Genomic DNA, 1,153,433 nt, shown 5'->3' on the forward strand with positions numbered 1-1,153,433 from the left:
GGCAGACACAGCAGTTTCCCCACTATTGGAGAATTTCACAGGGAGGTCATGGCGCTCCTGTTCTGTGGGCTGGAAAAAAATAGCACATTTTTTGCATTTGGAGAAAACACAGGATAGGCTGGGGGAAATGGCAGAGATGCCTTGGAGGGTAACGGTGTCATCTAAAGAGCCTGCAAACTTCCGAGAGAGAGCCATCTCAATAGCAGGATAAAAGCTCCATGTGATGAACCCCTTTGAGATGAAATAACCAGGAAATACCTCTGGATGTGCCCTGGAGGTTGACGATGTCATGAAAAGGCCCCGCAAACTTCTGTGAGTGAGCAATCTCAATAGCAGGATAAAAGCTCTGTGTTGAGGAGCCTTCAGTATCTTTGTTGCCCTCCTCCCACCCTCCTTGCTTCTCCCTGTTCCTAAGAGCTGCTGCTGGCACACACAGCAGATCTTGCTTCACCTCTGCTCTCCAATACAGCCCCCTGCACCCCCAGAAAATCTGCTCCAGATGGTTCCCCACCCTATAGAACAGATTTTGAGGTTTTGCAGAGGGCTGTAGACACAGAGAGAACCATCCCCCTCCTAGTTCTGCTGACGGAAGCAGTTCTGTCCGCAGGAGAACTAAACTGGATTTTACCACCACATTTGTGCATCCCAAATATCTTAATCTAAATTAAGGCTCAAATCCTAAGCACATTTACGAGGGACTAAGCCCCCATTAAACACAGTTGGACTTACTTCTGAGTCAACATCAATAGGACTGCACTGTATGTGTGGCACTTTTGAAAGTCACTGGAGTTTTGTTTCTCCAGTGACTCAGATGTAGAATTAGACTGGGCAAAAAAAAAAGGGGGGGGGCGATTAGATCTAGACAAAGGCTGCAATCCTATACACCTTTGCCTGGGAGTAAATTGCATTGAACTCAGTGGGGCTTACTTCTGAGGAGATATGCCTAGGATTGCACTGTAAATTAGGATCCAGATATACATCAGCAGAAGACATTCTGATGGAAATGCTATTCGACAATTCCCCATCTGGCAATCTGCAATTCCCAGTTCAGTGATATTCAGAAGACTAAGCACAATAGGGACTTAACACAAGCATGTACCCTGAAATGTTGTCAAAAGATTACATAAACAGAAGCACACCACTAGATTTCCATTCTCTTTTTGCATCGAAGAAACTTCCACTAAATCAGGAAAAGCCAACCCATGTATGTATATATGTGTGCTCACACATGCACTCACCATTAACATTTGTTAATATTGATGGTAATATTTTATTGTTATTTTAATATTATGATAAGCCACTTTGGAATTTGTAATTGAAAGCTGGGGTTGTTGTTGTTCAGTCGTTCAGTCGTGTCCGACTCTTCGTGACCCCATGGACCATAGCACGCCAGGCCTTCCTGTCCTGCGCTCTCTCCCGGAGCGTGCTCAAGTTCATATTCATTGCATCCGTGATGCTATCTAGCCATCTCATCCTCTGCCGTCCCCTTCTCCTTTTGCCTTCAGTCTTTCCCAGCATCAGGGTCTTTTCCAGGGAGTTTTCTCTTCGCATTAGGTGGCCAAAATATTGGAGCTTCAGCTTCAGGATCTGTCCTTCCAATGAGCAGTCAGGGTTGATTTCCTTTAGGATGGACTGATTTGACCTCCTTGCAGTCCAGGGGACTCGTAAGAGTCTTCTCCAGCACCACAGTTCGAAAGCATCAATTCTTCGGCGCTCAGCCTTCCTTATAGTCCAGCTCTCACAGCCATACATTACTACTGGGAAAACCATCGCTTTGATTAGACGGACCTTTGTCGGCAAGGTGATGTCTCTGCTTCTTACTATGCTGTCTAGGTTGGCCATAGCTTTCCTCCCAAGGAGCAAGCGTCTTTTAATTTCATGGCTACAGTCACCGTCTGCGGTGATCTTGGAGCCCAAGAAAGTAAAATCTGTCACTGCTTCCATTTCTTCCCCTTCTATATGCCAGGAAGTGATGGGGCCAGATGCCATGATCTTAGTTTTTTTAATGTTGAGTTTCAAACCAGCTTTTGCACTCTCCTCTTTCACCCTCAACAAGAGGCTCTTGAGATCCTCTTCACTTTCTGCCATTAGGGTGGTATCGTCTGCATATCGGAGGTTGTTGATAATTCTCCCAGCAATCTTAATTCCGACCTCTGATTCATCCAACCCGGCATTTCTCATGATGTACTCTGCATATAAGTTAAATAAGCAGGGTGACAATATGCAGCCTTGTCGTACTCCTTTCCCAATTTTGAACCAATCGGTTGTTCCATGTCTGGTTCTTACTGTTGCTTCTTGACCCTCGTACAGGGTTCTCAGGAGACAGGTAAGGTGGTCTGGTACTCCCATCACTTTAAGAATTTGCCACAGTTTGTTGTGATCCACACAATCAAAGGCTTTAGCGTAGTCAATGAAGCAGAAATAGACGTTTTTCTGGAATTCTCTTGCTTTCTCCATGATGCAGCGAATGTTGGCGATTTGATCTCTAGTTCCTCTGCCTCTTCTAAACCCAGCTTGTACTTCTGGTAGTTCTCGGTTCGCATACTGCTGAAGCCTAGCTTGTAGGATTTTGAGCATCACCTTGCTGGCATGTGAAATGAGCGCAATGGTGTGGTAGTTTGAACACTCTTTGGCGTTGCCCTTCTTTGGAATTGGAATGTAAACTGACCTTTTCCAGTCTTGTGGCCACTGTTGAGTGTTCCAGATTTGTTGGCATATTGAATGCAGCACTTTAACAGCATCATCTTTTAGGATTTTAAATAGCTCGGCTGGAATACTGTCATCTCCGCTAGCTTTGTTGTTACTAATGCTTCCTAAGGCCCACTTGACTTCACTCTCGAGGATGTCCGGCTCAAGTTCAGTGAGCGCACTATCATGGCTATCAGGGACATTCAGATCTTTCCTGTATAGTTCTTCTGTGTATTCTTTCCACCTCTTCTTAATCTCATCTGCTTCTGTTAGGTCCCTTCCTTCTTTGTCCTTTATCATGCCCGTCTTTGCACAAAACGTTCCCTTGAGCTCTCCAATTTTCTTGAAGAGATCTCTAGTCTTTCCCATTCTGTTGTTTTCCTCGATTTCTTTGCATTGTTCATTTAAGAAGGCCTTCTTGTCTCTCCTTGCTATTCTCTGGAACTCTGCATTCAGTTGGGTATATCTTCCCCTTTCTCCCTTGCTTTTCGCTTCCCTTCTTTCGTGAGCTACTTGTAAAGCCTCATCAGACAGCCACTTTGCTTTCTTGCATTTCTTTTTCTTTGGGATGGATTTCGTTGCTGCCTCCTGAACAATGTTACGGACCTCCGTCCATAGTTCCTCAGGCACTCTGTCTATCAGGTCTAATCCCTGAAATCTATTCCTCACCTCCACTGTATATTCATCAGGGATATGATTTAGGTCATACCTGAACGGTTTAGTGGTTTTCCCGACGTTCTTCAATTTAAGCCGAAATTTTGCAAGAAGCAGCTCATGATCTGAGCCACAGTCAGCTCCAGGTCTTGTTTTGACTGACTGTATAGAGCTTCTCCATCTTTGGCTGCAAAGGACATAATCAATCTGATTTCGATATTGACCATCTGGTGACGTCCATGTGTAGAGTCGCCTCTTGTGCTGTTGGAAAAGAGTGTTTGCTATGATCAGCGTGTTCTCTTGGCAAAACTCTATTAGCTTTTGTCCTGCTTCATTTTGTACACCAAGGCCATGCCTGCCTGTTATCCCAGTGATTTCTTGACTTCCTACTTTAGCATTCCAATCCCCTATGATGAAGAGGACATCTTTTTTTGGTGTTAGTTCTAGAAGGTGTTGTAGGTCTTCATAGAACCGATCAACCTCAGCTTCTTCGGCCTCAGTGGTTGGGGCATAGACTTGAATTACTGTGATGTTGAATGGTTTGCCTTGGATTCGTACTGAGATCATTCTATCATTTTTAAGATTGTACCCCAGTACTGCTTTTCCCACCCTTTTGTTGACTATGAGTGCTACTCCATTTCTTCTAAGGGATTCTTGCCCACAATAGTAGATATGATGGACACCTGAATTAAATTCGCCCATGCCTGTCCATTTTAGGTCACTGATTCCCAAGATGTCGATGTTCAATCTTGCCATCTCATGTTTGACCACCTCCAGCTTACCTTGATTCATTGATCTGACATTCCAGGTTCCTAAACAATATTGTTCTTTACAGCATCGGATTTTCTTTTCACCACCAGACACATCCACAGCTGAGTGTCATTTCGGCTTTGGCCCAGCCCCTTCACTCTTTCTGGCGCTACTTGGAAATACCCTCTGCTCTTCCCCAGTAGCATATTGGACACCTTCCGACCTGAGGGGCTCATCTTCCGGCGTCATCTCTTTTAGCCTTGTGATACGTTCCATGGGGTTTTCTTGGCAAGAATACTGGAGTGGGTTGCCATTTCCTTCTCCAGTGGACCACATTTTGTCAGAACTCTCTGCCATGACCTGTCCATCTTGGGTGGCCCTGCACGGCATAGCTTATGGCTTCACTGAGTTACGCAAGCCCCTTCGCCACAACAAGGCAGTGATTAAGCAAATAAATAATCTGGATACTATGAAATATAATACCAGTAATAATAGCTCTATTTTTAGTTTTTGCCAGTTGCATTCATAACTAACTTTTCAGAGAAGGTGATGGGCTGCAGAACTACAAAACAAGGGTGGCTTCAGTTCAAACATCTTACTCCCACTGAGTTCAGTGAACATTAGTCATGTAACCTGCTCCTGCTCCTAAGTGTGTTTATTTGCAAGTACGTCCTACTGACTTCAGTGGGTCAGTAAGTTTGCATACAATTGCAGCTTAACTATGAATACTTCCCTTTAATTGTTTTTATGGAAAGGAACGAAGAAACAGCAGTTCTGCCAGTCACTCAGAAAGTCCAGTTAAGTCAACAGAACTCTTAGTTTTCCTCTGTGTGAATCTGTGCTCTTCAGCCTTTCCACTGAGATAAAATGGTTACAGCATTAGAAGAGAACTGTGTGGGGACTCTGTGAGTTTTTAAACTTTTGCTTTTGTAAAATAAAAAATAAGAAGCAGGGATGCAGTGGAAAGATCAAACAAAAGATCTATAGAACTACTGAGCTGAATATGTAATGAACGTGTTCAGTTCAGTAATTTTAAGATGACTTAGAAACAAAGCGTTTTTCAGCCCCAAAGATTTGTCCATGTCAGTCAATGAAACTAAGCCTGTTGCTTTCCCAAGTCCTACTTAGTTTACTTAGAAGTAAGTCCCATTTCTTCATTGGGACTGTCTACTGAGTAAGCACATTTAGGACTGTAGCCCGAGACTTTTTTCTTCCTTTTAAGAACACAATCCTTTCAATCATGTCTGAAAAGACATGATTATTCAATCATTTTCTCAGGTTAGAATTGTACTGCCCTCTTGTGTTCCTAAGTGGAAATTACACACAAATTAGACTAAAGAGCTGCACCCCACAATAGCTAGTGTCTAAATAGAGAGGTCAACAAACTCTGGCAAATTCTTAAAGAGATGGGAGTACCAGACCACCTTACCTGTCTCCTGAGAAACCTGTATGAGGACCAAGAAGCAACATTAAGAACCGGACATGGAACAACCGATTGGTTCAAAATTGGGAAAGGACTACGACAAGGCTGCATATTGTCTCCCTCCTTATTTAACTTATATGCAGAGTACATCATGAGAAACGCTGGGTTGGATGAATCACAGGTCAGAATTAAGATTGCCGGGAGAATTATCAACAACCTCAGATACACAGACGATACCACCCTATTGGCAGAAAGCGAAGAGGATCTAAAGAGCCTCTTGTTGAGGGTGAAAGTGGAGAGTGCAAAAGCTGGTTTGAAACTCAACATTAAAAAAACTAAAATCATGGCATGTGGCCCCATCACTTCCTGGCATATAGAAGGGGAAGAAATGGAAGCAGTGACAGATTTTATTTCCTTGGGCTCCAAGATCACCGCAGATGGTGACTGTAGCCATGAAATTAAAAGACGCTTGCTCCTTGGGAGGAAAGCTATGGCAAACCTAGACAGCATAATAAGAAGCACAGACATCACCTTGCCAACAAAGGTCCACATAATCAAAGCTATGGTTTTCCCAGTAGTAACGTATGGCTGTGAGAGCTGGACTATAAGGAAGGCTGAGCGCCCAAGAATTGATGCTTTCGAACTAGGGATGTACGAAAGGTACTTACCTTTCCGCAGATTATGCTGATGCTGGGGGGGGAGGCGTTCCGTCCCTCCCCCTGGAATCCTGGCTGGTGGGGGAGGCGCTCCGTTACTCCCCCCCGGAATCCTGGCCGGCCGGCTCCGCTCCGCAGGAATTCTGCGAAGCTGCTGGCCGGCTTCGCCAGCAGACGGACATCCAGCCGCTGGCTAGCAGGGATGCAAATGGCGGCGGCCGTAGCCGCTGCCGTTTGCGTCCCTGCAGTCAGACGTGATAGGCTACGTAAATGTTTACGTAGCCTATCACGGCTGATTAAAAACAACAACGCACGTACGCAAATGGCGGCGCCCATGGGCGCCGCCATTTGTGTTCCTTATTTTGGCACATCTTAGTCTAGGTAAACATTTACGTAGACTAAGACGGCAAAAATAAGGGCAACGCAAATAGCGTAGACGCTATGCTATTTGCATTCCCCTTATTTTCACCGTCTTAGTCTACGTAAATGTTTACATAGACTAAGACGTGCCAAAATAAGGAACGCAAATGGCGGCGCCTATGGGCGCCGCCATTTGCGTACGCGCATTTTTTTACTCAGCAGTGATAGGCTACGTAAACATTTACGTAGCCTATCACGGTGTTTTTTAAAAAATCTAGCCGTGATAGGCTACGTAATTCTTTACGTAGCCTATCACGTTTTTTTGTGTTTTTTTTACCTGGAGATGGTGGCGGCGGCAGCCAGTCAGAAGACCGGCCGCCAGAGCCGCCGCCGGAGCTGCCACCGCCAGGAAGATCTGCCTAAGGTAAGTCCCGTCCCGGGGGGACATTTCGGGGGGCCAAATGCGCTGGCATTCAGCCTCCCCGAGATCCGTGGCAGAACCTTCGTACATCCCTATTTCGAACTGTGGTGCTGGAGAAGACTCTTACGAGTCCCCTGGACAGCGAAGAGGTCAAATCAGTCAATCCTAAAGGAAATCAACCCTGACTGCTTATTGAGAGGACAGATACTGAAGCTGAAGCTCAAATATTTTGGCCACCTAATGCGAAGAGAAAACTCCCTGGAAAAGACCCTGATGCTGGGAAGGATTGAAGGCAAAAGGAGAAGGGGATGGCAGAGGATGGCTAGATAGCATCACTGATGCAATGAATATGAACTTGAACACACTCGGGGAGAGAGCGGAGGACAGGAAGGCCTGGCGTGCTACAGTCCATGGGGTCACGAAGAGTCAGACACGACTTAACGACTGAACAACAACAAAATAGAGAGGTGCTAAAGCTCATGCCTGAAGCTATGCGGTAATCCTAAATGCGACAGACTGTGATCACTTCCAGACAAGGTTTTAATTGTGCCATCATCCTGCCTCGGATTGTTCAGACAATGACATCCTCCTGTGTTTTCCCACCACTTCTTCCATCTTTTTTCTTACTGCAGAAATTCCTTGAAGGAGTGCCTACCAACCACGGCATTTTTTCATTTTTACTCTAGAGCAGGCATAGGGATCCCAATTTTGATCAGGATCCTAGCATGGAGGGTAACAGGGCTTTTAAAATCTGGATCAGGAGCCCTGCACCTACTGTAGAGTAAAAATTAATAAAAGTTGTAGCTGCTAGGCACAGATTTAAAGTAATGTCTTCTTTCGCCCTTAGATTCATATATTTCATTCCAGCCACTCTGCTCTAGTGCTGAAAACAGATTCTGTGACTGAGCCCTTCTGAATGCTGGAACAGTGTCTTTGGGATACTTGTCCCTGTAAAAGAAAGTGTGATCCTTGAAAAGCTTTTTTTCCCTGTTTCAGGGAGGAGCAGGTCACATTCTTCTGGTGCAGTAGACCTGGTCCTTGTGATTACTTCCTTGCTTCTTTCCACCCAGACAGGCTTAATCCTGCTTTCCTTACTCTTTTAAAAACAATCTTTTATCCCTGAAAATGTCCTTCATCTTCAGCTACTAAGACCTAGTCAGCCTGCTTGTTGGTTGCAAACTGTCTCACCCTCACAATGGACTTATAAGGGTCATCCCTTTCTCCCTTCTCTGCCCTCACCCAGTATCAAACCTGTACATATGTGGAGTTCTGCCCACCAGTTTTTTGCTGCAAATTAGCCACAATCCAATGGCTATTTAGACAGAAAAAAGGCCTACATCTCCCCAGCCAGCATGGCTGGCTGGGGCATACTCAGAGTTGTAGGCTTTTTTTCTGTCTAAACAGCTTGCACCCCAAAACATCACCATTTCTGCCACTTTCTCTGAAAGACTCCAAACACTGTTTGACTTCTCACAGTTTCTTGTGCCTTTCAACTGTTCAACTTTTATATGGGTTAGTTTTTTAAAAAAAATCTTTCCCCCCTTCTGTTCTAATGATCCCCATAATTTTGCTTTGCTTCCACACTGCAGTGGTGTTTCATACTCAAAAGCATTCAACCCAGCATACCCCTTCTTTTGTACTCTGCCATGGATCAGAGCTGGAGTTTCCTCTGGTATTGATATCTCTGGTTTGCAGCTCTTTCTGTCCTAGCTAGACACAAGTGCATGGACAATGTGACTCTCCTGAGAGGCAACACAACTTTAATCTCTGTCAGAGTCAGACTTTGTATAGCATTCTCAGGCCTTCACCTGCTCTAACATCCTCATGTCACCTTAGGGCCTGTTTCCATAATACAGGGGTGAAGAACCTGTGGCCCTCCAGATATTGGACTGCAACTCCCATTATCATTTACCATGCTGGCTGGAGCTGATAGGTGTTGGAGTCCAATAACCTTTGGAAGCCTACAAGTTCCTCTGCCCTGCCCTAACAGAATGTCTCTAAAGAATAAACTATCACTATAAATCCAAACACTGAGATTATTTTGTCTGGCACCTGATAATGTGACAGTTCATCAGGTTGGCATTTTCCCTGTTGCAGCAACAATCCCTTCCCCAAGACCCAATATTAGGCACAAACCTTCACTCAAGTCCTAGGTCAGCATCCAGTACCGCTACTGTGCTCCTGCCATTTCTGTTCTGTTAGTGGGACCCACCACTTGCACACAGGAATTAGCACTTCCAGCAGTAATCCTGGAAATCAGCAGAAATCTAATTTCTGGGATGGGACAGGGCAGTGGAGCTGCCTTCTGAAAGCTCTGCTGACCTGCCTTGTTCTGGAAATGGCCATTTTGCTCATTTCTGATTGCTGCAAGATATGCTAGCTTCCTGTTGCACTAGTGGTGGGTCACGCTAGTGGGCGGGCAGCATTGGATACTTCCCCTACTTTCTTAAAGGAAAATTACGCCAGTCCAGAACCCTTGCAGAATTAGCCACTCTCTGTGCTTGTTGTTGTTGTTCAGTCGTTCAGTCGTGTCCGACTCTTCGTGACCCCATGGACCATAGCACGCCAGGCCTTCCTGTCCTGCGCTCTCTCCCGGAGTGTGCTCAAGTTCATATTCATTGCATCCGTGATGCTATCTAGCCATCTCATCCTCTGCCGTCCCCTTCTCCTTTTGCCTTCAGTCTTTCCCAGCATCAGGGTCTTTTCCAGGGAGTTTTCTCTTCGCATTAGGTGGCCAAAATATTGGAGCTTCAGCTTCATTATCTGTCCTTCCAATGAGCGGTCAGGGTTGATTTCCTTTAGGATGGACTGATTTGACCTCCTTGCAGTCCAGGGGACTCGTAAGAGTCTTCTCCAGCACCACAGTTCGAAAGCATCAATTCTTCGGCGCTCAGCCTTCCTTATAGTCCAGCTCTCACAGCCATACATTACTACTGGGAAAACCATAGCTTTGATTAGACGGACCTTTGTCGGCAAGGTGATGTCTCTGCTTCTTACTATGCTGTCTAGGTTGGCCATAGCTTTCCTCCCAAGGAGCAAGCGTCTTTTAATTTCATGGCTACAGTCACCGTCTGCGGTGATCTTGGAGCCCAAGAAAGTAAAATCTGTCACTGCTTCCATTTCTTCCCCTTCTATATGCCAGGAAGTGATGGGGCCAGATGCCATGATCTTAGTTTTTTTAATGTTGAGTTTCAAACCAGCTTTTGCACTCTCCTGTTTCACCCTCAACAAGAGGCTCTTTAGATCCTCTTTGCTTTCTGCCATTAGGGTGGTATCGTCTGCATATCGGAGGTTGTTGATAATTCTCCCAGCAATCTTAATTCCAACCTCTGATTCATCCAACCCGGCATTTCTCATGATGTATCCCACTCCATACCAGGCTTAACATCTCTCTCTCTCTCTCTGATTTATAGCTGAATGCATGTCTACTCAGCAGTATGTCCCACTGCATTCAATGGAACTTACTCCCAGGTAAGTGTGTATAGGATTGCAGCCTTAAAGAATCTGGCAAAAGAAATTAAGTTAATGCCCCTTCTCTCTATATAACTTCTTGATGCCTCAACAAATCTAACACAGAATTATGCACCATATCTGGGATGCATTTCCTTACACTGGAGCAGTTAATTGTTTACAACAGTGCTTTGGGTTCTTTCGTTTCTGCCTTGGAAAGAGTCACAATATGTCATGAAGGGATAAGTCCAAGCATCTGCATTTCTTTTCATTCTAGGTATGAACACTATTTTTCTGTGATGGTAAAATATTTTCTGAGAGATCACCAATACACTTCAATTACTGTATTTACACTTAAACCCATTTAGAAGCTAATTCTACAGACTGGATTGAAATATAGTGGTGCAAGTTGTGACTTGTGCTCGGCTCTAGCTGATATGATCCTCTACCTAGAAAGCATGATTTAAAATGTGCTACAGAGCACTAGACAGCAGGAGGAGACAATAGCAACAGCTGTGCTGTGAAGAGATTGGCTGCAAATTGCCTAAAGAAGCTGAAAGTGGCTGAGTGCACAACATCCCATAGGACCATAGATTTACTACTGCTAAAGTAACTTAGTGTAATTATACCGCTTAAACTAATTTTCCATCGCAGCCTAAGCTCTGATGATGAAGCTTTCTATTTCAATGCACATGGGCTCAGGTTTTATATTTTGGCCACCTTTGCCTTAGCTATTCTCTTCCCATTGGCCTATCTTCTAGAGTCTAGGCCATTGGTTCATTGCCTTCCCTTGGCCCATACAGACCAGCTTTCCAAACCTGGTGCTCTTCAGATATGCCGGATTGCAACTCCCATTATTCCCAGGGAGCATGATGGGAGTTACAGACCAACACGTCTGGAGGGCACCAGTTTGGGGAAAGCTGATGTAGACCTTTGCTCCATCTTGATCAACACTGGTAGTGGCCCTCAAAGGTTTCAGACAGAGCTCTTTCCCCGATCTGTAACCCTTTTCCATGCAGGGTATATGCTCCCACTGAGTGATGGCCCCTCACCAATCACGGATTATGCTTTCATTCTAAACCTGATCACCTAACAATACTGTATGTCAGCTTTCTTCAATCCGGTATCTTCCAGATGTGGACTACATTGCACATCATGCTGGCTGGGAATGTAGTTGGAGCTGTACAACTCCCATCAAGTGGCTGGGAATGATGGTAGTTGCAGTCTAATACATATATGGAGGGCACCAGGTTGGGGAAGGCAATGGACCAATGGAAAGAGAATAGCTAATGCTGGCTGCGGATGCTGGGAGTTGTAGTCCAACACATCTTAAGGGCATCAGGTTGGGGAAGACTGCCCTATGATATTGAAGAGTTCTAGAGTATGCACTCACATTAATATTGTCCTATTTGTTGATGTGTGTATTGGGTTTTTGTAATGATATTTATTTGATGCTTGGGTCCACAGTTTGTCCACTATGTATGTTACATCCAAACATATCAAACCTATTTTCAAAGATGGATTTATAGTGTAGCAGACTTGCCATTTACTTCCAATAGTACAGAACACTTTCGGCATTTCACACTCCTTCAAGATAATTATGGGACAATGCTTTTGCCAGTTATTTGCATCTGCCAGAAAGCCTTAAATCAAAATCCTGTTGTGCTGGTTATTTTGAAAAGATGGTGAGTTTATATCTTTTAAAAAAAATATTTGTGCTTATAGTTAAGTCTTAAAAGATAATGATTTGGCTGCAGTCTTCAAATAAATTACTTTTTTTCTGTTGTTGACTAGTGAAATGTAACATTAAAGAGCACGGCTACCTTTGGTATTTGAGGCTTTACTCCCCAACTACAATGCTTTTGGGTATCGTATGGCGAGGAAAGAGAACAGAGGAAACAAACCAGCAGAAATTTAGCATCTTAAAAGAACAAATGTTTATAATCAGTTTGAGCTCTCAGTGGATTTGTGAAATTGTTTGGGATTAACAGGCTATTGATAGCTAATAAAACAATATTTAGCTTTGTCTGGGGAACAGCAGTGGAAAAAGGTGTGGGCACCTTGTCAAACAGGGCCCATTGAGGAAGGATGATGGGTTAAGTGTGGGGGTCGGCGTGGCAGCGTTGGTGCCCATTCTTTAAGGAGAACTTGTCAGTTGTTAGTAAGGCTAATGAAAGAGAGGACGCCAGCATCTGATGGCTGGGGTAGTATTGATGCAAGTTCGCTGACTAATCAGATTGAAAAAGTCCCATGGTATTTATGTCACTTTAATTTGCCTCAAACAATTGAAGACGACAGCACTCTATTAAGGAAAGCTGGATCCAGAACTAAAGCTAAATAAATTAGGGTCTCAGTTTAATCAAATTATCCTTTTACTGGCCTTGGATTAAGTCAGGGAGACAGCGTCGGTCTAGGGACTTATGATTGGCTGGCTAATTTTTAAGAAGCCAATATGAAGAATGAGAGATTTTACACACAACTACTACATATAATACTTCAAACAACCTCCTTCTTTTCCTTTTAAAAAATGGAAATAATGCATGTGTAAGGAGAAATAGTTTTGGTTTTTTTGTCAAGGGAGACAAAACTTCAACTTCTAAAGTATAATTTACTTGCATTAAATCAATTTAGTTGAATTTAAGAAGCTTAAAATACATCTCCCACTTTTGTAGGAAGCTGTTGTTTTTCATTAGATTTGGCATGAGGCAATAGCTATTCATTAAAGCAATCTAAAATGTATCCAGGCTATGACAATCCCAGACTTGTGTTAGACCTTTGGTGAAACTTTCTCTTCTCGTTACAGATGGTTCTTTCAGTTTTTAAAAACAGAACAAAAATTAGCCACACGGTATCAAAGGTAAAAGTTGTCTACTTTTTCATAGTACTTTTATTGTACTGTGAGGATCTGTCTGAAGATGATTAACTCATACTATTCTTATGAGACATTAGTGACAGTGCAATTCTAGGCATGTCTACTCAGAAGCAACCCTGGTTGGGTTTACTCCCAGGTAAGTGTGCATAAGACTGCAGTCCAAGATACCAATTATACAGAGTTTTCTATTACCAATACCTCTATGATATCTTTAAGCCAATATTTGATGTTGGGAAGGAAAAGCAACGCCTCAATCATCCTCAGGCACTGTAAATTATTAACAGATATAAAATAAATATTAAAGTTAATGCAAAATGCATAAGCAAATTAATGAATGTGCATCTTCAAATATAAGATATTCCTGATATGATATTATATGAACTCTGAATATTATAGCACAAACAACAAACACTCAACAAGAACGGATCAACTGACCAGTCAATAGGCAGATGAATAAAACATAAAACTGAGGCCTGAGCTGGCTTTTTCCCTCCTCCCTTAGATGGAACAAAGGCCTACAATTCCCATGCTGACTGGGGCATGCTGGGATTTGTAGGCCTTTTTTCTGTCTAAACATGGACAGGATTGCGCCCTTCTCTCCTATGAATTTGTCAACCCCCTTTTAAAAGACATAGGAATCAATGTTGTTTTAAGTTATATGTTGTTTGTGTATATTGTCTGTGTGCTTTTATGTGCTTTTATGTGCTTTTTTGTAAATGGCTTTTAAAATTTTTATATTGTATTTAAAGTTTAAACTTCTGTAAACTGCTCAGAAAGCTTTAGCTATGGGGTGGCAAAGAAATGTTGTTGTTGATGATGATGATGATGATGTCTTCTCAGGACTCCTGACATCAACATAGAATCATAGAATAGTAGGGCTGGAAGCTGCCTACAAGGCCATCGAGTCCAACCCCCTGCTCAATGCAGGAATCCAAGTCAAAGCAACCCTGACAAGTGGCTGTCCAGCCTCGTCTTGAATGCTTCCAGTGTGGGAGAGCCCACCACCTCCCTAGGTAATTGGTTCCGTTGTCATATTGCTTTAACGGTCAGGAAGTTTTTCCTGATGTTCAGCCAGAATCTGACTTCCTGTAACTTGACCCCATTATTCAGTGTCCTGCACTCTGGGATAATCGAGAAGAGATCCTGGCCTTCCTTTCTGTGACAACCTTTCAAGTACTTGAAGAGTGCTATCATATCCCCTCAGATGTCATGCTAAGCCATAATGGTTGGGGAATTTCTGGTAACCACAGTGGCTTAATGTCTTGTGTGAGGTGAGAAAACCACATTCTGCATGGTTACTAAGCCACTCTGGGTAACCACCCCCTGCAAAAGGGTTAAGGAACCCCTGGGAGGCTTACTGTGTCGTCTGTTGGGCTCTCTGGTGGTTAAAACGGGCTCTAGAGGACATCCATGTCATGCCCTACCTGGAGGAGGATTCATCTAAGAGAGGAGTGGGAGAGCTAGTTCAATGAGCCCCAGTCAGAGCTAAGCAAGGAACAGGAGGCCTTGGCTGACAGTCCTCCCCTGGAAACATTACAGATGCAACCTGGCCCCACTTGAGCAGTTCCTGAATTTCCCCAAAGCTGGAAGCAGAGCCTGAGAGAATCCATCCCTCTGAATGATGTAGAATCAGATGCGAGCAGCAAAAGAACAAAAGGAAGCCACAGCATGGGGCCTTCCTTAAAAGCAACACACTAACCTAATTAGCCAGCTGTGCTGATTAATGACCAGCTATAAATCAGCCCTGCTGACACCAGCTCTCTGTTGCAAACAACAGCACCTTAACCTCAGCTTTGCATTCCAAGACACCAGATCTGACAGGCTTCTAGATCCTTGGCTACCCATCTGGACAACACTTTTGGACACCCCCCTGACTGGCCTTAATGCCCTTGCCTGCGTTGAAACAGGACAATCCAGGCTGTGACAATACAGTCTGCCAGCTAGAGCGTCCACTACAATGGGCAATGCTCTAGCTGCCATGGACTTTCTCTATGGTTGCATAGCCATTTGGGATGAAGAGTGGCTGCTGGGAGCCCATTCGTGCTGTGGAAGATGTTGGGATGCACACAAATCACTCAGGTAGGCTCGCCCAGTGACTACAGAAGGGGGCCAGGGTAGTGGAACCATGTGGTGCCACATGGTTCCTGGTTGTGTGATGGGCCCAGGTGTAGTGGTTTTGCTAACCCTCCTTCCATAGTTACCCTAACCACCCTCCCCCAGTGCGTATGTGAATAGGCCCACTGTGACTATTCCACCAGTCTTTTAGTTCTTATGGTGATGAATAGTTATGGAACTTCCCCATCCTTACCTCAGATGTCTTCACAATGGGCACTACAATGGGAAGGGGACAATGTATTCTCCACCATTATGCTTGGGCTTAGAATCTGTGTCTTGCCCACAGCTGTACCACTGCAGCACCAGCAAATGAAGATGAGGGATGAGTTCCCAGCAGTTCTATATGCTCTTGACTCCTGCCATGATTACTACTGGTCAGATAAGCCAAGCAGTGAGACTGCATGAAGTGGAGGGGAGGAGACTGATCACACGATTTGGGAACTAGCAGATGCTGGCAGTCAACCAAATGGCCAGGTGTGAGGGAGGAGGATGTAGCTACATGGGATGCAGGGCAAAATGAAAGGCATTCTGGGATCTTTGAATCAGACTATTATACTGATTGACAAAATGTTGTCTTAGGTGTGTGTAGCTCTTTCCAGTCTTTCTTATGGGGCAACTTCTGTGTCACGTTTGCAGCAAAGAAACATCTCTATACAGAGCCCCATTACTGAGGGTGCCATCACATGAAGCTTTTATCATGCACTTGCGGTGGGTCACTCATGGAAGTTTGCGGATCCTTTTCACAACATTGTCAACTTCCAGGGCACATCCAGCAGTATTTCCCGGGTATTCCATGTTAAAAAGATCTGGAGATAATGAGATATTTAAATATATCCCAGATTTTCCCTACTGTCTACATTTGTTGTTGTGCTATTAAACAGCCAGTAGATGGTGATGTTTCATTGAGATCTATGGAACATCGAAAATTAAAAACTTCCCCTCTCAGCAATCATGTGCTCCCCACCTGGGAGCCCGCCATAAACTTGGAGGACTGCAAGTAGACCGCAAGTTTTTTCTTTAATGTAGAGACACCCTGAATTATACCAGATTGGGATCATCCCATGATATAGAACTGGAATCAGGGAAGACTCCAAGGGCCTCATAATGAGGCTACCTTTGGTATGTTCTGTAGCATGGGAGGCTTGGATTCTAGTCCTAGTACCCCTCCCTTTTTCTATCTAGAAATCATTGCTGCTGATGGCACATCAGCCTTTGTTTTGTGAAGGTGACAATACCATTTTTCTCAGGGTGGGTCTTGAAGCCATGTTTCACATTTTTTATTACGGTGCTTTTCCCACGAAGCTCCTGCAAAATCACATGCTTCCTGCTCTGAGCTGGAAGCTACTGGATAGGATTGTGATGGGCTGAGCCACTTTCCATCTCCCTTGCAAAACTCTTGTTTTCCTAACACATCCACAGTATGTCCAGCATTATGCATGGAATCCTTAGCCCCATACTTGGGGCTTCTAATGGGTGGTGGGGTTGGGGGGAGCTTGTAGCCTAGGAGTTCTTAGTGGAGTCCTCCTCTCAACCTCTGGGTAATGGAGTAGACAGGATTGCAACTGGAATGGTCTCTGCTTTTATCTATATTGCCCTGTTGTTTTTCTCCTCTGGCAAATGGAGTGTGTGTGTGTGGGGGGTGGGGGTGTATTTCACTATTATACTTGGGATGCCAGGAGATTCAAATTCTTGTCTATGGGGACCCCTAGAGTGTGTGGCTTCAGGCATCAGTTGCTACCCTCCTAACTACTGGAAGATGGATAACCTCTGGCATAGAAGACACTGTAGGTTCTCCCTGGCCACCTGCTTGTGCATTGCATGTGTGAGCCCCACAGAATTTTGAGAGCCGTGCCAAATTATACAGGAATTGTCTTGAGCACAGAATTGAACAGTTACATGGATTAGGACAGGCTGTAAATTAAGGGTCTCTCTGCCTTAAGTAGTGAAAGACACCGTTGATTAATAATGCAGTGGGTAGCATATTTATTATGATATTATAGAACTATACTTTTGCAAAATAAGAAATCTATCAGCCCTTAAAAAAAAGAAAAAAAAGTAGAAGTACACTACTCACAGTTCACTCAACAGCCGCTGGGCATAAAGCCCCTCTCTCTTTCCCAAATACACTGGCTCTGCTTGGCTCCAGTAACTAAGAACTAAACTTTACTCAGGGCAACGGCTGGAAGGGGGGAGGCATTATGGTGAAGATAACTCATTTGGCTCATTTGCTGCTGCATGCAGCCTGAGGCTCTTCGCTGACAGCTTTGTGCTCTGCCACAGAGACAGGCTGCAAGAGGGAGAGAGCTGTCTCTCTTCTCTGCTGATTTTGCAGCCGAGCTATTTAAAATCCTAAAAGATGATGCTGTTAAAGTGCTGCATTCAATATGCCAACAAATCTGGAACACTCAACAGTGGCCACAAGACTGGAAAAGGTCAGTTTACATTCCAATTCCAAAGAAGGGCAACGCCAAAGAGTGTTCAAACTACCGCACCATTGCGCTCATTTCACATGCCAGCAAGGTGATGCTCAAAATCCTACAAGCTAGGCTTCAGCAGTATGCGAACCGAGAACTACCGGAAGTACAAGCTGGGTTTAGAAGAGGCAGAAGAACTAGAGATCAAATCGCCAACATTCGCTGCATCATGGAGAAAGCAAGAGAATTCCAGAAAAACGTCTATTTCTGCTTCATTGACTACGCTAAAGCCTTTGATTGTGTGGATCACAACAAACTGTGGCAAATTCTGAAAGAGATGGGAGTACCAGACCACCTCACCTGTCTCCTGAGAAACCTGTATGTGGGTCAAGAAGCAACAGTAAGAACCGGACATGGAACAACCGATTGGTTCAAAATTGGGAAAGGAGTATGACAAGGCTGCATATTGTCACCCTGCTTATTTAACTTATATGCAGAGTACATCATGAGAAATGCCGGGTTGGATGAATCAGAGGTCAGAATTAAGATTGCTGGGAGAATTATCAACAACCTCCGATATGCAGACGATACCACCCTAATGGCAGAAAGCGAAGAGGATCTCAAGAGCCTCTTGTTGAGGGTGAAAGAGGAGAGTGCAAAAGCTGGTTTGAAACTCAACATTAAAAAAACGAAGATCATGGCATCTGGCCCCATCACTTCCTGGCATATGGAAGGGGAAGAAATGGAAGCAGTGACAGATTTTACTTTCTTGGGCTCCAAGATCACCGCAGACGGTGACTGTAGCCATGAAATTAAAAGACGCTTGCTCCTTGGGAGGAAAGCTATGGCCAACCTAGACAGCATAGTAAGAAGCAGAGACATCACCTTGCCGACAAAGGTCCGTCTAATCAAAGCGATGGTTTTCCCAGTAGTAATGTATGGCTGTGAGAGCTGGACTATAAGGAAGGCTGAGCGCCGAAGAATTGATGCTTTCGAACTGTGGTGCTGGAGAAGACTCTTACGAGTCCCCTGGACTGCAAGGAGGTCAAATCAGTCCATCCTAAAGGAAATCAACCCTGACTGCTCATTGGAAGGACAGATCCTGAAGCTGAAGCTCCAATATTTTGGCCACCTAATGCGAAGAGAAAACTCCCTGGAAAAGACCCTGATGCTGGGAAAGACTGAAGGCAAAAGGAGAAGGGGACGGCAGAGGATGAGATGGCTAGATAGCATCACGGATGCAATGAATATGAACTTGAGCACGCTCCGGGAGAGAGCGCAGGACAGGAAGGCCTGGCGTGCTATGGTCCATGGGGTCACGAAGAGTCGGACACGACTGAACAACAAACCCAAACACATTGCCACCCAGTGGCCCTTCTAGCAAATGCCAGATGCCCCTGATGGACAGTGGCTGAAAAATGGCAGGGCTGCAGCAGGACATCAGAACCCCATAGATTCATAGACACTTGGAGGAAGAACTAAAGAATGCAGTGTCAAGCGAGGCAGAATGCAACAATGCCCTGCTTAGATTGTAAAAGTTATCTCCGTGAACTGAAACTGAGTACCATTTCTACCTTACCAAGTAGCCAAACCCAAGGCATAGCATTCTCCAGCAATAGCTTGAAACAGGAGGCTGGTTTCTTCTTACAGATATATAGGGTGGAGCCTTGGGAGATGACTAGCCAGAACTTAAGTAGCTACGTTTGACATATCTAAGGCTTCAATCCTATCCACACTTTCCTGGGAGTAAGCCCCATAGAACTCAATAACTCAGGACTTACTTCTGCATAGATATTCACAGGATTGCACAGATTTTATATATATATATATATATATATATATATTCATTCATTCATTCATTCTAGCTTTGCTGTGCATCAGAAAACAACAGTAAGTAAATCCTGTTACTGTAAATTCAGTGGGACGTACTTCAGAGCAAATACCTAAGAACTGCATGGCCAGCACTGCAAACTGAGGTGTATATATGTTTCTACAACAATACCATTTTTAAATAAAGCCAAAAATGTAAGTCATCTATTGTACCAAGTTTAGAAGATGCAAAGCAACACGCCTTAAATATTCTTTGGACTTAAATGTTATTGTTAAGAAATTAGAAAATGAATTCAAGGCTTGGAAAAATATTTATTAAAATGCTAATAACCCTTTTACAAACAAGAAATGATCTGTTATGAATTTCTGTCAATTGTCCTTAAGCTGGATATATTTATTTAAAATGTATTTATTAAAACCACATTGCCCTCATAAACATAATTTTAGTTCCGTCTTTTGTATGCATGTTTACTCAGGAGTAAGTCCAAATGAGTTCAATGGGCTTACTCCCTAGGAAGTATGTTTAGGCCAAAGTTCAAGGCTGCAATCCTGTACATGTTGACATGGGAGTAAGCCCCACAAAACCCAATAGGATTTACTTCTTAGTAGATATACATAGGATTGTACAGTTAATTGCTGTGCCTCTCTTACTCCACAAGGTGGTAATATTAACTACTTTAGAAGTTAATTGCAAAATACAGGATCAGGAAATGTATTGTTAACCATACATTTTATGATCAGAGATTCTGATATTTCTCTGAAATATACTTGATTTTTCACAAGCATGTTCTGGTAGACATCAGAACCAAAAGTGGGGAAGGGAGCAGGAAAGGTGTACCCCCAAAAATTAAAGATGTAACATCTGTGGAAGGAATGATTGGGATGTTGTTGTTGCTTTAATTCCTATTGAGTTTTGGAAAGCCAGTACTTCATTAGATCTAAGGTAAGACTGATAAAAGATTGGGAAATATTTTTGATGAAATGACAAATTTGGTGAGTTGCAGGATGTTTGCAATCAATACATATAAAAGGAGAGGTTAAAAAAACATGTTATATGCCCGCCGAAAAGATTAAATAATTTAGGCAGGAGGTCCTTCTCCAGTTACCCCAAGTTTGTATTTGATCCTGGTCTTCTGTGTATGTGGTATAGCTGTGCCTGATCTTTGTATGTCTCCCTGCCCTAGACGGTGGTGCATAGAGAGTGGTACTTAGTGTGTGGTCTCCTCTGCTTGTGTCTTCCTCCATGTGCATCTGGGCTGGTTTGCATAATCACTGCAGGCCATCATGGCTTACTTAAATGATGGTGGGTTGTGGCATATTCAGGCAGCCATTTTGAATATTCAACCACTGGCAGGGGGTTACCATGGTTTGCCATGTCATCCAAACTCATGTGACAGGGGTTGTTTCAGGGTTAAACAACCCCCAAATAACCCTACAACGGACCATGGTTTCACCTCAAACAACCCCTGCCTCCTGGGTTCGGACAGTATGACAAGCCAGGGCCAGAGCTTGAACAGGCAGCCTGGCACCTGTGGGTGCTGCAGTTCATGACTTAAATAAACTATGGTGGGCTGCGGTGATCTGTGAACCATGTCTATAACTTGGTTTGCATGATCAAAGGTGGTTAATAAGGCACCATAGCTTGTTAACCATCCTGCACGTGCTGGCGGATTAGCATGATTACCCCCAGCAGCGTGGTTTGTCATGTTGTGCGAACCCAGCCAGGGTGGCTTGCTGCTGTGGTTAACAAGCCACCCAGAACCCATGGGCTGCTGTAGGGATTTGGGGTGGCTTGTTAACCGTGGCAACAAGCCACCCTCACTAGGTTCACATGACACAACAGGCCACATTGCTGAGGGTAATTATGCTAATCCCCCTGGCACGCAACCAGCGCACGTGGCAGGGGAAATAAGCCACCACAGCTTATTTCCCAAGCTACGATCGTGTGAACCAGGCCTCCGTACAGGTGTTGCAGTTTGGAGAAAAGGTCACCTGTCCCCACCGCGTGGAGAGACAACCCCTGAAATCGCCATCCCTCCTTTCCCTCTCCTCCTCTTCCCCAGCCCCCTAGGGCCAAATGGCGATGCCTGAGCCCTAGGTGAGTGTGCAGATAGGTTTTCGGTTCCTATGGGTGCGAGTATGAGGGACACCCAGCCCCACCTAGGCTCTCCTTTCAATGCCTGCCTCGAAGTATTAATTCATCAACCCAAACTATGGAAACCAATCGGCTCCCCCACTAGATGTTATACCCCATCTGACTTCCCAATCATGAGGACTAGGAAGACAGACTCCCGATGAAGGCCTCGCCTTGCGGCGTTGGAACAACGACGAACGAGGCGCCCCGCCCGCCGCCCCTCTCCGGCCTCCCACACCCCCCCCCCGCTCGCGCGCCTGCTAAGTTTGGCCCGCTAGACTCGCCATACCCCTTCACCCGGCCGCCTCTTACGTCCTCGTCTCTCATTGGTCAGCGGCCGGAAGCGCATCCCGGAAGCGGGCCCTGGTTCCGTGCTGCACGTGGAGCTCTGTCGCTGCGGAGAGCCCCGTCGTTCCGGCGCGTCGCAGTCATGAGCTGCGGGGCAGCGGTGGCGGGTGGTAGGTTCCTCCCCTGTCCCCGAGGCTTTCCTGGCGTGGTCGGGCCCCAGCGGTGCTCCTTCCTGTCTCTCGTTATCGCAGGTGCAGCGCAGGCGGCGGCAGCAGGAGACGGCCGGGAGGGTGAGCCCTGCTTGTCTGACAGCGGGAGTGAGGGCGCCTGGGAGGAAGACGACGGCGGCGGCGGCTCGAAGGGACCTGCGCCGAGGGCCCCCTGCCTCTTCTGCGACAGGTTCGGGTCGGCTTGAGCTTGGGGGCTTTTGAGAGAGGGGAGTCTCCGCCTCCGAAAAGCACCTGAGCCTCTGCGTTGAGCTCGAGAGTGGCTGCAGCGGCAGCTCCCTTTCCCGTGGTCTCTTCCCTCCTTCAACAGAGCCCCCAAAGCAGCGTGCGATAATACTTCATTGTATTTTTTTAATCCGCCCAATTAAAATGTGTTCGGGGGGGGGGGGAATTGCAAATGTTGGAAAGAGTAAAATACAATACACGTGGTGGAAAAAATAAGATACAACACAAAATAAAGGGCCAAAATTACCCAATAGTTTTTCTTAAACTTGCAAAGCAACATCCCTTATGAAAGTGGAATGCAACATCTCTGAAAGAATTTCAGCTTCTGGCAACGTAATAGATGTTAAAGCATTAAAAAACAAACACCCAGTAGTTTTATTTATTTCATTTCTATACTGCCCAATAGCTGAAGCTGTCTGGGCGGTTCACAAAACCTGACACCACAAGGTACAGCATAAAACAATATAAAATATGAATGCTTAAAACTGCAATATAAAAGTACAACCAGAACAAACCGTAGCATCAGTGCAGAGATTTTAAATACAGATTTAAAACAGTAGAACTAAAAGACTAGAATGCTAAAATGCTGGGAAAATAGAAAGGCCTTCACCAAAAGGAGTACAATGTAGGCACCACGCAAACCCATCTAGGGAGCTCATTCCACAGCTGGAGTGCTACAACAGAAAAGGCCCTCTTCCTGGTAGCCACCCGCCTTACTTCCTTTGGCAGGTCTTTGAGTAGAGGGAAGTTAAAAGGTAAAGGTGTCCCCAACCAGTCGTGTCCGACTCTAGGGTGCGGTGCTCATCCCCGTTTCTAAGCTGAAGAGCCAGCGCTGTCCGAAGACGCTTCCGTGGTCATGTGGCCGGCATGACTGAACACCGAGGTGCACGGAACGCTGTTACCTTTCCCGCCGAGGCGGTACCTATTGATCTACTTGCAATTTCTTGCTTTCGAACTGCTAGGTTGGCAGAAGCTGGGACTGAAGACAGGAGCTCACTCCGTCACGCAGCACTCAGGTCTCGAACTGCTGACCTGCCAACCTTCCAGTCTGCAGTTCAGCGTCTTAACCACTAAGCCACCGCGGCCGCTGTTCAAATCAGCTAATGGTGCAAAAACAAAATGTCCCACCAAAGGATGCACATTTCTACACCCTTTCTGGTTTACTTGTACCAGCCTGGTCTAGTATAGTGGTATAGTGCTGTCAGTAGAGGCAAACTCAGGCTTGCTACCTTGGCTTTATTTGAAAAGTAACAAAGTAACTGTAGCAATTCTAAGTTGTCTGGTATATTGTTGCGTGGGCAGGGTCTATAAACTGTAGTCACAGCTCTTTTCTCTGGGCAAACCCCCCTCCCCCTTAGAAGGGCAGGTGGGGGAAATGTTGGTTTGGGTGATGTTGCTTAGAGATGTCCTGAGCACCTCCAAACACTGTTGCCTGTTATACCCTCCGACAGTCTCTTTCGATGGAGAGGCTGCAGGAGAGTGGGCAGTTGGACACCGCTGGTCAGAGAGCTTCTGAGTAGTGTTACCCAACACTCCCCCCACCCCTGGCTGGTCTTCCCCAAAGAAAGGGCTGGTAGGAATGTGGATGGTGAGATGCTGCTGCAGGGAGGTGCCTTTGGGTAGGGGCATACAACTCTGGAGCAGGAAAAGCTGGTAGAGGAAGGGGTTTCAGGCAACTTGGCCATACACATGCCAAACACCCACCCCCATCCCCCTGTGCCAGCCTTCCTCTCAACTGTGGAATTTTCAATGTGTCACAAATGCCACACAACTGCTGTCTGATCTCTACCCACCTTTGTGGCTTCAAAGATAGGAAGATAGCTGGCTGCTCATCACACTCACTGTGGTGAGCAGACTTGCCAGAAGCCTGAGGATGGAAATAGCCATGTAATACAATAAAAAAAGGTGATGAACATTCCAACCATGCTCCATATAATGAGTGAAGAGCACAGTCTGGAAAGAGCATTCAGTCTGTTAGTTGCTGACCTCCTTTTGCACTTAACTGCTATTAGTCCCCATATCTAGCCAATACTTCTCTTCTCACCCTTCTTGATTTTTTCTATTAAGTGGCAATGTTTTTCCTGCTGTACAGTGAGATGAAATCTTTCCCATTTTCACTTAACACTTAATTCATAATTTATGTATTCCTGAGTCTAATGTTGTTGTTGTTGTTCAGTCGTTCAGTCGTGTCCGACTCTTCGTGACCCCATGGACCATAGCACGCCAGGCCTTCCTGTCCTGCGCTCTCTCCCGGAGCGTGCTCAAGTTCATATTCATTGCATCCGTGATGCTATCTAGCCATCTCATCCTCTGCCGTCCCCTTCTCCTTTTGCCTTCAGTCTTTCCCAGCATCAGGGTCTTTTCCAGAGAGTTTTCTCTTTGCATTAGGTGGCCAAAATATTTCAGCTTCAGCTTCAGGATCTGTCCTTCCAATGAGCAGTCAGGGTTGATTTCCTTTAGGATGGACTGATTTGACCTCCTTGCAGTCCAGGGGACTCGTAAGAGTCTTCTCCAGCACCACAGTTCGAAAGCATCAATTCTTCGGCGCTCAGCCTTCCTTATAGTCCAGCTCTCACAGCCATACATTACTACTGGGAAAACCATCGCTTTGATTAGACGGACCTTTGTCGGCAAGGTGATGTCTCTGCTTCTTACTATGCTGTCTAGGTTTGCCATAGCTTTCCTCCCAAGGAGCAAGCGTCTTTTAATTTCATGGCTACAGTCACCGTCTGCGGTGATCTTGGAGCCCAAGAAAGTAAAATCTGTCACTGCTTCCATTTCTTCCCCTTCTATATGCCAGGAAGTGATAGAGCCAGATGCCATGATCTTCGTTTTTTTAATGTTGAGTTTCAAACCAGCTTTTGCACTCTCCTCTTTCACCCTCAACAAGAGGCTCTTGAGATCCTCTTCGCTTTCTGCCATTAGGGTGGTATCGTCTGCATATCGGAGGTTGTTGATAATTCTCCCGGCAATCTTAATTCCGACCTCTGATTCATCCAACCCGGCATTTCTCATGATGTACTCTGCATATAAGTTAAATAAGCAGGGTGACAATATGCAGCCTTGTCGTACTCCTTTCCCAATTTTGAACCAATCGGTTGTTCCATGTCTGGTTCTTACTGTTGCTTCTTGACCCTCGTACAGGTTTCTCAGGAGACAGGTAAGGTGGTCTGGTACTCCCATCACTTTAAGAATTTGCCACAGTTTGTTGTGATCCACACAATCAAAGGCTTTAGTGTAGTCAATGAAGCAGAAATAGACGTTTTTCTGGAATTCTCTTGCTTTCTCCATGATGCAGCGAATGTTGGCGATTTGATCTCTAGTTCCTCTGCCTCTTCTAAACCCAGCTTGTACTTCCGGTAGTTCTCGGTTCGCATACTGCTGAAGCCTAGCTTGTAGGATTTTGAGCATCACCTTGCTGGCATGTGAAATGAGCGCAATGGTGCGGTAGTTTGAACACTCTTTGGCGTTGCCCTTCTTTGGAATTGGAATGTAAACTGACCTTTTCCAGTCTTGTGGCCACTGTTGAGTGTTCCAGATTTGTTGGCATATTGAATGCAGCACTTTAACAGCATCATCTTTTAGGATTTTAAATAGCTCGGCTGGAATACTGTCATCTCCACTAGCTTTGTTGTTACTAATGCTTCCTAAGGCCCACTTGACTTCACTCTCGAGGATGTCCGGCTCAAGTTCAGTGACCGCACTATCATGGCTATCAGGGACATTCAGATCTTTCCTGTATAGTTCTTCTGTGTATTCTTGCCACCTCTTCTTAATCTCATCTGCTTCTGTGAGGTCCCTGCCTTCTTTGTCCTTTATCATGCCCGTCTTTGCACAAAACGTTCCCTTGAGATCTCCAATTTTCTTGAAGAGATCTCTAGTCTTTCCCATTCTATTGTTTTCTTCGATTTCTTTGCATTGTTCATTTAAGAAGGCCTTCTTGTCTCTCCTTGCTATTCTCTGGAACTCTGCATTCAGTTGGATATATCTTCCCCTTTCTCCCTTGCTTTTCGCTTCCCTTCTTTCCTCAGCTACTTGTAAAGCCTCATCAGACAGCCACTTGGCTTTCTTGCATTTCTTTTTCTTTGGGACGGATTTCGTTGCTGCCTCCTGAACAGTGTTACGGACCACCGTCCATAGTTCCTCAGGCACTCTGTCTATCAGGTCTAATCCCTGAAATCTATTCCTCACCTCCACTGTATATTCATCAGGGATATGTTTTAGGTCATACCTGAACGGTTTAGTGGTTTTCCTGACGTTCTTCAATTTAAGCCGAAATTTTGCAAGAAGCAGCTCATGATCTGAGCCACAGTCAGCTCCAGGTCTTGTTTTGACTGACTGTATGGAGCTTCTCCATCTTTGGCTGCAAAGGACATAATCAGTCTGATTTCGATATTGACCATCTGGTGACGTCCATGTGTAGAGTCGCCTCTTGTGCTGTTGGAAAAGAGTGTTTGCTATGATCAGCATGTTCTCTTGGCAAAACTCTATTAGCTTTTGTCCTGCTTCATTTTGTACACCAAGGCCATGCCTGCCTGTTATCCGGGTGATTTCTTGACTTCCTACTTTAGCATTCCAATCCCCTATGATGAAGAGGACATCTTTTTTTGGTGTTAGTTCTAGAAGGTGTTGTAGGTCTTCATAGAACCCATCAACCTCAGCTTCTTCAGCCTCAGTGGTTGGGGCATAGACTTGAATTACTGTGATGTTGAATGGTTTGCCTTGGATTCGTACTGAGATCATTCTATCATTTTTAAGATTGTACCCCAGTACTGCTTTTCCCACCCTTTTGTTGACTATGAGTGCTACTCCATTTCTTCTAAGGGATTCTTGCCCACAATAGTAGATATGATGGTCACCTGAATTAAATTCGCCCATGCCTGTCCATTTTAGTTCACTGATTCCCAAGATGTCGATGTTCAATCTTGCCATCTCATGTTTGACCACCTCCAGCTTACCTTGATTCATTGATCTGACATTCCAGGTTCCTAAACAATATTGTTCTTTACAGCATCGGATTTTCTTTTCACCACCAGACACATCCACAGCTGAGTGTCCTTTCGGCTTTGGCCCAGCCGCTTCACTCTTTCTGGCGCTACTTGGAAATACCCTCTGCTCTTCCCCAGTAGCATATTGGACACCTTCCGACCTGAGGGGCTCATCTTCCGGCGTCATCTCTTTTAGCCTTGTGATACGTTCCATGGGGTTTTCTTGGCAAGAATACTGGAGTGGGTTGCCATTTCCTTGTCCAGTGGACCACATTTTGTCAGAACTCTCTGCCATGACCTGTCCGTCTTGGGTGGCCCTGCACGGCATAGCTTATGGCTTCACTGAGTTACGCAAGCCCCTTCGCCACAACAAGGCAGTGATCCATGAAGGGGGAGTCTAATATTACTCATTCTCTAATAATTGCCCAAATTACTATCTTCTCAGCTGGAAGTTATATATAAATCAGAGGCTTGTGATCTGTGTCTCTTTCCTGATACTGCTAAAGGCTGTATTTAAAAGGCTTAGGCAATAGCAGCAATGTACATATAAAAACCATTGTGCTGTGTCTTCTAAGATTTTTCAGTTCAGCTGAAGATGCTTTTTGCCATTGTACATCAGACCATGGATTCGATATTGGCATGGTGGCTCATAAACATAGTAAGTTTATTTCTGCGTTGCATATAATTTTCTAATTAGCTTTCCACATATTTTCTTTTTACAAATTGAAACAAAATTGTTTCAAAATTGAATAACCATAAAAGGCTTCTAACCCTTGAAGATCTTGGAAGAAAGATGTGTTCTGTCTACATCTTTTTCTGTATACCTTAAGTGTCATGTAGTGCTTGTATGATAGCGTAGTTTGTCCTATTTCTATATGAAATTGTATTAATTGCAGAAGGTGAGGGATGTTAAAGAACTTCATTCTAGATCTGTATAAGAACAAGAAGACATACGAGATTGTGTGTGTTGTGTGTATACACACACGTATCAAGAGACGAGACAGCTTCACCGTAAAGTGCAAGATTGGGAAACATGTAAAGAAATAGATAGCTCCAGGTAATTACAGATGTTAAGCAATTAATCTTACTGTGGTAGGCAAGTTGCATGCTGCCACTCGAATCTGCCAGTTAACTGTGAAAAGCAAAGCTCCTAGTATTGTTAGTGTCAAATTTCCAAAAGAACGTAAGGACTAAGGAGATGCATTCTGATGCAGTCTAAAATTTCTTGTGCACAAAAGAATCTTTAATTGAAAATGGATGGGTCTTTCCTTGCAAGTGGGTAATTTCTGTGCACAAATTGGGACTTGATCCCGGGAGATATCTCTGGATGAAGAATACCTAACATTATTGTAAATGGTGTCTGTGACCTACCCAAGTTCTTTTGTGTTTTGGAAATTTGCATGATTTTACAACAAAAAATGTTGAAAAGATGTGAGCCTGTTAAAACCATAGACTACTTTTGGCACTCTCCTATAGCTATATAACGTAACATAACTAGTCTCGTTCTTTTCCTTAAAAAATTGTTCATTTGTGAACACTGTATGTCTTGGGCTAGTTTATTTTCCTCTGAATAGAGTGACAAAATATTTAAGTTGGATTATGCTGAAATAGGCCCTGAAATGTGGAGAAAATGGATCAGGGCACCACAGTAACTAACCCAATCATAAAGTTTAACTTACTCTTCAGTTATGAGGATGAGTTCAAATTTAGCTTTTCAACAGTATAATACTTTGCACAGTTAAGCCCACCTTAAGTCCATTGGGTTCAGTAGCTAAACCCACCTAAGTCTAACTTGGCATAGAAGTAGGCTGCAATTGATTTAAAACCCAGTTTGGAAGTACTGATATACAATACAGAAGTTCAGTAGGGGGGAAAGTGTCCAAATATAGATGGTAAATATATTAAAATACTGATCAACTTGGCTAAACATAATTCGGCTTTTTCTCCATTCTTTCAGGACTTGATTTCTACGGCTACATCAAGCTAGTAAACTTTATTAGACTAGAAGTAAGTTACCAAGAATTCTATAAGTTGAACAAGACCAAAGTTAAATAATACTGTGCTTTGTCTCTTTACAAGCCCAGTATAGAGAATTGTTTAAAATTTAGTAATAGGTTTCTGAGAAACCATAGCACACTTTGCTTCAAACATGCAATTAGTTTTCATGGGTTTCAGATTTGGTTTGTCTTTCACAAAATGTGGACACGTAAAATGTATTAAGTTTGGATGTGAATTATGAAACTAGACTTCATAATTATTCTGTTGATTGTTTGGCACCAGATTAGCCTTTGTTAACATTAAGGCCAGAAGCCAAGGAACAATGTGCAGCAGTAGCCACCATTATCGATACTCTATGGAAACATAGTGCATTGTTCATGGTGGCTAATGTCCTTCTCTGAAAGCCAAAAGTGAAGCAGGACCTACAAAAAAGGGATGATATGAGAGACAATGAGTCTGATGCTGTAAATGAATGCAGTTGGGCAGTGGCTGGGAAAATACCCCTGAATTATTGTCAGTGCTGGATTAATACCTCAGGGAGAAATCTTTGAAGCTGCAACAGTGTAGTGGCATCACATGGGCAGCCTAGCCCTATAAAAGGAGACTTCCTTGTTCCGGGTTCCTGGGTATATCTATAGCTGGTAAAGTGTTCATGCTGGTTTAGGCAACCCAGAAGTTCATAAAGGTTTGCTCCCTGTAATATCCTGATCGTGCATGTTTCTGCTGATGTAAGCACAAACAGAATCAGTTAAGTATACTCCTAAGAAAGCATGCATAGGATTGTTTCCTAGATCTACTTACAGAGTTGCTTAAAGCCAACAGAAACATTTTCTCACTGGCTTCTAATGTTTGTAGGGATGCTAGATAGATTTCTTGGGATCAGAAGCAGGGAGGTTACTTGGAAAATTCAAGTTGTGGTTGCCTAAAACTTGATAGTGACAAAAAGCTGTCGGAAGAATTATGAAACTTAGAGGTGCTGGGGAGGAGTGATTAGGAATCTTCATGTGGTAAGATGTATAACAAGGTAAGAATAAAAGTTATATTTAGGTGTGGAACATAGGGAGACTGAGTATCAAATTTAGTATTTCGATGAAGTTATGCTATTGGTAGACCTTACAACTGTAAGAACCCCAGTTTGTATGACTTCCATGTGCAGTCATCTCACGTTTGCCTGTTAACCTGCATTTTAATTTTTGGTTCATATCTGATAATCAGTATAAGCTAATCCTACCAGTACTGCAGGTTATCAACACTGTGAATAATAGTTAATATTTAAGCAGCAAGAGTAAAGTTTCAGTGTTTTTTAAAAACGTTTTCTGAAGTGACTTGCCCAAACTGCCCTATAGTACTGGTTACAGTTAAGGCTTGAGGCCAGTGTCAGTGCTTCAACACACTGAATAGGTATAAAATATTAAGCACTTCTGTGGCCATGTTTTATTTCAGAAACCAACTGTAGCGTATCTTGGTTCTGTCAGTTCCCCATTTCCTTGGGAGGAACAGAAATATTTGAAGCCTGCACTGGAAGATGACCTCTTACTTCAGTTCGGTAAGGTTTATTTAAGCTTAAATTTGAGTACAGTCTTTCGAAGAATAGCAGTCTTGTATATGGATTGCTTGTTCTTGTAAAGGCTGTGTTTAAGTTTGACATACTGAGTCAAGGGGAAAAAAACTCATATCTTCAAATGAACATCATAGGCATTAAATGTCTTGATTAAATTTCTGTTCATAAAAATATTTGTAATTTACCAAGTGATAATGTGAGATGGACAGGCCATTGCAGTGGAAGACTGGTCACTCTGCTTTACAATTCACCCCCAGCCAACAGTGTTCTGGCAGCTTGTGTGACAGCCCCCCTATGGTTTGAAAATCCTGCTGGATGCCAGGTTGGTTAATGGTAAAACATCTACCATCTAGGGCTTGATCCTGAATGAATGTGCCAAGCTAGCATGTATCATGGAGACCATGGTGGATGAGACATAACTGTCTTGGTTATGTTCTACAGGATTCTGCATGCAGCAGCAGGCTCAACTTAGGGGGCATGGAGTGGTATAGGCAGTGGCCTGTTGGGATTCTGTCTCCCTGACCAGCTGTCCCCTGCAGTCTTCACCAGGTGTTTAGTATGTATTTATGAAGTTGGCTGTAGGATAGAGATTCTGTTGGTGTACTGCCCTGCTACCCAATACCCTGAGATAGCCAGGGTATAACCTGAGATAGCCAGGATGCTCTCTGTTGATGTTGGAGTTCCCCAAACTGGTTGTTCTGGCGGACGTCAGTATCCATACCAAAGCTCCTCTGGCTGGAGTGGCTTAGGAATTCATGGTAACCGTGGGCCTGACCCACACATTCAGCTAGGCATACATTGGACCTGGTCTTTCGTTCTGGATGGGAAGAGGAGGATCTAAGAGTGGTGGAACTTATTATAGTTCTGTTATCATGGGCAGATCATTAACACTGGATACATTTCAGTTTGTGCAATGTTGCACAAACTGGAATGAATTAAACATTTTTAAAATGGGTAAACTTTTCTAGTGAGTCATAGAAGACAAGCTAGAAAAAATTACCCATTTTACAGGTAGATATGCTAGTGAGGCAAATATTAATTTCAAGAGGGTGAGTGAATCATTGACAGAGACAGCAGTCACAATATTTATGGAGCAGCAGATCAGTCAAGAAAAGCAAACTGAGAAGCAACAGCCTATAAGTCAACTTAACACAAATGCAGTTGGTCAAGGAATTAAGTGTGTAAATCCAGAGGCAGGATAGTTAGGGCCTACTGAATCAGCCCAAACTTCTTTAATTCTTTGAACGTTTTAACTGAGGCCTCACCTACTAATTTTAACTCCCCATGCAGAAATGTTAGCACTCAGCTGCAATATTCCTGTAACAATAATGCAGCCAGGAGTGATCTAGCATGCAGACAAATTTCTTATTGTAATAATGTGGAAGATCTGTGCAAACAAGGGAAACAAAAGTGAATGCTTTTAAAACGGTCTGATGTGATCCTTAATCTGCCCTGATATTATCAGTTTGCTTGAGTGGCTGCCTACCCCTGCCGCTCCTGGGCTTTCAAACCTTGAGGATTTTACAAAAATTAGGAAATCTACCTAGAATCATTCTTTCTGAACTTCCTGTGATCCAGCCTTTCAAATCTGTAACTGGAGAGTCTAAAAGAGAAAGAGACTTCCCTGAGCCAAAGCTGCCTTCGGTCCAGGCCCTTGAATCTCCATTCGCTACTCCAACCTTCTTACCCCAAAAGCAGGACTTCTGGGAAAGGAGAAGAATTAAATGTGACCAGCAGCCCGTACTTGCCTATTTGCTTAGCTGCAGCCCACCAGTTATGGCCACACTCCCAGTATTTGTGGGTGTTTTACATGTTAAAAAGTAATTTAAGAAATGCTTAAAGCTAAGGACAGAGTTCCCATTTATTTTAATAAAAGTTTCGTAGCGTCGTTTAGGGGACAGAATGTTAAACTTCTTCCAGGGATACCTGTGTTCAAATACTTGCTCAGCATTGGAGCTCACTGACTGTTGCTGGGCATCAGTATATTGCCTTAACTACTTCATGGTTGTGAAGATAAAATGGGATAACTCCTTTTATTCTGTATATACCAGCCTTCTCCATCCTACCCTCCAGATGGTTTGGATTACAACTCCCATCAGCCCTAGCCAGCATAGCCAGTGGTCAGGGATGATGGGAGTTGTAGTCACCAGATTGGGGAAGGTTACTGTATACTAACCTGTCTGTTAGTATTTTGCCTTTTGGAATTCACCTTTTTCAAGAATTCCCAACAATCCTGAAAGTGCTCTGTTCCCAAAGCACTCCTAAAAAGTGAAGAGCTTTGAACTGACCAAGATATAACCTTTCTGGTCAAAAGAACAATGGTCTCAAATATACAGAAAGAGTATGGTAGTAGTCAGTTTCAAAGTTGGAATGTGTATTATAGCTTCAAAATCATTTTGGCTGGGATCCAAACAACTGCATGGCTTGTTCTCTCTGCCCAATTGCAACTTGGCAAGCCCATTTTGAAACTGACAGGAATCACAAAAGCAGTTTAATTTGGTATGGGTGTTGCTGCTCAAACGAAAGTATTTTTAAAATCCTACTGAATATATCCAAGGTGACATTCAAGGTAGTCCTTTCGATTTTGGCCTTTCAAATTTTTCAACGAGGAGGAAATAACACGAAAAACGTCCTTTGATGGCAGCAATAAAGTTGCCTGTGGGTAATTTCATGAGCAGATTCCATTTCCTACTCTTAATCTTAGGCAGGTTCTGTGTGTACAGAACAAGCTATGCAGTTCTTTGGATCCCAAATATTTCATAAGTCTTAGCATTTATAAACTATATGATCAATTCTCATGTTTCATTTCCAGATATAGAAGATCTTCTGGACTCCACCAATATTGCTTGTCCTACTGGGCTAACTGAGGCTTCATCTTACCTTGAGCGCTTGAAACATGCAGAGCAAAGAGCAGAGCTGGCAGAAGCTGCATTGGCCAGAGCACAAGGTGATCTTCAGAAAATGAGGTAGTCTTTTGACCAAAGACCTTTTTATTTCAGAACCTTAGGTTGCCACCAACTTGGATATAGTAGATTAAAATACCTTTATGGTAGTTATAAAGGCTACTAGAACCTGAATGATATGTCACTTTCACTTAATGGATTTGGGAGAAAGTATGTGGTAGGCTTCTTATAAAATTCAAAGATATGTGATATCATGATACATGGTCTCTTCTTAAATCACTTTTGTTAGGAAGCAGGTAAACCTGTATTTCTTATTACTTGGGAAATTAGTATTCAGAAAAATACAGTGAAGAGATTGGCGGCAACAATATCAACTACAATGTAGCTTTAAACCTAGTCCATATTTCTCCAGGAAACCCAGCTCTGGACCTCAATCAGCCAAATGAAAATAAGCAAAAGGAGATGTATTGGTAGGACTATAAGAACAAACATCAACAGGTTTATTAAATTAATGCTTGCTGTTCATCTTTTATCTGGCTCAGTGTGGCACCAGGTGTGTCTTGGGACCAGTTTACATAAACAACAGACTGCAGTTCCTGTTCCGCAGTGGAAGGGTGAGCCTCCCATCTCTGCCCTCCACCATACACCTTAAGTAACGTATAGTGCAAGTTCATCACACTCCTAGCAGTTCATGAGTGTCTTGGTAAGGTGAATCCAACAAAATGGGAAACCACACAAAGGATGCCAAAAAGCAAAAGCAGTGGGTAAGCAAAAGGAGACTGGAGTTTGAAAAGCAAGCATTATTGAATTTAGTCACACTGAATTTTCCTGAAGAAGGGCTACATGTGATCTGAAATGTTGAAACTGTTCATTTTTGTGGAGTAAAACACCTATTTTGCCTACCTGCTTTTTGCTGTTTTGGTAAGGTGTGTTTTAGTTAAGAGTGTCTCTTCTGTACTACACACAATCCATGGTTGCTTTACATGGCCTATTCCCCCCGCTCCCCTGAAATCTCTAAAAACTTTTAAACCTGAATCTTGGAGGGAAAATAAATTCGGCAAAATAATTACATTTATTATTTCTCACTGTTGATAGTTTTTGATACTAAACTCAGGGCAGCATCCAATTGGGGCCTTCTGTGTGTGGGCAGCTTGCGCAACATGATATAGTGCTTCCAAGGGCAAGCACCGAAACGAGCGGAAACACTCATTTCTGGCAGGGAGAGGGCTCTGGCAACCACCCCCCTTCCAGAAATTAGCTTCCTGCTCATTTCACAGCTTGCCCCCAGAAGTGCTGTATCACATTGCGCAAGTGGTAGGGACTGACGGGCCTGGCCATGTGTGGAAGGCCCCCATTGGATACTGACCTGAGTTTCCTCAACACAAAATGCATAGAGCCCTGAAGACGTGTCTTAAATTGCTCAGTCCAAAATAATGATCTGTTGTTGAATTGTAAACTTTTATTATCTTTACAGCTGTAAATGGATGCTATAAAATAATGCTATGCACTAAAGTCATGTTAAAGTGCATGTCTGAGTAAAGCCTTTCAACTTTTCTTTATATACCATGGTCATTTTAAAAAAGCATGCTACTGTTTTGATGGCAACCTTTTTCCTTAGCCAATTGCTTGCCTTTGAAAGGCCATTATTTTGAAATTCATTCCTAATTATTTTAGGAATGAATTAGACTTTTCATAAAGGAGCTGGATGATCACTTTTTAAAAATCCAAGTCCATTATACCATTTGGTATAGTGTGTCTGGTTTCACTGCTGTTTGCACATTTTCTAAGAGCACCTTTCAAAACCAGTGTACTGAGAGAGAGTGTAGTGTAGTGGTGAGAGTGACGGACTGGGAGCCAGGAGATCCGGGTTCTAGTCCCCACTTGGCCTTGGAAGCTCACTGGGTGACTTTGGGCCAGTCACAGACTCTCAGCCCAACCTACCTCACAGGGTTGTTGTTGTGAGGATACAACGGTGAGGAGGAGGATAATGTAAGCCGCCTTGAGTTCCTTGCGAGAGGGAGAAAGGCGGGGTATAAATGCAATAAATAAATAAATAAATAAAAAACGTTCCTTGTTGTGTACGTCATCACTTCAGCACAGTTGTAATTTTTAAGGTTAAAGAAAACATCCAAAGTGGGTTGATGAGGAGGGCCTTTATCTTGAATGTAGCTCATGAAGACAGCAGGTCAGGATTCCAAATTTCAATTTTCCATAGTTTGAAATGTGGAAAAATATCGATATGCAGAGAATTCCAAACACTTACACAGCAGCTTTCTGTGCAGCAGCCAGCAGAGGGAGCTTCAGCATGCTTGAGGCACAAGATTACTTTATGAAACCTGTATGTTTTCTCTCCGCACGCTTGCCAGCATTGTTTGTTAATGGTCCCATTAATGTGTCTCAAGAGTATGTTTCAAATTGATTACAGACAATTTGCTCAGGATTTTGTGATGAACACCGAAGTCAGAAGTGGCTCAGCCAGCACCGTTGCGGACCTACGGGAGGATGAGGAGGATGTCTACTTCAGCTCATATGGGCACTATGGGATCCATGAAGAGATGATAAAGGTTAGGAAATGAGCAGAAGCACGTCTTTCCCGCCATAAAGATGGGAGCAAGGCTGTTTGTCCATAAGTATGCTGCAGTGTAGCTGCATTTTTAACCCTGTCCGTACTTGCTAGTGGTTATTTCTGGTAAAAGATAAGGTGAAAAATGCAATAAAAGCAAGGGAAAAACCAACACAAAAGAATAAACACCTGGACCAGGAACCAAAGTGCCGTGTGTAGTCTGGCCTCCTCTTGCATTGTCTGGATAGTAATTCCTAAAGCTTGGCGAACACTCTCAAGTGGGATTAAGTGTGGTGCCAGAGGGATTCAGCCAGCGTTGAAATTTGCCAACTCATTTTATTCCTAGAATTTTAAGATACTTTGAGTATAATTACTTTCTCCTCATGTAGCTGGGGTGGAATCTGGTCCTAGCGGCTGTAGAAACAGAGGATCATATTCAATGTTAGTCTAACATTCCCATTCATTTCAATGGGTCTACTCTAAGTAGGACTAGGATTGGGTACGGCCCAGATAATTGAATCTGGTAGATTTAAAGTATGGGTGTCCTACGAAAATGTTAGTTAATGAAATCCACCATTCATAACTTCCTCAGAAATACTTTTATGCCAAAAATAATGAAATGCCAAGTGTTTAAAAAAAAAAAAAAAAGCTAGGAAGTGCTGTCAAGTGACCTGAAAATTAGCTTTTGATTTCTCTAAGTCTTGTCTCTGTTTCTCTCATTTTGATCTTTCTTGTGGGCCTGTGGGCAGGGATCTGCATTTTATTTATATATAATGGCTAGTATAGATTTGGCTTTTCGATAAATACAAAAATGATGGGGGGGGGAGAGAAATTCTGGAAAGCATTACATTTTAGAATTGTTGATACTGGATATTGTTTAGAGCATGCCTAAGGCAAGTGATCCTGGAATTGAATATTGAAGATCGTGTGTCTGTCAGGCTTCCTTGGGTTTCTGTCTAGATTGGTGACAACATTTGCATTTTGTGACATCTGTGCACCCAGTTAATGACCAGCAGAGACAAAAAGCCATGGTGGAGGCATCAATGAACAATGCCTTGGGCTAGTTGGTAGGAGGCTCCCATCAGCTCCAGCCAGCATGACCAGTGATAATGGGACTTGTAGTTCAACAGCAGCTGAAGGGCCATAAGTCCTCCACCTTGCTATATAGGATCCATGCTTATTTGCAACTAACGAATAAATCTAAAACTGCAAAGATTTGTGGGTTATCAAAATATGCAGTTGTCTTCAGAAAATCTTGACACACCAAAACTGACATCGTTATCGCCATTAAGTAAAAATGAAACTTCTGAAATGATGTCTTATAGAAAGCTGCCATATACCAAGTCATTAGTATAAGCCCATCTAGCTCAGTATTATCTACATCAAGTGGAGAACATCAGGCCTGGAAGTCTAATCTGGCCCTCTTGGCATCCCAACCTGGCCCTCTGGAGCACCTCAGAAGCCCCTGTTCCTGGCTCCACCCCCTTTCATCCAACCACTGATGATGTGGTAGTTTCCTGGATTTTGTGCAGTCCCCCCCCCTTGTAAAAGGTTGAAATGCCTTTTCTAAGCCTTAGTTACTAGCAGTAGAAGCTTTAAGCTACAATATGCGGTTATTTCATACATTTTTACCCCTTTTGCCTTTGGCCCTGCCCACCACTGGAATGCAGTCCCCCAGAGCTTCTCCTGAATTGAACTTGGCCGCCAGGTTGAATGGTTCCCCACCTGTGGTCTACATTGACTGGCTTCAGCTCTTCAGGGTTTGACTGGGTCTTTTCCAGACCTACCTGGAGGTGCTGGTGATTGAACCTGGGATCTTCTGCATGCATATCATGTTCCCTAGCACTGAGCTATGGTAGGAATTAAGTTTTGGATGAAAGCAGTGTTACATTTAACTGGACACTAAATTGGAGGGGAAAGTGAGATAAAATGTGTGTTGGCTTGCTGGATTATACTAGATTAGAAGACAAAAAGGCAAAGACCCCAGTTGGTACTGAAAAAAGAGTTAAATCAAATAATACAATGTTGCTCATAAACAGTAAAATGCACAATTCATTTTTTTGTTTCCTTGTGCTTAGAGCTGCCCTCAACCCCCCGCCCCCCATTTAATATTGAATTAGCTTTACTGAAGTTAGTTAAGTGAATAGTCCCTTTAGACTATTCCTTGTTAGAGCTTGGCAGTGAACTACAGTTCTCATGAGAGCCTCTTTTTTGGCTTTAGGATTATTCTGGAATAAATGTGTGTAGTACCAGCTGGAAGGTATGGGAAAATATCAGCTTATCCTTAAGTACTTTGCCATTTTTAGTCACCATAAGGACCCAGGTTGTCATTTCTAGCTTTTTATGCCAAGAGGAATTTGTATTTTTTATAGTACACAGCTGATGTCCTGTCTGTTTTTCTTTAACTGCTTGAATATTATCACTACACTGAAATCAAGGGAGATGGTGATGGGGGGAGGAAAAGAGCTAATAGTGCTCCCAAATAAATGACTGGAGCTTTCCTGGGCAGCCGTGCATGTAGCGAAGACAGCAGTTGGAAATCTATTGATTAAGTTTAGGCAGCAGCAATCAACCCTGACTGCTCATTGGAAGGACAGATACTGAAGCTGAAGCTCAAATATTTTGGCCACCTAATGCAAAGAGAGAACTCACTGGAATGATGCTAGGAAAGATTGAAGGCAAAAGGAGAAGGGGACAACAGAGGATGAGATGTTTAGATAGCATCACCGATGCAATGAATATGAACCTGAGCACACTCCGGGAGAGAGCGGAGGACAGGAGGGCCTGGCATGCTATGGTCCATGGGGTCACGAAGAGTTGGACATGACTTAACGACTGAACAAAAAAATAGTGAGGATAGACTAGAAACCTTTACAGTTGACTGCTTCTGTGACTGACAAAGAGACTTTTGATCTTAGGTATTCCCCAGTTAATACAGCATCAAAAGAAGTCAACGCAAAATATTAGCTGCTTCTTGATTCCACAAATATTTATATCCCATACATCTTCCATTCAAATTGGGTTCTAAGGCTTACTTACAACCAATAGAATGAAATAATAATGAAACAACAACAATTCAAAATTGACAAGGGGCACTGTGAAGTTGTAGAGCAGTTGTGAAGTTGTAGAGCTTTATGCAAAAGTTCTATGTTCAATCCCCTGGCATCTCCAGTCATTTGGGGACACTGGAAAAGATTCCTGTTAAACTCTGGACCCAGACTATAGTGAGCTAGATTTGGTCATCTGACTTGGTAGAAGGCAGCTTCCTATGATCCTAAAATCCAGCAACAAGATAAACTAGCACGAAGAACAGTGAGCAGTGATATAAGTGCATATGCAAGCAAGGTTGTCTTAAGCAGCCATCTGGATGCACTCAGTGAGGTTGGCCACTGGATCTCCCAGGGCAGTGAATTTCATAATCTTGGTGCTACCGACAGGAAGGGCTGATCCCAGGTGTGTATTCTCTGCACCTTACATGACAGACGGATGCATAAGAGGGCCAGTGGACGCTGGTGGCTCCAATTTTGGTTGGGCTGTGATCCCTTTTGGGGTTTTAGTCAGGACCAGCCAGAACTCTAAAGCCGGAGTGCTGGATCCTATCCCTCAAAATGGGTTCGGCACTTTAGATAGCTCACTTAGAGTTCTGGCTGGTTCTGACTGAAACTCAGAATGGAAGCACAGCCCCAGCGAAATCAGAGCCACCAGCCTCCACTGAAGAGGGCCTCTCCTGATGGCTGCAGCATGCAGGCAGGTTCGTATGGGAGGGAATGGCCCTTCCCCTATCCAGGTCCCAAGTTGTTAATGGTTTTAAAGGTTACTTGTTTTTTGTTTTTTTAAATCTGTTGGACTCTTTACAATACCCATTTCAGGTTGCTTTCTGAAATTCTGACTCATAAATTTCATCTTGGAAGGGTACTGATACACTCCCCCAGCTTTACGTGTGGTTTTGGTTTTATAACCATAAGTTCTGGAATGTTAGTTGCTGCAGAGAATTATCCTTCTATCCTTTTGGCGTTGCATCTAGTGGTGCAGAGTCCAATTTGTATGCAAGCAGAGTTTCTTGCCTTTTTTTAAGGTGTTCTCTCTGCGCTTTATACTTCTTTTGTTTTAGCACTGTCATAAGGAGCTAAAAATAAAATCACAAGTGCTGTATTCCTTTGAGTTGCTGATTGGCTCTCTAGCTATTTCCAGGGATAGTAAAGCATATGGCTTGCTGGCAGTTTGTCTCTCTGCCTACGCATATTAAAAGGAATGATGTTAGTTGGCCGCTAAGACAAGTTACACAGCCAGCTCACGTTCAGATGTTCTACATCTATTCAGGTGCGCAAACTGGAAAACCACCAATACCTTTTTAGTCATGCTGAGTAAGCACAAGAGGCTTTCTCTGAACTTGACATACTATAGAGTGGCTTTGCAAGCTTCAATTTTTAAATGTGATGGCTGCAAATAAGGCTGCTCCTAGGAGCTGAACAGCTTGCTTTGCTACCTAGACGTGAGGAATAGTGTTATTTAAAACTAGGAGTAGTGGTTGTACATTACTTACTTTAATATGATAGCCATGGCCACACCCTAGGGAGATACCAAGATCTAATACTGGCGTTGGACTCCACCGATATTGCAGTGTTTTTTATTACTAGTATGGTGCTTGAAAATTAGGGAACATATATTCAAAACTAATAGTCATGTTAACTGTTTCCTTACGAACAAAAAGGACAACTACTTTGTCTTGGTATATTAGAACTTCCCTATTTCATTCATACCCGGTAACTTCACCAGTGCTGCCTGACAGGCTATATAGGAAGTTAATTGGCTGCTACTTTAACAAAATATAAACTCAGAAAAAAAATTATGTACCTGGAAAATACTTAATTTTTTGGTGGAGTTAGGGGTGGAACATTCGAAAGGTGACTAAAACATTTTATGTTGTCATTGTACAATGTATTGCAGAAGGTACTCTGAATGTTATTTTTTTTAAAAAATAGGATAAAGTGCGCACAGAAAGCTATCGTGACTTCATATATCAAAACCCCCACATCTTTAGAGATAAGGTAAGTGGGCCAGCTTTAAACCTGTTAATGGTCTTGCAGTATATGACTCTCTAAGGTAATAAAAGCCTCTTGGATTGAATTCTTTCTAGAATTGGGAGAATGATGCTTTGGCAGGGCTTTGATTCAATGTACTTGGTTCCTATTACATGGAGAGCATTATTCAGTTGCTGGAGGGTGCAGAGTACTGATAAGAGAAATGCTGATCAGCATTGTCATTGTTCAGTGTGCTGTCTTGAGTGTTCATTAATTATGATGACATGGTTTTGTTGAGTCTTTCTTTGTCTGCTGTTCTTAAGTGGCATCTGAAATAGGCGTGTGCACACTTATTTACAGTAATTCAACATAATTTCTAACCTGTGTCATGCATGATAAAAGCATCATGAAGATCCCTGAGGAATTAGGTTCTAGAAAGAGTTCAAATCCCATTGTTGTTTTGATTGATACCCATATAAAATAGGCCTTCCTGGGCAGTTTGTGAAAACTCATTGTGAGGTCTGTATTTGTTGGGAAATGTATTTTGCTCTTACATGAAGCAACTGTGGAACAAGGATAAGTGGTTGGAAAGGATGAAAGTTATGAAAATATGATACAATGTCTCTCATTCTTATCCACCCTCCCAATGGCAAATGTATGTGAAAGGGACCCATTGTGGAGCCTTTCCCACTCCCCCCATTGGCCCTTGGCCAAGCGTATATAGTGCTGGTGCATTGTGATGTAGAAGGTCTGTCGACTCTTTCCATGCAAAAATTTCTTGGTGCTACTTTTTCTCAGCATCTCACTTAAATATATATTTAATGTGCACTTGGCTGTTTTGTTTTGTTTTTTCATAACACAAGTTAACTTACTTGGGAGCATATACCAATGCTGGGTCTGCAAATCTTTGCTGGCTTTGCAGCCAACCAGAAATGTGTCCAAAGGACCTGGGCTTTCCCCTTGGATGACGAGCAGTGTCTTGTCCCTGATCTTGTATTGTGCCTCTGTGTGAGGTCACAGATGGTGCCCCGTTCCTATCCTCTACTCGAAGCTGAGAGAGGACAAGGATCATCCTCGTAGTTGTGTGAGGCTGTGGACACAATCCCTGTCATCTTCTCCAACTCCATGTACTTTCATTTTGCCAGCTCTGGAAAATACTGGCAGATAAAAGCATATGGACTAGTTCCAACAGCAATCCATTATACTGTATTGGTCAGCTTCATAGCTAAAAATATACTTGCTTGGATCCAGAGATGTCTTGCATGAGCAGAAAGGCACTTCCACTTGTGAAAGGCAGCCCTGCTGAATTCTCCCAATTTTCCTGTCTTGGCACAACCCCCCACCCATTCCAGAGGGTGTGCTCTATCAGGGCGACGGTTGCACAGGGAGGTGTAATGTAGAAGAGAAGCCAGGAAAGGCCTTTGCGCTAGCAGAGTTTCACTATTTATTTGTTACATTTTTATACTGTCCAGTAGCCAAAGCTCTCTGGGCAGTTCACAACAATTAAAATAATAAAATACAACATAAGATACAATATAACAGCTAAAACCATTGTATAAAATAAAAGTAAAAAACCAACATAAAATGTAGCAGCAGTGCAAAGATTTAATATACAGTAACATATCTAAAACAACAGAACTGAAAGATTAAAATGCATGGGAAAATAAGGTCTTCACCTGATGCTGGAAAGAGCACAATGTAGGTGCCAGGTGAGCCTCTCTGGGAAGCTCATTCCACAACCTGGGTGCCACAACAGAAAGAGCTGTCTTAGTAGCAACCAACCTCAATTCCTTTGGCAGGGGCTCCCAGAGAAGGACCGCTGAGGATCATCTTAGGGTCTGGGCAGGTGTATGTGGGAGGCGATGATATTTCAGGTAGCCTGGCCTGAATATTCTGTGATATTATATTCTTCATATTGTAGGAGGTTTAATCTAGCTTAGTGGGACATATAGGATTCCTTATGGGCACAATCCCATGCATGTTCAGGCAGGAATGGGGATGCTGGACATAGTAGGACTTATTTCTGTCTAAATATGCATAGGATTGTTATAGCCCAGAGGAATTGTTTCCCTCTTTACCAATATCTTCAATATATAGACCAAATGGATTTGTGCTCAAGTATGTATAAGTTTGGTTCATCTCCACAACTGGCAACCTGATTTAGGTCCTACATCTGACTGCATCTCTCACAAGAATGTATATTCTCATTTTTATTTTATAATAGATTGTTGAGAAAGTCTTATTTTTAAACAAATATATATTTTTCCATTGAAGAAGACATTTTGAGGTTGAAATGTGTTTGGGTTATTGATATTTTTTCTATTTTTACACATTATGTTATATTAACAGGTTCATTTATGTTATCTACTGCTTGTTGATTACTAGCAGGCATTCCAGGTCAGTCTATGTATTTGGTTCATTTAAATTAAATATTATTTTTGTACATTCTCCCCTTAACTTTATGTTTATCTTGTTTCCCCATTTGGATAGGGCAAGACCACTTTTTGTTATTTTTGGGGGGTGAGGGGGAGGGTTCCGAGAATGCTAAGCCATGAACCTGCTCAAATCTCAGGCTTGAACACTTCCCCCTCCTCCTTTGGTAAAGCCATTAGAAGAAGACTGGAACTCGCAAAGTGGACCAATGTGTAGCTGGGAATAAGCTCCTATCAGTGTCACTCACTTATCTCTGGATCCAACCCATGGAGGAATGTGAATTGTGAAACATTGACAACTGTGGATGTAATAAAGTAAAACAAGGGAATGCCTGCTATTTAGATCATTTTTTGATGGGAACTAATGTTCCCCCACCTAGAACACTGTGCTCACAGCAAATTGGTTGTGCATGACTATCTAGACTGTACCAGTTGAGTAGAGGAGTAGGGAAACTGGATATAAAGCTAACAGTCTGGGCCCTCTTATGCATGTAGTTCCCAATTCATTGTTGGGGATCGTATGCACAGTCTGAAATTTTGGCTGCAGGTGCAGACATGGGTCTTGCTTAATCAGGTCAGAACTGTATTCTGTTCATGTTAGTTATACTGCGATGTGTTCAACTGTAGAAATGATGGGTTAAATTCTAAAAGAAATAAACCATAATCGTTCAATCATTTAAATGTTGCATTTCTTGGAGTACTGTTCAGTTCCACACTTTGTAGTCAAAAGTACCTATGTTTTGTAATTTGGACTTACTTTATTAAAGAAAACCCACAATTGTCTCAATTTCAATTAATGCTGGAAGAGACAAAACCTTTGAAAACAAAACAATAACTGGGATGACTTAAAATATTTTAAAAGCTATCTGTTACCTTACTAACATAGAAAAGGGGTAGATTTATTTATGACTCTGTCACCACAGCATCTTTCAAACAAAATAATGTATTAATGTTAAGGGTGAGTTCATTTTAGGATGGAGAATTCCTTACCTGCATGTAGAAATGGTAACAACGGTGGTGCTTCTCTTCTAATTTATGCTGCCCCATGGAAGTTTAAATGTTATTGGGGAATGTGAAGCCCCACTTTTCTGCTGCAATGAACTAGCACATCCTAAATCTATTGATGTACAAATAGGGAGAACAAAAATTAAATAATGGTGGCAAATCATTCCATATAGTTAACAAGTATCAAATAATGAACAGATTTAGTCCCAGATGTACAAAGCTTGAGCTACTATTTCATGTGGCTGTGACAGCAGTTCATTATTTTCATTCTTTCTGTTAAGTATACTTACTGTACATGTAAAGGCAGTGGTATAATAGCCAGTGGAGTTGTTTTTGCTTTTCAGTTACAAATTAGATTGTTGGCATTAATTTGCCCTTCTGTCTGAAGTACACACTTTTATTTTGCCCTTTCCATCTGTGCTTGAGCACAAGAGAGACAATTGTTCCTGTTTTCTTTTTGTATCCATATGTCTGAGCATAGTGAAGGCCAACTTGCCCTGCTCACTTCTCATAGAAGGGCACTCTGCCCTGTTTTTGTTCAGAGACTTTTTATACCTTTCCAAGTAAAAATGGAACGCCATTTTCTCTGTCAGGACCCTGTTGACATGTTGTCACTGATCTGACATAAATTATCGTTAACATTACCGTGTTACCATTCAGAACTGTGAGGTGAAATGTTTAGGGATTTCATGGGATTAATAGGAGAAAATTGAATGTAATTTCAAGCCTGTCAGCCAGCGTCTCCCTTTTATTCTCCCCAAAGTCAGTCTTTATCTTGCTTCTCTATTGACCTTAACTGAAAGATGGCCAGGTGAAATGGGTTGTTACGCCTTTTGCATGATCATGTATCAATTTAGGAATATCATTCTTATGTTATGATACTTGATGCATATGTACTTTCTAGAAACTCAGTCTGAAAAAACCATAGCCATCAGATCTAAAAATAGCAACTCATAAGAAATCAAGTGGACTACCATTTATATATAATTATAGTGGCATGAGTAAATCAAACAATATATTGGCAGAAAGATAAACTAGCCAAGTCATTTAAGCATGCTCTAGTCACAATGCTTAATCTAAATGTTTAGGTATCAACAGATTTTTCAGTCCTGCTTATGATCTTAAATATATGCTTAGAAGTACATTGTTGTAAACAAGCTGGTTTTTTACACCTACCCAACTGATCTTTCCCTCTGAATTTTTGTGGATTTAAAAATTCTCATCACAGCCTTTTCTATGCCCGGTTTGTTCTTGAAACAAATTTCTGCAGTGAAATGAAAAATCACTGAAGAGACTATATTGAAAAAAGCTGAGAGGCCTTTAATTATAGAAGCATAAATGACACCACTGGAATACATTTGGAGCTCTCCATCAGACGTTGGCACTCTGAGTAATTGTGGTTGAATGCTTACGTGTCCAATTATCTGACCATCTTGTAGCTTATTTCCTTCATACTTGCCAGTTCAGTTTGTATTCAAATAACTAAATGTAGGTGTTGCAAATAAACCACTGTGTATATGTGTGTGTGTGTGTGTGTGTGTGTGTACACATACTCATGTTAATTCAGTAGTGGAAGCATATTCCGCATAGAGGGCTTTAATTTATCATAGGGCTCAAGGGATACACATCATTGTATTACCCCAGTATTCTGGATAAACAAGTGAGTCTCACATTTATTTATTTATTTATTTAAAATATTTCTTGCCCACTTTTCAGGGCAGAAGCCCTGCCAAGGCAGCTTACAGCAATAAAATACATAAAAACAGTTAAAATATTAAAAATGATGAAAATATAAAAACAACAATAAAAGCCAACAATAAAACCAGCAACGCTGTTAGCAGGCTGATATGGGTGAAGGCGGTCCTTCAAGTAACTTGGTCCAAACCATTGAAGGCTTTAAAGGTCAAAACCAGCACTTTGAATTGGGCTCAGAAACGCACTGGTAACCAGTGCAGCTGGCGCGGTATAGGCGTTATGTGATGGAATCACCTCGCCCCCACCAATACTCAGGCGGCTGCATTCTGCACAAGCTGGAGTTTCTGAACCATCTTCAAAAGCAGCCCCATGAATAGTGCATTACAGTAGTCCAGCCTGGATGTGACTAGTGTGTGGATAACTGAAGCAAAGTCTGTCCTCTCCAGATAGGGCTTCAGTTGGCATACCAGCCTAAGCTGGTAAAAAGCACTCCTGGATTTCCCCAGTTAGCTCAGAGTCCAGGAGGACTCCCAGACTGCGCACTTGGTCTTTCAGGGGGAGTGAAACACCATCTAAGACCACTTGTAAACCTCCATCCAAGGTAGTTGGTTTCCCAACCCATAGTACCTCCGTCTTGTCCGAATTAAGTTTCAGCTTGTTCACACATGCTGCATAATGGCCAAAATCCAGGGGTACACAAATTATGTCCAGGTTTAGTAGCCAAAAGTTATTTTTACTAGCCAGCATGAGCATAGTAAAAGTGCCTCTGAGCACATGCAGAGTGTTTTTCCTTTTCTATCCAGCAAGTGGCAGCCTGCCTTTCCCACAGAATTAAAGAGAAGGGCTAATAGCAAAGATGATACTGTTCCCCATAAACCCTAGTCCCTGCTGGCCCTTTTCTGAAAATTAAACATTACACCAGCTCCCTAGCAAGCCACAGCACAGCAAGCATTTGTTTTCAAAACCATGTTTTCAAAAGCTAGGAGACAGTCCTTGCCATTCTCCCAAAGACATCCACTACAGGTTTTAATTCTTTCCCTGCAGCAGCTTATTTTCCAGTGTGGAAAGTAGGAGTGAGAGAGAAGCCAGTTGCATGTAGGCCCAGGGAATGAAGCAAAACTGCAGAGGGAAGAAAGCAGTCACTAAGCAACTGAGGGAAGAAAAAGGGAAGTGGAAACTGCCCTCTGCCTTCTTCCACCCAGTCTTGTCAGTCAACTTACAAAGCAAACCTCCTGCTGTTCTTAAAATACCTGCAGTTGGAATAAAGTAGCAGAAGCTTGTTGGCCTTCAGAGGAAAAGAAACTAACAAAGAGTAGCTCTCTAGACAGCTTAGAGAGCAATGAAGCACTCCAGTGAAAAACAAAGCCTTTTGAAGACCACAGAGGTAGTCCAGAAAGGACTGGTAGGTCAGGAAGAGGACAGGAAGAATCCGAAATGCTTTAGAGGAATGTAGACTGTGTTCAGGCAATGTACAGATCAATGCACAAACCCAAAGACAAGCGGTATCAACTTAAAAAAAAAAGCAAAGCAAAGGATTGTGGTGGAGGAAGGGGGGCATGTCCAACAGGGAGGCCTATGGATTGGGAGGCCTACCAGGTTGAATCCATCCTGTGGACTGGAGGTTCCCCATCCTTGCTGTATGGTGTATACTTTGTCCACCTTAGAACTTAACCATCATATTTCTTACTACTTTTTTCTGGAAAAAAATTTACATTGAACTTTTATGAGTAGGTTTTGGGAATTGGTGGTTATTGCTTTGTAACATCAGCTAACTTTGCACTAGTAATTGCTTTCTTTCCTTCCTTCCTTCCTTCCTTCCTTCTTTCTTGCTGTTAGATTGTCCTGGATGTTGGTTGTGGAACTGGAATCCTCTCCATGTTTGCTGCCAAAGCAGGTGCAAAAAAGGTGATAGGAGTGGACCAGTCTGAAATTATCTATCAAGCTATGGACATCATTAGGTAGGTGAACTTCAGAAACCGTCTTAAGTTAGCAGATTTTATAGAAATAAACCCAGGAAGTCAAGGTTGATTTAACCTAGGTTGGCTATGTTTGTACATAATGTTAAACTCAGGGACACAGGGATGGGAAGAATTTATATGTCCTTTCCCTGCTCTCACATAAACTTTAAACTCTGGTGCCACTGTAAGTCTGCACTGGGCCATGGAGGGCTTAAATAATACTGGCTTCAGTGCTAAAGCCACTTCTGTAACTAATTACATCAGCACCTGAATCCTTTTTAACTGGGGCCTGAGGGTTGCCCACCATCGGCCTAGTAATGGAATAAGAGGAGAGGTCCTCTTATGGATCAGTAACTGGTTAAAGAACAGAAACAGGGTAGGAATAAATTGTCAGTTCTCTCAATGGAGGAATGTAAATAGTGGTGTCCCACAGGGATCTTTATTGGAACTGGTGCTTTTAAACTTGTTTATAAACTCTCTGGAATTAGGAGTGAGCAATGAGGGGGCCAAGTTTACTAATGATGCCACATTATTTAGAGTGGTTAAAACAGAAATTGTGAGGAGCTCTAAAAGGAGCTCTAAACTGGAAGAACGGGCATTTAAATGACAAATGTGGTTCAATGTAAGCAAGTGTAAAGTGATGAATGTTGGGGCAAAAAGTCCCAACTTCACATGTACAATAATGGGATCTGAGACTAAGAAAGAGATATTGGGGTTGTGGTGGATTGCTTGATGACAATGTCAACCCAGTGTGAAAAAGGCAAATTCCACGTTGGGCATAATTATGAAAGGAATTGAAAATAAAATTGCCAGTATCATACTGCCCTTATGCAAATCTATGATGCGATCACATTTGGAATACTGTGTATAGTTCTGGTCATCACACTTTTAAAAAAGATATCGTAGAGCTGGAAAAACTGCAGAAAAGTGCAACTTAAATGATCAAGGGACTTGACCAACTTGCCTATGAGGATTGGTTACAGCGTTTGGGACTGTCTAGCTTAGAAAAACAGGCAAGTGAAGGGAGACATGATAGAGGTGTACAAAACGATGTATGGTGTGGAGGAAGTGGATAGGGAAACATTTTTCTCCTTGTCACATAATAGTAGAAATCTGAGTTATCCCATGAAGCTGATTGGTGGGAGATATTGAGAGATAAGGGAAAATACTTCTTCACACAGCGCATAGTTGAACTGTGGAATTCGCTACCACAAGATGTACTGATGGATACCAATTTGGATAGCTTTAAAGGGGATTAGACAAATTCATGCAGGATAAGGCTATCACTAGCCATGATGCCTATATGCTAGTTTCAGTGTCAGAGATAGTATACATATGTATACCAGTTGCTGAGGAACACGAGCTCATGGCCTACTTGTTGGTTTCCCACATGCAGCTAGTTGGCCACTGTGTGAACAGAATGCTGGACCAGCAACCTCCCTGACGAAGCTGGCAGAGGTGGTCTCAAGTGTGGTGTTAGAGGAACCCAGGGTGGTGGTTCTGGGTCACTTTAACTTCCATGCTGTGGCTGTCTCTGGAGTTCCAGCTCAGGACTTCATGGCCTTCATGACAGCCAAGGGGCTGTCTCAATTTGTAATCAGCCCAAGAGTAAGCAGAGTACTCTTGATTTGGTTTTTGCTCCAAGCTGAAAATTGGGGGGCAAGTAACCCCACAGTCATGGTCAGACTATTTCCTGGTCAGGCCATGTCCATGTCAGATCATTGTCATGGTCAGACCATGAGATTTGAACTCAAGGCATTGCTTCTGTCCTACAAGGGTGGGGGAGCCATTCAGATGGTCAACCCCAGGAGACTGATGGAATCCATTTGATTTCTGAAGGCTCTTGGGGATTTTCCATTGGAGAGAGCTGGTAATCCAGCTGAAGCCCTAGTCTTACTATGGAACAGTGAAATGCAGTGAAGACCATTAACTTCATTGCACCAGCACTATAGAGCCCACTCTGCTCCTAGGTATAATGGGGAGCGCACTCTACTCCTTGGTATAACGGGGAGTGCACTCTACTCCTTGGTATACTGGGGAACTATGGTTAATGACATAGACTGGATGTCAGCTAGAGCACAAATGGCGTAAGACTCAAAGTTAAAAAGACAGGGCACACTCTAGAGCACATAATCGTGCCTATTGAGTGGCAGCGCAGGCAGGAAAGAAGGCCTATTTTGCTGTCTCTATTGCGTCTTTGACTAGCCATCCAGCTCTTTCAGATGTTCTTGGTGGGGGCGGGGCTGCTAATGCTCTCTACAGTGAATGGGGCGCTGGTCCCCTCAAAGACCTGCTGTGACCTTTTTGCATTGCACTATGGGGACAAAATCACTCGTCTCAGCAATGAACTTGACACTGTTGTTAGCACAGTTCTAGTCAAGGTACCTGATGCCACCATCTGCCCAATTTTGTGGGATCGGTTTCAGTTGCCGTGGCCTGATGCCATGGACAAAGTACTTGCAGCAATCTGATCGACCACATGCCCTCTCGATCCTTTATCCTCCTGGCTAATAAAAGCTAGCCAAGGAGGTATGACCAGGTGCGCCCACGGTGTGGGTGGAAGGGGTGATTCCTGCTGTCCTTAAGGAGGCAGTGCTGAAGAAGCCCCCACTCTGGACTCAGTGGGACAGCTACTGCCCAGTTGCAAGTACCCCTTTCTTAGGGAAGGTATTTGAGAGGGTTGTGGCAGAGCAACTGCAGGCCCTCTTGGAGGATACTGGAACCATTCTAGTCTGGGTTTCGACCTGTTATGGGACCTAATTAGCCTTGGTCACCCTGATGGATGACCTTTATTGAGAGAGGGACAGGGGAAGTGTAACTCTGTTAATTCTGCTCGATCTCTCATCAGCTTTTGATACTATCGGACATAGTATTCTCCTGGATCGACTCCATGGGATGAGCATTGGAAGTAATACGTTACAGTGGTTCCAGTCTTACTTGCGGGGCCAATTTCATAGAGTAACATTGGGTGGCCATTCCTTGGCCCCATGGCAATTGAGCTATGGGGTTCTGAAGGGTACCATTTTGTCCCCAAAGTTGTTCACCATCTATATGAAGCCGCTGGAAGCAGTCATTAGGGGATTTGGAGCCAAGTGCCATCAGTATGCTGATGATGCACAGCTCTATCTCCCTGTGACATCTGAATCAGGTGAGACTGCGCAAGTGCTGGATCTGTGCCTAGACTCAGTAATGGGCTGGCTGAGGGCCAATAAACTGAAGCTGAATCCTGGCAAGATGGAAGCCCTGTGGGTGAGTCATTCCTCTGGAAGATAGGCTCCTTGCCTGTTCTGGATGGTGTTGCAGTCCCTCTGAAAAATCAGGCTCATAGCCTAGGGGTATTCTTAGATCCATCACTGGAGGCCCAAGTAGCTGTGGCAGCTCGGAGTGACTTTTACCAGCTTCAACTGGTTCTCCAGCTATGGCCTCTCCTGGATAGGGATAGCTTGGCCACAGTGGCACAGGTGCTAGTAACCTAAAGAGTGGATTACTGGAATGCGCTCTATGTGGGGCTGCCCTTAAGGCTGCTCCAGAAGCTGGAGCTAGTGCAGAATGCAGCAGCTTGGCTGTTGTTGGGAGCTGCCCCTTTTCAGCATGCAACTCCTTTGCTGAGGAAACTGCACTGGCTGCTTGTTTGCTACCAGCCCAGGTTTAAGCTTTTAGTACTAGTGTACAAAGCCCTAAACACCTCGAGACCAGGATACCTGAGATAGGCCTTCTTCCTTATCAACCTGCTCGGTCACTGAGGTCATCTCCTGTTGATTCTACATGGACCTATGACCTGATTGGAGTCCACTCAGAGAAGAGCCTTCAGTGTGGTGGCCCCCTTTCTATGGAACTCGCTGCCTGTGGAGGTCAGGCAGGCTCCAACACTGTGTTGTTTCTGGCACCTCCTGAAAACATTTTTATTTCAGGAAGCCTACTTGACTGACCAGTCACGGTTTTTATCGGTATTATGTTTTTAAAAATAATGATTTTTAATATGGAGTTTTATTCTTTTATCGTTTATCTTTTATTGTTCACTGCTCTGGAATCTTGTCTAGATGCAGAGCAGTATATAGAAGTTGTAAATAAATAAATAAATAAAATATATGTACCATTGATCTAATCCAGTATGGCTCTTTTTTGTTCTTATCTTTGATGTGCTGCATTGACTTGGCATTGGGATCTAGCTTTAAGGTCAGCAGCTTATCAACTCTCAGTGCTGTTCAGTCAGTGCTTTCACCTGGTTTCTTGGCCCTTGTGTGATATATCACTGCTTGGGTAAATGGGTGATGTAGGGGTGGTGATGCTGCTTTGCAAGGCATCATTGATTGTTAACGGCCTAGGAGTTGGGAAGTGTATGGTGACCTGGATGTGTCTCTCATTTTCACAAACAGATGCTGCCACTTCAGCAATTTTTGAACACAGTATTTGGACTGCTTATTGAACATATTATTGCATCCATTGGCCATGCTGGCTAGGGCTGCTGGCAGTTGAAATCCAAAACATCTGGAGGGCACAGGTTGGGGAAGTCTGCACTATTGAGATTTGTTGTTCAGTTGTTCAGTCGTGTCCGACTCTTCGTGACCCCATGGACCATAGCACGCCAGGCCTTCCTGTCCTGCGCTTTCTCCCGGAGCATGCTCAAGTTCATATTCATTGCATCAGTGATGCTATCTAGCCATCTCATCCTCTGCCGTCCCCTTCTCCTTTTGCCTTCAGTCTTTCCCAGCATCAGGTTCTTTTCCAGAGAGTTTTCTCTTCGCATTAGGTGGCCAAAATACTGGAGCTTCAGCTTCAGTATCTGTCCTTCCAGTGAGCACTCAGGGTTGATTTCCTTTAGGATTGACTGATTTGACCTCCTTGCAGTCCAGGGGACTCTTAAGAGTCTTCTCCAGCAGCACAGTTCGAAAGCATCAATTCTTCGGCGCTCAGCCTTCCTTATAGTCCAGCTCTCACAGCCATACATTACTACTGGGAAAACCATCGCTTTGATTAGACGGACCTTTGTCGGCAAGGTGATGTCTCTGCTTCTTACTATGCTGTCTAGGTTTGCCATAGCTTTCCTCCCAAGGAGCAAGCGTCTTTTAATTTCATGGCTACAGTCACCGTCTGCGGTGATCTTGGAGCCCAAGAAAGTAAAATCTGTCACTGCTTCCATTTCTTCCCCTTCTATATGCCAGGAAGTGATGGGGCCAGATGCCATGATCTTCGTTTTTTTAATGTTGAGTTTCAAACCAGCTTTTGCACTCTCCTCTTTCACCCTCAACAAGAGGCTCTTGAGATCCTCTTCGCTTTCTGCCATTAGGGTGGTATCGTCTGCATATCGGAGGTTGTTGATAATTCTCCCAGCAATCTTAATTCCGACCTCTGATTCATCCAACCCGGCGTTTCTCATGATGTACTCTGCATATAAGTTAAATAAGCAGGGTGACAATATGCAGCCTTGTCGTACTCCTTTCCCAATTTTGAACCACTTGGTTGTTCCATGTCTGGTTCTTACTGTTGCTTCTTGACCCTCATACAGGTTTCTCAGGAGACAGGTAAGGTGGTCTGGTACTCCCATCACTTTAAGAATTTGCCACAGTTTGTTGTGATCCACACAATCAAAGGCTTTAGCGTAGTCAATGAAGCAGAAATAGACGTTTTTCTGGAATTCTCTTGCTTTCTCCATGATGCAGCGAATGTTGGCGATTTGATCTCTAGTTCCTCTGCCTCTTCTAAACCCAGCTTGTACTTCCGGTAGTTCTCGGTTCGCATACTGCTGAAGCCTAGCTTGTAGGATTTTGAGCATCACCTTGCTGGCATGTGAAATGAGCGCAGTTGTGCGGTAATTTGAACACTCTTTGGCGTTGCCCTTCTTTGGAATTGGAATGTAAACTGACCTTTTCCAGTCTTGCGGCCATTGTTGAGTGTTCCAAATTTGTTGGCATATTGAATGCAGCACTTTAACAGCATCATCTTTTAGGATCTTAAATAGCTCAGCTGGAATACCGTCATCTCCACTAGCTTTGTTGTTACTAATGTTTCCTAAGGCCCACTTGACTTCACTCTCGAGGATGTCCGGCTCAAGTTCAGTGACCGCACTATCATGGCTATCAGGGACATTCAGATCTTTCCTGTATAGTTCTTCTGTGTATTCTTTCCACCTCTTCTTAATCTCATCTGCTTCTGTTAGGTCCTTTCCTTCTTTGTCCTTTATCATGCCCGTCTTTGCACAAAACGTTCCCTTGAGCTCTCCGATTTTCTTGAAGAGATCTCTAGTCTTTCCCATTCTGTTGTTTTCCTCGATTTCTTTGCATTGTTCATTTAACAAGACCTTCTTGTCTCTCCTTGCTATTCTCTGGAACTCTGCATTCAGTTGGATATATCTTCCCCTTTCTCCCTTGCTTTTCGCTTCCCTTCTTTCCTCAGCTACTTGTAAAGCCTCATCAGACAGCCACTTGGCTTTCTTGCATTTCTTTTTCTTTGGGATGGATTGAGTTGCTGCCTCCTGAACAATGTTACGGACCTCCGGCCATAGTTCCTCAGGCACCCTGTCTATCAGGTCTAATCCCTGAAATCTTTTCCTCACCTCCACTGTATATTCATAAGGGATATGATTGAGGTCATACCTGAACGGTTGAGTGGTTTTCCCGACGTTCTTCAATTTAAGCCGAAATTTTGCAAGAAGCAGCTCATGATCTGAGCCACAGTCAGCTCCAGGTCTTGTTTTTACTGACTGTATGGAGCTTCTCCATCTTTGGCTGCAAAGGACATAATCAATCTGATTTCGATATTGACCATCTGGTGATGTCCATGTGTAGAGTCGCCTCTTGTGCTGTTGGAAAAGAGTGTTTGCTATGATCAGCGTGTTCTCTTGGCAAAACTCTATTAGCCTTTGTCCTGCTTCATTTTGTACACCAAGGCCATGCCTGCCTGTTATCCCAGTGATTTCTTGACTTCCTACTTTAGCATTCCAATCCCCTATGATGAAGAGGACATCTTTTTTTGGTGTTAGTTCTAGAAGGTGTTGTAGGTCTTCATCGAACCGATCAACCTCAGCTTCTTCGGCCTCAGTGGTTGGGGCATAGACTTGAATTACTGTGATGTTGAATGGTTTGCCTTGGATTCGTACTGAGATCATTCTATCATTTTTCAGATTGTACCCCAGTACTGCTTTTCCCACCCTTTTGTTGACTATGAGTGCTACTCCATTTCTTCTAAGGGATTCTTGCCCACAATAGTAGATATGATGTTCACCTGAATTAAATTCGCCCATGCCTGTCCATTTTAGTTCGCTGATTCCCAAGATGTCGATGTTCAATCTTGCCATCTCATGTTTGACCATCAGATTCATTGATCTGACATTCCAGGTTCCTAAACAATATTGTTCTTTACAGCATCGGATTTTCTTTTCACCGCCAGACACATCTGCAGCTGAGTGTCCTTTCGGCTTTGGCCCAGCCGCTTCACTCTTTCTGGCGCTACTTGGAAATACCCTCTGCTCTTCCCCAGTAGTATATTGGACACCTTCTGACCTGAGGGGCTCATCTTCCGGCGTCATCTCTTTTAGCCTTGTGATATGTTCCATGGGGTTTTCTTGGCAAGAATACTGGAGTGGGTTGCCATTTCCTTCTCCAGTGGACCACATTTTGTCAGAACTCTCCTCCATGACCTGTCCGTCTTGGGTGGCCCTGCACAGCATAGCTTATGGTTTCACTGAGTTACGCAAGCCCCTTCGCCACAACAAGGCAGTGATCCATGTCTGTTGAAGGTTCCATCAACATTCTTCACTGAGTGAGACTCCTTTGTGTTCCTATCTGTGTGTAATTAATTTGACCCTTTAGAGTGTGTGTGTGTGTGTGTGTGTGTGTGTATATATATATACACACTACTACTACTACTAATTGTCCTCTGTATGCAAGCTTAGTGCACTTTCTGTATTGTCAGCAAAATCTTCAGCTTAAATTCACTGCAAAGTCACGGGCAACAAATGAATAGATCCAGGGACTTTGTACAGAGCTCAAGAACTCTAGTGCTCATTGTCAGTGGGAAAAGGCAAACAAAATGTGTACCTAGAGTGATGAGGCAGTTGCTTTCACAAGGATCTATTATGCGGTGACATAGCAATTGGATTTCAGTAGTCTTTTTATATTGCTTATGTTATATACTGACTTTTGGAAGGCATAATTAGGTGTATTGCTAGCTATAAGGTACAAGGCAGAGAAAATACCACCATCAAAATTTTAAACTGCTTACTGCTAGAAAAATAAATTCCATTTCATTGGCATCATATTTTTGAGAGCCCAAATACTGAATCACGAAACTGCAGTTGCTAAGGAGAGCAGTTATTGCAGATGTAGAATCTTGACTTTATCCAAGCTTGACTTCTTTTTCTGAAGCACTGCAGTCCAGCTGTTGCATTAGGAAGCTGTTGTATGGATTAATTTTTTATTCCTTCATTAAGAGTGCAGGAAGTCCTTGTTGTAATCATAGCCGAGAGAATTATGGAAACACCTGTCTGTACAACAGTTTTGGATTTGTTTGATTTACATGCCATACTAGGGGCAAAAGGGGATTAAAAAGAACTAATCCTGTGACGGTGATGAATGATCTCTAGGACTACATAGTGAAGCATTGCTGTAAGGTTACATCTGTTGACTCTAAAACTGTTTCATTTGTGTCTCATTCATATTAAAATAATTTGTAACAGCCTTGTTATAGCTGGTTGCTCCTGGCAACAGAATAGCTGTCACATCCACTTATTTCAAACACATAGACTGGTAGTGAAGATCGGTTACACTTTTGAACCAGTTGCATTTGACCAGTTGCCAGAGCCAAGATGTTTAGTGCCGTTGGTGTTGATATTTCTAACACCAGGAATGTGCTTATTTGCATACACAGCGTAAATCATACTTACTGGTTTTAGTTCTAAGTGCACAACCCACCAAGTTCTGCTACCATTGTTCATTTCTCTGAGGCTAATATCAGTAGCTGTGTCTGAGAGAAATAGCTCTGACTTGGTCACATTGTAAAAAGGCCCTTACTTAACTAACCAGATCAGTTAGACATCCCATTACAATTTTTTTTCATCACTGTTGTGTGGGAATTCTAGGACCAAACATGGTTTTAACAAGCCTTCTAGATGTGTACCCTAAGATACCTGGGTTTAACAGTGGTTAATTGAAAAAAATGGCAAAAGCAGGTGCCACTACAATTTCTACCCTCTATACATTTTGTCTCGCTTTCTTGTTAAAAGACAAAATCTCTGTTTACCAGGAGTGTATAGTACAGCTGTATGTTTAGTGTGTGGGTAGGTACATAACATTCAAATCCAAAGGCAAACTAACTAATGCAATTAATTAAAAAAAGGTTTATTACTGGGAAATTGGGTCACTTGGAATTCCAACTATAAAAGGGAATGAAGTATTCATAAATCTTGCTAAAAACTGAACCTTGTCACATGATGGCATAAAGGGACAACATACCTAACATGCTTTAGGGCGCAATCCTGTGTATGTCTAACAGGCACAGGATTGCAGTTTGAGTCACTAAAAGGGCTCCCAGAGTAGCTTACAAAGATAGTAAGACCTGACACTGATACATGTGCTTCCACAGTGGGGAGCTGCTATTTCCATCTGTTTCTGTCCACCTTTGGTAATGCTTATTGTGTTCATTGGAACCAGCCACATTCTCAGTGCATTTTACTCCTTGGCATTTTTGTGGTGTGTACAACATCCACATCAAGCTCAGGGAAACACACAAGTGAGTAAATTAACCTTTAATTCCAGATACTTGTTTAATATTACTGCTGCTGCAAAAAGTAATGCTTTTTGACATAAGTATTTGTTGAACATCCTAGTTCTGTTAAATATGGAATTGTTGAGTTCGTGAAGCTTTTCACCCATCTTTTGCTTTTGCAATACTGTTTGTCCTCTAAGATATTAAAATTTTAATCACTGTGTTGAAAGTTAGACGTAGAGAGATTGTACGAATAACAAACTCTGAAGAAAGGGCAGATAACAATTGTGGTAGAGAAATAAATCCCAGTGGTGTGAATAATTACTCTGTCCTCTCTAACTTTAGCTGTCATGATAATGGCATATGAAAGAGAGATTGATATGGTGTGCTTTGGAGAAAGTAAATGCCATTAAAACTTGATCTCAAGTTTTCCTATTAAACAGAAGTGCAGCTTTCATTAAAAATGAAACTATAGGGTATCTTTTAGAAGAAATTGGTGCTGTACTGTTTCACTTCAGCCAAAATACTAGCGTTAACTACTAGAAGCATGATTAAATAAATGACTTCATTGTTGTTGTTGTTGTTGTTGTTCAGTCATTCAGTCGTGTCCAACTCTTCGTGACCCCATGGACCATAGCACGCCAGGCCTTCCTGTCCTCCGCTCTCTCCTGGAGTGTGCTCAAGTCCATATTCATTGCATCGGTGATGGTATCTAGCCATCTCATCCTCTGCCGTCCCCTTCTCCTTTTGCCTTCAATCTTTCCCAGCATCAGGGTCTTTTCCAGGGAGTTTTCTCTTTGCATTAGGTCGCCAAAATATTTGAGCTTCAGCTTCAGTATCTGTCCTTCCAATGAGTAGTCAGGGTTGATTTCCTTTAGGATGGACTGATTTGACCACCTTGCGGTCCAGGGGACTCGTAAGAGTCTTCTCCAGCAGCACAGTTCGAAAGCATCAATTCTTCGGCGCTCAGCCTTCCTTATAGTCCAGCTCTCACAGCCATACGTTACTACTGGGAAAACCATAGCTTTGATTAGACGGACCTTTGTCGGCAAGGTGATGTCTCTGCTTCTTACTATGCTGTCTAGGTTTGCCATAGCTTTTCTCCCAAGGAGCAAGCGTCTTTTAATTTCATGGCTACAGTTCAGATCGTCTGCGGTGATCTTGGAGCCCAAGAAAATAAAATCTGTCACTGCTTCCATTTCTTCCCCTTCTATATGCCTGGACGTGATGGGGCCAGATGCCATGATTTTAGTTCTTTTAATGTTGAGTTTCAAACCAGCTTTTGCACTCTCCTGTTTCACCCTCAACAAGAGGCTCTTTAGATCCTCTTCGCTTTCTGCCATTAGGGTGGTATCGTCTGCGTATCTGAGGTTGTTGAGAATTCTCCCGGCCATCTTAATTCTGACCTGTGATTCATCCAACCCGGCGTTTCTCATGATGTACTCTGCATATAAATTAAATAAGCAAGGTGACAATATACAGCCTGGTCATACTCCTTTCCCAATTTTGAACCAATTGGTTGTTCCATGTCCGGTTCTTACTGTTGCTTCTTGACCCTCGTACAGGGAGGGAGACAGGTAAGGTGGTCTGGTACCCCCATCTCTTTAAGAATTTGCCACAGTTTGTTGTGATCCACACAATCAAAGGCTTTAGCATAGTTAGTGAAGCAGAAGTAGACGTTTTTCTGGAATTCTCTTGCTTTCTCCATGATGCAGCGAATGTTGGCGATTTGATCTCTAGTTCCTCTGCCTCTTCGAAACCCCGCTTGTACTTCCGGTAGTTCTCGGTACACATACTGCTGAAGCCTAGCTTGTAGGATTTTGAGCATAATCTTGCTGGCATGTGAAATAAGTGCAATTGTACGGTAGTTTGAACACTCTTTGGCATTGCCCTTCTTTGGAACTGGAATGTAAACTGACCTTTTCCAGTCTTGTGGCCACTGTTGAGTGTTCCAAATTTGTTGGCACGTTGAATGCAGCACTTTAACAGCATCATCTTTTAGGATCTTAAATAGCTCAGCTGGAATACCGTCATCTCCGCTAGCTTTGTTAGTAATGCTTCCTAAGGCCCACTTGACTTCGCTCTCTAGGATGTCCGGCTCAAGTTCTTTGACCGCACTATCATGGCTCTCAGGGACATTCAGATCTTTCCTGTATAGTTCTTCTGTGTATTCTTTCCACCTCTTCTAATCTCATCTGCTTCTGTTAGGTCCCTGCCTTCTTTGTCCTTTATCATGCCCGTCTTTGCACAAAACATTCCCTTGAGCTCTCCGATTTTCTTGAAGAGATCTCTAGCCTTTCCCATTCTGTTGTTTTCCTCGATTTCTTTGCATTGTTCATTTAACAAGGCCTTCTTGTCTCTCTTTGCTATTCTCTGGAACTCTGCATTCAGTTGGATATATCTTCCCCTTTCTCCCTTGCTTTTCGCTTCCCTTCTTTCCTCAGCTACTTGTAAAGCCTCATCAGACAGCCACTCTGCTTTCTTACGTTTGTTTTTCTGTGGGATGGATTGAGTTGCTGCCTCCTGAACAATGTTACGGACCTCCGTCCATAGTTCCTCAGGCACTCTGTCTATCAGGTCTAATCCCTTAAATCTATTCCTCACCTCCACTGTATATTCATAAGGGATATGATTTAGGTCATGCCTGAATGGTTTAGTGGTTTTTCCTACCTTCTTCAATTTAAGCCGAAATTTTGCAATAAGAACCATAATTTTATTATTTGTGGGGAACATTTGATAACTTTCCAATTTTATTTATCCAAAAAAAGTGTGAAAGTAGTTTTGCTGGTAGTTAAGTGTTCATGTATCACTTGAACATAATCATTGTTCTAGAAAAGTCTTAAAAGAAAATTAGGTGAAATGGCAAGACTTTCTCCTTGGTTTTGATGGCCTGAGTCTTTGGTACAAAGCAAATGGGACAGTTTTTAAAACTTTTTCCCTTTCCTTTCCTTTCCTTTCCTTTCCCTCCCTTCCCCCTGCCTGCCCAAAGAGCCTCCTTCCATTTGTTTCTATTTACAGTTTGAAGCTTTAAGTGAAGGAGATTTTTTAAAAATTTGCCTAACTACTCATAGCAGAAACATTTGTTTGGAGAAAGTAATCTTGACCTGTAACATATGAGTAAATTTTAAGACAATCTGTTAATTTTTGGGAGCCTGTCATTGGTGTCCTGTGCAAAACCAAAATGCAGTAGGGATCTGTAATGAGATGTAAATATTTATGTTAGTCAGTCTGTTTGCTTTCCTTTTGTTTGCAGTTACATATGTTGCTTAAGTTTTCTACCACATACTTCCTTTTTGAAAACAGCTCTTCAACTTCAAATGGGATTTATGCAAACTGTCACTTGGAGAAGGGTTTGCCACCCTTCTCCAAGCAACAAAATGACTACACATCTAGGTCAGCAATTCTCTGATGATACTCAAACATTATTATGACAGCAGTTCTTTTCCAAGGCTGCTGAAACTGCTGTTTGGATGCTGGAGGCAGGAAACGTTTAGATGTTGGGAGGAAGTGCTAGTGGATGTATAAGAGGGCTAGTCACTGCAGACCAGTCCCTGCCGCCTTGAGTGCCATTTTGTTGATAGAAAGGTGTGGTTCAAATCAGATCAAATAAGTCAATAGTATTACCATGGTCTCACCTAAGACACACGAGGCTATAATTCTAAATATGCTTGCTTGGAAGTAACAGAGCATCCCGAAGTGGGTTTGGAGGGTCGGTGGAATGAAGTAGCAGATCACCCGCCATGCCCAAAGCCCTGCCAATTCACATTTCCACGGCAGCAAGTGTGTGTGTGTGTGGGGGGGGGGGGTGGCTTTGCTAGGTTTTTCAGTGCAGAGGATGCCTTAAAAAATGCCTCCCATTGAAAGCAGTGGGAAAGGGGAATTAGCTCCAGGCTGGTGTAGCTGAGGAGCCCAATCTGGGATTCTGTTGGGCATGGAAGGACTTTGAATCCAGTGGATTCGAAGCCTGTTCTGACCTACCCCCGGAATGTCCCGCTTGAGGGCCTGCCCCAGTGTTGGGTTTACACCTTTGGAACTTTCCATGGGCCTAAGTGGAGGTTCTCTCTCCCCCCCCCACCCACCCGTAGGCAGAGATAGACCTCTGCCCTATCCTAAGTCCTCCTGGACAGCCATCAAGGGGGTTAGGATTGCTACGTAAATTTAGGGTTGGCAGAGAATTCCGCCACGGATCTCGGTGAGGCCAAATGCCAGTGCATTCGGCCCCCCGAGCTCCATGGTGGAATGGCCTGCCGCCCCCCCGCGGATCCCCCCCCGGGACAAGGCTTACCTGGGGTGGATCTTCTGGGCAGCGGCAGGAGCTGCCGCCGCTATTTCCAGTGTTGTTGTTTTTTTTAAAAAAAGACATGATAGGCTACGTAAATCTTTACGTAGCCTATCATGGCTAGGCTAAACAAAAAACGACGTGATAGGCTACGTAAATCTGACTTTAAAAACAAAAAAAAATGTGTGTACGCATATGGCGGCGGCTATGGCCGCCACCATTTGCATTCCTTATTTTTGCCGTCTTAGTCTACGTAAATATTTACGTAGACTAAGACGGCCCAAAATAAGGAACGCAAATGGCAGCGGCCATAGCCGCTGCCATTTGCGTACGCGGGTTTTTTTAAAAAAGTCAGACGTGATAGGCTATGTAAAGATTTACGTAGCCTATCACAGCTGACTACAGGGACGCAAACGGCGGTGGCTACGGCCACCACCATTTGCGTCCCTGCTAGCCTGCAGCCGGATGTCCGGCTGCTGGCAGAGCCAGTGGCTCTGCGGAATCCCCGCGGAGCGGAGCCGGCCGGCCAGGATTCCGCACCGCCCCCCCCGGCGAGGATTCCGGGGGGAGGGACGGAGCACCTCCCCCCCCCCCCACAGCAGAACCCGGCGGAGCCAGGTAAGGCCAATTTCATACATCCCTACATAAATTCCTCCTGAAATTAGTGGGGCTTAATTTCTGAACACATATGGTTAAGCCATGCTTATGCACTCAAACACTGGGGATCTAGAATATAGCAGTGAACCATATGGCTGTAAATTTCTAGAAGGGGAGCATACTACTTCCATGTCCTATTGCCTTGTTGATATTGCCTATGCTCAAGATGTTCTCATGGGTACATCTTTTCTCCTGTTAAGAGGGAACTCAAGGCTTCTGGAATGCATCAGGTATGAAACGTCTAGGTTAGTTTTTAGGGCTGATTAGCCATTCACCTCTGAAAATCATGAAGATAATTCCTGTGCATGTATGCAAGGTTCAGAAAGGTGGATAGTCCTTTTCTGAACATCTAGCATCTTTGTAGTACATAATACAACTTGCTGCTCTAAAGAAGAGGCTGTGGTGATGCTTCAATAAATCTGCTCTTAAAAATGGGTCTCTGCTGTTATGAAATGTAAACGTTAACTAGAAAATGCATAACACATCCTTGCTGTTGTGCTTTGCAGACTCAATGGGTTTGAAGATACTATTTCTTTGATCAAAGGAAGAATTGAAGAAGTTGTTTTACCTGTTGAAAAAGTGGATGTTGTCATATCTGAGTGGATGGTAAGGGCACAAATGTACTGTGTGTTAATAAAAATGCACTAGACTTTATCAGAAGTACCTCTGATAAAGTATAACATGTTCCTGTTATAGACTAAATTGTTCATCAGAGTATTAGAACTATTTTGGTATTATGTGTGCATGTACAGGGGAATTGTTTGTTCATATGTGTTCAGCTTTAACCTATTGAAATTATCCTAAGTGACTGATATCACAAAGATGTATAATAAAGACAACATCCAAAATAAAAGACCATGTGGACCCATGCACAAATTCAGCTTCCAGCATTCCTTATTAGTCATTGAACAATCTGGTAAATTATTTGCGATGAGAGGAAGATTTTATATTGTAACGTCAAAGAAAGATGGCATTGTCAACACTTGGCTACTGCTAGATGGTTGTTCTTGTGTTACCATTTGTTTAAAACATCACAATTCAGAAAGCATGGTCAGGGTTGGCATGGTAATCTGGCTTAGATTCTAGTAGTGTATCAAGAAGATTTGTTAGGAGAAGCAGTCCTAAGCATAGCTGTGTGGAAGTGAAGCCTGTGTTTCCAAGCACTGCCAGCTCACGCTGGCCAGGTTGGGACATACGTGTAGAGTGGTTTTGCTGAGTTTTTCAGCCCTGTTTTTTTCCTGAAATTCTCCACCCATTGAAAGCAATGGGAGTATGTTAGCTGGTTTCAGGCTGGGGTAGACAGCCCCACTCGCCAATGGAGCACTACTTCACCAGTGGAGGGGGACCTATGACCTATCCTTGAAAACATCAGCTATGTCAATCTTTTGTTTCATGTTGATAGACAGAAATGTGTATGTTAGATGGTGGTTTTGCTTGGAATGATGTGCTGTGACCAGGATGCCAGATTGCCCGGTAATGTTCTGAGTGACTTTCTTGTTTGGGCACCCTGATTATAATAAATGTGATGGGATGTAAATTTGGACAGATTTCTCATAAACCTGTCTAGAATAGAAGTTGAGTATGGAAAAAATGGTTATTGATGCCTTGATTATTTTCCACCATTTTTTAAAAAATCCCTCTGATCGTTAGGAAACTTGGCCTTGTAGGCCCCTTCCAACCCTACTATTCTATGATTCTGTGAAACAGTTTGGCTTCTTGAATGATACTACAAGGTGGAAATTTGAGACTGGCATAGATGCAAATACTCTTGAAAATATAGTGGCTTTAGGAAAAATACACTTTTTTCTGACCTTGTAGACTAGTAAGACCTGCAGATATCAGTCTATGTCCTGGTACATTTACTTGAGAAAATTATCCCATCCCAACGAAGGGTTGCATCATAAGTATTATAATTCTGATTAAAATTTCATTATAAGTATTTTTTATGCAGGTTGGTAGAAACCGTCAAATACTATTTACATTGTTCTTCAAACTTAAAGGATGAATGGTTTCTTGTCAGTAAATTTTGATCCTATGTCTTGGGTGGTTAGCATCCATGTGGTGAAAACTAGTGTAGACTGGTTCAATTCCTCATACTAAATGTAGTTTATGGAGGTCTGATAAAATGTGTGTGACCTACATCTAATATCTAAGACATAATCATGTTTATGGACTCCACTAGATCTTCCCTGTAGTAATTTAGGGAGTAAAACTACTCTTGCTCATACAGTTCTGTGTTGCTGTAACTGGACTAGAATTGATACCTACTATTGTGTTTACTTATTAACTTTTTCATTTCTGTACTATCCTAGTTTTCTTTTTCACTCAAGTACTCCCATTGTACATCTGTATCTGACTGTAAATGTTGGACGTCCTTTGTCTCCTGGTAAAGTCTCTCTGTCTTAGGCATACCTTCAACACTGAGGGACATGAATGATCAAATTCATCGAAGAACTTGTGTTTCACTTTTCATTGAAGAATTTACATAGAAGTAGGCCTGCAGTGTAGTCCTTCTAAGAAATAGATACTTGCAGGGTACTAAACAATTTATCCAAATTTCAGACACATACCATTTACAGTTTTCTTTCTGTGCACAAAAAGCACCTGGGACAAAAAATGCCTCCCCAAAACCAACTGAATCCTTGGTTTGGGGTATTTTTTGTCCCAATGTAATGGGATAAAAATATCCAACACAAACTGATCCAAGGAAGCAGATTCAAGTGCCATAAGGCACTTTTTCTTTCTGAAAACCAAAACAGAGCCTGGGACAAAAAATATCTCAAGAAATCTATTGAATTTTGCCATTGGGATGCTCTCTTGCCTCAGCCAAAGGAAAGTATTGGAGAAAAAAAAATTGCATGATACAAATAATCAGAATCAAGTACACTTCTTTTGTAGCTCTACACATGGCTTTGTTTTGGGAACATATTATTGCCCCAAGTTACTTTTGGGTGTGGCTTAGGAGACTAAAATGCTTCAAACTGTTTGTCAGTTTCTTTGTTTTTGTTCATGAAGGTTAAGTTGTTCTTGGTATCTCTTCCGAGCATCTGCACAACATGAACCTCTCAGGCTGCAATGCTGTACACATATACTTTGGAGTAAGTCCTGTTGAACTCAGCAGGACTTGCTTCTGAGCAGATACGTATAGAATTGCACTGTTAAGCATCAATATTATAGAGCTGAGAGTAACTTATTCACATTTGGAATCTGTAGAGTATATGTTATCCTCTGAAATATGTCCTCAGAAGTTAAAGAGCAGTGATTCATTTTGCCATTACAGCAGTTACATTGGCTGGGTTCACACCACACGCTAAGTCTGGGAGTAAGATAAATTGGGAACAGCTAGCTAAGTCTGAGATTAGAGTGGGAGATAAGAGTGAGAACATCTAGTGAGATAGTGTGTGGGTTAGAGAGTGTGTCAGTGTGAGAGAGAGTGTGAGAGGTTTTGAACACAACTAAAATGAAGAGTTATATTGTGCAGTTTATAGTGTTGCCTTATTTTAATCATCGTTCCTGATATCCTTTCCTCATCCCAACCCAGTTCCAATTTCCAATCCTGTTGTGCCAAATAAACTTCCTTTGTTTTCAATTTTAAAAGACAGTTTCCTTTTTAGTTACTAGGAGGGGTTTTGTGGAATAACCCCCATGTGCTGGCTGCTTGGTCTGTGCTACCAAAAAGAAAGAAAGCAGCTCAAAAAAGGGTTATTGGTGTCAACAATTGAGAGAGTGGTGAACCGTCACAATATGCAAACAGAGGCCTAAAAGTGTCAGGAGAGACACTGACCAAAGAACCTAACCTGGTATCTAGAAGTAGGATTGTGAGGTGGTCAAAAAAGCCTGAGGTATAGAATCATAGAATCATAGAATAGTAGGGTTGGAAGGGGCCTACAAGGCCATCGAGTCCAACCCCCTGCTCAGTGCAGGAATCCAAGTCAGAGCATCCCTGACAGATGGCTCTCCAGCCTCGTCTTGAAGGCCTCCAGTGTGGGAGAGCCCACCACCTCCCCAGGTAATTGGTTCCATTGTCGTATTGCTCTTACAGTCAGGAAGTTTTTCCTGATGTTCAGCCGGAATCTGGCTTCCTGTAACTTGAGCCCATTATTCCGTGTCCTGCACTCTGGGATGATCCAGAAGAGATCCTGGCCTTCTTCTCTGTGACAACCTTTCAAGTACTTGAAGAGTGCTATCATATCTCCCCTCAGTCTTCTCTTCTCAAGGCTAAACATGCCCAGTTCTTTCAGTCTCTCTTCATAGGGCTTTGTTTCTAGTCCCCTGATCATTTCTGTTGCCCTCCTCTGAACCCTCTCCTGTTTGTCTGCATCCTTCTTAAAGTGTGGTGCCCAGAACTGGACACAGTACTCCAGATGAGGCCTAACCAGTGCTGAGTAGAGGGGAACTAGTACTTCCCGGGATTTGGAAGCGATGCTTCTATTAATGCAGCCCAAAATAGCATTTGCCTTTTTCGCAGCCACATCACATTGTTGGCTCATATTCAGCTTGTGATCGACAACAATTCCAAGATCCTTCTCGCTTGTGGTGTGGTTGAGCCACATATCCCCCATCTTGTAACTGTGCATTTGGTTTCTTTTTCCTAGGTGCAGAACTTGGCATTTGTCCCTATTAAATGTCATTCTGTTGTTTTCTGCCCAGCGCTCCAGCCTATCCAGATCACTTTGAATTTTGTTTCTGTCTTCCAAAGTATTAGCTATCCCACCCAATTTTGTGTCATCTGCAAATTTGATCAGCATTCCCTGCACCTCCTCCTCCAGGTCATTAATAAAAATGTTGAAGAGCACTGGGCCCAGGACTGAGCCCTGCGGTACCCCACTCGTTACCTCTCCCCAGTTTGAGAAGGTCCCATTGATAAGCACTCTTTGAGTCCGATTCTGTAGCCAACTGTGGATCCACCAGATTGTTGTTTCATCTAGCCCACTTTGAGCTAGTTTGCTCATCAGGATATCATGGGGCACTTTGTCGAAAGCTTTGCTGAAGTCCAGGTATATGATGTCTACAGCATTCCCACAGTCTACAAGGGAGGTTACTTGATCAAAAAATGAGATCAGATTCTTCTGGCAGGACTTGTTTTTGACAACTCCATGTTGGCTTCGAGTAATCACGGCATTGTTGTCAAGGTGCTTCTAGATGGATTCCTTTATCATCTGCTCCAGAATTTTCCCAGGGATTGATGTCAGACTGACCTGTCTGTAGTTGCCAGGTTCCTCCTTTTTACCCTTTTTGAAGATAGGGACAACATTAGCCCTCCTCCAGTCATCTGGCACTTCCCCCGTCCTCCATAATTTCTCAAAGAGAATAGACAGCGGTTCTGAGAGTTCTTCTGCCAGTTCCTTTATTACTCTCAGATGCAGTTCATCTGGCCCTGGAGATTTGAACTCATTCAAAGTCATTAGGTGTTCCTTGACCATATGCCTATCGATCTCAAGCTGCAATCCTGCCCTTCAGCCTGTACTTCGCCTTTACCAGGGGGGTCATAGACCCCTTTTGGGAGAAGACTGAGCCAAAGTAGGAATTGAGCACTTCTGCCTTTTCTTTGTCATCTGTTATCATTTTGCCATCCTTATTTAATAGCTGAACCACCATTTCTTTCCTCTGCCTTTTACTATGCACATAGCTGAAGAAAGCCCTTTTGTTGCTTTTAGCATCCCTTGCTAACCTCAGCTTATTCTCAGCTTTAGCCTTCCTGACGCCATCCCTGCAATTCTGTGCTATCTGCCTGTACTCTTCCTTTGTTCCTTGGCCTTCTTTCCACTTCCTATATGTGTCCTTTTTTGTTTTCAGGTCATCCCTAAGCTTTTTGTGAAGCCACATTGGCTTCTTCTGTTGTCTTCCACCTTTTCTTCTTGTTGGAATGGTTTGTGATTGTGCCTTGAGAATTTCCTTTTTTAAAAGCTCCCACCCATCTTGGACTCCTTTTCTCGTTAGCATCGCTTGCCATGGGACCTTACTGATCATTGTTCTGAGTTTAGTAAAATCAGCTTTCCTAAAATCCAGGGTACGCGTTTGACTACACTCAGCTTTTGCTTTCCTTAGAACCAAGAACTCAAGTACAACATGGTTGCTTTCCCCCAGAGTTCCTGTAACTGCTACTTTATCCACTAAGTCATCTCTGTTGGTTAGGATCAAGTCAAGGATAGCCGATCCTCTAGTTCCTTCCTCTACTTTCTGTAGGAGGAAGTTATCCGCCACACAAGTCAGGAATTTCCTGGAGGGGCCATGTTTTGCAGAATTTGTCTCCCAACAAATATCGGGGAAATTGAAGTCCCCCATTACTACTACATCATGCTTCCTTAAAACATTGGCTATTTGCTTTTCAAAAGTTTCATCCTCGTCTTCTCCTTGATTGGGTGGTCAGTAGTAGACTCCAGCCACCATGTTCCTTTTATTCTTTGCTCCATTTATTTCAACCCAGATGTTCTCGATGGGGCTACCAAGCTCCTCCTCCTGTATTTCTGTGCAGAGATATGTATTTTTCACATACAGTGCAACCTCACCTCCCTTTCTGTTCCTCCTGTTCTTTTTGAACAAGTTATATCCTTCAATTGCTGTATTCCAGTCATGAGAGTCACCCCACCAAGTCTCAGTTATACCTATCAGGTCATAATTTCCCTCTTGTATTAAGAGTTCAAGTTCGTTCTGTTTCTTTCCCGTACTCTGGGCATTAGTATATAGACATCGAAGACCATGTGCTTCATAGTCTGGCTTCCTTCCTACATGTGTCTGAAGACTATTATTGGGTGCTATGAGAGCTGTTCTCTCCATTGCAGTGCATGCGCCTATGTCCATTGTTACCCCCAACATTACATCTCCTTTCCCTGTAGAATTCAGTTTAAAGCCCTCCTGATGAAGTTCTTCATGCTGTGGCCAAACACATTCTTCCCAGCCTTTGTGAGGTGCAACCCGTCCCTAGCCAACAACCCATCTTCCAGGAAGTATAGCCCGTGGTCCCAGAATTCAAATCTCATCGGCACCACCTTCGTAGCCAGTCACTCACCCGGAGTATTTTTCGTTCCCTTTCTATCCCTCTTCTAACTACTGGAAGGATGGATGAGAAAACTATCTGGGCCCCAAAGTTCTTGACTTTCCTTCCCAAAGCTTCAAAGTCTGACGTGATCTCTTCGTAGCTCTGCTTGGCGGTATCATTTGTTCGCACATGGATGAGAAGAAAGGGATACCTGTCAGTGGGCTTTATGAGTGCAGGCAACCTTTCAGTCACGTCTCTAATCTGTCCTCCCGGGAGACAACATACCTGGAGAGTCCACGGGTCTTCGCGACATACTTGGGTCTCGATCCCACACAGCAAGGAGTCTCCCACTACTACCACTCTTCTCTTCTTCTTCTTGTAGGCCTGGGTTTCATCACCTCTGTTTGACTGACCTTCAGCCTCTTGCTCACTCTCATGCAGGTTCCCCTGTGATTCTTCCTCTGCAGGCTGTCCTCCAGTCTCATCCACAAGTACCTGGAATCGGTTCCACAGCTCCACTGCTTCCACTGGTGCAGAGTGGCGTCTAGTTCTTCTTCTCCTAACTGTCACCCTTTTCCAAGGAGTATCCTCTACTCCATTTTTCTTCACCTCAGCATTTCCCACTGCCTCATCTTGCTGTTGTTCTTCAAGCTTCTGGTCTTCCCTTTGCTGCTGTAGTTCCCCCATTCTGTCCAAGAACTCTTTGTGTTCTCTTATTCCCCGGAGGGTCAACAGTCACCGCTCCAGTCCACTTACTTTTTCTTTCAGCAGCATGATCAACTTGCACTTGTTGCAGGTGTAGGCCATGTTCTTCTCAAGCAAGAAAACAAACATTGCACACACCTTGCAGGTCACCACCACTGGAGAGTCTTGTCCTTCCATAGCCTCTTTTCCCTTTTTGTGTCTAGCTTTGTGATTGTTCTAGACTAGCCTGTGCCTGCTCCTCTACTCAGTAGAGGTTAAAGTCCCACTGGTGTAGAAGTGTGTGTTACAAGACAAATAAATGGAAAAAAGTTAGTTAAAAAAAAATAATAAAAATGTTAGGGGCCTCCCCCTTGACTTCCCCTGCCGAACTCCCCTGGCCAACTTCTGTTTGCTCCCCCTGTTTGCTCCCCTGTTCGCTCGCTCTGTTCACTCGCTCTCTGGGAACTTGCCTGCTTCTGTAGTCCCTGGACCAGCTGGAGCAGCTTGCTCTGCTCTGCTCAGCTGGGAGGCGGGAAACAGACTGAAGCTTCCTGCCCAGTCAGCTGCTGGGAGTACTCAGGCCACACCCCTCCAATTCAGTTGGAGCTCTCAGAAGCACCTGGTGAGCTCACAGCCAATCAGAAGGATAAAGGGCAGCCCCCTGGGCTTCCTGCAGCCCACTTACCTCTTAGCCTCTGTCTCCTTTGTCTCCTTTGTCTCTTCAACCACTGCAACTCCCTTGGCCAACTCCTGTTTGCTCCCCCTGTTTGCTCCCCCTGTTTGCTCCCCCTGTTTGCTCCCCCTGTTTGCTCCCCCTGTTTGCTCCCCCTGTTTGCTCCCCCTGTTTGCTCGCCCTGTTTGCTCGCCCTGTTTGCTCGCCCTGTTTGCTCGCCCTGTTTGCTCCCCCTGTTTGCTCCCCCTGTTGGCTCGCCCTGTTGGCTCGCCCTGTTGGCTCGCCCTGTTGGCTCCCCCTGTTTGCTCCCCCTGTTTGCTCCCCCTGTTTGCTCCCCCTGTTCGCTTGCTCTCTGGGAGCTTGCCTGCTTCTGTAGTCCCTGGACCAGCTGGAGCAGCTTGCTCTGCTCAGCTGGGAGGCGGGAAACAGACTAACAAGTGGGTGACTTTGGGCCAGTCACTGACTCTAAGCCCAACCTACCTCACAGGGTTGTTGTTGTGAGGATAAAATGGAGAGGAAGAGGATTATGTATGCTGCCTTGGGTTCCTTACAGAGGGAAAAAAGGCAGGATATAAATGTAATCAATCAATAAATAAATCCTAGTGTGGTTGTTGTTGAACCGTAGGATGTCGTGTTGTCTGAACACAACACGTTTTCTACGGGATTGCTCATTAACCATGCAGTATGGCTTGTTAACCACCCTGAACAACCCAACAACAAGCTCTGAGTTCTCAAGGTGGCTTTTTCGAGAAAAATAAACCACTCTGTATGGTTAACAAGCACCCTGTGGAAAACATGCTGCATTTAGGCAACACAGTAACCCACCCTGTGGAAAACGCACTGCGTTCAGACAACACATTAAACCATCCTGCAGGAAATGCGCTGCGTTTAGACAACATGATAATCCATGGTGGGTTAGCGTGTTATGGGAATCCAGCCATTTTCTGAAATCGAAAGGCAGATATGAAATGTCATATGGTAGCAATAGTTTCAAATGTTTCAGTCGGTACGGCCGACCACCTGCTTACTTGATCCTTGCCCATCTTGGCTCATTATGAGCTGCAGAGAGAGACTGGGTGAGGGGATCAAGGCGGTGGTGAACACCTCCCTTGAGGAGGGAGTGATGCCATCAGCCCTCAAGGAGGCAGTGATAAGACCGCTCTTAAAGAAGCCCTCCTTGAATCCTCAAGTTTTGAACAACTTTCGCCCAGTCTCAAATCTGCCATTTTGGGGCAAGGTGATTGAGCGGGTGGTGGCGGTGCAGTTGAAGGCACACTTGGAAGAAACTGATTATCTAGACCCATTTCAGTCGGGCTTCAGGCCTGGGCATGGGACAGAAACGGCCTTGGTCGCCTTGGTGGATGATATGAGGAGGGCTCTGGATAGGGGTGAATGCTCCTTCCTTGTTCTCCTCGACCTCTCAGCGGCTTTCGATACCGTTGACCACGGTATCCTCCTGGACTGCCTGGAGGGGTTGGGCATTGGGGACACCGTATTGCGGTGGTTCCGGTCCTTCCTCTCCGGCAGGTACCAGAGGGTAGCACTGGGAGAGGAGGTTTCGGACCCGTGCCCACTCACTTGTGGGGTGCCACAGGGTTCCATCCTCTCCCCGATGCTATTTAACATCTATGTGAAGCTGCTGGGGGCTATCATCAGGAGGTTTGGGGTGCAGTGTCATCAATATGCGGATGACACGCAGCTCTACCTCTCGTTTAAATCTTCACCAAGGTTGGCCGTAGAATCCCTGTCCAAATGTCTGGAGACGGTGAGTGGCTGGATGGGGAGGAATAGGCTGAAGCTGAACCCTGACAAGACCGAGGTACTTTTGGTGGGCGACAAGAGGAGGCTGGGGGATGTTGACCTGGTGTTGAATGGGGTACGGCTACCCTTGAAAGACCAGGTCTGTAGCCTGGGGGTCATTTTGGACTCCCAGCTGTCCATGGAGGCTCAGGTGTCAGCTGTGAGCCGGACAGCGCTGTATCAACTCCATCTGATACGGCGGCTGCGCCCCTTCCTTCCCGACCATCTGCTCCCATCGGTAGTACATGCCCTGGTCTCCTCTCGTTTAGACTACTGTAATGCGCTCTACGTGGGGTTACCCTTGAAGACGGTTCGGAAACTGCAGCTGGTACAGAACGCGGTGGCTCGTCTGATTAAAGGCAGCCACCGGCGAGATCACATCGCTCCAGTGCTGAAGGAGTTGCACTGGTTACCAGTTGTTTTCCAGGCCAAATTCAAGGTGTTGGTTTTGACCTTTAAAACCCTATATGGTTCCGGCCCAGCCTATCTTGAGGAGCGCCTCCAGCAGCACCAGACAGGCCGCTTAACAAGATCAGCCTCGGATGGCCTTCTGTCTGTCCCATCAGCCAGGACAGCTAGACTGGTGGGGACGAGGGAGAGGGCCTTTTCTGTGGTGGCCCCCACTCTGTGGAACTCCCTCCCTAGGGAACTCCGTCATGCCCCCTCTTTAATGAGCTTCCGTCATGCATTAAAAATGTTGTTGTTCAGGCAGGCATTTGGGGTGGGTTAGGGTATTTTAGAAAATGTTTTTATTGTAGAATTTTATTGTTTTAAACTGTTTTTATTGTATGTTGTACATCGCCCAGAGTGGCTGGGTGACTAATAAATTTAATAATAAATAAATAAATAAAAGGTTTTAGTCTTATATTTAAGTATAATTTACACTGTCCATAGAATAGCATTTTGAAGATCTTAGGGGTGTGTGCAGGGGTGTGTATAAATGCATGTGTGTTGGAAGCTGAGAAATGTGCCTCGGATATCACATTGCTGGAGAGAGGTACTATATATCTAGGTGAGCAGGCTTTGTGAACAAGACTGCTTTGTATGCAGGCAGAATTGTGCTTCTGTTCCCTCGAGGTACAGAATTTTAAGAGGTAATGATGTTTTACAGTAATTAGAGTAATTCTACATACAGTAGTTAACTGTGAAATGAGAACGGCTGTGCAATGTGCTTGTGCTAGTTTTCCAGAATATTCATTTTATCCTATAGAGGAGATAATTCGGTGAGCACTTACCCTTGGGATGAAACATTTTTGCATTTTTTCTCCATGTCTAGATTCTTTAAATGTTCCTACAAGAAGGAATGAGTGCAGATAGTGGAACGAGCAGAATGCCTTGGAGTCATGGACAGAATTTCCTGCTTGTTCTAAACTACCATTATTATTATTTTGCAGTTGTGCCAGATTTTTATATATATGCGCGTGCACACTTGTTAAAGGGAAAATTGTCTCTGTTCATAGTGTTCTTTTCAGAATTTTCCTTTTACTGTTTCTTAAGAATTGACAATGGAATAAGGTCAGCACCAGGTGTGGGGGAGACCCTGGGCGAGTTGCCCTCCAAACCACCATGGTGCCCCCACAAAGCAAGCTTATCAGTGGGTATCAGGAATGCATGGCAGCACAGCTCTAGCCTCCCTGAATTCCTTCAGCCTGGTGCTGGAGAAGTTCTGGATAAGGCACCTGTAGCACGAGCTGCCATCTTCATTACCCAGAATGCCTCTAGACCCTGCGTAGTGTATGTTGGGAGCAGGGTCCAGATGCATAGGGGGTAGTAAATATGTCGGTGGCGGCAGCTGCTACCTTAAAGCCCAGTGCTTCTCATAACCTGGCTCTAAAATTGATGTTTCAATGAAGGGATAGTCATATCAGCCATGCCAGGCCTCTAATGGACCAAGATGCAGGAATCTGAGGGAGGTTTTAAGAAAGTCCTTCAGATAAGACAGGACACAGAGATGGTGGAGGTGCTGGAGAATGCTCATTGTGCTTCAGGAGGATCCGTGTGCTGTGTGGAGAATGATACAGAAGTACTGGGAAGGATGGCTAATAGAATAATGTTGGTACAAAGGAAATAGACAGAAAAAGAAAGTTTGGATGGTTGGGACTACAGGTCAGGAACCAAGGTGACCAGAGGAGTGCTAGATCTTGATTCAAAAAGCTGCTGTCCTTGAAGGGTTGCATAGAAGGAAAGTTTGCCTTGTTTGGCTTCTATTGTCACCGCAGCATCAACGAAGGCCAACAAGAAGGAGGGGGATGGGAACTGAATTCAAACTGGTTTTATTTTACTTGTTTAAAACGTTTCTAGACTGCTCTTCACCCCGTTTGGGTTTCAGGACGGTGTGCAAGCAAAATCCATACCATAATATAAAATACAATAATAAAACAGCTAGTACAATATTTTAAAAGCAGAGTTTTAAAAAAAAATCGTTCAAACTGAATGCAGGTTTCTAGTTTAGGGTGTAATCCTATGCATGTTCTGACAGAAAAAAGTCCTACAACTCACAGCATTCCTCAGCTGGCATGGCGCCCTTAGTCATGTGAAATGATGAGCTTCAATGTGTTTCTGCTTATGGTGAAGAAGGAAGTAACTGGCTTAATTGAGAGATTCAATTTCTTATAGATGGTACTACTTGTAAATGCCTTTGGTGACTTTATGACAATTTAATTTTCATTTGAAGCAAGAGGCTTTACTTAAAGGTAAACACTACAAAAATAAACTTGATGCAGCAACACTTTTGTTCAGCAGCTAGGGTAGTCTAATTTTGACTTTGGTTTCTCTGAATCTTGATACACAGGACAATTCCTCTCACCTAGCTATAGGAGTAGGCCTTGAACTGCCCTTGTAGATTTTTAAAAATTCTTAACTGCAGGAAAAATAACTGTAAGGACCAGGACATCTCCTGTTGCAATAAATTTGTTGTTGTTGTTCAGTCGTTCAGTCGTGTCCGACTCTTCGTGACCCCATGGACCATAGCACGCCAGGCCTTCCTGTCCTGCGCTCTCTCCCGGAGCGTGCTCAAGTTCATATTCATTGCATCCGTGATGCTATCTAGCCATCTCATCCTCTGCCGTCCCCTTCTCCTTTTGCCTTCAGTCTTTCCCAGCATCAGGGTCTTTTCCAGGGAGTTTTCTCTTTGCATTAGTTGGCCAAAATATTGGAGCTTCAGCTTCAGGATCTGTCCTTCCAATGAGCACTCAGGCTTGATTTCCTTTAAGATGGACTGATTTGACCTCCTTGCAGTCCAGGGGACTCGTAAGAGTCTTCTCCAGCACCACAGTTCGAAAGCATCAATTCTTCGGCGCTCAGCCTTCCTTATAGTCCAGCTCTCACAGCCATACATTACTACTGGGAAAACCATAGCTTTGATTAGACGGACCTTTGTCGGCAAGGTGATGTCTCTGCTTCTTACTATGCTGTCTAGGTTTGCCATAGCTTTCCTCCCAAGGAGCAAGCGTCTTTTAATTTCATGGCTACAGTCACCGTCTGCGGTGATCTTGGAGCCCAAGAAAGTAAAATCTGTCACTGCTTCCATTTCTTCCCCTTCTATATGCCAGGAAGTGATGGGGCCAGATGCCATGATCTTCGTTTTTTTAATGTTGAGTTTCAAACCAGCTTTTGCACTCTCCTCTTTCACCCTCAACAAGAGGCTCTTGAGATCCTCTTCGCTTGCTGCCATTAGGGTGGTATCGTCTGCATATCGGAGGTTGTTGATAATTCTCCCAGCAATCTTAATTCCGACCTCTGATTCATCCAACCCGGCGTTTCTCATGATGTACTCTGCATATAAGTTAAATAAGCAGGGTGACAATATGCAGCCTTGTCGTACTCCTTTCCCAATTTTGAACCAATCGGTTGTTCCATGTCTGGTTCTTACTGTTGCTTCTTGACCCTCGTACAGGTTTCTCAGGAGACAGGTAAGGTGGTCTGGTACTCCCATCACTTTAAGAATTTGCCACAGTTTGTTGTGATCCACACAATCAAAGGCTTTAGCGTAGTCAATGAAGCAGAAATAGACGTTTTTCTGGAATTCTCTTGCTTTCTCCATGATGCAGCGAATGTTGGCGATTTGATCTCTAGTTCCTCTGCCTCTTCGAAACCCAGCTTGTACTTCCGGTAGTTCTCGGTTCGCATACTGCTGAAGCCTAGCTTGTAGGATTTTGAGCATCACCTTGCTGGCATGTGAAATGAGCGCAATTGTGCGGTAGTTTGAACACTCTTTGGCATTGCCCTTCTTTGGAACTGGAATGTAAACTGACCTTTTCCAGTCTTGTGGCCACTGTTGAGTGTTCCAGATTTGTTGGCATATTGAATGCAGCACTTTAACAGCATCATCTTTTAGGATTTTAAATAGCTCGGCTGGAATACTGTCATCTCCGCTAGCTTTGTTGTTACTAATGCTTCCTAAGGCCCACTTGACTTCACTCTCGAGGATGTCCGGCTCAAGTTCAGTGACCGCACTATCATGGCTATCAGGGACATTCAGATCTTTCCTGTATAGTTCTTCTGTGTATTCTTGCCACCTCTTCTTAATCTCATCTGCTTCTGTTAGGTCCCTGCCTTCTTTGTCCTTTATCATGCCCGTCTTTGCACAAAACGTTCCCTTGAGATCTCCAATTTTCTTGAAGAGATCTCTAGTCTTCCCCATTCTGTTGTTTTCCTCGATTTCTTTGCATGATATGTTCACTATTAGATAAACCAAGAAAGGAAGATTTATAAAAGGGTATTTATTGTTGCAATAAATACCCTTTTATAAATCTTCCTTTCTTGGTTTATCTAATAGTGAACATATCATTTGCATGTCTTACTTTAGCTGCTAGCCCAAATCATTAATAATCTGCTCACAAATATGTGCAGTACAGAACCCTTTGATGTAATTAATTCTGGAGTGCTAATGCGAGGTGTTTTTTTGAAGAAAAAAATCTGAACCTTGTCATAGCGGAAACAGGAAAGTCCCAGTGCATCATAGGAGAAAATGTCAGGTATAATTCTCTTTCCAGATGGCACCCCTACAGGTGAGGCAGTAGGCTGTGAAATTACATTCTAAATTACATCAGAGATGAGCACCCTCATACAGCAAAGCATTCAGAGATTGGTAATAAATGACTTGTTTCAGTGTGAGGGACAGTTCCTTAGTAACTTATAGGGATGTGATATTGCATATGAAAGAATGGAAATCTGAAGGAAAACCTGCAGAACCAAAGTGGAAAATGTCAGTGGGAGAATAGAGATGTCTATTGAATACCAGGATTATTTTATTTGTGGCCTGCTTTTTTGTACACAAGGACCCTCAAGACAGCCGACAACATAAAACCATAAAAACAATGGGTTGTATCCAATGGTGGCTTTGCGCTAGCAGAAAGTGCTTCTGCTTGTGGAAGGCGGGACACCCAGTGTTTGCTATAGCTTTCTACACAATATCCCATATTCTTCCCTCTGAAGTAGTAGCTTTTCAGTCTTCCCCAGCCTGGTGCATAGGGGCTATTTTCTGCTTTTTTAAAAAAGGGAACAGCCTCAAAGCCAAACTACATATGATTTGCATGCTTAACCTGGCCAAGTTTATTTTGGAGAAAAATCTGTCACAGGGCCGTTAATCGGAAATATGCTCTTGATCCAGATCAGGGACCTGCACATTTCCTGCTGAAAAGCACCCACTACCTAACTGCTTTTTGACCCCAGAGGGGGAATTGCTCCGTACATTTTACCCACACACCTCTGTAAATATGAACAAATGTGAAATAGGGTCTTAGTCAAAAGCATTTGCTAGTTCTTAAAATTTCCTAGTAAATATCCCACTAGAGGTTTCATTGTACCTAGATTAATGGAAGTATGTGAAAGGGCTCTGCTCAGTGATTGTTGGGGGAAGGGAAGAAACCCAAGGATCAGAAATAATAATGAAATATTCATATAACAATCCAGGGAAATATCACTTTGGTCAGGAAATCAGGAAAAGATATATAATTTTGTCTTAACAATAACAACAGCTTAGCCTTGATGTTGAAGTCCCCCAATCCTTCCAGTGAGAGACTTTCTGTGGTGAAGGGATGGTATTTTTCTCTGCCAAAAAGGCCTTTGGGTAAAGGGAGTTAGGCTCATAGGACCTGTGAGCTCAAGCTGCTCCAGCCTTTATGATGGCATTGTGTCTGAAACCTGCTGAGTACTCCCTTTGGTCCTGAAGCCATTTGCTAGTTGCCACTTGCTTTCCTTCAGCCCCCTAAACTCCCAGCCATTGTTAGCTAAGGGCTCTCTCCTACAAGTGATACAGTCTCATACCATGAAGGGTGTGAGCATGCACCATCCCCTACCCTGCCAATTTACGGGGCAGGGTGAACATTTCTGAACCCCATTATTTTTCTGCAAAGGCAGGGAATCTCTTGAGGCCTTCTACCATTCAGAATGTGGGTGCTGAGGTTTACCAATGTATTTTTTTATTAACACTTGGTTAGCCACATATTATGTAAAATAAGTAAATATGGGTTATATTCAGTGTTAGCCTAACGTAAGTCCCATTCATTTCAGTGGGTCCTTAGTAGGATTAACACTGGATACAGTCTTATGGAATGCATATTGATACTAGCAATCCATTAGAGCGGAATCTCTTCAGATGTTTTATTTCTGACCTATTCCACCAAGAACCGAGACTGCAACTGTAGTCCATGTGAGAGTAGCTGCTGTATTAGTATAGGTAAGAGCAATACAGTAAGGAATAGGAGAGCTACCATACTCCAAATATTTGCTGTTTGCAAAAACAAAGTTTAAATTGTAAAATGTACTGTTACGCAGGACTTGATAGAATTGGTATGTGGTTATGGCACTGTCTCCTTTAATATGTTTTTTTTTCCTTCTCTCAATTTACAGGGCTATTTCCTTCTCTTTGAGTCAATGCTGGATTCTGTCATTTATGCAAGGGACAAGTACCTGGCAAAGGGAGGCTCAGGTTAGTCTGTTTAATAAATAGTTCACCTCTGGGGAAAACTAAAGATGTAGGTTCTGCTATGCATGACTAAGAAAGTTCTTACTTGAGATGAAAAATGCTTCCATTAGTGGAAGCTTCAAGGCATTCATTTCATAGTATGGGTAATGCAAAAGCATTAATGGGATATTTGGGCCTTAAACGAAATAGCATTTTCAAGAACGTTTCGACTTTTAAAAAATAATTGAAGTATAATCCTTGAAAGTTTATAAAACCTTTTCCAGTAAATAACAGGGGTAGAGTATAGTCAGAAAGAGAGCACTGATACAAGAACATCTCCAAAAGGTTGATCTACCTCAGTTGGATAAATATCTAATCTAGGTAATTTCTCAGTGTGAGATCCAAAATTGTGTAAGTGGACTTCTGTCCACCCCCCATCCCTACCCCCCAAAAACAATCTGCTCTGGAGGATCCCCCAACACAGCAGAGTTGCTTTCAGGGAGAGCAGGGGGCTGAAGGAGAGGGGGCAATCTGTTTCACTGACAGATGCCATTCCATTGGTGGATGGACACAAATGGATACAACCCACTGTATCATTGAGTGCGATTGCAGTTGCATTTGTATGGAAGGGCTTTAAATTTTTATTTACTCAATATACTCCTTCCCAGGGCAGATCACAAAATAAAACGATGCATTTCAGTATCTAATTATAAAAGCGCTTAAATTTAAACAACTTTAAAATAAGCCAGTTCAAATAAAATGCAATTTCAGATTTCTGACATATTTATTGGATAATATAAAATATGCATTATTAACCATGTGGACCAGGTACCAGGGCTGAGAAAGAAGTGGAGGGCCACTTGAATCCATTTTTTTTTTAGGATTTAGAATAGAAGCATTTGGTCATGGCTAGTAATCTGCTTTTATGCTATCTTTTCCATTTGTGTGAGCTAAGACCTGAGTGTCTTCACTGGACACCCTATTCTTACATGAATAGCTGGGTCCTGATACCGGCTCTAGGAAGCCTGATCAGGACCAAACTAGGACATACGGAAGAGCAGTCTCTCCTGTTGTGCTGCCTGCTGCCTTCTCAATCGAGTGTGCCTGTGCTGAGTCGGAGGGTGAGAGGTCATGTTACAAGCAGGGGCAGACAGAAGGGAGGAGGAGGGAGCAGGCTGCACATGCACCATCCAGCCATTGCCAGCAGTGTGCAGTGGACATCGTCAGATCACAGCTGTTGCACCCATGTCCTGGGTGTGGGTTTCCCATCGACAGCTGGTTGGCCGCTGTGTGAACAGAATGCTGGACTAGAGGGACCCTTGGTCTGATCCAGCATGGCTCTTCTTATGTTCTTACATTCTTAGAGCTGAGCAGGGCAAGGGTGAGACTAGTCACACAGGTGATTTTTAGTAAGCTTTCTCTCTCTGTCTGGGAGTTGGGACTCAGGCATTGCCCTGCTTGCACAGAGAAGCAGACTGCTGCTGCTGTTGCCCTTGACTAGCCTTGTCTTGCTGTTTTAGTTACATAAGCAATTTACAAGCTTATGTAACTAAGAAACTGGGTTTCTCCTTACAATCCCTTCAAATATGTAAGTGCTCTGCTGTTTCAAAGGATTCCACTCCACGACAGGGCCAAGGACTTGTTCAAAAACTCCTGCCCTTTCAAGTGGCCCATCCTGGCTTATTGTGAAGAAGCCCACTAGCGCAAGTGGTTAAGCTAACCAAAATTAGACAGCTTAATGTGACATCCAAACCCAGACTCCTGGTTTATTGTGCCCTGTACAGGCCAGGCTTGAAAATCAGGGCTTTTTATTGGCTTATGCATCCTGGCTTGTTTGAGAGCAACAGAGTAGAATCTTGAGCCGCAGTAAGCTTTCTATTTCTGATTAGTTTATCTAGCAGGAAGAGCTAAGCAAAGCACCATACAGCTCATTCACTGGTATGCCATTCTGTGCAAATATGGCTGGTATGTCTTTAACCAAAACGTATCCTAAGCATACTTTCCTTCCTCCTTCCCATTTACAGAGTTAGATTGTAGAACATACAATTTTGACTTTTTGTAATAGGAAGTGTTGATTTGTCTGTGTTCACTGATCCACTTGCTATGTGCACAGCTGGATGGCATAATTAAAAGTGGTGCTTAGCAAGGCAGGAATGCAGGCCATTTTCAAGACAGAATACAGCATTTAAAGAATCCTGGGATGTTTGCCTTTGCCCTGTTATAAGGCCAAATAAGGCCAAATATTGCCATGCCATTTCTGCATCTTGCATTTCTGTGGCCAAAATAATTTGCAAAGTTGCTCATTACTGAATTGTCTTGAACAATGTTGTGTGTTATATCATTACTGGATTGTCATGTTATATTTATTTATTATATTTTAAATCCACCCAATAACCAATGTTCTCTGGGTGGATTACAAACAGTTAAAAGACTAAAATGCCATACATATAGTTATAAATATAAAATACAGTACAAATATTTAAAATATATAATAAAGTACCATATCAAACAACAAACAGCACAGAAATTGATACAGTAGTCATAAAAATCTAGAATTAGCTCTCTAACATGCCTCGGAGAAAAGAAAGGTCTTCAGCTGGCACTGAAAAGATAACAACGTAGGAGTCAGGCAAACCCCTTTGGGGAGTTTATTCCATAAGTGGGGTGCCATGACTGAGAAGGCCCCTCTCTCTTGTAGCCATCCATCTAGATTCCTTCTGTGGGGCACTCGGAAGAGGGTTTCCAAGGATGCCCTAAGGGTCTGAGCAGATACATACGGGAGGAGACATTCCTTTAGTTACTCTCATCCCAAGCTATTTAGAACTTTAAAGGTCAACATCAATACTTTGAATTTGGCTCGGAAGTGGACTGGAAGCCAGTGCAGCTGACAAAGCATTGGCATCTCATTATCATATCGGCCAGTCCCAGTTAGTAGCAGCTCTGTGTTGAACTAACTAAAGTTGCTGAACTGTCTTCAAAGGTGGCCCTACAGACAACCCATTGCAGTAACCCAACTGAGAGGTGACCAGAGCATAAAGAACTGTCACCAGGCTATCTCTGTCCAGATAGGGTCACAGCTGGTATATAAGCCTAAGATGATGAAAGGCTCTCCTGGCCACTGAGATTTCAAGTGACAATGATGGATCCAAGAGCACCCCCCAGCTGCATGTCTGATCTTTCAGTAATAATATGTATAGTATAAAGACATAATTTTTAAAGACATAATTCCTCTTCAGTATAAAGACATAATATGGTCTTTATGAAATCACTTGGTTTCAGGCTCCTCCCTTCCAGTTCATCACTGCTTTTCACCCTGGATAGAGCTTATCTCCTCTCTGATCACCTCCAATCTTCCATTCTAGCTAACTTTTATCTGCTTTTATTTTCTTTTATGAATGAAGGATTGAGTCTATTTCAATACACTTCCCAGATCGCTTGCCTCTGCATCTATGGGGCTGGGCCTTCTTATTGGGATTTACTCTTACAGAACCACAGAAGGAAAAAGACTAGTGTTATGAAGGAGAATATATCTTAGCACTAGTCTTTTTCCTTCTGTGGTTCTGTTTTCTATTACTAAATAGGGAGATTCATTACTCTCTTCCTCTGATCTGTAGCCAGAGACAGAAGTGGAAGGGAGGAGGCTGGGTCCAAGAGATTACACAAAAAAACTATCATGTAGTCCCTCTTTTCCCTAGGGTTATAGAGGGAGTTAACCCATTGTAAGGATGCCTTCTGCACACCAACTCAGAAGGAACCTTCTTCGTAAGTCCCAATGTTCCTCTTTTTTAATATTATTTTAGCCATGTATTTATTCTAGCCATAATCCTATTTGACCTTGATTACTTCTATGTGGTAATGTGTTGTCACAATATGGCTATTGGTTGCCTACCTGCCTACCTCACATTTTCCTAAAACCACTACATGAGAAAATGGTTATATTTGCTTTTCTACATTCAGATGTTCATTTACAACCATGCCTGTAGCTTCATAGTTACTGTAGTATTACCCTTTTAGCATCCTTAAATTTGTGAGGCATTGCAGAGGGATAAAAGATTTTCCCATCTAACTTTGCTCTCAGTATCAGCTGTTACTAATGACAAATGACTTTGGGGCAGTGAGTCGAGAAGGACACAGATGACAAATCCATGAATTTCAACAGTGTGCTGCTGTGAGATATGTCTGATCAGCAGTTTAGCATTACTGGTGATGAGAAATAATTCAATCATGTAAAAAATAAATGACAATATGTAAGAATTGGGAATTTAAAAGTTACCACATATCTGTAGCTTTACTTTTATGAGTAGTGTGTTTTAAGGACCTGAGACTAACCCATCACTGAAGTAGCTCATCCAAAATATATCACAATTCTGATTTTTAGATAAGTAAGGGAAATAATTTCAGTATATGTTGGACTAGATCTTGAGAAAAGGAGTCCAAGACGGGTGGGAGTTTTTAAAAAAGGAAATTCTCAAGGCACAATTACAAACAATTCCAACAAGAAAAAAAGGTGGCAGGCAACAGAAGAAGCCAATGTGGCTTCACAAAAAGCTTAGAGATGACCTGAAAACAAAAAAGCACACCTATGGGAAGTGGAAGGAAGGCCAGGCTACAAAGGAAGAGTACAGGCAGGTAGCACAGACTTGCAGGGATGCCATCAGGAACGCTAAAGCTGAGAACGAGCTGAGGTTAGTGAGGGATGCTAAAAGCAACCAAAAGGCTTTCTTCAGCTACGTGCATAGTAAAAGACAGAGGAAAGAAATGGTGGTTCAACTACTAAATAAGGATGGCAAAATGATAACCGACAACAAGGAAAAGGCAGAAGTGCTCAATTCCTACTTTGGCTCAGTTGTCTTCCAAAAGAAGGTCTATGACCCCCCTGGCAAAGGCGAAGTGCAGGCTGAAGGGGCAGGATTGCAGCTTGAGATTGATAGGCATATGGTCAAGGAACACCTAAGTACTTTGAATGAGTTCCAGTCTCCAGGGCCAGATGAACTGCATCCTAGAGTAATAAAGGAACTGGCAGAAGAACTCTCAGAGCCACTGTCTCTTATCTTTGAGAAATCATGGAGGATGGGTGAAGTGCCAGATGATTGGACGAGGGCTAATGTTGCCCCTATCTTCAAAAAGGCTAAAAAGGAGGAACCTGGCAACTACAGACCAGTCAGTCTGACATCAATCCCTGGGAAAATTCTGGAGCAGATTATAAAGCATTCAGTCTGTAAGCACCTTGAAAACAATGCAGTGATTACTCAAAGCCAACATGGATTTGTCAAAAACAAGTCCTGCCAGACTGATCTGATCTCAAGTAACCTCCTTTGTGGACTGTGGGAATGCTGTGGACATAATATACATCGACTTCAGCAAAGCTTTCGACAAAGTGCCCCATGATATCCTGATGAGCAAACTAGCTCAAAGTGGGATAGATGAAACAACTATCAGGTGGTGGGCTCTCCCACACTGAAGGCATTCAAGATGAGGCTGGACAGCCATCTGTCAGGGATGCTTTGACTTGTATTCCTGCATTGAGCAGGGGGTTGGACTCGATGGTCTTATAGGCCCCTTCCAACCCTACTAGTCTATGATACTGCCCCCTGTTCCAGCTACCAGATGATAATAGTAAACCCAGATATCGATATGATGAAACTTCCTCAATAGGGTGAATATCAATTTTCCACTTATATTTTGGGGTCCTGTGGGAAAGACCATAGTCCTAGTCTTCCCTTAGTTGATAGACAATATTTTATTTTAGAGTACTTCGCCAATGCCGATAGTAATTTAGGTAGGCCAATGTGGGTACAGGAAATAGGGATCATATCATCACCATAGAGGAGAAAGGACAACTTTCTTTTGCATAGTTGAACAAATTCTTGTGAAACATCTCCCAGATTTAAAAAAATATATTTTATTTATTTATTTATTTCTATACCGCCCAATAGCCGAAGCTCTCTATATAGTTAACGAACAGATTGATACATCCTTGCTTAACAGCACAGGTCACCAGGGTATTATCAGACATGTGTCTTTCAGTGGAAAATCTCAGTTGAATATTAAACTTTTCATGTAAAAGTTGTAACAAAATCAGGAGATGCTGATTAATGTTTGTATGTGCTAATTTTGCCCATGACCAGTTTCTATCAATTGAATCAAAGGTGGCATGAAAAATCAGCAAATGCCACATATAGTTTGGACCTCAGCTCAATCACATACTGATTAATCGGATGATCTAATACAAAGCCACAAGTGCAAAAGAAGGCTGTGTACCTCCTGCTAAGTTAGCATTCTGAAATTCAGCTATGATGCAAAACTTGAATATGGAAGAAGGTAGATCTGGTAGTGTTAGAGGATTCACTCCAAAGCTCCTTGCAGTGCCAGTCTGGTGTTAGAAGGGGCTGTGAGGCCTGTGCCAGATGTGCACCATAAGTTGTTAGGTAAAAGGACTTCCTCTCTTTAGCTCACTTCTGGGCATCTGCTAAACTGCATGCACAAATTTCTTATGTGGGATCATTGTTGCTGGCTTGGGTAAATAGGTCACCATTCTGAAATTAGTGCAATTGACCCTAATGAATCTTGTCACTACAGATTTTTCTTTTAAAGAATTCTCATCTCTAGAATACAAAGACCAAAGAAGTAAACATATAACTTTAAGGGAGACAGATAAGACACAGACAAACAGTAAATAAAAAATGAATATATACATATCCAGAAAAAGTCTGTAGCTGCCATTCAGGGCAGTTTTATAACACTACAAACTTTTATGGGTGTGTTAGGCATCTATCCCCTTCATGGATCACTGCCTTGTTGTGGCGAAGGGGCTTGCGTAACTCAGTGAAGCCATAAGCTATGCCGTGCAGGGCCACCCAAGACGGACAGGTCATGGCAGAGGGTTCTGACAAAATGTGGTCCACTGGAGAAGGAAATGGCAACCCACTCCAGTATTCTTGCCAAGAAAACCCCATGGAACGTATCACAAGGCTAAAAGAGATGACGCTGGAAGATGAGCCCCTCAGGTCGGAAGGTGTCCAGTATGCTACTGGGGAAGAGCAGAGGGTATTTCCAAGTAGCGCCAGAAAGAGTGAAGCGGCTGGGCCAAAGCCGAAAGGACACTCAGCTGTGGATGTGTCTGGCGGTGAAAAGAAAATCCGATGCTGTAAAGAACAATATTGTTTAGGAACCTGGAATGTCAGATCAATGAATCAAGGTAAGCTGGAGGTGGTCAAACATGAGATGGCAAGATTGAACATTGGCATCTTGGGAATCAGCGAACTAAAATGGACAGGCATGGGCGAATTTAATTCAGGTGACCATCATATCTACTATTGTGGGCAAGAATCCCTTAGAAGAAATGGAGTAGCACTCATAGTCAACAAAAGGGTGGGAAAAGCAGTACTGGGGTACAGTCTTAAAAATGATAGAATGATCTCAGTACGAATCCAAGGCAAACCATTCAACATCACAGTAATTCAAGTCTATGCCCCAACCACTGAGGTCGAAGAAGCTGAGGTTGATCGGTTCTATGAAGACCTACAACACCTTCTAGAACTAACACCAAAAAAAGATGTCCTCTTCATCATAGGGGATTGGAATGCTAAAGTAGGAAGTCAAGAAATCACTGGGATAACAGGCAGGCATGGCCTTGGTGTACAAAATGAAGCAGGACAAAAGCTAATAGAGTTTTGCCAAGAGAACATGCTGATCATAGCAAACACTCTTTTCCAACAGCACAAGAGGCGACTCTACACATGGACGTCACCAGATGGTCAATATCGAAATCAGATTGATTATGTCCTTTGCAGCCAAAGATGGAGAAGCTCCATACAGTCAGTAAAAACAAGACCTGGAGCTGACTGTGGCTCAGATCATGAGCTGCTTCTTGCAAAATTTCGGCTTAAATTGAAGAACGTCGGGAAAACCACTAAACCGTTCAGGTATGACCTAAATCATATCCCTGATGAATATACAGTGGAGGTGAGGAATAGATTTCAGGGATTAGACCTGATAGACAGAGTGCCTGAGGAACTATGGACGGAGGTCCGTAACATTGTTCAGGAGGCAGCAACGAAATCCGTCCCAAAGAAAAAGAAATGCAAGAAAGCCAAGTGGCTGTCTGATGAGGCTTTACAAGTAGCTCACGAAAGAAGGGAAGCGAAAAGCAAGGGAGAAAGGGGAAGATATACCCAACTGAATGCAGAGTTCCAGAGAATAGCAAGGAGAGACAAGAAGGCCTTGTTAAATGAACAATGCAAAGAAATCGAAGAAAACAACAGAATGGGAAAGACTAGAGATCTCTTCAAGAAAATTGGAGATCTCAAGGGAACGTTTTGTGCAAAGACGGGCATGATAAAGGACAAAGAAGGAAGGGACCTAACAGAAGCAGATGAGATTAAGAAGAGGTGGCAAGAATACACAGAAGAACTATACAGGAAAGATCTGAATGTCCCTGATAGCCATGATAGTGCGGTCACTGAACTTGAGCCAGACATCCTCGAGAGTGAAGTCAAGTGGGCCTTAGGAAGCATTAGTAACAACAAAGCTAGCGGAGATGACAGTATTCCAGCCGAGCTATTTAAAATCCTAAAAGATGATGCTGTTAAAGTGCTGCATTCAATATGCCAACAAATCTGGAACACTCAACAGTGGCCACAAGACTGGAAAAGGTCAGTTTACATTCCAATTCCAAAGAAGGGCAACGCCAAAGAGTGTTCAAACTACCGCACCATTGTGCTCATTTCACATGCCAGCAAGGTGATGCTCAAAATCCTACAAGCTAGGCTTCAGCACTATGCGAACCGAGAACTACCGGAAGTACAAGCTGGGTTTCGAAGAGGCAGAGGAACTAGAGATCAAATCGCCAACATTCGCTGCATCATGGAGAAAGCAAGAGAATTCCAGAAAAACGTCTATTTCTGCTTCATTGACTACGCTAAAGCCTTTGATTGTGTGGATCACAACAAACTGTGGCAAATTCTTAAAGTGATGGGAGTACCAGACCACCTTACCTGTCTCCTGAGAAACCTGTACGAGGGTCAAGAAGCAACAGTAAGAACCAGACATGGAACAACCGATTGGTTCAAAATTGGGAAAGGAGTACGACAAGGCTGCATATTGTCACCCTGCTTATTTAACTTATATGCAGAGTACATCATGAGAAATGCCGGGTTGGATGAATCAGAGGTCGGAATTAAGATTGCCGGGAGAATTATCAACAACCTCCGATATGCAGACGATACCACCCTAATGGCAGCAAGCGAAGAGGATCTCAAGAGCCTCTTGTTGAGGGTGAAAGAGGAGAGTTCAAAAGCTGGTTTGAAACTCAACATTAAAAAAACTAAGATCATGTCATCTGGCCCTATCACTTCCTGGCATATAGAAGGGGAAGAAATGGAAGCAGTGACAGATTTTACTTTCTTGGGCTCCAAGATCACCGCAGACGGTGACTGTAGCCATGAAATTAAAAGACGCTTGCTCCTTGGGAGGAAAGCTATGGCAAACCTAGACAGCATAGTAAGAAGCAGAGACATCACCTTGCCGACAAAGGTCCGTCTAATCAAAGCTATGGTTTTCCCAGTAGTAATGTATGGCTGTGAGAGCTGGACTATAAGGAAGGCTGAGCGCCGAAGAATTGATGCTTTCGAACTGTGGTGCTGGAGAAGACTCTTGCGAGTCCCCTGGACTGCAAGGAGGTCAAATCAGTCCATCCTAAAGGAAATCAACCCTGACTGCTCATTGGAAGGACAGATAATGAAGCTGAAGCTCCAATATTTTGGCCACCTAATGCGAAGAGAAAACTCCCTGGAAAAGACCCTGACTCTGGGAAAGACTGAAGGCAAAAGGAGAAGGGGACGGCAGAGGATGAGATGGCTAGATAGCATCACGGATGCAATGAATATGAACTTGAGCACGCTCCGGGAGAGAGCGCAGGACAGGAAGGCCTGGCGTGCTATGGTCCATGGGGTCACGAAGAGTCGGACACGACTGAACGACTGAACAACAATAGGCATCTATGTCTCCATAATTTTAACTCAGATATAGTTAGTTAATAAGTTATAACAAGTGTGACCTGCAGCAGAATGTTGCAGTGTGGAGTGTTCCTGGTCAGGGTGCAAGCCATTCACTTTCCCAGAATACTCTGTTACATTCCCCCCAGCCCCGGATTTCCTGTTTTCCCCTTCCAGCAGTCAGCCAGCATTCTGTGGCCATTCAGTCTACTCGATCCTAATTGGATTGTTCTTTGCAAATGGGGTAGGTGGGTTCCCCGCTCAGGGTTTTTTCTAAAGATTTCTGGTACTTCTGCAAACCTGCATATTTTCCTGAGCTTGTTGATACCTGCCTCTTGTGCATGGTTGGAGCTGTTTTGTCTACATAAGGGTACATACTCAGAGAATGAATTCACTAATGCTATATGGGGTGATGGTTGAAAGTAATCAATAAAACTAAGGTGCAATGTGCTGTCTTCCAGGAGCCAAGTCATATTTAATAGCAGTTAACTTTAAAAACTGAATGTTTATAGCAGAAGAGTGTATGTTTGATGTTCAGGCTTTGTAAGTACATATAAAGACTAAGAGATCCAGAGAACCAGAAGCAGAGTTGCACATGAGCAATAGAATTTTCTTATCTCCTTCACACTGCAGTCCCTTGTACACCCTGAAAAATTACTCCTCCAGATCAGGGAAACCTCTCAGATGGCATGAGATGGGGTACATTTGGCTGTACCTGGTTGATGGGAATCCGCAAAATCAGATACACCACCACCACCACTTTGCAGGAATAGAAGTGCAAGTGGATCTTACATGAAGGCTGCATACTTACTGAAAGTATGTGTGATTGAATATAGGAGAACTTGTGAATAAAGATACGAAGAGTTGGTCTGCTTAAGACATAATTAAAATTTGCAGAGGAAGAAAAGGAAATAGTAATATTATCATTGAGTATGTGACCACTTGTAAGGGAGACATTTGACAAATTGACTATTATACCAGGCTTGCTAATATAAAAGCATAGGGTTTGATAGTGTGTATTTTGGTTTTGTTCCCTTCCTTCTTGCAAAATACTCAAAAAGAGAGCTCCGTTCTTTCTTAATGACAATTAAATTTAACACATTGCACAATTTAAATAAAAAATGTATGTGTGTATACTATATACACATACTATATTATACTATAGCTAATTTGGTGTTACTTTAGAGCTTTAATGGTGACCATCAGACCATATGCATGCCCGAGGGACCTAAGCATGCTTATTGTTATCTCATTTGCACTTTTAATGCTTTGTTTAGCTATGTGATCCAGGAACACATTAGGCAGAGTACATGTATATTAGAGGAGGGTTTTGTTTCCTTTTCAGTAGCTCCTATTTATGTAGCTTTAAATGTGGAGAAAAAGGTGTAGACGTTTCGCTGCTAAACAAGAAACACAGAAGTTCTGGTGTTTAAGCTTAACTATGTTCATACCTCTTGCTTCATTCTACTTCTCTCTTACACTTTCATTTTTGTATCTAACCTTTAGTTTTATGTCTCATTTAAGAGCTGGATATCCATTGAACAATGGGATTGAAAATGAAATTAAATTCATACTAGTTCAGGTTTTATCACACACAAAGCAGCACATCTTCTGGTAACATCAAATAAATGAGGCCTATCTAAAAAATGGATGTTGCAAAAGGTTGTGCACATTTGTTGGGGTGGCTGTCACCCTGCTTTTGGCATTGTTTAGGCACTTTTCATTGCTAGGAGGCTTATGATCTGAATCAGCCAATCATCACTTCATTACATTCTTCTGCTAATCCTGGCAGCAATATTCCTGGTGCTTCTTTGCAAATGTTCCTGTATGCTACTGGGTGCTTTATGCAGCACTGTCATTTTGGAAAGAGAACCTTGACTTAGAGTGTTCTATTTGCAAGTGCATGTAGACATTGCTGATAATCCAGGGACGGGTCTAGAATGTAGGAACACAAGAGTATAATCCAAAAAATCACCAGCCTTGTCTGACACAGGAACCACTGGGAAGATAAAATTCTCTTGTAAGATATTTTCTGGAGTGGTTACCAGTTGCCATAACACCAGATACCAGTTTGTCCGACAGCTCTCAGGTGTGCAGAGCCACTAATTGGTCTCAGCTTGTGTTGATCACCATTTTTGTCCAAAATGTCATCATGCCTTTTTTTCTTGTGCAACCAATAGTTCAATCCCTGATATGCCATGTTTGGTAAATTAATCTAGTTCTTCAGATATAAAGATGTAAAGAGGAAAGGGCACTTGTACCATTCTGTGCTCTTTAGCACCCTTTAATTTTGTAGGCTTCCTTCCAAATATTTAATTCTGATGTGTGCAATTGTCATCTTCACATCTCGGTATGATAAAGTAGGTTATTGGGCAAAGATTCCCAATTCATACAAATACCATATAAGATAACTTAGGCTGCAGTCCTATATCAGGGAGTAAGCCACATTGACTATAGTGGGACTTACTTCTGAGTAGACATGTATAGAATTGCATTGTTAATTAGCCTAGATATGACCTAACAGCATAGATTGTTTTCAGGATGCTGATTAATTTTTGCCAATTGTAGTACAAGGGATACTATTAATTTTCCAGTTTGACTTTCCCAGACTTCTATTCCCTCAGGTATAAGTAGAATTTACAGTGAAATCCTATGCCTGTTTACTCAGGAGTACAGTGTACAGTGGGGCTTACTCCTGTGTAAGTGTGCATAGGATTGCACTATCAAAGAGAGAACACATTTTACACATTAATATTGGGAAAAGTTAATATAGAAAAAGTATGTTGGATAACTTTGCCATTATATGTTTCCATATTCAAATGCCCTTTGTACTGCTTAATTTCCATGAAAAAATGACTGTGGAACGAGTCACAATGCCTGGTTTGTCACAACAAAAACAATAACATAATTTTTAAGTATTCAGAGCTGTTTGTGTTATCTCAGTAATACTGCTATATTTTATTGCACTACTGGCAAATCAGAAGTTTCTTTTTGCTGACAGTTGTCCCCTCAGTTTTTTCAAAAACGTTTCTGGGAAGTAACTGTCAGGTAAAACTGGAAGCTTTAATATATTTCTCTTCTGGATATACTCAAGTTGTGTCAGGAAAATGGTCAAAACATTATCCAGTAACTGCAGCTTTTCATATTATACTCTTTTCACAGGACTATACTTGCATGTTAGTCCTAATGGATTGTACTTCAGAGATGCAGCTGTGGAATTGTTACATTTAAATACTTTAGTTTTCTTCAGTATCGTTAATATTCAAGTCAGTGTTTTGTTTTTCTCCTACAGAATAGTCTGCTACACAATTATAATTATTAAATAATATGTATTTTCCAGTGTATCCTGACATTTGCACCATTAACCTGGTGGCTATAGGCGACCTCAGTAAACATGCCGACAGATTGGCCTTCTGGGATGATGTGTATGGCTTCAGCATGTCCTGCATGAAGAAGGCGGTAATTCCAGAAGCTGTTGTGGAAGTGTTAGATTCAAGCACACTTATATCCGAAGCTTGTGTCATCAAGGTACTGTAACAAATAGTGTAAACTTATAAAAAGGAATGCATCATTGTTAATTCTGTTTGCAAACTATCTTTATGTGTCAAGACAGTTATAGAAAAATCATATGCTGGCTGCTCAGTATTTGATCTATAACAAGATGGAGTCCTTGGTAGTAATGTTTAGGAATTGGACCTAACTGTATGGATTCTGTAGTCTTTTTATAGTATATTTTTCTACCCCTTATTCCCAACCTCCCCCCCCCCCAATACTCATAAAAGCAGGCATAACATGAGGAGGTATAATAGCTACCTGCCCATTGTGTACTCGACATTTATTGATTGTTTATGTCAAAACTGATGTGCAGTACTCTGTTTCCAACCAGAGCACATTGTATGGCCTAAAGAGCTATCTTTAAATCTTAACTGTTCAAATTTTTGCTGGTTTCCCTGCCTTCATTTCTTCCCTCCGTCCCTCCCTCTGATGTGCTTAGTGCAGATGATAATCTTTGGAGCTGCATTAATTAATATTTTTATTTATGCTTGTTACAGGGGAGTCCAGACATGTTGGCTTTCTGTACACATGTAGTTGTACTTTGAATTTTTGTTGACATTGCCCTGACACCTTGGCTAAGAATCTGTTTTGTTCTGGAAAAAGGCAGAAGAGGCGTAGGTGCGAAAGGTTTTCAGGAACAAGAACAATGCCCTGTATGGCTGCAGAGGGGCAAGAGTAATTGGGTCGGTTCATATGATCAGCACAACCTACTGTGGCTTAGTTAAGCCATGGGTTGCAGCATATGCCAGTGGCCATTTTGAATACTCAGCCCCCGATGGGAGGTTGCCATGGTTTGTCGGGTCGGCCAAACCTTGATGGTAGGGGTTGGAGGGTTAAACTATGGATTATTTGAGGGTTATTTAACCAGATCCAGAGCATTGGCAGGAAATATGGTCCAATCCTGGAAGTTTCCTGCCCACAAGACAGGTCAATAGGTTTAGCTATCACCTCAGCACCCTTTGTGATACCTTCTGTTTTGCATACCAGTAGCTAATTATCTTCTGCTGTATGGCTCCTGCAGTTTTCAGCCAGCTAGCCTTAATAAAGTAGTAAGGAACCCCTTTGAAGTTTCATTTCATTCCCCAGATTCAAAATAGAGATCCCGTAGTTCAGGCGTCAATGCATCTCCCACAAAAATAAATGCCTGCTGTAGTTACTTCAGTTGCTTTACAGCCTAATTCTAGAATGAAAAAAGGATGCTGTGTGCTATTGGTAGGTAAAGCTTCCAAACAGTCTTTAAATTTTGAACATATCTGTTTTCCTGTGCAACATGTAGTAAAATTAATGCATTGACCAAGACTGTCCTTATGAGTAAACAATGAAAATCAATAACTACTCTATAAAACTGATGACTCTAACATATCTAGGAAATTATCTAGTTAATCATATGATGACTAAGAATGTATGTTTGCCTATGAATCAAGTGTTATTTAATGTGAGTAATATCTGTGTCATACTCAACGGAGTTTCATGAAAACCTGACAGCTTGTATGTAAGACTGAGTTGCAAATATTTTCAAGGAGATTTTTGTAAACTGAGCAACAGCTTATTTGTAAACTGAAATTTTACCATCATAGATTTGTTGGGCTATAAGAACATAGTGGATCATCTTGTCCAACCCTTAGACAGGACATCTGAATACCTAATAACTTATTTCATAGAATCATAGAATAGTAGGGTTGGAAGGGGCCTACAAGGCCATCGAGTCCAACCCCCTGCTCAATGCAGGAATCCAAGTCAGAGCATCCCTGACAGATGGCTGTCCAGCCTCGTCTTGAATGCCTCCAGTGTGGGAAAGCCCACCACCTCCCTAGGTAATGTGTGGTCACCCTTTTCTTGAAGAGAAGATTTAAGACTTCCTAGCAGTTCCAGTTTTGAGCAGTTCCTGCATGACATATTAGAAATAGGCTACACTTCTCTTTTCTTAAAGGAAATATTATAGTCCAAAGAACTGTGGGACTGCATACCAAGGGAGGCTATACACACAGAGAGAGGAAGAGATCCTCCCATCTTTGCAAACTGCAGTATCCTAGGGCATGGTCTGATGATACAGCCACCTTGCTGAAACTAAGCAGTTCTGGGTCAGGTCTGTGCCTGGATGGGAGGCAGGCTGGGAACCCCATGTACACCACTTTGAGTTCTAGGATGGAAGAAAGGTGGGTTAGAAATGTACAGAATAAAATTGCAAACCACTTTTTTTTACCATTTAAGAGTTTCAAAAGCTGTTTATTGTGTGATGTTAAAGGAGTGCAATTAAAAAGTAATTGGAACTCCCGAGCACACATATGGGAACAAAAACCCTATGGATTTTTGCCTCTGGTTTCACAAATGTAACTCTGTGTATATCTGATAGGCTACTAGTTTTGCTGGTGGGTGGTTGCTTTTGAGTTTGGAGTGAAGGAGCTCTTGGCCTACAGAGCTGCACTCCCAGGTTGCCTGTTGGCAAGTTCCTTTGTAGCAGCTAGAACTCCCTCTACACCCCTATAGCCTTTGGGAGGGTAGACATTCCTTATCAAGAGCCCAGATTTAGCCTGAAGCCTGCTAGTTATTAATCATATAAAATATTGTAACTGATCTGACTTTTCAGATGCTTTGTCTCCTAAGTTAAGATGTTTAGAATAAATTTTCTTTCAAGTCTGCAATACAGAACTTAAAACAGTCTTGTCTGTCTCTACAAATGCCACTTAATAGTTTGCTTCTGTGTGCTTCTCAAATTCATATGAGACTTGTCCTGTCTTGCAGCGGATAGACTGCCATGTTGTATCAGTTCCAGAACTGGAATTTTCCTCAGACTTCACCCTGACAGTCATGAAGACGTCAGTGTGTACGGTAAATATTTTAATTTGAACATTTCTAGGGGTTAGGTGACTCACTTTTAGATTCTTTGGTGTACAGTAGCAAATGTCTGTTTGCAATTGAAAGCCACGGACTAAGCTGCAGAAGTAAATGCTTGACTCCCATAACTTTAACTAGTAGTTGTTGACATGTGGCATCCACTTCAAGCAGTGTCTCCCATCTTTGACCATTGTGTAATGTATCTGCTGAAATATTTCCTCTCACAGCATTATGCCAGTCCTGTTAAGTCTCCCTTTCATATCTTGTATTCTTTACATTTAAGACTTTTTTTACTCTATCTTCTGTGTTAGGTCGTTTTACCTGTCATTGCTCTCCACTTGTCACAAGCTTATCTCCTGTCTGTTTCATTTATCTGTTTTTAATTTCATTCTCCTACATTTTGAACTCTTTTTTTTCACCTTCCTATGGAACAGCTTCTACCTTACTTGCCATGCATTCTACCTTTTGCACCCAGTCTTTCAACAAAGCAGTTTGCATGTGTTCAGTGTTTTGGCATACAGCATGCTTGTATCTTCATATTAATTTGTATGGTTTGGGGATTTTCAGATTGATAGATGTCTTTGTTGCTTTGTATACTCATGTTTTCTCCCCTTATAAACATAATGATGCAAGTAAAATATTTGCCTTGGGTGTTACCAATTTTTGATCAAAGATTTGTGGTAGTGCACAAAAAACTCTTTGTCAAATATTATGTACTCCATCATGTAAGATTATTGACATCTTATGACCAGAATTTCCACTCTTTTTATGATGGACTATGGTGGTTTAGTTAGAGGCGGACACTCCATCCATCACATCAGGCTGCCTAACCTTGCAGTAAATGAACAATAAAGTCCATTATTTGTATTGGGGATTTTGAAGACGGTTTAAAGGTGTAAGTCTTTGGCTAGTCACATCATTTTTTCCTGAATCTTGTATCTAGATTTTTAGTTTGGCTTAAAATTTAAGGATAAATGTTTGTTTGAAACATAATGTGGCTATAAAAGTTATTTGTGAATCAAAAAGGTTCTGAAAACAGCTTAATCCTATTTCTCTTTACTCCAAAGTAATTCCAGTTTGTTCATTTATTTTCAAGCAAGTGCTTGAAAACTGCACTACAGCCTGAGACACTTAAGATCTCTCTTCCTTCACCCTATTGTCCAGTAATCCAAGTCTTCCACTAGGAGATGTAATGCATTGCAAGCCTGCTATAGTGTGCTGGAGAAGGTGGATGTTGATGGAGCATTGACCAAACCTGGCAATGATGAATGTGTTCTTATGACCCAGTACTGGGAAAAAGTGGGGGTATAAATAAATACAATAATAATAATAATATAATGATGATGACAGCATGGTGTTGTGCTCAATGGAGAGGATACTCCCTATCCATTGAAGCTGTTGACGACCTCATCCTCTAGTCCAGCTTTCCCAAACCTGGTGCTCTCCAGATGTTTTGGGCTTAAACTCCCATCAGCCTCAGCCAATATGGCCAATGGTCATGGATGTTGGAAGTTGAAGGCCAAATATCTAGAGGGCACCTGGTTGGGCAAGGCTGTTCTAGGCAATCAAGGGCTGACATTAACAAGGGTGGCAGGTTTATGCTCCTGATGCAGAAATCTCACTATTGCTGCTGTCTTATGTAAACTTACTTCAGAGTAAGCCCAGTTGAACTTGATGAAACTTACTTCCAAGTAAATATGCATATGATTGGACTGTGTGTTCCCTGTCTCTTCTGCTCAAGAATCCAGCTGAGATGTCTGCAATTTCTACAGGACCTAAACCTCATGGAGATCAAGATCTCTCTGGAGACTTCTTGTATCACTATTTCACTGAGGAGTATGGCTCTGTTTTAAGAAAAAGGGTAATTCCCCCTTCCACCTCAGCCTTTCCCCCAACCCCTGTAGCAGAAAATGGATCATATTACAAGCTAAGCTTGGCTAGACCAATGAACTTGGTGAATTCAGGCATATTTTCACATTCACATTTTGGAATGTGCACTTGGTCACATAAGGTTGTTTCTTAGCTACTTTTTGACAGCTACAGAATTCTGTTTACTTGTTTACATTTGTGCTGTTTCTTTCCTCTGAAAATAACAGAGCAGCATGCATAGAGCTAACATACAGGCACTGACCAGGCCCCAGTACCTTTTAAAGATGGAACTATGCATCAGGCACCTTCAGACCATTTACATTCTCATCACAGAGCAATTGAAATTGCACATGTATAAGAAAACTAATAACAAAAAACAGAAGAGCTCAATGTATGTGGATATCTGCCTTGAGGAGGCCTAGAGGCATATAAACTGATCAACCCAGCCCACTTCTTGTGGTTGACATTCTGTTCATGTTTTCAAATAATCATGTTTTGAAATAATTCAGTGTCTTGGTGGTGGGGAATCATTTTAATGGAAAGCAGTCCCAACTCTAAAAATGTCTAAAATTCAGCTTTAATATATTGTTACATGTGCAAAATCTTTGAGATTAGGCTAGCTAAAAAAGCTAGATAAATTAAGGGTGCCAACCTATGCATGTTTAGACTGAAAAAAGTCCTACAATTCCCAGTATTTACCAGCCAGCCATGCTTGCTGGGGAATGCTGGGAGTTGTAGGACTTTTTCTGTCTAAACATGCATAGGATTGTGCCCTAAACTGCTGAAGTTTTATGAATAATACCTAATTGAAAGCACAGTGCACTTACTAAAATACATTTAATTAGCGTAACTAGCAGGTCTCTGTAGCACAAAACTGAGATACTATGACAGTAAAGGGAATGAGATGCTTTTAACTAATATCAAAGTTCAGTATAAATGGCTATTAATTGGTTATTCATATTATTTTGCTGTGAGCAAAGTTGCTACATATTAAAATTAGCTGAATAGAAAACACTTTAAGGCTGCAGTTCTATACCCACTTACCTGCAAATAAGTCTCATTGAATTTTGAGACTTATCTCTGAGTAGATATATACAGGATCTATTATAAAAGTATTAAATCTGTCTTCTGAGATGGTATGAAGACTGCAGTATGCTTAGTTGTTTTATGGATAGGCAATGCAAATTTTTAGCACCATTGTTCCTTGTAGTACTAAATTTGGTGGTTTCAGTGCCTAACAGCACTGAAAGGGTTTCTACATCCTTGGGAAACACCAGATATGCCAAAAAAAAAAAAAAAGTTGTGATTTTTTCCCAAGGAAAAAAGCCAAGAAAAATCAAAGGATTGAGCATTCTCATTGCCCTCTAGGAAGCATAAAATATTGGGGGTGTCAATTGGAGGGAGAAGGAGAAAAAGAGAGAAGAGGATAGGGGTAAATTGATCTCTTTGAGTTCCTAACAACCTATAATATCCTGGGCAAGCCATGTTGGGGCAGGGGGGTGTTAGGGTCAGGTGGTGCATGGCACAAAGTACAATTCTGCTTACTACAGTTTCCCACCCAAACATTTATACGTTATGGGAAGGGAGAGATAAATATAGCTTCCTACTTTGCACTGTACTTACTGCTTAGGGTCAAGGCTAGATGAACAGCCTCCTATTTACTTAGCCAAACCTCAGATGTTGGCATTATAGGAAAACGGGTTATAGCATTATAGTTCTGTGAACTGCTGAGATTCAGGACTAAGTGAACAGGAAGCTAGTTGTCTAGGTCCAGAGCTCAGCAGTCTCTCACTACTGTGCATTGGTGGATGAAATTTCCAGGTGTTTGTTTCCTTTTCATGACTCTTTGCAGACCCCAACTTGTAAGGAGCAAATAAAAGAAGAATGAATGAAAAGCGAATCCATTGGGGCATAGGAGGGACAACTCACTTTTAGTTTGTCATAGCAAATTGCAGTTGTGTACACTGAAAAGAAATACAATTACTTCTTTAGCCAGAACTCACACTTGAAATAATATACCACAAAGCCTGCGTGAATAATACTTAGGATGTTATGTTATTCTAGTTTGAGATGGAAGGTGGCTTTGTACATTGTGCAACAAGGGAAGTGAATTCTCTTCAGAACCCCCTTGAGAAGAAAAGATCATTCAGTAATCTCAAGGTTCTGAATTCTTTTCATTTAAGAAATACTATTTAAAAATTAAAGTGGTATTTCTGCTGCAGGAATATAGTGATTGTCTGCCTCTCTCCCCCTCCTTGCTGCATGGCTTACAAGCATTTCATCTCCATGCTTGGGTAAACTCCATCAAAAGCACATTATCCTCCTCCTTCTGTGGCCAGCTGCCTAATTGTATCTGCTCTAGCTGCATGCTGTTGGAACACGATACTGATGAGGAACAAAAATGATAAATTGCTCCCTGCAGCTGATAGCAATGATGGCAACTTTTAATTTCCTTTCTGCTAAGTGAATTGGTCAGATTGCTTTTAACTGTTTTCACAGAGTGGGTGCATAAATCCATCAGGGATTTACAATATGAACAGAAATGTAGAGAAGATGCAGGTAAATGAGGAAGCATATATTACCCTGTGCTTCAGTCTGTCCTTAAAAAGAAGCCTGAAATACAGGATGACTGTTGAATAAACTGTGCATGTTTGGCTGTCTCCAACATGCAGTGAAACATGGGAGCTTATTTTGTGTTTTCTGCAAATAAAATGTGTCCCTCTGTAGCAGCAGAACAAATATTACATAGAGCTGCAAATATTTGACTTGCATAAGAAATCGTACTGATCCTCCCCCCACCCCCTTGCTCTTGCAGCTCCTAGATTGGTGACATTAAGGCTACTGATGCTGATTATGTACGTGTTCCCTGTAATAGATTTGGAAGGATTTCTAGACTGAGCCACCTAGCCTATATTTCAAAGTTGGCTTGGCCTGTGAATTGATTTCACAGGTCTGTGTACAGGTTTAATATACAGGCTTAATGATCGCATTTGTAGCTCTGGTGTTCCTTCTCTCCACCCCCCACCCCCACCCCATATAGCTGATTTGGTTTATGAACAGGAGAAATGGGGAGGGGGGGCACTTTGACATTTCCTTAACCTACTTTCTCTTTTTTGCTTCACTAGTTCTCACAACAACCCCCTTCCCCTCAACCTATATACCAGTTCTATCTGTTGATGAGAAGCTGAGAACAGAAGGCAGAATAATGACTCTACTGCAGTGTCATTATTAAAGATAAAAACTGCAATAAAATAAGATACTCAAAATAAGCCTTTCCCTTCTTTGAAAGGGAACCCAAAGATTGTTGTGTCTTTGACTAGGGTCAAGCATTCCATAACTGACGAAGGGCCTCCCAGAAATTCTCTTTTATAGACTTAGCACATGGATATATTGGCATGCAGAAGATGGCCTATAGCATAGAATCCAGCAACAGATGGCCCCAGGGAGTCGTTAATGGATCTTTATGCGAGGGAGTGTTATCAGCTGGCTTTAAAGAGGTGATTGTGTGACCACTCCTGAAATGTCCTCCCTGGACCCAGATGTTTATGACTCCTCCATTCAGTTATGAATATGGGGGTCAGGTGCTTCAGAGGGTGGTAGTGGCATAGCTGCTAAATGACTACCCCTGCATAATTCGATTCCCAGCCAAAGCAAGGAGGAGCAATATGCAGGAGAATCCTTGCTGTTATCTCCAATCACTGATCAGAGGGAACAGTGGGGACAAAGGGCCCCCAAGGGACAGTTGGGGACACTAGCTGGTGAAATTTGCCCCACAGTTCAGAGGTTCTTCATCCCTGATCTATATGAAGCCATTTGGTGTGATCATTAGGGGTTTGGGGCTAAGGTGTCATCCAGCTCTATTTCTGTTTCATCTGAGTCAGACATGGCCATGCACGGCCTGGACTGGTGTCTGAATGCAGTGGTGGGCTGGGTTTGGGCCAACCAACTGAAAATGAATCTTGGTAAGATGGAGGCTCTGTGGGTGGGTGTTTCCCAGGCCCAGGAGTTCGATAATTTACCTGTCCTAGATGGGGTTGCACTCCCTAAACAGGGGCAGGTGCATAGACTGGATATGCTGTTGGATTCATCTCTGTCACTGGAGGCCCAAGTGGCCTCAGTGGCAAAGAGCACCCATTATGAGCTTTAGCTGGTACAGCAGCTGCGTCCATTCCCGGACAGGGATAGCCTAGCCCTATCACCTACAGTGATCCATGCACTGGTAACATCAAGATTGGACTGTTGTAATTTGCTTTATGTGGGGCTATCCTTGAGATTGGTCCAGAAGCTGCAGCTAGATTGCTCAGTGGAGGTTCATATATGACCCCTGCTCTGAAAGCTCTGTGCTGACTGTCAATTAGCTACTGAGCCATGTTCAGGTGTTGTTGCTGGTTTATAAGGCCCTAAACAACTTAAGACCAGGCTATCTGAGATGCTGCCTTCCTGTATATAGGCCGCCTTGGTGTTTACATTCTGAGGTAGAGGACTTGCTTACTGTACCATGGCATACTGATGTTCACTTGGGCATGGTGTGCAAGAGGACTTCTCTGTTGTGGCACTCACTGTGTGGAATGATCTCCCCATGAAGATCAGGCAGGCTGCTAGTATGAAGAGTTTCTGCTCACAACTAAAGACATATTTGTTTTCCTGACTGCTAGCATTGCTAGCTACTCTTCATTATTTTAATGCGATATTTTATTGTTTTATCGCTTTTATTTTATTGATTGGTTTTATTGTTTTTAATTATGATTTTACTTTTTGAACTGTTCGCGGGGGGTTTAAATGAAAAGCAGTATAATTTTGTGTGTGTGTGTAATAAAACTTGTAGAAAACTAACGCAGCAGGTGGAGAAAAGGTTGAGTACCTGCGCTGCCCCCCTCATCCCCCCCCCACATATATATGCCCTGCTGCTTCTCCACTTCAAATTGCTTGCTTCTTGAAGTGGCTTCAGTCACATGGGTCAGAGTTCTGTTCTACACATTTCCTTGTAACATTTTATTAGGTGATGCAGTTGCTGCCCCAAGAACTAGTATTCCTTTAGGGTATGGTGGAGAAGGGTATAGTGCTGGCTAATATGTCACAGAGAATCAAAAGTGGGGGTTGTTTCATTCTGTGTATCCTCGTTGCTTTGGATCTGAGTTGCTGTTGTTGTAATCTTATAAAACACTTAACATTTTTTGAGTATTTTACATATAGAGAGAGATAAGACAATCCCTTCCCGTAGGCTCACAATTTAGTAGACAGTTACCACAGGAAAAAGAAGTGAGGAGGGAAGAGAAAAGCAGTCATTGGAGCTGTAGCTCCTTCTCTGGCTGATGGATGGGGCCAGCTTGGCTCCCCCCACCCCAATGATTTTTTTCCTAAAAGGCAGAGTATGCAATCTCCCAGTGACAAAATAGCAGCAAGGTAGTGGTAGAATTGGTCAAAGGTTAGAACAGTTGCAAATTGTTGTGTTCACTTAATGGATGCACTGTTTAAAGAATATGTCACTGTTTGTGATGCCTATCAATGATGCTTATAATTAATTACTGGACCGGCCATGGTGTCTTACTGGATCAGCTCTGTGTGTTGGGGGTCCTGTTCCTACTTGCCAGAAAATACCATTGGGGGAAGGATTCAGCTCAGCCCCATGGCACTCATGTTCTGGGGTCTTGCAAGGTTCCATCTTATCTCCTATTCTCTTCAACATCTATATGAAATTGGCGGGTGAAGTCATCAAAGGGTTTGAAGTGAGGTTTCTCTCTGTCATCTGAGTCAGGTGAGACTGTGCAAATGCTGAAGCGATGACTGGATTTTGTAATGAGCTGTCTTAAGGCCAATAAACTGAAGCTGAATCCTTACAAGATGGAAGATCTGTGGATAGGGGTTTCTTGAGTCTGGAAGATCAGTATTCAACCAATTCTGGATGGGGTTGCCCTCCCCCTGAATGAGCAGATACACAGCTTAGGACTGCTCCTTGAGCCAACGTTGTCACTTGAGGCCTAGGTGACTTCATTGGCATGGACTGACTTTTCATGCTCTCATAATCTCCTGTTTGGATTACTGTACTGCTATCTACATGGGGTGCCACTGAAGATGACTTGGATCCTCAGTTAGTGCAGAATCTGGCTGCCAGAATATTAACTGGTTTAGCCAGGTGGAGTCATATTGTTCCAGTTTTGAAAGATCTACATTGATTACATATTTGCTTCTGAGGCTGTTCAAAGTGCCTTTAAAGCTCTAAATGGTTTGGGACCTAAATACGTGAAGGAGTGCCTCCTCCTATGCCAACCTGCCTGTGCTTGAAGATCTTTGAGGTCCTTCTCCATGTGCCATCCTTAGCAGAGGTGCCTTATGTATGCACTAAGGAGAATATATATGCAAGTTCATGTACTTTATTTATGCTTTTAGAATGCCCCGAGGAAGAAAACTTTGTTTACCAAAACTTGTTGAACCTTAATACATTCAGGCACTTTTGAAAACTCGTCTGGTCACTTTCAGCATTCAGTGGTCTGGTTTGCATGATTGCTGCAGCTTAAGCAAGCCACAATGGCTTGTTTAAACCACAGCGCATGCTGGGGAACCATTTGCCTAATTACCCACCTGGGTGCAGCTTGTCATGTTGTCCAAACCCAGGCAGCATGGCTTGTCTGATGAGGAAATGACCTTCAAATAACCCATGGCCTGTTGTTGGTGATTGTGCGAACCAGACCAGTGTCTTTCTGTAGTGATGCTTGTTGCCCTCTGGAATGCACTCCACAAAGAGCTACATGTGGCACTGACATCGCAATTTTTCTGGTGCCAGGTTAAGACTTTCCTATTTGCCCTGGCATTTTAAAGCATTACATTGTCTCCCTCCACTTGTAGTTTTTATAGACTTTTGCTGCCTTTCAATCTGTAATTGTGATGACAGAGACTTTATTGTATTTGTATTTTTTAAAATAGAATTTTTATGTCTGCTGTATACTGCTCTAGAATCAATTTTTATGTCTGCTGTATACTGCTCTAGAATCAATTTTTATGTCTGCTGTATACTGCTCTAGAATCAATTGGGTGAAGAGTAGTTTAGAAATATTATAAACATTTTCTTTACTGAGGAGAAAACATGCATGATGTTTTATTGGAAAGGAAAGTTTACATCATATGTCCTTCACAAATAGTCTTACATCCATGTTCTTGTGCAGAGAACTCGATGAAGACAATGTAGTTCACATGTAGAAATAGATGTCATTCCCATACAAAACTCTATCAGCCACACATGAGCCAACCAAAGGAGACAAAAGCGCCTGTGTGCATGCGTCTGTGTTGAGATGGGATTATGAGAGCACCTTGAGCTTTTGTGAAGGTGGTAGTATGCTGGCAGCTCTTGCACTTCCTAAATTGGGGTGATGATCTCAAGTTATATATAACATCTAACATTTTAGAAATGTATTGCTTCGGTGTATAGCAAGACCATGATCTGATGCATTTCCTTCAACACAGTTCTATGCATTGGAGTCATGAGTTCTTTAAAGTAATTAGATAAATGAATGTATGCTTTGAACAAATTACTTCCATTGCCTTAGACTTGCCATCTGTACTTGGTAGACTGTACTCGGATTCTCAGAAATGTATAAGCTTCAGCTTCCCATTTTTTATACTTTGAAACAATAGAATATAACTTCCATGATAGTAGTAGAAATGGAAAGACAGATCTTAACTAAATAAAGACTCCTGCTTTAAATTTGTGTATTCCTTTGTCTTTAAAAATCAGACTGCGTTAGAAATGTGAAGGCTCAGGGAGCAGTGAATGTGGGGGGACTGGGAAAACCCTGTTTTCCCCCCCAATTTTTTTTTTTTTCAAGTTCTGTTTTTTTCCTCCCCCCGCTTTTCTGGGGAGTTTTCTAGCCAATCACATCTCTAGTTTGCATATAAAGTGTATCATTTAAATATTGTTTTCTGTTTGTTTGTTTGTTTGTTTGTTTTGAACACCTGTGCTCAAGCAGGAGTTTGTATTAATCAAAATTATTTCCAGCATTCATATTGGTTATATCGAGAAAAATTTTAAATGTCCAGGATAATGGGCTGTATCCCATTTGGTAGTCCCTCCCATTGATGGAATGGCTTCCATCAGCAGAATGAGGAGGGGACAATTCTCACCCCCATCCCAGGACCCTCTGGAGTAGATTGCAAGGGGAGGCTGCAGGGAGGAGGAGACAGGAGGGGAAAGTCCCACCAAGTGAGCAGAAGACTGCTCACGTGATGCTGTATTTCACCCAATGGGTGTGAAGACTGCTAAAATTCCTGCTTGATATTTTGTTTTTGTTTTAATTCAGGCAATTGCTGGATATTTTGATATATATTTTGAGAAGAATTGCAACAAACAAGTGAGTACTTGAAGGCTGCATGTTCAAAATTAATTGTAAGATACAATGTCAGCTTTTTTCCTTAAGGTGTTTGGAAATAAGCCTATTTGATTTTGCAGGCATTTGTGTGCTTATATAATTGATTAATGTAACATGTTGTTAAATCTTGTACTTCATCAGAGATTTCTGCACTCTGTCACTTCAGGTATTATTCTCCACTAGTCCCTGTTGTACCAAAACGCACTGGAAACAAACAACATTTTTTCTGGAGAACCCAATTTCTGTGGAAGAAGGTACAGTATTTTTCTAGATAAACAGAATTTCTGTAACACAAGATACTACTAGACATACTTTCAAAACTATTTCAAATGCTAAAACTAAATACTTAAAATTTCCTGTGCAACAAACAAAAATACTATTTATTGCCAGCATTTCATTTCTACCTTGGACTGTATGGATCAGTATTTAGTTCTGATCTACATGTTCAGCAACATAATGCAATAGCTTTACCAAGACTCCGTCACTTCAAACCACATGCAGGACTGAATTTTGAATGCTCTTCCGCATTTAAAAAAAAAATTCTGTACATACACAACTAGGAATAGAAATAGAAAGAGGGCTAATGTAGACATTTTGTTCCTCTTGAGGAGGCCTCGTGATTTCAGTTGCTGACCAACCTCATCTCTGCATTGCGTATACACCTGTGTGCAAATGGTAAGATGTCTTTTAGATGAATTGGGTGATAACTTGTATCATGAAGGATAGTGTTCCTATCCATTGGTTTTCTATAATTCCATAAACAAATCTCCCCTTTTGACTTGTAAGTCAATGCATCCAAAAAGGAAAGCTCCCACAGATCTTTATATATAGTAAATTTATATTAGGATCCACTGGGTTTATCCATGCAAAAAGATCATTCACTGCACAGTCCTGATGGGTAACAATATAGAAGTCATCAATAAATCTTCCATAGAAGAGTTTTTGTGAACTGTGAAGATTACTATATGAGCCCCAAATAGCTGTCCTTTCTGAATGCATCATATAGAGATTGGCAATACTGCGTGCAACCAGACTCCCCGTGGCCACTCCTTTTATCTGGTAATAAAACTGATCTTCAAACCAGAAATAGAATCCGGTTGCACCCAGTGTTGCCAGTCTATATATGACACATTTAGAAAAGATAGTTATTTTGAGCCCAGGTAGTAATCCTTACAGTTCATACGTATTATTCTATGCTAGATTTATTGATGGCATCTATATATGTTGAGTTAAGTAAATATATTGTGTATGTACAGTGGGTTGGATTGGGTTTGAGGAGACCAATATTGGATTGTGGAATTTGTTCTATCACATAAACATGCAGCAAAGAGTGTGTTGGGCCATAACTCACCAAGGCAAGAACAATGCATGTATACGGTGGATGTAAAAGCACCACAAGTGGTTAAGAGTGGTGAAATACACAGCCTGTATACACAATAGTTGCATTCACTTGTTCTCCATGTATAGGTTCTACACATGGAGAAGGGAACAGCAGTAAGACAGACTTCTGCATCAAGAAAGCTTATGCATGAGCAGTTGCTCGCATGCCAGCTTTCCAGATGCAGATGGCAGAGGCACTGAGAGGGCAAGGCCAAAGCACATATGAAGAGGGTGGGGCCAGCAGCACAGTCCCACTGCCCCCTTCACCACATGGAGAAGCTACACATGGAGAGAAGTGAAAAGGGCAATTATAGCTTCTTAAACTGTACCTGTGAAGCAAGCTTTAGTTTGCTTCTCTCTTACATCTAACCTAGGATGTTTACAAGAACATAATCTCTGTGGGTGTCATTTCTCAGTCCCCTACAACGTAGCAAACAGTATCATACAGTCTAGAAAGGTGCATTTTCCTAGGCTGCTAACCTGCTTTTTCATAGCTTGCTTTATCTGATGTTTCTTGCTTGTTCCACATTAATAAATGTTCAGTGGTATTTATCTGAGAACACACTTAACATTAAAAATAGGCCTCTATTAAGATTTACTTAATATCCTATAAGAACTCTGTTAATTAAGGTCCTGTAACTTTAAGAACAATCGCTGACTTAAACATATTGGGTGCATGATCTTTCTAGGCCAGTGATCACAGTAATTCTGTTTGTCAGTATTTCCTTTCCATCTGCTATAAAATCCCAACATAATTTACTCCCCATCTTCTCCTTTTGTTAACTCTCAACAGCTCTGTTGTTCTTATGAAAATGTTGCCTTTTCAACATAGTATATCCCTCTTTATTTGGAATGAGTTCTGCACTGAGGCAACACAATCAAGAAGGGTCTTTTCGGTGTCATCACCAGCTTAACCTCAGTTAAAAGTAGTATCCAAAATAAAGATCTAAAATAATTTTGATTTATTAATAGGGGTTTATAGGATGCTTTTCAGGGTAACCCCTTCCAAGGCAGCTCACAATATATTAAAAGATTAAAAGTCGTAACATATTACAATCCATAAAACCACAATCTAAAAATATTATGTTATAACAATATTATGATAGCAGTGATGATTGTAAAGAGTGTTTTGTAAGATATACAGGGCCAAAGCCATACAGTGCATTAAAGATCCAATGCCAGTTATGTGCTTCCAGCTGAGTGGTTACAAAAGTATATAAGATAGTAATTGAAACCAGTCTAGGAGCAGCTGCAGCAAAAGAACTCACTAAAAACGTTGGTAACTTTGTATTTGATATAAAGATTGTGTGGAAATCCAGAGAAGTATCCCAAGTGTATAATAACTTTGCCAAAGTAGAGAATAACTTCATATAGTTATCTAAGTTTGATTTTAATGAACTTGCAAGAGGGAAAACACCGTATGTGGTGCTGAAAGGATGACACAGCGAACTGGAGTTAGCAATATAGGATGACTGAAGGCATCTGAAGAAAGGAGGAATTGAGAACTGGTCAAGCAACTGAAATCTGAAAGGAAAGTATCATTGGTTATACACCCATTTTAGTACCACTTCAGACTTAAAATATGGCTGGGAGTTTTTTTTAAAAAGGAAATTCTAAAGGCACAATTACAAACAATTCCAACAAGAAAAAAAGGTGGAAGACAACAGAAGAAGCCAGTGTGGCTTCACAAAACTCTTAGAGATGACCTGAAAACAAAAAAGCACACCTATAGGAAGTGGAAGGAAGGACAAGCTAAAAAGGAAGAGTGCAGGCAGGTAGCACAGAATTGCAGGGCTGGCATCAGGAAGGCTGAAGCTGAGAACGAGCTGCGGTTAGTGAGGGATGCTAAAAGCAACAAAAGGGCTTTCTTCAGATAGGAGCATAGTAAAAGACAGAGGAAAGAAATGGTGGTTCAACTATTATATAAGGATGGCAAAATGATAACCGATGACAAGGAAAAGGCAGAAGTGCTCAATTCCTACTTTAGCTCAGTCTTCTTCCGAAGGAAGGTCTATGACCCCCCTTGGCAAAAGTGAAGTGCAGGTTGAAGAGGCAAGATTGCAGCTTGAGATTGATAGGCATATGGTCAAGGAACACCTAAGTACTTTGAATGAGTTCCAATCTCCAAGGCCAGATGAACTGCATCTGAGAGTAATAAAGGAACTGGCAGAAGAACTCTCAGAACCGCTGTCTATTATCTTTGAGAAATCATGGCGGATGGGTGAAGTGCCAGATGACTGGAGGAGGGCTAATATTGTCCCTACCTTCAAAAAGGCAAAAAGGAGGAACCTGGCAACTACAGACCAGTCAGTCTGACATCAATCCCTGGGAAAATTCTGGAGCAGATTATACAGCAATCAGTCTTTAAGCACCTTGAAAACAATGCAGTGATTACTCGAAGCCAACATGGATTTGTCAAGAACAAATTCTGCCAGGAGAATCTGATCTCATTTTTTGATCAAGTAGCCTCCCTTGTGGACTGTGGGAATGCTGTAGACATCATATACCTCGACTTCAGCAAAGCTTTCGACAAAGTGCCCCATGATATCCTGATGAGCAAACTAGCTCAAAGTGGGCTAGATGAAACAACGATCAGGTTGATACACAGTTGGCTACAGAATCGGACTCAAAGAGTGCTTATCAATAGGCTCTTCTCAAACTGGGGAGAGGTAACGAGCAGGGTATTGCAGGGCTCAGCCCTGGGCCCAGTGCTCTTCAACATTTTTATTAATGACTTGGAGGAGGAGGTGCAGGGAATGTTAATCAGATTTGCAGATGACACAAAATTGGGTGGGATAGCTAATAGCCTGGAAGACAGAAACAGAATTCAAAGTGATCTTGATAGGCTGGAGCACTGGGCAGAAAACAACAGAATGACATTTAATAGGGATAAATGCCAAGTTCTGCACCTAGGAAAAAGAAACCAAATGCACAGTTACAAGATGGGGGATAGTTGGCTTAACAGTACTACAAGTGAGAAGGATCTTGGTACTGTTGTAGATCACAAGCTGAATATGAGCCAACAATGTGATGTGGCTGCAAAGAAGGCAAATGCTCTTTTGGGCTGCATTAATAGAAGTATAGCTTTCAAATCACGTGAAGTACTTGTTGCTGTCTACTGAGCACTGGTTAGGCCTCATCTTGAGTAGTGAGTCCAGTTCTGGGCACCACACTTTAAGAAGGATGCAGACAAACTGGAGAGGGTTCAGAGGAGGGCAACGAAGATGATCAGGGGACTGGAAACAAAGCCCTATGAAGAGAGACTGAAAGAACTGGGCATATTTAGCCTCGAGAAGAGAAGACTGAAGGGAGACATGATAGTGCTCTTCAAGTACTTTAAAGGCTGTCACAGAGAGGAGGGCCAGGATCTCTTCTCGATCATCCCAGAGTGCAGGACACGGAATAATGGGCTCAAGTTACAGGAAGCCAGATTCCAGCTGAACATCAGGAAAAACTTCCTGACTGTTAGAGAAATAGGACAATGGAACCAATTACCTAGGGAGGTGGTGGGCTCTCCCACATTGGAGGCATTTAAGATGAAGCTGGATAGCCATCTGTCAGGGATGTTTTGACTTGGATTCCTGCATTGAGCAGGGGGTTGGTCTCGATGGTCTTATAGGCCCCTTCCAACCCTACTGTTGTATGATTCTTCTATGATTCTATATTCGCAGCAGAAACATCTACAGCAGCCTTCCCCAACCTGGTGGCATCGAACCCCAAAACTCCAGGCAATGTCTCATGTATGTATTAAATAGCATGGCGGATAAGATGGAATCCTGAGGGACGTCACAGTCCAGTGGCCACAGTGTCAAACAGGAATCTCTTGGCACCACTTTCTAAAATCGCCTCTCCAGGAAGGACCGGAGGCGCCGTATAACAGTGTCTTGCAGTCTCATCTCAGAGATGAGTGCGCCAGAAGGATACCATGGTTGAAAACAACCAGCAGAACCAACCAGCAGAACCAACGGGGACACATTTGCCCTGTCCAGTTTCCAGTACAGATTGTCAACCAAGGTGACCAAACAGTCTCTGTCCCATAACCAGGCCTGAAGCCAGATTGAAATAGATTTAGATAATCTGTCCCATCCAGAAATCCTTCGAGTTCTATGTTTCTATGCAGTTTCTATGTAATACTTTAACAAAGAGAACAAAACAGAAAAACTCATTAGTGGCTGGAGAAACTTTAAAATGTCCAGAAGAAGACTTCAAAATAAAGCTTCATATGCTCCAAAACTGGCATTGAGTATTAGCAGGGAAACGAAAAAGTGTGTATGAGTATGCACGCATGAGTATGTGTGAAAACAGTGCCAGTGGCACGTACCAAAAGTTACTGTACAGCAGGGGTGGGCAACTGCGGGAGGTCCAGGGGCCATTTTCATTCTCTGTGAGCCACACTGGGAAGAAACACCACAAAATGTTAAAATCACCCGTTCACCCCTGAAATTCAGTGTCAAACTGCTTTGTACTGCTAAAAGGGTTAAATTTAGCGTGTTTGGAAACTAAATTTGACCTTTTCAGTACTTTGTAGCTCCTACAAAGTGCTATTTTGTTTGTAAATATTTTTTAAAAATTCAGGGTGCAGCAGCATCTGTTCTGGGGGAGTGGCAGGGGCCGCTTATTGCCTACCCCTGCTGTACAAGCTATTTGTTAGGCAAATTCTCCTAACAAATCCTTCTCCAAGCTGGTGCGCCCCCGCCCCCCCATGTCTTGGACTGCAACTCCCAGCATTACTGACTATGCTGGCTGGGGCAGAGGAGGATTGAACTCTAAAATGTCAGGAGGGTACAAGGTTGGAGAAGTCTGATCTACAGACTATGAAGCCATTTGGACTTGTCTGTTCTCCACCCCCATTTCATTCAATATATGCAGAACACTGCTGCTTAATCTTATTATTTTAATCAAACACTTCAGTGTCCACTAACTTAGTCAAACATGCAGGAAAAGCTCTGTATTAAACCTCTTCAGAATGGAGGTAAGGAATTACAGCCTTGAATGTAAAACATATTCTGTCTGGAAAGCTAGTCTGTCAGAAAAAGCTCTTAATGTCTCTGATGTGTTAGATTTCCATACATACAGATTTATTTTTTCATGGTAGAATGCAATTTCATACCTGCAGTCTGAGGGGAGACAGTAACTTCTAGAAAAAACTCAGAATGTAACAAGTTGCATCTGGAATTTTATTCTAGCCCAGCTATTGTTTATTTTGGTCTCTACTGTATTAGTTATCTGCTGCTTCAGGGAGTATTTGTACCTTTTTCTTTTTTCATTAGAGCTTCAAGTTATTGGACAGATACTAAATAATAGCAATAAAGGGGGAATTATCAATAACTTTAGCTGTCATTGGATACAGAAGTATGACAGTGTAAAAAGATCCCTTCCGTTGCTTGAAACAGTAACAAAAAACGAATCAGTAACTGAAATCCTGTAACAATGCCTTGGCATCTAATGGATGAGTTTGGACAAAATTTGGATATATTTAACACTTCAAAGACCACATGGAGGATCCTCTTGTCCTGCTTTGACATGCACTTGGAATGGTTATAGAATAATACTATTCACTCTACTGCATTGGATCCAGGGATTTGTGAATGGAACTGGGAGCTCTCAGCCCCCACAAACGGAAGTGATGGGAGTTGATTTTTATGCCAATTTTGTATCCCCCTGTGCCCTATCCCCAAATCTTGTCCAGAGAGTTGGAGGGCCCTCCAGAGCTGCGCGGAGTGCTGAAGGGGAAATTGGCAAAAATTTCCCCTCCTCCCAGTTCCATTTGTGGAAGACTCCACTGGTTCAGATCCCCTTCCTTTCAGGGAAGGTGCTCTTCCATGAACAGAAGAATTCCTCCCATTCTCAGAAAGGACTTGTTGAATCAAAGCCATTAATTACAGTTACTTCAGAATCAGGTACAACAACCAGATTCCAAAATAAGATAGATCTTGCATTTAGCCTATAATTAAACAAACCATTAAAATGACATTCATACTTTCTGATCCCTTGTTTTCATGTGGTGTGGGCTGAAAGGCTGCACAATGCAACTTTTGCAATTTAAAAGCATTTGTTTTGTCCAGAAAGGGTATCTGTTGTGCCACTATGAGATCACTTGGCCCTGCAGTAAAGTGAATGCTTATTAAGACTGTAGTCAAAATGACATGTACTAGGGAGGTAAGTCCCACTGAATGCAATCCAAGCAGTCATGATGTGGATTGTATTTTGCAAAGGTTCTTCTAACTAGAGTGGTAGTTACTGATCTCCATGAGTGATGTTCCAAACTGTGACAGCAATGCAGAGTGAGGTACAGCAGAATGTTGTCACTATGCTCCATTTGCTTGTAATACCATGCTGCATTACTAAATGACAGAGGAAAGAGCCATCTAATATTTTATAGTCAAAGGAAACTGTATCTACTTTGAAGGGCATTTTTGCAAGTACATTCTTGACTGACATAGATATGCCCCACAGATTTCACACTACCACCTCCTGAATACTCATTGCTTTTTTATGGAAGAACTGTCTTTATCTCTAAAGGTTAGTGCAAACTTGAAGAATCTTGCCTTGTTTTTCCCCAGCTCTTAATGCTTTTATTTTACTAAATAGAAAGGATGTACTAGGGAATGTCTCTGGCTTATCAGATAGAGTGAGATGTCAACCAATTGTTACATAAATCTTAAGTTGTCTATAAATAACCTTTTTTTAAAAAAGATTTTGACCTGACTTACTCCAAAAGGAGGGGGGGGACATATAAAACACCCTTCACATTCTTCTCCCTAGCTTATTAGCCATTGTTTTGAGTTTGGTTTATCCTGATAAGGATATTTAGAAATGGGCAGTGGAATTTTAATTGGAAGTTCAAAATCAAAATACAGGAGAACACCACAGTATGTCAAAATGCTATCTTAAGGGCCCATCCACAAGGCCGGACCTCAGATTATGGGGCTATATACATTACATGGCGGGTACATCAGAAATATGCACTTATCATATGTTCTGTGGTGCTGGGTGTACACATGGCACATACTTTTTTCTGGATGGCTGACTGAACTGGACCCATAGTCTGATTTCTCATGCTCCAGGTTATTTCTGCAATTGAAGTGCAACTCCATTGTTATTTCTGTGACTGACTCATTTACTGGCTGAGGTTTTTGAAAATTTCTTCCCTGTTTACCATTTCTGCCCCAAGTTGGAATTTCAAACTGATGCAGAAAAGCATCCTGTGAATGGAAGGCTTTTTCATCCAGCAGAGACACTCTATAATAGCTGGGGAAAGCATTTTTTTCTGATTTCCCATCCCCTTTAGCTCTTGAATCACCTCCTGTGCTGTTCCTCCCCCTTCCATTAGTAGCTGCCAGGAACTCTGCTCATCGGAACTCCACTCATGGGAACATTAGATCCAACATGCAGTGCACCAAGATTAGAACTACCACTACCGGACACTTTATTTCTTCCAGTGTATTTTCCTGTCAAGTACTCATACGTGTTGAAGAACAAACTGGTTAGAGTTTGTTTCCCCCTACTCACCCCCCTGTATTTGGATATGCTTTTTTCCTTCCTGGTTCTGTTATGTTTGTTTCTATAGCAAATGCACATATGCTTCCACTGGTGTCTATCATTGCTGCCTTCCCACTGTCTGCTTTTCTGCAGTGCTTCATATTGTGGCTCTTCCCATGATCCCTTCTATTTCAAAGGATACATTGTTTGAAAAGGATGTTATAACCAACCATTTAGGTTCAAAAGAATAAAGGGATTCATCTGGATCCCCAACTGTATTTTCAATTAAATTTTCAATTTAATGTTAGCTGCTGTGGTAAGTAGTCATGCTTACCTCTTTCCCCATTGAGTAATGTAGTTTTCTATACTTGCCTGGTAATTCCTTCAGTTTTTCTCCTTTGTCTGCTCTAATCAAGTCACAGTATAAATTGTTGCCACTGGTGCTAGACTTTTTCTTCTTCCATTTTGTGCTGTGTTTGGCTATGCCATTATGACATGAACAGTTTCTCATTATGGTGCTCAGCACCATAAATACATGTTTAATGCTTAGCCCATATATACATCATGCAGTGTCATTGTGTGTAAAACCTCAGTTTAAGCAAGAGGCTCAACAATAAATGAGCAGAAATGCTGTAATGTGCTCTGCTATAGAGCATTGCCTTTCAGGGGCAAAAAACCTGCTAATTATAATTGACACCCTGGGTTTTTTTCTATGCCACAGAAACAGCATGTTTCTTGCTGTGTGCCTCTGCTGGACTTCTTACTAGGCAAAGCCAGCTTCATTTTCTCCAAGGGAAGAGTGACAGTACTGCAGTAGAATGATAATGAATTCAGTCTTGATCAAACCATGGCATGACTTGTGCCTTACTTGCATCTTATTGAGATGAGGTGATGCAGCTCAGTCTTGGGAAGTGTTCTCTCCAGCGTATAGAGCAGTATGGCTGTTGAAAGCGCATCAGTCATTTTATATCTACATGGCATTGATTAATTGGTCTGATCTCCCTCTCTGTTATGATTACACAGCCATTGCTTTAGTTCAGCTACAGAAACGGCTGTGCACAAAAGAAGATTTAATGTGGCCCATTGGGGCGAAAAAGAGGCAAAGATCTGCCTCATGACAGTGAATTAAACTGATTGTCTGGGTCGTTTAATGCAATTAACATGGTTATAAATAACTGAGGGCTGTCCTTAATGAAAAGTCTAGTAAGTTGTAGAAATGTTGTCTTTTAGAGCTTGCCTCAAGGTATTCATCACTAGGACTGTTTAAATAGCAAGTTTAATTCATTTTCCTGCACTTAAACTGAGACAGTGTGTTCTGTTAAAATCACTGAGGGGTAGAATTATAATTCTACAGTGGAATTTCTTTGGCCAATTTTTTTAGAGAGAGAAACATACCTTGTTTTAGTTGTGACACCAGTAGGATCTTCTGTTCTATTAAATACAGATTTTTTTGTGTGACTGAGTGGATATTGAGCTTATTAAACAATTTTAAATTCTCCCTAGTCTGCTCTTTTACAACTAGTCTCCTTAAAACCATATCCAGAGAAAAGAATTGTGAAATCTTGTCAGCACTATCCCAGAGATTTTGAATTACATCTTCTAAAATGTATGTTCATTTCATTGTAAATGAATAAATCTACACTTCTCAACTAACATTCCTTTTTCTGATTATTAGCTTTCTTTTTTGAGATAAGAATTTATTTTAAAATAAGCTTCAATCCTGCAGTAGTGTATAACTGGTCATACACAGCAGCGATCAAGATCCATCCCATTAGTTCAGTGGGGTCTAGACGCATATTACATATAAAGCTCTTATCAATATTGACTAGCAGAGGGACATCATTCTGCATTTATACAGGTATTGAATTGTGCTGCTCAAGGTTTTCAACAAAAAAATAGTGTTCCATATAACTAAAAAAAAGTCAGATAATCACATTGTTGTTGAATTTATGAAGATTCCAGAAGATAGTACACTGTGTCTGCAAAGCAAGATATTACTGTAATAAAGCTTTCCTGGAACTTTGAAGGGAATTCTTTTAAAAGGCAGTAAAATACAATAGCAAATGTCATGGGTAGTACTAAATTTTTTTGGTTATCTTTTTTTCTCATCAAACCAATATCCAGTACTGTTCATATGCCAACAGTAGAGAAATGTTACTTCAGGCTGATATTTTTTACACATGGAAGAGTCATGGGTTTCAACATATGTCGGAGAGGTGGGGAACCTTTTTCAGCCTTAGGGCTGATTTCCAATCTGGGAAAGGTCTCAGAAGCCATATTGCATCTGTGGGTCATGCCAAAATGTGATTATTACTTATTTTAAGCCTACTCAGAAGCAAGCAGGATATGGATTCTGCATGTCTGCTCAGTAATAAGCAGGCCTGAATCATTCAGCAACACTTTCAAATAGCATCCAAATGCCAAGGCTCTTTACGTTTACTCAGAGGTAAACAGAAGAGACTCACCATATCTACTCACAAATAAGCATGACAAACTTCAGAAGTAAGCAGAACTGAATCACGTAGCAGCTTCCACCCCAGGCCCTGCCTCCTCTCCCCTGCAGGGAAAATCAGCAGCTCTGATTAGCAGCTGATAGGAGGTGAAAGCGTTCCCCTGCTGCATGGTGACAAAGGCATCCTTTCTCCTTGTGCAGCAGGGAAGAGCTGTTGCCTCTGATCAGCTGCTAATCAGAGATGTGAGCTTTTCCCTGCCAGAGGAGGAGGTACGGCCTGGGGAAGAAGCTGGTGGGTGAGATGGAGAACCTCTGTGGGCTGGAGGTTCCCTATCCCTAACAGAGACCTCTTATAAGGAGATGCAAGCGGCTTCCAGGCTGCTCCCACCCATTTCATGTATGAATATTTTTTAAAAGAAGGTAGAATACCAACAATTAAGTTCAAACCATGGTTTATCTAGGCTTCCACCAATCACTCAAAAAATGGAGACTACTTATCTTTATATGTCCCTATCTGTACAATGAAAATAGGTACCAACTGTATGTTCCCTTGTTTTCATAATGAGTTACTGGACCATTGGAGAACACAATTAAGATCATGCCATGTTTCCTGCATTAGCCCTTTCAGGATAAATTATAAAACCATTGAGCATATCTACCCAACATACTACTTTTCTCATGTGTCATTTCTTGATGAAGGCTTATGGGAACATCTGCAGGGGAAAGTAGCAACAGCAAGGCTCAGGAACCTGTTGCCCTCTAGATGTATTTGCCTATTGCTCCTATCCTCCAGTACATCTGTAGGGTGCCAGGTTGGGGTAGGCTGAGCTAGACCATTAGAAAAAAACTAAATGGTGGAGGTCATTAGTTAAGGCTGACCACCTTCAGTGCCTGGGTATAGATAGGAGTTCCTAACTTTCCTATTCAAGGAGAAAGTTGCACTTCCTTGTTTGAAAAGGCTTCTGAAGAGAGAATAGGGAGTCCGCTTGAGAGGGATGAGGGCAATATGTTCTTAATTCAGGTTGCTTTATCCCATAAAATTATGTGTTAACTTACAGGCTCCCAATTCCTATTCCATTTGTCAATTTTTTTATTTTATTTTGTTGCTCATTAGGACTTCTGTCATACAAGTTACATAATGAATGTGTTTGATTACAGAAACAGGGTTCCATCATCCTTGGAGGCACAGCAGTCCCCTTCATCTTGTACAATCTGCTGTAATACATGTAATGCCAAGTAAACAGTTGCACATATATAAAATGTGCTGGGCTGTCTTCAAAAATTTGTAGTACAGTTCTTTTCTGGTTTTATAGAAGTACTTTTATTTCCATCTCTTACATTAATGAAACAATTGAAAACCTCTAAGGAATACATTTTAAAAGTTTCAGGTATAATTTTACCCACTACTGAAGCATTCTTGTCTCGAGTGGGATACAAACAGCTGCTTAATACCAAATTAAATGCAACTCAAAGGAATGGGACAGACAAAGGAATTCAGTTGAAACATCATGAGATGGTATTTGGGTAAGCAGGATGTAGTTGATACAAGGCCAAAATATCTGAGGTAAAGAACTAGCAAAAGGACTGAGAAATCTCAAAAATAGTCAGACCTTTTCTTGAAATACAAAATTAATGTATTTAGTTCCTTATTAAATACGGGCAATTATTCAAAAACATCCCTTAGCCAAATCCAAAAGGTTATAGTCCAAGTAGTCATACAAATTAGAAAACATAGAACAAACTACTGCTAACAGATTTGGTGCTCTAATGTGTCCCTCAAAAACCAAATTGTGTGGATCAAACCCTGAATATTGTGTTAAAGTGATGTACTTCTGTCTCTCATTAGATAACATGACAAGACAAAGGTTTTAGGCGGGTTTGCCAGAGGTTAGTCCAGAGATCATGCCTGTAGCTTTTAAAAGGTCCAAAGCAGCAAATGTCTAAATGTCTATATGCTGTATACAGCAAATGCTGTATGTCTATACAGCAGGGGTAGGCAACGTGGTGCCCATGGGCATCAATGCACTCCCGGACACTTTTCTTGCTGCTCAGCAAGGTGCCTTACCCCTCCCACATTTAAACACACACACACACGCACACACACTTTCTTACCAGCAGCTGGGATTGCTGTGAAATAGGTTTCTGCTGGTGCTGAAAACTGGATTCAACGGAGTTTAGTGTGTTGGGTGGTGCAAACCCAGTCTTTTGGGCAGGTTACTTGTCCTTGCCATGCCTTCTGTGGCAGCCATTTTGTGGTGGTGCCCAGGACAGTTTCTCAAATTGCTAAATGAGCCTATAGCACAAAAAGGTTACCTACCCCTGCTGTACAGCTATGGTTTCACCAGTTTTTTGGTCACTCCTTAACGTTTTAAAAATTAATGGAAAGCTGTTAAACAAATATCTGCTGAGGTCTCCAGCCCCTGGGGAAGAGACAAAGCAAAGCAATTTTGTTGCATCAAGTGCATGCCCTAAACCCTATGTACAATGGAAGCAGTAGTCACCAAGCGTTATGGTGCAGTGTGTGTGCTGAACTCATTAGGGAAATCCTATTCCCTATTGGGAGTGGTGGGATTGAATTTAAGTCCAGTAGTCAGAAGACAGGATGACTTCTCCAGAGTTGTTATGGGCAGAATTCAGTGAGCCAAGGGTTGCTTGCTTTTTTCTCTCTCTTCATTTCCTAAAAAGGATGACCAAGATTGCAAAAACATAACCAACTGAAATGCCATCCAAATGGTGGTCTATATTGTGTCAATGGAATGTGCCATATATGTAACCCTTTACCTGGTGATGTAATGAAGTTCCTGCATTTGTCCTTTGTTTTTATAGGTGAAGAACTGAAAGGAAAGATAACGATCCACAAAAATAGAAAAGATCCACGCTCCCTCATCGTAATACTTTCAATTAAAAATGAGAAACAGACATATAGTCTTCAGTAAGGACTGTTGCACAACCAGTTTCGAGATCCATTCTTTTAAAAATGTATCTGATGGCAGCTATTTGCAGGCAGATACATCTGAATTGAAATTATGGTTGTTTGGTTCAACTTCTGATATGTTTTTCTGGAATGATAGTGTTAGCAGGTCTGCTATATGGGACTATTAGTTCTGCACACCATTTCATACAGTCTGAGAAGTATTTCTAGTAAGATGAATCCATAAGGAAGACTGCAATCCTGTGCATACTTATTTGTGAGTAGTCATACTGAACACTGGGACTTCCTTCTGAGTTATGCATGGTATCGCACTGGAAATTGAGTCTGCTCAAGTCTGTATGTAGTAGTGGCACAACAGCAAAAAATATTGTTAATGAATTGGGCAGCCGCAGTTACTTCATGATGTAGGAACACTAGCAAAAGGGGGGGGGTATTTTCACCCAGTATTTTATAAATACAGTTAAAAAATGAACTCATTTGTATTTTGGTGTCATGAATGTATTATGCCTCTTGACTTTAAAATGTCACATTGAATCTTTGTTTTGTTCTGCTAACATTTTACACATGACATCATATACCCTTCATATACAGAACAAAATCTGACCATCCTGGTTTGTCATTGTAAATATATAAACTGTTAAAAAATTAAACTCAAACAACTGAGAAGAGTACATGCTGTGTAATAAATAGCTTTCTTACAACTGTTACAAGTGATTCAGAATAGCAATCAACCCCAGGAACTATTGGGTGAAGTTGATTTTCTAGTTCTTTTCAGTTTGGTTTTGGGCCCAGTTTTGGGCCAAACTGCTCTGATCGCTCTGTGGGAAATCCATTGCCGAGAGAGGTGGGAAGATTGCAATCCTGTTGGTTCTCTTATACCTTTCAGCAGCTTTCAGCACCATCAACTACAGTATCATTCTGGATTGGCTCTGAAGAACACTCAGCTACTCACTGATCACCTCCTTCTCCTGCTCCTCTATTCTCCATGAATAATCCAGATGAGGTGTTACATGTCGTTTATGCTGAACTTTGAAGAAAGCAGAAGGTTCTGCCTCCAGAGCTCCACACAATAAGAAATCTCCCTGACATATACAGAGAATGCAGGAGAGGAGAAGTGTTGCAAGTGGCCAAACAATGGCTGTCTACTGTACCAAGCCAGAGTTTATAAAGTTAATTTATTTAAAGTGTTGCTGAAATAACATTTAAAATAAGTGTGAAGTGCACAAGTGTTTGTCATACTGAACACTGAGGGAAAGCCAGCAGGAGCAGGGAAGCATCCGGTTTGGGTTGAATCATCCCAGGGGATGAAAGTGAAAATGTTTCTGATGCCCAAATGTAGAAGGGGAGGAAATAGGTCTAGAGCATATAGTGAAACATGATAGCCAGTCAAAGACGCCATAGCAGAAGAGGCACACACCATAGACATCTGAGGAGGGACACCATGAATTGATGTTTCTATGCAAACTCTAGAAGCTTCCAAGCCAAAATGGGAGAGTTGGAGTGCCTGGTTTTGAAGAAGAACCTAGACATAGGCTGGGTTCAGATGATCAGAGGGGAAAAGAAGCCACCGTGGCTTCTTTTCCCCTGGCCCAGATGTGCTGCTTGCACACCTGCCATTTCTGTAATTACCCTTGGCTTGGTGTGGGTTGACTAGTCATCCAAACTCAGTGTGGTGCGCTGCAGGGGTGACTTCCAAACCACCCCATAAGCCATGGCGTTGTGGCTTCTTTACCTCTGATGATTGCCCAAACCTAGCTATAGCGGGCATTACAGAAACCTGGTGGAATGGAGAGAACCAGTGGGATACGGTCATCTCTGGATATAACTAGGAAGGATGTACTAGAGGAGGTGTTTGTACTTTAAGAAGGGCAGAATGTTGAGCAGACTAGAACATCCAAAAGGGGCTGACTCTTCCACAGAAGTGCAGTGGGTGACAATTCCAGGCTCAAAGTAATTTAGTACTAGGAACATGCTATCATCTGCTAGACCAGAATGCTCAGGGTGATCTTGAGATGGAAAATGAAATCAGGGAGGCCTCCAAATGAGGAAGTGTTGTAAAAATGGGTGACTTCAATTACCCACACATTGACTGGAAAAATGCATGTTCTAGCCTTGAAAAAGAGATTACAAATGACTGTGCCCTAGAACAGTTGGTCATGGAACCAACCCGCTGGGTGGAAACCCTGGATTTAATCCTAAGTGTTGTCTTATAGGACCTAGTACAAGATGTAAATGTTGTTGAACCAATTGGAAACGGTGATCTCAGGTCTATCAAATGTAATATATATTTAAGTGGCACCAAGGAAGTTCAACGCAGTCACATTTGACATCAAAAGAAGAACCTGCTCCAAAACTAGAGAACTGGTAAAAAAAAAAAAATTAAAGTTGAAATGGGGAGTCAAGAAGGTTAAATCCTTTCAAAATATTTGGAGGTTACTCAAACCACAACAATACAAGTTTAGCTAGAATGTATACCATTAGGAGCAGTAGCACAAAGTCCAAAAAGTCACTATCATGATTAACAAGCAGGGTCAAGGAAGCTATTAGAGAAAACAAGGCTTCCTTCAGAAAATGGAAGGCTTGCTTAAATGAGGAAAACAAAAGGGAGCACAAGCTTGAACAAAGGAGATGCAAACAGACCAAAAAAGATGCAAAAGAGCATATTGCTCACAACATAGTGGCCAACAATAAAGAATTCTTTAAATATAAGGAGGTAACCTGCTAGGGAGCCGGAAGAGTTGAGACAAATACTAGTGGCAGAAGATGAAGTTCTCAACCTTATTGACAAATTGAAAGTTAATAAATCACTTGGCCCAGATGGTATTCAGATGTGAAGTTGCTCATGTTCTAACAAAAATATGTCAGATGTCCCTAAGATCAGTCTCTAGCAGAGGATTAGAGAATGGCCAATATAACACCAATTTTTAAAAAGGGATCCAGGGGAGATCTGGGAAATTACAGACCAGTTAGCTTAATGTCTGTTCTGGTTAAATTGGTTGAAAACATTGTTAAAAATAAATTTAGTAGTAAATTTAGTAAATTTGTCCTTAGATAGAAGGACAAGCCCTGCTGAAAAAGAATCAACATGGTTTCCGCAAAGGTAGGTCCTGTCTCACCTTTTACAGTTCTTTGACAGTGTCAATAAATATGTGGACGGGGTGATCTGGTAGATATTGTTTACTTGGACTTCCAAAAGGCTTTTGACAGTCCCTCACCAAAGACTCCTGAGCAAACTTGGCAGTCATGGTATAAGAGAGGAGGTCCTGTTTAAAGAACAGAAAGCAGAGAATAGGAATAAATGATAAATTCTCTCAATGGAGGGATGTAAAAAGTGGGGTCCCACAGGGATTTGCATTGGGACCAATGCTTTTCAACTTACTCATAAATGATCTGGAATTAGGAGGGAGCAGTGAGGTGGCCAAGCTTGCTGAAGACACCAAATTTTTAGGGTTAAAACAAAAAAGGATTGTGAGGAGTTTCAAAAATTTCCAAACTGGGCATCAAAATGGCAAATGAGGTTCGATGTAAGCAAGTGTGAAGTAATGCATGTTGGCGCAAAAAATCCCAACTTCAAGTATAAACTGATGGGATCTGAACTAGTGATGAATGACCAAGAAAGAGACCTTGGGGTTGTGGTGGACAGCTTGATGAAAACAGCCCAGTGTGTGGCAGCTGTGAAAAAAGGCAAATTCCATGTTTGGTGTAACTGGGGAAAGAATTTAAATAAAACTGCCAATATCCTGCTGCCTTATACAAATCCATGATGCGACCACACTTAGAATTCTATGTACAATTCTGGTCACTGCACCTAAAGAAGAATTTTGTAGAGTTGGAAAAAGGGCAGAAAAGGGCAACTAAAATTATCAAGTGGCTGGAGCAATTCTCCTATTAGGAAAGGTTACAATAGTGGGGATTGTTTAGCTTAGAGAAAAGTGAATGGGGGGAGACATGATAGAGGTGTACACAATTATGCATGGTGTGAAGAAGGTGAATGGGGATACTTTTTTCTCCCTCATAATACTAGAATCCAGGATCATCCCATGAAGCTGATTGGTGGGAGATTCAGGACAGATAAAAGGAGGTACTTCTTCACACAGTGCATACTTACACTGAATATGAACTTGAGCACACTCTGGGAGAGAGCGGAGGACAGGAAGGCCTGGCGTGCTATGGTCCATGGGGTCACGAAGAGTCGGACACGACTGAACAACAATACTTACACTATGGAGTTTGCTACCACAATATGTAGTGATGTCCACCAATCTGGATGTCTTTAAAATGGCAAATTCCTGGAGGAGAAGACTATCAATGTCTACTAGTCCTGATGGCTATACGATACCGCCAGTATCAGGCAGTATGCGTTGCTGGGGAGCATGGGTGGGAGGGCGCTGTTGCACTCATGTCCTGCTTGTGGGTTTCCTGTAGGAAGCTGGTTGGCCACTGTGTGAACAGAATGCTAGACTAGATGGACCCTTACTCTGATCCAGCGTGGTTCTTACGTTCTAAGCATCATTGTGCTTTTGCGCTGATTGGCTGGGACTCTGGGAGCTGCATGGGTTTACTTTTTTACTGAGCAGTTGGGTATAACACTGTCCCCCCCCCCAATATCTCCATAAGGCTATAGCCCAGAGTATATTGGGGATTAACATTAAAAGCTGTTTATGCATTTCATCTGTCACTAGCAGCATAATTTTATCTTCTACCAGGAATGCTTAAGAAGTGCCCTTTCATATATACACTGGTTGGTCTGTACAGTGTGTGTGTGGGGGGAGATATAAATTTCTGGCTAATAATTTGCCCCAACTGTCCCACTCTCAGAATTTGCTTTCCCAACCAAGATCTTTGCCCCTTTAATTTGCAAACCCTTTTTTTCCAATCTGCATGACTAAGGGATTTAAAAAAAAAATCTTACTGGCAGTGGTAGTATTTAAAAATAAGATTTCAAAAATTAATCACATCAGTAAATAGTTTATTAATGATGCAAAGCCACATGCACTATTAAAGCTAAGAGGTTTGTCATTAGCTGATGTAACTACAGTTTGTGCAGAGTGTTTTTATATTTAATTATTCCTTTTGACTTGTTACACTGTTTGAAGCAATTTTGAATTGGATCTAATTTGAAAATGCCACCCATTGGTTCAGGATTTTAATAACTACCGAAGATGGAACATTTGCTGTATATGTAGAGACACCAGTCTGGCAATGATAAAGAACTTTTCAGGTCCCACTTGTGTTAAATGAACAAATACTTCAGCATGTTCTCCATAATGGAATCCGTGATTATTTACTTCTGCCAAAACGTTCAACACCTTGAAATGGAGTATACAGCAGTAGTTGCTCATATTGTACATGCGATTAGTTTCACTGTCATAAGCAGTCATATCATTACACTCTTCCAGAGAGCTTGTATCTAATGATAAATTTAGATGGTCATATGTCCTGCCATATGGTTTGGTATGGTTAACAAGCTTGAGCATTTTGGGTTCTTTGAGGAAAATGAATCCTATGGTTCCCAAGGCTCTCTAGAACTTCGCAATCACTGAAACCAATAAAAGTGGATTTGTGTAGTGTCCCTTGAGGAAGCTTTACATTATGGCTTTTAATCATAGGGTAATAAACCCTGTAAACATCAGAGAAGTGGTTCATTTTTGCCAGAACTGGGAAGTTGCAAGACTTTTATTCCAGAGAGGTTGCTGTGAAAATCTGTAACAGCAAACACACACACAGGGCGCAATCCTATGCATGTTTAAACAAAAAAAAGTCATACTACCAACTTTTATAGGAGTTGTAGGACTTTATTCTGTCTAAACATATATAATATTGCACACTTACAAGTCTTTAATGTATAAAATGTGGACAGATTGTGACAAGGTTTTGTGGACTAGAGCTCGCTTCATCATGCATCACATGAAGTGGGCTCTAGTCCACAAAACCTTATGCCACCATAATTTTTCTGTCTCTGAAGGTACAGCAAGGGTCTTGTCAAATTCACATGCAACAAGTGGATTGTTGGATTTGTTCAAGCACAGTAATCTATGAAATATGCTATATAGATTGTCAAACCTATACATGAAAACTGACTTTGATGAAGATTTCCTCAAAACAGGTGAAGTGACCAGCTATGCTTCATCTAACCTGTATTTTTTCAGGTTAGATGTTCGAACTTCTGTGGATTTTCTTCCATCAGACTTCAGAATTTCACACTTTGATTATAGTGGTTGTAAAACTTGAACCACATTTGATATACTGTTATTTTTGACTGTTTAAACTCTGGGAAGCCCATCACAGAAAATATTCAAGAGAAAACTGTTGAACTATGAGGTAAAAAAGTTTCCTTGTCTGATATTTTTTGTTTTTGTTTCTGAAGATGTTAGAATGGGTTGTATGTGGGGTTTCCAGAAATTCAGAAGTGATATCCAGAATTTAGTTTGACTCACCTTTTCATTATTCCCAATTTTCAAGTGTACAAAAACAAGATTTGAGACAAACCTGTCTGGAATTAGAAAATAATATTTTCCACACAGAAAGGCTCCTTTTTAAAAATAACATCCTGCTGGTTGATTTCGGAATGAGTCACCAACTGAGCTGCAAAATGCAGCCTAGCTTAGCCATCAGAGAAGGGAAAGGAAGCCATTAATATGATGACTGCTCTGGTCCTTTTATTAAGAAATGAGCTGCCTGCTGCGACCCTTAATGGGTTTTTAGTTTTTCTCTTGCACACTGTTTTTGTTGCCCCTTCTCTGTATTCTAGGACACAGAGTTCAGTTTAATGAGATGCAGTGCCTATGATCCAGAAAAAAAGTATTTAATCTTAAACTAGACAACACTATAATGGGTAAAGGAATGCAGAGAAGCATTGCAGAAAGTTTCATGAGATAGCTGTAGTTCCCTGATTTAGTTATAAAGAAAGGATCATGCTAACTCCTGTATTCCCAGAACAGCCTTCCCTGGCCTGACACCTTCCAGATGTGTTGGACTACAACTCCCATCTTGCCCAGCCAGCACAGTATACTGGTTTGGTGTGATGGGATTTGCAGTACAACATCTGGAGGGCACCAAGTTGGGGAAGGCTGTCCTAGCATTTTATTTTTTATGTATTTCATTTATATGCCACCTTTTCTCCAAAGAGCTCAAAGTGATGCTCCCCCGCTTTTAACTTCAACCCTGTGGGGTAACCTAGGCACAGTGGTATGATTTCTTTAAAGCTTCCTCTCTTATGAAGAAGCCGTACTGTTCAGAAGAAGCTTTTAAGAATGCATGACTAAAGTAGCATTTATATACAAGAAAAACTATCTTAAAACACTTAGGGCTAATCCACATGATACTTCACTGGAAGTACCAAGTGAGATGGGAGACAGAAAAGAAATCTTGTGTACACTTAGTCTTGGTCAAATCCAAGTGGAGATAAAGTATTACCTGAAATACACCTTTAATCACATATAGGTATGGCAAAGCATCAAATTATTTAAGAAATGGTAATGTTAAGCTCCAGTTTTTGGGTCTTTATTTAAGATACATGCTATGAGTTGGCAAACCTGGTGATATTATGCCATGCTAAAACAAACATGAACTCCAAGGGGTTTTGTAAAGTGAAGTCTATACTGTCAAAATTTCCTTAGTTCTTTAACTAAATGCCATCAACTATCTACAATAGAAGCTGGTAGTACTGGAATCACATGAAATGAGCCATTATAGCAACTAAATGCAAGTACCATTGAATGATCACAACATTGCTTTCATTTGCGGCTGTTGCAGTGTGTAATCAAAGCAAAACACAAGCCAATTAATGGGACCAATACAAATTAAATAGGAATAAAAGTTACTCAACAAGTTAATTGGATTTTCCACAGGGGTGCAACTCAAAATCCCATGGAAATGTATATAATGTAGTGGAAGAAAGCTCCAAAGAAATGGGGTTGGTGCACCCAGATATCTGTCCAATATATGCAAAAATGCCCTCCATTGTGTTTCACGACAGAGCCACCACTATTCAAACATTAGCATCTATTTAAATATGTTGATAATCATTATGCTATTTACACTGATCTCATTTTATAGTATTTCATTTAAATCATAATATTGTAAATTAGCAAGATGGCCACTAAACCATAAGAATGTTTACAATTTGTAGTATGGCATACCTTGCCATTTAAAGCTGGGAAACAGGAGAGGGCAAAAGAAAATGATTAGTCTATTTGTTGCTGATATCACAATGTCCCTTCGTTCTGCACTGAGAGGTCATTTTCCTTACTGCTGTCTCAAGATGGATCGGCAATGTAGTGCTCTCCTCCAGCTGAAAGATGACAGGTTTGCCTGTGTCAATGATGGCCTTTATACACAGAAGGTGGACAGACTTGCATGCTAGAGACCTGCACTACATGGGTGTCCACAGGAAGGGGCAAGGAGGCATTTGATACACACACGTGCACGCGCACCCCCCCCCCCCGGATGAGCCGTAATCTCCAGATTTCTAGCTTTCATTTTTAATTAAAAAAAACCCAATCTCTAGCCTTTATAAAACCTGAGATTTGAGGCAAAATGCACAGCCACCGTCCTGCTTATTCATTTTGTGAGAAACTAGTCTGTTCCTGTCTTTCAGTGTTTTAGCCAATGAATGAAGTCATAGCAATGGTTATCATGCCCATTATCTGCAGAAGGAACTTCCTGATTCATTTTAAAGCCTTTTGGGGTCTTCCCTGTTAGGAAGGAATTGCTGTCTCACAAAAAAAAAAAAAACAATTTATAAATCCAGGAGTAGCTGAGATTGGGCAGTAGTCCCCCCCAAAAGGTAGCAGAAGTTTATGACCTTTCTTGCTCAGGTCTTGTTAATATTTTTCCCTAAACAAAAAATTACCCTGACAATGTGTGCAGATAAAGGTCAGCATTATTATACCCACATTGCAGGAAGCAGGGCTATGGCTGAGAAAGTGTGGGTTATACCAGTCCTGCAGAGTTGCCCAGTATTGTTATTCTCGCGCGCGTGTGTGTGTGTGTGTGTGTGTGTGGAGAGAGAGAGAGAGAGAGAGAGAGAGAGTGAGTGAGTATGACCTCTGCAGCATGGTCCAGTGTTGTTTTCCATTCCCCTGGCATGTTGGTTATTTAGGGAAATGCTGATGGAGCTGTGAATTTGATTGTAGCAGCAGTGCAATTTATGAAGGGCTAGAGGGGGATTGTTGTGATGTATATAGGTTTAAGAGGACCTGCCACTTATAGCTGTTGCAGGAGGCCGAGGCGGAGCCTCTCCCCATCTCTCAGTACAGGCCGTGGAGCTGAGACAGTGTTCCATGCAACTCCTCAGAAGTTTGTGTTTTCTCATGTAGTATAGTGATAAATAACCCGATTGTGAAGGTACCTGAATCTATTGATTGTTACCTGTAGAGCAGAGCACAGTGGACTGCAAGCTGAGCAGGGTCTCCTCCCTAAATATTAGCCATGCCTTTGAAAGGAGTTAGTGAAAGAATTGAGGGTTTCAGCTGCAGGTGGAGACATTGTTCAGACACCAGGTCTACCCATTGAGAAACAACAGAGGGGTAGACCTGGTACACTGCTCATTCACCAGATCTACCAGAAATGCTGGACCTGTTCTTTGATGCTTTCAGAGCTTTTGTAAATGTGCAAAACACACAAAATATGCAGTTCCAAAAGAACATTGCTGCATTTCAAAATTCAAGCCAAAATTGTTAGTTGATTTAAAAAGTGGCTGATAACAATATAAAAAATAAAGTTAGCAGGTTCCTCTAGAACACTAAACCCTGATACAGCATGCCCATTTCTCCTCCCATTGCTAAAGACACTCCCCAAAGACTGGAGTACTTCTTTTTTAGAGCTGCCTTTCCAAACCTCATGCCCTCCAGATGTTTTAGACTTCAACTCCCATCAGCCCCTTCCATTATGGCCTTTGGTCAGAATTGCTGGGAGCTGTAGTCCAAAACATCTGGAGGGTACCATATTGGGGAAGACTGCTGTGTTCAGCAGTATTTCCAAGTTGAAGGAAATCATTCCAGGAGAAGTGATGTGAAGTTGTCAATGTTATAATAAGGGCAGTGATGCCATAAAATATCCAATATGATATTAAGACAGCTGTACTATGTTTGTGCATTTGGGTTTTTTTTTTCTTCTTCCTTTTTTTTTAATCCCTCACTCCAAATAGTTGGAGTTCATGATGCTTCTTGAATCTAACACAGCATTAGTGCTGTTCAGTTCCTGGGATCTTCTACTGTGTGTGGGCTTCTAAATGTCATGGAATGTGATGCTAAGCAACAAAGCACACACAGAAGGAAAGTGCACAGGTGTATTGTAGTGGTGCACTATGCACATGAATTACACCCATAAGCTGCTGTGCAGCTTCCCGTCCACCCCCAATTCCTGCAGACACCCATGCTCGGTCATTATTATGTAAGATATAATATATCTTATATACGATATAGTAATGTGGGGCAGGCTAATTGTAGATTAGGGCAGGTATGGGAAGAGGTGTCTCATGGTTAGTGAACTTGAGTTCAGCTTAACAAAGTTCAGTTGTATATACAACTGAGCTTCTATTAAACCTCTTGATGAGTTATGCAAAGAACTGGTAATGAGCAAGATAGGTGGGGAAGGATCTCTTAATAGAATTGACCTTTATCACATCACTGGATAGCCTTGACCCATTGTTCACTCAGTTGGAAAATTGGATTGGGGGATGGCATATGGTAGAATGCTGTTATTCAGAAACTCCCAAAACTATGCTTCCCTGTGTGCGCAAAGATTTGTCAATTCAAAGCGGAAGCAGAAGGAAATGGCTAATGATTCACTCTTGTTATAGGCTACCTACCTATAAAGAAACAAAAATATTTTCTATGGCATTTATAGCTCCTGAATTTGCCAATGTGACTATGAAACCTCAGCTTCAGTACCTTGTAAGATGAACTTTCTTTTCAAATGAATCTGCCATAATGCCATTCATAAGGCATGGGTAGTGCCCCATTTATATTTTAAGTGGCTTTCAAAAGCTGTTTATATTTTCAGTTCCAGGCCATAGTGCCAAAAATATACTTGTGTATTTAGTCTTCCTTTCATCTAGGTCTTAGGAAAAATAATCTCATTTTTGTAAGTTGTTCATATTCACATTCTACAGAGGGGGGTTTACAGTCAGGGCCAGAAATATTGGAACAAGGATAACTGTTTTGGCAGTTGGCTTCCATACACCACCACATTGAAGTTGAAAGGAAACACACCCAGATGGGAGCGAAGTCAGGACTTTCAGCTGTAATTCAAGGGGTGTGACAAAAGCGGGGCACTAACCATTCAGGAAGGCTAGCCAGTGGCATACACATACCCTCATCGTTGGTGGCTCATAAGTAATGGAACGAATGACTGACAAGCAGCTGTATGGCCAGGTGGGGCCTGTTTCCTGGGTGCCCCATGACCAATCAAGCAGATAAGAGGCCTGGAGGTGGTTCTGAATGTTACATTTGCATTTGGTAGCTGTTCACTGGAACTCCCAACATGAGGTCCAAAGAAGTGTCCATGCGAGTGAAGGAGGCCATCATGAGGCCAAGGCAACAAAATAAACCCATCAGAGAGATAGCAAAATCAGTGGGAGTAGCCAATACAACAGTTTGCAACATCCTGGAAAAAAACGGAATTAACTGGCAAGCTCAGGCTGCTCAGCAAAAGCAAAAGGCCTGGAAGACCATGGAAGACAACTAAAGTGGATGACCGCAGAATGCTGCTCATGGTGAAGAGGAACCCTTTCACAACATCTAGCCAGGTCAAGAACACTCTTGCGGAGATAGGCATGTCATTGTCAACATCTACAGTCCAGAGACGGCTTTATGAATGTAAATACAGAGGCTTCACAATAAGGTGCAAACCACTGGTGACGCTCAAGAACCAAAAAGCCAGATTAGCCTTTGCCAGCAAACATCTAAAAAAGCCTGCCCAGTTTTGGAATAAGATTCTTTGGACTGATGAAACCAAGATTAACTTGTACCAGAATGATGGGAAGAGAAAAGTATGGAGAAAGAAAGGAACAGTTCATGATCCAAGCATACCACATCATCTGTCAAACATGGCGGAGGCAGTGTTATGGCATGGGCATGTATGGCTGCCAATGGAACTGGGTCACTGGTGTTTCTTGATGACCTGACTGCTGATAAAAGCAGCAGGATGAATTCTGAAGTGTATAGGGCTATTCTTTCTGCTCAGATTCAGCCAAATGCTGCCAAACTGATAGGGCGCTGTTTCGTATTGCAGATGGATAATGACCCAAAACATACAGCAAAAGCTCCCCAAGAGTTTCTCAAGGCAAAGAAGTGGGCTGTTCTTCAATGGCCAAGTCAGTCACCTGATCTCAACCCAACAGAGCATGCTTCTCACTTCCTGAAGACAAGACTGAAGGCAGAAAGACCCACAAACAAGCAGCAGCTGAAGGCAGCTGCAGTAAAGGCCTGGCAAAGCATCCCAAGGGAGGAAACTCAGCATTTGGTCATGTCCAAATCTGAAGTCTGGGATCTAGACTTCAGGCAGTCATTGACTGCAAAGGATTTTCATCCAGGTATTAAAGGTGTGTTTCCTTTCAACTTCAATGTGGTGGTGTATGGAGGCCAACTGCCAAAACAGTTATCCTTGTTCCAATATTTCTGGCCCTGACTGTATACTCAAATTGGCCCAAAGTTAAACTGTCTCTCCTGCAAGTAGAAAACTTGTGATTCAGAGAAGCCTAGTACACATAACAACTCCTTTTCCTTGAAGCACTAAATTTCCCCAGGAGAGGGGTTATTGTCATGGCAGAGCTTTCAAAATTGCAGCCCTTACCTCCGGATTTAAGTTGTACAGTCTAGAAGACCTGCCATATGCCAGTTAAAAATATTGGTCACGTTTGTCAGATCTAAAGAACTGCACGGTCTGCTTGGATTGTTGGTATTGCCCCTATTAGGAGTGTTGTATAAAATGGTTCTGCTAGGGGCAGAATGCTGGTATAAATGCCCTATTAATGGACCTTCCTGAAACAGAGAGAGAGAGAGAGAGAGAGAGAGAGAGAAGGGGGTGGGGTAAAGATGCCATTTATGTGCTTCTATCAACTGGAAGCCACCCATTCTGCTGCCCACTCCCCATGATGGGGAGAACTAATCATGGGGGTGGGGAGCAGGGCAGAGAAGAGTTGAGTTTACTCTTCTAAAATTCTGTATCTTCCCATTTCTTCTCTTTTTGTTCTTTCTTTCCCCTGCTGGGTCTGCATATGTGGGTTGTTTTAGTGTAACACTAAATCTGCATATTCCTTTCAAAATGGTGGCTAAATGCCATGAGCCATGAGGGTAGGGCAGCACATAAATAAAAAGAAATAAGTCTATGACATTTAAGAGCATATGGTTATCATTTTGAGACCAAAGGTGAAGGAATCCCTATGGTTCTAAACCACCACTTTGCTATTCCCGACTTTCCTAATATAAACAACTGGCATTATGCAAGCATCCATATTGCCCCATTGTTACATTCCATTATTTAGAATCATGCTTTAAAAAAAACATTATTGTACTATAATGCATTTTTCCCATGGTAAGCATTGACACAAGGGCAATTTACTTTTTCCCTACTCCTGCTACCAACTGCTAGGAGCTCAGGGCACTGAATATAACACTTCCCCCTACTATCTTGATTAGACAAAGATTGCCCTTCTCACCTCTAAAAGTTCAGAAGCATTTTAAAAGCCTCGAGGTGGCTGGCCATTTCATTTAGAACTTCACAAGTTAAAATTAAACCTGCCTGACAGAAGATAAAAGGAACCCTTGTCCATTCTCATCGCACCTCACTCTCCTATCCTCTGAACAGTCTGCTGCCTCAGGAGAGGGCAGTATCCATCTCATTTGCCGCTGCCCCCCTCCCCCAAAAAACACTTCACGGAGCTCAGGCCCTGTTCTATACACAGCTCCTGCTAGTGCTGTAGACATGACACCAATGGCTCTGTCCTACTCCCCTAAGGCACGCGCATGAATCAGCTGGGAGACCATCAAGGAATTTAGCTGGGACGGTACTGTACCTAGGATTGGTAGAAAATACTTAACCTTGGTTCAGGTAAGCCATGACACTTGGAGAGTAAGCATGCTCATCAAAGCGGAAAAAGTGATTCCTTTTTCTTCTTTGTTTTGATTTCAAAATACGTAGCTACCAATCAATATGTAGCTGCCAATGATTTTACCATATGTAGCTTCACTTGTTGGATGGCTCCTTTAGAGTTCTGACCGGTTCTGACTGAAACCCAGAGTGGATTCACCATCCCAGCCTCCATGGTTCGGACCACTGATCCATCTAGCCCAGCACCATCTCCTCTGACTGCCCGTGGCTCTCCAGAGTCTTAAGCAAAGGAGTCCCCCGATCCCCAGCCCTGCTGCCCCAAATCCTTTTAATTGGGTAAGTCAGTGATTGAACCAGGTGCCTTCTGGATACAAAGCATGTGCTTTAACATGGAGCTATACTCCCCTCCCCATCTAGGCATCCGTCAGACACTCACATTGTTTTGTTGCACTAGGGTGCTTCTCTCATAGGTATGGCATGTGTCACAATGGAAAGAACTTTCTCAACAGTGGCATCCCGATTATGGAATTCCCTAAAGTCTCACCTGGCACACTCATGTTGCAATCTTTCTGGTACCAGGCTAAATGTTATTGCTCACCAAGGCATTTTAACTTGTGCATGTTTTTAAGAACGGAGGGATTTAGGCTGTAATCCTATCCACACGTACCTGGTATTAAGTCCCACTGAATGCCATGGGACTTACTTCTCAGTAGATGCACACAGGATTGTACAGTCAGGTGTTTTATATTGTATTTTATGCTGTGGCTTAATGGATTGTACACCACCCTGCAATTCTAAACAGAATGAGCGGTGGTATAAAATTGTTTTAAAATAAATAAATATGGAATGACATTCTCATAAAATATTCTGGTGGAGTTTTTTTTTCAAGAAAGAACATGGGCTTTCTTTATTCATGAAGGAAAGCTGAACAAAAATAGAATGAACTTGAGCACTTGGAATTGCTTTTTTTTTTTTTTTTAAGAACACCCTTTTGAGGAAAATAAATCATTCACATTGTCCAGGCTGTCCAACTTGTAATTAAAATGTGGGGGAAAACATTTGCCCCCCAAAGGTTTATTTTTAAAATTTGCAGTTTTCAAGTACTGAAGCCTCTTATATTTGTCCAATTTTCCTGTATCTCTAGGCATATTCCCCCTTTTCTCCAGAGGAGAAATTGAAGTTGGAAAGTAAACTAAGTCTAAGAATAATTGATTTTTGATTCAGGGAAATATATCATTTGGTTTGGCTGACATCAGCTGCCCTGGCCCCCTTCTTAAGTCTAGCCACCATTTTAATTTCCCACAATGCTCCCACAATGTCACATTGTTCCAGGGCACTGTGAAAAACTAAAATGGCATTTAGACTCAACCGGGCAGCCCTGTTAGGAGCACTGTTGCCCTCCATTATTGGAGGAGAATATTCACCAATAAAACTGATTTGTTCACCTATTGGTTTCTCTAACATTTGAGATGAAGCTTTGTAATAATCACCAGAAAACAATATTTTTAATTAGCTTAGTTGAATGGCCATCTTTATGATTACTACTTTTAGTCACATTCACTACAAATCTTGTTTGCATTTTTTAAATGAGGGGTTAAACAAAGCTCTATTTAATCAAGCAATAGGAGCTTTGCTATTAGCATCAATGATCTCTTAATCTATTTCACCATCATTACAATCTTGTGAACCATCCCGTCCCCTGGGAATCTGCCAGTATATTGAGCATCATGTCAGACTGACTTATCTGGATGGCCAAGCACTAGAAGAATGGAATGAGAGAAGTGAGATAAGAAGCCATAACTGACTATTATTTCAGCTATAATAGAAGAGAAATATTCTGGTTAGTTTTTATTCAATTGACCTATGCCGTTCTATTTGCATCTCTGATAGGAATAATATATTAAAGCATGTTTTCAGATTTTTGTGCAGTTTCTCTGCCCCTGCAAGCAGTTTCCATATTTTAAGGAGATAGCCCATCTATGGTTTATGCTTTAGCTGTTTGGGCTGACATGGAAATTACTTCAACTAAGAGCTGGGTTCACAAGTTCAGGTACATCACTTGATATTCTTAATCAGGAGATATGGAAAATGAAGAACATACACATGAATGTATGCCATACAATGCAAACCAATAGCATTTTGCCCTGCTTTAAACTTAGTATTTTATTTGATCAGCATGCAATTTTTCATCTTGTATGCTGAGCTATTAAAGTATCTACAAAATGGATACAGAAACTGGTTTTAATATATATAACTTCGTAGTTTTCTATTATTGGGTTTGTTTTTGGATGTTGTGATTTATGGATGTTTTATTATGTTTTTCACAATTCATTATTGTTTGTTTACATGTACTCTACATTATTTATGATCTCTCGCCATGTACATTCCTCATTTTATATCTCCCCTGATAAAGTGCATATTTTAATTTGAAACACATTGGATTTTGTCAATAAACTTCTTTTTGAGCCTCTTAATGCCTTTGTCTCCTAAGTGTGGTACCCTCTTACTGTGCATCTGGTGTTTGAGAAACAATCAAGGATGCAATCTTATACCCACTTACCTCGGAGTAAGCCCCATTGAACTCATTGGGATTTATTTCTGAGTAAACATGTGTAGGATTGCACTGTAAGTAACCAGATCCACCGTGGTGGCTTATCCCTCCTTATCCTTCTTTTCTTCATCTTCCAAATTGTAACTGTTACAAAAATCACTCCACTGTTCCCCCATCAATCACAAAAATAGTTCAGTGTAGAGGTTTCCAGAGTCACACCTCAAATATCCTACTGTGCTCTCAGCAATGTGCTAGTGAAATGGGTAGCACTGACAGGTTCTATGCTCAATTATGTTCATTGTGTCAACTTGAGAATGATGAGACCTTAGTCCTCTGAGCTCATTTCTTCTAATATTGAACTTGCATAACAGAGGAAAACTAAATAAATTTGATAGTATCTAAAAAATATCTGAAGCACTATAAATCATTTTCCATTGTTTACAAATCAAACTCCCTTCTCTACGGAACCTTTCTTTTTCTTCCCTGTTGAGTGTCAACCTTAAATATTTGCTACTTTTATGTACCACATCTTGAAGAATGAAACTTGCCTGTATAAAATAGGTCAGTCCTCACTTTACTACAATATAAAATATACTTCAAAGTGACCAAATGAAACACCTTCCTCAGGAGGGCTGGACAGGAACATACAGTTACTCTGAGATAAGATTGTGCTCAGCTGATTTCTTTGGCCAAGGCTGCTGCTTGTTGAGGTTCACCCTGGATTGCTAGTGGCCATGCAGCTTGCCTGGCATGATGGGAGATTTGCAGGCTTGTATACTGTTGCCTTGTGGGTTACATGGTCAAGGTAGCTGCAGGTGAGGCTTGATCCCAGAAGGTCACTTTGGTTTATAGTTATAACTTTCCCAATAGAACAAGATCTAGCATGGAGGAGAAGCACAGGCTTAGTCTGCACCAACTTTGGAAGGCAGTATATCAGTGGATCAAGCTAAGGACAAAGTCCAGACAGTTCTTACTGTTGCCCCTGGGCAATGCAGGGTTTTTATGTCTCCCCAAAGCTTCTCCTTATTCAGTCTGACCCAACTGGGAGCTTAAGCCAACAGTGGGGCTGAGGTGGTCATGTTGAGCACTAACTTCCTTCCCATTTTCTATAGAGGGGAATTGATGTCACATGCTATGATGGAGAAATGAAGGTTCAGATCACTATGTTGCTTTAATCACCAGAGCAGCAAAGGACTCTCCAGTTCTTCCTCTGGTGGAGAGTAGCAATTTTTGTAATGCCATATGTACAAAACACAATAGTATTGTTTTGTGCTGGACTTCTATATTTTGGAACAACCCTGTTTATAAACCTTGAGTTTGTTGTCTGTGGTTGTATTTCTGTGGCTGTATTTCCTTTTGTCCATTACTTCACTCCTCTCCTCCTCCACTGTGTGGGTCCTAGGCTGTAAGGCTTGTCATGTTGTTTTGTGGTGTTCGTGGATAGTCTTTACTCTTTTGCATTAGTTTGGTAATGATCTACAGCAAGCCTACAAGCCCAATGTGTACAAAAGTTTAGCAAGACTGCTTGTGAACATTCATGATCCATTCTATTTAGGGCCACACACTGCACTACTTCTTCATCACCTTGACAATCATGTTGTATAAGGAGAGTGTGTTATAGTAATATGGTGTAGTGGCCAAGGGGAATCCTCAGTGGTATGAAGACTACATGACTGGGGGACAATAGCTGTTAACAGCATGACTGCCTGACCAATGATGCAGAAATTTCCTCCAGATGCTTCTATTTTTCTCTCCCACCTGATCCCCTTGAGCTCCCAATGTCCATTACTGTTAAGGGACTCCCTGGCAGAAGCAAGTCTTTGTAGTTTAGATCTTCTTACAGCCCAGATTCCTGTATGTGTCAGAATTCAGAACGTATATTTGAATGTTCAAGCAACTGCTGCTTCGATAGATTAAAGCAAATGGTGACTTGAACTCAAGAAGAGGTGCATATTCTGCTTAGTAACCCTGCCTGATGAGTTAGCTCAAGCCGCTTCAGGGGACCCAAGTGCAGAAGCAATTAATGCTTTAAAGATTTACCAGACTCTTCATTATCTAGGGATAATTTCAGCTGGAATGAGAGAGAATTTTTATCAGAGGGCCCTTACAAGGTAATGATTTCCCTGTCAAAGAGACTGGGTTTTTTATTAACCAAACTGACTCATGGAAACAAATTCTTTACAGTTATATAACAAGCTCCATGAAGTCTAGTGGAAGTTAATGGGGTTTCTTGACAAATGATGGCTCATATAATACAAAGATTTGTTGTTGTTTTTTCAGAGTCTAGTTCATGTAAATGCTGAACCAATGCAGAAATTCTCAAAATCTACCATACTCATTTGGAAATGTAATGAATAAATGGACTATAACTTGTAAACTGTTAGGACTATTCTAGATACGAGACTTGACTTACACAGGCAGGCAGTTTTAACAATAAGGTTAACTGAAGATGGTCTTCCTGTCATGGACCAGCACACCAAACCATCATCCCCAGAGGATTCCGACCCCTTGTCCTCAGAAGAGGTTCTGCAGCCAATAGGGGAAGAGTTGGCTATGAAAAGAATCATGACGCTTCCATGTCCCGAGAACCCCCTTTTCCAGAGCAGGTTGCAATACTGACCTCATACTATTTGTATGCATGTCATGAAGGCACTACAGCCACTCTCACGTCACAGCCTGAAGTTGCTGAAACAGACCAGCCAATGTAGAGGCGGAGCTAACCAGGCTAAAAGTCAATAACTTCCTATTTAAGCTTCAGCCGGGCTCTGATCTCGATCATCCCAGAGTGCAGGACACGGAATAATGGGCTCAAGTTACAGGAAGCCAGATTCTGGCTGAACATCAGGAAAAACGTCCTGACTGTTAGAGCAATACAACAATAGAACCAATTACCTAGGGAGGTGGTGGGCTGTCCCACACTGCAGGCATTCCAGACGAGGCTGGACAGCCATCTGTCAGGGATGCTTTGACTTAGATTCCTGCATTGAGCAGGGTGTTGGACTCAATGGCCTTGTAGGCCCCTTCCAACCCTACTATTCTATGATTCTATGATTCATTGGAGCAACATACAGACAACCCTGCCTGGCTTCCAGACTGCCTGGGAGTTTTCTGTGGTGCAGTCTCTTTCCACCTTGCTTCCTGAGAAACTTGACACAACCTGATCCTTACTCAAGATCTGATCCCTAGCAGAACCCTGCAATCCAAACTACATCACAGAGCTTCATCAGAACCCGCTTCCTGAAATGGTGCACTTCACCAAGCTGATGCTCACTAGATGTCTTGAACTACAACTCCCAGAATACCTGACCACTGGTCATGCTGGATGGGGCTGATGGAAGTTGGAGTCCAAAACATCTGGAGGGCACCAGGCATTTGCTTTTGACTGTTTGGCAGATAACCAAGCTATATATTCCTTTATACTGCATAGAATTATTTATTTACACATGTTATTTGTATGCTGGTCCATAACAAAGTCCTTTGGGCAGTTTATAATAGACAAACATAAAACCGTCTAAATAAACAATAAAATCAAAAGAATACAGTGCAAACACTATTTCATCTTTGATAGGAAAATAGTCAGTCATAATACTTTGATGTAACTTTAAAAAATAAAACTCCAATTGTTAATTCATGGAATTTTATAAATCATATTTCTTAACAGGAGCATGGCATTCAAAGCAGGTTTATGCTATATTTCCAGATTTCAGGAACATAGAAGAATACAAGTTTAAAACAAAGGGATGCGTCACCTTCAGTCAAGACGGTTTTATCTGCCCATGCTTGATGGTTTTGTTCTTCAGTAAAAGGAGCTAGTAAAATCCAAGAAACAGTCTTGCGTGACTGATTGCATCCATTTGATTCGCTCTGAACTACTCTTATTTTGTTCTTTATAATCAGAACTGTAAAACAAACCACTCATTTAAAAGATACAAGTGGAGGTGGAAGAATATGCCTGCATCTCTATTCATCTAACATACTAGGACACAAGAAGATTTCATTAAAAAAAAATTATTTGGCTAAGATTAGTCTTGGAAATGCCCATCCAGAATCAGAAAGACAACACTAGTGACAAGCTGTAAAGAGTCCCGTTGCTGCAAACATTCCCTAATGGCCAGGAATGCCCAGCATATGCCATGCTGAAGTCCTCTAATGGCCCGATCCTATGATATGGCAAGTGCCTTTGCTGGACTTGTCCTCAGCACCACTAGCAGTGCACTAGCACAGGCCATTGGCATTGCCAGCACCACTCTTTGCACATCACCCCAGCAAGGCTTGTTAAGAGCCATGCAGTGGCACTGGTGATGGCTGGTGGTACCAGTGGTTTTCTGCCATGCCCTGTGAATGCCCTGTGGGGCATTCGAAAGGGCCATTACCAAAAACGGCACAACCATGCACACACCTGAGCGAGAAGGGGAGAGGGAATGAGACTTGAGAGCCACATTTGAGGCAATTGGAAGCCACCTGTGCCCTTTAGGTTGTGCAATGAAGTCCCCTGGTGTTAGGTCTCGGTGTCCTAATAGCTGCAGTTCATTCACTAGCTTGTGTTGAGGAGGCCACTTTCTGTAGTCTACTCTGCAAGGCTAAATTTCTTCTTGGATGAAGAGAAGGAAAAAATGTTAGAATAAAGGTGGAAAAAGAAGAAGAGTGAGAAATACAACAACAACAACAACAACGAAGCTGCCATATATACTAAGAGGGATCTCAATTTTCTGAGTCCTGGTTTTTATGTACTATATCATGTACTTTATGTACTTTATGTCTAAACTAGCACTGTGTCCACTGTTTATCTATTTATTTGACCATTCATTTGTGGGGAGGGGTGAAAAGAAATTGCACCAAAAATTATGGGAAGGGGTGAGAATTTCGGACAAATTTCTCGGTGTGCAGGGCTTCAGTGCTTACCTTCCTGTAAGGAGGTGGCTGAGGGTTCCTGTGTGCTCTTTCTTTTACCATTACTTACACACACACACACACACACACACACACACCTACCTGTTCTGTCCTTGCAGCCTCCCTGGCTGCTTGAGCTTCCTGGAAAGCCCCCTAGAGGACTTAACCAAGGCTTCCTCCCTTGGAGCTTCCCTGTACTGCTGCCTGCTGAGGTCTTGAAAGCTGAGTGAGGCATTTTTGGTTTTGCTTTGTTATTAAAAGTTCCTCTAACAACAACAACTCCTCACTCAGCTTTCAGGCACTCAGCAGGCAACTGCACTGGAAAGCCTAAAGGGAGAAAGTCCTGTTTAAGTCTTCTAGAGGATTTTCCAGGAAGCTTAAGCAGCCAGAGAGGCTGCAAGGACAGACTGCAGGTGGAGATGGTAAAAGAAAGAGCACACAGGAACCCATCAGCCACCTCTATACACTAAAGTAAGCAGTGAAGCCCTGTACCCTGAGAAATTTCTCTGAAATTCTCAACATCTCAACGAAAGAGGCAGAAAACTTCTTTGTTTGCAGGGAAATGAAGAAGTTGCAAAAGGGCAGGTAGGGCTTCAGCACAGCACTAGCCAAAACAGTACCATCCATACAGAAGCAGAAGGCATCAATAACCTTGGAGGAACTCAAAGGATTGCAGAAATATGAGAAATGGGAGGGGGGCAACCTAGTAGGAAGGAGTCCAAAACAGCCCAATGAGGACTGAATGTCCTCAGTGGCCATGGAATGCCAACTGACCATTGGGGGGTGGGTGTGGAATGGAAAACCAGGTGGGAGAGACAATGGGATAGAGGAGCCTGGAGGGGACCTGACTGACTGACTGACTAGAACACTGTCGACATGGCAAAATTTTGTTGCAGGTTCCACTTGTAATAAATCTTTTTACTTATTTTTATTTTTCCATTTAATCCATTTCTTAGCTGCCTTTGAAGACCATAGTCTTCCCAAGGCAGTTTACAGCACAGAACCATACAAACATATTAATAAGATCATATTAAATGTAAACAATTTTAAATAAAAACAGTTAAAATAAACTTCCAAAACACTCATCAGTGGATGCTATAAACATTTTTAATTAGAGAGAACATATAAGTTTTAAACATCTTCTTAAAAGCAGCCCACATAGGGTCCAGCTGTATAGCTGTCATGGACCAGGATTCTGAACCCTCATCCTCAAAGGATTCCAACCCCTTGTCTTCAGAAAAAGAGGCTCCAGAGTTAATGGTTCAGAGAAAAGACTCATCTATGGAAATGCATCAGGAGGCTTGATCCCTGGGACTTATTTTTCCAAAAAGACCCCAGAGGGCAGCTCCCCTGCATCCAGAGGAGGTTGCATTACCATCATTGGGTTCTTGAGGACTCAGCCTATGAGGAAACTAGCATGCCACAGACACTCTTGTGTTGTTACAGACTGAGATTGCTAAAACAGTCTAAGAGACAAAGCCTCAGTAAGTATGGAGGTGGGGCCAACCACCCTAAATTCAGCTACACTCTTATTTAAGGCTCAGTCTTTCCCTGCTCCCCTTCATGAATCACTGCCTTGTTGTGGCGAAGGGGCTTGCGTAACTCAGTGAAGCCATAAGCTATGCCGTGCAGGGCCACCCAAGATGGACAGGTCATGGTGGAGAGTTCTGACAAAATGTGGTCCACTGGAGAAAGAAATGGCAACCCACTCCAGTATTCTTGCCAAGAAAACCCCACGGAACGTATCACAAGGCTAAAAGAGATGACGCCGGAAGATGAGCCCCTCAGGTCGGAAGGTGTCCAATATGCTACTGGGGAAGAGCAGAGGGAATATCCAAGTAGCGCCAGAAAGAGTGAAGTGGCTGGGCCAAAGCCAAAAGGACACTCAGCTGTGGATGTGTCTGGTGGTGAAAAGAAAGTCTGATGCTGTAAAGAACAATATTGTTTAGGAACCTGGAATGTCAGATCAATGAATCAAGGTAAACTGGAGGTGGCCAAACATGAGATGGCAAGATTGAACGTCGACATCTTGGGAATCAGTGAACTAAAATGGACAAGCATGGGCGAATTTAATTCAGGTGACCATTATATCTACTACTGTGGGCAAGAATCCCTGAGAAGAAATGGAGTAGCACTCATAGTCAACAAAAGGGAGGGAAAAGCAGTACTGGGGTACAATCTCAAAAATGATAGAATGATCTTAGTATGAATCCAAGGCAAACCATTCAACATCACAGTTATTCAAGTCTATGCCCCAACCACTGAGGCCAAAGAAGCTGAGGTTGATCAGTTCTATGAAGACCTACAACACCTTCGAGAACTAACACCAAAAAAAGATGTCCTTCTCATCATAGGGGATTGGAATGCTAAAGTAGGAAGTCAAGAAATCACGGGGATAACAGGCAAGCATGGCCTTGGTGTACAAAATGAAGCAGGACAAAGGCTAATAGAGTTTTGCCAAGACAACACGCTGAACATAGCAAACACTCTTTTCCAACAGCACAAGAGGTGACTCTACACATGGACATCACCAGATGGTCAATATCAAAATCAGATTGATTATGTCCTTTGCAGCCAAAGATGGAGAAGCTCTATACAGTCAGTAAAAACAAGACCTGGAGCTGACTGTGGCTCAGATCATGAGCTGCTTCTTGCAAAATTCTGGCTTAAATTGAAGATTGTAGGGAAAACCACTAAACCATTCAGGTATGACCTAAATCATATTATTTATTTATTTATTAAATTTATTAATCGCCCATCTGACTGGTCACCCAGCCACTCTGGGCGATGTACAACCCACCATAAAACAATTTAAAACAATAAAATTTTACCATAATTTTTTTTTTTAAATACCCTAACCCACCCCAAATGCCTGCCTGAACAACCATGTTTTTAATGCACGACGGAAGCTCATTAAAGAGGGGGCATGACGGAGTTCCCTAGGGAGGGAGTTCCACAGAGTGGGGGCCACCACAGAGAAGGCCCTCTCCCTCGTCCCCACCAGTCTAGCTGTCCTGGCTGATGGGACAGAGAGAAGGCCATCCGAGGCTGATCTTGTTAAGCGGCCTGTCTGGTGTTGCTGGAGGTGCTCCTTAAGATAGGCTGGGCCGGAACCATATAGGGTTTTAAAGGTCAAAACCAACACCTTGAATTTGGCCCGGAAAACAACTGGTAACCAGTGCAACTCCTTCAGCACTGGAGTGATGTGATCTCGCCGGCGGCTGCCTTTAATCAGGCGAGCCGCCGCGTTCTGTACCAGCTGCATATCCCTTATGAATATACAGTGGAGGTGAGGAATAGATTTCAGGGATTAGACCTGATAGACAGAGTGCCTGAGGAACTATGGACGGAGGTCTGTAACATTGTTCAGGAGGCAGCAACTCAATCCATCCCAAAGAAAAAGAAATGCAAGAAAGCAGAGTGGCTGTCTGATGAGGCTTTACAAGTAGCTGAGGAAAGAAGGGAAGCGAAAAGCAAGGGAGAAAGTTCATATCCAACTGAATGCAGAGTTCCAGAGGACAGCAAGGAGAGACAAGAAGGCCTTGTTAAATGAACAATGCAAAGAAATCGAGGAAAACAACAGAATGGGAAAGACTAGAGATCTCTTCAAGAAAATCGGAGATCTCAAGGGAACGTTTTTGTGCAAAGACGGGCATGATAAAGGACAAAGAAGGCAGGGACCTAACAGAAGCAGATGAGATTAAGAAGAGGTGGAAAGAATACACAGAAGAACTATACAGGAAATATCTGAATGTCCCTGATAGCCATGATAGTGCGGTCACTGAACTTGAGCCGGACATCCTCGAGAGTGAAGTCAAGTGGGCCTTCGGAAGCATTACTAACAACAAAGCTAGCAGAGATGACAGTATTCCAGCTGACCTATTAAAAATCCTAAAAGATTATGTTGTTGAAGTGCTGTACTCAATATGCCAACAAATTTGGAACACTCAACAATGGCCACAAGACTGGAAAAGGTCAGTTTACATTCCAATTCCAAAGAAGGGCAATGCCAAAGAGTGTTCAAACTACTGTACAATTGCACTCATTTCACATGCCAGCAAGGTTATGCTCATAATCCTACAAGCTAGGCTTCAGCAGTATGTGAACCGAGAACTACCGGAAGTACAAGCGAGGTTTCAAAGAGGCAGAGGAACTAGAGATCAAATCGCCAACATTCACTTTATCATGGAGAAAGCAAGAGAATTCCAGAAAAATGTCTATTTCTGCTTCATTGACTATGCTAAAGCCTTTGATTGTGTGGATCACAACAAACTGTAGCAAATTCTTAAAGAGATGGGAATACCAGACCACCTTACCTGTCTCCTGAGAAACCTGTACAAGGGTCAAGAAGCAACAGTAAGAACCGGACATGGAACAACTGATTGGTTCAAAATTGGGAAAGGAGTATGACCAGGCTGTATATTGTTGCCCTGCTTATTTAATTTATATGCAGAGTACATCATGAGAAACGCTGGGTTGGATGAATCACAGGTCGGAATTAAGATTGCCGGGAGAATTATCAATAACCTCAGATATGCAGACGATACCACCCTAATGGCAGCAAGCGAAGAGGATCTAAAGAGCCTCTTGTTGAGGGTGAAAGAGGAGAGTGCAAAAGCTGGTTTGAAACTCAACATTAAAAAAACGAAGATCATGGCATCTGGCCCCATCACTTCCTGGCATATAGAAGGGGAAGAAATGGAAGCAGTGACAGATTTTACTTTCTTGGGCTCCAAGATCACTGCAGGCAGTGACTGTAGCCATGAAATTAAAAGACGCTTGCTCCTTGGGAGGAAAGCTATGGCACACCTAGACAGCATAGTAAGAAGCAGAGACATCACCTCACCGACAAAGGTTCGTATAATCAAAGCTGTGGTTTTCCCAGTAGTAATGTATGGCTGTGAGAGCTGGACTGTAAGGAAGGCTGAGGACTGAAGAATTGATGCTTTCGAACTGTGGTGCTGAAGAAGACTCTTAGGAGTCCCCTGGACTGCAAGGAGGTCAAATCAGTCCATCCTAAAGGAAATCAACCCTGACTGCTCTTTGGAAGGACAGATACTGAAGCTGAAGCTCAAATAGTTTGGCCACCTAATGCGAAGAGCCTTGGGGGAGCCGGGGGTGGCGACGGCTGACAGGAAGCTCTGGCGTGGGCTGGTCCATGAAGTTATGAAGAGTCGGAAGCGACTGACCGAATAAACAACAACAATGCAAAGAGAAAAGTCACTGGAAAAGACCCTGATGCTGGGAAAGATTGAAGGCAAAAGGAGAAGGGGACGGCAGAAGATGAGATGGCTAGATAGCATCACCGATGCAATGAATATGAACTTGAGCACACTCCGGGAGAGAGTGGAGGACAGGAAGGCCTGGCGTGCTATGGTCCATGGGGTCATGAAGAGTTGGACATGAGTTAACAACTGAACAACAACAACTTTCCGGGCTACTTGTTGGAGCAGCATTACAGAACAACTCTGTCTCACTCCTAGCCCCACTTGGAGCTTTCCATGGTGCTGATCTATTCCTGTCTGGCTTCCCTGTGAAGGCTGACCTATTCAGACCTCTGTTTAAGACTGCACCACAGCAAAACCCAACTGTGCATCGTGTTAACAGATCCCACAACCTGAAATGGTACAGTATCATAAAGGAAGGAATTCTGTAGGGTAGGGACCACCACTGAGAAGGCCCTGTCTCTAGTGCCCACTGACTTTAATGGTCTTGGCGGCAGGTCAATTAACAAAGCCTCTGAGGATTTAAACCTTTCTGTTCAAACCTTTCTGTTTCAATCCCACAAGACATTTCTGGAATCAAAGAAAAATTATATGTAGCTTTTAAGAGGAAAAGGAACAGTGAGAAATGATAATTCAAGAAGAGATTATATGGAAGCTCAGCTGTTACTACCTAGTATCTCAACTTCTGCCCAGTAAGTCGCTACAAAAAGCCCTTTATGGAGACCAGCTGTACAATGGCAAGAACTGGTAAAGTAAGCAGATGGTTGTTTCTGTGTTGATGATGTTGTGGCCTCACAGCAGCAAAACTCATTTTATTCATGGAGCAATTGAGGCTGATCAAGCCACACTTGTTCTTGCACACCAGCCTTCCCAACCTGATGCCCTCCAGGTGGTTTTGGACTACAACTCCCATCAGACCCAGCCAGCATGGCCAATGGTTGTGTTGCTGGGAGTAATAAATTTGCCTTTTTTGAGGATACTGATGAAAAGGTCAGTTTCTCCCTGATAACTTACAATGTAGTAAGTAAAAGCCACCAATCACTGCATCTATCTATCTATCTATCTATCTATCTATCTATCTATCTATCTATCTATCTATCTATCTATCATATGTATATGTGTGTGTGTGTGTGCATATATATATATATATATATATATGTATGTATGTGTGTGTATATATATATATATATATATATATATATGTCTCCATGTTTTGAAACAGGAAATATTTATTACAGGGGTGCAGAACCTCTTTCAGCATGAGGGCCAAATTCCATTTCAGAGATGCTCTTGCGGGCCACATACCAGTGGTGGTCATGGCTGAAGGCAAAAGGGGCAAAGCCAAAATATCAAAAATACCACCTTTTATTTTCACTTCAAACTCTTACTGCCAGTAAGTAACTAAGCTTCAGGAGAGGTGTTTCAACCTTTTAGAATGGGAGAAAGGCGGCCCACAAGCTTGAAAACTGCTAAATGGTCAGTGGTTGGGGAAAAGGAGGTGGGGCCTGGGGAAGGGGGCATGGCCGTCTGGAGAACCCTGGGAGGCCAGATTGGGGCTCCAGAAAAGCTGGATTTGGACCCTGGGCCTGAGGCTCTGCATGCCTGATTTATTGACAACATTATTGACACTGCACCACAGTGGCTTCAAAAGGAAATAAATGCAAGGCCCATGAGGACCATAACATATCCAGATTTAAAAGACACGGTCACATGGATTTTACCTGAGCACTTCCTGATTAATTTCTTCCTGTTCAAAGGAAAACCACAGCAGTTCACCCTGACTGACAAACTGTTTGCAGAGTTTGTATTCAGACTGGCAAGAAAGACATTGAAAAAATCCTTTTTAATCAAATCTTCTGCCTGGGGAATGCTGGGAGTTGTAGGGCTTTTTGTCTGTCTAAACATGCAGAAGATGTTTCTGCTGAACATCAGGAAAAATTTCCTGACTGTTAGAGCAATATGACAATGGAACCAATTACCTTGAGAGTGGGCTCCCACTCTGGAGGGATTCAAGATGAGGCTGGACAGCCAGCTGTCGGGGATGCTCTGACTTGGATTCCTGCATTGAGCAGGGCGTTGGACCCGATGGCCTTGTAGGCCCCTTCCAACCCCACTATTCTATGATTCTAGGATTGCAGCTGTCATTGATGTAATGCAATTATATATTAAAGCCTAGATTCAATGCATACACTTCAGATATCACTTTTTCATATACATTTATTATATCTCGGCTTGATTTCAACTGGAGAGAGCTAACCACGCACTTGACATCAGTAGCATTTAAATGTGCTTAACTTTGGTTTGTTTGTTTGTTTGTTTGTTTGTTTAAGAGCTTAATAAACTGCCATTCAAAAATACAGTATTTTCTCAAAGAGGGATAAAATATAATAAAATCAATTAAAACACATATAATGTATGTTTTGAATGTGTCCGTTCAGCGGTTCTCTCATAGATTCATAAAACTGGAAGGTATTAAAGCACCATCTAGACACACCCTGTTTTCTACTTCAAGGCAGGATCATTCACTCAGAAATCCCATTCAATCCAGATTGCCATGTGCCTAAATCACAGAGCAAGTCCACTACCATACAGTGCCAGCAGAGTAAGCAAATCGTTCAAGTGACATGTAAAGGGGAAGAATGTGTATCTCTGTGTTTAAAGCATGGGCTCAGATGGGTGGGCCAAATCCAGCCATTTGGGGGTCCCTAGATAGCCATGTATCCTTCCCTTTCCCCCAACCACTGATCATTTAGTGGTTTCCAGGCTTTCATGCAGTTTTTCTCCATTCTAAAAGGCTGAAATGCTTCTTTTAAGGCTTAGTTACAGGCAGTAAATTTGCACTAAAGTTACACTTTACAGTTTACAGGCAGCAACTTTACCCTAAAATATGCTTTACCTACAGCTTTTACAGCCAGTCTTTGTATTTGGGGCCAGTCCCCTTTTGCCTTTAGCCCACCCAGCACTGCAGTATGGCCCCCAATTGCTTCTCTGAAATGAGGTTTGGCAGTGGAGGCTGGTGGCTCCTATTTCAGTGGGGCTGTAAAACTGCTCTGGGTTTCAGCCAGAACCAGCCAGAACCCCAAAGATCTATCCAAGGTGCTGAAACCAGTTTGGGGCTAGGGTTCAGCACCTTGGATAGCTCCTTTAAAGTTCTGACTGGTTCTGACTTTAACCCAGAGCAGATTTACAGCACTGAAACAGGAGTCAGCCACTGGCTTCCAGTGGAATTTGGTCCTCGGGGTGAAAGAGGTTCAACACCCTTGGTTTAAAGGATTACTCAACCTCTTCCAAATATCTCAAGGCTGTTGATCAATTGTTCTCCATGTCTCCTTCCACTCATGAAGAGCCTTAGAATTCCTTCTGCCATTTTTTCTTTCTATCTCCCAGCATGCATATGATTGGGATTTCCCTCTCCCTGCCCCACATTTATTTATTTATTTGCTTATCTGTGAAGACTTGGAGTGGGGCAGGGCACTGAGGGGATAGGATGGGGAGAGGCGAACTGATCCAGGACAAGATCAATTACTATTTTTCATCTCTGACAAAGTAATTAAGGCTGTAGTGACTTGTTAATTCAATCTGAATGGCTGCTGCAGTGATAGATGCAGATTTACAATCAGTTCTGCTTCAGCGTAGGGAAACGATTATCCACTGCAAACAGGAGGCCAGAGAGCAAGGAATTACTCCAGGGGGACATGTTTCCCTTTTTAAAGAGACTGCAAGCACTGCTGTGGAGGAGTGAAAAAAGCAGATATGATGAGGTCAGAGAGAGGGAGCAATAAATACCCACATACTATTTCACATTCATACTCACTGTGGATTGGAAACCATGTGTGCAAAGTGATTATTATGTATGTGGTTTCCCTAACTGAATCCCTGCAGCCAGTATATCAGATGTGTATGTAGTACCCAATGCTAGATTGGGGCCATGTGTGCAATGTTAAACAGATGGCCAGCACTATCCACTTTGACAGGGCTTATGGGTGAACCCTTTCCATCCTCCCCCCCCCCGCCCACACACACACACACACACACACACACACATTTGTGCTGATAGCACTGGCCATCTGATTAGTGGCTCAGTGTGTATAGATATATAGATACACAAACTTCCTTATGCAATTAAAACTGGATTCACTTACTATTGAGAGAAAATTCACATGACCAAACTGGAGGACGTCTTATATAATAGACGTCTTATATAAAACACGTCACTTTAATCATTTGCTTACTCTGCTGGCACTGTATGGTAGTGGACTTGCTCTGTGATTTAGGCACATGGCAATCTGGATTGAATGGGATTTCTGAGTGAATGATCCTGCCTTGAAGTAGAAAACAGGGTGTGTCTAGATGGTGCTTTAATACCCTCCAGTTTTATGAATCTATGAGAGAACCACTGAACGGACACATTCAAAACATACATTATATGTGTTTTAATTGATTTTATTATATGTATATTAATAATAATATGCAGCTTGAGGACGTCTGTGCAGAATTCCACACAAGGGGCAAATGGTGGTGTGATTGCTTCTTCTTGAATGCAACATATTTGTTTATACTGTTTATACTGTATATACTGTTTATACTGACTTTATGCCACTTAAACTGCCATGGCTTTCCAACATGAATCCTGGCAATTGTAGTTTGGTGATGAAGCTGAGTCTTCTGTCTGAGATCCTGGCCCCTTCACGGGCCTTGTGAAGCGGAGGTGTCTGTTGAATGGGGGTTGTGTGTGTGTCTTCTGTGGGGGGTGACTGTGTGAATGCGTGTGTTTGCTGCACGTGTGGGGGCATAAGCCTGAGCATGGGGTACATGGGTTTCTGCCTGGGGTGAGTGTGGGGTGGATGGATTCTCCCCACAACCAATGTTTTGCACTCATGAACTTAAAGTCACTTGATTCCATTTCCTTTTTGTGCGATGTGGACTGTTGCTGGAACAAAAAATGTGGCTCCAAAGGCGTGTTTTTGCGTGGCTATCTGAATTATGGTGGTGGTGGTTATATTATTCATTTACAGGAAAATGGGTGAATTTTGGATACTCTCAAATGAACTCGCTGCCCATGCTTACTCCTTAGTTATCCAGCCCTTCTCACTTCTGAGCAGACGTGCCTACACTGGATTTTTGTGTTGTGCTGCTTCTCACTATTACTTCTGAGTAGACATGGAGGGGGTTGGCTTGGGGGGTGCTTTGTGGTGGACATGTAAAGGAGTGGATTTTGGATGCTCTCAGAACTTGTGTCTGGGTTCCAAAGGCTTGCTTTTCTGTGTGGCTCTGAGGTAATTATTCTTCTTATCATCATCATCCCACCCCCATCCCTACATATGCACACAGCTTTGCTCTCTAGGTCCCCTTTTGCAATGGGCTGCAATCGATCATTGCTGTTGCTGCTGCTTCTGCTGCTGTTTTGTGCGGTTGTTGTGTGGATTCCTCCTGCTAGTTTGCATGAATGATCTTAAAATTCAGTTGCCTTTCTGTAATATGGGCTGCTGGGGATTCAAGAGACTGCTCTGCCTCTCTCATGATCCCATCAGCCCCAGTGGGCATCAGCCACAGCTGCCAAAGATCCATCTATTCCAGCGTCCTGCTTCCCACAATGACTGATTTCTGGCCAGCATTCCTGTAGGCAGGCAGTATCAGCTGGCTGTGTCTACCAATCTGTACTTCACACAGGGAAACTGCAGGCAGTAGGCTCAATCTGCATGCTGCCAGGAGCAATGCAGACATAGCAGATTTCTTTTCTTGGACATAGTCACTGCTCCTTAAACTGCAACTTCCTGTTCTCTAGCCTCAGGTTAAGAAGAATTGAGAAAATGCTGGAAGCGTTGGTGTAGATCTGACACAGTGAGTTTTATAGGAGGAGTTTTCAGCAGAAGAAAACCTCAGTGGGACTCAAGAAACCTGACAATGTGGAGAGAACATGGTCCCTTTTCCCCCTGCCAGGCCCAAGCCATTTCAGGTCAGCACAGAGTTATAGCTCTGTAGTTTAAAAAAAAAAAAAAGAGGGGAAAAAAAGGCTATCCTAGGAAGTTGTGTGTGTGTGTTTTTAAGGGTAGAAACTGACACTTTGCACCTGGGTCTCAAAACAGAGCCAGGGCTCACTAGGCATTAGCTATCTAATCTCTCTTACCCCACCATATTGTGGGCAAGAGCATGTGCAGATTGCTTATTTGTAGCTTGCGTTGATTTTAATGGAGCCCAGTCATCTCAAGTGTACATCCTGATGTCCATGAGGAGATATACTAAAACAAGGACCTTGTGGAGCAAGGAAACATCAAAGGCAGATTTGAGTGAGAGACTGCTGAGTTAGCAGTCATTAACAGGTTTAATTCTATCACCAGAGGCTTGAATCAAGATAGAGGATTTTTTTTTTTAATCACATTTTTGTTGTTGTTCAGTCGTGTCCGACTCTTCATGACCCCATGGACCTTCCTGTCCTCCGCTCTCTCCCGGAGCGTGCTCAAGTCCATATTCATTGCACCGGTGATGCTATCTAGCCATCTCATCCTCTGCTGTCCCCTTCTCCTTTTGCCTTCAGTCTTTCCCAGCATCAGGGTAATTAACAGGTTTAATTCTATCACCAGAGGCTTAAATCAAGAAAGAGGATTTTTTTAAAAAAAATCACACTACATGGGTTAATTGGCTTACCTAGTGCCAGGATGTTAGTGTTATCAGCAACAACTGCATTGTGGATGACCACTGGTAATCATGTGATTGTCACTTTCTGCATTTCATTTCTTTCTGACCTCACTGTTTACAATTCTCCCCTCACCACCGTGGTAGATACTGTATATAAACCTGAAACTCTCCATAATATTCCATGCATCTGATGAACTGGGCTATATATGGTCCAGGAAAGCTTATGCCAGAATAAATTCGCTAGTCTTTAGGGTGCCACAAAAGTCTTTGCTGTTGTGGACTTTTGCAGCTATCCAAAGGTCCATAAGAAATAGTGGGAGTTGCCAAAAACAACTGAGAAATGAGCTACGCATAAGCCCAACCACGAGGTCAAGGAAAAGGTCAGAGGGAAGGACTTCCAGGAGAGCTTGAGCCCCGCTTGCCATCTTTCGTGTTTAGAAAGAAAGAAAGAAGCCCCATGCCAGTACGTGCTGGTTCTCCTCTAGGTATATCGGATGGTGTCGTGCTGGCAGCCTCGTGCCGTGAAAAACGAGTTTGATAGATTCGATTTTATGTGGTCCGCGCTTCAAACTTCGTCCCTCGTTTTACTCCGCAGTATTCTGAGTCACCGATGCGCCAATCCCTAAATATCCACTGCTGTTCCTCCTCCTCCAACCCAGCCGCGGACGGTCCCGCTGGTGGGCTCCTTGAATAAAGAGCCACAGTTCAGATGAGCAGCCCCCTTCGCACTGCAGGAACACGAAAAGAAAAAGTCCTCTCCCCGGAGCTTGGTGCAAACACTTTTAGCCTTCTTGCTGCGCTCCTTGATCTGAAGGCTCAGCAGCTCGCTGAGATGACGCGAGTTCGAGCCCCCCCCCCCACCTACCTCGGCAATAGAGCTGCCCGCCCTTCTTGCCCTCAAAAGGAAGAAAGGTTTAAATAAAAAGGGAGGTGGAGATCAGACGAGTGCGGGCAAAGGTTGTGGAGAGGGTGTTGGGCGGGGGGACCACTTACGAAGCTTAGGTTTTTATAACATCCCTTCAAATAAAAAACACCACTGAGTATGAAAATGTTGGTGTCTAAAGTCCACTTAAATCAATATGACGCCAGTAAGCCACGCACTAGGCCATTTCAGAACTGTAAGCGAAACACGATGAAGTTTTCTTAGTTTAGAAAAGAATCTGGAGAATTTACACTGTCTTTTGGGACAGATGAAACTAATTAGATGAAAATTAGAGGTGGGAAAGCTTTCAGATTTGTCCTAATAAGGGGAACTCTTTTCATCTATATATGGTAAGTGCTACAGCAATTCTTTCTTCTTCTTCGGTTCTCTTGTGGAAACCGGGCCTCTACCTGGATTTGAACACCGAATATTAATTAAACGGAATATGACGGATGGGGAACCCGGGAAAGTAAATGAATAGGTGCCAATATCTTCTTGCCTAGGAAAATTAGCCCTGTCTTATTCTTAAATCAACTTTTAATGAAGTAAGTGTTCTTACTTGCTTTCAATAAATAAGAAAAGGGCTAGGGACAATGCAGTGTTATGTTATGAGCTGGGGGAACATTTTGTAACTCTCCACCTCGTTTAAGCACCCATTTGGAATTGCTGGAATCTCTGCATTTAATGTTTTTCTTCCTTGTCACTAACAAAATTATTACAATATGTTTTTCACCGGAGGCAAAGATGTCTGTCTGTTGGCTGCTATTATTATTATAATTATTATAAAAGATATTCATTTTGAATAAAAAGATGGCTAGTTTACTTAAGGCCTCATCATGTATGAAAATGAGCAGAACGTTTAAAACTCCTGTTTTGAAAAATATTAATACATTCCTATACTTCATATAAGAAGAGAAACCCACTCCCCCCGCCCGGAAATGTCCCTGCCCCAGCCAGTGAAGCTGTCTAATACAATTAGTACTTTAGATTGATGGCATGTCGCTTTTAATTTAGTTCCTATATTTTAAAGATTACTCTAACCTTGGTGGAGGGAAGGATTGGTTGATACAGAGGGCAAAAAACGACTGCTGCTCTGTAATCACCCGCTGTTCTGCAGGTGAATAGAAACCTTCGTCACGACTCAACTAAACCTCAGCACTTTTAAATGCAATTGAGTTCAACAGGAGATTATGTCTACTCATAAATCAATCCCGTTAATTTCACTGGCACCTAATCCCAGTTAAGTGTATACCCATTTACATGGGTAAATCCCGCTAAACTCACTTCTGAGTAGATATGAATGGGATTGTGCTGTAAAAGCTTAATTTTAATTGATTCATGCCCTTTCGTTTTTACAAATCAAACAAAACAGCAACATTTTAAAATGAGATACACTTTCATTTCCATCCTCTTAAAAATTCCTACCCCCCCTTCATTGTGTGTTATATATAAAACTCCAGTGTCTTAAACCCAGTGTAATGTAGTAGTTACAGTTTGGACTGGAACTCCAGAGATCCGGGTTGTAATCCCCACTCAGCCATGAACCTCACTGGGTGACTTTGGGCCAGTCACTGACTCTCACCCTAACCTACCTCGCAGGGTTGGTGTGAAGATAAAATAGAGAGGGGGAGGACCATGTAAGCCGCACTGGGTTCCTTGGAGGAAAAAAGAAGGGATTTAAATGTAATAATAAATAAAATAAAATAAATTTATTTGAAGTCACACGTTTTCGTTTATTTTAAAGCACCTCAGAAGTAAGTCCTCTTTTTACTACATTCAGCGTAGTTTGCTCTTAAGTAAGTGTGCATTAGTCCCTCAAAAGGCCAAGATATAGGAAGGTCACACTTCGAAGTAATGCATCTGATCCTGCACCACGTGTGATTTTAAATATTTATTTGCTTATGTTTAGTACATTTCTGTCCCCGCCTTTCTTCTACCATGGAGCCCAAGGCGGCGTACACTGAGTTCCCAGGCATTCTTTCAACAGGCACTGACCAGATTCAAACCCGCTTAGGTTCAGCGGGCGACTGAGTCATTTGCCTTCAGACCATCTCTAGGGAAAATCATGATTTGTTGTAGCATGTGCCCCTAGACTGCTTTAACCTTTCTCTAATTCAATAGATAAATATCTTGCTTGTATGTTATAAAGAAAAGGCTGAGTCCTGCCTTGAACCTCTCTGCCTAGGGAGAGGGGCCTCTTAAGGTACAATGCCTCTGAATAACTCAAAAGGTACTCGAAATACCTCTTTGCAATCGAAATATCTCTTTGCAATAATCTGGATTAACGGACGTTTTGCGAAAGTCTTCAGTTCAAATTGGTGCAATCTGAAGGGCATCGAATAAAGCAGGAAGACCATTTATATACTTAAGATACAAGCATGGGTTTCACATTTTAAAAGCATAGATCACAGTATTCGAAGGTGGCATAATATATAGAACACATGTAGGCATATTTTACCCAAAGTTAATCACTCTGAAGGCCCATTTATCTCAATGAGAGCCTATAAAGGGCACGCTTGACTCTTTTCCCACTGAAATCAACAGTATTCTCCTTTGATTTCGGCTGAGTTCTCCAACCCGTATTTAAAGTCTACTTTCTCTGCAGTGTGTATTAGGTAGATATATATATGATCAAAACTCACATTGATCCTAAATGCGGTTGCTTGCAAGGATTTTGCATTGATTCCAAAGGGACTTCGTTCCATTATATGCGAGCCTGCTTAGGATCCCAGCAAGTATAACACTCTGTCCAGTTTGGGAAGTGTGCAAAGTTACAATACATTTCTGATTATTGTAGTTCTCCAACTAAACCCTTTAATTACACTTCTAAACTACATGGCGCACCATGAACGAGCGTGCTTAGAGATAATCGCTGGAATTTAGATGTGGAGTAAGAAGCTGTGAAAAGAGTACTTCGACTTCACGCAAAGGGGTAATAGTTTTTCAACAGTTTCTTATATCAAACAGCAAAATTTTAAAACATATCAAGTGTGTTGCAAAATCAGTCCCGGCATCACTTTAGGATATTGCACCATTAGAATATTAATCCTATACATGCTTACTGGAGGTCCCCTTGAGTGGCTTACTTCCAAGTAAGCGTGTTTAAGATTTCAGTCTAACAATGTGTCTACTCAGAAGTAACTTCCGTTGAGTTCAGTGGGACTTACGCCTAAGTAAGTGGGCATAGGATTGCAGCCTTAGTCTTAACGACTTCTAAAAAGTGCGTGTGTGTGTGGGGGGGAGTATTTCTCCCTTCACCCCAGTTCACTAACAATGACCTCGATAGAAATAAACATTTATCTGCGACTATGGTTAATTCCGCCTGTGTTATGTCTCCCGCCGCCTTTTGTGGACAGAACACAGAAGTCGACAGACGCGAGAAGATCCCCCCTCCCTTTTCTCGAGGAACATCAACATGACATCAAAACGCCGTTGCCCCTTGAAGAGTGGGAAGCCGGCGGAGAGGGGTGAAGCCCCTAAAAACGTGGGAGACGCGGTGGAAAGGCTGCGCCCACTGCAGAGGTTCTGACTCGAAGCGACCGTAGACGTAGAGCTGTGCTTTCACGAGGGAGGGAGGGAGGGAGCAACGCGGGCGGGGAGGTATTCTGCTGCTCGAGTTTGTGCTTTAGGTGCAATAGGACGTGTTCCTCACATGTCCTCCCCCTCCCCCAATTACCAGCAAGAAAGTTCTGCTTTCGTTGGGCTTGGCTTAGTAAGCATCCCCCACCTTCCACCCCCAGCCCAAGTGAGTCACACTGAACACGCAATCCCAACTGCTGCCTGAGTGACAGCAAGCCAGGCGCTCTGGGTTCTTGTTGTCCCTTTAAAAATCCGAATCCAAGGGTAATGATTTATCAAACTCTTATTATCAAGAAAATGTCACACGAAGGGCACCTTGCTATGCACTGACGCAAACCCGATCTTTCCCACGGAGGTATAGAAAGCTTTGCTCTTGGCTGAGCAAAATCCAGTCCACCCATTTTTGCCTGTACTGCTGTTTTTACCTCTCTGACGGTTCTATCTGATGCTATTTTAGATATGGTAAGTGGGGTTCCCCCAACCCCTTCCTTCTCTCTTCTTAGGAGGTTCGGGAAAATATATTTTGCTCGTCATCAAATCGGCTTGTCCCATGTTGGAAATAAAAGTAGCTACAAATTAAGCTCGGAAGCGTGTTGTAAGCTTGGAAGAGTTGCTGTGGGGTGGGTGAGTAAAGAGCGTGAGAGCTATCCAGGGTCCTGAAAGCAGACGTTCTTTTGTACACGTTCGTTCTTTGTAGTACTTACCTTTGCAGTGTGAAGAAAAGGGGCTTGCATAAATAGAAGTATTTCCGTGCAAGAGTAAAATTTGCCATGCATTGCTATTCTGAAGCTGTATTTACTGATCATCTGAGTTTTGGGGATGGGGGCTCGGTTAAATAGCAAACGTGCTGAAGAAACTGTAAGAAGTTCCTTCTGCACATTTGCTTTTTAGCCTAGAAAAGGATGAGTCTCTTTTCTTTGAAGCGTTGCAAAATGTCTGTACAGGAAACGTTGTAAAGCTGTATCATTATTGCATCATTGTTATTTATTATAACCGGGTTTTTCTTAAAAAAAAAAAACTTTTAAAGGACTGAGAGATGGAAAGTTAAGCAAAGACTGAGGGAATGCAGCCAAGATTCTGTTATCTGAGCGCTACAGTCCTAAGAATGCCAAATGGAAAGTAAATCCCTTTAAAATCAGTTTACTCGGAGTAACATGGTGAGGACTGGGGTATTAGAAAATACAGTCCACCATTCGTTATAACAGATATCTCCTTTCAGGGTTTTTGAAGGTTTTCCCCATCACCACACTTAGTCGAAAATATTGGAAAAATCATTATTGGGTATATCAGAGCCTACATTATTCAGTTCCGTTGTATCTCGCTGGCTGCATTGAGGGCAGAGTGTCTCCCCCCGGCCCCTGCCCCATCCAAAGCCAGTGTGCATTGCTGAATGACAGAAAGGAAATGGGGCGTAAAATTAAAGATCCTTTCTACAATGGTGCTAGGAGAAGGGAACATCCTACAGTCGTGATGAGAAAATCAAGCAGGTTTGTGAACAGAGAGCTGGGAGCGATGTTGTATCTAACGCTAGAACTGCAAGTCTGTAGGCGCAGGTGCGGTTATACCTTACTGTACTAAGATGACAGAAGGGCTGCCTGAATTCGAATCTGCTGCAGCGCCTTCCTGATCATCTTAAGCAGCGCAGACTTAATCCTAACACTGTAAGGACGGCTTCCTCGTGGCAAGACCCCACCCCAACCCCCTTTTGCGTCCTTCTTTTTAACGCGCCTTTGCTCTTGTAGGATTACGCCAGTCAAAAGGAGATGAGCAAGCAGCTTGCCAACAGCCCTGAGACGGTTGCCTCTGGGCCACTCGAAAGCGCAGGAATGATCAGGAACAGTCCTGAAGCCGAGCAGCCGCAGAACCTACCGTCCCAAGTTCCGTCCCAGCTGGCCAAAGTCGCCACAGCTCTCTCCGGAGACAAAACTTCGCCATCCGACGAAGCCAAACCAAATGATTCCGAGAGGACCAAAGTTGGGATCTGCAAACTCACCCCCGTGCAAGCCAACTCCACCTCCGGCAAAGACTCTATCGAGCCTTTCCCTCTCCAGAGTGCCCCCAGTACAGGGAACACCGTCCAAGCCAACATTGCCCTGTGTAAAATCCCCCCGTTGCAAAGCACAGACGGCGGGGAAGCTAATCAAAGTCTTGGTAAGAGCACACTGGAGCAAAATAGTGCCAAGGGCCAAGGTTGGGTGAACATGAGCCAGAGCACCGTGGTATTGGGCACAGATGGGATCACTTCTGTCCTGCCTGGCAGCGGCAGGGTCACCGAGGTAAGTTCTTTCCCCCCTGTAATGCTCCGTCTCTTTCTCTTCCGGATCTAACATGGGCGGATATAGCAACCATCAAAGTTCATTTACCACGCAAAATGAATTCCTAATCGAAAAACAGCCCCAGTGTAGAGACTGCGAAGCGCGATCTGTAAAATATTTAAAATATATATATTTTAAAGATCCCCTGTGATTCTCCGGAACCAGTAGGAATTAGAAGAAGCCAGGGACTCCAAATACTATACTACTCAATCAAGACAATGACGAATAATTGTCATTGTATTTATTTACTTCATTTCTATCTCGATTTTGTCCAAGGAGTTCAAAGCGGCATACATATGCTCCCCCCTCTTTTTTATCCTCACGACAGTGCTGTGGGAATAAGTTAGGCTGAAAGTTGGTGACCGGCCCAAGGTCATCTAGTGACCTTCCTGAGCAAATGGGGATTTGAACCCGTTTCTCCCCAGTCTGATGCTCTAATCACGATTCCACACTGTGCACACAGAGACCCTAAACTGAAGGGTTCTCTCCCCTCCTAGGAGCATAAGCACAAAATAGGGGGGGGGGGTGTTCCTCCAGTGGAAAAGAAAGTATGATAATTATTTAGTACTAGAAGGCAAGAAGGAAGTTCGGTGGAATATAATGAAAGATGCAAATTATGGGATAATGGTTCGCTGTAACTTTAAGGCACATTTACTTGGGAGTAAGCCCATTGAACACACTGGGTCTTACTTCCGAGTAAATAATTTTAGGATTATGGTGGTCGCACTCTTTCAATTGCAGAGAAAAGAGAAAACGATTTAGTATTCCGGAGAAAAATTGACATTGAAAAGCAAAGAAATATCAGGATTTATTAATTTCTTATGGGACCTGCTCTTGAGGCACTGGCAGGTAATAGCCATGTTAGTACAGACAGACGTATCTATGTCTGTTTCTCTATGGCTAGAAAACAAAAGATGAAGACGCCAGTCCAGGAAAATTAAACCTGATTGGCGTTTTGCCATTTACGACGGTGGGATATGCCCGCTACAATCGAAGAATACTCATTACATTGCACCGCATTGTCTGTATTCTACGCACAGCTTATTAACCTAATTAACCTTCTCTCTCTCTCTCTCCCCCCCCCGCTGGCACGTGCGTGAGAGAAGGGGAAGGGGGCTCTTCCAGTTAAAAAGGAGTGTATGTAGCCGTGGTTTCCCTTTTCCAAGTCTACTCGACCTTACTCCCTCTGACCGCTGATCTTTATGGAGGGTTGAAATAAAGGAACCCTTTGGGAACGTCCTGGCCTGCCGACCAAACGAGAGCACAATCAACGATAACCACAAAAACCACCCAACCAAAGAAAGAGCCAACTGTACCAGGCTCTTTCCTCGAAGCCCCACCGGGCCGGGCTCTGCGATCAATCACTCCGTCTCAGACAGTGCAATCGTTACTCGGGGTCAGTGAGCAAGTGCCGGGCACTGCGGCATGATGCAGACGGGGGGCTGGCGCGGGTAAGGCGCGCACCTGGTACCCGGGCCGAACAGCGCCTTCTCCGGAGAAACAACGCGGAGAAACATGGGCGCCCGCAGCTCCCGAGAGCTTCGCCGTTCTCCGCCCCGGATTGGTAGGGGAAACCTTCCTTCTCCAAACTGGTGGACCCTCCCGAGGTGCTGGAACACAGATCCCACCCTCCCCAGTCAATACGGCCTGCGGCCATGCTAGCTACGTATGATGCGCTTTGTGGCCCAACACATCGGGAGGGGGCAGCAGCTTGAGGGAGGCTCAATGGTTGGGGAAGGCTACGTGGAGGCTGGTGGCTCAGATGCCAGTGGAGTATGGATCCGCCCTGGAGTTTCAGTCAGAACTCTAAAGGAGCTATCCAAAGTGCCGAACCCAAAGCCTAAACATTTTCAGAACCTTGGATAGCTCTTTTAGAGTTCGGACTGAAACCCAGGGCGGATTCACAGCCCCACTGGCATCAGAGGCACCAGCCTCCACTGGGAAGGCTACCTAAGCCGAAGCAGCGCCCCTAAAGTCGCCATTAATGTCAATGGGTCGCCTCTTCTCGGCTCTAGAGAAGCTGATCGCGAGGAGGCGCTTCAGCGCCTCAAGAAGCGATATAAGACACCCGAGCGTGTGATTGACTCCCTGTGGTCTCAAGATTTGTATCTGGGAAGGGCTTCCGAATATTTGTCTCCAGCGTGGAGGCCTGGAAGCTAGGAGAGATTTTATTATTATTTATTAAAATTGAATTGGGGTGCACATTTTAGCTTACCTAGGTTACAAATCGATTTAATTTGTAAATTAAATCGTGTGAAAAAGTCCAGAGATTACATGTATTCGCTTTTCTGAAAGCTGTTATCATATGCCCATAAACGATGGCAGATACATCAGGCTAATACACACAATTCAATGAAGTTCAAACACTTAAAAATATTTAAGTCTCAGTGGGCAACGGAACAAATTAAATTCAGATTAAATTCTAATCATTCAGCCGAATTAGGCTGTGGATCGAGATGGTTCACACAATACCATTTATTGGTTCAACCTAAGCTCAGTTACAAGTCCGCAGGTAGATTCAATTCCTGCACAATATTTTCCGTCTTTTCTTGAGACTTGAATCCCTGCTATCTACCACAACTAGTCCCAGAAACCTGACTATTTTAATTCGTTTCCCCCCATTCTATAGTTCAAGGCACAAGATGTCCCTTTCCTCTTTTCCCCGCAATTTAAAGTGGTGTCCAACAGCGACAAATAACTGAGTCTATCCACTTACCTGCTCAATCGCGGAGGTGTTTACATTTCAGGGCTAAAGTAGACGATGCGTCTACTATATGTCGGATGTCTGTGTAATACCATTTAAATCTCGGAGGGGGGGCGGGGGGGGGGCTCGACCAGGATCAGGTTCGTGGGAGAAGAGGGTGTTAACCCTTTCCCCGCGATCCCGACGACAATCTCCACTCCCTGGCACCCCCCGCCCCCCACACACTGCTTGCCATTCAAGGACTGGTTCTTGCCTTGAGAGACACCTAGCAGACAGAGTTCAAGTCAAGCGGCTGGGATTACTGCTTAGGGCTGGGAGACTGTCGGCCTCTCACCTCTGTCGGGTCAAACAAAAGGTGACGGGGGCATATTCCGTATGTCAGGATATGGTCACTGCAGAATGCCTGCAAAACTCAGAGGGCGGGGGACTGAGCCCACCTCCTCTTCGCTTTCTCTTGAAATAACTTGGGTTTTACCACCCTTCCAGTGAGGCTCAGGGATCTCCAAGGCAATAATAATAGCAACAGCAACAGCAACAGCAACAGCAACAGCGGGAGGAGATTTTAGGCTGAACTTTAATCTCCTCAGCTTTTCCTTCCTTTCTGAGGCTTCACCAGGGCTCTGTTTGGGTCTTGTAGGAACCTCACATTTACTTTCAATGGGTCAAATAAAACAAAGCATTTTGTCATTACCCCTCCTGGTCTTCACTGCAGGGTGAACTAGACCCAAAATACCCATTGGAAACCATGGAAGCGATTTGAAGGCCCATAGGACATAACAGGGACTGGGAATGCCAATTTGATGTGACTGGGCTTCCTTGAAATAAACTCAAGCTACAAATAAAAAGAGGAATGGATCCTGAGAGAGAATGGAATGAGTCACAGATAGATCCCCTCAACCTAATCATCATAATTATGTAACTGAGGATCTCTACAGCCGCTCAGTTCCAACACTGGGGCCTTGCATATATGTGCAAGGGTGCACTTGTATCCTTGGGCGGTCATAACGAGAGTGCATTTACCTCTTCAAGTAAACCGCCAGCCTCTCCCCAAGCACAAAGTGGAGGGAGAATTGGCCCAGTGGTAGCTCAATGTGGGCTCAGGGATAGCAAATGAGCGGGTGGGGGCAACTCATGTGCCCCGGGCCAATGTTTAAAAAGCTAGGTGTACAGCAGAGACACCCTGCATAATTACCGCAATAGCTCTCCAAACCGCCATTAATACCGCCATTATGGAGCCAAGGGGGCTTATTTGGAAGCAGATCTCTAAGCACAACTTCGCCTTCCCTAGGCATTGCTGGCTTTCCCTTTTGCTTACACTTCATTCCCCTTTCTAAGGTGGCTACACATGCCTGAGGGCATGTTTACATGTGAGGCTGAATTGGGCCTGTAGTGATTAGGGGGGGGGAGAGAATAGGGTTCAGCACCCTTAGAGTTCTGGCTGAAACCCAGAGTGGATTTTGGAACCCACCGAAATTGGAGCCACCAGCCGCCCTCCACTGATTGAAATGCCAAGATGGGAGTTTTCATTCACACGTGTATGAGAGAGAGAGCAAGAGATGTTTTCTATATCAGGGCGAGACTGGCCAGATGTCCAGGATGGTATGTAATACTTTGGTCATGATGGAGCCTTGGTCAATCACTTTTCAGTCTTATCCATTTGAATGGAAGGCACAGGCACATGCTTAACTCTGCCTTCGCTTTTTTCTTCTTCAATAGAGGCAGTTCACACGTTCAGCTAGGAGTGATGATGTAGTTTGCCTGGCAAAGCAAAGATTATAGGCCTGAGATTCTTGTTTGCAATCATAGGTATGACTTTCAGGTCAATGTCATTTCTTTTTTTGTCTCCCTCCAGCCGGAGGAAGATGAAGGGGACGAAAATAAAGCCCGAGGAAACTGGTCTAGCAAGCTGGACTTCATCCTTTCCATGGTGGGTTATGCAGTTGGGCTGGGCAATGTCTGGAGGTTCCCGTACCTGGCCTTTAAGAATGGGGGAGGTATGAACTTTCCTCTCTTTTTATATCCTACGGCTCAGAAAGGGACAATACCGAGGCCAGCGGAGGCTGGTGGCTCCGATTTTGGTGGGGCTGTAATTCCATTCTGGGTTTCAGTCAGAACCAGTCAGACCTCTAAAGGAGCCATCCAAGGTGCTGAACCTTATCCGCCAAAATGGGTTTAGCATCTTGGATAGCTCCTTTAGAATTCTGGCTGCTTCTGACTGAAACACAGAATGGAATCACAGCCCCACCGAAATCGGAGCCACCAGCCTCACTGACCGATGCCCCGATCCACAAGCCAGTTAAAATCGGAGCGCTTAGCTTGAAAGTAAACTGGCTCGATGATCGGCTTAAATTCGAGCTTTCCGGCTTCACCTGGTTTCTGGATCGGGCTTCCAGCCAGCAAATTAGAGAAAAGGTGGGTGGGGTAAGGGATTGCACGGAGTACACAGAGTAGAACAAGAAACTGAGAAACAGAACCCTCCACCCAAGTTTCTCTGGAAAACCGTGGCAACAGATAATCCATGCTCCTGGGTTGTATAGATACAACCATCCCTTGATACTTTTTTTAAAATCTAGGCTTTCATAGTCCAGATCACTTTAATGAGGATTAATGCCCATTAGCATCCTGTTACCTTGCTCAGTTTCAGCCCATATTTATAGGTGAAATGGCGCTTTGAATCCGCATTAATGATGAATGGAAACGAACAACGTGCGTGTGATTGAGTATGGGCCGTAAATTAGACAAACCTTTTGGGCAAATGTCTGTAACACAGCAAGCTCAACAACGCCCCTGCTGAGATTGGCCTGGATAAGCAGAATATAACTTTATCTTATAAAGAAAACATAAAATGGGCTTCTGCAATTTATTTAGGGCGCAATAAGCATGTTTAGATTTTTTTTTTTTAGTACTACAACTCCCAGCATGCCCCACCCACCTATGGTGTCTGGGACATGCTGGGAGTTGTAGGACTTGTTTCCGTCTAAACATGCATAGGATTGCGACCTTAGTCGCTTGTCTTTTGACTGGATGGTCCCCGGTCCAGGATTTAAGATCCTAATCATGCTTCCTCGAAATGTACGGGACTCATTGAAATGATAGCATTTGCTTCCAAATACACCTGCTTAGAAGGCTTAAAGGGTGTGATCCTACAAACTTACTTGAGACTAAGCCCCATTGAACTCAATAATACTTTCTTTTGAGTAAATAAGCATAATAGGCATGTATTGCAAATCTCTCAGTCCTCCCAAACCGAGACTACCTCGGAGTAAAAGGGAGCACAGTGATTATTTCAAAAGAGAAATAGAGAGTCAACCCCCCACAAATGAGCAAACTAGAGCGGACTTCCGTAATCAATCCCTCCAGGGAACCGCCTGAGCACTGCTGCTGCAATTCGAATGGGAATTAAGTCCCTTTGGATTCATTGGAACTCTTGAGGGCGAGACTATACTCTAAAGAGGAGAGGCTCACAGTCTGTCGACGCCCCATTTTAAGTGAAAAGCAGTCGTCGGAGGCTGCCAATTTGAGCAGAGGGGCGGGAAAGTCTCTGCTTAACCCTTCGCCTTCCTGCGGTTTGTCGGTTCCAAATGGTCTTCCCAAGAGCCCCCCCCCCGGGGGGGGGAGAAAAATAGGGGACCTTCTAAGTAAACGCGTATTGGATATGGATGCGTGTATAGAAAGTGAAGATAATATGAAAAATAAAATATAGTTGTCTTGGCAGAAAAACTGCATGATAATTATTCCTGCTAAGTACATTAGGCATTCTTGATTCATACCAGAGAGAAAGAAAGAAAGAAACCCTACTCAGAAACAGTATAATTTACTAGTTTGAACTACCTGTAGAGGGAGACAATGCAATCCTATAAATGTCTGTATGTCGTGCGCTGTAATCCTATACACTGCAATAGGGTTAACGTGCCATCCTATACATGTCTACACAGAAGTAAGTACTGTTGAAACTCAAGTCACATGTCACTTACTCCCAGGTAAGTGGGTATAACATTGCAGCCTTAAAAGATTAAAAAAAAATACTTTCATACGTAAGAATTAAGTTTTAGAAAATGTCAAAAATCAAAAAGAATATTTCTCCCTTCCTAAATGAATGAAATGTAACAACCTCTCTTCTTGTAGTCGTCGTTACAATAAGAAACAAAAATAGTGGATTGTTCATGTTCTGACTTCTTTTAAATTGTATATTGTTGCCATTATTATTGCTGTTTTAAATGAATAAACATGCAGAATATTGATGGCGATTTTCTTTTGAAGAGGTATATTTGTTATAAATACCTAAAATAAAAAAATCGTATAAATATTAGAATTTCAATAGTGATTAACCTTTCCACCTTATGTTGCATCATTTTAACGTAATGGTCGTTTCTATGTATCTGTTTATTGTATGTATCCGAATCAAAATCACTGCTTGCATTATCGAACTCTATTCATACAGTAGGCAATATACCCAGTCCGATACAAGCCAGCTTTTTTGTTTGTGGTGCATTTACTTGGTTTTGTAGTTTTGGAATATATACAGAATACTTTAAACATTGTCTTAAACAAAAGGACGCGTTTCTCACTAAAACTTCTGGTTGTCTCAAAATATATGTGGAGAAATGTTAGTAACAATAAAGAGGTTGTTCATTATGATTCATTTTCAGAGGGGAAAAAGGCTTAAGGCTGCAGTCCTTTATTCTTGTATTTGGGAGTAAATCCTATTGAACTCTGGGGCTTACTTCTGAGTAAACACATAATTTGCACTGAAACTGATTATTCTAATTGTAATGTATCCAGTTTATGTATCATGGACTGTCAGTGAATTCCATTTAGGGCTGAAAAAACCTGTGTACATTTGCTTTGGGATAAGTCTCACGGAATCTACCCGTACTTTAGTGAGACCGATCGAAACCGTACTCACATTCCTTGCGGTAAATCCCATGCATGCATATTCAGAAGTAACTACATACATTCCACTGAGCTCAGTGAGGATTACTCCCAAATAAGCATACATACAGGTTTACAGCTTAAGGATCCGATTCCCAGGCAGTTTATGCAAGCGGTTTGTGAGGGTCTTCAATGTTACCGCAAAGTTCTCCTGACTTCGAATTCAAAGCAGAATTCTGACAGCCGTCTCGGGACTAAAACACATTAATTTACATCTGTGTCTACCAGCTTCGTCTCTCTCCCCCCCACCCCACCCCAATTTTACTCTAGAGTAGGCGCAAGAGGATAATTCGGATCGGAACACTAGCTCGGGATGGGTGGGTAAGAGGGGATCCAGATCGTCCCTCTGGGCGTAGTCTAGAGTAAAAATGAGCAAACGACGTGGCTCCTAGAAACTGATTTAAAATAATGTCTATTTTGGCCCTCAGCGCGAATAGCCCCAGCGTGTCTGATTCTCTGCCCTAGTGCGGATTGGCTAATCTGTTCCCTCTAGCAGGGCTGCTGCACGACAGCAGCGATTGTGGGTTGCACGTCTAAAGGTAATAATGGACACGCTTACTTGCAAGGCTGCCTCATGAAATGCACAAATGCCGGCACAACATGAAGGCACGATTCAACTCCGACGCACACAGCTATGCCTAAAACGATCCTAGCTGTCCTCTCTCGACACACTCCAGGAAGCCCTGAGACGCAGTTGTAGGTGATGATGAGAGAAATTATTGGCCCTAATTGAATTAGCTGCACCACCCGGAGCAAGAGACTGGCAGCCATTTCCATTCCGAACTGGCAGCCTTGTTTGACACTGTGCAGAAGCCAATCCATAATATGCCTCAAGGAGCAGGCGGGTTAGGAGCAGGTAGACGAAACAAGGCAGCTCTTGTCGAGGTAGCTAGGAGCGCGGGGAAGCCCTGCACAGGCTGTGTGATCTTAGGCATGTTTGCCAGCAAGTAAAGTCCCATTGTGTGTAATGGGGCTTATTTCCAGGTACATCTAGAATTGCACCCTTAAGTCCCAGTGATTTTAGTGACACTGATTTTCAAGTAAGGCTGCAGTCCTATACCACTTACTTGGGAGTAAGCCCTATTAAGTTCAGTGGGACTACTTCTGAATAGCCATGCTTAGGACTGGGCTGCAAATGTGTCTTGACTGTTCATATATTTGTCAAAGGCTGCCACCTTGAACATTCTTATTTGGGTGCAAGTCCCACTGAAATGAGACTTCTTTCAGAACAAGGGTGGCTAGGAACTGCCTGAAAAGCATGTATGCCGTAGTAGCAATAATCAGCAGTACCATGCATGTTTAGACAGCTGGAGCACACCAGCTGGAGAACACTGGGAGTTGTAGGACTCCCCCCCCCCATCTAAACATACATAGGATTGCACCCAGAAAGACCATTTGCAAGCTGACCAATGTGCAAAGCTTTTCCAGGGAAAGGGCCCCCACCTTCTGCCAATAAAGCATATCTGCTAAACCAGTGTTCCTAAAGAGGAAAGTTCTGAATTTCAAACGGTTTAGCATTGTTTGAGTGAGGATGAATGATATAAGGGTTGTAAAGTTTGCATTGTACAAAATAGGAATTAGTAATGGTGGTGGTAGGGATTGGACATTTTTCTCCCGCACTGCCTCTGAAGTCTGCCTTCTCTTTTCCCCTTAGGTGCATTTCTTATCCCCTATTTGACAATGCTGGCTCTCGCTGGAGTCCCTATCTTTCTGTTGGAGGTTTCTCTGGGGCAGTTTGCTAGTCAGGGACCTGTGTCTGTTTGGAAAGCCATCCCTGCCTTGCAAGGTGAGCCATTTGGAAATGATGTTGTCCTGTGCATTTTGAGAGGGTTCCCTTTAGGAGGTCATGGCTTATCTTCAATTTGAACAGGGGGGACAATTGGAACAGTGGGTGATGTGCAGCAGTCTTGCTTTGACCTTGCATTGACTGATGTAGTAGGAATGCAGCACTTTTTCTGCTTTAGTGAATCCTCACAGCATTTCCCAGCAGGAGAGCTTTCCAGGGCTGCATCGCTTTGATTGTATCACATACATGTAATAAGACAACAATATTTGCCTTCAGTGCTAAGTAACTCATGTGGACCATGCAGCATAGTAGTTTTCCAGTTCCCTTGTAGGTGCTGTAATAAGGAGAGCCATTTGGGGGTTTAATCTTTGTGTGATGGTGGTGAAAAATGCACATCAAGATTCAAAGGCCTATTCTTGGGTGCATTAAAATTAAATTGCAACAAAGCAGTGTATTTTAAAAGCATTTAGTTTGGTTCTTTTTTACGCTGCATAATAACCCTACATATAGGGTTTCCTGAGGAGTAATCATATATGTGGTCTCAAACATGGGATGGATGGGGTGACTGCTCCATTGTCCTCTCTTGGTTGTTGTTTTTCTTTGGTGCCCACCAAAATAAGAATACAAGTTCTGTTGACTGCAGAAGGCTACATGTGATGTCAATGCTTGTTTCCTTTGAGTGTAAGCCCTGGGCTTACTTCTGATTAAAAATAGATAGGTTTGGGCTACATGGCATGTCAGTTTTCCAACAAAGGAAAAGTCGTAAAAATAAAGTGACTTTGAAACAAAAATGAATTTGCATATAACTTGGCCCTTTCAGGTCACTGTATATTTTTAGCCGCTTAAAGGGGGATGGTATCTAATTGTCCCTGTTTCTCTGTTTTTTCAGGCTGTGGCATTGCTATGCTGATTATCTCTGTCCTAATAGCCATATATTATAATATTATATTGTGCTACACACTTTTCTACCTTTTTGCATCCCTTGTACGTGTCTTACCTTGGGCTTCCTGTAACAATCCATGGAACACACCGGATTGTAGAGATAAAAACAAACTTTTGTTAGGTAAGTTGGAGCATGCTCTCCCTTCATGTCCTTGTTCTTTTCCTTTAGAGAGCAATCCTATGGCCCGCTAGACGGATATGCTTATTTTCGGGAGCCGACCGCCCGAGAAGCCCCATCCTCCGCGCTCACAAAAGGAGCGTGCAGCTATTGAAAAGGAGCAGGGCTGGGGGGGGGGGGGCGTTTCGGGGCGGGGAGAGCGGAGCTGAGCGTACGACGCATCCTATGTGTCGTATGGCAGCCCCCTCTCCGGGTCGGGCCCCGCGCCGCTAGACATCCGAAAACTGCTGTCTAGCGAAAAATAGCAAGGCAGGAGAGGTGCGGAGGGAGCGATCGCCCCCCACCCCCCGCGCCTCTCCTGCCTTGCTTAGGCTAGGCGGTCGCCTCCGAGGAGGGAGGCGGCTGCCTATCTAGTTAGGGTTGCGCCCTTAATGGCTCAGACAAATATGTGCTATATATCTGACAATTCTGCCTTAAAATACAGAGCAATGAGCATTCTTATAGATCTGCTGTTGTAAACAGTTCCTTATAGTGGGAAGGTGTCCTTTAACGAAGAGTGTTGTCATGGGGATAAGGGCTATGCCCAGAATTCATCTGAAGTTTCAGACTTATCAGTGAACTAATTAACATGCAACTTAAATGGCAAGAGATCTAGGAACTGAAGTGACTGGTTGAGAATCTCATTAATAATGTTGTCATGGGTATCGACTAGGATGTCAGTCAGGCAAATGCAGAATAGGATATGAAAGATAAGGTAGAGAATAGGTGATAGTGGTAGTTTTTTTTCAATATACGTTTGAGGAGGAAAGGACATTGGTGTTCAGTCCTATACAGGTTTACTTGGAAGTAAGTCTCACTGTGCTCAATGGAGATTACTCCCTAATAAGGGTGTTTAGGATTGTAGCCTGAATGGCTGAATATTCAAGATGGTTGTTTTTATAATTGATAGCTACAATATTAATGCACTTCTGTGTCATTAAAAGTTCTGGGTTGAATTCAGGATCTGCCTTCCATGGACAGGAAGGTTCTGTTGCACGCACCTAAATCTGGATCCAACTCTGTGTACAGAAGGAATTTTGGTTATTCTCACTCCTACTGTGTCGAGACATGATGAGCTGCAAGTTCTAAATGTCCATTTTACATAACCTTAAAGAGGGCTGGATGTGCCTGATCTTGTCTGATCTTGGAAGCTAAGCAGGGTCAGCCCTGATTTGTACTTGGATGGGAGACTGCCTGGGAATCAGGCTTCCTACATTGAGTGAGGGGTTGGACTTGATGATCTTTCAGGCCCCTTCCATCCCTATGATTCTATTATCTATGATAACACAAGTTCTATCCTATCTGCATCTGGTAGTTATTTAAGCCTCTGGTAAGAAATTAAGGACAGTCAGCATACTGCATTCCTGTATGGCAATACCTGTTCCATCAGATGCGAAGACAACCTGTCCCCTACTTTTAAAGTAAGAAGCAGAGACATCACCTTGCGGACAAAGATTCGTATAATCAAAGTGATGGTTTTCCCAGTAGCAACGTATGGCTGTGAGAGCTGGACTATAAGGAAGGCTGAGCGCCGAAGAAGAATCGATGCTTTTGAACTGTGGTGCTGGAGAAGACTCTTACGAGTCCCCTGGACTGCAAGGAGGTCAAATCAGTCCATCTTAAAGGAAATCAACCCTGACTGCTCATTGGAAGGACAGATACTGAAGCTGAAGCTCAAATAGTTTGGCCACCTAATGCAAAGAGAAAACTCCCTGGAAAAGACCCTGATGCTGGGAAAGACTGAAGGCAAAAGGAGAAGGGGACGGCAGAGGATGAGATGGCTAGATAGCATCACCGATGCAATGAATATGAATTTGAGCACACTCCGGGAGAGAGCGGAGGACAGGGAGGCCTGGCGTGCTATGGTCCATGGGGTCACGAAGAGTCAGACACGACTGAATGACTGAACAACAACAATAACTATTAGACCATAAGTTGGGACTCAGAACAGAAATCTTAAGACACCAGTCATAACTCTTGTGCTGATGTTGTGTAGGCAAAGTGGTCAGCATACTGCATCCTAAATGCTTCTTTGCTGCCTCTGAGGTTGTGATCCTAAGAACACTTCCTTGGGAATAATTTCTACTGGGAATAGGAGAAAATAGGTTTCAAGTCAAGTAGTTTGTTTGCTTAAAACTGAATGGTCACCATAAAACATACAAATACAGAGAACTCTTAGCATGGTGACTAGCTGGTACATGCCAAGAATATGATATGATATTGCCCTAAAATAACTCTTTTCTAGGGGGGCATCAGGGATAGCCCAAGATGTTGCTGCCTGAGGCAAAGGACAATATGGCACCCCCTCCCTGTTCCATGTATAGAAGTGGGCTGAACTGGCCGTTAACCTTTACTTCAATACTAGTAATGGAATAGCATCCTACACCACACCTGAGGCAACAGTCTAGTTTAGTAGGGCCAGGACAGATCATGTAGCTCTGTCCTCCAATAGAGAGCAACAGTCAGGAAGATCAGAAGGAACAGCCGAAAGGCTGCTACCGCTGCCCCCCACCACCTGTGGCCTAAGGCAATCACCTCAGTCTGCCTAATAGTAGGGCTGGCCCTGAGGACTGCATAATGGACATAAAGAATGTAATGCTTGATATCCTCCACTGGAGGATTTACTACATTTATTATAATATCTATTTTATTTATTTGTATTTATTATAATATCTATTTTTAATATTTTAAAATATTTATTCTATCAAAGTTGCTAATGGAGCAAGTGTACTGAAGAATGAATTGTCACTCTACTAGATTTCGTCCACTAGATTTATACACACTTACCTGGGAGTAATTCCGACTGAACTCTGTGGGACTTACTTCTGAGTAGACACATAAAAAATTTGGTCTGTAAGTTACAGTGTCCTTTGTTCCTATGTGCACACCTTTTGCATTTATTTCCCTCAGCAGGAATAATTGGAAATGGTGGCCTTTGGGTGGCTCTTTCTGAAAACCAGTTTCAAACATATTCACCATTAATGTCCACAATGGCACTGGTTTGAGCTGGTACAAAACTGTGAGGTAGGTTGGGCTGAAAGACAGTGGCTAATCTAGGGTCACCCACTCTTCTTTAAAGCCAAGTCGACAAAGTGCATATATAAACCTAGATTTCTGATATACAAGTTAACATCTTAGCCCCTACACTGGCGTTCTGGACCCTGGTTTTCATCTGATGACAAATGCCAAGATGTAAAAGTTTATCTGACTGTGATAGTAACAACCAAATCCTATCTGTATTTATTCAGAGAAAACTTCTATTGATCTCAACAGAACGTATATCTTAGTAAACATGTTTAAGGTTGCAGCCATGTAGTGCAATCCTGCACATGTTTACTTGGAAGTAAGTCCCACTGCATACAGTGAGGCTTACTCCCAGGTAAAGGTGCATTGAATAGGTTGTAGCCTTATAGGACCTTTGAATATATTAAATATGCCGTGAAAGAGGAAGCATACTTGAGATGTACATCTTACTACATTTCCTATGGATTGTATCTAATGTTAGCCTCACTTAAGTCCCACTCATTCAGTGGGTCTGCCCCAAGTAGGGTTAACACTGGATACTATCCAAAGTACTTTGTTACTTTGTGCAAAGTACAATGGAAGTGGGGAAATGCTTGAGCACCCAGAATTTGCAATCCCAGAAGTTCCTTTTTAAACATGACATTACACGTGTAGTAAGAGACTCACTTAAGTCCCTACTCATCTGTACATCCTTTCCAGTCACATCTTTCAAACATCTGAACTGAAGCTACTCTGAAGCCAGGGAACATATTGTTGTTGTTCAGTCGTTCAGTCATGTCCGACTCTTCGTGACACCATGGACCATAGCATGCCAGGCCTCCTGTCCTCCGCTCTCTCCTGGAGTGTGTCCAAGTCCATGTTCATTGCATCAGTGATGCTATCTAGCCATCTCATCCTCTGCTGTCCCCTTCTCCTTTTGCCTTCAATCTTTCCCAGCATCAGGGTCTTTTCCAGGGAGTTTTCTCTTCGCATTAGGTGGCCAAAATATTGGAGCTTCAGCTTCAGTATCTGTCCTTCCAATGAGCACTCAGGCTTGATTTCCTTTAGGATGGACTGATTTGACCTCCTTGCAGTCCAGGGGACTCGTAAGAGTCTTCTCCAGCACCTCAGTTCGAAAGCATCGATACTTCGGCGCTCAGCCTTCCTTAGAGTCCAGCTCTCACAGCCATACGTTGCTACTGGGAAAACCATAGCTTTGATTATACAGACCTTTGTTGGCAAGGTGATGTTTCTGCTTCTTACTTAGCTGTCTAGGTTTGCCATAGCTTTCCTCCCAAGGAGCAAGTGTCATGGCTACAGTCACTGTCTGCGGTGATCTTGGAGCCCAAGGAAAAAAACATCTGTCACTGCTTCCATTTCTTCCCCTTCTATATGCCAGGAAGTGATGGGGCCAGATGCCATGATCTTCGTTTTTTTAATGTTGACTTTCAAAGCAGCTTTTGCACTCTCCTCTTTCACCCTCAACAAGAGGCTCTTGAGATCCTCTTCACTTTCTGCCATTAGGGTGGTATCGTCTGCGTATCTGAGGTTGTTGATAATTCTCCCGGCAATCTTAATTCCGACCTGTGATTCATCCAACCCGGCATTTCTCATGATGTACTCTACATATAAATTAAATAAGCAGGGCGACAATATACAGCCTTGTCGTACTCCTTTCCCAATTTTGAACCAATTGGTTGTTCCATGTCCGGTTCTTACTATTGCTTCTTGACCCTTGTACAGGTTTATCAGGAGACAGGTAAGGTGGTCTGGTACTCCCATCTCTTTCAGAATTTGCCACAGTTTGTTGTGATCCACACAATCAAAGGCTTTAGCATAGTCAATGAAGCAGAAATAGACGTTTTTCTGGAATTCTCTTGCTTTCTCCATGATCCAGCGAATGTTGGCGATTTGATCTCTAGTTCCTCTGCCTCTTCTAAACCCCGCTTGTACTTCCGGTAGTTCTCGGTTCACGTACTGCTGAAGCCTAGCTTGTAGGATTTTGAGCTTCACCTTGCTGGCATGTGAAATGAGCGCAATTGTACGGTAGTTTGAACACTCTTTGGCATTGCCCTTCTTTGGAACTGGAATGTAAACTGACCTTTTCCAGTCTTGTGGCCACTGTTGAGTGTTCCAAATTTGTTGGCATACTGAGTGCAGCACTTTAACAGCATCATCTTTTAGGATCTTAAATAGCTCAGCTGGAATACTGTCATCTCCGCTAGCTTTGTTGTTAGTCATGCTTCCTAAGGCCCACTTGACTTCACTCTCTAGGATGTCCGGCTCAAGTTCAGTGACCGCACTATCATGGCTATCAGGGACATTCAGATATTTCCTGTATAGTTCTTCTGTGTATTCTTTCCACCTCTTCTTAATCTCATCTGCTTCTGTTAGGTCCCTGCCTTCTTTGTCCTTTATCATGCCTGTCTTTGCACAAAACGTTCCCTTGAGATCTCCGATTTTCTTGAAGAGATCTCTAGTCTTTCCCATTCTATTGTTTTCTTCGATTTCTTTGCATTGTTCATTTAAGAAGGCCTTCTTGTCTCTCCTTGCTATTCTCTGGAACTCTGCATTCAGTTGGATATATCTTCCCCTTTCTCCCTTGCTTTTCGCTGCCCTTCTTTCCTCAGCTACTTGTAAAGCCTCATCAGACAGCCACTCTGCTTTCTTGCATTTCTTTTTCTTTGGGACGGATTTTGTTGCTGCCTCCTGAACAATGTTACGGACCTCCGTCCATAGTTCCTCAGGCACTCTGTCTATCAGGTCTAATCCCTGAAATCTATTCCTCACCTCCACTGTATATTCATAAGGGATATGATTGAGGTCACACCTGAATGGTTTAGTGGTTTTCCCTACGTTCTTCAATTTAAGCCAGAATTTTGCAAGAAGCAGCTCATGATCTGAGCCACAGTCAGCTCCAGGTCTTGTTTTTACTGACTGTATAGAGCTTCTCCATCTTTGGCTGCAAAGGACATAATCAATCTGATTTCGATATTGACCATCTGGTGATGTCCATGTGTAGAGTCACCTCTTGTGCTGTTGGAAAAGAGTGTTTGCTATGTTCAGCGTGTTGTCTTGGCAAAACTCTATTAGCCTTTGTCCTGCTTCATTTTGTACACCAAGGCCATGCTTGCCTGTCATCCCCGTGATTTCTTGACTTCCTACTTTAGCATTCCAATCCCCTATGTTGAAGAGGACATCTTTTTTTGGTGTTAGTTCTAGAAAGTGTTGTAGGTCTTCATCGAACCGATCAACCTCAGCTTCTTTGGCCTCAGTGGTTGGGGCATAGACTTGAATTACTGTGATGTTGAATGGCTTGCCTTGGATTCGTACTGAGATCATTCTATCATTTTTGAGATTGTATCCCAGTACTGCTTTTCCCACCTTTTTGTTGACTATGAGCGCTACTCCATTTCTTCTCAGGGATTCTTGCCCACAGTAGTAGATATAATGGTCACCTGAATTAAATTCACCCATACTTGTCCAGGAACTATCCGAGGTGCTGAACTAATTTGGGGGGATAGGGCTCAGCACCTTGGATAGCTCCTTTAGCATTCTGGCTGGTTTTGACTGAAACCCAGAATGGATTTACAGCCCTACTGAAAATGGAGCCACCAGCCTCCACTGGTCTCTGACAAATATGTACTTAGCATTGACAGTAAATTACATGGGTGAAGGTTATATGGTTTTATGTGTATCCCAAGCCTATAGCATGCCGGGCTAAGTCTAGGAAAAGGAAATTATGATTTTCTCAAAAATCAGGCAAAAGCATTAGAGAAAATAACTAATGAGGGTGATTTTACAATCTGGGTATTTCTAGAAGTATGTAGGGAGCTGTATAACTCTCTACCCCTAAACTAAGCTAGAAACCAATCACCCCCAATCATGAGCAGTGTCCAAAGGGACCAGATATTTCTTGATTTGGGGACAGGGCACATCCAGATTGGTCCGTGCTTCTGGATTCTCCTGTATATACTACAGGGGCATAAAATCTTATGAAGTTAACCAGGCAAAGATTTTAAGCTATTGCATGCTGTTTGTGCTGTTGAGATCCGATATTGCTGGATTCCTTGTTCTGTTTTTGGATTTGTACTCCAATCCTGAATATGCTGACTCAGAAATATCTTTTCTGATATCTTTGACTGTTTTCAGCAGGGTTTCCCAGCATGAATGTTCGGGATTGCAGCTTTATATGTTCCCAAGCCTTCATACATACCTGAAGGCTAGAAAGATGCATGAAGACATTTTTGGCATCAAAATAAGCACAATTGGTTGCCCTTTCCCCCTTAGATTCCGAATGGATACCTTTACTTATTAGTAATTGCCCATATAAATGTATTTTCACGCTAGCACATTCTGGTTTAGTGTAGTCGTTATTTTCTGCCCATCGCTCAAGATTTGATGGATAGCACTGCATGCAAAGATTTGTTTGTTCTCTGCTGCAATGTGATTGCGCCCTCTGGTGATTTGTACTGTCTACTGCAGGAAAATCAACCACTCTAGAAAGCTAAGCTGTAAAAAAAGCTTGCTGCAGTGCAGCAAAAGTGACCTTACGTGTCATCCTGTGATCTCACTCATGCTGTGATAATCCAGCCTGTATAGATGAACATACTCTAGTCTAGTGCAGATTTTAGAACTCCCTGTTTCTAAACTGCACTCCCACTAATACAAGATCATTTTGTAGATTTTTTTAAAAATCAAGAAGTCATGCAATTATTCTTATGTGGAATTATATCTTCCAAGTGTGTTCTTGTGAAGAGATTTGGAATATTGCTATCCTTATGTAAATATAATCTTGTGTGTTCTGTCTTTGCATCTGCATTATAGAGAATTGGGAACAAAAACACCCATCCGAACATAATATATCAGTAATATGGATTTTCTCATTTGGAGACAGGGAAACTATCCCAACCTTTAAAAGAAGAAGAAAAGAATGGCTTTTGATTCAGTAGATTGATAATCCTTCTACACAAAATTTGGAGAAAATCTTTAAAAAACAATAATTATTCAAAATTTGGAGGTATATCATACTAAAAAAAAAAATCCACCTTTTCTCAGATCTGTATTTACTCTTGTTGAAGCCTTTCAGCATACAGTACAATACAAACCATAATCAGACATACTAAAACAAATGTCAGTGGGTTTAAGTGCATGTAATTTTGTATTGAATTGTGATGGACCTATTATACTTCTAAGTATGTTATTCTTCTCCATACGTAAGAAGCAGCTGTTTATATACAAGGACTGGACAGTGAGACATACGGTACCAGGTGTAAAAAGATCTGTAGTTTTTCCAATAACTATTCCTCAAGTAATACTCAAGTAAATCTAAGGGTGTACAGAAAATAGGAGGGTGAAAGGATATCATACTACTACCCCCTCTGCTGTTTGATTTACAGTATAACACCTTCCTTTCAAAAGAGATTGGCACCTTTTTCTGGGCAGAAAACTGGAAGATTGCAATAGCAGTCACCAGTAGGATGAATAAAACCAAGCGACATATAAAGGGCTGATGTCACACTAATGAATTTTTTTTTTCTTTTTCATATTATTAGTATCACAAGTTGCCTCTATTGGCTTTTAAAATAGAATTTCAATTGTAGGAAAATGCCTTTGTCAGTTAATAGAGAAGTCCTGGTTTCCAGTTATGTGTACTGAGTTAGGAGGCTTGGGAAGGTTCACTTATTTTTGTAGACAGACATTAAAGCAGCTGATCTGTGCATTTCCATAACACTCAAAAGGAAAAACCCACTGTCTCAACAAGCAGTGTACGTTCACAACATCTTTCATATCTTTGCTTGGATGTATTTTGGGATTATCCCTCTAACAAGAGCTGGCCCAAGGCATTTTACTGACTGAGGCAAAGGATAAGATGGCACCCACTCCCATTCCATATACAAAGGCTGACTCTTTCTTTGACATTGTCATCTTCCCCACACCTAAAAGCAGCAGGCTAGCTTAAGGGGCGTAAGGCAGGCCATGTGGCTCACAGCTCTCTCCTCTAACCCTTTGCTGCCACCTCCCAGCATCTGCTGACTGAGGCAACAGGCTCACTCTGCCTAATGGTAGGGCTGGCCCTGCCTATAACTAGAAAAGGTGAGGCTTAATATTGCTTTAAGTCACAACCAAGATATTATTCAGAAGTCAATAGCTTTTCAAAGAGAGACTTTGACCTGAATGGTAGTTGACCTCTTTGAATCAAATCTAATTACAGAATCTGGCCTCTTTATACAATCAAGGCTAGAGCTGAAACAAATGTCTGAACCGGGGGGGAAGGGACCTGTGGCACCCCATATGTTGTTGGACTCCAACTCCATCAGCCCCAGCCAGCATAGACAATGGCCAGGGAGGATGGGAACTGGAGTCCAACAATATCTGGAATGCCACAGGTTCCCCACCCCTGGTCTGAACGCTCAAGGCAATTCTCTTAATTATAATTTGCTTTCAAACATGTGATTGTAAGCTCTTCTCTTTTTTAATGTTTTCAACATTCCTGACATGGATCCTTGTGCTTGAAATTCATCAACAAGACTTAGGTTGTAATCCTGTACACACTTACCTGGGAGAAAGTCCCATTAATCTTAGTGGAACTTACATCTGAGTAGACATGCAAAGGATTGTACTATTAAGATATAAGACTTTTAAAAGTATGTCCTGAAATTTATTATTTATATAAAATATTTCTTGACCACCTTTCAGGGCAGTTGTCCTCCCGAGGCAGCATTCAGCAATAAAACACATAAAACCAATACGATATTAAAAGTGATAAGAACACCAATAAAAACAGCGACAAGAGCAATTATATCAGGAGAAGGCCAGAGTAAAATAATATGTTTTCAAGGCCTTCTTAAAAGCCTGCAATGATGAACCATGCTGGATGCCCAATGGCAACTCATTCCAGGGGTGTAGGGCCACTGCAGAAAAGGCCCTCTCATGTGTGGTCACCCACCTAACTTCTCTCACAGGTGGGCAAATAGGAAAGGTCTCTCTTGCTAATCTTAAGCTTATGGGCAGGCTCTTATGGGTGAAGGCAGTCCTTCTGAAAGTGCTTTAACAAGTTTCCAAATAAAATCTGAAATGTTTAAAGGCTAACTCTGGAATTTCCCAGTGTTGGGTTTTTCACAAAATGCCCTTCCATCTCTAGTCAAGACCCCAAAACGTATTATCTCATTTCATATTCACAATTCTGCAATTTGTAACATAATTATTCCTGATATTTAATTTTCAAGGAATTGCTGTATGTGTTTTAGATATGTGTACACATTTTTAAAATGCAAAAACAAGGATGGCCACGCTTCCAGAATTAGGACTCATGTGCCTTTAACAGTTCTGTTGATAACAGAGTTTTTGCAGCGGCTTTGAAATCCCCTCACAGATTTTCAAGAGTAGATTGCCACACTAGTTACTTATCAGAAAACAATGTATATCTTAATATTACCTCCTGTGGGCATAAAATAGAAAAGCATGGTATAAATGTACAAAAATAAAATAATCTTCCAAGTGGACTTTCAGTTTCATTTCCAGATTTGCAATTGGTAAATATAATTTCCAAATTACCTTCAAATGTACATGCCTTGCAACCAAAATGTACAGAAAAATGTTTTATTCAGTGAATTTCTATTTTTGTTATTATAATATTTTATTGTTCAAAGATACTAAGTAGGCAACCAGCTTATTAAATATAATATAACTACAATATAAAATAACTAATCATGGAGCCACAAATTGGTGGTTAATAGTTTACAGATAATTTACAACAGAATATTGGAAGCCTTAAATTGCATTGTAGCAATAACCACAGAATTCGGGGGGGGGGACTCAAATGCCCCACTTTCTTGTCTGCACCTGCATTTGAAGGTATAGACCCATTCTGTGGGCTTTTGGATAGGCACAAGAAATTGACAGTGGTCCTGCCCCACAAGGACTTTAGTGCATCCTGCCAGTGCCTTATAAAGGTTTCCCCTTTCAACTAAGCAGCAGCATTATGACTCCTCCTGATAATCCAGGGCAGGCAATGGATCCCTTGCAACATGGCTGAGAGGTCTAAGACTATCTTATGCTTTTGCAGAGCATATGCAGCAGAGCATAGGGTCAAGATCAGCCCCATTGGGGAAAAAGGCTATAATCCTATGCCCATTTGCTTGTAAGAAAACCCCATTGAATACAGTGAAACTTACTTCTGCATAAAAGATGCATAGGACTAGGTTTCATATCAGCTTAAATCCAAGAATTTCAGAATTGCTGCCTTGTTGATCTTGTTGTTCCTATATTAATCAAGCAACATCCAAATTCTGAATTGGAAACACAGCAGCCCAAGACAAATTAGACTCATCAATGGAAAGGAAGAGTCAAATGTGATTAATGTTGAGAGGAAGACTGACTATTTCTCTTCGAGAAGATATAAATGCTTAATTAAATTTTAGATGCTCAAATGAAATATACGTTTGTTTGTTCATTGTTATTCCATTATTCCTCAAGAGTTTTAGCCCAGAACTTTACTCTTATGATTTGTTGTCTTTTGTCAGATTCCTGCATCATTGGTGACCACCCCAAATTACAAATAAAGAACTCTACTTTCTGTATGAGTGCCTATCCAAACTTGACAATGGTAAACTACACCAGCCATGTCGTCAACAAAACTTTTGTCAGTGGCAGTGAAGAGTACTTCAAGTAAGATTTTAAAAATCATTTGTAACAATTAGTTTAAAAAGAAATCTAAGCATGGATGTCACTGGGTAACAGATGAAATGGTGTTTGTATGTATGTATGTATGTATATAGTATATGTGTGTGTGTGTGTATATATATATATATATATATGTGTGTGTGTGTGTGTGTGTGTGTGTGTATTTGAAGATTTTTCAGTTACAAAAGAGCAACATATTTACTAATGTTTCAGTAACCAACATTACATTAAACACTCATTTCAAACATAACCACCCATTTTCACCTACATACTCTCTTCTCAAAGTCACCAGAGATCAAATTAATTGAAAGTATAACACACAATATAGTGTTAACTGAACAGAAAACTGTACCTGTATTTTCTATATGCCATTTCTGCTAGTATTCATTGGTTGAGTGTCTTTGCCATTAATTTAGACACATATTCAGACTTCACTAGTGAGTTGATTACTGCTATGTAGACAAAAGTAATTTGATGTCATGTTGAACATGTACTGGAAAAACAGTACATAGTTTTGGCATTCAGGAAGCAGACATGGAGTTCAATGATTTGCATGTGAACTTTGGATCCGGGTTGAAGTCCTATCAAGTCATCTTTCAGTCTCAGTTCCCTAAAGCTGCCATGACGTGGTGGACTAGAGATGTAAAAACTTTTTTTAAGGGTAAGGGTAATGCAGTCTTCACTACTGTTTCCCTCATGGGCTTATTTATAATGTGTGTGTAGGTATTTATTTATTTACTTTGGGTGCAATCCTATGGGTTGCACCCTCCATGATCGTAAGCCCCCCACATTAGAGGTTTATGATCATCCAATGCAGGGCGGGAAGAGTGGCGGAGACAATCTTTGCCTCCCCATCCTCCTGCCCTGCATTTTTTGCTAGACGGTGTTTTTTTTTTGCCCATCTCTCAGTTACCTCAAAGTGTCTTGCAAAGATATCATGATGTGCTACTTAGGGTTTTAACTATATTTACTACTGGGGCAGATTGCAAAAGACTCACTCTGAAACACTTGGTGAGGATGCAACAGGGGTGTCAAGAAATGACTGCTTCTTCGCCGCGGTCACCACCACTGAGTAGGCTCAGTAATAATGAGCTCTTATTTTTGTTTGAGCAGACCTTCACAAAACTTCCTCCTCTTTCATTCTAGCTGTCTCCCATCCTGCTTCATTGTCCTCAGCTCAAGTGAATAGTAAGGAGCTGAACGGCTCTGCTCAGCTTGAAGTGATTGTGCTAATCACCTGAGTCATCTCTGCATTGCAGAGCAAGCAGAGTTTTGAGAGAAGTCCCATATATACCAGCTGGAAGATCCCCCAGAGCCCTCTGGAATGCAGCAGATCCTCAAGAGGTGGGCTGTGGACCAGATTTTAATAGGTCCCCTACACATGCAAAGGGAGACAGTTGCTCTAAGTTAAACCTTAGCCAGAAGTGACCCGACTATGACAAGGAAATAGGTGTTTCAAAACCCCATTTCCTGTCACCATCCTCCTGATGAGAAAGTGACTTATGCAAGGCCACAGTTCATTCATGTCACATTTATTTATGAATGACATTTATTATCACTTTTCATTATAAAATACTCCTAAACTTAGGATTTGAACCCGCATGTTTCAGATCAAACTCCTTCCTTGACCACACTGGCTGTCAATTGTGATTTGCTTCATAGGTACAATCCACATTTCTCTGAAGGTAATAGCAAATATCTAATTGACTTTAATTGGTATGAAGTGCATCCTTTAAAAAAGAAATCGTAATGCGAATGTAAAAGATGAATGCTGAAGTACATGCTCTCTCTCCATCTCTCTCTCTTTCTCTTAATACAAAATCATATACTGGAGGAACGTAGCCTGCAATGACTCACGCTGACATTTTGACTCTCAGGTACTTTGTGCTGAAGATTTCTGCAGGGATTGAATATCCTGGTGAAATTCGGTGGCCTTTGGCACTGGCTCTCTTTCTGGCTTGGGCAATTGTCTATGCCTCCCTGGCTAAAGGAATAAAGACATCAGGAAAAGTAAGAGAATGTCTTTCTTTAGACCAGGGGTGGGCAACCTTGGGCCGAGGGGCCAAATCTGGCCCTCCGGGGGTCCACAGATGACCATGCCCACTTCCCTTGGCCCCACCCCTTCCCCCTAACCACTGATCATTTAGTGGTTTCCTGGCTTCTGTTCAGTTTTTCCACCTTCTAAAAAGTTGAAAACCTTTCCTAAGGGTTTGTTACTGTCAGTAAAAGCTTTAAATTACAATATGCTGGAATTTTTTTTTTTGGTCATTTTGGCCCCATGCTTTTGTCTTTGTCCCCCCGCTCCCCAGAACGTGGCACCTGACAGCATCACCAAAATTGAATTTGGCCCTTGGGCTGAAAGAGGTTCCCCACCCCTGCTTTAAACTATTCTTAGTCATAACTCAGGAATTATGTATTGTATTACTGAATACCTAAATATTCTTGGAATATTTAGACTGCAATCCTATACATACTTACCTGGGACTAAGTCCATTGAACTGAGTGGGACTTACATCTGAGTAGATGTGGATAGGATTGCACTGTTAATAGCTTGTTGAGGAATGTGATGGCAGGATGGTACTTGTCAGTTTGCATGGTAGCTCAAGAAAAGTTGTTGAGATAAACATTTTTCATTTTCAAATATTAATATGCATATTTGTTAAGTTTTTAGGCACAGCCCATTTTTCATATGTGGGCCTCTTCTGGCATGCTTTCTATATTCCCTGTGCTGTCAGGATGAAGAATATTGGATGGCGTTCCAAAAGGCTAACACAAATGTGCTGTGTATGATTACTTTATTCAGTGATTAAAAAAACACAACCCCTACTGGTTTAAGACCAGAGTTAAGCAATCTCACATTGGCTTAAGTGCCACAAAGTCAGGAAATTGGAAGTGAAGACATCCTCAGTAATAATGTTTTGTGATGCTTACAACTTAGCCTCCATGCACTCACACGTTTCCTTGGTCTTTCTGGCCCAAATCCAAATGGGGAGGATGAAGTGCCTGGGACCAGCAAAATGACCCACATTGTCTGGTCCTGTCTTGCTTTATGTTTTGCTTTATGTGTTGCAGTCCAATTTGGAGGGCACCAGGTTGGGGAAGGCTGGTTTAACCTCTCCTGCCAACTACTTATATAAACCACAGACAGGCATGGGAGGATTCCTTTAGCAATACGGTAAAGCTCAGATGCTTCATAATGTCAGACATAAAGATTCTAAAATCCTGGGTAGTTTCCATGGATAGAAGAAGCTGCCCTTTGCAGACAGTCACCTTCCATGTGTGGAGAGTAACAAAAATAGCGAGGGTGGAGCTAGCAGACACATTCCTGCTTCCCTGCCCTTCCATGTAGGCTTACCTGTGAGCAGAATGACTGAACAGGGCTAGACTCTCACAACCATCTTAATAAGTGTAACTTGTATGTTGAACACACATTTAGTATAATTTATGAAAACCCCTAGTGTGAGACATGATCCTTGCATGGCCTTTTCCTACCACATAGAAATGAACAGCAAAGACTGGGGTCTTCACACTGTCTTTCTACCTTTGGAAAGTCAGCAAATGGTCCCAGTCCCCATATTTCATTTACCTACCATGTGGAAGGGAAGGTCGGGGCCCTTGTGATGCATTTCTGCTTTCAGAAAGGTGTTGTGCATTCTAGCACACACACCCCACTCCCTGAGGATCAACTACATGTTACTTTTCTGAAATCATGCAGACAGTGCTCAAATCCTTGAGCGTTGTGCTGTCTGCAGAGTTGCTAACCACTGTAATGGCAACCCTTGCAGATGGAGGCTTTTAAATGTTCCCTTTACCAATGGAGGAGCAACTGTGGAAGCAGAAGCAATCACATCAGTCAGTATACCTCAGAAGGACTCTTAGAGGATTGCTATTCTAAATAAGTGCCTGCTGTTCCCAGTAACAGATCACTCCATTGTACAAAAAAATTTAGATTGATTTTCATGAATTCTACACTGATTTAATTATACTTGACTACATTGGGAGTCAAGGGCCCTGTTTCCACGACACTGGAAAGAGAAGAGAAGAGTGGCTCACCCGTATTTTTGTAGGAGCTGCTTTTGGTCTGGGCAGGGCTCCACGAGGGTGTACATTGCACCATTCTAAGTGGCTTCACATAACTTACTTGCAGGTGGGGTGGGGGTTGGAGTGAACGTCATCTAAATGGCAGGGGCTGCTCAACCAATAAGAGAGGCTGCCCTGCCCCCCTGCTCCGGGCTCCGAAATGAAGGTGTAAAGTAGTTACTTCCCCTTGTGTACATTTGTAAGACAAGCCTCCCAACGAGCCCCAAGCCTCTTTGAGCGCAATGGGTATTACTTCTGAGTAGACACACATATGCTTGTGCTGGGAAAGAACTGGGGGTAGAACACAGGGATGGGAAACCATCCCCCTTTCTAACCAGACCGGTACTGCACAGGATCTCTACAACGAAGCTGTGAATTAGTTACTTCCTAAGGCAATAAAGAAAACAATGGAGAATTGGAGCCTCGAGATCGTGCTTAACTGCCCTTAGGGAATTGGGCTTTAAACTGTGCCATGTCAATTGAGGGGGATCTCTGTAAGTACTGATCTGGGCATTCATAGGGCAGGCCTCATTGACCACATGGGGAGTTACTTCTGAGGAGACACTAACTGGTTTGTGCAGGGACAGGAAACACACAAGAAACACCCCTTGACCAGGGTCACGGTGAAAGGCACACTCCTGGGCAGGGCTAGCACACCCGAGGTCAAAGTGGGGGTTGGGGCACACAGCAACTATACCAGGGAGAACCCGACTTGAGGAAAAGAACCAGACTTTAAGCAGTTTCAAGAAATCCATTTTTTTCCCTCATGAGCTCTGGGGTGGCTGCTGGATGGCCACAACGTCATGTATCCCTCATGACCTCAACATGCAGCCAGCTCATAGTAAATCGCTGGTGGAAACACCCCCAAGGTGTGATTGTGACTACATTGGTAGTCAGGCATAAGACTGGGATATGCTTTTTATGTTTTTATCCTCAAGGATTTCACTCTTAAATAAGCAAATGCTAGATATACATACAGTTATTGTTCATGTTACATATCTCAAAGACTTGCTGTTTTACTTCTTGTAGTTCTGCACAGATAGCAACGTTTTAGACAATGATCCTGTTATCTCAGTAGGTTTCTCAGATTTTCATTGGCCAGTATCACTGGCTCTGTGTAATTATTTGAAATTATTTGTTGTAGACAGTGAGGAAATGATGTTACTTCTATGATTAAACCATATGAATAATTGTTTGTCTCTGTGTGGTCTCTTTAGGTGGTGTACTTTACTGCTACTTTCCCTTATGTAGTGCTTATCATCTTACTCATCAGAGGAGTAACTCTGCCTGGAGCTGGTGCTGGAATGTGGTACTTCATCACACCTAAGTGGGAGAAACTAAGTGATGCTATGGTGGGCTTATTATTCCAGTTATAACACTAATAGGGTGAATAACTCATACAGTTTTATTATTTGCTGTGTGTTAAAAAGCATACATTACAGATACAATTTCAACTGTATGCAACCTTGTGAATGTGTGTTCTTAGTATGCTTAGATTTTAATAAGATTAGTCTGTGTCTCCTTTGGTACATTGCTCCATTTGTTTTGGTAGCAACAACTACGCATGCAAGGAGGTACAACATAGCACTACAAATACGGGATTATTCCCAAGCTAGGTCTGCACCGTATCTATTTTCTGTGCTGGAGGGAATGGAGGATCTCACTCCCAGAAAGCAAAAACAACAAAGGGTCTTGTGGCACCTTAAAGACTAACTAATTTATTATGACATAAGCTTTTGCGGACTACAGTCCACTTCATCAGATGAGTACACATAGTGATCAGCTCACCAACTCAAGGATGTCTGTTTTATCATCCAGCAACTGTTTTGTGAAGGCCCAGTGTACATATGGCAATTATCACTGTCTGCACTTCCTGCATTTTAGTTCTCCCTAATTTCACTGTTTACAATTTCCACTGCCCCAGAACTGTGTGTGAGTGTGTGTGTGTGTGTGCGCGCGTGCGCGCACACACACACACACACACACACACACGGAACTCAGGAAATCATTTCATGCATCTGATAAGTGGACTGTAGTCTACTAAAGTTTATGCCATAATAAATTTGTTAGTCTTTAAGGTGCCACAAGATTATTCACTGTTTTTGCTGCAAAAGACACCCAGTATAGTGCTCACCTGATTGCTTGTCGGGTTCTAGTGCAAATCTCTCCCTAACCAGTGGTGTCTGTATTACATCAGAACTGCCTGGCTAGTTCAGACCAATGTTCCAGTATTATGGTTCTAAATATATATATATATATATATATATATATATATATATATAATTTCTATACTGATCAATAGCTGAAGCTCTCTCAATAGCAAACTATCTTCCCTGAATTTGACTAATCCTTTTTTAAAAGGCACCAAGGCTAGTGTCCATTATCACATTTTGTAGTAGTAAGGTAATTACCGCATTGTGTGAAGAAGTACTTCCTTATGTCAGTATGTGCAACTTACATTATGCAAACAAGAAAGAGGGAGGGGTTAAGAACAGAAATAAGTCATGGTACAACCTTTTATGGCATAGCCCTTACAACATGGCTTACATAAAATAGTCATAAAACAACATTAGATACGATCCAAACCCTTTTTTTTAGAACAACAGCAGAATAAAAGCCAATAGACTGGCTAGGATCAGTCTCTAAAGAAATCCACATAGAACAGTTTTAAAACAATTTCAGACCAGCAGCAACATAAGACTGTTTCAAAAAGATACCTGAATCAAATGGTTTTTTTTAAAATCTGTGTGAAGGCCTGTACTGTTAGGGCCATATGTAAAATAGTTAGAAAGGAATTCCACAATTGGGGAAGAGATGCAGTGCACAGCTTTTTCTGTGGGTGAGTACTTTGGGAGGTGAGGTGAAGCTTTGTATGAATCCAATTAGGGTGGGTTTTTTTAGTATAACTCTTCTCTTGTGGCACACTGTTTGGGTATTGCTGCCCTAGTCCAACCTGATACACCAAGGTTACAATCTTAAGCAGAGTCCCAGAGACTTTCTACACAAGACTTTTATTGTGTACTCGTAATTCCTAAGTTATGGTAGTTTGTGGGCCCATTACATGACATAGTCATCCTCCAGGGCCTCTCCTGTGCTTAGCAACAATTACAAGTTCATTGCTCCAAAATCTGTTCTAGATGTGGAGCGGGTTAAAAATATTGCAAATAGAAAATTAACAATTCTTGCAAGTTTTTTTTTCCCTAACGAGGAAAGTCTAGTATTCTTTCTGAATGGCATTATAGAAACCTGGTGTGTTTGTGCAATTTCACTGTACTACAGCACCACCTAGTGGTTGTGTAATGGAACATATAGAAAGGCAGAGAAAGAAAAAGACACAGGTAAAGGAGCCGACTGTAATCCCTCAAAGAATCCGGAAGCAAGAAGCCTTGGTAAAGGTGCAGGTTAAAAGCCTCATGTGGAAAAGCCTCCAGAGCAATAAGGGGTTAAATAAGTTCCAGTTACTATGCATAGGAGTGAGATGTTATTTCCCTATAGCTATCAGAGTTTAGAGTACATTAATGCAGTTCTGTGCATTTGCACAGAAAATGTGCATTTTCAGTGGTATGCAGTCACCAATGTTACCTTTTAAAAGATAGTAGAAAAGCAGGTCAGGAGGAGCTGGGATGGGTCAGAAAATACTTTACTGAAGGAGCAGGTCTCAAGGAAAAGCTTAGAGGAGGAAATGAAAGCAGCTAGAGACACACAGGGGAATGAGATGGAGGCAGGGATGTGCACTTAAAAGACAAGATAAGGAGCTGAAATATAGCTAGAAGAGTTCTGGTTCTGATTAGACCTAATCAGTAGCACATGCTGTACCTGTGAAAGAAGTCCATAAGATCTGTAATACGGTGGATACTTGTTATGTCACTGTGGATATTTTACAAACTATCTTGTGTAGATGGGACAAATGTTTCCTAAGCTCAAAACTATGGAATTTTGCCTTCAGTTTATTCTGTCTGTAAATGTCCCCATTTACAGCTACAAATTAAAGCTACAATTTAATTTAATTTAATGTATGGGCATTCAAATAATATAAATTAAATAATTTAGAATCACTGGATTGATGTATACATGGATGACACAATATGCTGCTGTCAGCATTCAATCTGATTCAAAGTCTGTGCTCTTATGCACACAAGACATTCCTGTGCATTAATTTTTAAGTGATTTGACCAAACCACTCCACATACACATGCATGAATTGTCACTTCATATTGAAATGTAATGGGGAATCTTTGCAGATGGAACAGCTTTGTGTGTGCATCAGATAATTCAGCAACTGCTAGATCAGAGTTTCATGGTTTGCTCTTGGTTACAGGCTGCTGAATTGGTTAGTTAGGCATTCATTTAGTTGTGTACCTTTGTGCAGCCTAATTCTAAACAGAAGCTACAGAGACTGAAAGAAAATTAAAATCTACTTGGGTTATTGCTATCGACCACTAGTATCAGGTCAGAAATAGGTAGATACTCTCATTGGTGTTGTTATCCATGTCCGGGTAACATCTGGATTAGACTACTGTAATGAGTTGCATGTGGAGCTGCCTTTGAAGATGACTTGGAAACTTCAATGGGTCCAAAATATGGCAGTTAGATTACTGACTGGAACTGGCTATGTGGAATGTATCTCAGCATCTCTATTTCTGTATATCTGGGGGTACGATTCAAAGTACTAGCTTTGGCTGTAACATAACTTCATGGTTTGAAGCCTGAGTATCTAAAGGACTTTCTTCCTCCCTATGAACCTTTCCGATTGTTAAGATAATCTTTATAGACCCTTCTCTGGTTACTCCTGCGTTTGGAAGTTAGGCAAGTGGTGACCAGCTGTGAAAGTTCTTCCCCAGAGAAGTTTGCCTGGAACCCATCCTGATGTGTTTTAGGCACTGGGTTTAAAAAGCAGTTGTACTGTATTGTTATACTGTGGTTTTAATGCTTTATATATTTTATATTGTTTTATTGTGTGCTCTGTGGTTTTAATTTTTGTGAACTGCCCAGAGAGCTTCGGCTATTGGGCGGTATAGAAATGAAATGAATAAATAAAAAAATAAAAAAATAAAAAAATAAAAAAATTAAGCAGTTTTACTTGCTTGAGCTTTGAATTAATTTTGATATTGATGTTTTATCTGTTTTATGTAGTCGTATAGATTTATTTTTCTTATTGATTTATTAACATACTGCATTTTTGTATTGCATGATTGTTTCAGTGATGTTTTTATATTATTTTATTTCAAAGCTGCACTGGGAATTGTTTGTTCAAATTAAAAGGCAAGATAAAAATACCTGAAATAAATAAACACTTTTATTTGGAAGTAAAATTAATTAACCCCAGGGTAAATGCTATTTAACTGTAACTTGTATAAGCATAGGAAGTAATATATATCCCCAAATTGGACAGATGCCTCCATTTTGAAAAGATATGAATAGCATTAATACAATCTTTGCTTTTCTTGTAATTTTAAGACTTCCCAATGAGTTGGATTTGCACTCAGACCAATGTTTAACAATAACAGCCAAAATAATTTCACTTTGGCTTTGCCCACTGCCAACAGTCCCATAAGGGAATGAGGCTTTTGACAGGAAAAAGGTTGCCCACCCCTGCTAGAATATATGGATACCAGGGCTTGATCAGCGGTCACCATTTATCAGGGCTAGAATATCTCACTTATCAGTGCTGGCTGAAGACATTTTGCTGTTTGAAGAGAAGCACTCCTGCTAGATCCAATATTCTAAAAAGCCTCAGTACCACCACTCAAAAATCAGTTCCTGCCTTTAGCTGTTCACCTAAATTTTTCTGTGCCTGCTCCACCCTGCTGTATGGTTTGGCTGGCTAACCATGCCAAATGTATGAATTACAGTTTGTTGAAGCCGACGGTAATTTTCTCCAATTGATTTTTTTTTTAGGTGTGGAAAGATGCTGCCACTCAAATATTTTTCTCTTTGTCTGCTGCATGGGGTGGCCTGATCACTCTGTCTTCCTATAACAAATTTCATAACAACCTATACAGGTAAGTAGTATTAATTCAGCAAAACCAATGACTGCAGTGATTGAGTGACAAAGTTGATTTCAGAAATACATGGAACTAGGGATGTAAGGGTCTTCTATAATCTACTCCATTTGTGTTTTCTGGATTGTCAGGCGCTATCCACTCTGTCGTCTGCTCATTGACAGATGTGGATTTTTTCCCCTTCTGGAAAAGTACACAAAAAAATCAGTCAGAAGTTATGGAACTTTCATTGGTATGTAACATGTTGCATACTTTTCTGAGGTCAGCGTAGAGCATACCAAAAAAGAAAGAAAAAGATTGTTTAACCTCACAGGCTGAAGAGAGATCAAAGATGAGCTTTCCCCCCCTTTTTCTTACACAAAAACAGCATGTACATTACTGTAGTTTTACACAATTTTGTATGACCAAAGTTACATACAGTTCCAGAAAGTTTAAAAAAAAAATGGTCTGCAAGTCTGTTTGACTCCGAAAAGCTGGTCCTCTACAGATTCATAGAAATCCAGTGTCATTTTAATCTATTGTAGATTTTGCCAACATCCCTACCTGGAACTAATGTAGGCACTTACCAGTTAGAGTGTTTATGTTTAAAAAAACATAATTAGAGTTATCATTGGACCCAAATTATTCAAGACAGTCAGACCATAGAAAGAAGCCAACTGGATAATTTGTCCCAATTTGTACGGACGTGATAAACCCAATTAGTAATAGAATGAGAACTAATCTCCGCAGTCAAAGCCATCACATAGTACCATTAATTCAAATGGTGGAGAGAAAATTACATGCTACTTGATGTTTGGGGTGACGGGGAATAACTTCTTGTACATAGAATTTTAGCATTGTAACATAAAGTTGGTGTGTCCCTCATGTATCCTAAAAGGCAGCTCATAGTGGAAGTAGTATCTGTGGAGAGGCTAGGGATGGCAGAGAATTCCGCCACGGATCTCGGTGAGGCCGAATGCCAGTGCATTCGGCCCCCCAAACTCTGTGGTGGAATGGCCTGCCACCCCCCGCCCCCCCGTGGATCCCCCCTGGGACGAGACGTACCTGGGGCGGATCTTCCGGGTGGCAGCAGCTGCAGTGGCCGGTCTTCTGACCGGCTGCCGCCGCCGCCACCACCATTTCCAGTGTTAAAAAAAAAAAAAAGGACGTGATAGGCTACGTAAAGATTTACGTAGCCTATCATGGCTAGGTTAAAAAAAAACGATGTGATAGGCTACGTAAATCTTTACGTAGCCTATCACGTCTGACTTTAAAACAACAACAACACGCATGTACAAAAATGGTGGCGGCTATGGCAGCCACCATTTGCATTCCTTATTTTGGCCTGCCTTAGTCTACGTAAATATTTACGTAGACTAAGACGGGCCAAAATAAGGAATGCAAATGGTGGCGGCCGTAGCCGCCGCCATTTGCGTGCGCGCGTTTTTGTTGTTTTTTTAAAGTCAGACGTGATAGGCTACGTAAAGATTTACGTAGCCTATCACGGCTGACTACAGGGACGCAAACGGTGGTGGCTATGGCCGCCGCCATTTGCGTCCCTGTTAGCCAGCGGCTGGATGTCTGGCTGCTGGTGGAGCCGGCCGGTGGCTCTGTGGAATCCCTGTGGAGCGGAGCTGGCTGGCCAGGATTCTGGGGGGGAGGCGCAGAGCGCCTCCCCCCCAGTGAGGATTCCGGAGGGAGGGACGGAGTGCCTCCCCCCCCCAGCGGAACCCAGCGGAGCCAGGTAAGGCCAATTTCATACATCCCTAGGAGAGGCAGGCCCTGAAGGCCAAGGAGAGTTCTGAAAATAAGAAAGTCTGTCAGGAAGAAGCCACAGGCAGGGAGTTTTTGAAGTTGTATAGCATTCTGTATGTAACCACCCTCATAATCTTAAGTGGTACAGTCCAGGAAAGCCTGCACCGCATGCATATTTCTGAACATGTTGGACCTGAAAGTTTTGCTTGGCTTAACTGTGGCTGATTCTGTGGCTACTAAAACTATGGCATCATTTTTCATCATCAAGCAGCCTAATCCTAAAACACAGTTGACTTCAGGTATAGAAACAGTCTATCATCTGTGATTTAGGGCCTCAAACCCATTACACTCATGGGGTTGGTGTGTCCTACTTCCTGTTGAATGCTTGCCCTAATTAAAAACAGGCCAGGTTGAAAAGCAATCTAGGGAATTGTCAAGAACCAGGGATAGCAGCCTGAAATACAGCACAAGCCTAATCTCTGTTGAAGAAAGCCTTGAGATTTAGAAATAGGTCAGAATCCAACGGTGATAAGCACTCTGTATTAGCAAAGGTAATCTGCAGTTTCCACTGCTACTATTGCTATATCACTAGCAAGGTGATTATTCCTGCAGTTGCATTAACACCAAGTTCAGATTAAGAAAAATTCTCCAAGGTCCTAAAGACAGAAAATTTGATTAAAATTGATAATTTCCTATGGAGCTCGGAAGAAACAGACAGATTGGGCCTCTTTTTTTCCTTCTCCCTCCCTCTCATGAATTTATGTTAATTCCATTTTTGTTTTTCTTTATTTAATACATTTCTCCTTCACCTGTTTCACTATTGGAAAGCTTAAAAAATAAGTCAAATCAACAAACTCAACAACAGGAAGAAATAATATGTGCACAAGAGGGAGATTTGGGAAGCGAGATACAAATGAAAATGTGTTTGATGTTTTTTCTGCAGTAGTTGCTGTTGCTGAAAAGATATGACTGTGTTCAGTTTTAAGTTTTTGTGGCTCTGTCCCATTTTTTCTAGGTGCACATATTACTTCTTTCAATCTGGGCTACAGTGAGAGCAAAACTAGACGCAATGCTAATCGTGTAGCTGAGGCTTGTTTTGTTTTTCTACTGTTAGTGTAAGTATAGGAAAGGAAAGGAAAGGAACGGATCCTCCTGTGCAAGCACCGAGTCATTGCTGACTCCTAGAGGGACACCGCTTACGCTGGCATTTTCATGGCAGACTATAGCGGGGTGGTTTGCCATTGCCTTCCCCAGTCATGACGACCTTTCCCCCAGCAAACTGGGTACTCATTTTACCGACCTCGGAAGGATGGAAGGCTGAGTCGACTATCTGCTCCTTCTTAGCTGCTGTTCTCTTTTATCTCTTTTATATTCTTTTAAACTGTTGTATATTTTATATCTTAATATTTTAATATGTGCCTGGGAGGACTATTGGACAACTCAGGGGGTGGGGGAGGTGCCACCATAACTGTGGTCACGGGCAGGGGGAGGTATGGCGTTGGGGGATTAACAGGCCAGCTGAGGAGAAGAGGGGCTAGACACCTTACAGCTGTCCCCTCTTCTGGTTCTTCCCCCAACCTGATGGTTCCTGGCAGCCTTACCAGTCTGCCCTCGGGTCTGGTGGTGCTGCTGCTGAATGCCAGATCGGCCCAAAATAAGACCTCCCTCATCCATGATTTGATTGTGGATGAGGGGGCTGACCTGGCATGTATTACTGAGACCTGGGTGGGGGAACTGGGAGGGGTCACTCTCTCCCAGCTGTGCCCTCCTGGGTACTCAGTGCAGCACCAACACCGACTTGAGGGTCGGGGAGGGGGGGTTGCCGTGGTCTATAGGAATTCAATCTCCCTCTCCAGGCTTCCTGCTCATTCGAGTGCAGATCTTGAGTGTCTGTACCTTGTGTTGGGTACCCGGGACAGATTAGGGATTCTGTTGGTGTACCGCCCACCCCGCTGCCCATCGGACTCCCTGCCTGAGCTGACGGAGGTGGTCTCGGACTTGGTGTTGAGGACCCCCAGGATGATGGTCCTGGGGGATCTCAACTTCCATGCCGAGGCCGCTGTATCCGGGGCGGCTCAGGACTTCATGGCCGCCATGACGACCATGGGGCTGTCCCAACATGTCATCGGCCCAACGCATATAAAAGGACACATGCTTGATCTGGTTTTCTCAACTGGGCAGGAGGATGGTGATCTGAAAGTAGAGGAATTAACATCTGTCCCTTTGTCATGGTCAGATCACTTCCTGCTGAGGTTTAGACTTCTGGCGGCCTTTCCCCTCTGCAAGGGTGGGGGACCTATTAAAATGGTCCACCTGCGGAGATTAATGGATTCCGATGGATTCCAGAGGGCTCTGGGGGATTTTCCTGCTGGTATGGCTGGTGCTCCTGTCGAAGCCCAGGTCGCTCTGTGGAAGGCAGAGATGACTCGGGCGGTTGACACGATCGCACCCAAGCGCCCTCTCCCTCTGAGCAGAGCCCGGCCAGCTCCTTGATATACACCTGAGCTGAGGGCAATGAAGCAAGAGGGGAGACGGCTAGAACGCAGGTGGAGGAAAACTTGTGCTGAGTCTGACCGAACACAGGTAAGAGCCCACTATCGAGCCTACTCTGTGGCGGTGAGGGTGGCAAAGAGGCAGTTCTTTTCCATCAGCATTGCATCTTCTCAGTGTCGCCCGGCGGAGCTTTTCCGAGTGGTTCGTGGCCTGTTACATTCTGGGCCAGGGAGAGAGACGGTGGAACCCTCGGTAGCACGCTGTGACGAGTTTACGCGGCACTTTGAGGATAAAGTCACTCAGATTCGTCATGAATTGGACACCACGATTAATGCAGTTCCATTGGTAGAAGCGTTCAGAGCACCGTCTGGTCCAGTTTTATTGGATGAGTTTCAGTTACTGAGGCCTGAGGATGCGGACAAGGTGCTTGGCCAAGTCCGATCAACCACTTGTGTGCTTGACCCTTGCCCTTCATGGCTTATTAAATCAAACAAGGAGGGGTTGTCTGGCTGGGTCCAGGAGGTTGTAAATTCCTCCTTGAGAGAGGGAGTGGTGCCTGCCGCTTTAAAAGAGGCAGTAATTAGACCACTCCTGAAAAAGCCTAACCTGGACCCAGAGGATGTTAACAATTATAGGCCAGTGGCCAACATCCCCTTCCTGGGCAAGGTGCTTGAGCGGGTGGTTGTAGGACAGCTCCAGGCACTCTTGAATGAAACGGATTATCTAGATCCATTTCAATCGGGCTTCAGGCCTGGTTTTGGAACGGAAACTGCCTTGGTCGCCCTGTGGGATGACCTCTGCCGGGAGAGGGACAGGGGGAGTGTGACCCTGTTGATTCTCCTGGACCCTTCAGCGGCTTTCGATACCATCGACCATGGTATCCTTCTGGATAGGTTGTCTGGGTTGGGAGTTGGAGGCACTGCACTACAGTGGTTCCGCTCCTACTTGGATGGCCGATTCCAGAAGGTGGTGCTGGGGGATTATTGCTCTGTGCCATGGAAATTGTGCCATGGGGTTCCACAGGGCTCTATTCTATCCCCCATGCTGTTTAACATCTACATGAAACCGCTGGGGGAGGTTATCCGGAGGTGTGGGCTGAGGTGCCATCAATATGCGGATGACACCCAGCTCTACCTCTCTTTCTCATCAAAACCAGGTGAGGCAGTGGCTATTCTGAACCAGTGCCTGGGCACGGTAATGGACTGGATGAGGGCTAATAAACTGAAACTCAATCCAGACAAGACGGAGGTACTGTTAGTGGGTGGTTCGTCTGCCCAGCTAGGTGATATTCAACCTGTTCTGGAGGGGGTTGCACTCCCCCGAAAGGATCAGGTTCGTAGTTTGGGGGTGCTCTTGGATCCAGAACTGTCACTTGAGGCACAGGTGAACTCAGTGGCACGGAGCACTTTTTATCAGCTTAGGCTGGTATACCAACTATGCCCTTATCTGGACAGAGATAGCCTAGCTACAGTTATCCATGCTCTGATAACTTCTCGTCTGCATTACTGCAATGCGTTATACGTGGGGCTGCCTTTGAAAACGGTCCGGAAACTTCAGCTGGTCCAAAATAGGGCAGCAAGATTGTTAACAGGGACTGGCCTGCGAGCTCATATTACGCCAGTACTTTTCCAGCTGCACTGGCTGCCAGTCCATTTCCGGGCCCGATTCAAAGTGCTGGTGTTAACATTCAAAGCCCTTAACGGCTTGGGGCCAGGTTACCTGAAGTATCGCCTCCTCCCATATGTGCCTGCCCGGACCTTAAGATCATCATCAGCGGCCCTTCTCCGTGAGCCCCTGCCAAAGGAAGTGAGGCAGGTGGCTACTAGGAGGAGGGCTTTTTCTGTTGTGGCACCCCGGCTCTGGAATGAGCTCCCTAGTGAGGTTCGCCTGGCGCCTACATTGTACTCTTTTTGGCGCCAGGTGAAGACCTTTTTATTTTCCCAGGCATTTTAGCTTTCTAAATTTTTATCTTTGCTGTTTTAAATCTGTATTTTAAACTCCTGTACTGCTGCTAGGTTTTATTGTGGTTGTATTGTTATATTGTGGTTTTAATGTTTTATATATTTTAAATTGTTTTATTGTGTGTTGTTTGGTTTTAGTTTTTGTGAACTGCCCAGAGAGCTTCGGCTATTGGGCGGTATAGAAATGAAATAAATAAATAAATAAATAAATACTGCCACCTACCACTCTGCGCCACACGAGGCTCTAGTGTAAGTATGTGCGGCCCCAATTTGGATTAAACCTCCCCCCCCCCGGACCATTTCCCCCCAAATCTCACCTACCTGCTTAAAGAGTGAGAGAGTCCTTGACCAGGAGGAAACCCTAGGCAAGGGTTCTCAAACTTTCTACCCGCAGGGCCCACTTGAGAGAACTGAAAATTAATGCGGCTGAAAATAAATCCCACCAGCCACAAAATGGAAGCGCAGGGGAAGAGCCAGTCACAAAATGGTAGCAGATGGAGGCAGACTTTGGTATAATCAGCTGGCAATTACTGATATCATTTTCTATTGATACTGAATCCCTCTTAGATAATGACTAATTTTTTTGCCAGTGATTTCCCTGAGGCAGGGAGCCCCTTAGGAGGTGGCAATCACCACAGCCAGAAGACCGAGCAGCGCCCTGGTGCTTCTCCTTTACCTTTCCCTTGGTTTCTCTATACTTTTCTCTTTCTTTCTTTCTTTCTTTCTTTCTTTCCATTCTTTCTCCTCCTTCCCTCACACCTAGCTGGCCATACTGTCTGCCTATTGTGATCTCTTTCTTTCCTTTCCTCCCCTCCAGCTTTACATGCGGTAGCCTTGCTCTCTCACCAACTCCCAGCCGCACCTGTGCCTACGTACTGTGCGCGCAAGGAGCTGCTGCCACTGCTGTCATAGGTTGTGAAGAGACATAGAGCAGAGCGCAGGGCTGAGGCCCACCTGAAAGTGGGGTGGGGCCCACTTTTGAGAATTGCTCATGGACTTGTCATTTGAGGGACAGAGGGACGTGTGCCACCCTATGTGGCCAGTTCTCCTCAGAAATACACGTCCCAGCCTTCCTTCTTTCCAGCTGGCATTTCATCTTCACAACAGGAACCAACAGGGTGTGGCAGCCGGAGGGAGGGAAAAGCCTCAGACTAAATCAGGGATATTGAAATCCCAGGAACAATTGTGTGCTGGAGCCAGTGCTGCTGATAGAACTAAAAGGCCTCAGAACATAGATGAGCAAATAAAGGTAAGCATCTGGTCTCCAGACTAAATAGTAGAGCTGGTACTAAATCCCAGGACAGGGAACAGTGTCTAAGTGGCATTTATTTTTTCATTCATAATTAATACTCATACATGGCACAATGCCCTGTGTGGCAGTAAATAGAATTTAGGTAGCCACAAACATAAGGAGCATAAACAAAGTGACCTGAAGAAGCTGAAGTGCGCCATGTTAGGAGTTTGTACTGGGCCTGGAGAAATGGGGCTTGGGCCCTGGTTCCGCCATCGTGTTTCCCAACTTTGCTGAGGTACGACAAGTCTCATAAGGCTGAACAGTCAATATTAGCTTTGTTAGACTAGAGTACCCAGGGGCAGCCATGTTGTTGTTATTATTACTGTTTCATTTAATAGATCTATATATGGCTTAAAAAATGCCTGTCCCATTCATGTATAAATCAGGATATGCAGGAGTCTAATTTTCACAACAAAAGGAGCATGGAGGTGAAAGGAATGGAACCTTGAATTTATTTCTTCATATTTAAGGATCCCCCCCCCCTTTCCAACTAGGCTCATGACTCATATCAGAGCAGGGCTCAGAGAAAAGTGATTGCAGTGATTGCTTACAGCAGCTTAGGCAGGGGAAAGAAGTAATGTTCAACTCCTCTCAGTGTCTTCGTTTTTTTGTTGTAAAAATTAGATCCCACCCCCTGCTTTATACATGATCAGGATAGACATGGGAACAACAATCACAGCTCCTCCCCCACATCTACTTTAACTCTTAGACAGGGCTCCTTTCTTATGAAGGAATCAATTCCTCTAATGGTTGAATGACTCCACAACCAGAAAAGGTGAATTACAGTTGAAGAATTCTATTAACATAATTAGATGTTGCTGTGGTTGTTAACTCAGTCAGGCAAGTTCATATTAAGTTCAAAGAGGATACAGAAAATAGATAAACATCTTTTTAATAGATATTTGGGAACAAAGGATAGAACAGCCTTTTAAAATAATATTTATTTATTACATATATCTTACTCTTTGATGGAGCTTCCAGTGGTCTCTTGTTCAGCAAATCCATACATCAGGTGCTGACAGAGAATTCATAAGGGAGGCACAGCCTTTCCTCCTATGCTGCTTTTACAGTCAAACTAGTAGCAAAATGAATATAGAGTATATGCATGTTCAAGCTGATATGACAGGCCCCTTTTGTGCAATCTTTTAGCCTAGAGGCCAGCCTGCACCATCTGATGTTCTGTACTCCTCCTTAACACATGCTCCAGTTCTGTCATCTTTTGCAGCGGATTTGAAAAAGAGTGGTGTTCGTTCTGGAAAAGCTTATCACTTCATAACTTGATTCCCCTCTCCAAAGCATTTAAAGAGACATTTATTTTTGGGTGTGCTTTTTTTAACAGATGAATCACCACAATTAGTCTTGTCTTCACAAATTACCTTTATGACAACCCAGATTTTGTGGAATGACTGCTTCCTTAGCATTTGATAACACAATTTCCTTTTTGGGGCTCACTCTCAGCTGGCATTTTTCTGTCACAGAACTGTAAATTATACTTTTCTGTTACTTTCCCAGGTTTTTATGTTATTACCTACTTTAAAAATTATATCCTACCATTCCCCACGAAAGAGGCCTCACGCAGGGCAGCTTATAAAAGAAACAAATGGATGGCTATCAGTAAAATAACTTCATGATTCATCATCTTGAAACAAAACAGAAAAATATAATAACAACACAGATAGCATAACAATATAAAACAATTTTGAACATCCGCCAATACAGCAATTTAAAACATAAGCACTAACTCCCAAAAGCTTGCCGGAATAATGGGCAGTATCCAATGCTGGTCAAGCACCAGCAGGACCTACCACTTGCACAATGGGGATTTTAGTGCTTTGAACAGGAACCAGAAACGAGCGGAAATGCTCACTTTCAGAACGAGGCAGGTCAGTGGTGCTCACATAATGGAACTCCACTGACCTGTCCTGGTGACAAAACGAGTGTTTCTGCTCATTTCAGTGCTTGCTTTATGAAGCGCTAAAGCTCCATTGCCCAAGTGATGGGTCCTGCTTGTGCAATGAAATTGGTGGGAGTGCAGCAACCCTGTTGGATACTATCCAATGTCTTTCACAGCAATTTCACCTGCAGAACTGCTAGCTGGAAAGGATATGATGGGGCAAAAGTGTCCCTTTGCCCACTGGGGTGCACATCCACTTAGGCACCCCCCCCCCCAATGCTTGTGAAAAGCTCTATGGGCATAGATCTACCACTGGTGATGTTTTTGCCAGAGGTAGGCTCCAAAATGGGGCATTCCAGGGGCAGGGCAAAGGTGGCCTTTGCTCTGCTGGGTCCAAGCCCCCTTTGTTCCTCCAAGAGGCAGCCTTAAGTTTGGGCCCCTGACCTGGAAGTGACTGAGGCATTTTTCCATTGTAATCAAAAGTTATATATATATATATATATATATATATATATATTTTAAAACTGGGGAGAAAAAAAGATACAAGTGCCCTCCACTGCCTCCCCTGACCAGTGTGAGCTGGCAGGGCTTTTAGAAGTTGTAGGCAACATGCCACTTGGCTAACCCACATCCTGCTCAGGATTGCTGTAATCATCCTAAAAACTACAATGGAACAATCCGTATAAGCTTCCCTGGGGAGTAAGTAATTAATGCTGTACTTTGGAGTTGTTGAAGTCTCATTAGATTTGTTTTCTAATGATTGTGAACTTTTTTTATTTGGGGGGCCATGATCAATAGTTACTGTCTTAGTTGCTCCTTGCATGTTGATTAAACCATCACTGAGAGTTTTATTGCCAGCAAATTGCAGATCTTTGAGTTTACAGTTTTTGAGGCTATGCTGTTTGACTCATGACACTAGCTGTAATTCTTAAGCATATTGGACTACAGCCCCCGTTATCCCCAGCCAGCAAAGCTGTGTCATGTGGGCTGAGGTTGATGGGAGTTGTGAGCCAACACATGTGGAAGGTACTAGTTTGGGGAAGGCTTCCTTAACTGAAGTACACCACTCTGTCTTTGGTGAATGTTCTAATTTCACAGAGTTAATTACCTGCTTTGGGGCTTCCAATCTCCACACCTGGAGCCAATCTACATGGCTGATTTAATGCAGAGGGAGAGCACATCAGGATCCTCTGCTACAGCAGATCCTTTCGCCGATGCACAGCCGATCAGCAGCTTCCGTCTTGAAAAGTTGCATTTTCAGAAAGTCCTTTTAGTCCATGTGTACTACTTAAAGCGGCTCCCAGGTGGTTCCACTGCAGTGTGCCCCATCCCCCTTCATTAAATCCTGGGCATGCCTCTGTGATGTGGCTGTGACCTGGCAGTGATGTGGTCAAGGGGTGGGGCTGCCCCTCCCCCCATTCACTCTTTTCCCCCATTGGCAGTAGGGTGCACAGTCTGCAGGCTGTGTTTCCCATTCAGAATACCACAGTTGTGCATTTTCAAGGAGACAGGATAGCTAAGTAGTTCCTTTTGCCAGTCTAGCTTGCCTTTCCAATTCATAAAAGTGCTACAGTGCTGTTCCTAGCCTTCAGAATTGTGCAGTAATAGCTTTCGCCATTCAAAGTAACTAAATAGATCCTATTTCCTACTCATAAAAGTGCACTTCCTGTCCTCCCCCAATCAGCCTCCAGATAGGTTTGAATATGATCCTAGTATGAGATTGAGCAACATCACACATGCTCAGCAATCCCAGGCTATATGGAAAATGGGGCCAGGGTGGGGGGAGGTTCATGGCATATAAAGTTCCAACCATGGAAAGGGAATGCAGACAGAGCAAGGCTATGATCTTCTGCACTCTTCCCAGGGAGTAAGTCCCACTGAATACAGTGGGATGACTCCTGAGTAAAAAAGGCACAGGATGACTAGGGGTGGTATCCAATACTGTCCGAGTGCTAGTGGCACCTACCACTAGCACAATGGGAGCTGGTAGTTCCCAAAACAAATTGAAACAAGTGTTTATGCTTGTTTCCATAAGGGCTCACATTAGCAGAGCTCGCAGAAGGGAGTTCCACTGACCTGCTCTGTTCTGGAAACTATAGTTGCTGCTCAGTTCCTGGGTTATTTTTGGAACCGCTAGTTCCTGTTGCACAAGCATTCAGTTCTACTTGTGCAAGAGAACCAGTGGATATGCAGCGGCAGTATAGGATACCGCCCCAGACTTTTGCACAGTCTCTGCTTTTTAAACTTGCTATTATCTGTGCCAGATAAGTCCCAACATCTAAGGGCCAAACTGGATGTTATGGCAGTTAGACCTGTGTGTAAGAGTCAGGTTTCACTCATGCCCTATGCAGTGGGTGAGTGGGAGGGGAGAGACAAACTATTCCCCTGCCCATGCTTTCCCTTAAAATTATGTTGTACCAGTCATCCCCCCCCCCACTTTGAAAATAGGTGTGACCACTGCCAGGAGAAGCAGTTTCAGGGGGGAAAGCATGGGAAGAGTGAAGCGCCCTTTTCCTGCCAAGCCATGCAGGACTATAAATTGCATTCCTCCATCCACCGTGTTTTATATGAATTACCACAAGTCAAGTCATACAGTCATAGTATCCAGTTTGCTCCTTAATATCATGTCAGGCATAGCATCATAGTGCTGAGTCTCTACAGTTCTATGTGAGGCAGTCTTTTTTCTTCTTCCCCATCTGGAAAGTACCGGAATCTTGAATCAGATAACTAGTACAAAAATTATCCAAGGGTTTAAGAGAAAACCCAGACCATTAAATTAAATTAGAAACAGCACAAACAGAAACCCTGTTGCTATATGTTGGCAGAGATCCAAAAGAAACAAGCTGTCCTTTAGAACAAGCTGGAGTATCTTCAGCTCTTCTGATTAGCCAGGGCCTAGCTAAATCTTCTTTCTGTGCCATGTTCTAGGCCCAATTCATACATCACTACTGAAGCATGGATACAGCTTCCCTTAGTCTGGCCCCATACTCCTCTGGTCAAATCTGGATAAAGATAGCACATGGCTGGAGCAACTGGCATAGTTCCTTCACACATGGACTGATACTACCCAGCTGCTAGGGTAATGAATGAATTCAGCCGTAGTTGAGCAAATAGAGGCAGTAGGGAAGAGTACTTTGTGAAGTCAGCATCAACCCTGTGAAGCAAGCAACTTGAACTACAGCATGAAGACAGCTTATATGAGTGACATTTAACTCATTATTTACCTCAGCACAGCTAAACATGTTACCCTTCAGTTTATTTCAGTACAGTTTGACAAATAATCTTGTATTTGTTGACAATATACGTTGCAGCATACACAGCAGCTTAACATTCTGTGGGAATCATAAACGTTCTTAGTGAGCGTCTTTCTGTCAGAAGTTGATCCAGAGGGGGGGTCCCCCCCATTTCTTTTAGAGTAAGGTTAGGACATAGCAATCTGCTTCTATAGTTAACATTATCAAGGTTCAGCAGGAAGGAAACATGATAATAGATTGTGTTATCTTGCTTAAGGGGAGTCTCCCTTACAGACGCTGGAGGTACTGCAGAATACACTTCTTGGCAGGTTTATAAATTGCTTTTCATCATCTAATAAACAATTGGCATTGAAACTGAAAAACCTTTTGATATAACTTTGGAAAAAATCCATCCAGTTATATTTTTGATCACCAACTTTATTAATGTGTGTGCATGCGTGCACATGCGCATGCACGCGCACACACACACACACACAGATTCTTATTTTCAAAAACACCTTCTAGCAACATTGGAACCTTTTACCCATTGGTAAGGGTAGAAAAGTAAATAAATAACTCAAAAGAGATAGATGAAAAGGAGATATTCTGAGAGAGTTTCTAGTAGATAACTTGATTCTTTATGTTTATACAGCATTTTTCAGGCCTGGCTCACATAGGAGCCTGGGGGAAAAAAATGTCCAAAGCCTCCAGGTGCCTATAGCAGCTTTCAGTTCAGTAAAGATCCCCCCAGCTCATTCAGTATCAACACTGATGGTGATGCTCACCTACTTGAAACAACTTCCTAGTTCCTCTTTCCTCCCAGAAGAAGCCAGACACTGCTGGATAGTGAGGGAGCAAGCAATAGCATTGCTGTAGCTATAGTTGGTGCTGAAAGGGCTAAAAAGGGGGCTCTGCAGGGGTCCCTGTAGTAGCTGTCAGAACTGACAGAGGCTTTTGAACACATGGAGGTTCATTCATGGGCTGCTGCATAAAGCAGCCCACAATTTCCTGAAATTACTCATTGCAATGGTTTAAGACAGGAAAGTAGTAATTGTTATGGGATGCATTAGGACATTGGCTGTGCTTATTCATCAGTGTAAGTTAAATGTTTTGTCCACCTCTTGTAAACAATAAAATGGCACACAATTCCAGTCTTTGTTAGACTTGTGAGAAGAGCCAAGCTTGGACTTAATTATGATTATGTAATCATGATTATGTAGACTGAATTTTCTGTTCAGCCTCAGTGATTCCCACCTGAGTATGTCTTTGGTAGCTTAGTGATTACTGCAGGATAACTCATAGCCCATTCTAATGTAATATTCTTCATGGTTATATTTTTCCCATTCTTAATATTGTGTGCGTCCACATTGCATACCAATGATACTTTTCTTTCAGTGATTATGCATTCATTATGCTTGTATCTCACTCTCTGTCCAGCAGCTTAGGGAAGCAGTGTGTCCTTGAAGCAACTCTGAATGGGATGAGAAATAGCGATGATCTAGGTCTATCCAGTGATCTGGGCTCCCCACATTAAAAAACAACAACACTCTCGCTAATACACCACACTGTTCTACCTACATATAAACCACGCATTTAGGAATTTATGTCCAAATGCTAAAATGAGATTTTGGTCATATATGTTGATGTAGACATCAGTTGTTCAAAAAGAGAAGTTTTGCATGACATTTGTCATTCTAAGGGCATATGTGCAACTCCATTACTTGATTAGGTTCACCAAGGAAGTATGTGATAATAGACATTATGTAGTATCGGAGTTATCATTTTCCATGGATTTAAAGTCTCAAACTGTTACGCTGGAAGCTGCCTTCATACTGTGATGCTAATTGTAAAATACTTTGAGTAGGGTCCAGTTGTAGTTATACTTAGAAGAGACTCATTGAAATAAATGGGACTTAAATTAATCATGGCTAACTTTAGTCCCATTGATTGAATTGCTTCTGCTCTACATATGACTTAATCTGGGTCTAAGACATCATTTTTGTGGTGTCCTCCAGAAACATCAAAATTATTTCATTGATTTTTTATATTTATAGAGTGGGTTAAATGTTTATCAATAGTCTAACATTTTAGCATGGGGGAGGGGTTTCTTACTTAGAACATGTATAATTTCTTTTATTGTATCTTGTAAGTATTGGTATTTCACAAATAATTGATTGATATACCCACTATACATTGTCACATCTACTTTGCATGTTAAAACAAACTGGCAAATGTCTCTTCTTTTCTTCCTCTTTTAGGGACACCTTGATAGTAACTTGCACCAACAGTGCCACAAGTATATTTGCAGGCTTTGTCATCTTTTCAGTTATTGGATTCATGGCGAATGAACTCAAAGTAGACATTGAAGATGTTGCAGACCAAGGTATGATAGTTCGTTTTTCATGCAAACCTGGTTTATGAATTTTGCAACATTTGCATAACGATGTGTTTGTTTTCATCTCCATTGCAAGTTGACCTGCAAACACACATTAATTGGAACACATTTGGGAGCTGTTTAGAATTGTATGGACAAAATAGTCCACTTCCTGGCACTGGGAGAAACACTAGAACTACAATCCTGTATTCAGAAATAAGTCTCCTTGTATTCAATGAAATATACTTCTGAGTAAACATGTGTACGATCTGCTTTATGCAGCAAGATAGCATATGACTTTAGATAATTGTCCAGCTTACTTTTATAGGCCTGTATAGAGTTGGGTTGAAGTTCATCCAGTGTTATATGTTTCTTTTATTCCTGCCTTTGTAAACCTGGTAATACTTAACATTATTCTGGTTTTGAAGATTGGGATACATGATCTTGGTAATGCACATACATTTGAAAGCCATATCCTCAGCAAGCCATGTCTCGGTGTTAAGGTAAATTTTTACATCTGCAAGCGAACTGCTAATCCTGAGACAAAGATATTTTGCAACATAATATTTAATATTTAGTTAGCTTACTCTTGTTACTAGCTTTTAGCTTGTAGTGCAAACATAGCAAACTTTATTAGCAGATGACGACTAGTTTTTTTATAGTCTTTTTTCTTTTTGCTCATTGGTAATATTCTGTTTCAAAACAGTCAAACTTTCAGCTTTAGCTTCAGATACTTACAATTAGAAAACTTACACATGCATATGCATACTACTAACTCCTACTACAATAAGCATTTGCAATAAAATTGTACACAATAGTTACATAGAACAGAAGTGAAGTTGTATACAATAATAATAGCAAACAATCAACAAGTCAGTTATAGCATAACATCATGAGCCTTCTTAAAGTAGCTGGAGCCAAGTTGTTTTGGCTATAAGCCATTCTGCTAGTATTTTATTTCCTTTTGAAGAAGCATTGCTAAAAACAGCTTTGTCATGAGTTTGGGTAAGTCTGAATACATTTCTATATAATCTGAATCATTTTTATTCAGCTTTGTATCCGTTGTTACCATTTCTTTTATTTCTTCTTTCTCCATCTACCATGTCAAAACTTAGATGGTAAGCTCCTTGGGTTAAGGGCCTATCTCTTTTTGTTTATGTTGCTCCGTAAAGCACTGTGTACATCGACAGTACTGTATAAATAGTTAGTAATAGTAGTTTTAGTAATTTAGAAAGGCTTGAAAATAACAAATAAGTCTTCTTGACTCCAGAAAGAAGAACAGCTTGGCTGGGATGCTCGCAGTTAGCACTTCTGCCAGTTATGTTACATCATATTTAAAGCATGTTTCATTGTTTATGTCTGTAAAAGGAGAGGGGGGAAATGCCAAGGAAGATGTAAAAGGCCATGATGTCAAAGATAGTGCTATCTTTAAGGTCTTTTTGACAGTCCTATGCTGGGAACTATGTATTCCCTAGCTATCCATGAAATCTTCTACAGCTTTCTCACGACCATGAGGTGCTCTCCCACTCTTAGGTTTCTACTGCCATGCTGCTGAACTTCCTGGATCTAAAGATTGGTCTAAAATGTTACAAGCAACAGGGGTTTTCCTTAACTGAAAACTGAGGTTTGTTTGGTCCAAGATAGAACATATGAAAACTGTGGGAGGCTTGTAAACATCTTTGCCCTCTCCATGCCCCTTGCATCTGCTGCAATAACTGAAACTCTGTGAGACATCAGCTGTAGCAGCCTGGGTAAAGAATCCTCACCTAGTGGCAGTTTAACATCTGGCTGCTGCAGCAGCCATTTCATCTTAGATTTGCCATGGCTCAGAGATTCAGAAGCAGAGTGGCATCTGGAACATCTGAGGCTGAGCATTAAATGTGTATATTTCTTAGCCCTTAAGTAGAATTGCTCATTACATGCAAAAACTGCCTTCATTTTATGATATGAAGCCACTTAACATAAGAGTACTTTTTATTCAGCTATTGGACAGAATTTCAATCAATTTTTTGAAAAGAGATCACATTTGTCCACTTAATCTAATTCTTAGAAATTGCAGCAATTTCTAATTTGTCTAAAGTGGATGATCCTATTTGTTACTGAATGTACTGCCTGTCTAAATAAGTGTACAAAACTCTGCACATTCTCACAGGGCCCGCATTTGCTAAACCGGGAATTTTTGACATTGGTCATAAAGGGTCTGTGGATAATAAGGCAATCCACAGCCATACAAGACTTTGGGGGTAACACCACTTGGCACATTTATTGATGACAAGCATGAATTTGAAATGCACAAGTTCATTTTGGAGAAATTAATTTCATAGAACAACTTCACATTAAACACAAGCATAATGATGACAGTGAACCTACAGGCCTTCTTTGAGAACTGTACTTTTGCATGGGGACATTAGCTGTGTTCTTGGCAAAACCAGATTTCAGGCCTAAAACATGCATGATCTGTCTGGCTCGAAAGAGGACGAGTAGGTTAGGGTGATAGGACAGAGGGGGTGGGGGGGATAGGGTAACCAGGAGTCCCTAACACTCATGAAATAAAAGGAAAGAGAAAAACTATGGGGTTGGGATGAGCATTAAGATGGGGGGTGGAAAGAGCAGATGGAAGGGGAAACTTGTCTACTCTTTAGCAGTTCAGTTGGGTTCCTGTGCTGCAATCACTGTAGCAAGAAAGAAGGAGAGAAGAGGTTTTCTAAAGCACTTAGTTTGCTTACTTAATCTCAGAAGGCTTCCTCTTGTTTTCTCTTCTAAAAAATTATTATGGAGACAGACCTACTATACTTTTAAGGTAATCTGTCTGGGAGAGTTTCTCTTGGGAGTGATGGTTTGAAAAGGACACAACCAGCCTGAAGAAAACAGCGGTCTGGCTGTGCTTTCGGCGGCTGGAGCAACAACCTTATATTAGTTAAAGAATAGAGCCACTTTACACATGCACAAAGGAGGGGATAGCAGCGCTGGAGGATACTTTTGTAGAAGGACCTCCATGAACAATATACCTTAATCTGGGCTGAAGTTGTTTCCTGCAGACTGAGACTAGTGAGCATTGCAACTGTGCTCTGGCTGGTTGAAGACAAACTTTTCCCTTTTAAAAATGAGACTTGTGTTTGTAGGTAGCAAGACACAGACCTATGTTGCCAGACTCTGAGTTAGCTAGGCAGGCAAAGCTTGGCAGGGGTTGAGCTAGGCACAACTGCAATACGCTCATGAACTGGGCTTGTCTGGTAATAGCAGGATACTGGGTTTGCCTCTCTCACCCCCCCCCGCTACCCTTGGGAGATTGGTCCTCGATCTTCCCTGGAGGGGACTCCTTGGAGTCTAGGCAAGGTGTTGTGGTGGGGTCCCATGGGCAGGAGGTGCACTCAACTGCAGTTGGTGTCACTTATTCTCCAGAGAAAAATGGACCCCAGTGTGGAACCTTGCCTCTGGATTCCTGGTGATGGCACCTTGCTCTGGCAAGCAAGAAACTCAGTGATTTCAGCATGGTCAGGAGGCCAGCCCTTCATGGAGCCTATCCTCTGAGAGGAGAGGGGATGCTGGGAGTTGTAGGACTTTTTTCAGCCTAAACACACATAGGAATGCTCCCTAAGTATGCAAACTACTCTTAACTGTTGACAATGGCAGTTCCTGCCAGTGAACAAAAGACTGAAGCACCATTCTTTACTTGAGCTATTCCTAAACAAAAGAGAATATTTAATGCAAATGGTTACTCCATCTTGATAGGTTTCTTAACTATCCTACTTATGAAACCACTTTCAGCCCATTCTGTTTCTTTGTTCATACCTTAAGGATATTTCCTGGCCATTGTTAGGGAGAGATCACCTTGGACCTGGATATCTGCATAGTTATTAATTTTACATTGTGCTTGCCCTTTTTATGCTGTTTCATTTGTTAAGATAATGTCAAGCCTCTACCTCCCATACATGACCAAGGGTTGATGAGCAGCCTCCTTTGCTCATGTCTGGCCTTACTGAAGTAACTGCACATCTACCTCTAATAGGCCTTATGCCTGTGGCTGCCAACTGCTGGGTGTGTGTAAGGCCTGCTCGCCAGCCATGCCATCTGCTAACACATTCTTCCATTTTGTGAAATGACTTACACTGTCTAGATTGTGAAACAAAACAACCACCAGAGTAGCAACTGAAAACATTCTCTTATTCATTTGTCATAACAAACAAATATTTTTCTACTCCCCTTCCCCTCCCTAGAACCTTTCCCTTTCCCCCAATGTTGTGATCCCCAAGATGTCTGGAATAGGAGCATATATCAGAGGTAAACCAAAGTCTACATGTTCGAAATTAAGTTTCAGCCTTGTCTTCTTTTATTTCTGTTATGATATGTTGTTTCTGCTCACAAGTGAAAGGTTTCTTGCCGATTTGGTTTGACTGTATATGTCCAACTTTTTATGGAACACTTACTTTGGAACAAACACATTATCTGTGGTTTCAGTGGAAGTAGCCATTGCGAGCATGTGTTTAGAGAGTTTTATTGACTGGAATGACCTTTGGTCATTGTTTCACAATCTAGGCAGTAGACGTTATTCATTTCGAATTTAGACGAATGCCCCATCCACTTGCTGAAGTTTCTAAGTGTTGCATAAAGTGGAGAGATCTGGTGTCCTTTTCATGAAATGGACTGAAATTCTGTCCAGTTATTGAACAAAAACACTTTGGTTACTTGGCAGGATATAAAAACCATAAATAAATTAAAATATTTTTAAAAGTTATAGATTAAACAACATGAAACTACAGAACAACATGGCAAAATAACCTCTGCAGATTCAAAATAGAAGCACGCTATCATTTGCCAAGGGACAAGAACTGCAGAACAAACTAAATCAGTTGGACACCATGAAAGAATGGGGTATAGAAGTTTATTGCTGAAGCCTAGGGGACAAAGGGAGGGGAAAGAAAAGTGCCATGGGCATTCTTCTGTCTAAGGCATAATGTTTCTCTTGAGGATGGCCACAGAGTAGGAGAACATTAGTAGTTTGCAAAATGTGTATTTTGAGAAGTGCTGCAATAAAAATGAAATGTACAAATGTAAGATAATAGGGTTTTTTTAAATGTAGAAGTCCCAAAGGAAATCTACTTTTGTCTCCAAACATGCCAGTTAGCATAATATGGTGGCATTAGAACTGTTGCTTAAATACTGAGTTAATACTGCAAAAGGAAGAATGTCTGTTCTTACTCTGATAGTTGTTGAAACCCAGCAGTTGCCTTCATGTATGTCCAACTCTTGGTGGCCATAGCTCTCACCTTTCCATGAGATTTATTTAGAGAATCCCAATCAAGGGAGATTTGCAATTTCATGTTGTGCAATTAAATTTTCCCAGAGGGTATGATGGATTCTAGAAACTCATTATTTTGATTCCTTAATTTAATTTCCAAATGCAAGACGCTAGTGCAAACAGCCTTCTTATCTATAGAAGACAAGAAGAAATCTTTAATCAAGAGATGAAAGAGGATGTTCATGAATATATAACATCCCTTAAGCCTTCTTGCCCAGAAAAACTGCGAGTTAACAGCAGGTTTTAAAGAGAACTGCGTGCCTTGCATCACACCAATAAAAATATCTTCAACCCACAATACTTTTAATATTTGTCAAGGATCTGGATTTCCTAAACATTTTGTGAAGTATATATTGAAATTAACTCTCTTGCTGCTGAAATGGACTAGCATCACCATGTTATACCGTAGTGCAAAAAAGTGACCGGGGTAGAATATCTTTGGGCTAAAATCAATGTTACACAAATGGACTTCCATTGGCAAAATGGGAGTATCCCTTCCCCAAATTAATGTGAAGAGATGGTGGAGAAAGCTCATAGTTCAAAGAGGAATTGTGCCTTCCATATTACAGTTTAGAACCAGTAGAATAGAATAAACAGGGATGGACTTCCATTGACAAAATGGGAGTATCCCTTCTCCCTGCACTCCCCCCTCTCCCAAATATGCTCCAGAGGATCCCCTGATCCTCTGGAGCAGATTTGGAGGGTGCATGGGGGACTGCAGAGGAGAGGGATAATTTGAGTCGCTAGCAATGTCTGTTCCCCTGGTGGAAGGACACAATTGGATACAATCATATGCATGGTAAATTAATGTGACGAGGTGGTGGAGAAAGCCCATAGTTCAAACAGGAATTGTGCCTTCTATATTACAGTTTAGAACCAGTAGAATAGAATAAACAGGGATGGCTCCAAAAGATATAGAGGGTTAGTGGGTGCAAACACAAAATATTTCCTGCTTCCCTCTCCTAGTCACAGTGTATTCGTATTTAATATACATAGCAAAATTCTTGCTCCCTTAATAATGGTCTTTATTTACTTATTCGATTTGTACCCCACTTTTCTACCAAGAAAAATGGCACGCAAGGCAGCTTACAATCACAAATAAAACTTGATTAAAACAATAATAAAAACAAATACATCAAAACACAATTAAAAAGTCAACAACCACCCTTTCACTGCCCAAAACTAGTTTTTTCTGGAGTTGCCTCTGCAACAAAGTTGAGTAGCACAGCATTGACTTCTGTGGTCATGTTACATTGTGATCCACCCTAAAATATGAACTGAAGTCTAAATTTTGTCATCTTTAATTAATTGTACATTAATTACTAAATGATGATATGACTAGATAGAGAAGAAACTTGCACTTATCTAAATTCTATCACAACATAGTCAATATGCCCCCCCCCTTCTTGTTCCTTGTTAATATCCTTTATAATCATTTGTATTATTATGGAGAAACATGACAAGATCTGTCTCTTGTGTTCTCACTTCTAGGTCCTGGAATTGCCTTTGTGGTATATCCTGAAGCTTTAACTAGACTCCCTCTTTCACCATTCTGGGCTATAATCTTCTTCTTGATGCTTCTAACCCTTGGCTTGGACACCATGGTAAGCTTGACTTTAATGAACAACCTTCCTGTTGTTCATTAAAGGGCCAAAGAGCACATACTGGATAATTTTTTTTAATATAGCTGGTTGCAGGCTGGAGTTCTACATACACCTACAGTTTTCAGGCAAAATAAGTAAATAATGCATTCCTACACATGTCTACTTTGAAGTAAGCCCTATTAAGTTCAGTGGGATTTACTCCCAGGTAAGTGTGTATAGGATTGGAGTCAACACTTAATTTGAGGTTAACAAAAGTGGTATCAGGACCTGTACAGAATTTAATTACAAAATTCAAGTCAGTTACCTAGCTTCGGGGGCGGGGGGGGGGGAGCAGTGGACAGCTAGGTGTTAATCAATCAGACTTCTAGGGAGAGTGATCCACAAGCTGTGATCATACTTGGGCCAAAGTCAAAGCTGAGATTTTCAGTCCAAGAAAGGGAAGGAGCAATATGGAAAGGCAGTTGGATTAAACTTGACTGTGTTAGAGAAAGTGGTATTGGAGGGCTGTACATAAAGTGAACTGTTGTCCTAGCAAGAATTTGGAGTCTCCGAGCACAGGCATCAAGGAGAACCAATTTTGTAGAGCTGGTGCGGTGGTGGAGCTGGGTCATTGGCTAAGGTTTGGGAAGAAGGTCAACTGTTGTGTATTTGATAAAGCAGGGCAGGCCCTGAAAGTAGACACATTCTTCAGTAGACATCAGGATCCCTGGTGTGCCAGTTGGAACTTTGTTGGTTTTTTTCTCCAATACTTGGATTCATCCCACCACCAAATATTGCCATTTCTAGGAGTGGAGGCATATTGTGCCAGATTACCAGGAACATTATTAAGAACATAGGAAGCTGCCTTATACCAAATTGGACCACTGGTCCATCTAGGTCAGGACTGCCTACACTGACTGACAGTGGCTTTCTAGGGTTTCAGCCAACGGACTTTCTTAGCCCTACCTGGAGATGCCGGGCATTGAACCTGAGTCCTTTGGCATGCAAAGCTGGTGCTCTACCCCTGAGCTACAGCCTCTCCTTCCTTATTTTGGGGAGAAACTATGTGGAATCAGTGTTGCTTCTGAAGTAGATTTTTACCTCTGTTTGGTATTACCACTACACAAGTATCCCCTCACCCCCACAATTGTTATGTGTAAAGCTGCTTCAGTGGATTACCTGAACTGACCAGTCACACACACCCATGCCCCCAACTCTGTTTTCTTTTAACCTTCCCCTGTAGTGAATAGCTTGAGCTATCTGAGTAGCTCTTCAAGGTTTACTTACATAGTTCAGGTCTGGCAGTGGGATATATCTTTTTCATGCCTGTTCTTTGCACACAATACTCTGCATATTGAGGGTTGATCTGTGAGGCAGGACTTGTTCGGTGCAGGAATGAACCTTCCTTATGATCTTCTGTGAACTAAAGTTTCTGTTTCCTGAAAGTGGTTCTAGCAACAAGATTGGATATACTGTTTTTAAACAATATCTGTTTTTCTACATTGATTACTGTTATTTTACTTGTCTTCTTTGATCTTCCCCAGTTTGCCACTATTGAGACGATAGTGACATCCGTTTCAGATGAGTTTCCAAAGTATTTACGTACTCACAAGCCTCTGTTCACTCTTGTATGCTGTGTTTCCTTTTTCATCATGGGCTTTCCTATGATCACTCAGGTAAAAGCCTTGTCATAATATATACATGTTTTCTTCCATTGGAAGATCACTTCTTCCACTGGAAAAAGGCTGATCCTTCAGTTGGTAGTAACACCTCCATGAGAATATTGGCTTTTAAAATAAAAAGTGTAGATCAAAATGAAATTTTAAGTAGGTTTTCAGAGCAGATCTGCTGACTGATAGGGGTTAGAATGGGGCGGAGGTATCTCTCCACTAGTGGAGGCCCCAGTTAAATCCATGGGGGTATAAACCTACTTCCAATTCTAGGCCCTGAAACAGGTTGTTCCAGGGATGGAGACAGGGCAGAGACAACTTCGAATCTACCAGATCTGAAGCTCCTCCATTCCCCTGAAAGGCCCAAGGATCAGGCCCCTCAGCTATGGCGTAGCTCATTCCCCCTCCCCCCCATACACATTGGTTTCAATGGGCAGGAAATTCCAGATAACAAAGATTCACCAGCCTGACAAGCCTGGTAAAGTCACAGACCCCGCTTCCCAGCCTGGCTGGTGATGAACTGGTTGGGCTTTGGAAATGATGGATGATTTGCCTCTGCCCTAGCCCACTTACAATTGCTTCCTTTGGTGTGAAAGGTGGTATGGTACTGGACATTCTTGAAAAATTCTATAATTCTAGTTCATGGAAGTCAGAGAATGTTTCCAGGGTGAGGTCGGGGTATTTGTGATGACAAAGCCACAGTAAGCTGAATCTGTTCCTTTCTGAAACTCAGTCAGGTTCATAGACTATCTCCTAATATCTTTTGGCATTTCTGTTACTAATTACTTATTTTAATTTTAGGGTGGGATGTACATGTTGCAGCTCGTGGACACCTATGCAGCATCTTACTCTCTTGTTATAATAGCCATCTTTGAACTTGTTGGCATTTCATACATTTATGGTAAGAAAAATATATGTTATCACACAAATGATAATCATATGTGAAAATGGAATAAGTGACACACAACAACTGCTTTTAGAAACAAAGCACATCATTTTTAACATTTCAGAATATAAATTAAAGAGTAGTTGATCAAGCATTTCTCTGGAAATCTTAGGCCTGTTTATATATCACCACAGCTGAGCTGGTATTACTAAGCCATTTGATATAGATAGCAATTTGTTCTAATTAATGTGAGTGTTGAGTTAATAGCGGTAGGACAGGGGTGTTGAACCTCAGCCCCACAGGCCATATCCAGCTTGCCTGGGGCCCCAGTCAGCCTTCTGGGTTTCATGAGATGGCCACACTCTTCCCTTGGCCCTGTCCCCTTTCCACAAACTGCTGATCGTTTGGTGGTTTCCCGGCTTTTGTGCAGCTTTCCCCCCCATGCTAAATGGTTGAAATGCCTTTCCTAAGGTTTAATTACTGCCAGTAAATGGTTTCAGAAAGTGCTAAAATATGCTGGTAGTTTGGGTCTTTCTGGTGTTTTGGTCAATGGGCATCACCCACACTGGAATATGGCCCCCCAAGAGCTCTGAAACCACTGGAATGAGGCCCTCAGGCTGAAAGAGGTTCAGCACTGCTTCAATAGAACATGTAAAAGTAATAGTGAAGCATATTGTGCACCCTACAAATATGTATGTAGGCTTACAGTAGCTAAGGTTGGGCTCCAAGAATGGCTTAAGAAAGATGACACACCCATGGACTTATAATTTTTACAAAGTACATTTTTAAACAGTACGAAGCTATATGCAGTGCAGTGAAGTTGTAAGCGGCCCAATGGGTTGGGTCCAGACTTAGCTATCTGCAAAAGGCCTCCTTCCATCTGCAGAAGCTTTTTGATCCAGGAGAGTGATCCTGCTGGTGAAGTTGGGGGAGATGACTTTTGATGATTCTCTCCTCTCCTTTCAGTCTCCATCAGCACGAGATTTACTGTTATGGAAGGTCCGCAATCCTCTGGAACAGAGTTTTTGAGGGTGTAAGGGAGTGCAGGGGGATAGGGGAATCAGCAAAACTTGCCGCCCCCCCTGCCCCCCCCCTTTGCCAGCTGGAATGTTCTCTGAGAAGAATGCTGCTCACGACATGCTCCCACTGCTCAGAACAAAGTCTGGATCCAGACCAATATTTGGAAAGAGTACAAATACCAGATTGCATTTGAAAAAATGATACAAATAATTGTTCTTGGTAGATGGAACCCATTCCTTTAGTTTGAATCCCCTTTTTAAGCAATCAGAATAATAATCATTAGGAAGTCAACCTGTAATAATGGCGTATCAGTAGCATACATCTTTGTTCCAGTTATCCTACCGAACAATGTGAATTATAATAAAAAATATTTTGGCATATGGAAATGTCTAACTCCAATTTCCACAGAATGACAAAAGGTGTGACTTCTCAACAGTGTAATATATGGCTTTGTGTTGACAGAAGACTTTGAGGAACACATGCAAAGTCCTGGAGGCTGCAATCTTCAAATGAACCACTTTTGGAATCATTCCACCAGGAGCACCAAGAATGTGGTTCATATATCATTTGGGGATTGCAGTCCCTTCATCTTTCTGAGGCACTCACTGATTTTGAAATGAAACACTCAGATGTCTCTTATGTCACAGGAGAGTTATGTGTGTAAATATGGCATGACCACAGCCACTTTGCTCAAATCTGAGATTAGGAGGGAGAGTTTTCACAGTTGATGGGTGTCCAGGTACTGCCCTCAGTCCTCCCACCCCCTTTCTGTATTTGTGGCTTATCTCACATAATTGGAAGTTAGAGAAGAGATGAAATGAGACCTTTTATTGAAGAACAGCTTTTGAGCCATACCAGATTCTGCTTCATGCAAGAATGGTTGGAGTCCAGCATCCTAACATAACCTCTATCCCCTTCCTCTTCCACCCTCAAACCTGCCCAAGTGGATTTGGCTTGCTACACCACAAGTACCTGTATTGCAGTTAAGATTTTCTGTTTTGCAATTAAGTACTATTCTTGCAGGGGGCCGCGGTGGCTTAGTGGTTAAGACGCTGAACTGCAGACTGGAAGGTCGGCAGGTCAGCAGTTCGAGACCCGAGTGCCGCGTGACGGAGTGAGCTCCCGTCTTCAGCCCCAGCTCCTGCCAACCTAGCAGTTCGAAAGCAAGAAATTGCAAGTAGATAAATAGGTACCGCCTCAGCGGGAAAGGTAACAGCGTTCCGTGCACCTTGGTGTTCAGTCATGCCGGCCACATGACCACGGAAGCGTCTTCGGACAGCGCTGGCTCTTCGGCTTAGAAACGGGGATGAGCACCGCACCCTAGAGTCGGACACGACTGGTTGGGGACACCTTTACCTTTACCTTACTATTCTTACTATTCTTACTATTCTTACATGTCTTTTAGGGAAACTACAGTTTCTGTGTGCCAGGCAGAGATGTGTTGTGTGTGCACTGATAGTCAAATCTGCTAGAAAACCACACACTCAAGTTTATTGATGAGGCTTTCACAATCACAAAGGAATTTCCAGAAATAAACCAGTTACTGAAGGCTAAGGAAGCAAAACAGACATTACTTTAAATCCGTATCTAGCAGCTACATTTTTTTTCATTTTTACTCTAGAATAGGTGCAGGGGCTCCAATCTAGATTTTAAAAGCCCCCCCCCATGTTAGGGTTCCAATCTGGATGCCCCTGCTCCTATTCTAGAATAAAAATGAAAAAGGCATAGTTGCTAGATAAAGGATAGGATCCAACTGTATCCCAGCACTAGCAAAATTGCCAATTTTTCCCATTGCTTTAGCAAGCACAAGCATTGGTTTATGCTCATACTAAGCCATTACACTAGTGCTGTGGAACAGTTGGATCCTACCCACAGATTTAAAGTAATGTCTGTTTTGGCCCTAAGACAACAGATCAAACAAGTTCGTGACTTTAAAAGTGGAGTGTCTTAATAGGACCAAGTGGGGTTGATATCCAATGAATTACAGTAAAAGTGCTGAAATGAATATAAAGAGCAGGGTATTTATCATCTTCTTAGACATAAATGACTTTTGTATAAATATCACTATCTTAATCAGCTTCCTCCCCAGAGATGCAACAGTCAAGGTTTTGGAAGGTGAACAAGGAAATCCATTTTAAAGTAACGCTACCCAGTGCACAGAACTAAACGGCAACCAGGAGCCCTACGGATAAATGTATGGATGTGGCTGCTTCTGTATATTTCTTTGTCAGCTTCTTTTCCATAGTCCCGCCAGATGTTCCCAGGATTATCCAGTCTGCCTGCGGCTCCTTCTTTCTTGGTATAAGCACTCTCCCTGACCCATTGGCTATATCAGAGAATCTGTATATATGCTCAGAGAATACTAGAGCAACATTCTCTTCCAACAAACTCCAAGCTAATGGGGCCTAATGGCACTGGCTTTGTTCAGTATGAGAAATTAACAGGATGGCCAGCAGAGAAATAATCAATGAATGGTTTGCTCCTTTCTGTCTTCACTGTTAAGGTGAATGAATAATGAGTGAAGTAGTACTATTGACAAACAGGAGCCATGACTCCTGGGTTCCACAATGGGCCCTGCCACCACTTCTCCCATCTCTTTATCTGTGGAGATACCATTCAAATAGATACTTGCACCAATCCAGTAATCGGTTTCAGACCTACAATGGCATCCTGTTCATTTAGCTGCTCCAACAGGTCTGCAGGCACATTCTTTTGCACATGCGAGTCTGCTCCCTCCATTGGAATTAATGGGATATTACATGTGCTCAACTGAGCACAGATGGAGAGAGCCATTTGACTGCAGTCCAAGGTAGGTAGCCCAGCCTCCTGCCTCCCGAAGTGGCCAAACAGATTCCTTTGTGAAGGCCACAAGCAGAACTTGAAGGCAATAGCCATTCTCCACTGTAGCTCCCAAGCTGTTGATTATTGCAATAGTGCCTCTGAACTGGAAAGTTCTAATAGCCATTAAACTACTAGCCATTGAAAGATCCATCCTCTATACTGGCAGTGTTATTTTCACTCCCCTTCTTAATGTTTCCTAGCATGGAATCTGCCTTTTTCACAGCTGCTGCACACTGATTTGCTTTTCATTGGGCAATTTGCTGGTTAGTCACTGCCAGTTCAATTAGGATCTTTTGTCCCAGTGTACATCACTTTACTCTTACCTAAACTGAGCCTCTTTTCCCATTTTGTTGCCTATTTACACACTCTGGAAGACCCTTTTAGAACTCCTCACAGTCTACATGGATTTTTACCACCTTGACTAATTTGGTGTCAATTATGGCAGATGGAGCTCTGTGACAATGACTTTTCCCTTTCAAAGCCAGCAATGGCAGAGCCTGCCCTTACACAAGCAGGGTTGGCTAGATTATAGCCGTCCAGCAAATCACTTGGAATGTAAAATGAAGTGTCAAGGCTTGGAGGTCTGAGGGCAAGCTGGTGAATGAGTCAGGAAGCAGGGAGAAGTTGTTTGAAGGCAGTTCGGTCAATGCTGGAGTGACAAGTTGCTCTGACTGAGTAGCCAAGACATTCTCAGTAAATTTATAGGCTCACGTTGGATACTACAGTTGCCTTGTTTCAACAGACTGATACTGATCCCTTAGCTGCAGTACTACCTCTGAGTCTGATGCTCCACAGTGGTGGTGCTGAAGAGTAACAGAAAGCAGGGCAACACCACCTTGCAAACTCTGACAGTGGCATAGTGAGTAATGCTTCTGGGTCCCAGTGCCAGAGTCCAAATGGTTTGAGACTCCAGGTGCTTTACAAGAAGAAATGAGAGATCCAGGTAAATGGGGCTGTACCACTTATGACAAATGAATTCACCCTCTATGAAACTGCCAGCAGATTAGCCCACAATACCTCACAATTAACTATTCATGTTGGTAACGGAATCAAGTCATGTTTGGAAGCCAATTGATGCTCATAGCCTGTTTCTATGGAAACTAGTGGAAGCCATATGTACCCTCATCTAAGAGAAGGATTTAGAACTAAATAAGCTGCTGATATATCTTTGAGTCAGAAGTGGGAATATCCATACCAGCACTGTATTGTCTATAGAATTGTGATGAAGTGGGTTTTTCCCCCTGCCTGTGCCTTTTAACAACAGCAACTGTAATATCCCAAATCGCTGCACCAGATGTTGTTTATGAAATGGGTGATTGTGTACTGCTGTATGTCTCAAGAAGGAAGCATTAAAGTGTCAGGCATCTCTCTTTACATCTTCTAGTTTGACTTACTGTAAATGAATTGAATACTCACTGGATATATTGCAAGGCATTTCAACTTTAAGACCTGCTTATAAGATTTGTATTGCCCCTTTGTGCTATTTTATTGTAATAGAAACACATTACAGAGCTAGCTGGAAGTGGAAAGAATTCTCATAAAACAGCATCCTTACAAGCTAAATTTGTGCTTGGAGAGGATACAAACTGGATCCTGTTCCTGCCTCTAGCAAAGCATTCCAGGGAGTCCCTCTCTGCTAGCCATTTCCCCCAGCACTGCTAAGGGTTTATTGAGAGTCAATTATCTAGGATAAGTCTGATGTGTTTACATGTTTAAGTGGTAGACCAGAAACTGAAGTAGAGAGTCCAAATGTCAGAAGCACCTAACTCTTCTCCCTTTCATCCTGAGAAAGAAGGTCAAGCAAGCTGCTGTAGAGTTACTATCTCAGCTGCATGGGTAGATTTCATGGTTCCATAAAGAAACTCAGAGACCCCAAATAGTCCAGGGGAGATGGTGGCATATCTTTCTTTTCCCAATAGCCTAAAAAAAAATCCTTAGCCTGTAACTACTGTCCAACCTTCTTTCTTCCCTTGTCCCCAAAAGTCCTGGAGCATGCTTTTCACTCCTGCTGCCTTGATTTTCTCTTTTCAAACTGTATGCTTCACTCCTTCCAACTGGTTTCCACCCTCTGAACTTCACTTAAACTGTCTTGCTATGATCACAGACTATTTTCTTGCAGCCAGTTCCAAAGTTCGTATTCTGTCCAGGTCCTACTTGACATTTCTGCTGCCCTTTATATGGTTGACCATCATCTTCTCCTTGACTACTTCCATGCCTTAGGAACATGGGAAGCTGCCTTAGTCTAAGTCAATCCATTGATCCATCTAGCTCAGTATTATCCACAGTGGCTCTCCGGGCTTTCAGATAGGGCTTTCCCAGTCCTATCTGGAGATGCCAGGCACCTTCTACTTACAAAGCATATGCTCCAGCACTGAAGCACAGACGTTTCCTTAGATTTCTGCAGCTCTGTTTGTCTTCCTATCAAATTGCTTATTCAGTATTTCCACTGGGGAAAACTCCTCCTTCTCTGCCTTTCTCCAGTCTGCAGGGCCCCTTGGGATTCTGCTTTACATTGCCATGACTGATGTCACCAAATTTCATGGGTTTTACCTATTGATGACACCTGTAACACCTGATGCCAGATCTTTTCTTGTTCTGTCTAGCCCAAATCTCTGTCTGTCTGATATATACACTTCCATGTCTTCTTGCTGTAGTATGCGCAATGTCTCTAAAACTGAACTACTAATCTTTTCTCCCAATCTCTCTTCTGCCTAATCATACCCCATATCCATCAGCAACATCACTGTTCATGAGAGTAAGAAGTGCTTTTGAGGTAGGATCCTGTTATTTTTGTCTGTGTAACTCAGCACAGTGCTAGAGACACTGATAACTGATGTTGCAATACTACTAATATATGAAATAGACTGACATTCTTTGTGTAGAAAGGAGTTACTGCAGGAGAATTGCCCTGAGATAACACCCTTTGAACAGGGCTGTCCTTACCATGCAGCAGGTTAAAGCAACCTGATTCAGGTGGCACCATATGGGAACGGGGAACAGATGAAGGCAGGAATTGGTGTCTGACTTTTGTTGGCCCAAGCAGGGTTGGAGGGCACCATTTGGGCTCCACTTTATTTTTATTCATTTAAAAGTATGTCTATATCTCTTGTCATGTAAGAACATATCCAGGCGGTGTACAGCAATAAAAAATAATATAAATATACTATAAAATATAAATATACAAAATAACTAAAACGTACTAAAACATGACCAGTGACCATCCTCTACAAACCAGAATGACAAGTATCACAAATCATTGAAAGCTGAAGTGAATAAAAAAGGTTTCAACATACACCTAAACTGCATCAGGGTTGGCACTTGTTTTATTTCTGGAGGGGAGGGTATTCCAGAGAGTGGGTGCCACCACAGAAAAGGCCCTCTACCTAGTTGTCACCAGATGGACATCTGCAGAATGAGGCACAACTAGGGGGGCCTTTGATGATGATCACAGTGGCCAGGCAGGCATATTTGGGGGAAGGTCTGGGGCTGGCACTGCCTCTGAATCTTGATTGTATAATAAGTCTTAACTTTTCCCCACATTATTACAATTTAGTCAGCACCTTTAATTTTTTAACTCAGTAAAATGACAAAGCACAGCATAACAGGAAAAACAGCTTGTCTTCATGGGAAGTGGGGAAAGCCTGCCTGTCTAAAACTTCTGAGAAGAATGCTCTCAGTTCCTCCTCCATATCTATAATATGGACATGCTAAAAGAGAATTAGGAACACATCTGTGCTGTTCCTGTTTTGACCACTGAGTGGCAGGAGAACAGCAAATTCTACCTGAGGCATTGGGAGTATTCTAAACAAAAGTTAAAATGTTACCCAAATGAAATGCCAATCTTTATGTTCAACACTGACTCCCCCTCCTCGACAGTTGCTGCCATTAATTAATTTAATGATTTATTGATTTCCAAAGGAGCAGCCTTGTTAGTCTGTTGCAGCAAAAACAACAAAATCTTGTGCCACCTTAAAGGCTAACAGAATATGCCAGAATAAATATGTTAGTCTTTCAGGTGCCACAAGGCTCATTGTTGTTTTTGATTTATTTAAATATCCATAAGCTGCGTTTCTGGACCAAGTCTACCCAAAGTGGTGAACAAAGTACAAGCGTAAAAATAGAAATGCAACAATATCTAATATTATAATAAAACTTTAAAATTCAAAAATACCCCCAAACCCCAGCACATTAAAATATAATTCAGCCAGTAGAAAAGCATGCCCAGCCAGAGCAATAAAATATCAATAAAACAGCAGCATGACTAATACAACACATCAGTTAAAAGCCATTTGAAACAGGTAGGTTTTCAACGCCTTTTTAAATACTGTAGTTGAGGGTTAGGGGCAATTCCACATACCTTGAGAGGGAGTTGCATAAGGTAGGGACCACTACTATGACATCATTTACAGAAAGAAAGCTATGCATAACTTAATATTCCCCCCAGTTCTAATTGTAAAGATTTCTATAAATGTGTAAAACATTGCAGAGATAACTACCGCCCTGCCTAGAACCCCTCAAAGTAATCCTTCTTTGGATGCTTGTCAAGATGTGTTAAAAAAAAAAAAATTAAGCCCATTCTCTAAACCAGGGATGGAGAACTGCCATCCTATGGAGCCTTTCCATCCAAACTACTGTCCTCTTCTCAGCCCCATGCCACCCATTCATACTTTGTCCCACTGTGGACAGGGAGGAAGGATTTCTGTCAGGATGGCAGCTGGGGTTAAGCCTCTACTCCCCATGAGCTGTGATCCTGATGAATGTCTAAACCAGAAGACTGAGCTGAAGTCATGAATTAAGCAAATAGATTTGGATTTCTATTCAGTATTTATTTCAAAGCTTTTACCATTACTTTTCCTGAGTAATCGTCAGGTCTAGGAACGTGTGTATTTAAAGGGAAGCTGGCATAATCATAGCTTTATTGATAGTGATACAGTTTAGACCATAACAGTAGGTCTAAAAGTTGTGAGTTGCGATAAAATACCAGGAATCGGCAGTGTTGGCTTGTAAATATATTTGGAATGGAATTCTGCTCCTTGTTTTATTTCTCCTTCTTTCATCAGTTGAGATCCCCAAGTAGCCCATTTCTTGGCAAATAAATTTATTCTTTATGTCCACCTCTCTTGCCTTTATAACTTGGCCTCATTTAACTGTCAGAAAGAAACTCATGAGAACAAGCTCTCCTCTTTTGGTTTCATTCTGTAATGTTTACAACTCTTTGTAGAATTCACTTTACAAATACAGGCTGCATGTGTGGGTTGAGGGAAGAAAATGTCCTATTGATGGGGTTCTGTTTTGTAAATTTCAAAATTCCCCTATCTTTTGAGAAAAACAAATGTATTATATTAGCGGCCAGATGTTGCAACTTTCACATTTCCTTCTTGTTTCAGCTGGCCCCCACTGGACAACAGCTTGTGTAGGTGGTTGCCACAGGAACAACTTAGACTTCCTGTGAGGTCAACCTTTACAAATACAAGGGTGTGACAAAAAAAGTAAATTAGACTGAGACAATTAAAAAATTCAACAGAGAAAAATTCAACAGAGAATGCACATGAATCTAAATAATGGTACAAAAATGCATTGCCAATGTTAACCCACAAAAACAAGTCACAAAACAGAAACATCTGATGTTCAATAGTGTTTTAAGAGAATTGAAAGTGGTTTGAGAGAGGCATAATATCCCATGGTGTACACATATATTTCTTTTCACCCACTGTCACCTCTAAAACAGGTTATATAGGCTTTTGAAACAATACAAAAATCTGCAATGCCTGTTAATAATTGGAGGTGAATTTGAGATGAGTGTACATACCATGAGTAGCAATAATTCTTTCAAACTTCTGTCAGTCATCTGAAAAATCAGTCACCTGTCTGAAGTCTGTGTGACAATGAGTCACATTAGTAGGTGATGCTCAGGCTGACTGCAGTGGCAGCAGACAAAGTGGCGGGGGTGGGTAAGGTTGTATGTACTTTTGTGCTATCTACTGCCGCTTCAATAGGCTTTCTTTCTGGCAATGGCAAAAAGGATTGCTATTCAGCTGAAGCAGGCTTTCCCAGCTTTGTACTTCTTAACCATGAGTTGGCCTAGCTGCTCATTCTACTTTGACCATGTCCAAAGCCCAGCTTTTCTCAGTGTTATAAACAGTGGTGCAGCTAGAGTTGGACCTTGGGGCCAAAGTCTAGGGACTCACCACCCAGGGCCCCCCCCAAATGACCACCCAGAGAGTGGCCGGTGATGAGGGCTCCAGAGCACCAGAAGCAAACTGCCTTTTAATCTTTTAGTCATGATGGTGCTATCATTTAAGGGAGTTTAAAATGCAAAACTGCACATAGAGTGTTTTTTCTCTTGTCAGGGTTGGCAAACATTTTAACATAACAGGAATGAGGAAGCAGTTGTAAAACATAGAACGGTGGTGGGGGAAGAAGATAAGTGTTAGTTATGTGCTTCACACCTGAAATAATACACATGGCTGTCTAAAGGAGAGGCACATGATACCATTAAATCCAGAGTCTAAAAAGACATCACTGTGCTACTAGTTGCAAAAGACGTTGTGTACCTCACCTGGATAACCTTGTCCACTGTGTAATTGGTGCCCTTCTTCTAGGACATATGTATACTTCAAAGTGAAAGTGATGATGATAATGATAATAAAAATGTCTTTAACTTTCATGGCCTTCTGCTATGCTGCCTGAAAGGACTCCTAGACACTGGAGGCTCCGTGTTACACTTGCAGCCCCATCACAGACCAACAATTCTCATGGCTTCTTGAGAGGAAGCCATGATATCTGTCTGTCTGTATCTATTGCAAAGTCTTCTAGGTTACATTTCTAAAGATATACATTTTCCAAGGCAGCATACAAATACATTGAAAGAATTTTAAAAGGAATGCCAGTGTTTAAAATGATAAAACAAAGGGAGCAATAGATACTGTTTCAGGCCCATCATCCCATCGTAAGTGCTAAAACTATTACACATGACCATTACCAGTCACAAGCAACAACTGAGACATTAGCCTACCCATTAACCTATGCATTTAGACATGACTAGGCTTGCTAAGGGCCAAACTACATGGTGCTCTGGTTCGCATGACACGACAACCCATTGTGGGTTATTTAACCCGCGATGAGCTGCAGTGATTGGGGGGATTGGTGTGTCATCTGAACCCGGTCTTTGGGGGTTATGTGAGGGTTTAACAACCCTTGTTGTAGGGTTATGTGGGTTTTTTAACCCTTTCATAACCCCCAATGGCTGAGTTCTTACAACACAGCAGTGCCCGATCAGGGCTGCATATTCAAATCGCGCTCAACATACACCCACTGTGAGCCCTGCCATTTCATGCAAACCAGGTCAGTCTGTTGAATACTTGGTTTGGTGCTGTGTGATACTTTTTTTAAAAATTTAAATTAGCAACGAGGGGAGCAGGGGAGGATCAGAATTGGGACCTTGCCAAAGAGCAGAGCCGAGGGGGATTATTATCATTGGGAAAGTGGTGTGGAAAAAGGATTTTTAAAAATCCTTCCACCTTGCTGTGGTCCCAGTCTTGATCAGACTCCTGTCCCCTGTGACTTCTATTTACAACACAATCCTATGCATATCCACTCCCAGGTCAGTGTATATATGATTGCACCCATAACGTTTTTTAAAAAGAATTGCACCATGGCAAACTACGCATTTAACTTAACGTGTAGTTTAGAGCCAAGACACTTTTGGTAATCTTCCTTTTGAAGACCTATGTGGGGGAATTTACTAAGAGTGTTCTCAAGCATAATGAAATATGTTTGTTGTTGATTTTAAATTTCCCACATTGCTCAATTGAGCAGAATTTGATTTTACACTGGCTTGTAAAATCGCTTTTCTTTTCAATAGCACAATAATAATGTCCTGATATGATACATCCCAGACTAAAAGGCATTTTTAGTGCCACTTGGGAAAGCATCTGGAGGGTGCAATCCTATAGGGATAGTCGGCCGCCTCCAAACTTGGAGGCGACCGACTATCCAATGCAGGGCGGGGGAGCGTGGAGGGGATCTTCTCCGCACTCCAGCTACCCTACATTTGTAGCTAGATGGCTGATTTCGGCTGTCTAGCTGGGGCGCCTTGGAATGGGGGTGTGGGGGGAGGCTGGATGGATCATAGGAAGCGTTGTACCAGTGCTTCTGCCATCCCTTCCCTGCCCCCAGGGACACCCCCTTTCCCCCTGCTCTGCTCTTCTCTTATGAGCGTGGAGCTGGGGACGAACTGTGGTGCCTACGAAGCAGCAGGGGAGTGAGCGGAGAGGCAGTTTTCTGGGAACCGACCTCAAAGCCCTGGCTCTGAGGTTGGTTCCCAGAAAACAAAAAATCCTATGGCCATGTAACTTCTGTCTAGTGGCCACGGGATTGCACCCTAAGTCTTGGAAGGTGCCAACTATACTGGCACTCTCATATCTTCTCTTAGTCTTTCCCAAAATACTACTTTCAGCTTGATGTGTTGTGTATCTACACTCGCACAATCATTCATTTAACACTTGAGCAACACCTTTCTCTGTGTACTTAAAAGAATTAATAAGCAAGTTCTTATTGTACTTGGCGAGGGCTTTTATGATGAAATAAATCTGTCTCCAGTTCTTGTTACATGTTCTGCTCACTGAGCTCATAGAGATTTTTAAATTAGAGGGGAGTGGGGGAAACAGGGTTTCCTTTCCAAAGATCGTTTCATTAGTTCTGCACTATAATGCTACCAAAGCCTGCATTCCACGTGCAACACACAAATGTTCCTTTGCTATTTTCTCAGATTAGGAATGAATGATTGGTAAGGCACTATTGGGGCTTCACATCGCCTGTCAGACTCGCCTGCATAATCTTCATTTGCTTTATTGTGAAAGGCAAAGCAATACACCAAGAATCTAAAAGCCAATGAATATTGGAGACAACTGTGTTTCAGTTTTAAACTAAATTCCTTTCATCTGCTCCCCACACCTCGCCTGTGAGAATAATAACAACTAGCTTTATTTTTATGCTTAATGGAGACCACAAAGAAAGAGATGCTTACTTCCTCACAAATACCTCATGTTCCTTATGCTTATTACTTACCTGCAAGTCACTAACACTCATCCTGTGAAGTACTCCTTGCAATACGAGCAAAGGGCTGGATGTGCCTGATCTCGTCTGATCTCAGAAGCTAAGCAGGGTCAGCCCTGGTTAGTACTTGGATGGGAGACTGCCTGGGAATCAGGCTTCCTGCACCGAGCAGGGGGTTGGACTTGATGGTCTTGTAGGCCCCTTCCAACCCTATGATTCTCTGATAATGGTTAATCAAAGATCATTCCTTCTATGATAATCAAACCAACCATGTTATACCTCACACACACAAACTCTAATCCTGTTCACCTCCCCACATCTGTGGATGGAAGCGGATTGATTTCCTCCCTCCCACTACCTACCATTGGTCTTCATTTTCTATGTATTCTTCCTCATGGTGAGAAGGAGAATCATAGCGATGGAAGGGATCTTGTAAGCCCTCTAGTCCATCTCCATGCTCAATGCAGGAAATCCAAAGCTAGAGCATCCCTAACAGATGGCTGCCCAGAAGAGGTCTGTGAAGAGGTTGAAGGAACAAAGATGGATAATGAAAGGCTTAGATCTCCAAACGATCCCCAAAAGTCCAGTGTTTCCAATGGAAATTAATTGTCATATCTCATTGCTGAGTGGCCTTTTCATCTGCTACAGGCAATTGGAAATGTTCTTTTCTCCATTATGTCCTATGTCCTTTATGACAGTGCCTAAAAGCATTTCCACAAGTGACTCTCAATATAGTCCTATATATGTCTACCCAGAAGTAAACCCCACTGACTTTCTAGGTAAGTGTGTATAGAATTGTAACCTACCAGTTCAATGCTTGATATGTTTACTTTGAAGTAAAACCCACTATGTTTAATGAGACTTACTCTCAGATAAGATTGCAGCCTTGGGATACCTTTTAGTCATCCTCACATCCGTTCTGAATGTTGGTAATATGATATAAAATGTATAGGGCAAGCACTTTAAAATAAACACTAACATGTTGGCCTCTTCCAGTTCTATGGTTCTATGACATTCTGTTCTGTCTGGCTCTTTAATTTACCAATATGGAAATTCAATTGCCATATTTAGCACTACTTGTGAAAATGCTGCTAAGTGCTTCACTGTTAGCAGGGCTACTTTTTATACCAGTGTAAGCACAGTGAGCTAGGAGATTGTGGTTTTTATTTAACTGGAGGAGGGCATTACGGGATGCAATTTTAGGCATTAGGCACATTGACATGCCTAATGCTATACAGATCCATGGTGAATGAAATTGAGATCTTCCCATATCCTCCTGGGTCATATTTACACAACAAACATACATCAGTTTTGTATCTGTTTACTTTTAATGGCTTCATTGGGAGAATCTGGAAAATTGTAATTTGATGAGAGAGCTGAGAATTCTCCGTTAGACATTCCTAGACCCCACAAGACTACAGTTCTCAGTGTTTGCGATTGCAGATATGCCCTTACTGTCAGAGCTGATGCATTTTTACTCATTTTAATTAAGTTCAATTGGACTTCCTCTCAAGTAAGTCTGCATAGGATCGCAGCCTGTTTTTTCTTCTTCTTTTTTGTATGAGACGTAAGATGCCAGACACACTGCAGATTCAGTCAGGGAAGGCCGCTTTTCCTTGTGTCCGCTTCCAAATTGCACCAAATATCTCATTTGCAGTGGAGTGTGTATGTGAGCAATCTGGAGCAAATTACTGAAGGATTTACAGGTACTGTCAGGGAGTTCTGTCACTACCTAGACAGTCTTTTGAAGAAAGAGAACTAAGATTGGCTTTACATGTGCGTTTTGGGGTTTAAAAAACCCTCTCACACACTGCCTTTGCTCCACATGTAAAGCTGCAGGTATGAAGAAGGGTATCTTAGCTATATTTTATAAATCTTTATATAACAGCCTTGTAAATTAGCACCCCCCCAAAAAAAGTTACTAGCCTGCAGAGCACCCGTGGAGCACTGCATTTATTTCAGACTCTGGACTTAATGGGCACGTACTTCAAAAGGTGGTACACCAGACTTGCTGCATTTAGGGGCCCTTCTGTTCATTCTGCTGAGCGGCACCCTGGGATTCTGCCCCAAAGTCTTACCGCGAGTGCACCACTGCTCTGTACCTTATTCGCTAGCTCCTCTTATGAGTAAAAAGCAGGCTACTAAAACATTTTGTATGCTGGAAACACAGCAGCATGACAGAGGAGGACACAGTGCTCCCAGCCTCCTCTGCCGGCCTGCTTGTTTCTGCGCTGATCAGGCAGGAAGAGGAATTGCCAGCACAGAAGCTCAGTGGGCTGGTGGTGAAGGCATGGACTGCTCTTGTCCGTTTGCCACCAGCCTGACTTTTTTCTATATTAGATGTGCAGCAGGTGAATTCCCATCCTGCTTGTCCAGCATAGAAACCAAGCAGGAACAGATAATTTTGCCTCTCCACCACCAGGCCACCATGTTTCTGTGCTAGATGCGCAGGAGGTTTACCTGCTGCACGTCTAGCATAGAAACGTGGCCGGCTGGTGATGGAGGGAAGGGGGCCCTCCTTCATCAGCCTTCTTAGTTTCCATGCTGGACATGCAGGAGGGAGTTTCACTTCCTGTGCTCCCATTATGGAAATGCACTGGAGGGTGCTGGAAGTGGGATGAAATGGTCCATATGTCTCTTGGCAACCCACTTGGTTACTATGCTTGGTGAGGAGGTGAGGGCTTCTCCTCCTCCCTGCCCAACATAGAAATGCAATGAGCTGGTGGAGGAAGGACTGAGCATGCCAATGTTCCCCTGACAACCTGCCTGGTTTCTATGCTGGGAGGAGGGGTTGAGGAGGCAAAGCACCCTCCTCCAGACCTAGCATAGAAACAGCAGGCTGCCAGAAGAGGGACCAACCACTCCATCCCTCTTCTGGCAGCCCCTCCCCCCCTTGCTGGGATGGAATTCCTATTTGCCTATGATGACCAGGCAAGTGGCTAAAACCAAGCCTGGTATAACCCACTAGTGGCTGCTTTTCAATAGGTGTGTTATGTAGAGACATGTTCAAATCATGTAGGATATCCCCATTCATGTATAAGGTGCATCTTGGAAAGTACCATACAAAGGAAAGAAGCCCCAAGATGCATGTATGAAGCTGCCTTACTATTCTGAAGTGAATACTTCAGGTTGCTGTAATGGAATGTGTGTTCAAATCACTTTCTCCACCCTTAGAATGTCTGTCTGTCTGTCTGTCAAATACCAATTAGTTGGCTGTGCTGAATGGATCTCACATTTTTTTTAATGCTCTGCAGAAACTAGTCTGACACACTTTTAATAACAGGTCCCTAATCCAAAACCCAGTGTTGTCTCTGCAATTCTTTCATTGGTTCTAAATGGTTCTGAATTCCAACATGTGTGTTTACAGCAGGTATAACTCCTTCCTTACTGATGAGGGTGATTCTTTAACATTATGAAATCCATCTATCCACAGCAGTGGATATTTGAGGATTACTGCTACAGTAACAGAAAGCTATATAGCTTGAATGACCAAGGCCTCATGTTTTGCTTTTGCTTGGAGTGGACATAAAAATCTGAAATGCACATCGGAGCAGCAAATTCAGCCTTGATCTATCACTCTCACCGAAAGAGAAGTTATGCATTTCATTTTGTTTTGAAGTGGGATATTTTTGTTCTTTGGGAGTGAATAATTAATGGCGGTGGCAGTCTTTCAGTGTTGTGCGGGTTTCTATTAGAAAACATCTGTTACCAAGCACAGGCAGTTTACTTAGTAGTAAACAGGTGTGAAGAATGGCAGCAAGAAGTCAAGGAAAAGAAAATCACACAGCCCTGTCATCATCTGGTGCAAAATGATGCTGCGCTGCAGGTTTGAAAAGCAAGCTGCATCAGTTCAGTATTAGTCCCTTTTTCATTAAGGCAGAAGGCACCTGCTGTGTGCATAGAACTGGTGCAACAAACCAGATAATGAGGCAGTCTTGTGAAGGCCTAGCAAACAAAAGAGGCAATGGACTGAAATAATGTGACAATTCTGGGCCTGACTTTATTACTCCCATCAAGGGAAACAATTCTGTTGATACTGGATGGATTTGTTGCTGGTGTTTTACTTAATAATTTCTGTTTGCATATTATTTAATAGACTCTGATTTAAATTTCAGGCCTTGACTTGTTTTCTTTTTAACAGGGAATCCGAGATTTGATTTGCAAGATATTCTTTTAGAACACCTTGCTCTCTGTTTTTTCTTTTCTCACTCTTGACTTTAAGGAGAATTCAACTGTGGTAAAGCTTGCACTGTACTGAATAAATACACAAAACTAGGGCACAACCCAAACTTTAGGAGCCCTTTCTCTTGGCTCCCACCCCATCTGTTTGCTTAGTGTGTGGTGTAGTGTGGTGTAGTGTGGTGTAGTGTGGTGTGGGTGGGTGGGTGGAGGGGATATTAAGCAACACCACCCAGTGACAAAAAGAAAACTTAGCTAAAAGTATTCATCTGATGTCACTAAAGAGCCTGATGTTAACAGAGCTATGTATTTTGGAAATATGGGCTAGATTTTCAAAGTTTGCTTTCAAGGGAGCAATTTGGCAGACACTGCTGCTGTGTAACCTCCATTCATTTCAATGAAGTTTTCATGGATCTTCATTGCCATAAAAAACAGTTGCATTTATTTAGGAAGACAATGAGGAAAATAACTAAATGATGCTGTAAAACTGTAGCCAGTGAAGCGCTGTTGGCCTGATTCTTTATATTTCAGTATATTAAGAAAACAAAAACTCAGAAATGTGTTTAATATTTATGTACAGTGTCATTTTTTTAACAAAAAGTAAATAATTTATTAGGATGGCTTTCCATATAATAACCCACATTATCCCATATGGTTAGAATGCCTCTTCAAGAGTTGAACTGACAAGTCAGAGTGTCTGTTCCTATAATTAGACACAAGGGAGATCACAATAGCTATTTTGTAAGCTGCAGCCTGAACTCTTTTGCATTTTGGATTTACATTTATTTATTTTACAGGCTTGCAAAGATTTTGTGAAGACATAGAGATGATGATTGGATTCCAGCCAAACATCTTCTGGAGAGTCTGTTGGGCTTTTGTGACCCCAACTATTTTAACAGTAAGGACCACAAGAGTGGGGGCTGAGAGGGGAAGTGTGTCCTGGAACATGTGCATTTGCCAACTCTTTCTCCCCCTCCACTGTGGATTATGCAATAATGGCCACAACATCTAGTTTTTTCCTAACGGCTGTAATCATGAGGCTAAACTATAGGGTGTTTCCAGATGAGGCTTTTTATTGTGCAATCACACTGACTCATTCATGGAATTTTATGAGGGATCCAGTTGATATAGTCTTCAGTTTGTAGCCCTCTTGTGTTTTCCCATCACTTCTTCTGTCTTTTTCTGAAAAATCAGTTAAGTAAGAAAAGACAGAATGGCTTTTGATTGTTAGCAATAGGAGCCCTCCGCCTGGAAGGACCTTTTACAACATACTTAAATTTTGGAATTTCTCTTATCCAAGGTTCCAGTAACTGGATCAACCTCAGTAGGTTGATGTTTTCTCTTTTAGTTCTGATCCTTGGCTTCTGTGATTCCATACTCTATATGTGTAAACAAAAACTATGCAATTCTTGTTTAGCCACTAATCCAGACGAAGATAATTAGGTGCCAAGATATTCTCAAGTACAAGCCCTATTGAAATGCACTGAAATGAAGTACCATTTATTTTTAGTGGGGCCCAGATGAGCAAAATCTGAATGGATTGTGCCCAGTATTCTCAGCCATAGATAAATGAAATTATAAATAAATGAAATACAAGTATGAATTTAACAATGCTGTAAAGTATACGCAGCTTCATAGAAAACAATATCAACCTCCATTCCGCTTTCTTATAGATTGAGTTATATTTTTCTGTAGTAAGCTTTATTACATCATAGTCCAACTCTTGGACACTTCTTATTACAAAGGCTGCAGCTTTGCCCCTAATTAATGAATGCTCTAGGGCAGCCTTCCCCAGCCTGGTACCCTCCAGATGTGTTGGACTATAACTCTGATAATCTCCCAGCTAGCTGGGGATTATGGGAGTTGCAGTGCAACATATCTAGAGGGCATCAGGATGAGGAAAGCTGCTGTTGGCTCTCTTCTCATGACAGTGTGGGAGCTACATCATGATGAGATCTCACATGGATATGCCTAACGTATGTATACCAGAAGCACCTAGGCAAGGACTTTTCCAAACCAATGATCACCTGGACAGTGAGGAAGGCAATGATTAGGAAGCTAAGGCCCATGCAGTTTGCCCAGCCATGTGTTTCCATCAAAGAGATGGCACAGAATCTCACTGTGGCTAAGCAGCTTCTATACAACTCTGATCATCTGAAAAGGGTCCTAAGTCCTGTTGGAAATAATTTGAGAAGGGACCTAAGTCCTCCTACAATATTAGAATTGGAAGAACAACAGTGTGGCATTGGGTGGAATAATCATGAAGCAAATTCAGTCTAACCAATGTGAAGCTACAGCCTACTCCAAACCTAATTTTATTTTGTACTTTGGAAAGCACTAAATCTAAAGATCCACGTTTGGCAAGGCATTCACAAGCACAAAAGAACCTCATGGCAGTTGATGCAAGTAGCGTATCAAAGTAAGCCTTATATTTAAATGCTTTGTTGAACAGGAATGGCATGAAACTCTTTTCACTGTAACAGTAATTCTGCAATCTTTCTTAGAAGTGACCCCGTATTTGAGGCTGGACAGTACAATTGCCTGCCAAGTGTTCATTTGTTCCCTAGAACAGTGGTTGCTGTCATAATCAAGGTCACTTTGTGAAGCTGAGCCATTGTGACAAACAGTTCTAGTAAACATGGCATTGCTTTTCTGTGCACAGCTAATGCATTCTAACGCAAACCACAAGATGCTATTTACAAAAGAAATGTCCAGGCCAATTTAGCAGTAGTTGCTTCCCAGTGCCACTAGGTGTCACTCTGTATCAGGAGCATCACATTAAAACGTGAGTGGGTATAGTTTGAGAGGTCCTGTGGTAGAAAAAGAGAGGGGAAATCCATATAATGTTTCTATAGTAGTGAAGGTCAATCTGTAAACTACTGATCAGCTTGGCATCTACATTTTCTTTGGGGGTGGATGGGAATGGAAGAAAGGTATTTATTACATAAGCACTGCAGCCAGAATGACATCTTATTCCTTGTGTGTCTCCCATTTTATTGCAGTTTATACTTGGAAATGTTAAGGAGAAAAAACGATCTGTTACATCTGTGTATTTTAAAATAGATTAATGACCAATTTCAAAATTCTAAAGGCAGAACAGAAGAGCCATATGTTCACTTTGCCTAGAATCTGAATCCTTGTGCTAAGAATACCCTACATTTCCTTTTGAGCATGACTCTATTATATTTTCTAAATATCGCTTATTGCCACTGAGGTTTTTTTAAAAACACTTTCATCCCCTCCTCCCCACCTGAACATGTTATTGAAAGTAGAACAATTTTAATCATTTATGCTTAACTGCTAGAATCTGCAGTAATCTATTTTTTCAGAGTGAAAGCCTAAAGCAGCTGTTCCAAGGTTTAAAAAGTGTTATACACTTCAACATTACTAGTCTAGGTGAAACCTGGGGCACAATTTAGGGAGACTATGGAGGAACAGTGTCATACACACACAAACATGTTGTGAATCTTGTCCCTCCCCACCCCAAACCGAAATAATTTTGCTCTCCTTAACGAAACCTGAAATGGCATGTCTCTACTGAAGCTGATACTTCAGAGGAGAATGGCCAAGGAACGTGAAAATAAAAGCAGTTGGCTAATTTAAGACCAGCTAAAATAATAAAATGCTGACTTGGAATGTTTGAAATATATCACTCAGAATCTGGATATATGAATGCATATTAGCTAAGAGATAGGTAGTTCATGTGACTAGATTTGGGAAAAGGCAAATGTGAGGTAGCATCCCTGCTTCATTGGTTTGATTACCTGGACCCCAGGTTGCCAGATTACAACATGAGACCCCTGTCTGTCTCTTTAAAAGTCCCAAGTTAGCCATAGTATCTCAAGCGGCTGCTCCATTACTTCACCAGTCCCTTTGCCCACTTTCTTGTGCTGCAGCAAGCATAATTCTAGTTTCATGTGCATGATGAACGAGATATCTCTGCAAACATACAGTAAAGCTCAGAAGGTCAAGGGATGGCACGGATGTGCTCAAAACTCCTGTGTGGTGTGTGGAGGGATCACTGAGATTATCACCAAGTTCCAGTTTGAGACTGGAAATCCTTACAGATTCCAGATGCAGTAATCCAGGCCTGCCAGTGGTCCTGCCCATCTCTAATCCAGGCATGCCCATCTCTAATCTTGGCCTGGACTGGGGAACAGAAAAAAAGACTGAGTTTAGCCGGTCATGATATTGCACTGAAGGAGGAACTCCTCAAAGTGATACCAGGGAATTCTGCTTCAAGACTTATGATTCCTATTTCCAATCCGATAAACTTTATAGTAATGTGCCTCTATTAACACATCTCCAAAAAGCAGTCTGGAAGTTGCTGTTACACATGTATAGAAAAAAATGCAGCTAATGAAATGTGGTATAAAAACCTGCTTTAAGCCCTATCAAATGCACCAAAGGCCCAAACTCGTTGTGACTGACAACTCTTGAAAGACAAAATCCTGGTACCTGGGTATGGCAGAGCCTGTTACCTGGAGTGGTTAGTGTCCTGGTTGCTCCCTTGCTGCTGGCTGATAAGTGTTCCCTGCTACAACCTCTTTTATTCCTGAGCATTCACAGGATGCTGACCTAGTGGCAGAGACAGGTGGTCTTGCAGCCATGTTGGCAGCAGGTTGAGTAAGAACCTATCTTATCAAAGAATTGCCCCCTCAGCCCCTGCCTAGCCCTGTGCAGATGTGTCTTTTCCACTCAGTTCAGCCAGTTGTGCTTGGCATCTGCCTGATAGTCCCTGACTTGTTGGCTCTCCTCCTCCTCCTTGCTATCTTTATAAGGAGGCACGCTTGTGAGGGAGCCAGCTTTCTGAGTGCGAGGAGCCCCAGAGACAAAGCGTCAGCAAACAAGCGAGTTAAGCAACTGTGCAAGTTTAGCAACAGGGCGAGGAAGCCAGGGTGGTGAACTCTCCCCTCCTTACTCCATACTCACAGCAAGTAACTGTAAATAAATAACTATAAATAATTTCCCCACCTTCTCATAGGAAACAACTAAATTTTCCAGGGAACCTCCCCCCCCCCCAAAAAAAGCAGTTATGAAGGTAGAAAGCCAGCAGTGGGGAGGGGGCTATCCAGTGAATTGCACTGAGTTACACATGTACGATTATCTACCTGCTGGATGGAAGTCGTGGGTGTGTGCTCAGTGTAATTAGCTCCTGGCTCTCAGGGAACAAGTGCCTTCCCTGGAGGTCAAGGTTGCTGACCTGGAGAAGCTAAGAGAGGCAGAGAGGTTGGTGGATGAGACCTTCAGGGACCTATTAGCTGTGTCCCACTCCCAGGGTGACAGCTCCTCTGCTGTCATGGAGAATGTGGGTCTCGGGGAAGGAAGGGGTCATTCTGAGGAAGAGGGAAATGATCCCTTAGAAGGGACCCATTCCTCAGAAGACAAACAAATATCCTCTCGCACCGAGGATGTGCCTCCAGGGGGAGGGGGGCTTGTGTTAGTGGGAGATTCAATCACTAGACACATAGCTGGGTTTGTGATGGGCGTGTAGACTGCATGGTGAATTGCCTGCCTGGTGCAAAGGTTGCGGATATCATGTGCCATCTAGATAGGCTAGGGGATAGTGCTGGGGTGGAGTCAGTGGTCATGGTCCATGTTGGCACCAACAATGTGGGGAAATGTAGTCATGAGGACTTGGAAGCCAAATTTAGGTTGCTAGGTAGGAGATTGAAATCCAGGACCACCAAGGTGGCTTTTTCAGAAATGGTACCTGTTCCATGCGCAGGGCCAGCTAGACAGGCGAAGCTGAGGAGTCTCAATGCGTGGATGAGACAGTAGTACTGGGAGGAGGGGTTCAGATTTGTTAGGCCTTGGAGAATGTTTTGGGACAAGCTGGGCCTGTACAAGAGGGACAGGCTCCATTTAAACCAAAATGGAACCAGACTGCTGGTGCAAAACATAAAAAAGGTGGCAGAGCAGCTTTTAAACTAAACCCTGGAGGAAAGCCGACAGGAGCTGGGAAGCATCTGGTTCAGGTTAAACCATCCCAAAGGGATGAAGATGAAAATGTTTTTGATTGCCCAAATGTAGAAGGGGAGGAAATAGGCCAGGAGCACATGGTAGAACGTAATAGCCAATCAAAGGGGCCAACATTCCATAGCAAAAGATGCACACGCCAGAGGTATCTGGGGAAGGATACCATGTATAGGTGTTTCTGTGCAAATGCTAGAAGCCTCCACACCAAAATGGGAGAGTAGGAAGTGCTTGATTTTAAAGGAAAATCTAGATATAGTAGGCATTACAGAAACCTGGTGGAGCGGAGAGAACCAGTGGGATATGGTCATCTCTGGATATAAACTCTATAAGAAGGACAGGGAAGGGCGTACTGGGGGAGGTGTTGCCCTGTACAGCTAAGAGGGCATAGTGTCAAGCCAACTAAAACACATAAAAGGGATAGGCTGTTCCATAGAAGCTCTTTGGGTGACAATACCAGGCTCCAAAACTAATTTAGTGCTAGGAACATGCTATAGTCCCCCAGACCAGAATGCTCAGAGTGACCTTGAGATGGAAAACAAAATCAGGGAGGCCTCCAAACAAGGAAGTGTTGTAATAATGGGTGACCTCAATTACCCCAACATTGATTGGATAAATGCATGTTCCAGCCAGCCATGAGAAATAGGTTAAATTTCTAGATGCCCTAAATAATTATGCCCTAGAACAGTTGGTCACAGAACCGACCTGACCAAGGGTCCATCTAGTCCAGCATTCTGTTCACACAGTGGCCAACCAGCTGCTGACCAGGAAGTCCAACACAGTCACTTTTGACTTCAAAAGAGGAAACTTCTCTAAAATGAGGGAACTGGTGAAATGGAAGCTAAAAGGGGGAGTCAAAAGGATTAAATCCCTTCAAAATGCTTGGAGATTACCAGCTAAAATGTATACCACAGGTTAGGAAAGGTAGCACCAAGTCCAAGAGGTCACTGGCATGGTTAACGAGCAGTGTTAAGGGAGCTATTAGAGAAAAGAGAGCTTCTTTTAGAAAATGGAAGTCTTGCCCAAGTGAGGAACACAAAAGGGAGCACAAGCTTGCACAAAGATGATGCAAGCAGACAATAAGAGATGCAAAAAAGCATTTTGAAGAGCATATCACTAACAATATCAAGGCCAACAGTAAAGAATTCTTTAAATATATCAGAAGCAAAAAACCAGCTAGGGAGGTGGTTGGACCATTGGATGACAATGGAGTTAAAGGAGTATGAAGGACAAGGAGACTGCAGAGAAGCTGAATGAATTCTTTTCATCCGTCTTCACTGCAGAAGATATAGGACAGATACCTGTGCCTAAACTGATGTTTTCAGGAAGGGAGTCTGAGGAACTGAGGCAAATAGTGGTGACAAAAGATGAAGTTCTTAACCTTATTGATAAATTGAAAGCAAATAAATCACTGGGCCCAAATGGTATTCATCCTAGAGTTCTCAAAGAACTCAAATATGAAATTGCTGAACTTCTAACCAAAATATGCAACTTGTCCCTAAGATCAGTCTCTGTACCAGAGGACTGGAAGATGGCCAATGAAACACCAATTTTCAAAAAGGGATCCGGGGGGATCTGGGAAATTCCAGGCAAGTTAGCTTAATGTCTGTTCCGGGTAAATTGGTTGAAGGCATTATTAAATATAAAATTAGTAAGCATATAGAAGGACAAGCCCTGCTGAAAAAGAATCAGCATGGCTTCTGCAAAGGTAAGTCCTGTCTCACTAACCTTTTAGAGTTCTTTGAGAGTGACAATAAATATGTAGACAGGGGTGATCTGGTAGATATTGTTTACTTGGACTTCCAAAAGGCTTTTGACAGAGTCCCTCACCAAAGACTCCTGAGCAAATTTAGGAGTCATGGAATCAGTAACTGGTTAAAGAACAGAAAGCAGAGAGTAGAAATAAATGGTAAATTCTCCCAGTGGAGTGAAGTAATTAGTGGGCTCCCACAGGGATCTCTATTAGGATCAATGCTTTTAAACCTGTTCATAAATGATCTGGAATTAGGAGTGAGCAGTAAAGTGGCCAAGTTTGCAGATGACACCAAATTATTTAGGGTGGTTAAAACAAAAAGGAATTGTGAAGAGCTCCAAAAGGATCTTTCCAAACTGGGAGAATGGGCATCTAAATGGCAAATGCAGTTCAATGTAAGCAGTGTAAAGTGATGCGCACTGGGGCAAAAAATCCCAACTTCAATATAGCCTGATGGGATCAGAGCTACCAGTGACCAACCAGGAAAGAGATCTTGGGGTTGTGGTGGACAGCTCAATGAAGATGTCAACCCAGTATGCAGCTGCTGTAAAAAAAAGGCAAACTCCATGTTAGGCATAATTAGAAAAGGGATTGAGACATCATACTGCTCCTATACAAATCTATGGAATTTGATGGATATGAAATCTATTCCACACTTGAAATACTGTGCCCAGTTCTGTTCATCACACCTAAAAAGGGATATTGTAGAGCTGGAAAAGGGCCAGAAAAGGGCGACTAAAATGATTAAGGGGCTGGAGCATCTCCCCTATGAGAGAAGGTTACAACAGCTGGGATTGTTTAGCTTGGAAAAAAGGGGAGATGTCATAGAGGTCTACAGAACTATGCATGGTGTGGAGAATGTGGATAGGGAGACATTTTTTCCCCTCTCTCAAAATACTAGAACCCAGGGTCATCCTACGAATGTTGCTTGGTGGATTCAGGACAGATAAAGGAAGTCCTTCTTCACACAGCACATAGTTAAACTATGGAATTCGCTACCACAGGAAGTAGTGATGGCCACCAGTTTGGATGGCTTTAAAAGGGGGTTAGACAAATTCCTGGAGGAAAAGGCTATCAGTGACTACTAGTCCTCATGGCTATGTGCTACCTCTGGTACCAGAGGCACTGAGCCTATGTACACCAGTTGCTGGGGAACATGGGTGGGAGGGCACTGTTGTGCTCATGCCCTGCTTGTGGGTTCCTGGTCAGCAGCTGGTTGGCCACTGTGTGAACAGAATGCTGGACTAGATGGACCCAGCATGGCTCTTCTTATGTCACCACTGCCACTTGACATAATGCGAATGAATCAGGTAACCAACCCAGGTAGAGGCAGCACCTCCCACTGCCTGTCCTACTGTGCTCCTGCCAGCTAACTGCTTGCCCACCAGCACCAATTCTCAGCAGCAACCAAGAGGCAGTGTGTGGCAGAGTTTTATATTTTGTCCACCCACATTCCCATAGTCCATCCACTTCTGTTCTACCCCATGAGGGGAGCGATATGGGCAAGATTTAGGGTATGGAGCAGTAAGATGTGTGGGATCCTGGATATAACAGAAAATGTATTTCACATTGACTGTTGAAGATGCAGTGTTGTATACAAGAGAAACAGAAAGTCAAGCTGTATCTTTCTTTCTTGTGGCCTTGGTTAAATCTAATATTTGATATATTGGAATGGTTAAGATTACAGTTTAAATTGATCCACATCTCCTGAAATAAAACAAGCCACTTTTATATGTTCCTTTGTGGTGCCACTGCTATGAATCTTCTGCATGAAATTATTGTATGCGTAGGCAGTTCACAGACGTTACTGAATTATGCACCAACATAAGCAGATGCATTGCTCTTTATACAGCAAGTGCAGTGGACTAACAAGATAATTACATTAAGCTATACTGCCAATAGACTGCATAATAAAGCTTTTTACTGTAGGTACAAGATTCTGATTTCATTCCCTCATGTAAATCTAACTTCATTCTATCAATTTTTGTAGAGTTATGCTAAGTTTACAGTAGTGCAATGGAGTCTCAAATCTGATCACAGACACATACTTATTGTTGTATATTTGATGAGTTTATATTTACATGTATAAATGCATATCATTTCATAGAAATAAAATTGTGTTGTGTTTATATATGTACATACACATTTTATAAGTATGCACAGCTAATATTAAAGTGTATCGATAATGAAAATATGTGTTTGTTTTTTTACCAGTTCATCCTTTGCTTCAGCTTCTATCAGTGGGAACCAATGACTTATGGTACATACCACTACCCAGGCTGGTCTATGATACTAGGATGGTTGATGCTGGCTTGCTCTGTTATCTGGATACCCATTATGTTTGTGATCAAAATGCACATAGCTCCTGGCAGATTTATTGAGGTAAACCTTATATCTTTCCTCCCATTTTTTTTTAAAGATATAGGATCAGGTTACTTTATACCAGTTTCCAAAACCTTGTTTAGAAAAGGTTACAATTACTGAAAGGTGTGTTGCTATTAGGGAGCACATGATGGATGGTAATTGGGATCAGGGATGTACAGCCAATGACTGAGTTCACACGATCACCACAGCCCACTGTGGCTTATTTAAGGTGGGTGGTGGCGCATGCTGACAGCCACTTTGAATATGCAAGCCATGGCAAGTGAGCACTATGACTTACTGCATTGCATTGTGCAAACGCAGCAAAGGTGGTTTATGTGAGGGTTAAACAACAGCTCATGGGTCATGTGAGGGCTGTTTAACCCTTGCATAAGTCACCATCACCGGGTTCGCACAACATGATAAGCCACGGTGCTTGCCCGCTGAGGCGTGAATATTCAAAATGGCCACCAACTATGGCAATTGTGTGAACCAGCCTAATGACTTGTGGTCTCATGTTATACTGGTGATGTGAGAGCTGCTGAAGCACCAGTCCTTCCCATGCCACCAGGGTAATGTGGGAAATGCTTGGACATATTAGAGAATTCTGCACTGCCGAGTGTTGCAGTGCCAATGTTGCAGTGGAATAATGCTAGTGTGGGGAAGGGCCACAGCATATGCTCCTCCTGCATGGCCCGGGGCTTGTCATATTTCCCCTGCAGCACAGAAAAAAGGTAGTGCTGCAGCAGCTGCCACTGCTGGCATAAAATGATCCAACTCTTAATGGTAAATGTATCAATTTTTACTATGAGAATAGACTTCCAAGTAGATTCAGGACAAGTCAAAATTCCATTGACCGTGCCTGTAACTTAGGGATGTCAGAGAATTCCGCCACAGATCTCGGTGAGGCCAAATGCACTAGCATTCGGCCCCCCAAAATCTGTGGCGGAACGGCCTGCCCCCCCATGGATCCCCCCCCTGGGATGAGACTTACCTGGGGCGGATGTTCCGGGGGGTGGCGGCGGCTCCGGCGGCGGCTTTGGCGGCGGCTGGTCTTCTGACTGGCTGCCGCTACTGCCATTTGCAGTCTGGAGGTGGGTTTTTTTTTTTTACAGAGACGTGATAGGCTACGTAAAGATTTACATAGCCTATCACGGCTGGGTTAAAAACAAACAAACACGTATGCAAATGGCGGCGGCTACAGCCGCCGCCATTTGTGTTCCTTATTTTTGGCCATCTTAGTCTACGTAAATATTTACGTAGACTATTATGGCAAAAATAAAGGGGAACGCAAATAGCGTAGCGGGCGCTATTTGCGTTCCCCTTTATTTTCGCCATAATAGTCTACGTAAATATTTACGTAGACTAAGATGGCCAAAAATAAGGAACGCAAATGGTGGTGGCTGTAGCTGCCACCATTTGCGTACACAGTTTTTTGTTGTTGTTTTTTTACGCAGAGCCCTCCGCGTCCGGAAATCCGGCTGCGGACGGCTCTGGCCTGGGCCTGGCCAGCTGCTCCGTGGAGCTGCTGCGGAGCACAGCCGGCCGTTCGAGGATTCCGGGGGGAAGGAACGGATCGCCTCCCCCCCTCGTCAAGGATTCCGGGGGGAGGGACGGAACGCCTCCCCCCCCCATAAACATAATCCATGGAAAGGTAAGTGACTTTCGTACATCCCTACTCTATCTATCTATCTATCTATCTATCTATCTATCTATCTATCTATCTATCTATCTATCTATCTATCATCTATCTATTTCTGAGCCGTCTTTGAGCCCAGAAAGTTCCTCCAAGGCAACTTATAATTCTTCTTTGTGGCCTTTGTGCATCATACATATGGGCTACTTCGCCTGTAGCCATTCCAGGGTTGCCTGCTTTACTTCAGACCACTCAGTAATCTTGGAAAACTCCGTCCTCTGTACCACCAACTTCCAAGCGCCTTGAACATAGATGTCACAGTGGAAACTGAGCCCATAGAGCCCCAGAGCAGTTCTGATTCTGAGGAACAGCTATCCGTGGGAGAAGAGCTCGCTCATCTATCACAAGCACAGCAGCTGGCAGAGATTCCTCCTACCAGCTTTCCTGGGATAGATAGTGACCCTGGCAGTGATAGAGCGCTGGAGGGGGGCTTGCTGGACGCTCAGCGCAGACGCAGGGAGCGGCGACAGATGGAGGGTGCAGAAAGGAGGCGCTCTGCTCATTTGGCGCGCAAACAACGGTCGCATCCCGAGGACCCAAGGGAAAAAGGGAGGATCTCTCCCCAGCCCATAAGTTTAGGGTCTTCCTGTGGTTCTCCTTCAAATAGGGACCAACTGCCTTACCTGGAGCTTAGGCTACTCTGCTATCTTTCCCCAGTGCTGTTCCTTGCTTTGGCGCTAGCAACTAGTATTCTGAAAGAGTCATAAAGGAATAAAGTCTTGGAAAGAATTCCTTGTCATCTGTGTCCTGAGTTGGCTATTGGTGGGGACTGCAAGAGGCAGCTAGGGCGCTCCTGACAATAGGTACAAGGTCCTGGAGTCTGATGCTGGTTTTCTTTTTTGCCACCCTATGTCTAACTCTGATAATAGGGACGTCACAGGGAAAATTTCAAGAAGTGCATTCTTCCCCACTAGATAAGGAGTGTAGAAGGCTTAATATACTTGGGAGGCACATTTATTCTTCCATGGCTCTTAGCCTGTGTGTTATGAACTATTAGGCAGTGATGTCTCGTCACCAACGCTTCTTGTGGGAGAAGATAGGGGCTTTATTTGAACGCTTGCCAAAGAAGAAGTGTGAATAGGCACAACACTTTCAAGGCAAGGCTATGCATCTCTCCCGCCAGCAGATTTGGGGGTTGGACTCTATGGCCTTGTAGGCCCCTTCCAACCCTACTATACTATTCTATTCTATGAGATCAATACGTCCAGACACTTGGCAAGCAGACAGTGATTCTAAAGTGATAGCTGGCTCCATAGCACTTAGAGGGCATGCCTGGCTGCAATCCACATGACTTGCCCAGGAGGCATGATCCCATATTGAAGATTTGCCATTGATGGTGATGGGTTGTTCAGAGCAAAGACAGATGAAGCTATGGATACTATCAGTGGCAGCTGGTGACTCCAGTTCCAGAGGGGTGGTGATTCCATTCTGGGTTTTAGTTACCACCAGCCGAAACTCTAAAGGCGCTATCTAAGGTGTCAAACCTTAGCCCCAAAATGGTTTCAGAACCTTGGATAGTGCATTTAGAGCTTTGGCTGGTTGTAACTAAAACCCAGAATGGAATCACAGCCCCTCCAGAACTGGAATCACCAGCTGCCACAAGATACCATACAGAAGGCCAAAAATACCATTAAGCAAATGGGCTGGGTCAACAACCTTATTCATATTGACCAAGACAGTGGTACCGGCAATCTGTATACCAACAATCTTCATGCTACCCAACAGGTTAACTGCTTTGCCAATCCCCTACTATGGACCAGAAATATCAGTTTCCACCATCCAAGTTTCGCAACACCCGCTGCAAGCAGGACCAAGGAGACAAACATGACCTTTGATTCCCCCCACTCCATTTGTCCTCCTTCTGTCTGTCACCACATCTTCAGCTCTTGTCTATCTCTTTGCCCCAGGCTTGGAAGCTAATAACATGGGATTTGTGAGTTCTCTCAATAGTTCAGATAGGCTACAGGGTAGAGTTTGATAACCCTCTCCCCACCATGACCCACCCCTTCACCTGCTCTTCTCGCTGAAGTCACCACCCTCCTGTCAAAATTAGCAATAGAATAGGTCCCACACCAGAATGCAGGAAACAGGTTCTACTCCCGCTATTTCACTGTCCTGAAAAAAGACAGAAAACGACACCCCATCTTGGACCTCAGGGAGGTGAACCTCTTTATCACACCCAAGCACTTTAAGCTGGTCAACCTCTCTACCATTCCTCCTTTTGTTTGGTGATTGGTTTGCATCCTTATATCTAAAGGACACCTATTTTCATACTGCTATAAAGGCCAAATACTGTCATTTTCTGCATTTCACCATCAGCACAGACAGGTACCAGTTCCATGTCTTATGCTTTGTGCTGGCTAAGGTCCCCAGATATTCACCAATTGTATGGCTGATCTTGCAGCTCACCTATGCCTACAGGGAATATCGGTCTGTCCCTATATAGATGACTGGCTACTAGTGGCAACTATGAGGACAGATCTCTCACACTGTTCTCCCCACTTGCAACCTCCTTCACAAACCTGGCCTCTGTTTAAAGATCAAGAAGTCCCATATGCCCCAAATGCAGCATATCCAATTATCGGAGTGATTTTGGACTTGATCACAGGTTGTATCTTCCTTCCTCAAGATAGGCTCTTCACCTTGACCTGTTTCACTTGGGAGGTCTCCAAAAGGAACCCTCCAGCATCGAAGATACAGAGGCTCTTGGGACTAATGCTAGGCACCATATCGGTTGTGGGCTTTGCATGGCTTCAAATGAGAACCATCCAGAATCAGCACGTTTGCATTTTCAATCCAATAACAACATCCGTCAGACATGACTGCAACTTCCATGAGAAATGGCCGAATCTGTCCTCTGATGTATGGATGTCAACAACTTGCAAGAGGGCATGCCTTTCCCTGTTCCTTTCCCTCCCAGAGTAACAACTGATGTATCTCTGGCGAGTTGGGGTGCGCATTGTGGAACTCTCAAGGTGCAGAGGAAATTGTCCAAGGAGGAGTCACAGCATATCAGCCTACTGGAACTCCTTGAAATGTTGAAGGCCCTCAAGGTTTTTGATATGGAGCTATGGAACCAGTTGGTTCAGGAAGTATCAGACAAGTATCAGAAGTATCCACTATCAACTACTATCTGAACAAGCAAGGTGGAACTTGCTCCCTGACCCTTCTTGATCTCATGCTCTGGATCTATCAACAGTGCATTCTCTGTCATATCGTCCTCATGGAGTTTCATATAGTGGGAGAGGACAATCTCCTAGCTGATGATCTGAGTCGGAATCGATTGCTGACCCACGAGTGGACAATAATACTTCAGTATGGACGTCATTTTTTACATTGGGACACACCCCAGGTGGATTTGTTTGCCAGAGCGGTGAACAGCCAGTCTGGATTATTCTGCAGCAGCGCAGGGATAGACTTGGGATTGCTAGGGAACATGTCACTTTATCACTAGGTGGGACCATTCCTGTATGCCTTCCTGTCTTTTCCTCTTCTGACCAAGGTTGTAGCAAAGATTGAAGCAAACAACACAAACTGCCTGTTTCTCACCCTGTAGTGGCCAAGGCTGCCATGGTTTGCACTTCTCCTCCACAGAGTATATGTAACTTTCATCAATATCAAACCTGCTGACCAGAGACAGAGGCAGAATCTGGATTTGGAGACACCACGCTTGACAGCGTGGGGGATTTGGTGAGCATCCAAAATACACAAATGCTTCAGGAGGTACACTGGATTCTTGATGCAGCTCATAAACTCTCTATCTGCAAGTCATACACAGCAAAATGGAATTCTTTTTCTGGTTTTGCGAGGTTGCATGGATTTGTTTGAGTTAGATGCCCATTGCACCAAGTTCTTCCATTTCTCCTTCATTTGCAGGAGAAGGGTTTATCTTTCCTCACTGAGGGTTTATTTTGCCATCATTTCAGCATCCCTCATACCTGTGGATGGAGTCCACAGTTTTCTCAAACCCTTAGTAAAGCAGTTTTTGTGAGGTATGAAGAACCTTGCCCCTCCAGTTAGGAAACCAGCACAAGTGTGGAGCTGTCTGTAGTTTTTCAGGCTTTGACTATTAAGCATTTTGAATCACTAGCCACTATTGACCCCCATCTACTGTCCTGGAAGACGGCCTTCCTTGTGGTGGTGACCTCTGCGTGCAGGTGAACTTTGCACATTGCACATAGATCCTCCTTATATGGTCTTCCATTGTGATAAAGTTGTGCTCCAGCCTGATCTTGCTTCACTTCCCAAGCTTGTCTCTGATTTTCATTTGAATCATGACATTGTTCCACCAGCTTTCTTTCCTTCACCTTCCACATCTGTCAAATCTTCTCTTCATTCTTTGGATGTACATTGAGCTCTAGCTTTCTACTAATCTCAGACTGAACTGTTTCGTCGATCACATCACTTATTCCTCTTTTTATGAAGGTCCACGCAAAGAATTCTTGATCCCTAAGATTTGCCTCATGGGTTGTGCATGCCATCAAACCAGCTTATGAACTCATAGGCCTCTGACTCTTGGATCTGGTTTGATCACATTCCACACAGGCAGTAGCTACATCTGTGGCGTTCACTAAGAGCATCTCTCCGCTGGAACTATTGTGCTGCTACCTAGTTGCAACCATCAACTTTCATAACTCAGTATAGACTGGATGTCAGGACAAGAGCTGACTGCTGCTTTGGATGTGCTGTCCTGCCAGCCGTTTAACAAATGGACACCAAACCCACCTCTGATAAACCGACTTGGTACTTGCCCACATGTATGATGCACAGAGACCACAAAGAAGAAAAACAAGTTGTTTAGCTGTAACTGTACTTCTTTGAGTGGTCATCTGTGCATTCACACAGCCCTCCCATTGTCCCCGCTTTGATGTCTAGTTTGGTACTGAGGGTTCTCTGAGTTCTGAGGCTGCATTCAGTAGTCTCAAGGAACTGAGGGAATAGGCAGGAATGCGCTAGGGATACGCACACCGGAATGGAGGGGGAGGGTTCCTGCCAAATATTTCTAAGCTATAGAAAGTTCCTGAATGGGGCTCCGCACAGGCGCAAACCCCATATGTGTCAATGCACAGATGACCACTTGAAGAACTACAGTTACAGGTAAGAAACCTGTCTTTTAAAACTTTAAAACAATTTCAAAAAATCTTAAAGCAGCATGACAAAGGGTGCTTCTGCTTAGAGGCATTCATGCTGGAAGGTTGTATGTGCATATAGTGCACATCTGACTTCCACAGTCTACATGTACCATATGCCTGCACACAACGTGGGTACAAGTACATAACTGTTCATTTCTATGTTTTTATTGCTAGTGTGCATGTCTGTATTTAGAACATAAGTAATTGCTTTGATCCAGGCAATCACACAACTATGCAGTGTTATTTTGTATTGTTGGCTATGGAACCACAAAGAACTACATCAGGGTGGGGAAACTTTTTCCTGTCAAGGACCACATTCCCGATGTGAGTAATCTGTCAGGGCTGCAGGTTGCCCACCCCTGATCTATATCGACAGCTGAGAGAGTATCTGTAGAATATCTGAACAGCCGGAGTACATCTGGAGAATATTTGACATGCACATTTACAAAAGAAGAGAATTTTATGGAGCAAATTCCTTTCAGCTCTGTTCTAAACCATTAAAATAATAATGATTCAGCACTGATGGAGTGGTGGTAGTCCACACTGACTCAAAATACGTATTTGAAAGGATCTGTTCTGTAGACATCATTGAGTCAAAGTGAAAGTTTTTGATGGGTGGAACAGACACTCCATAGCCTGAGCTGAAATAATATATGTTAAGAGTTTGGAACACTCTAAAGAGCCTTAGAAGTGTAATAGTAATTAGTAACACATCCTTAGTCCTTATGGAACTAGGCTGTAAGTCTGGAGACAGATTATCATTTTTTCAAAATAAGCAAAGAGCAAACACACTTTAGGAGTTCTGGAGATCAAGTATTCCTACAACAAAGCAAGAAAAAACAGAGTTCATAGTTTTGTTTTGATTCTGCTGCAGTACTTGCTAAAGCAAGTTAACACCCTCTCAGAAACGTATTGCTTTTCCTTGGCCCCCACTCATTCTCTCTCTCTCTCTTAGGTCAGATACTTTATATCTGTGCTTCTGATCTTAAGAGGACTGGCTTGGAAATGGTCTATATATTGCCTATTCAAAAATAGTGCCATTTCTACGTTTTTTAAAGCATAGTACCCAAAGCAGTACCAAATATATTATGTCTTGTTTGAAAGGAATTTATTTCACTGCAGCAGTTATTTCATTTTTAGCACAGTATTTCTTGAGCTACCCAGTTCATTACAGTTGATTTGGGAAGCAAAGGTCGCAAACTGGTAATTAAGCAGAAATTAAAATAACTGATATGGAGGCTTGATTTCCTTTAATAGGTAATAATCATATAATTGTTTCCTCTTAAACCACCATAAATGTGTTTTCTTTCCCCTTTTCTATATAAAAAACACCAATCAAATTATATCTTCAACAAAGAATTCAGTGACAAGATGAACAGGATTTTCATTGTCTGTATCTCTGTAGAATTAACTAAGGGTTACCCCCTCTATAGATGTAAAATAATTTGTGATATAATAATTAAAATCTTTGCTCACTCCCGGCAATGTATTACTTTTTGGTCATCTGTATACTTTTGGGAAATTGGCTAAACAAAAATCCAATTATTTTGATGCAGCAACCCACTGCTCAAACGATTGGGCTAAATAATTGAGCACATGTCCTTTGATGTGTGAGCTTGGTGACTGGTGACTGTGAGTTGTTTTCATAGGCCTCATTTCAGGACTGAAGAGAGAGAAAGAGAGAAGATGGTGAAGGCTGGATAATTACAATCTAGACATTTTATTCTCTAGTAATCTTGCACAAAACAAACACTGAACAGCAGGGTATTTTAATATTGCTGTGTAGAGTAACACCAGTAATTTCAGCTGACCTTGTTCTGCTTTTCTAACTGATTTTCTCCCCAATTCTAGAGGCTCAAGTTGGTCTGCTCTCCGCAGCCGGATTGGGGGCCATTTTTGGCTAAACACCGTGGTGATCGTTACCAGAATATGATAGACCCACTAGGAACATCTTCCCTTGGACTTAAGCTTCCACCGAAAGATTTTGAACTGGGAACACAATGCTAGTAAATTCCCTACTTGTGGCCATGTTGTACATCCCTTCTTTCTTTCTTTCTTTCGTTCGTTCGTTCTTTCTTAATTGCTTTCTTTCAGTGCCTGAAAGTGGTTGCTTAGGAAGTAAGATTTCTAATTGCATGCCTGTAGTAAAGAATAGACCACTAGATAGACCACTTTAAGTGCTGGGTTTTGGTATTCATATACAGTGGTGCTTGGGAAGGAATACTTTCACTGTGAAAGAGTGACAAACAATTAGTTGCATTAGGAAATTGTTTTTGTGAATGCTGGGCCAGTTTTGCTCTTACAGCTAATTCACACAATTTGATTCGTTTATTGCAGCCACATGGGTGAAATACAAGTTGCTGGCAACATCTGGGCACCCCATGAGTACCGCCTCTGCTTCAGTTTTGTTGAGAGATGAGTAGGTTGGCAACTATATGCAGTGTTCAGCAGAGATTGGATGGAGGTTGCAGGTTCATGCTTCCTATCTTGATTAGTTAAAAAAAAGTGGGTTTTTACATCATAAAATCAATCTAACACAGAAGTTTCTATAGCCTATTTTTATGACATGTAAAAACCAGTAAGACCAGGACTAAAATGGTGGGTACAATTTAGTAATTTTCTCTGCTTGTGAAAAATGTCACAACCATTTTGCTTTGGTTTTGTGCTAACTGATTTTAAAAGTTGTTAACTTAGGCCTGGGAACCATCTAGACCTGATGTCTTGATATGTAAAACTATCTGAAGATTACAAACAAGTGGTTAGACTGCCATATGGGCAAATCCATTGTATATCTATTTGCCCCAAGTTCCAACCACCCTAGTATCTTAACAGAATGTGTGGTTGAAACTGGATATATGGACAGAGTCAGACTAGTGGCCTATTCTACCAGTCATGACTAGAAGTCAGCCTTACAGCCAACTCTATCAGGCCAAAGTACTTCTGATTCCTGAGATCCTTTCATTGAAGATGCTGAGGTGTGAACCTGGAACATCATACATGATACATACAGTGTTCTTGTACTGAGCTATGGCTTCCTATTCTGCACCCAGGGTTTTTATGTTTCATACACACACAAAGTTAGAATTGGGCATATGAAACAACAGAACATTGCGGGATGCAGCTGAGAATAGTACATAACGTATGAGACTGGATTCCTACCTCAGTAATACCAGATACAAATGCAGAAGGGCTCCACTGAGTTTGAACTGTCCTCCAGTATTTATGCCATAGGAGCCAAATGCGGCCCACAGATTCAGCCAACATGTCTTCCATTCAGTGGCTGCTAGCTACATTGGCACTAGCTGAGCTGCTTTTAAAACATGCAAGGAGACAGCCTTTCAGTACAGTGCACTAATATATTACGATGCTTGGCATTGGTGTGGAGAGAGATTAATGAGCCTTTCAAGCTTTTTTTAAAGGCATGTGTGGGGAGAAAAATAAAACAAGAGCATGACGACATGTGCTATGTGCGAGAAAGCAATATCTCTGTTCTGCAATCTGATGCAAAACAATGCCAAGCTGAGCCAGATGGGCACCCCTGTCTTAATTAATTTTACACATTTCAGTTAATAATCTAGGGGTTCCCCCCTTTTTCATTAAAAATGCCTCAGTTCTTCTGAGTGTTTTTTACATTTTAATTTTATTGGCAAACTGAAGAAAGAGAGAAATAGCAAGTCCTAATTTTAAATTTGCCCCAAATACATTTTCCTTTCTTTCCTTCACTTTTGTTTACAATCTCTCCTTATCAAGAAGCCATCATATAATTTGTGCCTAATTTTATATTGCTACAGAAGTATGTATATCTTAGCTTCCACATACAAAACAGTTATTAGTGTTAACTGTGTAGTTCAGTTGTGTGATTTTCCCCTGGTATTTTTTTTTTTTTTTTACAAAGTTCTTTATACAGCCTTTAGATGTATTCTTCTCTTTCAGTCAACAGGGTGAGTGAAATAGCTGAACCCTGAAGTTAAGTCTATATAAATGTTATTATTATATACAATGCATAACTTCACAAAGACAAATTCTTCCTCAAAACAGAAATCTTGAGGTGTACATACTTTGCTTTTATTGTCCTATTCCCATCCCGTGCCCATTCCAAATTCATATACCATAAACCACCATCACAAGTTGCAGCAGAAGAGGGACAATGTAAAACAAGAAAGAGCAAGAATTTAGATTCTTGGTGCACCATTCATAAACTGCATTGTGTTACTGTACACAGTACACCCCATAGCATTGCACTGCAATATGTGCAGTGATATACAGATATTAATCTTAAAATAGTTTTTAACCTATTGAGTAGATTGAAAATAGAGCTTGTAAGAATACATTCAATGAACTCTATAGAAATAACCCATTTATTATGAATGCACTATACATGAGGGAGAAAAATATGTCTTTGATAATTGGCAAAATTGTAACCTTTAGTATCCTCTTGTATCCTATACATGCATATGAGGTTTTTAAAAAGTGATCAGTGTTCATGTAGTGTGTACTAGTGCTGTTATATGTCCCTATAAAATATCTTAGCAACCAGTGTAGAGATGGTGAGTTTTAGAGTAGTTTTGCTTGTTTCTTTCCCCTTCCCCATGTTCGTAGTAGCCAATATAACTGTACTTCCTTTCAGGGGACTGATCTTTATATCATATCCTTCCTTTTGTCTATTTGTCTTTCACATTACAGGGTCTCAGGTAACTCTTGAGTTAAAATTCTGTGTTTTGTAGATGTGCCATTTTCATCCTGCTGCGGGGGCGGGGGGAGTTTTAACAATGGAAACTAAAATGGCTACAATTAATGTTAAAATATTATATCTAAATCATATATTTATATACAATATACAAAACTTTAGGCATGTTCAAGTCAAGTTAAGCACTTCCCATTGATTTCGGTGAAAAAGCTTAAAACCATCCCACTTCAATTGAAATGACAGAGTTAAATGTGCTTGACTTTGGCTGGATTGTAGCCTGGAATCATTTTGCTGAACTTTCTCTTCCACAGGGCAAGAAGCATTGCCCGTTCTTTGCTGCTACTGGATGACTATCAGGCCTTGAGCAGCTTAGTCAAACAAACCGACAACAATTGTAATGGAAAATAGATTTTAAAATGTTTTACTACCGCCTCCCCCATATTAAGCACAATCTGTTGGGATTTTCTCCACAAATCCTCCATGAAATAATGGGACATACATATGCAAAGTCCCTTTAATTTCACTGGGCAGGTGATGTTTCAGCATATTGTGCGTGCCTTTAGGGGTCCTCATTGGTCCCCATGTAGCTTGAAGAGTTAAGAATGTGCACCTTTTACAAGCTTACCAGCCTTAAGTCAGAGCTGGGGGCACCTTTGCCAGATGATTCAGTGGGGAACTGCTTTTCCACATTTGTTCTGGGATTTATTTCTTGTCTGAGCTATGTTTTGAAGATCCACCTCTTGTTTTGGCATAATGAAATTTCATAAAGATGAGCTGGAAATTAGTTTTTGCAAACATCAATGACTGGGGAATAAAAATCTGTTGCATACTGAAATGAATAACCAGCATAGCTTTTTAAATGGTATGATAGGAAAATGAACACAAGTTAATTAGTACCATTCAGTAGTAACCTGCATATAACAGGATGTTTGTATTTTCTGTAATTTTTACCTCTTTGTTTTAAATCTGACTTTATTTTTGTAACCCCATCCAAATTCAGCCACAGTAAGTTTATGCACAGATTACATTTCTGCAGTATCTTATGATGATTTTAAAACTTGTTAGTCATGAACTCTGCTAAAATAACATTCAAAACAACTACAAAGGAAGGCAGAACAATAAAACAGTATCAAATACATCAATTAAAAACCAATTGCCATTTGTTCCCATGCTATGCTAGAGGGAGGATGCAGTTTCCTGGAATAGATTATGTTCAAACCTTATTAGAGGTAAATGCAATGGTGGTTACAATAGCCATAAAATAAATATGTAATTGTTGCAGTCTAGTCAGAAGTCCACATATGCAGATGCTTGCCATTTCCTCCTGTACGTGGAAAACACACCAAATATCCCTGAGCCTTGAGGAGGAGCTGTAGCTCAGTGGTAGAGCACATGGTTTGTATGCGGTAGGTCCAATTGCTGGCAGGTAGGGAAAGGATCCTCTTGAAGAGCCACTGCTGGTCAGTGTAAACAATACTGAGCTAGGTGGCCAAAGGTCTGACTCAGTGGACTGGTTCACATGGTGAGCCAAAATGGCTTATTTCCCACCACCACACGTGCCAGTCAGATTTCTCTAATTACCTTTCCTGTACAGCTTGCCATGTCATCTGAACTGTGGCATGGCTTGCTGGGGTAAGGTGAGGGGCAGCAACTCTCAAATAACCCAACAACAGCCCATGGCTTACTAATTACCCTCACTGTGCCAGCAAGGGTAATTAAGGAAATCTGGCCTGCATGCACAGTGGGGTTAACAAACTAGCATGGCTTGTTAACCACACTGTGATCATGTGAACTGGGTCACTATAAGGAAGCTCCATATGTTCGCATGTTTCTTATTGCATTATCCAGATGTTTTCCTTCTCATGGAAAATAATAGGCTCTTCCTGCATGGCTGGTGCTGTTTATAACTGGAACCACAGCAGTGCACACACAAACTGGAGAGTAAAACAGTGGTATGTATGATTTAAAACAAATAGGGTACAATCCTGACAAAGCATTCAGCATTTTGGCAGGCCATTAATTTCAATAGGAAACAAGCCAGTGCTAAACTCATTCCAGTTGGAATCATTAAGACTTAAGTGTGCTTAACTTTGGCTCAGTTGTGCCCTAATATCCTTCAACTCTTGCAGTTGCTTTTAAAAAAAGAAAAACTGCAGACGCTGGCTTCAGTCCTCCACATACTTGCCCATACTTTCCTTAAGACATGTTTGAACTGAAATGGACTGCTGATCTGAAAACATGGATGGAAGAGCTAGGGTTGATTCCCCCAGCTCTCTGGGCATATGGTGGCCACTTGGATAGCCTTTGAGTTTGTTCCCTGACAGCCAGGTGCAACCAGCACCACACGCCAGTTTCAGCATTTGGCACACATTGGCAGTCGCTCAGAAAGGGGGGGGGGCAAGCCAAAGGCTCAGCCCTGCTTGTTGTAGCAGTTGTAGGCCACAAGCAGGGAGCCAATATACACAAACTTTTCAAAACATTTTCAAGGGCCAAGATGAATGATGGTCATATAAATTGGCACTTCATGCCATGGAAATCCATACAAGTGTTTCAGAATACATAACTGGTCTGGAGAACTGCAATGCATGTAATCTGGAGCAAGTATATGCCATAGGATACAAACATCACTTGCTAGCTTTGCGTTATTTAGGAAAAAATAACTATTTTAAAATTCTTCCTACTTTACAAATGGTAGTAATTTTCCACTGAATCTGATGGCAAAACTCTTGATGTGAAAGCTTCAGTTGAGGGTGCTCAATGCGAACAGTCTAATTTCTTTTTTTGTCTAGTGCCTATGGTACAAAATCTATATATTAAAAAAGAAGAAAATCAATCTTCACTTGTCTGACTGTATCAGAAAGAGCAAAAGCATTTTTCATTTTTAAATTGATCACATATAGTATAGTATTTGACTCTAACCTGCCAAACAAAAGTTGGTTATATCATAAAACCTATTTCATAGCTGTTTGGATTATCTAGTAGTGTTTGCACATATTTTATAAGCACTTCCTGAACATCATCAAAGTCTTTTAGGTAACTGTAATTTTAAAAAATGTAAATGAGTTTTTAAAAAAGCCATATTTACAGAAAGGTGACATATCTATTTCTATAACTGTTGATATTGCAAATAACGGGAAAAAAAGATTGAAAATCTAATGATAGATTGTCTCTGTGGCACATTTTGTCTAAAAAATGAGGCTAACTTTTAAATAAGCCAGATGCACTATTGCATACATTAAAAATGATGTTCAATGTAGAAATATTCCACATTCAAATTCCTTAGGGTCATCTTTATAGAGTACTTGTGTTTCTATCCAACACAGCAGCACTTTGTTTCCAAGGGCGAGTTTAACAAAACTTTAATTGACAAAAAAGGCTTTGAATGTGTTTTGGCTAATATTTCATTTGGATCAAGTTATTCTTTCTATCAAGTTCTGCTTCATTGATTGGATTGATGTGCCTCTGCACTGAAAAAAAAGTAATCATTTCCTCTTTATTATGGTTTCTTTTTGCCATAAAATTGTCATTTAGCATTAATGAGCCTCCCCTCTACTCCCCCATACCTTTTTATATATATGCACAATTATGTGGTTTATAGGCTTATAGTGGTCTCTTACTAGAATTATTGCCTATTTCATGCAGATGCTGTTCCTTTCTTCCCTATTAAAGTGCACCTTTTGCAGGTTTCCTATCTCAGATGAACAAAGACGAGAATGAAATGTCGATGATGCTTTCAGTTGCAGGCTTGGCAGGTGGTCCTTCATTACAGGGAGAGGTTAATCCAGCAGATGCTACTGCTATTTCTGTACAGCCTCCATCCCTTTAGGTGTGACTTGCATGGGATCGCCCCAACAACAACACCGCATAGGTCCCACTGAAATTAATAGAGGATGTGCAGTGGTGGTGTTTGCTGGGTTGCTCTCAGGAAGTGTTCAGACAAAAGCCCTTAAATGTTGCCACTAGCCACAATGTGTTTTATGTGACTCTATTTTCCTAGCTTGTAGCTAAACTTCTTCCATATAATAATCTCTGCACTCTGACCTGCCTGGAACACAGCATTTCACTCTAGACTTACAAGGAAGGGGAGAAATGCATTTAAGGTATTAATGGTTTCTGCCTTTGCATCATCATCAGGCAGCCAATAACCAAAGAAAGGGAGAGGGAGTGTGTACTTTTGAGGGGCTGAATTTAAAATGTGAAAGCTGGGCTGGACCTTATTGCTTGCAATAGTATGATTTTGCCCGCCATGTTTTAAATACATCTTCAGGTAACCATTTGCCTTATAGGTGTATTTCATTGTTAGGAATAAAATTAATGTTTGATTAGAATTGTTGTCTGTCACCTAGAGTATATAGTGTACTTTGTGTCTTTTAGGCACTTTATTGTGGACCTATCATGGAATAGGTTAATTCTTAATTACTTGCGTAATGTCATAAATACTTACAGGCATTCTATAGGGGTACTGCTGCCTATGGATAAAGATATGTACCCTAATCAGGACGTTATATTTTCTCCACATATAAGCTAATGAAAAAAATGACCTTACCTTTCAAAGGATGCATATATCTATATCTATATCTATCTATATATATCTATCTTATATAGCACCTATGATGATATACTATACATTATTCATTTAAGAAATCATTATTCTTGAGGCCCTACCTCAAATTTTGTATTTATGTGTACAAATGCAATTTACTGTATTATATATTTGGCTATTATATTCTGATGTTACAAATTAGAATCTATGCTCGAATGTATGAGTTCAGGAAAAAAAACCATCTAAATAAATGTCCAGTGTTTAAAAATACAAATTGTGACTATATGTATTGGAAGTTTTAAAAGCAACCTATCTATATGCATGTGTGTGTGCATTCAGCCTCAAGATATTTGTGAAACAACATTCATGTGTTTGTTAGAAAACCTAAGTGGCAACCAAAAAGCAAAAACAAAACTCTCAGTGCTCTCAGGGGAATGAAATATCGCACAGATGCAGAAGCAAATATCAATTAGATGGTTAGAGTCTTAACGATTAGAATGCTCTGCAGCATGTTGAATAATTAATTACTTATCAAAGGACTGAATGGATTTGTTTAAATCATTTTATTGCATTAAATCAATCATACAGAATATTAAATAAAAATAGAGGAAAGAAAGATGTTTAAGAAGGAGGGACCATTCATGGAGGAAAAAGCAGAGAAAGGCTGCAGTATACCAAGCACCCTCGTTTGGGACTCAGCAGATCGTATGCTTGAGTAAACATGCTTAAGATCATGCTGAAAGATGCACAGTTCAATTGGTCAAGGTGTCAAAATGGCCTGGATCAAGCTAAAGCAAAGCAATTCAAAATCTCATTTATCTGAATGGGAGGGTCTTAGGGCACAATCCTATGCATGTTTAGAGAGAAAAAAGCCTTACAAATCCCTGGGAGTTGTAGGACTTTTCTCTCTCTAAACATGCATAGGATTGTACCCTTAAGCATGGAGTTAACTGGTATCTCACTAAAATCATAGAGCTTTAAAAAATGTGTCATTTTGGATGGCTCCACCCCCCACCCCACCCCACCGGCTTTAAAATATAAAGATGACTTTCACGGTCTAGAGTAGTACTTGTAATGCAAAGGCATGAACATATAATAAACATATTGTAATGGTATCTGTTACTTGAGCGGGTACTGATACATGCTGAAAAATAAATGCTTCTGACAGGCCATCTCTAAGAACTAAAGCGGTAAAATGACACTTAATCACAATACCGTAGCATGACATAGAGACAAACTATGTAAGTAACACCGAAGAGAGACATTGGCATTATGTTCTGGTTGTGAAGGTAAGTGCCAAACTACATGTCACGTTTGAGCTCCATGTTTATAGCTCCCAATGTAATTTTCTTTTTGTAGACACAGCCGCAGGACTCAATTTGGATTGGGGCTGCAGCATGGGTGTGGGTGGAGTATAATCTGTAAATTTTTAACCCCACAAATCCCCCCCCCCATGTCTAACAGCAGTTGTGGGTGGCTGTGTACAATATAGATAGTGTTGAAGGGAAGAGTTAGACCATCCATCATCCCAGACCACAGCCCCAATCTCAATCACTCTGTCTCCTGCCCCACCACCCTGTGGCTGCTTTTACAAAAAAGAGAATTACACTGGGAACTCACAAACACAGAGCTGTAATATAACATGGAGTCTTGGATCTGTGAAGTCCTTAGCACTTGCTGATTCTGTGGCGCTAAGAAAGTGTAAGGGCCAGACTTGGAAATAAATATTCTGTTTCAATAAGTCTTCACTATTGCATTGTACATAAAGACTCAATTGGAACAGATGACAAAGTATTACATCTAATTGATAAGATATAAATAGTCTTGGAGTTTCATTACACTAGACCCTTGTTATATAGTCAGGGCCAGAAATATTGGAACAAGGATAACTGTTTTGGCAGTTGGCCTCTGTACACCACCACATTGAAGTTGAAAGGAAACACACCCAGATGGGAGCAAAGTCAGGACTTTCAGCTGTAATTCAAGGGGTGTGACAAAAGTGGGGCACTAACCATTCAGAAAGTACAGCCAGTGGCATACACTCCCCCCCCATCGTTGGGGGCTCATAAGTAATGGAATAAACCAACATCATTCCAAACTTAAGGATCGCCTTTAATACCTGGATGAAAATCCTTTGCAGTCAATGACTGCCTGAAGTCTGGAACCCATGGACATGACCAAATGCTGAGTTTCCTCCCTCAACATGCTTTGCCAGGCCTTTACTGCAGCTGCCTTCAGCTGCTGCTTGTTTGTGGGTCTTTCTGCCTTCAGTCTTGTCTTCAGGAAGTGAGAAGCATGCTCTATTGGGTGGAGATCAGGTGACTGACTTGGCCATTGAAGAACATCCCACTTCTTTGCCTTGAGAAACTCTTGGGTAGCTTTTGCTGTATGTTTTGGGTCATTATCCATCTACAATCTGAAGCGGCATCCTATCAGTTTGGCAGCGTTCGGCTGAATCTGAGCAGAAACTATAGCCCTATACACTTCAGAATTCATCCTGCTGCTTTTATTAGCAGTCAGGTCATCAATAAACACCAGTGACCCAGTTCCATTGGCAGCCATACATGCCCATGCCATAACACTGCCTCCGCCATGTTTGTCAGATGATGTGGTATGCTTTGGATCATGAGCTGTTCCTTTCCTTCTCCATACTTTTCTCTTCCCATCATTCTGGTACAAGTTCATCTTGGTTTCATCAGTCCAAAGAATCTTATTCCAGAACAGGGCAGGCTTTTTTAGGTGTTTCCTGGCAAAGGCTAATCTGGCCTTTTGGTTCTTGAGCATTACCAGTGGCTTGCACCTTGTTTGAAGCCTCTGAATTTACATTCATAAAGCCATCTCTTGACTGTAGATGTTGACAATGACATGCCTACCTCCTCAAGAGCATTCTTGACCTGGCTAGATGATGAGAAAGGGTTCCTCTTCACCATGAGCAGAATTCTGCGGTCATCCCCTTTAGTTGTCTTCTGTGGTCTGCCAGGCCTTTTGCTGTTGCTCAGCTTGCCAGTTAATTCCTTCTTTTTCAGGATGTTCCAAACTGTTGTATTGGCCACTCCCACTGTTTTTGCTATCTCTCGGATGGGTTTGTTTCCTCAGCCTAATGATGGCCTCCTTCACTCACATGGACACCTCTTTGGACCTCATTTGAGGGGTTCCAGTGAACAGCTACCAAATGCACATGTAACACTCAGAACCACCTCCAGGCCTTTTATCTGCTTGATTGGTCATGGGGTACCCAGGAAACGGGCCCCACCTGGCCATGCAGCTGCTTGTCAGCCATTGTTCCATTACGTATGAGCCACCAACGCTGGGTGTGTGTGTATGCCACTGGCTGTCCTTCCTGAATGGTTAGTGCCCCACTTTTGTCACACCCCTTGAATTACAGCTGAAAGTCCTGTCTTTGCTCCCATCTGGGTGTGTTTCCTTTCAACTTCAATGTGGTGGTGTACAGAGGCCAACTGCCCAAACAGTTATCCTTGTTCCAGTATTTCTGGCCCTGACTGTATATTGAATTGCTTTGAAGCACCCAGAGAGCTCTGGTTATTGGGCAGTATAGAAATGAAATTGAATAAATATATTAAGTATGTAGGCTGACTGCAGCTCTGAAATATAACTCCACAACACTTTCTGAATGACCCCAGTCACTTGAACCCCCCAAATGCCTACCAACTATTTCCCATTCAACCATCCCACCAATCCCATAAAAATAAGATTAGCCATAAAAAAACAAAACGTTTACCTGCATACATGGTGGAAGCTGTGTCAATAACCCCCACTGTCCCAAATCAAGATGGCAAGTTATACGATCACAATAAGCTCTGCAAACTTGCAGATCATGTTTTTTTTTTAAGCATTCTAATTAGGATGGGTTGGGTGGATCCAGAATATCTCTTTGGCAAATGGAACTAAAATCCACTGGAGCTCCTGTTAGTCTGCAGGGGTGGGAAACGTGTGGCCCTCCAGATGTTTTGGCCTACGAAACTCCCATCAGCCCTAGTCAGCATAGCCAATTGTGAAGGGTGATGGGAGTTGTAGGCTAAAACATCTGGAGGCCCACATGCTGCCCATCCCTGCACTAGAGGAAGTGAGGGAAAAAATTTTGCACAATTACTTCTTCCCTCTGCAGGCCCCCCCCCAATGCCACTTCACACACTGTTCTGGAGGGTTCCACAGATCACTGGAGTGGCTTTTCAGAGGGGCACAACGGCTGCAAGGAGAAGGAGGACTCAGTGAAAATTGCCTTTCCTCGAATGGGAATGTCCTATGAGCAGAGTTTTGCTCACGGGAACACAGGATAATAACCAAAATATTTTAGTAATGATTGAGGAGGTAAATTTGCTAGGAAGGCATTAGCATTTAGACATTAGGGGATGGAGACTAGGAAGCCTGAGAGAGTGCAGGGCCCTGGCCACGGCCGGTTATTTCCACATTGTAAGCAACCACTGCCCTTCCTTTTCAGGCTTCATCCACAATAATACAAGCTATAAACTTGCTTTTTTTTTTTTTTAATAAGAAAAGCTGAGATTTTTTAGGAGACCATAGTAAATCAAAGTCTTGATAGATGCACTGGTCGCATGGAATACAAAATTCAGAACACGTGAGGCAATAAGTTCTGCTTGGACCAGCTAGAGTTCAAACTACAGACATAAAATATATAGTAATTTTCCCCCTCTTTTCTTGAACTTCCAACTTGGCAGAAAATTCTGTATGGTTTGACAACTTGTATACTGCTTTATGAGCATTAGGTGCTCCAAGAAAGGTTCATTTGCTCTCTTTTTAAGAACCCAGCGTCTGCTCTTCTCGGCATGGATATCATCCAGACAAAGACCCCCAGGCCTTGCTCTTATGATTCACTTACAGAAGTATCATACTTATGAAGGGACATTTACAGCAGACAGAAAGCTAAAGTATGGAACCCATGTAGTCCAAGAAAAGTCTGAAGATGAGACATTTTTCTTTGTCTCGAAACCTGGGGTGTAGTATCGATTTTATAATAATAACCAACACTGCTATTAATACAGGAAATAGGAGGTGTATGGAAGTTATCATTTCACACATTTTAACAATGCTTTGGTTTCCAATGGCAGCCTGGAAGAAATCTATGCTTGGAGGGTCACTTCTTGTATTTATTAGTATGGTACATAAAAACATTTATTTATTTATTTTATATAAAATATTTTAAAAAATAAACATAGTGGATTATATTTGTTTTTGTCTTGAAAGTGATGTGGATTAGGGAAATACATCGAACATCATAAATTTTCAAAATTAGATATATCTTAACAAAGTACTATGCCTATTTAGCACTAATTCTGGTGGTGGTGGTTCTTCGTTAATTAATTCCAAATAATGCTCATTTTTGAAAGATATTTTGTCAGAATTGGCCCCAAATTAACAAACTGGGATTATAAAACATAATCTGAATCCAGGGTACTAAACACGTTTAATGCAGACTATGTTTTTTTTTTCTATGTGCGAGCTATTCATAATGGTTTTTTTGTACTACAAAAACAAATGATCTCCCAGGTAATTGTTTTACTGTAGCCCCTACGTTCCTGTTCTTCTTTCCTTAGTTTCATGCACTGAGGGTTAAATTCTATATGGAATTATTTAGTAGGACAAACAGCTTTCCCTGTCACCTCTTTTAATGAGGCCCACTTTCTTCTCATATGAATCATTTACTATGATAAAAGGAAGACAAATAGCTGGTTGATGAGTGACAGAGAAAAATGAGGCTCTAAACTGTCGAGGATTTCTTTTTATCAAAAGGGGGCAGTTGAGAGGGATTAATGGATGTTATTATATATGATTAATTTCTTCATGGATTTTTTAAAAATGAGCATTAAGGTGTCCAGGGCTACAAGGGTAGGTGCTAAGGAGTAGCTAAATATATCAACTAGGAAAAAAGTGTGGAAGGTAAGGTGACAGTGACACATGTATGATTTCTGGCAGACAGTCTTTTCTCACCCCAAGTTAAAAGACCATCTCTTGAGACTTTCTTTCACTGGAAATAAAATCCTTTCCTTTTGGCAGGTACAACAGGGAGCAGGGACACATCACAATTATAATTGATAACTTTTTAAAAATCCCTACATTCCCCCAGAGGGCTCAAGTCAGCATACCTGGCCCTCCTTGTGAGACTGGTTAGGCTGAGAGACTGATGGCCAAGTGGGAATTTGTACCTGGACCTCTCCTGTCTAAGTCAAACATTCTAATCACTGTATCCCACAGCACATAGGGATCGACTGGCCACTGATATCAGTGCAATAAAACTGACTGCCACCCACTAGTGCATGGTGGAGAACCTCCAGCCCTCCAGACGACGTTGGTCTCCAACTCCCATAATCTGTGACTACTGATTATGCTGGGTGGGGTTGATGGGAGTTCGAGTCAATATCTAGGGGGCCACAGGTTCCCTACCTCTGTACTAATACTAAGAATAACATTTTGAATTATTTAAAGGAAGGGCTGTAACTCAGTGGCAAAGCACATAATTTGTGTGCAGAAGGTTCCAGGTCCAACCCCCTGCATTGAGCAGGGGTTGGACTCGACGGCCTTGTAGGCCCCTTCCAACCCTACTATTCTATGATTCTATGATTCAATCCCCAACATCTCCAGAGAGGGCTATCAAAGTCCCCTGTCTGACATCCTGCAGACCCACTGCCAGTCAAGCGTAGAACAGCCTTTTCCATGCTGAGTGGAAATTATGGGAGTTGCACTCCAACACATCTGGAGGGCACCAAGTTGGGGAAGGCAGGTGTATTTTATTTATTACATTTCTATGCCACCCCAAAGCCAAAGCTCTCTGTATTGGGTGTAGATAATATGGAGCTAGATGGACCAATGGTCTGCCTTTGTATATGACCGCTTCCTATGTTCCTATCCCTACCCCCACAATTGCATTGTGAATTTTCCACCATGAGTCCTTCCCAATCTGTAGGCACCAACTTATACAATTTGCACTGCCACACTGTCCTATCTGAGTCCACCAGCAACTCCACATCTTCTCAGAGAAGATCCCATGGGGGCCACTGGCTGTATGAACCACACCAGCATCGAGGTGACATCGAGTTGAGGAAAAGTGGGACTACTAACAAATTTCATACAGGGAGTTGCTACCATTTTGTGACAGGGCTTCTGGGCTTCATGGCTGGCTCAAATGTAATAGAAGTATTTCATTAGGCAACTCTAAACAGGCGTACGATCATGAAGTGCCATGAGTTATGGACAGGTGAGTAGGTTGCAATCTCACTTTTTTTTTTAAACTGGACTTGCTTCTGTACCTTTAACAATAGGCTAATATGGAAAACAAATAAGCAGGTGAAGCTTTTCCTGGCAAGAAGGTAGTTATTTAAAAAGTTTCCTTTGTTAAAAGTACAGGAGGAAAGCCAGAAAAAAGGTGATGGCCTTACAAATAGGCAAGTTCTGACAGCCAACAGACCTGGGACCAGATGGCCTGGAGGCATACAGATGATACATCTAAACTTGAGAAGACTCCTGTGCCTTTAAGAGAAGCACAGAAAGGAGAATTCTGCCAGATGCAGTTTTTCCCATTACTGCAACACTATGATGAGAAATGTAACGTAACAGTTTTATTGCACTGGTGAAATGCTCACTTCTGTGTAACTCTTGCCAGGGATCTCTCAAAACGGGCAAGGAGGTGAACAAGCTGTTTTAAATTGACCAGCCAAATCTACTAGAGGTAGGAAGGCAAGGTGAATACTTGACATGATAGACAGTAATACCAGGCTTGGCTTTGCCTTCAGGGCAAGGTGAGGCAGCTGCCTCAGGCAGCAGGTTTGGGCTTTCATAAAAGGGAAGCAAATTGTTAGTGTATTTAATTTGTTATTGTTATATTTTTACTGCTTGGGATAGGGAGAAGTGCTTGTGGATTTTCTGCTTCATGTTCCAAAATAACTTGGCTGGCTTTGGATGGTATGCACATTGACTTGGCTAGGTAGGGGCAGCCATTGTTTGTTCCCCTTCAGGCAGCAAAATGCCTTGGGCTGGCCCTGTTTGCCTTCATTCCTCTGCATCCCATGAAGCTGATTGGTAGGAGATTCGGGACAGATAAAAGGCAGTGCTTCTTCACACGCCGCATGGTTAAACTATGGAATTCACTTCCACAAGATGTAACGATGGCCACCAATATGGATGGCTTCAAAAGGGGATTGGACAAAATCATGGAGGATGAAATGCTACTAGTGCTGAGGGCTATATGCTACTCCCAGTATCAGAGGGGTATCGTTGCTGGGGAACATGGGCGGGAGGGTGCTGTTGCCCTCATGTCCTGCTTGTGGGTTTTCCTGTGGGCAGCTGGTTGGTCACTGTGAGAGCAGAATGCTGGACTAGATGGACCCTTGGTCTGATCCAGCATGGCTCTTCTTATGTTCTTATGTGGCAAAATAGTAAGGCTCAGTGAGAAGAAACCTGTGGGAAAAACAGGCACAGGATTTTGACTATGTGACAGCGCACACCGGCCAAACTCCTCCTCCTAATTCAGCTGGAAACAAGGCCACTGTCTTAAAAGTAGAGCATTTACAACCCCCCTCACATATTCAGGAAGGGCTAATGGGAGTGTGCCTGCTACCCATAGCCCTGGCGGTCATACATCAGTGTTCATAGGAAAAGGCCCCTATGTGCATACAGTTGTGCATATTTATGACCCTTTTCTCACTAAATGCATGGTTGCTGGGGAACTGCCAATGCATGGATGCCTGCCAATGGCACATTTGTGTAGCAGAAGCATGGCCAGTGGGCACATCGCCATGCAGGGGGGTGATCTGGGAGCTCATCCTGGGCACTAAGCTGAAGGGGGCACTGAGCTTGGTGACTCATTTGCTGAATGTCCCATGTGTAGTGTGCTATGTTGGAAAAATCAGTGTTTTTAACCTCACCCTGCCCATATTCTATGGGTGTTTTAGGTAGTCACTACAGAAAGAAACTTCCACCAACTAACTAAAGTATGGCTTCTTTTTCACTTTCCAGTTTGATGTCATTTATTCTAGATAAAAATCAGCAGAACGTGGCTTTACTTTGAGGTGATATTACCAAGCACAATAAACACAATACTATAAGCACTCTAAATAATTCTTAAAAGAAAAGAATAAGATGAAAACGCACTCAGCCGGGTCACTATTTATTCTAGGACCGGCCCTGCTATTCCCAGCTTTCACATTCGTTGAACGTGTGAGGGGGGCGTATGAATAGTTTTATATCTTTTATGGCAGGGGCCAGTGTGATGACAGAAGAAGAGGTCACTGCTCACTGAGAATGTCATAACTGGTTATTTATTTATTTGCTTCATTATTTTTAGACTACCCTTTAACAAAACTGTTTCTACACTAAAATGATCCAATTATTAAAAATAACATAAAAATAGATTTTTTAAATAACAAAAGAATAATATTGTGCTTTTCTTTATGTGATTAGGGCTACTACTATGTGTTGCTTTGAGTTGCCTAGCCAGCTTTTAGAGTTTGCAATATTCAGGACATGTGTCTCCATGGGAGCTAAAATGAACTAGGAAGGATAGGAGATGGTTTGTTGAGATTACTCATCTGGATTCCTTCCCTCTAGCCAGGGGGAGGAGCCAGGATATGTCTGTGAAAAGAACACTAGATTGAAGTCTGGTTTTTGACAAAGACTGAGAAAGACACAGAGACAGAAAGCTGGGTTTTGGTTCTGCAAATATCTTAGGGTGCTGGCTGTCTTCCTAGAGACTTGATATGGGAGCACTAGACTTTGGCTGTCTGTTGGAGTATTTAAGCTGTGCCTCCACCTATGCTCAACTTGTATATTTGTAAATAAACACAAATATTGCAAAATGCCAATACATTTCCACTGACCTAGTGGCCAATCTGACTGGTGGGGCAGAAGGCAGAGCTAAGGGGTCAGCAGAGGTAGAACAGTCTTTCAAATCTCCAACAGCCAGCAACCCATATCACAGGAAGGGGATGCATAACAGCCACACAAAAGCACACAAAACCTTCTCCTGTTCCAGAAACAATTCCTATTGCACAGAGAATCAAGTAACTTCAAACCCATGACTGCAAAACTGGGGGAGAATCCACACAGCCACACAAAGGGATGATGATATCCTTAGAACCACACAGAAAAGCAGTCTCTGGAACCCAGGAGCAACCACTACAAAAAGGGACACAGAAATGATAATAATGATGTCCCCAGAGCCACAAAGAAAAGCATCCAAACTACTGGTAAGCATGGCCATCAAATTTTCAGCATACAAAAATCTCCCTTTATATGAGTACCCACTACACACACACACCCCTCCATGCCTCTGAGAAATCCATCTTATGCAAGGAAAAAGCAAGGCCTGAGCATCCAAAATCCAACCCCTTCCACATCCACAAAGGAACCCCCAAAATGCCTGAACAACCATAACTTAGAAAGTGGCAGGGAATGCCAGAAAGGAGATCAAGGCTACAACCCTATGCACATTTACCTGGGAGTAAGTCCCACGGAACTCAATGGGCCTTTAGGCTTTCACTATAGAAAGGACTAAACAAAAAGAAAAGGAAAAAGTGCCTCCCCCCGAACCATTATCTACCTTTTAGATCTGGAAGAATCCTGGCAGGCTGGTGGGCTGCTGTGCTCTCCCCCCCCCCACACACACTTTTTTATTTTAAATACACACACTATTCACTCATTCAGACCCTCCTGCCTGTTAGTCCACACATAAACCAAAACAACAAAAGGAACTTGCTCTTTCTCTGTCCCCCATTCCTTCCACCTCCTCTTCCTTCCCCCAAGCAAAAAAGGAACGGTTGTTTTGGAATAGGACGGAGCTTCTGCTGCTTGTTGCATGTCCCACGCTCTGGCTGCATAGAGTAGCCCTGCACAACTACATGGATTGTTCCCCAAGGCGCCCTTAGCCTGAGCCTTTCTTCCCCATGATGCACCTATGCACGGAGCTTTCAGGGCAGGGAGGAATAAGCCAGGATACCACGACCAGACAGATACAGCAACCAGAGCAGGCTCACTGAGCCTTAAAAAAAGCTGATGGAGGATGGATGGACATGGAGGCATAAAGGAGAGGTGAGGAAAGGAGGGGTCTGGGATGCACTGCAGGGGATCACTCCCCCCCCCTGTATTATGGGCCACGGCTGCAGTAACCTCCTTCCAAAGGAAACTGAACTAGATAAGCACTGTGCCCCAGAAATTCTCACTGCTTGGAGAAGCAGAGCGGGTGGAACAGTATTTAAAATGCCTGAATGAATAAAAAGGGGTTTTTATCTGGTGCCTAAAAGATAACAATGTCAGAACCAAGTGAGCTTCCTTGGGGAGGGCATTCCAAAACTTGGGCATCACTACGGAGAAAAGGACCCCCTTCTCTGTGATGATGTTCACAACAGGCTTCCAAGCTCTGCAGCCCATTATCATCCAGTTGCTATATGGTGGTAGTCTGCAGGAAGAGGAAGAATCCCCAACACTTTTGCTCAGCGGTTTTCAAACTCTCCCTGCCTTAAGAAAACCCTTTCCATATTTGCTTCCTGAGGAATCTGTGTGTTGTCAAAGACTCTGGGTTTGCTCAAAGGGGCATAATGAGTTCACACCGTTGGCCATGCATGCTGGGCCTCACTGGGGTTCATCACGCAGGGGCAGAAATCTGCAACAATACTGGGGCTTTCTCCATCTGGTTTCATCGCGGGATTAGATCAGGCTCCTTTACACAGTTGTTTCTCCCTTGTTATATTCCGTTCCTTACCTTTTTCACGGGGCGGCTACTTTTCCAGGAAAGCCATTAGATGCACTGGGGGCATCGTGAAATTTCCTCTCTGGTCCCTTCCCCTTTCCCTCCCCTCACAGATTACTGGTGGTTTGGTTGTGACTGACATGCAGTGCAGGTAGACTGCAACCTCCACTGAACTGCCCAACCCCCGATCCCGCAGGCTCTGGTTTCCTGGTGAACTGCTGGCCTGCTGGCCATTCTGTGTTGTGGAGTAAGTAGCCGAAGCCAGGAGCAAAAGTCGGTCATTTAGTCATGGCATAGCAGCAAGCTGGCAGGTCAGTATACCAACATGCCCACCATGGCAACATCACTGCCATCGTCGTCACGACCGTGCCCCAACAACCCCAAACAAAATGGAATTTTCATGCTATGGGAGAAGTACATGGGCAGGCCATAGCACTCCTGTTGTGCAGGCTGAAAAAATACTGCATTTTTCTGCATTTGGGGATAACACACGATAGGCGGGGAGAAATGGTGGGGAAATCACTGGAGGATTACAATGTTATGTAATGGACCCGCAAGCTTCCGTGACTGGCCAGTCATGAGTGTGCAATAAATTGCAGGTGTAGAGATACCCACGGCGTCCCTGCATTAAATTTGAGTGTGCTGACGACACATTCAACACTCTTCTGTAGGCATGCATTGCAGGGAAAATTTAGTCATTATTGACAGGTTGCCTTTCAGGGAAGCTTGTGTGCCTGTGCCATTACTGATCTTTTCACGGAGGGAACCCCTGAGAAACTTCCCTGTAACACACTTGGAAAAGTACTGCTCCAGATCACATCATTAATAGGGATAAAATGCCAAGTTCTGCACCTAGGAAAAAGAAACCAAATGCACAGTTACAAGATGGGGGATACTTCGTTCAACAATACTACAAGCAAGAAAGATCTTGGAATTGTTGTAGATCACAAGCTGAATATGAGCCAACAATGTGACATGGCTGCAAAGAAGGCAAATGATATTTTGGGCTGCATTAATAGAAGTATAGCTTTCAAATCACATGAAGTACTAGTTTCCCTCCACTCAGCACTGGTTAGGCCTCATCTTGAGTACTGTGTCCAGTTCTGGGCACCACACTTTAAGAAGGATGCAGCCAAACTGGACAGAGTTCAGAGGAGGGCAATGAAGATGATCAGGGGATTGGAAACAAAGCCCTATAAGGAGAGACTGAAACAACTGGGTATGCTTAGCCTTGAGAAGAGAAAACTGAGGGGAGATATGATAGCGTTGTTCAAGTACTTGAAAGGTTGTCACAGAGAGGAAGGCCAGGATCTCTTCTCGATCATCCCAGAGTGCAGGACACAGAATAATGGGCTCAAGTTACAGGAAGCCAGATTTGGCCTGAACATCAGGAAAACCTGCCTGACTTGTTAGAGCAATGGACAATGGAACCAGTTACTTAGGGAGGTAGTGGTCTCTCCCACACTGGAGGCATTCAAGATGAGGCTCGACAGCCATCTGTCAGGGATGCTCTGACTTGGATTTCTTCACTGAGCAGGGGGTTGGACTCGATGGTCTTGTAGGCCCCTTCCAACCCTACTATTCTATGATCTTCTTTGGGGAACAGTTTGGGAAGAAGCTGCTTATTTCTCTCAAGTGCAGCTAATGGATATGAGAGGTAAAGATTAGATAAAACTCACACCATGTATTTGCTACACAAATACTACCTCTGTTAGTTTCCAGTGCCCTAAACAGGATCATAGCCCCCTAAATGTTTTATGAATTGGGACTCCAGAGACAATACAAGGACTGTCTACTACCACATCAGCCTTCCTGGACATTAAGATCTTTCTCTGAGGCCCTTCTGTAGACTCTCCTGCCTCTTTGAGGTTAGATGGGTGGTGACCAGACAGAGGCTTTATTTGATTGTGATATCCTGTTTGCCCTCCCTCTGAAGATTAGCCTGGCACCTGCTTTGATGTCTTTTTAGTGCTAGCAGCTGATTTATTTAGCACCTATTTATTTAGGTTTTTCCAGCTGACTTTTTATTTTATTTGTGCTGGCTTTTAAATCTCTGCTTTAAAAATTACATTTTTCCTTCTTCTGTTTTAATTGTTACACTAATAATTTAAAACAATTTAAAAATATCTCTAAAGATGCAATCTTATGCATGTTCAGACAGAAAAAAGTCGTACAACTCCCATTATGCCCCAACCAGCGTGCTGGCTGGGGCATGCTGGGAGTTGTAGGACTTTTTTCTATCTAAACATGCATAGGATTGCACCCTAAGTCTCCTAGAAATGTTATTCCAGCTTTGAAAAGACAATTCTTTCCTCTAAAGCTGAGGGTATGCTGCTAATGATAGCATTAGCCAGAGGATCTATAGAAAACATGCAATATGACAAATTTCATCAAGTGTATGATACAAATACTGGCATCTTTCAGTTTGCAAAAATTATTTTAGAGGTTTGCAGGCATCCTTATCACACCAATATTAATGAATTCACAAGTTTTTGTTAAGGAATATATAATGTGCTGCTTGAACATTGGATTTTCGTGTTCCATCTTTGTTTCTTTTTGTAACTCATTTTAGTTATTTGCCTCTGCATTGGATGCAAGGTATCAAGTTTTAGTTAGGGCTGCCAAACCAATTATTCAAAGTCAAACTGTGTGACGTAGAATTTGGAATATATGCCAAGAAACTAATGCTCCCATTTTCTTTGTAAATCTGAAAAGTTCCTCAGAATACAAAGGCTAAAAAAGACCTGAAGGTCATGATTCCCATGTTCTGTGCTCCAGCCATACCTAACAAGAATTTGTGATCAAGCACCTGTTATAGGACGGGACGAATTCAAGGAATATCTAATATCTAGCTAATTAGTTTATAGGCCCTCAAACCTATTTTTCATCACTTCATCTCTGTGAGCACCCTGAATCACACAGAAGTGCCTGTTAACAATGCACAAAAACGACAAATACCATCAAATTATGTACTAGCTAACTGAAGGCTGTAAGGTAACTCCTTTGAAGAGATACTTTCATTTCAGCTTTCTTGCATCTTAGGGATGTCGGAGAATTTCTCCACGAATCTCCGGGAGGCCGAATGCCAATGCATTCGGCCCCCCGAAATTGGTGGAGAAACAGTCCGCCCCCCCCCCCCGGAATGGGACTTACCTTTGTCGAATGTCCCTGGCGCTGGCGGCTCCCGGCGGCGGCTGGTCTTCTGACCGGCCGCCGCCGCCATTTCCCAGTAAAAAACAAACAAACAAACAAACGTGATAGGTACGTAAAGATTTACATGGCCTATCATGGCTAGATTTTCAAAAAACACCGTGATAGGCTATGTAAATCCTTACGTAGCCTATCACGGCTGACTTTGGGGGGAAAAAAAATGCGTACGCAAATGGCGGCGCCCATGGGCGCCACCATTTGCATTCCTTATTTGGGCACGTGTAGTCTACGTAAATATTTACATAGACTATGGCGAAAATAAGGGCAACGCAAATAGCGTTGCCCTTATTTTTGCTGTAGTCTACGTAAATGTTTACGTAGACTACACGTGCCCAAATAAGGAACGCAAATGGCGGTGCCCATGGGCGCCGCCATTTGCGTACGCACTTTTTTTTTTCCCCACCAAAGTCAGCCGTGATAGGCTACGTAAGGATTTACATAGGCCGTGTAAGGATTTACATAGGCTATGTAAGCATTCACGGCTGACTGCAGGGACGCAAACGGCAGCGGCTACGGCCGCCGCCATTTGCGTCCCGGCAGGAGATGAGATTCACGGCTGGAGGGACGGGGCGCCTCCCCCCCGGCCAGAATTTCGGGGGGAGGGACGGAGCGCCTCCCCCCCACCGCAAAGCAAGCTGCGGGATAAGGTAAGGGACTTTCGTCCATCCCTATTATAGCAAAGACACAGCACAGTCCTATGTATGTCTACTCAGATGTTTTCTTTTAAAAATATTTAATTTTTTTGCATGGGCGGCAGGAGTGCTGGGTCTGGGTAGCACCAGTGCAGCAGGGTGGTGGCCACCAGGAGCCCCATGGCCAGCCCCAGTGACACATTGGGCAGCCCCGAGACGGTGGCCAGCGGCTGTGCGTGCCGCCCGAAGCCCCTCACTGCCCGCAGCAGCCGCCCATCGAAGTCCATCTCTACTCAGATGTAAGATTTGAGTACAATGGCCTTATTCCCAAATAAGTGTGTATAGGATGCAGCCTTAATAGATGCCTGGGTGCCACTTGAGATGAGTAACTTTGTCTCGCTCCATCCAACTTGCTTGATCACCAGATCAAGAGAGAATTCAACAGCTTTAAGGACAGACCCCACTTGGTGATAGATTTGCAAATCTTTACCAAGTGTTTAGGGCTCCAAGAATTAAGCCTATCTCAATAGGATTGCGCCCTAAAAGTATACTGAAAATAATAGCAAGCATACTGTTAACATAAAACTGAGGTTCCTCTCACTCTAACAGTCAATATCAGCGTTCCATTATTTACCTAAATGGAAGGCGTGGTCAGTGAAGACAGCCTAAGCACGTATGGTGGGTTTCTCGTTTTCCCAGGATCTTTCTCCCAAATAAATCAAACTTTGGTCTTTTATAAGCTCCATGATGTCGATGATCTCATCCTTAGTTTTGGACCTGGTCATACCACCATTCCCATTGTTCTCAATGTAACCAGGCCTGCTGCTGACACCAGTTACACCTAGGCAAAGATATCCCTGCAAAACTAAGCAGCACGCTGCTTCCAGAATCTATCCAAACCACTTGTAGCAGCCTTCCTTCAATTCCAAGAATGCATTCCATCACTCATACACAAGAATACATTCCATCTCACAACGCGCGCGCACACACACACACACACACACACACACACGGAACTAGTCACATTTACAAAATACAATAAATTTTTATCAATTCCACATAGTACAATGCATATTCTGCTACTGATCTACACACTCCATTGGTCTTAATAAGCTCTGGTTATACCTTCTGCAGAAAGAATTCTAGTTGACCCTAAAACCAATAGGACAGAATTATGTCAGATTGATTTTGGGGCTGTATGTTGAACATGGATTAATTTGTCTAACGTGTTTCATCGTTTTTGTAGTTACAACACGAAGTCAGACTGCAATCCTGTTTGGGCAGGTGAAGTGCTCAAAAGGTAGACTGTTCACACCCTTTCACTGCATACATGTGTGTGTTAGGGTGGCCAGATGCAAAAGAGAACAGGGTTCCTGCACCATGATTATGATTATTATTAGAATTTATTTGTCGCCCTTCTCTTTAAAAAGGTGGTTCACAACAAAATTATTAAAATGTACAAAAAATAAAATGGTTACAACCATTTCCATTAAAAATACCAAAGCATAATAAAACAACTAATACATCAGTACAGACCATAACCAAAACAAGCGGTGCATAAAAAACCAATCATATATCTTCATAAGTAGATAAGAACTTAAGAGCCGTGCTGGATCAGATCACAGTCCATCTTGTTCAGCATTCTGTTCACACAGTAGCCAACCAGCTTCCCCATGGGAAACCCAAAAGTAGGATGTGAGTACAACAGCACCCTCCTGCCCATGTTCCCCAGCAAATGGTATATATAGGCATACTGCCTTTGATATTGCTGTTCAACATTTTTTTTTAATGACTTGGATAAGGAGGTGCAGGGAATGCTGATCAAATTTGCAGATGACACAAAATTGTCCGGGATAGCGAATACTTTGGAAGACAGAAACAAAATTCAAAGTGATCTTGATAGACTGGAGCGCTGGGCAGAAAACAACAGAATGAGATTTAATAGGGATAAATGCCAAATTCTGCACCTAGGAAAAAGAAACCAAATGCACAGTTACAAGATGGGGGATACGTGGCTCAACAACACTACAAGCGAGAAGGATCTTGGAATTGTTGTAGATCACAAGCTGAATATGAGCCAACAATGTGATGTGGCTGCAAAAAAGGCAAATGCTCTTTTGGGCTGCATTAATAGAAGCATCGCTTCAAAATCCTGGGAAGTACTAGTTCTCCTCTACTCAGCACTGGTTAGGCCTCATCTTGAGTACTGTGTCCAGTTCTGGGCACCGCACTTTAAGAAGGATGCAGACAAGCTGGAGAGGGTTCAGAGGAAGGCAACAAAGATGATCAGGGGACTGGAAACAAAGCCCTATGAAGAGAGACAGAAAGAACTGTGCATGTTTAGCCTTGTGAAGAGGAGGGGAGATATGATAGCGCTGTTCAAGTACTTGAGAGGTTGTCACAGAGAGGAAGGCCAGGATCTCTTCTCGACCATCCCAGAGTGCAGGACACAGAATAATGGGCTCAACTTACAGGAAGCCAGTTTTCAGCTGAACATCAGGAAAAACTTCCTGACTGTTAGAGGAATAGGACAATGGAACCAATTACCTAGGGAGGTGGTGGGCTCTCCCACACTGGAGGCATTCAAGATGAGGCTGGACAGCCATCTTTCAGGGATGCTCTGACTTGAATTCCTGGATTGAGCAGAGGGTTGGACTTGATGGTCTTGTAGGCCCCTTCCAACCCTACTATTCTATGATTCTATGATATTGGAGGTAGCATATAGCTATCAATAACCTTCTCCTCCAGGAATGTGTCTAACCCCCTTTTAAAGCCATACAAATTGGTGGCCATCACTACATAGAATCATGGAATAGTATCCATTGTATAGTATCAATAGTACTATATTATTAATACTATATTATAATATATATTAATTAATATTAATTTATTAATTAATATTAATATATATTAATACTATATTATAATAGTACTATATTATACTATAGTATTGGTATAGTACCAATAGTATCTAGGAATCCAAGTCAGAGCATACCACATCTTGTGGTAGTGAATTCCATAGTTTATGTACTGTGTGAAGAAGTACTTCCTTTAATCTGTCTGAAGGCCCCCACCAATCAGCTTCACAGGATGACCCTGAGAGGGAGGGAGGGAGGGAGAAAAATATCTATCCACTTTCTCCACACCATGCATAATTTTTCTACACCGCAATCCACACCATGCATAATTTTTCTACACTGCAATCATATCCCCCCTCACTCACCTTTTCTCTAAGCTAAACAGTCCCAGCTATTGTAACCTTTCCTTATAAGGAAGGTGATCCAGCCCCTTGATCATTTTAGGGCACAATCCTATGCAAGTTTAGACAGAGAAAAGGCCTACAACTCCCAGCATGCCCCAGCTACCAATGCTGGCTGTCTAAACATGCATAGGATTGCACCCTTAGTTGCCCTTTTCACTTTTCACAACTCTACAATATCCTTTTTAGGTGCGGTGATCAGAACTGCATACAGTATTCCTAGTGTGGTCGCACAATAGATTAGACATAAAAGCATTATGATATTGGATGTTTTCTTTTCGATTCCTTTCCTAAATATGCCTAACACGGAATTTGCCTAAGTTTTTCATAGCAGACATGCACTGGGTCTACATTTTCATTGAGCTATCCAGCACAACCCCATGCCTGGGTGTAGAGGAAAGTCTTGACCAGATGTCTAAAAGATGACAGTGCTGGTAGTTGATAATCATTGTGTAGAGGGAATTTCAGCAGTGTAGCTCATACACCAGCTGAAATATCCTCTTTACACAATTATTAAGGGTGCAAGGAACCCTGCCATCTTTTGCACCTAGACACTCCTGTGTGTAAACAAGCAAGCATTCTTTTTAAATGGGGCCAATGACTAGGTGGATGCAGGCAACTGTTTCATAGCACAGAGCAACTGCTGTGTAGTAAAATCCTCCTTGTGGCCTGGCAGGATGATGCAGACGTCTAGGCGGTCCCCCTCATCCTGGAGAAGTTTGGTCTTCGGCGTAGACTCGTTGTCTATTCCCGGGGGCGGGGAGAGTCTTGCGGACCTTGAAGACCGACAAATTAAGCCTTCATGGACTAGACTAGAGCCTCTTGCATCAGATGCATGAAGGGTTAACGTCATTTGGCAGGTGCATATACAAATGGGTGTAGAAAAAGGGTGTGCGTTGGGGGCGAGAACAGTCTTTTCTAGACTCAGAGATTCATTACGGCTGCAGTCCTATACACACTTACCTAGGAGTAAGTCCAACTGAACTCAGTGGGGCTTACGTCTTGAGTAAACATGTCCTGGATGGCACTGTAGGTCCAGTAAAGCGATACTTTATTTTTTTCTTCCCGTTATCTACGCGCCCCTATTATTCAAGGCGGATGTCAGCAGCGGCAGAGTCCCTTATCTGAATAAGTTGACCAGATGTCTGGGTAGCATCCTACTTGCTCGGTTCTTTCAGAGATATCTTTGCCTCCCTCTTTGGGGAGGGAGGGGGGTAGTAGTGGTTTAGACGGATCCATTAGGCTCCAAGAGGGGGATCCACCAGCCAGCCGACGCGCTGACGGTGCCAGTCTCCTAACGGCTGGCGAAGGCAACTGGAGGCGGCAGGGGCGTCGACGGAGAAAGAGCTGAACAAAGATTGAACGTCAGGCTGGGCGTGAGCCGCGCAGCCCCACGGGAAAAGGCCGTCTGAGCCGGGCACCGTCCCCGCGGAGAGCACGTGGGCTCTTCCAGGGTAGCGGCGGGTCTGGCCGCTGGTGGTGCCGCGGTCTCTCTCCCTCCCTTCTGCTCAAAGCCCTGGCAGTACAAGCGCTTCAAGTTTGAAGGCTCTGATGCTCGAAAGAGAACTGCAGCCAGGCTCTGCCGTGCGGGATCTCTGCGGGGAATACAGCGCGACCAGCCCAGATGGATGTAATCCTAGGCGTTTGGGTTTGCCTGGCAGCTGCGAGAACAGGTAAGACGCGAGCGGGGTGGTGGGGTCCCCGCCCCAGCTTCGAACGGGAGAGGATGTGCGGAGCTGCCGAGAGGCATCGTTGCAAAGGGACTGCCTGCTATGGACACGGGGTTATTAATAACGAAAATATATCAGTAGGAATGATCGCGCATTCTCTGCCTCTGTTGCAAAGACAATGGACGTTGTGGAGGATCCGATCCCCTCCCCCCGTCCCCCCTTTAATTCTGTAGCTGTTCTCTCTCTCTTTCTCCTCTCTCTTTAAAGTGGGACCACTATTACTCTCACCCGCGAGTTAGCCCACAAACTGAGCTGTGTGTGAGTGAATGACAGTCGCCCTCAGGAAGATCGCAGGAAAGGGGTGGGGTATTCCCGATTATTAATTTGCTTTAAAAATGGCAATCGATTAAGCAATCTAGGTTAGAAAAGCGACGGTATGGATTCAAATAAAATAAAATAAAAACCAAAGGGCCGGAGAGTGGGAAGAGGAGAGGCGGTGCGAGATCTCGAGGATGCCGTGCGTCTTGCAGGATCAAAAGGGGACACGCGACCCCAGGGCGCAGCTACCTTACCCCCATCCACCCTCTTTTTCTTTTGCCGCGGCTTGCAAGGCGGAACTAGGAAACTTTGCATTGTAATGACAGCCGCTCCCTTAGGACCGTGGGAGTCCTGCTCAGACCCCAGCCCAGCCAATCTGCTTAGGAAGCACCGCTGCTTCGGTACCAGCCGCACGCCGAGGAAGGAAGCGAGGCAGCTGAACGGGCTGTGTACGCTTCTCGGTCCTTGCTGCCGGCAAACCTTCCTCCCAGATCCACAACGTATCTCCCCCCGCCTCCCCAATCCGACCTAGAGGGTTTTTTTTTTTTTTTTTTTGCCGAGCCTTTCATAATCGTTCAAGGCAAGCGCCCGCGAAGGATTCATCTTCCCCTCTTGTTAACTCGGCGAAAAAAAGCAGGTGACTTCTACCTGCCAGAGGGAGAGAAAATTTCCGGGGGCGGTGGGAAATCGCAAGGAAATGCGTGTTCTTCTTCCTTTTCAAAAAAAGGTTTAGGTTAGTGTCATTCCATTAGGGATTTCTTATCCTGGAAAAGCGGACTGCCTATTTCTTGGCTTGGCACATGGGTGGCACTCTTTTATTGTCTTAGCCCATGGATAAGCAGCTAGCTTGGCTTTATACTGAAACCGCATGTCTGTTCCGGGAGGAGGAGAAAATATGAAGGGCGGGGGGGGGGGGGGACGCGCAAGGATAAGATCGGCTGTAGATCTTGAAATCAATTGCAGTGATCCTACCTAGCCCATTCAAATGGCCTCGATAAAATATATATATTTTTAAAAAATCCCGCCAGACGCCTGAGGAAATGGACTACTAGTACTTTGGGGAGCCGAGCCTGATAAGCAAATCTTGCTCTTGTTTTTGTAAGGTTTTCGATGAGCAATCCCCTCCCTCCAGTTGACTGACTCTTGAATGTTCTGGGGATTCAGTTTTTCCTGCCTCCCCAAGATGATTTTCCCTTCCACTGGCTCATTTTTAGTCTTCCCAAGAACCTATTCTTTCACTCGATAAAAATTCTGTAAAGAAAAGTTTAGGGAACCTGCCAGGCATCCTTTTGGTTTGCTTACAGAACATGAAAAGTACCAAAAGAGGAAAGCCTTAGGGAAGCCCACCACACTTTAGAGAAAGAAAAAGAACAGGTCTCTAAGGATTTCTTTGACCCAGACAGAACAGCGGTACAGACAGAGTTTTCCTTAATCTGTTCATTTCACATATCAGGGGGAGCATTCTCCCTACTTCTGGCATTCACAATAGTAATTTGCTAGAGTGCTGTCAGGCACAACCTCATTATATTATAAAGTGATGGGGCGGGGTGGGGGAAGGGAAGCCTCAGGTATATATATATATATATATATATATATCACAATCTTCCGTGCTAATATTTTAAATGAGACATTTTAAACGAGACTTAACTGGAGCAGCCTGCTTTTTAGAGCAACTTGATCATAATGTTGAAAGCCTGCAGAATGTATGTGAGCTGCTGTCCATATGTCTTTCTCTCTTCCTTTGCAGTGAGGGCCATCGTAATTAAAAAGGGTGTCTAAATAGGAACAGTTCTCTAGGGTCGTAGAACTTGCATGTGCAGAGGAAGAACCTGGAGAATCTCCTGTAAAAACGAGCTAAAAATCCCATTCCTTAGAGAAAATATTTGCAGGAGTAGTTTGGATTTTTTGTTTGTTTCTTTTGTTCTGTTTACACTTGTTCGGAATTCTAGAATTAGACTCTTAGCTTTAGATGATTTTAAGGAAGTTTATCTTTATACATAGTTTTTCTTAGGTATCTTTTCCACAGATGAAATTAACATTGTCACATATTATATTATCGCCCCTTATCTATGTCTCTAAACCAGACTTCCCCAACTTCATGCCCTCTAGATGTTTTTGACTACAATTCCCAGCATTTTGGACTACAATTCCCAGCATCCCTGGTCATGCTAGGTAGGGAATGATGGGAATTGAACTCCAAAACATCTGGAGGAGATCTGATTGGTGAAGGCTGCTCTAAAACCTGCAGTACTAGGAATACTTAGTAAGTTGCATTTAATTTAGCAGCATTTACATCTTGGGAGTAAAACTCCTTTTAGGATTAGGCTAGCAGTCTTTAGAAATGTATATGAACAAAATATATCTTTTGCAGCTAATCCAGCACCAATATTGCATAGGTCTAACTTGTATTTTATGCCAAAGCTATAGGCTAATTTAAGACTGAAAGACAGATTCATTATAGCATCTTCTATACCTAAGATGACTGCTGTTTACTATGGTCAAGCAGATATTTGGGCTTGCACTACATAACTGCATGTGAAAACTCACTATGATCTTGGGCAGCCCCTATATTTCAGCATGAATCTTTCATCAGCCAAATGGGAAGTAGCTTACTTCTCTGGTGTACTGAGAGATGAGAGAAAGTTTGTAAAACTAGTGCTGTGCCAAAATTTTTTCCACATTTTTTCAACCAGTCTCATTCATTTTGAAATAAATGAAGATACCTTTCAAAAGACATTCAAAGAAGGCAATTTTGGATAAATCTCATGGGTTGGCTTTAGTGTTGTTGTGCTTACCCTACTTATGAGGTGGCCAAGGGGTATGTGCAAGTGTCCGGTCTTTCATTGTACACTTATCTCCCTAGTAGCCTGTAGCCTCTTCTGCTTCCCACACTTCAATTAAAGCCCAGGGAAAGGCATCATGAGGTAAGTCCTTCCACAGGGCTATTTCAGATCAGGAAGTGCAGGCAGCCTGGGAGGCTGCAAAGCAATGGAAAGATGTATAATAGAAAGAAAAAACATACACTGAACTCTTGGCCACTGCCAAATTTCTTCCACCATTTTTGCCTTACAGACCCCCACCCCACCCCCACCATGCCCTTGAATGACACTAGTTATGGGGCATTGTGAAGGATCATAAAATAGTAGGGTTGGAAGGGGCCTACAAGGCCATCGAGTCCAACCCCCTGCTCAATGCAGGAATCCAAGTCAGAGCATCCCTGACAGATGGCTGTCCAGCCTCATCTTGAAATGCAAAATAGTGACCAAGCTGCCAAACACATTTGTTGCTGTTGCCACTTGTAGCAGCAGCACAAGAATCAAAAACACTGAGGGGGAAGGAAAGAAAGAAAGAAAGAAAGAAAGAAAGAAGCTATGCTACCATAACTGCTAATGGTGACCTCCACCCCTGAGAAACTGTGTGAGAATTTTTCCTTCTTCTGGAGAAATTGGGTGAAATTGTCCCCCACAAATTCTCTACCCACAAATAGGGAGGAGAACTTTGAGAGGCCATTTGCACACAGCTCTGTATAAAGCACTTTACGTCTAAAGTGCTACAGGGGTGATAAGCCCATTGGGGTCCGCACATGTGAAAATACTTTGGGCACAATTAAATCAACATTAAGCAGTTTTACAAATTCCATTCATTTCAATGGGCGAGAGTAAAGCATGAGTGTAGCCCTGTCTTATTGAAGTCATTAGGACTTGAAAGTGCTTAACCTTGAATGGGTTGTGTGTGTCCTTGTCTGAATAGGTCACCCATGGAACTTGGTCACAGTTGGATCCTGGGAACAAGATCTAGCTAGCAGTCAGGCCTTAAAGTCATAGGACTGTATATAAATACATTGCATGGACTATACAGTTAGATTAAATATTCTCACTTATAAAATCACTGCAAATGTTACATTTGAACTAGGCTTCTGAGATAAGGCATTTGGGAAGTTTTTGGTGAGTATCCTTTGCCATTTGGTTGTTAGATCAAGATATTTGGAAAGAGGTTCATAGTAGTTCTCAGTAGCAAATATTGTATGAGCATGGTTAATTCTGTTGGGTATGTTGAAATGGAAATTCTTCTTGTGCAATGTGTATATTGGAATGCCAAGAAATGTGATGTCTGGGCTTATCTATGAGATGTCTGTGGGCTTATCTGATACATAGGCATGCATAAATTAAGCCAGAGCTCTTTTGTGATAGTCATGTTTCAGTTACCAAATGGCTGATAAAAGCACAATAAGGTGACTTATTTTTAGGCTGGTAGTACAAATTGGCTATTTTCAAAGGATTTATTTCTGTTGACAACAGTAGGTTGGTCAGTCCTGTGAAAAAGTCCATAGTGCCTTTGACATTAATGGGTCAAAGTGTTCCCTTTGTCTTGCAAAATTACATAAATTGTGGTGATGTGAAGGAGTAACTGAAAGTCTGGACGTGGATTCTTGACTTCAGTTGGAATTAGAACAAAAAATCAAACCCAATTATTTCTGCTAATTTTAGAGGAAATCGTTTCCCATATAATGGCTCTTTTCAATTTATAGGAAGAAAAATGCATTGCCTCATCCATTTGTTCTACTTAAGGCACTGGATGCTAATGAAATAGCTGTCTGTGCTCTTCCTTAAGGTCTCAGAAGGAGGCTTTGAGACCCCAGGGTGGAAAACAAACCTGGTTATACAACAAAAACTGCAGTTTTTGTGCCTATTAATTATTAATTTTTTAAAAACCCAAGGTTTTTGTGTGTCTGCATGCAATATCAGGAGCCAGTACAAGAGAAATAAATAGTATGAAAGCAGAATATTAGAGCCCTACTGAAGAGTTTATTTGATGTTGGGAATGTTGCTATTCACAACTGGAGAGAGGCGCAGGTTGGTGATCGTGTCCTCATAGCTCAGTAGGCCTGACCTTGTTACTAAGGGGGCACTTAATCATTGCAATTTCTTGATATACACTAACCTGCATATAAGAAAACTATATGAATTATGGTGTATGTATTTGGCCCACTATAGTTAAGACCTGCACTCTAGTTCAGATCTGCACTCTAGTTAAGATCTGCATAAGGCAGCCTTCTCAACCTGATGCCCCCCAGATGTCTTGGACTACAATTCCTATCAGGCCTACCCAGCATGGCCAATGATCAGAAATTATGGGAGTTGTAGTCCAAAACATCTGGAGGCAGGACACCAGCTGGGAAAGCCTGGCATAAAGAATGGTAACTTACAGGAAGCCAACATACCTTGTGTGACTTGCCTTTTTACGTGTGACTTGCCTAATTTCCTGATGTATGCCATGACATGTGATCCTTTTTCCTGATTTAGCAAATAGGGACTGTTCTCTTGCTCAGTAGAAAGAGATCTTCACTGAGTATGGGAATCTCAAAAATTACCCTAGTATGTGGATGCCATTTTTGATGTAAGCTGCTTTTATGTGGCTGGGTTACATTTGAATGACGTAACCTTGTTGGTAGATGTTAATTGCGTGGGTCCCAGCTGTGGACCTGGTAGTGATTCTGTGGGAAAGACCCATGCAGTCACCCCGATACATGCGGGTGTCTCCTTTCACCATTACCTTATTCACACATGAGCAGTTCCCACAGAGTTAGCATTTAAAGGACCCCTTAACTATGTTTTGGATTGGGATAATTTGGTTATTAAATTACAAACTATAGACTAAATCCTGTCTGGATCAAAAATGTGTCTCATGTAGATACATTTAATATCACGCAAGTTTGGCGGGCTGACGCCCATATATAAAATGCAGGGTCACTTTAAGCTTGGAGGTCTGTTGCCAGATCGTTCCCTTCTTGATGACAGTGTGTAGACCTGTCTCCACATATACTTTGTTCTGAGTTTTCCCCACCCTCCTTTATTTATATTATATATTTATTTATTTAAATATTTTTACCTGCCCTTTAGTCCAAATTGCTCCCAGACTGGCTTACAAATATCAGCAGTAAGACAGTCCCTGCCCTCTAAAAGACAGGACACACATGGAAAGGGGTACTGGAGGGGCAGTCGGGATGAGGGGGAAAGGAAGCGCAGGCACCAGCAGTTGTTATCATGACCAGCTGAAATGGAAACTGTTTAGGTAGCTTGATGAAATGGCTGCTGCTAGGTGAAAGTTGAGGGAGGTCAAAAGGCACCTGGTCTAGTCTCAGCAGAGGTGATGGAATAGCGCTGCTTCTCTTTTCTCCCTCTGCTCTGCAGCCTGTTGCAATGACTGCCACAGATACGGATGCAACTGGTCTCTCGGCAGAGGTGATAGATTTTTCAACTTCCTGCCTTTATTCCTATTTCCTTCCTGCCTTTCTCCCCACTTGTTGCTTCTTAGCCTGCTGCCTACTCTGTTCCCCTTCTTTCAGTGGCCATGCCCCTGAGTCCTAATCTCACTGAGTTTCTGTACTGCCTTCTTGATAATATCATTTTTCTATGCTGTTCCTAGACCCTGTGAAGTTTTTGCATGGGAGGGTGGGGAATCTTTTGTTTATTGTCAACAGTGTAACTGGTATTGTCCCGTAGGTGCCTGTGACAGATGTGTAACCACATTCCAGGTAGTGTTTCAAATTGCAACGGCTTTGCTAGGTGGGGATAGACCCTTGTTTCACAGCAAAAACACCGTTTGAATGGTGGGAAGTTCCCTGAAACAGAAGGAATCCTTGATGAGAGACATCTAGGTCCTGTGTACCAAATTAGAAATAGCTGAACATTTGCTGCACTATAACCTGACTGGCACAAGCATACATCTTTAGGTGCTAGCATTGCCTAGGTCTGGGGAAAAATCAAATCCCTAGGTGCATCCAGTTTTGTCGGATATTGCAATCCCCCCATCCCCATCCAGCCCTGCCATTCATTATAGACCTTAGTTACAGTAACTGAAGATGGCAGTACCAGACTGTAAGAAAAGTCAAAGACATCTCTGTGGATCTTCTCAGCATCTGTTGAGAATTAAGCCTGCAAGAGATTTAAAGGCCAGTTAATACTGAAAATCAAGAAAATTCACACACTACTTTTATACTGCAACATTAGTGCATTAAAATTTCTTAAACATTTATTTAAGCGGAGCTGGCTGTTATGTGACATTAATCACTGGCATGGCCTGACTTTTCCCCATCACCCAAATATATGGTCCTGGTCTGGAAGCTCCACCTAGGCAGGTGGTCTGTGATGTCACATAATCAGAGTGCTTGTCAGCTTTGTGATGCAGAATATACAGACCAGAACTTTGTGTTTAGGAACTTTGTGTTTAGATGGAATGAGTACTAGCCGATTTGAAAGGACCAATTTTATTCACAAGATGCAAATACTGTGTTTTATTTTTAAGGATTGCACAAACTGTTGCCTTTGTCTGAAGAAATGTATTTAGTACTCCTGTGAACACATCAAAGAATCATTCTATCAAAGTGTAGTTAGAGCAGCAAAATAGTTTCTATGGAGCCCATAGTAATGAGATAAGTCCTGCAAGCTGCTTTCCAAAGGACTTGCCCTACCATTAAGAAGAGCAAAGCAGCTCCTTTAGGCAGCAGATTTTGGGTGCTCTTAAAGGGTGCCAAACTGTCAGTTATTTTATTGTTAAATTTCTATGGTGGGGAGGGGAAGAGCAAACTGGATTTTTCCATAATGCCTTGGGCCAGCTCTGACTTTGTTTTCCACGCCTGAGTGAGATTAAAAGGAGAATTCTTTTTTTAAAAAAATAGTTTCCTTTCTGCACATTTTGAGACACATTCAGATATGATTATTTTATCTGGGTAATGCAGACATGGGGATTTCTACAAGCATATGCATGCTGGAAACACAGGGGTCTGACTTGGTGGGAAATCTCTGAAATCTCTAAAGTGGGCTCCATGTCTGAATGTTCTTACATAGTATATTTTACTTAGGGTGTAATCCTATGTTTAGGATTACACCCTATGTTTAGATAGGAAAAAAAGGCAAAGCATAATGGTATTTGTCCAAATTGCATTCAAAATACTTGGATAATCCAACTAAAGGAGAGATACGATTAGCATTATATGAGCGACTCAAGTGTTTTAGTGGATTGTATGTGTGGGTAGAAGACTTCAGAATCTTTAGTAATAGCATATCTCATTAAGCACACTCATTGCTTGTCCAGTAGATCACAACATTCTCCACCCAATCTGTGTGTATCTTCATGTTGTTCATCTTTAATTGCACGGCTCACTTATTATGTCATACTGTTACATTAATAATGGTACTTTATTGTGCTCTGTCCAATACAGTAAAAGATCTGGAAGATGGTTAATGCAGTGAAACATTTTTGTTAACTTGTAGGACAAGTGCTGTTGGGATGTGGATGTGGATATATTACTCTACATGACAGCATAGAGTCTGTAGCCCTTGTATTTTATAATTAAAAACTAACTTTTTCCATCTCCTTCTTTAAAAATCAGTTGTAGGCTTTGGAACGGACCCCAACTTACAAATTGATATGATCACAGAACTGGATCTTGTCAACATGACTATTGGAGTTACGCAGGTGTCTGGTCTACATAATGCCAGCAAAGCATTTTTATTTCAAGGTAAGGCTAATATATTTCTGTGTTATGTATGTATATGTGTGAGCAACTGATAATTTTGATGAACTGGCATATTCCTTTCAAATGAAGGATGAATTTTTCCTTCTCCTTCAGTCTCTTTTTCAACTTTTAAGATATATAGTGAGTATTCTGTTGACAGTGATGCTGCTGGATAGCTTGGCTTTTAAATTTAAGTGAAAATACATTGATTAATTGAAATACCTAAATTCAGTTATTCTAGCCAATTCCCTAGCAAAGGCCATTTCTGAGAAATATATACCAAGTGAGCCACAGTTAAATGAAGAAATAAGAAAACAGTGCTGTCCTTTTGCTTACTCCAGTACTAGCTCAGGAATGGACAACTTTTGGTTCTCTGAGGTCACCTTATTCTCCAGCTGGAAGTGTATGTTGCCACATAAACTGACTTCCTCACAACTTAGTAGTCAGGCATTATCATGTAGCTGTTGCAATTTAGCCATAGAGTTTCACTGTTCTGGAGTACTTGCACTCAAATACAGCAAGGGTATTAATATTAGATTTCTGTAAGTTTTTTATATTGGCCAGTTGGCCATCCTTGTACAAAGTAACTTTAATAGGTACACATCAGATTGTGTTAGCACAAATGACATTGTGCTTGCACAAACTAAGCTTCGAAGTATGCTCAAGGGGAGAATCCAACTAAAGATTGCAGATCTCAGGTTTACAAAGTGGTCCGCTAGCATTTGTGCAACTAGAAAAGGCAGCGGAGCTCCACTAGAGCAGCGATTTCTTTTGCTAATGGGACGTTGGATTTAGGCCCATGTTCTGTAGATACAGATGGGACAATAATTTGCAACTCTTATAACAGAAGACATAGCTACTGTTACCTACATTCTGCAAGTAGTCTGCTCGTCCTGTGCACTGTGACTTGATTGCTACTTCCAAGTTAAGTTAGAGGTGGCCTACTGTGAAAAAGAATGCATGAATGAAAAAAGCAAGCAATATTTTTGTTTTCACTTTTCTCACCCAGTCAGTAATGTGTCTAAAATGGCTCAAATGTTCTGGAAAATATCTGTTGGTTTACATATGGAAATATGTATTTGCTTATGTGGTGGATGTATAAATATATTCTGAAATCTCCTGAGTAATTCCATTTTATAGTCTTCTGATGCAAATACACTGGGGAAAGGTAAGAATAAAAGGTGACTGGTGTAATCTGCTGCTTTCAAAATGTCTGCAATCAAAAGCAGGGTGTGATGGCCATTGAAACAGTGCTGGGTTGTTCCTTGTCAGAAGCCCCTATTATTATTAAGTGTTTGGGTGTAAGAAAGTATGGTATAAAATATTTAGGATTTATATGACTCAAAATACTTCACATGCATTATCCTGATAACTTTACAGAAGCCCTGTAATGTAGATCAGCGCTATTATCCCAATATTGCACATGTTATATAAATCTGAGAGAGTGTGCGTTGCCTGGATGAAGTGATATTCGAACTGAGGACTTGCCAACTTGTTCTTTCAACTGTACTACACCATATGGAGTGTTAGGCTGCATTTCTATACCCACTTACCTGTGAATAAACTCCACCGAATTAATTGGTATGTACTTCTGCGTACATATGTATATTGTGATGTCAGGTTTGGAATTCTATCTTGGCAAGGAGCTCACAGGGTCAAACTACACTCTAGAGTAAGTGTGCACAGCCCTGGTTCAGACTGGGACCATTGTGCACCAGGAGAAGAGGATTTAAACATCCCCCCATATTTGTCCCCCCCAATATTTGCCCTACCTCCCACTTCAGGGATTACAAAAATAAGAAGGAAAAAAAGCCTCCACTGATGCCAGTGGAGATTTTTTTTTTTTAAAGCCATCTGGTAGGGAGATGAGGGGGATTTGGGGAAGCTAACAGCCGGGGTAGGAATTATAATCCTACTCTCCTGATACATCGTGCTCCCAGTCTGAATTGGGGTCATACACACTTACTCTAAACAACAGTGGGGTCAGTTACACACTAGGTAACTAATGTAACATATAGTTTGACCCTCAAATGGCCCTGGGCTAGTTATTCTTTTTCAAACTTAGCTGCCATTCTGTAAAAAGGCCACATTAACTACACAGCATTATTTTGAAGATGAAAAGAACAATTACTGTGCTATTGTCTGCACACTATAAAAGTCCTTAGAATAATCATAAATACATTGCAGGGCCAAATGGTGATGATTTTTTCTCACTATCATCTGTCCCAGAACTGAAATTTGAGCCAGGGGTCAGCTGCACGACGCATTAAATTGGAAGGCACATGCGCCTTTGAATGTGTGCAGAGTGCCTTTCGCAAACATGGCTAACAGGGACTTGCTGCTACTTCTCTGAGTTTAGACATCCCTGATCCTGGATATCTCAACCATTTAACAGCTGATATGGAAGTACAGATCAGCATGTGGCCTAGTCTTGAAATAGGATCAGCAGGCAGTTGTCTGCCAATGCATAAGATTCCTAGCAATGCTAGCGTTTGGAACTTCTGAGAGCATTGTGCTTTTGTCAGTTAATCGTGTACTGAGCCCATTCACAATATTCAGTTCCATGCAGATCTGCTGTGTGTCTGTACCTGTGGGAAAGACTTGTGAAAACCACATATCATGAAGCGCGCGCACGCGCACACAGAGCAAAGATTACTCTCTGTGTTCGTTAAAGTTTAATTTAAAAACAAACTGTTTTTTCATTATGAACTTTGTTCATTGATCCCCCATCCCGCAAAACATATAAAAGATTACATGAGATACTTGACCCAGCAGGAAATCATCAATAATTTTTTAATAAGACAAAAACTTCATTTCAGCCAATCACAATTGATGTGATTGCTATGTTAAAGCACCACAATCCATAGCCCTTAAAACCTATGCACTTCTGTTTTGGCGTTATTGATATCAATGTTAGCTGCAAATGAAAAGAAAGACACCCAAATGTTTATACATTGATTTCTCTTCGTAACTCCTTCCACTTGAACATGACTGATAAGTTTATACATAACAGCAAGAGCTCAGAGCTTCCAGAGTCACTGAGCTTCCGAGAAAGGCTTGCCTTGCACCTGTGTTGTGCTCTTTTCAGCACCAGGTGAAGACCTTCTAATTTCCCAGGCATTTTAGTATTTCAGTTTCTGTTGTTTTACATATGTTACTGTATTTTAAAACACTGCACTGCTGCTAGGTTTTATTTTGGTTTTTATTTTTTATTTTATACTGTAGTATTAAACTTTCAAAAATGCATATTATATTTTATTATGTTGTATTTTATGGTTTTAATTGCTGTGAACCGCCAAGAGAGCTTCAGCTATTGGTGGTATAGAAATGTAATACGTACGTCCATACATATACACATAAATCGTTTCACTGTAGAAGGCTTTCCATTTTTGAACAGTAGAAAGCTTTTTGCTGCAAATAACTTCTGCACAATTAATTTCTTATGAGTTGGGAATGGGACTTCCTTCCATGCTCCAGTCAGTAACCAAGCCAAGGATCCAAGGGAACAGATTTGCCAGAACCTGATTGAGAAACATTTATGATTTCCTGCAAAAGGCCTTATATATTATGACCACTAGACATGAACATTTGTACGTAATTGCCCATCAGCTTTCTCACACAGTTTATGTCCAATGGCAGCATTTAGAATCCTATGCTGGGTGGGGGAAGGTGTGATGTGTGTGTGTGGGGGGGAGACACTGAGTGGCATTACAGAAGTGGAGGGTGGAGAAATAGGTTGGCCAGATCTAAGAGAGGAAAGGGCTTCTGTAGCTTTAATAGCTGTGTAGAAGAGGAATTTCTGCAGGTAGCTTGTCATGCAAGCTAAACCTGCTGAAATTACCCCTAATATATTTTAAAGATACAGGATCTCTGCTGTCTTCTGTATCTGGCCAGCATAGCCACCCTACCTGGAAAGGATTAAGAAATGGGACCCCTTGCTGCTTCTCTTCTCTCCTGAGGCAGCAGTTCTTTGGGTAGGGGAGTGCTACATGAATTTGCATGGTAATGTGCAGTCAAGCACCAAGCATGTGTTTGACAGTGAGGTGCAGTGGGCTGGTATGCACAGTCAAACAGCTCACCATGGCTTATTTAAGCCATGGTGGGCTGTGGGCATGGGCATGTATATACGGCCATTTTTAATTTTCAAGATGTGGCTTGTTCCATCCCAACCCGGGTGGCAGGGGTTGTGCAAGGATTAAACAACCCTTGCATAACCCTAGAACATGCCGTGAGTTAACAAACTACATTGGACTGTGGTGATCATGTGAACCCGGTCACTCCTTGTTCTATGGTTAGTGTACCTTTATGATACAGGGGCCAGAATCCAACAGGGTGCGTACACCTCTGCCAATTCCCTTACGCCCCACCAATTCCTGTCTGCAAGCGGGCCCCATTTCCAGGACAACCACAAATGAGCGAAAATGCTCATTTCTGTAACAGGGGAGGTTGGCAGAGCTCTCATTAGGGAGCTCTGCTTACCTGTCCCAATTGAGAAATGAGCTTTTCCTCTTGTTTCCGGGCTTCCTCTGGAAAGTTCTAAATTGCTTGTTGTGCAAGTGGTGGGTTCTCGTCATGCAGTGGCATCAGCAGGACCCACTGCTTGCACAACAGAATCAATGGGATGCAAGAGAATCAGCAGAGGCATAACCGTCCTGTTGGATTCTGCCCATGGATTTATCACAGTTGCACTTACATTAGCTATGCATAACACACCTTACATGTAGATCTTAAAAAGGTATGAGATCCTGTTATTGTGCTGTTATTTCCTCCCCAGTACTTATTGTTTCATTTACACAATGCTGTCCCTTCCAACTGCCATTGATATGTGTGCCTATGAAACATCATGGATGCATTTTACTGTGGTTCACCTTTTAGTGTGAACTTATCTAATTTGTGCTACCCAAACTGAAACTCAGGTATAGTTTGATATTCACACTTCTCTGATGTGATGCAGTTATGTAATCAAAGAAATGCATAGAAAAACATGTATGTTCGTTAAAGTAACATTACAAAAAGCATTATATTAGGGGAAATTGGTGCAAGAAATGGGTATATTAGGGAAAAGTGCATACAAAAATGTGTACATTGGGAGAAATTTGCGAGAAAATGCTACAACTTTTTGTGTGGACTTCTTTAAGGGAGTAATCCTATGTATGTTTAAACAGAAAAAAGTCCTACAACACCCAGTATTCCCAGACTTATAGTACTTTTTTCTGTGTAAAATGCATAGAATTGCATACTAAGTTTACTGGTTATGGCCACTGTAAATAAGGTGCAATTGGTTTATCCCATTCTTATTGATTTTATTGATACGTTTTACCTGCCTGGTTTTTATGTTATTTTATTTTATGCTGACCCCTGCAATTTCCCCAAATGCGGGAAACTCGACTGCATTATTTGTATGCCTTTGTATTTTATTGCGTTATCATCATCATCATTTATTATATTGCTTTATGGCTGTTAACTGTCTTGAACACTATTTGCTGGAAAGGCAGAATATAAATTTAACTTAATAATAATAACAACAATAATAATATCTTAGCGGCTGCTGTTAGCATAAAATAAGCAAGACAGCAATGTTTTAAAATTTTCTGTTAGTTTTGCATATTTTGTATGAGTTACTTTTGTAGGACTTTTTTCTGTCTAAACATGCACAGGATTGTGTCCTAAATGTAAATTTGCAGACTGATGTAGAAATGAGATAAAATGAATTTAGGAATGAAAAAAAAGAGAAATCGAGTGAAACGGAATTTGCAGATTTGTCTGTCCCTAGTACTTTGACTTCTAAAAATAATTTAGATGGAAGGAAATACTTCTTCAAACAGTGCGTAATTAAACTCTGGAATTTGCTACAACAAAATGTAGTGATGGCCACCAATTTAGACAGCTTAAAAAATTATTAGACACATTCATGGAGGATAAGGCTACGATCAGTAGCTACTAGTCATGATTACCTCCAGTATCAGAGGCAGTATGCCTCTCAATGTCAGTTGCTGGAGATCACAAGTAGGAGGGTACTGTTCTACTCATATCCTGCCTGTGTGCTTCCCATAGGCATCTGGTTGACCCCTGTGGGAACAGAAAGCTGTATTAGAGAGTAGTGCTGTGCACCACCTTAGTCTGTAGCCCAAACAACGAGGCGAAGCAGGCTGATTCAGAGATGTCTTGGTGTGATACGAGGCGAATCAGAATTGCACTGAGGTGCCCTGAAGTGAAACGGCTCATCGACGAGGCGCCTCGTCCACCTCAGAAATTTCTAGCTCTTTTGATGCCTTCTGAACAGCCCAGACAGGCTGGCGCCAAATGTATCAACTTCAGAGAGATCCGGGAGGGAGGAGGGGGGAAGGGGAGAGGAGGCGGAGGCGCCAAATGTATTACTTTGAGAGAGAGCCTGGAGGATGGAGGGGGAAGGAGAGAGGAGGTGGAGGCGAGAGGGAGTTTTGGCGAATGGCAACTGTAGTTGCCAAATTAGGGCTGAATGTAACCCAGCAGTCTTCAATCAGTAACAGTGGTGGAGTGTGGGGCGGCAGGAGTAATTCTGGAGTTAACTGACTGGAGAGATCAGCCTCCGTTTGCTCATTGTGAGAGAGGTGGTGTTACTGGAGAGGAGAGGACTCTGCTTGAACGTTATTTGGCTAGAGGTGTGTCTGCTTCCTTCCCATTCTATTTCTTTCTGTTGTAGATTCTTTATTTTAAAACCAAACATTTAGTATTTAGTTTTTCCTCCCTGGGTCTTAGTCTCTCCCCACCCCACCCTTCTGTAATAGGTTTGCCATTAATTCGTCTTCTTTGTTCATTTAAAAAAACAGAAAAGTTTGCTTTAGTTGCTTATCTCCCCCCCCAACACCTCTTTTCAATTCTCTCAACCATTATCTCTCAACCATTAGTTTGCCCTTATTTTGATTCTATCTATATCTGTGTCTGTCTATCTATAGTACTGTCTTCTGCTTGTTTCTGGCTCCCCTCCACACCCCCTTCTCAATTTCTGTATTCCTTCCCTTCCCATTTTTGATCTCTTTTCCCTTAAAAATAAAACCCTTTTCTCTTTTATTAGGATTATAGTTAGTCCCCCCCGCACTTTAGCTAGTTTAGTATGTGCTTTTCTTTTTCTCTTGTGTGTCTGAGTGCATGCATGCGCGTGTGTGCTTGTGATGTATGGACAAGCAACAGTGTGTGTCAAATGGCTACACACAGTCCACATTTCCAAAAACAGTGGGCAAAGCACCACACACACACACACACACACCCTATCACGGGTGACTTTAAAAAAAAAAAAAAAAGTGCGTACGCGAATGGTGGCCCCCATAGGGAGCCGCCATTCGCGTTCCTTATTTAGTCGCTGTAGTCTACGTAAATGTTTACGTAGACTAAGGCGAAAATAAGGGCAACGCAAATAGCGTTGCCCTTATTTTCGCCGTAGTCTACGTAAACATTTACGTAGACTACAGCGACCAAATAAGGAACGGGAATGGCGGCTCCCTATGGGGGCCGCCATTATCTGTACACTCTTTTTTTTTTTTTTTTTAAAGTCACCCGTGATAGGCTATGTGACGATTCACGTAGCCTATCACGGCTGACTTTGCAAATCTAGCCATGATAGGCTACGTGAATCGTCACGTAGCCTATCAGGGGGCGTTTTTTTTTCTTCTTTCATTGTAATGGCGGCGGCGGCAGCCGGTCGAAAGACCGGCTGCCACTCCCGCCTCGCTCGAACACCCGCTGAACCGCCGGCCGGACCAGCCACCTGGAGGGACATTCGGTGAAGGTAAGTCCCGTCCCGGGGGGGGGGGTGCGGGGGGCGGGTGTGTGTGCGGAGGATTTCTCCCCGAAACATGTTCGGGGGGCCGAACACGTTGGTGCTCGGCCCCCCGAAGTTTCGGGGAGAAATTCTCCGCCATCCCTAGCTGGGAGTAGCAGCACTGTTAGGCAAGTTGGCTCTCCCACAGTCTGGCTAGTGCGTCCTGGTTTAGCAGGGCAGCAGAGCACGGAGGCAAGTCACAGTGCCTGGAGATCACTGTTTGAGGAGGCTGGTGCAGGCAGCGGCAGTAACAATGTTGCCAAAGGAGCACCATATCCCTGTGTAGTGGAAGAGGGCAGCCTGCTGATGGACCTTACATCAGAAATGTCTGATGTCCTCAGCGTGGTGGAGGGTGAAGAGGAGGAGATCCTCCAGGGTGTGGGGGCGGACAAGCAGCAGGCAGAGGCTCCAGCACCCCGCCCCCTCTTCCATTGTTTGCACTGCTCGTGTGGTGACCCCCGAGACTCAAGGCAGGCAGTCTCTGTCTCCACAAAAATGTCAGGGCAGCATCGTGTGGGACCACTTTGATGTGGGAGTGGATCTCAGTATTGCCTTCTACCACCACTGCAAGGCATCTCTGAACAGGGGAAAACAGCCAGGGCACTACACCACCACCAGCCTGCTCCTGCACTTAAGGAGGGAGCACAAATCAGTCTTGTTAGGGGAAGAGGCCCCTATGTCTCAGCAGGCAGTCAGCAAGGGCAAGCAGAAGGCTGGTAGTGCTGGAACTCCTGCAGGATCTCTGTCTCTCACTCCCAAGAAGCTTAGGCAGGCCACCATGGAGGAGGGAAGTACCCCTGGGGTGGGGGAAGTATGGGTCCACCAGATGGAGGTTTCCATAGTTCTACTCGATGTGCCCTCCTGGCACGGTGGCTTGCTGTGTCTGGCTGCCTGTGTCAGACAAGACAACTGACAGCCTGAGATCATTGACTGATTCTGAGTAGGAAAGAACTAGGAGAAAGGGGTTGTTTGCACTTCAAAGAAACCTACAGCAGAGATTAGGGATAGTGACCTCCTCCACCTCAACATTTCTTCTGAGTTTGATTTGAGTTTTTGAGAACAGTACATTTTACTTGTGCCTAGCACAAAACCTACTGGGCCAAATTGTCTGAGATGTGGCAGGTGGGATCCTTTGGGGGGGGGTGAGTGAGTGAGAAAATTCCCCAAATGCCATGCACTTCTGTGCAACCAGTGAAAAGTTACAGCCCTTTGCTTTGAGAGTTTTTGTGGGGAAAACAAAAATTTGGCAGGTGGGATACCCTCCAGGAGGGCTTAGAGTTCCCCAAATATCATATATGTATCATAAAAACTTAAAATGTTATGGGTGTTTGTGTTTTCCCATGCAAGTCATTGAGAAAATGCCAAAAACGAGTGATTCGGATATCCGAATCACGTTCGGAATTCAGATCCGAGTCGAAGCGGATGGGGCCCGAATTGGTCCAAAGTGAAGCGGGGCCACTTTGGAAGGTCTGAAGCAGCATCCAAAGTGATGTGGGGGGGTCTGTGCACAGCCTTACTAGACTGGCCTTTGGTCTGATCCAATACAGCTCTTATGATCTTAATTTTAGTATAGGTATTATGGGATGCAACTAGGGAAGTGATTTTGAAAGAGAAGTTTTTATGCAAAGTGTATCTCATAGACCTGGGTGGTTGAAGATATGAGTTGCTATAGTATGCTATTTAGATGAGTAAGCTATAATATAAAAGGGCCAATTTTTCACCCATCTTACTGTTTTCTTTGGCACTGCTGATTTTTTAATGCATTAGATAGCTTTTTGGATGTTTCTGACAGTTTCTAGAGGGACATATGAATTTTTCTTTCTTCTGGGATGGGTTCACAGTTTGCAAGTAGCCACACAGTGAATATTGAGGGTTTATGTACTATTTAAGGGTTATATACTATGCATATTTAGACAGAAAAAGTCCTATAACTCCCAGCATGCCCCAGCCCTAAATGGCTGGCTGGAGCATGCTGGGAATTGTAGGACCTTTCTCTGTCTAAATATGCATAAGAATGTACCCTAAAAGTGTAAGTATGCTTGGATATCAGTGAGCACCTAAACAACAATGGAGGGGACCTGGGTTCTAGTCTTATATAATGCTTCTGTTGTGTTATCTGTGAGGGGAGGTGGAAGCACATCATAGTATTTTCCCTAGTAGTAAAGTGGAGCTTGGTTAGGATTGCAAGATGGGAAAAAAGGAATTCATGGTTCTCTAAAGAATGGACATGGCTTTAGCTAAGGGGAAATTGTCTGAAATGAGAGTTATCCAGTACATTCTGGGCAGTATTAATTAACTACACAAACCTGGGTATTATTCAGAGTCTCCTATTTCCCTGCCTTCTTCATGCCTCCTGTCAGTCTTTCAAATTGTTTTTAATCCAGAGAAAAAGTGCCCCTGTGAATTTAGAGGTTGCTTCCAGTCCAGACAACAGCTCTGATAGCCCAATTCACGTGTTATGTTTGTACTGAGACGGGTGCTGGCAATACGTAGCAGTTATATAGAATGTTAGAGTTTTCAGAGCATTTTAGATAATCATAGCCTTACAACAACCCTGTAAAGTAGACCATTATGTGTCCTCATATTTCTTATGGGGGAAAGAGGCTGAGAGATTGCAGCTTGCCTAAAACCACTTAGGGTGGTCATGTGTTGTACTTTACAGAGGACAGTCCTCTATTTCAAGAGCTGTCTAGTCCAAGTCCAATGTAAAAATGAAGAACTCTACAGAAGTAAACTCTATTTACAGTTAGCACTTGAACTACAGATGGACAGCAGACTGACCAGGCACACCAGTCATCTGGCCTCACTCTTCCCCAGTACTGTGAGATGTATTGAATTTCTGTTTAAAATATAGTGATGATTTCTCAAGTTGCAACTATCTGTATAAATTAGCAGATGCAGATTTTATGCAAATCTTTTGCCATGTTTGCTGGTGTGCCAGTGGCCCCCTTTGTTCTTGTGAGGGGTGAGCTTGGAACCACTGGCTTACAGCCCAGTCTCTTCTCTTAGCCACTAGTTATATTTGCTTTTGGATGACTTGAATAAGCAAAAACTGAAATGTCTGAACTGGCCTTCAGCGGACAGCCCCAATTTAGCATGGGCTAGTCCTCTGTTACTCTCCTTGTTCTTTGTTCTACTACACGTACAGTTTTGTAGGTTTTGGCATTAGAACATCATGTTCTGTACATTCAGGGAAATCCTGGGGAAAAGACATGGTAGTCCCGTACTGAATTGTGAAGCTCCACAGCTCTCTGACCTATATGCTGCACGTTTCTCTCATCATCTACAGAGGCAGAGAGAGACACTGAGAAAATCAAGCCAACTTTCCCCTGTTTCTTCCACATGCTGCTACTTGAAGCTGGATAGACTATCTGCATTTCAAATGTTCTGACAACTAATAACATTGTCACTTAAATAGGAATTCCATATAGGGAAAACCATAGGTGTACTCTCTACTCAGAGGTAGTCGCAGATAATTATAATGCAGCTGGACCTTAATGCATGCGATGGTATGTTTAGCCAGTGGCTTTCAAGGAACTGTCATCATGTACAGGGAATCTAGGCTGATCTGTGTTAATGGTTTTCCGCACATAGATACAACATCTGGATTGAAAATAATATTTGGCAGTTCATCTTTACGCTGATTGCTTTCTCTGGACATCAACAAAGGTAGACTTGCTTACATTTTAAGTCTGTAGTAGAACCAGGGCCACATTTCCATGACAATGGAAGGAGAAGCTAATGGAGAATTACTGGATTTTTAAAAAAGGAGTCAGCTTTGTTGCGGTTTGGTCCATGCAGGGCTCCACAAACAGGTTCTTCGCACCAGTAAAAATCGCTTCACAGAACATACTTCCTGGTGGGGGTTGGAATGAACGTCATCTGACTGGCAGGGGCTGCTCAACCAATAAGAGAGGCTTCTCCCCCTTTCTCCTTTCCCCTGAAAGTCTAGATGCACTTGCATTTCAGGAGCAAGCCTCACTGAGCACAATGCGAGTTGCTTCTGAGCAGACACACATATGCTTGTGCTGGGAAAGTGGGGGGGGGGAGAACACAAAGTTGGGAAACCAGCCCCCATTTTAACCTGCAGGATCTCTTTAACGAAGGGTGGAAGTAGTTACTTCCTAACATAAACCAAACAAAGGTGAATCAGAGCCTCAAGATCACGCTTTACCGCACTGAGGGAATTGGGCTTTAAACTCTGCCATGTCAATTGAGGGGGATCTCTGTAAGTTCTGATGTGGGCATTCGGAGGGCACAATAGGAGTTACTTCTGAGGAGACACTAATTGGTTTGTGCAGGGGTGGGAAACACACAGGAAACACCCCTTGACCGGGGTCATGGTGAAAGGCACACCCCTGGGCAGGGCTAGCATACTCGAGATAAATGTTGGGGTTGGGGCACGCAGCAACTATACCGAGGAGAACCTGAGTTAAGGAAAAGAATCAGACTATAAGCAGTCTCAGGAAATCCGGCTTTTCCGCGATAAGTTCTGGGGTGGCTGCTGGATGGCCTTAACATCATGTATCCCTAACGACCTCCACACACAGCCAGTTTGGAGTAAATCACTTGTTGAAACAGGCCCCAAATCTTTAAGTCCCTGTAGCTCTTACCAAATATAATGAAGGGGTGCTGTGATAGGAACAATACCCCTCCCCAAAACCCATTTTGAGTTCTTTAGGAGAAGAATGACCTATCCTTGGCAGTATCTTCACACGAATAGTTTCTTTGGATTTCTAAATGTCAGCATTTTTTTTATAGCTAGAAATAGTTATGTTTTGTGTTAAATGCATTTATATGTTAAATATGTAGCCTTTGATTATTTCAGTTACTGGTTTTTAAAATTAATTATTTATTACATTTTTAAATTTATTTTGAAAACAAACCTACGGCAAATCTCTTCCCTCTTCAAAGACTTTTGCGCACCCATAACCACTAGCCTTACTACAACACCTGTTTGAACTTCTCTGTTGTAGTTTTCACTGAAGTGGTAAAGCTTTGTTTCAGCTTGACTTATTCAGACTTCAGATGGGGGCTGATATTTTGGAATCCTTCCCTATTCCCCCCCTCTGCAAATCCTAGCCATTTCTCTGACATGCTAGCTTTCTATGTGCAGGGATTCTTTTCCAGCAGGGGGTATGGAGGAACACTCAATGTGAGCCTCCACCTGAAGTCTGACCCAGTTTAGCACCTCAGGGTTTGTTGAAACCTTGCGAAATTAACCACATTTTTAGATGGCACCTTCTAATATGCTGCAAAGGCTGATAGTTCCATGATATAACTTTGTTTTTTGATAGAATGCCACAACTGGTCTGTTTCATTTTGTTTTTTAAACTACTGCATTCATGCCTGAGTTGGGGTCACAAATTATTAAATTACTTTCAATCTTCAGCAAGCTGTGATGGCCAGTTGGGCGACATGGTAAAATCTATAATGGATGCTGGTTTTAGCAGATTCAGAATGTGCCAGAAAAACACCTGTGTGTCTGCAGATTTTTACAACTGGGCAATCAGTATTACTTGAAAAATTTAAAGAGATACATGTGCCTGCTTCAACCATGCATGCAGAAAATAAATGAGGAGGTAATCTAATGATCTGACAGTTCTTTAATGTAGCTCAGCTGGGAGAACTCCGAACCGCCTTATGATTTTTAACAAGCCGACATGCAATATGTGTGTGCTATAAAAACATACTCACCACTGAAACATGGGTATGTCTGTCATGGAAGAGAGAGAAAATCTAGCATTTCAGAAGATGTAATTATTCAGAACAAGTAAATCAAGTGTGTAAATACTCAGATATGTCTAGCTGCCCATGTGCCATAAACCCCCAGCATACAAACGTCTGAATAGAAGTCCTGTTAATTTCACCCAGTATCTTAGCTTTACTTAGTTCTAGTAAAGGATGACGTGACTGCTGCAATGGGCCTCTGTGTTTGAGTTACCCTGTTGCACGTGCTGGGACTGTTGCAGAAGAAGGGGAACTCACATCTAGCAGCCAAGCTTGCATATGCAGTTATTCCTCCAGATCCAGAAATTTGTAAGTGCAGCAGGCTATGTGCCTATTGCTTTGTTTGTGGACGTTCCCCTACCTAATATAACAGTAACTGTGTGGCTTTAGACCAAGGATGGGCGCTTGTGGCTCTCCAAGTGTTATTGGCCTACAACTCCCATCACCCCCTACCATTGGCTACGTTGGCTAGGGTTGATGGGAGTTGTAGGCCAATAATCTAGAAGGCCACAAGTTGCCCACCCCTGCTTAAGACCATAATTCCTTGCAGATGCAAGGTTTACAAGGGCAGTTATAAAAAAGCATGCTTGTCCAAACTCCTCTCCCTTGTGCATCACTTGCTGAAAGCAGGGAAGGACGATCCACAAGTTCTACTACCTTTAGGCAGATGGCCTCCCAGGAGATGGCCCCCCAACCTTTAGTGGTTACTGAAACTGCTCTCTCCAAACATACTTCAGATTCCTGTACTGTGATTGCACCAGCAGCCATACAAATTTGAAATACAAACTGTTTTCCACGTGGGCTGCTCATCTGATATGAAAATGAGAGTAGATGCCACAGAACCCCATGGAACGTGGAAGTAAATGCCACAGAACCTTGGGGAATCTGCTCTCAGAATGTTGAGGCACCCTAAGCCTCATTACATTGATACAATTTGCACTGGTACAGACTTGATCTACAACAAATATCTCTTGTTAAACTGGCCTAGCCCTTGGTTTTGCCCTTCTATTCATTTTCTCTCTTCACAGTGTGATGGGCAAAGTGTGTGGGTCGCATTATTGATGTACACTGCAGTACAGTATGAGACAGTTTATACCTACTTGAACTCTAGCTGAAACCTGAGGGGCTGTTAGAAGAGTATCATCAAGTGATGGTACTTATGCCTTCCTTTATATATGCATTGCAGTTGGGAATTTAGTGCTATAAGGCTTCTTATCTTCCAGGCATTTTATCTCAAATAGCACCACATGAGCAAACCTCAAATGAGGAGGGGAACCCAAGGACATGCATCTCTGAAACTTTTCTTGGCTTTGGCAACAGTCCTTCTACATCAGAGAAGGAAAACACGTGGCTCTCCAGATGTTGTTGGTCTGCAGTTCCCATCAGCCCTAGCCAGCATAGCCAGTGGTGAGGGAGTTGCAGTCCAACAACATCTGGAGGGCCACATATTCCACAACCATGTTCTACATCATGCTACATTGTTTTGGTGGAGTGCACACGAAAAAAGCGTTCTTGGAAAAGTGAGTGGGAAATAAGCATTTTAGGAATCACAGTGTATTACCAGAACATGCCATTAATCCACTGCAAAGTGTGCCTTCTCTTTATTCTCTGAGATACGATCCCTTCTCTCTGCAAAGTAGTACTTTGATCACTTCTTGTTGGGCATCACTGTATAACGTTTGCTTTTTTCTGCTTTGCCTTCTATTTACGCATGACTCTAATGCCTAGTATTTTCCACTCGGTCTTCAACAAGAGCCACACATGTTCTGTAGCTAACTATTGTGGCTGACTGTTTGGCTGGTTGGATTTATTGTGTCAGGACACCTACTGAGTCACTTTTGTATATTCTCAATCAGCTTTTCTTTCCCTTAATGTTCAAGTGCTTACCATCTATTTACCCGAAGAAGCCCTGTATTTCATCCCTAATGATCCATATCACCAAAATTATCAGCTTTACTCCATCCCAGAATATATGGGCCTATATGTTCCAGTAAGAAAAACATGATATGAGACTCAGTACTAACTATATGGTGAAGCAAACAAAGAAAAAAACCCAGTCCTCAACCACCTATTCAGGAGTATAGAAATGATAGTGGACAATTACAGCTTGTACCCTTTGTGATTCTGGTTTGCATGGCAAACAAGTCATCATTTACTGTTTTTGACAAAATGGCAAACCAGGATCAGAGAAAGGAAAGTGGGGTTAATGAAGGGAGAAGTACATGATCCTGAAGCTCTCTTTGCTCATTCACATAATTGCAAACACATAATTATACTATCTCTTTGACCAGCAAATGTGGAAGATTGGATTAGTTTTCCTATAATCCCATCTTGTGTCACCAAAATGTCAAGATACAACAAAAATATACTTTATTTCCTTATTCCTTAATTTCTGCTGCCACAATTTAAGTTCCCAACAAAACTTTATTCCATAACACACAATCAGTAGTGGGCTTCTAGGCTATTGGCATAAAAAAAAAAAACAGACAAGGAGATGTAAAAGTTGAACTAGGTTATTTAAAATTTATTTACATGTAATGTTCAATTATATACAAGGTTAGATGTTATCAATATGCTTTAATGTTTGCTTACTTTAAAAGTACTGTTTCTTTAAAGAAGCTGCTATTTCCTTATTAAAAGCTAGTTGCCAGTTATTCTTATGCCAATCTACCCCAGTAAGTTCACCCAAAATAACACAGGGGACTAGACCTGAAGTTCGCCCTCTGGTCAGGAACTCGCTGGAAGAATACAGTATTGTAAAGTCTTTCAGCTGAGCTGTCTCTCCCATTGGACTTGCAGCTCGCTGAGATGAACCATCTTCCACACTGGCAAGCTGAAGTCTTCTTCTGGTAAGGGACTCAATGAGAAGGTCACAGCAAAGAAGGCATCATCCAGTCACCACCTCTTGAAGCTGCTTTTTGAGGCCAAATGCCTTTTGCTGACTTTCTAGCCAGAAGTCCTTTAGACCTACTTTGAGTCTTCCTATCTATGAGCCGAAAGAGTAAATAGAATATTCATACACTGGCCTATCACAAGCTGACTTTTTTTTTAAACACCTGGTCTAACTCTAAACCTGCTAAGGTCATAACTGCTTCCTTGGTAACACTATCAGCTTAGCCAGCAGGCTTCACCTACAATTAAGCCTCAGATGTAATCTGTTCTTCTAACACATTTAACCACTTATCACAACAATGCTAATTACACAACAATGCATATTTATGTTTTTCACAACATGTCAATAACTTTAACCTCAGAATATTGTGTTTCTCCACACTGCTTTTGTGCATAATCCTATTACTTTCTCAGTTTGTTTGAAAAACAGGTGGGAAAAGTTAAGCCTTAAGAAAATTGCAGGCATCTTTCCAGTACCCGATTTAAGAATTTGTGATAACCTAATGGCCTGAAATACCTCTTTGAGGTATTTCACTTTTCTTTTCGGAAGCTCAGTACAGTTACATGGGACTCCCAGGCAGTTTCCATCCAAGTATAGATCATGTTGAGATCTGCTTATAGCAGCCTGTGGAAGACTGTTTATGACATGTGATTTGGTAGAAGGGCCTGATGTTACTTTTATCAGTCCTTTAAAAAAAAAAAAAGGTGCAGGTATACCCAGGCTTTCACAGCCAGACTAGCATGTTCTGGAATTACAACCAATATGTTTTGTAGCCTTTGAAAACAACTGCAAAAGGTTTTTTCATATATGAGAACAGTGTGGGTTTGAGACTCTCATTTCTTGATTTACAAAGACATTTACAGGAAAGCCTTTTCCTAGTGGAATTAAGCTTTCCTAGCTTTAATGCTGCTTATTTCTTTCGGAGACAATGTATTTCTTGTAGTAAACCGCCATGAAAGATCAGTTACAACTCCAAATCATGGTAGTGAATCCAAATACTGTCTCCATATCACCCTGGGGCTCTTCACTACTGAACATTGGCTTGTGCTTAGCCAACTTTGTCTCCAAAGGCAGAGTTTCAATCTGATGCTCAGAAAATAGAAATTTATTGTAGCGTGTGATATGTCCAATACTAGTTTTCTTCATAAGCAGGGAAACCTTACATACTTATACCACTGCCAAAATAGAGCATGTTATATTGGCCTGTGTTCAAAATCCATTATTCTATTTTATTTGAATTATAGGATATTGGCTGTTTAAATCTGGCAATAATTGCTGTGCGAATAACTTTCATGTTCATTAACCGGCTTGGTTTTTGATAAAGAATATTGTTACATGAAGTATTCTAATCTGAAAATAGTAGTCCCTTTTAACGTCCAGATCTAAGTTAGAATTCAGTCTGTCTGTTGCATGTGTAGCAACACATATTCTGGTGTAAACCTCATGGCATTCCTTTTTTTATCTTACTTTCAATTATATTCATAGTTGGTTTGCTCACCCACCACTTGGGTAAATGAGTAGTATATTATGAATCAGATTTACTTGCTGAAGCAGTGATTTTAAGCTGGCCTGTTCAAACCCATCTGTTGAAGGCTCAGGAGGAAAACTATATTTATGAATCCTTATTCAAACTGTAGCTTCTTCCTTACATAACTACCTTCGAGAGTGGTTGAGAAGAATAACCAGATCAAAGCTGCTGTTAATCCTCAACACTTTCTGACTGAATATCCAAGGCAGAAGCCTGTACATGGACAGGATATCATAGGCTTTGTGTTGGTCATTCTCTTGGTCCTGCCACCTGTCCTAGGCCCAGTCTAAAAGGAAACAGTTTCAGAAGCGTTTTCTGGTTATATCTGGATTTTCATGACATCGCTTTGGCCCGTCAGCAGCACAAGAAGCAAGAACACCAGAGTATACCCTACCTAAAAACCCACTTTCATGGGTCAAACAGCACTTGAAGCCGACATGCTTCGGGGGTGGGTAGGTGGAGTCCAGTGAGTAGAACTGAATGCCATGAACCACATAAGTGCTGCTCAGTGAATGAGAGAGGCTTGCTCCCCGCCCCTTTCAGTGCTCCCATGCTCAGGGAAGTTTAATGGAAGAAATGAATTACATCCCGTAGTTTACCGCACACCTCTCCCCTCACATCTACCAGGACTGTGAATTAGCAATATTGAAGCTCTGCTCTCCACACCCCTGGTCATTGTAAGGGTAGAGAATGAGCTACTACTCTAGTACAACTCAATTCTGAGTATTGTGCTAATGTGGCATTGCACAGTTGTGTGATTACAGGACTGTGAAGCAGCAATATTGAAGGCCTGCTCCCTGCATTAGTTACTATAGCGTGCTAACGCGACATTGCACAACTGTGCGATTACAGTACTGTGAAGCAGCAGTATTGAAGCCCTGCTACACCCATGATTACAACTCAATTCTGCCTATCATGCTAGTGCAACATTGTACAATTGTGCAATTACAGGATGGTGAAATAGCAATGTTGTAGCTTCTTTTTGACACAGAAATGACAGTGAAGTGCTAACTGGCCCCTGAAGCACTGAAACAATCCAAAGTAAAAATAAACAGGAAAGGCCAGCAGCCAAATAGTGCTACTGTGTAACAGTTCTAAGTGGGAAAAGAAGCCTGTGTTCAATGCAGCTACTGCTAATGGGAGAAAAAAAAAGAATAGCGGGGGGGGGGGAGGAAGGCCCTACCCCTTGAGCAGGTCAAAGTCAGGACACAGACACAGCCCTAGGCATGCCCGGTATGCAAGATTTCATTCAGGGGAACAGGGCACATTGCAGCAGAACCTCACATTTAAGGAAAAAAGACGCACTAGAAGGACCTTGTGAAAATGTACCTTTTTGAGAGGGAAGCTGCGCGGTTGCTGTGGGGTGGCAACAACATCATGTGTCTTGAACGACCCTGCTGTGCTCTCACTCTGCACTATATCACGCATGTAGATTGAGCCCTAGTCCTGGCAGTTTTGCATCGAATACGTCAAAACCATCAGTACTGGGATTGGGATATCTTGTACAATACCTAGGCAATTGATCCACTGGCAGTGTCATTGTGAGAAGCAGGAGTTAGCATTCATTACTTTGGTATAAAGGGTGATTGTACTGATCCATCCACTGCAGGTACCTAAAAGGCAAGGCAGAAAGCAGGCTGGTGGTTGCTGCACCACGGAAAGGTCCATGCCAGCAACTTGCTGCAACAAAAGCTGGAGACAAACTGAGGCCTTATGATTCTTTCCATAAAATGCACTCCTCTCAAGCGCCACCCCCTGACAGAAAGGGCTGACCCTCCGGCCTGAAGGCAGGTGCTTCTTCTTCCTATGGGCTTCTGCCTGGGTCTCTCCCTATGCTGTGGGGCAGGTACTTAACTCCTCAGATGAATCAGGCTTGGAGGAAGGCCCTCATCTGGGATCCACAGGCTTCTGACCACTAGCCTTAAGTTCAGCATCAGGACTGTGGTCCAGTTCCCCAGCTAGTGGTGCAGCAGTGCCCAACTTGGCTGGCTCCTCTTCTTCTGAGGCTGAGGCCAAGCCACGAGCATTGCACTGAAAATTGCTAAATGACATTTGGCATTCAGCTTAATTATATTTCAATATGTACTGGCATTCCAAATGCAACATCCAAAACATTTTAATTCTTTTAAACGTTTTATCAGATTTCAAATCTAGACTGAAGTATTCTATGTGCTTACTTTTGGAACCTTCTACCTAACAGCAAAAGTGCCTGTCAAGTATCTGCTATCCCCCCCCCCCTTTTCAGAAAATGGCTCTGGCATCTCCACCCTTTTGGAAAACTGATTTTCAGTAGACACGCTTGTCTTTGTTTTCAAAAAAAGTATAATTGCTTTTGGACCCCTGAAGTAAGCATGGTTTCAAGAGTAGTCTTGATGGAAGATTCTCTGTCAGGCTTTTGGAACTACAAGTTGGGTGCCTATCTTTGCACCCATTATCCTGCATTCTTGTCCAGAGGAAGCTCTACTATGACCTAGGAACAATTAATCCCCTGAAGTCCTTATGCTCTTTCTGCATGGATGCCCTACCATGCCCTCAGAAAGCCTGATCTCTCCTACATTTGGACGTTCTGTTACGGAGGACTCTCTACCGCCTCTTCATTTGTCCCCATAGATTATTGTTAAGTGACCATTCCCACTCTCTTCTTCTTTCCCCCACACATTTCTTGTCTTTCAGCATGTTGACTCTTTCTCTCTATGACTGTTTCCTTTTGGCAGGTCTTCAGTAACTGATGTTTAATTAACTAAACAATCATAATGCCATTTAGTCTCTTCTTGTCTTTTAATAAACTCCTTTTCTGGGATAAGTCTTGAAGTTTTAGCTCCATCTGTCTTGCTTTCCTGGAAACATTACGGTGACACTTTGCTATCTTGACTAAAGTTCCCATGTTACCCATGCTGTGCTCCTGTTAATTCTGCAAATGTGCTGGTTTCTTGGCTGGCCCTGTCAGACTGACAGCAGGCTGTCCTCAGGCAGTAATAGCTCCAGGGACTGCAGAGGGAAAGCTAAATTTCCCCAACCACCTGTTGTTCCTGAGGAGGTTACACAGAAATAGGACATGTGCTAGAGACATGTGTGCTGAGAAAGGATAGTACCACCATTTTCTGTTGAGATTCAGTATGTGAACAAACATATCTTAGACCAAGAGAAAGCAAGAAGCAGTACCTGGTGGACCATCTTCTCCCACATGAACCTGTCTATCATTTAGACGTTAGGTGGCTGGTTACCAGACAGAGGACTTTTTCTGTGGTAGTGCTCAAATTATGGAACTCTCTCCCTAAATATATTTGTTTGATGTCTTCTTTACTTTTAAATGCTGGACAAAGTTCATACTTCTCTAGAGCCTTGAGTGGCATTTTATTATATTTAGCTCTTTTAAACTTGACTGCTGTTTTTTTTTCTGGATTTTAAAACAAATGGCATTTTGTCTTCATCTGCTGCTTTAGCACAATTGTTTTATTGTTTTTATGTTAAATTTCTGTGTTGTGTAAACTGCCTTAAGGGAATGGAAAACATGAGATATAAACACTTTATATAATCATGGTTGTTTTATAAAATAACGAACAGCAGTTATCTCATGCTAAAAGTCTGGAGGCTTATCAATGCTGAATTTCTGGTCATTGTACAGGTTAGGCTGTCCAAAGTTCATTATTGATGGAATTAACACATGTTTCAGCAATGTAGTACATAGTTACCACAATCATTTCTGTCATATATCTTTCTTCCACAGGCTCTCTGTGCATGAGCATGTGTGTGAGAGACAGACAGAAACACACACACACACACACACATGAAGGCAACATGAATGATAGGGCTGTGATTCTATTGAGTGATTCTAATGATGTTATAAATCAAGAGAATGAAGTTTGAATTGCTGAAATCCTAAAATGGAATGCAAGCTCTGTTATTTAGTATGTGTTTGTGTATGTGTTTAAATAGAATACATGGATTTGCATCCCAAATAAATCCAATATATTGATTTAGAAATGCTGTTTCTCTCCTGCGTGTCAAAATCAGCTGTAGGCGGCTTGTGATTTCTTTGCTTTTCCTTAAATGGCTAGAATGCCTGTGTAGTAAGTGATGAACCAAAATTTATGTGAATCATTTCATGAAACATTTATGCCCTAACTTTGTTGTGCTAGTACAGTGCCATGAACTACAATGTTAGGCTGCTTTTGGAGATACATTATATTGTCATAGGCTAAATGCACCTATCATGGACCCTTGTGATACCTCCCTCTTTCCTGAGAGGTGGCATAATCACCTCAACCAACTGCCACTATGGTCTAATTGAGACTATGATGCTTTCAGTCTTATTGATCCTGCCATTATTGATCTGGTCTAATTGTTCTGGCCTGGAATGTAAGTAGGCAGGGAGGATCTTGCCTGCATGGTTCCCCAACCAGTGACTGTCTCAGAGCTGCTCTGAAGCTAAGCCCTGTTGCCTTTTGTAAAATGTGCACACCTCTACAGCAGACTGCCTTGGCCGGCTTGAAAGTGGTCATTGTTGGTCTCATTCAGTCCTGTCGGTGTGCTAGCCTGTGGCTGCAGCAGGAGAGAGAGGTCACCCACTTACGCTCCACTGTTATGTGTCTCGTTTTGATTTGCTGTCTTCTTAATGAGAAAATAAGAACAATCTAATTGGATTGTGTCTGCTATTTCCCAGTGGTGGTTAGACCTTGGTGCAGAGATGAGCAGTTGTTTGTGTTGTTTCAGCTTCCTTCATTTAAAAAGAAAATGCTTATTTGGGTTGAATATGGATTTTATTTCTATTTTTCTGCACATCTGCCTAGTCCTTTCTTATAACACATTTAAACACTCTGCTATTATTAACTTCTGGGCCATGCATGTTCTTAATTTACTCTGTAGTTAAAATCAACTGCATTAAAATAAGGTTGGTTGAGAGAAGCTTTCCTTACTTGTCTGGCAAGTAAATGTCCTTTTTTTTTTTTTTTAAAGACTCTTTAGATTTGATTGGGCATCCATTCTGGGTCTTTCCATGAAGAAAAAAAAGGTATATGTGGAGTACAGTGTGTCATTTGGGCACCACCAAAATATAGTAGAGCGCAGCAGTTTGTCTAAATGCTACCAGGGGTGTGTGTGTGTGTGTGTGTGTGTCGGGGTAGGTAATATTAGAGCTATCTGAACCTTTAGCTAGCAACCTAACCCCACTGATTCCAAGAGAGGCAAGAGTCTGGGCAGTGCGTGTACTTGAGTTGCTCTGGATCAGTTTTGGGACTAGTGCTATTTAAGCTATTCATAAATTATTCTGAGACGTGTGAGATAGCTAAGTTAGCCGATTTCTCACACTAGTTTACTGGAGTCAGAAAGTCCCATTAAATATTTCCAAACAGAATAATTCAAATTCAAGGCAGGATCCAAGCTGGCTTCTACCCAAGGATAGATTGTTGCATCTCTGTGAAGGACACTTCCTGTCTCTTCCCATCAGATCAGTCACAATGTGAATAGAATTGTATCTGGAAATCAGCCTGGTAGTCTTGAGACTTTACATTTTTATGTAAAATTTCTAGCACTTTTGAATGCTGGACTAATAAACATATTGAGTTTTAGTCACTGCCAATCTGTGTTTCTTCCTGTGGTTTGGAAGTTCCATTTAAAACATAGTTTTAGTTATATAGCTAATCTTAGCTCACTTTCTGAGACCAGCATACTTAAAGTCAATTTGGTGTTTACGTTAAGGGGTCCAAGCAAATCAAAGAGTACACTTTCCCCTTTCTAGGACATCTGGAGAGAGGAAATGTGTAATTTAACATTACTCAACTCAGTTAATCTGATTATGCACTAATTGTCTACCTATAGGTGTAAGGGAATTGAATTTACATATACACTTGCTCAGCCTGGAAAGATATTGGAGGGAATAGACTATAATAAATGTGTTTAGAATGAAAAGGAATTGGGAATTCAATGTAATAAGCAGGAGGCTACTATATGTTCAGCTTGTCTGTATCACTAGCTACAATATGAATGTTAGAGTATCATATATTTCATACTAGCATGCCGTTAGCATAAAAACATATATATGGGGAAACCTTAATAAATCAAGGATGTTGAACCTCGGGCCCATGATCCAAATCTGGCCTGTCTGGAGTCCCAATCCGGTGTTCTTGTGCTGCCCCCAGCTCTGTATTATGTTAAAGTATAAGAAATGTATATGTTTATACTATGGGTGGAGAGATCAAGGATCTGCTAGCCAGGCTTGCTGTAGCTGGATCCTAGCAGTCTGAGAAGAAGTAGTAGAGGCTTCCCTTTGGGCAGGACTTTTTCCTTACTTTCCACCTGGACAACAAAGAAGCAGGAAGCTCAGAAGACCTTGGAGAGAAGACTCTGTTTTTACCAGGCCTCACCCCTTTTCATTCAGCACCCACCAATAATTTCCCACTGGACCCAACCTTCATTTGTCACAACCTCCTTATTTCCTGTGGACTGTGAGTTATTATTTCTTTGTTGTTCCACTGAAAGAGACTGTTCAATACAGAATTGTTTGTTGGATTTAAAGAGAGGCTTGAGTTAAACTGGCTGGAAAAGTGTCTATACGCAGGGCGCATAGGCATGGAGATAGCACAGTTCTGGTGTTCCCCAGATGGCCACGTCCTTTCCCCTGGCTCTACTTCAGCTGCCCCTGGCTTTTGTGTGTTTTTCCCCATTCTAAAAGCTTGAAATGCCTCTCCTAAAGCTTAGTTACTGGCAGTGAGAGCTTTAAGCTAAAATATGCTGGTATTTTCGGTATTTTGGCCTTACCTCTTTTGCCTTCAACTGTGCCCGCCACTGAAATGCAGACTTCTCTGAAATTGAATTTGGCTCGCAGATTGAAAGTGGTTCAACATGATTTGAGAGTTTGTTACACTGGTCCCTGACAATGACAAAAGAGATTGTGGACAATGGAAACCTTTGAATACTTCTGTTTGAGAAAATGTGCTCACATAGTGAAGACAACAGTGACCCTGTTGAAGTCCTGAGCCTTCACATCTGTGCATGTGAGGCTCTGTCCAGGGTGTTTTCTGGCAGAAATACTAATTTGTGTTAACTGATGCGCTTCTTCTATAAAGTACAGCACGAGGCTAAGGTAGGCTTCAGAAGGTCAGAGCCACAGATAGTTTACTGTAGTCCACTTGCAAGGTAAAACAATAAGGAGGGAGCTTGGAGTATTAGTCCAGAAAGACTGGAGCCACTGGTGTGGTGTAACAGTTAAAGCTTTGGACTAGGACCAGGGATTTCCAGGCTCAAATTGCCATTCATTCGCAAAGCTCATTGGGTGCCCTTGGGGCTGTCATTAGCCAAACCTACCTCACATGGTGGTTGTGCAGGTGAAATGAAGGGGAGGTAAGAACCATGCATGCTTTCCTAAGCTGCTTGGAGGAAGGGCATGATAAAAGGAAGTGAGAAGCCCTGTTCAGACAACATACCCATGTACAATCAATGCTTGGAAAGGGAAGTGAGACTTTATAACCTCCATATATTTGATTAGGTTCTCTACAGTGATCCTATGAACACAAGCGTGTATAGGGTCTGTGCAGATGACGTAATCAACGCATGTAAGTCAGGGGTGATGCCAGTAGGTGCATTCCTGTTTCCTCCTCCCTGTGCTGTTTACGTACAGATGTGTTGCCCAACAAGGCTAGGGAGGGGCTGTAGCTTAGTCACAGAGCAGCTGCTTTGTATGCAGAAGGTCCCTGGTTCAATCCCCGACTTCTCCAGGTAGGCTGGAAATATTCCAGCCTGAAACCTGGGAAGAGCTGCTGCCAGTCAGTGTTGACGGTACTGGGCTAGATGGACCAATGGCCTGACTCAGTATAAGGCAGCTTCCTATGTTCCTTGAGAGAAAGCTGAGATCCTCGTGATTCATCCAGCCCCCCTTCAGACCAAACACAAGTATCCCAGTGGCCCCTATCACCTATATATATGGCCAACCACTGATTAATAATTTCAATTAGTTATTTAAAACAATTTTAGACCATCATTTATCAAATCTGACTCCAGGAAGGTTAACAAAATAAAAGTACAACTACCTAGGAACCAAGTGAGGCCAGGAGTATAATCCCACAACCCTTCCATGCATTGGTTGTATGTGGACAGATACGTTATTTGAAAAGGGCTTCTCACTTTCTTTCCTTAATTTTTCTAGTCCTTTAGATTTTCTGAGATATTTTTTTAAAAAATAACAAAAACATGTTTGCAGTTCTGGAAATGAGGAAGTAGAAAAAAAGAATCCAGGGTCCAGTTTATAAGTGTCTGTGGTTTCACTTTGGGGAATGACTGGCTGTTTAACCAGGAAGGTCTTATTGTAGCATACTACAACACGTCCAGAAACATCTTGCATCAGAAAGATATGCAATTTATATTTGAATTACAGCATTCTGAGGCAGAAAGGCTACTTGAGTCCAGCAACTGCCACAAAAAAGGGAATATCCCATCTCAGATTAATCCACACTATTCAGATCCCACTGCGCCACAAGCTGTGGGGTAATATACTGCTGTGAAATGTTCATGTCAGCATCGACCTTTCAGGTTATAGTTCTGAAATGGTTGTTGGAGGTGAACAAAATATTCACCCAGTGCTAAAAACAACCACCAGTGGAATCTTGGAGGCTCTGCCTGAACCAGAATTGTGTTTTGGAAATTATTTTTATGCCCAATCTCTTTATGCCATTTTTTCTCCCCAGATATATTTTGTAGGAAGCTTGGCAATCCATCTGTGAAGCTTCTATGTGGAATGCTGTGTCCTGTGCTTCACACACAAGAAAATTACTAGTAAGATAATCAGACTAAAAGTGGCTGGTCCCCATTTTACTAATAATGATTAGTAGCTTGCATATCTGTCTTATGCAAGTTACAACTTGAGTGCCCATATATTTGGAGAGAAAGAATGGACAGAAAGATTTCATGTTTACAGAGACTTCTGGATTAATTAGGAGAAATGTTCTTCCTGAAAATTATGGTCTTTTTGTATGTGGACTATGTTGAGAGGCTAACAGACGTAATGAATGATGTCTTTGTGTAAGAGCCACTACGAGTGACCCCTTCTCCTCATGATCACATGGGGCAAGTTGTTGCTGAGGCCTCTTCTCACACCAGTGTCACTCTTCCTGAAAACTGAAGCAATGCTGATGTGGTGAAGAACTGCAGTGTAGAGCCCTCCCATATAACCCTGAACTTCTGACACTATGGAATAGTGCAAGAAGGAACTACTTTGCAATATTTCCTATGCCACTAAACGTAATGTTAAAAAGGGCCCTGAGTTACATAAACTGAATGCTATGAAACTAAAATGATTATGATGTTGACTACAGTGACAACAACTTGCTAGTACATTATTGGTTAGTAGAAGTTTAAAAAGCTCAAGCTTTAATCAACTTCCTATCATTTAGGCTCTATTTTCTATATTTAAACTTTGCTTAAGTAAATTCTCCTTGTTTTAGGGGAAGTGTTACACCCAGTCATTATTTTTGTTTTGCCTATCCAGGCTTAATACTAAGTTTTTTTTTTAATGAAGAAACAATCTACAGAAAAAAGATTGTGATCGTAAATATATTTTCTCTTATCCTATCCCGCAAACCTGGTTATTTTAAATGAAGTTATAACTTCATTGATGTAAAAAATATGGTTTCTTTACATCTTTATGTTCTTTGTGCAAGTCTGTTTCATCTCCTTGCTGATTTATTCCATATAAAATAAAGCCAAATAAGCACCAGTTAGGGATTCTTTAGTTTTAGGTATTGACAGTCTTGACTAGGGATTGGAGTCAATAATGCACAGATTCCTGTCCAATGCCAAAAGAGCAAAATGAAGCTTGTTGTATACCACCCTCCTAGTTGCTGTTGCTCCACAGCAGGGATGGGAACATATGATTCTCCACATGTTTTTGGACTCCGCCGACCCCCAGCCAGCATGGCCCATGTTCAGGGATCATGGGAGTTGTAGTCCAGTCACATAAGGAGGGCTACAGGTTCCTTAACCCTGGTTCACAGGATCCTATGGCTGTGAAGCTCCTTTCTCCGGACATTGACAAAGTCTGGTCCCAATAATGTACTGGAAGTAAAGTTGTTTAGAAGAAAGTTGAATATACATGCCTGCCTTTCTTTATATAAGAAATGTGGTTTTTTTTGGCTTTTGTCAGTGTGATAAAATAAAATCTGTTACTGATACTAAGTGGCCTGGTTTGCATGTAACAACAGCCCAGAGTATGAGGTTGAGTATGGGTTGTTGTTGCATCATGGGTTGTTGTTACATGTGAACCGGATGAACATCAGGAAAAACTTCCTGACTGTTAGATCAATACGACAATGGAACCAATTACCTAGGGAGGTAGTGGGAGGTAGCTCTGACTTGGATTCCTGCATTGAGCAGGGGGTTGGACTTGATGGCCTTGTAGGCCCCTTCCAACCCTACTATTCTATGATTCTATGGTTCTAACCCTGTGCTATGATTTATTGGTAGAGGCATTCAGAGCACCGTCTGGTCCAGTTTTATTGGATGAGTTTCAGTTACTGAGGCCTGAGGATGCGGACAAGGTGCTTGGCCAAGTCCGATCGACCACTTGTGTGCTTGACCCTTACCCTTCATGGCTTATTAAATCAAACAAGGAGGGGTTGTCCGGCTGGGTCCAGGAGGTTGTAAATTCCTCCTTGAGAGAGGGAGCGGTGCCTGCCGCTTTAAAAGAGGCAATAATTAGACCACTCCTGAAAAAGCCTAACCTGGACCCAGAGGATGTTAACAATTATAGGCCAGTGGCCAACATCCCCTTCCTGGGCAAGGTGCTTGAGCGGGTGGTTGTAGGACAGCTCCAGGCACTGTTGAATGAAACGGATTATCCAGATCCATTTCAATTGGGCGTCAGGCCTGGTTTTGGAACGGAAACTGCCTTGGTCGCCCTGTGGGATGACCTCTGCCGGGAGAGGAACAGGGGGAGTGCGACCCTGTTGATTCTCCTGGACCTCTCAGCGGCTTTCGATACCATCGACCATGGTATCCTTCTGGATAGGTTGTCTGGGTTGGGAGTTGGAGGCACTGCACTACAGTGGTTCCACTCCTACTTGGATGGCCGATTCCAGAAGGTGGTGCTGGGGGATTATTGCTCTGTGCCATGGCAATTGTGCCATGGGGTTCCACAGGGCTCTATTTTATCCCCCATGCTGTTTAACATCTACATGAAACCGCTGGGGGAGGTTATCCGGAGGTGTGGGCTGAGGTGCCATCAATATGCAGATGACACCCAGCTCTACCTCTCTTTCTCATCAAAACCAGGTGAGGCAGTGGCTGTTCTGAATCAGTGCCTGGGCACGGTAATGGACTGGATGAGGGCCAATAAACTGAAACTCAATCCAGACAAGATGGAGGTACTGTTAGTGGGTGGTTCGTCTGCCCGGCTAGGTGATATTCAACCTGTTCTGGAGGGGGTTGCACTCCCCCGAAAGGATCAGGTTCGTAGTTTGGGGGTGCTCTTGGATCCAGAACTGTCACTTGAGGCACAGGTGAACTCAGTGGCACGGAGCACTTTTTATCAGCTTAGGCTGGTATACCAGCTACGCCCTTATCTGGACAGAGATAGCCTAGCTACAGTTATCCATGCTCTGATAACTTCTTGTCTGGATTACTGCAATGCGTTATACGTGGGGCTGCCTTTGAAAACGGTCCGGAAACTTCAGCTGGTCCAAAATAGGGCAGCAAGATTGTTAACAGGGACTGGCCTGCGAGCTCATATTACGCCAGTACTTTTCCAGCTGCACTGGCTGCCAGTCCATTTCCAGGCCCGATTCAAAGTGCTGGTGTTAACATTCAAAGCCCTTAACGGCTTGGGACCAGGTTACCTGAAGGATCGCCTCCTCCCATATGTGCCTGCCCGGACCTTAAGATCATCATCAGCGGCCCTTCTCCGTGAGCCCCTGCCAAAGGAAGTGAGGCGGGTGGCTACTAGGAGGAGGGCTTTTTCTGTTGTGGCACCCCGGCTCTGGAATGAGCTCCCTAGTGAGGTTCGCCTGGCGCCTATATTGTACTCCTTTCGGTGCCAGGTGAAGACCTTTTTGTTTTCCCAGGCATTTTAGCATTTTAGCATTCTAAATTTTTATCTTTGCTGTTTTAAATCTGTATTTTAAACTCCTGTACTACTGCTAGGTTTTATTGTGGTTGTATTGTTATATTGTGGTTTTAATGTTCTATATATTTTAAATTGTTTTATTGTGTGTTGTTTGGTTTTAATTTTTGTGAACCGCCCAGAGAGCTTCGGCTATTGGGCAGTATAGAAATAAATAAATAAATAAATAAATAAATTTAACCATGAACATCCCAGGAAGAAAACCCATGGTTTGTTGTTGGGCTGTGAACTTTGGGTTGTTTGTGGTTAACATCCCAAAGTTAAACCATAGTGGAGGGTTCACATGTAATGACAACCCATGATTCAACAACAACCCATGATTCAATGACAACCCATACTCAGCCTGTACTCTGGGTTGTCATGATGTGTGAACTAGCTCAGAATCTCATATGAGGGTTTCTAAAATTTACAAATATGAAAGCATATTTCATCTTTTGCAGTAATTCCTTTCCATGCAAGCATTTTCTTATTCTGTCCTTGCTTTTTCACATTATGCTAGGCACTCTTAAAGGAAGCTAACTTTCAAATATGTCCTTGCTGACAGCATCCCTTTTAAATAATTTGAATAAAAATAGTTAGAAGCCATTATGCAGTTATGTTGCAGACATATATAATCAAGGCATAATGTAGTAACCAAAGCCTGGCAATTTCCTGTGGTGAAAATAAAGTACTGGCTTGAACTTCTCAGAGAGAATAAAAATTAATGCTTCTTGTGAGACTTCAGCCTGCTTCTTATCTGCTAAAAATTCAGATTAATTTGCCACCTATCTGTAGTACAGGGAAAATGGCTTCTCTTCTATTTTTCACTTCTGCTATATACCTACTTACTAAGTTATGTCAAATTGTCAGTTTGTAGTGTGGTGTCATGGTGTTTTTAGATATAACATAGCCCAGTGTAGTGTAGTGAGTGTTGGATTTGGAATGTGAACATAGGAAGCTGCCTTATACTGCATCAGACCCTTGTTCCGTCTCGCTCAGTATTGTCTACCTTGACTGGCAGCAGTTCTGCAAGATTTCAGGAATCTCTTCCAGCCCTAGCTGGAGATGCAAGAGATCGAATCTGGAACCTCCTGCAGGCAAGGCATGAACCACGGCTGTTCCCAAGAGACCAGCATACAAGCTGTTCATGCATAGGCTTTATACATGTGATTAGGGACCCTGCAAAATTTATTTATTTATTTATTTATTTATTGCATTTATACCCCGCCTTTCTCCCTCTTGCAAGGAACTCAAGGCGGCTTACATTATCCTCCTCCTCACCATTGTATCCTCACAACAACAACCCTGTGAGGTAGGTTGGGCTGAGAGTCTGTGACTGGCCCAAAGTCACCCAGTAAGCTTCCTTGGCCAAGTGGGGACTAGAACCCGGATCTCCCGGCTCCCAGTCCGTCACTCTCACCACTACACTACACTGGCTCCAATGGCAGAGAGAGCCAATGCATGCACGTAGTATATGTGAATAGCCTCTGTTTAGAGCAGGGATAGGCAACTTGTGGCTCCCCAGATGTTTTGGTATATAACTCCCATTGGTCCAAGCCAGCATAGCAGTGGTGAGGGATGATGGAAATTGTAAGCCAAAAATCTGGAGGGCTGCAAGTTGCCCATCCCTGCTTCAAAGCCTTGGATCAATGCATGGAGGTCAGGGGAGTGGAGTGTAAGAACATTGGGTGTAATCTTACTTCACACCATGTTCATAAACCCAGATACCTTGTGTGGACAGGGCGACTCTCTCCCAGCTTAACATACTTCACAGGGCTGTTTTAAAAACAGGTGGGGTACCCTCATGTAAGTGTTATACAGTGTGCAAGAGGTTAAAAGGAGATTGTCTGTAGCCACTACTCCTGTCATAACTCAGTGGATGGCGCTTACATTTTGTGTTCTTCCACTCCACTAATTCAGTTCTGTGTAAGTATGCGTGAGCCTCAGGACCAGTCCTGTTTATTACATTTTAAATAAGGCAGCTGTTCAGTTGTTCCCCATAAGCCTGCTGTGGTGCATGGGCAATAGGGAGGTATGCCATCATGTGAATATATGCACAAGGGACCCATTTACAAATACTACAGTGTCCCCCGCACCCCTGCCCAATGTACTTGGCGGAAGAGGGAAAAATGGGGGGGGGGTGCGCATGAAATAAATAATATAATAATAATAACGTGCTATAAAATGCAGTAAATAATGTCACAGGGCTAGTGAAAACCCCATGGTGAACAATAGTGCATCCTTCAGCCTTTGCCAGATGATACAGGCACATTGGTTTTATGTTTCTGACAACTATATAAATGTGCTCATCATTCTGTTGAGTCAGGTTCTGAATCTCCAACATAGTCCCAAAGACAATCCTGTGTCAGTTTAATCTCTCAGCCTCTCTTCAGGATGGTGTGGCTTTTTTCCACTATCCTTTACCGTCCAAATGAAGTTTTCTCCTCTAAATTGCTTCCCACCAGCCTTCCTCAGCCTGGTGCCCTCCAGATGCATTGGGCTACAACTCCCAGCCTCTCCCAGCTAAACATGCTGGCTGGAGGATGCTGGGAGTTGTAGTGCAACACATCTGGAGGTCACCAGGTTAGGGGAGGCTGCTTCAAACTGTGCTTAACCAAGGTATTTATTCTCTTTCAGTTTCCAATTTTAGGATATCCCTTCTGTGTTCGGTTCCTTGTTAACCTGATTTTCCCAGCAAGCAGCACAATTTAATGGAGAAGCTCCTGCTGTTCATGTGGTGCTACTGCTAGATGTCTGGCTTCATGGTTACAGTAACAGTCAGCAAGGCAATTGTCATTTTAAATTTGTATTTATTTAAAATTGTCTTTAGGCTGTCTTTAAGGGTTGGGACCCTCCCAAGATGGCGTGCAACATAAAAGAAACAGCACAAAACAATACAATTCAATAAACAGTGATTGCAGCTAAAACCAGCAGCCCCCAAATTAAGAAAAGGCCAGTGAGAACAAGTAAGACAACAAGAGCTTTCCTGAAGGCTTGCCAAGAAGGGACATGACAAACCCCCAATGGAAACTCATTCCAGAGGCGTCACTACCAAAAAGTCCCTCCCCCTTGTACTCAACCTAAGCACCCTTGGTGGCAGGGAAGTGAGAAAGGCCTCATAGTGTGGGCCGACTGGTTTAAAATCCTTGGAAATTGCACATTGCTTGCCCATATTGAAGGCATATGTTTTTGTCCTCTGTGTCTTTGTACTCTTTCTCAGAAAAAAAAATGGTTGGCCAAAGTTTAGTTTAAGTTTTCTGGAAATATGGAGCATGTTCATTTAGGACTCTGTTTGTTTCTGATTATATAAAAGCTGGCAGAGAGCTTAACAGTTTTTAACAACAGGACTTCTGTTGAAGTTGTGCACTTGTATTTATTATTTGCTTGCTCTTTGATGCAAATGCTAGTATTCTAGATGTTTTGTTGTTTGCAAATATGGGCTGTCCGATGGGACAGTCTGCTTTATGGCCTTTTACCATTGTCACTGTTTGGAAATTCATCTATGGAGGGGAAAAGAAATGCAAACAATATTTTTTGTGTTCTTGCTAGAGGCAACAAATGCAAGAAGGATGGGAGAGCACATGTGGCGGTCCTATTTAAATGAGATCCTGTATTCAGAAACAAAGGCCTCTATGAAGCAAAGGCTCAGTTAGTACACAGATCACGTTTCGCTGTTACGGATGAACCTACAGCTATGGAGGCTATCACACTTGTCATATTTTATTCATGAATTCATGGTGTGCTTGGCTGAAATAAGAAAAGTAACTCTTCAAATCATAATTATAGTGCTAAAGGAAAAAAAATAAAATAAAACAGTTATTACGACACTCTAAAAAGTTCTGGGATTTCTCTAATATTTATTGGGAAATTTGTAGGACTGACTGGGTTATTCTGATTTTTTTTTCCACTGTAGAACTCTACAAATGTAATTATGAAAGGAGAAAGAGGAACAACATGACTTGTGCATGTATATTCCTTTCTATAAGCAAACGTTTAGTGTGTTTTAGGATATAACATGTCTGTGAGAATTATTTTTTCATGTAAAATAAAGAGTTTTGAATTAAAACCATTAAAAGGTGATCAAAAGCAGTTGTGACACAATTGTGGGATCTTCAAAATGTTTAACTAAAGTACAACTAGGTAGTACATAAAATTAATCAGTCTATGATTTTATTTACTTTATTTTGCTACTGTTGTGGGTTCTGATATAATATGATTTTTCAAGTGTAAAGTAACTATAAGAAAGAATGATATTTATGGTATATGTCTTGCAGTAAATTCATAGCAGCTAAAGAAAATGCATACCAGTTCCTGTGAATATAGGTTCCTCACCCTGACCTCGATGTTCATGCTCCATCTTATACTCATTGCACCCAGAAACAGATATCAATGGAATGGAAGTAAAGCCAATAAAATTAGGTCAGGTTGTCTTATCTTTGCATTCATTCAGAATATATGTATTCAGCTGGGCCATATCCCTAAATATATATCCAAAGCAAAATGTTAAAACAATGTAGCCTGCTAATATTGTAGTGCATTTATTTTTTTCTTACAGTGGTCTATGGATTTATAATCCGAATTAACTTGCACTTTACCATTTTGCAAAGTTTATGTTGCTTATACAGTGTTCCAGAGGCCTGAGCAGCAGTTTGATTTAGCAGCTTAGGTACTGCAAAATATATCAAGCTTATTTTACATTGCCGACAATGATCATTCTGGAATCTCTTTGAAGAAATAAACACCATTTTCAAACAAATTGCTCATATGAAAAGCATACATCTTATTTATCAGAATTTGAGATAAAGGATCTTCCACTAGAACTGACTCTCTGCTTAGTGAGGCTTCCAAGAGAGTGCATACATCTGCAGGCTTTAAATCAGGAGGTTCTGAACATCTTTCAGCTCAAGGCCGAATTCCATTTCAGATAAGCTCTCAGGGGCCACATTCCAGTGGTGTGCAGGGCCCAAGACAAAAGAGCAGTGCCAAAAATACAAGCATCTTTTAGATTAAAGCCTTTACTGCAAGTAACAAAGCCTTAGGAGAGGCATTTCAACCTTCTAGAATGGTGAAAAACCTGCAAAAAAGGTCAAAGAACCATGACATAATTGGTGGTTGGGCAAAAGGGGATGGGCCAAGGGAAGGGGGCGTGGCCATCTGGATACTCCTAGGAAGGCTGGATTGGGTCCCTGGCCCTAAGGTTCTGGATCTCTGTTTTAAGTCTTCAGTACTAGATATATTTGGCACAGTTCAGGGACAGTGAAGTTAGGCTTATAATCCGTTGAAACTGCATGAACAAATGCACATTTAAGCATTTAATTCCTACTTATTTAAACAGGGCTAAGATAATGAGCATTTCACTGCATTGTGCCAGATATGTATTGGATTATGTCAGGATATACTAGTTACTGGAGGATAATAATTTCCTGAACCTTACATTTTCTAGGCCTTTTCTCATATATAGTACTGACCTGGTTCACACAACATGACAACCAACTGTGGGTTGTCAGCCTTGTTTGTTGTGGGGTGGTTTGCTGTGACCCTCCAAACCCAGCAGAGTTTCCTCAGTGTGGTTTCTTAGCCATGCACAAATCACCCTGAGAACCCATAGCTTGTTGTTGGGTTGTTCAGGGTGGCTTGTTTTCAGACTGGCTTCTCATGACGTGCAAGCCCGGCATGATGGCTTGCATGTGGCTTGCATATGGCTTGTTGGAAAGGGCTACAGAGCCGCCTTGCAAGGGCAGCAAAAAACCTGGTTGTTCCTCATAATCTCACTAAAGTTATCCCCTCTCTATTACATTTTGAAATGGCACTAGTCCTCCCCTCTGTCCCCTCCCTAGACAGCACAATGGAGAGATTAGCACCTTTAGGGAACTTTGTGCAAATATAACTTTAAAAAAAACTTTGGGGAAATTTGTGTAAATTCACAGTAACTACTGTGAATTCGCTTATGCTTTAGCAAATTTGTGCAAAGCTCCCCCAAAGTTTTTTAAAGTTAAATTTGCCCAAATCTCCCCAAACGTGAAAAATTGCATTTAATTTGCATAAATTTCCCCAAAGTTTTGACAAAATAAACTCTACTTCGCTAATGAGTGCATTTGCACTCATTAGCGGAGTAAGTTGCTGAGGTTGTGCTGCAAAGGCCAATGGGATATGTGCCATGACTGGGCAGGAGGACTTAGGGGAAAACAAGCTATGGCAATCCCACAGCTCCAGATCGTCTGTAACGTGGGTTAGCGAGCAAACAGCCACTGTGGCTTATTTTCAGGGTGGCTTATTTTGATGTGTGAACCAGCCCACTGTGTTGGGAGTTGCTTAGGCTAGAACTGGGAACCCTTATCTCTCTGTCTGGCTGCCACATATGATTTGGAGCATCTTCTAGGGCAGTTAAGTATTTTCAAGGTCTGAACTTACCCTGCCCACCCAGGCTTGCCATTGCAGCATCCTAAACAGAAAGGCCTATAAAAAAACCATCCCCAGTCTGTGTTTTCCAGATGTGTTGGACTGCAACTCCCATAATTTCCAGCCAGCATGGCCATGACAGCTGCCTATAGCCTAGCCCTGACACACTGAAATGGGATACCCGATCATTTTTTTTCTGGTAACATGTATGTTGTCATCTAATGCAGCCAGCTGGTTTCTTCAGAGCACACCCAGGAATCATGTCTGAACCACACTATGACAAAGCTCTCAAAATTGGGTTGGTTGGTGGCATTTTCAGTATGGGGAGTGAATGGTTCTTTATCTCCCACGGGCTTGCCTCATCTCATATCAGAAAACAAGGATCTTCCTGAGTTTCTGTGTAGCTCCAAAAAATTTCATGGGACCAATGAGTGTCTATTTACTGGAAGGCAGGTCTCCCCTGATTCCACCCAGGGTACACTTTTGCTTGTTCTCTTGGAAGCTTTTGATTCTTAGAAGCTTCTGATTCAGCCTTTATATAAATTCTCCACTGCAGTGAGTGGGCCAATCTAGTGTCAGTAAAGTGAATTACAGTGTAGAGGTTCTTTGCCAAAGTAGAAATTGCATATCTAGACTAAGTAACCCCTCCTGAAAGCAAATCGGCTCTAAGCATATGTTGGGCTAACAGAAAGAACTGATGTCTTTCAGTGTGAACATATGGTAGAAAAGTTTGTACTTCTGTATGAAATCCGCAGATATGTTCCCTCTGCTCCACTACTGTTTTTAAGAAGGCATTAACCATCAGTGGTGCTTAAATCCCAGCATCCTTATCTCAGAGTTCCTCATAAATGTACTTCCAAATGCAATATGTTGAATCACATTTTAGGGAGGATAATCTTAAAATCTTTAGTTTTAACGAGCTGCAACTTCAGATTTATCTGAAACTGTACTTTAGAGAGGAAAATAGCTGTTAGGTTAGCCTTGGCAAAATTTTCAGTGTCTTGTTATTTAGTATGACATTAATGTTTATCATAATCGGAATTAAATCTCTAAAATGGACAGTGGTTTTGCAGGAAGGATAGTAAATTCCCCAAGTATTCTCTGCATGTTACCATTGGCTCTGCTGACGTCTTTTCATTGCTGCGTAGTTTAAAACGTAGTTTTTTTAAACCATTCTTGCAAAAAGTTGAAAAACAAGAACTGCAACATTATTTAGGGAGTGATAAAATTATGGCATCTCGTGGGCAATAACAATAAAGTGTGGGAAAAGACTTTGCAGTCAGTGACTCCTGAACTAATTAGTTAACAAGGCATGTAATTTGATTAGCTCACATGATTTAAAACCAGCTGATCTGCTTTTAGTGGTACTGTGACTTCTTGAACATTTCAGCTGGCAAAAGAATAAACATCTAATTTAAGAGATCAACAGTTGTGTGCCTTCTAGATCATCTTCATTTCACTGCTTAGTGTGAAAAGCCACAACCAAAATCATAGCAATACATGATGTAACACCAGAATGTAAGTGAGGATCCCACAGTACATACTACTTTTGAAACCATTTTTAAGAATAAAATGCCTATGCAGGCCTGGCGTCAACAGTGAGTGTGGTACACAGCCTTGGTACACAGCTGCCAAGGTTTCAGCAAATCAGAAAAGGTCCCTCCCTGCTGCCACACTCCTCCTCACTCTGCTGCCGCTATACTCCTCACTCCACTGGTGAAAAGAAGAGCCATGGCCAAGTGTGCAGGCCCCATGGCGCTCTATTTTAAAAGAAAAAAAAACTTTCATTGTGAGTAGCAGTGCTCTAAACTAATCTGACTTTGCCTTGGAGTGGGGGAGACTCGGCCAGTGAGGACACAAGAGCAATGAAAAGACTGCCCTGTGTCCTCTTAGCTGAGTACCCCTCCCCCCAAGGCAGCATTTAATTGGTTTAGAGTAGTGTTACTCAAAATGTAACTTTTTTTTCCCTCTTAAAAGTGTGTGTGGAGCCCGTAGGCTTGGCTGGCTGGGTGTCATGGTACTTTGTCAGCAGGATTGGTTGGGTGAGGTGAGGAGGAGAAGGAGGAAGAACTGCCCCCTACCAGTAAATAAAAATGGGAGGGACAGAAGGAGCTTCTGCAGGCAGCTTTGGGTGGGTCGGGCTTCGGTGGCAGCAGCAGCAGTGCACAGTTGGGAGTTTTGGTGGCACCAGCTGGCAGGGCTTTGGCACATGGGTGGATGGTGGGCTGGAGGCTTTGGTGGATGGGTGGGTGTCTTCTGAGGACTGGCAGGGTGCTTGTGTGAGCAAGCGGCTGGTGGAGCTCCAGTAGCGGCATAGGCCCATTGGCAGCCCTATGCCAAGGGCCCACCGGACTCTTGCACCAGCCCTGTGCCTATGTAATACCAGCGAATAAAGCAACACTATGTAAATAATACAGATTGGTTGCACAAATAGGTTACAGAACTTGTGTGGTTTTGTCTTACAGCTATAAACGTGTGGTGTGATGATATCTTCATCATCACCACCACCATCATCTCATTTCATTTCTATACTGCCCAATAGCCGAAACTCTCTGGGTAGTTCACAAAAATTACTAACCACAAATACAATATAATAAAAACATAATATAAAATGTTTAACATACAGAATTTAAAACAATTTAAAGAGATAAAACATTTATAATAAGATACTGGGCCTGATAAAAACAACTGACATATATTCCCCATCATATACTGTAAAATGCCTGATAGTAGAAGACAGTTTTAACCTGGCACTGAAAAGATGACAGTGTTGGTGCCAGGCGGACCTCAGTGGGGAGAGCATTCCATAAGGCCATCACTGAGAAGGCCCTCTCCCTTGTTGACACCTTCTGAAGCTTCCTTGGAAGAGGCACTCAGAGAAAGGCCTCAGATGTCAATTATAGTGCCCTGGTAGGTTCATGTCAGGAGAGGCACTTCATCAGGTATTGCAGTCCTGAGCCTTGTAAGGCTTTATAGCTTAAAACCAGCACCTTAAATCAGGCTCAGAAACATACAAGCAGCCAATGCAAGCAGACCAGAATTGGTGTTATATATTCAGATCTTCTGGTCCCTGATATTCATCTAGCTGCCACATTTTGCACAAGCTGCAGCTTCCAAACAATCTTCAAGGGCTGCCCCACATAGAGTGCATTGCAGTAATCTAACCTGGAGGTTACCAGAGCATAGACTACTGAAGCCTGGTTATCTCTTTCCAGATAGGGTAAATCTGGAAGAAGGCACTCCATGCCACTGAGGCCTCCTGAGCCTCAAGTGACAAAGATGGCTCCAACCTGCTCCTTCAGGATGAGTTCAACCCCATCCAGAACAGGATGAACAACATCTATCTGTTCAGAAGAACCACCCACTAATAGCATCTCAGCCTTGTCTGGATTGAGTTTCAGTTTATTAGCCCTCATCCAGTCCATTGTCACAGCTAGGTGCTGATATAGCACATCCATAGCCTCTCCTGATGAAGCTAAAAATGAGGAATAGAGCTGTATGACATCAGCATACTGATGGCAATGCACTAAAAAACTCTAGATGACCCCACTCAGCGGTTTCATGAAGTTATTAAATAGCATGGGGGACAAAACTGACCTCTGAGGAACGCCATACTGGAGACTCTATGGGGCTGAACGAAATTGTCCAAGCACCACCTTCTGGAGCTGGCCATCTAAGTAGGAGCAGAACCACTGCAATGCAGTAACCCCCCTCCCAGCACAGACAGTCACCCACAAAGTTACCATGGCCGATGGTATCAAAAGCTATCAAGAGATCAAGGAAAATCAACAAGGTCACACTCCCCCTGTTTCTCTCCTGACATAGGTCATCATACATGGTGACCAAGGCTGGTTCCGTGTCTGAGCTCCGACTGAAATGGATCCAGATGATTCGTCTCATCCAAGAGCATCTGGAGCTGTTTGGAAACCTCCCTCTCAAGGACCTCGCCCAGGAAAGGAACATTTGCCAATGGCCTGAAGTTGTTAAGATCTTCCAGATCCAAGGAGTATTTCTTCAGGAGTGGTCTCACCACTGCCTCTTTGGGGTGGCTCAGGACCACTCCAACTTGCCAGGAAGCATTGATCATCTGTCTCACCCAGCCTACTGTTCCCTCCCTGCTGGTTTTTATAAGCCAATTGGGGCAGGGATCCAATGCAGAACTGGTTGCTCAAACCTGTCCAAGCACCTTGTTAACGTCCTTGGACTGTATAAACTGAAACTCATCCAAGAAAACTGGAGAAGGTTGTACTCTGGAAAACTCATCTGATGCCATAACACTAGAGTCTTAAGTCCTGGCGGATGCAAGAGATTTTATCTAAGTGCCTTGCAAACATATCACAGAGGGGCTCAGACGGTTCCACAGCATCTTTAGGGCCAGCATGTAATAAGCCCCAGATGACTCTGAAAAGCTCTGCTGGGCACCACATAGAGGACTCAATAGAGATATTTTTTCCTTGCTGCCCTCACTGCCATGAATATGCTTGAGTATAGGCACTCACCAATGTTCAATTTCATCCACTGGGCGTTTTCCTGCATCTGAACTCAAGTCATCTCCTATTTTAGTTCATCACTCTCAGCTCTCAGCAACTATAGATGTGTGAGAATCTGTGGCAGCATAGTTCAGACTGTACCACTTTGGCAAATGGCCAGTCTTCTAACGTGTGCTAATGTAAATCCAGGCAGTGGGATTGCTATGCTGGGCAAAGCATATTGTCATTGTACTATTATACCTCAGCCCTTGTTTACTCACCTATACTAAAATTTGATGCACAGGACATAATTATTCTATTTGCTGTAAGATTCTTTTGGTTTGGTTAGTTCCTGTGTAAATATGCACCATATATCTGTTTCAGCATGGTAGGAATGTGCAAGTAGTAGATTTGTCCTATGCTTAAAAACAAAACAAAAAGCAATAAGTTAGGAAAAGGACAAACAAGCAAATTCCCCCCTTGAGTGGATAGCCCACTTCAAGGCAGCTGGGCCTGGAACCAGACCTGAAGGATATGCCTTCTAATGTGGGTTCCTTTCATTTTGCAGCTGGAGCTATGAGCTTGAACAGGAGCTGCAGCTAGGGGTGGGGCAAAAGTCTGGAATCTAGCAGTATAGATGCTTCCCAGGCAAAGGCAACAGGCGAGGCTTCAAGTACTTATGCTAGACCTAACTGGTCCAGGGTTTTCACACTCATACATAATCATAAGGGGCAAAGTTCTGGATAGCTTGCTAGACACCAGCCTTAAACTATGGGGTTATGTGTTCAAGTCCCTGATCTCCCTACACCCATGTATCTACACATAAATTGTGGTGTATAGATGCTATGGAGAAAGAAAACACATTTATGATTTGGAGAAGAATGCGCTATAATAGGTGCATCAGAATTAAGCAACATAAATTTCCTGAATCAGCAAGTGGCACACGTAGTGAGGGAAACATAAAACTTTTTTTTCCAAATTATGCATTCTAAACACATTCAAATGGCAAAAATAGAGTGAACTCAGAGGGTTTTTTTAATGTCTGCTGAATCTGATTACTTTGTCTGAAGCTTATGCTCCATTCTCCCACTTGTCAGGTTATTTGCCTGGTTGGGGGGTGGGGTGGCGGTGGTTTAGTTTGGGAGTTACATTCCTTCTACAGAAGAGCAGTCCCAAAGTAGTTCTCTACTTTCCTTGTACAGAAAAGCAATCCAGACCAAGAAATTATATGAGATACTGAGACAAAGTTTATATATGGCCAGTGTTTACTGTTTTACAAACATACGGGATAGTGTAGTTGTGAGAAATGGCTGTATATGTGAGTCTCAAAATGGTAGAGAAATTCAACCCCAAATATTCACTACTGAATATCTAATCTCAACATTATGTAAAAGGTAATATAACATTGAAGCCCAGCAGCTGAATGAGACAAGTCTATCCTATTGCTGATTACTGCTTTTTTTGTTATATTATGTTTATTCATGTAGAGCAGAGGTGCACAGCTGAAATCACGCATAGGGGCACCTTTCCATTTGTCAGCAGTTTGCTTTTATATTCCAACCAGGCAAACTTTGATTTGTGCATCACAGTTTGCTGGAAACCAGAAATGGAAACCGTGGTTTGATATACGTAGCAAGCCAACTAAATAAGCATGGGCAAAGTGTTGGTAAAGGTGAAAATAAAAATGAGAAGGAATGCCCCATTTCATAAGATGCCCTTCTGATATCTTAGTTCTAGGCCTTGGTTCTCTTCTAGCATTTTTGGAATGCTACATAACACATTTTTAATGTTGCTTCATAGTTCTCAGTTACTAGTTAGCTGTGTTAAAAGATGGTCAGTTGTAAACCATTTTCTTGTTGTTGTTCAGTTGTTAAGTCGTGTCCAACTCTTCATGACCCCATGGACCATAGCACACCAGGCCTTCCTGTCCTCCGCTCTCTCCCAGAGTGTGCTCAAGTTCATATTCATTGCATCGAAGATGCTATCTAGCCATCTCATCCTCTGCCATCCCCTTCTCCTTTTGCCTTCAATCTTTCCCCACATCAGGGTCTTTTCCAGTGACTTTTCTCTTCGCATTAGGTGGCCAAAATATTTGAGCTTCAGCTTCAGTATCTGTCCTTCCAATGAGCACTCAGGGTTGATTTCCTTTAGGATGGACTGATTTGACCTCCTTGTAGTCCAGGGGACTCGTAAGAGTCTTCTCCAGCACCACAGTTCGAAAGCATCCATTCTTATATGGAAAGCATCCATATGCAAATGGCGATGACTACCAATGCCGCTATATGCGTTCCTTCTTTTTGGCCGTCTTAATCTATGTAAATATTTACGTAGACTATGATGGCGAAAATAAGGGGAACGCAAATAGTGTAGCGGACGCTATTTGCGTTCCCCTTATTTTCGCTGTCTTAGTCTACGTAATTATTTACATAGAGTAAGATGGCCCCAAATAAGGAACGCAAATGGCGGTGGCCATAGCCGCCGACATTTGCATACGCTTTTTTTTTTTTTTACCCAGTCGTTTTAGGCTACGTAAGTTTTTACGTAGCCTAAAACGTCTGGGTAAAAAAAAAAAAAAAAAGGCGTACACAGATGGTGGTGGCTGGCCGTAGCCGCCACCATTTGCATACGCTTTTTTTTTTTTTTTACCCAGACGTTTTAGGCTACGTAAAAACTTACGTAGCCTATCACGTCTGTGTAAAAAACCCAAACAAACTGCAAATGGCGGCGGCGGCAGCCACTCAGAAGACCAGGTACCGCCACCGCAGCTGCCGCCGCCCGGAACATCTCGTCCCAGGGGGATCCGTGGGGGCGGGGCGGGGGGCAGGCCGTTCCGCCACAGATTTCGGGGGGCCGAATGCACTGGCATTCGGCCTCCTTGAGATCCGTGGTGGAATTCTCTGCCATCCCTACTAGGATGTCCTGTTCAAGTTCAGTGACAGCACTATCATGGCTATCAGGGACATTAAGATCTTTCCTGTATAGTTCTTCTGTGTATTCTTTCCACCTCTTCTTAATCTCATCTACTTCTGTTAGGTCCCTGCCTTCTTTGTCCTTTATCATGCCCGTCTTTGCACAAAATGTTCCCTTGATGTCCCCGATTTTCTTGAAAAGATCTCTAGTCTTTCCCATTCTATTGTTTTTCTCGATTTCTTTGCATTGTTCATTTAAGAAGGCCTTCTTGTCTCTCCTTGCTATTCTCTGGAACTCTGCATTCAGTTGGATATATCTTCCCCTTTCTCCCTTCCTTTTTGCTTCCCTTCTTTCCTTAGCTACTTGTAAAGCCTCATCAGACAGCCACTTTGCTTTCTTGCATTTCTTTTTCTTTGGGATGGATTTCGTTGCTGCCTCCTGAACAATGTTACGGACCTCCGTCCATAGATCCTCAGGCGCTCTGTCTATCAGGTCTAATCCCTTAAATCTATTCCTCACCTCCACTGTATATTTATAAGGGATATGATTAGGTCATACCTGAATGGTTTAGTGGTTTTCCCTACGTTCTTCCATTTAAGCTGAAATTTTGCAAGAAGCAGCTCATGATCTGAGCCACAGTCAGCTCCAGGTCTTGCTTTTACTGACTGTATAGAGCTTCTCCATCTTTGATTATGTACTTTGCAGCCAATCTGATTTCGATATTGACTATCTGGTGATGTCCATGTGTAGAGTCGCCTCTTGTGCTGTTGGAAAAGAGTGTTTGCTGTGATCAGTGTGTTCTCTTTGCAAAACTCTATTAGCCTTTGTCCTGCTTCATTTTGTACACCAAGGCCATGCTTGCTTGTTAGCCCAGTGATTTCTTGACTTCCTACTTTAGCATTCCAATCCCCTATGATGAAGAGGACATCTTTTTTTGGTGTTAGTTCTCGAAGGTGTTGTAGGTCTTCATAGAACCGATCAACCTCAGCTTCTTCGGCCTCAGTGGTTGGGGCATAGACTTGAATTACTGTGATGTTGAATGGTTTGCCTTGGATTCATACTGGGATCATTCTATGGTTTTTGAGATTGTACCTCAGTACTGCTTTTCCCACTTTTTTTTTTTTACTATGAGTGCTACTCCATTTCTTCTAAGGGATTCTTGCCCACAGTAGTAGATATGATGGTCACCTGAATTAAATTCGCCCATGCCTGTCCATTTGAGTTCGCTGATTCCCAAGATGTCGATGTTCAATCTTGCCATCTCATGTTTGACCACCTCCAGCTTACCTTGATTCATTGATCTGACATTCCAGGTTCCTAAACAATATTGTTCTTTACAGTATCGGACTTTCTTTTCACCACCAGACACTTCCACAGCTGTGTGTCCTTTTGGCTTTGGCCCAACCGCTTCACTCTTTCTGGTGCTACTTGGAAATTCTCTCTGCTCTTCCCCAGTAGTATATTGGACACTTTCCAACCTGAGGGGCTCATCTTCCGGCGTCATATCTTTTAGCCTTGTGATACGTTCCATGGGGTTTTCTTGGCAAGAATACTGGAGTGGGTTGCCATTTCCTTCTCCATTGGACCACATTTTGTCAGAACTCTCCATCATGACCTGTCCGTCTTGGGTGGCCCTGCACAGCATAGCTTATGGCTTCACTGAGTTACGCAAGCCCCTTCGCCACAACAAGGCAGTGATCCATGAAGGGGAAACCAGTTTCTACGGATCCACATATCAGGATTAAATGTTTAAATGCTTAAATGCAGTAAGAAAAAGTGTACAGATAATTTTGCATAGCTTTGCAGGGTAAAAGTGTATATTGCAATATGCTTTCTCCTCCCCTCTGTTCTAGCTCTGTCTTTGTTGCAGAGCCATGAGATCTTACCTTTGAAACATTAGCTGTTCACCCTGGTAATTGCTCTATCCTCTAATTTAATGAAAACCTATTAAACCGAAACAATAATTAAAATGAGACATCATCTCTGTAGGAGGTTTGCATATTAAAATCACAGAGCATTTCAGTGCTGGCAGATCTTATACTTGAAAATCAGTGTTTGGAGCAACATATAAAAGAGTGATTTATTACAAATAATCATAAATTGTAAAGCAGCACTGTTCAACATGATGCCCTGCATTTATTATTGAATGAATCTTTGCAGAGATAGCAATGCCGAACCCATAAAGCATTTGAAAAATCTTCAGAGGAAGAACACCCTTAATTTAGAGCTGCTTCAACAATACTTTTTTGTACATGAGTACAAAGTATTCACACTGCAGTTCCCATTTGAATTGCACGTACATATATTTTCAGATGTTGGTCTCTTTGAATACAGGGAGGATGTGACCCCTCCTCTGATGTCTTTCAAATAAATTAGTGTCTGAAAATACATGTGTGTGCAGTTCAAATGAGATGCACAGCTCAAGTATTTGGTACTTTGGGATCATATCAGTCCGGATATGGGGAGCACTCTTTCCTCAAGACCCCTAGCCTGTAAGTTACTTGAAGTCCATTCATGGTTTTATGGCAGGAGCTTGGGAATGGAGTCGAGATTCATTAAACTCAAGGGCAGTTTTACTGTACTCTTCAGTGGTGACTAGATTGGTTTTCTTTAGTCACAATGAACAATCACTTCCCACAAATGTGTCAAATGCAGGAAATAGGAAGCAGGTTTCAACCTGCAGCCACTGATCTTTCCCACCCACCTCTCACATTCTGGGGCTGTTTTTAGGGCTCCAGCAGAGACAAGGGACGTGGTGTTTAGTCTCTTCCCCTGTGCTCCGGTTGTTCCTGCTGTTTATGGAGATTTTAGAGATATACTGATCCACTCTGGAGACCAAGTATTTCCAATTTCCTCAAGGTAGAGCTCACCCTGCAGCAGCTGATATCTCCCCTGTCCCACTCTTTCATTCTGGTATAATTCTTAGGGCTTTTATAATGTTATTTGTAAATTGTTTATAATGTTGTTTGTAAATTTTGTAATGTTATTTGTAAATCTTGTGGGAGCAGTTTCAATTGTTGTGGCCTGATGATGTGGAAAAGGTGCTTCCAGCAATAACTGACCACGTGCCCTTGGTCTTCTTTGCTAACAAGAGCTAGTCAAGGAAGTATGACCAGATGGGTCCAGGGAGTGGAAAATACAACTTTGTGTGGTTCCTGGTGTCTCTAAGGAGGCAGTAGTGCAACCATTCCGTAAGAAACCCACTCTGGACCCAATAGTATTTGACAACCACTGCTCAGTCACAAATGCCCCTTTCTTAGGGAAGCTACTTGAGAGGGTTGTGGGGGAGCAACTGTAGGCACTCTGGGAAGATATTGATGATCTAGACGCATTACTGTAATGCCTTCTCTGTGGGTCTGTCTTTAAGGCTGCTCTGGAAGCTGGAGCTAGTGCAGAATGCAGCAGTTCAGCTATTGTTGAGAGCTGGCTCTTTTCAGCATGCAACTCCTTTCCTGAGGGAGCTTCATTGGCTGCCTATTCACTACCAGGCCAAGTTTAAGGTTTTGCTATTAGTTCGTTCATTCAAAGCTTTTATTGTTTCAACCAGAGGTTACAACAAGCAAAATAATAACAAAGATAAAACATACATAAAAGAAATCAAACAGATCATAGTAATTTTTAATTTCCTGCAAGGTCATAAAATTAGCTCTACGCGATTGGCCTGTGAGAGCAAAATTGGCCAATACCAATAAGACTGTCTTTCTTTTGGAAGTAAACAAAAAGTGTATTCTGTCTAAATCGGACCAGCTGGACTTTTTTTTCAAGAAAACAATGCAAATATTTAGAATGAATTTGGGAATAAATAGGGCAGTAGAATAAGTAATGAGGCAGATCTTCCACTTTGCCAGTACGGCAGGGGCAGAGTCTCGAGGCATAGGGAGTCTTGTTAAAACGCCCTTCTAAAGCTGCTGTTTTCATTTGCTCCATCTTCAATCATGTGAGAGTGGATCTAAGACAAGGGTTTGTAATTAAAGTCAGATAGTGTTCACACTGAAATTTAAGCTTGGTCTTTGGAAACCAAAGTGCTATCTTATTACTAGACACTGAACAGAGATCCACTGGGATAGAAACACTGTAAACCCTCTCCTTAAAAACCTCTTTGCTATGGGCAACATTCAAAGTGGTAAAATATTTAAAGGAAAAACCATAATAATGAATGTAATAAATTAATTTCTGAAACCAGGATAATGTGTTTGATGGGTTAACTCTCATTTGTTCTAAAAGGCACAGTTTAGGAAATCTAGTTGAAGGAGAGAAAAAAATCTTATGCCAATAATTAAAGGCCCTGATGACCATGATAGATTTAACTGGTATTACACCAGTTTCTGAATGTAAAAATGAAGCAGGAATACACCTTGTCAAACCTAGAATTGTTCTCAGCAATTTGTTTTGAAACCTTTCCATATTATAGGAAGACTTCAAAGCCCATAACTCTCCTCCATATACAAACTGAGAGATAAGTTTTGATTTCAATAAAATTAACATTGGGTGGATTTGGTAACCTCCCCTTGTATGCCAAAACTTCAGTAAACCGTTTAGTTGTTGGTTTGTCTTTAATTTCAAGGATTTGAAATGAGCGTCCCAGCCTCCTGAAGCTGAAAAAAGAACACCCAGATAGCGATACGAGGATACTTGCTCAACAGGGTGGGTGTTTATTCTCCATTTGTGTAATGGGGATCTATGTCCAAAGACCATGACTTTGGTTTTCTCATAATTTACAGATAGTAGGTTTTTTATGGGAATATTCAGCCAATGCTGATAGCAATCTCCTTAAACCTATCTGGGTATATGAAATGAGAATCAGATCATCAGCATAAAGCAGAAAGGACAATTTCCTTTCTTCTAATTTTACTGGGAAATAGAAATCACCAGTCAAATCAAAAGCTATATCATTTACGAATAGATTGAAGAGAAGAGGGGCCAAGACACCCCTGTTTAACTCCTTGAGATACTGCGATATTATCTGTCATGTGTCCAGCAGTAGAAAATCTCACTCATGCAACAGTTGTAATAGAATCAAGAGATGTCGATCTAAATTTAAGTCTGCCAGTTTTGCCCATAACCTGTTCCTATTGAGTCAAAAGCTGCTTTGAAATCAACAAATGCCACATACAATTTTGATTTTTTTTAGATTTTTGTACTTATTAACCAGGTGGTCTAGTACAAAACAATGGTCCTGGTCCATTGTTGAATAACCCGCTTGAAAACCAGCTTGTTCTTCTATAAGGACGTTATTTATGAAGGCCCAATCCTCCAGTTTGTTCAGCAGGTGTCTAGCATATAATTTGGCTGCAATATCAATAAGACTAATTGGCCTATAATTTGAAGGGAGCCTATGGTCTCCTTTTTTGAAGATCGGAATTACAATAGAAGTATTCCAACCCTTTGGGAATTCCCCAAGTAGGTTTATATGATTGAACAATTTGGCCAAAATAGGCAGCCACCACTTGATGTTATGTTTAATTACCTCTGCTGGGACATAGTCTTCTCCTGGGGCTTCTTTAGCTGGCATTATATTTATTAATAACGCTATCTCTTTATGGGATATGGGGGGCCATGGATCTGTAGTGCCAAGGATGGAGTATAAAGGCAGATGTAATTGCGGGCTATCGGCATTAAATAAAACACTGAACTGTTTCTCCCAATCTGTCTTTGATATCTGTGGATTTACATTTGATATATCACCATTTAAGCTGTTGTTTACAATCTTCCAAAAGGCTGACATATCTTTTGTCTTCAAAGCAGTATCCAAGCTGTGCCAGAGATGTCTTTGAAATGTCATTTTCTTATTTCTGATTAATTCCCTGTATTCTTTTTTCTTATTCACAAGTGTCTCAATTATTTTAGGGGAATGGTTAGACTTTATTTTCCTAGCATAGCTTCTTACTGCTGATCGAGCCTTTCTGCAATCCAGGTCAAACCAGCTTTCTTGGTATTGGTTGCAGAAAGCTCTACATTTGCCTCTAATCAAATTAGGCTTTAGAATACTCCTTATATGTTGATACAGAGGTACAATGTTTGCTGAGGTAACATCTAATTGTAGTATATTATTACGAAGGGATAACATCTGTTCCGATAGGAGGGTACAATTTATTATATCCATTGTAATGTTATTCCATTTAACCCTCCTTTGACCAAGTAGATCGACACTGGCCTGGAACTCTTCACAGGCAAAAATCTGGAGACTTCCATTTTCTCTAAAGAACTCAAACCTTACAGGCTGGTGCTCACAATGGCCCGTAGGGATGACCTCAAAATTAATGAAGTTTTTAATCTTATTCAGAGGAGCACAGGCATAATCAATTATGCTTTGCCCCCTTATTGATAAATAGGTAAAGTTTCCTGGGGTATCTTTTGGATAGGAGCCATTCAAGATTGAATAGTTCCTTTTAAACAGAAACTCCAAAAAGTTGTAACCCTCTATATTAGTAGTCTTGTCTCTCAAGTTCTGTGGAAAGACAGCTAACAAGTCTTCTTCATCAATATTCAGATGGCCTGCTAACTTATTTTTGTTTCCTCCAGTTCTAGCCTTAAAATCTCCTACTGCTATAATAATAGCGAGTGGGAATTCATTTTCTAGTTAATCAAGGGCCGTATCCAATTCAGTCCACTGCGTGTTAAAAGGGGCTTTTGTACTATGGGGTGGGATATAGATGTTAATTATGATTAGGGAAAAATTATTCCCTGACCACACCCTTACTGTCAGAAGGGATGGGGCAGCTTCCACTTTGATCTGTTCAACGTGAAGCCTCCATTTTTGGTTTATTAAGGTGGCAAGGCCACCAGCTGGATGGCCCTTGGAAGAAAGCTTTTTTGCAGGGAGAGTTCTAGATGAATAACCTTCTAGATAGATCTTGTTTGGTTCTGTGTCCGTTATCCACGTCTCCTGGATGCAAATTATATCATGTTCCTGAAGTAATTTTAGGAATTCTTTATCCTGTCTATGTGTGTTCCAGCCTGTGATATTCCATACTAAGAAAGAAAGACGCATATGTTTCAACAAATCTTGATTTGCTGGGATTTGTCAACTGGGAAACAAGGGGTTTTGCTATTAGTGTATAAAGCCCTAAACAACTTGGGCCCAGGCTACTTGAGAGAGTGCCTTCTCCCATATCAACTTGCCTAATCACTGAGGTCATCAGATGAGATGATTCGGGTAGTTTCACATGGACCTGTGGCCTGGCTGGAGTCAACCCGGAGTAGAACCTTCAGCATGGTGGCTCCCCTTCTGTGGAACTCCCTGCATCTGGAAATCAGGCAGGCACCTATATTGTGTTGTTTGTGGTGCCTGCTGAAGACATCTTTATTTCAACAAACTTCCTCAATTGACCAGCTCTGGTTTTTATTGGTATTCTGTTTTTAAAAAAACTTTTAATATGGTGTTTTATTCTTTTTAACTGTATTATTGTTCCAAAATCTGTTTAGATATGGAGTGGTATATAAATATTGTAAATAAATAAAAAAAAGTTTTGTGTGTAATATTTTTATTTTATTTATTTATTATTACATTTATTAATCGCCCATCTGGCTGGTCACCCAGACACTCTGGGTGATGTACAAATGGAAATGGAAATGGAGAAATCAGAGCTCAGTCAGCGATGTTGGGAGTAGTCACATGCAGGTTGTTCCTGCCTACACTTATTTTTCCATACTAGCCCTATTCCGACAGCCTCTCCTGAGTGAGTGATATGGGGCGGGGGGGAGAACAGGTTTGTGGTGGTTGGTTCCCATCTCAGCTCCAAGTGATGAATATTAAATAGCTTTTTGCAGAATTCCTGACTAGTACAGTAGATTTTGTGTATACAATCAGGAACCCTACAGAAAAAGCAGGTCCCCAATTGCACAGACAAGTATGGGTCTGTTTAGTCAATGGAATCTACATATGCTGTACATATGCTGGGAAACAGAGATTGGCCTCAATCTCTGTTTCCCAGAAGATTGCCCTTCCCTCTGGAAGGACCGGAGTTAACTGTTCATTTATATTCTGAGTAGGGCTAGAGTTAACTTTTTCTAGGTTTTCTTACGTCATTGTCTCTGTTATTTGACATACTGAGGATTCTGTGTGGCTGCAACAGTCTGTGATTTGTTCAGCAGTGCATCATTTCTAGCTATTGAAGCACGCAGGGGGAAAGACAACTGCTATTGTCTCATGAATTAGCTATAAATTTAAAGGACTGTGCTGGAATTCACCCAAACAGTAGCAAAATACCTCTTTAATTTATATATTTGGTGACTTGTGTGGAGGTGGCTTAGTGTAGAGTTCCATGGCAGCTATAATTGATCTATCATGCTGACGTGGACAGAAAAGAGTGGCAAGATTATATTTCAAAGTACAAGTTGCCTCATGAATTTTTTTTTTGCTGATATAAATATAAACCTCTCTTAAGCGGGACAATCTTGAATAGCCCCTTTTGATGTGGAGAAAGAGACCACACTGCTCTTTCAAACGAGTACACTAAGGGCACAATCCTATGGCTGCTAGACAGCGGCTAGATGGCCATACAACCAATTGGTTCCCGGGAACCAAACTCGGAGCCCGCGCTGCAAGGTCGGTTCCCAGAGAACCACCTGCGCACCCCTCCCCCACCGCCTCGTAGGCAGCATGGATTGTCCCCGTGCTCTGTGCTCGTAAGAGCAGTGTTAAGTGGGGCGAAAGAGGGCATTCCCAAGGGTGGGGCGGGGAGTTCGTAAGTGCCAGTAGGTCACTTTCTATGTGTTGTCCAGCCTCCCCACCCTGCGGTCTGATGTCCTGTGGCTAGACAGCCGAAATCATCTGTCTAGCCACAAATGCAGGGCAGCTGGAGCGCAGAGAAGACAATCCCCTTCGCGCCTCTCCTGCCGTGCATTGGATAGGCAGTCACCTCTGAGTTCGGAGGCGTCCGACTATCCCCATAGGATTGCTCCCTATGCTATTTAGTATCCACCTGATCCTGATTTCAGAAACTCAATGATTTGATTAAAATAACCACTGGCATTTCAGATTAAAGAGGAAAAAAACAGCTACTTTAACAGGGCTTGTGAAAGACATGTCTTTATTTGTTTGTGTATTTTGCTGAGCTTGCATTATGTTTCAGGTGACAAACTAGTATTGTATGGAAGATAAGTGGATAAACTAATACTCTGTATTACTCACAAAAAATGGCATTTTCTTACAAGGAGAGAATAATTTTCAATAGATAATAGAAATACTATCTCTCCCCGCATGCTACTGTCTTCTTTTTAACAGTTGATGCTTGTTGTTGTTCAGTCGTGTCCAACTCTTCATGACCCCATGGACCATAGTACGCCAGGCCTTCCTGTCCTGCACTCTCTCCCGGAGTGTGCTCAAGTCCATATTAATTGCATCGGTGATGCTATCTAGCCATCTCATCCTCTGCCATCCCCTTCTCCTTTTGCCTTCAATCTTTCCCAGCATCAGGGTCTTTTCCAGTGACTTTTCTCTTCGTATTAGGTGGCCAAAATATTTGAGCTTCAGCTTCAGTATCTGTCCTTCCAATGAGCACTCAGGGTTGATTTCCTTTAGGATGGACTGATTTGACCTCCTTGTAGTCCAGGGGACTCATAAGAGTCTTCTCCAGCACCACAGTTCGAAAGCATCGATTCTTTGGCGCTCAGCCTTCCTTATAGTCCAGCTCTCACAGCCGTACGTTGCTACTGGGAAAACCATAGCTTTGATTATGCGGACCTTTGTTGGCAAGGTGATGTCTCTGCTTCTTACTATGCTGTCTAGGTTTGCCATAGCTTTCCTCCCAAGGAGCAAGCGTCTTTTAATTTCATGGCTACAGTCACCATCTGCGGTGATCATGGAGCCCAAGAAAGTAAAATCTGTCACTGCTTCCATTTCTTCCCCTTCTATATGCCAGGAAGTGATGTGGCCAGATGCCATGATCTTCGTTTTTTTAATGTTGACTTTCAAAGCAGCTTTTGCACTCTCCACTTTCACCCTCAACAAGAGGCTCTTGAGATCCTCTTCGCTTTCTGCCATTAGGGTGGTATCGTCTGCATATCGGAGGTTGTTGATAATTCTCCCAGCAATCTTAATTCCGACCTCTGATTCATCCAACCCGGCATTTCTCATGATGTACTCTGCATATAAGTTAAATAAGCAGGGTGACAATATACAGCCTTGTCGTACTCCTTTCCCAATTTTGAACTAATTGGTTGTTCCATGTCCGGTTCTTACTGTTGCTTCTTGACCCTCATACAGGTTTCTCAGGAGACAGGTAAGGTGGTCTGGTACTCCCATCTCTTTAAGAATTTCCCACAGTTTGTTGTGATCTGCACAATCAAAAGCTTTAGCGTAGCCAATGAAGCAGAAATAGACGTTTTTCTGGAATTCTCTTGCTTTCTCCATGATCCAGCGAATGTTGGTGATTTGATCTCTAGTTCTTCGGCCTCTTCGAAACCCAGCTTGTACTTCCGGTAGTTCTCGGTTCACATACTGCTGAAGCCTAGCTTGTAGGATTTTGAGCATCACCTTGCTGGCATGTGAAATGAGCGCAATTGTACGGTAGTTTGAACACTCTTTGGCATTGCCGTTCTTTGGAATTGGAATGTAAACTGACCTTTTCCAGTCTTGTGGCCACTGTTGAGTGTTCCAAATTTGTTGGCGTATTGAGTGCAGCACTTTAACAGCATCATCTTTTAGGATCTGAAATAGCTCAGCTGGAATACTGCCATCTCCACTAGCTTTGTTGTTACTAATGCTTCCTAAGGCCCACTTGACTTCACTCTCTAGGATGTCCGGCTCAAGTTCAGTGACCGCACAGCACTCTAAATCCTGGAGCATTATTGAAATGCCACTTGAACTGGTATATTTCCACCAAAGTCAGTGTGAATGAACTCAGTGTATGTTGCCATGGAGTCACACTCCTAACACCAAGTATTGGCAATGTATTTGAATTGCTCTCTTCCATAGCTGTGGTGGAACATAAGGCTTTAACTATATCTATATCTATCTATATTTCTATATCTATATCTATATGAGAACTGGATTTTATGTTACCTTAAAAAAGAAGAAAAAAGCAACCACCACCATATGTTAAGTTTTTTTAACATGACCAACAATTAAGTCAGATTGAAATGTAAACCATCAGAAGATCAGAGTTTGTAAAATGAAGGAATATATTCAGAGAAAAGCTAAGGGGAATAAAGGGAGAAAGATATCCTAGGAGGACCAAAGTAGCCTATATAAAGATTATATCTATAGATACATACCCAGTAATGCCCTGATCCAGATTTCCATGCAAGTTATCCCACACATGATTTGTCCAGACTGATCTAACAGCTGAGACCAAGCACCTGAAGTTCATCAAACAAGTTTGTAATCCCACCAGTCAGGTGTTCAAAAAAGAGAATGAGCAGCTGGATTCAGTCTCTCTGCCTTCTTTCCCATTCGCTGCCAGCAAGTTGTATTTGTGTGGTTTTAGCTTTCTGAGCTGCACATACAGCCCTGGTTGCTATGTGTTTTCTTTGTTGGATTGCACTTTCTGTTTAACAGTGTTCAGGCTGCAAAGCCAGTTAATTTCTACAAATGTAATAGAAGGTCATCAAGTAATTACCAAGTGATCAGAAGGACTTTGATCCCATAGGACTTTCATTTTATTTTTTCTCCTAAAATGGATCAGCCTCAGTCTTTTCAGATTACATATTAATAGATCATGTCCTCTTTCTTACACATTTATCTTTTTTGAATAGTTCTATTACTGATTGCCTTATTTGGAACTGGAATTGTTTTCTTCTGGTCAGGCTGTCTAAAAGGATGCTAAAATATTAACGGCAGTTCTGGTTACTAGACTGCAGCATGTGATACATATATTAGTGTATCCTGATCAAGTGGGATTTATTTGCCAGAAGCAAGGAGCAGATAGTTTAGGGCTTGTAGTAAATCTGATTTCTTTGAATTCTAAAAGAACGGATTCAGCTGCAATTATTTCACTTGATGCTGAGAAAGCATTGACAAATTATATTGGCAGTTTATATTTGTGACCTTGGAAAAAAATGGATTTCCATAGACATTTTAAGGTGGATTAAAATGTTATCTCTTTCTCCTGCATCACGAATGATGGAATTCTTTCCATTTATTTTTAGTTTGGAGCAGAGCTGTCCTCTGTATCCCTTGATATTTGATTTGTGCTTGGAACCCTTGGCATGTGCAATTAGAGCACAGACGTTTATGGTTTTGTGCATGAGCAAGTTGAATATAAAATGGCTTTATACACAGATGATTTGTTGTTATTCATCAGTAGGTTAGAGTCCCCTAAATTGAAATTAATAAGATTAATTGATTCCTTTGGTACACTTTTGGGTTATACTATTAATTGGTCAAAATCTGAATTAATGCCTGTAGGTAGTATCAAGACAGCCAATGTAGTTACTAAATGGCAAGTTCATTGGTGCCCAGATGTGATAAAGTAACTTGATATATTGGTGCCTAGAGATATTTCTCAAATGGTTAAACTGAATATAAATGTGTTAGTGGCGGAAATATCTCTTGACTTGGAAAGTTGGGCATCACTTAATTTAAGTACTTGGGATAAGGTTAATATACTTAAGATGAATATCTTGCCACATGTAATTTATGTACTACATAGTATTCCTTTCTACATTCCCCAAATATATTTTCAAAAGCTTTATGCAGCATTTTGGAAGTAATGGAAGAAGGGGAGTTCCTCCCCATTTTTTGCTGAAGAGGATGCAGTTGCTGATCAAGGTGGGAGGATTTAATTTTTCAGATCTTAGTTTATATCATAAGGCTTATTTGTTAATTCATACCAGTGATTGGAAAACAACATTTTCTTTTAATAGTCCTCCATGGGTTGGTTTGGAGTCAACTTATTCAACACCTCTAGGTATTATAAAAAGAAAGGAATGGCTCCACTAAGAATCTAACAAGTGAGAGAGACTTGGCATGCAGTGTCTTGTCAGCTGCAGTTGGATCCATATTCCCACACTAAATTGACTTTATGGGAGAATCCATTATTGAAAATAGAGAGACAGCTGTGTATATGGAGGAATTGGGTTGATAGTGGAATTTATACTTTAGATCAGTTAATACGATCGGGTGATGAGTTTGTACCATTTTCAGTATTGCGGATTATATGTCGTTTACTGTCTAGTGCTGGCTGGCAATATATTCAGTTACAGCATTTGTTGGAGTCTCTATATGGGCTATCGGTGACGAGTCCTTCAGTGTTTTCTTCACTGTTGGAGGAATTAATTGGTGCTTTACAGAAAGCTAAGCCTACAATAGCTGTCTATAAAAGAATTTTGGAATGTAGTAGAGTAGATGTTCAGAAAGGCAGAGAGGAATGGAATAGGGAGTTAGACTCTATGCAGTTTAATCAATGGAATGTTGCCCTGGCTTCCATGTGTACTATTTCTGTAGATTTAAAATTGAGGCCGATTCAACAAAAAATGCTGTTTTGTGTACATTGGACAACACAGAGGCTTGTTAAGAAGAAGCTGGCTTGCTCTGCCAGATGCTGGCAATGGAATGGGAACAGTGCCTCATGGAGGCCTATGATGCAGACATGTCCTGTAGTGGCTTCTTTTTGGCTGGAAGTGATTGCTCATATGAACTTAGTTCTTGATATATCTGTGATAATAGTGGATGTTCATGTGCTTTTAAAATACATCCCTGTGATGTGGGTATTAACAGCAAAAGTGGATACTGAGAGCCCTTACAGTTGCAAGGAGACTTCTCCTTCAAGTTTGGAAGGATGAACACCTACCACCTATCATTCAATGGACTGCAGATCTTACTGCTCTTGCTACATTTCAATGTATCTCCTACAGCCATCAACCTCGTATGGATACTTATTTAGATATATGGATTGCTTACATAGGTGGCTGCTGGGACACTAACCAAAGACTCTTAAGTTGTTTTGTGAATACTTTAGGTATATTTGAGGAAATGCTCCTTCCTTTCTTCCTGGCTTGGTCCTTGAGCGGGAGACAATGCAGAAGCTAGACATAGGTTCAGATACTGGTCAAGTCCAGAGAGTCATGGTCTTAATCAGATATCAGGGCAATCCAGAAATGCATGCTCTTGAGGAAAAGCTGAGGTCAAGCATGATAAGGCTGTCTGAAAACAGGCATGGTACTATAGCAGGGTCATGAGTCAAGGTCAAACACAGTGGAACAGTCCAAGGGTAAGTGGGATTCCATCAGTAATGTATTAGCTGCAATCCAGGGTTCAGTAGCACAGGTCAGTCAAGGTAGGAAGAAGGAACAAACAGCTGCCTTGTGCAGAGTTAGGACCTATGTTGTTCCAGAAACAAACAGACTTTAACTGGAAGCTTAAGTAGCCTGGTTCCCCAGACCTTGCCGAGGCTCAGCTCAAATGTGTTAGCCCAGGCTTTAGGGTTCCCTACGTTTGATCAGTCCTTTACTCCCAAGAAGTCTGATTCTTCTGTGTCCTGAGACATATGCTCCATTGATGATTGACTGCCTGTTCTTGTACCTTCTGATGTTGGAGTTCCCTAGGGCTGGGAAGTAGGCCAACCTCCCCCTCTGAGCCCACAGGTGAGTTGGTACCCCCTCTGCTCTAGATCTTCTGCTGCAAATGGGACTGGTGTAACTTCTCCTGGAATAATAGAGGTGTCTAGGGTAATGCTGGAGTTAGGAGGTTCCACAAAGTCTTTGGGCTTCATGACGTCGTGATCTTCATCTGAGGAGGCTCAGGACTAGGTTAAGCACGATACTCCCTCATTGAAGAGTGTGTATAGTGTAGTGGTTAGAATATTGGACCGGGACTCAGGAGATCCAGGTTGTAGTCCCCACTCAGCCATGAAGCTCACTGGGTAACTTTGGGCCAGTGATTGACCCTTAGCCTAACCTACCTCATGGGCTTGTTGGTGAGGATAAAATGGAGAGGTATACCACCTTGGGATCCTTGGAGGAAAAAAGGTGAGATATTAACGTAATAATAAATTAATAAATCTCTAGTTGATGAAAATATCAGTAGGCAGGTTGATAAAAAGAACTAGTTTCCTTGGTTTTGTTATGATTTGGTTTTGTAAGTGGCCTAAAATATAGGATTGAGGCATAATGATAGAAGGATTGGCCTTGGTGATAGGATTCACAGAAAATACTTTAGGGAAATGGGCACTTCTTTATATGATATCCAGGGTATCGTGTGTGTGTGTGTGTGTTTACAGTACTCTTATTGAAGATTTCATGCATTAAAGGACCATCTGCCTGCATACAGATGTAATGTTTTGAAGGTCTGAAAGGATCTATACTCATCCATGGTCTTTCTCTCTTCACCATTCATATAAAACCTCAGCCAACTCTACCACTTTTGAGTGTAAAACTACTGATTCTGGAGTTCAGTCTTTTTATTTATTCCACTTTATTGATTGTCACATCACATCTCTCTCTATTACTCTTAGTTTTAGTCAGTCTTTGAGCCCCAGGTGCCACTTTTTTGGGGGGTAAACAAATATAGCACTTATAGACTAAGAATTATAATGAAATAATTCCTTTCTTTCTTTAGTGATCTTGATTTATTATTATGTGTGTTCTTCTGTTTGTTGACTTGATTTTCTTAATATTATTTTGAAATAAAATAAAATGTCAGGATAGAAAGCAACAAAAAATATGGTAGACTATCTGGCTTGCTTGAATAATTTGGACCTATTTGCTTTCAGGGGCCCTGGATTTTTCAATGGCGCCTTGCACCTGGTGCTGATTGGGATGCTGGTGTGTGGATGGTCCTGTTTTTTCAGGGTACAAGGGTAGACTAGTGCCTTTGTCCTCCTAAACTCTGTATACTACCATATTTGTTCTATAAATGTTCCTGTGCACACACAGTAATTAAAAAAAATGTCAATCAGTTCCAGAGTAGTATCAGCCATCAAGCACTAGCAGACTATGCTAAAGACCACCATGGCAGTAGATCATTAAGTGGATCCTTGAGTATGGGGAGGGGACTAGTTCACATTTCCAAATGTAGGATTAAGGGTGCAATCCTATGGCCTCTAGACAACGTCTAGATGGCCATAGGATTTTTTGGTTTCTGGGAACCAAGCTCAGAGCCAGGGCCCCAAGCTCAGTTCCTAGAAACTCAACTCCCCACCCTCTCCCCTGCTGCCTCATCAGTGGCGTGGTTCATCCCCTCCTCCACGCTTGTAAGAGCAGAATGGAGCGGGTGAAAAGTGGATGTTCCTGGGGGCGGGGTGGGGAAGAGACCAGGGAAGTGCCATTACGATGCTTCCTATGTGCCGTCCAGCCTCCCCCCTGCTCTGATGCGCCCTAGCTAGACAGCCAAAATCAGCAATCTAGCTGCAAATGCAGGGTGGCTGGAGCGCGAAGGAGAGCATCCCCTCCGTGCTCTGCCCACCCTGCATTGGATAGTCAGCCATCTCCAAATTTGGAGGTGGCTGACTATCCCCATAGGATTGTACCCTCCATGAAATAAGTGATGGCACAACCCAGCTAAAGTTAAACAGGTCTTAAGTTCCATTTCTTGCAAGTCGAAAGCATTAGTCATGTGCTTAACTCTGTACTGAAAAATACTTAGACATAAAAATGACTTTAATTTGATTATATCCTTAATGAAAGGGTACCTTTAATCTTGAGGGAGCATCACTGAAGTTCAGTAGTTCTGTGGCATGGTTCAATTTTTTTGTTTCAGGATTATTTTTTTTTCAAAGCTCTCATTTTCGTCTTATCCTGGCAACCATGGTTTGTTAATATAAGGCTTGGATTTGCAAACCTAACAAGTACTGAGCTTGTTATTTGTTGGCACAAGTGGTGAAATACTAGAGTGTTTTCTGGAAATGGCTCTTTCAAAGCTGAATTCTTTTGCAAAGTATATAGCATGGAAGTGGTTCAGAATGGCAATGAAATAGTACTACTTATGCTCTAGTGAGTTGGAACGCTAATCTATTATGTTGTAATATTATATTACTGTGCTTTATCTATATAATTTAAAAATATATAGACTACAGTGACACAACTGTGCATTATCAAAATGTTGCCTTAGGGCTCAATCTACAGAGAAGCTTTTCTGCAGGAGTCCTATTTAAAATTAATGGGAGACACGCATCAGCATGGTAATTCATTTCAATGCATTTCAATGGATTCCATGGGACACCTTTCTGGTAGGTTGTTCCCCTAATAGATACAGAGGCCTAGAAGCAACTGTGGCTGAAGTACCTAGAAGGTGACAGCACTGCTAGCGTGTGTGTGTGTGTGTGTGTGTGTGTGTGAAGGCTCTTGATAGAATAACTTAGATTAGCCAGAACTGAAGTGTAAATGTAGTTTAGTGTGTGTGTGCATATATGAGTGTGCCAACCTGGGCCTACATCCAGGATGTTTAGGTGGCCTCAATCGTTCATTGGGTTGGGAAGTTTTGGATGTGCACAGTACTAGTCTTTTCCTGATTCCCCTTCCAGTAAAACTTTGAAAGTTTTTCTTCTAATCATACACTTTCTTATGATTGAACAAATCATTGTCAAGATTTGATATTGAACTGTTGTTGAAACATCAAGTCAGAGTATGGAAGTAGGTGGTTTCATATTAATTTTTCTGCAGTATCGCACTCGAGCCCCTACAGTGTCAATGTAATTTGCTTGGGTACAGTTAACTTCTGTGTGTGTGTGTGTGTGTGTGTAAAGAATCACTGCTTCAAAGTAGTGTTCATAACAATGTGCTTAATTTTTTTTTAAGAAAGGCATGCTGAAGATAATGTTTTTAAAGCAAGGTTGCCTTTGAACAAATTATTTGAACATGATTTATATCCATTTATTGATTATGTGAGTGTGGAAGATTTACAGGGCTTTTGTGCACAATCAGTTTCTTGTGCAATAAATGCATACTTAATTCTTATTTGTGACACAAGTGTGCACTTGACCAGTCACAGTTGTGCTTCAGCTGAGGTGACAACTGGCTTGTGCAGTAAGCACACAGAAATTGTTTTTTCAAAGCTCAGTCTGAGAGAGAAGATTGAATGTCTGAAAAAAAAACAATGTGGTGAACTAACAACTGAAATTATGTAAACACTCTCATTTTCCCAGCACTTAAACAACTGTGTTTTGTAACTGGGAGAATTCTTCTCCCAGATGGCACATTGATTGCTTTTGTGATGGTTGTGAAGAATGTGTCTGTGTCACACGCTCCTCTTTCAGTACTGGTTATGATGTTTCCATGACCCAGCAGACTTGGTAAATTATAGACTACTCACAAATATACCACTCTCGGCCAAGGTGATTGAGAAAGTGGTACTATTGAAATTCCAGACATAACTGGTTACCTGGACCAGGAGCATCCACAGGAAGGAGCATGGGGGGCAATTGCCTCTTCAGATGGGCCATAATCTCTAGATTCCCAACTTTCATTTTTTAAAAGCAAGTCTCTAGCCCTTGTAAAACAAGTTTTACAAAACTTGTAAAAATAAAGATATGAGGCAAAGTGTGTAGCTACTATTTTACCCATTTGTTTTGTGAGTAATTAGTCTGTTCCCACCTTTTAGTGTTTCTAGCCAGTGAATGAAGCCATAGCAATGGTTAATACACCCATTATCTGGAGAAGGAACTTCCTGGTTCATTTTTTAACCCTGTTTGTGGTCTTGCCTATTAGGAAGTAATTGCAGTCTCATAAAAAACAATTTAGGCATCCAGGAGTTTAGAGTAGCTGAGATTGGGCAGTACTGTGTCTCCCATAAACCAAAGGGTAGGGACGTCAGAGAATTCCGCGACGGATCTCAGTAAGGCCGAATGCCAGTGAACGAAGCCCCCCCCCAACCCACGAAAGACGTGTGGGACAACGTCCCTGCCGCCCCCACCCCATGAAAGGCGCATGAAACAGAGCACTTACCTGCTCCCGTCCACGCTGCTTTGAGAATGGCGGCCGTCCTGCGACCGCCATTCGCTTCCTCTTCTTCATAGCCGTGATAGGCTATGTAAATACTTACATAGCCTATCACGGCTAACGCAGGGACATCATTTGCATCCCTGCGGAGGCCGTGATAGGCTACGTAAGTATTTACATAGCCTATCACGGCAGGGGGAAAAAAACCCAGCGTATGCAAATGGCGGTGGCTACCACCATTTGCGTCCGCTGGGGTTTTGCACCCTGCCATGATAGGCTACGTAAATATTTACGTAGCCTATCATGGCTCAATACAGGGACGCAAATGGCAGCAGCTACGACAGCCGCCATTTGCGTCCCTGCAGGGCTGCCCAGCGGCCGGATGTCCAGCTGTGGGCGGCTGTGGCCGGCTGGCGGCTCCGCGGCTTGGCCGCGGAGTGGAGCCAGCTGGGCAGAATTCCAGGGGGAGGGACGGAGTGCCTCCCCCCCCCACGGATTGCCCAGCGCAGAGCCAGGTAGGTGTTTCGTACATCCCTACTGTTATAGAAATTTCAGTTGTAGTATGTCTGTTATCCCATGATTTTATAAGCTAGGCTATGTCTATTTTACCTCAGTGTGAGACTGCCATGCTAAACAAAGACACAGCGCCTTATCAGAGACTCAGGAATGCCAAGAATGTGTTTACTAGAGTACAAGGCTACCTCTCTGCGCATGCCTAGATATGTCAAAGGTGCTGCCTGTCTTCTGTTTCCCTCTCAGCTAGACAAAGAGATTAGTACAGCGCAAGCGTAAGACAGCCCCAAAGGTCTTGCCTATATAAACTTTTGAATCACATCACTTGATTGTAACCTTTGTTGGAGCGTTAGCCCCAAGGGTTGCCTTATTCTGCAGAATAAAATCGTGTTAGACCAGATCTCTGCCTCCTCTCATTCTTGGTAAACTAATTGGAAAGTCTACCAGGGAAAAGAACACAATTTTTATAACAAATTTGGCGACCGCGGCAGGACGCCCTGTGTGACCTGGGAGCTAGGCAAACGCTGGATCAACCCAAGCGGAGGGCGCCCTGGACCTTGTTTGGTTCACCGTGAGGTTTGAGGCAGCTGTTGCCTGGCAACCCAGCTAGCAAAGGACTCCTGAAGAGACGAGGCGAGTGGCGGTCTTTGGAGGACAGGACGAAACGGTGTCTGACTCCGGGGTCGTTTGGAGGCTGAGCTACAAGGTAAGTTGGATCGCACTGTCTGGGCCGTCTGGGGAGTGCAAATCTCCTATTCTTGTCTAACTGAGCCTTGCTTAAGCAGCAGTTGGGAAAGAAAAAATAAAAAAAATTGGCCGACAGGATAGGATCAAAACTTTCGTAGGAGAAAATAGCCAAGACCCACTGGGATGCATGCTTAAGAATTTTAAGTTGTTTAATGACAAAAGATGAGCTCATAAAGTTTTGTAATGGGGAATGGGTGACATTTAGTGTTGGCTGGCCAACTGGGGGAAGCTGAAAAAAACGTTGGGTCCAAGGTATATAATAAAGTGATTGTTGATAACCATGGGGATCAGCTGCCTTATATTGATGCTTGGCAAATGTGGATATTGAAAAATCCTGACTGAATAAGAAAACATAGAGGTCAATATTGTAAAGTCATGATGGTATGCTCCGAGATGAAGCCCAAAGCCCCTGTTCGCCCAGACTCAAGCCCCACGGAAAGAGCTTGGAGATTAAGAGATCCTGCCCAAGGCTCCCTGGGTTTCCCCTGCCCTATTTGGCCTGTTAGGTTGGGAGGAGAGGTTGCTGGGGGGAGGAGGGAGAGAAGGCCCCCCTCCCACGGAGAACCCATCTGTTACATCCCCAAGTCTCGCTCGGTCTAGCTCCTTCTAAGTTGAAACATCTTCCAGTGTATTCAAGTTTGTTAGAGGAAGCAAGAACAGCTGAAAAGGTTGTAAATCCTGAGGAAAGAGATTTATTTGAAGTCTTAAAGATTGTGGCAGAATCAGGAAGTAGAGAGGATATTTTGAATGTTGTGGAAAAAGTTGCGGATGTATATTCGCCCCCTCTTTTGAGATTTACAGCCAGAAAAGGCTCATATGAGTGCAAGATGACAAAGGTGGGAAGACAGCTCCCCCTGTGGGAAGTAGTTGGCCCTAACGGAAGGGCTCTTGTTTATGTGCCATTCACTACATCTGACCTGTTTAACTGGAGGAATCAGAACCCCTCCTTAAGGGAGGATCCTCAGAAGATGTACAGGCTGTTTGAATCTATTTTCCAAAGTCATAATCCTACCTGGGGAGATGTTCAAACCATGTTAAATGAACTTTTAACTCCAGATGAAAAGTGGATGGTAGAAACACAAGCCTTAAGGCAAGCCCAGACTGAGAACGGAGCTGGTGGACCGCTCCCAGCCCAGGCATTGCCAGATCGGGAGCCGGGTTGGCAGGCTGGGTCAGAGGAGCTGATCCGCTACAGGCGGCTCATTTTACATGGAATTCAAACTGCAGTCCCCAAGACTACAAATTTAAGCAAATTATATGAAGTCCGGCAGGGACTGACTGAGAACCCTAGTGCATACCTGCAGAGGTTGTTTGATGCATTCCGTCAGTATAGCGATATTAACCCTGACGCTCAAGAGAATTTAAGGATGGTTAACATGATGTTTATTGCTCAAGCAGCAATGGACATTAAGAGAAAGTTGCAGAAGACTGATGGGGCAGCAGCAATGTCTCTGCCCCAGTTGATGGAGATTGCTTATAAGGTGTTTGTGAATCGTGAGAAAGTAGAGAAGAAGGAAGCAGATAAGAAGGGCAGACAGAACGCAGCTTTGATTGCAATGGCAATCACAGGGCAAGTCCCTGATTGGGCAGATAAACGTTTGAAGAAGGATTTTGGGAATCAGAGAAAGCTGCATTTGGGAAGAGATGAATGCACTTCCTGTAAAGAGAAGGGACACTGGTGAAAAGACTGCCCAAAGCGAAAGGGGGAGAAGAGGGGGGCAATGGTGGCCATGGAAGGAGAAGGATCAGATTGACGGGGACCAGGGTCCGAGACCTCCACCCTGAAGAGCTGCCTGGCTCTGAAGGACCCTCTGGTTACAATAAGGGTGGAGGGAAGAGAAATAATGGGACTTATTGACACTGGAGCAACTTATTCCATGCTGCCAAAAGCACAAAAGCCACAAATTAATAAAGATAAAACCGTAATAATTGAAGGGATCGAAGGCCAACCCACTAAGGTCCCTTATACTTTTCCCCTTCTCACGAAGGTTGGAAGTTGTCATTTGTAGCCTGAATTTGTTGTGTCTGAAAGGTGCCCAGTTGCACTTCTTGGACGGGACTTGTTGACAAAGTTACAAGCAGAAATTTTTTTTTGAGATGACAGGATGGTTGTTAGGTTGCCAAAGCAACAAGGATCTAACTATCAAATGTGTTTGCAAGTTTATGTGGATGAGAACATGCGACAAACAGCAGATCACTACCGGGCAGCTGATGTGAGAAAAAGGGCCCCAGAAGATGTATGGGCAGGGAAGGCACCTGCAAGAGCAAAGTTTGTTAAGCCTGTGCAGATCAACCTTAAGCCTGGAGCTCAACCAGTAAAGATTAGACAATACCCCTTGTCACTAGAGGTCAGAAGGGGACTGAAACCTTTGATTGAAAAGTTTAAACAATATGGCTGGTTAAAAGAAGGAACTTCACCCTTTAATACTCCTATAATTGGGGTGAAGAAACCCCCCAAACCTGGAAAGGGGATTGAGTTCCGCTTAGTCCAAGACTTAAGGTCCGTCAACAATATTATCAGCACGGATCATCCTGTGGTTACAAACCCACACACCATTATAACCCAAATTCCCAAAGAAGCCAGATGGTTTTCAGTACTGGACTTAAAAGATGCGTTCTTTTCAATCCCTTTACATAAGGAAAGTCAGAAAATATTTGCATTTGAATGGGAAGCTCCCGATACCCATATTAAGGTTCAGCTCTTATAGAGCGTCCTTCCGCAGGGACTGACCATGAGCCCAACAATCTTCATGGGTGCATTGCAGAATGACCTGAGGCAATAGAAAGAGGACTGGCCGTGGGTATCCTTGCTTCAATATTCAGATGACCTTCTTCTGGCCACCCAGACAGAGGACTCATGTGCTGAAGCGACTATCTCCCTCTTGCAAGAATTAAACTTGAAAGGCTATAAAGTGTCAAGAGAAAAGGCTCAAATTTGCCAGACCCATGTCACCTTCTTGGGCTACCTGATTCGAAAGGGAACCAGAGACCTGAGCACTGCTCGGTTGGACGTCATACAGAAGACACAGAGGCCTAAAGACCCTCGAGAGTTGCGAGCCTTCCTTGGGCTCACCGGGTTTTGTACAATGTGGATACCTGATTATGGAGGGAAAGCGAAGCCCCTGTATGAAGCTTTGACAAAGGAAAATATCATCCACTGGAAATGGACAAATGAAATGGAAAAGGCTTTTCTTGAGTTGAAGCAAGCCTTGGTGTCACCACCCGCTCTGGCCTTACCAGATCCCAACAAACCGTACCGGCTCTATGTACATGAAAATAAAGGAGTGGCATCAGGGGTTTTGACACAAAGGACAGGTCCTTCCTGGAGACCTGTAGGATACTACTCCAAGACTCTGGATCCAACTGCAAAGGGATGGCCTGCTTGCTTGAAGGCTGTGGCAGCAACTGCACTTTTAGTGGATGAAGCCCAGAAAATTGCCATGGGAGCAGATATGGAGGTGCATACTCCTCATGGCGTACCTCAGATCCTGGGAAGCAATAGAGATAAATTTTTGAATCCGTCACGCCAGTCACGCTATGAGATTTCCCTGCTTTCAAGCCCAGGACTCACATATAAGAAGAGCAGTCTTTTGAATCCTGCCACCTTGCTCCCTAAGCCAGATCTAAATTGTCATGACTGTTTAGAGATTTTGAGTCATGTGACTCAGATCAGGCCTGACCTCACTGATTCCTTATTACCAAGGCCAGACCTTGAGGTGTTTGTAGATGGCTCCAGCTGTGTGATAGATGGAAAAAGATACACAGGATGTGCAGTAGTAACTCTCGAGAAGGCCTTATGGAAAGAGCATCTTCCCAGCCATTGGTCAGCACAAGCAGCAGAACTAACAGCTTTGACTCGAGCCCTAGAAATAGGAGAAGGAAAAAAAAAAATCTTTACAGATTCACGATATGCTTTCAGCACGGCACATGCAAATGGAGTGCTGTAGAAAGAAAGGGGCTTCATTACTGCTTCAGGACAGAGGATTGCAAATGGATCCCAGATCATGAAACTTTTAGATGCCCTGATAAAGCCAAAAGAAGTCGCTGTGATGCACGTGAAGGCGCATGGGAAGAGTGCCAATCCCGAAGAAAGAAGAGGCAATGCTTTGGCAGATAAGGCTGCAAAGGAAGCCGCACGGATGGGAGGTGAGGAGATGCATTATGAAAGAGCCCTAATCCCATATTTGAGTACAGATTTGGTTCCAATCTACTCTCCAGCTGAGCATGAGAGAGCTCTTGAATACAAGGCAAACTAAAGATGGATGGTAAATAGTCCCAAGAGGCAAAGTGTTCATATCCAGGCCTCTTCTGAGCTTTATAGTAAGAGATTTGCACCAGGCTACACATCTAAGAAAAATTGCAATAGAAGATCTACTCGTGAGACACAGTGTAGCCCCTAAATTAAAATGGCCACAGGCTTTGCCAATCGCTTTAACTCGAATACAGTACACCCCCAGGGAAAGTATTAAATTGACACCCTTTAAATGTTATATGGGCGCCCACCTCAGATGTTACCTATGGCTGATAGCTTAAATATAAACTTAAAAGTAGGGGCTTTAGAGATCCAAGAATATGTTACTGCCTTGCAGTCTGTTTTGTCTTGTCTTCACAGGTTCACAGCACCATACCAATCCTTGCCTTTAGATGCTCCAGTGCATAATTTCAGTCCTGGTAATTAGGTGCTGATCCAGTCCTGGAAAGATGAACCACTTACTGAGAAATGAAAGGGTCCATTCCAGGTTCTACTCACCACTCACACGGCTATAAAAGTCGCTAGAAGAAAGAAGTGGATCCATCACACCCACATAAAAGCATCACCTGCACCAGAGAGGGTCACACCAGAAGCTGACCCACCTGTAGGCCACCGTTAAAGTAGCAAACCACTAGAAAAATAGGGCAGCTTATAAAACAAATGAGTAAAAACTGTGATGACACTGTAATAATTGGAAAACAACTGTCAGATTCAGAACCAAACAAGGTAGGGGGTGAACTAGTTACAGGATTGCTTACCCTGGGTTTATACCCAGAAATTATTGCAGAAAAAGTATCCTAGGCCTCACTTGCAGTTTAGAAGAGACCATAATGGTAAGGGCCACACAATCTGAAATTGAAGATCTCAGCCAGCTAGTGGCCCAGTATCAGTTTGTTTTAGATTATCTCTTAGCACGCCAAGGTGGCTTCTGCACCCTAGTGAAGCAAGGGTGTAGAGTAAAGTTCCATAATTTAAACAAAACCATAGAAAATGAAATTGCCAAACTACAAGATATGATTGGACAGAATTATTCAGGAGCAAGTGATCCTTGGTTATAGTTGACGTCCTGGCTCCCTGATTTTGCATGGTTAAAACAACTTGTAATCAATGCAGTCTTGTTTGTTATGATACTATTGATGCTGGTTTGTGCCTTTAAGTGTGTAGTCCACTGCTGGACCAAAGAGAGGTATGAGATTTAAGAAAAGCCTTTTGAGGGGGGGTGTTATAGAAATTTCAGTTGTAGTATGTCTGTTATCCCATGATTTTATAAGCTAGGCTATGTCTGTTTTACCTCAGTGTGAGACTGCCATGCTAAACAAAGACACAGCGCCTTATCAGAGACTCAGGAATGCCAAGAATGTGTTTACTAGAGTACAAGGCTACCTCTCTGCGCATGCCTAGATATGTCAAAGGTGCTGCCTGTCTTCTGTTTCCCTCTCAGCTAGACAAAGAGATTAGTACAGCGCAAGCGTAAGACAGCCCCAAAGGTCTTGCCTATATAAACTTTTGAATCACATCACTTGATTGTAACCTTTGTTGGAGCGTTAGCCCCAAGGGTTGCCTTATTCTGCAGAATAAAATCGTGTTAGACCAGATCTCTGCCTCCTCTCATTCTTGGTAAACTAATTGGAAAGTCTACCAGGGAAAAGAACACAATTTTTGTAACACTACCAAAGGGTAGTAACAAAGATAGGTATTCATGATCTTTCTAATTCAGGTTTTGTTAATAATTTTTTCTGAGTTTATAAACATTACGAAAATTACTCTGACAATATGTGCAGATAAAATTCATCATTATTATACCCATATTGCAGGAAGCAGGGCTATGTATGGCTGAGAAAGTGTGGGTTACTCAAGTCCTCCAAAATTGCCCAGTGTTGTTATTCACAGTTGGGGGTGGGGAAGAGTAGTGTATGCCAACTCTGCAGTGTAGTTCAGTGTTATCCACTTCTTTGGTGTGTTGGGTTTTTTAGGGAAATGCTGATAGGGCTGTGAATTTGATTGCAGTAGCACAGTGAAATTTATTAAGGACTAGAGGGGGTATGTAGCTTAGAGAATCTGCCATTTATAGCTCTTGAAGGAGGCCAAAGTAGAGCTTATCCCTGTCTCTCTCTTAGTGCTAGCCTTGGAGTTGAGACAGTGTGCCATGCAGCCCCTCAGAAGTTAGTGCCTTCTCATGTATTGTAATAATAAACCTGTACCTGAATCTATTGTGCATTGCCCGCAGAGCCTATGAATAGACTGCAAGCTGGGCAGGTCACACACCCCAATGTAAACCACATGCTTCACCCTTGTAATGGCCATTGGCCTAAGGGCCATTACAGGGATGAGATGAGTCAGGGGAAGAATTGAGGGTTTCAGTTGCAGGTGGAAAGACAGTGTTCGAATACCAGATCTACCCACTGAAAAACAATAGACGGGGAGATCTGGTATACACATTTCTGAGGCCAGTTCTACCTATCTCGGTAGGCCTGATGCCCAGGCTTTGCCCCTACTCCGTCAGCATATGTACCAGAAATGGTGGACCTGTTCTCTAATGCTATCAGGGCTTTTAAAAAATATACAACCATACACAAAATGTGCAGTTCCAGGAAAAATATGCAGTTCCAAAAGAACATTGCTGCAGTTTAAAATGCAAGCAATGCAAAAGAAGTATTGTCAGCTGATGTAAAAAGTGGCTGATAACAATGTGAAAAGTAAAGTGAGTAGTCCAAGCTCCTCTAGAACCCTAAATCCTGATCAAGCATACCAATTTCTCCTCCCACTGCTAAAGACACTTCCCACAGACTCGACTACTACTTCTTAGAGCTGCCTTCCCTAACCTGGTGACTTCCAGATGTTTTGAACTTCAACTCCCATCAGCCCCAGCCAGCATGGGCACAGGAATGCTGGGAGCTGTAGTCCAGAACTTCTGGAGGGCACCAGCTTGGAGAAGACTGCTCTAGAGTGTATTCACCAATGTTTTCAAGAAGAAGGAAATCATTCCAGGCAAGTCATGTGAAGTTGTCAATGTTATAGTAAGGGCAGTGAAGCCATCAAATATCCGATATGATATTCTTAAGACAGTTGTACTGTGTTTGTACATTTGCTTTCCTCCACTCTTATTTCTAGTTGTTGCTTTTTAACCCCTCACTCCAAATAAAGTTTTATTGTAGTTCATAATGCTTCTCATTAATGCTGTTCCATTCCCAGGAACTTCTAGCACTCCATTTAGGCTTCTAAAAGCCATGGAACAAAGTGTACACAGATGGAAAGTGCACAGGTGTGTTGTGTCACAAATGACAATCACAAGCTGTTGTGCGGCTCTGCCACCCCCCACCCCCAATTCTCACTGATGCCAGTAATCTGAACCCATTTCAATGGGGCTTTCAGCTGAGATACGAGACGAAGGCTAGATCTATACTACTGCTTTCTAGCAGTATTGAAGTGCACTGATAACTGTTGGGGCACATTATAAATTCAATATACCTCTTCTATAGTGTTATTTCCCTGCTTTTTATTCCACATTATCCAAAATACCGCAACAAATGTCATGGTGTGGCTTACAATGGTGACTTACAATGGTGACCAGCCAGATGGGTGATTAATAAATTTAATAAATAAATTTAATAAATAAATAAAATACAATGTATAAATGCACAAGAGTGATATAGTGTTACTATGATGGGATCGTAATGATATGACACAAGGTGTGGCTCTGGCTTAAGACTTCTTTGGTCACTTTGGTGAATGGTCTACACCAGGAAGTGAATAGGGGGAGTGCGGCCCTATTGGTTTGCTTGGACCTCCCAGCAGGTTTTGATACCATCATCTGTGGTATCCTTCTGGAGAGCCTGATGTGTTTGGACTTCGGGGCACTGTATTGCAGTGGTTCCAATCATAGAATCATATAATAGTAAGGTTGGAAGGGGCCTACAAGACCATCGAGTCCCTGCTCAATGCAAGAATCCTGATTTTTCCTGATGTTCAGCCCGAATCTGGCTTCCTGTAACTCGAGCCCATTATTCCGTGTCCTGCACTCTGGGATGATCGAGAAGAGATCCTGGCCTTCCTCTCTGTGACAGCCTTTCAAGTACTTGAAGAGCGCTATCATATCTCCCCTCAGTCTTCTCTTCTCAAGGCTAAACATGCCCAGTTCTTTCAGTCTCTCCTCATAGGGCTTTTTTTCCAGTCCCCTGATCATCTATGTTGCCTTCCTCTGAACCCTCTCCAGCTTGTCTGCATCCTTCTTAAAGTGCAGTGCCCATAACTGGACACAGTACTCCAGATGAGGCCTAATCAGTGCTGAGTAGAGGGGATGTGGGTTGTGGGGGTTGTGTTGGGTCGATGTGGGTTCTGTTGGGTTGTGTTCAGGAAAAGGTTTCGCTCCCTCTGAAAAGTCATGTTTGTAGCTTTGGAGTGCTCCTTGATCCCTACACTGTACATGGATTTTCAGGTAGCTGTGTCGGCAAGGAGTGCATTTGCACAATTACATTTAGTATACCAGCTGCAATCATTCCTGAATCGGTTCTGAACTGGCTACAGTTATCCATCCCTTGGTAACATCACAGTGAGACTATTGCAAAAAGCTGTATGTAGGATGGATTACCCTTGAAGAGTGTGAGTGGGCTCTATTGGGTTGGGTGCTGTTTTTACTTCTTTTACTGTGTTTCTTAATTCTGTTGTTAATCTCTTTGTTCTTATGATTGTTTTAATTACGTTTATTTTAATCTTGGTTTTTATGACAGTTAGCCACCTTGAGCACCATTTTGTTTGATGGAAAGGTGGGGTATAAATCAAATAAGTATAATAATAGTTTGCTAACATGGTATCAATATCATATCACCACAATATTGAAGGAATGGTATTGGTTGCCAGTTGTTTTCCCAGTTTAATTCAAGGTGTTGGTCTTAACCTTTAAAGCTTTAAGGGCACAATCCAGAGGTGCAGGCCAAAGAACAATGATATGCCAGTAGCATATGGCCTGTAAACAAATCATGAAGCGATTAAGAGACACCTACAGTTAACTAAACTTTGACTGGGTTACTTTTATTGCTCAGAAAGGAAGTCTCTAGCTGTTAAATTTAACAAAATAACATTTTAAAGTCTTTGTACACCTGTATAAACACAGGTGCGGGTCAAAGTGCAATGATATGCCAGTAACATATGGTCTGCAAACAAAAAATGAAAGGATCTATGTTGCCATGCGTCGTGTGTGCTCATTGGAAAACCTCACGATTCACGTTGCCGATGAATCAGAACAAAGACATTACAGTGGCTGCCCTGGAGTTTACACCAATAAAGTTGTATTTAAGGAAGTTTTGTAAAGATAAAAGATGTAACACTTTGAATGTTTCAATAAACGCAGTTAGTTAAATTAAACTTTTCATTAGATTTGATTTTTCTCTGTGAACTGTGTTCGTGGGTAACCAACTGGTCACAGATTAACGTGAAAATGGGATGGAGCAGATTTAAGAGTGAGCATACGTGCTGATACAGGTCAGAAATAGCTTGATCTGTCTCTTCCTAGTGCCCATGCTCATCTAGCTATATTTTAAAGTTCCAAAATGCCAACTAAGCTACTGCCTCTATTTCTTTACTAATTCTCTTGTGAAGAAGTGCAATGTAAGCTTTTTTTAAAGGGGGATGAACAGCTGCAGGGCTTCCCTTTCCTCCCCTCACAAGACTGCAATGGGCCTTCTGCATACCCAACTGGCCTGCTCTAAACTTCGCCTTAGTTCTGGATGACAGTGTTAATCTATGCTTTATTCAGGTTCCTGAGCTCTGTTGGCTGGCTGTCCTCTTTTTTAGATTGTTTGAATGAGTGAATTCTCCTGCATTTGACACAAGACTAGTGTGGGGTGCAATATGGGCTAGCTGCCACTGTGCCAACCTAGCTATTCCCCACAACAAGGTAGTGTCCTACTTAGCAAGATTTGTGGTTGTCTCCAGAATTCCCATCTTTATGGCTTTCCTCCCCTCAGTGAATTACATATGGATGGGATATTGTGTCATTGCAAACAAAAAAAGTACTTGTGTGCGTTGCACAAAAGCTAAATGGCTGTATCCAGATGACTGGTAACTGGAACTCCCTAGGGCTCGCCTGCTGGAGGAAGAGGTGAGACCATTTCCCTCACTTCCTCCCGCAGTGTTCCAGGGACCCCTGTGGCACTGTGGAATGCAGGGGAAAGGGGGCATCAACAAAAATCATCTCCCCACCGCCACCAGCAGGAGCCTCTGCTGGATCTTGGTTCCTTCTTCAAATGGAAAGAGCTACTCCATTTGTGGAAGGGCAAGTCTGGATCAGAACTAATATGTGGTAAATTTGCAAATTTTGATTATGCAAAAACCCTTAAAAACCCTTAAAAAACCTTAAAAAGAGATTCTTGTGTTTTCAAGGACCCTTGTTGATATTCATGATGCACAAATTGACATGCCCTAAAGCAGCCTACCCCAGTCTGGTGCCCTCTAGATGTTTTGGGCCACAACTCCCAGGATTCCTGATGAGTGCCTATGCTGACTGGGGCTGATGGGAGTTGGTCCAAACACCTGGAGGGCACCAGGTTGGGAAAGCTGCCCCACAACTAGCTTTTTTAAAAGAAGTAGGTAATGTTATGGCCTTTCATAGGATTTGTACTTGTCCAAGCTAAGCTTAAGAATGTGGGTAATCAAATCTAAAATTTAAGGGTATACATTGATTACCTACAAGGAGAGAGAACAGAGATGAGGGGTCTCCCCCTTCTATGACTTGCTATAATTTCTTGAGGGAAACAATCACAGCCACTATTGCTGCAGTTAGTTTCTGTGTGCGTGTGGGGGGCTAACTGAAGATGTAATGCAGCAAAAGTAGGGAAACTTTTTGGTGCTCCCCAGCTCCTGAGTGCCCTCTTAAAGATGCCAATCATCCTTAGTATGACGCCCGAGGGTCACTGGAGTACTTCAGTACATGCAGGCACAACTCTGCATTTAACATTTGTACCTCTTAGGCAAAGTTCAGTATTTTAAATGGCTTTGGGTAGAACTGGACATCTCCATCTTATGTGCCTTGCTTAGGACCAAACTAGATGTGACATTAAATGCATCTTGGAACATAAAGTGTACATTAAAAAAATGCAAATAGTAGCTTTGGGGTGGGGGTAATTATTAGGATTGCAGCAGGGGAGGGGCGGGGAGTTTAACCCCTGCCTCTTCTGCTGCAGTCCTGTCGAAAACCACTGTATTGAAGTTGCTATTTGCATTAGGAGATTCCTCATTTAATGTCATGTCTAGTTAGGCCCCAAGGCTGCCTTTCTAGCTGCGGTGGCTCAAACCACTATATTAAAGTTAGAGGCATGTGACATGCCTGACTTTAGGCTAAAGTCTTGCTTTAAGATAAGGCTACATGTCCTGTTTGAATTGAAAGGCCTCCAGCTTGCAGCCAGATCTTCAATCCAGTTAACTGAATAAAAAGCCTGTGAGGCTAAGTCAACAATCTGAAGATAATGTAGCTTAACTGGCTTGTGAGACAGGCTGTCCTGAGTTTGGAGGCCTGTGAAGAATGTTTTTCTTTTCTTTTCTCAATATATATAGTTGTTACTCATATGCTGTGAGTGGTACAGACATATTACTTCGATATCCTTCCTCATGCAAGGATATTGTATTTGGCCAGCACTCTAGCTTCAACAGTTTGTTACTGGGAAAGTGAAATTCTTTTATAAGACCATCTCTGGAGCCAGTGTATCTGCAACAGTACTTAGCTCATGTACTGCACATCCAACTACATCCGCAGCTTGGATGTAGACCAGGGGTAGGCAACATGGTGCCTGTGCACACCAATGTGTCCGTGGACACCTTGGCATGCACCAAGGTGCCCTACCCCTCCCACTTAAAAAACCCCCAAAACATTTCCTTATCAGCTGGGATTGGTGTGAAATAGGTTTCTCTTGGTGGTGAAAACTGTGAGGTCAAATAAGTTATTTAGTGTATTGGTGCTCAGCTCCCACATCTGCCTTGTACTTGGTCTTTTGGGCAGGTTACTTGTCCTTTGCCAAGCCTCCCATGGCAGCCATTTTGTGATGTTGCCCACAACAGTTTCTCAAATTGCCAAATGTGCCCACAGCCCCCAAATGTTGCCTATCCCTGATGTAGACCAAGTGCAGCAGATGCCAAGCAAGTGCTGGGCATGTGGGGCCTAAAATGCTGACAACCTGTAGATTGGGGCTATCACCCTGAAGGTCTGGAGGTGGGGCTTGGACTCGGAGAAAGGGTCAGAGATGTGGGGAACCCAGCCTAACTGGTTTGCCTTCTGTAAAACGGATGTTGTAGTGGCAAATTTGGAGTCAAATGAGTAGTCTGGAGCTCAGATCCGACCTCTGCCTTATATTCAGTAAATGACTTTCAGACAAGCGACTTGTCTCAATCTGGTCTAGCACCCAGTGTGCAACAGTGGTCAGCCAAATGCCTTTGGGAGCTTGAAAGCAAGGCATAAAGGCAATAGTATGTCTGTAGCATATGATATTCAGTTAGGATAGAGAGCACTGTATTGCCTTGCCTCAGGCTTTGATGCCATCTTCGCTTTCCACCATCTCTAAATCAGTAAGTGTTTTCTAGAGAACTCTTCTCCATAGTTAATTCCCTGATCCATTTAATAAGAAGAGCCATGCTCAATCAGACCATGGGGTCCATCTAGTCCAGCATTCTATTCACACAGTGACCAGCTAGCTGCCTGTGGGAAGCTCACAAGTAGGACACAAGTGCAACAGCACCATTCTACTCATGTCCCCCCAGCAGCTGGCATACAGAGACGTACTGCCTCTGATACTGGAGGTAGCATATAGCCATCATGACTAGTAGCCATTAATGCATAGGATGTGCAACGTGGCCTGTAGCCTTGCCTCTGCTCAATTTCTTTAGTTATCTGCTCTCTGTGTAGGTTATGTCCTGCTTTCTGATTGTGCACATTTGTCGTATCAGCTGAGATGGTCTGCAAGGGCCCAACTGACATGAGTGGCCTGTATTGCTTGTTGGTAGGGCAATAGCTGTATGCCTTAGAACAGAGTGTTCACCGTGGTCTCTGTCTTTTGACCCACCAAGCTCTGCTGGAGGGAGAAGGCTGTGTGTAATTGTAGCACAACTGTTTTTTGGAAGCACTGGCTGCCATTGATTGCGCTAAGAAAGAGCCCTTGTTCAGCTTGGGATCTCGTCTTGGGGCCAGGGTTGGCCCAAGACATTTTTCTGCCTGAGGCAAAGGGCAAGTTGGCACCCCTCTATTTCACCTACGGAGGTTGTCCATTGTTGTTGTTGTTCAGTCACTGAATCTTACGTCAACACTGCTGATGGGACAGCATCCTCCACCTCACCCAAGGGCATCAGGCTAGCTTAGGCAGAGTGGGGCAGGCCACATGGAACACCTGTCCTCCAACAGAAAGGAACAGCCAGGGGACTGCTCCTGCTGCCACGGCTGCCCCCTCCACACCATCCATCATCGGCTCCTTGAGGCAGCCTAATGGTAGGGCCGGCCCTGCTTGGGGCATAATCCAGTGTCGCATGAGTGGACTTCCACTTGTGCAGTGGGAATTTTCCCTCCTGTCCTTCTCTTTGCAGCCCCTTGCACCTTCTCAGAATATGCGTCAGAGGGTTCCCCAACTCTCCAGAGCATATTTTCAGGGTGGTGCTGGGGGCTGCAGGGGGAATTGTCCCCTCCCTGTTCTGCTGACAGATGCCGTTCTGTTAGCAGGAGGACATAATTGGATACCACCCTTGGAATTTTACTCTTAAAACCTTTGCAAAGAGAGAATGCACTGTGTCTTTTCAAAAAGTAATGGAATTCAGGAAACTGTCAGAAATCGCCAAAATATGTGACAAAAGTGGAGCTTTGAAATACAGCAAAACAGAAATGTAGGTTGGAAGGTGGGTGACTCATTCTCTTTAATGTAGTTGTCATCTGTTTCCTTCATTCTTTCTTTCCCATCCCTAATGGCAACAGTGCAAACTAACAAGAATTGAGGAAGATGTGACGTTAAGTTGAATGGTGGAGTGGTGCTTTTCCCTGCTTGGATAGGGAGTGGTATGCATTTCCAAACATCAGACTGTGGTCAAATAAATATTGCATGAGCAGCCATACATCGCTTGTTTAAGCTAAAAAGTTCCAGAAATTATGCTTGTTTCTGTAAATATATCATGTCTGTCAGTGTATTAAAATAAATAGGTTGGGAGACGAAGTATGTTGATAGAGCATTGCTACCAATAATGCATCTCTGCTCACGCATGGTACAAGGACAGATTCTCTAGATGTATTATGGAAGGAGAGTAACCGAGACAGTAGTAAAATTGAAATTTGAGCTTAGCAAGTGACTCGAAGAGTCAGTCCCTCTGAATTTTGGAGCCCATTATCTTGTTTCAGCACACCTCATGAATCAGCAATGTAATCTACTCACTGCAGACCTGACTGGCTCACCATCCCCTGTCAGAAACTCTGTCAGAAAATCAGTGGATGCTGGAATGTGAACTTGTCAGTGTGACAAATGGGGCACAGTGATAAAGATTATGTTTTCTCTTTTCATATTGCATGAGTGCAGCCGTAGCACGTGGTGGTCAGGTCTCCCAAAATGAAGGATATATCCACAGGAGACACAAATGAAAAGTATTTTCTTACTCTTTGGGATGCGAACATTTTTACAGTATGCTTCTCCCCCCCCCTCTTTTTCCAATTATATTTTTTAAAGCTACAGACAGAGAAATCCATGCAGCACCCCACACGAGTGAGAAGTTAATTCAGCTCTTCCGGAATAAAAGCGAGTTCACATTTCTGGCCACCCTACAGCAGCGGGCATCGACTTCAGGAGTCATTCTGTCTATCCGAGAGTTGGAGCACAGGTAAGGGAAAACCTGTGGCTTGTGTAAATCATCTAAAGTTTAGAATGACTTTGCAGAAACATACCTGAGCTATTGCTATCTCTGTGTGGCATTCCCTGCCACGCTGGGAAGCACACACAGAATTACAGGGCTGCTTTTCTTTTTCATTTTTGCTACTGTGTCATTTTTATTTATTTTGTCTGTTCTTTAATTTATTTGCTGCTTTTCAAGAATATTTAACTTGAGGCCATTTACCTCAAGTAAAGCCACCGTACGGTTAATCGATAAAACACTAAATCATAACTATAAAAACAAAACACTGGCAGTCATTTAGAATACAAAACTAACAGCAGCAGAGTAAGAAGAGAAGCAGATCGAATTTAGTCATTTAGCCGGTGCCTTTTAGCCTAAACTTGCCTGCTAAACCTATGGGGAGATTAATAGAAGCAGTATTCCATAAGAGGCAGGTGGTGTTCCAAATCCTTTGCACACCACGGACATGGCAGTGACTGCACATATTTTCCAAATAGGTAGAATGTGCAGCAGGCACATTCTTAGTGAAATCTTAGGGTGTGTGTATTCCTGTAAGTCAGGGATGGGGAACCTCAATCCAGGGTGCCAATTCTGGTCCTCTTGGGGTCCCAATCCACCTCCGGAGTTCCCTAGATGGCCACATACTCTTTCCTTGGCCCCACCCCCTTCCCTCCAACCACCAGTCATTTGGCAGTTTCCTGGCTTTTGTGCAGTTTCCCCCCATTCTAAAAGGTTGAAATGCCTCTCCTATGGTTTAGTTATTGGCAGTGAGAGCTTTAAGCTACAATATGCTGGTACTTTCCCTATTTTTATTATTTATTTATTCATTTCATTTCTATACCACCCCATAGCTGAAGCTCGCTGGGCAGTTTACAAAAGTTAAAACATTAAAACACAATATACAAAGCTTAAAAGCCATTTACATAAAAGCATACGGACACTATCTACAAACAACATATAACTAAAACAAGTGTGAACTAAAAACAATTTAACAAAAAAATAAAAATCCAACAACAAAATAGCACAGTATGCAAGAGTCAGCAAAAGGAACAAGAGTTCTAGAAAGGGAAAGCCTGCCAGAATAATAGCATCTTTAATGCCCGCTTAAAAACCTTCAACGAGGTCAGTGGGCGCATTTCAACCGGCAGGTCATTTCACAACTAAGGGGCGCCAAAGGAAAAGGTCCTCTTGCATGTGGCTGCCAAGCAGCTGCAGCAGATAGCCCTCAGGACCTTAGGTGGCAGACTGGGACATAGGGGGGAAGGCGCTTCCTTTTTGACCCCATCTCTTTTGCCTTTGGTTCTGTCCCCTTGCTTTCAGCTCCACCCTCCACTGTAATGTGGCCCCTGAAAGCTTCTCCAAAATGGAATTTGGCTGAAAGAGGTTCCTCACCCCTGCAGTGGTGTCCCACAGGTATAATGGCCTCACAGCATTTCTGGTGGTTGATTTATTTATTTGATGTGCCCTGCCTATCTACCAAGAAATATGGCAGTCAAGGCTTGTTATAATCATAAATAAAACTTGATTAAAGCAAGAATAAAACAAATGATTAAAACAACACAACAATAACAGAATAAAAATAGCATCCAACCCAACAGACACACATACATGCTAAAGGCCTGGGCTTTGCTTGATGGTGGAGGAACAGCAGAGAGGGAGCAAACCTAGCCTCCCTCAGTCAGCAGGGATTTCCACAGCCTGGGAGTGCCCCCAAGAAGGTCCTCCTTTGCATCACCATCATGCCTCTGATGGTGGTGGTCTCGAAAGAAGAACCTCTCCAAAGATCTTAAGACCTGGGCAGGTTCATATAGGAGAAGGCGGTCTTTCAGGTCGTCTGGTCCCATGCCGTAAAGGGCTTTATAGGTCATAAACAGCACTTTGAGTTCTGCCGGAAACAGATCAGTAGTCAGTGAAGCTGTTGCAACAAGGGAGTCACATGCTTCCTATAACTGGCTCCAGCCAACAGTCCGGCCATAGCATTCTGGACCACCTGAAGTTTCTAAATGGTTTCTGAAGGCAGCCCCATGTATAGCGTGTTTCAGTAGTCTAAACAGGATGTAAGTAAGGCATGCATGACCACGGCCTGATCAGACATCTCTGGGAATGGCACAATTGACGCACTAGCCTCAGCTGTGCAAATATACTCCTGACCACTGCTGAAACTCTGGCATCAAGGCCGAGTCAGGACTACACCCAACTGTGAGCCTGAGACTTCAGAGGGAGTGTAACCCTATCCAGCACAGGTTGAATCCCTATTCCCTGATTTGCCTTTTGACTAACTAGGAGCACCTCTGTCGTGTCTGGATTAAGCTTGTTGATAGAAATAGTCATGGCTGCTATACTGGAGGTGTTTTTCCTTTAACGGTATGGAGAACAAAAGCCACCCTTAATCCGTAAAAAGACTTCCCATTAGTTCTGATGACTTTAGTCAGGAGTTACAACCCTTGTATCATTATCATGCATGCCTTGTGGTTTACTTCTTCACGGATGTCAGGTTTACAAAGATTGAACAGTCCTATACTTCCTGCTTCACCATGTTTTATTGCATTTTAAAATAGGTCCTGCAGTTCTTGAGATCCAGCAATTAGAGCCTTATTAAGTGTTCTGCAATGAGTGATTTCTATATGATGAGGTGCTTAATTATACCTTTCTAGCACATAAATATAATATAATTTTAAAGTGTATCTTTATGATCTCAGAAAAGAAAAGAACACTTTGGTTTTAACTGTTGTTTTGCTATCAGCAGGCAAAACAAATCAGATGATTGGAAATTAGATCAGATTATTGAATGATGAAGCTTGTTTCCTGTTGGTTTGGTGCCAGCATGTTGTAACGGAAGCGTAGTATCAAACAGATCAAAGGTGCTGGGAATGGAGATTCTGAAGTTTCAGCAGGGACTCTTGCCATAAATACTTCTTATTGTCATGGCGTTGTAACTTTTCATCACTGTGCCTGGCTATGCAAATTAATTGAATGTGCATGCTGAGGTTGCATCTGGCCATAATCCTACACAGACTTTAGATAATAAATTCCATTGAAACCATGGGATTTAGGCCTAGGTATCACACAACAGGTGAGGTGGTAAAACTGTACCTACACTATATGGAATGCTCCCCACAAATTAAAGATTATGTTTGGTTTTCTATCTATGTGTAAGAACGCTCTAAGAACTTTTTTACATGAGGCATTTATTGTGTGCTTGTGATTCCTTACTCACGGTTGTTTGTGGGCTCTTTAGATGATGTCATGATCCTCCAGTTTCACTTCTGTTTTTCAGAACTTTTTCCTAGGTTTTTATAGAACTGGGAAAATGGGATATTCTGAAAGTGCTGTTTCTACTTGAGTAATTGCAATATTCCACTATAATACAGCTCCACCTAGAGCAGAAACACAGGAAAGGAAAACCTTTTGTGAAGAGCTCAGATCTCAATTCTGTGACGAAACAGCCATTAATAGCCTTGTGTAGAAAAGCTCTAAAAGGGGGTGGGCTGGGGACTTGTGGTCCTCTTGATATTGGACTCTAAGTCCCATCATCCCTGACTACTGGCCATGCTGTCAGGGACTGATGGGAGTTGAGTCCAGCAACTTCTGGAGAGCCACAGGTCCCCCACTCCTGCTCTAAAGGGTCACATGAAGACTTGCTTGAAGACTAAAATTTCCCCCAAATTTCTGGAAACAACAGCTGGTAGTTAACTGGTCAGAACTTTCCCAAGTAGGTGTAAGGGTAAGAAATGGAAAGTAAATGCATATGATGTTTTGATGATAGTCCTGGGATTCATAATTTTCACAGTATCATTAGCAATACATTACCTGTTCTGTTGTATTTATAATGTTTAAAGTTAAATGGCAGATTTTTTTTGCCTCTGTTCATTCATTTTCATAGAAATTATAGTTTTAACAAAATGTGTGTGACATATGGGCATGGAATCAAGAGGTGTTGAATCTATCTAAAATTATTTGTAGGCCATATTTTAAATAGCATGAACAAACTTCATCATCTTTGTATTAAATTTAAATTTCATTTTAATGTAGTTTTAATTTATAGTGATAACTATATTGGATTGTAATGTACTGGTGGCTTTGCTCTAGTGGTGTTTATGCCTATGCAAGTTAGGGCATCCAGTTTTTGCTGAGCCCCACTCCCTGCTGTAGTCTTCTGCAGCATATCCATACTTTTCTGAAGAGCATCCCATTCCGCAGGAGCAGGTTTGGGGGCAGGGGCGGGGGAGGGCTGCAGGAGGTTGCAATATGTAAGGGTAGGATGAGAGAAAATTGACTGCCCTACTGTCTGTAAGTGGAAGTACTTCTGCTAGCATGAAGTCACAACTGGGTACAATCCGTACTGATTTTTTAATGTACTGATTTTATTTTTATTTATAAAATAAATACTTTTATTTATAAAATTTACAATACCTTTTTATCCACTATGCTGCTTGCAATTAAAAAAATGCTATAATCACAACTCGACGTCATGAGTTGATGTTTGCGGGGCATTTTGATGGAGTAAAAATGGATTTTTACTGATGGACCCAGTAAATTTCTTGATGTGTGAAGATTATCCCCACATATGTTTCTCTCATGTTTTTTTTTTTAACTGCTATTTTGAATGCCCTTCCCCCATCTCTCATTATGTTCTTTGATGTATAACTCCAGATGGTAGGTCATGTGTGTAAAACATCTTCTCATGCATTTTATGTATCAGATTTTAACTGTGGTATTTTAAACCTCCACAAAAGAAAGGATGTTGTGTTGTGGTTAAGTCCATCCTAAACATATGGGAAACCTCCCACAAAAGCAGCTTACCAGGTGAAGCTCTGCCAATGTGCTTGTATTATGAGCACTCAACCATGTGGGCCATTGCAGGTATGAATCAGTTCTCAGTATCAACAGTACAGATGTTAAAGAGCAGTAAGGGACTGGGTTTCTGTGAATACTGTCCAAGCTGAAAGAAGATACAGTGAGCTTCAATTTTGATGTGGTTCAGTACATTCACAAGACAGGACACATGTCGGATTCCAGTCACAATGGTTTCACCACAAATGGCTATATGAATTGATCCTATCATTGGTTCTACTGATGCCTACACCGTTGAACCCACCAGTTATACAATTGATCTTTCTCTCCTCATTTTTCCTGGAACCTCTGCCATGAAATCCTGATGACCAGGACTTGGTTAGCGTGCTGTTCCTCCTTCATTTCTGAAAGAGAAATTATTTAAATGGTTATGGCATCATCACCAAATGGAGCAGGTTTTGTAGGGAATATCTTGATGTTGCATCCACGTTACAGCTGCCTTGAGCGCCTTTTTTGGTGGAAAGGAGGTATATAAAATAAAGACACACATCCATGGTACCTAGTAAAGGACTGGTTCTCCTTTCTTTACACTTCCCAACTGCATTTCTTTCTCAGCTGCTCTGTTTATCTCTTCCATGCCCATTGCTTTGTATATTTTATATCATGCTTTTTCATTTGTTGCCTAGCCCCAAAGATCAATTTTTAAAACTTAATGATGATAATATCTTCGGGTAATTTTGTAAAACCACAAGATCTGGTAATTGCTACTTAAGGAAGCAATCCTATGGCCGCTAGACAGCGGCTAGATGGCCATAGGATATCCTGTTTTCTGAGAACCAACCTCCCCCCAAGAAGAGTGCGGAGCTGCCGAAAAGGGGCATGTCTGGGGCGTTCTGGGGTGGGGAGGGTTGAAATGCCTGTACGACACATTGGATGTGTTGTACAGCAGCCTCCTCCCCTGCTCAGCCCTCCTGTGGCTAGACAGCTGCAATCGGCTGTCTAGCCAGAAATGCAGGGCAGGAGAAGCACGGAGGGAATGATCCCCTCCGTGCTTCTCTTGCCCAGCTTTGGATAGGCGGTTGCCTCTGACTTTGGAGGGGGCTGCCTGTCTGGATAGGAGGGCTCCCTAAACATAGCAAATTCAGCAACTTAAAAAAAAAAAAGGCAATAAAATACACAGATTTCATGAGAACAGGCAAATCTGATTTTTGCCTTTCTCTAGCCACATGTGCCATCTTTAGCAGTGGCTGAAGAGAGCTACACAAAGCCAAATAAATTTCATTATATATATAAAAACGGCAATGACCATTGTCAACATTTTGCACAGAAGATTTTTGTGTATTTCGTATTGTATGGTTTGGTCATGTAGCCTTGCATTTGTATGCAGCATTCTGTTAATGATTATTAGCTCTCCCCTCAGAGAATCAGCATTCCAAAGGCTGAAGGAGTGACAGTTAAACTTGTTTAAACCCATAGTATTGATATCTCCAAAGAGGTTAAGTGTAGTGAGTGCATTTTGTTGTTTCCCAGCATTGGGGCTTCTCCTTTGTGTCTTCAGCAGGGATAGGAGAAGGTTATACCTCTTCCTGGTTCTTTGTTCCAGGTATCTGAATGGACAACAGTAATTTTTACAGGCTTCAGAGAAGCCTCATGTACAAGTTGCCTTATTTTCAAGAAATCTTAGTATTTCACAGATGATAGAGACCACCCGTTCCTGGCATGAGCATGTTTTTTCTCCAGCTTTTTGAAGTACTTGCTAGGAACAGGCATCCTTCTAATATTTGCTAGGAGAAAATGCTCAAATAAATGTGCTTGGTTTTCATGATAGTATGCCTAATATGCAAATTACAGAAGTAGTTTGCATAACATGCTGTAGAGATCAGTAACACTTGGAAGCAAAAGTTACATAAATGTACCATACATTTATAAATAAGAATGTTATGTTTATAAAAGTATTTGGTTTGTGAATAGCTAATTGAACAAAAATAAAAGGTTGGCAGTAGGGATGGGTGAGAAATGTGTTTGGTTCGCGTTTTAATGTAGTCTTATACATTAGTTCACACTTCCTGATCCTATACACAAACTGGAATGCAGTGATATGGTGATATTTGCACTTTCCCCATTTTTTTGATGCAGTTCACAAATCAGAAAATGTGCACAAAATCTGTATAATAGGGGAAAATGCACTCCAAAGTGCATTAAGGAATATTGCCTGGCAGTCACTGAGGTAGGAGGGTTCCTTATAATGGGTAGCAATCAGAGAGGCTTGCACCCTTAGTGTAGTAAAAACAAGAATCTGAGCAGAGTTGAACCTGACACATTCATCTATCCCTAGCCGGCAGTTTACCTTTGATGCCTAAGAGATACAATATGCAAGTGGCCTATAGTCTGCAAAGAAACAGCTAAGCTGATACAGTTACTAAGTAGGTGACTATGTGTCTTGTGAGGTTCTCCATTCTTTCAGTTGACATTAGAGACCACTGATTTTATACGAGACAGTGAAATTGAAAAGCAGGGCAAAGGTCATGCTGTGATATGTCTTTTAGTGGACATTTCATTTGAACTCATTGATTCCTAGTTAAAAACCAATGAAATATTGGTCTGCCAGAGTGTAACTTTTGGTTAGAGGATTCTGGCTGAAGAGGGTAAAAGGGCAAGCAGAGCACCGTTAGATTCAGTTAGTTGGCATCAGTTGGAGTCAGTCAGTCTGGAGTCAGGAACTGAAGAAGAAGCCAGCAAAAGACTGTGAAGCCAGAGCAGGCTGATAGTTGAAAACCCCCGGTGGCAGCAAGTGATGACTGTCCAAGGAATTAAAAGGGAGGACAGCAGAACTGAAATCACAGAAGGCAAAGGCTGAGACAGTCTGCAGGGAGAGGAAGATGCAGACAGCAGACAGCAGACCTATGTAAGAGCCAAAGCCAGATTGTCTTTTGTTGGCAGTTGTTCTAAAGAAGCTGTGAGCCTTCAGGGAGAAATAACTGGACAATTTTTGTGCTTTATCCTTACCAGTGTGTCCCTGACCTGGAGGGCAGGGTTCAGGTGGTCCTCTCTGAAAAACCTGTGTGTGCTAGCTAGGGAAAAGAAAACGGAAATTGTCTATTGGCTTAGAATAGGGACGAGAACTAGTGCAAGGAAATAAATATCTCTTTAAAGTAACTAACATTTTAAAGCAGATATCAAACAAAATTTGGTTTAACATCTATCCTGCAAGATAATACCATTATTTGAATTTTTAAATATGTTTTTAATAAATAATATTATATTTGTTTAACTTTTAATTGAAATCCCCTGGTCTGATCATCGCATAGTCTAGAACCAGCTCCTGTGTAATAAAATGTTTAAAATGGGAATATTTAGAATGACTTGGTGGCAGTGGAGATTCAAGGAATAAGGAAATTAGGTGCCTTCAAGTGGTGGAGATCCTGACTATGGGCACTACTGCTAATGTAAATGACGTTGCGCCAGTGTAAATGACCGTTAGCGTAATACCAAAAGCACTTGCTGGAGCGGTGAGTTTTCTGGGGAAACATGTTGTGTCAGCACATGTTATTGGCATTGTTTTAGAGTTCTTTTATGCTAGCTCAGTGTAATTTACGTGAGCAGTGGTATCACATTGGCTGGTGGCTCTGATTTCAGTGGGGCTGTGAATCCATTCTGGGTTTCAATCAGAAGCAGCCAGAACTCTAAAGGATCTGAACCTATTTTGGGGATAGGGTTCACCAGCTTCCGCTGCCCTGAGGTAAAGGTGGGAATTTACACCTAGAGTTAATATAATAAAAAGAACCAAGCTGTCACAGATGCAGATTAGGCTGCCCAGATTTTGCAGCTTAATCTGAACTACAACCCTTGTCACGTAGGCCTTCGTGGTATAGATTTCAGAATGTGTTTGGGCAATGTAATGCTGTTTCTTATATTAGATACCCCTAAAACACACACCAGGTTGTCCCCAGATATTACCAACTGTTATAGTGGCAGAGTCTCAAACAGAGAGTTGTGCTACTGCAACTATATTGTGAAGTTGTACACTGGAGATCAGAAAAATTCTGGATGACTATGATAGTTGCAGCTTCATAGTCCGAAAAAAAGCCCATAGGATGTTATGAAAGAGGTGGAAAGGAACACTTGTGTATTTTAGTAGTGTAAAAGGGGAATATCAGAAACTGTAGTGTTCTCTCCCCTCCCCATCCCTCGCTGGCCATATTTCACTATGTTTTCAAACTATTAAAACTATGACAGTCTTATCCTACTTTTCATGTGGTCTGGTAACTCCAGGCACCAGCTCATTAGCAGCTTATTGGATTGCACTGTAAAGGTTGTCACTTTTTCATCTTGTTTATATGTTCGTTAATGTTAGTGATTGATGAGTAGATCATGATAAATATTCTTCTTTGCTAGGGATGTACGGATTTTGTTAAATCCATTCCATCTGTATTTTGCAGATTGTCAGCCGTCCTTCATTCCATTGTCCATTCATTGATGGAATTAGATTTTTTTTCACTAGAATTTCATTCTACTTGTGCCAATTCCCATTAGCACTAAAATGCACATTAATTAATGTGAATTGGTCACAATTAGCATTAACTAACGTAATTTAGTGCCCCCCCCCAGTGAAAAACCCATCCACAGGTATGTGGAATCTGCATGACTCAGAAAAAGTCAGTCCACTGTGGAATCCGCAGGTTGGATTCATAGAAATCTGGACTCACTTGAATCTGTTGTGGATTTCTCCAATATCCCTACTCTTTGCTTCATCTTTTTTCTTTGCTGCTGTACAATTATTTCACAAATTAGGGCACAATGAGCTTTGCTTCTCTTGCTACCTGAAGTTTATAAATAGGTAGCATTACAAATTCTGAATCTTGAATGGTGGATGAACTATAGCATTCTTTTTTTTTTGTATTTTGGAGGTATGTACAGGAAGTGAAACGTTTTTGTGATCAACTTTATCTACAGGTGAGGACAACACTAACTGCAACAGCAGTGCTTGCAGCAGGACATAAAAAAAGGAATTATATCATAATTCAGATCACACTACTAGCCTTTAGCTTTGCAGGTGAACTGATTTGATACATGGTTATTGAGCCAAATACTAGATCTTGACATTCGAAAGGATTGTTGGCTTAAAGTGCCACTTTTTTCTGAACTTGAATCATTATTGTTGTGGTTCTATTTTGATTGCCTATAGATTTTTGTAGCATATTTTAGTTGCTTTTCTGTCCTTCCTTCCTTTCTGTCTACCTTTACAAAATAACCAGAGTGAAAAGTGCATTGCTTTGGAAGAAAGTGTGCAAAATGACCTTGTTAATCTTGATTTTTTTGGTAGTTGGATATCGACATTGGGATGGAGAATTTAATTGACTTTCAACAAGACTGGTGTCACTATATTTTCAAACTTAGTGAAGGAGCACCTTGATATTTGTCAGTTTTGAGGGTTTTTTTTGCGTACTACCAACACAGCAGAAAGCTAGTGGATTTGTTGTGGTCGCATCATGTCAAGTGGGTGGCACTTGCTGATGAAATTTGGTAGAACTATGTCAGACAGGTATAGTCTGGTACTGTTCACTTTTGCTAAGAAAGGATGCATCCTAAATTGAGGTTATTTCAATTTTATCTGTGCAGGTTTATGTAGCAGTCCTCCCTTTCTACTTTTAACTGCAAACCTCACCCATGCTGAATGATGTGATGCCACACAGCGGCATTAACAAAATATCAACAGGCATCTATCAATATGCGGCCCCTCAGCATGTGTTAATAGCTTATGCCAGTGATGAGAAAGTGGGGAAAAACTTGGTCATGGCTTATTCACATTGTTTAAATCTCTGAGTAGTATCCTATTAGACACTAGTGCTAATGTAAATTACATTGCGCTAGTGTAAGCAACCTCTAGCATGTAGGGATGATAAATTAGGTTCCCAAAACTAGTTGAGTTGCTTCTAAATGTTATGTTTCAATGTCCCATTGAGATGAGCCCCCACAACTTTGCTCAATGAGAATAGAGATGGATTTCGGATTGGCGATCTTCTCTTTTGACTAGAAGAGTACAGTTTTACAACTGTAGTGAACAGAAAATATTCTTTATTGAAAGTACAAAAGAGAATTTGCTTATTCATACATGCAGAAAAGGAAAACAGGTTAGTCTTACAATACTTCTTTAAGTAAAAAGTTGCAATATCTGTCAACAGAGGTACTGCCCCAAAGCTGGGCACACTACTTTTTATATATTGGGGTTTTCTTGACCATTATTTCATTAGCTAAAAATGGCGAGATTCTACTGCAAGCTTCCTCAGTAGTTACTGAAATCCCCCAGAACCATTCCCCTAGGGTACAGAGCACAGTCACCCCACACATCATCACTATTTTCCCCTTTTGTTTGCTTATTCCCATCCTGTTGAAACCTGTCATGTTCTTGTGGTGACAGATCGCAACTGGTCTTGATAAATCTCCCCATTTCTATCCTTCTGCATTTTCTCATGCCCCACTGCTCCCGCACTTCCTCCGTGCTCTAGGTGCCAATGTCTGATTTTCTTGCTGACATTTGTTTTTTTCTCATCGAAGACAAAGGGCTTCTGCTTAGATACATGTTTACCATTAATGCTTAAGTGGACGCCTTCTTAGCCATCACACCAGCAAATGCTATTGCTGCTGCACTAGAGATTGTGTACAGTAAAAAGGTAAAGGTGTCCCCAACCAGTCGTGTCCGACTCTAGGGTGTGGTGCCGTTTCTAAGCCGAAGAGCCAGCGCTGTCTGAAGACGCTTCTGTGGTCATGTGGCTGGCATGACTGAACACCGAGGTGCACGGAACGCTGTTACCTTTCCCGCCGAGGCGGTACCTATTTATCTACTTGCAATTTCTTGCTTTCGAATTGCTAGGTTGGCAGAAGCTGGGACTGAAGACGGAAGCTCACTCCGTCACGCAGCACTCGGGTCTCGAACCTGCCGACCTTCCAGTCTGCAGTTCAGCGTCTCAACCACTAAGCCACCGCGGCCCCTTGTGTACAGTAGCATAACCTAATTTAAGTTAACACTAGGGCCAAATAGGATACTGTCCCTTGTTAGACTGAGCGTCTCATGCTTCTTATAGTTTTTGAAAACTTGCAGGCACACAGGAGTCAAGCTTATTGTGAATACATTGCCTTCAGGCAGATTCTTTATTGTCATGGGTTACTGACTGATAAGAGAGCCAAACTACAGACTATGTTAAATGTGTAGTTTGGTGTTGTGCAATTCTTAAAAAGATAAAAAAAAAAATTAACAGTAGTTAAGGAAGAGCCCAGTCAAGATTGGAACCATGGAGAGTGGGGAGGATTTTTTTCCTGATAAAAGTCTGCCCTCCTGCTACTATTTGCATTAGGAAGCAATGGCAGTTTCCTTCCCAATACAAACAACAGTTTGGGGGAATATTTTCATTAGGACATGTAGTTTGACTACAGACAGTAGACATGAGAAAAATGAAATTTGGCTGAAGAATGAAGTCACCTTGAGAGTACAGGGCTTTCCCCCAGGGTTATGATGTGGGGCAGTGCCTTTTATGTGAGCCCACATATTAATTAATCTACAGGGAGATCCTATGTATGTCTACTCAGAAGTAAGCCCCACTGCATTCAGTGGGACTTACTTCCAGGTAGGTGTGTATAGGATTGCAGGCTTAAGATATTTATATACCACCCTTCATAATATTTATTCCAGTGTGGTTTACATTGCAGTTTAAACCAAAAAAGTAATAAAATATACAATAAAACAGTTAAAAATATAAACCAATAATATAATTAGCACCATACACAATGAAAATAGCAGTTAAAAACTGCAACATAAAAACACAAATTACAGTGCTTTAAAATATTGCATCCTCCCTGTATTATTTTAAAATACAAACCATTCAAATGACTGATAGAATAAAAATGCTTTAACTGGATGCTTAAAAGATAGTAAAGTGGATGTCGGGCAGATTCTACAACCAGGATGTCACAGATGAGAAAGTCCTCTCCTTTTTTGCCACTCCCTCAATTTCTGCTGGTAGCAGTACTCCGAGAAGACTTCAGTGCAAGATCTTAGTGTTGACAAGTTGTTCTGAGAAAAGGCATCCCTTAAGCTACTACTTCTCTATTTGTAAATATAGCAGTTTTTACATACTAAACATAGTCATAACTCTTCAGTGCTCTCTCATCTAAAGGAAATGAAACTGGGGCAGTGTAGGATGCTGCCGACAGTTACAAACTTATTATGTAGCTTGGGTTTTATGTAGGTCTAGTCTTGACTCTATTCCAGTCACAAATATATCATCTATATGAAGTGATTGCTTACAGATGCTTGCCTTGTCTTTTCCTAGCCAAATATTCCTAGTGGCGAATTTCCAGTTTTGAAACTACTTTATTATGGAGGTTAGTCAAATCTTGATTTGAGCATTGCCTGGAAGGAGAATAACATTTTATTTTTGTCAGGAGTAAATGGTAGTGGGGACTGAACTATGTATTATGCTGCATTATATATTCTCATTTTTGTTGTTGTTGTTCAGTCGTTCAGTCGTGTCCGACTCTTCGTGACCCCATGGACCATAGCACGCCAGGCCTTCCTGTCCTGCACTGTCTCCCGGAGCGTGCTCAAGTCCATATTCATTGCATCAGTGATGCTATCTAGCCATCTCATCCTCTGCCATCCCCTTCTCCTTTTGCCTTCAGTCTTTCCCAGCATCAGGGTCTTTTCCAGGTAGTTTTCTCTTCGCATTAGGTGGCCAAAATATTTGAGCTTCAGCTTCAGTATCTGTCCTTCCAATGAGCACTCAGGGTTGATTTCCTTTAGGATTGACTGATTTGACCTCCTTGCAGTCCAGGGGACTCATAAGAGTCTTCTCCAGCACCACAGTTCGAAAGCATCAATTCTTCGGCGCTCAGCCTTCCTTATAGTCCAGCTCTCACAGCTGTACGTTGCTACTGGGAAAACCATAGCTTTGATTAGACGGACTTTTGTCGGCAAGGTGATGTCTCTGCTTCTTACTATGCTATCTAGGTTTGCCATAGCTTTCCTTCCAAGGAGAAAGCGTCTTTTAATTTCATGGCTACAGTCACTGTCTGTGGTGATCTTGGAGCCCAAGAAAATAAAATCTGTCACTGCTTCCATTTCTTCCCCTTCCATATGCCAGGAAGTGATGTGGCCAGATGCCATGATCTTAGTTTTTTTTAATGTTGAGTTTCAAAGCAGCTTTTGCACTCTCCTCTTTCACCCTCAACAAGAGGCTCTTTAGATCCTCTTCGCTTTCTGCCATTAGGGTGGTATCGTCTGCGTATCTGAGTTCGTTGATAATTCTCCCGGCAATCTTAATTCCGACCTGTGATTCATCCAACCCGGCGTTTCTCATGATGTACTCTGCATATAAGTTAAATAAGCAGGGTGACAATATGCAGCCTTGTCGTACTCCTTCCCCAATTTTGAACCAATCGGTTGTTCCATGTCTGGTTCTTACTGTTGCTCCTTGACCCTCATACAGGTTTCTCAGGAGACAGGTAAGGTGGTCTGGTACCCCCATCTTTTTAAGAATTTGCCACAGTTTGTTGTGATCCACACAATCAAAGGCTTTAGCGTAGTCAATGAAGCAGAAATAGACGTTTTTCTGGAATTCTCTTGCTTTCTCCATGATCCAGCCAATGTTGGCGATTTGATCTCTAGTTCCTCTGCCTCTTCGAAACCCAGCTTGTACTTCCGGTAGTTCTCGGTTCACATACTGCTGAAGCCTAGCTTGCAGGATTTTGAGCATCACCTTGCTGGCATGTGAAATGAGCGCAATTGTACGGTAGTTTGAACACTCTTTGGCATTGCCGTTCTTTGGAATTGGAATGTAAACTGACCTTTTCCAGTCTTGTGGCCACTGTTGAGTGCTCCAAATTCGTTGGCATATTGAGTGCAGCACTTTAACATTATCATCTTTTAGGATTTTAAATAGCTCAGCTGGAATACCGCCATCTCCGCTAGCTTTGTTGTTAGTAATGCTTCCTAAGGCCCACTTGACTTCACTCTCGAGGATGTCCGGCTCAAGTTCAGTGACCGCACTATCATGGCTATCAGGGACATTCAGATCTTTCCTGTATAGTTCTTCTGTGTATTCTTTCCACCTCTTCTTACTCTCATCTGCTTCTGTTAGGTCCCTGCCTTCTTTGTCCTTTATCATGCCCGTCTTTGCACAAAACGTTCCCTTGAGATCTCCAATTTTCTTGAAGAGATCTCTAGTCTTTCCCATTCTGTTGTTTTCCTTGATTTCTTTGCATTGTTCATTTAAGAAGGCCTTCTTGTCTCTCCTTGCTATTCTCTGGAACTCTGCATTCAGTTGGCTATGTCTGAATATAGATATTATATTCAGATATGTAATCTTTCTCCCTTGCTTTTCGCTTCCCTTCTTTCCTCAGCTACTTGTAAAGCCTCATCAGACAGCCACTTTGCTTTCTTGCATTTCTTTTTCTTTGGGATGGCTTGAGTTGGTGCCTCCTGAACAATGTTACGGACCTCCGTCTATAGTTCCTCAGGCACTCTGTCTATCAGGTCTAATCCCTGAAATCTATTCCTCACCTCCACTGTGTATTCATAAGGGATATGATTTAGGTCATACCTGAATGGTTTAGTGGTTTCCCCTACGTTCTTCAATTTCAGCCGAAATTTTGCAACAAGAAGCTCATGATCGGAGCCACAGTCAGCTTTAGGTCTTGTTTTTACTGACAGTATAGAGCTTCTCCATCTTTGGCTGCAAAGGACATAATCAATCTGATTTCGATATTGACCATCTGGTGATGTCCATGTGTAGAGTCGCCTCTTGTGCTGTTGGAAAAGAGTGTTTGCTGTGATCAGCGTGTTCTCTTTGCAAAACTCTATTAACCTTTGTCCTGTTTCATTTTACGTTGTACACCAAGGCCATGTTTGCCTGTTATCCCGGTGATTTCTTGACTTCCTACTTTAGCATTCCAATCCCTATGATGAAGAGGACATCTTTTTTGGGGGTTAGTTCTAGAAGGTGTTGTAGGTCTTCATAGAACCGATCAACCTCAGCTTCTTCGGCCTCAGTGGTTGGGGCATAGACTTGAATTACTGTGATGTTGAATGGTTTGCCTTGGATTTGTACTGAGATCATTCTGTTGTTTTTAAGATTGTACCCCAGTACTGCTTTTCCCACTTTTTTTTTTTACTATGAGTGCTACTCCATTTCTTCTAAGGGATTCTTGCCCACAGTAGTAGATATGATGGTCACCTGAATTAAATTTGCCCATGCCTGTCCATTTTAGTTCGCTGATTCCCAAGATGTCGATGTTCAATCTTGCCATCTCATGTTTGACCACCTCCAGCTTACCTTGATTCATTGATCTGACATTCCAGGTTCCTAAACAATATTGTTCTTTACAGCATCGGATTTTCTTTTCACTACCGGACACATCCACTGCTGAGTGTCCTTTCGGCTTTGGCCCAGCCGCTTCACTCTTTCTGGCGCTACTTGGAAATACCCTCTGCTCTTCCCCAGTAGTATATTGGACACCTTCCGGCCTGAGGGGCTCATCTTCCAGCGTCATCTGTTTTAGCCTTGTGATACGTTCCATGGGGTTTTCTTGGCAAGGATACTGGAGTGGGTTGCCATTTCCTTCTCCAGGGGACCACATTTTGTCAGAGCTCTTTGCCATGACCTGTCTGTCTTGGGTGGCCCTGCATGGCGTAGCGTATGGCTTCACTGAGTTACGCAAGCCCCTTCGCCACAACAAGGCAGTGATCCATGAAAGAGATTCTCATTTTTATATTATATTAAATTGTAAATTTTAACAATTGTGGCCTTCAACTTAATTCAAATGCCTATTAATGAGTAAATGTTTGATAGATTTGCACCACATGTTGCATATAGTTACCTATTTCCCTTCCCACTTTGTGTGTGCGTGTGTGCATTTTCCTGGAAAATTTAAAAGAAACGGTTTACATTTTTAATGGAAAAAATGTTACAGTTTTGAAAATGTTGAGTACTTGAATACATCATATCCTATAGAAGGTGGTGGTATACACATGTCAGCATCTTGGACATCTGTAATGTAGGTAGTAGTCACAGCCTTAATAGCCTTAAAACATTTATAAACCCAGTGAAGTCTAAAAGCACACATGTGTAAGCACTCTGCATTTCTGTGATTCTTTGAGCAAGGTCCTATTTGATGAGACTGGCCTCTAAACATGGGGTGGGGGGCAGTCATAAAGGCACAACTGGAACTGTAGCTTCACTTGCACCATATTTTTTTAGAGCGAAAAAAGGCGTTTTCCCTGTCATCTTAGCATTTAAACAAGGTACAATTACAATGTTTTCAACTTTTACAAATGGCTAGATAAAGAGATGAAAGCCAATTCTAAAGGATTTGCAAATAATAATGCAACAAAATTAAGCAAACACAAATGACTTGTGAACTGGCTGCTGATGAAATCTGAATGCAGCTAAGCAAAAGGAATGCAGTTCAGCTGTGTTCAGTAGATATTTTATGCCACTTAGTTAATTGTTATTGCTACAATCTGTATTGTCATTTGATGGGTGGGCTTTATAAGACAGTAAAATAGTCGCACAATTAATTTTATCTGATAGAAAGTTCTTTTAAAGTGGCTTTTTTCAGATGTAGATAGATTATGAATGGTAGCAGACAGGAACAAGCCAGTGTTCTAGGCAGGGTGGCACTGGACTGAACAAAAATAGCTTGATGGTATAGTCCACCAAAGGTCAGTACAGAGATTTTTTTTACAGAGGTAAAAAAACCTTTTGCCTACCATATTATCATTTCTGCCACTGACGTTTTATTTTTTAAAATGGCTGTAGAGCCACCGATGCAGCGCCAGCTCCTGGTTCCCCTAGCCTCGTCGACTCGTATGTCCCTGTGCATATATATAGACATATATGCTGGTGAAGAAGGCGGGGCCTGATTATGATATTCGGAAGAATATGGTGGAACAGTTCATAACTGAATGTGCGTGTTCATCCCTCACTGACCATTTTAGAGGTGACAATTTGATTCCTTGGGAACAATGTTTCCAAGTGTATATAGCACTGTATTTCTTTTTCCCCCTGACTTTGAAAAGAGGAATAAAGTATTGAGTCGGACCTAGTATTGATTATCATACCAGATTTTACATGCAACAAGGTAATAAAATAAAAATGGAAACCTCATTAATAAAAAAAATGTATCTTCACAAATTACTTCTGACCCTAACGGGAAAGCTGAAGGATTACAGGTACTAAGAGTCCTTTGGTGACTTGCTAAAACTTGTATATATGCAGATCAGATTCTAGATTGTACGGTATTCAAGAAAAAACAGCAAATGTACTCATTAACCTTTACGTTGCGGGGCAGAAGTCATAAGCTTCATTAATATTTATATGCTGAATTGCTTAAGCTGTACAAAGTACCACCAGGAAAATTTCAACAGCCTACATTGTTCTGAGAGCCTCTGAATCAGCTGGTGTACAAAAGGGATAAGATTATACATCTACCTGCAGTAACAAAATATGGTGCTGTCTGCCATAGTGTTTTCAGCTGCATTTGTTTCATTTCATTTCACCTTTCCTTGCCCCTGTGCTAATTTCGATACAGTTTGCATGGTTGTTGCTCCTTCCTTTTGGAGTCAGCATAGAAAGAGGGTTATGTTCATAAAATAATGCAAAATCAGCTATTTTTCTTAAAAGAGAGCATGATTCCTAAAACACTAGGTGGAACCTGAGGTAGGATTTTGTGATTGTTCAAGATCTCAAACAACCCATGCCAAAATGAAATTGGCACAAACCCCAGCAATGTATATAATACAGCCAGGCAATTTGTACAGAATCATTGCATAGAACTGTGTAGCCTGTAGCTGAGGTTTTTCTTAGGCCCAATCTACATGGAAACAGTTTCAGAAGCATTTTCTGGTTATATCCGGATTTTCATGAAATTGCTTTGGTCCATCAGCAGCACACAAAGCAAGAAAAGCGGAAAACCTTGCTTCACGGATCAAACAGCACTTGAAGCTGCCATACTTCGGGATTGGGTGGGAGGAGTCCAGCCAGTAGAACTGAACATAATCAACCACATTGCTAAGCGACTGTTGCTAAGCGAATGAGAGAGGCTTGCTCCCCTGCTCCTTTCAGTGCTACACAATGCTCTTCCATTAAACTTCAGGGAAGTTTAATGGAAGAGATGAATTATGTCCCGTAGTTTACCCCACAACTCTCTCTTCACATCTACCACTGTGAAGCAGCAATATTGAACCCCTGCTTCCTGCATTAGTTACTATAGCATGCTAATGCAATATTGCATAATCGTATGATTACAGAACTGTGAATCAGCAGTATTGAAGCCCTGCTCCTTGAATGAGTTACCGCCCCAGAACACTTCAATTCAATATTGCACAACTGCGCGATCACAGGACTGTGAAGTAGCAATGTTGTAATGCAAAGTAAAAATAAATAGGAAAGGCCAGCAGCCAAATACTAATACTGCCTAATATTGCTAAATGGGAAGAGAAGCCTATGTTCAAAGTGGCTACTGCCAGTGGCGGGGGGAAATGGAATGGGGGGAAAAAAGGGATGGTCCTACCCCTTGACCAGGTCACAGACATGCCCCTAGGCACACCCAGTATGCCTGACTTAATCTGGGGGAATGGGGCACACTGCAGCAGGACTGCATTATAGTGCATTTAAGGAAAAAAGATGCACTTAAAAGACTTTGAGAAAATGCACCTTTTTGAGAAAGAAGCTGCATGATTGCTGCGGGGTGGTGACAACATCGTGTGTTGTGAATGACCCTGCTGTGCTCTCACTCAGCACTAAATTACCCATGTAGATTGGGCTTTATTATTTACTGTTGTGTAAGTGTGTGTGGCCCCGCTTTGGATTAGGACCATGATGCTCTAGGAGGGTTAAACCTCCCCCCACTCATTTTTGTTTCTGACCCTTCTCCATCTGGGGGGCTTAAAAACAGAAAAATTCTCCATTGTTTCCAATGGGGAATGTCTATAGCTCATACATCCCTTATATACTTATAGCTTCAAAGTTGTGGACCCTCCCAGGGGATGTGCATCTATGTCCATCCTTTTTGCATTTTTTTAAAAAAATGATGATTATGGATTTTATTGGATGTTTGGTGGTGGTGGTGGGGTGAGTTTAGAGTGTTATGATTTTTAATGAATGCATCTTCCATTTTGTAAGTGTCAAGGGCTCCTTGGTGGCCTCTTTCAGTCTAATCCAGTAGCCAAGTCCAGACACAGACAAAGGGATTCTTTTCAAAGCTTTATTCCTCTTTTACAACTTAACAACTCTACTGTTAGCAACTAGCTATGAGCAACAGAGTACCTATGCCCTAAGTTGGAACAGTTGGTCCCCGTTTGAAGGAGAATCACTGGCAGACCCTGAACGTATGGGCTAGGGAGAATCCCTCCCCTTTCCCTTGGATCCTCTGGGCGCAACCATTGTTTGCGCACCAACCGGGCACTACGCCTCCTTTCCGCGCCCTCCATTTGGCACCGCTCCCTACGTCGGCGTCGCGCGTCCAGCAAGTCTTCTTCCCACGCTCTCTCACTCCCGGGACTGCTATCTATGCCAGGAATGCCAGTGGGAGGAATCTCTGCCAGCTGTTGGCCCTGGGAAGGATGAGCGCGCTCCTCTCCCAGGAACGGCTGCTCTACCTCAGAATCAGAGCTACTCTGGGATTCTATGGGCTCAGTGTCCACCCTGACAGTAAGCTGCCTTGAATGTATGGAGAGGCAGGATACAAGTCAGGGGTCTCCAATGTTTTTGGGTCTGTGGACACTTTTCATTTTGAAAAAGTGCTCTGGGCATCACCACAAATTAGCTGCTATAGGGGAGTGGAGGCCCAATCACAAAACTGTGTTTGTGTGTGTGCATGAATGTGCATGCAGTGCGTGCGTGCTACTCATTCCGGCTTCTCTCTTCTCTCCTGCTGCCGGCCTGCCTGCCTGCCTGCCTGCCTGCTGTCACCTCCTTCTTTATCTCTCTGGCTGCTTCTCCCTCTCTATGGCTCCCTTTCTCCCCCCCAAATCCTTCCTTCCTTCCTTCCTTCCTTCCTTCCTTCCTTCCTTCCTTCCTTCCTTCTTGTCTCCTCCCTCTCTCTCTCTCTCTCTGGCTTTTATTCTCCTCCCCTCTCTTGCTCCTCTTTACTTTTCTCTCTGTCTGTCTCTGGCTCCTCTTCTTGCCTTCTCTCTCTCTCTCTCTCTCTCTCTCTGGCTCTTTCGTTCTTTCCATCTCCCTGGGTCCTCTCTCTCTCTCTCTCTCCTCCCTTCTCTCTGGTCTCTCATGCTCTGGCTCCTCTTTCCCTCTCTCTCTCTCTCTCTCTCTCTCTCTCTCTCTCTCTCTCTCTCCCTATCCCCATGCAAGCAAATTTGATCAATTTCTCCATTCATTGGCATGGAGTGAGAAAGAGCCCCTCCTGATGAAAACTGGCTGGAGGGTGGGGTGAAGGTAATCTCCTGCCAGTGTGTGATTAGCTTTCATAGGGAAAAAACCCTCCTGCAAAAAAAAAAAAATCAGCTGGAGGAAGGCCCAGGCCCAGGCCCTTGGTAGGAGTGAACCTCTCCCTTCCCCCAGCCATTTTTGGCAAGGAGGACCCCCCCCCCCCGCAAGTGAATGGAGGAATCAGTCTGTTCACTTGCAAAGGGGGAGAATAGCTCAAAGGGCACCTCATCCTGGCCTTGCAGGTGCTATGGCACCTGTGGGTGCCATGTTGGGGACCCCTGATATATGTCATTTAAATAAATACCAATAAATAAGGGGGAAATAGGTATGATAATGGATCAAGAGTGGGACAGTGTCTTGGAAGGGTGACTTGAGATACTTGCTCAAACTAAATGTGATAATGTTTTTTTATATCCTCATTGAAATGAAATGGAGCATCAATCAAGGACAATTAGTAACAGGATATACGGTGACAGGAAATGGGATAATTATGTCCAATCATAGTTTTCAGCTTTAGATTGAGCAAAAACGACTGTTATGTGGCCACATTTTGGGCCACTTAGTTTATTGATTGATTTATACAATTATTTATTAGTTGCCCAGAACCCTCATATATAAAGAGATCACTCCAGAATAAAACAATATCATAATGAACAAATACCATTATAAATAAATGTTTAAAACAGTTGAAAAATATTTTTAAGAAGAGAGAGCAAAATTACATTTAAAAATTATTCAAGCACCCACTGAACAAAAACATTTTAACAGACCATCTAAAACTGAAAAAGAAAGAGTCTATCTAATCTTCCTAGGGAGGGAGTTCCCCAGTTGGGGTGCTGCCACAGAAAAGACCCTGTCCGGTGTTCCCAAGTAACCTAATCTCTGTGTTAGTGGGAGGACATATAACAAGCCCACTGAAACAAAACTATGGGCAGGTTCATATGATAAAAGGTGGTCCTGCAGATATCCTGGCCCCAAACCACTTAGGGCTTTATAGGTAAGCATCAGCCCTTTGAGTTATGTCTAGAAACAAACTGGAAACCACTGATATAGGACCAGTGTAATATAGTCAGCAAAGCACATACCAGAAAGTAATCTGGCTGCTGCATTTTGCACTAGCTGCAGATCCTGGACACTTTTCAAGGACAGGCCCATATAGAGTGCATTGCAGTAGTCTAAACAACCATTGATTAAGCCCCTCCCTCCCTTGCATAGATGTCATGCCTGTGTAGGATAACTGTGTGTATTGCATGCAAACTGTAATGCAACAAGCTGCACTTGGTGGTAGGTTTCTTTCATATGTACGCATGCTGAAATAGACACATATTTGCTGCACATTACAGTGTATGTGAATTCACGTATTTTCCTCCACACAGAAGTGGCACACATATAGTCAAATCTTATATGAAGCAATTCTGAGAAAGAAGATATATTTTCATCACTGATGGAATATTGGTGCACTGACAGATCAGTTGAAACCCCCCATTGGAAACAATACAAAGATTCCTTTTGACTTCAGCGGACTTTAATCACCCCTGGTTCTCTACCTGGTTCTCTACCAATCAGAAGCAAGACAAAATACCTTTCCATTTTACATAGCAACTATTGATTTAAGCATTATGAAAGGAGAACGACTGCCAAAGGAGCATCTTGAGGCTTCCCACTGAGAACAGGTGTTTTATATACAATGGCCTGACAGTTGTCTGCTTACAGCATTAATATGATGACAGTAACCAGATGTTGAAACTCAGTGGCTGGACACTGTAAACAAATGGAATAGAACAGATGACAACTTAAGTACTTAAGGGTGAGGGTTGATGGCATAAATATATCAAGATTATCTAGGATTGGAGCGTATGGATTTCTAGGGGTTCCTCATACTGTATTTTTCTATGGGCATAAACACCCCTGTTGTGTTTTCTGTAGTCTTTACTGGAAAAATTACTTTACCTTTTCCAGATAAATTATCCTAAATTAATTATGCAAACTCAGCTGGTCATAAAAGTGGCTTTTTAAATATTTGGAATTATTACATTGACCATCTCCTGGTGGCTTCAGGAGCCAAATGAGAGATGTCTCTACCCATAAGCAAACCATTTTATGGGTAAACACTCTACCCATAGTTCAGCCATTCTTTCCGAGAATTGCATTTCATTATGCTAGTGAGATGTATAAAGTTACTCATTAGCTATTCCCATTTGAGGATGGCCTTCCCCTCTTTTCAAGGCCTTCTTTTATATAGTCAGCAATCCTGAGTGGATGGAGCTTTAGTTTGCTCCAGAATTTGATTGTGTTTAGATGGTCAAGGGGTTAATTAGAAGTTAAAACAAGCTTGAAAGTGAAGGGAAGAGTTCCAGGATAATTAGGGGCTCTTGATTTGCCTCTATTGTATCTTAGGGTAAGGGGCCATATAAACAACTACATATTGTTATCTCTGATACCTAGAGCTGGGTGCAGTTGTGAATTTACCACACAATGGTGACAAGAGACTAATCAAGGTGGTGTGGTTCAGATATCATCACTGATTAACACTAAATTTCCTTTAGTCAGAATCTCTAAGTCTCCTTAGCTGTATCTGTGAGCAGGTAGCAATCAAATGAGAAGTTCTTATCTGTAGCCTAGGAACTGGAACCCCTTTTTGGCACTAAAGGCTAGCTAAGGTCCAATACTTTAAACTGTGTGCCACACACATGTGAGTGACGCATGTCAGGGCTCTTCAACCCAGAGTCACAGTGCATTTTGGCATTAGTTAGGGTGTCCAAGTGGGGAAATAACAAGAAGACATGCAGAGCAGAACTTCAGAATAATGAGATATACAGTTTTATTACAAGATTAAAAAGTAAAAATTAGCATGTACATGAGCAGTATTCAACTAGTCAGTGCAAAACCAGTACTGGAACCAGATCTGCAACAGCCTATTTGAGACTATAGAGACAAGATGATAGAAAAGGAGAGAGAAGCTGTGCTAGATAGAATAGCATAGGAGCAAATGGGGGAGAATAGAGGGGAAGCTTTACTCTAAATGAGGACACTGGCGGGTGCTCTGAAAGTGGTTAGACACCCCGAAGGTCTGATTGCAATGGGACAAACATGACATCAGAGATACACAGTTTGTATTGCACAGGTAGAGAGGATGGAGGCAGGAGAGAGCGGGAGAGGGAGTGAGAGAGAAGGAGAGGAAGTTAGAAGAAATCAAATGGTGGATGCGATCTACTCCTGAGCAGGAGGACAAAAAGTCTTCTCTTTAGAGAGGGGTCAGGATGCTGAATGTCTCAGTTGAGAGGTTCTTCATTACAGGCCACAAGCGTTGTTCTTCTGTGAGTTTGTAATTGGGGAACCAGCAAAACCTAGCAGTCCTTTAACTGTTGTGCAGTTTCTTGGTGAAAAACATGGAGCCGGGCAGGGACACAAAGGTGTGCTTTCCTGTGGAACCCTGACTATACAGAGAGCAAAATAACAAAAACAGATGGGGAAGGAAGGAAAGCTAGAGAATGGTGCGGGAGGGGGGCAGGGAGCAAAGCAGGTAGGAGGCTGACCATGAACTGCCAACTGCCTACTTATTGGAAATAATTCTCTTTTAAGATCTTAGTTGAGGGAGAGAGGAGCCAAAAGCATAAAGGGGGATCTAAGTAGAGCTTGTTCTTTATCATGGGTGCAAAATTGAAATGGCTATCTAAGATGAACTGGCTCAGTACCCTGAATGCAAGTGGAGTTTTGTGAGCAAAGCTTGAGTGGAGGTTCCTAAAATTAAGGAATGCTAGTGAGTCTTTATATGTTTATTGGTAGTGGCGGTGCTTCTGAAGGTGTTTCCCCCCCTTTCCTGGGCTATGATTGGCCAAATACAAGAGTGCATCCAGAATGGCTTGATTCAATAGGAGCTAGGTGTAGAGTAAGGTATTTGTGTACATCTAGACTTGTCTCACTTCTTTAGGTATCATGGATAAGTCACCCCTTCCATCAAAACAGGATATCTATGGTATGCCACAACTTTCTACTTCTGTGCTGCCTGCATAAGCTTTTCCTTTGCACAGTCTTGCAGACAGAGTGAAGGTTTGCGTCAAGGTGCTAAGGCTGAAATGGCAGCTAGGCTGAGCTCTTCAGCAACAGGCAGCAACAGGCTTAACTATGGATGTGTCAGTGGCTTTCCATGTTAAATAATAGTTGGGGAAGATGGAGGTGCTGCCACTACTAGCATACCAGGCTATGGCCCTCAGAGCTCAGGGGACTTGACGAACTCCATTGAGCTCACTGGGTTTCCCCTTCTGTGTGTGTGTGTGTGTGTGTGTGTGCACGCGTGTGTATTATATGTGTGTGTATGTGTGTGTGCATGTGTGTGAAGCAATAGATTATACCACAACTTTTTGGCACAATAGGTATAGTAATCATCTCTGATCTGTATCTAACATGGCCCATCTTTGGTGCAAGGCCTATAGTTTCTATCTTGTATTCAATGCTGGGCCAGTTTTAAGCTAATTTTTTTTTATCTTGCAAGCTGCAAGATTATATAATGCAGAACTAAAGGAACCTAAATAAGAAGGGGGAAAACAGAAGACCATTGCCAATAGCTATTCCTGTTCACTGCCCCAGTAGAAAAAAATGCCTAGTACTAAGAGAAGTTGTACTTTAGCTTAACTACATATTCCTTTATTTAGTGCTATGTGAAGAATCTCGATTTAGGCTCTGAATGTGGATGTTAGACAGAACAACTTCAGTTTTGTTTAGATTGGTAGGTTCAGCTCAATAGTTAATGAACAGATAAATATATAGTAGTGTCTCCTTAGAAACTTTTGCAACATAGAATTACACGTTTCCCCAAAATGATGCAGACTATGATTGCTAGGTGAAAAGTAACACCTCTTCTATCCTTTCTGTCAGAATGAGTGACACTGGGAGGAACAGAATGATTTGGGAGAATTTTGTTGGACATAGATGTTTGCTGTCATATTATTCCATTGTTTAGGCAGTTGATTGTCAGCCTGTGCCAAAGAAGCAGTTTTTCCAACACCTAAGATAATAGATAGGAATGTGCTGAAGTCTGTCTGTCTGCCACATACAATGAAAACACCTAGTTATTTTGCAGTGTACTCAGAAGAATCAGCATTTTGTGTATTCATTGCATTCCTTTATAATCAGTAAAAAAAATTGTGCAGAGATAAACATTACTCAGGCAAAGCACCCTTTTTGAGTGTTGTTAAGTCATGCCCTGCAGCTTCACATTCCTTGTGACCAGCAGAAAATCAAAGTACCAAAGGTGTATATTTAGAATACAAAATATTATAATACTTTTGTCCATCGACATTTTAGATATGTTTAAAATAAAGCCTTTAGAATACCCCAACTAAGAAAAATAGAGAGGGGTGGGTTTTTTTTGAGTGTTTACATTTTATAAACAAACAAATCACATGGTAGATCTTCTAAACTTGGCAAAGTTTCAAAAGCGATTCAAGATGTGACATTGGATTGGACTGTTCAAAGAAGAAACATTCAGTACTCCCACTGGGCATGGAAAGAGTCTTTATGCTCACCTAAAATAGTACTTTGGAACCTAGTCCTTATTTTGGGTGGGGTGGGTGTCGGTGCATCTTCAAATAACCATCTCTGTGCTGTTGTATGCTGCTGAGCAACCGAAATGGATTACCCTGACATAACTGCGATGCTTTTAGTGCCTCATAAAAACTTACGTGTAAATATGCTCTAAAAAGGTTACTATACAAACAATACATTTCAGCAGGAAAATGTTGTTTTCATGTCACAGTACCTATGTGTGAGGCAAAGGAGGGTTTTGGATGGCACTGAAGAACTTAGACATCGTCATCATCTTACTTTCAACTCTATCTCCAAAGAACAGCATAATGTTATACTTTAAATTCAGAATTATTCTGACATCTCAGGCTGAATTTAACAGCTTTTTCCTTGTCTTTGTTCGTTTTGGCACATTAGAAGTTGAGTAGGAGGGTGATCTAAATTGAATACATGTTTAGTAGGGTAATTACATAGAAGTAAAATGGATATTGAAGAATTATAAGTCTTTGTTGGCCTCCTATTGCTAGGCATGCATTATATGCTAAGTCAGGCAACAATGCTACTTACCTGGGAGCATTATTATATTTTTGTAATTTATTGTTGTTATGGCAATTATTGTAGGGATTATTGCTTACACATTTAAAAGCTGGGCTCACATCTTCTATTTCTTATTAGGAGCTGTTAGAATGTTCCATATTTCAATTTTCCCATTTCCTTCTAAATTGCACATAGCTATTTCTTTAACCAGTCAGCGCTAATGAGAGGGAACTACCTTCCCAATATCTCAGTTCTCTCCTTGGTTAGATGATTGGGAAGGTGTTCAAGACATTTGTAGCAACATTTGACAAAGCTTTGAGCTCTTCTTCCAAGTAAGTTTCAGTGCTATTGTAGCGGTTAGAAGCTTGTTTATGATGAGCGGGCTCTATTTAGCTGTATTGACGGTGCCAAGAACCAGGAAATGCCTTTATACAGACACTGAATGCTGCAAGACATAACTTGTTTTTGTTGTTGTTTTGGTTGCTGTAGAGAACCTGGAAATGCTTGTTTCTTCTTTTGCCTAAAATAGCTATAAGAACTTGAAAGAAGAAATGGAGGTTAGAGAGAAAGGTTTTTCTTCCCTTTGTATATTACCAGTTTGGTGACTTCAACTCACCTTGCCTTGTGCATGCTTGTCAACACAGACATAAAAGAGCAAGGAACACTATAACCCAAGCCACATAGGTGTGTTTCTAATGAGTAAGCCCACAATACTTTTCATTTAAAAATGTACTTCTGTAGTGTGTAAAATATTTGTAAGGCATTTTAGAAGCAGTCAAATAACAAAACAAGGACAGGTTAGATGCAAGAATTTGTTAGCCCTTATCTATTCAGAAGTACAATAACCAAAACAGAACTGGTCCAATACATTTTGCAGCCTGGGGCAGACAAGATCTCTCCCCCCTCTCCACACACATACACACATATTCCATGTATGAAAGCTGACTGGATTGGCATGTGAATCTTACTTCAACACTGGCAGTGGGACAACATCTTCCACTGCCCTTGAGGGCAGCAGACTGTCAGGGTGGACACTGAGCCCATAGAATCCCAGAATAGTTCTGATTCTGAGGGAGAGGAGCCGCTCCTGGGAGAGGAGCGCGCTCCTCTTTCCCAGGGCGAACAGCTGACGGAGATTCCTCCCACCAGCATTCCTAGCTTAGATAGTAGTCCTGGGATTGACAGAGCGCGGGAAGCAGACTTGATGGACGCGCGATGCCGACGCAGAGAGCAGCGCCAAATGGAGGGTGCAGAAAGGAGGCATAGTGCTCGGTTGGCGTGCAAACAACGGCTGCGCCCAGAGGATCCAAGGGAAAAGGGGAGGGACTCTCCCTAGCCCTTAAGTTCAGGGGTCTGCCAGTGATTCCCTTTCAAACGGGGACCAACTGTTCCACTTAGGGCATAGGTACTCTGCTGCTCATATCTAGTTGCTAACAGTAGAGTTGTTAAGTTGTAAAAGAGGAATAAAGCTTTGAAAAGAATCCCTTTGTCTGTGTCTGGACTTGGCTACTGGATTAGTCTGAGAGAGGCCTCCAAGGAGCCCTTGACACAGACTAGCTGAGGTGGCACAGGGCAGGCCATGTGACACACACAGCTCACCACCACGAAAGTGCATAGTGCAAACCAAATTCACAGGGGCCTAATCAGAAGTATGTCCCACTAAGTTCAATGGGTCTTACTCCCTTGTAAGTGAGCTTTGGGCTGCAGATTACTATCCACAGCCCACTGAGGTCAATGGCAAAACTCATATTGATTTGAATGCCTCCAGATTACAAACTCAAGACACTGTGCAGACACAGGAACTCTGTCCAAATAAATCAGTTCAAGTCAAAAGTGGTAGAGGATGTGCAGAGTCAAGGAACCCTGGGTTGTAGATTTGCCTCCCTTGTCCCTAAGTTCACAGTGATGGGTAGAATCATAGAATAGTAGGGTTGGAAGGGGCCTATAAGGCCTTCGAGTCCAACCCCCTGCTCTATGGAGGAATCCAAGTCAGAGCATCCCTGACAAATGGCCATCCAGCCTCGCCTTGAATGCCTCCAGTGTGGGAGAGCCCACCACCTCCCTAGGTAATTGGTTCCATTGTCGTATTGCTCTAACAGTCACGAAGTTTTTCCTGATGTTCAGACGGAATCTGGCTTCCTGTAACTTGAGCCCATGATTCCGTGTCCTGCACTCTGGGATGATCAAGGAGAGATCCTGGCCTTCCTCTCTGTGACAACCTTTCAAGTACTTGAAGAGTGCTATCATATCTCCCCTCAGTCTTCTCTTCTCAAGGCTAAACATGCCCAGTTCTTTCAGTCTCTCTTCATAGGGCTTTGTTTCCAGTCCCCTGATCATCTTTGTTGCCCTCCTCTGAACCCTCTCCAGCTTGTCTGCATCCTTCTTAAAGTGCGGTGCCCAGAACCAGACACGGTACTCAAGATGAGGCCTAACCAGTGCTGAGTAGAGGGGAACTAGTACTTCCCAGGATTTGGAAGCTATGCTTCTATTAATGCAGCCCAAAAGAGCATTTGCCTTCTTTGGAGCCACATCACATCGTTGGCTCATATTCAGCTTGTGATTGACAACAGTTGCAAGATCCTTCTCACTTGTAGTTTTGTTGAGCCACGTATCCCCCAGTAGGTTAGGAAGGCCTGGTTTGTGGACTGCTTCTTGACAGCTGGGCATAGGATAGAGGGAGATGGAAGGACAAGTGCCTTAGACAGTGTCAGGGTTCCCCTTATCACCTGGACCCCCTGAGCAACTCCTTAAGGATCTCCTTAAGAAGGTGGGAAGGAGTCCCACCTTCCTTCTTTTAAACTTCCCCTTTCCAATAACGTGTCGTTTAGGCTGTAGATGTGGGTGATTGGCACTTCAGATACTTGGGTGTTAATGAAACAGTTTACTGGTAAATTAAAGCAAGCAAATTACAACTAAAGGTATTTACAGAACAGACTTGAGTGTAGGGATGGCGGAGAATTCCGCCACGGACCCCAGTGAGGCCGGATTCCAAGAATCCGGCCCCTTTGGGGCCCGTGGAGGAACGGAGCACTCACCTCCGCCTGCCCTGGAATCCGTCTGGGCCAGCTCCACTCCACGTGTTGATTCTGAGGAACCGGCCACCGGATCCGCATCGCTGGCGATACAGCTGGCTGCCATTGCCATGCCATATCGCTTCACTGGACTAACTAATATTTGTGTAGCTTATTGCGAGAAAAACAGGGATGCAAATGGCATCCACTACGCAATCTGTGGTCGTAAACCTGGTAGATTTACCTAAATGCATCTGTAAATGGCTGCATTTAGGCTAATCTACCAGATTTACGGCTGCAAATGGCGTAGTGGACGCCATTTGTGTCCGGAGTTAGTTAGCTCAGTGAAGCGATACGGCACGGCAATGGTGGCCGGCTGTGTCGCCAGTGGTGCGGACCTGGTGGCTGGCTCCACAGGATCCCTACGGAGCAGAGCCAGCCCGGACGGATTCCGGGAGGGGGGAAGGGACGGATCACCTCCCCCCCATGGACCTTCCCCCCAGACTGGAAAGGTAGGGGATCTGTACACCCCTTCTTGAGTGATACAAAAGGCATTAAGAGAAAATAAAGGTTGCAAAAACACAAGTTCCGCTACCCTAGCTGAACTTAGACTTCTCCAGACTGCTTCTTCCTGCTCTCTCTTTCAGCTCTGGTCTTTCTTTCAGACTCTCATGTCTTCCTCTCTCTCTCTGGTCTACCTCTCCGTTTATGTCCCCTCCTTCCCCCAAACCGAAACTACTGTTTCAAACCTGGAGAAATGAAACCTATTTCAGGAAAATGAAAACATCAAGGGAAATGAAACTACTCCTCTCAAGGTTACCCCCCCCCCCAAAATCCCAGGCCTCTAGGCCTGACCTTTTTCTTTTCCTTGTCTCTGTAGGCCTCAAACCTTCACAGACAGCCTCTGTTCTCCTTCACATGCTCACTTGACTGTAAATTCCCACTAAATTCATGGAACTTGCTTCCAATTAAGTGTGTGAAGGATGGCACTCTTGGAGTATAGGACTGGCTACAGAGAAATCAATAGGACTTAAACCCAATACTAGGCATTCCTGTTCTTAAGAATCATTGAATTCGGGGGATGTTACGACAAAGTAAGAATGCCTTGGTTTGTAACCATAGTTCTGCATGAAATGTTTCGGATCAAGGTGCTAGTGTGGTCTCAGTCCAAAACAAGCTGTGTTTCTTTAAACGGGCAGGGAGGAAGTGAAGTCATATTGAAATTAACAAACTTTATGTCAAAGTGAATGGTTGTTGTTGTTGCTGTTGTTGTTGTTAAAGGTATAAATGTCCCTTAATTGTCCCTTAATTCTAGTGGAGCGCCTGCTTAGGATCACGACCTCTCAGTACTTCACAGAAGTCATTAGTGACCATCTCTGCTTCTTGGTAGCCTTTGCTGGGGCAAGATTAATTTCAGGGTGGATAAAAATAAAAAGATAAGATTTCAGTTTTTTTTTAAAATTTACACACAATTTATATACTGCTCTCCATCAATAAAATATCTGAGTGGTGAACGATAAAAGAGAAATAAAGTAAAATAATAATACAGAATTAAAACCTTTCAAATCAGATTGTGCCGATACAGAGGGAGCCAATACACTAAAGGCTGTACTCCGAGTGGATTCCTAACAGGCTCCAGGTTGATGCTTAACCACCAAGAGCACCTCATCTGATGAGCTCAGCAACCGGACAGGCTGGTAAGGCAGAAGGCCCTCTCTCAAATATCCTGATCCGAATTTGTTTAGGGCCTTGTACACCAACAAAACCTTAAACCTGGTCCGGCAGCAAATAGGCAGCCAGGGAAGTTCCCTCAGTAGAGGTGTTAACATGCTGAATAAGGGCAGCCCCCGACAACATCCGAGCTACTGCATTCTGCACTAGCTGCACTTTCTGGGCCAACCTTAAGGGCAGCCCCAGGTAGATTGCATTGCAGTAATCCAGTCTTGAGGTTACTAGCACCTGTACCACTGTGACTAAGCTATCCCAAGATTTTTTTTTAAAGTAAAAAAAGTAATAAGGAAGTGTCTAAAGAGGGTAAAGTCTACACCTGTAATCTTTTCAAAGTGTATTATGACCATCTGTCAAACTGATTGTCAACGACTACTTTTCCATCTTAAAGAACCACCTGACTTCTTGAGTCTGAGCATTAAAAGAATGGCACAGGAATTCATTTATTGTAGTTATTGGTTTGAATCCAAAGAAGCATGTACACAAGGGAAATAGCTGTTAATGCAAGCGATTGCACAACACTTCACCCAGTACTATAAAAGGTAGGTTCTACAGCTGATCTCACATTTCTGCTTTTGCAGGAGGTAGTATAACTTTCTCCAGAAGCCGAAGAATATATTTGTATTCAGTTTTGCTTTTCTCATTCAGTGTTCTAGCAGGAGTTATAAAACAGCCATTCTGTAAGTGGAAGACACCTTCTGTTGGGGGATGGGTACTTTTTGGATTACTGGATCCAGGGACTAGCAAGTTGGCAAAAGTGCTAGGATCCAGGTACTATCCTATGTCTCACTAGGACCATCCATAGATCACCTGTATAGGTAATCTTGTAGTCTTATTTTATTTCCTCCAACTACCTGGGTTCTGCATTTTTTCAGTTCTGAAATTATCAATATTTATGACTGCACTGCATAGACATTTTCTTTCTGTCTTATTGAAAAACACTATTTTGCCCAGTAGCTACCAACAACTACAGTAGTTACCTACAACCCAATCCCATGTGTGTGTATTCAGAGTTAAATCTCACTATGTTCAGAACACCTTATTTGGAAGTGAGTAGGCACAGGATTGCAGTCTTAGGGTGCAATCCTATGGACTGTGCTCTTGCTACTTGGAAGCCCCTGGACTCAGAGGCTTTGGAGATGCCTTTGCCCTCCTGGGCTGAATCCAGCAGGGTGAGCGCAATGGCGGAGGTGATCTTTGCCTCCTCAACCCTCTGATCTGTGATTTTTTTCTGGACAGGCTTTTCAGCCCCTCTAGTGAAGGCATTTTGGAAGGGGGAGAGAAGGAGCCTGAAGGAGGCTCAAGATAAATTGTATCCTGTACCATCTTCTCCCTTCCCTGACCACTGGAATGCCCCCCTTTCCCCCTCTCTGAGGTTGATTTTCTGACCTTAGAGGGGCAGCTGGCACAGTTCTGTCTGTGCCGACTGCAAGGAAGTGGGGGTGGGTGGGTCAGATCTCCGACTCCCCTTTCCGAGGTCATAGCACTGACTCCAACCTTGGAGGGAGGAATCTGAGACATCTTATTGTCCCTGGGATGTTCACCCAGGGACCATAGGATTGCTCTCTTAAGTATCAGTAAAATCACTCTCCTTAGTATCCTTGCATAGAAAGAGACCCAAGCTGAAATATGTCTGTGTTGCAAGTGTGGAGTATGCCCCAAGGGGCTCTATTTTGAACAAAGGCTTTGTTTTAATTTTTATAGAAACCACATGTGATTTACACATGTGTTCAGGAAATATCTTTGTGTGTGTATCTGTGTTTGTATAAAGTATTGTTTAGCCTGTGCACCCCACTTCTGAGAGTTAAGAAGTTTCAAGAGCTCGAGTGCTTACCCAGGGTTCAGTTCCCTTAGAAGGTCACTTGAGACTTATGCCATTTCTATGATATAAGGTTTATTTATACATATAAACAGGCCGAGCAAAAGATGAGTGTTCACAGCATTAACACTCCAACAGATTCTTGTTCCCCATAAGATTTGCAACATTGCATTTCAGCTCCTTGCCTCCTTTCAGTCTCAGTTCCAGCACAGTCTGAGTTCCTGCTACGTGCAAAGACATCACTTGCCCTCTCCAGAGGGGTGGGAGTGAGGAGAAGAAATATGAGTCATCTCTGCCTATCACCTATGACTTCTTAGGCCACTGAAACACATCACTAGAATATTACAGGCTATTTATTATCTTTCCTTTGTCAGATGTTAAGAGCCATGTACACTGATAGCTCAACTTACAGAAGTCAAGTTTGAAGGGACCCTGAATCTCTTTGCAGTCAGAAATACTGGGCTGTTGTTGTTGTTGTTCATTCGTTCAGTCGTGTCCGACTCTTCGTGACCCCATGGACCATAGCACGCCAGGCCTTCCTGTCCTGCGCTCTCTCCCGGAGCGTGCTCATTCAGACCAGCCACAACCCTATAAAAATACAATATCTTTACTGCAAGTCTTCATACTGTCAAATGCACTCTTAGAACTATGTCTGTCTGTCAGTCTGTCTGTCTCTCAAGCTTACCCCTTCAGCATGTCTTATTCCTGGGCAACTGCTGGGGCCTTAGCATCCCAGTAGCACTTGCTGCCGCCCTGGCACCTGCCCTGCCCACTCCCCGCAGCAAGTGGCTTGAAGCCACTATTTAATTTCCTGCAAGGGCCTAGAACAATGCTGTGTCAGGGACATGGTGAGACTTAAGAGGGTGGCTCCAAGCCTCTGAGTGTAGATCTCAGTGCTGCTGTTGGGTCCACTGATTGAGGAAGTGGTCTACCGGAGGGCACTTTGTTGAGGGCCCCCTCAAAACTGGAGCCAGCCCTGAATCAGAGTTGGAAGGGACCAAGAAGCCATGTAATCCAAACCCATGTTTAAGGGCAGGATCAGCTGCACAAATGTATCAGCTTGTACAACCCAGCCTGTACAACAAGGGGAGAGCAGATGTGCTACTATTCTTACCTTGTGAGAGAAAATGTCAGAGCTTGCAAGAAAATGTATTCAGTTTCTGGTACAAGGAATCTCTGACATTTTGGTCGTTATTGTACCATTTTAGGTGCTGCTGTGTTAGTCGGTAGGGTGTGCTGTTTGCAGGCTGTGAAAATGACTGAGGTACTTCAGTGGGCTGTGAATCCCAAAGCCTAGGGCCTATAGTGGTAAAGGCCCCTATCCCTAGATGTTCTGATCTGATGCAGCAAAGCCACACAAGCAGGGCCTGTATGCATGGGCTGATCTATGGAGAGGCGGTTAGTTATATGGGATTACAAATTAATTGAAACAATATGTTGATCTCAGGTCATTAAAACTGAGAATGCTTTTCTCTGTGTGTCGTTCTCCCACCTTACTTCAGAATCTTTTTTTAAAAAATTATCTTCTGTACAGCTTATCTTAAGGAGGAGGTAAAAGAACACAAGTGATTTCTTTTTGTGCCTTGACAAGGGAAGGCAATTATGAAACATTTAAGTTTCTAAATGAAGCTTCACTGACAATATTTGTCTCACTGCTTTCTATGACAGTGAAGTACTAGAAGAAGCTTGTAGTTTCTGAGGACTGACAGAGCTTTTTGCTTGACTGACAGCAAAGCTAAAATAAATTGCAAGCATAAAGTCATTTTTAGGTGCAAATTTAGAAGTCCCCTTATAAAAGCTCCCTTGCCATTTATTGAGAGCCCCGTTTCTTTTGCCCAGTGCTAACATCTTTTGCTCAAACAAGAAAAGCTACACCATTCCAATCATGCATCTTCTGTTCTTTGGTGCATGTATTTCTACCCCCTAGATAGGTGGTTGTGTGTGGGCCTGCGTTTATTATTTTTTACCTTTTCGTCAAATTCCACTTCAGGCTGAAATATTTTGCTTTAATTTTTTGTTTAAATACTATTTTTTTCCTGCTTGGATACATTTAACCATTATTCAAACTAGATGTATGTGTTGTGAGTTAGATGGTGCAAGCTCATTTTTTATACTTTCTGTTTCTGTTGCCAGACAAGCATTTGTGCACAAATTCCTAGTCAGTAATTTATTGCATGAGCAAGTCTGTCAGAGTTTTCCATTTCACGATGCAGTCAATATTTTTTGGGTGGGAAAAAATGTAACTGATATACATTGCTGAGCACTCCATGTGCCTGCCCCCAAAAGTTTATCAGCCTTTTGTAAGAATGGAAACAGACCAGTCACATGTAAGAATAGTGAACAAGAATCCACCTTCCAACCACTAACCCTAATTCCCCGATTTGATTTGTTTATTGTTTTCATAGGATTTTGACCTGGAAGGGACAAAAATGCAAAAAATGCAAGTCCCGCCCACTGCTCTTGAAGAGTAGCAATGGATCCTATATGACCAGGGCCAGTACCAGCACTTGGCATCCTGTCAGGGCCCAAGATCCCCAGCCTGCGCAGACCCCCACTTTCAAAAAGTTTGGCTTGGCGCACTGAGCAGCATCAACATCTAGCTGCCACTTTGACTCCCACAACACTCCCAATATACTGTTGCTGTGGGGTATTGTGGGAAATTTAAATGGTGGCTAGACCCAGTCACCTCAGAGTGCTGTTGCTGCTGTTCCCTGCCTCGACCACTAAGTACGTCTGCCAGAGTCCACCAGCAGAGGAAAGGACCACCAGAGGGCACCTTGCTCAGGTTCCCCTCAAACCTGGAGCCAATCTTACCAGGTACATGGGATTTTCAGTCTGAAGTGGGAAACAACCTTGAATGGTGAATGGCTAACTCCCAGCTCCAGCTCTGAGACTAATTCTGGCTACAGGTTCTGAGATAGTATTTTGGGAGCTTGGTTAAATTTTATTTTTAACATAGTTAAAAAAAATCAATTGATTTTCAGCTACAGCATTCATTAAGACTTAGGACACATGGTTGAATAATGTAACATTTGCAAAAGGGAATTGATTCTCCTTGTTTTAAATGCAGTTACTTTGAACTGGAAAGCAGTGGTCTGAGAGATGAAATAAGATATCACTACAGATTTAATGGAAAGTCAAGGACAGAAGTATTTCCGTATCGGCTAGCAGATGGACAGTGGCATACGATTGCATTGTCACTGAGTGCATCCCACCTCCTGCTTCATGTGGACTGCAGTAGGTAAGGTATTCTACTTATTTGTCTGCCATTTCTCCTTGAATAACTCCTGTTCCTCAGGCTACAAATTACATTTGTTGAAATTTGAAATCAAGTTCTATATACTCCAGCATGTCTACAAAAAATGAGTGAAAGAGAAAACAGCATTAGAATGAAATAGTAAGCCTGTGATTATGAACAAAATGCTGATTGCTGATTCTGGGGTGGTGGGAAGGTATTAAATATATCTTCAGTTTCTGTAGGTATATGCTGAATGTATGTTTGCCTTGATTACATTTAAATGCCATGTATTGTGCTGTCTATTTCATTCTGTGGAGGGCTTCTCTTGGCATGCCCCTACCTCCAAAACCTGAAAATGTAATTGTAGCTTCTAATTTCTTTTCATGTAATCGAGTGCCTTTAAAAAAAATATTTGCAATATTTTCTAAGAAAAAATCCTAAAAGAGGAAGTGACTTAATTGCTTTGAATTTTACACCATTAATTCTCTGAATCAAATTGTTTTGTACTTCAGTAAGAAATTAAGGGTGGATATTACAGGTCTACTTTCTTTGAAAAAGAGAGAATTGGGGTCTTATTGTGTCTTCATAATGTTAATTGGTTTTTATAGATTTATAGTATTTTATTGCATATTTATTGCCTATTTGTCTATTTTTGTATGGTTTTTATTTTGTATGCCACTTTGAGAAGGTTTTACCCTTAAAGGCAGCCTAAAAATAATTTTAAATAATAAATACATACATACATACATACATAAATGTATAGGTAGAACAGATATTCTGAGGGTGTGGAAGCAAGCATACAGGCAGTTTCGGATTCATAGCAATGCGACTTCCCTGGGAATTTCCCAATCCTTTCCAAAAACTTTCTTAGCAAGGCTGCAAGACTCTGTGATGGAATATTTAATTATTTTAGTATAGAGCTATCTTTCTTCCAATACCTTCATATTGGATATTTTTTTACCTACCTTAAAGCGTAATTTAATATACTAAAAACATGTACAATTTTTGAAATATTAGCAACTAAAGAAGCATTACTGAATACTTACTGTGGTCTTGTGCGTATAGGATTGCAGCCTGAGAAACATATTTGCACTGGCATAAATAATATATAGTAAAATGGGGAAAAGATTTTCAATGAGATATATCTGGTGGTGTCTGGCAACTTTTATTCTTCATAGGTTGCCTACTTTCCATTGTTTTGCTATCCAAGTGAATAATTTTAAGGTGGCCATGCAAGGGCATTTATCACCTTTGAAATATATGTAAGTTACATAGATATAGTAATGGAAGGTGTTGGTTTTGCAAGCCCCAAGGTTGATTTTATTTACATTCAGTGGTTATATGATAGAGCTAAATCTATTTGGAAAACGATACTGAAAACAATTGCTAAAATGTTGGATGTTCATTTATTTTTCCAGTCCTGTCCTTGTTTTGTTTTGCTTGTTGAACTATGGGCTTCTCCACACAGAGGCTTTTTGTCCCATGATTTTACCAGGGCTTTGGCTTCCAGATTCTTTCTGGGATTAAGATCACCCTTTACATGCGCTTCCTTTCCCCCCTTTTTTCTCCTTTATCCGCAAGTTTAATATGTTTAATTTATGCAGCCACTAGATGGTGCTGTGGTCTAGCTCCTCTTATTGCAGGATTTCCTCTTTTCAGGAGGAAATGGAAAATGGATCTTTTTATTATTTCCATTTCAAATTAAGCTGTGGAAATCCTTGGAAAGTATGAGAGAGGCACTGGAGGCTGATGATGTCATGTAAAGGACCCACAACCTTCCGTGAGTGGCCAATCTCAATTGCAGGATAAAAACCCCATGTGGAGAAGCCCTATGTAAAAATAGTTTCCTTGACATGTGTATATGATCCAGTGCTGATTACATCAAGATTGTTATTTGCAAAACATTGAAAAACAGTTTCTGTACCAAGGATAACTGAATGGCTCATTATTATAGGAAATGATAGGATTTGTTTGCTTTGGTTACAAGTTTGCAGCTTATCAGAGATCACCAGTACATGTGTACACACACACACGCGCGCGCGCGCGCACACACACACACACACACACACGAGCTGTTTGGAATTGAGTTACACATTATATAAGAATAGAATTGCACAGTGTAAATAGCAATATACGTACAAGTATTTGAATCCAATATAATCTTTTTTCTTTATATAAAATATAAAATTGATGTTTTGATGTATATTTATTTAAGCTTCACAATTAATAAATTTTGCTTTTTCTCTTACAAAATTGCTTAGCAGACAAACTTTCAGTCACTAATCATCAGAGAGGGTTATTATATGGGCTACTTTCTAAGACAGCAAAAGAACAAACAGGTGCCTCTTAAAGCCTAACAGATTGATTTTCACATTAACATTCCTGGACTAGATTCCACTTAGGGTCAAACTAGACATGTTTGTTGTTTAGATAGCCCTGGCGTGCTTGCTTTAAAGCTCCATTGCATGATGGTGGTGGGAAAATAGGAGCGGGGCTGTGGTATGGGGGAAGAGAGCTTAAAGATTTTTCCCTCACCATGATCCTGATCAGAATGTACCCCATGCCTGGTATTCACAACGGGAGGAAATCTCCCATTGTACCAAAAGGGTTTAACCCTCTTTCTCCCCACACCACAGTCCTGACACATTTTTTCTCCACCTATGCTGGCTATTTTTTTTTTTTAAACCATGCACATTGGGACTAACTACATGACAAATTATATATTTAGTTTGGCCTTTAGTCAAATGGGACCCTGCTGTTCTCATTACAGCGGACTAGAACAGTATTCTTTTGAGCTGAAAAAAAATACATCCACAATAGCTGTGGATAGTTTTTGTCAGTTTTTGTGTTTCTTAGTTTCTAATTTTTCCAATCTTAAATTTCATTCATCTCAAACTTTGAGTATTTTTCCAGTCTTAGGTTTGGTTCATCCCAATCTTTCAGATTTTTTTTTAAAGTTTGCATGAAAATTCATAAGTATTTTTGTGCATATTTCTCCTAATACATGCACATTTCTCATAATACATGCAGCTGTGTTGCAAAATTCAAAGAACTGCACATTTTCAAGATTAACTGAGCTTTGGTTTGCCATAGTGTTTTGGAAGTGTGAAAGTGGCTACATTTGCATTAAAATGTGAACTGAATGTTGTCGTCCCCCCCCAATCCCTAACAATAGCTGAAATCCAAAGATGATCTGCTGCACTGATTGTCCATAATATATGAAAGTTCATTTTCTATGACCAAGATATACCAGTCTGTCTGAGAGAATGACTTTATATAACCCAACAGCATAGACAAAGCATCTAAAATACATATTTCTAAGGATATATTTGTTAGAATATGGTGTATATGTACTGAAAGAGGGTACTTTTTATATTTCCAGTTTTTTTCTCTATGTTTGAAGAGCTTAAAAGGTGATGATGGGCACTTAAGAAGCATATGCTGTTCTCAGTGGGATCTCTCACAATGCTTCTAGTGCACCAAAATATGTTTGTAATCTTGTCTAAGGAGTTGAGTTGTTCTCAAGATAAACTTCAAAGAATTCAATTCATAGTAAGAATGAAGAAAGCCGGTTAGCATGGTCTCCTGTTGAATGTATGAGGACAGTAATGCTAAACTTTAGGAACCCTTCCATAGCGCTTGAAAAAATAACACACACATTTCCATATTTTAGAAAGCAAATGGAATTACTTAAACCAGTTAAATTGCAGTGCAATTCTTTTATGTGTCTACCGTAGATGTAAATCCCTTTAAGTTCAGCTGAGCATACTCCCAGGTAAATGAGTGTAGGATTGCAGCTGTAACATGTTATGTATATACATATCAAAATAGCAGCCTTGAATATTGGAAGATTTAGCTTAAGTTTGTAAATTTCTATAACATCTTAAAAGGAATTCATGATTGACCCTATCTCCAATTAACCTGCTCATTAATTTATTGTTAGATAACAATAGTTTATAATTTGTACCATATTTTTATTGTTGTTTAAATTATTACTGACCTTTCTCACTGATGGTTTAAAAACTAAAATTATAGATACTAAAAACAAAATAAAATCACTCTAACTTCTAAGCCTGAGTAGCATCTAAGATATTTACACTGCTTGAAAGTAGTAATCTACAGCAGCCTTCCCCAACATGGTGCCTTCCAGATGTGTTGGAGGGCACATTTGGAGGACACCAGGTTGGGGAAGGATGCTATAGAGTGAGACTAATTAACCACTTACATTTAGACTACGTTTGGTAAGCCATTATTCAGTGATATACTGGATTTGTCTTTTCCTCCACAGCTACCAATTACACAAGAAGAATCCTGATGGATCAGAGTAAAGGTCCATCTAATTCACCATCTTAAGAGCTTCTCACAGTAGCCAACCAGTGCTGATATAATAGCTCAGCGAGGTAGCTCGCCATTTGGCCTCATGGATCCAGATCCATAGACCTAATTTTTGTTGCCTTGCAACTTTGGAACAGCTTGCCTGCCTGGGTATCACTTTATCCTTGATCAGAGCTTGACGTTGGGACCTAACTTAAAAAGCTACTATGGATTCTGTGTGATCAGGACTCAGAGCACCAACATAGAAGTATTGTGGAACAGGAACACCTGTAATTGGTAGATGGTATAAACCCTCTAGCTTTTAATGTTACCTTAATGAAATAGGGTGGGATACAAATGTTTTAAATAAAATAAAATAAATAGATAGATAGATAGATAGATAGACCATACCCGATTGTCAATAATGGAGGCAGGCGTTCTACCTTTGCCTGGTTAACTAAGCAGTGCATTCGGCCTTCTGCCTTTGCTGAGTTAATTGTGCAGTGCATCCTCCTTTCTGCACTTCAGTTTCCAGCTTCTCCAGCTTGTTGCCCAGGCTTCTGATCTTTTGGGATCCTGATTGGAAAAGTACACCCTCCAGCTCTTGACCTGTCTGTGCCATGCCCATAACTCTGTCCTAGCCTTGGCAGTCTCCTTCCCAGATCACATGGCTGGCAGGTAGGAGAGACTGACTTGGTATTCCATACATGTCCACAGGTGCCTCATCACATTCTTTTTCATCCCTAAAATGTTTGTGTGTGTATATATTGTAATTAATGGTAATTATGATCAAGATGATTAAAAAAGAATAATAAATACTTCTCATTTTTTCAAGTTTCCCTTTAACACTGGACTGCTCCATGGATTGAGAGCAGTGTGCTTGCCTTCTAGCACCACCTTCCCACCATTGGCACAGCTTTGGAAGCAGTGGCCCCACCGGTCTCCCTGTTTAATTCCCCTCTCCTCTTTGTATTTCTGGATGCAGCAGCCAAAGCCTGCGAGGCAGATTCAGACAAATCCTGACATCTTGTAAATGCTCCTTGAAAGGCTGTATGTGAGGCACTGAAAAAGATAATGAACTTGATCCTGCCCTCCTTAGAGTCTTGACTATAATTAACTGAACTGCTTCTTTCCTAATGCTGATTGATAGCTCAGCTGTCTTAGCCTCTTTGACGTGCTTATGTCCGGTAGTGTTTTGCAGTGTTTTTGCTCTGTGTGATAGAAGAGGTTTCTGCATTTTTCTCATTGATGGCATTTTAAAATTCAAAGCCTATACATCTCCAGTAAGAAGGTCTATTAAAATAATCTTAAATAACCCTTTCTGTGCAGCTTTTATAGTTACCACCACATTATGCCTATAGCTAAATGCCAGAAAGGTCATTGTGACTTGTGAATAGTATGGGGAGCCTTCAGGATTCTTACCAGATGAATAGTTCTGGTCCAGTGTTGCATAAACAGTTCAGATTTAAAGGAAATAGGAGTCCTTAAAGGAAAGAGGCGTTCTCGCTGAGTTGTGTTTTCAGGCTCCCTTCTATCTGACCCTCTGCAAAACTATTTCTGGAGGTAACTCTGAAATATTATCTCCAAATGCTTCAGTGGTACTCAAGCCTTCAATTAGCCTTTAAGTAGTAAACGAAACAAAATAAAATGGCATGACAATTGCTTGTGATGAGTGATGTCACAGGCACTCTCCAATAGATGCCTATGGCACTTATACAACCACTTTTCAGATGGCATGTGTATTAATCTGGAGGTCTGATTTACTCAGGGCCCAGTCAAAATAGATTCTTTGGTTTACCAAGTTGAAACTAGGCACTTGTGAAAGGAATGCCAGTGTATTGATATAAAATGTTTGCAGAATAAAAGTACAAAAAAAGCTCACTCATATCTTCAGCCGATGAAGCTGGCACCTTTGTCACAGCTGAGTATACGCTGGGGTCCCCATCAACAGCGTATGAGACGTTGTTCCCAGGACCAAAGTTCTCCAGGCTGGTTGTGCACATTTTCCCCCATGGAGTGAGACCAAATTGGTTGGGCCTTAACCCCATCCTTTATACCCTTTTCCAATATTCTAGGACATGCTTAAATTACCTTCTCTATGACTAAGAGGTCCCAATGTTCCAACATGGGGTGGGTGTGGGGAAGAAACCCTCTTCATCTCCTCAGTGAGATAAAATATCATGCCCTTATCTGCTTAGAAAAGTAAAGCAAACAGATGGAAATTCGGCAGCTGCGTAACTGTCAACATGAGAGTTACAGCCATATCGGTGTAAGACAACTGACAATTGTTAACATATGGATTGGTTCCTGCTTGATACCAGACTCCCACCGTGAGAAGCCTACAGAAGTTGTGCATATATGTGGGGCCTACTCGAAGAAACAAAAAACTGCCCTTTATTATACATTAATAATAGCATGGCTGTGGAAACTCACTAGACTCCTTGCCAAGTCTTCTGGTGTCAAACCCGCTACAGCACACTCTGTTGCAGTTGATGCACTAGTTGGGGGAAGGGAACAGCTATATTCTTTTGATAATAGAACAGTGCGATTTTGTGTGCGAAGAATATGTGTTATCCGTGCAACAGAAATATGACCTTCAAGAGAGATGTTTAGTTGGTGTCTCATGTAACAAATGAGTAAGAGCTGTGCATGTATTGTGTGAAAAAATGACTGTTTGGAAAGGACATTAGATGAAGATGTGCATCTAAGCAGGAGCGAGTAGCACATGGGATCTATTCGTGCACAGAAAGAGGTGGCAGGTAGCTAGGATAGAAGCTATCAGAGGAGTGATAGGTGTGTACTTGCACCACTCTTCCCCAAGCAAACATCCTTGTGGGCAGGGACCCCTCCCCACCCCTTTACTACACATATCATATCATTTGGGTAACACTCCCACAGAAAATGTTGTAATACAATCTCTGGTGGAGGGAACAATGCTGTGGCCCCTAGACAGCATCTGAGGGGCCATAGGATATTTAGGATTACCCGATCTGAAGTCAGAGACAGTGCTCTGACCTTGGAGTGGGGAATTGGAGCTCTGACCCCACCCCGTATAGCTGGCATGGAACGAACTGCGCTGGCTGCGCTCTGAGGTCAGGAATTCAACCACAGAGAAAGGGGGAAGGGGACGTTTCAGTAAGTGGGGAGGAGACTGGAGAGCCCACGATACGAGCTATCCTGAAGCCTCTCTGGCCTCCTTCCCTCCCGAGGGATGAAGCACCACAGCTAGATGGGCAAAAAATCCCATCTAGTGACAAATGGAGGGCAGGAGGACAGGGAAGCAAAGATTGTCTCTGCCACCCTGCATTGGATGATCAGAAGCCTCTGAGTTCAGGGCCTTACAGTAATTGAGGTCACATCTCATAGGATTGCGCCCGAAGGGACTGATAGTTAGCTGGGTCCTCAGTAAAATAAAGTAAAAATTCTATAGTGTTGTTTTCCAGTCATTTGAAATATAATCTATAACATTTATTTAAGAAAGTAAATAGAAAGAAACACATGTTTAGTGGATGGTTATAGAAATATCCTCATGGTTTATAGTGAGCAAGTTAGGACAATGAACATTGGGCCAAGAGCAGGTCACTTTACGAGTTCAGCTGCTTTGACACAGTTTCTGGGTTTAGGGGTAGAGAATGAAACAGACTTTGAAGTGTAAAATGAAAACAAGTTCATGTAGCAAGCATTCTGCTGAGTAAATAATCCAGAAAGGCCTGAAGCAGTAAAGGTAGCTACACTAATCATGCCAGTTATTTCGATAGCCACATGTAATCACTATCATATAAACAGCACACTAGTCTAGCAACTAGCTTGTTTTGTAATTTACCTTCTTACCTTGACTTTGTGTTCAAAGGAGGAATGAACTTTTTCTTGATTCCCCCCCCACATATTTTGCTAACACTTCAGTGAATTTCTTAAGCCTATGAAAGTGCTTAGTTGTGTCTAACAAAGGCCATGGCAACTAAGGGTACTATTGAGAGCTGCCTCCCTAATCTTCAGACTGCACTTGAAAGTACACATGGAATCCAGTATTAAGGAGGGCAGATTTTACATATCAATTTTCCCATTTTATGATGGCTTAGTAGTGTCTTAGGCTTAGAGATGAATTCAGAATGCTTAATGAAACACAGTGGTTCTCTGAGCTTATTTGAGCAAATTAAGTCACAGAGAAGAGAATGCTGTTTTAGTCAGATAGATCTGTTGGGTTTGCATCCTTTGGCTGGGATCACTGCTTTCCCTTCTTTCAAATGCTTATTCAGTTCAAGTGAAGAAAATGCTGGAAATAGATATATGTTGAAAGGTATAGCGCCCCTCAGTTTACAAGCAATATGAAGAGGAGCTTGAACCATTCCTGTCTATATGGTTCTGTCACATTAAGCTAGGTACAGCACTTCCAGATAGACGATGCCTAGTGCCACTGCTCAAAAGACATTGTCCATCTATTCCATCTCCTTGATGGATTTTCTGCACCAAGAAAAAGACAGAAGATAGGGTGATAAAACATGGGAGGGTTGCAAATTGAAGAGGATGTGGGTCTGGGTCCAACAAGCCTGGAAAGTTGTTGAATGAACAGTGCATGTTAGCCATGCTTTGATGTAGTTTGATTATGAAGCTTAATGGTTGAAAGAAGGCTAGGACATGGCTTACATACTATAATGAATGATTACTGTTTTTTTCCCAGGCCTTCTGTATGGGAACAGAGGATTGTATATTGTAGTCAACTGATTTATAAGTCTCAGATATCCTAACAGTTGCCTGTTTTGTTATGATGATTGTTGGCTCCTACATGATACCATTGCACGTTGTATAATGGAATGAACTGTTCTAAGCAGTTAAGATGATAGATTTCTTGGAAGAGCAAGCACAATGAATTAAATACAGTGGAGCAGACTGCCAAAGTTTTCTTTATGTATATTGTAGGTTTCGCCTTGCTAAACATTTTGCAGTCAATCTAGAGCTCATACCTAGTTGCAGGGTGGTCCCTGCAAATTGGCAAATAAGCCATTTGTTATATGATGAACAGTGTTAGTAGACTGAGATGGTAGAACTTCAGACTGTATTGCTTTGGAGTGCAGCGGGAGGTGTGTGCCATGTTTTAATGTGCAGCCACATAGAAGGCTCCTGCATGTAGCAAGTTAGCACATCAGGAAAGAGGCTATGTTGAACCTTTCTTCGTGATATGATAGCTAGTTTATCACATGGGAGATTTTTAACATGGGAGAAAGTGTTTTTTCCTGAATTCCAGAACACACAACCTGGTAACATATAATGTAATGGGTAGAATTCTGCTGAGGTCTTATGTCCATGGTGTGGGAGCTTTGCTGCTATATCGCTGCATTATTAATTACCTGATTAATTAATTTATTCATTATTTATTTATTACATTTCTATACCGCCCAATAGCTGAAGCTCCCTGGGCAGTTCACAGCAATCTGCATCCTCGTTGTACAGACCCATCCTCAAACTGAATCCTTGGCTGTGGTCCTGGACCGTAGCTAATTCTCCGCAGATTGGGGCTCCTACGGATCTGGCCCAACTTTCTGTGCCACTTTGCTCTCAATGCTTCTGGAACTTGTACTTCTCCTCCAGGCTGATCAGCAGCCTATAGCCACAGGCCAGGGCCATAGCTCAGTGGAAAAGAAACTGCTTTGCATACAAAAGGTCCCAGGTTCAATCCCTGGCACCTCCAGCTGTAGGGATGGGAAGGGCTTCTGATAAAAACTCAGAAAAGCCACTGGCAGTCAGTATAAACCATACTGACCTAGATGGGCCATTGGTAGGCATGGCGGAGAATTCCGCCATGGATCTCGGTGAGGCCGAATGTCAGTGCATTCAGCCCCCCAAAATCCGTGGTGGAACGAAGCCCCCCCACCCTGCGAAATGGGCCTGGAACAGAGCACCTACCTGCTGCCGTCTGCGCTGCATAGCAAATGGAGGCCATTTCCGTGGCCGCCATTTGCTTCGTCCATATAGCCGTGATAGGCTACGTAAATACTTATGTAGCATATCATGGCAAAACTAAGGGAACGCAAATGGCGGCGGCTACGGTGGCCGCCATTTGCATTCCTTTTTTTTCCTGCTGTGATAGGCTACGTAAATATTTACGTAGCCTCTCATGGAAAAACAGAGGGGCGCAAATGGCGTCCACTACGCCATTTGTGCCCCTCTGTCTTGCCGTGAGAGGCTACGTAAATATTTATGTAGCCTATCATGGTGGGAAAAAAAGGGAATGCAAATGGCGGCCGCCGTAGCCACCGCCATTTGCGTTCCTTTAGTTTTGCTGTGATAGGCTATGTAAATACTTACGTAGCCTATCACGGCTATATGGACGAAGCGAATGGTGGCCACAGAAGCGGCCTCCATTCGCTATGCAGCGCGGACGGCAGCAGTTAGGTGCTCCATTCCAGGCCCATTTCATGGGGTGGGGGGGCTTCATTCCACCACGGATTTCGGGGGGCCGAATGCACTGGCATTCGGCCTCACCGAGATCCATGGCGGAATTCTCCGCCATGCCTACTCTTTTGTTCCTATGTTCAGTGAAGACAGGTGGTGCCTGTACATTTCTTGACAGAGACCTGAACATTCCGGTGTAAGGCATCAAGTATACATTACTCCAATCTGGATTGCGGCCCTAACATAATGGGTAGGGAAAGCTTTAACCCTTTCCCACTCGATGCAGTCCCAATCTGGATAATGGGTGGCTGTGCCTGCAATATATATTGCCAAATAGTGATCCATTTGCTTTAGTGGAGCACTGTTTAGTGTCATGTTTCCCTTGGCCCCCCTTTTCCTTATGCACTCACACACACAAATAGAGAGGCTTCAGTCTCAGCCTTTAATTCATTATTAACAGATTCATTACAGATGCAAATCCTCGAAGACTCTCAGGCTACAAAGGAATGCCTCCAGGGGATTCAAATGGGAACACCGAAGTTGCCTGCACTTTGAAGTGAGGATTGCTGGCTAGACGAACTTAGGGAAGGATGTCCTGTCCTTCCAGTGATGCTTCTCTACAGTCGCCTCTCATGCATCGCTAACCGGGTCGACCGTCTGAGCTCCGCCCCTGACGTTTCCCTCTTAGCTCTGCACCACAGTCTAGCATCTGTTAGGTCATAGCCCCTACTCTCCTCCTCCTTGTCAACCTCCTGGCTTCTCACAGAGGGGGGCAAGGGGCAGGGGCTTCAGGCCTGGCCATCTGGGAGTTAGTAACCTGAGAAGCATGCCTACCCATATCTGAACTGGCTTGGGAAAATGCATCCCCCGGTTCTGGCTGTTCCTCTTCTGAATCTGAGCTGCTAACTATCTCCCTGCACTCAGAATCAATCCTGACATCTAGCAAGATAAATTGCAGGTGAGTCGCCCCCCGTATGGATCAAGACTGAAGTGTGTGTGCAGGAGGCTAAAGTCTAAAAATCCCTGATCTGGATTGGGACCCCTGTGCTTACTCTAGAGTAAACAAAAGTAGGTGCTAGCTATGTCTTTAATGCAGCATGTGCTTTAATCCCAAGATACAGGGACTTGCAAAGCTTTTGATGACAGAGCAGAAAAGATATTGATAGACAGGTTCATAGCTTCAACAGGACAGGGATAATGCTGTGTTATGCTTTACTCGTGACATTTTGTAGTCATCTTATTTGTATGCTGTTGGTGTGGCGGGGGAGAGAGAGGATGCCTAATGATAGAGAGAATAGTTTTAAATCAAAACTGGCAAGGCTCACATGAGTAATTCAGTTATTTACTAAAGCACTGAAGTAGATGCATTTTCCCAGCCTCAAATATTATGCATTTGGCTTTTTACACTGTTACAGTATAAATTTAGATGTTAGAGCAAAGTGATGATAAATACTTAAAACACAGGAGGCTTTTAATGGGTTGCATTCAAGTTTTTAGAATACCCAAAGGTGAAACATAAAAACAATCCTTTCTTACTGGGAATCTCCTATTACATGTTTTCCCTTGCATTTCTATATTGTCCCAGAAACAGGAAAGTAATCAACAAAATATGACGATTGGAGGAGAATGGAAATATGCTTTAGGATGCTTTTTATAGTCTTCGGTGTAATCCTACACACTTCTACTCAAAAAGTAAATCTTAATGAGTTCAAAGGGGCTTACTTCCAGGTAAATGGGTATAGAATTGCAGCCTAAGAATTACAATCAGTAGAATAACTTGAGGATAAATTGGGAGGGAGATTCAAAATTATCAGTAGCTGAGGCTGGAATTCAGTGACATAGTAGGTCATACGGTCTTAACGCCAAAGGCAAATATAATGGGGAAAAAATGAATGGCCTCATTTAATTATGATCAATAACGGCTTTAAAGTGATCTCTTCATGTCAGGCAATGGGCTGAACTTTTCTGTGTACTAAAAGCCTCCATTTAAACTGTACTCACATTTTGCTAATACATCTCCTATGTTAATAGCAGTATACTCTTTTTTTAAGAACTTGAATGTCTGTAGCATCCTCCCATATTCCATCTTTAAAGTCTGTAACTAAATGTAGACTCCATGGCTTGAACGTCAGCCACTGCCCCCTCACACTTTTTATTTGCTTACCATCTGCCTGTTGAAGAGTTCTGGAGAACTCGAAAGCATGCACACTATTTTGTGACCTTGAGTTGGCTTAATAAAGGCATTTCCCTAATATAGGCTGTTCTTTTGGCATGGTTGGTCAGAATCTACTTAGGTCTACATCTTCAAAAGCAGAAAAGAATTTTGAGAGCCTTGTTTTGCAATGACCAGAATGGTCTAATTTTTCAGGATAAATACTTGATCCTTCAAATTCTCAGTCAACAACTGAGGGTCACTTTACATAGGGGTAATGTGGGTCACGTTCCAGAATGCCACCTTCGAAAGTGGCTTTCCAACAAGCTGTTTTGCCATAGCAAAGGATGTCTTCCTGCCCGTTATGCTTTTGCATTGGCATTTGGTGGCCAGGCAACACCCCTCAAGGGTGACTTGATGGGATACATGTAGCTTCCAGTCCTGTGTTTTACCCCTAATGCTACCAGGGGCATTTGTAGATATGAATCAGCACTCCAGAGGAGGTGCTTAGCCCTGCCATCAGACTCTCTCTCATGAAGTTTTAAATGTCTTTTTTCCCTCAGCTGGGCTGAAAACCAGGGAATATGTTTCCTCCAATCCGGGGGGAAATGGCTGGAGTAGGGGATTTTCAGCGAGAAATTGATCTACAAGCCTCGGAGAGACTAAGTGTTCTCCACCAACCCCCTTTTGCAAGTGGACTCATCTGTGCATGCTGTTAATCTCAGTAAATGTAAAGCTTGTCATACTAGTTCTGCTCTCACTGAGGGCCAAAATGGACATTACTTTAAATTTGTATCTAGCAGCCATGTCTTCCTTTCATTTCATTCTAGAGTAGGTGCAGGGGACCCAATCTGGATCTTAAATTCCTCCCCCCCCCATTCTTCTCACTGGGGACCCAATCCAGACTGTCCTCCATGTCTACTTTAGGAGGGGCGGCTTAGCGGTAGAGCACCTGCTTTGTATGTAGAAGGTCCCAGGTTTGGTCCCCGGCATCTTCGGGTAGGACTAGGAAAGAATTCTGCCTGAAGACCTGGAGAGCCGCTGCCAGTCAGTGCTGACAGTACTGGGCTAGATGGATCAATAGTCTGACTTGCTATAAGGCAGCTTCCTATGTTCCTACTCTAGAGTAAATTTTTAAAAAGGATGTAGCTGCTAAATATGGATCTTTTGGCCTTTACTTGTGTCTGTCAACAACCCTGCATTAAGTCCAAACAGGGTACATAAACTCAGGTAAGGGTGATGGAGTCATGTGCACTCTGGCCCCACCTCTTATGTCCCGATATGTGCTAGCCCTGCCCCGTCAGTCCCCTTCGGCCTCATGTTGGGCAGAAAGATATGAAGAGGGGTTCTACTCACGTTCACTTCAATGCAAGTAGAATTTTGTGCTATCAGGGACTCTGTGTTCAAGTGGATGCAAGTAGAACCACTCCAAAGACCTCCCTGCTCAACTTTGGAAGGTAGGGGACTGAGGGGGCATGGCCTTACGTAGTTTATGTAAGCTATTCTGATGTAGGGTCAGATCTTTTTCTAGCCACGTGGGAGTAGCTTCACCACTGGACAATGCAGTGTGTGTGTGTGTGTGTGTGTGTGTGTGAAAGAAATAACAATGTGAGTGGTGCCTATGATGCCTATCCCCATAGAAGCAAGAGGTTTTTTACCAGCCCACTGTTACCACTTGAGGAATTTTATTCATTCATTCGTTCGTTCGTTTATTTATTTATTTATTTATAATATTTCTTGGCTGCCTTTCAGAGCAGAAGCCCTCCCAAGGCGGCTTACAACAATAAAATACATTGTTGTTGTTTATTTGTTCAGTCGCTTCCGACTCTTTGTGACTTCATGGACCAGCCCACGCCAGAGCTTCCAGTCGGCTGTCATGACCCCCAGCTCCCCCAAGGTCGAGTTTGTCAGCTCCAGAATATCATCCTTCCATCTTGCCCTTAGTCGGCCCCTCTTCCTTTTGCCTTCCACTTTCCCTAGCATCAGCATCTTCTCCAGGGTATTGTCAGGAGTGCCCTAGCAGCCTCTTTCTGTAGACTCCAATTGCCAACTCAAGACACAGTCGAAAGGATTCTTTTCAAGGCTTTAATCTTTTTACAGCTCAGTGACTCTTTCAGATGCTAATCACCAGCAACTAAGCAAGGAACAGCAGAGTAGCCTATGCTCCGAGTAGGCAGTTGATCCCCGTTTGAAAGAGAGTCACTTGAAGACCCTGAACTTATGGGCTAGGGAGAGATCCTACCTCTTTCCCTTGGGTCCATGGGAGGCGGCCGTTGCTTGTGCGCCAAACGGGCGCTACACCTCCTTTTCGCGCCCTCCATCGCTCGTCGCTCCCTGCGTCTGCGTCAAGCGTCAGGCAAGCCCCCCTCCCACACTTTCTCACTGCTAGGATCACTATCTATCTCAGGAATGCCGGCAGGAGGAATCTCTGCTAGCTGCTGTGCCTGTGAGGGATGAGCTGGCTCCTCTCCCATGGATTGCTGATCCTCCTCAGAATCAGAACTGCTCTGGGGTTCTATCGGCTCAGTTTCCACCCTGACAGATATCCCGTCATTTCATTATGTGGCCAAGGTACTTCAGTTTTGCCTTTGATACCATTCCCTCAAGTGAGCAGTCTGGCTTTATTTCCTGGAGTATGGACTGGTCTGATCTTCTTGCAGTCCAAGGCACTCTCAGAATTTTCCTCCAACACCACAGTTCAAAAGCATCTATCTTCCTTCGCTCAGCCTTCCTTATGGTCCAGCTCTCGCAGCCATAGGTTACTATGGGGAATACCACTGTTTTAACTCTGCGGACCTTGGTTGTCAGTGTGATGTCTCTGCTCTTCACTATTTTATCAAGATTTGTCATTCCAAGAAGTAAACATCTTCTGATTTCCTGGCTGCAGTCAGCATCTGCAGTAATCTTTGCGCCTAGAAATACAAGGTCTGTCACTGCCTCCACGTTTTCTCCCTATATTTGCCAGTTATCAATCAAGCTGGTTGCCATAATCTTGGGTTTTTTGAGGTTTAACTGCAACCCAGCTTTTGCACTTTCTTCTTTCACCTTCATTATAAGGTTCCTCAGCTCCTCCTCGCTTTCAGCCATCAAAGTGGTATCATCTGCATATCTGAGATTGTTAATGTTTCTTCCAGCGATTTTAACTCCAGCCTTGGCTTCATCAAGCCCAGCATGTCACATGATGTGTTCTGTGTACAGGTTGAATAGGTAGGGTGAGAGTATACAACCCTGCTGTACTCCTTTCCCAATCTTAAACCAGTCTGTTGTTCCGTGGTTCTTAACGTTGCTACTTGGAATAAAATACATAAAAACAATTAAAATATTAAAAGTGATAAAAATGTAAAAATAATCAAAACAATAAAAGCCAACAACAAACAATTACAACCAACAATAAAACCAACAATGATGTCAACAGCAGCAACAGTAGCTGTCATATCAGTAGAAGGCCAAGGTAAAATAATAGTTTTCAAGGCCTTCTTAAAAGACTGCAGTGAGGGAGCATGGCGGACCTCCGATGGCAGCTTGTTCCAAAGATGTGGGGCCACTGCAGAGAAGGCCTTCTCACGTGTGTTCACCCACCTGACTGCTCTCACAGGTAGGCAAATGAGAAGGGCCTCTCTCTCTGATCTTAAAGTGTGGGCAGGCTGATATGGGTGTTACTCTGCATCCTCAAAGCAACTTTGTGTTTAATTTTCCTTTTAAATGCCAGTAACGCATTTTATCTTTCCCATAAAGCCAAGTAAATAGGATTGACAAGGGCTTCTCCTTTCTTTTTCCCTCAAGTCCAATGTTCCCATTGTCCTAACAGCTCACTCCTTTCCATGATCTAACTGCTTCCAGCTCACTGTAAGCTGCTGCAAGATTTCCTTGTTCTTTTTGCTGCAACAGGCTAACATGCCTGACCCTCTGAAATAACTGCTTCCATTATCCCGCTCATCAGCTCTGTTTCAGGAAGTAAGCCCAGCCCCAACCATAGTGAATTTCTGTCGTCATACCCAGTCAAATAAGTATGTTTGCCTTCCTTCTTATTTGATAATAACCAACATATCACATTGATAATAATCATTGTTAAGAATGGATAGAGCTTTAATAGAGTAAAGCTTTTTGAGGGTTATTGGGATAGTCATGTATACCACAGCACCTGGAGGTGGATGAGTTGGGCCGTTTTTCAGCCTGGCAGCTCAAGTCCAGGAGTTGCTCTGCCTAACTGGGAAAGTGATAACAGCCGTGCCTGGTGGGAAGATGCAGCCTCCTTGGGAGGGTGGGGTGGGATGACCTGAGACTGAATTTGGATTGGGTGCTCCAAATCTGCCCGGAGTTGCTAGGGCTAGACAATAAAAAGAGCGCAAAGGAAGTGGCGGGGTTCTCTTCTGGCCCTGACGGTACTAGGGTGTGCTGCTGGTCGACAGCTGTCCTGAGAGGCCCGTACTTTGGTATGTATGGGGTAGACTAGCTAGTTTTATTGTGTTACTCTTGGGAGTGTGCGCCTTGAGGTTTGGCGTTTTTGGTTTTGTTTAGTTTTGTACTTGTTTGTCCTTGCTTGTAATTTCCTGTACAACCTACCATCTCTCCCTTAGTCCTTTCCCTTAGCCCTTTCCCTTTTCAATAAACTTTTATCCAACTTTCAGTTGGTGTGGTCTATCTGAATAACTTCAGTGCTAAATACACTGCCTATTGGCCTGGGTGAGAGCTACTGGGTTACTTTCGGGAAATTTGGGGCCGAGTTAGGCCTGTCCTACCTTGCAGGGTTGTTGGGGTGAAACCAACAATCCTTCACAATCATCTTATTTGATAATAACCAACATATCACATCAAGTTTTATTCAAGTACATTGTACTTGAATAAAACTCGACAATCCTCCATTTTTCCACAGTGCCGGTCTTGTTGCTTGTTGGTGTGCGCCACAGGTACTCGGATCCCACACTGTGTGTGTGTGTGTGTGTGTGTGCTTTGTACCTAAGCAATCCAATAAGGCTTTGGATTTTGCTGATCTCTACTTCAACTGATCTTACAGTGGACATTTCTACACTGAAGTATGTCAAAGTTATATCAAACCATTTCTGAATCTCTCTCAATTGCATGTGCGTTGTCGTACTGAAACAACACTAGTTTCTGAGCATCGAATATAACCACAAATTTGCGCTGCTTGTGTGACGATAAAGGAAAGGGGCTTTTTTTATCCTCATGCTGTTGGAATTTGAAACACGCACAAGGGATCACATAAGCTGCTGTAATAGACAGAACAGGAAGCTGAAATAATGAGTTGAGTAGAATTAGGTTGATATGAAAATAGTTGCAGATGAAAGAGTGCTATCACTTTCATGGGAACCCATATTAAAAGTTGTATCATGAGCTCTTCACTAATGTGTGAATTTAAAAAACTAAACAAATGACATGGTTAATCAAATTTCAAGCTTCAGGGAGTAAGTTGATTACCATGGGGGACAAGCTTTTAGTCTCTTTGGGAAGTGGGGCTCAGTTTGCTAAGTACATTATGCTGTTTTTATATTTTCAGATACACGAAGTGCTGAACTTTGTGTCAGTGAGGCTGCAGTTCTATTCACATTTACCTGGGAGTAAGTCTCATTTAACTTACTGGGACTGACTTCTGTGCAAACATGCACAGGTTTGTGCTGTAAGTCTGCTTAGCAGATCAGATGTAGTGCAGTGATGCAGCTTTTAATTTCTATGCATATTTGCTCAGATTAGAATCAAACAGTATTTCCTGAGGGATTTTGAGGGGATGCATTTGCATATAAGGGCACTGAGGAAAAGAGAAAACCATAAGAGTGTTTTATATAAAACTGAATTAAAATCTGTTTATTGCCATTCATGACCAGATTGAAAAAGCAAGGTATACAAGGCATATTTACAAAAACATATAGAGCAACAAAGTATGTATTCAAAGACATATAGAAGAGTGTATCATCCATGCTGAGCAAATAAAAAACAACCTGAGCTCTCAACTTAACTGCAACAGAAAAAAAACTTAGCAACTTTTCCAGTAAATACAGGAATGGTGTCGGCTAAACAGTAAGGTAAATAAAACAGATTGTCTCTGCCAGGAAACTTAGATAATAAAGGTGCAATCAGTTCTCTATTAATATCCTGATAGAAATTGTAATATAATAAAATATGCATTGCAGTCTCTAAATTCCCTGAACTGCAGGGACAACAAGCTTGCAACGAAGAATGCTTGTTGAATCTACTCCCTAGCATGGCAGATGGCAGAGCATTCATACAGGCCAGTATAAATGCAATGCAAGGCTTATAAACATAAAACGTTTTTAGATAGCCCCTTTGCTCCCAATTGGGAACTGAATGCCAAAAATAGGAGAACAAAATTTAGCTGCAAAGGTATCAAATTTCGCTGTTCAGTATTGTAAAATCTTAACAAAAGAACTTGCTTTTCTCTTTCCTTGCCCAAAGAAAAAAGTTCAAATGGGGAAATACCCATTTGCATTATTTTACACTCATAAAACTGAGGATAAGGTGATTCTATCCATGTGTTCAACAAGATGGACTTCCTTCCACAGTGAAGACAAATTCACTGGTCATAATTTATAACAACTTATCCAGAGAAACATGAGATTTTGATTCATGGCTAAAATTCCATATTCTTAAAGTTACTTTTAGCCAAACTCACTCATTTTCTTTTGGCCTTCATTGTACAGAAGATAATTTTGAAATGTCAGCTGCCTCTTGGCATCTTCTTTTATCAAAATATAATTTATCATTGAACTGAAGGTTCAGAATAGATAGAGACTAGACATTTCAACTTAAAGCACCCAATAGGTGCCTGTTCAAAATATCTGACAATAATTTCCCCCCGTAGCAAATTGCATTTACCCAAGTAAATGTCAAAGAAGGCAAGTTTGCTTTTGTATTTGCCTAATGCAAAGGCAGACAATTTCCATGCCCAGTTTCTCTGACTCGCTGTAAGGCTCCAGCATGATAGAATCAGAGAAGCTGGCAGCAGGCCTGGGAACCTTGCCCTCTCTATCAATAGGACAGTTTGGAGATGGAGGAAATTACTGACCCAAACCTTGCTGCGCCGTGGTGCCACCCTGATGAGAGAGACTATCTGGTCAGCCCAGAGAAGTCAGGTGACCTGGTGATCTTATGTAAGAACTGGCCTAGGCTTGGTTTCCAAATCTGAGTGACTTGTCCCTAGAGTAGCTGTTCAATTTCTGTGCTGTGTCTTGTCCCGCCTGACCAGTATTGCCTTCTGGAACCTGACCATCTGTCTGTGTTGGACTACATTGGCCCATCTGATCTTTCTCTGACTGTCCCAGAACTTGACCATCAGCCTGTCTTGGACCACATTGTTAAACTCTAGCTATTCAACCTTCTGGTTGGTGCTTTTGGACTTGACTTGTGCCTGCCCTGGGCCACACCATTTGCCTCTACGCCTGCTGAGCCACTAACCCCGCTGATCCTTGATACATCTACACACTTTACACGCATAGTAAAGAAGGCCCTTTGGGAGGCTCAAAACAGGAAGATTTTGAAAATGAAATAGATATGGAAAGTGAGATTCACAGATTCTTGTTTGTGTGCATGTTAGTTGTCTTATTGGATCTCATTATGTGGATGCATTTGATGAAACAGATTCCAGCCAACAAAAGCTTATGCCATAATACATTTGTTAGTCTTTAAGACGCCACAATACCCTGTTGTTTTTTTGTTGCAACAGGCTAACATGGCTACCACTCTGAAAATTGTTACAATGATTTAAATTACTTAGTGGTCATCAGTCACTTTGATCAGGTAATAGTGTGGCAAGATGTTCCATTAGGTTATTAACTTATCAGAAAATTTTAAAAGGAGGAGAGAGGTGAGGAGAGAAAACTTGATAGCATCTGTCTTTGGCAGCATCCTGATTGCATTAGATTGACGAAACTATTGTAAATAAAGCTGGTGAGGAAAGCAGTAAATCTGTTTGATAATCATTCTCACAACCTTAAAACAACCAGGATTCACCCTGCATGTGTAGGGGAGAGAAAGTACATCTTCCCTTCCTACCTATCTGGCTTGCTTCCAACACTGTTGGATGTCCACATAAGGGCATAAGATTTGGAAAGGCATATATGTACAGGCCCAGATCATATGGTGGTTATCCCATATACAATCCAGAAACTGACCATGCACATTGGATTTTACATGAGCTCTGTTCAAAATGTTATGTTCACTTGTGGTAATCTGGTGACATCTTATGCTGGACCGGGACAGTGCATTAGACTGCACCTCCTCTTTCTGCCCAATGTGTGTAGGAAAGTGATCCATGTAATGTTATTTTCTGATGGGGCCTCCTAACTTCACCCTGTGGTTGAAATGGTTTGAAGAACCATTTGCAGCATTCCAAGTGTCAGGTTTCCTGATTCCCCCAGCACACACGCTCAGGCAATCTGACTCTGGAGACCCAAATCAGTGAGATTTCTTTATTGCAGGAAATTCCACAGCAAAAGCTTAATGTTTCAGTAAAGTTCAGTAAAATCAAGCAGCTATAGCTTTGTGCAAGTTCTATTTCTGCTTATTTATTTATTTATTTATTTGATTTATATACTGCTTATCATATTTAAAAAATATCTCTAAGTGATTATAAACTGGAAGGATTGTCATAGTCAACTTCACTATGATCTACAGAAACGCTCTAGGAAAGCCCCATGGTGAACAAATGGAGATTTGGGGTATATCTTGCTCCCCTGAATGCCAATCTCCTTTTCAGCGAGAAAAGATAAATTAAGCAAATTCTGATTTGTTACACTAAGAACACAGTCTTCTTTGGCTTTTTAAAAAAACTTTATTTGGCATGAGAGGATTGCAGGGTGTCTAGTTCCATATTCCTACTGGTTTCTCACCTGAGATGTCAGTGATATTTCTCTTTATATTTTAGCACTACCACCTTGGATGTTCCAACTCTATGGAAAGTTATAGACTGAGCAGTATGTGATATCGCAGTCGACTGAGATGTGGTTGTTTTCAACTTAGATTCCTGACCAAGTTTCCATTCTAGTTCCATGGGAATTATGTCTGGAGACTTTGATTAAGATCTGTAGGAGCCATCACAGGGAGTTTTGTGATGAGGAGAGCATGCAGATGTATCCTTTGTAAAAAGTGAAGTTTTTGCTTAGAAATATCTAGGGATATGTTGTTGGCTTTTATACATATGTTATAGGAACACACAGTTATGAACTAGAGAGTCCCTCAAGGGTGCAGATGCAGAGACAGCTGTTTTAAATTTCAGTTTGATCCCAGTAGCATTGTTTCTTCCACCACAGTGAACAAACTGGGTGTTTTCTGTGTGTTTTAATATAGGTTTTGCAGTTTAGCTGGGAGCTGTTGGAAATAAATAAAACTACCTGATTGCAGATTGCCCTCATGTTCATCCCTGGATTGTGGTCCATATTTAGGACTTAAGAACTGGGCCATGTAAGAGGTGAATGAGGTGCAGCATATTCATGACTAATACAGTCCTAAAGATAGTAAACTAAAATGTATGGTAACTTTTAGGAACACATGTTACAGTGATATAGTCATACTGACATTGACGGTATCTGTTGCAGTCATATATTTTGATTTTTTAAAATTAAAAAAATATAGCCCATATGCTTTCCTTCCAGTACACCACTGGTTTATTCAATATCCTTTCTTTTAGGAGACCTGAGGTTTGGGGGAAAAATTCTCTGAGTATCAAACCGTAGTAGAACATAAGTATTTCAGAGATATATAGATCTGTGGAACGACATAAAAAGGAACACCATAGCTCTTTAAGTCCATGTAACAGAACAGTCCTAAGTCCCTGACAGGTGATTATTTGCCTCCTTGAATCTCTGTTCTTGGTGTGAACATGAGGGCCAGATTAGCTATGTGGCAGAACTGAGTGTTTAAACCTGGATATGTCCCAGCCACGTTGACAAATGGGAGTGACAGTCTGATTTTTAGCAGCAAAAAGGATCAGGCAGGCAGCAGGTTGCAGATCCATCCCTGCACCTGCAGCTAACTGTCCACATCTTACATCTTTACAGTTGTCCCTCCAGGAGCTGTTGCTCTCAGCTGAGCTCTGATACCTGAGTTCGGCTGGACAAAAAGTGTTTTGGGAGATGAGCTGCAAGGAGGTAAGAAGTGGTAAATGGTGTGAGGTTTCTGTGCTCTTTCTTTGTGTTCTCAGATTGGACTTCTTTCCACATGATTCTGGCAAGATCCAAGCTTAAGGACACAATCCTATCCAATGCAGGGCAGGAGCAGCACGGAAGGGATCATCCCCTCCGCGCTTCAGCTGCCCTGCCTTCGCAACTAGATAGCCGATTTCGGCTGTATAGCTGTGGGAAGCCGGGGGGGGGGGGGCGGACACACTGGATGATGCACAGGAAGTGTTGGAAAAGCACTTCCGCACATCCCGTCCCCAGAAATGCCCCGTTTTCGCTGCTCCACACTCTTATTTATTTATTTATTTATTTATTTCATTTATACCCCGCCTTTCTCCCTCTCGCAAGGAACTCAAGGCGGCTTACATTATCCTCCTCCTCACCGTTGTATCCTCACAACAACAACCCTGTGAGATAGGTTGGGCTGAGAGTCTGTGACTGGCCCAAAGTCACCCAGTGAGCTTCCATGGCCGAGTGGGGACTAGAACTCGGATCTCCCGACTCCCAGTCCAGCACTCTAGCCACTACACCACACTGGCTCTCTTGTGAGCGTGGAGCACGGGGCTGGTCCGTGCTGCCTATGAGGCAGCGCAGGGGGGGGGGGGTGGAGGTTGGTTCTCAGGAAACCGACCTTGGAGTGCGGCCTCCGAGGTCGGCTCCTGGGAACCGACCTATCCTATGTCTGTCTAGCTGCTTACTAGCAGCCATAGGATTGCTCCCTAAATGTATATATTTGCTATTGTAATGTCTAATTTGGCCCTAAGTCAGGCTTCTCATTCACTGCAGATCTGGTTATCATTGGTAACCAGAAATTGTCCTCTGTGCAAAGTGGCCCTAGTACTCGAAGTGGTGGCTAAAAAGGCCTGATGTGCAACAACAACACCCATTAAATCTAATAGTTCATCATTGATTGAACTATTATCAGCTACCAAACTGAGAGTGTTTGTGGAAGGGTCTATATGGTGGGGGTGTAGATCCTCAGGTCTGGGAGCCAAATTTGGCCCTCTTTGAGTCCCAGTCTGGCCCTCTGGGGTTCCCCAGGTGGCCATGCCCCCTTCTCCTGCCCCCATCCACTTGACCATAGATCATGTGTATATTTATATTGAACCACTTGGAGATCTTTAATATTAAGCAGTATATAAGTATTGTTAATAAATAAACATATACATGATTTGTTGGTTTCCCAGCTTTTCTGAAGTTTTTTTCCCATTCCAAAAGGTTGTAATGCCTCTCCTAAGGTTTAGTTACTGGCAGGAAAAGCGTTAAGCTAAAATATACTGGAGTTTTGGCTCTGCCGCTTTTGCTTTCAGGTCTACCCACCACTGGTACGCAGCCCCCAAGAACGTCTCTGAAATGCAATTCAGCCCTCAGGCTTAAAGAGGGTCAGCCCCTCTGCCAGTGGCGGCTGGTGGCTCCAATGTCAGTGTGGTAGTGAATCCATTCCAAGTTTCAGTCAGAACCAGTCCAAGGTGCAGAGCAGAGCACCTTGGATAGCTCCTTTAGGGTTTGGACTGGTTCTCATTGAAACCTGGAGCGGATTCACCACCTCACTGACATTGGAGCCACCAGCCTCAACTGCCCACTGCTTGCAGTTTTTTTTTTTATGAGATTTCCATTACAAACCCTTTTCAAGGGGCCTCTCTCTAGGTTTCTATATTTTTATTTTTTAAGGTTATGCTAAATGGTAAGCATACCTGAGTTCATACATGTATGCTTCAAACTAGCCATGCTTATTAGTTTATCTAACATATGCTATTATGGTAAATCTGATTATTTTAGCTCTATTTTTAAAAAGTACTTTAAATGTGAGCAAACCCATTTAAAGGCTTTTTAAATTTGTCTGCTATTTTTTTTTTTACTACCCGCTTTCTTTCTCCCTCTGAGCAAACAATAACTTCTTGATTAAATAGTTGATAGCTACTGTGTGTTCTGCAAATTCAATAAGAAAAGACTTCCTTCTAGATCTGAAATGTTTATCAAAATGGTTTTCTTCTTGTTAGGTGATTAGGAGCCTCTGCAGAAGAAAAGTATTTTTTTTACCAACCAGATTGTTCTTCAGAGACAGAAAGCTGAAAACCATATGAATAGTTCAACTAAAATAAAATTGAAATGCTTTTAAAAAATCCAACACTATCTGTAAACACCATTTAAAAAAGCAATTGTGTTAGTATTAACACACTTTTATTTGGGATGAAAATAAACAAGTGATTGAAAGAAGCAAGGAACTGTATAGTGAGTCTGAAAGTCTGAAGTTAGTAGTATTTTATTTTATTAAAAAAAGATCCTGCTTTTCTTTCTTAAGAAACTCAAAAAAGGCTAACATATAATTAAAACCAATTTCAGAAACGTGATGAAATAACAACAACGACGATAAAGGAGTAATAAACACAGCTTCCAAACCAACAGAAAATAAACTGAAGCCCAACCAACCCACAACAGAGTGATCAAAACATGATCAAAATTAGCAGCTGCCTGCCCCCAAAAACCTTCTGGAATAACCATGCTTTCACCTGGTAGCAGAAAGCAAATAGCAATGGCAGCACCAGCCCTGGTATGCAGCAGGATGAAGCAACCTGCTTCAGGTGGCATCAGGAGTGGGAAGCATAGACAGCAGCCCTGGCTCCAGGTTTTTGAGGGCCCTTGGCCAAGATACCCTCATTGGGCCACCCCATTAAAAAAACATGAATAAGGATGCCTTCTTGTAAAGTGTTTTCAGAATGTTCATTTATTCAAAGTGGATATTAAGGTCATACTGCTAAATGCTATTGTCTTTTATGCTTATAGCACATGTACAAACACATGCATAAACATGCACCCACAATTTCTGCACTGAGGTAATCTGCAACAAGAAAGCTTTAATTTTCAGACACATTGAAACTATGCTAATCAGGCACGTCTTTCTGCATTTCTTAATGTTTCATCATTCTTCTTTTAGATGTGGGGAGGAGCATGGAGGTAGGCATGATACTAACGCCTCACATTCTGATGACTAGAAATCCTGCTTGGTTCTTCTGTGGCTTTAGAAAATTCACCAGGTGTTGACTACTCACTTTCAAGCCTATAATTGCATCACGTGAACCAGAACAAAAAGTGTTCCCACATGCTTTGTTGTCATGGAAAATACACAACCCTGTTTGGGCATTAATTTAAGGATCTACTGATTTTTGTGTCAATACAATTGTATTCAGTTGGGTCCCACTTCTGACAGAAAGCTCTTTGATCCAATGGAAGCTGGGGAGGGAGGGTATTTTATGTGACCACCCCCCTGCTTCCTACACCACTTCCCACATTGTTCCAAAGGCTTCCCCAACCCTCTGGAGAATTGGGACGATGTGGGGGACAGGGGGAGGGGAATCACAGAAATCACCTTCTTCCCTGTTATGCTGACAAAACTTCTGCTGGGTCAAAGAGCATACTGTCAGCAGAGAGACATGAGCTGGATACGGCCCACTGTACATAACAAAATGCCCCGGTGTGCCAATGAGATTTCAAGGATAGAATCTTATCTTTCTATGAAAATTGACTTTTTACCTTCTTTTGCTTGATAGCTTGACACATTCACTATCAGATAGTGGTACATTTAGGGCTGCCATTATTGTTGGCCAATTGATTTTTGTCCTTTTGTTTTTCTTACTCCTGTCTTTCATGTCCTTGGACTCTCTTTTGCTTTATTGGATGCATTTCCTTTCTTGAAGTAAGCCTCAGCCGCTATTTGTTGTCTTCTCTTCTTCCCATAAAGTCTCCTAAAATGGTCAGCAACACAATTAAAGACTCATCCTCAGGCCCGAATAGGGGAGAATTACAGCCCAAAGAAGTTCGTATTTCTCTGATCCCTGTTTTCAAGATTTGCAGATCCACGCAATGTGGCCTAACTCTATTTTTAGCCTCTGTTTTAGAATAGTTTCTTCAGATCTTGAAAGGTTTTCATTAGGATTAAGATTGTATTCAAACTGGACTACCACAAGAGTCCCTGTGATACAAAGGTTAAATTATCTGAATGACATGAATTTATCTTGGTTTTTCACTTACTATTTTTCTAGCTGCTGTGTATTTCAAGACCTGTATATTGGTAAATTAAGAGCCAGGATTTCCCCTGATAAATGCTGTTAGACTTGCTGGAGCAGATCACCTATTAGGCATGAGAAGTGGATGCCAGAATTACTCCAAACAGTCCCCACCCCCACCCTATCTCAGACAGGTGATCAGTGTTGTCTTTCATATCCTTATGGAAGGCAATGCGGAAGGCATGTCCTTCTGGAAGGCACATATTGAGTGAGGATTGAAGGAGGCCATCTACATGCGTCCAGTCTGTGCTCGGGCTGTGTATTCCTGGTTCCTCCATCAGGATGTGTATAATATTGCAGTAATGCAATATATTTAAGAATAATGCACCATGTCATACAGAATAATTAATATGACTTACCCTAAAAACATTAATGATATACTTGTTATGGGTCAGAAGAAAGCCTGTCAGAAATGCTTGCAGTTTGAAAGAGGGTTTCCATGCAAATAAGCATTGCATCTGTTAAATGCGCTCTCCAATATCTTCAGTAAGCCTATCTGCTATTTTTGGTCTAGACTCTAGAGTTTTTTTTTATCTCCTGACAAAAGACTGTTTGCATGAAAAGTCAAGTTATTAGGAAGTGAGTGGGATATACTGAAATGGTAATTTCTGGATTTTTTTTTTTTGACATACTGAATGCCTGCATGTGTTGAACGTGAAGTTCAATTTCATCATAAAATGGTGATGTTCAAAATCTACAACAAAGTTTTGGAAATGTTTTATCTCTTTATTAAAGTTCAACATGAGTTATTTATATTTGGAGAACAGATTTCTTCCGTTTTATTGATACAAAATGTTTCAGTTCCAATTTTTATTGGTGTGGGTAATTATCAAAGGGGAAGCATTTGACAGAATTACATTGTGTTCTTAACTTCAGCTGCTGTCCTTTGTATGATGTCTAAAGCTTGCATTTAGTCCTTTCAAGTTGGCAAGCATGTTGTACATTCAATGCAGTGAAACTGGCAGTTAAATTGGCCTCTCTTTATTTAATAAACACTTTTAAAACTGGTTTAAACAATACAATACTTTATATACGTGGCCAGTCCTGGCTGCCTCTGGGTATGAATGTGGGAAAATATAACCTGTGATGCTGCCTTGTGGTGAAGCAGATTGTTTCCCTCTGTCTAGCCTCAGACATAGAGGCCTTTCCCAGTCATGCTCTCTGAATTCCCAAAAGCAATTGCGCTGGAGATCCCAGGGACTGAATTTTGGATCTCTTGCACACATAGGATGAGTGCTACCGCTAGCTATGGTCTTCTTCAGGAAGGTGTAACGAAGAACTGGGTGATCACATATTGCCAGTAACACCGCAGTTGGAAAAAGCGTTATTTCATTCACAAGAATCGGTATCACCCAAACTGGTGGTCATCCAGTTTCTACATTACTCGATGCACATCAGTCTATACCTTTTAATACATATAATATGTATATACATATTTTGTGGAGTGATATAATGTTCTGCTGATTTTTTTTAGTAGGCTCTGAATTTTAATATTAGAAAGCTCAGCATCAGTCAGGCACCTCATCAGAATGTTTTCTGTCAAAACCAAAAACTAACTAGTTTGTACAGCCAATACTGAGCTTTCCTCTGTTGCTCATGGTTTAATGGTGGGGCAAAGTTTTTGGTTTTTGGTTTGTTTGTTTTTTACATTAACCACCTGTGAATTCCTAAACATCACCTATATAGAAAAATGTGCAAAAAGTCCTTTGTATTTAATCTGAATAGTTCACTGAAGGAGAAGGTAGGTAGATACTTCATAAACATAATTAGACCAGAATGACACTTGTAGAGAAATGAAGAGTTCTTAGCTACCCACCACCTACTGTGTGAATGGGATTTTCTGAAAAGATGCCAGGAAGGAGGGGTTGTTACAACCTTTTCCCACAAAGGGCAAAGCCTTTGTTAAATTCCCAGTGAAGCCTGAGAGAAACCATTTCAGTCTGTGCCTCATTTGTCTTCCTTATATTGTACTATTGAGCTGCAGCATAATACATGTCGATTTGTGTGCTTTTACATTGAAAAATTCATTCTTCTTATGTCATTGAAGACAGATACTGTGCAGTCCCTCTAGAGCCTCACTTGGCCAAATAAATAAAAATCCAATACTCCCTTGTAAGTAGTGCTGTGGAGAGCAGCACATTCCTTTGTTTTAAGCTTTGGGGCTTTTAGCTGTTAATAGAAGATGGAGTTCTTCATGGAATATTGACCAATATTTAAAAAGTCAAGACACTTCCTAGAGAAAATGCCCAAGTCATGAACAAAAATATATGCACCATATAAGTAAAGAGAAAGTCCTAAGGTGCATATGTTATTCAGTGTTTTGCTTCTTTAGTGAGCGTGCCAAAATTCTTATTCAGTCTCTTAAAGCAGAACAGTATTTGAGCTGAGGTTTAATTGTGCTTTTGTTGCTGAAGAAAGGAGGTGCTTACACTTTAAAATATTGATAGAGATAATAAATATTTCCACCATTTCAATGATCTCCAAAATATAGGCTTGGAGAATGGCAACTTGTTTCTCTGCTCAAAAAGGTAAATTAGTTCAAGGGGAAATTCAACAGGTTATTACCAAGCCAGGAAAAACAACACCTCACTACAACATTCATGATTACAACTTTGAATCTGTTTTTGTGCCTCAGTATTCTGAGAAATTAGAGCTGATTGTAATTGCAATGCTGGTAAGCGGTTAGTCCCTGTAATTATATGAATAACTCTTTTGAACCCAGTTAATGTTCCTAAGCCATAGGTGTTAAATGAAAATATTCAAGTGTTTTTCCCCACTCTCTGTTCCACTCTTTTTAAGATAGGGCTTAAAAAATCTGTACATTACTATTTCTGCTTCATTCTGTGGTCAAAAACAATTTGGAAGAATACATTGCTTTATGTTGTTGTTCAGTTGTTAAGTCGTGTCCGACTCTTCGTCACCCCATGGACCATAGCACGCCAGGCCTTCCTGACCTCCACTCTCTCCCGGAGCATGCTCAAGTTCATATTCATTGCATCGGTGATGCTATCTAGCCATCTCATCCTCTGCTGTCCCCTTCTCCTTTTGCCTTCAATCTTTCCCAGCATCAGGGTCTTTTCCAGGGAGTTTTCTCTTCGCATTAGGTGGCCAAAATATTTGAGCTTCAGCTTCAGTATCTATCCTTCCAATGAGCAGTCAGGGTTGATTTCCTTTAGGATTGACTGATTTGACCTCCTTGCAGTCCAGGGGAGTTGTAAGAGTCTTCTCCAGCACCACAGTTCGAAAGCATCAATTCTTCAGCGCTCAGCCTTCCTTACAGTCCAGCTCTCACAGCCATACATTATATACATTATAATTATATTATTATATGCAGAGATGTACTCTGCATATAAGTTAAATAAGCAGGGCGACAATATGCAGCCTTGTCGTACTCCTTTCCCAATTTTGAACCAATCGGTTGTTCCATGTCTGGTTCTTACTGTTGCTTCTTTACCCTCATACAGGTTTCTCAGGAGACAGGTAAGGTGGTCTGGTACTCCCATCTCTTTAAGAATTTGCCAGAGTTTGTTATGATCCACACAATCAAAGGCTTTAGTGTAGTCAATGAAACAGAAATAGACGTTTTTCTGGAATTCTCTTGCTTTCTCCATGATCCAGCAAAAGTCGGCGATTTGATCTCTAGTTCCTCTGCCTCTTCGAAACCCAGCTTGTACTTCCGGTAGTTCTCGGTTCGCATACTGCTGAAGCCTAGCTTGTAGGATTTTGAGCATCACCTTGCTGGCATGTGAAATGAGCGCAATTGTACGGTAGTTTGATCACTCTTTGGCATTGCCGTTCTTTGGAATTGGAATGTAAACTGACCTTTTCCAGTCTTGTGGCCACTACTGAGTGTTCCAAATTTGTTGGCATATTGAGTGCAGCACTTTAACAGCATCATCTTTTAAGATTTTAAATAGTTCAGCTGGCATACTGTCATCTCCGCTAGCTTTGTTGTTAGTAATGCTTCCTAAGGCCCGCTTGACTTCACTCTCTAGGATGTCCGGCTCAAGTTCAGTGACCGCACTATCATGGCTATCAGGGACATTCAGATCTTTCCTGTATAGTTCTTCTGTGTATTCTTGCCACCTCTTCTTAATCTCATCTGCTTCTGTTAGGTCCCTGCCTTCTTTGTCCTTTATCATGCCCGTCTTTGCACAAAACGTTCCCTTGAGATCTCCGATTTTCTTGAAAAGATCTCTAGTCTTTCCCATTCTATGGTTTTCCTCGATTTCTTTGCATTGTTCATTTTAGAAGGCCTTCTTGTCTCTCCTTGCTGTTCTCTGGAACTCTGCATTCAGTTGGATAAATCTTCCCCTTTCTCCCTTGCTTTTCGCTTCCCTTCTTTCCTCAGCTACTTGTAAAGCCTCATCAGACAGCCACTTTGCTTTCTTGCAGTTCTTTTTCTTTGGGATGGATTTCGTTGCTGCCTCCTGAACAATGTTACGGACCTCCGTCCATAGTTGCTCAGGCACACGGTCTATCAGCTCTAATCCCTTAAATCCTCACCTCCACTGAATATTCATAAGGAATATGATTTAGGTCATACTTGAATGGTTTAGTGGTTTTCCCTACGTTCTTCAATTGAAGCCGAAATTTTGCAAGAAGCAGCTCATGATCTGAGCCACAGTCAGCTTCAGGTCTTGTTTTTACTGACTGTATAGAGCTTCTCCATCTTTGGCTGCAAAGTACATAATCAGTCTGATTTCAATATTGACCATCTGGTGATGTCCATGTGTAGATTCGCCTCTTGTGCTGTTGGAAAAGAGTGTTTGCTGTGATCAGCGTGTTCTCTTTGCAAAACTCTATTAGCCTTTGTCCTGTTTCATTTTACGTTGTACACCAAGGCCATGTTTGCCTGTTATCCCGGTGATTTCTTGACTTCCTACTTTAGCGTTCCAATCCCCTATTTTGAAAAGGACATCTTTTTTTGGTGTTAGTTCTAGAAGGTGTTGTAGGTCTTCATAGAACCGATCAACCTCAGCTTCTTTGGCATCAGTGGTTGGGGCATAGACTTGAATTACTGTGATGTTGAATGGTTTGCCTTGGATTCGTACTGAGATCATTCTATCATTTTTGAGATTGTACCCCAGTACTGCTTTTCCCGCCCTTTTATTGACTATGAGTGCTACTCCATTTCTTCTAAGGGATTCTTGCCCACAGTAGTAGATGTAATGGTCACCTGAATTAAATTTGCCCATGCCTGTCCATTTTAGTTCGCTGATTCCCAAGATGTCGATGTTCAATCTTGCCATCTCATGTTTGACCACCTCCAGTTTACCTTGATTCATTGATCTGACATTCCAGGTTCCTAAACAATATTGTTCTTTACAGTATCGGACTTTCTTTTCACCACCAGACACATCCACAGCTGTGTGTCCTTTTGGCTGTGGCCCAGCCACTTCACTCTTTCTGGCACTACTTGTAAATTTCCTCTGCTCTTCCCCAGTAGTATATTGGACACCTTCCGACCTGAGGGGCTCATCTTCCGGCGTCATCTCTTTTAGCCTTTTGATATGTTCCATGGGGTTTTCTTGGCAAGAATACTGGAGTGGGTTGCCATTTCCTTCTCCAGTGGACCACATTTTGTCAGAACTCTGCACCATGACCTGTCCGTCTTGGGTGGCCCTGCACAGCATAGCTTATGGCTTCACTGAGTTACGCAAGCCCCTTCGCCACAACAAGGCAGTGATCCATGAAGGGGATATTGCTTTATACTTAGCTACATTTTACTTGACACAGCTAAGCAAAGACTTTCTTTTTAGGATTCCTTAAAAATCAGAGGCAATATGAGTCTTTTAAAATGTATGTGTTTCCAAACAAATAGCAAGCTATAACACAAAACCAATGATTACATTTGGTTAGTCCAGGCCTTTACACTCCAAAGCTAGTTGGAGTGTAAATGAAAACATAACATACTGGGTTGTGTTGATTGGCTTGTATTTCTCTTTGGAGCTACTTCATGTGTTCACTTAAAAAAATACAATTGCATTCTATCTCTTATTAAGCACACAGATTACAAGTGAAAAGAGCTGATGTGTTCAGTGACTAGCTATTTTGCTACTATAAATTTGGAAGAATGTGTATTCCTTCATGATAAAAGTATTTAATTGCTTTCTTTAATGCTTTATTATAACATTTGACTTCTAAGGCACCATTTTCTACATTCCAGCTGTAAATAAATAGTAGTGAAGGAATGAGAATGAATGAAAGAATAAATGGTTTATTTTAACCAATATGATGCTATTGTTCTTGCTATGAATGCTTTGCTCTTCTTATTTTCAGTAGCTGCATTTGGATGTCATGGAAAACCGTGGTTTGTGAAGTCAAGCCGTTTTTTAAAAATGCCTAAACCTATGGCCTGGTTCACACATCACAACAACCCAGGTTTTTTTTTTTTTTTATAAACTCTGGGTTGTTGTGAATGCTGGTGCACACTGCCTGATTGCTCCCACTGCGGTTCCAACTCTGGCTTGTCTCTCCCTGACAAGGCAGAGTTTCAAGTCTGCACATCACAGTAAACCCAGGGATGGAGCATTCCTGAGTTGTTTAGCTGCTTCTACTTGCAGCAGGATTGATCAACAGTGTGTACCAGCATACTGCCTTATTCACAACTATCCTGGATGTAAAAAATCCCAGGGTTGCCATTCCGTGCAAACCAGGCCTATGTCTATTTACAGACTGTAGTTTGCAAGTGGCTGCTAAACCAGGATTTCAAACCACAATTTAAAAATGGTTTGCAAATCTGTTTGTGCTAAGTGTGGTTTTATTGTCTGAATTCACAAACCATCAAAATCATACTTATGACTGTTGCTGTACCTCAAAATGCGTCATGTAGACAGGAATGAATTTATGAATTCATGAAGCTGAGTGCTGAGCAGATGGAAAACAAAAGCAGACAAACAGCTCTAAACCATGGTTTGGCTGCTGTATATTTGGAAGCTCAAATCATGGTGCGCATGCTTAATTATAGTTAACACAAAGCATAGTTTGGCGAGATGTCTAAACTGAGCCAATATAATCTTAGTTTCTTCAACTGTGGATATTCTTCATGTTTTTGAATCTTCAGAAAAAGATACTGCTGAGTTCAGACATAAATGAGCGTAGCCTACTCCCAGACTCATGCAGTTTCCATCCCTCCTCCTGAGTGGTCAAGAGGGAGGACTTTGGAAGCATTTGCTTTTACATACCCTTAACTGTGGCTTCCTATGTCATCTACCCAGGGGGTCATGTTTTAACATGACATCATTTGTTTCACCATTACCTATGGTTTGAAGTTTGCCTCTTTTGAAACTAATATAGTGTTAGAATCTGCCACCTGCAAACGGAAGGGCTCCTTCCATCCAAGGGAAGCTCCTGTGGACAGTGGACAAATCGTGCTGGCAGAATGAAGATGGCAGTAATATTTGTAAATTCCCTATCTGCCTGCAGTTTCTTATGCCCCCCTCCCTCAAATCTGCTTCAGAGGATTGGGGGGACCTTCTAGAACAGTGGGGAGGTGGTAGTGGGAGAGGGTATCAGCAAAGATCACTTCCCCCCAGTTGGAACATTCTGAGCAGAACTCCACCCAGGGAATTTCTGACAGTGGAAAAGAAGCTGGATAAACCCTATGTATTGCAATTATCATCCTTTATGTAATAACCTTCCAGAATAGCTTTCCACAATCGCTATGAATATGTTGTAGTAGTTCTTATGTCCTAATTTTATCTTAAGTGAACATATGTGTTATAGAATATCCCTTTTTAAAAGCTCTGCTTACTGGCATGTACGCTGATCTGTAATCCTCCTCTGGGAGTGCTGTATTTTATCAATATTTGAAAATTTTATCCTCTCTCTCACACATTTTACAATTAGAAATAAGATATATGTGGTTATCTTTAGCCTTGGGTTGCAGCGTGTATATCTAAAGAAACACTGAATTCTGTACTTAAAATTTACTAACATTCTAAGCAAAAAGAAAATGATCCTTTTTGACTAACAATAGCACTTTGCTCCACAGGATTTATGAACGTGTTATAGATCCTCCAGAAACAAATTTGACTCCAGGAAGCAATTTGTGGCTTGGACAGCGTAACAGGAAACACGGCTTCTTTAAGGTAAGCCTGCAAAACAGAAACAAATGGTTAAAGAGCAATATGGTGATGCCTTCCTCATTTGCTTCTCCAGCACTGGCATTTCATAGTTTTAAATGCATGAGTGTCAGATATATGGAGTGAAACTTGATGAACAAGTGACTTCAGTTTGCAGTGTTCCCTGCATAACATGTTTTGGATCACCAGTGTGTAGAATGATAAATATGTGCCTTTATGTTAGAGCATGAAAACAGTCATGGGTAACATATCCTATGCCCGCCTTCACCAAACTGGTGCTCTCCAGAAGTGTTTGGTTACAACTTCCACCATCCCCAACTGGCATGGCCATACTCCAAATGTTGGAAGCCTTTGGTCTGATTTATACATACAAAAATCCCCTCTCCACCCATGGGACACAAAGCAGTCCCATGTCCACACCTGCATTCAGAAGTAACATATATGATCATAGAATCATAGAATAGTAGGGTTGGAAGGGGCCTACAAGGCCATCGAGTCCAACCCCCTGCTCAATGCAGGAATCCAAGTCAGAGCATCCCTGACAAATGGCTGTCCAGCCTCGTCTTGAAGGCCTCCAGTGTGGGAGAGCCCACCACCTCCCCAGGTAATTGGTTCCATTGCCGTATTGCTCTGACACTCAGGAAGTTTTTCCTGATGTTCAGTCGGAATCTGGCTTCCTGTAACTTGAGCCCATTATTCCGTGTCCTGCACTCTGGGATGATCAAGAAGAGATCCTGGCCTTCTTCTCTGTGACAACCTTTCAAGTACTTGAAGAGTGCTATCATATCTCCCCTCAGTCTTCTCTTCTCAAGGCTAAACATGCCCAGTTCTTTCAGTCTCTCTTCATAGGGCTTTGTTTCCAGTCCCCTGATCATCTTTGTTGCCCTCCTTTGAACCCTCTCCAGCTTGTCTGCATCCTTCTTAAAGTGTGGTGCCCAGAACTGGACACAGTACTCCAGATGAGGCCTAACCAGTGCTGAGTAGAGGGGAACTAGTACTTCCCGGGATTTGGAAGCGATGCTTCTATGAATGCAGCCCAAAATAGCATTTGCCTTTTTTGCAGCCACATCACACTGTTGGCTCATATTCAGCTTGTGATCGACGACAATTCCAAGATCCTTCTCGCTCGTAGTGTGGTTGAGCCACGTATCCCCCATCTTGTAACTGTGCATTTGGTTTCTTTTTCCTAGGTGCAGAACTTGGCATTTGTCCCTATTAAATGCCATTCTGTTGTTTTCTGCCCAGCACTCCAGTCTATCCAGATCACTTTGAATTTTGTTTCTGTCTTCCAAAGTATTAGCTATCCCTCCCAATTTTGTGTCATCTGCAAATTTGATCAGCATTCCCTGCACCTCCTCCTCCAAGTCATTAATAAAAATGTTGAAGAGCACTGGGCCCAGGACTGAGCCCTGCGGTACCCCACTCGTTACCTCTCCCCAGCTTGAGAAGGCCCCATTGATAAGCACTCTTTGAGTCCGATTCTGTAGCCAACTGTGGATCCACCGGATCGTTGTTTCATCTAGCCCACTTCGAGCTAGTTTGCTCATCAGGATATCATGGGGCACTTTGTCGAAAGCTTTGCTGAAGTCGAGGTATATGATGTCTACAGCATTCCCACGGTCTACAAGGGAGGTGACTTGATCAAAAAATGAGATCAGATTTGTCTGGCAGGACTTGTTTTTGACAAATCCATGTTGGCTTCGAGTAATCACGGCATTGTTGTCAAGGTGCTTCCAGATGGATTGCTTTATGATCTGCTCCAGAATTTTCCCAGGGATTGATGTCAGACTGACTGGTCTGTAGTTCCCAGGTTCCTCCTTTTTACCCTTTTTGAAGATAGGGACAACGTTAGCCCTCCTCCAGTCATCTGGCACTTCCCCTGTCCTCCATGATTTCTCAAAGAGAATAGACAGCGGTTCTGAGAGTTCTTCTGCCAGTTCCTTTATGACTCTAGGATGCAGTTCATCTGGCCCTGGAGATTTGAACTCATTCAAAGTAATGAGGTGTTCCTTGACCATATGCCTGTCGATCTCAATCTGCAATCCTGCCCCTTCAGCCTGTACTTCGCCTTTGATGACAAGACTACACAGCTTCATGGGAGTGATCCATGTGGACACTTCTTTTAATCTTCTCCACTCCTATGAATCACACTGGGAAGATACATAGTCCCATCAGCTCAGACATCCTCCCTCAATGTGGCTCTGGCTACAGGGGATTATTTTATCAGTATGAACTGAGATGGTGTCCCTAGTCCCAAATGAAAATTGGTTGCTTGCGATGCCCCTATCCTGAGTGGAAGGCACTCTGTTTATTGTCTTCATTAGTTTCAAGACTGCAGTCTGGCAAAAATGAGGCCCTTTCACAGTCCCCCCTTTCCCACTTTTTCTTTTCTTTTTGCTCCCTGCGTCTTAATGATCTGAGGTAAATGTTAAACATGGCCATCATATTTCCTAAGTAAAATTACATTTAGGGTGCAATCTTATGGGATCCGCCCTGGATATTATTTGAAAGCCTCTGAATTTGGAGTCTTATGAGTATCCTATTCAGAACAGGAGGCACATTGTGCCTCCTGCTCTGCATTTAAACTAGGCAGGTGTTTTCACCTGTCTAGCAGAGGCTTCGGGGAGTGGGAGGGGGAAGGAAGGAGGCTGGGACAGCCATAGGATTTGTCATATGGCTGCCACCCCAGTCTCCTCCCCTTCCCCAGGAATGCCCCCTTTTCCCTGTCTCTGTGCTCCATTTTCTGAGCGTGGAGAAGTAGTTGGCATAGTTCTCTTTGCACTGGCTACAAAGGGGCTGGGGTGGGGAGCACAGTTTCCTGGCTCTGAGCCCTGTCTCTGAGCTTGGAGCCAGGAAACCGAAATATCCTATGTTCCCCAGATGCTGTCTAAGGGACATAGGATTGCTCCCTTAAAAGATATACAACCATCAGACTTTATACCCTGTCTGTTGCATACCTATGTGACTTAGTAGACTAACTGCTAATTAAGGAGCATGGAATATACTGTAGTGTGTATTACAGCTGCACTGGTTACCAGTGTGTTTCTGAGCCCAATGTAAAGTGCTCGTTTTGACCTTTAAAGCCTTAAATGGTTCAGGACCAAGTTACCTGAAGTTGCCTTCACCCAGATTGGCCTGCCTGCACTTTAAGATCAGAAAGAGAGGCCCTTCTCATTTGCCATTTGAGAGCAGTTAGGTGGGTGGCCACATCTAAGAGGGCCTTCTCTACATTGGCCCCACACCTTTGGAACAAACTGCCATTGGAGGTCCACCATGCTCTGTCATTTCAGGCTTTTAAGAAGAAAACATATTCTTCTTGAAAACATACTATTTTACCATGGCCTTCTCTTGATATGACTTCTGTTTTTGCTGTTGCTGCTGCTGCTGTTGTTATTGCTGGTTTTATTGTTGGTTTCATTGCTATTTTATTGTGTTTATGTTTTTATCACTTTTAATATTTTAACTGTTTTTATGTATTTTATTGCTGTGAGCCGCCTTGGGAGGGCTTCTGCCCAGAAAGGCAGCCAAGACATTTTTTAAATAAATAAATGAGTTTCTTATTATAAACATCCAAGGTGTGACAAATATTTGCCCAAGAAGCCTTTGCATCTGGCAAGACTCCGGCACCAACCCACATAATAGGCCACTGTGGAAATATTTATCCAAAATAAAGAGTTATTGGTCTTCCACATTTCTCTTATAATTTGTAAAACTCTCCTAAGTTAGAGTTTTCATAATGAAACAGATGATATATTAAAAGTATTATCATATGAAGTTTGAATCAGTTTGATTCGATCAAGGCATTCTAACAGAAGCACTGACCTCTGAGGCTATTATAGTTAAAGGAACATGGGTAAATCAAGACAGAACCAGTTCCTCATGTAAACTCATAAAAAGCAAGTCAGGAAAAAGCTGCATTAGATAAGAAGGAAGGAAGGATAACTGCCTACTAGACTATTGTTCATATGTCTGCTTATGACGCAAATATGTTAAAATGACATGAAATATTGTGAGAAGTAAACAGAACTGAAAAAACACTTCAGATATAAAATAGCTAAACAATAAACCTACAAAAGAGGAGCGGATATTATCCTGTTTGGGAATTGTGTCTCAACATTGCTGACAAAACTATGAAGTAAATATATCACTCCAAATCATAGCTGGGAACTTTGGAAAAAATAATAACCAATTGTTGGAGAAATTCCATTTTGTGGAAAACATATGTAAACAAGTTAATCAAAAATCATATAAATAAAAGAGGCAAAATACAAAAAAGCCAGGGCAGAACATTGGTCTTCATTGACTTCTCTACATTCTTTTTTGCTTCCAGGTCAGAAATGTAATTTCATAAAACATCCTATGCATATTTAGACAGAAAAATAGTCCTACAACTCCCAGCATCCTTCTAGCCAGCCATACCGGCTGGGGCATGCTGGGAACTGTAGGACTTTTCTCTGTCTCAACATGCATAGGATTGCAACCAAAGAAACTTTAATTTTTAGAATGGTAATGCTCCTAAAATGATTCTTAGAAAGTTTTTTAAAAATCTGTTTTCCTTGCAACCACTTTGTTTATATATGTTCTGTGCTCTTATTTCAAATTTGAACAATGTAAAAACTGCTTGATTTTGAAGTAAAAGATGAAAAGATGCCTGATCTCAAAGTCCTCTACCTCTGTGAGCCTATACCAGAAGAGAGAAATGAACCTGATTCTTGGTGGCAGGTTCTATTAATATCCTAAGCAGTCCATACAGTGGTAATACAATTATCTGCATTTTTTTTAAGCTAATGTTTTCTTCCAAATTTTCAGTAGTTAAAATGGATGATGAAGCTGCTTTGGGGTGGCTGTGAAAAGGATAATGAAAATGGCTTTGAGCAAACAGAATGAATGCTTCCAGACTAGGCTTTTACTGTGCAATCGTCCTGTCTCCTTCATGGAATTTTATGGGGATCCAGATGTTGTTGTCTTCTCCTTATAACCCTCCTGTGTTTTTCCACTGCCTCATGTCTTTTTCCCCTTACCTCCAATAAGGAGGGAGAGACAGAATAGCTGCACAGTGTATTTTGATTGGTGGTGCTAGGAGTTGTCTGTCTGGAAGCATCCAATATTACTGAAGTAGTTCAATCAGTAATAACTCTATATTAGGCTTTCATATAAGGCAGATAATTTTCATGCCTCTCCTCCTCCCCTGCCCTCCCTCCAGTCCCTCGCTCCCAGTTTAAATTAAGGTGGAGAAATGCCTCCATACTTACTTGGTCTTTATTTTGCTGCTGAACAGCTGAGCTGTCACTGTGAAGTGAAATTGATGGCGTTATTTTATTCTACAGCTGTTGAGTTTTTTAACCTCAGCTGCTTCCCGTAATTCTGCAGATGGTAAACATATGTTTATGGGCACATACTACAAAAAAAGTAGTAGTTACACTGGTTTTGCCCATCTTTATTTCTTAGTTGATACATACAGCTAAAGTCTAAGAACTGAGGGATATTAAGCATTTATAAATTAATATTTCTACGCATTTACACTTTGGAAACAGCAGGGTAGCTAATGATATGATAATGAGCTGCCAGTTTTTATTGATCATAATGAAAGTCGACAAGTGCCTTTCTTTGGTCTGGGAATGCCTGAATATTTTACTAACTGTCTGCAGGGCAAAAACACATAATTGGTTGTATTTTTTAAGCCTGCTTATGAATTTCACAAGCCTTATTTTTTGTTGTTAAGCACTGCAAAAGCTTATGATTTTGATAGTTTATAAGCAGTGCACATTTCCTGTCCTTTTTATTTACATGCTCAGCAGGACCTCCTTTTTCTTTTCAAATCAATTTGTTTCAGTATTTTAGCATATAAAACTCCCATTTTCCTCAATGTAAACAGAGATCTGCAGGGAAATAAGAGTGTTAAAAAAGAATAAGTATTTTTCTTTTGTATCTGCAGAAGAATTGTGTTAGAAATTCTGTCTAGAAAGCTCTGAATGTTATTATGAACATTATACTAATAATGGTTATTTCAAATCTATTAGGAGTATAATGGTATAATTTGATAATAAGTTTCCAGTACATCTTTTGCTTCTGTTCTTAAGAGGAAAATCCTCTTAAAATGCTAGCGTTAATGCACACTTGGGGGTATAGTCTACTCTTGCCCGTGTGTTATTAGGGGTCAAATTCATATATATATATATTTGCTGAGAAGCTCCTTGCTAAATTATACTGGTTCCTTGGAGTGTTTTTTGCTAGAGAAAGGTCTGGCTCTGTAAAGGGAAATCTCACAGCAGCTCATCATTTATTTATTTATTTATTTATTTATTTCACTTCTATAGTGTTCAATAGCTGAAGCTCTCTGGGCGGTTCACAAAAATTAAAACCAAACAGCACAGGGTAGAACAATATAAAATATAAAAGCATTAAAACCACAATATAACAATACAGCCAGAATAAAACCGGAATAAAACCTATGTGTTAGAGCTCTACCTATGTAACATTAATAGGGTTTCAAGTTAGTGGGAGATGAAGGCGTTCAGCACCTTGCAGAATATCTCTTCAAGGTGGATGGTGAAATGTGTTAAGAATAAAGTTTAAGGAAAGAATGAACATTCCATTTTTTCCTCTTCCGCAAGGCAGTATAAATATTTTTTTTCCAGAAGAGGAGGAAAAACAAAGCATTTGCATGTGTGTTGACCATCCGTGTTTTGGGACAGGACATATTTCTAAGTACTAGGAACAATATCCATGCCAGAATAGGAAAACAAAGAAAATAGAGGGAACCTGAGGATGAGCCTTTTCAATAGCACAGTAAGAAAAAAAATGTTAGAATGCGTTGCTGAAAAGAAATGAGGGAGAACCTAAACTAGCTAACTTATAATTTTCTTCCAAGAGTCACCTCTACAGTCTTTCCATCCCCTCTGAGCTGAGTGGAGTGAGAGACTCCACTCACAGTATATGTTAATGCTGAAATCTGCAATCCACAGTCTTTAAGCTAGAGCACTGAAGGCAAGTGTGTGTATTTTTAATAGTTCATTAGCACCAGGATAATACGTTTGCTTGAAGGCATGGCATATACATTTATAAACTGGACTATTTCTGAGTCAGCACCATTAATTAACCTGCAGGTTTAGTTCAAATGCTGTTTTTGACCTTTAAAGCCTTAAATAGTCTTGGGCCAGAGGATTTTAAAAAGTGCCTCTACTCATTTGTTCTTTGTGATTCATTAAGATTTCCTGTGGAGTTCCAGTGTGGGGTACCAAGGTCTGAAGCTTGGTGATGATGATAAGTTACTAGGATTAGAGCCTTCTTGGTTGTGGTGCCCTTGCTGTGAAACTCTTTACTATCTAGCCACATCCTGTTTGTCTTTTCAGAAAATGATTAATCTTGTTGTTCAGGAGGGCTTTCAGTTGCTGGACTTGGAATTTGGTATTGTCAGTGGCCTAGTTCTCATGTAATGGCAACCCCATTTTTTCTCCTGGATTACTGTGAGTCAGCCAGTGTGCTGATGCATTCAGCTCGCTCCTGCTTGGCTTTTCCTGCCAGCAGGAGCAGCTCAACAAACCAAGGACTCCCTGGGTTGGATTCAGTGGTGCCCTTGTGCAGATTGCCATGATGTAGTGCTTCTGGAAGCAAGTGCTGAAATGAGAGGAAGTGCTTGTTTCTGGAAAGGGCAGGTTGTGCCCCTTCCTGAAATGAGAGTTTCCAGTTTCCACTCATTTTGATGCTTGCCCCTGGAAGAGCTACATTGCGGCCGCCAGTGGTAGTGGTCACATGTGCCCTGCAGCCAGCAAGGCTGGCAAGCCTGGGCTACCTGTGCAAGGGTACCATCGGATACTGCCCTCTGTCCTGGCTTGGTTAGCATTATGTCCAGACTAGGAACTCTGGTTTCTCTCTTTCCTGACAAGCCAGAGTTGTAATCCAGGTTTTGTTCTTGGATTGCAACTCTGGCTTGGATTACAACTCTAACCCAGGGTTTCCAGTTCAGGCATAATGCTTACCAAGCAAAGGATGGAGCATCCCTGGCTTGTTTAGCTGCTTCACTGGCAGGAGGACCCAGGTGGGAGCAATTGAGCTGTGGGTTGCCGTTATGTGTGAACCAGGCCAGTGTCAACTCTGTTGGTTTATCTGATTCTGTAAAAGCAGTTTTGTTGGTGGTTATATAAAATATACTATTTATTTTATTGTATTTTTACTGTGTTATCGAAAGGATTGACATAACAATGCTGCTGCCAGTGAAACCAAGTAGGAATCTTGTAATTGCAGATGTAGGAGCAGAGGTGAGGGGCCGGAACTGTCCAGTTGTGTGATCATCCTATGAGCATGGCAGTTTTCTGTAACTGCTTTGTTTTACAAACATGCACACACACATTCTGAGGAAAATATTCATGCAACTAAGTGTTGTGTAGTGGATAGTTGCTGGCTGTAATACAATCTGCAGATTGCCATCTTGCAGCAACCCCGAAGTGGGCCTTTTCCATGATAGTGCCCACCTTATGGAATGCCTTCCCCTCCAGTGTTCAGGAGGTGCCAACTGTGATGTGTGTTAGGCAGCAGTTGAAGACCCAGCTCTTTACCCACACCTTCCCTTCTTGATTGTGCTGCTCAGTTAGTTAGTTTGATAAGGTGTTTTGAGAATTTGGTTTCAGTGTTTTTATAATTTTTTTATATAAATGTTGTTGTATTTATTAGGATGTATTTTAATCTTTCTGATCTAATCTAGATTTTTTTAGATATGGTAAGCAGTATATAAATACATTAAAAATGAATACAATAAAAATGAAGATGTTAGAATAGCAATGGGAAATACAGCAGAAGGGAAAAGAAGGGCAATTGCAGATTGTCACTTAGCTGCTTCTCCAAGCATGCTGGCATATGGCAAATCATGCTTCTGTAGTAAAGCACACAGATGAGAGACCCGACACTTCTCTCCCCCCCGCTCTGCCCTTACTGCTAGTCATAACTTCTCTCATCTGTCTATTCTCTTTGCTCTTAAAATATGTTAATTTATTTTTGAGGTGAATTTCCACAATGGAGGAGGTGATGATGATGATGATGTAGTTACATGCAAGACAGTTTGCATATTACCCGTAATCTGTGCAGTAAATTCTCTGGTCTAGCCTCCCCCACCCCCGTTGTAATAACTGTTGCATTACGGAATGCTAGCTCAAAGTGTCAGTGGATATATAACCAGAGGTACTGCTATTGCTATCATGATCAATTGAAGACAAAGGAAGTGCATAGACCGCAGCTTGATTTTCCCTGTCACAAAAGCCCCTCACTGATTCTTTGACTAGTTCTTCCTGAGAACTGCTTTTTTATAGCTGCCCACCCACCATCACTGCATCTGAAACCTGGTATGGAATGAAAATGATCTCTGTGTTAAATAACTAATTAACCTGTATAACGAGGAAAGCATACCGTTTAGATCATATAGTTCAAGGCTTAGAAACAGTGAGCAGTTATCTAGCCTGTGGATGGCACACGAGCTAGGCTAAGTGTTGCCAGCTCCCCTTTCCAAGTTAAAATGCTAAACAAATTCAAAATCTATGCTTAATAGGTAAGCAAACAAACAAACTTGAGGGGGACATTTGTTTGACTTAGAGTGTTCTGTATACTTTTAACATAAAAAAATATCTATCCAGCAGAGCAAATCAACAGGTGTTTAATCTTAAACCTAGACTGACAAGATCTTATTAAAGTGATAGGTGATGTGATTTGGTGTGCTCACAGTCTTTGGTTTTTATTAATGCTTAAGAACTTGGCCTCTGCAAACCAGTTCTAGGTAACGACTGGTGCCTCCAAGTGGAGACATGGATCTCAGACTCAGGGCATACAGACAGTTGAATGGGGCCTTGATGAGCATCGTAGTATAAGCATATCAGAAGGATATCTGCATCAGTTATATGCTCAGATACACTTTCCTGTATAGGGGCAAGAATCTTTGTTTTTTATTTATGCTTTCTAAAATGTTGATCTCAGGCAGCAATGTCATTTTTACATATGGATTGTTCACCAGCCATCATTTTCAAAATCATATTAATGAATGCTTCAGAGGTTAGCCCTATCCAATGACAACGGCATCTCTTATTCAGATGGCTTCATTATTCTCACAGATGAAAATGTTAATAAATGTTCTATGAGATGCATAGTGTGATCTGGTTATTGCCATTAATATTTTCAATTAATATTTGATATTGAAATAACAAGCAGGAAGTGGTACTTGCTGAATTACCCTCTGCTGTCTCAGAAAACAAACACATAAATGTTAAATGTTGCTGCATTTGCAAAGCTTGAAGCATTAAGGCCTATATTTTATTTATAACGTAAGCTCAGTATTCTGGGTAAGATATAATGTTCTCCTTCTGCTCTGTAGCTTTCATTCTGTTGCACTCTAACTGAAAGTCACTGCTGTAATCCGTGATCAAGACAATTTTTTTTAATTGTCAAAGGATAACCTTGACAATACACTTAATTTTTCAATCAAAGATTTGTGTGTCCATGTGGGAGAATTTCAGTGTATCTTCCTATTCTAAGTTCGTGTGTGTGTGTGTGTGTGTATGTATATCACCAGTACTACATGCAAGTTTATCAACATTTATTTGGAAGCTAAGGTTCTTACCCTGTAATCTTACCCCACTAACAGACATTGATGTTTGTACAATGGCTAATTGTGTAAGAGAAAACACTAACATTTTGCTTTAATGTGCAGGGTTTTCCCTCCAGAAGTCACAACACTGAGGACAGTAGAGTAATCAACAGGGGATGGGTAGAGAAACCTTTCTGGGGAATCATGATATTATAATAAGGCAATTTGGTAAAACTGGCTTTAGACCAGAAAAGTTCCAGGAAAAACATATTTGTCCTCAAATTTCCTGTTGCTCATTGTTTTGAGACTGACCACAATCTGCTACATAATCCGGATCCTTCAGTGCCATTGAAAATAGTGGACTTAAGCATTCTTAGCCACACTGTGGAATGGGGCTTTGGAGCTAGGAAAGTCTTTTGAATGGTGGAGTAGAAATATTAAAAACAAAATTTAAAAAATTTAAAGTCATTTGGGTAGGGGAACTCTCCCAGTTCCCCTACCCAACCTCAATTCATACCAAATCAGTCTTCTAATCCACAATTAAATTAGGAGTGAGGGAGATTTTATTTTTGACCAAGCTTGCATTCAGCACCAGCAGACCCATGGGCAACTTAGTAAGGCAGCCAGAAACCATCCAGTTGGGGGAAGAACCAGAAGAGGAACAGGCATAAGACATCTAATTCCTCTTCTCCTGACTGGCCTCTTAGTCCACAAATGGTGTACATTTGGTGATTTCATGAACAAGTATACAATGGTTGTCTATGCCGCTGCACTAAACCAAAGTTAAGCATGTTCAGCTCTTAAGTTATTTCAGCGGGAAAGATTTAAGCTACCAATATGACTAGTTCTTAAGGTAACATTGCACTCATATATATGTCTACTCAGAAGTAAGTCACATTCAGTTCAATAGCTTTTACTTCCAGGTAAGTGCAGATGGCGTTAATGTCAATGTTTTTCTTCTGGGTTCTGAGACTATTAGTTTCATTTGCTTATGCATAATTTTAAAAATACCTAAGTGAATATTTTAAAGCTATTTTTAAATGAAAAATGTGGCATTTTTCAAGTTCATATTTTTCTAGTTGGTAAATCAGTATAATTGTACTAATTTCATCTGACTATCAACAAATAAGTTCTGAAGTATTTTGTACAATTTTAATTGTATGACTGTAATCTATATTACCAGCTTTCTCTTCTGTTACAAAGGGTATCATTCAAGATGCGAAAGTCATCTTTATGCCTAATGGATATATAACACAGTGTCCTAATCTGAATCGCAGTAAGTAACAATTTTTATTTATATTTATTTATTTATTATTATGTATATGGTGGTTTCAGTGTAAATAGCGCTTTGTAGTCCCTGTTCATTTTTGCACAAACATTTGATATTAGTCTTTAGTAGTCTCATTTTATGGATGAGAAATTAAGGGCGCAATCCTAAGGCTGCTATTCAGTGGCTAGACAGCCATAGAATAGGTTGGTTCCTGGGAACTGACCTCGGTGCCTGTGCTCTGAGGTCGGTTCCCTGAGAAGCAACCTTCACCCCCTCCCGCACTGCCTCACAGGCAGCGCAGAACGGTCCCACGCTCAGAAGGGGAGCACAGAGCAGTGAAAATGGAGTGTTCCTGGGGACATGCCGGGGAGGGGAACTTGGAAATGCCGGTACAGCACATCCAACATGTTGTCCGGCTGCAGTTTCCCCTGCTCCAACTTCCTGCGGCTAGACAGCCAAAATTAGCTGTCTAGCCACAAATGCAGGGCAGCTGAAGCATGGAGGGGATGATCCCCTCCACGCTTCTCCTGCCCTGCATTGGATAGGTGATCGCCTCTGAGTTTGGAGGCAGCTGCCTATCCCCATAGGCTTTCTCCCTAAGGCTATAATTTGTCATCTCTTCGTAGTAGAACCAGGAAGTTCCTAGTAGAGCCTGGAAGTTTTAGATGTTGTAAAACTCTAGAGACTGATGGTTTCAGGCATGTTTTGTTGTATTAAGACATGCATATTAAATTTTCTGTTTGTTTAAGCAGATCTTACAACTAATCTAGATGGCTGTTCCCACTGGGGAAGCCAAGGAGTTCTGTGTTCCCATTCTCTTGCCTTGATGAAACTAGGTTTCATGTTACTCTGATCACAGAAATACATTTCTCCTGTTAAGAATTCTGGTGTCCCCTCTACCTACAAGCCAGTGAAAACTGGACTAAATTGCAGTCCCCCACCCCACCCCAAACCCATGTACCCACACAAAGAAGGAAGAGCCACTAAAGGCACAATCTTATGCATGTTTAGACAGAAAAAGGTCCTACAACTCCCAGTATTCCCCAACCAGGCTGGGAGATGTAGGACTTTCTATCTAAATCTGTTTAGGATTGCATCCTAAATGTGTTTCTTTATATGTTGCTTATTTGCTCTTAGCTCCTTAGTAGCTTTCTCTGCTCCTCCAACTCTTAGGAATTATACCTTCTAAAGAGATTAGAGTAGTGACTATAAATCAGTAGTATGTCTGTGCAACAAGGATTAGAGGCAAGTGCTGAAAGCGCTACACCGTTAACATTCTCCTTGGTAGCCCTGGTAGGTTACAGCAATAATACTGGCTTGTGGCTAACAATAACAGGTAGCTTAACAACATACATAAAAACAGGGAAGCTCACAGCTACCTAAGGGTTGGCACATAAGAAATAAATGCAAAATATAATGTCAAGTCTTTAGTAGGGTTGGGTGAGAAATTCATTTGGTTTTCATTTTAATGAAAACTTTACTTTAAACTTTACAAATGCACATGTCACGAATCTACACATGAACTGGAACACAGCTATATAGCAATATCTGTACTTTTCAGCCATGCAGTTTGCAAATCACTGTGTAAAATAAGGAAAAGTTCGCACAAAAATGTGTACATTAGGGAAAGTGTGCACAAGAACATATTATATTAGTGAATATCACTTTCAAAAAATAGATACATCAGTACGTAAGTTAATGCAAAACTGTGTATTAGGAGAAACGTGTATAAAAATACATACAAATGTTCATGCAGACATTTAGAAATATAACTCTCAAACTGATACAGAAATGGGACAGAGCTAATGTAATCTTGGAAAAAGGAGAAATGGAGTGAAATCAGACTTGACATATTCATCCATCCCTAGTCCTTAGCCAGGTCTCTGTGGATGCCAGTTCACAGCAGGCCTATATAGGTTCAGCAATATGGTGCTTTATCACCTCTCACAGACCTCCCCACATGCTGCAGTAGTTCTTTCTCAGTCCTTATTTTCCAACCACCCCACCCCACCCTCAAGAAAGGCAATTTTTCAGGTGAAAGACAGAGGTCACTGTTGGGAAATGTGGTCTCAAGACCCAGCAGTCCCATAAGAAGTGTGCGTTACATATTCAAATATGAATATTTTCTGTTTGTTTAAGCTGATCTTACAACTAAGATGAATGACAGTTTCCTAGACAACTGTTTGTTCATTCGTTCTCTCTCTCTCTCTCTCTCTCTCTCTCTCTCACACACACACACACACACGCACACACAGAGCTACTTTTCTCCATCTGTTTTTTCTCTCTGCTTGTTTCTCCCTTAGCAGCTCAGTTTACCTGCTGTTCACCACCCAGCTCCAAGGACACATTAAAGAGCGATAAGTGGGAGAGAAACAATCAATAGGGAAAGACAGCCCGGTGTGTATGTGAGACTACCGGAATGATAAGTGTTACTGTATCTTTAAAAGGATTCGAATCTTAACAAGAAAGGGAGTTAGATGGTCAGTTACTGGAGAGCTGGGAGTGAGGACTGATGATCATTTAGAGCTGTATATACTTGCTTGTTTTTATGAAATAGATATAAAATGCCACCTTGAATTGTGCATTTTATCAAATCAACAGCACAACTACATTTCTATATGATCCTCCTCAGCTTTTTCTGCCTGTAGGCTAGGGTATTGTCAGAATTCATAACAAGCAGAACTAGGATGCTCTCACATGGTATGTGCATCATGCAGCTGGCTCTTAGCTGGAAGGGAATTTTATGCCATGGGGTAAGTGGGCTTTCTAAGGTGTCAGTAAGTATAGAGTTGGTCATGAGTAGTGGAACTGCTGAATCCCTGGATATAAAAGCATGCTTTAGAATGTCACCAAACGGATGAACAGAAGCTGTGAGCTGACACAGTTTGCTAAGGTCTCTTGAGAAAAGGTTGTCTGTCTCCAGATAAGTGAAAAACATTTATGAAAATATAGAGGCTGTGGCCCAAATGCCAGTTGTGAAATTTTATTTTAACAGTGATCTACTTCTGATATTGCCTCACTCTTCATGTCAGTCCAGTTCCCTTTTTTTTACTGCCATTTTTATTTCTGAATACAAAATAACAATAATTTAACAGATCGTCAGACAGTACAAACACAGCACATAGTAATCTAGCTAAAGATAATATAAAATAATATTACTTAACTACAATAATTTTGGAGACATTGAAATAAAATGACATTACTCAGAGAAATATTTTTAATAATTTTAAAACAACAAATATTTACATGGTGCTTGCTGAATTATATCCCGTCAACATTTTTTTTCCCCATAAAGGGAAGCCAGTTGCTGTCACACTCTTCTGGCTTGCCTTGACATTTTGAGTCCAAATTGATGTGTTATTTCCTTATTTCTTTAAAACATTTCTTGGCCGCCTTTCAGGGCAGAAGCCCTCCCAAGGTGGCATACAGCAATAAAATACCCCCCCAAAAGTTAAAATATTAAGTGATGAAAACATAAAAACAATAAAACAACAATGATAGTTAACAATGTCTTAGCTTTTCCATTACCAGTAGTTCAAAACTCATTCAAAACTCTTTCATAACAATACTTTAATAATAGTAAAGGATTGCTTTTCCATTGTTTAACAACCTCTGTTCTAGCTACAATTAGTAATTATGTGATCCCCCCCAAGTGATTTTGTGTGCAAATCAGAATATATTCTAAGTAAAAAGATCATGAAAAATGAATTGGTCTTTAATCTGTCTGTCTGTCTGTCTGTCTATCATCATCATCATCATCATCATCATCTATCTTAACTGAAGTTATTTACATTTTTAAGAACTATCCAAGTAAAAGAACACTGAAATACAAGGGACAGTTAAAATGAGGATGGGTGATATGGGTTAAGGTGTTTGGTTTATATAAGTTGGAAAGACAGATATACTGGACTGTTGACTGTTTATTTATTTATTACATTTCTATACTGCCCCATAGCTTAATCTCTTTGGGTGCTTCACAAAAATTGAAACCACAAGTACAACATAAAAACAATATAAAATATGAAGCTTAAAACTACAATATAAAAGTACAACCAGAATAAAACCTAGCAGCAATGCAGAGATTTAAAATACTGATTTAAAACAGCAGAGCTGAAAGACTAGAATGCTGACATACTGGGAAAATAAAAAGGTCTTTACCTGGAGCTGAAAGGAGTACATCCCACAGGGCAACCAAGGCAGTTTCTGTTCCAAAACCAGGCCTGAAGCCTGACTGAAATGGATCTATTCAAGAGTGCCTGGAGCTGTCCTGCAACCACCCACTCAAACACCTTTCCCAGGAAGGGGATGTTGGCCACTGGTCTATAGTTGTTAACATCCTCCGGATCCAGGTTAAGCTTTTTCAGGAATGGCCTGATGACTGTCTCTTTTAGAAAGGCCAGCACCATTCCCTCTCTTAAGGATGACTATGATATATAGGTCTCAATTGGTCCACAGTCTCAATTGGTCTGCAATATTTGAACTTGCCTGGGATCATGAACAATGAAATTGATCTATAATATTTCCTATTTCACATAGAAATGATTTTCAAAATGTTTGGATTTTTTAACTAGACAATCAGAAATGATATGAAGTACCAATTTCTAAGGCTGTTGTCAGGCTTTGGCATCCTTGGACAGCTGCCCTCAGGAGCCTGGGAAGGGCCCATCATTAATACCTGATCCACTATGGCAATGCAGCAGCCACTGGTCCATGCTCTCTTTCTCTGTGTGTAGGAGGGATCCCAGGGAGGTCCCCTGGGAGAATTGTGCTCCCCCTCTCCTCTGACATAGTGACATCTTTTTCTCTGGAGCTGGATAGAGGCGATGAGCATGCACACCTGCTCATTTTGGCTGCAGCTGCTGATTGCTTCTTTGCCTACTTGGGTGGATGAGCAAACAAGGGCTGACGATTTTTAGCAGCAGCAGCCGCCTGCAGCCATCCCCACCTGTGACAGAAGGAATGTGGTGGTGTGGTGAGTGATGATGCAGATTGCTTGCTTGCCCACTCATCCTTCCACCCACCCAGGTGGGATGAGTGGGCAAGCAGTGATAGAGCTGGGAGCCAGGCAAGAAACTGGCAACTATGTTGACAAATAGCAAATGCCAGCTCTGGCTGACCTCTGTCTAGATGAGGAGGAAGGGAAGAGGAGGAGGAGTTCAGGTAGCAGCATATCTGGTGGTGATGAAACCTTTTGGCCTTGGGCCACCCAAAACCTGGAGCCAGTCCTGCCTGTTTTATTACAACCTCTCCAGAATTTATTAGCAATTGTCTCATATATTAAACTTATTTTAACCTGTGTCAAATGGCCACATATATTTTTAAATTCCTGAGTATGTACACAGAATGGTTTCATTGTATGTTTATTTCAAAGAGCTTATAGGACCTTACCTCCCTTTTACTGTAATTTTCAGTTTCCATTGAGGTGTTCTCCAATAGTATGTTATTCTTTGAGACAATCCACTTTGATTTGCCCATTCTGTTTTATACTAAAAATTTCCAGATTTGTTAGTTTTCTTATAAACTTTGTAACACAAAATATTCTGTAGCTGCAATGCTAGAAAACCAATGCCTATTTGGTTTTTGTAAATTAAGCATGTGTCTATTTGTTTTTATTATTTATGTATTTATTGTTTTCCTTCCTTACTTTATTGAGCCTGTCCAACTTGCAGTGACTTCTTAAGCCTGGTGCAAGGAATTATGGATTTGCAAGAACTTCTGGCTAAAATGACAGCAAAAGTAGGTTCCTGACTATTATTCTCAGTGTTCTGTCCAAGTTGTCATTTGCTTCATGTATTGGGGCTAACATGTACGCATTTATCCTCTTGTTGTCAGTGGATTCTATAAATTATGGGTGGGCAACCTGCATCCCAAGAGTTGCATGGGGCCCTTGGTCTAATATCATGAGGGCCTAATGACTAATCCCTCTGCAAGTGATCTGTTCACAGCTCTGGCAAGAGCAAAATGTCCCTCCTCCAGCAGCCCTCTAAGAGAGAAGAGGGTAGCCACGCTCTGTTTTGGCTTTGGACTCACTAACAACTGGCTTTAGCGTGCCCACCAATGAATGCAGCCCTTGACAGATTACCCCTTAGGGAATGCAGCCTTGCCAGAAAAAATGATTTCCACCTGTCAGGAGTGCCCTAGCTGCCTCTTACAGTCCCCTCCAATAGTCAACTCAAGACACAGACAACGAGGATTCTTTCCAAGGCTTTATTCCTTTATTACTTAATGACTCTTACAGATACTAATCACTAGCCACTAAGCTAGGAACTGCACTGGGGTAGATAGCAGAGTAGCCTAAGCGCCAGGTAAGGCAGTTGGTCCCCGTTTGAAGGAGAAGCGTGGGAAGACTCTGAACCTATGGGCTATGGAGAGATCCTCCCTCTTACCCTTGGGTCCTCAGGACGCGACCGTTGTTTGCGTGGCAAATGAGCAGAGCGCCTCCTTTCTGCACCCTCCATCTGTCACCGCTCCCTGCGTCTGCGCCGAGCGTCCAGCAAGCCCCCCTCCAGCGCTGTCTCACTACCAGGGTCACTATCTCTCCCAGGAATGCTGGCAGGAGGAATCTCTGCCAGCTGCTGTGCTTGTGAGAGATGAGCGAGCTCCTCTCCCATGGATTGCTGTTCTTCCTCAGAATCAGAACTGCTCTGGGGCTCTATGGGCTCAGTTTCCACCCTGACACCACCCCTGCTATAAATGGAGAATTGAATATGACTCACGCAGGAAAGATGATATTTTTTCTGTTTGTGCGGATCATGGTATTGCATACTGATGCAGATGGATGCTTGAAAGATTATGGAAACCAGCTGGGTGTGGATCTTTGCCAACCCTGATGGATGGGAGCCACATATGATAGTTTTATTTACTTACTATTTAGTTAAGCAATGTTTTACCTTGCTTTTCCCCTCCAAAAGATGAGTTGTTCAAAGCAGATAGCAAAATATGAAAATATGAAAACAATAGCTAATCTTTAAAACACAGTAACAAGCTAAAAGTAGCAGAAAACAATATCATTAAGTAACAGCAAAGTCAAATGCTTCCTTTTGGGGAAAAATCTTCATTTGCTGTCAGAACACAGATAAAGAGGAAGATGACCTAGAGCTAGGAGTGCACGAAAGCCACTTACCTGGTCTCGCAGCTTTTCGCGGTGGGGGGGAGGTGCTTCGCTGCTCTCCCCCCGAAGTTCAGGCCGGGGGGGGGGAGGCTTCCCGCCTCGCCCGGCCGAAATTCAGGCCGGGGGGGAAGCTTCCCGCCTCGCCTGGCCGAAATTCAGGCCGGGGAGGAGGCGCCTCGCCTCGCCTGGCCGCGAAATAAAAAGTTAAAAAAAAAAACACGCCCCTGTGATAGGCTACGTGACGATTAACGTAGCCGATCACGGCTAGATCTGCAAAGTCAGATCTTTCTCGGCTGCCCGAAGTTTCGGGGAGAAATTCTCCGCCAACCCTATCTAGAGCCAAAGCAGACTTTACTTTAAATGTCTGTTCCACAGCTGATGTCAGGGATGAATCCAAGCACCTTGAGAGGTCTGGCAGCTCCAATTCTGAATCTGAGTTGGAGCAGCTAGATCAGAGGCCAGGGGAGGGACCCTCCCTAGCAAGTTAAGCCACTGTGAGATATTCCTCCGAAGACCTTGACAAACAAATGGCCCAGGCAGAGTCCCTGCTTTCTCCCTCATGAGAAACTTGAGACTTGAATTGTAAGATCTGGATTGGTTCCCCTCCATCTATTCTAGAGTAAACATGAAAAGAAGTCATAGCTGTTAGATGCACTTTTAAAGTAATGTCTGTTTTGGCCCCTAATCTCTTGGGGCATGGAGTTCCACATATGGTGCACTGCCACTGAGAAAGCTCTCTCGCCCATTGCCACCAGTTGTGCCTTTGAAGGCAATGGCATGCAAGAGGGACACATTAGCTGATTTTAAAGGTTCGCATGGGAACAGACAGTTCTTCAAGTAGCCAGATCCCAAGCCATTGAGGGTTTTAAAGGTGGTAAGCAGCACCTTTGAATTGCATCCAGGATCAAGTCTTGAATGGTTGTGATCTTATCCTTAATCCATCTGGCATTAACCAGATGCACTTTCAAGCTGAAGGGGTACCTGGCATGATTACAAGCTCCCCAGGACTGGAAGAAGGGCCAAAAGAAGGGGCAGCTATCAAATGGCTCACTGTTCTTCCCCTGTACCAGGCTGTCCAACTTCCACCATCATATTCTCCTCTGCCCATCACCCTCTGAATATCAGCACCCAAACCATCCTCATTGCTCCTTATCCTCTGAAAACATGTATCAGCACCAACAACTGACACTAATGCCAGAAATCATGCCTATTGCAAGACAGCAAACACAACTGCCCCCAAACAATAAACTATGCCACTTTTCCTCCTTCACAGATATAACTAAGATATAATTAAGTATATTTTCTTTCTTTATTTACATTTGTATACTTGCTCCACATCCAAAATTTCAGAGTGGTGAACAGCAGATAGGATAAAACAATAAAAACACCATGTTAACATAACTACTATTTTAAAAAAGAAGTTCTGATAAAACCATGGCCGGTCACTCAAGGAAGGCTTCCTGAAATAATGTTTCCAGGAGGCACAGGAAACAACACAATGTTGGCGCCTGCCTGTCCTCCAAAGGCAGGGAATTCCATAGGAAGGAAGCTATCACACTGGAGGCCCTTCTCTTGGTGGACTCCAGTCGGGCCATGGGTCCATGGGAAGCCACCAGGAGCATGCCCTCTGATGACCTCAGTGATTGGGCAGGTTGGTAAGGGAGGAGGCACTCTCTCAGGTATTCTAGTCTCAAGTTGTTTAGGGCTTTGTATACTAGTACCAAAACCTTAAACCTGGTCCGGTAGCAAATATGCAGCCAGTGCAGTTCCCTCAGCAAAGGAGTTGCATACGGAAAAGGGGCAGCTCCCAACAACAGCCAAGCTGCTGCGTTCTGCACTATATTTGGAAATATGGAAGCATATTTACCCTCCCATTTATTTTGAATAATCTGTTCTGTATCTAAGCTTTCAGTTTTCACATGATCTTGGGGTTTTTGGCATGGAATGGCATGACAGTGGCTGGAGGGTATGGAGAATGGGATTAGAACACTAGCAGGGAGTAGTAGCTGTGGGAAGGAGTGGAGAGTTGTAAAGGGGGTACTCACTACAGGTCTGCTCGCCTATGCATAGGGATGGATGAATCTGTCAGTTCTGCTTTTGCCTAAATTTTCAAAATTCAAAATTTTAAATTCTCAAAATCTGCCCCATTGATGAAGAAATGTGTGAATTTTGATAGGTTCTTACCAATGCTGCATTGTCCTGCTGGCACAAGAGAAAGGTAGCGTTTCCTAAAGCAACCAAAAATGAGCTGAAACATTCATTTCTGGAGCAGAACAGGTCAGCAGAGCTCACAGAAGGAAGCTCTGCTGACCTGTCCCATTCCAGAAACGATTGGCTCATTTCCAGCATTGCTGTAGGAAGTGCTAGCTTTCTGTTGCACTGGTAGTGGTTCCTGCTGACACAGGGGCAGCATTGGATACTGCCCACTGCATTCAATGGTGATTACTTCCTGGTCAGTGAGTATAGGATTCCTTTTCTTAAAGGGGCCCTTGTCTGGTTTTGTTTTGTTTCTGCATGAAAACTGCACCAGGTAGCAGATTCTTCATTTATTTATTCAGAGCATAATCTGGCTTAATGTTCAGATTATCTTCACACTTTTCTTTGTATTGATGTCCCATAATTTTTATATGGTATTCTTTCAATCAGCATGCTCTGGACAGGATCACTTGAAGAAAGAGAAATATTACTTTTCAGCTCATTTTACTGCAGGAAAGTGAGATAATTATTCTGAGACATGCTGGTGGTCTTAGTAGGTGCCAATTAAATAGTGTATTGAGTCACTTGTCCCTGCCTCAGTTAATTATATTTTTCTTGCATGCATGCATGCAGGCTAGATAATACATGATTAACATTCAGAAGGTTACATGCATCCCTACAAGTGGAATACTCCTTACCTTCTTGTTTCTCATTCCCAGTGATGCTGTTCTGTTGTCCTTTACAATACATAAATTGAGTATTTTGTTATGTTCATGGCTCAGTGAGAATATGACCCACAGTGGATTGTTTAATTATCAAAGAAAAGCAAGTGGAATGTAAAACTTACTGATTACACTCAGTGGTTATCTTCTAAAATGAGAGATGCCAATCCTCAAGCCGGCCTGGAATCCAGACACTTTGAGCTAGATGGCTTTTCTCCTTAACCCCATACATATTGGGGGAGGTTGTAGTTATTTCATGGTGTGTGAAGTGTACTCCAAACTTGCTCATTGGTTCACATTGTTGTTGTTGTTATTGCTGGATATGTTGCAGGGCTAAGACCTGACAATGAAAAGTGGTTTCAGGGCTATGTCCTGGCACAAACTAAGATACATGATTACTTTACTGGATTAGATAATTAATGCTTAGTTGCTGCAAGAAGAAACCTATCTTAGGCAAAGTGCTCTGACTGCTCCTAACACACCTCTTTGTCACCCTTAAATAGAAACAAGAATGTTTTTTTTTCTATTTAAGGATGTAAAAACAAGTGTATTTTTTCAGCTTTAAATTGAAAGGACATCACACCACTTTTTCTGTCATAGGTTTGGTCTTTTAGCAGCTGGGTCCTACTTATCCGATAAAAATAATCCTGATGGTTTCTGAACTGGTTAGTTTCTGAAATTGAAAGGTTTCTGAAAGAAAGGGGAGTACATGGATGGGGGTTCCTAGCCTTTCCATCCTAGCAGGGCTCCTGTGCCTTTGAAAGTTACATGGCAGAACAGCAGGTCTGCCCTGTAGCTCCATCTCCATGATGGGTGTGCCGTCACCTGTTACATAACTGTTTTGTATGGACCCTGGATAAGTGCAGGGTCCTGTCTGGGACAAGTAGTTTTTCAATTCCACAGAGAGGAACCGCTGAAAGTCACTGGTCACTGCTGCTGGTCATGCTGTGGGCCTCTCATGTGCTCTGTGTGGAAGGTCCTGTCTTCTGCACCTGTTGGAGAGCTGCCTATTAAGAGCAAAGGGAGACATGGAGAGAATAATGACTTAATAGTCATCAGCTGAAGCACATTGCCTCAGTACCTCCATGCACAATAGGCGTTTGTGAGGAAGTGTTTGAGAATGGTGCCACTGAGTGTTCTTCCATTCCCCTTGTCTCAGTCTTACTCTCCCTGTTGGGACTAGGGACTATAGTGACTGAGCCAATGCTTACCCCTTCCTCTTATAGGGAGTTGTTTGTGCAGTGATTCATCTGCTCCATGTGTTCAGGCTCTGATGCTGAAAGGTAAAAGTGTTTATGAGTGGAGTGTCATTTGCCCACAGAGAGCTTACCTGTATTTGAGTGTGTGTGCTGACCCTTGTGTCTCTTGTGGGGGATAGCAATGTCAACTACCTGTTGAGAGGGGAAGGATTGATCTACCAATGTAGTCTGATAGAAGTTTTCATATATTGCAAGGTGGGCGAGGTAGCCTGAGAAACATTTCCAGTGGTTATACTCGGTAGCATAGATTCCCCTTTCCTTTGCTTACCTGTGTGGAGAGCTTTGTCCTCCCTGCTGTAGAAGTGGGGTATGATGTTGGGTATCTATGTCTTGAATCCTGAGGCAGGATACCTGTAGAGGTTCTGCAAACACACGTCTTGGCAATCTGCTCTTCCTATGTGTGTGTTGTGAGGCCTGGTTGTTAGTGCAAAGTGCTCTCTTTTTTGTGCAAAATGCCATTTCTCCATAATTCCTGCCACTAAAGATCCCCTTTGTGTAGTCTAAATGAGCATGGCATAAGGCCGGAGAGATAAAGCGCTCTGCTGTTTGCCTTATCATATGAGTGATAAGGGTCTGTATACTGCTGGAACTGATATGTATCCTATGCTGTGGAGCAGGGAGAGGTGGGGGCAGGGTTTTAGCTTTTGTAGTTGCTATAACATTATGCTCACGCAGAGCTGTTGTGGGGAGACTGAGGGTGTAAACGATTTGGTGCTAGTCAGCTCCTGACCATCATGCTCCTACCACAATGCCATTTGGTCATCCTACTAATGAAATTGTGCTGACAGTAGGAATATGCTGGCATAGCATTTTGACTGTGTATCCCTGTAGTTTCCCCTTGGGAGGAAGCCGCTTGCTGATCTTGGAGGTTTCTGAGTATCCTATGTCCTGCTAAGCTGCTGCTGGCAGGGTGGGAGGAGCAACAGAGCATATTTTTGCTTCTCTGTCCTCCTTTCCCCTCTAGACAGGCCTCTAAGGAGGCATCCAGCTAGGGGCAGGGGAAGGGCCATAGGATTTTTCTTATCCTGGACTCTCCTCTCCCCTCCCTGCACACCAGAATGCTCTCTTTCTGGCCTCTATTAAGTTCTCTGGGGCCACTTTTGCAATCTCAGATTGCAGGTGCTGCAGTTCTTTCCATGGCAGCTGCAAGGGGGAGGGGGTATGGTTTGGATTATGGAGTCCCCCTCCCAAAGTCTACAGTCTCTACACCTTCGGGAGGGAGAATCCGAACAATTCTGTGGTCCCTGGAATGCTCTCCAGGGACCATACGACTACTCTCTTACGGCACAATTCTATGCTTGTTTAGAAAGAAAGGCATCCTACAACTCCCAGCATTCCCCAGCCATCATTACACCTTCCACTGGTGTAAGGGGTTTTCTGTGAAATATGGAGAATGGTTGTTATCGGGTGGATTAAAAATAAAATGCATGCATGCATGCATGTATGAATACATACATACATACATACATAAATAAAATCTACACCCCCCCCCTTCACTCCACTGGCCTATTGGGAACATAGTATTGTGTCCTAATTGCATTTTCAGTATCATTTCCCCCATTATCCTTCCATTTTGTGTATTTCTTCCTTAAAAAGAAAGAACAATTATGGGTGTTCTGGTGTTAATGAAAAATGATGTTTATTTTAAATTAAAATATTTTTAAAAATAAAATTCTGAAGTAGCTTCAATACAGTTTCCATTTAATAATGTATGTACAGTATTTCAATAGTTGGAAGTACAGGATCGTTTGGGGGGTCACTGCTGAAAATAGGAAGGTTTATTGGTTCACCAACAAAGAATGACTTTCGACTTCTAAAGTGTAAAAAGCTTTTTTGATGTCAAGTCGGATCTGAAAAGGGATGAATGTCCATTCTGTTGATAACCCTGGATCATGTGCAGCTTTAGGAGAATCAACAATTTGTTAACCTTGGAGAGGTTAAAAGAAGGTAGAAAAGGCACAAAATGTAAGCAGTTCATCTTACCCTTTATCTTTCTGAATCTGGAAGTATCTGGGTTGACAAAATAGGAAGTGTAATAGTTTATGGGCCTCTCTAAAAAGATATTCATGGAAGTTTTGTGGGAAATTTCAGAAAAACTGTAAAATGCATGCACATACCATTTCATTAAATAATTGCACTTTTCATGTAATTTGGTAAGTACTACAAATCACTGCTATAAATTGTGCATTTTTTTCATGTAAGACATAAATTATTTGGGAACGTATACTTTAGCTTTTACACACATTGAATACAATTTAGCTGTAAAGTAATTCCTTTGGGTTCAGACGTGAAATTGATAATTGGAATATGATCCCTTGAAAAATTCTTTCTTATGCTCTGTAAATTTCTGGAAGAAATCTAAGGCTTCAAGGATGAGTGTGACTCAATGTGAAAATAGTATAGAGCCAGGAACATACACAGAAGCATTGGGAGTTGGTCTTATAAAAGTAGATTGTTATTCAAATGACAACATAGTTTAAATGAGACACATACCTCCCATTACACAATGGTAATGACAACATAGTTTAAATGAGACACATACCTCCCATTACACAATTGGCCCTGCAATTACACAGTCGTGTACATGTATAGAATGTAACATACACATAAAATATATCCTTCATCTTCTGAACTTCATGGTGGTTCAGTAGTAGTCATACCATTAGCTCAGTCTGGATTGCATCTGGTATATTTACACATTATGCAGATAAATTATTTGGCATAAATACTGATTTTTTTAAAAACAGATTTCCAAATACTTCACATTCAGTATCTCAATAATCCTGTTAGAAGAGCCAGTATTAGAATTTTCAAAATAACCCAGTCCAAACAAGCCACCATGCCCAGCGTGCGTGAATCATGATGCATGCCAGGCGCAATTTGTATAATCACACGCACACCCTTCCCTGTCCATAGCTTATTGTGTCATTCCAACCCGGGTGACATGGCTTTTTGGAGGGTTAAACAACCCTCAAATAACCCATGGACTGTTGTAGGGTTATATGAGGGTTGTTTAACCCTCCAGCAAGCCATGCCACCCAAGTTTGGATGACATGATAAGCCACGGTTGGGCAATGATGATGCCAATCATACTTGGCATGTGCTGGCATGTGCCAGCATTCACCACAGCTCACAAGAAGCCACCGTGGCTTGTTTTGATTGTGCGGGATTGAGGCTGACAATTAGTGGCTGCCTAAGACCACTCCAGTGAAAGCTATGGTTTTCCCAGTAGTAACGTATGGCTGTGAGAGCTGGACTATAAGGAAGGCTGAGTGCCGAAGAATTGATGCTTTCGAACTGTGGTGCTGGAGAAGACTCTTACGAGTCCCCTGGACTGCAAGGAGGTCAAATCAGTCCATCCTAAAGGAAATCAACCCTGACTGCTTATTGGGAGGACAGATACTGAAGTTGAAGCTCAAATATTTTGGCGAAGAAAAATGCGAAGAAAAAGCTCCCTGGAAAAGACCCTGATGCTGGGAAAGATTGAAGGCAAAAGGAGAAGGGGACGGCAAAAGATGAGATGGCTAGATAGCATCACCGATGCAATGAATATGAACTTGAGCACACTCCGAGAGAGAGTGGAGGACAGGAAGGCCTGGTGTGCTATGGTCCATGGGTTCACGAAGAGTCAGACACGACTTGACGACTGAACAACAATAACAAAGACCACTGCGGGCCAAAACAGACATTACTTTCAGTTTTACTCTAGAGTAAGTGCAGGGTCTCAGTGCATGTGTGGGCAGGGGGGATTTAACCTCCCCCCAACTATGGACCTGATCTAGATCAGCACCCCTGCCCCTGCAATTTCTTTCGCAAAATGATCAATTGCTTTATGGATTACTATTTTGCAATAGAAATTGCAGGCATGAATGCAGGGGGATGGGGTGTGTGTGCGCATGTGATCAAAATCAGGTATATAGTTGGGAAAAGAGTTGAAGCTCCCCTTTAAAGTAATGTATGTTTTGGCTCACAGATAATGTCTGAGCTGAGATAGGAGATACTATGAGCTCCAGTTTTAACAACTGTGATACATCATCTCCAATATGAATGGCTTCTGTTTTCCTAAAAGCTGAACGTTTTCTAACAATTGCTAGATGTCAATATCTGTAATGTTTTAACTTGAGTGTGGAATCTTCTATTCTGACAACTACATAGCCTGTTCTAAATGGGCCAGTGTCTTTACTACAGATATGGATACAGCTGAAGCAGGCATGTATGCTTCCATACAGATGCATTTATGCACCTTAAATCTCACTCGCTACTTCTTGTCAGTGCAACAGCCTCTTCAGCAGATTGTATTGGAATTCAGCAAAGCAGAGCCTTTGTTCTGCTCCCCAAGGCTGATGAGAGCAGCAAGGGAAATTAGGAGGAGCTGATTTGACAGCAACCTTCAGTAGCAGTTTTCTCCTTGGAGTGCTCGAGATAACACTTAACATATGCTGAAGTGAACTCTGATGCCAGGTAAAATGCAACCTTATAGCAGCCTTTAACTTTCCATCTGTTGTCCAGCTCTTTGTACTCAGGAAGCCCTTTTATGATGTCCTTAGAAACCTGCCCCATGTAAGCCATAATCTTCTAAAATAGAGCTATGGCTAGGCCAGGCAAGGGCAAACCTATGCCCTTGGGCCTAATCCAGCCCACAGAGGTTGCCCATCCAGCCTGCTGCCTTCCAGGATTCCTCTGGAGGAATCCCTACTGTTATCTCTAATAATAAATAGGGAGGATGCATGCAGGTCAGGGACTCATCTTCCCCATTGGGGAAACTGCCCTGTGGGTGAAACACTGGAGCTGAGCAGGTGGCTGGAAGAATGGTCCTCCACGTCCCGGTTTAGTCGGATAGCTTCACCTGTGCAGTGGCTTTCCCAATGCACCCACTGGGGACCGAATGATGTCAGGGGGTGTGGCCATGCTCTTTTGCTGTCATGGGGGGGGGGGATGTCTCCTGATATCATTTGGCCCTTGGAAGGCTGAGGGGGGGATTGCACATTTTTGGTCACCCTCTCCTGGACTAGGCAAATAGGACCTTAGCTCAGTAGTAGGGAACAGACTTTGTATGTAGAAGGTTCCAAGGTCATTCCTCAGTGTCTTTGGTCAAAAAGATCTTAGGAAGCAAGGCTGGCTTCCAGTCCCTCAAACTCAGGGTTTGAGGGCCTGGAGAGCCATTGATATTCAAAATAGACAACACTGTGCTAGATAGACCAATTGTCTGATTCAGTTTGAAATGCATATATTTATATATCCAAAGAATTCCAAAGTAATTGGAGATGTAGCAAGAAGCCATATGGAAATAGGGAAAAAATCTGATTTGGCATGCAAGGCTGTTTTTTTTTTTCCCTTTTGGTCTTTTCCAACACAATCATTCTCCAAGACAGACATGGAAGAATTGGAGCCTCAAGTTCTTATGTTTTATTTCTAAATGACTAAAGAAGTTAAGGAATAATTGTGTTCTACAGACAGTGTGCATTATTTTGATTGCAAGTTTACAGATCAGACAATTGCCCTGAGATCTTTCCACCCACACACTCTGCCCTGAGATAGTTGATTATTTTGACTGGGCTTAGTAGAGTAGAAGAGCCAATGATATACATGCACAGAGATGTACATATGCTATAAATTTATTGAGCTTCATTCCCTTCTGAGGATCTGGGCTGATTTATACCAGCTTAAAGTTCTCCTGCTTTCATGTGGCTTTTGCTGGTATGATAAAATCGAATTCCTCTAAAGATCAGTAAGCTATTCCTTTCCTATGTCTTGTATAAAGCCATGTGCATGAATTCCAGAAATTAAATCAAGTAATTTTCATTTATAGCTAAATTATGCAGAAATGAGGCTTAGTCAGTTGGAAAACTGTCACTGTGAGAAGACTTGTCAAGTAAATGGAATGATCTATCGAGACAAAGATTCATGGGTAGAAGATGATCACTGCAGGAATTGCACGTGCAAAGTAAGACACTTCTAACTTATATATGGGGGGTAAGGCAACTCCTTACAATCCATTATAGGTTCTTGAGTACATAATGCCAGCTCTGTGAGTTACCTTATTAGCACATGGCAGTATGATTAGGGTGGAATATGTGGGGCGGGGGGGGGGAACGGGGGACAAAAATGCAATCTGTCTAAAAGTATTTCCTTACTTGAATCTCAGATGGGTCTATTTTGGGGTGAATATTTAGTGTTTTGTGTGTACAATTTAGAATTGTATTATGATTGTAGCATGTGGAAAAAGGAAGTATTATCTTAATTTTATGCATAAGTTGCATCTTCCATGACAACAACATGTATATCCTGTTTGTGGTATTTCTCATTTTAAACACCAGCGGAACAAAAGTTGAATTAGTATGTAAATCTTGTCTGGTTGAAATTATTTTATAACTATCAGAAGAGAGGGTTTGTTTGCCCAAGAAAATAGAAAACTGTTTTGTTAAAATGTTGAACTTGAAACATAGGAAGCAGTCAGATAAGTTTCTGGCCATTGCAGAATGACAGCATTGTAGTCTGTAATACTGCTGTGATTTAGCAAATGATTTTTCACATATTAAATCATGCTTTATCCAGCATATCCATTACTTTGTACATACACAGATTTACATTTCATTTTTCTGTTATTGCATAGAGTGGAGTAGTGGAGTGCCGACGGATGGCCTGCCCGCCGTTGAACTGTTCTCCTGATGGTCTTCCAGTCCATGTAACAGGCCAGTGCTGCAAAGTGTGCAAGTGTAAGTATAGATACTGTGCTTTGCCTTTCCCTGTAGTCATATTGATTTCTATACTGAAGTCATACAACTGGAAACAGGTCCTTTTCTGTTTGTTAGTATTTTCACAGCTTCTTTTTATTTAACGTAGAAAATATTGGTGAAAAATATGAATAAAAGAAAGATGTCACAGAGTTTTAGAAAAACACACACACATAAAACAGTTTGGTAAAGCCATCTTTTGAACATGGTGTGTTCTGCTTCTGCAGCCAAAGATTCAAGTGCCTAGTGTGCTTCCTTGCCAGAGCAGAAAGCAGAGACTGACTGGGTTCAGACAACATGCTGTAGCTCATTGTGGGTTATTTGGGCGCCATGTCTCATAACACTAAAACAGACCATGGGTTGTGTGAGGGTTGTTTAACCCTCACATAACCCACTTTTGCTGGGTTTGCATAACACAACAACCCCTGAGCAAGGGTTGCATAGTCCAAATGGCGGGCGCATATGCCCCACATGTGCTGCAGCCTCACCATGAGGCTGTTGTGTCATGTGAACAGCCCCTGTACCTTTAACTTGAGGACATAGCTTTGTAGCAGAACCTTGACAGTGAAAGCTCCTTGACAGAGAAAGCTCTCTCTAAGAAGGTGGATTCCTTTACCCACAATAAGGCACCATGGTGGGAGTGGATCAAGTCAAAGTCCTTAGGAAGACTAGAAAGATAAAATCCTTGGTATTCATTTCTCTAAGGGAGTTGGTTGCAAATCAGTGTTTTTCACACCCACCACCACCATGCTTGAGGGAGTGGGGTTTTTTTGGTAAATAAACATTTCTGCATTTTCCATAAAGATAGGGCAATTCTCAGACTGGACCTTCCTTTTCCTATGGTGCTGCTTAGTTTAGCTAAATTTATCTTAAGGGTGTAGAAGTTTTTGCTAGAAAGGACCCAGGCACTATAGACCTTCAGACAGTCTGTTTTGTTCTTTGTAACAAAAGCACAGTGGTCAAGGGCTTCAGGCACAACATATTTCCCTTCCTGGAGTGGTTGTTTATTCCAGAATGCAAGAACTTCAGTGGATCTTTGAGAGAAGGTACTAATGGAGGATATTTGGGCCGAGGTCTGTATATTCACAAGACACTATAAAGTGGATTTCTGTGCCTTGGCAGATATTGCCTTTGGCTGGCTGGTCCTGCAGGAAGTATTACCACTATATAAAGGGAACTGGAATGGTCACCCTTCTTGTAGAATACTACTGTTACATGATCTAGGAGTGAAAAATGTCTCACCTCATAGGAAAGTAAAATTCTACTCAACATGTATTTTCATTCCAGGATGTGGTTAGAAGAGAAATCTTCTTGCTCTGACTTTGTCTTACTGTAGAGGTGGGCAGAAAGTAGATCTTTAGATGTTTGGGACTTCCACTTCCTGAAGCCCCTGCCAGCATAGCCAATGGTCAGGAATGCTGGGAGTTGAAGTCCAAAAATCTGAAGATCTACTTTCTACTTACCACTGTCTTACTGAAATTGTTATCTTCTGTGCATTGCTCAGGACCATTAGTTCAAAACTTGTGGATACCCTTTTGCTTCCCTTACTGCCCTAGGCTCTGTCCTCTCTCATCTGTTCTCACTTTCTCTGCTAAGTATTAGCATTTTTTGTTTTGCTACTACAGATTAGTTATACAGTGAAGTTATGGACAGATCCCATTTCTGTTTGGGAAAGGGAAGCCCCTCCTCTCTAGCAAGTTGACTCTCTCTTATATTTCCTGAAAGGGGTTCATCCAGGTAGTGAAAGAATGCTCTCTTACTATATCCTGGGGTACAAACTCGCAGTGAGTAGAATATTACTTTCACAACTGATACAGGGCACGTGTATTTTGTACTTTGGTATCTATACATGAGTACAAAAGGTAGCATTGGAATATATGATTTAGAAAGTAAATTTGTAACTATCAACCCTGAATACTAGTACTTGTTATGTAACCTGAAAACATCCTGCTTTGGCATTCTGTATGAGTCTGTGAAACTGAACTATTTTTGGCAATTGCTTTCTGAGTTAGTCAGCTGTTTTTAGAAAACCGCACCACAGTTGCCTAGAACAGAAATATTTTTTCCTGATCTCTTTAGTATAATTAAGGGATTGGGAGCATTCTGCAAGTTCATAGGCTTGCATGCTGCTGTTTTCCTTGGGTTTTCCCGTCTTCCAGGGCTAACCATAGTGCTACATCTGCACTGAGGTTAAAAATACGGTAATCCTTTAACCAAGGTTTAAAAATCCTGGATGAAAGCTGAGCATAATTAGTATTAATTTCAGGGCAGATATAGAGGTTCAGCACACAAGGCTGTTTATTTCGCAATCTACTGGGGCTTCTATTTCTGCATTCTAAGTGAGCTGAAGACCAGCTCTTTACACAGACAAGTTCTCTGCAGCCTCAGGACAGAGAGCGAGCAAGGGATTCAAGTACCTCTCTCTCTGTTTCTGCAGAGGAGCATGGGGTAGGGGTGGGTGGTGGTGGCTTCGTTGCTGTAAGTCATTTGCATGGGAAGTTGCCGTCTTCTTCTTCCTCCCTCGGCCAGCTGTGCACTTCCTTTGAGCCTCTCCTAGCCTTGCCAAGAAAACTGTCCTCCCAGCCCAGGTCAACAGGCAGACACACTGGAGGGGGAGAGCAATTGTGATTTTCCTGCTCTTCTCAATGGCTTCTTCTTCCCAGGCTGTGGAACCACACATTTACTCACAGCTGTTAAAGTGGATTTGCATTTAAATAGTGGATTACCTCGGGTTTTTTTTTTAGCTGGATAAAGATCAAATACAGCTTGGATGTATCCTGGAGGCTGATGGTGTCATGTAAATGACCAGCAAACTTCCGAGGATAAAGATCAAATACAGCTTGGATGTATCCTGGAGGCTGATGGTGTCATGTAAATGACCAGCAAACTTCCGAGCGACCAGTCACGAGCCCATGATAAATGCCTCATGTAAAGACAGCCATAATGGTAACCATGGTTAGAGCTGATAAGAGAAGGAGGGGAATTTGCATGGGAGAGTGAAAAAGGACGAGTGTGTAAGCCTGCATGATCCTCGTTGTTGTTGTTCAGTCGTTCAGTCGTGTCCGACTCTTCGTGACCCCATGGACCATAGCACGCCAGGCCTTCCTGTCCTGCGCTCTCTCCCGGAGCGTGCTCAAGTTCATATTCATTGCATCCGTGATGCTATCTAGCCATCTCATCCTCTGCCGTCCCCTTCTCCTTTTGCCTTCAGTCTTTCCCAGCATCAGGGTCTTTTCCAGGGAGTTTTCTCTTCGCATTAGGTGGCCAAAATATTGGAGCTTCAGCTTCATTATCTGTCCTTCCAATGAGCACTCAGGGTTGATTTCCTTTAGGATGGACTGATTTGACCTCCTTGCAGTCCAGGGGACTCGTAAGAGTCTTCTCTAGCACCACAGTTCGAAAGCATCAATTCTTCGGCGCTCAGCCTTCCTTATAGTCCAGCTCTCACAGCCATACATTACTACTGGGAAAACCATAGCTTTGATTAGACGGACCTTTGTCGGCAAGGTGATGTCTCTGCTTCTTACTATGCTGTCTAGGTTGGCCATAGCTTTCCTCCCAAGGAGCAAGCATCTTTTAATTTCATGGCTACAGTCACCGTCTGCGGTGATCTTGGAGCCCAAGAAAGTAAAATCTGTCACTGCTTCCATTTCTTCCCCTTCTATATGCCAGGAAGTGATGGGGCCAGATCGTTTTTTTAATGTTGAGTTTCAAACCAGCTTTTGCACTCTCCTCTTTCACCCTCAACAAGAGGCTTTTTAGATCCTCTTCGCTTTCTGCCATTAGGGTGGTATTGTCTGCATATCGGAGGTTGTTGATAATTCTCCCAGCAATCTTAATTCCGACCTCTGATTCATCCAACCCGGCATTTCTCATGATGTACTCTGCATATAAGTTAAATAAGCAGGGTGACAATATGCAGCCTTGTCGTACTCCTTTCCCAATTTGGAACCAATCGGTTGTTCCATGTCTGGTTCTTACTGTTGCTTCTTGATCCTCGTACAGGTTTCTCAGGAGACAGGTAAGGTGGTCTGGTACTCCCATCACTTTAAGAATTTGCCACAGTTTGTTGTGATCCACACAATCAAAGGCTTTAGCGTAGTCAATGAAGCAGAAATAGACGTTTTTCTGGAATTCTCTTGCTTTCTCCATGATGCAGCGAATGTTGGCGATTTGATCTCTAGTTCCTCTGCCTCTTCTAAACCCAGCTTGTACTTCCGGTAGTTCTCGGTTCGCATACTGCTGAAGCCTAGCTTGTAGGATTTTGAGCATCACCTTGCTGGCATGTGAAATGAGCGCAATTGTAGAGTAGTTTGAACACTCTTTGGCGTTGCCCTTCTTTGGAATTGGAATATAAACTGACCTTTTCCAGTCTTGTGGCCACTGTTGAGTGTTCCAGATTTGTTGGCATATTGAATGCAGCACTTTAACAGCATCATCTTTTAGGATTTTAAATAGCTCGGCTGGAATACTGTCATCTCCGCTAGCTTTGTTGTTACTAATGCTTCCTAAGGCCCACTTGACTTCACTCTCTAGGATGTCCGGCTCAAGTTCAGTGACCACACTATCATGGCTATCAGGGACATTCAGATCTTTCCTGTATAGTTCTTCTGTGTATTCTTGCCACCTCTTCTTAATCTCATCTGCTTCTGTTAGGTCCCTGCCTTCTTTGTCCTTTATCATGCCCACCTTTGCACAAAACGTTCCCTTGAGATCTCCAATTTTCTTGAAGAGATCTCTAGTCTTTCCCATTCTGTTGTTTTCCTCGATTTCTTTGCATTGTTCATTTAAGAAGGCCTTCTTGTCTCTCCTTGCTATTCTCTGGAACTCTGCATTCAGTTGGGTATATCTTCCCCTTTCTCCCTTGCTTTTCGCTTCCCTTCTTTCGTGAGCTACTTGTAAAGCCTCATCAGACAGCCACTTGGCTTTCTTGCATTTCTTTTTCTTTGGGATGGATTTCGTTGCTGCCTCCTGAACAATGTTACGGACCTCCGTCCATAGTTCCTCAGGCACTCTGTCTATCAGGTCTAATCCCTGAAATCTATTCCTCACCTCCACTGTATATTCATCAGGGATATGATTTAGGTCATACCTGAACGGTTTAGTGGTTTTCCCGACGTTCTTCAATTTAAGCCGAAATTTTGCAAGAAGCAGCTCATGATCTGAGCCACAGTCAGCTCCAGGTCTTGTTTTTACTGACAGTATGGAGCTTCTCCATCTTTGGCTGCAAAGGACATAATCAATCTGATTTCGATATTGACCATCTGGTGACGTCCATGTGTAGAGTCGCCTCTTGTGCTGTTGGAAAAGAGTGTTTGCTATGATCAGCATGTTCTCTTGGCAAAATTCTATTAGCTTTTGTCCTGCTTCATTTTGTACACCAAGGCCATGCCTGCCTGTTATCCCAGTGATTTCTTGACTTCCTACTTTAGCATTCCAATCCCCTATGATGAAGAGGACAACTTTTTTTGGTGTTAGTTCTAGAAGGTGTTGTAGGTCTTCATAGAACCGATCAACCTCAGCTTCTTCGGCATCAGTGGTTGGGGCATAGACTTGAATTACTGTGATGTTGAATGGTTTGCCTTGGATTCGTACTGAGATCATTCTATCATTTTTAAGATTGTACCCCAGTACTGCTTTTCCCACCCTTTTGTTGACTATGAGTGCTACTCCATTTCTTCTAAGGGATTCTTGCCCACAGTAGTAGATATGATGGTCACCTGAATTAAATTCGCCCATGCCTGTCCATTTTAGTTCGCTGATTCCCAAGATGTCGATGTTCAATCTTGCCATCTCATGTTTGACCACCTCCAGCTTACCTTGATTCATTGATCTGACATTCCAGGTTCCTAAACAATATTGTTCTTTACAGCATCGGATTTTCTTTTCACCGCCAGACACATCCACAGGTGAGTGTCCTTTCGGCTTTGGCCCAGCCGCTTCACTCTTTCTGGCGCTACTTGGAAATACCCTCTGCTCTTCCCCAGTAGTATATTGGACACCTTCCGACCTGAGGGGCTCATCTTCCGGCGTCATCTGTCTTAGCCTTGTGATACGTTCCGTGGGGTTTTCTTGGCAAGAATACTGGAGTGGGTTGCCATTTCCTTCTCCAGTGCATGATCCTCCCAATCCTCTTAATCATGGTTAAGAGACCAGAAAATGTTACATCTGCAATCATGCACTGAGTTCAGTACTCAAACAAACGTTCCTCTTTGAAGGCTTTTCTTTTGTTTCATGTCCTCTGATTAAAATGTGGACAATCAAACTTCCTCTTAGTGCTTTGTTTGGCACTAGACTCTACCTGTTGCTGTAGTAGGGACTTGGAATGTCTGTTAGGAGAAATAGACGAATTAAGGTTGATTGAAATTGATGGTAAATGCCAGTGCTTTGACAGAATGATGTGCTTGGGACACAGGATTTTTGGGTGCACAGTGCCAGTCACTAAAGCTGTCCATACTGATAATACGGTATGTATTGATTTCTCTGTAGTTTAGTTGTGGATGATATCATCAACTGTAATTTTCTTTACTTAAGGCTTATTGAGTAGCATGATTATCCTTTCTTTGTTCATGGGTTAAAGTAACAAGCATTTCTTACATTTAAAATGCATGGGGATGATTTTTGAAAATAGATGTTTCTGCTTTTTCTTCTGTTATCTTTGGTTAACCCCTCCAATACAGAATGTGCTTTTGAGATGAGAACTGACTTTAAGGCAAAGTCTGACTATTCATACTCCCCCCGCCCCCCCAGTAAGCTGCAATATTTGGAGTTGAAAAATTCACCTACACACACATATCAGAAGAGAAAAGCCAGTTCTGTGTTTTCTGGGGTGAGGGTTGTGAACCACGGCTGCAAAATGGCAGACTTGCTGTTGATCCTGTCCACTTTGTTGTAAGCTCCACCCCAGTGTGTGTATTCTTAAATGCATCATCAAACACCATGGGCACAATCTCCTGAGGTAGGGCAGGCTTCTGTTTATTGGCATTAGTCCAGAGAGCCTGCTCATCTTGTGTTGCGCAGATCTGTCACTGAAATGGCTTATGGCCCACAGACAAAAGCTAGAAGGGAGGCACCCAGATTGAATGAAGTTCAAAAAGAGAACATATTCTCAAAGTTGCCAAAGGGAAACTTCTTTATTTGAATTCAACACATTTGAGAGAGAAGCTTCCATTCTTAGATCCCAAATATAGGATAGAGTGTATCCGACAGCAGTTCTTGATACAGCAAGAAAGGGGGCTTCTTTGAAGAAGAGACAAGAACTTTTGGTCCCTTGGGATTGTCCTCAGGATGATAGGTTAATCTGCAGTCCGACCATGTCAGTAAAAGTTTGCATGGGATTATTATTACTATTTACATTTTTATACCTCCCCATAGCTGAAGCTGTCTGGGCAGTTTACAAAGATTAGAAACGTTAATCAATATTATCAATATCACTAAATATTGGCATTTATTAAAAGATATTCCAGGTTGTGCATGTATGCCTTTAATCATTTTAAATGCACAAAAAAACTTAAAGGACTGGCTTGTCCACAGTAATACTAAAATTAAATAAATAAATAAATAAATAAATGAAATAAATACTTGTTCCAGACCATCACCCCAACAATCAGGCACTGCTTTTTTGTAAACACACTCACAAACGTGAGTCCTTCATCACTCCTACAGACAATTGGGTGTATTTTCTAGGTCAGTTCTCAACTTGTAGCAGCTCTAATGTTGTGTATGCTATAAAATGCCCTTGCATGTTGTCAAAACGAAAAGACCCCTGAAAAGACATATAAGCTAACACCTGAATATCATTAGAAATAACAGAAAAAGTGGTGCTGTAGTGGAATGTCCACACATTACTAAGCATCTTGCCTTTGGGGTTATTGAAAAGCTGTATATGCTTAATTACAGATTTTTGTTCAATAGGGGGATGTTCTTGATATTCCAGCTCAAGAGTTTGTCACTTCTTGGGCTGAATGAAGAAGTAGACTACTTATCCCTGTTGTAAATAAGTGCTTGGAGAATACAGATATAATATGGAATAGGTCCATGCAAGCTAAGTGTGTGCAGTTTAAATGTGTCTTCTCTTATATGTATGAGCAAGTTGTTGTTTACGAGAAAACATTTGATCATATACTTGCAAGCAAAGTGTTACTCATGAGTTTACTTCCTAACAATGTAGAACTTTCTCTCTTTTGTTAACATACGTCGTTTAAGTGATACCTGAAGCTCATTGGCAGCAATATAAGGAATACTTCTCTTTCATGCAGCTGCCTTGATGGTGTATGAAGGATAGCCACCACCTTTGTAAGGGTTTGGGGTTTTCTTACTACTATGCATGGTGTAAACTTTAGAGGTTGCTGGGCAGTAGATGGGGGAATTTTTTTTTGAAGCCGAGTAGGACTGCTAAGGACAAGGTTTCAGTATTGAATAAAATTCCTAGTTCCAGTGGCTGTTTTCTATTTTTCATCTTTCATTTTGGATCTTGTGAAAAATGATAAATTGGCTACATGTCTGTAGCCAAAGAAAAGTGTCAATATAATTTGAAATGCTGAAAGTGAGAGAAAGTCATTGTGCCCTTCATTAGATATAAGGCCCAGTTTACAAGAACTGGTGAGACTCTTAAATGGGGGAAAGATAAAGCACCATGTTTATTGAATACAGAATTAAAAACCAAAGAGTGCTTTCTCTCTCTTTCGCCAAGGAAGGGTGATAGTTACCAAGATGGTTGCTTTGGTCTGCTAGGTGGCCACCCTGGGAGCTTAGAGGGAGGATGCAAAATGGGGCTATGGCAGACATCTCACTGCTGCATGTGGGTGCTAGGGATGTATGAAAGTCACTTACCTTTTCGACGGGGTGATTCATGGTGTGGGGGAGGCACTCTGAACCTCCCCCCGAATCCTAACCTGGCTGGCTCTGCTCCGCGGCAACTCCGCGGAGCCACTGGCCAGGTGCATTTGCAGGCGCCGTATGGAGACTGCGGACGCAAATGGCGGCGGCTATGGAGGCCGCCATTTGCATTCCTGTTTTTTGGCCGTGATAGGCTACGTAAATATTTACTTAGCCTATCATGGCAAAAAAAAAACACAAGGGGCACAAATGGCATAGCGGCCGCCATTTGCATTCCTGTTTTTTTGCCGTGGTAGGCTACGTAAATATTTACGTAGCCTATCAAGGCAAAAAAAAAATGGGCGCAAATGGCGTAGTGGCCACCATTTGCGCCCCTGTCTTTCGCTGTGATAGGCTACGTAAGTATTTACATAGCCTATCACGGCAAAAATAGGGAAGTGAATGGTGGCCGCAGATGCACGAACGGCACCAGGTAAGTGTCCCATTTCGCGCGCCTTTTGCGGAGTGGGGGGGCGGGGGGCTTCGTTCTGCCACAGATTTCGGGAGGCCGAATGCGCTGGCATTCGGCCTCACCGAGATCCATGGCGGAATTCTCTGACATCCCTAGAGGGTGCACTGTTCTTGCCCCAGAGTTGTCCAAAGATGGTGGCTCCAGTCTTTGGGTCTTACACTCTTTTCCCTGTCTATCAGGGGATCAGATGCTCAAGCACTGTCCTTTCACTAGGGATGTACGAAAGTCACTTACCTTTTCAATGGGGTGATTCGCGGTGGGGGGGGAGGCGCTCCGCTCCTCCCCCCGAAATCCTAATCCGGCCGGCTCCGCTCTGTGGAGATTCCGTGGAGCCGCCGGCTGGGGCTGGGGCGTGGAGCCGCCTGCAGGAGGGAAAAAAAAAAGCACATGCAGCTGCCATTTGCGTTCCCTTTTTTCGCTGTTTTAGCTTACGTAAATATTTATGTAAGCTATTACAGCGAAAAAAAGGGGAATGCAAATAGCGTAGTGGACACCATTTGCATTCTTCCCCCCCCCCCCCGCTGTTTTAGCCTACGTAAATATTTACGTAAGCTGTTACGGTGAAAAAAAAAGGAACGCAAATAGTGCCCACTACGCTATTTGCACTCCCCTTTTTTCCACCGTAATAGCTTACGTAAATATTTATGTAGGCTAAGACAGTGAAAAAAAGGGAACGCAAATGGCTGTGTGTTTTGTTGTTGTTTTTTTTTAGCTTGCTGTGATAGGCTACGTAAATACTTATGTAGCCTATCACGGCCTCTGCAGGGACGCAAATGGCTATGATGCTGTGATGAGGAAGCGAATGGCGGCCGCAGCGCGGCCGCCATTCACAAGTCAGCGCAAACGGCAGCAGGTAAGTGCTCTGTTTCGTGCGCCTTTCGTGGGGTTGGGGCACGGGTTCTGCCATGGATTTCCGCCACGGATTTCCGCCATGGATTTCGGGGGGCCGAATGCACTGGCATTTGGCCTCACCGAGATCCATGGCGGAATACTCTTGACATCCCTACCTTTCACACCACTTCTCTACTGGCTGCCAGCATATAGTCAGAGAGATGTCAACTTTGAAATACTTGTGTTCTGATAGGGATGTCAGAGAATTTCTCCACGAATCTCGGGGAGGCAGAATGCCAGCGCATTCGGCCCCCCGAAATTGGTGGAGAAACGGTCTGCCCCCCTGCCCCCCCCCGGGACGGCTCTTACCTTGTGCAAATGTCTTTGGCGGCGGCGGCTCTGGCGACGGTTCGGCAGTGGTTTGGCGACGGCGGCTGCAGTGGCCGGTCTTCCAACCGGCCACCACCACCGCCATTTCCAAGTTAAAAACAACAACAACAACAAACGTGATAGGCTATGTAAAGATTTACGTAGCCTATCATGGCTAGATTTTTAAAAAACACCGTGATAGGCTACGTAAACGTTTACGTAGCCTATCATAGCTGAGTGAAAAAACAAACAAACAAACTGCATGTATGCAAATGGTGGCGCCCGTGGGCGCCACCATTTGCGTTCCTTATTTTGGCACGTGTAGTCTACGTAAACATTTACGTAGACTACGGCGAAAATAAGCTGAACGCAAATAGCGTTCCCCTTATTTTCGCCGTAGTCTACGTAAATGTTTACGTAGACTACACTTGCCAAAATAAGGAACGCAAATGGCGGCGCCCACGGGCGTCGCTATTTGCGTACGCGCTTTTTTCCCCCCTCCCAAAGTCAGCCGTGATAGGCTACGTAAGGATTTACGTAGCCTATCATGGCTGACTGCAGGGACGCATACGGTGGCGGCTACGGCTGCCGCCATTTGCATCCCGGCAGGACAGAAGGATTCGCGGCCGGAGGGACAGGGCACATCCCCCCCGGCCAGAATTTCGGGGGGAAGGGATGGGGCGCCTCCCCCCGGCCAGAATTTTGGGGGGGAGGGACAGGGCGCCTCCCCCCCAGCCAAAATTTTGGGGGGAGGGACGGAGCGCCTCCCCCCCACCGCGAATCAAGCTTCGGGATCAGGTAAGGGACTTTCGTACATCCCTAGTTCTGTATGTTACGATCTTGGGGTTTTGTTCCAGAAAGTTGCACAAGAATTCTGTCATTTGTCTCAGTGCTGTTCTTGGTCTAGCCAAGAATAGGTATCTTTGTCTTGGAAATGTACAATTGTTCTTCAACTAGTATCTTACTATGTGCTGTTTTCTGTTCACCTACAAGCTGCGATTAAGCTAGTTATTTTACAAGTGGTCTGTAGCCAGTGTTCATTTCATAAGATAAGCTGTGTGTGATAGAGCAATAGTCATGTTGCTTCTTCCCTGTGACATAGCCTCTTTCAAACGATCCATTCATATTCACACACAGGCTCACAATTTAAAGTTCCAATAGTTTGAAATAAAATGTATACAAAAGAGTGAAAAGTTTAATATAGCTCCTAAAATGGAATTGAATGCTATCTGTCTCAGTATGAGAGTGTACAAGACATCTACAGGCCTGATAGAAGAAGGGTGTGGGGGTGGGGCAAAGCCAATGCATTATAGAAACTAATACATAGAGGGAGCAATCCTATTGCCCCTAGACAGAGTCTGGGGGAGCCATAGGATATTTCAGATTCCTGGATCTGAGTCAGAGACAGTGCTGTGACCTCAGAGCCAGGAATCTGAGCTCCCCACCCTTCACCCTCGCAGCCAGCATGGAGAGAACCGTGCTGGCTGTCTTTCTGAGTTTGCAGAAGTGACCTCAGACGGGAATTAAAGGGGGCATTACCATAGGCGGGGAGGGGACTGGAGATGCTGGCTTACACCATATCCTGAGGCCTCTTCGGGCTCCTTCCCTCCCCCTCCGCAGTGCCTCAGTTAGCTGGGTGAAAAAGCAAAGCAGGAGGTACAGTGGAGGTGACAGTCACCTCCTCTGTGCTTCCCTCTCTGCACTGGATACTCATATACCTCTGAGTTTGGAGGCTTACGAGTATCAAGGCCCATAGGATTGTGCCCTAATGTAGAAAAACCTTAGTGGTTAAGATGTTGAACTGCAGACCGGAAGGTCGGCAGGACAGCAGTTCGAGACCCGAGTGCCGCGTGACGGAGTGAACTCCCGTCTTCAGTCCCAGCTTCTGCCAACCTAGCAGTTCGAAAGCAAGAAATTGCAAGTAGATAAATAGGTACCGCCTCGGCGGGAAAGGTGACAGCGTTCCGTGCACCTCGGTGTTCAGTCATGCCGGCCACATGACCACGGAAGCATCTTCGGACAGCGCTGGCTCTTCGGCTTAGAAACGGGGATGAGCACCGCACCCTAGAGTCGGACACGACTGGTTGGGGACACCTTTACCTTTTTTAAAAAATATAGTAAAACGATATATAAGGCTAACACCTTCTGCAGCACTTGATATTCTTGAAGGGGAAATGTGCTAAAATAGCTTGAAGAGTGATTTTTTTTAAAAATCCTTTGTTACTGGAATTAAGTCTTATATCTATTTTTATTATGGCTTTAAATAATGCAGGTGTTCGAAGAAGTCATAAATGCAGTTTGTGCTATTGGGAAGCAACATTGTGCCCTTGGGAAGCAACATTTGGTTATGCAAAGCTCATAGTTTAGCTGTTCTAATGACACAACCTGGGGGAATACATATCTCTGGCTTTATCAATTCATAGCACAGGGCATCTTATTATTTATTTATAATTTGATTTGTACTTCGCCTTTCTACCGAACAAATGGTACTCAAGGTGGCTTACAATCATAGATAAATAAAAATTTGATTAAAAGAATACATTAAACATTTAAACATTAAAAGCACAATTAAGAAGCACAAAATAAGAATAAGAATAAAAACAGCACCCACCCCAACAGATCCACTTACTTTGCTTGAATAAAAACAGTGTTGCCTGGCAGCGGGAAGATAGCAAAGAGGGAGCCAACGTAGCTCCCTCTTATTAGGGATGCACCCAGTGAAGTAAGAAAATCCAAGCCAACTTCTTTTCTTGTTCTAGGGAAGTATATAACTAAGCTTTTGGGGCTAATATCCACTCAATTGCCAGGAATGGTATCTGCTTTCAAGAGCCAGAAACCTCAAAGAGTCTGTGAGTCTGTTTCAGAGTTAAGGGCCAGTCTTTGAGAGCATGGATTTCTGCTGTGTTCCCATTGCATTTATATATATTCATCTCAGGCACCAGTGCTATTCCATCAAAATAGAGATCAGAAAGCAAAATGTCTTCCCTGCCTTTGTTTGGCACAAACTATAAATATGCTGACAGGAAGGGTGAGCCACTGGTACAACAAGATGAAGCAATATCTGTGGATCAGTAGCTCTGTATAAGGGCACTGGAAATAAATGTGGTGTTCTTGGAAGTCCTTGGGTGAAAGGAAGAATCAAGCAACATGTATCCTGTAGCAATGTAGTGCAAATGGCTCAGAATTCTAGAGGATTTTTAAAGAAATAGTCTTTCCTGGTTCATGGAGATATATCTGGCATGTCTCATGGAGATATATCATGGAATTATATCTTGCATGACTGGCTTTATAGCAGTCGAATACACTATTCTGTTCCAAGCAGAGGCCTCTTGAGCCATTCCAGGTACCTCTCTATGAAATGGAAAATACAATGTCTTTAAGTATCCTTTAAAAATATATATTTCCTTGTTCAAAGAGGTACCTGGTAGGGTTCAAGAGGCCTCTGTTTGGACAAGAATAGTATACTAGACTATTGTAAAGCCAGTTAGAAATGTGTGTTCCTTTTTGCAATCAAAAGTCTGTGTGGAGCAAAATATTTGAGGCTTTAAACTGCTTGTTTTAATTGTTCCATTTCCAAAAGGCAACAGACCCATAAAACAGTTAGATCAATAATTCTCAGAAGCTAACTTAGGCTCCAAGCCTATACTCACATACCTGGGAGTAAGACTAACTGAAATCAATGGGACTTACTTCTGAGTAGATATAGGATTGTGCTGTTAAAATTACAGGTTCTCTTCAGTGTGGATCTTTGTATGGGCACCTACTTTTTCCATTTCTCCATTAACTCTATCTTTCCGACCCTGATTTATTCAACTATAATAGTTGTGTCTCTGAGAGATTACAAAGAAGCAAAATTTTGATGTTTCTGTTTTCACTTGTCTTTATACTGTATCTGTTTATATTGTGATATATTGCTCAGCAAGTCTATTTAGTTCTTTATAGGCTGTAGAGGCATACATTCATACAAATAATACTGTGGCTGATCTACAGAATGTCACTGCCATGAATAATTCTGTTAATGAATTGAGTTCAATATCTGTTCTGCTTCTGCTATTATTTCAGGTCACTAAGTAGTCTAGTTTGTCAGTGTGCGTGGTGAAATGCTTCAAGATAATAGTTTTTGTAATGAATTTACTATTACGGTCAAAATAAATGAGAGCAATTAACTCTGACTGCTATTGAAAGCAAAATGACTACATCATATTTAGCACAGTATATCTATATTTACTTAAGCAATATTGTTTTACTGAACTGTATAATTTATATGCACTTACTACTAAACACTGATGCCTTTATTCATTTTTAAAATTCTAGCCAAATGCATCTATGGAGGAAAAGTGTTGGCAGAAGGTCAGAGGATTTTAACCAAGAACTGTAGAGAATGTCGTGTAAGTTGTTTTTAACCTTCTGTGGCTACAGTCTTATGTATAATTACAAGGGCATAAGCCCCATTAAACTCAGTGGGACTTTTTCTGAGTAAACATGCATAGGATTCTGCTTTAAATCATTATTGCACTGTTAAAGGAGTGGACAATCTCCATAAGTGACAGCAAGAAGTGACATTTTTCATATTCACAAGGTGACCTAGATTCACTGAGAGCAATGCACATGCCCTAGGTAGTATAACAAAAGGGTGTGGTGTTGTGATTTAGGAAGCAATTGTACTTTGTCTGCATCACATGCCTGGACAGAAGAGGCATATTTAGAGGAAGACTCCTGCTTTCTGATACATTTTGGGTGCAATCCTATGTGTGTTAAGACAGAAAAAAACCCTACAGCTCCCAGCATTGAGGAATGCTGGGAGTTGTAGGATTTTTCTCTCTCTAAACGTGCACAGGATTGCACCTTAATTACTCATTCACACATTACATTTATATTGTTTCCTTTCTCTGAGGGGATTCCAAGTCACACACATGTCAGGTTCCAGTCTGCTTAGCTTCAGAAATAGAACTAAGTGGTGTTTAGGCTGTGCTCCATGGAGGCTTATTAAAAGCTTCCTCTGAAAGACAATTTGCCCACCAGTATTGTTCTTTTCTCTCCAATGTCTATTCTTGTGAGTTTTGAGTGTATTTGTGGGCACATACTCAGTTCAGATGGGAAAAGTCTGAGTCTCAGCAGGGTGACGTTGTGTGACATGGGAGTAGGACGTGTTCTGTGATACAGTGTCCTCTGCCACACAAAGACGTTCCATGGCAGATGCACAGACATACCTCAACAGAAAAGTGAGTGTGGGAAGGTTTGTAAAGCACTGCATGAGACCATTCTCTAGCCTCATCACTTTGTCATATAAGGGATGACTTTATCATTAATCTTTATTTATAAATTTGGCTAAAATATATTATTTACTATACTGAAATCAAATGTGCCCATAGGACCACAGTCTAACCCCCCCCCCCTCCCCATGACAAAAGGACAACGGGCTTGTGGAGGGAAGAGGAAAACCTTTTCACTACCTGGGTATGACTAAAACGGAAAAAAGAGTTAAAATAAAAACTATCCAATAATAAACCTATAAGTAGGAAAAGAACAAAAATTCAAATAGGCTGAAGTTCCAACTTCAAACACAGCCACATGGGTCTTGTTAAAGAGCCCTTCAGCATCTCAGAATAGTCAGTTCCACATGGCAGAAAAAATTACAACCAGTAACTTGGAAACTGGATGGGGTGAGCTTTATCCTCTCTGCTTCAGCCTTGCTTGGTCTTTGCAGTGACAGACCTTGCCTTTAGCACAAAGTAGCCCCGATACAGATAAGCAGCAGCAATGTACAGCCAATTTAATTCACTTCACCTGTGCAATAATTAACCTACAAATAGGAAAAGAATAAAAAGTTAAACAGACTGATCTTCCAGCTTCAAACACAGCGATCTGGCATTAATTAAAGACCGCCTTCAACACCTCAGAACTGTCAGTTCCACACGGCAATGAAAACTGCATCCCTCCCAGTGAGTAACCTGGGAATAAGATGAGGCTAGCTTTATCCTCTCTGCTTCAGCCCTGGCCTTGTCTTTGCAGTGATGGATCCTGCTTTTAAATGTACAGCCCACCTAATTAACTTCACCTATGCAATAATTAATTAACCTACATGTAGGAAAATAATAAAAAGTCAAATGGAACTTCAAGAAGGAAATGCAATATAATGTTTCTGTGGGGAAATTAATAAAATGCTGCAATTGAAGATGATGCGCTGTCCACCACTCTTGATGCTCAGTGAACTGGCCTCCACTGACAGTTATCCAGCGGTGCTATGTGTCTGCGAAAACTGGCAGAGATGTACTCTATGCACGCACACACACTCATATCAGGTTCTCACAGTGTACAAGCCCTTCTATACAAACCCTACCTGTCATTATCATGGACATTTTGCTAGTGCTAATATACAAATTCTTCTACAACAAAGCCTGGAGGGCTTGAAGGACAAAAAAGGCATTGTGACATCATTTTAAACAGTTTGCTAGAAGTTTAACAAAAGGTCGATGTTAATGGTAACACGATTAAGGCTGCAATCCTATGCACACCTGAGAGTAAGCACTTCTGAGCTGACATGCATAGGATTGCACTGTAAGACATGGTCATATAGAACATATGCTTGTTTTTTTGAAATGATTAAGAGCCACTTCACCTATTGCAATCATAGAAATAATAATAATAATAATAATAATAATAGGGTGTGGCCCTGTGCACACATCTGTTGCCAAAAATACACCATCGCACAAACATAAAGCTTATTGTATCTATAGATACAGTATGTATATATCTATACATACAGATGTTTAAGCAATCTATATGTTATGGCATGCACACACCCCTCCATGATGCCAGTGATGCTGCTGATGTTGGGATATGAATTTGCTCAGCTCATAACACTTGGCTGTATCCGAAATTATCTCTTGGCCTCACTGAGTTCTTTTCCAGCTTAGATTGTAACCAGATTAATACTTCTTAATACTGTGGAGCCTTTTAATACTGAAGGAGATGTGCAGAAGCTTGTTGTGCTCCTGAAGATGTCATAAAGGGCATAAGATGGCTTCTGAATTTGGAATTGGGATCAAATATATTGAGCTATTTTTCTGAACTTTGGGAGAAATAACTTGCTTTACCGAGTCCAATCCTGAATCAAGCCCAGGAGGGTTCACACACCACAAGTGGATGTTATTTCTACATTTTGGACTGTGTAAACTAGCCTCACATGTAAAGGAGAGCTATTTCACACTACATTTTACTTTTTTGTTGTTGTGCTCTCAGTTTGTAGAAAAAGAACCTAATGAATTTCAGTTCAGCTTTTGGACAGGACCTTTTGCCATTATAAACTTTAAAAAAACCTTTAAGTGTATTATTGCTTTGACTCTGCTAGAATAATCATATAAACACAGACATTTGTAAAAGTCTATTTTTGTCTGGCTAGTGTATGAGTTCATGACCATAATGAACAGAATAGCAGAAATGGCACTATTAATGGAAACAGTCAAATGCTTGGTTGCAGACATGCTGTGAAAACAGCTTGCTGATCAGAATGGAGGATGTAGTTTGGCTATGATGTAATTTTTTTCTAATAGTTCGCTCCTCATGTCCAGGAGAGAGTTGCATCTAGGATCCCTGCACCAATGGAAAAGAAAAAAGATTGCTCTCTTTCCTCTCTAGCTCTCGGAAAAGTAGTTCCCTGCTTTCCTTGCGCTAGCATAAAATATAGTGCCAGTGACCCATGGTGACAAGCAGCTTTTATACTGCGCACAGAGGTTCAGTGTTCTACGTTACATGGCTAGCATAGGATGCCACATTAAACATAGTAGCACAAACCTCGGCCTGCACCTTACCTTAGGATAAGGCTGGCCATCAAAGCACAAGATCAAATGTTAAGTGTAATTTTTTTTTTTTTATGGCCAAGGAATGTTTTAGATTTCTGAAAAGTGTAACTTTCCATTGGAAAAAAGTCCTAACACTCATAGCTACAGAAATATAGAGCACAATCCTATGGCCGCTAGTCAGCGGCTATACAGCCATAGGATAGCTTGGTTCCCATGCTCCGAGGTCGGTTCCCTGAGAACTGACCTCCACCCCTTCCCGCTCTGCCTCATAGGCAGTGTGGAATGGTTCCGCACTCGGAAGAGGAGCGTGGAGCGGTGAAAACAGGGCATTCCTGGGGGCGTGCTGGGGCGGGAGGGCGGAAGTGTCGTTCCAGTGCTTCCTGTGCACTGGCCGGCGTCTGCCTCACCCTTACACTGCCTTCCTGTGGCTAGACAGCTGAAATCAGCTGTCTAGCTATGAATGCAGGGCGGCTGAAGTGCGGAGGGGACAATCCCCTCCACGCTTCTCCTGCCCTGCATTGGATAGGCGGTCGCCTCTGAGTTTGGAGGCGGCCGCCTATCCTGATAGGATTGTGCCATAAATGTTTTTATGAATGTTTTAAAAACCCGTTTTGCACTCTTTATTGCTTATGTTAATGGCTGATCTTTGTAAACGAGTAAGAAAAAGTGGAAGAAAGACAATTATAATGTATAAATTGCCGGGACAGTGGTGTATTTTTAGAATCTAAGGCAGAGGTGGGGAATATGTGGCCCTCCAGTTGTTGTTGGACTGCAGCTCCCATCAACGCTAGCCAGCATAGCCCGTGGTGAGGGACAGTGGGAGTTGCAGTTCAATATCCGGAGAACAACATGTTGCCCATCCCTGGTCCAAGGTTATAGGCTGTTAACAGCACATGGCTCCCTACTTCTGGAAAACAAACACATAGGCATACAAATGGCAAGGACTAGACATTTTATAGGCAAAGCTTAATGAGCTGTTTTAAACCAATTAATTAATTACATTTCTATACTGCCCAATAGCCAAAGCTATTTATTATAGACATGTATATATTACTGTATCACAAACCCACATAAAACAACATTCCAAGTTACACAACTTTTTTTGTCACCTGCAATGCAATGTCCAATACTTGACTTCTGATCCTTATATAATTAAAATCTGTAACCACTCCTGTTTACCTAAGGAAACTTTGCATGCGTTGTACAATCCCAAGAACTCTGAACTCCAAATTCCTAGATTTCTAATCAAACAGTTGAAATCAGCTGGCATTTATGTCATTTTTAGATTATGTCAGCAAAGGTCAACTTTACATTGTAAAATGAAAGGGACAGCTTTGAAGATTCATGTTTGAAAACACTCAAAGAGGGTTTATGATGGAGTTGATATCTGAGATATCTGAGACTATAATTACAATTCAGGGGTTCCCAGTCTTTTTGGGTTGGTGGGCACATTCGGAATTTTGAGAGAGTATCATGGGTGCTGTCAGAAAATGGGTACCACAGGGTCTCCTTGCCCTTTCATAAAATGGCTGCCATGATGGGCATGGCTGGTCACAGAACACTCATTTCCCAGAAGCTAAACGGATGAGACTAAAAGGAAATTAACTTGCCAAAGAACCTAAGCGCAAAACAAAGGAGGGCTCTGAGGTCCAAAACACAAAGCCACTCTTTGGAATACAAATAGAGATGGAAGTGGAGGACAGCACTTCACTTTGCAGCAAGCCAGCCTTCCAGTTTTAAAAAAAATAGTTTTAATTTAAAAAACTTAAGAAATAAAATGAAAATCAGAAGGGGTGGGAGTCTGGCAGGCGCCAAGAGAGGTGTTTGTGGGAACATTGGCACCCATGGACACCACAATGGAAAACCCAGAATTATATCTTCACTAACGTATCGCTCACAGAAGTGTCATTTCTCAGCATGCTTACATGTGATGATGAACCACTAAAATCAGAGGCCTGTCTTAAAATCTGAGCCTATGAACTGCTGTGCACTTGTGATAAGGGTGCCTAATCCTTGCTTTATTTCTTTATTATATTTATATTCCATCAACTTCAGTTGTGATTGTGATTGTGTCACACAATATATGAGATGTCTAGCCCTACCCAACTTCGGTGCTGGCACAGCAGCTGCCATTATACTTGCTATGTTGGTACTGCCCTGAGCCCCATATATGGCGCTTCTACCCTATGCAACAGGCTGATATGTATCTGCTGTGAATGAGAAGGGAGGTGAGGGTAATGATGGTCCCTTACACTTAACTGATTCTTGGCCTTGGATCCCAGAGCAGCTGTGCATCCTTTTACTATTGTTCCCTAGTAGCAATGCATTTTTAAAATAACTTGACAAGTTAAGATCTTCAGGAACTATTGCAGGACAAAGTATTATTTGTATCATAGGACATAACATACATTCATAATTTTGAGTAGCCCATCATCTGTGCATGTTTTCTACTCTTCACCAGTGAAGGCATGAATAGAATGTGAATTGCTTTTGACCTTTTCATGCTAGAATCTTGGATCTAATTTCACACACTCTTCATTTTGTCTTCTTGTTGCCCATTTTGCAAAGGGTTATCATAAGTGCTTGTTGTCCATTTGTTTTCCATTTGTTAACCACTCTGTGTCAACCAAGTATTACCGAACATCAGAAGGGAAAAGAATTGTAAGGTCTTATGTTGCAAGTATAGATCACTATCTATGCAAGTCAGTATCCTCAGTCTTTCACTCCTCATCCCTTTCAAACTAGATTGTTTCCTTATTTGGCAATGTTTTGGGAAGCAAGAAGGATGGCTATACTGAGTTCTTTATTGTCAAGTGCTGTGTGGTCCTTGCTGACCAGACAGTTAGCATTATGACTTTACTCTGTCAGATTTAGTTTCTGTAGGCCTTTATAGGTAACCTGTGGCATGCATCAAGACTTCCAAGTGTGGTTCACTAAGCTTCTGTTATTTTTCTTCCTCTTGTCCAGTGTTCTGTTCTGATCCTAGTGGCTGCCATTGCTGCAGTCCAAGTTACCACATTACAATAATTATAATATGACATCTATGGAAACTTGGTATCCAGAACTGGGATACTGGCAGTCATAAAGCAAAGCAGCATATTAAAACGTTGCTTCTAGAGCAGTGGTTCCATTGGCAGCAGGTTGTGGAACCATTGCATCCCAGGGATAGGATATAGGATGTCACAGGGAGTAGGGTGACCTGTCTTTCATTTTATTTGAGCCAAGATTTTTTTTAAAGACAAGAGAGCTGATTTTTATTTGAATATCTCCATTTTTGAGCATATAAGTTATGAAAGCCAAGTGTGGCCTAGATTTTAAATTGACAATTGTTAAGCATATATGGCATTTAGTACACTCTGGAGCATTATGTCTTAATCATCCTGGAATAGAACCTTGGTGCATACCTACCTTATTTTCCAGTCTGTCTGTATTTGGATCAGTGGAATGAATATAAAGAATCAAAATACCCCAAATAAAAAACTAATGGGAGCATGAAGGATAAATATGAGTGGAAGACTTTGATTCCTGCAAATGGTTAAACAAATTACAGAAAACGTAAGCAATGGTGCAATCTTAAATTTAAGAGTAATACTCCTTCTTTTAACCTGTGGGAATAGAAATGTCAGAGTAGATTAAGTCATTATTTGATGTTATGGTGCAAAAATGTATTTAGCTTACTTGCTGTCTGTCACTTTACTACAGTTGTTGGTAAAAATCACTGGTGATATAGACTTGAAAACTATGTGACCCCTCCCCCCCGTCACATTCATTTTCATCAGTGTCACAATCTAAAACATTATTTATTTCCAGAATGGAGTTTTAGTAAAAGTAACAGAGACGTGTCCTCCATTGAACTGCTCAGGAAAAGACTACATCCTCCCAGAGAACCAGTGCTGCAGCGTTTGCAAAGGTAAGTAGGATGCTGGCAGATGTTCATGACAGAGCCAAGGGGTAGCTTTTTCTTTACTCTGGTGTAAGTATGTGTCACCACCATCTGGACTGGGACTACTGAATACCAGGAAGGGAGGATTAAACCTTTCTCCTCCCACAGTTTCCCCTCCAAATCCCTCCCCTAGGTGAAAAAAGAAGGAAAAAAGCCTCCATTGAGTTTTCTTTTTTTAAACCCCGCCCCATGTTGGGGGGGGGAGTAAAGGAAAAATGGTGGGAAGGAAAAGTTTAATCCTCTCCTCTCAGTGTACAGTGGTCCTGATCTGAATTGTGGCCACAGGTGCTTATATCAGAGTAAAGTAAAACCTAACCCTCAATATGCAATTAGTGTAATATGTAGTTTGGTTCTTAGTGTGGCTCATGGAATAGGGTGTTGGGTTTGGATCAGGAAGACTTCTTGTAGAACTTGATGTTGCTTTGGACATGTTTTACGTGTCTAACTTATGGTTACCATCTATAAAATCAAACACTTGTAATATCAATCAACATCAGATTTCCTTTATAAAATTATCATCAGGTTTAGCATAAGGAAGACTGTACAACATCTTACAGTTTATTTTATTTATTTTAAAAACATATATCCCTGATTTTTTCGCTAACTGAACTCAAAGGTGGTGTTCAGATAGCAGCCTTAAAACATAAAAAACCATAAGATCATGCCATAAAACAAGAACTATAAAGGGGAAGTGTTAAAAATCACAGCAAAATGTCTTCTTGAACAGCCATGTTTTAATCAACCACCAAAAGGGACAAAAGGCAGTATCCAATGACATTCCTACACAGAGTAGACCCATTGAAATGAACGGGCCTAGTCTGGGTAGGAATACTATTGGATACTGTCCCCAGCGTTGAACTCTGCCAAATCTCACCAGGAAGACGTTTCATTAGGTGGGGGGCAATACTACTAATATTGGTTGTTGCGTATGCCTTACAAGGCTGAGGAATCTGAAGCAATGCCTTGACTATTGAACAGAATGTGTGGAATATATGGAAGAAGGTGGTACTTAGTGTACTTAGGCTGAATCTACACATAGCAGTTATACCGTTATCATATCGTTATCCTAACTATTGGTACACATGGCAATAGTTTTGATAACGGTATGATAACAGTGTAACTGCTATGTGTAGATTCAGCCTTAAAGGTCAAAACCAGCATTTTGAAGCGAGCCTAGAACCAAACTGGTAACCAGTGCAAATCAAGCAAAAACTGGTATAAATATATTCCCAACACCTAACCCCCGTCAACAACCTGGCAGTGATGTTTTGTACCATCTTATTTTGGAGAGATGCATTTTGTACGCATTGATGGTGGCATAGAAATAAATGTAAATATTGTTTATTTTCCACTATTAATATTTGCTTTGAGCAATGTTAATTAAGTTCTAATTATACCATTGGTATTTTTTAAAAAAATTATATTTAATGTTCACAGTTACAGTTATAACCCAAATGGTGCAGCTTAGCAATGTGTCATGTGCACCTACAGCCACTCTGTTCCAATCTCTAAGCTCAAGCAGCACTTGCTATTCAAACTGCCCCCAAAGACCTTGCTTCTTAAAAGCAGAGCTGCTTACTCCCAGGTAAGTGGATATGGGATTCAACCGAAGGATGCAGTCCTGTACCCACTTAACCTGGATGTGTACCCCGTTGAATTCAGTGGGACTTACTTTTGAGAATATATGTTTAGGATTGTGCTGTTAGAGTATGTCTGTGTGTGTGTATATGTATGTGTGTGCGTGTGCACGCATGCATGTGTGTGCAGGGAGGGAAGTCACTGGTATCATATTAATAACGTGGCTCTTACATTTACTACTTATGTAAAAGAAGTGTATAATTTTTTTCAGTGGCAGCTTCAGGAGACACTTCAATTAGCATATTTCTCATCTCCTTGTTTAGCCCCAAGACTGGACTTGAAACATTTATGTATAAGGAAAATGGAAGGAGTTCTGTTTTCTAAGATGCAGAATCAAATATTTCTCATGCCTTGCTGTGGGACTTTGAGCTCTTTCTAGAATTTAGTTTTATTAAGTCCCAGAAAGATGTTGAGAAGTATGAATTTAATAATTCTGCTGCATGCAGAATTCTAATAACAGGGATTACAAATTTGCAAATGGTTCCTTCAGACATTACATTTTTTACTTGGAAACGGCTTTTTGAGTACAAAATACATGCGTGTAGTTTCACTTTTTAAATATGTAAATATATACTTTGATTTGCTGAAGTAACTAATTATCTGTATAATTTCAATATGAATAAAACAATAGTTCTGAAGAAACAAACATTATTTCTTTGTTTTTACATGGTTCATGCTGGCATCATCATAGAACCATTGTAGAAGAGGTATTCCCTTCTGTGTGGAAAGGAATGCCTTTTCTAAGATGTGCTTTCCACCTGCAATTTTTGTAAGCACGCATATTAAAAAGAAAAAACCATTAAAAATATGTTACTTCTTTTAATCGAGCTAAAAATATTTTGCCCAGTCTAACTGATGAATAAATGAACAATGCAATCCTATACCATGTCTACTCATAAGTAAGTTTTATTTAGTTCAGTGGGGTTTACTCCAAGGTAACCCTAAATGTTGTAGTCCTACTTAGTCCTTATATGTATTGGTGAAGCTTATTGTTCTGCTATTTTCGTGGTGGTGTTATCTAACGGAATAGTTGACTCAACAAACCTGGATGCTGATGAAAATGAATTTGCATTTCTCCCTAAGTTAAAAAGCTGAAGAATACCCAGCTTTTTGAATACTTCCATAGTAAATGATGCACAGTTTACCTGGGAATAGTCCTGTAGCTTGACAATTACTGCATTAGTTATTCCGTCTGAGGGCTAGTTCACACATAAAAGCCATCCAGTAATGTTCTCCAAATAATCTTTTCCTGATTGTCTCCACGTATAGGATCGCATGCAAAGTTACTTGTTAACCAAAAGTGTACCTTGTACACTCTGTTGTGATCATGCCAGTACTTTTGGAGTTGCAATGGTTATGTAAAATTCTGTGTGAGAATAGGTCAGTGGCGTTGGATCATAAACATATTTCTTCATATAATCCTATGGTCAGAAGGGATTGCATAAAATAAAGCATTTGGTTTCTATGTGAGAACTTTACCAATGTTTGCTTGGAAGTAAGTCACACTGAGTTCCATGGGAATTACTCCTAAGTAAGTGCATAGACTGCAGTTGAAGTAGCTTTGGAGAGTAGGTATTAGGTTGTTAAAGTATTTGAGTTTTAGAGAATTGTAACCGATACCTTGCGAAGAGAAAACTCCCTGGAAAAGACCCTGATGCTGGGAAAGACTGAAGGCAAAAGGAGAAGGGGACGGCAGAGGATGAGATGGCTAGATAGCATCACGGATGCAATGAATATGAACTTGAGCACGCTCCGGGAGAGAGCGCAGGACAGGAAGGCCTGGCGTGCTATGGTCCATGGGGTCACAAAGAGTCGGACACGACTGAACGACTGAACAACAACAACAACAACCAATACCTAATTGGAGGAACAATTTGGAAGGATATGGACCTAGCCAATTGTACTATTCTTCACCAATATGAAATGAGCTTGTCTACCTATTCCCTGAAGCATGGAATTTGATTACTGTTATAATTAGCTTAAAATGATAAATGGGTCATTGCACAGCCAAATAACTTAAAGCAAAATTTAATCTAGTGGAAGCAGTTGTAATAAAGACATAAGGATGCCCTCATCAAAGGAAAGCCAAGTGTAGAAAAATTGCACTAGCAACCTTGATGAAACTGGTGAAGTATTCAGCTGTAATATTTGAAGAAGGAATAGAGGTCACCCAGTCTGTCAATGTTCTAGAATTCAGGCTTTTTCAATGAAATTCCCCTTTTGAAAGTCTCTGATTCTATCTCAAATGTATTAAATAGTGTTTATGACCTCTATCTGGGTGGTGGTGGTGGTGGTGGTGGTGGTGTTCTGGACATCTGTTCTGAGTTGTTTGTTACTGTAGTATATGCTCATTTGCCTTGTCATCTGTGTTGGACTGAAATTAGAAGAACTAATATAAGGGTTTTATTTGTTCTTCAGAGAGCCCTACAGTGTGAAGACTTGTATTAGGCAAAACTTAGTTTTGAAAACTTGAGAAACTAAGGTTTTCAGTAGATGATATGGAAAAAATCTCACCAAAATAAATATGAGGTCTAAAACAAATTGACCCGCCTGAGTATTCCAATAAATATGTTTATGATATCCCAGTTTTTAAGAGCTTGCACTAAAAAAGGGAACACTGTTATTCTAAGCCCCAATTCTGCTAATCCTGCTTGTGAGTATGCTTCATTGAAACCAATGGAACAAGTTAGTAATGACTAATTTAAACATAATTGTTTTCATTGAGAATTTGTAATGACTAACCTTAGTTGAATTAGGTTCCCAATCTCCTTGGAGTTATTCAGCCTTATGCATAAGGTTCATTTTTACCCAGTGTGGAACAAAACAAACTTGAACCATGACCCTTGTAGATTAATGATTTTGATAGAAAAGTTTAGGTTTTGAATCCTTCCAATTTCTCTCAACAGTTATATGAGGTTGACCATTAATAATTTCATAGTGAAGAAGAATGTTACCAGGGGGCGTCTCCATGAGCAATTTACTGTGAGTTTGCTGCATTTGGAGGTCGTTCGGAGCACATGATGTTGTGGCCATTCCACAGCCACCCCGGAGTTTTGCACCGAAAAACCACGTTTTTCAGGACTACTTTTAGTCCAATTGTTTTCCTTAATTTGGCTTGTCTGTGCTTCTGTTGCAGTGGTCACCAACCCTCCGCATTTACTCTGGCATGTTAGCCCTGCCCAGGGGTGTGTGTTTCACCTGGCCATGACCTTACTCACCCCGGTCAAGAAGTGTTTCCCCAGTTGTTTCCCCACCTCTGTTTCCCCGATGTTTCTGCCATTTCGCGCATTGAACGGGAGTAGCTATACCCCATAACACTATAGCACTGTTGCGAAATAGTGCATTTGAACAGGAGTAGCTGTACCTGCTATTGCATTACTGCAGTTTTAGAGGGACAGTAATAAACAAAATTGCGGTGAATCGGGCATAGGTTGCAGAGGCAGGCATTAACACATTAGCCAAAGAAAGCAGAAAGGACGGAACAAGACGAGAATGGGAGGGAGGGAGTGCTAGGGAACAGCCTCTCTAAGTGATGACATGGATGAGGCTCCACCTGGTAGCCACTCAGACAATTCATGGTAAACTGCCGTGTGACCTGCTGAGAGCCCCAGGCTAGTTTTGGGATAATCCAGGCTTTCAAGCCTCATTCGTCCCCAGACAGAGCAGATTCGACTCCATTAAAAACTGCAGCAAAGTGGAGAGTGAACTAAACCTGTCGCCATGGAGATCCCCCACAGCTCTCGCCATGCAGATTTCTTTTTCAGCCCAGGTTACTGGGCCAAAGTGGTTGCCTTAACCAGTGAGCCAAATACATGTTGTTTATCGACTTACACAAAATTTGGGAAATACTAGGACAAATCAAGTGATACCCAAATGGACATAGTTATTCCTATCTCTAAAAATGCATGAGATTAAAATAAAAGATTCTTAATATTTATGCACTGCTATCAATGTACATGAACCATTACATAGTTTTATAAGACAAAAAAAGAGTTTCCTACATCAGGGACCTTACAGTCCAAATTTTCACAGGAGAAGAGGGAATGGTAACAAGGAATGAGTGTTGGCAAGTGCAGGCACACCGATTTAAGCTTTATTTCATTTGCATATGAGGAATGGAACTAACTTTTAGTAGCAATTAGTATCTATTGCCCTGACCCAGTAATGTACTGCAAGCGTGGCTGCTCTGATGCATGTAGAGTACATGCTCCCTTTCTTCCTAGAAGGAGTTTTGACTTTCAATGTTAATTTCAATGGATGCTGCAGCATGCGTATGCAAAAGAATCTGGTGGCAGAATACAGAACATGACCTCTGAAGAACGTAATGTGTGGGTAGACTCATATGGGAAAGAGGCAGTTCTTCCCCTGGTATCCTTGCTTTTGACCATGTAAGGCAGGGATGGGGAACCTCTAGTCTGTGGGCCAGATTTGGCCTGCCCAACTGGCCCATCCAGCCCACAGGATCAAGAGGGGGGTGGGAGATTGACTGAACTGCAGCTCAGCCAGCTATGCTTCTGCCTCACAGAGAAGGTGACAGAGGAGTGAAGCCAGCTGAGTCCACTTCACTCCACCTTTACTTTCCCCATGGAGGGAAGGCAATGGAGGAGCTAAACAGGCTGAATCCGCTTGGCTCCTCTCCCACTTTCCCCATGTGGGGATCAAGAAAAAAGAGTGAAGCCGGTACCTCAGTGGGATTATTTATTTTATTTGTACCCCGCCTTCCTACCAAAACGTGGCACTCAAGGTTGGGAAATCCTGGGTACAATGAAGCAGGCTCCCTGACTGAGTCACTGTCTGGAGGAGCGCTCCTCCAGGTGGAACCTTGGTCTCTGGCTTCATTCCACCTGGGCTTTCTGTGGCTGGGAAAGGCCCCCACAGAATCTCTACATGACCTTATAAAACAATTCCATGTAGATATTAATATTTCATGGGGATAAGGGAGACCCTTGCAGCAAGCTGTGAGACAAATACCATGCTATAGAACGGGGGTGGTTAACCTGTGGCCCTCCAGATGTTTTGGACTACAATTCCCATCATACCTCACCATTGGCTATACTGACTATTCAGAGTTGTAAGCCAAAACAGTTGTACAGTTGCAAGTTGCTCACTCCTGCAGTAGTCTCCCAACACATACTCTCTGCAAAACAGTATCCCACAGACCCATCCCTGCAAATTGACCCAGAAGATACCATGGTCTGTGGTGGAAAACAGGTCCAGATCCAGGGGAGATGACCCCCCTGAGCCCTCAACAGGCCCTTAGTTTCATTCATTCACTGGCCAAGGAGCAGGCTGGAGCCTTGGTTGGGGTGGCATCTCCTGCCCCATGCCTTCCCCCATTGAGGAGGTTGTGGGGCAGGCAAAACTGTCAGTAGGAGGAATCCCTGCTGCTATCTCTAGTCATTGATTGGAGATAACAATGTGGATTCCCCTCCCTGCTAGCTTTCAAGCATTTGGGGGGTGGGCTTCAAGGAGGAGGCTCACCTGAGGCCCCTGGCAAGCCTAATTGGCCCATGGGCCAGAGGTTCCCCATCCTAGCTACTGAGAGATTCAGGAGAACCAACAGGCATAAGTTGGTGTAGATCATCCTCTGGACAACCAAGACAGCCCTAGTGTCATGATTCCCTTGGTTCCCTCTTTCCTTAAGCACTCACAAACACACAAAAGGAGAGGCTTCAGTCTCATGCCTTTAATTCATTATTTACAGGTTCATTACAGATGCAAATCCTCGAAGACTCTGTGGCTACAAAGGAATGCCTCCGGGGGATTCAAATGGGATCACCAAAAGTTGCCTGCAGTTTGAAAGGGCGTTTGTCTGGCTAGGCTAACTTAGGGAGGGAGGTCCCACCCCTCGCCTGCTGCTTCCCTACATAGCCTCTCACACATTGCTAGCCGGTTTGAACGTCTGAGCTCTGCCCTGACATTTCCCTCTTAGCTCTGCGTCTCTGCCTGGTGTCTCTTAGGTCACAGACCGCAAGCCCCTCCTCCTCCTGCTCACTGCTTCTCACAGAGGGAGGTAAGGATGAAGCTTCATGCCCGGCCATCTGGGAGTTGGTAACCTGAGAAGCACACCTACCCATATCTGAACTGGCCTGTGAAAAAGCCTACCCCAGTTCCGGCTGCTCCTCTTCTGAATCTGAGCTGCTAACTATCTCCCTGTGTTCAGAATCAGTCCTGACAACTAGCTACAAAACCAGGCTGAAATGGGTTGTTGGCATCTGTATGCACCAACTGTGCTGGGGTTCTGAAGTTCAGGAGTATGTGATTATATTAGTGTGTTAATGCTGTAACCACAGATGCCAGTGACCTGATTTATACATGACTCTGAGTGCATAGAAGCCCCTGTAGATAAGATTGTTTTTTAAACACACGCACGTGCACAACACAGCTAGTGTTATGTTGAGACCATGTGCTAGGCCTCAGTAGTGAAACTGAAGGAAACGATGTCATTGTAACTGGACAGGCTTAAAAATTTAACAGTTGAACCTGCAAACTCTTTGTCTTGTGGAATAACTTCAACAAATAATACAACAAAAATTCTACAAATAATTGGATTCTCAGCAATGCAGTGTGAAGATATATAACCCGGGATATGGATTTCGTTTCATGTAAATCTTGCTTTGACAAAGTGTAAATCATATATAAAAAGGAGCAGTCTTGAAGGTTATTCATAAATCCTTGGTATGAATTCCCAAGAGTACATGAAGCAAGTAAAATTTCTGACGGTTAAGCTTTTTTTTTTTAAAAAAAATTACAGTATGATTTTTTAAAAAACAATTCTCCAAGAACAACAGTTAGGCTAGAGTGCTTAAAAGCAAGTTAATGGGGGAAAAAATAATGTTCTGATTCTGCATATAAAGGAAAAGGATGAAAGAAATAATATATTACAGACAGTTTTAAAAAGCATTTTGTCTCAATATTCAAAATGATATAGGCTACTGAAATGGAACACATTGCCCTGAAGAAGTTTATTTCTCAGTGCTTTTTATTTTCCAATTAAGTTACTTTCTCTTCAATGTCATCTAAATAAAGCTTTGGTTAGCTATTGCTATTAGCATATCTGCTGGATCTATATCTCTATTTCTTTTGAGTTGCTCAATGAGACGTACTTCTGAGTAGACATGTATAGGATTTTGCGATTTTGTTTTGTGACACTTTAAGCCTTAAATGTTTAGGGTTGTGCTCATTTAAGTGAATGATTTTTGTCAAATTCTTTTCATCCTCCTAGATCTACAAGGGAGGCCTTTGCCAATTTCTTGCATTGACAAATAAAAAGTAAACAGCTTTCATGGCAGTTGCACCACAACTATAAACCTCCCTTCCTGCAAGGTGTGGTTACATCAGTCTTTGGGCACTTTTAGGAAGAAAGTGAAAATGTTGGATCTGGGTAAATGGAGTCTTTAAGCTGCTGATGTTATGCTGTAATTTGTATATCCATATAAACATGACTGAACATGATCCTCTGTGGCAGAGGAGGGCAACTTGTGGCCCTCCAAATGTTTTGACCTACAACTCCCATCAGCTGTAACCAGGATAGCCCATGGTGGGGGAGTAGGCCATTTGCTGTAGGCCATTTTTGGACTAACTCCCAGAAGCCCCTGCCAGCATGGTCAATCGTCAGGAATGCTGAGAGTTGTGGACCAAAACATCTGGAGATCAACTTTCTGGCCAGCCCTGCTATAGGGGATTGAGTTATGCTGTGGTCCTGTTATTAAAAGAAGTGTGATGAATCCCAGAAGAAAATGATAGAAAAGTATCTGCATCTGTGTAAGCATAGATAATGAAGGGCACATGTAAAGAGTAGGCAAACTATATTATTTTAGTGTGGAGGGCAAATGGTATTCTCAGGGGGAAATGTATATGACTAACCTTAGTGCTAATTTAGGTTTCCTTAGATATATTAATTAGTTTTAGTGCTGATTTAGGATTCAGCTTTTTATTACTTTCAGTGTGATACAATAGTGAATATACTTCATATTTCAGGTCATAATTTTTGTGCACAAGGACACAGATGTGGAGAAAATTCAGAGTGCAGAAACTGGAACACACGAGCTACTTGTGAATGCAAAAGTGGTTATATCTCTGTCCAAGGGGATTCTGCCTATTGTGAAGGTAAATAATGTGTTCTGCAAAGTAACTTGATTGTAATCTAGTGAGAAATGTTCTGTTAAAACGAAGGCAGAGCAGAGTGTCTCATTATGAAGTTCAATCTTCATGGTAGAATAAATGATAATATCCCCATTTGATTTTATATCTAGAAAGTTCAGATGACCCAAACAGATGGAAAGTTCATTGTGAAGCTCCCAAGTGATTGACTTGCTTCTTAGCATGTTAAAAGTATAATCTTTCTGGCTATGATTGTCTTCGCAATATAAATTTAGGTCGTGCTGTTGCTTGGGCTAATGGCAAGGATGGTGTGCTGGATATTAGTGATCTTTCTGAGCTGAAGACCAAATCAATAACTGTTTGAGAATGGTATCACTAAGGTTTATGACTGCAGATGGTGTCTCAGGAGGTGTGAGGGGCTGCAAAAACTGGCTCTCTCCTAATATCAAGTTGATGGAAAAGCTATCTCTGTGGCTGAAGTGCTTATATGGATAATTGTTGCAAGAATATTTCTGTTTCACACAAAATCCTGTTGGATTACACATTAGTGAATTTCACCAGTGACGTTAGCCTGCTTGAGCATCTCTGTCTTTCCTGGCTGTCCTTGGGCAAGCTGGATCACCTATCATTTAGAAATTGGTTTTGTGTGGTTATGAGGAACATGCATAGGGATACCATCAGTCATATTCTTCCAACACTGAAGTTCAAAGTCTGGTTTTAAACCTAATGAAACAGTGCTTGGTTAAATCCCTCCCGCCCCCTACACACACCTGGTCTAGACTGTTTTTGTCTTCACTGTAATACTGTTAAGTACCTTAAATGGCTCCTTGAGTCACATTGGTAAGAGAATGGAAAGTCTTCACTTGGTGTTACAATTTAGAAAGACTCCATTTTTGTTGTCTCTAGCTTTGGTTTGGCTGAAGCAAGTGTCTGAAAAAGCCTAACTTTCTCTTCTGTAGTGCATGCTCTCTGTCCAGTATCAGTTGGTCAAAATTGCTGACTGTCAATTTTGTAGCCTGCAACTTAAGAACATACGAATATAAGAACAGCCATACTGGATCAGACCAAGGGTCTATCTAGTCCAGCATTCTGTTCACACAGTGGCCAACCAGCTGCCCACGGGAAACCCACAAGCAGGACATGAGTGCAACAGAATCCTCCTGCCCATGTTTCCCAGCGACTGGTGTACATAGATATACTGCCTCTGCTACAGGAGGTAGCATATTAAAATAACAATTTAAAATAACAACCAACTACCCCCAAAAGCCCAAAATGCTTTTGGTGCTATGACATTCTAAAGCTTGGATTAAATTAATGGCTTGAAAATGTTGTGACGTACCACATTTTTCCCTTTGAATTTTGGAAGGAAAGAAGGGAAGGCAGATGCACAGGAACAAAAGAAAGAGGAGACCTCAAAGAACAATAGATTATAGCCTAAAAAAATACTCCTCTCACTGTACAGTGGAGGCCTTCTCTCTCATTCTCTGGCACTTTGGGTTGCTTCTGTCAAAGTGTGGGAGAGAGGAAGCATGAATGAATCATGCTATCATGATCCCTGGGCTCTGGCAGCGAGGACAAGGAGGCAGCTAGATCAGGAGGACCAGCAGCACAAGTCAAGGTGGTACTGAACCCAACACAGAGTTGGAGCCTATCAGGGGGGCCTTGAACTAGAGACCCTTGAATTGGGTCCCTTGGAGACAATGCTCCATGACCCAGATTCCCTCAAAGAACTTGCCCTGTTTGCACCATGACCATGGGTCTCACTCTGTCTAGTACATGCTTACTAGCAAAGGCAATGCACAAGGCATGAACTGACTGAGAGGAGACTGGTTACAAGGCTGCAGGCCAGAGGATGACCCATTTAAGGCTTTCCAGTCTTTATGAAGAGGGTGGAGCCCAGGAGAATGAGTGGCTTAAGAGGGGTATAGGGCCCCAGTTGACCTTCCGACCTTATTGGAGCAAGTAGTCTAGAGGTCCTGCAACTCCAGCCTGATCTGCTTCCTGATTCCCAGACAAGACTGACTATGGCTGAGTTCCCCCTTCCCCCAGAATGTCCTCTTACCCCTTGGGCTCCCATCACAATCAAGACAGGACACATGCTTCCTCTCCTCTCCTCTAGGTAATGTCCAAGAGAGGGAAATTCTTATATTGTCTTTTGGGAATATATTTTTTTAACTGATGACATAGATAACACGTGTTCTCCCGAATTGCATGGGGTGCGATGATATTGATCTGCTTAGTCACTTCTGAAGAATGGCTTTAAATGACCCTGGTTGAATATTTATCCTTGTTTGCTCTTTAACAAAAGTTATATTATTGAATCATTTTTCTGGGAAACACAGCACCTTCCAAGTGTTTTGCATTGTACATGTATTAATGTGAAGAACTGGCACTTTGCCTTGTATATTTGTTTTGTTTTATTTTATCTACTTATGGCACTGATGTTTATGAGCTTCGACATCATGGGTCTTTTCCTTTCTTGAAAATGCTTTCTTGAGAATTATATCTGAGATGCATACCTTCCTTCTATGTCTGAGATTGAGAAGACGTGACATGCTTGACAAGGTATTAAGATATAGTGCAGGAACAGGAAGAAAGACTAAGGACTGTTCAATAGAGAGAAATTTGTGGGTATCTGCTCTGCTTAGCTGATCTGAAAACTGATTATTTCTCATATGTATGTGGACTGAAAATGACAAGTATTGAGTGACACATAAGGGCAAATTTCAAATTGCAATAGTAATAGAAGTTACAGTATTGCTGGCCCATTGGGTTAAAATCCAACATAACTCTTACTTAGAGCAGACTCACTGAAAAAAAATGGGACTTAAGTTAGTCATGACTAACTTAAGTCCCTTCATTTCAGTGGATGTACTCTAAGTAGGCCTTCTGTTGGATTTTACTCATAGCTTGAATCGACTTGCTTGAAGGAGTATTGGTTGCACATGTTATACGATATTAACAGAGGCAAGTACATTATGAAAACTCTCTGTACAGCAGAGATTGTGAGCAAAAAATTGCTCTATAGATGCTACAGTGACTCCTTACAAATCAATAGAAGATAATAAGGCTTTTTGGCAGCAACAGTTCAGTATATCATCATCTCTACTGTATATTTCTCCTTGCCATCTATTCCCACTTTTTAATTTAATGTATGTATTTTCCCTTGAGCATGCAAAATAAAGCTAGAGCAACATTTTGAAAACCCCTTTCCCTGGATTTTGTTTAACCTGACAGCAACTTGTCTAATGCTGAAAGTGTCTTGAAAGTGGAGGAATTAACATCTGTCCCTTTGTCATGGTCAGATCACTTCCTGCTGAGGTTTAGACTCCTGGCGGCCTTTCCCCTCTGCAAGGGTGGGGGACCTATTAAAATGGTCCGCCCCCGGAGATTAATGGATTCCGATGGATTCCAGAGGGCTCTGGGGGATTTTCCTGCTGGTATGGCTGGTGCTCCTGTCGAAGCCCAGGTCGCTCTGTGGAATGCAGAGATGACTCGGGTGGTTGACACGATCGTGCCCAAGCGCCCTCTCCCTCTGAGCAGAGCCCGGCCAGCTCCTTGGTATACACCTGAGCTGAGGGCAATGAAGCAAGAGGGGAGACGGCTAGAATGCAGGTGGAGGAAAACTCGTGCTGAGTCTGACCGAACACAGGTAAGAGCCCACTATCGAGCCTACTCTGTGGCGGTGAGGGTGGCAAAGAGGCAGTTCTTTTCCACCAGCATTGCATCTTCTCAGTGTCGTCCAGCGGAGCTTTTCCGAGTGGTTCACGGCCTGTTACATTCTGGGCCAGGGAGAGAGACGGTGGAACCCTCGGTAGCACGCTGTGACAAGTTTGCGCGGCACTTTGAGGATAAAGTCGCTCAGATTCGTCATGAATTGAACACCACCATTAATGCAGTTCCATTGGTAGAGGCGTTCAGAGCACCGTCTGGTCCAGTTTTATTGGATGAGTTTCAGTTACTGAGGCCTGAGGATGTGGACAAGGTGCTTGGCCAAGTCCGATCGACCACTTGTGTGCTTGACCCTTGCCCTTCATGGCTTATTAAATCAAACAAGGAGGGGTTGTCTGGCTGGGTCCAGGAGGTTGTAAATTCCTCCTTGAGAGAGGGAGTGGTGCCTGCTGCTTTAAAAGAGGCAGTAATTAGACCACTCCTGAAAAAGCCTAACCTGGACCCAGAGGATGTTAACAATTATAGGCCAGTGGCCAACATCCCCTTCCTGGGCAAGGTGCTTGAGCGGGTGGTTGTAGGACAGCTCTAGGCACTGTTGAATGAAACGGATTATCTAGATCCATTTCAGTCGGGCGTCAGGCCTGGTTTTGGAATGGAAACTGCCTTGGTCGCCCTGTGGGATGACCTCTGCCGGGAGAGGAACAGGGGGAATGCGACCCTGTTGATTCTCCTGGACCTCTCAGTGGCTTTCGATACCATCGGCCATGGTATCCTTCTGGATAGGTTGTCTGGGTTGGGAGTTGGAGGCACTGCACTGCAGTGGTTCCGCTCCTACTTGGATGGCCGATTCCAGAAGGTGGTGCTGGGGGATTATTGCTCTGTGCCATGGCAATTGTGCCATGGGGTTCCACAGGGCTCTATTTTATCCCCCATGCTGTTTAACATCTACATGAAACTGCTGGGGGAGGTTATCTGGAGGTGTGGGCTGAGGTGCCATCAATATGCGGATGACACCCAGCTCTACCTCTCTTTCTCATCAAAACCAGGTGAGGCAGTGGCTGTTCTGAACCAGTGCCTGGGCACGGTAATGGACTGGATGAGGGCTAATAAACTGAAACTCAATCCAGACAAGACGGAGGTACTGTTAGTGGGTGGTTCGTCTGCCCGGCTAGGTGATATTCAACCTGTTCTGGAGGGGGTTGCACTCCCCCTAAAGGATCAGGTTCATAGTTTGGGGGTGCTCTTGGATCCAGAACTGTCACTTGAGGCACAGGTGAACTCAGTGGCATGGAGCACTTTTTATCAGCTTAGGCTGGTATACCAACTACGCCCTTATCTGGACAGAGATAGCCTAGCTACAGTTATCCATGCTCTGATAACTTCTCGTCTGGATTACTGCAATGCGTTATATGTGGGGCTGCCTTTGAAAACGGTCCGGAAACTTCAGCTGGTCCAAAATAGGGCAGCAAGATTGTTAACAGGGACTGGCCTGCGAGCTCATATTACGCCAGTACTTTTCCAGCTGCACTGGCTGCCCGTCCTTTTCCAGGCCCGATTCAAAGTGCTGGTGTTAACATTTAAAGCCCTTAACGGCTTGGGGCCAGGTTACCTGAAGGATCGCCTCCTCCCATATGTGCCTGCCCGGACCTTAAGATCATCATCAGCGGCCCTTCTCCGTGAGCCCCTGCCAAAGGAAGTGAGGCGGGTGGCTACTAGGAGGAGGGCTTTTTCTGTTGTGGCACCCCGGCTCTGGAATGAGCTCCCTAGTGAGGTTCGCCTGGCACCTACATTGTACTCCTTTCAGCGCCAGGTGAAGACCTTTTTATTTTCCCAGGCATTTTAGCATTTTAGCTTTCTAAACTTTTATCTTTGCTGTTTTAAATCTGTATTTTAAATCCCTGTACTGCTGCTAGGTTTTATTGTGGTTGTATTGTTATATTGTGGTTTTAATGTTCTATATATTTTAAATTGTTTTATTGTGTGTTGTTCGGTTTTAATTTTTGTGAACCGCCCAGAGAGCTTCGGCTATTGGGCGGTATAGAAATGAAATAAATAAATAAATAAATAATGCATTTTCTCCACAGCAGCATTTTAAAGGCTTTGGTTAGTCATATTGGCTAGAAATTATCAGCTACGGGTGGAAGGAAAATGTTAGGAATTTAGCTGCACAAATTAGCTGAAATTGCAAATTACTGCTAAGCTGATTCTCACAAACAGTTTGCTTTCTTCAAAATGCCCTGTGTTTGGGGGCAATTGTTGAGGGAGCAACCCAAAGTTATGAATACATTCACGGGGAAGATTTCTGGTAATGTTACTGGGAAAATCTGATAGAAATAAGATAGACAAAACCCTCCCCTGGATAATAGTTCACCTGGGACTGGAAGTGGCATTGCAGTAGCATGAGGGAAGAGCATAAGTATCCCCCTCCACCACTGTGCAGTTAGCCTTTAGTCCCACCTTCCCCAACCTGGTGCCCTCCAGATTTTTTAGACTACCGCTCCTGATTCCTGACCATTGGTCATGCTGGCGAAGACTGATGGGAGTTGAAGTCCAAAACATCTGGAGGGCACTGGGTTGGGGAAAGCTGTTTTAGTCTTACCAGGCCCTCTGCAGGAATGCCTGCTTTGTGTGATCCTCCACTTTTCTTTCCTTTTTTTAGTAGGACAAGTGGTGCAAATTGGGCTCTGGCATTCTTTCCACTCTACTGTGCTATTTCAGCCCCATTTCCCAGTGAATGTATTAATCAGGGTATGTTATGCCTTCATAAAATGCTCCTTTATGTGTAGGAGGACTCCAGTCCTGTTTCACAGCTGGTCGGTGAGAGGAGGAGGGAGAGAGTAGATTGAAGCATCACTGGGATATCAGACATAAATTCTCCATTATGTCTTGCTGCCTTGGAGCTGTTAAAGCAGATCCAGTCATCCATTTGTCCAGGTGTTGTGCTACAGGCCCCCAAATAAATAGACATAGGGATTTTTATTTGCTTTTCACACTGAACAGGAAACTGCTGCATGAATATTTCCTTTTTGCGACTGCATTGGGGATTTATTTGAGGGCAGTCTTGGTACCTGATCACATTTGCTCACCACATTTGCTTACAGAGATATAATGGATGCCATTATAAATTGAAAACACAAATATCTCCATAAGTGGTCATACAGACACTTGAAGCCAGGAATAATTAGTATAAATCGTGCTGTGATAATCTGAATTTTGTTCCATTGTTTAAAAGGGGTTGAAATAGAAATGGCATTTCATATGGATTCTTTTGAGATCCAGGCTTTCCTGACTCTGACAGCTTATCTTTGAGTAATGGCATCATAGTTCAGAATGTGCTAGATCATTAACTCTGAACTTTTCAGATTTGGGATCTTTTTTCCCTATATAGGTTGAACATAGCATATATTCAAAAAGTGTGTCTCAAACTATGCTGTCATTGGTGCTGATGTAGCTTTTGCCTTTTTAAACTGCATGATGCCAGGTCACTTTTCTCCAGGATTTAAAACAAAATTAATTCATTGTAAAGAAAAAAGGTGTTCCCTCATTAGACTACCTGGGAGGCTTTTCAGGCAAGAATTAGTAGGCAGGAGGTGTTCAGCCAACTCTCCCCCCACCCCTCTAATCCTCTCCAGGAATTGCTCCAAGCCAGAAGTTTTAAATGCCCCCAGCCCTGGCTAGAATTCAGTGTCCTGGAGGGGAGGGTATTTGCAGGAGAGAACTTGTAGGAAAATGAAGTCTACATCCCATTCACAATTGTGTCCCCACCCACATCTTAAACACCCTCTCCCCCAGTGCCACAATTGCAAGCAAAAGGGCAATCTTCCATGGCTACATTTTGTTTGTTTGTTTTAAGTTGGGAGGTCTAATGACAGATCTCCGGAGAATAACATGTATTTTGGTCTGAAGTTACAAGCTTTTGAGTCACAGCAAACTGTCAATAAAGTGGAAGGGGGCTACTTTTCATGTAGAAATGGGACCTGCAACAGTTTGTTGTTGTTCGGTCATTCAGTCGTGTCCGACTCTTCGTGACCCCATAGATCATAGCACGCCAGGCCTTCCTGTCCTGCGCTCAAGTTCATATTCATTGCATCGGTGGTGCTATCCAGCCAGCTCATCCTCTGCCGTCCCCTTCTCCTTTTGCCTTCAATCTTTCCCAGCATCAGGGTATTTTCTGGTAACTTTTCTCTTCGCATTAGGTGGCCAAAATATTTGAGCTTCAGCGTCAGTATCTGTCTGTCCAATGAGCACTCAGGGTTGATTTCCTTTAGGATGGGCAGATTTGACCTCCTTGCAGTCCAGGGGACTCGTAAGAGTCTATTCCAGCACCACAGTTCGAAAGCATCGATTCTTCGGCGCTCAGCCTTCCTTAGAGTCCAGCTCTCATAGCCATACGTTGCTACTGGGAAAACCATAGCTTTGATTATATGAACCTTTGTCGGCAAGGTGATGTCTCTGCTTCTTACTATGCTGTCTAGGTTTGCCATAGCTTTCCTCCCAAGGACCAAGCATCTTTTAATTTCATGGCTACAGTCACCATCTGCGGTGATCTTGGAGCCCAAGAAAATAAAATCTGTCACTGCTTCCATTTCTTCCCCTTCTATATGCCAGGAAGTGATGGGGCCAGATGCCATGATCTTAGTTTTTTTAACGTTGAGTTTCAAACCAGCTTTTGCACTCTCCACTTTCACCTTCAACAAGAGGCTCTTGAGATCCTCTTCGCTTTGTGCCATTAGGGGGTATCGTCTGCGTATCTGAGGTTGTTGATAATTCTCCCGGCAATCTTAATTCCAACCTGTGATTCATCCAACCCGGCGTATCTCATGATGTACACTGCATGTAAATTAAATAAGCAGGGTGACAATATACAGCCTTGTCGTACTCCTTTCCCAATTTTGAACCAATCGGTTGTTCCATGTCCGGTTCTTACTGTTGCTTCTTGTCCCTTGTACAGGTTTCTCAGGAGACAGGTAAGGTGGTCTGGTACTCCCATCTCTTTCAGAATTTGCCACAGTTTGTTGTGATCCACACAATCAAAGGCTTTAGCGTAGTCAATGACGCAGAAATAGACGTTTTTCTGGAACTCTCTTGCTTTCTCCATGATGCAGTGAATGTTGGCGATTTGATCTCTAGTTCCTCTGCCTCTTCGAAACCCCGCTTGTACTTCCGGTAGTTCTCGGTTCACATGCTGCTGAAGCCTAGCTTGTAGGATTTTGAGCATCACCTTGCTGGCATGTGAAATGAGGACAATTGTACGGTAGTTTGAACACTCTTTGGCATTGCCCTTCTTTGGAATTGGAATGTAAACTGACCTTTTCCAGTCTTGTGGCCACTGTTGAGTGTTCCAAATTTGTTGGCATATTGAGTGCAGCACTTTAACAGCATCATCTTTTAGGATCTTAAATAGCTCAGCTGGAATACTGTCATCTCCGCTAGCTTTGTTGTTAGTAAGGCCCACTTGACTTCACTCTGGAGGATGTCTGGCTCAAGTTCTGTGACTGCACTATCATGGCTATCAGGGACGTTAAGATCTCTCCTGTATAGTTCTTCTGTGTATTCTTTCCACCTCTTCTTAATCTCATATGCTTCTGTTAGGTCCCTGCCTTCTTTGTCCTTTATCATGCCCATCTTTGCACAAAACGTTCCCTTGAGATCTCCGATTTTCTTGAAGAGATCTCTAGTCTTTCCCATTCTATTGTTTTCCTCGATTTCTTTGCATTGTTCATTTAAGAAGGCCTTCTTGTCTCTCCTTGCTGTTCTCTGGAACTCTGCATTCAGTTGAATATATCTTCCCCTTTCTCCCTTGCTTTTCGCTTCCCTTCTTTCCTCAGCTACTTGTAAAGCCTCATCAGACAGCCACTTTGCTTTCTTGCATTTCTTTTTCTTTGGGATGGCTTGAGTTGGTGCTTCCTGAACAATGTTACGGACCTCCGTCCATAGTTCCTCAGGCACTCTGTCTATCAGGTCTAATCCCTTAAATCTATTCGTCACCTCCACTGTATATTCATAAGGGATATGATTTAGGTCATACCTGAAGTAACAGTTAGGGTGATGCTAAACCTTGTAGCAAGGATGAACATCGTAAATACCTCTGAAATAAATGCAAAACATAAGAACTGTGAAGCTTAAGAAAGAACAATGATCAGTTGAACTCCATTTTCTTCCTGCTCTCCCACACCACCCAACAGCAGTGAATAGCGTCACGTTAACAGGGAAGCCTGAGAAAAAGGCCAACGAGAGAGAGAGAGAGAGAGAGAGAGAGAGTGCACAGTGAGCTGCCATCTGTCCCCATCACTAGTAAGAAGAAATTAATTACATCTTTTGTGTGATTGACTTGCTCATGTGGATATATCTGGGCCTCTTTATAAATTTGCACCTTACATTATTTAGGTGTAAACCAAAAAATATAAGTGTCAATAACCCTATATAGGTGTTAGGGATAAAAGTGTGTGTATGTGTGTGTGTGTGTGTGTGTGCGCGCGCACATGTGTGTGGAAGACATCATGGGCCTGCATGCAAGAGCTTCCTTAAACATCCCCATAGTTTCCAACCTTCCCATGTTCAGGGGGAAAGGGTTTCTACCCACTTGATCAGGGTTCCTGATTGTGTGGGGGCTTCTACTCATGCTCCAGCAAATGCAAGCAATAAGCCCCACTCAAACCTCCCTGCTCAACGTGGTCAGGGACTGAGGGACACAGACTGAGGGACACAGAGGAAGAGAGCATGATCTCTGAAAATATTTGCAGATTTCAGAAACTTTGTTTGAAAAATGTGTGTTTTCATCCTTTACTCTGTGGGGAGAATGTGTGCATTTGGGTGCACTTTTTTTTATTTTAAATGTACATTTTTCCTGTTCGATATGCTCCCCTTCCCCATTTGAATGAAATGAAAAAGAGCCCAATGGAACATGGCCGATGAGATGAGCTTCAAGGTGGTGTTTAGAGAATCTTGGCGATCCCTTTTTCTCCCATCCCCACTTTCCTGCAGGCCCATGTGCCCCACCCACTTTTAGCCCTCATGTGAGCAGGCTGAATGCTTGCATCAGGCTGATGTGACAACCATACTGGTATACTAAGGGAGATATGATTGGTTGTACATATTCGTTATTAATTGTACACTCTGTGGCAAAACCAGGCTTGACTATATATAGTGTGCAAAATAGCCCTCTGAGAATTTCTTAAATAATGTCAAAGACCCTATCTATATCTGGGTGGCAGTGTGGTGGAATCACTTTTTTGCCTTTCTGTGCACAATACTCAACAATACGGCTATATGCTGATCAGTTTGCAGACCATCTTGCTGTCATGCTGAGTCTCCTTGACACCTTGGAGATATGTGTGAATGTGGAGAATCCTATCTAGTACATACACAGAGCATAAGAATAGTCATGCTGCATCAGACCAGGGGTCCATCTAGGCTAGCATTCTGTTCCAGGACCGTCCCAAGACATTTTGCTGCCTGAGGCAAAGAACAAGATGGTAGCCTCTTCCATTTCGTATTCAAAAGCTAGTGTTTTGTCAACTCTGGTGATAGAATAGCATTCTCCATTGAACCTGAAGGCAGCAGGCTAGTTTAGGGAGCATAGGGCAGGCCATGAGGCACACAGCTCTCTCCTCCAGCACCTTGCTGCCACCTCCCTACATCTGCCGCCTGAGGTGACTGCTTAACCCTGCCTAATGGTAAGGCCAGCCTTGTTCTGTTCACACAGTGGCCCACCAGCTGCCTGTGGGAAACCCACAAGTAGGACAAGGGTAGTATCCAATAGAGGCCATGTGTACACAGCCAGCCCTGCTGGGCCCAGGTCTGCCTGTGGCTGCGATATAGCTCTCCTGGGGGCAAGCGCCGACCCAAGCAAAAACTCCTGTTTCTGGAAGGGGTAGATAGCACCCCAAAGTGCTGTATTGTGGCCGCGTGCAGACCTGGGCTGGCAGGACTGGGTGTGTGCAGATTGGGGCCCACAGGTCTGAGGAAGGCAACTCTTTAGTGGAAATGGATGCTACCTCTGTGGAGAGCTTGGAACATCTTCTGGTGATGGGGAACATTCTTGCCACTTCAGTCAACAACCAGTGCTGCATATTCTGCAGCAGTGCAGGAGTGCACAACGCATCCTTAGGAGGCACCTTCCTGTTCAGGCAGATGGTGCAGTTCCTGTACATGTTCCTGCTGATTCCACTTGTCACCAGAATGGTAGCCAAGATCAAACGGGACAGGCCTTATTGCATCTTGCTTACTCCATGGTGGCCAAAACAACCTTGGTTTCCCCCTTCAAATGGGATTATGGTCTGCCAAGTTCAACAGATCTCCTGTCAATATTCCTAGCCTCTGGCTGATGGCATGACATATCCATAGTCTAATTTTCTCAGAGGATGTAAAACATGTCTTAGAGACATGCTATAAACCTGAAGAATGCTGGAAGTTGTAAGACTTTTTTCTGTAGAAACATTTATAGGATTGTACCTTAAACTGTTTATCCACTCACATATCTCTTTCTCTGAACGCTGCATTGAGTAATTTGAGTCATATCCTGTGCTTGCAGTTCTTACCCTTTCTCTGACTAACTTGATTGCTCCTCACCCCTGGTTTTTCCTGCATTTTCCATCTGTTTTTGCATTTCTGATTGGCAGTAATTCACCTTTTCATTTCTGCTTTTCTGCTTCATCCTTTCTTTTTGCTGATGACTTCTTTTGTATGATGATATGAAATATTCTGTGTTGCTCTCTGTTCTTGTGCTAATAGCTCCTAATGTTCTGCCTTTATGTTGATACAGTTTTAAAAATCAATATATCTCAGCGAAGACTAGAACAAAAGGGTAAATGTAACTTAGCAAATCCTTGGTTAAAGAATAATCAGAAAGAATAAAGATAGGGCCATGAGTTTCTCTACTTTGGACTCCATATTATTCTAAAGAATAAAAAATAGATAAGGCGAACTTCACTCTTCTGTTGGTTTGTCCTTGTTTCTGTAGGGAAAACTATACGTTACATGAAGATCTGTGAGTGGATCTTCCTACAATTTTTGTTACGAAGGGGCACTAATGTCCTTGCTCTAGTGGCGCCAAACAGTTCTCAGGCCAGGAGGAAGATCTAGACTTGAAAAAGTGCAGAGAAATGGTTAAGCAATCTGTCCCCCAATGCCACTGTTTCAAGCAAACTGGCCATTCCCCCCAGCTGCATTTTAGTTTTAGTTTGTTTGTTTTTTAAATTCAGCGAACCAATCACAGATCTCCTCCATAATATGTGGTTTGGTCCGACATTGCAAACTTTTGAATCACACCAAATTATTCATAAATTGGAAAGTGGCCACTTTTCATGTATACTCTTGAGTACAAAGCTTTTCTTTTTAAAATTGTTCTGCATAACTGCCTCTTCCATGTACTTTTATTTAAAATTATTTTTATTCTCTCTCTCAGATCTTCCCTATAAATGTTTTGCTGTCCCCCCTCCACACAAACACAAAATCAGTTTAAAAAGTATCTCATGTTTTCAGGCTGATTTTCCCTAACCCATCACCCTTTAGGGAAGTTGCATTGTTCCCAATTAATCATTGAGAAGCATGTGTTCCTCTCTTCAAGCTGTGGAAAGCACATGCTCCTTTCTATCCAGACACTGGGATTTCTGTGTCATGAACAGCAGGCATCAGAGCTCGGCTTCCCTTGACCCCAGGTTACTGACGGTGTTATATTGCACAGATCTCTGTACAAGTAGTGTGCTTGCCTCTGATCCGTCTTCCTCCTTCCATGGATCAGAGACTTTCAGACTGTGCTATAGGTGCCTTTGAAGGCACCAGTATTCTGCTCTGCCCCTTTCCTCTAATTACATATTCTTCATCTGCAGTAGCTGCTGGATGTGGCAGCCATGTCTCCTGAACCAGTTGACTTGCAGACTACTATATGTTTTGCTACCTGGTTTATCTGCCCTAATTCTCTACTTGGCTTCTTAGGGACACATCTCATTACTTTTTCCGCACCATTCTCTGATTCCCTCCTGATATGCACAATGGGATACTAGTGGTATCCAAACAGATTGATCATTAAGGAAATACACACATAACCATTCTTACCTACTATATTCTGCAAAATTTTCCCAACACAGGTTTTAGTATCCATGTCAGGAAAAAAAAATATCGAAAAATGGCTCAAACCCTCCTAGTTTGCTTTCCAGCTTATTTTGACCCTTAAATGTAAATCAGGAAAGTGTGTGTATATGTGATAGTGTATCTGCAGATTACTATCACATATGGATTAACAATATGCATCATAGGAACGGCGTCCTGACTACCTTTGTGGCCTAGCCTGTGACAACGTGTTTTAATTTAAATATTAGTTTCTCATTCTTTTCATGTGGAAAAGCTTAAAAGCCAAGAAAAGTATGCTAGATGTATTATTTTTTTCCATTTTAAGACGGTATAATGAGTTTAGAGACCTTATACACATTTCTTTTTCAACATTGGTTTTATAAAGTAAATGTATCAAACCTGTAGGCTAGACAATATTTATAGCTGCCCAGTGGATAACTGAATTCTAGTTATAAAGCTAATGAATATTAGCCATAGTACCCATTTTTCATTTCTATCTCAGCTCTTATATCAGAAAGACAAGAAGTAAATAAAAGTAGATATTAAAGACACTTTTGTCTATTGTTGACTTTAGTTCCTAATAAGGAGCCTGGAGCCTGATTACTATCTGCAGAGAGTGCTGCTTTAGTTGGAATGTTTTTTCCCTTCTTTTATCCACATTTGATAGAGAAAAAACATAGGACTTAAATTAGAGAATGAACTGAAAACCTCTTAGGTGCACTTGGTTTCTGGATGACTGGATCAGAGTCCTTGTCTTGAAAGGTCAATTAGTTATTTAGTATTCTTTGCTGCTGTGCAAAGGTAAAGGCAACAAATCCTCTTTATTTACTACTTAAATCTTTCTCTCTCTCTAAATAGACTGCTGGATTGTGGGCATAAAATTGTGTGCAATAGGTCGTCTTTTAAGAGACAATCTTGGATAGGAATATCTAATTGCCATTTAGAGAAATACTCACAGTCAAGTAATGCAGAATTAATGGTGTTCTGTACTATTTTTATTCCTAAACAATAATGCTTCATTCTGCTTAGTTGCACATTTAATTGGTAATAATTTTAATTATATTCTTATGTGGGAATTGAGTGATTGAGAAAAATGGATGGCATTAACTGAGATCTCTTCACCTCTGAATTAATCATTTCAACTGAAAAAAATGTTTTCTACTTAGTTGTAGGTCAAAATGAACATGAAAAAGGATTCCATGCTTTTAGCTTAGTTTTTGGCTGACAATGAAATCCAACTTGTTTCTATCTGTTGGCTGTTGGCACTAATTGGCAGTCAACTTACCAAGTGCCAGTGAAAAACTTATCTGAAATATCACGCACCTTTTCGCAGCATTGAGATTGTCTAGTCATACCAGATTTGAAATGGCCCTTATGTTAAGATGCTGATTCTATTGTGTATTGCTCATTGCTTATTCTATTCTATTCTGTTTTTTTTTTTCTTCTATACCATCCCTAAAAACAAAAACAAAAGAAACAAACCATTGGACCAATTAGCCAGTTCATTATCATTTCCATATAATCCAGGAACAGGTAGCCTTATATTTTGTCAGATCATCTAGCCAAATATCTTTTCCAGAACTGCCCAGAGAGCTTCACCTATTGGGACGTATAGAAATATAATAAGCAATTTGACCAGCATCTACTCTCCCAATTCTTAAACAGCGAGAAGTTCCAGCCTGCCATTTCAGATCTATTGAACTGGCAATGCCAGTGAATGAACTTGGGACTATCTGCATGCAAAGCCTTTGGTCTGCTACTGGCCATTCCATAGACCCTACAGTCCTGCAACTACTTCTTTAATATATGGGGACGACATTGTCACCCAGGATAGGTGCTTTTTCTGCAGTCCAGCCACCCTTTTTCTCAAGAACCTAATTTTATAGTGTGAAATCCAGTGTTGCATGAGAGAAAGGTAGCTCATGCAATGGATCTTTCTATTCCCACTTCTCCCCCTTTCAAATCCCTATACCCCCTGAAAAGCCTGTCCAGAGGGTTGTGGCGGGACCTACAGAACACTGTGAAATGTTTCTCCTCAGGCTGTAGTGGGAGTGCCTTGGGATGTGGCACTTGTAGCCAGGTTGCCTAGCACCATTGTGGTTGATGATGGTGCCAATAATGAAAAATGTCAAGGCAACTTTTGAAAATAATCTGTTCCTTCAATTTTAAGAAGAACCAAGAAGTAAAGCATCTTGGCAGTATGGGCTTGGGGAATGTACTGATTTGTTTCTCTCTCTCTCTCTCTCTCTCTCTCTCTCTCCAGTGAATTTGTAGGCTGATGTTTCTTCCCCTCTAAAAGGTGCCCATATGGACTTACATAGAATATAATGTTAGGCAATTGAGCTCACAAACCTTAGTCCACACATCTTTTCTGTTGTGAAGTGGTGTTGGGAGATTGCAATTTGAAGTGAAGAAGTGGTGTGCTGGAAGAGTGTACTTAATCCTTCCAGTTATCACTTCTTTTCAACGGCAACACTATACTGCCCAGCCCATTTTATGCCCATTGAGTATCTCATGTTCCACAGCAAGATGTCTTGCAGCATGCTTGCTGTTGGAAATCACAGTGTGATAGTAATTTTTTTCTCTAGTTCATCACAGTGCAGTTTTAAATCCAGAATGAGAAACTTGAAGTGTCAGTCTTAGGGCTAAACGACATGCTATGTCAAATAGATAGCATGCAGCTGATCCTCACTATTTGTTTATTTTAATGTAAGTATGCAGAACCCTGATCTGGATCAGCACCACTCTACTCAGGTAGGGGATGTTTAAACCTTCCTACACAGCCACTCTCTTCCACAAAAAAATCCACCTCCCACATGGGGACTAAAAAGAAGATGAAAACACTCTATTGATGCCAATGGAGTTTTTTCTTTTTTCAGCTAATAGGCAGCCAGTGCAGTTCTTTTTAACACAGGTGTTATGTGAGCAGAGCTAGGTGTGTCAGTGAACCCTAGCTGCTGCATTCTGCACTAGCTGCAGCTTCTGAACAATGCACAAGGGCAGCCCCACATAGAGTGCATTGCAGTAGTCTAACTGTAAAGTTACCAGTGCATGGATCACTGTGCCTAGGCTATCCCTATCCAGGAACAGGCATAGTTGGCATACTGGGCTGATAATGGGCTTATCAGTTAAGTTGATAATGGGCACTCCAGGCCACTGAGGCCACCTGGGCCTCCAGTATGGATCCAGGAGCACCCCCAAACTATGGACCTGCTCCTTCAGAGGGAGTGCAACCCCATCCAGAACAGGAAAACACACCGATTCTCAGACCTGGGAACAGCCAACCTATAGGGATGGACGGACTCACCCACACTGAGCCACTGCACCCACTCGCACCCCGTGGACGCGTTTGATGACCCTTTGCGCTTGCCCAGACCCACTCGCTGAGTAGTCCTGCACCTGGTGAACAGGACCAGCGCTGCTCTGGAGAGCTGTAAAAAAATCAGATAGCTCTCAAAAGCAAGGCAGAAAGAAGGATCCCTACGAGAAAGCATCCTCTTTCTTCTGAGGAACTGAGGGTGCCAGGCATGGAGAGGGGGTGCCTGGTACCCTTGCTTCCTCTGAAGAAATGGGGTGCAGCAATTTTTAACATCTCTTCATTCTGTTCTTGTGCAAGGGATGTAGAAAAGCAGAGGGGATCTTAATTCCACGCTGCTTTGAAAGACCAGGTTCCCAGCAGGATGCCACATTGTGCCATGGTTGGGGTACACCCAGAGGGGTTCCCGAACACTGGGGCATGCTCCTCATCACCACACACCATCTTCTCCCCCCAAAAGGCATTTTTCCCGAGCCTGGGTGAGGGTTTCATTTCCCGGCTTGCTTTTAAAACTCAAGCCATGAAAGGAAGGGGGGAGGAGATGCCCCATAGTTGGGGAATCCCTTTGGGCATCCCCCAAGCCTGGCACAATGTGCGATCCACTTCGAACCAGGTCTTGAAAGAGGGATCTCTCAGCTGGGTAGGGGGAAAATGCCTTTTTGGGGATGAAATCCACTCCCACCCCTGCTAAGGACTGGCTTGCCCCACAGTCCCTGACAGGGGTGGTGGTTCCTCCCCCTGATTTTCATGAGGAGTACTTTGAAAATCTAATGTAAGTGAATGGAGCAATGATTTCTAAGCTTGCATTAGATTTTCAAAGTGCACGTTGTGAAAATCAGTGGTGGTGGGGGAATCCACCCCGCAGCCAAGGAGAAAGGAGCAGTAACCAGGATGGGAAAAGGGGAAGGGAAGTCCCTCTCATTGTCCTCTTGCCCTGCTGCTGCTGGTGATGTTGAAATGGCCATTTTATGAATGCCATTTCTTAAAGTTTACATTTACGAAAAACACATCACCATTTTTACATAAAATGACGACTCGCTGAAGACATGGACAAGCTGCTGGGTGTTCACGAACGGGTCTGGTAAGTTCCAGGGGTTGACAAGACTTGGTGGGCAGGGGTGGTGGCTTGGCGAGGCAAGTCTGGGGGGCCCGAGCAGGTGGGGGAGGGAGTCAGTCAGACTCCACCCCAATCTCGGGTGCTCATGACATCCCTACCAACCCATACAGTCTCTGTCTTATTGGGATTCAGCTTCAGCTTTTTGGCCCTCATCCAAGTGATTACTGCATCCAGGCCCCGGTTCAGAATGTGCACAGCCTCCCTTGATTCAGATGTCAGAGGAATAGATCTGGGTGTTGTCAGCATACTGGTGACACCTTGCCCCAAATGACTGCTCCCAATGGCTTCATATAGATATGACATAACACTGGGGACAGGATGGTGCCCTGTGGCACCCCACAGTTCAGCTGCCAAGGGGATGAGGTGCAGTCGCCCAAAGCTATTCTCTGGAATCAACCCTGCAAGTACAAGTTGAACCACTGTAGAACAGTGCCTCCAGCTACCAACTCATGGAGGTGGTCGAGGTGGAATATTGTGGTCAACGGTATCAAAAGCCACTGAGAAATCAAGAAGAGTAACGTTGTTGCTCCCCTTGTTTCTTTCCCGAAGGTCATCCATCAGGGCAACCAAGATTCTGTCCCAAAACTAGGCCTGAATCCAGACTAGATTGGATCCAGATAATCAGCTTCATTCAAGAGCGCCTGCAGCTGAGACACCACCACTCCCTCGAGCACCTTACTTAGGAACTGGGTGTTTGCATCCGGACGATAGTTAGCATAGATATTTGGATCAAGGGAGGGTTTTTTCAAGAGTGGTTGCACCACTGCCTCTTCCAAGGCAATAGGGAGCACACCTTGATGCAGTGATGCTTTCACCACTCCCCTGATCCATCCGGTCATCCCCCAATGGATAGCTTGACAAGCCATGATGGGCAAGGGTTGAGAGAACATGTGGTAGGTCGTACAGATGCAAGTGTCTTGCCCACATCCTCAAGCTCCAAAAACTGAAATTGATTCCATAAAACAGGATAAGATGATGCACTGGACACCTTAACAGACACTGCATCAATAGCGGTGTTCAGGTGAGCGTTTTTATCCTCAAAGTATCTAGCAAACTCATCACAGCGGGCCTCCGAGGATTCCATATTGGATTCACTGGCTTTGATGTAAGCAACCCCCAAATGACTCAGAAAAGCTCAGCTGGACAACTACTTGAGGATATGATGGAGGTGGGAAAGTAAGCCGCCTTTGCTGCCTTCACCACCACACAGTTGGTGCAATTATACTCTCTTACGTGTGGTTGATCACCTTCATGAGACTTAAGCTCCAGCCATCTTCTGACCTGTTTCATTGTCCGGAGCTCCCCAGTAAACCAGAGAGCCTTCCGAACTGCCCAGTGCCGAAGAGGACACTCAGGAGTGATTATGTCAATGGCCTATCACACTATACCATTCCATAGTGTGACAAGGGCCTCGACAGAATCGCCAGCTCTGGGTACTGAAAAATCTCCCAGAACGTTCCGGATGTCAAGGGCTCCTTGGAGGCCTCTCTCAGTCTAATCCAGTAGCCATGTCCAGACACAGACAAAGGGATTCCTTTCAAAACTTTATGCTTCTTTTACAACTTAACCACTATACCGTTTGCAACTAGATCTGAGCAGCACAGTACCTATGCCCTAAGTTGGAACAGTTGGTCCCCGTTTGAAAGGGAATTACTGGCAGACCCCTGAACGTAAGGACTAGGGAGAGTCCCTCCCCTTTTCCCTTGGATCCTCTGGGCGCAGCTGTTGTTTGCACGCCAAACGGGCATACACCTCCTTTCCGCGCCCTCCATCTGGCGCCGCTCTCTGCGTCGGCTTCGCGCATCCACCAAGTCTGCTATCTGCGCTTGGTCACTCCCTGGACTGCTTTCTAAGCTAGGAATGCTGGTGGGAGGAATCTCTGTCAGCTGTTGGCCCTGGGAAAGAGGAGCGCGCTCCTCTCCCAGGAGCGACTGCTCTTCCTCAGAATCAGAACTACTCTGGGACTCCATGGGCCACCCTGACACCGGAATTGCTTGGGTTCCATAAGTCTCCGAGGGCGAACCATCTTAATGTGTCCCCCATCCCCACAGGGAGGGGCTGGCACCATGAAAACAAATTTCATCAGGAAGTGGTTTGACCATGATAACAGGGTAATTTCCACCACCACCCCCAATATCCAGACCACCCCACTCATGCCCAGAGGCAAAGACCAGGTCTAGGGTATGCCCTGCCCTATGTGTTAGGCCAGTGACAAACTGAGACAGCCCCATGGTTGGCATGGAGAACATGAAGTCCCAGGCTGGTTCTGTTAAGGGAGCCTCAGCATGGATGTTTAAATCTCCCAGGGCTAGGGTTTTCCAGCACCATATCTGAGGCCAGCTCAGTCAGCTCGGTCAAGGAATCCATTGGGTAACAGGGTGGGTAGTACACAGGCCGTCTCTACAGGCCTTCACAGCCTATCCCAGCATGGAGGGGTTTCCTGGTGAGTGAGACTGAAGTTTTATGGATCATAGTGCTTCCCCCTGCCTTGGCCCTCCAGCCTGGGTTGATGCTGCACTGAGGAACCAGGTGGGCAAAGCTGGATCATGTCCACACCACCCAGCTCATCCATCTAGGTTTCTGTGATGCACTTTGGGGAAAAAAGTGGCTGGGTAAGAAGGTTTACATCTCCTCTACATGAGTGTGGTGGTCCCAATCCAGAGTGAGCCCTACATACTTACACTAAGGTAAATAAAATGACATGGATCAGCTGCATGCTGCATATTTTTGTAAAAATATAGTGCGTGGTCATAAAATACATGCCAGAAGATAGGTGTTGATAATAAATATTAATAATAGCTTAATAGTATTAGTCATAAATGATCAATGATACATAAAACTACAAAAGAAAATGGAGAAGCAAGAAGACACATTTAACTTGGACCATGAGAGGTTGGCCACCGTGATTCAAGTAGTCCTCTGGAGGAGCACTTCTGATGGTGCCGCATGCTTCTGAGGTTCACCTCATGAGTACCAAAACAGAGCATTTAGTGTTGCAGCACATGCTGTCTGGAATGGTCTCCCTATTGGTATTAGGCAGGCTTCTTCAGGTTTGATCTTTAGGTGTCTACTTCTTCTTGCAGGCTTTCCCTGAGCGGTGACTCAGCCAGTGTTGTTATAGTCAAAGAGTGATTATATTATTGTACTTTTATTGTTATATTTTATGCTTTTTATCATTTTTGTTAACCACTTCGATAGTTCATTGGAAAGTGGTATATACTACTACCACTACTACTATTAAAATACCTGACCTGAATAAGCTAAGCATCAATTACAAAAGTTGTTAGAAACATTATTTATGAATATAATAACATTATTAAACAATTTGGAATGGATACAGAATATGTTAAGAAGGTTATTAGTAAAATATAATCCAGATATTAAGAAGTTTTATATAAAATTAGTTACAATGAATAAGAATATAATAAGGATATTAAACAGTTACAAACAAAAGACGGAAGGAAGACATAATCAGAAATCATAATCAATTATCTCAGATTTTCATTTCATATTATACAAATGATAGCTATTAATTTCTAGATTATATCTGTTCTTCATAAAATCTATGAAAGGAAACGATGAGGTATAAAAGGTTTCATTGCACTTTCTCCTTCTATGGAACTGAATGTAAGTTATTTTGGACATTTCTGTTATATACCTTATATATATCCTTCGTGGATCCAGTGTTTCAATAATGGAGTAATTGCTCAGTTGCTACTGACAAGGATTTTTGTCAGATAATAAATTCCAAACTAATTCACAGTGTGCACAGAAGGATACAAAGAAATTGAATAACTGCCAACTAAAGCAATAATAAACTTTGCAAACTTTTCCAAATACATTTTAGAGCAAGACACCAAATATGCAAATAATGGGTATTAACTTGCATACATCTTCAGCAGTGGTCAATACCATTTTTACAGATTGTATTCGAACTTGTAGGAATCATATATCAACAACGAACAATATGTTAGTGATTTTTCATATGTTTAAACATGGAAATAGAATATTGTCTTTTGTAAACATATGCATACATTCCTGCCCTAGTAGAGATGCTTTCAGGATACTTCTTCACTTGCCCTTAGCATTGCTTCCTGTGGAATCCTCACCAGTCAACAAAAGGGTATACATTTTAGAAAATAAGCTTTTCTTTGTCATGCGGCTGTGTGTGTATTCGTGTATGTGTGCGCGCGCGCGCACTGCCTTTCTGCCAGTGCACTGAATGCAGTTTACAATTTTAAAATAATGGCATACAGTCTAATAGACACAACACAAAAAAAAGGGGGGGGGGAGAATGAAAGGAAACAGCAAAGTAAATGAATTCAGATATATACCAAATCTTCCATATGATTATGCAAACATATTAGGCAGATATGTGTCTTTTGTACCCCAGACTTAAACATTATTTGTAAATAACTCTCACTGACATCCCTTAAAAATAAGCCCAAGTATGCATAGGATTTTAGCTGCAGTGAACCCAGGCAACCAAATTACATATAATGGGGATTCTGCTATACGAACATCTGAAACGGCAACATGAGAATTCTTGACATTAATTAAGATTACATTTTACAGCTATTTATTTCACCTTTGGTGTATTATAGAGAAACTCCAGGCTGTTCAATCTTCTAAATATAGAATAACTTAGAGCAAATCTATAACATTACATGAACTGAGAGACTAGTGTTCTGGACTGCACCTCTTCAGACCGCAGATTAGGCACTGCATTTTTCAAATTCTGCCTCAGATAAAAAATCTCCCTGAATATTTTGGGGGTGGGGCAAAAGATAGTGGTGGGGCCTACCACTAGTGATAGCAGCAGCAATTCTCCTGGTAGCTGCTGGCTAGGGACCCCCATTTTTATTCCCCATTTTTATTCATGACTGGAGACTCTGCTTTGGTGTGGTGCAGCATGATATTTTGTCCCAAGCAGTTTATCTTAATGTAAAAACCTTTCCCGTGATAATGAGTTTTCTTGAAATGTGTTGGGAATAATATAAATCTTTTTGTTTTTGCTCCAACATCTCCCTGAATGTAGTAACCTAGCACATCAGTGAGAGACTTAACCCTAGGCCTTTCCCTGGTTTATTACATCCAGGAGGGTTTTTTACAGTGATCATTAAAAAAATTGATGCCTGACCTGCATTCTAAGTGCTATTTAGTGCTAAGTGCTACTAAGTGCTAAGAACTTTACCAGTGTCAATCCATTAAGCTTAATGGATTAATAAACATTTATTCTTTCCAATAAGTTCATAAGTTGAAGACGGTAGAAACATCCATGTTGATACTTGATAGAGATGTTATTGTTGAATGACGCATTACATGCAGGTGAGTGTAACTGCAGCCAAAGGGATTAGGTTTAGGTGCAACTAAAGTTTTTTTCTGATGTTTCTGACCCTTTGGGATTCTTCATACAAAACAAGATAACAGTGCTGATGGGGTGGTCTTGGGCTTTGGAAATTACCTGACCTCACCATGTTCAAAGCCAGCCCTGGTACATCCCTGGTACATGGAGCCATACTTGGTACTGATGATGGGGCTTGGTATAGGTCCCAGGATCAACATGATGGTACTTTGCCTGCTGGCCAGTTGCACTGCATTTGCATACTCATCTGTTCATAGGATAATGTGATAAGGCTACTAGACAATTCCTCTAATGGCTTAATATTTTGGCTGCTGGAATCTGGCCCTCAGGGTCAGTGGTTGGTATGGGTGAGCAGCTGCCAAGGGCCCAGTGGGTTAGAAGGGCCCATCCTTGCAGCTGCTGCCATCTTCCTCGTCACCCTCGTGGCTGGCCCCGCTGGCAAAAGGAAGAGCCATGGCCAAGCATGCAGGCCCTGTGATGCCCCATTTTGAAAGATTTTTGTAAACTTTTATTTTGAGTAGCAGTGCTCTGAACCAATCAGACACTGCCTTTGGGAGGGGGGACTCAGTCAGTGAGGGCACAAGAGTAATGTAAAGACCACCCTGTGCCTCATTGGCTGACTAGTTCTGTGCCTCTTTGCCTGCTTGGTTCAGTGCACTGCTACTCACAATGTATTTCTTTTAATTTTAATAGTGTCTGTGGGGCCTGGAGGGTTGGGCTGGCCAGGTGCTGTAACAGGTGAGGTGAGAAGGAGGAACACCCCCCTCCCCAGGTGAACAAAAACTAGGAGGGAGGGAGCTTCTCCAGGTGGGGGTCTTTTGTGGGTGAGCAGGCAGGTTGGTCTCCAGCGGAGCAAGCAGTGGGGTAGGTGGTGGCAGACAGGGGGCTTCAGCACCAGCAAGTGTGTGAGGGCATCAGTAGGCAGGTGGTGGGCTGGGGGCCTCAGTGGGCAGGCGGTGGGTGGGAGTCTTCTATGGGCTGGCAGAGGGCTTCAGTGGTGGCATGGGCCCATAGGCTGCACTATGCCAAGGGCCCACTGGAATCTGGTTCTGGTCCTGGTGGCACCTTATTGCTGTTTGAATTGGGCCCTGTTTGACTAACAATTTAACTCTTGCTGCCATTAAGACTAATGCCTCTCTTTCCAAACCCCTTTCGCATGGTATAATATGACCTCATCAATAGACACGTGTTTTCTAAATGAAAATTAGACTCGTCTTTTGTGTTTATCTACTATGGGTTCCCAAAGCGAAAGCATCCTTCTCTCCCCCCTATTTTGCCCAAAATGTTTAGCTTTGCTAAAATGTTTAATTTGATGGCATTTTTGCAAAGACAAAAGTATACTCAATAGATAATTAATTAAAAGGTACAGGTTGCTGAATATATGTAATATTATTTCCTGGTGAACACTGCCCTTGGGATTACAATTTTCTTGTATCACTGTGGGTGTGTTTAGTTCAGAATGAGGCCCTAATTATAAAATAGCAGTGGCTGTTCTGATTGTAGGTAATTGCTCTCTTATTTTACCAACTGGCTTTCCACCCTTCATTAGCAAATTGCACAGGCATTCCAGGTGATGGGGATGTTGGCATTTCTTCAGCAATTTGAGACTGTGGCAAACAAATACACACTAAATACCGTTTTGGAGTGTGTTAATAGAGGCACATTGTTTTCAAGACAGAGCAAGTAATCAGGTAAATCTGCCCTACTTGGCACTAGTTAAACCACAGCTGCCATACCGCCATCTGTAAGATAACTAGGAGAACTGGAAAGGACTCATAGTATAGGAATAGCAGTGCAAAAACATCCAAGGAACTAGAAAGAGAGATGAAAAGTATTGGGCTTGCTTAGCATAGAAGAAGATAAAAAGATTAAATGGGGAATGTTCATAGTAACAGTATTCAATTAACACTTGATAGTTTGCTATAACTGTGTTTCATTTTCATAAAATAAAAATTTAGATTGGATCCAGGCAGTCTTAGATTGAAAATTAGGGAAATTTACATGACTATAAGATTACACAGGCATCAGGTTAATCCTAGTGGTTGGGAAGTGATGGGTGCCAACTCTGGGATGAGATGGTGGCTTTAGATTTCCACTACATGTTCCCCCACCCCCAAAGACTATTTTCTAATGATCAAGGCAGGGCAAATACGACTGTGTTCTATCAGTCCGAGAATACAGTTTCAAACTCAATGGTCAAACCTTTCTGTCTTTCAAAAATGCACTGCCAGCATTATAGCTTATAGCTTAGAACAGATAGTAACGACTAGGAAGGAAGAAAACCAGTTCAGGAAAGATACTGTGTTTTCTAATTACTAAGGCAATAATGCAATCAATGGGGAAGTAAATCAAATACAGCTTAGAAAACTATTAAAACGCCTGCTTACATTTCCATTTAAAAAGGGGTTCAGTAATTACATTTCAAGTGGGAATGTTTTAACAGTCACCAGTGCACAAAAGTGGTTTCTATTACCACTTAATTAAAAATGAGAGTGAAGTTTTTAACTTTTTGATCAAATGAATAGCGTGTGTTGTGTGTGATTGGCGCATTTGCAGAAATCTCTCATCAAATAAGGAGTGATAAAGGAAGGGGTTTTAAAGGGTAGGAGGACCTTAGAAATCTGTGGCATTACCTCTGCCAGGTGCATTTTTAGTTGCACAGAGATAGGAAGTCTATACACAATTAATGGTTGTTTGTCTAGTTGTCTTGTCCGCTTTTTTGATACAATACTTTAATTGTTACTGATACAATATTACATTATGGTTCCAGTGATAAAAGTAAATGTTATGTGGCATCACTCAAACCTCCTGTGCAGCAGTGATGTATGACTGGACTCTTGGCTAGTGTCCCTTGCTGTGTCTTTTGAATCAATTTTTAATGATTGTCCTTCTGTTTGTCTGCTTTTTCTCCAGAAAAGCACTTCACAGTAGAAATGGAAATTTCCTCCATTCAGTTTACAATTTATTACATACTAAACCACCTCCAAGAGTTCTCACCTACCACAAAATATGCTTTATGAAGGTACATTTGAAATACATTCCGTACAACCCCCCTGCTATTTTTAGAAGTAAATTTGCATCTAATATTTACCCAGATCGCGAACACTGACCCAGAAACCTACCCAAAAGGCAACAAAGAAAGAAAGGTTTCCCTAAAAAAGGGTTTAATCAAGAACGAATGGAAATTATTTGAAGGCATATAATGGAATAAAAAGAGCATATATTCCAAGTGTATAAAAATATAACCCACAAAACTGAAAATATGAGAACAGAGTAATAATGGGTTTTTTAAAAGCTACTAAATGACTTGGTGTTGACTGTTAACGTTTATTCAAAATGGTCATTATGCAAGATACAGCCATTTCAGTGTAAATAAAGTTTTAAAAATGTAGCCACATGTAGATACTGCCTTCATTAAGATGGTTTTAAATTGTCATGAGCCTTTCACTATTTATGAGTGATAATAGATAAGCACACATGTTTTTTCTAACAGTGCAGAAGCGTTCTTGAATTTGAATGTTACTTTCTCCTTTGGATTGTAATGGATCACTATTGCCAGGGGCAACATTATCACTGGGGCCAGATCTACACCTTGTGTCATATTATGATCCCATCATGGTAATGCTCTCTCTCATAGGACACACAGTGACATTTGTTGCAATATTTTGGGTAATGTGGAATAAAAAGCAGGAAATAACACTACAATAGCGGTATATAGAATGTGTAACATGCCCCAGTAGTTATCAATGCCATAGTCAATATGGCTATAAAGCAGTAGTGTAGATCCAGCCCAGGAGATAAACATTCCATAGAGAACAAAGCCTTGCATCAGCAGGTGATGGGAGGGATTTTGCCATCCTGATATCCCTTTCTGCTTCTCTCTTACTGCAGGACAGTAAAAAAATAGAGTTGGGAGGGTTCCTGTTGCTGGAAGGAAGCAATGAACAGCCAGGTGACAGGTGATAGGTTCCCATAGCCTTGGGAACGGCTAGACTAGGGACAGTGATGCAGCTAGCTCATTTTAGACTCTTCGCTTAATGGTCTTATGGTGTCCCACTTTACATGGCCATGTGTATTGCTTCATTTGTGAAGCATGCAACTAATATTCCTATTATCTCCTACACACACACACACACACACACCACCACCACCACCACCACCACCACCATTCCATGCTTTAGAACTGCTTCTATATTCCTGATAAGTTAGAGCAAAAAGACAAAGAAAAAGCAACACCTCTCTTTGCCAACCTGGGAAAAAGAAATAGTTTGAGCATATGTAGTTTCAAATTTTAAACTCAATTAAATCATGGGATTATCATGACTACAGTAATAAAATGGAGTTTGCTTCTGCTGCCCTGGTGCTAGACACAATTAATTGGGAAGAAACACCATTTTGTTCTAGAAAAGGATAACATATATTTAAAGTAAAAAAATAATATAATTAGCATTGGCTGCTCCCTAATGCGAAAATGTTTAAGCAAGCATGTTGCGACAACCCACGTGTGTATGGCTGAGACTCTTAATGTGTTGATATTTCTTCCTATTAAGTAATGTCTGAATAGGCCCAATTGTTTGATGTGGCATCAAACAGTTGTTTGATGTGGCAGTGAGAAGTTTGTGGTAGAGTTTTAAGACTTCATTGGACTTTATATAGCAGGCGTGAGCAACTTGTGGCCCTTCAGATGTTTTGGCCTACAACTCCCATCAGCCCTAGCCAACGTAGCCAATGGTGAGGGATGATGAAAGATGTAAGCTATAACATCTGGAGGGCCACAGGTTGCCCACCCCTATAACGTAGGCAGGATGTATGAACAAGAGTTATCAAATCCCGAGGAAACCCCCCCCCCCCATTCTATCCTCTGGCTATAGGGCAAAGGCAGCATTTAAATATTTTTATTAGGGCATTGCAATGCCTATGATTAGCCGTGCTCATTTTCTTTTACTGATAAGTTCTTCATTCATTAGTTAATTTGAATGCCACTTTCCTATCAAATTGTGCCCAAATCAATTTACAGTATTTCAAATGAACAACAATAAATATGACCATTCCAAATACTCCATAATATAAGCAATTGCAAATATTAATGTCAATAATACATATGATAGTATACAAATATTAATGTGTTGAGCATACCTACTAATATCAGTAAAATTCAGTACAACGAAAGCAACCATATACATCAACTATAGAGATAAACTAATACTCCAATTTATTTATTTATTTCAGTTCTATACCGCCTAATAGCCGAAGCTCTCTAGGCAGTTCACAAAAATTAAAACCAAAGAGCACACAATAAAACAATACAAAATATATAAAACATTAAAACCACAGTAAACAATAAAACCAGAATAAAACCAGAATAAAACCTAGCAGCAGTTTAGGGATTTAAAACAGCAAAGCTAAAAGTCTAAAGGGCTAAAATGCTAAAATGCCTGGAAAAATAAAAAGGTCTTCACCTGATGCCAGAAAGAATACAATGTAGGTGCCAGGCGAACCCCACTAGGGAGCTCATTCCACAGCCGGGGGGCCACAGCAGAAAAGACCCTCTTCCTAGTAGCCACCTGCCTCACTTCCTTTGGCAGGGTCTTATGGAGAAGGGCCTCTGAAGATGAACTTAAGGTCCATGCAGGCACATATGGGAGGAGGCGATCCTTCAGATAACCTGGCCCCAAGCCTTTAAGGGCTTTGAATGTTAATACCAGCACTTTGAATCGGGCCCGGAAATGGACTGGCAGCCAGTGCAGCTGGAAAAGTACTAGCGTAATATGAGCTCATTAGCCAGCCCCTGCTGACAATCTTGCTGTCCTATTTTGGACCAGCTGAAGTTTCCGGACCGTTTTCAAAGGCAGCCCCACGTATAATGCATTGCAGTAATACAGACGAGAAGTTATCAGAGCATGGATAACTGTAGCTGGGCTATCTCTGTCCAGATAAGGGCATAGTTGGTATACCAGCCTAAGCTGATAAAAAGTACTCCATGCCACTGAGTTTACCTGAGTTCACCCTCCAGAACAGGACAGGTTGCATATCACCTAGCCGGGCAGACGAACCACCCACTAACAGTACCTCTGTCTTGTCTGCATTGAGTTTCAGTATATTGGCCCTCATCCAGTCCATTACCATGCCCAGGGCGCTGATTCAGAACAGCCACTGCCTCACCTGGTTTTGATGAGAAAGAGAGGTAGAGCTGGGTGTCATCCGCATATTGATGGCACCTCAGCCCACACCTCCGGATAACCTCCCGCAGTGGTTTCTTGTAGATGTTAAACAGCATGGGGGATAAAATTGAGCCCTGTGGAACCCCATGGCATAATTGCCATGGCACAGAGCATTAATCCTCCAGCACCACGTTCTGGAGTTGGCCATCCAAGTAGGAGCGGAACCACTGCAGTGCAGTGCCTCCAACTCCCAACCCAGACAACCTATCCAGAAAGATACCATGGTCGATGGTATCGAAAGCCGCTGAGAGATCCAGGAGAATCAACAGGGTCGCACTCCCCCATCCCTCTCCTGGTAGAGGTCATCCCACAGGGTGACCGAGGCAGTTTCCATTCCAAAACCAGGCCTGAAGCCCGATTGAAATGGATCTAGATAATCCGTTTCATTCAAGAGTGCCTGGAGCTGTCCTGCACCCGTTCAAGCACCTTGCCCAAGAGGGGGATGTTGGCCACTGGCCTATCACTGTTAACATCCTCCAGATCCAGGTTAGGCTTTTTTAGGAGTGGTCTAATTACTGCCTTTTTTAAAGAGGCTGGCACCACTCCCTCTCTCAAGGAGGAATTTACAACCTTCTGTATCCAGCTGAACATCCCCTCTTTATTTGATTTAATAAGCCATGAAGGGCAGGTCAGGCACACAAGTGGTCGATCGGACTTGGCCAGGCACCTTGTCCACATCCTCAGGCCTCAATAACTGAAACTCATCCAATAGAACTGGACCAGATGGTGCTCTGAACGCCTCTACTAATGGAACTGCATTAATCGTGGTGTCCAATTCATGGCGAATCTGAGCGACTTTATCTTCGAAGTGCCACACAAACTCGTCACAGCGTGCAACCGAGGGTTCCACAGTCTCTCAGCCTGGCCCAGAATGTAACAAGCCACAAACCACTCGGAAAAGCTCCACTAGATGACACTGAGAAGATGCAATGCTGGTAGAAAAGAAATGTCTCTTTTCCATCACCGCCACAGAGTAGGCTCAACAGTGAGCTCTTACCTGTGTTCGGTCAGACTCAGCACGAGTTTTCCTCCACCTGCGTTCTAGCTGTCTCCCCTCTTGCTTCATTGCCCTCAGCTCAGGTGTATAGCAAGGGGCTGGATTATTGGATATTGGATTAGTCCAATAAGCTCTCAGTATAAAACAGTAAGCACACACTCACACACACACACGTCCTCATAAATTCAATTTTGTTAGATAAATATAAACATATTTATCTAACAAAGGCAGCCAACGAAATTAGCATTCAAGACAGCAACCCCTGCATTGCATGTTGTAAAATTTGATTTTGTGAAGGAGTCAAACACCACATGTGGTAACACCCTGATATCCTAAGTATTTGTGAATCAGTTGTTCCATTACCATCAGACTTCATTCTCATTATTACTGGGTGTACCCATTCTGATATAGAAATCACGATCTCTTTCCCCCCACCTCCGGATGCAATTACACATCTGAAAGTGGAGTAAGTACATTTGCTGCATGTCAAATATACAATCCCATCACAACTTAAAAAAAGAAAGAAAAGCATATGTCAAACAAATTAATGGCACTTTGTGTCTGAGAAGTAGATTATGTAGTCTCTCCAAAGCTTGTAAGGAAATAACATTTATGCCCGTACTTGCCCATAGATGGATTTGTGTTATCAAAACCTGCCTATGTATTTACAAGAGAATTAGTTTAGATTGCATATTGCAACTGCCAAGCCCTAGAACAGTTGAACTGGAATTATTTGTTGTCCCCTGGAGTTACATCAGTCATGCTGGTGTAATATCCTGCTGAGATTTATATGAAAATGAATTTTAATTTCTAATAAGGTAACCATATGTTTAGGAGTTATGTTGTAATAAAGTGTCATAAATAATTATTGTTCCAAACAAATTCAACCTTGCAGTCAGTTCTTATGTTTAACAGCTCACTTGTGAAGCAGATTGCTACCATCATTGTAAAATTTATCTTTTTGAAATACTCAGAATTGCAATAAAAAGGCACTTGAGCTATTCAGTCTTTGCCCCTCATTCAGTAAATGTACCTGAGCTTCTGGATTTATGGGATGCCATGGGTGATTGGACATCCTGAAGATCTACCATTACTTTGTATGCATTAATAATTAGTGACTGGAAATTTATCTCTTGTTTGGTGCTAGGTAAATGAATATATTAAATCCAGTTCCCATTAAAGTCAAGTGGAGCCTTGGCCTTGACTTTAGAATTTTATGACCTAATTCTCATGCTATCTGTAGAAGGAAATAAATGTTGAGGATTGGTTTTATCTGTGGCACCAGAACATCTGAAACTGTGGTAACCTGTGACCATTGTGGCTAGAAGCACTAGTGTGCAGTTTGGAAGGCTATCCAGGTTTGTTTGATTAACAATTTAGCTCTCCCCTGTCTGTACCATATATCTGTGAAATAAACCAGCTTTTTAAAACTTAAACTTCATATTTAAAATTAATGAAGGTAAAATCTGTTCACAGCAAAAACAGCTAGAAGTCTTGTGGCACTTTTAAAGGCTTGCAAATGTACTGTGCAATAACCTTCCATAAGGTAAAGTTCACTTTGTCAGATGCTTGAGAAGTGCAATGGTCATCATGACTCTGTCAGTGCTTTGTTGTTGTTCAGTCGTTAAGTTGTGTCCGACTTTTCGTGACCCCATGGACCATAGCACGCCAGGCCTTCCTGTCCTCCACTCTCTCCCAGAGTATGCTCAAGTTCATATTCATCGCATTGGTGATGCTATCTAGACATCTTATCAACTGCCGTCCCCTTCTCCTTTTGCCTTCAATCCTTACCAGCATCAGGGTCTTTTCCAGTGACTTTTCTCTTCGCATTAAGTGGCCAAAATATTTGAGCTTCAGCTTCAGTATCTGTCCTTCCAATGAGCATTCAGGGTTGATTTCCTTTAGGATTGACTGATTTGACCTCCTTTCAGTCCAGGGGACTCGTAAGAGTAACCACAGTTCGAAAGCATCGATTCTTTGGCGCTCAGCCTTCCTTATAGTCCAGCTCTCACAGCCATACGTTTCTACTGGGAAAACCATAGCTTTGATTATGCGGACCTTTGTTGGCAAGGTGATGTCTCTGCTTCTTACTATGCTGTCTAGGTGTGCCATAGCTTTCCTCCCAAGGACCAAGTGTCTTTTAATTTCATGGCTACAGTCACCATCTGCGGTGATCTTGGAGCCCAAGAAAATAGTGCTTTACTCTATTCTATATGTATGTTGTGACAGATTTGTCCTTGTCTAGGGATTTTATAATATGGGGTTTCTGTATTTAGCTTGATCATGGATCAGCAGGTAACATGTCCCATGTGATATTCTAGGAACAAAGTGTCACCAAGGAAATTATAAGTTTACAAAATTCCTGCTGTTAACACACAGAGTTTTTATATAGAGGACTCTGAGATCAGGCATGCCATCTTATATTTTACTTTTAAACAAAGATTAAAGCATCTTATCCAATAAGATTGCTGAGCTTGTAGCAAAATGGAGCAGAGAAGTCAATCTAAGACAGGTATTTTGGTCTCTCATGAGGACAGATGTTGCTTCCTGTGCGAACTGGTGTTTGGTTCTCTAAGGAGAGGGGGAATGTCCTAGGGGGTCCCTGTGATCTGGCTCTCATATTTAAATGATTTCTTATTAGTGCTGCTTATGTGATACTTTTCCAAATGGAAATTTATAGCAAGACTTCTTAACAATGCAATATTATTTTTCTAAAATTCCCATTTATGATTTGGAAGTAATATATTTACTTCATCTCCTGTCACTACTACTGAGGATATTTCATTAAGTTCTCCAAACAGAAAAAACATCTGCTTTTCTTTCACAGGTTTATTATTTTATATTTGAAGTGTTTCTTAGTTCTATTTACTACTTAGACCATTTACGCCTGTAATGTTGCATAAATGGGCTTATTTATGGCCGTCATTTATGTAAAAAGCCCCTTTAGATAAAAGAATGAGCTGCCATTTTCCACAAAAAGGCAGCTCAGCGAGGGAGTGGACATCTGTGCCTGCGGACTGGGCAGCGGCTTGTGTCCCATACCAAACAGAGTTGGGCAGCTGGCGGGAGTCCATTGAGCGGCACGTGAGGCAGACCCGGGTGAGTTCGCCCATCTCCATTATTATTATTATTATTATTATTATTATTATTATTATTATTATTATTATATTTATATCCCGCCTTTTTCCCAATACTGGGACTCAAGGCAGCCTTACAGCGTTAAAACTGCTACAATTGAAACCTATAAATAGAAATATAAATACAACTGTATAAAAGTTAAAAATATAATTAAATCATCAATATTAAAATTGTAAAGATATTAAAACGTTAAAAGACAACCAGAACAACAAAAATGGTATCCATACGTCGGATTTTCCCAGGTCCAGACTAGTTATCCCCAAAGGCCTGCTGGAACAAAAAAGTTTTTGCATGCCTGTGAAAACATATCAAGGAGGGTGCCACTCTCGCCTCCCTGGGAAGGGAGTTCCAGAGCCTTAGGGCAGCCACCGAGAAGGCCCTCTCCCACATTCCCACCAGGCGTGCCTGTGATGATGGCAGGATGGCGAGAAGGGCTTCCCCTGAAGATTTCAGGGCACGAGTAGGCTCATAAGGGAGAATACGGTCTTTCAGATAACCTGGACGCGAGCTGTATAGGGCTTTATAGGACATAACCCTCACTTTGAATTGTGCCCGGAAACAGACTGGGAGCCAGTGAAGCTGTTTTAACAGGGGAGTTGTATGCTCCCTGTAGCCAGCCCTAGTCAACAATCTGGCATCAGCTCTTTGAACCATTTGAAGTTTCCAAACACTCTTCTGAGGCAGCCCCATGTAGAGTGCATTACAGTAATCCAAACGGGATGTAACTAAGGCATGTGTCACTGTGACCAAGTCAGACATCTCAAGGAACGGGCGCAGCTGGCGAACTAGCTTTAACTGTGCAAATGCACTCCTGGCCACCGCTGAAACCTGGGCATCCAGGCTCAGGGCTGAATCCAGAAGTACACCCAAGCTGCGAACCTGCGTCTTCAGGGGGAGTGTAACCCCATCCAGCACAAGCTGTATCCCTATTCCCTGATCTACCTTTCGACTGACCAAGAGCACCTTGTCTTGTCTGGATTAAGCTTCAATTTGTTTGTCCTCATCCAGTCTATTACTGCCGACAGACACCGGTTCAGCACCCCAACAGCTTCCTTGGAATTAGGGATGGGGGAGAATTTCTCCCCGAAACTTCGGGGGGCCGAGTGCCAACACATTCGGTCCTCCGAAGGTTGTTCAGGGAGAAATTCTCCAGCCCCCCCCCCCCGGGATGGGACTTACCTTTCACGAATGTCCCTCCCGGCGGCGGGTCCTGGCGGCGGTTCGGCAGGTCTTTGTCAGGGGCGGGGGCGGCAGCCGGTCTTTTGACCGGCTGCTGCCGCCGCCATTACAAGAAAAGTAAAAAAAAAAAACAATGCCCCTGTGATAGGCTACATAACGATTAACATAGCCTATCACTGCTAGATTTGCAAAGTCAGCCGTGATAGGCTACGTTAATCGTCACGTAGCCTATCACAGGGGCGTTTTTTTTTTCTTTTGAAGTTCGCGGCCGGGGAGACGGGGCGCTTCTCCCTGGCCTGAATTTCGGCCGGGCGAGGCAGGAAGCCTCCCCCCCGGCCTGAATTTCGGCCGGGTGAGGAGGGAAGCCTCCCCCCCGGCCTGAACTTCGGGGGGAGCAGCGAAGCGCCTCCCCCCCACCGCGAAGCAAGCTGCGAGACCAGGTAAGTCCCTTTCGTGCATCCCTACTTGGAATTAGATGGAAAGGAAAAGTAGAGTTGGGTGTCATCAGCGTACTGGTGACACCAAACCCCAAAACTCCGGACAACCTCCCCCAGTGGTTTCATGTATATGTTAAATAGCATGGGGGACAAAACAGAACCCTGAGGGACCCCACAAGCCAATGACCAGGGAGTTGAACAGGAGACCCCCAGCACCACCTTCTGGGTCCGCCCCTCCAAGAAGGAATGGAGCCACTGTAAAACAGTGCCTCCAAGTCCCATTCCAGTGAGGCAGCCCAGAGGGATACCATGGTCGATGGTATTGAAAGCTGCTGAGAGGTCCAGCAGAACCAACAGGGACACACTCCCCCTATCTAGTTCCCGGCGTAGGTCATCCACCAAGGCGACCAAAGCTGTTTCTATCCCATAACCGGGTCTGAAGCCGGATTGAAATGGATCTAGATAATCTGTCTCATCCAGGAATCTCCGGAGTTGGGAGGCCACCACGCGCTCCAATATCTTGCCCAGAAATGGAATATTGGAGACTGGCCGATAATTATCCAATATAGTGGGGTTCAGGGAGGACTTTTTTTTAACAAAGGTCTCACCACCACCCCCTTCAAGCAGGCTGGAATTCTGCCTTGCCTAAGGGAGGCATTAACCACTCCCCCTATTTATTTTATTTTATTTATTATTAAATTTATTAATCGCCCATCTGGCTGGTCACCCAGCCACTCTGGGCGATGTACAACATACAATAAAACAGTTTAAAACAATAAAATTCTACAATAAAAACATTTTCTAAAATACCCTAACCCACCCCAAATGCATGCCTAAACAACCACGTTTTTAATGCACGACGGAAGCTCATTAAAGAGGGGGCATGACGGAGTTCCCTAGGGAGGGAGTTCCACAGAATGGGGGCCACCACAGAAAAGGCCCTCTCCCTTGTCCCCACCAGTCTAGCTGTCCTGGCTGATGGGACAGAGAGAAGGCCATCCGAGGCTGATCTTGTTAAGCGGCCTGACTGGTGCTGCTGGAGGCGCTCCTTAAGATAGGCTGGGCCGGAACCATATAGGGTTTTAAAGGTCAAAACCAACACCTTGAATTTGGCCCAGAAAACAACTGGTAACCAGTGCAACTCCTTCAACACTGGAGTGATGTGATCTTGCCGGCGGCTGCCTTTAATCAGGCGAGCCGCCGCGTTCTGTACCAGCTGCAGTTTCCAAACCATCTTCAAGGGTAACCCCACATAGAGCGCATTACAGTAGTCTAAACGAGAGGAGACCAGGGCATGTATTACCGATGCGAGCAGATGGTCGGGAAGGAAGGGGCGCAGCCGCCGTATCAGATGGTTTTGAAACAGCACTGTCCGGCTCACAGCTGACACCTGAGCCTCCATGGACAGCTGGGAGTCCAAAATGACCCCCAGGCTGCGGACCTAGTCTTTCAAGGGTAGGCGTACCCCATTCAACACCAGGTCAACATCCCCTACCCACTCGGCCAGTCTACCTCTGGCTGCTTTTATGAGCCAGGAAGGGCAAGGATCTAGAACACACGTGGTGGCTCTCACCTCTCCAAAGATCCTGTCCACATCCTCAGGCTGTACAAATTGAAAAGTATCCAACAACACTGGACAAGCAGGGGCCAAAGTTACATCCTCTGGTTCTGTAGCAACTATAGCGTCCAAGTCCGAGCAGATCCGAGCGATTTTATCTGCAAAGCGCTGAGCAAACTGTTCACAGCAGGCTGTCGAGGGGTTTAAATTATCCTCTTGCAGGCTAGCGTATAAAAGACCCCTAACCACTCGAAACAGCTCTGCTGGATGGCTCTTTGCAGACGCAATAGTGGCAGAATTTTTTTTTCTTTGCTGCCCGTATAGCCACAGAGTAGGCCTTCAAATAGGCTGTAGCCTGTGTTTGATCGGATTCACTCCGAGTTTTCTGCCAACATCGCTCCAGTCGTCTTCTCACTCGTTTAATCACTGCCAGCTCCCTAGAAAACCAGGGTGCTGGTGCAGCTCCACTTTGTGAGAGAGGACGCTCAGGAGCGATTGTGTCCATGTCCCTGGTCATTTCTCCATTCCAGAGATTGGCCAGGGCTTTGACAGAATCGCCTGCCGAGGCAACAAGAAAATGCCCAAGAGCTGTCAGGAAACCATTCAGATCCATCAGCCTCCTGGGGCGGACCATCTTAATCGGCCCTCCACCCCTGCAGAAGTTCCACGTGCCAGCAAGTCTAAACCCCACCAGGTAGTGATCTGTCCATGACAACGGAACTATAGAGAGTTCCTCCACTCTCAGATCACTATCACTCCATCCAGCACAGAAAACGAGGTCCAGAGTGTGCCCAGCAGCATGGGTGGGGCCAGATACCTTCTGGGACAGCCCCATGGTTGTCATGGCGGACATGAAGTCCTGAGCTGCTCCCGACAGGGCAGCCTCAGCGTGGATGTTGAAATCCCCCAGCACAACAAGCCGAGGTGTCTCCAATACCAAACCCGAGACTACCCCGGCCAGCTCAGGAAGGGAGACTGTTGAGCAGCAGGGTGAACGGTACACCAACAGAATCCCTATTCTGTCCTGGGCACCCACCTTCAAATACACACACTCGAACCCAGCAGACTGTGGGATAGGGCACCGGGTAAGGGGGATCGAATCACGATAGACCACTGCCACTCCACCTCCCCGTCCCCCAGGTCTTGCCTGCTGCTGAACAGAGAACCCAGGAGGGCAGAGCTGAGAGAGATTAACCCCCCCAGCTTCGTCCAGCCAGGTCTCTGTAATACAAGCCAGGTCAGTGCGCTCATCCAGGATCAAGTCCTGCATAGCAGTTGTTTTACCATTCACTGACCTGGCATTCAGCAGCAGCAGTTTCAACGCAGGGGGTCTGTTGCCAGGGCCATCCAGGTTATTTGAATTGGGGGACAGTTTAGGGACAGTCAGCACCCTATTGTTACACACTCTGCCTTTAGAGTGTGATTGTCTCCCCCCTCCGTATCTCCCTCTGCCCTGTAGAACCGTAATGGCCGTTCCCTGGCTCCCAACACCTCCCCCCTTCGTTGGAAAACACATATTTAATGCAGGCAGTCCAGTAGGCCACACTGAGGCAAACAGTCCCCTTCCTTCCTTTCAAGCAGGGGTATAGGCCCTCGCCCCCGTGGTCCCCCGAAGTGGCTCCCCCAAAGGGGCAACCCCCTTTGGTGTCACCCCCTTTGGTGGTGACACCTGCCGGTGGAGGTCCCGCCCCCACCGGGCCTAGGTTTTATACCCCAGCTCCCACAGGTGTTGCAGCTGGGAGTGGGGTGGTGCTTGGCTGGACCTGGGTCTGCAAGGAGGCAGAGCAGAAGTCCCCCAGGTGGAGGTAGAGCTCCAGCAAGGCAGCAGCAGCAAGAGCACCGGATCCCACCTGCCTTGCAGTACTGAAGGGCTTCCTCTCCTTGCAGCAACGATGGTTAAAACATCTCTAGTTATAATCAGACTGATTTGAACTTAGTTCAGGAATATATCTTAATATTTCATTTGCTCCTTTATGAAAGTTATAGCTTAGGAGAGTTTGTAATTTATGAAAGAAATGTGAAAGACCAATAACTCTTTATTTTGGATAAATATTTGCAAGGTAGCCTATTATGCAGGTTGGTGCAGGAGTGTTGCAAAGGCTCCTGGGACAAATATTTGTCACAATGTTATGAACAGATATACACAGTGGCCTCAGTTGTTCTAGGTTTGTTAATGGCTCCTTGATGTCGAGGGAACAAATTATTTTGTGTCTGCATGGGATGAAATACAATGGAGTGCAAATGTTGATCTGTAGATTTAACACTACAGGCTTCTTTATAGCTATGCTGCTTAACTCCTATTGGAGTTGATGGGATTTAAGCAGCCATACTGCTTAAGGATTGTCACCTGACTAAATTAGAAATAATTGTAAATGTATTCTACGTTGATTAATTGCTAATAGAAGTTGGACATTTTGGGAGGGGGAAAGATTTATTTCACTAAGAAGTGGGGGATATTAGAGAGCTATGGTGGAGCAGGGGAGACTGTGGACAGCAAGACAAGAGAGGCAGGACAAATAAAGTAATTTCTCTTCCTTTTGCCCTCACTGTCCATTCCTCACACATCTAATTTAGTTGTGTTTAGGATGTATGTCTATTGCTGGAACAGGAATTTCAGATCTAATTTTCTGCATATGCAAATGCACACCTGTGTCCCTGGTTGGCAAACGTTTTTCCCTAGCTCTTTTTGAGGGAGGTAGGGCAGATCTTTCCCTATTTTATTTTATTTTATTTTATTTACTTACTTACTTACTTACAATATGTATATACCAGTCCTCATCAGAAGATTTCAGAGCGGTGAACAACATAAGAATAAAACAATGGTTAAAAGAGTTTAAAAAGTTAAAACATTTTAAAAAAGACAAATCCCAATGAAGTAGAATTCAACAACCCATGGCTGGTCATTCAAGGAAGGCCTCTTGAAAGAACAACGTCTTCAGGAGGCACCGGAAAGAACACAATGTTGGCGCCTGCCTGACCTCTAAAGGAAGGGAATTCCACAGGAAGGGGGCCACCCTAGATATAAGAAGCGGCCTTCCCGGTCAATACAGTCTCTATCCTTGTTGTATCCTGCCCTCGCTTCTCACTGTCCATTGCCTCATTCCATTAGGAAAGAACCTTTAAACATTTGGTGCCACTTCTTAGTGATAGCTCCATGTGCCTCCATGTGTTTTCTTCCTTATGAATGAGGAAAATCAAAGGACACACAAAACAGGAGTATGCAAGACAGAGAGAGGGAGAGAGAGTATGAGAGGGCTTTCTTATGACTTCATACCTCTCACCCTTTTTTGAAACTGCTACATGGTATTTTGAGGTTTAGAGAAGTGTGTGCATATGAATGAGAAAGAGGGTGGAAAGCAAAGTTCAAGAGGCTTCCGTTTCTCTTTGGGTACTCATGTGGATGCACTTCTATTTTCTCCATCAGATGCCAAAAACTGTTTTAGGTAATTGAAAGGGGATTATTGATGTTGGCACATGAGACACTCTAGATAGCATGAGCTGCTAAGTCTCTTCCCTGATTGAATTCCAAGAGTTTAGCAGAAACAGAAGTTGAAACGGTTTCTTATATGAGCATATAAAGCTACCTTATACTGACTCCAACCACTGGGCCATTAAGCCCGGTGTTGTCTATTCTGATTCAAGGATTCAGGAAGAGGTCTTAGCCTTGCTACCTGGCATCCTTTTAACTGGAGATGACAGGAACTGAACTGGGATGGTTTACCTGCAATGCATATGTTCTGTCCCTGATATATGGTTATTCTCCATGCAGCTAAAAGGTCTATCAATTCCAGTTGTTCCATTCATTAGTGATGACAATTTCAGTGTTTGCGGAGGTGTCTGAAAATATATTTTTTGCTTACTTAAGAATGGGACCTAAGGATGATTACATTCTTGGCAGCAGATCATAACTTTTAAACTAGTCAGAGTTAGGTAAAAAAAAGAAAAAAAGAAAGACACAGGCACCCATGTACTTTTTCATGCTTACTTCTTTATATTTATAGGTTTAAATTCATATTTAAAGATTCCTCCATTACATCTCTTGGCTAGCTTTTTCAATGCACATGCTACATTTCTACACTGGAATTATTTTCATCTCACAGGAATAAAACAAATGTGATACAATTTATTATTCTCCAGCTGCCATGAGATTATCAATGGGCATGCAGGCTTGCCTATGTTATTTCCAACTCATTCGGTGCATCACTAATGGTCCACAGTAAACTGAAGGCTTGAGGCAGGTTTAAACTGGGTTAGCCCTCACTTGGCCAATTTTGAGGCATTTTCATTTTCACAAACAGATAACTAGAACATTTTGTTATTTTTTTCACTGTTGTTTCATGCTGAGACTGTATGGATAGATCGTTAGGGTTTATAAATGAGTCAGAGAGAGAGAGAGAGAGAGAGAGAGAGAGAGAGACTATAATCTGTTCTTTCAAAGAGGCTGATTCACTAAGAGCTGATGCATTTAGAATGTTTGATAGGGTTTGTTCTGTTTTCTACCACCTCTCATTAAGTTTCTTGTTTTGTCCTTCTCTATTGTTAACTGGATTTTGTCTAATCAGGTGTTCTTTCATAAGCCTAATTCTCTGTGTGCGTACAGCAGCAATCTTGCTTCACTTTTTTTCAGAGAACAGACTTGATTGTTTTTTTTAGAAGTTTGGAAGGATATTTGGGATGGTTAAAGAAAAATATATTTTTTTAAAAAAAAATCTGTATTCAGTAGAATTGAATGTACCCTGTGAATTTGGTAGAAATCAGTTGTTTTTATTCCCAACCTTGGCCATGTGAAACATGATCAAAATCTTTTGAAGAGCAGCAATGAGGAGGCATTTGCATTTCTTTGAATGAAATTCCGGGACTTAGCACTTTTTAAATTGCGATTTTTAGATAAACTATATGACAAGTTTTGTCTATCTTGTACTAAAGATGGTTAAAAGTTAGGATTACATCATGAATTGTATCATGTATCAGATGAGCAGTATACACTTAATTTTACAAAATTGGTCTTATATAGAATGAGGGTTGTCCTTTATTTCTTGTCTGTATCTCATTCCTCCCCCCTGCCTCCGCCATGTAACCTTCCTTTTCAGGTAATCAGTAGGGATTGGCACTCTGTGAGGTTTTCAGAATGGAATTGGAGCATCTTCTAATTTCCCTGCAGTAGCCTATCAATAATGTTGACCAGTGGAAGGAAATCAAAAGCATTAGGTTATATAAGAATATAAAAGTGAGCACGCGTGCGCACACATACACACACACACAAGTCAGTTGAAAAGAGCAAATTACATAATATCTACTTCATGAATTGACAAAGTGGCCTCTAGTCCTCAAACATGTGTGCCACATCTGTTATTCTTATGGCGCCACAGACAATTCGTTCTGTGTGCTATCATAACAGACCAACACAGCTGGCCCTTTGTCTCTCTACTCTCTGGGCTGGGTAGAAAAAACACCACCCCGTACACCAGCTAGGAAAAGTGATGGCATTGTAGCAGGAGAGGCTTTTTGTTTATATCTAGAATTGTGAAGTATTTCATTTTGTTGGGGGTTGGGAAGGAGGACAAAGGGCTGCTTCTCACATGTTTGCTATACCTGAATATAGTTGAGTATAGGCAAATGTGTACGTGGGAGCAGTTGGGCTCCTAAAACATTTGGTGTGCTAGTTACCCTTGGAGACTTATTCACAGAGTTAATAATGGTAGCGAGCTCCCATTTGTGCAAATAAATGTTCACAGGCAGTACACCTTGAATCTCATATGCTGGGGGAAAACAGGTGATCTCTGTTGCCACCCCAGTGGGCATAGCTGGGAGAGACTGACTCCTCCCTGCTCACCCACCCAGGTCTCAGTTATACATGCCAGATCAGCCACCTCATCCACTATTAAGTCATGGATAAGGGTGATCTTATTATGAACTGATCTGGCATTTAAAAGCAGCATCTGAGGAGACCTGAGGGCAGGCTAATAGGGCATCCACCATGCCTGTGGATGGGGGGAGGGCCAGAACATGGCACAGCCGTTAACTGTCAGGGCTGTGTTTCCTTTACCTGGCTAGCCCTCCACCCAATGCTGTATCTCCCTTGACCCAGTCAAGACTGGCCGTTCAGTGTGACAGCAATTGCATGTCAACCAGGGGGTGTGACTGATGCCAGTCGCCTCATGCATGAGAGCCCCTTCATGAGCTCATACGGAACACCTGAAGAAGGCTGAAGTTATAGGCATAGCAGGAAAAGAACCAGGAGGTGACTGTGTTTGGGGCTGATACATTCAGACTGAGATCAGGAAGTAAATGAATGAAGTGCCCCAAATCTGGGTTTGAGTGGGGAAAGAAGAGAGCTGAAGGCAAGGTGGTAGGTTACAGATCTCACATTAAGGAGTTTGGGGGTAAAGCAACTAAAAGAAACAGGAAAACCATTTTGTCAGACAATAACAGGAACTTAATTCCATTATACTGCTTCTGTGTTATTCCTCACAGAAAATTAAGAGCTTTTCAGTTAAGTCCAGCAATGTGCCTATGATTTTATCTCAGTCATCCTACCACTGCTCCCCTACCCATGTTGTCTTAATTGAAATAAGCAATATTTTTTGCAAAAGCACATCCTTGGTGGCCAATGGCCTATAAGTGTAAACACTAAGTCCTATGGTAAAGCAATATCCAGTCAGTGTTACTTGGTTCTGAGTGCAACAAATAGATATTTTGAAATTCCCTTTAAAGGAATTGGAGAATGGAAGTGTCAATCAGTACAATACAGCACTGCTTCAAGTTGTTTTTTTCTTTCATTATGGTATCAAAGTTTCAGCTGCTAGTCCACCACCTGTTTGCAAAGGACATTGTTACTCCAGAGTGCATTGCTAATTGCATTTCACTGCTTGAAAGGTCATTCCTTATAAAATGCTAACGTTTTGTGGCTGTTTAAATTGACAAGGTGATATACAGCATACGGGAACACATTGCAAAGCAAGCACAAACTGTGAACTAGTGTGCATTCTTGCCTTCCTTGGAAGCCTGTGGTTTGTGAAGGTTACCCATGGCAAGATTTCCAAAGAAGAAAGGTCTGATAAGTGAGGAAGAACATGAAAGTCTGAAAATAATTTAGTAAATGTAAATAGAGAACCAGAATTTCAGTCTAGTGGAATATAGGCAGCATTGTTTATCTCAAGGTTTATTCATCTACTTTAGAGTCTAGTTCTTCTAATACAGGGTGTTTCAAAAAGATGGACTCGATTTGAAATCGCTATATCTCTGCAACCACAAACTGCCCATGAATGAAACTCTTACCACTTGAAAGGGTGGGACATACAAGATGCCTCTCTCAACGCACAAACAGCCGCTAGCCTTAGTCATTCTCAAGATGGCGACCCCGTAACACAAAGTGTTTTGCATTCTGCAGTTCAGCAAGACTGAATCTGCGTGTGTTTCAACAGCGTTTTGGCATTGATCCACCAATGCCAAAGAGCATTCATCATTGGTACTGACAATTGGAGGAAACAGGCTGTTTATGGAAGGGGAAGAGCACAGGGCGACCACGCACTTCAGAGGAAAACGTGAGAAGAATTCAAGAGAGTTTTCAGTGTAGCCTGTGCAAGTCCACTCGTCGTGCCAGCCGAGAACTTGCAATCTCTCATATGACTGTCTGGCTTGTGTTAAGGCGACGTTTAATCATGAGGCTTGATAACTTGACAAACTTGATAACTCATTCAACCGTTTGTAACTTTTGGTGTAATTGTAACGTGTTGCCATCGTGAAATAAACTGCTTTGAAATTGGGTCCATCATTTTGAAACACCCTGTATAATACTTGAACATTAATTCAAGCAAACATTAAAGTACATGATTATGGAGCATTTGATTATTGTTATGAATTTATAACTCTAATTGCTATTGCTGCAGTCCTATGAACAATGACCCACATATTCATCCCACTTACATAAAGACTTAGGTGCTGATATGTTGATGCAGTATGGCAGCAAAACAATGTATGTTCATATTGCCAATGCCAGTACATTAACTTGGAAGTTATTAAGCTCCTTTGAACCAGATGTTTATTTCTGTGTGTTTAGGACAGGTACTTGTCTCTTTTCCAGATTGGGGGAAAGGTGCCAGTGCAGCAACCTTCATAGCCTACAGTTCTAGACACACTTGGAAGTAAGCCCACTGCAAAATGCATAAGATTTGTTGTGTCATCTTGTAAATTAGAGTAGAGACCAACCAATCATATTCATTTCCAGCATGATGGATGAGATGTGACATCCATGTGCTGGAGGACGGAGGATTTGGAGGCATGTGTTATGTCAGTGCAGTAGATGATGCCTTGCTGATGTGCCATAGCTCTTGAGCAGGAAACAGGTTGCATAGGGCAGTATTCAATACAGCACTATCACTAACGTGAAGTACACTGCACTAGCATAAACTACCTTTAGCACAACACCAGTAGCGTTTGTTGGCATGATGGGTTTTCTGGAAAACCCCATTGTGCCACCAAGTGCTATTGGTGTTGCGCTAGAGGTCGTTTGTTTAGAGCCTATGTTGCTAGTGCAACATAATTTGCATCTACATCTGGCAAATATTTTCAAAAATGCAATGCTCTGTTTCATAATTGGGGTGTGGGGGGGTCCTCCCTGCCATGAATATCCTTGAAAAGGATGCAACTTCCAATTAAAGAAGGTGGGGTTGGCTTTCCCAATCTAACTTTATATCATTGGGCCTATTTGTTGACCTGTACTAAATTTTGGTGTTTTCCACTTAGATTAGATTTTCCACCTTGGTCGGTTTTGGAATTATCCTGTCTCTGTAAACTGATGGCATTAGGTTCTCAACACATTAAAATGGAAAGGGTTCCTCCCACAGTTATGGCTGTTAGAGATGTGTGGCGTATAATGTAATGTCAATTATAAAGCAAGATCCATTTTCTCACACCAAATTGACTCTATCAAGAAATCCAGATTTAAAACTGGTAAGAAAATTTTTTGTGCTGGACTTGGATGGATACGTTAATTTTTATCTGGGATCAACTAGTGAGTTCTGATGATGAGCTTTTGTCATTCTGAGCTTTGTGTGCCAAATACAATTTGCCTGCTACAGCTGAATGGCATTACTTGCAACTGCAGCATTTTGTTAGAATCTAGGTTTGGCCCTGCTACTTTTACAGCTTCAGAGTCTCCTTCGCTGTTGGAAGCGTTTATTGAGGCTGAACAGTTTTAGTGATCAACAATCCATGTTTATAAATACTTATTATCAGTGAATAAATATGATACACAGGATCTTAAGCAGGAATAGAACAGGGAACTGGACTGTCCGATTTTGCCTAATCAATGGATCGCCGCTTTAGCTGTAGCTGAACCGTCTTTGGATCTCATATTACATCTTATTCAGCAAAAACTCTTGTTCCTTGTCTATTGGACACTGCAACATCTCTTTAATAAGGGTTTGTCTAAGTTGGCTAATTGCTGGAGGTATAACACAGCTAATGCTTCTTTTAACTATATGTTTTGGCAATGCCTGATAGTTGCCTCTTTTGGGGAGGCGGTTATTATACAGATAAATGTTGTATTGGAACACTCTTTAATATTTACTGATGTACATGCCCTCTTAAATTATCTGCCTGCTTCCTGGAAGTTAATGCACGGTCAGTGGAAGTGGATTCTCCGTGTCCTTTTGACAGCTAAAAGACTGATATTAAAACATTGGAAGGATACACTTACCTCCTATAATGCAATGGATTGAGGACCTAGCAGTGCTTTCAACATTTGAATGGGTGGCATATAGACACCACTTGCGAATGGATACATAGATAGATATTGGGTCTGTCTTTGCTGAAGTTTATGTATAATTCTTAGCTGTATTCTCTCTCTCTCTCTCTCTCTCTCTCTCTCATACACACACACACACACACACACACACACACACACACAATGTCATATGGTTATTTACAATATATATATTTAAAAATAATAATTTACATTAGTGGTAGTGTCGCATTGGATATGGCCCATAGGTTGCCATTGCTTTCCACTTTGAAGTGAAACTGCATAGCCTGGGCATTGCTGAGGAAAGCTTGGCACCAAGCAGTGGTTCCAGTGGTTCCAAGAATAGATGCAAACTTTGTCATTTTGTGCACTCCCTTAGAATGACTTTAAGATATTGATTGATTGATTGATTGATTTAAAAGATTTATAAGCCGCCGTTTAGGAAAACCCTCCCTATTCATAGCACACCTGGGAATTTTTAAAATTTATGTTTGGTATTGCTAGGAGTTTGGTTTTGCTTTAATTTCTGCCCCTGCTGTTAAGATCTCATTGCTGCAGCTAATATCTATTTTAGTGATCGATTATTTTCTATTGTATCCATTTTTGGGTTACATTTTGGCATCTTTTTGTTGTGTACCACCTTGAGGGCCTTTCTTTGGGCAGAAAAGCAGCCCGTAAAAAACTGATAAAAATCAATAATATTGGCTTTGGCTCTTGCCTAATTTCTAGTTCATTTCCAATTAGACATAGTTTTTTGTGCTCCTGTAATACCCATACACTTTTGCAACTGCGGGGTTAAAAGTTTTCTGATATCTCATTAATTTGCAATGATGTTTCCATTTATTTATTTTTAACACTGAGCTCCTCTGATTAAATTATCACAAATCTATTTGCTTTGCAAGAATATCATTTAATTAATAGTGTTAGATGCACCCTATGATTGGTGACCAAAAACTACTAAAGTTGAGATTTCCATAGTTGAAATGTATTAAATATTAATTCCTAGATATACTATGTGCTATGGCTCTCAGGATCTCTTAAAACTGTGTCTGAATTCGGACTGTGAGCATGCTACATGTATATGTAAGAAATCACATTTACTGTTGCTTACATGGTCCAGCCATTTTGTTTACTGAAATGTAATGCAGCCCATTACATGACCAGTTTTCACTGACTTTCACTGTTGTAACATTTTAGTTATTGTCGTTAAAATGCCGCATGCCTTGAGTCTGCTTCAGGCTGAATTGTTTTATTTCAACAAAAATTATTCCTATGTTTGTGAGAATGAGCATGAAGAACCTATGACTCTACCTGTATTAATATTTTCCATCCATGTAATTGAGGTTATGTTTGCATGGCTATCTTTTATCAAACACTTAATATACCATAATGTTTGATTATGCCGAAAGACAGGTAGTTCTTTTCTCCCCTTTATTATGTACTTGGCTTGCAATTCATAAAAAACAAAAGCTGTTTGAAAATACAAGAGCTTTTAAAGCTATGACATCTGCCAGTTTTAGTGACATATTCTCTCACAAGGCGTAATAACATGTGACACATTGATATTGTTCTGAGTTCTCCAAGCTAGTGTATATGTAACAGACATATCAGACTGCAAAAACAGTTGGAATGAAAGTTACTGCCAGCCCTGGGCTACCTTCTGTGGCAATTTCTTCACCAGCTTTTAGGATTTTAAAAAGGGATATGTGTGCCACCTTGGAATATTGTGCAACAAAACTAAACACAAGTCTATGCTGACTGAACTATTCATAATATGTATAGAGAACTAATTAGCATTGCATATGAATAAGCCTAGTGTTTTCCATTTGTGGTGTTGTTTTTATGTTGTAAGTTGCCTCAAGCCTGTGGAATGGCAGGATAGCATTTGATAAAGAAAAATAGACAATAAATAGAAGTATAGAGTCTGTTTCAATGATGCTCAGTCTTGTAACATTTGAAATATTCTCACTGAAACGTTATATGCTTTGCATTTGCTCAATGACTGGGTTTGGACAACACGCTGCTGCTCGTTGTGGGTTATTTACCACTCGTGGGTTGTCGTGTTCTGCGAGCCTGGTGAGCGTGGGTTATGTGAGGGTTAAACAACCCTCGCATAACCCTAAAACAGGCCACAGTTTATGTGAAGGTTCTTATCCCTTGCATAACCCATGCTTGCTGGGTTCGTACAACATGACAATGCCTGACTGGGGGTTGCATATTCAAAATGGTGGCCAGATGCACCCCTCATGCGCTGCAGCCTGACCATGGGTTAAATAACCCACGGAGGGCTGTCGTGTCATGTGAACAGCCCCAGTGTCTGCAGTATCAAGTGATGGAGTGCATGTGTGAAAGATCTATTATGGATCTTTCCATAATAATAAGATGATGATGATGATGATGATGATGATGATGATGATGATAATAATAATAATAATAATAATGCCTTCTGTGCCTGCAGTTTATATTGCCAAATAGTGATTCATTAAAAGTAAATGGATCTCTGTTTGGCAATATATTCTGTGGGCAGTTCTGAATCAGGAGTGCAGCAGGATTGGGAGTGCAGCAGGAGAGAAAGGGTGTAAGCTCCCCAACCCCCCATGCTAGGGTCCCAATCCAGATCAGAGGTCTTACATTTACTCTAGGCGCTAGCATAATTTTCAGAATAGTATGTGCTTTGGCCCTTAAAAGGAGCATATATTTCTGTAGTTGAACTAGTCATGATTTGGGCTTCCTCTATCCCAGGGGATGGTGAAACGTGGCCCATGGGCCACATTCAAAGATGTGCCATGGACTCTGCCCTTCTGTCTGGCCCCCACATCATCTCACCACTATTAGATTTGCTGCGGCAGCAAAAACAACGGTTGTTTCCTGCTAAAATTCAGTGGTGGGGTGGCCACAAAAGCCCCTATTTAGCTTTCAGACAAAGTTAAATATGACTTTTTTTGCCACCGAGCTGCCAAATTTCAGTGGCAAATTCAGTGGTGGGGCACGAGTGCAGCCCCTGGTACGTTCTGGGAGTGATGAAATTGCCCTCGGCTCTGGGAAGTTGCCCACCCCTCCCCTATCCCTTCTCAGGATGCCTGTTCACTTCATCTCCAGAAAACAGCCAATATGAAGAGCTCTGATATATCCTTGCATGGCTTTGCTGTGCCTTTCCTTCTTTACATAAAGGCTTTGTGGATAGTACAGAAATAGAGAAGCACACTACCAGTGACAGGGTCAAACCATACATTACATTCATTATGTAGTGTATACTTGCCCCCTATTGCTTTCTTACTTGGGAGCAAGTGGCCCCAATCCAGATCAGGACCACTGTGTACCAGGAGTGGAGGATTAAACCTTCCCACCCTAGCTATCCGATTCCTGAAATCCCCCACTCCATGTGTGGGGGATCTAAAATAAGAAAAAAGCATCTTTTGAGCCTAATTGGGGCTGCACACCCTTACTCTTGAGTATGAATGCAAGGGAGGGGGCGGCTAGATGCTTTGTAATTGATGTAACATGTAGTTTGATCCTGAGAGGAGAGTTATGGGATAAAAAGGGTGCTAAAAGGCACATTATATGTGGAAAGCTCAAAAAAGTTGGGCATGTTTATCCTAATAAAAAGAATATTAAGAACAGAATATATTGATAATTTCCCAGTATTTGAAAGGCTACTAAGAAAGGAAGAACAGTTGTTCACCCTATCCATAGAGACTAGGAAAAGGAGCAGTGAATTTAAACTACGGGAAGGGAGGTAGAGGTTAAAGTTTACTTAACCATTAAATGTTAGGAAAAGTTGATCATTGTAGAAGTAGGTCAGCACAGGAATAAGCGGCCTAGACTAGAGTGTTCAAGGCCCGAAACTGGATAACTGTTGAAGATGCAGGACAATCCTCTCTTAAGGCAGGATACTAGCCCAGATGGCTCAAACATTTGACTTTATAATTCTAGAGACCACACAGAGGGATGTTGTACATTTATCAGTGCTTCTATTGTATCAGCAAATCTGTGCAAACATTAAGCAAGAAAAATGGATCTGCCAAACTATCAATATGACCTATGATTGCTCCACTTTCTAACCACACTCCCTATATGAAGAATTTTCATGCTTTAAAACACACAGAACTAGATGCTTCTAGCTCTTTTGTTTGTTCTTTTTGTTTATTTTCTGCTTTTGCCTCCTTATACCTATTTCAGGTTGGTTTTCTTTTCTTTCTTTTTTTGCACAGCAGCATTTTGTTTCTTCCCATTTAAGTAACTTGATAAACAAATATAATTATATTAATCTTTGCTGTCCAAACCACATTCAGAGATGTGCCAGACTGAAAACCCACTGAAGGGTTAGCTAGCAGGAGTGCTATCTTTCTGACCTAATAATTCTTGCAGTTCTGCTTTGGGTATTATCCGGTGTTTGTTTGGCACTTTCAAGGTCCCTTCCTTTCAGTGGTGGAAGCAAATGTATATTGCTAGAGACTTTACAGTTGTCTTCACCAAAAAATGCTACCTAAATAATAGGTGCGTATGTACTCATTGCTTGAGTGTTTATCCTTGTTGATAATGATATTTTGAAATTTAGGCATTTTTCTTTGTCCCTTTTTTTAGGCAGCACAATCCTTTTATGCAAAACACTCCAGATGCCCTTACGTTTGCCAGTTTTCGGAGATATCTTCATTTTGATTACTTTGTCTCATTCATCTATGTCATTTTTGCCCCTTCAGGCTTTAATACAGAGACTGCAGTTGGATGCCTTCAGTGTATTTATTGCTGAAACAGGGGTGTAAGGCATGAATATGCAACAGCATCTGCAGATGTAAACATGGAATGAACATTGTAAGGCTAGTCCCTTAATTCATACATTGGCAAATCACATTCACTTACCACCCAATTCTAATGGTATAACTAGTTGAAGCAGTGCACACAGTAACGTAAATATGTGCTAGGTGTGGAGTGAATTTGTTAGTTGTAATCTCCACCCAGCAGATTATTAGAGCATAACTTGGTGTGGAGGATGGTGTAGGTCAGGTAGTAGAACTCAACTTTCCCTATGGTGGATAAAATGACTTTAGGATAGCAGCCATATGCATTTTTTCCCATTCTAATCCTGCAACATCTGCAGCCCTGTTCAGGTATACTGAACATGAATAGAGCAAACACATGAGGAGAGGCCCACTGCAGCCCCATTCCCTCCATTGTCTAAACCTGATTTTCCAGAAAGGGATCTTGCTCACATGGAAAGCCTCCACAGATACAAAAGGCTCTCCTCTTCAGACAGTTGCCTTCCACAAGTCAAGAGTGATAAATGCAATGACAGAGAGGCGGGCAGGGCTGCAGCACTCCCTCTCCTCATGCATTTGCTCTATTCAGGTTCAAAACACCTGGACAGGGCTTGTGTCTCTTTCTTTCTGTGTAACAGCTTTGAATGATTCCATGATGTTGTATCTGGCAATGGTGCAATAATGGTGCATTGCAGTTGTGACTAATCCCTTCTTGCATTAGTGTGATGATCCTGGTTGTTTTTCACTGATGCTGCAACCCAGCCAGTTGTGAAGTTGTGCTGTCAAGCAACCATACAAATAAAATGTCTAAAGAACTTGTTCAAATATTCGTAAGAGCTCTCTCTCTCTCTTTCTCTGTGTGTTTTTTTAATCTTAGTAACTGACATTCTTTCACAAAACGACACAGAAGGGAATAAGTTGATTCTGAGGACCTCATCTTAACTGAGGGTTGAGGGTTCTTTGTATATTTTAGGACACTGCAATCACAGGAAGGTCCAATTCCTGTTGAGGAGCAATATATCCACCAGCTCCTACAGTTTGATCTACAGTGTTAAAACTATAATGTGCCACAAACAGAAATTTGTACGGTTTTGTAGACAAGTACTGAATCGCTTCCCCTATTGTAGAGGAGGGATTATTTTGGAAATTAACGCAATTAACATTCAGTTATTTAATTATTGTGATTTTCTTTGGATTGCAACATTTGAACTTTTCTTGTGGTCTGAAATGATGTGGCGTAGGGATAGGGGAGATTTTTGTTAGGTTCACATTTTAAGCAAATTGCTCTCATTCTTACTTCCTGGACTAATATTCATATCAGAACACTGTTGTCCTTCAAATTGCACACTTTTTCGACTTTTTGCAATGCAGTTCTTGGCTCAAAAATTGCATGCAAGAATATGTATATTAGGGAAAGTTGTGTACAAACTGCATATGTTAGGGTAAATTGTATACATAGATGCAAATTTTCTTACATTTAAATTTTTTTGCAGACAGATGCAGAAATTGGATGGCACAGACTTATGACTGATTATATGTGAAACTGACACAGACTGGAAATAGACTGATTCAGCCATCCCTATGGTGTAGGAGTAAAGAAGAATGAATCTCATGAGATATTGGTGGATAGTAGTAGACTTTGTAGAAGCAAAGAGCATGTATAGAAATTGAAGATGTTCTGAACCTTTGCTCCTGAGGCCACCTCTAGTTGGTGATTCTTCAACACCCTGTGCTCTTACCCTTTACCTGTTTTGTGCAATTATGAAGTGTAGAAACGTGACCTTAAAATAGCATCTGGGAATCTTAGAATATCTGGAGAATGCACTAGATCCCATTCAAGAAGGTAAATTCCATATATCATAGCATGCCCATGGGTTTTCTGAAGGACAATAACTGTCAGTTGAACTTGTCATTCACAGATGTTTTAACAGTTCTGGCACTGCGTATAGAGTAAGTTCTCAAAACTTGACAATACCGTAAGGAAAGAGAAACAACCATTAGAGCCTTTGAAGTGTAACTTAACACAGGATGCAGAAACATGGTTCAACCGATAACTCCTTGTCTGGAGTCCAGGGATGTGAAAACCTGTGGAATACCTTAAGGCCCTTGAAATTATGTACTCAAGGAAGGCAAAATGCCAGTGAAAAATGTGGAGTCATCCTGAACACAGTCTGCCAAAAAAACAATGGAAGGAAGATCATACAGTGTTCCTTCGGACTTTGCTGCTCTGATTTATTTTAAAAGTCAGCTAAGGGATGTAGTAAAAGGAGATTGCACCTTTTCTGCCTATGTTTTCTTAGAAAACCTGTGAAAACCATTGGCATCTGTCTACAGTCAGTCGGAGTAAATCCTCTAAAAGTTAGTCTGGCAATGTTCCTTCTCCTCCATTTGGTTTGGGGGACTGATGATGATACATCAGCTTTTTAAGGTCAGCCTTGCTATACTGTTGTGCAGCTTACTTTAACCTGTTACCCTTTAGGTAACTTTATTTGCTTCTTGATTTTGTAGCCTCGCTAGCTGAATCAATGCTATCATGAAAAGGTCACCTAGCATTTTGAAGAGCCTTCAGTTTGTAATGGAATGTAAAGCACAGTTTGCAAGCTTTATTTTACACAAGAATCAATTTAAAGCTCTCTGTTGACACTGAATGTGTGGTTTTCCTGTTAATATCAATTTTTTGGTAAACCATAACCCATCTTTTTTCCAGTAAGGAACTCCTTGCTTAACAACACAAGGCAGAACTCATTTTTTAAAAAGTAATTAGCATATTGTTATGTTTTGTTGTTGTTGATGTTACTCCATACAAAAAGGCCATGAATGAAGACATGAATGAAAAGGGCCTCTTGAAAAAAAATGAGCTGGCCCACACATGATTTGTGGGTTTGACTGGAGAATATTTTTCTGCTGTGCTGAACCTAAAGTGATAAATCAGCAGCATCTTTCTATCATTGTTGGATGCTGAGAGATGGTGTGAGATATTTTATAACTGGTATTAGCAATTACTGGGCATTCATTAATTATCATAGGATAATGACTGTGAAGGAAGAATGAACCATCCTCTCATATTAAGCATTCAAGTACACAGGAATGTGAATCAAGGCAAGAGGAATGGCTTTTCCATCTGTCTGAGAAAATAAATATATGCGTAAATTGTACAAGCTCATCAACATTCCTCTGTTCAGCTTATTTTTGCATCCATACATTTAATTTCACCCCTCTTCTTTTCCTCATTGCCATAGCATCCTTTTCATATTCAGTTTAAGTTTTTGTCATTAGGTTTTAGATATCTTCTCTTTACTGGTCCCTTGTATCTTTCTCCTTGATTTCATGTTAGGGCAGTGCTACACTATTATGAGGAAAACCTGGAGGTCTCAACCCCTTGTTTCTCTTGTAATGTTGGCAAGGGAGAATTTTGTGAGCATTAGGGTCATCTCATGTGGTTTACTTCGTTATAAATACGTTACACTGCATTTTATTTCAAATTTACAAAATGTAATTCTGGAATTCTTGCATCTTCCTGCACTCCACCCCACATTTTTTTGACCCAGCAAGTATTTCTCTGCAGGCTTCTGGGAGATCCCCAAAATTGTTTTTGTCGCTTTAAATTTGCTAGTGAAGTATTAATTCTGTGTATTGTTTAATTTCTGGCCATTTTTGTACTGAACCAAACTTACAAACATATATATGTCCATCCACTAACTAGTTTGAGAGTTGTTGATATTTTTGCCAGAAATGCAGACAAAGCTGTGTGAGAGCAGTTTGGGCAGAAGACAAGGAAGGCTATCATCTGTTAAACCATTTGGTGCTTCAAGGAACAAACTGTGTTAATGTTGTTAGTACCAGAGCAGATGCATATATTTGATATTTCTGAAAACCTTGCTTGATTCACTTTCAGCCTTGGAGGGATTTTGTTTTACTGTATGCCATTTATAGATTTCATCTCAGGCTGGTTTTCTGGGTGGCATGGCTTATTCTCAATATGATTTCATATTGAAATATGAACATCAATATGAACATCAGAAAATATGGGATCAAAAAGAACTGTAAATAAATGTGATAACTATCTTCAGGAATATTTTTGTTATAATACCCATATACCCTAAACAGAAAAGATAAACATCCATAAATTTGGATTCCCATTATCTAAACCATAGCTATGCAACGTTGTTTTTCTTTAATGAATTTACAGCCTTTTCTGCTATATCATTGTAGCTACAAGAAAATAGCACTTCCTTTTAGTAAACCTCTGAGTATCTGATTGTTTTGCACATGTTTTCCCAAGTCCATTAGTATAAATAAATTTATACTTGTATGAAGTGCACTCAGTATGCTATTCCTATTTATGTCAGCATGAGTGCACCTATTAAGAGAGTTAATTTTAGCCTCTTAGTTGAATCTGTTTTATCCTAGAAATAATTTATTTTGGAAGCATTGTTCGCTAAGAAATTCTACTGTAATTTAATGGTCTCGCTTAAGTGTCAGTTATTTTGTTCATAGTCTAGAAAATGAATTTAAATAAAGAAATGTTTGGGGATGTGCTGAAAACAGAGGAGTTAAACTGTTAACATGTTATGAATAGAACTGGTAAAGTCTTTTAGGATACTGCCTCTAATAGTGAGATGTGAATTTACCATTGCTCTGGCAATTGGAACTAATGTACACTTGGTATAGGTGTAGCATGAGATGTTATATTCCATCATATTGATGTGAACCCATCAACTTGCACAGGGCGAGGCACATGAGAGGTAAATCTTACATGCTTGCCTCTGTTTCCTCAAAAAAACTGCAGTATGTCTTGCAGGGCCTGTCTCCTGGATGCATTTGGCCAATGTAAGCAACAGAGTTCTGGAGAGGCCTGCACAACTGTGTATCTGGCAGCTCACCAGGAGCTTGATAGATGTCCTGCTCCCTATTTACACTATGAAAACAGCAGGTGTCAGGAGCACCCTAGCGGCCTCTTTCAGTACACTCCAATAGCCAACTCAAGACACAGAGGAAAGGATTCTTTTCAAGGCTTTAATCCTTTTACAACTTAATGACTCTTTCAGATGCTAATCACCAGCGACTAAGCAATGAACAGCACAGTAGCCTATGCTCCAAGTAGGCAGTTGATCCCCGTTCGAAGGAGAATCACTTGAAGACCCTGAACTTATGGGCTAGGGAGAGATCCTCCCTCTTTCCCTTGGGTCCACGGGAGGTGGCCGTTGCTTGTGCGCCAAACGGGTGCTACGCCTCCTTTCCGCGCCCTCCATCGCTCGTCGCTCCCTGCATCTGCGTCTAGCATCTAGCAAGCCCCCTTCCCTCACTTTCTGACTGCCAGGATCACTATCTATCTCAGGAATGCTGGCAGGAGGAATCTCTGCCAGCTGCTGTGCCTGTGTGGGATGAGCTGGCTCCTCTCCCATGGATTGCTGATCCTCCTCAGAATCAGAACTGCTCTAGGGTTCTGTCGGCTCAGTTTCCACCCTGACAGCACGATGGTCAAACATGAAATATCACAAAAAATGATAATCCTTGGGGATGTGTTTGGTGTAGTGTCTTGCAATTTTTGCAGGCCAGGTTTGGAACATTGTCCACTTCTGAAGCTCCACTTCCTGGTGCCTGCCCCAGATTTGCTCCAGAGGGTCCTCCAGTCTTCCAGGGGAGTCCAGGGGGATGGTGAATCTATTGAGCCAGTGGTGTGCATTCCACTGGCGGACGAACATCATTGCATACAACCCAGCATGTGCTCAGATAACGAGAAGTTACAATATAAAATTGCCAAGTTTCAAATGAGTTTGGCTGTCAGAAGTAATATCTGTGAACCAAAAAACGGCAGAAAATGGAAGGATGAGACCCCATGTAGGCTGATGTGCATACCGTAGAAGAGCCCCTTGTGCCTTACTGAAAATAAGGCTAAGTATGTGTAACGGCATTTGTGCATATTTGTCACTTGTTCCTCTTGTTGTGGCCTTTCATCCCTTCTTTCCCATTCTGTTTTCTGCCTTCTACCAAAATCTAGGTAGTAAGTAAGTAGTAAGTTCCTTAAGGAAGTTGCCTGTTTGTTGCTTACACCATTCTGTAAAGCATCATGTATGCTGATAATAAAGAATGAAGGTGCACATAGCCTAGTGCTCATCACATAGCGATACTTTCTTTACTTATTTACCTACTTATTTTGTAGGTTTAATTTGCAACTGACGTTGTAGCCCTTTGGCCCTTGAGGAAGGTCCCTGGCAATGTTCACAAAAGTGCAACCACTACAATACCAGTCAATCAATAAGATGTACTACCAATTTTTTTTGGCAATATATGGTACAAAGAAAACATGTAAAATATATATATATATATATATATATATATATATATATATATATATAAGCAACATGAGAACTCTGAAATCTGCATCAACTAAAAGCATAGCAGAATGCAGAGTCTTTACACACTTTCTACATGCCAAGAGAAAAGCAAATCTGGCATATTGTTAATGGAAGGAGTTCCATCAATATGGCATCACCACTGTGAAGTCCCAGTTTTGCATAATTATGAACCTAGTTTCTGATGGATGTGAGCAAGGAGGTTCAAATGGGATTATTGCTTAGGCACCATGAGTGTTTCCATCTTGCTGCATATAGCCTATTTTCCTCCTTGCATTGGGCTTTTGTGCACTTAATACAGGTGTAGACGTCTGTTTCTGAATGCAGGTTTGCATTCTTTGGATCAGGACACTGACCTCTGTCAAGTGTATGCATTCTTTGATAATATTTAGAAAACAAGATTGATTTTATCTATGTAGATAATCAGAGACTGATAATATGTAAGTTTCATTTCAAGAACCTTTATGCCAGGAACATAGAAAACTGCCTTAGACTGAGCCAGACCATTTGGTCCATCTAGTCCAGTATTATCTACACTGACTGGTAGCAGCTCTCCATGGTTTTCAGGCAGGATTCTTTCCTAGCCCTATCTGCAGGTGCCAGGGACTGAACCTAGGACCTTCTACATGCAAAGCTTGTGCTCCGCCACTGAGTTATGGTCCTTCCAATAATGAAAATGAAAGATAATGTTAAGATTACGCAAAAGTATCATCAGTGGTTTCTTTACAAAATACGAATATAGATCATAGCAAAATGTACAGTGTTACACATTTGTGAGGTAGCATAATGTTAGATCTGAGCTACATGAATTACACCTTCAGGCTGATGTTTTGCCTGTTATAATTTTGTTGGAATAATTAAATCGTCAGTGAAACAAAACAAAACTATCCAAACCTAACACATTTTTGCCCTCGTGCATTTTATGGTACATGGTTTATTTATGTGCATGAGAGGAGAATGTAAATTAACATTTTCGTAAGTGTCTGCTTCCAGAAGTCAGACATAAAGCTTTCGGTCCAGTTTAAGAAGATGGTATGGACAACCCTCTGGAGGTCTTACTACGAAGAAGGCCAGTCGAAGACATTTTGCTGCCTCAGGCAGAGCAGAAAATCCACCCCTTCCCTGCAGTCAAGGTGCCAGTCCAAGGCCGACCAAGTTATTTTGACATGTACATAGGAACCTAGGAAGCCGCCTTATACTGAGTCAGACCATTGGTCAGTTTAGCCCAGTATTGTCAACACTGACGGGCAGTGATGGCTCTCCAGGGTTTCAGGCAGGAGTTTTACCTGCCCTACCCAGAGATGCCAGGGATTGAATCTAGGACATTCTGCATGCAAAGCTGAGCTTCAGCCCATTCCCCTGAAGGAGAAAATCCCACAAGCACCTCACCACCTCCCTGATACTAGAAATAATGAATTAATAAGTAATATTTTTGCTGCCTTTTCATGACAACAAAAATTTGTGGCCTGAGGTAGCCACTTCACTCTGCTTAATGATAGGGACGGCCCTGAGTTAAAATCTATTAAAATGACCTTTGCTGCTAATAACTACAAATTAATAAATGTGTGACAGGCATGATGTCCATTTTGATTTGACTGGTGATAGCTGTCAGGGTGGAAACTGAGCCCATAGAGCCCCAGAGCAGTTCTGATTCTGAGGAAGAACAGCAATCCCTGGGAGAGGAGCTCTCTCATCTCTCACAAGCACAGCAGCTGGCAGAGTTTCCTCCTGCCAGCATTCCTGGGAGAGATAGTGACCCTGGCAGCGAGAGAGCGCTGGAGAGGGGCTGGCTGGACGCTCGGCGCAAATGCAGGGAGCGACGACAGATGGAGGGCACTGAAAGGAGGCGCTCCGCTCGTTTGGCGTGGAAACAACAGTCGCGTCCCAAGGACCCAAGGGAAAGAGGGAGGATCTCTCCCTAGCCCATAAGTTCAGGGTCTTCCTGCGGTTCTCCCTCAAACAGGGACCAACTGCCTTACTTGGAGCTTAGGCTATTCTGCTATCTACCCCAGTGCAGTTCCTAGCTTAGTCGCTAGTGATTACTATCTGTAAGAGTCATTAAGTAATAAAGGCATAAAGCCTTGGAAAGAATCCTCGTCGTCTGTGTCATGAGTTGACTATTGGAGGGGACTGTAAGAGGCAGCTAGGGTGCTCCTGACAATAGCCATGGAACATGGGCAGGAGTTGTGAGAGAGACATCTCAAAATGCAAGGGACCAGCCTTGAGTACAGTAAAGCTCAAGCAAGTGACATTGAACATATCTACACCAGCCTAAAATTTCACATTTAAAACGGGGCTTTCTGCTTCCATTTTAAATGAAGGATCACAACGAACTCCCTTTACATGTGCTTCCTTTCCCCCCTTTCCCCCTGCTTTCTCCCCTTATCTGAGTCTTTCATTATACAGCTGCTAAATGGCACTGTGTCTCGCTCCTCTTATTGCAGCTTTTCCTTTTTCACGAAGGAAATGAAGCGGAACTCAAATGTGGTAATTTGATAACGCACTATCTATGATCTGTTAAACGTTGAAATAAGGGTCATGTAGTGCGGGATACACCCTGGAGGTTAATGACGTCATCTAAAGGGTCCGCAAACTTCAGTGAGTAACCAATCTCAATAGCAGGATAAAAGGTCTGTGTGAAGGTAGTCTGTCATCGGGGCCAGCTGAAGACATTTTGCTGCCTGAGGTGAAAAAACTAATAGTGCCTTCCGCCCTAGTCAAGGTGCATAGTACCCAAGGCTGGCCTACTTATTTTGGCACAAGAAGGAGAAAATCTCACAATGCCTCCCCCCTGCCATGGCAGTAGAAATACAATAATAATGAATCAAATCACTAACAATATGCAGTTTGTCAAATTGCAAAGGTGCAGAATCACTCTGTACTAGAATGCATTGTTCTTTAAAACACATTCAAGACTTCAAGGAAGATGGTGAGACATTCCCAATTCACCAGGAAATAAAGCCCATACGCCCAGAGAAATGAAATTTAAAGGAAAGGGGCAGGGGAGAACTGGATGCACAGAAAAAATGGATTTGAGAGAAACAGAGATGTGGAGGGAAAGGAATTGTTGTCGTCATCCTAGATGTACAGATAAATGGAGAGTTGGAGAGAAGTGAGGGACAATAGCAGGAAAAAAGCTCAGATGAAGAGAGCAATGGAGTATTTGAGAGAAGTGGGGGGATGACAGGGAAGAAGTCCGGATGAAAAGAGGTGAGTGGACAGCAGTGGAGGGGACAGGAGGAAAAATGCCTTGATGCAGAGAGAAACAGTGCGTAGGAAGGGAGGCAGCAGGAAAAACGCTGAGAAGCAGAGAGAAATGAGATTTACAGAGAAGGGTGTAGGGTGGGGATTTTAAAAAGCCCAGATGCAAAAAGAGAAAGCAGCAGCTCTGGACCTTGTGCTTTGGCAACCTGATCTCTAGGTAGGTACTGTTGATGAGGGCATAGTTAAAACTCACCATGGAGGAAGCTATGGTGTCTGATTTCTTCCAACGTATTCCTGACTGTGCCAGAATCACAGTCACGTCTATGTTGCTTGTGTGTTGAATTGTACATTAGAGATGAGGATATTTTAAACAATATACACACACAAACTTGCTCCAAATAATAAAACATAGCTGCTTTAGAAAAGAGTGAGATATGTTTTGTCTGGAAGTGAGTGATTAATCTTTTTGCTCACTTGCTGAGTGCCTGGCATTACATTTAGTTTTTGGGGGAAATTTTGTTATATGTAGCTAATTATTTTGGGAGTTTTCATCAGGAACATGATTATATAGAGGGTAAAAATTACTCCTGCCAGTTTTACTACAGATACTTTATTTGCTGGTATAAACCAAGAGGAAATTATATATAGATATAGATAGATATCTTTTGAAGTAGCATGAACATTTATATTACAAATGTTTGTCCACACAGTTGGTCCTTTAGGAACATGGGAAGCTGCCTTCTACTAGGTCAGACTGTTTGGGCGTCACCACATCAGACTTTTTATCCCACAATTTACCGGGGCTTCTGCTTCCAGATTCTTTTCGGGATTAAGATCGGCTCCTTACATGGGCTGTTATTTTGGGGCTGTCTTTCTCAGCAAGATCTCCACAGCCTCTTTGCCACTTCCTCAGAATTTGCTGCCTGTCTTCTCTTTGGTCTAGGAATTGGTGGAGCACAGGGAGGGGAAGAAAACGCTGAGAGGGGGGATTCTTTGTCAGAATTTGCTATGCTGTTTCTTTTTCTCCTCATCCTGCTGATTCCACTGAGGTAGCAGAGAGACCAGTTTACCCAGTCAGACAAAACCACCCAGAATATGTAACCCCATCAACGTCATATTACATGCTTATTCTGCCGTTTATCGTTCTGTTCTTCCAAAGAGCTCAGAGCAGCATACATGTCTCTTATCATTATAGAAAAACCCTGCAAGGTAGCTTAGGAAGAGGAAAGGGGGGGGGAGAGACTAACCCAGAATATCTTCCCTTCTTCCATGATGGAGTAGCTTATCATATGGAGCCATCTTATATTTACCTCATGGTGCTGTGGTTATAGCGGAACTGTGCAGTTCCACATGGCCATTAAAGCAGATTTACATTTAAATACTGCATTATCTCTGACCTTTTAAAAAGTGGGATAAAGGTCAAAAACTGCTGGAAAAGCCCTGGAAGTTGACAACTTCATGTTAAGGACCCGCAAACTTCTGTGAGTGACCAATCACGAGCATGCAATAAAAGCCTTGTGTAGAAATGCTCTTTGTCTACCTAGTCCAGTTTTGTCTATTCTGGCTGGCAGTGGCTCTCCATAGTCTCAGGAAGTGGTCTTTCACGTTACTTTTACATCAGAGATTGGCAACTTCTATGTTCCCAAGGGCTGCATGTGGTGTTGGCGGTGGCAATTTTCAGCGGCACCTTCATTAGTGGGGTGAGGGGCAGACATGGGGGCTCATAAATGGCTATCAAATGCCACATGTGACCTGAGTGTTGCCCACCCTTGTTCTATGGCACCGCTTTTAACGAGGGTGTGTGTGCCATGGATTAAACCTGAAACCTTCTGCATTCAGACCAAGTGATCTACCACTGAGCTATGGTCTGCCCCTAAGAGTAGGACCATAGGAATGTGGCATTTTGTTTGCTGTTCTTTATATATTGAGAGTGGTATTTAAATATGAATAGACATTGTTATTGATAATAATAATAATAGTAGTAGTAGTAGTAATAATACTGTTCAGGAAGCTTTTCTTGACTAGCAGTGCATGGGTGCATCAGTAAGCTAGACAAGATAAACACGCGCGCGCGCGCGCGCACACACACACACACACACACACATCATTTTTTAAAAAAATACAGCGGTTCATCTGAAAAACATAGTATATTAAATTCAAGTTACTATAGTCCTGTTGGGAAAATTGGGTTAACTAGTTGGACATTATTTCCTTTTGAGCACATTTGTAGGGATGGGAATATAAAATATTTTGTGGAGGGGTGTGTGTAGATTGACCATTCAGCTTCAAAGGTTTGCCCCAAATCTAGATATTTTCTCAATACTTTACCTGTTTCATACCTGTATTTTGGCATGTATTGTCATATTTTCTCATATGAAAAATATAAATAACTAAATACAAGAAATTATTGTATCCTGAAGGTACAAAGATTTTGCTATTATAAGGGTACAGAATTAAACAAGGTGGTGTTGAATACAGAAGCTAATGCCTAGGGATTTAAGTAGGAATTAGTAAATGTATCCTATTTAAAACATTTAGGAGGAAATATACTATGTCTAACCTGGGCCCAGTCCAAGAAAGCACTTAAGTATTTGAATTGTGTCATTGAACTCAGTGGAACTGTTTACATGTTTAATGCCTTGCTGGAAGACAGCTTTAGTAATGTATAGTTGCTCTTTGCCATTTACTATCCTCCTTTTTCTTCTGACATCATTTCTCACTTGCTCCTTTTGGAGATGCCTTTTGGTCAATTCCCTAAAAGTATGTGCTATCTTCAAAAAAGGGGAAGATCAGCCCTATTGAGGCATTAACTAAACTAGTTAAAGCAACATGCAAGCAGGGATGGGTCCACAATGAGTAGCTTCGCTCCCAATGTCACATGCTGCAATTAGCCCCTTCTCTGGCTGTCTGCACAAACATTTATACATAAGTTGTACACACTGAGGTTTCCATGTAAGCTGGAACCTGCACTATCGGGGTTCTAGCTTGTGTAAAAGCCTCTACATATACAGCTGTATGCGCAAAGGCCTCTTCCCTGCAGATGCTTGAGCTGTAGTGTAGGCACCTGGAGGAGGACTAATGGTACATATATTGTTGGGGGCCAGAGCTGCTCACATGGCCCTGTCCCAACTCATGCGATGCTTTAAGTACTTTTGATAACCCCTGAATAGGAGTTTTGTCTAAGTGTAGAACCTGTTTGTGTTCTTAATTAAAATCTTGTGGCTTTGGGGATTCCTGGATAATCTAGGACAAGGTGAGTTGGTCTACAAAAGACAGAAGAGGTTTCCAGCATCTGGCAGGCCACAATAAATGTTAGTATATTACACATAGGATAGAAACCACACGTGGGATATGTCTAATTTGCCTGGTCATTGAGATCATCATTGGATGTATTGTTCTGGATGTCTGCCCATTCAGAAATGTGATGGGGGCAACAGGGATCATTAGTCCATGGGCCATGGGGTGATCATTACCATTAGTGTGAATAAACATAGGCTTTTTTGATAGCCTATAACCCCAGTAAAAGTATCAGCCATTATGACCATCAGTAATGAGTAGCTTCTTGTAAGAAGTAGCTTTAAATATGTGAAAAAGAAATGTCATAATACTTTGTTGGGGCTATAAGTTTGACAGTTTTTGCCCAACTAAGATCCAGTAGGGCTCAAATTGACCAGAAAAGATTCATAATGCATTCAACCAATGTGTGGGAACATCACTGTATTGGAAATGGTATGCCATTTTCTCCCTGCCAATATTACTAAAGGCTTGTTCAGGGTATGTAAATAAGCAGTTACATCCATTCTTATCTGTCTCAAGTCACTGAATTGCTCTGGAAAGTCCATACTTCCTATCCATCTTCAGATCAAATCCCTAGTCAGAGGGAAATTTACCAGACACCTATATAAATCAGAGTCCAACGAGCTGCATGGATGAATTTAATTTAAGTAGTTTGTTCTGTACTTATATTGTGTCTACCTTTATTGCACTTAAATGCACCTGCTTCCATCCTATTTTATTAACCAAATTTCATTCCATAAATCAAATAGCATTAAATAAAATATATTACATTTAATATATTATAATTCTTAACAGAAAAAGCTCAGAGATCCCATAAACTTTGAAATGAAAAAGATGAAGACCTGTTGAAAGAAATAAAATGTTAATAATGAATATTTCTATTTACAGATTTTGTCATACAAAATATTAAATGCATATTGTGTGTGGCAGCTCATAGCTAGTCCCTTTAGGGCAAGACAGGGTGGTGGGGAAACAAATTCAGAGATAGACTTGGATGGGTTAAATAATTGGCCACAAGTTTATACAGTATGCCCCCGCCAAATCTATATTCCAATAAAGTTTGGAATAGAGTTGGCGGGGGCATAGGGTTGGATCCGTTTATCAGACTACCTGCCTGCAGTCCAGTCCCATCAACCTGGCCTGCCTGCCAGGTGCTTCACTGGGGGAAGGGGGCAGGACTCAGAGGCACACCACTTGGCGCAGACCATTGAAGTGAGCCCCTTTCTACCTCCTGGATTGCAGCCCACACTCCTGGGTCTTAATGCCACTGCCACCACAGTTCTTTAATGGGACCCCCTTTTGAAGGAGAAAATGGGGTACCCAATCCTGTTCCCCTTACCAGTGGATCCAGCCCAATGCTTTCCATCTCACTGGAGGTGCCTTGCCGCCAAACCTATTGAAGCTGCAACCAATTCTTTATGCCAGCCATGATGTCCCCTAGCCACAGATTGTTCCCTTCACTGGAGACATGCATGCCTTCGGGACTATACAACTCTTGTTATCCAAATGTAATGCTGCGGTGACCAATCGTATGCCTGCCTAGTAGCTTCAGAAAGCTCTTCATGGCTTTATTCATCTTCTTCCTGGCCAAATCCACCCTAGCTCGGTTCATTGCCTGCCGCCACACACAGCTGTCAAGCAGTTCTGCCTACATGATTGTTACACCTGAGAACTCCTGCAGCATTGCTTGCACATCTACCCTGGCAGCATTGATCAAATCAGGGCCCTTCTGTGTCCCCAGATCATTCTCTGTCAATTGGATGATGATTGCGTCTGGGCAGCGTGTTTTCCCACGAGTGGCATCAGGTCTTCCCATCGCATGCCACCCTTGCATAGACATGTAATTTGTGTCCCGTGGTGGAGTTGGAGCTGGGGGCCCAGTCCAGTCCTTAGTGCATGTCAACACATCCAATGCACAGTGCTGTGCCCACAGATCCATATGGATGTGGTGCTTGGACCTGCAGCTATAACCAAGAGATTAGCAGTTAGTGGCCCCTTGTGGGCTAATGTATGACTGGTATGCTGCTGAGTTCCATCTGCCTAGTGGAACTCAGTGGGCTTTTTTACTTCAGTATGTTATACCCTTAACTCCAGTTGAGAAAACATTGATATATATTTTTCTTCATATCTGGATGAAGAAAAGTTATAAAAGTTAATTATTTTTGCTGTGTATCAGATTTTTGTGAACTATTCCTTTTGCCCAAATACAATGCATGTTCCAGGGTTTGGCATATGCAATACTGAATGTTTCTGTCCTGTTTTGAATGGCCAACTTGTCACTTTTCAGGGATTAGCAAAGTAGTTGCTGTTAGGAGCCCATCATTCTATTCTCATTCAAGGTTCTGATATCTAGGATATCTGAAGAGAATATATGAGTCCCCTAAAGTAACTTAAATGTTACATTGAGAACTCAATGGGCATAATCCAGCTAAAGCTAAGCACTTCTTGGTTCCATTGATTTCAGTAGAAAAGCAAAGCACACACTTAGCTCTCAGTGGGACTTGAAGGTGCTTAATTTTTTTTTTTTTTGGATTGTGCTCAATATAAGAATTCTTTTCAGTAGCACAAAATCTGCTGTAAGCATGAGAGAGTCTCACAAAAGAATACGTTTGAAATATAATTGGCCACAAAATAATATATATATTCCCACACATAAGCTGTAGAATTGAATCTTATTGGTAGGATTTTAAATTCAGAATGTAACACTTAGTTTCTAGGACATAACTTGATTTAACTAAGTTTCTGAAGACTTATTATGATACTTACAAAGAGGGAAGCCTGTACAACTGGAAAAGGTGACAGTCTGGATCATTGAATGTTAGCTTGTGAACTGAACTTCAAAATTGCATGAGATGTTTCTTTTAGGGTCAGCAGGCAAGGGCTTTCCTTTGGAGCAATGTGGGTTGTTGTTGTTCAGTCGTTCAGTCGTGTCCGACTCTTCGTGACCCCATGGACCATAGCACGCCAGGCCTTCCTGTCCTGCGCTCTCTCCCGGAGCGTGCTCAAGTTCATATTCATTGCATCCGTGATGCTATCTAGCCATCTCATCCTCTGCCGTCCCCTTCTCCTTTTGCCTTCAGTCTTTCCCATCATCAGGGTCTTTTCCAGGGAGTTTTCTCTTCGCATTAGGTGGCCAAAATATTGGAGCTTCAGCTTCAGTATCTGTCCTTCCAATGAGCACTCAGGGTTGATTTCCTTTAGGATGGACTGATTTGTCCTCCTTGCAGTCCAGGGGACTCGTAAGAGTCTTCTCCTGCACCACAGTTCGAAAGCATCAATTCTTCGGCGCTCAGCCTTCCTTATAGTCCAGCTCTCACAGCCATACATTACTAACAATGTGGGTAGGATAGCATTAAAAATAGCAAATTGTGATCATCCTAAATACTAAATGCTCTCAAATCATTCTTTAGTTTCCCAACCTATGAGCTCCCTGTAGCAATGCAAAATGCTTTCTTCCCCCCGTGTTTGTGTGTTTGTTTGCACCTACAGATTTCATACTGTCAAACTGAGTCTAGGTTAAAGCAGTTTACATTGCGATGTAACATTGAAATGTGGAGCATTTATTCAATTATCAGTTTATTCAAGCTGTGCTAGCAGCCTGACTGTGGTCTGGGCCAAATGTGGCATTGGAATGGAACGTGGCTGCACTTTCTTTCCTCAAGTAACAACTTGCATTATCTTTCAATACTAATTTCCCCCCAGTTCCTCTTTTTTCTTTCTTTTGTAAACAAATATGACATGCAACAGGTAATATGTTGAATTAAAGGGGATTTTTCCATGAATATTCTTGCTCTATTGATCTGTTCCAGGGGTGCAGACGTTCTTTCAGCAAAAGTGGATGGGGCCAATGACAAACAGGGCAGGGACAAAATACCAGCATATTTTAGTTTAAAGCTTTTACTGCCAGTAATGAAGCCGTAGGATTTCAACCTTTTAAAATGGGGGAAAAACTGAACAAAAGCTAGGAAACCAGCAAACTGTTGGTAGTTGGGGGAAATTGGGTAGGCAATTGGAAGAGGGTGTAGCCATCTGGGAAACCTCAAAGGGCTGGATTTGGCCCCGGGCCAAGATTCTGCATCCCTAATCTATTTGAATATTGACAGTAACATTAGATTAGATCCATAGTTGCCCTTATGCGAATGGTAGAACTTTTTCTGTTTGTAGAATGGACTTTGATACAGTGGAAGCTCCCACTGGAGGAAGGGGGAAGCGATTCCCCCTGCAGCCCCCCTGTGGCACCTCCCACACTGTTCTTGACAGTCTCCCAAACCTCCAGAACAGATTTCCAGGGGACACCATGGGCTCCCTCCTTCAGTGGAGAGTGTCCTTTGAGTGAGAATTCTCGCTCCAAACTGTTTTAAGTTAAAGATTACAAATAAAGGCTTACTTAAGGCATGATCACTATGTTCCAAAAACATAGATACATTTTAATAATTGATAACAATGTAGTGCATTCAAAGCTTCCCTCCCCACAACAACCTTAAATCAGCATTATTAGGATAATTTATGAAAGTTTGTTAGAAACACAAGTAGGATGTCAGTCCTGTAGAACAGAGAAAGCCAGTTTGTAAACAATGCATGGACATGAAGCTATACTGATTTCAGGGGAGCTTATTGCCCTGCAGTATTTTTTGGTTGGGGATGGTGCTTTAGCAGATATTTATCAACTAGAGATACAGTCCCCAAGAGTTGTTTCACTCGTTATATGGCACTCCGACTTGGCACAGCCACACTGGCATTCTTCCTGTATTTCCCACAGCAAGTGAGGGCAGACGTAGTTTCCTAAACATTGGAAACATATGCCAGGAAATCTTGATTGGTCGTAGGTCCCTAGTAGATGTTCACTGCGTATTGAAGAAGGTACGTTTGCCCTTCATGCTATATAGCTGTGGGTATCACTAGTGTCGCTATGGCAAATGTGATTGCCATATCAAGTATGAAGTGGCTCTTATTCCAAGCGTTGTGACTGATTGCCTGAAAGTGGAGGTATGAAGTAAGGAGGGGCCGCCTTTTTGTTTGAGTGACTTAATGGGTTTTGACAAGCATGCTTTTTAGGTGGCAGTCCTTGGGGCTTCATTGAAAGTTGAATGAATAGACTTATTTTATCCTGAATTCACCTTACTTATCAGAACAAAGGTTTGATGGACTCCTAGGCAGTGCCAATTATACAACTTCATTTTTTAGAAATTAATTTTGCTGGAAGCATTTCTTGAAAGAACAAATAACTCCATTTTTAAATTTGCTGTTGATTCCGCCCCCCAGTCTTTTTTCTTTAAATGTATATTAAAAACCTAAGCCTTTAAATGTGCCCTGTAGGTGGGTGAGAATTGCTCATAAATAATATTAAACTACACATATCTCTTAAATGTATTTTTGTTTAATAAATTACTACTTAAATATTATTTCCCCCCTCAAGCTGGCATTTGAGTTACCGTAAACAACTGACTGTCACGAAATAAACTTTTTTTCTTAAAATACTTGCTGTCTTGAATGCCAAGTCACCATACAAATAGGATTACAGCCTGCGAAAGAGGTGATATAGTGGTAGATTTTACCTTTAGGCACAGTTCTGAGCAAGAGGTAGAACGCTGGATGTGGAATCCAAGAAGGTGCCCTTGCTTTAAAAAAGTCCTTTGAGACAAAATTCTGTCTCACTTTTTAAAATAGCCTTTTCTCAAGAGAGGTTAAAATCCCTGAATCCAAATCCTGCCAGTAGCATGATTAGCATGACACTTTGCTTCTAGCTTGACTAGAAACAGAGCCCTGTCCTTTTCTGAGTATATCCTGCTAGGGATGGGAGAATCAGCAAGGTTCAAGGTCATTGAAGTTCTCTGATTTCCAGCTCAAATATCAGTTCACTTTGTTCCCATTCCCTTTTGGTTTTTTTTTTTCTTTGAACAAGAAAAGTGTTCACTTGAGTGCACATTTTTTTTTTAGCAGGCACCCAAATGCATATTTTTCCCATCAAAGCACACACACTTTGTGAAGTGCGCACTTTCCCCAAATGCTCACTTTTCGAAGCAGCATCGCAACTTCAGGAATGTGTGAGCTCTGCTCACAAAATGTGCTTGCATTTGGAGGTGCAAACAGGGCAAGTTCTGGTCACAAACGAACCAAAACGAAATTCTTTTACATCCCTGTATCTTGTATGATTCAGCTGGAGGTAATGCATGCACCACACGGGGCTGAACAGATTGAATGACACTGTGCTTTCCTTTGACCAGTTTTGTGCGCTTGCTTGCAGAGTATCCCAGTTGTTTGCCAGAAAAGGAGAAAAGTATTTGTGGTTTTATGCTGTTAAGATGATTATACAAGCACATAAACACGCACGCTTCTATGGGAAAACATTTTTTTATTTATTTATTTATTTATTTATTTACAGCATAATCTTCTTTTCAGCCAAAAAAGGCTGGGGGAGCAGCTTGAAAAGATTAATAACAAGACAGCTCCTGCCCTCAGGTTCACAATCCAAAAGGCACAACACAAAAGAAAAATGATTGAGAGGGAGGAGGAAAAAAGAGAGAGCAGGACTTAGGCACCAGTTCTTCATTTCAAAGTTCTGATAGGTATTCCCTGCAGTTGTTTCCTCTCTGGCTGGTGTATGGAGTTAGGTGGGTTTTCCCCTTGCTGTGATGTTTATTCTGGGAGACCAGAAGTGGTTCTCTGGCTGATGGATGAGGCCAGAGTCTGCAGTCCCAGGGAACTGTCAGTTGGAGCTGTGTGTTCCTTCTGGCAGGTAGGAGTGAAGTGATTTCTGTGCAGCTTCTTCTTCTGGATTTCACCAATATTTCTGTCTGTTTCAACAGCATACGTTCTGAGTATGGTGCTGGTGGGTTGCGGGACAATCAGCACTGGGACCATGGCAGATGGGACCTTTTTCTCCTGCCATGGTCTTAATAAAACTCTCCTCTGAAGCTCATATTAGCCCTTAGAGGAGAACTTCATTGTCACCAATGGGTGTCTGATCTGGCCATAGTCATGCATGGCTTAGTTGCAACCTGTTTGGACTACTGTAACACGCTGTACATGGGGCTGCTTTTAAAAGCTGTTCAGAAACTTAAGCTGGTCCTGAATGCTGTGCTCAGACCGTTTACTGGGGCTGGTTTCAGGGAGCATGTGTCCCTTGTTACAACAGCATCACTGGCTATCGGTCTGTTTCTGGGCACAATTCAGAGTGTTAGTTATGGCCCATAAATAGGGATGGTGGAGAAATCCGCCACAGATTCCAATGAGGCCGGATCCTAAGAATCCGCCCTCCCCCGGAGTCTGTGGCGGAATGGACTATCCCCCTGCCACCCCGCAGAATCCCCCCTGGACAGACCCTACCTGGTTATTGGCAGGTCCGGTCCGTCCAGCTACCCTCTGCCATCCGCCGCTGCTTCTCTTTGGACGCAAATGGCGTCCAGCATAGCAGACACCATTTGCATCCCTGCCTTTTGCCGTGATAGGTAGATCTTTACGTAGCCTATTACAGCAAAGAGCAGGGACGCAAATGGAGTAGCAGACGCCATTTGCGTCCCTGCCTTTTGCCGTGATAGGCTACATAAAGATTTACGTAGCCTATCACGGCAAAAGGCAGGGGACGCAAGTGGCGTCCGCTAGGCCGGATACGCCATTTGCGTCCGAAGACCAGCTGTGGCCAGAAGTCAGGCAGTGGCCGGCCCTGGCCAGCAGCTCTGTGGACTCGCCACAGAGGTGGCTGGGGAGGATTCCAGGGGGAGGGACGGATTGCCTCCCCCACCACCTTGGACGCCCCAACCTGGAATGAGGTAAGGGATTCGTACATCCCTAACCATAAAGCTCTATATGAGCTGAGACCAGGCTATTTGAAAGTCTGCCTTCTCCCATACCAGTCTGCCTGGGTTTAAGTTCTTCGGGAGAGGGTCTTCTCTCAATACCACCACCATCAGAGTTAAGTTTGGTGGGGATGCTAGGGAGGACCTTCTCAGTAGCCATTCCCAGGCTCTGGAACTCCATGCCAAGGGACAGGCTAGCTTGGCCTCCTCTGTGTTTTCATTCAGGCAGCCCTTTGGCATAAAAGCTGGTCTGTGGCTCAAGAGGGTTTTAATTGGATGGTGCTGTTTATTTCTATTATTGTTGTGTTCTTAATTGTGTTTTTAATGTCTTTGTTTTTATGCTATGTTTTAATCTCAATTTTATTCCTAGCTGCCCTGAGTGCTGTTTTTGGTGGAAAAGCAGCATATACATTTTAAAATAAATAAGTATCTTTGCTGAGGCTAATAGCAGCTTCCTCATGTGGGATAGGGGATTTTCCTCAGGACCATGGCAGAAGGCAGGGCTAACCATGATCCTGATTTCCCACCCCCCAACAGCTGTTCTTTAGAAGAAGAAAAAACTTGACATGTTAAACATAACCACACATTTAGCACCATGTTCTGCTTGATCTTTGCAGAATTTGGCTCAGATAGGTAGAACTTTTCATTCTCAGTTGTGGTTTGGAGCAATCTACCAGGTGGCCCAAAAGTAGGTATACAGTTGTTTAGAATGTTGATGGGAGGGGGAGAGAATGTGTGAGTAGAAGATGTGTGGGTGGAGTCAGAATGACAGTTGGGAAGAGTGAGTGACAGGGAGTGACAGTTAAATCAGTTAAGTGTAGAGAGTGAGGGGAGTGAGGCCCTTAAGTAGGTATACAGTTGTCCTTGCAACGCTTAATGTGTAAATTGAAATTGAAGCCGTACCGTCCAAGACTGTTACATGGTCTTCTGGAGGACGACCCAGACCATCGGTTGCAATTCTGTGAGATGATGTGTAACCAAATCTCTAACGAACCAGACCTTCTTGATAAGATCATCTGGTCAGATGAGGCTTCTTTCAAGTTGTCAGGCCACGTGAACAGGCATAACTGTGTGTATTGGGCAGATGAAAATCCTTATTTGACTATCACATCTCAGCTGAACCAGCAAGGTGTAACAGTGTGGGATGCACTGTCCAGCGAAGGTGTTGTAGGACATGTTGTAGGAATGTTGCAACATTGATGGAATACATTTCAAGCACTTATGAGATTAAACAGTGTTAAACAAATGTAAATGTAATAAACAATGTAATAAAATGCAAATAAACTATACCGTATACCTACTTTTCGGCTACTCTGTATATATCATGTTTGCAAAGGCAGTACCAAAAACCTGAGACAGAAGCAAAATGGGTCCAGTATGGTGGGTGCATGGGTGCACCATCAGGTAACCCACATCATTGCCTTTTAATCAGGTTGGTATGCTGACAATGGGATCATGGGTAGAGTGCAAAATCCTATTGAATAAGAACATTAAAAAGTCATAATGGATCAGACCAAAAATCTATTTAGTCCAGCATCCTGTCTTACTCAGTGGCCCACCATATACCTATGGGAAACCCACAAGTGGGATATCAGCACAAGAACCATCTCCTTCTGTTGCTGCCCAGCATCTGGCATTCAGAAGCATGCTGCCTCTGATCCTGGAGTTAGCATATAGCCATCACAACTAGTAGCCATTAATAGCCTTATTCTCCATGAATTTGTCTAATCCCTTTTAAAAGCGCTCCACAAGACAATGTTTTAAGGATGGGGGACTTCTGCCACACTTTAGTGAGTCCAACAGAACCCAGGCTGGGGTTATGAAGAGAGGAGCAGGTGAACAGGCTTGAATCTTAAAGGCTGGAATACCCAAGCAAGGGAGTAGTTTTAGTTCCCTCTCCAATTGTGTCCCTGAATTTTACTAAACTAATAACTGTTGTTTATTCCTGCGGGGAAAAAGTAAAGTGCTGCACTTGAGAACCCTGAGCTGGGTCAAGCTTTGATTAGTATCCTTGCAGAATATTGTTGGAGAAGGTATAGTTAGAGCAGCTTATTCACTTCAGGAGATAGTATGGTAAGCAAGTGTGTGAAGCTGTGGAAAGAACAGGAATTCTTGCTCCTTCCACCTCCTTCCACCTTCTAATCTTACAAGATCTTTATTACTAATAATATTGAGATGTTTTGCAGGCAAATGAATACTCGACACCTCGTTGTCATGTTTTCTGCTTATGACTTTTTACATTTAGAGTGTATTTTTTTGCAGTGTTAAGGAGAAGTGTAACTTGGCTTTGCCTTTAAAGGCGGGTGGGAAGGGTATGTATGTGTTTGTTCTGCTCTGCTTTTGTTGAGGATCATTGGGTCTGGAGTAACATTCCCACAGGTTCTACTGGACTAAGTTCAAAGCCCATTAAAGTTGTTTATGTCTCTTCTGCCCTTGCAGAGCTAGGAAAGAGAAGAGAGACATATTGGAGCATTTCTGATCTCCCTCCTCTTTTCTGTTAAAGGGATCTTTGATTGGCTGTTGCCTGCTGGTTTGACTTTGTGTCTAATGCAATGGGTAAGAGCTACCCATCTGAGCTCCTTACTCATGAGGAAAAGAGAGGGAGAATCCTTGAAAAAGATATAATGTGTGGTCTGGGATACATGTTACACTTACCATTGGGATGTGGCAACATCTCTCTGGTATCCACCATTATGTAATGAATTTCCCTGCCACCTGATGATGCAAAGTAGGCATCGGAACTCACTACATCATGACCAGGATTCATGCACCTTGAGTGGTGCTAAACACTACGAGTGGTGCTAAACACTACAAGTGGTATCTGGGAAAATTTGTTATGAGGATAATCTACATTTTCCAGGGCAGTGTAACATTTTAGCCCAGTTTTCAGGCTTGGGTCTCTAGATGAATTTGTCAAAATGTCTTTGTGGGTCTTGACACTCAAAATCTCTGAACACTTGCTGCAAATAATGTCTAAATAACAACAGCATGTCTAATATATAACTAAATGTGAAACTCTGGAATGGAACTCTCCCTTGATAGATGTACTTTTGCTGTCGAGGCACAGTGGGGTCTGTCGGAAGGACTAAGAATGCAGTACTATATAGTAAAAAAGAAAGGTCAGACAACATGTAAAGTATTCCAGTTTGTAGCAGCCTGAAATCCTCTCCCCACCATTTGTCAATTTTGGAGGGCAGAAAGGAGACATTTCTAAGACATTTTTATGGGGAGTATTGGGTAATTTGCTTTAGAGATGAAGTGGCAAAGTGTTTTTTTTTACACCTTAAAACAAGCCTCTCTGGCTGCTGGTCACAGCCCATAAAAATTTCCGCAGCCTCCCGAGTCCCAGCCCTGGTCATTTCCTCTTCCTGTACTGGGTCCCCATGGAAACAAGCTGGGACTCAGGAAGTTGCTGAGAGACCTGCTGGCTGCAGCTAGTGACTAACACAGGTTGTTTTAAAGTGTAGAAATAAAAAATGAAACCTTTGTCTACCTTTTATCTAAAGGAGGTGTAGGCAACCTGGCGTGGTGTCCTCCACAAATGGGGCTACAATTTCCATAAGCCCCAATCAGACAATGGTCAGAGATTATGGGAGTTATAGTCCCAAACCTCTGGGGGCATGAGGTTGCCTACCCTTGCTCTAATGTAAGGTAGGTCACCCCCCCGCACATACACACACCAATTTCTCAGAAATGTCTCCTGTTCTTCCCCAGTCTTTGGGAGTGTGATATTTATGTCTTCCTTACCCACCCGCCCAGCACACCCACACAACAGCTTGGCTTTTATTTCCAGTGATATTTGGCAGTGAGGAATGAAGTGAAATGTGGAGTAGGTCCAAGGCTATTTATAGAAATTCGATGGGGCGCAGTAGCAGCCCAATGGGATCCAAAGGCCAGGTCTTAGTAAGGGCTGCTTCACTCTTTAGGAATACATCCTAGATTCATCCAAACCATTTCATCCTCATAGAGTTGCAACACACTTTGTCCCACCAGTGTTTCCTGTTGTCAAGTCATAAAATATGAAGAGCAGATGTATATTGCTACATTGCTATTTCAGTTTCTGTTGTTTTTAAATCTGTTATCGTATTTTTAAATCTTTACACTGCTGCTGGTTTTTGCTTTGGCTTTATACTGTAGTTTTAAAATTTTAAAAATTTTATGTGATGTTTTACTGTGCTGTATTTTATGATTTTAATTGTTGTGAAATGCCCAGAGAGCTTCAGCTATTGGGCCGAATACTTTGGTAATAAATAAATAAATACTTTGGAAACAGGGAATCCCCTATTGATTGTCATTCCCAGCATATGTGCATATGCTTTGTGGGCTCTCTGTTGTCACAGAGAGGATCTCTTCTCGATCATCCCAGAGTGCAAGACATGGAATAATGGGCTGAAGTTACAGGAAGCCAGATTCCAGCTGAACATCAGGAAAAATGTCCTGACTGTTAGAGCAATACGACAATGGAACCAATTACCTGGGGAGGTGATGGGCTGTCGCACACTGGAGGCATTCAAGACGAGGCTGGGCAGCCATCTGTCAGGGATGCTCTGACTTGGATTCCTGCATTGAGCAGGGGGTTGGACTTGATGGCCTTGTAGGCCCCTTCCAACCCTACTATTCTGTGATTCTATGATACATTTCGTATGATATAATACCACTTCGTTGGGATTTGTCTTTTTAAAAATGTTTTAACTTTTTAAACTCTTTTAACCATTGTTTTATTCTTATGTTGTTCACCGCTCCGAAATCTTCTGATGAGGAGTGGTATATAAATATTGTAAATAATAAATAAATAATAAAATAATAAATATTTCAGAATGCGAATCTCCCCTCCACACTTAATATCCACAGTAAACACTAGCAGAGCAGAGCTTCTTTACAAAATGCGAAGTGACGCTTCCAGGTGAGATAGTAGAACCTAGAGTAACCACATTGAAATACCTAATTCTGGACCAGGAAAGTTGTTACTTAGAAGAAAAATATCTTTGGATTAAAAATAATTTTTTTTTTTGCTTTGGCCATTTCTATGAAAGATCTGAGCCAATATAGTTAGCATGGATACTTCAGTGTATTCTATCTTTTGCTTCTTGTTCCTATTCTGAAATAATGGCCAAGAAATTATTTTAAAAAGGATAAGGAGGAAAATTATTGATTTTAGCCCTTGGCAACAAAGTCTCAGTTCTTTGATTTCTCAGTGTACGTGGAAGAATATCTCCATATGAGATCACACATATGGAATTTCAAATGCAAGCTGTCCTTGATATATTTTTAAATGGTACTACCCTTAGGAGACGTTCAGGTTTATGTGCTGCTAGCTGGCTGAATTGTAAAGTATACATAGGGCTGGAATGTGTTTTAGGAGTTCTAAAGGCAGTTCTCCCCTGACTCAGGGAGGGCATTCCCTCTTGCTTTGGGAGTAAGCTTCTCCCTCTGTCGGAGGCAGGATCAACCAAGCTGAGTTGCTTCAGAAGAGGAGGGGTATCTCTCCACAAAAGCCAGACCAGCCCTGCCTAGTGTCAGCAAAACAGGGTTTAGTCAGAGCTCTGGTCTTTTCAGTTAGAGACCTCACATTTGGAGAAAAGCCATAATCACAAAAGTTTCAGTTATGTTAAATAATCTCCCAGGAATGCATTTCAAAGCCTCAAAGATACCATTTTTTTCCTTAGCCTCAACTTCTTCCTATCTGCAATATGGGGATGATGATAACACGGAACTACATTGCTGGGTTGTTATAAGGATTATAGCAAGATAATGTATGTGAAGCACTTTGAACATTCTAAAAGCACCACAGAAATGCTAAATATCATATAAAAGATTATGATTACCAGACTTTGTAGACTTATGCCTATTTGTTTGGAAGCAGATCAGGGCCAGTGATTTTGAAGATGTGGGGGCTCCCTAGATATGAAGGAGTATATTAGTTTGTACATTAAAAGCAAAGGAAAAGAGAGGAATCTCACAAAAACCTGCCAGTGCAAAGCGGACATGCTTAGTGTCTGCTTTGCAGACACTCAGGAGTCATGGATTGTTGAGGATGGCTGCTGAAGTGAGGTGGGAAGAGGGGGAGAAATGGGTCATGATGGAAGGTATTGTTCCACCCATGCTGCCCCGGCACAAGCTGTCTCACTGCCTGGAGCGGGAAACAATACACCCTGCAACTGCCTCATCACACTCTCTTCCTCTGCCCCCTTTTGCCACCGTGCAAGCTCTCATGGCTCTTGACAAAGGAAGCAGAGGGTGGGTGGTTGTTCCAGTGCACCTCGCTGGCTGTTCTCTCATTGCGGTAAATGCCACAGCGGGAAAGCAGCTGGCAGGGCTCTCTAGAGCATCTGCTGGAGGCAGCAGGGCAACGGTAGAGGTGGGGGCCCCTCCTGACAGGTGCAGGGGGGCAGCTCAGTTTTCTACTTCTCCCACTCTACAGCCTGATGCAGGCACCTCACCCTGCTTTATAAGTGGGTCGGCCCTGCCCATGGCCATTTATAGTATCTGGAAGAGCCAATTGGGATTGGGGGGGCTATATGCCAACTTCTCTCCCCACAGTGTATGGGGAAGTTTCAGGAAGGGAAAGGGGGCAGGGAAAGACACATTTTTCTTTTCCACTCCTTGCTATATAGCAATAGAGTGCTTGGTGAAGTTTCAGGAAGGTGGGCAAAAAGGAAGATGTACTTTCCCTATTCTCCTCTATCCTGAAATGTGCTTTCTGTGAGCCTCAACAGTGCAAAGGGGTTCCTGTTCAAAGCTACCTAGAGTCCTGAACAGGAGCACTCCACCTTGGGCATGGGAACACACTGCAATATTCTGTTGTGGGTCTTTACTTGCTCCTGGTGGCCCTGTTCCCATCACTTTGGTAGCAAAAGCGGTTGCTCACAGACACGATAGTGATTTCTGAATGCACAGGGGACTCAGTAAGTATACAGAAAAGTATTAGTTTGTGAATTTAAACAAAAACAAATCCAGCCCAACAAAGATGCTCACTGGCCTCCAGGACCTACAGAAAATTAAGGATGTCAACAGACACAGGATAACATTTCAAAAGAGTGGAAAAAGAAAAATGACACACAACCCTGGTTGCTGAAGCAACCCCCCACCCCCCCCACTCATAAGCCTTGAGCCATGCTACGAAGCTCCTTTTCAAGACTGGCTGGGGATACACCACAGCATTTTGTTGTGAGTTCCTATTTGTGGTTGACCTCAAATTAATTTGGTTTTGAGGACTGATGGCTCCTTCTTGCTGTGAGAAAGTATTTCTGGTGAAGAGGTTAAGACCGAATTTTGTGAGTGATAGATCAGGAGTTCTTCACTGTGACAGAAAGGACACTTCAAGAATGGTGGGGTGCTAGGTCTCTCAGAGGGAGCAATCCTATGTGGAGAGGTGGCCGCCTATCCAATGGAGGGCAGGTGGAACGTGGAGGGGATCTTCTCCTCTGTGTTCTGGCTGCCCTGCACTCATGGCTGGACAACCGGTTTGGCCATCTAGCTGCTGGACTTTGGAGTGTGGGCGGGGGGTGGGGAAAGGCTGGTTGACACATAGGAAGTGTTGTACTAGCACTTTCGTACTCCTCACCCCTCCCCGACCCCAGGAATATCCCCTTTTGCCCTGCTCTGTGCTACTTATCTGAGTGCAGACAATCCTCACTGCCTACGAGGTGACAGGGAAGTGGCAGGGAGGCAGTTTTCTGGGAACTGACCTCGGAGCGTGGGCTCTCACATCAGTTCCTGGAAACAAAACAATCCTCTGGGCATCTAGCCACTGTCTAGCGGCCATAGGATTGCACCCTAAATAGTTATGTAAATATAGAGATCCTGAGACTCGGGTATCTTTGAATAAGAAGGTTATGGGACACTTCCTCAGTGTCACTCTTGAGCAGTTTTTCAGCAGCATGGTAATGTCTGAGAGAAAGGCATCCTCTTCTTTCACACTGATTTTAAAGAGCAGTTCTTACAAATGCTTTTATATTCAGGCACAGATGCACAAAAAACATATCAGCAAGGGAGCACACACATGTACAAATCATGGCTTTCTCCTTTAAATTAAAATAAATATCTATATGCAAAGCAAGAGCAGAATTTATCCATAAAGCAAGTTCATTTTCGTAATAATGTGAGTTTACTTTATATTGGGGTGCATGGCTTTCATTCTGAGAACTGGATTTTAAGCAAGTTTTGTTTTAGGGATGCATCAAAGATTGAGGCATTCCTATTAAAATTCTAAGAATATAATTTCTATTGCTACCTCTCAACAGAAGCTACAGTTGTTTGAATCTCATTCTTCAAACTGTATTGCCCCTGTTTGTGGGTTTGCTTTGGAATACTTTCCTGTAATAAAATAATAGCTTTTTAATCTGGGCATTTGGAAGATAAATGATATTGTATTTCATCGGAGTAGTTTTTAGATAGATTTTTGCTGCCATCACCTCTCTGCTAAATTGCAGTTCATAAGCTGATACCGAATGGAAAGTCTATAGCAGAAAAGCTCCCTTAATTGTCCAGCTGTTGCAGAATCAAGTAATTAGACAGGAGGTTGTTTGGGCTTTTCTTAGTGTAAAGGTGAATATCCAGAGCTGTCTATCATTCCAGAAAAGCCTTTAGCAGTGTGGGGGTGGGGCAAGGGGAAGAATCAATTTAGAAAGATGTAAAAAGGGGAACTTGCAGAATCCTCTCTTTCCTGTGCTTTGTAGTGAGGGTGGGAGTGCTTTTGCCCTCTTTCACAGCCTGGAAGGAAACTGAAGGGCTGGGGTCGTATCTTTGCCTGACAAGTTGGACCATGTGGGACCAACTCAGCCAATCAAATGTGTTGGAACAGCGAGGTAAAGTGCTAACGCTTGCTTCCCTCATCCTCTTTTTTACGATTATTTTTATTGTAACTTTATAACCACTACGATGTAATGGTTTATAATCAGTCTACATTCATTTACGATACAGATGATACATTTTGAGATCCTCCAGAATTCACTTCCCTCATCCCCCTTTGCTGAGAGTGTGGCAAACTGCCCTCTCGCACTATAATCCTCTAAGCCTCTCTGTGATGCTTTCGCATGTTACACCCACCCCCATGTGAGAGCTCTACCTGCTGGAAATTCTGGAGGCTTTTCCCGCAGTAAGCAGAAAGGCTGGATGGGATATAAATCAAATGCACAGTGAAGGAAGTCCTGCTGGTTGCCTTTGGTTGAGGGTGTGTGTGTGTGTCCCTTCATTCCTTTTGTCTCCCTACCTCAGTTCTTACTGGCTAATTTCCCCTGCTCCCCCTTCCCAGTTCATAGGCAAAACAGAGCCTCCCAGAAGAAAGATAAAAGCGGGGGAGGCAATGGAGAGGGAGGGGCAGCCTGTGATGACTCTGTCACCTTGTGTGCAATGCCTATCCCATCCAGCTTTCACGGCTTGTTGGCGGTGAGGAAGCATTCAGAAACGTCAGCTGGCAGAGCACTGGTGGGGCTGCTCTCACATGATGGGTCCAGGGTTCAGCACTCTCACAACCCTCCCCATGGTGAGAGGTCAGTCAGTCTTGGGCAAGTGAGAAGAGCTCAAGTGTCCTTCCCAGTACTGGAGCGACAGCTCCCTTCCCAGTACCAAACAAGGGCAGAAACTTACATTTAGGTCTGCACTTGCTGGGTGCAACAGCAGAGCAAAACCTGGCTCCCCTTTCTGACTCCAGGTTGGAGGGATGAGCATGGAGCTTGTCTCTGTGCCTGACCAGCAGCTGGAACTCCAACCACTTGGCAGAAAGAGCCCGCATGCCTGCTCCATCCCTTATATGCTCTGAGCTGGAGATGGGTGGTCCATAGATGCTTCTATGCCTGCTCTGTGGTTAGAGTTCCAGTTTTGGGCCTGTGGCTACCAAGGCCATCCAAAATTACTTAACCCCTGAGTGAGTCACTGAGTGGAGCCTGGCTTTGACATAGTACACTGTACAGTGTATGGTTAGAAACATTTATCCCCTAGTCAAACATTGATCACAAGAAGGGGCAATTACTGATCTGCTTCATATTGATTCTGTCTCTGAAGACAGGCAACCTGGTGTCTCCAGATGCTTTTGGACTGCAATTTCCACAATCCCTGACCATTGGCCCTGCTGGCTGGGGCTGATTGGAGTTGTAGCCCAAAACATCTGGAGGAAACTAGGTTGCCTACCCCTAGTCTAGAGTTTAAACTCTAGTCAGGATACTTTCCATGCATTTTTAAATGTATACTGTGGGCCTCTCATCCTTTCAGGAACCCCCCCCCCCAATAGTGCCCAATTTGCTTTGAAATCAGATAAATATGTAATCTGATATATGTTATCAGATATGAAATCAGTTGTAAGTGCACTGAAGATTCTTCAGAATGTAATCACTTGGATCCTAACCACCCATGGGCAGAACTCCATTCATAGGATACTGACACCAGTGGAAGAGCAGGGAGGTGATTTTTTTTTTTTTAACCAATTCCGTTTTCCTAATGCAGCCCTATATATCCTCTAAAAAAACTGCTCCAGAGGTCTGAGTTTGTGCCATCTTCAAAGGAGTGTTCATGCTTTTCCTATGGAGAAGTGCATCAGGGTCACTCATGGAAACTGGCACACATACGTCACCATCCAATGCCCTTCCTTCAAAAGGTACTCATGTGACCTTGCCATACCATGGTAAAAATATCACAGGACAACACTTCCTTTTTCTTGTTTAAAATCTAGTATGTTGTATGCTTGACTGCTAGTTCTTTGAACTTGAAAGCTCAAATTTATGACTATTATAGTCTTAATTTCATATCATCAGGTCAGTAGGTAATCTTTTTCAAACGGATTGACAATCAGCTCTAAAATTTTCTCTGCTTAACTAGGATTTTCTTTTTAAACGTGATACCAAAATACCCCCCAAATATATTGAATAAATCATACAGCTATGTACAGTTGCTTCTAATTCCCATATTATAAGTGTTCTTTTTATTTTAGTATTTCTGTTTTTAATCATCATATCTTGGATATGTAATCTGTGAAATGTGAATTGTGTCCAATTATTCTTCCCTTTAGAAAAGACTTTACTCATATAGTGCTACTTCCATGGAATTAACTTTGCTATTCTTACAGATCATTCTTGCTTTGCCACACAGTATTTTTGTGTTATGGCATTTTGTTTATCTCAGACAAGTGTGTCTGCTAAAAGACTAACACAGACTTTCCTTTGTGAAGAAAGATTGAGCTCAGCCTGTCAAATTTCCATTTATAATTGTTGGAGGACTTGGGAAGGATTTTTGCTAGTAGTACAGGATCTTGTCTTGAAACTCAACTGGATCACGTCTTAAAGCTCACATTTCCTCCTTTTGTTGATGCTTTGCAATACTTGGGGCAGCTTTGAGTCTCCAGGGGAAGGGAGCCTATTAAGAGCCCTTGACCAGTGGGACTTGTCTTAGTGCAATGCTCTGAGGATTTCCCCCCTGTTGTCTTCCAATGTGGTTTCTGTTACTATAAAATACAATCCCTGCGATCTGCAGTTTGCAGAGGATTACTAGTTGGAAAAATGAGACTGGCTGGAGATGGAGGGTAGCATGATGGGAGAGAACTCTCTTCTTTTTACATACCTGTCTCAGTCAGGCCTTGCTCCTAAGCAATTTCAAAAGCAAGAAATAGGAGGATTGCAGCTGAGATATTTTATTTATTCGTGTCAGAAGCATCACAATTAAAAAAACATACTATAACACATAACATTTAAAATATAAAATGTAGAAGTTAAAATATATAGAAATTAGCTGAGATATCAGATGGCATCTTGGATACTCACTTTTAGACGTTGACTTGCCTATTGTAAACTTCTCATTCATAGTGCCTGTTCATTCAGAAGTCCCAGTATGTTCAGTCTCCAACCCTCATTCCTCCCACTACCCACTCAGAATTTTGAACTAAATTGTGCACCACTTTGTTTTGAATTTAATTTAAGGAGGTAATGATGATAGATGAATGGGATAATTAATTGAAGGGAAATCGATTAAATTTTGGAGCAGGATCTGGCTCGGAATTGGGAATTAATTGGGGCTAATCTCTTGATCCACCCTTGGCTTACTTTTGGATGAATGCTCATCAGAGTTTTGAAACTCCATTTTGATGCACACACATACAAAACACACATGTGTGTGCGCGTGTGCGCACAAAGGATTGACTGGTTGTTGTTTTTTCAGGATCTCTCTCTCTCTCTCTCTCTCTGTGTGTGTGTGTGTGTGTGTGTGTGTGTGTAAGAGAGAGAGAGAGAGAAAGAGAGAGAGATCCAGAAAAAAACTCCAGCCACTTTTTTGGATGCATTTTTTCACACCTGTTCACAGCCATTGCAAAAAATATTGTAATGGAAGAGGAACGACTGATTTTGGATGGGGTACAAATTAATTGAATGGGGTGCAAATTAATTGAATAATTTATTTTATCTGGGCTCATTTGGTTGGGAAAGTCATTAGCTGGCTTTGCCTTCTATACAATTTAAATAAATCTTAGTAATTATTTCAAAATTTGCATATACAGAGATGTAAATTTGCTTATGCCAGTTTATGCTGTTTCATGCCCTATAGGCCTGAGCCCCAAACGTTTTAACTGTCTAGGAATGCCCCTTCCTCTCAGATTCAGTTTCCCTTCTGTAAAACAGCAAGTGAGTACTCTGTGAAAAGAACTGATATGATTACTAATGATTCATGTAGAACCTTACATGCACAAAGCGTAATCATTAGTAGAATCATGGAGATCTTGTGTTCCTTTTGCAGGGCACATTCTCTACAAACTGTAAAATCGCTACTTATTTTACAGTAAAAATCTGTAAATCGCTACAGTGAAATCTATATTCACTGTATTGAAATCTGTATTTCAATCTATAGCTGTGAAATCGCTACTTATGAGGGCATCTTTCCATCATTTATTTCAGTGCTGAATTCTGCTAATGCCACTTGTCCCACCTGGCGGCACTGCAGTGTGTTGACATGACATGTGGGTTTCTCTACTGGCTGTTGCTATCTCTTTGATAATTAATAGCTATTGGCAATGACGGCGCCTCCATGATAATGGGAATGCAGTCACAGTATGTCCATTTCTGATACCATGACAATTGTCATGGGTGCAAGGAGATATATTTAAGATTTCTGCTAATGTGTATATCAGACCAGCCAAGTCTAATAAATTTGTCACTTTGTGCACTAGAAGTCAGTAGCACTTTTAATGATTAAAGAGGTGGATTGGCAGATTTTAGAAATGCATTTTTCTAAAAGGCATTTTTAAGGCATTTTTATCAAGTGTCATAATGTGATTATAATAATATAAAGGTTATCATTATTATTTAATTACCAGATGTTAAGCTCTGCAATCTCCTCACGTTTGTGTGTGTGTAATATCTGAAATCTCAATGTTGCATAACAAGGCCTGTCTCTGTTAAAGAGTCAGATATGAATTTGGAATCATTTTTAACATTTAGATAGTAACACCAAGCTTAGCTGTCAAGGACACTCTATTGTTTTAAGGCAGCAATCCTCTACATTGAACAAATTTGTTCATACCATACATTGGCTTGCAACAACAACCTATTGTGCAACATCTTCGTTTATGCCTTGAACCCGTTTGGGGCTCTGGACAGGGAATGGAGTGCATGAGCAATTGGTGTTCATTCATATGGACAGAAGATAAAAAATGACAGGTTAAAGTTACATTGTTAAATTGCAGCCACATGTGCATGCATGCACTAAGCTGCTGAATGGATTTATACTGAAAAGGAAAAGCTCTTTTCCTATCAGAATGAAAAAGCAAAAGAGCTCAAAAATAGAGGGATGGGTGCCTCAGGGGTGTGGAAGGAGAAGAATTTGTTTCAAGGCTATAATGAGGTGACTGTGCCTAAGGGAAATGCAGCATAGCATGACATGTTCTACTTTAGTTGCCTCAAAAGCAATATATTCTTCTATCATTGAATATGTAGGTATCTTTCTCTTTTATCTAAACTTTGTTTATTAACCATTTTAGCAGTAGTGGGGGACTCAAGGCTTGAATATTTGTCAGAGAAGTGAACTCCATTTACTAACCCGATGAAGAATTTGCTCAGCATTGAGCTAGCATTTTAAGGTGTTGGCAAAACTGTGTGCTTTATTAGAACGCCTTAATGTTATTATTTATTTACCATGTTGTTTGAAAATTTTAAAGGAGGTTAACAATGGCCATAGTGGCAGTTTTCCCATCTGCAACAACTTGTTTACAAGTTCTGTATTTTCCCTGTAATACTTCTCCATCTCCATGCACTGTCATGATGAACTACACTGAAAATTAAACATTATATTAAACAGCTTACAAAACAAAGCTAGTATCAAGGATATCTGGGACTTGAACTAGGGAAGTCAGGTTTTGAAGCTGGAACCTCATCAAGTGAGTGACCCAGGACCTTTATGTTTGTTGTGTAGAGCCTTCCTCAGACACAGAATGGAACAGGGATATGAATGGGTCCTATGCATTTATAGGAGCTTGGATTTTTACTCTTGGTAAACGGAGCCAACCCTGCCTACTGTGCTCCAACCTCTGTACCTGAATACTTCCAACACAGCAAACTTGAATAGCCTCTTGCTCTAGGTCTGTATCAATCTCAAGTCACAGGTTCTGATAATCTAATTCACCCTGCCCCCTTGTTGTTATGGCATATCATCACCAGGTTCTGGTGAACCAACATGAACCTTCCTCCCAACACTGGAGCTAAAAAGGAGGAGGGATTATCTCTGCCCCTTCGGTGGAAGCTTGAAATTTGTTTGAGCTGCGCTCTTGCTGGGTTCAATCAAAGAGCCAAAAGAGACCTCTGGCTCTTCTCTCTGGCTCCAAGCTGAAGGCAGCGCTGGAACTCTAACTAAATAGCAGAGGCAGAGAAAGTCTGTATGCCTCTGTCACTACTTTCCAGCTCTGAGACGTGTTTCTGTTTGTCTCCATCATCATGCTGCATTTCAGAAATGCAACCAAAACTACCCAAAATGTGCTGATCCCTGCCCAGTACTAGCTGCAGGAAAGGTAAGTTGCGGAACTCATGCTCCAGATCTGGCTCATCTACCCATTGAGCTGTTCTCTTAGCCACTATGTTTAAATTATAAGCTGTTCTCCATTGGTAGAGGCGTTCAGAGCACCGTCTGGTCCAGTTTTATTGGATGAGTTTCAGTTACTGAGGCCTGAGGATGCGGACAAGGTGCTTGGCCAAGTCCGATCGACCACTTGTGTGCTTGACCCTTGCCCTTCATGGCTTATTAAATCAAACAAGGAAGGGATGTCCGGCTGGGTCCAGGAGGTTGTAAATTCCTCCTTAAGAGAGGGAGTGGTGCCTGCCGCTTTAAAAGAGGCAGTAATTAGACCACTCCTGAAAAAGCCTAACCTGGACCCAGAGGATGTTAACAATTATAGGCCAGTGGCCAACGTCCCCTTCCTGGGCAAGGTGCTTGAGCGGGTGGTTGTAGGACAGCTCCAGGCACTGTTGAATGAAACGGATTATCTAGATCCATTTCAATTGGGCTTCAGGCCTGGTTTTGGAACGGAAACTGCCTTGCTCGCCCTGTGGGATGACCTCTGCCAGGAGAGGGACAGGGGGAGTGCGACCCTGTTGATTCTCCTGGACCTCTCAGCGGCTTTCGATACCATCGACCATGGTATCCTTCTGGATAGGTTGTCTGGGTTAGGAGTTGGAGGCACTGCACTGCAGTGGTTCCGCTCCTACTTGGATGGCCGATTCCAGAAGGTGGTGCTGGGGGATTATTGCTCTGTGCCATGGCAATTGTGCCATGGGGTTCCACAGGGCTCTATTTTATCCCCCATGCTGTTTAACATCTACATGAAACCGCTGGGGGAGGTTATCCGGAGGTGTGGGCTGAGGTGCCATCAATATGCGGATGACACCCAGCTCTACCTCTCTTTCTCATCAAAACCAGGTGAGGCAGTGGCTGTTCTGAATCAGTGCCTGGGCACGGTAATGGACTGGATGAGGGCCAATAAACTGAAACTCAATCCAGACAAGACGGAAGTACTGTTAGTGGGTGGTTCGTCTGCCCGGCTAGGTGATATTCAACCTGTTCTGGAGGGGGTTGCACTCCCCCTAAAGGATCAGGTTCGTAGTTTGGGGGTGCTCTTGGATCCAGAGCTGTCACTTGAGCACAGGTGAACTCAGTGGCACGGAGCACTTTTTATCAGCTTAGGCTGGTATACCAACTACGCCCTTATCTGGACAGAGATAGCCTAGCTACAGTTATCCATGCTCTGATAACTTCTCGTCTGGATTACTGCAATGCATTATACGTGGGGCTGCCTTTGAAAACGGTCCGGAAACTTCAGCTGGTCCAAAATAGGGCAGCAAGATTGTTAACAGGGACTGGCCTGCGAGCTCATATTACGCCAGTACTTTTCCAGCTGCACTGGCTGCCAGTCCATTTCCGGGCCCGATTCAAAGTGCTGGTGTTAACATTCAAAGCCCTTAACGGCTTGGGGCCAGGTTACCTGAAGGATCGCCTCCTCCCATATGTGCCTGCCCAGACCTTAAGATCATCATCAGCGGCCCTTCTCTGTGAGCCCCTGCCAAAGGAAGTGAGGCAGGTGGCTACTAGGAGGAGAGCTTTTTCTGTTGTGGCACCCCGGCTGTGGAATGAGCTCCCTAGTGAGGTTCGCCTGGCACCTACATTGTATTCCTTTCGGCGCCAGGTGAAGACCTTTTTATTTTCCCAGGCATTTTAGCATTTTAGCTTTCTAAATTTTTATCTTTGCTGTTTTAAATCTGTATTTTAAACTCCTGCACTGCTGCTAGGTTTTATTGTGGTTGTATTGTTATATTGTGGTTTTAATGTTCTATATATTTTAAATTGTTTTATTGTGTGTTGTTTGGTTTTAATTTTTGTGAACCGCCCAGAGAGCTTCGGCTATTGGGCGGTATAGAAATGAAATAAATAAATAAATAAATAAATAAATAAAATTATTGAGTGTAAGCCCACATTCATATCCTGTGTACACAGTATAAAAATGCTACTTTCTATTTCAGGGGTGGTGTTCTCCTCTGATGGTTATTCTCAGCATAAGTTAGGCACAGAAATTAATTACATTTAAATTTGGCAAAAGGTGGCAATACACAATATCTAGCTAGAGTATATTGTCTTAATTTTAGCTATACATAAAATATTTCAGATGTATGGACTCTAGTAGGAAGCAGAAATAAACCATGGGCTCATGCATGACTTCCCATTGGCCATAGGAATTTTAGTGTAAATTGTGTTTTACATGTGTATGTGTATACATGAGTGTACCTTAAACATGCAAACCATTTTACACAAAAAAGGGGCTTGACAGATCATGAGCTCAGCTCCTTTTACATATAAAACACCTTACAGTCATGTGTGTTTATGTGTATGTGCCCATGACTTGCAATTATGCTTCCAGGGTTGGTGTCCTAAATGGTAAGTTAGAGCATCAAGATCAGGAGGGGGCAAGCCATGAGCCCGGTGGGAGCCAGAGCCAACCAGTGTAGTGTGAGGAAGGCAAATGGTCAGATTGCAGAGGCAAAATATGGGGAAGAGTGAAGAGCAGGAACTCGATCTGGGTCAATCTCCTCAGTAAGAAACAAGTTGTTCATTCTGAAGAGCGTGCTTCAGGGCTGAACCTTTATAGAACCAGCCAGAGTTGCACTGGCACTGGGTCACCTGACTGGGTGCTAAGTGAACTTATATGGCTGTCTAGACGGTGCCTCCAGGAAGCACAGCTTGGCATTCATCTTCTTGGGCAGACATTCTGGTTTGGTGTGAGAGGTAAGGGACTATAGTCTGGCCACTGAGACACAGGTTAAGAGATAGAGGTTAATTTCAGGGTAGGGCCAGCCTATCCACAGTTCTTCCAGGGTAAGCCCAGGCCTACCCATCAGTTTTGTCAGCACTGCTTCTCCCACTGGGTAATGAAAAGATATACAGTAGCTAACTTCCAACATTTATCTCCTTTTCCTCTCTCTGTGCTTTCTGGGTTTTCCCCTTTCGTTGTTCTTCTGTATTGCTTCAAACCCCACCCACACCCACCTTGTAGGTCTGTCTGTCTGCCTAATTTTTGTGATCTAATACCTAATTTCCCCCCACTTCCAGTGAAGTTTGTTTCAGGCCTTTGGCATACGGTGGCCACTTATATATTACCACCATACCACTTAGAGATATTTTTAAAATATGGTAAGTGATATAAAAATTGCTTTAATAATAATAATGATTGTAATAATAATAATAATAAAAATAAAAATAATAATAAGAAGAATAAGAATACTGGTCTACACTGGTTTTCTATGGTATTCTGGGTACACTGTAGTACCCTGATTTTAGAAAGACCAAACGGCTTGAGCAAAGCATCCTTAAGCAATTTCTTTCTCTCCCTATGCCCCATTGTAAGTTCTGAGTTCATCTGAAGGCACCATATTTTGATCACTGTCTGTGGGCAGAAGAAATAGAGAGGTGCTCTTGGTGTGCAGCCATGGAAATTCCTGTCACAGAGCTGCTTCAAAATCTGACAGTGCATCTCTACTCAAAAGTAAGCCCCTGTGAATTAAATTAGACTTAATCCCTGATAAATGCGTGTATAGGGTTGAAGCCTGAGCCTCTTTTAGAAATGCACTAAGAACATTTCACTCAGAATGCACTTGCACCAGCAGAGGGTTGAGGGTTTGAGCATTTGTGCCATTTCATTTCAGTTCAACGTATTTGTTAACAGTGGTGCTGTGTGTCTGCTGCTGCTACTGACCAACAAACAAGGGGAAGGGGTCGTCCGTACCTTTGCTACTAGGTTTGGCTTAGCAGCACTGGATGACCCAACAGTGCCCAGCATGCTCCTGTTGGGCATTGCTGCCATTTACGTCCTAGTGCTGCCCTATCTGTGCTGATACCCCTAAACAATGTACAAGGCAAGGCATGACGTTGTCTCTCCCTAGGGATGGTTGAGAAATCTGTTTCCGTTCGATATTTTATAAGAATTTACAAAAATTTGCAAAGTTCCCCATATTTGGGGGGGAAAAGGACTTGAGACTTGAAAACACTGAGAACTGAAACAGATTAGTTAATCTAGGCCTAGGGCTTTGAGTGCTTTGTTCTTAAAAGTCTGGGTTTGAATCCCTGTGTATTCAACCATATTAGGGTTGCCACCATTTTTTTCTAACAGACTCCTCATCTTCAACAGCTACATGAAAGGCAGGTACATCATGGCCCTTTCCACGCTGAGAATAGTTGCACCTATTGAATTTGTCTGGTGCAGGTTGGTAAGAATTTTGTTTCAGTTCGTTTTTGACAAGAACTTCTCAGAATGCATGAAGTTCATATTTAGGCGAGAAAGAACTTGAGATTTAAAAAATTCAAATGCAGGAGAAAGCAAATAGGACAGATTTGCTTATACCTGTCTCTCCCTTGGCTGCTTTGAACAGCAAAGGAGAAATGCTATATTCAGCACTAACAGCAACTCTTTATTGTATACCTCCTCCAGTTGGTCTAGGCTATAAATTGAATATATAAGTTCAAGTTCAGTCTGTGAACGTCTTTTACTCTTCTGTAGGAAAAGTAGTATTTTTCTTTAAAGTTGCTGCTAATATTGACTTCAGGTTAATTTTCTGTAATTAGCTTATTATAGAAGGCTTTTAACCTCATTCTAAAACAGCAAAATTATTTTTGTAATGTATGACCCAAAATCTGCAGGTGGTCGGAAATTACACATTACATAATTTTAATTATGAGAAATTCAAATCAGCTTTCCTTTGATTAAGAGATTACATGCCACCAAATGAACTCCATAGTGCTCCCAAACAGCTGATTTCATTATCTCTATGCTGTTGCGATTTTTATTTGTATAGTTCTTCTGCAGTTAATGTATATACTGTTACATTTTGTTGTTTATGTTTGTGATTTGTTAGATGTAAAAGGCCAGATTTGGGAGACCAGTTTCACCTGGTATAAATCTTAATATATATTAATGCAAGTTCAGAGTACACAACAAAGGCAAATGTTATATGCATTCAGAAGACAGAACATTAATATACTGAAAGGTATTCAGAGAAGACCCATCAAATTATTAAGGGATGAGGAACTGATTTAGAATAGGATGTAAGCTAAGGATGAAAACATATAATAGTTGCAATTTATTTGAAAGAACAATCCTTACTTAATCAAACAAAGGAGGTGAGATGACACCAGCCTTCCAAAACCTGGTGCCCTCCATATGCTTGGACTACAATTCCTGTTAGTGCTAATCGGCATGGGCAATGGTTATGGGTTATGGAAGTTGTAGTCCAACACATCTTGAGGGCACTAGGTTGGGGAAGGCAGGATTGCATTATGTTGGCTCCTTCCTTGTGTGTGATCTCTGTTACACACATGGAACTGCAGTGTGTTGCCCTGGGAGGTGCTCCCTGCTTGTTTCTTTTCAGGTGCCAGGTTAAGTGCGTGTTTGACATAGGTGACAGTTCTTGCTTTTTTAATGGCCTTCTCTTCATCTTTACTTTCTAAGTTCTGTTGTTTTGTTTATTATTGTTGTTGGTTGATGAGTCATTTGTAATCTGTATTGTATTTTATTATAGTTGGCCTTGAATGCTCTTGCGGACATAAGGGCAGGATAGAAAGTGGACTGCTTTGCAAGGAAAGGATTGTCCATTCATTTAAATATTAGGACATTTTTGTGTATGTATATACATATAAAGCTGTCCCAAATATTGAAGTGAATGGTAAAGCCCTTACTCATTCAGATGTTCTTTGTGGTTTTTAAAGGGTTGATCCTTTGCAGGTGCAACCCTTGTAGATGAATTCCCATAGGGCTCAATAACATCCTATAATTCTCTTCTCTCCCCTTCCTCCATTGGTGAGCACACTGGCTGCACACTAGTCTAGAGCATGGCAGGGTATGAGTGGTCAGTGCGTACTTCTGATATATCCATCCAGCCCTCACGACTACAACTAAACTGCATTGTTCAGAGATGGTGAAATCTATGGGTATATGAGATCCCACATTCCTTGAAATGCCTCCATGGGAGTAGGGTGGTGGTGGTGATAAAGGGGGCTATATTAGGTCTGTCAGAATAGTTTTATGGGCAGGTCCCTGATTGATTTATCTACATGGACCAGAGTTTTGGCTAGCCTGTATTACAGAGGTGTGGAATCTAAGTCTCAATCCAACCCTCTGATGTTCCCCCAGACAGCCACACCCCCTTTACCCCAACCAACAATTGTTTGGTTGCTTGGTTTTGCATCTCCCCCCTCCTCTCGCAGTTCTAAAAGGTTGTATCTCCTAAAAGTTAATTACTGGTAGGAAGAACTTTGGGCAAAATATGCTGGTATTTTTTGGTATTTTGGCTCCACCCCTTTTTGCCTTCAGCCATGCCCACCACTGGTATGTGGCCCCCAAGAGCATCTCTGAAATGGAATTTGGCCCTCAGGCTGAAAGAGGTTTGACACTCCAGCTCTATTGAGTATTATTGACATGGAGTACACAAAGGCACCCCTTCATGGATCACTGCCTTGTTGTGGCAAAGGGGCTTGCGTAACTCAGTGAAGCCATAAGCTATGCCGTACAGGGCCACCCAAGACGGACAGGTCATGGCAGACAGTTCTGACAAAATGTGGTCCACTGGAGAAGGAAATGGCAACCCACTCCAGTATTCTTGCCAAGAAAACCCCATGGAATGTATCACAAGGCTAAAAGAGATGACGCCGGAAGATGAGCCCCTTAGGTCAGAAGGTGTCCAATAAACTACTGGGGAAGAGCAGAGGGTATTTCCAAGTAGCGCCAGAAAGAGTGAAGCGGCTGGGCCAAAGCCAAAAGGACACTCAGCTGTGGATGTGTCTGGTGGTGAAAAGAAAATCCAATGCTGTAAAGAACAATATTGTTAAGGAACCTGGAATGTCAGATCAATGAATCAAGGTAAGCTGGAGGTGGTCAAACATGAGATGGCAAGATTGAACATCGACATCTTGGGAATCAGCAAACTAAAATGGACAAGCATGGGCGAATTTACTTCAGGTGACCATCATACCTACTACTGTGGGCAGGAATCTCTTAGAAGAAATGGAGTAGCACTCATAGTCAACAAAAGGATGGGAAAAGCAGTACTAGGGTACAATCTTAAAAATGATAGAATGATCTCAGTATGAATCCAAGGCAAACCATTCAACATCACAGTAATTAAAGTCTATGCTCCAACCACTGATGCCAAAGAAGCTGAGGTTGATCGGTTCGATGAAGACCTACAACACCTTCTAGAACTAACACCAAAAAAAGATGTCCTCTTCATCATAGGGGATTGGAATGCTAAAGTAGGAAGTCAAGAAATCACCAGGATAACAGGCAAGCATGGCCTTGGTGTACAAAATGAAGCAGGACAAAGGCTAATAGAGTTTTGCCAAGAAAACACGCTGATCATAGCAAACACTCTTTTCCAACAGTACAAGAGGCGACTCCTAGGGATGTCAGAGAATTCCTCCACGGATCTCGGTAAGGCCGAATGCCAGTGCATTTGGCTGTCAGGGTGGACATTGAGCCCATAAAATCCCAGAGTAGTTCTGATTCTAAGGAAGAGGAGTCGCTTCTGGGAGAGGAGCGCGCTCCTCTTTCCCAGGGCCAACAGCTGATGGAGATTCCTCCCACCAGCATTCCTAGCTTAGATAGCAGTCCTGGGAGTGACAGGGCGCGGGAAGCAGACTTGATGGATGCGCGACGCCGACGCAGAGAGCGGCGCCAAATGGAAGGCGCAGAAAGGAGGTGTAGTGCCCGGTTGGCACGCAAACAACGGCTGCACCCAGAGGATCGAAGGGAAAAGGGGAGGGACTCTCCCTAGTCCTTAAGTTCAGGGGTCTGCCAGTAATTCCCTTTCAAACGGGGACCAACTGTTCCAACGTAGGGCATAGGTACTCTGCTGCTCATATCTAGTTGCTAACAGTAGAGTTGTTAAGTTCTAAAAGAGGAATAAAGCTTTGAAAAGAATCCATTTGTCTGTGTCTGGACTTGGCTACTGGATTAGACTGAGAGAGGCCTCCAAGGAGCCCTTGACATTGGCCCCCCGAACTCGGTGGCGGAATGGCCTGCCACCCCCCCGCCCCCCTACGGATCCCCCCTGGGACGAGACTTACCTGGGGCGGATGTTCCGGACGGCGGTGGCTCCAGTGGCGGCTTCGGCGGAGGCTGGTCTTCCGATCGGCTGCCACCGCCGCCATTTGCAGTCTGTTTCCCCCCCCATTCATGAAAGGCTACGTAAAGACTTATGTAGCCTATCACGTCTGGGTTAAAAAAAAAAAAAGTGTACGCAAATGGTGGCAGCTATGGCCGCCGCCATTTGTGTTCCTTATTTTTGGCCGTCTTAGTCTACGTAAATATTTACGTAGACTTAGACGGCGAAAATAAGTTGGAACGCAAATAGTGTAGCGGACGCTATTTGCGTTCCCCCTTATTTTTGCCGTCTTAGTCTACATAAATATTTACGTAGATTAAGACGGTGAAAATAAAGGGGAAAGCAAATAGCGTCCGCTATGCTATTTGCGTTCCCCTTTCTTGTCTTCGTCTTAGTCTACGTAAATATTTACGTAGACTAAGACGGGCAAAAATAAGGAATGCAAATGGCGGCGGCCGTAGCCGCCGCCATTTGCGTACGCATTTTTTTTTAAAACCCAGACGTGATAGGCTATGTAAGTCTTTACGTAGCCTATCACGGCTGAATTCAGGGATGCAAACTCAATCCATCCCAAAGAAAAAGAAATGCAAGAAAGCAAAGTGGCTGTCTGAGGAGGCTTTACAAGTAGCTGAGGAAAGAAGGGAAGAGAAAAGCAAGGGAGAAAGGGGAAGATATAGCCAACTGAATGCAGAGTTCCAGAGAATAGCGAGGAGAGATAAGAATAGGGGTGCACGAAAGCCACTTACCTGGTCTCGCAGCTTGCTTCGCGGTGGGGGGGAGGCGCTTCGCTGCTCCCCCCGAAGTTCAGGCCGGGGGGGGAGGCTTCCCGCCTCGCCCGGCCGAAATTCAGGCCGGGGGGGGAGGCTTCCTGCCTCGCCCGGCCGAAATTCAGGCCGGGGAGGAGGCGCCTCGCCTCGCCCGGCCGCGAAATAAAAAGTAAAAAAAAAAAAAAACGCCCCCGAGATACGCTACGTGACGATTAACGTAGCCTATCACGGCTAGATCTGCAAAGTCAGCCGTGATAGGCTACGTTAATCATCACGTAGCCTATCACTGGTGACCTTTAAAAAAAAAAAAAAGCGTACGCAAATAGCGTTGCCCTTATTTTCACCGTAGTCTACGTAATCTTTACATAGACTACAGCGACCAAATAAGGAACACGAATGGCGGCTCCCTATGGGGGCCACCATTAGCCGTACACGCTTTTTTTTTTTTTTTTTAAGTCACCCGTGATAGGCTACGTGACGATTTACGTAGCCTATCATGGCTGACTTTGCAAATCTAGCCGTGATAGGCTACGTTAATCGTCACGTAGCCTATCACGGGGGCGTTTTTTTTTTTTTTTACTTTTATTGGAATGGCGGCGGCGGTGGCCGGTCAAAAGACCGGCTGCCGCCTCTGCCCCTGTCGAAGACCTGACGAACCGCCGCTGGGACCCGCTGCCGGGAGGGACATTCGGGAAAGGTAAGTCCCATCCCGGGGGGGAGGGTGCGGGGGGTGGGGGGTGCGGAGAATTTCTCCCCGAAACTACTTCGGGGGGCCGAACACGTTGGCACTCGGCCCCCCGAAGTTTCGGGGAGAAATTCTCCCCCATCCCTAGATAAGAAGGCCTTCTTAAATGAACAATGCAAAGAAATCGAGGAAAACAACAGAATGGGAAAGACTAGAGATCTCTTCAAGAAAATCGGAGATCTCAAGGGAACGTTTTGTGCAAAGACGGGCATAATAAAAGACAAAGAAGGCAGGGACCTAACAGAAGCAGATGAGCTTCAGAAGAGGTGGAAAGAATACACAGAAGAACTATACAGGAAAGATCTTAATGTCCCTGATAGCCATGATAGTGCGGTCACTGAACTTGAGCCAGACATCCTCCAGAGTGAAGTCAAGTGGGCCTTAGGAAGCATTACTAACAACAAAGCTAGTGGAGATGACAGTATTCCAGCTGAGCTATTTAAAATCCTAAAAGATGATGCTGGTAAAGTGCTGCACTCAATATGCCAACAAATTTGGAACACTCAACAGTGGCCACAAGACTGGAAAAGGTCAGTTTACATTCCAGTTCCAAAGAAGGGCAATGCCAAAGAGTGTTCAAACTACCGTACAATTGCGCTCATTTCACATGCCAGCAAGGTGATGCTCAAAATCCTACAAGCTAGGCTTCAGCAGTATGTGAACCAAGAACTACCAGAAGTACAAGCTGGGTTTTGAGGAGGCAGAGGAACTAGAGATAAAATTGCCGACTTTCGCTGGATCATGGAGAAAGCAAGAGAATTCCAGAAAAACGTCTATTTCTGCTTCATTGACTACGCTAAAGCCTTTGATTGTGTGGATCACAACAAACTGTGGCAAATTCTGAAAGAGATGGGAGTACCAGACCACCTTACCTATCTCCTGAGAAACCTGTACGAGGGTCAAGAAGCAACAGTAAGAACCAGACATGGAACAACTGATTGGTTCAAAATTGGGAAAGGAGTATGACAAGGCTGCATCTTGTCGCCCTGCTTATTTAACTTATATGCAGAGTACATCATGAGAAACGCCGGGCTGGATGAATCACAGGTGGGAATTAAGATTGCTGGGAGAATTATCAACAACTTCAGATACGCAGATACCACCCTAATGGCAGAAAGCGAAGAGGGTCTAAAGAGCCTCTTGTTGAGGGTGAAAGAGGAGAGTGCAAAAGCTGGTTTGAAACTCAACATTAAAAAAACTAGGGATGGCGGAGAATTTCTCCCCGAAACTTCAGGGGGCCGAGTGCCAACGTGTTCGGCCCCCCGAACAAGTTTCGGGGAGAAATCCTCCGAACCCCCCCCACCCCCCGCACCCCCCCCGGGACGGGACTTACCTTCGCCGAATGTCCCTCCTGGCGGCGGGTCTGGCCGGCAGTTCGGCGGGTGTTCGAGCGGGGCAGAAGGGGCAGCCGGTCTTTTGACCGGCTGCCGCCGCCGCCATTGCAATAAAAGAAAAAGAAAAAAAACGCCCCCTGATAGGCTACGTGACGATTAACGTAGCCTATCACGGCTAGATTTGCAAAGTCAGCCGTGATAGGCTACATAAATCGTCACGTAGCCTATCACGAGTGACTTTAAAAAAAAAAAAAGCGCGTACGCTAATGGCGGCCCCCATAGGGAGCCGCCATTCGCGTTCCTTATTTGGTCGCTGTAGTCTACGTAAAGATTTACGTAGACTACAGCGACCAAATAAGGAACGCGAATGGCGGCTCCCTATGGGGGCCGCCATTAGCGTACGCGCTTTTTTTTTTTTTAAGTCACCCGTGATAGGCTACGTGACGATTTATGTAGCCTATCATGGCTGACTTTGCAAATCTAGCCGTGATAGGCTACGTTAATCGTCACGTAGCCTATCAGGGGGCGTTTTTTTTAAAAAAAAAACTTTTGCGTTCGCGGCCGGGCGAGGCGGGAAGCCTCCTCCCCGGCCTGAATTTCGGCCGGGGCGAGGCGGGAAGCCTCCCCCCCGGCCTGAACTTCGCGGGGGGAGCAGCGAAGCGCCTCCCCCCCACCGCGAACAAGCTTTGGCGAAAGGTAAGGGACTTTCGTCCACCCCTAAAAAAAACGAAGATCATGGCATCTGGCCCCATCACTTCCTGGCATATGGAAGGGGAAGAAATGGAAGCAGTGACCGATTTTATTTTCTTGGGCTCCAAGATCATGGCAGACGGTGACTGTAGCCATGAAATTAAAAGACGCTTGCTCCTTGGGAGGAAAGCTATGGCAAACCTAGACAGCATAGTAAGAAGCAGAGACATCACCTTGCCGACAAAGGTCCGCATAATCAAAGCTATAGTTTTCCCAGTAGTAACGTATGGCTGTGAGAGCTGGACTATAAGGAAGGCTGAGCACCGAAAAATTGATGCTTTCGAACTGTGGTGCTGGAGAAGACTCTTACGAGTCCCCTGGACTGCAAGGAGGTCAAATCAGTCCATCCTAAAGGAAATCAACCCTGAGTGCTCATTGGAAGGACAGATACTGAAGCTGAAGCTCAAATATTTTGGCCACCTAATGCGAAGAGAAAACTACCTGGAAAAGACCCTGATGCTGGGAAAGACTGAAGGCAAAAGGAGAAGGGGACGGCAGAGGATGAGATGGCTAGATAGCATCACTGATGCAATGAATATGGACTTGAGCACGCTCCAGGAGAGAGCGCAGGACAGGAAGGCCTGGCGTGCTATGGTCCATGGGGTCACGAAGAGTTGGACATGACTGAACGACTGTACAACAACAGCAACAACACACAAAGGCGATATAGCTGTGATATCCTGATTCTGAAACTAGTCTTGTGCTAGCTCTGGATTTGTGTACTGCTTGGAATAGTCAGCTTTCCTCAACCTGGTGCCTCCATATGTTTAGGATTTCAACTCCCATCTATCCTAGCCACTAATGGTCACGAATGCTAGGAGTTGTCATCCAAAATGTCTGGAGGACACCAGGTTGGGGAGGCTGGCCTAAGTAATACATAGCACACTTATCCTTCGTCCTTTTAAATTAAGGGTCCTGATTTTCTTGTAACTGCAAACAGGAACACAAGGCAGGAGGGATATTAAACAAGAAATAACTAATGAGGCTGGTTTTGTAAAGCATTGTAAAAATGGGAAGGAAACAAATATATCATGAGTTTCAGAGGTATTTCTTGTGTCAAATGGATTAATTTTAAAGCAGGCTTCCCTGCTTCCAGAACTTTGGGACCAACTCCCATTAGCCCAACCTGCATGGTCAGTGGTCAGGAATGTTGGGAGTTGTAGTCCAAAACATCAGGAAGGCACTGGGCTGGGGGAGACTGTTTTAATGGTTTGTATTTCCATTTGGACAGATTCGGGAGATGTCCAAATCAAAGTGAACTAAATCGGAACACTTCTGAAGCTTCATTAGCAATCAAGATTCAGAGAGACACAGAAACACAGATAATGTGTCTGCAAAAATTCATACATTTCTTCCCGAATTCTCTCTATAAGGGAAACACTAAGGTTGGAAGAGGAGAGGGTATATTTGTGACTGGAAACTCTAGCTTCTAATTACAAAGAATGATTTGACTAGCCTCTTCAATCCCAGTGCTTTGGGGCAGGAATGTTGAAGTAAAGCATCTCAGGTGTGTTCCAGTGTTCAGTGATCTTTGCTAGTTCTCTCTCCTAGGAGTTCTGGAAACCCCCAAACTGTAAAGGCTGCTCTTGCACAAACTGCCTGCACCTATTCATCTGAATCTTGGCAGGTATGATTTCCCCAGAAGGGTAAAAGTTGCCTGCAAATGTCATTTAATTCTGCCAATAAATAAAGAAGTTATTAGAAGTTCCTTTTTGAAAGCAATTAAACTTTAAAGGCTCCTAGCACAAAGACCCCTGCACCTATTTGTCTGAAATTTGGCAGGTTTCATCCCCTCACAAGGTGCTGCTATGCCTGCAAAATCCATGCATTTTTGTCAATCAAAATAGAGTATAGTCAGTTGTCAGAGTCTGATCCACCTCTGAATTGGTCCAAGGCAGATTGGGCTGTTTTCTGAATCACCAAATTGGGCTCCAAACCAAATCTTATGGTCAGTGCACATCCCCAGTTTCACCTGATTTTAAAACCTAGAAGCTTACTTTTTGATGGAACAGTCTGGGAGAGTTTTTGGTGTGAAGGGTTGGCTATCAGACATTTGTGTCAGGATACATTGTTTGTGCTTAACCTTTATGCTTCGCAGCTAAATTTAACTCTCCAAGTTTAGTATGAAATAGCTTTGTACACTAGTCTGAAACATATTTATGTGGAGATTGGTGATAATAGTGACATTGAACAAGGTTGAGGGGGCCAAAATAATAATGATTTTATTTTATTTTTTTTATTTAAAATATTTCTGCGCTGCCTTTCAGGGCAGAAGCCCTCCCAAGGCGGCTTACAGGAAAACAGTTAAATATTAAAAGCAAGAAAAGAAACATAATAAAATAAAAACAATAAAAGCCAGCAATAATATTTATGCATTGCTTCCCACCACAAAAAGCAGTCTTGAAGCAACTTATGCACACAATACATAAATCCATGATTAATATAATGAAGGGGATCCCAAGATCAATATAAATCACAATCCACAAAATAGTACAAATACAAATAAATACCAAAAACATAATCTAAAAACAATACAATATGAAAAGTATCCTCTACAATACACAAAATCTTCCCCTGCTCACAGCCTAGAACACCACAAAAAACAACTCACAGTTGCACCATAACTGATGTCCAAATGCCTGGGAAAATAAGTATTTCTTTGCCTGGTTCCAAAAAGATGACATCCAAAAGATGACAGCATCAGAACCAGATGAACTTCTGTAGGGAGAGAGTTCCATAAACAAGGGGCTATCATGCCCATCTTTATTTTGGTTTCTTTGCCTATGCTATTTGGTTTTTTTTAATTGATGATTTGCACTCAATGTAGAATGACCATGAAATTAGAGGTTAGGGAAATGTTCTAGGTATATATAGAAATGTCCTACCCCATGGTAATAGAAGCTTTAAGTTCTTTTATCCCAGTTTCTGCCCAGGGAATAAAAAGACCCTTCCTATATCAACAACTGCATTAGTAAGAGTTGTCCTTTTAAATAAGTCTTACTTTAGAAACTGAGAGGAAACTTAGCACTGGAAACTAAAGCATGCTGTAGACTCTAAGCCTTATTTTGATCAAATCTTACCTCTTTTTCTGTCACATATAGGCTTGGCAGCTTGGATAAATATTCTAGTTGTCACCGCAGTCTAATATACATTATTGGTGTGGCATGTTTCCATTATCAAATCCCTTTGAATTCAGTGTTTATAATATAGTAGCCTCAAGACCTGAAGTTTCAGTGTTGCTACATTTCTTCTTACCCTTTAGTGCCACATTATACAGGTGGTTTTGTTGATCATCATGGTATGAAACAGTGCCATGTTCATAGATGCTTGATTGTACTACCTTTTTATCAATCATTTTGTGGAGATCAGTCAAAATCTATTTGATTCTCTAGGTGTGAGGCAACCCTTATTAGGGACGTGGAGGTAGTCATTAAGAAAGTCAATCTGCTCTCCCAATGTTCTAAGCAATGTTATGTGGGTAAAACTTGGGCTCTTTATATCAGGTGCGTAAGAACCTCTTTCGGCCTATGGACCAAATTCCATTTCAGCGAATCGTTTAGAGGCCCCTCTCCACTCCAGTGCTGGGTGGGACTGAAGGCAAAAGGGACAGAGCCAAAATGCCAAAAACAATACCAGCATATTGTAACTTAAAGCTCTTAGTGCCAGCATCTAAGCTTTAGGAAAAGCATTTCAACCTTTTAGAATGGGGAAAAATCTGCACAAAAGCCAGAAAACCACAAAATGATCACTGGTCAGGGGAAAGGGAATGGGGCCAGGGGAAGGTTGTGTGGCCATCTAGACAACCCTGAAGGGCCCAACTGGGTCCCCAGGATTTGGCCTCCAGGCCTGAGGTTCCATACCCCTGCTTTACATAAAGCGTTGAACAATAGTGTTGGTGGCCAGTAAAAGACATTTCAATGTGGTAGGCGGCAGTATTGCAACTGAAACTCTCCCCACGACCTGAGTTTGATCCCAGCGGAAGCTGGGTCCCAGGTAGCCGGCTCAGATTGACTCAGCCTTCCATCCTTCCGAGGTCGTTAAAATGAGTACCCAGCTTGCTGGGGGAAAGGTTGTCACGACTGGGGAAGGCAGTGGCAAACCACTCCGCTATAGTCTGCCACGAAAACGCCAGCGAAAGCGGCGTCTCTCTAGGAGTCAGCAATGACTCGGTGCTTGCACAGGAGGAACCTTTCCTTTCCTTTCCTTTCCTTTCCTTTCCTTTCCTTTCCTTTCCTTTCCTTTCCTTTCCTTTCCTTTCCTTCACATATTACCTCAAAGAACAGTCCCTGTATTTTTATTGGAGATTACCACATTGTTCCTGCATTGTCTGAAGGGTACTCAGGTGTCTGAAAACAGACAGTAAACACACCTTGCAGGAGCTGTGAACTGACTGGTAGTGGCTATGCTGCTTTTTTTTTTTTTAATGGATGTGACTTCCATTCAGACCTTATAGAAAAGATGTGATTGATCCAGAGTGGAAATACGAGCACCTGTTTGCAGCTGTAATATGGAGCAGCCCTACAAGTAGATTTCTGCTGCTAGTATAGCAAATAAAATTATATTTCACTGACTGGAAAATCGAACACAGTTGAGAGTGTCCCATATCATGTTTAACTAGAGCAAACTTAACAGTGTTATTGAAGAGAAAAAGAATTAAATTGCTGGTTCAGTTTCATAGCCAAAAGCAAAGCAATTAAAATAAAAATTTCTTACTGTGTGTAGAGGATGAATAAGGGTGGGAAGAGAAGGCTTTTTGTGAACATTTGTTGGATGGCATGGTGCTTGCTTTTCCTCTTGAGTTGCAAAGCTCTTCTAGTTTAGCTCATTTCAGGTTATGCCTAAGGAATGTAGCTTTGTGATATGAAAAGCAAAATGCCTCTTTTAGTAACTATTATTATAAATCATTGTTGTTTAGGTGAGGAATAGAAATGTAGCTTCCTTTTTTCTTTTTTAAGCTTCAGTGGTGGAGTATTAATTCTGCATGAAGTGGTTATAATTTATCATACCTCTCATTCATTTTCAAAGGTATTTATGTATTAAAAGTCACCATGGAATGAAAAGGCAGTGATTCTTTGAGGATAATAAATACTCTTTGACCTAGTAAAGGTAGAGCAAGCAAACAAGTAAGCAAACTACAGGTTAAATCTTTATATAATGTTTGAGAGAGAGAGAGAGAGAGAGAGAGAGAGAGAGAGAGACCTTCAAAATGCTACCATAAAAGGTTGCTGAGGGCACAGGGATCCTGGATCAATTAGATGGATGACCAGCTACAATTTATCATTTGAAGATTGTATCTGCGTGGATTTCAAAGAGTAAGCTAGTCAATATTGTAAGACGTAGATAGAAGGACAAAAGCAGGGTACAAATATCAGAGATAAAAATAGAACAGTAGAGCGAACGTTGTTAAGATAAATGCTGATAGGGGTACTTCAACATAATTGCTTTGAGTGTAGAAGTGATAGGAAGAAATAATTCCTTTTGAATACAATAATCCATTGTTCATTCTGATCCATTAGTAAAGAACAGAGATGTTAAAGTACCAGATAAATGGGGATATAATTATTTTAATATGTGTTATTGGTGAAGTTTAAGAAGAAAGTTGAACAAAAGACATTTAAAAATTAGATCAGGTTTAGCATCCCTTGAAATCCAGATGAACACTTTTGACATAAAGTAGTGGGCTCTCCCACACTGGAGGCATTCAAGATGAAGCTGGACAGCCACTTGTCAGGGATGCTTTGACAGGGGTTGAACTCGATGGTCTTGTAGGCCCCTTCCAACCCTACTATTCTATGATATGTTTGTTTCAATTTCTGGCACCCATCCCTAAGTTTAGGAGTGAGTAATAGTTTAAAAACACAGCACAAACCCTGCCCGCCCAACACAGAAAAATACCTAAACATTATGCTGTAAATTATTAAAGCTAACACACTCCTGTTGTCCTTGGCTGTCAAAAGCCATCACAAACAAGAAAGAAAGAGTACTTCAGGAAAGTACTAAAAATTGAATTTCAATAAACTTCTACACTGTGGAATTTACATGAAGGGAGCTGGCTGGTAGAGAGAAGGGGGGAAGAGAGAAGAAGTGTTTGCCATTTGTAACATATGTTTCTCTTGGTAACTTGGTATCTTGGAAGAAAATGATATGTTCAGAGGAGTGTTGTGTGTTGGGGCTCTGTCCCCACCTCTGCCTTGTATTCAGTCTTTTGGGCAGGTTGCTTGTCCTTTGTGCCTAGACCCACAGCAGCCATTTTGTGGTGGTGCTCAGGACAGCTTCTCAAATTTCCAAATTTGCCCATGGGCCCAAAAAGACTGCCAGGAGCATAAGACCACATATGTAAGGCAGTTTTCCCCAACCTGGTGCCCTCCAAATGTTTTGGACTTCAACTCCCATCAGCCCCAATGAACATGACCAACGGCCAGGAATGCTGGGAGTTGTAATCCAAAACACCTGGAGGGAACCAGATTGGGGAAGGCTGTGCTGTAAGGTTAATTAAGCTGAAAGGTGATGACTGGCTCAAAGTCATTCTGCAGGCTTCATGGTTCAGCACGAATTTAAATCTAGGCTTCCCAACATTCTGTCAGTTGCCCTTCACAGTTTCCCTAGATAAACTGCATAGCTCCTAAATTATAGAAGCAAAATAAGAGATGAATCAGAATAGGTTAAAACAGCTGGGATTTCAGTTTGGTTACAAACATCAGAGAGACTGTTGTAACATTCCATTCAGAAATAAACAGACTTGAATATTAAAAATCAAAGTGCTTCACACATATTAGGGATGTGCAAAACCTGCCCCTTCATTTCCATGTATTTCTCTTTCTTGCCTCCCACACTCTTGGATATCTATAGAAAGACTGCAGTGTGTCTTGGATAACTTTCCTTTTTCTGAATAATGCCTGCATGTGTGAATGTTGTCTTTTGCACGCTTCCCCTGAAAAAGCAGTTACATAATTTGATGGGCATTGTAATTGATTCCCTTTTATATTTATACCTCATGCTTAAAAGTATTCTCTGGGTTACCAGTATAGGGAATCTACATTTTGAAAGTGTAATATTTCTGGTTGTGCTACAATTTCCATCAATTATGCTGCATCATCTTGAGAACATGCACAATATGAGAAGGGCAGAAGGACAAAGTTGGATGTTCAAGAACATGAACATTTGTTGTCTTGAAGAATGCCAGCTTCAGGCTCAAATAATTGCGCTGTATTGCTTGTTCATGTTCCACAGTAGAATTTGTCTCCACATACCCCAGTCCAGCTCTTGTTGCACATAGTTATGCTTGATGAGTTATACAAATTGTGCCATCAGAATGCACAATTAGAGTAATGCCCAATGATGGACAGATGTCCATTCTTGGATACACATGATGTGCATTCATCCTATTTTTCTGCTGCTGTGCTAAGCTTGTGCAAGTATTTGTGCATCTAGCTGCCAATATCTCCCAACAGAAACTAAACTGGACATAAGGATGGTAGGATAGTTGTCTGCATCAATGGAACAATAATATTCGCATTAGTAATCAGACGTGGTAGACAGGGAATGTTTAACCCAATGAGTGAGATCCTGCCTGAAGGCAAAACTTCCTGTCCCAAAAAACCTAGTCTGAGGTTTTCATATTGTTTACATACCCTGTTCTCTAAATATCATTATCATATATGAATTTTAAGTGTGTATTTTTTAAAAAAATATTTTTAACTGTCAAATGCCTTATTAATATGTTATCAAGTATCCTTGTAAAAAATAAAAGTGGAAAACATTTAAAAATATTTGTAAGGCTACACATGTTTCCCATTAATGCATTTATCATACTTCTGCAGATATTCACTTAGGGTTAAGAAAATCTCATTTCTGTTGAAAACACAAAGAGCATATTTTTTACTTGATATTTAAACATGGCATAATTCCAAGAAATGTTGATTACTTCATTGTATATATCTCCATCTAAGAGTCTTTTTATATATATAAAAGATATCCATACATTAACACTGAATAAGCAAAGACCTGCATCCAGAGATTTAACTCAATCTATAGGCCTCATAGACAGAGCATATGAAATTCAACCTCTTGCTCCCTTCTTCTCCAGGACAAGCTCACAGTTCTTTTACCTTTCTTCCGCTAATCCTTCTGCCAAGAGCTTACAGCCTTTCCTGTTGTGAGAATGGTTGCCTCCTGTCACTCTTATGCCTTGCCCCACTTCTTCTTTCAGTGCACTGCCTTCTCCGCCCCATTTTCTTTAACCACTCTGCCTCTGCGCTTCTGAACTTTAGCTACATCTGATTCTTATTCTTATTTTTTTTTATTTGCAAATACAACAGAAACAAAAGAGAAAGGGGGTAGGACAATGAAAAAAGGAAGATTAGATAAATTATATCCATTTACAGATTGAGTTCCTGCTTACCAGGGAGCCGCCATTGTGGGCGTGTGGGACCAGGGCTGGGAAAGGAAGGGAGCCTATAGGAGCCTGCGCAGCAGCGCGTCCCTGTGGCCTGATAGCACCGAGCTAATTGAAAGGCTGATTGGCTAGGCTGGAGTGTGGCTGTGAGGAGACAAGCTAAATGGGGGGAGCAGCAGGCGGCTCCCACTCTGGTCCCCCGGCACAGAAAACAGCAGAGCCTTGTGTGTCAGCTGGTGCCATTGCCATTGCCAGCTTCCCCACCCACCCACACCTGGTAATAGTAGATCTTGCAGTGGACATAAGTCAGTCGCCTTTTAACGGGGCTGGGAAGGAATTTTACTTGCCTTATAACTGGCAAGACAGGGGGGCAGAGTTTTTGCTTTCCTCATTGCAAGATTAGTCCGTGTGTAAATAAGTTGAACTATTTGTTCCTGTGCTATCTTGGTGGAATTGTATTGTTTATGTTACAACTTTGTGGGATGTGATAGGCATTGGGTTGGATCAGTTTGGGATGGAGAGTGGGATTGGGCTCTCTGGTTCCCTGCAGTGGGATCCCCTTAAGGGATCTGGGTGGGTGTGGCACCAAGACCAGGCCAGCATGGTGGCTGCAAGCATGCCACATCCAGGGTGGAGGGAAAGGGGTTCACATTAGCGGTCTGCACTGTGGTGGGCCTCTGACCCTTCCACCCACCACCAACACTCCTGGCAGGCAGGCCAGGAAGGAAAATCAGACACCAGTTGGGCTGCCCAATGGTGGGATCTATGCCCTATGCCTTTGCCAACCCTATTCAAAAGTTAATAAAGTTGTGGCCAATTTAATAACCCGTTTAAGTTGGTGTCTCTGGTTTGTTCCCTTCATCTGCCGCTAGGGATCTTAGAGAATTCTGCCACGGATCCCAGGGAGGCTGAATTCCAGTGAATTCAGCCCCCTGGAATCTGTGGTGGAACGGAGCAACCTGCCCCACCACCCTGCGAAAACCCCGCGAAATGGAGCTTACCGTGAAACGGAGCCTACCTCCCGTTTTCTCTGTGATAGGCTACGTAAATAGCCTATAAATAGCCTAAATACGTAAATATGACGGCTAAAGTGGGAACGCAAATGGCATCCCCTACGCCATTTGCGTTCCCACTTTAGCTGTGATAGGCTACGTAAATATTTACGTAGCATATCACGGGCTACCATAGGGATGCAAATGGTGTCCCCTACTCAGGACGCCATTTGCATCCGCAGCAGTCTGGCAGTGGCTGGAGGCCTCGCTGTAGGTTGGCCCGGCCGGCGGCTCCGTGGCCTGGCCGCAGAGTGGAGCCAGCCGGGCGGGATTCTGCAGGGAGGAATGGATCGCCTCCCCCCCGTCGAGGATTTTGGGGGGAGGGATGGAGCACCTCCCCCCCACCGCGGATGTACAAAGTGTTTTGTACATGCCTAGTTGACATAGAATCAAGCAAAGCTGGGCCCATTCTACATGGAGGTGTCTCCTCTCTTCGATGCAGTTCAAAAACGCATTTTTCTGAATTCACATTTACTCCTCCTGGGGCACGCATAGCCAATTAATGCAATGAGACTTTGTATAAATCCCACTTTCCTGAGGCAAACGTAATCTTAAAGCACATTAACAAGTTTTTCTTTCTTTCTTTTTTTTACTTCTATTAAGATTATGTGCAGGCGAATGAGTGCAGAGCTTTTTAAAACGCCAAAGCAATTCTCAATTCCCCACCCCCCTCCCATGCTGAGTCAGTGCAATTGAAGACAATGTGATTTACTTTTGAGTAGACATTATATGGGGTTTTCAGCTAGTTGTTCCTCGAGGCAAGGAAATAAAAAGGACAACGGAGAGGCTTGAAAAGACATTCCAAACTTTTTTTTTCCAAAGACAGGGGCAGGGTAAGGCGGCTTGCATTCATTCTTGAGTTCACTGGGAAGGCAAAGAGAAAGAGAGGGGGATTTTCTCCCTATACCTGCTGCTTTTTACAGAGGCTTCTCCACACTGAGCAGAGCTATCTGAGATGTGTGTGTTATTCACAGATTCACACCTCTGCAAGTGTGCATTAGGAAATACTCTTTAAAATATATATAACCTGATCGCAGAGGGTGGACCCGACACGAATGGATAAACTGCTTCTTCTGAGAGAAATTAACCCCTTCCTTTCAGGTCCACCCTTTGCTGATGGCAACTGTCTGTTCCTCCTCACAGTGCCACTCCCCCCAGCCAGTGGTGAAGCTGGTACTGCAAGTTTAGGACACACCGAGTCCAAAACTGCAGGGAAGCCATGGTAAAGGGAACATTTTTCAAAAAACTTGGCAAAAATAAGGTTTTTAATGGCAAGAAAACCCGAGATTGATACAGATTGGGGGTAATATCATATGTCACGCACGTGTGTGAGGTGAACTGGCACCACAATAAATTCCCTGTGTAGATTGGCACCTGAAGTCACAGTCAAATCGTTTGTAAAGCAGAAAACAGCAAAGGATTGGGAGCAGGGAGGGCACAGGCCCTGGGCTTTGAAGCACAGAGTAGGGCCTTGACACCTGACTGCTGCTTTGGCCTGACCCAGAATGTCATATACCTGAAAGGGTCATGGGTGGTGATGCCCAGACATGTTGGTACCTGTACTAGTAAAGGCTGCAAGGCTTGGTAGTTCAAGTGGGTAAACAGGTGCTGCTGGAACTTAAAGGTGGCAGTTTGAGAACCTGCTATGCTGAGACAGTTCAACACTCATTGATTATTGTAATGGCCATTTTTATTTGGTGATACATGATAAGATAAAAGAACCAAATTATCAGATAGTATTAGCATGCTTCCTGCAAGATCCGAGGAGCTGTGCCATTTTGCTACACTGAGTACTGACACTACAGTATTGTCTTTTGATTGCTTTTGTTAACATTTGCTTTCTTTTTATAAGAAAGTCAGGTTGCATTAGTGATAGCTATCAAATGATAAGCTTATCACTTGATAAGGATACTTTCATTGATGTGCTGATAAAACTCTCTGTGGCAGCAGGGCATGATAGCCTTTTAATTCAGCCAGTTATCCTATGATAAGTATGGGTTTAATTTTTTTTTAGTTGACCCTATCACGTTTTAGATGCACAAGGAATATAACCCTATGTGGACAGCTGGTTTCCATTTTTTGTTGACGTAAAGAACAAAATGTGAATAAACTGAAAGTTACGAAAATGCATATTAATAAAGTATCTCAAACCGATCAAAGAATGCTATCATCTACCATGCCAGACTAAGCTATGATGCAGTGATTCTCACTGAAAAGCTTTAGCCCTAGGCCCCATCTACATGGGGCTTTTACTCTGGTTCTGATCTACCCCAAATCGATAGTGTCAGGTGACACACACGCTGCTCTCTGTAGCCAGCCTGGCATTTCTTGCCCTAAATCCGCCCCCCCCAAACACATTTTGTGTTGGATTTTCCTGTCAAAGCTGCTTCAGTGCTGTTCGGGAGTCCATGTGAACTCAGCTGGCTTTGGCATGGGCGTGGGCTGGTGGAAGTGGAAAGTAACATGGGGTGGGGAGAGCAGAGGGGAAACATGTTTACCCAGAAGTAACTCATTGACTTTGGTTCCACTTTGCCAGCCCTGCTGTTTTGAAAATGTGCAGCTACGAAGGAGCACAGCTGAGAAACGCTGGCTCAGTTGCTGCCTCTCACTCAATAGTCATTGGGAGTGGGGGTGGGGAGCTAGCCTTGCTGTTTTAAGCTGTGCAGCTACGAAGGAGCACAGTTGAGAAATGGTGGATGCCTGTTGATTCAAAGCTGCACAGCTAAGAAAGGGTGGTTGTCAGGGCAGATGATTCAGAAGCATTGAGCCCGTGTTTGTTTGGGGGGGTGGGGAAGCTTGTTGATTGGGCAGTTAATATACATCAAAGACAAACTGCTAGTCTCTCTCCACCTTTGCTGGCTCCGCACTCTCTGCTCTCAGCACCTCTTGCACTCCTGCTCATTCTGCATAGTATCCAGGTGGTGGCTGCCTGCTTGCCTGCCTGCCTCATAAATGTGAGTGTGTATGTGGAGTTTGTCATGAACATCTACTTGTAAGCAAGTCCTCCATTGCACTTGGTTCAACATGCGAGGGAGGGGGAGCAAGCCTCTGCTCATCGGCTGCCCCGCACCTATGCAATTGCTGCCATTTGTTTCTACTTGTGGTGGGACTTGCCTACTCCACCTCAACTAATGCGACTTCAGTTCTTGTATACACTGCAAAAGTGGAGGCATACAGCACTGCGTCTACCGTGGAAAGAGCTAATTCGATTCTGTGAAAATGCAGATTTTGCCCAAATCACTCCACAAAGCGTTTCCATTTCGATTGGCCCCTAGTGACTCCTTGTCATTATCACAAACTAGCTTATGCAGATGGAAGTTAGTGATATGTGAAGGATCATTATGCTGTGTCAAGTTTCATTTTAAAGACCATAAGTATACCTTTTTGTAAGAAAAGCAAACTACTTCACAGCCCCAGGGAAATACATAAATCATATATTTTTATCACCTTGATAGACCACCAGAAGACAAGCTCTAATATTTCAGATGCGACAAGCACTCTATACACATGAATCACAATTTGAGTTTCATTATAGCCAAACTCATGTATACCATTCTTTGTGGTTTATAGATAGTACGGTAACATTGTTAAATAGTTTTGTCTTGGGCATCTAATCTTGCACATTTTTTTAAACAGAGAAATTAAGTTAGATCCAATAGTTCTGTTCCTTGACTGGAACATACTTTTAACAAAATTATTTTGCTAAATGAAAGCCTTGGGAAAAGGACATTATTTTGCTGAAGGAGAGAGCATGTGTTGAGTTGACGCTGGAAATTAAAGATTCAGACAGCAAATTGATTCATACCATTGCAAGCCATGCAACCTAAGCCTTAGTTCAATGGGACTTACTTTGTAGTAGGTATATTTAAGATTTTGCAACCAAGCCAAAATGTACATTTTTCACAACATGCACAATAATTAAAGAGTGGGATTCTGCAGAGCAATGGAAGAATTGCTTCTTTGGGTTGGAAACACCAGTCAGTGGCTGAATCTGTCTGCATCTCATTTAGTCCCCACCCTCTTAGGATGGGTGGGAGGAATCTGGACTATTATCACCAACAGCCAACGGCCTGAAAAGTCTGCATATCAACAGAAGGGCTGCTTGTATGGATTGGTGTTTTTACCATCAGCCAGCCTTTGACTCTACCTGTAGATCCATCTACTTCCTGTGGCGGGAAGAGCTTGGAAGCGACAGTTTCTCAGCAGCTACCTGGGGCTAGAAGTGAGTGACCTACACAGCATCATGTATCTCTGATACCTTTGTGTTTGGATTTAATTGATGTGGAGCTATGACTGAAAACTGGGATATGTATAATTAAATAGGAGTACAGCTGTGCCACACAGAAACCTTTTAAAGCAGTAGTTCTAATGCTACCAATAACTAGGAAACTTTCCCTTTTTTACAAGAAAAAAACACAAATCAAATCCTTAGTGAAGGACTCAGCAGTTTTCAGTATGCCCCCCCCCCCTTTGGCATCGTTAATGGCTTTCAAATTTATCGTGGAAGCTTCAGACAAACATGGCACCTTGTCAGGTTAATTCTTAGGTGAACGTCTTACTAGCGCTGACATCTTTCCTTTCTTTCCCATTCGTTTTATGTTTCAGAATTATTATACATGATTGAACAAAACATTTTTAAAGCAATGAAACAAAAGCCTGTTTTTTAAAAAGGCAGCAAGCACATACTTACACCCAAGTGAGTCCCATCTGGCCCTAGAACACCATGGTTTGATGGAGAGGTGGCCTCTTTTCCTCTTCCTTTTTGTCTTTCAGACTTTGACAGTTTTTACACATTTTTCAAGGGGATCATTCAGAAACAGCCAAGACAAGAAGATTTGATAGCTCAAGGTATTTTGACTGGGATGTAGTCATTTGCCTCCAAGTCATCATTTCACATTCAGCCCAGGCTGCTTACTGATCAAAAGTCCCTGTCAGTTGACAGCTGCTTGGTGGCCAGTACAAAGTGATTTTGTTAGTGGCCCTAGCTTCCTCCTTACTGGAGTGATCGCCATAGGATAGAAGTGTTCACGACAGCTGGTATATGTTCACTTCGAACATAACTGCTGGACTTTATCAGCATAAAGGCAAAGCCTTTTTTCTCAATTTCTGGTGGCACATAGTTGGAGAATAAAGACCTAACATAGTTTTGCGGTTCCCATTTTACATATTTAGTCTAATGTGCTTCTTTCAAACTTTCTGGGACAACTGTATTCAATTCAGTATAACTAGTAAGTAATTTGTAATAGGAATGTATTTCTTACACTCACACTTGTATAATTAGGAAACATAACATGAAGATAAATGAGGATATTTAATGCAAACACTGTTTTTATGTACAAGGAAAGTCAAACACGGCTGGAGAATGAACTCATTTCTAAACCAGAAGCCATCTGTAGTATTAAAGACTGCCCTAGGTAAATTCGAAAGGAGGGGTTCTTTAACATCATCACCACCTGTCCAAATCTGCCCCAAGTGTAACTAAAATAAAACAGAAACAGATGGTTCACCTGGCAAAGGTGACTTTTGTCCCTGACCTGGAGATGGGGTGAACAGATCAAAGGAAATTGAGGGAATTGGTCCACCCACAATATGCTTTAAGGTACCTGTGGAAAAGAAACCTTGTGAGAAACTTGTAAAGAATAGAAATGTGCCAGTCGTTGTAACAATGGCTTTCAGCCTTTCATAGTTTCACAAAACTAGGATCATAGTAAGACTCCAACCTACATTAGGCTTCGACAGCTTCTTCATCTTCCTTTACTAATTTTGATGAGTTCATGTGCATTTATTCTGTGTCCACAGCATCAAGTTGATGTGTTGTTTTAATTCTGTTACTGGATTTTAAATCTGCATTGCTGCTAAGTTTTATTTTGTTTTTGCTTTTACTTTTATACTGTATTTTAAACTCTTAAATGTTTATAATGTAAAATATACTGTAGTTCATAGTTTTAATTGTTGTGAACTGCCCAGAGACCTTTGGTTATTGGGCAGTATAGAAATGGAATGAATGAATGAATGAATAAATGTGAAACGGCTATGCCAGAGACAGCTTTCATTTCACCTCAGACATAATACTATTGAATTCATGCAGTCAGAGTTGATAATGCAATGAGAGATGAGCTATGTGTCAGGGCCCAGCTTCAGCACTGCAGTGGGCTTTGTAGGTTATAGCCAGGATTTGATTAGAAGCTGCCTGGAAGGGTTTGGGCCTGTTCAGCCTCTGGAATGTCAGAATCCATGTGAGCTTCTCTCTGTCAGTGTTCTCAGAGCAGAGCCAGGGGGAGTCTCCCCGCTCCCTGGCCACCTGCTGGTCTGGCCTTGGCAGCAGGGAGGCTGGAAGCTGTCTGTGAGAACCTGACAGAGGTGGGGTGGGGTCTGCAGAAGGGTCACCCAGGTTGAAGCGCCAGTGCTGGCGGGCTGAGCAATTTTGCCCTGTTTAGACAGGGGCCTTGCTGAAAGGCTAAAGGCCCTCGTCTGTCAAGGGATCCGGAGGAGGTGTCTTACAGTCACACCTTCCCTTTGAAGCTGATGCAAAAGCAAAGAGTCTTTGCTAGGAATATGTCATCTTCATTGTCTGAAGCCTTCTCTGTTTGGATCTATCATCATCTGGGCTTTTGGAGGCACTCTGCACATGGACTCTCTCTTAATTGGAACTTTGGATTGCTAAAGACTTGCCATGAAAAGTACTGTGGGGCTTTTTATAGACTTCAACTCTTGTTGGCTGTGGATTTTGTGTCTTTGTTTGTCATCAGCTCAGTGTAATGGCAGGCTGGGTTTGATCTACAACTTTTGGACTTTCCTCTGCCTGGATGCATGCATTGTAGAGTTACCAATGCAAAAGCGTTGGCACAGAACTCCTTGTGTGTCTGGGGTTACCTTTCCCTTGATATTGATAGGCCTCGACCATGTAGCCTAGAGTTGTCAACAGAAGATTAAAAGTTGGACTCTCTATAGGTGTGGTTTTGTTTAGGCCTTTCAAAAATTTATCCCTTGATTACCTGAAGGTAGGGGTGTACGAACCCCACCTACCTGGCTCCTCTGGGGGTCCGCGGGCCAGGGGAGGCGATCCAGTCCTCCCCCCACAGAATCCTCTGCGGCTGGTTCCGCTCTGCGGCGAGTCCGTAGAGCCACTGGCTGGGGCCAGCTGTGGCTGGTCTTCGGACGCAAATGGCGTCCGGCCTAGCGGATGCCATTTGCGTCCCTTTGCCTTACCGTGATAGGCTATGTAAAGATTTACGTAGCCTATCTTGGTAAGGCAAAGGGACGCAAATGGCATCCACTACGCTGGACCCCATTTGCGTCCAAAGACCGCCACTGATGGACCCGGCTGGACCCAGACCTGGCAGTGCCAGGTAGGATCCGGCCGGGTTGGACTTCGTGGGGTGGCGGGGTGGGGTGATCCATTCCACCATGGACTCCGGGGGGGGGGAGATTCTAAGAATCCGGCCCCCTCAGAGTCCGTGGCGGAATTCTCCACCATCCCTACCTGATGGAGTCATTCTAGGAATAATTCCCATTCCTTTTCCTGGTTGGAACCCCGTGTATGGATTGCCTGGGTTAGATACACCAGGAATCCTGAGTCCCTTCCCTTGTGTTCAGAACCGTGGAGATGGCAATGGGGAAACCACATTGATGAGGATCTCAGTCACGGTAGTAGTGTTTAGCTTTGCACTGTTCTGGAATTACATAGAGCCTATAGCTACTGACTGTGGGCTATATGATTTCTGAAGGGTGCAACCATTAAGTTTTCACTGTGGTATTTCCTGCAATAAAGAAATCTCACTGATTTGGGTGTCCGGTATCAGCTTGCCTGAGCGTGCGCACTGGGGGGATTGGGAAACTTGACACTATCAAGTAATGTACATAAACATGTGAATCAATCCTAAGTGTTCTCACTTAGGACAGTGCTTCAGTCTATAAAGGACCTGAGCCCTTTCTCTCGTGTCATTTTCAGGAGGAATTATGGTTCATGCTCTAGTGATACTTCTCTAGAGTGGACTATCTTATGTTTTCAGGCTCATCATTTAAGAAAATTTAAATCAAATCAGAGAGCCTCTTTCAGTCCTTCATGTAAGGCAGCAAAACAAATGTCTCTGAGCTCTGACATAAAAGTACGTAATTATCACTTAACTACACAAATAATGTTGGGATTGGTCTTTTGATGCTGCTGAATGTCTGATATTTCTGGAAAGGAGGTTGGGTTTTTCCATAGAAGAAACTGCCCCTATGGTGTTTGCTGTGTTGCAAGAGATATGGCCAGGCTATAGAAGCTTACTGAATCAGAAGTTCAGCTTTCTAAAATGGAGATTTCAAAGGCAAATGGCTGTAAATGAAATCCATTTTACATGTGCTCTTCTAAACTGATCTTTAAGAAAGGGAGTCTCCCCAACAATCATCTGGTGTCTTTGTATTCCTTAGCTGATTAAGATATTTGGAATGAGATGTAGGTCTTATTATATTAATGATAAGAGGATATGCGAACCTCCAATGGGACCATTTGCCATGTTTATCAAAACTCTTGTGGCTGATACTGAAATTATCCTAATCTTTTGTCTGACCTGGAATCTCCAAGTTTGTTTCTTATTTTACTTTAAATGAAATTTATTTGGCAATTCCAAATAAATCTATTATAGGAATGCTGTTATGCACAATGAAACTCACTATGGGCATTTGTATAGTCTGATAAATAATGGTGAACAATAGGTATTTGCTTAAAGGGTATGGGTATCTGGAATGTGAATCACAATCCATTTTCCCAGGCTGAAGATGGAACAGAAGCTATTTAACAGTTTTGTATGAATCCAGTATGTGCACAAAAAGAACTGAAAGAAGAAGCCACTTGGGCAGCTTGGTTAATGAGTTGGTTTGAGTTTTGCCTGGTTCAAATTGTTTTGATAACCCAGTTATATCTGCTTAACCTGCATATATAGCCAGGTGTTGCTAGAGATCACTGGCTGTCTCCATTCTGTTATTCACATTATCACTCACCTTGGCTCAAAATTTGTGCATTGTTTTCGGAAAAGCTGCCACAAGAGATCTAGCAAGCTAGGACAAAATGCACTTGAAGTTTCCCACTGAAACCCTCTATTGCAATGGACAAGGGAGTGTCAACACCCTTTAATATAGTGGCGTGGGACCTTCCAAAACCATTAATGCCTAATTTTCCTCTGTTCCCTACTTTAATTACTCTGTTGGTAATTATTGATTCATTATGGAGAGGCCTCAAGTGTCTTTACAAGAAGTACTTAACCCTTACCTTAATTATTTTTAGGGATGGGATGAAGAGAAGAGAAAAACATCCAAGATTAATAGCAGAATTCAACATACGCAGGATATTTTTGTTGTATATTTATACTTTTCATATTCTGGTATTACTCTGAAGACATGCAACCGTGCACCTGATTGCATTCTCATGGGGTGTTTTTCTTCCCTCAGATATTGATGAGTGTGCTGCTAAGATGCATTATTGTCATGCCAACACAGTGTGTGTTAACCTGCCTGGATCATATCGCTGTGACTGTGTCCCAGGATATATCCGCATTGATGATTTCTCATGTACAGGTAAGCTCTTGATATGACAGCAATCACACTATGATACTTTATTAATAACTGATGGTGTTCAGTTGGAAGGAACTAAATATTTTTCATACTGTATGTCAGGCAAGAGTTTCCTTGAGGAAAAATACAACATGATTGAAAGTAGAAGAAAATGTTGGTCTCATATTGTTTAAGTGCTTCAGTTTTCAAGATTTTACCAGTATTGTGTGCAGTGTTATTGCTGGATTTGTATTAGAGAGCTAGGCCACAAATAAACCAGTGAGATGGAAGTATAGTGAATTTTATAGGTTAATTGTAAATTAATGCTAGTTTAAATTCATAGAAAAGTATACTGTCATATTTTGTCCTCCCTAATCCAGATTATTCTGGATATTGCATATTCCCTGAGTTTCTTGGAGCAGTGTACATTGCAAAACTAAGGTCTGCATGTGCCTTTAATTAGGTAAAAAATAATGGTCTTTTGTGGAAACATTTGTGGAAATGGACGTAGCCTTAAACAGACACTTACGATTTGTATTCAGTGTAAGTTTGTTATATGATCTTCCTGACCTTAGTCTCCTTGAATTTAAAGCTCTGAGAGAAGGGGAAATGTGTTTGTTATATCTATAAAAGACAGAAATTTACAAGAGCACTTTTGAGAGGAGGTGGAGAAAACTTTTCTAGAAATTGGTACCTCATTGCATGATTCTGTTGTATATACACAGTGTGAAATTATTTCTTTTCCTTTGTTAGATGCTAATTCAAGGAGTTGCTGCATACTTGTTCTTACAACGTCATTGTGCTCAAAGAAGCTTCTCCTCCTCACCTTCACAGAACCAATCATCTGTGGGGAAAGGGAGTGCTTGGACTGAGCCCAGTACTTGCAGCTTCTCCCTCCCTCCCCCCCTCCCTCCCCCACCTCACCAAGCCCCCCAAAACATCAGGAGCAGAAAGATTTTTTGTGTGACACAAAAAACCTGGTGTAGGGCTGGGCTGGTGGTTGGGGCACAGCACAGTAGCCTTTATGCACTTGTGATAAAGTTGGTTGGTTCATGCTCCATGCATCTCTAAAGAGAATGCATTTATATGCCATCTGATTATTTATCCACCCATAAAGTAAAACCCACATAAATATTTGTTTGAATGGCCATTAGGAAAACAATTGTGCTTGCTAATTGCTAAGAGTTAATATTGCTTTAATTCTTAAAGAAGAAATGAATAAGGAAGAAATATAGTAGCTTTGGACATCAAAACTGGGTGTTCCTTTCCTTTTCTTTTTTTTAAATAAGTGTCAGCAAATATTCATAATGAGAAGCCTTAGGGAATATGAATGATTTCAGCTAATATCTGCAGGTGGTTTGTTTGAAAATTAGGAAGAAAAAGAATTTGTATGTGTTTCCTTAGAATTTGAGAAAAGTTCCTTCTTACCAGTACATTGATAGGTAACTTCTGGCACATTAGAAGTTACCCCTGCATCTTAGGACCGCATTCTGAACTTTAACGTTTTCCTCCTCTTGTATGGGGTAGTGAAAGGCGGTGGGCAGTGGTTCTGAAATGGAATGGCAGTTTTACAGGGCAACCTCTCTTTTCAGCAGGAAAGATGGTCAAATTGAAGTTAGTATGCTGAATGATTATTTCAGAATGGAAATCTGGAAATCATGTGTTGAGTATATGCAGTCTGTAAGGAAGGTCCTAGAGAATAATCAGGGGTGTGGTGTGGGATTAAAAAAATATTTGATTGTGTGTGACCGGCAAGGTGTGGCTGGGGTGGGGAGAGGATAAAGATTCACAGCAAGGTTCAGAGGCACAGCTTGGATATATTCAATATTAAATTGCAAAAATTTGCTGTATTTTATACCTCACATAAAAGCAGAGCTATAGGTATTTTGAGGAATAATCATCTCTAGATTAATATCTGGAGGAGGGAAATGTTCCTGGCCTACAAAGGACAATATGCCATGTTATCTAGAGATAACATGCATGAGCTTATCTTAGAAATGAATGAATGAATGATGTGACTAAAACTTTTGGGGAAAGTTCTCCTTTTTTATTTGAAAGTAATGCAAATAATTAACTTTCAGCAGACATACAGGTGGTGGTGGTGGTGGTGGTGGTGGTGGTGGTGTGTTTTACCATTTGATATCATGGTGTTTGGGTTTCCATCCTAAAAAATACGGTGTTTATACTGCTTCAAAGCTGGTATCAGCGCTCTAGGATTTCTGACAGGAGTCTTTCCCAGCCCTGCTTGGATATGCCAGGGAACTTGGAACCTTCTGCATGTACATTGATCCTCATTCACCACAATTTAGATAATTTTCCTCTGTATTCTACATATTCCCTGGAAATCTGGTCTTTTACAAAACCTGATGCTAGAAGACTTTCAGGTGCAGACTTTTGCTACTTATTTTTATTCTGACACTGAATATGGAGTATATTTTTATTTTTTTAGGTTTCTATGTAGCCACTACTAATTTTCTATTGCTCATCTCTTTTCAACAAGACAGTGGGTGGGTTCAGAGGTAATGCCTAAACCATGGTTTGTCATTACAAGAAAGAGCTTTCTGCTCAGAAGTTCCTTTATCTTCTTACATACTCTGCTTCAGTTAATTGCCTCCGTTCATGCAAACCATAATGGGTCAGTACATTTCAACTAGCAACCTGTGGTTCATGTTTGCCCTCAAAACCAGGATTGCAAACTAGCTTCAAACTGTGGCTTGGATTCCTGGTTTGGAGAGCAAGTGCAAAGTGTAGTTTGCTGCTTTGGATTAATGCCAAAGTCTGACTTGCATGAAAATAACTCATTGAAATGGAGCATGTGAGGGGACTCAGGGGAGGAGGGAACATGACAACATAAGGCTCAGTCACATAGTGTTCACCACTGCTTTCAGGTAATTTATGAAGATGTTAGATAGCAAAAGTCGCAAAAGTCTCTGGGAGACTTCACACTGTTTACTTAAATCCATTGTGGAAACTTCCTATTTATTCCTACCCTCCGCTTCCCAACAGTTTCCAGTCCATAAGACTATCTTTCCTCTTATGTCTTTGTTGTTAATTTGTCTTAGTAGCCTTTGATTGAGTACCCTTAAATTATATAATGTGTTTAAAGGGACACAACAGTGCCCCTTTAGTTAAGGTGAGTTGCTCAGAAAGGTTCCATTATTATAAGTCTCAAAATTCATATAGTTCTGTGAACTGATAAATGTATGCTCACTTTAGGGATGTTCACACAATAAATTCAATATACTGTACATACAACCTGTGCACATGTATACACAGATTGTTGATTGGTGTATGTGTACAGTTACTCACATGTACCATTCAACTTGGGTACAAACTATACTGTAAATACAATAAGGCTCAGATTCTTCATAAGGCAATATTAGACCAGACAACATGGGGCATGTTTGCTGGTGCCAGACGCTCCATCCTTCCCATCTGGATTTGCGCCTGAAAGGCCAAGGAGAAGTGTGGGTGTATGGAGGGTAAGTTGTAAGCAAGCAGAGTTTGTGACATTGTACAACATCATTACTTATCACAGGGCACATCTGTTAAGTCATCATACTTAGCTTCCAATTTCCTGGCTTTGTAGAAATTCAGTCAACATGAGATAGCCTTAACTCTGGTCTTAAATTGGCAGATTTTTAAAAAAACAAATAATTGAATATTATCCATTCTCTTTCTACTAAATCAGAGCTTCATTTTCCATGTATATATACTACATTTTTTCTATCTAAATCTTTTTTTTTTTACTACTGACTTTTAATTTTGAAGAACTGCATCTGTCTTTAGAGATTAATTTCATAGCTCATCATTCAAGTGTATTTCTGTGTGCTTTTGTGCTATAGAGAATTGCTTCTAACCTTCATTTCCCCATTGCATCTGTTACATGAATTGGCTAGATTGTCTTTGGTGGGCAATAAAGAAATCTCCAGATTCTCATATCTATAAAAGAATGAATTTCATATGGAGAGTAGAACAAGTGTAGACTGACCTGGAACAATTTTAACAAATGGTCTGTGAAAAAATAAACAGTGATTTGCCAAAGGTCTCACTGGAGCAGCAAAGCTTTATGTAATTGCAGTTTTCTGTACAGATGCAATGGTGGACATTAAAGCCTTTCATACTTTTGTGAACTGCCTTTGTATAGTAGAAAAGGAACGTATTCAAGATACATTCTCAGTTTGTCTCCATGTGATGCCCTCATCACATAATAAAACTCTTGGTTTAAAATATGTAAATTTTCTCTAGTTTGGAAAAATCAAAAATTGTCTAATTGAGGCCTTTGTTTTTTGTAACAATGCAGTTGATTACACTTCACCTGAGACTGCAGAGTAACTCAAGATGCAAACAAACAGATGCACATAGTTAGTATGATGAGCTCATTGTGTATCTGAACTCACCCATTTGGGGTCAGACACATTCGTGCTTTATGTTCTTCCCATTTCCAGCAGAAGCCACTGGTACTAGTAGATTAGCCACTACTAATCTGATCTGGCAGTCACAAGCAACTTCCTTTCCCTCCTCCCAAGCTTGCTGTATAGAGTGCTGATCGGCTTGCCCTACTATTACAAAACAACCTTCCTTTCCCACTCCCTCATCTGGCTGTGCACAGTGCTTTTGAGAATCTATAACCACTTCCCTGTCCCCTGCTGGAGTAGTTTTCCAGCAGAATCAAATGTATTAAATATTTTTTTTTTGGAAGAATTGAATAAACATTTAAGAGGATAAACATGCCAGGTTTTCTGGGGGGAAAAAAATACTGAAAAGTCTGCAGCTGGAGTTGGGTCCTTGGAAGCTGCTAAGAGCCCCGAGTTCTTCAAGTTTTTGATTTCTTCCTTCCTTATTCTCCCCTTGCCACACCTTCCTAGTAGGGATGGCAAGCGCTTCCACATAGAAAGGGGCTGCTCAGCTTTGTCAGCCAAACTGCCCCACTCTTCTCAGACCAGCTGAGGCTCCTTGCAGTGCGACTGTGACTTGAGCACTTAGTGCTCAAGTCACAGTCGCACTGCAAGGAGCCTCAACTTTATACACATTATATAATTTATAATATCTTTAAACACATTTATAATTTATAAATTTTAAATTAAAATTTATAATCCCTTTAAACACATTATATAATTTAAGGGTACCCCATCAAAGGCTACTAAGACAAATTAACAACGAAGGCATAAGAGGAAAGATAGTCTTATGGACTGGAAACTGTTGGGAAGTGGAGGGTAGGAATAAATAGGAAGTTTCCACAATGGATTTAAGTAAACAGTGTGAAGTCTTCCGGAGATTGAGAAATCATGATTGAGAAATCATGGAGGACGGGGGAAGTGCCAGATGACTGGGCTAATGTTGTCCCTATCTTCAAAAAGGGTTAAAAGGAGGAACCTGGGAACTACAGACCAGTCAGTCTGACATCAATCCCTGGGAAAATTCTGGAGCAGATGATAAAGCAATCCATCTGGAAGCACCTTGAAAACAATGCAGTGATTACTTGAAGCCAACATGGAATTGTCAAAAACAAGTCCTGCCAGATGAATCTGATCTCATTTTTTGATCAAGTAACCTCCCTTGTGGACCGTGGGAATGCTGTAGACATCATATACCTCGACTTCAGCAAAGCTTTTGACAAAGTGCCCCATGATATCCTGATGAGCAAACTAGCTCAAAGTGGGCTAGATGAAACAACGATCTGGTGGATCCACAGTTGGCTACAGAATCGGACTCAAAGAGTGCTTATCAGTGGGACCTTCTCAAACTGGGGAGAGGTAATGAGTGGGGTACCGCAGGGCTCAGTCCTAGGCCCAGTGCTCTTCAACATTTTTATTAATGACTTGGAGGAGCAGGTGCAGGGAATGCTGATCAAATTTGCAGATGACACAAAATTGGGCAGGATAGCTAACACTTTGGAAGACAGAAACAAAATTCAAAGTGATCTTGATAGACTGGAGCGCTGGGCAGAAAACAACAGAATGACATTTAATAGGGATAAATGCCAAGTTCTGCACCTAGGAAAAAGAAACCAAATGCACAGTTACAAGATGGGGGATACGTGGCTCAACAACCCTACAAGCGAGAAGGATCTTGGAATTGTTGTCGATCACAAGCTGAATATGAGCCATGTGATGTGGCTGCAAAAAAGGCCAATGCTCTTTTGGGCTGCATTAATAGAAGCATAGCTTCCAAATCCAGGGAAGTACTAGTTGCCCTCTACTCAGCACTGGTTAGGCCTCATCTGGAGTACTGTGTCCAGTTCTGGGCACCGCACTTTAAGAAGGATGCAGACAAACTGGAGAGGGTTCAGAGGAGGGCAAGAAAGATGATCAGGGGACTGGAAACAAAGCCCTATGAAGAGAGACGGAAAGAACTGGGCATGTTTAGCCTTGAGAAGAGAAGACTGAGGGGAGACATGATAGCGCTCTTCAAGTACTTGAAAGGTTGTCACAGAGAGGAAGGCCAGGATCTCTTCTTGATCATCCTAGAGTGCAGGACACGGAATAATGGGCTCAAGTTACAGGAAGCCAGATTCCGGCTGAACATCAGGAAAAACGTCCTGACCGTTAGAGCAATATGACAATGGAACCATTGACCTAGGGAGGTGGCTCTCCCACACTGGAGGCATTCAAGATGAGGCTGGACAGCCATCTGTCAGGGATGCTCTGACTTGGATTCCTGCATTGAGCAGGGGGTTGGACTCGATGGCCTTGTAGGCCCCTTCCAACCCTACTATTCTATGATTCTATGAGATCTATATTGTGACTTTTGCTATCTAACATCTTCATAAATGATGTGAAAGCAGTGGTGAATAGATCATCATCAGCTCCTAAGGACCCAACTCCAGCTGCCCCTTAGGTGGAGTGCCATGCTTTTGGCTGAAGCTGCAGCTTACTCCTTTAGTCTTCCCCTCTCCCATAGTTGGGTGGCCAAAGGAGCTCCAGCACCATGGCCAGCCATGGCCATGAGTCCTGGGCAGCTGCAACAGTCAAGCTGCCATTGGATGTCTCAGCTCTTCTCAGCTCCAGCGACTTGGAAGAGGAGGGCTCCATTGCGCCTTCTCTCCAGTCAGTGATTTTGGCACCAAATTCTGAGCGTCATAAAAGAAAGGAGGGGTGAATGGTGATGCTTCATGCGAGGCCTCTGAACGGGTTGGTTTCCCATGAGGTTAAGGAAGTTTTCCTCTCTATAGAGCAGCAGATCTCTCATTTGAGCAAAATCCCTGCTAAGAGACATAAGGGGAAGGAAAGGAAAGCAGGAGCAGGGGTAAACGTAAAAAGTCTCACCTTTCTCCTTCTCCAGGCTTCTCTTCTGATCCTACTTTGTCCTCAAGCATTGTGCAAACTGAACAGTCCCCTCCTAGAAAAAGGTAAAAAGGGGAACATTCTAAGAACACACTCTCTCATAGGCACAACCTAGCTAAATGTAAAGGGAAAGAACCTTCTGTTTTGTCACATATTTCTCCTTCTAGTTCTGAGGTTTCCCACAGCAGTAGTGATCATGAGGAGGGAGAACTTTCAAAGGCACTTATTTCAGTCAGTTCCCCCCGCTCTTTTGGCTAGAATTCAGTGAGGATATTCACACACTAGAATTCAGTGAGGATATTCAAAAACTGCAAGAGACCCTCAGTCAGTCTTCTAAAGGGGCAAAAGTGGTCTTTCCCCAAGGTTCCCCTAAACCCATGGTTGTGCCTTTTCCTAACACCTTCGATGAGATTTAGAAATCTGAATGGGGCACTCCATCCAAGTTTAAGCAAGTCCAGAAGCTAGCTAATAGGCACTACATGGTTCCCCCAAAGTCATGGACCTCCCCAAGTTTCCAGCTGTAGATACCCTAGTTGCAGCGCTATCCTCTACCACAGCTATCCCTGCTGATGGGGAGGTGAGGTCCCAGAGACCCCTGTGATAAATAAGTAGAAATAGCCCTCTGAAAGGATTTCGTGTATGCAACTCTGTCTACACCAGGGCCAACTTTCTCTGGGTGGAGGAGCTAGCTGAATGGGATGCAGTTTCTTAACCCATTAAAGATGGTTTGAAAAAGATTGCTTACTCTGCTGTTTGCTCTGTTGCCCTTATGGCAGATTCTTCCCTTGATGCCATTCAATTCACTGCTCATACCATGGCTGCCAACACTGGCTAAGGTGCTGGGATGTTGATCTGGGCTCTCGGGCCAGGCTAACCAGTTACTCCTTCACTGAGGCCAAGCTGTTTGGACCTCCCTTAGAGGCAGTCCTTCTTGGGCAGAAACCAACACAATTAAATGTAATAGGGATAAATGCCAAGTTCTGCACGTAGGAAAAAGAAACCAAATGCACAGTTACAAAATGGGGGATACGTGGCTCAACCACACTACAAGCGAGAAGGATCTTGGAATTGTTGTAGATCACAAGCTAAATATGAGCCAACAATGTGATGTGGCTGCAAAAAAGGCAAATGCTCTTTTGGGCTGCATTAATAGAGGCATTGCTTCCAAATCCTGTGAAGTAGTAGTTGCTCTCTACTGAGCACTGGTTAAGCCTCATCTTGAGTACTGTGTCCGGTTCTGGGCACCGCACTTTAAGACAGATGCAGACAAGCTGGAGGGGGTTCAGAGGAGGGCAAGAAAGATGATCAGGGGACTGGAAACAAAGCCCTATGAAGAGAGACGGAAAGAACTGGGCATGTTTAGACTTGAGAAGAGAAGTCTGAGGGGAGATATGATAGCACTCTTCAAGTACTTGAATGGTTGTCACAGAGAGGAAGGCCAGGATTTCTTCTCAATCAGCCCAGAATGCAGGACACGGAATAAGGGTTTCAAGTTACAGGAAGCCAGATTCGGACTGAACATCAGGAAAAACTTCCTAACTGTTAGAGCGATACGATAATGGAACAAATTACCTTGGGAGGCAGTGGGCTCTCCCACACTGGAGGCATTCAAGATAAAGCTGGACAGCCATCTGTCAGGGATGTGTTGACTTGGATTCCTGCATTGAGCAGGGGGTTGGACTCAATGGTCTTATAGGCCCCTTCCAACCCTACTATTCTATGATTCTATGAGACATGGGATAAAAAGAAAATGCCCTCATCAACAAAAAAGGATATTAGAAAACCTAAAACCCAGTACTTTCATTCTAACAGTTTCTCCTCTGCAGCCCACCCTTCAAGGTCCTTCAAAGGCAGATGAAATTGTGGGTTGAAATCCCAGGGAGAGTCTGCTTCCCAACCCTATCGTTCCTCCTATTTTTCTTTCTCCTGCTTCAACAAGAGGAACAAGAAGAATGCTTCCACCTGACATTAGGGAGATTGTGGATTAGTGTCTGGTTAGGAGCTGCCTTCTCCATTTCTCCCACCTCTGGACTCACCACTACCACAGCCATGCGGGTAAGAGACACTGTCACCAAGGGAATCACTGCACATTGCCTGAGAGGAGCAGTCTCTTTAGCTGTCTTCCATGGAAATTTTCCCATAGAAAATATTTGCAAATCAGCCGTCTGGGCTTCTGTCCACACTATAAAATTGATCCCCTTTCCTTTGCAGATGCATCCAGTATGAAGATTCTGTAGAATCTTCTGTAGAAGATTCTAGCCTCCTGATCCTGTAAGCCCTCCCTTCTGATACTGCTCTTGTATACCCCAAGGTGAAGGAATTCCCTCCGGGATCCGCAGGAGAAAGTAGAATTTTTCCTTATCATGAATTTCTATTCTCTGGGTCTCCCAGAAGGCATTCAACCCCCCTCTTTCTTCTCAGGGTCAGCACAAGTTCCCTTTTTAGTCTAGGTCTTCTGCCTTCGGCACACATGAGGGTGGTAGGTAGGGAACCCTGGGACTGTTTGTTTTTTCCTTGTTCTGCCAGTTTTTTCACTGTTTATGCATTGCCTTATTAATTGTGGCCCCTTCCCTTCATGGCTGGGCCTTTTTTCTCATTATTGTTAGTTAAAGGAAGGATGCAGTTATTAACAGCATGGGGTAGAGGGGTAGCCTTGCTCTTCCAGTCCAGTCTGGGAGGACGGGGTGGCCCCTCCCCCTAGAGAAGCAGCTTGAAGATTGGGCAGTGCCTATCTCAGCCAGAGGGAGGTGCCATCCTGAAGTGAAGGAATGCCCTCCAGGAGACCCAGAGAGTAAAAATTCATGGTAAGGAAAACGTCTACTTCTTCTTACTGGGATTACTGTGAAATAGGTTTCTGTTTTTGCTGAAAACTGTGGGTTCAGAGGAGCTGTTGAGAGTGTTTGGGGCTCAGACCCCACCTCTGCCTTGTACTCAGTCTTGTCCTTTGCCACACTCCCATTGCAGCTATTCTGTGGTGGTGCCCAGGACAGTTTCTCAAATCACCAAATGTTGTTGAAAAATTGCACTGCTGTTCTGCTCCATCCTCACTGGTTTGTGGTTTGAAAAAAGATGTAAGCAGCAGCAGAAAAATTGCTCGTGACATCGTCTGGACCCTCTGTAAGATTATGTGAATTATGTGTGGTGATTGTACAATAAAAGCCTTGTCTGCCAGCCTTCTGTGTGTGCGTGTGTGTGTGTGCACGCGCGCGTTACATGAATATGTTCCAAACTCTACACATCAACACTGCACACTGTGAAAAGAAATTCTTCAAGGAAGTTATTAGCATTCTTCTACTCATAAAAAAAGAGAACAGGTAAGGCCCTATGTGCATGGGTCTCCATTTGTATTTCTGATTCCTTATCTTCATATAAGAGGCATTGCAATTCAGGACCATGATACATAGTTGGGAACTGTGTCCTTTGATAGCTGTAAAAAAATAGCACAGTTCTGAACAAATGGTCAATCAGTTTTGGTTTACTCTGTATTATTTCTTAACATTTACAGAAGCAATGTCTCAATACACAAATTATATATTGCTTTCAAAAAGAAAATTCTTAGACATTGTGTCTGTAGTAGTTTATGTACCAGCTAGATAGTCTATTTCATTCTGCAAAATAGAGATTTACCATGGGAATCAGGGAATGTAGTCTTTAAGGAACAGCCCCTGCAGTTCAAATGGGATTTTAGGACACCATGCATGTTGTTGTTATGATTGATAGTGCATGTAGCTAATTGAATCTAATGGTTTTGTTTCTTGCTGTATTTGATTTGGCATTCACATAATTTTTTCCTGTTGCTTACTGCAGACAGATAACTATACATACTGTACTGCATGCTGCTACCAATAAATAACAAAATTAAAAGTATAGTGTAGAAATGTAGCATGCATGGGTACATTCTGATCCAAATGAAGATGCATACCATGATCCAAGCAGAGGCATACAGGTACAAAATGCACCTTCCACATATATATCCCTATCTGGATGATGAACCATGCCTGTTTTCTCGACTGATCCAGTAACATCAGGTAGTTGTCAATTAGTGCCTATCAGCTACATTCAGAGGGGATGGAGATAACAGACTAGATTTAGTACCCTCCCTCTCTGGAACTGCCAATCAGTGCTGTTGGCTGATTAACTGGCCATTGTTCTGTATTGGCTGTCACAGCTGGTCATCATGTTGGAGTCTTGGGGAGCATGTTTTGTTAATGTGTTCATTAAGGGATGCTTTCCTTCTGGGAATGATGTGATCCCTGATCTTTAGATTAGCCACACTGATTTTAGTCATATTGGGAATTATAATGTGGATAAGTCTCAAGCCCTCTGGAAAAATCTGTCCTTTTCCCTTCTGCTTTCTCTGCCTCAGACTTAATCCTACCTTGACCAAATTCCTATCACTTAACTTTCTGTTCAGCGGCAGAATTGCCATTCAAAACACCAAAATAACTATGCATAATAACTATGTGTGGTTACTCCATCACTAAGTAATCAAAACCTAGGAATGTGTCAATCACCAGAACTCGAGATTGTTGAGATTTTTCAAATTCTACCTTGAAGCTCATGTCCATATCAGATTGTGAGCTTTGGGTTTTTTTTAATGAAAATTTGTATGTATTTTCATGCTCATTTCACCAAATGTATGTATCAGTTATGCACATTTTTGAAATGTGTACCATTTTTTCCCATTGATTAAAGCATGTTTGCATGCATTTTTTAAAAAAGTATGCATTTTTCCATGCACAGTTTTTGAATGTACACATTTTTAGAACGCTTTGTTGTTGTTGTTGTTCCACAAAGTGCATCACAAGCTCGGAAATGTACCAACTTTGACATCAGATTGCGTTTGGGTCCATATTCTGGTTTGGGAGGTGCAAATTGAGTAAATTCTGATAAAAAATAAACTGAAGTGAATTTCTCATACATCCCTACCTAAACCATTTCCCTCCCCTGTCAATCTAGAATTCAATGGCTTTAATTCAGGGTGACTTATAGGCAGGTTTAAGCACTGGACATTTCTGGTGACCAGCTGTCCTTCCCTTTCTACTTTTCAAAATGAAAAGCAATGTCAACAACTTTTATTATTTTTATTTATTTGTTTGTTTGTTGTATTTGTACCCTGCCTTTCTACCAAGAAAATGGCACTCAAGTTGGCTTACAATCATAGGAACTATTTTTTTTAAAAAATAAAAACGGTATTAAAACAATAATAAAACAAATATATTAAAAACATAATTAAAAACACAACAATAGCAGAATAGAAATGCCATCCAACCCAACATACCAGCTTACTTGCAAAAAGCTGTTCGAATAAAAATGTTCCTGCCTGTTCCTGGCAGAAGGACAACAGAGAAGGAACCAACTTAGGCCTCCCTCTTCAGGAAGTTCCACAGCCTGGGAGCTTCCACCAAGAAGGCCCTCTCTTGCATCACCACTACATGTGTCTCTGAAGGCAGAGGTACCAAAAGAAGCCTTTGCTAAAGATCTTAAGCCAAAGCAGGCTTGAAGGCAGTGTTTCAGCTGATCTGGTCCCAAGCCATATTACATTCATGTGCCTTGGATTGGTGGTATGTAATTTGTATCGTATTTTGTATTTGTATTGTAGCGGTGGCTTAGTGGTTAAGACGCTGAACTGCAGACTGGAAGGTCGGCAGGACAGCAGTTCGAGACCCGAGTGCTGCGTGACAGAGTGAGCTCCCGTCTTCAGTCCCAGCTCCTGCCAACCTAGCAGTTCGAAAGCAAGAAATTGCAAGTAGATAAATAGGTACCGCTTCAGCGGGAAAGGTAACAGCGTTCCATGCACCTGGGTGTTCAGTCATGCCGGCCACATGACCACGGAAGCGTCTTCGGACAGCGCTGGCTCTTCGGCTTAGAAACGGGGATGAGCACCGCACCCTAGAGTCGGACACGACTGGTTGGGGACACCGTTACCTTTACTTTTTAATTTGTATCTCTTGTTCTTAGAGGCCAAAGTTTGGCAAAAAGAGTGCCTGAAAAGCAATCTGTACTGCAACCGATACAATGCATTGGCCCATTATTTATGTATTTATTCATTAGCATTAATAGACTACCTTATCTGCTAAAAAGCCATAAAGATTATGTATAACAATTTTAAACAGTAAAACTATAAAACAATATCAACAACAACATTAAAATGGTTAAAACATCAAACTACACATTTGAAAAGGATAATTGAAAAGATTAGTCTTTACACCCTTATGGACGGAGCAATCCTATGGCCTCTAGACATATCTGAGGGGCCACAGGATAGTGGGGATTCCCCCCCCTCTGAAGTTGGAGACAGCACTCTGACCTCAGAAGATCTGCCTTCCCTCCCCGCACATCTGGCTGGTTGGAAAATGAACCTCGGAGAGGGGGGAAAGGGTGGGAGTGGAGGAGACTGAACAGGACAAGATATGAGCTATCCTGAGCCTCTTCCAGCCTCCTTCTCTGAAGCGCCATCACTAGATGGGCAAAACACCCCATATACAGAAAAACCCAGCAACCGGAGGCCAGGGGGCAAACATCACCTCTGCTGCTTTAGCCTGGCAGAGCACTGGACACATGGAAGCCTCCAAGTTCAGAGGCTTTTGTCTCATGAGGGCACAACCCATAGGATTGTGCCTTAAAAGCCGGGTGGGGGGGTATTCATAGTTCTTGAGGAAGCACATTCCATAGTTTGAGAGCAATACAGGAGAAAGCCCTTTCATGCTGACAAATGTGCCCCTGCAGGTAATGGCTCCTTCAAAGGGCCCTCTCCTGCAGATCTTAATACCCAGACAGGTTCATAGCAAGACAGGCAGACCCTTAGATAGCCAGGTCCTAAGCTGTTTGGGGTTATAAGGTTAAAATTACCACCTTGAATTGCACCAGGAAAGCAACTGGCAACCTGTGGAGGTGTTTCAGGACAGTTGCAATATGGTCCTGATGCTGTGCACTGGTTAGCAGCCTAGCTGCTGCATTTTGCAGCAGTTGAAGCTTCTGGACACTCTTCAGGGGTAACCCCATATTGATCTCTGCTGACCTGCCCCATTCTGGAAATGAGCACTGCTACTCATTTCTGTGCTAATTCTAGGAACTGAGAGTTCCTGTTGTGCTAGTGGTCCATTCTAGTAGTCCAACAGAACTAGCGGAGGTGCAGTGGCAATAGAGGATACGTCTTGAAAACTAAGAAATGTTCCCAGAAAATGTAGAAATGGTTGGAGTTGGTAAAATGAATGGAAACCCCACAAAAAGATAAGCAACTGTGAAGGTGTTTGATTTGGTGATTAAATATATGGCAGGAAAATTAGGAGTAGAAGATATTGGAAGTGGATTTATGATGATGTAATAATGAAAACAAACTGGAGGAGAAACAAACTTTTACCTTTTGATATAATTTAAAGTATTGGGGGAAATCACTTCTATTCATACTTAACATATAATATAGGAGTTTTCAATTGTGACAAAGAAACAAAAATATGTGAATGAGGGGGAACGTGCTGCTTCTGTCTACTCCCTCCTTCCGTGCCCATATGCTAGTCATGCAGTTTTTGGATGCTCTGTTCTTTGCCCTCTGTGCATGGAGGCTCTGTGCTGGGCATCTAGAGAGCAAGGTACTGGCCCATATATATGGAAATAACCTGAAGCAAGTGCATTAAAAATATAAGAAATTGGAATCCTGTACCACAAGTGGTGTATATATGGTAGCAAGGACTTGCAGGTTGTAGTCTCCCCCTCCCCCGAAAGTATCTTTTAAAACTTTTTACAAATGGAAGTGGATCGCTATAATAAATTTCATTTTGTGCATGTGTGCGTGGGTTGAATATTTCATGGAAGGTGTATTGACTGAGGCAATGCTAATTTTTTTTTAATCGTTATTGACTTTTGAGTATCAATTACTGTACTATTGATCCAAGAATACTGATACAGAACTGAACTGGAGTTCACTGACCCAAGAATGGGCAGGTGGTGTTTGCTTGATATCCTGTAATCATGTGTTTTTCTTAGTGTTGTACTGAATGTTCATGTTGTTTGATTTTCGATGTGAAAGTTGTTATTGTAAGGCTGAAACTCCCGGCAAAAGACAAAGCCCGTTGTGGAAAATGTGGTTCATGATGAACAATGGTGGTTCCTAATTTGATGCTTGGTCAGACTCTCTCTCCCTCCCCCCCTCCCCCCGCCATACACACAATACTATTACCATTGTGGTCCAGGCTTTTCCAGCATTAGACTTTGTTATCACAGTAGCACTCAAGAGGAATGATTTTTTTAAAGGTGTGCAAAGGTATTACCTTTTTTTTTTAACTTCAGAGAACCATAGAGCACATGCAAATTTGCAAGTGTAAGTTTGTTTGAGAGAAACAGAGAAAACTAGAAGTTGAACTTGAACCCAAGTTTTCTCCTTCCTTCCTATTGTGGAAAGCAGATGGAGGGACCCATTTCAGGTATAATTTGGTAAGTGTTTAAAGTTTTTCCACATTTCTCCTACTGTTTGCGTAGGTTTGTTCTTTCCCCACATGTTCCCAGGTAGACACCCCCCCCCCCCCGCCCCTGATGCTTCTGCTTTTTGCAGCTACTGTGCTGGGTAGGAGTAGGCATATTTTAAACTTTAAAAAAACCCTAATTTTCCTGTTCTTGTTCCTTTTGCCATTTACCTGATGCTTTATGTTCTCACATGTTCTTCTGTATTTTCATTTGGTGTTTTGCCATTTACTTGCCATTATTCATCCTGGCATATGCTAACCAGGTAGAGGCATTTTGAAGGGAGTGGAGACTGTACTTCCTGTTGTTTGCACCATTTTGCCATTATCCTTGTGCCTAATTTGTACTGCTCTTCTTGCCCTTCATGTCTTACTGGCTGCATCACAGGATGAAACATAGAAACAGCAGAAGACTCAGCAGCTTCCAACAGAACTTTGGTGCAAATTGAATTTCTCTGCCAACAGCTGAGTGGGTTTGATGCCCTACATTCTCATGAACCATCTGAGGACCCACCAGATGTGTCTTCCCAGGTCCAATGTCGAATCAAGGAATAGGCAGTGGATGCCCAGCAGCAGAAGCAGAACATCAGGAAGCAGCTGTTTCCATAGTGAGGGATGTAGAGATCTCATCTTAACTGGTGGGGCTTCCTCTGGGCCCTGGTACTGTTATGAACACTTTTGGACAACATGGGGAATCAGCCACTTCCTCCTGACTCCAGTAACCTCACTATTTTCATAGCATTGCCTATCTCATCTGAAAAATTAACTGATGGCACATATTGGGAATCATCAGCTATTCCTATTAACCAGCATAACAGGACAACTGACATATAAAGATCTGTACTTACCTTGGTTGCCTGTATAAAGACCTGTTCTCTTCCTGTAGTAGCTGTCTTATTCCCCACTGCAGCAGCTAACTCCTGAAGGGGTAATGGAGAGGGAGAAGTCTTGGCTTCCCCCAAATCCCATGGCCACTGTGTTCACCTGGCAACTAGTCCAGACATACGTTCCTTTTTGCATGTCAAAAATGAGGGGTTCATGGGATTACTTGAGCCTGAAGTTCCGAAATGAAAAGCTCCACCTGATAATGTTTTTGAAGAAAAGTTGTGCCAGAGCTTGGGTTAGTTTTTGGCTGATCAAATTCACAGAGCCCTAAAACTTAGCATGCGCACCTCAGTGCATTTCACCACCAGTAAGTGGACAATCTCCCAACACTGGGTCATATGGTAGTAACTGCATGTTGGATTGCAGACCACTGAGCATGAGGGCAGCAGCTTCTCTGTCTGACTTTAAAGAAACTCATAAGTCGGAACACCTAAAAGAATGGGATTGTGGAAAAGTGGTTAACACTTCTTGTAGGGGGTGTGGTGTATGGAAGCGGATGATGGAACCAAGATGATGAAAGCTGTAAAAAAAATTGGGGCTTGATCATGCTACGTGTAGGGGACTGCTGTCTACCCTGCAAGCCTGCCCAAAGGTTGTTCTCATCATCATTAAATGGGTGGTGACCAGAGAGGGTCCCTTTTCAGTTGTGAAATTCTGAGCAGTATCCAACAATGTCATTCCGCAAGCTCAAATAGCATTAGTGGAGCTCCACTGAATCTTTTTGTTATGCAAGCAGTTGTGCATTACATTTGTATGAGCAAGTGTGCAAGTATAATGCACAACCAGTTGCACAACCATGTTTGTGCAAACCTATCTTTTAATTGGATTCTCCTCTTGCGCAAAGTTCAGAGCCTAGTTTCTGCTGGTGCATTGTCATTTGTGCTAGCAGAAAGACACAGTTGGATACTGCCCACCCTCCCTCCCCAGAGTGGCTTGCCTGATGCCAGTTGTGATGTCATTCTGGCGCCAGGCAAATACGTATTTATTGGCTCAGGCATCCCAGCATGTAGTATGAGCTAGATGAGGTGTTAACCATTCTGTTTAACAAGGTGTTCTCTGCTGAACACCTTGTTAAACAGAATGAATTTTTATACTGCACTTTGGTTATCCTTTTTGTTGTAAAACTGATTTTTATATTGACCTTAAATTCTGTATACCATTCTGATATTCTTTTCTGAAGGCCAACCTAAAAATTGTTTAAGTAAATAAATAAAAAGTTTGGCACACCGTATTAGCCTGGTGGTCAAATCTTTTCCACATGAAAAGGTCACAGTTGTCCATTTCCATAGGCTTATAAAAGTGCTTAGAATTCATAGGCTTGAAATTTGGGGGCAAACCACAACAGAGGCTGGTTCAGCCTCTGTCACGGTTTGCTGCCAACATTTTTGCCACTGCTTCATCTGCAATTCCTATTACAAAATAGTGGTCCGTTTGCTTTATAGATCATTATTTTGTAATAGAATTTAGGTGTTGGGCCCTCAATCTGGATCAGGCCCATGGCTACATCATTAAAGTAATGTCTGTTTTGACCTAAAAGAGTAATCTTAAGTGAGCGGGGGAATAAAATGGCAGATGCCCTGGCACTTCCAAAGCTCTGCCAGCTGGCGCCGGTGCAAATGGGGAAAGGAGCAGACTTACTCTCCCCCCACCCTGGCAGTTCTTAAAAATTTCCCTCCCGTTGGTTTCAATAGGAGGGAACATGGCTGCTGTAGGCAAGGGGCCAAATCCTGGGGGCCTTACAAGGGAATGGCTTTGGATCTAGAGCAGGGGTGGGGAACACATGGGCTGCATGCAGCCCCCACTGCCCCCTGGAGCACCCCCCTGCTGACTTCTGCTGCCAGTACACCACCAAAATTTGCAGCAGCAAAAACATTGGCAGCAAGCCATTATGGAGTGTGGAAAGGGTCAAATTCAGCTTGAGAGCAAGCCAAATTTGATCCTTTTACTGCTCCATAGTGGTTTGCCATTGAAATTCAGCAGCAAACCACCAATGTTTTTGTCGCCACAAAATATCTGTTATCTATTTGGCCAATTTCCAGTGAGAAGTTTGCACTAAGTAGCCAAGAAAGAAAACAATCTATGGTGGTTGAAAGGACATTATTCGTTTACTTAGGCAATGGCAAAACAGTTCTTGATTGTGCCATACGTAAAAAGACCACGCGCAATCACTATCTGGGTGAGAAGCAGTGGCAGTTCCTCACTGTTGCTGCTTTTGCACTCTGGCTGCTAATGCCTGCTGCAAGAGGGAAGGCAACCAACACTGCCTCCAAGAAAGGAGGTTAGCAGTTCCTGGGCAATTGCAGATGCATGACTCTCCAGTTCTCACATTGTGTCTTCACCTGTGTGCTTCTGCTGCTGTCTCCATTTTCAGGACACAACTGAACCCAGCCAGAAAGCTCCAGTGACCACTGTGCAAACACAGCATAGAGCAAGGTGATGTTAGCAGAGCAGGAAGGTTTGGATGTCAGGTGGTTGGTGGGGTAATTAATGGAAAAGGCAGGTAATTTCAGACTTGGGGGGCCCTCCTGAAACCCCAGGCCTTGGCAAATGCCTCATAATGCCTCCAACTCCAGGCCTGTTAACAATAGTTATCCTAAAATACAAATTTAAGATGCTATCTGGAGTTTATGATGCAGAGGACAAAGATGGCTTGATGGCTGGCTGCGGATTGCCCTCAGAAACCACAAACTAAAAACAGTCTGTTGTACAGAAAGCAAGTGCTTTTGATTAATACAGAATACACAAACTACTGAATGCCGATATGGGTGCCACACCTGGAGAAATAAAGTAGCATGCAAAGAGCTGCCAGGGCATCATTACTTCCATCACAGACAGAGCACGGTGTCAAAAAAATCGGTATCAGTTTGCAGCACTATCACTAGGGCAACAGCAGTGTCAGGCATTTTAGACTCTGAGTCAGAGAGAGATGAAGAAGGTGGTAGACCATGTATTGCTGCAAGGGAAGTGGCTAATCTGGAACTGCAGGGCTCAAGATGCAGGGGCATGTTTTAAAAAGGACACTGACATATCAGTACCATTTAGATAGCTAATAATGAAATGGTTGTTGTTGTTCAGTCGTTCAGTCGTGTCCGACTCTTCGTGACCCCATGGACCATAGCACGCCAGGCCTTCCTGTCCTGCGCTCTCTCCCGGAGCGTGCTCAAGTTCATATTCATTGCATCCGTGATGCTATCTAGCCATCTCATCCTCTGCCGTCCCCTTCTCCTTTGGTACCCCTCCACAGGTTGCCATTTTCATACGGCTTGCCCACCCTCTGTTGTGAACAAGTGTTTAGCACAACTGGTACAGTTGTTAACAAAAAAGGAGCTGCTTTTCACAGCTAACGTAGAAATGTTCTCCTTCATATGAAGAATCAGGAGAAGGATCCTGGTTCAGCAGCTGCAAATGCAAGAATTGCCTTCTCTGTTGCTATTGATGAGGAGCTCCCGAAGGGAGCTCAGAAGTTCATGATTCTGAAAAAAGAATATGAGGACTAGGGATCATTGGGAATATTCTTCGGTCTGCATTTGGTCCAAACCAAGTTGTTGCGTGGATGCAAACAGAGTTATCTATCTATTTTCCAAATTTTGTGATACAGTTTTTGACTTTAAAAACATAGCAAAATCTGTGTTTTACAATAAAATTCATAAGACAAATGTGTATTTTATGGTAAAATGCATATAAAGACATGTATTTTACAGTAAAATATGTACACATTCTTGCACAATTTTTTATTTAAACACACTGCTGATTAATTCAGAAATAAGACAGAACAGACTTATGAATGAATACATGCAAAACTGACATGGATAGAAAATAGAATGATTCGTCCATCTCTAATCACGCCATGTGGACAAGCACCAGACAAGGTATTTACTCTACAATGTTAACTTCTTTGTTTTACAAAAGGAATTTGCAGTAAAAGAATTTGTATCATAAATTACATTAATTGGTTTCTTTCTCTACCCAAAATTAGCATTAAAATAATTGCAACATAAATTATGTATTATTATGTTATTACTATTATCTGTCTGTTTGGGGGAAAGTTTCTCCTAATAGGTGCCTTATAAATATTCTAAATAAATCAATAAATATATTTTATTAGCATTTACCTAGCTATAAAATTACAATTCTATAATGTCTCCGAGTATTTGCACACCGTGTGTGTGTGTGTGTGTGTGTGTGAGAGAGAGAGAGAGAGAGAGAGAGAGCATGTGCATGTATGGATAGATTTCTTACGAAAATATTACAGGTTATATCCAATGTTCGTCCTACTTAGAGTAGAACCATTGAAATTGAGTTAGATATTGGTTACAACTCTTCATATTTTTGCACTGCAAACTACGTCATAACTTTCATAAAACAGAAAAATAAAAACATGATGTATAAATTGTTCAGAAAACAGCTTTTTAATAATAAACATATCTATTCTAAAAGAAAAACGTGTTTAAAAATCATGTCACACATTTTAAAGTTAACTAGTTCCTTTTTTTTCTCTTCACAGGAATGATGGCAACTATCATTTGTGCTGCCTTTGTGAAATTTTCGTTTGGAAAAAATGAGTACAACTGTTATCTATATGTGTATAATAATAAATTAGTAATTTGACATTCAGTATAGATGGATGTGAGTCATAACTTAAATTTGCTCTAAGTAAAAGTTGTTGAAAGTTAATTTAGTTTTGATCAAAGTTAAGTTAAAGAATAAAGTCACAAGTTAAGTTCTACTGACTACATGTTCACAGTGAAATTCAAGAGCTCAAAGATACAAATAGAACTACTCATGATATTGGGAGTGTCCAGGATCTAGAGGGAATTACCTTGCACCAGGTTTTCATTCATTTGAGTAAGCAGTTGCTCAAAAGTGGCTAGTGTGGGGTAACCTCCCCCTACCCTTTGCTTTCAGGCCTGCATCATCCATTTTTGGAGCTAGGAAAGACAACCAGGCCAATCCGGTCTTGGAGAAGACGAAGCAAGCAGAATTGATGGGACTGCTCAAGATAGGCTGTGCCTGTCTTAATTCTGCTTGAAGTTATTCAGACTCCTATGCTTTACTCCATTCCTACAGAGCTTCCTGTACTTTTTCAGGCCCTGTGTTCTAGCCTGCATTCTAGGACTCTGCCATGGATCAGATCATGAGCAGGGGTCAGGTTAGGTCAGGTTTCTCCGGGAAACAAGACAGAAAAATATCAGCACCACAGAAAGCTCCATGTGGGGCTAGAAGCCAGACAGGGCTGTCTGCTCCAACAAGAAGCAGAGCAAAACTGCTTGGACACACCTCCATACTGCCTGAGGCTTTGTCTCTTAAAGCGGCATGGCCTGTTTGAGCAATCTCAGGCTACGATGACACGGGAGTGGCTGTGGTAAGCTAGTTTCCTCATGGCCTGAGAATTTTGGAATCATAATGCTCACCTCGTATTTGAGCTGAACATTACAATCTCCTGAGTCTTGATGACGTTACTACAAATAAGACTTTAAAACCAAGTATTTCTAAAACTTGAGTATATGATAACTATGAATCATGTCTGATGAAACTCTGATTTCTAGTCTTTTACGAGCCCTTTTCAAATGCATTTGTTCACATGTTCGGTGAATGCATGAGTGGGGCTGCACTGGCCAGCTGAACCCCTGACATTCATGAGTTCAGCATATGAAAGGCATCCCGATGCATATACAGCAATCTGCACATAAGGGCATACATGCAAAATAAAGTGAGCTGCTGCCAAATGAAGTGACATAGGTGGCTACTAAGAAGAGGGACTTTTCTGTTGTGGCATCTCGATTGTGGAATGAGCTATCCAGAGAGGCTCGCCTGGCACCTACGTTGTGGCCTTTTCAGCACCAGTTGAAGACCTTATTTTACCAAGCATTTTAGTCTTTTGTAAATCTCTTACTGTATTTTACAACTTTGCACTGCTGCTAGATTTTATTTTTATTTTATACTATAGTTTTAAACTTTTTATATTACATCTTACCATGTTGTATTTTACGGTTTCAGTTCCTGAACCACCAAAACAACTTCAGCTATTGGGCAGTGTAGAAATGTAATAAATAAATAAATAAATAACTCCAGAAATCCAATCACACAGAAGCCCTTACAACCATACAGCTGTACATAGAATCTCCTTTCACACGTTCATATGGGCCTGTTCAAGCATTCAATGAATATGTGAGCAATCGCATCTGAAAAGGACTACCGTCTGTCTTAATGATGTATAATGCTCTACAAAAGGCTATATTTGGCAAAGCCCACATTATTTTTCTGATTCCTGGTGTTCTATCCACTTGCTTGCTAGTGCTGTGATTTAGCAAAGTACAATTTCTTTATACTACTATGAAACTAACTCCCTACACTACCTGCCTGTGCCAGATACTAGAGTATTTATTGCTCTAATATTAATGTGGATAAGGTTGGTTTGTAGTTTAGGCACATGTATTATTCTAATTAGAGAGGGGTCCCAAAGTAAAATGTTTGAAAATGCAAACTCACTAACAGACGTGCTTGCTTAGGGCCCAACTGACCGCTTTAGGCAAGAAACAGAGAAGGAGAGGGATTTTGCCATGCAGTAGGTAGCCTTTCTATAGTTTTAGAACATTAGACTTTAATGCCTCTCAGCACTGCTTGAGGATATAAGCTAATCACTAAGTACACATAGCTGGGAAGAAACTTTCTCTGTAGGCATATTATTGTTCCTAATAATTCCATTTTTTTCATTAATTCACTTTCCCAAACTCCTTCACAGAATGGAATAGCTCCTAGTTCATGACACATGGCTAGTTTTACCTCTGTCTTGGAAGATACACGCCTGGCCATCTTGCCAGCTGAAAGCTTTCATGTAGTTTTTTTGTAGGGATGTCAGAGAATTCCACGATGGATCTCGGTGAGGCCGAATGCCAGTGCATTCGGCCCCCCGAAATCTGTTGCAGAACGAAGCCCCTACCCCCCAACCCACGAAAGGCGGGCGGGACGAAGTCCCCGCTGCCCCCACCCAACGAAAGGCGCGCGAAATGGAGCACTTACCTGCTCCCGTCCGGGCTGCTTTGCGAATGGCGGCCGTCCTGCGGAGGCCATTCGCTTCGTCTTCATAGCCATGATAGGCTACGTAAGTATTTACATAGCCTATTATGGCCTCTGCAGGGATGCAAATGGCCCGGGAGGGAGGACCGGATTGCCTCCCCCCCATCGAGGATTCCGGGGGGAGGGACGGAGCGCCTCCCCCCCACCGCGGATTGCCCGGCGCAGAGCCAGGTAGGTGTTTCTTACATCCCTAGTTTTTTGTCTTAAGGTGAACAATGTTATTATCCCATCTACAGGTTGAGTGCTGCACTTGAAATACTGAGATATACAGGGTGCATAAAAAAAAAAGGTGGGATCTGAAGTGCCACACAGTGCAACCCACATGGCCCTCAAATCTTCCTCCCCAAGGCCAGGAATCCTATAGAGAAGCATCTGATAAGAACCAAGAAGCTGTCACTGGAATTTAATGTTGTTCATGCTCTGTTAGCAATACAGAAGTCCTTTGAGTGTGGTGATGGCCTCTCTATTTTCCAGACAGAGGAAAGGATCCAATGCAGGGCTGGATTAAGACATGCTGAGGCCCTAAGCCATGTCAAGACTCAGAGGCCCCATACCATAAAAAATAAGGAGAATAAAGTGTATCACATTATAATAGAAAGGGTAATGAAAAAATAAATGGTAAACCATTATAGTTGCATATATACATAGGCAAAGATGCAATGAAAAACCACTAAATAAAACATACTTGGAAAAAGCTTTATTTCCATTATCAAATACCTTATGATTTCTTAATTAGCATATATGAAACTGTAGACTTTTAATTTATAGAAACACAAGAGATTATTCATTACAGAGATTAGAATTTAGTTAATGGAAGTAGTAATGTAGCTTGTAATGAAAAAATAATACTGGTGTTCTAAACAAAACATATACAGACTTCTTGTAATAATCATATATGCGTTATTGTATACCTTTAAGTAAAAATACCTTATGATTTCTTAGAAGTGTATATGAAATTGAAGATGTTTAACGTAAAGAAACAAAAGAACTTTACACAGATTAGCACTTAGTAAATGAAGCCACAAAGTAAGCACTTAGTAAATGAAGCCACAAAGCCACAGTCACTTCCCTTTGCACATCAAATTTAAAATATTGTCTTTATAACAATATTAGCTTATGATTTAAATGAGCAAAATCATAGATAATGTCATCAAACGATAAGCTACAAAGCTTATCATTTTTATGCACATAATACTTAGTGCAGACAACTTTTCTCCAATGAGGTTGATATCAGCATTATCAGGATACACTTTCACACAACCACTCTTCTGAGGCTTCTAAATCAACCAAAAACGTAATTCTTTTTGCAACATTATTGTATATGATCGCTCTTCAAGTTGACTTCAGAGGCATCCATTATTGGAATAAAGGATTTTACGTGAAAATTGTCTCATGGGGAAAGCCTTTCATCAGCATTAGGTGGACCACCATAATTGAATTGCTTATTGTTCACTCTTTTTCTTTCATTCACACACTTATAGTCTACATCAGGCAGTTTTCCTTTCACTTTGAGTTCAGTTTCATCAAAACCCTCTCTGGTTTCTTTCACAAGGTGATAGAGGGATGTGTAAAGCTTTTAACGTGTGCTAAGGCCAATCTCTGGCTCCTGTAAGGCCTTGCTGGTTTGTGGAACTGATCTAACAAACAATTCCAAAGTTCTAACATGAACACAAATGCTAATTCTTCCATTTTCTCCAGAAGAATGCAAGCTTTTCTTCTTGTATAACCTTTTTCACTGTCATTAGTGTGGATATGAGTAAAAACCTCAATAACTGAATTATAACTCAAACAAAATGTGTATTTGCTGCACAATAGCAATTTCTTTTACTGCATCTAGGCAGAAATCAATTCCAACACAACCAACAAGATTCAGTGAATGTCCAGCACATGGAGTATATACAGCATACTTATTTTTCTCTAGAAATTTTTGAATAACCACTTCAATTTCTCAAATGAGCTATTTCAATATTGACACTCTGAGGGACATTCTCTGTGTCCAGAATGAAATTTCACACTCAGTCAAGACATTTTCAAAAGTTCTCTTCATTGTTAAAGTTAAATTTTTGCTTAGCCAATGATACTATAGTCTTTAAAATGGTCTTCAGATTAGATAAATAGGCCTCAGGCCCCCTGTGGTGCTGTAGCGGGTAGTTGCATGCTGGAAGTTGTAATTAGGGGCATGGACCAGGAGCTGGGAGGAAGAAGAAGTGAGAGGACAGAGCCAGAATTGTTGGAGTGTGGCCTGATGGACTGGTTTTCAGTTCTGCTAAGCTCCTGAAATAAAGAAGCTTCAAGTCCTTATCTATGGTAGTTTCTAATTCTTACAACTCCATGGTCTCTTATATTTTTGTGGCCCCCTAGAACACTAAGGCTGGCTACAGAGAGCTTCGGCTATTGGGCAGTATAGAAATGAAATAATAAAACAATAAAAATACAGGTCTGTGTGGTGGTATATGGAGGGGTGGGGGTGGGAGACTGGCCAGGAGGGGATTAGATGATGCCTGGTGTGCAACACGACTATAGAATGCTTTTAGATAAAAGCTAGCTCCCATCGTCTCCTCTTGAGGTCTGAGGTGAAGTTGGGCAACCTGTGGATGATGCGAGTAGTCAAGCAACTCTGGAAGGGAAGTTAACAGGATTGGGTGTGGATTGGGATGGGGATGCCAAAGCGATTTCAGTTATAATGCATCATCTTAGTTATCTCCAACATATTAGAGCCCCCTCATAATATGAGGCCCGAAGCCGTGGCTTAGTTGCCTTGTTCCTAAATCTAGCACTGATCCAATGTGTCCATGTGCTAGTGCCATTGACATTGTGCTAACATGAACCAGCGCATGCACAATGTCAATAGTGCTTGCTTGTTGTTGTTGTTCAGTCGTTCAGTCGTGTCCGACTCTTCGTGACCCCATGGACCATAGCACGCCAGGCCTTCCTGTCCTGCGCTCTCTCCCGGAGCGTGCTCAAGTTCATATTCATTGCATCCGTGATGCTATCTAGCCATCTCATCCTCTGCCGTCCCCTTCTCCTTTTGCCTTCAGTCTTTCCCAGCATCAGGGTCTTTTCCAGGAGTTTTCTCTTCGCATTAGGTGGCCAAAATATTGGAGTTTCAGCTTCATTATCTGTCCTTCCAATGAGCACTCAGGGTTGATTTCCTTTAGGATGGACTGATTGGACCTCCTTGCAGTCCAGGAGACTCGTAGGAGTCTTCTCCAGCACCACAGTTCGAAAGCATCAATTCTTCGGCGCTCAGCCTTCCTTATAGTCCAGCTCTCACATCCATACATTACTACTGGGAAAACCATAGCTTTGATTAGACGGACCTTTGTCGGCAAGGTGATGTCTCTGCTTCTTACTATGCTGTCTAGGTTTGCCATAGCTTTCCTCCCAAGGAGCAAGCGTCTTTTAATTTCATGGCTACAGTCACCGTCTGTGGTGATCTTGGAGCCCAAGAAAGTAAAATCTGTCACTGCTTCCATTTCTTCCCCTTCTATATGCCAGGAAGTGATGGGGCCAGATGCCATGATCTTAGTTTTTTTAATGTTGAGTTTCAAACCAGCTTTTGCACTCTCCTCTTTCACCCTCAACAAGAGGCTCTTGAGATCCTCTTCGCTTTCTGCCATTAGGGTGGTATCGTCTGCATATCGGAGGTTGTTGATAATTCTCCCGGCAATCTTAATTCCGACCTCTGATTCATCCAACCCGGCATTTCTCATGATGTACTCTGCATATAAGTTAAATAAGCAGGGTGACAATATGCAGCCTTGTCGTACTCCTTTCCCAATTTTGAACCACTTGGTTGTTCCATGTCTGGTTCTTACTGTTGCTTCTTGACCCTCGTACAGGTTTCTCAGGAGACAGGTAAGGTGGTCTGGTACTCCCATCACTTTAAGAATTTGCCACAGTTTGTTGTGATCCACACAATCAAAGGCTTTAGCATAGTCAATGAAGCAGAAATAGACGTTTTTCTGGAATTCTCTTGCTTTCTCCATGATCCAGCGAATGTTGGCGATTTGATCTCTAGTTCCTCTGCCTCTTCGAAACCCAGCTTGTACTTCCGGTAGTTCTCGGTTCGCATACTGCTGAAGCCTAGCTTGTAGGATTTTGAGCATCACCTTGCTGGCATGTGAAATGAGCGCAATGGTGCAGTAGTTTGAACACTCTTTGGCGTTGCCCTTCTTTGGAATTGGAATGTAAACTGATCTTTTCCAGTCTTGTGGCCACTGTTGAGTGTTCCAGATTTGTTGGCATATTGAATGCAGCACTTTAACAGCATCATCTTTTAGGATTTTAAATAGCTCATCTTTTAGGATTTTAAATTTTGCAAGAAGCAGCTCATGATCTGAGCCACAGTCAGCTCCAGGTCTTGTTTTTACTGACTGTATGGAGCTTCTCCATCTTTGGCTGCAAAGGACATAATCAATCTGATTTCGATATTGACCATCTGGTGACGTCCATGTGTAGAGTCGCCTCTTGTGCTGTTGGAAAAGAGTGTTTGCTATGATCAGCATGTTCTCTTGGCAAAACTCTATTAGCTTTTGTCCTGCTTCATTTTGTACACCAAGGCCATGCCTGCCTGTTATCCAGGTGATTTCTTGACTTCCTACTTTAGCATTCCAATCCCCTATGATGAAGAGGACGTCTTTTTTTGGTGTTAGTTCTAGAAGGTGTTGTAGGTCTTCATAGAACTGATCAACCTCAGCTTGTTCGGCCTCAGTGGTTGGGGCATAGACTTGAATTACTGTGATGTTGAATGGTTTGCCTTGGATTCGTACTGAGATCATTCTATCATTTTTAAGATTGTACCCCAGTACTGCTTTTCCCACCCTTTTGTTGACTATGAGTGCTACTCCATTTCTTCTAAGGGATTCTTGCCCACAATAGTAGATATGATGGTCACCTGAATTAAATTCGCCCATGCCTGTCCATTTTAGTTCGCTGATTCCCAAGATGTCGATGTTCAATCTTGCCATCTCATGTTTGACCACCTCCAGCTTACCTTGATTCATTGATCTGACATTCCAGGTTCCTAAACAATATTGTTCTTTACAGCATCGGATTTTCTTTTCACCACCAGACACATCCACAGCTGAGTGTCCTTTCGGGTTTGGCCCAGCCGCTTCACTCTTTCTGGCGCTACTTGGAAATACCCTCTGCTCTTCCCCAGTAGCATATTGGACACCTTCCGACCTGAGGGGCTCATCTTCCGGCGTCATATCTTTTAGCCTTGTGATACGTTCCATGAGGTTTTCTTGGCAAGAATACTGGAGTGGGTTGCCATTTCCTTCTCCAGTGGACCACATTTTGTCAGAACTCTCTGCCATGACCTGTCCGTCTTGGGTGGCCCTGCATGGCATAGCTTATGGCTTCACTGAGTTACGCAAGCCCCTTCGCCACAACAAGGCAGTGATCCATGAAGGGGAGTACTTGCTACCCAGTAGGAAATTTGGTGGTAGTGGCGAAAAGGGGCTATTTTCCTTTAAAACAAGTGTGCAGGGAGAACCATGCTCCTGGAAGCCTCTTAGGAGAGTGGTTTTTCTTGACAGCAAGGTACGCATTCCCCATGTGCCTTGTTTAAAAAGAAAATAGCCCCCTTTTGCCACCACCGTGCCACTGAATGTCCTGTTGCATCAATAGCGCTAGGGCATTGTTGGATCCTTCCAATATTTTCCATTATTTACGTTAAGTTCTCTGAAAGCTTCAGATAATTTTTCAGACCACACCGGGTTTTTGCAGATGTCTCAGATTTTCCTCTTTCAGAAGGAGTGCCCTAGATTAAGTTAGGTTTGGCATTTTGAAGCAACCAAATGGTTTCTCATGGTAATGTACAAAGATTTCAAAGATCTCAAAATTAGGATATCACAACCATAAAAATATAACTTGTTACCCAAGACCACAAAACAACTGTCCAGTGGAAGTGAGGGGAGTGTTGTTGAAATCTGAATGACATACTAACCACACTCTCCGGTGTTGCCATATTATATCATGTGTACAGGGTTTGCTTGTGAATGTAGGCAATACCACATAAATGTGACCATGCTTACTGTAGCTAATGACAGCCCTTCCCAGGGAGATCCACCTGACGTCTTCACTGTGTACATTTAGACCCCAGGTTACCACTTTCCTCTTTAAGCTGGCATTTAACCTGTTGCTTGATTAATGCAGGCTCCTTGATATTTTTAATATTTTCATGTTTAATATTGTATTATTTTGATACTTTTACTTACTTATTTACTTATTTACTTACTTGGGTTGTTTGGTTTTATGATCGTAAACTCTACCCTGGGGGCATATGAAAGTTGGGCAATATACAAATCTAATAAATAAATATGTTCCATCAGCTCCACTGGGATGGCTCATTGCATATCAAGGGTGTTGGCAGAATAAATATGGGCTGCGTAGTTTGATGGAACACCACATGCATTGGCTGGAGAACCCTCGCCAACAGCACTGCTACATTGGATTTTTGGGGAAGGTGATGAGAAAGACTTCTGCCTGAGGCCTGGGTGGACACGTAGTCTGACTTGGTATTAGGCAAGTTCCTGTGTTAAAACAGGACTGCCAAAAAAGAAAGAAAGGAATCAGGAGTAACTAGGCTGTAGGGATTGCAACTAAGCTGTATTCCAGGATCTGTGGGAAGGGCTGCTTTTCTTAATTCTAGTTAGGTCTTGAATCAATTACTGTGTGTTGGAAGCGTGAACAGGAGAAGAGTGCCTCATAATTTTAGAGGCTGTCTAGTCTGACCTGTTTGCTTAATATGAAATGGAACTTCAGCTGTTGTGATGTGAGGCTTTTGCTGCTATAGTCTGAATTCCTAGGTAGGATCAACCTGCTATAATGATCAATTTGTCACTCTGATTGGGAAATTACTGTTTTATTATAGCATTGGAGAGCGTATGGTTTGCATGCCTGTTTTCATACAGGCTGCTTAACAAGATCAGTCTTGGATGGCCTTCTCTCTGTCCCATCAGCCAGGACAGCTAGGCTGGTAAGGACGAGGGAGAGGGCCTTCTCTGTGGTGGCCCCCACTCTGTGGCTCTCCCTCCCTAGGGAACTCCACCATGCCCCCTCTTTAATGAGCTTCTGCCGTGCATTAAAAATGTGGTTGTTCAGGTAGGCATTCGGGGTGGGTTAAGGTATTTTTAATGATGTTTTTAATGTAGAATTTTATTGTTCTAACTGTTTTGTTGTACATCGCCCAGAGTGGCTGGGTGACCAGCCAGATGGGCTATTAATAGATTAAATAAATAAATAAATAAATATGCAGAAGGTTCAAATTCAATCCCTGACATTTCCAGAAGGTCCCAAATTCAATCTCTGGCATTTTCACTTAAAGGGATTCAGTAGGTGAAGGGAAAAACTTCTGCCTGAAAGCTGCTGCTAGTCTGACCTGGTGTACGGCACCTTCCTATAGACTTCAAAAGATCAGTAAAAAGTTTGAGTATGGGACCCTAGGCCTAGTGTGATAGAAAACCTGTAGGAATTGCTGCTTGGTGCTCTTTAGTTTCTCTCTTTCTGCAGGTGGGATGGCATCACTGAATTGTGCCAGGGTTTTCCTCATGTATTTAAGTAGATGCCAATAAGCCCTACTGGGATCAGAATAAAATATCACCTTCCCTCTTAGTGAATAACGTACCTTACATGTTCTTGCCTCTTCTTTAGTCATCTGTCAAGTCGCTCAGGAAAGGAAGAGTAGACAAGACCCGAATTTTAATGTACAAATCAAGCACTGCCAAAAATAACCTTTACAAAAATCCTTTAAGTCATGAAAAGCCTAACAGTGTACACTACTTTCCTTTTAGGCCTTCTGTAGCACCTCACATTTAAACAGGGGTGTATTTTACCACAGATATTTGTCATCTGCTTCCTCTGTTTGAACTAAGTTATCATTTTGATGCTTTCGTTCTGACTGCAGATCCATCCTTCTAAAAAATTAGAAGCGTGTGAAGGATTGTGGGAGGTGATAGAGTGAAATGCAATTTTTTAAAAAACCATAAAATGGTTATTTTAAATCCAGAAATTAAAAAAACTCATTTCACTGAATAATGCCTAATCCGAATTCCTAATGAATCCCCATATTTTGTTAATGCTGTGAATGTGACTATGGAAAAGGCAAAGATGTTTTAAGTGCATTCACATTGTCACAGCTATTTATTATAAATCTCATCATAATACAAGGAGATTTCATTATTTATTGCATGCAGCATGGAAAAATGCTGAACACTGAAATAACAAATGCTTTTTATTGGTTCTTTAAGGTCTGCGTGCTTTTAAGGGGAACATCAGACAAATTTCATATATGCTTTAAGAATCCTAATATTTCAACCATTGGCTTCCTGCAAAATTCACCAGATGCAGGTAGCTATTTGGATTGTTTCTAATTATATTTATTTCTTTATATAATTATTTGTATCCCAAGGGCCTTCTGAGAGACTAAGAAAATCTTTAAAGGAATCAAATTATATTAAAACAATAAACAGTAAAACAAAACAAAACAACTAATTTAGTAGCAGTATACTAGATTATAATGTAAAGCAGCACAACTATTAAAAATAAAGAAATCATTGACAAGAAAAAGGAGCACCAAAACAAGAGTGTTGTCACTTGTTATCCTAAACATGTATAGCTTGCTGGACCTCTGGGTAGGGATGTACGAAAGTCACTTACCTTTTACGAAATTTGATTCGCGGTGGGGGGGAGGCGCCCCATCCCTCTCCCCGAAATTCTGGCCGGGGGGGGAGGCGCCCCGTCCCTCCCCCCCGAAATTCTGGCCGGGGGGGAGGCGCCCCATCCCTCTCGCTGCGAATCCTGCTGGCTGGGTCTGCAAATGGCGGCGGCGGTAGCCGCCGCCGTTTGCATCCCTGAAGCCAGCCGTGATAGGCTACATAAATGTTTACGTAGCCTATCACGGCTGAGTTAAAAAAAAACAAGAAAAACCCCACGCGTACGCAAATGGTGGCGCCCATGGGCGCCGCCATTTGCGTACGTGCGTTGTTTTTTTTTTTAAACTCAGCTGTGATAGGCTACGTAAACATTTACGTAGCCTATCATGGTATTTTTTAAAAATCTAGCCATGATAGGCTACGTAAATCTTTACGTAGCCTATCACGTTTTTTTTTTAAAAAAACAACAACTTGGAAATGGCGGCGGCAGCAGCTGGTTGGAAGACTGGCCGCCGCAGCCACCGCCGCTGGAGCCGCCGCTGCCAGGGAGATTCGCCCAAGGTAAGTCCCGTCCCGGGGGGGCGGGGGGGCAGACCGTTTCGCCACCGATTTCGGGGAGCCGAATGCGCTGGCATTCGGCCTCCCCGAGATTTGTGGCGAAATTCTCTGACATCCCTACCTCTGGGGCCAGTGAACTGATAGCCTGGGTGCTGTTCCAAAAAAAGCCCATTTCATGTGCCCATCCTCCAAACCTCTGAAGGTGATGGGATGCTCAGCATAGGGATGGTGAATCTGTCTATTTCTGATTTAGGTCACGTCCACATGTTTTCACTCATAATTCTGTTCTGTTACATTTCTGCATTAATCAGTGGGGTGGCGGGAGATCTCAGTATGTACATGTTTAAGTACATATTAAAATGCGTATTTTCTCTCAAGTTATATATGTAAATATGGGTGGTTTTTAAAACTAAAATATGTATTTAAATGCGTATTTTTATACATTTGCCAAAAATTGTGTTGCAGCATTGAGGAAAGTGTGAATCTGGTGGATATCCTAAGTTCCAGTCCGCAAATTAGTCTGGGGGTTGCAGATCAGATAATTGCATTGGAATCCCACAAAGGTCAGATTCCTGGAGCACTTCTAGCTGAAGCATTGACTCCCCTGATGATTGCAGTGGTGGGGCAGGTTCATATGGAAAGAGGTGGTATTTCAGATAACCTGGTCCCCAAATTATTAAGGCTGCAATCTTATACCTGGGAGTAAGCTCTGTTGAACTCAATGGGACTTACTTTTGAGTAGACATGTATAGGATTTCACTGTTAGTGCTTTAAAGGTGAAACCCAGCACCTCGAATTGAGCAGTCTTGCACCTCCATTTTGCACCAGCAGCAGCTTCCAGACACTTTTCAGTCACAGCCTCATGTAAAGTATATGACGGTAATCTAGGTAAGGCAATGTTTTGGGGCGTGTGGGACCATTTGGCAATTTGAGAAAGTGTCCTGGGAACCACCACAAAATGGCTGACATAAGAGGTGTGGCTAATAGCCTGCCCAAAAGACTGAATACAAGGCAGAGGTGCAGCCCAGAGACATTCGTGGAAAATGAAGAAGGCAGCAGCTAGAGGACCTCACTTTGCTTTGGAGCAATCACAGCTGCTGGTAAGAAATTTGTTACTTTATTTTAAGCAAATTGGGAGAGGTAGATCACCTTGGTAGGCACTATGAAATGTGCCCAGGGGTGCATTGGTGGCACCACATTGCCTAGCCTTGCAGTCATTTAATACTGAAAAGACCAGGGTATATGTAACTGTGATATCATCTGTTTTCTCTAGAAGAAGCTGCAATTGATAAATGAGTCACCAGACTAACCTGAGCAAAAGCATTCCTTACCACAGCCACCACTGCTTATTCAGGAGCAAACCTGGGTCCCAACCTGTGTACCTGTTCATTCAGGGGAAATCAACCCCTCCCAGAACAGATTGAACACCTCTATTGGGCTCAGTCTTCCCTATCGCCAATGGTTTGTCTTGCCCAGGTGTTTCAGTTTATTGCCCTATGTCCAGTCCTCCACTGACCACAAGCACTGATTCAGAAGAATCAGTGTCACCTCCTGGGACCTGTCTTCTAAAATCCATCAGAGCCACTGAAACATGCCTCCAGTACCCATCCATCTAGGCAGTCCTGAAGGATACAAAGGTTGATATCAAAACTGCTGAGAGGTTCAGCACAACAAGCAAGATTATGCTCCCCCTGTCTAGCTCCTAAGATCATCCAAAACTGTACCCATCCCAAAACCAGCCCAGAAAAGAAAAGAATCTATTATTTTAGTGGTATTAAAAGTAGGGTGGCTCTCCAGGACCTCAGGTGGGTCTTTCCCATCACCTGAGACCTAATCCTTTTGACTGAAGATGTTACGGATTGAATTTAAGACCTTTCCCATGCAAACCATGTGTTCCATCATGGAGCTGTGGTCGCTGCTGAACCTGGGTATCTGGGTGATGTAAATATTGGTTAAAAAGTGAATATTTTTTAGAGGCAATGGCTTTCTTTGTGTTTTTAATACCTTTTTAATGGTCTGTTTAAATATTGCATAATTCAGAAAACATGCAACACTTTCAACATCTACATCAACTGAGGTGATCCCTGATATATTGCTACCACCTAGTACACTTGATTTTTTCTGACTTTCATGTTAATCTCACAAGCTCATTAAGCTGAGCCCTTTAAATATATGGCTGCTATAATATTGTACTGAGGGCCATTTAGTTAATATGTAGTTGCCATCATAGGCAATGGTGGACCTAATATTTTCAGTTGTCGTGTGAACATTCATTATGTAAGATCTGGATGGAGACCAGCATGGAATGGACTTATGTTTATTTTATTTTGTTGCATATAAAAATGTTTCAACACAGAAATCTTTCAACAATCAACACATATCTGTCTGTATGATGCAGCAGAGTTGTGAGAAAAAGTAACATTTTTGGTTACCTCTGTTTGAATCAAGAACCAAAAGGTAAGAACCATCTCCTTACCAGCAATATGATTTTTGTTCATAATGGTACCACTTTGTATGATGAGTTTTCCCAACTGTGGAACAACGTGTGCAGAAGTCTGGGGACTCCATGAGCATACATACAACACTAAACATTAATTGAATAATACTAGATATGTATAGTATTGCTGTGCATAGATATTTAGATGCTGGTTTTATTGATATATGCATTGATTCCCTGGTTGCAGTTTTATGATTTCTAGCTTCACGTTGGTTTCATGGGAGGACTTCCCATAGGCATCTTGTTGGTCACTTTGGACTATACTGGTCTGATCCGACAGGGCGGTTTTTCTGTTCAGATAATTAATAATAGATCATATTTTGTATTAACATATTTATTTTTTCCAAAGAGCCAAAGTTTAGATGTACACATCCCACATTTCTGTGAGTTAAGGAAAAAATATGGGTTTCAGAGTATGAATTTAGTATTCATCCTAAATCAAAGATTTAAAATAAAAATATTGGTTGCTTTATAGCCATAGGATTTACTGTAATTTGTGTGTGTGTGGGTGGGTGTCCCACTCCCCTCCATTATTGACACCCAGAGAAGAGAAATGAAGAACTGTATTTCATAGATGCAACAACATGGCAGAGGTTTGTCCTTTGAGAACCATAAACTATGGTTATTTGTGTGGATGAGTTGGTGACAGCTCTGAGAAATGAATAAATAAATCCAAGGGACAGAAGTGGCTGGATAAGACAAAGGGATTATAGAAAAGTCGAAGCCTGAAGTCAAGTGTTTTAGTGAAATTTGAAGTACAAGTTTAATCCTGTATCACAAGCAAGGAAGAAGAATTGCATTTAGATTTCCCACTAGTCAGACTTGAAAGATCTAATTTGTTTCCTTTCTGCTGTAGCAGAAATAGTTTTCCAAACAAATGGGCCAGCATGAGTTCTGAGGAAAGTACCGAGAATTCACTAATTCTTGCATTGCTTTTAAGAATTATTGTCTTAGAGCTTACCTTTCTATAATTCAAGGTGTGTCTGACACCTGAAAATTCCTCCAATATCTCAGTAAGACCTTAACCAATAATATAGCAGCAATAAACATAGCAATCAAATAGCAGCAATGAATTGACAGCCCACCCATTAATTTCTTAGAAAAGTATGATGATACATAGTCTTTAAGACCTTTTTTTTTCCCCCTAATCCAGCAGAGATGTATATTTATGGACTTTACCAAGGAATGAATGCTATAACGTTGGAGCAACCATGGAAAGCGCTCAGCTCTGTCCTATCTTTTTTATTATATATGGGATTTTGAGGAAGATTTTCTTGGACAGCTCCTAAGTATTAATACTGCTAAATTTACACTTGTGGTAGTGAAGATCTGGACAAATATTTAAATTTTGAAAACCAAATGCTGCCTTGATCTTTAGCAGAAAACTGAAATTGCACATGCTCATTTCACTTCTTTTTTATGATTGATTCTTGGGACTAAACTCTTTGAAATTATGTTTTATATTTGATCTATTGCAATAAGACTATATTTAATAAATCACTAGTCTGCACCATTAGATTAACTGCAATAGAGTGAGTTTGGGATTAAGGGCAATTGTTACACTTTGTGGGGTTTGCTTTTACATGGAAGGGAAGATACTGATGAATTTGCTGACAATTAGTTCATATCCAGTTTTAAGCATGAAGGTTGCAATCTTGCACACCGTTTGATAAATGACATTGAATTCAATGGCATTTAAGCAACCTAACTGTGTGCAGAGTTGCAACTAGAGCCTTTACCATGCTTCCTTCTACAGTTTAGAAGGATATGTACTTTATCTGATATATTTCATGGAGTGTCTGGCCTGTAAGTCGTGGGTCTTACGTTTTTGTAGCAGTTTAGCATTCATGCATTTTGACTAAGATCTTGAATGCGAAGCATACTACTTACAAAGTGCATCAATGTAGAGAAACTAATGATCCATGAAGGTTGAGTGCTTACTTAATGTCTTTGACACATCATCTTGTTTAGATAGGTCTTGAATGACATTGATTATTCAATTTTGAGTTCTCTACTGTAAGCCATTGTAGTTATACATGTTGTGTGTGTCTGTGAGTGTATAGAAGCAAGAAGGAATGCATATATTCCCTTAGTATATCCCTTGAGAAAATATATTAAGCTTCTGTCTCTGTCTCTCTCTCTCTGTGTTGTGATATAGATATACATACATACATACATACATACATATGAGGGAGAGGGACATTAAAATAATAATATATGTGTTGCTTGACAAAACCACATGACCAGGCACAGTGGATGGTCAAGCTTTGATGTATGAGAAGGGGAGAGGGTGGTTGTAATATTTAACCTAGGATATTAACGTTTGTAAGGTCTGGCCTTGATTAAAAATAATAGGTAATAGAATGAAACATCTGATGTATTTTAATAAGGTATTTAACAAAATCACATGAACCAAACTATACAATTAAAAATGCTAAGCAAGCACTAGAGTTTGACAGGTACTGAACCCAGAATCAATAGGAGAAGCTGTGTGATAGATGAAGAAGAAAAGTTGAGTTTCCTTTTCCATTTTTTATAACACCCAGAGACAGAATTAACTGCCTGTTTCCCTTTCTCTTGTTCAGTCAACACTCCCATGTAGTTTTATCCTCTTATATGTGTAGATAATTCTTCTACTAGAGTTAAATATCAATGCGTAGTAATATCTTGCACTGTTTATAATCCAGCTGTTGTGGATAAATGTAGCATTTTCTTCATCAAGACTTCTAACCATTTACTGTACTCATTTTGAACATGAAAAGGGACAATCCTAATCAGTGGTTACCACTTACATATAACAAAGAACGTTTTTCCCCAAGCTTTTGTGTTGTACCGTTAATAGCATAATACGCAATTTTTCTGATATTATGCAAAAAGAGGGGAAATGCCTCCAGAGTCTGTTCTTTATTTAAAGTACCTTTGTCACATATCTTACTCATCTACTTTTAGAATACTAAACAATCATAATCTTTTGAAATCTCTTTACTCATTTGTTCGAAGGAAACAAATGAGACCATCAGAAGCAGCCAGTTAAGCAGATACATGAATATTGCAGTGATGTGCAAGCCATAATCATTTTTTCTGATTTTCGTTCCGCTCAGCTGAGAAAACGGATAATTGCTGCTATCTGTATAAATCCTTTTCATTGTGTGTTGATGTAATTTCAATAGGACACAATGCCGCATTTCAAACATTCTTGGTTTTAATCACTTAACATGAAAATGTGATCACTTAACACATCTTTTAAAAAGGAAACTGCATCTGAGTTATAGCCAGAAAACTGGGAGAGATTTAATTAGCTTAAAGGAAGGATAGGTTTGATTTAAATCAATAGTTCAGGACAAATAAAGTGAAAGCGTGGAGTCAACAGAGGGAGGTTGCTACTGCTAGTGGTATAAATAACTGGGGATGGGACAAGTTTTTGGACATCTAATAACCCTATTCCAATGTAGTCCATTGATGTTTCTCCTCATCACTCACACTGCATAGAATCTGGCAAAATGATCCAGTAATCCTAATGGCTTGGCCAAATGCAAGCGCTAGAGAGAATGCAGCCGGTAGAATGTGTTGACTGTCCTCTATTTGCTCACCTGCAATATTATTATTGATTGTTTGGCAGTTCAACAGTATTAATTTGGATCTGTCTTTAAGAATGCGTTGTTTCCACTCTTATAGGTTGAAACACCTTCAGGCATTTTCATCATTGCTGACCTATCCTGAGCTATTTGGTAATATCCTCTAGAGTTGCCAATGCAATTTCATTTAAACTGAGTTCAGGGGTTTCTCCTCAGACAAAATACCTGGGAGATTTTAAGAGAATCCCAACATGTTTCAATGAGACCAGCAAAGAATTATCTGGGGGTTCTGAAAGCTGTGTTATACTGAGTCAGATCATTGGTCCATCTAGCTCAGTACTGTCTACAGCAGGGGCCTGTAACTTGGTATCTGCAGGGGTTGTGATATCTCCAGGACTTCCATCTCCCCCTCCCCCTTACTCCCATTGCCACTTCTGTCACTGTTTCTTCCTACCGCTGTGCTTAACTTAGGGCAGGGGAACGTAGTCGGGGGCAGGCTAAGGGATGGTGATGGCAGAAGTGGCCAGAAGGAGGCAGAAGTGAAGGGTGAGGGAGCGGCAGCAAAGTGAGGGGGGCAATGCAGTGGGGATGATGGCAGAAGTGGCAGGCAGGTGAGGGGGGAGTGATGGCAGCCAGCGGGGACAGGAAGAAGAAGAAGGCAGGAGAAGAGGCAGCTGCTGAGTGTGTGTGAAAGAAATCCCAAGCTGGGGGAGTTAAAGGGGTAAGGAAGGAAATCTAGGGAAGGGGGGCAAGAGAAGAGGAAATACAGTGACAGAGGCAAGGGAAGATGAAATCTCCAAAAAATGACAAAGATTACATATATGCTCCTGGACCTGGAATGTTTTTAAAAATGCACCCAAGCACCTGAAAAGGTTGCCTACCCTTAGTGACTGATAGCAGCTCTCCGAGCCCTCTCTAATGATGCCAGAGATTGAACTTGGGACCTTCTACATACAAAGCATGTTTTCTACCACCGAGTTATGGTCCTTCTCCCTTGCCACCAGATTTGTCTTCCTCAAAGATTCTTTCTCAACAGAACATATGAGGAATTTCGGGGGAAATCGAAAGAGTTCAATCAGATCAGATCCAGGCTAAGCCAAAACACAGATGCCATCTGACTAATGGACATCTAGTTTAGTAGAACTGAAGTCTGTAGAGCTGGATGTAATGTCCAACCATTTTCTGTCCAGAACAGTTTTCGACATCATAGGTGGGCTGGCTTCAGTCTTACAGTCTTTTGTTTTTTTTAAATAGCACCCTTGTGCTCCACCATTGTATGTCAAACTTATTCAACAAGAACGCATACTCACAATCTCTTAACAGACAAGCTACAACTAACGTGTGTTAAGTGATCCTAAATAAGTGGCCTTGCTGGGTCAGACCACAGTCTATGTAGCCCAGCCTTCTTTGGAAGAATTTTAGCAATCAGGCACTAGGTCACCTTCCCTAGCCTGGTGCCCTCCAGATGTGTTGGATTTCTTCACCCAGCATGTTGGCTGGGGCATGCTGAGAGTTGTAGTCCAACGGATCTGGAGGGCACCAGGTTGGGCTTAGCTGCACCAAGTGGTCCACCACAAATTGGCCAGTGCTCTAATTTCCCTTGTGCCTTCCCCTCTATAACAGCATTGGTCATTCATCCAGTCTAACTTACAATGTTAGTATAGCAATGAGCTCCCATCACTTCCATTGGGTAAAATTGCAAACTAATACTTCTTGCTCCTCTGAAATTGCAAGAGAGTTGAAATTTAGAGCTAGCGGAATGCCAGCGTTGGATACTATCGTATTATAGGAAGCATACAGTGTAATCCTTTACTCGGTAGTAAGTGGGAGTTGTTATTATTGTTCAGTTCTTAAGTCATGTCCGACTCTTTGTGACCCCATGGACCATAGCATGCCAGGCCTTCCTGTCCTCCACTCTTTCCCGGAGTGTGCTCAAGTTCATATTCATTGCATCGGTGATGCTATCTAGCCATCTCATCCTCTGCCGTCCCCTTCTCCTTTTGCCTTCAGTCTTTCCCAGCATCAGGGTCTTTTCAAGTGACTTTTCTCTTCGCATTAGGTGGCCAAAATATTTCAGCTTCAGCTTCAGTATCTGTCCTTCCAATGAGCATTCAGGGTTGATTTCCTTTAGGATTGACTGATTTGACCAACTTGCAGTCCAGGGGACTTGTAAGAGTCTTCTCCTGCACCACAGTTCGAAGGCATCAATTCTTCAGCCTTCCTTATAGTCCAGCTCTCACAGCCATACATTGCCACTGGGAAAACCATAGCTTTGATTATATAAATCATTGTCAGCAAGGTGATGTCTCTGCTTCTTAATATGCTGTCTAGGTTTGCCGTAGCTTTCCTCCCAAGGAACAAGCGCCTTTTAATTTCATGGCTACAGTCACCATCTGCGGTGATCTTGGAGCGCAAGAAAATAAAGTCTGTCACTGCTGCCATTTCTTCCCCCTCTATATGCCAGGAAGTGATGGGGCCAGATGCCATGATCTTCGTTTTTTTAATGTTGAGTTTCAAACCAGCTTTTGCGCCCTCCACTTTCACCCTCAACAAGAAGCTCTTTAGATCCTCTTCACTTTCTGCCATTGGGGTGGTATCGTCTGTGTATCTGAGGTTGTTGATAATTCTCCCGGCAATCTTAATTCCCACCTGTGATTCATCCAACCCGGCATTTCTCATGATGTACTCTGCATATAAATTAAATAAGCAGGGCGACAAGATACAGCCTTGTCGTACTCCTTTCCCAATTTTGAACCAATCGGTTGTTCCATGTCCGGTTCTTACTGTTGCTTCTTGACCCTCGTACAGGTTTCTCAGGAGACAGGTAAGGTGGTCTGGTACTCCCATCTCTTTCAGAATTTGCCACAGTTTGTTGTGATCCACACAATCAAAGGCTTTAGCATAGTCAATGAAGCAGAAATAGACGTTTTTCTGGAATTGTCTTGCTTTCTCCATGATCCAGCGAATGTTGGCGATTTGATCTCTAGTTCCTCTGCCTCTTCGAAACCCCATTTGTACTTCCAGTAGTTCTCAGTTCACATACTGCTGAAGCCTAGCTTGTAGGATTTTGAGCATCACCTTGCTGGCATGTGAAATGAGCACAATTGTACGGTCGTTTGAACACTCTTTGGCATTGCCCTTCTTTGGAACTGGAATGTAAACTGACCTTTTCCAGTCTTGTGGCCACTGTTGAGTGTTCCAAATTTGTTGGCATATTGAGTGCAGCACTTTAACAGCATCATCTTTTAGGATTTTTAATAGCTCAGCTGGAATACTGTCATCTCCGCTAGCTTTGTTGTTAGTAATGCTTCCTAAGGCCCACTTGACTTCACTCTTGAGGACGTCCGGCTCAAGTTCAGTGACCACACTATCATGGCTATCAGGGACATTCAGATCTTTCCTGTATAGTTCTTCTGTGTATTCTTTCCACCTCTTCTTAATCTCATCTGCTTCTGTTAGGTCCCTGCCTTCTTTGTCCTTTATCATGCCCGTCTTTGCACAAAACGTTCCCTTGAGATCTCCGATTTTCTTGAAGAGATCTCTAGTCTTTCCCATTCTATTGTTTTCTTCGATTTCTTTGCATTGTTCATTTAAGAAGGCCTTCTTGTCTCTCCTTGCTATTCTCTGGAACTCTGCATTCAGTTGGATATATCTTCCCCTTTCTCCCTTGCTTTTCACTTCCCTTCTTTCCTCAGCTACTTGTAAAGCCTCCTCAGACAGCCACTTTGCTTTCTTGCAATTCTTTTTCTTTGGGATGGATTTCGTTGCTGCCTCCTGAACAATGTTACGGACCTCCGTCCATAGTTCCTCAGGCACTCTGTCTATCAGGTCTAATCCCTTAAATCTATTAGTCACCTCCACTGTATATTCATAAGGGATATGATTGAGGTCATACCTGAATGGTTTAGTGGTTTCCCCTATGTTCTTCAATTTAAGCCGAAATTTTGCAAGAAGCAGCTCATGATCTGAGCCACAGTCAGCCCCAGGTCTTGTTTTTACTGACTGTATAGAGCTTCTCCATCTTTGGCTGCAAAGGACATAATCAATCTGATTTCGATATTCACCATCTGGTGATGTCCATGTGTAGAGTCGCCTCTTGTGCTGTTGGAAAAGAGTGTTTGTGGGAGTTGCTTCTAGGTAAACATGTATACAATGAAGCCTTAATTTAGCACTGTTTCTGTTTCATTACTAAATATTTATGTTACCTACTTTTGTAAACAGATCTAGAGAGTTTAGCAAAGTGTTTAAGATTTTTCTTTGGAAAGCAATATTCTCTTCTCTGCAAGCCAGCTAGTTAGTAAATAAGGTAATGCAGCTTGATAACTTCCTTGCCTCAAATAACTTACTTGAGAAAAGGAAAGACCTTATCAAAGTATATCTAAAGGAGAGACTCACAACCTATTGATATGCACCTCTCTTTTCCTTGAATAGTCCATCTGAATTACCAGTGAAATCTTTCTGGTGGTGTGTTTTTATTAAATTGTGAGCAAGGGAAAGGACTGTCTGAATCTTCAAAGTGAGTTCAAAATACCAGAAGCTGTGCCACTGCACATCGCCACATAGGTCACCTTGAGCAGTTAGGAACTAAAGGAATTGTACTCATCAACATAAAATAATAGACTATGAAGATTCCTGTCTTTAATCATGGAAATCTGCAAGATAAAATCCTCACTTCTTGTTGCAGCTGCATAGTTTCTAGTATGAGGGATAGCACATGCTTTGATGAAAATTATGTGAAGTCTGCAGGACACTTTAAACAGTCAACAGACTCAAAGATGGAACTGGTAAATCTCAAGTATAAACACAGTTCAGAAAACTGAGATTCTTATATTTCCCATCATCACTGCTTAAGTCACCATTTTCAGGGAAGTATCTGTTTACAATTATATCTGAAACAAAGTTCTGTATTTACCTCTTTGTTGAATAACTGGCAAAGAATTCAGTAGTCGGTATTATCAAAGTAAAATAATGGGTGACAACAGTCACACTGTTCTAATAAAATGTTAAAAGTCTGGGACTGAAAAAGCCCAGTGCATGGATGGGAGCATTTCATGCATGGGACTTCAATCAATTAATTTTTTTGCTTCCATTTCTAGCCTTTTACTATGTCCAATGTTACACCAACATTGCAATAGATTTTTGGGAACTGAAGGGGAAGGCTTTTTGTGCAGGCCAGTGCAGGTGGAGAGCCTAGCAAGGCACAGGGCTTGTGCCATCTTGCAATTATTTTCATCCTGGCCATAATGATGATTTAAGTTTTAAGGATAAACACAACTTTGAAGCAAAGGAACACATTCTGCTTAGAGATAAAGCAAAGGAGATGGCAATTTAAAACACTACATAAATACTAATTATTATTTTGTGTTTCATTAAGTAGTACTATATTGGAAAATAATATAGTACAAACTATATTAATTGGAAGCCATTGTACAGTATTGTTGTTATAACTTTATAAGACTGTTTTTATTTCTTTATTAGCTTCACTCTCATAAGGAGTCTAGTAAAATCATTATCTTTTGCTCATGTTATCATTACTTTTAAGACCTCTTCAATAATTTTAAGATGAACAGTGCTTCCAATGAGCTTGAGAGCTCTCCCAAACCATTTCAAAAGTACTCCCTCCACCAAAAAAGAAAATCACAGTAAGACTACATTTGGCTTATTAAATCATACGACACTAACATTCTTTTGATCTGCATTGTACATCTAGTATTTTATAATCCAGTTGTTATATAACATATAAACAAGATTGTACTGCTGAATTCAAAGGAGGTCAAGTAACATTCATATGCCACTGTGTCCTCTGTTATTTGGACTTAGTGCTACCTAATCAATAATAGATCTCTATTTCATTTAAAAATAATAAGAATAGCAAATATTTTAATGTATGATGCTTTAGATTAAAAAATACATGGTTGATGGATGTTAAGCCTAACAGGAAATTCATTTCTAAAGAATTTATATTCTGAATGCATGAAGAAGTCACAGGGAAGTGTAAACTGTATTACTATCCAAGAAAAATAAGGATTTAAGCACAGGATTATGCAAGAAGACAGGAGTGGTAAGATAAGTGTCTTTTCAGCAAGGTGCAGAGTTTAGGAGGGATAGAGGCAATAACCTGAAATATCAAGTGGGAAGACGCCTACAGAATTTAAGTGGTGCTATAAAAGGTCATGAGGCATTCAAAGCAGGACTCTTCTGGGTGGTTGGGTGGGGTCATTTGATGACTCTGTGTCCAAACACAGAATATCATCTGATTCACAAAATGTTACCTGAAATTTCGCAGCTGTAGGCAGTATAATAAACAATGAAGACTTCAGAGTAAAGGAAATGCTAATTATACAGAAAACTGCAAGGGAAAGATGCGGGAGAAGCCTGCAAAAACAGTTTATGAGATAAAAGTATATTTTAATCAGCAACATTGTTAAATTTACATTGAAATTTCAAAAGACGACAACGTGAATGCAGAATGCATTGCAGGCATAAAAGGGCTAGAGTTGATGGGAAGAATAATGATCAAATTTCAGGCAGTGTAAATCAGTGGAAATAACAGACTCTGATCTTGACTCTTGAGTGTTTTCACTCTTAAAGAAGCCCTCCTTGGATCCCCAGGTTCTGAACAACTTTCGCCCAGTCTCGATTCTGCCATTTTGGGGCAAGGTGATTGAGCGGCTGGTGGCGATGCAGTTGAGGGCACACTTGGAAGAAGGTGATTATCTAGATCCATTTCAGTCGGGCTTCAGGCCTGGGCATGGGACAGAAACGGCCTTGGTTGCCTTGGTGGATGATATGAGGAGGGCTTTGGATAGGGGCAAATGCTCCTTCCTTGTTCTCCTCGATCTCTCAGCAGCTTTTGTTACCGTTGACCACGGTATACTCCTGGACCACCTGGAGGGGTTGGGCATTGGAGATACCGTATTGTGGTGGGTCTGGTCCTTCCTCTCTGGCAGATACCAGAGGGTAGCACTGGGAGAGGAGGTTTTGGACCCGTGGCCACACACTTGTGAGGTGCCACAAGGTTCCATCCTCTCCCCGATGCTATTTAACGTCTATGTGAAGCCGCTGGGGGCTATCATCAGGAAGTTTGGGGTGCGGTGTCATCAATATGCGGATGACACGCAGCTCTACCTCTCGTTCAAATCTTCACCAAGATTGGCCGTAGAATCCCTGTCCAAATGTCTGGAGACGGTGAGTGGCTGGATGGGGAGGAATAAGCTGAAGCTGAACCCTGACAAGACCGAGGTACTTTTGGTGGGAGACAAGAGGAGGTTGGGGGATGTTGACCTGGTGTTGAATGGGGTACAGCTACCCTTGAAAGACCAGATCCACAGCCTGGGGGTCATTTTAGACTCCTAGCTGTCCATGGAGGCACAAGTGTCAGGTGTGAGCCAGACAGCGCTGTACCAACTCCATCTGATACGGCGGCTGCGCCCCTAACTTCCCGACCATCTGCTCCCATCGGTAGTACATGCCCTGGTCTCCTCTCGTTTAGAGTACTGTAATGTGCTCTACATGGGGTTACCCTTGAAGACAGTTCGGAAGCTGCAGCTGGTACAGAACGCGGCGGCTCGCCTGATTACAGGCAGCCGCCGGCGAGATCACATCACTCCAGTGCTGAAGGAGTTGCACTGGTTACCAGTTGTTTTCTGGGCCAAATTCAAGGTTTTGACCTTTAAAACACTATATTGTTCCGGCCCAGCCTATCTTAAGGAGCGCCTCCAGCAACACCAGACAGGCCACTTAACAAGATCAGCCTTGGATGGCCTTCTCTCTGTCCCATCAGCCAGGACAGCTAGGCTGGTGAGGACGAGGGAGAGAGCCTTCTCTGTGGTGGCCCCCACTCTGTGGAACTCCCTCCCTAGGGAACTCCGCCATGTCCCCTCTTTAATGAGCTTCCGCCGCGCATTAAAAACATGGTTGTTCAGTCAGGCATTTGGGGTGGGTTAGGGTATTTTTTATGATGTTTTTAATGCAGAATTTTATTTTTTTTAACTATTTTGTTGTTGTACATCACCCAGAGTGGCTGGGTGACCAGCCAGATGGGCGATTAATAAATTTAATAAAAATAAATAAATAAATAAATGGGTAAAAGTGGGACTCAAAGGCCAGGAAAAGGAACACAACAAGATGAATCAAGCACTTATGGTCAGCAAAACTGAGAGCTCCTCCTGTCCAGTTCATTAGGCCGTACAATGCAGTAGGTGCACAGCAGGTCCAAGCCAGGACTATTTTTATGCATACTTGAGATGCTTTGCATTTTTTATTTAATGTGGAGTTAGCTGCCTAAGGCTTTTCTTATGACAAAGAGATGCTGTAATTAAACGTAATAAACCCCGCACATATACATTTTATTTCAATTACAGGGCTATTGTTTCTTTTAGTACTTCAGTATTATTGATTGCTGCTCATTTGCAATTGAAGTGGAGTGGATGAGAAACGCTTTCGTTCACCCCTTCATATTTGATTGGATGTGAGCTCCTTAGAGGAAAGGCAGGATGTAAACGTAACAAATCAATCAATCAGTGAATGAATAAAGACTATTCTTGAATCTATCCAGGTAAAAACAAGTTAAATGAAATTGGCTTTTAATGTGCAGGAGGCAGAAAGATCACCGTGAAGCTGCTGAGAGTGTACATGTGAGTGTACATGTGAAGTGTACATGTGAGAGTGTACATGTGAAGTGTACATGTGAGTGTACATGTGAGAGTGTACATGTGACGTGTACATGTGAGTGTACATGTGAGAGTGTACATGTGAAGCTGCTGAGAGTGTACATGTGTCTCTACTACCTGCACCTGTGAAGGCATAAACTTTGCATGTTGCAGGGTCTATCAGCATTTTAGAAAAGTAGTATTTTCCCCTTATTATACCATGATTTTTGAAGTCTCCACAAAGTCAGGATGGATGAATCATAGAATCATAGAATAGTAGGGTTGGAAGGGGCCTACAAGGCCATCGAGTGCAGCCCCCTGCTCAATGCAGGAATCCAAGTCAGAGCATCCCTGACAGATGGCTGTCCAGCTTCGTCTTGAACGCCTCCAGTGTGGGAGAGCCCACCACCTCTCTAGGTAATTGGTTCCATTGTCGTATTGCTCTAACAGTCAGGAAGTTTTTCCTGATGTTCAGCCGGAATCTGGCTTCCTGTAACTTGAGCCCATTATTCCGTGTCCTGCACTCTGGGATGATCCAGAAGAGATCCTGGCCTTCTTCTCTGTGACAACCTTTCAAGTACTTGAAGAGTGCTATCATATCTCCCCTCTGTCTTCTCTTCTCAAGGCTAAACATGCCCAGTTCTTTCAGAATCTGTCCATTTCAGTTTCTCTCAGTTTTACTTTTTCCAAACGTAAGTCTGGTTTTGACCCGAACTTTGAGAATTTTTGAAAAAGAGTTCATATGAAAATTCGTATGCATTTTTGTGTACATTTTCCCAATACATACATTTTTCTATGCAATTTCACCTAATATAAAGCACATTTCCTAATATTTTGTATAAATATAGCATTTTAAAAATAGAATTTTTAATGTTATTTCCACTAATATATGCATCTTTGTGCACATTTTTCTTTAATATACATATTCTTGTACACATTTCTGACAGGAGTATTTCATTGCAAAATTCAGAGAAGTGCAAATTTCAAAGGATAACTGAATTTCAATTCACATATTAGTTAAAATTGCAAAATTAGGTAAGTTTGCATTAAAATGCAAACCAAATGAATTTCTCCCCCATTCCTACTGCAAAGTGGGATCCACAAAGAACTAGATTTCCTGCAAGGGCCCGAGGCACAATAGGGGTCACAGCCTTGATATTTTTAATAAGCAGGAGTTTCATGTCTTATCCCAGGTATGAGCATCAGCTCGTTCAGACTGGTTTATACTGGAATCCCACCATGCAGTCATTGCATAACTCACCAAGTGATGGAAAAGAAAAGAAAGAACCCTGGCTATCTGAATCCTTTCAGGAAATGGGTCATAGCACAGTGTAGAGCACATATTTTGCATGCAGAAGATCCCAGATTCAGTCCTTGCCATGTTTAACCACAGTAAGATTAGTTGATGTGAAAGACTCCTGCACGAGACCCTGGACAGTCATTGCCAATCAGAGGACTAAGCAATACTAGGCTGGATGGACAGAGTCTGACCTAGAATAAGGGAGCTTCCAAAATTCCAATGCCACATATTATGTTTGATAAATACTGCCAATCCAAGGTTGCAAACTGTTGACAAAATCAAGCCATTGCTTAAAAATTCAGAATTTATATCTCTGCTTCCCCTAAACATGGAAATACCTCATACAGGGCCAGCCCATGGGTCATGCCCCCAGCACATGTCTGGCATGTGCCATGATTTAAATACACCATGGTGGGTAATTTTGATCATGAGAACCAGATCAGAGAGTCATCCTGAAAGAATTTCATTCAGAGGTTTCATGGTACAGGTCCTACGAGGTTTTACAGTACAAATAGTGAACCACAGCAGGAACAGCACTCTTTTCCTGAGCAGAATTATTAAGTCATCCCCACAAATGGTTTTACAGAGGCTGCTTGTGCTCATTTAGGCTTCAAAGGTTTGCTTGGTTTTTATTGCAGGATAGGTATGTGAATAGTCTTTGGATATCAATTCGTTTATCCATTAGCACAAGAACGATGAGCATTATTCTGTCAGCTCTTGGCTGTGCTCAGATTGAACCATCATTTGTCTTTGCGAGTAAATATTTCAGCAGTTTGGTTTTCCAAATTAAGACACACTTGAGGGCACTCTGCATATTGCAGAAAAACCTTAGGTATAAAAATTCATCCATTCCTTCTCCATTTCTGATAAGTGTGCAACATAGATGGAGAAATATATCAGTTTGCTGCAGATTTTGTGACAGAAAAAAATCATTTGCTATCTGCTGAAAGAGACCATTTAGAATGTAATTAACTATGTCTCTCTTACTATGGCTTCCAGTCAGTTCCACATAGATCAGTATAGATCAAGGATGGGCAACTTGTGGCCCTCCATATGTTTTAGCCTACCACTCCCATCATTCCTTACCATCGGCTATGTTGCTTGGGCTGATGGAAGTTATAGGCCAAAACATCTGGAAGGCCATGAGTTGCTCACCTCTGATATAGACCATGCACACAGAACGATGGGAGAAAGCTATTTTGCAGACAAAATAATGAAGGCTAGTGAAATGTATGTTATCATGGAGAAATAAAAAGAGAAAAAATACTTTGAACACAGGAAAAATAGATTTGAATGTGTATTTGTAATCTGCATACCAATCCATTTTTATTGATACATAGTTGGGAACAGGGACAAATACTCATTTGTTCTCTATATTTGTAGATCAGTAGTAACTTGGAAACCAGTAATAGTCTCTGAGCACTTTCAATTATTGCACAGGGTGAAGAACACGAGGAAACTTTGAAATTTTATCATATGTTGAAGAGGCAATGCACATTCAGTTTAAATTTAAAAAAATTAAACTGGTAAGCAACTTGTCTGTTCAGCAGTTCAAATAGGTGCAGTAGAAACATCTAGCCATGACTACAGTTCTGCTCTATGCTTGCTTATAGTTTGTCAGATTTTTGGCTATGTAGGACAAAAATAACAGTCCAAAAGCCTTTCAAGTATACTCTCTAATTGTGATCACAGATGAGGTGAGAAAATGGGGTGGTCTAGAACCCCACCCTCATCTCCCCCAAAATGCAAGCAGTAACAGTGTTCAATTCAGCAATGTTTAAGAAAAACTCTTTAGATTTTGCAGACACAGATGGCTGTTTTGCAGAGGCCAAGGAAGGCATCCAAATGCTGCAGTAGCAATTCTGCATATTTGGCAATTTCACAGGCCCTTTCAATATATCTGTATTAAGTAGAGCAAACAGAATGAGTAGATCAGAAAACTACAGGAAAACCTGACTAAGCAGCAGTTACACTGTCCTTGGATCACACTTTGGTCTACATTAAGACTCAGAAAGTTATATTTCTGACCCCTTGTAAGGCAGTTGCAACAATAGTTGAACAGGTAAAGGTGATGAACTTTTAGGGATGTATGAATCTCTTACCTTGCCATCTGCGGGGGGTCCACCGGGGGGGGGGGAGGCAAACCATTCCTCCCCCCCGGAATCCTTGCCAGCCAGCTCTGCTCCATGTTGACTCCACGGAGCCGCTGGCTGGCTCCGAAGCCTCAGTGATACGGCCGCCATTGCCATATCACTGGCTGGACTGACTTACTGTGGATACAAATGGCATCTGGCGTAGCGGACGCCATTTGTGTCCCTGCTCGTTGACATGACAGGCTATGTAAATCTTTACGTAGCCTATCGCGTGAAGGAACAGGGACGCAAATCCACCATTTGCATTCCTGTTTTTTCATGCAATAGGCTACATAAAGATTTACATAGCCTATCATGTCAAAGAGCAGGGATGCAAATGGCGTAGCGGACGCCGTTTGCATCTGCAGTCCATCAGTCCAGCCAGTGATGCGGCAATGGTGGCTGTATCACTGGGGTTTCAGGACTTCGTGGGGAGGTGGAGGTAGGAGATCCGATCCTCTACAGACTTTGGGGGGCTGGATTCAATAGAATCCGGCCTCATTGGGGTCCGTAGAGGATTTCTCCAACATCCCTATGAACTTTACCTTTCCCTTCACAATGCCTGAGATGTTTGTCTGGTGGGTGCGTAGTTGTGGAACCAATTCTCTATAAAACATTTGTCATTGCTATTCTTGTTCCAGCTCCTTGGTGTGAGAGACAGTCATAAGATGCTTTTTCTTTGCATGGCACCAAGAAAGTCATAATTGTGGGTGAGTGGTTGCTGGGTTCAGGAGATAGGCTTATTGCCCTTTCTGGATGGGGTTGCACTCCCTCTGAAAGATCAGGTTCATAGTCTGGGGGTACTCCTAGATCCATCACTGTCACTGGAGGCCCAAGTGGCTATGGCATCTTGGAGTAGGCTGTACTTTGCCATCTACAGCCTCACGTGGACAAGGATAGCTTGGCCACAGTGGTACAGCACTAGTAATAATCTCAAGACTAGATTACTGCAATGCACTCTCTGTGGGGCTGCCCTTAAGGCTGGAGCTAGTGCAGAACACAACAGTTCAGCTGTTACTGGGAACTGCCCCTTTTAAGCATGCAGCTCCTTTGCTGAGGGAACTGCACTGGCTGCCTATTTGCTACCGGGCCAGGCTTAAGGTTTTGATACTACTGTACAAAGCCCTAAACAACTTGGGACCAGGTTACCAGAGAGAGTGTCTTCTTCCTTACCAACCTGCCCAATTACTGAGGTCATCATGTCATCACATGTCATCACAAGGCATGCTCCTGGTGGTTCCGCATGGCACTATGGCCTGACTGGAGTCCACCTGGAGAAGAGTCTTTAGTGTGGTGGCTCCCTTCCTACCTTTGGAACTCCCTACCTTTGGAGGTCAGGCAGGCACCAACACTGGGTTGTTTTCCATGCCTCCTGAAAACAGCTCTTTTCCAAGAAGCCTTTCTTGGTTAACCAGCCTCGGTTTTATTGGCACTGTTTTTTAAGTAATAATTTTAATATAATGTTTATTCTTCTTATCTCTTGTTGATTTTATCTCTTGTTGTTCACCACTGTTGTTCCAGAATCTGTTTAGTTGTGGAATGGTATACAAATGTCGTAGATAATAAATAAATAAATGAATAAGTGTTGAACAGTGGTGTAGCGGAGCCAGGGCTCACTGGGTCAAGGTGCTGGGACGTTTTGATTAGCAGGTATAATGACATCATCTGCCATTCCTCTCAGACTTTCTTGGCTCCTCTGAGCTTAACTGCAATCCTCATCACAGTAGCTGGGGGGAAATGAATTTCCCCAACAACAATATATAGTTGTGAGCTATCCCTGTTGCAAGGCAAAATATTTTGCAGTGGCTTGGTCTTGAATGGGCAATGAAGACCCATTAGCTTTAGAAAAGGTGTAAGCATACCAGAACTGGCTTGTTGACTTTGAGATTTATGCATGGTGTGGAGCACGTGGACAGGGAGACATTTTTCTCCCTCTCTCATAATAGCAGAGTGTGGGGTCATCCCATGAAGATGATGGGTGGGAGATTCAGGACAGGTAAAAGGAAGGACTGAATGTGAGTGTGCTGGGGGGGTGGGGATATAGGTGAAAAAAGCAGGACAACAAACTATTCTGGTTTGGAGGAGCAGAAGTGCTGCAGCCCCAAGTGCTGCAAGCACAAAGGCAAAGGCAGCATTCAGGACAGGAGGAGAGTGCTGGAAGCCCCAGTCTGCCACTCTTTGCAATGCGCCACCTAAGTGGACGATGCACCCTGCTTCACAGTCAGGCTGGCCCTGCTCCTGGAAAACTGTGAGCTGCTGGTCTTATGCTGTTGGGGGATATGCTGTGTCTCTCTTGTTCCCTTTCTCATTCATTCTCAGGTCTCTCCAGCCAAAGTCCGGCATGCTAACCGCTACACTGCCCTTTGGCAGCTCACAGTTCTATGATTGTCAGCTGATCCCTAATAAATTGGGTATTATGCTATGTACTTCTGCTCTCACACACATAATCCACACAAGGACATACCACATATATAGATATGGATCAACACCGCTTTCTGCATTTTTGGACTCCCGTTGGGCTATGGGGAGTCCAAAAATGTCATGATGAGTGCCTGCACATCAGGATTTACCACTACACCACAAGGTTTTATTTATTTAATTATTATATTTCTATTCCACTTTTTTTTTCCTCCTTAAGGAACCCAAGGCAGTGTACATTTTATCTTCCATCTTATCCTCACAACAACAACCCTGTGAGGTAGGTTTGGCTGAGACTCTGTGACTGGCCCAAAGTCACCCAGTGAGCTTCCATGGCTGAGTAGGTACTAGAACCTAGATCTCCCGACTCCCAGTCCAACACTCTAACCACTGTACCACGCTGGCTCTCATGCTGGTGTTGAGGCTGTTATCAGCTGCAAATACATTCTAAAGGAAGAAATGCAAATAACCCCTCGAAAAAGGACTCTGGCATGTAATATATAACTGCAAAATATAGAAATAGATGAAGTGGGGTTTGGGAATGAACATTCAACTAGGGCACTGACCTTTACTGAACTTTATAAAATAGTGCGCCAGCACAAATCTCAAGGTATGACGTGATTCTTAAAGAAGTCCTCTTAGTATTGGGGAAAGGAGGGATAGGTGCCACTCTACTGCATATTTAAAAGCAAATTCAGTTAACAGCTGAGTCCAAAATGGTTTAAGGTCACTGATATTTTTGAATGTGAAAATTTGTTATGTTCATTTTCTTTGGTAAGGGATTTATACTTTGGTTTCCTTGACTCATCTAACAGAATTCAAATAAGGACAATAAATGCTTATGCAAATGTTTAATGCTTTATTTCCAATCTGCAATTGATCTTGAGGAAGTTGAATGGATTGAAGAATAGAAAGAAATGTGTATTCATTTGTGCAGGGGCAAAAATAGTTCAGATAATTTACATTGAACTGAATAAAGTGCCTTATTATGGAAAAGTAAAAGTAAACACACTTTGCTGTTGCCTTTTAAAAAATCTCTTTTTAAAAATGGCAATCTCCAGCGGTGTAATTCCGCAAACTCAAATAGCACCGGTGGAGCTCTGTCAAAACTTTCTGATGTGCATTATGCTTGTGCAAGCATTTGCACAACCACTTGTGCTACCATGCTTGTGCAAATGTAACTTTAATTGGATTCTCCTCTTGCATGTAGTTCGGAACCTAGTGTTCTGCTAGCACAGCATCATTTGTGCTATCAAAATGACACAGTTGGATACTGCCCTACATTTTAAATTAGAATAGTTCTAGAACAAATCAAGGTAGTACTCCTGGAGTATTAGAAGGAATATTTGGGGAGAATATAGATCCTAACAATTATATTAAAATGCTTGGATTCTAGAGCCTTGCAGTCTGCCGTTTTGTTTTGGGGGGGCATTTTCTGTCAGCCTCTCTATAACAACTGTCCTTCGAGATATTTCTAAACTTGTGTTGGTTTTGTTTTTTGTTGTCTTAAAATAGAGCACAATCTAGTCAGAGCTAAATAGCTTGAAGTCCTATTTTTTTCAAAGAAGGAGGTGAGCAGGTGGGTTGCTCTCTTTTCCATTGAGATCAATGCCTCTTAAAACCGCAGAGGTTTGACTGTGAACACATGCGCACAGTTTGGAGTTTTAGCAAAAGAAGAAGAAGAAGAAAACATTGAAAATTGAAGTTAGAAAAGTGATCGCATGCTGGAAGTTAGAAAAGTGATCGCACACTTTCCTTTTTGGCAGGTTTCTAGCGCAGGAACGTTGCAAGTGTGCAGCAAAACATTTGGCATGTTTTATGGGGAGAACCTGCCTGTTTAAAAATTGATAATCTCTACTCTGCATGTTGAGGTCCTGTATGTTGTGTTAGATATGGTCTAATCTAACAAGTGTGATGGAACCTATTTTCTGTATGGATCTCTTTTCTGGATTGGCCACTGCATGTGCAAAGGTGTAGAGCAAAGCCCTACATCCAGCCCAGGTGTTGCATTCATACTGCTATTTGCTGGACTTGGGCTAGGTATGTGCTTATGGACAGATGCTGCTGTCAGCTCTGACAGCATCAATAATCCCTTTTGGCAGATGGAAGTACTGTCTCCAGGGACCCCTTCCTTTTGATAGGTAATCAGCTGTCAAAGACGACAGTACCAACAATCAGTTCAGCAGGGATATCTTTGCACTCAGCAGCATGAGTGCAGCCCTCCTCTGATGGCAAAGATTTCTAGATTGAGCTGGACTATTTTTATACAATGTTTTATTTAATGAGTTACTTAGTTATATTTATATCCTGTCCTTCATAAAACTCCCAGGACAGGTAACAACAATATTGAAAACAACCAACAGTGAAATACAAGAAATAAGTCTCTCATAAAGCCAATAGATCATCAGCAGGGAAAACAAGTAATCAACAGTAGAATACTGAATCTAGTCATTCATAAGTACTGTTCAGACCTGTCAAGTCTGGGTAGTTATATTTCAACCCTTTCTGTCTGGGATGTTCCTTGTTCATATGTGTAACTAACGTTGCAGGTTATGTTGGTTTGTATACGTGTTTGGGGGTTCTTTATAATTTCATGAGCTGTTCTGATATTCGGTGAAGTTTTGGTTGCTTTGTCATTTTGCAATTTAAGACAATGGTAGTGTATGTATTATGGAGGGGGTGCTGACATTTTGACTTTAGACAGATCTTTTGAAAACATATATAGCTCATTGTGCAGATCAGGGTGAATTATTTTGAGGTGACAGCAACACTTGGTTATGCAAAATATTTCACATGTTTCACATTATTTCCCCCCCACCCCATTGGTGTTAACTTTTAGCACTGATGAAGGTAGATAAATAGTAGTGTCAGTGTAAAATGTATTATTTATACAAGACTTGCAGATTTAAGAAGTCAGCAGCATGAGGGGTTGAATTTGTTGTGTCTTTGCAGTTGTTCAGTTTCATTGTCCTAATTTCAATGAAAAACCATGTGACTCTGTTTTATCACTGGAATAAATACTGTGTCATTAAAAAAATACCCTGTATTTTAAAGTTATGCAGTCGTTTGGAAGCAAGGAGATTTTGTACAAAGACTGATGCTTACTGCATCAGATACTGCTGAACAGCACGCTAAATGCCATCAGTGCTTGGAAGGCAGAGGCACCCCAACATTTCCCCAAAGTATCTGCTCATACTTCTGTTGCAGAAGTGTTACTGTAAGAAAGTGATCCGGGCTTGGCAGCTGGGCCTGAGGAACAGTCTGTAAAGAGAGGCCCCTCCTCTATGATAGAATCAGGAGGGGGAGAGAAGAACACAGCCTCACTGACAGTTGGAACTGGTCAGTTGGGGAGTAGGCAGTCAATCTGAGAGAGTGTGATGGATTCAATTTAAGCCTGCCTCTAGCCCTATTCAGGTGTTCTCTACCTGGGTAGATCAAACACGCAAGAAGGGAGAGCTCGACAGACCCCCCACCCTCACATGTTGCTGTCACCTTCTACTTACAGAGGGTGATATCTGAAGAGTAAAACTTCCTGTATCCAGCATTCTGGCTCCCATGGAGAATCTCCACGGATACAGGAGGCGCTCTTCTTCAGCTGTCACCCTCAACAAGTAGAAGGCAATGGATATGATGAAGGAGAGGTGCGGGACTGGAGCACTCTCCCTCCTCCCGTGTTTGATCTACCCAAGTAAGAGAATGCCTGAATAGGGCTTGTATGTGTGTCTCTTTCTCTCACACACATATAGTCGCCTTTCCACCAAGAAAATGATGCTCAAGGCAGCTAACAATAACAAGAACCAAAATTTAAAATAAAAACTTGGTTTAAATAATCATAAAGCAAATACAATAAGGGTACAATTCTATGCATGTTTAGACAGAAAAAAAGTCCTACAACTCCTACAACTTGCTGGGGCATGCTGGGAGTTGTAGGACCTTTTTCTGCATAAACATACATAGGATTGCACCGTAAAGCATAATTTAAAAAGCACAACAATAAAAGCAAAAACAGCTCCCTGGTTTACTGCACGAAAACAGATAAACCATGTGGACAGGATGGAGAATATGATATGCAGAGGTGACTGTAGGGTTGTGGAAAACTGATGATGAACAACTTAGAGCCAGCTACTTCTCTCCTTTTTAGAGCATATCCTAATGTTGAGAGTTGCAGTCCAACACATCTGGAGGGATCCAGGTTGGAGTTGGCTGTTCTAGAGCAAGGGTGGGCAGAATGTAGATCTCCAGATGTTTTGGAGTTCAACTTGTAGAAGTCCCTGCCAGATGACCAATGAACAAGAATGCTTGGAGTTGCCATCCAAAACATCAGGATAGATCTGTTTTCTGCCCACACCTGTTCTAAAGCATGCTGTTTTCTAGAATTAGGATATGCAGTCCACCAAGGAACTTCAGAATAGGTGCATCAATTTAAATAGATTTAAACTGTTTTAAACCAAATGGGGAGACAACTAATGAATCTTGATTCCTAAACCAGACAGGTCTTCAGACTTCTACATTAGTTTTCAACACATGGCATAATTTTCAGTTTATTGAATGTCAGATATAGGGATGTACGAATTGTGTACCTTCCGTGCTGCTTGACTTCCGCAGTTTGCGGCCAGTGCTCCGGTATGCCCTTCACAAGCCCCCGAAATTCTCCTCTTTTTTTTCCACTCCGAAAACTACGAAGATAAATCCATACCGACAACCATAATTCCAGTGCCGTCTCCATGAGTCTGCATAACTTCCGTAAGAATCGCTATTTTTCGTAAATACTTACTTTTTTAAAAAATTGAAATCCTCCATCTCCGTTTACTTTCAGCCAAAACACTTCCTCTTCTTAGGGGCTTCCCAAAAGAAGGCTGTCTTAGGTGTACCTGAGCAATAAACTGTTTGTTTAAAGCAACACTGTTTTAAAGAAAGAAAGAAACTTTTAAAATGACCATGCCTCTCCAGGACCTAGGGGCTTCTTTTGGGAAGCCCCTAGGAAGAAGAAGTGTTTTGGCTGAAAGTAAACAGAGACGGAGGATTTCAATTTAAAAAGAACACCCACAAACAAAGCAGTGAGCACAATTCATTTTTTTAAAAAAAAACTTATGTATTTATTATCGGAATATACTACACTGTGTTTTTATTTACGAAAATTTTGCGACTCTTTGCGGACGACAAAAAAAAAGCCACATGACTACTGGCTCCGCAAGACCTCGTGGTGCCATTCCGCAGAAGATTCTGTGGCATGGACTGAAGGGAATTCAATCCCATTTCAGTCCATGGCAGAATTCTCTGACATCCCTAGTCAGATATATGGTGTGGGGGAACTGACATGGAGGATTTTTCTTATGTGTTCAGCACTGTGATATCAAAGGCAGCGCTAGTGCCTAATACTCTCATGTGTAAAGATTATTTTAAAATTAATGCTGAAAATGATTTTTGTGTTCCCCACAACACATAGAAGTTGCATCGCACCACATTTGGAAAGTATCAGGTTGGGGGAGGTTGGTTTCTACTGGAATCCTGTACATTTCTACTCAGAAGTAAGTTCCACTGAGTTCAATGGGTTTACTTTCAAGTAAGTGGTATAGGATTGCAAACTAATCTTTTTTTAAAGGAGTTAATGATAGCCAAACTAAAGCTTCTCTGCTCCTCTGTCACTTTGATTAGATGATGTACTGGGGGATGGGGTGTGGGGAGGAGAGAACAGTATATTTTGTATAAACAACTTTTAAAAAATCAGCTCTCTAAATGGCAGGACACTGACAAAAAGTTGAAAGTGCCTGGCTTAGGATAAATGCTGTAATTCAAGACCTGTAACTAATCGTCCCCTTTGCTTTCAGTGCTGCTGCTGTATGGGAGATCGATGTGTGTGTGAGAGAAGTATTGGGCAGAGCCTTGTATTTGCTTAGGATGTAGAACAGCCTTCCCCAACCTGTTACTCTCCAGATATTTGGGATTACAACTCCCGGCATTCCTGACCATGGTTGGGGAAGGCTGCTTTAAAAAGAGAGAAGTAGATGGCTCTAAGTTGTTTGTCATCAGTTTTCCACAACCCCACAGTCACCTCTGCATGTCATATTCTCTCCATCCTGTCCACATGGTTTATCTGTTTTGGGAGAATGAGAATTTCACCGCCCATCACCCCCCATCATTCATTGTTTTAAATTGTCCTTTTACTTCCTGGTAGAAAACAATGTGGATGTTATATAACTTGAGAGAACATGCCCTGGCTGTTTTTATTTCTTAGTCTGTCAGATCATTCAGGTGTAAAAGCTCCATTTAGATGTAAAGGCACTGATATTAGGCTCCCTAAGGCAGTCATCCCTGAGCAGCCCTGGGCGAAGGCAGGAATGGCAAGCAACATGGCTGCCCCCCCCCCACATTCTGAGGTGGAGGGATGCACGTCCTTATGAGAGCCCTGTTGACTCTCATTACGTGTTAAAATCTTATTTTAGAAAGAAATTGATTTTTTTAAAAGAAATCCCATTCCACCAAATACAATAGAAGAGTAACAGGAAACCACCAATGTTTTAAGTGAGTAGGCTATATTTATTTCATAAATGATGAGCACAAATAGTTTCCAGGCGCCTTTTTCCAAAACACTTTTGAGGGAACGAAGTTTCCCCCCCTTTTTCTTTTAACTGTTCTTTCTCCCTTATCCTTTCACCAATCTTCCTGAAATTTTCTGGATATGTAAAACCAACAATTCTTTCTGTCACCTTTAAATTTCAGAAAGATTGGTGAAACTTTTTCAATTTTATGAAGTTTAAATGACACCCCCCCAATTTCCATTTACCATAATGGAACCTGTTTTTAACTGATTGCCTTAACTATTCGAGCCACAACTCCAATATTTTCATAACTTTGAGAATTAGAAAATTAGAACAGTGGCTTTGCTTTTATATCTAAAGCTTGAAGGTAGGACGTAAAATAATGTACTAAAGGAATATAACATTTTAAAAAAAATAATTAGGGCTGCAATCCTAAACATGCTCGGAAAGAGTGAGCCCCATTGAATACAGTGGGACTTGCTTCAGAGCAAACATGCACAGGATGGCACTGTAGGTTATTTAGTTCAAATAGCAAAGAATATACCACTACTTCAAGTTTTTATAAAAGAGAACTTGTTATGAATTTTGCAGGCGTAATGCAAATAGAAACAAGTTTTCATACAGAAACATTCTGTTAATTGTTTTTTCTTGCACTGTATTCACAACAGCCAACAACATTTCTTCTGCATTTACATTGAACAGTAAATTTCCTGTTTCACAGTTGCAAGTAATAGGTACCTCAGGAACTCTGTGTGAAGGCTTTTTTTTTGGAAGAAAATATTCAAGTTCCTCTTCCCACCTGAAATCTGTTGGATGAAAGAGAGTTTGACACATAACGAGGTTCGACATTGTTGTACTACATAGAAGCATCTTTTCAGATGTCCTTTACAAGTGGGAAAGGAAGTGGGTGGGAGATTTGATACCAGCTTTGTTTTGTGTTGTTTGTATCACAGTTCATCATATGTTTACAATGAGTTCATAGCTGGAAGACTTTTACAAGGTATTCCTCTGATCTGTCAGTAATTTCCTCAGGTGTGCTATATTCAGCAAAGCTGGCAAGGAATTTTTCTGGTGATGCTTTCAACACAGACAATTTGGTTCCCACTTTTCTCGTGATGTCACATCCTGTTAGGATGTGGCCCTTTATGAGAACACTGCAAGTTTTTGTCACACAGTTTCCTACTGGCAGTATGAAAAAGAACAAACTGTGTTTCTCCCCTCCACTTTTTTTTTTTTTAATCTAAACCCATTTTCAGCCAAAGTCTTTTTTTCAAACAACTGAAACAGGTATCAGAGATGGAGGACAAATACATCTGCATCTTTGCACAGCAACATGGCTTGTGTGAAACCTGATGGTGCTGTATTGAGCAAGTGGATGATTAAACAGCAATCTGCTTCTTCTCTAGGGACCATCAGGTGGCTCTTTCTCAAACTTCATGATCAGTAAATATGGCAGCTTGTCTGTTATCGCTGCCTTCAGTCTTATTTCCACTTAACACAGTGTTTAAGTTCAAATATCTTACTTTGTCACAGAAGTATTCTTTGGATGACAGCTGCAGTAGCTCTTTTTTATTGAGATATGCCAAACCCTATCCACTTGGAGAGGTAAAGGGCTTTCTCCATCTAGTCTTACAAACTCAGTGGATTGACCAGTTTTATTTAGTTACGACATTTGTATGCTGCCCCATAACATAAACTTCTCTGGGTGGCTTACAATAAAGAAACATCATCATCATTTCTATACTGTCCCATAGCTGAAGCTCTCTGGGCGGTTTACATAAGTTAAAACATTAAAATACAATATACAAAGTTTTAAAGCCATTTACACAAAAGCACACAGACAATATACACAAACAACATATAACAAAAACAACTTTGAACAGTCAGTCAGTCATAACTAAAGTCTAACTAAAGTTGCAGTCTTATGACAGTTGAAGATCCTTCTCCAATTCCTCCAAGAGAACTAGTAGTTGGCTTGGCTTATGTACTATAACATAAGCTTGGCTTGGCTTGGCTTGGCTTATAACTTGGCTTGGCTTGGCTTATAACTTGGCTTGGCTTGGCTTGGCTTGGCTTATAACTTGGCTTGGCTTGGCTTATAACTTATAACTTATAGCTTGGCTTGGCTTATAACTTGGCTTATGTACTAGTAGTAGTAATGTGGGACTGAGAAGAAGGTAATATTTCAGTAGTGTTCTTAGTGATTCCCCTTTCTCTTTTGCTATGTGCAAGAGTCTTTCAGCAGTAGAATACATTTTCTTTGTCTATGCAGGCATGAAGTTTGTTTGTTTCCTTCCCACCCTATTTTAATTCAGCACTAGCAAATGTTTCTAACTTTACCTTCATAATAGTATCTGTCAGCTCTTTTTGGTGAACAAAACATTAATCTCTAAGCTGTATGTAAGAATCAAGTCTAGGGTCTTTGAAGGGAGACACTGTTACCTTCCTTGGCACTGACGACTTGGTGATGAAGTGATGAAGGTGCATTTCACTGGAAGTTATAAATGGGTTTCCTCTTCTCTTTATGAACCAGAATACCAATGATGCAGCATCGGGAGCTGTGCTGCAGTACAGTTCATGAGGAGTAGCTGCTGTGTGATATCTTGCTCTGCCGTATCCAATAAGTTCTCAGTAAATAGGTGTTATCCCCAGAACCTAAGGATACCCTACATCCCACTAAGTGACACATGTCTGTTGACCAATCTGACCAGATATTCCTTTACCAGGACTCTCTATAATATCTGAATAGTCTTTTCTAGATTTGTATCTGGAGAGATCATACTGAGTGGTCGCTTTTGTTGCCTGATAATGAAATGGCCCATTGAAAACTAATGTTATGTGTCAGGGTATTGTTTTTAGAGCAGGTAGATCTTTGCAAGATTCCAGGACACATACCACAGGTATGTGCTGCCAAATTCCTGGATCACAGGAAGGAGGCCCTGCACTGGCTGAAGATATCATTCCCAATCTATCCTTCTGTCAGTTGCTATGATAATTTTGAGAAGATAGATGAATTTCTGATTTCTTGTGGCATCCGTTGCAAAATTCTTTGTAGTCCTCAGATCATTGGCAAAAGATAGTTGAATATCTCCTGGGTAGACTTTGTTGTTGATGCTGCTGTTACTAAAACTTGAGGTATATATTGTGTTCGGGGAGCTACATAACCTAATTTTTGAAAACTATTCAATTCCTATTATTATTATTATTATTTATTTCATTTCTATACCGCCCAATAGCTGAAGCTCTCTGGGCGGCTCACAAAAATTAAAACCAAAGAACACACAGTAAAACAATTTAAAATATACAGAACATTAAAACCACAATATAACAATACAACCACAATAAAACCTAGCAGCAGTGCAGGAGTTTAAAATACAGATTTAAAACAGCAAAGATAAAAATTTAGAAAGCTAAAATGCTAAAATGCCTGGGAAAATAAAAAGGTCTTCACCTGGTGCCGAAAGGAATACAATGTAGGCGCCAGGCGAACCTCACTAGGGAGCTCATCCCAGAGCCGGGGTGCCACAGCAGAAAAAGCCCTCCTCCTAGTAGCCTGCAATTCTACTGCAATTCCTGCAGTTCTGTTATCTAACAAGATGGCATCTTCCTGGTTTCCATACAGCAAATGAAGTGAGGATGTCTATCCAGGTTTTCTATTCCTTCACATACCTTTTCTGTAGTGCAGGTGGTTAACTAGGGCTGCTATCCTATACACACTTACCTGGGAGTAAGCCCTATTGAACTCAGTTGGGGCTTACTTCTGAATAGACATGTATAGGATTGCACTGTAAGTCAGTTTCGACTTTGCTATGGCAGTCTATGCTAAGGAGTGCATTAAAAGGCTCATATTTATATTGTGCGTCTGTGAGTGTTTATATTTGCCAATGATTGTTCATATATAAAATGACATTGCTCAGAGCACTACTGGGCAACTTCAGATAATCATAATCTCAAAAGTCACAACAGCTTTACTTGCACTCACATGAAATGTAGCTGGTAATTCCAAAATCTTCACCCAGTTTGGAGATATACTCTTGGAGCTACACATATTCTGCTTTGAGCTGTTTTTACCCCTTGAATACATGAGTTAAATGAACATGTGACGAGAGGCACAGAATTGCACTTCCTGGCACTGAGCTCTGCCCATTTAACTGAAGATGTAAAAGGGCTTCAGAGCACATAAATCTGCAGAGGTGTTGATGCTTCATTATGATCAGGACCTTGACTATACAGGGTTCCCAAATGTGTGGAAAAGCTGACATATATAGCTGTATGTATGTAGAAGCCCATTGCACACCTTCTGCTAACATGTAAATGTTGGGGCAGAGCCAGCAGGCATGATCCTGCTTTCCTCTGCACGTCAAGCCTTTTTTGCACATTCAGTTACAACTTCCACATCCTCAGTTCCTGGTTACCTCATTGTCTTCATAGTTTATGTCACAACACAGATCTTTCAGGAACACCACTGCTTATTTTCCTCTGTTATGAAAACTATTAGTTTCTTTTCCTCTTCCTTTATTTCTACTTTTAATAATAGCAATGTGTCCCTTTCTGTTTGTAGTAGTGTGGATGGGAAGTTGGGCACAATTAAATAAATGTATTCCCTGGGCTGGTTTGCAAGACACGACAGCCCATCATGGGTTAATTAACCCTCAAGGAGCCGTGGTGCATGTTGGCTGCCATTTTGAATATCTGACCTCTGATTGGGGGTTGTCGTGTCATCTGAACCTGGCCATTGGGAGTTATGTGAGGGTTAAACAACCCTCACATAACCCTACAACTGGCCAAGGATTATTTAACCATCACATAGCCCCTGATGGATGGATTTGGATGACACAACAACCCTCAATTGGGGGTTGCATATGCAAAATGGTGCCTGTGGCTCATCATAGGTTAAATATCCCACAGTGAGCTGTGGTGTGTCATGCGAATCAAGTCTCTGTCAAATACCACAGATGGAATGAAAGAAGCAGAATGTGAGTTATCAGGAGATACTTGATAGTATGCTTTGATCTCCTGTATTTCCTTCTATATGGAGAACTCAAAACAATTGCAGTGGTTAATTAATCAGAATACTCCTGTGAGATTTAGTAGAATTATCCAGTTTTACAAGAGTAGAGGTCTTTATTTATAAATGCACCTTCTCAAAATGTAAGATGTATTAAGCCTTGAAATCAAAACCTCCAAGGATTCAATACAGAAATAAGCTTGCCATACAGACAATGCTGTTATTATGTTGGAATGGGGATCATTTTTTGAAATGTTATCTGAACACTTGAAAAATCAATAAATTAAATCAAGCTCTGCCACAACTATCATGTTGTCTCTCACAATAATCCCAAGAGCCTTTTCTTATAAGTAAAGTAAATTAATTTAACTATTATTTATCCATGGGAAATATGTTTCAGCTTAGGATTTCAGTTTATTATTAATTCTTGCAATGGCCTTCCATTTTGTCAGTGTATAAAGCATCAGTATTAAATGTGAATGGATGATCATTTGTCATAAATAAGAAAACCCCAAATGTTTTGTGTAGTCTTTGACACCTGCATCAGAATGTGATGCTTTCAAAAATAGAGAGTTTATAGCAGGGGTGTTGAACTTTAGGCCTCCAGGCCAAATCTGGCCCATCTGGGGTCCCAGTACAGCCCTCCAGGGTTCCCCAAATAGGCATGCCCTTTCCCCTGATGGTTTGGGGGTTTCCTAACTTTTACACAGCTTTTCCCCAATCTAAAAGGTTGAAACGCTTCTCCTAAGCTCTTACTGGCAGTAAGAGCTTTAAGCTAAAGTATGCTGGTGTTTGGGGGTTTGGGGCTATACCCCCTTTGCTTTCAGCCCTGCCCACCACTGTAATGTGGCCTCTGAGAACTTCTCTAAAATTGAATTTGGCTCTCGGGCTGAAAGAGGTTGAACAGCCCTGGCTTATAGCAACTGATCTAATTACTACCCAGGGCACCAGCCTTCTGCTCCTGGCCTTCACTGCTGCTCCTGCATCCTTTCACCTGCTCTACTATGTTATTATTCTGTGGCTCTCTCTTCTTCTAATCTTCAAGACTCCTGGATATAGGAAACTGTGTGAGAGAAAGTGCAAAGGGAGGCGAGTGAGAGAAAGAGAATGGGATGTTGTTGCATATTCAGGTCCTGTACTGCTGTACTGAAGAAGTTTTTTTTGGTCCTATTTTTGTAGCCTTACAAAGCAATACCCCCTTTTTTTGGTGGAAAAGGTTAGACAGTAAAGTGTCTGTAGCACTGCCCTGCAATTGACACACTCTGGTGCTAGGACAGATTCATGCATGTCACTGGTTCTCTCTTCAAGTCTTGAAACACTAGTATCCCTTTAAGGAGACAAGAGTGTGTGGGAGCCCCAGGTGTACAGCTGACATATATACTGTGTTTATACCATACAGAAAATGGTATTTCTTCAAGCTTCTCTTCATGAAGAGGTAAAAATGCTGGGTGGCAAGCGAATGAAGTTTGCTGCTCGAGTGCCCATTAAAGTGCTCAGGCAAATGGCAAATTGCATAGCCTTTCTATAAGGCAGTTGGTACTAAAGGTTTGAAAATAACTACAATTGCCATCTCAAAATACACCCCTCTACGTTTCCTATATCAATAGAGCCATAATAATACACAGTTGGAAGAGACCCCCTTAGACTTCTGCTCCGGTGCTTTCCTGCTAGGGATGTACGAATTGTGTACCTTCCGTGCCGCTTGACTTCTGCAGTTTGCGGCCAGTGCACCATACCGTTGTTCACAAGCCTCCGGAATTCTCCTCTTTTCCGCTCCAAAAATAACGAAGATAAATCCATACTGACAGCCGTAATTCCGGTGCCCAGCCATCTCCGTGAGTCTGCATAACTTCCGTAAGAAAGCCTATTTTTCCTAGATATTTACGTATTTTTTCCCCTGCCCTGAGACGTGCAGTAATTACTTTCAGCCAAAACACTTCCTCCTCCTCCGGGCTTCTCAAAACAAGGCTGCCCTGGGTGTGCCTGAGCAATGCACTCTTTGTTTAAAGCAACACTGTTTTAAAGAAAGAAAAAACCTTTTAAAATGACCATGCCGGTCTGGAGCCCTGCACAAGGTATTATTCTCCCTGCTAAGCTTTATATTTCCACATCCAGCATTGTTGTTGACGTTGTGAGGCTAAAATGGAGAGGAGAACCAACTCTGTGCATGTCTACTCAGAAGTAAGTCTTACTGAGTTCAATGCAACTTACTCCTACATATGTCAGCACCCCACTTGCCCCCAGCTCAGCTTTGTATTTCCACATCCAGCTCATGATCAAACCTGTTAGTTATCTCACTGGGTGACTTTGGGCTGGACTCTAACCACTATCCCATACTTCTGTTATGAAACTCATGAAGAAAAAGAGGCAGTATAATGGAAAGTTATTTCTGAAGCAGTCACACTTGTACAAATGCAGCATGAAGGGAAAGATCAGCAACCTTATCTTTGAATAAAAAGCACACTCTGCACATGCTCAGGGAATGGACAAAATGAGGAATAAACATACCAGGGAATATGAAGAACTGTATTCTTCCATTATGTGTGTGTGTGGGAAATCTCCCTCAGTCCAGCTGTTCCCTGGAAACCACCCCCCCCATTCACCCAAGGGTCTTCTGAGATAACTAACATGATGTCATGTGCCCCAAATGACCTCCAAATGCAGCAAACCCAGAGCAAAATTCCCGTGGGAACAACCCCCTGGAGCATCCGTGGCAGATGCATCTCAGGACTCCCACAAATTATCTCTGTTGATAACAAGGTTTTATTTATTTATTTAGAATTATTTATTTAGAATTATTTTAGCCCGTCTTCAAGGGTAGAACCCTCCCAAGGCAGCAAATGAGACAAAATAAACAATACTAAGCAGTAAGATTCAATAGGTTCCATCATTTTCCCTAAGTGCTTGATCCTTGGTCCATCTGGTAGGCAGGAGCAAAGCTTGTTCCCTAATATGCAGCCTGTTTGCACGATACTGATGCTGAAATCAGTTGTGTCATGTTTTTCTCCCGGTGACAAGGGAGAAAAATGCCATCTTTTTCATGACAGGCATTTGATATATGCAATTTTAAGTCTGTTCTACTAGGTCTACTTAATCTTCTTTTCCCTGAGCTAAGAGAGCCTTGTTCATTCATTTATTGTCCTTGTATAACGCATATTCCAAAACCTCTGCTGCTATCCTCTGAATCCTCACCAAGCTGACAGTATTCACATAATAAATGGATATTCACATTCTAAATCAAAGTCAAAGCGACACAATGCTCTAGAGGGAACCTTCACTTGTCTGAACAGAAAGTCAGTAATAACTACCTGTAGCTTGAAGATACAATTGTCCTGCAGATGCACTTTGAAATAGTAGTGATCGTCGTTATAGGAACATTACAGTGTTAACTCTTGATCAGCATGTAATTTGTGGTAGGTTCTGTTTACTTCTCCAAGTTCCTTTTTAGTAGTGGTGCTCAGTAATCAAAACTGTGAATAGCTGGGGAAATGTGAAAGGCAGAGGAGATTCCCTCTGGATCCCACTTTGAAGTTATCTTCCAGCTGTAAACAAAACCACTAATTCTTGTGTTGTTTTTGTTGTTGTTGTTGTTGTGATGGATAAAATTGTATGTTGTGGTAGAATCATAGAATAGTAGGGTTAGAAGGGGCCTACAAGACCATCGAGTCCAACCCTCTGCTCAATGCAGGAATGTTCAGTTGGAATGTTCAGTTGATGGAATGTTCAGTTTGGACTCGGGAAACCTGGCGTCAAACTACATGTTACTGTAAGCTATATACTAGTAGCTATGTGTTTTTTCCTTATTCAAAAGTAAGCATGGGGACCCAATTGTGACCCTTGTGTATGTGTGGGGTAGGGGGGCTTTAACCCTTTGCTCCACACTGCAGTCACAATCCAGATCATCTGTAATTTGTATTGTCAAAAAAGGGCAATTGAAACAAATGGATCCTTTTGGGACAAGGCAAATTGCAGGGGTGTGTGTTTGTGTGTGGGTTAATCCAGATCATGACCACAGTGGGGAGCAAGTGTATAAATCCCCCTACCCCCCAGTGCTAGGGTTCCTATCCAGATCTGGTCTCCACACTTCCTTTTGAGTAAGGGGGAAAATGCTAACTAGTGATGAATATTGAGACTTATCTCTTCTGTTAGCTCTGCTATGTGTTACTCACTAGATCCATCTGGAATTGTTGTGTTGAACACATCTTTCTACAGTGTATCTGTCCTCTGCCTGTAGTGGATTGGGGCTAGAGATGTAGGATGTGGTGGTAGATTTACATGCCTTTACATGCCTTTGGGGCATTGAGATGGAGGTAAATAGGGTAGAGTTTTAAGTAGCTGTAATATTCAGTTATTCAATTCAATAAACTGGGATGCAAAAAGAAGAAAATACATCTTCCCAAAAGAAAAGGGAAGGGAAGGGGGAGAGGGATGACATTCCTTCTTCCTGCTCCATCCAAAGTTAACCTTTCCTTAGCTCAGCCAGCACAAAGCAAGAGGGTAAAGTAGAATCCGATGTGTAATGGCTGAAGGTTAAACTACACAGTACTGCCATGTCTCCCTACTCAATTCTGATTCTATGTTTTTATCAGGTAGATTTTACCCATCTAAAATACATGAGTTGATCTGCCGTGAATCATCATGACCTGAAATGGAAGCAGTCCATGTCAGGTTTTCCCATCTAAGGTCTGCTCTGCTGTGTTCAGTCATTGTAGTAATTCAGTCATTAGTTATAACTGGCTTTTCAAATGTCAGATGAGCAAGCTGAACATTTATCCCACCTCCCCCTTCCTGTCCCTCACTTTCTCTTGCATTGTTTTTTTGTAGAGCGTGATGAATGTGACAGCGGACAGCACAACTGTGATGAAAATGCAATCTGTACTAACACAGTCAGGGGACATAGCTGCACCTGCAAACCTGGATACGTGGGGAATGGGACCATCTGCCGAGGTGGGTCTGTTCCTCCAACAACTTGATAAAAGGAGTAGACACTATTAATATTTCTTGACAGTTACCTAAGTTCAGGCAGCACAAGATTCTGGGCTCTGATAGGGATTACCTGTCTGATGTATCGTCTGGTAACATGCACAGACATTATGAACATTGATCTGTGCAGAATTTACTACTGGGAAAAGGTATTTTGAGGCACTTACAGTACCTTTCAGTTTACTGCTCAAGAATATGGTTGTTTTGCATAGTTTTCACCATTGTATAAACTGCATTTTTGAGCAGTACAATACAATGGCTTCCACAAATATCTTTTAGGCTAGGGCTGTGTGACTTTTAAGCTAGAATAGCTCTCTTTTAAACAAGATCTATATGGCTTTTAAACTGTGACCATAATTTTCTTTTATAGTCAAGTAACTTAGCTGCCAAGAGCTGCAGAATATGAAGAGTGGCAGACAGATATGATTTTTGTTTCTGATGCAGTTTGTTTTATGGTGCATTAATAAGCTTAGTTGTCTGCATTTTGGAGATATCATTGCTGTTGTAGGCTCCGAATAGACTATAAAGTATATGTGTAATAAGATCAGTTGTATATAATAGTGCTGTAGTTTATACAGGTTTTTTTTAAGAAAGAAGGATGAGACTCTTTGAAGGTGAAGAGAGAAAATATGCACCACTCATTGGTCCTGTAGTTGCTAATTACTCTTACAATATTAAAATATTAATAATACGGGATTCTGTGTTCTGTCTATCATCATCATCATGAAAAATACATCAAAAACAATTCTTATGCTGCAGTCCTATAGCCACTGAACTGGAAGTAAGCCCCATTGAATTAAATGGTACTTACTTGAGATCAATGTGACTTACTTGTAAGCAGATATGTAAGGGATTGCATGGTTAAATGTTATTTAGGTAGTCACCGTTCACTGGCTTTCTAAACAGTTGCAAAGGATGCCTTGTTAGAAGTTACTTTTGCTTTCATGTGAGCCCTTTAGGATACAAGTCACATAATTTAAGATTCCAAGTTGACAGGTTTGTCTAGAAGGTTGTAAACTGGCTTATATTTTTTTCAAAGCATGTTGATTGGCAGTACTTAGTGGTGATCATTTGTGCAGAATCTAGTTTCATTTCATGAGAAATTGTTGTAGATAAGCCTATGTTGTCTTCCAGGGTTACCACATCTGCTAGGTAGAAAGTTAAGGAATTTGGTCATTTGGTCTCCATCATCATGGTTTTAAATTTGTGTAGCACAATCAAAATCAAATGATCTATGATAGAGATGGGCAACCAGTGGCCCTCCAGATGTTTTGGCTTGCAACTCCCATCAGCCCCAAGCAGCATAGCCAATGGTGAGGGATGATGGGAATTGTAGGCCAAGACATCTGGAGGGCTACAAGTTGCCCACCCAATGTATGATCTATACTTGTTGAGATTCTGACCCAAATTATCGTTTAACTGAAAGAGTTGAAATTATACTTGGATGGCATTTGTTCACTCTTGCAGTCATTAAAAAAAAAAGCTTCCTTCAGTGAGGCTTAGCCATGACTCTAGCTAAAGTTAGTGATAGATAAGCCCCATTGAAAGCAACTAACTTGACGTGGAATTGAATTTAGCTAGATTAGGAACATTGGGCATTTTTATATAGTTTGACAATATTTCTATTTTTTTTCCTGTGAGAGTTAATATGTATTTATTTTTGTCAAAGGATTTATAAGCCATCTTTTCCGGAAAACCCCTCCCAAGCCAGCATACAAAATTTAAAACAACAAAACACAATAAAACAACGAAAAAAACAATAATTAAATCAAAATTAACAAAACCAGATAACACCATATAGCTCTAAATAAAGTCCTGACTAAATTATAGGCCATGGTAAATAAGTAAGTATTTAGGGTCCATTTGAAGTCCTGTAATGATAGGACCAGTAACCACTACCAAGGAGGTCCTGTCATTTATGCCTGTCTTTTTAGACAGGTGGACTCAAGCAGGCAGGGTAAGTAAGGGTGAAGGATGTCTTTGAAGTAACCTGGGCCCAAACCATTTAGAGCAGGGGTGACAAACCTTTTTCAGCCTGAAGATCAAATTCAGTTTCAGAAAAACTTGCAGGGGCCCCATCCCAGTGGTTGGTGGAGCCAAAGGTGTTACATGATGTGCTCATGTTAGACCTGTATACAAACTTGCACATGTTCTAACAAGACTCACACACCCACTTATAAGGAATCTTTAGGCATAAGATAAGGAATCATTGGCAATAGAGCGTCTATGGCTAAGAAGGCAATTCCCACCCAAAGAAGTTCACGCTCAGACAATGTTGGAGAGGATGACACCACAATGGCACATTTATTGGGTTATTCAAAGACTCAAATACAAGCTCATCTTGGGGGAATTAGCTGAACAAATGGATTTAACACTTAGGACCAATTCGGGTTGCTCCACACTGCACCAAGTTATGCTTTGGTGCAGAAATTAGGTGCATTCTTGGTGAAGCTGAGCTCCAGGCCTAAAAGGAGTTTTCACGACTGTGGGAAGGAGTCTTCCGGAGGCTTGAAGAGCATACACACACACAGAGCAGAGGGGGGGGGGGAGGGACAAGGAAAGAGGGGGTGGAGGCTACAATTTGTACTAAGGCCTTCCAAAAATAATTGTACCTTTCCTTGGGCTGAAGCCCTTTCTTGCAGACAAGAACTAGCACGCATTGGAATTCCTGGTCTCAAGTGAAGAGGAAGGAAAGCAGAGAGCCTTGACTAGGGGAGGCAAAGCTCCCACTGTTGGCACCTTGCTCTGGCAAGCAAGGAGCTTAGCGATTTCAGCTATTTTATCATGGAACCTTTCCTCTGGGAGGAGAGACTCTTGAGTGATTTCAGCAGCAGTGTGGCACCTTACCCCTGAAGGGGTGAGGCACCCAGTGATTTCAGCAGCATGGCCCCCTACCTCTGGGAAGAGGGGGACTCGGGACTGCCCCAACCTAAGGCTTTTTATACAATTCAAAGAAAGGCATTGACACCACAATTCTGATGAGCTGGACACTGCTAATTGGCACTGGGAATGGTGCTGCTTGCTATGGGATAAAGACTGAGTTGGCCTTCCATAGGAGAGCCTCATGTGGCGCAGAGTGGTAGGCGGCAGTATTGCAACCGAAACTCTCCCCACGACCTGAGTTCGATTCCAGCAGAAGCTTGTTTTCAGGTAGCCAGCTCAGGTCGACTCAGCCCTCCATCCTTCCGAGGTCAGTAAAATGAGTATCCAGCTTGCTGGGGGAAAGGTAGTCACGACTGGGGAAGGCAATGGCAAACCACCCCGCTATAGTCTGCCAGGAAAATGCCAAGGAAAAACGGAGTCCCTCTAGGGGTCAGTAATGACTCGGTGCTTGTACAAGAGGACCCTTTCCTTTCCTTTCCTTTCCTTTCCTTTCCTTTGCCTTCCATTCGGTATAACAAAAGAGGGTGCTTGGGGATGATGGGTGTACTTGCAGGAAGAAACGAAAGTCCTAATTACTGTCTCTTACTCTTTTAATGAAAGATGACTTCACATGTCAATGGCGGTCTTAAAGATAAGTGTCAAGGCTGGAGTTCAACAATGGGAGCATATTGCAGGTAGTTGGCTAGGTAACTTACCTGATATCACTCTTGCTATAGAACACATTCATGTTTTGCTGAATTCTGACCCCCACCTTTGTCTTTCAGGAATGCATTTTAAGCAGTCCATTAGAAACTGAATTGCTTGATCTAGTCTTGCATGTTGCTCTCAACCCCATTCCTATGCCTTTCTCCCACCTTTGCTGAGGATGAAGGCACCTGGCTTTTTGGCTGTGTCCCAAAATGGAGTCAGTGCTGTTCACTCAAAAGAGAGCTACTTCGTAACAAAGGCTAAAGTGCCAAAATAACCCTCAAAACTCAATTTTTAGCAGTTTATAGTAGGAACGTATTGACTCATGAGGAGCATGTTTATTTACAAATAAAGAGGAAAAGCTTCTGCATGAATGTTTAGAAGTAAGCAGGACTGAGTCACTAAGCAGTACTTTCAAATAGGATGTTGTCTTAGAAGTAAGTATGAGCATTATGTCTACTCACAAGTAAGCAGGGCAAGGCTCTGTATGTCTATGCAGAACTTAGCAGGACGTGCCTCTGCAGGACAAAGCTCAGAAAGAGGTAGGACTAAATCACTCAGCAGCTTCCTCCTCTGCCCCCAGGGAAAAGCTCTTATCTCCTATCAGCAGCTGATGGGTCATGGGTGCTTTCCCCTGCTAAGCACTGAGAAAAAGGGCATTTTTCAGTATTAAGCAAGGGAAAGCACTTATCTCAGATCAGCTGCTGATCAGAGATGGCTTTTCCCCCTGTGGCAGAGGAGGTGGGGCCAGATGGAGACCCCTGTGGGCCAAATGGGGCTTATGGGCCAGGGGGTTCCCATCTGATTTAGGATTTTAAAGGCCAATACTAGGCTTTAATATGAAATAAATGTACAAACTTTGTAATTATATGAGGACTAATTTTACCCTCAACTTTATATTAATGCACATCAAGGCTGAGGTATAAAAAAAAACCTAAACAAACCCAACCCAGACTTTCTTTAAGTGAATGGACATAATGTAGTGAACAACGTGTAGCAGGGTGTTCAACGTAAAAAGGGTGTTGAGCCCTTTTCAACCTGATGGCCAAATTCAATTTCAGAAAAGCTCTTAGGGTCACATTCCAGTAGTGGGTGGGGCTAAAGGCAAAAGGGACAGAGACAAAGGGTAGAGTCAAAATGTAAAAATACTAGCATATTGTAGCTTAATGCTCTTACTGCCAGTAAATAAGCCTTAGGAGAGGCATTTCAACTTTTAAGAATGGGGATGGCGGGAGTGCACAATCTAGGAAAACACCAAATGACAGTTGAAGGAAAGGGGTGAGGCCAGGGAAAGCCAGCATTGTCATATGGGAAACCCTGGAGGGCTGGGTTTGGCCCATGGACCAATGGTTCAACACCTTTGATCTAGACTGATTTTAAGCACTCACAGCACCATCCTATGTATTTCAGTGGGGCTTACTCTCAGGTAAGCGTGTATAGACTGCAGATTTAATCCTTATGAGTTTTAGGGGGAAAGACTGAAGCACATGCTTAACTTCATCATTGAAATCGCTGGGTCTTTAAAGCACCTAACTTTAGCTGTGCTGCATCCCTAGGTAGTAGTAATAATGCTGTGATTACTTTAAAAAGATAAAGCTGAAAATAAAACTATTCAGCAAACCAAACAGTAACAAGCCATATGATTTCCCCAGGGAAAAGAACAAATGAATGTGTAAAGAATTTTGTGTAGTTTGTCATAGATATGGCACACTAAAGTCTTTCTCGGTGTAAATAAGGAAAAGATGCTGTCCAACTGGACATACAAATTATTGGTAAGGAGAATGGTATAAAACAGTGTTTTAAAAACAAAAATGTACTCAAATACTCAGTGGATATAAAAATAGCAAAATCTGTAACGAAAGGAGGGGGGAAATACTTTGGAATCACATAGAAAGAAAACAAAATGCATGCCCTGGTCTCGGTGGTGACCAGAAGTGTGTTTGCACTGCTGAGGCTAGTGCACAACTGCACCTATTCCTAAAGATGTCTGATCTGGCCACAGTCACATATGTCTTAATTTCATCCCTTTGGGGCTACCATAATGTGCTCTACATGGGAATGCCTTTGAAAACTATTCAGAAACTTCAGCTGGTCCAGAATGCTCCAGTCACAATGTTGACTGGTGCCGGCTTCAGTGGCTGCTGGTCTGTTTCCAGGCACAATTCAAAGTGCTGGTCATGAACTTTAAAGCCCTACATGGCTTGGGACTGGGCCACATGAAATACCACCTTCCCCTGCCTAGATTTTAAGATCTTTGGGGAAGGCTCTTCTCCTGCCTTCAGAGGTATGTTTGGTGGTGACACAGGAGAGGGGTGTCAGGAGTGCCCTAGCTGCCTCTTGCAGTCCCTTCCAATAGCCAACTCAGGACAAAGACGACGAGGATTCTTTCCAAGGCTTGAATGAAACGGATTATCTAGATCCATTTCAATCGGGCTTCAGGCCTGGTTTTGGAACGGAAACTGCCTTGGTCGCCCTGTGGGATGACCTCTGCCGGGAGAGGGACAGGGGGAGTACGACCCTGTTGATTCTCCTGGACCTCTCAGCGGCTTTCGATACCATCGACCATGGTATCCTTCTGGATAGGTTGTCTGGGTTGGGAGTAGGAGGCACTGCACTACAGTGGTTCCGCTCCTACTTGGATGGCCGATTCCAGAAGGTGGTGCTGGGGGATTATTGCTCTGTGCCATGGCAATTGTGCAATGGGGTTCCACAGGGCTCTATTGTATCCCCCATGCTGTTTAACATCTACATGAAACCGCTGGGGGAGGTTATCCGGAGGCGTGGGCTGAGGTGCCATCAATATGCGGATGACACCCAGCTCTACCTCTCTTTCTCATCAAAACCAGGTGAGGCAGTGGCTGTTCTGAACCAGTGCCTGGGCACGGTAATGGACTGGATGAGGGCTAATAAACTGAAACTCAATCCAGACAGCTTAGGCTGGTATACCAACTACGCCCTTATCTGGACAGAGATAGCCTAGCTACAGTTATCCATGCTCTGATAACTTCTCGTCTGGATTACTGCAATGCGTTATACGTGGGGCTGCCTTTGAAAACGGTCCGGAAACTTCAGCTGGTCCAAAATAGGGCAGCAAGATTGTTAACAGGGACTGGCCTGCGAGCTCATATTACGCCAGTACTTTTCCAGCTGCACTGGCTGCCAGTCCATTTCCGGGCCTGATTCAAAGTGCTGGTGTTAACATTCAAAGCCCTTAACGGCTTGGGGCCAGGTTACCTGAAGGATCACCTCCTCCCATATGTGCCTGCCCGGACCTTAAGATCATCATCAGTGGCCCTTCTCCGTGAGCCCCTGCCAAAGGAAGTGAGGCGGGTGGCTACTAGGAGGAGGGCTTTTTCTGTTGTGGCACCCCGGCTCTGGAATGAGCTCCCTAGTGAGGTTCGCCTGGCGCCTACATTGTACTCCTTTCGGTGCCAGGTGTACTGTACTGCTGCTAGGTTTTATTGTGGTTGTATTGTTATATTGTGGTTTTAATGTTCTGTATATTTTAAATTGTTTTATTGTGTGTTGTTTGGTTTTAGTTTTTGTGAACCGCCCAGAGAGCTTCAGCTATTGGGCGGTATAGAAATGAAATAAATAAATAATAAATAAATAAGGCTTTATTCCTTTATTCCTTTATGACTCTTACAGATACTAATCACTAGCAACTAAGCAAGGAACTGCACTGGGGATAGATAGCAGAGTAGCCTAAGCTTGAGGTAAGGCAGTTGGTCCCCGTTTGAAGGAGAAGTGCGGGAAGACTCTGAACTTATGGGCTAGGGAGAGATCCTCCCTTTTACCCTTGGGTCTTCAGGACGCAACCGTTGTTTTAGCACCAAATGAGCGGAGTGCCTCCTTTCTGCGCCCTCCATCTGTTGCCGCTCCCTGCATCTGAGCCGAGCATCCAGCAAGCCTCCCTCCAGTGCTCTCTCACTGCCAGGGTCACTATCTATCCCAGGAATGCCGGCAGGAGGAATCTCTGCCAGCTGCTGTGCTTGTGAGAGATGAGCGAACTCTTCTCCCACAGATTGCTGTTCTTCCTCAGAATCAGAACTGCTCTGGGGCTCTATGGGCTCAGTTTCCACCCTGACATCAGGCTTTTTGGTGGCTGCCCCCAGGTGATGGAGCTCTCTGCCAAGCAGGCCAACACATTTCTATTCAAGCAGGCCTTCATCTTGTAAGATGGTCTGTTAGGTTGGATTGGGTGCTGTTTTTATTCTGTAATAGGGATGTCCACGGAATACTCCACCGAATCAAATGAGGCCAAATTCCATTGAATTCAGCCCCCCAGAGTCTGTGGCGGAACAGATGTACTCATCTCTGCCTCCCGGACCCACGCGGACCGAATCCTCCCTCCCAGTGGCTCCGTTCGGGAAGTGATCTGGACGCAAATGGCATCTGTGACACCATTTGCGTCCTTGTATTTTCTTGTGATAGGCTACGTGTTTGAATTTGCGTAGATAGTTGCGTAGCCTATTGTCAAGGGCTCCTTGAAGGGCTCTCAGTCTAATCCAGTAACCAAGTCCAGACACAGACAAAGGGACTCTTTTCAAAGCTTTATTCTTCTTTTACAACTTAACAGCTCTACAGGTAGTAACTAGATCTGAGCAGCAGCATCCCTATGCCCTAAGTTAGAGCAGTTGGTCCCCGTTTGAAGGGCAATTACTGGCAGACCCCTGAATATAAGGACTAGGGAGAATCCCTCCCCTTTTCCCTTGGATCCTCTGGGCGCAACCGTTCTTTGAGCGCCAACCGGGCGCTATGCCTCCTTTCCGCGCTCTCCATTTGGCGCCGCTCTCTGCGTCTGCGCCGCGCATCCAACCAGTCTGCTATCGGTGCTGGGTCACTCCCTGGACTGCTTTCTAATCTAGGAATGTGGGTGGGAGGAAACTCCTGTCAGCTGCGGGCCCTGGGAAAAAGGGGCGCGCTCCTCTCCCAGGAGCGACTGCTCTTCCTCCGAATCAGAACTACTCTGGGATTCTATGGGCTCAGTGTCCACCCTGACACCTATCGCATGAAAAAGCAGGGATGCAAATGGTGTCCCTGCAAATTCAAACACATAGCCTATCATGAGAAAATACAGGGATGCAAATGGCGTCGCGGATGCCATTTGCATCCAGATCACTACCTGTTTCCTCCCAGCAGTGGTACGGATGGCAATGGTGGCCGTATTGCTGGCGGAATGGAGCTGGCCTGCGGCTCCATGGAGTCAATGCGGAGTGGAGCTGGCCAGCGAGGATTCCGGGGGGGGGGGGAAACGGATCGTCTCCCCCCCCTCGGCGAACCTCCCCATGGACGCAAGGTAAAGGATTCCTACATCCCTATTCTGTAATTTTTGGTGTGTGTTGACATGTGTTTTTAATGTATTTGTTTTATTATTGTTTTCAACTACTGGTTTTTAGAAATGTTGTTATGATTGTTATCTGCTTTGAGCACCATTTTTTCGGTGAAAAAGCAGGGCATAAACTGAATAAACAAACAAACAAACAAATAAGATGTTATGCATGGTAGAGATGAAAAGTACTAATATTTCTTAGGGTCACTTCTGATGTTACCTTACCTCTTCCATAAAGGCTATCTTGATGCCTCAGTCCTAATTCTCAACTGAAATGAAGCCTGACCACATGCAATTATATTTGCTCACAATCTTCTGTTTCCTTTGCCCCTCCCACCCTGCCTTTATTGTTTCCCTCCTCTGCTTAAGGATCAAAGTAGACATGATGTGAGAGATCCATGATCAGGATCTTCTGCTTTAAAACAAATGGAAATTAGCAACCAGCCCAGCCCACTCACAAGGGGCATCTCTACACCAGCCTAAAATCCTGCATTTAAAACAGGGCTTTCTGCTTCCGTTTTAAATGCAGGATCACAATGACTCCCTTTTTCACCTGCTTCTTTCTCCCCCTCCCTTTCCCCCTCCTTTTCCCCATATCTGAGTCTTCCATTATCTTTCATTGATCTCACTCCTCTTCTTGCTGCTTTTCCTCTTTTCATGGAGGGAACTCAAGTGGAACACAATGGGGTTATTTGATAGCTCATTATCTGCAATCTATTTAAAAATGGAACAAAGAGCATTTAGTGCAGGAGATGCCTTGGAGGTTCATGGCGTCATGTAAAGAGCCTGCAAACTTCCGTGAAGGGGCAATCTCAATCACAGGAGAAAAGCTCCATGTGGAGAAAGCCATGGCTGGCTCTCAACAAACCAGCCTATGAGCCAGCCACAAAGGTGACTGAGTTAGGAGCTTCATTGCATTGGGTGCCGTCACCATCAGCCAGTATGACCCTCCTGACTCCCTCCCTCAGGAACGAAGGGGTTGCCTCTGGTTGGCTGACTGTACTGGATCCTGTGCTAAGGTGCTTTTTTTAATGAATGAAATGGCTGGTACACTCTCCAGGAAGCCTTTCCCCACACAGGGGAAAGATTCTACTCATGTCTGCACATGTAAATCACAAACCAATGTGCTCCCGACCTAACCAGGAGTTCCTTCCTTGTTCACAGCAGCTGATAGCACAGCAGCAGCACCAGCAGCAGCAAATGTTGCCATGCTGCATCTGAACAAGAAGGAGAAAGTTTGGGAGGATTTTTCAGGGTGGTGGTGGTGGTGGAGGTGCTGGGGGTGAGGCCCCAAACACCTTGCCCTTTGATTGACATCTCTCCTGGTCTTCCTTTTGCTTGGAAGTCATTGCTGACATAAATTTTGTTCTTGAAAAATCCGTGAGAATTGTGGATATTCACGTGCTTTTAAATTATATTCCTGTGATGTGGGAATTAACAGGTGGACAGCAAAAGTGGACTTTGAGACGCCTTACATTTGCAAAGACACTCTTACTTCAAGTCTGGAAGGATAAATACCCCCCAGCTATTACTCAGTAATCTGAAGATCTTACTGCTCTTGCTACATTTGAACAAATATCCTACAGTTGTCTGTTTCTTTTGGATGCTTATTCAGAAATATGGATTGCTTATAATCATGCATATATTTGAAACAGAAATGACAAATTCTTTTCTCTCTCCTTCTTTAATTAATTTTGTTGTGAACTATTATTGTGAATGACTCTGCCTTTGTGTGTGTTACTTGTGCGTAAGCATCATGTATGTATCTTTCTTTTTATCTTGCCCCCCTCCCCCGCTTCTTTCGTTGCTGACCTTTCCTCTGTTTTGTTCTTGTTATATTTGCAACAATAACAAAAAAAGGAAGCTGTTAGGAGAGAAGTAGCCAAATTTCCACCTCTTCTCAACTAACAGCAATACTGGAGCACAGGAAGGAACTCCCATACCACTGAAGTAAGTCAGAAGGGGCCCTTCAAATATAAATGATTTTTTTGGTCTCACTGTAAGGGGTATATTTAATTATCCAGAAAGAAAGCTCTTTTAGGGAGAAATAGAAAGTGGCAGGAAGGTGAAAGTAGGACAGCATTAGAATACCTATTTGAGACAGTCAGTTGCACACATAATAAAATAGTAGTTCCAGAAAACACTAGATTATGTTAAAAGTTTTTTCTTTCCCTTTTCTGGATGTAACAAGTGAAGTCAGCTCAAAAATAAGCTTCTAGCAATAAAAAAATCTCCAACAATATACTGTACTTTAAAAACTTTCTTGTTCAAGTTTTAGCTAATTGCCATATTCGTGTTTAGGATGATATTGTCATCCATGTCAGGTTTTGACCCCAATGGATTTTCTCCCCTTACTGTAGCAAGGCAAAATTGATTGAGTTTTTGAGTTTTATTTTACTAAGCTTATTTTCCTAAAGGTATCTTTAGCATAGTGACCTTGGCTGCTCTTGCTTTCTGCTTGTGTCGTATTATAATCTGGATCAACAACTGTTGCTGGTGTAAAATTGGTGTGGATTTGTCTTCTTTATGGACATATTTACTTGAAATGTGCCTGCTTAGCTCATGGCTGCCATTAAAACTTGTAATTCCACTTCATGTCAAATTTACTGGGATTTAAAGCCTCTTATGGTACAGTTCCAACAATATTGACAATAGGCTGTATGCTATATCTTTTACAGCACAAGTTGTCCTATGTTTTTTGATGGCCCTGTTTCAGAGATTCAAAAACCACCCAATACTTATTATCAAAGAAGTGAAAATGCATCCTTCCATCATACAGCATTTCCTTCTACCTTGCTCAATAAACCGCCTCTACAGTTGACCCATCCACTGCACCAATTAGCAACACAATTACAGGCATGAGTCACCTGACTGAAATCACGCACTAATAAAGTATCATGCCTAAAATAAATGGAAGCTGCTGCATATACCTTTACCCAGTTTATTCATCTTTCAGAGATTTTTTGCTTTACTAACTAGTTCAGCATCTATTTGTCTGCAACTAGGTTCAGTGCACTGCAGGGGACTGGACAACTTCTGCTCATCCCTGTTGGACTTGTGCATGTACTCCCAGTGGTGTAGTGGTATATTTTGAAGGGCAGACCTTCATCTTGACAGTCCAAAAATGCAGACAACAGCAGCCTAGATCCATATCAGCAAACCAGTTCCAGCAGTTTCCATTGCTACCAGAAAAAGGTCTTTTGTAAAACTAATGGGTCTTAATTGCCGATTCAAGACCAAGAAACCCCGAACTATTTTGCGTTGCACAATATATACCTTACAACAATATATTGTTGCTGGGAAAATCCATTTCCCCTCCAGCTACTGTGAGTGTTGCAGATAAACTCAGAGGGAATAGGGAAGCTTGAGAGGGGTGGCCCACCCCTACTGGTCAGAACATCCTGGCACTTTGACCCTGCGAGCTCTAACTCCACTATACCATTGTGTATGCACTTTCACCCTTCCTGTATACCCTCTAGGATCCTCCACCTGATTTCCGAGCACCCCCCTTTCTCCTCATTCCCCCATGCCACAGCCTACCGCATTCATTCAGCAGGGTCCTGTGATCCTCTTTTTTTGTAGGGTATAGGGAGAGGGGAGCAAAAAAGTCATTTTCTTCCCACTGCTCTTCTGCAGGCTTTTCTCTGGATCCAGCCCATGACACGCAAATTAAGGCAGAAACTTAAAGTTTCAATTTCCATAACCTTCTCTCTTTTCCTAAATGGAAAGTTTTTTAATTATAAAAAACACATATACATGCATGCACACACATGTTTGCTCCCCAGTGGTTGAGATTTTCCATTAATGTGCCTGTATGAAATAAATATTAAAAAACCTTGGAGGCCATTTGTGTATTCATCACTAAATTATGCAAATCTTTCTCTCATACATAAATTATAAATCTTTCTCTCATACATAGCAGTATTTACACATCATTTTATTTTCAGGGAGAAATGTCTTGATGGATTAGATACAACCCACAGTTTGTATACTGAATACCCTTGAATTGAGATGATAAGTAGGACTGGATAAGCTAGTGTTTAGGTGACTGTTTTGTACACTCATCCTTTAGACAGAATGACTTCATTCTCACTCATGATAAAGCGAGCTTAACTGTGTATAAGATTATGGTTAGTAATTCTATATGAAATTTGCAAATGCACCAAATATAGACTTTAGCATTAATTAATTAGCATTAATTAAAAATAAAACAATATTAACTGAGAGAATCAGGGCAAATATTATTGCTTAAAAAGTTAATAGTAATTGGATTTGATCTTCCACATTAAACTCTCTTGATTCAGTAGTGGAAACAAAATTGGGAAGGTATCTATTCTTTCTTCTATTTTATGTTGCCCTATGTCATTGAGGAGCATAGAGCTTACCTGTTTAATATTAGCAGTATTAGTAAATAAGCATGCATGTGGTCAGGAGGCTGCATGTAGGAAACTAAAAATCTATTTATCCCAGGCAATACATTTAGGGCACAATCTTATCTATATAGGCGTCCACCTCTGAACTTGGAGGCAACCGCCTATCCAAAGCAAGGCAGGAGAAGCACGGGGGGGGGGGATAATTCCCTCCGCACCTCTCCTGCCCTGCTTTTTCTGCTAGACAGCCATTTTCGGCTGTCTAGCTGCAGCGGGCCGAGCAGGAGAGGAGGCTGCTGTATGACACATAGGATGTGTCGTACAGGCAGATCCGCTCTCCCCACCCCGGAATACCCCCAGCCCCGCCCCTTTTCAGCCACTCCGCACTCCTCTTCTGAGCCCGGAGCATGGGGCTTCCTCCGTGTTGCCTCGGAGGCAGCACAGATGTGCGGGCAGGTCAGTTTTCTGGGAACTGAACTCGGAGCGCGGGCTCCAAGGTCAGTTCCCGGAAAACAGCATATCCTACAGCTATCTAGCTGCTGTCTAGCAGACATAGGATTGTTCCCTCCATGGTTTATCTTGCTGTGGTTTTGAAGCAAAAACATTTGGAACTTTTTTTTTATGGATACTTGCTGACTTCTTATGTGTTTTATATTTGAGAGGTTCCTATGATTTCTAAATTATTTGATTTTATAAATTTCTGTAGAGCTGAAATTCTAGTACTATTGTTTCTATCAAGAGGGAACAGATAAAAAATCAGCCCAGCAAACTATGATTTCATTAACCTAATTGACATCGTTGCTAAGATCTGTGCTATGTTTCTTTTAAACAGACTGGGTGGAGGTAAATAGCTTTTGCAGAATAGCAGGCAAGTTTCGGGGCCAGCTTCTAAATCATCTTATTGTTAAATATTATAATCTAAGGAAGGGATGACTATTTGCAATCTTTGTCAATTCGAAAGCAGCATTTGATTCAACTAACTGAGAAAAATAATGGAGCAAATTTGTCTACTAATGTTGATTATGGACTTTTGTGCCCAGTCAAAGCATTCTGCAATGGTACAGTAGTTAAAATGAGAACAGCCCTAACAGATCAAATGGTAAAAGACATTATAGAACCAGAGCTGTAAAGGGGAGCGGGGAGAGAGATGCATTTTGGCCTGTTTTAAGGATAGATTAGGTTATCACCAAACTGAAGGATGAAAATTTGCCTCCACCCCCCCCCCCACCCCAGTGGTAAATCCAAAGAAGCAGTCCTTCCTGTGGACAATATGATCCATTTATCATATACAACACAAGTGGACCAGACATCTGTTTTTGGCTTTGGGGAATTATAATATAATAAGCTTAGTTAACCATAAACTGTTCTAAGACTTTTACAATATGTTATATTATGCATTATATAAGATGATTATATATTTTTTTTCTTTTGTAGGTAAGATCCCCCCCAGATATGTAGGATTTATGGTTGGATTATAGAACAAGTGATATCCTACTGTGCCCTGGGGATTTTGTTTTATGAAACAAACAGATGCCGTGAGCATTTTCATACTGTTAAAGTGAAGGCAGAACAGTCAATTACTGCCATTTTTATATTGTAGGGGCAAGATGGTTCAGGCAAATATTTTCTGTCTTAAAAATCCTTGCAACCACATTACATTCAGAAATCTCTTATGGAGCTAATGTTTTGGGGCATTGCCTGGTATTCAACCTCCCCTTAATGGATTGGCATCCATTGGCAGAATTCCCTCTGCCCACTGCAGCCCCTGGTAACCCCTCCAAAATCTCCTTCAGAGGGTTGTGGGACCATGTCAAGCAGGTTGGATTGACACGTGTACACAGACACAGACACAGACACAGACATACACAGCCTTCCCCCTTCACTTTCATACATACAAAATACATACACAAATGTGTTCACACTTACTCTTTTCACCCACCAAACCTCCTATGCTGTTTCCTCCACACAACTCCTACACCTTTCCACCCACCCTTTTAACCACTCACACACACTGAGGCACACACACACATACACACAAACTGGCACGCACACATATACACACACTCTTTCCCCACCCACTAGCTCAGTACATGGTGATGGGGAGGTTTAATGTATACATCTGGATTGTTCCAAATGTTTGTAGCCTGCTTGAAGTATTAGCAGTGTTGGATACATAACAGACTCTAGCCCTATTCAGGAGTTATGAAAGTGAGAAAAGCAAATGTGTGAGGAGGGATGTGCTATCCCTTCCCCATCCATCACCACTTACATTACTTTCTATGCGTGGAGGGTGACTTTCTGAAGGGAAGAAGCTCCACTGTCTATGCATGCTTTCCATGTGATTTTGCACACTCGAAAATCAGTGTTCAAAATTGCATGTAGAGCTTCCATTGAGAGAAGAAGCTCTCCCCATCAGAAAATTGCTCTCTGTGTGTAAATGGCAATGGAAATGATAATGGAGGGGAACAGGGCTAGTGTGCTCCCTCTTCCCATATGTTTACTTTTCTCACATTCAGAATGCCTGAATAGGACTGCTGCCTCTAAAAGAAGTAGACATAAGACAATAGTTTTGCTTGTAAAATGGATAAGTGATCTGACTGAGTATAACCAAGAGTATTCATTGGGTTCTAATACATTGTCCTCAAGTGTGTCTTCAGCCTTTCTAACCCTCATTTCAGTATTTTCTGCCTTTCTAACCATTATTATTGTTGTTGTTGTTGGCGTCAGCATCAGCATCATCCCGCCTTTTTCCCAATACTTGGACTCAAGGCAGCTTTACAACATTAAAACTTGTACAGTTAAAACCTATAAACAGAAGTACACAAAAGTTAAAAAAATATTGTATAAAATATCAAAATGATAAAAGACAACAAGAAAAATAACCACAGTATCCATCCGTCATATCCTCACAGGTCCAGACTAGCTATCCCCAAAGGCCTGCTGCAACAAAAAAGTTTTTACACGCCTGCGAAAGCATTTCAAGGAGGGTACCACTCTCGCCTCCCTGGAAAGGGAGTTCCAGAGCCTTGGGACAGCCACTGAGAAGGCCCCCTCCCGCATTCCCACCAGACATGCCTGTGATGGTGGCAGCACCATGAGAAGGGCCTCCCCTGAAGATCTCAGGGCATGAGCATGCTCATAGGGGAGAATACGGTCTTTCAGATAACCTGGACCCGAGCTGTATAGGGCTTTATAGGTCATAACCAGTACTGTGACTTTGAATTGTGCCTGGAAACAGACTGGGAGCCAGTGAAACTGTTTTAGCAGGGGAGTGGTATGCTCCCTGTAGCCAGCCCCAGTCAATAGTCTGGCAGCAGCTCATCTCATTTTCTGGTTTGTGCCAGATTGTGCTTTAGCGAATGTGGTGGCCATGAACTTAAACTGTTCCCATGGGAATTTCATCAACTCTTGTTGTACTCTCTAATGCAGGGGTGCAAAAGCTGCAGCCCATGGGCCACATGTGGCCTGCCAAGCCATTTCTGATGGCCCACCAACACCCGCCCCCCGCATCAGAGATCCTAGATAAGGAAGGTGTAGTATAGGTAGAAAGAATGACTCTAAGACCTCAAACACAACAGTCTTTTATTTATCACACGCAGAACTGCAGAGTGTAGCAGAAGCTTTACCCACTGCTGCTCCCAACTCTACAGGAGCTACTAAGGTTCAAAACAGAAACTAACCCCCAGTACCCCCCACCCCCAGAATACATAACAGAAGGGATTGCTTTGCTTGCACTAGCAAGAGAAACCCTATGAATGTGTGCGTGCGTTCGGACACATGAGTATGATGGTGCTCATATGTACACACGTGTGCCTCCTTGTACCATGTGATGCAGCCCGCAGGGCCAAAAAGAGGTTGTGCACCTCTGCTGTAATGTCTAAACCTATGGATCTTAAAATCTGAGGTAGGCCTCCCTAAAGAGGCACAGACCATTGCTTTGAGATGCAACTCCATTATGTTTTTAATTTCAGCATATGTGGGTGTTAATATGGGTGCTGCTAGCCAGTAAATTTTTCATGTGCTATATCATCCTCCAAATTGTAGCACTTACACTGCTGTCTTGAATTAACTTGGTTTGCTTCTTCTCAGTCCTGAGAAGTCTTAACTGTTCTAGATTTAGGGAAACACCTAAGACAAAATGTGGGAACCCTGATCTTAGCTGGGTTAATGTTAATGGGGAATCTGGGTAGAGTGGGGAAAAGCAACACCCATAGATTCTGCTTTTGCTTTTGCTTTTTTCCTCCTAAGAACATAAGATCATAAGAAGAGCCATGCTGGACCTTATGCTTTGGCAACCTGATCTATAGGTAGGCACTGTTGTTGAGGGCATGGTTAGCACTCACCTTGGTGGAAGTTATGGTGTCTGATTTCTTCCAAGATATTCCTGACTGTGCCGGAATCGCATAAGAACATAAGAGCCATGCTAGATCAGACCAAGGGTCCATCTAGTCCAGCATTCTGTTCACACGGTGGCCAACCAGCTGTCGACCAGGAACCCACAAGCAGGACACGAATGCAACAGCGCCCTCCCACCCATGTTCCCCAGCAACTGGTGTACATATGGTCACTGCCTCTGGTACTGGAGGTAGCACATAGCCATCAAGACCAGTAGCCATTGATAGCCTTTTCCTCCAGGAATTTGTCTACCCCCCTTTTAAAGCCATCCATATTGGTGGCCATCACTACATCCTGTGGTAGCGAATTCCATAGTTTAACTATGCGCTGTGTGAAGAAGTACTTCCTTTTATCTGTTCTGAATCTCCCACCAATCAGCTTCATGGGATGACCCCAGGTTCTAGTATTTTGAGAGAGGGAGAAATAGTCTCCCTATCCACATTCTCCATACCATGCATAATTGGTCAGTATATTTTCAGCACTATCTTGGACAACGTTATGGACAATTTTGGCTGTAGAGAACTGTGTGCTTTATACATTCCTTTTTTGGATTCATAGGCTACACATATTCAAAGGAAGAAACTGTTTCTTGGAATGACCTGCAAACGCTGCAACCTGCTCTGATGCTTTTGGCATGTGTCTATCTTTATGCTGAAAGTCCTCTTATAAAATTGTGCATGGAGACTTATAGAATCATAGAATAGTAGAGTTGGAAAGGGCCTACAAGACCATTGAGTCCATCCCCCTGCTCAATGCAGGAAGCCTGATTCCCAGGCAGTCCCCCATCCAAGTACTAACCAGGGCTGACCCTGCTTAGTGAAGTCTCATTGACTTAAGCAGTATTTGTTCCACCAGAATAGGCATTTGTCTTATTCGAACTCAGAAGCAACCAACTATCCAATGCAGGGTGGGTGGAGCATGGTGGAGATCTTCTCCTCCGTGCTCCGGCCACCCTGCATTTGTGACTAGACGGCCAATTTCTGCTATCTACCCAGGGCACCACGGAGTGCGGGGGGAGGGGAAGAGGCTGGCTGGCACATAGGAAGCATCATAATGGCAGTTCCACCATCCCCTCCTTGCCCCCAGGAACACCCCCTTTCCCCCTGCTCCATGCTGCTCTTACGAGCATGGCGCTGGGGATGAACTGCACTGCCTACAAGGTGGTGAGGGAGGGGGCGGGGTGTCGGTTTTCTGGAAATGAAAAAACTTTTGGCCATCTAGCTGCTGTCTAGTGGCCGTAGGATTGCACCCTTAAGTATTTCCAGAGTGGTAGCCATGTCAGTCTGTTGCAGGAAAAACAACAGAGAGTCTTGTGTCACTTTAATGAGAGTCTTATGGCACATTTATTGTGGCATACATTTTTGTGGACACCATCTACTTTATCAGATGCATGAAGTGTTAATCTCAAGTTTGCAGATTCATGTACTCATGCTTGGTGGTGGTGGGGTACCGTAAACAGTGAGGTCAGAGGGAATTGAAATGCAAAAAGTACAGACAAGTTATAATTACCATAACGGCTGGCATTCAGAAAACATGGTTGGGTGACAACACAGATATCATTACATTGGCGGAGCAGATTAACACATGTAGTGTGATAAAAACAAAAACAAACACCTTTGCCCTTGTTCAAACCACAGGAAATGGTTGAATCTCTTGATCCAAATGGTTGAATCTCTTGATCAATTGTGCAATTTCCCATTGATATCTGTCTTTGAAGTTCCTTTGTTCAAGGAACTTCAAAGACAGATATCAAGGAACTGAAGGTCATTGACAGAGTGTCCTGGGAAGCTGAATTGTCCCTATTTGCATACCCTTGTTCTGGGTTTTATTTCTTGGCCTAGAGTGCAATGGAATGTTGGGAAATAGCTTTTTAAAGTATAAGATGGTGTTTGAATGCTCATTTTTTGGTTTCAGAATTATGAAATGATTACCATATTAAGTATCTTTTGACTCCATATTGTTTTATGTTGCTGTTGCTTAACATTGGCAAGGAGTGATTATATTTGTCATTGGTAGAGTTATGCCAGTAGCACTTGTAAATTTCACCTACAGTAACCAAGGAATGCAATAACCTGTCTCTGCTCATTTGAGACACTGCAAATTTGTGAGCTGCATTTATTCATATTTGGTGCTTAAAATGGAAAATAAAAAATGCACATTAAAAAGATGGAGGATATAATGTGAATATTTTATGGCATGTGACAGAACATTGAATTGTGATTTTTTAAAAACATGCAAGCTGTGGATGAAAATGCTGGGTTTCATTGCTAATAAAATATGCTAAAGAATATCACTACATCTAATTCCAGGACACCTGGCATGTTGCTATAATTACATTCAAACAGTATGGGTGCACCCAACTATACCTCTTTCATTCTTATCACTTAATATTTTTCCTGACATTTTTATCATAATGAGCACAGGTACTTTTTAATGATGCCTCAGAACTCTTCCCCTTTCGATTTTCTACATGTTAGAAAGACAGGACAAGCAAAAAAGAACAATACTTAATTCAGCCATGGTAAAGACTACAAGTACTACCTGTACATTTTCTGTCTGGGTTTGTGATATATTCTGTAATGGAAATGTTTCCCAGGACTTTATGCCCCAAAGTTTGTTAGATGTATCCTGAGGGTCTAAAAGTTGTCTGTGTGTGTGTGTGTGTGTGTGTGTGCGCGCGTGTGTACCCCATTATTTATTGAGCCATTTAGCAATCTTATGAGTTGCACCCTTGATGATTGTAAGCCCCAAACTCGAAGGCTAATGATCAACTTATACAGGGTGGGAGGAGCAGTGGAGGTGATTTTTCGCTAGATGGGCTTTTTTGCCTGTCTAGCTGGGGTGCTTAGGAAGGGAAGGGAACGAGGCTGGAGAGGCCTCTGGGTAGCTCATAACCTGGCCTCTCCAATCTCATCTCCTCCCTGCCCACCAAAACACCCCCTTCTGCCCTTCCTCAAGGCTGAGTTCCCAACCTCAGAGAGCAGCCGGTGCAATTCTTTCTGCACCAGCTGCAAGGGGAAGTTGGGGGTTGGAGCTCTGATTCCTCCCTCCGAGGTCTGTGTCCAGTCTTAGATTGGGGAATCCAAAATATTCTGTGGCCCCTCAGACACTATCTAGGGGCTATAGGATTGGTCCCTTAATCAGTTCCTTGTATCCATTTATGTGATTTGTGATGGCTCCATGAGATTGATGAAAAGCTCCTAATTTAAATGAAATTATGCGCACTTCACTGCTGGTACCACAGCAGTTTTTTTAAATAGCTGTTTGAAAGTTTGTGGCCAATGGCCATGTCTCACTAGGAAAATGTTTGTTCTAGAAGGTAACTAAAGTTCTAACTTGTACTTTTGTATGGCTCTTCAGAATATCTAATGAGGCTCATGGCTGCAGAAATTTCCCCAGATTAGAAGAGCGATGCGAAAAGAAAAGGAAAAGTTGCCAGTTGTGTAATTTTTTTTTAAATTTCAGCATGATTTATAAACTAGAGGTAGGAAACCTCATAAGTATGCATTGATTTTTCCCCCTTTTTACTGGCTGGAACACTAATAATTTCCCGTATGGTTGCTAAAATCATTACTTTTTTTTTTTTTAATAATCAGGGTTAGAGGCTGTAAATGTTATGTAATCAGCGAAGTTATTGAAATCCTGCATTACCATCTCTTCATCGCAAGTCCATAGTTTACTAATCAGCCTTATTCAGCCATGTAGACACTGCTCATTAAACTTTAGTAATTATATGTTTTGGAAAGTCTGCCTGTGTTTTTAGTGAGAAATCCTTATGAATCAAATGTAATTACATTGGAGATGTCATTTATTTGCTGTTATGATGTGGGAAGGGTGTTCAATTTTTATTTTCATTTTATAGCAGTAATGTAGGCAATCACAGTATTGCGTAGTACATTTACTGAAGATCAGAGATGTTTCAACTATTTATATGAAAAAAGAATCTTTTTAGATTTAGAGTATCCTTTCATACCTTAGCTACCCCAGAGCAGTTTATGTGTGCTGTATCATGATGCTGTATATCATACCAGACACCGTTTTATTTTCATAAAACTGTTTTGATAGTATGCTGTGATCAGTAGCCCAGCTTTGATACAATTTTTATTACAAATATGCTAAGATGTCACAGTGTGACAAAGTCTTTAGGGCCACATTTTCTGCAGTTGGTTTCCTTGTAGTTGATAAATCTCGTAGGGAGCAATCCTATGGCTGCTAGTCAGTGGCTAGATGGCCATAGGATATGTGGCTTTCCAGGAACCAACCTCAGAGCCCACACTCCGAGGTCGGTTCCCAGAGAACAGACCTTCCCCCCTTCTGCGCCGCCTCTCAGGCAGCATGGAACAGACCCATGCTCCGTGCTCGGAAGAGGAGCGCAGAGTGGCCAAAATGGGGTGTTCCAGGGCAGGGAAGGCAGATCTGCCTATACGACACATCCTATGTGTCATACAGCAGCCGCCTCTCCTGCTCGCCCCCCCCCCCCCTGTGGCTAGACAGCCAAAATTGGCTGACTAGCCACAAATGCAGGGCAGGAGAAGCATGGAGGGAATGATCCCCGCCATGCTTCTCCTGCCCTGCATTGGATAGGCAGCCTCTTCCAAGTTCGGAGGCGGCCACCTATTCCCATAGGATTGTGCCCTTTATATATGTATGTGTATCTGTATGTATGTGTGTATGTGTGTGTGTGTGTGGGGAGATATATATATATATACATATATATATATATATATACACACACATATATACATACGCACGCACGCATGCACGCATGATTGGTTTTCTTAGGGTGCAATCCAATGGATGTTTAGACAGAAAAAAGTCCTACAACTCCCAGCATTCCCCAGCCAGCATGGCTGGCTGGGGAATGCTGGGAGCTGTAGGACTTTTTTCTAAACATGCATAGGACTGAGCCCTTAGAAATGTGATTTCCTTTTAACAGGATTTCTACCTAACATTAGCCCTTTTCAGGGATTCTCCCTGCAGTTGAAATTGTGTGAGCAGGAGAGCAGGACTGGAGTTGCTTTCCCTCTCCTGTTCATCATATCCTCATTGATCCCATTGCCCACACATTGGGGGAAGGTCTCAAGCGGGGAGCGTGATCTGCATTCATTTTATTTATTGCATTTCTGTACCGCCTTTCTGAAACCAACCAAGACAGTTCACAAAAATTCAGAAAACAAAAAGCATAAATCAGGACATAGTAAAATGATAACCATAACATGTATAGGCTAGGCTTCCCTATGTGATTTAGAAGCCTGCTTGTGCCGAGCAGGCTTTCCATTTCAGCCCTCTCCACCTGCAACGCGTGGACAGCGTGGGGTGGTCCTGACAGGGACATGACAAATAGGGTGGAGCTAGTATGTGCAGTCTTGGTCTCCCCTCCTGATGCTTTGTAATCACATGAGGGGAGAATGCCTAAAAATGCCTATTCTGTAAGTCTGAAGGTTGCAGAATGAAGAGAAACTTCACTCTGCTTTACTCATACCTATTTGTAAGCTGCAGATAACTAATATATTATTGCATCTGTTTATTGCTACTAGATTCTTCATATGACTGGGTGTGGACATGATGCAAACAAGGATCAGGTCTGGAATATAGTATACAAGCTTAGGTCTGAGGTCTTGGTAGCAAGCAACAAGCAGGTTGATATGATTTGGGACAGAAATTTTGGACATATTGCAGGTTTTGGGAGACAGTTGCCACTGCAAGTTACAATCAGATGATCTGTCAAGGAACTGCTGATCAGCCTGCTAGCAACCACTGCCTGAGGCTGAATTCGAGAAGAATGATGGTACTGAGTTTAAGTTCAGGCAGTTATTCACTGTTATTATTCTATTTTAAAGTACAGCTGATACAGAGAGAGGGAGAGAGAGAGAGAGAGGGATGGAGGGAGAAGGGGGTGCAACTATGTGTTGTACTGGAGAATGCTAATAAAGTCTGTGATATATAAACAGTAGCTAGAATATGGAAAATTTTAGGTATACTGACAATTTTAGGAACGCTCCTGCCTATACCCAGAGCACCAACCACCTGATCATGTATATGCAGCCAAGTGTATCCCCATTATGAGGGTCAGTAGCTCCTGGACTTAATGGTATTGTTTGTTCTAGTCCCTCAGCTCCAGATGTTGTTTGTTGAGCACTTGCATTTTGTTTGATTGCTGTGAGTATTTAGCAAGGAAGGAAATCTGGAAGGGCCTTGCCTCTACGGCTGTGGGACAGCTAAAGTACATCTCTAGGCTGATCTCCAGTTTTCCGGCTATCCATCCCCAGCTCTTCCTTTGACCCTGCCTGTCCGTCTCAACTTTCTGTCAGCCTGACTTGCCTAATCTGCTTTTCTGCCAGGTCTCTCTTCTTGAGGCATTTATCAGACTGTTTTCCCAGAGTGCCAGTCTGAACATAATTTTGGGACTGGGACATCATTCTGCAAAGACTTGCCAGATTTGCTCGGGAACTCCATGTGGACGTCCTTTGGCCTCTGTTACTGTGGCTAGCTCCTGTCATCCATTTGCTTGGAGCTGAGTCCCAGCAGCGTAACCACCAAGTCTCCGGCAACAGTACTGAAATAGTCACTGAAATCCACCTTGGTGGCATTAGATCTGTTTCCAGAATAGGTAATTTGGAACATATAGATGAAGTGAGGTGAAGGTTTTCTTCATGTCCTGATACTACCCTTCGATTTCTAGCACATTAATTTCACTTTTGCAGAGTGATTTGAGCTGATCCTTTAGCTTGTTAGCATTATTGTCAATGTCATAAAATGCTAGTTATTAAAGGGATTGAAATGAAGTTTGCTATCAATGTCTCTCATAGCCTCTAGACATCAGTGTGCATGCTTTATACATACAAAGGCAAATTGGGATATTGAAAACAGAACACGATCTCTGTAGGCAGCATATATGGTTATTTTCTGTGCCACATTGCTTCTCATTTTAAATTTGGAGTGGACATTCCCTTTTTTGAATTTTGATTAGAATTTTTTTTTTGCATGTTATAAATGGCCTGAGTTGGCAATATAGTGCCTTAGATACTACAATGTTCAAAGCTGAAGGAAATCACCACATATATTAAGAGGCTTCTTCTACATGATAAGACAATCAGCTACCAAAGATCCATGCAGCTAGTTCCCAAAGGAGCTCTGAACTCATGTTTCTTGGAAAGTAGCCTGCCATGCCATATTGCAAACCACTTATGAAACACAGGTGATTTTCCAAAGCAAGATCTGATATGGGAAGCTGCTCTGCTGTGCAATAAAATGAAATAAATTAAACTAAGCGTCCTAGTAGGTACATCTAAGCCCTCACCTAAAGTACCTCTTTGGATCCCAGCCCTAGAGGCATCATTTTTTCTAAAAAGAAATAATGGCACAATACATCCCTCTCTGTGAGCTCAGCCAGGGGGATGGGGGTGATCTTAAAGCATAACTGAGCCATTTGCTCCACTTCTCTGCAGCCTTGAGCACTGCAACATCTCTAGCTGTGTGCGTATGTGGATACACCCTCCTCCGCACACCTTTTAGGCCACAATTGCTCTTTCAAGGCTGTCTACAAGATTTCATAAAATACAATTATCATAAAGCGTAATAAAATAATCATCCAGTTAAAATCCTTAAAATTGAGCAGCAGCAGGTACACATCACCAGCAATTAATAAAAGCAGCAACAGTGAATACAAAGCAGACAGAAATAACAATGTTTTAAGTTGTTTCTTAAAGGTTTCCAATCTATCTACAGAGTTGCTGGTAGTGGTTGCTATTACATTTATATCTCCCCCGTCGTCCAAGGACCTCAGGATGGCTTACATGGGTTTTTCAATTTTATCCTTGCAGCTTTCTTGGAGATAGATTAGGTCAAGAGATAGGAACACACAGGGTCATGCAGTAGGCTTCATGGCAAAGCAGGGATTTGAACTCAGGCCTCCGCATTCCAAGTTCAGCACTCTATCCACTACACAACACAGTTTCTTCCCCTAAATTTAAAAATGTCCAGCTATTTATTTACTAAATAGGCCATTGGAATATTTTTCTTTATTTTTCCAGTATCATGTTAATGTTGTTCTTCTCTAACTGAAATATTGGAAAGAAATTCATAGTTTTTTCCTCGGCTTACAATGTAAAATACATGACACACAAAGAAAAAGGGAGGGGAGGGAGGAGGAAAAAACCAAACCCAGGCACCAGTTCCTAAAGTTACGGTTCTTATCATGACCAACTGGGATGGAAACAGTTCAGGTAGCCTGACTGAATGGCTGCTAGTTAGGTGACAGTTGGGGAGAGCCAAAAGCAGCTGGCCTCTCAGCCAAGGTGATGGAATCGCCATGTTTCTCTTCTCTTACTCTGCTCTGCTGGCTAGGTGACATAGAAAGTTATAAGCCCTTAACTTTGGCTGGATCATACCTGTAGTGACCTAAATAATCCAGAGAACACTACTACAGGATCCACTGGAACTGGTACTCCTAAATTACCTTTGCTGTAATATTTTCCAAAGTGTTGTAAGTTTTGAACATCACTGGTGTGTACATAAAAAGATACCCTGTTTTAGTTGTGTCTCCAACATTTCCCAGAATTCATTTTTGGTTTGTTTTTGCAGGTTATTGAAGTTAGAAGTGGATGCTATTTTCATTTGCATTTTGGCTTCCCTTTTCATTTGTCTTCTCAGTTGCTACTATCACAATCCAGGTGTTGTTGTTGTTTTTTTAAAGCACAGGTCTTGTACGCTCTCCAAGGAGTATTATCAGTCCTGCTTCACAGAGCAGTCAGTTAATTGGATTGTAGAGTTAGGATACAGCCTTCTCTGTCCCATAAGAGAAAGCAAATTATCTGTTTGGATGAATTTATTTTCTACAGCCTCCGTTATGAGGGCACGTTAAGGTCACCCCTGTCCCCAGTCTCCAGATGAGAATAGATAAATGACTACTGCTGCATCACCATGGTAGCCTTCATTGCACTGTGATGTGATCCTGAAAGCAAAGGTACTCCCCCCACCCACCTGATGACACACACAAATGCTAGATGGGAAACAACTTCAGTGTTTTCAGTTTATTGATTTTTAAATGTTGTGGCTAACCAAACATTATGTGAACAGTAACTGCTGTCCCTAAGGATCTTCTAGGTTAGTATTCTTCATGAGAGATGGTTTAATAGTTCACATGCTGCAGAATTCTGTGGCTGCGGTATATGACTTTTCAGTGTGATATTATTATGTTGCGTTTTTATTATATAAAGTTAGCGGATGTTAAATATACAATTTAGTCAATTAGGAGCTATAGTTGGAAGAGAAATCTTTCCCAGGCTGCTTATCCAGAAAGCTTTGAAGGCCAGTTTATAGATGCACCCTGGATGCATTGTAGCCATTTGAAAGCATTGTGCATGGCAGCTTCCTGCCTGTAGCAAGTCAGCCATGTGCCGCCACTGCCATGCAGAATTAGGCTGCCTCGCACACCCCTGCAAACCCAACTCTAGGTATATTGGAGTGATGTAGAGTAGTTGTAGGGAGTGGCAAATCCGTCAGTTTCGCTTTCTCCCCCATTCAAATGGTTTAAATCTCAAGTTCTTTCTCTCCTTAACATGAAGAACTTTGTGAATTTTGGTAAATTCTTTTCAGAGATGAACTAAAAAGAACTTCTCACCCATCTGTACCAGGCAAATTCAATAGGTACAGTTATTAAGATATTGTTGTTGTTGTTGTTCAGTCGTTCAGTCGTGTCCGACTCTTCGTGACCCCATGGACCATAGCACGCCAGGCCTTCCTGTCCTGCGCTCTCTCCCGGAGCGTGCTCAAGTTCATATTCTATTAAGATATAGTCATTAATAACTATATCTATTGAAATTGACATACCTGCCTGTCATATAGCTGTTAAAGATGAGGAGCCCGCCTAAAAAAAGGGGTCTCAACCCTAATTAATCATAGCAATTGAATATGCATGGAATCAAACACAGACGTTTAAGAGTTAAGCATCAAAGCCCTGGGCATGGATGGATGAATCTGTCAGTTTTGCTTTCTCCCACATTCAATATTTTTTTAAAAAAATCTCATGTTCTTTTTGTCCTGTATATGGAGAACTTTGTGAATGTTGGCAAATTCTTATCAACACCAGCCTGAAATGAAATTTTCACCCATTCCTAAATTCTTGTTGACCGGGTTTGCATGTTCACTGCTGCTCACTGTGGCTTATTTAAGCCACGGTAGGTTGCAGTGTGTGCCAGCTGCCCTTTTGAATATTTGAGTCACAGCAGGTGGTCACTATGGCTTACTGTTTTGTGTGAATCTGGCAAGGGTGGTTTATGCAGTGGTAGGGATATCTGTTGCTGTGGAATCCAGCCCTTTTGGGGTTTGACAGACTTCCGGTAAGCACCTCAATCGGTAAGCTGAAGATTCAGAATTGCCACTGGTACACAATAGTGGGCTGTGGCAATAGAGTGAACTGGCCTGTTGTGTCCCATTCAGATCTCACCTCAGCAATAAACTCTTCACTCTCCCATCTCCCCCTCTCCCCCGCTGCTTCCACCTGTATAATACGGAGATAATAATACCAACCCACCTTACAGGACTTTTGTCATTACTAGAGATGTGTGTGTGAAGCACTTCGAACACTCAAAATGTGCTATATAAATGCTAAGCACAATGATGAGGTGCATATGTAATTGTAAGCACAGAGCTATCTAGCCGGAGCTGGAGCTGCTGCAGACAGCAAATCCATGTGTGAATCAGCCCTAATTTGTTTCTTACTGAAGATTTAGTCTCCATTGGTCATAGTCAACAGCCCCAGATGTGTTGCTTTGACAAGTCTGTACATAGTTTTATCAAAGGGAGCAAAAAACGTTGACAGTTGCATTGTACACTTGCCTCTATAATTGAGATCCCAGTGACCTTTACTGAATTTTCTCCCCTGCTCAGTCTTCATCCAGACTACACCCTGCCAAATATGAGTGTTATGTGTCAAGCAAATGGAATAGAAAAGTAATATTTAAATGAACGCTTTCTCTGACTTCCCTCAAATGTCAGCTTTGTACATTAAAAACAAATCTTATTTCCCTTGTGATAATTAATGACTTTCTCAACACTAAAAGCTTTGGTGGATGTGAAATTTAAATACAAATAGATGCACGAGTAGCTTACACTTAAGGAAATGTTTGATTTCCAATTAAGGATCAGGGGTGAGATGCCTGCAGGGGGACTTTCTGGTTACAGTTGCTGACTGGGTGATTATTAGCAATAGGAGATACTGAGAAGTTAATTTTAGGTTCTAATCTGGAACTGCATATTATGATGAATTGTGTCTGGGAAGCTGGTATTTCACTTTTTTTCTTTTACTTAAAATGTGCAGAATTAAATAGATAGTTTTTTATATATAAATCTCTACACTATGAAAATAAAAAGGAAAAGAAGAAAATATATGTTTGCATTGTTCTGAAGATAAAGAGTTTCTAAATGACCAGTCAACAAGAGAATCAGAAAATGCTTTTTTGAATTAAGCAAGAGGTTGTGAAACATGTTATGCTCATGGATCCTTTCTTTGTGGAACTGAAACAGCTGCAGGTATGTGTGTGTTTTCTTAATTGAATGTGGGGCAAATTTTGGTGCTTGTGTGATAATTCTGTAAATCTTTGAACTTTTAAACAACACAGAAACCATGCAGTGTGTGGATGATGCAAAGAGGAGCAGGCTATGTAGAGGAAGGAGTGCAGCTTGTTACACAGGAGAGACCTGCTGAAATTCCCTCTTCGAAACCTAGGGATGTACGAAAGTCACTTACCGTTCACGGTGGGGGGGAGGCACTCCGTCCCTCCCCCTGAAATTCTCTCCAGCTGGCTCTGCTCCGCAGAGATTCCATGGAGCCGCCAGCCGGGGCCGCCCACAGCCAGACATCCGGCCGCTGGGCAGCCTGCAGGGACACAAATGGCGGCTGCCATAGCCGCTGCCATTTGCGTCCCTGTATTTTTCCATGATAGGCTACGTAAATATTTACGTTGCCTATCACGGCAAAAAACCCCACAAAAAAACAGCGGACGCAAATGGCGGTGGCTACGTCGGCCGCCATTTGCGTTCCCTTTTCTTTGCCGTTTTAGCCTACATAAATATTTACGCAGGGTATTATGGCAAAACAAAAAGGGAACGCAAATGGCGTAGTGGCATAATATTTACGTAGGCTAAAACGGCAAAAAAAGGGAATGCAAATGGCAGCCGCTGTAGCCGCCGCCATTTGCGTTCCCTTAGTTAAGCCATGATAGTCTACGTAAATACTTACGTAGCCTATCACGGCTACCGCAGGGACGCAAATGGTGTCCCTGCATTAGCCGTGATAGGCTATGTAAGTATTTACGTAGCCTATGACGGCTACATGGAAGAAGCGAATGGCGGCCGCAGACGCAGACGCCATTCGCAAGTCAGCGTGGACGGCAGCAGGTAGGTGCTCTGTTTTGCGCGCCTTTCATGGGGGGGGCAGGGGGCTTCGTTCCGCCACGGATTTCGGGGGAACTCACTGAGATCCATGGCGGAATTCTCTGACATCCCTATCGAAACCACTATTAAAACTACAGGAGCGCTCTTCTCCCTTACATCAGTTTACCCTAGAGCCTATTGTCACAAACATGTTAAGCACCATAACAGGGTGTTAAGATGCTGCTTGGAAGATTCCTGGATTGAAATGGAAAGTTAATAATTATAACTACAGTTCCCAGGGGGTTTAGTGACAATAGGGAATTGCCTTATAGTGAGTTAGATCACCTGTAGCTTGCCTAGTATTTGCAGTATCTCTCCAGGATGTCAGAGGGTTTTTTTCCAGCTCTACCCGGAAATGCTATGGATTGAACCTGAGATCTTCTGCATGTAAAGCAGGTACTCTTCCATTGAGCTATGGCAACAGATATTTGTGAGCATACTTGTGAGCCTACATTAGAACATTCTTATGTTCTTAAGAAGAGCCATGCTGGATCAGATCAAGGGTCCATCTAGTCCAGCATTCTGTTTACACAGTGGCCAACCCTCTGTCAACCAGGAACTCACAAGCAGGACATGACTGGGCATTACTGCCACAGAGTCTGGAAATTTAGGGATGGGTGCTTCACTGTTGCCAGCCCTCCTTGTTACCAGTTTCTATCTTGCACTCACTACAAAGTAAGTTTGAGAAGTGAGAGAGAAAGCAGCAGAGAACTGATGACAGCAGAGAGTTGGCCAAGATAATTCCAGAACTTGGCCTTTCTGAGCTTTGTTGGAGTGCTCGTGGGAAAATCCCGAGCTTTCTCAGAAAGTCTGCCAAGAAAGTTCAGAAGAACCAAACCAGTTTTGAAGCAAGTCAGGTGTGTGGGGGATCACCTATCATTATCAGGACTGTTCAGATTCACAAGGTATTTTTAATTTACACCATGCAAATCTGTAAAATGTTGGCATTCACAGCAAAAGTGTTCCATTTGCAGTTTGTTATTATGATCATTCTGTATATGTAGGAATGAATGAATAAATAAAGGAGTTTATGAAATGCTTATAACAGCAGCATTGGCTGAAGCATTACATGCTTCTTTCCTAGAGCATTAAATGATTCTTTTGTAGAGCAGTTAATTGTATCCTGCCATGTTGTACAATTGCATGGCTTAAGGGAGCAATCCTATGGCTGCTAGACAGTGTCGAGATGGCCATAGGATTTTTTGGTTTCTGGAAACCAAACTCTGAGCCAAGTTTCTGAGCTTGGTTCCCCAAAACCTCACTACCTGCCCCTCCCCCACCACCTCGTAGGCAGCATGGTTCGTCCCTGTCTCTACACCTGTAAGTGCAGCAAAGAGTGGGTGAAAAGGGGGCATTCCCAGGGGTGGGGAGTGGAGGAGACTGCAGAAGTGCTGTTATGACACTTCCTATGTGCTGTCCGACCTCCCCCCTCCCGCTCTGATGTGCCCCAGCTTAGACAGCTGAAATCGGCTGTCTAGCCACAAATGCAAGGTGGCTGGAGTGCAGAGGAGAAGATTTCCTCCATGCACCACCCACCCTGCATTGGATAGTTAGCTACTTCCAAGTTCGGAGGCGGCCGACTATCCGCACAGGATTGCACCCTAAGTCAAGGTTGGAGAGCAGTCCTTTGTATTATCCATAATTTGACTTTCCCAAGATGGTTCAGTCGTTCAGTCGTGTCCGACTCTTCATGACCCCATGGACCATAGCAGACCAGGCCATCCTGTCCTGTGCTCTTTCCTGGAGTGCACTCAAGTCCATATTCAATGCATCGGTTATGCTATCTAGCCATTTCATCCTCTGCCGTCCCCTTCTCCTTTTGCCTTCTATCTTTCCCAGCATCAGGGTCTTTTCCAGGGAGTTCTCTCTTCGCATTAGGTGGCCAAATTATTTGAGCTTCAGCTTCAGTATCTGTCCTTCCAATGAGCACTCAGGGTTGATTTCCTTTAGGATGGACTGATTTGACCTCCTTGCAGTCCAGGGGACTCCTAAGGGTCTTCTCCAGCACCACAGTTCAAAAGCATCAATTCTTCGGCGCTCAGCCTTCCTTAGAGTCCAGCTCTCACAGCCATACGTTGCTACTGGGAAAACCATAGCTTTGATTATACGAACCTTGTCGGCAAGGTGATGTCTCTGCTTCTTACTATGCTGTCTAAGTTTGCCATAGCTTTCCTTCCAAGGAGCAAGCGTCTTTTAATTTCATGGCTACAGTCACCGTCTGTGGTGATCTTGGAGCCCAAGAAAATAAAATCTGTCACTGCTTCCATTTCTTCCCCATCTATATGCCAGGAAGTGATGGGGCCGGATGCCATGACCTTAGTTTTTTTAATGTTGAGTTTTTATTTATTTATTTTATTATTTAATTTATTAATCGCCCATCTGGCTGGTCACCCAGCCACTCTGGGCGATGTACAACATACAATAAAACAAAATTCTACAATAAAAACATTTTCTAAAATACCCTAACCCACCCCAAATGCCTGCCTGAACAGCCACATTTTTAATGCACGACGGAAGCTCATTAAAGAGGGGGCATGACGGAGTTCCCTAGGGAGGGAGTTCCACAGAGTGGGGGCCACTACAGAAAAGGCCCTCTCCCTCGTCCCCACCAGTCTAGCTGTCCTGGGTGATGGGACAGAGAGAAGGCCATCCGAGGCTGATCTTGTTAAGCGGCCTGTCTGGTGCTGCTGGAGGCGCTCCTTAAGATAGGCTGGGCTGGAACCATATAGGGTTTTAAAGGTCAAAACCAACACCTTGAATTTGGCCCGGAAAACAACTGGTAACCAGTGCAACTCCTTCAGCACTGGAGTGATGTGATCTCGCCGGCGACTGCCTTTAATCAGGCGAGCTGCCGCATTCTGTACCAGCTGCAGCTTCCGAACCATCTTCAAGGGTAACCCCACGTAGAGCGCATTACAGTAGTCTAAACGAGAGGAGACCAGGGCATGTACTACCGATGGGAGCAGATGGTCGGGAAGGAAGGGGCGCAGCCGCCGTATCAGATGGAGTTGATACAGCGCTGTCCGGCTCACAGCTGACACCTGAGCCTCCATGGACAGCTGGGAGTCCAAAATGACCCCCAGGCTGCGGACCTGGTCTTTCAAGGATAGCCGTACCCCATTCAACACCAGGTCAACATCCCCTAGCCTCCTCTTGTCTCCCACCAAAAGTACCTCGGTCTTGTCAGGGTTCAGCTTTAGCCTATTCCTCCCCATCCAGCCACTCACCGTCTCCAGACATTTGGACAGGGATTCTACGGCCAACCTTGGTGAAGATTTGAATGAGAGGTAGAGCTGCGTGTCATCCGCATATTGATGACACCGCACCCCAAACCTCATGATGATAGCCCCCAGCGGCTTCACATAGTTGTTAAATAGCATCGGGGAGAGGATAGAACCCTGTGGCACCCCACAAGTGAGTGGCCACGGGTCCGAAACCTCCTCTCCCAGTGCTACCCTCTGGTACCTGCCGGAGAGGAAGGACCGGAATCACCGCAATACAGTGTCTCCAATGCCCAACCCCACCAGGCGGTCCAGGAGGATACCGTGGTCAACGGTATCAAAAGCTGCTGGGAGGTCGAGGAGAACAAGGAAGGAGCATTCACCCCTATCCAGAGCCCTCCTCATATCATCTACCAAGGCGACCAAGGCCATTTCTGTCCCATGCCCAAGCCTGAAGCCTGACTGAAATGGGTCTAGATAATCAGTTTCTTCCAAGTGTGCCTTCAACTGCACCGCCACCACCCGCTCAATCACCTTGCCCAAAAATGGCAGATTTGAGACTGGGCGAAAGTTGTTCAGAACTTGAGGATCCAAGGAGGGCTTCTTTAAGAGCGGTCTTATCACTGCCTCCTTGAGGGCTGATGTAGGGATGGCAGAGAATTTCTCCCCGAAACTTCGGGGGGCCGAGAGCCAACGTGTTCGGCCCCCCGAACAAGTTTCGGGGAGAAATTCTCCGCACCCTTCCCGGGATGGGACTTACCTTTGCCGAATGTCCCTCCCGGCGGCGGGTCCGGCCGGCCGTTTGGCGGGTATTCGTGCAGGGCGGGAGCGGCAGCCGGTTTTTCGACCGGTTGCCGCCGCCACCATTCCAAGAAAAGAGAAAAAACCAAAAACGCCCCCGTGATAGGCTACGTGACGATTAACGTAGCCTATCACGGCTAGATTTGCAAAGTCAGCCGTGATAGGCTATGTAAATCGTCACGTAGCCTATCACGGGTGACTTTTTTTTTTAAAAAAAGCACGTACGGATAATGGCGGCCCCCATAGGGAGCCGCCATTCCCGTTCCTTATTTGGTCGCCGTAGTCTACGTAAAGATTTACGTAGACTACAGCGACCAAATAAGGAACGCGAATGGCGGCTCCCTATGGGGGCCGCCATTAGCATACGCGCTTTTTTTTTATTTTTTTAAAAAGTCACCCGTGATAGGCTACGTGACGATTAACGTAGCCTATCACGGCTGACTTTGCAGATCTAGCCGTGATAGGCTACGTTAATCGTCACGTAGCCTATCACGGGGGCGTTTTGTTTGTTTTTTTTAAACTTTTGAGTTCGCGGGCGGGCGAGGCGCCTCCTCCCCGGCCTGAATTTCAGCCGGGCGAGGCGGGAAGCCTCCCCCCCCAGCCTGAACTTCGCGGGGGGAGCAGCGAAGCGCCTCCCCCACACCGCAAACAAGCTTCGAGGACAGGTAAGTGACTTTCGTCCACCCCTAGGCTGATGGCATCACTCCCTCCTCAAGGGAGGCGTTCACCACCACCCTGATCCCTCACCCAGTCTCTCTCTGTAGCCCATAATGAGCCAAGATGGGCAAGGATCAAGTAAGCAGGTGGTCGGCCTTACAGATGAAAGCACCTTGTCCACTTCATCAGGAGGAAGAAGCTGGAACCGATCCCACAAAACCGGTTTGCCACAGGCCGCCTCTTGCTCACTAACTGTATCCACAGCGTGCAGAGTAACACTCCTAATCTGATCAATTTTATCTGCAAAGTGCCTTGCCAAGGCCTCACAGGAGGCCTTAGAATGCTCCAGTGGTTCCGGAGCCACAGGACCGACCAGGCTCCGGACCACTTGGAACAGCCTCCTGGGACAGCACTCTGCAGACGCGATGGAGGCAGCATAATATTCCTCTTTTGCTGCCTTCACCACCACATGATAGGCTGAAGATACAGCTCTAGCCCGTGTCTGATCGTCTTTGGAGCGAGACTTCCGCCACCGGCGCTCTAGCCGTCTCACCTCCTGTTTCAGAGCTCGTAACCGTGGATTGAACCATGGTGCAGTCCGAGCCCTGTTCAGGGGGAGAGGGCGTTTTGGAGCCACCTGATCTAATGCCCCAGTGATTGCGACATTTCAGCCACCCACCAGGGTCTCGACCGAGTGGCCGTTGGTGTGCCCCAGAGAATCCCCAAGCGCATTCAGGGATCCATTTGGATCCATAAGACGCCTGGGGCGGACCATTTTAATGGGTCCTCCACCCCTGCGGAGGGGTTGTGGAACCGAGAAATCCAACGTCACCAGATAGTGATCTGACCATGAGAAGGGGGTGGTGGATATACCCCCGACTTCCAGATCACTCCCCGCTTCTCCAGAAACAAACACAAGGTCTAGTGCATGACCGGCTACATGGGTGGGCCCAGTTAGAATATGGTGCAGCTCCCAGGAGGCCATGGTCTCCATGAAGTCCCGAGGTGCTCCTGTGAGGATGGCTTCCGAATGTACGTTGAAGTCCCCCAACACCAATAAGTTAGGGGACTGTACACGCACATCAGAGACCACCTCCAGCACCTCGGCCAGGGAGTCAGTCGTGCAGCGGGGTGGACGGTACACGAGCAGAATCCCCAGACTGCCCTTCGGGCCCAACCTCCAGTACATGCACTCAGCAAACTTGGTCTCCCGGAGAGGGGGCCTGGTGAAGACCAAGGACTCTCGGTAGATAACAGCCACTCCCCCTCCCCGATCCCCAGCCCTTGGCTGCTGTGCATACGAAAATCCAGCTGGACACATGGCTGCAAGGGTTGGAGCAGCAGCCTCGGCCAGCCAGGTCTCCGTAATACATGCCAGGTCTGCACCCTCATCCAGAATCATGTCATGGATGAGGGAGGTTTTCTGGGTAACAGACCTGGCATTGCAGAGCAGCAAACGAAGGCCAAAAGATGGGGTCACGCCTCCCCCAGCCATCCTTTGGCTCTGGACAGGCCCGGAGCAGGGGACAGATATTACACATCTCTCCCTTGTTCGCCTTACCTGGCATGGCCTGCCCCCAGCACTCCGCCAGCGCCTTCCGCCCAGCCTCGGTATGTTCTGGCCCCCAACACTCCCCCCACTGCCTCCATCAGGTGGACACATGCCCCCTCGCTCCCGCCTATCAGGACCCACCCCTAAAAATGCAACAAAATCCCCCAGAAAAAACAAACAAACAAACAAAAACAATTAAAAATCCCCTTAAAAATAATGCCAGGCCGGAGTCCACAGGGAAGACCTGCTGGTGGTGGTGGCGGCGGCAGCGGCAGCAGGCCCGGCAGCAGCTGGCACGCCTCTTCCCCGATGGTGGTGGCCTCTCCTGCAGGCCCTGGCTCTCCCAGGCCACCTCAGCCAGCCAGCTTATGTAGCCCCTCCAGGGAGGGGCAGGTGGAGCAGCACAGCTGGCTGGGTACCTGGCGGCCTGGTCCTGCAGGGACTGGTGGTCTGCCAGGCAGAAGTCTACAGGGAAGGCCTGGTGGTGGTAGTGGCGGCGGCGGCAGCAGCAGCAGGCCCAGCAGCAGCAGGCCCGCCTCTTCCCCGGTGGTGGTGGTGGTGGTGGCCTCTCCTGCAGGCCCTGGCTGGAGTTTCAAACCAGCTTTTGCACTCTCCACTTTCACCCTCAACAAGAGGCTCTTGAGATCCTCTTCGCTTTCTCCCATTGGGGAGGTATTATCTGCGTATCTGAGGTTGTTGATAATTCTCCCGGCAATCTTAATTTTGACCTGTCATTCATCCAACCCGGCATTTCTCATGATGTACTCTGCATATAAATTAAATAAGCAGGGTGACAATATACAGCCTTATTGTACTCCTTTCCCAATTTTGAACCAATCAGTTGTTCTATGTCCGGTTCTTACTGTTGCTTCTTGACCCTCGTACAGGTTTCTCAGGAGACAGGTAAGGTGGTCTGGTACTCCCATCTCTTTCAGAATTTGCCACAGTTTGTTGTGATCCACACAATCAAAGGCTTTAGCGTAGTCAATGAAGCAGAAATAGACGTTTTTCTGGAATTCTCTTGCTTTCTCCATGATCCAGCGAATGTTGACAATTTGATCTCTAGTTCCTCTGCCTGTTGGAAACCCAGCTTGTGCTTCCGGAAGTTTTCGGTTCACATGCTGCTGAAGCCTAGCTTGTAGGATTTTGAGCATCACCTTGCTGGCATGTGAAATGAGCGCAATTGTACGGTCGTTTGAACACTCTTTGGCATTGCCCTTCTTTGGAATTGGAATGTAAACTGACCGTTTCCAGTCTTGTGGCCATTGCTGAGTGTTCCAAATTGTTGGCATATTGAGTGCAGCACTTTAACAGCATCATCTTTTAGGATCTTAAATAGCTCAGCTGGAATACTGTCATCTCCGCTAGCTTTGTTGTTAGTCATGCTTCCTAAGGCCCACTTGACTTCACTCTCCAGGATGTCCGGCTCAAGTTCAGTGACCGCACTATCATGGCTATCAGGGACATTCAGATCTTTCCTGTATAGTTCTTCTGTGTATTCTTTCCACCTCTTCTTAATCTCATCTGCTTCTGTTAGGTCCCTGCCTTCTTTGTCTCTTATCATGCCTGTCTTTTCATAAAACGTTTCCTTGATATATCCGATTTTCTTGAAGAGATCTCTAGTCTTTCCCATTCTATTGTTTTCCTCGATTTCTTTGCATTGTTCATTTAAGAAGGCCTTCTTGTCTCTCCTTGCTGTTGGCTATATCTTCCCCTTTCTCCCTTGCTTTTTGCTTCCCTTCTTTCCACAGCTACTTGTAAAGTCTCATCAGACAGTAGGGATGTACGAAAGTCACTTACCTGGTCTCGCAGCTTGCTTCGCGGTGGGGGGGAGGCGCTTCGCTTCTCCCCCCAAAGTTCAGGCCGGGGGGCGGAGGCTTCCCGCCTCGCCCGGCCGAAATTCAGGCCGGGGGGGAGGCTTCCTGCCTCACCCGGCCGAAATTCAGGCCGGGGAGAAGCGCCCCGTCTCCCCGGCCGCGAACTTCAACAGAAAAGTAAAAAAAAAAAAAAAAAACGCCCCGTGATAGGCTACGTGACGATTTACATAGCCTATCACGGCTAGATCTGCAAAGTCAGCCGTGATAGGCTACTTTAATCGTCACGTAGCCTATCACGGGGGCGTTTTTTTTTTTAACTTTTCTTGGAATGGCGGCGGCGGCGGCGGCCGGTCGAAAGCCCGGCTGCCGCCCCTGCCCCTGTCGAAGCCCTTCCGAACCGCTGCTGCGACCCGCCACCGGGAGCGACATTCGGGAAAGGTAAATCCCATCCTGGGGGGGGGAGAATTTCTCCCCGAAACTACTTCGGGGGGCCGAATATGTTGGCACTCAGCCCCCCGAAGTTTCTGTGAGAAATTCTCTGACACCCCTATCAGACAGCCACTTTGCTTTCTTGCAGTTCTTTTTCTTTGGGATAGATTGAGTTGCTGCCTCCTGAACAATGTTATGGACCTCCATCCATAGTTCTTCAGGCACTCTGTCTATCAGGTCTAATCCCTTAAATCTATTCCTTATCTCCACTGTATATTCATAAGGGATATGATTTAGGTCATACCTGAATGGTTTAGTGGTTTTCCCTACGTTCTTCAATTTCAGCCAAAATTTTGCAAGAAGCAGCTCATGATCTGAGCCACAGTCAGCTCCAGGTCTTGTTTTTACTGACTGTATAGAGCTTCTCCATCTTTGGCTGCAAAGGACATAATCAATCTGATTTCAATATTGACCATCTGGTGACGTCCATGTGTAGAGTCGCCTCTTATGCTGTTGGAAAAGAGTGTTTGCTATGATCAGCGTGTTCTCTTGGCAAAACTCTATTAGCCTTTGTCCTGCTTCATTTTGTACACCAAGGCCATGCTTGCCTGTTATCCCGGTGATTTCTTGACTTCCTACTTTAGCATTCCAATCCCCTATAATGAAGACGACATCTTCTTTTGGTGTTAGTTCTAGAAGGTGTTGTAGATCTTCATAGAACCGATCGACCTCAGCTTCTTCGGCATCAGTGGTTGGGGCATAGACTCGAATTACTGTGATGTTGAATGGTTTGCCTTGGATTCCTACTGAGATCATTCTATCGTTTTTGAGATTGTACCCCAGTACTGCTTTTCCCACCCTTTTGTTGACTATGAGTGCTACTCCATTTCTTCTAAGGGATTCTTGCCCACAGTAGTAGATATGATGGTCACCTGAATTAAATTCACCCATGCTTGTCCATTTTAGTTCGCTGATTCCCAAGATGTCGATGTTCAATCTTGCCATCTCATGTTTGACCACCTCCAGCTTACCTTGATTCATTGATCGGACATTCCAGGTTCCTAAACAATATTGTTCTTTACAGAATCAGACTTTCTTTTCACCACCAGACACATCCTCAGCTGAGTGTTCTTTTGGCTTTGGCCCAGCTGCTTCACTCATTCTGGCGCTACTTGGAAATTTTCTCTGCTCTTCCCCAGTAGTATATTGGACACTTTCCGACCTGAGGGGCTCATCTTCCGGCGTCATCTCTTTTAGCCTTGTGATATGTTCCATGGGGTTTTCTTGGCCAGAATACTGGAGTGGGTTGCCATTTCCTTCTCCAGTGGACCACATTTTGTCAGAACTCTCCACCATGACCTGTCCGTCTTGGGTGGCCTTGAACGGCATAGCTTATGGCTTCACTGAGTTACACAAGCCCCTTCGCCACAACAAGGCAGTGATCCATGAAGGGGTTCCCAAGATTAGAGTATCTTTAAATCTCTCCCATTTAAAAGATAGATTTCCCGGATATGTTCCCTTGTGTTTCGTTATTTATTTTTCTATACAGATTTTCGAAACCTTGACTGCTGATAAACAAAAATGTATTTGAAGTTGTTAATTACTTAATTAGTACACTGAGGGGAGAGAAGAACACTCTGTTGGTTTAATAAAAAGTGAGCAGAAATGTGTTACATTGTTGAATTACTCTATTAGTTTGATGAGACTTGGAGTGCCTGCTGATCCTGCTGGAAAGTTAGAATTTGCCTCTTAAGTCCCCCTTCCCTCCTAGAATGAGTGCTCTTCTTATGCTAGAGGATCTCATTTAAAAATTGGTATAACTCAGAAAGGTAGAATCCAGATTTTTGTGGGCTCTGGGCAAAAGGTCCACATTAAGTCCCCTTTATACACACTCATACATATAGGGCAGCTAGTGCTGCCCAACGTTTTAACTGCCACTATAGGAGGGCCATCTCCCTGGGCAAAAGGTCCACTTTAAGCCCACTTTATACACAGCTAAGCTCACTTCCACTCTCTCTTTGGGTCCCGTCTGGTAGTGGCGAGAAAATGCTGGAACAGCAGTGGTCGCTTCCACCAGCCCCATTCAGTCCTTTGTGCACCTGTGCTCTCACTCTCTTTCTGGGATCAGTGAGATGGTGGCAGAAGGAAGAAGCTACCATCATCCAGCAGCAATTTCAGGGGGATCCATTAGGCCAGAGATGGGGAACATGTGGCTCTCCAGATGTTGTTGGATTACAAAAGCCAGCATCCCTGACTATTGCCCTGCTGGGACTGATGGGAGTTTGAGTCCAGCATCTGGAGGGTTACAGGTTCCACAGCCTGCAGTAGACATAGGCTGTTGGAGTTGCTTTTAGACACCAAGCATTGGTGTCATGCCTGGGTAGACTGCAGATTTGCACATATTTACGTATGCATAAGTGCATTTGCATATGTGTTATATGCAAATGCCAAAAGCACTATATTTGCTTTAATTCATCTGGACATTTAACTTTTTTTTAAAAAAAAAATGCATGATTTTAAGCCATTCTCATGATGATGTGACAAACTGTAAAGTGAGGCAAAAGTTAGTCAGCCTAGTAATGAATTACATGCTGACAAGAAAAATGTAACGAACACAGTGAATTGGGAGGGGAGGGAATCAAATTAAATTCTAGAGGTTTAAAAATGAATATATAGACTGAGAGCACAGATTAGGAGCCCTGGAGAAAATTGAATAGGTCGCTGTAGTTGATTGGGACTATGTAGAAGTTATTTTAGAGGGAAAGCTCTGCACAAAAGAAGCGTGCATGCATGCGTGAGGAAACAAAAGGTGCACTGAAATGGAAGATGAGGCATATGATGGCAATTGGAGGAAGTGTGGTAGCAGAAAAGCAAACTAATCCAAGACATAGTAAAGAATGAATGCAAAGGGAAATAAAGGGGAGTGAAACCATTTCACTAAAATACTTAAGGAACAAGGAAAAAGAACAGCTGAATAGGCAAGGACCCAACAATGCGGGGAATCTGGGGATATACTGCTGTGCAAAATGTTTCATAATTCTTAGGAACCAATAGTATATTTTTAGGAGCCAGGACTGGAAGCAATTAGATTGGGTGTGGGGAGCCTGCAGCCCTCAGAATGTTGTTGGACTGCAGCTCCCATCATCTCTGACCATTGGCCGTGCTGGCTGAGGTTGATGGGATTTAGAGTCCAACTACATCTGAAGGGCCACAGGTTCCCCACCCCTGACCAAATCCGCCCCTTCTCAGTAGACCATAATTTGGCATGCTGACATCATTTCTGTACTATTACATACCTACCAATATTAAGGAAGCTGCCCTATATTGAGTTGGACTATTGGTCCATCTAGCCTGGTAGTCTCAACACTGATTAGCAGCAATGGCTCTCCAGGGTTTCAGGCAGGATTATTTGCTAGTGCTACCTGGAGAAGCCCGGGATTGAACCTTGATTTGTTATTTAAAACAAATCATTTATTTTAAATAACTGATTAATTTGTTGGGGTTTAATTTTGTATTGATTGTTATTGATTGATTTGTGATTTAAAACCAGGTCCCCACCACTGTATGTGTATGAAGCAGGTGGAAAACCGGTTTTCTGCTGAGGGATGCATTCCCTTAGGGATAATCTGTCAGGGTCTGCATGCTGGTGGTAGATGGCGCCAGAGCCAAAAATGAGCAGAGCCGCCCCTTTTCTCTCTCTCTCTTTCTGCCCTCTTTCTTCTCTCTCTGTGTCTATTCTCTCTCTTCCTTCCCTTTTCTTGCCCACCTAGTGGGCTGCCAGGGGAGGGACAGATTGCTTTTGCTAGAGGTCCGAACTAATCACTTCCAGAGGGCTTTTGAAATTAGGCCTAGGGATGCATGCAGCTCCATCTGCTTCTGCCATGGAGATACTGGCTGGCTTCACATGATCAGTGGGGAAAACTATGAGTATGGGTTGTTTCACCCACCCCTGCACGTGCTACTTATGTGACCGGCATTTGCTTATTTACCTGCACCATGGGTTGCCGTGGCATCTGAACCCAGCCTGTGGGGTGGCAGGGGTGGCTTTTAACCCACCCCACAACCCTTACTACAAGCCATGAGTTGTGGGGTTGTGGGGAGGGTTAGAAGCCACCCCCGCTGCATGCCGGGTTCAGACAACATGGCAACCTGAGGCGCGGGTAGTTTAGCAAATGCCGGGCACGTGCATGGGTGGGGGAAAGAACCCATCCTGGGTGGTTTTCCCTGCTGACTGTGCAAACCTGGCCATTGTGTGGCAAGTCCTGACCTTGAGGTGGCCAAGGCAGGAGCACCAAGAATGTTACCTTCACCATGGAGAGCACCACAGTTCTCCTCTCAAGCTCCTCCTCCCATAAACTGGGAATGATAATAAGAATGATAATTGTATTGATCAATAACAATACAAAATTAAATGATAATGATAAACACAGTCAAGCTGAGGCAAGACTTCCAAATGTATAACATACATCCCAGTGCACCCCAGTATCCCAACACCATCATAGTACTTGATTCAACTTCCTTGATTTCTCCCTGATTTCTTTAATAGTGTTTCTCATCAACCAGGTGAACAGCGTTCTTTGTTTTGTTTTTCTGCCTAGCTGCCATGAAAGTGAGGGGCAAAGTGTACAGGTAGGGGAGGTTTCCACCTTTTCCCCAGACACTTGTTTTCTGAAATTGTTCCTCATGAGAGTTTAAAAGAAGAAAAGAAAAAAGCTTCCATTGCCACCAGCTGTGTATTATGTTTGCCTTTTTCCCTGAGCCACAAGCCTAATTTATCCATTCTATTGAATTATGGTATTCATACCCTATCTTTCCACTATCTAGTCTTCAGGATGGCTTACAATACGGAACAATAAAATCCAATAGCAAAATTCCAGTTAACATGCTAAAATACAGTAGAAATTATAACAATAAATAGAAAGATAACTGTGTGTGTGTGTGTGTGTGTGTGTGTGAGAGAGAGAGAGAGAGAGAGAGAGAGAGAGAGAATGAGCAAAATAAGCCATCTCTTAAATGTGTGGATGAATAAAACAGTTTAAACTTTTTACTTAAAACATAAAAAATGTTGGTGCCATACAAATATGTATCGAGAGGGCTTAGCATCCTCTTTCCCTTACATATCAATCACCAAATTTGGGAGGTGCACTGGTTTCTACTTGAGACAGTTTGGAACAAAGATGCTCCAAAAAATAACCCCTGACCCTGGCTGTGGGGGTTGTTGGAAGTGATGAATCCCAGCCAAAGGTTTTGATGGTGGAGAGCAATGACAGTGCAGGAAGGAATTCAGCAGCAGGCTAGGGTACACAGAGCAGCCTGCAGTGGTATGGGCCAGACCTAGGGCTCCCATTCTACAGAGAAGTATATATGATGATGCTCTGCGGGATCATATCAAAGGTCCATGTTGTCTAGCATTCTGTTTCACACAGTGGCCACACAGTGAGGATATATCCAAGGCAGGTTAGGCTGAAACTGTGTCTCTCCCCCAAAAAGAAAACAGGATGCATTTATACAGACTGAAAGTTAGAGAACAAGCCCAATACACTACGCATGCTCAGAAACCAATTAGTACTCAGCAACAGTCTTATCAACACAGCGGCCTTCTTATCTTTAGGGATGAGCTACTTTGGTGGATAGGAATTTCTTGCTTATGAGCAAGTTACAATTACCTTCTCATGGTCACACACACATACACACACCACACTCAATCCCATCAGGCACCTCACCTGAACCAAACTACTTACAAGGCCTAGTCAGGCCTACCTTCACAATCCCCCCTTTGAGCCTATCAGGCTCACCATCTATGCTTGTATTGTTATCAGTTGTTCATTGCGAGCGGAGATGGGTTAAAGAAGACGCAGACAACAAGCTTGGGTTGAAAACTGGGCCACGTTTATTGAAATAGCTGCAAATAGCTGCAAAGGGGTAACTAGGACGGGCATCTAACTGTGTCAGCGGCTAGCTGGCACTTCATGGGCGAAAACACACCCAGCCTGAGGGGTGGCGGTGATCTCGCCATCCCTCTGGACTGCCCCTTCTGGGGGAGGTAGACCTTCCGGTGTCACCCCCAAACCCGGTGCCGCACAACACCTGGGTAAGTGAGTAGGGTTGGTCTCGCAGGCAACCCTTATCCCCCTGCCGAGCCGCACAACCCATTCGGGGGGCCTCAGGCGTCACCTGTCACCATAAGGTGCCTCTGCATGCACACCATCCCTACTTTCCTGTTTTTGCCTGTCCTAGCCGCCAACTGGAATGTGACCGATAAAGCCCATATTCCCTTACAGGACACACTCGACCCGCAAAACAGTGTGACATAGGCAAAAAAGACGCACAGTAATAGGCCAATCGAACTGTGAGCCAAAATATTCCTACATGGCTCCCAAAAGGGCAACCGGTAAGAAAACCCACACTGCTTAGGGGAGGGTGGGAGGGAGCTGCGTCGAGCCAGAGAGCTGAGATTGGGAGGGGGAGCTGAGTTTAAGGCAGCTCAGTCTGCCCCTCCCTGCATGGTGGTGCCACTGGGGTGCACCAATCAGAGGCCCCTACGTCTTGTCACCCCACCTGCCCGCAATGGCCCCCCCTTTTAGCCAGACAAGCTGGCGCCGGGGTGAGGGCATTTGCGAGCGGAGATGGGTTAAAGAAGATGCAGACAACAAGCTTGGGTTGAAAACTGGGCCACATTTATTGAAATAGCTGCAAATAGCTGCAAAGGGGTAACTAGGACGGGCATCTAACTGTGTCAGTGGCTAGCTGGCACTTCATGGGCGAAAACACAATCAGCCTGAGGGGTGGCGGTGATCTCGCCATCCCTCCGGACTGCCCCTTCTGGGGGAGGTAGACCTTCTGGTGTCACCCCCAAACCCGGTGCCATACAACACCTGGGTGAGTGAGTAGGGTTGGTCTCCCAGGCAACCCTTATCCCCCCGCCGAGCCGCACAACCCGTTTGGGGGGCCTCAGGCGTCACCTGTCACCATAAGGTGCCTCTGCATGCACACCATCCCTATTTTCCTGTTTTTGCCCGTCCTAGCCACCACAGGAGTCACAAGCCTAGAGCTTGTGAAACTCCCCTCACCTGCGCAGAAGAACTTCCCGCAGGCCCCTTTGCAGATCAGACAGAAATATGTTATACACTACATGAGACAGGCGGACACTGTCCGTCCTGTAACGGCTCCCTCCATGTCCACAGAATTCCTTGGCGGGTGGTGCATCCATCACCTCATTCGCATGGGCCATAAGCCATTTCTCTGTGCATTTTCCGACGTGCCCTGCCATTGGCAATGTCATTCCATTCCTTCCCAATGATCCATGGGAGCTGTGAGGGCTGCAATAGGCTACTTCCGGCCAGGTATGCCAGACCACCTGCCTCTCAACCAAGGCCTGTTCAATCAGGTCCTCGCCTGGCTACAGCCGAAGTCCTTCCTCTCAATGTGCAGCACCTGGACCTGTGAAGGAAGACTGACGATTTTTGGTGGAACAGAGTGAGGAGGGGACTCCCACCGCATGCCTCGTCTGGGAAGCCACTGGATCTTAATGTGACGGTGTGACAGAAGCTGCAGTCTGAAATTGATGTACAAGCCCTTTGAGCAGCTCCAGACGTAACATGCCCGTGTAAGGGCTCCTGTTCCGGCATACGACAAGTCTGCTGGTCTAGGGAATAAACACATTGGGGCAAGCAAAGCGAGAGTTGTGTCAGGCAGAAGCAGACGACTCGTGAACGCAGGCCGGAGCGCTGTGAAGCCCCCTTTAAACTGCCACAACGTGCCTGAGAGAGAAACCTCCAGCGGCTATCATGGAGATTGCTTCAATGTAACACCTGTGGGTTCTAAACTGCAAAATTACCTAGGCCTAGCGGGGTAGAATTAATGTAGAAACTGCCCAATTGCCCTTATGTCAACAGTAAGCCGTTGAATCAATACAACGGAAGCCCTTCCTCCGACCCACGGCATTCCATAGAACCCTAAGGTCCCGATGGGGCACTAACCATCGACTTGCGTTTGGCCATGGGCCACTGCCATGCCCTTGCCATACCAATCAATTTGACACCAAATGCATAAGTGGGTTACATTGGGCCAGACATGCGCCTTGAACTGTATCAAGGCCCTGCCAGGACAAGTCGTACTTGGAAGCCCAGACCAACCCTGAATTCCAAAGGGGGGGGGGTTGATGAAGGCCATTAAGGCTGCTGCGTGGAACAGGGAAACGTCTTTCTGGAAAGCGCAAATGGAGTGCCATTACCCCCGGAATCCAAAAGGGGTAACTGGGGAGAGAGGGTCACTAAATTTACTAAAAGCAGGCCACATCTATGCCCTATCCTATATTGCCCGCCGAATCCAAAATCTGACCTGAAGTCCGAGAATCCCATCATTGTGGGCCGGAAGGCTAAATGGCCAGCTTGCGACTTATAGTCCCATATAGTCTGTTGTTCTTAAGGAGGCGCAAAATTGCAGCCGATGATCTATGGTAAGGTCATGAATCCTAACACTGAAGCTTTGCCTAATGCACGGCACACCCTACCTGCACTGTTGCAGGTAGCTCCTGTATGGAGAGCCCTGGAATGCAGGGTGGCATGCATGGCTTCAGTCTCTCAGTCCCTGCAAGGATGGGATCTGGGAATGGAGCACCCGCGGGGCTAAAGCCTGGAAGTCATTGACCTAATTTCATGACAAAGCATCAACCATTGGGTTTGTCTAACCCGACACATGGTGGACCCAGAACCAGATGTTGTAACACCAACGCTGGAGTGCGGGCACACTGACACATGACATGACCATCCGATTTCAGGAGGACTGAGAATGAATCACGTGGTAACGCTGTCATACCGAAGGGTGGAGGTTACTGATTTGCCTATAAGGTCATTGAAAATATTGCTCAAAGACTGCGGCCGCCATTCTACAAGCCACTACCCCCAGCGCGATCGGACCTGCCCTAAGAGCCTGAAACCACCTTGGGCGGCAGCGGAACAAAGTGAATCCGCAGTCCGGCTTTGAAGAGCAGCTCACGCCTCCGCAAGGAGGTGCCATTAAAGCCTTACCAAGTAGAAGCCATGCCCATGGATACTTGCACACAGCAGAAGTGACCCTGGTTCGATGGTGCGAAAGCCGCAGACCCTACATTGCCCAAACTGGGCCGGCGCGAGAAAAGCATGGTCAGGGGCCGCTACCCTAACTGTGAAAAGAAGATGCCCTACAATATCTCGCATGGCTCCCCCAAAGGAAAACTCTAGGAAGATGTATAACTGCTTGAAGCTGTGCTCAAAGGACCGGAAAGTTGTCATCAGGGAGGCTAGTATAACGCCTAAGGGTATCAGATTGGCTTTACTGAATGTTGATGTGGGCAACCGGCCCTGAGCCTTTGTGAACTAGGGGACACCGAAGTAACAGGAAAGGGAAGCAATATTCGCGTTAGGTCAGAACATTGACCACCATCTTTGGACTCATGTAGCATATGCCTCCCAGGGACTCGTGGACGGGATCCTGAACCAAGACAACTGCCACGTCGACTAGGTGTGTCGCACAGAACACCGATGATCAGGAATCTCATGATTAACAGGCTGGCCCTCAGAGAAAAGCAGTTACGAATCAAGATAAACTCCCTAGATGATTTCCTGGGCACCAATTCCAGAAGGGAGATCCCTAGAGTAGATAACGGGGTGTGGAAAAAGGGGGGGGGCTATAATCCTTCTGCCAGTCCTGCCTTGTTAACCTATCAGGAACATGTCGACGCCTGGCGAGGAGCAATGTTGCTCACGAGGTAAGGATGGCGAGTATTGACCTAGAAAAGGGGGTGATGTCCTATAACCTAGCATAAAACCGTGTTCCAAATTAAAACGTGTTCCCCCTGTTGGGGTAGCGTCTTAAAGTCGGAGTAGCGGCACCAACCTAACCGGGCATGGGCCCAAGAGAGCTTCCTGCTGCCTCGGCCTTTCCAAGGGGGGGGGGAACCCCACCATCCCCAGGCATTGGACAAGGGGAGGATGAGTACTACAAGGGAGCACTCATGATGGAAAAGGCATGGGTTCTGGGAGTATGCACCCTTGGGGCTGTATTCCCAGCACAGGCAGCGGTGCTGAAGCAGCGAACCCGCCATAGGCGAAGGGCCATTGCGGGAGACAGCCTGGTAAATGTGGCCACTGCCAGATCTGTCTCCAGACAGGCCGGGAAGGAGTCAAAAGTGGTGCGAAAGGTCCTTGTCCAACAGGTGCCTGCGCAGAAAAGGGGCAGTGGCGGCCCTCCTGTGAAAGGCCTTGACGTAAGCCGGGCACACACCTCCTCAGTGAAACCCATTAGGAGAAGGAGTAGCCCTGGTGGCATCACAACTTGCCAGATTAGCATAGGGATCTGATATGCCACCTACGTGGATGCCCAAGCGGGCAGGGGCAGGGCGAGGGATCGTAAGATAATCCAGCAGAACCCTGTAAGCTGCTGAGTTGAGCGGCTGGGCTACTGTGGGGTGTGACTGACAAAGTTGCAGGTGACATTGGGGGGGGGCAGCCACTCCAGGGAGGTAAGCTAAGACGGCAACCACACGGCCTTGCAGGTCGCCCGTCTGGACAAGTGGGGCAAGGTGCAGTCATCTCACCCATATCCAAAGCAGCCGCGTCCGGGACCCCGGGAGCAAGGAAGACGATGCCGCCTGCAATGCTCCTGGACAGAGCTGTCCCAGGAGGGTGGACCGCCCCAGCTGTGGTGTGTCGCCTGGGCGAAACCACAAGGAAGAAGATGGAGGCTTCAACAGCATCCAGATGAGCTGCACCCATTGTGGCCGTGCTCTGATCCTTGACTAGAAGCTTAGATGTTGATGCTTGGGCACTCGGGGAAGAGGAGGTTGCAGAAGGGAGGAGCTCAACCATGGGCGGTGAGCCATGAAGTGGAGGCTTCAAGAGCGTCCGGACGAACTGAAAGAAAAAGTAGTAGCGAGTGTTGGGTCTGCTGTCGTGTTCGCTTGGGCTGGACAGCCGAGAGCTTCTAAGGCCTGACCAGGGGAGGGGGAGATATCCCCGAGGAACACTCATCGGCTTCCAAACGAGCAAGAGTTGATGCCAGTACCAGGTCTGCCTCCTAATCAGACTCAGAATCAGGCCTTGGCAGCAGTCTCTTGGGGAGGGGGGGGCGGGGCCCTACCCTTCCCTTTTTCTCTACCTTGGCCTTTCTTGGGGGGCAAGATGTGTAAGGTGGGTTAAGCTTGGCACAATGTTGGCGAGAAAGAAGCAATAGCCTGGGTACCAGACCCAGTCCAACACTCCAACCAGCACCCCTAGAAGTAAATGCAGCAGGAGGCTACACACTGGGCTTCGAGGGCAACAGAAAACACCCCACAGCTCTCGAGACCTGCAGACCCGAGATCAAGCTAAGGCGGAGAGTCCTGGGATGGGAAGTGGGGCGCGCCTCTAGATAGGAGGGCCACACTCCGCGGCCGATAACGACTAAAGAGGTGAGTGGCGTGGAGGGAGGGGGCGATTGTTGCCCTTTGCAAAAACTGGTGCCCAAAAGGCACGGGAAGGGCCCATGGCCATGGAAGCCAGGCGTGAACGCGGGGCACTGCCTTGCCCCCCTTCTTTTTTCTTTCTTTCTCTCTCTCTTTTTTTTTTCATCCCCTCTCCCCACATTGTTTTTTAATTTATTATTATTATTACTACTACTACTACTACTGTTGTTATTATTATTATCATTGGTTTTGTTTTAGTTGGGGTGTGTGTGTGTGTGTGTGTGTGTGTATTTGCTTTGTCATGGGGGGGGTACACGCGCCGCCGCCGCGAGCGCGCTGGGCTCCCCGAGCGGCGGCGAGAGCTGGCTAATCGGGCGGGGGGGGCGGGCACGGTGCGGACGCAAGCGCCGGCGTTCTCGCATGCCGGGAAGCACCGGCAGCAACTAGTGCTGCACCAAACGCGCGCCGCCACTGAAAAGGCGCACCCACTGGCGCGGCAAACCTCAGCCCAGAGGGGCGGCGCAGAAACACGCGCGCCCTGGGGGAGGCAATCCCGGGGCCCGTGCCAGCGCAGGAGGAAAAGGGGTGCGTCGGAGGGGGGGTGTGCCGCCTCCGACAGCACCGGCGCCCCAGGAAGCGAGGTACCGGCGCCGCCCCCTGATGCCCGCTGCCGGCACCGACACAGGCGCCACCGCCGGCACGGCAAGGCACGCGAGGAGGGAGCGGCGCCCAAACTTGCGCGCCCTGCTGCGAGCGGCAGCACCCCAGGGGCGCGGCAGCATTCGCACGCCGCGACCCCGGGGAGGAGGCAGCAAAGGAGCAGGTCTGCCGCCGCTGTCAATGCCGCTGGCCCCGCAGGGGAGCGGGACACAGGCGCGACCACCTGAGGAGGAGAAGGCAAGGGAGGGGGCGGGCGCCCCGCAGCTGTGAGAGCCGGCGCCCCCGTATGGGAGGGCCGAGGAGGGGTCAGCGCTCGGGCCCGGGCGCCCCAGCCGCATGTGCCACCAAACCCAGGGCCTGGTAGGCATGCTGATCAAAGGCGGGAAGAAGGAAGGGGGCGGGCGGGCCACCGCCACAAGCGCTGGGGCACGTGGGGCCCGAAACCGCCCACCGCGACAGGCGCCGCTCCCTAACGCCTACCGCCACCAACGCCAGCCCCACCGCCAACAGAGCAGGCACCGGGCCCGAGGCAGCCGCGCTGGAGCGCGAGCGGCCCACTGCAAGCACCGGCAACGCTGGAGTCGAGGCAAGCGTTGACGTGGAGCGGTTTAGGCGTGCAGATTGCACGTGGAGTCTGGGAGGCTGGAACGACGACGAAGCTGATCTCCAGCAGGCAGGTGTTCTTCATTCGTTTTCAGGCGGAGCTGTAACTCTCTCTAGCTGCGTCGAGCCAGAGAGCTGAGATTGGGAGGGGGAGCTGAGTTTAAGGCAGCTCAGTCTGCCCCTCCCTGCATGGTGGTGCCACTGGGGTGCACCAATCAGAGACCCCTATGTCTTGTCACCCCACCTGCCCGCAATGCCCCCCCCTTTTAGCCAGACAAGCTGGTGCCGGGCTGAGGGCATATCTCTTTATATCTCTCTTTCTCTTCATACACATTTCTCTTTTGCATTCTACTGACCATCTGGTGCAGTTCAGCTTTACGTACAGTTTTTGTAAGGAATTTGATACATTTAACCAAAGCATTGATCACATGGAACAAAATAATACAAACAACAATTATGCTTATTACATTGCACATCTTGGTAGGTGGCTGTTTCTGGTAGATCTAGGTAATAGGGTTTAATCATTTTAGTCTCATTTTGTGGAATTGGGATCATTGGTATGCCTCTATGAGCATGGACTAGCACATGGCTGCAGATCTAGCAGTTGGATGCATTCAAGTCTACTTGAATCTGGTTCACTACTTTCAGGAAAGTGTTCTTTGCTTTCATGCAACTAAAGATGTCAAGCAGGACCAGGATGCAGGTGGGCCACATCATGAAAATGTGTCTCTGGTGGAGGCTGAGACAACTCTTTATTCACTAACAGGACCTGGGCTCACTGTTAGGCTTATGCTCACCTCAGTAGGAAGTGCTTGGCTCATTACTGGTCCTTTAGAGGTGGCTATTTTGTAATCCAGAGTAGGAAGATCTCACACGATAGCAGGAAAAAGGGCAACAAGCCAGTACCACGATGGCAACCAGAGATGTTCTTCTCTTTCTGGGTTTAAAATGACTTAAAGGGCTGATGAAGGGATTGACTCAATTGACTCCACCCCTCTTATCTGCTACTACAAGGTGGGGAAGAAGGACCATGGGTGCTACCAGGCGGCTGTCCAGGGAGTGCCACAAATGGTCAGTGTACTGAGCTAGGGGTGGACGAAAGTCACTTACCTGTCGTCGAAGGCCGTTCGCGGTGGGGGGGAGGCGCTTCGCTGCTCCCCCCGCGAAGTTCAGGCCGGGGGGGGAGGCTTCCCGCCTTGCCCGGCCGAAATTCAGGCCGGGGGGGAGGCTTCCCGCCTCGCCCGGCCGAAATTCAGGCCGGGGAGGAGGCGCCTCGCCTCGCCCGGCCGCGAACGCGAAAGTAAAAAAAAAACAAACGCCCCCTGATAGGCTACGTGACGATTCACGTAGCCTATCACAGCTAGATCTGCAAAGTCAGCCGTGATAGGCTACGTGAATCGTCACGTAGCCTATCACGGGTGACTTTAAAAAAAAAAAGCGCGTATGCGAATGGCGGCCCCCATAGGGAGCCGCCATTCGCGTTCCTTATTTAGTCGCTGTAGTCTACGTAAATGTTTACGTAGACTACGGCGAAAATAAGGGCAACGCAAATAGCGTTGCCCTTATTTTTGCCGTAGTCTACGTAAACATTTACGTAGACTACAGCGACCAAATAAGGAACGGGAATGGCGGCTCCCTATGGGGGCCGCCATTATCCGTACACTTTTTTTTTTTTTAAAGTCACCCGTGATAGGCTACGTGACGATTCACGTAGCCTATCACGGCTGACTTTGCAAATCTAGCCGTGATAGGCTACGTGAATCGTCACGTAGCCTATCAGGGGGCTTTTTTTTTTTTTTCTTTCATTGCAATGGCGGCGGCGGCGGCAGCCGGTCGAAAGACCGGCTGCCGCTCCCGCCTCGCTCGAACACCCGCCGAACCGCCGGCCGGACCAGCCACTGGGAGGGACATTCGGTGAAGGTAAGTCCCATCCCGGGGGGGGTGCGGGGGATTTCTCCCCGAAACTTGTTCGGGAGGCCGAACACGTTGGCGCTCGGCCCCCCGAAGTTTCGGGGAGAAATTCTCCGCCATCCCTACAGTGAGGACAACCAGCCAGTCTCTACTTTTTCAATATTTGGGCCTGATTTTGGAGTTGTGCAACATCTTCAAAAGTTGCCATGGGAGGCTGGTTTATTGCTGAAAGGAATAAGGCAGTAGCCCTAGAGAGGGCAAAAAGTTCTGCCACTTAAGCAGAAGTACAGTTAGGCAAAACAATGTTGTTCTGTTACAATATGGGAAGTACAGACAGCATATCTCTTTAGTATTTCTTTGACATGACCCATCCACAAAATATACGCGAAACGCAATCTACATTAATCAGTGGCTCATCTCATCTGACAGGTCTGGACGTGGCTTTGCTAGGTTCTCAGCCACTTCTAAACAATCATAAGCGATACTTTCAGAAGTATCAGGCAGCAAAGAAGCAGGATTTAGAGTGGAACGATGTTGCACTGTAATATAAATGCTAGAGAGAAGCAAAATGTCATACCTGAAGAGGCATGATTGAGATAGGTGCTGAGTCTTTGCTTTATGTAGAAGAGCTGCCACTGAGGTACACAAAGAGTTAAAGGAGAACATAGCACAATATTTTCAGAGGCTTGAACAAGGAAGGCAGCGGCTGCAGAATCAAGGAAAGTACTGCATTATGTTACTGGTCAGTTTTTATTTCCATGCTTTTAGGTAAACACATTAAGAGCACAAGAATTTTTTTTTTTAATAACAAAAGAGCCCAAGTTGTTTTAGAACAGTGCTTGTTTTGGAGCAGTGGAAGCAGATTCAGCTTCGGAAGACCAGGGACATGGCTCAGGAATATCTGAATACTCTGTCAGGAAACAAAGATAGTGCAACCAAGTTTACACAAAAGGTCAATAGAAAGAAAAAGTTACAAACCTCTCAGCTGTCTTGAGAAGAAGGGGTGAGCTGCTTGGAGGTGTGAAGTGTTTCCAACAGCTGGCCAGGCTGGTGGGGACACTTATTTTTCTAATGCTCAACTTGGCTACAGAAAAGTGGCAGCAATGCTTGAATATTTTTTTTCAGAAATGTCTTTAGACAGTTTCTTTACCAACTTTCTTCCCACAGTTACTTTATAAACCTCTAGCATGTCTCCCATTCATCATCTTTTTATTTGAAGCTAAAAGGTCCCAATCCTTTGGCCTTGCCTTGTAGAGAAAGTGCTGCAACACTTTGATCATTTTGATTGCCCTTTTCTGTACCTTTTCCAGCACTATGATGTCCTCTCTGAGATGGAGTGACATCAGTATTCCAATTGCACCTGCATCATGCATGTAATGGCATTATGATACTGGCTGTTTTATTTTTAATCCTTTATTTTTTCCGAATAACCTCCAACATAAAGCTTTCCAATTTCACAGCTGCAGCACTCTGAGTTCATATTTTCAGTGAACTATCCACCATGACTCCTAGATTTCTATCCTCAGTAGTCACAGCCAGGTCAGACTTAACTGGTGTATGTATGTTCAGTGGTGTAGTGGTAAATTTTGAAGTTCAGGCACCCATCATGATAGCCCCTATAGCGCGCCCCTAAGGAGAGTCCATAGATGTGATCCAGATCAACAAACCAGTTCTAGGAGTTTTCATCTGCTAGGAGCGGGACTTTTGTAAAACCATTGGGTCTTAATTGCCCATTCAAGACCAAGCCACTTCAAAATAATACTTCATTTTACAACAAGGAACAATATACTGTTGTTGAGGGGAAAAAAAATCATTTCCTCCCAGCTACTGTGGAGACTGGAGATAAATTTGGAGGGAACAGGAAATTCTGAGGGGAGTGCCAGATGGTGTCAGCATCCCTGCTAATAAAAAGAGGGCCAGGACTGCATTCCTGTGACTCCTGGCTCCACTACACCACTGTGTATGCATGAAGTTAGGATATTCTGTCCCGATGTATAACTCTTTATACCGCCTTATATTGAATCTCATTTGAGACTTGGTTACCAATCTGCCCCATTTGGAGGTATCCTATCTCATCTCCTTGGTCTTCACTCTCCTTCGATAATTTGGTGCCACCAGTAAACTTGGCTACCTCACTGCTCACCCCAACTCGAGAAACTGTATGGATGTTAAATGGCAACTATCCCAATTCAGATTTCTGAGGTCCTAAATGCTTACTTCCCTCAACTGTGAAAACTGTCCACCATATTCTGTTGTTGACCCAGTTTGTTTGATTTCTTCAACCTTGCCGCTGTCTCAACTACAGAAGTTACATTGCACTGCTGAACAAAGTTTTAAAGTATTCAAAAGTCATATTCTGCAAGGGAAGGAGTAAATATTACTACTTACGAAAGCCACAGTAATGATATGTAATGTGTCTAGGACTGTTGTGACACTACTTCATGTTTCATTTGTAACATTCTTCATTCTAGTACTTAAACACTATTGAATATGGAATGTTCAAAGCAAGTATGCTATATAAAATGAGTAACTACTAGTCTTTGAAGGATTTGAAGGATCCAAACATGCACCAACTGAGATGCCTTCAGCTATGGGCGGTACAGAAAATTGACAAATAAAATGTGCCTGATTCATCTAGCTGAGTAGTGATAGCCTTGACTGTCACCACCAGCAGCCATTCCAGCAAGCTGAGCCGAGGGAGATGATAGGGAGAGCAGGGCCATTGTACCAGCCCTGCTGAAGAGGTCCCTCCTGAAGGCTCCTCCTCCCTCAACTGTCACCACCAGTGTTGTATAGGTAGAAGGAATGACTGTAAGGTTTGGCAGGCCTCCAACACAACTGTCTTTTATTTATCACACACAGAACTGCAGAACTTCACAGAAACTTCACCCACTGCTGCTACTCCAAACTCTACAGGTGCTGCCAAAGTTCAAAACAATACTAACCCACAATACCCCCACCCCCCTAGAATACATAACATTCTTCTCCGCTTAGCTATCATAGTCTTTCAACTAATGAGGAGGTACCTTTTCATTCATTCATTTCATTTATATCCCACCTTTTTTCCTCCTTAAGGAACCCAAGGTGGCATACATAATCCTCCTCCTCTATTTTATCCTCACAACAACAACCCTGTGAGGTGGGTTGGGCTGAGTGTCCGTGACTGGCCCAAAGTCACCCAGTGAGCTTCCATGGCTGAGTGGGGACTAGAACCCGGATCTCCTGACTCCCAGTCCAACACTCTAGCCACTACACTACACTGGCTATCTTTTCATGGCACAGTCTCTGCATTTGACTAGTAGGTTTAGATTGCTCAGATGACTTTCTTTCAGTAACTGCCATAGGCAAGGAAGGAGTATTGCTCTCATTACTTAGTGGTTCTGGCACTTCAACTGACAGTGAGAGAAACACATCAGTTCCAGATAGATCTTCAGCAGCTACTGTACCTCTGCTGATGACAATCTACTCTGGCCAGAATGCTTTCTCAATTGGTCAACATGGTGATGCCACACTGATCCATCTGCACACTGGACCTTGTATAACATAGGTCCAGTGACCTCAGTGATAGAGAAAGGAACCCACCTAGGTCCAGGACCATAGTTCCTAGCAAACACCTGATCTTGTGGGGCATATGAATGGAGAGTAGGAGCTGAGAAGGCAGCATCCAGAGCTTGCTCTTGTTTGCTTTGTAAGTCTTCAGCTAAATCTGGGTGGAGTCTGAGACTATAGTATCAGGCAACCTATGGGTTGCAAATAAGTGGCGCAGTGCTGTGGTTGTTGCAGTGGCTGTTTGTGATGGTATTTCAGGCCACTTTGAGTAAGAATCTACCACAACTAAGAAGTTTTTTCCTTGAAATGGTCCTGCAAAATCAATATAGATTTTTGACCAAGGCTTCTTGGTCACTTCCCATGGAAAGATAGGTGCTCTTGGTGGATAGTGCCTAGTGGCCTGACAAATACTGCACCCATTTACAGTTTTTTCAATATCTGAGTCGATCCTTGGCCACTAGACATAGCTTCTTGCCAATGCTTTCGTACAAATGAACCCTGGATGAGTTGCATGCAGTGTGGTCAAGTTGGTTTGATGACCCTTATCTGGAATAACAACATGGTTTCTCCATAGCAGACATCTTTTATGGGCAGACATCTCATGCTGATGGTGTTTGAGTGGCTTAAATTCCTCTGGCAGTTTCTTACCTGGCCATCTCCTCCATACCCAGTTTAAAACACGAGCTAGTACAGGATCTCAAGCAGTCAGCTTAGCAGTTTGATCAGCCTGAAGAGGTGGGTCAGGAAGGGCTTCTAGCATCAAGGCTTCCAGTGGAGGAGGTACAACAAAATCTGGAATTTGAAGTGGTACACAACTCAATCCATCCACATTAGCTATTGCCTTCCCTGGTTTGTAGACAAGTGTATAATCATAAGCATTGAGCAGAATGCTCCAGCGCTGCCTGTGAGGTGATAATATGCAGGGAGTAGGCTTACCAGGAGAGAAGATTCCTAAAAGAAGCTTGTGATCCATGCGTATTTTAAAAGCATGGCCATAAAGATAGTTGTTGATCTCTTTGACTCCTGCAATAACAGCCAGGGTTTCTCTGTCAATTCGTGCAAAGTTCCTTTCAGTGAATGACATAGTCCTTGGATAATAAGCAATTGGTGCCTCTCTACCATCTGGAGATTTGTGGCTTAGCACAGCACCAACCCCATAAGAAGCAGCAGCAGCAGTAAGGATTAGCTGGGTGGGTGGGTTCATCATAATGTACAAGCACAAATTTGAACTCAGCAAGTGTTTCACATTCTGGTAGGGATGGCGGAGAATTTCTCCCCGAAACTTCGGGGGGCCGAGCGCCAACGTGTTCGGCCCCCCGAACAAGTTTCGGGGAGAAATCCTCCGCCCCCCGCCCCCCCCCCGGGACGGGACTTACCTTCCCTGAATGTCCCTCCCGGCGGCGGGTCCGGCTGGCGGTTCGTCCGGTGTTCGAGCAGGGCGGGAGCGGCAGCCAGTCTTTCGACCGGCTGCCGCCCCCGCCATTGCAATCAAAGAAAAAAAAAAACCCGTCCCCTGATAGGCTACGTGACGATTCACGTAGCCTGTCACGGCTAGATTTGCAAAGTCAGCCGTGATAGGCTACGTGAATCGTCACATAGCCTATCACGGGTGACTTTAAAAAAAAAAAAAAAGCGCATACGCTAATGGCGGCCCCCATAGGGAGCCGCCATTCCCGTTCCTTATTTGGTCGCTGTAGTCTACGTCAATCTTTACGTAGACTACGGCGAAAATAAGGGCAACGCTATTTGCGTTGCCCTTATTTTCGCCGTAGTCTACGTAAACATTGACGTAGACTACAGCAACTAAATAAGGAACGCGAATGGCGGCTCCCTATGGGGGCCGCCATTCGCGTACGCGCTTTTTTTTTTTTTTAAAGTCACCCGTGATAGGCTACGTGACGATTCACGTAGCCTATCACGGCTGACTTTGCAGATCTATCCGTGATAGGCTACGTGAATCGTCACGTAGCCTATCAGGGGACTTTTTTTTTTTTTTTTTTACTTTCGTGTTCGCGGCCGGGCGAGGCGGGAAGCCTCCTCCCCGGCCTGAATTTCGGCCGGGCGAGGCGGGAAGCCTCCCCCCCGGCCTGAATTTCGGCCGGGTGAGGCGGGAAGCCTCCCCCCCCGGCCTGAACTTCGCGGGGGGAGCAGCGAAGCGCTCCCCCCCACCGCGAAAAAGCTGCGAGAAAAGGTAAGTGACTTTCGTTCACCCCTACATTCTGGAAAGCATTCTCATGCTGGCTGGTCCATTTCTATGGAACTCCTTTTCCCAAGAAGCGATGCAGTGGCTCAGCAATGGTAACTTTTTGTGGAAGAGACACAAAGTAGAAACTGATAAGGATGTACAAAAGTCACTTACCTTTCCACAGATTATGTTCATGGGGGGGGAGGCGTTCCGTCCCTCCCGCCGGAATCCTTGACGGGGGGGAGGCGATCCGGTCCTCCCCCCCGGAATCCTCGACGGCCGGCTGTGCTCCGCAGCGGCTCCATGGAGCAGCCGGCCAGGCCCAGGCCAGAGCCATCTGCAGCCAGATTTCCGGCTGCGGAGGGCTCTGGGTAAAAAAACAACAAACGCATATGCAAATGGCGGCGGCTACGGCCGCCGCCATTTGCGTTCCTTATTTTTCGCCGTCTTAGTCTACGTAAATATTTACATAGACTATTATGGCAAAAATGAAGGGGAACACAAATAGCGTAGTGGGCGCTATTTGCGTCCCTTTTTGATTCGCCGTTTTAGCCTACGTAAATATTTACGTATTTACGTAGGCTAAAACGGCGAATCAAAAAGGGACGCAAATAGCGCCCACTACGCTATTTGCGTTCCCCTTTCTTTTCGCTGTCATAGTCTATGTAAATATTTACGTAGACTAAGACGGCGAAAAATAAGGAACGCAAATGGCAGTGGCCGTAGCCGCCGCCATTTGCATACGCGTTTTTTTTTTTAACCGGGATGTGATAGGCTACGTAAGTCTTTACGTAGCATATCATGTCTCTGTAAAAAAAAAAAAAACGACAAGACTGCAAATGGTGGCAGCGGCAGCTGGTCGGAAGATCAGCCGCCACAGCTGCCGCTGCCGAAGCCACTGTCGGAGCTGCCGCTGCCCGGAACATCTGCCCCAGGTAAGTCTCGTCCCGGGGTGATCCGTGGGGGGGCAGGGGGGCAGGCCGTTCCGCCACAGATTTTGGGGGGCCGAATGCACTGGCATTTGGCCTCACCGAGATCCATGGTGGAATTCTCTGACATCCCTAGAAACTGAGAAGTCCCAAGAAGGCTTGAAGTTCCTGCTTTGTTTTTGGAGCACGTGTATCAAATTGCACTTATTTTTTTGTCAGTGGGGTAAATCCTAGAAGCATCAACATGCTAGCCTAAAAATCTTATGCTGGAAGTTCCAATTTCACATTTCTCCTTTTTTACAAGAATGCCGGATGTGTCAAAATGATGTAGGACTTCTTGAAGGAATTCAGCAAGTTCTTGCTCTATTGATCCCATGAGCAGGAGATCATCAAAATATGGTTCAACACCAGGAATTCTAGAAAGTCAGGTTTTCATGAATTGTTGGAACAGTCCAGGGGCCACAGAAATTCTGAATTGCTGACGCTTTACTTGGAATGCCCCTCGATGAGTGATTATTGATTGGGCATGTGCTGTAGCATCATCAGCGACCAGCTGTCAATATGCTTGGGCAAGACCAAGTTTTGCAAAGACCTTCCCCCCACCAAGAACAGCGAGGAATTGATTGATAGCAGGCACTGGGTATGGATGCTGCTTAAGTGCCTTATTCACAGGACGCTTGTAATCCTCACACAGCTTCATCTTCGCATTAGGCTTTAATACTGGCACAATGAGCATAGTCCCCTGGGTCTGTGTAACTGGTTGTAGCACACATCGCTTGATGAGTAGGGTTGTCAGAGAATTTCGCCATGGATCTCGGTGAGGCCGAATGCCAGTGCATTCGGCCCCCCCAAACTCCGTGGCGGAACGGTGTGCCCCTCACCCCCCCCGTGGACCCCCCCCAGGACGAGACTTACCTGGGGTGGATCTTCTGGGCGGTGGCAGCTCCGGCGGTGGCGGCGGCCGGTATTCTGACCGGCTGCTGCCGCTGCCATTTCCAGGCTTGTGTATAAAAAAAAGAAAAAAAGGCGTGATAGGCTACGTAAAGATTTATGTAGCCTATCATGGCTAGGTTTAAAAAAAAAATAAAAAAGACGTGATAGGCTACGTAAATCTTTACGTAGCCTATCATGGTTGGGTGGGTTAAAAAAAAAAATCGGCGTATGCAAATGGCGGTGGCTACGGCCGCCACCATTTGCGTTCCTTCTTTTTACCGTCTTAATCTACGTAAATATTTACGTAGACGATGATGGCGAAAAGAAAGGGGAATGCAAATAGCATAGCGGGCGCTATTTGCGTCCCTTTTTCATTCACCGTTTTAGCCTACGTAAATCTTTACGTAAAAAGATTTACGTAGGCTAAAATGGTGAATGAAAAAGGGACGCAAATAGCGCCCACTACGCTATTTGCGTTCCCCTTTCTTTTCGCCGTCATCGTCTACGTAAATATTTACGTAGATTAAAACGGTAAAAAGAAGGAACGCAAATGGTGGCGGCTGTAGCCGCCGCCATTTGCATACGCGGTTGGTTGTTGTTGTTGTTTTACCCAGAGCCCTCTGCGGCCAGAAATCCAGCTGCGGATGGCTCTGGCCTGGCCGGGCCGGGCCTGGCCGGCTGCTCCGTGGAACTGCCGCGGAGCACAGCTGGCCGTTCGAGGATTCTGGGGGGGAGGAATGGAGCGCCTCCCCCCCCGGCCAGGATTCCGGGGGGAGGGCGGAACGCCTCCCCCCCACCATCAACATAATCCGTGGAAAGGTAAGTCACGTTCGTACATCCCTATTGATGAGATGCTCAAGCTCCTCTTCAGTTTTTCCCCGCAATGCAAAAGGCACATTCCTGGCTTCATGCAAATTGGGGACTAGATTGATCCAGATGGAGTGACACTGGCTTCCCTTTGTATTCTTCCAGTTCTTCAGAAAATATCCGTAGACATTTATTAACAATTGCTGCAAGCTGACGTGTAGTAAAGGCATGAACTCCTTGAATGCTAATCCCTATTGATAAGAACCAGTTTCTCCCCAAGATCTGTCACCACCAGCAGCCATTCCAGCAGGATGAGCTGAGGGAGAGCAGGGCCATTCCACCAGCCCTGCTTAAAGACTTATTCCCTCTCCCCTTCCCTCACCATTTCTTTTTCCTTGTGTGTCATGCCTTTTGTAATCCTGTGAGCAGGGACCATCTTGTTTACTTGGCCATATGTAAGCCACATATGTAAGCCACATATCAGCCTTTTTGCTGAAGAGCAGACTAAAAATACTTCAAATAAATAATCAATAATATGACTCCAATCCATCTGTTCAGGATAATCAGGTCTTCCTCACCCTTGCTGCTTGGAATATACTTAATTGACAAAGGCGAGAATTGAACTGGGGAACCTCCTCCTCACAAAGCATATGCTCTACCATTTACATCTCTCCTCCCACAATTACTCTATTTATTGTGACAGATTGTTTCACTATATGACTATTAAGGCAAATACCTGCATTTATGTGCATTTAAGAGTTCCCTACTTTCTACAGAGTTATGCATTTCTACTCTTTTAGTAACCAAACACATGTTTGTGCTTAAAAGGGGGAGGGGGGGTTGATAGCTTTGCAGAATAAATCTACAATGCTTTCTTTGACAATTTTTACTATACAAGAATCTATGACTTTCAGCCGCATCATTTCTTACTTGAAATCAAACACTACCATGCATAGGTTGCACATTGGCTGTGAATCATTTTGACACACAGTAAGTAATTGTTTGTTTAATAGAGCCTGAACATTGCTCAGTACTACAGTTTAATCTGTGATCACTCATAGAAGGAATTCAGATAAAAAAGAGAAGTGGGGTTTTTTTTGTTTTGTTTTATAAATGATCAACCATCCATACTAGGGATATACGAAACAACTTACCTGTTTCATTTCGTACATCTGCAGTGGGGTGGGGGGAGGTGCTCTGTCCCTCCCCCTGAAATCCTCGATGGCTGCCTCCACTCTGCGGCAACTCCGTGGAGCCGCTGGCTGGGGCAGCCCGCAGTGAAAACTGGCCACTGCTGGGCTGTGCAGGGACGCAAATGGTGGCCACCGTAGCTGCCGCCATTTGCGTCCCTTTTTTTTGCCGTGATAGGCTACGTAATTGTTTACGTAGCCTTTCATGGCAAAAAAAAAAGGGAACACAAATGGTGGCTGCTATGGCAGCCGCCATTTGCGTTTCCTTTTTTAGCTGTGATAGGCTACGTAAATATTTATGTAGCCTTATCATGGCGAAAAAGGGAACACAAATGGCAGCCGCCGTAGCCGCCATTTGTGTTCCCTTTTTTTTTGCTGTGATAGGCTACGTAAATATTTACGTAGCCTATCATGGCAAAAAAAAAAGGGGGGGGAACGCAAATGGTGGTGGCTACGGCAGCCGCCATTTGCATTCCCTTTTTTAGCTGTGATAGGCTACATTTATGTAGACTATCACGGTGACAAAGGGAACACAAATGGCAGCCGCCGTAGCCGCCATTTGTGTTCCCTTTTTTTTGCTGTGATAGGCTACGTAAGTATTTACATAGCCTGTCACGGCTAAAATGATGAAGTGAATGGTGACCACAGACGTGGCCGCCATTCACAGAGCAGCGTGAATGGCAGCAGGTGTTTGCTCCGTTTCATGCACCTTTCGGGGGGGGGGGGGCTTTGTTCCGCCACGGGTTTTGGGAGGCCGAATGCGCTGGCATTCGGCCTCACTGAGATCCGTGGCAGAATTCTGCGCCATCCCTAATCCATACACCAAAATAATCCAAATGGTATTTCTCATGTTCTTTTAAAATATGTCAGGTGAAAATGCTTGAAGTACAAAACATAGGATGTGATATTACAGCTGATTAGCACTTCTATAATATTGTGAAGGTGTGTGCACACCCTTTTCAGTTATGTACTGAAATTTACCAAATACTGAAAGAAGAAATAGGAAGCAAAATGTTTCCTGTATGTTCACTGAACACATGAGCAGAGGGGCAAAAAGTAAGAGAAGGGGGGGAAACTGGTGCACATTTTAATACAGAGTGATCTAATTCACACTTCTTGAACTAATACATAAACTAATACATGAACCAGAATGCAATTCTCCAAATTTTATGATGCAGTTCTCTGATTAAAAATTGTGTTTAAAAATCATTTGGGAAAATAGCATACAAAAAGAGAAGTATTAAGGGCAAGTAGTTGCAAAAAAATGTGAATTTTAGAGGAAAATGACATATAAAATGTGCGCAAATGTTTGTTTACAAAAATGCCTACAAATGCTCATGCAGACTTTTAAAAAATAACAAAGTGATGTGGAAACAGAACAAATGAAAAATGCGAACATTATAGGAAGCGAAACAGAGAGATTAATCCATCCCTAGGGAGAAGTGAACTTAATACAGAGACCCAGATATCACTGTAAGGGATATGTTGCTATAGATACAAGATTCATACCTCATCAAATTACTGTCAATGTCTCCCTTTGTGAATTGCATAGAAAACTTGAAGAGGCTTTAAATGTAGAGCAATCTATGTGCAATAGACTATTTTCTTTTTCTGTTATAGATGTGAGAGAAACTGATGGGTTACAGGTTTTAAGGTCTGAATTGAAACAGTAATTCCCTCACTACATTCTGTCCAAAAGTAGCAGGGCCCAGGACAGCATAAAGCTGGTAACGTTCCATTGGTTTACACTGCCCTCCCTTTCATTATTCTTGGATACTACAGCATTTTCATCGCCAATGCCTAGAGTCTAGACTGAGGAAGAAAGTTAGCTGGAAAGTGCCAAGATGTGTCTATTGCAATTGCCATGCTGCTGGTTCATCGCGAACCCATCATACAGCTTGATATGTATTCAGTTTCCCCTGAAAACGAGAACGCTGTATTAAAGGAAACGTTTAAACAATTAAAGAAAATTTTGAATAATTGTCAGTGTCCTCCTTTCCTTCTAGAACTCTTTAAAAACTGCACTGGTCTTCCCCCAAAAGCTCCCCTGCCCAGTTCCTTCTGCTCATATTAAAGATGTAGTGTGCATCTCACTACAGGACAAGCATCACAGACCATAACATAGTTCAAGATACAATTCCTTAATTTGTCCAGCATGTCCGCTAAAGGGTTTTCTCCCCTTAGAAAACGTACATCTGATTAACAGAGTACTATTTTAAAGCAAAAAGCAAAGAAAGCTAAACAAAAATGTTCTTAGCTGGGGTGGCCCAGATATCCCCAAGTGACATCAGACAGCATCTTGATGCCTTGGTGCAGGCCTTACAGGGGAAGGGCATACCTGGCTCAAGAGTGGGACCTTGTGATGGCAGACCGGATGTATATCGAAGCATGCCACATCCTACTTTGCTGTCCTAGAACTCTCACAAGCCTGAGAGTATCACACTCTCAGGCTTGTGAGAGTTTTAAATACTGAAATTCTGCAGTAGGCCCTGTAGAACTGCAGAACACCAAACAATATGTACAGGATGCCAGGCTCAATGCAATCTGATCACCTGCAGGTCAGACCCATTAGCCATTGAAGCTCTCCTCCAAACACTGTAAAGATCCATGGACATTTGTGACCATCAGAAATATATACGTATCTTCCATTCCTGGAAGGGGTGTGTGTGTGTGTCAGACATCCTTAACAGCAAGCAGAAAGGGAAAAACTAGATGGGCTTGAAACAATGTCCTTAATCCAAAGGTACACAAGCACTCAGTGGAATCCCACTCTCTGCAAGTTCTGAATCCTTCACTTTAGCAGAGGGAGGTGTTTCAAATATCTACCCCTCTGGAGAGCTTCCCTCAACTACTGGCAACACTCAAATCATTTAAGGCTAATTAGGCAGACCTCAACACCCTTTAAGACCATATAGATACTTGCAGTCACAGTGGTTATCCGAATGTTGTAGTGGGGCCATCTTTATTATTTCAGTGCATAAATTTGACAGGTGTAATTTAGGACAATTGCATTGGAAGGTATTCCTGGATTACATTACATGGATAAAAGGATGTGATCTTGTGGATGGTACAAATTGTATTCACTTCAAGTTATCAGCTGAGATTTTATCATAAAAACTAATTGCTAAAGGTCATGTATATGCTGCTTTTCTTGCTTTGATGACAAATAATGGGTGAGTGAGATAAGGTTAACCTAATGCCAGACATTCGATGCGTAGTCTAGAATGGAAAGGTAACAGAGGAAGAAGACTGTTTAATTCAATGACCATCATAAGTCATTGCTGTGTGGTCTGAATCAAAATCCTTAGGTGTCTAGATTGTATATAAATGGGGGAAATCTGGCTTTGAATAGGGTTAGAATGACACATTCATGATAATACTAAGAGTCAGCTGTCTCAAGAAGAGATCATACAGGAAAACTGAATGTTACAGTGCTTTATGCACTTTAATGGTAAACTCATGAATGAGGAGAACTGGATGCTATTGAACCTGAAATGCTCTAAGGTAAAAGGGAAAGGAAAAAGTAGGCTTATTGTAAATATTTGATTGATTGACTGATTGATTGAATACTTTTATGAATTGCACCCTCTGCTTAACAGGCTGCTGGGGCAATATACGATAAATATGTAGCAAATAAGAAAAATAAGTTTGGATATTTTTCAGAGTAAAACTCAAATCCTGATAGCCTTTCCTATTTCAGCCTTCACTCAAGAAGTTCCTTTGTGGAGGTTTCTTTTTTCTTCAAAGCTAGCATAATTCCTGGATAAAACCTGGGTACAAAACTCACAGAAAGAGTTTGAAGTTACAAGTGCCGTATTATTTTATTTATTTGACATATTTTTATCCTGCCATTCAGGGTGTTCACTCTACCAAATTCTCCTGTTAGGAGTAGGCATTGACAATGCCAATACCATAGCATCCAGCTGTATTTGCTTGCTGTCTGGTGCTGCAAGACTTTGGGGCAGGGAATCCTGAGCTCTAGTGTTGATCTTACAAAGGCAAAAGCATCACCTTGTTGTTTACAATGCAATTATGCCCCCCATGAATATGATGACCTCACCTATACAGAATGTAACCATTAACATGCTGACTGTGTTTTAAGATGGTTGTCTGTCTATGACCTGGTTTACACATGCAATTAGGTGGTAGAGGATTAAGATGGTAGAATGGATTGTGTGACTTAAGACTTCAGAGGGCAGAACACATTTATGAATACTTCCCTGCACAGAAAAGGGGGGGGGAGCAACAGGGAAGAGGGCTGGAAGGTCCCATGTTCAATCCCTGGCATCTCTAGTGAAAAGGATCAGGTAGCAGGTAATGGGAAAACCTCTGCCTCAGACCTGGAGAGCTGGTGCCAGTCAGGCTAGGCAATGCCGGACTAGATGGGCCAATGATCTGATGTGTTATCGGGCAGCTTTCTATGCTTCTAGACCAGGCCTCCATCTTTGCATTATTGTCATCTCTGTGTGGGAATATCAGAAATACCTCAGCATAAAAGAAAAACACAGCTCAAACATATAGCAGTTTTTTCATCCCAAAGTACCCAGAGCTCTTTATAGACTGTCTGTAAAATGTTCACTTTATATGCCACTGAAATATGTCACAGCCAGCAGCAGAGTAATAACATCAGTGGCTTTTTGACAAGGAGTAAAGAAGAATGCTGTGTGTGGTTGAAATTTCAGGATCAGAATAAAACAGGATAGTAATTCTGACCATCCCTGAAGACATGCTGGCTCAGCATAATAAAAACTATAGTTTCCTGTGAAATATTCATGCATGCTTCCAAATATGATTATCATGCACACAAAAGGGACACCCTAAAACAGCGACACTTAGAGAGCAATCCTATGGTCCCTAGACTGTGCCTGGTGGGTCATAGGGTAGTTCAGATTCCAGGATCCGAGGTCAGAGACAGGGCTCCCAGGAGTCTGAGCTCCCTGCCCCTCACAGCCTGTGCACATAGGTGACCTCGGAGGGAAGGTGAAGGGGGTGTTCCCATGGGCAGGGAGGGGACTGATGAGGCTGGGTTACAAGGAATCCTCTGGCCTCCCCAGCCTCCTCCCTTCCCCCTCCCTGACACCTGAGCTACACGGGTGAAAAAGTCTGTCTAGCTGGATTGCAGAGCAGAAGGAGCACAGAGACAAAGATCACCTCCACCGCTTCTCCCGCTCTGCTTTGGATAGCCATAAACCACCCCCATAGGATTGCGCCCTTAGAGAAACTGAATATTGAAATTAACAAATTCAGAACATATAGTCTCTTTTGCAAATAAGACCAACATAGCATGTGCTAGGGCAGTAAGTTAAAAGTAACTCATCAGATTTGGAATATTTAAGCATCAGATTAAAGAACATTTTGGTCTCCTACAGACAGCTAATGCCTGTTTTTGTTTTTGCAAAATAGATACAAGTGAATGCTGCACAAAATAGTAGTGGCCTTTGGGGTGTATGTGTGTGCAAAATTTCAAGAGAACTTAGGCTTCTATTCTGTGCACACTTTCTTGGGAGCAAGCTTCATTGAACTCAATGAGATTTAAGGTCTGAGTAAACATGCATAGAATTGTACAGAGTTATTGCACATACATCCCCAAAGCCAACAATACTTTGTTCAGCTGTTAAATGAGGACAAAAGGACAGCAATGAAAGTTCCTGGATGTAAAGGAATGTATCTGAAATTGCAGGGAATGACCTTATTGGTATTTATGATGCTGAAAAATCTGAGCTGAATTATGAATATGATAACTCTGGGAAAATGTAGAACCCAGAAAATTAGCATAATACTCTCTACGGATGTGTACACTAAGGCCCTATGTAGGGATGTGCAACTCTGGGAATTCTGTTCTGTTTAAGCTTGATGGGATTCTGCGGCATTTCCATGCTGGTAAGCATTGGCAGACTGTAAAGGACTCCCCCCGACCCACAATTCCGGAAATAGTTTGCACATTTTTTCATGTTCTGCTACGTCTTCAAATGCACAATTAATTTGCACAATTTTTTACTTGGGGATCTTGAAATTTGCTCATATGGTGTTGTAATTTTCTTAAAATGATTTTTTTAATTGGTGATCTTGTGCAAGTGCACACCATCACAAGTCTGACTGTCTGCTATGTAGTCCCACAGAGGCATACTCCCCTCTTGTCAATATCCTTGTCAGTTTCATCTTTGTCAATTTCATCCTCCACTTCCTTAGCACTTCCTGAGCTAAGGGGGGTGGGAACTGACAAGCTCTTTGACAAGTAGGGAATATGACTGCTGAGCTAAAGGAAGTAGTATGTTGAGAGGATGAAACGGATAAGGATATTGACAAGAGGGGAGTATGCCTCATCAGGGCTACATAGCGGACAGGCGGACTTGTGATCGTGTGCACTTGTGCAAGATTGCCAATAAAAAAACATTTTGAACAAATTATGACACCATTTGCACAAATTTCAGGGACCCCCCCCCCACATTGCACATATTGCTTCCATTAAAAACCCCCCAACAGAATCTACATGTTGGCTCGACTCACTACAGATGGAGGTGATGCCAGCTGGGGGAAACGGAACAAAATCCACAGGGGTGAACTGGAAAAAACTGTCAAGTTTTCACCCCCAAATGGAATTCTCATACATCCCTAGCCCCATGTATGTGACACAATTTTTCTGGTGCAGATTGACCACCACTGCTGTGATGTGCTTATTTACTGCTCTCATGCGCTCATTTACACGCTTCAGTTATGCCCATGATCACCTGAGAGGAATACATTTTTATCTTGCTGCTGTTCCAGCTTCTGGAAAAATTGTTTGGGGAGGGGCCTTAGCTCAGTGGCAGAACACGTGCTTTGCATGCAGAAGGTCCCAGGTTCACTCTGGGATTTTCAGGTAGGGCTGGAAAAACTCCTGCCTGAAATCCTGGAGAGCCGCTGCCAGTCAGTGTGGACAGTACTGGGTTAGATGGGCCAGTGGTCTGGCTCAGCATAAGGCAGCTTCCTATGTTTCTAAGGGTAGAGGTGAGGAGGGCAAATCACTACATCTCTGTTTCAATTTATCATCTCTAAAATGGGAATAGCAACAATGTACATCACAATAGTTATGATGATGAATGAGAAGTTTTTTAAACCAGTTTATTCATTAGAAGTACAATTTTCCATCTTAAATGACTAAAGTATTTCAATATGAAATAGCAAATTCTGCTCTACATCTTACATAAGGCAGAGGAGGGCAACCACAGGCCTAATCCAGTCTGTGGAGGAGCCCAATCTGGCCCACGGAGAGTTGGGCACCCTCCGCAGGCTCCTCCCCTCCCCAGGCTCCATCCGCTGACCTGGGGGCTTGGGGAGGAGGTGGTGGAGAGGAATCCCCATGTTATCTTCAATTTCTAATTATTATAAGGGATTGGATATTTTGTTTTGTTTTTTAAATGCCATTAAAGCTAATCAGTCTCATTTGGATACTAATTAAGAGCTGGGCATAGACCTTTTTCATTATGGCATTCAAAGACATAATATTTTCTTTGTGAAACATGCCTGATTCTATAGCTCCTTTTTAAAACATGGAAATATCCAAAATTTACTTAGTGCTTCCCATGATTTCTTGACTGAGCTGAATGCTGTCAGTTACCATGGTGGCTTTTCCGTCAAAGGATACTATACTAGAATTATTTAATTTGAAGGTGTTAATGGCTGGGATAGAAATGGACTATCTGCCTGGCATAGCAATGTTGCTTTTGGTTTCTGCTTTCTGCACTGCTATATTGCTTTGTTGCAATTCTGGAAAAAAGTGTGAGGGAAGGTTGTTCTTCTCTACTGAGGTATTTAAGTTTGTTGGCAGATGTCCTACTGCTTTTTAGTCTAGTTTCACCTGAATGTCCCGAGAAGGTCATATTTGAAATTCTACCCAGTCATTTCTTCTTTGTCCTCCTTCTCCTCTTCCTCACATCCTATTTAGGACAGGCAACAGGTACAGTTAGTAGCTTTCATTGTGTTATCTGCTGATAACGATTGGTTCTTTTCAGTGATAGAGGAGAAAGATGGAATCTCTGGACTTTGCCCGCCAAGGACCCCCACGTTCTCTTTGTGAAGGGACATCTCTGTAATGAGGATTGATTCTTCAGGCATTCCCTTTGTGTCTAGTAACTCACAACCTGGGGAAAGTAAATCTTCCGTTTCTTTTAGGTGGAAGGTTTTAAATTGAATTTGGAGCATAGATCTCCAATACACAACCTCTCAGGATATTAGCATCATTTCTCCATAGTTACAGTTTTTATTCAGGTTGGCAGCTATTTTTACAGACTTACTGAACTTCAGGGACTGCTAAGTTAAGAGGCATGCAAGAAGGAAAATGCTTCTGTAGTGGGACTCCTGCTGGGCTGATAGCTTATAGAAATACCTCTATTTAAACAGGAATAACTATGCCAACCTTTGCAAAATCATCATCATCATCATCATCATCATTATTATAACTTTATGAGTTTCCACTTCAAAATCAACACTGTGCTTAATATTACCAGCACTTGCAGGCCTATTAATTTTGTTTACATATAATGACAATGAATATGAATAGGTGCTTATTTTGGAAAATAAGCATCTATTTTCTCTTTGGGCATTAGGGCTCTGTATATTCTTTCCCAAAGTATTGATTAGGGTTTAATTCTATGCATGTTTAGACAGGAAAAAGTCCTACAACTTCCAGCATTCCCCAGCCATGCTGGGAATTGTAGGACTTTTCCTTGTCTAAGCATGCATAGGATTGCTCCCTAATTTGTTTATTTTTAATGTTATTTATAGCCTGCCCCATAACAAAAAAGTATCTGGGGCAAGTCAAGGAAAAACTATGAACAGGGTTGTTTGCTCTGTCTTGTTCAGTGGATTCTCTACAACCATTTCATCCCAATGTTTTATGGCATCTTCCCTTATTTGAAATCTACTTAAATCTGCACTGAAATCTGTAAGACAAGGAGCCGACAGAATTCTCAAATAATTACGTAGCCGTTTAAAGGTAGAAACTGCACACACACAAAATTTAAGGTGCCAGAAATGGAGTGAGTTTCAACACTTTTTAAAGGTGCAACCCCATTATTATGTAAAGTTATGGGCATAAATAAGTTCTGTATGCTTTACTTCTTTTGATTTTTAGGAGAAGTTCTCCGATCGTAGCCCCGTTCTTCAACTATTTCTCCTTCTCACCTAATGACTCCAAGCATATACCTTGCCCCTCACACCTAACCTAGCTTAAAGGAATGCAGAGATTTCATCCTTCTCTGCTCGATTATGCAAACCTCAGTCATTTCCACGCAACTTCCCTGGTACTGCTGCCAGAGGGAACTGATCCACAGTTCAGCTATTGGAACTGAAGCACAGAGTGCTCCTGTTGCTCTAAGTGCTGCTCCTGCTGCAGAGGAAAGGGGTCTTTCCATAGTAATCCATCTCCTTTTGGGTAGAGCAAAGAAATTCCATCCTTTCCCCGATCACATATCACCCAACCCCAACTTGTGCTCTTGCTTGAGACCAATGAGTGGTACCTGTTCTCCTGCTGACAGAACTGCTCTCATAAGCTAAATGGGGATGGAGGCAATTCCCCCTCCCCTTTGCAGCCCTCTGTGTGCCATCAAAAGCTGCTCTTTAGGATGTATAGGGAGGAGGGGAGAAAGTTTCGTCATGGGGATTGTCTGCTGCTCATTCAGCGTCGGATTTTGCCCAACACCAGGAGCTACTGCTGTCTTTGCCTTCCAAAATTGGCTCCAAAGTAAATGCTTCACTCACCATGTTGTTGTTGTTGTTCAGTCATTCAGTCGTGTCCGACTCTTCGTGACCCCATGGACCATAGCACGCCAGGCCTTCCTGTCCTGCGCTCTCTCCCGGAGCGTGCTCAAGTTCATATTCATTGCATCCGTGATGCTATCTAGCCATCTCATCCTCTGCCGTCCCCTTCTCCTTTTGCCTTCAGTCTTTCCCAGCATCAGGGTCTTTTCCAGGGAGTTTTCTCTTCGCATTAGGTGGCCAAAATATTGGAGCTTCAGCTTCAGTATCTGTCCTTCCAATGAGCACTCAGGGTTGATTTCCTTTAGGATGGACTGATTTGACCTCCTTGCAGTCCAGGGCACTCGTAAGAGTCTTCTCCAGCACCACAGTTCGAAAGCATCAATTCTTCGGCGCTCAGCCTTCCTTATAGTCCAGCTCTCACAGCCATACATTACTACTGGGAAAACCATAGCTTTGATTAGACGGACCTTTGTCGGCAAGGTGATGTCTCTGCTTCTTACTATGCTGTCTGGGTTGGCCATAGCTTTCCTCCCAAGGAGCAAGCGTCTTTTAATTTCATGGCTACAGTCACCGTCTGCGGTGATCTTGGAGCCCAAGAAAGTAAAATCTGTCACTGCTTCCATTTCTTCCCCTTCTATATGCCAGGAAGTGATGGGGCCAGATGCCATGATCTTAGTTTTTTTAATGTTGAGTTTCAAACCAGCTTTTGCACTCTCCTCTTTCACCCTCAACAAGAAGCTCTTTAGATCCTCTTCGCTTTCTGCCATTAGGGTGGTATCGTCACTCACCATGCCTAGATTTATTTTGTATATTTGTGTATGAGAGTGCAAAAGGTCTCATATGGAGGCCTTGGATTCTGTTAAGTCTGTGAGAAGTAAGTCTCACACATCTGGTAGCTTAAAGGCAACATCAGCTCCATGGGGACTCTTCCTTGTCTGAAAAAGGCATGTTATAGGCCATTCCCTCCCAAATTATTTTTTAAATTTTATATATTACATTTATATACTGCCTAATAGCTGAAGCTCTCTCAGCAGCCATGAAGGAGGTGTATTGGCCAAGAGACCCTCAGTTATGACAGAGATCACACAGAAGGCTAATGGTTCTTTTAGATAACCCAAATTGAAAAAATATCAGTAAATCTGTGGCTGGTGTGCTAGTCATCCATTTTCCCAATAGAAATTAATGTGCAACTTGCTGCCTGCATTTCAGCATTTTTTTTCAAAAAATTCACAGGTGTTTAGGAGCGCTTACTATTAGGTGCTCTTTGTCAACTATTTGTTTCTGGAAAGATGCTGTTCTAACCTTAAATAACAATACAAAAGTAAGGGTGCAATCCTTTGCATGTTTAGACAGAAAAAAGTCCTATAACTCCCAGCATTCCACAGCCAGCCATGTTGGCTGGGGTATGCTGGGAGTTGTAGGACATTTTTTGGTTTAAACATGCATAGGTTTGCACCCTGTGTTTATGAAAATCTCAGTCTACTCTTAACTGGCACAATTGGAAAAAACATGCATGTGAACTGGCTGTATTTTGTGGTTTCCTTTTTGCAACTTTCCCTTTTCACCACTCCCACACTAAATGCTTGAGCTGCTTTTAAGAAAAACAAAGAAACACTAATGCATTGGCAGATCAAGTGTGCCTGGGCCTCTGGATCACAACCCACATCTTTTGCTACACCCCCAGATTTGTCAATTGATAACATAATTAAAATGGCTTTCTAGATGTCCTGATCACCCTACTGCATATTAGTTGTATCATTATAATTGGAGAACATTGTGCTGAATTTTCTATGTTAATTTTCTATGTTAATTTCTGCAAGGTACATTTAATATCCTTGGATGAAAGTTTAAAATGTAAACATCATATGTTTATCCTCCAAATTTTTACACTCCTGTATCTCCGTTTCCTTTGGTTTTCTTCTTCTCCTATAAAATGAACAAAACTGTTTTTGTTTTTTGTAGTGAAGTACATAGTTAGCTTGCATAAACTGCATTTAGGTTGGTACCAAAATTAATCTTGCTGCAATCTTATGCACACTTTCCTGGGAGTAAGCCCCACTAAATACAACAATACTTACTTCTGGATAAATATGCTCTTCTTTGCCACTTCCCTTCTGGACTGAACTAGCTAGCTTTCTCCACTTCAACAGGGAAACTGTGACATCACAAGGGTGGGCAGCTTGCTCAGGAACAGCGGGAAAGGGAACTGCCATCCCTCTCCAATGTTTCTGCTTTGCCACTGTGCGGGACTAAAGAAGAGAACCACAGTAGGAGCGCAGACAGAACCTGAAACATTATGAGCCATATATATATATATATATATATATATATATATATATATATATATGTATGTATGTGTGTGTGTGTATATACATACATACAATTTTGTGCGTACATTTATTTTTGTATTTAACTGGTTAATTTGACTACTTGATAAGGTAATGGATGCTGATTGTTGTACAACAGTGTGTGGGAAGCTTATTTCATAGTTCAAAACTTCAAGGGTAATTTACATTAGAGCTGAGTTATAATTGAAGCACCAATTGCAGCACTGCAGTGAATAGTGGGTTCATACTAGGACTTGAGATGAAATGTTTCTAATATCTTCACATGACATAGCCACCACAGGGAGGCTTCTTTAAATGGCATCTATGTGGCATCTGCTCAAAGAAACAAGCTATGTGTGTGCAGTAGTTCACACAAGAGATAGTGGAGGAAGTCGATCTTTGTGAATTCTGATACAGATTCGCTTGATATGCACTTCCTGGGTTAATGGGCTAATTCGTTCTTCATCATCACTTCTCAAATGTTCTAGCACAGAGCTCAGCTCAAACTTACCGAAATATGTTATAAAACGTGTGTTGAGAAAAAATACATTTAAAATATGTAATTAAATGTGAATTTAAATGCAGATTTTCATATGGATTAAAAAATGTCAGATTCACCTGGAAATGAGATGGAACTGATATGGGTGAACAGATGCAAAACCAACAGAAATAGACCATTTCATTGGACCAGAAATTGACCATTCACCCATTCCTCATTCACACATGGTTTTCTCCATCACTGACAGAAATGCTTTGCGGTAGCCTATTTATTTGCGTAGCCTATTGCGTGAATGAAAAGCAGGGACGCAAATGGCATCCGGGACGCCATTTGCGGCCATTAAGGTCTTAGTTTAAGCTTACGGTTGCATTTACCTCAAACCTTTATGGCCGCAAATGGAGTCCTGGACGCCATTTGCGTCAGCAGTCAGTCCCCTTCAGCCAGTGGAAGAGTGGACTCTTTGGAGTCCGTGGTGGAATTCTACTCAATCCCTAGTGATATCTAACTAGAAGGTGTTAAAACTGATCACTTTTGGTACGCACAAAGGCAGTGATATCGCATGGTGGCCGTATCGTTGGCAATCTGGAGTCAGAGGATCTGGCCAAGGAGGATTCCACGGGGAGGCGGAGGTAAGTGCTGTGTTCCGCCATGGACTCCGGGGGACCGGATTCTTTAGTGGTGGAATTCTATGCAATCCCTAGTGATATCTAACTAGAAGGTGTTAAAATTGATCACTTTTGGTACGCACAAAGGCAGGCTGGTTGAGCAATGCTAAGGGCCTCTCCATGCTATGGAAAAATCCAGCGGACTTTCGGCTTCCGTTTCCATGGTGTGATTAGGATGGGCTCCTTTAAACAACGAACATGTGACGTGGAATTGAAAATGCCCTTTCTTGGCAGCCTTATGGGGCTTTCTATGTTTTCAATGAAACAGCACCATCGAGTGGCCGAATTATAGCACCATGCCAGCATTTCACACAGCCAGTATCTAAGGTTTTAAAATAAATTCCGGCTTACCTCCAACCTTTTTGAAAGCGAGATAAACAAGAAATAGCACGGGAGAGGTCCTGGAGGTTGATGATGTGGTATAAAGGACGCACAAACTTCCATGAGTGACCAGTCACGTGTGTGCAATAAATCGTGTGTCGTGTAGAGACACTCCGATATGCAGACGATACCACCCTAATGGCAGAAAGCGAAGAGGATCTCAAGAGCCTCTTGTTGAGGGTGAAAGAGGAGAGTGCAAAAGCTGGTTTGAAACTCAACATTAAGAAAACTAAGATCATGGCATCTGGCCCTATCACTTCCTGGCATATAGAAGGGGAAGAAATGGCAGCAGTGACAGATTTTACTTTCTTGGGCTCCAAGATCACCGCAGACGGTGACTGTAGCCATGAAATTAAAAGACGCTTGCTCCTTGGGAGGAAAGCTATGGCAAACCTAGACAGCATAGTAAGAAGCAGAGACATCACCTTGCCGACAAAGGTCCGTCTAATCAAAGCTATGGTTTTCCCAGTAGTAATGTATGGCTGTGAGAGCTGGACTATAAGGAAGGCTGAGCACCGAAGAATTGATGCTTTCGAACTGTGGTGCTGGAGAAGACTCTTACAAGTCCCCTGGACTGCAAGGAGGTCCAATCAGTCCATCCTAAAGGAAATCAACCCTGAGTGCTCATTGGAAGGACAGATACTGAAGCTGAAGCTCAACTATTTTGGCCACCTAATGCGAAGAGAAAACTCTCTGGAAAAGACCCTGATGCTGGGAAAGACTGAAGGCAAAAGGAGAAGGGGACGGCAGAGGATGAGATGGCTAGATAGCATCACGGATGCAATGAATATGAACTTGAGCACGCTCCGGGAGAGAGCGCAGGACAGGAAGGCCTGGCGTGCTATGGTCCATGGGGTCACGAAGAGTCGGACACGACTGAACGACTGAACAACAACAAAAGAGACACCCTAAGTTTCCAGTTCCACTTACACTGAGGAGTTGCTAGGCTTGCATTGCCTGCACTGGTGCTGGAGAAGTGAGGCATCGGAATAGTGCAGCCATTTGTGGATTATGACCAGGAGAATTATTCTGCATGGATTTTAAACAATGAAGCAACAAACTGGTGATTTGTTAATTATTCATTATTTATTAATTAAATTTATTAATCACCCATCTGGCTGGTCACCCAGCCACTCTGGGTGATGTACAACAATAGAACAGTTTAAAACAATAAAATTCTATATTAAAAACATCATATTTCTAAAAATACACTAACCCACCCCAAATTCCTGCCTGAACAACCACGTTTTTAATGTGTGGTGGAAGCTCATTAAAGAGGAGGCATGGCGGAGTTCCCTAGGAGGGAGTTCCACAGAGTGGGGTCCACCACAGAGAAGGCCCTCTCCCTCGTCCTCACCAGCCTAGCTGTCCTGACTGATGGGACCGAGAGAAGGCCATCCGAAGCTGATCTTGTTAAGCGGCCTGTCTGGTGTTGCTGGAGGCGCTCCTTAAGATAGGCTGGGCCGGAACCATATAAGGTTTTAAAGGTCAAAACCAATGTCTTGAATTTGGCCTGGAAAACAACTGGTAACCAGTGCAACTCCTTCAGCACTGGAGTGATGTGATCTCGCTGGCGGCTGCCTTTAATCAGGTGAGCTGCCGCGTTCTGTACCAGGTGCAGCTTCTGAACCGTCTTCAAGGGTAACCCCACATATTAGATAGCTCCAAAGGCAATACCTGAAACACTGAGAGCCACCATTTGTATTTATATGCAATTGTGTGCGTGTATCTATTTTGCTGTTTAATCACATGGGTAATGATTCTACTTGAGAGGGTAAAAGACGGTGTCTGTCTTATGACAGTGTGTGGGAAGTATCATCTTGCAAGCTGTAAATTAATCTGCATAGTTCAATAACAGAAAATAAACATCATAGCTTTGTTTGTTATCCATGTAGTGTTTAATGGCTCTAAAATAGTTTATTGATGTTATCAGGGTATTGTTACATTTGTTAATAGAAATGCATTATCTGTGCCATAAAAGTAAATGTAGCATTTCAAAGCAATATACCAAGTATGTTTTTAGTCAATTTTTGCAAACTAAATGTTCCAAAACTATATTGAAGTAGTGAGAGAATGTAAATCTAGATAGGAAACCCATTTCTTTTTTAAAACTTCCCACATTTAACGTAGAAATAAGAAATGGAGTGCTTTTTATTATCATTTATGCACTAAAAATATACATCACATGCTTTTAGTAATCCCATACCATGTTGTGTAAGAACGTGATAGTGACATAGAACCTCATTATGGAAAAAATAGCTATAATTCAGATTGTTCCTTTAGATATTGGTGTAGTGGCAAGAGTGTTGGACTGGGAGCTGGGAGATCTGGGTTCTAGTCCCCACTCGGCCATGGAAGCTCACTGGGTGACTTTGGGCCAGTCACACATTCTCAGCCCAACCTACCTCACAGGGTTGTTGTTGTGAGGATAAAATGGAGAGGAGGAGTATTATGTACACCACCTCAGGTTCCTTAAAGAGGAAAAAAGGTGGGATATAAATGCAATAATAAATAAATAAAATAAATAAATACCCTATAGGACTTCTGTGTGTGTTTGTTTGCTTGAGCAGTAATCCTCTATGCCACATTGCAACAAGTTTCAAAAGCCATTTCCTGCACAATGGAAGGACGCTGTTAACCCCCCCCCCCCGAAAAAGGCAGGGGCTTCACTGAATATGCAGTGTCAAATCATGCAGTTGCCTAGTTTGTAGCAACTTTATATTTATAGACAATTACTGAAATGTTGTTGTTTGGAATCCAAAGAATAATGCTACTAGTTCTGCATGTCCAAGAGAGCTTTGGGCTTGTGTTTTGAATAGCAGTTTCCCATACCACATGGTACACTATTTAAAATAGAGCAGATTTTCAAAAACAGACTGTGAAAGTGTTGTCCAGTTGAGACATAATGATCTCAGTCCAATATTGATGTAATCATCCCTCTGCCCTTTTCCCAGGACTTCCAGAGAGCATTTGGAAAATAGGAATTCATGGTAAGAACCTCCTTTCCTCCCTTGTGCCTTCTGGAGTTTTCAGTATTTTCAGAGTTTGTTAAACCACCTTTCCCCATTACATCTAGACTAGGAAACTGTGGTTTACTAGCTCTGTCATGAAACCAATATTGTAAAATAGAGTTTAATCCTCATTTGCAAGCCAGGATTGTAGTTAGAACTTAAACCATAGTTTAATGGTTTGGACATAATGGGAAATTATGGTTTAAGAAACCCCAGAAGTCTTATATTAAAGTGTGTGAAAGAGAGAAGGGAGGAAGGAGGATGAGAACACAACACTCATTCTCAGTCTAATAAAAATTTATCAGACCAAGCTTGTTATGTCTAAATTAGGCCAGCATGGGTGTTTGCTTTTTAAAGATAAAGAGTGAAACAACAGCAGCAGCAGCAACAAAACCCTCACTAGATATCCTGACATCTTTGACTCACCTAAAGAAGCTCTTTGGATACTCGGCATTATACTTCTCTTCTGCTTTTAGTCCAAGAAGCCTAGGGTAGCATATATGAGAGTTTCCCATTTTATCCTCGCAACACCTCTCTGAGGTACATTAGGTTGAAAGATAGTGACTGGCACAAAATCACCAGTGAACTTCGTGACTTAGTTAGGATTTGAACCCAGGTCTCTCCAACACTACCCAGTACAACAAATTGGTTCTCACTTTGGCAGAAATACAGCACAGGTACCAGGTAGTGTTTGTTTATTTATTACTTTTCTATATTGCCCAATAGCCAAAGAAGCTTCCAGATGATCTACAGTACCCATCTGTACCTGAACTAAGAGACCTGGCTTGAATGGGAATGTTTCCATTTACTTCTGTATGGTTCTATAAATCTGCATTGCCTATGTTTAAGAGTTTCTTTATGATGATGGCAGTAATGCTTAGATGCATATGAAGTAGTATATTTTCATAAGAGGATTAATTTTCCATTTTACGAGGGCAACTTGTTCTCATTCTTTTGCAAGACATTATAGCTCGACAGATAGCGTGTTATACTGTCCTTTTTATTGCATGATTGGAGGAGAAAATCGGATAGCTTGAGGTGCAAGTATCTTAATTTTTCTCATTTTATTGTGTACAAGTACTCTGAAAAGCATTCAGCATTGAATTAGGCAAATATCCAATTTCAGGTAGAACAGCCTTTTGAAATTTAGGCCCCAACTACAGTATAACAAATTATTTCCATGACTTTACCTGTTATGTTTTAGTCATTTGCCCTGATCCAGTGATGTCTTAAGGAAGTTGGAGCTCTGTTGCACACATATGATCTCCCTGCCCATATAGGCTGCCCCATTCCATTGAGTGGTGTCAGCCAGAGGTTAGGAAGACTTTAGCCCTATTCAGGTGTTCATTTGAATACATGAGGGATTAAATGGGTAGAGGAACTGGGCCGTGCATGCTGGCCCTGTCCCCTCTACATCTTTGGTTGCACTGCCCCCCTCATTTCAGATCTTGCCATGATGCATTGGCAAGATCTGAAAGGGAGTTCTATTCACATCCACTTGAACACAAGTAGAACTCTCTGCCCAATTGTGGACCCAGATAAAGCACTTTAAACCTTCACATGTTCAGGCAAACAGCTGAATAGGGCTGCAGTTGCTTGAACAAGACTCAAATGAAACCGAAAACCCTCTTATATTCCTTCCTGTCCAGGAGGTTACAATGGCCAGCCTGGGTAGGCAGAGTCAAGCTAGGGCTTGAGGGCACATCACTGAGAAGCTACAACCCTGATGTTCAGAGACTCACCACATGGGGCAGCTGTCAATAGCTCCCAGCAGCTCCTTACAGTAACAAAGGAATTAGGAAGTTGTCAGTGGCACTGCTGAGACTGGTATCCCTCTAACTTAATGGTGATTAGCAGACTGCAGTCAGAACATTGTAATTGTAATTTAATTGTAAGTTGCCTTGGGGCTCTGTTTGGGTTGAAAGGCAACTCATACATTTATAATCAATGAATGGATAAAGGACTGAGCATGCTGAGTAGGCATGGAATGTTGAAGGCCAATTGAAAAATAACAATTGCAAAATGGGCTGGGCTGGGGTGTTGAATGCCTTGCTAGAGGACTGCATGGTTGGATGACTGGAACTCTCCTAGCAGAAGGTGAGAATGCATGGTAGCATTTTATTGCGGGTCCCACCTGTGAAGTCCAAATGTCTTTTGTATTTCCTTCCCCAGCCCACGGAAGTTATAATGGCCAGAAATTTTGCTTTCTCTTTGTTAAACAATTGATTGAGAGTTTTCCAGATCCTCAAACTGCTGAAATCTGTGATGATTCAAATGTAGCAACTTAAATGATACATAGGAAGGCATGAGTCCTTGTATTTCTTAATTTTTGTACTGCTTTTGTGATATCCCAAATATTGAAATGCATATGCTCCTGAATGGAGACAGCTCATGAAGAGGGGAGATATATGAACCCCATTTCAAATATTACCCCACCCCTCAAAAAACATAGGACGCTTGAATCACTCATGTTTCCTTTTTACCATACTCTTTCTACACAAGGCATTTATTGTGCGCTTGCGATTTCTTATTCACAGTTGTTTATGGATTCTTTAGATGATGTTGTGATCCTCCAGTTTTGCTTCTGTTTTTTTCAGGACACTTTCCTGGGGGTTTTTTATAACAGGCAAAATGGGGTGTTATTTCTGAAAGCACTGTTTCTACTTGAGTATTTGTGCTATTCTGCTATAGCACAGCTCCACCTACAGGTTATGTAGCAGAAAAGTAGGAAAGGAAAGGCTCTTTCTGTAGAGCTTAGATCTCAATTTTGCGACAATACCAAAAGTAGATACAGCAATTAACAGCCTCAGGTAGAAGAGCTTGTCATCACATTCAAAGCATGTCTGCTAGATTCTTAATTTCGTATCCCATACTAATTTCTGCAACTCCTGCTTGTTTCTTTCCAGTGTACCTGTTACATATTTTATTGTTACTCTTTTCCAATTCATATGATAAAACTACACAATTGGTTTCTTTCAAAGGGCCTGCTCTAAAGGGGAAAAATCTGGATTCTTATTTGCTGCAGAGATAAGGGGGTCAGGAAGGTCCAGATCAGTGGGCGCCAGTAGAGCAGACATCAGGTTTGCAGGATCTACTTTAATTGACTTCTTTATTGGAACCCTGAGATCCACTGATTGAAGACAGGGAAAAGTAATGTTCCTGGGTCAGAGCCAGATGCAAAATGGTGGCTCAGGGTCAAAGCCAATTACTTTCTGCATCCCAGGACCCAGGCACTGCGGTAACCTGCACCTGCAATGACAGGTCTGGGTCTGAGGTAACTACAGATCAGGGGCTTTGAGCTCTGTTTTGCTTTGTGAGCAATAGGAGCTTCCATTCACAGAAGGACCTTTTCTGTGAGTGCAACTCTCCTTTTGTAACCACAAGGTAAAGAGTGAAGAGTAGGATCCAATCCAAGGGTTCCATTCATCTAATCTGGGTGGGGAATCTTGCTGCTTTAAAAAAGAGAGAGCCAGAAACCCTTGCTTATTTACCACAATTCATTAATTCATTAATTCATTCATTTATTTTACAACATTTGTATACTGCTCCCCATCCAAAACAGATTCCGGAATGTTGAACACAAGAAGTACAATAGTAAAAAAGATAAAAGATTAAAACACCATATTAAAATTATTAAAAACAGAATGCCAATAAAAACCATGGCTGGTCAGTTAAGGAATGCTTCCTGGCACAGAACAGTATTCAGGAGGTGCCAGAAGCAACACAGTGCTGGTGCCTGCCTGACCTCCAGGTAGGAAGTTCCAAAGAAAGGGGGCCACCACATTGGAGTCCAACAGGAGAAGAGCCTTCAATCAAGCCATAGGTCTATGTGGAACCAGTAGATCCAGTAGGTCCTGATCTACCTTCACTATTAGTGTGCATACATCTTACAAAACAAGAGGTTCCGAAAATAAACAACATACCTCTTTGAGTTAATGACATCATCTCTCTCTTTCTCTCTCTCAGATAGATAAGTCCTACCTCAGAGAAGAGGTTATGTTTTGTTTATAATACATTTCTATTCAGAAATGGAAGTAGTTATAAAACTGAAAAGAGCCATAGTGATTATGGGGATGATACCAGAAGATGATATACCTGCTGTCACAACAGTCTGAACAGTCATGTCAGCTTTGGATTTCACTTATTCTGGAGTTTTCCTTCTTCATAATAGTACTTAATTGCACTCTTTTGGAGCAGACACAGAAATTAATGCTACTGTTGGCATCATTAAGGGATTCAAAGAGGACTGTATAAAAACTGATCACTTTTTCCTCCCCCAATGGCTATATGTATAAGATAGGGCATTTGGAAGAAGTTCAGGTTTAGAGTCTGATTAAGTGCTTTGAAATGAACGATCTTCCATCTTGATAAATTTATCGGGCAGATGGAGTATGTATATGATTACTATCATAATAAGGTATCTGAGGATACACAATTTTTAAATTATTCAGGGGTGACAGCTTCATATTTTCATTGTTTTGCAATAGACGACCCACATGGAAATAAATGGATAGTGAACAATCAGCAAATGTTTTTATTTCAGGTTTGAGTAAACTACAAGTATAGCTAGCCTTCTGCCACCCTCAGAGTTTCCAAGTTTGTGCCTTGACTTTAGTATGTCAGACCAGGGCCCTGCTGTTTTATCTCTCTGCCTCCAGTGCAGGTTCTTTGGGATTATGAGTTCAGTCCCAGGAATTTAGATTGTGTGAATCTCATTGAGCCAACTGTCTCTGGATACAGAACATACATACCCAGTATGTTCAGACCCGCCGACAAAGTGTAGCCCTCTCCTCCTAAAGAATTAGCTCCAAAGAAACAAAGTAAGTCATTCCCTTGTGGCAGTGATAATGAAAACTTGAAAAACAACACAGGAGAAGTAGTTGTTCAGGAGTTTACTATCTGAGTGAGAGACTGGCAATGGCACCTGTGCTTCTTTGCTGTTCTCAAAATTACTTTTAAAACAGTCTTCCCCCACTCTTACTGTCTTCAGTAAATTCCATTTTTCCTGCTTTTAGCCATATGTCAGTCAGAAATTGCAGTAAAAGTACTGTGTTAGTCTGTAGCAGCAAACTCCAAAAGTCACAGCAGTAGCTAGGACTTGTGGGGTAGAAGCCATTAAACATCTGCTGCTATGGAGTGGAGATTTTGTCCAGTGCTGATGGGCCAGTGATTGCTCTGTGCGCGTGTATTTGTGAGACAGAGACCCTAACCTGGATTTATGAACAACCTTTTAAATGGAGACTTCCTGAACTAGGTCTGTAGAATTTGTGGTCCACAAAGCTTAACATACTTCACCAGCCATATATTGTGGTTGCTTGACAATCATCCTGATTTTACTGTCTCAGCCAGGCAGTAATAACAATAGGATAATAGGTTTATTGATTTCCTGTTAGGCTGCCATACATGGGCTGCAATTGGCTTGGTGGGTTGCAAATTGTGCAGGCACGTTTACATTTTCATCTTGGCATACTAGCACACCACATGCTCTGCGTTAATATTAACCTTCAGTATCAGTTAATTTGACAGGGATTGTTGGGTAACTAAGTTACAGACCTTGTAAGAGAACTGTGATTGTTAAATTAGGCTTAAGGGATTGGTTTCTTGACATCAGGTAGTTTTTTTTAAGGCCACCAAGAATGTTCAGTGTGTCTTTCCATATTTAAGAATGCATATGAATGATGGATAAGAGAGGTGTAGAGTGTGTGGCATTGTAACATACAGTATGGATTATGTTAGCTCTAGGATAGGAGGATTGTAGAAAGTAACTTGGTGGGATCAGTTGGGAGCAGATGTCTGTTTGCTGCTGTGTGAAAGAATGGCCATTTGTGTAACACCATTTTGTACAAGGGCTGTTTCAGTTCATTTCAGTTAGTTAAAAATAAACTAAACATTAGCTACTTGCAAAGAGCAAAGTCTCCTGCCAAATTAAAGAGTTAATTAGCACAAAAATATTTTTTATATTTTGGACACGCTTCATTACCCAGCAGCTGTGGGTTGGTTTTAATGAACAAACTGTCTGCACCAGTTGCAACTTCAGATGGGATTTATGGTTATTTATTTATTTATAAAAAAATTGTTGACTGCACTTCTGTTCAAGTGGTCAAAACAAAGTACAAAATTTGCAAATATTAAAATAAAGTATTAAACACCTGGTGCTAAAACAGCAGATCAAAGCCACTTCAGTTTTAAAGCTCTCCAGACCCACATCTGGCAACGGCCAGAGATGAGTCTGAGCATCAATATGCCAAAAGATCAGTGTGCAGCTGGAGAATATTTTATGCTGATTCTTATGATTTAACTTTTCCACCAAATATACTCAGAATCTGCAGAATGCCATATGATTCACAGAAATGGCCATGTCTATCAACAGCTTGTTTCCTGTTCTTGTTCTGTGCTGCTTGGATTTTATTTCCCAAAGTACTTTCTCTCACAAGCAGGGGTGACAACAAACAATCTGTAACCTCCACAAAGAAAGAGGAAGTTGTTTCTGTCATGCTTCTACCTTCTGTCACTCAACTACAGTTCACAGTGAGAGGGATATAGTGTTTCCATGTGTGAGGCTGAAATAAGTTGCCTTCTGTCTGAGAAGGAATGGAAACTATAGTACAGGCATGTGTGATATGAATGAACATCCTGGCCAATGCAGATAGGAAATGTGCATTATACATGTGGTTGACGCAAGACCCTCTTGTGGGAAAACACCTGTAGTTTCTCATGAAGCCCCTTATGACAGCATAACACGAGTTTGAGAACTAAACGTGAGCTTATTGCTCACTGAAAAGATGCTGGCCCAAATTTTGATTGAGGGTTTTTGTTTTTTTACCCATGAAAGTGTAAACATCTTTGGAATGGATGTATGTTATGTCACTGAGCTTGCCGCTTATACTTTCATAACCATTGTGAGATGACTCATACTAGTAGATTTTTGTTAAAAAATTATTTTTTCCTAGAGGAAACCATTTTGCTCCTGTCCCTAATGACTTGCTTCGATTGTCCAAAATTGTGTCTTCTATGCATATATCAATTTTCCCAGTTATATAATGTGTTGCTGTAAAGGAAATGAGAGCAGTCTCATTTGGTCTTGAACACTTCCCATTGTTACAGCTCCTACAGGGCCTTGTTTGGCCCATGAAACAGGAATCAGCATCAGCCAAAAGTTGAACAGAATATTGTTGATTCTTGCCTCTTCCCAGAATTGGTAGTAGCTTTTCTCTGAAGTTAACCACTGGTGACTCATTTGAAGTTTTCAGTGGCTAGGGTTGGCACTTGAGGGTGACATTGAATATTTCCCAGTTCTTATCACTTTATTCTCTGTTGAGGAGGGTTTGATGGTCAACAATAAGGGCACCAAAGAATATATCTATTGTAACTTCTTGCAGCAAAGCAGAATTGCTACAGGGAGCTCCCATAGTTAAACCAATGGATTTTAAAACACGTTTAAGAGCCACAGGTATGTGGCTTCTTTGCCTTTGTAAGGATTTGTCACTTTTATGAATATTCTTTCTGTAAAATCTCATATATGATTTCAGAAGCATTCAGTTTTGATTAAAAACTCTCAGGACATAATCCAATGGATTTGGAATGCTCTAAAGGTGCTAATGAGCATGGTATTTGCATTCTCTTTATATCCATGGTCATATCTTTACACGTAGAAGAACTACTCTGGAGAGGTTTGATCTTCAGAACTGGGTTGTGACCACAGACAAATGTCCTAACTGCTAATCCTAAAAGCCATTTTGCTAGCACTGCCACTGCAAGCGCACAGTTGGATCCTCTATGTCAGTTTCAGACCTGTTCATTCTTAAGTCCATTCGATCCCATTTCTGCATTAATATTCATGTTGTGTTAAAAAGAGTTCTTCATGAAAATGTGTATGTATTATATACACATTTTATCATAACTATATGTTTTTGTACATATTTTGGTACATATTTTTTGAGTGACATCCAATGTCATGAGAACGGACATCACCTTCCTCCCCCCCACAGCATTTCTCTGTATCCACCAAACCTGCTCCAGAGGGTCAACCCCCCAGAGCAGATGGGGGGCACACAAGGGGGCTGCTGGGAGGAGGGGAATTGGATCCTGTAACAGTGTGTAGCTCAATGCAGGCATTTGACTGTTTGCATGTAGGTCTGAGGTAGGGCGTTGGATGTGAGCATGCACATAAGCCCTGCCCACAACATCCCCACATGCCTGACTGCCACTTATTTATTGCATTTATATCCTGCCTTTTTTTTGTCTTGCAAGGAGCCCAAGGCAGCTTACATTACCCTCCTCCTCTCCATTTTATCCTTACAACAACAACCCTGTGAAGTAGGTTGGGCTGAGAGTAGGGATGTTGGAGAATTTCTCCACGAATCTCTGGGAGGCCGAATGCCAACGCATTCAGCCCCCCAAAATTGGTGGAGAAACAGTCCACCCCCTCGCCTCCCCCGGAATGGGACTTACCTTTCCCGAATGTCCCTGGCACTGGTGGCTCCCAGTGGCGGTTCGGCGGTGGTTCAGCGGCGGCAGCGGCTGGTCTTCCGACCGGCTGCCGCCGCCACCGCCATTTCCAAGTGAAAAAAAAAAAACACAACCAAACGTGATAGGCTACGTAAAGATTTACATAGCCTATCACAGCTAGATTTTCAAAAAACACCATGATAGGCTACATAAATCCTTACGTAGCCTATCACAGCTGACTTTGGGGGGGGAAAAAAGCATGTACGCAAATGGCGGCGCCCATGGGCGCCGCCATTTGCCTACGCGCTTCCCCCTCCCAAAGTCAGCCGTGATAGGCTACGTAAGGATTTACATAGCCTATCACGGCTGACTGCAGGGACGCAAAAACCATTTGTGTCCCAGCCGGCCAGGAGGATTCGCAGCCGGAGGGACGGGGCGCCTCCCCCCCGGCCAGAATTTCGGCCGGAGGGACGGGGCGCCTCCCCCTTGGCCAGAATTTCGGCCAGAGGGATGACGCACCTCCCCCGCGGCCAGAATTTCGGCGGGGAGGAGCAGAGCGCCTCCCCTCCACCGCGAAGCAAGCTGCGGGACCAGGTAAGTGACTTTCGTCCATCCCTAGCTGAGAGTCTGTGACTGGCCCAAAGTCACCCAATGAGCTTCCATGGCCAAGTGGGGACTAGAACCCAGATCTCCTGGCTCCCAGTACAACACTCTCACCACTACACCACGCTGGCTCTCACACTTAGACCTTTACACAGTGAGCATAAATGTCTCAAAATGGCTCTGTAAGTGTGTTTGGTTGAATGTGCTTACAGGGTTTCTGTGATGCTACCCTGATAAGGCATTCAGCTGAATGCACTTACAGAACCCTTTACAGACCTTGGTGCTCAGTATGCAAAGGTCTAACTCACAGCTGGGCATGCAGGGATTATTTATTTATTTATTTATTTATTTCATTTCTATACCGCCCAATAGCCGAAGCTCTCTGGGTGGTTCACAAATATTGGGGTGGGGCTTATATGCACACCCACATCCTCCACCCCACTTTAGCCCTACAAGCAAGCAGGCAAACATAGGGCTTTTGTTTCACTGGTGGGTAGACAGAGCCTTTACAGCCTTTAAACTGAAACTGCATTGAAAAATTTAGAGAAGTGTGGAATTGGAAAGATAACCACATTTCAATCTTCACATTAGTTCAGGAGGTACAAATCAAATTAGTGGATCACTTCCAAATGCAGACCAAGCAAAATCCTTGAGCATCCTTCCTTCATACTGACACTGAAACCTAAATCCTATTTCTGTGCTGCAGCAGACATCATGGTCTAATCACAGTGCAAGGTTAAGGGGCTAACTACATTTTACCTGAAACCACCTGTAAGGGAACCCCAATGGCAGTTGTTAAAATAGGAAGTTACTTTGGGATGGAGGAATTTAGAAACATGGAGGGAAGGGACTGCCATTTCTCTGTTCCAATTTTCCCACCCAAGCACCCCCCCCCCACACACACACACCCCATATGAGTTCCAGTCCACATGAATCATCCGAAGAACCATTTAATTGCCCAGGAGCTAGATTGTTGGTGCAGGTCTTTGGCAAGTACAGTGCAGCTGGATCGCCCTTAGGCACAAATAAAAACAGTTATAATGCTATATTTTTCAGACTCACATTGGTTGTATCATGTGCCAGCTGCCCCTTTGAATATTCAAACCGTGGTGGGCAGTTGCTGTGGTTTGTGTCGTGCGAACCCGGCGAGGGTGGCTTGTGTGAGGGTTAAACCTATGGGCTTCTTAGGGTGATGCAAGGGTTGCTTAATCATCACATAAGCCACCTTTGCTGGGTTCACATGACATGATAAGCCATGCTGATGCCCGCCATGGCTTGAATATTCATATGGTCGGCTGGCAGGTACCACAAGCCACCATGGCTTAAATAAGCCACTGTGAGTTGTGGCAAATATGCAAACCAGCCCAATATGCGCTTGCTCATTTAGTCTCTAAAATGAAGAAAATCAATTCGCACAGCAACAAACCAAACACAAATAGTCAAGACAGCATAGGGGAAATGTTGAAATGATGTTATACTGAAGGATAACCTGAAATATTTGAAATATCAAAGAGTCAGTGTGCTAACTTATTGTGTGTGTATTCTTTAATGTCTTCAGAAATTAATCAGAAAGGAACATTGATAGCCATGATTAATTAGAAGTTCTAGCACATTGTTTTGTTATGTGTTCCATACATAGAAAATATGTGTCCGTTCTTTCACACTGATGCTTCTTTTTAGAAATTGTTTCTTTATACTGAAGTTTTGAGATGTTTTACTAGGCTTCAAGAGCTCTAGTTTGTATTACATTGGTGTAGATCACTGCCTTGTTGTGGTCAAGGGGCTTGCGTAACTCAGTGAAGCCATAAGCTATGCCGTGCAGGGCCACCCAAGACGGACAGGTCATGGCGGAGAGTTCTGACAAAATGTGGTCCACTGGAGAAGGAAATGGCAACCCACTCCAGTATTCTTGCCAAGAAAACCCCATGGAACGTATCACAAGGCTAAAAGAGATGACGCCGGAAGATGAGCCCCTCAGGTCGGAAGGTGTCCAATATACTACTGGGGAAGAGCAGGGGGTATTTCCAAGTAGTGCCAGAAAGAGGGAAGCAGCTGGGCCAAAGCCGAAAGGACACTCAGCTGTGGATGTGTCTGGTGGTGAAAAGAAAATCCGATGCTGTAAAGAACAATATTGTTTAGGAACCTGGAATGTCAGATCAATGAATCGAGGTAAGCTGGTGGTGGTCAAACATGAGATGGCGAGATTGAACATCGACATCTTGGGAATCAGTGAACTAAAATGGACAAGCATGGGCGAATTTAATTCAGGTGACCATCCTATCTACTACCGTGGGCAAGAATCTCTTAGAAGAAATGGAGTAGCACTCATAGTCAATAAAAGGGTGGGAAAAGCAGTATTGGGGTACAATCTCAAAAATGATAGAATGATCTCAGTACGAATCCAAGGCAAACTATTCAACACCACAGTAATTCAAGTCTATGCCCCAACCACTGAGGCCAAAGAAGCTGAGGTTGATTGGTTCTATGAAGACCTACAAGACCTTCTAGAATTAACACCAAAAAAAGATGTCCTCTTCATCATAGGGGATTGGAATGCTAAAGTAGGAAGTCAAGAAATCACCAGGATAACAGGGAAGCATGACCTTGGTGTACAAAATGAAGCAGGACAAAGGCTAATAGAGTTTTGCCAAGAGAACACACTGATCATAGCAAACACTCTTTCCCAACAGCACAAGAGGCGACTCTACACATGGACATCACCAGATGGTCAATATCGAAATCAGATTGATTATGTCCTTTGCAGTCAAAGATGGAGAAGCTCTATACAGGCAGTAAAAATAAGACCTCGTGCTGACTGTGGCTCAGATCATGAGCTTCTTGTTGCAAAATTTCGGCTGAAATTGAAGAACGTAGGGAAAACCACTAAACCATTCAGGTATGACCTAAATCATATCGCTTATGAATATATAGTGGAGGTGAGGAATAGATTTCAGGGATTAGACCTGATAGACAGAGTGCCTGAGGAACTATGGACGGAGGTCCGTAACATTGTTCAGGAGGCAGCAACTCAATCCATCCCAAAGAAAAAGAAATGCAAGAAAGCAAAGTGGCTGTCTGATGAGGCTTTACAAGTAGCTGAGGAAAGAAGGGAAGCGAAAAGCAAGGGAGAAAGGGGAAGATATATCCAACTGAATGCAGAGTTCCAGAGAATAGCAAGGAGAGACAAGAAGGCCTTCTTAAATGAACAATGCAAAGAAATCGAAGAAAACAATAGAATGGGAAAGACTAGAGATCTCTTCAAGAAAATCGGAGATCTCAAGGGAACGTTTTGTGCAAAGGTGGGCATGATAAAGGACAAAGAAGGCAGGGACCTAACAGAAGCAGATGAGATTAAGAAGAGGTGGAAAGAATACACAGAATAGAAGAACTATACAGGAAAGATCTGAATGTCCCTGATAGCCATGGTAGTGCGGTCACTGAACTTGAGCCGGACATCCTAGAGAGTGAAGTCAAGTGGGCCTTAGGAAGCATTAGTAACAACAAAGCTAGTGGAGATGACAGTATTCCAGCTGAGCTATTTAAAATCCTAAAAGATGATGCTGTTAAAGTGCTGCAGTCAATATGCCAACAAATTTGGAACACTCAACAGTGGCCACAAGACTGGAAAAGGTCAGTTTACATTTCAATTCCAAAGAAGGGCAACGCCAAAGAGTGTTCAAACTACCGTACAATTGCGCTCATTTCACATGCCAGCAAGGTGATGCTCAAAATCCTACAAGCTAGGCTTCAGCAGTATGCGAACTGAGAACTACTGGAGGTACAAGCGGGGTTTCGAAGAGACAGAGGAACTAGAGTTCAAATCGCCAACATTCGCTGGATCATGGAGAAAGCAAGAGAATTCCAGAAAAATGTCTATTTCTGCTTCATTGACTATGCTAAAGCCTTTGATTATGTGGATCACAATAAACTCTGGCAAATTCTGAAAGAGATGGGGGTACCTGACCACCTTACCTGTCTCTTGAGAAACCTGTACGAGGGTCAAGAAGCAACAGTAAGAACCAGACATGGAACAACCGATTGGTTCAACCAATTGGTTGGTTGGTTGAAATTGGTTCAACCAACCAATTTTGATTGGTTCAAAATTGGGAAAGGAGTACAACAAGGCTGCATATTGTCGCCCTGCTTATTTAACTTATATGCAGAGTACATCATGAGAAATGCTAGGTTGGATGAATCACAGGTCGGAATTAAGATTGCTGGGAGAATTATCAACAACCTCAGATACCCAGATGATACCACCCTAATGGCAGAAAGTGAAGAGGTTCTCAAGAGCCTCTTGTTGAGGGTGAAAGAGGAGAGTGCAAAAGCTGGTTTGAAACTCAACATTAAAAAAACGAAGATCATGGCATCTGGCCCCATCGCTTCCTGGCATATGGAAGGGGAAGAAATGGAAGCAGTGACAGATTTTACTTTCTTGGGCTCCAAGATCACCGCAGATGGTGACTGTAGCCATGAAATTAAAAGACGCTTGCTCCTTGGGAGGAAAGCTATGGCAAACCTATACAGCATAGTAAGAAGCAGAGACATCACCTTGCTGACAAAGGTCCGTCTAATCAAAGCGATGGTTTTCCCAGTAATAACGTATGGCTGTGAGAGCTGGACTATCAGGAAGGCTGAGCGCCGAAGAATTGATGCTTTCGAACTGTGGGACTGGAGAAGACTCTTACGAGTCCCCTGGACTGCAAAGAGGCCAGATCACTCCATCCTAAAGGAAATCAACCCTGAGTGCTCATTGGAAGGACAGATACTGAAGCTGAAGCTCAAATATTTTGGCCACCTAATGCGAAGAGAAAACTCTCTGGAAAAAACCCTGATGCTGGGAAAGACTGAAGGCAAAAGGAAAGGGGACGGCAGAGGATGAGATGGCTAGATAGCATCACTGATGCAATGAATATGGACTTGAGCACGCTCCGGGAGAGAGCGCAGGACAGGAAGGCCTGGCGTGCTATGGTCCATGGGGTCATGAAGAGTCGGACACGACTGAACGACTGAACAACAACAATAGCAAAAACAAGAATAGTGATTTGCTTTTGTCTGTGTTTATATTCGTGTATTTGGTTTTTTTCTTGCAAAAGACTGTCTTTGTTTATTGATATTTGCAGGGGGGGGTTTATTACGCACTAAGAAGTCTCAATGATAATCAGGAAGGTTGGGTCAGAGAAGCAGACTATGTTGCTGTTCAGAAATTATCGTCATTGTTTCCCTAATATTGGCGCCTTTGCTGTTCTTTTTTTTGTTTACGTTTAGAAATTAAATTTAATCAAAACAACATAGATGGAAATGAGATACAAAGACCTCCCTGTTTGACAGTTGTATGGTATCTTCCAATTTATAGAACAGTTTTATCAGAAAGCCTCAGGTAAGAGTGTTCGTGCTCTGTCAAGCCACAGTTCACTGGCCATGTATGGCAGCTGACAAGGGACTGATAAACCCTTCATTTCTGTTTGGGATTGGAAAAATGGGAGGTCGTTAAGCATCTTGAAATCCACAATTCATGGCTGGTGGGCTGTATTTGGCCTCATGAGTTGTACAGGTGTGAGCTATGCATTGAATAAATATGGAAAATTAAGCCGTCTTCTCATGCATATATGCATCTAGATCATCCAAAATCTACTGGAGATTGGCAAGGTATACTTTGTGTGCATAATTTATAGGGTTGCTACTGCAATATATTTTATTAATGTGGGGATGCCATAACGTTATGTCTGTTTTACCCAGAGATCCAGTCCTTTAGACAGAAAAGGTTGTATCCATGAAAACTGTTATACAACCCATGTAGAAACCTTTCAGCTATTATAAAAATTTCACTTGTTCATATGATGCACGTAAACACCATGGAGCAGTATCCAACACTGCTGCTCTGGGTGTGCCATTGATGTAGCACTAGCGTAAGCGGCCTCTAGCACAATGCCAATAACGTATGCTGGAGCGATGGGTTTCCCCGGAAAACCCATCACTCCACCATAGAGTATTGGCATCACGCTAGAGGTAATTTACGCTAGTGCTACATCAGTCGCATAAGTGGAGCAGCAGCACTAGATACTGCCCCATAAATCCACAGTCAATTGCTATTTCAGGTCTCACTGGGCATAATGATGTGATCAGCATGTGAGAAAAACAGAGGAAGTATAAATAAAGAAAATGGTTATTATCAGAATCTCCAAAATTATTAGTATAGCTATCTGACAGGTTGGGATAGGTTTTTTCCAAAGAGAGGTGAGGTGATGGGTGTTAAGTAGGGATATGTATTCATTTCACACTAAATGAAAAATTGAACCAAATTGAACTATTATTTGTTATGAAATGAATGCTAAAAATAACAAATGGATATGAATGGATTAATTTTCATTATTCCAATTGTATCCACCCATCACTCATTCACCAGTAAACTGAAGCTCAGTCCAGCCAAGATAGAGGTACTCTTCATAGGTACCTTGTCTGTCAGGGAGGTGGGATTCAGCCTGTTTTGGATGGGATTGCACTCCTCTTAAAGCAGGGATCAATTTGAAGATGATATCTATAAATCATCCTTTCAAATATTTCAAGTGTTGTAAAGTCCTCAATCCATTGCATTATAGGAGGTGAGTGTTTATCCTTCCAGTGTTGTAATATCAATCTTTTAGCTGCCAAAAGGGTGCAGAGAATCCATTTACGCCGACCGTTTGTTAAATTCTATGCAGCAGGTAAATAATTTAAAAGAGTATGTACATGGTGAATATTAAACACTGTTTCAATACAACATTTTTCTGTGTAATAACCTCCCCACAGAAAGAAGCAACTACTGGACATTGCCAAAACATACGTTTAAAAGAAGCATTAGCTGTATTGCACTCTTAGCAATTACCTGAATTAGACAATCCTTTATTAAAGAGACGTTGCAGTGTCTAATAGATATGAAGCAAACATTTTTGTTGAATAAGATGCAGCCTAAGATCCATAGATACGAAAGATAGATGCCAAAGTTGTGATGCACTGATTAGCCATTTTGTGGTGGCGCCCACAGCAGCATCTTAAATTCCCAAAGGTGCCCATGGGTCTGAAAAGGTTGGGGACCCCTGCCCTAAAGGACCAGGTTCACAGTCAGGATTGTTAGTTCCAGCCTTACCACTGGAATACGAAATGGCTTCTCTAGCACAAAGCACCTTTCATCAGCTTTGGCTGGTGTGCTAGTTGTGACCTCTGTTGGACATTGATAGCCTGGCCAAGTTATCCATGCCCTGGTATCATCCTGGTTGGATTACTGTACACAGTATGGATTACTGTGTACTGTACTGTACACGGGGCTGGCTTTGAAAACTCTTGAGAAGCTTCAGTTGATGTAACGTTGTGTAGTTACTTGTTTTTCATTGCTTTTGATTCTCTTGATTTGTTAGCCACTCTGGTCACCCTTTCAGGTTGCCGAATGGGATATAAATGTATCAAGTGAATAAATATTTCCAAGTCCCATCACACTAACTTCCTCTATTGAGTTACCTTGAGGATAAAATTATGCAGGCTCACTCTGCATTTTATAAGCAAAACTGTATTCCTGGCAGTCTCTGGAAGATCCCCCTTGTCCATTCTGAGGAAGAGTGAATAGTATACATGTGGAGCCTATATCATGATCAGAAGCATGCTCCTGGCTCCACCATAAATTCTCTTGCCCCACACCCACAACAGCATACACACACACACACCAAATCTAAGGTTACTTTAAGTATGTGAAGGTATTCAATAAATTAACAATCAAAACTTTAAATGTAAAATATAAACATAGAAGTACAGTTTACACCTTCTTTTGTTTTCATTTCCTGCCGAAGAGTCAAGTGATGCATGGTATATAAATTATGCAGTAGTGTTGTAAGAGAGTATAAATGAATCAGGGCCAAATAGTAGTCCAGTAGTCCTAATTTTCTCACTCACTGTAGCACCATATTAGACTTTCCTTGATAACCTTCTATGTTCTAACTGGTCAGATAATAACAGTTGTGTATGAAAATACCCCCCTCCCAAATGATTCACAGTCCAAATTTGAAAATTTTCCATTGCTGGGGGAGGCTGATGAGCCACCATTGTATATTGTAACAGATGAGGTGAAGGAGAAGTCCCTGATTCTTCTGTGGCCCCTTTCCTTACTTCAGCCTTGAATTGCCCTCTTCTTGGTCTAAATAAACACAAGCTTTTAAGTGAGTTCACAAGTTATCTTGACATAATTCCTTGTGTAAACAATATCGTTATGTAGATTCCATCCACTTAACAGATATGTGTGTTCTCATCCCAAGATTCTTTCTGGTATTGAGATGGCAATGTTCTATATAGCGGCAATTACCAGTTTCCCATAAAATTATATTTTATTGAAATTTTGGACATTTCTTTTAAGCACTGAGACTATTCAGCACTCATACTGTTTAATAAAACATTATTATTTGAGGATGCCATGAAGTTTTCATTATGCATACAGTAAATATCTCAGAGAGTGTGTAGGGCACCGTATGTAGCAGCAAAAGTCCACATCATCAAAGCTATGCCATGTAGCACGTAATGGAAGAGATTTTAGTACTGTAATATAATTCCTTTATATACGTCCTGGCAGTTTCTGATCATGTTAACATAATTTTAATGCTTCTATTGAACTTAAGTGAATGAGCCATACATATGTTAATGTGATGTGAATTTTAAATATAATAAAATAACATATAATAAAAAACAAACATAAAAAACATAAAAATGTGATTTTGGGGTGGTCCTGTTACAGTGTAGGCCCGAAATGAAATGTGTCCAGGGAGGGCCCATTTATTCATTTAATCAGTGTAGGCAGTTGAATGTGATAAGCATGGACATTTTAAAAGGCCTGTGATCATACATGATGGCATTATATAGTTACAGCTCACGGTCCTTTTAGAATTCGGAATATCCAGATAAGATATGTCAGTCATAATCTTGATAGTGTTAAAAAGATGTGCTTTTGTGTTAGTGAAAGAGTGAAATTATTATATATGCTTTCCATGTGCATTGTGTGTGCATATGTTGCAGTAGATGTTCAGCGGGAAATGTGCATTTCTTCCACCTAAGGTTAAAGAATACTTCTGCAAGTGGAAAGCATCATAATAAACTGAATGCAAAATAGTTTTAGAATTCATTCATTGGAAGATGTAGAAGAGAGGGGGGTGCATTTTTTAAAAAAGAAATTTATCACAGTATATGCTTTATTGTGCTATTTTTTGTCCTTTATTGTTTCAGTTAATTTTATTTATATACATTTTAGCAAATTGATGTAATATGCTGCTCATGAGAAACATAAAACATCTTAGATGTTAAAAGGCATAATTTCATCTGTATATTTTGCCCATGAGCAAAACCTGGTGAGATCACAAATATTTACATATTTTATCTCCTTATGTACTTAGAGAATTTGTGTAATAAAATATGCTTAACTGCCTGCTTCCTAGTATTTGAGAGAGGGGGATTGCTGCCAGAACAAAAAACAACATTAATCGAAGAGAGAACTTCTGACTTCAGAAATTAGCTCCCTTGTTGGAATCCAAGCAAAGTAATTAGTTTGTATTACTGTGGAAAACTAAATTATCTATGATTCTTACAGTTATTAGCAGGGTGTTTTCATGTTTCTGTGTTTGCAAAGGCATCATCCCTAGCCAAATGTACTTGGGCATGGTTTAAATTTTAAACTTTAAAACCATTTAGCAGATATATTGTTTACTGTGCAGTGGGCACAGCTCTACAGTGACACAGAAAAACAAACATCTAATGACAACCAACTAAGATGCTGACCTTGAGAAGGCACAAATATCCCCAGTTCTCTTTTTGATTTCAGCATGAAGGATAGCATCTGCAAATACAAACCACTCAACTGAGGGACTCCCAGTGAGCGAGACATTTGGCCTCTGGAATGTCTACTACATCAGGTGGAAAGGTCAAACCCTTGCCTATAGTGTCCCTGAGTAATGTACTGGAACATCATCTAAAGCTTCATTTCTTGATGTCAAAGTGGCATGATTTGAAACAAACATTTTATTCCTAAAACAAGGCAGAAATATAGCATACCAAATAATGTCATATAATTAGAAGCCTGATAAATTCCTTGGCTGGGTATGAGGTATGCATAGCTTTCTAGAAGGCAATTTCCTATTATATTGTACTGTCTTGAAGAATGAGAAGAGCAGAATATGGTTAAGAGAAGACATAACAGGATATGAAGCTTAACTTAAATTAAATAATTTCTAATTATTATGTGGTAGGCATGGGCTGACATGAAGAGGTACCAGAGATGCACAACTATTTCAGCCCTGAGGGCCACATGTGATGTTGGGTTGGTGGCTGCACACGTGCAGATGTGTGGACACAGGAACACACATACATACACGTACGCGCATCCTATGCAAACATTCACCTGCACACACAGAGGGCTAAATTGGAGAGGGGATATGGGCATCCATGTAAGCCCCACTGTCTAACATCCCCACACCCCCTTCTACCTTTAAACCTTTGTGCATTCAGAGATATGAGAATCTTTCTCTTTTTTGTGGTCACATGATCGCCTATGTACTGTAGACAGTTGGCAGTGTGGATGGGGGTGTGATTGACAGTGGTGAGTGATCAGCAGTAGCAATGGCAGGGGAGTTATGGGAACTCAGATAAGACCAGAGGGGCCATATGTGGCTCACACGCCACAGGTTGTGCACCCCTGATCTAAAAGGTCAGCACTATAGTAGAAATACTTTTATTTTATTTATTTATTTCATTTCTATACTGCCCAACAGCCAAAGCTGTCTGGGCAATTCACAAAAATTAAAACCAAAAAGCACACAGTAAAACAATATAAAATATAAAAACATTAAAACCACAATATAACATTACAACCAGAATAAAACCAGAGTAAAACCTAGCAGCAATGCAGAGATTTAAAATACATATTTGAAACAGCAAAGCTAAAAGTCTAGAAAACTAAAATGCTAAAATGCCTGGGAAAATAAAAGGGTCTTCACCTGATGCCAGAAGGAATTCAATATAGGTGCCTGGCGAACCTCACTAGGGAGCTCATTCCACAGCTGGGGTGCCACAGCAGAAAAGGCCCTCCTTTTGAATTTCCTGGTTCAAATGAACAAATCTGTTCAGCTTATAGTACTATATATTACGATCAAACAGGAACATTTTCTTAAATTATTCTCAAGCTTGGAATGTAAATGAGATTCTGCACTTGCATAGTCAACATTCAAACTATCCAGCTTCCTTTGCAGGCACATACACTCACATTTTTTAATGTTAGCCCTGTGATTGAAACTATCTTTGTAAGCACATGCATGTGAAGAAGTTCTGTAATGTGAATCCTTACTGCCAATAAAACTTTCATTCTTTGTTGTGAAGTACATGGCTTGAACACCCAACCTAGCATCCTTTGGTTTGGTAAGTAACTTCTTTATTTGGGTCAATCAATTCTCTTGACTGTTTATTGCAAATGCCCCTATCCAGATCTACAGCTGTCTGATGTTTCCAGCTGTGCTCATTTGCAGATGTTAAAATTTCCAAGTAGCTCTCCACCACAGCTGTTGCTGGGAACTGCAATTCTCAGGGGCGTTGTGATTAGGTACATGAGCACAGTCCCTTCAGTGCACATATTGTGGACATTATGAACCAGAAGAACTCTAGAAAACAGACAAGATTTCACCAAGAATTCTATAAAAAAGCTTGTACATCCCACACGGATTCCAAATCAAGACAACAGCAGTTTTCCTATCACTTTAATAGAAGTAGTAGTTGCAGTAATGTGAGGCAGTTTGGGCATTTTTAGAACTCTGGGGTTTAAGCCCATGAGTGGGACAAAGCATTCAAAATTTGTCATGAGAGGAAAGGCTGCAGTCAGTGTTTGGTGGGTTTTTTGCTTTATATATGGGTTGCATACTTCATATGATATTTGTATGAATGTGGCAGGCATAATCACTTGGATGACTGGCCATGATTTATCACTTTATTTATTAATGTTTAATATTTATACATAGCTGCTTTGGTAAAAGGATGCAAGGTCTTAACATAGTGATTCTCAACATTCCTGGGATTGCTAAGATCCTGAGGCAGGTTACTGGTAGCCTCTCCACCAGCTAAGATTAAATGCCCATAGGTAATAGTCCATGAGTGATGCATATTGGATTTGGGGGTATCTACACCCTTATTGCCTCATAGTGATTTGTGAAGGAAAGGGACCTTATGGATTCCATCCAACATTGCAACAGGACTTTCCCTTCCTCTCCTTTCACCTGCACCCCTCTGGAGGGCCACCCAGTTATCTGGAGTAGATGTGGGGTACAGGGGGCTGTAGCGTGGAGGAAGATTCCATTCTGCCAGCAGTGTCCATTCCACTGGTGGACCATCACAATTCGATACAACCTTATGTGTGTGGCTTTAGAAGGGGTTCTGAGATATCTTACTCTGTTCCTCTTCTATATTAGTGTGTGGTTACCTGCCCTGCAGGAAAATGTGGATGCCTCATTAAGTAAGGGACTTGCAAAGTACTCCTCTAATTTCTAGTTCCTGCTTCCAAGCTTTCTGCTCCAAATTCTCAACCTCCAGTTCCTTTCCTTCTGTTTCATAGTTTATTATTCTGTTTCCTTCTTCCTGTTGTGCTTTTTGTTTGGTTGTACATTCTACTGAATTTCATTGAAACATGCTCATATTAAAATGAAGCCAAAAGAACCTCTGGCCATTGCAAAGCTCATTACATTTTAGCATTTGTATAAGTGTTATCTGATAATTCAGAAATCTTCCTAGTTGTAAAGCATAGAAGAATTGATGAATTGATATTGTTGCTGATAAGATTCCTTTTGTTTGTATATATATATACCCTGTCAGGAGAAGGGTAGGGTGTGCAATAACTCTGAAATGTCACCCCAGTGTACCACTAGGGTAGCTCTCCATCACATGGTGGAAGGGGTACAGGGTGGGCCCTTCCAAATATCTGTGAAATTTTAGAAAACTCCACTTAGAACTCCCACAGTTTCAAAGTTCTTGTCAGCATTTCAGTAGAAAAGATGCTATTGAGAAGCAAGAAAGTGGCAGATTGGGGCCCTTTTGAATTCTTGTTTCCCAGGCAACCAGGGCAGGATTAATTGTGCCTGTAGGAATAGTACAGCTTTGACTGCTGCTATTTAATTTCTTGAAGCTTACTTCTCTCACCCTCAGTCCACCAAGGTGTGGAGCAAAGTCACCCAAATTATTGCCAGGAACAATACAGAAGGAGTGCGACTGCATACTATATTGGGCAGAAATGGCTTCGTTTGGACTTTCTCAAGGGCTGTATTTGATTTAATAATGAGTCAAATTAACAGAAGTTCCTTCTTTCAGAAATATATCAGTTAACATCTGAAATACTATCTATTCAGGTTTAACAGGGTGTTTGACAGACCCCAATAGATTCTTTGGTTTCTCAGCCCACAATTTTAACTATTAATATAAGTGCACATTCTTGTAGTAGATGAACAGATCTTTTGGAATTCTGCATCCGTTCACATTAGTGGTAGGTGTGTAGTGGCAGTTGAATATGTCAGGATGCAATTCCGTCTCTGCACTGTTACAACCACGCTGGGACTGCTTGACCAATATCCATCCTGACCTGCATAACTTGGTCCCAGGTCCCCATGAAGGAAATAGGAAGATACTGCTGGCATGCTAGTTATCTGTTCTGCTTATCTTGTACTGCCTCGCTTGGATTATGACTTCTTGCTGAACCTGGTCTGAATGATCAATTTGGTGAGATGTTTTGGTCCAGTCTGTTCTGCTAAACTCTGCCATCCTCTGATTTCTTTCCATGTATCCATATTATAAAGGGTTTTATTCCTTCTTGTTTTCCTTCAAGAAAGCATCAGATCAGATCCAGACTCTGGTGCTTGATAGAATCTCACACTTGTCTATTATTAATGAAGTGATAACCTACAAATTATTAATCAAACTGGGAATTACAGAGTAAGCGCATTAATAAATTCTCATTTCATGAAATTAAAAACCTCTTAAAGGAAGCTTCTGCTTCAGAGTTCTCACATGTTAAAACAACTATTCACGAGGACAATATTATTCTATGAAGTTATCTCTGATGTATTCATTTATATAAATAAATATCCAGTGGTAATTTCTGAACGCATATTATCTTTGATGTACTGATACCAATTTTAGCATGGAAAGAATTCTGTTATTTATCATAGTATACTACATTTTACAGCCAAGATTGGTGATACAGTCCAGGTTCTGGGCTCTTCCATCCCGAAGGAGCGGGCAGAAGGATTTGCAAATGGACTTGGGCTGGATATTAATAGTCAAAACGCCCACCAGCAGAAGCAGCTTTATCTGCAGAATCTTCTGGCCCCTGTCAGCTGATGATATACTCCAGGTTCCTTTCAGACTCTTTCCGTCAACACGGGGGCGGGGGGGGGGGGGCAAAAGGACTTGTGGATGACTGGAACTTGACAGTGCTGGGGATGGAAGACAAATGTGCATTCCTGAACCAATATGCAAACAAATTATGCCGTCCCTTTATATTTACACCTCTCAAAATTTTGTGATGCAGTTCTCAGATGAACTGCTTTAAAACGCATATATGGGGAAAAGTATGCACACAGAAATGCATATATTCATGAAAATTGCTTGCAAAGATGCATATAATATGCAAAGTTGGATACAAAAAGGTGTATGTTAGGGGACGTGCACAAAAATGCATATGGATTTTAAGAAGGATTTCACAAACTGATGTGGAAACAGGATGGAATGAACTTAAACTTGTAAAAAATAAGAAAGTGAGATAAACAAAAATTCATAGATTTGTCCATCCTTAGCATGTTCATTTATACAAAAACCAGGGAATAGAAGTTTTTTCCTTTGTCTACTTCCGGAAGCATCAATTTCTCACTATCTTCATAGCTTGTTCCAGTGCTTTGCTGAACATATGCGCTAGTCTAGAGTAAGCGTCAGCTAGCAGCTTCCTGTGCTAACAGAAGGGTAGCCCCTTGTTTTCTTACTTTGTTGCTAGGATCTGGCCCATGTGCAAAATCATTGTGCAAAATCAGCAACAGCCATTGGTTCTAGTGCTTCAGCACAAAGGAAAAGCTGCTATGAAATATATGAATGCTACCTAAGGAATTTTATTGATTTATGTATTTGTTATGGAATGCATAAACTGATCCACTTCAAGAGATATCAGAGTGTTGTACAACAAATTAAAATACAAAATACCCCCCGCCCAATTACAATAAAGCAGAAACATCAACAAAACAGTGTGTTTTCTAAGGGGAGGGGAGGTCCATTTAAAGATATGGTTCAGGCTCTCCATACCTCCCACTTAGATGACTCCTGTGAGATGGCAGACATAGCTGAGGACATCTAGGTGCAGAAACATCCTGAGCCCCTGTTGTGTCCCAGTCAGGGCCAGCCCAAGGCAAATGGCACCTCCCCACTACACACACAAACAATTAAATATGCATAGTACCCAAGGCCAGCCCTATTATTTTGGTATCTGAGGCAAAAAACCCTACAAGTGCCTCTCTCCCTCCCTGGTAGTTGGAGAGAGATGGAGTCCAATAAAACTAGATCCTCTGACTGAAACTGGAGGCTGGATTGAGATCAGTACCAACACTACCTTGGATTATGTGCTAATTCTTGCTATGCAAGCCTGTGCGTGTGCTGTGACTGCCACACTCCTGGATTGGATCAAACAAATAGACATTATTAATATTCATATTTTAATATATATTGCAATTCACTTAGTAGAGAACACGTCAATTTCTTTGTTTTATTTGATAACATCCACCTCCTGCAATCTATTCAGCTTTGCAAGTTATAGTAGCCCTGTTCAGATGAAGTATATACATGGATATAGATGTGGGATCACAACGAAAAGCCCCAGCCCCAATCTCTGCATGTTCAGCAGAACCTCTAAAGCAGGAGTGGGCAACTTGTGGCCCTTCAGATATTTTGGTGTACAACTCCCATCACCCCCCACTATTGCCTAAGCTGGCTAGGGAATTGTAGACCAAAATATCTGAGGGCCACAAGTTGTCTGCCCCTGCTCTGAAGAGAGCTTATATTGCACTTATATTGGAATATTTTGAAATATGGGGTACTTTTTTGAGCACTGCTGTAGCTGCTCACGGCTTGTTTTTAGTGTCCCTATATCTCCCTCTTATGCAATAAATCTATGAGCAAAGAGATAGGCAGAAGAGCCTTAAGCTAATGTAACTCTGGTCTGCTTCCAGCTCTGTGTTCTGCCAAACTGAAGAGGTCAGTAGCTTTGTGGAAAACACAGAGCCTTTTAAAAAGAAGGTATAGTTTGCTGGTTGCTACTTGGATTCTTTTCATTGTGACATCTGGGGAGGGGGAAGAGAGAAAAGTCAGTCTACTTGAAATAATTCCTTTCTGAAGCTTCTGACACAAAATGTTTGCTGGATCCAAAAGAGCTGAAAGATAAAATGAAGAGGCCATTATTCATGGCGTAACTTTTTTGTTTTCCAAAAGTAAGAGATGGCAAATGGTATTAAAAAGGTAGAGACATGCTGTAAACTAGCTAAAAATAAGAAATGGTGATCTACCTAGTTATTAATCAGTCTCTTCAAGAACATATGTGAATGCCATTTGGTCTCTCATGTGTGAGAGAGTGGATGTGAATAATGTAATTTATTGATATTTCTGGCCTGCCATATCTTATGATTTTGACAAGGGAGGGGAGCACCATTTTACAAAAAAATAAACATACCCACAAACTACCTGGCTGTTCCCAAAGGCTTGATAAGATGTTGTTTTTGTACAAACATAAATGAAATAGAAGTGTCCAGCAAGCCCATTTCCTACCCATCTATTTATTGTAGTAGTCAACTACTTCAGGTTTACCTTTTGCTTATTCAACAACAGCAGTCTTTTTATTGAGGGACAGCTAGAATAATAGTGTGTTTCTTCATAATCTACTGTACTTATCTTTAAGTCCCTAGAGGCATCTGATGTTTAGCACATGGTCAGAGCAATCCTATATCCCCTAGACAGCGTCTGGGGGAGATAGGATTTTTCAATTTCCCAGCTCCGAGCTTGCAGACAACGCTACGAGCTTGTAGTCGGGAGCAAGCTGTGCTCTCTGCCCCCTCCCTCTCCCCCTTCTAACTGGGGCGGAGAGAACCGTGGTGGCTGCCACTCCATGCCTGTCCGTGCTCATAGCACAGAGCACAGATAGGGCGAAAAGGGGGCGTTCCCGGGGACGGGGAGAGGAGGAGACAGCGGAAGCTGTTTCAGACAGCTTCCTATGCGTCTCCAGCCTCATTCCTGCCCCTCCCCAAAGCCACGCTTAGACACGCAAAATCAGGCATTGAAGGAAACTGCAGGGAAGCCAGAGCACAGAAGGAATCCTCTCCTCCGTGCTTCAGCCACCCTGCATTGGACAGGTGGTCGCCTCTGACTTCAGAAGAAGTCGGAGATGATCATCTATCTCAATAGGATTGTGCCCTTAGTAAAGTGTTTTACTTTTTCATTATTTTTAGAGTAAGTGCTGCATCTCTGTGAGTTTAGGTTAAATATGAATCCATTCCAGAGGTACATTCTCTTTTTCTTGTAATCATGGAAGTGCAGGCATGAAAAGTAGCCATGAAGTGTTACAACATGCTGTTTGATAGCTTGAGCTCTCTGGTTGATTCCAAAATAGAGGTAAAACCATTGTGCAACTGTGACCATATCTGACATGTGTGGAAATCCAAAGTTTCACCAAAAATACTGAACCATTCCTGGCTCCTTGACAGATTTAAGCTAAATTTGGAAGCCCAAAATGTACATTGTATACATTGATGCATGTGACGATAAAATTATACAAATAATGGGTTGTATACAATGTTAGTCTCACTTAAGTCCCATTAATTACAATGGGTCTCCTTTAAGCAGGACTAACATGCAACCCAATGTTAATGTCACCATGGCTTTACATAATTTTGAGATTTTTTTGCCTTCTAGGCAAAGTGTACAGGCAGAAGGGATGCTGCAAAAAGGGTAAGCTGCAACAGCAACGTTGTTACACAAAGGAATACAAGAGCTGCTTGCTCTCTTGAGAGAGGAGTCTATATAATGACTTCAGAGATGAGGTGGCAAAACCAGATGGGCCATTAAATATAACTGATATTACAGTTGCAATAATACCTGTAATTCAACATTGCTGTTCTACTGATTTTCACTATATAGCAGCTCTCTACATTCTCATCGTAATGGTGCATCAGTTAAGTCTCAGGGAGCCATTTTGCACAGATGCGCCCATGGTTTTCAGGGGTTGGTAGTGCCTTGAGAATAGCTCCTTAGCTAGCGTTTTTAGAAAGCTAAAATTTATTTGGGTAAAATTAGGAGAATAAGAAGGTGGGGGTTTGTAGATTTCATTAACCCCCCCCACACACACACTTTTCACTCAGTAATTCAAGACTGGGACTGGCAGAAGAAAAGAGGGGATTTCTGCTAGAGCAACTGTAATGATAGTGATATAAGGCAGGAACCAAAATTTTACTGAGGGAAGCAGTTCTTGGAAACACTCAGGAAAGTAAACAATACCAACATCAAGTTAGAGCAGCCATTTTGTTATTATGAAAAAGTTTCATGAAGTTAAGATCCCTTCTTTCATACCCCAATGTCCAGGTGCATAATGTTTATAATGTTTACAGCTAGATCAAACAGATGCAAAAGAGGGCAGATCTGCATAACGTATTATTTGTGTAGAAGTGGGAGTCTGAATAGATGCAATTTTTTAATATCAAACTGAATCTGCCAAAATGCCTGCTTTTATACAAGAATTAAATTAAGGGCATGTACATCGTATCCTCCTTTGCATCCAGTCACCTTATTTACAGTAGCAAATAAATATTCTGGCGACTTGGTACTGCCTTGGTACTTCTGCAGTCTGCAGCAATTAACCAGGAGGCAGAATTTGTTAAAATCTCCAATCTTAAAAGGTACTTGAAGAAAAAAGGAAGACATATGGTTGTAAAATGAGGCTTTCTTCATCACCAGTTAACTCCCACTGAAAACAATGGTGGCATTTCTGTTTTCCTGAATTGGATTCTCTGGAAATTACTTTTAGAGTTATAGTTTTGTGTCATTGAAATGTTTGGTATCCCTGTGGATTTTATTGTAGTAAGTTTCACATTTAATTTTCCCAATAATGCATTTTATTGCAAATTCAATAAGTACTATTCTAAAATGGCATTTCTACCTGTAAACAGGCACAGGGATATAATGTATTAATGGAGACATATTAGCAGTACCAACCTCTACCGGGATTTATCAAGTGTACACTTAGCTTCCTGAGATTACTAGAAATGTGCTATGAGGGGCCGAAAATCCTCCATGCTGTGCTGAAGTATTATGTTGTTCCCTAACAAAACAGTGATGCTGAAAGGTTTGGAATGCAGCAGAAGTCTTTTGATGCAAACGGCTATAAGCTTTATTAAGAAGTGTAAGCACAAAAACAGGCTTGTACGTGAGAGTTAGAGCTTCAGTTGATATGAACACATTTTTCTAAATTCACGGTGCAGCTAGTGAGCTGAGTCTGTACCCTCTTCCTTGGATGCCAGCAGAAGATACTTTCAGTGGGGACAGAAGAAGCACTGTAAATAACTTCAAAAACAGTATATGCAAAGGCATTTCTGTCAACAGAACCAGTTTTTGCGGGATATATGATTTGACAGTGATTCAGTTTTCCTCAAACTATAGAAGGTTAAAATACAAAGTTGGTGCAATAGCATGGCATCATGATGATGTCACACTACATAATGTCAGAGCACTATGATCTCATTCAAAGAAAACAGTGTCACAATGAATTACTATACCTTATAGTAGTTGCACCCTCAAATGTGTCTTTCGTATTTCACAGGATCATAAGGAATTGTGTTGTGTTTGGATAAAATAACAGGGGACCCAACCTTACCTGTCTTAAAATATGAACCACACCTGCTGCACAGGGCTGGCCTTAAGGGTGGGTGAGCTGGGTGGTATCTTGGGGCGCCGAGCTGAGCTCAGTGACTGTGTGATTTGAATGTACTGTCTGCAGTGAGCCAGGGTGGCAAAAAGCAAGTGTCCGAAACCTTTCTTTCAAGGTTGTACAGGTTGCGGGGGCACTAAGTACAAAAATGACATTCTATGTTTCTTTTTCAGTTTCCACTTTGATGTCATTTGTGCTAGGTAAAAATCAGTGGAACACAGCTCTGCTTTGAGAAAACGGTATCGAGCACTTAGCACTTCAAATACTGTAAACTATAAGCACTATAAATAATAATAAACTAAAGCCAGAAGCTGTAAGAGGTCAGCTGGATACCTTTTTAAAATTTCTAACTTTTCTTTGTTATTTTTAAAGGTAAAAATAATGGATATTATAAAATAAAGAATGCTTATCAAAAGATAGAAACTGCTACAAAACAAAAAAATATAAGTAAAGCCTGTGATAGTGCTGCTGTGTTGCATAGCACACTGCCACTGCTCAGAATGTGTCTTTTCGAACTTTTGCTTGTACAAACTGTAGCACAGTGGCTGAGAGATCAAGGTTTTGAGCAATGTCATTCTTGATGGACATCACACCTGCACCTGGCCATATAAATCCCTTTTGTAGCCCGGCAAAACTGACTGGGAAGTGGAGCACCCCACCCAGGCACTTCTCGCCCAGGGCAGGGCGCTACTTATCCTAGGGCCAGCTTTGCTGCTGCATGGCATGATGGAATGTATTCTCTGCTGTCCTTCCATTCATGGAAAACTCTTTGATGCAGCAGAGGCTTTCATGAACAGAAGGGGAAAGGAAGCAAGTTTCACAATTCCCCCCTTTTTCCTGCAGCTCCTCCACACCATCTTCCATGCTGGGCCAGAGACTTCCCCCTTCAAATCTCAGAGTCACAGGAGGCTGCAGGGGAAAGGAGGAATCGGCAAAAAAAAATTGCTTCCCCGCTTTCCATTCATGAAAGCCACTTCTGGCTCACAGACCTTTCTGTGAATGGAAGGACAGCATTTGATACAATCCTATATGTGTATCATGCCTTTACCACACACTTTTTAAAAAATCATAATAAAAATGGCAATAAATAACTTTTTTTGAACATTTAAAGGCTCATTCTGTAACTTTTATTGGCTCTAGTAAGAATTATGATCATATGTATGCTGACAAATCTGTACATGTGTAGCCAGTTTCTTGTGTTACTGAACAACATAGATTTATACTCCTCTGCACCCCAATCCTCTGAATGGCTGAGAACTCTAGGGGTGTAAGCATTTTTACCCAGGATTTTGTTCCACAGAATCAGGTCACAGGAGGCTTATGGTGTTTCTTTGAAATAAAGTTTTTTTACACACATATACAAGTTCAACTTGAGATGGTCTTTCACAGCATTAACATTCCAACAGATTCCTGTTCCCCATCAGATCTCTATAATGCCATAAAATTTCTTGTAGAGCGCAAAGTCAGCTCCCTCCTTTGCATTTTGGACCCAGTTCCAGCACTAATTTCCTGCTACACACATAGAACTGACTCCTCTCTCCCCTATTTTGGTGCTGGGAGAAGAAGGGTGAATCACCTCTGCCCATCAACAATGTCTTCTTAGGCTATTCTAGCTTCCATTGAAACACATCACCAAAATGCTACTGGCTGTCAAAAGCCTTTTGTCAAGTCTTAAGAGGTACTGCCTCAGGGCACCCACACACTCTACTTACAGACATCTTAGAGTCAAGAATTACAGAGTTGGAAGGGATCCTTGACCAACCACCATACCCTAACAGCACTGAAATGAAATGATGCAGCATGTGTTGAAGATACATTCATCAGGACTTGATAAAAAGACTGACAAGCCCTTTTCTTCCCTTCTTCTAATAGCAGTTGTTCTTCTCACTGACTGTTGTGCTGAGAAAACTAATTCCCTCCATACTGTATTGCATTTTCATGTTAATTCAATATCATTTCTACTCAGTGATCTCTCTGAGGCTAAGAAAGATTTAGTTGTTTCAACTTGAATTTTGTCAAGTACTAAGCAATTTAATTTTCCCAAGAAAGGAAGAATTTGAACTAAATCAACTGCTACACCATAGAGGGGTGATTCTGTAATATCACTCAGAGTTCAGTATAGCTTTCCCCTCTGTTATTCCAATTATACCGGACCATGTACACTCATCTCAGAGTTTCTTTTCTTTCTTTTTTTACACTTTCTGAATTTTTAAGGGGATAAATGCAATACATATTTTTGCTTATGAGGTATTTTTCTGCTTTGTTTTAAAAATCACACCTTCTCTTGCTACTTTGATTTTCTCTATTGGTGGGTCACAATCCTGACCTAAGGCCAATTGCCTCTGCCACCATTTTTTTTTTTTTAAGCAATAGAATCCAAAGTACAAAATGTTTCTTAACCAGGCAGCTTTCTCTATTTGGTCTCTTGAGGTTCTAGGAAAATGGTTGAACTAGGTTAAATCCTGAAGTGCTTCCCTATTCTTTCTTCCTTCTGACCCAGTCATCTCATTCTTCTGATAAAGCTCTCTCCATTTCTTGCTCCAGCAAAACTTTACTTGCACAAACCCAGCTTACCATCTTTTCTCCCTGCATATCAGACCCCAGGGCTGTCTTCACGAGCAATTTAGTGTGAAGTTAGAGCAGTCTGAGTTCCTTTGCAACAGATGACATCATCACCAATCCGCTGCCAACCAACCACTTCCCTCTTGAAAAGCCACATTTTCTGAAACTCCTTTTGCTCTGACTTTTTTTTTTACTGAAAGCGCTCCCTGGAGGTTTTACCACAGTGTGCCATGCCCCCCCCTGCATTAAATCCTGGACGTGCATCTATGACCTGGCATTGATGTGGTTAAGGGAGTGGGACACCCCATTCCTTCTTGTTTACCCAATGGAAATAGTTTTTCCCATTGAGAAGATCCCTAGGAGCGCAGTAGTGACCCCTTACATTACCGCAGTAGTGGGGACACTCATTTACCTTAGGTAGCCTGCTTTTAATCTTTAACATATCCCCCCCCTTTGTGCATGTTTACTTGGAAATAAGAAATAAATCTTGCCCCTTGCAGTGAAAGGGTTAAAGGTTAACTTTAGTAACTTGCTCTAAAGTGCTCTTTTGCTTCTCCTCTGCTCTCTTAAATCACTATTGCGATGTTGTGCTTATTGGATGTTCTGTAGTTTCTCTGCTATAGAGCCATTTCTCTGTTGTTATGTAAAGTCCCTTTTCCACTTTATTGTAGTAATGATCTTTTGGGTTTATGGGAGCTTCTCATTGCAAGCAGGGAGAAAGAGAAAGGGGAAAGTGGGGGTTGAAAGCAATAACTCCACCACAGATTGCTGGAATGGGGCTGGGCTGCTCTCAGGAGGCCGTAAGGGTGGGCGGACACCTTACCTCTGGGCCCGGGGGGGCATCCGCAGGGGAGGGAGGCAATCTGTCCCTCCCCCCAGAGTCTGTCTAGGCCGGCTCTGCTCCGGGACGATCCTAAATGCAGCCGTAAATATTTTTTATATTTAAAAAAATATTTGCATAGCCTATCGCATGAAGAAAAAGGAGACTGCATTTAGGCTAACCCATGGCTGCATTTAGGCTAACCCACCAGCTTTACAGCTGCAAATGGCGCCCAATATGCCATTTGCATCTGGATACTTAACATAGTGATACGGAATACCAATGGCAGCTGGCCGTATTGCCAGCATTGCGGAGCCGGTGGCTGGCTCCGCAGGATCGCCACAGGGAGGGAGCTGACCTGGATGGATTCTGAGGGGAGCCAGAGGTGAGTGCTCCATTCCACCACGGGTCCCAATGAGGCCGGATTCTTGGAATCCAGCCTCATTGGGGTCCCTGGCGGAATTCTCGGACATCCCTACAGGGGGTTCTTCAGAAGCTGCACTTGAGAATCAGGGATTTTGATTTCTCAAGGCAAAAGTGCACACATGGGGAAAAATGGGGTGGGATCAATAACTCCGTGGCATATTGCTGTAATGGGAAAAATTGGGGTGGGGAAAGTTCTCCAGGGAGCCTTCAGATGCTGCACTTGAGAACTGGGGATTTTGGCTTCTTCAGGGAAATTGGCACACATGGGAACAATTAGTTGCTGTCCATTCATAATAATGTAGTAGCAGGGGGGAGCCTGGAGTGGGGTAGGAAATAAGCCTCTCTCATTGGTTGAGCAGCCCCTGGCAGTTTGAAGATGTTCAGTTCTACTCCCCTACACGCACTGTGTGACCCCTGAAAACCAGATTTTAAAGGTAGGGTACACGCGGCTTATCTTGCTTCGTGTGTCCCTGATGGACCAAAGCCAATTCCATGAAAATATGGGTAATACTCCAACACGCTTCTCATTCCTTTGTTGTGAAGAACCCCCCCCCCCAATAATTGGGGAGCATAAGTTCTTGGCTTGGTTACAGTTTGAAAACTTATTACTGCAAGTCCATCAGGGAAAGTTATAGTGGTCACTAGGGAAGAGAGGCTGAAGTTGCTTGATCGAACCATGGCAGTGCACTGGTTGAATAGCACTGTGAAAAAACTGTACGTCAGGGAAGGGGCTAAGTGATCTGCCTCTACAAAGATGTTACTCTAAAGAATGAATGCATTTCTAAAGCCCAGAACTGGAGATTCCTTGCTTTAGATTTTACATTATTTTGCTCCATATTAGAAACATAGTAACATTCATATCACACTTAGAAAGGGACCACATGGCCGTGTCCCTATCCACTAAGGTAGTGCAGCTTCCCTCACCTGCAATACCCACACATGAGGCATGGACATCTGCAGGGGAAAGCCTGTACACATAGGTATCCCCGGGAGCTGGAACCCTGATTGAGCAAGGTTCCAGCTCCCAGAGATGCCTATGTGTGTATAGGCTTTTCTCTGCAGATGTCCGCACCTAATGGGTGAACATCAGGGGAAGGGACAGTGCGACCTCATGGGCAGAGACAATGGTGCAGGTCTGCTGCCCCTTTCGATATGTGATATTCCTTCACATGTATAATTCATGAAGGTAAGTGTTTCACTGAGAGCTGAACTTGTACATCAGATTTGATTGCAGTGGCTTGGATACTACCTTGCTGCTCTGTTCACATAACAGTGGGGGGAATCCTCTCCCATTCCATTCTTCATTTGCACCCCCCTACACCATATTGCACACCATTTTCAAGGGTCCCCCCAGGAGCAGATGGGGGACAGGGACTGGAGAGGGAAATGAAGGCAGGAAAGCATAATTATGTGAACTTGAACTCTACTCTTTTCATGGAAGGAAATTAGGACTGAAACCAAGGTGTTGCATCTTTCCTCTGCCTCTCAAAAGTGGGTGCAGAGAATGCGTGAAATGCAGAATGTTGTTCTAACTGTACATCTCAGCTTTCATGTCAACATCTTGGTATTCAAGGATAAGATTGCATTGTGTTGTATTTTGTCATCCCCCCATTTCAAACTAGTTGTTTCTGTTGTTGCTGCTGCTGCTGCTGTTAATTATTGAATTTCTTTGGGTGCAATGCTATGGACTGCAGCCTTGCTGCTCAGAAACCCTGAACTCAGAGGCTTCTGAGATTCCAGTGTTCCACCGGGCTGAAGTCGGCAGGGCAGGAGGAGCAGCTGACACAGTCTTTGCCTCCCCGTCTTCCAATCTTTGAGTTTTTGCTAGACAGGCTTTTTAGCCCATCTATCAAGGGCGCTTTGGAGAGGGAGGGAAGAGGGCTGTAGGAGGCAAAGGATAAATCATATCCCACTGGAATGCTCCCTTTTCCCGCTCCTTGTGGTCAATTTTCTGGCCTCAAAGAGGCAGCTGGTGTGGTTTTCTCCATACTGGCGGCAAGGGGGCAAGGCTGGGTGGGTCAGATCTTTGACTTTCCCTTCTGAGGTTGGAGCACTGTCTCTAACCTCAGAGGGGGGAATCCGAGCTATCCTATGGTCCCTGGAATGCTCACCCAGGGAGTATAGGATTGCTATCTTAGTTGCCCTTCTCTTAAAAAAAAATACAGAAGGAAAGTTATAACAAAATTATGAAAGCATACAAAATATAACAAAATGGATGCTAAGCTAATAGTTGGACTTGAAACATAAAATTGTACCCTGTACATATCTACTGAATTTCATTTTGCTATGAAAATGGAAGTATTCAAGAGAATTATCAGCTTATTCTCAAACAAACAAATGCATGCCGTATGGGCTAGTTAAAGGAAAGGCTTCACTTTGTTTGGCCAACTAGACCTAACAGTGACACCTAAGAAGAGGGCCACTTAAATAAATTTGTGAGCTAATACAGTCTATGTATGAGCTGCTGGAGTCCAGATACAAACGAAGACGGCATCTTGTGAATAAAGACAGCGTTTTGAAACACTGCACACAAAACCTTGCTACCCTGATATTCTGTTGCATGTCCGAAGCACCAACATTTGCCTTTTTAGAAAAAGTTTCCTTTTAGCTTAGCTGGGATGTGTTTGCTGGTGCAATTTATCTACAAAACCACCATAGTGTCTGATGTAATGGTATTTAAGGATACATGCCTGGCTTGTATGTCTGCTCAGACTTCCATTTCTGTCAGAATGATCATGTGGAGTAAGAGGAAGATGGCTGCCCCTTTAGCTGTTGTACCTTTAACTCTGCCTGTCTCCACGCCAACGGTGACCCACTCTGTTGACTCCTGATGTGAGGCTAGGAGAAAAGCACTATTCTTGAATTATTTTTTATATATATTTGCAATAAAGAATAGCAAACATATCCCATTTTAAAGATTCTTCTTGTTGTCTTAACCATCATCTTTAAGTCTTTCAAGTCTCATTCTATGTATCATTTCCCTAAAGAGACCTAAAAGGTGTAGCACTGGAGCACCACAGGCCAATTTAGCAGTCCAGTAAAAAGGGGTCTGGTAGTATTATTTGCTCTGCTCACCTGTAAATAGTTACAATGATTACTCCCCACCCCCGCCCCATGACTGATCTTTCGCCCACTTTGTTGAGATTGTTTGGTATAAGAATGCACAATAAATCTAAAACACCTATTCTGCGTCATGGTGCTTTAGACCTGTTTGCTGCTTTTCTTTGCCAACACTCCATCTGTGACTGCAGTTTGCAGGATGGCTTGGTGGCTCTGCTATTAACTCTGATGCAGAAGCTACTCTTTAAATATTAATTCTAGTTTCTCCTCCGTGGCCTGCGGGGTGCCCTGAGAACTACAGTGCACAGGACATGATTTAGGTTTCTTATGAGCATGCAGCACTCTGGGCGGCTCTACCAAAGTCATTCAAAAAATTTCCAGTGACGCTCTTGGGGGGCAGGGGACACAAAAAGGAACAATTCTGCTTGCAATACCATACTTTTAACTCTTCTCTCTTTTTATAATATAGTTGGATACATGAGTAACATCTAATTCAAACATCTGTTCAGTGTGGTTGCCACTTCCTCATGGCTGGATTCCATGCTGTTCTAGTAACCTTTAAATATGTAGAAACTTTGTAACCTATCCATCCCAGGTGACTCCTATATTCAAATGTTACCACAGCCATGTGGAATCCCGCAATGGAAAAATGGCAGCCATGTTAAACAGATAATACTTGAATCAGACTGAAATTCTTTGCTCCGTTTAGAGATGCGACAGTGGCAGCCATGGCTAGCCAGCCATCTGGCAAGCAGGTAGGTGAGCAGTGTTCAGGAGGCACAATCTGCCACCCCTCCTCATATGCTGCCTGAGCCACATAGCTCACTGTGGCTCATAGAAGAGCTGGCCCTGAGCCTACTTGAGGTTTTCAGTAGTGTTCCAACTAGGGATGTCAGAGAATTTCGCCACGAATCTCGGGTGCCGAAATCGGTGGCGAAAAGGTCTGCCACCCCCCCCGGGATGGGACTTACCTTCAGCGAATCTACCTGGCGGCGACGGCTCCAGCGGCGGTTTGGTGGCGGCTGCGTCGGCTGCAGCGGCCGGTCTTCCGACCGGCTGCCACCGCCGCCATTTCCAAAAAAAGATTTACGTAGCCTATCACGGCTAGATTTTTAAAAAACACCGTGATAGGCTATGTAAATGTTTACGTAGCCTATCACGGCTGAGTGAACAAAACAAAACAAAACCGCACGTATGCAAATGGGCTGCCGCCCCCGCCATTGCAATCAAAGAAAAAAAAAAACTGTCCCCTGATAGGCTACATGACGATTCACGTAGCCTATCATGGCTAGATCTGCAAAGTCAGCCGTGATAGGCTACGTGAATCGTCACGTAGCCTATCACGGGTGACTTTAAAAAAAAAAAGCGCGTACGCGAATGGCGGCCCCCATAGGGAGCCGCCATTCCCATTCCTTATTTGGTCGCTGTAGTCTACGTCAATCTTTATGTAGAGTACGGCGAAAATAAGGGCAACGCTGTTTGCGTTGCCCTTATTTTCGCCGTAGTCTACGTAAACATTGACGTAGACTACAGCAACTAAATAAGGAACGCGAATGGCGGCTCCCTATGGGGGCCGCCATTCGCGTACGCGCTTTTTTTTTTTTTTTAAAGTCACCCGTGATAGGCTACGTGACGATTCACGTAGCCTATCACGGCTGACTTTGCAGATCTAGCCGTGATAGGCTACGTGAATCGTCACGTAGCCTATCAGGGGACGTTTTTTTTTTTTACTTTCGTGTTCGCGGCCGGGCGAGGCGGGAAGCCTCCTCCCCAGCCTGAATTTCGGCCGGGCGAGGCAGGAAGCCTCCCCCCCCGGCCTGAATTTCGGCCGGGCGAGGCGGGAAGCCTCCCCCCCTGGCCTGAACTTCGCGGGGGGAGCAGCGAAGCGCTCCCCCCCACCGCGAAAAAGCTGCGAGAAAAGGTAAGTGACTTTCGTTCACCCCTAGCGTACGCGCGTTTGTTTGTTTTTTCACTCAGCCATGATAGGCTACGTAAACATTTAAGTAGCCTATCACGGCTGACTGCAGGGATGCAAACGGCGGCGGCTATGGCCGCTGCCATTTGCAGACCTGGCCGGCCAGGATTCGCGGCGGGGGGGACGGGGCGCCTCCCCCCTGGCCAGAATTTCAGGGGGAGGGACAGAGTGCCTCCCCCCCACCGCGAATCAAATTTCGTAAAAGGTAAGGGACTTTCGTACATCTCTAGTTCCATCCCTTTCTCTCTTAACAGTTCCATCCTATGCCGTACAGCAAGCAATTTTTGAAACGACCTCACATTTGCAAAGTAGAAATCAAAGCCCCCTATTGAGTTAATCTCACAAGTCTCTAGGTCCATGAATGCATAGTTCTCTTGAAATTTTTAACGAATGGATTGCTACATAAAATATCAGATATTACAATTGTAGCTGCTGCCTAAATAAACAAAATTAAGTATGGAAGTTAGCACAATTCATACACCAAATTGTTTACTGTTCTCCACAGCTTCTAAAGGTTACAGAGAGCACCGAGTTGTAAATGCCACTTTGGGATTAGTGTGATTAGGCTCAGCTCCTACATGTCCTGTACTGTCTTGTTAATGTCCGTGCCAAATAATCATTAACATTTTGTTGTCACTTTGCTTTGAGGCTTTCAATGTATTATTATTATTTACATTTCTATACCACCCAATAGCCAGAGCTCTCTGGGCAGTTTACAAAGATTAAAAACATTAAAAATACAATATACAGATATTAAAAGCCATTTACATAAAAACACATGAACAGACAATATACACAAAAGAACATATATCTAAAACAACTTCAAACAAACAATCTCAGAAGCAAACAACCATAACCATAAGACATTCCAGGATCAGTTAAACCGTATCATATACTGCCAAATGGCTGGGATAAAAGTTTTTATCTGATGCCAAAAAGATAACAATGTTGCCACCAGGCGGGCCTCATCGGGGAGATCATTCCATAATTTGGGGGCCACCACCAATTTCCCTTCTGTAATAGTTATGTCAATCTTTCTGGCTTTTAATAAATTGTACTTCTTCTCTATTGTCATAAGCAGTTTTCCTTTATTGTTTTATAATTGCATGGAAGTAAATATATGAAAAAATGTGTTTCTTTTTTTAGCATTTTGTGAAGAAGGTTGCAGATACGGTGGGACATGTGTAGCCCCCAATAAGTGTGCCTGTCCTTCTGGATTCACAGGAAGTCATTGTGAGAAAGGTAACATTCCAGACTACTATCAGTGACTTATTTTGGCTTACGAATTGCTTTTATGCATTACTTATACTTTTACAATGCATGTGCGCATTATTTTTTTGCCATTCTGTAACTGAGTATTCCTATCAAGAAAATGGTTATACAGCAAAATTAGGAAGATTCTCCATGTTTGACATAACATAGTAATCAACCACGTTTTTCCAACGTGGATATTGTACTTCCATTGGTACAGACAAGTACGGTAGTCAGCCAGATCCTCCTTGTGTCCAATTCTGGCAGATAGAAATTTAATTGGGGGGTAGGTGGGAGGGGGAGTATCAGTGGCTAACTTTGTAAACTACAGCATATGCTGTTCAGAGCAAAAATATAGGCAGTTGGATGTGCAAACTCTTGTGTATCTTGGCCAGAAACCAAAATTAGATGTAGTTGCATATGCAACGTATTGCGTGAGTGTGGAGAATTGTGCGCAAAGGCTGAAAGGAGCGGCGATGAAATAGCTTGTCAAATTCTCTACAGCAAAGGAGCTTCTCCAGATGCTGCATGGCGGGTGGGATGCTTCATCATCACCATCAGGTTTATTTCTATGTTGCTTTTCCATACAAAATGATGCTCAGTGCAGCTTATTGTAGCAATTGGAACCACGATACATAGCAAAGATCAACTGCTGCAGTACCAATTTCATAATGACATCCATAATAGAACTGCATCATCAATAAAAGCAAGATTTTTCTCATAACATTTTAATTAGAATTAGATAACAAATTCATACAAAAACTGCATATTGAAGCAATTTAATACTATAATCACAAAAAATATCTTAAATAATAACTTAGTAATCCATTCCATAGATGCAATATAAACTATCAATAATCAGAACCTCGTTAATTAAACATAATAAACATTCATAACAAGCAATTTAACATCAATCCACCTCCCCTAAGCAGTGGCAAGAAAGGAAGGAAGGAAGGAAGGAAGGAAGGAAGGAAGGAAGGAAAGGTTAGTACCTTATTATGCCTACTCACACAGCCAATATACCAAAGCAGATGTATATACCCACTGATGGTCACAAAGAGCCATTAAAGGTTAAAAAAGCAAGTCAGAAAATTAGTTGAACCAAGAACATTCTAAATCTGGTCTGCCAAGCCGGAAGGGTGAAAAGGGGTCAATCCAAGCCATCAGGAACAGTAAGACCAAAAGCACCAGGCAATTTATTCCCCAAGACATTTCAAGCCAACCTGCCCTCCGACCACAGGCTTGTCAAGAGGCCCCCCCCCCAAAAAAAGAGGTGGGGGTAGGATAGGCTGTGGGTATTCTAACAACTTTCTGCCAACCTAGCAGTTCGAAAGCAAGAAATTGCAAGTAGATAAATAGGTACCGCTTCGGCAGGAAAGATAACAGTGTTCCGTGTACCTCGGTGTTCAGTTATGCCGGCCACATGACCACGGAAGCGTCTTCGGACAGCGCTGGCTCTTCGGCTTAGAAATGGAGATGAGCACCACACCCTAGAGTCGGACATGACTGGTTGGGGACACCTTTACCTTTATTCTAACAACTGGTTTCCTTTGGAGATGGTTTTCTGCCAGTGGCAGGCCCAAAGGGTGGTATTGCAAATGTCTTTCAGGGTAGAGTTTCCCATTAGGACCGTTGACACAGCCCAGCTCTGCTGCTATCCCTCTCACTCCTGTGCAGTAGAAAAGGAAACTTGGGGGGGGGGGTTGATGACAACTGTCTCCACCCAGTCCCAGCTGACCCATTTGCTGAGGAATTGCTGCTGGTTACTTGGGAGCTGTTGCAGCCTTGTTAGTTTTACTGCTGTTGTTTGCTGTTTATGTGCAGGATCCAGATAATATGCAATTCATGTGGAAAATCTGAATTATGGCATGTGCAACTGCAATATTGTTCCTATGAAATGGCAAAATGCATATGCTGCCCCTCCACTATATTGAAACATGTGTTTGTGAACTGCTCTGTCAGGATGGATGGATTTTTAAATGCATGCACAGACATGATTCAGAAAGGGAGGATATAATAGATACTTGGCACACTTCTGTGGATATTTCTGATCACAGGATGGAAATGTAGACATCTCTGTGCAACAGTTGCAGTATCTCTGCACAGAAAACACAGTATTTTTCTAAGAAGTAAATGCTTATCAGGAGTTATATCAATTGAAAAAGGCTATTACATTACGCAAGATTAGGACTGAGCCTTATAATTAAGATTGTTCAGTTCTTGTAGATTTACTTGTGGGGTAAATGTGTGGCAGGCACAGACAACCTTTGGGGGCCTGTGGGCACATTTGGAAATTTAAGAGACTGTCCTGGGCGCAACCATAAAATGCCTGCCCTGGGTGAGCATACCTAGTCACTCACAAAAAGACAAGTAACCTGGCCAGAGACATCCATGGGAAATTAAGACAGCAGCAGCTAAAGGCTCCCACTTTAGTTGGAAACAGTCCCAGCTGCCAGTAAAAACATATTAAAATAAAAATTGGGATGGGTAGGATGTCTTGCTGGACTCCAAGGAAATGTTTGGGGGACGTTGATGCCAGTGGGCATCATGTTGCCTACCCCTGCTCTGTGGCATCTCCCCAACTAATCGCTAGTGATAATCAGTTTTCATTATATGATCTTGCAGCACTTCTTTGGAACAATTCCAAGGGGCCAATAGGAGCTGGGCTTGGATAACTTTCTAAGAATGCTCCTTCATTGTGTTTTGTTGTTTCTGTTGCTATCTTTGGCTTGCGTGATTGAAGAATACAGGCTTAAATTATACACACTTTCATCTTCACTTTCAGTTGTTTTTATAGTGCATCTCAGGTGACATCTTTTGGGTTTGTATGAAGTTAAAACCAAATGCCTAATGCATGCTTTCCATGACCAATTGTGGTATAATTATCCAAAGAGAAAGAAATGGTGTTCACTAGTACTCTAAATGCATTGGGAATGGATGAATATCTGTAGAGGAGCAGTATGTTTTCAGTGACATCTGTTCGCTACACTGTGTTCAAAGATGTCCTTTGCACTGACACAGGACAATCCTTTATACATTATTTGTAGTAGCAGAAGACTTCCTATTGACTCAGCTTGTAATGACCTAAATCTGTGTTAGCATCTAGAAAAGTGTAAGATAAGCTTGTGGCAGTTAAACATTATCACCAAAAAGCAAGTGGCTTTATTTTCTAATACAAATGATCTGTAATTCATCAGTCACCCCAAGAGAAGTGATGATATGAGGCTCAATGGGAATTTAGTGGTTGTTGAATACTCAGGATTTATGTTGGCATGTGCAGGATGCAAAGTGAAGATGATATTGGAGATGTAAGTCAATTGTGCAAATGCATAATGCAGCATGCTGTTAAGAAGAATTTACCACTGATGGCGGCCTTTGCAATTTAAACCTGAATTAATGAAACATTACACTGCAGCTGTGGGCCTGCCTCTGAGCAGAGCAGCTGAGGCAAGCTTGCAAAATAATAAGAGAAGGGTACTATGAGATAATTATACCTACTTGCTTTTTATCTGAAACATCTAGTTCTCAACGATATTCCTGAAAGGGCTACTCATGGTGTTTCAAATAGACACAGCAGCTTTTCTAGGCCCTCATGCTGCTCCGCACCCGCACACACAAAAAGTAGCTCTTGACAGTCATAAAGCCATTAATGTTTTCAGGGCAATCTCTCCCCCCCCCCATTGCTTTTGAAGGGGTAAAAAGATCTCTTTTCCCTCATACCCCACCATCCAGTTTTTTAACCTGTTTGCACGCATTAATCTCCTAATTTGCTGTGGCTTCAGCACCATTTTGGGACTGCTTCTTTCTCCTTCATCATGATCTAATCACAGCCAATCAGGTATTAAGTAAAAATATGTTAAAATGTCATGGCTAATGAGAATTGGCTATATGTTGACACCAATGAAGGCAAACAATGCCATTCATTTTTCTCTCACTTGGACTGGGTTGGAGCAACTGGACTGACACTCCCAATTTTGCTGCACAGCATTGTTGCAGTTTCACACACATTCATTTAAAGGTGGCACTGTTTGAGGGGTTAAATTTTTTGAAAATCAATTCCTTTGAATGCTGTTCTGTGGGCTTCAGCATTAAAAATTGACAGTGAATCTGGCATTAAGTTACTTTTTGTTACCACACCTGCATTGGCCTTTTGTAAAATACACCATTTGAAGTCATGTTAGCTTCATGGCTCCTGAACAGACAGCATTTTGCTTAATATTATTTTCTATTATTTAATAATGAATTATTATTTATTATTTAATATTTGTCTATCATATATTGCTGATGTATTGCCTGTTATAGTGGTATATCTGTAGGGCTCTATGACTCTTATTCATTAATTTTAAAGAGTTCCATGTCTGTATAATTAGCAGTTCAATGCTTCAGCTTCACAAGGTTTTGTGATGCCCACACAGGAAACCCATTTCCTTCTTATAAAATCAGGATGTCTATATTATAGAACAAAGCAAAGTTGAATACACAGTGTATCAGAATGCTAAAAAAACTTTTAAAATATTTGAGGCAGAAAGAAAAAGGCCCTTCAGACTATAACATAAGCATTATCCTGGAACATACATTATATATATCTGAATTGTGCAGTGCATACAATGGTTAATCAAGACAAGTGTTGGATGAACATCAACATCAAGACCAATGTGATTATAGAGCTTACACAATGAAATAAATATAAATCTTTATTTGCACCTGTAGAGCTTAGGCCTGCTGTTCAAAGCCTGCTGAAATCACTAAAAGGTTGGATTCAACAAACCATTTGCGAGCGGAGATGGGTTAAAGAAGACGCAAACAAGAAGCTGCGTTGAGCCAGAGAGCTGAGTTTGGGAAGGGGGCTGAGTTTAAGGCAACTCAGCCTGCCCCTCCTTGCATGGTGGTGCGACTGGGGTGCACCAATCAGAGGCCTCTACGTCATGTCACCCCACCCGCCCGCAATGCCCCCCCCCTTTCAGCCAGACAAGCTGGTGCCGGGGTGAGGGCATTTGTCTCATCAACAAAGACATTTCAAATATTTGTTATTTTTCTGATGTAATATAAAATAATTTCAGATCATTCAGACCTGATTCTCAGCCTAGCCAGCTCATTTAGGGTTTGATCTAACTTATATGTAACAAATTTCCTTACCACCAGGAAGTAACCATCAAAGGTATTTTTGAGATTTTTTAAAATCATGATGCAGAATCTCTCCAGACCTTGATGTTCACTAGAACAGAGATCTCTGTAAGTACAGCTCATGTCTTCTTTTGAAAATGGAGTATCTAATTTAGTAACTTGAGCAGTCAAATATCTGGAGTTCTCTCCTATTTAAGAAGTGTAACATCTGAATTATTCCTTTCAGCATGAAATATCTATTAAATGGATCAGACCTCTCAGTGTATAACATAATGGATGGTTTTCATGGGAAAGAGTGAAATCCCCTTTCTTATTTGATGTTTCTGAACAGCCCTTCACTATACACCGCTAGCCTAGTCTTTGTGCACTTTGGGAATGATACTCATCCATCTTACGAATGAGAGATAAAATGGAGGCCCTGAACACTTGTGGTCATTAAAGATCCAATGGAACTTAGATCCAATTCCAGCTTTGGTAATTACTTTGTCTGCCTTCCCTCACAATTTCAGTATTCACTTTTCCTCTTAAACTGTTGTACACTGCTGCTGGCACAAAATGATAGAAACAATTTCACCCCAGAGGTAGCTGCATTTTAGTCACTGGTGAATGATTAGTTCTTATTCTGAATCCACTTACAATATTTAATGGGTAAGTAGTTCCACTGAATTCTGTGTAAAACATTGTCACACCAATACTTGATATATTTATTTGGAACAACATGCCATTGATCTCGGTGGAATATTTTTTTGCTATTAATATTTTTATGTTAAAAATGTAAGTAATATATGTTGTACTGTAATCATGAACATTTCTACACCATATTTCAATACATACTATAATTCAAGTGGCTTAAAGCATTACAACAACAATCGATAAGAGCAACAAAGAGACCTGTGGCACCGTAAAGACTAGCAAATTTATTGTGGCTTGAGTTTTTTGTTAATCTTAAGCTATCACAAGACTGTTTGTTGTTTTTGCTGCAACAGATTAATACAGTTAACCCTCTGGAAATAAATAATAAAAAACCCAACAATTTAAAACAGCCTAACATAATATAAACCCACTGGCAGCCATAGAGCAGCAAGCTAAAACCAGTTCCAAAGGCCACAGTTCCTGAAAATGCCTACTGAAATAATATCGTTTTCACTGCTTGTCTAAAAGGGTGTGGGGGCAGAAGAACCTTTCTTGAGAGGTCATTCCACATTCTGCCTAAAATGGTGGAAAACATCGCTTGTGTCTCATGCCCAACAGCTATATCTCTGATTGTGGTAGGAGTGGCGTGAAATATGGCGTCTGAAGTAAAGATGTGAAGTCAGGGGAAAAAAATGGCAAAATTCAGTGGAAAACCCCTCATGGGGAAGAGTGGTTTAATCCTTCTCTTCCTAGCTGTGATTTTACCAATAACCCCCTCCCCTCTGATGGGGCTTAGAAAAAAAATCCCCATTGAAGGATAAGGCTATCAATGGCTATTAGTTATGGTGGCTGTATATTACCTCCAGGATTGGAGGCAGTTTGTTTGAAAAGGGTAGGGGGAGGAAGAAAAAGGGAAGTGCAACAATCTCACACACATGGAATTCCAAATAAAAATCAATAAAATGAATCTAACTTGCCTAATACATTTTATTTACTTGAATGGAACATTGGGTTTCAGAACACATTCCTTGCAGAGCAGAAGAACACATTCCTTGCAGAGCAGATGGTTTGAGAGAGCGCATTTTTGGATGCCTGGTTGGATGGCTCAAAGAGACGTGAAGTCACTTGTTCATAGGAAATTGAAATTAATAAAAGCCAGTCTCTTGGCAGAAATGGATTGTTTTGACAAATAGTGAGAGAAGATCTATTTGTGATGTAAGTGGCCTAACTAGCAAATCAGAAAATTATTGCTTCCATCTCCTTAATGGCTCTGAACTTACATTATGAAAGATCCAGCCAATTTAGGCCAGAAGGGTTATTATGAAAAAGGGATTAATCTAAGGATGTATATTTGAGAACTAAAGAGGATATTTGTCTATTACTGAGTTCCAGAAAAGTGGTCTGATCACATACACTCTAGGGGTCATTTTCTATCTATTTGTAATATAGGAGCTTCTCCCTCTACTCTTTCTCCTTCCTTGCCTCTCACACATGGATCTCTCCCCCCCCCCACGCCCCACTCCATAATGCCAATAGGGATACCAATAAGGATCAGAAAAAACAGCTGTAAGGCTGGAAACCAAAATAAAAAAAGGAACAGCTGCACCAGTTGAATTCCGAAGTCATTTCAACACAGGTCTTTATGAAGGGAATTACAGACTCTTAGAGACTTTTCTGGAGGATTCCCTCTGCCTTACTTCTCCTTTGGAAGAAGACCCCTGTCAGAATGCTTTGGGAATTCAGTTGGTGCAACTGTTCCTTTTTTGATTATGGCTCCCCCCCCCCACACACACACTAATTTACTATAGCTCTAGTTTGCAATGACATCCAAATCAATTAAACTCTGGTTAGTGCTATCTAGAATTGCCTCCAAAACATAGTGTGTAAATGCAATTCAAACCATGTAAAAGTTTGTTGTAGGCACTTCCTGACAGATGTGTTCGTGTATAAAAAAAAAGCTTGAACAAGCTATTGCCATATATTTCAGTGTAAATGCTCACAACCTTTTTTGCTTGAAAACATGTTAAGTAAGCAAAACAAAGCAAAATCCAATCCCAAGAAGCCACCCCTGCACTAGAAGAAAGAACACTCCCACAGCATTATCTTGGATACACAAACTTTTTACCATGCTTTTAATTCTTTTAAAAACTTTCCTGCACTCTTCTATCTCTTACCTGGCAGATGTCACTTTTCTGAGAATTCTCTCCATCCTCAGCAATCTTGGATCTATCATCTTAGCTTCTAGTACCTGTTTTGACTGATGAAGATAAAAGCAGAAAACCAACTAAAGAATTTTAAGCTTATCTCTGTTTTGTCAGTCACTTTTTTATCTATAATTTATGTGACTGACCACATCCACTAATAATGCAGAAGTGATAATTTATTCTTTATATTGGTTAGGTTTTTATCCCATTTTATCTCATAGGCTCCAGGTGAGTTACATCATAAAGAAATATGCAATAGCTGCATTCAAAAATATGTCTGATCTTCTGGCTCCTTGCATGTGTGGCTGTTCACAGATTTGAAGGGGAAAAAATGGAGATGTCCTTGCTAGCTTTTGCAGTGTTTCTGAGAAAGTATTTCTAAGACTTGGTAGTCAGTTTGCAGCTATTACAACTTCTACTATTAGTCATACCTTTGTCACAACTTCTAGGATGAATTCTTCTTCATGTGACATACTATTTTTTTTAAATTTTAACATAACATGATGTAGCTAACAGCACAATATTATATGTGCGTATTCAGAAGTAAATCCCATTGTGTACAATAAGACTTTGTCTCTAGCTATGTTGTGGATTGCACACTTAGTTAAACTTAATTATGTTTCATCTCAGTTATCCTGTCAAGATGACTAGAAATGAAACTTTGATTATTCGTTACCACTTCAGTGAAGTTGATTTGAATTTTTCGTTATTTATTTATTTATTATTGCATTTATATCCTGCCTTTGTTCCTCTTGCAAGGAACCTAAGGCTGCTTACATTATCCTCCTCTCCATTTTATCCTCACAACAACAACCCTGTGAGGTAGGTTGGGCTGAGAGTGTGTGACTGGCCCAAAGTCACCCAGTGAGCTTCCATGGCCGAGTGGGGACTAGAACCCGGATCTCCCAGCTCCCAGTTCAACACTCTTGCCACTTATAGTTTATATTCTTTTCAGTTTGCTAGGTTTGTTAAATCTTTGGAGACATCATTTCTGTGAAGAATGTCATAAATCTCTCCCTGCTAATCTTTCTTTGGCTGAACTATTGCATAGGTGCTGTGCATGAAGTTAGGCTCAACCAACTCACATGGAAACCATCTTATGAACCATCTTTCTTGCGAGTGTTAAAATTGTTTCTAAATGAGATTTGAAAGAGAAGCATCATGTGAAATTGTTTAAATTTACTAGTCTACTTGGCCTGATATGCACAATATATTGACCCATGTTTTTCACATAAATGCTCTTTTAGGGTATTTTTTTTCCTGAACATGCAAGAGCTTAGTGTGTAGCAGCTGAGTGACAGAGGGTACAATCCTATGGGGTTAGTCAGCCGCCTCTGAACTCGGGGGCAGACGACTATTCAGTGCAGGGCGAGCAGGGCATGGAGGGGATCCTCTCCTCCATGCTCTGGCCGCCCTGCATTTGCAGCTAGACAGCTGATTTCAGCTGTCTAACCAGGGCATGTTGGGGGGGGGAGGCTGGACGGTGCATAAGAAGCGTCGTAACAGCATTTCTGTGGCCCCTTCCTGTCCCTTCTCCCAGGAACGCCCCCTTTTCAGCCACTCCATGCTGCTCTTACAAGCACAGAACTAGGGATGAACCGCACTGCCTATGAGGTGGCAGGGGAGGGGCAGGGAGTTGGGTTCTTGGGAACAGGGCTCGGAGCTCGGTTCCCAGAAGCCAAAAAATCCTTTGGCCATCTAGACAGTGTCTAGCTGCCATAGGAATGCACCCTAAAAGAATGGTTTCTTCTGCTTACCTTTTATCATAGAGAGCTAATATGCTCCTAGAGAAGGTACTTTAGTACAGAGTCACCATTGCATTACTGGCTCTTTTATTCTACAGTTGTGTGTTTTAAGCTAAAATCACAACTGCCAGAATTTCTAGTATGATTTATTGTATCACTGGCTTTTGTCAATCACCCCCTTGTGTTCAGACATATCCTTAAAATCATAGCCCTATCCAGGCGTTCAGTTTTAAATCCTGTAGAGGGAGCTCGGTACACATGTTCTGGCCCCTCTGAACACATGTTCAGAGACAGTGAATGGCAGCAATAACTACATATATTACTATGTGTGTGTGTGTGTGTGTGTGTATATATATATATATATATGGGATTTGGCTTAGGGAAAAGAGTAAAGCATCATTGACAGTCAAACATCTGAATTATGAGGGAACAGGCAGGTGGAGTATTTCAGGTGCTGACTGTATGGATGTATGCGAAAGAGGGCCTTCTCGGTGGCCACTCCCTGGCTGTGGAAGGAACACCCTCTCCGCTGTCTGTCTGCCAGCAGGCAAAGACTGCTTTATTCAAGCAGTCTTTGGTGTGTACGTGGGTCTGTTGAGCTAGATTATTGTTTTTATTGTTGTGTTTTTAATTGTGTTTGAATGTATTTGTTTATTGCTTTTATCAGTGATTATAGTGCTGCCTTGAGTGCCATTTTTGGTAGAAACGTGGGGTACAAATCAAGTCAGTCAGTCAATCAGTATAGGCTGAAGTGTGTTACAAATAGCCATCACTTTTATTGGGTACAGCTCATAGAGTTTGGTGTGGCATAGACAAGGATCGTCACAGGGCAGTCTATCATACTGGGATAATGTTGATTAGTATGGCAGGAATCTCAGGCCCAACACAGCACAAACCAATACTGTGGGCCCATTCTGTAACTTGGGAGTGTGGTAGGTGTGCCAGCCCCCAATCTGGTATGGGCCTTGGAAGTAACACCCCAAGATCCTTTATGGGGAGTGGGGAGCTCACCCCCTGCTTACTCTTGCTATGAATTTGGCCCAGTGCCTCTGCATCTGCAATGAGATGTTGTGACAGAAATGTGGAACAATGTGAATAACTGTAAACCAAGATATATTGCTATCAGGAAAGCAAAAATGCCACATTACCAAGACCAATTGCGAATACAGGTAAAACTTGTTCCCAGCCCCTATCAACCTATGACTAACTTCTGTCCACAGTTTGGCAATGAGCACTAAAACTAGCAAGGTGGGAAAGACTGCAATGCCAAAGCTACAGCCTAGGCCTTCTACTTATGGTTTAGGAGAGGACCAAAGAGAAAAGTTCCCTTTCTGGTGTGCTCCAAATCCACACTCCCAGGAATCATCTGGCAGGACCAGCCAGAGCACACACAGCTGGGCAGCAACCATGACAGGAAGCCAGTGACGGCACACAGAGAAGGACTGTCTTGTCCCTCCTGCCCCATGCAACAGGCACAAAGAGGGCCCTCTGGTAAGTGGGGACCTAGGGCTTTGCCTTGAGTGTGCTACCTATTTTTTTCCTATACTGTAACCAGTCTGGGGATGGGGAAGACTAGAAGTCTGAGTAGGAAAACAAAACATAAATAAAAATTAAAAGTGGGTCCTGTGTTAAGGAATTTAGCATTATCGTGGATCTGATAATGCTAAAAAAAAAACCCGTGATCTAATATATCTTTCTTTCTGTCTTTTCAAAAATGAATGGTTAAGCAGTGTTTATTCAGCAGAGGCAGTATGCTATTACTTAAAATTAACCTCCCTTACTAGAAATGTGGACATCTGGTGCCAATTATATTTCTTTAGTTAAAAAAAATTACTGAATGAATGATTTATTCGTAATTTCCAAACTCAGAGTTCCATGATAAATATACATGACTGTTTTATTGATGTTTTTACAAACAGGATTGAGAGGTGAGCTATGCTATGCGACAAATTATATAACACCTGCTGACAGCTGCCACCATATTAGTCATACACTTTCATCTTGGTTTATCTCTTTCTTTGGACTGAGTCATTCTTAGGCGAAAATTCTAAGCATAGTTACTAGGAAGTAAATCCCTTTGAACGTCTAAGTAAACACAGTTAGGAGGATTGAACTATTTGAATCACAGTAACATTTTATTATGCTTGTTTCTGTTGGTTTTCTTGAATTTCTTTTCATTCATTCATTCCTTTTTGTATACAAATTAATGTCAAGATTAAAGAATGTATCACTTAAGGCAGCCTTTCACAGCCTGGTATCCTCTAGATGTTTTGGACTACAATGTCCATCAGCCCCTACCAGCATAGTCAGGGATGGTGGGAGTTGTAGTCTAAAACATCTGGGAGGCATTATTAGGTTGGGGAAACCTGGCTTAAGGTCAGTCTTAACAAACCTCTCTAGATGGCTGACCAGTTACTCAGAGAGCTGATTCCAAACAAGAAAAATCTTATTTGGAAAAATATAAGTGTGTGTATTGGGGAGATGGAAGGACATCAAAATGCAGAATCAGCTTGGATTTTGCATTCCAACATGTCATTCATGTTTACTGTTTCAGGAATAGTTTTCAGAGGAGAGTACATGTTGTGTTAGATCTGTATTTGCTTGTCATTTCCTAGATGGAAAAAGGTTTTATTATTTTTGCTTCAGACTTTTCTAGCCACTGAAAGTAAACTAAACATATTAATAATACTAGAGTTTATAGCAAAAAAAGTGGACAATAATACTTTGCCTGAGTCATTTATGGTTTTGTGTGATAATAATGGCTTATCCAGTGCAACAGGAAGGGAGGTAGTGGTGTTGAGACCAGATTTAGGCTGCAGTCCTCTACTCACTTACCTGGGAATATGCCCTATTGAACTGAATGGGACATTAATGTCTGTGTAGACATGCATAGGATTGCAGCATGAATGTGTCAATGTGTAGCTATTTAACAAGCCAGCAGCTATGTACTTTAAATCTGACAACTTTTTACTGTAGCTTGAAAGTAAAATGTCGCAGTAATTCTCTTGTATTGATCCTCAGTGTCATTGTTTGATTGGGTCTTTCTCCACATGTGTGAATGTTTTTCTTCTTTTTGTTTGTGTGTGTGTTATAGTGTATTCATGTTGCCTCAAATTCCCTTTATCATTTCCTGTGGATTGTTCTAGAAATTTTAATCTCTATAACTAACCATAAGCAGCTTAAGAGTCTTTATTGGCACTTCTGTGAACAGGCAGAGAGAAAAGAAGAAGGTGACTTTTAAGTCAGTAAGATCTAAACGGGAGACCAAACTGAAAGGTTGTGATTGTTCAAGTTGCCTGGACTGTTCAGAAAATACCCAGTTCAGTTCTTGAGTTATTAGACATAACACCACTATATATTTGTGATTTGGTGCTTCATAAAATTCATTGAGATGTTGTGCAAACCCAGTCTCTGTGTGTGTCTGCATGTGTTTTAGGCAAGTAGCTCCTGAAGCTGTGTAACTAAAAGATACTAACAGCACAATGCCATGCATGTTTTCTCAGAAATAAATCGAACGATCTTCAGTGGGTCTTACCTCCTAGTAAGTGTTTATAGGATTGCAGCCTAAGACACTCTGAGGTGTGAGCTATCCATTGTTTTGGTCTTACATAGACATTGTGCTACTCTGGGTAACAACTGCATTTCTCCTGTAAGAGAATAAAGCTCAGAGTTCATCTCCTCAAAGGCTGTTTTGATCTCCAGCTGAAAACAAGATTATTGTCTGTTTCCTAGCCTCCCTGAGGTCAGCCACTGAGATTTTCCAATCTGTCTGGAGAGCATGTTATGGAGAACTGATGAAAGGAAAGGGACAGTTTGTGTCACTAAGCATTATGATTTTAAAAATCTGTATTAGAAATGAGTGCCATTAAACATAAAATATGTTTCTGCCCTGGTGTTTTATCTCTGCAGGTATTCAGCTTTGTACATAAGTTATTTTGTTCCAAAGCGTCCATCTGTATATAGGTTGAGATCCAGTGAGCTGCTTAGGCTCATGGAAGGAGCTTGCACTAGTTTAGTGGATTTACTTTTACTTCCCTGCCCCTTTGAACAACAGATACCAACCCATATGCTATATTATGTTCAAGTCCATATTAATTGCATCGGTGATGCTATCTAGCCATCTCATCCTCTGCCGTCTCCTTCTCCTTTTGCCTTCAGTCTTTCCCAGCATCAGGGTCTTTTCCAGAGAGTTTTCTCTTCGCATTAGGTGGCCAAAATATTTCAGCTTCAGCTTCAGTATCTGTCCTTCCAATGAGCATTCAGGGTTGATTTCCTTTAGGATGGACTGATTTGACCTCCTTGCAGTCCAGGGGACTCATAAGAGTCTTCTCCAGCACCACAGTTCGAAAGCATCGATTCTTCGGCGCTCAGCCTTCCTTATAGTCCAGCTCTCACAGCCATACATTACTACTGGGAAAACCATAGCTTTGATTAGACGGATCTTTGTCGGCAAGGTGATGTCTCTGCTTCTTACTATACTGTCTAGGTTTGCCATAGCTTTCCTCCCAAGGAGCAAGCGTCTTTTAATTTCATGGCTACAGTCACCGTCTGCCGTGATCTTGGAGCCCAAGAAAATAAAATCTGTCACTGCTTCCATTTCTTCCCCTTCTATATGCCAGGAAGTGATGGGGCCAGATGCCATGATCTTCGTTTTTTTAATGTTGAGTTTCAAACCAGCTTTTGCACTCTCTTCTTTCACCCTCAACAAGAGGCTCTTGAGATCCTCTTCGCTTTCTGCCATTAGGGTGGTATCGTCTGCGTATCTGAGGTTGTTGATAATTCTCCCGGCAATCTTAATTCCGACCTGTGATTCATCCAACCCGGCGTTTCTCATGATGTACTCTGCATATAAGTTAAATAAGCAGGGTGACAAGATGCAGCCTTGTCGTACTCCTTTCCCAATTTTGAACCAATCGGTTGTTCCATGTCCGGTTCTTACTGTTGCTTCTTGACCCTCGTACAGGTTTCTCAGGAGACAGGTAAGGTGGTCTGGTACTCCCATCTCTTTCAGAATTTGCCACAGTTTGTTGTGATCCACACAATCAAAGGCTTTAGCATAGTCAATGAAGCAGAAATAGACGTTTTTCTGGAATTCTCTTGCTTTCTCCATGATCCAGCGAATGTTGGCAATTTGATCTCTAGTTCCTCTGCCTCTTTGAAACCCAGCTTGTACTTCCGGTAGTTCTTGGTTCACATACTGCTGAAGCCTAGCTTGTAGGATTTTGAGCATAACCTTGCTGGCATGTGAAATGAGCGCAATTGTACGGTAGTTTGAACACTCTTTGGCATTGTCCTTCTTTGGAATTGGAATGTAAACTGACCTTTTCCAGTCTTGCGGCCATTGTTGAGTGTTCCAAATTTGTAGGGCTGCACGAAACCCACTTACCTGGTCTCGCAGCTTTTTGCGGTGGGGGGGAGGCGCTTCGCTGCTCTCCCCCCGAAGTTCAGGCCAGGGGGAGAGGCTTCCCGCCTCACCCGGCCAAAATTCAGGCCAGGGGGGAGGCGCCTCGCCTCGCCCGGCCGCAAAATTAAAAGTTAAAAAAAAAAAAAAGCCCCCGTGATAGGCTACGTGACGATTAACGTAGCCTATCACAGCTAGATTTGCAAAGTCAGCCATGATAGGCTACGTAAATCGTCACGTAGCCTATCACGGGTGACTTAAAAAAAAAAAAGCGCGTATGCAAATGGCGGCCCCCATTGGGAGCCGCCATTCGCGTTCCTTATTTGGTCGCTGTAGTCTACGTAAATCTTTACGTAGACTACGGCGAAAATAAGGGCAACGCAAATAGCGTTGCCCTTATTTTCGCCGTAGTCTACGTAATCTTTACGTAGACTACAGAGACCAAATAAGGAACGCGAATGGAGGCTCCCTATGGGGGCCGCCATTATCCGTACGCGCTTTTTTTTTTTTAAAGTCACCCGTTATAGGCTACGTGACGATTTACGTAGCCTATCACGGCTGACTTTGCAAATCTAGCCGTGATAGGCTACGTTAATCGTCACGTAGCCTATTACAGGGGTGTTGGGTTTTTTTTTAGTTTTATTGGAATGGCGGCGGCGGCAGCCAGTTGAAAGATAGGCTGCCGCCCCCGCCCCTGACGAAGACCCAACAAACCGCCGCCGGGACCCGCCGCCGGGAGGGACATTCGGGAAAGGTAAGTCCCGTCCCGGGGGGGGTGCTGGGGGCAGGGGGGTGCGGAGAATTTCTCCCCGAAACTTGTTCGGGGGGCCGAACATGTTGGCTCTCGGCCCCCCGAAGTTTCGGGGAGAAATTCTCCGCCAACCCTACAATTTGTTGGCATATTGACTGCAGCACTTTAACGGCATCATCTTTTAGGATTTTAAATAGCTCAGCTGGAATACTGTCATCTCCACTAGCTTTGTTGTTACTAATGCTTCCTAAGGCCCACTTGACCTCACTCTCTAGGATGTCCGGCTCAAGTTCAGTGACCGCACTATCATGGCTATCAGGGACATTCAGATCTTTCCTGTATAGTTCTTCTGTGTATTCTTTCCACCTCTTCTTAATCTCATCTGCTTCTGTTAGGTCCCTGCCTTCTTTGTCCTTTATCATGCCCATCTTTGCACAAAACGTTCCCTTGAGATCTCCAATTTTCTTGAAGAGATCTCTAGTCTTTCCCATTCTATTGTTTTCATCGATTTCTTTGCATTGTTCATTTAAGAAGGCCTTCTTGTCTCTCCTTGCTATTCTCTGGAACTCTGCATTCAGTTGGATATATCTTCCCCTTTCTCCCTTGCTTTTCGCTTCCCTTCTTTCCTCAGCTACTTGTAAAGCCTCCTCAGACAGCCACTTGGCTTTCTTGCATTTCTTTTTCTTTGGGATGGATTTCGTTGCTGCCTCCTGAACAATGTTACGGACCTCCGTCCATAGTTCCTCAGGCACTCTGTCTCTCAGGTCTAATCCCTGAAATCTATTCCTCACCTCCACTGTATATTCATAAGGGATATGATTTAGGTCATACCTGAATGGTTTAGTGGTTTTCCCTACGTTCTTCAATTTCAGCCGAAATTTTGCAACAAGAAGCTCATGATCTGAGCCACAGTCAGCTCCAGGTCTTGTTTTTACTGCCTGTATAGAGCTTCTCCATCTTTGACTGCAAAGGACATAATCAATCTGATTTCGATATTGACCATCTGGTGATGCCCATGTGTAGAGTCGCCTCTTGTGCTGTTGGAAAAGAGTGTTTGCTATGATCAGCATGTTCTCTTGGCAAAACTCTATTAGCCTTTGTCCTGCTTCATTTTGTACACCAAGGCCATGCTTGCCTGTTATCCCGGTGATTTCTTGACTTCCTACTTTAGCATTCCAATCCCCTATGATGAAGAGGACATCTTTTTTTGGTGTTAATTCTAGAAGGTGTTGTAGGTCTTCATAGAACCGATCAACCTCAGCTTCTTTGGCCTCAGTGGTTGGGGCATAGGCTTGAATTACTGTGATGTTGAATGGTTTGCCTTGGATTCGTACTGAGATCATTCTATCGTTTTTGAGATTGTAGCCCACTACTGCTTTTCCCACCCTTTTGTTGACTATATGTGCTACTCCATTTCTTCTCAGGGATTCTTGCCCACAGTAGTAGATATGATGGTCACCTGAATTAAATTCGCCCATGCTTGTCCATTTTAGTTCGCTGATTCCCAAGATGTCGATGTTCAATCTTGCCATCTCATGTTTGACCACCTCCAGCTTACCTTGATTCATTGATCTGACATTCCAGGTTCCTAAACAATATTGTTCTTTACAGCATCGGATTTTCTTTTCACCACCAGACACATCCACAGCTGAGTGTCCTTTCGGCTTTGGCCCAGCCGCTTCACTCTTTCTGGCGCTACTTGGAAATACCCTCTGCTCTTCCCCAGTAGTATATTGGACACCTTCCGACCTGAGGGGCTCATCTTCCGGCGTCATCTCTTTTAGCCTTGTGATACGTTCCATGGGGTTTTCTTGGCAAGAATACTGGAGTGGGTTGCCATTTCCTTCTCCAGTGGACCACATTTTGTCAGAACTCTCTGCCATGACCTGTCCGTCTTGGGTGGCCCTGCACGGCATAGTTTATGGCTTCACTGAGTTACGCAAGCCCCTTGGCCACAACAAGGCAGTGATCCATGAAGGGGTTCACTGATCATTAATATATAAAGACAATTAAATTGGCTATCATTAATATATAAAAACAATTAAAATAAGTAACATTATATAAGTAAAAAGATGAGCAGGTAAAAGCACTAACCAATTAGAATCATGCAAAGGCAACAGCAGAGAACAACTCAGCTCACCAGGCCAAAGGCTGTTTAAACAATTAGGTCTTTACATGTCAGTAGAAGACCAATGGAGAGGCAACGAAATGGATCACCCTTGGAAGACAGACTTCAAACGTGTTCCGGAGCCTGGCTGCGGCCACTGAAAAGGCCCTCTCCTGTGTCCCCACTAGGTGTACTTCATATGTCTGGGGGATACAGATAAAGGCTGTTCTCAAAGATGTTCAAATACAGGCAGGTTCACATTGGGAAAGGCACCCCTTTGGGTAACCTGGTCTTAAGGTGTTGTGGCTTTGAAGTCTTAACCAGAACTTTGAGCCTAGCAATGAATCAGTAGCCAGTGAAGGTGCTGTAACGAGTTTTCTCATCCTTCATTTGAAGCAAAGCACACTGTAACTAGGTGCTCAAGATGGAAGAGAGCAGCCACCTCCTGTCTCAGGCACCTAGCTTTGTTTCCAGAAGAGGAAAAGAAGACAACAGAAGTAGTAACTGGGAGAGTGAACAGGGATAGGCATGGCTAACATCCCAGTGTTCAGTTTGCTGTCAGGCTAGAGGCAGTTGTTGTTGTTCAGTCGTTCAGTCGTGTCCGACTCTTCGTGACCCCATGGACCATAGCACGCCAGGCCTTCCTGTCCTGCGCTCTCTCCCGGAGCGTGCTCAAGTTCATATTCATTGCATCCGTGATGCTATCTAGCCATCTCATCCTCTGCCGTCCCCTTCTCCTTTTGCCTTCAGTCTTTCCCAGCATCAGGGTCTTTTCCAGGGAGTTTTCTCTTCGCATTAGGTGGCCAAAATATTGGAGCTTCAGCTTCATTATCTGTCCTTCCAATGAGCACTCAGGGTTGATTTCCTTTAGGATGGACTGATTTGACCTCCTTGCAGTCCAGGGGACTCGTAAGAGTCTTCTCCAGCACCACAGTTCGAAAGCATCAATTCTTCGGCGCTCAGCCTTCCTTATAGTCCAGCTCTCACAGCCATACATTACTACTGGGAAAACCATAGCTTTGATTATACGGACCTTTGTCGGCAAGGTGATGTCTCTGCTTCTTACTATGCTGTCTAGGTTGGCCATAGCTTTCCTCCCAAGGAGCAAGCGTCTTTTAATTTCATGGCTACAGTCACCGTCTGCGGTGATCTTGGAGCCCAAGAAAGTAAAATCTGTCACTGCTTCCATTTCTTCCCCTTCTATATGCCAGGAAGTGATGGGGCCAGATGCCATGATCTTAGTTCAGACTAACATACAAAGACAGCTGACAGCGTTTCACAATGCTGTAAATTTCTGTTTTGTATGATGGCTATCTGCCATGGGCTCATAGAACTAGTTTCATAATTCCTTGGATTCTGGCCATGGGTTCCATGTTTACACATGGCTGAGGCATGCTGGGAGTTGTAGTCCTTTTCTCTGACTAAACCTGCATAGGATTGCACCCTTGGATGCCAAAAAGTAATATGCATCCTAAGTCCCGTTACAAAGATGTTAAACTGTGATGGATCCAAATGTGATGTGGGCTCATAAAGTTAAATCCAAACTTTGCCTTCCACAAATGGGAGGGTTCCACAGAACTCCAGAGAAGGCTTTTGATCCAGAGGAGGGATCCCACTGTTGGAATGGGGGAGGTGACTGTTGGTGATTTCCCCCTCCCCTGCAAACCCCAGCACCACCTCTCAGACAGTTTCAGGGATTCCCTGAACCCTCCAGAGCAGATTTGCTCAGAGCACAATGGGCTGTAGGAAGGAAGCAGAAATTTGGAAAGGTCATGTGAGTAGGAATGTGCGAACTCACCCCCATCTGGGTTGTCTGGACTCCTGCCCAGCCCCTGCCCCCGCTTGCCGGTCCCCAGACTTCACTCGAGCCCCTCCCACTCACGGCGAGGAGCGCACACTCACCCCAGTGGCCTTGGTGAGCTCTGCAGTCGCCATTTCTAAGATAAAATGGCAAATTGCAAAAATGTGCATGTTTTTGTATGCGTAAAAATGCACATTTTTGTGAATGCGTATATTCTCATGTGTGAAATATGCATTTTTGCGAAGGCACACAGTGTATGTACGAAAATGTGCATTTTGTAAAATACGCATTTTCGTGCATACGCAAGTATGTGCATTCACTAAATGTGCATTTTCACACATGCGAATATGCGCATTTGCTAAATGTGCATTTTCGCGTGTGTGCAAATGTGCGCATTTTTGCAATCGCCATTTTATTTCTCAGAAAATGGTGACCACCAAGCTCGACAAGGCTGCCTGGGTGAGTGCAAGTCATTCTCCGAGTGCAGGTGGCGGGAGGGCAGGGGCAGGGGGTCGGCGAGTGGGGCTCAGGGTGCGGGTAGATTGATTAAAGCATTTTTGTGTGCATTTTTCAAAAGCATCCATTTTTCATGTGCATGTTTCAAAGGAACGCATGCTGTTGAAAACAATTGTTTTGGTTCACAAATCACATTGCGAGCTCGGAAATGTACAGATGTTGAAGGTGTGAACTGTCAGGGTTGGAAGTGAGCCCAGAGAGCCCCAAAGCAGCTCTGATTCTGAGGAAGAGCTACAACCCGTGGGAGAGGAGTCTGCTTGTCTCTCAGAGCCGCAGCTGCAGGGAGACACCCCCGCTCACATTCCTGAGAGAGATAGTGACCCTGGCAGCGAAAGAGCGGGAGATCGGTTGTTGCTAGACACAAGGCGCCGGCGCAGAGAGAGGCGTGAGGTGGAGGGCGCCGAGAGGAGGTGCTCAGCCCGCTTGGCGCTATGGCAATGGCTGCGTCCAATGCCCCACAGGTAAGGGCAGGCACCTCCCCTCCTAGCCCATAAGTTTCAGAGTTTTCCCGCCCTCTTCAAATGGGGACCAACTGCGTACATGGAGCTTAGGTTACTTTGCTATGATACACTGTTCTATTCCTTGCTTGGTTGCTGGCAATTAGCATCTGAAAGAGTCATTAGGTTGTAAAGGAATAAAGCCTTGGAAAGTAGGGATGGCAGAGAATTCCGCCACGGATCTCGGTGAGGCCGAATGCTAGTGCATTCGGCCCCCTGAAATCTGTGGTGGAACGGCCTGCTGCCTCCCGTCCCCCCGCGGATCCCCCCTGGGACGAGACTTACCTGGGGCGGATCTTCCGGGCGGCGGCAGCTTCAGCGGCGGCGGTGGCTGGTCTTCTGACTGGCTGCTGCCGCCGTGATTTGCAGTCTTGTCGCTTTGTTTTTTTGGGTTTTTTACAAGACGTGATAGGCTACGTAAAGACTTACGTAGCCTATCACATCTGGCTTTAAAAAAAAAAAGTGTACGCAAATGGCGGCGGCTACGGCCACCGCCATTTGCGTTCCTTAATTTTGGCTGTCTTAGTCTACGTAAATATTTACGTAGACTAAGACGGCAAAAATAAGGGGAACGCAAATAGCGTAGCGGACGCTATTTGTGTTCCCCCTTATTTTCGCTGTCTTAGTCTACGTAAATATTTACGTAGACTAAGACAGCCAAATATATGGAACACAAATGACGGCGGCTGTAGCCGCCGCCATTTGCATACGCGCGTTTTTGTTTTTAAGCCAGACGTGATAGGCTACGTAAGTCTTTACATAGCCTATCACGGCTGACTACAGGGACGCAAACAGTGGCGGCTATGGCTGCCGCCATTTGCGTCCCTGCTAGCCAGCGGCCGGATGTCCGGCTGCTGGCGGAGCCGGCTGGCGGCTCCGCGGAATCCCCGCGGAGTGGAGCCGGTCGGCCAGGAATCCGGGGGGAGGGATGGAGCACTTCCCCCCCCAGCGGAACACGGCGGAGCCAGGTAAGGGGACTTTCGTGCATCCCTATTGGAAAGACTCCCTTTTGTCTGCGTCTTATTTTGGCTACTGGAGGGGACTTGAAGTGGCAGCTAGGGTGCTCCTGACACGAACTGGGTAAACCCTGATTAAAAATGAACTGAAGTGAATTTCTCATACATCCCTACCCTTTTAGCACTTCTCAGTGTTAAAAGTGGCCATTTTTACAGACTTGGCCACTGTTGAATTTGGGGATGCAGCAGGGGCCACACTGGTGTGTGTGTATGTGTGGCAGGGGTTGCATGCAGTCCACGGGTAACATCTTGTCATCCCTGTTTCACATAGAATCCCTTTATATATTCTCTGTAAGCTCTCCACCATTTCATCTGAGTGCTTACAGCACCATCCAAACCTCAGCAATGAAGGAGGGCTTACAGAGGTTTTTGGCTCAATTGGGCTTGCCAGTTGCTCAGACAAGTTCACAGATTGAAATGCTCTTTCTGTCCAGGTGTGGGAGCTTCCTTGACCTGTTGTGTGAGCTATACTGCAGGAAGCACACATCTCTCAAATGCATTAAATCAGCATTTGGGACTTTTGCTAGACACTTTCTGAGGAAAGCTTAGGGCCGATCTACATTGCGCCCACCATCGCAATGAAATTGGTGTCCTGTCGGGTTAAACGCTCCCGCATTAAAACGTGATTATTCACACTCACCCATTTTCCCCATTGCAGCGCTTCATTGAATGTGCAAGCTCGGTTCACACTCGAGCGCTGTGCTGTTTTCCTGCTGTTTTCCTGGGCACACTTGTCTGATCTTGGATGCTAAGTGGGATCGGCCCCAGTCAGTAGTTGGATGGGCGACCGCCTGGGAATCAGGCTTCCTGAACTGAGCAGGGGGTTGTTGTATCCCTTCAAGTGAGACTAAGTTTTACCCCCTCCTATCCCCAGCTCTGGATTTTTTTTAAAAAATTAAGGCATTATCCTCACAGAATCGGGGCTTCTCCCTGATTTTTTTTGTCTAATTCAGGCATTATCTTTGAAGCTTCGAAGTTGTGAAGCTTCACAACTTCGAATCTTCGAAGATCATGCCTCAATTAGACAAAAATACATCTTGGAGAAGCCCTGATTCTGCGAGGATAACGCCTTAATTTAAAAACAAAATCTGGAGCGGGGGATAGGAGGGGGTAAAACTTAATCTCATTTGAAGGGATACAACAACCCCCTGCTCAGTGCAGGAAGACTGATTCCCAGGCGGTCTCCCATCCAAGCACTGACTGGGACTGACCCCACTTAGCTTCCGAGATCAGACAAGCGCGCGCACATCCAGCCCTTTGCTCATTGCTGAGGAAACAGGGGCTGTTGAGGAAGTTATGCGATTGGTAGCTGGAAGAAGACATGGGGCCGTCGAGAGCTGTGATTGGACAGGAGGGAAATACAAACACCGCCGCATATGGACAGGTGGGGGAGGGGACTACGACTGGATATGGTAGTGAAGGTGGAAAATCAGAGCACATTAAGGGGAAATACCGGAATATTAGGGTATTGAAAGGGGGAGCATGAAAGTGGGAAATTCCAGTTCCAATTCGAGGCGGCCGGCTACTGCGTAGTGTGAAAGGCGGGTGGTGAAACCTCATTGGAAGCGAAAAAAGGCGGTAAGTGTAGATCCAGCCTCAGTATCGAGGAAATAGTAGCATTTGCTTCACTGATGTGAAGTTCTCTTGCATTAAACATGCAAATTTTGACACAATAATTGAAATTTGCAAAAATGCATCTCAGCTCTACTCTAATAAGTAAGGGCAAATTTTAGCTTTATGGATGCTTATGTATTCTCAAACGTTTTTCAAAGCACTAAATAAGTGGAGGTGAAAAGGTTGGAAAAGAAGTGTCTGAGTGGAATGGATTTTTATTTTGTTATCTAAATTTTGCCTATATAATTATGCATATAGATCTAACTGGCTGTAATTTAAAAATACAAGTGATGCCAAGTATATTACTATAGTAGCTGATCCTCATATAACAGCTGTACAACAATTGTGGTATCTAAATAAATTCTGATAAATGACTGACATAGCCTCAATGTAGGATAACACCAGTTTTGTAAAATGGCCTTAAAGATCAGCTCTACATCCTCCTTCCCTTACTTGTCCTTTAATTTAGAAGTGTTGCATTACGGCCATCTGTAGTTGCTATAATATTCAGAATTCCACTAAACATACCCTGCAAGCAAAAATTGTAGTCAAAGTGCCTTTTCCTTGAATCAGTGAGAGCAGAATTTGATCTTAATTCATGCAAATGCTTAGTTCTTTCACATAAACACATTTCTAGTAAAATGTATTGCAAGTGAAAGGCAGTGATTATCTTTCCTTGTGCTAGGGAGTACCTCAATAATTTATTCATGTTTATGGGGCATATGAGTTATTAGGAATCATGACTGCCTTTCATAGCTGATTTGACACAGTTTACAGGATAGGCTAATGGGTGTTAATAGTGGGAGAAAAGAACTATGTCCAATTTGCAAATGATTAAAAGATGACCATATGACAGTCAAGACCAAGACTATTTTTTTATTTTTATTGTTTAAAAAAACTTTTCTGTTTTCCTGGAAAATACCGATAAGATGTAATTCAGATTCTATTCATGTGAATTTTCATGGCATACCATGCATGTTTTCATGCATATCAGCTGCCTAATATTATATATTTGCTTAAAAAGCAGTGTCAATATTGTATGTTCTCACATGGCAGTAATTTAGAGTTCTGATCTCTATTGCTGTAGGCTCCTGAGTGAACACATGAGACACTTGAATGTAACCTTACTCCATCATTATATTAAAATAGCAGCATGGAAAATTTAACTATCTAGTGTTGATTTTGACTCGGACAAGGAGGCTGTAATCTTAGAACAGGGGTAAACAACCTGGTGCCCTCAAGATGTTTCAGACTACAACTCCCATAAGCCCCAGCAGTCATGGCCAATGGTAAGGAATTATGGGAGTTGTAGTTCAAAAATCTAGAAAGTATCAGATTGCCTATCCCTACCTTAGAGCAAGGGTTAGGTTAGAGTTAGAATAGTCACCTTACTAGATATTAGATGCCAGGCTGAGTCTGGCTTCCCCAAACTTTTAATATTAGCGGGCCAAAGTTGTTTTATTGGTATATCTGTTGCTTGGTATTATTTAATCTATTTTTAAGGATTGTTCTTATTGTTTTCATGTGGTGACTGTAAGCTGCCTTGAAGTCTATTTTTAATAGAAAGACATATGTTTTAAAAATGAATAAATACTGATTCTGATAGACATTATAAGATGCACTCCTATTTTCAAGGTAGAAAGCTTAACTCTTAGTACATCTACTTTGTAGACCTGCTGTTGATTTTCTCCATGATACATAGGATTAGAATCAGTAATGTCAGAGGTCCTCACCTCATGGCCTCTTCTTATTTCCTTATTAAATTATTGAGCTGTAACCTTATTGCACTGTACTTACAAGGTCAAAACCTCTGTCACTGAACTGGCAAAAAGGCATGCAGCCTTAGACTTGAGCCGTCAGTTTCCTAGCTGTGATTTTCTCCAGATATTCATTACTTAAGCATAATAGACTGTGATGTAATGAAGACTTTTGATAGAATACAAAAGTCGTGTAAGTAAGTATATTGATTTGCAGAATAAAGAATAAGGAAGATGACAATGGTGGTCAGTGACCTTAATATTATATAGTAACTGTGTCTGTAAATTGTCAAAGATTTGTTAAAATATGGTCCACTTTTCAGTCATAGTGTCTGGCCAGATGATGATTTATTGATCCTGACATTTCCCCTTTAATTAGCTCAGTCTCGTAGGGTAATTTCAATATTGGTCACTAGAAATGACATTTTTCTCCCAGTTGTGATCATGTATACATTCATGGACCCTTTTCCCTTCATTTTTTTTTTAATTTGGAGGTGATTATTTTTTAAGGTGTTTTTTTTAATGCTTGTAATCTTCAGCAACACAGGGCATATTTCCCCAAACATTAAAAAGAGTGAGGTCTTTCATAAGAAAACTTCATGGGATGGGAGATCTACCTGTTCTAGCACTGAAGTAAAAAGCTAGTGGTTCTATAGTCTGGAATGGCCTTTTTTTAAGGTTCTTCCTCATCTTTAAAAATATACATACACATATCTTCAAATAAATTATCTGAAAAGCAGTATCTTCTATACCTATGACAAAGTCCTGGATAGATGCCTCTCTGTTTCCCTGTCAACATTTTTTTCAGCATTGACACCACTGGAGATTGCATCTGGATAAATTAATATATCTATAAAATCTCATACCTACACTAGAAGTCTGAGATTATGTTTCATTCAAATGGATGAATTGTGCTTTTCTTGAAGGACATGCGTGTCACAGGTTATGCAACAAACAGCAGCATAGATTATTCGAGTCACTACCATGAGCATAAGCAGTGCCTGTAAATGGCCTTGTGCGTGAACCAAATTTCCGTTGAACAGTCCCAAAGGATGAAAGGCTATGCTCCTCAGGGCTGACCCAAGACATTTTGTTGCCTGAGGCAGAACAGCACCTGACCCGCCACCCCTGTGGCCCAAGTCACAGTGCCTAATACCAAAAGCCAGTCAAAGTTATTTTGGCATTTGAGGTCAGTCGATGAAAGTTTATTATGCTGTAATAAATTTGTGAGTCTTCAAGATGCCACAAGGCACTTTGTGGCTTTTGAACACAAAAGATGAGCTTCCCTGTTCACCTTTCTCTAGTAAGTGCAGACACCTGCTGTCAAGGAGGCCTATGCACCCACCGGAGCCTGGCTGCCTTGTGGATCATGCAACCCCCAGGGGAAGTCCAGAAAGATGCTTTTTAGAACCAAGGAGATCCAGACACACTCAAGCAAGTCAAGCCAAGCCACACTTCACACCCATATATTACTTTGCCCCTAGTCCAGACATTGCTGCTCACATCCCTTTTTGCTGAAATGCTGCTTCGGTCACCCTGTCCTAGATAAGGCTCCTGGGCCAGCTTGGAAGAAGCAACAGGTAAGGAAGGCCACCGGCACTCCATTGAACATGTTAGTGGGCAGTGCACCTGCCCTCCCCCTTCCCAGGAGCCTCACTGCCTACAATGGCAAAGGATAGTAATTGGCTGGACACCTCCCTCTGCATGATCAGGCACCAGCTTACAATGGTGTTGTTAAGCAATTTTGGATGCTTGATGTAATAGTCTAGTAGCCCCCTTTATATCGTAAATGCATTACTTCACTTCCAATGGCAGGTATACCTTTCCACCCTGCACAGCTACTACACTCCTGCTGGAGCAATAGTAATAATTTTTTTATGTTATTATTGCTGTTAATTTTTTAAAAAAAGATTTCACACATGAGCAGAGTTTTGCAACACTTATGCTGGCTAGGGAATTCTGGGCGCTGTAGCACTTTTTTTCTGTCTAAACATGCATAGGTTTGTGCCTTTAACTCATCATGTCACATGACTACAGGAATAAAATAGGATTTCCTTCTGCTGCCCTGATGTAACACATTTACTTAGGAGTAAGCAACATTTTGTTATAGAAAAGGATAATATATATTTCAATTAAAATTTTAAAAATAGGCATCTATGACCATGTAGGGAGTTTTCCCATGGAAAACCTGGCTGGTTCAGTGTTGTGATTATTTGATTGGGACAGAAATGCAGTTATGCATGACTGAAGCACTCTCTCTCTGTGTTTTGGGGCACTAATCATTACTCCACTTATTATAGTTTTAAATATGATTAAACATCCCACAGAATTCTGCTGTTCTGTTTCTGCAATGCCTTCCTCTGTATCTCCTTCTCCTGCCTTTTCTCCACCTTCCGTTCTTTTTCAGGGTGCAATCCTATGCACATGTACCTCAGAGTAAGTCCTATTGATCTCAATGGGACATACTTCTGAGTAGACACACTTAGGATTATGCTGCAACTCTGTTTTTAAGGTGACAGAAGACACACGTGCACGCATGCCGCCATGTTTATCAAAGGAACCACTTGCTGATCACTGCATCTTATTTGTTTGGAAAAAGAGGCTGGCATACCCTAAAATAAGCAGGGGCAGATAGTAATTGTTTTCAGCACTCCTGTGCTGTTGCAAGCCTGAAGCTGGATGCAGAAAGATGCTACTGGAGCTTCTTTACCCAGGCAGGGCCTTGGGGGCACTGCAATTGTTTTTTCTTCCCCATTCAGATTTCATTAGCCCTCTGGGAGAGGAAAGACCAAGTTCTCTTCAGCCTCTCCTTTTCTCTCCGAGATCCTACTGGAGTCCAGATTGGGTTTTTTTTTTTGGGGGGGGGGTAATAGCAACCTCAGGCAGAGGCAGCAGCTCCTCCTTGACTGTGGAAAGAAGACACACACTGCAAATGGCAGCACCTCTTTCTCTTTCTCTCATTCTCAAATCTCACACTAGGAACAGGGGCCGCAGGACTAGATGGAATGGGAGGGCAACAGCTCAGTAGGGAAAAGCTCCCAATCCCCCACTCCTCGCAGTCCCCTGTAAACAGACTGACTGGCACTGGGAGGGAACCTGGCCATGAGTGGCAGAAGTGGCCACAGGAGGAGCAGCCAGAGCCACAGCCCCACACACTGCTGGACAGTGGAAGTCAGCATTCGGGAGAGGAGGGAGGTGGCAGCCCCAATCTACAGCTTCTTGCCGGGCTTGCCACCTGATGGGGGAGCCTCCATTTGCCTAATGAATGGGCTCGCTGTGGTGCTCCTTATATGGCGAGATGCACAAAACTAGACCAATTATCAGACTGCTAGTCAGCATGTGATATTAGGTTAAATATAGCATATTGATTTGTCAAGTGGCCCTTTGCTAATTGTTCCTATGCACATGAGCAGCCAGGTATGCTTTATGAAGAAGGATAGAGGCTCTTGTCAACAATCCAAGTGGCATTTTGGCAGGTCCTTAGCTGTGCAATATATCTGTCTATCTGAACATTTAGATCAGGGATTTATACCTCCTGGTAAGAAGCCCTTATTTGGCAATTGAACTCATAGTGTGTTTGCTATCAAAGGTAAATAAAAAGAAAATGAATTGCCTGACCATTCATTAAACAAGAATGAATGTTTTGAGAAAAATAATGTTTTTTCATCCCCCATAGCCATTTGTCTTATCAAGATATGTCATTAATTTCTAGGCATTTCCTTTGAGAAATTTAAGCTTTTTTTGCTTTAGCAATTTTGTTACAGAACAAAACTCAGTCATTTTCTAGCTTTTTGTTTATTTTCCCTCTGTATTCTCACATTTTAATGCTTGCTTCAGAACCTCCAGTCTCTTTTCAATAAATAATAGCAGAGAATAATTTCGATTCTGCCATCAGATCTACAGAGTATTTAAAAAGAATCCACAGTTATTTTTTAATCTACAAGATGTTATGGACAGACTTCTAGAACTGTCTTATTCCTGTTTTTCCCCTTGGATGTTACTATCTCCATTCACTTCTTCCCATACAAATCAATATATTGAAGAGCATGATCCTAAACATGCTTGAACATTAGGGGTTGTCAATGATTGGAGGATGTTTCCCTGTTAATGTTTTGAATATGAAATTAAATATAATGTCAGGTTAAAGTTACATGAGTTTTCTGACATTATAGAACCCAGTTTTATTTTCAATGCCTAATTGTATAGTGAAAATAGGAATACTTCTTGTTAAGAGCATGTTGGTAACTGAACAAAGGAAGTAGAATATGGAAAACCCAATTTCCTATAATCAAGAAATGCTATAATTGGTTTGTAATCACCACATACTTTATGTGATCCTTCTCATTTATAGTATACAGAGTACCCATACCCCTTTGAATGTGTATATGTTGCTAACACAGATGTCAAGATTTTTCATAGCAGCTGCTGCAGTCTAATATGGGTAAAATAATGTTCTGCACTAGTTATCTGCTGCTTTACAATATCTTCGGTCTTTGCATGTTTTATGTTTGCTTGTCTTATTTATCAGTCTAGGCCCTAAGTAGATTCAAATTTTAGAGAGACAATGGCAGTAAATGATTACTTTAAAATATTTTTTCCCCAAATCTCAGGTTCACAAAATAATTCACCACTTTAGCTCAAAGCACACCTTACAGGTACTTGTATTCAGTATACACAAGATGTCTGGAACCAGATTTAATTAATTATTTAAATTGATTAAATTTATATCCTTTCTTTCAACAAAAATGGCACTCCAGGCAGCTAACAATAATAAACCAATTATTAAAACAACATAATTAAAACATACTGTAAAAACAAAATTACAACTACAATTAAAAACACAGTAAAAGAAATAAACAGCACCTCCTTCAGCAGCAGATCAGCTTACATGCTAAAGGTCTGCATGAATAAAATGTTTTTCCCTGGTGGCAGAACGATAACACAGAGGGAGCCAACCTAGCCTCCCTTGGCAGCCTGTTGGGCAGAAGGTTGGGTGGCACACCAACAGAACCCCTAGGCTGTCCCAAGCACTCACCTTCAGATAACACGCTCCCAACTGGAAGACTGTGGGTCTTGTGATTCTGTTCCCCTGACCAAGTCCTGATAGATACTTCAACTCCATTGCCCTGCTGTCCAGGTCTTGCCTTCCATAGCATGGAGAACTCAGGTGGGCAAAGCTGGGAGAGATTTACTCCCCCAATCTCACCCAACCAGGCCTCTGTGATACAAACCACGTTGGCACACTCATCCAGGATCAAGTCTTGGGTGGCTGCTGTTTTCACTGACGTGGCATTCAGCAGCAGTATCTTTAAGCCAGGGATACTGTCACCAAGGCCACCCAGACTCTCTGAAATGGGAGAAATAGGAGAAGGCCAAAGATGGATGATAAAATGCAGAATGAATGTTCCATTACAGGCAAGGAAGAAAGATCTGTCCCCTGCCATGATGTAGCACAGAGCCAATCCCTGTTTAGGCATCCCCCCACATGCAATTAACAATTGTGTGAGTGGGGAAAACCCTGCAGTCTTGTCCCCTGCCAGCCACACCACACATGCATTGGAGAAATGTCTGCAATTGGGAAGCTTGCCCAACTTGCATAGGCTCTCTCCATCTGATCATGCATGGTTCCAAATCATGGGGAGAGCTGATGTGCACTGAGTACTCCTCTCCACTGCAAACATTCTGCCAAGGTATGGATGGGGGCAGTGGGGCCCTCAGGGATGTCTGTTAATGGTGTGAGGGGGGATGTCTTAAGGGAGCTTCAGAATGCATGAAAAGCTGCCACGAGGACATCCCTTTAAATTGTGAACACTGGTGGTGGTTTTCAGTTAACCAGCAGTGGTACGAAGTTGCTTGCCTCATGTATTGATGGATTTTCTCTGTGCCACCATGAACCCAGAACCTGAAGATTATGAAATGTTCCTTTTCTTGCTGCCTAAGTTTTCCTTGCTTTTGAGGTATCAAGTGCTGCCTAGACCACATCTTGAAAGCTCTGTTGAATATTCCTTATTGTGTCACTCGTCATGATAGAAAAAGAGAAGTACAAGAAACAAGAAGAAAGGGTTATGTGCTCTTAGAATAAGGCCTGAAAGTCAGACTTACCTGATTTAAAGCATTGACCAAGTAATTACTTCATGTTGCATTTTTGACTCCTCAAAATTGTATGTGATACAAAGTTGGGAGGGATTGCAATCATCTTAAAAAATAGGTTGTAACTTAAACACTACTTCAATAAAATGGAAAGCTTGGCAAATAGCTTCTCCATAGCAGCACAAATTATGGAATTCCCTTCCAGGATGCTATTCCATTCATTTCCTACTTGGGGGTTTCCCACAGGCAGTTGGCTGGCCACTGTGTGAACAGAATGCTGGATGAGGTGGACCCTTGGTCTGATACAGCATGGCTCTTCTTATGTTCTTAAGGTCGCAGTCCTATTGGATCCACCTTTGATACTCGTAAGCCTCTGAACCCGGAGGCTTACAAGTATCCAAAGCAGAGCAGGAGGTGTGCCACATCTCCTGCTCTGCAATTTAGCTAGACTGGCATTTTTGGCTGTCTAGGTGAAGCGGGACGGAAGGTGGCTGGGGAGGGCTGGGTATATGGCATAAGCCATCCCATCCCTGTCCCCCCTCCTCTCATAGAGGCAGTCAACATGGTTCTCTCCCTCTGGCTGCGAGGGGGTGGAGGAGGGGTGGGGAGCTAAGTCTCCTGGGTCTGAAGTATCTGGCATCAGATTCATGAATCCAAAAAATCCAATGGACCCCCAGATGCTGTCTAGGTGCCAAAGGATTGCTCTCTGAGACAGTTTAAGGGAGGCAGTATATCTATTTTGTTTACTTCTTCATACAGTTGAGCTTCTACCCCCCTTTCTTTGGACATATATATTATATTTGGAGAGAGACTGCCTTCTCTACATACTAAGGGGGAGGCCATGCTCACCGCACTATGGTCTATTGACGTTTGTTTGGCCATGGTGTGGAGAAGGGCCTTCTCTATTGTGGCACCCATCATGTGGAATGATCTGCCCACTAAGATCAGCCGGGCCCCTAGTGTGGAATGTTTCCACCGAGAGCTTAAGACACATTTCTTTGCCCACACATTTCTTTACCATTATCAGTGCCAGCTATCTATGGTGGGTTTTTTTTTAAAAAAAATAAGTTTGTATTGTCATGGTTTTGTTGTTTTATTGATTGATGCTATGGTATATTATCATGTTTTTAACTTGTGGACGACTTTGGGATTTAAAATCTTAAAAAGCGGTATAGAAATTCTCTGAAATAAATAAACAAAATGAGGTGTATGCTTAAAAAGTCATTTGGGCAAAGCAATCCTATTGTCCTTGGGAGAGAATCAGTAGTATCAAAGGCAAGTAGAGGATGAGATGTACCAAGAAGAACGCACTCACCCCATTGGATTTTTTACACAACTGGTTGAAAAGGGTCACCAAGGCAGTCTCTGTCTGATACCTGGGACAAAGCCTGATGGAAAAAGCTCCAGAAAATCAACTTCATCCAGTGTAAAGCTGAGTATTACTCAGTCATGACTGGAAGGTTGGAGACTGAAAATTTGAAAAATCTTCTTTCTACTCTTTTTCTGTGACATTTATCCATTGTAATTTTTCCTGCTGTGTTTATCCATACCAATTCTTCAAGGATAAAATTAGCAGACCCAGGGCAAATTCTGCTTTGGGAAATTGCATTTTCACTCAAGATGTTCTTTCAGCCTTTAGAAATGAAAAAGGGTATTTTTCTTCACTTGTCATCCTAATATATTGTTTAACACTCCAATACTAGATCAAGTTGGCAGATGCATCTCAGGTTTACAAAGCCCCTGTGTACATAAAGTTGAATAGCTTTGCAATGCAATTTGATATTGCTAGTGCTCTATATAAAATGACTAAACTATTGTGTGTATACTAAAATGTAGAAAAACAGGGATGAAGTGTTTCAGTTTTGCAAACAGGCCATCAAAATGTATAGATAGTGCTAAAACCTAAAATAATGCAAGAGCTACTGCCCTATATTGATGCTTCATATTCTAAAGTTTCTTATCACTGTATTGAGGTCCAAACTACATGCTGCATGGAATATGTGAGTATATTTAATATGTCTTTCCCCCCCTGTAAATGTAACAGCTTGGGGAGATCAGTGATCTGGATCTTGGGGAGATTTTTTAAAGCTTTTGCTTCCATGCTGTAGTCCTGATGAAAATCATGTACACCCTATTCTCCCTGGGACAGAAGCTGTCGTTAGCACCAATAGTCGCAATCCTGATTGAGGCTCTCCTAATACTATTATTTTTAAAGGAAAAAAGCTGATAAATCCATTCATGCATTTAACACATTTATTTATTTACGTATTTATTTCTATACTGCCCAATTATTGGCTTAATGATTGAGAACATTCACCTTTTTCCTCTGTTCCCTGTCATTGGGACCATGACTCCTCTTACTTTGGGCTTCTCTCTTCATAATAAAGTGATCCCAGCCCATCAGGAATCATTTAGAGAATATGATGACTTCACAATGTTATTTAGTCAATCAGATTTGTTGATATGGTGGTGACACTGAGGGCACGTGACAGTCATTTAGGGCAGTATCCAATAGTGTCATTCCCCCGGCAGAAATTTATTTATTTGTTTGTTTGTTTGTTTATTTATTTCTATACTGCCCAAAAGCTGAAGCTCTCTGGTTTTGTGGTTCACAGAAATTAAAACCAGAGCGCAGCATAAGACAATATAAATTGAAGTTCTCAACCTTATTGATAAATTGAAAGCAAATAAATCACTGGTTCCAGATGGTATCTATCCTAGAGTTCTCAAACAACTCAAATATGAAATTGCTGATCTTCTAACCAAAATATGCAACATGTCCCTAAGATCAGCCTCTATACCACAAGACTAGAAGATGGCCAGTGTAACACCAGTTTTCAAAAAGGTATCTAGGGGGGATCTGGGAAAAAATGCCCAAGATCTCGTTCCTGGTCAGTCACCTCTAGCTCAGATCCCATCAGGCTATACTTGAAGTTGGGATTTTTTGCCCCAGTTTGCAACGTGCAAATACTGTGTCCAGTTCTGGTCATCACACTTAAAAAAAGATATTGTAGAGCTGGAAAAAGGGCAGAAAAGGGCAACTAACGTGATCAAAGGGCTGGAGCATCTCCCTTATGAGACAAGGTTACAACAGCTGGCATTGTTTAGCTTGGAAAAAGGAGGGTAATGGGAGACATTTTTGTAAGAGGTCTACAAAATTATGCACAGTGTGGAGAAAGTAAATAGGGAGACATTTTTCTCCTTCTGTCAAAATACTAGAACCCAGGGTCATCCTATGAAGCTGCTTGGGGGGAGATTCAGGACAGATAATGGAAGTACTTCTTCACACAGCACATAGTTAAGCTATGGAATTCGCTACCGCATGATGTAGTGATGGCCACTAATTTGGATGGCTTCAAAATTCCTGGAGGAAAAGGCTATCAGTGGCTACTAGTCCTCATGTCTATGTGCTACCTCCAGTACCAGAGGCATGAGACAATGTACACCAGTTGCTGGGGAACATGGGTGGGAGGGCGCTGTTGCACTCATGCCTTGCTTGTGGGTTCCCAGTTGACAGCTGGTTGGCCACTGTGTGAACAGAATGCTGGACTGGATGGACCCTTGGTCTGATCCGGGATGGCTCTTCTTATGTTCTTAAAATAGGAAAACTTAAAACCACAATGTTACAATACGACCAGAATAAAACCTAGCAGCAATGCAGAGATTTAAAATACAGATTGAAAACACCAGAGCTAAAAGATTAGGAAGCTAAAATGCTAAAATACTGGGAGAATAAGAAGGTCTTCACCTGGCTCCAGAAGGAGAGGCGCCAGGTGAACTTCTCTAGGAAGCTCATTCAACAGCCAGGGTGCCACAGCAGAAAAGGCCCTCTTCCTAGTAGCAACCCACCTCACTTCCTTTGGTGGGGGCTCCTGGAGAAGGAACCCTGAGGATGATCCAGGCAGGTACATATGGGAGGAGATGAACCTTCAGTTCACCTTGTCTAGTTTAACACTTATATGCCACTTTTCCATATGATTTGTGCACAAAATACCCTGCTGGATGATGATGATGAGTAGAAGCAGCAGCAGATGTAACTAATAAAACCTTTAATTAAAACTGTAGGGGAAAAATCTGTAGCCCTAGACCTTCAACACTGAGTCAAACTCACAAATTAATTTTTGTGAACCACTCGAAGAGCTTCAGTTATTGGGCGGTATAGAAATGTAATAAATAAATAAGTAAACAACTAGTTTTTCCCTATCTTTTATTTTTGGTAAGAGTAGAGTTGTGCCAAAAACTGCCCTGTTTTAAGTTTTAGGTCAAAAATAGCATTTTGTATGTGAGGTAGGAATTTTTCCTAGAAAACACATTGTGTGAATATTTGCGTTGTCCCCCCCCCCCCCGCATACCTTTCAGTATCAATTGTTTTTCCAGGTCACTGATTCCTCTTTGTTTTTCCTGGATTGATCACAGGGGAAATATGAGACAATAATAGATCACTGAGGTCAAGTGAAGGCAACTGAGAGTGCATGTAAGTGAAGACAATGTAAACAAATAGGCAAAGAGTATGAAAAATCATCATTTTTGGTAATGAAATTGCATTGCAGAAAATCCAGCAATTTTGCTCATCGTTGGCAAAAGTTTTTTCCATCCTTCTAAAGGTTAATGGCATAAATTGAGCACCAAAACTAAAAAAAGATTTACTTCTTGTTGGAGCAGAGTTCTAAGCAAGTTCTCTTAGGAGACTTTTAACTACTAAGCAGCACTTTGAATTAAGTCTGGTAGCCAGTGCAGCTGAGTCCCATTTTGGGCAGTGGAATTCTGCACAAGTTGCTGCTTCTTTCTTTAAGAATAGGGTACTATTTTCTGTAGAGATCAAATCGCCAACGTTCGCTGGATCATGGAGAAAGCAAGAGAATTCCAGAAAAACGTCTATTTCTGCTTCATTGACTATGCTAAAGCCTTTGATTGTGTGGATCACAACAAACTGTGGCAAATTCTTAAAGTGATGGGAGTGCCAGACCACCTTACCTGTCTCCTGAGAAACCTGTACGAGGGTCAAGAAGCAACAGTAAGAACCGGACATGGAACAACTGATTGGTTCAAAATTGGGAAAGGAGTACAACAAGGCTGCATATTGTCACCCTGCTTATTTAACTTATATGCAGAGTACATCATGAGAAACGCCGGGTTGGATGAATCACAGGTCGGAATTAAGTTTGCTGGGAGAATTATCAACAACCTCCGATATGCAGGCGATACCACCCTAATGGCAGAAAGTGAAGAGGATCTCAAGAGCCTCTTGTTGAGGGTGAAAGAGGAGAGTGCTAAAGCTGGTTTGAAACTCAACATTAAAAAAAACGAAGATCATGGCATCTGGCCCCATCACTTCCTGGCATATAGAAGGGGAAGAAATGGAAGCAGTGACAGATTTTACTTTCTTGGGCTCCAAGATCACCGCAGACGGTGACTGTAGCCATGAAATTAAAAGACGCTTGCTCCTTGGGAGGAAAGCTATGGCAAACCTAGACAGCATAGTAAGAAGCAGAGACATCACCTTGCCGACAAAGGTCCGTCTAATCAAAGCTATGGTTTTCCCAGTAGCAACGTATGGCTGTGAGAGCTGGACTATAAGGAAGGCTGAGCGCCGAAGAATTGATGCTTTCGAACTGTGGTGCTGGAGAAGACTCTTACGAGTCCCCTGGACTGCAAGGAGGTCAAATCAGTCCATCCTAAAGGAAATCAACCCTGAGTGCTCATTGGAAGGACAGATACTGAAGCTGAAGCTCAAATATTTTAGCCACCTAATGCAAAGAGAAAACTCTCTGGAAAAGACCCTGATGCTGGGAAAGACTGAAGGCAAAAGAAGAAGGGGACGACAGAGGATGAGATGGCTAGATAGCATCACCGATGCAATGAATATGAACTTGAGCACACTCCGGGAGAGAGCGGAGGACAGGAAGGCCTGGCATGCTATGGTCCATGGGGTCACGAAGAGTCGGACACGACTGAACGACTGAACAACAACAACTATTTTCTGATTATTTATTACTGACTGACAAGATTTGCAAAGGAGTTATTTTTAACAAGGTATTTGAATAAGGATCAGCGTCCACTGGCATATAATGGAGACAGCTTGTTTGCTAGAACCTTTGGACAGGGAGATCACATTGATCTTTGAGTTTGAATCTCCAGAGTAAAATGTATAAAAATTCCGAAGCATCAGAAATCTGTTTTCACAGACATTTTCCTTTCTTGTGTATATATAAACCTCTCTGTTCACTTAACAGGCATCCACATTTGTAACAGCATACAGGGAAAGGAGGGGATGGGGAGGAAAGGAAGGTATAAAAAATGGGTAAATGAGCAATAAAAACCAGGCAAAGGCTTATTGTGAAATATATCTCCCTTAAAGCATTGTTAGCGGCAGACTTGTTCATATTGCTCCTACTGCTTCTTTGATCCAATATCTCCCATTGGCACATTAAAGAGGCCAAAACAGCCCCAGTAGCTTACTTGTATGTAAGCCAGCCAAACAATGCCTCCCTGAAGATGAGCTCTCCTCATTCATCTCCAGCTTTTCCGAGCAAATAACCTCACATAGGCACTGCCAAAGCCTTCGTCATATCTGATGCAGAGCATTAAGATTATTATTGCTGCCAGCACAATGGAAGCCCATCAGCTGACAGGCTCACAACATGGTGACTCCAAAGTGCTCATCTGAGCCTCCCACATGAACTCAGCATCTATAGTGTAACAAGCAGGAGAGAAAACAAAGGAAGCGTGAAACAGGCCTTTAAAACACCAGCAGTGGCAAGGGAGCAGGCAACCACCTGGACAAAATCAATCAATTGAAGCCAAATAAAGCTATAGTATAGTCAAGCATACCAAGCAAACAAAAGAAAGGAGAGCTTCCTAGTCTATAGTTAGTGTGGTGTAGTGGCTAGAGTGTTGGACTGGGAGCTGGGAGAATCCAGGTTCTAGTCCCCACTCGGCCATGGAAGCTCACTGGGTGACTCTGGGCCAGTCACAGACTCTCAGCCCAACCCACCTCACAGGGTTGTTGTTGTGAGGAGAAAATGGAGGAGGAGGAGAATTATGTATGCCACCTTGGGTTTCTTAAAGAGGAAAAATGGTGGGATATAACTGTAATAAATAAATAAATAAATAATATAGTGAGGCTTAACTGTAGCTGGGAGAGGCTGCTGAGCAAAATCTTCATTGTCAGAGACTCTTTCACTCCCCCCCCCCCCCCGGTATCACAGCAAGGATAGGACTAGACAGATGGACAGAAATAGGTTCCCGTGGTTTGGTAACTCCGACTGGTAACTTACCTGTTGCTGAAAACGCTTATTTAAAAGTTCTGCGTATTTGCAAACAAACAAATGACTGGCTCTATATGCGACTTGGAATTAATAATTGTTAATATTAAGCTCCTTGTATTTTCAAATACCAGCAGTATTTTCAGGTATGTAGTGTCTTTTCTTTGTTTTCCTGGAGCATTTACCCATGAAGCATAGATTTATCCGAGAAATATAATAAAGAGCCTGATTCAGGTGAGGTGCTAAGTATGGTTTCATATACGTATGATTTCTGGCAGGGCTGTGCATCGCTTCAGCCCGAGGCCTAAGCCCTGAGTCAAAGCGGGCTGCTTAGGGTCACTTTGTGCCCCTTCCAAGGTGAAGCAGAGGAGGCATGAAGCGACCCAGAGTGGGTCGGGGGCTCACCAAAGCACTCGGTGCACTTCGGAGCTTCGGCCCCCAGCCCAGACCCCCCCCATCACCTCCAGGTCCTTACCTGAGCCGACTCTCCACCACCTTCTCCAAGTCGCCGCCTTCACTGCCGCCTTTGCCACTGCTGCCTTTGCCGCCACCACTGCCTTGTCCACTGCAACCCACTGCTGCCGCCATCCCTTGAGGCCTGGACACACGGCAACTCATCTTAAAAATGGCGACTCCCTGGAAGAAGACAAGTCGGCGGGCGTCCAGGCCTCAGGAGGTGGCGGCGAAGGCGGTGGCGGCGCGACAGAGAAGGCGACGGCTGTGGTGGCAGCAGAGGAGGAGGTGGCCCAGGTAAGGAGCTGGGGGATTGCACAGGGGCGTTGGGGGCGACCTGAAGTGGGGTTCACCATCCAAACCCCACTTTGGGTTCAGGGCCCAGGCGGGTCAGGGACTCCCCAAATCTGCCCAAGCTGAATCGGGCCTGCCTCAGAAGCCGAAAAGCGGCTTCTGAGTCAGATCATGGGGTCTCTGCGCAGCCCTGATTTCTAATACTATTTAGCAACTGCATGCTGAATAGTTAAGTCCAAGTGGATCTGTGTGTTGAATTCTGAAAAATGCATTTTCCCCTAACATTTTATAATCAGCTTACATTAGGGAGATAGAAACATGATGATCAGTTTTGCTAGCACAGAATAATAATTTTATAATCAGCTTACATTAGGGAGATAGAAAATAATAATAATATAATTAATATAATAATATAATATAATAATAATTTTATAATCAGCTCACATTAGGGAGATAGAAACATGATGATCAGTTTTGCTAGCACAAAATGCTAACTTTAAATTGAAAGTATTTATTTTTTCAATAAGGTTATGTTAAATCTATGCTTGCTTTGTTGTTGTTGTTGTTCAGTCGTTCAGTCGTGTCCGACTCTTCGTGACCCCATGGACCATAGCACGCCAGGGCTTCCTGTCCTGCGCTCTCTCCCGGAGCGTGCTCAAGTTCATATTCATTGCATCGGTGATGCTATCTAGCCATCTCATCCTCTGCCGTCCCCTTCTCCTTTTGCCTTCAGTCTTTCCCAGCATCAGGGTCTTTTCCAGGGAGTTTTCTCTTCGCATTAGGTGGCCAAAATATTTGAGCTTCAGCTTCATTATCTGTCCTTCCAATGAGCACTCAGGGTTGATTTCCTTTAGGATGGACTGATTTGACCTCCTTGCAGTCCAGGGGACTCGTAAGAGTCTTCTCCAGCACCACAGTTCGAAAGTATTAATTCTTCGGCGCTCAGCCTTCCTTATAGTCCAGCTCTCACAGCCATACATTACTAATGGGAAAACCATCGCTTTGATTAGACGGACCTTTGTCGGCAAGGTGATGTCTCTGCTTCTTACTATGCTGTCTAGGTTGGCCATAGCTTTCCTCCCAAGGAGCAAGCGTCTTTTAATTTCATGGCTACAGTCACCGTCTGCGGTGATCTTGGAGCCCAAGAAAGTAAAATCTGTCACTGCTTCCATTTCTTCCCCTTCTATATGCCAGGAAGTGATGGGGCCAGATGCCATGATCTTCGTTTTTTTTAATGTTGAGTTTCAAACCAGCTTTAGCACTCTCCTCTTTCACCCTCAACAAGAGGCTCTTGAGATCCTCTTCGCTTTCTGCCATTAGGGTGGTATCGTCTGCATATCGGAGGTTGTTGATAATTCTCCCAGCAATCTTAATTCCGACCTCTGATTCATCCAACCCGGCATTTCTCATGATGTACTCTGCATATAAGTTAAATAAGCAGGGTGACAATATGCAGCCTTGTCGTACTCCTTTCCCAATTTTGAACCACTCGGTTGTTCCATGTATGGTTCTTACTGTTGCTTCTTGACCCTCGTACAGGTTTCTCAGGAGACAGGTAAGGTGGTCTGGTACTCCCATCACTTTAAGAATTTTCCACAGTTTGTTGTGATCCACACAATCAAAGGCTTTAGCGTAGTCAATGAAGCAGAAATAGACGTTTTTCTGGAATTCTCTTGCTTTCTCCATGATGCAGCGAATGTTGGCGATTTGATCTCTAGTTCCTCTGCCTCTTCGAAACCCAGCTTGTACTTCCGGTAGTTCTCGGTTCGCATACTGCTGAAGCCTAGCTTGTAGGATTTTGAGCATCACCTTGCTGGCATGTGAAATGAGCGCAATGGTGCGGTAGTTTGAACACTCTTTGGCGTTGCCCTTCTTTGGAATTGGAATGTAAACTGACCTTTTCCAGTCTTGTGGCCACTGTTGAGTGTTCCAGATTTGTTGGCATATTGAATGCAGCACTTTAACAGCATCATCTTTTAGGATTTTAAATAGCTCGGCTGGAATACTGTCATCTCCGCTAGCTTTATTGTTACTAATGCTTCCTAAGGCCCACTTGACTTCACTCTCTAGGATGTCCGGCTCAAGTTCAGTGACCGCACTATCATGGCTATCAGGGACATTCAGATCTTTCCTGTATAGTTCTTCTGTGTATTCTTGCCACCTCTTCTTAATCTCATCTGCTTCTGTTAGGTCCCTGCCTTCTTTGTCCTTTATCATGCCCATCTTTGCACAAAACGTTCCCTTGAGATCTCCAATTTTCTTGAAGAGATCTCTAGTCTTTCCCATTCTGTTGTTTTCCTCGATTTCTTTGCATTGTTCATTTAAGAAGGCCTTCTTGTCTCTCCTTGCTATTCTCTGGAACTCTGCATTCAGTTGGCTATATCTTCCCCTTTCTCCCTTGCTTTTCGCTTCCCTTCTTTCGTGAGCTACTTGTAAAGCCTCATCAGACAGCCACTTGGCTTTCTTGCATTTCTTTTTCTTTGGGATGGATTTCGTTGCTGCCTCCTGAACAATGTTACGGACCTCCGTCCATAGTTCCTCAGGCACTCTGTCTATCAGGTCTAATCCCTGAAATCTATTCCTCACCTCCACTGTATATTCATCAGGGATATGATTTAGGTCATACCTGAACGGTTTAGTGGTTTTCCCGACGTTCTTCAATTTCAGCCGAAATTTTGCAAGAATCAGCTCATGATCTGAGCCACAGTCAGCTCCAGGTCTTGTTTTTACTGACTGTATGGAGCTTCTCCATCTTTGGCTGCAAAGGACATAATCAATCTGATTTCGATATTGACCATTTGGTGACGTCCATGTGTAGAGTCGCCTCTTGTGCTGTTGGAAAAGAGTGTCTGCTATGATCAGCATGTTCTCTTGGCAAAACTCGATTAGCTTTTGTCCTGCTTCATTTTGTACACCAAGGCCATGCCTGCCTGTTATCCCGGTGATTTCTTGACTTCCTACTTTAGCATTCCAATCCCCTATGATGAAGAGGATGTCTTTTTTTGGTGTTAGTTCTAGAAGGTGTTGTAGGTCTTCATAGAACCGATCAACCTCAGCTTCTTCGGCCTCAGTGGTTGGGGCATAGACTTGAATTACTGTGATGTTGAATGGTTTTCCTTGGATTCGTACTGAGATCATTCTATCATTTTTAAGATTGTACCCCAGTACTGCTTTTCCCACCCTTTTGTTGACTATGAGTGCTACTCCATTTCTTCTAAGGGATTCTTGCCCACAATAGTAGATATGATGGTCACCTGAATTAAATTCGCCCATGCCTGTCCATTTTAGTTCGCTGATTCCCAAGATGTCGATGTTCAATCTTGCCATCTCATGTTTGACCACCTCCAGCTTACCTTGATTCATTGATCTGACATTCCAGGTTCCTAAACAATATTGTTCTTTACAGCATCGGATTTTCTTTTCACCACCAGACACATCCACAGCTCAGTGTCCTTTCGGGTTTGGCCCAGCCGCTTCACTCTTTCTGGCGCTACTTGGGAATACCCTCTGCTCTTCCCCAGTAGCATATTGGACACCTTCCAACCTGAGGGGCTCATCTTCCGGCGTCATCTCTTTTAGCCTTGTGATACGTTCCATGGGGTTTTCTTGGCAAGAATCCTGGAGTGGGTTGCCATTTCCTTCTCCAGTGGACCACATTTTGTCAGAACTCTCTGCCATGACCTGTCCGTCTTGGGTGGCCCTGCACGGCATAGCTTATGGCTTCACTGAGTTACGCAAGCCCCTTCGCCACAACAAGGCAGTGATCCATGAAGGGGATGCTTGCTTCCCTGTCTCTAAAAAAGTGTTTTCTTTAAACTGGCAGCTTTGTAGTTGGATACTGAAGAGATGCATGGAATCATTAACACCATACGAAGAGTGCTCCTGTATCAGACAAATACTTATCAAGTTCAGTTTTCTCTTTTCCAAGCTGCTGCCTATGGGCATGAGAGCAGTATGCATCTCCCACTGTTGTTTCTCAGCAACTGGTATTGAAGTCTGCTGCTTCTGATCATGGAGACAGCATATAGCCATCATGACTAGTTGCCGTTAATAACCGTTAATAGTTGCCATTAATAGTTACTAGTTGCCGTTAATAGCCTTTCCTCTATGAATTTATCTAACCTCATCTAAGTTGGTAACCATCACCACACCTTATGGAAGTAAATTATGGAAATTTAACAATGCACTGTATGAAGAAGTGCTTCCAGTTATCTGTCTTGAATCTCCCACCACTCAGCTTCAGTGGATGAGCCCAGGTTCTAGTTTTATGAGAATGGAGGAAAACATCTCTCTGTCTACTTTCTCCACACCATGCATAATTTTATAAACCTCCGACTTGTATCCAGTGTTAGTCCTACATAAAGTAGACCCATTGACATGCATGGGACTTAAGTTACACTAAGATTGGATGCAACCAACTATCATGTCCTTCCTTACTCAACTTTTTTCTAAATTAAAAACGCCCAAGTATTGTAACCTTTCCTGAGTTGTCATTTTTATTGTCCTTTTCTGCACCTTTTCCAGCTCTACAATACTATTTTGAGATGTGGTGAACAGAACTGTACTCAGTATTCTAAGTGTGGTCATACGATAGAATTGTATAAAGGCATGACATTATTGACAGTTTTATTTTTGATTCATTTCCAATTATTCTCAACATGGAATTTGCCTTTTTTTCACAACAGCTACACACCGGGTTGACGTTTTCATTGAGCTATTCACCATGAAACCTCAAGGTCCCTTTCCTTGTAAGTCATTGCCAGCTCAGACTCCATCACTGTGTATGTGAAGTTAGGGTGAGTTGCCCCAATGTGCATCACTTTACACCTACTCACAGAGAACAATATTTGTCATTTTATTGCTCATTAATCCAGTTTGGCGAGATCCTTTTGGAGCACAATCCCTTTTTTCTTTTTTTCCCTTTTTTAAATTACTCTGAATAATTTGGTGTTGTCAGCAAACTTGGCCACCTCACTGCTCATCCTTAACTGCTTTCCAGTCTTCTGGTACAGAAACTTGTCTTAGGGACAAGATACATATTTTTGTTAGAAGTTCAGCAATTTCAACATTTAGTTATTTAAGAATGGTCGAGCAGATACCATCTGGACATGGTTATTTGTTAATTTTTTTATTTGTCAGTAACGTCATCTTTTGTCACCACTATTTGTCTAAGTTCTTCAGACTCTCTTCTTGAAAACGTCAGTTCTGGAAGGAATATCTACCCTACATCTTCCACAGTGAAGACAGATTCAAAGAATTCATTCAGCTTTTGCTTTCCTGCAATCTCCTTATCTTCTTTTAGCACACCTTTAACTCCCTTGTCAACATTCTGTTTAAATTTTGGTGGGGCTGTGGGTACAGCAATATCTCATTCTGATAGGAAAGAAACTGTAAGCACTGTCCTGAGGGGAGTTCCCTATAAAGGAGAGTAATAAGATAGTTTCCTGGATAACAATGGAGAGAGAGTGAAAGAGGCAAGAGAGAAAAAAAGGATGGGCAGCATTTTGGAAGAGTCAGGAAAGAATGATTGGAAAGAAATTGTAGCATTAATTCTACCAGGCATTGACTGCTTTCTGTTTTAGTTGTAGTTAAAAGTTACAATTTAAGTAGAAATAATTTAGATATCTCCCATAATTTCTTCATTCTTTTACCCCTATAACAATGGATCTTCTCCTTAGTAGAAGTAATTTAGATATCTCCCATAATTTCTTCATTCTTTTACCCCTATAACAATGGATCTTCTCCTTAGCCACAAATTACTTGTGGCAGATTAAGAGGGCTGGTTGGCTGTTTTTAGGAGCTGCTTATTAAATTGTACAAAGATATCACTGATTTATGCGAAGAGAAAACTCTCTGGAAAAGACCCTGATGCTGGGAAAGACTGAAGGCAAAAGGAGAAGGGGACGGCAGAGGATGAAATGGATAGATAGCATCACTGATGCAATGAATGTGGACTTGAGCACGCTCCGGGAGAGAGCGCAGGACAGGAAGCCCTGGCGTGCTATGGTCCATGGGGTCATGAAGAGTCGGACATGACTGAACGACTGAACAACAATCACTGATTTATACTTAGTTGAAGGCAAAATTGTAATGTCTGTAACTTTTTCTCAGCAGCCATGGAGCAGTGACATTAGGCCTATCGATATAATTAAGATGTGTGTTTGTGTTTATTAACAGATGATTGAACTTCCAGAGCTACATGGTTTTTCAGTTTCCAAGACATTTCAGCTCAGGGTCTTCAGGTCTCGAGCTCAACTTAAGCTCTCCCAAGTTTATGCAATTCTGTTAAGCAAATATAAAAGGGGTATTGCATCTAATCTAGCAACTCAGTATAATTACTCTGAAAAACATGCTATGATATCATATAACTTTATAAATCTGGATATTGAACCTTTTGAAAGCATGGAAGTTTTGAACTGAGGACAATGAAATTTTATTAGTGAATGGCAAACTTAAAGCAGGTTGTCATATTTATTTCAAATACAGAGGAAGGGTTCCCCATATATTGCATATGCCACCATCCTCGGTTTGCTCATTGAGAAAGTACTAATGAGGGAATCTGTGCCAAAAAACAAACAAACCCAGTTTAAAGAACAGAAAGAAAGCAGAGTCTTGAAATAAATTGTAAATTCTCACAATGGAGGGATATAAACAGTGGGTCTTACTGGAATTTGTATTGGAACCAGTGCTTTTTAACTTGTTCATGAAGGATCTGGAATTGGGGTGAGCAGTAAGGTCGCCAGCTTTGCCAATAACACCAAATTACCTAGGTAGTTAAAACAAAAATGTACTGCAAAGAGCTCCAAAAGGATCTCTCTTTACTGGGAGAATGGGCATTAAAATGGCAAATGCAGTTCAATGTAAGCAAGTGTAATGTGATGTACTATGGGGCAAAGATCCCAACTTCACACATAAGAGTGATGGTATCTGAGAGCGGTAACCGACCAAGAAAGAGTTTGTGAGGTTTTGGTGGATTGCTCAATGAAAATGTCAACCCAGTGTGCAGCTGCTGTGAAAAGGGAAAAGTCTATGTTTGGCATAATTAGAAAAGCAATTGAAAGTAAACCTGCCAATTTCCTATTGCCCTTATACATATCTGTGGTGCAACCACACTTGGAGTACTATGTACAGTTTTGGTCACTGCACTTCAAAAACGATATTGTAGAGTTGGAAAAGGTACAGAAAAGGACAACCAAAATGATCAAGAAGCTGGAGCAACTCCCCTATGAGGAAAGTTTACAATGTCTGAGACTGTTTTGCTTAGATAAAAATGTAAATAAAGGGAGATGCTAGAGGCGTACAAAATTATGCATGGTATGGAGAAAGTGGATAGGGAGCCTCCCCCCCCACCCCAATTTTCTCGTAATACTAGGCCCAGGGTCATCCCATAAAGATGAATGCTGGGACATTCAGGACAGGTAAAAGGAAGTATTTCTTCACACAGTGCATAGTTGAATTATGGATTTCACTATCACAAAACGTAGTGATGGCCACCAGTTTGGATGACTTTTAAAGAGGAGCCAGTACTCTGAGGCATTTATGCCCCCGCTGATACCTTTCTGCCCTGCCAATTCCCTTCCTCAAGTGGTAGGTCCTGCTAGGTCCACTGCACAAGTGGGACCACCACTTACGCAAGGGAGATTTACCACTTTCTAGGGGAAGCCCTGAAATGAGTGGAAATGCTCATTTCTGGAAGGAGGCAGGTCAGCAGAACTCACATAAGGGAGCTCCGCTGACCTGCTTCCTTCCAGAAATGAGCAATTCTCATTTCCCCAGAAATGCAAAATCACCATTGCACAAGTGGTGGGGCTGCTTGTGCAGTGGAATTGGCAGGGCAGAAGAGAATCAGTGGGGGTGTAAGCATCCTGTTGGATTCTGCCCTCTGCTTCCTCTTCACTGTGAGTGCAAGACTGTGATCAAGTGATGACTTGCATATGTGACACAGAGACAAGTTCAAATCTAGAGACAGAGATGACCATCAGTTCACTTTAGCCACAACTGTTTTAATGGAGGAAGTTCACATGGTCAGTTGGGGGCAATAAGATTAAGTCTGGTACTGTGCCAAACATTTCTACTGCATTTTTTTCAAACATTCTAATTCAATTTGATAGAAACTGCTTTCAACAAATTTTCAAAGGCAAATAAATTTTAGAGAAATTATCATGGGTGGTGTTTGGAGCTCTTGTGGTTACCTTGCTTATGAGGTGGCCAAGGGTTCTGTGTGTGTGTGTGTGTGTGTGTGCGTGTGTGAATGCCCTGTCTTTCATAGTATAATTATCTGCAGCTGGCAGCCTCCCTGGCTTACTCCACTTCAATTAAAAGGAAATACATCATGAGGTAACTCCTCCCCTACAAGGCTTTTCAGATGGGAAGCGTGGGCAGCCAGGAGGCTGCAGAGTGATGGAGAGATGTGTAATGGAAAGAAACAAATACACAGCACCCTAAGGGCATCTCTACACCTGCAATTTATCGCACATTCATAATTGGCTACACACAGAAGTTTGCGGGTCTGTTACATGACGTCGTAATCCTCCAGTGATTTTCCCTCCATTTCCCCCTGCCTATCCTGTGTTATCCCCAAATGAAAAAAATGCAGTATTTTTCAGCCTGCACAACAGGAGCGCCATGACCTCCCCATGTATTCTCCTATAGCACGAAGAAACCGCTGTGTGTGCAGGGCTGTGGAAGGTTGTTTTCTTCTGTTGCGGCTGTGGTCATGATGACAACGGCAGTGACGTTGGGGTGGTGGGCATGTTGGTATACTGACGGGCTGGCTTGCTGCCATGCTGGCTTGCCACCATGATGTGATTAAATGTAATGCACCGACTTTTGCTCCTGACTTCGGCTGCTTACTCCACAACACAGAATGGCCAGCAGGCCAGCAGTTTGCTGGGAGACCGGTGCCTGCGGAAGCAGGGTTCAGGCAGTTCAGTGGCGGTTGCTGTCCACCCACATTGCATGTCAATCACAACCAAACCACCAGTAATCTGTGAGGGGAGGGAAAGGGGCAGGATCCAGGGAAGAAGTTTTGTGATGCCCCCAGTGCACGTAATGGCTTTTTGAGGAAAAGTCATCACCCCATGAAAAGGTAAGGAATGGAATATAATGAGATAGAAACAACTGTGTAAAGGAGCCCAATCTAATCCTGCAATCAAACCGGATGGAGAAAGCCTTGGTATCGATGCGGATTTCTGTCCCCATATGATGAACCCCGAAGCCTCCTCACAATGAAAAGGAAAACTCTAAAACACCACCAGATGTAATTCAAAAGGAATTCTGAACTGCCTTTAGAATGAGGCAGAAAAATGGAACCCTCTGTCACGTGGGAAGAAAACTTTCAGGGAATTGGTGGATAGATTTGGCGCAACACTAATTAAGTCATCAAGACCTTTATGTAGGAATCAGGTTTCAGTTTGAACAAAGTAGAAGTATTAGGGTTTGTTAAACTGATGTGAAAAAATGCGGGTTTGATGCCATGATGAAAAGGACTTAGCTACATCTTTTAACCTCCTTCAGAATGATATATTATGGTATGATCTATATTGAATTCTCATGAACTATATATTCTTTAGACAAATGTGCCATTTGTTTTCCATTTTTTTATTTAAACTTTTTTTATTAAAACTTGACAAGTCCCTCGTCCTCTGTTGTGGGATTTTCCACTTATTTCAGTTGTGTCTTTTTAAATTGCTTAGCAAATGAGTAGTCATATCTACTATATGGGCTTAATTGGAATTATTGATGTCTGAAACAGCACCCAGTCTGGAGAATGGCTTTCTGATCAAAGTCAGCCAACTCAGGATGGTTTAGTATAATGGAAAAAAATAATGGCCCCTAATTTAAAAAGGAAAAAGGGAAGGAATGGGGGAGGCAGGGAAGGGAGACAGAACATAACAAGAACAAATTTATTTTTGTAACTTGGGAAACTAATTTATCAGAAAATTTTAAAATACTGATTTTAAACATATCCAGATTCAATGTGAGACCCATCTGTTGGTGCAGATCTGTTTCTGTAAGCTGGAATTGTTTTAAAATTTTGGATGTCTGCCATGCTCCACTTCAGGAGTTTATACTGTTTCTTAAACCATCAGTTTCCTTCTTGACAAAACTTTCATTGAATACTTCAATAAGAGCACACTGGGCTTTTATCAAAGTATTTGTTTCCCATTTTCCTGAATTTCAGCTTTTTAAAGTTATATTTCTTCTACAACTGGAACTACAAAGTGTTGGGCTTCTTTATTATGTATATAGGATATTTGCCACTTTCCACTGTGTCTGCATCTGCCTGCATACAGGGAGAATAAATAGGAAGTCTTAGCAACATGGGAAGTGGAGGCATGCCAAATTTGTCATGTCCTGCAACTGCCAATGAGTTTAACATATTAAGGAATAAGTAATGTGCCCCAGTTCCATGAAAAACACTCTTAAAGTAAGAAAAACTTACTTTAAGTTCATCTTTAAAATAGAAGTTGTCTTGTTGATCAAGCCGGTCTAATGTTACTATGTTGAGGATATAACAGACTTCCAGTTGTCACGTTCATGAAGAATAATGTGTTTCTGGAAAATAGTTTATTTTCGAATACAGCACCTGACAGCAGGCCCCAAACATTGGGGGGGTGGGGGTGGAGAAAGGGTACACATTACCAGGGCCCATGAGGGAAAAAAATGTGATTAACTAAACTGTAGCTCATGCTTGAGGATATTTATTGAAACCTGTTTCCCACCATCTCCGGACAAATTGTCTAGATTGTGTGAACAAATCTGCTCACACAGTTTGATCCAGGTTTGCTGGAGCAATTGGAAGTAGTATTGGAGCAGAACAAGCAACATTCTGGCGAGTGAATTGCTCACTAGGCCCTTCTCTAGAACAGAAAGAGTGAGCTTGCTTGTATAGTTAAACTAGGGGTCAAACTACACAATGCAGTCATTACATAGCCAGCGTGGTGTGGTGGCCAGAGTGTTGGACTGGGAGTCAGGAGATCCGGGTTCTGTTCCCCACTCGGCCATGGAAGCTCACTGGGTAATTTTGGGCCAGTCATAATCTCAGCCCAACCCACCTCACAGGGTTGTGGTTGTAAGGAGAAAATGGAGGAGGAGGAAGATTATGTATGCCGTCTTGGGTTCCTTAAGGAGGAAAAAAGGCGGGATATAAATGTAATAACATAAATACATACAGACATACAGACATACATACATAGTGCAGGGGTAGACAGTGTGATGCCCAGGAGCACCAGTGCACCCCGAGATGCGTTTCCCGGCACCCACCGAGATTCCCTACCCCCCCCCCAACTTAAAAAAGAAGAATCATAGATTTTCTCACCAGCAGCTGGGATCACTTCAAAGGAATGTGAGGGCCTCCAGCTGCTGCCATCCTCATTTCTCATTAATCCTTCTGGGTCACATTTGGGGCTAAGAGACATTCTTAAGAAAAGTAGATGGTGGGTGGCTGCAGACCAGAGCTTTCGTCCACAGCACACCCAGCCATCAAGGGAAACAAGAAAAAGGGACTTTGAACTATGGATTCAAAAAAGTTGTTTAGTGTGTTGGGGCCCAGACCCCACCTTTCCCTTATACTCAGTCCTTTGGGCCGGTTACATGTCCTTTGTGACTAGTCATGCCTCCCATGGCAGCCACTTTGTGGTAGTGCCCAGGACAGTTTCCTTGAATTGACAAATGTGTCCACAGCCCCCCACAGGCTACAAAAATAGTATGTAGCGAACCCATACATAGCATGTAGCCAACGCTCTTTTTAAAATTGAAAGTAATGGTTCCAATCCAGATTGGACTACCACTCATGGGAAGGTAAGGTTTAAACCTTCCCCTCCAGCTGCTTCCTTCTCAAAATCTCTCACATGCACGGTTTAAAAAAAAACACAAAAACCTGCACCGGCAACAGTGGAGGCTCCGCCCTACACATACACTCTTAGCCCATGTGTGTGTGTTTTGGGAAGGAAGCTGCTTGAGAGGAAGGTTTAAACCTCCCCCCGCCCTGTGAATAATGGTCCTGACCTGGATCAGGGCTTCACACACTTACTTCAAATAAAAATAGAACAAGTGAGTCAGTTGCGTGCTACATACATGACATGTATATTGAACCTTGGACTTGTAGTCTGAGAGACTGAGAGATATGTGCTTCCCTATGTAATATGCTCTCTCCAGAACTACCTCTCCCAGAGTTTCTTGTGCATCGTTTGGAGGGAGGGATAGTTGGTGGGAGGGACAAAGCCAGTGATCGCTTATACCAGTGATATAATTGATCCCAGGGACAGTGGGAGCCAGTGCTGCTGATAGAAATTACAGGTCCAAAATATATGTGAGTAAATGTGTAGTGTATCTATTGCGATGGCTTCTCATCTCTAGAGATTTCTGGGTGATGTGGATTATCTAGATCCATTTCAATCTGACTTCAGGCCTGGTTATGGGTCAGACACTGCTTGGTGGATGATCTATGGCAGGAACTGGACAGGGGGAGTGTGTTCCTACTGGTTCTGCTGGAACTCTTGGTGGCTTTCAATACCATTGACCATGGTATCATTCTGGGGCATCTGTCTGAAATGGGACTGGGAGGCACTGTTTCACAATGTCTCCAGTCCTTCTGGGAGGGGCAATCTCAGAAGGTGCTGGAGGATTCCTGTTCAACGCTGTGGCCATTGGCCCGTGGTGCCCCTCAGGACTCCATCTTATTCCCCATGTTTCTTGATATGAAACCACTGGGAGAGATTGTCCAAAGTTTTGGGGTTTGGTGTCACCAGTATGCTGATGACACCCAGTTCTATCTCTCCCTTTCATCTAAATCCAGGAAAGTTGTTCTAGCTCTAAACCAGTGTCTGACAGTGATAATGGACTGGATGAAGGCAAACAAATTGAAGCTTAATCTGGACAAGATAGAGGTGCTAATGGTGAGTGAAAAGGCAGATCAGGGAATCCGGGTTCAATCTGTGCTGGATGGGGTTACACTCCCCCTGTGGGCAGCACCCTGAATATTCAACCCCCAACCATGGGTTGTCATGTTGTGTCATGCAAACCTGGCTGGTGGAGGTTATGCAAGGGTAAGACAACCTTTACATAACCCATGGCCTGTTCTAGGGGATTACTGTGTGATGTCTGAACCTGGACACTATAGCTTAATCAAGGATTGAACAACACACAGTTAACCTACAGTTAATGTTATAGTTCTCCACCTGCCCCCAAAGTGTAGAAAGTCAATTGCAATTTCACACATAAGTTAAAGTGGAAGAGCAATAGTGCTAGAGATCCACCAGTCTGGAAGCCTCTTAAGGACACAAGAGTGTCTCTCGTTTCATCTGTGGAATGGTGGGGAGATATTCTTTATTGAGATGGTGCTGGCTCCCAATCATTAACATGGTAATGATATGGCCATGAGATGTCTTAAGTAGTATTTGTGGAGCTCATGAGCCAAATAATCAGAGTCATCCCTGGAGAGTTTTGTTCCTTCCCCCCCCCCTCAAATTGTCAGCTGGCACAGTTTTATATTCAACGAAGCTGCTTGTTCAGTTCAGTTGAGCTACCTATTCAGTTCAGTTACTTTATTCTGGAACGTGTAAGTTCTTCTCATGTGGGCTGAGCTTTACAGGATCTTGTACTGGTCTATGGATGAGATCTGATCCCTGCTACTGACTTTCTAATTCAATTCATTATTCAACTAAAAGCCAAAGAGAAAGGACTTAGAATTATTATAATGTGAGAAAGAATGGTTTTTAAGATTTTGATGAACTTTATTTTGAAAAACCCACTTCTGTCTCATTAAAAGTGTATATTGTCTTCCTATTACATAACATAAAACAACTTTTCTTCAGTGTAACCTTGTGGAAGAAAGATGATGAAGCATTTTAAAAGAATGACTTACTTTAATTCTTCATTTTTCACTGGGTTCTGAAACCACTGTGTTTTATTTTTGAAGTAAATTGCCCTATTTATCATGTCTGCATAAATACCTTTATGAATAATGCAGAGTGCTTGGATTTTTGCTGTTGTTGTTGTTGTAAAAAAAGGCCCTGGTCTCAAAGAACAGGATTAGCGTTATGGTGCAGCTTCCTCAGCTCTGTTCCTACTCAATAACAGAAAAAAACAAATGTTTCACTTAAGACTATCTGCAAAGCCACGACACTGTGGAGTTGTTGAACCTGTGAGTAAATCCCTGTGAAAGCTAAATTACAGAGCAGTATAAGAGAATGCAATGGAGTGTGCTGAACAGCAAAAATGTGATTGTTAAACAGGAATTGACAGTAAAGGGAAAGTAGACCCAAAATCTGTATTGTACCATTAGAATTAGATGGTGCAAGAATTGCATTAATGTAGGTTCTACACACACAGATGCTGCAAGGACAAGAAATGTAAATGTAATTCTATGCCCTTGTATTTTCTGCAGCAGGATATAAAGGCCTTTTCGTAAAGGCTCTGTTTGACTAACACAGGCAGGGCAGCTGGTACCATACTGAAGCAAACAAGCCAAAACTGTGCATTATCCAAGTTCCATACTTAAAAATAAAATACATATAGATCAACATTATACTGAATAATGCAGATTATTTGTGCAGGTTTTCATACTCATTTTGATCAATAGAAACAGTGCCTAGGAAATACTACATTTTGAGATGAAAGCTATTCATGGATTACAAAGATACATGTTTTCTGCCATTTTCCATCATTTCAAGGACAGGAATTTTGGGAAGCAACAGGTAGTAATGGGCAAACTCTCTGAAACTCATCTTAACTTTGAAATTAGGGATGCATGTTAATATGAATAGACTTAATTCACACCTCCTAAATGAATGTTGTGAACTGGAACACAATTATCTTTCAGTTTGCACACTTCTCTGAATATTGCAATTCAGTCCTCCAATCAAAAAACCCATACAGAAATGTATACATTAGGGGAAATTGCACAAAAAATGCATACTTTAAGTGTATATAAAAGTGCATACATTAGCAGAAATCTATACATTAGGACAAATATATATAAAATGTATGTGTTGGGAAAAATGCATATAAAAATGTGTATGGATTTTCATGCAGACGTTTTGCTAAAAATATTTGCAAATATCTGGAAAGGGGATGGAATGAAGTTGTGCTTGAAAAAGTTGCAGAAACCAAAACAGACTGAGTTGTCCATCCCTATCAGAAATAGATCACCAGTTTCACAACTTCCAGGTGTGAAAAATTTCCATCCCCTCCCCGCCCCCCCCCCAGGTTCTTACTTGACTCATAATGTTGGTTGTACTGTGTTACATCCAATTAACATTTCTTATATTTTCCCTCCAATTCATGGACACTAAAGCCCTCTTCATTTGCTATTCCATGTGTAGGGGCTTCACAAGATTAAAAGGTAGCAGAACCATACTGCAGCCTCCACCCCTAATGTTTTGCCTGCTTGCCTGTTCCTCACCCTGCAAGCTCCACACATTGAGAGAAGGTCTGAAGGGGGGCTGGCTGTACATCTGGAAGAGACTTCATGAGGAGTAACATGTGAAGGTTATTTAAATCTCAACTAAAACAGAACTAAGATATCTGGCAGAATCTTTTTTTGTCTCCTTTGTCTCACTATTGTCCAGGGTGCACAACCTGCAGCCCGAGGGACACATGTGGCTCCCAAAGTCTTTACTGCACTCCTCCAAGGGTGTTCTGACCTTCCCATCATTGCTGTACTCTCCCACCTGCACACTCTACTCCTGCCCCCAAAGATCCTCACACAGATCATATTTTCCTTGTTGCTGCTAGCAGTGGTGAAAGAATGATCTGTATCAGGATCATTGGGGTGCACTTGTGTGTGTGTGCGCACATACAGAGTGGCCCCAAAGTAGGTATACAGTATATTTGCATTTTGTTACATTGTTTATTACATTTACATTTGTTTAACACTGTTTAATCTCATAAGTGCTCGAAATGTATTCCATCAGCGTTGCAACATTCCTCGAACCTGTCCAGAACACTGTGACACACGGTATGACACAAATTCCGGTCCGCATCGATGTCCATAAATGCTTCCGAGATGAACTCTTTTAATTCGTCCACTGTCCGGGGATTCCTCTCAAAAACCTTATTCTTTACTATGCCCCTCCAAAAGAAGTCCATTGGCGTTAAGTCGGGTGAACTTAATTCAATGATGCCACGTCGTCCGATCCAATGCTGTGGGAAGGTGTTGTCAAGATAGTCCCTTACTGCAAAAGCATAATGAGGAGGTGGTGCCCCATCTTGTTGGAAGAGCAGTTTGGCGAAGTTAGCCCTGGTTCTGAGTTGTGGCACTACCACGTCGCGTAACATGTTTCAGTAATTGTTACTATCCACAGTTGTATTGAAGAAAACCGGTCCTGCAACACCTTCGCTGGACAGTGCACCCCACACTGTGATGCTTGGCTGGTTCAGTTGAGATGTGATGGTCAAATGAGGATTTTCATCTGCCCAATACACACAGTTATGCTTATTCATGTGGCTAGGGATGGCGGAGAATTTCTCCACGAATCTCCGGGAGGCTGAATGCCAACGCATTCGGCCCCCCGAAATTGGTGGTGAAATTCTCCGCCGCCCCCCCCCCCCTGGATGGGACTTACCTCGTGCGAATGTCCCTCTCGGCAGCGGGTCCTGGCGGCGTTTTGGCGGGGGCGGGGGCGGCGGCCGGTCTTCTGACTGGCTGCCACCGCTGCCATTGCAAAATAAAAAAGGAAAGTAAAAAAACACACACACACACACCTGTGATAGGCTACGTAACGATTTACGTAGCCTATCACGGCTAGATTTCCAAAGTCAGCCGTGATAGGCTATGTAAATCGTCATGTAGCCTATCATGGGTGACTTTGAAAAAAAAAAAAAAGAAGAAGCGCGTGCCATCAGAAGACCGAATCAGAAGACCGGCCACCGCCGCCACCCCCGCCGAAACACCGCCGGGTATTTGTAAGTGTGTGTAACGTCCATATGCCACCCACCAGCGGAGCTTTTTAGGGTTGTCCGGGGCCTTTTATATTCTGGTCCTAAGGACACTATGGAACCATCTGAGGCCTGCTGTAATGCACTGGCTAGGCACTTCCAGAATAAAATCTCTTCATGCAACCACTTCCATATTGGATCCTTGCCCTTCTTAGCTAAGAAAAAGTAGCAGGGTGGGAACAGATGACTGGGCTAGGGAGGTGATTAATGTGTCCTTGTGAGATGGAGTGGTTCCAGGCTGGCTGAAAGAGGCAGTGGTGAAACCACTCCTGAAGAAATCCTTCCAAGACCAGGAAAACCTTAATAATTGTAGGCCGGTTGCAAATGTTCCATTCCTGGGCAAGGTCCATGAGCAAGTGGTTGCCAACCAGGCACTCCTGGATGAGAATGATTATCTGGATCCATTTCAGTCGGGGTTCAGGCCTGGTGTGGGCACAGAAACAGCCCTGGTCACCCTGTATGATGACCTATGTTGGGAGAAAGACAGGGGGAGTGTGGCCCTGTTGGTTCTCCTTGATCTCTCAGCAGCTTTTGATACCATCAACCATGGTATCTTTCTGGGACGGCTCTCTGAGCTGGGAGTGGGAGGCACTGCCTTGCAGTGGTTTCGCTCCTACTTGGAGGGTTGGCTCCAGAAGGTGGTGCTTGCGGAACACTGCTCGGCCCCATGGATTCTCCAATATGGGGTTCCACAGGGGTCAGTTTTGTCCCCCATGCTGTTTAACATCTACATGAAACCATTGAGTGCAGTCATCCGGAGTTTTGGAGTACGTTGTCATCAATATACTGATGGCACACAGCTCTATTTCTCCTTTTCATCTTCTTCAGGTGAGGCTGTGGATGTGCTGAATCAGTGCCTGTCTGTGACAATGGACTGGATGAGGGCTAATAAACTGAAACTCAATCCAGACAAAACTGAGATGCTCTTGGTGGGTGGTTCTGCTGCCCAGATGGAGGGTGTTAAACCTGTTCTGGATGGGGTTTCACTCCCCCAAAGGGCAGATCTGTAGCTTGGGGGTCCTCTTGGAACCATCTTTTTCACCTGAAGCTCAGGTGGCCTCAGTGGCATGGAGTGCCTTCTACCAACTTCGGTTGTTGGCCCAGCTACGTCCCTATCTGGACAGGGATAACCTGGATTCAGTTGTCTATGCTCTGGTAACGTCCAAGTTAGATTACTGCAATGCACTGTATGTGGGGCTGCCTGTGAATTTGGTTCAGAAGCTGCAGCTTGTGCAAAATGCAGTGGCCAGATTTCTAACAGGGACCAGAAGGTTCGAACATATAAGACTGACTCTGGCCTGCTTGCCCTGGCTGCCTATATGTTTCTGAGCTCAATTCAAGGTGCTGGTTTTAACCTATAAAGCCCTATATGGTGTGGGACCGTAATACTAGGGATGTCAGAGAATTCCGCGACAGATCTCGGTGAGGCAGAATGCCAGTGCATTCAGCCCCCTGAAATCCATCGCGGAATGAAGCCCCCATCCCCCCAACCCACGAAAGGCGCACGGGATGAAGTCCCCGCCGCCCCCAACCCACAAAAGGCGCGTGAAACGAAGCACTTATCTGCTCCCGTCCACGCTGCTTTGTGAATGGCGGCTGTCCTGCGGCCGCCATTCGCTTCATCTTCATAGCCGTGATAGGCTAGGTAAATACTTACGTAGCCTATTCCGGCTAATGCAGGGATGCCATTTTCGTCCCTGCGGAGGCCGTGATAGGCTACGTAAGTATTTATGTAGCCTATCACGGCAGGGGGAAAAAACCTCAGTGTACGCAAATGGCGGTGGCTACCGCCATTTGCGTACGCTGGGGTTTTTCCCCCTGCCGTGATAGGCTACATAAATATTTACGTAGCTTATCATGGCTCAATACAGGGACGCAAATGGTGGCGGCTACGACAGCCGCCATTTGCATCCCTGCAAGGCTGCCCAGCGGCCGGATGTCCAGCCGGTGGCTCCGCGGCTTGGCCGTGGAACAGAGCCAGCCAGGCAGGATTCTGGGGGGGAGGACCAGATCGCCTCCCCCCCCCCGTCGAGGATTCCGGGAGGAGGGACAGAGCACCTCCCCCCCACCGCAGATTGCCCGGCGCGGAGCCAGGTAGGTGTTTCGTACATCCCTACGCAGTACCTGATGGCACGCCTCTCCCGAAATGAATCTACCTGTACACTATGTTCAGCATCTAAGGCCCTCCACCATGTGCCTCCTCCAAGGGAAGTTCAGAAGGCAGCAACGAGGCAGAGAGCCTTCTCGGTGGTTGCCCCCCAACAAGTTCCCTGATGAGGTCCGCCTGGCGCCAACATTATTATCTTTTCGGCGCCAGGTTAAGGCCTACCTCTTTTCCCAGGCATTTGGCAGCACATGCTGAGTTTTAATCGGTCCTGGATGTGTCTTTAATTATGACTGATAGTTCAGTGTTGTTTTTAGTTATATGTTGTTTGTATATATTGTCTGTGCTTTTATGTGCTTTTTTGTAAATGGCTTTTCAACTTTCTATATTGTATTTAATGTTTTAACTTCTGTAAACCACCTAGAGAGCTTTGGCTATGGGGCGGTATAGAAATGCAATAAATAATAATAATAATATATGTGTGTGTGAATGGGGTGTGTGTGAGAGAGAATGTATATGTATTTGTGTGTATGCATGGGTGTGTGTGTGAATGGGGTATGTTTATGCATGCATTTATGGGCCCTGCCCATTGTCAGCTACTTTATATGGACCTCCAGGGGGAGAAGGTTCTCCACCCCTGCTAATGTTCTATCTATATTGCATCTGAACATTACGAGCTAGGCAAGTGCATATTCTGAATCATTTAGGGCTCAATCCTATAGAGGTAGACGTCAGCCTCTGAATTCAGAGGTTGAGACCTATCCAATGCAGGGAGGATGGACCACAGAGATGATCCTCTCCTCCGTGTTCCAGCCGCCCTGCATTTGTGGCTAGACATGTGTTTTTGGGAAAGGGAAGGGCCCCAATAGGAAGATGTCTAAAGCAGCTTCCACAGTCTCCTCTCCTCCCTGCCCCTGGGACCACCCCCTTTTTGCCCTTTCCGCACTCCATTTACAAGTACAGAGATGGCGGCAGCATGGAAAGAACTGCACTGGCTACAAGGAGGTAGGGGCAGGGCAGGGAACTCAGGGAACCAAAAAAATCCTATGGCTGTCTAGACAGTGTCTAATGGCCATAGGATTCCTCTCCTAATTATATATTTTGGCAACATCACTAGTAAACAGATAATTGTGCTGACCTCATATCATATCTGAAAATACTCTGGCTCAGACCATGGCAATTATTCCAAGACTGTAGTCAAGAATCTTCCAGGCTTTTTTCTTCTTATATTTAAAAAGATTAGGAATGGGCAAGTCCTTTTCTGGTCTGCATCGCTTTTGCATGTGTTCATCCATAAGTCTGCTCCATCCCATTCCTGAATTAATCTACAAATTTTATTTTAAAATCTGCATACAAATTTGCATTTCAATGCGTATTTTTAAATGGTTTTTCTCTTGAAATATTTATTGTTAGATGTATTTTGATATGGGTATTGAGGTGAAAATTGTGTCAGAACTTTCGAAATATGTGCCAACTGGTGGATAACTAAGTTCTGATTCGCTAAGTTCATTTAGGAGGTTCAGATCAGGTCAATTTATGTTGGAGTTTACAAATATCAAATTCCTCAAGCATCTCTAATATTAGAGAGAGAGAGAGAGAGAGAGAGAGAATAAGATATTATGCAGGTATAGTACTGCTGATCTTTCCTTCATCTCCTACTCATAATCATAACAGGTCTGAACTCAGACCAGAGGTCCTTTTCCAGCTTCAGTGATGTACTGTATATTAACAGCCTCTGTTGGGTCCAGTTTGGTGCTTTTGTCTTGCTCTTTGTTGCTTTATGTTGAGCAAAGTTAATGGCCTCTGAAGTAAACAAAAGCTAGTATAGCCTAGTGGCCTAGAGACTGAGCTACGACGCAGGAAGTGCTATCCAATAACTTACTAGGTGGCCTTAGGCAAGCCACACTTTCTCAGTCTCAGTAGCCTATCTGCAAAAAATGTATTTATTTTCATTTAATCTAGAAGATTTCAATCCTTCCCTTCAGTGTAACTACACTGCAGGACACGGAATAATGGACTCAAGTTATAGGAAGCCAGATTCCGGGTGTACATCAGGAAAAACTTCCTGACTGTTAGAACAATATGACAATGGAACCAGTTACCTAAGAGGCAGTGGGCTCTCCCACACCGGAGGCATTCAAGACGAAGCTCTCTCAGGGATGCTTTGGCTTGGATTCCTGTACTGAGCAAGGGGTTGGGGTCGATGGTCCTATAGGCCCCTTCCAACCCTACTATTCTATGAGTATGTGAAATGAATGATCACACTTCACATATCTGGATTCCCCCTTTTTTAATTAAAGGGGAGAGGAGATCAGGATTGGGACTATGGTGTGTAGTTAGGGTGGGTTAACTTTTTTCCTGATGCTGCATTCCTAACCAATGTACTCTCAAGCTGCTAGTCCCTCCTGGGGTGAATAGCAGTTTCATGGGCCAGATTCCATCACAACCACAGCACAGGGAGAAAGGGTTAACTGGTAGCTTTCTGCCTTGCATGGTCCCCATACAATCATGCATTTCACATATCATTTAGTTTGGCCTTAGAATGGCCAGGATAAATTAAAAAAAAAAGACCTTAGCCTGGCACCAAAAAGACATCGAAGTGGGTACCAGGTGAGCCTCCCTGGGGAAAGTCTTCCATGGGCGGAGTGGTAGAATTGAAAATTCCCTTTTTTCATTCACCAGCCACATAACCTTAGAAGGTATAAGCACCCAGAGAAGGGCCCCAGTAGGTGACCTTACCATGCAGGCAGGTTCAATAAGCAGTCCTTCAGGTACACAAGTCTCAAGCCTTTCTGGTACCTGGGTCATTAAAGATAAGCACCAACATTTTGGATTCTCCTTGGAAATGGTTAGTAGCCAATGAAGCTGTTTCACAACTTGTGAGATATGTTTTCTTCATCTGGTTCTGATCAACAGCAGTATTTTATTTTTGGACCAATCAAGGAGGATAATCAAGATGATTATAATGACCTATCATATACATGGTTTTTGTAAGGAATCCAACAATAATGTATACATTGTATTTGAACACTGAAAGTGCTGCTAAATAAATGTTACGTATTAGGGAGGATCACATGAACTCCACCTCATGCACTGAAGCAACATGTGAGGGGGCATGCAGGCTAGCCTCCTGAATGCTGTAGCCATGCCCCCAGCTGCCATTACCTGCAGCGGAAACACTTCCCTGCTGTCCACACATCCGCATGGTATGGGAAAGGCCCCTCCATGTCTGCTGATGTATGTGTGTACAGCTACTCCATGAGAACCCTTCCCCATGCCTTCCAACCATACATATGGGAGAGAAAACATTTACGCTCCTGGGGACGTGGCTATGATACAGACAGGGCTGGGCCTGCAGTCCCTCTCATGCATTCTTTCAACATGTGGAGCAGCAGTCACGTTCTTGTCCCATATTTGACGAAGCAAGGTACCCATTCATATTGTCCTCTTTTGTGTCAGCTCAGCAGTGACATATTGTCTGTATTTGGCTTAGTCGGAATAACAATAGGCCTAGCATGAGGCTCTTTTATTGATTTTTTTTTCTTTAGCTTTTCAGTAAGTGTTGAAGTTTGACATCAAAGATGCATTCACAATCCTTCCATTTGTCTAACACTTTTTCTAGTATCTCTAGATGTGTATTAAGGTTTCAGCAACTAATCTCAACTCTTTCATGCACATAGATAGATGTTACAGTTCTAACTCAAGGCAGTGATCTACTATAAAAGTAATCCATTGCTGTACTTCACTTTCCTAACAGAATTTACATAACTGTGCACTACTTGACTCCTTTCCCCATAATTCAGAGAAGCTAATAAGGACCCTGAATTCCTCACGATTTGAATGCTTTGGAAGCAATCTACCAGCCAGTTAACACCCAGCTCCATAAATCTAAATCAAATATATCTTCAATGGTACTGTGCCACAGAAATGAACTACAGAAAAATTGAATTGATTTTTTTGCAAATGAAAGAAGGAAAATTGAATTTAGACAGGTCAAATAAAGACTAACACAAGGAAGCAATCTGCACATCAGAGTGCTTGGGAATTATAATACAAGAGAATTGGAGGAAAGTAAAAGAGGGATTTGTGTGAAAATGACCTGCAGTTGGACTTACTCAAATAGGATTAGACTTGTTCTGTCAGCCATGGCACATGAAAAGATCATGATAAATTCCATTTGGAGGAATACTGTCTTGGAAAAGATTTATTTTTCCCAAGCAGCACTGATCATTGATGGACTACTAGATTTGTGCATCATTTGTATGCTAAAATTATCTTCCTCAAGATGCAAGTAACAGGAAGAGCAGCAGCAGAGGGAACAAGAGCAGAGTTTAAAGCATAAACAACCAACATTTATCAGACGGTGAAAGGATGAATGATGAGACTACATGGTGGCAGTTCGCTTAGTATGTCAAATGATCATATATAGGTTTATTCCTTTTTTTCCTCAAGTGAATACCCAATGACTAATTTTATGTTTTGTTACTATAGCAAGATTCAGATCTAACTAGGAATTTGAGCTAAAGAGATAAAATAAATTCCTCTTTCTGGGGCATTGTGTAATATATATGTGATCTGAATGAGGCTGGTGGTCTAATATAGAACATGGTAAAATAGAAATAAATCTTCAGAAGTCACAAGATCTAGAGTTAATGATGGAGAAATATCTTGATCCTACTGGTGCTATAAAAGGTAATGCTCCACAACAATGCAAAGAGCTTCCATAAGAGTATGCATTTTAAGTTTGAAACCCACCAGCATACCCTCTAAAAGCTCACCTAATTATTATGTGTTGTATTGATTGAAATCATGCAAGGTGCTTTCAGAGTGCAACTTTATTTTTTATTTTTTTGTGCTACCCACAATTGTTTTTTTCTAGTCAATTCATAGCGAAGTTTCCATCAAACTGTGTCTAAAAATGTTCTGACACACAACAGTTCAAACATACTAGATTTTTGCAGCTAGTCCAGATTGAGATGAACGAATGGGGCAATAGATGGTAGTACAATTTAAAACCAGATCCTCCATTGAGCATTGACATATCATCTGCTCACTGCTTTCTACTCGCATTTCATTGTTCAACAGTACATTAGTATTATTAGTTGAACAGAGTTGTATTAAATGGAGCAAAGGTAACATCTTCAGCCTTGTTTAAGCCCTGTTTCAATATCTAATATTACAAAATCCCTTTTCTGCATTCTTCAGCCCATCGAAACAATTCACACACATCCTGACAACTAAATTATTCGTGCAGTAGGGTTGCAAGGAGTAAGTTTTTGTCAGATGCACTTATTCCTGCTGTACGTATAGCTTGTAATGATAACTGGGTCTAATTATGGTGATTCAACAAAGACTATATATGTAAGCCCTGGTTCCCATTGCAGTTTATATCCATAGGGAATGAGGGTACTTGAATCTGAGACTCACTTCTGCACCATGCCACATGGAATAAACTAACACATGGATAAAATCACATGGCCAGGCCATGTCTAAATTGGCACTTAGGGCGCAGTCCTATGGGTTGCGTCCTGAGTACTTGTAAGCCCCTGAATTCAGAGGCTTACAAATGTTCTATGCAGAGAGGGAGGTGTCCTGCACCTCCCGTGCTGAATTTTAGCTAGATGGGCAATTTCGCCTGTCTAGTGGAGGCTTTGAGGAGGGGGAGGGAAGGAGGCTGGGGTAGCAATAGGAAAAGGTGTAAGCCAGCCACCCTGGCCTCCTCCCCTCCCTACCCCCAGGAACGCCTCCTTTCTTCCATCTCTGCGCTTCGTTTACCAAGTGCAGAGAGGCAGCTGGCACGGTTCTCTCCATGCTGACTGGGAGGGGTGGGGTGGGGAGCATGGTGTCCTGGCTCTGAGCTTGGAGCTTGCCTTCGAGTGTGGAGCCAGGCATCCAAAAAAAACTTATGTCCCCCATATGCTGTCTAGGTGACATAGGATTGCTCCCTTAGTCTGAAGAGAAGACATAGATTTTCAGATTGCTTTTATTCTTGCCTTCTTGGATAGAATTAATTCTCAATGGATGAAAACAGCTCATCTTTTTTATGAAAGTTACTCAGTTATTATTGGTGATACCCCTGCAGGGATGCTGAAAACCATCCAAATGAGTATTTTTAATGGTTCTGTCTAAACAGAAGATTCCATCGTTTTTCCTTGTGAACAGTCTGAAAAATATTACAGCCTCTTAATTACTCAAAGGTTAACATAAAATTAATTTGATAATTTTAATCATAACCTTCCAAAAGATACAGCATAAGAGCTCAAAGGAGAATAGCTTCCAGGTGCTATAATAATCAGCCAGGATTATTACAGATTATGAGGTCTGTATCAGCAACACATTGCAGAAGAGCTTTAAAAACCCTTTGTAAAAGCATGCATCACATGTTTATTGGAGTTCTTTGGGGAATCCAAATTCTATATTTTAACTGTTAAAAATTAGAAGTATGCTTTCATTTGCTTCATTCCATCTACAGCTGAACATATAATTCTGTTGAAATATGTTTTCCCTTTTCTGCCATGTTCTGTTATACCAATATAATGTATACACTTTGAAGTCAGAGGTTGCAGTGCAAAGAAGAAACTGGAATAATCAGGTGAACAGAAAAACAAGCGAACAATGCTTGCAACCATAAACATACTACCTATGTTAATTCTGAAAGCGCATCAAGATGTACAGCTAACACATAACGATGGAATTCCCTTTTTGGATACTTGCCAAAGTTTGTGGGCTGCTTTGGATGTTCAGAGAAGCAGTACAAGAAGAAACACAAGCGCTTTTGGATTTTGCACAAAGTGGAAGATGTATATTTACAATGTATTTACTTTTTATTTCCTTTAACATATTTTAGGTGGCTTTTTCATTGCTCAAATCAACTTACAAAATGAAATAGTTTTAATGCTCAATTAAACCCCCAAATATCAGAAAAATACAAAAAACAAAAATATTTCTACCACAGAAATTCTCTGCTATCCCACATTGAGACTATATCTATATCTATACTTATCCCATAGGAGAGATGGACATTTCTTTTCTCTGGATGAGACCTGGAACTGTGGGAAGAGGAAGCATGAGTCACTCATACTTCCCTTGCCACTTCTTTTGAAGATCCAAAATGTCTCTGAGCCTGACATATTTGCTTGGGCTGGGATTTAATGTTGGGTGAAGTTAATACAGGGCAATTTAAATTTTGTAGTGTTTATAGTATTTGCATCTAATGGCCTCATCAAAGATATGCAAGCACAAAGCAGCCTCTTCCCTTGCTCAATGACATTACCCCGTTGATGGTAGGAAGAGAAAGGAGAGAGAAGGTGATTCTGAATTAATTGGGTAAACACTCCATAAACACCTGTTGGTGCACTCATACATCTTCAGGTTGTATACAGAATCACTGGTTGATTCAGGGTGTTTCCCTCCCCTGCAGCAAATTTGGTTAAAAGGGGGGGGGGGCATTTTTCTAACTCTTGATTAAGGGGAATTTTACTAGCATTTAGACTGGATTTTCTGGTCATTCCGCCTAAGAAGAAACTAAAGTAAAGGTGAGCAACACACAGCCTGTAGGCCATATGTGCCCCACCCCCAGGCTTTTTTTGCTCCACACTGTCCCCCCACCACCACATTTGCTCCTGAAGTGGCAGTGGTGGTAACAAAAAAGCATCTATTTTGCTTGAAAACTAGGGGCACGCTCCCTACACACCTTGTTTTTAAGCAAAATGGCTACTTTTTTGCTGCCACAATGGCAATTTCAGCAGCAAATTCGGCAGCAACAGGGTTGCAGTCCCTGGTGGATTCTGGCAGGGGGTACACATGTTAGTACAGGCCCTACCCTGCCCCAAGAAGTTGCCTGCCCATGAAATAAAGCAACACCAAACTTCTAGGTGATTACTAAAACTAATTTTTGGCCAGACAAGTGTGTAATCTCCTGATCTTGCCCAGCTATATTTCCTGTGGCAGCACACAAATAGCTAGGCAATATTACAAGGTAATATTGTCAGATATATTGTTTTTCATTCACAGGTAGAAATGCAGTTTAGTTCACTGGGTTTAGGGCCGGATTTTAGCTTCAGGGACTCGTAATGCTTATAAAATAAAATCTGAGCTGGAGATGAATTCCTGGCTTCCCCTATCTCAACCACCCAGCTCTAAAACCCTAAAATGACTGTTCCATGTAGCCAGGAGAAGGCCCACTAAGACCTTTAATGGATGCATGAACTTGTCAAAGGCAGCTAGGGTTTGCAAGGCTGCCATGATGCCTGGCTGGCTTTGTCAGCTGCACCCACAAAAACAGCTGGTGGAAAGAAGCCCTGTCAGCCCTGTAGAGGACCCTCTCCCCTCACCCCCACACAACAGTTTTCATGGTGGCAGCCTGTTATCCCACAGGTCAGTCGAATTGAGCCAAACGTCATCATGAGAACTGAATAAGGGGTTTGAAATGGCCACACCTGTGAAAACTACTGGTGGAGGAAAGGAACCCCCCCACACACACAGACATAGGATCCCCTTGTTCCATGTTCTCTATGGGAGACAGTTCCCCCATCACCATGAGTGCCCCCCCCGCCACTGCAAAGCTATAAATTTAAACAAATGTCTGATTCAAAATTCACAAGGTTTGCACTTTCATTTAAATCCATATTCATGGTTTGTAATTTTGGTATATATTTAATTTAAGAATTTAACACTTGTATCCAGATATAAGAGCCTAGTTTCTCTATTTCTTCTTAGATCATTAAGTTTTAAAAATTCCTACTAAACATTTAATCATATTCTGAATCATAGTAGTAATTAACTTTATACATAGATTAGGTGATTAAAGATTTAAAAATATGCAAGGTGTTTATTCTGACCTGTTAAAAGAGAAGTGGGCAACCTGCTGTCACCAAAGCTCATGTGTGAGCTCTTGATAAAATCCTGATGGAATGGAACTACCCTGGGTTCATTGTAAAGGATGCAAGCTCATGATTGCAGAGAGTGACCTTTGAATATGGAATGGCAAAATTTCAGTGCGGTGCTAAGTGCCAGCCAGGTTGCCCAACCATTCGTTAAAGTATATATTATATTTTGTTCTAGAAGGCATGTGTGTGTGTGTGTGTGTGTGTGTGCGCGCGTGTGCACGTGCATGTGTGCACGTGTGTTTAAAGTATCTAAAATGTTGGTGTCAAAAAAAATTAATACCCTGCCTGGCTTGTGTTTTTCTCTGAGGCAGATATTGATGAGTGTGCTGAGGGGATCATTGAATGTCACAACCATTCACGCTGTGTTAACCTCCCAGGGTGGTACCACTGTGAGTGCAGAAGCGGTTTCCATGACAATGGAACCTATTCACTTTCCGGGAAGTCCTGTGTTGGTAAGCAAAGATCAGCAGAGAAGTTATGTTATTGTTCTGCATGGCGTCATATCTCATGATCAAAGACAATATTTAATGCTAAACTTAGAATGTAACCAACCATTTATTTAAGCTCAGCACTGTTCTGTGTAATATAATTTAGATATTATTACAAGAGAGATGAACCATCAAATCTCTGAATAGTAATATAGAAAATGGGCATTTAGAGGTCATATTGGCGATTTGCCTTGCTTTGTTCTATTCAGTGAGTCACTTAAGAGAAAACAAGTCATGCCCATGTTGCTTTATGCTGCTTAATCTATAGGACATCAAACAGTATATTCAACTCCTCTAGTTCTTTGTTTTAAAGTTCCAGCATAAAGATTTAGCACTGCATTAAATAATAAGTCAGCCTTTTTCCTCATTTACCGAATTTGGAATTTCAGTTAATTTTGCCCTACTTTATTTTAAAACATTCATATACCCGTCAGTGCATTTTGTGTAGTTTATCATCAAGAGGTAAAACAAGCTCAAGGTAATCCTTGTAGAGTCCATTTCCTTCAGTGGCGAAAGAGCAGTAGAATCTTCTGTTTCATGCTGAAAGGAATGTTTAGTTTGGCCCTGTGTTGTGTCCTCATATGTGCTAGTATATATTCAGGAAAGAGGTGGGGTTATTGTGTATAGAAGAGGTATCTGCATGTTCCATGTCTGTATGTGATCTTTAGTCTGTGGCCTAGCTTAGTCCTGAGTTAACTGCTGTGCATGTAGTTTAATTCCTGCTTTCTGATTTTGCCAGTTGTACATTAAGCAGGTAAACACTTACTGAGCTATGTGCCACCTGTTTCTGTGCAGTGTTGTAGCCTGCCACCGCTGAGTGGCTCAGCCTAAGAGGAGGGGAACACAACTCCCTATCTGAGAGATGGCAACCAAGGCAGGTATAGAAAAGCTAGCCAGTCCAAAGCTGTACGCATACATGGAACTGACAAAGCTGCCCACAGCTGCCATCTCTTGTCTCCCTTAGGATGTATGCCCCTCCTCCTCAGCTGCTGCTCAGGGAAGTGTTGCCTCAGGTCCCAGGTCTTGCCAGCTGTGACAGCAGCTTTAAAAAGATGAACTGTTTCTGGGTTACCATTTGGAAAATCTACCTTATTTTTTGCTACCTTACAGCAAAACCTAACAGGCAGTAGCCTTGTTCCCTCACCCTCTGACTCAACCTCCTCAGTCAGAACTCAGAAGCGAATAGCTCAGTGCTTATAACCACCTAAAACCATTAATTTTTGTGAACCGCCCAGAGACCTTCAGCTATTGGGCAGTATAAGAATGTAATAAATAAATATATAAATATGTAAAATTAGTGAACAACACCAGCTCTGTAAAGTGTACAGTTGAAATGTATATTTTAAACACAAGGCAAAAAATGTACCACCATGAATTCTACATGTCTGTAATTTGTCTATTATAGCACTACATTTCTGGACTGGTATCACAATAATGCTTAGATCTCTGTGAACCCACCTATCCTCTGGTGCCAGCGTAGGTAGAATTGCCCCAAGGTCTCAGGCTCATTACTTACTAGACCTTTTGGAGTGGATAGGATTACCTGGAAACATTCGTGGAGGCTGCAGTGTGAGCCTGACAGCTTTAGCCTGGGACCTGATTTTCACATATATGCACCCTTTTTACTTGACACTAGGGATGGCACGGGCATCCAATGCAGTCCAGGAATCTGGTGGACCTGTTCCCGCCCACACCCCCAAGCCCCACTCACTGAGCCGCTGCCCCTGCTCACCCCCTGTCTGTGCTCGGCGAATGGCCTGCACTCACCCCAGCAGCCTTGTCAAGCTTCGCAGTTGCCATTTTCTGAGAAATAAAATGGCAATCGCGAAAATGTGCAAATTTGTGCACATGCAAAAATGCGCATTTTGCGAATGCGCATATTTGTGTACGCATGAAAATACGTATTTTACAAAAAATGCACATTTTTATACACACACTAATGTGTGCCTTCGCAAAAATGCACATTTCACACATGAGAATATGCACATTCACAGAAATGTGCATTTTCGCACGTACAAAAACATGTGCATTTTTGTGATCGCCATTTTATTTTTTTTAGAACTGGTGACCATGGAGCTCAACAAGGCCGCTGGGGTGAGTGCCGGCTGCTCACCAAGATGGTGAGGGGCTCAAGCACAGTCCAGGGACTGGTGAGCGGGGGCAGGGACCGGGTAGGAGTCTGGAGAACCCAGATGGGAGTGAGTTCGCACATCCCTACTTGACACTTTAGCCCCTTGCAGATGTTCTTAATGCACATGGGGGGGGAAGCAAGTTCCACCCCTGATGTGGGTGTATTCACTGTACTCTCTGGGCTTCTCCACATGGGTCTTTTATCCTGCAATTGAGATTGGTCACTCATGGAAGTTTTCAGGTCCTTTACATGACATCCTCAATCACCAGTGCCTCTCGTACTTTCCCAGCATTTCCACGGCTTAATTTGAAATGGAAATAATCTAGTAACAAATAGAAAAGAGGAAATCCCGCAATAAGAGGGGCTAGACCACAGTGCCATCTAGTGGCTGTATAAATGAAACATATAGAACTTGCAGATAAAGTGGGGGAAAGGGGTGGGAGAAGGGAAGCATAGGTAAAGGGAGCCTGTCGTGATACTGCATTTAAAACGGAAGCAGAAAGCCCTGGTAAATTTGTGGGATTTTAGCCTGCTGTAGAAATGCTATCTGAATTAATCCATGGGTGTACAGCTGTATATGGGAGAGCTTTTTTTGGTGTGTTTCAGAATGCTGGAACAGCAGGAACTTTTCCCACATATCGTTGTATGCATGGGGTCTTTTCAGATAGTATTATGAATGCATGTGTGTCAGAAGTGGAGCCTGCTACTGAGATGAGCCCCCCCCCCCCGCATTCATTCTAAGTGCATTAAAATGTCTGCAAAGGATTAATATGTGTGAATACTGTGTCTGAGAACAAACTGTCTCACAAGATATGGCCCTAGGATTCTCTGAGAATTACAAATGACATCTGCCAGGCACAGCATTTCCATCAAAAAACCAAGTTATCTTCTTTGAAGCCACCATGCTCTCAGCCTGAGACTCCCATGTTTCATTCTCAGGACATCCATATATCTGACCTACTAAATCTGTTTAGAGCAGAGATGCACAACCCACAGTCCACATGTGGCCACTCAATGTGTTATTTGTGGCCCCCATTACCTCCACAGCTGAAATTACTATCTAATTTGCTGCTGCAGAAGACACTCTAGGAATCAGTACTCAGAGGCCTGCTTTCAGGAGGATGCTCTAGCAATCAGCACTCAGAGGGGTTGCTTTGCAGAGGACATTCCAGAAACTAGCATAAGGGGGCCTGCTTCCATGTTTTGAGGGGAAACGTGTGTGGGGTAGGAGTGTATATGTGTGTGTGTGGGGGGTGGAGAGAATGTATGTGTGTGTCTGGGGGTGGGGAAAGAATGTGCAAGCATGTGTTTGCAAGTGCGCACTCACATGCATATGTGGCCCTCAGCCCCCCAACCAACACTGCATGTGGCCCTTGTGGGCAAAAAGGTTGTACACCCCTGGTTTAGAGTATTCCTTTCCTTGGTAAAAGTGGAAAGCTGGTTCTGTGCTAAGCCCTGGTAAGCTGTGGTTCAAATGAAACCTGCAATGATTGTAAATGGAATAGGGAATGGTTTCCTTTATTATGCCTAGATTTCAGTCTTCTTTTACTTCCCCTATATTTTTCGTACATATATTCCTGTCACCTAACTAGACTCAAGTTACCATCCCTTCCAAACCATTCCAAGCTATGGGCAGATCAATCCAACAATGCAGTCTTTAAACCTCCTTATATAATTATATGAAGGTTATAATCCCTTATTACATTTTATCTGAGTTTAAATATTTTTGGAAAGGATCTCACTGCCTATTGACTTCTCTCATATATTAGACAAATTGAGTTTGATTTAATCAAACAAGAAAGAAAAGAGGGAAAGCACCAGCATAGAAACCCAGTAACAGGGAGAGGAAAACTCTAGGCCAGCCTTTGCCCACCTGGTGTCCTCCAGATGTGTTGGACTACAACTATCATAATCCCCAGCCATCATGACTATTGGTCAGATGTGTTGGGAGTTGTTGTACAATGCATCTGGAGAGGACCAGGTTGGGGAAGACTGCTCTAGGCATACACAAGTATACTTTATTAGGCCCAATGCAGGTTGAATTGGATCTTCTTCAGGGGCACCATTGAACAGGACGGTCTCAAACTATACATTCCAGTGTCCATTGCGAAATGGAGAGTATAGCTTATGTTTTGTTCAGCAGTGTCCTCGAAGAAGACTGTATTCAAAATGCCTTGAGCCAACAAAATATATTTCTCTGTACCTACAGGTTTCCTCCCACTGTGTTTCTGGTTTAATCAAACACCTACCAAGTCCATTCCTTCTCTAATCTCCTGGGTTAAAGTGGGATGTCTGTAGATTGTGACATTGTTTCTATATTGAGACTTTGAGTGGATACAGAGAATGCTCTGCATTCACAGAGTCCATACTGCTATGTGGAAAAAAAATGGTTTCAGACAACATTCATAATTCAGGGCTATAGCTCAGTGGTCAAGCATATCCTTTAGATACCAGAAGTCCCAGGTTCTGTCTCTGGCATTGCCATGTGGGCTTGCAGAAGACCCCTGTCGGAAAACATGGAGATCCATTGCCAGTCACTGCAGGCAATACGGAGCCAGGTGGAACAATGTGTGCCAGAGTGGCGTAGTGGTGAGAGTGTTGGACTGGGAGCCGGGAGATCTGGGCTCTAGTCCCCACTTGGCCATGACAGCTCACTGGGTGACTTTGGGCCAGTCACAGACTCTCAGCCCAACCTACCTCACAGGGTTGTTGTTGTGAGGATAAAATGGAGAGGAGGATAATGTAAGCTGCCTTGGGTTCCTTGAAAGAGAAAAAAAGGCAGGATATAACTGTAATAAACAAACAAACAAACAATGATCTGCCTCAGCAGCTTCCCATGTTCCAAAGCAAAATTTGTGACTTTCATATAGGGATGGCAGTAGGGATGGACGAAAGTCCCTTACCTGTTTGCTAAGCTTGCTTCGCGGTGGGGGGGAGGCGCTTCGGTTCTCCCCCCGAAGTTCAGGCGAGGGGGTGGAGGTGCCTCGCCTCGCCCGGGCGAAATTCAGGCCGGGGGGAGGCGCCCCATCCCTCGCTGGCGAAATTCAGGCCAGGTAGAAGCGCCCCGTCTACCCGGCGGCGAAAAAAAAAGTAAACACACACACACACACCCCCGTGATAGGCTACGTAACGATTTCCATAGCCTATCACGGCTAGATTTCCAAAGTCAGCCGTCATAGGCTATGTAAATCGTCATGTAGCCTATCACAGGTGACTTTGAAAAAAAAAAGCGCGTATGCAAATGGCGGCTCCCATGGGGACCACCATTTGCGTTCCTTATTTTGACACATCTAGGCGAAAATAAGGGCAACGCAAATAGCGTTCCCTTATTTTCGCCATACTCTACGTAAATATTTACGTAGACTAGACGTGCCAAAATAAGGAACGCAAATGGCGGCGCCCATGGGCCGCCGCCATTTGCGTACGCGCTTTTTTTTTCTTCCCAAAGTCACCCGTGATAGGCTACGTGACGATTTACGTAGCCTATCACGGCTGACTTTGGAAATCTAGCCGTGATAGGCTACGTAAATCATTACCTGGTCGGAAGACCAGCCGCCACCCCCGCCCCCGACGAACCACCGCCGAACCGCCGCCAGGACCCGACGCCGAGAGGGACATTCAGCCACGGTAAGTCCCATCCCGGGGGGGGGGCAGGGGGCCAGCGGAGAATTTCCCCACCAATTTCGGGGGGCCGAATGCGTTGGCATTCGGCCTCCTGAAGATTCGGGGACAAATTCTCCACCATCCCTAGATGGCAGATAATTCCGCCACGGATCTCGGAGAGGCCAAATGCCAGTGCATTCGGCCCCCCGAAATCTGTGGTGGAACGGCCTGCCCCCCCGCCCCCCCGTCGATCCCCCCGGGACGGAACTTACCTGGGGTGGATCTTCCGGGTGGCGGCGGCTCTGGCGGCAGCTTCGGTGGCTACAGCCGCCGCCATTTGTGTTCCTTATTTTTTGGGGCCGTCTTAGTCTATGTAAATAATTACGTAGACTAAGATGGCGAAAATAAGGGGAATGCAAATAGCGTCCACTACGCTATTTGCGTTCCCCTTATTTTCGCCGTCTTAGTATATGTAAATATTTACGCCGCCATTTGCGTACGCGTCTTCCCCCCCCCCAGAGCCCTCCGCGGCCGGAAATCCGGCTGCGGACGGCTCTGGCCTGGCTGGGCCTAGCCAGCTGCTCTGTGGAGCTGCCACAGAGCACAGCCGGCCGCGGAGGATTCCGGGGGAGAGGAACGGAGCACCTCCCCCCCGTCCATGATTCCGGGGGGAGGGACGGAACGCCTCCCCCCCACCATAAACATAATCAGCGAACAGGTAAGTGATTTTCGTACATCCCTACTTTCATATTCACAAACAAAACTGGCAGATGTCTTAATATAAGAGACCTGTTCTGATCCACGCTTATAAGAGATCCAGTGTGGGAAAGTGGTGCCTTGTTGTGCATTTAAGCCTGGTCTTATGAAAATTTGCTAGCATCCTGTGCAATAGCTATCCAGTCAGCATTTTCAATAGGGACCTGATATGAGTACTAGCCAATTAGTCAGTGGTTTACATTCATGCTGAGTTGAAATATTCAGCTGTGGTATTTAGTACGCATCAAATTTGTGTGTTGAGGGGTGGGGCAAATCAAAAATGCCTCCCCAAAATATTTTTGTGATATTTGGGGACTTGGACAGATTTCTTAATTTTTCAGGGGGAAGCTTACCTGATAGATATGAAATGGCAAAGGGTTGTAGTAAGCCTTTCTTTTAACTGGTTTTTGTTGGGGTGTTTTTTTTTTACAACAGCTTTGCTGCCAGTAGGGGCCACCATCTTCTTTTTAATTTTAGTTTTTTAAAAACCAAAAATGCCTCTGAGAGTGACACTAGATCATGATGCAGCATTATTCCATTGGGCCATTCTCAAGACAACCAGCCCCTTCATGGATCACTGCCTTGTTGTGGCGAAGCGGCTTGCGTAACTCAGTGAAGCCATAAGCTATGCCATGCAGGGCCACCCAAGACGGACAGGTCATGGCAGAGAGTTCTGACAAAATGTGGTCCACTGGAGAAGGAAATGGCAACCCACTCCAGTATTCTTGCCAAGAAAACCCCATGGAACGTATCATAAGGCTAAAAGAGATGACGCCGGAAGATGAGCCCCTCAGGTCGGAAGGTGTCCAATATACTACTGAGGAAGAGCAGAGGGAATTTCCAAGTAGCGCCAGAAAGAGTGAAGCGGCTGGGCCAAACCCGAAAGGACACTGAGCTGTGGATGTGTCTGGTGGTGAAAAGAAAGTCTGATGCTGTAAAGAACAATATTGTTTAGGAACCTGGAATGTCAGATCAATGAATCAAGGTAAGCTGGAGGTGGTCAAACATGAGATGGCAAGATCGAACATCGACATCTTGGGAATTGGCGAACTAAAATGGACAGGCATGGGTGAATTTAATTCAGGTGACCATTACATCTACTACTATGGGCAAGAATCCCTTAAAAGAAATGGAGTAGCACTCATAGTCAACAAAAGGGTGGGAAAAGCAGTATTGGGGTACAATCTCAAAAATGATAGAATGATCTCAGTATGAATCCAAGGTACGAAGTCAAGAAATAACCGGGATAACAGGCAAGCATGGCCTTGGTGTACAAAATGAAGCAGGAGAAAGGCTAATAGAGTTTTGCCAAGAGAACACGCTGATCATTGCAAACACTCTTTTCCAACAGCACAAAAGGCGACATCATGGACATCACCAGATGGTCAATATTGAAATCAGATTGATTATGTCCTTTGCAGCCGAAGATGGAGAAGCTCTATACAGGCAGTAAAAACAAGACCTGGAGCTGACTGTGGTTCAGATCATGAGCTCCTTCTTGCAAAATTTTGGCTTAAATTGAAGAACGTAGGGAAAACCACTAAACCATTCAGGTATGACCTAAATCATATCCCTTATGAATATACAGTGGAGGTGAGGAATAGATTTCAGGGATTAGACCTGATAGACAGAGTGCCTGAGGAACTATGGATGGAGATCTGTCACATTGTTCAGGAGGCAGCAATTCAATCCATCCCAAAGAAAAAGAAATGCAAGAAAGCAAAGTGGCTGTCTGATGAGGCTTTACAAGTAGCTGAGGAAAGAAGGGAAGGGAAAAGCAAGGGAGAAAGGGGAAGATATATCCAACTGAATGCAGAGTTCTAGAGAATAGCAAGGAGAGACAAGAAGGCCTTCTTAAATGAACAATGCAAAGAAATCGAGGAAAACAATAGAATGGGAAAGACTAGAGATCTTTTCCATAAAATTGGAGATCTCAAGGGAATGTTTTGTGCAAAGGCGGGCATGATAAAGGACAAAGAAGGCAGGGACCTAACAGAAGCAGATGAGATTAAGAAAAGGAGGCAAGAATACACAGAAGAACTATATAGGAAAGATCTGAATGTCCCTGATAGCCATAACAGTGCGGTCATTGAACTTGAGCCGGACATCCTCGAGAGTGAAGTCAAGTGGGCCTTAGGAAGCATTAGTAACAACAAAGCTAGCGGAGATGACAGTATTCCAGGTGAGCTATTTATAATCCTAAGAGATGATGCTGTTAAAGTGCTGCACTCAATATGCCAACAAATTTGGAACACTCAACAGTGGCCACAAGACTGGAAAAGGTCAGTTTACATTCCAATTCCAAAGAAGGGCAACGCCAAAGAGTGTTCAAACTACCACACAATTGCGCTCATTTCACATGCCAGCAAGGTGATGCATTCAGCAGCATGTGAACCGAGAACTACCGGAAGTAGAAGCGGGGTTTTGAAGAGGCAGAGGAACTAGAGATCAAATCGCCAACGTTCACTGCATCATGGAGAAAGCAAGAGAATTCCAGAAAAACGTCTATTTCTGCTTCATTGACTACGCTAAAGCCTTTGATTGTGTGGATCACAACTAACTGAGGCAAATTCTGAAAGAGATGGGAGTACCAGACCACCTTACCTGTCTCCTGAGAAACCTGTATGAGGGTCAAGAAGCAACAGTAAGAACCGGACATGGAACAACTGATTGGTTCAAAATTGGGAAAGGAGTATGACAAGGCTGTATATTGTTGCCCTGCTTATTTAATTTATATGCAGAGTACATCATGAGAAACGCCGGGTTGGATGAATCACAGGTTGGAATTAAGATTGCCGGGAGAATTATCAACAACCTCAGATATGCAGATGATACCACCCTAATGGCAGAAAGCGAAGAGGATCTAAAGAGCCTCTTGTTGAGGGGGAAAGAGGAGAGTGCTAAAGCTGGTTTGAAACTCAACATTAAAAAAACGAAGATCATGGCATCTGGCCCCATCACTTCCTGGCATATAGAAGGGGAAGAAATGGCAGCAGTGACAGATTTTACTTTCTTGGGCTCCAAGATCACTGCAGACAGTGACTGCAGCCATGAAATTAAAAGACGCTTGGTCCTTGGGAGGAAAGCTATGGCAAACCTAGACAGCATAGTAAGAAGCAGAGACATCACCTTGCCGACAAAGGTTCGTATAATCAAAGCTATGGTTTTCCCAGTAGTAATGTATGGCTGTGAGAGCTGGACTATAAGGAAGGCTGAGCGCCGAAGAATCGATGCTTTCGAACTGTGGTGCTGGAGTAGACTCTTACGAGTCCCCTGGACTGCAAGGAGGTCAAATCAGTCAATCCTAAAGGAAATCAACCCTGAGTGCTCATTGGAAGGACAGATACTGAAGCTGAAGCTCAAATATTTTGGCCACCTAATGCGAAGAGAAAACTCACTAGAAAAGACCCTGATGCTGGGAAGGATTGAAGGCAAAAGGAGAAGGGGACAGCTGTGGATGAGATGGCTAGACAGCATCACCGATGCAATGAATATGGACTTCAGCACGCTCCGGGAGAGAGTGGAGGACAGGAAGGCCTGGCGTGCTATGGTCCAAGGGGTCATGAAGAGTCAGACATGACTTAACGACTGAACAACAACAACAACAACAAGACAACCAGGCTGCTGCTTCTTATCGCAGCTCCACTGAAGTTTGAATTAGTGGCAAAACATAAATAAAAATATTAAAAGACTAACTACAACCTTATGCTCCCTCCGTAAATTTAAGAAATCTCTCCTTCTCCAATGTCCACAAAGATGACCCCCACTTTCACAGGAGATGAGTGGCCCCATGAAGGGGGGCATTTGGGGCCTATTTTAAGCCACTTGTTCCCTCCCTTCTGATACAGTACAATCTGTCAAATTCTTTTCTTTTTTTTTAGTAAAAAAAAAAAAGAGGGATATGCACATATATTTGCATGCACACTTCAGTAAAACATAAATGGATACTTGTGTCCTGATACTGCTGGATCAAGCACAGCATTAGGTTGAAATAAGGGGCAATCCAAAAACAAATCAATAAACAGGCAATGTTCACAGGCACAGTTTTACCAGACAAGAGGGAGAGTTCCAAAAGAGAAGTCTGAAGAGTCACCAAAGTCAAAACACAGATAAGCAGTCAGATAAATTCACAGTACGAGAAGCAGAGTCAAGCAGGAGTCCAAGTTCAGTAGCACAAAGGGTCAATAACTGAGCCAGGGCAGAGGTACAAGGCACCAGAACTGGTAGAAGCAATAGCTAGACTGATACTGCAAGCTTATATTGCTATAGCTTCCTGAGTCCCACCCAGGGCTCAGATGCAGTTTGTTACAGGCCTTACTCCCCAGGAGTCCTTTCTTTTGGAGGAGTCCTTCTTTCTATTTGGGCACTTCTCCTTGAAGGAGCCCTACTGGCCTGCCTCTTGAGGCGACAACGCTCTTGGGGGCTAGGTGGTCACCCAGCTTCCGCTTCAGAGGCAAAACTCCCCTGTTCCTGTGGGAAGGGAACCATTTTCATCTCCCTTGAGGGTCCAGGCTCCCCCAGGCCTCCTGCCATGGCTCCTTGTGTCTGGGAGCTCTACTCTTCCTCACAGGAGGATTCCTCCAATGGGGTCATGACAGCTTAAAAGTTCACTGTGCCTTTAAATTAATATGGCACAATATGCACTAAAGTGGGATCCAATCTGACATTTGAACTAACACCTGCCATTGGAATATTATTTTTCAACAGCATGGAAATATCTGTATGACATTATTCAATTGTCAATAGTAGGGAAGGTTTTACACATCACTACTTGCAATGTCGCATACACCTGCACACCAACCAAAGGTGGAGCAGCAAAAGATACTTTATCTATATTGTAGTTTTAAACAATTGAAGCCGTCTAAATGGAACTTAAGTATTGCATTTTGTGATACTGATAGGAAGCCAGGGCTAGGGATGGATGAGAAATTCACTGGTTCACAATTATATGTGAAAGTATCCAATTTGCACCTCCGGAAACCAAACATGCAACAGAATGCATCTCACTAATAAAAGCCATACATTTCCAATACATGTGATGGGGGGGGGGGGTTTGGGGGGGGAAATGTGTATAAACAAATGCATACATTTGTGTTGCATACAACACCCAGCATGGCTGGCTTGGGCATGCTGGGAGTTGTAGGTCTTTTCCCTGTCTAAATATGCATAGGGTTGTGCTCTTAGTAACTAAGCTGGGCTAGCTTTTTGTACTTTGTATTGAACTGACTGTTGCTCTAAGGAAATGTATGTCCAATAAATCCACAGCAGTGGGTTTTACAGTCACGATTATGTCAAAAATGTCAAATTTCACAGCATTTCATGGCTTTAGTAGATAATGCTCCACATGAAAGTAATTCCTACTTAACGTCATTATTGGATGCTTAAAAAGTTGCCGAATTATTCTGTTGCAAACAAAGCTATCTCAAATAACCCAGTAGGACCCTAAGGGTTTTCAGGGTATAATGGATCCTCTATTCCCCCTGTCTTTCTCAGGAGTTATTAAAACTATCACTGCTCAAAAACCACATTTACAAATGTAGTAAACTAAAATAGTTCAGGCTTAGGATCAAATTATTTGAATGGTTTCTCTGGTGGGAAAGTCAGCACCAGCGATTCCTTCCCCTCACCCCCTTTAACATTTTGCACTAAGAACACAGGGGAGCACTTTCACAATACCTCCCTGTGAAAACTGAAAGGGATAAAAAAAAAAAAATCAACTTGTAATAGATTTCCCGCATCAGAATTCACTATATGAAACATCCCTGAGACTACCAAAACCAGTAGACCTATATCAGGATATATTTGGCACAATGTAGTCGTTATGGAGAGTGGTGGTGGGTTAATGTTTCAAGATGTTTTTGAAATAGGTACAATTTATCCCTTTGAAACTTGGTTCATGTAACAAAGGAATACTCAGAATATTTAGCAACATCATAAATAATAGGGAACTCAGTTCTCTGAGTATTGGTTCTTACGTAGCATAAGAGGGAGAAATCAGCAGGCTTGGGGGAACCACGGTTTGTATAAATACAATTTTAAAAAAGAAAACTTTAAGGTTGCAATCCTATGCATGTTTAGACAGGAAAAAGTCCTAAAACTTCCAGCATCCCCTAGGAAACATGGCTGGCTGGGGAATGCTGGGATTTGTGGGACTTTTTTTCTGTCCAAACATGTATAGCATTGCACTTTAAGGGGAGGGCTGAGCATGCTCAGTGGCCATGGAATGCTGGCTACCTGGATTGGGCAGGGTGGGGCAGGGGCAGAAAGCCAAGGGGGAGTGGAATGAACTGGAGTATCCTGGAAGATGGCATGGTTGACTGGCTGGCTGGAATCCTGAACAGGAGCACTCCACACTGCAACCTTTTGTTGCAAATCCCAGTTATTATTTTATTATTTTTGAAAGCACCCTGCCCTCCTTTTGACCTGCACAGTGCTATGGAGGTTCACAAGGTTAGAAATTGCTGTCACCAGGTGTAAGCTGTAAATGGAATTTGAAATTAATGGGATTATTTTAATTAAATGGCATTGCTGAGCCATCTGCTCAACCATAGTCCAGTGCCAAGGAGATTAAACCTTTTTTTTTTTTACTCTCTATACTGGTCTCTAACAGGCTTTAATTTTTAGGAACAGTTGTAGCTATGTAATACTGAAGCAGATTGTAATGTTTTAGAACTACTTCAGTCAGTTTCTTTTTAAATGTGACTAAAGGGAGAGCTCACTGATTGCTTATAATAGCTCCACTGGCTTCAGAAATAACTGTAGAGTAAAGTAAAATATGAACAGTCCAAACAGATTTCTGCTAATCATATGTAACATTACAATTCTGAAAATTATTAGCTGATGCAAAGCTCATTAAAATGTAAGGGATGTTACCACTCAGGTACTTGGAAGACTGGCAGTGTGCTGCTTCCTAATAATGTATGAGGAAAATATTGTGGACCAAAATCAGTGAATCACACCAAGACTTTATCTAGATTAGTTGTTTACTATCCAGAATGTGGTGAACTTTAACTTATTGAGGGATCGATGCCACATAACAGTTGAGATTTTGGTATGCTAGGGCTTGTCTCATTAGAGAACTTTAACACAACCTGTGGTTGTACAATCCAGTGTTGCCAATAAATCAGAAGAAAAATGGCCTGGAAATTTTCGTTGTTTTTTTGGCTAGGTGTCAGAGGGCGAGAGGCATTATTCCCCCCTCCCCCGATCTGCTATTTTTAGCTGTACATCTTAGATAAGTCTTCCCCAGCCTAGTTCCCTCCTGATGTGTTGGACTATAACTCCTATTACATGATGGCTCCATCCCCACAGGTACTAGTTTTTCCCCAAAGTGTTGGTAACTCTATGATTTGGTGCCATCCCTATGCACCTTATGTCTCTGGTAAGCTTTGAGTTTAGAATGAAGATAGATGTAACATTTATAGAGGGATGAAACTGGTTGGAAGTGCTGTTACTATGCTTAATTTGCATATACCTCTCCCTCTCCTGTGTCATGCTCCAGCAGCAGAAGCCAGTTTTGTTTACCACCTTGTGTGGCTTGAGCCACTCATCAGCTTTCTTCCTCCCCTGCAACTACTGGAGCAGCTTTGCACAAGGGTGTGTGGCCATGTGTAGAGTCAATGAAGGTCTAGCAAGAGTAATGCTTCCAGTTTCTAGCTAATATGGCCATATGCAGGGCATGAGTATTATGAAGATTGGAGAGGCCCCCTGCACATGGCCATGTGCAATTGACAACTAGAAGTGTTGCTAGAACTTTGTTTAGCCTGCCACACACACATGCACGCACACACAGGTTGTACCAGCACACGGTATGTCCGTTATGGAAATTGCTATGCCAGATGTGTTCTTATGTGAAGGATACCAGTACTGAAACTAAAACTGCCAAGATCATACTCCCCTTATACAAATCTATGGTGTGACCACACTTAGAATACTGTGTACAGTTCTGATCACCGCATCTAAAAAATGATATTGTAGGGTTGGAAAAAGTGCAACTAAAATGATCAAGGGACTGGAGCAACTCCCCTATGAAGAAAGATTGCAACATCTGGGATTATTTAACTTAAAAAAAGGCGAATAATGGGGGACATGATAGTGGTGTACAAAATTATGCATGGTGTGGAGAAAGTAGATAGGGAAACATTTTTCTCCCTCTCTCACAATACTAAAACCCAGAGTCATCCCATGAAGCTGATTGATGGGGGATTCAGGACAGGTAAAATGAAGTACTTCTTCACACAGAGCATAGTTAAACTATGGAATTCACTACCGCAAGATGTAGTGATGGCCACCAATTTGGATGGCTTTAAAAGAGGATTGGACATATTAATGGAGGAGAAGGCTATCAATGGCTACCAGTTCTGCTGGCTATGTGCTACCTCCAGGATCAGAGGCAGTAGGCCTATGTACACCAGTTGCTAGGGAACATGGGTAGAAGGGTACTGCTTGTGGGTTTCCTGTGGGAAGATGGTTGGGCTCCATGTGAACAGAATGCTGGACTAGATGGACCCTTGCTTGCCCTATCCAGCACAGTTCTTCTTATGTTCTTACATTCTTACGATGTGTTGTAACTTTTATCTTAATATTTGTTTTAGCTGTGCATTTTTTAAATGTACACTCTTATTATCTTATTAATATATTGATTGATTGATTGTTTGATTGATAATCAGATACAAACACTGAGTCTTCATGAATAAGGTAGGTGTTTAAATCTAATAAAGATGTGTGTGTATAGTTGTCTGAGACAGGACCAAAAGGTGAGGCAGATGCCCTGGTGAGACTGTTTTCTGTCTAGTTTATAGGGGCATGTGAAAAGGGGGCTCTAGTTATTTATAGTGCCATTACCAGCTGTCATGGCACCAACAGCAATTTTTAATATGAGAGCACTGAAAGGCATAGGTGAACACTGCAAGTAATGCAAACTAATATTGCATGATATCGGGGCAAGATACCTTGCAATGCAGACATGTCCTAAGGGTGAGTTTAGCCTACTGCCTTCTGGTATTCCATTAAAAATGTGTTGCAGAAACATTTTCTGATCATTAATGAGAGCATCTGTAGAACAGTGTGTAACCTGTACACTTCTTTTGCCTTAGGGCAGTCAAAAATAACAAAGGACTGGGAAGAGAAATGCCTGGTATGTGTAGCCTGATGGTACAGCCAGCTGCAGGATATAATAATGGAGCTGGACTTTGGATGCCTGTTCCTTTTTGAGGGGTGTGTGATCTGTTGGTCCACTATTATCAGTGGATTCTTGTAATTAGTTTGGCCATTGTTTTTAGTGTTACTCTGATTGCCTCAATCTAGAAAAAGTGCCTTACTGCAGAGGATGTACTTTTGCAGTGGGAAAAGGTAAGACTGTGCTGCTGTTTCCAGCTTCATTTTGTGAACATAGCTAGGTTCTCTAGTGTTAGCTATGCACAGCGGAGGATTGGATAAACTTCCTTAAATAAAGGGAAAGGGGGAGAAGCCTTATTACTATGTGTTCATTTTTAAGGGCTTCCAGCAACCTTTAACCTTTGATTTTAATCAGTAAATCAATCAGTTAAAACCATTAATAGGTGTGAGACAATTGTAATTAGTGAGGGCACATTTTAATAAGAACAGCTAGGAATTAAGGACACATTTTTGAGGATAAAGAACTATTTTATTTAAATCATTATATTGCCCACAGGGGAAGTGAACAACCACTCATTCATAAAAAATAATGAGCTGCATCACTTGTCACTACTCAGTAGTTTCCTCTGACTTGCATGCAACAGTATTCTACACAAAACTTGCTATTACAATGGACTCTAGGTGCTCCTGAATTCTTCCCCAGCTGGAATCCAGGAAGAATTCCTGGCTTCCAACTAAGGTAAAAGTCAGAGCAGGGACATAACCAGTGGATTCTGGCTTGCTCCGAAAATGCACCCAGCAAGTAGTCAAAACTACAGTAGTCAAAACTGACCATACCAGAGAGTTGGAGCATATGAAGGGGTGTCCTAAAGCAGCCCAGGAACATCCAAGGCAGGATGTTGCCTTGCTTGCTCCAATCATACCCAGCATGGTTAGTAGGGAGCGTGTTCATCACCTTCTGATCATGCTGAAGTCTTCAAAAATGTGAGGCCAACACCTAGAACTGTTTAATTGCTATCGGAACACAATGGGATTTCTTTTTTACAGTTGCTGAGGTTGAATGTTTTAAAGATTTTCAGTGGACATTCCAAAACTTGGATGAATTCTGAACTATACTTTTAAATTTATTGATCACTTGAATCATTATTTGATACTGAGAATCGAAATGAATTGATTTTAATGGTAAAATGTAGTGCTGTACGGACTGTGTAAAATCCGCTCCGTCTGTGTTTTGCGGATTGTCAGGTGCCTTTCATTCCGTCATCCGCCCACAGACAGATGCGAATGTTTTTTTTCCATCATGCGGAAAAATACGGAAATAATTACATAAATGTTTAGTGTATTGTCCCCCATTCCATTCTACGTTTCCTCAGAAGAAATTTACGTATTTTTCCATGGATTTATATGTGTAAATTTTGGGAGAGTAAAAAAAAATCATCCAAAAGTCCATGGATTCCACAAGGCCTTAAGGGGGTGCTCTGCAGCAGATTCCGCAGGTCGGAGTCTTAGAAATCCGAGCTCATTTTAATCCGTCTCGAATTTCTCCAGCATCCCTAGTAAAATGTCATGATAACATAAGACCTGCCATGCTAGAACAGACCAGAAGTCCATCCTGATCAATACTCTGATCCTCATTGCAACCAGCCAGATACCTATTTTGTGAATTTCCCTAGGTAACATCCACGCTGAGGCTGTCCTGTCGGTTTTCTAGGGAGCTGGCAGTGATGAAACTTCATGTCCACCATGACAACCATGGGGCTGATTCATCATCCCTTGTTGCTTTTTTCCCGTATCTGTTAATGGAGATACCCTAAAGAAATAAGAGTTAAATGCTGAGGTTATTTGACTAGGGGCTGTAGCTAATAACCATTGGTAGACATATCCTGCAGCAGGGTTGCAGACCATAATTGGGTGGGGGTCCACATGACACCTGAGCTGTATGATATCAGGTGGGTGTGGTCACACCCCCTAATGTCAGTGAATGTGGCCACAGCCACCTGATGTCAGTTGCTCCCTGACCCTGGGGCTTATGGAGGGGGTGGGGCTGAGAGTGCAAAGGGGTGGGGCCCATGGAGGTGGCGCATGCTCCACAGGCCACATACAGAGGCACCATGGACTGGAGGTTCTGCTTCCCTGTCCTACAGGAATTTATCAGATCTTTTTTTTAAACTGTGCACTCAGATGGCTATCACAACCTCACATAGCAATGGATTTCATAGGTTAATTTTGTAATGTGTTAACAATTACTGCCTTTTATCCATTTGGAACCATCCAATCCATTTCATTGGATGACCCTGTGTTAGTGTTTTGGACAGAATGAATAATGTAATTTATCGCTTTTCTCATATTGCTCTAGTTATTGTAGCTTTTTTTCGTATGATAGATGCCCCCTCTCAGATCACTATTACATTTCAATCCTATGCATGTTTACTCAGATGTTAGTCCCACTGAGTTCAGTGGGGTTTACTCCCAGTAAAGTGTGCATAGGATTGCAGCCCCTTTGCCCAGACCTTCTCCAGTATCTTTTATAAGATGGCATGAGGAAAGGGATCTAAAGGATTAGAAGATTGATTGAATTAGATGGATTTTCAATGGACTCTTGCCATCGTTGCTGCAAGGAGAGGAAGCCCTTCAGTATTGCAAGGCAGGTGGGATCCGGCGCTCTTGCTGCTGCTGACTTGCTGGAGCTCTACCTCCACCTGGGGGACTTCTGCTCTGCCTCCTTGCAGACCCAGGTCCAGCCAAGCACCACCCCACTCCCAGCTGCAACACCAGGGGGCGGGACCTCCACCGGCGGGTGTTGCCGCCGAAGGGGGAGACACCAAAGGGGGTTGCCCCTTTGGGGGAGCCACTTTGGGGGAGCACGGGGGCGAGGGCCTGTACCCCTGCTTGAAAGGAAGGAAGAGGACTGTTTGCCTCAGTGTGGCCTGCTGGACTGCCTGCATTAAATATGTGTTTTCCAACGAAGGGGGGAGGTGTTGGGAGCCAGGGAATGGCCATTATGGTTCTACAGGGCAGAGGGAGATACGGAGGGGGGAGACAGTCACACTCTAAAGGCAGAGTGTGTAACAATAGGGTGCTGACTGTCCCTAAACTGTCCCCCAATTCAAATAACCTGGATCGCCCTGGCAACAGACCCCCTGGGTTGAAACTGCTGCTGCTGAATGCCAGGTCAGTGAATGGTAAAACAACTGCTATCCAGGACTTGATCCTGGATGAGCGCACTGACCTGGCTTGTATTACAGAGACCTGGCTGGATGAAGCTGGGGGGGTTAATCTCTCTCAGCTCTGCCCTCCTGGGTTCTCTGTTCAGCAGCAGACAAGACCTGGGGGGTGGGGAGGTGGAGTGGCAGTGGTCTATTGTGATTCGATCCCCCTTACCCAGTGCCCTATCCCACAGTCTGCTGGGTTCGAGAGTGTGTATTTGAAGGTGGGTGCCCAGGACAGAATAGGGATTCTGTTGGTGTACCGTCCACCCCGCTGCTCAACAGTCTCCCTTCCTGAGTTGGCCGGGGTAGTCTCGGGTAGGGATGTATGAAAGGTACTTACCTTTCAGGGATTATGCTGATGGTATGGGGGGAGGTGTTCTGTCCCTCCCCCCGGAATCCTCGCCAGGGGGGGAGGCGCTCCATTCCCCCCCCCTCCGGAATCCTGGCCAGCCGGCTGTGCTCCGCAGCGATTCTGCGGAGCCGCCAGCCGGCTCCACCAGCAGCCGGACATCCGGCTGCTGGCTAGCAGGGATGCAAATGGAGGCAGCCATAGCCGCCGCCGTTTGCGTCCCTGCAGTCAGCCGTGATAGGCTACGTAAATGTTTACGAAGCCTATCACGGCTGATTAAAAAAAACCCCCAAAAACGCGCGTACGCAAATGGCGGCGCCCATGGGCACTGCCATTTGCGTTCCTTATTTTGGCACGTCTTAGTCTATGTAAACATTTACGTAGACTAAGACGGTGAAAATAAGGGGAACGCAAATAGCGTAGCGTCTATGCTATTTGCGTTCCCCTTATTTTTGCCATCTTAGTCTACGTAAATGTTTACGTAGACTAAGACGTGCCAAAATAAGGAACGCAAATGGCGGCGCCCATGGGCGCCGCCATTTGCATACGCACGTGTTTTTTTTTTTAAGTCAGCTGTGATAGGCTATGTAAAGATTTACGTAGCCTATCACGGTGTTTTTTTAAAATCTAGCCGTGATAGGCTACGTAAATCTTTACATAGCCTATCACGTTTTGTTTTTTTTAAAAACCTGGAAATGGCGGCAGCGGCAGCCGGTCAGAAGACCAGCTGCCACAGCCGCCGCCGAACCGCTGCCGGAGCCGCTGCCGCCACCGCCACCGCCTCCAGGAAGATCCGCCCCAGGTAAGTCCCATCCCGGGGGGTGGCGGGGGGGTGGCAGGCCGTTCCGCCATCGATTTCGGGGGGCCAAATGCGCTGGCATTCGGCCTCCCTGAGATCCATGGCGGAACTTTCGTACATCCCTAGTCCCGGGTTTGGTGTTGGAGACCCCTCGGCTTGTTGTGCTGGGGAATTTCAACATCCACGCTGAGGCTGTCCTGTCGGTTTTCTAGGGAGCTGGCAGTGATGAAACTTCATGTCCACCATGACAACCATGGGGCTGACCCAGAAGGCATCTGACCCCACCCATGCTGCTGGGCATACTCTGGACCTTGTTTTCTGTGCCCGATGGGGTGATAGTGATCTGAGAATGGAGGAACTCTCTATAGTTCCGTTGTCATGGACAGATCACTACCTGGTGGGGTTTAGACTTGCTGGCACGTGGAACCTCTGCAGGGGTGGAGAACCGATTAAGATGGTCTGCCCCAGGAGGCTGATGGATCCGAATGGTTTCCTGATGGCACTTGGGGATTTTCCTGTTGCCTCGGCAGGCGATTCTGTCGAAGCCCTGGCCGATCTCTGGAATGGAGAAATGACCAGGGCCGTGGACACAATCGCTCCTGAGCGTCCTCTCTCACGAAGTGGAGCTGCACCAGCACCCTGGTTTTCTAGGGAGCTGGCAGTGATGAAACGAGTGAGAAGACGACTGGAGTGACGTTGGCAGAAAACCGGAGTGAATCCGATCGAACACAGGCTAGAGCCTATTTGAAGGCCTACTCTGTGGCAATACGGGCAGCAAAGAAAAAAAAAATTTCTGCCACTATTGCATCTGCAAAGAGCCATCCAGCAGAGCTGTTTCGAGTGGTTAGGGGTCTTTTATACGCTAGCCCGCAAAAGGATAATTTAAACCCCTTGACAGCCCGCTGGGAACAATTTGCTCAGCGCTTTGCAGATAAAATCGCTCGGATCCGCTCTGACTTGGACGCTATAGTTGCTACAGAACCAGAGGATGTAACTTTGGCCCCTGCTTGTCCAGTGTTGTTGGATACTTTTCAATTTGTACAGCCTGAGGATGTGGACAGGATCTTTGGAGAGGTGAGAGCCACCACGTGTGTTCTAGATCCTTGCCCTTCCTGGCTCATAAAAGCAGCCAGAGGTGGACTGGCCGAGTGGGTAAGGGGAGTGGTTAATGCCTCCCTTAGGCAAGGCAGAATTCCAGCCTGCTTGAAGGAGGTGGTGGTGAGACCTTTGTTAAAAAAGCCCTCCCTGAACCCCACTATATTGGATAATTATCGGCCAGTCTCCAATATTCCATTTCTGGGCAAGATATAGGGGTGGACGAAAGTGACTTACCTGTCGTCGAAGCTTGTTCGCGGTGGGGGGGAGGCGCTTCGCTGCTCCCCCCGCGAAGTTCAGGCTGGGGGGGAGGCTTCCCGCCTCGCCCGGCCGAAATTCAGGCCGGGGGGGAGGCTTCCCGCCTCGCCCGGCCAAAATTCAGGCCGGGGAGGAGGCTTCCCGCCTCGCCCGGCCGCGAACTCGAAAGTTAAAAAAAAAACAAAAACGCCCCCGTGATAGGCTACGTGATGATTAACGTAGCCTATCACGGCTCGATCTACAAAGTCAGCCGTGATAGGCTACGTAAATCGTCACGTAGCCTATCACGGGTGACTTTAAAAAAAAAGCGCATACGCTAATGGCGGCCCCCATAGGGAGCCGCCATTCACGTTCCTTATTTGGTTGCTGTAGTCTACGTAAATCTTTACGTAGACTACAGCGAAAATAAGGGCAACGCAAATAGCGTTGCCCTTATTTTCGCCATAGTCTACATAAATCTTTATGTAGACTAGACGTGCCAAAATAAGGAATGCAAATGGTGGCGCCCCATGGGCGCCGCCATTTGCATACGCGCTTTTTATTTTTTTTCTAAAGTCACGCGTGATAGGCTACGTGACGATTTACGTAGCCTATCATGGCTGACTTTGGAAATCTAGCCGTGATAGGCTACGTAAATCGTCACGTAGCCTATCACGGGGTCTTTTTTTTTTTTTTACTTTTTGTTTCACGGCTGGGGAGACGGGGCGCTTCTCCCCGGCCTGAATTTCGGCCGGGCGAGGCGGGAAGCCTCCCCCCCCTCGCCTGAACTTCAGGGGAGAAAGCGAAGCGCCTCCCCCCCACCGCAAAGCCAAGCTGCGAAAAGGTAAGTGACTTTCGTACATCCCTAACAAATTGAAGCTTAATCCAGACAAGACAGAGGTGCTCCTGGTCAGTCGAAAGGTAGATCAGGGAATAGGAATACAGCTTGTGCTGGATGGGGTTACACTCCCCCTGTACCAAGGTTTGCAGCTTGGGTGTACTTCTGGATTCAGCCGTGAGCCTGGATGCCCAGGTTTCAGCGGTGGCCAGGAGTGCATTTGCACAGTTGAAGCTAGTGCGCCAGCTGTGCCCGTTCCTTGAGATGTCTGACTTGGCCACAGTGACACATGCCTTAGTTACATCCCGTTTGGATTACTGTAACGCGCTCTACGTGGGGCTGCCTCAGAAGAGTGTTTGGAAACTTCGGCTGGTTCAAAGAACTGCAGCCAGACTGCTGACTGGAGCTGGTTACAGGGAGCATACAACTCCCCTGTTAAAACAGCTTCACTGGCTCCCAGTCTGTTTCCAGGCACAATTCAAAGTGCTGGTTATGTCCTATAAAGCCCTATACGGCTCGGGTTCAGGTTATCTGAAAGACCGTATTCTCCCTTATGAGCCTACTCGTGCCCTGAGATCTTCAGGGGAAGCCCTTCTCGCCTTCCCGCCATCATCACAGGCATGCCTGGTGGGAACGTGGGAGAGGGCCTTCTCGGTGGCTGCCCCAAGGCTCTGGAACTCCCTTCCCAGGGAGGCAAGAGTGGCACCCTCCTTGATATGTTTTCTCAGGCATGCAAAAACTTTTTTGTTTCAGCAGGCCTTTGGGGATAACTAGTCTGGACCTGGGAAAATGCGACGTATGGATACCATTTTTGTTGTTCTGGTTGTCTTTTAATGTTTTAATACCTTTACAATTTTAATATTGATGATTTAATTATATTTTTAACTTTTATACAGTTGTATTTATATTTCTATTTATAGGTTTTAATTGTAGCAGTTTTAACGTTGTAAGGCCGCCTTGAGTCCCAGTATTGGGAAAAAGGCGGGATATAAATAAATATAATAATAATAATAATAATTTTCTATTGCTGATGATATGGGAAATAGGTAGTTGTTGTTACTTTTACTATTTGTATTCTTCATTTTCATGTGTCAGCAAATCTTAGATGAAAAAAACACATTTTGCTGGCTTTCTGATTGGATTTTTTTTTTTTTTTTTACTTCTCCAATTTTCATGGACTGCAAACTATCAACTTAACACAAAAGGGGAACAATTGGAGAAGTACCCAATTCTTCTAAAGTACAAACTGGTAGTAATTTTCAGGTTTAATTTATAGAAAACCAATTTTAAAAGCAAAGGTCAGTGCACTGACAGTGTACTGGAATACTGATAATATTTAAAAAAATCTCTTATTGCTGTGGACATTTTAAACACAGCAACATTAAAAATTTCCTGGGTAACACAGTACATATTTCACAATCCCTCTAAAACTATACTAGTAGTTTTAAAATTTGCTCCTAGGTCTTATTTTTAAAACTAGGAAATAAATTGCTTATAAATGACAAGTTGCCTGAGAAAATGATTTGTCAAAACAGTGTTTATAGCTGTAACTTCTACATATGTTGGTTGGAAGACTGGCATACATTTGTCACATCTGACTATATTGTAATGGCTTAATGTACCTTTGAAATTGAAATTAGCACTCCAGGAGAGTTATTTTTTTCTTCCTCTCTGTGACAATTTATCATGTTTTCCTACCCTGGCATGATACCTCTTCGAAATGCATATTCATTAAAGTACTGCAAAGGTAGATACCTCACTAACAGCAGAATAACTCTGAATGAAGTTTGGTGTCAGAAGATCAGTTTAAGGGTTAGACAAACAAGGTAAATTTAGCTGTAGAAGTTTGAAACTGTTGCTTTCACTGATGCTCGCAGATTCTATTACTGATTACAGGCAGCCGCCAGCGAGATCACATCACTCCAGTGCTGAAGGAGTTGCACTGGCTACCAGTTGTTTTCCAGGCCAAATTCAAGGTGTTGGTTTTGACCTTTAAAACCCTATGCGGTTCCAGCCCAGCCTATCTTAAGGAGAGCCTCCAGCAACACCAGACAGGCCACTTAACAAGATCAGCTTGGATGGCCTTCTCTCTGTCCCATCAGCCAGGACAGCTATGCTGGTGAGGACAAGAGAGAGGGCCTTCTCTGTGGTGGCCCCCACACTGTGGAACTCCCTCCCTAGGGAACTCCACCATGCCCCCTCTTTAATGAGCTTCCGCCACGCATTAAAAACGTGGTTGTTCAGGCAGGCATTTGGGGTGGGTTAGGATATTTTTTATGACATTTTTAATGTAGAATTTTATTGTTTTAACTGTTTTGTTGTTGTACATCGCTGGGTGGGCGTTTAACAAAATAAATAAATAAATAAATATCACTATCGAGATGAAGCATATGGAAACATTGACTTAGGTCAGTGTAGGGGTTAATGAGTCCTATAATCAAGAACAGGAATCCAGACCATTTGCCACAATGCTCCAACCACAACAAGAGTTATAGTTATCAAACAACACTGGTTCGCTGGAACCTAACTTGACACCTTCAGGAAAGGGGTATGGCCATTCCTCCAGACTTCGGGTGGGAACAAGACCTGACCCTTTTCTGGTAAGTTCAGGGCAAGGCTTCCTAGTGTCTCTTAATCAGTGGATCCTTTTTCTTTTATAGCCTAAAAGTCACCTGGCTTAAATCAATACAATTGGAGCTAATTCTGTTAGATTCTGTTCTGTTCTAATTCTGTTCTTGCTTAGCAGTATCCTTCTGCTAGCTGTGTCCTATGGAGGAACAACTTCAGGAGGTTGGGGGACATTTTTAGTCCCCAGATATCCCCTGCCATGAACTCCACTCTGCAACGTGCCATGTAGTGCATGGGGTTTCCCCCCTCCCCAAGGAAAACAAGGAAAAATGGCCAGTTTATCACTGAGACTTGGGGGCAAACAGCTCCATAACACTGCAGTGCACTTGTTTCTAAGCTAAATTTAACTCTTTTGCAGCCCTGAAGCTGCTACAGACTGCTTTTGTTTGTTCAAATTTCAGGGGCAGCGGAGGTTGCATGAATTCACAAAAGCTCAGCAACATGTCCTGTGCCTATGTTTATATTAGATCTTAAGCAACATCTTAAGCCACTTCTACTGCCTTAGTAATTAATGTCTTGCTTAGAGATGTCAGAGAATTCCACCACGGCTCCAGTGAGGCCGGAAGCCATGGCGGAATGGCCTCCCCTCCGCCACCCCGCGGAATCCCCCTGGGATGGAGCGTTCCTGGTGGCAGATGCGGCGGCTCCAGCAGCTCTGGTGGTAGCAGATGCAGCGGCAGCAGCTCTGGCTGGTCTCCTGGCCGCTGCTGGGCTGCTGCGGCTGCAAATGGCGGCCATCGTAGCAGCCGCCATTTGCGTGGCTGTCTTTCTTCGTAATAGGCTACGTAAATAGGCTACACCATTTGCGCCCCTGCTCTTTGCCGTGATAGGCTACATAAGTATTTATATAGCCTATCACGGCTTGGCAGCCACGTAAACGGCGACCGGCATAGCAGCCGCCATTTGCGGCCGCAGCAGCCCAGCAGCGGCCAGAATTCTAGCTGCGGCTGGTCCTGGCCAGCGGAGTCACTGCGGAGCGGAGCCGGCTGGGGAGGATTCCAGGGGGAGGGACGGACCACCCCCCCCACCGCGGATGCCCCGGAACGGAGCCAGGTAAGTGTTTCGTAAATCCCTAGCCCATTTCCTCGTGGACTATGTTCTTCAAGTGGACTATGTTCTCCCTTCATGCTCATGTCTGTAGCTCCCTGCTACTGTCATCAGCAGTTCAGATATAGATAAATAGATATAATAACATCAGCAGATGTTTATCCCCATGCAATCTGTGATACACTGACAAAGGCTTTTTGCCAAACTGTGTGCACAAAAATAATTTGCTAGGCATCATACCCATTCAGGTTTGTTTACTTGTTCGGTTACCGTCCAAAAGCAAAAATTTATCAAAGGATACTACATAAGGATAAAGGTAACACATCTGAATCAGTGCAGACCTTCTGGCCAGGCACCTGTCAACTAGACCCCCTTTTTCTGGGGAGGCTTAGGCTTTCACACAGAGGTAAGGTACACAGCAAAGTAATTAAGCAAAAGAAGAAGGGAAATGAAGTGACATGTCTCTGAAAAATTGTACCATGCTTCTGAGATAATATATTAATGAGCCAATCTCATAATAAACAAAAATGTATGAGTGAGAATGAACAGATATGTTTCTGTTTTGAGGTAAGCACATGATTCCTAATTAGGATTTTATAAACTATATATGGTTTGTTGACAGGATCCTTCACAGTCCTTAGACAGTCTAATTATGCTCATAGCTTAATCCTTATAGCCTAAATGCAAATTGAATTTGCCAGCATTTGCTAGCCTTGTCTCGTCTTCCTCTCCCTTGCCCTACCTTCTGTCTTTTTTGCTTATGAACGACTGCAGAAAGCCATGCACAGTACCTGGATCATTTGTGCACCAACTTCACAAATCCACTTGAAGGGTAGCATGCAACAATTGTAAATAAATGAAATGTACAGTGATGGCACTAATATATAACAACAAGTAACAGCAAACAGGTACTTTTGTCCATATTTTTCCCCGTCAAATACTGAGAATGAATGTTCAATCTGTCTAAAACATAAAATAAATATAATTGTAAATAAATAAATCTGGATCTGGAAAGTTTTCCATAAATGTATGAAAATATTGCATTCTTAGAAAATAAATGCTTTCTCTGGATTTCATATAGTTGATCTAGTTAAATCTTGACATCAAAATATACTCAGAAATCTGACTAGTTGGAGAGTTATTTTCTTCAGAATTACCATGAATCAGCTAAAAAGGTGTTTAAAACATAACACAGTGCTTACACATAGGGATGCTGGAGAAATTCTAGATGGACTAAAATGAGATCGGATTTCTAAGAATCTGATCTGCAGAATTTGCTGCAGAGCAACCCCCTCAGGGCACACAGAGTACGTGGACTTTCGGATGTTTCCTTTTTACTTTCCCGAAATTTAGTAGGGATGTACAAAACTCACTTACCTTTTTGCGGAATCTTTTGCGGTGGGGGGGGGATTGGGGGGTAGGCAATCTGGTCCTCCCCCCCCGGAATCCTCGATGGCCGGATCCGCTCCGCAGCCAGCAGATTTCTGGCCGCGGATGGGCTGCTGCGGACGCAAATGGCGGCCGCCATAGCGGCCTCCATTTGCGTCCAGCCAGGCAGCCGTGATAGGCTACGTAAGAATTTACGTAGCCTATCACAGCTAACCCCCCAAAAAAACCCCAACGTACGCAAATGGCGGCAGCTACAGCGGCTGCCATTTGCATTTCCTATTTTATTTAGCTTACGTAAATATTTACGTAAGATAAAACGGCAAAAAAAAGAGGAACACAAATAGCGTAGTGGGCGCTATTTGCATTCTTTTATTTTTTGCCGTTCTAGCCTACATAAATATTTATGGAGGCTAGAATGGCGAAAAATAAAGGGACGCAAATAGCATCCACTACACTATTTGCGTTCCCCTTTTTTTCGCCGTTTTATCTTATATAAATATTTACGTAAGATAAATCGGTGAAAAATAGGGAATGCAAATGGTGGCCATTTGCGTATGCTGGGTTTTGGGGGGGGGTAGCCGTGATAGGCTATGTAAATTCTTACAAAGCTTATCACGGCTGCAAGGACGGCAATGGCAGTGGCAGCAGCCTGGCCGCGGCCAGCCAGGAGACCAGCTACCGGAGCTGCCGCTGGAACCGCCACCGGAGCCGCCACATCCACCCCAGGTAAGTGCCATCCCAGGGGGAATCTGTGGGGGGGGGCGGGGGGACATTCCGCCATGGTTTTTGGGGTTATAATTTGATAATTTGTATAAAGTATAATTTGAGTAGGGAATTCTCTCTTGCCAGATTAGAACTGAAGCCATGTGCTGTGTTAGAGGGCAGGCTATGTAAGACTCCATATAACTCACATTTCTGTTGTTGTGGGAACAACTAAACTGAGACAATCTCTACACCAGCCTAAAATCCTGGATTTAAAACAGGGCTTTCTGCTTCCATTTTAAATGCAGGATCACAGCAGACACCCTTTACATACACTTCCTTTTCCCCTTCCTCTTTCCCCCTCCTTTTCCCCCTTATCTGAGTTTTCTATATGTTTCATTGATCTCACGCCTCTTCTTGTGGCTCTTCCTTTTTCACAGAAGGGAACACAAGCAGAACACAAGCGCCGTCATTTGATACTTCATTGCCTCTGACCTATTTAAAAATGGAATAAAGGTCATTTAGTGCAGGAGATGCTCTGGAGGTTAATGACATCATCTAAAGGGCCCGCAAACTTCCATGAGTGAGCAATCTCAGTAGTAGGATAAAAGCTCCATGTGAAGAAGCCCTGAGCATCTTCCTTGCTTTCTGGTTGTCTGCTCATGCAAGCCTCTGCCCTGACCCGGAAAGCCTCTGCCCTGACCCGCAGCAGTGCTTGTGGAGATAGGTATGGTTATTGTAGGGATGTACAAAAGTCACTTACCTTTCGCAGATTATGTTGATGGTGGGGGGGGAGGCGTTCCGTCCCTCCCACCGGAATCCTCGACGGGGGGAGGAGGCCCTCTGTTCCTCCCCTACGGAATCCTCCGCGGCTGACTGTGCTCCATGTCAGCTCCGCGTAGCAGCCAGCCAGGCCAGAGCCGTCCGCAGCCGGATTTCTGGCCGCAGAGGGCTCCGGGGGGAGGGGGACACCGCGTATGCAAATGGCGACGCTATTTGCCTTCCCCTTATTTTCACTGTCTTAGTCTATGTAAATATTTACGTAGACTAAGACGGACCAAAATAAGGAACACAAATGGCGGCGGCTGTAGCCACCGCCATTTGCGTACGCCTTTTTTTTTTTTACCCTGACGTTTTAGGCTACATAAAAACTTACGTAGCCTATCACGTCTCTGTAAAAAAAAAAAAAAAACTGCAAATGGCGGCGGTGGCAGCTGGTCGGAAGACCAGCAGCCGAAGCCGCCGCCGGAGCCACCGCCACCCGGAAGATCCGCCCCAGGTAAGTCTCGTCCAAGGGGGGATCTGTGGGGGGGTGGCAGGCCGTTCCGCCACAGATTTCGGGGGGCCAAATGCACTGGCATTCGGCCTCACCGAGATCCGTGGCAGAATTCTCTGACATCCGTAGGTTATTGGCCAGAAAGAGGAGGTATCACCTCCTCCCATCTGTTGTCAGGGCCATCATGGTGCATGGTGTCTGGGAAGCTTCCTGGGCATTGTAGACTTTGGCTTGAAATAATCTCGTTGTTGTGAGAGGAGCAAGAATTACAAATCTTGCAAATGGAGGGAGACATTTGGGAGAGGTCTTGCCCCACATAGCCTGGCCTCAGTTCAGGCAGGCAGACAGTGCAGTCCACCTTGTCACCCACACTCTTTACATGGATTGCCCCAACCCCATATTAGCTGATCACTTTACTCTACTGGGAGCCAGGAAGAGGGTTTTTTTATGCCATCTGGATGGGCACGTTGTTGCCTTCCTTGGGGATATCCTCTTAGGGATATATAAATAATTCATAACTGATGCACCTAATCATCACTACATTGGAGGTAGAAAAGTGAAGAAGGGAGTAAGGCCCACAGAAGGTGAAGTTATTAGGGATGGTGGAGAATTCCGCCACAGATTTCAGTGAGGCCGAATGCATTGGCATTCGGCTCCCCGAAACCCATGGCGGAACGGCCTACCACCCCCTGCCCCCCTGCGGAATCCCCCCTGGGACGAAGCTTACCTGGGGCAGATGTTCTGCCGGCGGTGCTCCGGCGGTGGCAGCAGCTTTTCTTTTGACTGGCTGCCGCGGGCGTCATTTGCGTCCTGCTGTTTGCTGTGATAGGCTACGTAAGTATTTACGTAGCCTATCACAGCAAGCCCCCCAAAAAAACAGCGTACAGAAATGGTGGCGGGTACAGAGGCCGCCATTTGTGTTCCCTTTTTTTCACTGTTTTAGCCTATGTAAATATTTACATAGGCTATTATGGCAAAAAAAAAAAGGGGGAATGCAAATAGCATAGTGGGCGCCATTTGCGTTTCCTTTTTTTGCCGTTTTAGCCTACGTAAATATTTACGCAAGCTATTACGACGAAAAAAAAGGAACACAAATAGCGCCCACTACACTATTTGCGTTCCCCTTTTTTTCGCTGTAATAGCCTACGTAAATATACGCATTTGTGTCCAGCCAGGCTGCCGTGAGAGGCTATGTAAGTATTTACGTAGCCTATAATGGCAGGCAAAAAAACAACAACAGCGTACGCAAATGGCGGTGGCTACGGCGGCCACCATTTGCGTTCCATATTTTTTGCCGTTTTATCCTACATAAATATTTACGTAGGCTAAAATGGCGAAAAATATGGAACGCAAATGGCGGCCGCCATAGCCACCACCATTTGCGTACGCTGTTGTTGTTTTTTTGCCTGCCATGATAGGCTACATAAATACTTACGTAGCCTGTCACAGCAGCCTGGCTGGACGCAAATGCGTAATTATCCTCAGCAGAATGAACTCAGCAGAATGAATGAAATGCGTAATTACCCTCAGCAGAACCCTCATTTGCGTCCACAGCAGCCCGTCCACAGCTGGAAGTCTGGCTGCGGACGGCCCTGGCTGGCTGCTCCGCGGAGCTGCCGCGGAGTGGAGCTAGCCAGGCAGGATTCCAGGGGGGAGGACCGGATCGCCTCCCCCCCCATTGAGGATTCCGGGGGGAGGGACGGAGCTCCTCCCCCCACCGCGAATAACATCCGCGAAAAGGTAAGTGACTTTCGTACATCCCTGGAAGTTATGCACCTGTCCCAACATGCTCGCTTGGTGCAGGAACAGGGAATAATCCCAGACCTGGGGATGTGCCTCAGAATGGTGGGCAGGATAGGGACCACTCAGTAGATTTTGGGCAACTGCTGGACCAGTGCTTAGCCTAGGGGTCCCCAACCTTTGCAGGTCTGTGAGCATATTCAAAATGTTGGGCGCTACAACAAATTGGCTGTTGTAGGGGGTGTGACCAATCACAAACATGTTGGGAGCACCCACCCTTCTCTGTATTTTTGTGTGTGCATGTGCACTCTCTGTGTGTGCTTTCTCTCTTACTCTGGCTTCTCTCTAGCTCTTCGCTCTCTCTGGGCCTGTTCATATGATCATGGGAGGAGAAATAAGCCACGATGGCTTATTTCTCTCACAGTGCATGCCAGTCATAGCTTATTGCCATGGTTAATAAGCCACCCCAGAAGCCTACAACAGTGCACAGGTTGTGGGTGGCTTGTTTACCACAGCAACAAGCCACCCTCACTGGGTTTACATGAAATGGGGAGTCATTCTGCGGAGGGTAATTACGCTAATCCCCCAGTACGCGGTGGCCATGTGCAGGGTGGTTAAGAAGCCACGGTTGTTTATTAGTGACCCTGTGATCGTGCAAACCGGGTTTCTGTCTCTCCAGCTCTTCTCTCTGGCTCTATCCCCATGCATGGGAATGGAGCCATTTTTCCATTCATTTGCATGGGGCGAGGAGAAGCTGCTATGCTGAAAATAGGCTGTAAGGGGGAGACACCTCCCCCCCCCCGAGCTAAGGGTCCTTGCTGTGGGGATTGGCTTCTACCCCTCCAGCCAATTTCCAGTGTGGGGGGGGGGCTCTCCCTATACAAGTGAATGGGGTAGCGCTCTCTTCATTTGCATGGAGGAACAGCTTGGCAGGTGTCTCAGCCTGGCTTTGTAGGTGCAATGGTTCCCATGGACATTGCATTGGAGACCCCAGGCTTAGCCTAACCACATGTCCAAGCACAGAGTTTCACCATAGGCAGAAGGCTCAAGCAAGGGCATACTGCCCGAGGGGCAATTGCTGCATGGACAGCCAGTGCAGCCCCTTGGGTGGATAAGCATAGGGAGAGAGAAAGGGGCTTCTGTCCCCTGCTATATTTGCTGATACTTATTGCCTATAAATCTTAAATAAAGTTGTGGCCAAGTTATAATCCAAGACTGGTGTCTGCCTCTTTCTTGCTGACCACAAAATGTCTCTCCAACATCTTTAAAAAGATATGTGTTAATTGGTCTGTCCTTCAAAAGTTAGGTTTCTTGCTGTTTAATAATGAGTAGAGTTGCCACATTCTTATTGGTGCTAGCCAAGGCACAAGCAGATTTGATTAAACGGAATTGATTGCAGCTGAGGAGCACGGTTACAGAATTCTCCATTTCTCTCACAGTACGTTTGCAGCTGACTACAATTCCCAAGGTGAGAGAACTGTTCTTGTTTGTAGATAAATAGATCCTCAGACAGCACCGTCATGTGCATACAGCAGGATTAAAATTAATTTGCAGTGCAGTGCTGCCATGTCCCTCCACTTGCCAGGCGTAAACAGACATCACCCACTGCTTCTTTCCACTAAGAGGCCTGCTTCCAAAAATAATATTCTGGCAAAATGCACTGTGTATAGGTTTTGAATGTATTATGTAAGTGAAGTATGGTTATATGATTGATTTTCAAGATATATTATTGATTATGAGGTGACTTGGAATCCTGCTGTGGCTGGATTGACATAAGAGGTAGCCCTGTGCTCCAGGAGGGATTTGCCTTTTAGGATGGGGGAAATCAGATGCGAACAGAGTTGGAAGTCACAGGACAGCAAGGCAGTTTATGAGGAGTGTAAGGGAGTACAGGGACTGATAACTAAGGGTTTAAGCTCAATGTGTGATCTTCCAGACGTTTTGGCCTGCAACTCCCATCATCCCTCACTATTAGTTATGCTGGCTAGGGCTGATGGGAATTGCCACCCTCTACTTTAGTTAGAAAAGTGGGGGGGGGTAGGTTTGAAAGAAAAGTTGCCATTGCTAAAATGTGTATAGTTAGGGGTATGGTAACAGTGTAACAAACCTTGCTGTATTAGAACAGTTTAGGATAAAGATAATATTTTAAGTAGCTGCTGGAATCCCAAAGCTCATGTTGCTATGGTGCATAGGGACATAAGGAAGCTGCCTTACACTGAGTCGGAACATTAGTCTATCTAGGCCAGTGTTGTCAACACTGACTGGCAGCAGCTCTCCAGGTTTTAAGGCAGGATTCTTTCCCAGACCTACCTGGAGAGGCCAGGGATCGAACCCAGAACCTTCTGCTTGCAAACCATGTGCCCTAGCACTGAGACACCCTCCCTCCCTAATTACATTTTACATTTGGATATTTTGAATTTGTATTGGTTTTTCTGATTTTTTTTTTTTAAAGAATAGTTTCTTTGAAAAGAAAAAGGTTTGAATTTCTTGATAAATTCTCAGTATTTAACAACCCCTATCAAAGTGAGTGCTAGAAAGTGAGGAGTTCTGTGACACAACACTTTATTTATTTATTTATTTATTTATTTATTACATTTCTATACCTCCCAATAGCCAAAGCTCTCTGGGCAGTTCACAGCAATGAAAAACCATGATAAGTTACAATGTAAAAGTACAATGTAAAAACTACAGTGTAGTTTTAAAATGTAAAACTACAGTATAATATAAAAATAAAAACCAAAATAAAACTTAGCAATGCAAAGATTTAAAATACAGTAACAGATTTAAAACAACAGAAACGGAAAGACTAAAATGCCTGGGAAAATTAGAAGATCTTCACCTGGTGCTGGAACAACGTAGGCACCAGATGAGCCTCTATGGAAAGCTTATTCCACAACTGGAGTACCACAAAAGAAAAGGCCCTCTCCTTAGTAGCTCCCTACCTACCTCACTTCCTTTGGTGGGGGCTCCCAAAGAAGGACCTCTGAAATGATCTTAGGGTCCGGGCAGGTATATATAAAAGGAGACTATCCTTCAGGTAACCTGGCCGCAGGCTGTTAAGGGCTTTGAATGTTATTATCAGCACTTTGAAACAGTCTCAGGAATGGACTGGCAGCCAGTGGAGATGGAAAATTATTGGCATAATATGATCATGTCCCCATTAACAATCTCGCTGCCCTATTTTGGACCAGCTGAAGTTTCGGGACCTTTTTCAAAGGTAGACCCATGTATATAACACATTGCAGTAATCCAGATGAGAGGTTACCAGAGCATGAATAACTTTAAGAAAGACTTAGGGCACAATCCTATGCATGTTTAGACAGCAATAAGTCCTACAACTCCCAGCATGCCCCAGCTGAGTTGTAGGACTTATTGCTGTCTAAACATGCATAGGATTGCATCCTAATTGACATTGTGAGTGACTATGTTTGTTTGTTTTTTTGTTTACAATATTTATATACCACTCTGCATCAGACGATTTCAGAGTGGTGAACAACATGATAAAAGAATAAATCAACAGATTAAAAGAGTTAAAACGTCTTCTTTTTTTAAGACAAACCCCTACAAAGTGGAATTTAACAAACCACGTCTGGTCATGCAAGGAAGGCCTCTTGAAATAACTTTTTCAGGAGGCGCCGGAAGGAATACAATGTTGGCGCCTGCCTGACTTCTAAAGACAGGGAATTCCACAGGAAGGGGGCCACCACACTGAAGGCTCTTTTCCTGGTGGACTCCAACCAGGCCATGGGTCCATGTGGAACCACCAGGAACATGCCCTCTGATGACCTCAGTGACCCGGCAGGTTGGTAAGGGTGTTCTCAGAGGTGCAGAATAAACAGAGACTCCTGAGTGGGGACAGCATGTGAGCTTACGGGAGGTAGTTGGCAGGGGAGCAGTCAGTGCAGTGCCCTACCTGAATCTACCCCCAGGCCTGACAAGCACTAACTAAGTGAAGTTAGTTGCTGTCCATTTTGCTACAGATACAACAGCTGCTTTCTCATGGCTGCATCCAACACCTCTCAGGTAACATTTGAATTACTCCAAAATCAGTGGTTGGGCAGTATCTTGATTAGACCAATTAAGATGTCACAAATTCTGACCAAACTTTCAAGTTTCCAGAACTTTTAATCAGGATGTTATGCAAAGCAGAGGGAAGAGTGCATGTGTGTGTGGAGGGGGACAACAAAATTGGCTGGATGTTGTAGCCATAAGATCTGCCTCTAGACTTGGTCTCAAGATGGAGACTGCAGACTTGATTGGTTTTTTCTCTGCTAGGTACTGCAGGCCTCAGGTTATGCATAGGATTCGGAGACAAAACATCAGTGGCAGAATCACATGAGCTTGCTAGGATCACACGGCTAGTACACAAATGTTCCACCTGTCCCATGTGATTGAAGCTGCATTCTTATATTCATTTAACGTGGTGCATGCCTCATTGAAGTCAAAGGGACTAATGTCAATACATATGATTGTGCTGTCAGTAATCTAAATGATAGCTGAGCTATTAAAAAAAATCCGAGTTTCAATTTTCTTATGGAAATTTGCATTTTTGACAAGTGACAACCTTTTGCTGAATAGAGATGCAAATTATATTAAAATCAAAAGTGTTTCACTACTTTTCATCCTACTCTTGGACACCAAGTCCTGGACACAATCTTTAATCAAGCTATGCGTCACTAGAAATTATCCATTGTGATACTGAACACACTTTGCTTGTTCAGGTGATTTCACTTGAGCTTTGCTTATGAATACATTTATTTAAGATTCATGCCAAGAAAAGGAGAAAAACATGTGCAGTTTACCCAAGATATGTGTATGTCAATTTTTCTAATTGCAAGTGCAATTAACATCATGCCTGTTTCTCCATCCTCTTTTACTGTGTTATGAATTTGAAGAATTCTTCCATTACTTTAAATGAGTCTGAGCTTCCCCTGTCCCTACTCTCAGCATGAGGGATTCTCAGCAACCTGCTGTGACAAGTTTGCAAAACTCTTTGCTGATAAAATTGCTCACATCTGTTCCAACTTGGACTCCACACTGAGAGCAGGCTTTAGGGTGGTGATTGAGGCAGCCACATGCCAAGTGTTGATGGATGAGTTTCACCTTGTTCAACTTGAGGATGTGGACAATGTACGTGGAAGACTGAGGCTAACCGCTTGTTTGTTGGACCCTTGTTCATCCGGGTCAATAAAAGCTGCCAAAGGGACACTGGGCAGCTGGGTGGTGGAGGAGATAAATGCTTCTTTTGGAGAGGGCTGTGTCACATTTCCTTTAAAGGAAGCTGTGGTAAGACCACTTTTTTTTGTGGGGGGGATCATTGGATCCTACCACAAACTATTGGCCAGTCTCCAAAATTCCTTTTCAGTGGAAGGTCCTAGAATGAGTGTTGGTGTCTCAGCTTTTGTGGATGAAGCTGATTATTTGGATCCTTTCCAATCTAGATTCAGGCCAAGTTTGGGGACACCTTGGTGGATGTCCTGTGCTGGAAAGAAATCAGGGGGAGTGCATCTCTGTTGGTTCTGCTGGACCCCTCAATGGAATTCAGTGCCACTGACCATTTTATCCTTCTGTGGTATTGGGCCAGTATGGCACTTGGGGGCACTATTTTACAGTGGTTCCAATCTTATCTAATCTAACTGAGCACACCCAGAAGGGGGTGCTGAGAGACTATTGTTCAGCCCATGGCCACTGTCCTATAGGGTTCCTCAAGGCTCTATTTTGTCCCCTATGCTTTTTAACATCTACGTGAAACCACTGGTAGCACTGGCTAGGGATTGATGAGAATTTTGTTTGGTTCATTTTTTGATAGGAACATACCAAATTTATAGTAAGCCATATATGTAAAGAACTTGATATTTAAAATTTCAAATGTGGGAGAAAGTGAAACTGATAGATTCATCCACACGGGCAGAGGGTGCTGAGTGCTTAGCTCTAAGAAGTCTGGGTTTGAATTAGAGATGTCGGAGGAATCAGTTTTCACGGTTGAGCTCCATGAGTTTTTGCCAGCTTGGTCCTCTGGATGCCACCTAGGGATGTCAGAGAATTCCGCCACAGACTGAAATGGGATCGAATTCCCTTCAGTCTGTGCCACGGAATCCTCTGCGGAATGGCACCACGAGGTCCTGTGGAGCCAGCAGTCATGCGGCTTTTTTTTGGTCATCCGCACAGAGTCGCAAAATTTTGGTAAATAAAAAGGCAAGGTAGTATATTTTGATAATAAATACGTAAGTTTAAAAAAAATGAATTGTGCTCACCGCCTTGTTTGTGGGTGTTCTTTTTCAATTGAAATCCTCCGTCTCCGTTTACTTTCAGCCAAAACACTTCCTCCTCCTCGGGGCTTCCCAAAACAAGGCTGCCCTGGGTGTGCCTGAGCGATGCACTCTTTGTTTCAAGCAACGCTGTTTGAAAGAAAGAAAAAACCTTTTAAAATTACCATGCCGGTCTGGAGCCCTGCATGAGTATTATTCCCCCAGCTAGGCTTTCTATTTCCACATCCAGCCTTGTTGGTGACGTTGTGAGGCTAAAATGGAGAGGAGAACCAACTCTGTGCATGTCTACTCAGAAGTAAGTCTTACTGAGTTCAATGCGACTTACTCCTACACATGTCAGCACCCCACTTGCCCCCAGCTCAGCTTTGTATTTCCACATCCAGCTCATTAGGAAACCTCCTGTTAGTTATCTCACTGTGACTTTGTCTTTGGGCTGGACTCTCACCACTACACCACACTTCTGTTATGAAACTCATGAAGAAAAAGAGACAGTATAATGGAAAATTCTTTCTGAAGCAGTCACACTGCCTTGTACAAATGCAGCATGAAGGGAAAGATCAGCAGCCTTCTCTTTGTATGAATAAAAAGCACACTCTGCACATGCTCAGGGAATGGACAAAATGAGGAATAAACATACCAGGGAATATGAAGAACTATATTCTTCCATTATGTGTGTGTGTGTGTGTGTGGGGGGGAAATCTCCCTCAATCCAGCTGTTCCCTGGGGGGAAAAAAACCCCATTCACCCAAGGGTCTTCTGAGATAACTTACCGGAGGTTTGCTAATGAGCTGGATGTGGAAATACAAAGCTGAGCTGGGGGCAAGCGGGGTGCTGACATGTGTATGGGTAAGTAGCATTGAACTCAATAAGGCTTACTTCTGAGTAGACATGCACAGAGTTGGTTCTCCTCTCTGCTCAGCTTTGTGTTTCCACATCCAGTTCATTATCAGACCTCCTTTCTTCATGAGTTTCATAACAGAAGTGTGGTGTAGTGGTGAGAGTCCAGCCCAAAGGCACCCAGTGAGATAACTAACAGGAGGTTTGCTAATGAGCTGGATGTGGAAATACAAAGCTGAGCTGGGGGCAAGTGGGGTGCTGACATGTGTAGGAGTAAGTCGCATTGAACTCAGTAAGACTTACTTCTGAGTAGACATGCACAGAGTTGGTTCTCCTCTCCATTTTAGCCTCACATGTCACCAACAAGGCTGGATGTGGAAATAGAAAGCCTAGCAGGGGAAATAATACTTGTGCAGGGCTCCAGACCGGCATGGTCATTTTAAAAGGTTCTTTCTTTCTTTCTTTCTTTCTTTCTTTCTTTCTTTCTTTCTTTCTTTCTTTCTTTCAAACAGCGTTGCTTTAAACAAAGAGTGCATTGCTCAGGCACACCCAGGGCAGCCTTGTTTTGGGAAGCCCCGAGGAGGAGGAAGTGTTTTGGCTGAAAGTAATTACTGCATGTCTCAGGGCAGGCGAAAAAATACATAAATATCTACGAAAAATAGCCTTTCTTACAGAAGTCATGCAGAATTACGGCTGTCGGTACGGATTTATCTTCGTAATTCTTGGAGCGGAAAAAAAGGAGAATTCCAGGGGCTTGTAGGGGTGGACGAAAGTCACTTACCTTTTCTCAAAGCTTGTTCGCGGTGGGGGGGAGCAGCGCCCGCCTCGCCCAGCCGAAATTCAGGCCGGGGGGGGGGAGGCTTCCCGCCTCGCCCGGCCGAAATTCAGGCCGGGGAGGAGGCTTGCCGCCTCGCCCAGCCGCGAACGCGAAAGTAAAAAAAAAAAAAAAAAAACGCCCCCTGATAGGCTACGTGACGATTCACGTAGCCTATCACAGCTGACTTTGCAAATCTAGCCGTGATAGGCTACGTGAATTGTCACGTAGCCTATCAGGGGACGTTTTTTTCTTTTTCTTTTATTGCAATGGCGGCGGCGGCAGCTGGTCGAAAGACTGGCTGCCGCTCCCGCCCCGCTCGAACACCCAACGAATCGCCAGCTGGACCCGCCGCCGGGAGGGACATTCAGGGAAGGTAAGTCCCGTCCCGGGGTGTGTGTGTGTGGGGGGGGTGCGGAGGATTTCTCCCCGAAACTTGTTCGGGGGGCCGAACACGTTGGCGCTTGGCCCCCCGAAGTTTCGGGGAGAAATTCTCCGCCATCCCTAGGGGCTTGCGAACAATGGTACGGAGCACTGGCCGCAAACTGCGGAGGTCAAGCGGCACGGAAGGTGCACAATTCGTACATCCCTAACGCCAGCTCATGGATCCCCGAACTTGCCCAACTCAGTGCATGCCAAGTCAGGCAAGCTCCCATTTCCCCACTTGTCTGCAAACTGCCATCCATGTAACAAATGTAGCACAAATTGCAGCCATAATTAGCATGATTTATCCAAATTGCAGATGCAAATGGGCTAATTAGATCATTTAAGACTGCAATTTTGCGTAAATCGCACTTAAGGCCGCCATTTTGTGCAAAATGGCGGCTTGTGAAAAAGTGGGACACTGTGAGCTCTCTCTGGGTGCCTGCAGACCATCTGGTGTCTTGTCCCACATGTCTGCCAGGGTTGGGCAAGTGGCGGGAGTTCGGCAAGCGGCACGCGAGGCAGGCATGGGGGAGTTCACCCACCCCTAGTTTGAAATCCTGTATATTCAGCCATGCAGGTGGTGCTGAGTTAGGGCTACTGCCTCTTCTGACAGGCTCCTCATATATTAATAGATACATGGTTAGCAGGTATAACATGATCCTCCCCATGCTAGGAATAGTTCCTATTGAATTTTGCCAGTGCAGATGGATAAGAATTTTGGTTGGTTCTTCTTCTTCTTCTTTGCCCAAACTCACAAATTTCTTAATAAACGGGATGGAAAGAATTTGAGAATTAAAAAAATTGATGTCGGAGGAAGTGGAACAAGCCTAGGGCTGACTATCCAAGCTCCAAAAGAGATTATTGTTAGATCTGCCGCCTTTGATTAGAGAAGCTGGGAATTGTATGTGTAGTCTGTCATGAGCAAAACATTTGATCCAGTGAGGTATGTCTCTCTCTGTGCAGCCCATTTGTTCTAGTTCTTAAAAATGCAGTAAGTGAAAAAATGCTAATAGAGGTTTTCTAGGGTAGTTATTTTAATTGTTAAAATTTATAATCTGCTTTTCAAAGTTAGCTTTTAGGCAGCATATAATAAAACTTAAGCAAATAAAATACATACAAAGAACAGGATAAAACAAATATTGAAATGTTATTAAAAACAGCACCAATTCAGCACCAGTAATAATTTGTCTAACAGAGTTTGCACACTTTAGATGAAAACATATTTGTAATTTGAATGAACATTCTGGATGGAGGTTTGAAATTCTCATTACAAAGCAATTTAGTCAAAACAGTGCTTCTAAGTCTCATATATGAAAATGTCATAAGAAACAAGCAAATGCCAGGAGAGTTTTACAACTCTCTTAAACCTATTCGGAAAAGGGTGTAGCTGGACTTCTTGACAGTTGTGTAGTCGAGGTGGGGACTGTAAATGCACCACCACCAACAAAAATGCTTGTGACCCATTTCAAAGGCATTCAGATCTATGTTTGGGGTGACTCTGGCAGTGGCTTGCCAAGACAAATACTCTCCCCTCTTGAAAAGGTCAGTTCCCTGCTTTTCAAGAAATGAGGTTTGCCTTTGCAAAGCGGATGGGGGCGGGGAATGGCAGTGGGAAGGAGTCCATTTCAGAATGCTCAGATCAACTACAGTTCCCATGATTCTGGCAGAATAATATGGTTCAGAGCATGCGCTAAACCGTAATTCCAACCTCAGCAATTGGACAGGCAGGATAAAAGTTTGTTTGGCTAGTGAGATGGATTTCTTCCTGCCACAAAGCAAAAGTTAGGGATTTGCATTTTCTCTCATCCTTTTATGTTCCTTGCAAAGTGGTGGGAAATTATCAGGTTTTGAGGCGATTAGAGGGATGCTGTTCCATCCCAGTCTTGGCCCTGGTAGTCCCTCTTGAATGAAGGGAACTTAAATCAGTGTCTCATTTGAAGACTTATAAGGAAAGGTGAAGAGGGTTCTTAGGAGAGAGGACATTCCCTCAAATAATCCTGCATAATCAGCAAAGATCAAGCTTGCCAATGTTCTCCGCATTCCATCTTGATGCTCATTCCAACTTGACTCCTTATCGCATTGCAAGCTTTGTTTTTTATCTTTTCGCATGACCATCTGTGCATATTTTCATGTGTATTTTTTCAAATGTACGCATCAGTTGTGTGCATCTTTGAAATATACACATTCCTCCTCCATTAAAGCGTATTTGTGTGCATTTTTCAGATGTACATTTTTTCATGCGCTTTTTCATATGTATGCATGCTGTCGAACAGATTTTTTTGGTCTGCAAATCACATTGCAAGCTCGGAAATGTATGGATTTCAACTGCAAATTCTGCCCTAGTGCTTGTTTGATCCAGAAGGTGTGAACTGAGTAAATCCTGATAAAAAAATGAACTGAAATGAATTTCCCATCATCCCTATGCATAGGCAGTGGTGGCTGGTGACTCTAGTTCCGGAGGAGCAGTGAGTCCTTTCAGGGTTTTAAGCCAAAATGGCTTAAAATGGCCAAAATGGCCATTAAAATGGCCACCAGCCAAAATGGGTTCAGCACCTTGGATAGCACCTTCGGAGTTTTGGCTTATGGAAAAACCCTGAATGGAATCACTGCCTGCCTGGAAGGAGTCACCAGGTGTCACTGTGCATAGACCATTTTGGTATTTCTAGCTCAAAAGTAGTAGCTTAAATTGTGCCTTTAAGCTGTTAACCAATGTAGATGCAGAAGTACAGGTATAATGTATTTGCCATGTGGAGGGAGGAATCCTATGGCCAGATGGCCAAATATATTTGCCATGTGGAGGGAGGAATCCTATGGCCACGATATGTGGGTTTCCAGGAACCGACCTGAGAGCCCACACTCTGAGATCAGTTCCCAGAGAACCAACCTTTCCCCTAGGGATGGGGGAGGCTTCCCTCCTCGCCCGGCTGAAATTCAGGCCGGAGGGGAGGCTTCCCGCCTCGCCCGGCCGAAATTCAGGCCGGGGAGAAGCACCCCGTCTCCCCAGCCGCGAACTTCAAAAGAAAAAAAAAACACGCCCCTGTGATAGGCTACGTAACGATTAACGTAGCCTATCACGGCTAGATCTGCAAAGTCAGCCGTGATAGGCTACGTTAATCATCACGTAGCCTATCACGGCTGACTTTGGAAAAAAAAAAAAAAGCGCGTACGCAAATGGCGGCCCCCATAGGGAGCTGCCATTCGCGTTCCTTATTTGGTCCCTGTAGTCTACGTAAAGATTTATGTAGACTACGGCGAAAATAAGGGCAACGCTATTTGCGTTGTCCTTATTTTCGCCGTAGTCTACGTAAATCTTTACGTAGACTACAGGGACAAAATAAGGAACGCGAATGGCAGCTCCCTATGGGGGCCGCCATTAGCCGTACGCGGTTTTTTTTTTTTAAGTCACCCGTGATAGGCTACATGACAATTAACGTAGCCTATCACGGCTGACTTTGCAAATCTAGCCGTGATAGGCTACGTTAATTGTTACGTAGCCTATCACAGGGGTGTTTTTTTTTTTTACTTTTCTTGTAATGGCGGCGGCGGCAGCCGGTCGAAAGACTGGCTGCCGCCCCCACCCCTGCCCCTGATGAAGACCTGCTGAACTGCCGCCGGGACCCACCGCCAGGAGGGACATTCGTGAAAGGTAAGTCCCATCCCGGGGGGGGGCAGGGGCGGGGGGGCGGAGAATTTCTCCCCGAACAACCTTCGGAGGACCGAATGCGTTGGCACTCGGCCCCCCGAAGTTTCGGGGAGAAATTCTCCCCCATACCTAGTTGCCTCCGAGTTTGAAGGCGGCCGTCTATCCCCTTGCAATAGTTTTATTGCAAGATGAATTTGGAATGGATGCCACATTTGAACCTTACACTTAACTAATGGTTAGTGTTTTGAATAAATAAAGCAATAAAATAATAAACTGTGATTTGTATTAAGGGTGATAAGTACCTTAAGAGAATTCTGACAAGGTGCTGGGTTTTTGCTTTATTGATTATTTGTTCATTTGACTACTTTGCTGATTTTGGCACTGCTTGGTGGGAAATGCTTTTTATGTGCTCTCTGCAGGAAGTTGGGGGTATGTAAATAAGATGCCTCTTCTCCTTTCGATATATGTATAATAGATTAGGTTGGGTTTTGCAGTGCAAACAGGTCTGTTGTACTGAGAATATGAATAATGTTAGTTTCCATAATTGCTAACATCTGGCTTCTCATAAATCTGTTAAATTGCATGGAAGTAGAATTGGAGTCTGAGTCGCAAGTAAAGCAATTACATGGAGGTTTGTAGGCTATATGGCCCTATACTCAATTGTGAAATCCTTTTAGTTTTGAACTGTGAAATCTACTCCTCTAATCTATATTTTAACCCAGCTGCAAATGTTATACATGGTATAGACTGAAGCCTTAACTTAGTTGAGAGAAAACATTGTTTACATTTTATGAGTGCAAAAAACACCAGAGAACAGTTTTGGTTTTTAAGTAATGGTTTTAGCCTAAAGTGCAAGTGGAAAGATACGTGATAGCCAGTGATAATGAGAGATTTAAAGGTAACTAATGTGTGTTTTCCCTTTAAAACCATTAATTCTCTATCAATTTATTCATGCCTTAACTTTATTACTATTATATAGTTTTTCTTTTCAAAGTTCACTTGCACCTGAAGCACAGTATGACATGGGATTTTATTTCAAGGCACTGGACTGCCTTTTCATTACCTGTAGTGTTTTCTTTAAGTTGTATGCTTTATTAAATGGAAAATTGAGAGAAGGATTGTGCACACTAACCCTTTAATGGAGTTAAAGAATGTGCACATTGACATACCTTTAAAAGATTTCCAGAAAGGTCTTCCCAGTGGCTAATGAGAACATTGTTAACTAAGGCTCAACCTACACATTAAGCAGAGTTTTGTGGTTTATGCATGTGCTTTGAACCCAAAGCACCCTGAGGCAAACTGCATGTGAATAGAAGAAAGGCAGCAAAAAAGGAGCTGCTCCCCCCAACCCCATTTTTTAACTCCTAATGGACCTCCCCAAGTGGCTTTTTTACCCACAGGGGAAAAAATAGGAAAGTATTACTAATTCATGGCTTAAGAAGCATTTGCAACAGAAGAGAAAGGTTAGCCCTATAACTGACACCAGGTGTGGAAAATGGATGCGTTCTGTGGCATTCTAGTGATAGATGTAGTGGCTGATTGCCACTTCTGTGACCCATAATGTTATATTGCATATGCACATTAATGTAGTCTGTGTGTGTGTGTGTGTGGGGGGGAATTTGTTGACTGCCAGATGTTTAGGCCTGCAAACCCCATCATCCCAAACCACAGGCTGTACTGCCTAGGGCTGATGGGAGTTGTAGGCCAAAACCATGGAGGGCAAGCTGTCCACCCCTGCTATACACATTCATGTCTTAAATCTCATTGACATGCAAATCTTTGTGCTTCATTGTGATATGGTAAGAACATTTTTCAGTGAATATATAAAATAGGAAGTCTAATTATGTCATTTGCATGGCAGCCAGCTAGAAATAAGTATATGCAAAGGGTTCTTACGTTTTGCTGAGGAAACACACCTCTTTTTCATATGGTATTTAATTAGGGTTGCCACCTCTCTGAGTAAGTGGACCAGTAATTTTCATGTGCTTAATTTAAATTTATACATGCAAATGTTAAGATGCTCATTGATTATCACTGAGACTAACACTGAGGTAAAAACACACACACACACAACAAGATAGAGACTGTTGAGCCTCTGAATTCCCCAACCCTAGGGAATCTTTTCTTTTATCTTCTCTAGTTGACCAAGGGGGTGGGGTTCAACTGCAATTCCGTCTTCTAGGCAGCTTCCAGTAAAATATCTTCATGTGTCTTAATAAATTTTCCTTACTATTGTTGGAACAAGTTGTGCTTTCCCAGCTAGAAAACAGGGGAATGGGGTAAATGAAGGAGTATTAAAAGAGATTTGTGTCCTTTTGCATGATGGTCTGGCTGATCTCTTCAGTAGAGAACTGAGAATATCTGTTCTGCTTCATGACTTATCATTACCTACAGAGATAGTATCATCTCTGTTCATTTCCTCAAATGGCTTGGAAAGCACGCCAACCATGGAAGTTGTAAATAGGGCTGCAGTTATAGAATTACAATAGTGAGTGGCTCTTGTCTCAAGAGCAAGTACTACTCCACTAATGCTCTGTAATTGGATCCACACTAATTTGTTTGTGCCACTTGAATAAGAGCACAAAGTAGGCATTAGAAATATTTTTTCCTATAAAATTTCGTAGGGTTAAAATGTATGCTCCTTCTTCCCTTAAAATGTGTGCTCCATCTCTGCTTCATATTTACTGCTGCTCATCTAAACTTGGACAGATTCCGACTTTAGGGGATTGTCTTCTTTCTGCAAATAATAGACAGGCAGACACAGAAATTACACGCACTATTTCATTTCACCTTCAGTAAAGGGTGGCTCATATGTTATCTTCGCTGTCTTTCTTGTGAAGTTAACTGCTCAGATAGTCTGTCTGTATGAGCAGTGTAACATTGGAGAAAGGAACTCGGGAAAAATCACAGATCAGTGTCTATGAACAGGCATTTCCAGTTTCAGAACATCCTCCAGTCACAGAAATTTCCCTCCTCCAGTGTTACACCACTTAACACAAGTAAACCATTTACACAAGCCATTAAATGCAGAACAGAGCAAATAGATCTATGTGCTTTAATTGTTCATGTGAGTGTATTAAATATCTGAGCAGTGCAACTTTGGAAGAGGGAAGTCCCTGAAGACAAAATAGCTTTATGTGATAGAATAACGTAATCCTATAGTTAGTTTTTTTTTTAACCCCTTCATGGATCACTGCCTTGTTGTGGCGAAGGGGCTTGCGTAACTCAGTGAAGCCATAAGCTATGCCGTGCAGGGCCACCCAAGACGGACAGGTCATGGCAGAGAGTTCTGACAAAATGTGGTCCACTGGACAAGGAAATGGCAACCCACTCCAGTATTCTTGCCAAGAAAACCCCATGGAACGTATCACAAGGCTAAAAGATATGACGCCGGAAGATGAGCCCCTCAGGTCGGAAGGTGTCCAATATGCTACTGGGGAAGAGCAGAGGGTATTTCCAAGTAGCGCCAGAAAGAGTGAAGCGGCTGGGCCAAACCTGAAAGGACACTGAGCTGTGGATGTGTCTGGTGGTGAAAAGAAAATCCGATGCTGTAAAGAACAATATTGTTTAGGAACCTGGAATGTCAGATCAATGAATCAAGGTAAGCTGGAGGTGGTCAAACATGAGATGGCAAGATTGAACATCGACATCTTGGGAATCAGCGAACTAAAATGGACAGGCATGGGCGAATTTAATTCAGGTGACCATCGTATCTACTATTGTGGGCAAGAATCCCTTAGAAGAAATGGAGTAGCACTCATAGTCAACAAAAGGGTGGGAAAAGCAGTACTGGGGTACAATCTTAAAAATGATAGAATGATCTCAGTATGAATCCAAGGCAAACCATTCAACAGTAATTCAAGTCTATGCCCCAACCACTGAGGCCGAAGAAGCTGAGGTTGATCGGTTCTGTGAAGACCTACAACACCTTCTAGAACTAACACCAAAAAAAGATGTCCTCTTCATCATAGGGGATTGGAATGCTAAAGTAGGAAGTCAAGAAATCACCGGGATAACAGGCAGGCATGGCCTTGGTGTACAAAATGAAGCAGGACAAAAGCTAATCGAGTTTTGCCAAGAGAACATGCTGATCATAGCAAACACTCTTTTCCAACAGCACAAGAGGCGACTCTACACATGGACGTCACCAGATGGTCAATATCGAAATCAGATTGATTATGTCCTTTGCAGCCAAAGATGGAGAAGCTCCATACAGTCAGTAAAAACAAGACCTGGAGCTGACTGTGGCTCAGATCATGAGCTGCTTCTTGCAAAATTTCGGCTGAAATTGAAGAACGTCGGGAAAACCACTAAACCGTTCAGGTATGACCTAAATCATATCCCTGATGAATATACAGTGGAGGTGAGGAAGAGATTTCAGGGATTAGACCTGATAGACAGAGTGCCTGAGGAACTATGGACGGAGGTCCGTAACATTGTTCAGGAGGCAGCAACGAAATCCATCCCAAAGAAAAAGAAATGCAAGAAAGCCAAGTGGCTGTCTGATGAGGCTTTACAAGTAGCTCACGAAAGAAGGGAAGGGAAAAGCAAGGGAGAAAGGGGAAGATATACCCAACTGAATGCAGAGTTCCAGAGAATAGCAAGGAGAGACAAGAAGGCCTTCTTAAATGAACAATGCAAAGAAATCGAGGAAAACAACAGAATGGGAAAGACTAGAGATCTCTTCAAGAAAATTGGAGATCTCAAGGGAATGTTTTGTGCAAAGACGGGCATGATAAAGGACAAAGAAGGCAGGGACCTAACAGAAGCAGATGAGATTAAGAAGAGGTGGCACGAATACACAGAAGAACTATACAGGAAAGATCTGAATGTCCCTGATAGCCATGATAGTGCGGTCACTGAACTTGAGCCGGACATCCTACAGAGTGAAGTCAAGTGGGCCTTAGGAAGCATTAGTAACAACAAAGCTAGCGGAGATGACAGTATTCCAGCTGAGCTATTTAAAATCCTAAAAGATGATGCTGTTAAAGTGCTGCATTCAATATGCCAACAAATCTGGAACACTCAACAGTGGCCACAAGACTGGAAAAGGTCAGTTTACATTCCAATTCCAAAGAAGGGCAATGCCAAAGAGTGTTCAAACTACCGCACCATTGCACTCATTTCACATGCCAGCAAGGTGATGCTCAAAATCCTACAAGCTAGGCTTCAGCAGTATGCGAACCGAGAACTACCGGAAGTACAAGCGGGGTTTAGAAGAGGCAGAGGAACTAGAGATCAAATCGCCAACATTCGCTGCATCATGGAGAAAGCAAGAGAATTCCAGAAAAACGTCTATTTCTGCTTCATTGACTACGCTAAAGCCTTTGATTGTGTGGATCACAACAAACTGTGGCAAATTCTTAAAGTGATGGGAGTACCAGACCACCTTACCTGTCTCCTGAGAAACCTGTACGAGGGTCAAGAAGCAACAGTAAGAACCAGACATGGAACAACCGATTGGTTCAAAATTGGGAAAGGAGTACGACAAGGCTGCATATTGTCACCCTGCTTATTTAACTTATATGCAGAGTACATCATGAGAAATGCCGGGTTGGATGAATCAGAGGTCGGAATTAAGATTGCTGGGAGAATTATCAACAACCTCCGATATGCAGACGATACCACCCTAATGGCAGAAAGCGAAGAGGATCTCAAGAGCCTCTTGTTGAGGGTGAAAGAGGAGAGTGCAAAAGCTGGTTTGAAACTCAACATTAAAAAAATGAAGATCATGGCATCTGGCCCCATCACTTCCTGGCATATAGAAGGGGAAGAAATGGAAGCAGTGACAGATTTTAGTTTCTTGGGCTCCAAGATCACGGCAGACGGTGACTGTAGCCATGAAATTCAAAGACGCTTGCTCCTTGGGAGGAAAGCTATGGCCAACCTAGACAGCATAGTAAGAAGCAGAGACATCACCTTGCCGACAAAGGTCCGTCTAATCAAAGCTATGGTTTTCCCAGTAGTAATGTATGGCTGTGAGAGCTGGACTATAAGGAAGGCTGAGCGCCGAAGAATTGATGCTTTCGAACTGTGGTGCTGGAGAAGACTCTTACGAGTCCCCTGGACTGCACGGAGGTCAAATCAGTCCATCCTAAAGGAAATCAACCCTGAGTGCTCATTGGAAGGACAGATACTGAAGCTGAAGCTCCAATATTTTGGCCACCTAATGCGAAGAGAAAACTCCCTGGAAAAGACCCTGATGATGGGAAAGACTGAAGGCAAAAGGAGAAGGGGACGGCAGAGGATGAGATGGCTAGATAGCATCACTGATGCAATGAATATGAACTTGTGCACGCTCCGGGAGAGAGCGCAGGACAGGAAGGCCTGGCGTGCTATGGTCCATGGGGTCACGAAGAGTCGGACACGACTGAACGACTGAACAACAACATAGTTTTTTAAACCAACTCTCTTGATGCCAAATTCCCTGTGATCTTTCTCATCCTTGGGTTTTTGTTCTTTTGTTGTTGTTTTAACTGCACTTTGAAAATATCATGTTTTCTTTTCCACTACCCCCTGAACTGATTTCTTTTTCCTGCACAAAGTATGTCTGATTTCTTTTGTTGTTGTTGTTTTGTTCCCTATCATGAGAAAACTCTTCAGCTGCCATTAGCGTGGATGTCACTTTGCTCATACAAAAGCTTACAATTTGCTTTGCCGCTTCCTGTTTCTGTTCCAGACTGGGAATAGCATGGGGCTTAAGTAAGAATAATTTACCCCGACTCACTATTTAAGAACCAAAAAAGGGATTAAAAAAAAATAATAATCCTTTACAGAGAGCAATCTTCTGTTTGAAGGGCTGTTCAGTGCAAGTCCAGTTTAAATATAAAAAAACAAAAAGAAGAGAAAGTAGAGGCTTTTAGATTGCCCATAAGCAGTTAGCACATGAACAGCAGATTGAGCAGAAGGCACAGGTTTTCCTCTCTGTAGTCAGCGTTCCCCACTATGGTGACATATACTGTATTTTTATTTAAATTATAGTAATTATTTCTAAATTTGAATACTCTACCTCTGTCATATGCAAATTTTATGCTGATCTGTATCCTCTACCATCTTCTTGTTTGGTGATGCATTTCCTCTTTTTTGGATGTGTAAGTGGCTACCCTTGTCCCTGGTAGGTGCATCAGCTCTTAACCATTAAGCATCCAGAAAGTGCTCTAATAATGTGTTGTTAAAATTTGTTTAAAGCATTTCTCATGTTTTCTCCTTGGTTATGATTTGACTTGAGAAATAGCTTGAAAAAGAACCATTTTCCGTCCAGCAAACCATCTGGCTGTAGAAAGAGTGTAGGCTTTACTTTTACCATTCCAGTCTCCAGTAGCTATTTAATTCTCCCAGGGGACAACTGATCAGAGTTGCTGACACCCAATAAACTTTCTGTATTGTGCAGATATTGATGAATGTGCCTTAAGGACTCACACCTGTTGGAATGACTCGGCCTGTGTGAACCTGGCAGGAGGGTTTGATTGCCTCTGTCCCTCTGGACCATCCTGTTCTGGTGATTGCCCACATGAAGGAGGCTTGAAACGGAATGGCCAGGTATGGACACTGAAGAAAGACAGATGCTCTGTTTGCTCCTGTAAGGTATGTTCGTATGTTATTTGCTTTGGGTAGCTGCCCTCTCTGATATTTACTCTGTAAATAACCTGATCTGTCCTTTTGCTTAGGTAATCCTTTTGTAAAAAGTATATGTGAAGAGAGCGAAATCCACTTCACATTTAAGGTTTAATCCTTTAAAAAGAAACAAACAAAGAACAAATATAGTTTCTTACTGGAGAGTTGAAATTTAGATTAAAATGCATCAGGCCTGATCTTCTTTACTTTGTCACTTAGCACAGGATTGGGCAGACCCTAGGCTTGTGGAGGATCTACTTTGTTTTCCACTAGAACCATGAGATCTACTAACCTGAGATCCAGGTGCAAAATAGTAGCTTGGGAAGGTAGACATAGACTTGTGGAACAAGGTGCCTCTGAGCACATGCTCAGCATAGGAATTTATTTTCAGTACCAGAACTGGAACTTGCAGACAAATCTATTCCTGTGTACCACCCCACAGGCATTCTTGATTTCAACAGCCTAATGTAGGAGAGAAAAATAGAATGGAGAATAAGGAAGTGAGTAGTGACTGCAACTGTCTGGTGCCCAGAACTTCTCTAGCACTAGGCTATTTAAAATAATATAAAAGAGTGTTTTTGTTTTTTAAGAGGAAGCATCAGCTGCGTGAAAGCACAATAGGGAATCAATGCAGGTCAGACAAAGGTATCAAGATGTTGCAGAGAAAATTTGATGAGAAAATAGAAAAAAACTCATCTAACCAATGTTATTTTCAATGGGAGGAGGGCAACTTTGTGGGGGCATGGGCCACAATCCCTCAGGGGAGAGTGGTTGGGAGGGTCACATATTGGTGGTGGGTGGTGTCAAAGGCAAAGGTGGACCACACACCCTTTTTTCTCTCCTTTCTCTCCACTTCATTAATCCTCCATCCACCCCCCCGTCTCACACACACACACACACACACTCTTCATCGATCATCTCAGAGAGGGAGCCTCAAATACTCTTCTCTCTGTCTCCCTCTCTCTTTCCACCCCATCTCCTCTCTTTCTCCCATTCTCTCTCTTTTTTTCACACCCATCCACATACTTCCTTTTCATCCACATCCCCACCCCCCATTCACACACTTTCCCCATTCACATTTCTGTGCTGAGTAGAGAAGCAGCAAACTGCTGGGGTCAGTCACAAAGCCATCCTTTCTCCCCAGCAGCTCATTTTCCTTCCAAGTTGGGTTGGGGAAAAAGGGCTTCTCTTTCTCCCAGCCTATCAGCGAAGGAAAGTAAAATGGGAATAGAGCTGGGAGTGCTTGATCAAAGTGAGGTTCAGGAAATGCCTAGGGGGTGTCGAGGGATGCATTGTGTGAAGGCTGTGGGTTGCCCATCTGTATTTCACAACAAATGTGCACACCTTGTTTTGATGTTTTTTCTTCTCTCCCATTTTTTTAAAGGTACACATTTTATTTGTTTTAAAGTTTTACTTAGCTGAAATGTAGCTAAGTTGTGAGTAATTGCATAGGGGCAGGAACCTTAATCTTTGCTGGAAACAGAGACTACATTAGACTGTCTGGCAGTCTGTTTACTATCAGTTTAACCACTGGAACAGATTAATGTTGTATTTATGGCTGAAATCTATGGATTGTTTTGCATTCATAATCATTAAGCAAAATTTGTGATTTTTAAAACACTGATACTTATCTACTGCAGTATCTTTTATGTGTTTAGCCATTTGTCATCTCACACAGCATAAGCAATTAGTAATAAAAAATAAACAGTGACGTGAATAAAGCATAATGTTTTACAACGTAAATTAATATTTTTATCTAAAAAGAATAATGTATTTCAATTTAGAGTATTCAAAAACTTCACATACACTATCTCACTGATCCTTACAACACTGGGCCTGTTTGCATGTCACAACAGCCCACTGCGGCTTAATATACCTGCAGTGGCTGCTGCATTGTGCCAGGTGCCCATAGGCCCCATTTTTGCATGTCATGCAAACCCAGACAGCAGGGGTTGTTCGAGGGTTAGACAAGTCAAATAACCCTAAAACAAGCCTTGGGTTATTTGAGGGTTGTCAAACCCTCAATCACCCCTTGCCGCCTGTGTTTGCAGGACATGACAAGCCACAGGTGTCGGGCGCACATGGGTGCCTGGCATGACGCATAATTTACCTGCGGGTAAATTATGCCATGGTGGGTTGTCATGTCATGTTAACCAGGTCAGTGAAAGGTAATAATAATATAATAATATAATTATTGTTATCACAATAATCACAAATCAGAGACGTGATTTGGATTGGAAATTTTCTAATTCACAGCTGTAGCCCTCACATGAACATAGTAAATGTGTCAAATTTGCTTGGAATATTCGTTTCAGCAGTATTTGCAAAAGAAGCTATCTCAGCTCTCCACTGCATTGCAGTTCAGGATACTGGGAATATTTAGACTCCCTTCCCATGCAACATTTGACTAGTCTTTATAATGCAATACCACCATCACTGTGCTTAATTTTCTTCTTTCCAAGCAGAGGGACAGCCCTAGTAGTGGCCCCTCTGCTGCCTGCTACATGGACCCCTCTTCACCAAGGTTGAGTGTTTTCTTTTGGGGAAGGGAGTTGGGTTTTTTTTTAGCATTCATAAGGAATAATTGGAATATAACTTTCCTTTCCCCCCAAGCCCGATTGCAAATTCAGACTCCATAGCGCTCTCAATTATATGCTGTTATCCTTAACAGATACCTCATCCTTACAGATAGGTGTTGCTCTTTGGAATCACCCCTCGCTGTCAGGCCCTCTTTCCTTACAACCACTTATAAATTCTTTTTAAGGGCCCAGTGAGAGAGAATGAGAGTGTCACGCAGAAACAGGAATGAACTGCTGATGTTTCCTCTTAAACATACACATATATGTTTAAGATATATGTTGATAGCCCATCCCGTGGCTAATGATATCCAATTTTGGCACTGTGTGTCCACAGGAATGGGCCATGTGAAGATAGTACTAGTTGTTATTTTTATAGATAAATGAAAGACAAGGGATTACTGCAGCACTCCACCAGACATAATATTGCAGCTAATCCCCCTCTAAGCATACTGGTATTTGTTCCTATGAATGAGGACAAAATTTACTAAAACATGAAAATTCTAACAGCTTAATTAGTTGAGTGCATTCATTACCAAAGTAGCCTGAAGTAGATTTTCTCTGCTTTGTCAAAGTCCATCCCTCAAGTCTTATGAGAATTATTACAGTATTGGCAGAGACTTCTTGTCTTTAATCCTATTTCATTGCTGCTGCTGCTGCTGCTGCTGTAGCTGTTGCTATTATTCCATGAATAAAACAGTCTGACTGGGCTCATACTATGGAATTCAGTGTTCAGAATTGATACTCTGTGTTTCCTGGAAAAAAAAGAGATTTGCAAGATAGATGATAGATTTCTAAAGTGGGTGAGCATATGATTTAAATAGTGATGGGCCAGTTCTCCTCAGCTTGATTCAAAATTAGCTCCGCATACCAACCTATTTTGGGTACTTTGGGTATATACACTAAGGTGGGGTATAAATTCCTAAATAAATAAAGCGTTTCTAAAAAAAATTGGAATATAACTTTCCTTTCCCCCCAAGCCCGATTGCAAATTCAGACTCCATAGTGCACTCAATTATATGCTGTTATCCTTAACAGATACCTCATCCTTACAGATAGGTGTTGCTCTTTGGAATCACCCCTCACTGGCAGGCCCTCTTTCCTTACAACCACTTATAAATTCTTTTTACAAGCCCATGGATGGGAGTATAGTATAACATATGACCATTTGTTCACATAGCAAACAGTCTGTAAGACTTTGCATAATTTCTTTCTACCTTTCCTGTCTAGCACTAAACAGATAGATTGGATATTGTCTATCTCACCAAATCTCCAGTCCTTACTGGGATTTGAATCAAGTCTTCACTGCTGATCAATGGTCTGTCCAGGAACAGATGAACAAATTTAATTGCACTTGAAGCTTAGGTTGTAATCGGTTGTGAGAGTGACTTGTAAGCTCACCATTATCAGCCCCAATTTCCAAACTTTGGCATAGTAATTAGGCACGGCATCGCTACAGAAGTAATGCAAGTAAATAAGGTCTCATATAAACCATAATACTAATTAAATATTAAAGTACACATAGGTGTTTTTAATGGGTTTGTTTGTTTGTTTGTTTATTTATTTATTTATGGCCATCTGGGTTGACTGTGTGTGTGTGTGTGTGTGTGTGTATTTGTCATAAGATGTGACATCTATTCACTTTCATTGATACAGTTGCTCTTGGAGGAGGCATCTCTTTTTCTGTTCTGATGTTTGCGGGGTCTGTCTTTTTCCTGCACCAGCCATGATTATGAACCATTTAAGAAGTTTTCTTATCTGTGCTGTAAAAGTTGAAAAATCCTTTGTTACAGAAATATATCATAAGCTTTTCCTTTATTTAAACCTCTGATTATTCAGACGTATTAGATGCCCTTATGCCATTGGGTGAAAATGGCATTATATTTGTATCTTATTTTTCCTTGTGCAATTAAACAAATGCCATGAAGAGTGCATAACTATGTCTGGTAATGGTAATAGAGATAATGGTCATTGGGGTTCTTTTTGTTTGTATTTTATCAGCTGAAAGGAAAATAGATTCCCCACTTGTTCATTCTGTGCACATAGTAGAAGGATTATTTAGAAATTGCTGAGGTTATTTTAGAGATGGATATTTGACACTTCAAAGGAACAAGAGACTTGGGACAGTGTAAAAGGCTACATATTTGTGACACAGAAATATTGGGGTCAAATTGCTCTCTGCAGAGTGCAAAGAGAACAGGTCTGTATACATAACATAAAATACTATGAGAATAAGAAGTGTATAGTTGCAAGGAAGTCCAGTACTGAGTTAGAAAGATAAACTTCTAATTAAGTCCAAATAATAGGCACACCATTTGCATGCACTAGCTTGCACAATATATTGAATTTCACTACTTTCATTTAATATCAATTTTGGATTTTACAACAGTTTTTTAAAACTAAAAACCATGCAATATAATGCTGGAGGGAGCATTATAATAAGGGAAATAAGTGCTCAACAAGGTTGCTTAGGCATTCAAACACAAACTAAGCATCAGGTGGAAGAATAAGGAAGTTTTGAGAAATGTATACCTTTCTTTTGAGAGATGAGAGGTTTTGCCCCATTTGCATTCCTTTATTGTTCCATGGATTTCCTCTACTCGGAATCGAACTCTTCCTGAATTGAAATTTAACCAGGAGATTTTCTAAAAAAAATCTAGAACGGGACAATGTGCAGTATGCTTCAGCTTTCTGTTCCTTCACTTTCTGTTCCTTCATGCCCCCTACGCCACATCTCTGTTAGCGATGCACACACAAGCATGTTGATAAAAGACTGTGAAAAAGCTATCTTGATGTGATTGTCGATATTTGCACTATTCAGGCATTCTGTAAAGTACTTACCTGAACACATGAATGGGGACTGGACATGCTGAGGAGCTCTGCCCTGATGTCATGACCATCCCATAGCACCCTCCCCTCAGACATCAGCACACACAGTGCTAATGTCTGTAGGGAGGGTCACCTGGTAGCCTGGGTTTCCTGGTCAAACAAGCCTCCCTCCCTGCAGATGTCTGCACTATACATACAGATGTCTGGAAGAGGAGCTAGATGGCAGACATGATGTGTGGGACAAAGCTGCTCAGTGTGGCCCTGTCCCCACTCATGTATACAACTAAGTACTTTACTGAGTGCATGAACAGGACTCTATTAATATTGCGTCAACATTATCCTTTTGCAGTGTTTTACTGATGTTCATTGTATATGTCATTGGAAAAACACCACACAAAAAGAATATTGATATAACTGTACTTTCATATCAAGATTGATTTTTATAGTGTTTCATCATCAGTGCATACACCCTTCAGTAGGTTGTTGTTGTTGTTCAGTCGTTCAGTCGTGTCTGACTCTTCGTGACCCCATGGACCATAGCACGCCAGGCCTTCCTGTCCTGCCCTTCAGTAGGACACAGCACAAAGTGATCTTGATGCAGTCATACGTGTGATTGTATCAAGATAGCTTTTGGCAGCATTTTATCAGTGTGCCATTGTTAATGTAGAAAGGGGAACTGAAAAAACGGAAAGCTGCTGTAAATGTGGGATGTGCATTTGCTTCAGAATGCATGGAAAACTGAACTGAATTAGTCTATTCAGTTCAACTTTTATTTGTCTTGCAGTGAGTTCAGAGAGGAAAAGCCCTGGAGGCTACAATATTGTTTTTCCCAGAATGCCCTGATGCAACAATGTTCTGAGGTGTTGGGGGCCCCTAAATTCTCCACCCTTCCAAGTACTCCAGAAAAATGCTGCATCAGGGTATTGGGGGGGGGGAATATGACAGCCACCAGGATTGGCCACTGCCATTGCCAGCACAAGTAGGGTGACAAATAATGCATTTTTAAAGGGGGAAATAGCCAACAAAACATGAATACCAAAATGGAACAGATGCACCAAAAATGAAATGAGAAAGACACACACACACACCCCGCCGCAATAAACCAAACTCCCCCAAATGGCAATGAAAACACAGGAGAAAGCCCTTTCCTATATGCCCGACAAGTGGGCCTCAGCAAGGGAGTGTGTCTTCAAAAAGGCATCTCCTGCTGATATTAGTAACTGAGCAGGTTAATATTGAGATAGACAGTCCCTCAGATAGCTAAGCCCTAAGCCATGGGGGGAGCAATCCTATGGCTGCTAGTCAGTGGCTAGACAGCCATAGGATATCTGGATTTCCAGGAACCAACCTCAGAGCCCGTGCTCCAAGATTGGTTCCCAGAGAACCGACCTTCCCCCACTTCCACACTGCCTCGCAGGTAGTGTGGAACAGCCCTGCGCTCCAAGAGGAGCTCAGAGCAGCCAAAACGGGGCGGTCGGGGTATCTGTGTTCCAGGGCGGGGAAGGTGGAAATGCCAGTACGACACATCCTATGTGTCGTCCGGCAGCCTCCTCCCCTGCTCTGCCTTCCCATGGCTAGACAGCCACAATCGGCTGTCTAGCTGCAAATGCAGGGCAGGAGAAGCGTGGAGGGAATGATCCCCTCCGGGGTTCTCCTGCCCTGTTTTAGATAGGCAGTCACCTCCAAGTTTGGAGGTGGCTGCCTATCCCCATAGGATTGTGCCCTTAAGAGGTTTAAAGGTTAAAGCCAACACCTTGAATTGAGCCTGGAAAATAATTGGCAACCAGTGCAGATCTTTCGGTATTGGGATGATATTATCATGATACCAAACACTGGTTAGCACCCTAACTGCCATATTTTGCACCAAGTGATGCTTCTGAACGCTCTTTGAAGGTAACTGCATGTAGAGTGCATTGCAATAGTCAATACTCGATACTTATTCACCTACTGCTGGAGTCTCCATTGTAGAGCACATGGGCACCAATGTGTCCTTGGACACCTCTCTTGGTGCCCACCAAGCTCCCTGCCCTTCCATTTTTTTTTTAAACTGGGAGGTTGGCATAATGCAAAGCGAAGTGCTGCCCTTCAGGACTATCTTTATTTGGGTTCAAAACAGTGCTTTTGTGTTTTGGATCGCAGCTTCCATCACTGCCTTGTACTCAGGTTCTTGGGAAAGTTACTTTTCTTTTAGTCTTACCAGTTGCCTTATGGGAAATGAGTGTTTTGTGACTGGCCATGCTCACCATGGCAGCCATTTTATGAACAGGCAACCCACCCACCACCCTGGCAGCATTTTGTGAGTGTCCACAGCACTCACAAAATTCCAAATGTGCCCACCAACCCAAAGAGGTTGAGGACCCCTCACCTACAGTGACACTTTGAATAGGGTGGGAAAATAAATCTGCTGCACAGTACTGTGTCCCTTCCCTGCCATAACATTGAACCGTGACAACTCTGTTCTTAAATGTAGTTGGGTTTCTTTCTTGAATCGTTCAGCAGATGAATGATCCAATACCTTTTTTTAAAAAAACTCTTATTAGTATTCTTGATTTCAGTTTTATGCTCTGCATGCAAAAGCACTAAAATTGTTTATTCACCTATAATAACAGGTAGGGTTTCCAGCACAATAATCCCTATAATTATCATTCCCACAATTTGAATAAACTCATTTTCCCTTTTTCATCAAACCAACACATACTGGGTTTTTTTTGTTTTTTTTTTACATTAGACAACAATCTTGATGCTTTTAGTTAGCAGGATTCTAATTTAATGCGTAGCCATTCAAATGTGCTGAATCCTATGCAAGAAGTAAATATTTAGCATTTGTGATAGAAGAGCTTTATTTCAGAGATGTTAAAATAAAAATGTGTTATTCACAAATGTTTTCAGAGGACAAGATCTAGCCAAAGTGAAGCACTTCTACATCCCAATGATTTCAGTGGGAGAAGAATGTGAAATTGTGACCAGAGTTATTAGGTGGGGTGATACTTGTTCACCTACTGCTTTCATCTGAAGCTTGACCTGCAAGCTGCAGGTCAAGATGTATAACTAGATATACATTTAGGAGGAGGGATTTTCCCTATTCTATATGAAATTCCTCTGACAGTCCTGCTTTTGAAGTGCAATGCATTCCTGTTAAACTAATGGGGCCATCTGTTCAGCTGCAATTTATTAAAAGTATTATCTCTATAACTGTATGATTATTCAAAAAGTTGCAAAGAAAATTGTTGCTTCGTAATGAATAATGGAAAACCATTACCCATATAATGGGTAATATTTCTTTATTCAGCAAACACCAAAGCAGCTGTTTGCAAGAGGCAATAGTTTCTCCCATTTTGGGAGAAAGAAGTAGTGAAGTCAAGAACTTTTCCATTCATACATTTTCTTAATATTGTATCTCCATGTTTCCAAAGATATAAATATGATTGTTGAGAGTACACCCCTTCATTGTAATGTGAAAGGAAGCTTAACCATAGTTTGATAAAAGTTGCAACATGCTAAGCTAACTAGAATGAAACACAGCCTTGATATTGGCTAGAAAGATGAACGCAGGAGAAAAGATACAAAATATAACAGAAATGCTTCTCACATTTTTAGAAGTCCTTTGGAAATGAAATAATCCCCAGCTTTGAAGTTTGTGGAAGTGTATGCAGCACTTAATGATGCATGCTGCCTGATCGCTCCTGTAGCAAGCAGAAGCAGCTAAACATAGAAACATAGAATCATAGAATAGTAGGGTTGGAAGGGGCCTACAAGGCCATTGAGTCCAACCCCCTGCTCAATGCAGGAATCCAAGTCAGAGCATCCCTGACAGATGGCTGTCCAGCCTCGTCTTGAACGCCTCCAGTGTGGGAGAGCCCACCACCTCCCTAGGTAATTGGTTCCATTGTTGTATTGCTCTAACAGTCAGGAAGTTTTTCCTGATGTTCAGCCGGACAACCCAGGGACAGTTTAGCGTTGCATCCGGATCTGGACTTTTGACTTGTCTCTCCCTTGACAAGCCAGAGAAAAGAGAAACAACCCCAAAACCATGGGTTTTTTCTCTGGCTTATTACGGGAGAGACAAGCCAGAGCTCTGCATATGGATGCAATGCTAAACAACCCAGGGTTGTTTAGCTGCTCCCGCTTGGAGCAGGAGTAATCAGGGAGCATGCATCAGCACACTGCCTTATGTACAACCCCTCCCTCCCCAGTTTAAAAAATACGTTGATTTCTGTGATGTGTAAACTGGGTCAGTGTGTTAAGTACATATGTAAGGCATCCCAGAACCAGTGACAATAAGAATATGTATCCTCGAAAATTAGGAGTTATACCCAGTTATAAACAAATAGTTGGCATACCCATAGAACTGCTACTATCAGCATCCTTGCTAGTATTACTCTAAGCCCTCATGTCAGTGAGTCCCATATGAATTACGTATTTAGGAAAGCTGATGCTCATTAACCAGGTAAGAAAAGCTCATCAATCTACTGATTGTATAATTAATTACAAACTGTCTGCTGATAATGCAATCACTTTTTAATGTACGAAAGTAAAGAGAAGCACAGGAATGCTTTTGAGAAGTTATTGCTTCTTTGCGTTGTATCATTACAATACAATCAGCAGTCTAGAAAAGTGAAATTAGAGCCAAAGCTGTTCTTCCACTTGCACAGGAACTTGTGCAACCTTTTTCACAAGCAGAAGTATGAGAACTGCAACAGCACCGATTTTTATGGTATCATGATGCCTCTTGAGCTAGTAGTAGCCCTTTCCTTGCTCTTCTCAGTTCATTAATTGATGTGTAAGAACGATGTGAATTTCTGAAAAGTGACTACTGAGCTTTGCAATCAGTTGTATTTGTGAAGCATACAATATTATCATTAAGACTGTGAATGCCCCGCTCAGTCATTGCTAAGCATGCCTCAATTTGCTATATTCCTAATTTAGTGACATTTGCGTAATACTAGTGATATTTTTTTCTTACAGGATGGCAAGATATTCTGTCGACGAACCGCTTGTGATTGTCAGAATCCCAGTGTTGATTTCTTCTGTTGCCCAGAATGTGATACCAGAGTAACCAGTCAGTGTCTAGACCAGAATGGGCACAAGCTGTACCGAAGTGGTGACAACTGGACATACAGCTGTCAACAGTGCCGCTGTCTGGTATGGAAGTCTTTAAACAAAATGTTTAAAGAGATCCAAGAGCAGTAGCTGCTGATGGTGATCAAACCATATTCAGAAGTCAAGAATGCAAATTATTAACATTATTTTCTTTCTTTCTTTCTTTCTTTCTTTCTTTCTTATTACATTTTTATACCACCTATTAGCCGAAGCTTATGACACAACATGCCCAAGTAATTTAAAAAATAGCTGGCTTGTTCAAGTAGTTGTTGACTGCAGAAATACTGTTTATTGCACCAGAACAACAGTTCAAAGTCTGATATTGATTGATAGATATGTCTCTGCAAGTGGTTAAGATTGGGGTTAATTATCATAGCAGAAATACAGGATAGCAGACTACTGCTTGGAGTTTTTCCCTCAGTCTACGTAAGCAGAATTACTTGGAAACAAAGGGCATGATCCAACCAAAGCTCAATCCTGTACATGTCTACTGAGAAATGTCCCATTGAGTGCAATAGGGCTTATTTCTAGTTAAATGGATATAGGACTGCAGCCTTGAGCCCCATTGATTTCAGTGGAAAAGATTTAATCATATACTTCATTGTTCAATTGAAATCAGTGGGAATGTTAACTTTAGCTGGATTGTGAACAAAAGCATTATTGTTCCTATCAATTCTTCTTAAACAAGGTTCTTTTCATCGATCCAGTTTGGATTTAATGCTAAACCATGGATTAGCATTATGTGCATATCACTGCATAAGCAGCACCAAGCATAGCAGGCATCTACTTCCAGTTTTAAACTAACCAGAGGTTCTCATTATATTCAAACTGGGGGAACAATAGCTAGTTAATGAGCCAGAATCATAAACCACATTTTGATCCTGGCTTGTTTGAACAAACCAAACTTTAAATTAGGCAGTGTCCCCTCCCCCAGTTTGGACATAATGAGAAACTCTGGCTACTTTAAAACAGGAAGCAAAAGCTTCTGATCTCCTCCATGCAGCTGTGGCAAAAAGGGAATAGCATGTGAGCTCAAGGTTCACTGCTCTTGATGTATATAGCACTAAATTATGATTTAAAAGTATGTGTGAAAAGGCCACTGTGTTCATTTTCCAAAATGTTATGAAGAAATTTGTTACAGTTCTTTTTTATGCTGAACTTTGGAACATCTGAAAACTTATAACTTCTGACAATGCTGTTTGCACCACCTCATATGTATCCTTTTGGAGCTAATGCTGGCTTGTTTCGAGGTCCATCGTAGCAATGAGCAGGAGCAGAAGGCTCCAGATGAATGGCTTAGTATCTGGTAGGGGTGGACAAAAGTCACTTACCTTTTCTCGCAGCTTGTTCGCGGTGGGGGGGAGCGCTTCGCTGCTCCCCCCGTGAAGTTCAGGCCGGGGGGGGGAGGCTTCCCGCCTCGTCTGGCCGAAATTCAGGCCGGGGGGGAGGCTTCCCGCCTCACCCGGCCGAAATTCAGGCCGGGGAGGAGGCTTGCCGCCTCGCCCGGCAGCGAACGCGAAAGTAAAAAAAAAACAAAAACGCCCCCTGATAGGCTACGTGACGATTCACGTAACCTATCACAGCTAGATCTGCAAAGTCAGCTGTGATAGGCTACGTGAATCGTCACGTAGCCTATCACGGGTGACTTAAAAAAAAAAAAAGCGCGTACGCGAATGGCGGCCCCCATAGGGAGCCGCCATTCGCGTTCCTTATTTAGTTGCTGTAGTCTACGTAAATGTTTATGTAGACTACGTAGGGATGCCGGAGAATTTCTCCCCGAAACTTTGGGGGGCCGAGCGCCAACATGTTCGGCCCCCTGAACAAGTTTCGGGGAGAAATCCTCCGCACCCCCCCGCCCCCCGCACCCCCCCGGGACGGGACTTACCTTCCCTGAATGTCCCTCCCGGCGGCAGGTCCAGCTGGCGGTTCGTTGGGTGTTCGAGCGGGGTGGGAGCGGCAGTCGGTCTTTCGACCAGCTGCCGCCGCCGCCATTGCAATCAAAGAAAAAAAAAATGTCCCCTGATAGGCTACGTGACGATTCACGTAGCCTATCACGGCTAGATTTGCAAAGTCAGCTGTGATAGGCTACGTGAATCGTCACGTAGCCTATCACGGGTGACTTAAAAAAAAAAAAAAGTGTGTACGGATAATGGCGGCCCCCATAGAGAGCCGCCATTCCCGTTCCTTATTTGGTTGCTGTAGTCTACGTAAATGTTTACGTAGACTACGGCGAAAATAAGGGCAACGCTATTTGCGTTGCCCTTATTTTCGCCGTAGTCTACGTAAACATTTACGTAGACTACAGCAACTAAATAAGGAACGCGAATGGCGGCTCCCTATGGGGGCCGCCATTCGCGTACGCGCTTTTTTTTTTTTTAAGTCACCCGTGATAGGCTACGTGACGATTCACCTAGCCTATCACGGCTGACTTTGCAGATCTAGCCGTGATAGGCTACGTGAATCGTCACGTAGCCTATCAGGGGGCTTTTTTTTTTTTTTTTTTTTTAACTTTCGCGTTCACGGCCGGGCGAGGCGGCAAGCCTCCCCCCCGGCCTGAATTTCGGCCGGGCGAGGCGGGAAGCCTCCCCCCCAGCCTGAATTTCGGCCGGGCGAGGCGGGAAGCCTCCCCCCCGGCCTGAACTTCGCGGGGGGAGCAGCGAAGCGCTCCACCCCACCGCGAACAAACTGCGAGAAAAGGTAAGTGACTTTCGTCCACCCCTAAGACTACGGCGAAAATAATTTTTTTCTTTTATTGCAATGGCGGCAGCGGCAGCCGGTCAAAAGACCGGCTGCCGCTCCTGCCCCGCTCGAACACCCGATGAACCGCCAGCCGGACCCGCCGCCAGGAGGGACATTCAGGGAAGGTAAGTCCCGTCCCGGGGGGTGCGGGGGGGGTGCGGAGGATTTCTCCCCGAAACTTGTTTGGGGGGCCGAAGACGTTGGCGCTCGGCCCCCCGAAGTTTCGGGGAGAAATTCTCCGCCATCCCTAGTATCTGGACACAGTCATCACAGAGACAGAGTTAAGGTGGTCTCCACCTTAAGGTGTTATTGGTCCTGTATCTTTGGACAAGTTCAAACACTTATCTGGGCAACAACAGTTTTTGCATGATGGAGTGAGCACATGACCATTCTGTGCAAAGGACTGTATGCATGAAATCCTGATTTGTGAAATATCCTTGTGAGGGGAAGAATTGTGTAAGCCACATATGGGTTTCAGATGGAGCATCTGCATCACCCATCTCATTATTGTGGTGGGAAGGAGGATGTTCCTCTTTTTCCATCAAGTGAAGGGAGTTGGTCCTGGAGTAAGTGTCTAAACCAGTGGTAGGCAACTGGGTGAACTCCAGATGTTTTGGACCATAACTCTCATCAGCCGCAGCCAGCATGGACAATAGTCAGAAATTATGGGAGTTGTAGTCCAAAACATCTGGAGTGCACTGGTTTGCTCCTGGTCTAAGCTAAGCCCAGGAGAACTGCAGTTATTTGATCATAGCATTAAGATTATTTTATTTTACAGTAGTAAATTGGAAACTAAGCAGAGAAAGAATATAAAAAGTTTTATACATATATGCTAAGGTGCATGCGTAGCAGGACCTGAAATGACGGCTAAAAAGTCATGAAAGACATCATTTTTTTTCCATTTTAAAATGGGTATTTTAAAAGTTTCAGTACAAACATGGTCTGCAAAAAAAAGTGCACATTTTTGTTTCCATAACATAAATGTGGCATCTTCAAAGGCGGAGTCCTATTGTTCTCCATTTTGGTCTTGGCATTAGGGAAAGTTAAAAGCTTCAGTCAGGTTTTTTCTCTCTCTTCCACTGCAACTTATTATTCCAAACATTTCACAAAGCGAGAGGATAGAGGGGTCATCGTGAATTAAAGACTCTCAAGATTTATGCATATAAAGGATTAAACTCTTCACCTTACGGGCTGTGTTCACATTAAGGCTATAATAAGTAGGGCTATAATTTTTTTACCCTTGGGGCCATTTTTGCATAACACATTGTCCAGGAACAGCAGTAAGGGCGAAAGATGCTACAGATTAAAAACTGGCAGCAATAAAACTAGGTGTTACACATTAAAAGTCTGTCAAAATAAAGGTGTCCCTGCTCTTTCAAAAGGAGTGACACTCATTCAGAGCAAGTTGAACAACCTCACCTTGATCACCAGTACGTTCGTCTTGCGTGGATTACATTTTGCTTTTAATTATATGAAACTATAATAAGGCTCTTGCACATGCTGGAGAGTAGTGCCATGAATTATTTACCAATGTATCCTTAGATGTCAGCTATAGTATGATTTCCAGATGAGTTAACTACTGTGTCATTATCTCCTAGTGTTTGTAAACTACCACATAGCATTTAGCCTTAAGAGGATAAATAGCCACTGGCAGCACTGGAATATTGATGTAATAATGTGGTTCATCGGTTCCTTTTTTTTTTTTTTAAGAGTACTTTGCATAGCCTCGTAAATTGCTTAACTAACGTTGAAGATGCATGCTTGCGTAATAGAGCTATGCAATCTGAATGAAAATGCCCTTCAGAATCAGACAATTTATGGCCACTGATTTAAATCCTTGCACAGCAGCAGGCTTCTGCATCCCGATACGCTGGCTGGATGCCTACAGTTATCAGTCAGAACTGTGTACATGGTTCTTAACGTCCTGCAGATACACATCTGGATGCATGTGATCCACATCAGTCCTGCATTGTTTAGATGCTGACCCACCTTCCCATAATTCTTGTTATACAGATGGGAATGAGCATTCCCATACAATATCTGGAGCCACTTTCTGCCCTTAATATTTACATAAGAGATGGGAAATGTTTAGCCCTCCAGATGTTTTGGCCTACAATGCCCATCAGCCCCAGCCAGCATAGCCAATGGTGATGGAAATTGTAGGCCAAAGCATCTGGAGTACCACAAGTTGCCCACCCCTGGTCTACATGATACTAGTTGCATGCAGCTCCTTGTTGTATACAATACAACTATGTCTGGATTTGGGCCAACAAGTTCAAAGCAATTCTCCCCTAACCCTCCATCCTCTATTTATTTTAGTACATCACCACTACCCCAGTAGCGTTTTAGTTATAGTTAGTCGAAAGTAATAACAGACTATTAGTAGACTATTGTAAAATGATTGTAATACAGCCCGAAGTGCAAACACAGATTTTACCTGTTTAGCTGCTGCTCTCTTTATATTTTTTATACTGTTTTATATTTTACATCTTAACATTTTAATAAGTGCCTGGGAAGTCCTTCGAGCAACTCAGGGGGTCAGGGAGATGCCACCATAACTGTGGTCATGGGTAGGGGAAGGTAAGGCTTTAGGGATTAACAGGCCAGCTGAGGAGAAGAAGGGCTGGACACCTTATGGCTATCCCCTCTTCTGGTTCTTCCTGCAACCAGATGGTTCCTGGTAGGGATGTCAGAGAATTCCGCCACAGATCTCAGTGAGGCCGAATGCCAGTGCATTCTGCCCCCCCGAAATCCGTGGTGGAATGAAGCCCCCCGTCCCACCACCCCACGAAAGGCGCGTGAAACAGAGCACTTACCTGGTGCTCCGTGCTCCACTTACACGGCCGTGCTCCAGTTACGTGTCCACAATATGTGGAGCACTTACCCGGTGCTCCATTTACGCGGCCGCCACTCACTCCCCCATTTAACTAACTAACGGCTAACTAGGGATGTACGAAAGTCACTTACCTTTTCACAGCTTGCCTTCGGCCTTTTTAAATTTTTTTTTTTGCAATGGTGGCAGCGGCAGCTGGTCGGGAAACCGGCCGCCGCCCCCGCCCACACCGAATTGCCGCCGAACCGCCACTGGGACTCGCCGCCGGGAGGGACATTCGCCAAAGGTAAGTCCCATCCCGGGGGGGGCGGGGGGGTGGAGAATTTCACCACCGATTTCGGGGGGCCAAATGCGTTGGTGCTCGGCCCCCCGAAGATTCGGGGAGAAATTCTCCGCCATCCCTACGGCTAACGCAGGGATGCCATTTGCGTCCCTGCGGAGGCCGTGATAGGCTACGTAAGTATTTACGTAGCCTATCACGGCAAAAAACGGGAACGCAAATGGCGGCTGCTGTAGCCGCTGCCATTTACGTTCCTGTTTTTTTGCCGTGATAGGCTACATAAATATTTACATAGCCTATTACGGTAAAAAAACGGGGGCGCAAATGGCATAGCGGCCGCCATTTGCACCCCTGCTTTTCGCCGTGATAGGCTACATAAATATTTTTTTTTGTAAAAATATTTACATAGCCTATCACAGACAAAAACATGAACACAAATGGCAGCCGCCGTAGCCGCCACCATTTGCGTCTGCAGGCTCCACATGTCTGCAAATGCACCTGGCCAGTGGCTCCGCGGAGTTGCCGCAGAGCAGAGCCAGCCGGGTTAGGATTTCGGGGGGAGGTGTGGAGCACCTCCCTCCCACCGCAAATCACCCCTGCGAAAAGGTAAGTGACTTTTGTACATCCCAAGTTCCTGGTAGCCTTATCGGCTTGCCCTCAGGTCTGGTGGTGCTGCTGCTGCTGAATGCCAGGTCGGCCCAAAATAAAATCTCCCTCATCCATGATTTGATTGTGGATGAGGGGGCTGACCTGGTATGTATTACTGAGACCTGGGTGGGGAAACTGGGAGGGGTCACTCTGTCTCAGCTGTGCCCTGTGTACTCAGTGCAGCACCAACACCGATTCAAGGGCTGAGGAGGGGGGGTTGCCGTGGTCTATAGGAATTCAATCTCCCTCTCCAGGCTTCCTGCTCATTCGAGTGCAGATCTTGAGTACTTGTACCTTGTGTTGGGTAACCGGGACAGATTAGAGATTCTGTTGGTGTACCGCCCACCCCGCTGCCCATCAGACTCCCAGCCTGAGCTGACGGAAGTGGTCCTGGACTTGGTGTTCAGGATCCCTAACATGATGGTCCTGGGGGATCTCAACTTCCATGCTGAGGCTGCTGTATCCGGGCGGCTCAGGACTTCATGACTGCCATGACAAACTTGGAGCTGTCCCAACATGTCATCGTCCCAACGCATGTAAAAGGGCACTACTTGATCTGGTTTTGTCGACTTGGCAGGAGGATGGTGATCTGAAAGTGGAGGAATTAACATCTGTCCCTTTGTCATGGTCAGATCACTTCCTGTTGAGGTGTAGACTCTTGGCAGCCTTCCCCCTCTGCAAGGGTGGGGGACCTATTAAAATGGTCTGCCCCCAGAGGTTAATGGATTCCGATGGATTCCAGAGGGCTCTGGGGGATTTTCCTGCTGGTATGGCTGGTGCTCCTGTCGAAGCCCAGGTCGCTCTGTGGAATGCAGAGATGACTCGGACAGTTGACACGATTGCGGCCAAGCGCCCTCTCCCTCTGAGCAGAGCCCGGCCAGCTCCTTGGTATACACCTGAGCTGAGGGCAATGAAGCAAGAGGGGAGGCGGCTAGAACGCAGGTGGAGGAAAACTCGTGCTGAGTCTGACCGAACACAGGTAAGAGCCCACTATCGAGCCTACTCTGTGGTGGTGAGGGTGGCAAAGAGGCAATTCTTTTCCACCAGCATTGCATCTTCTCAGTGTTGTCCAGTGGAGCTTTTCTGAGTGGTTTGTAACTTGTTACATTCTGGGCCAGGCTGAGAGACTGTGGAACCCTCGGTTGCATGCTGTGACAAGTTTGCACAGCACTTTGAAGATAAAGTCGCTCAGATTTGCCATGAATTGGACACCACGATTAATGCAGCTCCATTGGTAGAGGCGTTCAGAGCACCGTCTGGTCCAGTTCTATTGGATGAGTTTCAGTTATTGAGGCCTGAGGATGAGGACAAGGCGCTTGGCCAAGTCCGATCGACTACTTGTGTGCTTGACCCTTGCCCTTCATGGCTTATTAAATCAAACACAGAGGGGATGTCCGGCTGGGTCCAGGAGGTAGTAAATTCCTTCTTGAGAGAGGGAGTGGTGCCGGCTGCTTTAAAAGAAGCGGTAATCAGACCACTCCTGAAAAAGCCTAACCTGGACCCGGAGGATGTTAACAATGATAGGCCTGTGGCCAACATCCCTTTCTTGGGCAAGGTGCTTGAACGGGTGGTTGCAGGACAGCTCCAGGCACTCTTGAATGAAACAGATTATCTAGATCCATTTCAATTGGGCTTCAGGCCTGGTTTTGGAACAAAAACTGCTTTTGTTGCCCCGTGAGATGACCTCTGCCGGGAGAGGGACGGGGGAGTGCGACTCTGTTGATTCTCCTGGATCTCTCAGCGGGTTTCGATACCATCGACCATGGTATCCTTCTGGATAGGTTGTCTGAGTTGGGAGTTGGAGGCACTGCACTGCAGTGGTTCTGCTCCTACTTGGATGGCCAACTCCAAAAGGTGGTGCTGGGGTATTATTGCTCTGTGCCATGGCAATTATGCCATGGGGTTCCACAGGGCTCGATTTTATCACCCATGCTGTTTAACATCTATGTGAAACCGCTGTGGGAGGTTATCCGGAGGTGTGGGCTGAGGTGCCATCAATATGTGGATGACACCCAGCTCTGCCTCTCTTTTTCATCAAACCCAGGTGAGGCAGTGGCTGTTCTGAATCAAGGTCTGGGCACAGTAATGGACTGGAAGAGGGCCAGTAAACTGAAACTCAATCCAGACAAGACAGAGGTATGGTTAGTGGGTGGTTCGTCTGCCCGGCTAGGTGATATTCAACCTGTTCTGGAGGGGGTTGCACTCTCCCTAAAGGATCAGGTTTGTAGTTTGGGGGTGCTCTTGGACCCAGAACTGTCACTTAAGGCACCGGTGAACTCAGTGGCATGGAGTACTTTTTTATCAGCTTAGGCTGGTATACCGCCCGTATCTGGACAGAGATAGCCTAGCTACAGTTATCCTTGCTCTGATAACTTCTTGTCTGGATTACTGCAATGCGTCATATGTGGGGCTGCCTTTGAAAACGGTCTGGAAACTTCAGCTGGTCCAAAATAGCGCAGCAAGGTTGTTAACAGGGACTGGCCAACGAGCTCATATTATGCCAGTACTTTTCCAGCTGCAATGGCTGCCAGTCCATTTCCGGGCCCGATTCAAAGTGCTGGTATTAACATTCAAAGCCCTTAACGGCTTGGGGCCAGGTTATCTGAAGGATCGCCTCCTCCCATATGTGTCTGCCTGGACCTTAAGATCATCTTAAGGAAGGAAGTGAGACAGGTGGCTACTAGGAGGAGGGCCTTTTCTGCTGTGGCACCCTGGCTGTAGAATGAGCTTCTTAGTGAGGTTTACCTGGCACCTACATTGTCAGGTAGCCTGGCACCTGGTGCCAGGTGGAGACATTTTTATTTTCCCAGGCATTTTAGCATTTTAGCTCTTTAGACGTTTAGCTTTGCTGTTCTAAAAATCTGTATTTTAAATCCCTGCACTGCTGCTACGTTTTTATTCTGGTTTTATTCTGGTTGTATTGTTTACTGTGGTTTTAATGTTTTATATATTTTGTATTATTTTATTGTGTGCTCTTTGGTTTTAATTTTTGTGAACCACGCAGAGAGCTTTGGTTATTGGGCAGTATAGAAATAAATAAATAAATAAATAAATAAATAAATAAATAAATAAATATTAGTTATCCAAAAACAAAGCTTTAAGATACAATTGATCCGAACTAGTCCTATGCAAGCTTCATTGAAAGAGCCCTTTTCATATCACTGGGGTCTGTACAGGAAATTATTGTTAAAATTCCTTTAGTGCAGCATAAGTAAGTCCATTTTGTGTGTGTAGCAGTTAAGTTGGAATATGCTATTGTATAATTTGGCAATCCAGCTAAATTAAGTACTTGAAGCTCTTGTATACAACTGTGTACGTGTTCCATAAAATAATTAATGATGTTCATTAGTCTTTTGCATATGTACACTGTGCATACAATAATCACATAGATGTCCATGTGTGGAAAGTGACATAAGAAAAAGAGCACCTATGATGTGTTCCATGTGATTTGGGGTCCAAGTCACATGTGCAGACAGGCACTCTTTTCACGTGTCCTAGTCAACACACAGATGTTGGGGTAAGATTCAGTCCTTCCTCCCCTGTATATGATTATTGCACACATGAAAAGGGCTATATTAACAAGAGAAATATCATTTTCAAAAAGGCCGAAGAGCAGTGCTACATATACAAAGTATTGTACTGTCTCAGATATCTGGAAGTGATCAGATTATGACCTCATTTGATTCCCTGATAGCTGCAGGTCAGGATGACAGTCTGCATTGTTGGTGATTACTTAGACCAAATATTTAAAAGTTGTTCAAACAAGTAGCTGCAATGATGTTTTGTTTGTTTCATTAATGAATAATCATGTGACTTAAATTTCCCATGGATCTCTCTGTTTTCATAGGAAGGTGAAGTGGATTGTTGGCCACTTGCGTGCCCAACTCTGAACTGTGACTACACAGCAATATCAGAAGGAGAATGTTGCCCTCACTGTGTCAGTGACCCTTGTTTGGCTGATAAGGTTACTTATGATATTAGAAAAACCTGTCTAGATGGCTATGGAATAACACGGCTCAGTGGCTCTGTATGGACAATGCTTGGATCTCCTTGTACAACCTGCAAATGCAAGGTATTTGTATTAAAAGGTGGCAGGGGCAAGTTGTGCAGAATTTATATGCAGAACTCAGACTCCTTCCTGAGGCAGTTTGCCCTTAGTTTTCACTGGCAGCAATGAGGTACAACAGCAGAATGAAAATGCAGTAACAAAATTATGCAATTTGTCATAATGGTAATTATGTGATTATTATCCTGGGAGTCTGAACCAGAACTACTTTCTTAAAGCCTTGTAGATATTCTTAATATGCACGTTCAATCGTGATGTTAATAACTAGTAAACATTTTAGACATTTATAAATATGTCTTTTCAAAGAATAACCTGCCTCTTAACCAGAGAAGTTACAGTAATACAAATTCCAGGGTACGATGAATTCATGTTGCATCCATTTAGACTCCCTTATGCTGCTTGCTGTATTTTCTTATAGGGACTGGGAAAACTCGAGATTAAGGGGAGGGGAAAAAATAAATTTCACCTCTATAGCTAGAAAACCATGCGGAGCAAAAGTTTATTTTGTGAAATTTGCAGCCTAATGTGGCATGATTTTTAAAAGAATACTGATGTGAAGTTTCTCGTGTACAATTTATCACTGTATATGATTGAATGAATAAAAATGGGAAATTAGACCGTGGAGACTATGGACTTCAAGCTATACCTTTTGGATTAATTCAGAAATGGTACCATGAAAGTTAAGAGGTTTCAGAATCATGGCCATAGTTATGATGACTGCCACTGTAATCTAGACCTACTCAGATCTCCCTGATAGCCTTGGTCCAGAAGAATTTTTCCAGATCAGGGAAGTCCTCCAGATCCCAGCAATGCTTTACTATGGATCCAGAAGGCTTCCCCTGTTTATCATTGACATGTGTTGGCACACTGGGTTTGGCAAGTTAAGGACTCCCTCCTCTCCTCCATTGGGTCGTGCTAGTAGCACTCAAGGGCTTCAGGCCTCATGTAGTACTGCTGTGAAGTTTGCCACAGTGTTGTGATTCTGCCCTATACTGAAGTTTTATGGGACTCCATCCTAAGCAATTGTATTCTGGTGCAGAAAAGAATCCAGCTCTGAGAGTATTTGATATCAAGCCTGACATCCTTTTTGAAAAATCTTGGCATAACCTCATGTTTTCTTCATTCCATCTACATTCGCTTTCAGAAATACTGCAATGCTCTTAAGGGCAATTAGCATCACTTATCCAAGGCTATGCCTTTTATTTAAAAAGAGGAGAAAATGAACGTGTACCAAAATAGTAACTTTTTACAGCTATTAACATGCAACATTTGAGGAATGCTTGAAAGCCAAATCACAATTTCCTGGTCTTTTAACATAACATCATCCTCATGAAGAGAATTGCTTTCCTTTGATCCTTTCTTGAACATTAAATGTACCAAAATGCTGTTTTATGAAATACTATATAAAATACTGTAAGGAGTCTTTGTTCCCCATTTGCTCTTGTGCAATACAACAAATGAGCTATGGTTGGACCATTTCAGCTTTAATTCATTGTGATTTGCTTTCTTGTCCTTTGGGGTTGTGTTTCTCTGAGGCAGAGGGATGATCTGCGATAGGAAGGGCTGGGGGAATTGCCTCCATTTTTGTATCTCTGAGGTTCAACCTATTTGCTCAGATGTCACAGACTCAGATCATAGGACAGCAGAGATAGGATTACCACAGTATTGAAATTGCTCTGTTTGCTGTGTGGATTAAGAGTCCCAAACACCTGGTGAAAGCAGGCAGGAAGCTGCTCAGTATATAAGACATTTCAAGAAGTATATTTGCTAGTTCCTTCTTAACAAAATATTTTGTTCCCCAAAACTTGATCCAGCCAATAAAATCAAACGCATTTGATGTATTCTTTGAAATGGTTTTTATTTAGATAATTGTACATTTAGACCACAGTCACTTACTTCAATTCCATTTAATTTAATTGGAATACGTCATGATCAGTGGCTTGTTCATTACAGCCATGGGGTTGTAGAACCAACAGGAAGCAGTTTCTTCCATACCCAGATAGTTCTGAAAGATGCTAGATTGTACTGCACCACAAGGAAAGCCAAAGTGCAGAATGATACGTTCGTTTTGGAGATGAGATAGGCTATTTTCATATTTCCCAGTCCCACTGTTCAGATGTACAGATCTATCTCTACTTATCCACATGGCTGACAAATACTAATGAGAGTTCACAACACTTGCTGTCTGCAGTGATCATAGGATCATTAGATACATTCTTGGAGTGAAAAGTTACATGTCATCCTTTGAAACACTCCCATATCCCATGTTTACAGTGTGGCAATTCAGTGCCATCAGAATGTGCCCAAGATTATGTTTATGAACTCGCGTAAGTAAGCAAACTTCACTTAAATGGAGCTGATGGGGGGGAATCCTATCCTCAATTAGACAACAGCAATCAAATTGTGCAAGAGAGATTAATCTCTTAAGTAACATTTTTATATTTCCATGGGGGTGGGGGTGTTATTCCCTAGTATTTTCTTGGCAGGAATCTACTCATCTTGGCAGGAGTGCCTCTCTAATGTCTCAGATGAAGCAAGAAAGAGAGCTGGAGGAGGAAGCATAATAAGATTCTGTACAGCTGCTCACATTTAATTTTCCAAACTCTGCTGTAATCTCACCAACAGAAACTGAATCAACATTCCTGGGCATCAAAGTAAAGCATCAACCTTCCTTAAAACAGATAACTGGGCCCGTGTTCATACATTACCAGGGGACAGTATGTAGAGGACTCAAGCTTTCCTACCATGCAAATTACCTCCACTAAGCTGATTGTGCAGAGGTTCAGAGGGAATAAATCATGTGAATGAAACTTCTGTGTGGTTTAGCTGTGTGCATGGGGGCCCTGGGTATTATGGGATGTTAGCTGTCTTGTGGAGGGGAAAGGTTCATGCCACTCCTCCACCATGTTATTGTGTAAATGCCCAAAGTAGGACTCTAACCATCAAAAAAGATTTAGCTGGTCTCTGTTATGCTGGGAATATAATTGCAAAATGCTCATTCCCTATGTCTAGATTGCTAGAGTCCTTGTCAGATCATCTGTGTACTCTGCTTGTATTAATAGCATTACTTCATCTTTTTTGTCTCCCCCCCCCCCGCCCCACACAGAATGGAAATGTCTGTTGCTTTGTGGATTTAGAATGTCTTCACAATAACTGAAGTGTAAAGCTGGGACTTTTCTTTTTGTGAGGAAAACTGATGCAATTTCCCACTTCCGAAACGAATGCAGTTGTAAGAGATGGGAGTTTTATACAACAGACAATTACCAAAGTCTCCGGCGCCTGAGGAAGATATTTGGGAGTTGCCTTTGGGACCTACCACTATGCGCTCATCCTTGCAAGGCTTCTCTCGGGTGACTTTTACAGTACAATGCATATAAATCAATGGTTGTTAAAAGTTTTGAGTGTTGTAAATTACACCCTTTTTCTGTCAAACCATTTGCAAATGCGTTGAAATTATTCCATCGGTAAAATACAATGTATTTATTTGATTAAGTTGTGTACAAACCATCATGATGGAAACTCCCATTTTATTTTAGGTTAGATCAGGGTTCTACAAAATAAGGCTGCCTGTTGTGGTTTTGTCCCATATTATTGCCTATTTAGTTCTGAGGTCCCTGTCGGATGTATTTATGAAAATATGTATGTATGTACAGTCAAATTGCATAGTACTTATATTTCATAGCTGTCAAACATTGTAAAACATTCCAAGGTACATTTGACTTGTACAGGCTGGAAGCAATCAAACCTCAGCCTATCTTTATGAAAAAATAAATACAAAGGAATAATGTCACAAGTTTAATGAAGTGGCAAAAAGCACTTTCTTTTGCAGACAAATGAGCTAACAGCAAAATTCCCACGTGGAGGAAGAGAGAAAGAATGACACTGTTTTCATCAGCACCACTCCAGAACGTACCCAGAAAATCATGCCACTTATCAACATTAGGCTAGCAGAGTGTTGTAGTTTGCAAGTCAACAACAAATATTGGATGTGGGTGTAATTCAGTCAGGGTTGTGTAGTATTCAATAAAGCAATCAAAGGGCTTTACACTTGTAGATTTTAAGTGAATGGGTGAGGTTTTGATATCGGTTACACTGGTACACATAAGTTTATAATCTCTCCCCCATGTAGTTGCTTTAGCATAATAAAGTCTGCCATCCTCCGTTACATATGCCATAATGAACAAGTTCATCTCTATTTGTACTGTGTTAGAGCTTACAAGGAACAGTGTAAATGCCACTGCATTTAACTTTAATTTCGGCATATATAACAGTAGTCAGTGTTCTAGCCTTGGAAGAAGGGTGGTATACTCCGTGTTCCAATTTTCATTAAATGTAATATATTCACCAAACAACCTTGTCCCCATTTTTCTCCTGACATTCAAAATGACCTAATTTATTAAGTTAGCCATCTGTAAAATGCTGTTTAAAATCCCAAACTTAGGCAGAAATTGTAATTAAAACTAACTTTGAAGTGTGCACAAAGGTTAAGCTTGAACGATAGGTAGCTGCTTTGATTTTGCAAGGCTAGGATATTGCTAGTACTAGAACAAAATCTGTCTCAGTGTAAAACTTCAGTTTACTCACTCCTATCCAACTGGTTTCCATGCAAAGATCATGGCACATACAATAGGCTTCTTTGTGAGAATTGGGGAGGTGTGAAACCGGAGGCCAGTTGTATGGAGTGTTGGTCATGAAAGTAAGATCAATAAGTGCAGCAACAGGCTACCTTTAGTGATCTGATATATATCTTTTTGTTATGCACCTATTAAGCAGGGGAAAGAGGACCCGGAAGCAACAACTGCACTCACAGATCTTCAAATGGGGATCACTCCATTTTTAAAGTGTGTGTTGTATTCATTTGGCTTCCCTCTATGATGTACTCTTTACCTTTTACTGTTTTCGTTTAACTGAACTTTATGTATGTTCAGAACCAGGTTTCTCAGACAAGCTTAGCAAGTATACAATACAGTTGTGAAATTGTTATTGGTTGAGTCAAGAAATGTAAAACTCAAGTCTTAGAAAAGTGGTTGGGCATCTACAGTGGAAGAATAGCAGAGATCCTTCATAATAATGTGCACTCATCATTCTACTAAAGGGATATTACACAACAGTATGGAAGGTCTGAAGTCACACAGACATTTTAGCCTAGTATTAGCGTTGGTAATTTTTCTGAAAATGGCTGATATATGTATAATTAAGATTCAAACTAAAAAGAAGTCCTTCGGTCCAGTAGTTCTGGTACACATGCAGGAGTTCCATGTAGGTGGAGCTTCATACAAGGAGAGACTTCTTTGTTTTCTCCAGTGTCACAGAATTCTGCTCATGCAAAATGTGTATGTGCACAAAGGATTCCTCAACACTGAAGAAAACAAAGGCGGCCTACTTGTGTAGGACTCCATGCCAACAAATTCTGATTTTTCTTTTTTAAAGTTGTGCCCTTTTTAGCATCCCCTATGTGTTGATTATATTTGTATTGTTTTAACAATGGTATTATAAAGTTGTATTTTATAGGATCCTCAAAGGACGTTTGTAAATCACATCATTAATCCATTTTGTAACTCACGTTGTAAACCCAACAGTAATTCAACTGGAGGAAATGATACAGTGGTTTGGGATGTAAAGAGGAGTGATTTAAAACTTGTGGCATCTAAATAAACTCCTGTGTACAGATCTCCTTGCCTCCACCATCTTTGTTTGAAACTGTGTGAACTACAGTCATCTTTTCCGTTTAAAGCTTTAATGGATGGTCAGAAGGATAGGCATGGTTTATAATTCCTGCCTTGTGTTCTTTTTCCTCTCCTCTCTGCATGCCAAAAGGAGACATCCCAAGACTCTAGAACCCTCTTCATGCATTCTTCATGTGTTAAAAGAACGTGTGAGGCGAGGAGTGCTCCAGTCCCGCCCCTATCTGTCGTCGCATCTGTCGCCCTGTGCATGTGGAGTGTGATGGTCTGAAGAGGAGTACCTTCCTTATTTGTGGAAGCACTCCATGTGATTAGGAAACCTGGAAAATCAGGGTTCTAAATCACATGCAGCGTCTCCATGGATACAGGGGGCACTCTTCTCCAGACCATCACCCTCCATGTGTACAGGGCAACGAATACAATGACAGAGGGGGGTGGGGTTGGAGCACTCATCTTCTTACATGTTCCTTTAACACATGAAGAGTGATGCATGAAGAGGACTTATTGCTGAAACAAGTAGTCAATCCTTAAGCTCTAGCCCATAGCAGGAATATGGAGGGAAAGTCCAGGGTTCCAATTTTGAAATCATGGTGGTAAATCTTTCTTATGAATTGGTCACATTCACACAGGTAATATATTTTGACAAATCCCACAGTCCATACCTTGCTCAATTAGCCATAATTACATGCCCAATGCCTAATAGTTATCAACAATCATTACTGATGCAGCTTAGTCTTTCACAATGTACGTTATTCTGTTCTGAAAACACAGCAGCATTTCCCCAAACATCCTTCATAGATTATTCACTGTCCTTCTAGTGAGAAGACACTAGTTTATTTACAGTTGGATGTCTTCCATTTTGTCTGTTGACAAAATTTGTCTGTTTACAATTTGTTTTCTACTGAGTCAGTGCTTATCAGAGTTTCTTCTGACCTTTGGGTTTCAACCAACTTAACTCCTTTGAGCTGATTTCCTTAAGAGGCACAAATTAAAATTGGAGAAACATGTCATTCTTACCTCCCAGAATCACACCCATATCAGAAATATCTCCTGCTTATCTGTTCAGAGTGAACCACCAAAGCAGCTGACAAAGAAAGGAAAAACATAAGTACGGTCAAATGTATTTTTAAAAAAACTGCAGAGGAGAAATCAGAAATAAACCAACAGAATAACAGAAACACAACATAAACAACTAATCGCCTACCTACTCCCAAAGCCCTCCAGAACAGAAATGAATTTTACACAACACCAAAAGGCCAGGAGTGAAGACAGCAAACGTCCCAGGGGAGCGTTCCAAAGCTTGGATCCAGTGACTGGAAAGGCCCTGTTCCACATATCGATATGCCTCCAAAGGTGGGAAGCAGAGCAGGGCAGAGAGCAGGCAGCTTCTTAGGGATGAGATAATCCTTCCGATATCCTTAGTCCCAACCCATTTAGGGTGCAATCCTATGCATGTTTAGACTGAAAAAAAGTAACCTGTAACCCCCAATATTCCCCAGCCAGCCATGCTGCCTCTGGGATGCTGGAAGTTAGGACTTTTTCTGTCTAAATATGCACAGGATTTCACCATTAGAACTTTAAAGAAAGCTAGCATGGTGTAGTGGATAATCGCTTTGGGCTAGTCACTATCTCTCATACTATCCTGGGAGAAAAGGTAGGCTAAAACAGCAATTATTAATAATAAAAATTAAAAGATACTTCATTTGGGCCTGGAAAGGAATGGAGAGTCTGTGGAGTTCACACAGTGTGATCTTATATGTGGTGGGTTCCAGTTAGAACTTCCATCACTCCCTTTTGTACTAGCTGAAGCTTGTAAAAAAGAACTTTTCAAAGGCAGCCCCACACATACAGCATGTTGTAGTATTCTAAGCTACTCGTTAGGTATGCATGAAAGTTCTTTTCCATTAGTATCAGACTAAGTTCAACTGTAGCTACATCAGCAAACACTATTTTCTGCTGTTTCGCATCATATTTTTATGATAAAAATCAAAGGACTCCAACTTAAATAGTTTCTGAGTAACAGCCTGCCTTGGCCAACTGCTTCAACAATAAAGAACTAAGCTATATATTACAGTTTTTCTTTCAGCTTTTCCAGTTCGGACATATCAGCGCTTTTCTAAACTTCATGGATGAAACATGTAACTTAATTTTCATTACCTTCCCAATCATATTGTGACTTCTTCACAGAAAATAAATTACAGTCACTTTTTTTTCCAGTGTGGCTGACAGCTATATTTCCTAACACAATAGGTAAGATGTCAGGCATAATTAAAGAAATTACTAGCTACATTGTGATAGAATTAAATCACAACATCTAGTTAAGAGTGAAAGAAACTGCAGTTTACATGTCATAATTAATTAGATCTGAAGCAGTGCATGATTGTTTCAAATAATACTTTTTCACATGCCTTTATAATATATGTAATATCTTTATCTCTTGCATGTTCATCAACAATTTTCTTGAACTTGGGAATTAAGCTGAAAGCACTCCTTGATTAAATGTTGATAGGATCAAAAAAAAAAAAAGTTTTGCAAGCTACATCTGGCCCCCAGTTAGGCATCTGTATTAACATTTCATGGCTTGATTTAATGACACCTTTGCATAGCGGATACCTGCACAGGAAGAACTGCACACTGAGTCGACTAGGAAATTTCACAGTGGCCACCTAAAGAGCTCTCAGATGGCACATATTTGGGGTCATCATTTCTTCATTTATACTTGCATATAAATAGAGTTTATTCAGATGCCCAAAGCCATTGGAATGCAGAGCATTCCATGGCCTCATTACTCTGGAAATGCAGAGAAGAAAATCTGAAACTACAGGGGGGAAGTTTTTAATCATAACATTTGAAAACATCCACAAAATCCTCTCTTTCTCTCTCTCTCTCTCTCTCACTCACTCTCTCTCCCCGCCGCCCTAACAATCCAATCATTTGCAAGTCTGTTAGGGCAAAGCCAGTTTTGAGATTTGCCAGACTTTTATCAGGCACATCGAATTTAATGGGGTCCTACTCCTACTGTATTGTGGTGGGAAAAGACGACAAATTTGCTTTTTTCTACACTTCTTGGAGTTACATATGCAAATGTAACTTGTCGTGTGCATGCAGATGCAGGTATGAATATGTATGCCTGGTTTACATCAAGTGCAGGGAAGCACATCATATTATGGTATCGTCTAGTCTTCTGAGTTAGGGCAAGAATTTGCTTACAGAAGACTTCCCTTCAAAAAAACACAACAACCCTGCATCATTATGACAGAACTGCCACACCATCAGAGCTTTTGTATAATGAAACATCCATTACTATTCAGAAAGACTTTCCTGCGTGTAGGCATTCAATTTAAGACTATAATCTGGCCTGCATCATTGATGTGCTGCAGACTGGCATATAAAGATCATCCAGGATAAAACATGTTTTCCTGTCTTTACAAGAGCTCAACCCTATTACGCTGATCACAACTTTCACCCACAAAATAACAGAATCATAAGTCAAATCAATGGGATTTGAGTTAGATGCAACTTAGATCTCCAACTCCAAGGAAGGAGGGAGAAACCCACCCTCGAGCAGGAGATTCAATCTCCCCCCCCCCCGCCCCTCACGGAGCTTTCTGCAGCTGTTCCCTCTCCAACATTGGAGCTCCAATGGGGGGGGGGGCTTGGGCAGAATGTGAGAGGCTCTGGGTTCAAAGGAGCCCCCCCCCCCGGTCTCTCCTGGTCCCCAACATGAGGAACAATTTAGACCAGCCCCAGCTGGTCTAAATTATTCCCTCCCATTGCTTGCAATGGGATGGAAATAAAACCCAGAGGGAGAGTGGCAAACACTGCTCCTTCACTTAAGCCCTGCTGGCTAGAGTCTGGTGGGGTTTGGGTAATGTGCTGGAGCATGCTGGGGTCAGAACACCCGGACAACGATAGGATTGCCTTGCCTATTCTATCACTTCCACTGGAAGGTGAAGTTCAATCCTATGTGTCTTTGGGTAGTAGTAATTCCTTCAGAATTCATTGGGACTTACTCCAATATATTTTCCTAGGGAATGCAATCTTAGCCATTATTAACTTTTGCAGAACATTCTCAAGATCTTTGTCTGAAATCCAAACAAGTTGCTCATGTAAATCAAAATGAACTATTACAATTAATAGTAAAGAACTAAATACACAGTAAAGAAAGAAATACACAGATCAAAATAGCGTCAAAGTTCTTATCATTTAATTAGTTATTGGCAATAGCTGATGGCAAATGGAGCTATAATTTTAATGTAACACATGGGACAGATAGTGGCTGTTCCACCCAAACATGGAAAAAGAATTCCAGTCTTCTTTTGTAACTAATACATGTGCCCACTTCTTGTTACTTGTATAAAATTTTATTTATTCATTTGATTTATATCCTGCCTTTCCACCAAAACCTGGAGCTCAAGGTGGCTGTAGTATTATTTTTTATTTATTTATTTAAAACATTTCTTGGCCGCCTTTAAGAGGAGAAGCCCTCACAAGGTGGCTTACAGCAATAAAATACATAAAACAGTTAAAATATTAAAAGTGATAAAAAACTACAATAAAAACAACAATAAAAGCCAACAATAAAACCAGCAACAATAATGGCAGTAACAACAACAATAGCAGTCATTTCAAGAGAAGGCCAAGTTAAAATAATATGTTTTCAAGGCCTTCTCAAAAGCCTACAGTGATGGAGCATGGTGGACCTCCAATGGCAACTTGTTCCAAAGGTGTGGGGACACTGTAGAGAAGGCCCTCTCACGTGTGGTCAGCCACCTGACTGCTCTCACAGGTGGGCAAGTGAGAAGGGCCTCTCTTTCAGATCTTAAAGTGCGGGCAGGCTGATATGGGTGAAGGCGGTCCTTCAGGTAACTTGGTCCCAAACTGTTTAAGGCTTTGAAGGTAAAAGCCAGCACTTTGAATTGGGCTCAGAAACACACCAGTAACCAGTGTAGCTGGCACAGTATAGGCATTATTTGACTGAATCGCCTCGCCTTCACCAAAACTCATGTGGCCGCATTCTGCACAAGCTGGAGTTTCTGAACCATCTTCAAAGGCAGCCCCACATATAGCGCATTACAGTAGTCCAGCCTGGATGTCACTAGTGCGTGGATAATTGGGGCAAGGTCTGTCTGCTACCGGTAGGTCGGCAGCTGGCGTACCAGCCTAAGCTGGTAAAAAAAGCACTCTTGGACAACACAGCCACCTGGATTCCCCCAGTTAGCTCAGAGTCCAGGAGGACTCCCAGACTGTGTCTTTTAGGGGGAAAGCAACCCCATCTAAGACCAGTTGTAAACTTCCATCTGAAGTAGTTGATTTCGCAACCCATAGAACCTCCGTCTTGTCTGGATTAAGTTTCAGCTTGTTCACCATCATCCATCCCAAAACTAGGGATGTATGGATTCCCCACCGTCTGTTCCGGTGGGGAATCCATGGGGGAATAGGCGATCCGTTCCCCCCCGCCGGAATCCTCCGGAGCAGCTCTGCTCCACGAGGATTCCGGGGGGGGGGAGCCCGGCTTGGGGGCCACTTACCTTGCTGCCTGCCAGCCAGAGCCATTTGCCTCTTCCCTGCCAATTGCCATTTCTTTTCTTTCTTTTTTTAATGGCGATCGGCAGGATGTGCCCATAGACGTATATGCAAATAAAGCCATGAATCTTGCGTATAAGTCTATGTGTCCATAGGCTTATATGCAAGATTCACGGCTCTATTTTGCGTATATGTCTACGGGCACATCCTGCTGATCGCCTTTTTTTTTTTTTAAAGAAATGGCAAACAGCTCTGGCTGGCAAGAAGCACCCGAGTGCCATTCTGCCTCCAATCCTCCTGGAGCGGAGGTAAGTGGTGCTGATCCACCGCAGATTCCTGAGGCCGGATTCAAAAGAATCTGGCCTCATTTGAATCCACAGCTGATTTCTTCAACCTTCCTACCCAAATCAGCCTCCGGACACTTGGTTCAAGAGTTCCACAGCCTCCCTGGGATGTGCAGATGGAAACAAGAGGTAGAGTTGAGTATCATCCGCATACCGATGACATTTCAGCTGAAACCGCCTGATGACTTCCCCCAGTGTTTACATGTAGATGTTAAAAAGCATGGGGGACATGTTATACATCCTATATTCTAATTGCAAACTCATTCTCGAAGTGCAGACCCTTATGTAGCCAAAATAGCACCATCCATGCACAAGAAGGAGGCAGGTTTGGGAGAACCCCAAGGTCTGCAGACATACAAAAAAAACCCACCCCTCTTTGGAAACCACCCTCCAAGGGGAGAACCTCAAATTCCCCAATGGGAAATGAATAAGTTCAACAGGTACAGAATTTTAGATTGGGGGAGGGGCAGGGAATAGAACACTGCATGGGAGGATGGAACTGAACATCCTGGAAGAGAACATGGTTGGCCAGCTGGCATCCTGAATAGGAGCACTCCACACTGCAACATCAGCTTGGACCCTTACTAGGTTTCCATAAATGGAAGGGGTCTCTTCAGTACATCAGGAATAAAAATACTGGCGTTTTTGGTTATGCTACTCTGTTATTATGTCATGTTGAAAAAGCTTTAAAATATATAATTTTTGAAAAATAAAGACACTTAAAAATGACCTGTTTTCATATTAGCTCCAATGCACAGCATTGTGCTTCTTCAGTGTGCTTTCTTGTGCATGGATCTGATGCACTGACCTGCCAAAGAGAAACATTCAGCACAGAAACCTCCAAACAGGTAGCAGGCACTGTTAAAGACAAGCATATGAAGCATCTGACAGGGTCTGCATGTATGACACCTAGTCCAGTGACTCAAAGTAGGGAATGGCACTATCCCTCCCCAAGCCAGGTCTTCACTGGAGCTTCATTCTCCTCTGCAAAGATAGAGGGGAGAATTTGGGGTCTTTGGGGCAGGGGTATGTATTGATGAGGTTGTGGAAAAGCTGCCTCCCCCCCCCCTTCTCCTTATTATAGGGATGTACAAAAGTTCTGCCACGGATCTCGGGGAGGCCGAATGCCAGCGCATTCGGCCCCCTGAAATCGGTGGCGGAACGGCCCGCCCGGGATGGGACTTACCTGGGGCGGATCTTCCTGGCGGAGGTGGCAGCGGCGGCGGCCGGTCTTCTGACCGGCTGCCACCACCGCCATTTCCAAGTTAAAAAAAAAACAAAAAACAAAAAAAGTAAAATGTTTACGTAGCCTATCACGGCTGAGTAAAAAACAAACAAACAAACAAATGCGTGTACGCAAATGGCAGCTCCCATGGGCGCCGCCATTTGCGTTCCTTATTTTGGCACGTCTTAGTCTATGTAAACATTTACGTAGACTAAGACATGCCAAAATAAGGAACGCAAATGGCGGCGCCCATGGGCGCCGCCATCTGCGTACGCGCGCTTGGTTTTTTGTTTTTTTTACTCAGCCGTGATAGGCTACGTAAACATTTACATAGCCTATCATGGCTGACTGCAAGGACGCAAACGGCGGCGGCTACAGCCACCACCATTTGCATCCCTGCTAGCCAGCGGCCGGATGTCCGGCTGCTGGTGGAGCCAGCCGGCGGCTCTGCAGAATCACTGCGGAGCACAGCCGGCCGGCCAGGATTCCGGGGGGGGGGAGGAACGGAGCGCCTCCCCCCGGCGAGGATTCCGGGGGGAAGGACAGAACGCCTCCTCCCCAACCATCAGCATAATCCCCGAAAGGTAAGTGATTTTCGTACATCCCTATTCATAATGTAAAAAAAGCTAAGCCACCGCATGCTTTGTCAATGGGAGAAAAATGCCTTTGGGAACAATGCCATGGGATGTTGCTGCCTCAGTCCCAGGGGCATTCCTGCAGAAAAAACTTTTCCCTCATGAATGCCCCTGGGAATGACACTCTGTTAGGGATGTTGGAGAAGTTCTAAAGAATCCGGCCTCACTGGAGTCCGTGGTGGATTTCTCCAACATCCCTAACACAGTGTCATTCCCAGGGGCATTTTTAACTAAATGGACTCCCGGAACGGACTCCCCCCCCCAAATCCCCCCCAGGATGGACCTACCTGGCAGCGGCTGTGGCGGCTGCAGCTGCAGGTTGTCTTCTGGCCGCTGCAGCCGCAAATGGCGGCCGTCGTAGTGGTCGCCATTTCCATGCCTGCCTTTGGCCGTGATAGGCTACGTAAATACTTACGTAGCCTATCATGACCTAATGCAAGCACGCAAAAGGTGGCCGCTATGACGGCCGCCATTTGCAGCCGCAGCGGCCGGAAGTCCGGCTGTGGCCTGCCCCGGCCGGCAGCTCCGTGGCCTTCTTGTAGAGCGGAGCCGGCTGGGGAGGATTCCGGCGGGGAGGGACGGATCACCTCCCCCACCCCGCGGACCCCGGCAGCAGACTGGTAAGTGGGATTCGTACATCCCTACACTCTGTGATGATGTAGCATTATTTCCAGGGGTCAGATTTGCAAAACATGCAGCAGCTGGGCTGTTCAGCCATCACTGGAAACTTCTATAAAGCTTTTTTAAATTGTGTGTGTGGGGGGGAGGCAGCCATCAGCCATCATACCACATCAGCAGTAAGTATAAACTACCCAAACATTTTCCCCTCGCCATGTCTGCAGCTCCCCCAATTTGGAGTTTTCCTCCAACCCACGCCCCAAATGATATGAAAAACTGGAAGGCCTGTTGGGCTGGATATGCCTGATCTCATCTGATCTCAGAACCTACGCAGGGTCAGCCCTGGTTCGTACTTGGATGGGGCACCGCCTGGGAATCAGGCTTCCTGCATTGAGCAGGGGGTTGGACTCAATGGTCTTGTAGGCCCCTTCCAACCCTATGATTCTAGGATTCTATGATCTTCAGGTAAGGGGCCAATGAGCATGCCACGCACTCTGGGCCATCATCACTTTGTGACATTGGCCTGGGGTGGAGTCAGGAGTGAAATTCAGGGTGGGGCCAGCCTATCTACTTATTTTAAAGGGTGGGTCCATCCTACCGAATTATTATCAACTTGATGTCTCAGTACTTAACCTATTACTTGTGTTTGGTTCACAGAAAACAATAGCCATTTTAGAACGTTACATTTCAGGGTTTTAAATTTTTCACTAATTGTAATCAAAAGATTATAGCAGGTTCCAGAGCAACTCAGATTCTTTTGGTTATATGTTTATTTGGCTTTCCTATGTACTTAATGTTGAATCATACTGGTGGCTTCATATCATCCGTTGCAGCCTGCTTTCTTCTGGAGGTAGAATTCTACTCCTGGTAGAGCATGTCTAGGGATGTATGAAAGTGACTTACCTTTCGCAGATTATGTTGATGGTGGGGGGGGAGGCATTCCGTCCCTCCCCCCGGAATCCTGGCCGGGGGAGGGAAGGCGCTCTCTTCCTCCCCCTGGAATCCTCGAACGGCTGGCTGTGCTCCACGGCAGCTCCGCGGAGCAGCCGGCCAGGCCCTGCCCGGCCAGGCCAGAGCCGTCCGCAGCTGCATTTCCGGCCGCGGAGGGCTCTGGGTAAACCCCCCCCCAAAACAAAAAAAACAACCAACCGCGTACGCAAATGGCGGCTATGGCTGCCGCCATTTGCGTTCCTTCTTTTTGGCCATCTTAATCTACGTAAATATTTACGTAGACTATGATGGCGAAAATAAAGGGGAACGCAAATAGCGTAGCGGGCGCTATTTGCGTCCCTTTTTGATTCACCGTTTTAGCCTACGTAAATCTTTATGTAGGCTAAAACGGCAAATCAAAAGGGGACGCAAATAGCGCCCGCTATGCTACTTGCGTTCCCCTTTATTTTCGCCATCATAGTCTACGTAAATATTTACGTAGGTTAAGACGGTAAAAAGAAGGAATGCAAATGGCGGCGGCCGCAGCTGCCGCCATTTGTGTACGTGGTTTTGTTTTGTTTTTAAACCCACCCCACCATGATAGGCTACGAAAAGATTTACGTAGCCTATCACATCTTTTTTTTCTTTTTTTTTAAACCTAGCCATGATAGGCTACGTAAATCTTTACGTAGCCTATCACGTCTTTTTTTTTTTTTTTTTAGCACAAGCCTGGAAATGGTGGCAGAGGCAGCTGGTCGGAAGACCGGCCGCCGCCGCTGCAGCCGCCGGAGCCGCCGCCCGGAAGATCCACCCCAGGTGAGTCTCGTCCCGGGGGGGATCCGCGGGGGGGGGCAGGCTGTTCCGCCACGGAGTTCAGGGGGCCGAATGCACTGGCATTCAGCCTCACCGAGATCCGTGGCGGAATTCTCTGACATCCCTAAGCATGTCTCAGATCTACCCTTAGAGTTTAACAGGAGAGAGGCTCAGGTTTTACAATTCAGTTGGTAAGAGTATGACATGGGCTTAAAGTAAAAAAGCTCACCTGATTCAAAATTACAATTGTCATCTTGTATCCCCAAATGAAGCTTTTTTAAAGCATAAATATTTCTTTTCCCCTCAAAAATGGACTTCTTTTTTAAAGGAAGGTATGAACATTTCAGAGTAAAGGGAAAAGTTGGAATCTCTCCAAGAAAAAGTTTCATTTGAAGAAATTGAAAAAGGTATCTTGATCATGAATTTGTAGGGGTCATAAACTTATTATTTGGGAATTAAATTACTTTTGTGGCCAATTTTTTATCCAGCTTTATTTAAGGATCACATACTGAGTTAGCAACAGAGCGGCACTAATAATGGGCAGCAGTGTTAGAAAGGGAGAACAAAGAGCCAGCGTGACTGCCACTAGCTGAAAACCTATCTACTGGGCAATCTATTGTTCAATGTGAAAAGCACACGGTCACACACAGTGGGAAATCCAACTTGCTCTAAAATCCTCCAATCTCTCTTTCACCTGTGATTGCTGAAGACCTCAAATCAAACCACTTTGCAGATTTAGTGGGGTAATGCCATTTGCTTCATAAACTGGAGCTGTCCACTAGAATGTCTCTTTACTTGTTTGAGAAATTCTGTTTAGAGAATGCAATTAAAGATGACTGTGAATTCTAACTGTAAATTAAGTAGCTATAACATTGGTGGTTTGCAAATGTATACTGAAACCTTAAGTGCAGCAGGGTTTACTTTTCTTAGGGTGCAATCCTATCGGGATGGAGGTAAGCCTCTGAACTTTGAAGCGGAGTTCAATCTTAGCGGAGGCAATCTTAGTTTCTGCGTACCTCCGGCTCTGCATTTTGGCTAGACTGCTGATCAGGAGGGAAGGAGGCCGGGGAGGTCTCAGGATACATTTTAAGCCGTCCTCCCCAGTCCTCACCCCTTTCTGCCCACTGGCACACCCCTTTTCCCTCCTCTCTGAGGTCAACTTTTGCAAGCTCGGAGAGGCAGCCGCCACAGTCCCTCCATGCCGGCTGTGAGGGGGAGGGAGAAGTGAGCTCAGATTCCTGGGTCTGAGCTCGAAGTGCTGGCCAGGAGCCATAGGATTGCTTCCTCCATAGTTTCAGCATATGATGTACAATTAGGGATGGATGGAACCATCTCTGTCGGGGGCAGGGGGAGCTCAACGAGCTGCCCTCCCCAGCTCACGTGGCCTGGACCTGCTCAGCAAGCCTCCCTGCTCACCCTGCCTGCCGTGCCACGCAAGCCGCCCCTCCTCTCCATGCCAAGGACTCCGGCAGTCAAGCCCTTGTGCTTTAAGGGCTTCCTTAACAGCTGGTGCAGGGAGGACAGGTCCCAGTGCGGCCAGCCCCCAGCACACTCGCTCTCGCCTCATCCCTGGCCAGCTCCCAGCCGCACTCCAGGTCCGTCAGCACCCAGGGCTCAGCAAGCAGGGTCCGGAAGGCCAGAAGCGGGGGAGTCCGTCGGACTCCACCCCCTTTTCGGACTCCCATGCCATCCCTATTTACGATCTTGACATTGTTTTTCCTTACACCAACAAGCCTGGTTGGTAGGCCATCATAATTTCCAGTTAACAGATGAAAGAAAGCCATGAGTCTATCCAGGTGGCTATTTACGTAGCACAGTCAGGGCCAGAAAAATTGGAACAAGGATAACTGTTTTGGCAGTTGGCCTCTGCATACCACCACACTGAAGTTGAAAGGAAACACACCCAGAAAGTCAGGACTTTCAGCTGTAATTCAAGGGGTTTGACAAAAGTGGGGCACTAACCATTCAGGAAGGACAGCCAGTGGCATACACACACACCCATCATTGGTGGCTCATAAGTAATGGAACGAATGGCTGACAAGCAGCTGCATGGCCAGGTGGGGCCTGTTTCCTGGGTACCCCATGACCAATCAAGCAGATAAAAGGCCTGGAGGGGGTTCTGAGTGTTACATTTGCATTTGGTGGCTGTTCACTGGAACTCCCAACATGAGGTCCAAAGAGGTGTCCATGTGAGTGAAGGAGGCCATCATTAGGCTGAGGAAACAAAATAAACCCATCAGAGAGATAGCAAAAACAGTGGGAGTGGCCAACACAACAGTTTGGAATATCCTGAAAAAGAAGGAATTAACTGGCAAGCTGAGCAACAGCGAAAGGCCTGGCAGACCACGGAAGACAACTAAAGTGGATGACTGCAGAATGCTGCTCATGGTGAAGAGGAACCCTTTCACAACATCTAGCCAGGTCAAAAATGCTCTTGAGGAGGTAAGCATGTCATTGTCAACATCTACAGTCAAGAGATGGCTTTAGGAATGTAAATACAGAGGCTTCACAACATGGTGCAAACCACTGGTAACGCTCAAGAACCGAAAGGCCAGATTAGCCTTTGCCAGCAAACACCTAACAAAGCCTGCCCAGTTCTATAATAAGATTCATTGGACTGATGAAACCAAGATTAACTTGTGCCAGAATGATGGGAAGAGAAAAGTATGGAGAAGGAAAGGAACAGCTCATGATCCAAAGCATACCACATCATCTGACAAACATGGTGGAGGCAGTGTTATGGCATGGGCATGTATGGCTGCCAATGGAACAGGGTAACTGGGGTTTATTGATGACCTGGCTGCTGATAAAAGCAGCAGGATGAATTCTGAAGTGTACAGGGCTATACTTTCTGCTCAGATTCAGCTGAATGCTGCCAAACTGATAGGACGCCGCTTCATATTGTAGATGGATAATGACCCAAAACATACAGCAAAAGCTAGTCAAGAGTTTCCCAAGGCAAAGAAGTGGGATGTTCCTCAATGGCCAAGTCAGTCACCTGATCTCAACCCAACAGAGCATGCTTTTCACTTACTGAAGACAAGACTGAAGGCAGAAAGACCCACAAACAAGCAGCAGCTGAAGGCAGCTGCAGTAAAGGCCTGGCAAAGCATCTGGAGGGAGGAAACTCAGCATTTGGTCATGTCCATGGGAATCCAGACTTCAGGCAGTCATTGACTGCAAAGGATTTTCATCCATGTATTAAAGGCGATCCTTAAGTTTGAAATGATGTTGGTTTGTTCCATTACTTATGAGCCACCAACGATGGGTGTGCGTGTATGCCACTGACTGTCCTTCCTGAATGGTTAGTGCCCCACTTTTGTCAAACCCCTTGAATTATAGCTGAAAGTCCTGACTTCGCTCCCATCTGAGTGTGTTTCCTTTCAACTTCAATGGTGTACAGAGGCCAACTGCCAAAACAGTTATCCTTGTTCCAATATTTCTGGCCCTGACTGTATGTCCACAACATTCCCACAGTCCACAAGGGAGGTTACCTGATCAAAATATGAGATCAGATTAGTCTGGCAGGAGTTGTTCTTGACAAATCCATGTCGGCTTTACGTAATCACTGCATTGTTTTCAAGGTGCTTCTAGATGGATTGCTTTATAATCTGCTCCAGAATTTTCCCAGGGATTGATGTCAGACTGACTGGTCTGTAGTTCCCAGGTTCCTCCTTTTGGCCCTTTTTGAAGATAGGGACAACATTAGCCCTCCTCCAGTCATCTGGCACTTCACCCGTCCTCCATGATTTCTCAAAGATAATAGACAGCAGTTCTGAGAGTTCTTCTGCCAGTTCCTTTATTACTCTAGGATGCAGTTCATCTGGCCCTGGAGATTTGAACTCAAAGTAATTAGGTGTTCCTTGACCATATGCCTATCAATCTCAAGCTGCAATCCTGACCCTTCAGCCTGTACTTCGCCTTTGCCAGGGGGGTCATAAACCTTCTTTCGGGAGAAGACTGAGCCAAAGTAGGAATTGAGCGCTTCTGCCTTTTCTTTGTCATCTGTTATCATTTTGCCATCCTTACTTAATCGTTGAACCACCATTTCTTTCCTCTGTCTTTTACTATGCATGGATCTGAAGAAAGCCTTTTGGTTGTTTTTAGCATCCCTCACTACCCTCCGCTTGTTCTCAGCTTTAGCCTTCCTGATGCCATCCTTGCAATTCTGTGCTACCTGCCTGTACTCTTCCTTAGTAGCATGGCCTTCCTTCCACTTCCTATATATGTCCTTTTTTGTTTTCAGGACATCTCTAAGCTTTTTGTGAAGCCACAGTGGCTTCTTCTGTTGTCTTGAACCTTTTTGTCTTGTTGGAATTGTTTGTAATTGTGCCTTGAGAATTCCCTTTTTTAAAGACTCCCACCCATCTTGGACTCCTTTTCTCGTTAGAGTCGCTTGCCATGGGACCTTACTTATCATTGTTCTGAGTTTATTAAAAGCGGCTTTCCTAAAATCCAGGATACACGTTTGGCTACATTTGGCTTTTGCTTCCTTTAGAACCAAGAACTCAAGTATAACATGGTCACTTTCCCCCCAGAGTTCCCGTAACTGCTACTTTATCCACTAAGCCATCTCTGCTGGTTAGGATCAAGTCCAGGATAGCTGATACTCTAGTTCCTTCCTCCACTTTCTGTAGGAGGAAGTTATCTGCCACACAAGTCAGGAATTTCCTGGAGGGGCCATGTTTTGCAGAATTTGTCCCCCAACAAATATCGGGGAAATTGAAGTCCCCCATTACTACTACATCATGCTTCCTTGAAACATTGGCAATTTGTTTTTCAAATGTTTCATCCTCGTCTTCTCCTTGATTGGGTGGTCAGTAGTAGACTCCAGCCACCATGTTCCTTTTATTCTTTGCTCCATTTATTTTAACCCAGATGCTCTTGATGGGGCTACCAAGCTCCTCCTCCCATATTCCTGTGCAGAGATATGTATTTTTAACATATAGTGCGACCCCACCTCCCTTTCTGTTCCTTCTGTTCTTTTTGAACAAGTTATATCCTTCAGTTGCTGTTTCAGTCATGGGAGTCATCCCACCAAGTTTCAGTTACACCTGTCAAGTCATAATTTTCCTCCTGTATTAAGAGTTCAAGTTCGTTCTGTTTGTTTCCCATAGTCTGGGAATTAGTATATAGACATTGAAGATGAAGTGCTTTATAGTGTGGCTTTCCTAAGCTCATATAGCTTGCAGAGGGGGAAAAGACCTCTGTTGAACTAGTGGTTTTATGCAAAAATGTGCCTTGCAATTGAGTCTAGAACTTTCCTCTGGGAGTTTTGATGCATATGTATCCAATGTTAGACCTACTTAGAGTAGACCCATTGAAATGAATGGGACTTAAGTTAGACTAACAATGGACAGTCCACTGATCTCCCAATCCATACAGCTCTGGTCAGCAATTAGTTTTACAGGAGGGAACAGACAGCCAAAAGTCCTAGTGCCACCAAGTCCCACTGCCTTAGCTACCAACCTTTCTATGCATTTCTTGGCTCTGGGATAGCAACTCATGGAGGGAGACAAGGAGAACAACTTGGTGCTCCCCAGGTGACCACATCTGGCCCTGGGCCTCTAGTTGTTGATCCCTATTCTACAGGTGCCTTCATTAACCTGAGCAGGTCCACTGACACATCATGCTCCCTCTACATAGATGAATGGAAGAATCTGCATGTCACAGGAGCTTAACGTGCTCTGTGGAACACACACACACACACACACACACACACACAACTATAGATCAGGGGAACATAAGAACAGCCATGCTGGATCAGACCCAGGGTCCATCTAGTCCACCATTCTGTTTACATAGTGGCCAACCAGCTCCACACAGGGAATCCACAAGCAGGGCATGAATGCAACAGCACCCTCCTGGCTCCTGCCCATGTTCCTCAGCAACTGGTGTACACAGGCATACTGACTCTGATACTGGAGGGAGCATATATAGACAGCAGGACTAGTAGCCACTGATTGCCTCTCCTTCAGGAATTTGTCCAATCCCCTTTTAAAGCCATCCAAACTGGTGGCCATGACTACATCTCGTGGAAGTGAATTCACTAGTTTAACTATTTGCTGTATGAAGAAGTACTTCCTTTTATCGTCCAGAATCTCCCACCAATCAGCTTCATGGGATGGCCCCAGGTTCTAGTATATCCATTTTGTCTACATCATGCATGATTTTGTATACCTCTATCATGTTCTAAGCTAAACAATCCCAGCTGTTGTAACCTTTCCTCATAGGGGACTTTCTCCAGCCCCTTGATCATTTTAGTTGCCCTCTTTTGCACTTTTCCCAACTCTACAATATCCTTTTTTACGTGCAGTGACCAAAACTGTACACAGTATTCCAAGTGTGGCTGTACCACATATCTGTATAAGCCCAGTATGATATTGGTATTTTTAAATTTTTGATTCCTTTCCTAATTATACCAAACATGGAATTTGTCTTTTTTCACAGCAGCCACATACTGGGTCACCATTTTTATCAAGATGTCCACCACAACCCCAAGATCTCTTTCTTGTTCAGTCACTGCTAGTTCAGATCCCATCAAGTTATATATGAAATTGGGATTTTTTGCCCCAGTGTGCATCACTTTACATTTGCTTATACTGAACCGCATTTGCCATTTTGATGCCTATTCTCCCAGTTTAGAGAGATCCTTTTGGAGCTCCTTGCAATCCCTTTTTGTTTTAACCACCCTAAATAATTTGGCCTCATCCACAACATAGTGCCCTTCAGATGTTTTGGACTACAACTCCCATCAACTGCAGCCAGTGTGGTCAGTAGTCAGATGATGGGAGTTGTGGTTCAAAATATCTGGAGGGCACTGGGTTGCCTGCCCCTGCTTTGGACCATATCTAGGCCATCTGGTAATGCCATGGAATCTATCAACAAAGATTCATATCGAACGAATTGTGTTTCCTAGCTTTGCTTCATGAAGTTTTAAAACAATCACTTCTGGCAGTTCCTCCTAGTTATAAAACATTTGCAGTGTATCTGTTAGTGTCCAAACTTCCAGTCCTTTATCCATTTGGCTTAATTTTGAAGAAAGGTAATTAAAAATACATTCGATCATCTATCAGCCCTGTCTGCTGTAAAATAATCAGTTGCTGGTCTGGCAGAAAGGGTTGTGCAGAAATGGAAACAAGCTTCACAATGATGGAAGCTGATGGTTTGCAAAGTTACTGAATGAGAACTGATTATTGATTTGCTATCCTCCTAACAACATCAGTGTAGAGCGATAATGTACTGTACCACTTGTTTCAGAGTAAATAGCAATTTTTGTATTACCCCTTTTCTTGCAAATTGGCTGTTAGCAGGGAAAGCAAAATATACGGCTATCTAGTATCCTGAAGCAGCACATAAACAGCACTGAAAGACTGCCAGTAAAGCACAGCAGAATTGCCGTTGGCTTTTTAAACCTGAGTTCTTTCCATACGCTTCAAATCAAAAGTTCACAAATGAAAATCCTCCACTTACACAGCACAGAAAACACCCTCTTGTTTTCCAGTTTGCTTTTGCATGCTATTGTCTTGCTAGAGAATACCCAATTTATTATAATTACATTCAGAATTGCTATTATCACTGTTCATGAATGCTTATTTTTTGGAATTCTTGCCTATTGATATTTTTCAAAATAAGGATGTTATTGATTTTTATGTTACATTTTAATTACACTCTTCCTCCAAGTAGCTTAGGGTGGTGCACATTGTGCCCGCATCTTATCCTCTCAACAGTCAATCCCCCCACCCCAGCACAGAGACTAAAGAAAGGGAAAAAGTCTCCATTGACGCCAAAGGACCTTTGCTTGCTTGCTTTAGTGGGGGAGAATTTAGGAAACCAAGCCACTGGGAGGATTTAAACAAGCACCCTAGCCACGCATGGTGGTTCTGATATGAAAAAGGGCCTCACGCATTGAGTAAAAAAGAATGAGGGGCTATGCATTCTACATATTGAATATATTATGTAATTTAGCCCTTAGATTAGGGCTGGGCAACTTGTACGCCAAAACATCTGGAGGGTAGGGATGTGTGAACCCACCCCTGTCCGGGTTCTCCGGGCACCTGCCCAGCCCCTGACCCCGCTCGCCAATCCCCAGACTTCTCTTGAGCCCCTCCTGCACTAGGCAAGCAGCCTGCACTCATCCTGGTGGCCTTGCCAACCTCCATGCTCACCATTTTTTAAAAAATAAAATGGCAATAGTAAAAATACTCATTTTTGCATATGTGCGAAAATGTGCATTTTGCAGAAATGCACATTTTTGCACACTTGCAAATATGTACATTCACAAAATGTGCATTTTTTGCATGCGCAAATATGTGAATTTTTGCAGTCACATTTTATTTTTCAAAAACATGCTATCGTGGAGCTTCATGAGGCCACTGGGTTGAGGGTGGGCAGCTCACTGATGCGGGCAGGGGGAGAGCAGGGGCAGGGGCTTGGTGAGCGGGGCAGACAGGAGGGGTTCCACTAGATTCCCGGACAGAATCGGGCACCCACCCTATCCCTATTGGAGGGCTACAACTCCCATCAGCCCTAGCCAGCATAGGCAATGGTGAAGAATGATGGAAGCAGTAGGCCAAAACATCTCAAAAACCACAAGTAGGGATCTCTGTTGCTGGGAAATCCAGCCCTTTTGGGGCTTGCCAGAGTTTGACTTGACTTGCATCTGCGAGCTGAATTGCAGGTTTCCCCTGAACTCTGGGGACGTTTTGCATGTTTGTGTGTGTGTGGGCTGCAATTTGTGCAAATAGAGATTTGTGCAAATCACAGCTGTAATTTGCACAAATTTGTTAATTTGTGCAAATTATGGTTGCAAATTGCATGAATCATGGCTGTAGTTTGCATAATTTGCACAGATTGCTGCTGAGATTTGCGCAATTGCTGCAAATTATGCAAATTTGCGCAAATCGTGGCCATAATTTGCATAAACTAAAAAAAAACTGGAAATCCACTAGCTAGCCCGACTCACTGCAGACTGAGTTGGGCCAGCAAGTGGAAGATGAACCAATATCTGGGGGAGGGGCATGCCTATGAAAGCTCATTGAGCTCAACCCCCACAACCGTATACCTCTGACGTCCCTAATCACAAATTGCCCACCCCTGATATTCAAGAGCTTATCAGTTTGGAAGCAAACTAGGACCACCTCCAAATAATATGGTGGCTTCTGCACTCTCAAGGTTGTAAATTAAAAAGAAAAATACCCTAAAAACAGGAGAATGAGCATGCTCAATGGTCCCTAAGAGCCCAGGAATGTTGAGAGTCAGCTGAAAAAGAAAATAATGGAAGTCAGGAGGTAGAACAAAAATGAATTGCTTTCCTTGAGTTTATAACAGGTGCATTGGGTTTGGGGTTGGAAGAATGGAAGAGAGTCAAGAGTGAATTTGCAGTCATATGCAATGTTTAATAGCATATGTATACTGATTTGCTAGAGCAGTTGGCAATTTTTATGATGCTAAAGTTGGTTTTCATAGCTGTACAGTGAAGGCCATGCTTTTTGCTACAAACAAAGTTAAACAATGCACAGCAGTTACTCTTCACAGTGTGTACCTTCTAGCTGATAAGGATGCTTCTTTCAATGCTGTGAGAAACTAACTTTCCTGCAAGAGAAAGCCCCCCCCCTTTTCCTCTTTGGGAGAAGGGAGGGCAGTAAGTGTGTGTCTTCTGACAGTCTGAACTAGGTGATGAGATCAGCTCTATAAAAGCCTGAGCAGAGTGGCCTGTTACCTGTTCTCATCTGAGAGGGGGAAGATGCACCACCTACTCAGACTTCCAGCCTCGTGGGATTGTGCCTGTCACTTCTTTGGGAACCGGGGTGAATGAACTGAGACTGTATGGCATATGTAAGCTTTCTTTCTGCAGATGGATCATCTGCATCCATTTTCCATCAATACATTCTATCATTCTTTCACATGGACTTGATTCATATTGGTACCTTTGAATCTGTTTAGTGTGTGGGTCCTGGCTGGACCAGGCCCCAGATTTAAGACAACAGCTCACAGTAGGGGTGGGGAACCTCTTGCAGCCCAAGGGCCAAACTGAATTTCAGAGAAGCTCTCATGGGCTGCATTCCAGTGGTGGGTGGGACCAAATGACAGGTTCATAGTTTTTCAGTGTTTTCTAGAAGATGGGGAAAATGTGACCCTCCAGATGTTAAGTCTACAACTCCCATCACTCCTGATCATTGGTCATGTTGGCTGGAGAGGACGGAGTTCAAGTCCAACATCATCTGGAGGTCCACAGGTTCTCCACCCTTGCTGTAAGGCTTGCATTCAATATTTTCTTTCTCCCTCTCATCTGCTTCATAGTACTTCTCAAGCTGCTTCCTCTAGGCTCTTAATGGTTTCTAAGGGCTGATCCATGAGAAATCAGGACATAATTTTATGCTGTCTTATCATCAACACTATCATGCTAGTGAACTTGTTGATCCTAGAACACAGAACTGCTGACACTGGAAGAGGTCCAGTGATCTCCGATCTGGCTTTTTCCTCCTCTGATATTTGTTATGGAACTTTGCTATACACTTCTTTATCCACTTCTGGTTCTAGAAAGATGGACCAGGAAACAATACCTTTGAAGTCCTATAGAACTACTATACTATCTTTCATACATGATGCTCTCAGATGCATCTTGACTGGCTCTCAGTGTCTTGGCCTCTGACTGGCTGGCTGCTGGAACTTGGGAGTAGGCAGCGTCAGCATCAATGACAGCACTGAACATGCCAGAACATGGCTGACTGCTACTCTAGAGCACGTGCTGTTCTGGTAGTAACATCCTCCACTCCCATACAGCTTCTCATACAGAAGTGATGGTGTGGGTTAAAAGCCGAAATTGCAGGGGCAGACCATAGATTATGATCAGAGAGCTACACATGGCTGTCTGGGTCATGCTGGGAGCTACAGTCCAACACATCTGGAGGGCAACAGGTTGGGGAAGGCTGCACTACAGATACTAAGACTGGACTCAATTGTAGCTACAAGGAATAAAGGACTATGGGCACAATCCTATGCATGTTTAGACAGAAAAAGGTCCTACAGCTCCATGTTGGCTGGAGAGTGCTGAGAATTGAGGGACTTTTTTCTATCTAAACACGTGGAACTTTTCCATGACTAAATGTGCATATGACTGTGCCCTATGCTTTATTGAGGCCAAGTAGTCAGGCGTTAAAAGTATGTGGAGAGCCAGTGTGGTATAATGGCTAAAGTGTTGGACAGGGAACTGGGAGATCCGGGTTCTAGTCCCCAGTCAGCCATAGAAGCTGACTGGGTGACTTTGGGCCAATCACAGACTCTCAGCCCAGCCTACCTCACAGGGTTGTTGTTGTGAGGCTAAAATGGAGAGGAGGATTATGTATGCCACCTTGGGTTCCTCAAAAGAGGAAAAACGGCAGGATATAAACGTAATAAATAAATTAAATGAATGAATGAAGTAATCAGATGAGCATGATCAAACTGCAGCTACCAGATGCTCTAGCATGGTCTGATCAATGCCAGCCACAGATGCAGAAATGGGCAACAGTTCAAAATCTGGCTCACTATTGATTATGAACTGAGTAAGAAGTTTAGGATCAGTATGCCTTGCTTCTGATAAAAATGAGTATCCTGAACAGTGAAGATTTGTGTTATTGGTACCTGTCAGCATTGTTAGATAAAATACTTCAAATGCCACATCTAGCCCAGCCAGTCGCCATAGCCACTTCCATTCAAATTAAGATGTTATGCATACTTCCTCTAATTTCCTTAACACCTGGGGATTCTTCAGTGGATTGCACCCTCAGATAATCAGCATCTGGATAATAGGATTTTATCAAGTTTTTATTACTATTACCTGTTATTTAGCAGCTTTTCTTTGCTTCTGCTTTGTATATTGTCTCCATTGTAGTGAAGTCTTTCTGAAAGAATGGAGGCTTTCAGAAAGACATTTCTCTATGATTTATGCACCAGATATGGCTCATGATGAACAAGTGTTTCCTTTGTTGCAGAGCCTTCACAAGTCATATCATTTAATTTGAGTCATTTTTCCTGTCAGCAAGGTAGTTCAGAATAAAACTTGGCTACATTTGAGGGGGGAAATACATTGCCTGAAAGAACTGCGGAGATTAAAAATGGTAAATGGACCCAATCCACTGATCTATGTATACAATGCTGCTTAAAAACTATCCGTGTTTTTAAGTTTTTAAGTTTTAAAACTACCCAAGGGTATACCATAGTATTGGGAGCATGAGGGAGAGAATGGTTACACTTTACTGCAGCCTGGGGCGGGGGTGGGGGTGTGTGACAGGGAGGACCCAACCTAGACTGCAAGATGACTACCATCATGAAGGAAATAGAGGCTAAATTGTAGATCATGCTTGTTTCTATTTATGCAAACTTATTTTCCTAGATCTATGTTGGCATCCACATCTAATAAGGTTGTGTGAGACTTAATGAAGGCAAAAAAGCAATATTCTGAATAGTGAACTCTTAGCCCAGGTCCTCCTCTAAAACAGAGAGTGGGGGCAGGGGAGAGCGAGTGAGCAAGCTTGTACAGGAACCCTAGGGCAGCTGTGCCAAACCTCAGGCCCAGGGGCCAAATCTGGCTCTCAGGGGTCCCCAGAAGTCCCCACCCCCTTTCCCCCAACCACTGATCACTGAGTGGCTTCCCGGTTTTTATGCAGTTTTTCCTCTATTCTAAAAGGTTGAAACGCCTCTCCTAAGGCTCAGTGAGGGGCAGTACGAACTCTAAGCTAAAACATGCAGGTATTTTTTGTATTTTGGCCCTGCTCCCTTTTACACTTTGCCCCGCCCACCACTGGAACATGGAGTTTGGCCCTCGGGCCAAAACAGGTTCTGCACCCTGCTCTAGGGCACGTTGGGATAGAGGGATGTGTGCCTCCCGGTGTGACATGCTCGCTGAGGAAGGAAGCAGGAGATACCAACAAGGTGTGGCAGTTGGCTCAAGCAGCACAGTAATCAGGAAGTGATGATAAATTCTGGCCTATTCATATCCTTTGTTGGACAAAAGCTTGACAGTGGCTAGCAGATGGTTCCTTAATGGAGCAAAGGGCTTTTTTGGAATGTTCTGAACTGAGAAATTGATCCCTGCCTGGAGAAAGTGACTCAACTCTTCCCACACCCCCGGTTAAGGATGGATATTCCGAGGGATGTGTGCATGTGTGAGGGGACAACAGAAGCAGTTTCTGGAAAAGACAGAAGGGAAAAGGGAGAAGGAAGGGGAGAGAGAGAGAGAGAGAGAGAGAGAGAGAGAGAGAGAGAGAGCACTTGTGAACTGAAGGCACATAGTGGAGTACACATGCCTCTCTCTGAAGATCAGATATGGGGCAGTGAATTTGCTCCTTGAAGGAGTGCTTAAGCTATTTCTCTCCATCTATACTGTTACCTTGACAAAGTGCCCTCTGGTGCCCCCCCAACCCCCCAGGCAAGCCCTCTCCCCAGCTTACCAGGGGTGGATATGGACAGGCAGAGGCAACAGGCAGTAGAGGGGCTGGATGGAGGTACTGAAAGCTGCCCAGTACTCTCTCAGCCCAGTACTGTAAAAAGAAGCGCTGGGCAAAGCAGCTACAGCAATCATCATCTCCCTAATCTCCAAGGCCTCTGGGCCTTGCCCCAGACACCGGGTGATATTAAAAATAAATATTTTAAGAAGTTAAACACTTTTTAGGGAAAGAGGAGGCTGACATCCACTACCATGGGGCCTGTGGACCCCAGCATTTGCCCAATTACGCCAGGTGCTGACATCAGACCTGCTGCACTTGTATATTTGTAAATGAACCCAATTATTACAAAATGCCCAAAGTCTCCAGAGATGCCTCATCAAATCTAAGTGCTGCCCCTGGAATTGGGGAGCTCATAACAATATATGTGTGTATGCCATACTGCCACATCTGTCTATAAATATATATCAGCCAGCCAGAAACATAAGGGACTTAAACAAAGGGAAATAAAAGCAGCTAAAGGACTGAAATCAATCTTCCAGTTTTTTTCAAAACAGAGAAACGGATGTGATGGAAGGGGAGATGCGAAGAGGAAGCCCTATTACAAGTTTGTATGGAACCCCGAGAAATTATGCTTGGCTTAAAGCAGATCCATGGCTTAAGGCAAACTTTACAAAGAGAGATTGACTTGGCTTGTTTAAGCAGTGGTACCATACGTGCTGGCTGCCATTTGTCCAATTACCCACCTGGGCATGGCTTGTCATGTTGTTCGAACCTGGGTGGCATGGCTTGCCGGAGGGGGGAACAACTCTCAAAGAACCCATGGCCTGTTGTTGGATTGTTTAAGAAATAGTGTTTGTGCGAACAGGGCCAGTGTGCGTGCGTGTGTGTTCCCTCCACCCTGAAGCCTCTCCTGCATATACAGTATAACCCTCTCTCCATACAGATAATCTCTTGCTGAACAGAGAAGGCAACTATAAAACAAAGGTGAGAATAGCAAGGCCATGCTTCCCACTTCAACCATATGGGCTTATGGATAGCCAGTGTGGTGTAGTGGTTAGAGTTTCAAACTAGGACTGGGAAGACTCAGTTTCAAATTACCACTCCCGCTCACACCGTGACCTTGGATAGTCAGTCCAACCTATCACTGGTCCTAGACGGCAATGACTGACACCTTGATCTTGATGCTAATCAACGCAAAACCTACAGTGAATTGTGAGTTATGGCTGAACTGAACACACAAAAGCTGTGAAATCATTTTTCCAACCGTAACTCCAGCACTCTTTCACCACAACATGCCTTGCACAAAAGGGCCAGCACACATGTGGCAAGTGATGAAGGGAAGGAGCCCATTGGGATGCACATGTGACTGTTGAACCATAGGGCTCTGGCACCAAACCTAGGTAATCTGCTGAAAAATTACATAGCTATCTACATGCAAAATTTGGGGCAGATCGGTCAAGGGGGAACTTAGCTATGCCCCCCAAACTGACTTTTTGCCCCTATGGCAAAAACGTGCAAAATGGTGTTCCCAACCATAACTATGGATGGTCTGACTGGGCCACCCACAACAGAACCTATAGTATTGCAGACAGTCTCATGTGACTATGTGGCTCCATGAAATTGCAATAATTGCCATGATCTCAGTATCTCCTGAAAAGGAAGTGATTTTATTTATTTATTTATTTATTTATTTATTTCTATACCGCCCAATAGCCGAAGCTCTCTGGGCGGTTCACAAAAACTAACAGTGATGCAAACATTTATGTACAGTCAGGGGCAGAAATATTGGAACAAGGATAACTGTTTTGGCAGTTGGCCTCTGTACACCACCACATTGAAGTTGAAAGGAAACACACCCAGATGGGAGCGAAGTCAGGACTTTCAGCTGTAATTCAAGGGGTTTGACAAAAGTGGGACACTAACCATTCAGGAAGGACAGCCAGTGGCATACACACACACCCATCGTTGGTGGCTCATAAGTAATGGAACAAACCAACATCATTTCAAACTTAAGGATCGCCTTTAATTGTTGTGGATGAAAATCCTTTGCAGTCAATGACTGCCTGAAGTCTGGATTCCCATGGACATGACCAAATGCTGAGTTTCCTCCCTCCAGATGCTTTGCCAGGCCTTTACTGCAGCTGCCTTCAGCTGCTGCTTATTTGTGGGTCTTTCTGCCTTCAGTCTTGTCTTCAGTAAGTGAAAAGCATGCTCTGTTGGGTTGAGATCAGGTGATTGACTTGGTCATTGAGGAACATCCCACTTCTTTGCCTTCAGAAACTCTTGGGTAGCTTTTGCTGTATGTATTGGGTCATTATCCATCTGTAATATGAAGCGGCATCCTATCAGTTTGGCAGCATTCGGATGAATCTGAGCAGAAAGTATAGCCCTATACACTTCATAATTCATCCTGCTGCTTTTATCAGCAGTCAGGTCATCAATAAATCCCAGTGACCCGGCTCCGTTGGCAGCCATACATGCCCATGCCATAACACTGCCTCCACCATGTTTGACAGATGATGTGGTATGCTTTGGATCATGAGCTGTTCCTTTCCTTCTCCATACTTTTCTCTTCCCATCATTCTGGCACAAGTTAATCTTGGTTTCATCAGTCCAAAGAATCTTATTCCAGAACTGGGTAGCTTTAGGTGTTTGCTGGCAAAGGCTAATCTGGCTTGCCTGTTCTTGAGCATTACCAGTGGTTTGCACCTTGTTGTGAAGCCTCTGTATTTACATTCATAAAGCTGTCTCTTGACTGTAGATGGTGACAATGACATGCCTACCTCCGCAAGAGTGTTCTTTGGCTAGATGTTGTGAAAGGGTTCCTCTTCACCATGAGCAGAATTCTGCAGTCATCCACTTTAGTTGTCTTCCGTGGTCTGCCAGGCCTTTTGCTGTTGCTCAGCTTGCCAGTTAATTCTTTCTTTTTCAGGATATTCTAAACTGTTGTGTTGGCCACTCCCACTGTTTTTGCCATCTCTCTGATGGGTTTATTTTGTTTCCTCAGCCTAATGATGGCCTCCTTCACTCACATGGACAACTCTTTGGACCACACGTTGGGAGTTCCAGTGAACAGCTACCACATGCAAATGTAACACTCAGAACCTCCTCCAGGCTTTTTATCTGCTTGATTGGTCATGGGGTACCCAGGAAACAGGCCACCACTGTCCAGGCAGCTGCTTGTCAGCCATTCGTTCCATTACTTATGAGCCACCAATGATGGGTGTGTGTGTATGCCACTGGCTGTCCTTCCTGAATGGTTAGTGCCCCACTTTTGTCAAACCCCTTGAATTACAGCTGAAAGTCCTGACTTCGCTCCCATCTGGGTGTGTTTCCTTCCAACTTCAATGTGGTGGTGTACAGAGGCCAACTGCCAAAACAGTTTTCCTTTTTCCAATATTTCTGGCCCTGACTGTATGTACTTACAGCTCCCATGAAGAAATTGAGCCATCATTGATATGTGAAGGCCCGAGGAGTATTGTCTGACCTCTCTGGAGGTGATTCAACAGTACATATGAACTGGCCCTCAGCTCAATTGCAATACGAAATCATTTTATAGCATGCTAAGCCTGTTCTCCTGACTACCCCAATCTGTTAAGGGTCCTTCGAAATACATAATCAAATCTGTAAAGGATTGTCTACATGTGGTATGCTGGTGTTAATGTCTGAAACTACTCTCTGCTACAAGACAACATAGTTTTTCCCATGGCCACTGCTGGCAGCCAGAAGGCTAAGCAAAGTCCCATGAAATGTTATACTGGCAGCCTTGGCCTTACGCTGTTTCACAGTGTGTGATATACACACGGCATGCAAATCTTGTTTAATTAAACCATTGACTCTCCATGCTAGGAACACACAGTACACCTGATTGTCATTCATGCTGTGGCCCATGGTTCCATGAAGTTAATGGTTTGCTCCTAGTAATGTGTACTTTACAAACCATTAACGTGGCATTAAATGGACTTTAGAGAGGAAAGAAAATGTGTATTTGACAAAAAGAAAAAAAAGGGAAACCTGTATTTTCTAATGCTAAGCTTTGGTAAGACACCCTCCTCCCTATCTTTTTTATTTGATTATTATTATTGTTTAATTGCTTCACAAGTTTAAATGGTGCATTTTTGCTGGAACTTGGCAAAGTAAAAGACACAGTTACATGCACCTGCTCATATATTGGTTGGAGCTCATGCAAGTCATTAAGGCATAATATACTTACTGATTAGGTAATAACAGAGCAGGAAAATAAAAGATTTTAATGAGAATTTAAATAGCAGTGGATTACAGCTCAGGACATTGGAGGATTTTTCTTCTTCTTTAAGAAAAGGACTTTATCTGCTCATAGCAGATAGTGACCATTAAATTCTCCCTTGGGAGATTTGCTAAACTACTCATAACAGGGAATGCATTTTGTGTGGATGAACCTTTACTTACAAAAAAAAAAAAAAATCAAGCACAGTAACAAGGTCTTTCTGAATCACACCTCTGCCCAATTCAAGTGGTCTTACTTTATTCTAGTTACAGACTTAGAAGTGGAAAATATGACTTAATTGAAACAGATTGTGTATGCCATTTCACATTGGTGACATAGCTAAATTCAATTACATTGGAGAAAATAGAACATGCAATCTCATCAGGAGTGTTTATTGCTGCTAGCGCTGCCTATTTTGTTTTTTGGTCTCTCTGTTTCTGGGGACAGCTGAAGGAGCAATGTATAACCCCAGTTTATTAACAGATGCAGTAAAATTATGTTATGTATACAGACCCTTTCTCTCCCATTTATAATATTTTAGAATATGCTCATCTAGAGAAGATCTAACTGTGTTAATTAGTATGCCACTAATACACGAGAAAAGGGACTTTTGTACTGATAACGCTTTGATAAATCCCTGTGCAATTAACATTTTTAATTCCCCTCTTAAAAGTAGTTTTTAAAGTTATGAATTGTGGGTTTTTAAAAATGTGCTGAGATTTAAATGTTTCAAGTACAACTAACTTTTATAAATGCATCAAAAGTGTTTTCAACTACATTCCTATATGTGATTTATTTTTACATAAATCCTTCTTTGCTCTTCCTTATTAAGGCGCTGGCTGGGAAATGCTGGGGGTTATAGGGCTTTTCTCTCTTGAAACACACATGAGATTGTACCCTTAACCAAATTAGGTAGGTTAGGCCAAGAGCCAGCGTGGTGTAGTGGCTAGAGTGTTGGACTGGGAGTCTGGAGACCTGGGTTCTAGTCCCCACTCGGCCATGGAAGCTCACTGGGTGACTTTGGGCCAGTCACAGACTCTCAGCCCAACCCACCTCGCAGGGTTGTTGTTGTGAGGAGAAAATGGAGGAGGAAGAATATTTACACCGTCTTGGGTTCCTTAAGGAGGAAAAACGGTGGGGTTGAGTTCAGTCATAGGACTTACTCCCTGGTATGTGTACTGCAACCTAAGTTGCCACCATTTTTGGTAAAGTTACAAAAAGCCTTTTACTTCACTTCCGAGGAATTTATCTGCTATTCCACAAGCTAGCATTACATATTTCAGATTTTGGTCCACAAAGGTAGCTGTGTTTTTTGCTGTGCAGATCTGAGCCAGTGTGGTACAGTGGTTAAGAGTGTTAGACTGGGAGTCAGGAGATTCAGTTTCTAGTTGCCACTTGGCCATGAAGCTATCGGGGTGACTTTGGGCCAGTCACAGACACTCAGCCTAACCTACCTCACAGGGTTGTTGTGAGGATAAAATGGAGAGGAGAATTATGTACACCGCCTTGGTTCCCTAGACAAGAAAAGGTGGGATATAAATGTAATAATCAATAAAATAAAAATTTCTGTTGTGCTTGGCATTATTACACACACAGTTTGCCCCCAAAGGTGATGTTTCCTGCAAACAACACCTTTGGGACAAATGGTGGGTAGGAAGACTTTTAGGAGGAAACTGGCATGGAGACGTTATCCAAAAGGGTGCTGTGCAGGGAATGGAAGTACTGCACACTGCCAAAGAGATGGTTGGGGCAGTTAGTTTTCATATTGCTAGTCAGTCACCCATTCTAGGTGGAGAGGGGGAAACAACAGATTCCAGGCATCCTCTTCTCTCCTCTTCCACAGGGATTAGCACGGTCACACTGATGGTACTGTGGGCATCTATATAGTATATGTACAGCAGCATGAGTGCCACTAACTGCTCCATCGGAAGGTCTCTGGATCAAGGCTAGTTCCTTTATTTAGAAGTGGAAAAATGGGAAATGTGGGATATTATTGATTTTACCTTGGCATATGGCAAGGGGAAGTTACTGGAACAAGACAATTGACTTGTAAATGCTGAAGAATAAAAAAAAAAGGATGATTATCTGCAGCTAATACATATTTGTTGGTAACAGATTTGTGGCATTTCAAAATAATTTTGTAGGAATGCAAAGGATGTAATAGACCAGAACTTGCGAAAAGCTTTTAACTTATCTGAGAGGAGACCGCAGCACTTAGAAGACAAAATAAAAACTCAAAATAATCTCAAACAACTGGCAAGCTGGGCTTATGGTAATACAATGAAATTTCAGAAGAAGCTATGTAAAGAATTATACACAAAATATAGGAGAAAACTGGTCAGGCAGCAGCCCTAATGAAGCATGTTACATTCTAGTAGGTAGCAAGCAGAACATGACTCAGCAGCGGGATGAGGAGCGCAATGGTCCAGGAATTTGTAATGGTAGAAAGCAACAATACAACCTTATGCAGGTAAATTAATGGTTAATCCTCACTGAATTCAGAGCTGGTAAGTCCTCAGTGGTAAGTCCGATTCGTACACTGCATGATCATCTTATAGAATCATAGAATGGTAGGGTTGGAAGGGGCCTACAAGGCCATCGAGTCCAACCCCCTGCTCAATGCAGGAATCCAAGTCAGAGCATCCCCGACAGCTGGCTGTCCAGCCTCGTCTTGAAGGCCTCCAGTGTGGGAGAGCCCACCACCTCCCCAGGTAATTGGTTCCATTGCCGTATTGCTCTGACACTCAGGAAGTTTTTCCTGATGTTCAGCCGGAATCTGGCTTCCTGTAACTTGAGCCCATTATTCCGTGTCCTGCACTCTGGGATGATCAAGAAGAGATCCTGGCCTTCTTCTCTGTGACAACCTTTCAAGTATTTGAAGAGCGCTATCATATCTCCCCTCAGTCTTCTCTTCTCAAGGCTAAACATGCCCAGTTCCTTCAGTCTCTCTTCATAGGGCTTTGTATCTTAGGTACAACTTTCCCAATGTTGCATCCAATGCTCTGGTAATGCATGAAATGGCGGAGGGATCATGTGCAGCTTCTAGGCCAGACTCTCCCCAAATCAGGGCGGCAATGTAGACACGGGATTTCCCCATGTGTACACTTCTTCCAGAAGGCTTTCCTTATTTCATGTTTTCTTATAGTGTGGGATACAGCCATGTGGAAGGGCTCCCTGCCACAACCAGAAGCTACTGTATGAATTGGGCCCTAGTGAAGAGCCATTTGGATGTTAAATGTTCCAGAAAGCATTCATATGGATGAAGTTAAATTAATGGTGCCAGTCCAGTGGTTTTCAGACTACATTCCAGAAATCCTCAGGGTTCCTCAACAAAAAGATCAATACTGATGAACAAACTTTGCAGAAAGACCATCCCTTGCAACTTTCAACCAAGGTATGTGTTCTAGGATTCACTCTCTGTTCATTTGGGGTAATGGTGAGTCTCCCAGGAGCCTGGCCAACAACCAGTATGCACCGAGCGCACCTTAGAATACCTTCCTTCCCCCAATACACTGCAAAGTGCCTGCATTTCATGACAAATGTGCAAGATTTCCTTAGCAGAGAAACTGATATGAGAAGATGTGCCATCACCACCCCTTCACCCCCACCGCCTCGCACCCCCTTTCCCCATTCTGCACCCCTCATTACTACTGATGCTGCGCCAGCTCCATGAGGAGCCATGCAGCCAGAAGAGGAGGCCTCCCAGGTCTCATGAGAACCCAGCCAACTCTCATGAGAGCCCTGCAGCTGCTTCTTCCAGCCACGGTAATCTTAAAGGGAAATAGAGGGCAGGTGGTTGCTCCAGAGAGTTCTGCTGGCTGCTCTTACAAATGCCACAGTGGGAGAAGCTGGGGGAGAGGCTCTCTAGAGACCCTGCTAGAGGCAGCTGGGCAGTGGCACTGGGCCATCCTGGCCGGGCTGGGGGAGAGCCACACAATTCACCTCTCCACCAGCTCCACTGCTTGATGTGGGTGCCTCACCCTGCTTCATGAGTGGGCCGGTCCTGGGTTAGCTACCATTGCAGGAGGCAGTAGGTTAGTGGCTCCTTTTGTAGTTAGTTATCTAAGAAACGGCAATAGATAAGAGCTGTTCTTTTTCTATCCCCTGATGAAGAGCTGCTTGAAAAGGTGTTGGGATTTACAGCACGTAGATCAGGGCTGCAGAACCTCAGGCCTGGGGGGAAGAATCCAGCCCTCTGGGGGCCCCCAAAGGCCCCACTCCTTCCCCTGGCCCCTTTTGCCAACCACTGATCCTTTGGTGGCTCCCAGTGTTCTTGTGAGGCTTTATCCCAATTTTAGGAGGTCGAAATGCCACCCCTAAAGCTTAGTGACTGGCAGTTCAAGTTACCATAAGCTGTCCCCGCCGCCCCCAGTTTTGGCCCCATCCCCTTTAGCACTTGGCCCTGGCTGTCACCAGAATGCAACCCCTGAATGCTTCTACTAAATGAAATTTGGCTCGAAGGCTGAAATTGACTTGAATAAGTTTGTCTCTGCACCTGTTGGATCTGTTTTTCCTTTATGGTGCTGTCCTTTGGGTGTGTGTTTTAGGTAAAACCTATTGTAAATCTTGAATTAGATGTTTTATTGACTCTTAATCTTTGGGATTCCATAGTTCCTCATCATACAATCCAAATTTCATATGGCTCAATGGTTTCTCTTATAGAACAGTTGTGGACTAGCTGTTTTTTTTTTAAAGATGAAGGTAACATGACATACTAATAGCTTTCTTTTTTTACATTTTGTAATTATTTGCTTTTATACACCGACTAGGATGCTTGTGGTTCTGAAGCCAATTCATGAGCCATTAATGACATATCGCTAATACTTGTCAGGCACTAGGTGGTGTGTCTTAATCCTCTTCAGTGGAAAGTGCTATTAGTAAATGAATGCAAGCACAGCTGTAAATTGCATATTATTAAAGAATAAAGTAATACTAATAGGCAAGAGAGGATGGTAGGTGGTAAAAGTGAACACATCTCCTTCACAGCTTTAAAAAGCATGTAAAAAAATTATCTAAAAGAAAATGCTTAAGAGTGCAACTATGCCATTGAAATACAATGGCAAACCTCCCATTTATTAATTGATTTGGATCACAGGGATACCAACAAACAAAGGAAGGCAAGTTTTATTAAAATTTAAAGACCTCTTTCAATGGATGAAGTTTTATATACTAGACTTTGCATTTAACACAGTGCATTTCTACAAGATATAGTGCCACACAGTAGTAGGATTACACTTCAGCATTCAAGTTCTGCTTATCTTTTTTATAATTTGCTATTTATTCATTTATTTGTTTAATTTCTATACCACCCAATAGCCGAAGCTCTCTAAGCAGTTCACAAAAATTAAAGCCACAAAGTACAACATAAAACAATATAAAATACAAAACCTTAAAACTACAATATAAAAGTACAACCACAATAAAACCTAGCAGCAATGCAGAGATTTGAAATACAGATTCAAAACAGCACAGCTAAAAAACTAGAGTGCTTAAATGCTGGGAAAATAAAAAAGTCTTCACCTGGTGCCAAAAGGAGTACAACGTAGATCCTACCCCCCATCCCCAATTCTGATGTTGTTTGGGTGTGATCACAGCCACTGCTGCTACAGCACCAGTGATCACCACTTCCCACAATGCAGGTTCGGTCTGATTTTTATAGAATGCAGGTTGTGGGAAAAGCCATTCCTCATGTTAGATCTCCATGACACCCAGTCACATTTAAATGCTGGTTACTTATAATTCGCTATCAACTTCGTATTACTGATGACTGCTCCACTGGGATGCTAACATTACATTTGAGTAGATCAGTACATATAGTAACTGCACTTAAAACATGATTGGGAGCATGTGCAAAGCTCAGATGGATAAGTGTGTCCTGTATAAATCAGGCCTTTAAACCACATACAGTACCACTAGGGGCAAGGGTGTGACTTCTAGGACTTCTGTGCATTCTAAGACCTAAGAAACTGATAATAATTAATGTTTATATAGCAGTGTTCAGAGCACTTCATCCATCTATCCATCTATCCATCCATCCATCTATCAGGTCAGTCACCTCTAAACTGTGTAAGCCTGGCCAGTATTTCTGTCATCAGGAATGGGAGTAGAGGCTGTGAGACGGCGGCTTCCCTCAGGTCATTTTGTGAGTTCTCCCTTCAGGTAAGATTTGAGCAGGAAACTTCCTCTTCTACAAGTCAAACCTTTCCCAGCACACCATTACTACTTAGATCTTGACTTGGAATTTAATAGCTCACCACCCCTATGCATGGAGTCTAAGAAAAGGAAGAACAACTACTCACTTTTACTTTAAATTAACAGGAGAGGTGGTGACAACAAACAGCCAGTCTCTCTTCTTGTTTAGCTGGAGCTGCAGGAAGTAGATGGGGTGTTTCCTAGACAGAGGATCATACCAACTATATAGTGGAGGCTGCTCAAGGAGGCACTCCTGTTTCCAGTTTTCTCCCACACACTCAGAGCTATCAGACCCAGTGAGCTGGTTTGCAGTGTGGGGTGGGTGGGGAGGCTGCAGCAAAGTCCAAAGGCTGCCTCTTTATCTCTGGAACCTTCCCACCCCCACATTTGAATTACTCTGTCTCTCCAGTGCCTTCCATCAGTGGCCCAAAGAACTGGAGGGCTTTTTATTTTGAAAATCTCATTCTCTGCCAACAGCACAGGCCACTGTCTGTCTTACAATGTTTATAGTCAACTGATTCAACAAGGCTAGGAAAAAAAGGTGCTGCTGATTATTGGCAGCTGAAATCTGCAGAGAAACAAAGGACATTTCTGAATGACAAGTGTGGGGCAAGTATCTGTTAGAACAAGTAGTTGCCTTTTAGAGCAGGTGAACTGAATTAACCCAAGTAAGAATCCACTTCTGCTTATACCTCAACACCACCTGGTTGAAAGATGGCCAGAAGATTGCATGGGTTTTTTTTCCTTTCTATTAAATATCATGGTACCTATCAAGGTTCCCCTTATGACCTGGACCCCCTGAGCAACTCCTTAAGGATCCTGTTGTTGTTCAGTCGTTACGTCGTGTCCGACTCTTCGTGACCCCATGGACCATAGCACGCCAGGCCTTCCTGTCCTCCGCTCTCTCCCGGAGTGTGCTCAAGGATCCACTGCCTTGTTAAGAGTCCCACCTTCCTTCGTGTAAACTTCCCCTTCCGAGTAACATGGGGTTTAGGCTCTAGACGTGGGGTGACTGCCATTCTAGAGACAGGGTTTAACCACAACAGTTTACTAGTACATTTAAAGCAAACAAATTACAACTAAATATTTTTACACAATAGAGCTGAGTCAGTGATACAAGAACTATTAAAAGAAAATAAAAGTTGCAGAACACAAGGTCCTTCACCCTAGCTCTCCTTACTTTTCTAGGCTGCTGCTTCCTGGCAGTCTCTCCCCTCCTACTGGTTCTCTCGCTCTCTTTATATACCCTCCTCCCTCAAAACTGAAAGTACTGCTTCAAACCTGAAGAAATGAAACTGACCCTTAATGGGGGAAATGAAACTACTCCTCTCAGGGCTACCCCCCACAACAGAAAACTCTAGGTCTCTAAGCCTGACCTTTCCCCCCTTTGCCTCTGTAGGCCTCAAACCTTCACAGTACCATTATCCTTGCTTCCATCCATCCCCTCTCTTTGTTCCTTGGCCTGCTATTGCTCAGAGGTTGAGGCTATGTTTCTTTTTCTATATGACTTACCACTCTGTGGATAAGGATGGATGAAAGTCCCTTACCTGGTCCCGCAGCTGTTTTCGGGGCGGGGAGGCGCTTCGGTTCTCCCCTCGAAATTCTTGGGGGGGGAGGCGCCCCGCCCCTCCCGGTCGAAATTCAGGCCGGGGGGGAGGCGCCCCATCCCTCACCGCCGAAATTCTGGCCACGAAATAAAAAAGTTATGGGGGAAAAAAAACACGTGATAGGCTACATAACGATTTACGTAGCCTATCACAGCTAGATTTTCAAAGTCAGCCGTGATAGGCTACGTAAATCGTTACGTAGCCTATCATGGGTGACTTTGAAAAAAAAAAAGCGCGTACGCAAATGGCGGCACCAATGGGAGCCGCCATTTGCGTTCCTTATTTAGGCACGGGTAGTCTACGTAAAGATTTACGTAGACTACAGCGAAAATAAGGGGAACGCAAATAGCGTTGCCCTTATTTTCACCGTAGTTTACGTAAATCTTTACGTAGACTACCCGTGCCCAAATAAGGAACGCAAATGGCGGCTGCGTACGCGCTTTTTTTTTTTCAAAGTCACCCGTGATAGGCTACGTAACGATTTACGTAGCCTATCATGGCTGACTTTGAAAATATGGCCGTGATAGGCTACGTAAATCGTTACGTAGCCTATCACAAGTTTTTTTTTTTTTTTAACTTTACTGGGAAATGGCGGCGGCAGCCGGTCGGAAGACTGGCTGCCGCCGCCGCCACGCCGCTGGGGCCCGCCGCCAAGAGGGACATTCAACAGAGGTAAGTCCCATCCCGGGGGGGGGGGGGCGGGGGGTGGAGAATTTCACCACCAATTTTGGGGGGCCGAATGCATTGGCATTCGGCCTCCTGGAGATTCATGGAGAAATTCTCCGCCATCCCTATCTGTGGATGACATTGACTATGGGCTTCCATTGTTGATTCTTCTCTTCTTGAGCCCAAGAGGCTGTGGTAGCTCTTTCAGCTGGAACAGGGCTTAGCAGCAAATAGTACATTTCAAATAAAGGCTTGCTTCCTGTTCTGTGAATTTCGTATGCATATGCCAAGAGGGAGAAGGAAAGGGAGAAGGCTGGCTTGATCATTTGCAGAGTTCATATCCATGCAACTTGTGGCCCTCCAAATGTTTTGGCCAATAACTCCCATGGTCCCTCACCACTGGCTATGCTATCTAGGGCTGATGGGAGTTGTAGGCCAAAATATCTGGAGGGCCAGCAGTTGCCCACCCTTGACTTAATGATTGTATGTGGTTCTCATACTTTTCTAGGTTGGGGCCAATATATTGTTATGCTTGCCGCACTTTTCTGGGTGGCAAGAATTTCCAGGGTACAGTGGCTACCCAAGGTTGGTTTGCTTTTGAAGGTCACTGGAGGCTTATGGAATTTTTTAATATTTTAGTTTATTTAGAAATGTACAAATTAAGCATAGGTAAAGGCACAGCTTACGCACTCCAAGAGACAGCCACTGCCCCACAGATCTCTAGAGAGAAGCACCCCCACAAGACATTTTCCCTCTCTCAGCCTGTCTCTTTGTTCCCCTCACACAGAGCTAGGTTGTTTCTACATTAAGCAAAACCCCCACAAAAACCCATATCCTTTCCAGAGCTTCCTGCTTTCTCTTTCTTTGTGGGATCAGGAAGGGCTTCTTTACACAGCAGCCATGTGGTCTGAACTGAGGGAGTGCCTCCCTCCCTCCCTGGCATATGTGCAAAGGAGGCCGGGGAGTCTTGATTTCGTAGTTTAACGTCTGCTGTACTGTTTTTTCACAGCCCCCAGGAAACCTCTGACTTACTTCTGAGTAGACATAAAATGTAAGTTTGTGCTGTAAGTCTGCAACCTTTGACACACTTATGTGGAAGTAAATTGAACTCAATGGGACTTACTTCTGAGTAGACATAAGATCACCCTGTAAGTCTGCAACCGTCAGGTAAGCCCCACTGAACTTAATAGGGTGCTCTGAAACAACAGAGGACATTGCTTCTGAGCTTGGTGGGTGGGGGATCAGATGTGTCTCCCTTCACTGCAGGGAGGCATTTTACTCTCTTCTCTCTCCAACTGAGAAATGCGGAGGCAGGAGACGCAATCGTCAGGTGATTCTTGCCCTTGCGCCTGTCAAATCTCATCCTGACCGTGCCCCTGACAACTGAAAACCAATGTCCACAGTAGTTTCTCCTGCTATTGGAGAATTTCACAGGGAGGTCATGGCTCTCCTATTCCGTGGGCTGGAAAAAATTCCACTTTTTTTGCATTTGAGGAAAACATGAGACAGGCTGGAGGAAATGGCGGGAGACACCTTGGAGGGTAACGGCGTCATCTAATGAGCCCGCAAACTTCCGAGAGAGCGCCACTCAATAGCAGGATAAAAGCTCCATGTGATGAAAAAGCTCCATGTGATGAGGAGGCATGCCCCTTTCCAGGTATTTGCCAGCCATTCAGAAAGCATCTGCATACCTTCTAGATTTCCCTAGCTATTTAGCCAGTAGCCTCACTCAGAAAAGATGTGCCTGGCAACGTTGCCAGTGCCACTGGCTATTAAAGGAGTGTCTGGTAGTACTTCTGGCACCATTAATCCTTTCCTGTCCAATTTTCCACTCTTACAATATGAATCGGTGATCATTAATATTGGTTGGCAGCAACTTGTGTGATCGCAATGACACTTTGTTCAGCAACCACGACCATAAAAGTTGCTGCTGACTCATATATTCCACCTGCCTCATACATTATACTCATATATCAAACAGCATACCAAGCGGGGCCTGGAAGAGAACTTTCATAGCTGATTTTCCAAGGGTTTTTCTTTTTTTTAATCTAGCAGTACTGAGCAGCTTATAAGTAGCTCTTTCACCTATGAAATGACTACCACTATATCAGGGACACACAGCTATTCTAATGGAAAGCATTTTATGATAAGAATTTTAAAAGCTTCTCTATTATCTGCTGTGTAGTTATAAAATCACTATGATATTCTACATCATAAAACATGATACGGTTGTGATTATTGTAATTTACGCTTTCTTAAGCATACAGATTAGGCCTCTTCTGAGCTGGGCTGGCCACAGGCATTCCTAAAATAGCCATGGATTACCAAACTTCTTCAGTATATGAAAGGGTGGGTCAGGTTTTGGACCAATTACCTGGAAATGGCTGCCTGAGGCGTGGAAGAGGCCTGTTCTCATTAGCATTCACAGGCTGCACTAGGGCAAGATGAAGAACTGAAACAAACAGGAGCATCAGAGGAGATAAAAGGGAAGCAGGGAGAGAGAAAAATCTTTCTGGCTGCCCTTTAGGCTTCACTTCTCTAATGAACCCCCCTTTGAAAGCATTTTAAATAAAGCTACCGGCATGTAGCATGTTTCGTAGAGAAGAGGGGGGGATGCTCAAAAGAGGCAGCCATACCGATGTGCATATCAGAGTAGAGAATGTGGCTAAACAGCAACCCCCTGAGTTGCTAGTCATCATGTTTTGGGCAAGTGCCTTTCTCCTCATTCCAAAACTGACTCCAGCTTCATGAGACTAATTAAAACCACCTGCACCAAGCATCTGTAAAATGGAAATATTAAGGAGAGAGAAACAGTTAATTCTCAAAGCAGTCAGACTTATATAGCTCTTATTTGGGAATTGGGTTATATCATTATATGTGCCAATCAAAAACCTGTATAAAATCACTTCTCTGTCTCCAGGCTTTCTGAAACTTCACAGGTAAACAATATAACTTGGTTGAGATGTAACAACAACCGAGAGTAAATTGAGTATGGATTGTCATCAAATCGTGAGTTATTGTTGAATCATGGGTTGACATTACATGCGAACCCTACACTGTGGTTTAACTATGGGTTGTTAACCACAAACAACCCAGAGTTCACAACTCAACCACAAATCACAGCTTTTTTATGGGTTGTTAGCCACGAAAAAACCCAGAATTCACAACCCAACAACAATCCATGGGTTCTCTTCTTGAGTTGTCATTACGTGTGAACCAGGTCTATCTGAGGTACTAAAGAGGCAACCATGGCATCTATAGCCAAGATAGGTAGTTGGCGGATCTCAGTTTGGCCAAATAAATCTCTTAGGAATACTAGGACATCTAGTGCATGCCCAAGAACAAGTTTTCACTTTGCTATGCTGCTGCTTAAGAAAATGCCATGACAGTGCTTACTCTGTTAAATCTAAGGGTCACTTCCTAACTATGTTTAAAATACATGAAGAGTCAGGAAGCTACACAAAATATGTAATGTGTTTCAGGCTATCAGTGTCTGGTAAATTGTTTGGCTTTCTTGATCTGTTTCTGGCAGTTTACTCTTTCAGAGGTTACACTTTCTTTAAAAATAAAAATGAGCCTATGTGTTTCAATCCCCACATGATACTTAGATGCATCTTATGATAAAGGTATGCTGCTTAGTTTCTCATTCTAAAATGGAGCCACAATTGCTTAAGCCAATGTGGATATTACACGATAGATATAGATAGATAGATAGATAGATAGATAGATAGATAGATAGATAGATAGATGCCCTTTCAGCTACTCTCAGATGAGTAGAGGCTGGTTGCGATCATGAAGGGAAGCTGCTCTAGACATATGAAGAGGTTTTGTTGCTATCAGCCTTGAGCCATTGCAAAAAGAAACATTGGTTAAGAATGTCATAATTAAAAGTCAATACTAATCAAAGTTATGAACATTTATAGCTGTCCTTTAACAGCAAAAACAATGGCATAAAATTGTTTTCCTCTGCAAAAGTAAAATATTCTTAATTCAGTGGCGGCTGCTGAAATGGTTTGCTAGGTAAAACCACCAGTGGGCATAGCAATAGAGGGAGGGGCACCCCCCATGCTACCTTTCTGTGGTGGGGGGCAGGGAGTGCTAACTTTCACACTGCGTAATTACATGATTGCTGATGTCAGCAACCTGTGTCCACACTGCAGGGACCATCCAGTCAGCAACGGTGTGCCTGCAGTGGTGTAGTTGAGCTAGGGCCCGGCTCACAGGGACACAGCGCTGGCATTTTCTCATTAGCAGGGATGCTGACTTCATCCCCCCTCCCCTCAGAATTTCCTGTTCCCTCTGAGCTTAGCTGCAGTCCTCACAGTAGCTGGGGGGGGGGGAATGAATTTTCCCAGGAAGAATATATTCTTCCCGGTTGTATTGCGAAGTATTTGGGGCTGGCTTGGTCTTGAGTGAGCAATTAAGACCACTGGCTTTACAAAGGACCCGCTCCTGGAGGAGATAAACACCGCTGGAACAGGTTTGTCGATATGGATCCACACAGCTGCCTGAACTTTGGGGCTGTCTTTGGGGATGTGGCTATGGGAACTATAGTGCCTGCACGTCAAAACTTACCACAGTACCACTGGTGCTTGCATGGTGCTGGCTTTGGCATTCCCGCCTCCACTGCCACCTCCCAATACGGAAAAGTCATAGTGGGATGGCCCCTCTCCTCCCTCTATCAACACACAGTGGCAGCCCGTGGTGTTACCTAGTGAACCATCTCACCAGCCACCACTGGTTAAAATGAAAATGATCTCCACACCATATTACAGCTACAGAAGTGCATTCTGAAGAAACTTTGCTGGTTTTAGCTGAGAGTGCCTTGGACTGCAAGAAGATCAAACCGGTCCATACTCCAGGAAATAAAGCCAGATTGCTCACTTGAGGGAATGATATTAAAGGCAAAACTGAAGTACTTTGGCCACATCATGAGAAGACAGGATACCCTGGAGAAGATGCTGATGCTAGGGAAAGTGGAAGGCAAAAGGAAGAGGGGCCAACCAAGGGCAAGATGGATAGATGATGTTCTGGAGGTGACGGACTTGACCTTGGGGGAGCTGGGGTGGCGACGGCCGACAGGAAGCTCTGGCATGGGCTGGTCCATGAAGTCATGAAGAGTCGGAAGCGACTGACCGAATAAACAACAATGAATGGATGTGTCTGGTGAAGTACTTTCTTTGTCCTTCCCATTCAGCAAAGTTATGAACATTTATAGCTGTCCTTTAACAGCAAAAACATTGGCATAAAACTGTTTTCCTCTGCAAAAGTAAAATATTCTTAATTCAGTGGCGGCTGCTAAAATGTCTGATTTTTTTTGAATGTTTTTTTGAATGTCTGTGGGAAATATCCTGCTTGGCAAGAAGAGCTGATATATCTTCCCTTGCCTTTTGATGTAATGTTAAAGTCACCCACCAGGTCTGAGGGGTACATTTCTTCTGTCTACCAAATCAAATTTGCCCAATTATGCCACAAAGCATTATTTTTTAAAAAATATGAAGCCTTTCGGGGAACATACATATTAGCAAATGTTAAACAGTTGTTGTCAACCCAAGCAAGCAGGGAGATTATACCCTTCCAATTTAACCATCTAATCATTTCATTAGTATTTCCTGCTAAAGATCAAGTAAAACATTCCTGGGGTTAGGTAGGGTGGGAATTTAGACCAGGGCCATGCACTGGTGGAAAGGGGGTAAAGTTCTGTTGTCCCTCTCTATGGCTAATAACAGTTTTCAGGTGAGTTAAGTAGGGGTTTTATTTATTTATTTATTAAGTTTATACCCCACATTTTTTCCACCTTAAGGAACCCAAAGCAGTGTACATAATCCTCCTCCTCCATTTTTTATCCTCACAACAACAACCCTGTGAGGTGGGTTGGGCTGAGAGTCTGTGACTGGCCCAAAGTCACCCAGTGAGCTTCCATAGCCAAGTGTGGACTAGAACCTGGATCTCCCAACCCCAGTCCAGCACTCTAGTCACTACACCACTGGCTTTCATATGGGAAGGGTATGAAGGTATGAATGGGAAGGGTTACCCCTGCCCCCATGCTATGGCCCTGATCCAAATTTGGGCCCTGTGCTAATGCTTTTAATTAAAGAAAAAGATGGCTCTCCCGCATAATGGATAATTAGGTCCTAGCAAGAGGTATATCTGCACCTGAGTGGAAAAGGCGGAGCCTCCAATCAGCGAGGCTACTTAAGTAGACTTTAGCTCCAAGGTTTGGGCACTTGCCAGAAAATAGGGCCAAAAGGCATCTCTTTGGCTACTGTGTCTTTGCAGTTTTATGGCATCCATCTCATTTAGGTGGACTTGTAGACACACTGGATTTTAATTGTTCACAATATTCAGCACAAATTTTGTTGTTGTTGTTGTTCAGTCGTTCAGTCGTGTCCGACTCTTCATGACCCCATGGACCATAGCACGCCAGGCCTTCCTGTCCTGCGCACTCTCCCGGAGTGTGCTCAGGTTCATATTCATTGCATCGGTGATGCTATCTAGCCATCTCATCCTCGGCCGTCCCCTTCTCCTTTTGCCTTCAGTCTTTCCCAGCATCAGGGTCTTTTCCAGAGACTTTTCTCTTCGCATTAGGTGGCCAAAATATTTGAGCTTCAGCTTTGGTATCTGTCCTTCCAATGAGCACTCAGGGTTGATTTCCTTTAGGATTACTGATTTGACCTCCTTGCAGTCCAGGGGACTCGTAAGAGTCTTCTCCAGCACCACAGTTCGAAAGCATCAATTCTTCGGCGCTCAGCCTTCCTTATAGTCCAGCTCTCACAGCCATACATTACTACTGGGAAAACCATAGCTTTGATTAGACGGACCTTTGTTGGCAAGGTGATGTCTCTGTTTCGTACTATGCTGTCTAGGTTTGCCATAGCTTTCCTCCCAAGGAGCAAGCGTCTTTGAATTTCATGGCTACAGTCACCGTCTGCGGTGATCTTGGAGCCCAAGAAAATAAAATCTGTCACTGCTTCCATTTCTTCCCCTTCGATATGCCAGGAAGTGATGGGGCCAGATGCCATGATCTTAGTTTTTTTAATGTTGAGTTTCAAACCAGCTATTGCACTCTCCTCTTTCACCCTCAACAAGAGGCTCTTTAGATCCTCTTCACTTTCTGCCATTAGGGTGGTATCGTCTGCATATCGGAGGTTGTTGATAATTCTCCCAGCAATTCGTTTCTAAACCTTCTGTCTTTAAGAAGATGAAACCCAGGAGGCATTCAAGAGGAGTTATATTATTCTTTGTGGTCTTTTGATCTAGCTGTGGTTTAGACTATAAATCAGATCTTGAAAAATAAGTCCCCACTGCCTTCAGTCCCCAGGAACAACATTGGTTGGATTGGTGGTCAAAGCTTGGTCTGAGAGAGCCTTTAGTGGATGAGACCCCAGGATCAGAGGCCTGGTTACTTTCTTTTTCCTCTTTAGTACTAGTACATTCTACAACAAACTGGAGAAGACCTCTGGGTTTTTCCTTTTTTTTCGTCTAAGTCACACACAACAATATCCAAAGTGGATGATGAGTGGGATTCGAATCAACATGTGACTAGGGTGATGTGCATGGTTGGATGGACATGGTTTCCACTGCTGCAGCTGTATTGAAGAGAAAACCAGTGTTGCTTGCATTTCTAATACACGTGGTGATTATTTGCTAGGTAAACATAAATACATATATGAAGCTGTCTTATATTGAGTCAGCAAGCATTGAGCAGGGAGTTGGACTCGATGGTCTTATAGGTCGCTTCCAACCCTACTATTCTATTAGTCAAACAGTTGCTCCTGCTAGCCCAGAGCCTTAAGCTGAGCTCTTTCACATCAGCTGCTAGCTCATCTTTTTAAACGGGAGATGCCTGGGACTGAACCTAGGACCGTCAGCATGCAAAATATTTGCTCTTTGCACTAAGCTATGGTACTTCTCTGTATTCAGTGTGAGTGAATGTTTTGAGTATGTAGTGATCACACTGTGTCTGTATATGAGAAATTACCCCCCTAAAAAAAACCCTAACCCCCACACCCTTGCCCACCAAATTTCATGGGACTCCACATGTACATTTTTATAAATGAAAGCAGGTTATGCAAAAGGAAAAGATGAGGTTATCTTATCTCAACTTCACAGCATCTGTGGTTGTCTTACTTCACCAGCTGTCTTTTAAAACTAACAGTATGTTGCTTGACATATATCAGACGTTTTACCTGAGCTAGGCAGCAAAACTGTTGGCAATTACTTATTATTTTTTAGTGATGGTATTTCTATACCTTCCCATAACCAAATTTCTTGGGCAGCGTACATAAAAAAATGGGTTAAAATGCAATATGAACAATCAAGCTACAATTACGGTATAAAATATGTCATTGCAAGGATTAAGCAATAATGGCAAAATCGGTAGGGATGTCAGAGAATTCTGCCATGGATCTCGGTGAGGCCGAATGCCAGTGCATTCGGCCCCCCAAAATCCATGGTAGAACGGCAAGCCACCCCCTGCCCCCCATGGATCCCCCCCGGGACGAGACTTACCTGGGGCGGATATTCCGGACAGCAGCGGCTCCAGCAGCGGCTTTGGTGGCGGCAGCAGCGACTGGTCTTCCGACTGGCTGCCGCCGCCGCCATTTGCAGCCTTGTCTTCTTTTTTTTTTTTTACATAGTAGTGATAGGCTATGTAAAGACTTACGTAGCCTATCACGGCTGGGTTAAAAAAAAAAAAAGTGTACGCAAATGGTGGCAGCTACAGCCGCCGCCATTTGCGTTCCTTATTTTTGGTCATCTTAGTCTGCGTAAATATTTAGTCTGCGTAAATATTTGCGTTCCCCTTTCTTTTCTTTGTCTTAGTCTAGTAAATATTGACGTAGACTAAGACAGCGAAAAATAAGGAACGCAAATGGCGGCGGCCAAAGCCGCCGCCATTTGCGTACGTGTTGTTGTTGTTTTTACCCAGAGCCCTCCACGGCCAGAAATCCGGCTGCGAACAGCCCTGGCCTGGGCCTGGCCGGCTGCTCTGCGGAGCTGCCACGGAGCACAGCCGGCCGTCGAGGATTCCGGGGGGGAGGACCAAGGCTAAAAGATATGACGCCGGAAGATGAGCCCCTCAGGTCGGAAGGTGTCCAATATGCTACTGGGGAAGAGCAGAGGGTATTTCCAAGTAGCGCCAGAAAGAGTGAAGCGGCTGGGCCAAACCTGAAAGGACACTGAGCTGTGGATGTGTCTGGTGGTGAAAAGAAAATCCGATGCTGTAAAGAACAATATTGTTTAGGAACCTGGAATGTCAGATCAATGAATCAAGGTAAGCTGGAGGTGGTTAAACATGAGATGGCAAGATTGAACATCGACATCTTGGGAATCAGCGAACTAAAATGGACAGGCATGGGCGAATTTAATTCAGGTGACTATCATATCTACTATTGTGGGCAAGAATCCCTTAGAAGAAATGGAGTAGCACTCATAGTCAACAAAAGGGTGGGAAAAGCAGTACTGGGGTACAATCTTAAAAATGATAGAATGATCTCAGTACGAATCCAAGGCAAACCATTCAACATCACAGTAATTCAAGTCTATGCCCCAACCACTGAGGCCGAAGAAGCTGAGGTTGATCGGTTCTATGAAGACCTACAACACCTTCTAGAACTAACACCAAAAAAAGATGTCCTCTTCATCATAGGGGATTGGAATGCTAAAGTAGGAAGTCAAGAAATCACCGGGATAACAGGCAGGCATGGCCTTGGTGTACAAAATGAAGCAGGACAAAAGCTAATAGAATTTTGCCAAGAGAACATGCTGATCATAGCAAACACTCTTTTCCAACAGCACAAGAGGCGACTCTACACATGGACATCACCAGATGGTCAATATCGAAATCAGATTGATTATGTCCTTTGCAGCCAAAGATGGAGAAGCTCCATACAGTCAGTAAAAACAAGACCTGGAGCTGACTGTGGCTCAGATCATGAGCTGCTTCTTGCAAAATTTCGGCTGAAATTGAAGAACGTCGGGAAAACCACTAAACCGTTCAGGTATGACCTAAATCATATCCCTGATGAATATACAGTGGAGGTGAGGAATAGATTTCAGGGATTAGACCTGATAGACAGAGTGCCTGAGGAACTATGGACGGAGGTCCGTAACATTGTTCAGGAGGCAGCAACGAAATCCATCCCAAAGAAAAAGAAATGCAAGAAAGCAAAGTGGCTGTCTGATGAGGCTTTACAAGTAGCTGAGGAAAGAAGGGAAGCGAAAAGCAAGGGAGAAAGGGGAAGATATACCCAACTGAATGCAGAGTTCCAGAGAATAGCAAGGAGAGACAAGAAGGCCTTCTTAAATGAACAATGCAAAGAAATCGAGGAAAACAACAGAATGGGAAAGACTAGAGATCTCTTCAAGAAAACTGGAGATCTCAAGGGAACGTTTTGTGCAAAGACGGGCATGATAAAGGACAAAGAAGGCAGGGACCTAACAGAAGCAGATGAGATTAAGAAGAGGTGGCAAGAATACACAGAAGAACTATACAGGAAAGATCTGAATGTCCCTGATAGCCATGATAGTGCGGTCACTGAACTTGAGCCGGACATCCTAGAGAGTGAAGTCAAGTGGGCCTTAGGAAGCATTAGTAACAACAAAGCTAGCGGAGATGACAGTATTCCAGCCGAGCTATTTAAAATCCTAAAAGATGATGCTGTTAAAGTGCTGCATTCAATATGCCAACAAATCTGGAACACTCAACAGTGGCCACAAGACTGGAAAAGGTCAGTTTACATTCCAGTTCCAAAGAAGGGCAACGCCAAAGAGTGTTCAAACTACCGCACCATTGCGCTCATTTCACATGCCAGCAAGGTGATGCTCAAAATCCTACAAGCTAGGCTTCAGCAGTATGCGAACCGAGAACTAACGGAAGTACAAGCTGGGTTTAGAAGAGGCAGAGGAACTAGAGATCAAATTGCCAACATTCGCTGCATCATGGAGAAAGCAAGAGAATTCCAGAAAAACGTCTATTTCTGCTTCATTGACTACGCTAAAGCCTTTGATTGTGTGGATCACAACAAACTGTGGCAAATTCTTAAAGTGATGGGAGTACCAGACCACCTTACCTGTCTCCTGAGAAACCTGTACAAGGGTCAAGAAGCAACAGTAAGAACCAGACATGGAACAACCGATTGGTTCAAAATTGGGAAAGGAGTACGACAAGGCTGCATATTGTCACCCTGCTTATTTAACTTATATGCAGAGTACATCATGAGAAATGCCGGGTTGGATGAATCAGAGGTCGGAATTAAGATTGCTGGGAGAATTATCAACAACCTCCGATATGCAGACGATACCACCCTAATGGCAGAAAGCGAAGAGGATCTAAAGATCCTCTTGTTGAGGGTGAAAGAGGAGAGTGCAAAAGCTGGTTTGAAACTCAACATTAAAAAAACTAAGATCATGGCATCTGGCCCCATCACTTCCTGGCATATCGAAGGGGAAGAAATGGAAGCAGTGACAGATTTTATTTTCTTGGGCTCCAAGATCACCGCAGACGGTGACTGTAGCCATGAAATTAAAAGACGCTTGCTCCTTGGGAGGAAAGCTATGGCCAACCTAGACAGCATAGTAAGAAGCAGAGACATCACCTTGCCGACAAAGGTCCGTCTAATCAAAGCTATGGTTTTCCCAGTAGTAATGTATGGCTGTGAGAGCTGGACTATAAGGAAGGCTGAGCGCCAAAGAATTGATGCTTTCGAACTGTGGTGCTGGAGAAGACTCTTACGAGTGCCCTGGACTGCAAGGAGGTCAAATCAGTCCATCCTAAAGGAAATCAACCCTGAGTGCTCATTGGAAGGACAGATAATGAAGCTGAAGCTCCAATATTTTGGCCACCTAATGCGAAGAGAAAACTCCCTGGAAAAGACCCTGATGCTGGGAAAGACTGAAGGCAAAAGGAGAAGGGGACGGCAGAGGATGAGATGGCTAGATAGCATCATGGATGCAATGAATATGAACTTGAGCACGCTCCGGGAGAGAGCGCAGGACAGGAAGGCCTGGCGTGCTATGGTCCATGGGGTCACGAAGAGTCGGACACGACTGAACGACTGAACAACAACAATGGGTGGACTTCCATTTGTGCAACAGGACTGTTCCTATCTCTCCTACCCCCTGCAGCTCTGGCAAATTCTTATTGCCAAATTCTTATCCCCCAGACCTCCAGGGCTGATTTTGAGGGCATGTGTAGGGCTGCTGGGAAGAGGGGAAACCACCTCCTTCCCACTCCAGTCACAGAAGCTATTCCATCAGTGGGAGGAGCTAGTTGGATACAACCCTAAAAGTGGATGCAGACATGTCTTAAATCTTTAAATAGCCAAAAGCTCAAATCCATTAAAAAGCTCATAAAAAGCCAGGGAAAGCAACAAACGTCTTTGCCTTTTATATACATAACTAATAAATGCTTATATTTCTTAGCTTTTATCACAGTTTTAAATGCTGAAGATTGCTTGGTCTACATGAAATTCAATCAACTTAGTTCCAGCAAAATTCATGTGTATTCTCTTCATAGGGACATTTCTGTCAGTTGAAAAAAACAGGGTCCTCACCTATCAGATAAAAGCAGGTTAGGCCTGTAGAGACGGTCCTAAGGTTCTTGAGAAGTCTAAAAGTCTGCTGGCTGCCTCAGTATAAAGGAGGAAGATTGTGATCCCTCCTGTCTCAATTTGGGTCCTAGCTATTGTCAAGAATTGTGCAGCCAACATAGATCTGATAGGTTTTCAGAAACTTCTCTACAGCAGAAACTAAGGAGTCCAAACAGAAGAGGAGGGAGGTGCTGTAGTGGTTGTGGGCCACTATTGAAGAACATCCCATACAGGAAAGGGCAACCCCACTGTTTGCTTTATTGAGTGGTGCCGCCTACTCATAGCCTGGCGTTAGCTACCATGTTGCATACAATGATTTTTTACTGCCACAATTGAAGCCAGCGACATTTTGCTAACTTCTCACACACCTTTATGAATGGAATGACCAATATACATATATCCCAACAAAAAAAGCTCATTACCATGAGGAAAAAAACGGAAGCTAAATTGTACATGCTTATGCAAACCTATTTCCAGATATTTTAAATAAGGTGCCCAGACCTTTGTCAGAAGCACTGTTAGAACAGGACAATAAGCAGTAGCTGGTCCAGACCCTCGTCTAGAAGAGAGCATGTGTAGCAGGAAGAGAGGGGAGTGAACTTATAGCAGAAACTCTAGGATGAGGTGTGTGCCTCTGTATGGGAACTTCTTTTTCAAGAACTACAAGTCCCAGAGTTCCTTAGATCCTGCCACAGTTTCCTCTGCACAGGCAGCAGAAGCCAATAGGGTTGGCAGTTGACTGTCAGCAGGCAGGCAGGATAGTAATGAAGAACATTGAAATCCCAGGGTCAGCAGGAGTCAGACTTCAGGTCTCCAGTGAATGCAAGAACGGACACCAAATGCTGGGGATAGGAAGCAGTGTCTAAAGGATTTTAACGGAGGCATGCATGGAGGCATGCATGGAGGCATATCATACATCATGTCTGCTATAAATATAAATCAGGCATTCAGAAACGTAAAGAGCTTAAAGAAAAGGGCTTAAGGAAGCTGAAGGGCACCAATCCATTGTCCAATTACTGAAAATAGACCAGGCCTTTCATGGGGTGGGGGGAGGAAAAAAGGAGACTCATATTACAAGTTTTTACCAGGTCCAGATAAATTATCCTGGGACATTACTATTGATATGCATTGAATCCTGCTGGAGACAGGAGTGTGGATTTCTGGTTTACCATCTGGCCTTATGATTCCATGATTTTATAATAGAAATGTGCCAAACAAATCCTCATCAGTTTGTATTCCATGTGCAAAGACAGACAGAGCAATGACCCTTGTGAATTAAATGCCATTTTTCACATGGGTGACTTGTTTTTCTTTTTTGATGCTGGTTAATTAAATCTTGACTTTTCAGTGACAGAATGAAATCCATGCTTTACCCCAGCTAAATATTATTAATTTATTGAAATAAAATAAAATCAAGTCTGTCTCTGATTTGCGTCTAATTTCACACATTGCCTTCCATTGCTTATTTGCTTAGCATGAAGTCAGTGGTTGGTTTAAATCAGTTATACATAAATTCAAAGAGTGGGCCTTTCATTTCAGAATGTTAAAACTTAATAGGATTTGCATCAGATTAAAAAGTGGCTTCTAAGAGGGGAAAAAATGCCTTCAAGCATAAAGCCATGGCTAATATAATAATGAAGGCTGAGCACCAAAGAATCGATGAAGGCTGAGCGCTGAAGAATCAATGCTTTCAAACTGTGGTGCTGGAGAAGACTCTTACGAGTCCCCTGTACTGCAAGGAGGTCAAATCAGTCAATCCTACAGGAAATCAACCCTGAGTGCTCATTGGAAGGACAGATACTGAAGCTGAAGCTCAAATATTTTGGCCACCTAATGCAAAGAGAAAACTCTCTGGAAAAGACCCTGATGCTGGGAAAGATTGAAGGCAAAAGGAGAAGGAGACGGCAGAGGATGAGATGGCTAGATAGCATCACCGATGCAATGAATATGGACTTGAGCACACTCCGGGAGAGAGTGCAGGACAGGAAGGCCTGGCGTGCTATGGTCCATGGGGTCACGAAGAGTCGGACATGACTGAACGACTGAACAACAACAACAAATATAATAATAATAATAATAATAATAATAATAATAGTAATACCTTATCACTTAAATGGCACTAGAGATTTCTATCTTGTAACATGTTTCTCTCTTGTTACAAACTTTAATTCTGCTTCTGTCGTTGAGACTGGCCCTGCACAACTTATGATCTAGCAAGCTGGACACAACCCTGTGAGCATCTGTTATGGCCTGTTAGGTGCTTGACAACCTGCAGGTTTTTGCAATCCCTGGTAGGCAGCAAGGCCAGAAGGTTTGTGAAGTCCATAGTTGACTGCTATGCATGGCTGATGGACTGTGATTGGCTCAGTGGGTCACAAGTTGTGTAAGTAAGTCTTATTTAGGCAATAAAACTGCATGCTTATAAAAATGAACTGAAGGGAAATAATACTTGGCTCTCTTGAAGTATATTTTGCAGCCATGTTTTTAAATTATTACAGACCAGAGGGTTTGATCTTGGACATTTTTGCCCCAATCTAGTAAAGCTACACATTTGTAATAAAATGTACTTTCACCCCATTGATATTTTGGGAAATTGTTCTTGCTGGGGATTTCTGCGATCTCTGTGCTCTAGAATGACTGTTCGCAATAACAAACTCCAAGTTAGTTTCAAGTGACGTCAGCTCATCCAGGAGCAAAGGTAGAAAGACTCCTCATATAGCAATATCTAGAAATATAAATATTTAGAAATATTTTTTTAAATTATGCATTTTTTCATGCACATTTTTCAAACAAATGCTGTCAAACACATTTTGGGGGGTTGTGATCACAGATTGCATCCAAGTCCATGTTCGATCCAGAAGGCGCAAACTGGGCAACTTCCTGATAAAAAATGAAGTAATGAACTGAAACAAATTTCTCATACATCCGTTCTCCTCCTCAGAGCCAGAGCTATGGTAGCAATAAGGATGATGAGGGAAGCAACTAATGAAACTGCTTCAAGTAAGTTGAGGGGGGGATCTGGGTGGTAGGATAACTGAAAATCTAGGTAGGGAATCTGTGTGCTGCCTTGCTGCATATGTTCCAATGCTTGCAGTCAATTCTGAACTTAGAATTGTGAATTTGTACTACATCAGTACAGTTACAAAGGTGAGCATTATGAAAAGACAAGTTTTGACCAACCAGCTGACATTATGAAATTCGGTCCCATCCTATTTCCATATTACTCTCCAATTTTTAAAAAAAATAACAAAAATTCATTTTTAAATAGATTTTAAATAGGGCTTTTTGAAATCTGCCCTATTTAAAATTGTAAACATACTTTATCTCAAAATACAAAATCATCCCCCAGCAAAAAGGAATGAATCCTTATTAAGGAATATAATTTTGCTGCATGACGAGCAAGAACCCAATCCAGTGAACGATTTTGCATATGCAACATCTGCAAATGTATTTGTGGAGCCCTTAGGTGTACAGGGTGTCCCATTAATTTTAATGTAGGCAGCAGTTCATTGCACAGGAAGAGAGCTGTTCCTCCCAGCAATGTGAAGCGGGGAGCTTGCATGCAAAGGACCAGGAATCAACTCTATGAAGCATTGCACCACTTATGGAATATAAAGTGATATGTTGCTGAAGGGGTTTTAATTGGTTGGTGCTGTTTCTTTCTTTTATTGTTGTGTTGTTGGCTGGCATCCATACACACACACACACACATGTTAGGGGCTGGTGCTAAAATAAGCACCAGGCAAGGTGGCTACAGCCACCATCTACATTACCCCCAATGTCCCTAAACGTCACCCCCAATGTACACTACATCCGGGCCCAGGGGCTGCTACAGCCACCTCATGGTGCTTCTCTTTTCAGCATCAAGCAGAGGGAGTATTAGGCAGCTGAAGCTGTTCCTGCTATTGCCTGCCACTGCCCTTTCCCACCGTAGGTCATCTACCCCGCTGCCCCCAGTAGGCTGAATTTGGTGGAGCAGTACCTTGGTGCTGGGAGGATGGATGGAACACACCATGCCCAGGACCCCCCTCAAACCAGTTCTTTTAAAAGAACAATGAGGCCTCTGTTGCTTTATTTTGGCTTTGGCTTCAGGGTAATGTGACCTCCTTTACAGAAGACAGTTCTCTGAATGCATCCATTATTCGAAGGACTGTCCAGTCCAAGTCCCATTTTAAGATAAAGAGCTATAAGAAGGAAGAGCAGGGGACTGGACTGCCCATCAGCAGCTAGCACCTGGACTCTCAGGTCACCAGGTCCTGATCTTCCTTTCTATGGTGAGATGTATTGTATTTTTATTTAAATTATAATAATTACTTCTGAATGTGCATCTAGACATATAAATTAGCACATGCAAATTTTATGCAAATCTGCATCCTCTTTTATACTGGTTTTGGCACTGCATTTCCTCTTCTTTTTAACGATCGATAGGTGGCCACCCTTCTTCCAACCAACTGAAACTGACAGAATATTGCTAGTTTGAGCTTTCATGACTCAACCTCATGGTATAGTTTGCAAGAAACTGGGATGAAACTGGATGTTGGTTAATTGTGGGATAGTTAATGTGAGGATAATGCCTAGGTTGGGGGTGTTGTAGAGGTTTGATTTGATTACCTTAAGTCCTTTTCCAGATTATTTTTTTAGAAAAGGTGTTTTATTATAGCTGCTCAGCAACTGAGGAACGGCTGGTAGGCAGACAAAATCTGCTGAAAGTGTAAACTCTGTAATAATGCATTAAATAATCTCAACTCATAGAGTGGGGCAAACAACTTCTTACCACTAAACAAGAAAATGGCCAAATGTATTACATACACAAATACTTCATAGAATTATAGAATCATAGAATAGTAGGGTTGGAAGGGGCCTACAAGACCATCGAGTCCAACCCCCTGCTCAGTGCAGGAATCCAAGTCAGAGCATCCCTGACAGATGGCTGTCCAGCCTCATAGAATCATAGAATAGTACGGTTGGAAGGGGCCTACAAGGCCATCGAGTCCAACCCCCTGCTCAATGCATCTTGAATGCCTCCAGCGTGGGAGAGCCCACCACCTCCCTAGGTAATTGGTTCCATTGTCGTATTGCTCTAACGGTCAGGACGTTTTTCCTGACGTTCAGCCAGAATCTGGCTTCCTGTAACTTGAGCCCATTATTTCATGTCCTGCACTCTGGGATGATTGAGAAGAGATCCTGGCCTTCCTCTCTGTGACAACCTTTCAAGTACTTGAAGAGCGCTATCATATCTCCCCTCAGTCTTCTCTTCTCAAGGCTAAACATGCCCAGTTCTTTCAGTCTCTCTTCATAGGGCTTTGTTTCCAGTCCCCTGATCATCTTTGTTGCCCTCCTCTGAACCCTTTTCCAGAACTTTAATCAAGCAACAAGGGGGGGGGGGCATTATTGATATTAATCCAACGGATATTTAAAAAGGCATGCTCTGGCTTGCTACTTTAGTTTAAACACATTATGATGGAGCAGGACAGAATTAGCTACGACATTGCATGAGCACATCCCTAGGCCTAATCCTATGGACATCATAATGGACATTTATTTAATGTATATCCCACCTTTCTGTCAAAAATTGGCATGCTGGCTGGGATATGCTAGGAGTTATAGGGCTTTTTCCATCTAAACATGCATAGGATTGTACCCTAAAAATAAAATCCAGATTAAAAACAAAATCTTAACTAAAGTGTACAATAAAAACAAAGGGCAGTATCCAATTTGGCACTGATACGCATGCAAATTTTGTTGTGTTAGTGTAAGCAACCTTTAGCGCAGTGCCAGTAATGTTTGCTGGCATGACAGGTTTTCTGAGGAAACCCATTGCACCAGCAAACACAATCGTCATGGCCCTAGAGGCCGCATATGGTAACACAATGTAATTTATGTTCACTCTAGTGCCAAACTGTATACTGCCCAAATAAATTAAGAACACAACAATAAAAGAAATAAACAGCATCAACCAATTATCGCCCCCTTCAGCAACAGACCATCTTGTATGCCATATGTGGTGTACTGCTTCATAGACTTGGTCCTTCGCATGTAGGCATCTCTTTCACATTGATGGAAGAAACAGCTGCACCTGTGCAATGAACTGTTGCCTCCATTAAAATTCATGGGATACCCTGTAAAGCTAAGGGCTCCATGTGTGTATTCACAGTACACCTAAGATGCTGCATATTCAAAATCATCCACTGGATTGGGTGCTTACATGTTAGGCAGCAAAATTATTTCCCTCAAGATGGATTAATTCCTTTTTTGCTGCGGGGTGACTTTACTTGCATGAGTAGTCCTTGCTTGCAACATCTTTGAGACCTTCTCCATGCCTGAAGGCAGCAGGTGTTTTGCACGAGGTCAAGTACCTTTTCCTGTATGTAAAGTAGGATGAACTAGATTGAATAGAACAAAGTGGAGACTTACACCCTGATAAGGCCTGAATTTCAATGATGGGAGATTGGGGAATTCAAAATATTTCCCAACTAAATATACATTCCCCTCTGGGATTAAGCAATGAGTACAACTACAAAGATAAGAGGAGACAGAAGGAGCTTCAGCCACTGACTCAGAATGTCTATGATCCTCTTTCCCATCAATTATTCAGATAAGAAAGATCTACATTAAAATTAATCATACAATTCTGGATTGCCTTTGTACATCAGTAATGAAAAAGCTGCACTGAATATAAACAGATAAAGAGTATAGGATAAGAAATTGTCCTTAACACACACAGGAGAAAAGTAGTATTTTAACTATAAGTCTAATTACTGATAGAAATGCCGGGTTTGATGAATCAGAGGTCGGAATTAAGATTGCTGGGAGAATTATCAACAACCTCCGATATGCAGACGATACCACCCTAATAGCAGAAAGTGAAGAGGATCTCAAGAGCCTCTTGTTGAGGGTGAAAGAGGAGAGTGCAAAAGCTGGTTTGAAACTCAACATTAAAAAAAACTAAGATCATGGCATCTGGCCCCATCACTTCCTGGCATATAGAAGGGGAAGAAATGGAAGCAGTGACAGATTTTACTTTCTTGGGCTCCAAGATCACCGCAGACGGTGACTGTAGCCATGAAATTCAAAGACGCTTGCTCCTTGGGAGGAAAGCTATGGCAAACCTAGACAGCATAGTAAGAAGCAGAGACATCACCTTGCCAACAAAGGTCCATCTAATCAAAGCTATGGTTTTCCCAGTAGTAATGTATGGCTGTGAGAGCTGGACTACAAGGAAGGGTGAGCGCCGAAGAATTGATGCTTTCCAACTGTGGTGCTGGAGAAGACTCTTACGAGTCCCCTGGATTGCAAGGAGGTAAAATCAGTCCATCCTAAAGGAAATCAACCCTGAGTGCTCATTGGAAGGACAGATACTGAAGCTGAAGCTCAAATATTTTGGCCACCTAATGTGAAGAGAAAACTCTCTGGAAAAGACCCTGATGCTGGGAAAGACTGAAGGCAAAAGGAAAAGGGGACGGCAGAGGATGAGATGGCTAGATAGCATCACCGATGCAATGAATATGAACCTGAGCACACTCCGGGAGAGTGCTCAGGACAGGAAGGCCTGGCGTGCTATGGTCCATGGGGTCACGAAGAGTCGGACACGACTGAACAACTAATTACTGATATACTGCCTAGGGTTATTTTCGGTGACCTAGAACAGAAAGTTTTCTACATGACTCTGGCTGATAATCAAGCAAGCTTTACTTTCAAGTGCTTGCATCCAGCACCAACCAAAAAAACACACCCAACCAGTCAGTCACCTAACCGACTACCACCCACCCACTGACTCACTCAACAAACAAGACATTTTGACTTGTTTTGGGGAGCTTCCATCCAGAGCAAGTAATCAGTGCCTGAGTATACAATAAACTTTGCAATGGATCTTGCCACAGTAGAGTTGGCCTCTGCACTCAGATTTAATCTGAAGATTTTCAAAAGTTCACTGTGGTGCTTAAGGGCGCAGTCCTAACTAGATAGGCAGCTGCCTCCAACCTTGGAGGTGACCACCTATCCAAAGCAAGGCAGGAGAGGCAAGGGGGGATTGTTCCCTCTGCGCCTCTCCTGCCTTGCTATTTTTCTCTAGACAGCCGTTTTCAGCTGTCTGGTGGTGGTGGTGGTGGTGGTGCGACCAGGAGGGGAAGCTGCCATACGACACATTGGATGTGTCGTATGTGTAGCTCCGCTCTCCCTGACCTGGAACGCCCCCAGGAATGCCCCTTTTCAGTTGCTCCATGCTCATCTTCTGAGTGTGGAGATTGGGGCTTCTCTGTGCTGCCTCAGAGGCAGCGCGGATGAAGAGGGCAGTCGGTTTTCCAGGAACAGACCTCAGAGCACAGGCTCTGAGGTGGGTTCCTGTAAATGAGCATATCCTTTGGGCCTCTAGACAGTGTCTAGCGGCCATAGGATTGCTCTCTCCATCTCTATTTGTGTATGTGTTTCCATTTCGCTCATATGGAGCAAACAAGTATCTTTTTGCTCCCTATGGAGAAATAACCAACTATTTTATTCAATTGTCACCAATTTTCAACTTTTTCTTAGCAGCCATCTCTTGATTCCCACCCTCCAGCCTAGCATGATTCAGCACTGTGGTAGAAGAAACTAGAAACTTTCTCTGCTCAGGGAGACTTCTAAATGGGCATACATCCACTTGTTGATTGATAATTGTAACCATAGAAACAATGGGTGGCAGCCAATCAGACCCAGCATTAACGGAAGGCGCAGTTGTGCACTAGCTGAGGGCCCAGCAGAAGTCCATGGACAAAAGCCCCCTGGACTTCATTGCAACTTGCTTGTTCACCTGCCTCTTGCTCTTGTCCAGACAACAGTGGTGGAGAGGAGAAGCTGATGCCAGTGCCGACTTGGTGACTAGCTCTCAGCCTGTCAAGCAAGGAAATGGTATCAGTGATGAGAACAAGGATGAGGAACAACAGCAGCTGGTGCCAATGGCAGTAAAGTAGACTCACTAAGGCCCATTATGGCTGATTCGCCCAAGGCCCTCAAAAACTGGAGCTGGAACTGTATCCAATGCTGCCTTCACATTCCTTGAAGGGCTTTTTATCTGTTCTGGAAGTTGGAGGACCCTCTGGAACAACATGGGAAATAATAGCACAGGGAGCTACAGGGCAGACAGGGAAAATTGCCTCTCCCCCTTCCATTAGCTGAAGCCACCACTGCATCAAAAAGTCCTTCTGGGAATGGAAAGGCAGCATTAGATGCAACCCAATAGGTTGAAAAAACCAATATTGCTGAATGAAGATGTTTAGCTCTGTCAACAGCCTCTCTAGAATGAAGACATTAGGAATAATATTTAAGAGAATGAATTCCACTCGGGTAGTTCTGGAGCTTGGCTAACCTGTGTGTGGAACCCTGGGGAGGAGAGAGCTGGCTGGATGAGGGACACACAGGCTGGGGAGGCATATTTGAGGTATGCATCACCCTCCTGTGGAAAGTAATGGATGGCATGCTGCAGGTACATCCCCCCCACACACACACTCCTGCATCCATGAGCTAACCAGAGAGGGGAGGGAGGAGAGGAAGGTTCATCAAGCCCTAAGGTGATCCCCTCCACATTCACAGCTATGCCTATGGGATGTGTGGATAATACCCTAAATAAGTAAATAAATAAATAGTGGCCATCTGTATATTTGTTATTCTCACAATTAAAAATAGAGAACTTTTGAAGTCCAATAATTAGACCAGGCTGTTGTCAGGAGGTATGTTGTCAGGATGTATATTCTGAGATGTGATGCTGTTGTGTTAAAGACACTGTTAAATCCTGTGTTCTGCACACAGTAAATTATTTCATTGCCTCTGGCATTTGATGGCATATAGGTGTTACAAGATTATAGAGTGTGTGTACAGTTAAAAAGAATAATAGCAACAAGATCTACCTTTTTATGAGAATGCTACAGTATCATTCAAAACAGAACACATTTCTAGGAAGAATAATTGGAACTAATTAGAAAACCTCCAGTCGTGCTTAGATTGGTAAGACAGTGGAATCAGATTTAATTATAAGAGTTCCCAGGGGTTCCAAAGGTATAATAAAGAATATATTTATTAAGGCAATCAGTATATACAATTGATGCTTACTATTATTAGAGCATTCAAATACATATTTCCTTTGTATTAAAAGAACTTTAATAGTGGCAGTTCCAAGGCTAATTTTCAGTGAGTGACAGAACAATCACTGGAATGAATTATAAAAACCAATGAAGCTTTATTTGCATTTTTGCATACATACCCACTTTTTATAAAATAAACCATAGCTTCAACCAGTAGTGCAATTTGCTTTGCTACCAAAGGTTGCAACCACAACCCACTTAACATTAATAGCACTACTCTTAAATACATTTATGATGAATCTCAGCACAAATCAAGTACTATGAAAGTATAAAACACCTTCCCCTGACAGCCAGAGCACCACATGGAATACCAGTGTCAACCCAGAAAAAGGGATATATGAGGAAAGTGCCCATATTTATTTTGTCACATTTATTTTTGCAGATTTCTCCAATCTGTACCACCTGGAAATGAATGCAGACTAGACTCAGTTTGCATCTGGAAATCCATACCTTTCTGGACTTGAGATGTGTACTGTGAATCAGGAATAATGCATCTGCAAATATGTGCACATTTGAAAAATGTGCAAAATAAAATCTGTATGTTTAAAAAGGTACAAAAACACACTTTAGTCAAATGTGATAGACACTTTGAAAAATGAGCACAAAAATGTGCACATTTTAAAAAAATATGCCCCAAAATCCAAACAGATTTTTTCCCATTAAAACAAACAAACTTCTCCATGAAATTGGCATGGAAAGGACCTGGAGGCAAACAAAGGAGGATGTCTGCAGAAACAGCCTTGACAGACCTGCTGATCACCAGCCAGGAGGCTTTCCCATTCACCTCAGTGAAAAAAGCAGTTCTAGTGATGGCCCTTCACTGAAGCAAGTGGGGAAACCCTTGCAACCAAAGGAGTTTTATGTGTGCAAAGGAGCTCCTGTTCTGATTAGGCCTAGGCATTCCACACCAGTTGGAATCAATATCAAGGGGCATTGTTTCCAATTAGGACATTGGCACTATGGGTAGTATCCAATGTTAGTCCTACATAAAGTAGACCCATTGAAATGAATGGGACTTATGTTAGTTATGACCAACTTAAGTGTCATTCATTTCAATGGGTCTACTCTACATAGGACTAACATTGGATACCACCCTCTATCCTCAGTTTTCATTATAATATGCTACATATGTCAACACTGAAAAATATTCCTTAATGGTTTTATGGATGTTCCAGAGTTGCGAATTTGGAAGATAAATTTTCATAAGAAGGAAAGTCAGGAACAGTGATACATAGAAGTTTTGGTAGTTAGAAAGAAAGGGTGAACACATCTGCCACAATCAAGCTTAAGTTATTCATGAAGGTCCTACTGAAAAAACTGGGATCTGAGTTAGTTGTAACTAACATTTATTCATTTCAATTGCCCCTAGTCGCATCTGATCACCATCTAGCTTTACAGTTTCAGGGAAATACAGCTTCAGAGAAGCTTTTTGGGGGCCCACTCTGATATCTTTCCAGGGCCAATCAAACCTTTACGTTTTCTCAGGTTTTAAAACATTTGTTGATCTGTTTTATTTGGATGATCTTGATGATTAGCTTATTTTTATGTATTGGTTATTTGATTATTATTATTTTTTGGTTAGGGGTGATACAGTACAAATATAAATAATAAATAAATAGCCAGTGCTACTCTCTATAGAAAAAGAGCTCTTCCCATTAGATTTAAGTTAGGGACTGCTCTAGCATGGTTCAATGTTTGGATTTGTTTCCTATATCATGTCACATCCAAATGAACTGCATTATCATTCTATAGGTTTCAAAAGGAAATGTTAATAATTTTTCAAGTTACTATCCCTTGCAGATTTGCAGAAGGTGGGAACGTAGGTGGAGCGAAGAAAAATTTAATTGTTATGTAGCCAGAGGATCTGATAGTTAATTTTATTATTGCATAGGGCCTGGAGTCTATAAAATCTATTTTCAGATTTGCTTTCTATCGGGTAATGAATCTGAATAAAAAGATGGAATAAAATTGAAATGCACATGATGAAATGAACTAGCAAAATCAGAAGAATAGCAACCCTTACTCCATAACAGGCTGCAAAGATACAAGAGGATCTCAAGCATGCATTAAAGGGACTCACAGCTCATACACAGAGGAGAAAAGAAATAGAACAAGCTAAATAATATCTTGCTGAAGTGACTTCTATTATTGCCTGCAAAGAGACCAGGGAGGATGTGTAGAAATTGTCTTCTGCTGTGCTTTATCTTTTCTCACTAAAGAAAATGTGGGCCTTCCTTCAGGATCCCTGAAAGCATGTCACAAATTGTGTGATAGTCCCACAAGTGAATCTAGCTTGATATGCCTAGCTGAAAGTTGTATAGTAAAGGGAAGGGCTGCAGAAAAGAAGAACAACTAAAACAAAAGTTTGAAGTGTATTATACAGCTATGAAATCTAGTAAAATGAAAGCGAAGTACTGTTTCCTCAGTCAAGAAAGGAAACAAAATTGTGGGCATAATACTTGAAAAACAGATCATGCTAATATCATTTAGCAAGGAAATAAAAAAGTCAGTGACCTGGTTCACACATAATGCATGGGTTGTTGAATTCTAGGTTGTTGAGATGTGCGAACCCAGCCACCACAACAAACCATGCTTTGTTAACCACAAACAAGCTAGAAAGAGAACCCATGGTTTGTTGTTGGGTTGTGAACTTTGGTTGCTTAAACCATGGGCTGTTGTTATTTGTAACCCAGAACTGTGAGTTGTTCATGGATTAGTTCACCATGCTACAGTGGCAGCAGGCAAGAGTGGTAAAAACAAAACCCACCAGCTGCTCTACATGTCAGTACTACAGGCATTTGGGATACAGGGAGGGACCAGGTGAAGGAGGGGGGAAACAAACAACTCCAGAAACTGAGGAAAGAAATTATGGTGTTGCGGTCATCGGCTTAGCTGGACTTTCAAGGACCACACTAACACGGTCTGCACTTGCAAAAAGCTTTATTCAGGATGGAGTATCTAGGGATGTACGAAAGTCACTTACCTTTCCGCGGATTATGTTGATGGTGGGGGGGAGGCGATTCGTTCCTCCCCCCCGGAATCCTCCACAGCTGGCTGTGCTCCGTGGCAGCTCCACGGAGCAGCCGACCAGGCCCAGGCCAGAGCCGTCCGCAGCCAGATTTCTGGCCGTGGAGGGCTCTGGGTAAAAAAAAAACACCCGCATACACAAATGGTGGTGGCTATTACTGCCGCCATTTACGTTCCTTATTTTTGGCCGTCTTAGTCCACGTAAATATTTACGTAGACTATGACGGCGAAAATAAAGGGGAACGCAAATAGCTTAGCGGGCGCTATTTGCGTCCCTTTTTGATTCACCGTTTTAGCCTACGTAAATATTTATGTAGGCTAAAATGGCAAATCAAAAAGGGACGCAAATAGCGCCCGCTACGCTATTTGCATTCCCCTTTATTTTCGCCGTCATAGTCTATGTAAATATTTACGTAGACTAAGACAGCCAAAAATAAGGAACGCAAATGACGGCGGTTGTAGCCGCCGCCATTTGCATACGCGGTTTTGTTTTTTGTTTTTGTTTACCCAGCCATGATAGGCTACGTAAATCTTTACGTAGCCTATCACGTCTTGTAAAAAACAAACAAATGACAAGACTGCAAATGGTGGCGGCGGCAGCCAGTCAGAAGACCAGCTGCCACAGCCACCGCTGCCGGAGCCGCCGCCGCCCGGAACATCCGCCCCAGGTAAGTCTCGTCCCGGGGGGGATCCGCGGGGGGGCAGAAGGGCAGGCCGTTCCACCACGGAGTTCGGGGGGCTGAATGCACTGGCATTCGGCCTCACCGAGATCCATGGCGGAATTCTCTGACATCCCTAGGAGTATCGAGACACTGGGATGGTTCAACTCAAATATTTGAGTGACCCAGAATGGAACTTTCAGCCCTCTGATATAGTAGATAACCAACGTACACTAAACCACGTTCCTCCATGCCCTCCCCTCCTGTATTTGCTATTCATCATTGCGATTTCTCATATAAAACAATAATGTATTACGCTTAGGGGTGAACGAAAGTCACTTACCTTTTCTCGCAGCTTTTTCGCGGTGTTCAGGCCGGGGGGGGAGGCTTCCCGCCTCGCCCGGCCGAAATTCAGGCCGGGGGGGGAGGCTTCCCGCCTCGCCCGGCCGAAATTCAGGCCGGGGAGGAGGCTTCCCGCCTCGCCCGGCTGCGAACACTAAAGTAACAAAAAAAAAAAAAGTCCCCTGATAGGCTACATGACGATTCACGTAGCCTATCACGGCTAGATCTGGAAAATCAGCCGTGATAGGCTACGTGAATCGTCACGTAGCCTATCACGGGTGACTTTAAAAAAAAAAAAAAAGCGCGTACGCGAATGGCGGCCCCCATAGGGAGCTGCCATTCACGTTCCTTATTTAGTTGCTGTAGTCTACGTCAATGTTTACGTAGACTACGGCGAAAATAAGGGCAACCGAAATAGCGTTGCCCTTATTTTCGCCGTAGTCTATGTAAACATTGACGTAGACTACAGCGACCAAATAAGGAAGGGGAATGGCGGCTCCCTATGGGGGCCGCCATTATCCGTACACACTTTTTTTTTTTTTTTAAAGTCACCCGTGATAGGCTACGTGACGATTGACGTAGCCTATCACGGCTGACTTTGCAAATCTAGCCGTGATAGGCTACGTGAATCGTCACATAGCCTATCAGGGGACGTGTTTTTTTTTTTTCTTTCATTGCAATGGCGGGGGCGGCAGCCGGTCGAAAGACCGGCTGCCGCTCCCGCCCCGCTCGAACACCGGACGAACCGCCAGCCGGACCCGCCGCCGGGAGGGACATTCAGGGAAGGTAAGTCCCGTCCCGGGGGGGTGCGGGGTGCGGGGGGGTGCGGAGGATTTCTCCCCGAAACTTGTTCAGGGGGCCGAACACGTTGGCGCTCGGCCCCCCGAAGTTTCGGGGAGAAATTCTCCGCCATCCCTAATTACGCTTCTCTACCTGAAGCCTAGACATATGTTCATAAAGGTCACGACAGATGACAGGAAAACGCTAGCTTGACCACAAGCTCTACAGGAAGCTAGAGAAACCCACAAACTATTAGGGATGTACGAAAGTCACTTACCTTTTATGAAATTTGATTCGCGGTGGGGGGAGGCGCTCCATCCCTCCCCCCAAAATTCTGGCCAGGGGGGAGGCACCCCATCCCTCCCCCCCGAAATTCTGGCAGGGGGGGAGGTGCCCCATCCCTCCCGCCACGAATCCTGGCCGGCCGGGTCTGCAAATGGCAGCGGCCGTAGCCGCCGCTGTTTGTGTCCCTGCAGTCAGCCGTGATAGGCTACGTAAATGTTTACGTAGCCTATCACGGATGAGTTAAAAAAAAACAAACGCGCGTACGCAAATGGCGGCACCCATGGGCGCCGCCATTTGCATTCCTTAGTTTGGCACGTGTAGTCTATGTAAACATTTACGTAGACTACGGCGAAAATAAGGGGAACATAAATAGCATAGACGCTACACTATTTGCGTTCCCCTTATTTTCGCCGTAGTCTACATAAATGTTTACGTAGACTAGATGTGCCAAAATAAGGAATGCAAATGGCGGCGCCCATGGGCGCCGCCATTTGTGTACGTGCGTTGTTGTTTTTTTTTACTCAGCCGTGATAGGCTACGTAAACATTTATGTAGCCTATCACGGTATTTTTTAAAAATCTAGCCGTGATAGGCTACGTAAATCTTTACGTAGCCTATCACGTTTTTGTGTGTGTTTTTTTACTGGAAATGGCGGCGGCGGCAGCTGGTCGGAAGACTGGCCGCCGCGGCCGCCGCCGCCAAACTGCCGCCGCTGCCGCCAGGGAGATTCGCCCAAGGTAAGTCCCGTCCTGGGGGGGGGGGCAGCAGACCGTTTCGCCACCGATTTCGGGGGGCTGAATGCGCTGGCATTCAGCCTCCCCGAGATTCGTGGCAAAATTCTCTGACATCCCTACAAACTACATCCTGTTATTCTTCACCTTCTGCATTAAGCTAAGCTTTCAATAAGTATTCTGCCTTGCATTCTTGCCCTAATCTTATTATGGATGCTAACTTAAAATTGAGTCTTTGGCCAAAGCTGAATGTCCATTACAGCCATGACAGTTTGTTTGATCATCTGCCAGACAAACCCTGGGTAGGGCAACAAACCATGGGTTAATCATGGATTAAATAAACCACGAGTTAGCATTATGTGCGAACCAGATCAATGGATAAGAGAGCCTAGAAAATGGCTCCTCATTTCAGATCACAAGAATTTTCATCATAACTGACGGTAAAATGTGAGACGATATGTGTGTGTGTGGGTATACACACACACACACATATATATACACACATATATACACACATACACACACACACACACAAATCCATTGGCCTGACTTCACCAGACTGAAGTCTGTCAGAAATGGAGTATGCTGAGGATGCCCATCAGTGAACACCTCCTATATTCCATGATAGTATAGATAAACTGCGACTAAACAATTAAAAACAACATAACCTTATATAATGGTCTTCTGCTTGATCTGTCTGTATAATCTGAAAGAAGGATACATGATTACCCTTTAATATTTGGGAATTCACCATTAGGCCCCCAAAGCCCTCTTTGATTTCAATGCAAACCAAAGTCTTACTCTTATTACATATCTACTAAGTCAAACTAAATGCAGTACTATTTTGCTTACTTAGTAATTCTTTCCAAGGAAGTAATGATTAGCACTAGGGTATTTTGCCCTGGTCAAGGCTTTAATTGCAATAAAAGCAAACATAATCATAATACACTCAGCAATATTGTGCATGGTGTTATTGAACTCCAACAAAGAGTGCCATAAGTTTTAAAAGCTTGGCTCAATCCAGAACACTTTGTCTGGCATTATAATTTTTTTTTCCTGTGGAAGACAATTACAGATAACTTACTGCTCAGCTTGAGGTCAGTAAATATTAATGATTATTATGAACATAAATAATAGTTGAAAACTTACTGAGGGAAAGCTTAATATTAAAGTTACTTCAGGGAACTGTATATACCAAAAGAAGAGCTCATCAAAATGCACGTATCCTGAAGAGTTTATCTGTGTTGTAATGGATACCTGGATAACTGAAGCCTGGCTGTCCCAGTCCAGATAGGGTCCACATAGCAGCTGACATACCAACCTAAGCTGGTAAAAGGCATTCCATGCCATGGAGGCAATTTGTGCCTCCAGTGGCAAAGATGGATCTAACAGCACACCCAAGCTGCAAACCTGGCCTTTCAAGGGGAATGCAACCCCATTTGGCATGGGTGAAACATCACTAACCTGGACAGATGAACCACTCGCCACCAACACATTGAGTTTCAGTTTATTGGCTTACATCTAATCGATTGCCATGGTTAAGCACTGGTTTAGCACTTCCACTACCTCACCTCAATTAGGGCACAATTCTATGGCCTCTAGACAGCAGCTAGATGGCCATAGGATTGGTCGGTTTCTGGGAACTGACCTTGGATCCCGCACTCCAAGGTCAGTTCCTGGAGAACCACCTCCTCTCCCCCTCCCCCGCTGCCTCGTAGGTGGCATGGATCGTCCCCAGGCTCTGAGCTCATAACAGCAGCGTGGAGTGGGGCAAAGGAGGGTGTTTCTGGGGGCGTTCCTGGGTGCGGGGAGGGCGGGTAATGCGGAAGTGCCAGTATGATGCTTCCTATGCATCATCCGGCCTCTCCAGCCCGTGCTCTGCCATCCCATGGCTAGACAGCCAAAATCGGCTGTCTAGCTGCAAATGCAGGGCAGCTAGAGAGCGGAGGAGAGGATACCCTCCGCACTCCTCCCACCATGCATTGGATAGGTAGTCACCTCTAGTTCAGAGGCGGCCACCTATCCTGATAGGATTGCTCCCTTAGAGAAGTAGAGCTGGGTGTCACCCCCATATTGAAGACATCTCACTCTAGATGTGGGTACATTTTTGGGATCTTTTGATAAGGCAAATACACAGATTCTCCCATATACGTAGACTGGATGATCAAAAAACAAAAGCACAAGTCATTTGAGCAGCTGCTATTACTACTGTGAAATGCCTTGGCAGAGGAAAGATACTTACAGAATTAAATTAGAATGCATATATGTTCAGATAGATGTGACATGCTGCCTAAACAAACAGAAAGCAACCATAGGCCTACTGTCAATTTGCCATTTCTCTCATGACCCAAATTCTCCTGTAGACTATCATACGATTCTTCATTCCTTAGTAAATTCTGCTATGCTATAGAAGCATAATTATTTTTCTTTCTCATCCTCCTGATGTGCTCATTTAAATAATGAATGTAGTTAGGGCTTCTCACTTTATATAAGTGTATATGGGGAGCATTGAGCTCAATCCTTTCTCCCTGCCCCCCCCAGCCAGCCCCCCCTCAACACTTCACCCTGAGAAAAAGGGTGGGGGAGATGTAGAAAAGGGGGTGGGAAGATGGGGAGGATCAATCAAAAACACTTTCTGGTATAAAAGGGGAGGGGTGGATGTGGGGTATCAATTGTATGGCAGGCAGAGTTGAAGAATCCCATTGAAATACACTGAGTTGCATTTTATTGGATGAAGTCTTAGTCCCATGCAATGTCTCACATGAACACTAAAGGCACTGTAGGCATGTTCCATGCATCACCAGCAGGAGAAACCCACAGGCTTAGGCCTGTGACACAAAATGGAGGATGGTGCACAAAATGGCAGCCATGCTTCAGACTTCTGGATCTGAATCGGTGCATAGGCCTAGTCTGCTGTGCTGTCCGCCCATATGTGCCCCTGTCAAAGGGGCTTTTGCTTGTACTGTATGTGTGTGTGTACGTGTGCGTACATGTGGAATAAGGCTGCAGGGGAGCTGTTGCTGCTGTAATGCTTGCTTTCCTCTTCCTTCCCCATTCCCTTTTTATTTGGTGTCATGTGTATTAGATTGTGAACCTGTTCAGTGTTTAGAACATTTTAGGAATAATAATGATGATGATGATGTTTGTAGCCCTATCTGCAGAAATGCCTGGAGTATATCAGAGTTGTTCACACTGCTGAGTGCACTGTGGCATCCTTGTTAGGAGTGCACAAAACCCCACTTACCTGCATCCGTGGGGGGTCCGCCGGGGGGGGAGGCGATCCGTTTCTCCCCCCTAGAATCCTCCCCAGGCAGCTCCACAGCGAGTCCGTGGAACCGCCAGCTGGGGCTGCTGGCAACCGGACTTCCGTCCGCTGCCAGGCTGTGGCCGCAAATGGCATCCCACTTAGGGGATGCCATTTGTGTCCCTGCTTTGCCGTGATAGGCTACGTAAATATTTATGTAGCCTATCTAGGAATGGCCGAGAATTTCTCCACGAATCTTCGGGAGGCCGAGTGCCAAGGCATTCGGCCCCCCGAAAGTGTTGGGGAAATTCTCCGCCGGCCCCCCGCCCCCCCCGGGGTTGGGACTTACCTCATGCGAATGTCCCTCTCGGCGGTGGGTCCTGACGGCGGTTCGGCGGTGGTTCGGCGGGGGCGGGAGCGGCGGCCGGTCTCCTGACCAGCTGCCGCCGCCGCCATTACAAAATAAAAAAGTAAAACACACACACACACACACACACACACACACACACCCGTGATAGGCTATGTGACGATTTACGTAGCCTATCACGGCTAGATTTCCAAAGTCAGCTGTGAAAGGCTATGTTAATCATCACGTAGCCTATCACGGATGACTTTGGAAAAAAGAAGAAGAAGCGTATACACAAATGGCGGCGGCCCATGGGTCCCGCCATTTGCGTTCCTTATTTTGGCACGTCTAGTCTACATAAAGATTTACATAGACTACAGCGAAAATGAGGTCAACGCAAATAGCGTTCCCTTATTTTCGCCGTAGTCTGCGTAAATGTTTACGTAGACTAGACATGCCAAAATAAGGAACACAAATGGCGGCACCCATGGGTGCCGCTATTTGCGTATGTGCTTTTTTTTTTCCAAAGTCACCCGTGATAGGCTACGTGATGATTAACATAGCCTATCACGGCTGGCTTTGGAAATCTAGCCGTGATAGGCTACGTTAATCTTTACGTAGCCTATCATGGGTTTGTTTGTTTTTTCACTTTTTCTTTCGTGGCCGGGGAGACGGGGCGCTTCTCCCTGGCCTGAATTTCGGCCGGGCGAGGCGGGGCGCCTCCCCCCCCTCGCCTGAACTTCGGGGGGAGAAGCGAAGCGCCTCCCCCCCACCGCGAAGCAAGCTGCGGGACAAGGTAAGTCCCTTTCGTATATCCCTAAGCCTATCACAGCTAAAGAGGGGATGCAAATGTAGGGATAGACGAAAGTCTGCAGCTTTTTTTGGTGGGGGGGGAGGCGCTCCGTTTCTCCCCCTGAAATTCTTGGTGGGGGGGAGGCACCCTGCCCCTCCCTGGCAAAATTCTGGACGGGGGGGAGGCGCCCCATCCCTTCCCTCCGAAATTCTGGCCGGAGGGGACCGCCCTGGCTCTCCGGCCGCAAAAGTAAAAAGAAAAGTTAAAAAAAAATGTGATAGGCTATGTAAAGATTTACGTTGCCCTTATTTTTGCCGTAGTCTACGTAAATCTTTACGTAGGCTACCCGTGCCCAAATAAGGAACGCAAATGGCGGCGCCCATGGGCGCCGCCATTTGCGTACACGCTTTTTTTTTTTTTCAAAGGCAGCCATGATAGGCTATGTAAAGATTTATGAAGCCTATCATGGCTGACTTTGGAAATCTAGCCATGATAGGCTACGTAAATCTTTACGTAGCCTATCACGTTTTTTTTTTTACTTTGTAATGGTGGTGGCGGCAGCTGGTCGGAAGACCGTCCGCCGCCGCCGCTGCACCGCCGCTGGGACCCGCCGCCGAGAGGGACATTCGCATGAGGTAAGTCCCATCCCGGGGGGGGGCGGGGGGGGAATTTCCCCACCAATTTTGGGGGGCCGAGGCATTCGGCCTCCCGGAGATTCGTGGAGAAATTCTCCGACATCCCTATCTAGGGATGGATGAAAGTCACTTACTTGATCCTGAAGCTTGCTTCGCGGTGGGGGGGAGGTGCTCCATCCCTCTCCCCGAAATTCTGGCGAGGGGGAGGCGCCCTGTCCCTCCCCGCCGAAATTCTGGCCAGGGCGGAGGCGCCCCGTCCCTCCCCACCGAAATTCTGGCCGGGGGAGAGGCACCCCGTCCCTCCAGCCGCAAAACGTCGTCTCCTGCCGGGATGCAAATGGAGGCGGCCGTAGCCGCCGCCGTTTGCGTCCCTGCAGTCAGCCATGATGGGTTACGTAAATGTTTACATAGCCTATCACAGCTGACTTAAAAAAAAAAAAAAGCGCGTATGCAAATGGCGGCGCCCATGGGTGCCGCCATTTGCATTCCTTATTTTGGCACGTGTAGTGTACGTAAACATTTACGTAGACTACGGCGAAAATAAGGGCAACGCTATTTGCGTTCCCCTTATTTTCGCCGTAGTCTACGTAAATGTTTACATAGACTACACGTGCCAAAATAAGGAATGCAAATGGCGGCACCCATGGGCGCCGCCATTTGCGTACGCACTTTTTTTCCCCCCCAAAGTCAGCTGTGATAGGCTACGTAAACATTTACATAGCCTATCATGGTGTTTTTTAAAAATCTAGCCGTGATAGGCTATGTAAAGCTTTACGTAGCCTATCACGTTTGCTTTTTTTATTTGTTTTTTTTATTTGGAAATGGCGGCAGCGGCAGCCGGTCGGAAGACCAGCCTCCGCCGCTGTTGAACCGCCGCCGGAGCCGCCGCCGCCGCGAGGGACATTCGAACAAGGTAAGTCCCATCCTGGGGGGGCGGGGGGGCAGACCGTTTCTCCACCAATTTTGGGGGGCCGAATGCTCTGGTATTCGGCCTCCCCAAGATTTGTGGAGAAATTCTCTGACATCCCTAGACAAAAGACAGCCACGCAAATGGCTGCTACGCCATTTGCGTGGTTCCCTTTACCGTGATAGGCTACATAAATACTTACATAGCCTATCACAGCAAAGAGCGGGGGCACAAATGGCATAGCGGCTGCCATTTGCATCCCTGCTCTTTGCTGTGATAGGCTATGTAAATATTGATGTAGCCTATCACGGCTGACTGCAAAGATGCAAATGGCAGCCACTACGATGGCCGCCATTTGCGGCCACAGCAGCCCGGCAGCAGCCGGCTGGGAGACCAGCCGGAGCTGCCACTGCCGCCGCATCTGCCGCATCTGCCGCATCCGCCTCCACCGAATCCACCGCTAGGTAAGCTCTGTCCTGGGGGGATTCTGCGGGCTGGCGCGGGGGGGGGGAGGCCGTTCCACCACGGATTTGGGGGGGCGGATTCTAAAGAATCCGGCCTCACTGGAGTCTGTGGCGGAATTCTCTGACATCCCTAGCCATTTGTGGCCGCAGACCAGACAGCAGACAGCAGCGGCTGGTCCCGGACCCGCTGGAGGCAGGTAGGAGCTGGTCCGCCAAGACTTCGCGGGGTGGCCGGGGGGGATTGCTCCATTCTGCCATGGACTCTGGGGGACTGAATTCACTGGAATTCGGTCTCATTGGAGTCCGTGGCGGAATTCTCTGCCATCCCTAATCCTTGTACCTATGAATTTTTGTTTGTGTGTATGATGAGGAGGTGATGTCATGGGGATTTCCCTCATCACTTTGCCTGGATTCTTGCCTTCCATACATATGAAATGTAAACATATATTTAGCGCACTGAGCCATGATTGGTCTGTGTCAGTGGGGTTGCCATGGGTGTTGGGGTGTTGCTATGTTATCTCTTGCTTAAAATAGTATTGCCCTGTCCTCCGTTTTGCTTCTAGGACTTCATAGGATCCTGACCATACTACACCATTAACAAAAGAGAACAAATGATTGTAGGGGCTTATGTAGCAAACATCCTGTATGTGTATCCATCTGCCTCATATGCTGGCCTTTAAACATCCTCTCTTTGAATGTACCTGGCTGTGTGGCACCATCATCAAATGGATCAGAGAAGCGACCACCACTCTGAAGGGACAATTCAGAGTAGTGAAGTGTGTCAAATGTATATATTTCCTCTCTACTTTCTTTCTGAATCTATTTCAACAATTCCTGCATCTCTTCCCCTCAGCTTTTATAAGGCACAGGTTAGCCCTACAGAATTTCCAGTGTACTTAAACCCTATAAACTGTCATGTAAGGATGCCACAGTGCACTCAGCAGTATGAACAACTCTGATACACTCCAGGCATCTCTGCGGATAGGGGTGCAAACATCATCATCTTGAAAATATGTGATAGACAAGGGTCTTTTAGTCTCATTCTGCATAAACCCCATAAATATTGTTGATGTATTTTGCTTGGTTCACTTATACATAACTCCCCAAGGGGGTATATATTTATTTTTACAGAAATGTTTAAAATTATTACAATATTTATATCACTCTTATAGTTTTGCTTACACTACAATCAGGTCCAAGCACTGGTACCGCAACACCACACAAGAGATTTTGTGGTGCTATCCTGCACAATCCTGTGGTGGCTTCTTTACCACCATAAAATCACATTGGGTTGCCCCATTAGATGTGCAGCCCCCTTCTGATCCTATGAGCATGCTAAGCATTTCACAGTTATTGGGGAATGTGGAGAAGGACATGTAGACCCTAGCTGCATTAAATGAATGAATATGACAAACACCTTCTAGGTGAATACTGTTAAAGCCTGCAACCTGAGTCTGCCCACGTTTTTGTAGGAGTGCATTTGGTGGAACTCCAGTAATGCCCATGACAGTTTGAAAGTCAACTTGATTTAAAGCAGTATTTCATTTTTTTTATTTACATTACAGGTGACTTCTCATTACCATTCTAAGCATCTAATCAAAGGCATTGCTCTTGCCGTTAATAACTTCCAAGTTATCTTGTTTCTCCCCTAAAGCAACATTATTATTTGCACTTGAATTATAAATGATCTGTTTTTCTGAGGCTCTGCATTTTATGTTGTCTGCTAGGATCTGATAATTAAAAGCATTCTGTGAACAGTGCCACTGCTTACCCTCCCAAAATGATGATATCCAAATGAAACATCTATTAAGATATTAAAGGACTGACTGATCTAGACAGCAATCCTGTATGTATACACTTATCTGGAACTAAGTCCAATAAACTGAACAGGGCTGAGACTTGCATAGGATTGTGCTGTTATTATTGTAGCCTACATTGTCCCATGGGTGTGACAATGGGTGTGATCAAAAACAAAGATGGCAAGGACCTAAGAGAAGCAGAAGAGATCAAGAAAAGGTGGCAAGAATATATGGAAGATCTGTATAGGAAGGATAATAATATTGGGGATAGATTTGACGGTGTGGTCAGTGAGTTAGAGTCAGAAGAGTGAGGTTGAATGGGCCTTAAGAAGCATTGCTAATAACAAGACAGCAGGAGATGATAGTATCCATGCTGAACCGTTTAAAATCTTGCAAGATGATGCTGTCAAGGTGATGCATGCCATATGCCAGCAAATTTGGAAAACACAAGAATGGCCAACAGATTGGAAAAAATCAACTTATATCCCCATACCAAAAAAGGGAAGCACCAAATAATGTTCAAACTATCAAACAGTAGCACTTATTTCACATGCCAGTAAGGTAATGCTCAAGATCTTGCAAGGTAGACTCCAGCAATTCATGGAACGAGAATTGCCAGATGTACAAGCTGGGTTTAGAAAAGGCAGAGGAACTAGAGACCAAATTGCCAATATCCACTGGAAAATGGAGAAAGCCAGGGAGTTTCAGAAAAACATCTATTTCTGTTTTAGTGACTATTCTAAAGCCTTTGACTGTGTGGATCATACCAAATTGTGGCAAGTTCTTGGTGGTATGGGGATACCAAGTCATTTTGTCTGCCTCCTGAGGAATCTGTATAACGACCAAGTAGCAACGGTAAGAACAGACCATGGAACAAGTGACTGGTTTAAGATTGGGAAAGGAGTACAGCAGGGTTGTATACTCTCACCCTACCTATTCAACCTGTATGCAGAACACAAACATTAACAATCTCAGATATGCAGATGATACCACTTTGATGGCTGAAAGTGAGGAGGAGCTGAGGAACCTTATGACAAAGGTGAAAGAAGGAAGTGCAAAAGCTGGGTTGCAGTTGAACCTCAAAAAAACCAAGATTATGGCAACCAGCTTGAGTGATAGAGGGAGAAAAAGTGGAGGCAGTGACAGACTTTGTATTTCTAGGTGCAAAGATTACTGCAGTTGCTGACTGCAGCCAGGAAATCAGAATACTTCTTGGGAGGAGAGGAATGACAAATCTTGATAAAATAGTTAAGAGCAGAGACATCACACTGACAACAAAGGTCCGCATAGTTAAAGCAATGGTATTCCCCGCAGTAACCTATGGCTGCGAGAAGTGGACCATAAGGAAGGCTGAGTGAAGGAAAATAGATGCTTTTGAACTGTGGTGTTGGAGGAAAATTCTGAGAGTGCCTTGGACTGCAAGAAGATCAAACCAGTCCATACTCCAGGAAATAAAGCCAGACTGCTCACTTGAGTGGATGATATGAAAGGCAAAACGAAAGTACTTTGGCCACATAATGAGAAGACAGGATACCCTGGAGAAGATGCTGATGCTAGGGAAAGTGGCAGGCAAAAGGAAGAGGGGCCAACCAAGGGCAAGAGAGATGGATGATATTCTGGAGGTGACGGACTTGACCTTGGGGGAGCTGGGGTGGCGACGGCCGACAGGAAGCTCTGGCATGGGCTGGTCCATGAAGTCATGAAGAGTTGGAAGTGACTGAGTGAATAAACAACAACAAAACATTGTCCCAAGGGCTCAAGGCAGGTTATACAGATATGTGGATCCTCACATGAGGGCTGGCGGCAGAACCTGGTCCTTGGATAGCTCCCCAGGCCCCAGTGCTCTGCCAGGGCCCACTGCTGATCCCTGTCCTTTTATTGTTTTTCTGGCCTGGTGCTTCAGTCATCCCTGGTGGCTGGTTCTAGCTGCATATAAATTTCCTACAATGTTCCCAATGTAGTGCAGACCTTGGGTGCTATGGGCATTTAAACAGTAGCTAGATGCAGCTACCCAGTTCTGCTTGGAGTGCTGCTGCTGCCACCCACCACAAGGTAAGCCTGTCAGGGCCCGCCGCCAACAGAGGAGGTAACCCATCATTTTGCCCAGGTCCCCAGTGCTGGCTCCAGGTTTGAGAGACCTTGAGCAGGACTCTCTTAATGGCAGGCCTGGTGTCGGTACGTACAGGCAGCTGCCGAGGGTCTTGGGTAGAAGGTGGTGGGCTTGATCAGGCAGCTTGGTCAGATGGGGGGCTTTGGTGGTGGCAGGCGGGCAGAGAACTTTGGTGGTGGAGGTGGGCCCATTGGCAGTGCTATGCCAAGGGCCCACTGAAGTCTGGCACCAACCCTGCTATTGGGCCCACTTCCTCAGTGAGTCTACTTTCTCACCACTATTGCCATTAGTTGCTATTGCTCCTCATCCTCTTTCTCATCTTTGCTAGCACTTGCTTGCTTGACAGGTAGAGAGCCGTCAGGAAGTGGTATGTACTGCTCCTCCTTCTCACCACCACCACTGTCTGGGCCAGAGCAAGAGGCAGGTGACCAAGCAGGTGACAATGATGAAGAAGAAGAGGAAGTCCAGGGGGCTCTTGTTAGTGAGCACCTGTTGGGGTGTGGACAGCAGCAAGTGCCCAATGATGCCTATTCTTGACATTGTCCCTGCAGGTCCCCCTCAATCCTGGAACTGGCCTGATCCAAAACTAAACCATTTTTTTTTCATTTTTCAATACAATACAAACAATGAAAACTTTCCCCATCCTGCCACCTTATCCTCATTCCCTCTCTTCTAGTATTCCCCCTCCCCTCCTCTTATTATCTTGTATTTGAAAAGTAAAGGTTTCATGTAAATAAGTAAATCATTAAGCAAAAAAAATAGTTACACAGACAGAAAATAATAATAATAAAATTTAAAGGATTTAAATTGTACAATGAAGGTGTGTGTGTGCCCACGTTTTAGCTTATAATAGGGAACAGGGTGGAAAGAGGAGCAACATTTTCTGAATTAGTATTCAGTTGTGAGATCTCCAAGACTCCTAGGGATGGCGGAGAATTTCTCCACAAATCTTCGGGAGGCCGAGCGCCGAGGCATTCGGCCCCCCGAAAGTGTTGGGGAAATTCTCCGCCAGCCCCCGCCCCCCCGGGATGGGACTTACCTTCAGTGAATGTCCCTCCCGGTGGCGGGTCCCGGCGGTGGTTCGGCGGCATTTCGTTGGGGGCGGGGGCGGCAGCCAGTCTCCCGATCAGCTGCCGCCGCCGCCATTACAAAATAAAGAAAACAAAAAACAAAACACACACCCCCGTGATAGGCTACGTAATGATTTACGTAGCCTATCATGGCTAGATTTCCAAAGTCAGCCGTGATAGGCTACGTTAATCGTCACATAGCCTATCACGGGTGACTTTGGAAAAAAAAAAGCGCGTACGCAAATGGTGGCGGCCCATGGGCGCCGCCATTTGCGTTCCTTATTTTGGCACGTCTAGTCTACATAAAGATTTATGTAGACTATGGCGAAAATAAGGGCAACGCAAATAGCGTTCCCTTATTTTCGCCGTAGTCTACGTAAATCTTTACGTAGACTAGACGTGACAAAATAAGGAACGCAAATGGCGGTGCCCATGGGCCGCCGCCATTTGCGTATGCGCTTTTTTTTTTTCCTAAAGTCACCCGTGATAGGCTACGTGACGATTAACGTAGCCTATCATGGCTGACTTTGGAAATCTAGCCGTGATAGGCTACGTTAATCGTTACGTAGCCTATCATGGGGTTTTTTGTTTTTTTTCCTTAACTTTTTCTTTTGCGGCCGGGGAGACGGGGCGCTTCTTCCCGGCCTGAATTTCGGCCGGGCAAGGCGGGGCACCTCCCCCCCTCGCCTGAACTTCGGGGGGAGAAGCGAAGCGCCTCCCCCCCACCGCGAATCACCCCTGCGAAAAGGTAAGTGACTTTCATACATCCCTATGCAGATTGTGGCTGAAAGCTGAGGCATCATTGGTGCTAACTAGGTGTGTAGATCTAGTGCTATGTCTTGAGAGCTGGTGTCCTTTAGAACCCACCATAACATTTTGCATATTTGCCAATTCCAGTGCCTTGAAGAGAGAGAACTATACCAATAACAAGTAATGGTATCTCCTTTCAGGAAGTGCGCAGTCGAACATGCAACCAGCTCTATCATTTCGCTAAAGCTGAATGATCTTACAGCAGGGATGGGGAATGTATGTCCATCCAGATGTTGCTAGACTGCAACTTCCATTATCCTTCACTGATGGCTATGCTGCCTAGGGATGATAGGAGCTGCAGTCCAACAACATCTGGAGGGTCACACACATTCCTCTACTCTTATCATGTAGAATAACAGCCCATGCCTCTATACATTTATATGCCTGTCTTGTTTGACTGTTTTTCTGTCCATCTTCTCCTAAACCATTTTGCTGGCATGGGCAGGAGAAATGCCATCAGAATGTTGTGAGACTGAGAGAGGGAAAGGTATTAGGAAGTGGCAATATTTTCCCTGGCCCTCTGCAGCCGCCAAATGTCCCTTCTCCTAAAGACCCATATGGGGGTGGAAGCAGAGCCACACTTTATAACATCAGCAGCCATTACCAATCACCACTCTAAATCCAGAGTTATTTGCATGCCTAGAAACTGAGACCAAACTTCATTCCTAACAGACCTGGAAGGCCCACCCGCTCAACACAGAGGCCAGATTTCCATGTACATTTCCAACATCCAGTGGGAACCTTGTTCACTTACCAAAAAGAATGTCCCACATATAAGTATGTTTAAGCAGCAGGTTTGTCAAAACTGGACTTTGGCTTTGAATAATAGCAATGAATGTTCTGAATGTGCGACACATTACATAAAGTAATTGCAGTGCCTATTAACAATTATAATGAGGTGCCTCGTGGATACTATTGATTTATGACTCATGGAAATTTAATTAACAGATTGGTTGTGCTTTTGCAATTGTCTGAGACAATCACATTCAGTACATTGTCACTGGAGATGATGTATGTGGTGCACACTTTGCCAGAGGACATATATCTGTTTGTATTTCCAGAAGAGATTTTGAACTGGGATTTTTTTAAAAAGCAGCTTGAAAATGAAGCGATCCCTCGTGGTGTTATTGGCAGAGGACAAAGTTCTTCTACTACCAGGGGGCTCATGAAATGTCTGACAGAGAGGAATAAGGGTTGTCAGTCTTGGCTGAACCATCAAGCAAAACCGAAGGCCATACTTCTCTCAGTTCAGAAGCATTTATCAGCACAACAAGGTCATGGGGACTGAAATGCAATTCTCCCTTCATCTTCTGCTCCTTTTCCTTCTCTCTGTTAGGAAATGGCCTCTTGGCAGCATGACTTGAGACCACTCGTTTTGCACTGACAAGGGATTTGGAAGGAAAATGAAAAATAATCCAGGAGGATCATTGACAGTGTTATCTTAAACACCGATAATATTGCTTCCTTGGAGAGGATGGTACAGAAACCATTTATAATTTGTTTCGAAAGTATAGAGTGCTTGACACTGAGAGACAGGACAACAATTTTGAGCAAAGGCATGAAGGCCCACAAAGATAACGGAATAATAATATATTTTGGGCTTGCAGCTCTATGGATCCCCAAGTGCTTGACAAATTGCACATCTCTATGAAGAAAGAAACCATCTTCACTATCCCTAAAACACCACTGACTTTCAGAGCAAATGTCAACATGCAAAGGAATGCTCTGATCTGCTGCAACATTTTTTAAAAAGCTGGTTCTGCAATAGGACTAACGTGGTATGGTCATCAGGCAGAAGGCAGGATGAGAGAGTTTTCTAAGACTGGTAGGGAAATCATCTTCACAGAAATATCACTTTTGCCAGGGTCACAAAAACATTGAGCAAGTCTGTACTGGCACAAAAGAACGGCAAATTATAGCAGTAGCAGCAACTTCGGGATTAAGACGAGAACCTGAGGAAAGGAGGAGGGTCCTGACTGGATGACCTCCTGGGCCTAAGAGACAAAAGGGTGATGCTTAGTGCATAATGTGGAAGACTGACAATTATAAGGACCCACATGGTGCTTCGGGTCACATGGCCCTCAGTGTGAGGAGAGGCTTGCATTTGTCAGGTAGCAGAGCCAGCTGTTGCCTCTGAAGCCATAGCCGGCACAATTGCATAGTGAGTGGAGATGACAGTGTCCACCAGATTGAATGCCGTGGTTTCTAAAACATTATCAGAATTAGCCTGTGGATGTTGGTGGCTCCGATGTCAGCGAGGTGGTGAATCTGCTCCGGGTTTCAGTCAGAACCAGTCAGAACTCTAAAGGAGCTATCCAAGGTGCTTTGCAGTTAGAGTTGTGACTGGTTCTGACTGAAACCCGGAGTGGATTCACTGCTCCGCTGACATCGGAGCCACCAGCCTCCACTGGAATTAGCCACGCTTAATCAAGAACACAAAATCTGCACTCCTCTCCAAGGTTCCAATGGGAGCTTCCATCCTGTTCTAAATTGCAGCTTTGGGGGACCGAGGCACAGGAGGAAATGGTTTAGTCTCCTTCCCACATTGTCACATTCCCAATTCTAGTCCTCCCAGTTGCTATTTATAGTAAAAATAAAAGACAGACATGACGTTAGACCACATGTTTAAGATGACGTATAGTATGGCCCTAAGTTTAACAAGACAGAAGCACTGGAGTAATAGCCTTATTTTAGAATCCAAGACATGTATTTGTTTAAGGCAGGGCTGTTTAACCTCTTTCAGCCTGAGGGCCAAATTCAATTTTGAAGAAACTGGGGGGGGGGGGCTGAATTCCAGTGGTGGGTGGGGCCGAAGGCAAAAGGGACATTTTGCTAATGAATAAAAAAATACCGGCATATTCTAGCTTGAAGCTCTTAGGCTGCCAGTAATGAAGCCTTCGGAAAGAAATTTCAACCTTTTCAAATGGGAAAACACACTCATGCACAACCCCCCCCCCCAAATGACTGGCAGTCAGGGGAAGGGGGTGGGGCCATCTGGGGAGCCCTGGGGGTTTCCAGACAGTCTAGATTTGTCCCATGGGCCTGAGGTTCAACACCCTTGGTTTAAGAAATTTCAGATGAACCATACGAAAGTCAAATATTGAAGGCCAGTGGGTCAGTGAAAGGAGAAGCATATTGGAGCAGAGTGTTCATCTGTTTGCTTGATCATCAGAGTATGTTTTGTTTGTAGTCCAGTTGCCAGAGCAGCAAGGAGCAAGACCGTTTCCCCTCATCCCAGCTTTCCACGCTGGCTTAGAAAGAACAACTGTATACTTCAGGTAAAGCGATTGCTTTTTGTGCTGGGTTCTAAGCATGGAGCCCACGAAACCAGTCAACAGAAAACCAGTGGTGCCATTGGATCCACCCTGGCTCTGCTGCCAGCCAATCAGGAGGAATCTGCTCCAGGTAGGGATGTACGAAAGTGACTTACCTTTTCGTTGATTTTGTTCATGGGGGGGGGGAGGCATTCCGTCCCTCCCCCTGGAATCCTCGACGGGGGGGGAGGCGATCCGGTCTTCCCCCCCAGAATCCTTGATGGCCGGCTGTGCTCTGCGGCGGCTCTGCGGAGCAGCCGGCCAGGCCCAGGCCAGGGCCGTCCGCAGCCAGATTTCCGGCCGCGGAGGGCTCTGGGTAACAACAACAACAAAAAACGCGTACACAAACAGCGGCAGCTATGGCTGCCGCCATTTGCATTCCTTATTTTTCACCGTCTTTGTCTACATCAATATTTACGTGGACTAAGACGAACAAAAGAAAGGGGAACGCAAATAGTGTAGTGGGTGCTATTTGCGTTCCCCTTTCTTTTCTTCGTCTTCGTCTACGTAAATATTGATGTAGACTAAGATGGGGAAAAGTAAGAAACGCAAATGGCGGCGGCCATAGCCGCCGCCATTTGCGTACACTTTTTTTTTTTAAACTCAGACATGATAGGCTACGTAAGTCTTTACGTAGCCTATCACATCTATGGGGAAAAAAAAAAGACATAGACTGCAAATGGCGGCGGCGGCGGCAGCCGTTCGGAAGACCAGCCGCCGCCACCGCTGAAGCCACCGCTGGAGCCGCCACTGTCTGGAACATCTGCCCCAGGTAAGTCTCGTCCCGGGGGGGATCCGCGGGGGGCGGGGGGAGTGGCAGGCCGTTCCACGATGGATTTCAGGGGCCGAATGCACTGGCATTCGGCCTCACCAAGATCCGTCGCGGAATTCTCTGACTTCCCTAGCTCCAGGTCCCAGAATTTTTAAGTTTAAGACTGGCAACCCTACAGCTGCAGTCAAATGAAACGTAACTATGAATATCAGAATCCCTGCTCCCATTTACTTTTCCTGGTTTCCAGAACAGTAGCCATGTTAGTCAGTCACAGCCAAAACATTAAGAGTCTTCTGTCACCTTGAAGTCTAACAAATTCATTCTGGCGTACATTTTCGGGGACACCGTCCACTTTATCAGATGCATCTGATGAAATGGACAGTGTCCATAAAAACTTATGCCAGAATAAATTTGTTAGCCTTTAATGTGACACAAGATTCTCTGTTGTTTTTCCTGGTTTCTCACACCTCTGTTTACATGCAGGAGCATCACAATGAGTCTGTACACTTAAAGTGATAGTGAGTTATATAGTGAAAAGGTCATTCACTCCACTCAGTATTTTGCATGTCTTCCTGGGTTCTGTAAAATCAATACAACTATGTTTGGGATCATGCAAATTGTTTCATGAGTGCAATTATTTTTACACAGCTCTCAGCATGGCATTTAGGAAAGCAATGTTTAAAATAATAATTATGAAGGACTAATCCTAAGCAATGAAGCCTATTTGACTGTCTTTTTCTTGTCTTAGCAAACATCCATTAACATTTAGATACATGGTAGCTCTCAGCCATGAAAAGCATTCATTTAAAGGGAATTTCTTTTGACTTTTTGCATCCTTTCCATCCAATATCTCATAAAATCCATCAAGGTGCAATCATTATCAAAACGATTATTTGGTCGGATGGTCCAGCCATTATCTGAATTGCTCATCCAGCCCTGTTGCAAACCCTGCAACCTGCATTGCCTGTCTCACCACCCTGTTTTTAGGATTTCGACAGCATAAAAAGCTTTTAACCTTGGTGCAGAACAGAAAAGGGAAAGAAATGCTGCTCAAAAGATCCTTGCAGATATGTCTGAATGCACCTGGAAACAAGGAGAAAAATCAAGGAAAATGAGGGAGTTATTAGTAGCTCATTTCTATTTCTTTTAGAGTTGAGTGAGCAAATATAATATACTTTGAGATATATATGTTATTAACCTGAAGGGGCATCATTTCTTTTGAGAGATTCATATCCAAAGTTACTGAAAGAATTTTTTCCTCACCGGTTCTTGATGATTGATAAAATCATCCTTTTAAAAAGGGATTTGATGTAATAGCATGTCTAGTGCTCTTGACAGTCTCTCGGCTGTGAATTAGCAGCATGTACCTCTTCTGCAGAAATACCTAAGCTTTCTCTGTCTTGAATAACAAGCACTAATAGCAGTGGGCAGGCTTACCGTGTCCATTATGATAGTAATTGAACCGCCTGGGAAAAGATGGAGAAAGTGGGAAGATTGAAGAACAGATTCAAAAATAGCCCACTGGTCTAACCTTTACCATAGTGCTAGGTTGTACATATCGTAATTAGAACTGCACTGAATTTTTACAGCCGACATGAAACCCAATGCATCTCCCAGATGAAGTATACATTTGAAGGTTTAGGACAGACTCTGTATAAAGAGTTCTCAGTGGGGTTTGCCACGTTAGAACCTGTGAATTCTCAGTGCGCTGTCTAGCACAAAAGACTTCATATCCCATCATGTATTACTATACTTGTTATTACTGTGCTTGTTGTTGTCATTGTTTAAGTTTTATATGTGCCTCTATGAGTACAACCCTCTCAAGACAGCTTCCAAAAAAGAAATATACAAATAACACATTTCAACACAACAAAACATTAAGAACCAGCACTAAAACAAACATATTAAAAACCTCCAGCCCCAGAAATACTAAAAATCAATTGAAAATATAGCTGGAACCAATCAGCAGCAGCAAACAAATCCTACCTCATAAGAAGGCTGTGGTAAACAAATGGGTCTTTCAGGCCTTTCTAAAAGCCTGTATTAATGGGCCTCACAGGACCCCAGTCAGAAGTGCATTCCCCAAAGGTGGGGCCGCTACTGAAAAAGTATTTTCCCTTGTGCCCGCCAACCTGATTGTTTTTAGTGGGGAATGGGGAGTGGGGACATGAAAAGGGCCTCAATTGTAGATTTAAGGTATGGGAAGGCTGATAGGGGTGGAGGCAGCCCTTCAAGTAACTCAGTCCCAAACCTCTTAAGGCTTTAAGGCAGGAATAGGGAACCATTTTCAGAAAAAGGGCCAAATTCCAAACTGGGAAAGGGGTGGGATTCCAGTGGTAAGTGGGGGCAAAGGCAAAGCGGGCATAGCCAAATGTGTTTCTACTCAGAAGCAGCAGCACTTCCAGATTGCAGCCCAAAATCCAAGCTTGTACATGTCTATGCAAAAGTAAGTAAGAACAGTACTTTCAGAAATTCAAACTCTTGATTCCTTCCACCCAAATCAGATATTCATTCATCAACCGTTCAATTAAAAGTTTGACTTTATGGAGGATGGTTATTTGTGACCAAGTAGGAATTGCAAGCTGCTCCACTGAAAAACCCACAGCTCTGAGGCTTCCGAAAGTGAAGAAAGCCACTCCAGAGCTTGCTGGAGAACCCTGAAGCTGCCTGCTGCCCCCAAAGTAGCAAACATTGACAAAGCACTCTGGAGATTCCTAAAAACTAAGAAAGGTTCCATAAATGACCAGAAGATTGAGAAGAGGCCATAGGGCAACTGGCCAAGAAATTATTATTATCATTATCATTATTTGCATTTCTATACTACCCCATAGACAAAGAAAGAAAGAAAGAAAAAATGAAAGAAAGGACCAAAGGTAATTTCAGATGTGGTAAAAGGAAGGGGGCATGTCAGACAGACAGCCACATCAGATGGAGTGGGGAACCTCATGGATCAGGCCTGAGGAAAACCAGCACTTTAAATTGGGCCCAGAAATGAATTAACAACTAATGCAGCTGGCACAGTATAGGTGTCACATAAGCTGACCACCTGGCCATTGCTAACGCTCAGGCAGAGGCATTCTCCACCAGCTGAAGTTTCTGAACCATCTATAAAAGCCACCTCCATGTAGTAGTAGTCTAGCCAAGATATCACTAGTGCAGGGGGCTCCAATGTGGCACCCATGGGTGCCATAGTGCCCACAGGGAACTCCAGTGGCACCCACAAAGAACCCTCCTCCCTGCCCCCTTCAAAATAATATTTAAAATAATAATATTTTAAATAACCTTGGAAAATGTTACAGTAGTCTTCTTCCTCTCCCTTTTAGCCTCTAGTCTTGCTCTTTCTCTACCCCCTTGCCTTACTATTCCCCCCTCCCATCCTCTAGCCTCACTATTTCCTCCTTTAGCTCACTGTTTCTCTCTCTCCTAGCCTCTAGCCATGCTCTTGCTCTCCCCTCTATCCCTTTGCCTTGCTGTTCCCCCCTCCCTCCCATCCTCTAGCTTTGCTATTTCTCCTGCCACCTCTTTACCTTGCGTTTTCTCCCACCTCCCAGCCTCTAGTCTTGCTGTTTCTCTCCCCTCTATCCCTTTGCCTTGCTGTTCCCCCCTCCCTCCCATCCTCTAGCTTTGCTATTTCTCCTGCCACCTCTTTACCTTGCGTTTTCTCCCACCTCCCAGCCTCTAGTCTTGCTGTTTCTCTCCCCTCTATCCCTTTGCCTTGCTGTTTCCCCTTCCTCCCAGCCTTTTGCTTTGCTATTTCTTTCCCCACCTCTTTACCTTACTGTTTCTCCCACCTTTCAGCCTCTAGCTTTGCTACTTCCCCCTCCCTCCCAGCCTGGAGCCACACAATTCCACCTCCCCCCCGTCACTCACTTTTGACTAGCCAGGCCCCATGGCAGCCATTATGTGACTAGCTACATCCTCTGTGGGAGTCATTTTGTGGTGGTGCAGTTCCTCAAATTCCCACATGTGCCCATAGGTCCGAAAAGGTTAGGGATCCCTGCACTAGTGCATGGATAACTGAGGCAATCTTGGGCTTTACACACATGACTTTAGAAGGGCCAGTTTGCACACCCAGGAAGGAGTGAGGAATAGGGCGCTGTTGCTTCTTCCAGCATCAAATACTCATCCACTTGCCTGCTGGATCAGGTACATAAGCAGAAAGGGTGGCCGGGAGCACTTACCACCTACTCTTGCCATCTGTGAGGTGTACGGGGGAGAGATGGACAGGGGGGAGAAGGCAATGATACTGGTGCCATCACTGTCTGTATTGGCAGCACCCACTGGAGGTTTTGCTGGAAGGTATCTTGCTGTAATCCCCACAAACCTGAAGCAGGCCCTGATTTGGTGGCATTCCTTTAAGCCATTTTGCTTAGATTTTGTTAGATTCTGCCTTGAGCATGCTGATGGAAGAAAGGCAGCTTATAAATCAAATATACAAATAGATCCAAGAAAAGAAAACTAAAAAATTTGGTGCCTGAAGTTTTATGTCTCTACACTCTACCTAAAATAGAATCATGTGATGCCCGTGCTTCTTCAGCTGCACTGGTTTCCAGCCCATTTCTGAACCCAGTTCAAAGCGTTGATGTTGACCTTTAAAACCCTAAACAGCTTGGGACTAGGGACGGGTGAGCTCACTGTGGTGGTCTGTGTCATGCATCGCTCACTGGATCCCAACCTGCCGCTTACCCCGCTCTGGAGTGCCTGGCAAGTGCCTGGCGAATGGTGTGTGGCCACCCGATCCATCACTGAGCTGCCATTTTGTGTAAAAATGGAGGCATGGCCTTTTTCATAAAGGCCAATTTTATGGAAATGGTGGCCATACAGTGGCCTCTAATGCAAGATTACAGGCATAAATGGCCATTTTCGCCTGTAATCTTGCATTAATGGTCACTTTATGACTGTCATTTGCGTAAAATTGGCCTTTACCAAAAAAGGCCCAGCCTCCATTTTGCAGCTCGCTGAGGGACTGGCGATCCCCACACTTGCCCAACTTGGATCCACGGACTGGCATCCAGGGGGCCAAGCCGGTGATTTCTCTCTGGGCCTCAAACCCCAGCTGGACACACCCATGTCATCCCAACTTGGGACCAGCGTACCTAAAGGCATGTATCCTCCTGCATGTACCTGCTTAGACTCTTAAGTCATCTTCAGAGGCCCTCCTTTGGTTGCCCCTGCCAAAGGAAGCTAGGCGGGTGGCTATAAGAGAGAGGGCCTTCCTGGTTGTGGCACCCCACTTACGGAATAAACTCCCAAAAGAGGTTCACCTGGCACTGACGTTGTTATCTTTTCAGTGACAGGCAAAGATCTTTCTTTACCCCAGGCATTTTAGAGAACTAGTTCTAGGTTATTATGCCTGTTTTATTCATTCCTGTGCAGTTTGTTGTTTTGCATTATATTGTATTTTATTCTTTTAAATATTTGTATTGTATTTTGTGTTTTTAACTGTTCTATGGCATTTTAGTTTTTTTTTTAACTATTTCTAAATCTGCCTTGAGAGCATTAGTTATAAATAAAATATTATGATACATAAATAGACCGAAGAAAACTCAAAGATTTGGTGCATGCAATTTTATGCCTACCTAAAATATTATGATAAATGCTAGGGTAGCAAAAGAAGAATCAATGGAAATGTCCCCCCGGCTCCTGTTTTTAGCTCCCTCTCCCCCATGGGAGGAGGGGTGTAATTTCAGGATAAAAACAGGTGTGAGGAAAGAGCTTAAACCACCCTCCTGGAGCACCATAGTCTTGATCCAAATTGAGCCCACACGCACTTACTCTGAAGTAAAGGAACCAATCACGCATAGCTTTGCTAAGTGTGATTAGAAGAACATTGACTTTGGCTGTCAGACTAAAAGGGATGGACTATCATAGAATCAGGAGCAGAATAGCAAAAATAGGATCAGGGAAGGGGCAGATAGTGGGGGGAACACTTGAACACCCTTTCTGAAAGTACAACTGCACTGAGAGTCAGTGGTGGGGACAACAGGTAGGGTCCTACTCCCCGCTCCATATGTTTATTGGATGCACTTCCTTAATACACTGAGAAAGGCTACACAATAGCAATTTGTGGGGGTGAATCCCGCCGAAACAATAATTTAAGCCAGGAGCTGCTGAATGTGGGCTCATTTACATTTCAGTACCAGTCAGAAGAATGTAGTTATGAAGATACATACCAGTTACTGCTACATTTCTGACAACTATTGCAGTGTAAAATAATATTATAACTGTATTTGCCATTGACATAAAAAACCCAAACACATCATATATTTTATTCTTGTTTCTCTTCTGTATTAAGCTACTATGTTACAATGAAGGTGGCTTTTCTGCAACCTCTTCTTTTAACAGCAAGGACTAGAAACTTACCCCAAGAAAGCTGCAACGTTATTATTATTTGTTAAAAGTCCATGCACAAAATACACAGTGCAGCCTGTTTTACAATCTCTTAACACTACAGTAAGCATGGAAAGCCTGCCAGCTAGCCCTAACAAATGAAATCCTTTAAACTGGAGACAGAGATTGAACTTGGACCTTTTGCATGCAAAGGATGTGCTTGGACTACTACAGTGTGTTTGGCACCAAATTGCACTGGCACTTACTTGTGAGCTGCGATGAACAGAAATGCCATATCCACTCATTAGCCTAAGCTCCTGCTTGTATTACAGCTTTGCTTCCTCACCACTCAGTTGTGGCATCAACGCTGAATCAGTTTAGAAGGGTGCTCTGGTGAAGTGATGTTGCTTATTCATGCCCATAAATGATCTTTTAGTTTTCATCTCTGGTGGCCAAGCTCTTCTTTCCTTCATGGCCAGAGGTGCTGCTAGGTTTCAGGGGCCATGGGCAAGATGCTCTCTGGGCACCACCACCACACACTCCCTCCCCATTTTCCTGCCCCCTGCCCTTTCTTTCTGTGATCTTCCCCTCCCCTGCCACTTTCTCTCCTCCACTCCATCCTGGTGCCATTCTCCCCTTAGTTCACTGCTCCTTCTTCCCCTTCCACCCCATCTCTTTGCCCCCCCTCCACCTCTGTGCTCAGTCTTTCCACACACAGTCCTTACCAGGCAGCACACCCTTTTCTTCTCCTACCCCTTTCTTTTAACTTTTAGAAGAGTTCTCTTGCGCTGTGGAGCGAAACTGCAGTCACATCTGGTATGATTCTTTCCATGGCCATGTAGAGGAGAAACAAGAAATAAAGATATGGAGAAACAAAGATGCCAGGCATGATTGCAGCCTCATCTGAAGCAAGACCAAACTCTTCTAAAGGTTAAAGGGTAGTGGGGGTGGGGAAGGTGCTGCTTCCTGGAAGGGGATAGAAACATAGAATGGTAGGGTTGGAAGGGACCTATAAGACATTCGAGTCCAACTCCCTGGTCAATGCATGAATCTAAGTCAAAGCATCCCTGACAAGTGGCTGTACAGCCTCTATAGTGGGAGAGCCCCCCCCAGGTAATTGGTTCCATTGTCATATTGCTCTAACAGTCAGGACGTTTTTCCTGAGGTTCAGCCGGAATCTGGCTTCCTGTCACTTGAGCCCATTATTCCATGTCCTGCACTCTGGGATGGTCGAGAAGAGATCCTGGCCTTCCTCTCTGTGACAAACTTTCAAGTACTTGAAGAGCGCTATCCTATCTCCCCTCAGTCTTCTCTTCTCAAGGCTAAACATGCCCAGTTCTTTCAGTCTCTCCTCATAGGCCTTTGTTTCCAGTCCCCTGATCATCTTCATTGCCCTCCTCTGAACCCTCTCCAGTTTGTCTGCATCCTTCTTAAAGCATGGTCCCCAGAAGTGGACACAGTACTCCAGATGAGGGGTGTATGGAACTCACCTCTGAGTCCACCAGGGGGTCTGCGGGGGGGGGGAAGTGATCCGTTCCTCCGCCTGGAATCCTCCCTGGCTGGCTCCGCTCTGTGGTAAGTCCACAGAGCCACCAGCCAGGTCCATCCATTTTTCAGACGTAAATGGCATCTGGTGTAACAGAAGCCATTTGTGTCCCTGCCTTTTGCCATGATAGGCTACTTAAAGATTTATGTAGCCTATCACAGCAAAGAGCAGGGATGCAAATGGCGTCTGCTATGCCGGACGCCATTTGCGTCCGAAGACAGGCAGCAGCAGACAGGACAGGTGACAGCAGCCGGCAGCGGCCGGCCAGCAGCAGGTAGGATCTGGCCCGTGCGGATTCCCCCAGGTGGCGCAGGTGAGTCTTTCATTCTGCCGCGGACTCGGTGTGGGGGGGTCAGATTCTTAGAATCCAGCCTCATTGGAGTCCGTGGCGGAATTCTCCGCCATCCCTAGTCCAGATGAGGCCTAACCAGTGCTGAGTAGAGGGCAACTAGTACTTCATATGATTTGAAAGCTATACTTCTATTAATGCAGCCCCAAAGAGCATTTGGCCTTTTTTGCAGCCACATCACATTGTTGGCTCAGATTGAGCTTGTGATCGACAACAATTCCAAGATCCTTCTCGTTGGTAGTATTGTTGAGCCATGTATCCCCCATCTTGTAACTGTGCATTTGGTTTCTTTTTCCTAGGTGCAGAACTTGGCATTTATCCCGATTAAATGTCATTCTGTTGTTTGCTGCCCAGCACTTCAGCCTATCAAGATCACTTTGAATTCTGTTTCCAGGGTATTAGCTATCCTGCCCAATTTTGTGTCATCTGCAAATTTTATCAGCACTCCCTGCACCTCCTCCTCCAAGTCATTAATAAAAATGTTGAAGAGCACTGGGCCCAGGACTGAGCCCTGCGGTACCCCACTCGTTACCTCTCCCCAGTTTGAGAAGGTCCCATTGATTGGCTCTCTTTGAGTCCGATTCTGTAGCCAACTGTGGATCCACCTGATCGTTGTTTCATCTAGCCCAATTTGAGCTAGTTTGCTCATCAGGATATCATGGGGCACTTTGTCGAAAGCTTTGCTGAAGTCGAGGTATATGATGTCCACAGCATTCCCACAGTCCACAAGGGAGGTTACCTGATCAAAACATGAGATCAGATTCGTCTGGCAGGATTTGTTCTTGACAACTCCATGTTGGCTTCACGTAATCACTGCATTGTTTTCAAGGTGCTTACACATTGATTGCTTTATAGGGATGTCAGAGAATTCTGCCACGGATGTCAGTGAGAATGCACTGGCATTCGGCCCCCCGAAATCCGTGGCAGAAAGAAGCCCCCGCCCTGCGAAATGGGCCCAGAACGGAGCACCTACCTGCTGCCGTCCACGCTGCATTGCGAATGGCGGCCGCGTCTGCGGCCACCATTCGCTTCTTCCATATAGCTGTGATAGGCTACGTAAATACTTATGTAGCCTATCACGGCTAATGCAGGGACACCATTTGTGTCCCTGCAGAAGCCATGATAGGGTACGTAAGTACTTACATAGCCTATCACGGCAAAACTAAGGGAACGCAAATGGCGGCGGCTACAGCGGCCATCATTTGCGTTCCCTTTTTTTTGCCGTGTGATAGGCTACGTAAATATTTACGTAGCCTATTATGACAACAGACAGGGGTGGAAATGGTGTAGTGGTCACCATTTGCGTTCCTTTTTTTTTTTTTGCTGTAATAAGCTACGTAAATATTTACGTAGCCTATCACGGGAAAAAAAAAAAAGGAACGCAAATGGCGGCCGCCATAGTTTGCGTCCCTGTGCAGGCTGCCCAGCGACCAGATGTCCAGCTGCGGGTGGCCCCGGCCGGCGGCTCAGCGGAATCTCCATGGAGCAGAACCATCCGGAGAGAATTTCGGGGGAGGGACAGAGCGCCTCCCCCCACCGCAAATGTCACCCTTCGTAAAGGTAAGTGACTTTCGTACATCCCTATCGCTTTATCATCTCCTCCAGAATTTTCCCAGGGATTGATGTCAGGCTGACTGGCCTGTAGTTCCCAGGTTCCTCCTTTTGGCCCTTTTTGAAGACAGGGACAACATTAGCCCTCCTCCAGTCATCTGGCACTTCCCCCGTCCTCCATGATTTCTCAAAGATAATAGACAGCGGTTCTGAGAGTTCTTCTGCCAGATCCTTTATTACATCAGGAGCACCAGTGGGTGAGGGAAAGACTGCATTTGGGGGTACTAAGGGCTGTGGGACCCTGGAACTCCACCCACCAGTTTGCCACTAGTGGTGCTGGTGTTCATGGCATCCAACAGCATGGGAAGAGGGAAAACGGAAAGCATCTATCATGAATGCCAGCATTAATAATATTAGCACTCCATGTGGGACTCCACCAGAAGAATCTTGGGAAACTCCTGCTGATTCAAAATGCAGCAGCCAGAGTAGTTTCTGGTGTTCGCTTCTCAGAACATATCACACCAGTTTTGCTTTGGTTTGTTTCATTTGTACTGGCTTCCAATTAATTTCTTCGCACAATTCAAAGTGCTCATTATTACCTATAATATCCTAACCCAGTTCGGAACCAGGTTATCTGAAGGTACGCCTCTTCCTGTATGAACTTACTTGTGCACTGCATTTGGTATCTAAGGCCCTGCTATGTGTTCTGTCATCTTCAGAGTTTCATGTGGGAAGATGAGAGCAGGCCTTCTGGGTAGTGGCACTAGGGATGTCAGAGAATCCCGCCACAGACTCAAATGAGGCCGGATTCCAGAGAATCTGACCTCTGGATTCCGCGGCGGAACAGCATCACTTACCTCCAGCTCTGGAGGATGTCCTGCAGAGCGGCTCTCTGGAAGGTGAAATGTTAATGGCAGCTACCATTAGCCTATCACTGCGACAAATACAGACAAATGCCTGCCAATTGCATCGCCTGCCTCTTCATTTCTCAATCGGAGGGAGAAGAGGGTAAAATGCCTCCCTGCAATGAAGGGAGACACATCTGATCCCCCACCCCACCAAGCTCAGAAGCAACGTCCTCTGTTGTTTCAGAGCTAGGGCTGGACGAAAGTTGCTTACCTGTCGTCGAAGGACGTTCGCGGTGGGGTGGAGGCACTTCGCTGCTCCCCCTGCGAAGTTCAGTCCGGGGGGGGAGGCTTCCCGCCTCGGCCCAGCCGAAATTCAGGCCGGGGGGGAGGCTTCCCGCCTCGCCCCGGCCGCAATTCAGGCCGGGGAGGAGGCTTTCCGCCTCGCCCGGTCGCGAACGCGAAAGTTTAAAAAAAAAAAAAAAAGCCCCCTGATAGGCTACGTGACGATTCACGTAGCCTATCACGGCTAGATCTGCAAAGTCAGCCATGATAGGCTACGTCAATCGTCACATAGCCTATCACGGGTGACTTTAAAAAAAAAAAGCGCGTACGCAAATGGCGGCCCCCATAGGGAGCCGCCATTCCCGTTCCTTATTTAGTCGCTGTAGTCTACGTAAATGTTTACGTAGACTACGGCGAAAATAAGGGCAACGCAAATAGCGTTGCCCTTATTTTCGCCGTATTCTACGTAAACATTTACGTAGACTACAGCGACCAAATAAGGAACGGGAATGGCGGCTCCCTATGGGGGCCGCCATTATCCATACGCGCTTTTTTTTTTTTTTTTTAAGTCACCCGTGATAGGCTACGTGACGATTGACGTAGCCTATCACGGCTGACTTTGCAGATCTAGCCGTGATAGGCTACGTGAATCGTCACGTAGCCTATCGGGGTTTTTTTTTTTTCTTTGATTGCAATGGCGGCGGCGGCAGCCGATCGAAAGACCGGCTGCCGCTCCCGCCCCGCTCGAGCACCCGCCGAACCGCCGGCCGGACCCGCCACCGGGAGGGACATTCGGTGAAGGTAAGTCCCGTCCCGGGGGGGGGTGCGGGTTGTGGGGGGGGGGTTCGGAGGATTTCTCCCTGAAACTTGTTCGGGGGGCCGAACATATTGGCGCTCGGCACCCCGAAGTTTCGGGGAGAAATTCTCCGCCATCCCTATTCAGAGCACCCTATTAAGTTCAATGGGGCTTATTCGAGGGTTGCAGACTGGCAGGGTGACCTTATGTCTACTCAGAAGTAAGTCCCATTGAGTTCAATGTAGCTTACTCCCAAGTAAGTAAGTGCCCAGGATTGGGGCCACTAGAAAATAGTACAGCAGAAGTTAAGCTACCAGGAGAAGGGGAGGGTAAGGAGAGGTGGGTAACTGAGCATGTGTAAAGGCAGTCAGTTGTGATCCTGCATTTAAAATGGAAGCAGAAAACCCCATTTTAAATGCAGGATTTTAGGCTGGTGGAAGATCCATATTTTTTCACTTCAGTCAGTGTGTGATTGGATACTGGTTTTGTGGGTCTCCCTTTTAAAACATGAAATTATGATGATCCCTGTTTTGATTTTATGTACCCTTGTTTTACCCAGTGCCTCCCAACAAATTGGCTCCCTGGGTGAATGGGGGAGTCTTCTTTTTCAGCCAAGAGGAGAAAGCCTTCAAAGTTTGGATTTCACTGGCTATTTGGGGCACAACCCTATGCATGTTTAGACAGAAAAAAAGTCCTACACCTCCCAGCATTGCCCAGCCATCATGGGACAAATTTTCTGTCTAAACTTGCATAGGATTGTGCCGTTCATGCAATTCATCTGGCAGAGCTTGGCATCTTTTAAGATTTTTTTTTAAAGCAGTTGCTTTAGGCACTACTGTTTGGGTGGGAAAGCAGTGTCTGTCACCTCCAAATCAGAAGGCAATTTGCTTTCAATGGGATTTCCCTCCCTCCTTGAAAAAGAGGCAGACAAAGGCAAACCTCCAGAGTTTGCAAATGGCAAACTGGAAAATGTGGAACAGATTCAGTACACTTTCTCAAATCACTGCAGATGACGGAACAAAAGATCCCTAACAAGCTACAAAAAAGAAATGGAATGGATGTCATAACATTCGTACATCGTTAAGTGGCACCCAGATTGTGGAAAAAGGTTCTGTTGGCCCCTTCTCTCAATTTTGGAAGGGTGGCAAAGGCCCTTCTTAATTGTGTTGCTGTTTTAATTATGTAATTGATATATTATATTTGTTTTTAACTCATTGTTTTTATGGTAATTTTGTGTTGTTAATCTCAAAGTAGCCTTGGGGGCCCTTTTGAGGGCCAAAGTTGGGGTAGAGATTTTCTAAAATAATAAATACATGAATAGTACCTGTAGTTAATTAGTATCTTGTTGAATATTCAGGCATGCTGAATTCTAGAGATGTACGAAAGTCTTACCTGGCTCTGCGCTGGGCAATCCGTGGTGGTGGGGGGAAGCGTTCCATCCCTCCCCCCGGAATCCTCCCTGGCTGGCTCCACTCCACAGTGGCTCTGCGGAGCCGCCGGCCGGGGCCATCCACAGCTGGAGTTCTGGCTGCGGCCGGGCTGCTGCGGCCGCAAATGGCAGCCGTCGTAGCGGCTGCCATTTGCATCCTTGCAGTCAGCTGTGATAGGCTATGTAAATACTCATGTAGCCTATCACGGCAAAGAGCAGGGACACAAATGGTGGCCACTATGCCATTTGTGCCCCTGCTCTTTGCCGTGATAGGCTACGTAAGTATTTACGTAGCCTATCACGGTAAAGGCAGCCATGCAAATGGTAGCCGCTACGCCATTTGCGTGGCTGCCTTTACCGTGATAGGCTATATAAATACTTACGTAGCCTATCACAGCAAAGAGCAGGGGTGAAAATGGCATAGTGGCCGCCATTTGCGTCTTTGCTCTTTGCTGTGATAGGCTTTGTAAATACTTACTTAGCCTATCATGGCTGACTACAAGGACGTAAATGGCAGCCACTATGACGGCCGCCATTTGCGGCCACAGCAGCCTGGCAGCAGCCGGCCGGGAGACCAGCCAGAGCCTCTGCCACTGCTGCATCCGCTGCCGGAGCCGCTGCCAGGTAAGCTCCATCCCGGGGGGATTCCGCAGGGTGGCAGGGGGGAGGCCGTTCCGCCACGGATTCCGGGGGGCCAGATTCTAAAGAATCCAGCCTCACTGGAGTCCGTGGCAGAATTCTCTGCCATCCCTACTGAATTCGTGCTCTTCAAAAGGCATTTTTATTTTAACGATGCTCTATTATCTATACTGTACGCTATATGTCTTTACCATACTCCCCCACCAATGCAAAGACTTTACTGCTCATAAAAATAAAATTGCCTAGTTTTTTTTTAATCTTGTCTTGCTCCCAGACCTGCAAACATTCTGTCTCCCACTCTCCAAGTCTTCCTTCCTAGGTATTCTCTCAACACACACAACCCATTTTTATAATTGCATTTCTTCCCCCTTCAGTTTTTCCTTGATATTTTAATGAAAAGTTAGTGGTGGCTTTATCTTTTGATAAAGTACTTTGAGACTTTCAATTTCATCCTGAGAAGCCCTGGCTTTCTTGACAGTTGCATTCCACTGCTGCTGACAGACACTATTCTGTTGAATGTTAACACAGGAATCATCATATAATTGAAAAAGCACAATATGTTTGTTTTATTAGCTAAAATCAACTTACTGATATAGTTAGACTTTTGGAAACTTAATGCTAATTTTTAAACAGGTGCAAGGCATTCATAGAGGGAATTACTGCCATAGGAACCTGCGGACCATCCAGGCCAGTATTGTTGGCACTGACTGGCAGTGGCTCTCCAAGGTTTCAGGCAGGAATCCATTGCACCTGAGGGCAGCACTGTAGCTTAGGTGCTGCCAGACAGGCTGTCTAGCGTACATACAGCTCTGTTCTCCTTAGAATCATAGGGTTGGAAGGGGCCAATTTATTCACTCATTTCATTTCATTTCTATACCGTCCAATAGCCGAAACTCTGGGCAGTTCACAGAAATTAAAACCAACAAGCACACAGTAAAACAATATAAAATATAAAACATTAAAACCACAATATAATAAATCAACCAGAATAAAATCAGCGTAAAACCTAGCAGCAATGCAAAGATTGACAAAAATACAGATTTAAAACAGCAAAGCTAAAACTCTAGAAAGCTAAAATGCTAAAATGCCTGGGAAAATAAAAAGGTCCTCACCTGACACCGGAAGGAATACAATGTAGGTGCCAGGCGAACCTCACTAGGGAGCTCATTCCACAGCTGGGGTGCCACAGCAGAAAAGGCCCTCCTCCTAGTAGCCACTCACCTCAATTCCTTTGGCAGGTGCTCATGGAGGAGGGCCTCTGAGGATGATCTTAAGGTCTGGGGAGGCACATATGGGAGGAGGCGATCCTTCAGATAACCTGGCCCCAAGCCATTTAGGGCTTTCAATCTTAATACCAGCACTTTGAATCGGGCCTGGATTAGGGATGTTAGAAAATTCTACCACGGATACCAGGGGGGCCGAATTCCAGTGAATTTGGCCCCCCGGAATCCATGGCAGAACTGAGCCCCCCGCCCCTCCACCCCGCAAAAGCCCTGCGAAACAGAGCCTACCTGGCTGTGGCTCCAGCTCTGGGTTCAGCTCCTGCTGCTGTGGCCGCAAATGGTGGCCATCGTAGTGGCTGCCATTTGCGTCCCTACACTGGCCCCATGATAGGCTACGTATATATTTACATAGCCTATCACGGCTAAAGCAGGGACACAAATGGCATTCCCGTACACCATTTGTGTTCCCATTTTAGCTGTGATAGGCTACGTAAATATTTACGTAGCCTATCACGGGCTACCATAGGGACACAAATGGCGTCCCCTACTCAGGATGCCATTTGCATCCACAGCAGCCCGGCAGCAGCTGCTGGCCCCACTGTGGGTTGGCCTGGCCGGCGGCTCCACAGCCTGGCCGTGGAACGGAGCTGGCCAGGCAGGATTCTGGGAGGGAGGAACGGATCGCCTCCCCCTCGTTGAGGTTTCCGGGGGGAGGAATGGATCACCTTCCCCCACCTATGGAACCCGGCGGAGCCAGGTAAGCGGGGTTTCATACACCCCTAGCCTGGATATGGACTGGCAGCCAGTGCTGCTGGAAAAGTACTGGCGTAATAGGAGCTCATTGGCCAGTCCCTGTTAACAATCTTGCTGCCCTATTTTGGACCAGCTGAAGTTTCCGGACCATTTTCAAAGGCAGCCCCACATAAACATATTGCAGGTAGGGATGGCGGAGAGTTCCTCCATGGATATCGGTGAGGCCGAATGCCAGTGCATTTGGCCCCCCGAAATCCATCGTGGAACGAAGCCCTCCCACCCCCACCCCGCAAAATGGGCCCAGAACAGAGCCCCCAACCCACTACACGTGCGCAAAATGGAGCACTTACCTGCTGCCATCCGCGCTGACTCTTCATAGACATGATAGGCTACGTAAATACTTATGTAGCCTATCACGGCTAATGCAGGGACGCCTTTTGCGTCCCTGCGGAGGCCATGATAGGCTATGTATGTATTTACGTAGCCTATCATGGCAAGGTAAAAAAAAAAAAAAAAAGTATGCAAATGGCGGCTATGGCGGCCGCCATTTGCGTTGCTTTTTTTCGCTGTTTTAGCCTACGTAAATTTTTACGTAAGCTATTACGGCGAAAAAAGGGGGAACGCAAATAGCGTCCACTATGCTATTTGCATTCCCCTTTTTTTCCTGCCATAATAGCTTACGTAAATATTTACGTAGGCTAAAATGGCAAAAAAAAGGAACGCAAATGGCGACCGCCGTAGCTGCTGCCATTTGCGTACGCATTTTTTTTTTACTTTGCCGTGATAGGCTATGTAAATATTTATGTAGCCTATCATGGTTAAATACAGGGACGCAAACAGCGGCGGCTACGCCGGCCGCCATTTGCGTCCCTGTTGCCCAGTGGCCAGATGTCCGGCTGCTGCAGGAGCCGGCCGGCGGCTCCACGGAATGCCGGCGGAGTGGAGCCGGCCGGGCAGGACTCCGGGGGGAAGGACGGAGCACCTCCCCCCCATCAAGGATTCCAGTGGGAGGGACGGAGCGCCTCCCCCCCACCGCGTAGCAGATCCGGGAAATGGTAAGTTACTTTTGTACATCCCTAATTGCAGGAATTCAGATGAGAAGTTATCAGAGCATGGATAACTGTAGCCAGGCTATCTCTGTCCAGATAAGGGCGTAGTTGGTATACCAGCCTAAGCTGATAAAAAGTGCTCTGTGCCACTGAGTTCACCTGTGCCTCAAGTGACAGTTCTGGGTCCAAGAGCACCCCCAAACTATGAACGTGATCCTTTAGGGGGAGTGCAACCCCCTCCAGGACAGGTTGCATATTACCTAGCCGGGCAGACAAACCACCCACTAACAGTACCTCCGTCTTGTCTGGATTGAGTTTCAGTTTATTGGCCCTCATCCAGTCCATTACCATGCCCAGGGTGCTGATTCAGAACAGCCATTGCCTCACCTGGGTTTGATGAAAAAGAGAGGTAGAGCTGGGTGTCATCTGCATATTGATGGCACCTCAGCCCACACCTACAAGTAGGGATGTACGAAAGTCACTTACCTTTTTGCAGAATTGATTCGCGGTGGGGGGGAGGTGCTCTGTCCCTCCTCCTGGAATCCTCGATGGGGGGGGGAGGCGATCCGGTCCTCTCCCCTGGAATCCTGCCCAGCCAGCTCTGCTCCACGGCGGCTCCGTGGAGCAGCCAGCCAGGGCCGTCCGCAGCCGGACTTCCAGCCACGGACGGGCTGCTGTGGACGCAAATGTCGGCTGCTGTAGTGGCTGCTATTTGCGTCCAGCCAGGCTGCCTGATAGGCTACGTAAGTATTTACGTAGCCTATCACGGCCGGGCAAAAAAACCCAAAAACGGCGTATGCAAATGGTGGCGGCTACGGCGGCCGCCATCTGCGTTCCCTATTTTTCACCGTTTTAGCCTACGTAAATGTTTACATAGGCTATTACGGTGAAAAAAAGGGGAACGCAAATAGCATAGTGGGCGCTATTTGCATTCCTTTCCCCCCTGCCATAATAGCTTACATAAATATTTACGTAGGCTAAAACAGCAAAAAATAGGGAACGCAAATGGCGGGCACCATAGCCGCCGCCATTTGCGTATGCCATTTTTTTTTTTTGCCCAGCTGTGATAGGCTATGTAAATACTTACGTAGCCTATCATGGCAAAGACCAGGATGGAAATGGTGGCTGCAGCAGCCGGTCCAAAGACCAGCTGCTGGAGCCGCTGCCGGAGCCGCCGCTGGAGCAACTGCCATCCGGAACATCTGCCCCAGGTAAGCCTCATCCCGGGGGGAATCCACGGGCGGGTGGGGGGTGGCAGGCCGTTCCGCCACGGATTTCAGGGGGCCGAATGCCAGTGCCTCACTGAAATCCATGGTGGAATTCTCCACCATCCCTACCTACAAGACCATTGAGTCCAACCTCCTGCTCAATGCAGGAAGCCTGATTCCCAGGTGGTCTCCCATCCAAGTACTAACCAGGGCTGACCCTGCTTAGCTTCTGAGATCGGACAAGATCAGGCGCATCGAGGCCTTTGCTCCAACACTTTCCTGGCATTCCTCACCCCACACTCCAGCTTCTGCTGTTCCACTCTGCCTAATGGGAGGACCAGCCCTGCAACCTGGGCATGTTGAGTAAAGTTACCGGACAATGATTATGTCTGCCAATATACAGTCAGGGCCAGAAATATTGGAACAAGGATAACTGTTTTGGCAGTTGGCCTCTGTACACACTGAAGTTGAAAGTAAACACACCCAGATGGGAGCGAAGTCAGGACTTTCAGCTGTCATTCAAGGGGTTTGACAAAAGTGGGGCACTAACCATTCAGGAAGGACAGCCAGTGGCATACACACACACCCATCGTTGGTGGCCCATAAGTAATGGAACGAATGGCTGACAAGCAGCTGCATGGCCAGGGGTGGCCTGTTTCCTGGGTACCCCATGACCAATCAAGCAGATAAAAGGCCTGGAGGTGGCTCTAAGTGTTACATTTGCATTTGGTAGCTGTTCACTGGAAATCCCAACGTGAGGTCCAAAGAGGTGTCCATGTGAGTGAAGGAGGCCATTGTTAGGCTGAGGAAACAAAATAAACCCATCAGAGAGACAGCAAAAACAGTGGGAGTGGCCAATACAACAGTTTGGAACATCCTGAAAAAGAAAGAATTAACTGGCAAGCTGAGCAACAGCAAAAGGCCTGGAAGACCACAGAAGACAACTAAAGTGGATGACTGCAGAATTCTGCTCATGGTGAAGAGGAACCCTTTCACAACATCTAGCCAGGTCAAGAACACTCTTGCGGAGGTAGGCATGTCATTGTCAACATCTACAGTCAAGAGACAGCTTTATGAATGTAAATACAGAGGCTTCACAACAAGGTGCAATCCATTGGTAATGCTCAAGAACAGGCAAGCCAGATTAGCCTTTGCCAGCAAACACCTAAAGCTGCCCAGTTCTGGAATAAGATTCTTTGGACTGATGAAACCAAGATTAACTTGTGCCAGAATGATGGGAAGAGAAAAGTATGGAGAAGGAAAAGAACAGCTCATGATCCAAAGCATACCACATCATCTGTCAAACATGGTGGAGGCAGTTTGGCATGGGCATGTATGGCTGCCAATGGAGCCGGGTCACTGGTGTTTATTGATGACCTGACTACTGATAAAAGCAGCAGGATGAATTCTGAAGTGTATAGGGCTAACTGTCTGCTCAGATTCAGCCGAATGCTGCCAAACTGATAGGACGCCGCTTCATATTGCAGATGGATAATGACCCAAAACATACAGCAAAAGCTACCCAAGAGTTTCTCAAGGCAAAGAAGTGGGATGTTCTTCAATGGCCAAGTCAGTCACCTGATCTCAACCCAATAGAGCATGCTTTTGACTTACTGAAGACAGGACTGAAGGCAGAAAGACCCACAAACAAGCAGCAACTAAAGGCCTGGCAAAGCATCTCGAGGGAGGAAACTCAGAATTTGGTCATGTCCATGGGTTCCAGACTTCAGGCAGTCATTGACTGCAAAGGATTTTCACCCAGGTATTGAATGCGATCCTTAAGTTTGAAAGGATGTTGGTTTGTTCCATTACTTATGAGCCACCAATGATGGGTTTGTGTGTATGCCACTGGCTGTACTTTCTGAATGGTTAGTGCCTTTTGTCAAACCCCTTGCATTACAGCTGAAAGTCCTGATGTGACTTCACTCCCATCATTTCCAAGATAGGAGTGAATGCAAATTTCTTATGAATATCTAGCATGACTAGATGAGACATTCTGGAATGCTTAAAAGATTTCTTTCTAATTTCTTTGTTTTCCTATGATGTAGACAGAGAAGCTGGGGCACGTTGCTGTTTTTTCCTTCTTTTCCTTATCTGCAAGGTAGAATGTCTGGCAATTCTGAGATGCATTCTTGCTTCTTTTCATCTTACCTAAATCATTAGGTTTTTTTTTCAGATTACAAAGTTATATGACAGGAAAGCGAATGGAATCCATATGGCACAGCAGGGCCCTCGGTAAATGGAAACTGCCCTTAAAATGGCTCTTGATTGAACCTTGATGCAATGAATGGAAGACTAAACGAGAAAAGCTACATATGCATTTTGGTGAGATCCTGATTCATCACATTTTATTTTAACCTGTAATAATGGTCTTTTGGCTGTCTGTTTCAGTACAATGGGTAGATATAATTGGCTATATGTATTAATGTTTTGCCAGTTTTACATAGAGGCATCTGGTTCCATTGTTCAATGCCAACACCACCCTTGTAACCAAAGGCAATAATTGCTTGCTGTGATGTGTAGCCATGAATAATTGAATGAACCTGCCTTATATTGGCTCCTGAGCTCAAAGGAATATGGATTTTCATTTATTACTTAGATTCAATCTTATTTTATTTAATTTCCATTTTTATTGTATTTTGTTCTCATGAAGTTTGGAATGCTCTTCCCCACATCACACTGTTATGTGTGCAACTTTTATACAACAGAGTCAAAGCAGAAAGAGTATGGGAAGCTTTCTGAGTTCCCTTTCCGGGATCTGTGGCTTCATTGTTGTTCATATGACTTCACTTCTTTATCCTTGGTACCTGAGACCTGGGATTCTATTAGGGTGGCCCCAATGAGGAACTTCATCAGCAAAAAGAGTTCAAAGAGGACATGGATTAGCATGACAGTTGCATGTGTGAATGTATAATTACTATCATTTAATTAGAAATACACTACATCTCGCGTAGCGAGGAAGACTAACAGAAGACCTGTGTGCCAGCTCAGTCTGCTGTCCAGGTGCTCACTGTTGATACGCAGCTTCAAGACCCGTCCCCTTCCTTCTTATGGATCTTCATCTTTACATTGGTCGGGGACTGGACAGCCCTCTTCAGAGTAGGACATATGGCCACCTTGGACTCTATTATCTCTCACCCTTCCACCCACACATATTGGGGAAAGGGTTCTAGCCTCTGCTCAAGTGCTAGATCAGAATGTGCTGAAGCTGCTGTGCTGTGGCAGCTCCCTGGTCACAGTGTCACACGCCAAGTTGCTAGCGGTGGGGCTGTTTCTTCATCCCAAGGCATGCAGGAGAGCTGATGCAGCTCTGAGCAAGTTCTCCAAAGCTGGTAAGTAGTTGGGCTAGTCTTCCCCAGCCTGGCGCCCTCTAGATGTTTTGGATTACAACTACAGATTCCTGATCATTGGCCATGTTGGCTAAGGCTGATGGGAGCTGAAGTCCAAAACATCTGGAGGGCACCAGGTTGGGGGAGGCTGAGTTTCCTGGTAAGAAGGTAGAAGGGATTCATGCGGTGGTAACTACAGTGCCACAAACCATTGTTTCAACTACTGCAGCGACTGTTACAATTCAATGGAATTGGACTGCTAAGGGGAGAAGAGGAAGCATGACTGAAGCATGTTTTCTGATTTTGCACTTTCAGTGGATTCTCTGAAGGGTAAATTCATACATCGACACTGCAGATCCATTCAGGAGCATCTGGTGTCTCCCAAAATGGTGTTTGCCAGTGATACAAGTCTCACCCACCCTGACAAGTTATTCCCAGCACACCTTGCCTCAAGTCCACCTACTCCAAGCTCCTGGTCTCTGCTTCATCTAGTTTTACCCGTGGAAGCCCTTCCTATAAGCTGGTACAAGATGCACAACTTGGGTACCCTCTGGGGGAAATTTGGAAGGTGTGCAGGGGGCTGCAGAACAGAGGAGAGTACATGGAAGTCCTGTTCCACCAGCGGTATCCATTAGGGATGTGCGAAAACCTTACCTGGCATCCGCGGGGGTCCGTGGGGAGGAGGAGGTGATCTGTCCCTCCCCCCTGGAATCCTCACCTGCTGATTCCACTCTGTGGTGAGTCCACAGAGCCGCCGGCAGGCCGGCTCCAAAGTGCCAGCAATATGGCTGCCATTGCTGTATCGCTTGCTGGACAGATTGACTCCGGCCGCAAATGGCGTCCGGGATGCCATTTGTGGCTGTAAAGGCCTTAGTTTCAGGTACATGTAGCCCTAAATGGCTGCATTTACCTTAAACTAAGGCCTTTGTGGCCACAAATGGCATCCTGGATGCCGTTTGCAGCCATTCTTTTAATTAACGCGATAGGCTACGCAAATATCTGCGTAGCCTATCACATAAAAGCAGTGACGTTCTTTTGAATCCAGCCTCACTGGGGTCTGTGGAGGATTTCTCCCCCATCCCTAGTATCCATTCCGCAGGTGCAATAAGGAAGTTGGATCCTGGAATATGGGATCTGTTTCCACATGGTATGGTCCTACTCTGGACCTCTCTCTTTTGCAAGAGGAACCACAATACTGATTGTAAAAGTAGTCAGATCATCTGCCCATCCTACATGGTTTCTGTATAGAGACTTTACACATGGAAGCATCTCCCACAATGCAATAGTAATGTATGAATTGGTCTTTTGCTTCCAACACTATATTCTTAAAGTGATTAATTCTGGGAGATGGTAAGGTTTTTCAAATGTCTCTTTCAGTGGGATTTATTATTACACTTTTGTATCAGAGAAGATGAAACAGCTTTCATTAAAATATGTCCCTTAAAATAAAAAAGAAAGAAAAAAAAAGATTCAGACTGACACTTTATATAGCTTGCCTTGTTGTCCTTAGCATAAAAAAATCCAGTGTTTTATAGCACTATTTTTATTTTATAACCAGCAAATGACACTTAGGAAGATAAATTAGCCACACATAACAATGTTTCTCTTTTATGTATTAACTGTAGGAGCCAAAAAGATGTATTTATTCTTCTGCAGTGAAAGTGTGAAAAGGCCTAGCCTGCTATTTTTAAGGTGACATGCAAACATTTTAATATTCACACTTAAGTCAGAACTTGAGATTTTTAAACAGATGATGTAATGGTAATAATAACTATATCCTTGTATGCATTTGCTACCATGTTCTCTATTTAAGGATAGAAAAAGTGTGAAGAATAGTTAGCATGGGCATTTGCCAGAGATATGGAAGTACCAGTGGATATTGGGTACCCTGTCAACTTGCCCTCTGGCCATGTGGTGCTGCTTTTAAAGGCCAGGCAGGTCCATAATAAAGCACCTGTCATTCACAATTTATTCGTGAGGCCAACCTGGCATGTTGTGGGAAATGTGGATCTATCTCAACTTTGTCCACCAGGATATATATTTCAGCATTAACCTAGGTTACAGGGCTGGGGAAAGGGTGGTAACTGTCATCCATAAAGAATCCATCATCTCACCTGGAGACCAGTTCATTCATCAGCTGGGAGTATTGAGTAACACCAGAGATATATCAGGGATTCTGCTGATGTACCAGCACTCTGCTTTGCATCATTCTCCCTTAGGGATGGTATGAAATGTCTACCATCACATTAAAAAAACAACAAAACACTACCCAATTTGCTCCACCTGAGCCATTCAGTGAGCTGAGAGCCTGAGACAAGCATTGCATTCCAAAATCCACATTTCGGTGAGCTTTCTGATGCAGCTTGTTTTGGGAAAAATGCGCACCAAAATGTGCATATCAGGAGAAAGTATGCACAAAATGTTTATATTTGAGAAAAGTGAGCACAAAGCAGCATTTCAGCAATGTAAAGTACTTGGAAAAATGTGTATGCTTAAAAATGTGCACATTATCAAAAATGTGAACCAAAAAAGCATGAATTTCAGTATGGATTTTTAAAAATTGCACGTTCACATGGAAATAGGACAGAATGAGCTTGACCACAACCCCCCCTCCCCGTAATCTTGGTGAGACTGATTGACAGATCTGTCTATCCCTAATCTCCTTGCCCAGACTGGCCAAGGTGGTCTCGGGTGTGGTTTTGGAAAACTCCAGGACAAGTGTTTCAATATTTACATTGGGGCCAGTTTAAGGAGGGCCTGCTCAGGGCTTCATGGCTGCCATGACAACCATGCTCCAATTTTGGTGGGGCTACAGATCCATTCTGGGTTTTAGTCAGAACCAACCAGAACTCTAAAGAAGCTATCTGAAGTGCTGAGACCTATCCCCAAAATAGGTTTAGCACCTTGGATAACTTCTTTAGAGTTCTGGTGGGTTCTGCCTAAAACCCAGAATGGATTCACAGCCCCACCAAAATAGGAGCCACCAGCCTCCACTAGCAATAGCCATGGGATAAGGCTGTTGAATATAAGCTAGGATCTTCATGCCAAAGGTGGTCCATGATGGGAGAAGGGCAAGGGCAAGCGAAGAGTGCTTGACCCTGACACTCAATCCCAGCTTAATAAACCATGGTTCATCATGATGCCTCGAACTATAGTATGAACTATCGTCTGAACTAGCCCTAAACTTGGTAAGTATTTAGTTGCTAGGGGGGAAAGTGAAGGGTTTATATTAGCAGCATGTTCATGTTATAATGAATCTTTATGAACCCCCCCCCCCCCACCCACACACACAGGCACAACCATATGCTACATCACCTTGTAATCATATGCAGCTCTGGGACCAGTTACAAATACAATTGAAATGCTCCTAGGTGCTTACCTAGGGTAACACTATTCCTTGCAGGAGACTTCAGTGCATGATTAGGGGAGCAAACTAATCAGTCTTATGAAACTGAATTCAAACTAGATTGTGCTGAATGAGTTTTCAAAGATAAATGTAGGAAGGGCCTGTTATAGATGGTTGGAGCACAGTTTGAAGAATTTTACATAATTGTAGTAAGTACAGTAAGGTCTTTGGGACTTTTTAGTTTAGAAACATGATGGATAAGAGTGTGCATGATAGTGGTTTATAAAATAATGCATGGTGTGGAGAAAGAAGATAGAGGTTTTTCTCCGTCTCTCATAAGATTTATTTATTTATTTATTTACAATATTTATATACCACTCTACATCAAAGATTTATTTATTTATTTACAATATTTATAAAGCACTCCACATCAAAGATTTATATACCACTCCACATCAAAGCTTTACTTACTTATTTATTTATATATATATATTTACAATATTTATATACCGCCCCACATCAAATATTTATTTATTTATTTATTTATTTATTTATTTATTTACAATATTTATAAAGCACTCCACATCAAAGATTTTGGAGTGGTGACCAACAACATAAAAGAATGTTGTTGTTGTTGTTGTTGTTCAGTCGTTCAGTCGTGTCCGACTCTTCGTGACCCCATGGACCATAGCACGCCAGGCCTTCCTGTCCTGCGCTCTCTCCCGGAGCGTGCTCAAGTTCATATTCATTGCATCCGTGATGCTATCTAGCCATCTCATCCTCTGCCGTCCCCTTCTCCTTTTGCCTTCAGTCTTTCCCAGCACCAGGGTCTTTTCCAGGGAGTTTTCTCTTCGCATTAGGTGGCCAAAATATTGGAGCTTCAGCTTCATTATCTGTCCTTCCAATGAGCACTCAGGGTTGATTTCCTTTAGGATGGACTGATTTGACCTCCTTGCAGTCCAGGGGACTCGTAAGAGTCTTCTCCAGCACCACAGTTCGAAAGTATTAATTCTTCGGCGCTCAGCCTTCCTTATAGTCCAGCTCTCACAGCCATACATTACTACTGGGAAAACCATAGCTTTGATTAGACGGACCTTTGTCAGCAAGGTGATGTCTCTGCTTCTTACTATGCTGTCTAGGTTGGCCATAGCTTTCCTCCCAAGGAGCAAGCGTCTTTGAATTTCATGGCTACAGTCACCGTCTGCGGTGATCTTGGAGCCCAAGAAAGTAAAATCTGTCACTGCTTCCATTTCTTCCCCTTCTATATGCCAGGAAGTGATGGGGCCAGATGCCATGATCTTCGTTTTTTTAATGTTGCGTTTCAAACCAGCTTTTGCACTCTCTTCTTTCACCCTCAACAAGAGGCTCTTTAGATCCTCTTCGCTTTCTGCCATTAGGGTGGTATCGTCTGCATATCGGAGGTTGTTGATAATTCTCCCGGCAATCTTAATTCCGACCTGTGATTCATCCAACCCGGCGTTTCTCATGATGTACTCTGCATATAAGTTAAATAAGCAGGGTGACAATATGCAGCCTTGTCGTACTCCTTTCCCAATTTTGAACCAATCGGTTGTTCCATGTCTGGTTCTTACTGTTGCTTCTTGACCCTCGTACAGGTTTCTCAGGAGACAGGTAAGGTGGTCTGGTACTTCCATCACTTTAAGAATTTGCCACAGTTTGTTGTGATCCACACAATCAAAGGCTTTAGCGTAGTCAATGAAGCAGAAATAGACGTTTTTCTGGAATTCTCTTGCTTTCTCCATGATGCAGCGAATGTTGGCGATTTGATCTCTAGTTCCTCTGCCTCTTCTAAACCCAGCTTGTACTTCCGGTAGTTCTCGGTTCGCATACTGCTGAAGCCTAGCTTGTAGGATTTTGAGCATCACCTTGCTGGCATGTGAAATGAGCGCAATAGTGCGGTAGTTTGAACACTCTTTGGCGTTGCCCTTCTTTGGAATTGGAATGTAAACTGACCTTTTCCAGTCTTGTGGCCACTGTTGAGTGTTCCAGATTTGTTGGCATATTGAATGCAGCACTTTAACAGCATCATCTTTTAGGATTTTAAATAGCTCGGCTGGAATACTGTCATCTCCGCTAGCTTTGTTGTTACTAATGCTTCCTAAGGCCCACTTGACTTCACTCTCTAGGATGTCCGGCTCAAGTTCAGTGACTGCACTATCATGGCTATCAGGGACATTCAGATCTTTCCTGTATAGTTCTTCTGTGTATTCTTGCCACCTCTTCTTAATCTCATCTGCTTCTGTTAGGTCCCTGCCTTCTTTGTCCTTTATCATGCCCGTCTTTGCACAAAACGTTCCCTTGAGATCTCCAATTTTCTTGGAGAGATCTCTATTCTTTCCCATTCTGTTGTTTTCCTCGATTTCTTTGCATTGTTCATTTAAGAAGGCCTTCTTGTCTCTCCTTGCTATTCTCTGGAACTCTGCATTCAGTTGGGTATATCTTCCCCTTTCTCCCTTGCTTTTCGCTTCCCTTCTTTCATGAGCTACTTGTAAAGCCTCATCAGACAGCCACTTGGCTTTCTTGCATTTCTTTTTCTTTGGGATGGATTGAGTTGCTGCCTCCTGAACAATGTTACGGACCTCCGTCCATAGTTCCTCAGGCACTCTGTCTATCAGGTCTAATCCCTGAAATCTATTCCTCACCTCCACTGTATATTCATAAGGGATATGATTTAGGTCATACCTGAACGGTTTAGTGGTTTTCCCGACATTCTTCAATTTAAGCCGAAATTTTGCAAGAAGCAGCTCATGATCTGAGCCACAGTCAGCTCCAGGTCTTGTTTTTACTGACTGTATGGAGCTTCTCCATCTTTGGCTGCAAAGGACATAATCAATCTGATTTCGATACTGACCATCTGGTGACGTCCATGTGTAGAGTCGCCTCTTGTGCTGTTGGAAAAGAGTGTTTGCTATTATCAGCATGTTCTCTTGGCAAAACTCGATTAGCTTTTGTCCTGCTTCATTTTGTACACCAAGGCCATGCCTGCCTGTTATCCCGGTGATTTCTTGACTTCCTACTTTAGCATTCCAATCCCCTATGATGAAGAGGACATCTTTTTTTGGTGTTAGTTCTAGAAGGTGTTGTAGGTCTTCATAGAACCGATCAACCTCAGCTTCTTCGGCCTCAGTAGTTGGGGCATAGACTTGAATTACTGTGATGTTGAATGGTTTGCCTTGGATTCGTACTGAGATCATTCTATCATTTTTAAGATTGTACCCCAATACTGGTTTTCCCACCCTTTTGTTGACTATGAGTGCTACTCCATTTCTTCTAAGGGATTCTTGCCCACAATAGTAGATATGATGGTCACCTGAATTAAATTCGCCCATGCCTGTCCATTTTAGTTCGCTGATTCCCAAGATGTCGATGTTCAATCTTGCCATCTCATGTTTGACCACCTCCAGCTTACCTTGATTCATTGATCTGACATTCCAGGTTCCTAAACAATATTGTTCTTTACAGCATCGGATTTTCTTTTCACCACCAGACACATCCACAGCTGAGTGTCCTTTCGGGTTTGGCCCAGCCGCTTCACTCTTTCCGGCGCTACTTGGAAATACCCTCTGCTCTTCCCCAGTAGCATATTGGACACCTTCCGACCTGAGGGGCTCATCTTCCGGCGTCATCTCTTTTAGCCTTGTGATACGTTCCATGGGGTTTTCTTGGCAAGAATACTGGAGTGGGTTGCCATTTCCTTCTCCAGTGGACCACATTTTGTCAGAACTCTCTGCCATGACCTGTCCGTCTTGGGTGGCCCTGCACGGCATAGCTTATGGCTTCACTGAGTTACGCAAGCCCCTTCGCCACAACAAGGCAGTGATTCATGAAGGGGAACAAACCCCATAATTAAAACATTTAAAAAAAAACAGGTTCTGAACTTAATTAACAGTGGCTGGTCACTAATGGAAGGCCTCTCGAAATAACAATGTCTTCAGGAGGTGCCGGAAACAACACAACATTGGTGCCTGCCTGACCTACAAAGGCAGGGGGTTCCACAGGAAGGGGCCACCACACTGAAGGCTGTTTTCCTGGTGGACTCAACTGGGTCATAGGTCCATGTGGAACCACCAGGAGCAAGCCCTCCGATGACTTTGGTGACTGGGCAGTTTGGTAAAGAAGAAGGTGCTCTCTCAGGTATCCTGGTCCCAAGTTGTTTAGGGCTTTGAACACTAGTACTAACCTTAAACCTGGCCCTGTAGTGAATAGGCAGCCAGTGCCATTCTCTCAGCAAAGGAGTTACATGCTGAAAAGGGGCAGCTCCTGACAACAGGAGCTGCATTCTGCTGTGTTCTGCTGCATTTTGCACTAGCTCCAGCTTCCAGACCAGCCACAAGGGCAGCCCCACATAGAGCACATTGCAGTAATCTAGTCTTGAGGATACTAGTGCTTGTACCAATGTGGCCAAGCTATCCCTGTCCAGGAGAGGCTGTAGTTGGCAAACTAGCCAAAGCTGGTAAAAGGCACTCTGAGCTGCAGTGGCCACTTTGGCCTCCAGCAACAATGATGGATCTAGGAGTACACTCAGACTATTAACCTGATCTTTCAGAGGGAGTGCAACCCCATCCAGAACAAGCAATGAGCCTATCTCTTCGACTCGGGAGCCACTCACCCACAGGGCTTCTGTTTTGCCAGGATTCAGCTTCAGTTTATTGGCCTGCATCCAGCCCATTACTGAGTTCAGGCACTGGTCCAGGACTTGCACAGCCTCTCCTGATTCAGATGTCACAGAGAGACAGAGCTGCATGTCATCAAAATACTGATGGCATTGAGCTCCAAATCCCCTAATGACCACACCCAGTGGCTTCATATAGATGTTAAACAACATTGGGGACAAGCTGGTACCCTGAGGGACCCCATAGCTCAATTGCCAAGGGGCCAAGGAATAGTCACCCAATGTTATTCTCTCGAATCAGCCCCGTAGGTAGGACTGGAACCATTGTAACACAGTGCCTCCAATACCCATTCCATGGAGACTATCCAGGAGGATACCATGGTCGATGGAATCAAAAGCAGATGAGAGGTCAAGCAGAATTAACAGGGTTGCATAATATCAGAACTTGCTGTCACCCAGTGAAACTGACTGGCAAAAGATACCGGACAGACAAAAGAAAGTAATTATTCACACAATGTATAACTAATTCAGGGAATTTGCTGCCAAAAGATGTGGTGATGGCTTTAAAAAAAGGATTAGAGAAATATAGGGAAGACAGGACACAGAATCACAGAATCATAGAATAGTAGGGTTGGAAGGGGCCTACAAGACCATCGAGTCCAACCCGCTGATCAATGGAGGAAGTCTGATTCCCAGGCTGTCTCCCATCCAAGTACTAACCAGGGCTGACCCTGCTTAGCTTCCGAGATCAGACAAGATCGGAGTTGCAAAGGAGCTCAAAGGTCATCCTAGTTCTTCCTAATGGTTAGTTGAAATCCCCTGTCTTGTAATTTTGAAACTCTTTGGTTCAGGTCCTACCCTCTGGAGCAGCAAAGAACAAGTCTGCTCCACTTTCTGCATGACAGCCCTCCTGGTATCTGAAGTTCACTTTTCCATTGTTGAACAGAACAGCTAGTGCTGTCAGGAAATTCTTTCTCATGTTTGGAAAGGACTTCCTGACAGTACAAGCTGTTCGACAGTGGGACAGACTGCCTAAGAAGTTGCTGAACTCTTCTTCATTAGAGGCTTTTAAACAGAGGCTGAATAGCCACCTATGAGGGATGTTGTAGCAGGGATTTCTTGCATCAGCAGGGGGCTGGACCAGATGACCTTTGGGGTCATTTTGAAGAGATTTACCCTCTTGACTTCCCCTTTCAACTTCCTTTTTACCAGTTCTTTCATTTTAGATAAGTTTCCACTTTTGAAGTCAAATGGGACTGTGTTGGACTTCCTTGGCCATTTCCCACTTAAATATAAATTCATTATGATAGCAGTGCTGTCACGGTTTCCAAATGGTTCAACAACACTCGCATCTTGCATTAGGTCCTGGGCGACACCACTTAGGATTAAATCCAGGGTCATCTCCCCTCTGGTCACCTCCATGATCCACTGTTCTGGGCACAATCGTTTAGGCCATCTAGAAATTTAACTTCGTTGTCGTGGCTGGGACATGCATTTATCCACCTGTTATTAGAAGAAAATAGATTCTATAAATGAAATCCCCTCCCTTCCTTAAATATCTCATGGGCACAAGAAGCACAAGAAACATATCAGAATAACTGCCAGTTTTCATGGCTAGCAAAACAGAACTGAAATTAATCTTTTGGCCTTCATATGTTAATAGGTAGACCTTTCCTTTACTGTTAAGGAGGAATGTATTTTCTATAATCGGAGAATGCAATGACACCACAGCTTATTTCAGATATTCTTAAAGGTTTATATTTTAATATTATGTTTGAATGCATTCTAAATTTCATTCACATTTCTTACGGGTTTTTGAAATTTTTATTTGTAATGTACTTCTGTTGTGTTTATTTTTACTCAGTGCATTGGGATCATCTCTGCAAATAGCAGAGTTCGGTGGCTAATAGCTAACAAATTTATTCTATTTCTATTCTGTTCTCTTTGTAAGCACATTAAGTGCTCTCCACTTACCCAGGAAGTGAAATGTTGCTAAGGCAGCAATACAGAGTTGAGTTTCCTGGTGACTTATGGTGCCCTTTTAATACAAGCAGAGCACAATGGAAGCAAGCAGACTCTTATAAGCAGGTAGCAAATTCACTAACCTTTTATCCAGTTTCCAAATGGAACCCTTGTATCCTGAGGTGCTTTACTTTCAGCCAACTCAAAACTATCTTCCCTCTCTATGGGGCAAACTACACATTGCATTGGAATTCTCTGACTGGAAGTCCCAACGTACTTTCTTGTCCAAACATAGCTGGGGAAGAGGTTGATGACATCTGATTTGGATCAGAGTTGAGCACTGGGGGGCGGGGTCCAACTCCCCCCCCCCGTGCCGTAGCCTCCATCTAAATCCCCCTCTCCAGAGCTGCTATTAGCTACAGTGGTGAAAATATATAGGCATACAAATTGTAGCGATGTGCTTTTTCCTCCATGGCTAATAGCAGCTGCTGGGGTGGATATTTAAATTGGGGTATCAGTGTCAGAGCAAAGGGTTAGCCCACATTCCCCCCTGCATGATGGCCCTGATCCAAATCACACTGGCTTTTTCAGGAAGAAAATGACTTTGGGAGTTCCAGTTACGGAACTCCAGTGTAACGTGTACTTTACCCTTATGCCCCTGAATTCAAATTCCGAAACTACTTTTAGTGGTGTCTTTGCCCACCCCACAACTGAAGGCTAGATGTTTATAGAATTGTTTTTGCTTTTGTTTTTGGTCAAATTCCAAACCTCTCTCCCAGTCTTACCACCCCAAAACTGCAGGTTTGTCCTTTTGCTTCCTGCTTACATGCAAACCTGACTTACCCCTCCCCCATCTAGTGGGAGGGAATAAGGATTAGTCATCTTTGCCCATCACCTTTGCCTTCTTGGACCATCTTAGTTCCCACTGAGTTACATTACCTAAATAGTTATGGACTATCGACTGTCTCTTGTCAGGTCTTAAGAAGCATTGCTTCAAGTCAAACCCATGTTGATAGCTATACTTACATAAATCTTAAATTCAAGAATCACAGAGTAGAAAGAGATTCTGAGGGGTCATTATAACCAACCCCCAACTTGAAAAATATGTTTTGTGCAAAGGGGGCAAACAAGACCGGATTTAGACCCCTCGCATCCCAAAGAGGTGATTAGCGCTGCCAAAACGGTCTGTATTGACATCTGTTTGGTGGGTAGGAATGCACACATCTGTGGACTGGAACCACTTCTTTTAAAATGTATTGTTTTGGATTTATGCTGTGGTTTGTTGTAGTATTTTTTTTAGTTTTGTAAGGCTGTTCCCTGCACTGAGCCCATTTAGATACGGTTGATTATAAATCTAAAAACAACCACCACCCCCAAATACAGTTGTGTTGTGCTTTGTAAGAGATTTTGTATTTAAATGCTCAGGAAATGAGACACTGTTTTCAAGACTAATATAACCAGCATTTGGAGATGTGGAATATTAAATTTCAACTCCTGGAGCTGACAGATGCCCATAATTGTATGATACTAATAATGTTTACAGCTATATAAGCCAAGATGTGGGCAATTAAAATTCATGCTTCAGGGGACCTTTGGGGGTCCATATTGGAAGGGCTTCAATTCTCCTTCTCCTAAATAGGTAGATGTACAAAACTGAATGGTTATTGTAAACCTAATCACATGTGTACTAAATTCGGAAGCAAAAAAACAAAATTAAAATTTAAAAATATTAAACTCAACTTGCAGCAATGTAAGATGAATTTCAGGGGTTTTCATCACCCATACTTGAAGGCAGCTATTTATGGCAAGAACAAACCCAGCCCTTACTATTAGTTTCATTCCTTTGAAGATCTACAATAGCTATTAGCAGCCTTAAGGACCACCCATATTTTTATAGATGTACACCTATGGTTTTTGAAATAGAAATATAAACCTTTAAGAATATCTGAAATAAGCTGTGGTGTCATTGCATTCTCAAATTATAGAAAATACATTCCTCCTTAACAGTAAAGGAAAGGTCTACCTATTGACATATGAAGGCCAAAAGATTAATTTCAGTTCTGTTTTGCTAGCCATGAAAACTGGCAGTTGTTCTGATATGTTTCTTGTGCTTCTTGTGCCCACGAGTGTGATCAAATGTGTTTGAAAGACAGGCATCCTCCTCAGGGAGCTGTCATTGGCTGCAGCTCCCATGTTTGCTTCTGCGTTATGTGTGAAATAGCCCTTATCATTTTCTCCTGAAAGATTCTGCTCTGCGGTGGTCACTGCTACCATAGGAAATTGATGTCCTGATGATGTGGTTTAAGGCAATTTTTCACATATATTACTGGTTCAAGGTTTTTAATTTGTAGGTGATGTGATTTCAAAGTGACTTTTAGTCTGATAACATGGATTTTATTTATTTATTTATTTAAAACATTTCTAGTCTGCCTTTCAGGACAGAAGCCCTCCCAAAGCAGCTTAGCTACCATGGCAAACACAAATGCACTGATTTCACCATAAATTCGTTGATTTAAAAGAAGGCTCACCTTGAGAAAAAGAGTCAGGTAAGGCTAAACAAAGGTTTTAGTAAACATGTACTTGCTGGCTCAGCTATAAAGTACATTTAAAAACAACAACACTTTTAATGTGAACAGTTGTACAAGGGTAACCCACCCTCTCACCTGCCTCACTTCTCCGTACTTCACTGCTTTAAGTCTTTTCCCCCAGCCCAGGAGTGAGCCATCTGGGGAAAGTCTTTAAGCAGTGGGTCAGGGAAGAAGCTCCATTTAATTCCCATCCCTTCTATGCTCCTTTTAACATTAACAGGCAACTCCCTTGCTGAAGGGATGAGTGAGCAGTGGAGGCTGGTGGCTCTGATTTCTGTGGGGCTGTGGTTCCATTCTGGGTTTGATTCAGAATGAGCCAGAAGAACTCTAAAAGAGCTATCAAAGGTGCTGAACCCTATCCCAAAATGGGTTCAACACCTTGGATAGCTCCTTTAGAGTTGTGGCTGGTTGTGATGGAAATCCAGAATGGAACCACAGCCCCGCCAATATCGGAGCCACCAGCCTCCACTGTGAGTGAGTATGTTCTTTAATAAACACATGCTCACTTGGTTTGGCCCTAAGACAGCCTCCCTGGACCTGGTACCCTTCAGATGTGTTGGACTACAACTCCCAACAACACCTGGGGCTTGTAGTCCATCCCACTGGGAGGGCACCAGGGGAAGGTTGTCCTACGATACCTTGTAGCTGGGCTATAACAAGGGCTATCATCCAAGTCAATAAATGTTAGTTTACTATATGAGTTTTAGTTAAGTGATTGATTCATTAATCAATTAAATTTGCATAAATTTGCAGCAGAATTAAAATAATGGTTCTGAAGCTAAAAGTACACTTTCGTTGTCTTTAGATAACATATGGATGTTATCCATATAACATGGATAACATGTTGTAGGCATCATGTTAGAAGAGATATTCTCTCCTATGTGTAGGAAAGGGAAAATGCTGATCTTAAGATGCTGTTTCCCGTCTTGAATTTTCATAAGGACATAAATATCATATATTTATTCTGTTGGATCCTTCCGTACCCAGGAGACTTTTGATCCAGTAGAGTTTTTCTGCAGGCTGAACAGGAGAGGAGGTGGTCTTTGCGAATTCTCCCATCCTCCTGCAGTCCCTTATGTCCCCCCAAAATCTGCTTCGGCGGTTCCCCCTGCCCTGCCCCCATGAAAAGTGGGGAAAGTGGTGCTGGAGGCTGCAGAAGGAGGGGGAAATGGTGAAGATAATCTCCCCACTTTCCACCAGTGGGAGTGTTTGCATCCACCAATGGAATAAAAGTGCTGTATCTCACCCATTATTTTTTAATTTAAAGTATTTTTGATGCTTTTAGTGCTACACACCCACAACATGATACATGATGTGCAAATTAGAGCAAAGGCAAAGATTCAATATTTATTTATTTATTTATTTATTTATTTATAGCATTTCTTGGCTGCCTTTCAGGGCAGAAGCCCTCCCAAGGCAGCTTACAGCAATAAAATACATAAAAACAATTAAAATATTAAAAGTGATAAAAACATAAAAACAATAAGAACAACGATAAAAGCTAACAATAAAATCAGCAAGAATGATAACAGCAGTAACAGCAACAATAGCAGTCCTATCAAGAGAAGGCCACAGTAAAATTAGAGGTGTACGAACCCCAGTCACCTAAGTCTGCGGGGGCATCTGCGGGGAGGGAGGTGTGATCCGTTCCTCCCCCCAGAATCCTCCCCAGCTGGCTCCGCTAAATAAAAAGATTTACGTAGCCTATCGCACGAAGGGATAGGGACAGGCATCCACTATGCCATTTGTGTCCCGGCTCTTTGCCGTGATAGGCTATGTAAAGATTTACGTAGCTTATCAAGGCAAAGAGCAGGGACGCAAATGGGGTCCACTATGCCAGACGCTATTTGCGTCTGCAGACTGGCAGTGGACGGAAGCGGAATGAATGGATGGACTTGGACCCAGCCAGCTTCAGGTAGGATCCGGCTGGTGCAAACTTCATGGGGTGGCAGAGGTGAGTGGTATGTTCCACCATGGACTTCGGGGGGCCAGATTCTAAAGAATCTCATTGAAGTCTGTGTCAGAATTCTCTGCCATCCCTAGGTAAAATAATATGTTTTCAAGGCCTTCTCAAAAGCCTGCAATGTTGGAGCATAGTGGACCTCCGAGGGCAACTTGTTCCAGAGGTGTGGGGCCACTGCAGAGAAGGCCCTCTCACGTGTGATCTCTCATGGGTGGGCAAATGAGAAGGGCCTCTCTTTCTGATCTTAAAGTGTGGGCAGACTGATATGGGTCAAGGTGGTCCTTAAAGTATCTTGGTCCCAAACCATTTAAGGCTTTAAAGGTCAACATCAGCACTTTGAATAGGGCTCAGAAACGCACCTGTAGCCAGTGCAGCTGGCACAGTATAGGCATTATGTGATCAAATCTCCTCAGCCTCACTAATACTCAGGTGGCTGCATTCTGCATGAGCTGGAGTTTCTGAACCATCTTCAAAGGCAGCCCCACATATAGCGCATTACAGTAGTCCAGCCTGGATGTCACTAGTGCGTGGATAACTGAGGAAAGGCCCATTCTCTCCAGATAGGGCTGTAGTTAGCTTACCAGCCTAAGCTGGTAAAAAGCACTCCTGGACACCACAGCCACCTGGGCTTTCCCAGTTAGCTCAGCATCCAGGAGGACTCCCAGGCTGTGCACTTGGTCTTTCAGGAGGAGTGCAACCCTGTCTAAGACCAGTTGTAAACCTCCATCTGAAGTAGTTGGTTTCCCAACCCATGGTACCTCCATCTTGTCTGGATTAAGTTTCAGCTTGTTCACCCTCATCTATTCCAAAACAGCCTCCAGACACTGGTTCAAGAGTTCCACAGCCTCCCTGGGATGTGCAGATGGAAACGAGAGGTAGAGCTGAGTATCATCCGCATACTAATGACATTTCAGCCCAAACCTCCTGATGACTTACCCCAGCAGTTTCATGCAGATATTAAAAAGCATGGGGGACAAGATAGAACCTTATGGCACCCCACAGGCTAAAGGCCATGGGGTGGAACCAAAGTTCCCCAGCAGCACCTTCTCAGACTGCTCCTCCAGAAAGGACTGGAACCACCTTAAAAACTGTGCCTCCCAAGACCAATCCAGATAAATGATCCAGAAGGACACCATGGGTTAATAGTTTTGAAAGTTGCTGAGAGGTCCAGAAGAACCAACAGGGTCACACTCCCCCCATCCATTCCCCAGTGTAAGTCATCAACCAGGGCAACCAAGGCTGTTTCCGTCCCATAATTAGGCCTGAAACCTGATTGGAATGGATCTAAATAATCAGTTTCATCCAAAACAGCTTGGAGTTGTGAGGCCACCACACACTCCAGCACCTTGCCTAAGAATGGCAAATTTGTCACAGGGCAATAATTATCTGGAACCATTGGATCTAAATTTGGTTTCTTCAGCAAGGGTCTCACCACAGCTTCTTTCAAAGCTGCAGGGACCTCGTTGTCCCTCAAGGATGCATTTACCACCTCAGAGGTCCAGATATCCAGCCCAGCTATCGCAGATTTCACAAGCCAGGATGGGCAAGGATCTAAAGGGCAAGTAGTAGGCCTCAGTCCTCAAAGCAGTTTGTCCACATCCTCAGGTTGCACAAGCTGAAAGGTATCCATAACATGACTAGATGGTGCACCAGCCCCATCTATATCAGACTCTGTCAAAACAATGGCATCCAAGCCAGCATGAATACGAGCAATTTTATTAGGGATGTACGAAAGGCACTTACCTTTTGCGGATTCTGTTTATGGTTGAGGGGGAGGCGTTCCGTCCCTCCCTCCGGAATCCTGGCTGGCCGGCTGTGCTCCGCAGCGATTCTGCGGAGCCACCGGCTGGCTCTGCCAGCAGCCAGACATCCGGCCCCTGGCTAGCAGGGACGCAAATGGTAGCGGCTGTAGCCACTGCCGTTTGCATCCCTGAAGTCAGCCGTGATAGGCTACGTAAATCTTTACGTACGGTAGCCTATCATGTTTTTTTTTTTTAAACTGGAAATGGCGGTGGAGGCCGGTTGGAAGACCGGCCACCGCCGCACAGCTGCCGCACAGCGGCCGCACCGCTGCTGCACCGCTGCCGGAGCCGCCGCCGGAGCCGCCGCCGCCAGGAAGATCCGCCCAAGGTAAGTCTTGTCCCGGGGGTGGCGGGCCGTTCCGCCACCGATTTCGGGGAGGCCGAATGCGCTGGCATTCGGCCTCCCCGAGATCCGTGGCAGAATTTTTGTACATCCCTAAATTTTATCGGCAAAGTGTCTGGCAAATTGTTCACAGCAGGCCTTTGAGCGTTCAAGTTCTACACCAAGAAGGCCTTTAACCACATGAAAGAGCTCTGCTGGACAACTAGGGATGTATGAAAGTCACTTACCTTTTCACGGATTCTGTTCGTGGGGGGGGAGGTGCTCCGTCCCTCCCCCTGGAATCCTCGACACGGGGGAGGCGATCCGGTCCTCCCCCCCGGAATCCTCGACGGCCGGCTCTGGGTCGTCCGTAGCCGGATTTCCGGCCACAGACGGGCTGCTGCGGCCGCCATTTGCATCCACCCAGGCAGCTATGATAGGCTACATAAGAATTTACGTAGCCTATCACGGCTAACCAAATCCCCCCTCGGCGTACGCAAATGGCGGCGGCTACGGCGGCTGCCATTTGCGGTTCTTATTTTTCGCTGTTTTAGTCTACGTAAATATTTACGTAGACTATTTCGGCGAAAAAAAGGGGAACGCAAATAGCTTAGTGGGCGCTATTTGCATTCCTTTTTTATTCGCCATTTTAAAATGTCTCGTCGGTAAGTCTCGTCCCAGGGGGGATCCGCAGGGGTGGTGGGGGGGTGGCAGGCTGTTCTGTCACAGATTTCAAGAGGCCGAATGCCAGTGCATTCACTGAAATCCGTGGCGGAATTCTCCGCCATCCCTATGGACAACACTGAGCAGATTTAATGGTGGAGAAGTTGGATTTCTTTGCCACCATCACCGCCACAGAATAAGCTTGCAAGTGGATCCTTACCTGTGTTTTGACCATATTCGTTCCGAGTCTTCCACCATTTGTGCTCTAATTGTCGACACAGTCATTTCATTACCTTCAGCTTCTCAGAATACCAAGGAGCTGATGTGGTTCTACGACTAGGTCAAGGACATTTGGGAGTGATCATATCAATAGCCTGGGTCATCTCCTCATTCCAAGCGGTGACCAGGACCTCGGAAGGACTGCTGGCTAAGCCTGCAGGAAAATCAGCAAGAGATGTAAAAAATCCATCTGGATTCATCAGTCTCTGGGGGTGGACCATCAAATTTGGTCCCTTACCCCTGCGGAGGATACAGATGGCCTGAAGGTAAAAACTGATCAGATAACGATCTGTCCATGCCAAAGGAGTTACTACTGGATCCCCCACCCACAGATCATTTTCTCCCAATCCAGCACAGAAAACCAGGTCCAAAATGTGTCCTGCCACATGTGTTGGGCAAGATATTATTTGAGACAGGCCCATGGTTGACATGGCGGCCATGAAATCCTGAGCCACTCCTGACTAAGTAGTCTTAGCATGACTATCAAAGTCCCCCATGCTCGAGAACCACCTCAGTCAGTTTAGGCAGGGAGACTGTTGGGCAGTGGAGTGGGTGGTACACCAACAGAATCCTGATCCTGTCTCGCGTGCCCAACACCAGGTACAGACACTCAAAACTGGTTCACTGTTGGATAGGGAATCTGACCAGGGGGATAGAATCCCTATAGACCAAGGCTACCCCCCTCCCTGCCCCTCTAGTTGAGCTTGGTGCTGAACAAGAAATCCTGACGGACACATTTGGAAGAGACTGACTCCTCCCTGTTCATCCATCCAGGTTTTGGTAACACAAGGCAAGTCGGCATGTTCTTCAGCTATAAGCTCAGATATGATGTTACCTTTTTAAGTAACCGACCTGGCATTCATCAGCAGCACCGTTGAGCTAGAGGGGATTGAAGGCAAGCCACCAGAATTACTGAGGCTGGAAGGCAGAGTGGAAGGGGACAGAGCACACAGGTGTCTCAAATGCCTTCCCCTCTCCTTATGTCATCACCTCCCACCACCATAACACCCTTTGCCCCGCACGACATCTATAGTGGCTCCACCTTCCTCCACTGGTAAACACATTTCAGGCCCACTAAAACCACATTCCAGGTTATGGTGAGCTGATGGCACTCTCCCATATTACAGATTGGCACACTGGGGCAGATTAGGTAGTAATACCTCCCCCCAGGAGTAGATGTTCCTGCTGCTGTTGTACCTGCATCTTCCAATGTGGAAGGGGGTTTCTGCTGTGCACTCCTGCATGCATCTCCAAGAGCGACGCTAAATGCGCATTTAGCGTTGCACTTTGCGCAACTCCGAGGCACATGCAGAGGCAGTGCCTCTGCGTGCCATGCCCTATATTTACCTATATGCAGGAAACAGCAGAGGGTGGACTCAGTTTGACTATAGGCTGGGAAGCCAGCAAGATGTCTCAAACAAATATCCACATTAGCAAGCATACAGAATACTTTAAGAAGCTGTTTCAAAGTGCATAGGATCTCAGTTAAAGGCAGAATTGAAGAGGAAGGTCTGAATGCCTATATAGAAGGGGCAAGTCAATAGAAAAGGAGTTCCACAGATTATATATAATCTGCCACCTAATTAATCAGGACACCTTTAGTCAATCAAAACAATTTTATCTAATCTAATTGATTAATTGATTAAAACATTGCAGCCTCATCACAAATGAATTGCATGATCCAGCCTTAAAAAAATAAACGGAACGCACGCTTTAGTATTCTTGAGGCAGTGAGCAGACATATGCTATGTTCATTTAGAACTATTCCTGCGTATATTCTTTTTGCAGTTCAGCCTGTTGCTGTGTCAGTTTCTGTTTGTCATAGCTCCTACAAGTGTAGCAGTGTCAGTCTTTGGAATAAAAACAAAAACAGTGGCAGTAGCACCTTAAAACACCAGCCGGTTTATGGTGACATGAGCTTTCGCAGAGACAGCCATCTACATTCAGCATATAATGTAGTAGTTAGAAGTGATATTTCTAGTCAGAACAGAACATCTGCTCCTCAAAATGGTCGTTTTCATGGGCTCCATGAGACAACCAGCCTCTTTCCTTAGGCTCTGATTCTTCTGTCGTTGTGTTTAGCAGAAAAGGAAAGGTTCCTCCTGTGCAAGCACTGAGTCATTGCTGACTCCTAGAGGGATGCCGCTTTACACATTCTCAATTAGCTTAATTGAATAAAAAGTGGAATAAAGCCAGGAGAGAATTCTGGAAGTAGATCCCAATGATCTTAATGGTACATCAGCCAAATAGCTATGCTTAGTATGCCAGCCTCAACGGGCTTCCTTGGTTCAGAGCAGGGCTATAATAGGAAACAGCTCCACCTGGTGCACTGATTTTCCCCACCTAGTATTGCTCTTGTTTTTAAAGCAGGGTTCTTAATTTTTGGTATTTCCTTTTTAAAAACAGGCCCCCAGGTACCCAGCCAGCTGTGCTGCTCCACCTGCCCCTCCCTGGAGAGGCTACATAAGCTGGTTGGCTGAGGTGGCCTGGGAGAGCCAGGGCCTGCAGGAGAGGCTACCCCCCCCCCCCGGGGAAGAGGCAGGCCTGCTGCCACTACCACCACCACCAGGCCTTCCCTGTGGACTTCTGCCTGGCAGACTGCCAGTCCCTGCAGGACCAGGCCCCCAGGTACAGAGCCAGCTGTGCTGCTCCACCTGCCCCTCCCTGGAGGGGCTACATAAGCTGGCTGGCTGAGGTGGCCTGGGAGAGCCAGGGCCTGCAAGAGAGGCCACCACCACCACCACTGGGGAAGAGGCGTGCCTGCTGCTGCTGCTGCTGCTGCCGCCACCACCACCAGGCCTTCCCTGTGGACTCTGGCCTGGCATTATTTTTAAGGGATTTTTGTTTGTTTGTTTGTTTTTCTGGGGGATTTTGTTGTGTTTTTAGGAGTGGGTAGCCTGCCTGATAGGCGGGAGTGAGGGGGCATGTATCCACCTGATGGAGGCAGTGGGGGGAGTGTTGGGGGCCAGAACATACCGAGGCTGGGCGGCAGGTGCTGGTGGAGAACTAGGGGCAGGCCATGCCAGGTAAGGGGAACAAGGGAGAGATGCGTAGTATCTGTCCCCTGCTCCGGGCCTGTCCAGAGCCAAAGGATGGCTGGGGGAGGCGTGACCCCATCTTCTGGCCTTCGTTTGCTGCTCTGCAATGCCAGGTCTGTTACCCAGAAAAGCTCCCTCATCCATGACATGATTCTGGATGAGGGTGCAGACCTGGCATGTATTACGGAGACCTGGCTGGCCGAGGCTGCTGCTCCAACCCTTGCAGCTATGTGTCCAGCTGGATTTTCGTATGCACAGCAGCCGAGGGCTGGGGATCGGGGAGGGGGAGTGGCTGTTACCTACCGAGAGTCCTTGGTCTTCACCAGGCCCCCTCTCTGGGAGACCAAGGTTGCTGAGTGCATGTACTGGAGGTTGGGCCCGAAGGGCAGTCTGGGGATTCTGCTCGTGTACCGTCCACCCCGCTGCACGACTGACTCCCTGGCCAAGGCGCTGGAGGTGGTCTCTGATGTGCGTGTACAGTCCCCTAACTTATTGGTGTTGGGGGACTTCAGCGTACATTCGGAGGCCATCCTCACAGGAGCACCTCGGGACTTCATGGAGACCATGGCCTCCTGGGAGCTGCACCATATTCTAACTGGGCCCACCCATGTAGCCGGTCATGCACTAGACCTTGTGTTTGTTTCTGGAGAAGGGGGGAGTGATCTGGAAGTCGGGGGTATATCCACCACCCCCTTGTCATGGTCAGATCACTATCTGGTGACGGTGGACTTCTTGGTTCCACAACCCCTCCGCAGGGGTGGAGGACCCATTAAAATGGTCCGCCCCAGGCATCTTATGGATCCAAATGGATTCCTGAAAGCGCTTGGGGATTCTCTGGGGCACACCAACGGCCACTCGGTCGAGACCCTGGTGGGTGGCTGGAATGCCGCAATCACTGGGGCATTAGATCGGGTGGCTCCGAAACGCCCTCTCCCCCTGAACAGGGCTCGGACTGCACCATGGTTCAATCCGTGGTTACGAGCTCTGAAACAGGAGGTGAGATGGCTAGAGCGCCGGTGGCGGAAGTCTCGCTCCAAAGACGATCAGACACGGGCTAGAGCTGTATCTTCAGCCTATCACGTGGCGGTGAAGGCAGCAAAAAAGGAATATTATGCTGCCTCCATCGCGTCTGCAGAGTGCTGTCCCAGGAGGCTGTTCCAAGTGGTCCGGAGCCTGGTCGGTCCTGTGGCTCTGGAACCACTGGAGCATTCTAAGGCCTCCTGTGAGGCCTTGGCAAGGCACTTTGCAGATAAAATTGATCAGATTAGGTGTGTTACTCTGCACACTGTGGATACAGTTAGTGAGCAAGAGGCGGCCTGTGGCAAACTGGTTTTGTGGGATCGGTTCCAGCTTCTTCCTCCTGATGAAGTGGACAAGGTGCTTTCATCTGTAAGGCCGACCACCTGCTTACTTGATCCTTGCCCATCTTGGCTCATTATGGGCTGCAGAGAGAGACTGGGTGAGGGGATCAGGGTGGTGGTGAACACCTCCCTTGAGGAGGGAGTGATGCCATCAGCCCTCAAGGAGGCAGTGATAAGACCGCTCTTAAAGAAGCCCTCCTTGGATCCTCAAGTTCTGAACAACTTTCGCCCAGTCTCAAATCTGCCATTTTTGGGCAAGGTGATTGAGCAGGTGGTGGCGGTGCAGTTGAAGGCACACTTGGAAGAAACTGATTATCTAGACCCATTTCAGTCGGGCTTCAGGCTTGGGCATGGGACAGAAACGGCCTTGGTCGCCTTGGTGGATGATATGAGGAGGGCTCTGGATAGGCGTGAATGCTCCTTCCTTGTTCTCCTTGACCTCTCAGCGGCTTTTGATACCGTTGACCACGGTATCCTCCTGGACCACCTGGTGGGGTTGGGCATTGGAGACACCGTATTGCGGTGGTTCCGGTCCTTCCTCTCCGGCAGGTACCAGAGGGTAGCACTGGGAGAGGAGGTTTTGGACCCGTGGCCGCTCACTTGTGGGGTGCCACAGGGTTCCATCCTCTCCCCGATGCTATTTAACATCTATGTGAAGCTGCTGGGGGCTATCATCAGGATGACACGCAGCTCTACCTCTCATTCAAATCTTCACCAAGGTTGGCTGTAGAATCCCTGTCCAAACGTCTGGAGACAGTGAGTGGCTGGATGGGGAGGAATAGGCTAAAGCTGAACCCTGACAAGACCGAGGTACTTTTGGTGGGAGACAAGAGGAGGCTAGGGGATGTTGACCTGGTGTTGAATGGGGTATGGCTACCCTTGAAAGACCAGGTCCGCAGCCTGGGGGTCATTTTGGACTCCCAGCTGTCCATGGAGGCTCAGGTGTCAGCTGTGAGCCGGACAGCGCTGTATCAACTCCATCTGATATGGTGGCTGCACCCCTTCCTTCCTGACCATCTGCTCACATCCGTAGTACATGCCCTGGTCTCCTCTTGTTTAGACTACTGTAATGCGCTCTACATGGGGTTACCCTTGAAGATGGTTCGGAAGCTGCAGCTGGTACAGAATGCGGCAGCTCGCCTGATTAAAGGCAGCCGCCGGCGAGATCACATCACTCCAGTGCTGAAGGAGTTGCACTGGTTACCAGTTGTTTTCTGGGCCAAATTCAAGGTGTTGGTTTTGACCTTTAAAACCCTATATGGTTCCAGCCCAGCCTATCTTAAGGAGCACCTCCAGCAGCACCAGACAGGCCGCTTAACAAGATCAGCCTCGGATGGCCTTCTCTCTGTCCCATCAGCCAGGACAGCTAGACTGGTGGGGACGAGGGAGAGGGCCTTTTCTGTAGTGGCCCCCACTCTGTGGAACTCCCTCCCTAGGGAACTCTGTCATGCCCCCTCTTTAATGAGCTTCCATCGTGCATTAAAAACGTGGCTGTTCAGGCAGGCATTTGGGGTGGGTTAGGGTATTTTAGAAAATGTTTTTATTGTAGAATTTTATTGTTTTATTGTATGTTGTACATCGCCCAGAGTGGCTGGGTGACCAGCCAGATGGGCGATTAATAAATTAAATAATAAATAAATAAAATAAAAATGGGAGCTTCTTTATTTAGAATAGGAAAAGTACTAGTTAAAAAATATCACTGGCAACAGGTTCTGCCCGTCCTCCCACCCTGCCCCAGAGAAGATGGTAGCTCTGCCCATCTAAGATTTAAATTGAGGGGTTTTACAAGATCACTAATATCCATATTAAAAGAGGTGGTAATCAGGCCAGTCCTGAAAAAGCCTAACCTGGACCTGGAGGACATTAACAATTATAGGCCAGTGGCCAATCCCCTTTCCTGTCAAGGTGCTTGAGCGGGTGGTTGCAGGACAGGTCCAGGCACTCTTGAATGAAAAGGATTATCTAGATCCATTTCAGTTGGGCTTCAGGCCTGGTTTTGGAACAGAAACTTCCTTGGTTGCCCTGTGGGATGACCTCTGCCGGGAGAGGGACAAGGGAGTGCGACCCTGTTGATTCTCCTGGACCTCTCGGCGGCTTTCGATACCATCAACCATGGTATCCTTCTGGATAGGTTGTCTGGGTTGGGAGTTGGAGGCACTGCACTGCAGTGGTTCCACTCCTACTTGGATGGCTGATTCCAGAATGTGGTGCTGGGGGATTTTTGCTCTGTGCCATGGCAATTATGCTATGGGGTTCCACAGGGCTCTATTTTATCCCCAACATCTACATGAAACCGCTGTGGGAGGTTATCCAGAGGTGTGGGCTGAGGTGCCATCAATATGCGGATGACACCCAGCTCTACCTCTCTTTTTCATCAAACCCAGGTGAGGCAATGGCTGTTCTGGATCAGTGTCTGGGCACAGTAATGGACAGGATGAGGGTTTTAAACTGAAACTCAATCCAGACAAGACAGAGGTACGGTTAGTGGGTGGTTTGTTTGCCCAGCTAGGTGATATGCAACCTGTTCTGGACGGGGTTGCACTCCCCCTAAAGGATCACTTTCGTAATTTGGGGGTGCTCTTCGACCCAGAACTATCACTTGAGGCACAGGTGAACTCAGTGTCATGGAGCACTTTTTATCAGCTTAGGCTGGTATACCAACTACGCCCTCATCTGGACAGAGATAGCCTAGCTACAGTTATCCATCCTCTGATAACTTCTCATCTGGATTCCTGCAATGCATTATATGTGGGGCTGCCTTTGAAAACGGTTCGGAAACTTCAGCTGGTCCAAAATAGGGCAGCAAGGTTGTTAACAGGGACTGGCCAATGAGCTCCTATTACGCCAGTACTTTTCCAGCTGCACTGGCTGCCAGTCCATTTCTGGGCCCAATTCTAAGTGCTGGTATTAACATTCAAAGCCCTTAATGGCTTGGGGCCAGGTTATCTGAAGGATCGCGTCTTCCCATATGTGTCTGCCCGAACCTTAAGATCATCCTCAGTGGCCCTCCTTGGTGAGCACCAGCCAAAGGAAGTGAGGCAGGTGGCTACTAGGAAGTGGGCCTTTTCTGCTGTGGCACCCCAGCTGTGGAATGAGCTTCCTTGTGAGGTTTGTTAGGGATGTCAGAGAATTCCGCGATGGATCTCGGTGAGGCCGAATGCCAGTGTATTTGGCCCCCTGAAATCCATTGTGGAATGAAGCCCCCACCCCCCCACCCCACGAAAGGTGCATGGGACAAAGTCCCCGCCGCCCCCACCCCATGAAAGATGTGTGAAACGGAGCACACACCTGCTCCTGTCCATGCTGCTTTGCGAATGGCGGCTGTCCTGCGGCCGCCATTTGCTTCCTCCTCTCAATAGCCGTGACAGGCTACGCAAATACTTACATAGGCTAACGCAGGGATGCCATTTGTGTCCCTGTGGAGGCTGTGATAGGCTACGTAAGTATTTACGTAGCCTATCATGGCAGAGGGGGGAAAACCCCAGCGTACGCAAATGGTGGCAGCTACCGCCATTTACGTATGCTGGGTTTTTCCCCCCTGCCGTGATAGGCTACGTAAATATTTACGTAGCCTATCACGGCTCAATACAGGGACGTAAATGGCGGCGGCTATGACAGCTGCCATTTGCGTCCCTGCAGGGCTGCCCAGCAGCCGGATGTCTGGCTGCGGCCGGCTGGAGCCGGCCGGCGGCTCCACGACTTGGCAGCGGAGCGGAGCCAGCTGGGCAGGATTCCAGGGGGAGGGATGGAGCGCCCCCCCCGTTGAGGATTTCGGGGGGAGAGACGGAGCACCTTCATCCCATCGCAGATGCCCCTGCGCGGAGCCAGGTAAGGGATTCGTACATCCCTAGGTTTGCCTAGCACCTACATTGTAGGTGCCAAGACCTTTTTATTTTCTCAGGCATTTTAGCTTTCTAGACCTTTACCTTTGCTGTTTTAAATCTGTATTTTAAATCTCTGCATTGCTGTTAGGTTTTACTCTGGTTGTATTATTATATTGTGGTTTGAATGGTTTTATATTTTATTTTTTATATTGTTTTACTGTGTGCTTTTTGGTTTTAATTTTTGTGAACCGCCCAGAGAGCTTAGGCTATTGGGTGGTATAGAAATGAAATGAATGAATGAATAAAATAAAATATCCATATGCTTAAGTATAATGAAAAAAGCCCGTCTTTAGATACTATGATTTTTGAGTATGGCAGGGTGCTTAAAGAAGACTAGGGATAACTTGCAGTGCAATCCTACACTTGTCTACTCTGAAGTAATTCCTATTGAATTCAGTAGGGTTTATTCCCAGGTAGGTGGGTATAGGACTGCAGACTTAAGGACATATTATTTATGTAAGGAAACTATTTGGTATAAGATGACAAAAAGCTTCTGTTTGTAACACTCACAATCCATAAGGTGAAATCCATTTAAATAGAAGGCAGCTCATGCAATGAATCTTTCCCTTCCCTTCCTCACATCCTACAGTCCCCTGTAGCCTCCAAAAAGCCTCTCCAGAGGATCAGAGGGACCTACCAAAGATTGTAGGCTGTGCCATATGGGGGTGCACTGGGAGGGGTGATGAATTGCTCCAATTTGAGTAGAGGAATCTTGCACCACTCAGTCAAGGTTCCTGATTTTGGGCCCTCCTCCTTCCCACTGCAGCTTCATAAAGCACAGCTGACAGTGTTCTGTATGTCCCCCTACCCTCTGGAGATACCTTTTGTAGGGTACAGGGGGCTGCAAAGGAGAGGATGGGAAGGGAAGGGAAAGATCCATTGTGCAAGCTTGTCTTCCACTTGCAGAACATTGGATTTTACCAATAGATGCTAAAATACAGGTAGACCCTTGACCTTGGTGAGATGGTTGTAGAAGTTTTGGTCATTACAAGGAAAACACTGATATCCCATTTATGTGTTTGGAGTAGCAACACCTGGAAATATGGCAGCCTCACCTAGTGAGGCAGATTGACCGTGGCCCTGGTTCAGAGTAGGGTTTATGTTTTTCTCAGGAAAGTAAGTTGCATGCTTGGATGCAATATTAGGAATCTGAAGATGTTATTTTTAAGTCACCTTGTCAATATTTATAGCACAAAGAGCTATCAAGACAACTATTATGGAGGGTGGCTACACTGTTGAACCCCATAAAGCCAGCACAGCCCCCTTGTTTATGACTATTCCTGCCAGGGAAGAGAACCCTATATTCAATTCATTCCCACAGAGCACATAACCTTTCCTTCTGAAGAATGGCTTGGCAAGGCTGCTTATTTCACGAGACCCATCACAATCAGCTACATTATCACCATCTGTCCCTCCTTTCAATTACAAATGAGAGCAAGACTCATTTGCAATTTGATCAAAGGCACTTGGTCTTTTTCTCCTTTCCTAGAGAAACATGGTTGTTTGGTTGGTTCTCATGCCCAGATCTGGAGTATGTGTGTGTGAGAGAGGGTGGAAGTTAAATACCCTCCCTGGAAATTCCTTGATAAGACCTTTGTTTTTCGGAGGAAGGAAGGAAGCAAGGAAGGAATTTGCTGTGTACGTGAAATGCCTTCTTTATGATCACTTTCTATGACAGAACCAGGCCTGCTTCCATCTGTGCTTTAGTCTCCTTTCTGTGCGTGCATCTCTAGTAAATCACAGAACTCGCTCCTGAGAAATATGCTCCTAATATAAAAATACCCCATAGGTCTATTGTGATATATTTGTCCGACCAGCTCTAATGGTATGAAATTGCCCTAAAGAATGTAAAATGAGTAATGCCTGGTGTACCTAGCTGAGAGGTAAAGATAAATCTCATATGTTTTTAGGGCCCAGCTTCCCTTGGAGACTTCATTTGAACATGCAGGTGCAATAAGAACTCAGCTGATATGCCAAGATGCTGCTGCATCTGAGCCAGAGTTCCTATGAATCATTAGACTGGCTATTTCAGCCCTTCTTCAAATCTCAGGAGTATCCCTCATAATGAAGTCATTGCTTTCCCTTTTCTTTCAGGACCAAACAGGGGCAGCATCCATTTCTAGCCTATTGTGGTTGCTAAATAAGAGGCAGTGAAGAATCTAAGGTTAAGGTATACGCAGCCATTTCATTGATTTGGTCGTCAATATTCCATTCCTAATTTGTCAGCAAAGTGATGCCCTTTGGCTGCCTGACAACATTTCAACAAAAGAAATTTGTCTGTTGCAGTATTCTTGCCAGCTTTGATTTCCTCAGCATGATCAGACTGGATCAACAGAATACATTTCAGCTTTTAGCTTTATGTCCTTCATTCTTGCTCTCGTTTCCTCTTCCTGCGGTTCCATTCCCAAAGTTTTGTTCCATTCCTTTGGGCTTGGATAGAAACTTCTTTGTAAGAGAGGAACATTTCAAATCAGCCCAATATGGCTTTGACCAGAACACATATGTCTGTAATAGCTGGGAAGTGGTTTGTGGCCACATTATATAGTCATTTGTATTGGCCTGCCTGGATTCACATTGTGCAAAAAATAGTCCTGCCGTTGCTGCCAGTTCTAGAAGGGATGCCAAGGAAAGGATTAAGTTAAGCCAGTAAATCTGACTTGCCTTTCTACCTCATGGCTGGCCCATTTGGCAATGGTTCAAACATATTGGTGGAACTTGTTCTGTTGTGGCAGTCTCCATCTCCGAGATGTCAGTGGCATGAATATATTTGCCTATAATGCTTGCCATCCTCCAAGAATGTAAAAGCATTTTAGAGAGACTGAAATTAGTTAGAAAATGCTACCCTCAATCACTCCTACCTAAAATGGTTATTCTTTTTGTGAAGACCTAGATTAACATGAAGCTTGCAAAGCACAAGTTTGTCAAATCACTGCAGAATAATCCATATCCGCATCACCATGATAGTGCTATGTGTGCTATGGGAGTAGCTAGGAATGGCCAGCTGGTGAACCATGGACCATGTCCAGTAGCCAAAGAAGTTATCTGTACTCTGAAGAGACCTACCAAATTTGAATTGAGCTGTAAAAAATATTTAAAAATCTCCCCATAATTTTACTTGAAAAATGCTCCTAGAGTTCTAAGACCGAGATATAATTCACTCTGTATTGTTGCAACTCTTTTGGATTTTATATGCAATGTTTGAGCACATGTCACTGTAGCTGTGAAGTCTTTTTTTGCTAAATGGTATAAACTTGCTTATTATAAAGCGTGGCACATGAGGAGGTCAGGGTGAGTGGCAAAAGATACTTCTCGTTCCTGCACTCCTGCCTCAAGTACAGAATGGCCTCCAAGAATATAGATACTGGCTATCCATGGTGTAAGTGAACTCTGGAAACGATGTTAAAACTGAAAGGTCTCTAGTCTAGGGCCATACGTCATTCATGGCACAAAGAATATTATATCCAAGTTGTTGTTTTTAAATGCTGAGCTGTAGAAGACAAGATATTGTTTTATTTTACACTTTTTGAGCAGCATTAAAATTAGAGCAAAAAGTTTTTAAAAGACCTAAATAAAAAGGTTTAAACAAATCACTGGAACCAAAAAGACTCCACACCAAGCAAGCCTCTCTGACAGAGCACGCCAAAAATGAGGGCTTACAATAAAAAGGCCCTGTATGTCTGCCTCCACCCACAATCGGAAAGGGCCTGATCCACTCACCACCACATGCCTCATTTCAGGAAGGGCATCTGGAGAAGGGCCTCAGCAAGTGATCATAATAATGGGGCAGGTTTATATGGGAGGAGGCAACCCTACAGATACTTGGGCCCCAGGATGTTTTGGGCTTTAACATTTAAAAGCAGCTCTTCGGATTGTGCTTGGAAACAGACTGGGAGCCTTGAAATGGGTATGGAAAAGGATACTCATTTTAGATTAATCAATCCCAGCCTTAAGGTGAACATTTCATGAGGATCAAAGCAAAAAAATGTCCAGAGTCATTTAAAGAAAAGTTTATTAGTTTGGCACTGGAGATATGAAAGTATGTAATTTGGTTAACCCCAATTACCATATTAGAGTATAAAATCAGAGAAGAGCAATAAACTCTGAATGAAAATTAGATTTTATTACTCTTGTTCTTGTGTTTTTGATGGCTATTTAAAACATGCTCTCTAGATGACCCCTGACTCCTTGATACAGCAAACAATAAAAATCTTGGACAGGGAAAATTAATTATTGACTTGGATGTTGAGGTTCTGTCTGCTCCTATGTCGCTATCTATCAACCTGGTTGCACGCCTGCTTCTTATGACCCTTCTGAAATAATGTTGTCTGATGGTTGTGTAGCTCCAAAGCCTTGTTACAAATGAGGAAGAAGGGGAAAAAAAACTTCCCAGCAAATGACTCTTGTTGAAAATACACTCTAAATCAAAGCAATAACTTGACAGCTCAGCAGACATCAGGGTTGCCGTGTTCACAGAACATGCTGGGAGAGATTTGCAAGCACTAATTGCCTATAAAACATACAGGCACTATATAAGATGTGTGAATGAACATATACATGCAGATACTAATTTGCACATCTATGGGCTAACCTCTGGGGTCCCCAATGTTTCTGAGTAGATGAGCGCATCTGGAATTTTTGGACAGCACTCTCATAAAATGGCTGCCATGGTGGGCATGGCCAGTCACAAAACACTTATTTCTGAGAAGTCAGACTGGTGAGACCAAAGGAAAAGTAACTTGCCAAAGAACCTGGCAGAGGCAGGCTCTGAGCTTCAAGATACAAAACCATTCTTTTGAACCCAAATAAAGATGGCACGGGGGGGGGGGGGGGCAGAACTTCATTTTGCAGCTTGCCAGCCTCCCAGTTTAATTTTTTAAAATTAAAATGTCTTAAGCTGCAATCCTACACATGCTTGCCTGGGAGAAAGCCTCACTGAGCTCAACAAGGCTTACTTCTGAGTAGGCATATATAGGACTGCAGCCTTAAGAAATAAAATAAAAATAAGATGGGGCAGGAAGCCTAGCAGGTGCCAAGGGAGGTATCTGGAGACTCATTGGTGCCCATCACATGTGCATGTATATCCTTTATTATTTCTCACCACTTGGGTTGATCTACATTTGATTACTCACTGCTGAAAGTATGAACTGAGTCCATTGAAATGCATGTGTTTTGAGGTCATGTGATCTAAAAGATCAACAAAAGCATTGCATCATGTATGCATAAGCAGTGTCATAAATGGGATATCACCCACGCTTAATAATGGCAAATATCATGTTAAAATGATTTAGTTAATGGTGCAATTCTCTGTATTAAGTTTTTTTTACTCCTTGTTTTAAGGGACTGGAAAATGTCAGTGCAAACTCTAGGGTGTAACTATTGTCTATTGGTGAAGTCTGCTTATCTCAAGATCATAGAATTGCTCTAAGATTATATCCATGGGAGACAGAAGGACACTTGAGACACACGATTCAGTGCGCCAGAGTCAGGTGAACTTGCTGGATTGCTCAGATTTTCTCTTCTTTACCTTAAATATGCTCACCATAAATATTTGACAAACTATTTACAAATCTAGAACACTTGAACTATTTTGGTGATTAATTTGTAATTGAGACAATATGTATTGGGAAATGTATAGTTTCTTAACAGAGAATCAAACATACTTAGCAGTGAGACTCACACTTATTCTGGCCCATATACACCCATCTCTCTTGTCCTGTCATATAACAGGACAATTTCAGGTGACTGGGATGCACAGACCTGTATGGAGGAGAGAGGGGTGAGCACAGCCTTCAAGCAGAACCTTGGAGGGAATAATGGGAGTGGCTGTCATCTAAAGCACGTAAATGAGTGATAATAAAGTGAATTAGCTAATGCACTGTCAAATCTCATGTTATCTATAGTGATTTTAAATTCTGAATGTAAACCAGCCTATCTGTCTGTCTATCTGGTACAATCACGTTATTGATTGATCACATTATCCAATCACATGATATATAATTGGTTCAATCATATTATTCATTACTGCATTTCTTACATGGTGGAACTCAAGGCAGGATACATGGAGTATCCAAACAGTCTCCCATCCAGGCACTGTCCTGGCCAGATCTAGACCTGCTAATCTCAGCAAGTTTGCTGCATAGGGATGTATCAGAAATTTGATTCAGTTCATTTTAGACCAAAATTTACCCAGTTTGCACTTTCCAGACCCAAATCCAAGCTGCAGTTGAAGCCCATACATTCCCAAGCTTGCAGTATGATTAGGAGAACGAAGAAATACACATTTGAAAATGCATACATTTGAAAAATGTGCATGAAAAAGTTCATACTTTTGAAAAATGTGCATGAATATGCTTTAATCAAGGGGAGAAAATGCATACTTTTCAGAAATGTGCGCAGTGGATGTGTACATTTGGAAAAAAGTGCACCGAAATATGCACGAACATTCATGAGAACAACAATAGCAAAAGTTCAAAATCTGATACAGACACAAGTTGGAATGAGCTTCGAGGTGGAATCTGAGAACCTCAACAAGCTCAAATTTTGCTGATTTGCATGTCCCTACTGCTATATCAGTGCTTTCAATCCATGCCCTGAGACCATTCAACTAGAATATTTAACTTTTCCTACTTGATTTTCTTGCCTGTTTTATTGTTTCACACTGTACCTTCTCCCAAGCAATAGGAACTTCAGGACTTCCTTTACACACCCAGTTTCCTTTAGAGTTGTGGGGAGAAAGACAGGGTTGCCTTTCCTTATGATTCCTTTGAGAGTAGAGTCAGACATTGCCATAAGCAGCAGGGACTTAGTGAGAGATCTCAGTACAATAGAAACATAGAGAGAAGCCATTTCGAGAGTAATGTGGCTGCCTGAATTTCCTATATTGAATTGATATGATTCACCATGGGCACAGAGAGTGGCATTATAAATCTATATGCCTTGCACTGGTGATTAAAATGGCAATCAGTTCACTTTAATACCCATCCCTACCTGTGCAGCCTTCTGTTTAAGGAACTATAGTTTCCGTCTTCCTCAGTGCACCTCTCATTTTCCTCAGGATGCAATTCTTGACTTCCTGGAGAACTCTGTGATGATGTGTATGTGCCATTGATAAGCTGCTGCTGCTCTGTCAGGAAGAGATAACCATCCAGAAATGGATGCGATGATGACCTTCCACAACGATATGCTCATTTGTCTTCCTGCCTTTCACAATGAATAGCGATAATTAAAAAGTCACTATTTATTGAAAGTTATAACACAGTGAGATTCAAGATCATGACCGTTAAAGGGCAACAGCAGAAAAATGCTTCAAGCACAGCTCTGATTGTGCTCAGTGCTTTCTGGATTGCAACCTGAGCATTTATACAATGTCATGAAATCTCCTTCCTGGTCCCCTTCTGCTATCATTGTAGCAGGCCAGGGTGTGCACCTTCCCAATGAACCATTAGGGGTGGGGAGAGAGAGAGAAAGAGAGAGAGTGCACTTTGCCAAGGGCCCCCTGAAACTTGGAGCTGGCTCTCCATCTTTCCTTGGCAGAGTGTGAAGCATTGAGACATCTGGCTTTGAATGAGAACTCAATAGGCACATGGGTGTTCCTGCACCTTTAACAGATGCTGGATTTGGGATCTACAATTTGCCAACAAGAGCTAATGCACAAATAATATACATTTAGGTGACAACTCTAAATACATTAACTAGGGAGTAAGCCCCGCTAGACACAATGGAACTTACTTCTTGGGTAAACATGCAAAGGACTGAATTTTTAGATGAGAGACAGCAGTGCTGTTAGAGTGTATTTGGAGCCTTTTGTTCCATATCCTGAATCTGTGCTTGTCACCAAGGTTTTACATTTATTCTCTTGGCCAGTCTCTTGCCCAATCTTTCCAAATTGTAATTGTTCATTTAATTTTTTTTAAATAGTATATTACTGTGGTTTTTTTTTACTGTTGCCAGCCATCTTTTCCCCCTTAGAATTTCAAGAGAATTATGCACTAACTGAATTTTGTAAATTATAGACTAAAATACATTTTTATGTGCTAAAATGGAAGGCTATTAGCACGAAGAATGCTATTTTAAGGCCTTAAACATAACTGAAATGGAAGCCAATTTCTCACTTTATCCTATCAGGTAAAGTTTGTGAATGTATATTTTTCCTTACAATTATGAAATGCTAATGCATTTTGAAACTTGAATTAATGTTATTCATTGGAGGATAAGAAAACTATTGTCACAAGGATAATTTAAGTAGCAGATGTAGTGTTAACTAGTTAAAGAAAGAATGCAGATAAAATGGGTGGAGAAATCTGATTATATATTCATGTATGTTTTACACAGGGTCATCTAGAGTTCAGTAGATAAGTATTTCCAAGAAAGCAGACCAAAAGCCAGTATATTACCCCAATAGATAAAGATATTCAATTTGGAACATCCTTCCAGCCCTTTGAGATATTTATTGCAACAGAAATTTCCTTAAATAACATAGTTGCAATTTAGTACTTACACTGATAATATGTGCTATTCTTTGAAATCATTGGGCATTCTGGTTTTACTTTCAGGTTGATCTCTAGCCCTATTCAGGCATTCAGTGTGTGTACAAAGTAAACATCTGAGGAGGAGTGTTCTAGCCCTGCCCCTTCCTCATGTGTTTTTGTGTTGCCCTGTACTCATGTAGGGCGATGGTATGAAGATGCCTCCTCTATCCTGACTCATGCGGGCTTTCCTCGTGAGTCAGAATGCAGATTTCCCAGTGTCCTGGTACATGTGGAGAGCCTCCATAGATGCAGGAGTTTCTCCTCTTCAGGCCATCACTTTACATGAGTACAGGGTGATGGAAATGCACAGGGAGGGCGGCGGGGCTAGAGTGCTTCTTCTCCTTGTGTGTTTACTTTGTACACACTTTGAGTGCCTGAATAGGGCCTCTATTTCCTGTTTCCTCAAAGTTATTTCAGAACAACTAAGGGTTGTTGTATTGACCCAGTGGTATAGCTAGGGCTGGACCCCAGGGCCAAAATTGAGGTGGCTAGGTGGCCTATTTTACAGAGGACAGTCCTCTCTTTGAAGAGCTGCCAGACGGCTATGCTTTATTTTGAAGGTGTCCTCTATTGAAGGTCTGTACAGTCCAAGTCCAAGACCTGTTTAAAGTTCAAGAACCACCTGAACAGCATGCTGTGCAAGGCACACAGGCCACCTCATCACATACTTTCACACCAAGGTGTATTGCCAGTGAATTTTAGTAGGACATATTTAGTATAAAAATTTCTGCAGATGTTTTTATAACCCCTTGAAGAAGGTCTTAATATATAAATAGTCTGAAACACATTGGGCTTAAAAAACACACACAAAACTTTGTTTCAGCATCCTGAAACATTTCTCTCCTATTCATGGGTCTATATTTTAAACAGAAATACAATGCATTTCACCATAAGGGGGAAGCTGGTGACCAAATGACCTGTGGGCTTGCTCAGTCTGCCGACCAGGTGCTAACTATTGATGCGCAATTTCAAAGCCCCTGCTACTCTCCCTTATTCCTGTTTCTCTTGGTGCTTTATCTTTAAACCTGACTTGGACTGGACAACCCTTCAAATAGACTATGCCTTCAAACAGAGGACTGTCTTCTGTTAAGCAGGACACCTGGCTACCCTATAAAATCCTAGCCCATATGCTGAGTTAACCATATCCAACCAGTCTGACAGATAAAACCACAGGAGGATGAATGGAGCAACACAGACAATTACCCAAATTGCTTGCCCATGTTCTGGGTGTGTGGCAAGATTGGTTTGTAGACCATAGGCCTCAAGAACTCTTAAAGTGGCCCCTTGGGGGTTTACTTTGTGCTTTAGTTCCCTGTAACTCTCTCTCTCTCTCTCTCTCTCTCTCTCTCTCTCTCTCTCTCTCTCCCCCCACCCCCAGCACAACTCCCTGCCTGGCACTAAACAGCCATTCAGGGATTGGAATTGTCTATATACTAATGCCCAGAGTATGGGAAACAAACAGAACGAACTTGATACAGGAGGGAAATTATGACTTGATAGGTATAACTGAGACTTGGTGGGATGACTCTCATTACTGGAATACAGCAATGGAAGGAAAAAGAACAGGAGGAACAGAAAGGGAGGTGGGGTTGCACTAAATGTTAAAAATAGTTATCTCTGCACAGAAATACAGGAGGATGAGTTTGGTAGCCCCATTGAGAGCACCTGGGTTAAAATAAATGGAGCAAAGAATAAAAGGAACATGGTGGTTGGAGTCTACTACTGGTGACCCAATTAAGGGGAAGATGAGGATGAAACTTTTGAAAAGCAAATTGCCAATGTTTCAAGGAAGCATGATGCAGTAGCAATGGGGGACTTCAATTTCCCCGATATTTGTTGGGAGACAAATTCTGCAAAACATGGCCCCTCCAGGAAATTCCTGACTTGTGTGGCAGATAACTTCCTCCTACAGAAAGTCGAGGTAGGAACTATAGGATCGGCTATCCTTGACTTGATCCTAACCAACAGAGATGACTTAGTGGGTAAAGTAGCAGTTACAGGAATTCTAGGGGAAAGCGACCATGTCGTGAACTTCAGTTCATGGTTCTAAAGGAAGTAAAAGCCGAGTGTATCCAAATGCATATGCTAGATTTTAGGAAAGCCAATTTTAATAATCTCAGAACAATGATAAGTAAGGTCCCATGGCAAACAACTCTAACGAGAAAAGGAGTCCAAGATGGGTGGGAGTTTTTAAAGAAGGGAATTCTCAAGGCACAATTACAAACAATTCCAACAAGACAAAAAGGTGGAAGACAACAGAAGAAGCCAATGTGGCTTCACAAAAAGCTTAGAGATGACCTGAAAACAAAAAAATACACATATAGGAAGTGGAAAGAAGGCCAAGCAACAAAGGAAGAGTACAGGCAGGTAGCACAGAATTGCAGGGATGGTGTCAGGAAGGCTAAAGCTGAGAACGAGCTGAGGTTAGTGAGGGATGCTAAAAGCAACAAAAAGGCTTCCTTCAGCTACATGCATAGTAAAAGACAGAGGAAAGAAATGGTGGTTCAGCTATTAAATAAGGATGGCGAAACAATAACAGATGACAAAGAAAAGGCAGAAGTGCTCAATTCCTACTTTGGCTCAGTCTTCTTCCGGAAGAGGGTCTATGAGCACCCTGGCACAGATAAAGTACAGGCTGAAGGGGCAGGATTGCAGCTTGAGATCAATAGGCATATGGTCAAGGAACACCTAATTACCTTGAATGCGTTCAAATCTCCAGGGCCAGATGAACTGCATCCTAGAGTAATAAAGGAACTGGCAGAAGAACTCTCAGAACCACTGTCTATTATCTTTGAGCAATCGTGGAGGACGGGGGAAGTGCCAGATGACTGGAGGAGGGCTAATGTTGTTCCTATCTTCAAAAAGGGTAAAAAGGGGGAACTTGGGAACTACAGACCAGTCAGTCTGACATCAATCCCTTGGAAAATTCTGGAGCAGATGATAAAGCAATCCATCTGGAAGCACCTTGAAAACAATGCAGTGATTACTCAAAGCCAACATGGATTTGTCAAGAAGAAATCCTGCCAGATGAATCTGATCTCATTTTTTGATCAAGTAACCTCCCTTGTGGACCGTGGGAATGCTGTAGACATCATATACCTCGACTTCAGCAAAGCTTTTGACAAAGTGCCCCATGATATCCTGATGAGCGAACTAACTCAAAGTGGGCTAGATGAAACAATGATCAGGTTGATCCACAGTTGGCTACAGAATCAGACCTAAAGAATGCTTATCAATGGGATCTTCCCAAACTGGGGAGAGGTAATGAGTGGGGTACCGCAGGGCTTAGTCCTGCGCTCAATGCTCTTCAACATTTTTATTAATGACTTGGAGGAGCAGGTGCAGGGAATGCTGATCAAATTTGCAGATGACACAAAATTGGGTGGGATAGCTAATACTTTGGAAGACAGAAACAAAATTCAAAGTAATCTGGATGGACTGGAGCGCTGGGCAGCAAACAACAGAATGACATTTAATGGGGATAAATGCCAAGTTCTGCACCTACGAAAAAGAAACCAAATGCACAGTTACAAGGTGGGGGATACTTGGCTCAACAACACTATGAGGGAGAAGGATCTTGGATTGTTGTAGATTACAAGCTGCATATGAGCCAACAATGTGATGTGGCTGCAAAAAAGGCAAATGCTCTTTTGGGCTGCATTAATAGAAGCATAGCTTCCAAATCTGGGGAAGTACTAGTTCCCCTCTACTGAGCACTGGTTAGGCCTCATCTGGAGTACTGTGTCCAGTTATGGGCAGTTTAAGAAGGATGCTGACAAGCTGGAGAGGGTTCAGAGGAGGGTAACAAAGATGATCAGGGAACTGGAAACAAAACCTTATGAAGAGAGGCGGAAAGAACTAGGCATGTTTAGCCTTGAGAAGAGAAGATTGAGGGGAGATATGATAGTGCTCTTCAAGTTCTTGAAAGGTTGTCACAGAGAGGAAGGCCAGGATCTCATCTTCATCATCCCAGAACACAGGACATGAAATAATGGGCTCAAGTGACAGGAAGCCAGATTCTGGCTGAACATCAGGAAAAACTTCCTGACTGTTAGAGGAATAGGACAATGGAACCAATTACCTAGGGAGGTAGTGGGCTGTCCCACACTGGAGGCGTTCAAGATGAGGCTGGACAGCCATTAGTCAGGGATGCTCTGATTTGGATTCCTGCATTGAGCAGGGGTTGGACTCGATGATCTTGTAGGCCCCTTCCAACCCTACTATTCTATGTTTCTATGAATTAGAAAGGTGAGAAACCAGGCCATAAAGTCCAGTCAGGTGATCTAGAAACATCTTGGCCCAATCAAGTCACAGTACAGTTTGGTCCATAGCAAAATAAGTGAAAAAACAAACTTCATATATTTAAAAGGGGTGGGTAGACAGTTAGGTGGGCATCTAGCCACACTGAGGCCTCCATGGGCTCCCTTCTATCTGCAAACCAGGGTTCGGTTAGGGAGAAGTGTCTCTCCCGTCCCTCAACCATTCCTCACCCACAGGCCAACCATACTCTATGATGTCAGTGAAGGGATGGGATACTGCCAGTATCTATCCCTCCTCCTTCCTCTACAGTAGACATAACAGAACCATCTGCTTGAGGGTTGGAGCTGATCTCCATTTTAGCATAAGATTACTACACAGAATTAGTATAGAAATTCACTTGAGAAACAGACATGCAAATTGATTATCCATTAATGAATTCCCCAGTTATTGTTATTTTTTGCTTGGCATTGATTCATAAACACCATTTTGCTGAATTGAATTCTTCCAGTCAAATACAATAAGCATGTTTTTCATAATAATTCAAAGTGCAGACATACCCACAGGCAACCCTTCAGTAATCTTCAACCCAGTTGAATTATTCTTCCTTTTCACAGGTGGATTGTTCTCCTCCAGTGAACTTAATGGGCAATTCTACTGCTGTGGGATCTTTGTCTGTGACTCAGAGCACCCATGATAGCCATACCTGGACCAGTGGGATAAGAATTCAAATCCTCACTTAGCTATGAAGTTCATGGGCAACCATGGGCAACCAGCCATTATATCCCAGCCTAATATACTTCACAGGGCCATTGTGTGATTAAAACAGGATAAGCTGCCCTAGGCTCCTTAAAGGAATGGTGGGATACAGTTGTGATAAAGAAATAGGACTCCAGATCATGGGTGCCACATTCAAGTTGAAGCTTTCAAACGTTGTATCAATCTGTTTCATGATAAAATATTACTGGCTCATCATCTGTCTATTGCAGGGGTGGGGAACCTCATTCAGTCCAAGGCCCAAAGCCAAATTTGGAGAAGCTCTCAAGGGCTGCATTCTGGGGGGAGGGGGGGAGGCAAAGAAAGGGGATGGGGCCAAAACTTCAAAAATTACTACTACTGCTGCTGCTACTGCTACTACTACCTACTGTAGCTTTAAGCTATTACTGCCAGTAACTAAGCTGTAGGAAAGGCATTTCAACCTTATAAAATGGGGAACAAATGCACCACAGCCATGAAACCATCAAGCAAACTCATTGGAGGAAATTGGCCTGACCATCTGGGGTCTTTGTGAGAGCCAGATTGGGACCTCAGAGGACCAGAGGTTCCTCACCCATGTTCTATTGTGCCTGAGTTTTTGTCTGTGTAATGGATGATATAGGCATAGCATTTTTATTTGTTTATGGTTCCCTGCAGTGTTATTCACAACTGCTTGGGAAGGGTGCGGTCTCCTTTTGTACATGAGTTCTGTCCGGGGAGGCTGGTGAATCCAGTTTCAGTGGGGCAGAGTTTCCATTCTGAGTTTTAGTTACAACCAGACAGAAATCTAAAGGAGCTATCCAAGGTGCTGGACTCTATCCCCAAAATGAGTCCAGCACCTTGGATAGCTCTTTTAGACTTCTTCCTGGTTGTATTTAAACCCCAGAATGGAATCTCCAGCCCACTGAAACTGGACCAACCAGCCTCCTCTGATTCTATCACATACTAAATACTCTATGATTATCACAGAACAGGGCAGAGAAACTGGGGAGAGGGAATGGCATTTGGATAAAAGCAAATATTGTGGCTTGGCTAGTGGTTGCAAATTGCACTTAATGCTAATTATAATAATAAGCACTCCTTTGGCTATTTCTCTTGTTATAATGACTCTAGTAATATTTCTGATCTTATTAAGAGGGGCACTAAACTTGATGCATTGCCTCTCATGACCTCAACATTGCTTCTGTATTTCCACCATTCACAGAAAGCCAAAAATTAAATACCAAAGTCAGCTAGAAAAAAAAAGCCTCCCTGGTTGTTGTTAAAGCTTTAAAAAACCGAAATGAGCTGTGCAGGTAGTGGACACATCTACAGATTCAGGACATAGGTGCCTTTCACCCATTGCAAAGTTTCAGCTTCATTTTACTGGATGGTCTCAGGATACATCTCAGCATGAGGTTATCAACAAGTATGTGAAAAGAATGAATCAGGAGTAGTTTTTGCTAGGCTCTGAGAAATCTTCAAAAGGTCAAGGGCTTTGTTCAGGCTGGCTGTGCGCCTAATGAAAGTCTGACTGCGTATATGGTGTGTGGTAATTTATAGTGAAAATTAGCTGAACTCAATGAAATCGACATTTTACTTGCTTCATTCCCTGGCATGGAATGGTAACCGACGAGGAATCTATGAGGAATACAAAAGGCCAACAAGAGGCTGTGGAATAAAGGGAAGCAAGAGAGGGAAGTGAGCCTAGCTTTAATTTCACACTATTATACAATTTAGGGGGAGCTGACCTGACACACTGAATAGTGTCAAAGTAAAGGGAAGCTACATTCAACAGTTCTCGTGGCCCAGAGACACTAGTAATGAGGGTGTAATATTGCAGGGCACATTAACAACAGGAGCCCAAAGAATTCCTCATTATTGAACCTTTTATCTATCAAGGGGAAAAAATGATCAAGCATCCCAGAGGCTGAGTTCTTCTGACAATGGTTTCACACATTGTTGGTTGCATGATATGCTGCCCAGCCCTAAGCCCATTTACTCGGAAATAACTCCCTGTGACTTATTTACAGGTAAGGAAATGTATTTGCAAGTGAATGATGAGTATTATGCATAGGGCTTGTTTATAGACAAGTAGTGTGAGATATATTTACAGGGAATGCGTAGGATTGTAGCTGCGTTGCTAAGATAGGAAGCAGCTCTTGGAAAAATAAGAGGTGAAAGGTTACTGGGGAAGACTGTGCAACATTTCCAAATTTGGGCTGTGTCATGCTCATTGATCCCATTAATCCCACCTCCCTATCTGCCATCAAGACTAATGGGAACCAACACAGGGATCAGTTCAGTCTCTGTGTTGCTTGTGATGTTGGATATGCAAGCAGCACAGATGGATGGTTGTTGTTGTTTTTAAATCCTCCATCTGGAAGTTCCCTAAATGAAAACAAAGACAGTTCTCTTCAAAGTTGGTCATCAGTAGGGATGTCAGAGAATTCCACGACGGATCTCGGTGAGGTCGAATGCCAGTGCATCCGCCCCCCCCAAATCCATTGCGGAACGAAGTCCCCGCCGCCCCCAACCCACGAAAGGTGCGCGAAATGGAGCACTTACCTGCTCCCGTCCACGCTGCTTTGAGAATGGCGGCCGTCCTGCAGCCGCCATTCGCTTCCTTCTCTTCATAGCTGTGACAGGCTACGTAAATACTTAAGTAGCCTATCACGGCTAACGCAGGGACACCATTTGCATCCCTGCGGAGGCCATGATAGGCTACATAAGTATTTATGTAGCCTATCACAGCAGGGGGAAAAAACCCAGCATACGCAAATAGCGGCAGCTACTGAGATGAGTCCAAGATTGGAGATGGGTCAAAAGGGCCTCCCCAAACTAGGGATGTCAGAGGAATCTGTTTAGGAGTTAGAACTTGATGAGCTTTCACTGGCTCAGCCCCCTGGACTCTGACCTGACCATCTGCCAGCTGGCTTGACTCAGCCCTTGCCACGTCAGGCCAGCCCAGCTGGCAGATTTTCCAGTGGCATGACACTGAGGGCAAGAGTGAGAGGGGAGCCCTGTTCATGAATCCTCCTGTCCTTGCTGTCACACCTCTGCTGATGCCTCCACCATAGTGGGTTGGGAGGAGGAGAAGGGAGCAGCGATCCCCTCTCCTCCTCCCATTTCTGCTACTGCAGTGGCAGCACCGCAGATGGGACAGGAGGAGGAGGAGAGGGGCTTCCCTCTCCTCCTCCTCCTCCTGTCCCTCCAGTGCTGCTGCCACTGCAGTAGCCATGATAGGAGGAGGAGGAGAAGGGAATGCTGCTCCCCTTTTCGCCTTCCATCCTCGCAACCATGGTGTCAGTGCTGAGACAGGAGGATGAGAGGGAAGCAGCACTCCCCTCTCATCCTCCATTTTTCACACAGTGACCCTGCCTCTGTGCTCAACTGGCTCCTTCTCCCCCTTCTGGGACCTGGGAGGGGGAGAAGGAGCCAGCTGTGCACAGCAGCAGAGGGTTTTTGTGCAAAATGGTGGTGGGGAGTGGTGGGGACTCCTGCCACCACCCGCTGCCATTTTGTGCAAAAAAACTTGATAAAGTTTCTGAGTTTCAGGAATTTTACCGCAGCTCGGCCCACGTTTGCAAGCTGAGCTTACTCCATTGCAGGGATCTGTCAGGGCCCCCAAAGGGCCAGATTTTCACATGATGGATAACACTACTCCAGGCCCCTCATGAAAAACATAGCCTCAGACTCAAACTAAAACTTGGATGGGTAAGCATTGCCCTTGGACTGCCTGGATTTATTTGAGAGAAGACTATCACAGTCCCAAGCTGACTCAGCAGAACTGTATCTTTCTATTCATACGCAGACCTGGATGTGATAAGCTGCAATACATAAATGAAGTATTAATTGAAGCTGAGTTCCAATTCATTCCTAAACCTGGGATTCCAGCGATCCCATTTTATTACTCTACTCAGGCAGATATGAGCACAATATGAGCAGAGAACATTTTCTTTATCTGTTATTAGTGTAGGGCTAGGTGTACTAGCAAGAAAGCTGATAATTTCATTCAGAACCTTAATGTTTAAAAATGATGTTTAATTAACACAGAGGACAACGCTAAGGCTTATGCAGAAAACAAAAGGTAGTTAAATATACATGTCTCATGTATTTGCATTACTTTTTGCCCCCATTCTAGGCATGCTTCTGAAATAATCCTAATCCAAATTTCTACTTGGATTTTTTAGTTCTGAATTTCCTGGTGTTGCTTCCAAATGTGAACTGCTCCATCAAGAATTCTCCTTGTTCCATTTTTTAAAAAACTTCCAAACTGGGGACTGAGCACTATGGACGCGCCATGTGTTGAAATTTTCATTTCTTTCCATTCATTTCTGTCTTTTCAACCTACACACATTTTAGTGTGCATACATATACATTGATGGATGGATGGATGATAGATAGATAAAATACTACCCCCAAAACAACATTGAATGCATCGGGGTTCTTTAACGATTACATGTGCACTTGGGTACATTGATAAAACATAGCAAAAAATGCAGACCTGATGTGATTAAACCTGCATGTTTATCAAGATTCTTTTTGTGTGGTTCTACCAATGTGCAAGATCACATATGCTTGTCAGTAGAACACTGCACAAAATTACTTTTGATTGCCACACCAAGATGGTTGTTGTTTTGCAGGGTTTTATCAATGCATGCATTTACCTCAGTAACAAGGGGAAAATCCAAATGAATTGAAAGAACTGAAAGCTGAGACAACTGGATGCACCAACTCTGGAATTAATTGTAGAAATCTCCTAGTTAAAGCAGAACCCAGAAGGTCTGGAAGATAGAGCAGAAGAGTGAACCAGAGGAACAGTAAAAGAAGGAATTGGGGAAATCCTTTCATCCCTCCATTGGTCTCTACTGTTTGATTAGTTGCATTACTGGATCATCAGTTCATAGTCCTTGGACCTAGCATGGCTGCCAGGTACTCCATCAGGCAAAGGATGCCTAGCTGCACCTTTTTCATCCAGCAGGTTATCGTAAGACAATGAGGAACAGGGTAGAGAATTCTGGGAGAACTCCTCCTTTTCATGAGGTTAGGGAGGAAACCTGGTCCTGTTCATAGAGTCTCAGCTTGAAGCCCAAAATGTGGATATGAAAATAAGAGGTCACTCAAAAGAGGAAGTTGAGACGTCAATATGTGGCCTGATACTTGAAAGAAAACTATTGATTCCTTTCCTGAACTAACTTAAACATAGCTAGCTGCTGGAAATCGGTACTTTCACAGCTCTTGAAACAGTGCTTATGGGAAAATGGGTTATAGGAACAGAAGAGGTAACTTGAATTCAGCTACAATGCCTTTTCCTTAATCTGATAAAAACAATATTGGCAGTTTTATTCTCCATTCCTTCTCTTCAAATCCCCTCCTAATGGATTTTGCCTTTTTCACAGCAGCCACACAAAAGGGGTACATCCAATTGAGGCTTTTATTGTACCATTGCCCTGCCTCATTCAAAGAATTTTATGGGGGTCCAGATGGTGTCTTCCACTCATGGTTAGAGATGTGTGGACTGTGTAAAATCTACTTTGGCTGTGTTTCATGGATTGTCAGATGTCTTTTGTTCCATCGTCCGCTCGTTCACAGAGGCAGATTTTTTTCCTCATGCAGAAAAATACGCAAATAATTATGTAACAGGTTTTGTAACAATTTACATAATTTACCTGGGTACATAACATTTAACATATTGTCCCCCATTCCATTCCACTTTTCCTCAGGAGAAACTTGCACATTTTCCTGCGAATATGCGTACATTTTGGGAAAGTAAAAAAAATATATCTGAAAGTCCATGAACTCCACACGGCCTGAGGGGGTCACTCCACAATGGATTCCACAGGTAAGATTCTTAGAAACCTGAGCTCATTTTAGTCCATCTTGAAGTTCTCTAGCATTCCTATTCATAGCCCTTCTGTGGCTTTGTAGCTTCTTCCATCTTTTTTCCTTACTGTGGAAAACCCATTAAAGATAAAAATTCCTGCACAATGCTCTCGGATTGGTAGCGCTAGGAATTCTCTGTCTGGAAGTACCCTCGGTCGACATTTTCATTGAGTTGAATTTTTTAAATCAGTACTGACAATGCGACAGCCTCCTCCGCCACACTTAAAGGCAGCAAGCTAGCTTAGTGGAGGCAGGTTAGGTCATGTGGCCCACAGCTCCCCACCCCCAACAACTTACTGCTGCCCTTCCCTACATTTGCTGCCTAAGGTGACTGTCTCACTCTGCATAATGGTAGGGCCAGAACTGGGTTTTACCTAACTTACTTTGGCCGCAATCCTATGCAGGTTTAGACAGAAAAAAGTCCTATAACTCCACGCTGGCTGGGGAATGTTGAGAGTTGTAGGACCTTTTTCCGTCTAAACCTGCATAGGATTGTGGCCTTTTTCTCTCATATTTTCAGGAATGATCTGGATATTTTAAAACCCTTCTACTTCTATGGAAATGTTTTTCATAATGCACTTGAAGTTCATCTCTGGAAATAAATACATTCAGAAATCATAGAAGTACCCTTCTGGTGAACCAGAAATTTGAGACTTGTACTTAGAGGAGAAAATAGAAATTGGAGCATGTTGATTATGGAGATATGATGCATTCAGTTTTATCTACAGCAGCATATTAAAAATATTCAAATGACACAAAAGTGAGGCATGCTATAAATTCAGCCAAGGAGATGAAATATTCTGGTTGCTGAAGCAGCAATTTGCAGACAGCATTGCATTAAATACCCTGTCTGAAGACTTATTATGGGATGGGTGACATATTGTGAGGTTTAATGCCAATTTCAACCACCTGTATATGGGTCACTTGGTAGTACTTGGGCCCGCCGACCTTTTTCTACATCGAACTTACCCGATCTGGTGCCCTCTAGATAATTTGGATTACAACTTCTATCATCCCTGACCATTGGCCATGTTGGCTGGAGTTGATGTGAGTTGTAGTCCAAAACATCTGGAGGGCACCACGTTGGGGAAGGCTGTTCTGTCATTAAGACAATATATAGTCCACCCCAGTCAGCATGTTTGGGTGAGTATGCATAACCGGCTGTGCTGCCTTCTACAGTAATTCTGGGGGATGATGTATTTCTGTATCCTACCCTCTCTCAGCAGATATGCGTTGATATCCATGAACTAGGAAGCCAATGAAGTGTCAGTAGCAAAGTCAACATGCTTATTCCCTTGCTTGCTGGCCATTCAGAAAAAGCAGTAACAGCCGGGTCCCCAAAAACTCTATGAAAGCATTATGATCCACAAGAAGGTGAGAAGTAGTTCTGGTCCTGATATAGATTAGGCTGCAATCCTATGCATGCTTACCTGGAAAAAGCTCCACTGAGTAAGCACACATAGGGATACACTCTTAATATTTTATCTCCCTGCTTTTAAATGTGTTTAAACCTGCTCTGATTTTATGATAGTGTGTTAAGCAATGTTCAGATTGGGCTTTGTTTTTTAATCATCGTAGTTATTGTTTTGATATGATTTAGTAACGTGGGATGCCACTTTCAATTTGAAAAAAGTGAGGCAGAAATGTATGAATGAATGAATGAATGAATGAATATGGGTGTGCCTTTTCTTGTCTTTTTCTGCTGTAGAACACATTCTCGAAAGATCTGGCTGATAAGCCCAAAGGACTACTCACATCATGAGGCTCTGAGCAATGTGATATTGGAGAAGGTAGTCGCAAAAAAGGGTAGCAGCTTCTTCTATGAAATTGGCATAGCAGAAACCAGAAAATGCCTTTCCTGCAATTTTCCAGGAGTGCTACTTTTGTTATTACATAGCTCACATGTGGGCATGCTTATCACCCAGTTTAATAAAGGGTTGCATTTTTTTTCCCTAGTAGATAAAAAGCACACGTACTCTTTCACATGGAGCATGAAGAATAAATCACTAAAATCTTAGGCGATTTTTTCCTCTTCCCTGTTAAAAAATATGTAACTGTTGAAAAAAATGTTTTTGGTTAATGTCTTTCATTTGCAGATAAAGATAACAAGTCATGCATAAGATTAATGTATATTCATGAGTGGGATTATGGCTGTACATGAAAGCACTACATTAGTGATTGGTAATCAACATCTACTTTATTTTCTTAAAGTTAGCATAGTCGCTAATCAAAGATAATTACAGCACTGTCATTTACCATGTTGATCACTCATTCTTTTGGGGGAAGAACAAACAGCGCAATTTACACTTTAAGGCAAGCAGCACCAGAATGAAGGAATAGCATTGGCTACAGTGTTCTAATTTTGTAAAGTATTGCCAATAGAGTTTGGGGATTTATAAAACAAAACTCTTATACAAGATGAAGTCTGCATTTTAAAAGCATTTTCTTTCCAGTATTGAGCTCTGCTAGCAGACATTAATGACCTAATTTCCAACAGATGTGATTTGGTGTAATAGAATGAAGAGTCGACATTCTCCAGAGAAAACATACAAAGCCAACACTTGTGGAAGATACAAAAATGAGCGATTCAAAGGCACAAAGGTTTTTTGAAGGTTAGCTGGGGATGTCCTGAAAATACTGGAATATTGCAAAGAACCTTCAAGAACTTCTTTTAACTTCATCGGCAGCTACACATGTCTTGCTGTTCACATTATTTCTTGACAGTTCTCTCATGAAACAGAATCCATGTCCTTATTTGTTTATTTATTACATTTATATCCCACCTTTCTTCCATGGTTGAACTCAAGGTTGCTACATGTGGTTCCCAGGCAGTCTCCCCTCCAAGCACTGACCAGACCCAGACATGCTTAGTTTCAGCAAGGTGGCTGCCTCACATGCCTTCAGACCATGCCTGGGTCCTTAAAACTAACATTAATTAAAACATAATATAGCAGCCCTGAAAGGTGGATCCCATTCTTTGTCTATTTCCAAATGGGGAGAGCAGTCCTCTGGAGTTCGGGGTGGCGGGGGAGCTTGTGGCAGAGGGACCACCACTTCTTAAGCCCTGCCAAGCTTGCAGCCTTACCCCCTTTTTTTCTTGCTGGCTTTTATCTATTTCACCCCTCCCATTGGTTGCAATGAGAGAGAAAATAAATACACAAGGCCCAGGGCTTCCCCCATTTTGGGGTTGTGTCCTGGGAATGAGCCAGCTTTGGATCCTGCATCTCCTCTCCAGCCCAAATTGTCCCAGTTTCCAGATAAGCTGCCGCAGCTGCTTGCAAATAACCCTGCTTAAAAGTAGTTGTATCAGCAAGCTGCATGATAGCTAGGATGACCACTTATTCCTCACCGGAAAAAAGGGGCATCCATCATCCCAAAAAGAGGACAAAAGAGGATACAGTTTTTGATAACATTTGCATATGCCTACTTGCATGTGCATATGCCAATTTGATAGCTACAAATTTAAAATTGTTACTATAATTTAAATAGGAATAGTATCATTTAAATAGAAATATGATATATCCCACCATAGTAACTGTGATCAGGTGAGCTGTGTGCCTGCTCAGTTTGAGGTCCTGCTGCTTGCTGTTGATGGGCAACTGCAAGGCCCCTGGGCTCTCCCTTCTGATGGTTTCCATCTTTAAAGAGAATTTCCTTCAAATAGAGGACACCTTCAAATAGATGACTGTCCTCCATCCTTCCAGTAGAGGACTGACCTCTGCAAAGTAGGATGCATGGCCATCCTAAATGGCAAGCATCAACCTGGAATAGTACATTGTCACACAGCCCCCTGAGGAAGTTTAGTTAAAGAAGAGTCACCAAGGGCTAAATAACTTCAGTTATTCAGTGGCCCACATTGTTCTGGCACTTTCTGTAGAAAGCTTTCATGCAAGTATCATCCATCTCCCAGACTGCACCAGCAGACATAACAAATTGCACTATATCTTTCAGATGCAGTGACAGGAAGTCATCACATGAAGGATATTTCCAGGGTCTCTATGCAATCACCATACTGTGTTCAAAGCTCACAGTGGAGAAAGAGAATCATATCCTCTCATCAGATCATCTAGAAATGAACATCAATTTTATTCTATAAAAGAACCAATTCTCACTTTACTTTTTGTACTCTGAAAGGTAGAGACTGACTGACTGACTGACTGACTTATTTATTTATTACATTTATATACTGCCCAACAGCCAAGGCTCTCTGGGCAGTTCACAACAATAATTGAAGCCTGGTGTAGAAGTACATTCTTCAGAACTGTGACCATATACAGCCTTCTCCCTAGAACTCAACTCAGGAGTAATTCTCCCCCCTGCCCATTTTCAAAGTATGGATTGGCTGGCCCTTGTGTCAATCAGAAAGAAACTTCCCCCTTGTCAAAGCAAGTCTGATTGGCTGGCATTTGTATCAGTCAAGAAGCCACCTTTCCATCAAGCCAATTTCAATGTCCAATTTACTCTGGACTCATGTTGGTTTGTCAGAAGAGGAGTGGAGGTGGAGAGAAACAGTTCATCCTGCCACAAAAAACAAAACATGCACTCACTTCTTCTGTGTGTGTACATCTATCCCCAGTTATACCGAGCTCTAAATACACCTGTGGCCTATTTTGTGTGAAGTGCTCATGTGTTTAGAATTAGATACATGTCTTTAAAACTAACCAAGCAGTAAAATAAATCAGTGGCCAGGAATGGAACTGGATGCCACTTATGAATTCATAAGAGATGTGTCCAGTTCTACACACACACACACACACACTTCACCCTTGATGAGGCTTGTGTGTATTTTGTACAGTGAGAATTGTTGTTGTTGTTGTTGTCCAGTCGTTCAGTCGTGTCCGACTCTTCATGACCCCATGGACCATAGCACGCCAGGCCTTCCTGTCCTAGACCATACCAGTTCTTCTAGGCTATGCATGTCACTTAATAACCTATCAAATGCAGGTAATAAAAGAAACTACATGGGGTTAAAACTGCATTGGTCTTCTACATCTGGGGTGCAGACCCGCAGGCCTAGGAGCCATATCTTGTCCTCTGGGGGTCCTAATCCAATCTTCTGGGGTTCTCTGGCAAGCCATGCCTCCTTCTTTTGGCAGCATCCCCTTTCCCACAACCACCAATCGTTTGGTAGTTTCCTGACTTTTGTGCCATTTTTTCCCCATTCCAAAGGGTTGAAAGCCCTTTCCCAAAGCTTAGTTATTTACTGGTAGTAATGGTTTGAAGCTAAAATATGCAGGTTTTATTATGCAGGTATTTTTGGGGGGCCCCTTTCCTTTTGCATTGATCCCCACCACTGGAATGCTTCTCTGAAATGGAATTTGTCCATCAGGCTGAAAGATGTCCTACACTTCTATTCTACATGCTTGAAACAGACCAAACGGGTTAAAGGGAGAAGTGTCTGGCAGACAGGATCTAAATCAGGTCAATACCCTCCAGATGTTTTTGGCCCATCAGCCCTACTCAGCATGGCTAATAGTGAGGGATCATGGGAGATATAGGCCAAAACATCTGGTGGGCACAGGTTGCCCACCTCTGGACAGAATTAAGGAGGTGGGATTGACCAGATTTAAATAAGCCACTTTTAGAATTTCATATAAATGTAATATTTTTGAAAGTCTTATGCATGCCGAAAAAGGATGGCTGTTCTACTAGTATCCATGTACTTTAAAGCTCTCACTAGTTTAACGTTACAAGCAAAAGCAACATTAGGAGCTGTAAGTCACTTTAATACACTGAGCAATAATGGCATACAAAATGTATGCTATAAAATCTTAATATGGACATTCAAATGACATAAATTTTGCATATATTTAAATGAGAATGGGATACAAATGATATTGAGCTTTTACTCCAGGGCATTATCCATTGTCATCTGTTGTAATCCTAAACTGAAGATATTTTTCTATATTTTAGTTCATCTTAATTTAGCTCCAAAATGAGCTGTACAGTATGGGGCTGATGTTCACAGATACTAAATAGCTATAACTCCAGCTGTCTTTAATCAGGATTAAGAGTGAACAGTGCCTCCAAAAGACATGTTTCCCCTGTGCAATGAAATCGATTGCCAATGATCACAGAACACATGAAAATAGATCCCACTGGTGAGATCGCTGGACCATTCAGTCCCTTAGAATGGCCAGACCATTGTACAGCAATGCATCATCCTATTTCCAGTCATTCACTCTGACCCTCCAGCAGTCAAATGTCTAGGAAAACCATGGGTATAGTACATTCCCATATATTAATATTGTTAATATATGTTCAAGGAACTCTTTCTAAAAACTCTAGTTTAGTACATTCGCATATATTAATATTGTTAATATATGTTCAAGGAACTCTTTCTAAAAACTCTAGTTTAGTAATGATCAAGTATATATCTCCAGCTGTGAATTCTACAAGTCATTGAACTCTATGACAGAATCCCCACCTTGGTTTTAAATTCACCAAGGAATGCTTGAATGCCAGACATACTTTCAGGTTACTTACATTTGTTTCAGCTTTACTGACAATATGACATCTTGGTGCTTTCGGGTAAGGGTAGTTTTTCATATCAGTATGTTAACTGGTTTCTTTAGCATATTGTCAGAATCAAGGATCCAGGCTTGCTGCTCCATTTACAAGCCAGGATTGTAAACCAGAGTTCTTGGCTTACAAATGCTGACTTGTTTGGGAACAGCAAGCCTGGATGCCTAATGCAAATGCAGCAATTATCATGAACTGGTTTAACCCAGTATATATTTTAAAAAGCTTGATTTTTGAGCTATTCTGGTAATTACCAGAAAAATAAGTGCAGAACCCATTTATGAAACAAGATTTCAAATGGCTCTTCATCACAAGGGAGTTTTCCCCATAGGAAAATGATCTGATAATGTGAAGCTACCCTAAAACGTCAAATATTACAATACACAGTGAAACCCTAACTTACTGGCCTTGACATATAGAAAAATGGATGGAAGGGGATGGATGGGTGGGTGGGAAAAAGGAAGAAATAAATAATGAAAAGTGCAAAACTAGATACAACTAAAAATAAAGCAAAACTGAATGTGCAGTAGACATTCATTTGGTGTGGATTTGGATCAGGTTTTGTTTAGCTAAAATGTCCCTTAGAGAGCAATCTTACGGTCCCTGGGAGAGCATCCCAGAGGCCATAGGATTGTTTGGAGTCCCCCTCCTGAGGCCATAGACACTGCTGCAACTTCAGGAGGGGGACTCTGAGTTCTGATCCCCCTCCTTCACCCCCTCACAGCAGCCATGGAAATAACTGCACCTGCTGCTTCCTGAGGTTGCAAATATGGCCTTGGAGAGAAGGATAAGGGTGTGTTCTGGTAGCAGGGAGGGGAGAGGAGAAGCCAGGATATGAGAAATCCTATGGCTTCTCCAGCCCCAGTCCAGCTCCTACCAGTGTGACCTCTCTAAATGTCCTCAGAGCCCCAGCTAGGGGAAAAATATTTCAAAGGAAGACAGAGAGGCAAAAAATACCTCTGTTGCTCCTCCCACCCTGCTGTGAGCAGCCTGGCAGGGCACTGGATACACGGAAGCCTCCAAGATCGAAGGCATCCCTGTTAGTTAGGTGCAGGGATGGGTGAATCTGCCAGTGTTACTTTATCTGGCATTCGAATTTTCTCAAGTTCTTTCTTTCCCAAATATAAAGAACTTTGCAAATTTTGGTGAATTCTAAGAAAAAATGAACTGAAACAAAATTCTCACCCATTTGCACCACCCAAATTCAATAGTTTCAGGTATTCCCAGCATGGATAGGACCATGATGTACCTGCATGGCATAGAGCTGGTAAAGATGGGGAGCCTGTCAGAAAAAGAGGTGGCAACCCTAATTTAGCATTAACGTGGTTGAATACACAAGGATTCAAGCCCAGAGTCTTATGAGGAAAGCACTCAAAGCCCTGAGCCTAGATGGATGAATCTGTACGTTTTGATTTCTCCCATAAGCATTTTTTTAAAAAATAAAAATAAAACTCAAGTTAATTTTGTCCCAAATATGGAGAACTTTGTGAATTTTCGTATATTCCTATCAAAATTGTACTGAAATGAAATTCTCACTCATCTCTAGTTAGGAGGCCACCAGGAACAAGATAAAACACTTTTATAAATGTTTACTCATAAATTATTGTGAATGGAGGAGGAAGGTGAAACATAGATTGCATTCCTCGTGATCAATGGTAGTATGTGTATCACTCCCTCCCCACTTTCTGCTCTTAGTTCATGGAACAAAGGCTAATAATTAGATTCTATTCACAATGAGGGGAATACAAACAGGATGTTCATGAAATCCACTGTCTATTCTCTTTGAGAAATCATGGAGGATGGGGGAAGTGCCAGATGACTGGAGGAGGGGTAATGTTGTCCCTATCTTCAAAAAGGGTAAAAAGGAGGAACCTGAAACTACAGACCAGTCAGTCTGACATCAATCCCTGGGGAAATTCTGGAGCAGATGATAAAGCAATCCATCTGGAAGCACCTTGAAAACAATGCAGTGATTACTCGAAGCCAACATGGATTTGTCAAAAACAAGTCCTGCCAGACGAATCTGATCTCATTTTTTGATCAAGTAACCTCCCTTGTGGGCCATGGGAATGCTGTGGACATCATATACCTTGACTTCAGCAAAGCTTTCAACAAAGTGCCCCATAATATCCTGATGAGCAAACTAGCTCAAAGTGGGCTAGATGTAATGATCTGGTGGATCCACAGTTGGCTACAGAATCAGAGTGAAAGAGTGCTTATCAATGGGACCTTCTCAGACTGGGGAGAGGTAATGAGTGGGGTACTGCAGGGCTCAGTCCTGGGCCCAGTGCTCTTCAACATTTTTATTAATGACTTGGAGGAGGAGGTGCAGGGAATGCTGATCAAATTTGCAGATGACACAAAATTGGGCGGGATAGCTAATACTTTGGAAGACAGAAACAAAATTCAAAGTGATCTCGATAGACTGGAGCACTGGGCAGAAAACAACAGAATGACATTTAATAGGGATAAATGCCAAGTTCTGTACTGAGGAAAAAGAAACCAAATGCACAGTTACAAGATGGCGGATACGTAGTTCAGCAACACTACAGGCAAAAAGGATCTTGGAATTGTTGTCAATGACAAGCTGCATATGAGCCAACAATGTGATGTGGCTGCAAAAAAGGCCAATGCTCTTTTGGGCTGCATTCATAGAAGCATAGCTTCCAAATCCTGGGAAGTACTAGTTGACCTCTACTCAGCACTGGTTAGGCCTCATCTGGAGTACTGTGTCCAGTTCTGGGCACCACACTTTAAGAAGGATGCTGACAAACTGGAGAGGGTTCAGAGGAGGGCAACAAAGATGATCCGGGGACTGGAAACAAAGCCCTATGAAGGGAGACTGAAGAAACTGGGCATGTTTAGCCTTGAGAAGAGAAGACTGAGGGGAGATATGATACCACTCTTCAAGTACTTGAAAGGTTGTCACAGAGAGGAAGGCCAGGATCTCTTCTCGATCATCCCAGAGTGCAGGACACGGAATAATGGGCTCAAGTTACAAGAAGCCAGATTCCGGCTGAACATCAGGAAAAATGTCCTGACTGTTAGAGCAATACGACAATGGAACCAATTACCTAGGGAGGTGGTGGGCTCTCCCACACTGGGGATGTTCAAGATGAGGCTGGACAGCCATCTGTCAGGGACCTGGATTCCTGCATTGAGCAGGGGGTTGGACTTGAAGGCCTTGTAGGCCCCTTCCAACCCTACTATTCTATGATTCTATGAAAGGTACACATCTGGAAAAGGAGTGAAGTTAGGGTGAGTAGGGAAGAGCAACATTGGTTATCCAAATGACAAAGTTCACAGTTTGCTATTCTGCTTTCACTGTGAGCTCAACATCATGCTGTCATCACCATCACCGGTGGAATCTCACTGCTCTTTGTATTTTGGGACATGCTTATGCAGCTGCTGCAAATGCCAGAAAGGCAACACAGATGTAAACCTGGGATTTGATTTCTCAATCTGGAACACACTGTAGATTGGTCCTGAGTGTGTTGGCTCACACAAACAGCCCTGCAGTGGTATTAGACTATGGAGAACTGTTATGTGTCACCGTGCATTTTAAACTCTCTCCTCACAATGAATTATGAATCAGTAGGACAGCATGTTTGTGGGAATGGCAGCAATGAACAGAGCCAGCATGTGTCCTAACAGCAAGGAGTGAGAAATGGGCATGCATTTATCATGCCAGCTCATTGAAAATACAGCTTGATCTTCCTGCAGCTCCTTCGGCTCACCAGGGCAATAAGGATTACAGCATTCTCATTTGGAACATGGGAATCTTCATCAATGAAAGGAAAGTCCAAAGAGCGTGAGATCTAATGAACAATCGAATTTGGTCAAAATCAGGATGCTAGTACTCCTCATGCTTCTCTTCTCAAAACCTCAACTTTCAAACATGAGCTTGCATGTATATGTGTTGCTTATGCATGCCACCATTAAAAAAAATCCTTGCAGACTTTTTTGCATAATAAGAATTCCATTCTAAACATCAAATCATATTTGATAGGGTGAATACATTATCATAGCCCCGATCTCATTAATGTTATGCTGCTCTTAGTGATTTTACTCTTTTAAAGATATTTTTAATTTTTAATTTGTATGCTTTAAATTTGTTGCTGTTGTTTTTGCTGCTGATTTTTAAAACTATTGTAAGCTGCCCTGCGAATTTTATTGATGGGCGTGGTATAAATCCTTCAGAAAATTAACATATGTTGTGTAGCATAGCTCTCTCTTTGACTGCTCTGGATGTATAAAATTGAAGAAATGGATCTGTGTAGAACTTACTAAATTAAGGTTGCAATCCTGTACACACTTTCTAGGGACTTATTTCCAAGTAGATAGGAATAGGATTATGCTGTAAGGCTGCAGTCCTGTGGACATGTACATGCCCATTAAAGACAGTGGCTTTAAGTAAACATGCATAGTGGGATTAAGTAAACATACATAACATTGGGCTGCATGACACCTCTTTGACTTGGGGACAATCAAATATGTTGACCATAGATTCTTTTATGGTTAATCAAATGAAGAAATGCTTTGATAATGATGGATCTGTTGAGCAGGCCTTCTTATGGAGGTGAAAAAGAACAGTTGCTAGCTACAGAATTGAAAGTCCCTCTTTGATCTTTACAGACTAATTACTGGCTTACTCAATGTAAAAGGCTGAGTGCTTCTCCCAAAGAGTGGTTTAATTACTAGTACTGCTAGCCAATGAAGCAACTCTTTAAATAGGGTGGCTGTGTGTCCTCTTATACAGAGGATGGTCCTGTATTTGAAGGGTTGTTCAGTCCAAGTCTGGTATAAATATGAAGAACCATCAGAAGGAAGAGCTGGGCCTTGAAGTTACCCACCAACAGCACCTGGAGAGTAGACTGAGCAAGGCACACAGCTCACCAAGTCACAGTCATCTAGGGATGGCGGAGAATTCTGCCACGGACTCCAGTGAGTACCCCGGAGTCCGTGGCAGAGCAGAACATTTACCTCCACCTCCCTGCGGAATCCTCTTCGGCTGGATCCTCTGGCTCCAGATTGCCAGCGATATGGCCGCCATGCTGAATCGCTGGCTGAAGGAGATTGACTGCGGACACAAATGGCATCCAGGACGCCATTTGCATCCGTAAAGGTCTTCGTTTAAGCTAAATGCAGCCATTTACGGCTGCATTTACCTTAAACTAAGAACTTTATGGCCCCAAATGGCATCCTGGACGCCATTTGAATCTGCAGTTAATACCCCTCACCCAGCGATACAGCATGGAGGCCGTATCGCTGGTGCTTAGGAGCTGGCTGGTGGCTCTGCGGAATTGCCACAGAGTGGAGCTGGCCAAAGAGGATTCCAGGGGGAGGAATTGATCACCCCCACCCTGCAGGTGGATTTCCCACGGAGCAACAGGTAGGGAATCCACCCATCCCTACAGTCATCCACCCTATGGCGAGATGTACTGTATTTCTATTTAAATTATAATAATTACTTCTAAATTTGCATCTATACATATGAATTAACATATGCAAATTCAGTGGAAATCTCTGCCCTCTTTTTTTGATGATTTACAAGTTGCTACCCTACTCAATAGTGTTTAAAGTTTTTGTCTTCTTTGGTTCTTTGAACTTCCTCATGCCATGCTTCCATCAGTCCATGCCTGAAATAAAAGTGAAATCTTCAGTGCCAGCCCTACTGTTAAACAAGGTCCAGCAGGATAGCCTAGCCCAGGTGGAAGATTTCGGGGTATTGTCAAAGGGCAGCAAATAGTCAACAATTTCCTTTATTCTCATATTTCTACCACCACACAATGTGGCTTTTCTGTCTAACACAGCAAAATGTCTTGAGCTATTTCTGCATCTGCCTGTTTTTTTTTTACTTCTTAACTTATTGTGGAGACTCATGTGTGTCTCACAGGTTGGAATAATGTTGGTTATCCAAGTATGAAGCATTTCATACACTGCCACTGCATCATATGAAGCACATTTTCTGAGGGACTTCTTAACAAAGTATGTACTTCAATGTGCAGTGAGCTGTGCAATATGGCCATTTTAATTATGCAAGGCCATAAGTGACTTTATGAATTACATCACCAAAAAAGCATTTTAATTCCCCTGTTGCAATTATACAGCAAATGAAAAATATAATAAAGAAAATGAAGTTCAAAGATGGACTAGAAGAAATATCAACACACACACACACACATATACACACACACACGCACCGTACAAGGAAGGATACAATCAATATTTAATTACCTGAAATGATCATAGATGTGCAGATACCTGTTGTTTCTAGGGCTGGATTAACCATCTTGCTAAGTATTTAATAGTACAAGTTCTGTCTAGAATGGGGCCCCTATTATGAATATTTTGGAGCTCTCTAGCATAGAGAATATGATATATTTTCTGCCTACATTGAAAGAAGAGTAGTTGCCTTACTCCTTACAAAAGCTTTCCCCAACCTGGTGCCCTCCAGATGTTTTGGACTGCAGCCACAGCCAGTATGGCCAATAATCAGGAATATTCATTGTAGTCCGAAACATCTGGAGGGCACCAGGTTGGGGAAGTCTGCCTCACATCATGTGAATTGCAAATGTCAGTAAAATGGCATGAGAAACAGAAGGATTGTTCTCAATTTACCAGAGAAAATGTAAGGAACTTAATCCCCACTCCAGGTATTAGCCCTTTGTCTGCTTGTGCAGTAGCAGGTGAAATCAGAGCTGTTCTAAATATTTTGATTCTTCCATTTTTGGCATTTTGTGAGGGCGACGGGTGAAATTTAAACTCACGTAGAAGAGGCTGGGAAGGGAGAGAATTTGGAATAATTTTCTCGGGAAAGGGGGCAGGGGTTCCATATACCTTTTCATGTGTAGTGGGTAGCTAAGGGGGCTCCTTTGTATTTATTCTTAACTTCAAAAATGCCCCATGCACTGTTATGGGGCTCTTTGCACAAAGGCTTTCAGCCCAGGAGCTCTTCCTGAAGTCCCATGAGCGCATGTGACATTGCACACACTCATAGGCGTTCAAGAAGAGCTGCCAAGCTTCTCTCTGCAAAGAGACCTGTGCTGCTGCAAGCAAGAACAGGGCATTTAGAGCTTTAGAAAAAATCTGTTCTTGCTTGCAGCAACACAGGGCTGTTTGCAAGGAAGTTCGCTCCAGAGAGGTATTCTGGAACTCCTGCTGGGCACAAGCCTCTCTGCAAAGAGCCCCATACTGCAAACAGCCCCTCTCTGCAAAAAGCCCCTAACAACCCTCCCCCCCCCACAAAGAGCCCCTCTCTGCAAAGAGCCCCACTCTGCTGCAAGCAAGAACGGGGCTTTGAGAGCTTTAGAAAAAACCCATTCTTACTTGCAGCAGCACAGAGCTCTTTGCAGAGAGGCTTCTGCAGCCCACCAGCTCTTCATGAATGCCTGTGAGAATGTACAACATCACATGGTCTCATGGGACTTCAGGAAGAGCAGCTGAGCTGAAAGCCTTTGTGCAAAGAGCGCTGCAATGCCTGCAACAGTGCCTGGGGTGATTTTAAAGTAAAAACAAAACAAAACAATAGAAAGAAGACCCTGTGGCTATCCCCTACACTTAAAAAGGTAAACAGAAACCCTGTCCCCCTCCCGAATGGGAAAATTATCCCCAATTCCCCCGCCCCTTGTGAAAGTGACAGAAAAAAATAATGCCTCCTTTGAGGGAGAGAGAAAAAATTAGGGATGTCAGAGAATTCCGCCACGGATCTCGGTGAGGCCGAATGCCAGTGCATTCGGCCCCCTGCAATCTGTGGCAGAACAGCCTGCCATCCCCCTGCCCCCCTGCCCCCCTGCAGATCCCCCCCGGGACGAGACTTACCTGGGGTGGATCTTCCGGGCAGCGGCGGCTGTGGTGGTGGCTTCAGCGGCGGTGGCTGGTTTTCCGACCGGCTGCCACTGCCGTCATTTGTCTTGTAAAAAAACAAAAAACAAAACCGACATGATAGGCTACGTAAAGATTTACGTAGCCTATCATGGCTGGGTTAAAAAAACAAAAACAAAAACTGCGTATGCAAATTTACATAAATCTACATAAATGAATCTACATAAATATTTACATAGACTATGACGGCGAAAATAAAGGGGAACGTAAATAGCGTAGCAGGCGCTATTTGTGTCCCTTTTTGATTTGCCATTTTAGCCTACGTAAAGATTTACGTAGGCTAAAACGGTGAATCAAAAAGGGACGCCAATAGCGCCCGCTACGCTATTTACGTTCCCCTTTATTTTCGCCATCATAGTCTACCTAAATCTTTATGTAGATTCAGACGGCCAAAAATAAGGAACCCAAATGGCGGCAGCCGTAGCCACCACCATTTTCATACGCGATTTCCGCCCCCCCAGAGCCCTCTGCGGCTGGAAATCCGGCTGCGGACGGCTCTGGGCTGGGCTGGGCTGGGCCTGAGCCGGCCATCGAGGATTCCGGGGGGGGGAACGGATCGCCTCCCCCCCATTGAGGATTCCGGGGGGAGGGACGGAACGCCTCCTCCCCCACCATCATCATAATCCGCGGAAAGGTAAGTGACTTTCGTACATCCCTAGAAAAAATGTGATAGTAGGGGGCAGGGTTTGGCACAGCACTAGAAGAGAGATGTAAAGCTCTGGAGGGGATATATAAGTCCCTATGTTCTGGCCATTCCATATATGTGGAAAGCCTGGACCAAGCAGGGGAAGGCAGCTGAGACATCGTACGGAGGCACGTGGGCCAATTTACCATCTTATTGGCCCTGCCTGAGACTCTGTTGCTGCCAGAGAGAAGCCACCCCCCTGGCTGGAGCTGAAGAGGGAAAAAAACCTCCCTGGGGCTAATTACTGCTGATTTGAGCTGGCTAGGCCCAAGTTCCCTGGGAAGCCTCTTATCTGCCCAGCTTTGATGCAGGGCAGCAGCACTCCCAAAGGCGCTGCTGCCAAAGGTGGGGTCGTCCCTTTGGGGGGACATGCTTTGGGGGGGACGCAAGGGCAAGGGCCACTCCCCTAACATCGGCTGATTGGTTTTGTGGCTTCTATGTGTTCGGGTTAGTTGTTTTTTTCACTTAGGATCCTGTTATGTGCCTGGGAGAGAGGACATATGGCCAAGTTGGGGTGCTTGAGAGGGTCCCAATTAGTGTGGTTACAGGTCAAGGGAGATATGATGTTGGGAAGAGTGCTAGCCAGGTTAGGGGAACACGGCCCAGTCAGCTAACAGCTGTGCTGTGTTCCGGTCCCTCCCCCCAACGTAGGTGTGGTGGTTGACCTATTAGCCTGCCCTTGGGTCTCCAGATGCTACTTTTAAATGCCAGATCAGTTCAAAATAAGACCTCCCTCACCCATGATTTAATAGTGGATGAGGTGGCTGATCTGGTATACATAACTGAGACCTGGGTGGGTGAGCAGACAGGAGTTAGTCTCTCCCAGCTCTGCCCACCTGGGTACTTGGTCCAGCATCAGGGAAAGCCTGAGAGCCGGGGGGGGGGGAGGTGTTGCTGTGGTCTATAGGAATTGCATCTCCCTCTGCAGGCTCCCAGTCCATGGGACTACTGGTCTGGAGTGTTTTCACCTTGTGTTGGGCCAGCAGGACACATTGGAGATTCTGTTGGTGTACCACCCACCCTGCTGCTCAGCAGAGTCCCTATCTGAGCTGACAGAACTGGTCTCGGGTGTGCTGTTGCGATCCCCCAGACTGTTGGTTCTGGGGGATGTCAACATTCACACTAAGGGCGTCTTGTCTGGGGCGGCTCAGGATTTCATGGCCTTCATGACAACCATGAGACTGTCCCAACATGTCATCGGCCCAACACATGTAGTGGGGCATATTCTAGACTTGGTTTTCTCACCTGGACATGGAGATGGTGGTCTGAAGGTGGGGGGCTTTGCATCAGTCCCCTTGTCATGGTCAGATCATTGCCTGTTGAGCAGCAGCTCTTCCCCTCTGCAAGGGTGGGGGGGGGGCTATTAAAATGGTCCACTCCTGGAGGCTAATGTATCTGGATGGTTTCCAAAGGACTCTGGGGTTCCAGCTGATATGGCAGGCTCTCCTGTTGAAAACCTGGTTGATCTGTGGAATGCAGAAATTACCTGGGTGGTTGACACCGTTGTTCCTGAGCTCCCTCTCCTGAGTAGAGCTCGTACTGCTTCGTGGAACACTCTGGAGCTGAGAGTGATGAAACAAAACAGGAGATGGCTTGAGTACAGATTGAGAGGAAATCCTAGTGGATGAAATTGAACGCTGGTATGTGTCTATTCAGTATATTCAGGGGCAGTGAGGGTGGCAAAAACCCATCATCTTGCTACCTCTATTGAATCTTCTATCTGCCACCCAGTGGAGCTTTTCAGAGTTGTCCAGGGGCTATTACATGCCGGCCCTAAGGACACTGTAGATCCCTCAGAGGCCTGCTGTAATTAGGGATGTCGGAGAATTTCTCCACAAATCTCCAGGAGGCTGAATGCCAACGCATTCGGCCCCCCGAAATTGGTGAGGAAATTCTCCGACACCCCCCCCCCGGGATGGGACTTACCTCGTGCGAATGTGCCTCTCGGCGGCGGGTCCCAGTGGCATTTCGGCGGCGGTGGGGGCGGCGGCTGGTCTTCCGACCGGCTGCCGCCGCCGCCATTTCCCAGTAAAGTAAAAAAAAAAACACATGATAGGCTACATAACGATTTACGTAGCCTATCATGGCTAGATTTTCAAAGTCAGCCATGATAGGCTACGTAAATCTTTACGTAGCCTATCACGGCTGACTCTGAAAAAAAAAAAGCGTGTACGCATATGGTGGCGCCCATGGGCGCCGCCATTTGCGTACGCGCTTTTTTTTTTCAAAGTCAGCCGTGAATTTACTTTTTTATTTCGCGGCCGGGGAGACGGGGCGCTCCCTCCCGGCCAGAATTTCGGCCGGGAGAGGCAGGGCGCCTCCCCCCCACCAAGAATTTTGGGGGGAGAAATGGATCGCCTCCCCCCCACCGAAAACAGCTGTGGGACCAGGTAAGGGACTTCCGTCCATCCTTAGCTGTAATGCATTTGCTAGGCACTTTCAGGATAAGATCTCTTGCATCTGCCAGGACTTAGACTCAAGTGTTATAGCAGGTGAATCTGGTGAGGTATCCAGAGCGTTAGCTAGGGATGTTAGAGAATTCTGCCACGGATCCCAGGGAGGCCCAATTCCAGTGAATTCGCCCCCCCGGAATCCGTGGCAGAACGGAGCAACCCACCCCATCTTCCTGTGAAAGCTCTGTGAAATGGAGCCTACCTGGCTGCGGCTCCAGCGGCAGCTCTGGCAGCAGTGGAAGCTCAGGCGGTTTCAGCTGCTGCTGGGCTGCGGCTGCAAATGGCGGCCGCTACGTCCGTGGCCATTTGCGTCCCTGGCAAGCCGTGATAGGCTACGTAAGTATCTACGTAGCCTATCACGGCTCAGGGCAGGGACGCAAATGGCATAGCCGCCACCATTTGCGTCCATGTCTTTAGCCGTGATAGGCTACATATAGAATTACGTAGCCTATCACAGAAAAAGACAGGGGCGCAAATGGCGTAGCAGCCGCTATTTGCGCCCCTGTCTTTTGCCATGATAGGCTACGTAAATATATACGTAGCCTATCACGGCAATAGGAAGGAATGCAAATGCTAGGGATACATATTATATTTACGTAGTGTGATAGGCTACGTATATATTTACGTAGCTTAAAATAGCTAAAGACACGGACGCAAATTTGCATCCCTGTGCAGCCCAGCGGCTGGATGTCCAGCTGCGGGCGGCCCTGGCCAGCAGCTCTGTGGAGTCATCACAGAGTGGAGCCAGCCGGGGAGGATTCCGGGGGGAGGGACGGAGCACCTCCCCCCCACCGTGGATTGCCTGGTGCGGAGCCAGGTAAGAGTTTCGTACATCCCTAGCATTAGCCTTGTCCTGTTCTTCTGAATGAATTTCAGTTGGTGCAGCTTGAGGACATTGACAAGGTGCTTGGACAGGTTTGTGCAACCACTTCTATATTGGATCCTTGCCCCTCTTGGCTGATAAAAACTGGCAGGGAAGGAACAGCTGGCTGGGCCAAGGAGGTGATTAATTCCTCCTTGCAAGAGGGGGTGGTCCCAGGCTGCCTCAAAGAGACGGTGGTGAAACCACTCCTGAAGAAACTCTCCCTGGACCCAGAAAATCTTAATAATTTTAGGCCAGTGGCAAATGTTCCTTTCCTGGGCAAGGTTCTTGAGCAGATGGTTGCCAACCAGCTCCAGACGCTCTTAGATGAGACTTATGATCTAGATCCATTTCAGTCGGGGTTCAGGCCAGGCTTTAGCATGGAAACAGCTTTGGTCACCCTGTATGATGACCTATGTTGGGAGAGAGACAGGGGGAGTGTGACCTTGATCTCTCAGCGGCTTTCGATACCATTGACCATTGTATCCTTCTGGGAAGATTGTCTGAGCTGGGAGTGGGAGGCACTGCCTTGCAGTGGTTTCGCTCCTACTTGGAGGGTTGGCTCCAGAAGGTGGTGCTTGGGGAACATTGTTTGGCTCTGTGGATTCTCCAGTATGGGGTTCCCCAGGGGTCAGTTTTGTCCCCTTTGCTATTTAACATCTAAACCACTGAGTGCAGTCATCCGGAGTGTTGGAGTGCGTTGTTGGAGTACACTGATGACATGCAGCTCTATTTCTCCTATTCATCTTCTTCAGGTGAGGCTGTGGATGTGCTAAATCAATGCTTGGTTACAACAATGGACTGGATGAGTGCTAATAAACTGAAATTCAATCCATACGAGACTGAGATGCTGTTGGTGGGTGGTTCCTCTGACTGGATGGAGGGTGCTTAACCTGTTCTGGATGGGGTTGCACTCCCCTTGAAGGAGCAGGTTCGTAACTTGGAGGTTCTCCTTGAGCCATCTTTGTCACTTTGTCAGTGGCATGGAGTGCCATCTACCAACTTCAGTTGGTGGCCCAGCTATACCCCTATCTGGACAAGGATAATCTGGTTTCAGTTGTCTATGCTCTGGTAATCTCCAAGTTAGATCACTACAATGCACTCTACGTGGGGCTGCCTTTGAAGATGGTTCAGCATGGGCAAAATGTGGCATCCAGATTGATAATGGGGACCAGAAAGTCTGAATATATAAGACTAACTTGAATCAGGCTGTTTCCGAGCCCGATTCAAGGTGCTGGTTTTAACCTATAAAGCCTTACACGGCTTGGGACCACAATACCTGATGGAATGCATATCCTGACATGAACTTACCCATACGCTACACTCAACCTCTAAGATCCTTCTCTGGCTACCTAGTCTGAGGGAAGTTCAGAAGACAGCAACAAGCGAGGGGGTCTTCTCAGTGGTGGCCCCCCCCGATTGTGGAATGATTTCCCTGATGAGGCCTGCCTGGCGCCAACATTGCTATCTTTTTGACACCAGGTTAAGACCTTTCTCTTCTCCCAGGCATTTGGCAGCATATGATAAGTGTATTTGATCCTGGATTGACTTATGGTTATGGTTCTTCGCTTGAGATTGCTTGTTTGAAGTCATTTTAGATATACAGTATGTTCTCTTGTGTATATTGTCTGTTCATGTTTTTTTAAATGTAAATTGCTTTTAATCTCTGTATACTGTATTTTTTAATGTTTTTAATCTTTGTAAACCACTGAGAGAGCTTTGGCTATTGAGTGGTATAGAAATGTTAATAATAATAATAATAATAATAATAATAATAATAATAATGTACAGGCATACCAGATAATAGGGCCGGGGTGGCTTAGTGGTTAAGACGCTGAACTGCAGACTGGAAGGTTGGCAGGTCAGCAGTTCGAGACCCGAGTGCTGCGTGACGGAGTGAGCTCCCGTCTTCAGTCCCAGCTTCTGCCAACCTAGCAGTTCGAAAGCAAGAAATTGCAAGTAGATAAATAGGTACCGCCTCGGCGGGAAAGGTAACAGCGTTCCGTGCACCTCGGTGTTCAGTCATGCCGGCCACATGACCATGGAAGCGTCTTCGGACAGCGCTGGCTCTTTGGCTTAGAAACGGGGATGAGCACTGCACCCTAGAGTCGGACATGACTGGTTGGGGTCACCTTTACCTTTTTATACCAGATAATGGCTTCTGAATTATTCTTTTTTACAGAGATGCCCAGATGGTTCCTCACTTGCACATTTTTTTGCACTTGTCAGGTCCTTTATGTATTTTGTACTCAACTATGAGTACTCAAGTACAAAAAGAAGAGAATTAGGCCTAGGTTAAAGGATTTAAAATGTACTATGTACTGTTCTTCTCTTTGACTGGAAGATGATTTTATGTCACAATCTATCCTTCTAAAGAGATGCTGGATGCTTGTTAATGTCATTATTGCCTAAATTAGCATATTTAACATGAACTTTCAAATGGAAATACTGTTTAAAAGATGAGATTTCTTTTTCTTCTTCCAAAGATACTTCTGCACACCTGGTGTCCCAAAGTAAAAACAGGAAAAAAATCATTAAAGCAGTATGAATATGTAAAGAAATTTCCCAGAGACATTAGTGTTTGAACGCCATGTGTTATGAAAATGAATGAGTTTAAATACTAAATGATGTATTTCAAAAATGTAAATGTTATAAAATATTGCCTGCATTATGTGAACCCCACATCTCAGAAATACCTGATTATCTGAGTCTGCCATGTGTCTCCCATGTAATTACTCCGTGTAAATAGCACTGCTATCTAAACATCTGGTTATTAAGTTATTTGCAAGTTCCATAGCCATTCAGATACATGATAATGTTTTCTAAAATCAGCAAGCACTAAATTTGAACTGTCTTGAAGGTTGGAGCCAGTTCAGTCTCGAGGAATTTTTTTTTAAAAAAAGTAAGGCAAAATATAGATCAGTGTGGAATGGATATGCATTCAATTTTTTGATAAACCATCTCCAAACAAGCAGATTTTCATTAATTTCAACACAGCAACAACTCTGTAATAGGGAAACCATTTAGTAAGGGTACAAGGGACATCTCCCCATTCATGTTTCAGACCATATATGATTATTCTTCATAAGCATTTTTATTATGAACTATAAAACCCTGTCACAATATAGGCTCTTAAAATATACTGCTTTCTGAAATATAATGTGAAATTTATCAGAGGAAGCCTTTGAACTCTGCTTGCTTCCCCCCTGCCCCCTACCAGGTAAATCACTTTGCCTCTCTCCCTACTGAAATCTGAAACTGTATCCTGGGCTGTGTTTCCACCAGTGATTTACTCCAAACTGGCTGCATGGGGAGGTCTCTGTGTTTCCATGACATCGTGGCCATTCAGCACTGGCCCTGCATTTTATCGCTGAAAAATAGCTTCTTCTGAGGCTGCTTATAGTCCAACTTTTCCAGCTTACCATGGCTCCATTACTGACCTGTTTCCACAGTCGCACTGGGTCCTGTATCATAGTCCTGCCCATGGGGCATGTAACCCGGCCTTTCATAGAATCATAGAATCACAGAATAGTAGGGTTAGAAGGGGCCTACAAGACCATCGAGTCCCACCCCTTGCTTAGTGCAGGAATCTAAGTCAAAGCATCCATGACAGATGGCTGTCCAGTTTAGGGATGGGGTAGAATTTCTCCCTGAAAAGCAAATAGCGTTGCCCTTATTTTCACCGTAGTCTACGTAAATCTTTACATAGACTACAGCGACCAAATAAGGAACGCGAATGGTGGCTCCCTATGGGGGCCGCCATTTGCGTACGCGCTTTTTTTTTTCAAAGTCACCCGTGATAGGCTACGTGACGATTAACGTAGCCTATCATGGCTGACTTTGCAGATCTAGCCGTGATAGGGTATGTTAATCGTTACGTAGCCTATCACAGGGGCGTTTTTTGTTTTTGTTTTTCTTTTGAAGTTCGCGGCCGGGGAGACGGGGCGCTTCTCCCCGGCCTGAATTTCGGCCGGGCGAGGCGGGAAGCCTCCCCCCTGGCCTGAATTTTGACCGGGCAAGGAGGGAAGCCTCCCCCCCCGGCCTGAACTTCGGGAGGAGCAGCGAAGCGCCTCCCCCCCACCGCGAAGCAAGCTGCGAGACCAGGTAAGTGACTTTCGTGCATCCCTAGTCCAGTTTCATCTTGAATGCCTCCAGTGTGGGACAGCCCACCACCTCCCCAGGTAATTGGTTCCATTGTCGTATTGCTCTAACAGTTAGGAAGTTTTTCCTGATGTTCAGCTGGAATCTGGCTTCCTGCAACTTGAGCCCATTATTCCGTGTCCTGCACTCTGGGATGATCAAGAAGAGATCCTGGCCTTCCTCCCTGTGACAACCTTTCAAGTACTTGCAGAGTGCTATCATATCTCCCCTCAGTCTTCTCTTCTGAAGGCTAAACATGCCCAGTTTCTTCAGTCTCTCTTCATAGGGCTTTGTTTCCAGTCCCCTGATCGTCTTTGTTGCCCTCCTCTGAACCCTCTCCAGCTTGTCTGCATCCTTCTTAAAGTGCAGTGCCCATAACTGGACACAGTACTCCAGATGAGGCCTAACCAGTGCTTAGTAGAGGGGAACTAGTACTTTATGGGTGTGTTGCTCTGACTTCAGTGACCCAACCCTTTCCCTCCCTGTTTCCAGAAGTTTCATCGAGGGACCAACTTTTAAAACAGCATTGAAAATAAGCACTAGAACACAGCCCATGACTCCAGTCAACAGGTGTTTTCTCCCATTGTGCTGAATGGGGCTTGCCCTCTGAATGGCCACAGAAATAACATAGAAGCCCCTCAATTGACATGGCACATATCAAAGACCCCAATTCTTTAAATGCGATTAAGCGCCATCTCAAGGCTTTGGTCCATTGCCTAAGAACATAACTCATTCACAGCTTCCATATAGCGATCCTGTGCATTAAAATGGGGACTGGTTTTGGTCTCTGTCCCACAACAATGCCATTAGTGTCTCCTCAGAAGTAATTCCTATTATGGTGGATGAGGCTGAGATTCTCCCTCAATTGAAATGACACACATTAAAGCCCAATTCCTTAAATGTGTTTAAACGACCAAGCGGGCTCTGATGAATTGCCTTAGGAAGAAAGTACTTTGCAGCTTCCGTATAGCTATCCTGAAGGTTACAATGGGGGCTGGATTCCGTCTTTGTGTTTACTACTCTCTTTCCCACAACAAACCTATTAGTGTCTCCTCAGAAGTAACTCCCACTGTGCTGAATGAGGCTTGCCTTTGAATGCTTACATCAGAACTTACAGAGATTCCCCCTCAATTGACAGGGCACATATCAAAGCCCAATTCCTTAAATGTGATATAAGTGTGATCTCAAGGCTTTGGTCCATTGCCTTAGGACATAACTCTTTCACAGCTTCCATATAAAGATCCTGTGCATTAAAATGGGGGCTGGTTTCGCTCTCTTTCCCACAACAAACCCATTACTGTCTTGTCAGAAGTAACTCCCATTGTGGCCAATGAGGTCCTCTGGGTTAAAATGGGGGCTAGTTTCCCTCTTTGTGTTCTCCCCCCTCCACTTCCCCAGCACAAGCATATGTGTGTCTACTCAGAAGTAACTCCCATTGTGCTCAATGAGGCTTGCTCCTGAAATGCAGGTGCATCTGGACTTTCAGGGGTTTAATGTTCGTAGCCTATCATGGCAAAAAGTATCACAGAAAGGAGAAAGTGGGGGGAGAGGAGGAAAGCCTCTCTTCACAGCGAAGGTGATTCCTTTTTAAAAATCCCATACTCCTCTATTAGCTTCTCCTTCCGTTGTTCTGGAAACACAGCTGAGGAGCAGGAACAGTGATGAGACCCAACCCAGGCACCACTCAGGTTCCACCCAGCCATCAAGAAAATAATTTGATTATAGCTCAGTGGAAACACCACAGAGCCCAGGCTACAGTGATGATAAGCCGGGACTTGAAGCACTGTAGAAAATGGAAAAGGAGAAGATGCGATTGGGGAAACATTGCAACAAAGTGAAGCCAATAGCGTGGAAACACGCCCCTGCTCTCTAAATGGTCACGAATGTTTCAAGTGGAAAACAAAAAGAACATAGGGATAGGGATGGCGGAGAAATCTGCCATGGACTCCAGTGAGGCCAGATTCTTTAGAATCCAGCCCCCCAGAGTCTGTGGTGGAATGGACTACCCCCCTGCCACCCCACGGAATCCCCCTCCAGATGGACCCTACCTGGTCATCGACATCCGGCTAGCAGGGACGCAAATGGCGGCGGCCGTAGCCGCCGCCGTTTGCGTCCCTGCAGTCAGCCATGATAGGCTATGTAAATGTTTACATAGCCTATCACGGCTGACTTAAAAACAACAACAACAACGCACGTACGCAAATGGCGGCGGCCATGGCCGCCGCCATTTGCGTTCCTTATTTTGGCACGTCTTAGTCTACGTAAACATTTACGTAGACTAAGACAGCGAAAATAAGGGGAACGCAAATAGCGTAGCATCTATGTACGCGCATTTTTTTTTTAAAGTCAGCCATGATAGGCTACGTAAACATTTACGTAGCCTATCATTTTTTTTAAAAAAAAACCTAGCCGTGATAGGCTACGTAAATCTTTACATAGCCTATCATGTTTTTTTTGTTTTTTTTTTACTGGAAATGGCAGGGGTGGCAGCCGGTCGGAAGACCGGCCGCTGCAGCTGCCGCCGCCGCCGCCGCCGCCCTGCCACCCCGCCGCCGGAGCCGCTGCCACCAGGAAGATCCGCCCAAGGTAAGTCTCATCCCGGGGGTGGCGGGGAGGTGACAGGCCGTTCCGCCACTGATTTTGGGGGGCCATTCCGCCACTGGCATTTGGACTCCCCGAGATCCGTGGCGGAACTTTCGTACATCCCTACCCATCTGCAGATGCAAATGGCAGCCGGCATATCAGCCTCCATTTGCGTCCCTGCCTTAGGCCATGATAGGCTACGTAAGTATTTATGTAGCCTATCATGGCAAAAAGCAGGGACTCAAATCCGGGGACGGAAGTCCAGTTGTGGCTGGCCCTGGCCAGCGGCTCTGCGGCCTTGCTGCGGAGCTGGCTGGGGAAGATTCCAGGGGGGAGGGACGGATCGCCTCCCTCCCCAAGTGGATGCCCCTTGGCAGATTGGTGAGTGGGGTTCGTACACCCCTACATAGGGATGGACTCTATTGGTAAAAGAGTAGAGGAAACTCTTAGTACATCCAAGTGAAAGAAGTTAATCTTCTGAAGACAAAATTGCTCTCCTAAGTAGGGGGAAATGAGTAGAAGCATGACCATCAGCCTGGCAGAATCTGGAGTTTTTTAAAATTTCTTTGACATATTTTGAGCCACCCCTCTGCCCAATGGAGTCTCAAGATGCTATACAAAACAACAACAACAATAAAACACAATAAAATACGGATATATCAAAACAGTCAGCTAAAAAGCAGGAGTGGAAATCTTCTTTAGAATAAACAAAGAGCAAATATTAGAATCCATTAAAAACTCAGTGGAACAACAGTCTTCACTGGCCATCTGACACATGGTAAAGAAGGAGCCTCCCTGGGAGGGAGGTTCTAGAATCAGGGTGACACTACATAAAAGGCCCTGTCTTGTGTACCCACCAACCTACCTTCTCTAGGTGGTGGAAATCACACAGGTAGCATCACAGGACCTCTGATGACCATTGTTAGTTACGAGCAGGTTCATTTGGAAGGAGGTAATCTTCATAGGTAAGAACCAGCATGGCTTAAAAACAAAGTGGAAGCCAGTGAAACTGATTCAATTCTGGTGTTATATGGTTTGTGAAATGCATATCAGAAAACAGTCTGACCATGGCATTTTGCCCTAGGTGTAGTTTCCAGACACTTTTTGAGTGCAGCCCCACATAAGTTGCATTACAGTAATCTAGGCAAGAGAACCTAAATAAAAGCATGGAACCTAAATGAGAGGTGATCGAGGAGTTCACAGACATTTCAGATCCCAAGACCAATAAGATAACCAGCTGAATGGCAACCTTGAAGTTGTTTACACTGAAATGGAAGCTTTGAGGCTGGGCTACATTCACTTTTTACCTATTGCTGAGGTAAATTTTCAGACCAGACAACTACAATGACATTCCTTTAGCTTTTTCTTCTTCTACTTATTTAATGGCATGGAAGCCCCAAAGAAAAATGAAGCAAATAGTACATTCCATCACACTAACATGCCTCCATAAGCAGCTGCCGTGCTAATCGGTTCTCTGGCGTTGACCTTTCTAGAATGGCCTTATTTTGCTATAGCATTTATCACTAGGCCAAAATGTCAGTGGAGAACAGGGAAGGAGCACTTATAGCAGTTTGCATATATTTCCAGAAATATCGCCTCTGCTGATGCCCCCATAAAGATCTTCCAGGACAGGGACAAATAGAAATAGGCTAGGAGCTGATTTCTCAGCTATTGTTCCCCCTGTATAAAGGCAGACAACCTGATTAGAAAATGCCAGGAAAAGCGAATTGCAAAATATATTATCTATAAAGGCAATAAAAAAGCAGCAGGAAAGGCTAAAATAAGTTCTTTATTCAAGCAAATGCAAAAGACTTTGAATAAGTGTGAAGTTTCTTTGCTATTTGTTCCTGTTCTGCCAATGAACTGAGCTAGCTGAGCAATTATAAACACTCGAATAAATACTTAATTGTATTAATCTAAAATAGCACCCCTGGCATTCAGGGCACTTTCCACAGATGGATACTCAATTCTAAACACATTTACTTGGAAGTATATGCTCCATGAAACTTACATCAAGGCACAGGTCAGGAAGATAGAAACATAGGCAACTTGTAGATAGTGGTACACCATTTATACTGCAGCTCATTCCCAATCCCTTCCAAAGCAAAATATAGCCACAATACACAATTTGTTATTCTTTTTTATTTTTTATAAACCATTAAATAGGCCTATATTATAGGCATGTATACCAAACATGGCAAAGCCCTTTACATAAAAGGTGCAGGCACTATTTTGTCCTGTGTTGATACATTTCCTGTAGTTATTACCAGGGCTGGCATCAAAGGTAGGCATGGTCAGGTACCTGCCAAGGGCCCACATCCCAGCAGGGGCCCATTGACATGAGCCTCCTGGACTTGCTCCTCCACTTTGCCCTTGAAATCTGCTTGTTCACCTTCCTCTCATCTGGCCCAGACAACGGTGGAGGAGATAAGGAGAAGCGGTAGACGCCACTGCCTACTTGCTCACTGGCTCTCTGCCTGTCAAGCAAGCAAGTGGTAGTAATGCTGAGAAGGAAGACCGGGAACAATAGCAGCTGGTGACAATGCTGGTAAGAAGGTAGGCCCATTGAGAAAACCTAGAGCTGGCACTGGTTATTACATATTTTAAAAAGAAATAACCGAAATAAATGCTTTTAAAATACATGAAGTTTTTACCATTTGATCTTGAATATATCCAGTAATGGACCTTTCAATCTCACCCCCCCCACACACACACACACACATCAAAGTCTGTTTGCTTCCTGTACTGAAATCGAATTATGCTCCAAAAATATAAGTATGCGTATCAGGCACGGAACATGGTGATGTGGTGGGATACAGTGGGAGGATGCTCAATATATATTTAAAGTGTTTGATGGAAGAGGTGAACCTTGGGTGGAATTTCAGTGGGCTTTAGGTGTCAGAGTCTGGCTTTTGACATCAGAACAGAGAAAGCTGCCTTTTCAGTGATTGCGATTTCCATGCGTTAACCAAGTTATGTGTGTTCCAATCTAGTGGTATTATAACACTTATTGGTGGGAGAGGCTTCAAAGCTGTAGAACCCATTTTTCAATATTTTCCTCATTATCTTTTTTTTCTTTGCTTTGATATGGGGAAGGGATTTGCAGGCAGGAAAAACTGTCAGTTTTCTTCCATTTCCTCTCCTTCTATGACTGGGGTAGTTAGTTAGCCATTGCAATTTTTGGGGGAAGCCACACAATCTATATATTTAAAACTAAATTCCTGCACAGCTGTGCAGATGCGTATGCATTTACTGGATTTTTTTTTTTTTTTTTTTTGCATTTGGAAAACAACAGCGAGCACAGTGGTGCCCAGCAAAGAAAGGGGTTCCAGTGTAGATTTGGAGCAGGTTTCCAGGTTATCAGGCAGAGGCCTTTCACATCACCTACCACATGATCTTTTTGTAGAGATGCCAGGGATTGAACTTGGGATGTTCTGCATGCAAAGCATGTGAACTACCACTAAGCCATGGTTCTCCCCATAAAGACTCCTGAAATTCATTTATTTATTACATGTATATCCCACCATATCATGGAACTCAAGGTTGAGTACACAGTCTCTGATCCAGGCACTGACCAGATCAAGACCTGCTGCTTAGCTTCAGCAAGGTTTCTGCATCCTGTGCTTTCAAGCCATGCCATGGAAATGGTTAGGCAGTAGAGCTGTTACTGCCAACTTCTGTGTTTCAAAGAACTTCTTGGTGAGGGTGAAAGAAAAACCTGAGCTCAGTTTTCCTGTTTTCTCAGCAGTCCATGTACCAGAGATCCAGTGTGGTGTAGTGGCAAGAGTGTTGGACTAGGAGCTGGGAGATCCAGGTTCTAGTCCCCACTTGGCCATGGAAGCTCACTGGGTGACTTTGGGCCAGTCACAGACTCTCAGCCCAACCCACCTCACAGGGTTGTTGTTGTGAGGATAAAATGGAGAGGAGGATGATAATGTAAGCCGCCTTGGGTTCCTTGCAAGAGGAAAAAAGGCGGGGTATAAATGCAATCAATCAATCAATCAATCAGTTATCTGAACTGCTCACCGATGCAATGAATATGAACTTGAGCACACTCTGGGAGAGAGCAGAGGACAGGAAGGCCTGGCATGCTATGGTCCATGGGGTCACAAAGAGTTGGACACGACTTAACGACTGAACAACAACAACAACAAAGCAACAACAAACAAAACACATTGATGCTCTGGAGGCTCACTGAACTTTTGATTAAAAGGGCCCCAGTTATGGTTAGGTACATGCAGTGTGTTACAGTAATAGAATCCCATTCATGTATCAGCATCCCACTCTTAGGGCATGTGGAATTTACTCATCTTATCAGAGGATGATGATAGGGTTCCTGCTTTGGATGATACCTCAGAGCTCAGAAGCACATCTTTCTGCAAATTATGTAGATATCCTTTGCCAGTGCTACTTTGATCGTTTGAACCATTTAGACCTCAAGATCTCTTTAGATCCCTTTTAGTATCCATCCCTATCAGGTAGGGATGTCTGGATTATGTGGAATCCATCCCATTTGTGTTTTGTGGCTTGTGTAGTGTCATTTTTTCTGGCATCCATTCACAGATGGATTCTTTTTTTTTTCATTATGCGGAAAAATACACAAATAATTCTGTGAGAGGGTTCACAACAATTTACATAATTTATGTTACTACATAACATTTAGTGTATTATCCCCCATTCCATTCACATTTTCCCCATGTGTATTTACCAGTCTCAGAAGAAACATGCGTATTTTCCTATAAATACATTTGTGTACATGTTGGGAAAATAAAAAAAGAAATAGTTCTGAAAGTCCACAGACTTTGTGTGGCCTGAGGCTGAAATGTTCCCCAGGCTTGACCTGTCCTCTGGCTCTGAAGAGGACTCAAAGGCAGAGGAGACTCCCTCCATTAATCCAGTCCCCCCTAGGCCAGTGTCTCCCAGACCAGAGGATGCGCCTCTACCTGACTGTTCTAGTGCAGAAGACACTCCCGCATTACAGCCTTCACCACATCCACCCCGTAGGAGCCAGTGGCTACAAATCAGGCAGTAGCCCTTTAAGAAACAAACTACTTCTCTGAGGGGGTGGAGTTAACTGCAGGTTTTGAGCTGCTTGCCTTTATAAGGCTTCTGAAAGCCTTTGTCTGTTTCTGAGTCAATAGCTCTCCTTGCTTGAATCTCAGCTAACTGGGAGCTAGCCAAGGTCCTGGAAGACCCTGCCTGGTTTAACTTTCCTAGCTATTCAGCACCCTTAAACTGGCCTGGCCTTGACCCGACCTGCACATACCTTGCTGGTTTCAATCCCTCTGAGTGCCTTGAACCAAGCTGGACAGGACAGAGGGGGTCGGTCCCCATCAGATTCTGTAGATCGGATTCTTAGAAATCCAAGCTCATTTTAGTCCATCTCAAATTTCTCTAGCATCCCTACTATCAGGGCTGGTCCATGGGCAAGCAGTCCAAGGTGAGCCAGCAGCTGGGAACCAGGAGTCATGAGACAAGCCAGTAATCAAGACTGAAGAGTAGGTCATTGACCAAAAGACAAACCAAGAAGCAGGAGCATGCCAGAAGTCAGGACCAAGGGATACAGGAAACGAGGAGCTCAGGAATATCCAAAAGACAGCATTGGTGTGCAGGGCCAGTCCAGGGCCTAAGGATACTAAATTGCCTATGCAGAGGCTGCAGCAGGACATTCAATTGCTCACCACATGCTGCAGCTGCACACCTACCAAAAGGCTCCCAGTTCAAAGAAGCTCTTGACACTCACTTGGTCTAGGGCCATGAAGTGCTACCATAAAGAAAATAATTCATAGCTGGTGTCATGACGAAATGACATTTTAAATTGTCTCAGACATGTACAACAAGACTTGGTTTTGAATAAGTTCTGGAAGACAAAGCAGAAAAATAGGAAATGACAAGAAAGACAGTGCAGAAATATCCTTACCTATCCAACCCCTAATGCCATATTTTAGCATCGTTTCCAAAGAAAATTATTCTTTAATCTATAAAGACCCATAAAAGACGAGAACTTGTCAATCGATATATATTTTCATTTTATACTGCCATTGATCCTGTGCAGTTATGGAACAATCGCAAATGGCATTTTGACTGACTAAACAATTATTAGTTCAAGCTTAGCTAGTAAAATGCTATGCTTCATATACTGCAAAATGTCACCTGCACAGCTTATTACAAACAGTACCATGATAAATTTGATTCAAACCCTATAAAAATGTATAGGAGACATATGTGACCACTGGACAATAGATGTAGATGTGGCCTGAAAAGGAGTAAGTAGTACTGGTTAATAGTAGCCGCACAGATTGTTGTTCAGTTGTTCAGTTGTGTCTGACTCTTCGTGACCCCATGGACCACAGCACACCAGGCCTTCCTGTCTTGCGCTGTCTCCCGGAGTGTGCTCAAGTCCAAATTCATTGCATCAGTGATGCTATCCAGCCATCGCATCCTCTGCTGTCCCCTTCTCCTTTTGCCTTAAGTCTTTCCAAGCATCAGGGTCTTTTCCAGAGAGTTTTCTCTTTGCATTAGGTGGCCAAAATATTTGAGCTTCAGCTTCAGGATCTGTCCTTCCAATGAGCACTCAGGGTTGATTTCCTTTAGGATGGACTGATTTGACCTCCTTGCAGTCCAGGGGACTCGTAAGAGTCTTCTCCAGCACCACAGTTCGAAAGCATCAATTCTTTGGCGCTCAGCCTTCCTTATAGTATGTATCTCACAGCCATACATTACTACTGCGAAAAACATAGCTTTGATTATGCGGACCTTTGTCGGCAAGGTGATGTCTCTGCTTCTTACTATGCTGTCTAGGTTTGCCATAGCTTTCCTCCCAAGGAGCAAGCGTCTTTTAATTTCATGGCTACAGTTACCATCTGTGGTGATCTTGGAGCCCAAGTAAATAAAATCTGTCACTGCTTCCATTTCTTCCCCTTCCATATGCCAGGAAGTGATGGGGCCAGATGCCATGATCTTAGTTTTTTTAATGTTGAGTTTCAAACCAGCTTTTGCACTATCCTCTTTCACCCTCAACAAGAGGCTTTTTAGATCCTCTTCACTTTCTGCCATTAGGGTGGTATCATCTGCATATCTGAGGTTGTTGATAATTCTTCCAGCAATCTTAATTCCAAACTGTGATTTATCCAACCCGGCATTTCTCATGATGTACTGTGCATATAAGTTAAATAAGCAAGGCGACAATATGCAGCCTTGTCGTACTCCTTTCCCAATTTTGAACCAAGCGGTTGTTCCATGTCTGGTTCTTACTGTTGCTTCTTGACCCTCGTACAGGTTTCTCAGGAGACAGGTAAGGTGGTCTGGTACTCACATCTCTTTAAGAATTTGCCACAGTTAGTTGTGATCCACACAATCAAAGGCTTTAGTGTAGTCAATGAAGCAGAAATAGACGTTTTTCTGGAGTTCTCTTGCTTTCTCCATGATCCAGCGAGAGTTGGCGATTTGATCTCTAGTTTCTCTGCCTCTTCGAAACCCAGCTTGTACTTCTGGTAATTCTCAGTTCACATACTGCTGAAGCCTAGCTTGTAGGATTTTGAGCATAACCTTGCTGGCATGTGAAATGAGCGGTAGTTAGGGATGTCAGAGAATTTTGCCACGAATCTTGGGGAGGCCGAATGTCAGTGCATTCGGTCCCCCGAAATCGGTGGCGAAACGGTCTGCCCCCCCGCCCCCCATGGGACGGAACTTACCTTAGGCAAATCCTCCTGGCGGCGGCGGGTCCGGCGGCGGTTTGGTGGAGGTTTGGCGGCAGTTCGGCGGCGGCGGCAGAGGCGGCCAGTCTTACAACCGGCTGCTGCCGCCGCCATTTCCAATAAAAAAAAAACAAACCAAAAAAACGTGATAGGCTACGTAAAGATTTACGTAGCCTATCACGGCTAGATTTTAAAAAAATACCGTGATAGGCTACGTAAATGTTTACGTAGCCTATCATGGCTGAGTGAAAAAAAACAAACAAACTGCGCGTACGCAAATGGCGGCACCCATGGGCGCTGCCATTTGCGTTCCTTATTTTGGCACGTGTAGTCTACGTAAACATTTACGTAGACTACGGCAAAAATAAGGAGAACGCAAATAGCGTAGCGTCTACACTGTTTGCGTTCCCCTTATTTTCGCTGTAGTCTACGTAAATGTTTACGTAGACTAGACTCGCCAAAATAAGGAATGCAAATGGCGGCGCCCATGGACGCCGACATTTGCATACGCGTGGTTTTTTTCTTTCACTTAGCCGTGATAGGCTATGTAAACATTTACGTAGCCTATCACGGCAGACTGCAGGGACGCAAACAGCGGCGGCTATGGCCACCACCATTTGTGCACCCAGCCAGCCAGGATTCGGGGGGGGGGAGGGGGGGAGCGCCTCCCCCCCAGCTAGAATTTCGGGGTGGAGGGATGGAGCACTCCCCTGGCCAGAATTTGGGGGGGGGAGGGACGGAGCACCTCCCCCACACCGCGAATCAATTTCGTGAGAAGGTAAGTCACTTTCGTACACCCCTAGCTGGTAGTTCAATTGTGCGGTAGTTTGAACACTGTTTGGCGTTGCCCTTCTTTGGAATTGGAATGTAAACTGACCTTTTCCAGTCTTGTGGCCACTGTTGGGTGTTCCAAATTTGTTGGCATATTGAGTGCAGCACTTTAACAGCATCATCTTTTAGGATTTTAAATAGCTTAGCTGGAATACTGTCATCTCCGCTAGCTTTGTTGTTACTAATGCTTCCTAAGGCTCACTTGACTTCACTCTCGAGGATGTCCGGCTCAAGTTCAGTGACTGCACTATCATGGCTATCAGGGACATTCAGATCTTTCTTGTATAGTTCTTCTGTGTATTCTTTCCACCTCTTCTTAATCTCATCTGCTTCTGTTAGGTCCCTGCCTTCTTTGTCCTTTATCATGCCCGTCTTTGCACAAAACGTTCCCTTGAGATCTCCGATTTTCTTGAAGAGATCTCTAGACTTTCCCATTCTATTGTTTTCCTCGATGTCTTTGCATTGTTCATTTAAGAAGACCTTCTTGTCTCTCCTTGCTATTCTCTGGAACTCTGCATTCAGTTGGATATATCTTCCCCTTTCTCCCTTGCTTTTCGCTTCCCTTCTTTCATGAGCTACTTATAAAGCCTCCTCAGACAGCCACTTGGCTTTCTTGCATTCCTTTTTCTTTGGGATGGATTGAGTTGCTGCCTCCTGAACAATATTACGGACCTCCATCCATAGTTCCTCAGACACTCTGTCTATCAGGTCTAATCCCTTAAATCTATTCCTCACCTCCACTGTATTTTCATAAGGGATATGATTTAGGTCATACCTGAATGGTTTAGTGGTTTTCCCTATGTTCTTCTATGTAAGCCGAAATTTTGCAAGAATCAGCTCATGGTCTGAGCCACAGTCAGCTCCAGGTCTTGTTTTTACTGACTGTATAGAGCTTCTCCATCTTTGGCTGCAAAGGACATAATCAATCTGATTTCGATATTGACCATCTGGTGATGTCCATGTGTAGAGTCGCCTCTTGTGCTGTTGGAAAAGAGTGTTTGCTATGATCAGCATGTTCTCTTGGCAAAACTCTATTAGCTTTTGTCCTGCTTCATTTTGTACACCAAGGCCATGCTTGCCTGTTATCCCGGTGATTTCTTGACTTCCTACTTTAGCATTCCAATCCCCTATGATGAAGAGGACATCTTTTTTTGGTGTTAGTTCTAGAAGGTGTTGTAGGTCTTCATAGAACCAATCAACCTCAGCTTCTTCGGCATCAGTGATTGGGGCATAGACTTGAATTACTGTGATGTTGAATGGTTTGCCTTGGATTCGTACTGAGATCATTCTATCGTTTTTGAGATTGTACCCCACTACTGCTTTTCCCACCCTTTTGTTGACTATGAGTGCTACTCCATTTCTTCTAAGGGATTCTTGCCCACAGTAGTAGATATGATGGTCACCTGAATTAAATTCGCCATTCTTGTCCATTTTAGTTCACTGATTCCCAAGATGTTGATGTTTAATCTTGCCATCTCATGTTTGACCACCTCCAGCTTACCTTGATTCATTGATCTTACATTCCAGGTTCCTAAACAATATTGTTCTTTACAGCATCGGATTTTCTTTTCACCACCAGACACATCCACAGCTGACTGTCCTTTCGGCTTTGGCCCAGCCGCTTCACTCTTTCTGGCACTACTTGGAAATTCCCCTTGCTCTTCCCCAGTAGTATATTGGACACCTTCTGACCTGAGGAGCTCATCTTCTGGCGTCATTTCTTTTAGCCTTGTGATACGTTCCATGGGGTTTTCTTGGCCAGAATACAGGAGTGGGTTGCCATTTCCTTCTCCAGTGGACCACATTTTGTCAGAACTCTCCTCCATGACCTGTCCATCTTGGGTGGCCCTGCACAGCATAGCTTATGGCTTCACTGAGTTACGCAAGCCCCTTCGCCACAACAAGGCAGTGATCCATGAAGTGGAGCAGCACAGATAAATACCTTTTAATATGTGTATTTATCCACCTTTTAGTGGGATTATGGCAGGCCTAGCATGAAAAATATGGCTGAGCTGAAACGTTGTTCCCCCAGCTTTGCTACATTTTTCGCATCCTGTAAAGCACTCCACCCACGGGAAGCACTCCACTTTCAGTCGGAAGTTCTTCACAAAACTTTTTAATCAGCCTAGGTGAAAAGTATTTTAAAAGACAGGCTTGAAAAGACTGAACTGTGCTCAAGATTAAAAGGAATGGAATATACTGTATTATTATTATTTTTTATCCCACCATTCATCCAAGGAATGTCTGAAGAGTAGGGATGTACGAAAGTGACTTACCTTTCACGGATTATGTTGATGGTGGGGGGGGAGGCATTCCGTCCCTCCCCCCGAATCCTGGCTGGGGGGGGAGGCGCTCTGTTACTCCCCCCGGAATCCTCGAACGGATGGCTGTGCTCCGCGGCAGCTCCATGGAGCAGCCAGCCAGGCCCGGCCTGGCCATGCCAGAGCCGTCCACAGCCACATTTCCAGCTGTGGAGGGCTGTGGATAAAAAAACCCCAACCTTCTTTTTACCGTCTTAATCTACATAAATCTTTACGTAGGCTAAAATGGTGAATCAAAAGGGGACGCAAATAGTGCCCGCTACGCTATTTGCGTTCCCCTTCATTTTCGCCATCATAGTCTACGTAAATATTTACGTAGATTAAGACGGTAAAAGGAAGGAATGCAAATGGCGGCGGCCCTGGCCGCCGCCATTTGCGTACGCGGTGTTGTTGTTTTTTTAAACCCACCCAAACATGATAGGCTACATAAAGATTTACATAGCCTATCACGTCTTTTTTTTAAAAGAAACCTAGCCATGATAGGGTACATAAATCTTTACGTAGCCTATCACGTCTTTTTTTTTCGTTTTTACACAAACCTGGAAATGGCGGTGGTGGCAGCCGGTCGGAAGACTGGCCACCACCACCGCCGCTGCTGAAGCCGCTGGCGGAGCCTCCGCTGGAGCTGCCGCCACCAGAAAGATCCTCCCCAGGTGAGTCTCGTCCCAGGGGGGATCTGCGCGGGGGCCTGGGGGTGGCAGGCCATTCCGCCATGGAGTTCGGGGGGGCCGAATGCACTGGCATTCGGCCTCACCAAGATCCGTGGTGGAATTCTCTGACATCCCTACTGAAGAGTGTCCAAGGAGCATACATGGAATACATTTTCCCATTCATCCTAAGAACAACCCTATGAAGTAGGTTGAGTGAAGAGGTAGTGACTAGGGATGTATGAGAAATTAATTTCAGTTCATTTCAGAGCAGAATTTACTGAGTTTGAACCTCCCAGACAAGAATGCAATCTGTCATCAAACTCTGTACATTTCCAGACTTGTAGTGTGATTAGCAGAGCAAAGCAATATACATTTGAAAATTCATATATTTCTTTCATTTTTCTCATTTTTATTTTTCTTTAAATTCTTTCTCTTTAAAATGGATATGATATACTGTACTTAAATATATTGTCTGAGGCTGTATAGAAATGTGCACACTCATTTATATATCTAGTATAAAATATATTACTGATTGTTGTAAGGTTGCTTCTAAGCTTTATTATTATATAGCATTATAAAATTTATTAGTGATTTGTTATTATTATTATTTATCCTTTTTAATCTTATCATCATCATCATCACTACTATAAGACTGGTTAGTAAGATTTTTGGCTGGTTAAATTGTTAAGCTTTACTATTATAGTCAGGGCTAGAAATATTGGAACAAGGATAACTGTTTTGGCAGTTGGCCTCTGTACACCACCACATTGAAGTTGAAAGGAAACACACCCAGATGGGAGCAAAGTCAGGACTTTCAGCTGTAATTCAAGGGGTGTGACAAAAGTGGGGCACTAACCATTTAGGAAGTACAGCCAGTGGCATACACACACCCCCATCATTGGTGGCTCATAAGTAATGGAACAAATGGCTGACAAGCAGCTGCATGGCCAGGGGTGGCCTGTTTCCTGGGCCTGGATGTGGTTCTGAGTGTTACATTTGCATTTGGTGGCTGTTCACTGGAACTCCCAACATGAGGCCCAAAGAGGTGTACATGTGAGTGAAGGAGGCCATCATTAGGCTGAGGGAAAAAAATAAACCCATCAGAGAGATAGCAATAGGGATGTCAGAGAATTCCGTGACAGATCTCGATGAGGCCAAATGCCAGTGCATTCGGCCCACCGAAATCCATTGCGGAATGGCCTGCCACCCCCCCGCCCCCCGCGGATCCCCCCCGGGACGAGACTTACCTGAGGCGGATGTTTCGGACGGCGGTGGCTCCAGCGGTGGCGGCGGCTGCAGCTGGTCTTCCGACCAGCTGCTGCCACCGCCATTTGCAGTCTGTGTTCCCCCCCCCATAGACATGATATGCTACATAAAGACTTACGTAGCCTATCACGTCGGGGGGGGGAACGCGTACGCAAATGGCAGCGGCTACGGCCGCCGCCATTTGCGTTCCTTATTTTTCGCTGTCTTAGTCTACGTAAATATTTACATAGACTAAGATGAAGACAAGAAAGGGGAATGCAAATAGCACCCAGTACGTTATTTGCATTCCCCTTTCTTTTCTTCGTCTTAGTCTACATAAATATTTACGTAGACTAAGACGACAAAAAATAAGGAACGCAAATGGCGGCGGCTGTAGCCACCACCATTTGCATATGAGTTTTTTTTTTTTTAACCCAGAGTCCTCCACGGCCGGAAATCCAGCTGTGGACGGCCCTGGCCTGGGCCTGGCTGGCTGCTCCATGGAGCCACCGCACAGCACAGTCAGCCGTTGAGGATTCCGGGGGGGAAGACCGGATTGCCTCCCCCCCCTGTCGAGGATTCCGGGGGGAGGGACGGAACGCCTCCCCACCACCATGAACAGAATCCACGAAAAGGTAAGTGACTTTCGTACATCCCTAGATAGCGAAAACAGTGGGAGTGGCCAATACAACAGTTTGGAACATCCTGAAAAAGAAGGAATTAACTGGCAAGCTCAGCAACAGCAAAAGGCCTGGCAGACCACAGAAGACAACTAAAGTGGATGACCGCAGAATTCTGCTCATCGTGAAGAGGAATCCTTTCACAACATCTAGCCAGGTCATGAACACTCTTGCGGAGGTAGGCATGTCATTGTCAACATCTACAGTCAAGAGATGGCTTTAGGAATGTAAATACAGAGGCTTCACAACAAGGTGCAAGCCACTGGTAACTCTCAAGAACAGAAAGGCCAGATTAGCCTTTGCCAGCAAACACCTAAAAAAGCCTGCCTAGTTCTGGAATAAGATTCTTTGGACTGATGAAACCAAGATTAACTTGTGCCAGAATGATGGGAAGAGAAAAGTATGGAGAAGGAAAGGAACAGCTCATGTTCCAAAGCATACCACATCATCTGTCAAACATGGTGGAGGCAGTGTTATGTCATGGACATGTATGACTGCCAATGGAACTGGGTCACTGGTGTTTATTGATGACCTGACTGCTGATAAAAGCAGCAGGAAGAATTCTGAAGTGTATAGGGCTATACTTTCTGCTCATATTCAGCCGAATGCCTCCAAACTGATAGGATGCTGCTTCATATTGCAGATGGATAATGACCCAATACATACAGCAAAAGCTACCCAAGAGTTTCTGAAGGCAAAGAAGTGGGATGTTCCTCAATGGCCAAGTCAGTCACCTGAGCGCAACCCAATAGAGCATGCTTTTCACTTCCTGAAGACACGCCTGAAGGCAGAAAGACCCACAAACAAGCAGCAGCTGAAGGCAGCTGCAGTAAAGGCCTGGCAAAGCATCTTGAGGGAGGAAACTCACCATTTGGTCATGTCCATGGGTTCCAGACTTCAGGAAGTCATTGACTGCAAAGGATTTTCACCCAGGTATTAAAGGCAATCCTTAAGTTTGAAATAATGTTGGTTTGTTCCATTACTTATGGGCCACCAACTATGGGGGGGTATACTACTGGCTGTCCTTCCTGAATGGTTAGTGCCCCACTTTTGTCACACCCCTTGAATTACAGCTGAAAGTCCTGACTTCGCTCCCATCTAGGTGTGTTTCCTTTCAACTTCAATGTGGTGGTGTACAGAGGCCAACTGCCAAAACAGTTATCCTTGTTCCGATATTTCTGGTCCTGACCATATATTCTAACTTAAGGGCAATATATGGTTACTGGAAATGAATTGCAGGCCTGCTTCCTTGCTATAAGGCTGATGATACAATATTGAAATGTAAGGTTGATTATTTATGCTGTATTGAATCGTAATATTATATTGCCAATGTTATAGGTATAATTTTTAAGTAGAATGGGATCTGAAGCCTGTGTGTATTGGAGTTTAAATTTAATCCTTTAATAATAATTCCTTTTTTTCCTTTTCTTTTCTTCTCCTTTTCGTTATTGCTGTGTCCTCCTAAGAATATGTATTGTTGGGAAACTGTAGTTACCGATTAGGTTGTTGGTACTGTTTATTTCATTTATAAAGACAAAAATAAAATAAAAAGTATTTTTTAAAAAAAGAATAAAATTCATACATTTGAAAATTACTTATAGCAGTGTTCTTTTGAAAAATGTGCACAAACACACTTTAATCAATGTGAGAAAATGCATACTTCTCAGAAATATGCACAATTGATGCATATATTTGGAAAAATGTGCCCTGAAATACACATGAACTTTCATGCGAACAACAACAAAAGCTCACAATCTGATACAGACACAAATTGGAATGAGCTTTAAGGTGGAATTTGGAGAACCTCAACAAGCTCGAGTTTTGCTGATTCGCACATCTGTAGTAGTGACTGATCTAGTATTGACTGGTCCATGGTTACTCAACGAGCTTTGAGGCTGAGTAGAGATCTGAATGAAAGTTGCCCCCATGTCCATGTCCACCTTTCTAGCCACAGATTCACAGGTTTTCACCACACTGCTTATTCTTCAGGCTAACTGCCTTTCTTGGCCACTATGGTGAGAGAGTTAGGGATGGGAGCTGCAAGTGATGGATTCTACAAATCAGGCAAGGAATTTGGTGGAGAGACAGGGCACAGCAGTGTGACATCAGGAGTTCCCACTTAATATTCCACAGCACAGCTGCCTGCAACTACCTGGGGCATTTTGGAAGGCTGAATTGGAAACAACATTGTTGCCCCCTGGCACTTCCATTTCCATCCCTAAGTACTTTAAGGTGGCAGCAGCAGGCATGCCAGAGCCTTGGTGACCTCAAAGTATACTTTGAGTTTGCACATTGAACTTGAATAGAGAGGCTGAGATGGTCTGGAGCTCATTAGCATCAAAACATAAAAACAAAAAGAGACTGGAGAGTGTGAAGTAGGGATGGAAAGTCTGCATGAGGATGGCTGTGGATATTCAAGGAAGCATGAATTAACTAACTTTTTAAAAAAGAAATAGTGTAGTGAATAAGTTTTCATGTATAGTTATAAACTGGAAGAAGTATTGAACTGAAATGATTTTTGCAAAATTAAATCAAGATTGTTTTTTCTGGATGATTAGAATCTAAAGAATCACAAGAATTTTAATTTCTTCCTTGACTTCCCATGACAATCAGTCTTGTCTCCCTCTCTGTATCCTGCCTCTATCAACTTTGGTGCCATTCTCCCTGACTCATATGCCTTCGCGTGAGGAAAGTGGAGAATCAATGAGTGGTTTGATATCCACTGTCCCTAGCTTCAAAGTGCAGAGGATGTTTGGAGCTTGAAAGACAAGGCAAATCATAGGTGCTTGGAGAGCAGGTGTTATGCAAGCACAATATGTGAGACTGTACAAAGTCTTTAACGTACGTGTTTTTTCTTTTTCTTTTTTTAACCCAGACATGATAGGCTACATGAGTATTTATGTAGCCTATCATGGCTGAATACAGGGACGCAAACGGCGGCGGCTACGGCTGCCGCCATTTGCATCCCTGCTAGCCAGTGGCCGGATGTCCAACTGCTGGCGGAGCCGGCCGGCAGCTCTGCGGAATCCCTGCGGAGTGGAGCCGGCTGGCCGGGATTCCGGGGGGAGGCGTGGAGCACCTCCCCCCCAGCAAGGATTCCAGGGGGAGGGATGGAGCGCCTCCCCCCCAGCGGAACCCAGCGGAGCCAGGTAAGCGGGGTTTCGTACACCCCTACATGGTGTGCAAGTTAAAGTGGGAGCCTTAATTTAGCATTTCCTTGAATCATGAGTGAATTTATAAGAGCCTTAGCTCATCTCTTAAGTGAATATTTATTGATCCTAGAAAGAAACACACACATTTTCTAGTATGTATAGATCAGGTCTAAGAATCCCAAGTGATTATATAGCACTGAAATAGGACCACGCATAAAATTATCAAGTTTCCTTCTCCCAGTGGAAAGAGTCCTCCTCCAAGAGACAGAAAACTTTTTTGAAGAAGCTCCTTTCATTAGATACAACCCACCACATATTTATGTGTGTGTGTAGATCAATATGATATCTGAAGAACAGTGCTATAAAACAGGGATGGGTGAACTACAGAAGCAAGCAAGCTCCCAGAGAGCAAGCGATCAGAGCGAGTGAACAGGGGGCGCAAACATGAGTAGGCCAGAGGAGGACAAGGGGGGGGTGAAGGGGGAGGACCCTAACATTTTTTTAAACATTTTTTTTTAAATATTTGTCTTGTAACACACACTTCTATACCAGTGGGACTCTGTTTTTAACCTCCAGTGAGTAGAGGACCAGGCACAGGCTACTCTAGAACAATCAGAAAGCTAGACACAAAAAGGAAAAGAGACTATGGAAGAACAAGGCTCTCCAGTTGTGGTGACCTGCAAGGTGTGTGCCATGTTTGTTTTCTTGCCTGAGAACAACATGGCCTACACGTTCAATGAGTGCAAGTTGATCACACTGCTAGAAGAAAAAGTAAGAGGACTAGAGTGGCGAGTGGTGACCCTCCAGGGAATAAGAGAACATGAAGAGTTCTTTGACAGAATGATGGAACTACAGCAGCAAAGTGAAGTATAGGAGCTAGAAGAGCAACAGCAAGCTGAGGCAGAAGAGGAAACTGCTGACTCAAGGAAAAATAAAGTAGAGGATACTCCTTGGAAAAGGGTTACAGTTTGGAGCAGAAGAACTAGAATCCACTGCACCAGTGGAGGCAGTGGAACTATGGAACCATTTCCAGGTACTTGAGGATGAGACAGGAGGACGGCTTGCAGAGGAAGAATTACAGGGGAACCTGCATGAGAGTGAGCAAGAGGCTGAAGGTCAGCCAAGCAGAGGTGATGAAACCAAGGCTACTACAAGAAGAGAAGAGTAGTAGTAGTGGGAGACTCCTTCCTGCATGGAATCAAAACTCAAGTATGTTGCAAAGACCCGTGGACTTGCCAGGTATGCTGTCTCCCAGGAGGATGGATTAGAGACGTGACTCAAGGGTTGCCTGCACTCACAAAGCCCACTGACAGGTATCCCTTTCTTCTCATCCATGTGGGAACAAATGACACTGCCAAGTGGAGCTACAAAGAAATCATGTCAGACTTTGAAGCTTTGGGAAGGAAACTCAAGAACTGTGGGGCCCAGATAGTTTTCTCATCCATCCTTCCAGTACTTAGAAGAGGGATAGAAAGGGAAAGAAAAATAATCCAGGTGAATGACTGGCTACGAAGGTGGTGCGGACGAGAGAGATTTGGATTCTGGGACCATGGGCTATACTTCCTGGAAGATGGACTGTTGGCAAGAGATGGGTTACACCTCACAAAGGCTGGGAAGAATGTGTTTGGCCACAGCATGAAGAACTTTATCTGCAGGGCTTTAAACTGAATCCTACGGGGAAGGGAGATGTAAAGTTGGGGGTAACAATGGATGAAGGCTCATGCACAGCAACGGAGAGAACAGCTCTAATAGCGCCCAATAATAGTCTCCAGAAACATGTAGGAAGAAAGCCAGACCATGAAGCACATGGTCTTTGATGTCAATATACTAATGCCCAGAGTATGGGAAACAAACAGAATGAACTTGAACTCTTAATACAGGAGGGAAATTATGACTTGATAGGTATAACTGAGACTTGGTGGGATGACTCCCATGACTGGAATACAGCAATTGAAGAATACAACTTGTTCAAAAAGAACAGGAGGAACAGAAAGGGAGGTGGGGTTGCACTATATGTGAAAAATACATATCTCTGCACAGAAATACAGGAGGATGAACTTGGTAGCCCCATCGAGAGCATCTGGGTTAAAATAAATGGAGTAAATAATAAAAAGAACATGTTTGGTCAGAGTCTACTACTGGAGACCCAATCAAGGAGAAGACGAGGATGAAACTTTTGAAAAGCAAATAGCCAGTGTTTCAAGGAAGCATGATGTAGTAGTAATGGGGGACTTCAATTTCCCTGATATTTGTTGGGAGACAAATTCTGCAAAACATGGCCCCTCCAGGAAATTCCTGACTTGTGTGGCAGATAACTTCCTCCTACAGAAAGTAGAGGAAAGAACTATAGGATCGGCTATCCTTGACTTGATCCTAACCAACAGAGATGACTTAGTGGGTAAAGTAGCAGTTACAGGAACTCTAGGGGAAAGCGACCATGTTATACTTGAATTCATGGTTCTAAAGGAAGCAAAAGCTGAGTGTATCCAAACGCATACCCTGGATTTTAGGAAAGCTGATTTTAATAAACTCAGAACAAGGTCCCATGGCAAGCAACTCTAATGAGAAAAGGAGTCAAAGATGGGTGGGAGTTTTAAAGAAGAGAATTCTCAAGGCACAATTACAAACAATTCCAACAAGACAAAAAGGTGGAAGACAACAGAAGAAACCAATGTGGCTTCACAAAAAGCTTAGAGATGACCTGAAAACAAAAAAATACACATATAGGAAGTGGAAAGAAGGCCAAGCAACAAAGGAAGAGTACAGGCAGGTAGCACAAAATTGCAGGGATGGCTGAAGGCTAAAGCTGAGAACGAGCTGAGGTTAGTGAGGCTAAAATCAACAAAAAAGCTTTCTTCAGCTATGTGCAAAGTAAAAGACAGAGGATAGAAATGGTGGTTCAGCTATTAAATAAGGCTGGCAAAATGATAACAGATGACAAAGAAAAGGCAGAAGTGCTCAATTCCTACTTTGGCTCAGTCTTCTCCTGAAAGAGGGTCTATGAACCCGCTGGCAAAGGCAAAGTACAGGCTGAAGGGCAGGATTGCAGCTTGAGATTGATAGGCATATGGTCAAGGAACACCTAATTACTTTGGATGAGTTCAAATCTCCAGGGCCAGATGAACTGTACCCTAGAGTAATAAAGGAACTTTCAGAAGAACTCTCAAAACCACTGTCTATTATCTTTAATCATGGAGGATGGGTGAAGTGCCAGATGACTGGAGGAGGGCTAATTGTCAGGAGCGCCCTAGCTACCTCTTGCAGTCCCCACCAATAGCCAACTCAGGACACAGACGATGAGGATTCTTTCCAAGACTTTATTCCTTTATGACTCTTTCAGATACTAATCACTAGCGACAAAGCAAGGAGAAGCACTAGGGAAAGATAGCAGAGTAACCTAAGCTCCAGGCAAGGCAGTTGGTCCCCTTTTGAAGGAGAACCATGGGAAGACCCTGACCTTATGGGCTAGGGAGAGATCCTCCCTCTTTCCCTTGAGTCCTAGGGATGCGACCATTGTTTGAGCGCCAAACGAGTGGTACACCTCCTTTCTGCGACCTCCTTCTGTCATTGCCCTCCATCTGTCATCTGCACCAAGCATCCAGCAAGCCCCGCTCCAGTGCTCTCTCACTGCCAGGGTCACTATCTATCCCAGGAATGCTGGCAGGAGGAATCTCTGCGAGCTGCTGTGCCTGTGAGGGATGAGCGAGCTCCTCTCCCATGGATTGCTGTTCCTCCTCAGAATCAGAACTGCTCTGGGGCTCTCTGGGGCTCTCTGGGCTCAGTTTCCACCCTGACATCATCCCTGCACCCATTAGCCCCCCCTTGTGCTCCTCCCCTGGGGCCCCAGGTTTGTGGGGGTACAGCTGGTGGAAGCGCCACAGCAGCAACGGAGCATGCACATTTTCTGCGGGTTCCCAGGATCGCTCATCTGGCCCGTACCCCTTCCAGTCCACCAGATATTGCAGGCGGCGCGAGAAAGGCAGGAGTCCAGAATCTCTGTGACCTCAAACTCCTCCTCCCCCTCTACCAGCACCGGCGGTGGGGGGGAGCTGGCTGAGCGATGAGGGTCGCCAGAAACCAGGGGGGACAGCAAGGACTAATGAAAAACAAGATGGATCTTCATGGAGTGGGGGAGAGCCAGGCGAAAAGCAACAGGGTTAATCTGGGCCGTAATCTGGAAAGGCCCCGTGCGGTGAGGCGTGAGCTTCCTTGCGGGTGAGTGAGAGGGGAGGTATTGGGTGGACAACCAAACTCAGTCCCCCAGTTGCAGAGACAGACCTGGCTGGTGCCGCCGGTCCGCAGAGGCCTTGTAGGCTGTCTTGGCTTGCTCGAGGGAGTCCCGTAAGAGGTGGTGTACTGCTCGCAACTCCTCTAAAAAGTCATGGGCTGCTGGCACTGAAGAGGGAGCTAGGGTGGATGGGAAAGCCTTGGGGTGGTAACCAAAATTGGCAAAAAATGGAGTTTGCTGGGTGGAAGCATGGCAGGCATTGTTATAAGCAAATTCTGTGAGAGGCAGCAAGGAAAACCAGTCATCTTGCTGGTAATTGACATAACAGTGCAAATATTGCTCCAGAGTCACATTGGTGCGCTCAGTCTGACCGTCCGTCTGTGAATGGTGGGCGGAGGAAAGATGTAGCGTCACATGGAGAAGCCCAAGTAGTTCCCTCCAGAAATGGGCAGTGAATTGGGCCCCCCTATCCGGAATGAGACCCTCGGGCCATCAGTGGAGCCAGAAAACATACATCAAAAAAAGCTCCGCCGTCTCCCTGGCTGTGGGCAACCCAGAGCAGGGGATGAAATGGGCCATCTTAGAAAACAAATCCACCACCACCAGAATAGTGGTCTTAGTGAGTGAGGCAGGTCAGTGATGAAGTCAAGGGACAGCAGTTTCCAAGGTCCTGAGGGGGTAGGCAGGGGGTGAAGCAAGCCTGTGGGCTTGCCTGAGGGGGCCTTCACCCACTGGAAGGTTGGGCAGGAGGCGACATAGGTCTTGACGTCCCGACACACACGAGGCCACCAAAAATCCTGTGTCACTCTGTGCAGGGTCTTGGCAAAGCCAAAATGCCCAGCAGTGGGGGAGTTGTGGCACTGATGGAGGACCTTCTCACGGCGGGGTCTAGAAGTCACATAGACCTGGCCAGAATGGTAAAGCAGGCCACCTCGCAAAGAGAAGGGGGTAGAGTGGGGGAGGTCAGAGGCTAGGACCAATTCCTCCACTTTTGTGCAAACAGAAGCATCCTGAGCCTGTTCACAGTGAATAAGTTCCTCCCAAGAGTGAAGCACCACAGCTGCCGCCAGGCTCTGGGGGGAGGGGAAGAAACAGAGAGGGGGGGATTTCCCTCACCCCCTGGCTGGAGGTCCAGCTTACAAGAAAGAACATCTGCTTGTACGTTGTCGGAGGCCTTCACATGGCAAATCTTAAGATGGAACCGGGAAAAAAAAAGCGACCACCTAATCTGCCACTTGTTTAAGGCACAGGCTGTCTGAAGATGTTCCAGGTTGCGATGGTCAGTTCTAACTTCGCCTGGGGGCTGTGCCCCCTCCATAAGTTGACGCCAGGTCTCCAAAGCAGACTTGATGGCCAACAGTTCCTTCTCCCAGATGGTATAATTCCTAGGGATGGGGGAGAATTTCTCCCTGAAACTTCGGGGGGCTGAGTGCCAACACATTCGGCCCCCCGAAATCGGCGATGAAATTCTCCGCCCCCTCGCCCCCGCCCCCCACCCCCCGCCCCCCCGAGATGGGACTTACCTTTCACGAATGTCCCTCCCGGTGGCAGGTCCCGGCGGCGGTTCGTCGGGTCTTCGTCAGGGGCGGGGGCGGCAGCCGGTCTTTCGACCAGCTGCCGCTGCCGCCATTACAAGGAAAGTTAAAAAAAAAACACCCCCGTGATAGGCTACGTAACAATTAACGTAGCCTATCACGGTTAGATCTCCAAAGTCAGCCATGATAGGCTACGTGAATCGTCACGTAGCCTATCACGGGTGACTTTGAAAAAAAAAAGCGCGTACGCAAATGGCAGCCCCATAGGGAGCCGCCATTTGCGTTCCTTATTTGGTCCCTGTAGTCTACGTAAAGATTTATGTAGACTACTGCAAAAATAATGGAACACTATTTGCGTTGCCCTTATTTTCGCTGTAGTCTACGTAAAGATTTACGTAGACTACACGTGCCCAAATAAGGAACGCAAATGGCGGCTCCCTATGGGGGCCGCCATTTGCGTACGCGCTTTTTTTTTTTCAAAGTCACCTGTGATAGGCTACGTGACGATTAATGTAGCCTATTACGGCTGACTTTGCAAATCTAGCCATGATAGGCTACGTTAATCGTTACGTAGCCTATCACGGGGGTGTTTTTTTTTTTTCATGGCCAGGTAGATGGGGCGCTTCTACCCGGCCTGACTTTCGCCAACGAGGGATGGGTCACCTCCCGCCCGGCCTGAATTTCGGCCAGGCAAGGCGGGAAGCCTCCCCCCCTCGCATGAACTTCGGGGGGAGAAGCGAAGCGCCTCCCCCCCACCGCGAAAAAAGCTGCGGGACAAGGTAAGTCCCTTTCGTACATCCCTAATAATTCCTCTCAGACATGTTCAGCTTCCTGGAGTGGTAGGCACAGGTTTCCAACCTGCCACCCATCCAATCTGGCTGAAAAAGCACTGCCCCCACCGCAAAGTCAGAGGCATCAGTTTGCACTACAAAAGGCTTCCTCGGGTCGAGATGTAACAGGATCGGCTCAGAACTAAAAAGCTTCTTAAGTTCCTCGAAAGCCTGTTGGGCAGATGCCGTCCAATGAAAAGGAGATTTCCTGCCCTTAAGGAAGTCTGTGAGAGGAGATGTCAGCTGAGCAAAGCTGGGTAGGAACTTTCTGTAAAAATTCACAAACCCCAGAAAACATTGCAAGTCCTTCTTGGTGGATGGAGCCTGCCAGGTGAGGACAGCCTGGACCTTTGCAGGATCCATCCTGATACCGTCAGCTGAGATAATGTAGCCAAGATAGTCCAAAGAGGTTAGGTCAAATGCACATTTCTCCAGCTTGGCATAAAGGTGGTTCTCACGGAGGCGCTGGAGGATGGCGGAGACATGGTGCTGATGGGCGTGGGGGTCCTCAGAAAATATAAGTAAATCATCGAGATACACAATGAAGAAAGTGTCCAAATAGTCCCAGAAGATGGCATTCATAAAACGTGAAAATGGGGGGGGGGGGCGCAGGCGAGCCCAAATGGCATCACTAGGTATTCATATGCTCTGTACCGGATGCTGAAACAAGTCTTCCATTCATCCCCCTCCTGGATGCGAAACAGATTGTAGGTGCCACGCAGGTCCAACTTTGTGAAAATCTTGCCTCGCCCCAGGTGCTCCAGCATCTCCGGTATGAGGGGGAGGGAGTACTTGTCGGTGATCTAGACCAAATTCAATGCTCTGAAGTCGTGCACCAGGTGGAGTTCTCCCAATTTTTTGCGCACAAACATGGTAGGGGTGCAGGCGGGTGACGAGGAGGGGCAAATGAAGCCATGTCTGAGGTTTGTGTCCAAAAATTCCCACAGAGCTTGAAGTTCCAGCTCCGACATCGAATACAGCTGGCCAGTGGGGATGGTCACCCCAGGAATTAGGTTAATAGCACAGTCAAAAGGGAGGTGAGGGGGGAGCTGGTTGGCCTCCTTCTTGTCGAAAACATCCCTAAAAGTCGCATACTTCTTTGGGAGGATCACGGTAGCTGAAGAACTGCCAGAAGCAGATGAGGAGGGGGAGGAAAGGGTTAAGGCCTGGGCTGAGACTGGCCCCTCGGTTGGGAGTAGGGATGTGCGAATTGTGTACCTTCCATGCTGCTTGACTTCCGCAGGTTGCGGCCAGTGCTCCGTACCGTTGTTCGCAAGCCCCTGGAATTCTCCTCTTTTTTTTTCCGCTCCAAGAATTACGAAGATAAATCCGTACCAACAGCCATAATTCTGCATAACTTCTGTAAGAAAGGCTATTTTTCGTAGATATTTATGTATTTTTCCCCCTGCCCTGAGATGTGCAGTAATTACTTTCAGCCAAAACACTTCCTCCTCCTTGGAGCTTCCCAAAACAAGGCTGCCCTAGGTGTGCCTGAGCGATGCACTCTTTGCTTAAAGCAGTGCTGTTTGAAAGAAAAAAAGAAAAAACCTTTTAAAATGCCCATGCCAGTCCGGAGCCCTGCATGAGTATTATTCCCCCTGCTAGGTTTTCTATTTCCACATCCAGCCTTGTTGGTGACATGTGAGGCTAAAATGGAGAGGAGAACCAACTCTGTGCATGTCTACTCAGAAGTAAGTCTTACTGAGTTCAATGCGACTTACTCCTACACATGTCAGCACCCCACTTGCCCCCAGCTCAGCTTTGTATTTCCACATCCAGCTCATTAGCAAACCTCCTGTTAGTTATCTCACTGTGACTTTGTCTTTGGGCTGGACTCTCACCACTACACCACACTTCTGTTATGAAACTCATGAAGAAAAAGAGACAGTATAATGGAAAGTTCTTTCTGAAGCAGTCACACTGCCTTGTACAAATGCAGCATGAAGGGAAAGATCAGCAGCCTTCTCTTTGTATGAATAAAAAGCACACTCTGCACATGCTCAGGGAATGGACAAAATGAAGATAAACATACCAGGGAATATGAAGAACTGTATTCTTCTAGTGTGTGTGTGTGTGTGTGTGTGTGTGTGTGTGTGTATAATCTCCCTCCATCCAGCTGTTCCCTGGAACCCCCCCCCCCATTCACCCAAGGGCATTCTGAGATAACTAACAGGAGGTCTGATCATGAGCTGGATGTGGAAATACAAAGCTGAGCCGGGGGCAAGTGGGGTGCTGACATGTGTAGGAGTAAGTTGCATTGAACTCAGTAAGACTTATTTCTGAGTAGACATGCACAGAATTGGTTCTCCTCTCTGCTCAGCTTTGTATTTCAACATCCAGTTCATTATCAGACCTCCTGTTAG

General features: G+C 43.2%; 3 protein-coding genes across 4 annotated transcripts; all 3 read left to right on the forward strand.

The window, feature by feature from the left end:
- Nucleotides 1–22,114: 22,114 nt before the first annotated feature.
- PRMT3 (protein arginine methyltransferase 3) lies at nt 22,115–122,388 on the forward strand. 2 transcript variants are annotated; one of them, XM_084852321.1, is made up of 16 exons: nt 22,115–22,225; nt 22,307–22,454; nt 28,071–28,153; nt 29,453–29,502; nt 30,937–31,039; nt 33,867–34,020; nt 36,383–36,521; nt 41,503–41,568; nt 48,510–48,631; nt 63,776–63,875; nt 80,258–80,336; nt 93,648–93,835; nt 96,605–96,691; nt 106,858–106,908; nt 107,093–107,180; nt 121,067–122,388. In XM_084852321.1, the coding sequence occupies exons 1-16, from the start codon at nt 22,198–22,200 to the stop codon at nt 121,174–121,176; spliced, it is 1,596 nt and encodes a 531-aa protein (XP_084708447.1). In that variant the 5' UTR covers nt 22,115–22,197; the 3' UTR covers nt 121,177–122,388. The 2 variants fall into 2 exon arrangements, with proteins under 2 accessions (XP_084708447.1, XP_084708438.1); XM_084852312.1 differs by having other exon boundaries at nt 22,115–22,454.
- A 38,468-nt stretch (nt 122,389–160,856) lies between these two features.
- Nucleotides 160,857–254,079, forward strand: SLC6A5 (solute carrier family 6 member 5). The gene is made up of 15 exons (XM_084849761.1): nt 160,857–161,306; nt 165,902–166,043; nt 170,636–170,767; nt 171,657–171,830; nt 183,395–183,539; nt 185,432–185,564; nt 188,852–188,986; nt 193,533–193,636; nt 208,504–208,628; nt 215,410–215,522; nt 217,046–217,177; nt 217,973–218,072; nt 235,952–236,052; nt 245,098–245,265; nt 253,924–254,079. The coding sequence occupies exons 1-15, from the start codon at nt 160,857–160,859 to the stop codon at nt 254,077–254,079; spliced, it is 2,310 nt and encodes a 769-aa protein (XP_084705887.1).
- A 27,664-nt stretch (nt 254,080–281,743) lies between these two features.
- Nucleotides 281,744–955,158, forward strand: NELL1 (neural EGFL like 1). Its single transcript, XM_084852331.1, has 20 exons — nt 281,744–281,792; nt 290,500–290,628; nt 369,448–369,598; nt 406,532–406,702; nt 441,764–441,860; nt 453,625–453,697; nt 459,345–459,427; nt 470,789–470,923; nt 471,593–471,695; nt 486,577–486,650; nt 493,875–493,974; nt 503,626–503,754; nt 621,555–621,680; nt 691,526–691,648; nt 810,104–810,199; nt 877,721–877,861; nt 928,193–928,386; nt 938,787–938,963; nt 949,269–949,493; nt 952,594–955,158. The coding sequence occupies exons 1-20, from the start codon at nt 281,744–281,746 to the stop codon at nt 952,642–952,644; spliced, it is 2,427 nt and encodes an 808-aa protein (XP_084708457.1). The 3' UTR covers nt 952,645–955,158.
- Nucleotides 955,159–1,153,433: the final 198,275 nt, after the last annotated feature.

Source organism: Heloderma suspectum, chromosome 1, assembly GCF_057233095.1.
Source record: "Heloderma suspectum isolate Gila_16-S chromosome 1, 16-S_ref, whole genome shotgun sequence".
In the NCBI taxonomy this organism is placed as follows: Eukaryota; Metazoa; Chordata; class Lepidosauria; order Squamata; family Helodermatidae; genus Heloderma; species Heloderma suspectum.

Bases quoted from the DNA above. Each gene is read 5' to 3' on its own strand.
- SLC6A5 (XM_084849761.1), top strand. From the start codon at position 160,857: ATGATCAGGAACAGTCCTGAAGCCGAGCAGCCGCAGAACCTACCGTCC. The intron at 188,987-193,532 runs GTGGGCTTATTA...TTTTTTTTTTAG, and splicing joins AGAAACTAAGTGATGCTATG to GTGTGGAAAGATGCTGCCAC. The intron at 193,637-208,503 runs GTAAGTAGTATT...TTCCTCTTTTAG, and splicing joins TTTCATAACAACCTATACAG to GGACACCTTGATAGTAACTT.
- NELL1 (XM_084852331.1), top strand. From the start codon at position 281,744: ATGGATGTAATCCTAGGCGTTTGGGTTTGCCTGGCAGCTGCGAGAACA. The intron at 486,651-493,874 runs GTAAGTTGTTTT...ATTTATTTCCAG, and splicing joins AGAACTGTAGAGAATGTCGT to AATGGAGTTTTAGTAAAAGT. The intron at 621,681-691,525 runs GTAAGCTCTTGA...GTTTTTTTGTAG, and splicing joins TGATGATTTCTCATGTACAG to AGCGTGATGAATGTGACAGC.
- PRMT3 (XM_084852312.1), top strand. From the start codon at position 22,198: ATGAGCTGCGGGGCAGCGGTGGCGGGTGGTAGGTTCCTCCCCTGTCCC. The intron at 80,337-93,647 runs GTTAGTCTGTTT...TGTATTTTCCAG, and splicing joins CCTGGCAAAGGGAGGCTCAG to TGTATCCTGACATTTGCACC. The intron at 106,909-107,092 runs GTGAGTACTTGA...CTGTCACTTCAG, and splicing joins AGAAGAATTGCAACAAACAA to GTATTATTCTCCACTAGTCC.